The sequence below is a fragment of the Lycorma delicatula genome, chromosome 1 (genome assembly GCF_047948215.1).
Source record: "Lycorma delicatula isolate Av1 chromosome 1, ASM4794821v1, whole genome shotgun sequence".
Taxonomy (NCBI): domain Eukaryota; kingdom Metazoa; phylum Arthropoda; class Insecta; order Hemiptera; family Fulgoridae; genus Lycorma; species Lycorma delicatula.
In genome coordinates, this window is record NC_134455.1 from 284886202 (window position 1) to 285999345 (window position 1113144).

The following is a 1113144-nucleotide window of genomic DNA, read 5'->3' on the forward strand; positions in this document are numbered from 1 at the left end:
CTCAAATAATAGCTATTTAATAACAGAGTGATTTACAAAGAATGTAAGAAATTTTCAGGTCATGTTTTAATAACCCACCGGGTTGGTCTAGTGGTGAACGCGTCTTCCCAAATCAGCTGATTTGGAAGAGTTCCAGCGTTCAAGTCCTAGTAAAGTCAGTTATTTTTAATTTTTAACACTTATTTGAATACTAGATCATGGATATCGGTGTTTTTGGTTGTTGGGTTTCAAGTAACCACACATCTCAAGAACGATCGAACTGAGACAGTACACTTCATTTACACTCATACATCATCCTCTAAAGTATTATCATAAAGGTAATTACGGAAAAAGAAAAAGATATTAAATGAAACAAAATGTTCAATATTGTAAACAAAAAACAATTAAAATTTATTAATCAATTAAATATCAATAACTGAATCGATAAATATCGTAGATGATTTTTACATATATTGTAATCGCGGTTTTCAGATTTCAATGGAAATATCTATTTTGACCATCCGTGAATCCAGTTTGACTACTTTCAGCGTGTCATCTGTTCGTACGTAACTCGCATAACTCAAAAACGATTAGCAGTAGAATGTTGAAATTTTGGATTTAGGACTGTTGTAACATCTAGTTAAACACCTCCATTTTTATTGCATTCGACTGATCCAAAAGTGTCAAAAAAAAACTCAAAATCCAAAACTTTTAAATTTATTACTGCAGTAATAAGCCCTCATTGAAAGCTTTTCAACGATATATAATAAGTGGTACTTTTTTCATCGGTTCCAGAGTTAGAATAAAATAAAATTTTAATTATCGAATTATTTTGATCTTATAAGGAGAAGAAACATCGGCGAGAATTTGTCTTTTTTTATTTAAATATATTGATTTATTTATGATTATTATTAACCTCAGATTGTAAAAAAAAATTACGATAAATATTAATTTAGTAATAAAAAAAAAATTAAAAAATATCAGAAATTATTAATGAAATAAAATTTTATGCACTTTTCAATTTTCTTTTCAAAAAAAAAATGTGTATATGTAATTTAATAGGCGTACAAGGAAGTTATGTACGCCTATTTTATATCAGATTTTTTAAATATTTTTAAATTAAATATATATATATATCAGTCTGAAAAAAAAATTATGTACTCACATACACAGGCGCGCGCGCATAATATTTGTATTTTTTTTTTTTAAATAAAATTTCAAAACAATTTTTTTTTACAAATAATTTTTATTAAAATAAAATAATTATACATTAATAAAATAATAATTTTGTACACAATTTATATTCATTACATATAGAAATTTTGTCGCATTAAAATTTTGTCATACAGAAATTTTGTCATACAGAAATTTTGTCATACAGAAATTTTGTTTTATGTATTCGATATACGTTGAATTTTGATGCTTCTTGTAAAATTTACTCTTCAAATTTAGTAATTTTGATGACTTTGAATTTTGATGTTTATAAAAATTTTAATTTCTAAATCTTGATAAAGTTATAATTAAATTCTTCAAGATCAACGCACCCACTACGTATTTTAGTAGTGGGGCGCTGAATACTACGTAAATTGCAATACTAACAGCGAAGAAAGCGAACTTGTATAATAAAATGAGAAGTAAATATATAAGATAGTTCAACATGATTTAGTCGATTAATATGTTTTATCGTATTTTATTATTACTTTTCTTATATCACCTTTCTTCTTTGATGTTACTGTTACGGTTGTCTTACGCAGAATGATTTTAATAAGATTTAACGTACGTTGCTATGAGATTAAATTAACAATGATGAATGTAATACATTGTTTAATTTTATAAATATTTTATTCAGTTATTAAACACTCCTTTGTAATTATAATTCGAGTGAACGCGCGCGCGCATAAAAAAAATAGGTCCATGAATTTTTAGTTTTGATTAACCTGGTATAGAAATTAAAAAAATTTGTCGAAAACGCGTTTTAGGTTGTTTTTTGTTTTTCTTTCCGTAGGGGGAGGAAAAAGCTCTGCCAGCCGACGTCGGGCCCGCACTGACGGCAGTGCGGGGCTCTCACACTTTAAAAAACCTCCCCTCTTATCATGCAGGGGCCGGATCTAAGCCATATTGTATTTTTAGTCCCTGCACGATCACCCAGGCACTCTACTATCCGAATTCGTATGACCGGAAGGCTTCAGGAGGGTATCTCAGAGGTTGTAACTCAAATTTTTTAAATAGTATCACTCTTTGTAAGATTTTAAACGTTTCTTTAAGATAAGGGAAATAATATTAATAAAAATTTGGTTTTTGAAAAATATTATATTGATAATTTAAGAAAAAACTGTCGCAAATAAATAATATTATAAAAATGTAATAAAGTTGACAATATCGAAAAAAAATTTATTTAAAAGGATTTATGTATTAAATATAAAGTTTTCTTATTTACTTAAATTTCATTTTAATAAATATTGGGAATGACCTCCTTCTGTTGTTTGACAGGATGTGTGGGATGATACTGCATTATTCAATGATTCCCTACGGATATTTTGTGTTGATTCTCGAATTTTATTTTATAAATTATCGACATCTTGGGTCGTATGATAAACAATACTTTTGTAAAACGTATTTTCCAAGTTATTAGAATTTCATGTTTTGATTACCATTTTCAGTTATCAATAAAATAATTAATAATAATAATGTTAGTAAAACTAATATGTGAATTATTAATACACAACGTCAATGGAGAAATAAAAATGTATCGAGAACTACAAACATTGTATTTAATGTTTTATTTGTTTTTAATTAATTCGTAAATTTCTTAATAAATTCAAGGACTATTACTACTAAATTTAGCTCAATCACGAGTCAATTTTTCTTTTTAATAAAACAAAAAAAAAATTAGATCAACTCAAAAGTTAATAGTTGACAGATTATGAATTTATTTATTTTTAATAGACATACGTTAAAATTAATAAAATACAGCCTATTTTTTAAATAAACAAATAAATGAAATTCTATTAATTATAAATAATTTTTTTGTACATTTATATTATAAAAAAATCCGACAAAATAAAATATATTGCATGGCTTTCCCGAGTACGCGGTCATGTCATACAATACTAATTACACAGCTTTTGCATTCTGTATATTTTTTTGTTAGTTAAAAAAAAAAAATCTTTACATAAAACTACTAATTAATGATGTTAAAGAACAGTTTAGATCTGGAGTAACAGTACAAGGTGAAAAGATGAAGATGCTACCATTTACTGATGATATAGTAATTCTAACCGAGAGTAAAAAGGATTTAGAAGAAACAATGAATGGCACGGATGAAGTCCTTCACAAGAACTAACACATGAAAATAAACAATAACAAAACACAAGTAATGAAATAATGTAGATGGACCGCTGAATATAAAAATAGGAAGAGAAAAGATTATGAAGTAGAAGAATTTTGTTATTTGGAAAGTAGAATTACTAAAGATAGACGGAGCAGAAGTGACATAAAATGCTGAATAGCACAGGCAAAACGAGCTTTCAGTCAGAAATGTAATTTTCTTACATCAAAAATTAATTTAAACATCAGGAAATTATTTTTGAAAGTCTATGTTTGGTGTGTCGCTTTATATGGAAGTGAAACTTGGACGATCAGAGTACCTGAGAAGAAAAGATTAGAAGCTTTTGAAATGCTATAGAAGAATGTTAAAAATCAGATGGGTGAATAAAAAGACAAATGAAGAGATGTTGAGGCAAATTTATGAAAAAAGAAGCATTTGGAAAAATATAGTTTAATTTTAACTATAAACAGACTTATAGGCTACATATTAAGGCATCCTGGAATAGTCGCTTTAATATTGGAGGGACAGATTGAAGGGAAAAATTGTGTAAGCAGGCAAAGTTTAGAATACATAAAAAAAAATTGTTAGGGATGTAGAATATACGGGGGTATACCGAAATGAAATGACTGGTACTAGATTGGGAATCTTGGAGAGCTGCATCAAACCAGTCAATTGAATGAAGACAAAAAAAAAATAAAATGAAAACAACTTATAATTTTGATGATGATCTTGCAATTTATTTGCAGTATGGTCAGTTCAGCATTAATAATAACCATTGTGTCAACAAGGATAACGAGTTTAACTAATAGACCAACCCGGTAGGTTAATGTTTGCATTTTCGTAAATCACTAACATGTAAGTGTTATTTACACAAAAAAATAAGTACAGACGATATATTTATTTCATTATATGTTGAAAATAATTCTGTAGGCGATTAAAATAAAAAAAATAAAAATTAATTAGAGTACCTTAGTATTACAAAATAATATTTAATGTTAGGTTAACATTTTTTTAATCTCTTCATTATGAACGAATATGAAAGTTATTTTTATCTATCTTTACAACTGTAATTATTTTACTAATTAAAGAAAGCTATTGAAGAATTTATATAAGTAAATAACGTTTTACAAATTTTAAATCCGTAAAAAAATAGAAAATTTTACACGAACTCCATTTTATACCAACGAACAACAATATCGTACGGTTCTGTAAAATGTATTTTTAATAATACCATTAATTTCGACTATTTAAACAACAAATTCATTATTGTTCATATAAATAAATTCATATAGAAAAAAATTTACTCAATAAATTAAAAACTTTGGTTTCAAAAATTTATCGAATTTTAAGGTTAGGTAAGTTAAAGAAAATTTTTTTAAAATTAATTAACCTAATTATACAAATTTCCATGAGGGTTAATTAACGATAGTAGTTGATGCCCGTAATCTCACAAAAAAAAAAATCATAAGTTTAACTGTTTTATATATACACACACACACACACACACGAGTACATCTTTAAATAGAAACTTTATAACTTTTTTCAAGTCACTTCTAAATATGAAGAAATAACAAAATCTGTGTGAAAAACATTTTATCACTTGACAGTAACAGTGGAATAATAAAAGCAAAACAAAATTAATTTATAATTTATAAATTAATTTAATCAATGAAGTAATGTTAATCCTTTAGCATTATCTATATAAATAAAAATGAATGTTTGTCTGTATGTCTCTTATGCCTTCCTAAACCGTTCATCCGATAGCGATGAAACTTTAGTGAGTTGTGCGCACGCTCGCGAAGGTTTCTGAATTTGTTTGGATCCGCTGGGTGGCGTCGAGATATTTCGAAAAATTGTGTTTATGGTTCGATTTGCCTCATATTCAGAATACATGTTACTTACGTGGAAAGAATTATCTCTACAAAAAATGAACCCGCTAGATGGCGCTAGGGTTGAAATATTTAGAAAAATTATATTTATGGACCCGATCTGGTTCATATTCAGAATATGAATATTAGTTATGTGATAGAAAATATTTTTCCAAAAACTATACCCGCTAGGTGGGGCAGTTGTCGAGATATTTACGAAACAATCAAACAAATATACAAACAGACTTTTTTATTCTATATATATAAAAGGCATGTTCGTATGTGTGTCCGCTAAAGACCAAAAAACTAATGGACCGATTTACGCGTGGGAAAATGGGAAACGGGGGAAAGGGGAAAAGGTAAAAAGGAAACTGGGAGAGTAGTGTGGGAGAAGGGCGCAAGGGAAAAGAAAGGGAAGGAAAATAAGTGAAAGGTAAAATTTGTGAAGTTCAGTTTTTAATTTTTTTATAAAATTTTCAATTGTGTTCATTTAAACTCTCTCTTTCTCTCACTCTCTCTCTCTCTCTCTCTCTCTCTCTCTCTCTCTCTCTCTCTCTCTCTTTCTCTCTCTCTATATATATATATATATATATATATATAGCAGTAGCGAAGCGTTGCCGGGTCTGCTAGTAAAGATATAAAAATTAATCGATACAAACCACCACGTTTAAGTTAAACGTTTACCCTAAAATACTTTTTACAAATACTTCTTTATATCCTAACCAATATTACTTTTCACTTTGTTTTTTTTTACAAATCTACAAAAAGCTTTTAGAACTCGTATTTAAAATTAAGAAGAGAAAACTTTAGGAAAAGGAGAGGAAAAAGAAATAAAATCCTACTAAAGAAGATTTGTTTGTTTCAACATGGAAGTTATTATTTTTGTAAAATTTAGGATACTGGAATTGGTGGATCATTCGTTTTCTATCAAAGGATCGCTAATTCTGATTACCGGGTTACACCGAACAAAATTGAAATCAAATTGTATATTAACAACAGCCGATCCGAACGATAAATTGATGTAATAAAGATCAAATAAATTTAATGATTTGAATAAATTCTAAAAAAAAAAAGAAATAGAACATATTAAAATTAAAATCGATAATTCATTAAATTTAATCAAGGAAATTATATATCGCCATCGAAACGATTATAATAAACCTTCCGATGTAGGAAATTAATATAATTCGAATTACGGCCATTTCTAGTCATATTTAACTAATGGCTTCTATATAAATTCTCCAGGCTAATATTCCGGTTTTGGATTCTAATTAATAATATATTCTTGTTATAAAATAAGTTAAAAGTATTCTAACTATATAAAATACGGGATGCAGCTGATAATGACGGTCGAATCAAGTATAATAAGCAACTAAAAATTTCCAGGAAATCGTATGAATCGATAAATTAATAAATACATTTATGTAATAAATATTTTTCTAAATAAATCAAATCAAAATATATTGTATATTGCATTTATATTATTAAAATCGTATCTTGCCTGATATACATTCATATAATTTTAGTTGTCACTAATTAAAACATTTTTTTTTTTTTTTTTTGTCTTCAGTCATTTGACTGGTTTGATGCAGCTCTCCAAGATTCCCTATCTAGTGCTAGTCGTTTCATTTCAGTATACCCTCTACATCCTACATCCCTAACAATTTGTTTTACATATTCCAAACGTGGCCTGCCTACACAATTTTTCCCTTCTACCTGTCCTTCCAATATTAAAGCGACTATTCCAGGATGCCTTAGTATGTGGCCTATAAATCTGTCTCTTCTTTTAACTATATTTTTCCAAATGCTTCTTTCTTCATCTATTTGCCGCAATACCTCTTCATTTGTCACTTTATCCACCCATCTGATTTTTAACATTCTCCTATAGCACCGCATTTCAAAAGCTTCTATTCTTTTCTTCTCAGATATTCCGATTGTCCAAGTTTCACTTCCATATAAAGCGACACTCCAAACATACACTTTCAAAAATCTTTTCCTGACATTTAAATTAATTTTTGATGTAAACAAATTATATTTCTTACTGAAGGCTCGTTTAGCTTGTGCTATTCGGCATTTTATATCGCTCCTGCTTCGTCCATCTTTAGTAATTTTACTTCCCAAATAACAAAATTCTTCTACCTCCATAATCTTTTCTCCTCCTATTTTCACATTCAGTGGTCCATCTTTGTTATTTCTACTACATTTCATTACTTTTGTTTTGTTCTTGTTTATTTTCATGCGATAGTTCTTGCGTAGGACTTCATCTATGCCGTTCATTGTTTTTTCTAAATCCTTTTTACTCTCGGCTAGAATTACAATATCATCAGCAAATCGTAGCATCTTTATCTTTTCACCTTGTACTGTTACTCCGAATCTAAATTGTTCTTTCACATCATTAACTGCTAGTTCCGTGTAAAGATTAAAAAGTAACGGAGATAGGGAACATCCTTGTCGGACTCCCTTTCTTATTAGGGCTTCTTTCTTATGTTCTTCAATTGTTATTGTTGCTGTTTGGTTCCTGTACATGTTAGCAATTGTTCTTCTATCTCTGTATTTGAACCCTAATTTTTTTAAAACGCTGAACATTATATTCCAAACTACGTTATCGAAAGCCTTTTCTAGGTCTATAAACGCCAAGTATGTTGGTTTGTTTTTCTTTAATCTTCCTTCTACTATTAATCTGAGGCCTAAAATTGCTTCCCTTGTCCCTATACTTTTTCTGAAACCAAATTGGTCTTCTCCTAACACTTCTTCCACTCTCCTCTCAATTCTGTATAAAATTCTAGTTAAGATTTTTGATGCATGACTAGTTAAACTAATTGTTCTGTATTCTTCGCATTAATCTGCCCCTGCTTTCTTTGGTATCATTACTATAACACTTTTTTTGAAGTCTGACGGAAATTCCCCTTTTTCATAAATATTACACACCAGTTTGTATAATCTATCAATCGCTTCCTCACCTGCACTGCGCAGTAATTCTACAGGTATTCTGTCTATTCCAGGAGCCTTTCTGCCATTTAAATCTTTTAATGCTCTCTTAAATTCAGATCTCAGTATTGTTTCTCCCATTTCATCCTCCTCAACTTCCTCTTCTTCCTCTATAAAACCATTTTCTAATTCATTTCCTCCGTATAACTCTTCAATATATTCCACCCATCTATCGACTTTACCTTTCGTATTATATATTGGTGTACCATCTTTGTTTAACACATTATTAAATTTTAATTTATGTACCCCAAAATTTTCCTTAACTTTCCTGTATGCTCCGTCTATTTTACCAATGTTCATTTCTCTTTCCACTTCTGAACACTTTTCTTTAATCCACTTTTCTTTCGCCAGTTTGCACTTCCTATTTATAGCATTTCTTAATTGCCGATAGTTCCTTTTACTTTCTTCATCACTAGCATTCTTATATTTTCTACGTTCATCCATCAGCTGCAATATATCGTCTGAAACCCAAGGTTTTCTACCAGTTCTCTTTATTCCGCCTTTATCAGCAGAAGTTTGCTTCTGCTGATTTAAGAATTTCCTTTTTAACATTCTCCCATTCTTCTTCTACATTTTCTACCTTATCTTTTTTTCTCAGACCTCTTGCGATGTCCTCCTCAAAAATCTTCTTTACCCCCTCTTCCTCAAGCTTCTCTAAATTCCACCGATTCATCTGACAACTTTTCTTCAGGTTTTTAAACCCCAATCTACATTTCATTATCACCAAATTATGGTCGCTATCAATGTCTGCTCCAGGGTAAGTTTTGCAGTCAACGAGTTGATTTCTAAATCTTTGCTTAACCATGATATAATCTATCTGATACCTTGCAGTATCGCCTGGCTTTTTCCAAGTGTATATTCTTCTATTATGATTTTTAAATTGGGTGTTGGCAATTACTAAATTATACTTCGTGCAAAACTCTATAAGTCGGTCCCCTCTTTCATTCCTTTTGCCCAGCCCGTATTCACCCACTATATTTCCTTCCTTGCCTTTTCCAATGCTTGCATTCCAATCTCCAACTATTATTAAATTTTCATCTCCTTTTACGTGTTTAATTGCTTCATCAATCTCTTCGTATACACACTCTACCTCATCATCATCATGGGCGCTTGTAGGCATATAAACGTTAACAATCGTTGTCGGTTTAGGTTTTGATTTTATCCTTATTACAATGATTCTATCGCTATGCGTTTTGAAATACTCCACTCTCCTCCCTATCTTCTTGTTCATCACGAAACCTACTCCTGCCTGCCCATTATTTGACGCTGAATTAATTACTCTAAAATCACCCGACCAAAAGTCGCCTTCCTGTTCCCACCGAACCTCACTAATTCTTACTATATCCACATTCACCCTATCCATTTCCCTTTTTAAATTTTCTAGCCTACCAACCTTTTTTAAGCTTCTAACATTCCACGCTCCGACTCGTAGAATGTTATTTTTTAATTTTCTGGTGACCCCTTCCTTAGTAGTCCCCACCCGGAGATCCGAACGGGGGACTATTTTACCTCCGGAATATTTTACCAAGGAAGGCGCCTCCATTATTGCTATGTGAAAATGCAGAGAGCCACATTTTCTTGGAAAAAAGCAGCTGTAGTTTTCCATTGCTTTCAGCTGCGCAGTACTCAGAGAAATGAGTGATGTTGATACGGCCGTTTAAGTCATTGTGACTCACGCCCCTAACAACTACTGAAAGAGCTGCTGCCCTCTTTCAGGAATCATTCCTTAGTCTGGCTCTCAACAGATACCTCTCCGATATGGTTGCACCTTCGGTCCAGCTACTCTGTATCCCTGAACACTCAAGCCCCCTCACCAACGGCAAGGTCTCATGATTCATAGAGGAGGTATTAAAACATTATCACAAAAATTTGTTTTACTGCAATAGGTATCACACTAATGAAGGAAATACAATGATGAAAACTATACCGTATTAAAAAAAACAAAAAACACGCACACACAAACTAAAAGAAATAATTCAAATACTTTTGTTATTTTATTTTAAATATATCAATTTTGATTTAATCAATTAAATATATTTTTAAATAAACACAAAATAAATATTAATTTAAAAATAAATGATTTATCTTTAACGACTGCAAACTATATACTAAGTTAATTCTAGTATTAAATTGTCTCTAGAGAGAGAAATAAAAAAGACACACGATGACTAATGTTACATCTCTCACCCCTCACCACTACATGAACATTGGTCACGTACAAGACGTTTTGTTATACAGTTTTATTATATACTTTCACTTGTCCTTGAATCTATACATATAATAGCGTTTGTTTTGACTACTGTCTTTAATACACGGTTTTTTTTTGTTTTTTGTTTTTTTTTTAACACAAGTGGCAGTGTAATTATAAAAAGAATTTTACAGTTTTATACGTATTTTCGTCAATATTTTTATACATATTCATAACTCTTGAACGAACAAATATATCAAAAAAAAATCTTCACAAAACACTAATATATATTTTATATATTGATATACCGATTCAAAATGTTTATTATATCCGCCAAATTATTTTTCTAATTAATAAACATAATTCATTATTTTCATAGAAAATATTACTCTTAATTATTAATATTAGTATGGAAGATATTTTACATAAATCACAGTAATTAGAAGAAATAGAAATGATATGAAAAAAACAACAAATTAATAAATGAATTTTGCGCAAAATCCTTTAAATAAAAGAATGACATTAGAATACAAATCATTACACAATATCAATAAAATTATTATCTTCAAATAATTTATTTCGACTAAATAATCTTCCGTACACATAAGTTATAAAAAAAACTTTTCTCAGGATGACCAGAGGAATTTCCTCTAGAAAATACATTAAATTATCATTAAAATCAATCAATTTAATGAAGAGTAAGTCTTGAATATCAATCATTTTTAATTTTCCGAGGAACGGATCAGATTTCACCACCTTAATCAAATTATGTGTTTAATTTAAAAATTACACACTATAAAGCATTAATGTGAAAAAAAATCCTTTTCGACACGCTGGAAGGCGGAGGAGCTACATTTCAGCAGTGCTAAGTAGGAGATAAAAATAATTTCCACGTTAAAGTTAAGAAAAACTTCAAATTTATTCAATACGACAATGGTTGCATGTTTAACATACGACAAGCCCCATATTCTTACAATTCCAGCAATATTTTGGTCATTCCTTACCGTAACGGTTGGTCATATCAAAAAATGTTTCAGCCTAAGTTTTAGGTAATATTTAGAGAACCAACGACCATTTTAAAACGATTCGATACTGTGCCTATTAAGGGAGGTACGATTTTTTTGTCTTCGAAACCCCATTTTTTCCACCCCCTGGGCCAATGGTTGGTTACATAAAAAACATTACTTATTTAAATTTTAGGCCCTTATCCAAAGAACAGTAAAAACGTTAAACGAATTCGATATCTTACTTAATAAGAAAGTTATAGCGATTTTTGTTGTTTTTTTTCGTAAAAGGCTCTCCCATTTTCACCCCCATGGTCCAATTAACCCATTAACAAACTAAACCGAGATTTTGGGTTGAGTTAGTTTTAAGGAATAACTTGAAAGTGATTGGCGTAAAATTATAGATGTTTCAAGAGCTTTATCGGTTACCATTTTTGGCATCAGAAAGGTTTGTGAACTTTGGATGTCACACGTCTTAACGGAACGTCTTAAAAAAATCCGAATGGGATCTGCTATAGAATTTTTAATTCGCTACACAGAAAAAAGTAATGAGTTTCTTAATTCAATTGTTACCGGTGATGAAACGTAGATTTCGTATTATAATCCAGGGAGAAAACGGCAGTCAAGTAAATTGCGTCATCCTCAATCACCAACCAGACCGACAAAGGTCAAGCCACAGTCATTTGGATACGAACTGATGGCTACAATCTTCTGGGATCGGTTTAGCATGTTGTTGACCGATTTTATGCCATGTGGAACGACTATAATTGCAGAAGCCTACTGCGAAATTCTACATAAGTTGCGGCGCGCTATTAAAAATCGGCGTCGTGAGCGGCTGACTGACGGTATCGTCCTGCTATACGATAATGCACATCCACATGTCCGACACGTGATTTACTGAGAATATCTGAATAAAAAATTTACGAAAACCCACCATATAGTCCAGACTTAACTTTCGGTTTTCAGATTTTAACGGAAATCTCCATTTTGACCATCCCTGAATCCATTTGGACTAGTTACGGTGTGACATCCATACGTACGTACATATGTATCTCGCATAACTCAAAAACGAGCTGGAGGGTGAAATTTTGTATTTAGGGCTTTTTCTTATTACTGTTTAGCCTCCGGTAACTACCGTTTACATAATACTTCAGAGGTATGAGTGTAAATGAAGTGTAGTCTTGTACAGTCTCAGGTCGACCATTCATTCGTGAGATCTGTGGTTAATTGAAACCCAGCCAACAAAGAACACCGGTATCCACGATCTAGTATTCAAATCCGTGTAAAAATAACTGGCTTTACTAGGACTTGAACGCTGAAACTCTCGACTTCCAAACCAGTTGATATTATCACTTCAGAGGATGGTATGAGTGTAGTCTTGTACAGTCTCAGTTCGACCATTCCTGAGATGTGCGGTTAATTGAAACCCAACCACCAAAGAACACCGGTATCCACGATCTAGTATTCAAATCCGTGTAAAAATAACTGACTTTACTAGGACTTGAACGCTGGAACTCTCGATTTCGAAATCAACTGATTTGGGAAGACGCGTTCACCACTACACCAACCCGGCGGGTTTGTATTTAGGACTGCTGTAACATCTAGTGCACCTTCCCTTTTGATTGGAATCGACTGAACAAAAAGTGTCCAAAAAATCCAAAAAAGTTTGGATTTTGGACTTTTTTTTAAACTATAGTAATAAGCTCTCATTGAGAGCTTTTCAATGATATAAGTGATACTTATTTTCATTAGTTCCAAAATTATAGCCATATAAAATTTTAAATGTAATATTTGGATCTTAGGGGAAGGCATATCGGTTCGAATCAGACTTCATCTCTTTTTTTTTTTTTTAACTTTTTTTGTAAATTTAAATTTGTTCGTTTTTGAATTATTAACCTCCAATTGTAAAAAAAATTACGATAAATAATAATTCAATAATAACAATAAAAAAAAATATCAGAAGTTCTTAATCAAATAAAATTTTATGTACTTTAGATTTAAAAAAAAAAGTCTATACGTAATTTAATAGGCGTACAAATTAGTCATGTGGTGTCCACATCAATTTTTTGTAGATATTTACATAGAGATGATAAGCTCGTTTAATGCATCTTTAGGAACAAATATAACTAAAAGATTTCCGTAATATTTACAAATGGGGTCACTGCATTCTGTTGTCTGACCTTTACAATACTCAACGTATCATAATTTTTTTTTTTCACATTGATGAGGGTGTTAACTCACTGATATTGACTTCTTACACGAACCAAATTACCTTATTTTTATACTTACAGATTTTCTCATGTTTTATTGATGATATGCAGTTAATGATTTTTTTTCCTTAAAAACTACATGAAAAATTCTCTCAATAAAATACTGAATTTTTGACTTTTGGCATGATAGCAACAATATTGTTCTACCGTTTAATTTTCAAAAGAAAACCCTTTTGGGTTTCCAAAAATACTTCCACATAAATCCAAAAATACTTTTACAGTTTGTGTACTCTTACAGTTAGTAAACATCACTAACATTAAGACTTAAGATATTACTGGTTTCTGATACAATTTAAACTTTAAATTAAATCGGTAAAGAAATAATGTTAGGTAGTAGTAGGAAAATTAAAAAATTTAATTTCATTGATTCAAATAAAAAAGGCTTCAAACTTTTAATAATAAGTTATTAATTTAATATTATTTTATGAAACATTTTCCAAGCGAGAGTGAACAATACAAATTAGAATACAATGTTTGGGATTGTACCAAGACTAAATGTTATCAAAATTTGAACCGTTAAGGTTTACAAAAGAAAAAGTGTGTGTTAAAAAAGATTGAATGATGTAAGATTCACATATGATAATATGCTATTACTAGGAAAAATTATTGTTCAGCTGTCTGTGAAGTATCAGAAATGGAAATTTATAAAACTTAAACTAACTAGAATTAAAAAACTGAATATGTGTATCATGTTTAAGCAAAATTTGTATCATGCTTCTAAACAAGAAAGAAACATTTCTGTCGGAGTGTGATTATAGAAACTTTTTTTTTCTCAAACAGTTTCTTTCTTGAAACTCACCGGGTTGGTCTAGTGGTGAACGTGTCTTTCCAAATCAGCTGATTTGGAAGTCGAGAGTTCCAGTGTTCAAGTCCTAGTAAAGCCAGTTATTTTTACATGGACTTGAATACTAGATCGTGGATACCGGTGTTCTTTGTTGGTTGGGTTTCAATTAACCACACATCTCAGTAATGGTCAAACTGAGAATGTACAAGACTACACTTCATTTACACTCGTACATATTATCCTCATTCATCCTCTGAACTATTATCTGAACGGTAGTTACCGGAGGCTAAACAGGAAAAAGAAAGAAAAAGTTTCTTTCTTGAACAGAAACATCTGTTTGAGTACTTTGACAGTAAAAAAAAATTTTTTTAGTATTTTTTTAAAATACTTCAAAAGGTGTAATTGTCCAAAAGTACAACTACGGTTTGGAAACCAAAACATCAAAGACGTGGAAAAAAATCATCTTAGTCTTAAGTTTGACCTGTAGGATCTAGAAAAAAATGAATTTTTTGTAAGTATTTTGAGAATCTAATATGAAGTAATTTGAGAACGGGTGAAAAGAAACTGTAGGAGGCATTGGTCAGTAATTCAAGGGTGCTTCACATGCTCATGTATTAAATTATGTATGAATTTTTGGTGAGATGTGCTGTAAATTTTGTTCCTCAATTCTCCTATCTCTTGTAAAAAAATATACTTTCATTTTCCAAAACCATACTTAACTTTTAATACTGCTGTTTTAAAACAAAAAGAAAACTTTTACTAATGCACCTAATGTTTTATTTCTGTTTCAGGAAGCTTACTGACAGTGAAAAATGCTCAAAGAGTAATGCAGTAACAGTACAGGAAAATACTTTGTAAGAGATAAGCCAAAATACTGAGCAAATTACCTACCGAGTATTTCTGAAATAATTTTTCCCTCTAGACAGCACTTTTAGAGGACAAAATTTACAAGGAAGGTAACTGGAATATTTACAAACTGGTAACTGAAGATTTTTGTTTAATACATATGTTGAGATATCAAAAAACAAGCGTAATCCAAAATGGGTAGAGCCATAAAATTGTCTAATCTTTTTCTTCCTTTTCTAGTAGTAAATAAAGAGCTTTAATATTTAAGACAGTCAAAATAACAAAGTGATATTAAATTATATATCATAAAGTATTACTTCTGTCAGTAATATTTAAATAATTAATAATTAAAATCCCACTTACTAACAATTCTTTTATATATATATATATATGTTGAAGCATAGTATATAACAGATAACGTTGGAGACACTCATAATGACAGGGCATTGGGTCGACATAATTTTAAACATTTGACAACCTCTGTTATATTATATTACTTTACATAAACAAATTTACATGATGAAGTTTTAGTTTTATTAAGATTATAACATATTTTTTAAGTTCCTGATGATGGAATTTTATTCTGAAAGTGCTTGAATGTGTATACAAAGGAATTGTTGGTAAGTGGGTTTTTTAATTATTAATTGTATAATCATACCAACAGGCCACGTGTGATAAAATTATTAATATTTAAATATCAATTAGTATCAGTATTGTTGTTGCTTTATTATTCTAAATTATAATGTACTGAAATTTAAGTAAAAACTGAATTAAAATAAATAAAGTTGTATAGTTATATATATATATATATATATATGTGTGTGTGTTAAATGCTGTAACAAAAAAGGTTGAACGCAATTGGTATGAGATATAAACCAATCCTGAAATTGGCACAAGTATTCTCAATCATATTGAGATAACACTCCTCACTTGAAGAATAAAGTGGTTTCTTGGTGTCTTTTTCACTGAGCCAAACATATTAATGTGCATTGGTATAGTAAGGCCATTGAAATACAGATGTTCAGCTGTTTATAAGAGAGTAAAGGTCACGTGTAGCTTATGTGAATAAAGACTCATTACAGGATCTGTAGTGAACATCATCGTAATCAGAGAAAATAACTCAGGTTAGTGCTTCTCATATCTTAAGTGCTTTACATGTGTTTCAGATATAAAAACCATTGAAATAGAAAAAATAAATTTATTTCTTTTATCCAAAAACAGGTAGGAGTAAAATTACTCCTATCTCTTGTATTCCCTAGATATAGTTAGCAGTAAGTGGAATCCAAATGGGCACGCCACTTATATCACAAATGGGTATTTGCACTACTTTGAACACATCAAAATAACATTTTTACTAAAAATAACCTTAGTTACACAATTATTAAGTATATGTTATATTAGACTTGTAGAAACGTTGTCTGTCATTCATCTATATTAATTGATATTGTTAATTACAATTTTTATCGATGAAATAAAACATATCATAAATTATAAATTGTGTTGTAATCATTCCTAAATTTAAATACATCAACTGATCATAAATTTACACATAACCTGATGTGTTAATTGATTATTTATTGTTTTTTTAAAATTTGTTTTTAACAAGCTATTTTAAAAATAAATTTTTGTATATTATATAAATTATGATTTTAAAATTTCAATGTAATTTTTTCATTTTTCTTTTTTTTTTTGATTCCTAAACCCAAAACCTGGATTTACATGTCCTTTTTTATGGCTGTAAGATATATTGTTGTACGCATAACCTTAATTAATATATAATTTTTAAAATTAATTGAATACTAAATAGCTTGTTTTCAAAATTTTGAATTTTTTCTTTCAGATGACTTTTCAGAGCTAGTTGGCGGCAACACACTTTCTTCAATGGAGTTACCGATCATTCTGTTTTTAACAGCAAAAATCTTAAAAAGGTTAGAGAATCAGGAAATTGAATGTTACAAATTTGATGCGTTGTGTTTTTTAAGACTAATATGTTATTATTATATTTTTTTAATTTATGTGTGTTTAAAAATTGGATTAATAAATAATGGATTATTCACTACCGCTAAATGGATTAATAATCATTTATAAGTCATGTTGGGAAAAGCGTTCAAGAGAGAAAAACAGGTAATGACTGTATGTTCTTTAAAGTGTTCCAATAAATTGCATGATAACAAAAAAGTACAATAATAGCTAAGTTAATAGCTAATATGCAGTCAAAAGATATTCAAGATACGATTCTCTGACTAATGAAACAATTTGTTGTTAAATGTGAGAGGCCTCATTCTGACAAACTCTTGATATTTGTTATAAAAATTTTGTAAATACTTCAACAGGACAAGTGAGAATTTGTAAAACAGTGTTTATAAACTTGTATCTGGTTGATTAGTTGCGTTTATATATTACTAGCACTTGGTAAAACCCCTGTAAGTGGAAGAGGTAAACATGAAGGAAGTTGGCGCACTTTAGATGGTAGTATTTATAACAAAGTTATTGAGCATATTCAAAGTTTTGATGTTAAAAAATCACATTATTAGGTAAAACTTATGAGTATCTAAAAACTAACTTGAATTTGAAAATAATACACCATCTTTTTAAATAAGAGTATTCAAATTTAAATGTCAAGTAACATTAAATCAAAACTAAAATAATAAATATAAAATAAATAATAAAATATTTATGATAAATATTTTAACAATAAAATATTTAAAGAACATTTTAATCTTCATTTTGGAAGTCCAAAGATTTATGTTTGCAGAAAATGTGAAGAGTTGAATCGCAAAATAAAAAATATGCAACTCAATGTTGTTGCTAAGAGTAGTAATTAAAAGTTAAAAGTAGTAGTAAAAGTTAATTCATATCAGAAAACGTAAAAAAAATTATTATGCTATGAAGGAGGTTCAAAGTAAATCTAGAGACTATGATGATGTTTTGGCAATTACAATTGACTACATGCAAAATCTATCATGCCTAACAACACTGTCATAAGGTTTCTGTTAAATTTGGCTTCAACCAACAAATTTAAGAAAACTTATCAATATTTCCTGTCCACGGTCACAGTCCTCTTCCATGTGGTAGGCAATTCTCAGTAATTAAAAGAAAACTTAAAAATTATGATAGAGAACCAAACAGAACAGTATACTAACCTTATTGCAGAGTCAGTCAATCCACAGTTGAATATATAAAAAATAACTATACATTGGATTTTCAAAACTGGTGGCATAAATTTTATAAATACAATGCTTTGTCTGTTGAGACATTTGGCAAGAAAATCTCAAAAGATAAAAAAGTTATCTTTTTTTTATGTTTGAGTATTGTTGCTATCAACTGAGTACAGTGAAGGTTATGAGTGTAATAAATAGTATTGCATCATATCAGTTCAAAACTGCTGAATAAAAAACAATCGCCTGATTTTCCTACTGTGAATGCATTATCTACCAAATGTCCAATTAACTCAAAAAAGTTAAAAGATACTGAAAAGCTTCTAAAGTATGTACCAGATGAACACACAGAATTTACAATGATATAATGTCACAGAAAATGACAAATAATATATGTGAGATTTAATAATACTATTGTTTTGTTTTATACAACTGGTTTTTAAATTATTTAAAATTAATATATTGTTTCTTTTATTGACTTTTGTGATATTATTTTATTATTATTGCTGTGTCTAGAGTTTCACTGAAAATAATAAGTAATAACTTTATATGGTGATTAATAATTTTTTTTCAAACAGCTAATTATTACAAATTTTTGTTTTTTTGGTCAATAAAATAAATTTTTATTGACCATTTTTTGGTGTGTCCAAGGTTTAAAATTTAATATGTAAATTAAAATTAACTTGTTTAAAGTGATATAATTAAATAACCATTAATCCACTGGGTTGGTCTAGTGGTGAATGTGTCTTCCCAAATCAGCCGATTTGGAAGTCAAGGGTTCCAGCGTTCAAGTCCTAGTAAAGGAAGTTACTTTTATACGGATTTGAATAATACTAGATCGAAGATAATGGTTGGGTTTCAATAAACCACACATCTCAGGAATGGTCAAACTGAGACTGTAAAAGACTACACTTAATTTACACTCTTACATATCATCCTCTAAAGTAATACCTGAATGGTAATTCCCGGAGGCTAAACAGGAAAAAGAAAATTAAATAACCATTACTTCTGAAAATGACAGAAGTCCAAAGAGTTTTTTATTGTGTTATATGTAATAAATCATGTATAATAAATATACTAAACAGTTTTAAGCTATACTAAACAGTTTTTTTTGTCTCCTGAAAAATTTTAGATTTAGGACACTTGCAGTTTTCAAAACAATCGATACAATTATAATACTGACAACCTTGGGAAAACTAAACAAACAAAAAAAAAAAAAATGAATAAAAATTAAGATTTAAAAACTAAAAATAATATTCTCCTTTGTGAACACAATCAAAGCCATTCATGTAACATTATACCTTGTGGACAATTATTTTGTTATAGCTTCAGTTGGTTTTAGAATATTGTTGTATGAAACTCATAAAATTTTTAACCCTTTTTGGTAATATTATTCTTTTTTTATCAATGAAGTAGTAGCTAATATTTGCCACTCAACATGAGTTTACTCACATTGAAAACGATATAAAATAATTGTTTCCCTCTCCTTTATATATTTTAACAATCAGTTCCAGCAAACTAATCTAGTAATTAGGAAGAACATAAGTCAATTTGTCACATAGCTTTATAATACAAAGATTTTTATTGTCTTCAGTCATTTGACTGGTTTGATGCAGTTCTCCAAGATTCCCTATCTAGTGCTAGTTGTTTCACTTCAGTATACCTCCTACATCCTACATCCTTAACAATTTGTTTTACATATCCCAAACCATCCCAGCCTGCACAATTTTTTCCTTCTACCTGTTCCTCCAATATTAAAGTGACTATTCCAGGATGCCTTAATATGTGGCCTATAAGTCTGTCTCTTCTTTTAACTATATTTTTCCAAATGCATCTTTCTTCATCAATTTGTAGCAATACCTCTTCATTTGTCACTTTATCCATGCCATCCATCTGATTTTTAACATTTTCCAATAGCACAACATTTCAAAAGCTTCTAATCTTTTCTTCTTAGTTACTTCAATCGTCCAAGTCTCACTTCCATATAAAGCTAAGCTCCAAACATATACTTTCAAAAATCTTTTCCTGATGTTTAAATTAATCTTTAATGTAAACAAATTATATTTGTGATTGAAGGCTCGTTTCGCCTGTGCTATTCAGCATTTTATATTGCTCCTGCTTTGTCCATTTTTAGTAATCCTACTTCCCAAATAACAAAATTCTTCTACCTCCATAGTCTTCTCTCTTCCTATTTTTACATTCAGTGGTCCATCTTTGTTATTTCTACTACATTTCATTACTTTCATTTAGTTCTTCTTTATTTTCATGCTGTAGTTCTTGCGTAGAACTTCATCCATGCTGTTCACTGTTTCTTCTAAATCTTTTTTACTCTCAGCCAGAATTACTATATCATCAAAAAATCGTAGCATCTTTATCTTTTCACCTGTACTGTTACTCCGGATCTAAATTGTTCTTTAACATTATTAACTGTTAGTTCTATATAAAGATTAAAACATAAAGGGGATAGAGAACATCCTTAACGGATTCCCTTTTTTATTACGGCTTCGTTCTTGTGTTCATCAATTATTACTGTTGCTGTTTGTTCCTGTACATGTTAGCAATTGTTCTTCTATCTCTGTATTTGAACCCTAATTTTTTCAAAATGCTGAAAATTTTATTCCAGTGTATGTTATCGAACGCCTTTTCCGGGTCTATAAATGCCAAGTATGTTGGTTTTTTTTTTAATCTTCCTTCTACTATTAATCTAAGTACTAAAATTGCTTCACTTGTCCGTATACATTTTCTGAAACCAAATTGGTCTTCTCCTAACACTTCTTCCAATCTCCTCTCAATTCTTCTGCACAAAATTCTAATTAAAATTTTTGATTCATGACTAGTTAAGCTAATTGTTCTGTATTCTTCACCTTTATGTGCTCCTATTTTCTTTGGTATCATGATTATAACACTCTTTTTGAAGTCTGACAGAACTCCCCCTTTTTCATAAATACTACACACAATTTGTATAATCTATCAATCGCTTCCTCACCTGCACTGTGCAGTAATTTTGCAGGTATTCCATCTATTCCAGGAGTCTTTCTGCCATCCAGATCTTTTAATGCTCTCTTAAATTCAGATCTCAGTATTGTTTCTCCCCTTTCATCCTCTTTGACTTCCTCTTCCTTTATAACTTTTCTACATCATTTTCTCCGTACAACTCTTCAATATATTCCACCCACCTACCGACTTTTCCTTTCGCACTATAAATCGGTGTACTATATTTGTTTAACACATGATTAGTTTTTAATTTATGTACTACAAAAGTTTCCTTAACTTTCCTGTATGCTTCGTCTATTTTACAAATGTTCATTTTTCTTTCCACTTCTGAACACTTTTCTTTAATCCACTCTTCTTTCGTTAGTTTGCATTTTCTGTTTATAGTATTTCTTAATTGTCGATAGTTCCGTTTACTTTCTTCATCACTAACATTCTTATATTTTCTACATTCATCCATCAGCTGCAACTTGTCATCTGAAATCCAAGGTCTTCTACAAGTTCTCTTTGTTCCGCCTAAGTTTGCTTCAGCTGATTTAAGAATTTCCAATTTACCATTTTTCCATTCTTTTTCTACCTTATCTTTTTTACTCTTACTTCTTGTGATGTCCTCCTCAAAAATCTTCTTTACCTCCTCTTCCTCAAGCTTTTCTAAATTCCACCGATTTTTGTGACACCTTTTCTTCAGGTTTTTAAACCCCACTCTACATTTCATTACCACTAAATTATGGTCGCTATCAATGTCTGCTCCAGGGTAAGTTTTGCAGTTGAAGAGTTGACTTCTAAATCTTTGCTTAACCATGATATAATCTAATACCTTGCAGTATCACCTGATTTTTCCAATGTATAATCTGCTATTATGATTTTTAAAGTGGGTGTTGGCAATTACCAAATTATACTTTGTGCAAAACTCAGTGAGTTGGCCTCCTCCTTCATTTCTTTTGTCCACCTCATGTTCACCCACTACATTTCCTTCCTTCCTTTTCCAATGCTTACATTCCAATCTCCAACTATTATTAAAGTTTCATCCCCTTTCATGTGTTTAATTGCTTCCTCAATTTCTTTGTATACACACTCATCATCATCATGGGCGCTTGTAGGCAAATAGATCGTTGTCAGCTTAGGTTTTGATTTTATCCTTATTACAATGATTCTATTGCTATGCATTTTCAAATATTCTACTCTCTTGCCTGTCTTTTTGTTCATTACGAAACCTACTCCTACCTACCCATTGTTTGAAGTTGAGATAATTATTTTAAAAACACCTGACCAAAAGTCGTTTTCCTCTTCCCACTGAACCTCGCTAATTCCTACTATATCAACATTTATCCTATCCACTTTCCTCTTTAAATTTCTAACCTACCAACCTATATAAAGATTAAAACATTTAGAACTGCAGATATGGAATTAACCAGTTTTGGTACAGAAAAAATACCCATCATTATTGTAAATAGTAGTTATTGTTTATAGTAGTTTTGAACTCATAGTAACATTTAAAAGAACTGATCTTTTAAATGAAAACAAAAAAAAAACACTTTTTATACTGACTTTTGGTACAGCTTGACGTAAAATTTTGAATGCCATCATAATATATATAATGCCCTATACATATATATAGGTAAGTCAATATATATATATATTGACTTACCTATATATATATATATATTGTCAATTATTATCCGCAATTTAGTTATATTTTTGTTTATGTTGGTAGTACTGTCGTGTTGCGTAGATGAAGCAACCGTGGTTTAATTATTGTTATGTCTGTGCAGGTTTGTTGCTGCTAGGTTAGTTCCATTATAGCTGCCATGCCTTTAACCATGGCTGCTCCGCTTTCTGTTTGCACCATAGAAGAGCAACATTCAGTGATCAGTTTTTTGTGGTTGGAAGGTGTATCAGGGGCCGAAATTCACCAAAGACTTTCGGTACAGTACGGGAACAGTGTATTGCCGCAACGGATTGTCTACTAATGGATTGAAAAATTCAAAAATGGTTGCACAAGTGTTACGCACGACGAAGGAGCAAGACGATCGTTTACCGCCACAAATGAGGAAAACATTGAGCGTGCACGTGACATGGTTTTCTTAGACAGACAAGTAACTATTGATGAAGTGTTACATCGTCTCCAAATTAGTCACGGTTCTGGCTACGAAATCATCCACAACAGACTTGGGTTTCATAAAGTCTGTGCAAGATGGGTCCCAAAAAACTCACACAGTTTCATAAACAAACGCTCTTGGGCATCTGCCAAAAATATTTGGATCGCTATGGTAACGAACGGGACATCTTCTTAGACAGAATCATCACTGGTGACGAAACACGGATCCGTGATTACGAGCCGGAGAATAAACGGCAGAGTACGGAATAGAAACATCCAAATTCGCCCAGCAAAAAAAGTTCAAGACCAACCGTTCGCAGGAAAACTGATGTTTACGGTTTTTGGGATTCACAAGGCTCAGTACTGGAACATTATGAGGAAAGGGGCACGATAATAAACAGTGCGCGTTACATTGATATGCTTAATGCCAAGCTGAAGCCTGCAATTCGAAGCAAACGCCAAAGGACTGCTGTCGAAAGGTGTTGTGTTGTTGCACGACAATGTCCGTCCATATACTGCTGAAACGCTCCAGAAACTTAACTTTGAAGTACTGGCTCATCCTTATCTTGCCCTTTTTGACTAACACTTGTTTGGTCCATTCAAAGAACCATTAAGTTGCCGTCGATTTACCTCGGCCGAAACAGTTAATGAAGCGGTGCATTCCTGGCTCGCAGCTCAACCAAAAACCTTCTTTTATGAGGGCATCAGGAAGCTTGTGCAACGATGGACCAAGAGCGTTGAAATGCAAGGGAACTATGTTAAAAATGATGTACATGTATGTTTCCTATTTGTATTGCAATAAAATTTATAACTACATTGCGGATAATAATTTACCTACCCTCGTATATTACAGTAATTAATCTTTTTAATTTACTTTTTTATTACATACCACAATAAAATAAAATCAGTTTGAGAATAGGATAATGTTATATTTAAAAAAAAACAAAATAAAATAATTCAATGTAAAAACACAAAGATTTAAAAAAAATGCTGATCAGCATACATATTGATTTAATGAAATGAAATTTCACAGCCAACTCAACATTATAACTCACTATTTATCATGTCAAATGGCCTTTCAGCAAAAAATTTAAAATGTTTATAATTTTAAAAGATGAAAATTCATGAAAATTTTTCCATTCTTTTAAAAAATGATCTTGTATCATATTCTGTTTATATTTTAAATCAAATGTTTTTCATACATCTGATATGTTTCTAAATCATACCATAATTCAAATCCTCCATAGATAAGCTAAAATTAATTTTGTGGTTTAATTGTTTTTAGCTGTTGGGTGTTACTGATGAACTACTGTTTTGGCTTGTAGCAAACCACTGAACATGTAAGTATTATTGGTGTAACTGATGCATTTATTTTCTTGTCACACTGTTTTATTCCTGCACTCGACACCTTTTTAGCTCTAGAAGTTTGTTTTTAATGAGTTGAAGTAAAGCCATACTTTTTAAAAACATTACCGATCTTCTTTTGCTTTATTATCTGCAACAGTAAATACGTAGTAGGTCCTTATTCCAACTATTATTTCATGACTATTTTTTATTTTTACATTTTATTTCTTTAAGAATATATTCTGTTACAGTTATTATGCACCCATTATTTTTTGCTACTCATGTTAACATAGGTTGTTTTTTTTTAATTTTCTGAGGTCTAATTTCAATTAATCGAATGAGGCGTATTTCTGAATTCAGCTAGTCTGTAACAGACTTTGCATAAAATATTTGCCACTCATTGTTCTAGACAAATATGGTTTTTAATAAGCTTTTGCAGAATATTAGAATAGATATACTGTAAGAAGTAATAATTAACCAAATCATTTCTAAAAACTTATATAGTGGTTAAATGTACTTATATATGCATTAAGAAAGATTAACATTTTTTTAAAGTTCATTTTGTATGAACTGAATAAGACTCATTGTTATTTAATGAATTACAATAAAAGTGATAACAATGAAAACCATAAAGTGATTTAAGTGATTAATAACCATTGTGTTTTAAGAATGTTACTCAACTATGGCTTTTATTGGAACTGACTTGGATTAGCAACATGACACCTGATCATATTTGTGAAATAGCAAACTGATAATATCTAATCAGGACAATGTTAAACACTTTGACCAATACAAAGTAGGAGCAGATTTTAGCAGTGTTTTATTATGTTTCTGGTGCAACGTCCACAATGGGATTTTGATGTCATAACTCCATGACCTAATATTCATTTATGAGTTACAATACATTGCCAGATAATTTTGCTATTGTTTAGAAAATTAATCATTATTCCACGAAGTGCATTTCTTTTTCAGATTGTATCTGTAAAGAAATGTCATGAATTGTCAAGTATTGTAAATGTAAAGAAATGTTTTTGTCTTTATTTACAAAAAATTTTAAAATGAAATTTTTATCTAGTAATGCACTTGTGCAAAAATTATAGCAAAAGGTTTTATCTTTATTTCACTATAAATATTGTACTCGTTTTGTTTTATACTTAATATCATATATTTAATAACTATTAAGTAGGAATGAACTTATTAGTAAGTACTAAACTTCAGGAATTAGTGATTAATTACTTGATTTGTGAAACGTGAACAGTTTTTTATTACTGCACAGTAATAAAAAACTGTTCACTTTTCACCTTAAAAAATAAAAGAAACTGAAAATTGTCCACTTCTAGTTGCAACAGCTTGCATTTATCCACCAACTGAAAGTGGCTGATGTAGAATCGAAAAATGTATGATCACAGGTGTACAAAAATGAAGAGAATGAAATGAAAGTAATTTTACAAAGCTAAAGCTAAGCTTAATAAATTCTTTAGTGAGATAAAAAAAATTAAAAGTTCTCTTCTTTCAAACATTTTGTTTAAAATAAAATGAAGTAGGGGTCAGCTGTTCTGTGCTGAAAATCTGTAGAGCTGAATCTCTTCGGAAAATTTTGATTAGGTCTAAAGTAGAGGTGCAATTCTCCAAGTGGTGGCCCTGGGCAGGTAAAAGAAATTCTATGATCTAAAGAGAAGAACCCTAGGATTTACAATTCTAGTTCTAACCTGAGAATAGAAAAATTTATTCCCACAAACTAAACATTAAAATAGCTTATCCATAATGGAAACTTGTAAAACAAACTACACCAGTCAGTAATCTGAAAGGGAAATCCACCGTCGTTAGAAACAATGACGCAATGTTTCTAAGAATTTTGAAGAACCCAAACTGACATGAAGGAAGGGCTCACAGCCTTCTGGAAACCTGCAATAGAATATAAAATCAAAAAATAAGTATATGGAACTGTAAACATAAATTCACTTTTAAAAACAGGAAAATTAAAAGAATTTATGAAAATCATAGATAAAAAAAAAATTCTTATTTTGACATTTCGAGAAACTAGATTTACAGAAAAAATTTGTGACACTGAAAATTATAGGATCTTTAAAGGAAAAACACTAATAATAGTTAATAAAATAATGAAAAACCCACCACATTTTAGAAATGGGAATTCATAATATACCAAACAATAATAATACAGATTTTAATGAATAACTAACACTAAACTGGAAAATCATTTTTTTAAATATAGTGCGAAAATATCATGCTCATAAAAGAAACAAGAAAAACATAGAAAGACTGATAGATTTGTGTAAAGCTGTTAATATGAAATTAATGTCAATTTTAAAAAAATTAACAAAAAGCAAAAAAAAGGAGATCACCCAATCCCAATGCAGGAGAACATCAAATTGATCATGCAGTAATTTCTAAAAAGTATAATAGAGAAATAATGAAAGTTAAAGTTTAAAAAAAGGTTAAATATTGAAACAGATCATTATTTAACAATCGTCAAAATGATATTAATTCCCCAAAATAAGCAGAAATTCAAGAGAACTACAATCTTGAAATTTTATGTAATAAACAATTATCTGACCAACAACTTTGTGAAAAAATTGGAAAGATTGAATCAGAAAGTTGAGAAGAAATTAAAATGTGAGAAGCAAAAGCTGTAGAAGAAACTTCTCTTTTGAAGAAACAAAAACAGGGATGGTGGAATCAAGAATGTGAAGTGCCATTAAATTTGAGAATCTAGTATTGGAGAAGATTGTATTCATCAAAGAAAGAAGATTATATAAATTTCAAACAGTTTAAAAAGCAAGTCTGAAACATGAAAAAATAGAAGAAAATATGAAAAGACCAACTAAATGAAACAGAATATGATTTCAAAAAAAAAAAAAAACAATTTTTATAAAAGTTTTAAAACAATTTGACAAAATATCAATCTTGTAGCCTTTGTTTTTATTAGGAAAATAGAGAGTTAGATTTAAATACTAAAAAGAAAACAGCAAAATTCTGGGTAAATATTTTGAAAAATTATTATACTGTGAAGAATATGTTGAAAAGTTTTAATAAAAATGAACTTATAATTATTCTAGAAAAGTTGCGAACTCAGATTCTCCAGATGAAAAATAAATTAGAGCCATAATTGAGTGTTTAAAAATCATAAATCAGCTGAAGAAGACTCAATAGTTGTAGAAACAAGGAAAGAGGAGTAAAATGACTTTATTGAAAAACTTATTAGAAAACAAATGGAAAGAAGAGAAATTACCACAAAATGACAAGAATGGAATTATGCCCTTATACATCTGCTTCATAAAAATGATGTTAATAACAAAATAGGAATTTTACCAGTGTTTTGTAAAATTTTATTAACCAGAATAGAGGGCAGGGTCGATAATGAACTGGGAGAATATGTAGGAGAGGAATTTAGGAAAGGCAGGTCATTAGCAGGAAACCCACCGGGTTGGTCTAGTGGTGAACGGGTGGTCTTCCCAAATCAGCTGATTTGGAAGTCGGGAGTTCCAGCGTTCAAGTCCTAGTAAAGCCAGCTATTTTTACACGGATTTAAATACTACATCGTGGACACCGGTGTTCTTTGGTGGTTGGGTTTCAATTAACCACACATCTCAGGTATGGTCGAACTGAGAATGTACAAGACTACACTTCATTCACACTCATACATATCATCCTCATTCATCCTCTGAAGTATTATCTAAATGGTAGTTACCGGAGGCTAAACAGGAAAAAGAAAAAGAAAAAAAAAAGGTCATTAGCAGAAAAAATTTTGAATTTAGAATTAGTCAACAGAGATAGAATGAACAGAAATAAATATTTTATTATTTTTGTAATAGTCTTTAAGAAAGCTTATGACTCTATTGAAAGAAAATCGTTATTTAGTATTTTGTAAAAATTGGAATAGATAAGACTTTAGCTATAATTAAACAAACTAACTAATACAAAATCTAAAATTAAACTGAATGGTGAAATTTCAGAAGCCTTAAAACAAAAGTTGGACAGTTAGATGAGCTTTCTCTGGCTCTATTTAACTAGGCATTAGAAAAAGTAATAGAGAATGGGAAAAAAGATAAGAAGAAAAAAGAATAACCAAACAGATTAAATTAGGGTGCAAACATAAAAACTTTTTATGTTTGATCATTTTTTTGATGTGAAAATGTAGAAAAACCAAAAGAACAAATAAACTTACTGAAAGAAATAGCAGGAAAACTGCTTGCAAATATCCTTTGAGAAAACCAATTTAGTACCATTATAAAAACCTCAACAAAATTTTTAAACAGAAAATATGGAAAGACCGATAGAATAGAAAAATTTAAATATCTAGGGGAAATAATCCAGAAAAATGAACTGTACAAAGAAGCTATCATAACCAGAGCTGGAAAGATGGACCTAGTTTTCAATTGATAAATGAATGACATGTACAATAAAAAAAGTGTACAATAACAAAATTACTCATTACAATACAGTTATTAAACCAGTGTCTATATGTAGTGAGGAAAGGAGAAATTGTTATTGAAAAAGAAAGAAAGAAATTCTAAGAGTGCTGTGGGAACTTAAAAAGGAAGAGGGATAAAAAAAAGAAGTAACAAAGATATTTATTTGGAAAATGAAAAGCTATCAGACACAATTATAAAAAGAAAAGAAATTTTTTATGGACATCTAATCTGAATGAACAAGGGAGTACAGGTTAAGAAAATCTTTGATAATTTCAAAACTCTAATCCCAAAACAGTTAAATGGATAAAATAAGTTAAACAAGACACAAGAGAAATGTATATTAAAAAGGAAGACATTTTGGAAAGGAAAACTTTTAGAAGAAAAATTAAGAAATTAAAGGGTTTCTAGGAGGTAGAAAAGAAAAAAGGCCAAGACCTGGGAAGAAGAAAGAAACAGTTAGTGAAAGGATGAAAGAGCAATGGAGGAAAATTAAATAAGAAATCACAGTTATTTCATGAGATCCAAAGGTGGTCGAATTGGCAGTAGAAGAAAATAAATAAAATAAAAATTAAAGTGTAAATATAACTTACTGCATGTATTTGAATATAAAATACTGATATGTTTTTTCTTAGAACGCATTTAATTTTTAATTTTATTTCCACAGCAGCATTTTCTCTCATTGCAGTTCATTTTCATATTCTTTATATTTCAACTTATCATCAAGTGATCATGAAAAAAATAAATTAAATACATTAGAAAATTGTAACACTGCACAACACACCTCTACTTTAGGAATCTTCTTGGTTGATACCATCATGTTACTGAGTGGAGGGAAATGAACTTTTAACTGACCAAACATTTTCCTATAATCATTGTCTTTTCCTTTGATTGTAGTATTTTAAAAAGAGCCACCAGTCTGTTTCTTGGTTGCCCAAACACAATTGGATGCCAGTGAAAAATTCCATACCTGCTGTCACCAAGCAGACAGATTATTTGATGATTTTTTTGACAGCTTCCTGTTATTTCAATTTACCTCTAAATTCTAATGTCATCTTCCTGTTATTTCAATTTACCTCTAAATTCTACTGTCATGCAAACAACTATGCCACTATGTATCAATCCTGTTTTTCACCAGCCTCAAAATAGCATTGAAATTGTATGTTTCTTTTTCTTTATGTAATCATCAGATAGATTAGTTTCCTTTATCTTGATGTATATGAAATAAAGTACTAATCACTGTTTCATTCCATTTTGATTTATATTTATTCATTTCAATTGCTCCCATTAGAAATCTTATCATAAAATTTGCTTTTTGAAAAATCTTATTTAAAACAATATCATCATCTAGAACACTAGTATACCAAAGAGATATTTCAATTTAGTAACTTGAACTTTGTAGAGCTCAATCTCTTGTTTAATTGTTTTCAGTCAAAAATCTGAGGAAAAAATCAATGTTACTAGATTTAAATCATAATAAACGTTTTAGTTTAATAAGATTGATACTTCTTTGCTTTGGTAATGCTTTACTTCATGAGAAGTTCAATCTTAGGTATAAGTATGAGGAAAAAATACGAGTAAGTAAACTGCATATCATACCTTAAAAACTAACTAGTGATTACTAAGCGCAGATATTATTAACTAGTTTTAGTTAATTATATCATTTAAGAAACTGTTTTGAAAAACAACAAATCTATTATTAAACTTTATATTCACTCACATATAATTAAAAATATAAGAAATTCCTTGTAAATTATTACTACATTTTACTCACCAGGCCCATTAAGTATCATGCAGGAATATCATAGTTCAAAAATTGTTCAGGATAGGATTTATGCTATTGGGCTACTGAAATACAGACATACAATCTATGTCGACTGAAAAGTGCTTTATAATACTAATGCTCACTGCAGAAAAATTACAAATTTACATATGACAAAGATATGATAGTTTTAAAATATACTGACATGGATGTACCTGCAACAAAGATTTGAACATTATGTACTTGTAATTGAAAGGCGCTGTAAAAAATTTAATTTACGTGGTTGTGTTCCATATAAATAAATCCACACCCAATTAAGATTTGTCTTACTGACAGTGATTTACTATGATAAGTAAGAAAAAACAACTCTGAAGAGGTAAATTACAGCTTAAACAAACAAAAGAAATTACATAGGTAAGAGACGTCATTAAAAGGTTCTAACAAAAGTAAATAAAAAATAAAATTTAATTTTTTATTTATTTATATTTTGTACATTTTTCAACCATTTTATTCACAATAACGTCTGTGTTTTCTAACAATGCAAAAATAATATTTCATCTTTTACATCTAACTTGACATCTCCAATAAAAATGTGTCATCTATATTAAAATTTATGTGTACTAAAACTTAATGAGAAACACTCTTATTGTTATACAACTAAACACCTAAGGCTGTATATAGTTAATAATTTCAATATAATTATATTTCTTCATTCTATGTAAAATAATTTACAAAAATGAATTAAGTGCAAAGAACTTAGAATTTAAATTTTAACTTGCAGTTTAATAGTACACTTAATAATAAAACAACTGTTAACAAAATAATGTACTTTCCTGTATGACAATACAGTCACAAAAAAGATATATCTAAATGTAATCTAAATACAGTAAGTTACCAGGAACTAACACTGAAATAAACTTTAAAACAATGTTAATAAATAAATTTAATCATATTCTTTAATCACACTGAAGTAACTAATATTATAAGTAATTAATAAATGTGATTATTTATATATATAAGTATATATATATATATATATACTCACAAATTATTTGGCTTTTTTCCTAATATGGTATAAATCTAATTAAGCCAAAAAAAATTATTTCATATAGAAGGCACAAACCTTTATTTATGTATTAATGATATGTCGTCCTTAGATGAGACATATTGCTTACTAGTATTATTTTAACAAAATAAACTATTTTATGTGCTACAAAGAACATTGATTATTTTTTTTATCCAAGAATACACCTAACAAATATATAATTATTTATCACACAATATGAAAACTCAAAAGATATTACCAATTAAATGAACAAGAACTTAAAAAAAAAGCAGTTAACAATAATTTACAAATGTAAAAAATGGAATGATAAATTTAAATACATATAAAAACTTACACATGGAGAATAGTTAATGGTCCCTTTTTTAGTTTCAATTTTATCTAAATTGGAGCACACCACTGAAGCTTGTTAAATGAAGAGTTAAATAAAATTATAACACTGATCATCTTTTAAATAACAGAAAAATACAGTTAGATATTTATATTTTGATTTAATTCTGTTAGTGTATATTTATACAATCATTCTTTTAAATTATATATTTAAGAATGTCTTATTAAATTCTTTACTTATACTACACCTACACAAAATAAAATCCTGGCTGAATTTTTCATGTTAGAAAACCTATGTATATTACAATATATGAAAATTGTTTTATGACTAGATACTTTCAAATTGTTATTTAACTAAAAATAATGTAACTCATCAAGAAGAAGTTTGGTATAAATTATCATGTTTATTATAGGTATAATAACACACAGAAAATCAGGTTCAGCATAGAAAATATTCTTGCCATTAATAAACAAACAATGATCTAGTTATGTTACAAAGTTTCACAAATAAAATTGATGGTGTTTCAGTATATTTATAAATTAGAAAAAAATAATGCCTGTACCAATTAATTTAATAGTATCAACTGATAATATAATTTATCTAAGAAAAAAATTTTTTTTTTTTTAAGTATACTATTTCTAATTAATAAATATTAACATTAGGTGAAAATTCAAACCTTTTTAATACACATAAATATTCCACAAGGTTCAACAGAAAACAAAAAAATTAAAAAATAAAACATGAAAACAATAAAAACTGCTGTCACAATATATTGATTAAAGAAAATCCCATCTGCAAAAAAAATTGTCTATACTGTAAAGAAAGTAAAATAGAACATATCTGAAGTTAAAAATACATATGTAAACAAAAAAATATATATATACATTGAAGTAAGTGCCTTTTATTATCAAAAGGAAACTATAATCACTTTTTCACTTTGTTTTATATAATCTTTTTTCTTGAATCAAGTACATTAAAGCACTTCTGGAATACATAATATTAATAATAAATATGTAATGAAGTTTATCAATTTGATAAAATGTAATTTTATGAAATTTACTGGCATTTAGAATGATCAATGTACTTCTGTGCTTAATACAACTTCAAAAGTTATAGATAAGAAATAAATCAGATGGATACTTCAACATATTTTATGATTGTATTCAATTGTAATTTACACACATTCATGTAAGATTCATGTCTGACCAATAATGTGTTATGTAATTTTTGTTATTTTGTAAACATCATAAAAATTTATATTACAAATACTAATGCAAATTAGTTTAAGAAGATAACAGTTCTTATAAGTTATTAAATTAATGTATTATTTTATAAAATATATATTTTTCTTAAGATTTAATAAGATTTTACATTATTTATATTTAACATGATTGCATGTGAAATTAGAATTGGCCCACATGTCAACTATGTAAAAAATCTCAATAGCCAAATTAAAATAATATTTAATTTAAAAATAAAACATTAAAAAAATGTTTAAATGTCTTATTGTTTAAGCACCAAATTAAAAAATAATATCAGAAAAACTGAAAAAAGTGCATTTGAGAACACACTAAGATGAAGCTGTTGAAGAAGAATCTTGGAGTGTACTTAAGCTTGGAAACTAGGTAGAAAGGGAAAAAGAAGGCTTGGATGCATTAGAAATTTGGGCATAGTAGAGATTAAAGAAGATTAAGTGGATAGACAAAGTGAAAATCCAGACGTAATGAGGAGAGTTAATGAGAAAGGAGCTTTCATGACCAATCTAAGCTATAAAATTTAAACATGACTGGCATGAACACATCATGAGAAGAAAAATTTATTAGAACATTGCCTGAAGGATCTTTAGAAGATGCAAAATAGAGTGGCAGAAATAGATGAAGAAAATGGAACTCAATTGTTTAGTTGGGAATGTAGTATAAAGGAATAACTAATCTTCAAGGGGGGGGGGGGGTGAGAGAATAGTGTAAAAGGATACCTCAGGACAGGTAATTATATACAATGAAAATGATAATACATGATATTTTTGAGTATGTACAAAAGTTCTCCTGCTCTCTCTTTCTCTCCTTCAGTAAGCTTCATGAACATCACTGCTTATAACACAACCACTCCAAATGTAACATATTGCAATTCCTTTGGCCAGATTAATCGGTATACTTTCTACAATCTATAGCTTTTGTTGAATGTTAGGTTGTGTGCCAGAACGATTCAATTTACAATTCAGTTTCTGATTTATTTTATACTTCTGTGAACTCATTACAATTTATAAATAAAATAGTCTTCTTCAAACTGATTCCTTCCTACATGACCAGATTTAATGTTCATATTTCATTGATTTCTTTTTTTTTTGTTTTTGGATATCTTTTCACAATCTTTAATCTACAATTTTTATACTGTAATTAGATTAAAATTAATTATATACAGGCAATTAGTGTAATTTGTATTTAAGTAAAATTATGTCGTATTTATTATAATTATTAATATATATTTTTTTAAAGATAATTTATTGAACACATGTCAACTACATTTGAGATTAAAGGCATATTTTTTGTCAACAAAAAAATAAAGTTAACGGAACAAAAAGAGCAAAAACTTACCAAAAATTGTGGTATACAAATTGAGATTGACACAAAAATTCAATTAAAAAATTGAGGGTTCAACTTAAAGAAATAATGACTTATACTGAAATGTACTAATCTTTACATGGTGATTTATAAAAATAATAATTTTCATTGTAGATTGATAATTTCTTAACCATTTAATTGGGTGTCAGCAGTATTGATGTGCAAATTATTCTTGGGGTACTAAATTCTTTGGTACTTAGGTGTAGGAGGTATATAAGTTTGTTCAGGTAATAATTATTAAACTGGAACCTTGCTACTTTGTAAATTAGCATTATCACAATTGATACATTTTTCATTTACAGCCTAGAAACAAATTGAGTATATTGTTACCATAATGAAAGTAGAATTTTGTTTGGATTGCTGGGAGATGAAGACACTGACTCCCTAATGAATTAGCATAAGAAGATGTAGTAATAACTTTTGAAATATATGATGCAACTCTAAGCAAATATCAGGTAAGAAAGTAATGATCATAAACCATAACCTTAAACTATATTTACTGGACTATAACCTTTAAAACTATAACCTTTTACTGGAAGTTAAAAAAAAAAACTGCTTTGGATATGCACACCATTGGCTCTTCTATAGAAACAAATATCTATGAATGTATTTAAATTTTTGCCTTAACCAATAAGAACTATCAGAAATACAAAAGCACCACTGCAATCTTTCCTGAAATTTATCATTGTTCATATTATTGGCAATTTTTTACAATATACTAATAACATATTGATAGAAATAGGTTAGAAGTACATTATGAAATAAGATTGACAGAATTAACAAATACCATGTGAAAACAATTATATTATTATCTACATTTCTGGATTGGTGTGTTAAAATTCTGAATATATTTGCAATAATGAGAGAACCGGTATAGTAATAATTGTTAATGTCTGTAGATTTATCATATTGATATCTTTATGTACTTGTCAAAAGTAGAATCCTTTTACTGTTGTCAATGAACACATACAGCAGAAAGTAAATTGTTTCTGGCATACTAGTGTTTTTATGGATTACAACAGGCCAAAGGTGAGTGTGGATTCAGGTGACAAGACATGTGATTTCTATTCAACCAGCTTCAAAAAAAATCAATAATCTTAATCTTTATTTTTTAGAAATTAGGTATTTTTGGAATTAACTAATTCACAAATTTCTTTTCCTCTAATGACTCACATATTAAAGGGAACTAGCAGAACATTTTTAATACTGGAATTAAAAGAATTTTTAATACTGGACCATATAAAAGAGGTTGCTAAGGTTCAGTTGTTTATGAATTTTATCTACATTTTAGTGTATATTTGTTTAATCTGATTAAAATAGTCCCTGATTTTTTTAAAGTTTTATGAATAAATCAGAACCATGTGGTATAGAATGCTGTGGTACTCTTGAATTTATAACTTTAAACGGTGTCCGTAATAGATATTAAAAATAAAAGCAAAAGATAACGAATAATTTAACGATGTATGACATCTTGTTAAAATTAAATATTGATATATTGTTAAATTATTGTTCTTAGCGCAATAATTTATTATGTAATATAACTTGTTCACTAATGAATTAAAATTATATAAAGTTTCTTGATTATCTTTTGCTCATTTCAGGTAATAACAAGTAATATAAGATTTAATAACATGTAATTGGTTAATCAATTTTCATGTATCCACATTGCTGTTTGACATCTGCTTCACATCAATATGCTTTACCCATAGTGCATCTTTTCCTCAAAAAGGATATTTTTTAGTAGTACAATATAGAAAATCATGTTTTATATCTTAACAACAGTATTCATTATTAAAATATGAGTAGATAACAATAGTAAAATGTGTTAAATGAGAATAAAATTAAATAACAGCACTACAAAATAACAATCTACAGTTTTAAAGTTAATATCTTATAATGAATATATGTGCAATATTTATAATAAGATGAGTTTGATTGTATTTCTGCCACTGCCGAGAAGTAACCAGCAAGTATGTTCAGGCAAAAATCCTGAAGATTTAAACATTTTTCATAAACAATAAGAATGACCTCTGATATACAGATTTTTCTTTTGTTACTTGATTGATATAATAACGGGACCTTTGCACGAATTAACATTATGCATATTTCTTTTCATATATTTTAGATTTACATAAAATCTTGTGTAAATTGATTGTAACACAATAAAAGTATGCATTAAAATACACTAAACAACTAAAAAAGTCAATGTTTTATAAAATATTAAAAAAAAAAATTAACTGTAATACAATCTGTCCTACTAAATAAAATGTATATATATATATATATGTATGTATATATATAAACCATTAAATTTAATTTTTTCCCCAGCAATTTATATTATTGTTTTGCAAATGGAAATTTGTTTGTTTAATTTAATAACTTAATTAAGTAAATTATATAATATAATATTATATTATAGATTATAGTGGAATATTAATGGTATTATGATGAAACAGAAAACTTAATGGTTAACTTATAAAATTAGCATAGATTTTCAGTTTAGGTAAAAAATAATTATCATACAAAAATTAAAATGTAAATTTTTATAAACAGAGTTTTTGATAGTTGAAATATAAATTTGTTTTCAATTACTTTACAATTAAAAAGAATAACCATAAACTAATGTCTTAATTACTAATAATTTTAGATTTATCAGTTATATGCAAGCAGTACAAATATCAGTATAACTGGGACAAACAGTCAAATCTATGATCATAACTATAACTTATACAATATTATTTATAACTATTCATTAATCATAACACACAACCTTCTGCTGTATTTATTTATCTAAATGAATAACCCTGATTATACAGAAACATTTATATATCACTACTTATTTGTATTACATTCATAGTGAATTTAAAAATTACCAATGACATGAATTGCTTTTTATGATTTTTATTTACAAAGTTTATTTTTTGTTACAATCAGTGGTGTTCATAAAAAAATAATCATGTTTTACGGAATTCCTTTGATTTACACTTTAAAGAATAAATTAAAACTAAAGAAACTAAACACCTAATTTCTCCATGTTAACATTTTCTGACAAACACCTAAATGACCAATTTATCTGTTTTGATGTTTTTAAAGAAACTTTCATTTAGGAAAACTTTTAAAAATTTCTCTTAAAGAAAAATATATACTAAATTACTTTTCATAATATCACAGTCGTTATCTAAAAACAGAATATATATACATAATTATTGAAGAATGTAATTTTATACTTTTTAATAAAACCAACTATTTTTTATAAGCTTCAGCAGCCATTGAATGAAAGCACAAAAAATAAGTTTAAAAAATTATCAAAAATATTTTTTACAGTTTTAATGAGATAAGTTGTAAAATAAGTATTTGGTGCTTTAACAAACCTAACATCTTTATGAAAAATCATAGACAATACACCAATTTCTATTCTGCAAAAAAACCTTTTTATCTAACCTTTATTTTATTTTTTTTTATATCTACAGAATCTATTCATATTTCATAAAATGTTACATATAACACCACTGATTGTGACGTTCACATAATTATTCCTAACAAAAAAGATAAATTCTCATCTTTAATATTACCATTAAACATGCTTTTTCATTTCAGTATCATAAGTAACTAAAAGCCAATGTAGACTACAGATACAACATTCTTCACTGCAGCACCATCAAATGATGTCTCTAAAATTTACATCTTAAAAGTTAACAAAGTGACTTTTCTTTATATAGTTTTTCACACACAATTTTCACAATCTAGAAGTAGGACTGAAACAGCTGATACTACGGTTTAAGTCTCTTAAAACCTACACCATCATGTCCTAATTTCAGTTCTTCATATAATGATGGTGCAACTTCTGTTGAAGCTGGAACATGAAGTTGTTCATGTTTCCAACCAGGCTGATGACCACCATTGGCAGTTCCATTTGCCATAATGTTTTCACCACTTTGACTTATCTGTAATAAAAAAAACATGTTTGGAATTGTAGTTTATACACCAAACAAATATAATAATGCATTTCAAATATGTAACGTGTGAGATGCTAACATTTGAAATAACTTCAATAAATATTCTATTGCAATGTGTAAAATATTAACACTAAGTTTGTAAAACTTTTCTTGCCTAAACATGGCTAATGATTTAATGGGAAGAAAGAGTCCAACTTAAAACTGAAAAATTAATGCATATTTACAAACAAAATAAAATTTCTACTGCAAAATTTTAGTCTCTCAAAGACAATTAACTAAACTAAAAAGAGAAAACAGCGTGAAAAAGTAAAATTATATCCATGATGATATGTACATCATTTACTATCAAGAAAAGTTTTTTCTTTATTTAACTGCTACTATACAAGAAAATACAATAATTTATATACATATTAGGAGATAAATCTATATATATATATATTGTTGCCACATACATGCCGAGCTTCCTATCAGCAAGTACAATACCAGCCATTCAGGTGTCAGTGGGAGCACAGTATATCTATGCGCCTACACAAGTGCCAAAACGTTTATTATTAAGAGGAGTCGTGGCTTGATATATGGAGGACCAGGGTCAACGGGGAAAAGTCTGTGGCCATGCTATTCACATGCAAGCGACATGCTTCGGCCAGACAACTGGAAATCTCGGGGGGAAAAAACCCCCTTTGGAATGAAAGTTAAGTATTTCGAAATGGTTCTGGATAAACAGCTTATCTTGTGAGACCTTGTCCTCTGGGACACATGCCTCAGTGTACCTATATACCCAGTGTGCCCTATACCCAGGGTACTTTTAATTTCACTGGTGACTAAACTACTCATACATGGACCCTACGTCTTGCCAATTCTGACATATGCTTATCCGGCATAGGGAGGTTTTGTTGTGCTCCACACACCAGAAAAAGCTGGAAGCTGTCCAAAACGTGGTGTTACGGACAATATTTGGAGCACCGTTGTTTGTTACAAATGCCACAACACCTGGGTGTTATCCTGTGGCCCGGGGCACAGGATAACACTGAGGTGCAGCAGCGGTTCAGCCTTGTTCGCGTCAAAAGTATGATTTCTGACAAACAAAAGAAATTTATTTAAATTCCAAATTTTTTAGTTCACAAACTGATTAGAATACACAATTAGAATCAAACTTTAATTTTTGAAAATTGAAAAAGTGAATAGTTTATTGATAACTAACCTCAAACCAACCTCGGTCCTGAAAAGGGCTATTTAAAGGGTAAGTAAATCGAATTTCAACTAAACTGTTGAAAAAATACATCGCTTTTACAAATAACTTTGAGCAGTCTTCCATGGCTGGAAATTTATATATTAATTTTTTTAAGCTACAGTGCACAATTGAGTAGAGGCCATGCCATGAAAAGGGTCATTTAAATTTAAGTAAATTGGATTTCAACTCATTACCAGTAAGCATAACGTCGGTATTAAATAAAACAAGGTGATCGCTGCTCCCCCCCCCCACAAACACTCGAGAATGCGAAGTTTTGATATAAAATTGTCAGAACCACACTTCCATTTTCACCTCAAAAAGGCGAAGAAGATTGTAAACAGAAAGCGACAAATGAGGAAGAAAACCCCAGCAGTCACCAGCCGGAAGAAAGATGAGGCCTGCACTTTCCCCCGTGATGCCCTTTTCACGGCCATGGCACAATACAAGGTTTAGGTCTGTAATTTATTTATAGCCGGTTTACGGAGACAGGCTCAAGAAGAACATAAGAAAGAAAAATGAAAAAGCGGCCTGCCAACATGGACTAGAGTCAGATTCCAACAGCCGAGCCGACAATGACGGTGACCAGTTTCCGGACCCGAAAGCCCTTCTCAGGGCTACCTCACAAAACCCACAAACAGCGTTGTTCAGGGCAATCACTTCAAAAACCTCAAACATCCCTTTTCAGGTTCTACCACATGGTTTTAAGGAGTCAACAGAACATGACCCTCTCTTAACCGCATATGAATATATATATATATATATTTTAGGAGATAAATTTGTACTGACTGAATATTTTCAATCGTTTTACTGAAAAAAAATTTGAGCATATAATTAAAAAAAAAAATCAACTTAATTTTCATATATGACTTCTAGAATAAAATATTTTTAATGAACAGTATTCCGTCCAGTGATAACGTCATAATATCTCTACTTTTTATCCAAATGTTTCGCTTTTAAACTGCCATCAATCTGTTCTTTTCACACTTCACAAAATTAATTTATCAACTTAACAAAAATGGAAATAAGCTAAGTGGATGCATTAACCTGTGTAGCTGCAGAGCAAATTAAGAAATATGTCATAAAGGTATACCTTATGAAACACTGATAATAAATTATTATCAATACATATTACATATATGCATTATCATACATTATGGTAAAACCAAAATTTGGTTCAAGAATGCTCTAAAATCCATAAATCTTTCAATAAGAGTCCTTTTTATAAGGAAAGAAATCATCTAACTGATTTAAGTTTTCTTAATTATATTTACAATTATCTTTTATTAAAAAAATTGTCAAAAAAATTAATTATATAATCTGAAATTACCTTTTTGTTGAAAAAACAAATTATACATTTTCACAAAAGTCTTATATACAAGATTCTTAAAAGTATTATGATTAATTGTTTTCCAAAAATCCAGAAACGATCCTTTATTTATAGGGTTTATTATTAAGAAAGTTAATGATGTTTTTGTTAAGTAATATTTATTATAAGTTATAAGTTTATTAATAAGTTGTATTTATTTGTTAAGCAATATTTTTTTTAATTTACTTGTTTTTCGATCTCAGGCCATTAAATATGATTTAATCCCCTAAAAATAACCTGAACTGAGTGAGGTATGACAAAACTTTTCAATGACGAACTAAAGTGCGTTCAAAAAGTAACACCCAAAAATACATAGTAATACTACTTCAAGGAGTCTTTATCATATGGATATTCCAAGTAATAAAATAGTACCACTTTCAAATAAGCTTTTGAACTATTTCTAGTCATATTTTAATGCAATGCACAATTTTTAAGTTATTTTCAAAATCACAGTTTGGTCCATTATTATGTGCATTTAGCTCACTTAAAAGTATGGGTAGATAATCATAATTCTTCAAAATTCTTAACATGAAATAATTTCCTAATACTGCCAAAAAAAGAAATTTCTTTTTTTTTGTTTTTTATTTCCAATTATTTAATATAAATTTATGGAAGTTAAGTCATAAAAAATAAAAGATGTCATTTAACTTTAAGAAACTTATTTTTAATCATCATCATTTTATGTGGATACCTTGTCTGTTTCCATTCTCCTCTTTGCTAAGCTAAAATTTGAGGATGCCTGATGCCTGATGACTTGTAATTTTAGATTATTGGGCTCTTTGTTTTGCACTCTTTACTCTGATTATTATAGCACTGTTTTAATCAATCATTTCGCTATTTTATATTACATAAAGTATGCTTGCTTATAAAAAGAAGTTATATGGTTGTTCATAGGCATATTTTAAAGTTAGTAGACTAACCACAAGTTTGAAAAAAGGTGGCTCTTTAGTGTACTGAATCAAAACAATCAGGAAATTAATTTCCAACGCCGGGAATTTATGTTGTAGATGTAAATTATAAATGAAGAAAATGTAAATCGGTATTTGTAATTGCAAAAATATCTATTTTACACGTTTCCATAAAGGACATGCAAGGACAACTAGTTTATGCAATTTGCAAAAACAAATAATTGAATTTTTTGACTGTCATGAACTAAACTTCAAGTGATATAATCTTTTGTTTTATTTACTTGTGTAAAATATGTCATCAGAGATTAACATTTCATATTTAATGTTTCCTTATCTGAGATTTTAGGCTACAGAAAAAGGGAGAGAGCTACACTACAGTTATTGAAATATATTGGAAAGCAAAAAATTGCTCAAAAGTGTTTACAAAAAAATTACTTAACTGTAAAACTAGATGGCAAATTCTAATTCTAGAAGAGACTGTAAGAGCTACGCATCAGGCAGGTAACCTGAACTGGAAGTTTTACTATACAAAATTTTTATTTTAGAGTTCAGTTCAGTTATATTTAGTTCAGTATTCTGTTAAATCTGTACAAGTATGCTTCAAAATCCCCATGCTCTACCAGTAGCTGTGAAAGATGATATCCAACCTTTCCAAAACCCCTATCCAGCCAGACGTCAGTTGCGGTATTATCTTCTCGGTCCAATGGCTATTGGTTGCAGAATCCCATTCTTCTTGCCATCTCTATAGCATAATCCTTCTTGCATCTACCTTTGGAATACCAAACTGAACGCTAATTAGCATCTGCGCTCTAAATCTAACTGGTAGGACACCACCTACAACTAGAGCTGCAACTCTAGAAGTGGTGCTGTAGGCAGCTATAATGCTAATAGCTGCCCGCCGCTGCAGCAAGGAGAGTTTGTCTATGTTTTTATTCCTCTTTAAGTTCACACCCCAAGCAGGAACTGCGTATATTGTGATGTAGGAGGCCACTCATAGAATGACCCTCCTTTTGGAGGAACGAGGTCCTCTTTGATGACTCAACAACCTAGTTAATTTTGATACCACTGTTTCTGCTCTTTCAGTGGTCTTCTGGGCATGCATATTAAACAGGCTGTTCCTTTCTAACCACATGCTGAGGTACTTAACACATGCCTGACATGTGTATTCCGGTGCCATCTACATATACCTTTCCTTTCTTTTTCCTGTTTAGCCTCCGGTAACTACCGTTTAGATAATTCTTCAGAGGATGAATGAGGATGATATGTAAGAGTAAATGAAGTGTAGTCTTGTACATTATCAGTTCGACCATTCCTGAGCTGTGTGGTTAATTGAAACCCAACCACCAAAGAACACCAGTATCCACGATCTAGTATTCAAATCCGTGTAAAAATAATGGCTTTACTAGGACTTAAATGCTGTAACTCTTGACTTCCAAATCAGCTGATTTGGGAAGACGCATTAACCACTAGACCAACCCGGTGGGTTCATCTACATATACCTCTAATTCATCTTTTGCCAACAATGGCAACCATTTAAGTCTTGCTTGGTGCTCTAAGCCATCCACTTATCACCTGAAGAGCCCTACTGATCTGCTCCTACACATCCTCCATCGTTTTCTCTGCAACCAGGAGGGCAAAGTTGACTGCATATGCGACTAATTCTGCGTCCCCCTCAAGAGCCTGTTTCAGCAGACCGTCGAAGACAAGGTTCTACAGAAGCAGTCCAAAGACCAATCTCTGCAGAACCCTGCCATACATGTTGAATCACTCGCAGCCATCTTCCATATCAATAGTCAGTTGCCTGTTATGCAAATAGTTTTTATTATGCCCACAAGATATCTGCTGACATTCTTTTCCCAAAGAGTAGTAATAATCACATCCCATGGAACACTTCCAAAGCCATTTTTGACATTGAGGAGAATCACAAGCTAAATTCTTCTTTGACACCAAGTGCCCACACCCCTGACTCTGGCCCATCCTATTACGTGCTGAAGAGCATCTACTGTTGATTTGCCCCTAATGAACCATACTGTTTAGGGGCCAACCCTCCTCTACTGATCAGCTTCACCAGCAGCCTATTTGCAATAAGGCATTCATACAATTTGCCTGTAGATTTAAGCAGACAAATGGGTCTGTAATTGGCAATTACCCACCTGTCTCACACTTTTTGGGGTTAGTATCAGCATGGCATCTTTCCAGCTGCTTGGGAAATGGCATTCCTGGATCACATTGTTAAAGGCCTCCAGGATGGCCCACGGATGACTGTCAAGTAGCTTTGTAATTATGGAACCCATTATAAGATCCAGTCCAAGGCTTTTGTTTGCACTTATTTTTAGTGCTGCACCTTTCATTTCTGCAATTGTGAATCTATTGGAATGATTTTCATAAAATAAAATCATTGGTCTAGTCTTGTTAAACTACCTGGAACAACTCTAATATGGCTCTTTGTGCTTTTCATCAAGCTAAAGGAGGAATTGATCAGCCAAATCTATACATGACCAATTTGTATGCCTTACCCCATAGATTATCATTTAAATCTTCCTGAAGTGCTTCCCAGGCTTTAAATTTACCAGCCTTGATCACAGCAGTAAGTGTTTTATGGGCCCTGCAGTACTCAGCTCTGAGCCGTGCTGCATCGTCCAAGGTACACCTGTTAGCTCTCTGTAACTTACGCCAAGTGGTCAAAGCTGCAGCTCTCAAGTCAGCACCAACAGGTTCTTCGCTTTCCAGGCACCATCGGCCTCCTCTCCAAATGACATTCTTCACCAAACACCTCCATCAATACTTTAGGTGTAACACATTGATGGGTCAATCTGGTTGACCACACCTTCCATCTGATAATCTGTAGGTCTCCAGCATAGTACTCTGGCTCCATACCCAGGCCTCCCACAGCTGATCGAGAAGACGATCAGGCGATGGTCACTAGCATACTCCTTGTCTAAAATCATCTTCCAATCGTGTATAAACCTGCTGTCCCCTTCCTGAGACAATCGTAAGATCAAGTACCACGCCACGCCCCCTTCCAATATATGTAGGCTGTGACCTAGTATTTAGGACCCCAAGGCCCATGGAACTCAGCACATCTGCAAGTATGTACCCCTCGACCACAATCCTCCTAGTTCCAGGATTCAGCACTGAAGTCACCCATTATTATAACGGGCCATCTAGCTTGTCTTAACCCAGCTTCTAGTTCTGTAATGTATTCAGAAAAACTGTCCCTATCACGATTAGACAAGATGTATACATTGGGTGTAAACTCAGTAAGTTCAATAGAAACAAATCCATTTCTTCTTATCACTCCAAAGATAGGGAATCTGCCAGATGCACTAAAAATGGTCGCATTTCCCCAATTGTCTACTAATCACTAGCTCACAGCAACCCTTCTTTGATTGGGCTCGAATACCAGTAAAAGTAAATATTTTTAGCCTGCGCCATCCTCAAGATCAAGCCATGTGCAACAGCACATTGATTAGAATTAAATTGCAAGCACTTCATTTCCTATGATTCTTACAATCTTTAGATCCCGCTCTGTGCCTTGTTATATCATATACAGCAACATCTAGGTGTTTTGGCACAGGTGGCATTGCGATGCTCCTTGCCACTGCAGTTGTAACATCTATCATTAAATCTGTGCCCTTGCATTGGATGGCAGTATGCCCATCCTCCCAACACCTAAAGCAATGTGTTTCCAGCCTTGGGAGCTAGCTTCAGCATCTAACATGACCACCAAAGCATTCTGACTCCCTCTGTAGGCAGGTCTAATTGAAGTTACCTTAGCAGAAGACTCAGTCCCCAATATCTTATTAATGGCCATTAAGATTTTCTCCTTAGTGAACTCAGAATCAAGGTCCTTACGTGAACTGTAGCTATCTTAGTATTCAGCTCTTTCTCGATAACTGAAACATCCAGTGTCTTTGCACTGATTCTTGTTTTAAGCTTAAAAGAAGTCCCTTTACCTTCTTTTAATCTCACCTCAACATCTCCTCTCTGCCCATGTCTAACAGAGAATGTGCTGTTCTCCAGATCCTCTCCTACAAATGACTTAAGCTTGAACAAACGCTCTGCATATGTTGCACCCTGCTGGTGGACAATGACTGTGGAAGTTTTCATCAGCTCTTGTTTTCTCGGCTTAGACATCTCACCAGACAGAAAAAGTTTAACAAAAGTTTCCTACCTCCTGGCCCATTATTCCATCGTCTCTTCAACATATTGCCCAGTGTTCCTCTGCTAGCAGCAATCACCAGTTGGTAACTCTCTATGTCGATTATTCTTTCGAGTCCAGACAGCACACTGTCTATTGTCTCAGGGTCCTACCCTTCCTCCTTATCATCAAGTTCCTGGTCTTCACCAAGGTCCTCTACCATCAACACGTTCCTCAAATCAGACACCCTTGTTGAGCCTATCCCTGGCTCCAGGTGCCACCTTACAGACACGCTCCGTGAATTGGCTGCACCCTTCCCCTAGAGGATATTTAGGAAAAAACTCTAGCAAACCTGTAATCTAAAGCCAGAATACCAGTCTCTTCCACCACTTGCTCATAGGCTTGTTTGGGTATCACCTCTTTTAGTTCATCTAGAGCCCCTTTTTTATGATTCTTCTGCAAGCTCTCAAGATCCGCCCCGGTTGTTTTTGTGTACTTGTACAATAGATCCTTCATAACTGTTGACTCACTAAAGACCTCAGTAACATCTTTACCACGTTTGCAACCCTCTTAAATGAGTCTGTGATTATCTTCTTGGTTGTCGGGGTTGTCTTTCAAAGATTCCAAAACATACGCACTTCCTCCTTCAGGAGTGCAATATAAGAAATTCTCCCTTCCTCAGTGTCTTTACTACTGTTTCTGTGTCTCTTTCTTGAATGTTCATTAACAGCCAACTCAGCTTTCCCAGCCACCAGTACATCCATTAAGCTAGTGGACGGCATGGGTGTCAGGATCTTGCAGTTCTTGCAGAGTTCTGAAAAATAGCCTCTGTTTCCATATTATTGGGCGCATCAGACAACCCTGAGTCAAACTATTATTTTCGGTTTGTATGCCTATTATTGATGTTTTAATAACCCGGCATGGCACAAGGTCTCCGGATATGATTGTATCATAGTAGTGCTCCTTGTATGAGTGCTTCCAGTGGTCCTTAGTCCTCTAACTAGAATATATAATAGGTTGCTCTTCAATGGCCACTTTCTGGCGTGTTGGATGCATGGAGACTTGGTGTTGTTGTTCAAAGGTGGTGACAAAATCCTACTGTTAGTTCTTCTTACCTTACACTAACGCTCTTGCCCGTGATTGGCAAGGTTTTTGAGAAGGCCCTATATTTGCGTATTAATGTTAGATTGGCTACTGATCATTTACTAATGGTCAACCAGTATGGTTTCCGACCAGGCAAGAGCACTGAGGATGCCACTGTAAAGGTGATGGATTGGCTTCCTCTAGTCCATGTAAATATGTATTAGGGATTCTTCTGGACATATTCGGGGCATTTAACAATTTATGGTGTCCCTCTGCCCTATTTCAGATGCAGAAGCCTAAGTGTACACAAAGTGAACTAGAAGTGCTTTCAAGTTATTTCAGCCACCGGACCGTTTCCCTGCGTGATGGCGGCTCGGAGATTCGTAAGTCCTTGACTAAAGGATGCCCTCAGGGCACTGTTCTGAGTCCCCTTCTTTGGATCATAGAACTCGATAAGGTGTTGCGTTTAATGTTGCCATGTGATTGTTGTGTCATCGCTTATTCTGACGACGCGCTGCTACTGATTGAAGGGAATTCGCCTAACGAGGTAGAATTCCAAGCTGCTCGTGCTTATGAGACATTCCAGCTGAGGAGTCTCCAACATAACTTGATTTTCAGCCCAGAGAAAACCACAATGATGTTACTTAAGGGCCGATTGGCTGCTTCCCTACGAATCCAGGTTCGGATGGCTGGTCTCCCCATTCGGTTTTGGACTCAAAAATACCTGGGTGTTATCCTTGATGAGAATTTTCGGTTCAAGGAACATCTACAGTATGTAGCAAAAAAGGCCGTTGATGTTTTTTATGGAATCTATAGTCATTCATCTCGATTGGGGGTTGAATTACGGTGCCATGTTTATCCTTTACAAAGGTTTCGGCGAAGCTGACATCGTATGGCTTTTAGGTTTTGCGTGGACATTTTGCTGCGGGTCCAGCGACTCCTCTTGCTAGCTGTTATAGGCGGTTACAGAACAGTCTCGCGGGAGGCAGTCTGTGTTATAGCTGAAGTCAAACCAATAGATATCTTGGCTAATGAGCGTAAGGAACGCTGCATTTCCTAGGTAAATAGCCTATTGATGTCAGAACGAAAGCAGGAGATTGAAGACCGGGGCCATGCGTCTTGGCAGGTCATGTGGGACAAATCCCCCACAGTTCGCTACATGCATGGTATATTTCCTGTAGTGTCTAATTTAGGTGCGATTAGATGGGTCTCCGCCACTCAGTATATCACACAGTTTCTCTCCGGGCATGGTGCCTTTTTGGGCGAGTTTGGCTAGGTTTCGTTTAGTGGATTCGAGTCAATGCCCAGATTGTGGGACTGATGATACAGTGGACCACGACCTCTATGGTCTTATGGTCTATGGTCCCCGATACGAGGTTGAACGTTCACGAGCTGTTAGGGAACTTGAGAGAATACATTCCGTTCTGGATCTCCATAGACGCAACTAGAAGATCCGCGAGGAATGGTCTATAGTGGCTGGTTTTCTTTGCGCCCTTGCGATGTGTACGTCTGAAGAGGGAGTTTGATTGAGGTACTCGGTCGTGGTAGTATCCCGGATGGCTAGAGGTTTCGGCTTAGTCATTGAATTGGTTGGAAGTAGATACATTGGCATCGTGCCACGGTTATATTGGTACTGTTTGTGATTCGATTTGGGGCTCCCGCTGGTGTTGGTGGCTGCGCTGCCGGGGTATGGTAGCCCGTGCGACTGGTGGCGTGGTTTCCCTCCGCCGGTGACGATCCTGATCGTTGCTTGGTAATGCCACGCTTGATACCATGATGGACAGGGTGGGAATACGGGGTTTGTCCCCGGCTCCTGCGCGGACCGGAATGAGGTTGCGTTCCCCTTGTTAGGTGACTTAAGCTGGCCGACTTATTTGGGTGTAGGTCTGAATTTCTACTTTGCGTAAAACACAATTTTGACTGGTGTGAGTGTAGCACTGATTTATCTTTAAACTCGTCGTTTTCTGATGCATTCACAGTCACGAACGGTGCTGTCAAATCTGTACTAGACACAGGCTTCGCGCTTCCGCCGTTCAGGTAGTTAGTTTGGGGGAATCATGTAAGATAGCTGTGAAGATGTCCATTTGAGTCAAACGTGAAGGCGAAATTTGATATGTATTTACTGACGCAAATGTCTGCCGAGGCATTTACATCGGTGGCATCCCGACCGATGCCTGGCTGATGACTGTGAGATGCAATCAGTTACAGGGTCTAAAGACAACCGGTAAAGCCCCTCAGGACTTGGAACGGAGGAGGTGGTGTGGCGACTGGTAACGTCACATGGTGGGTTCTTCCCCCTACGGGGTTGGAATACTCACTCAATATATTTTGAGTGTGTGTAGGGGTGGTGGGTGTGTGAGGAAAGGACAATGTATCTCTTCAAATCCGTGGTCAGATGTGGAGTGGTGGCGGTGGGGTTGTGGGAGAGGATCTGGATTTGTGTAGATACAGAAGGATTCAAGTATACAGGTAAGGGTTCAGACGTTATTGCAGGATAATATTTTCCCTTATAACAGTCTAACACTTAGTAAAATAATTTACTAAGTAATTACTAAATAATTAATAAATAATAATAATAATTAATAAATAATTACTAAATAATTTACTCACCTCTAACTCCTAGAAATTTTCTAAGTCGTTTACAAAACTGCCTGACTTAGAAAATTCAGCAGAATCAAAAGCCAAGCGATTCAAGAACTTATTGCCAGTAACAATAAGGTTCACAAACAAAAAATCTAAATAAAAAGTCATCCGCAATCCAAAAATCGAGCTATAGTCACTGTCACATCCACAAAATTATCCTCGATTGAATCCTAACGTAATTTTTAAAAAAATAAACCAAAAACCCAGTTAAAATAATGAAAAAACCAGGTTGATCAAAAACACTTATACTCACCATGAATTCTCTAACTCAACTTGCTGTCATAGGCCTATGATTGAAATTATTTATTAATTTTTTTGGTGAAAAACATTTTCATGTTATCATCACCCGGAAAACAAAAATATGAAATACAAGAATATAATATAAAATCTAATAAGACAACAACAAAATGATTGAAATTATGCACCCTGCGACGAACCATTATGCCCTCCTGCATTCTTCGTTCCACCAAGGAACAGAAGGCCATCTTGGTTTTCCAAATGTTAGGGGTTTATATTCACTTGCACTATCGAGTATCAGGTGTGCAAACATGGAAACTTGGTTGATTGCTTCACTACTTTCATCATATTGACTAAATGAATCTTTCTACCAATCCAGTCTGCCTTCCTAACCACCCATCAGCATAGTGGACTCTGAGGCAAATCACTATTAACAAATCGAGATAACAAGAATTTGTGATTGCTTCCAAAAAATTTTTTTTAAACACGCCAGTTAAGACATGGAAATTGGGATGCTCAACACAACAGATCAATGCATGAAGATGTACCTAATGAAGATCATACAAACATGCACTGATCCATCATTCAATAAGCAGAGATCTAAGTTCTGCCTCAGTCTTTCCTATAAGTGATCAATGTGAACAACATTCATCACACAGAACACATCCAGCCAATAGGAAAAATCATCTCATACGTTAATCAGCAAGCTGGAGTAACTGATATGACAGCTGCTTCAATACTGTATCTCAAGTCGAGTATGTCAGCTGGTAATGGTGGTACACACACGTGATCCTTTATAAACCTCCAAAGAAAAATTTTGCACAGGGTCAGATTGGGCAAACATGGAGGCCATGGCAATCTAGCCCTGACATCTGGTCCCTGCCAACCAATCCAGCGGTTGGGGAGAATTTCATTCAACCAATCACAAACAGCGTTATATCAATGAGGAGGCACACCATCTTGTTACCATATTCATGTGGTTCATATTGCAGTTGAGGAAACAACCATGGTTGTAGCATATAAAGATAGTTCATTCCTGACACACTTTCTTCTGCTAAATATAACAGTCCGTAACTTTGCCATCAGGATATGGCACACAAAACATTAAGTTTTTAACAAAAAACATTCACACTGCAATATTTCGTGACGATTCTCTTGAACATCAAATAGAATGCACGTTGAACGGTAATTACAGATTTACACTTTGTAAACTGCAAAACACAGAACACTTTCTGTTGGGGGTTGCCGCCTTCAGCTACTAGCACTTTTACGTGGAAGGTACTCTAAACAGTTTATGAGTTTGCACACAACTAAAACTGTTTGAGTTGCTCTTTCATTTCATAAATAATTAATCATTGTACGTGAAACTTGAGAAATATTACACAGCTTTAAAACCTGATATTAATTTGAAACAATATATTACATGCATAATCATATTTAGAAAATTCTTATTACAAAGATTCATTTAATAGCTCATGTAATGAAATAAATGCAAAAAATATACATTTAGTAAAAGCAAATTATACAAGAAAAATAAATTAATGATATATAGAAAAAAATTATAAATACCAACCTGTATATGATCCATATTTACTTCCCGCAAATAACTTGGGTTTTCAAAAGCAACTCCACCTGAAGACTTACGACCTAATAAGTTTCGGGTTCGAATGAACCATACCCCACCTACAACCATTGCTGCAACTGCTACAAGGGCAAGTATCACTCCTACTACTGCACCTACATGAGAATGTTCTTCATCTGAAAGATGAAGATAAGTCAAGAATGAAAAGATAAGTAAACAAGGTTTTTAACTAAAGTTATAATATTAAGTACCCATTAGTACGAGGTTTGGTCACAAAATATATGTAATTTTAGTTTTTCAAAAAATCTTTATTTATTCATCAGTATTGATTTTGTCACCTTTAAAGTACTCACCTTCAGATATAGCACATTCATGCCAGAACTTTCTCCATTAAGGTTTCAAAGAACTTCTGGAATGAAATTTTGTTCAGTATGAAGTTTAGCTCCTTCAGTGATTCTGTCTTCAACTGTTCAATGTTGGCAAAACGTCATCTTTTCATGGTTCTTTTCAGCTTGGAAAATAGGAAGAAGTTACAGGGGGCCATGTCCAGTGAATATGGAGGCTGAGGTATCATAATGGTGGTTGGGGTTTTTAACCAAAAATTTACGAAAAAGCAGCAAAGTCTTGTGAGTAGGTGCATTATTGGGTGCAGTTGCCATGAATTGTTTCACCAGAAATCCTGGTGTTTTCTTCAGAATGCTTTAACCAAATGGCATAGAACTACTTCCAGGTAGTATTCCTTTTTGACCATAGGTCCTGGTGGCAAGATCTCATTATACATTATCATTGAAACTGAAGAACACAGAGATCAGTACCTTCACATTTGATTGTACTTCAGGTTTTCTTGGTCTTGGATCTTCAAGAAACTTTCATTGGGACGACTGGGCATTAGTTTCAACGTTATACCCGTACATCCATGTTTTATCACCAGTCATGACTCGTTACAATAGTTCTGGAACGTTGTTCGCTTCAATCAGCAACTCCTCAACAATGTTCTTTTGGCATTGCTTTTGGTAGAAATTCAACAATTTTGGAACAAATTTTTCTGCCACATGTTTCATGTCCAAAACATCTGAAAAATTGCTTATAATGAGCCAAATGATATGCCAACATCATTAGCAACCTCTCTGATAGTGATTCGGTGATTGTCCACAATCATTTTCTTTACTTTTTTGGCATTGTTATCGGTTGTTGATGTGCTGGGATGTCCAGGAAGCCTATCATGTTCAATATCTTCACAGCCCTCTTGGAAAAATTTATACCACTTGTAAATGCTTGTTTTATTTATAGAAGAATCATCAAAAGCAGCATGCAATATTCAACATTTCCATTACGGTCCTGCACTTTATTCCATTCTTAAAGCAAAATTTAATGTAAATTCATTGTTCCATTTTTTCAAAAGTTAAAAATCACTGACCTTACAAAAATATGTGCAGCCTTTTAAAAAGCTAACAATAAACTATAAGCATCCAGTATGGTTACCAATGTAAATATATGTTAGGGATAAAAGTAAAAATATAATAAAAAAAAATTGTGACAATTGGACTTAAAGTTTAAAAATGTTTAAATATTGTTTGATCAAACCTTGTATTAATTAATGCTATTTTCATTTGGTTATATTATACTAATTATAAAAAAATATTTGATTTCTTTAAATGAAGGAAATATATATCTAGAATCTTCCATCTTTGACCTATCCTAATCTAACTGTAATGGAGGGCCCCAGAGTGTGATTTAAAGCTTGTGTGATAGGTGATGCCAGTGCAGAGTTTGCAAGGTGGTTAGTATTGGAAGGAAGATGTGATTGGTTAAGAAACATTAATGACAAAAGCTGATGTGTGAAAATAATTTAAAGACATGAGTACAAGGAAGGATATTCACCAAATAACTTGGATTATGTCACAGGGAAATGTTAAAAACTGAGTAGTTCATAAACTAATTAACCAGAAGAAATAGGAGTAATGTTACAAGTGTAGAAGCACCAGGGAGGTGAAATATAGTCCAGACCATCCTTTGATCTTAATAAAAATTTAACAGAATAGCCCCGCAAAAATCATGTAAAGGAGCAGAATATTGCAGTAAACAGACTGAAAGAAAAAGGATAGTTATTGGAATTTAGGGTAAATATACAAAACTGATTTCAAGAGTTACAAGGAGAGTCAGTGGATAAAGAGAAAGAGGAAGAAGCAGGAAATAAAGCAACTTTGTGCAAGATAAAAGTTACTATAAAAGAGGTAGCAAATGAAAAAAGAGAGAAGAATGAAAGAACATTGGTTTTCAGAGTAATACAAAGAAATATAGAACAGATAAAAAAAGAAAAGGACCAAGTAGAAGCTTCTATAAGATCAACCTTGTACACATGGAATTAAGGATGGAACTGAGGGCATTGTTGTTGTGACTGAGGCTTGGGAGAATATGGAATGATTATTTTGAAACCTGTTGAATGAGAGGAAATTTTAACCAGGAATAAACTAATAACATCCCAAAATGTTGAAGCATACAGAGCCCACTAGGGAAGAAATCAACCAATAATCAATAGAAGGAACCACTCGGACAGTTGAGTAGTGTAGTGGTTAGTACACTGACTTCTGTATCATTTGGCTTGCGTTTAATTCTGGACAAGTATTGGGCATTTTTTCATCTATTGTTTCAATCATCTCATCTTTCTCATTAAAATATGTGAAAATACACATCCTAAGTTGTGTAATACAAAAAAACCTATTAAAATCACAAAGTCAAAGGAGATAGATTACCTGATTACAGAGTTGCATCATCTGATTTAAAAAAATGTAAGGATGAGAGTAATAACAAATGAATGGAAATAAACAACTATAGTACCTATATATAAGAAACGTGACAAGCAGGACTATAAGAACTGCAAGGGTTATTGATATTAAAAACAACTTACAATGTTTTCTCTAAAATAATTCACAAAAGTTATATCTAAAAATGCAGAACAGGTTAACTTTATGAAATGCTAAGCTACAACAGGTTAGATTTTCATCTTAAAGGAAACATTAACTAGGCATTGGTAATTTAACATAAGCACATACATACTATTCATTGATACTAAAAACTCATAAGACACTGTAATAGAAGAAAACTTAGGAAAAGATTGTAAAATTTAGCACTCACAATAAACTCATTACACTGACAAAAATGACTTTTATAATGTCAAAAGCCACAGTGAAAGTAGATTAAAAGTATTCCTCATCTTCAAAATCAGATCTTAAGTGAGACAAAGAGATATAGTTGGTTACTTCTCCTTTTTAATTTAGCCCTTGAAGAGGCACTTGAAAAGGTTAAGAAGAGGGATGTTAATAGTGAGGACATTAACAACCTGAAAAAACTCACAGAAGTATTTTAAGAAGGTTAACTTCATGGAAGTGGAAGAGAATTTTGAAAAAACGAGATATTTACAAGTCAGGCTTCAGAAGACAACATAAAATATTGAAATTGAAAGTAACAAAACTGAAGGGTGTAGAAAGTATATAGTTTAGCCAGAGTTTAGTCTAAATACTTTACTAAAGTGAAAAAGCTGCATCCAAAATTCCCTTCAGCATTGGTAACAATAAAACTGTTAACTATGATAAAACTTTACAGCAATAATAAAAGTTGTTTTGTTACATGGACCAAAAATACCAGCATTGAGCAAGGAAAATGAAAGAAATTTGACACTTTTTTGAATAAAATAATAGTGAAAATTTGTGGTTAAATTTGTGATAATAATGGGTGAAAAAGAAGGACGACTAAAGACTTGAAACAATTTAGCTTTAGAACCAGCTACAATAGTGTTGTTTAAAACTCAAAAACTGAAATGGTTGGGTCATGTAATTAGGAGAAAAGAGGATTATGACTGGAAAGAGTTGTGGAATAGCAAGTCAAAAGGACAAGGACCGCCAGAATGGCTTAGTCTGAGATGAAATAAAAGACCTTAAAAATTTGAAAAAATTAAAGGTAGCAGAAGAGGACACACATGGTATGGTGCTGGAAAAAGGCTATTTGGCAAAGCTAAAAAAGTTTTCATGCCAAGAAGAGTAAAGTAATGCATAGATTCCAAAACTTAATCATACTTTTAATTGTACATAAACTTAAACATTATATGTGTACTGATTAATTAATCAATACATATGAACTTTGTATATTGCAAGACAGAAGAAAAATCCCTGGCACATGATTGCAATGTCAAGTTAATTAGTATTATTAGCAATTTATTCTTTCCTAAAGAGTTTTTTGTGATAACTAATATAAAGTAACTATATATTTATAAAACATATGCCTATAACACATTTCAATACAATATTTAATTATTTGGGGTTAGTGGACATTTGGGATACAAAGTGTAGTTGTAAAATTTCAGAAACAGCTGAATTATTATTTGCTAGTATATTTAGATGCATAAGTAGCTAATTTTTATAAAATTCTATACACAAATCAGTTATGTATTGCAGTTTTTGAGGATTTTGATTTCTACAAATTCTCACACAAATGCAGAATTTGCTATATTTTTACCATGATGGTCTGAAATATTAATTTAAATTTTTATCTTTTTAATGACAAACCAAACCAAATTTATGATAAAGCATTTTTACTGATTAGCATGCAATTAATGAATATGATTGCAAAGATATTAGAAAACAAACTTCTAAGTAAGTCTTTTACACATGTTTTATTATATAATTTGATTCAGTTTGTCATTACAAAAGTTTAAAATGTAAATAAAATTTGTTTCCATATTTTTTTTTAGTTTTTAACCCACATGCATGTAATTAAATGTCATTTTATTGTTAGTTTCACTCAATTATCAGGTATATTTTATTAGGTGCTATATTTTATACCACAAACCACAATTTTAATCTTCCTATGACATTTTGAAAAAACATTTTCAGTTTTACAGTCAAGAAATGATTTTGAAATTTCAATTACAGTTACTTAAATTAAAAAAAAATTAAATACTTAAACAAAATGACCCTAAATTATCAATTTTAAAACAAATTACTTTGTTATTATTTGCTATATGTTATGAATCAGATAATTGCCACATAGCGGGCATCACTAATACAAGCAAAAGCAAATAGGATTACAATTAATACTGGCCAGTTCAACATGGGACCTCCCGGCGGATGCCAACATTACTGCCGGAGCAGCAGGTCTGGCCGGCTCGCCCAGCGAGGCACTGGACGCGGACTCCGAGCTGGAACAGGAAGTTCCAGCTCGCTGGGCTTCAATCGTCCTGGCCAGTGGACTCAGCAGCAGTAACCGGCCCAGCGTGGTATCACTCGAGGAGAACCGCATCGGCCGTGCTGGCAAAGGACGACCGAAGCCAACCCGACACTGCGAGGCTCTGGGGCCACTACTGCCATGCTGTACTGGGAACCCAACTGCCACTGAGGGAAATCCCGGTCTGACTTCAATGGATGAACCGCAACTCCCCGACTTCGTCGGAGACCAGCGTCTGGACCCAACATTCTTCTCAGAGCTAATGCAAAAAAACGGCGCTTTTCAGGACCACCACAGAGTTGTGAATTAGAAGCCGTTGAAGCCATTCGACGACAATAGCCCTTCTCTGGGCTACCATACGGTGAGTAATTACAACGAGCTGTCGAAGCCATTCGGTGACAATATATAATAGTTTTATATGGGAGGTCTGATTTTACAGTGTGTCAAATTCACATGGGTATAAATTGATAAGGTTTCTTTATAAGATTTAACTAATTTAAAATAAACTGTAAAATTTGATAATGTTTTTAAATATCAGTAAAAGTGTTTGAAACTCATATCAAAAAATTATGCCAAATAATTTTTTTAAATTATCTAATAATTATGTGTTTGGTATTTTTTTTTCAATGACAGTTGGCTATGAAAATTACTTAAAACTGTCTCTTTTTAAACAACAAGTTTAAGAAATATCATGTTCACAAAAAAGACTAATGTTTTTACTCACTTTTAACGGCTACTAAAGAAATTAATTTATGGTGCTACTTCTGTTCACAGTTAAAACATCAGTTTATGTAACTTATGGAAACTTTTTTTTAATAACATCAACATTATGTCTGTTCATTTAGTATGTTTATTGTACATTTAGTATACTGTTTTTATGTTTGTATATTTGGACATCTTATGATGTGATGTTTCTTTACACATAATTCTACAAATAAACACACAAGATACTCAATACTTTTTCAGCACTTGATAAATGCATGTCTCCCTAAGTCATAAAATGACTATGTGGGACCAATAACACCAATCACTGAGGGAGGACATGCACAAAATAACTGAAAGCATTATTGAAGTGAGTTTTAAAAATATTTATTAAAATTTGATTTGTTTTTAGAAACTTTTTAATTTTGGATGATTATATGCATTTTTAATGAAATATTACTTTTTTGGAACTGAAAACAAAAACTTAAATAATGAATGGAAACTACAATTAATTTCAGTAAATGTTCATTTACTGAAGTTAATTAATTAGATAAATAATATTTTTAAATAACGGCATTCAAGGAGTACATCAGTATTTATGACATTAAAGGGACAAGCAAGGGCCATTTCCATTGGAAAGGCAACAAACATACTAAAACAAACATTTTTTTTAATTACTTAATATTATTGCTTTTTATATTATAGATTATTTTTTATTTTTTTAAGGACCTCTTATGCTTAGTGTCAGATTCCTCTCCAGACACCTTTGAGTTTGTACCAAAATTGATTTAATTTATCAGCATCACCATCATCCACATTGTCAGTATTATGAAGTGATTAGACATGTTTCGATATGACAGAAGAAATCTCCAGGTGAAAACTCTGTTGGGTATTAATAGTAGTAATTATTTTGTTATTGTCATAATCTGCAAATAGGCTCTTACCTACATTTCTGATACCAACATTTCTGTTTTTACCTGATATTTCCTTCGTAGAAATACAATGACTTATATACTATTTTTACTAAAAACAGATAACAAATATCTGCTGAGAATTAATTAATTAAGTTTACTAAAAGTTTTCTAAAAGATTTTTATGAAAAAACACAAAGAAACTACAAATGTACTAAATGAAAATGTAAACTATGATTTATCTACTAAAATTAAAAATATTAAATATGAGATAGAAATGTAATATCAAGATTATTATAAAAATAATTGTATTGTGTATTGTTATTGCATTATAAAATTATAATGAAAGATTATAAAGTAGCAGAACAAAACATAAAATAAGATTGTGATTTGTACACTTACGTACACATACAAGAAGTATATAAATACTTTATAAGAGGGGAATTTTAAGAAGTGTCAAAAGAAAGTAAAATATCAATCTAAATATTAAAAATAAACCTTATAATAAATGTAAATAAATTATAATACATACCTAATCTAGATAAAGATGTTATATATTTATCATCTGTAGTAAATCGAATAGGGTCTGTCAGTCTACTTGTTCCTCTAGTGTTTCCTGCTTTTACTACACATTCATATGTGACACCCTCTTTGAGCCCAGTAATATGTAAGTTGGTTATTTTTGTATCATTCTTTATTGCAATGCTACGAACTCCAACTTGCCTCCAGAATACTCTGCAAAGTTTTAAAATGAAAGTTAATGTTTGCAAAATGATGTGATTTTTTTTTTTTTTATTTACAATTGATAATGGATGTCATGACCACTGCTTCTGGGGAGCTGTCTGATAAAAGCAGGCGGAAACCCGGGAAAAAGTGGTAGTCCTCTGTCCTTAGCGCGCTGCGTGCAAGAGCTAGAACCACTAGGAGAAGATACCAGCACCGCCCCCTAACAGAGATTTTCGTTGATGACGTGCAAGCCGAGAGTCTGCAGATCTACCGGCGTGACCGTAATGAGTACGTTCATGCCATCAAGGAAGTCAAACTCAAGTTTTGAAAAGACTCCATGCGTGAATTGCAGCACAATCCCTGGCAGCTCATGAAGTCATGTTACCGGCCAAAGCCACTACACGTGTCCAGTGTTCGATGCGGGTTTGGTGGTCGTGACCACACTTTAACATCTGTGGCGACTTACCAGGTGTTCCTGGACACTCTATTTCCAGATGCTCCAGAGGGTGAAGCAGAAGTCGGCGTTAGGGCGGGTGAGACACCATTCCCTGGCGTACGGGCTGTGGAACCTGTAGATATAGACCGAGTGGTTTCTCGAATGGCACTGAGAAAGGCACCAGGGATTAACCAACTTGACCTGGATATTTTCTATCATCTGCTGTCTGTCATAGGAGTGCCTAAACTGGGGTTGCTTTCCGACATGTTGGAAGGTGGATTTGTGGGTGTTCTTAAATTCAGGAAAGGATCTGAGTAAGGTCAGCAGTTATTGACCCATCATCGATGTCCAGTCATCGCCGATGACTGTCTCCTGTTAGTTCGTGGTAATTCACGAACGCAACTTGAAGACCGAGCGCAGGCGGCTTTATCAACCACAGAGGGCTGGATGGACATTCAAAATTTAAGGATTTCTGTACCCAAGACGAAGTTTGTGCTTGTCAAGGGTGCAGACAAATTATCATACAGTCTTAACCCCCGTATTAGTATAAAGGCTGTGTAATAAATCGAGTTCGAGTTCATAAGTATCTAGGTGTTTTGTTTGATGAAAAGTTGGTTTATAGCAATCACATTAGGCAAGTAGTGGCGGATGCCGTCTATGTGATGCACAAGCTTAGAAGGATTGCTCGAAAGGATTACCGACTGTCTGGCTGTTATTTGTACATGGTGTACCAAGGTGCCTTCGAAAGTATGGCCTCTTATGCGGCGTCCGTTTGTGCACATAGGTTGGAAAGAAATCGAGCACTTATTCAAAAGTAAGGGGTGCCCAGCGCAGAGCCTTAATTGTAAGCACTGGTGTTTTTAAAACAACCTCCTACGAGGCTACCACTGTATTGGGAAAGGATCTGCCAATTGATTTAGTGGTAAAAGTTCAGACGGCAATGTGTTCGGACAGGATGCTGTTCGATTGACCAGCTCTTGGGAGGGGACAGAACTCAGGCCACCCTGGAACATAGTCAAGGGGAAAGTTGGCCACTCACAAGCGGCAAGTGAATGTGGCCAGAGTCGCATTGTCAGAGCATGTGGGAGTTCCTTGATGCGGTTGCTTTGTTCAACTGATGTCTGTAGTTTACCTAAGGGAAAAGACTCCTACTGCGTTGCTGTAGGAAGCTAACTCTGGAGCCAGATAAAGGTTCTAAGTGTTTGAATGATGGACAGGTACTTGCTGGCATTCAGTGGCCTAGGTGTGGTAGCGAATTGCTGTTTTTAACAAGATAAATTAATTATTGATAGTCATATATGTTTTAATAATTGATGCCTATCCATTTTAGTGATATATGACAACTGGGCGGTGGGACACAAAAACGAGTGGTGTATGGTACCACGCTTATTCCGCTGAAGCTTTTAGGTTAGCTCTAGGAGCTAGTTAGCACACTGGTTGCTAAACTGTTTCGTGGCTCAGTAGCCGTTTGCTTTAGGGTCTTATGCTTTAGGGCGACCTAGTGGGGTGGTGGCAGGAGAAATGCTAAGCAAACCAACCATAGATGATAATGATATATGTCACCAACATTTTGTGATTTTTACTAAGTAGTGAATTAGAGATAAACAAATGTATCAGACAGTATTATCTCTTCCAGTTAATTTTTTTTTAACTCCTCATATAATGTATGTATTTACAGTTTACAATTTGATTTTGAATGTTTCCATATGGCTTTCTTTAATGTCCTGGTTTTCCCATTCATTTACCAGTGATAAGTGCTCGTATAGAAGTACTAACTGCAATTTTTGAGTTTTGGAAGAATACTTAAAATAAGAGTGATATATATATATATATATATATATATATATATATATATATATATGGAGACAAACACTGTTTATACACTATGTAGTCAGAACTGTATTTCGGAATATTTCAAGTACAACAAAACCTACTATTAATTACCTAAAAAATTGTTAATAAAACCTAGAGAATTGTAAAGTGGGTTTACCAGCAGGCATTTGTATTTAGTTATAATTTTAATTTCTTTGAAGACTTAATTAAAGGTGCAACTTACAGAGTTAAAAATACAACAGTTAATACACTGAAATATTATTGTACCTGTACATCTCAACTGTATGTGGGTTCTTCACAGGAGGATCCCAACGTACAATTACAGAGTGTGAGTCTATGTGTTCAACTCTGACATTCTGAGGAGGACCAGGTAATTTATCTGAAAGAAAACAGCTTCAATTAAAAAAATGCTTGTGTACATATTTGTTTTTTACTATCAATCCATAGGAAGGTTTGTTGTTTTTCTCTAAACTTACCTTCCTCAGTAGCAGAAAAATTAATCCTAACAGATTTAATGTTCCATTTTTATTAATTTCTTTTGTTAAAATTTTGATATGCAAGTAATATTTTTTTAATAAATAATTATTTTTTTATTTATCTTAGTTAATTTATATAAAATTAAACAATAAGTATTGATACAATACAGAATAGAAATACAATATTAGTCCTGAATACGTCCTTAATTTTTTACATGTTCATTCACTCACTTTGGCATGAATTTAATCAGTGACAGTTGTTTTAACTTTCTTTATCATGAAATCACACTTTATTACCAAATCCACCATAGTAGTTTGTTTAACAATCCATTCTATCTAGTCTTTCTTTTTTTATTACTGTCCACAGATTCTCTGTTCTTGGGAACAACCTGAAGAATCAAGCACCTTTTGTTTAATTTTTAAAAATTTTCTGTAATAAGCAAGGTCTTGTTGAAAAATCAAATTTTTATTCTTCACATTAGTGGTTCCAATAGTTCATTCGCATTAGTCTACTATTAAATCTGCAAATAGTCATTACTTTTCATTGTATCATCAGATCAGTCCTTCATATGTAAAACTACTCCAAATAATTTTTATTTGCAGGAAATTTTGGGGATTGGTGAATATGAGCAGGAAGCAGTTTATTGTCCGATGATTGTCATAAATAAGGAATCCTATGTCCCTGTGCTTAAAACTTGTACGGTATTATACCAATTCTTGTACTTTTGAGGCTAATAAAATCATCATCATTAGGTATTAAAATTAATGTTTTTTTTTCTGATTATTGTGTCCTTCTTCCAGTTCTAGCAGTCTATTTTGAACTGTTTTGAGAGAAACATTCATGCCACCAACCTCCAACACTTCTAGCCTATAAAGCTGGTAGTCTTGGATTTATTATATTTGTACTTTATCTGATTGATCTAAATGACCAATAATAGCAGTTGTCTTATGTCTGCAGCTAAATTTCCCTTTTAGATTAGAGAGAAAATGATCCTGTCAGTGTAACGTCTGTATAATTGTGTTAATAGTACTTTATCCAACACTGCATTCTTGTGTTTTGTCTTTATATCATTATTTATATGCCGGAACAATCTTAGAAATTTCCTTGAAGTTAAATTCTTTTCCACTGCAATAAAAATACAAATAAAATAAATAGGGATTTACAATACTTCCAGCAAACAAACAGATCAAAATACTCAATAACAATTCACTATTTTAACAATAGGCATCACAACTACTAACAAAGACTCTAAACAATTTCTAATAGCCTCAAACAGCTAAATCAGATTGCAAAATCATATGTAAAATACATGACATTGAGAGGAAGAAAAAAAACTAAAGACACCTCTGTTTAGATTAATTTTTACCATTACCCTTTGGGTTTTTTCATATTTTGTAATGATTGTATAAATACCACTTTATTTTCCATTTAGATTAACAAGGAAAATAAGTCAAATATTTTTGTGCTTAGAATAAATGATATGGAAAAGGAAATTTATTTCCAAAAAGCAGTTCCTTGTTTTCAACAACTTGTTTTTTTGCCAATCATCAACCAAAAATTAAATTTTATAACCTGCAAAAAATAAATATACTGTACCTCGTCCTTCTCTAAAGCATGACATAATTTTCTTTGTATAAGATAGCAGGCACATTCTGTTATCCAGTAGAAACAAAGGTTCTCCTCGACACCAGTCTAGGCAACCTCGTTCAACTCCCACATTTGCACAACAGCTTCGATGATCAGAACCATCTAAAAAAAAAAAAATATATTAACTGCTTAATTAAATGTAATATTACATTTAATACTTATTTGTATATTTAATGACTGTAAAATATAATACTCTTAACCGAGCATGACAACTATTACTGACTGACTGTTTATCATGCACTAGAGAGAACTTTCTATCCAGAAAATAAATGCCTGTGACTAAACTGAGAGATAGTATAATGTAAAACTCTTGAAAAAATTTTTAAAATATATTTTTAAATGTTAGGTAAATTTCATTATATTTGCTGGTGATTGGAAACATTTCATCATTTTAGTAAGAGTCCTTATAATACCTAAACTACAAAAACTATACTTGTCCACTAAAATCATTTTACAGTTATAAAAACATAATTTCTTTATTTATCTTTTATTTTCTTATTTTTCATGTCGAAATTATAGTAAAAAAATTGTTCTTGAATATAAATGCTAATAACTCTGTAATGGTTACCTGTTAATGAAAAATAAAAAGGATATAATGAATTTAATCTCACAGAAATAATATTTTATTCAAAGATATCTGTACAATATTTCACTAAAAAAGAAATTATATAACACCATTGTTTGAAATTGTTCAATAACTTAGAAAGTAAACATCATGCTAAACTTTTATCAAAAATATTAGGCCATGAAAAGACAGTAATTTTAACTACCAGTTTTGCAAAAATTTCTTGTTACACATTTGATTTTAAAAAAAAAATAATCTTTCTAATTTTGAACAAAAAGAGATGAAATTTATATTTAATTTTAAATTTTAAATAAAAATATAGATTTTATTTACCTGCAGCACATCTCATTAGTTTATCAAAATCATTGATACATTCTGCCCTGTCAATAACTGCATCTATATCAAGATAAAATGAACATGCTTCCATACATGCAGAAGTAACATTATGTTCCATGCAGCATTGAGTAACATTATTAACAGCAGCCTAAAAAAAGTAAAAGTTTAGATTATTACCTTTCAAAATTAAATAAAAATTTATACATTTTTTCTGTCTGTTTAAACAAATGAATATTTGCATTACAAACTTTTAACACACTTCAGACCGAATGGACTTTGTTTACTACTCCAGTATACTACTGAAAGAAATAAGTGATAAATATTTTCAAATCATCACCTACATGCAAGGTAAATTTCTTATACGTTAAAGAAAATATTAATCACTATAATAACAATCAAGACCTATCACACCCTAGTGTGGATCATACTTTTTCTTCTTAGCAGATCATAGTTTTTCTTTGTGGCAGATTAAAATGTTACAAAAAGTAACAAAAATTTATTCCATTTAGTCTTTAGTCTTTATTTAGTCCATTTAGTCTTTATTCCATTTATACCTGCTACATCTAGAAAGTTTTATTCGGTCAGAAAATCTGAATGCATAGATCAATTATAAGCAATCTCTGTGATCTATTACCAACCACTTCATTTCTCCTAACACAACCAATAAGAATGTTGCAGCAAACTTCCTTTTGTAGTTTGCAAATACACAAACACATATATTTATAAAAACCTTTTCATGCTATTATTTCATCATTTAAACTTAATACAATATCAACATCAAATTTACTGAAACAACTTTCTTATTATGATTTAAGGAAAAATCCACAATTAAATTTATATAATACACATTCCATATTAGTTAGAATATTTCTGTTGCAACCATTTGTTTATTTTACCAAACCATGCCTATTCGTTTACAAATAATATATTATTGGTTACAAAGGGATATCTTAAACACAATACAGATTTAATACTAATATAAGAGTACATGATTCTTAGAAAAAAGAGCGTAAGATTATCCACAATGTCAAGTGTGGTTTCACACTTTAAATAATCAAAATATAAAAACTGCATTCTTAAATCTCTTTTTGTCATGTGTTAAATTTGACATTTATGCATCAAAACAACAAAAAACAAAAGAAAGATCAGAAAATGCATACTTTATCATTTTTTTTTTTTCATAATTGACTACATTACCATGAAATCATAATACTGTATAATCATTACTCTCTGAAATCTAAATGGTTGTCTAGTTGTTTCATACTGACAACATCACATCAAAAATATCATTTTTTTTAGTAATTTAACATCATAATTTAAAAATAAAAGAAATCTTAAAAGTCTGTATAAATCAGTAATTAAATTGTACGATTTATATAAGCTAAACACTATACAGCTTTCTTATGAATAACAAAATATAATAGCTTAGAGTCATAATAATTTGGTAATGGGACCCCTCCATTTTCACAAACAAATATTGCCATAATATGACAGTTTATAAATGCCTGCTGGTACTACAAAAACAAAACAACAAATAAAAATAATTTATTCAGTTTATAAAGAAAGAGTAATTTATCTTTATGAAGAAATAAACATCAGTTGAAATATTCTTCTTTTGTTATATGATCACTTCTTTCTTTATTTTTAATTATAAAGTATATATAGGTTACTGGTTTACAACTGCATATAGTTTAAATATAAGTTTAACTAGCTAAAGTGTATATATAAGTTAACTATATGTAGTTAATTAGTGTTTAAGCTTGAATTAATTTAATAATTTATTTTAACAAGGTTTATTCATTTCAAAAGTTTATTAACAGTGTAAGTTTCTCACTATTTTATATGTTCACCACTGATTACAAGCAAGCAAAACATAATTTTTGTTCTTAAAAAAGTAGAAATTAACTGTAAAAGCTAAAAGTAATCAATAGCACAAATTTTTCTACTAGAATCATCTTTAACCAGCTGTCCTGAACAGTGATGTGATAAACAAAAATTAATTATATTTATTTATATTAATTTTATTTATTTGCATTCTTCAATGAACTAAATATAAATCATATGTAATTGCTTATAAATCATTGTATTGCTTTCATTTTATAATATATAAAATATAATTTAATACGTACCACATTCCTAAGCCTAACTGACACTGGCTGTGTTGCATTACCGAATGCATTTTCAGCATGACAGTAATAATCCCCTTCATCACTATCTGTAATACCCTTGATAGTTAATCTCATAACCCATTTATCTTCTTCCTGAAAATAAGCAATGCTTTCTTTTACTGATATACTTTTAGAATCCCCCCTAAAATTAGTGGAATGATTAAGTAGAATTCAAAAAAACGTTTTATGGCATTCACAAGATGAATGTTATATTTTCTTTGTTAACTGTAGTATATAATTAGACACAACAAAGAGTAAAATTTTATTCTTTTTTTGGGATCTGTTGTTTAACAGACTGGATGAATTACATTCTAATAAGATAGAATAAGAAATAAATTATTTCTATACCATTAGAAAACACTAGATAGTATCCCCGACTTTGTAGAGTTTCGAATTAAAGGCAAATTATTACAATTATCTAAAATGTATTAAAGGCAATTAATTTAAATGGTGTATTTTCACAAAATAATTTTGAAATAAAAACTGAAATTCACTGAATTATTTTGTTTATTGAAATATGGTTCATTTATTACAGAGTTGCCATCTGTTTGTTTCAGAAACAGGAGTAAATTACTGTAATCACAAAATGCTGAATCTTAATTTCTGATATTTATAAATATATTTTTATTCCTTCTTCTATTAAATATAAAATTTTAATTGATGGGATAGCGATAAAGATTAAAATAATTGCTGGCATTGTTCAGATTGTTTCTATTATTTGATTTTCTGTTAACATATTATTTGATAATTTATTTTTTGTTTTTGTTATTATTATAATTGTTACTGTTTAATTTTTTCAACAGTGGAATATACATTTAAAAAAAAATATATAATCCAATTGAGGATAGACAAAAGAGTTTTAAATTAAAATTTGATCAGATTTACTCATGGAACATCAATTAATCAAACTCATTTAATTGGATGTACTAACTGTTAGGGTAACATATATTAAATTAGGTTTGTGTGTCATATATATAAGTTTTGTGTAGCCTCTTACAAACAACCATAAAAAAACTTCTGTAAAACAAAAAACTCAAATGTTATAAAAATAAATTTAAAAACATGAACAATTTTTATATTAATTTCAGATTCCAATCTTAAAATGAAACTTACATCTTTCAGTGGTAATGTTGTTATGTCATATCTAGGACCACGAATGACTGGAACACGTTGACTATAATCTCTCCAAAACATCATTTTTGGTTCTGGATGAGCATCCACAATACATTCAAGTGAAACTGAATCTCCATGAGCAGCCATTGTAATTTCTGAGGCGGAGAGACGTGGCATATCTAAATATAAAAAAACAAAGAACAATTTTAAAAAGAAATTAAGAGTTTTTAAACATCTTTACATATGTTCATATAAGATTCAAAATCATTGCTGTACTTCAGTATTTGCATTTGGAGTTATTTCAGAAAAAAATTAAAGTTGATTAAAGTAATTTTCAAAAAGGTGCAAGACTACCTTTTTGCATGTCCTTCAACTCCTAATGGATCAAGTACCCCAGCATACACTGCAAATTTCAATATTAGGTCGTTTGGTTCACATAACAAAGTTTTATTGGTATAAAACAAGTGTGGTTAGTTATGTAAGCATGGTTACTTATGGCACTGGTTTTTAATATGTTGTCTAAAAGCGGGCCTCTTTTTACAGCTTCTTTTTAGACTAAAACACCATAGCTTCATCGAGGGAAAGTTTTTTACTTATGTTGTTTAACATTTGTTATTAAAGTGGTCAATGAGAGAGGTCTTACTTTCAATAGCCAGTCACTGCTTGTTGGATCATTTTTTTACAAAATGGCAACGAAGACCTAACAGAAATCTATTGCATGACATACTCTGCATTAAAGGTTTTGAATAATTTGTCTCTGCAGCAGTAATTTTGCATCTTTGGCATTCTTATATTAACCATATAAAAAACTAGACCCATAAATGTTTTCAGTTCAGAAATAATCTCCTCTAACTTAATCTGTAATTTTCTGTGATGTTCTTGGACAAAATAACTTCTATGACATAGCAGTTGGATTCCCTGACAACGAATTCTAAAACAACTTTGCCCACCAGTAAATTTAAATAATCGATGGGTTTATTGTTGCTTAGTATTGGAATATGTATTCCAGTGGAATAAAAAAATAGAAAAGTTTTTAATGGGTCAGTAACACCAACACACAATTTGGATTTTGGAGCATCAACACTCAACGTCTGAAGAAGAACAAAGTCATAGAGTTTATATTTCAGACTCACTGCTACTTGAATCACTTCTACTAGGAATATATTCATTGTCACTACCGCAAGCTTCAGAAAATAAATCTGTTTATTTCACTTACCGACAAACAACAATAATCATCTGAAGTACTTAGATTGCAATTAGGTAGGTCATCCATATCACTAATACGTTAAATAAAAACGAAAAATGGCAAATCTAAAAACAGAATATATTTTAGTGAGGATTAAACTAAAACAAGACTAGCATGCTGTGAATTCATTAAACAGACCGATGTGGAATGACATAATCGGCCTGGAAAAAAGTGCATGATTTTAAGTCGATGACTCACAAGTGAGTCATCTGCACAATGCATTTGTCATCACCAACACATATTTTTCATTCTGCACCCATGAGCCAGTACAATCTTATAATGCAGATAGCGTTGTTGTGGATCATCATAGCCCCCTTCATGGCTTTCCATAAAGTGCATCTGTCCCTATTTAGGTTAGAAATACTTCCAATATAGTCCTTGAATGTTTCATCTCTGACAGTCTTCAACAACCTCCTCAACCTCTGTGCAACTCTATTAAGTAGTGTTCTATCTTTGAGCTTCCTGAACTGCTGCCAATTTCATCTGAAATGCTGTTTTGAGCCAGTTAGATCTATCACCTCTCTCAGAGAGGTATTGCCTCTGGTCAAAAGTGCTTCCTCTGGTGTAGACTGCCACAAACCTTCCTGCATGACTGATGCTAACAAGTAAGTTGTGTAGTCTATATCCTCAGGGATATCAAGTGGAACTGGGTATCGATCAGTTTCTGCTCAATCTAGTCCCGATAAGAGACCCAGTCTCTTATCGGGACTTCATTTTGTATGTAGGATAAGCCTCATCTTCTTTCTCAACATCGTCATACTCACTGCATGTAAAACGGCGAGTGGTCCGACACTGTGTCATAGCTGTTTTCTACCAAACCGTATATAAATGATATACTTAAAATGAAATTAAGTATGTTGACTGAAACTGTGAGACTATGCCTAGGCATAGATTTTGAACCTATGGGTTCGTCATATACACGGAGAAACCTTGAAGCCTAAGGTAACTCTGGTCTGTAAAGTTCATCTCTAATACCAGCATCATATCCAGAGAATTGGTAATTGCCACAGTTTCTAGTTTTTTCCACCTAGAAAGCAGGCTGTTAATGTTCCATGTAATGATCTGGAGAAACTTAGTCATTAACAGATTTTAAAGAGTACCTGAGTAGGCAAGCTTATCAGACTTACAATCTGTTGAACTAGGAAATTTATATGTGAAGAAAGCCTGTCTGCATTATTCTCACCATCATGACCAGCTGCTCTAGCATACGTTTGGTGGAGAGACCCAAGCTTGATGCTGATGTATTTAGGTATTCCATGTCCCAACATAGTGAAACTGTTATCATTAAATGTAAGGCCGGTTGCCCTAAGGTTAGCAGATTCGACTCTTGAAGTAAGTTGTGAGTTCTGGCTAACCTTTTGCCTTTGTTTCCTCTCCAACATTTATTGAAACTGTGAAACTCTGATAGTTTATTGAATGGTCGTATTGGCATAAAGCACAGGTTGTAGGCATGCTTCTGCCTTTCCTGGGACAATCAGCTGTTCAGTGGCATTCCCCACACTTTACGCGAAAGGGCCTCATGCAATTATTTTTCAGTGCCAGTACTGTTGGCACTTCAAGCACTGCATGAGCCCTTTGGGTTCTGTGATGTTTTAAATGACATGCTGCAATTTACTCTGTATTTCAAGTCAAATATACACTTTTCTGTTCTTGGGCAGCTGTAAGTTTATACAAAAAGTTAATGTTGGCATTTTGCTAATTCTATAGTGTGCATTTACTTTGTCCCTCACTCTATGTCTGTGGACTTCACAAACCAGATTTATGATCTTCTTGTACACATCAATATCTTTAGAAATTATTCTAAGTTGTTTCCCTCCTACCAGTTTTACGTTGCATTCTCCCTTACCCATGACTATTTCTATCAGTTCGTATAACCTAAGCACATCATTTATCCCATTAAGTACAATAGAAGGGGGCTTGATGTGTTAAATTTAATCTGTCTGATACTGATAATCCTCCTACAGTTGGATTAAGAATTGCAGTTTGTTTTCTTGGCATAGGTATAGTTCTCCACAAACTAGATATAGGCTGGGATTCCAAAACTACACTGGCATTATTGCTTGAATTCCTGGATAAGTTGTAAGCTATGTTATCTTTGATTAATTTAATATGAGCTATTATCCTCAGGTAGCTCATATTAAATATGAGCTTATATATAATTGGAAAATTACTCACAATAATCCCGCACAAAGTAACAAAACGCAATTCTATTTCAAAATCATCTAAAATAAACACAACTTATTATCTCATTAACAGCTGTTTTTTCCCCACTCAACATGTAATAAACGTTTTTCAACTACTATTTGTCTAAGGAAAGAAGAAACTTTTCAAAGGGACACAAAATTGTGTCTACGAAAAGATTAATTAAAAATATTAGTATTTAAAAACTGTATCATTAATCATCTAAAATGTTCAAACCTTACACATATTTTTTCTCAAGTAAAATTGTAACATAAATTTACTCACAAAAACTTATTTATAAATCTATGAAAAATTTGTTTTTGTAAAAACAAAGAAAAAAAAATATTTTCTGTTTAATCATGGTTAGTACTAAACGAGCAATCATAATACTATAAAATTTCACATGCACATTCCTTACATACCAAGAAGAATAACACAATTAAAAAATGTGGAATTTATTGAGTTTTTATTAACATAGCATTTTGTTCCCAGTGGTCTTATTAATATTCTGGCTGACATCAAATATTTCATTACAGGAAACCTTTTGGCCAAAAATGTTCTACATAAGTGTTGTGGATAAAATGTAACAAAAATAATGGAATTTATTATTTTTATAAAGGGACTTTCAAATTTGGCAATTCATTCACAGATGGTGAGATTACAAATTAACAGATACATATTTACATGCACCTTTCAATGTGCAGGGTGATTTCAATAAGGTATTTCATACTGTTTAACAAAAAATTAAAAAAAATACTACTCTTTAACACGTTTGCTGCGGTATGGCACATATATGCACTGTAATAGGGAGTTGCTCTGTGCTTGTCTTTGCGTAATTCCTATACAAAGCTGAATGGTTATTTATTTAACTTAACTCTTGTTCTGTTTGGACCTTATTGTTGCTATATTTTAATTGACAACTGTACATTACGGCAAATAATGTGCCATATGTAATGAATATTTTATTTCTCTTTATAACTAAAACTATTTTTTTAAATGATTTTATAGCCTACAATATCTCTCAGAAAACACATGAATTAACTCTAGTTGAAAGAGTTCTTTTATACATATTCTTATTTAGCGTCTATTCATAATAATTATTGGGGGTAATTTTGCTGGCTTGTTCTGGGCCAGCATCATTTCTTTTATTAAAATATGACAAATTTTCTATAAAAAAAATTTTATTGTAATTTTTAATGGTATATAATTAACTTATAGTGTTAATTTTAATAAAGATGAAAAATAAAATTAAGAATTTCAAACTATATAAATGATAAAATAACATTCGATATTTATGAATATAAAAAAGCTTTTTTTTTTTACAATGACGTCATCAAGAAATAACGTTATGCTGAAAAAAAAGTAATCAATAAATTCAAAAATAAATCAATTTCTTAATTATTTAATAATTTGTAAGATGTTTATAAGCAAGCGTATAAACATTTTATGTATAGCAATTCAGACCCAATTATCTGGAAATAAACTTTATGTTTCATCCAGTATTTGTATTATTTAAATAAACATTTGAATGGATGTTTTTTAATGAAAAATAAGTCAAAAATTATTTAATTTAGGAATATTAGATGACAAATCAAAACAGTGAGCAATGGATTAGGAGATATAATTAATTTATAAATAAAAACCAGCATTTATAAGATTAAGTAATAGGGTAAATGTTTTATTGAATAATTTATCAAACAACTTGTGATAAAAACATATGAAAAGGGAATAAAACTGTCAGAAAAAGATTGAAAAACAATGTGATGTGATGTACGGCAGAAATGTATACTGAACAAAAATCCAAGGTCAAACAGTTCAGCATGTAGAGTAAATTCATTTAAAAACTACACGCACAGTACAAAACCTCAGGACAGGCCAATAAGCGCCATAACACATAGTAGGTAATGACTAAATGGCATCATAGTTGCCTGTAGAGCAAGATGGTTAAGTTTCCTTTTTTATCCATCGCAGCGAACGTGGTTATAAATTTCTATTTGCCTGTAGTTACATATATACATCTTCAGAATTAGTTCTGATAGACAGTGAAACTATGTAAACAAATTACATTAAATTTTTTTCTCTTTTTTCTTAAAAAAGAGAAGAAATTTTCTTAAATTTCAGTCAATGATATGCTTATTATTTAAGTGTCTTGAATATTTTATTTGATTTGATACATGTAGAAGATGTTTGTTTTGATGAAAACTTTCATTTTTAAATTTTAATTGTTTAATAATCATTGTATAAGATGAAATAATGATTTCAAGGAATTGGCAGTTTTTTGCAATGTATATTTTATAGAAATATGAAAACTATTATTTTTTATATATACAGAAAAAAATCAAGAAATGAAATGTAGTTAGCTTCTTGAACTACACAGTCTGTCCCAAAGGAAAGGTGACTTTATATTTGCGTAACTACTAATGCGATCTGTGAACGGATGCGTGAATTAACTAGCCTGGTATTCTGACGATGATCGTTTTAAATTTAAGAGTGCTGGAATCACAGACTGCTCGTAATAACAATACTTTAACAGTATGTTTTGAACTTCAGTCGTGAAAGGAGCAATGGAGCAATGTGCAAACATTAAGTTTTGTTTTAAATTTGCTAAAGTGCCAGACACTTTTAAAATGATACAAGCTGTTTATAGGTGAAGCAATGAGTCATAAAAACGTTTTTAAGTGATATGCAAGGTTTCGTGATCGTAGAGACAGCATTGAAGATGATCCACGTCCAGGAGCATCATCAGCAGTTCAAGCAGAAGATAATGTTAAAAAGTGGCTGAAATTCTTCAAAATGATCTTGTGCATCTACCAGGTTAATTGAGGAGATCACTGGAATTCCTAAAACAACTGTGCATTGCATTCTAACTGGAAATTTGGGTAAAAAGAAGATCTGTTGTAGCTTTGTGCCCCATTCGCTCCCTGATGATCACAAAGATTGTAGAGTGGAACACTGCAGAGACATGAAAAGATCGGCCGCTAGGGACCCAGACTTCATGTCTTGCATCGTAGCAGGTGATGAAACATGGTATTTTCAGTATGAGCCACTTACAAAGTGCCAAAGCTCTGAATGGAAAGGTCCAGAATCTCTGAAACTAAAAAAAAAATGTGCATGCAGAAAAGCTGTGTCAAGACAGTGCTCACTGTTTTTTTGATTCAAAAGGAATTATCCATAAAGAATTTGCTCCAGAAGGTCAAATGGTGAATGCAGATTACTACTTGGGTGTTTCAAATCGTTTATGGGCGAGGATTTTTCAGGTTTGACCTGATTACCGGAATTAAGCAACATGGTGTTTGTTGCATAACAATGCCTGGTGCACTAAAGCAAGTTCATATGCAATTTCTTGGCTAAAAAAAGTATTGTGGTGCTTGAACACCCTCTCCTTATTTGCCTGATTTGTCTCTGTGTTACTTCTGGTTATTTCCAAATCTGAAAATGGCAATGCAAGGAAAGTGTTTTGACACAATTTCAGATATCCAGAAGTCTATGACCATGATAGTGCAGACAATTTCAAAGATTGAGTATCAGAATTATTTCGAACAATTTTTCCAACGCTTCCAGTTGTGTATTGATTCACAAGGAACCTATTTGAATAAAAAGTCATATAAACTAAAAATAAACGTCTTGTATTTTATTTCTTATCAGTCATCTTTCCTGTGGGATGGACTGTTTATATCTTTGTAAATGCTGTTCATTATTGAAATATGAAATATGCTAATAAGATAACAATATTACGGTATTATGCAATGAAATACATAGCCAGAATAAAAATGTATACCTTCAAAGTTAATTAGTTTGTAACAGAAATAGTTTTTATTATTCTAATGAAAAAAAAAATTCAATTCCTCCCTTTGTCTAGTTTTTGGTCCACAAAAGTAACAAAAATTAGTGACAAGTAGGTTTAAAATTTAAATTAAGGTTTTATAGCATGCTAAAAATATGGTTAAATTATACATACGGCTAATAGTTATTCTTCTTCTTGCTTCCATAGGTGTTCCAAATCCATTGTCAGCATAACAGGAAATATGATTCATATCCCTAGTAACATTGTAAATCACTGTCACCATGTGTCGTGTAACTTCTTGTCTTACTAATCGACCTGATATGTAGAGCGAAATAGTAGGCATTGGTGTACCCATCGCAATACAAAGAATGGTCATAGTACTGCCTTCCACAACTAGGTTGATAGGATGAACAGTAGGAGGCTGAAATACATAGAAACTGTATTACTTATGCTATGTTCTATAATTTGCTTCATGAAAGTGTTCAGCAAATCCAAACATAATAGTTCAATAATTCCAATTTAATATAATTTAGCACAATCCAACCAAGAAAAAAAACCACTTCTTTTTACTTTTAACATAAAAATGAAGTAAAAGTAACTTGTAATACAACAATTAGAAAACTGTGATAAAATGAAATATTTATCTTAAAAATAAAACTTTAAGAACGTACATTACCGCTACATTAAAATTTCATTAAGTAAAACAGAAAAAAATATTTGTTACCTTTATGTATTTCTTCAATACCCAGTAAGCTGTTGTCCATTGAACTACTGTCATCGTTTCCCAACTTTATCACAATATCTTCTACATTCTTCATAATATTTTCACATAAACTGGCCACTTCCCACGCTTCTTTTTCTTCTTTAATTACTTGTTGAATACAACTTTTCCAAGCATTTGCATTTGCTCTATTAACACCTATCAATAGACTGTTTACATCACTTAATTTAAATGTTGTGTTATTTTTCTTAATGCAGCCTTTGACTTGTGTCTATATAAATTCTATCAGCTTAAAATTGCAATAGTATGGAGGAAGATGCAACACGACACAATATTTTAATTTTACTATTTCATCTACTTTAAAATGAGTATATTTTTGTTTAATTGATTTTACTAACATTTTAACACTGTCTTTGGTGCATGTGATTTTCTTTGATTTTAACCATTTCATTTGACAATCTCTTATTGTGTTTCTTTATTGTATTAAATATTGTTCTTTCAGTAACATCTGCTGCACTACTTGCTTTCCAAGCAGTGTCTCTGATTGTAGTTTCAAGGTTTTATTAAACATTGCTGAATTTTTTTTTTTAAAAACACCTAAGAGTTTTCCAAGTTTATGTTTCACAGTAGAATCATGTTAAACCCCAATTGGCATAAACATGAGGGTAAATTAAAATTAATGAAAATAACACTGAATAAAAATGAACTATAAAACTGTATGTAGTACACGATAACAGACTGAAATAGTTTCTTTCACTGAACTGAATAATGGCGTGAAGAAGCATTATAAATGATATCGTTATTAAACACCGATAATGCAACAAAATTTTTAATTGCTTATCATCGGCACACCTCAGTGCCAGTCAAGTGCTAGCTTACAGTACATTATTAATTGTACTTGCATATGGAGTGACAGCCTAAACCAGTGATTCTCAACCTTTTTAGTTGCATGATCCCCAAGAAGTAAAAAAAAAAAAAAGAAGAAATTTCATGATCCCAACCCAATGAACCCTATTCCTTTTTTTTCTGTTTAGCCTCCAGAATCACCTTAAGGTATTATTCAGATGATGAATGAGAATGATATGTATGAATGTATATGAAGTGAAGTTTTGTACAGTCTCAGGTCAACCATTCCTGAGTTTTGTAGTTAACTAAAGCCAATCACCAAAGAACAACGGTATCCACGATCTAGTATCAAATCTGTATAAAAGTAACTGCCTTTACTAGGGTTTGAACCTTATAATTTTTGATTTCAAGATCAACCAGTCTGCGATCACAAGTTCATCTGGTCAGTTAATAAAACCAACCTGGTCCATAGACCAACCCAGTCGGTTAATAAAACCTAGTTAAAACTATTTAGCTGCATTAATAAAGAATGGTCTGAACATGCATATATGAATTGTACTAACAGTTATGTGAGCTAATTGAGCTACTTGTTATGTACGTGCTCCTCATAATTTGGTCTGCTTGCATATTCACTATGAGGGCGTCATGTTCAAACATGCATATAATACGTTTGAACACTTGTACTCTCAACAGTATGAAATGAAAGATGTGTAAGGAATTGCAGAACGTCAATTTAGTTTTGAAAGTAACTTTAAAGTTTATTTAACTTTTTAAAGGTGTAGTTTTATTGAAAGTAATAATAATAACTGAAATTTCCATTTTTTATGTGGAGTCAAATGGTGTAACTTTTTTCTCTATTAGATTCTTATGCAAAATCAATAAATTTGAGAAAAAACAAAGTGAGCCATCTACATTAGTGAATCGACTGGTAAAAAGGCAAGATGGTACAATGTCAGTTACTTACATTATGGTTTAACCTCAGTGGATGGAAAGACACAGTGCGTTGTTTGCTTTTAAGTCCTCGCCAATGAAAGTATCATAATTAATTCAACAGTTGGAAACTAAACATCTGGATCATAAAAGCAAACCCTTGAAATCTTTTGAAAGTAAATTACGTACTTTGAAAAATCAATACTGCTAATTATAAATCAAACCATACTGATAAAAGTACAGGCTTGATGGATCTTAAAAGGCCTGATGGATCTTATCTTGTAATATTAAGAGGAGATAAGATGTCCAAACCCCATACAATCACAGAAAACCTCATATTGCCTGCTGCAATTGAATGGTCAAAGTTTTAACAGACGAGGAAGAAGCAAAAATTTGAAAATTCTGCTTTATAACAACACAGTATCAAGGTGAATCGATGACTTGGCTGCCAATGTTTGTGATCACATAATTCAACAACTTAGTTCAAGTGAATTGTTTTATATTCAAGTTGATGAATCAACAGATTTGACAAACATTTCTGATTCTTATGTTTTGTGAGATACGAATGCTACGGAATGATCAGTCAAAGAAAATATGTTGTTTTGTAAATCAATTCCTAGTCATGCAACAGGACAATGTCTTTTTAATGTTTTTTATGAAGTTATGAAAAATTATAACATGGAATGGACAAAATGTATTGCAGAAGCTAGCGATGGTGCAAAAATTAAAAGGTGATCATGCCATGGGCAGAATCGATACGCTGCTTCCTTCACAAACATGCTCTTGCAAAAATATATATATATTGGAAAACCTCAAACAAATTCTTTGTAAAACTGTAAAAATGGTTAATTTTATTAAAAATCGACTATTACAGAATAGGCTGTTTGCTAAATTATGTGATGATAAGCAGAAAGAAAAAAATTCTTCTTTTCTGAACAAGTCAGATGGTTATTACAGGAGAAAGTGGTGTTAACCCAGTTATCAGAATTGTGATATGAAACAAAATGCAATTTTCAATGTTTTTACAGAATAATACATATATGTTGCTGTTGGCATACTTTGCTGATGTATTTTCACATTTAAACGACTTGGATGTGAATTTACAGGATATGATAAAAATATTATGTTTTCATTAAGATGCTTGGTATCTGGATTATTTGCCTTCAAAACAAAAATTTTGATTTTTTTTTTTTTTTGAAGGGTGAAAAACGCTTTTGCATTATCACCTGGAAAAATTGTGATTTTTTTTTTGGAGGGTGAAAACACTTTTGCATTATCATCACCTGGAAAAATTTTGATATTTTTCCACTCACTACCTGTGAGTGGAATTATATTGAGAAAGATTTGGATGAAGAAGACACTGTTATCCACCACATTTTGGATAGCATGAGTACTTCTCTTGTACTAGTATTTCTCAGAAGATAATAATGATTTCTTGACAAGATGGGTACTGAATCCATTTAGTAAAAACTTTGTGGCAGATGCTAAATTACCAGTTGAGATTCACGGCCAGCACATCGAAATATCTGCCAATATAATGTTACAACTACGATTAACATATGAAGATTTAGATACGTTTTTGCTTGTTCATCAAAGTGATTATGCAAGTTTAGTCACACAAGCATTGAAAATATTATTCCCTTTTGCCATGTTTTAACTCTGCGAAGAAGGTTTTTCATCTATGGTTGCGTAAAAACTAAATATAGGACTTATCTTTTATCATTTGAAAATAATTTGCTTTTATGTGTTTCTAACATCGATCATGTGTGGAGAAACTTTTAAATGAAAATCAAATGAAACCTTCTCATTAATTTACATGTACTTACAAATCTATGTAAAATGTTTATAATAAATGACTTTTTTTCATAAGGTGATTTAACTACTGTTTATATGCCAAGTTGTACGCTAATTTCATGATTTCTGTTCACATCACCGTGACTCCCAGGTTGAGAAACGCTGACATAAATCTCATACGTGCTTAAATCATATTTATATCTGCTGCATTGTTTTGTTACACAAGGATTATTATTGCTTTTTTCCATTTATACATGGAAGATTACAGAAGTTTAGAGTATATGTATAACTGTATATAAATCTTACTTAAGTTCTATGTTGAAACTATAACATTAAAATAAAATAATACTTATTTTATTCCGAGAAAATTATTTCTTTTGATTGATATTTTGTCAAAACTTATTTTACTGAATATATACTATTAAAATTATATCAACATATATACGTAATATATATAAAGATTGCATACTACTTCTTTTTTACCTCAGTTTTAGAGGTGGGTTGGTTAACTGTTGATGAGAAGAGTTAGAAGGCAAAAAAGGAAATATAACCTGTCTTGGACATCTGATCCTAGACTTCTAAAAATGACTGCAGTGAAAAAACAGAGACTGTTAGAAGGTGTACTTGTTTATAACAGATTTAAGCATGTAATCTTCAATATCAACCAATCACTGGTAAAAGCAGTTCCACTCTACCAATGCCATCAGTTTACAGTGGATGGCAGTTAGATAAATATCCATTGTACTTTCATGCCGTAGAAAAAAAATCTATTCTAAAGACAAATGTAATCAAAATGGCTGTCAAACCACATCACTGTGGTATCTCTTGTAGCATTGGATAAATTCCACATAAATGCTTCCACATAAATGTTCTGAGGAAAAATATGCCTGGATGTCTGGGAGTTTCATATACATGGGAAAATTTTATGCTGCCAGGATGACTGTGCTCAATGAGAAGTAATAAAAAGGAGAATAATTTTCTTTCAAAGAATTATTATTTTATCAATGTGTAGTAACACATTCTCAAATGGATTTATGTGTGAGAACTGTAGGAGAATTGTGCAAAGGGAGAGTTAATGAAAATATGCTAATGAAGATTTGAATGGAAGAGTGGAACATGAAATTGGATAAAGATGAATTTCTGTTTATCATTATTTTAGTTGATCTTCCAATCATTAATTTATCCTTCTAAGTTGTATTTGAATGCAAAGCTAGAAATGGAAAGATAAAACAATAGTATTAAACAAAGTATGGCAGGAGCAAGAAGTAGAAATAAAATTCAAAGTCACGGTTATTTTTAAAGGAGACCATAAGGAAGTATGCGTATGAATTTGGCTGAGAAAATGCCTGTAAGTTGTAGGTAGTTGACAGTCATAATACATATTGTACACAGAGTTAAGGTCACTCATTGACGTTCAAAGTTATTTATTTTACTTTGTAATAGAGTGTGTAAAACTGGTTACTTAGATAACAAATTTAAATTAGTTGTTAGATACATTACAACTAAGAACGAGAAATGGAATAGAATAATGTTCTGTGTGAGGTACAGTGTAAACAACAAATCTATAAGAGATTGTGAGATCCAGTAGCTATCAACATGGAAATTATTTTCTTAAATATAACCATTATATTAAGAAAAATATAACTAACCAAGAAATAAAGTAAAACATTTGCACATCTAACATAGTCAACTGTAAAACAGAATATTATAAAACAATTCACAAGTTGACTAAAAATAACTTGCAAAATAATATCATGTAGTGAGTAGGTCTTTATCTAAAAAATGTAAGCATAGAATTAACTTTAGAGATATTTTTGTTAACTTCAGCACAATTTTACTTACTTCAACAAAAGCAGGATATGCTGGATCAGTCCATGCGATAAGAGTTTCTGATGGTAAGCTAACACCTTTCTTTGATACTGCAGTAACATATACAATATACTGAGTATTTGGATGAAGATTTTCAAGAACATGAGTAGTAACTGATGTTTTCTTTGAAGTAAAATTTGAATCGGCTCCTGATTTATAGTATATCCTGTAAGTGATTTGTTCTGAAGGTAAACTAAACTCAGGAGGTTGCCATGTGATCGTTACATAAGTAGCACTATGAACAGCGACTGCTAATGAATGTGGAGGTGATGTCACTCCAGGGATACCTTTTCCATTGGCAATGACTGAAACAGAATTCATAATGTATTATAAAAGTACTGATAATGTAAAATAACAGTATAACAGATGGGTGGATATCAAAGAAGTGAAGCATAAAATCAAGTTAAAGAAATTCATGAACAAATGACTAACTGTCATTTGTAACTACTGATTTGACAGTATTTTAATCATTAATTTTTTATAAATAAACAATAGGGTCTATCTTTTGTTTACGTATGTACCCAGCAGAAAAACTTTTAATACAACAATAAAAATAATGTGTAGCAAATACAGTAACAGATTAAAGATCCTAGTTCTCCACAGTAGGACACACTTTACAGTTAGCAGAAGTGGGACATGCAATTCATAAAATAACCATTCGTATTAATAAGTGAACAGTTATTTTGGAAATAACTATTCTAGACGATTTAAAAGTTCTTTATTGAAAAGTGGCTAATAACTGGAAAACCACTGGTCAAAAATTCCCAAATTAGAGTCCAATTTTTTTTTGGATTTTGGGCTTTTTTGGACACTTTTGGTCTAGTCAATTCAATCAAAATGGGAGGTGCACAACTAGATATTACAACAGTCCTAAATCCAAAATTTCATTACCCTATGGCTAATTGTTTTTGAGTTATGCGAGAGACATACGTATGTACGTACGTACAGACAACAGCCGTAACAAGTCAAGATCTTTTCAGGAGTGTTCAAAATGGATATTTCCGTTAAAATCTGAAAATCAAAATTTTTCACGATCACAATACTTCCTTTACTTCGTACAAGGGAGAAAAATAATGAAATTGTTAATACATAGCAGAAACACACAGTTAGTACACAGTGCTACATAATACATAGTTCATTTAATGAAAATGTAAAAACATATTCAAAAATATCGTAATTCAGTAAAAAGTTAAGAATAAATGGTACCAATCACTGAAGTTGACAATAAAACCACTTTAATGTTTTGATTTAAGTTATTAAAAATCATTGAATTTATTTAATATGGTTCAATTTGTTATTTTAAAAGTTTATAGTTTTAAATAAAAGATTTTGCTAGCTGGAAAGTTAGATTTAGCTTTTATTTAAATTTATTTAGCTTTTGAAAGGTTTGATATATGGTTTTAAAGGTTTAGTTTATTTGTTATATGTAGAGAGAGGAATGTTTTCCTAATGGAGTCATTTACTGGAAATAGAAAACTGCTGTAATAAGTGTAACTCACAGGAATTATTGCTGAACAGGGAAGGGTTCCTTGAAAGAGTTTTACAATATTTTAATTTTTTTCTCCCATTCAACATAAATTGTTCAGGTTCTAGCACGCACCAGGTAATTCCAAATTGTAAGTGTAAATAAATATATAACCATGATCAAGAACAAATAAATATATGTAACTTTTAGTACATATTTTTCAATACTGTTCTAATTATATTTGAGGATATAACTAATTGAAAAAAAAGTAGCAACTGAATTTATGACATGGCTATATATTTCTTGATGAATGTATTCAAATTTTTTTAAGTACAGCTTATTGGAAATGCCCATCTCAAGCTAAAGCAATATGATTAAAATAACTTGTGAAATCTTGTTATTTTTAATAACTATTATTTATCATAATCCATTTAGTGTGCACTCTCTTCATTGACACTGAAATATTCTTTTAATCATAACATAATTACTACTCCATTTTCAATTGTTCAGCTTTACACAGTTTTTAGAAATTAATAGTTTTATTAATTAACCTTTTTCTTCCAATATATTTTATCTTGCACATCTTCTTCTATTATTACACTTTGTGCTTTATAATAGAACCAAGCAAACCAGCTTTTTTTAACAAGATATTTCTTCTCCAGTACAAAGATTTTTCTTTTCCATTTCATTTCAATCAGCTAATTCCATCAAGTGTTTTTATTCTTATTATATTTAAATTATCATCTTCATTAATCACTAAATCTGACTGGTTGATGAACTACTTTGCAAATAGAAGTTGCTGATATTTGTTCTATTTTTCATAATTTTCACTAGTTTTGTTTTTAATGGAATCTTGATATTTATGTACATCAACAATTTTTATAATGTAAAAAATAATTTATTTTTTATTTGTTATTATATTTATCTTCAACAGCACTTTATGTATTTAATTCTCCATTTAATGACATGGCTTTCTATCCATTATTTCACTTATCACAATAATAAAATTAAGTTTTCTCTTAGAGCAATAACAAATCTTAACTTATTATTTTAGTTATCTTATTTTGTTACGTGTATTTTTTAAAGAAAAAGTGTTATTGTATTAAATATTCCTTTGAATAGATGAAAATCATTATATCTTGCATTACAATTATTTAAAATAATACAATTGTTTCAATAGTTATTTTTGTCCTCTCATCCACAAAATACAAATAATCTATGATTCAGGAGCTTCCTATCTGCTCCAATGACATGAAAACTGTTATAATACTTTCGTTGTTTTCCTGTGATCCTATACTTGAAGAAAGCTTTATTGGAAAAATATTATTGTAAAATTTTTTGTACTTTGTGTAAAAATCTATCTTATTAAAAGTTCATAATAGTTTGTTGATGATTAAACATTAAACTAAAAACAACAAAGTATAATAATAGAAGAAGGTGTGGAAGATAAAAGTATATTGGAAGAATCACTATATATCTTGCATTACAATTATTTAAAATAATACAATTGTTTCAATAGTTATTTCTGTCCTCTCATCCACAAAATACAAATAATCTATGATTCAGGAGCTACGTTGATCGAATTGATTTGTATAAGGTACTGTACAGGTAAAAAAATAATGTTCGCATAAAACAACGAAGATATTAAAATTTTATCAAAACTTAATAAAAGTATTTGAAAGAGTTAATTTAATAATTTTCAAACTAAAGAAATATTTAGAAAAAATATTTTTTTTTTTGCAAAATTGCATGATTATGTAAAATGAGTTAATAGGCAATTAATTAATATAATATAATCTTTACAAATTTTATAAAGCTGAACATTGAAAATAGAGTAGTAATTATGTTGTGATTAAAAGACTACATTGTGCAAAAAAGAGTGCATCAAATGGGTTATGATGACTAAAAAGCAAGTAATGTGAGTAGTGCCTGACACTTATCTGCTGTGAATTCTCCAGAAATGTATCAGAGACCTTCTTTCCAGAATAAAGGGGTTATTGAACTATAATTATTACAGGCTGTTGCCAAAAAATGGATGATAGCTATCAGTATTAGTTGATAAATAGGATCTTCAAATAATGAATAACTAAAACTGAAATTCTTAGAAAGTAGTAGAGGAGATAACAAACAAACTAGATGTATATTTCAAATGATAAAGATATCAATTGCATTTTTAAATGTGCCAAATATTAACTACATGGACTTAATTAATTACATAGAGACTTTTCTACAGAAAAATATGTAAATAATTTGTTGTCTTATAAGAGTGAGCAAAGAAATAAGAAAACTAGGGGTAGTAAAATAATTCTTTTGATAAATCATCTGTTAGTGGATGGTTCCATTTATTCTGTCTCAGATAATAAGAAGCTGGAATCTAGAGATAAGGAATGAGATGTTAAAGGAATGAAAAGATTTGGGGAGACTGGGAGTTAAAGAGGGAGAAAGGATAGTTAAGAAATTAGATAAATTATGCTTAACACATGTTCTATACCTGGGGTTGTTTAGGGAAAATTATGGCACACCTGAAGTCATTGATTGTGCAGGCAGCAATAAATAGAGCATGGTCTGTGTAAATTAATCAATTGTAAGCTTATTAAAAGTGGATTGGTAATGACTGTTTTAAAAAACAAAGAAAAATGTAGTTGCTGTGCTCAGTATTTATAAGTGAGTTAGTTCTAATGAGACGTGATTAAATCATTTATAGGCAATTAAACAATATAAATCTCTTTGTAAAAGATTCTTTTTTTAGAAAAAAGTTTTAAAAAGAATATTTTAAAAATATGTAGGATAAGTTCAATGTAATAAAAGATTCTTTCTACAAAAAGTGTTCTGGGAACTGGTTAAAATTTTTGTGTCTGATAATTGTTTTAAGTGGTTGGGTAATATCAAACCAAGAGATATTGGATATAGAATTTCCACTTAATTAATACAAGCAAGTCCCATTGTCTTAGACTCAGAATTCAATTAAACAATTGTTTTAACTGAATGATAAAAGAAAGGGTACCAACCTCCTTTAAAAATTTTATTATCTTTCCAACACATAAACAGTATCTTTATTCCTGGACATCTGCCAAATCTGTTTTGGGTGCAATGTTAAACAGAATGAACAGATTGGCTAAAAATAAGCATGTTCTGATTACAAAACTGGGTTTCACAATGGCTCTCTTCAATTGATAACATTTTTATCTTACATAATATAACAAATTTTATATTGGGTGAAGGCGGTAAAAAAGTATTGATTTTCAGCTTTTAATTGGGTGTGCAGGCATGTATTTTTCCACAAATTCTACAATTTGTCTGCATCAAATAAATTCATAGTCATTCAGAAAAGTCTATAAAGTGTCACTGAAAAATATAATCATACATTCTTTAGGGAGATGTAATGTAATAGCAAACATTAGATATTTCTGATTTGGGAAATGAATAACGAAAGAAGAAAGTATATATAATACTTTAAATTTGCGGATAACTGGGCTAGACTTATTAATTTTACAAGAGATGTTCTGAGTTACTGGAAGCGGTTAACTGATGAATTTAACTGCAAAACCAGTAATAAAAACACTGTTTATTTGATGTTTTTCTCTTTTTATTTACCTTTTACTGATGAGGAAGAAATGAGTTATTTTTTTAGTTATTTATTACATTTTGAATTTTATGTTTATATAGCAGATGATTTTTCGTTCACATGATCTATGGGGTTATCATTTAAATTCTTTTTCTGTACTGAAAAACTATTTTTATTTTCTTTGTTATTTTTATTATATTATAAATTTTTTAAATGGTACTTAATTACTAAATCTGTATTTGATAGCCAATGGCATCGTAGACATGCATAGTAAACTTCTTTTTGATCTAAAGTCTTTTCTAACTGTCAGTCTGCTTTTAACAATTATCACAATATCATAAGTTAGTTCTCTATTACCTTCTACTACTCATTCACTAACTTAACAAAATTATTTAGAAAGTGTACTTCAATTAGTAATTAAAGTTTGGTTTCATTACTATTTTATTATTTTTTTCCTGTTTAGCCTCTGGGAATCACCGCCAGGTATTAGGATGAATGACGATAATAGGTATTAGAGCAAGTGCAGTATAGTCTTGTACAGTCTCAGGTCAACCATTTCTGAGATGTGTGGTTAATTGAAACTCAACCTACAAAGAACACCAGTAATCACGATTTAGTATTCAAATCCGTACTGATACTATTTTATATTAAAAATTTTAAACTTACCAGTTTTGGTAGCATTTATTAGAAGGATTGAAGATGGAAGAGATGTACCATGTTCATTTCTTGATACAACAAATATATTGTACAGGCTATTAGGTACTAGGCCAGTGATTGTTTCTGTAGTTGATGTTGCATTCTTTTGCTGAAAAACAAAAATTGTACAATTATAATCATATCCAGAAAACAGTAATTCTATCATCTATTCCCATGTAACGAATGCAAGAATATTATTACTGTTGATGAAATAACTAAAACTTCTGTAAACTATAATTTTATTGTTTAACAAGTTCAAAAATTTTGACTACCTAGGTAGTCAAATCTTTATTCACGTAAATAAAATGTCATGCCTGACTAGAAATTGAGCTTGAAACTTAGAAGCATGTAAAAATGATAAAATATTTTTATTACTGTTCATACGTTTTTCTTATTTACTGGTCAAAAAAATATCAAAATCAGGTAAGAAATTATTCATTTTATGATATTTTTTATAAAAGGTGATCTTAAAAAGAGACATTTTCACAATGGATTTTTCATGTGACTAAAAAGGCAGAAAGTGTGAATGAATTGGATAATTTAATTTGAAATCATCTAACTGAAGATAGCAAAGTAAGGTTAATGGTTGGAAAATGGGATTAATTAATAATTCTTGATGAAATGACTCAAACTACAAATACTAGACACTTGCATCTATTGACTTGACACAAACATATTAATAAAACAATTAGTTCCAGAAAACTAAACAGTTCTTCTTTGAGTTTAAAGTACCAATGAATATTGAAAGCATGACGATAAATTCCAGATCTGATTTAAAACAGTTTTAAGAATTGTGGTATCACAGATTCAACAGATAGAAGTGAAGACACACTTTTGTAATTCAAAAGTGTGAGACTATTTTTTTTTGTGAGACACTTTTATAATTCTTACTTTGCCACAATGTGTCAAATATAAAAGTGATAATAATATTAGTGTTAGTGGTGCTACAGATTAACTATTAAAAAACAGTAAATTACAGTCCAATAAAATAAACTTATAATGAAATTTTCAATAATTTGTTAAAATAGAATTTTAAAAATTGTTTACAGAATTAAAATATTAATATAACTTACTGAAACTACAATAAAACTACCCTTACTCTTAGAAAAATTTGGTTGTTCAGTATTATTACTAAATTTGTTGATTACTGTCTACATAATTTTAATTAAGGCTGAATATTTTAAAAAGGACATGTACACATTAAAATGAGACATGTACATACATAAATGTACTCAGTCACTGAATGCACTTTTAAGCTGATCTAAATTCACCTACTAGTAAGCAATGCTACATGATATTTTAGAAAAAAACTAAATTTATAAACTATAAAAGTTACATTTAACTTAAGTATGATGCAACCTAACCAATACATAAATGTGTATCAACCTAACTGATCACAAAAGATCTATACTGTTAAAAACGATGAAACTTGAAGTAATTAGTACTATTTAACTCCAAAAACTTACATTATCTAATTTAGGAACTGTCTCATGCATGGTAGTGTTATCTACTTTCTTGTAATGAATTACGTAGTCAGTAACATTGCTACCATCTTTTGGTGGTTCCCAGTGAAGTGTTACTTCTGTATCATTGACATGGATTGCATGTAGTTCATCGACTGGGCCAGGTAGTAGACCGGTTCCTGTAATTAAAAGTAAATTTTCCAATTCAGTTTTTCACAATTCAAAACTAATTTTTAAAATCTGAACATATAAAAAAAAACAAATTTATTAATAGTGGATAAAATAAATCAAATCAGAGATGATCTAACATCATTCAGGGTCAACTGAACAATAATTAAAAACTCAGTTAACAGAAAAAGAATAAAAACATTGTATTAAAAACAAAAAAAAGCTATAGTACTAAATTTTGATATAAATTATTATCAGTTAAATGTCAAATTTAGTATTAATTAAAGTAATACAAGTTAGAACTGAGATAGCCAAATTAAATTAAAAATATTTTGTTATTCTAATTCACTGTTCAATATATAGGCTAACTATTTAAATTCTTATGCTAAGTTATGGATGAATAGTTCTTAGTCATACCTTCTTCAAAGCACTGCACAATATTTCCAATGTATGGTATGCAAGATGTAGCAGTAACAAGAACTGATTCAATAATGACTCCTGAACACAAAGGTTGACAGAAAGGAGGAACCCCTCTTCTTGAACAACATCCTGCATGATTTCGACCCCCAGCTCCACATCTAATAAGTTTAGGCAATTCTTCAGCGCAAACTCCAGCAAGTTCTTTCATCTTTGACATGCTTGCATCATAGGTGCATACAGGTAGACAAATATTACTCAAACCTGCTTCGATACAACATTGTGTTACATTATACTCGTTTACTGCTTCTTCTTTTTTGATCTCTAATAACTGCAATGAGAGCGAGTGTAATTATTTAGTTTATTGTCAGGATTTATATTGATTATCTATAATAATAACTTAGAAATTAATCATTTATTTATATCAAAAAGAGTGTGAGTGTATGTATGTGTGTACAGACAGAGAGAGAGACACACACACACACACACACTTCTTTTTTTTATATATATGTTTAAACATCCTTATAAGCATGCTTTCATTCAGTATGTTCCTCATATTCAGATATCTACAGAAATACATTAATCATTACAAAAACAATTCATATGATAATATGATAAATAAAGAATTACTTTTAAAATTTTCAAAAATCTACTAAGTAAAGAGCAGACAATACATCATGAATTCTACTTCTTCCAATGACCACTGTTGCCAATTCAGCCAAACAGAACCAGCTTGATGGATGTTTTGCTTTAAACCAAGCTTCCTGCATGTTATTTTTTTCTTTTAATTATTTGAAAATTATACTGTTGTAATTAAAGTGCTATAATGAAGTGCTATATAAGAAAATAATGCTTATGGATATACTTATCAATGATATATTGAATTCCTGCAATAATTATGATAATTTTTGGTGGTTGAGGACCTCTGTGTCTGGAAAATGTTATCAACTGAAATTCTGATTTTCTTGGATTATATATGGCACTAAACCACTTTGATATAACCAAGAGATATTCAATACAATTCTAGAGTTATTTTTACAGTCTCTGTAGGATTTTTCTCAAAATGTGATGTAAACTTGCAGCTAATTTTTAAAATTACCAACCTCTGTAATCCCAACTGTTAAGATGAATATCATTATTCTTAGTAATTATTTTCATCCATCAAGCAAACATCAATTATCCTTAACTCCCTATGATGACACAGATATATACATAACCTTTAACTTTCACACAGTATTAAGTTACTTGAAATTATAATCAAGGAATGTTTTGAATACCATCTCATATGTCTATAATTTCTTTTAAATGATAATATTGACTACCTTAACTATTAATGTTGATAAAATAATGAGCATTTTACTCCCATTTTGAAATATATCACAAATATAGAGTATAAAAATTAAGTAAGTAAAATTATTTATTGAAGTTTGATAATTGATAAAAATTGAGCTGCTCTACTCATTAGCAACAATACAGAGTTTAATAGCATTCTATATAGAATGGCAGTTAATGATTCAGGATATTAAATACTAACATTAATGTTTGTAATAATGTAATTCTCATAACAAAAAAAATATACTATTACTGTTAAAAATAATGCTTATTCACCACTTTCTTAGCAATTCTGTAATTATGTTTTATTGATAAATTACATAACCATATTGCATTAAATGAAGAACAAGATTTCCTGACATTATTTGCAAGACAGTCTTATGTCTTTTATAAAAATCCAATTTATGGTATGATTTTATTTATTTATATTGAACTTAATGATAAAAGTAACAAAAATAAGGATGAAAAAATTTTATGCCTTCATTATTTATTTTGATAAGGAATTAATACCTCACTCTGTGTACTGAATACTATCCTCTGTGATGGTTCACCAGCACCATGTTCATTAGAGGCAGTTACATAGACTTCATACAAAGTATCAGTTGAAAGTGGACTTAAGATGTGTGGTGGATGAACCTGTATTAAAAAAAATCAATTAAAGGTGACACTATAAATATTCATTTATATTAAATATAGTCAAATACAAAAATAAAGTAACAAAAGAAGATAATTTAAAAATGAAAACTTTTGGAAAAATCCAAACCTACCTTATATTAGGTGATAAGAGACTACGTGAGAAAGATTCAAACGAAGTGAATAAGTATCAAAGAGGTGAGATGATATAACCTAACTAATATATTTAATAAACCATATTTAAAAAGTATAAATCCTAGGCAAACTAAGTTTGTTGATGAGGTAGCTATTGAGATTTTTGTCATCAACTACATCTCCATTGAACTGATTCAAGACTGAATGTAACAAAAAAACTTTTATCATGTTAAATGTAGTAGTCTGTTAAACATTTATTTACGCTGAAGATCATCTAATATGATGTAGTTCAGAGTAACTTTCTGAGATCATTCCTATCTTCCAGTTTAGATTAATGATTTACACTTAAGACTTTACATTTCTTGCTGACTGAATTGTAGCCCTGGATATATTTCAAGGTAGTAATAGTGCTCCAAACATCATTTAATGACGCTACTTTTCATATATAATCAAGAGTTGCTTCCATTACTTGTTCAGTGGTATATATCATTATATCATTTACACAAAAATTTGATTGTTGTTATAAGTAATTTATTATAATGCTGATGGTATTATAATACCTACCAAAAAGTAGTTTACAAGGCAAATTTCAAATATGTCCTCTGACTAATTACTACCAGAAAGTTTGATGGAACATGGTATAGATAAATTAATTTTGTTTATATCTGGTAAATGAAAACTGATGAAATTCTCTTTTTGTAAAAATTGGTTTCATCATTTCATCATATACTTATTTTTAATGGCGGAAATAATAACATTTACTAAATTTAAAATGGTTCTCTTTCAAACAACAAAGTATATACTTATTCTAACCCATTGAAGACTGCTTCTTAACTATTATATACCATGCAAAACTAAAATTACAGATAGTAATTTCACACTGTTTTAGTACTAGAAATTTTTTTTATCATTATTTCCTTATTACATGGTTTTAAATAATATTTTTTTAATACCAGTTTTACAGCTTGATTCTCTGAAAACTCACTAGAGTTTTATTTAAAAGAGAAAAAAACTTATTTTTAATAGAATTGTACAACTCCAGAGATTGGAAATAAATCTGACAGTTGTCTTACCATTTTTGGTACAAATTATTTACTTGAACTATTCAAAAGAAATTGATGGTTGTCACCGATACAAATAAAAACTTACATTAGGTACGATATTGTAGTTTGCCATTTGAAGCTGTCGGTAATAAAGTGTGTACGAATAAACCGTCTCTCCAAGAGTCTTTGGTTTTTCCCAGTGTATAATAGCAAAGTCTACGTCAACATTTGTAACTCGCAATTTTGAAGGTGCACTTGGCAGAACTCCATATCCTTGCATCAGGCAGTTTGTATAAATTCCCATGTATTTTACACATCTGAAAATACCAGCAGTCAAATTAAAAAGTATTTCATTTTGAAATTAAAAAAAAAATAAGAATATTTCTAAATATGAATGTGTATATCCAGAAGATCTTTTCATTGGTATTGTACAGTTCCTTTGTTGGTAATGGTGTAAATAGTATATTGTTGATGATGCTGTTTTAAAGGATTAGGAAACCTTTCTAAATGTGGTCAAGTAGCATATTATTTTGATCTGTATTTAAATTCAAGGAAATAGTAAAATATAATATTACTATAATTAAAATTAACTATTTGTGGCTTGAAATCATGCAAGAGATGCAATCTGCATATGGTCAGTGAAACAGTCATTGCTAGCTCACAGAAACTATAATAAAGACAGGAGTAGAATGCGATTATGATTGAGTAAGAGGGGAGTGGAGTAGATTATGAGCTCTAATTATTTATCATTTAAACATTGTATTTTTTCTAATTTTATTTGCTTGTAAGTTTAATTTTTTTCTTTTTTGAGCAAATTTAATTTTAATATTTTGGTGGATTTTTTTAGTTATTCAATTGTGTATATGATTATCAGTGTTCAGAGATCTGGACCAAACTGTATTAATAAATATGTTTAATTCTCTTTTAGTCAGTTTACAAATAAATCCAACTGAATTTAGTTTGATCATAATTTGTTTTTTTTATTCTTCCAAGCCATTAGCTGTTATTAAGGTAACACTAAATTCAAGTCTAATGTTTATTAAACATCAACTGAATAAATTAAAAACCTTTTTAATAACAATCAAACTGAACATTACAAAGAAAACTTTAAGAGTTCAGGAAATTTTTGTGAACATTATGAACAAATGTTGGCATAAGTCATCTAACAATTTACATTCTTTTGTACTCTGTTAAACCATTACTACTACCAATTAATTACTTTTGTAAAAGGAAATGTAAACTTTCCCATTAAGTGGCAGCATTTGCATTTCTGTTGGAATACTGTAAATTCACTTTGGTATAAACTGGAATAACATCAATGTTGCATAATGTTGTCAACACCACAGTGACTGACCCGCTGGCTGTGACTTAGCGATGCCAGATTATTGTCAAAGCAATTATAATTCAATATTCGATTGATTACAATGTTGCTGCTTATTTTAATTTAAAAAAAGTTGTTTTTTTTTAATTGGTATTTTTAACTTAAATAAACATAAACTATACAAAAATAAACATACATAAAAAAAATCTGATGTGGACATCACATGACTTCCTTGTATGCCTATTAAATTACATATACACATGTTTTGGTGCAGTTCGTTTAAACTTATTTCATTTGAAGGTGAAATACAATCCTCCAATTCTTTAATAAAATGATGACAGAAAGAAGATGCGGAAGATGGACAGTTACACAATTGCTAAAATATTACTTTTTATTAACATCAAATATTTATACAATTAGTAAGTCAACAATCTTACATGAAATATTAGTATAGAGTAAAAGTTCCTTTATTACTCATATTACTAGATCAGTATTATTCGTGTCTTAGTGAGTTGCTGACTAACAAAAGTTTCAGATTTCTGGTGTGTCATATAAGTGAAAGTTAATAATAATTCAACTATTCCTATATACTGGTTATAAATGTTAATTTCGAACTTATGGTGTAAAATATTCAGTTTTTATTATTTGGTGAATAATCAAAAATGCAAAAGAAACAATCATACAGGAAAAAGAAAGATAACATGAAGAAATATATTTCAAAAAAACAACAAGAAGATGAATATGAAAACGAAGAAAATCTTAAGCACAAGCAAAGAATAAAAAAAAAATAAGAGAAGTTGATAAACATAAAGAGGAAGAAAACGTTAAGACCAAGGAAAGAATAAAAAGATTAAGAGAGGATGATGAATATAAAGAGAAAAAATTTGAAAACTAGACGTGTACACAAATTAAGATCAGAAGAATTATATCAAACCAAAGAGTGATTAAATGATTGTCAACAAAAAACAAATAAACAAAATGATCATCAACTCCTACTTAGGAAGAATATTGTCGGACAATATCAGAGGAGTAATGAACTAAAAGATAAGAATTTTTTGCAATTTATTAAAGATTGAGCATGTGCACCTCAATGTATATGTTGTTCTTATGATGGTCTATTTTTCAGTCACTCTGTAGTTAACTTTAGCGTAGGTAAAATTAAACGGAAATTTCAGAATAATTAAATAAAATTAAACTGGAAAATCCAAAAATAATAATATTTTACATTATAATTTTCAATTAATATTTACCAAATAATAATTGAAATAATATTAATGTTTCACCAAATCTATTACATGTAACATATGTAATAATGCCTATTAAATTACATACACATTTTTAAAAGTACATAGAAGTTTATTTCACTAATAACTTCTGCTTTTTCATTTTTTAAAAATATTTTATTGTTATTGAATAATTATTTGTTGAAAACATGTTTTTATAATCACGGGTAAATAATTATTAATAGATCAATATACTTAAATCAATTTCTTTTAACTTTTTTTTTTGATTCAATCAATTTCAATCAAAAGGGGAGGTGCACAACGAGATGTTACAAAAATTTCAACATCCTACCACTAATCATTTTTCAGTTACGTGGGATACATACGTATATATGTACATACATTCATATATGTGTACATACGTCACGCTGAAACTAGTCAAAATGGATTCAGGGATGGTCAAAATGGATATTTCATTGAAATCTGAAAACCAAAATTATCTATGATCACAAAACTTCCTTTACTTTGTACAAGGAAGTAAAAATATAAAAAAAAAATGAGGAACTAAAGATATTATAGGGCTACAATACAGAACAATAATAATGTATAATATGAAGGATCATTTTTTCAGGCAGCATAAATTTTGCAATACATAGAATTTTTTCAAATAAATCTTTATTTTGATACTGATGTCGGTATCCAACTTGCATGAATGATTTCTGAAGAATGGAATATTGTAAATAAATTAATTACAATGTAGTGGTGTAGTAATGACATGCCATCTGGATATGATGTCACTCAGTTCCATAGCAAGTCACGTTTACACTACTTCCAACAAAATTCAAATGATGCCATTTAATGGAAAAGATCCAGGAAATGTATCAAAAATTTATTGCTAACCATACAAATTGCTACTGTGTAAACACCTGCAGTACATGGACTACCAGAAGTTGACTTTATGTAATCCAACAATTTAAATAATGAGATATTCTTTCTAACAAAACAATGTTAGGGAATACATTTTTCTTTTACTTTTTGTTAAAAAAATAAAACTTCTTCGGCACCATTTTAAAAAGGATTTTTGTTGTCAGTCATTTGAGTAGTTTAGTTTTTTCCCTGATGTTCAGAACTGATTATTTAATTTCAACTTCAATTTACAGTTTATCTCTTCATATCATCTCTAAATGTCCTATTACGAGTATTATAATTTTTTTTATATTTCAGAATCATATTACACACCAATATCAATTAATAATTTTAACATTACTGTTATCAAACTATTTAATTTTGGATGCTTTAGAATAAGGCAAGGGCCAATTACAGTAAGAATTTATTACTTGCTTCTTTTGTCCCCAATCTATTTTAAATACTTCAAACTAAATTTTATCAATCTACATTTTTTCACTATTCTTCTCCAACTGCATGGTTCAAAAGATTTTATAATGTTTCCTTTTCAATCCTAATTATGTTACTATCACACTTTGAAACCATAAAGGACCATAGTTTATATAAATGTTTATTTGTATTGTCCAAAAAATTATTTAAATCTATTACGTTATTTCTGACAAAATGACCTCCTTGATGGTTTCCATCTTCGTATAATCTCCCATTCTGTTATTTTGCTGCATTCATTTCACTCATTTTGATACTAAATTTCAGTACTGCATAGAATATTCTCCCATTGTAGGTCTTTTTCAAATATATTTTCATGTGTTTTGTTACCATGTACAGTATCCAATGTCAACAATTTATGTTACTATTTATTATTTAAAAAATAAAATTATTTAGAAAATTTAAAAAAGGAAATGGGTAGGACAAATGTGGATATAGTAGGAATTAGTGAGGTTCGGTGGGAAGAGGAAGGCGACTTTTGGTCAGGTGATTTTAGAGTAATTAACTCAGCGTCAAATAATGGGCAGGCAGGAGTAGGTTTCGTGATGAACAAGAAGATAGGGAGGAGAGTGGAGTATTTCAAAACGCATAGCGATAGAATCATTGTAATAAGGATAAAATCAAAACCTAAACCGACAACGATTGTTAACGTCTATATGCCTACAAGCGCCCATGATGATGATGAGGTAGAGTGTGTATACGAAGAGATTGATGAAGCAATTAAACACGTAAAAGGAGATGAAAATTTAATAATAGTTGGAGATTGGAATGCAAGCATTGGAGAAGGCAAGGAAGGAAATATAGTGGGTGAATACGGGCTGGGGAAAAGGAATGAAAGAGGGGACCGACTTATAGAGTTTTGCACGAAGTATAATTTAGTAATTGCCAACACCCAATTTAAAAATCATAATAGAAGAATATACACTTGGAAAAAGCCAGGCGATACTGCAAGGTATCAGATAGATTATATCATGGTTAAGCAAAGATTTAGAAATCAACTCGTTGACTGCAAAACTTACCCTGGAGCAGACATTGATAGCGACCATAATTTGGTGATAATGAAATGTAGATTGGGGTTTAAAAACCTGAAGAAAAGATGTCAGATGAATCGGTGGAATTTAGAGAAGCTTGAGGAAGAGGAGGTAAAGAAGATTTTTGAGGAGGACATCGCAAGAGGTCTGAGTAAAAAAGATAAGGTAGAAAATGTAGAAGAAGAATGGGAGAATGTTAAAAAGGAAATTCTTAAATCAGCAGAAGCAAACTTAGGCAGAATAAAGAGAACTGGTAGAAAACCTTGGGTTTCAGACGATATATTGCAGCTGATGGATGAACGTAGAAAATATAAGAATGCTAGTGATGAAGAAAGTAAAAGGAACTATCGGCAATTAAGAAATGCTATAAACAGGAAGTGCAAACTGGCGAAAGAAGAGTGGATTAAAGAAAAGTGTTCAGAAGTGGAAAGAGAAATGAACATTGGTAAAATAGACGGAGCATACAGGAAAGTTAAGGAAAATTTTGGGGTACATAAATTAAAATCTAATAATGTGTTAAACAAAGATGGTACACCAATATATAATACGAAAGGTAAAGTCGATAGATGGGTGGAATATATTGAAGAGTTATACGGAGGAAATGAATTAGAAAATGGTGTTATAGAGGAAGAAGAGGAAGTTGAGGAGGATGAAATGGGAGAAACAATACTGAGATCTGAATTTAAGAGAGCATTAAAAGATTTAAATGGCAGAAAAGCTCCTGGAATAGACGGAATACCTGTAGAATTACTGCGCAGTGCAGGTGAGGAAGCGATTGATAGATTATACAAACTGGTGTGTAATATTTATGAAAATGGGGAATTTCCATCAGACTTCAAAAAAAGTGTTATAGTTATGATACCAAAGAAAGCAGGGGCAGATAAATGTGAAGAATACAGAACAATTAGTTTAACTAGTCATGCATCAAAAATCTTAACTAGAATTTTATACAGAAGAATTGAGAGGAGAGTGGAAGAAGTATTAGGAGAAGACCAATTTGGTTTCAGGAAAAGTATAGGGACAAGGGAAGCAATTTTAGGCCTCAGATTAATAGTAGAAGGAAGATTAAAGAAAAACAAACCAACATACTTGGCGTTTATAGACCTAGAAAAGGCTTTCGATAACGTAGACTGGAATAAAATGTTCAGCATTTTAAAAAAATTAGGGTTCAAATACAGAGATAGAAGAACAATTGCTAACATGTACAGGAACCAAACAGCAACAATAACAATTGAAGAACATAAGAAAGAAGCCCTAATAAGAAAGGGAGTCCGACAAGGATGTTCCCTATCGCCGTTACTTTTTAATCTTTACATGGAACTAGCAGTTAATGATGTTAAAGAACAATTTAGATTCGGAGTAACAGTACAAGGTGAAAAGATAAAGATGCTACGATTTGCTGATGATATAGTAATTCTAGCCGAGAGTAAAAAGGATTTAGAAGAAACAATGAACGGTATAGATGAAGTCCTACGCAAAAACTATCGCATGAAAATAAACAAGAACAAAACAAAAGTAATGAAATGTAGTAGAAATAACAAAGATGGACCACTGAATGTGAAAATAGGAGGAGAAAAGATTATGGAGGTAGAAGAATTTTGTTATTTGGGAAGTAAAATTACTAAAGATGGACGAAGCAGGAGCGATATAAAATGCCGAATAGCACAAGCTAAACGAGCCTTCAGTAAGAAATATAATTTGTTTACATCAAAAATGAATTTAAATGTCAGGAAAAGATTTTTGAAAGTGTATGTTTGGAGTGTCGCTTTATATGGAAGTGAAACTTGGACAATCGGAGTATCTGAGAAAAAAAGATTAGAAGCTTTTGAAATGTGGTGCTATAGGAGAATGTTAAAAATCAGATGGGTGGATAAAGTGACAAATGAAGAGGTATTGCGGCAAATAGGTGAAGAAAGTAGCATTTGGAAAAATATAGCTAAAAGAAGAGACAGACTTATAGGCCACATACTAAGGCATCCTGGAATAGTCGCTTTAATATTGGAAGGACAGGTAGAAGGGAAAAATTGTGTAGGCAGGCCACGTTTGGAGTATGTAAAACAAATTGTTGGGGATGTAGGATGTAGAGGGTATACTGAAATGAAACGACTAGCACTAGATAGGGAATCTTGGAGAGCTGCATCAAACCAGTCAAATGACTGAAGACAAAAAAAAAAAAAAAAATTTATTATTAGCAATTAACACTTTGAACCCTAAGGCTTTTATACCAAACACAGACAGGAATCCTGGGCATATTTTACCTTTTTAAAAAAATTAGTACACATCACTCACTTCCATCAAGAGCAACTACGGATTATCAGATGAAAGGTAAAATTCTGCTCTTTAATATGAACTAGATATCAAATAGTTCTTGTATAAATTCTTTATGCACGATACCCCTACTGTCAAAAAAGCAAATCAGCATGGTTTTGCGCTTTAATTTACTTATTCGACATTTTTTCGGTCGAGGAGATGACAGGGTGTGCCACTCTTTGCTTTGCCGCTTTGTTTCAGGATCGTACTCAAAAAGTATTCAAAGTCATTAAATATTCAACAAATCTTAAATGTAAACATTTAAATTTAGGGCATATGATGTACCCTGTCAATTATTCTATACCAATTTACAAACAAAAATAAAAGCATTTCAGATTAGTTATCTGGCCCATGGTTCAGAGATAATTAAAAAAACAAAAAACTATATGTTATATTACAATTTTTAATTTTCAGGTGTACATTATCCGTTTTACAATTTCATGAGTGTTCCTGTTTTAATGTGCAATAAGAAATATGTGTTAACAGTAAAGTGTCTCATAGAGGATATGTGACCTTATGTAAGACTAAGTATCAGGTTTGATAAAAAAAATATGTGGAATTGCAGTTTTCTCAAAAATTCTTTATTTATTCATCCATATTTGTTGGATATTTCTCTCTCTCTCTCTGTGCGCGTGCATGCATGTATGTGTGTGTGTGTGTGTGTGGGGGGGGGAGATTTTTCACTCCCTTGTTCATCTGTGTTGCTCTCTCAGTTGAGTTGAGTTGGGTTAATGAAGTGGATACAGTGTCAATTGGTTATGTTTTAATTACAAAGTTTCTTTTAGTGTAATTGTAAACAATTACCAACAGTGTTAATCTATACAATAAAGATGTCAATCAATGTCAGTTACATACAAAATGTGTCATTTTATTATATAGTCCACTTAACTGATTTATTACCACCATCCATTCATTGGTCACTTGAGCCGCATCTTTTTTACCTAAATAGATGTGCAAATTGTTATTTTCTAGTGCAAACAAAATAGTATAAATTTTTTACAATGTAATCATTTACAATTAATTCTTCAAATCTGTATTTGGTGTACTATTCTAAATTATAATTAAGATGTATAAATTTACAAACAGTTTTTATTATTGCTGAAACAAATGGGGTCACTACTCATATATATATAAAACAGTGTTAATCTATACAATAAAAATGTCAATCAGTGTCAGTTACATACAAAATGTGTATTTTTGTTATACAGTCCACTTAACTGATTTATAACCTGCATCCAATGTTGATTTTGTCACCTTCAAAGTACTCTTTTTCAGATATAATACATTTGTACCAGCACTTTTTCCAATCTTCAAAGCATCTCTGGAGTGCAATTTCTGGTAAGGCATTTAGTTCCTTCAACGATCTGTCGTTACTTCTTCAATGTTGGCAAAACATCATCTTTCATGGTTCTTTTCAGCTTGAGGAATTAGGAAGAAGTCACAGGGAGTCATGTCCAGTAAATACAGAGTCTGAGGCATCATAACGGTATTGTCTTTGGCCAAAAATTCATGAACAAGCAGTGAAGTGTGAGCAGGTGCATTATCATAGTGCAATTGCCATGAATTGTTTCGCCAGAGATCTGTCATCTTTTCTCTGGATTGCTTCATGCAAATGGTGTAGAACTTCAGGGAGTAATTATTATTGACTGTCTGATAGTGATTTAGCAATTGTCCATAATCATTTTCTTCACTTTTTCAATGCTGACTCAGTTGTTGTTCTGGGACGTCTCTTGGAAACATTTTTACCATTTGTAAATGCTTGTTTCATTCATAGAAGAATCACCAAAAGCAACATCCACCATTTCCAATGTGGTGCTGCACTTTATTCCATTCTTAAAGCAACACTTAATGCAAATTCTTTGTTTTACTTTTTCTATAAGTTAAAAATGCCGACCATACCAAAACACATGTAACCTTTTTGACAGCCAACAATAAACTAAGCATCCAACATGGCTTTTAATGTCTACATACGTGGAACCAACACAAAAAAAAATTGTGACGTTTGACTTAGATGGCCTGGGAAGTTTAAAAATTTCAATAATTTTTTATCTATTCTCGCATAATTACATTCAATGTGCTTGAGTACTAATTAAGAGTAGATAAATAAAGAATCAGTTGAATATTCCAAAAGAAAGTTGACAAGAAATTATACTATTTCAACATAATTACAGTTATTATGTGTATTATATACATAATTATATTATGTATATATAAATATTAATATAATTATGACTGAAGTAAGACTTCTAATCACTTCTGTATAGATTATACTGAACAGAAATCATTAGTATTAAAAATACTAGAATAGGTAACACTACACTTACTTGAAATAATTGAAGTCTAGTTGGGTGACATTTCCAGAGCATAGTTCTTGGCACAAATCTGGAAGCCCTCTTGTACGACAACATGGCCGGTGATCAATACCATTAGCAAGACAGGCAAATGTTTGCTGAGCCCAAGGTGCACAAATCATAAGATCAGTTACTCCAGCTATAACTGTTGATGACATTCCACACAATTTATCTAGACACCTTAAATAAAACAACAATGTTAACAGATCAGAAAAAAATTGCTATTTGAATGGTGTTATTTAATTGGTTGTTAATAAACTAGTTTTCATAGGAACACAGCAAATGTACAATAACAACCAACAGTCCAATAGTATAAGTGTAGTGCAGTAGGTTATCTAGTTATACAGTCATCTATATTCTGTACATACAGCAGTTGCCAATTAAAAATGAAACCTATCATTCTGCAAGGTATTTAACTTAACATTTCAGTTTGATTTCCAGCAAAGTTATGGCATTTTTACTATTGTACAATTTCATTCATGTTTTTGTTGAAATATGTGTGTATACCACCATGATGTTAATAATAAAATAAAATTAAATTGACAAAATATGTCATGAAGAAACCATCAGAATATAGTAATGTAAAAGAATAATAAAAAATTAAATGCTAATTTCTTTGAAAGTAAATTTAAGTGTTTTGATTCCAAAAAAAAAATTAATACCACCACACTCATAAACTGACTTTTAATAAATTCAGAAATTTTTTAAATGGATGTTTGTGATCTTGAAAGTGAATGGATTTATTTTTTTAATAATTAATAAAGTAATAAAAAATATTATTTTATGAATAACAGACTAATGTATTCATTGCTGAAAACATTTCTGATATAATATCTTGAATGATTAATTGAAAAATTTTTTCATTGTTAGTGTTATTTAATAGCAAAAGGTGTTCTAGTTTGTATTGTTCTAGTTTCAAAATTGTTAACTAGTATGAGGGACGATCAGAAAGTAAGTTACACTTACTGTATGAAACAAACACATATTTATAAGACAATTTTTTTTTGAACAAAAAACTACATATTTTTATCTATTTTTCAACATGATCACAAACACCAAACACTTTTCATACCCTGAAACAAGTTTTTCAATTCCATTCTCACAAAAATTTTATCCAATTTCCTTCAACCATTTAAGGACCACTTCCTTAACTTCATCATCATTAGTGAAACGCTCCCCTCCCAGGTCTCGCTTAAGAAGACCAAACAGCTGGTAGGTCAAGGCTGTAAGGCGGATGAGACCACACTTACCACTTGAATTTTTACAGTAAATCCTTTGTCACATGAGGCTGAATGAGGAGTATCGTTGTCATGAAGAAAAATGATCCCATCACTCAATCTTCGGGTCTTCGATCTTTAATGGCTTTAAGCAATTTTTCTAAAGTCTCACAGTAACATTCAGTATTGACTGTTGCTCCAACAGGCATAAATTCACTGTAAACAACTCCCACTAGTAAACACTGTGAACAACTACAAGGAGTGTAATGAAACACCCAGTTATCATCCCCTATGATGAGTTGTTTCAAAAAATGTGGACCAGTCCTGGAATATTGTTGAAGAAAAGAAAGAGCAGATGCAAAAAGTTGATGTTTGTGGTTGTTGGTCAACAGATGTGGCACCCATCGTGCACACATCTTACGGTAATCAAACTGATAGTGAATAATCACAAACACATCCATAAGTGATGTTAAGTTCAATTACAATCTCTAATTTTAATAAGCCGGTTACTCAAGATCATTTCATTCTCGCGTTCCGCGTTATCCTTGAGTTTGCAGTTGAAGGACGCATAACAGCAGTTCGTCACTCACATTTGTTCTTCCGTTTCTAAATGTTTGGCACCATTTTATAATCATCAGGCGTGACATTGCATTCTTACCGTATACCTTAACAATTTGGCGATGAATTTCACAACCGTAATTTTTTGCTCACAAAAATCGGACTACTGAACGCACTTCTATGCTGGACAAAACGTCTAGAGGCCACGCCATATTGAAAACGATACTATACACTTACTGAAAGTCGTACAGAATTGCTGCTCGGGAAGCGTGAAGATAACAACGCAACCAGTGCTTCCACCACAAGACATTATATATATATATCTTTCAGTTCAAGAACACGGCCAGGGTGTAACTTACTTTTTCATCCATTTCTCGTAATAGATTAAGCATCCACATAACAGAGTTAATGTTTCAAAATGCGATTTACAATACTTTGACCAAAAATCAATTTTTTACTGTAATTTCTGTCTGGTGATCATTTTCATATATTGTGTCGCAAGAGTATCGACTGGTAAGCTCTTTTATGATTTGCACTATACAACAAACGAAAACCACTTTTCTGTATTAGCCATTGCCTGGAAATAAATATAAACATAATATGTTTATATTTGTCGTTCCTAATATATTTATAATTTTATATATATTTATTTTGAAAGCGCGTCGAACGCCTGGGCTGTTGTGTGGGGCTGCCAATTGAACAAGAAAGTAAAGTTCCTGTAATGTTAAAACAAGATGCTGCACCCCCACACTTTAGCCCAGGCTTTCGATGCGCTATCAATGAAAGATTTCCTAATCATTGAATTTGTCCTGTGCTTTGGCCTCCGAGAAGCCCAGATTTGACACCCCTAAACTTTTTTCTATGGATATACGTTAAAAAAATTGTTTACAGTGAAAAATCAGGGATGAACAACAAACATTTAAGACGATGGATCACTGCTGCTATTACCACAGTTACACCTGTGATGATCCAGCGGACCTGGGCATCAGTCGCTTATCGGCTGGATGCTTATAGGGTGACCAATGGAGCTCATATTGAAACATTCTAAGGTATGTAAACAAACTCTTTGAGTTGGTGAATTTAAAAAGAAAATATACTAATTTGATTATCTCTAGTAGTTTGAGATATGCTTTTTTGAAATTTCTGCAATGTTTTTTGATGACTCTGTACTTCAAGAATGTAAAGCTCAACAACGGTTATGTGAGTTTGTTTTTTAATAGTATTAATAAACTGATAATCAATAAAATCATTATTACAGTTCTGTACTCCTTTTTTTTCTGTTTAGCCTCCGGAACCACCATAAGGTAATACTTCAGAGGATGAATGAGGATGATATGTATGAATGTAAATGAAGTGTAGTCTTAGGTCGACCATTCTTGAGATGTGTGGTTAATTGAAAACCAACCACCGAAGAACACCGGTATCCACGATCTAGTATTCAAATCCGTATAAAAGTAAGCTTTAACAGTTCTGCATTCCATGATCATTCTGAAAAGATACTTAAAAAAAACTCATTGTGGAAAGATTAATGAAGATAGTTTGTTGAAAAATGTAAAATTCAGATTTCTTGTTAGTAAAGTTCAATCATAGAATATAATGAATGATCACATTATCTTGAAAATGACAACAAGATTACTTTTCTTTTGTTTTCATTGACATTAATTTGTTTACATTCATGAAAAAACGTAATTGGACCCTCAGATATTTAATTTAATAAATTTATGACAACTATAAAAGTAAATTCAAATTACTACACCATAATTGTACATATGGTTAGTCATCTAGTACATTTATAAATAACGTATTTTAATTAAGAAATTATTTATTTTTAGAAGTACAGTACAACTCCGCCATAACGAGGCCTGACATATCGCGGATGCGGATATAGTAACCTGTCCCCCAAAAAATATCTGAATATATAAAAAATAAAATATGATGAAGAAATATAAGTCACTATACCACTGTATTCAATATCGGTGTAAAACCCGTCATAAATCCTTTTAAATTGTCAACAATACGCTTCTAATATAACATCTGTCAATTAGTCACGACCAACTTTAAAGCCTTGGAATCCTCAAAAACATGATTCGATAAAAAACTAAACCATGATTCTAAAACAGTAATAGGAAAAATTCTTATGTTATACTGCACATGACTCATTTCCTGTAACAGCGATAAGACCATCAATGTGCTGCCTGTATAAGGTATCTGAATGTTATTACGATTTATTCCGAGCTGCTTTTACTGTGTTTGTCAGTATCGTTAAGTTTTATTACGTTGGTTAATTTATTAGATTTTGCAATGTTTGTTTTCGTTCGTATTTGCCTAACAAGTCGTCTAAACGAAAAAAGTATTCTGTAAAGGAAAAATTAGAAATTATTGATAAGGTTAAGGCCGTTCGAAGGTCAGTTTATCCCGGGAATTCGGTGTGCCTGAAGGCACTATACGTAGTTGAGTGAAAGAAGAAATTAAATTGCGTTCTTTTATTGATTCGGTAGATGAAACAGTCCGATTTGATCGCAAAAAGGATACACTCGGTGATGTTAATGTTGTAGATGAGTATGTACCTATGGTTTTTGCAAAAACGGAGTGAAGGAGGGCCGCTATCAGGGCCAATACTTCAAACTCGCATAAATTTTTATGAACAAATTAACAATGGAGAAGAATTTAGTGCTTCTAGCGGTTGGTTATTGCGATGGAAAATCCGTCATGGCATAGGCCAAGTAAATATCGAAGGAGAATCTCGTTCAGCAGATGCGACGGCATCCGAACGTTTTTCACAAACAATATTACAATCAGTTATAGAAGAGAATAACTTCAGTGACGAACAGTTGTATAATTGTGATAAAACCGCTTTGTATTATAAACTATTGCCAACAAAAACGTTAGATGCGAAGCGGGCACTAAATAAGTCTGGTGTGAAAATGAACAAAGAAAGGGTAACTTTTCTTTTGTGTGCCAGTAAGTCAGGAAACCATAAATTGAAGCCGTTAATCATCGGAAAGTACGCCAGCCTATGTTGCTTCAAACACGTTAATATGAATTCATTACCGGTTATTTTTGAAAATAGTAAAAAGAAAGACGTGTAATATTTTTTTTAACGTGGTTTAACGACGAAATTGTGCCTTGTGTTAAAAATTATTTACAATTTTGAAAATTGGAATAAAATGTTTTATTACTTCTTGACAATTGCCCTGCTCATCCGCCTACTGACTTGCTGAAATCTAAAGATGGGAACATAATCGCAATGTTTTTACCTAAGAACACCACATCTTTGTTCCAATCATTAGACCGAGAAGTTATTCGGGCATTTAAAGTCTACTATCGACAAGAGCTACTGGGCGTTATCGTTAACTCAGAATTAAAATAGAATTTCTTAAAACTCATTAAAAAGTGTTGCGTACAGCGCTGGAACAGCATGGATTAACGTAAATTCTATTACAATTAAAAATTGTTGGTCGGTATTGTCACAGAGTAATACAGAAGATATTGAAACAGGAAACGTTCATATTTTTACTGACGAACACTCATTGAAAAAATAATTTACATTCGAAGAAAAAATATCTTATCTTCCACACTTAACTTGTTTCTATGTAAGTATAGATTGCACAAAAGAAATTGTATTAGCTTTTTCTATTAAGCCATTATTACTTGATTTTTGGCTATTTTTTATATTGATCCCCTTTGTGATTTAAAATTTACTCTCAAAATAATGCGGTTATCCTAAACACGGGTGTCACGTAAGTCCTCCGATAACCGCGTTATAGCGGGGTTACACTGTTCTATTATTTTGCATTTTAATTTTTAAATTCAATTGCAAATGTTTAGAACATGTATGACTCAGTAATATAGAAGTATAACATTTATGAAATCTTGCCTGTAATTTTTACTGACAGTTCACTCAAAACTCTGCAGTATTACATCTTCTTTTTCTTTGTTTAGTTATAACTTACTTAACATTTTTAAAGTTATACTTAATATATTTTTGCCTAATAATTGACAAAAATATTTTAAGTATTAAAAATTGGAGAGAAAATAACAATTGTAATTCATTTGCTATTTCCTCACTAGTATACTTTTTTTTTAATGCTCTTCTATTTGTGGTGGTAAAACTTCATGGTACAATTCCTAGTTGAGAATTAGTGTGATTAAGATTTCTTAGGCACAATAGCTGACTGTACTCGGTTAATTTTTTGTAAAGTTTTAAAGTTTGCAACCCAGTTTCTCTTACACCCAGTGTGAGATACAAGTGTCCACAGTATTACAATAGAAAAATCTTTAAAGTAATCTGAAATGACCAAATAGACTCATGAGAAATCAATTATTAATAAAATCTGCATCTGGCCACTATTGAAAGAAACCACATGTGTTTAATTTAAAAGGAAATCACAGAAATTGGATAAAAAGAATTTACAATAAAAACTGTATATATGATGAATATTTCTCGGTTGGAAATTATAATAAAAACAGGAAACAAAATATTCAGATCACTAATAAATCACTATGCAGATGATGAAAATAAAATACAAATATTCAGATAAAATACTTAGATCACAAATATTATACTTTCATAAATCTTCAGGTAAACCAACCATTATAAATTTTTTTTTACAATATTACAATTATTACATAAAATAAAAAAAAACACAAACTAATGATACGTTTCACTATAAATGTGAAGTTTATCAAGTGCAACTACAAAACATAATCTACATATTTATATGATCCACACTATTGGACTGGTCAGTACTGCCTTACATCCCTCACTAATGCTATTATTACCTAACCCAGAAATTTGATAGCAATTAATAGCAAATCATACAACTAAATAGCCTTTCCTTTATAAATCAATATATAATCTTACATAGTAATCATTTACTACTTTATTTAAATTAGATTATACTAAAATATAATATATATATACTAGCACACAATCCACTAAAACTGTGTTAATATCAGCCCTATTGTTAATAGAATTTTTACATTTGATAAGAATTATTTTAAGAACCAGTCTCCTAGTATTACTTATCTCATAATCCAAAATTTTTACTTCTCATAATTGAAACAGAGTTTATTTTCTTTTTCGTGTTTGGATAATGCTGTAACTTTATTTTTCTGGTACTTATGCACCTCCAAATGTTTTTTTTAGATATTGCACGGTTGTCCCTGGCAGTCGTTACACTGATTATGTTATGTTAGACTGGTGATATGTTATGATTTGGATTATGTTTTTAAAGTGGTGATTTCAATTTTGAGTAAAGGTGGTTAAATTTGTTAAGTTTTTAAATGCCAGTTTGAAATCTTGTTTCAAAACATTTCTATTCTTTTCTGAGAAATTCTGGGCATAAGTTATATAGTGCTTATTACTGATTTTAACACTCACTGAATTTCCCACAATGTTGCTGTTGTTGTTATCCTTAGAATTACATACTTTATAAATGCTATCGTGGTAAACACTGTTAACTAATTTAGTGAGATAATTATTTTTTAATAAAAAATTTCTTACTTTAATTATTTTCCTTCCGTCTATGGGGTTGTAAACGATAGAGATCTCTTCGCTAAAGTTTTTACCACAGCTGTTTTATATGACATTAGCTGGCCTGATAAATAGTTTAAACATCTACCCAAAGAAGTCCTTTTAACAAACCAACTAGTGCATATTTTCCCATTCTGATGGTATACAATCATATCAAGAAACTTTTATCAAGCTCCACTTCTCTTGTGAGTTTAATATCCTTATGAGATTTGTTAAATTTGTTCAGTATTTAATCGATTTGGTTCTCCGGTAAACATAATAAAACATCATCTACATATATTTTATATAAAGTCAACCTATCCTTCAATTTGGGATTTGCAAAATTCCATCACTGAATTTACAAACATGCAGAAATAGACAATCCCATGGCTAACCCATGAAATTGTTCATAAAATTTATCTTCAAATTATAAGTGTAATAGTGTTAGTATAAATTATAGTGTTATTTTTATACAATTTAATTCCCAATGAACCAAGAACATAATAAATGAACAGTGATTTCTGACATTATTGACAGCTACAATTCTTTAATATTAAAAGAGTAATTTATCAGAATTATTACAAGAAATGACAAATATGAAATGGGAGAGGTTGGGGCTTTCAGAAATTGAAAGAAGAGAGGAGTGCATAGAGATGGAAAACAGGATATAATTTTGTTACAATAAAGAAGGTAGTATAAAACCAGCTTGTTTTTTGATTAATAGTAACTTTAAAGTAAGCTTTCAAGAGCTATTTGCATTTGATTTCAAGAATATTATGTATCCCTAGACGAAGAAACAGAGGAAGGGAGAAGAAATTTTTCAGATATATGCATCAATTAATGAAGCACAGAAAGAGGTTGTCAAATTTTTAGTATTGTTTACTATTAGCTAGTAATGAGGATAAGAGCAAATATATAATGATATTAGTTGACTGGAATGCAAAAGTGGGTAATTGAAAAACGGGTGAGAAGTGGTGGGTACATTTGAATTAGGAAAGAGAATCATAAGAAGTGTTTGGATGAGAGGTTTTGTGGAAGCTAATTAGAACACTTTCTTTAAAAAAAGATGTAGAATAGAAATGGACTTGAATCACTTTCAGTAAAACCAAGAATGAATAGATTTTATTTTTCAAACTGTAAAAGCTTTATAGTGATTATAAGTTGGGAAAATAGAATTAACACCAGAAGTGACCATAGAACATTTAAAGCTGAAAAATAGAAAAATAAATTACATACAAGAAGGGAGGAGAGAAATAAAAAGGCTGGAAGAAACTGGAGTTCATGGAAATTAAAAAATACTATGAAGAAAGAGTGGTCATATAAGACAGATATGGAAAAGACTGGTGGAAGTATTGAGGGGAGATGCAATCTAAAGATATGGCAAAGTTTACAAGTTTGCAAAGTTTGAGTAGAAAGATTATTACAGCTATGAGAGAAAAGAGTGACATGCTTAAGAGAGATGGAACAAAGTGATTTCTGATTTGTTCAAATTTTGGAAAATTATATATATCCTACCAGAATTTACATTTTGAGAAATAATTATTATTAGAAAAAAATTTTATATGTGAAGTAAAATGCAGTAAAAAGTTTAAGCCAAGAAAAACATGAGAACTAGGTAATATTGTAAATGAGCAATTGAAAATGGGAGGAAAAATCTGATGAATGAGTTGTGTCATCTTTTCAATGCCTGCCTATATGATGAAACAAAAAGTATCGTTGAACTTTAAAATAATTTTATTTACAACAAATTGTAAAAAATATATATTTTTTTTGTCTTCAGTCATTTGACTGGTTTGATGCAGCTCTCCAAGATTCCCTAACTAGTGCTAGTAAAAAAAAAAAAAAAAAAAAAGACTAAGGAATGATTCCTGAAAGAGGGCAGCAGCTCTTTCAGTAGTTGTTAGGGGCGTGAGTCAGAATGACTTAAACGGCCATATCAACATCACTCAGTCCTCTGAGTACTGCGCAGCTGAAAGCAATAGAAAACTACAGCTGCTTTTTTTCCAAGAAAATGTGGCTCTCTGCATTTTCATATAAACAATATATAAGGGAATGGAATAATAACAAGAAGATTGAGTGATTAATTTGACAGCATTTTTCTGATAGATCAGGTAGGAATCAAAAGAAGTTTCTCTACAAAAGATACTGTTTAAGCAATTTTAGATTTGATAACAAAGCACACAAGATTAGCAGTTCCCTTCTTTTCAGTGACTTTGAGAAAATATTTGAGAGTATCTAACCAGAATAGCATAACATTAAAATAACTTGAACAGCTCTATAATAAGCATAACTCTAGTTATACTGAATAAAGCTAAGGAATATTATGGTCAGCAGAACATATTGATTTATTTGTGTTTAATTATAAGTTTATGAGAAAGAGTTTAAGAACGAGTAATAAATCAAAGGTAGTTCAAATAAAAAGAGACCTAAGATAGGAAGATATCCCTTCAGCAAATTATTGAGATGTGTTCCACAGTTAGCTTTAAAAATGATCTATTACATAGATGTAGTGTAAATATAAATAGATAACACTTAAAGTAGGATGAAAATTTGTGAGTAATATAGTTTTCGTACGGAAATCTATCAGAAAGAAGAGATTATAGAAATAGTTAGGGATTTAAGGAAAGAAGTGAAGAAGTTGACATGAAAATAATGATGGATTGTGATTAACAGTACAATTTGATGAGAGAGACAGAATAGTGAAATTTTTGTATTTGGATAAGAAGTTTCTAAGGAAGATGGAAAAATGAAGAAACTAAGTCTGTGAATAGGAGAATAGATTTAAACTGCAGAGCTTATAAAGTTAAACTGGGAAATAATTCACATCAAATGCATGTGAAAAGGGAAGATCATGTAAATTAGATGTGTGGCCTGCCTTGACCTAAACACGTTACCTCTTGTGTGAAACACAGACAATGATGCAACAGAATCTAATGAGGTTTTGAAGAATAGTGAAAAGTGTGAAGGTAAGTATGTTGAGGATTAGAAGAATGGAAAGAAAACAAATAAGCACAAATGAGAGAAAACAGATAGGGCAAATTTAAAAAGAATGGTTGTGGGGAAGAAATGAAGGTGGGACTGCCATATTTTATATTTAAGACCAAGAATAAGTGGCATCAGGAGATGAGGAAAGTGTTTGAAGATGTGACATGGAAAAAAGTAGCTATAGATCAGACATAATATCTGTAAATCAGAATGTTGCAGTAATATTCAATATAAGTGTGTATGCAATTCAAATATTTAGAAGAGTTTCCACATCAACTGAGTTTAATGTACACTGGTTATGATTTTATACAGAATGTTTTATATGAAAATAAAAAAAAAATGTTGGTAAACACAACCTAATAAAATGATAAGTAAATAAATAAAAACCATCATCACAACTTACATTACAAAAACTCATATTTATATAAATTATTAAAAATAATTAATATATAAATCAGAAATTTTTTTAGAATTTTATTTCAAATTATTGTTTGCAAGTCATACATAACAAATACCTATGAGTGTTGTATTTGTAAATTATTTTTTTAATAATCAGATCTTAATGAAAGGGCAATCATACTAACAGTCTTAATACAAGAACTTATAAGAAATAAATGCTATACCATTGCTGGAATCCTTTCTATAGACTATGAATTCAAATATTTATTAGAAAATTCAAATATTAATTATAATATTTGATATTTTAATTATAATATTTTTAATTATTATTAATATAATATTATATTTTTTATTCAAATATTATTTTATTTGTATTATGGTATCTGTTACAAAAGCTGACTAGTACTAATAAAAATTAATGATTAATAATAATAATATTAATGTAGCACTATTTATTACATAACAGAATCTTTTAATACTGACGTTCCATGTGTAACACCTTTATCTATGCAACAGGTCTTTATATCTGGCAAAGTAGGTGATTCTGATGTTGGCTTAGTTTTTATCTGGCCAGGTATAAGAGTCAAAGCCCTAATTGGAAATGAAGGCAAGCTTGAACCATGAATATTCATTGCAGTCACTGTAATTTCATACATTGTAAATGGTGTCAAGTCATTAATTAATACTGACTGTTCTCCATTGGTAACCTGAAAAAAGATGAAATTATGAGAAAATTTATGAATAAATATTGAAAAATAGTTTAATTTTCAAAAAAATTTAACATTGTTAATGAAAGACTCACAAATTAATAATGAATATAAGCTCTTTAGCTTAATGTTTTTCTTACTGTATTAGAACTGTTTTTAATTATCTAACACTCTAGGATACCTCTTGTTAAAAATAAAGCAAAATAATTATTTAAAAAAAAAAAAAAATCAATTGTGTTGGACTGTTTTATACACAATCTAAGGATGCTTTGTACTAAGGATTGCAAGGCCTAAGAGGGCCTTGAGCAATTGTGATCAAGAAATATGTTTTATCATTTATTGTATGATGAGAAAATTCTTCAAGAAGAGAGCATACAATAGTTCTTTCTAAAAATTGAACATTTTTATTTCTTAAAAAGATATTTAATGTTTAAGAGAATTTAAAAAAATAAAATTGTTTCTAATAATTAAATTATTCACTTAATAGCTAATCACAGCAATAAAATATCTGGAAAGAAACTGCAAGTTTGTTAATGAGATCTGAAAATTGTACATCCAATAATATGCTAAAACTGTAAATTAAGATGAAGTAAAACTCTAATTTATCAATTTTTTTAATGACAAAATAAATACAATTTATTGTAAACAGATTGCTGAAACAGATCACTGAAGATGGCTCCAAAAGTAACTGAAAGCAGTTGGAACAAGAGTCTTTTAAAGGGTTATTTTAAATAAATTTAGTTGGTCTGTCATTAAAAAAAGAGTTAAAAGTTTAACATGTTTCATATCAACTATGATGGACAAAATAATCTTTTTTATTATTCTTAAAAAAATTGCTTTTATTTATTACTGATAAAGGAACTGTACATTTCAAACTTCACTCTTTAAAAAATACTTCTGGGTTAGATTTTTATGGTATTAAAAATCCTTATATTAAAACTGATTACTCTTAAATTCAAGAATCGTAACCACACTTTTCATCACTAACATGTAGCACACTGATTCCAGCAGTGGTTTTGTAGTGCATCTGTAACAGATTTTGATTAAAGCTCTGATGCAAAAAAATGTAAGTATTTGTGTTGTCAGAGAACTATATTTAGTGAGAAGCAACTCATTTGTTTTCACCAGCTAAGAGCAATACAGCTAATCCAGTAAATATAGTACTGAAAAAATTAAATACTCTTTTTGTTTTTATAGTGCAGTAAAAAACACACCACAGTGATTCACAAAAATAGCTTGAGTATTATATTTACACATCTACGATTTGAAAGAGTGCACAATGTCATTTTTTTATGGTCAATTCCTACATACACAAGTTTTCACTTACAAATGATAAATGAAATTGCGAAAAGTGAGAAGTGCCAAAACCAAGCCAAGAATTGAATATAAAATTTTAAACTTAATATGTAAGTAAACATTTTTGTAATTCAAATAAATATTTATATTCTTAAATAAATTAGTAAAATAAATGTAATCTACCTTAACTTGAACACTATGAGGTGTAATCACAGACTGGCTTGAATTTGTGTCAGAAATATGAGGATTGACTGTTGAAGGATCGAAAGACATAAGCATTGTGACATTGACAATGTAGTCTGAAACAGTTGGTGTACTACTGAAAGGTGGAGACCATGAGATATTCATAGATTTATCAGACTTAGGTTCGACATACACATCCACAGGAGCACTGGGAAGAATTTCTGTAAACATGTAAAATTGCAGTAACTGTTATTATGTCTATATAATTAAAAAACCTTAATTCTTTAAAGAATAATTGCTTTACAGTTTTTTTATGCCTTTTATTAACCTTGCTCTTCATGTTTCTTATGTTCTGGAGACAGGGTGGTCAAAACTTTGCCATTAATTTTTAAATTACTTCCCATTAAGCTAGCAGTTTCAAAATTGGCATTCACATTCAGTGTGGATGACAGTGCAATGTGGTGCAAAGCTTTTTAAGAATAAATTATTTTCAATAATTTTATTGATATTGATATTATTATTTGGATGAAAGACAAACAAATAACAAAATTTAATGACTGGATCACGATAGAAGTTAAAACCATTCTCATACATTTGGACACTATCCCAACCAAATTAAACAATTCAATACACTGGAATGGCCGGCCAATTGTCATGCAATAAAATTTTGGAAATGTTCAGAATTATAACTGGATTAATGTACATAAAATCAATTGTTAGATATAAATGTAATTATTAATTATTTCTATGTTATCAATAAGAGTGTCCCACAATTTATCATTCATGAAATTATAAGTGAATATTCTAAAGAAAATTATTTTCATCAAGTCATATGTAGTTTTCATTAACATAGATGAATTTTATAAATAAAGTAATGTAATATTTTGTTTTAATTAAATTTAAATGACATTCTTTTTCTCTTTTTAATGCATTTATTATGTATATGTTTCAAATAAAAATCTGATTGAAAAAACAAAAAAAAAATTATAATTAAAATGTTTCCCCATTTTTAAAAGAATTTAATAACTGACTCACAATTACTAAATTTACCAATGAATAGATAAATTAATTAGCTTAAAATAATTTATTATGTTAAAAGTTTTTTTTTTTAATAAATAAAAATTACATATAAGATCAGTATCACTGAACTCAATGATCCAAATGCAATTTAAAAATCTTTATATTTATTCATTTAAATAGAAAATAGTAAGGTCTGTAATTGGAGTTATAAATCTCTGTTTTAAGATAAAAAGTAAACTATTTTGGTTGTTTGGACCTTGCTTAATTATTTTCAAAGCATAATTAACAAGAATCTATTCTTTTTTTCCTGAAAAATGTATTTTTACTTTTTTTTTACCTATTCACTATGTCTTACAAAATTGTCTTTTTTTCCATTAAGAATTATGCAGCAAAATTTATATGTGGTAGATAAAAATTGTTACTGATAAGTGAACTGTTATTTTTACAATGCTCATGAATTTCAGTTAATATTGATATAGAAATATTGAAGTAATGTCAGATGAAATGTAATGAAACATCATAAATTGAGATTTTTATGAAAACAAATCTGTTATTTCATGGTGAAAATGAAAATTAACAGGGAAAGTATGTATATCACCAGTGATATTCCATACACAACTTATATAAACAAATTTTATAAAAACTGGTCATTGCTGTTAAAATATTGCACATAATAAAAAGCACAGTGTGTGCTTAGCGTAGCTGTCATTGACTGACATATACAAGATGATACGTGCACATTCTGGTATTTGGTAAAGCTTGTTGCTAGAAGAATTGATTTGAACCACATGACAGACAAGAACTGAAGATCATTCTTAGGGATCCAAAAGTAGCATGAAGTGAAAAACCTAAAGATGGAAAATCAAGATATTAAATACAAAAAAATTTATACTTTATGGTCAAATAATCAAAAAAACAAGAAATTTTTTATATTTCCATTTGCATTAATTGCATTTTGAGAATTTGCACAAAAGACAATCATTTAGATACTGAGGAACTAATATGTATAAAAGATAAATAAAAATAATTATGTAAATAGGTGAAAAAAGTTATGATTACATAAGATTAATAATAATAAGCTAAGATAAGGCTGTAATTTGGAAAAATTTTTTAACAACCATTTATCTAAATAGAAAGTTAAGACATTTATAATAGAAAAAAATTGGTCATATCTCAAACTCAGACCTGGTTATTTGTTTCTGGAAGGAATTTTGCAATCAAATTTTGGCATGATCAGGTGAGAAACAACTTAGTGCTTTCTTCAGAACTCGTTAAATTATTGCAACTTCTAAAAATCAGTTTAGATTCTTAAATGAAATTAGAAAGAGAATGATAACAAATTTTAATATATAATCCTGCCTCTATCATTCTGCAAACTCTGTTTTTGTAATTAATTTTATGTAAAAATCAAAATAGCTTCATTTTTTGATCAAATAAAGTTCAAAATTATCATAAAAACTGAATGAATGAGTACTTTCTTCAAAGCTAACTACAATACAAGTAATATAGAACTTACCAATTCCTTCAACAATACATGCAAGTGTTTGTTCTGTATAAGCTGAACACGAAAAATGGGTTTTTATATTGTCAGTTATCATTGTGTATTCGCCACGACAAACATCTTGACATATATCTGGAACACCTTCATCTATACAGCATGGTACATGATTACGCATATCTGTAACAAGAAAATTCTTAGGATAACATTGACTCTTATTAAAGACTTCAATTTTATACAAAAGCTACTTTAAGGTTTTACTACATCAAATTTTTCATTTACTTCCCCTAATTTGCTAAGTGGTGCACTAATTATATTTTGCGCTTGTAATGCATACTCAACGAATCAAAATACCAGTCGAAACTACTAAACTCAAGACAGTTTTTACAGTAGAAATTGTGATTTCTGCAATATATGGAAAGTAATTTTATTTCCTTTAATTGCTTTTTTCATTTTATTATACAGTCGTTAGATAATGACAGCGATTTTTATTTTTTATTTTATGTCTGTCTGAATTTGATAAACTCAAAAATTACAAGTACAAAAAGAAACATTTCATGCATCCAAATAAAATGTTCTTGCTAGCAGAAAGAGAACTTTCTTGGAAAATTTATTTCTTACATATTATGTTCTCAGTAGTATGCTGAGAATAGCAAGCTATTTTTATCTTGAGTGTGTAACATATATATTATTTATGGAGTAAGTTAAGTCGGAGTGAAGTGGTAAATAAAACAATATGAGATCCTCGGTGCAAACTGAACTAAAAACCATTTAAACTTATTGTTAATCTGTTTCTTGGAATTTTATCTCTGATTTTTCTGAATGTATTAAGTATTTAAAACTTAAGTTAATTTTAGTACTTTTGGTGAAAAATAAATAGTTAAGCATTGTAGTTAGGAAAGAAAATTGTCGTTACGAAAAGTGTCAGTTACATATTTTTCACTAGGAACACAGAGATTTGATTATTTTCATCTATCAATTAATGTCAACCTTTTTACAACAAAATCTTTGCAATAAATGCCATTTACACTTAGAATCTTTCTACAGTTAACTTAAGAACACACAAACCCACCCACCCACATGCACGTGCATGCACCACACACACACACACACACACACACACACACACACATATATATATATATATATATATATATATATATATATACACACACACACACACACATGCAGGATCTGTAAATAAAGTAATGAGACTGGTTCAGAAAAACTTTTTATTTACAATCCAATTAAACATGGACTATACATCTTTGAAATAGTTCCCTTGGGAAGCCATGCAACACTTCAAACGGTTTTCCACTCTTCATAGCAATGTTGAAACTCAGAAACTGAAATATCCTTCAGATGGTCAGTTACATTTTTTAATGTTTTCTACTGTCCCAAAATGGTGTCCTTTGAGGTGTTTTTTAAGTCAGGATCAGGAAAAAGCCACAGGGACTCAAGTCAGGTGAATAAGGTGGTTGAGGAACTACAGGAATGTTTTTCCTAACCAAAACCTGATTAATTAAGAGTGCAGTGTGACAAGGTACATTGTCATGATGCAGCATCCAGTTGTCTTATGACATTTTTACACTCCTTATCGGAATTTGTTAAATTTTATATAGTTTCCTTTTTTTATTATTTTAGCTTTTATATTTTAAAGACTCCGTCTGTGTTATCAGTTTTGAGTTGTATTTCAATTTTTTAATTTTTGTTTTTAACTTTGTTTCAAATGTTTATTGTATAATTTATTGTATAATTTATTGTATAGTTTTAAACTTTATTTAATTCTGTTATTTTAGTTTTTAACCTAGTTTTAAGTTTTATGTTAGATCTTTTGTGGTTTTCAGTTTTCTTTTTAATACTTTTGTTATCCAAGAATGGGCCCTTTACACCCATCTTGGACTTTATTAAATTCTATTCATTTTTGGTTTTATTTTAGATTTTATCTGTGATACTAGTTATAAATTTTATTCATCTTCTAGATTAGCTTTATTTTCTTTTACATTTTTATTAAAAAAAAAATTCTATGATAATACACAAGCGTTTTTCACCCCCCAAAAGAAAAAAAAAAAGTTCTTTTTGATGGCTGCTCTCATGTGGGCAACTCTTTTCCACAGTCTTTCAAGATTTTCTCAGTAAACATATTGATTCAGAGTCGAGTCTGTCTTGTAGACAAAAACTCCAAAGTCTCTGATTCGCTCATAATTGTTATCACTTTTTAACATTAATGGTCTTCTATTGTGTGGATCATTTGCAACTGATTCCTGGACATCTGAAAATGTTTTAAACTACCTAAAAATTGGGCTTGTGACAGAGCATTATCTCCATTTACTATGTAACAGATAACATGTTGGAGGCTATCTAATCTATTTAAAACAACTCTTCATGTGTTCTTTGAATTATGTGAAACAGGTGATTTTGTGAAATCTTTATTCTCAAGTACCTCCTTACTACACTTGGCAGAACAATAAATTTGTTTGCCATAAACGGGGAGAAGATGTAGAAGGTTGGCAAGGAATCAAAAAGGACCCAGTTTTTGGAAGAGTGTATACTATTCACCCTGATAATGTAGAATGTTATCATCTTCGTCTTCTTCTTCATCACGTTAAAGGACAAACATCAAACAAACACTTAAGAACTATAAATAATATTGAGTATCCAATATTTAAAGCTGCATGCAAGGCACATGGCTTATTAGAAGTGACCAACAATGGGACTTTACTTTAGCAGAAGCTGCACTATGCCGTTCACCTTACAAAATGCAAGAACTTTTTTGTGTAATGTTGATATTTTCTCATTTATCAGATGCATTAGTGCATATAAGTGTTTGGAATAAGTACAAAGACAATCTTTCAGATGATATTAAGCACCAGTACTTAAGACAGCATATGGAAAATAATGTAACAGAAGATGAAATATATAACAGATATTTAATATTACTTGAAGATTTTATTTTAAATTTAGGTGATCAAAGTTTAAAAGAATATGGCTTACCAGTACCATTAAGACCTGGTGGAATTTTGACAAACAGGGAATATTTGAAGGAAACCAATTATGATATCATGGCTTCAAATGAGTTTGTGTCGGATAACAAACCATCTTTGACAGATGAACAACGTTCTGTCTGCAATCAAGTTATATACAGCATTGAATTAAATTCAGGAGGTGTATTCTTTTTAGGTGCATCTGGTGAAACAGGGAAAACTTTCTTGACCAATGTTCTATTGGCTAGAGTAAGAAGCACTCACACGGCATTGCTTTGGCTGTCGCATCATCTGGCATTGCTGCTACGCTATTAAGTGGAGGAAAGACTGCACATTCGGCTTTCAAACTACCACTTCATCTCAATAATATCGAAACTCCTACATGCAACATCAGTAAACATCAATAAAACAAAGGTTTTACTAGAATGTAAACTAATTATTTGGGATGAGTGTCAAATGTCACATAAGAAAGGGATTGAAGCTCTAAATAACTGTCTCAGAAATCTCAGAAATTCACATACACTCATGGAAGGAGTTACTGTTCTTTTCATCTTTTAACTGAAGATTTTTGTCAAACGCTACCAGTAGTGCTTAGAAGAACTCGAGCCAATGATGTAGAGGCACTTAAGACTTCATATCTATGGCCTCATATAGTAAAACTCTCTCTTACTAAAAATATGAGAGTGCATTTAAAAGGAGACAATACTGCTGGACAGTTTTCTGAGCTTCTCTTAAAAATAGGAGATTGCAAATTCCTGAATCTGAAGGAAAAATTACTTTACCTGCATCATTAGGTATAGTAGTAAGTACTTTAAAAGATCTCATAGACAGATATGAGCTAATATATAAACCGGATATTCAAAACCTCAGAAACAAATCAATGGACTGGCTATGCGAGAGAGCCATTCTGACTTCAAAAAATGAAACAGAAGCTAAAATAAATCAAATATTATTAGAATCATTTCAAGCAGAAAGGATTGGATTAACGCATTTCAAGCGTTAATTCAGTATTGGAAGTCGATGAAGCATTAATTACCCAGTTGAATTTCTCAATTCTCTCAATCCACCTGGGTTACCACCACATGTGCTAACTTTGAAGGTTGGTGCTCCAATTATGTTATTGTGGAATCTCTGCCCACCTAAGTTATGCGATGGTACAAGACTGTTTATAATCGCTGTTCAAAAAATTTTATTGAACCTAAAATTATCACTGGGTGTGCCAAAGGAGAATTGGTGCTCATTCCTCATATACCAATGATACCATTAGATTATCTGTTTGAATTTAAGAGAATGCAGTTTCCTGTTAAGGTATGTTTTGTAATGATAATAAAAATTTCAAGGCCAAACATTACAAGTTGCTGGGATTGATGTTAGAGAAGACTGTTTTTCACATGGGCAATTTTATGTGGTATGCTCCAGAATCAGCAACCCTTCAGGTTTACCACCATATTGGCAAAGGCTCTTCCAATCGATTTAGTGGTCTAAATCGATTTAGCGGAACGGCGGATCTAAATTTTGTTCAGTTGCCCATCTCCCGCCTGAGGAAGAGGCTGCAGAGCCTCATGATGAATGCATGGTAGCTGGAATGACACACCACGACTAAGGGAAGATCCTTGTATAAATTTATACAGGATCTGAGGGGATGGTATGCCTGAAGTTCGTTTTTAAGGGCAATGTGTGCCCAGATGCTCACCAACCATGTTAATTTAAACCAATATCTGTTTCGGTTCTGCCTGGCAGCTGATGAGCTGTGCGTCTGTGAGGTCTATGAACACCTGATATTTAACTGCCCTGCTCTTGGGGTGGCCAGAGACCGGACCACCCTGGAACTTAGAGGTCAAGGGGAAAATTGGCCACTCACAAGCGGCGAGTCAATGTGGCGAGAGCCGCATTGTCGGACCGTGTGGGAGTTTCTTGATACGGTTGCTTTGTTCAGCCGACATCAGTAGTTTATCTAAGGGGAAAAGAGTCCTACCGCACTGCTGTGGGAAGCTAACCTAGAGATATATATGGCTGACCACCAGCCAATTAAGGCTCCAAGCGCTTTAATATGATGGACAAGTACTTGCTGGCATTCAGCTACCTAGGCAGCCCCTAGGCTAGCAGCGAATTGCTGTCTAGACAAAGTAAATTTTAATTTACGGATGTCATATATATTTTTAGTAGTTGACGGTGTGCGCCTACCCATTTTAGTAAATATATGACAAGTGAGGGGTTGGGACACGTAAGTTGGTGATGTATGGCACCGCGCTTAGGCCGCTCATGCTGTTAGGTAAGCTCTAGAAGCTATTTAGAACACAGGTTGCTAAACTGTTTCGAGGCTCAGTAGCCGTTTGTGGCACAGACATTCGGTCTTATGCTTTAGAGCAACCGAATGGGACAGAGGCGGGAGAAGTGCCAAGCAAACCAACCCTTAAAATTTATTTATTTTGGCACCAGAAGGAAAAACATCTAATGCAGTTTACAAATAAGTTCTAGAATAATTTTATTTTTATATTATACTTAAAATATTTATATTCATTTTTTATTATTTGTTATTGGTTATTTAATGTTGTTTTTATTTATTTATATTGTCAGTTATTTAAATATTTATTAAAATAAATTCTTTAAACAACATGCGATTAAGTTTTTAGTATTTATTAGTAGATTTTTAAAAGCACTGGGCCTGTGAGGGCTCTGATAGAAAAAAGGTAGACCTTTTTTTTGGGAGCCCGCAAGTAACTATGATGATGAATAATGATTATGAGTGATAAGAACAGGAGTTATATTATCTATTTCTGACATTATCTTTAAATATAGCAACATAATAAGCAAATAAATCACTCCAAAACATTCAATAAATATGTTTAAAATTCAAGTATCGCGTGGGAGAGGCCGCGACGGGTAACCTGCTAGTATAATATAATACATATATATATTGTTACCACATATATGCCTAATTTAATATCGGTGGGCGATAACGGTGGCAACGATGTGAGCAAGCGCCGGCCCGGCCGCCCCGCCGAGGGAGTCGCTGGATGTGGACGCTACATTCCCCCTCCAGCTCCAGCTTTCCGGGCTTCAATCGCCCCGGCCGCGGTGGACTCACCAGCAGGAGCCGGCCCAGCGTGGAATCACTCGGGGAGAACCGCCTTGGCCGCACCAGCGAAGGACGACCGACGCCTACACTGCGGGGCTCTGGGGGCCACCACTGCCACACTGTAGTGAGGACCCAACTGCTGCTGAGGAAAAGCCCGATCGGACTTCAATGAACGAGCCGCAACTCCCCGACTTCACCATCTTCCGGACCTAACAGCTCTTCTCAGAGCTAACGCTAAAAAAACGGCCCTTTTTAAGGCCACCGCACGGTTATGAGTAACGTGCCGTCAAAGCCATTCAATGACAATATATATATATGAACATTTAAAGACTTCTTTTTCAACTTCAGATTTATATGTTTGATTCAGTACATACCTTTTTCATTAAAATTTATAGATAGTATTTAATGTTTTTGTTTGTACATATATATTAATTTTTTTATCTACTTGTTACATCCTTCAATTTGTTTGTGATAATGACATTATTAGTGACAATTTAATAAACTGTCATCATAAATAAGCAAAGCAAACAATAATATCAAAGTGATATTTTACAGTTTTTATTTCCTTTTATGAAGTAAAAGAAAGGAAGTATTGTGATCGTGGAAAATTTCGATTTTCAGATTTCAACGGAAATATCCATTTTGACCATCCCTGAATCCGTTCTGACTAGTGTCGGCGTAACGTCTTGCGAATGTATGTACCACGTATCTCGCATAATTAAAAAACGATTAGGTGAGGATGTTGAAATTTTCAATGCGGGACTGTTGTAACATCTAGTTGTGCACCTCTACTTTTGATTGCAATCGACTGAACCAAAAGTGTCCAAAAACCCAAAATCCCCAAAAATTTGGATTTTGGGCTATTTCTTAACTGCAATAATAAGTCCTCATTGAGAACTTTTCAATGATATATTAAAGTGGTAGTTATTTTCATTAGTTTCAGGGTTATAGCCAAATAAAACTTTAATTAATGAAATATTTGGATCTTACAAGGAAAGGCACATAGATTCGAATCAGACTTAACCTCCTTTTTTTTAATTAATTTTTTAACCTTATTTTTTTATTTAAATATATTGATTTACTAATAATTATTAATCCACGATTGTAAATAAACAAATAATAATTATCCAATAATATTAAAAGATATAAAAAAAAAAATCAGAAGTTATGAGTGAAATAAAATTTTATGTACTTTTAAAAATGTGTATATGTAATCTAATAGGTATTATTACATATGTGTATATGTAATAAATTTCGTGAAACATCTGATTATTTATTATTAATTGAAAATTATAATGTAAAATCGTATTATTTTTGGACTGTATATTTTAATTTCTTTTTAATTTCATCTACATTAAAGTTAACTGCAGAATGACTGAAAAATAGACTCTCACAAGAACAACATAAACACTGAGGCATACATGCCCGATCTTTAAAAAATTGCAAAGAATTATTATCTTTTAGTTCATTACTCCTCTTATATTATCGGACAATATTCTCCCTAAGTTGGAGTTGATCATCATTTCGTTTGTTTTTTGTTGCCATTCATTAAATCGCTCTTTGGTTTGATATAATTCTTCTGCTGTTAATTTGCATACCTGTTTCCTCTCACTTTATATTCATCATCCTCTCTTAATGTTTTCATCTTCTTAATGTTTATTCTTTCTTTATTTGCAACATTTTCTTCCTGTTTTTTTTCTTTCTTTAGTTTTAACATTTTCTTCCTCTTTATATTTATCATTTTCTCTTAATTCTTTTATTCTTCCTTTATTCTTTACATTTTCTTTTACTTCATTTTCATCATCTTGTCATTTTTTTGAGATTCTTCATGCTATCCTTATTTTTCCTGTATGTTTCTTTTGCATTTTTGATTATTCACCAGATAATCCAATAATAAAAACTGAATACTTTTCACCATAAGGTTCAAATTAACATTTGTAACCAGTATACAGTTCACTAAATAGAATAGTTTAATTATTATTAACTTTTATTTATACGACTCGCCAGAAATCTGAAACTTTTGTTAATCAGCAACTCACAAAGATACAAATAATACTGATCTAGTAATATGAGTAATAAGGGGACTTTCACTCTATCCTTATGTTTCCTTTAAGATTGTTGGATTAATTATTGTATAAATATTTGATGTTAATAAAAAGTAATATTTTAGCAATTGTGTAACTGTCCATCTTCCGCATCTTCTTTCTGTCATCACTTTATTAAAGAATTGGAGGATCGTATTTCACCTTCAAATGAAATAAGTTTAAACGAACTGCACCAAAACATGTGTATATGTAATTTAATAGGCATATAAGGAAGTCATGTGGTGCCACATCTGATTTTTTGTAATAGGTAAACTTTTTATTTTTAACAATGATTGTATTCTTATTTTTTTTTTATTTAATAGTTCAACTAAAGTTGAAGACGATCTCAGCTTTACTTTTTATTTTTAATTATTGTCATTTTAGTTGTTCTACACTAATTTCATGGAGAAATATAAAATATGTGGAAGGTGAAATGGCAAATGAAGAAATATCAAATTCTTACTATGATTTTTTTCTAGATATTAATTTATCACTCTAATAATATGTAGGAACATGGAATGGAAATTTTGTAGTGTATGAAAAATGCCATGCCTGATTGCATTTCAAACCCAGGAACAATTGATCCTAAAATCTGCTCATGTTCAAGACTAATAAAAAGCAGGATGTTAGCTTCTACTCCAACTGGATGACCAGTTGATTAAAAGAACTGCTGTAGTATCTGTAGAAGATAACCTCAAATCTAAATTTTGGGAATATTTAATAATTAATTTTTTTATTTGAAGTTTACAGTTTATTGCAATAAAATATTCCCTGGAAAGAACAAGTTTTTGAGGTGAAGAATTGTTTTCCTTAATAACTTGCCAGATTACAAACTCTTAAGTAACATGGAGTTTGATAATGTTTTACTCCCTTTATAGTATCAGAGAGGCATATTTGCAAATAAAGGAGTTGGCTAGAATTCTTGACCCTGGAAATTTAATGACTATAATTTATTTTAATGATTAGTATAATAATAATATATAATTAATTTTGCTACAATTTGCTGATGTTATAGTAATTCTAGCTGAGTAAAAATGATTTAGAAGTAACAATGAATGTTATGGATGAAGTCCTATGCAAAAACTACTGCATGAAAATGAACAAGAACAAATCAAAAGTAATGAAATACAGTAGAAATGATGTAGATGGACCACTGAATATAAAAAAAGGAAGAGAAAAAATTATGGAGGCAGAAGAATTCTGTTCTTTGGGAACTGGAATTACAAAATATGGAAGAAGCAGGAGTGAATAGCACAGACGAAACAAGGCCTCAGTCAGAAATATAATTTGTTTACATCAAAAATTAATTTAAATGATACAAAACATTTTTGATAGTATATGTTTGGAAGTGGAATGGACGATTGGAGTACCTGAGAAGAAAAGATTAGAAGGTTTTGAAATGTGGCGCTATAGGAAAATGTTAAAAATCAGATGGGTGGATAAATTGACAAATGAAGAGGTATTGTGTCAAATTGATTAAGAAAGAAGCATTTGGAAAAATATAGTTAAAAGAAGAGACATATAGGTCTCATACTGGCATTCTGGAATAGTCGCTTTGATATTGGAAGAACAGAGAGATGGGAAAAACTGTGCAGGCAGGCCACATTTGAAATATGTAAAACAAATTGTTAGTGATGTAGGATGTAGGGTGTATACTGAAATGGAACGACTGGCACTAGATATGGAATCTTGGAGAGCTGCATCAAACCAGTCAAATGATTTAAGACAAAAAAAATAAATTTTAATGCTATTTTAGTCATTTTTTTAAATACTCTTTTTGTGTCCACTTTTGAGAAAGAAAGGTTTAAACTGTTTCACAAAACAATTAAGATGAATCAAAATTTTAAAATGAGTATACTTAAAAAAAAAATAACACATAATATTGGAAAATCATAACTACTTTAAATTCACTGAAATAAGTTTTTATTTAATCAGATAAAAAAAGTAATAAATGAATTAGTGCAAGGAAGGAAAAAGAGCACTGGAATTTAATACATTGAATTACCTTTATATACATGCTAATCATTACCAGAAAGAAATTAAGAAAATATTCAGAAGGAGCATAGTGTTGGTTTATGATATTTCTATAAATTCTCACAATATTCCTACTGAAAATACTGTAAACATTTTTATTTTACGTTTCTCAAGGAGGTCAAAAATAATTTCATCCAAATAACCTACAAACTAACAAACTGACATTATTTTTGTGTAATTTGTTCTTTTTTTTTTTTTATTAGGATCAAAATAAAATCAAACATCAAACTGAATGCATTCATGGGTATTTGAAACCACAAAATCCAAAAAAACATACATTGTTACTACTAAAATATAACAGTAGAATAATCCTTATGATACTACATACCTGCCATACAACGAACAATTGCAGGAAAATCAGTTTCACAATGTTCTGGATCTTGTCCTGTATTGCCTTCCAAAATGCTTTGAATATTACAGAAACCTAAGCAACCTGATGTCACATTGCTTGAAGTACAACAACTTGTATAATTGTGTTCACGTAATACAGTTGTATACTCTACCTCTTCAGAATCAGTAACCACTGTTGATGGTGGCTGCAAGTTACGTGACAGGACTGAAAAATAAATGTGTAGATTGTACAACTTCTACTTTTATCATATCTTCAAATGAAGATACGCATTTATTAAACATTTTGAAAGAAATATAGAAAAAAAACTGTGTCATAATACAAAATTTATCCTTTATTTACTATTTGTAAAAGAGGTAACACTGAATTATTCGCTTTCAGAAATATTTGTATATCACAGCATATTTTAGCTAAGCATATTTTCTCTAAAATTTTTTTGGATACAAATTATACCTTTTTATCCATAAATACATCTTATTACATATTAATTTCAAGAAATATTGTGTGATTTAATAAAAATACAATTGTTTCATTATTATAATTAAGGTTTATATATTACTATACTGATTCTTGGTAATAACCAGTTTTTATAATTAGCTTTACAAACCTTTATCTCTGTCAATATAGTTCATTAATTTTATACAATTCATAAATACTTTATTTCTGTCAATATATACAGATTAATATGAATTAGCAGAAAAAAATTAAAACTGGTAGCCTTAAATTGAATCGATTCAAATTTTTTAGAAAATTAGTTTGAAACTGATCAGTAAAAAACAAAAAAAAGTTCGCATATTATAATTAAATAAAAAATTTTGAGTTTTCATCATAAGATGTCAAACTCTTTGTTTACTTACTAAGCATGATATTGGGTACTTGCTAATTAAAAAAAAAAAAAAAAAAACATTAAATCTTAAAATAATTAAATTTGTAAAATGAAACTATTTGTTACTTATGAAGTCTGCATAGCCATTTCTGGGCTAGAAAATCCACAATTATAAATCACCTATTTTTTTCTTATTCTACCACAATTAAAACACATTAAATTCTCTGAATAGCATTAGGTATTGGAGTTAAAAATACAAATATCAATTATTTGGAAGGGTTTGTAGCTCAGATGGAGTCTGAGAAAAGATTACAAAGTAAATGGCAAACTTTCATCTCCATCACATTTGTCATTACACTACAATCTGAAAGTTAATTAGTATGATGCTTTAGCTAACAGGAAAAATAATATGACTATAACACATGTGCATGTGCATTGTTACATATAAACTAGTACAGCAATCTATTCATTTAATATTATTCAGTGCCAATATCAACTGCAATCATATTAATTTAAATGATTGCATAATACTGCATATAAAAGTATATACGTACTATACGTATTAATCTGTCAAATGATTTATTCATTTTAATTTAATACAAATTAAAAACGTAAAATTTTATTATACATGGTCAGCATGTTCTTACAGAAAACTGAAAATTAAAAGATTTACTTAAAAAAATTTAATTTATATTAAACTAATTGAAAAAAAAAATAAAAACTGTAATTTTTTGGTCACACAAGGTTGAAAGTATTTTTCTAAATTAATAACTAATCATTCTTTCGTATTGAAATAGGTTTTATCCTTGTTCAATTTACATGCTTTACAGGTACAAGCAACTGCTTCATTACATATCAGTCAATCAAAGTACATGTAGTTTTAGGAGGATCTCCGTATTCAAAATCCCATCTGAAAACTCCTCATTACTACTTTTATTGTTTTGTGTGAAGTGGCAAGTATAAAATTTAAAACAATGCCACCTTTTTTGAACAAAGATATTTGTCACTATCAAAAAACGTGTTTGTTTATAATGTTGCATTTTAGGAGGTCATTTCTCATGTTTAAAAAAATCTCAAATCTTAAATGTAATTATGAGTAAAAGTTATACTGATTTCTACTATACACAAAATAGGGATTAATAAATGCTTATGTGATTGAATAAACAATCAAATGTGATATGTGCATATCATTAGTATGCAAGTCATACAATTCCCCTCTCATACAGATGAAAAATATTGTACACTTTAGAATAAGAGCACAAGAAACATGAAACATAATTTTATGATTAAGAAATGTAATCAATTTTAATTTAACAGTTGTTCAGTGCAATAATATAACATTTATAAAAATTAAACAGCAACAATTTTTAACAACATGTATTCTCATAGGATTTTGTGAGCTGCTGTTTGAACTATTTAATTAAGAAACCCTGTTTCAAGAGATGAGAGGTTGTAAAACTTTTTGGTCATTTTGAACTATTTTTAATTAGATATATTTTCCTTGTAACTTAATGTGTTAACACATATTTTACTGTAATAATTTATTTACTTTTTCAGTAATTGTAAGTTGGCTATTTTTAGTCTTTTTGTGTTTTGTTTGATTTTTCTTTTAATACATTAATTTATTTTTGTACATTTTCTATGTATATTTTGGGGAATTATTGTAGGAATCAATAATATTACACAAGTAAAAAAGTTATTAAACTTTAAAAAAAACATACACAAGCCTGCAAAATTTGGGTTGTGGAATGTTTTTTAACTTTTGATAACTGATTCCTATGTATTTTTTAGTGCTGAATCTGAAAATAGCCTTAATTTTTTTTATCATGTCAAGATTTTTTGCAGTTGAAAAATTCAAAATTTGTAAAGTTGGAAAAATGCAAAAACGTGTATTATAAAACGGATTTTTTATAATAAATTAATACAATGTATTCACTTTTTTGGCTTATACTATGCATTCTTATAGCTAAACAGTTGAGTGGTTTGAAGAGGTGGCTACAGAGGGATTTGGGTTGAAGAAAACAGGACAGTGGGAAGGTTTGCTCTCCATTGCTCAGTGAATGCATGCAGTCAACAGGTTGTGACAAGACTTAAGAAGATAAATAAGAATTGAATAGCTGCCAACATGTTTATTTGCAGCTACTCGCGCTACTCATGGCACCATGGAATGTGCAATGTGCAACTACTTACTATCAGTGTTGTTTCAGCCATCAGCGTGTGTATATCGAGGTTTTTCCATCTACTGTGATAAATGCATTTTTGTAGGTGGAGAATATATTTTAAGACTGTAAAGCGTATAGCAAATTTTCAGTTTTCAAAATGGCTTCAAGAGGCTGCAAAAATTCTCCAGATTATTTTTGTTTTATTTGTAGCATGTTAATGGTGGAAAGGAAAAAAGTATAATAACAAGTTTAGTTGGGCAAGTGCACCTTACGTATTTCAGCGTGAAAATAGGAGATCAAGACAGAACTTTGTTACCACACTATATTTGCTACACATCTAAGCTCTTCACTTAGACAGTGGTCAAAGGGTGAACATAAAGCATTCAGATTCAGAGATCCAGTGGTATAATGAGAACCATAAAATCACACCAATGATTATTACTTTTGTTTGACTGGTGTTCACAGTTTCAATTTGAAGAATAAAAAAAGAATTGTCAGTCTAAATATGCCATCCGCTTTACGTCGGTTCCTCATTCCAGACATACTAGTGCCAATTCCACCAGAAAATTTTACTGAAATAGATCGTTCTACAAGTGATTTAAATGATTTAAATAAAGATAACATTGAGAAATATGAACCCAGAGATAGTTGTGCACCAGAGCTTTATTCACAGTCTGAACTAAATGATTTGGTTTGAGACTTATATCTGACCACAGAAAATTCGGAATTGCTTGGTTTGAGGCTTAAAGAGAAGAATATACCAGCAGCTGACACCTCATTTTCCTGGTTTAGGTATAAAGAAAAGGATTTTCTTCCCTATTTTTCGGAAGAAGAAGAATTGCACTGATGTACGTGGACTTTTGACCTAATTTAACATTCTGTACGAAAGTACCGATTGAAGACTGTTCATAGATTCATCCAAAAGAACCCTCAAAGTTGTTCTTCTTCACATTAGGAATAAGTGTCTGTCAATACCCATTGGACATTCTATCCATTTAAAAGAGGGTTATGATAATTTGGGATTCGTTCTTGTTAAAATTAAATATGATAGTCATAAATGGATAACGTGCAGCAATCTCAAAATAATATCGATGCTTGTAGGACAGCAAGGAGGATACACACAGTTTCCTTATTTTTTATGTGAATGGGGTAGCAATTGCAGAGAAAATCATTGGATTAGAAAAGAATGGCCAAAAAGAGTTTCATTAGAACCTGAAACCAAAAATGTGCTCCAAAAAGCTCTCATAGGTACGAATAAAGTTCTCCTTCCACCTCTGTATGTCAAGTTAGTCTTGATGAAGCAATTTGTCAAAGCCTTATTAAAAGAAGGTAAATGTTTTAAATACATCTGTAACAAATTTCCAGTCTTATCAATCCCCAAACTAAAAGAGGCTTTACTGGTCCTGACATTAGAAAACTTCTCAAAGATGGTAATTTTGAGAAACATATAACCATCTTTGAAAAACTGCAGAAAAAGAAGCGTAGGGAGCCTTAAAGACATATTAAGCAAGTTTCTGGGCAATAAGAAGGATCTGAACTTCAAATCAATCATTGAGAACATGCTGCAGAAGTACAAAAATTGAGGCTGTTCCATGAGCTTGAAGTTTCACTTCCTAAATTCACATGTGGAGTATTTTTCTGGAAACCTGGATGCTGTTAACGAAGAGATGGGTGAAAGATTTCATCAGGATATGAAAGAAATAGAAAAAAGGTATCAAGGAAAATGGACTACTATGATGATGGCAGATCATTGCTAGTTGTTACACAGAGACAACTCCAATAGAAAACACAGAAGGAAAAGTGCCAAGCAGAGTATTAGCCATCCAAAGAATTTTTGACACATAGAATAAAATTGTAAGTATTTTACATATATCGTCATTAAGGGTTGGTAAAGAGGAGCAGTGGTTTTCAAAGGCATGACATATCTCATAAAAATTAATTAATTAAAAAATGCAGTATAATAGAAATTAGGCTTATTTTGTGACAATTTTCATTAGACATTTTTAAACTTTTTACCAATTTTGAAATTTGTGATTTGCAAAAAATCCTGACATGAAGAAATAAAATGAAAGTTATTTTCGTATTCAGAACTAAAAAATACATAAGAAACAATTATCAAAAAGTTATTACACAGCCATCATAGGCTTGTGATCATTTAATTTAATAAAACAACAAATAAACTGAAAGATAAACATAATAGAAATTTAATAATCTAAATAAGTAATGTGTACTGTAACTTATTGCAATGCTAAAAAAATAAAAATAAAATAATTTTGAAAACATTATTTAAAAGATTTATTATGTATGAACAACAAAACTGATTTTAAATACATTTAAATTAAATAACTGTTTAAAAGAAAGTAATTCATTAAACAAAATTCAAAATTTGTACAAAAAAAAGAAAAATTACATTTAAATAAATTAAATTTTTTTGAGAGAATGTTTGTTTGCAATTTTTTAAAAATTCTAAATTTAAAATGAGATGTCAAATTCTTCATCTAAGTCCAATGAGTGATAATGGGTATAGATTGTCTGAAAAAACGTACTTATCATTTAAGGTATGGAATTAAACTCAGGTCTTCACCTTAGCAGTCAGTGATAATACTGGCTAAGACACTAATAAAAGACGCTAGACTAAGCCACCTTGAAAAATATAATTTAGTCTTAATGAAATCCTATAGTCATTTTGGTCAAGAGAATTCCTCATACTCTTTTCTCATAATAAATATTGATGAACTCTTCTCACAGATGAGTGGAGAACATTTAGCAAAGTTTAATTGCAATATGAGCTCTAAAAGCAATATTGCTTTTATTGCAATAATAGCAATATGAGATTTTATCATAGTTTAGCTGTTAATTTAACAATTTATTTGTATTGCTTCACCAAATATACTTACTAGAAAAAAATGTAGACTTTTATAAGCATTTTTTATACAAGGTTTGATAAAAAAATTAGTAAAATTTAAAGATTGTTCATAAATTGTCACAATTTTTTTGTTATTGTATTGACACACTAGTTTCTAATGTACATTTATATTGGTAACCATATGGATGCTTAGTTTATTGTTGGCTTAAAAAAAAGCTATATGTATTTTTGTATGGTCGGCGATTTTTAACTTGTGGAAAAATATAACAAAGAATTTGCATTAAATTTTGCTTCGAAAATATAATAATGTGCAGTACTGCAGAGTTGGAAATGTTGAATGATGTTTTGATGATATTTCTATGAAATGTTTAAAAGTGGTGCGAAGGTTTCGAATAGGGCCATGAAGATGATGAGCACCCTAAACATCCCAGTATATCAACAACTGATGACAACATTGAAAAAGTAAAGAAATGCTACCAAGTCATACTACCTGTAAGTTCTATGCCATTTTTGTGAAGTAATCTGAAGAAAATGGCCAGATTTATGGCATAACAATTCATGGCAATTGCACTCCGTTAATACACCTGCAAACACTTCACTACTTGTTCATGAATTTTTGCGCAAACCAACACCATTATGGCCTTAGCCTCAGTATTTCCTAGAAATTTCCCCCTGTGACTTCTTCCTATTACCCAAGCTGAAAAGAACCATGAAGTGACCACGTTTTGCCAACATTGAAGAGATTGACAGAAACGCAGAAGCTGCTAAATGCTATACTGAAAATTGCATTTTACAGGTGATTCAAAGATTAGAGAATGTGCTGGCATAAATGTATTATATTTTAAGGGGAGTACTTTGTAGGTGGCAAAAATATTGATGAATAAATTAAAATGTTTTGAGAAAAACTAAAATTACACATATTTTTTATTAAATCTCATATAACTGACTTTGTTTTGATACCAAGTAAGAAAATATAATGATAATCTATAGTTACCTGATAGACTCACTTCACACTCATAAGAAAGAAACTCACAACATGAACATTTTCAACATCAGAAAGGGCACAGAGAACGGAACATATGAAAAAGTACTGGGAAAACCGCAAGGCCCGAACACACCCTTCGAAGAGACTCGGATAATAGACGGACTAAAGTGACCCTATGCTCTTAAAAAAATGAAAAAAAAATTACCTGATAATTTATGCACAGTCTTTACAACAGGATTGCTGTTTACTTCACAAGAATAGAGTCCGGAATCATTGGTTTTGACATCTTTTATTGCCAGAACCCAAACATTACCACCTGTAAATAAATATATCCATAATTGAAAAATCAATAAAGATATTAAAATTATTTTACACAAACATAATTACTTCACCAAAATATCTACAGATTCAAAATCTACGATTTAAGGGATAAACAAGATACTTAAGTCTGTTAATATTAGAAAAATAAAGAATAATATTTGTTTTTATCATACTTCAATGCATATATTTCAGAATATTAGTTAATTTTATTCAATGTATGTTATTAACACATACACACATACGAGGTGTGTGACAAAATTAATGAAATTGGTAACACTGCGAGCGATCTGCAACTCCGTTCAGCCAACACATTATTTTTGGCAGCGCCAATCAGTGAAGTTGTGTTTTTGTTGTGTTACGAAACTGGAGCATCGGAATTTAGAGCAACGTTGGGCAACCAAGTTTTGTGTTAAACTTGGGGAATCCGCGATTGTGACCTTTGAAAAGTGGAAACAGGCATATGGGGAACATTGCTTATCAAGAGCACAAGTTTTCCGCTGGCACAAATCATTGTTGGAAGGCCGAGAACACGTTGAAGATCAACCTCGCTCAGGAAGACCTTCAACTTCAAAATCTGACGAAAACGTTGAGCGTGTGAGGGTTCTTGTGAGATCAGACCGCCAAATTACAAACCTGATCAAGCAAAACTATTAATTATTCTCGTCAAATCAACATTCCAATAATCTAAACTGCTATTAATTTGGTTTTAGTGAGTGGTTCCCATCTGCAGTGCAATAGCATTCTTAAAATAATAATTTTCTATTTATTAAATTTGTTTCGTTTCACGTCGAGCTGTCCGGTGCAGCGATCTAGTGGGTGCTAACACTCATCGGAAATATAGTGGGTGCTAAACACGTACTAGCATTCTACGTTAGAATCCCGAGCAGTGCGGTCGCATTTTTCATTTTGTCCGGATGGACAACCAGTTTTATTCATAGTTACTAGCATTCGGCGCTCGAATCTGATCCAAGGCGGTCACGTCATACTCTTAGTCTGGATGAACTCCATTCTTTGTTCGGATGAACGTTAGCTTTAATGTTTTATTTAATTTTATATTTTTTATTTTTAGATGTCAAGTTATACGTTATGTTACAATTCATTTCATTAACTGTCAAGACGAAAATTCAATAAACCATTATTCAACAAGCAATAAGGCGTTGTCTTTATTCATCACCTATGAACATACAGTCCAACCTCGCTCTAAACTCTACCACCGTTTCATGATCCTCGGGCCGGATAATTGGCCGGATCAAGCGGATTCCACACATGTTTTATGGTCATTCGTCTCCACATTCAAGAAAAATAATTTGGATTACAATTTAATTTAGATTTTATTTTATCAAAACTTGAGATATTTATTTATTATAAATAGATTGCTTTATTTTTGGTATATCTGTTACAATGTGTAAGATTATATATGTATGTATATATATATATATATATATATATTAATAAAAAAAAACCATTAACAAATATTTTCGGATTGATGTTTGATGAAACTTCACTGACACGTTTAAAATTAAAATAATCATTTTATATTCAAAATAAAATAATAATTAGCAAATGATAAATTCTTTTTTCCAGATTCTTATAAATATTATTGCTACAAAAAATATATAGATATATTTGCATTAGTTACATATAAATATATATATGAAAAATAAAAGTTAAGTTATAAATGTTAAAAGTTAAGTTAAGTTATATGTTAAATAAAAGTTAAAAAAAATAAAAATATAGAAGATTGATCTCTCAATTAAGAGACTGAAATGCTTGCCACCTGGCTGCTATGCTGTCACTGTAAAATCACAAATAATCTATTTAAATCACTTGAAAATTTTTAAATGTAGTTTATTTGGAAATGGCCAAATGGAGGTCAATTTGGAAGATGCCAATTTGGATTTAAAGTAATGACTCTCCGCATCAGCAAACTCTGTTGTAAGCCGACTGCCTACCCTTATACATAAGCTTTGATTTTACTACCCATGGATATAAATGAAAAAGTAATTCTCAAAACATTTATAATAAAATCTATATTTAATTATTTTTCTGAACAAAGATAACATATTTTCAGTTACAAACCTGAAAATTACATAGTGAATTAGTTTTACAAATTAGTCTTCACCTGGTTTACATTGTTATAATTTTGTAATAAGCCAGAAGAAGCACCTGGTTTTACACAGTGAGGAGGACTGTGATACAGAGAGGAGGAGATGTGATATAGAAATGATAAATATTATTTTCAGAAAGATTGTTAGGATCAAATAAATATAAAATGCTAATTTGTTTTAATATGCAAAATAGAGATCATTAAAAACTGATAGTTGGGGAAATATTATAATTAATTATTATAATTATAATATTAATATTATAATTAAAGATAGAATAATATTTCAGTCATGGTTTATGATGAACTACCTCCCCCAAATAGTATAAATTCTGTGATATTATAAGAAAATTTAGCTAATAGAAATAATATAAAATCGGATGTTAATGGCTTGTTTGCATTATAAAATAGAAGTTTTAAAAAAGAAAGATCAGGACAATAAATATTTCTTATATACGTGTAATTTGAAGACCACCAGATTGATCTAGTGGTAAAATCATCTACAAATTAGCTGTTTAACAGCTGATTTTCAAAGTTGAAGGTTGTGAGGTTCAAATCCTTGCAAAGGTAAGTTTACTTTCATGAATATTAGACAGTGCTGGTCCATCTGAAAAAAACCACCAAATCCAGTCTTGTGAAGAGACCTCAGTCAGCTTTGTCTCACGAGGATAAAAGTCCGACTGAAGAGAACCATTACTTATTAGAATCGAATTCTAAAAAATATTAGATTCGTTGTTCTCAGAAATAGTCAGGAAGGTGGCTCCGTTCAAAAGGTTTCACCTTTCTTAATAAACAAAACCATAACAGGTGCAAGTGGCTCCCCGAAGAATATCAGGAAATTACGTGACGGATCGATAATGATCGAAACATTCAACGATGAACAAAGTCGATATATCTTACGTCTCCGTAATATGGGTGGTATAAATATAAGTGCAGAAAGCCACAAAACGTTAAATACGAGCTGGGGTGTAATTTTTTGTCGAGACCTCTTAGATATAGATATCTCTCTGAAATAGTTGATGAGCTTTGCCACCAAGATGTTGTTGAAGTGAAACGTATAATGAAACGGCAGAACGGAACAGAAGAACCGACACCGTCTCTTATACTAACATTCAATCTCCCTGTTCCACCAGAGAAGATTAAAGTGGGTTACCTCTCGGTTCGGGTACGACCATTCATACCCAACCCACGGCGATGTTTTAGATGCCAAGGTTTTGGTCACACTACAACATCTTGCACGAAAACTGAGATCTGTGCTCGATGTGGTAAAGAAGGTCACAACGACACTAACTGCGAAGAAAGTGAAAAATGTGCAAACTGCAGTGGTCCACATACAGCCCGCTCCCGAGATTGCCCAACTTTTAAAGAAGAAAAGGCAATTCTCAAAATCTGTACGGAGCAAAACTATCTTTCCCGTAGAGAATATAAATGTAGAGAATATAAAAAGATAAACAATTCATGGAACCTTGTTAAACCAGATGTATCTTTTGCCACCGCTACATCTAAACAAATTCCTATAAATGTTAATAATCAGCAGTGCGGATCCTGCAATGAACTTAAAAAACTTGTTCAGATGCTTTCTGATCAAGTAGCTTCACTTACAGCCACTATCTCAGAGCTGACAAAAATGAATAAAAATTCCTCCATCGCAGTTAGTGAATCTAACAGTGTGATACATACGAAAGTTCCTGTTCCCAAAGTCGTACCGGCACGAGTAGCAACTATCACAGCTGGCAGTAAGCCACCTAATAAGCTCCCCGTAAAGGAAACCCACATAACTATCTCCTCTGGTATGTCAACTGTAGCATCCCATTCAAATAAATCTCCTCCACCATCACCTCATATACTTGAGGATATGGTTGAAGAACCACCCGACCCTAGGGTATCAGAGTTCCTTAAAATAAAAAATACAAAAAATAAAAACCGAATCACGTACAGCTAATTTTTATATAATTTCTGAAATTTAATTATTTTTTTTTTTTACACTTATGAACATTATTCAGTGGAATGTTCCAGGTATTCGGTCCCGCATTGAAGATATTAGAGTACTGGCGCACGCACATGATCCACTAATCATGTGTTTCCAAGAAACTCACCTTCTACAACATGACCCAATTACACTCAGAGGATACTTCTGTGAGAGATACGACTGCCTAGTAGACAGTAGGGAGAGTGGCGGAGTGGCTATCTTCATAAAGAATGGGGTGTCGGCTACAAGAATTCAACTAACCACTGTCATTCCTGCTATTGCAGTAAAGGTCTCTATCCCCTTCAAATTGCATATCTGCAACCTGTATCTCTCACCGAACACTGAGTTCAGTGCTCTAGATGTCTCAAATCTCCTCACGCAAATACCATCTCCATCGTTAATAGTAGGAGACTTCAATGCCCAACATACTTCCTGGGGCTCAATCTTCTGCTTCACTCGAGGAAATATGATAAACAGAGTGAGACAAGACTTGGACCTTTGTCTACTGAATAATGGATCACACACATTCATGTCATCATCTGGTACTGTATCTAACACTGATCTCTCCATATGCTCGCCGAATTTACTCCCTCATTTTAATTGGTCTGTTTGTGATGACTTTCACGGCAGTGATCATAGACCAATTATTATTGGTTTCGGTGTAGACTGCGAGATTAAAAGAAGGCCACGGAGATGGATTGTTGAAAAGGCAGATTGGAGTGGATACCATAAAGCATTCCAATCGCAGTATGACGATGGAGCGAACATCCTCGACCAATATTCCTCTTTTACGTCCATGATACTTGAGAATGCCAACAGATATATCCCACAAACATCGGGTAATCCTAGACGTCCTTTCGTTCCATGGTGGAACGATGATTGCAAAAATGCTATTAGGAATCGACGGCAGGCACTACGCAAATTTAATCGTAGGCCTACAGCAGAACATCTAAATTTATACCGCAGGGCTAGAGCGGTGTGCCGTCGGGTATTCTTGAACGCTAAGATGAATTCATGGACGAAATACGTGAGCACTATCTCACGCACTACTCCCACGTCTACTGTATGGAAGAAAATTCGTGCAATTTTCGGATCACCGAAACAATCTATTCTCGGTCTTATTGATGAAAGAGAACTCCTTTCATCACCTTCAGCAGTGGCAAATAGTCTAGCAAAATCTTTCCGCTCGGTGTCTCTCACCTCATCATATAATAACGATTTTCAAAGGTACAAGATACAAATAGAAGTATTATCGTTAAACATTGGTGAATTAAACACTCCATTCGTATTTAAGGAATTGTTACATGCACTTAAAAACTCACGGGACACTTCCTCTGGACCGGACAACATTCGCCTTTCCATGCTTTCACACCTTCCTAATTCGGCAATACAACAACTTTTGAATATTTTCAACGGTTTATTCTCCGAACAAGTCTTCCCACCCGGATGGTCAGAAGCATTTATTATATCAGTACTAAAAGCTGGTAAAGACAAAACCAACCCCTCAAGCTACTGCCCTATTTCATTAACAAGCGTTTTGTGTAAAATAATGGAGAGAATGGTAAACCGCAGGCTTACATGGTACTTGAAGAAACATGGCTTTCAATCGCCAGCACCTCGTCGCTATCTTCTTCGATATAAAAAAGGTGTATGACACAGCCTGGCGACGTGGTATTCTTAACACTCTCAAAGAATGGGAAATCAAGGCAATATGCTTGCTTTTATCCGGGGATCTTAAATCACTGAACGGCTCGTGTTCGTGTGGATGATTCGCTGTCAGATAGTGTCATCTTGGAGAATGGATGCCTCAAGGTAGTGTATTAAGTGCCACCTTATTTTTTGTAGCCATAAACAGTATTACCAAATGTGTGCAGGCTCCTGTCTCATGTTCTCTATTTGCTGACGATTTTGCTATTTACATTGCAAGCCGTTCAACACCCACAGCAGAGCGACTACTGCAGAACACTATATCTCACCTTGAAGCTTGGTCCAGGATTACTGGTTTCACATTTTCAGCCGAAAAAACAAATTGTGTAGTTTTTTCTCGGCTACGAAACCCGTCTATTCCGCAAGTTTTTCTGAACGGAGAGATTATTACTATCTCTACTTACGTTAAGTTTTTAGGTTTATTTTTTGATAGCCGTCTTGCTTGGGTCAAACATTTAAAAGAATTGAAAACAAAATGTTCCAAACTTCTAGATATGATGCGAGTCCTTACTAACACCAACTGGAGAGCCGATAGGTCATGTATGATACGTTTCTACTATTCCTTTGTTCGCTCCCGTTTAGATTATGGTTGTGTCGCCTACTCTTCAGCTCGTCAAAGCGTGCTTAAAATGCTGGATAGTGTACATGCTTTCCTTCGGCTTGCCACAGGCGCGTTTAGATCAAGTCCTGTCGCAAGCTTACTTGTAGACTGTGGTGAACCATCACTTTGGGATAGACGAGACCGGCTTTTATTATGTTATTTTGCTCGTCTCAGAGGACAGTCAAATCACCCGGCTCTTTACTCAGTCTTTAGAAATCCTAATCTAGGAAAGTATGAGGACCATCCACGTCGTATTGCACCTGTAGGTGTCCGTATCCGGCGTCTGCTGCAGCATATAAATGTTGACACACCGTCATTCTTTCCTACGTATCCTTGCTCATATCCACCGTGGAGAATAAACCTTATAAATTTTACTTTTGACCTTACGACATACAATAAACAATCAACACTACCTATTGTCTTCCAGCAAATGTTTCAGTGTGCTCTCTCCAAGATGAAACCAGCCGCGGTTGTATACACTGATGGATCGAAACAAAACGATACAGTTGGCTGTGCATTTGTTGTCAATGAAAGAACTTATATGTTCGGTCTTACGAGTGTATTACGAGTATTACGAGTATTACGAGTATGTACGAGTGTATTACCGAGTGTTACGAGTGTGTTTACCGCTGAACTATACGCTATAAATAAGGCTCTAAACATCATTAACCCTAAATATAGAAAAATTCTTATTTGCAGTGACTCGTGTAGTGCTCTCCAAGCCTTAAAAAACTTTTATTCCAAACATCCTATCGTCATTGAAATTTATAACGCAATCGCTGAGTTGAATAATCGCAACACAGAAGTAAGTTTTTGCTGGGTCCCTAGCCACGTAGGGATTCCAGGTAATAAACATGCAGATTCCGCTGCCAAAGAAGCATGTAACCAGCCTCCTTTCACCACCCGAGTTGCTACTTCTGATTTTATTAATTATGTAAAACAATCACTAAGAGCAAGGTGACAAGGTAAACTGGACGGCTACCGCTGATAATAAACTCCGGCAGATTAAAGATTCTGTGTTGCCATGGGACTCCTCATGCCGACAAATTTTGTGTGAGGAAGTAGTCCTCTGTCGATTGCGGATAGGACACACGAGGGTCACACACGAGTACCTGTTGACAAGAGGACAAGCACCACTATGCGCACGATGCAACAGCCGCGTGACTGTGTGCCACATACTCGTGGACTGCATATGTTATGCGGCATTGCGTCGTAAATTTAAACTACCCAGAAACATCCGTGGTATCTTGTGTAATGATGAAGAGGTTTTAAACCGGATGTTTCTGTTTTTGCGTAGTATAGGGCTAATACAAAAAATTTAACATAACATAAAAATTTAATTACTTTAGTCCTATGTATTGTTTTTGTTATCCGAGTAGCGAGCCTTTTACACTCCCTATCGGAATTTGTCAAATTTTATATATATATATATATATATATATATATATTCATATTTTTTTTATATTTTACAAATTCGTCTGTGATATTAGTTGTAAGATTTTTGTGATATTAGTTGTAAGACTTTAAACATAATAGTTTTAAGTTTTATCTCCTTTTTTAGTTTTAAGTTTTATTTATTTTTAATATGTTAGTTTTTAACGTAGTTTTAAGTTACATGTTTTTTTTTTTTTTTTTTTAGTGTTTTTGTTATCCGAGAATGGGCCTTTTACACCCATTCCGGATATTGAAAGATAAATTAAAAAAAAAAGTTATTCTGATAATGTAATAATTCAATTGTTACTAATTTACAGGAGGTAGAAGGCTTAAGCACTTAAGAAGGATAGAAGACTGACCTATTCTTTGTTCATTTGTTAATTTTTTTTTAAGGTAATGATACATTTTTAAAAAGGACATGTAATAAATACAATTTCACTTTTGTAAATTATTTGTGACTATGGGGCATAAGACCTTTAGGGACAAGAAGGTGTAATTTCTTCTTCTATTAAACAATTTTTATGTTTTCTAAAGATAAAATATATTTAAAAAAAGGAAAGATCAATTATTGCGATAGTAGAATTTTTCTTTAGAAAATATGTTTATTAGTTTGTTTTTATATTTTAGAAAGTTTGGTGGCTGTGCATAGTGGCATGTGAAGGAGCTTGAAACTCTTGAGTAATATTAAATATTTTAATTTTTCTTACAGAAGAACACTTTTTGAAAACCAAATAAAACGGTTTAAATATTGATGTATTTTGAGTTTTGATAATTGTAGGAGGAATTAGTTGAATGTGCATTTTGGAGCCAAGAAGGCGTGAACTTATTCCCATACATGATTTTTAATTTTCTTTTGAAGGGAGAACAGAATTTAAATAAAAAATATGAATTTTAAAGTATTTCAATCTTTTACAGTTCAAGAGAAAAAAAGCTCTTGTGATTCTAAGGAAACCCCAGAAATGAGTTTCTAAGGAATTTGATTGCTTAGGAATCAAAATCGGAAGTTTGATGTAGTTGTGACTTAACATCAGATTTTACATTTTATTTATTATTTATCTTAATATCATGAAAGGGTACCAAAAAACCTGAATATTTGGGGTAAATGGGGATTACATAATTATTATCTAATAGCACCAGTCATGACACCAGAGATATAATAAATTTAAAACAGCATAGAAGTTTTCAAAATTGGTTAAGTACTTCTTGATATTATCCTGGACAAACAAATTCTGTGTTTACACAATAATGTAGATAAAAACTTTTTTTTTCACTATTTTAATAAAAACTTATTTAAATAAGAAATATATTCTTTTTGTATTTATAAAAGCATAGAAGAATTTAGCTTTCCCACTGATTTTTGCAGTATGAAATTTGCAAACTCCATCACGTTGGTGAAATAAGTGAAAAACAATTTACTTAATTTTCATTAAAAATATAACTTTTATCTTATGAATCACTCTCATCAAACTTCAAATTATTTCAACCATTATTTTGGTGATGGTTTTAAAGATTATTTTATCTCCTTCCCTTTTATCTTACTGAAAACTTGTTTTTCACAGTAGTGAATAATTTTTCAAGTAGAAATACAGAAAAATTGTGTGCAAAAACTAAGTTCTTCAAGAAATTCAAAATCTAGAGTAGATAAACTCAATCTTTAATTAAAGAGATCCATTTTTTAACTGGCTAAATTTATGCAATTAATTACTAATAATGTATTAAGTTACAAAATGTCTAGAAAAAATACATCTCTGTGGGTATTAATAAAAAAAATAAATTAATTAATTAATAAAATAAAAAATAAAAATAATTTCAAATCATTCAAATAAAATCGATAATAATGTAGATTTGTAACAATGTTGAACATTTTACATAGTAACAGCCTCCTACATTCTTACTAAAGATTCTTTGCACAAAAGCCTTAGCATTTCCTTAGCATTAAAGCATAATGTCTTTCGGATATAAATGCCAAACAAAAATATAGACTTAGCAATGAGTAGTAAATTAATCAATATTCAATTGAATGATTAATGCTTCTGTCTGAGTTTGATACTAATGTACTATGTGCTGACTAGTGGCAAATCAAGAGTAATATACTATGCCGTATATATTAGTCTTCACAGGTGGTTCCTTGTTTAACATTAACACTACCTGCATATACCTAAATAATACCAGCAACATTTCTATCGCTGTTACTAATGTAGTATTCCTAAGAGTAACAGCCTATGTGTAAACTGTGTGTAACTATAGCTAGGTAGCTCTTATATGTTAAATAGGAAACTAATTTCTTCATAATGTATCAAAACTTTCTTTTAAGTTATGACCAGCAAAAAATTCTGTTATGGGACACTCGTATAAAATAATATACAAAAACAACTTATAATGATAATTCTGTATTATTTTTTAAATATATATATATATATATATATATATATATATATATATGTGTGTGTGTGTGTGTGTGTGTGTGTGTGTGTGTGTGTATTTTACTAATTATTTATTAAATATATATATATAATATATATATATATCTGTTTAATTATATAAAATATAGGTGTAGTAAGAATCCAAAATCAAAATGTGTGCAGAAGCTAATTTAGAACTACTTGCTATAGAGTTGTTTATACTTTAAATGAAAGGTTTACAATTTAGAAAAACACAAAAGAAGATAAAAAAAGTTAACAAGAATTTCACATAACTAAAGTGAAAAAAGAGGTTTACTTAAAATAGATATTCTATTCTCCACTTTTATAAATTACAATGTCATAAAAAAATTAAAAGTGCATTAATTTTAGATGAAAAAATCCTATTAATTCTTCATATTTATTTTAATATTTTATATCCAGCAAAACACTTTTAAGAAATTTTCCTTTAAAAAAATCTTTAATATTTAAATGAATTTACTGTTAAATTTCAAGTCTTAATAAACACTGAAATTTTAATATTGCATTTTATCGATAAATCAGAATATCAGATGAATAAAAGACGATGATAAAAATCAACAAAGTAGTTCACCTAATATTCCATTTTCAAAGTAAGATAAAAGTAATGTAACAAAAAAAGGGCATAGCACAAAGAGAAAAATACCTAACTTGAAGTGGTGCTAAAATGAAAGCATAAATATTATCTTTGCAGTTCTTCAAAAGAGATGAAACATTTAAGAACAAAATAATTAAACAGTCAATAAAATAATTCTGATAATTATATCTGGAACATAGCTTATATTTTAAAAGTTATGTAATACTGGATCATTTATTAAATTTTGTTTTAGCTATTTTGATTTCACTCTGATAAACCCACTTTTATATCAAGCAAATGTCAAAAATAAAAGACAAATCTTAAAATATATTATTATATAGAGAACTACTGACAAATCATTATTGCCATGGTAAATAATAAACTAAAACATTTCAGGATATAGTAATGTTTTATTTATACTGAAATGTAACTTTTTTAGTTCCAAAACTATTACTACACCACTATTATATAAAATAACTTAAAAACATAATAATAAAATAAACAATTTAAGTATTCTTATTAATTTCTATTAATCTCTTTTTAAAAGAATAAAACCTTTTTAACATGTATATAGTTTCTCCGCTAACTAGTTTTCAATATTCAGCCTTTATACATTTATGTAAATTTGTTTTATTAATGGTAAATAGAACACACATATATATATATACACACACACACCATATGTGTGTGTAAATTATATGAACAGTCTGAAAAAGAACTCTGAGGTTTCAAGAATGAATATAGTTTAATTTACAGTACACGATACTGTCTTACGCTTACTTTATCTTAAAGTGACAACAATTAAAATTAGTTTTCACATTTTCCGTCAGGTACTAACTAGACTGTTACACAGACAAGCGGTTATGAACCTGGGCTTCAGTACCACAGTGCAACTACAAGAGAAACCATAGTGCATGTACTGCTTCACAAAAACAAAATCAGTTTCTGTTGTACAAAGAAATTATACATGAGTCCATTGTAGAAATTCTCTGAGTGACAAAAACATATGTAAGTGGTGTGAACAGTATTTGGAAAATGGAAGCGTTTTGAAAGGACACTCACCTGATAGGCTAAAGCAAGAACTAAAAACACAAAAACTTATACTTCCTTTCCAATGAAGTCCAAGACTTTCAGTTCATAGCATTAGTTGTCAAATAAATATTCCTAAAAGCATTGTCCATGATGGTGTTTGTAAGTGATAAAAACTTTGTGCTTATAAACTGCTACTCCATGAAATTAAATGTAACAATAAGCTCTTTTTCTGTTTAGCCTACAGAACCACCATAAGGTATTTCTTCAGAGGATGAATGAGGATGATATGTACAAATGTAAATGAAATGTAGTCTTGCACAGTCTCAGATTGACCATTACTGAGATGTGTGGTTAATTGAAACCCAACCACCAAAGAATGCCTAATGATAAGTTACAAAGAGTTCAATTTGTAACGACCGTGTTAGCCTTCATATGTGCTGATGAAAACTACCCGCAGTGCATTTTATTTTTTGATGAACCACCATTTCATATTCATGAAGTCATGAATCGTCATAATTGATAAGTGTAGGGTTCAGAAAATTCACACAAATTGGTGGAATTTTTCTGCAAGTATCTGAAAGTGAATGTGTATTACAGAATCATACATAATCAAAATTTTGGGCTATTTTCTTTCCAAAAGCTGACTACTACAGGCATAGTGTACTTGAACATTTAGAGTATGCTCTACACATTTGTGCACTCAAAACATTTGTGCTTCAGCAGACCGAAAATATGGTGGCCCTAATCTTCCAACTGAATGGACCCCTCCACATGAAGCAAAAGTTATATGGACTGCGCTCAGTGATGTATTCCTTAAGGCAGAATAGACAGAGAAGCTTCCAATTCTTGTCACCGTGAAGTCCCAGTTTTACGCCAATGTATTTTATAGTTTAGGGGTACATAAAAGTCACTGATTGTGTACCAAGAAAAATCTAGTCACTTGTCCAGCTTCACCAAAGTATAATAACAGCCTTAGAAGTGATTCCTGCAGACATGCTCGCCAGAGTGTGGAATGAGTTAAATAACCAGTTTGACATCTGCAGGGCTGTAAACGCTGCTCGTATTGAGATTATTAAAAGAAAAAAAAATACTTTAGACGTTGTACATTCGTATAATTCAACACATACATTTTTAATTCTAATTGTAGTAAAGTAAATTTAGTTATAACTGTGGAGTTCTTTTTCAGACAGTTGATGTAATATGCAAAATGAAGTTTTGTTGAAAACTTTTAATTAGCTACTTTTATTTTATCATTAGAAAATGAAACAGAGGAGAATAAAAATCTGGAAAATACCATATACGTTATTAAAGTTTTCATAATTAAAATTGTTCTTTTACAAACATTCTCTAAAATATTTTCAATATTTTTTTCGTTTTATTGTTGCAGTAATAATTTAAACATGATTACTATCAACAGACAAGAAAAGAAACTTATAATTTTGGAATCATCATCAACGTGATGATCTGGAAAATTGTAAAATGAAAATTAAAAAACATACTAAAATTGGTTACGAATTATCTAGGACATTAAAGATTATCTTGGATAATCTATAGAGTGCAGGTATGTCTATGTTTAAGTAAATATATCCAATTCTACAGTGTAATATATATCATATATACATCACAGACACGCTCCCACATACACACACATTTACACACATAATTATTACACATTAATTATACATACATATAAAAATTATATTTATTTATAAAAATATATTTATTTAAATATACTTTTACATTATTTACATGTATAATATTTACCATATTTACCATATTCTTACGAATCATACAAATATAGTAGAATACAAGGAGGGTTAGCCATCAATCCAGAAATTATTTTTCACTGATTTTACATAGATTTAAAACAACTAAACAATCATCAAAAATTGCAGTGTACATTAAATAATATCCAGAGTCATAAATTACAATTACACAATTTCCTTTCTCTTTTTTCTCCAGTATATTCTTTATTTTCTGAGAGATTGAGAGAGAGATAATAAAGTACCTCTTAAATAACTACTCAACAACAGGATACAAAAAAAAGATTAGCAAATTCCTCCTACCTCAAAACGATTATATTTTGAGATATTAGAGCACATGTACTGTAGATTATTGTTGAAATCACCTGTGAAATGTATTAGATAGCCGCCTTTTTGAGAAAGACTGTCTTAGCATGATGTTTTAAGATTGTTACGCTCGACTTTAAAATATCAACAGTATCAGCCGAATTGTTTGTTAGCAAAACTAATGAAACTTATAAGACGTGTTTTTTTTAACATTATGAACCTACTTCTACTACTTGTACTTCTATATTAACTAAAAAATACATAATGTTGAAAAATACATAAACTTGACTTAATTAATAGCGATATATTAAACAGTAATATTAGTGGTGAAATAGTTAAGAATAAATGAAATCATTTCACAAATGTCAAGTTCAACAAACTCATTTTTTTTAACTGTATTAATTTCTTTCTCATTTCTGTTGCCTTTCACATCTTTCATTCGAATGTGAATATCCAATCATTTTTCATAACTGATGTAGTATTAAAGATCCAGAATTATACATTAATACATGTTAATTCAACTGGAACAGTTCATCATAAAATTTAAAAGTAACATCTTGAAATGGCATCATAAATGAAAACTGGTCACCCAAACTATAACATTGGTACTTTACCTACGTTATAATGTAGGTATTTTATTCTAGTTGTTGTGTGTGACCATAAAAACCTACCAGGACTCATCAGGTTCCAGGTGGAAATTTTTAACCCGAAGTAAACCAATTTAAGGATATTATTTACAGAAGGAAAACAGCTGAATTTAAATCTTTTTCAGTATATTATTCTGTATTTGTTGGAAGAACTCTGACTGAATTTTAAAGAAACAATTTATGTAAATTTATATCAACTATTAAATTCTGTAAGTGAAAGAATATATTATTATAGTATATATGGAATAAACCCACCGGGTTGGTCTAGTGGTTAACGCGTCTTCCCAAATCAGCTGATTTGGAAGTCGAGAGTTACAGCGTTCAAGTCCTAGTAAAGCCATATATTTTTACATGGATTTGAATACTAGATCATGGATACCGGTGTTCTTTGGTGGTTGGGTTTCAATTAACCACACATCTCAGGTATGGTCGAACTGAGAATGTACAAGACTAACACTTCATTTACACTCATACATATCATCCTCATTCATCCTCTGAAGAATTATCTAAACGGTAGTTACCGGAGGCTAAACAGGAAAAAGAAGAAAAGAAAGTAAGTATATATGGAATAAGGGTAATAAATCAAACTGGGTAAGTCATTATATGTTCTTATCATAAAGTGTCTGTAAATTGTGTATTAGCCTGTAAAAATATTTTGACAATAAATAAATTATGGATGACGACATCAGAATATTTAATAGTATTAGAAGTTTTAATGTTGGTGTATATTTTTAAAAACAGAACTGATTTAATCAAAATCCACCACATATATCGTAATCAAAACATTAATTTCTAAGGTATTTGCAGTATATAATACAGTTTTTTAACTAAAACATTTTGAATAAAATTTTGTTCTTGATACAATTTTGAATAAAATAGACCTGCTTATTCTGAAGCAACAAAGGAAGAGAAAAACCACAAACATACACAACCTAAAGTTAATGTTCTGATGCTTGGTCCAGTTATCATGTTGTAGTCTTACAGAGGCTACACAACAGTAATCTTGTGGAAGCTAGTTCAACTACTCTTTACAGCTAGAACAATTGTAGTGATTCAAGAACCATTGCATCCAATACTATTTACAGCTTCCTTAGGATACTTATAGCCGAGTAGTTATAGCAAGGCAAGAGGGGCGTTTTGTATCCAATCATCTTTATTAACTGCACTTATTTTATCTTGCACTAATTTTACACAATCATCCAATTTGAAAGTCACATTTTTATCAGCAACATAATTCTTTATGTCATTCCACATCACCTCAATCGGATTGAGATCTGAGTGATATTAGAAGCCATAATACACTGTCATCCCTTTCAGCAAGTAAAGCACCTATTTTATACCTTTTAAATCTTGATTTACAGACTGAAATTAATTCATATAGCTCGGGTTTTAATAGTTTTTCATTGAGTGGTATATTTTTTTCAATGTGCCAATCATTTCACATTTCTTGGAGGTTGATTTTGGTGCACCATTCAACTTCAGATTGTGATATGGTGCAGTATCAATGACTAACACTGAATGTTGTAAATTTTTTATGAGTTGATTTGTAACCAATTTTTCATAATCTGTATAATTCATACTATCATATGGTAGTCGCCAGACTTTTGTCCAGATTTGAAAATCAATTATGAGTCTTTTACGAAACCATTTTCTTCACATACGTGAACTACAATTGCTCTTTGACCTTCTTAAATCGTAGTAAGTAACTCGGATATTCCATCGGAAAAGTTCGTCCAACAACATAGCCTTGTGTGTATTGAATAAACATACGTTTCGTCCATATAAATGACTGGCCGTCCTTCAGTTCTGTATTTTTCTAACGCCCGTAGATATAGTATTCGTTTCTCTCAAATAACATTTTCTCATCAAACATTTTCTGTTATAACGCATTTTTTTTTACATCTGAACACTAATTGTCAAATAACCTCCCACAAAGTCCATTTTCCACTCTTAAAGTCTATTTTGTTCTTGACCACTGCTAATAAATTTTTATAGTAGATCGTTGACCTTGCGAAATATGAAATTCATTTATACTTCGTCTAATAACATTTGTGAAAGTTATTAATTTTTGTTTTCAGTTTGTTTCGCGAACGTTTTTTGTTTGTAGTAAAAATTCCACTACGTGTGCTGCATTTTTTTTATTTTCCTAAATTATTCGGTGAACACTACGGCGAGAAACTCCTTTTGCTTCAGCAACCCTTTTATGAAATTTCATTATTAACCGTGGATCTTCCGCGGCTTCTTTTTTTCATAAAGGAATAGACATTGATAATGACTTTGCGAGTCTATTCTTTTTCTGTTAAGCCTCCAGAAGTAACACCGTAGGTGTTACTTCGGAGGACTTTACGAGTCTGACTGTAAAACTTTACGATTACCAATTTACTTTGGAATTTCCATAATATATATATTATGTTATTATAACATATATACATATTTTTTGAATAAATGCACACAACGATTTAACAATAACGATTGTGCTTAGTGTCTGTATACTATACAGAATTCGTTTCTTTGTTTTTTTGTCGAATTAAAATGTTTATTTTTGTTTGTGAAGCGACGACTAAACGGATGACTCATACACATTTAACTTAAGAAACTAACAATTTAGTGGAAGGAAGCAAGACCAAGCCATAATATGTTTAGACTATTACAAATGTTTGTAGCTGGTAGTGAGATAGTCATAAATTTGTTTATAAAAACATTAATGCGTGCAAATTGATGCTTATAAAAAAAATTATGTTCGCAACAAAACAATTTGTACATTTTCAATAACTGACCAACGAATGAATTTATTTTTTTAGTTTTATAGTACAGAATAGAAAAAATACACAAAAAAATTTAACACTGCACATTACGTACGTTCAATCATTGCACTGTAACTAATTCTTTTAACTTTCACTTACAGTTCGAAATGAATTCGACGATATCAGACTGAAAACTTAGCAATCAGTAGTCCTCACTCCGATAAATGGCTTCGGCCTGTAACTCTAAGTAGAGGGGAAATCGCCTTGCTAGATCGGTTCCGCTATTCATATGTGCGCTGTGCCTTACAGTTAATGAAGAAAACAAAAATCTGTGATTTGTAGTTTATGTATATAACCGTACGTTTGTATTTACAGTATTATGAAGAAATAAAGTAAGATTGATTCTTAGTGACTTAGTGAATGAGGTTTTAAAATGTTTTTATTGCTAGTTCTATAGAAAACTTCTGAAATTTAAAACTAGTAAAGGTGATAGTTTCTATCAATATTATTAATTTAATATTATATAATTTTACAACTATAAAAGTAACATTACCTAGAGAAAAATAGAATAATACTCGTGTGCCATTTACAGATATTTCAAATCGTTCTATAGAATGTACGTATTTGTTATTTTGAATAAATCAGAAGGTTGAAAGTTAATCCACCGGATCAAGTGTGATGGGAATGTAGAAGAGGAGACTCTTTCTCAACAAACCATGGAACCACTGGAATCTCCTTTGACTTGTATAGAGTTCCGCTTACACAAGTAACGTTATCTTAGCCTGCGGCGGCCAATTCCCACCTCCCCATCACAACCGGTCCTTTAATCACGCTCCCGGCTTAAGGGTTTACAACTTCTCAACAATAAAATTACATAGAAATTCCCATACTTCTTCGAACTTTAAGCAACATAAAAATGCATAAAAAACTCATTCATGTATGTAAGCAAAAGTTATCTTTATAATACCAAAACTGGTGAAGAATATTAATGGACTGATATTTTAACGGGGGACGTTCCTGTTAAAATATAACATTTTTTCATAAATACCTTATTTTTTAATAAGTATTGAATTGAAGAACATAAAGAATTTACCGTTAAAAAACATAAATAATGTTTGTTAATAGTGATAACCCAACGATCAAAGTACAAGAAGAACATTTAAGTCAATTAAAGAGAATGTCAGTTAAATGGGTTTTAATGACTACCTTTATTGGTTTTGAACCAGGTTCTTAAAGGTCAGAGAATGGCTTTTAACAGCTATTCTTTGGCCGTATCGGCAGTTGTACTAAGAATGAAATCAAAATTACTGCGATGTTTTCACGTATGTTATTTGCCAAAAAATTAAAAAAAAAAAAACAAAAAAAAAACAGTTACGTTATTCTAGCGAATAAATTTTTGTATTTTAGAGTGGTTTAAATAATTTCAACTAGTATTTGTCAAAAGTAAAAATATTCCTTTTTTATTAAAAGTATATGTTCCATTTCAGTAAAGATATTTCTTCCATAACTGGCCAGGGAAATATTTTTATTGAAATTCTGAAATAATTTTTCTCAAAAATTAAACATATTCCAACAATTGCGGGAGTTATTTAAATTACTTTTATCTGACCTACTTTCTCTATTTTAAGATTACTTATATTTTCTAAATATTAGACATGAAAAATTGCAAAGTTAAAACAAAGATTTACAGGGTTAAAATTCTGATACTAAAATTAATCTTTAAACGATAATTATCAAAGAAAGAACGTATTTAGAATATATTTTTTTAAAGACTATAAATGATCACTATCAGCATGAGTTCCGTTAAAAAATGAATATTTACAGTAATGTACTGTTCAGGAACAAGTCCTCCTTTTCACAGGTTTAATTACATTAAAACTTCGCAGTATTGCCATAATCTTTCATTATTTATCCCGTATAATTTAATAATGATATAAAAAAAAAATCAATATAGCTGAATAGTTATGAACGACAGGAGTTTAATTTTTAATAAATTTTATCTATCATCTTTTATTATAATTATTTTGGAGGAAAATAAACATTCAACATTTCTTGAACAAGTTTACAGAAATTCAGAGTTGTGAAGTAAATATTAACTTGCATAGAACTGCTTAGCATCGTTCAGTCGCTCGAACAGATATTAAGCTACCGTGTTTTAAGATATTGAAAAATCACATCACACAGTCAGGACAATTATTATTTACCAGTTCGAAACCCTTTCACGTGAAATTGAATTATCTTGTCACTTTTCAGTAAAAATATATAATTTTCTTTTATTACAAGAAAGAGGAATATCTTTGTTAAATACTTAAGAAATTTTTCTCAAAATTTAAACGCATCATGAGTAGAAAGATTCCTGCACATTTTTACTATATCTGAAGGTAGTAGTAAAAAACTTCTTACTTCAGTTCAGAGATAGCCTTAAACATATATATAAGCTGTTCAGACATCAACATATTTCATTCTCAATGTTGTAATGATCTTCCTTGACTTCTTCATTCTCTAGACTTGTATTCCGTAGTAAATGTAGAATTTCTATTATTATCCATTCTGTATAGATCATCCGTGCACTTATTGAGGTAGTAAGCCGGGAACCTTTTTGTTAATACCAACATTTAGCTTGTTCCTGATGTCTACATTTCTTACACTATAATTTCTACAAAAATGTATTTCAGGTGCTTCTAATTTTTGTTTAATTTTCTCCGAAAAAGTTCAGCTTTTACTTTGGTGTAGAGCGTCAGAATGATTATGATGTAGTTTTATAAAGGTGTCTTTAAGAGCATTTTTACATATCGTCCTTGTTATAATTCTGTATATATTTGAAATGCTTAAAATTACAAAAATAATATTATAAACATCATAATATAACATCATCATCTTTATAACATCATCTTTAAAAAGATGATGTTAAAACATCTTTTTTTGTGCAAAAAAACTACCAAGTTTTTATATATATATTTCAATCTCTACATCAAAACTCATTTGGCATTTCGAAATAACATAAATTTTATGTTATTTCGAAATGTTGTAAAATTTTTACAACAGTAGACGTATGTATTTTATACATATATTACCCACAAATTTTACAGAATTACTTTACCAGTGTTATGCAGATTAGTGATTGAAAATAATAAAGCAAAAATTTAGATTCTGGCTTTCTTCCAAAATATAGATGACACGTTTCTTCATTAATAAACGTATTAATAAATTGATGTAAGAAAGAACATGCGTTAATTTGATACATTTTGTTGTTTTTTATTTCCTTGTTCGAAGTAAAGGAAGTATTGTGATAGTGAAAAATTTAGGTTTTCAGATTTCAACGGAAATATCCATTTTGGCCATTCCTGAATCCATTTTGACAAGTTTCGGCGTGACTTCAATACGTACGTACGTACGTACTTATGTATCTCGCATAACTCAAAAACGATTAGCCTTTGAAACGATGTTGAAATTTTGGATTTAGGACTACTGTGATATCCAGTTGTACACTTCCCCTTTTGATTGCAATTGACTGAACCAAAAGTGTCAAAAAAAGCCCAAAATCCAAAAAGATGGATTTTAAGCTTTTGCTTATATATATTCTTATTTATATATAAGTTCTTATTTTCATTGGTTCTAGAGTTATAGCCAAATAAAATTTTAATTAATGAAGTATTAGGATTTGGATCTTATAAGGGGAAGGTAAACCGATGTTCGAATCCGACTTCTCATTTTTTTAACTTTTTTTTTTTAATTTAAATATATTGATTTATTAATAATTATTAATCTCTCTGATTGTAAAAAAAATGTTACAATAAATAATAATTCAATAATAAAAAAAATTAAAAAATATATATCAGAAACTATTAATGAAATAAAATTTTATGTACTTTACATTTTATAAAAATGTGTGTGTATGTAATTTAGTAGGCGTACAAGGAAGTTATGTGATGTCTACATCAAAATTTTTCTAACGTTTTATTAAATGTAGATGTTACGTTTAAATGTCGTTATTATTTAATAATTATTCTGTATATTCTTAAAAGTAAAATTTAAACAAATAAAAATTGTTTCCTTTTCAGATAGATAAATTTTTTAGATATTTTCTGAACCTTCTAATCTTTATCACATGCATCAGAATATTGAAATACTTATCGTGCAACACATTTTAATTCAAAGAGTTCAAAATTAATTTTTTACTTAACAAGATCTACATAGTTAAAAAAATAATAAATTTTAAGCTAGTTCTTTACAAAAATTGCATCATACTCGTAACAATAACAATCACTTATGAAAATGATTCAGGTATAAATTAATAAGTACAACTGCAACATGTATCAATAAAAGCAAATGTTTGTTTTCCTTGCAACCTGAACTTGATAAAGAATAAAAAGATCGTTAGGGAATAAACAATGTGTTTGAAAGAAGCTATTCAGAAAAGCTAAAGGGAATGGAATATGGTACTGTGGAAAAGAGGGGTACGGAACAAAATAATATTATACACAAGTCTCCGGTATATAAATTTACGTTTGAAAATATTATCTTGATACGTGCAACATACACGATTTTATTTCAAAGGATTTTATTTATAAAAAAAACTAACGAATAAATAAATAAAAACCACTTAAGATTTTTTTTTCAAGTAAAAATAGACGGTACCATACTGATGGGATAAGACGATACATTTATTAGAATATCGTTCTAATATCTTGGATTCTTTGAGGAAATATTTCGAAATAATTATAATATAATTAAATATCAGAACAATAATTCTTTAGTATATTTCCTATAAGCCGCCAATAATATCTTACAACGATTATAAAATTATTATACGAAGTCAGCGAAATTAACGTAGGACTGAGATGAAGTAACATTTTTTTTTTTATCTGAATGAAAAATGAAGTAAGAAATACTTCAATAATCTATCTTTACTATTATTGGTAATTCGTGTTCACTGAAATTTTTTTTCTCTAATTTCGCTTGAGGCTGCATAAAAAGCAGATTTAAAAAAACCCAATCACCATGAATGCGAATATTATATTAATGTGAATCATCAGCTAGTAATAGTTAGCCGTCGATACAAATGGCTGGCCATTATTAGATTTCAACGGCAATTGGAAGTTTTAACTTACACATCCTTTGATAAATTAACCGTCTTCCAATTGATTAGAATACAGTAACACAGTATTAGTAAGGGTTAATTCATTAATCCTAACGTAGGTTAATGGAAATATTTCCTATGAATGTAAAAATTTCTATCGTAACATAAATAAAGTTTTGATGCTCTATTATGGTTATTGAATATCTTTACATTGTAGTGGCAGTTATCTACAAATCCGTAACATTTACAATAATTTTATCTACATTTCCATCAGTCGATTAAAACACGTAAAATTACACGTATGAAATACGTGAAACACGAAGGAAATTCTCAAACTGAAGTTTTTAATGTCATTTCAGTAAGTATTTTTTAAGGAAAGACCTGAAGATTATTTTCTAAAAAAATAATAAATTCTAAAATAAATTATTCGAACCCTCGTCATGAAGAACTTTTATTCTTTTGTCTTGAGAAACTCTCTCATGTCCTGCGGTTAAGATTCGCCACCGATGAGTATCTGGTTCCTCACGTTTCCAGATAACCGTATTATTTCCCACATCTCGTACAACGCAAGTTATAAGTGCATTGTCATCTTCATAAACGTGAACTGGGTGTAAGGAACCTTCTCTGCCGCTAGTCGCATCTTCCACTAAAACAGACACACAAATATAAATTATTACAATTATTATTCAGTACTAAAAAATAAAAAAAATATATACCATTATAAAATAAATTTAATTAAATAATTTATTTCATAAACTTTTTGCTTTAAGAGTAATTAATTTTATTACATTTTTGTTTTTATTTATGAGATATTTTTATATAAAGTGCTTCCATAATCACGCATCCCAGAAAGGACGCCGATCCTCTACTTTTTTTTTGTCTTCAGTCATTTGACTGGTTTGATGCAGTTCTCCAAGATTCCCTATCTAGTGTTAGTCGTTTCATTTCGGTATACCCCTAACATCCTACATCCCTAACAATTTGTTTTACATACTTCAAACGATGCCTGCCTGCACAATTTTTTCTCGCTACCTGTCCCTTCAATATTAAAGCGATTATTCCAGGATGCTTAATATGTGGCCTATAAGTCTGTCTCTTCTTTTAAGTATATTTTTCCAAATGCTTCTTTCTTCATCTATTTGCTGCAACACCTCTTCATTTATCACTTTATCCACCCATCTGATTTGTAACAGTCTCCTATAGCACCACATTTCAAAACCTTCTAATCTTTTCTTCTCAGGTACTCCGATCGTCTCAAGTTTCACTTCCATATAAAACTACGCTCCAAACTTATACTTTCAAAAATTTTTTCCTAATGTTTAAATTAATTTTTGATGTAAACAATATATTTCTGACTGAAGGCTCATTTTGCCTGTGCTATTCGGTATTTTGTATCCCTCCTGCTTCGTCCGTCTTTATTAATTTTACTTCCCAAATAACAAAATTTACATTTTGAAATAACATGATGGCCGTGTAATTTCCTAAAAATTATCGTCCCCTCGGTCTCCGGATTTCTCACTGCCAGAGGTTCTATTTATGAGGGTCATTTGAAAGGTACAGCTTTCAAGAGCAATCGCCATACTTAAGATAAATTGGAATAAATATCGAAGATAACCTTTTTGATTTAAGAGCAGCAGCTCTAAGAAAAGTTACATTGAACGTAAAGAATTGAGTTCCTGTATCATATATTTAAATTACTCTCTTCATTAAACAAATATAATTTGTTTTTATATGTGGGTTGTGAAAACTTACAAGACTTTGTGTTAGTGAACTTATTCCTTCAGAAAATATATGCAAGCCAAAAATACACTCGGCTTCTTAAAGAAACATTTTCGCTGATATCAGGAAATGTGTAGCATGTAGAAGCATCAAACTGAAGTATTAATTCGTTTACTTAAACCTTCACTAGAGCTACAAATCTCAAAGCTATTACAACTGCAGCAAGGATTTCCAAATAATAACACAGCACCGCACCCCGATTACTTTCAAAAGTTTGAAATTCATCTATGTGTTCACCGTTTTACCGTTTGCATTTCACTAAATGGTTTCACCATATTGTATTTTAGAGGGGATCACCCAATAAATACTAAAGCCATTTCGGTTATTGTGTAGCCACCGAACCAGAATTGCTCCCGAGTATAGGGGACCATTCAGCCGGTGTAGAAGTACGTACTGGCTCTACAAGTCCCATTATCATCAGCATGACCTATCTGCTGATGAAAAGAACATCTACAGAACCGACGATGTGGAAAAAGGGGTCAACGATAAAGAAAAGTGATGAGAGGTTAAAAAAGACTATCTAAACGCGGAGAATCACAGTATGAAAAATAGCGTCAATCCAGTAAGGAATTTCCAATTTGGAAGGCCTTTCCAGTCATCCACACCCATTCCCATCCTGCGATATTGGGAAATTTTTACACAGATGTGGTTAGTATATTTTATTAGTGACTCGATCACATCGACTATTTTCCACTAACGTTCCTAAATATGTGCTGAATAAAATTGTTTTTTCTGAAGAAAACCTAAGCCACAGAAGAACTGTTGTAGGGATCCTACAATGATTATCTGACCCATTCCTTACTGGTATAAAAGTATCCATCCATAAACCGTTTAGTCAGACCCCACTATAAGTGATAAAAAAAATTAAATATTTATTTATACTTCATTGTTTCCAGAGTGGTTTTTATCGATAGGAAGACTTAGAAATCTTGTTCTATTCGTTGCTAAATTCCAGAACCTTGCCAAGAATCTCTGGACCTTCAGTTAGCAGTCAGTGATCTGAAACACTGATGCTGAAATTTTACATTATTACATTATATGTTTTAATAATATTATTTTGATACAAAAAAATTTATTATTGCTTTGCAATTCATTTTATTTCATTTTCATTTTAGCTAATGAAAGATTTATATTAATATGTCTGGTCATTAAATGGCAAAAATTTTTCAATATGATGGAAACATCTACCTCTAGCCGAAAACTGAAGAAAGTAGAAACTACTTTCTTGAAAGGAAAGTAGAAATCGGTTTCCTACCAGCAATGCATTCTTGTTTCATGTATGGTGTATTATAAACATCGATAATGATCGTATTAGAAAAGTTAAATAATGTTAGAAAATAGTTAGGTTAAAAGTATTCACTATTCATTTTTTCATCAATGAAGAGATTGGACCATATTATCTATCCCCGTTTGCTTAATTAAAATCTCGAGGAAACGAGTTCTTAATTTTAGCAAAAAATAAACAATATTTGGCCTAAAACACCTAAAAATACCGACTAAAATAATTAAATATTTAAACAAAAAGATTTAATTAACGAAAACGTTAAATTTCATACATCATAAAACATTAATTTATGAAGTTATATAATTTTTAATGTAAATTGTAAAAGAAAATTTAATTCTCTACTGAATCCATTCTTACTTCATAATTGAAATTTATTTAGACGTTAGGTAACTCGCCTTCATATTTTTATTACTAAATTTTTCTTAATAAAGAACTTGACTGTGACAAAATTTTTGATAAAGTAAAGAAAAAACAATAATACTAATAACAAATAAACATTTCCATAAAATGTCAGAAACACTTGAGAAGGATGGTTGAAATTTTATAAATTGACATTTTAAAATGTGAATTAGTAAAAAATTAAGTGAATTTCATAGAAAATGAGGAGATTTACAAGTTTGATGACTAAACAGTAAATTTTCCTAACGTTCATCGCAAGTAATAAAAAGCTTCTTCCTTAGTACAGTATCATGCCTTTCTTCGTTATGAAAGGTGCTGCTGGAATGTGTCAACATTTGCGATGTTATTTATTGAAGCTCGTGTAACTAAATTTACTATTTTCTCTGTGTATAAAGATTCTTAATTACATATCTGCGAAGAGAATTATTTCCTATTTTAATTTACTCTTCAAAGAGATGTAATTAAACAATGATAAACATTAAAATACGCCTACGCACGTCAAATAATTAATTATACGTTATGCTTCTTTTTACCATAAATCCTAAAATAAATTAAAAACAGACTAACCTTTTTATTGACATTATTTAATAAAATCAGCTCATATGTTATATCTTTAAGTATTAATTTCATAAATACAAATTATTAAATTAAATTATAATTAATTTAGTTTTTCTAATATTAGCGCTAAAGAAAAAAAAACAATCAAAAGAAACCAGAAAACGCGTAGAGTTAAAAGCTTTTATCGTCTGTAGATATTTCAATGATCTTTTCAATATTTTTTATTTAAAAATTACTATCAATAAAAATTTAATTGATTATTAAATTAATTTAATCAGATTGCAGTTCCGATTTAATAATTATTTGGCAAAAATTTATGAAACATGAGAAAGTATTTGATTAATATTTATTACAACCGGGTAAAAAATATCCACATAGTCGATTTATAGATTAATTTTGTACGTGTTATTTACAGTAAACTAATAATTATAAAACCCTTAAGGCAGTCTTATTTCTTTCTTCATTTAATAGACAAAAAATTAAAAATTTCATTGTCTTTAATTTTGCACATTTCCTAGTGTCATAAATAAACATGATAAATCGAAGTGGACCCAAATTCAACTGCTGTTGAATGTCAGAAGTCGCTAAATACTCGCTGGAGATTTTACCACTCACCTTAACCTGAAAAGTTCTATTAAACAAATAAGAATGAATCTGTTTCAGCATAGGACCCTGAATACCATAAATTTCTAACTTCTGTATCAGGATATCTTGAAAAACTGTATCAAAAGCCTATCTGAAGTCAAAATAGATGGCTTCAAACTATGTATGATTTTCAATCACCGATGCAACAAAGGATAACATATTGTTAGATTTGTGGGGGTAGATCTGCTGGCCACAATAACATGAATAAATTTGCTCAAATTTTCTTGGAGAAGCTCATGTACCACTCTCTCAAAAACCTTAGCTATTACATTGAAAATGGAGACAGGTCTATAATTAGAAGTAACCTACATCAATCCAATTTTTAAGGATAGTTGAAAATATATTTTTTTCCAACATCTTAGAATTCAGCAGAATGAAGAGCAAAATTGAACAGCCAAGTTAAAAAAAGTTGAAAATAGCTCTGTGGTGCCTTTTATTATAATAGTTCAGATGCATTCATCACCAGCCGTAAATCGCCTTCTAGGCTTCACAATATATTCCTATTATACCCCAGTTATAGAAAACTTTTGTTTAGAAAACTAAATAGTGTAATAATTCATGTCTCACGAGCAACATTTCTTACGAGAAATTTTCCATTTCTTCAAGAACAGATCATAAGAAAACATATTCAATGAAATTTTTTATTGTTTATAATTTTTATTTGCAGTAGGATACGTTTTTGTTGAAACCATATGAAAGTTATATCACAGAAATTGACATTAAAAAGGAATCCCCACTGAAATTCTCAAAAAATACATATCAGTGCTATGTAGAATTTCTGAGAGTAGACTGTAGAACATACACAAGGTATGTTTTGGAGAAATATTTTCAGAAGTATAATACAAAATAAATAACATTAACAAGAATCACAAAAATGGCAGCTTGATGAAACACTTATAAAAGAAAAACTAAACCAACAAGAAAAAAGTTTAAATGAATGTGAAAACAGAAACAGAGAGGAAGGAAATGACGGATTGATTAATAAATGCACAACAGCCAGTGAGTGTAATTATATTAGGGTAACTAAGGTTAAGAACATGTAGCCATTTAAATCTTCTAACAGTCTCACTGTTTAGAAGGTTTACAACCTTATAATTAACATGGTCATCTAGCCGCAGTTCATATTTCAAACTGAAATACTGAATTTCTTCCTTGATGCACAGCAGACCTTAATATTCATGGATTTCTCTGTTTATAGCAAACCATGGCATCTCAGCTGTACTCCTCAGTAGTTTGTTCTGAACTGCTGCATGATTTAAGCATTTCTCTTGCTGCTGTGCTCCATAGCTGGACACCATATGCCCATATTGGTTTAAAACTTGCCGAGTACAAAGGTAGCTTATTAGACAAAGATTACTCAGAGACCTTCTGCCCAGCAGCAACAATAGAGAATCAGGTAAGGTACCTTACACTTTCAATGTTGGATTAAAATGCCATCAAGGTGGACTTGTTGGCAGTATCATCTCCTCATTGCGAATATCACATGGCTTGACTATGATTAACCCTATCTTCCATGTACCTAGCACCTGCTGATTATATTTAATTGAGATTGTAGATTAGTTTAGGCCACAGTTGGGTTTTTATCAACAGCCAAAAGAGCCGTGTCATCGGCAAAAGAAGCGACAGTGACTCCATTCCCAACTAGAAGGTCAGCTGTATAAATACATTATACGACAGGCCCAAACCTGAACCTTGTGAAACCCTCAATCTAGCATCGAAGAACACAGATAATGCTTGATTATATTTTACCTGGGAGAAAAGACCATCCAAGTAGCTACGAAGGACAAGATAATAAATTTGAGGAAGGTTCTTTTTCAACTTATGTTAACATCCAAGCAGCCAGACTTTGTTAAATGCTTGTTAGACATTTAAAAAGTTGCTGAATAGTATATCTTCTTCTCTAAGCTCCTGTTGATGATGGTGACAATTCTGTACATTTGCTCAATAGTGGAGTGTCCACCTCGGAACCGTACTGGTGATTTGGAATAATGTGACTGCCCCAGAATAGGCCACATCCTACAAAAGAATAACCATTCAAATAACTTAAACAGGCTTAATGGCCTATGATAAAACCCATATGGGCTACGAACAGTGAGGGTGGTGGAGAGTGTCTTTCCCTATCGGGTCAGGATGTCATTTCAATCTAGCCAGCTGGGCTAGTCTAGTAGTTAACTCATTGCAAATCAGTTGATTTTGAAGCTGAATATTCTAAGATTAAAATCCTAGTAAATACAGTTATTTTTATACGAATTTGAATTCTAGATCATGGATCTAGTCATGTTCTTTGGTGGTTGGGTTTCAATTAATCACACTTCTCAGGAATGTTCGGCCTGAGACTGTACAAGACTACACTTATTTACATTCATACATATCATTCTCATTCATCCTCACAAGTAATATCTTATGGTGGTTCCAGAAGCCAAACAGAAAAAAAGTCATTTCAATCTGCGGTCAGCCCTGTTCAAGGTTGATCTTACTTCAGGCTTCCTTTAGCATTACCATCATTTTCTAAGCCTCTTTTTCACAGCAATATGACCTTTATTGGGTAGCCCACTTCATCCTTCTGCTCACGTCTAAGATGATGTCAAATGCCAGGCAGATTCCTGCTTGACTGAGACCATATTCGTGTCGCATCATTGATTTAACTAGAACATTTGACTGGAAAAGGCACCATTAGTTCTTCAACCCAGCTGCGATATGTAACCCAGTCATTCTTGTTGTTCTGGAGAGTAGGAGATATCTTCTTACTTGTCACCATCGTACTGACTGTCAGCAGAACAGCTGAGTGGTCAGATGTTGAGTAACAATGATAAAAAAACCGAGTACAACGATAAAAAACCCAAAATGATGTAAAGGCCCAATAAGCCTGGTATTTTAGCTGGATCTGAATGCCTCAATAGGTTGGTTGCAATCCAGAGATTATGTACAGGTGCATGTTAACAACGTACCCCTTTAGAGCCCAACCTCTAGTTGTTACAAACCTAGTGCCCCAGAGTAGATGATTAGTGTTCCAGTCACCTCCTACCACAAATCATTGACCTATTGCAACGAAAAGCTTAGGAGAAGTCAACAATAATCGCGGGATGTGGAGGACACTAGACTGCAGAATGCCTAACCAATCCAAGCCAGACCTGGACTTCAACCGATGTGGCATGAATGTTATCTGTTTTCTATTCAGGTAGTTCATGATGCTTAATCATGTCTCTGATGAACACTCCAGTACCTCCATGCCATGAGGATGATTGATATTGTTGACTGAATACCTTTGAAGACAAAAGAAATTGTGTTTTGTAAAGTACATCTCTGAAAGCAAGACGATGTGCAACGATTCGTCAAGTGTTGAAGCCTCTTGTTCCTTCCCTTCGACCAGCAAGACCATTGATATCCAAGGTAGCCATCTTCAGAGATATAGTCTTTAAGGGATTTTGGTGGTAATGATAACCTTAGTAAGAAGGTTACCTATTTGGTTCACCAGAAACTCAATGTTGGAAGTCAGTCTTTTTAACTTCTTCTTAGCAATATTTTGGATGCCGTGCTGAACAACTGTTGCATAACCCTGTGGAACAGGCGTCCAGATTCCTAATCGTTCTCCTTCCCAATGATAGGAATTTATTGTTTTCCAAACCAAAGGAAGCAGTTTGTTTGTTCCTAATTAGTACTGGAGAGGCAGTCTTTGAAGCCGAAGAAACCTTTGACTCTGTTATCTGTCCATGATTTCCTTATATAATGTGCATCCCCTACAGTTAGCAGGATGATCTGATTGATAGAGTGCACAAATATTATTATCTTTAGGACAATTTGCAGTCCTATCGACCTCAGCACATTTAACTGATCTATTAGGCTGCATGCAATTGTTTTTCGTGTGCCCTTACTGCTAACAGCGCATATACTGGACTAAACTAGGAGATCTTCCCGGCGTTTCAAATGTTACCCCACAGTTGGCGATGTATTTCAAACTGAAAACCACTTGTTTTTATCCTTGGTACAAAAAATGTTGACAAGGGTTCCTTTGTGATCCAATGCCTGGCATTAATTATAATTCGGATTGCGTGATCGTGTTTCTCCTTTAATAAGGATGATCGGAACGGAATACTGTAAGTTCCTTAGTACAACCGGGAAGGCTCTTTCGTCCTTTCTAGTAGAGGTATGACCGATCAGATTATGCTCACGCACCAAGTCAATAATCCACTTAAAGACATCCAGATATTTCGAGATTATACGTAATTGTTTACAGTTGAATACTCTTACGTTTTATTTACACTTTTTAACCACCGTTTCAATTAATTCATAAAGACATCGGTGATACCGTACGCTTTCTAGACGACATTTGACAATGACCACTAATTGTTCCTTCGTCTTCTTCAATTGAAAAAAATGGATGCTGTTCTATTTTCAATCTACTCCCTAAGTTATAGTTTAACCCAAAATATAACCCCATAGCCTAATCCATAGTATGTTTAGAACGGAGAAATAGAAAAATAATTTTAAATATCGTGCTCAATTAAACTAAATACTAAAACTCCGACAAAACAATGCTACTCATAAATCCTGGTTCACGTGTAACCATCCCCTGAACCATTAGCACAAAATTATTCACAAAATTGTATCCTGCTTTCTGGGTCGTTGTCACGTCGCACACTACTAGCACATACACCACTTTCATGTGGCCCTTACCTTAAAGAGTTTTCTGGTGAACGCTGAAACGTTTCCAGCCCCGCACCTGAGGATTCATCACTTGTGGCTGTACGAGGTCGCAGTGATAAGCATTTCTGAACATCGCACATAAAAGGAATCGTGACTCGAACTCAGAAATGTGTCGATTCTGAAGGCCACCTCATTGAACATTTACTTTAATCACCATTTGGAACATTCATTTGGACCAGAAAGTAGACTTTTACAAATTGGATTGTAGCCTTACTTTTCCTAGAAATTTAACCTTGTAGGTAGGAAAATAAATATTCTATGACAGTTCAATATGTGCATACTTTTTTTGGCGCACTCTGCATTTGGTTTCCTTAAATTACCAAAAAAAGAAGTATTTTAACTATCTCATTTATATTTAATTTTCTTTTTTAAAATAGAAAGAAAAGCAGATACAATTTAATTATATTTTGGAGTAAAAAAGAGCATATAAAAATATTTTGCAAATTTGAAACAAAAATTATATCTTACAGGAAAATTTACATTTCTTTCCAAGGCGGTACAGCAGTGATAGATATTTACGAAGCAACTGCATACAGTTACTAGCTAAGAGACCCACAAAGGATATTAAGAGTTATTGCAGGCCACTCTAGGGATCCACTGAAGTAACGGACGGAACAGTCCTGATTTTCTTTCTCTCTCATTTCTTTACTAAGTCCCTATACCTTCTCCTCCCTCTGTCAGTCTTGTAATAAGATGCTGACAAGATCTTAACATGCTGTAATTTAGTAAGTAAATGTGCTTCTCTGTAGCAAATTGCCACATCTCCAAAACTTCTGCGAATTCTCTTTGTATAATTCCACTGAATATATCATACTCGTTTACTTCAAGAGGAATTTCTACAATTTTAAATTTGTCTTGATAAAGCATTAGAATCATTACTGAACTATGAGTTTAGCTTTCAATTGGTGTAGATTTGTTAAAAAAATCAATTAATAAACAAATGTAAACCAGAATAACTGTATATTTCCAGAAATACAAACACACACAGACATTTACATGTAAAATTCTTGAGTTAATAGAATTTTATACGAAATTTAATGTACAAAGTTTTAGATTTAGAACTTGTATCTCATTTATGTAATTATGATAGAAAAATATTATCGTTATTAATGATAATTCATACTATTATGAGGTCAAAAAATTTGGATCACAACTTGAAGTAGAAGGTGGCCGGCCAAATTAGTTGAATGAAAGATAAAAATAAAAGAACTTTATACTGAACAAAAATATCTTAATACTGTTTATAATTACTACTTTTTTTGTTGTAATCTTATATTTTGGTTTAAATTTTTACTTTATTAGTTGGTAGATCGATTATCATTTATTTGTTTCCAAATAAAAAAAGTAACTATTAAACATTTTTACATTCCTAATTTCTTGCAATTTATATCTAATTATAATTTCTTACTCTTTCTGGTTGAAAAGGGTATACAGAAATTAGATAGAAATTTAGCCAAAGTATTTTTATTAATAAGTAGTTGCTACAAATCAAATTATTGTCAGTATTAAAGTTCCATCCCTTAATCTGATCAACTCGTTTTGTGAACAATGTAGTAGTTTAATAACATTATAAAGCGATTCTTTATACTGAAATAACAGATATAAATCGCTTAATTATTTAAAATATTTACTTTTATTTTTCATTTTTAAAAATAAATTAATTGATTTTCAAAGAAATAAATAAATATTCCTACACGTTTATTAATTTATTTGAATAGCTAGCGTCTTAATAATTAAACACTTGTCTGAATCATTTACGGAATCGATGTGATTCGTTGAATAATGAAATAGTGCATCGTTATATTCTTTTACAAAGTAATATGAAAAGCATTCAGAATAATTAATATCTTTCTTAATATGAAATTATAACGTATCAGAGAAAATTAATTTAGTCATGATGGAAATTGTAAAACGTCATATTTAATAACATTCATTAATTGAAATAATGAAACTTTTGGTAAAGTATCATTAAGTGACGTAATTTATTGCAATCAAGAGTTAAAACGTTGGTAGAAGCGTGCCTAATTTTCGGTTGATATCATGAAACGCGAAGTAAACAAGTGAATGTCACGTATCGCATAAAGTGCCTGCTGTGTAAGCGAGGAAGGTTAATGATCATTGCACGTTTCAGGCGTGCTGGATTAAACCCTTCCTAAATTCATCCATATTCCATGTGTCTTCGTCTAAGGGTGTGGTAGAACTTGGGTTATCCTTTTATTCGCTAACATCATGTAAGAAATCCACATCAAACAAGATGAAGTACATTTCGTTTAGCAAATAATACATATATTTTATTCTTAATGAAAATATAAACATTTTATTTCTGTCGGTGACTGAAACATTATTTAAATATCAAAATATCACTCTGAGTACGTATTTTCTTATTAATGTATTTTTTATTTTGGTATATTTGCTAATCAGTGTCAAAGTAATGCATTAAATTCAAGGATTTACAAAACTTCAATAGTTTTTTCACCTTACCACACAGTTTGTGAATTTACAGTTACATACATGTTACTACCATTTCATGAATATAATAGGGTGTACATTATAACACTAAATAAAGAGATTAAAATAAAACATGAACTACTCTGTTAAAAATAATGTGATCAGATATCCTGTTTTTGATGAAACATCCCCCTCTTGATGTTCTCGATCCACTATCCTGCAGAATAATATGATGTAAATAATATAATATAAATAATATTATTTATTTTTAAATAATCAGTCAAAATGTCCAAGGTTTTTTAAAATCAGTTTAAAGATTTTTAAAATAAGACTTTTTTGTATGTATAAGCAAATATCTTTTTTTTTTATAAGTAGAAGATCCGAAGGATAAACGATATACGTTGTAAAACTGACACAATGTATTTATTAGTAATGAAAATTATTATTTATTAACTTTTAAGATTATCTAAAAGTATTATTCACCGTATAGGTAATACATTTTTTAGGAATTTTCATTAGTATTCTGTATCAGACTTCATCGAATTATTCTCATATTTATTTATGACAGCAGGTTACATACGCTAGTATTTAGTGCAGACTGGTGAGTCCAATAAATCACAGCACTTCTTAACAGTTTATTTTTGAATATACTACATGCTTTAAAAAAAAAAAAAATTATGCATTCATAACCAATTTGACATTTTATAGCACACTACATTTCAATACCATAATTTTAATATATAATTAGAATATCTTAACTGTTACACTATTGTCAACATTCTTAAATGCTAAATTGTTTTGTCAATTTAGATTTGTTCTTATATGTATTTTATAATTTAAAATTTTGTTTAGTTTCGAAAGGTAATTTGGCAAAAAATTTACTCAGTGTGTGACATTCTAAAAAAACTGTTGCCAACTGACCCCAACGAAAATACCATATGTTATGAACCTATATCCTAACTCTCATTTTTTGTTAATTTTAGAGGGGTGTGGTGATTTCCCAGCCATACTGAAGTTTATTACCGTTATAGCCAAGGAATTAAAATTTGTTACTTAATGGGAGATGAAACTAAGTAATGATAAAATTCTGAATATAGTATATGCTTTAAAAAATATTTTATGCGTTCATAAAAGATTTGACATTTTATAGCGCACTAAATATCATTAATACCATAATTTAAATATATTATTAGGATATCGTAACTGTTATACTTTTGTCAATGTTGTTAAAAGCAAAATTCTGTTGATGTCAATTTAGAATTTTTTCTCTCATATATATTTGATAATTTAAAATTCTGGTAAATTTCGAAAGGTATATTGGCAAAAAATTTGCCATTCTGGTTATATTTTCAGTGAAGCAATTTCAGTTTATTTTTAAAACTTCAATGAATTTTTGTATAAAAAAATAAATTAATAGTAAAACTAACTCTATATAATAAAGAATTTACATTTACTGGAATGTAGATTCTATTTTCAAAATCAGTGCAAGAATCTTCACACATTAACCCAGACCACTGCTAACTGCGACATACCTAATAATAAATAACTGTTCTGCTTCTGTCGCTTCTGGTACGTGATTCATGCACCAAATAATAAGAGAAAAAAAGTTTATAAATTTATTTATTTAATAAGAATAATAAATTTGCCTCTTATAAAAACTTAATGGCAGAAATTCAATTTTATTTTATTTTAAATTATTATCTCAAATCTGTACAATTTAATTAATTCTTACATTATTTATGAAGAATAGCAAGAATTACATTATTTAGATCTTTTGGTGTTAGAATTTAAGAATTTTGATCCCTCTAATGCAAATATCTTCCTATTTGAAATTATTTGATACTGCATAGCTATATTAAAAAATAAAAGAAATTCAAACATAGATACCAATTCATGTACTAACTTTTACTTTTTTTAAGATGAATATTTAATTGTATTAAACTACTACTGATTGCATATCTTAATCACAATAAATAAACTTATGAAAATTCAAGCATTCCTTAGAATGCTGTATCTTTACTTTCAGAAATAAAATTTGATTCCTATGTATACATTTTGTGACACTTGACTTTTTTCTATGATTGTTTCTAAGTAATTATTTTATACTATAATAACAAAATTCAAAATATTAAAATATCACAAGTATTACAGCAAGATAATGTTCTATGGGTATAAGGTTATCTTTTTAGATTTTTTATTTTGTTTGTACAATTTTAAATGTCTAACAATTTTAAAGTTTATACCTTTATGTCCATTCTGATACAAACTTACATTAAATCTGCTTTAACTTAAGTTAAAAAACATATTATAGAAAATATAACTCTTATTTTTTCTTATCTGAGACACGCCAAGGAAGATAAGTAGTCTAATGTATTTCATATAATCTTAAAAACCCCCGTTTTGCGGAAGGGAGTGAGTGAGTCATAGAAGTGTAATTAACAAGGAAAATAGGTTAAATTTTGTCGAAGGAAGAACTAAAACACTTTTCTATAACAAAAAAATATACACCTAAATTAAATATTATTCAATTATGTTAAATATAATTAAGAATTAAAAGCTGATCTTTTGAAGTATCTTTGGCTTCCGTGAAATTACGCTAAAAAAATCCAAAGGTAAAATAATTTGATCTAAAATATTCAATTAAGATATATTACATCTATTCAACGCTAGAAAAATTTATAAGTTATAGTAGGATTATTATTTGACATCCTTGACAGCACAATATATACAAAGTATAAACAACATATGGTATTGTAACATCATACAAAAGTATCGTATATCATACACAATATTTCAATATTGTATATCAATAAATCTACGTGTATTTAATCTAATGGCTGACTACTGGAACAATAAAATTCTAACAATTATTCAATATCAGTATAACAATACTTTTGTGTTTTTTTTTTTTTTTAAGAAGTTCAACCCGAAAAATTACATTTAAATAGTTGAAAGTAATACATAACCATTAAGAAGGTATGATTCAGATGAACTAAAAACCCTCCATTTCAAAACACACATTTATGTAAAGAAAGTTCATCGTAGAAGAAATCTATATCTAAGAATTTTTCAACAATAACGATAAAAAAATTTCGTAAACACGTTTACAAATGAGCATCGATATTTCTATTCATTTCTTTTGAGTAACTTTATTAAATAATCAGTAGAGAGAGAAAAGAATATGAGTAATTTTCGCCCACATACTTCGAAGCGTATAGTATCGCAGTCGGGAAGCCCTTCAAATCAAAGGAAACATTAATTAGACGCTTAAATTCAATAGACTAGGCTATTGAAACCATCGTCTCTTTTAACATATACTCAGTTATGCTGTGGAAATATTAAAGCTATTTGCTGTAATGACATAAAATATGTACATATATATTAATTATAACGTTAATGCTATTAATTATAACAATAACGCAAAATATTTCAAACCGGGATATTTCTTTGTTACAAATTCCGAGATCAAAGACATAGGCTGGCGTTCAAAATAATTGCACACGGCGCCCAGTAACTGAAAGAGAAAATACTTAGCAAATAAAAACTAAAAAATAAAAATACAACAGAAAATAGTAAATTAATTTACTGGAATGTTCACTTCGTTTATTGGTCTTAAGCTTATGAGAGCAACGGGATTAATGAATTCCTTTCTAATGGACTATAATAAAAAGATATAAGAACTATTCATAATTTATTAAATACTGTTACAATAGTTTTTGTCTCAGAAAATAAAGTAGTTTTTTGTCTATTATTTGAGTAGAAAAAAGTAATGTTATAGAGTGAACTGCTTTCAAATTCCAGATTGCTGATAACTGTAATTTTGTTAGAAATCACAGAATAATTGTATTTTTTACATTGACGAAAAAGAAAGATCAAGAAAATTTAAAGTGTTTATTTATCCGATCCCGTACTTTGTTACTAATGTTTTTTTTTAATATTATTATTATTTGTGATTAATTTAAAATAGGAAAATATTAAAAATGTATCATACATAATGGATAATGAAAAGTCAACGCTTCATTATCAAGTACAAGTAAAATGATTAGCTAACATTATGTATAAAGATAATCTGATAACAATTTTCGAATTTATGTAACTTGTTCAGAAAATAAACGTTATAGTAACTGTTATTAATATTAATCTGCAGCTAAAATATAAAAACTGAGAAAAGCCTCAAAAATTATAATAAAGCAAAAGGTTTTTAAAATGTTTAATTTAATTATCGATAAATAAGTTTAACATATGAGAACGTCAATAAGAAATTATAAAATAATAGTCGATTGATGTATACATGAGCAAGGGAAATTCTATGATTAAGTCATCCCAGAAGTACTATAATCCAGAATTACACTTTAAATTTTAATAATTAAAAAAAAATAAAAAAAAAAATACGTATATGCTTAAATCACTGTATATTTAAATAATCCAAAAGCAAACTCTTTAATGGAAAGAAATATTTTCGATTTTAATGAAATTAATCGATTATATCGTTTGAGTTATAAAGCTGTTAATAAAACCTATTAGATCAGTGTCTGAACCGAAAAATGCCTAATGTAGAAAATCAGCTTTTATAAAGTATCTCATTAAATTATTTGCTGATAATCCAATTACCTGGTAGTAGTTTCAAATACTTGTGTACTATTTCCTTGTCACCGTACAAATGCGGCTGTGGTCTGCGGCTTTAAGTTCCTTCCACTTTCTGTGGTATCTAGTTTCTAACTAATTTCAAGTGTCCGGTCTCCTGCTTAAGTAACAACTATAATAATTATCATTATTCTACTTAATTAACCTGCTCTTGATAGTACTTATTTCATAGCTCCAATTAAATTAAATTGGATTTGTTTTCGTGACGAAAAATCAAGAAATATTCAATCAAGCGAAATATTCAAAGGTAAAACACAATGTAACAATTTTTTACATAATCTAAAAATTCCGCTAATATTAATATAATGCAGTTATTTAAAATTATCTACTGTATTAGATGATATCTCATATAAATTTTAAGTGAATTTCTTCACGTAAAAGTTACATATTATAATAATATGATGATTACATAATGCACAGAGCATAAATTCCGCATAAGTAACATTAGTCTTGTTCGCGAACCTGTTGACTAAAATTATGCCGGGTATTTGCGGCTGGATCAGGATATTGAGAGATTAACAATTTTGAAGTGTTTATATAATTGCAATTTAATATTTCAAGAATATTGAACATAAATAAAATAATACAAATCAGTAATAATATTTTTTATTATTTTTTTTTTTTTTGCGGAGGGAGGTGGAATTGCATTTACGCACGGAGTGTCGGGCTCTCACTGATGGAATTATCCAATCACCATCAGCAGACTACCTATTAAAACCACCTTCCTTTCTACCAGAACTCGACCCGAAACTGTTTAACAAATTACTTCTGGCCGAGTCCTCCTGTACTAGCTTGAGAAGGCAGCTACCTAATTTTCAGGATTTTTGAGGTCACCCTTCTTGGTCCTGAAAATGCTGCCGACGAATCGGGCCACACTCTCCCAGATGCTCAGGTTTTTTTTTTTTTTTTGTTTTTGTTTTTTTTCCCTACTCTCCCCGACCGGATATCCAATTAAGTATACTCAGTCGGGGAGAGTGTCCTTTTACTCTCAAAGGAGGCGTCCCCCACCCGCCGGCTATACGTCCGGCACGGCAGGTTGGCCTCCCCCGGTCTCGGATCTTTTGTTTTACATTGCCTGCCTCTAATCCCCCGCTTTAGAGCCAAGGTCCGGCTATGCCGTCCCCCAGCGCCTCAGCAGGGAACCGGGACTCGGTCTTTACGCCTTTGGCCTCTAATCGACAGCGCCGACCCCACAAAGAGCCTAGGCTCCCGCAGAGAGGACCCCGCCGACCGGGACTTGGTCTTTTATTTTAACCCAAACTCAAACTCCCCTGGAGTTCACCCCCTTCTCAGGTACCCGCACACCAAGGCGTACAGGCCCTCCATGGAGTGACTGTCCGCCCTACCCTACTGTTTATACTCCCATTCTTCTGTCTTCATCCTCTTTGGCCCGCAGGACCTCCCCGGCGAACCTGCGGAACCATTTCCAGTTCTCATTGTTGTACCCCAGTTTATGAGATTTTCTGGTGTAAGACCATTAATTACTATTTGACCTCTGTTAACGGCCCGTCTTGGACATATGAACAACGTATGTTCGGCATCGTCGTTCTCTGGACAATAGATGCACTGCGGGGTGGCTCTCTTCCCGATCCTATACAGATACTGTCCGAAAGAGCCGTGCCCCGTCAGTGATTGTGTCATGTAAAAATTGACATCTCCGAGTCAGTACGCACAGCGCGTAATACGATACCGTACAGTAACTAGCAGCTACACGCAGCAATGCCAGTCTATGGACACTTCTCAATTTCTTTTTATTTCGCTGTATGTTCATTGCCGCCCCCCATATCGGAGCCGCATACAGTACCATCGAAGTGATAGCCGCGGTTATCAATCTTCGAATAACCATTTTAGGTGTGCCGTGGTTTTGAAATAATCCTCTTAATCCCTTTACAGCAGGAGTAACTCTCCCACAAATCATATCAATATGCTTGCTGAACCTTAAACTTTTGTCCAGAAGTACCCCCAAGTATTTTGTTTCTTTTACTTCATCAATTCTCTGTCCTCTGATATTTAGATTCACACTTCTTAATGGTCTTCTACCCGAGAGGACCAGGCAACAGGATTTATTAGGAGCTATTATAATTTGTTATCCTCCATCCATTCATCTATTGTTCTAAGCGCTTGGTTTGCTTTGTTCTCCAGTTCATTAATATCTTTGTCTTCTACTAATATTGCGATATCATCCGCGTATCCTACTATCGATACCCCTTGGGGGTAGTTCAGCCTGAAGATTTTATCATAGAAAACATTCCATAAGGTTGGGCCAAGGACAGATCCCTGCGGCACCCCTCCGAATACCTGAAATATGGCTTTCCTTTCTAGGGTTTTGACCTCTATGAACCTATTTTGCAGATATTGATCTATCTGATTTACTAAGTATTTACTTATTTGCATGGATTGAAGCGCCTCAATGATGGCTGTCCAGGGGACCGTACCAAATGCGTTTCTAACATCAAGCATTATGGTCATGGGGATTTTTCTAGTCCTCCATGTACCGCTTCTGCAATTTAATGCCCAGTTTTTTACCTTCTCGACTGCGGTCACCGTGGACCGTCCCTTTCTAAATCCGTATTGTTCCGGATGTAGACATTGTTTTTCCTCTCTTTCCTCTCTAAGTCTATTTTCTAACAACCTTTCAACTACTTTTCCCATATTATTTATGAGCGTAATCGGTCTATATGCTGTGTTCTCTTGAATTTATCCTGCCTTTGGGAGGAAGACTGTTCTTGCTTCCTTCCAGCATTCAGGGAAGCTTCTATTTTGTAGGCCGTAGCTGGCTACATTGACTATTTCCCAAGGTACGATCCTAGCTATTATCTTAATGATGGCCGCTGGGATGCCATCTGGGCCAGAGCTTTTCTTATTTTTTAATTTATTTATAGCTTCCATGACCTCTTTTTGTGTAAATCTTCCTCCCTGGCATTCTATCACCTCTCTATTATATTGCTCCTCCGTTCTGGGGAATAACTTTCTGATCTGCAACGCAGCCGTTTCTTCATTCAGTGTCGTAGCTTGTCTCCCAAGCCGCTTGGTTACTATTTTGAAAGCCCTTCCCCACGGATCAGCATTCAACTCCTCGCATAGTTCTAACCATTTCCTTCTTTTGGCCTGCTTTATGAGGAAGTTAAGCGTCTTTCTCGCTTGCCTATATTGCTCTGTCGCAATGTTACATCCTATTTCCGAACCAACTCTAGCTCGCAACCTCTGGGCCGTCCTCTTGTGTCTTTGCATAATTCTACGCTGTTCCTCTATCTCCCTGGACCACCAGTAGACCATATTATGTTTAATATTATTTGTCCTCGGTATGTTCGCCATCTCTTCTTTAACTATATTTTGGAATATTTCAGGTGTTATCTGAGTACTATTTCTAATTCTATTTGCCGCATTATTAGCCACTCTATACATCTGTTGATCAGACAGTCTGATATTGTTATTTATCTGTCTTATTTCTGGCCGTTGCTCTCTGAAGTTAACAAAGATGGCTCTGTGATCGCTGGCTGTTTCGTCGTTAAGAACCATGAAATCAGCTGCATCAGTGCGCATCCTTCCATCAATTATAACTAAATCCAGGACCGATTGATGCCCTCTTGCTTGGTAGGTGGCTGTTCCGTCATTAATACATGTCATTCCTGTCGCTGCCAGCAATTCCTCCAGGAGTTTTCCTCTGGCGTTCGAGGAGACCGCTCCAGCTAGAACAGTCCTGCAGTTAAAGTCTCCAAGGACTACAATTCTCTTCCGAGCTCGTATAATAACTTGTTGGAGGTCAAGGAGTCTGTTCTTAAGAGATTCCCTGCTGCAGTTAGGGCTGATATATACACCTATTATAATCTTATCGCTTACCTCAACAGCAATGAGTCCGTCACCTCTACCATACAGATCATAATCCACATTTCCAACGATCTTTCTAATTGTCACATCACCATTCCCATCGGTCAGCCACTGTTCTCTGGCCGCCGAATACACATAGGTTCGGTGGCCACCAGGAAGTCCGCTTCGTATCTAGCTGCTATTTCTGTGCTCAAATCACTAGAGAGTAGGCTCCTGTTATTATTAACTAGTATTACTTTAGTCATGACCTTTGTTACAGCACGGGTTCCCGGTCCTATGTGAAGTGGCTCCACAGTCCAGGCATATGGTCGCCTCCTTGCAATCTTTAATTACATGGCCGGGTTTACCACAGTTGAAGCAGAGGTTTGAACGGTCCTGGCCTCTGCACTCTCTTCTGCTGTGACCGACATCCCAACATCGATGACATTTCTCTATATCCGTCCGGATGTAGGCCCTGCAACTCACCCACCCTACTCTCAGCCTTGCTGCAATTAATTTCGTTGCATTCCTTTGACTTGTGACCACCGTGGCATTTTTTGTGTTTCCAAATGCCTCCCTTAGTGATGTGACCTGAAAGTTTTCTCCTTGTCCTAGTACCTTCTCTACCGCTTCCCTGACCTCTCGCTCAGTAGTGTCGCCTAGCATGTCTTTTACATGAACGACTGTTCTGCGGTCTCCTCTTGTTCTTATATCCACCTGGAGATCCTCTGCTCTGTTCTTCAGCAGGGAGGAAAACTCCCCCGTCTTCTGCGCCCCACTAATTCGGACCTCTAGTTGTTGATCCCTTCCCTGTTTAATTGACAGTATTTCGCCGGCCTCCTCAACTTTAACCTTTTCTTTCATGGTTTTCAACAGATCGGCATAAGATTTACCGGGGGCCCTTACTACGACCGTTTTACTTTCAACAACCGGGGGGGTTCCCCTTCTTGTTGATACCGACCTCGACCTTGCCCTCCCTTGTTCGCTCAAGCTGGGGAGTAACATCCTCGGCAAGGTCTTACCCTTCCTCATCATGTATATTACCATTTTTCTCACTATGATGCCCGCTGGACCACTGGGAACCACAAAGACAGCTGACTCCAGCTTACCTACAGCTCTTCGTAAGGCCTTTATAATATGAGAGGTCATTATCTTATCTCCTTCTCTAGAGTCATAGATTACCGTGTACCTAGTTCCGGTATTTGTGATCTTTCCATCTTCGAGGATGGTGGAGTCTTGTAAGATCATTGCCCCAGGTGCCGTCCCAGCATACCTGCTGGATGGCTTTAATCCATTCAAATCGATGAAAAAACAGCTGTCATCACCTGGTCTTAGATCTTTCTCCTGGGTCAGCCTGTTCATTACCCAGGTTGACCATTGTGTGGGTAATCTGTCTATCAGTTGTTCATCTGTCAGCTCTACATCTAGAATATCTGACATCTCGTTCCTAACATGACTTTCGGTTTGCGTACTTTGGTCAACTGTGTCTGGAGTCTCATCATTTATTCGTTGTAAATCTTTATAAATTTCTGTCAGCTCCCTCTCATGAGCCTTGATTGCCGTTACACTGGCCTTGCCAGTTAGTTGCCTAAGCTGTAATAGTGCATTACCCAGCCTGTACGTAACCTCCTTCAAATTAAGGGGGGCCTCCTCTTCTTCTGATGAGCCTGCTCTCGGCCGCTTGGCGGTTCTCCCCTCTACTGTCTTCCACTTTGCTTTTCCTTGATTTAATCCTGTAATGTCCATGTCTTCTGAGACTTCAGAAACACCATCCCTCCTTCCGGCAGTTCCCCTCGAGGGCCCAGCCTCTGGAGAGGCCTTATCTTCTATTGGAAGCGAGCTTCGTCTTCTCATGACTCGGATTCGAAATCACGGGTTGATTCCGAGTTCTATGATACCCCACACATTTTTTTTTGGTGGTGGGGGGGTTTGGGGGTAAGTAAAATGTATGTGTCCAAATCCGGGGTCAAAATATGAGGGGGGGTCAGAAGGAAAAAAAGAACAAAAAAAAAGATGCTTAGGTTACGAAGCATCATCGTAACCACGTTGTTGGGCTCAGTGTTCCGAGATCCGCCTCTAGTATCTCTCGATCTGCCGCACCGAGTTCATTTAAGAAAGTTTGCTCGGCGTCATTCTGTACGTCGGGGCAAAAGAGGCAGTCAGGGGATGGTGCCTTCCCTATGACATGGAGGTAAGGCGGAAGTAACCGTGACCCGTTAAAAACTGGGTCATGTAATACTCCAGCTCTCCATTCCGCCGCTCCGTCCACGGTCTGACTGGAGAGATAAGTCTGGCGGTTTATCGTCCTCTGGTTTCATAGTCCCAGGTCTCTTGCCATAAGAGAATCGTGCGAGTTTGTTCCTCGTTGGCGATGGTCTCCCATCTTCGCCTGCCCATCGGCTGCTGTAGGTCACCTGGCGCTCCCTTGCCAAAAGAGAAATGGGTATGTCGCCAGCGATCACCAGTACTGCAGACTCGGAAATCGTCCGATACGCGGAAGCAACTCGCAAGGCCGCGGTGTGTTTCTTCTGCCCGAAACGCTTCCGGCTTTTTTCGACTATTAATGCCTGAGCTCTAACTTCCGCCCCGTATAACAGGAGGGAATGCACCGTGGACATCAGATATCGCCGTCTGCTGGCCTTTGGTCCTCCGAAATTCGCCATGAGCCGGCTGAGAGCAGTTATGGCCCTCGCAGCTATATCGGCGGCTCTCCAAAGCTGCTCAGAAGCTGATTTTCTGGTCAATCATCATACCGAGGTACTTTGCGGCCTGATTGGTCCCGACAACCTCGACCCCGACCCGTGCAGGAAGAGGACAGTGTCGATATGCTTCTTCGTTAGAACCACGATCTCCGTTTTGATGAGGGTTAGAAAGAAACCAGCAAGGGTCTGGTAGTGGTTGACAATGACAAGGAGACAATTCGAGACATTGTGGAGTCTTCTGTGGTAAAAAAGCTTGAGATCAAGGTGGACCCGAAGCGAAAACGTAGCTCCCAGGTCATTGTCTACGACATTGACGGCGGCTATCTCACGAGAATGTTCTGTCCCTTATTAGGAAGCAGAACACTAAGTTGGATGAAACTGCGTTTAAGAAAGAGTGTTGGCTACTCTTCAAGACTGGGAAGCGTGATGCCAAAGGTATCACGGTGTTGTTGAACTTGGTGTTGGTCTCTTCAAAAGGTTTGTGTCTGAGAATAGGTTGTTTCTCGATCTCACTTCCTATCGAGTCAGGAAGTACATTGATGTACAAGGTGGTTTATGTGGTGTCGTTTTGGCCATAGGGTCAAATTCTGTAAGTACGGGTCAGTCTGCGCGCATTGTGGCGAGGAGGGTCACAATCGTTAAGATTGTTCGCAGAAAACCGAGGCTCCACCCTGCGTCAACTGTAACAGGTTGCGCAAAGAGTGCAGACATTCGGTCAGTATTAAAAACTGTGGCCGTTATTTACGAGCGATAGAATTGAACTTCAATTCTCTGGAACATTAGGACTTCTCATTGATGCTTCATGTCTACGTGCAGTGTTAGGTGAACTGTTTTGTGAGTCTTGGGGTTACTTTTTGCAGCGCCCTTTACTAGTAGGGCGATCTACGAGGTCATGCGATTTTTGTGGTCTCTTCACATGTGTGACAATTTTCCCATTCCTCAATGCAAGAGGCTTTGGTGTAGGTCTATTGCGATTGCCAAATCGCCTCTTTGGCACGAGTTAGGTGATGAACTCTGGACATTTTCTGCGTGTTTCTGTTCCTGCTTGCAGAGATGCTATTGCATCGGGGATGGGTTGATCAAATTCCCTTAGTTTGAATTACTTCGGTCTTGACTGAAGTGCTGTTTGGGTAGGTATAGAGGACTTGGAAGGGAATTCTTTGTCGCCAGTTTCTACTGTTGTATTTATCAATTTTACTTGACTAGCTTACTTCTTCTCACATCTTGCACTGGCAACTGCTGGTTCGTTTAGTGTTAGTTACCTGGGTGACTAGGGTTCACTCGGAGAGTTTGATAGGCCGGAGGTAGGCATGCATGCCACCAATTCACGGTTAGAGTGGTTCAAGTACAAATGGGGATCGTGCTCGGGAGTGTGATTTTCACTTTCCCGGGTACTATTTACTAACTTTAGCTTGGCGATTTGTTGAATTGTAGTGCACATTTATTTGCAAATCAGTAAATGTTGGTTACGTTCACCTAGCTGTAAAATTCAAGCGGTCCTCAAAATTGGAGCTGAAGTAGGAGACTAGAGGTTATACTCAGCTCCCGAACGGACCAGACTTGAGGTCATTTGGGACATTTGTTCTCGCTGGTTAGCACTCCAATCACTAAATTTATTAATGCTGTCGTGGTATGGTTGACTGAGTTTATAAATATGCTGTCGTAGCATGAAATTACTGAAATAATCGTATTTTAAAGTGGGTATATAGGGTTTAGATGGTGGTAGAATAGTAATAGAATTAAGCGCACGGGGTCTTTGATTTTCCGCGTGTAGGCTGATAGTATAGCAGTTTCTGAGAACTTCGTGGTAGAGTTAGGTGTCTGATGTCTTCTTAGAAGGCAAAACTTGAATAGGGGGGAATTTACTGATGTGAACGTCATTCGAGATATTTGTATCTGTGTCGCCTCACGAGGCCGCTTGATGACTGTGGAGTGTGATCAGTTTGAGGGCAAGATGTCCTTCAATTAAGCCACTCATTGCTAGGAACGGAGGAGGGTGTTACGGCGAGCAGACATATCACGAGGCCGGTTTTCTTCTCCGTCGGGGGGAATTGAGATGACAGCTAGAGACAATTCACGGTCATCAAGCTATGCACTGACTCTATAGATGGCTCGGCTGAGCCTCAGTTGGGCACGGTCCACGTCGCGGTCTGTGACAAGTAGCGCAAAGTCGTCAGCGTCCCCAACCAAGACCAAATCTTCAGGCATCTGCAGCCTCTGCAAGCCGTCATAGACTGCGACAAGTCTGTTCATCCGGATGATCTGTTTGACAAGACCGACATTTGACCTAGTCACTTTCATGGGAGAGTGAGTGCTTTTAATTTGTGATAAGGTCTAATGAACATAGTAGTCGATGCTTACTATTAAAAATAAAAAATAATAATAATCAATGATTACATACAAAATAGAATTTAAAGTAAGATTAGGATTTATTTACAGGTAGTTAAATATTAAAAACATGAACTGTCAATTCCGTCGTTTGTAAAGTGCTACAAACGATTCTTTTGAAATTAAAAAAAAAAAAAAAAAAAAAAAAAAAACATTCGCCCATTTGAAATTCATTAATTAGTTGAAACGCATGAAAAAAGTGTTCTGAAAGAGACGAATTTAAGGAAATGGTGTCGGTTATTCAACGAAGAAAAAGAAACGTACATGATGAAGCAAGATCAGGACGTCCTTCAGTCGCACCAATGAATTGAAAACTGTTGTTGATGCATGCATTTATCCGTTGATACAGGACCAATTAATTTATTTCTGGTATTGGAACATTCTCCATACAACCCAGATTTGGCACCTATTGACTTCAATTTTTCCTGAAATTCAAGGAATGTTTGAGGGGAAAACGCATGCAAAGCAACAGCAATAAAAAAATCATGACAAACACCAATAAAATAGTCACCGACTGTTTCAACAACCAACAGATTTCTTCAACGATGGGATCGTCAGTTGGTCTTCCGATGTCAACAAGTTTAGTTGTCAAGTGGACTACGTTGACTAATTGTTAAAGATAGATGATTGACGTTGACATAGTTAAAAACGTGGATTTAGAGTAGGAATTGATTACTTTCAATTTACGATGATACTAATCTCGCTTAAAATATGACCCTCATATTTATTTCACTGACCGATTTCAGAAAAAAAAGGTTCCCAATCTGAACAAGGATTTTTAATTAATAAATGTTTATGCTTTACTGTTTACCAACTTTGATGATCTTTTTTACTCTATGATGACTAATTTTATCTTATAAAGGAAGTTCCTCTGTTGGTCCGCTTACAGCGTTTTTCTGATGACTTCTGTAAACGATTTTTAAAACGAAAAACTACACCACTAGCTATTTAAAGATATTTCTATTCTATTTTCATTGCTAACTGTTAGCGTTAGATTTTTGTAATGCAATGATGCATAGATAGATGTGATTATGAAGCTAGAATTATTTTCACTTGAAAATTTAAGAAAATTAGTGGGATAAGTTATCAAATTTCCAAGTTTTGCGTTTCTTGAGAGACACTTACTAAGGAGACTGTTCGCTGTTGCACTGGTTATACTTTAAAATAAAACTATATTATATGAAATAACATTACAACCGTAAAAGAACACACACACACACACACACACACACACACACACACACACTCACACTTTATATATATAAAGAATGGAAATTTTTTATAAATGACGGGTTTAAGAATCAGTGAAAATTAAACATAATAATTTATTCCTTAATTTGTCGCCAACTTAAATTGTAAAGACAAACTTAAGAATTATTTCTGTTTTATATCCTAGTGACAATTTTTTTGTTTTCTTTTTAAATTCATATTCTTTTATATATATATATATATGTATATATATCTTTTTTATTTTAAATTGGTTTCTATTTACAGAATTGTGAAGAAACCATGGAGAGGAATGATTTTTTAATTCCCTACAGCAGACAGTTTCCTGATGGAGTATTCGCTCAGTGATTCACGTCTCGTTTCTTCAGATCTTATCAAAGTAGCGCTTTACTCCGTCTTCCTACATCATATTTCTTGCTTCAGTTATAATAGGGTTCTACTTTCACAATGGTGAAAAATCTTTTACATATTCCAAGTACCCTCTTACTCGAGAAGTCTATGAATAATTTATGGCGTTGAAAGAGATAGCATCGGGAACCTTTTTGGGTCGCTAATTAAACATTAACGTATAATAATAATTTTTTAATTTTTTTCCCTTCTTTTTTTGGATTGGGAAGGGGCTAATGACCAAGGTAGTCGATGCACCTCAAAAAAAAAAAAAACCTCAAAAAAAAAAAATAATGTCCCGGAAAAATCCAATCCCACATCCGTGTAACATCTATGCAAACGTCCGGGGCGAGCAACGACATGGTACGTCAGTACCTGCACTTATGTCGGCCAACGGGGAAATGATCTTGGTCAGGAACTCCGTTTGGAGTACGAAATTGGTGGTCCCGAGTTCTCCGAGCTGGTTGCGGTTGTGCTTATTGATTTCGATGTTGCAGCGGGGGTGGGAAGCATGACTGTGATCTGTTTGCCGATGCTGGGCGGAATGCGAACGGGGAATGCCCATCCCTCTTTTCGGTTGTGGAGGGTGAGCTGCTGTGAGCTTGCTCTGCCGAAGCCTTGCGCCGTCCAGTGTGAGTCAGACAATTCGGCCTTTGGTAGGGATTATCCCGTGGCTGAGGGTATCGGAGCCCTTACTGCTACGTGTGAACCCTGGGATGTCGGTATCGTGGGTCAGGCAGTACCTGACTCCCCAGCTCGGGTTAAATTTGTGGGAGGCGGCTGACTGAGGGAAGCCAGGCAGTATCATTGATCTGTGGCAACCGTCTCTCCGCCTGCAACTTGTGACATATTGACTGAGGACTTATAGGACCATGGAAACAACAGCTTCCACATCTTCCGTGGCAGAGGGTCCACGTAAAAACCCTCGGTCTGGAGAACCTCTTTCTTCGGTAGCGAAAAGGAGGAAGAGGGTTTAGTTTAGTGAAAATGAAGCGTTCATAGTACTAAAAAGGAGGGATCGACCCATGCTTCGATGTAAGAGTGGGGGCCCTATTTTTAAGTACTTGATAATAAAGAAAAGGGATTGTGACTTTTCTAAGATCAGCCCCTTCGTAATAGCTCGTGGCATCACCGAAGCAGCTGGCGGACCGGTTAAAGTTACAAGGAAGACTGTGATGGGTTTATTTGTTGAAACCGTTAATGACTTACAGTCATCTCGATTATTAAAAACACAGAAGAAGAAGAAGAAGAAGAAGAAGAAGAAAAATCAAATATGTAGATTGAAATTTTTATAAATAAAAATAATTTTAATTTTTAATTAATATATTAATAATATTTGTGGTTAAATATAAATGTTTTTCGCGTGATGTTAAATGGCAAGGGCCCTTTACACCCTTGTCATGTTTTCGTTTAATAGATTTTATTGATGTGTATTTCAATTTACTTCACTGAGAAGTTTTGTTTTGAGAGCTTTGACTAAATTTCGTAAGAAATGGCTAGAAATATTTAAAATGACAAGGGCCTTTACACCTTTGTTATGTTAAGTTTTTGGGGTTTTCATTAACCATTGAAAGGTCTTTTTTTTAATGCTATTTTATTTTGACAAGACTAGTCGTTCACTATATCACCTTAGTTCTGTTTTCGGGGCAGGAAAGATATTTTGTATATTGACTATGTTGCTAGAGTTTTTGTACTGGGAGGAAATAGAACTTTTTTTCTGCTTTGTTATGGAAGGGTCTAATGACTATAGCAGTCGATGCCCCGAAAACTATAAAGAAAAAAAATATATATACTTGACATATGGTTAATATTCTTAAATAAAAATAAATTTAGAGGATAATGTCATAAATTAGTATAAATTAATTTAGATAAAGGTGGAAAAAACCAAAAGTAATATACCATGTACAATGTTTCTCGAATCCAAGACAAATAACTTACTCAACGCTAACAAAATTAACGAAGTAAACATGGACCACATCAGGTCCATTTAAAACAACTTGTAGAGTCTTTTAATATAAACCGTCGTGTTGCAGTATTATAACTGATAACAGTGATATCCAAAGGGTTTTGTTTTATAAATTATCTCTCACTCCCTTAGAGAAAGAGAGACATAGAGTAACTGTATGTGTGAGATCTGTACACATACTTTGGTCAGGAATCCAGTTGACTGTAATCTTCTTTTCAAGTATGGGCTTAAAGCCTGTTTCGTTATCCATTTACGTATTCAATTCCTCCCCGAGATGGAAGAACACCCGCCTTGTGACATGTCGGGTTGCCACACGACTCCCTCCGTTCCTAGCCATTATTGGCTTAATCGGAGGATATCTAGCCCTCACATTGATTACATTACATAGCCGGCCTTGGTGAGATGCCACTGATGCAAATGCCTTGGAAGACAATCCCATCAGTAAATTTCGCCCTATCTTAGCCTTATCCGAAGACAACGGACACCTATTAGCACTACCAAGTAGCCCTCTAGAACTACTCTACCAACCCGCGGAAGCACGAAGACCCCGTGACTAACTTTGCTGCCCCATAAACGATCATTACATCATAGTGGCATATTACATATGCCACTTACAATACGATTAATTCGGTTCAACGCCATGCTACGATAGCAATAATAAATTAGTGATTCGAGTGTAAACCAAACCAAAAACATAATCCCAGAGGACCTCATGTCTGGTCTGTCCAGGAGCTGAGTATAATTTCTAATCTCCCACTTCAGCTCCAACTTTGAGGTCCACTAGGATGAACTATAAAGTTGATTGCAACTATGGTTTTTTGTGCACTCTTTAAAGTGCACTCCAATTCAACCAAAAGCTACCACGCTAAATTAGTAACCGTACCCGGAAGAGTGACAATCACACGCCCGGGAATGATCCCCATTGAAACTTGATTATCTAACTGTGGCTCGGTGCCAAGCACGCCTACTTTCGGCTAATCAACTGTCTGGGCGGCACCCTAGAAAATTAAAACTCTATCAGGCCCCATATTACTACACAGAGAGCTCTCAGTTAAAGACTGAGGCCAACGTAACTAAAAGTTAAGATCTATCCGTTTCCCGATGCAAAAGCGTCCCTGCGAACAGGGTTCGCAGGGGCACTTGCGGGCGGATTGGCCTAAGTTTCCTAATATTCTTGCTTCCAGGCCGCGAGCTTTACTCAAAGTCTGAACGAGGTCCCATTAGACGACCTGGCAGAGGATTTCTCTTCTGCGGTAGTAGAAGCTACTGAATACTATCCCAAGAAGTACGGGTTGCGAGAGAGTAGCTGGATGGTGGACCGGGAATTGACTGTGATGAAGAGGACTGTGGGCCGACTCAGTAGGGCCGCACAGAGTGCGGATGATCCTGATCGGCTTGCAGTCTTGATAGCGGATTATTGTCGGAAGAGGGCCGAATATTTTCATAAGATTAGATCTTCTAAATGTGATTCCTGGCGCTTGTTTATACACGAGCAGGGGAATAAGGACCCATTGGGTCTTGTTTATCGAGTTCTTGGTCATAAGCGGAAAAAAGACATTCTTCTGTCGGCTCTCTCGATCCAGGATAATGTTGTTATAGATAAAGATTGTGTCCTCACTCACCTGATGGACGATCTACTTAAACCTAACAATGATCAGATGATACCGAGGTTGATGAGACCTTGTATATTCGACGTGTCCGAAGGGAAGTTGTAGGTTTTCACTCTGATATGTCTACAGAAATTACTGAGGTGGAAGTCCGTCAAGTAATTTGTAACCTGGCTAAGAAAAAAACCCCAGAAAGGGCACAGAGGACACGCTTCTTATGGTTATGGATTTGGCTTCAGCCAGCAAGTGCAAGTATGTACTCGGTGTCTTCTTGGACACATCCGGGGCGTGCAAAAACTTGTGTTAACCCTCTGCTTTGTTTCAACTGCAGAAGCGTGTTTGCACGCTAAATGAGATCAGAACTCTCTCGAGTTACTTTAGCGACAGAACAGTCGTCCTTCGTGATGGCAGTTCTGAGGTAGGAAAGACCCTGTCTAAAGGTTGTCCACAGGGCAGTGTTCTAGGTACACTCGTCTGGGTCGTTGAGATCGGTTCTCTCATGCGATTTCGGATGCCCAGTGGCTCTCACATCATGGCTTATGCCGACGATGGGCTGCTGCTTCTGGTCGAGGGCGACTCACCTGCCGTGATAGAGCTCAGAGCGACACAGGCATATAAGGTACCTCCAGTTTTTAGCGAAGAACGCCATCGGTGCTTTCTTCAGTGTCCATAGAATCATTCATCCCCAATTGGGGGTTGAACTATCGTACCATACGTATTCTTTACAAAGGTGTCTGTGACGCCATATTGTTGTACGCTGCGCTCGTCTGGGCTCATTGTTTACAACTCCAATATTATAGGGAAAGTTTTTGCGAGACCAGCGTCTTCTACTCTTAGCTGTTGTCGGTGGCTACAGAAATGTCTCGCGAGAGGCAGTCACTGTGATCGCCGGAATTAAACCCCTTCACATCTCGGCTACGGAACCTAGCCAGCGGTATATTTCCAAGAAGGGACGCCTTGAAACTTCAGGGCGTATGCGAGAAATTGAAGACCAAAGTTTTAATTCGGTGGAACGATTCGTCTACAGATCTATATACGCATGGTATTTTTCCAATGTTAGAGAGTTGCAAGCGTTTACGTTTACCTGGGTTTCCCTCAATAGGCATATTCCTCAATTTCTTTCGGGACATGGTGCTTTTAGGGATAGTTTGGCTAGGTTTAGGTTGGTTGACTCCGGTTTGGGTCCGCACTGTAGGGTGGATGACACGGTGGACCATGTCCTATATGTCTGTCCCCGGTACAAAGCTGAGTATACCAGAGTTGTTAGGGAACTTGAGAGAGAAAACTCCTTTGTGCTGCGAGTCAACTGGAGGACTCACAGAGATTGGGCAATTGTTGCTGGCTTCCTTCGATTCCTTGCTCTGGACGGCCGTGGGGATCTTATAGAGTAGGATTCTGGGTGAACCCTTCACCTGGACAGTTTGACTGGCCGAAGGTAGGAGCTTTGGCTTCGAGCCACGTTTAGTTAGACAAGAGGTGATTATAACTGTAAAAGCTGTCGGCGGAACGGCGACTGCACTGTCGATGGGCTTGGGATACCATGCAACCGTGAGGTATAGTTGCATCTCGACGATTGTTTATGAGGTGAATGTCACGCGGGACTCCGCGATGGAGCCGACTGGGAGTAGTAGGTCTGTCCGCCTCTCCCTAGTGGATGGTCCATAATTTAACCTAAGTCTGGGGTTTGATCTAAAGTTAAGTTCAATAAAGGAACTAAGACTAAATTTCGTTGTTGCGATCTACTTCTTTGGTGGTATGTTGTGTTAATTTGCCTGGAATTACGAGACCTTCACGAAATTGGCTCATAATAAGTAGAACTAGTCACGGGGTTAGCGCTTCCGCGAGCTCGGTTACCTAGTTGATAGGGATACGATGTAGGACATTCAAGATGTCCGGACGAGGCCTACAGCGAAGGCAAAAGCTTAGTTATTAAATCAAATGTCTTCCGAGGCATTTACATCGGTGGCATCACAACGAGGCCAGGCTAATTACAATGAGATGTAAAAAGTCAGAGAGCGATAGACGATTTCCGTTAAAGCCCAACAGCGTTAGGAACGGAGGGGTGATATGGCGACCGGTATGTCACTAGGCGGGTTCTTCCCCTAAGTGGTTGGGATGATATTGCGGGGGGGTTCTAAGAAATTCAAAAAATTTCCAATTCTCTATTGGACTGCATTAAGAAGCTGGACAGAACTACTAGGTCTGCCCTGCGCTTTTCGAGGCTCTTCGACCAATGGTTCAACTCTTTCTTCCCGGGTGGATGTTTATACATCCATCTCGAAGCACTCACTATCTGAACCTGAGGTGGATGGAAGAATATCCGCTCTTCTCTTCCACCCGGACTTAATTATCATGTCGTCCTTTATGATGGCCAGAGTTAACTTAGCCTCACTTTCTAAAATTCTAGACATTACTCGCTGTCTACCTGCTACTTTAGAATTTGGCAAGTCCATAAATGCAACGACTACCCGCAGCGAAATATGGGCAGACCTATGCTAAATATGGGCAGAAATATGGGCAGACGAAATATGGAGACCTTAATATTCTTCTGTCTCTCTTTGTACTTCTTAGCCGCTTTTGCATCGGTTCCTGATAAGCACAGATCACGGCTCTCATTTTGAAAAGAACGCAAGCAGAACTAGGGAGTTCTCTTTGCTTGGAAAGGGGTTTACGACCAGAAGTCATTGCTACCTCTTCGCCGCGGTGAGGCGGGTAACGTCGCAGTAATCGTGCCTTAAACCTTCGTGTCCCAGGAGCTAATTAGAGTCTACAAATGATGCTACACTGTAGCCGCAGTCTGTGATCAAGAAACAGCTGAAACTAGCGGAAGGTCCACACTCGACCGATTAGTCCAAAAATCAACGAAAACAAACTCAAAACTACAGCACCTCTGGAAGCATTTGAGGGACCAGAGGTTCCATTTACGTACTGCTAAAAACGGTCCTTCCGCAGTTTCTTTGGTCTTTCAACAAATTTGAACATTTCGGTAATTTTTTACCATTATTCATTCTTTCAGCACGCCCTAGCCTTGCCTTTCAAAATCATTGACAATATTCTTAATGAAAAGATATTTAATGGGATTTCACTCAGTTCTTCCCTTGAATAAAATTTTCATTCATTCTACAATAAATCTTCTTATGTCACTTCGCAATTGTCTTTTGCTGAGTGCAGACGTCAATTTCCCCGCTTCACTTCCAAAATAATAGAAAGCTAAAAACCGATGTAGGCTTATAAAACTTTACTAGCGTTTAATTTTTCATTTAATTTTTTTACATCTTTTAAATAGTGCCATTCATTCCCTTCAAGCAATCAATTTTAGTTTCAATACCAAATTCTATCCAATAATGTACACGTATATTTTTTCGGTAGTACTTATTTTAATTTGGCAAATGCTCTAAATATTATTCGATTGTATGTTATAAATGTGAAATGGAACCGAGCCTATTCAATAACTCTTTGATTTTATTTTGTATGAGCGAAAAACACGTAAATGTTGTCATAGCCCGGTTTTGAATAGAGATGATTATAGCCATAACTTTTATAATTTAAAATAATTACTCCCTTATAAAAAAATAAGCTTCACTAAAAAAGAAAAGTACAAAGAAAATATCGGCAATACTGCCATAAAATTATAACGCAATAAAAATATGGTCTGGTTTTAAGAATTAAACTTAAATTAAAAAAAAAAATTAAAAAAATTTCAGTGAAAATAAAATCCTGGTTTGTTTTATATTTATAATCTATTCAGTGATGAACTATACTTTTATTACAATTGAACTCTAGTTCCCATACTATTAAAAGCAATTTTTATTATCGGGACTTGGAAAAATATGCTAATGGATACTACAATAATAATTTTTATAATTAAATATTTATTCCCCAAACGTGTTTTATCATGCTGTGTTTTAAACATATTTTTTTATTGAAATAATGATTATTTTTAAAATAAATTATGGAATGAAAGATGTTTATGCCTTGAAACAATGATATTAAATTACAGTTTTTACTTTATAGCTACTGTATGTGAAAATTACTAATTGTATGAATTTTTCATATTACAACGCATGTTTTCAATGAATCGAACTCGTTTTCACGTTACTTTTAAAATTGTTTCTTTTAGCATGTCTACTACAACAGCACGGACAACTTAAACAAAGAAACTAAGTCTATTATTTATTTTATACTTCAGCTCGTTTTGCAAAGGCTTTTTTAATTAATAAAGAACGCTCGAACAATAAAGAGAGTTACATAAACTTCTGTGGCATTAAATAGTGAGGTAGAATCTAGCCCTGGATTACAAAGCAAAAGTTATATCGGTGGGAGAATGAGTCGTCCTTGTCCAGGCTTAGTTCGTACCAGCAATAAAACAGAGCGACGCTTCAGTGAATCGCTAGGGAATTACTGGGTTTCGACTGTCCGTTTAAAAATATTTATCGTCATAAAAAATACCAGCGAAGCTAACAACTATTATGTCGCAGCACAATTGAACACTAGAATAGATGTTGCTTTTTTCACGTAGCAGATTTTAAAACGCGCATTTGAGAATTACTGCGCGGTTTCTTTTTCTTTTAAAAGTAACTCGTTCTATTAGAGTCGCTATAATTAATTTAATAAATTCTAAACCTTAAGTTCGACGTAAACTAAAAATGTTATTTAGGCTAAATAATAAAAGTTTGCGTCAAATGTACTACGCATTAAATGAAACTAGCTTTATTATATTAAACGCAAAAGATTTTTTTAAGTCGTCCCAAAAAAAATCAACCTACCATATACTAAAATTTATGTTATAGTTTTCTTTTCTTCTGATCGTAATGACAGTCTTTATTGCACCACAGACTTAAAATATCTAAGAAACCTTTATAAGAATTTTAAATAACCACATTGCTACAGACTACTCGCACACAATTGACTGGCTACAGTTAACTTTTCGATTCTTAATTTTGTAGAAAAATGAGCAAATATTATACTGTGAAAAATGTAATTTTTTTCTTTTTGGATGATTTGTCAGTGGTTTAATTGCACCATGTAGGCTTCTTCTGATTCTGATTACACAGATAATCATCTAACTGAAAAGACAATGAAAACCACTCTCCACTCAGTAATCCAAAGTTGCAATTATCAGTAACATTTGAATGAAACTATTGAAAATGCCATTATCATTTTGTAACGTAAGCTTATACGCTATAATTTTTTAATGTGCGATTCTACCACTTTATTGACAGTAAAAGATCAATTCTAAAAGACAGTTTCCGCACTGGTTTTTTAATAGAATAATTCAACGTATACTTAATAACATAGTAAAGAACTTCACTGCTTAGCACAAACGACTTATCTAAATGTTTTCGCATTAAATGATTCCGGTTACTCAGAGCTTACCGACTGATATTACACACTTTTTCTGAACTAATAACCAAGGGATTATTTTTAACAATCACGCTGAACAAGAATATTCAGTGTAAGAACAGACAACGAAAAACCGTGAATATAATTAAAAGTTATACGTAATAAAAATACAGAAAAATAAAAGATGAATGGTCGGTAAGCTTAGCCGAGGTAAGCGAGAGCTTAGTTTAGCCCGCAAGCAGCTAGAAGTTATCTTCCTAATCATGAAGGTAAGCTTCACAAAAACAATAAAGGAAATTAAAGAGGAATTTCAAAATGCCCTTCAGAGTATGAGGTCAAATTTGAAAATTAGGAACAAAAAGGAAACTAGGTAAGGTCTGGTTGTCGTAGCGGATGAGGAAGAGACAGATAGAGTCATTTCAGGATCTGTCATTAGTCCAAATTTGGAGATGAAGCTGGATCAAAAAGGTAAAAGGAGGCCTCGAGTCACATTGTCTATGACATAAATCATCGCCTGTCCGAGGAGGAGGTTGTATCTCCCATACGGGAGCAAAACACTAACTTCGCTGAAGCGACATTCAAGTCTGAGTGTAGGTTTTGTTCAAAACTGTTGGACGTGATGACCAAATTTATCACAGTGTATTCGACGTTGGACCTTCTCTGTTGAACAAGTTAGTTGTTGAGGGTAGGTGAGTAGTAGTTGTAGTAGTAGTAGTAGTAGTAGTAGTAGTAGTAGTAGTAGTTGTTGAGGGTAGGTTTCTGTTCTTGTATAGTTAAGGAGTACTTTGATGTCTTAATTCTTTTCGATTTGGTATACGGAAAAATTCTGTCAATATGATTCACTCTGTGCAGATTGTTGTGACGAGTGTTACAAGCATGAATAGTGTGCTAAAAAGTCTGAGGCTCCTACTTGTGCAGCTTGCAGAAAGTAATGTAGCTTACAAAAGTAATGTAGTGAGAGTGTTATTTTCATACTTGCTCACACGCGCACGCGCGCGCTTGTGAGAAAGTATAAAGCGTGTGTATCTTTGCGAGCCAAAGAATATTTTTATGATTTTACGGACTGAAGATCAGATATCTTACAGAATTCTGTCACTCTGACAGAATTTCTAAGAAACAGAAATTCTCTGACAGAAAGTTTTTTCCTTAAAAAGACAGAAGTCTTTGAGAATGACTATTTGAAATTGTGTTAACGGTTTATACTTTACCTAATTTCTTCCGTTATAGATAATCTATTACTGGTATAGATGACTTTTCTTAAAAATAAATAAATAAAATAGTTTGGTATCGGCAAAAAACCATGAAAATAATCTGGCCATGAATTTTTTCGTAAATAAATTTACTTCTGTTATATCCTGTTCAAAACAGAATTTTATTAATAATATTTGACAAATAGTTACAGTAATATCAGGATAAGTTTAAATATTTAGATACTATATCCCGTCATATATTGGAAGCAAAAGTTTCTATAGAAAAATAAGAATGTAAATATATATATTTAGGTAAACGATCCAGCCATTCATGACTTTTAATTTTGTCAAGAGACAATAGGATGCGGAGAGGAAAGTGGTTATGCCAATGTAGCAGGAGACACCAGTGCCAGAGGCGAGATAACGAAGATCTCAATTCAATTTCAGTTCGGTCACTGCCAGTCAGTCACATAACTCAACTGAGTTAATTGATCTTGGCGCGCCACTAAATCAACACCTCAATTCACACCGCATTCCATACAAAATTAACACTTTTCTTGCCAATAATTCGTGAAATACTATGACCCACATTCATAAGACGTTGCAATAAAAGTTCTATTATCGGTTTCTTTAATTAAAACAAAAAAAAATATTTTACAGATTAAAAACAGCAGAGTAGTTATAGTTTTAAACGGAAAAAGGTTTCATCATTTAACTAATCTTAACTAGCAATCTATTCACAGCATATGCCCTATGAACGGTGTGTGTAAAATAGAAAGAAGCAATTTTTCCTTAAAAAAATATTTTTTTCTGGAAGATTAAACATCACTGCTAAAATATTTTTCTTTACAGAACACATCTCAAATAAATAAAAATTCTAGAAATGAGGGAAAAATTATCATAATAAACATATATATATTTTGTTCTCCGGGTTATGTTTATTGTATCCGAATAGTTAACGTAACTTTATTTTAATGTGATGCTTTAATCATGTAAAGCGGTTATAGAAGTATTTATATGCACGGTATTTTAAAAATCCAATAAAAACAGAATGTATGCACGTTTCATAAACAAGATTCTACACTTATTTCCGATAGATAAAATACACAAGATAAAAGTTCCAACAAATTTTCATCTAAAAAAATAAAATGACAAAAATTATTTCGGTCGATAAATTTTGTTTGAACTGACTTAAACGTGAAAAAAAAATTGTATTACAATGGTAAACAATATAGCATGCATGTACTGTTGATCGTTTTGTCACATGTAAACATACAAACATTATCAGTATTAATTTTAAGCAAACAACTGTAAGCCCTACTTGTTACATATCGTGAATTTAATTAATTACAATCCTTTTCAACTGCAAACTGACTGAATTTTTGCATTTTCAATCATATTTTCATCAAGAAAAATAATATATTTTCTATTATCAAATTATTTTAGTAACTTACTGATCTTAATTAGTTTACAGATATTATTTAGTTCTAAAAATAATATATTTTTTTTAATTTTGAGGTATTTTAATAACATATTTTCTGTATGCTATAATAAAAAAAAAACTTAGGATAAAGAAAGAATTATAATATATAAATAATTTATGGAATGAAGAATAAGTTCTGCAGATATAATAATTTAGTACATCTATGACGAAATGATGTAAATTAGGTAATTTAAACGAAAGAAAGATCATTGATTTTAAGCAATTTTATTTTTATATAAAGAAATTGGGAAAATAAAGGTTACATAAGGAGATGGGAGGTAAAACGAGATTTATTGGAAAGTTAGTAAAATGAATAGCATCCAAGTTCACCCAACGGTTTTTACTGAAATACGGAGTTTACAACTCACTGAAGGCTTGCTACTATGGGACGCTCAATTCACGCAATTTCAACTACTTGTTTATACAAGTTTGCCAAAAAATACAACCACCTAATTAATTCTTTTACCAGTCCTTTTAATTAAAATTTTAATTTGTATTCATGAGAAACATCGGACAAATTGACTTTAAATTTTAATGCTAAAATGAAATACGACTAAGTTAAATATTTTCCTTTAAATTAACTTATAAGTATAAATGCAGGTAAAAAATTTACGGACACTTAAATTGTAAAATTAAACGTACTGAGCATTTTATAACTGCACAGAGACGTCTCAATGAATGCCGGAAATATTTTTAACTAAGGGACTACTCCAGAGTTACTTCAGAAATTAATATTTTTAGTAGGGAGTGATCATTTAAAAAAAATTTCCACTTAAATTACATACTTACTTGAAATATTACTTACTATAAAATATTATACTACTAGAAATTAAAATGATTACTTGAAATATATAAATGGGTACTGCTCATAAATATTATTATATGAAAGTAGATGTTCATATAATTATTGTAATTAAGAGAATTCGCGCATATCCATTCACATAAAACATACACAAATTCCATGTCCAAGGAAATGAAATCGTTTTCATGTAAAAATTACACAAAATAGACGATACAAATTTCTTAATTTAAACATCATAATGTTAAAAGTATTTTAACAAACAAGTTAATTACAGTTTCATTTGTTTTTTTGAAGACACAAACAACTTTTAAAATACACATCCTCCTTTGACAGCAGTGAATGAAATTATAAAAAAACCTCATTAAAATTAAATAAAAGTATACAAAAAAAGTAGTAATGAATAAACGTGAACATCTAATTTTTTGTCGATAACAATATTTTTTTTTTCTAAATCTCTGTTATAAAAATACAGAGTAATAATAGTATTAATAAAAAAATTAAAAAAGATACTATTTAAAAATATATAAATCTTATATATACATATAAATAAATGTTTGTTTGTCCCGCATGCGTTCCTAACCATTCATTCGATTGATATGAACTTTAGTGAGTTGTTGTGCCCACGATTGCGAATGTTTCTGAACTAGTTTGGACCCGCTAGGTGGCGCTGGGCTCGAAATATTTCGAAAAAAATTATATATGGTCCGTTTTGGCTCATATTCAGAATATATATTAGTTACGTGAAAATAAATATTTTTGCAAAAATTATACTCGCTAGAAGGCGCTGGTGCCGAGATATTTACGAAATAAACAAATCTACAAACAGACTTTCTTCTTCTATTGTTCTATACTGTTACCACATATATGCCTCATTTGATACCCAGCAGGCGATAACGGTAGCAACGATGTGAGCTGGCGCACAGTATACGGATGCGCTGATACAGCATCACTCTCACCACCGCGCAATAACCGCACAGTTCTCCCTCCATAGCGGCGCTGCAACCTCACCAATCTCAGGCTTTAATAAAAGAGAGTGGACGAGAGTGAATTTTCAATTCATCGTCGACCACAAACTGGAGAAGACCAAGAAGAAGAAGAAGAAGAAGAAGAAGAAGATGATGGAAGAAGACAGAAGAAGTTCTCTAGCCGGCTCAACGTGGAACCTCCCGTCGGATGCCAACATCCCCGCTGGAGCAGCAGGCCTGGCCGGCCCGCTGAGGAAGCCGCTGGACGCGGACGCTACCTTCCCACTCCAGCTGAACCACGCTGGGCTTCAATCGCCCTGGGCGGCGGACTCAGCAGCAGGAACCGGCCCAGCGTGGGATCGCTCGGGGGAGAATCGCCTCGGCCGCGCAGGCGAAGAATGACTGACGCCGACCCGACACTGCGGGACTCTGGGGGCTACCACTGCCACTCTGTAGTTGGTACCCAACTGCCACTGAGGGAAAGCTCGGTCGGACGTCACTGGACGAGCCGCAACTTTCTGACTTCACCGGAGACCAGCTTCCGGACCCAACAGCTCTTCTCAGAGCTAACGCAAAAAACGGCCCTTTTCAGGGCCACCACAAGGGTATGAATTACGCGCCGTCGAAGCCATTTGGCGACAATATAAAAGGGAATGTTCGTTTGTGTATGCGCTATATACTAAAAAATTACTGGACCGATTTATGCGGGAAAAGGGAGAAAGAGAAAAAGGGAAATAGGGAAGAAGTAAAAAAGAAAAAAAAGAAAAAGAAAATAGAGAAAAGGGAAAATTGGAAAGGGGAAAGGGAAAAGGAAAAATGGCAAAGGGGAAAGGGGGAAAGAGGAATAGTGATACATGAATTAGGGAAAATGCAGAAATTGGCAAAGGGGTATAGGAAACGGGTAATAGGGAAATGATGAAAGGTGGGTGGTAGAAAGGGGAAAATGGTGAACGGGGAAAAAGGGATGAAGTGAAAGGTTAGATTTTGTGAATTCCGTAATGTTCAGTTTTTTAACGTTTTATAAAACTATCATTTCTCTTCAGTTAATCTATATATATATATACTCAAATCTAGCAATGGCAAAGCATTGCCGGGTCAGCTAGTACGCAATAAAGTTTTGCTCTGAAAAATGCAGAATTAGTTAAACAAAACCATACTTTTTTATATAAAAAATTTGTACTAAATTATACAATAAAACGTAAGAATTATTCATAAAAAATAGATCATGAGTATCTTTTTCCTACAAACTTATATTGTAATAATATCTCATTTTTATCAAAAGTAATTAACTGATAATACTATCAGAACATTTTACAATTTTACTACAATTAATAACATTTTGTTATATTCAACGAAAGTGAAGCTTTTTTGTTAAAAAAAAATTAATAGTGTACATCAACGTAGCAATGTACGATTACACTTACAATCTTCTTATAAATTACATCAAAAAAAAAAAAAAATAATAATAATAATGTAATAAAATAATAATAATGATAAAATAACAATGATAATAAAAAATAACTATAAAAAAAAAAATGTATATTGTATTATTACTTTATTAATAATGTTTTTATCTTCATCATAAATATGATAAAAGATTTATTCTATGCTAAATAAAGTAAAGAAAATCTAAAATTCAAAGAGTTGGTTAAATAAACATGCTAGCTACATGAAACTAGTCAATCTAATTTGGGAGTTTCAATTACAAAAATAAAGAATGAGTATTGATCAACAAATAATTCATTCGCCTCAATGTTTAAAGTATAGGATATTCATACCTTCATTCGTTGTAAGCAATTAATAACGGTGAATGTCTACTATCAATTGAACTTCTCTAATCCTACACTATCTCTTGATTAATATACTTTTATGAATTGTTTAAATGCCTAACGTAAGAATTTTCATTATTTACTTTGTCCTCGTATTATACATATGTATGATAGACGTGTCAGTAAACTCATCTTTAAGCACAAAAAGAAGAAAACACTATGACTGATCAATGTCAACAAAAATAAACAATTATCTCGTTGAATTAAAAATGATAAAGGAGAATATATAAATAAAAATTTAGTTGTATTTTACAGAAAAACTTTAAAAAACTCTTCAATCACTTGTGTAGTTATTTTTAACCGAGAAGGACTTTTAATGAAATTTAATACGATTAAATAAAGGAAAACTTTATTAAATATATTATTTATTTACATAACAAATATAATTATGTATTATTAATATGTTTAACTGTAATGAAATGATTTTTCTTTCTTTCAGTAATTTACAAAAACTGGAAAAAAATTATTGAAGATTTTCGTTCTTCATCTTTTTCTCTTTCTCAGGTTTGCAAAGTTATTAAAAATAAACTATTATTCTGCAGTTTATTACTGAAATATTTAAAACAATAATTAACGTTGAACTGAAAAATAATATTGGCTTTTATAGTTATAATTTGGCCTTACGTCGCAAATTTAAATTTCCGAAGGACGTACAATGCATCCTAGGAAATGAAAAGAATGTACTAGACGGATATTTACTTCTAAGGAGAATCAGTATACCCAATAAGATTTAATGATAATCAACCACTAATTTTAATTTGTTGTTTGTATTAAATATTTTATCTTAATGGTTACGTTTCTTTTATTATTTTAATTTTAATCTTAGTTTTCATCTTATTCTTAACCATCTTTTACTAACATTCTAATATCCGAGAAGGAGCATTTTTGTTACTTTTTGACCCGGGCGATAATAATACGAAAGGGTTTTTCTCCCCCTCTCAAAAAAATAAAATCGTTGTAATTTTTAATTAACCTTACAAATAAAGACATATCATGAAGATTTATTTAGAGATTTATTTATTTAGATTTATTTTCATTTGTATATATTTATAATCTTTGCCGTAAATGACTCAGAATATAGAGTGCACGGAGTAAAGCTACGGGGAAAAGTTGTGTTTGGTGAATAAATGGAACCGCAGACCCACAGCTTTGCAAGAAAGAAACTTATTTATTTAAGTTTTTTCTCCCGACAAAAGATTTAAAAGAAAATCGTTCGAGATCATTCAATCATTAAAAACTACAACTAACAAAATATACAAACACAGTAAGGATGCATAATTAGAAAAAATTAAAAGGACAAAGTTATTGTAGAATCTATCATTTTTGTCAAGAGAGAACATAATGCAAATATTGGTATCGCAGAGAAACATAATTTTGAGTTATTAAATTCTACAAATCTTTAAATTATTTTTAATCTTCAAATTCAGGTAACCTGATCTTATTTTCTATTGTTTAATTTCCAAACATTTTAAAAGCTAGTAGATTGGTCAGGCAGTCGAGGAATACGATATTAGAGTCAATTAGGAAAAATTACATCAAATAACCGAAGAAATCATTTCCAGCTCTAACCAATTTAAAAATTCTAACTAATGCAAGTTAAAAATATATCGATTTAAAAACTTCGTAAATCTTTTAATCAATTTTAAAACGAGTCCAAATTAATCGTGTACTTTTTTAATGAAAAATCCACTATTTATAATTATTGTTTCAGAATTACAAAAATTAACACATTTGATAATTTTAAAGTTTCTTCTGATAATAATATAATTCGATTAAAATCTATCTACTTCATGCAACGTATGGAGCAGACAGATAATCGTTAGCGCTAGAGTAGATAATTAATGTTACCGATGTGATCCGTGAGTGGGAGAGTTAGAACGGAGTCTATGTTATAATTGGTAACACTATGAGTGATGTGGAAGAACAATAAGAAGCTCAGGGTGATGAATCCCTAACACAAAAGCAAGACAAGTGATAAATCAAAGGCTTATCTATGTTTTGACCGTAGAATAGGGGACGAGGAAACTGGACCCTCGCTGCTACTTCGTACAAACTTTATGATTGATTGTGTATGTAAGAGGAACATAGGCGATTCTGTATTTCGATTCGATTAAGTATGAATTTTATATTAAGAAACGTTAGGGTAATAAGCAGTGTGCATATAGAAACGGTTGTTTTTGTCCTGACGTATTACCCCAAAAAATAATAATCATCCTTAAACGCTACGGAACGTGTAAAAAGTGAAAAGGATCAATTTCTTTTTGAAGCCAAAAATTCACTTTCTCGGTTAGTTGTGTGCACTACATACTAAGATAATAGAGGTAGTTACTTTTTATTAAGATCTGAATAATAGATCGTGGATTCCAGTGTTCTCTGGTGGCTGGGGTTGAATTAACCACATATCACAGGAACGATCTGCCTCAGTTTATTCAAGACTATACATTTACTGGTAGAGTTATATTACATTGATAAGTCGCTAATGACTTTAATTGTTGATACGACTATAAATAAAAGTATTATTATTGCTATCTACCAAGAAAAAAATTATGTAAATCTTACGGTATGTTTTTACCCAGTTTTCGAAGAAAAATACGGTATTACTTTTTGTCGCATGGTGGGCGGGGCAGAGATGAAAATGAATTTACGTTTGAGGTAAAGTACAAAAATACCATTCATTTAAATTCGGATTTCGGAATTAAATTAATTGGATATATATCGGATTTCCCTATATATATAAGTATAATCTGTACATAATCTTGTAGCTCCGAAATCTCCCAAAACCACAAGAAAGATTTTCTTGAAATTTATATATTCTGAAGACGTTTATCTGAAGTAATGCATGTGAAAATCTGATGAAGATTGGTTGAGTTGTTCTTGAAAAAAAACAAAAAAAAAACAACAACTCAAAATCTCAGAAAACGTTTGAGCAAAAAAAAAATTTGAAGAAAAGTACGGTAGATACGAAGTAAAAGTACGGTAATTCGAAGAAGTACAAATTGCAACGAACGATAAACGCCCTCAATGAAGTTGCGAGGAATAATGGATTCAAATTTTCATCTGATAAAACCTGCTGTGTACATTTCTGTAGGAAGAGAATCCCTCACCGAAATCCTGTTTTGACCATCGACGACAATCCAATAGAATATAACGATAGTGTGAGATTTTTAGGTCTGTTGTTGGATGAATCCCGCACATGGGAATTACATTTACAGGACTTCAGTAATAAATGCAAAAAAGCCCTAAACGATATTAAATGTTAACCAATATCAATTGGGGCTCAGATAAAGAAATACTGCTGAGGCTGTATAAAGTATTGGTTCAATCAAACTCGACTACATATATATTGTATATTCATCCGCTAGGAAGTCGCAAATTTGCCTTGTACTAGTACTGGGCTACGCTGAATATGCTGAATCACACGATGTTCGTCATTAAAAAGATGATTTAGGTGGCGTTCAACAGAAAACGAACATCTCAGAAATGAACCTTTTGTTTATAAACGCGGGTACATCGAAGAATGTTTTAAAAAGAATGTTTATTATTACAGAAAAAATGATACGATTTTCTGTCTATTTTTCGTCTGTTTTGCTGCACAATATAAAACCGATTTTTATAACATTTCTTTACTTTTTTTTTGGGTACATTTTCATTAATTTTCTCAATATTAAATTCTTTGCAAGTTTTGCTACTAAATCTTCCGAATTTATTAATCATTTAATAAAGCTATTGTACTACACACCTAAAAAACTTCTTTTTCGACACCGAATTTTGTGTTTTACGTCGGATAACTTAAAAACTACTGGAATTTCCGGTGTTTTATCCTATCTCACAGCTCAAAGAATTACAGCAGGACTTCTTTTTATTATACGAGCTGATATCCGGGCGAAATTTTTCGCTAGTCATTACTCGAAACAAAGAGTTTCCAAACCTATGTTTATATGAACCTTTTCATTATTTTCACCATAGAACATATCCTGAAAGTTCTCCATTTCTTTGTAGATTCACTCCGTATAAGAAAATAGAATAATCTTTTTTTAAGTATTTCATTAATTTACGGATATAATAATTTAATTTTGTTATAAAAAGATAATATATTTAATATTACACTGATAGAAAAAAAAGGTTTTTAATGTTTCTCTAAGTGTAATACCATTTCTTGAATTGCTTTTTCGTACATTTCAGATTTGTAAATACAATTTTTCTATCACACTTAGTTTTAAATAAATTATGTTTAAAAATAAAATTAAGGAAAAATATTGTTAAAATCTGTAAAATTTATAATTTTGCATGGCCATACCTGTGTTACAATGATTTAGCTGATGCATGTCATTTATAAATAGCCTCTGGCACATCCCGAATTAATGCCCAACAATAATCGGCTAGCATGTTAGTATTCCATTTCCCTTTATAGCGGTTTCCATTACCGAAATGTCTAGGTGGAAACGTTCACCGTGTTCGTCACTTATGTTTTCGAGGTTGTCCGGGAAAAAATCCAGATGTGATTGGAGGAAATGTATTTTCAAATACACATTACATCCCATAGGATGTCTTGATCCTAACAGTTCGGCGTGAATTTTTCATAAATTTTGATCCCTAACAAAATCCTTTAATTCACCTTATGATATAAGATGTGGCTTATTGAAAGATAATGAAAATCAAAATCATTGTTGTCTTCTTCAGTACTACCTGATTCTTCATTGCTGCTTTCGAAACATAAATTCACAGGTGGCTCAGGAACTGGAATAATTTCACTGTGAAGTGCAGGCCTGATTGCAGATTGCAATGAAGAATATTTTAAAGTATGTTTACATTTTCTACAAACTAAAGACACACTTGTTAAACAAAAGTAACAATCGGTTACATGATTCTTTGGTTCACGCCAAACCATTGGTACACCAAATGGAAAAGTCTTTGTTGTACCTTTCAGCCATCCTCTTAAATATACGGAACAATTAGTGCATACTGTATGAGAAGCCCACGTCTTATCCTGATCACCAATTTTACACTGAAAGTACAAATGATATGCTTTCTTAATTAATGGTGTAATGTTTTTTCTATTTGATTTTACGGTAAACTCACCACATACATAACAAAATGCATCCACATGATTCATACAATTTCGAGGCATTATGACACTGCATTGTTAAAAAACTTAAAACAGAAATAAGACTGAGCAAAATGAATTCATTCCTAAATTCAGTGCATAATACAAACAACACAACTGTGTTTTCAGCTACGTGTTTTGACCAGCAGACATGATTAATCTTGTCCATGAAGTCTCACTCTTCAGTATTAGATATGATGTCGTTAGATGTGACTACGATATGATTTAATTCTTTGTCTAGTATTGCTTATTTAAAGCTTACACATTATGTTAACAAAGTTAAACAATAAAAAATGAGCTAACAAAATACAATATAGGAGCTTAAAATGCCAACAATAGGTTGAAAAATGAAAAAATCCTTTAATTAAAATTTAAAAATTTTTCAAAAATGGTGGGGGATAGAAAGATTCTGAGTTCATATTCGTTTTCTGGATAAAAAACAGATTAAAATCATATATCGCATATTAGACAAGTTATGGTTATCAGTGTAATTTTTCTTTCAAATGTTAAAGAAAACTGTTAAAAAGTACTTCTACATATGATTTATGTTTGTCCACTGAATAGAGTTAAAATCGAAAACTATAACTTTAATGGACAAAGAAATATATTACTAGAGGTGGGAAATGGGGTATTTACAAACATATAACAGTATAATACATATAACACTAAACCAACCAAAAATAAACGGTTAAATTTTATCAAATTACTAAGTAATATCATTCACAACAGCAAAAATCGAAGTTCAGAAATTTTTTTTCTAACGAAAGTATATTATAAAAATATTATCTGGTTAAAATTAATGACTGAATAATTCTACAGACTGATATTGATGTGACATTTTCATGTAAAATGCGATTCCGATAATTTCGAAAGGAACACATACAGGTCACTTTTAATAAATATAAAAATTGTAGCAAAGATATTTTGTAAAAAGGGATTACTATTATAATTAACAAACTAACAGCAGTAGAAGTGATAAAATTTATTTTTTTAAACACAGCCCTTGTTATTGATAGGTGATAGTTAAATGTAAACGCTGTGAATAATTAACACGATAAAAAGTATTGTACGTGTATAAAATATACTTGTATTTAAATATTATTTGTTAGTAGTTGTAGATTATTTAAAACAGACTGGCGGTATTTATTAAAAAAAAGTAAATCTGTAAGGTATTTTTATTTAAAATTTGAATTATTAATTCTTATAAAACTCAATATAACAATGATTGGAATTCAATTTTTTTATTATTATTATTTTATTTATTTTGTAAGTATATTTATTTAGTTATTTTTTAGCTATTTTTATACTACTTTTAGTTATAGGCAATATATGAATCATCTTGCTACGTTGATTTACCTTTTAGAATTATTGAAAAAAATAAATACAGAAAAATATATTATAAAAGAAAATATCTGAAAATTAATAACTTAAAAAATTACTGATGAATCCACCGCTGCATGAAACTGGCTTAGTGGAACAGTACCCGATCTAAATTTACTAAATTCCGTAATTAATATTAATCTCTTTCCTTTCAGGCACATTGAATAAAATACATTAGGAGTATTATTAATCAATAAAAAAACTGTTAACATTACCCTCTAACAAATAAGTAGTAGAACAATTTTGATAAAAATTAATAATGAAAATTCTTAGAAATACAAAGATGAGTACACACTAGTTTTCATAACACTACACAAAAATTAAAAACGAATGAGCATACACATTCGAATACGTTTAATTAATGTATACATAGCTATGAGAACATAGCAAATGGCAAATGGCTACATAATAAGCACTAAGTGAGCATTAAGGTAATAACAATCCATTAAATTAAGGGTAATAATAGATCTCATAAATTTCAAGAGGTTAGTCTGAATTTCATCGGTCACAAGGTTTGAGGAACAATGTCCGGTTTGAAACAATAGTCCGGTGCAAATCTATAATAAATAACTATCTACAATAACCATCTATGATAAATGGTCGATTGATTTACAATAGTACATTGTTTAAATTTTTATCATTTCCCATTTTACCAACAGAAAATGCATTCTAATATTATACGGACGTCATAATTAAATAGTGTTTTTAGGTTATGCTAATATGTCATCTAGAATTTTTAATGTTCTTATTTTTAACACAAAGTAGCAGTTGAAAATTTTCTCTTAAATAGAAACTAGGATCCTTTTTTATAGTCTAATAAAATACACATTTAATTGAGTTAAAATTACGGTACATTTTCTGCTCTACTAAAAAAAAAAATACTTACTAGTCATGGAAAATTTCCAAATGAAATTTGAATTCAGATGAATAAACATATAGTTTTTAAATCGGTTTTAACTTATTAGAAATAACAAATATTAGCAAGCATTAGAACTTAAAAAAACTGGTTTTATCTCAACCTTCTTTGTATTCTTCTTTAGCAGAGTTACTTTAGTTTAAAAGTATTTTAAATTCCTAAAAAAGCTAATTATAAAACAACTTAGAATGAATAATATTACCGACTATTGAAATTATAAAGGTAAATTAATTAAAGAATAAAACCATTTAAGTACGTTTTTGTATGTTATGTTAATTAAGAACTACACAGTTTACATGTGTGTTACACACGATGCTCGCTTTACAAATTATTTTTTGTTTTTACACTAAGCACAATACGTAACGTCCACTAGAAGTTATTTAACTATCAACTAATTATAGAATAAATATGTGATTACTAATTTTCTTTGGTCAGTAACCCAGGAATGATAAAATAGGTGAATTGGATCACTAGAAATAGCGAAATAAAAAAATTTTTTTTTTTTCATAAACAAAAATTACCATTTTATCAGAAATAATCACTACCATTCTATTTTCTGTAATAAGTTTAGGTAATTATTTATAATCAATTATATGCTGCATAAAAAGGGAATTTAAATAAACAAGCAATAAAGTCAGCTACTATTTATTATAGTGGTGGATAAATATTACTTCTAATTAATATTTTTTTATGAGTGTTTATAGTATTATAACTTATCTGTGTATAATTATATTTGGTTTGGAGTGGTAATATATTGTTAGTGTTAATTTTGATTAATTATTAGGATTTTAGTTTTTATTTAGTTAGTGGGTTAGACAACCCATAATCTATAAAAATATAAACATAGATCAGCTATCAGCTGATTAAGTTGATATTAACGAAACTGGTGGAACTAATTCGTTCCATCTGGTATCTGGTAGAAAACATGCATCTTTAAAAAATTCGGATAGAGACCCTAGGAACTTATCCTGGCGTAAACTCATTCCAGACAATACTGTTACCAATTTGAATGACTCGGATAGCCAAGGTACCTCTGATGATTTTAATTCCCAATATGATTCACATCATGGCAAACGGTACTATGTACGCCAGGGACGACTTCTTATTATATTTTATGTTAAAAAAACCTACTGCTTTGATATTTTTGCCAGTTTTAGTGCAGGAGTAAGTTACTCCTGACCACCAGTTCGGTTTCCGCGATAGGCACATAATATTTGAGCACATAAACAGGATAATTCAGCTTGTCACAAAATGCTTAGAGGAGAAAAAAAATTGTTCTGCTAACTTTCTAAATGCCCGGAAGAATTTGATAAGGTCGCTCTCTGGTCTATTATACAACTAAAAACGAGTCATTCTATTTGATATTGCGTAGTTACTTGGACGGACGCTTTTTTACAGATTAAATGTATGAAGTGTTATCTAATTTCTTTGATACTTCCTCGGGTATTCACCAGGACTCAGCGTTGAGGCTTATCATCTATTCCATCTTCAATCTACGGACCTTACGGTTACGGATGATCCAGTATTGCATCATTTGCCAATGACACAGCGATCCAACTATAACCAGTCAAAGGGATTGGACCTTCAACCCGGATGGTTGAAGAAATGGAAAATATAGGTGAATCAGGCAAAGTAGATTCATACGAAATTCGCGACAAGAAGGGGAAACTCTTAAGGAATCAACTGAAATGGGAGAAAATCCCGCGAACTAGGAGTGTATGGTATTTAAGTACTTACCTCGATTGTAATCTGACATAGAAGGTTTATAATAAAGAAAGGTTAGCAGATAGAATTAATACAAAAAGGGGCAATCTGGGAGAACCATGACCTTTATCAAGTGAAGGTCATTGAACTTCAATTATTGTAATGATTTCATCAAATATAACGTAATCAAATTGTCCCTGCCATTTTGTTCAGATTCGACATACTGTGCAATTTTTTGGTTGCGTAATATTTTGCAATTATTTTGATTAAGTTACATTGTGAAATTTTGTAAGAATTTATGGCTGCCATTTAAAAAAAATTGATCGCACAAAAATATAGACTTTTTCACGTGCTGGTCAGGTGATATTTTTTCAATTGCGTAATAATTTGCATTTTTTAAATTGATTTCGAAATTAAAATTTTTTTTGCAACTTTGTTTACTAATTTGAAAATTATCTAGCGATAATGCATCAACGTCATTTATGTACTTGAATGATAAGGCCAAAGGAATCGTATAAATACCCACAAAATTTTACCTGCCAATATTTCCTTTATCATCGATTTAAATAAAAACGAGTGGAAAATATTTTGGTAATAAAACTGAACTTGTAATCTGGTTATTACTTTTTTTTAAAAACAGTATAATCTATTATGAATTACTAATGAGCAACTTTCGTAATTGGGTCCGACTTTTTCCAAAGGGGGAATCGATGTTGGAAGCAGGAGTTTACTTCACTTACGTGCTGAATTCGGTGCCTTGCATAGAATTTTGAGCAGAAATTTTCGAATGGTTAGATAAGGATGATCCGTTTGAAGAGAATGAAAGTAATTCACCGAATTTTATACTGGTGATAGCTGAACGTAAGGTGAATTGTAATCATATTCTCGAATGTAACCGTGGAATATAAGACCCCGTCCAGTGTTTTTGTTATTTATTTTATTTAATATTTTCTTTTAATTTATTTAAGTTTTATCAAACTTTCTTATCTATTAAATAAATAAATAAAAAATCATATATTTTATTTAACAGATAAATTAGACAGATAGACAGATAATGATACATGTAACTCAGCAGGCTTCATGTGATGGTCTCATTCAGGATGGAGAAATAATTTCTGCCACACCAAGAAGAAAATCCTTATAAGGCAGAGGGATGTCGTATAACTGTTTAGATGTGTGTGAGTTGGTTTCACATTTTGCTATTTATGAACACGTACGCTTCTACAAATTCGATAAAATCAAATTTTACGTTTTGGTTCTGCCATCAGCAACTTGATTATGAATGAAGACGTGCAATATCTAACGATGATGAATGGACCATCAACATACCTAAAAATTATAAGAAAAAACTTGGTAATTACATTATATAACCTGCAGAATTTTTTTTCGTAAATGACTTTTCTTTGTTTTCTTTTATTATTCTAATTCTGTATATTTAATAGTAACACGGATGAATGTAACTATATTTTACAACGTAACCGCTATTTAAGCAGTTTTCTAATGTTAATTTATTTTGTTTTTCTGTTCTAGAGGCAGGTTATTGACAAAGAAAAGATGAGCATTATAAAGGAACGATTACAAAGAAACGATGAGTCCGTCTTCAGCTGAGAGGGAATGCCTATTTGCAAAGGAAACTGAAGAGGAGTCTACCGATGAAGAGACTGCTTGTGAAACTGAATCTGATATTAACAGCGATTCATGGAACATCGGTTTCTTTCCAGAAGGAAAAATAAGATCAATACAAGATTTAAAATGTATTTTAAACAAAATATTTCCTTTACCATCGACTGAAATAAAAAAGAGAGAAAAATATTTTGGTAATAAAACTGAAGTTGTAAAAATAATTCTCCTATCCGTTATTTATTGGGATGATCTGTGTATGAGATTAGAGGAATGGATTTTTTTTATATACTATTGTTAAGTCATATCTAATTTAAATCTACGAATTGATCAACAACTGACTGAATCGTTTTCATTTATCCTTATTACATCTTCTAGTACATAAGCGCAATTTAATGTCATAAAAAGCACTTTTAATAAAACCATAAGTCTTAAACAGGATTTAGCAAAAGAGCTTCACAAGCAAGCTCGTAGACATTTCCCAACGAGGTCGAGACATAAATATGTATTCACACTTTTAAATTGTTTATCCAAATCAATCATTATTTAACATATTTCGATAAAAAGACTTTAATAGTCGATCAAGTGGTTCAGAAAAACTGAACAGGGAATAATCGGTGGGTAGCACGAAAAAAGGCTGAAAAAGCGTGTAGCTTAGTGTACACGTATGCGTGAAAAAACCTAAAAGAACGTAAAAAAACGTACAGGCTAGCGCGCAGGTTTTTCAAAAAGCGTATAATCTTTTTCAGGCTACTTTCACGCTTTTCGAAAAGTGTGTAGGTTAGTGTTCAAACGTTTCAAAAAGCATACCTAAATAGGGGCAGATGATGATTGTATTCAGACGACAGGTAAATGATCACTTGAGAAGATGGTGAGCAGATCACCAACGAGATATAATGTTTTATTTTAATCGCGGTCTACAGCTTCATCATAATGGGTGTGGAGGTTCTCCTCAGGTTATATCTGGAGAACTCAGATCTTATGAACAGACTCCAGTGGATGAAAACAATTATGTCGATTATCCTAAAAGAAGGAGTAAAACAAAATGTTTATATCGAATGAACATTGCCGCATAAGTGTAAATGGCAGGAAATAGCAGTTGTCCGTATCTACAAGCTTACATTACAAGCTACTATTTTACAAACTGATCCTAAAAACGATTTGTACGTACGGAATCTAATTTTGGGGTACGGCAAGTACCATCAGTATAAAGACTATTCAGCGCTTCCAGAATACATTAGCGAGGTGTATTACGAAGGCGCCATGGTTTCGTTTGGGACAACGAAATCCAGGACTACTTATAGTTATCCTTTTTTTTCTTCTTTTTTTTTCCCCTTCCCCTACTCTCCCCGACCGGATATCCATTTAAATATACTCAGTCGGGGAAAGTGTCCTTTTACTCTAAGGGAGTGTCCCCCGCCCACCGGTTGTACACCCGGCACGGCAGGTTAGCTCCCCCGGTCTCGGATCTTTAATTTTATTTTATTCGCCTGCCTCTAATCCCCCGCCTCGGAGACGGGGTATGGCTACGCCACCTCCCATCCCCTCAGCAGGGAACCGGGTCTCGGTCATTATGTCTTTGCCTCTAATCAGCGGTACCGCCCCCACTAAGCGCCGAGGCACCCGCAGGAGCGGCACCGCCAACCGGGACTCGGTCTTTTATTTGTCCCACACTTATAGTTATCACACACACTTATAGTTATCCTGTGATCGGGAAGATGTCAATCGACTGGCAGCTAAGTTCTAAATGAAACGTAGAGCACACATGAACCATCTATCATTTACCCTCTTGGAGAATGGGGAAAATGTTACGTGGTTAAAGGACTACATATATTAGACTTAGGAATCTGGATATTCTCCGGATGAGGCCTCAGTTATTGAGTTATGCATTACAAAATTGTAATGCATTGTAAAATTTTATGTTACTTTTTCTTTTACTTTTTGGTTTTTCACATTCGTATTACTGAATATTTTATTGATTCTACAGCCTAGCTGACTAGATTTTGTCGTTGCATTGCTATGTTTGATTTACTATTGATGTTTTTAGAAGGTATTCAATTAAGGTATTTCAAGGAAACTTCTTACCACTTTGTTATTGTGATGAGGTTTCCTATTGGTTTCTACCTACGAAGTTGGTTGCAAATGTAATTTGAAATAAAAAATAAATAAGCAAGTGTAATTTTTTTTTAGATGTTCAGTATAAAATATTAATAACTTAAAAAAAGATGCTTGAAGCATGATTATATTTTGGTATGTATTCCATGAATTTTTAAAATCATATAACTATACGGATAACATTTTTAATGACGACAGTAAAGAAGTAAGGACAAAGGGAAACAGCATTGTTTTCTAAAATTTGCAACTAAAGTAAATTAAGCTTATTATTTTGATGTCAAAATAACAACATTACACCTTATTTAATTCATTTTCATCTTTAATGTTAAATGTTAAAGTTAGTTCGCTTGTGAAATTTATTAATAATATAAATAAAAATTTATTAAGGTTTTCTTTATTCTGGCAAGAACAAGTAAAATAATTGTGAAAATTCTTTAATTTGGTTTTGGCCGATAATCAAGTTTATCATCTCGGTTTCAGGATGTGATGAAAAGAATAGATGGATAAATCTGTCGCATCATATTAAAATCGGAAATCGAATCCCAGACCGTTATCATAAAATATATCAACGCTAAGTACTAATACATCTGGTACAATTATGCTCCAAAAAATTAAATATTTCTATCAATTTTGAATTTTTAAATAACAAAATGATTGATCAATGCACATTAACTTTATTAATTATAATGGATAAGAGATTATGATGCAGTCAGCAGAGCCAGCTAATGATGTCAAGCTATGAATTTTAGGATTCGTATCAACTGATTTTCCATTTGGTTTCACATGAAAGATGGTCATTAAATATCGAACGCAACTTCTCGCATGAATATATTTCATACAACTTTAGAAGGTGCTTTCAGGTGTAATTCTGATAACCGCATAAAAGTGTCCCTCCAGCTAAAATAATGTTCGACTTAACACGCCATACTCAGCTACATGAAATAAGGTTAAAACTGTTTTTCAACCTCATTAAAACTAGATTTTTATGTTTTTTTGCTTTTAAAAGTGGAATAATTTTGAATAAATAATTATTTAGCAGTAAAGGTTATGTTAGGGAAATGGTAAAAATACTCATTTTTCATATGATATACAGGTTTTAAAATAAACATTTAATTATTAATGTGCGACTTTATTTATAGATGGATTATACTCGAATACATTTTTAATTATGCTGAATTAAAAATTCTTAAGTGTCCTGAGCGAATTCAAAGAAATAATTTTGAGTCTTTCTTTAAAACTGATTACACTAAAAGAGAAAAGACTATGTGATTAATGCATTATGTGTTTACTATAAATGTAAAAAAAAAATAGTTAGTGGTAAAATTAAAATTCCAATCGCTAGTTCTGTTTTTTAATCGTACTTTTGATTCCTTATGGATATTTCAATATACGAAACTCATATTTCAATATATAACAACAAACTCTTCCAGGAGAAGGATTCTACCAAGCTCGACTATTATAAATATTCGTATTTCATATTATACACGCATCCTGCGTGTACAAATCTAGTCTACACGACTATAAAAAAGAACAATCGAAAGGTGTGATATTTTTTCCATCTGAAAACTTGTATATTTACTATACATAAATTTATAAAATGTTAAAAGTGAATGTTATAGTTTGCTTGCAATCTTTCCAAACAAATTCCTTTATCTAATATTATTTTTCTTATTAAAACCGTAAAATGATTAATGACTGAATAAGTTTATTAGATGTTCAATTGTTTTGCAGTGAGTGATATCCATTGAAAAGTGTAATTCATTTATTTACAGTTTGTAATAGTAAAAATAGCTCAATGTACTATTAATACGAGTATAGAAATATATTATATATATATATATATATATATCATACCAATTAGAGAACAATTATGATAAAACTACGTTAATAGGGGATACTAATAAAAGAGTTTCATTAAAAATTATTTTTAAATTGTGCTTGCTGGAAAAAACTGTCATTTCTGTAACAGGAATCTAACAAAACAATTGACTGCTCTTATGTAATATAACAAAAAAATCATTTATTTTACCTAATTTCCACTAAAAATTGGAAATAAAATTTATGTTATTAATTTTTTTTTTTGAACTCATAATTAAAGAAAAACTGTGTATATAAATTGGTACATAACGTTTACCAGATATTTACGAAAATACAAATATATGGTACTGTATTTTGTAATATGTTGTATCCCGGCGTGTACAAGCGTGCAGTAATAAAGAAAGAAAAAAACTGAAGTGGTTATTTCTTTTTTTCTAGATTAGACTTTCATGCTACACCTTGTCGAATGTCATTTTTTTGTCCAAATATGCAACGGAACAGAGCTTTATTTACATTTACTCCGTGGACTTTTTCAATTCCATCGTAATCTGTGGGAAACCAAATTGATAACTTGACAGGAAATTTATTCTGTTGTAATAACGACCGTAATCTTTTTATTAAGTTTCTCAAATAGTTTGATACCATATAGTAGCAGGCTAATCGATCTGCGTGAAAAGATGTCCTTTAAATCTTTACCAGCATTATTCGGAATAATTTAATTTGTTTACCATTGATCAGGGACATTTTCAGTTCTCAGTTCTAAAGGTGACATTAAATTTAATGTTTTTCTGTCACAATATCTGGAAATTCTTTTAGTATTTTAACAATAATTTTGTTCATAACAAGATGAACGTTTAAAATTAAATTCGTTCTTACGACTGTTTTTGGCAAGAGGACTAATCAGTTGTGGTACTTGGAATAGTATCTTATTTTATTTTCTTGAACAGAATAGATTACTACCAAATAAAGAAAATCTTAGAGATTATAACTGTTCACTTTTATTACTATTTTTTTACTATGTTTTTTGTTGCAACAAAAGTGAGTTAGTGAGTTTGGTCATACAAAAATATTTTCTTAAAGAAAAGCGATTCCTCTGTCAATCACGTATATTGTCGTGGGTTAAATTTATCGATTAAATTAAATATACTTTCAAGTTAAATTAAAGTTGGCTCAGCCGGTCTTCTGCGGTGGGGGAAAAATTATAATTAAGATTTAACTAAGTCAGATAATGTAGCTATGACAAATTAGTTTTGAAGAAATGAAAAAGTTCATTAAAATAAAACTATATTGCCACCATTTTTGACTAAATTATTTACAAATTGAAATCTTTAATTAAAAATTATTTATAATTTTATGAGCTAGGACACAAAATATTATGAAAAAAATGAAATAATATAGTATTTTATTTCAACCAATTCTAATAAAAACAAAAAAAAAAAATGGGAAAATTTTGTATTTTCAATATAACTGGTAAAAATACAATATTATTACCATGCAACACTAGCTAGTGTGTTCTTTTCATTCGACTTCACTTTTATTTTGTACTTACTCATTATTCTTCAAACGACTCCTGAAGTCAATGGGAATAATATAGGCCGCCGTGAAATATTTCATAAATGTGAGAAAACACTACTTTATAGTTCTCTTATATGTGTTTTAAGAGGTCTAGTTTTTATAACTTTTCGCAGTAAAGGGGAGAAAAAATGTTCAAACACCCCTTGTAATTTTCTCCACACCTAACTCTTGCAATTTGCAAAATTAACCGACTAAGTATACAATATTGACGAATCAAGATTAAAAAAGAGGAAGAAAAGAATTAATAAAGACTTATTTTGTTTAGAACAGCTCTAAAAGAAAAAAAGGAAGGACATTTAAAAAAAAAAAAATAAATAAGCTGACATTTTTTAGCTGTAACAAACCGTCAAAATACCATATCCAACTAGGTTTTCTTTCTCTACTAATCGTAAGATAAATTCAAAATAATATTTTACAATCTACCAATAATTTTTATCTTGTTTAAGTTTTAACTCTGTCTTCCTTTGCTTCATAAAATCTACATTAATTTTCAACTAATAATAATGGAACCTAATTTATTTTTCAAGAAATTAAGTTCCTATGAATAGAAGAATTAGCTGATTGTTCAACTACATAAATCATTAAAATAATAAGTAAATTTAAATATTTTATCCGGCGTTTTTCTTTTTATTTGTAACTATCAATTTACTCTCAAAATGATCTAAATATTCCATTCCGTAGTCACTGAAACTACTAATTTTCCTTCATAAAATATTTAAAATGATAAAACCTGACATGATCAAAACATTGATGATTGATAAAAAAAACATAAAATTTTATTCCTACAAATTATCATTGTTATCTGATATAATCAAAATGTTTAATTTCTCTAGTAATATATTTGTAAAATGCAGCTTTGGAGAAATACTGTTCACCAAAAAAAAAGTCCTCTATGAAAAATAAAAACTTTTTAAATCAGAGCGTGAAGTCCTTTTACTTACTTAGAAGATAGTTAAGAGCAATTTATTTTAATCAATATTTTCTCACCGTGGAAGTGATTATGGACCGTGGAAGTGAACTGTGATTATGGACCGCTACAATAAAACGAAAAATAACATACACGGATTCTTGATAGAAATTAATGTATCTATACTGAATCGGGGGTAAAAATATAAAATTATGTTTAAGAACATAATTACAGTAGAATATAATTGAAGATAAATTAAATTTACAGATTATTAAAAATATGTTCACATTTTTCGTAGTTAATAACATTTAAGGATACCAATTAATTATTCTTACCATTGAAATAAATGCCGTGTAGACAAATTTTTTTTTATCACACATCTTTTATACTTTTTTAAGATTAGAAACGCCTGAAGTGTTATAAGAAATCTTTTCATCGGATCATTTTTACGCTTCTTCATAAAATTCTTGGGAGTTAAAACTGCGGTACTAGTACAGATAAAAAGGATCGCCCGCAGAAAACTGAATAGACTCCTTTCGTCACGTGCTTCATTAATAAACAGTCAATTCCTCAACTTTTTTAAGGGTTTTCTATATTATTTTACACTGAATTTTTCTTTATAGTATTTTAAAGCCTTTGCAATACATATTGTGAGAAATCGTATTTTAATCGTACTATAAAGTAAGATGTAAACGTAAGTGTGATAAAAGATTTTTTTGAAATTACTTAGCTTTATAATTGCATAAAATAAACACTGTTTAAAATACACATTCAAATTTCGACACAACTGGATGAAAAAAATAAACAAAATATGTACAAATAAGAGTTGTTAGTTTATCAGCGAAAGAAATGGCTTTTCACTAGTGAAAATTTTCACAACCTATTGTAGGTTTTCGATGGTAAATTAAACATGGAAGATCACTACGTAATATTACTAGGTAGACAAAAATTAATAATTTAATTAGGTTCTCTCTTCCTAGAAGTTTCCAATCCTGCGACATTCATAATAGCAATAATGTAAATAATCATAATTAATTTTATAAAGTTAAGTTTACATTAATTCAAACCAATTACTTCACTAAACAAAGTTTTCCTACAGATATTTATGATTCAACAAGAAGAGTTGTCCAGATTATTCAATCAAACTGAATAATGAAAATTTAACTTAAAAAAAAAGAACATACATTCACCTACAATATTTGTACAAAAGATATCGAATAATAAAGAAAATTGAGGAAACTTTGAAGAAAAAGTTACGTAGTACGTGTCAAATACGACGGCGTCAGGTGTAGGGAGCACGGTTTAGTTATTTACGGTGAATGGGAAACCTCGTCTACCACCGATGACCGCACTGCCTCAGCAATTCTTGTCAAATTACCCGCCCTGAAGACGGATAAGCCTCAAGTCAACTTTGTTGTTTTGTGCGACCAATTTTATAGTACCTCTCTGTTTATAAAGATAAAAAAAATGACCAGCTCGTGCGATATTTACTTTTCTGTATACACACATAGTACATAAAACACATACAAATAATACACATTCACATATATAAAATAGGCAGTTATGCTTTAATTATTTAAAGAATGAACAATTATTTGAGATTAAAACTAGAGTAAAACATTATTTATTTTTTGTCGACTAGATTATCGCTTTTTGATTTTACTTACGGAACAGATTGGTATAAATTTCCAAAGGTTAATTTAAAGTTTAAGGAGATTAAAACTTAAAATATAAAATATCCCATAGTGAAACTTTACGTTATTCAACTGAAAGAAAATTAATTGCGGAGCCAAGTGGACATGATGTTCCTAGAAAAGATACAGAGAAATTCGACAGAAAACATTTATTTACATTGACAAAGGGACATCACTTACTATCTGAAGAAAAAACTTAATTAAAAGAAAAAGCAAAAAATAAATAAGAACTTTGTTATTTAATTTACTAATAGATAAAATAAAATAAACAGGTTTTTACAGAAAAATTTTACCTTCTTGATGTAGTCTATAAAGTGTAGGAAAGTTCAACTTAACAGAAGTAAACCAAAATGTTTTAGACATATAACAAGTTTTTAATTTGATAAGCTTCCTACTCGAGTTTAGACTATTTATTTTAAACTACTTATTTTATAAGAATTAAGTATATAAATTAATGTAATTATTAATGAGTAACGGGTTTTGACATGCGTTCTCAAATTATCTATCAAGTTACCAAGTTCTGCTATCTATCACCCACTGAATATTGTTCTATGTGAAATAAACTACTTATTTTTAAATAAATGTTGAGTTTTTATTTAGCGGTAAACAGCTAATGTCCATTATTGAAATAATCAATGTATCTTTCATAATGAACTGAATAAGTTTAAATTAATAATTAATTGTGAACTTATGGAAACCTTCACTAATGCTTTAGGGTTATAAAAGAATTAATTTATTCTAATACATCATAGATGAATTATTAATTTAAATTTAGTAAAACGGAAAAGAAATGGTTTTATATACAAAAATCAAAATCAAAGTTTAAAATAATGAAAAAGATTTATGATGAAAACTGATATTTAAACTAAAGATCACTCAATTTTACACAAGGTGCAGTAGCTCCTACGTCTCTACAAATACCTAATATAATTTTTTATAACTTGAAGCTCAAAGTTTGTGCTTAGGAATACAAAAATGAGAATTTATAAATTGAATTAGGTAAGCTTGCCCGGGATTCAAACCAGGAAACTAGCATAGTCATCGTCGTGCTCTATATATATATATATATATATATATATATATATATATTAGTAAAGTAATGCGAATCATGAATATTAACAATAGGCTTTTCTCAATATTTTTCTACGTGTATGGTTAAATTCATTTTAATTTCTTTAATGAAAGTAGTTAATAATATTTTGATAAAACTATATTGAAAAACTTAAACTGAAATTTATCTTCTACTTTGCATGTTTAACTGAACCAGATTTGACAGCTTTTTCGAATAAACTGCTGATGCTTATAAAAATACATTCACACAGCACAACACAAACACAACTTTTACTTAACAACCTGTTACTTTTGATAAATATTATGGGTTAAATTTTGATATTTACTTTTTACTACCGTATATTAAAATGATGAGCACTATGTGTGCATAGAATTTTTAAAATTATAAACTTGTTGTAGTTCAAGTTTGGGCAGAATCTGTTTAAAAGTTAAATAATTTATCTAAAATATTTCGGCTGATCGTTTATTTTGCCAATGCTCTGCTCTGAGGTACAACATACTTCAATATATCAACAAATTTTAATTAAATATTACAATAAAACATACGTATTTACGTATTTTTTTTTTTTTTTTAATAATCTTCGATTGGTTGTTTCTTAATCAAATCAGAAAAACAACGGAAAAGTTTGAAAATATAAATTTATTTGAACAAGTAAGCAACAAATAAAAGAGATCGATTAAAACAATTTAAATAATATAACGCCTGTAATAAATTGTTTAAAGTGAATAGACTTAGGAAATAATAGAAACTACGTGGAAAATTTTATTGGATGAATACTGTCAGACAGGGAATGGAAGGTGCAATATCAGTTACAACTATTAGCAACAACGGAGCTGTCAATTAGCAGGATGGTCTGCCATTATGGACAGATGGCGTATTCGGCTTGAGACTAGTTAATGGCACTGCGCCAGTGAGAGCCCGATCATCATCATTGTTATACTAGAAAGCTCAATAGTGGCCACTTAAAACGACGCATAAGGAATATAACTAACCACCAACAGGCCAATCATTTCATGAAGATTCAAGATTTTTTTTAACGTTATTTTTCTTCAAGTTTCAGAACACTTCTTTTTCAAAACGAAGAATAAAATTAATTTATCCAAGATTTTATTAAACTGTTTAATACAAAAGGAAATACTACCAGATTTTATCAGAAAATTAAAAATTTACACACTTACGCTTATCGATTGTAGTTGATTCAATTAAAATAATAGTTGATTCAATAAAAACAATGGTTCCATTATTCTGTTCTTGCAGAGATTCAGAGGACTGTTGGAACTTTAGGTTGAGGTAAATTAAAGTAAAATTACCAACTAAAATTAAATTAGAGAAATAATGTTATTTCTTATTAATAAATGTGTTGAGACGTATTAAATATTTTAAACATAATCATGCATATATTTTTTAACATATAAAATAAATTAAAATAAAAACCTCAGGTGGTTGCACTCGTTAATTTTTTTTACTTTTTTCAACGAACAAAAATGGGTGTATCTGTGTGAGGGTAGCAAAACATAAATACTTACACACTTATGTGCAGAACATAAATAAATTATGAATATATTCTATTTTGTAATATTTATTTACAAAGATTAAAATGTTTTTTTTTTTAAATATTACTGCCACTATACTTTTAGTGAAGTAGAAAATTACTACCAGTATTTTCACGTAAAATGACACGATTAAAAAAAAAAAAAAAAAAAAAAACTTGTAATTACACTGAATTAAATGTTTTACACATAACTACTAGTATGTTTAAAATAGTATTAGGACAATTAATTATTTCCACATGCAGATACATCATTACTGCAAATAAAATTTGTAAAAAAAATTAATCATTCACAATAGAAGGTTAAAGATTATTAAGTTACTTTTAATTGTATCTATTATTGTATAATAATAAAATTACAAGTAAATCTAATTGCTAAAACAAATAAACATATATATATATATATAAATCCGTTAAAATTTTGGCTTATGCTACAAATTTTATTTTAACTGGATTTTATAAAAATTTAACGGATTTATCTGAATAAGATTCTCATGGTACAGACACGTTAAATGAAAATGTTTTAACTTAATTCAGGATTTAATAAAACAGTTACCCATATGCAAATAATTCAATTCGCATTGTGTTTTACTATTGAACAGTTTATGTTAATTTTGAAAAAAGAGGAAGTCCATAAAATAATATATAGTCTACAATGCATATGAGACTTTGCATTGTATTAGTATTCAAAAAAATAAGGGAGTGTGACTTGAAGTAATTTTATTTCATAAATTTACTAATTCTTATTTAAATATGCAGTTATGCATGCAGTTTTACTTAGTCTGAAAATTGTATATATATAAGAGAGGACATATTAAAATTTATTTATTTATTAAATTATCAAACTTTCAACTAAATGTATACTTTTAAGTGATTGAGGCTATCAAAAAATTGTGATGGATGCCATCAACCGGTGTTCTCTACTGTAATATTCTTGGGAAGTTCATAGTTATGCAGGACCATAGTTATGGAGTCCATAATTACGTAAAACAAATTTTGCTCTATATAGTTAACAACAAACACTATTGGTGGTGGTTTTACATAGTTATGGAATAAACAGTTTTACATAGTTAGCAGCACTATGATGTTTTAGGTAAGTCAAACGCTAGTGAAGACAATGTGTTGAACATGTCTTGAACGGACATGTTCAATGTTTTGAACATGTTGAGCCGTTCGTTTCCTTTTCATAACTTTCATAAAGATCTTAGTAGCAAAGAATTCTTAGTATTGTAGAGTGGCATCAGCCAGTAGTTCGTTTTGGGTGTTGGCTTTTACAGGAATGACACCATACTTGAATCGGTTTCAAAAGGCTGGGCAGTACATTCTCTAAACATTTCCACGATGGGTTCTCAGATTTATTCTTCAAATTTTTTCACAATTTGTGCCGCCGTAACCGTGTAGGGGGTCTGTTTGAAAGGGCCGGTAAAAAATACATGCTACATGATTTAAAGTGTTAACCATAATTAAAGTAAATGCTTGCATTTAGTTTCTTAAAATTGAATAATATTTATGTCTAAATTAGCTAAATAGATTAAAAAACGGGTAGCGTTAAATAAATCTTCATAATAAGCCTATTTTTGTTGTTGAAAACGTTTTGAATGTATTAGATGTCTACGTAGATCAAATTTATGCGATTATGATAATTTTCAAGGTTTTATATATATATATATATATATATATATATATATATACATATATATACCATTTCTTAGGATAAGTATTATGATTCAGATTTTAACATATAATATTACATTTCCTTAGTGAGAATCTCTGGGATATCATGAGTAAACATATGAATTCTTACTGAAAAGTTGAAATGTTTCAATGTTAAAAAAGGAACCGTTCTAAAAAAAAAGAAAATAATCTGGTATCTAGATATTACAATAAAGAACGATTTTCTTATTATTTTATTTTTTATAGGGAGTTTGGAATTTATTGCCAAATAGACGTTCTCATTAAAAGTTGTTTCAACAATATATGCTTCTTTCACGTTAGACGTATCTTAAGAAGCATCCCCAAGTATTCTGAATTCTCTTACTAGCGAACAATTTTTCCATTTTTTGATAAATTTGAATGTTTCTTTCCTTAAAATAAAGGCTGCAAATGGAGTTTTATCTTAATTTACTTTGTCTTTTCATTGATTGCACTATGCTTGGATCTTATTAACGTGCAAGTTTTCATAAACTCCGGGTTGATAAACTCTTAAAAACTACTATAAAAAAAACATTCTCAATCTATTATAAAACTTAATTCTAAAGAGACCATTCAGTTGATAATACATAAAAAAAAATCTGTTCTTAATCAATTTTCATCTTATACAAGATAGCTAGAACGCAAAATTCGCCGAAAATTTACTTAACCTTTAAGAACTCGGCTGATTTAAACTGCTGCTTTATATTCTGCTCTGGATAATGTTTGCGTTTATGTAAAATTGTTGTATAGAATGATTTTCTTAAAATTCAAACTGGTGGTCAGAAATAGGATTAATTTCTTGTAGAGAAGATTGGAAACGGATAAATAAAAAAATCCTGAAATGTTATAGAAATATCTGGCAACAGCTGATGGGCCTGTAAGAAATTGCTTGTCTGAGATCGTTTCGAGGTTTAAGAACGATTTAAATTTCCGCAACGTTCTACTGACCAGCCATACATTCTGATAGAAAAAAAATTGTTAAAACTTTACTTAAAATAATAGTACTTTGCTAATGTTCACAATTTATTTCTAATAGACTTATATTGTGTGGTTTTATGGATAGCTCTTTTATGGAGCACGGGCTTTTCATTCTAAAGGGTATGAGTTTAAATCCAGCTTCCGTAATAATATAACTTGAATCTTAGCGACTTCATATTCATTTTTTATGTAAATTACACTTTTAATGTAGTCACCTTTAGCTCGAAAGAATAGAAATGTTGGACAGGAAGCTTACAAGTTAATACTATTATGAAGCTTCACAGAGGTTAAAACATTATTTTACCAAAAATAGAATAAAATTAATTTATTTTTTAAGGGTGAGTAATAACCCTTTAAAAGGGTTTGTAATTATATAATTAAGAGGTTTAAAATTAATATTAATTAATTATTTTATGAGTATGAAATAATATAATTCTATATAAGTTAGTAGGTATTTAGTGCCACTAAGAAAAAGATATCAGTGGACTTGAATAAGGCAATCTCTTCAAATTATATGTAAGGGAAGAAATAGTATTTATTTAAAAGTACTTAAAAGTGGATAATTTTTAAATCATTTTACCGTTGATTAGAAATTTACAGAGAAAAATAAAGATGTTATGATTCGTTGGTGATGCTGATATTTAGATAAAACAAGGAGTTAGAAAAGCCAATAAATGATGTGGGTCGATTACTGAAAGAGTAATTCTATTTAAAAAAAAAAGAATATAACAAATGAAACGTAACAGAGAGGAAGGTAATAGTGAATTAAATACTCAGATGAAAAAGAATAATATATAAGAAGTCAATCATTTTGTTACGGAAGCAGTAAAATTATAAAGGATGAGTGCGGTAAGAAAGATAATAAAAGAACAACAGTACAATTAAATCTTCCATTCAGAAAACCTGTCCGCTTGTATGAAATAGTAATTTACGAACGAAAAAAACATTGAAAGCTATGTTGTATAAAAAGCTATACGGCAAAAAAATTCTGTCTTCAAGATTGCTGATATACACAAACAAGACACAAAAGGGTACTGAAATGTTTTGATAATGAAGATAAAGACGAAAAGAATTATTAATACCGCTACATACGAGAAAGGAGTTTGTGGTAAGTTCTCACCATAAGAATGACTAAAACATTATAAATGAATGACTGGTCAGCTGTTGTGGCAAAGTTTATAGAAGCAGCCGTTTTAAGAAGTATACATTATTTTATATCGAATAAAATTATCAACCTGCATTAGCTTCGTCACAACTAAATTATACGTTGATGTATTTCGGATATACTCAATGAGTATATTGAATTTTAAAAATGGAGTATATACGAAACGTGTCAATATATGATTTAATTATGACGAAGCTAAGAAAGGTACATAATATATTGTACACAATATAAAAATTATGACTATCTTAGCAGAAAAAAAAACACATTTTAATACTAATTCTACTAAGTTGATACTGTGAAGCTAGTAGGTTTTTACTAAGGTCTATATGTAAATGTTACAGCAAGGAATAGAAGTGTAAAAAGTATTAACTGTTAGGTAAGGCATAGATTACATTGCATAAATCTAGCAAATTTAGGATGTAGAATATAGGAAATTCGTTGAAATTAAATAGTTGAAACAGATTTGAAAGTAATGGTGATATGTAGAAAACGAAATCTGTAAGATTCTGAAAAAAAAAACACCTAAAAGTTTGTAAAAATAATTCTAAAATAATTTATAAATTTAAAACCCGAACGTTTTTCAAATTTTGTGAATTCTATTAATCACAATTTTCTGGTATTTAATCAATTATAGGAACAGTATGTATACATATATATATATAAATTACAGTTATTCTGTTATGTAGATAATTATTACAAATGAGTAAGACAATTAAACGTTTTGCTTCAGCATTTCAGTGAAACAAATATGATGGAAATTATACGGTCAGAGAAGGATAAGCAAATTAATACGAAAGCTGTGTCACAGTTAAGTTTCTAACCAACAGCACTGCTTTACCAACTAAGATAAACTTCCCGAAACGGCTGCTTCTATAAACTTTACTACAACAGCTGACTAGTCATTCAAGCATCAACGGTTATAATCAGAGCTGACCACATATCTAAGCGTTAACAATTGCAAAAATAGTAAACGTTCCTTCATTTATAGATTAGCGCTTAAAATAAACAAAATCTTTAGAACAAAATAGTTTTTAATATTTAAATAGTTAATTAAAATTACTATTAAGGATTTAAAAAATATTTAATCATTAACAGATTGAAGCAAATATATGCAAGGTAAATATAGTAAGAATTTAAGAAAAAATAATACAAACTGAAGATTAAAAAAAATATTAAATGTAAGAAGCATTTAAATGTAATTAATATTTTATCAAATATGTAATAGAATAAAAAATAGTTATCTAAGTAAAGACTTTTTTTCATTTGAAGGCTAATCCCGTTTCAGAGTAGCAACCAGATCTTTTTTTTAGAGGTAGCTCAGTTAGTATTCAAGGCAGTTCCGATACTGTAGTAATAGAACATAACAGTAGCGTATTTTACGAGATAATCATATAAACAAATATAAAAATTAAATACAAAGTTGTTTATCGGCATAAGTAAGCTGTGACTAATACATTCCTTAAAAAATATTTTATGTAAAAAATTTTGTATTACTGTAGCTCTATAAAATTATAAATGTTAAAGATTACGAAAATTAAATGATTCTGGCTGTTTATTAAGTTACGTATATTAAACAGAGTATGCAAATTTATAAAAACAGAAATGAATTTTTAAAAAAATTTTCGAAAGCTAAGCTATAAGAATTTAATACACACACACACACACACACACACACACACACACACACACACACACACACACACACACACACACACACACACACACACACACACACACACACACATACCTAAATAAATTCAAATTGCAACCATATTCGTGCATGCATGCATACATGGATGTAAAAATGGAAACAAAATTTAAACATTTGATGATACATTTTTTTCTCTCTCCGGACGATCAGTTCGTTTGGATACGAGAATAGGCTATTTACTATGGTTTTATAAGATATTTTAAAATGACGATTTTTTTTCATGAATTTTTTCTTACTTTTATGACATTCAGTAAGATTTAAAAAAATTAGACTTACTTTTAAAAATACCACTGAACAATTTAAGCCTTCCTTTCTTAACGTATACTGAGCAAACTGAGTCTTACCGTAAACCTAGTCCTAATCAATGCGTCGTCAAAAAATATAATATTTCTTTTATTCTTCCTAAATTTATGTCGCTATACGATGATGCCTTTCCGTTTTTTAAAAACCCGCTGTTAGTCTTTTTTCATGAAGAAAATCTGGGTAATGAAGAGTACTTGCTAAAATTTATGTAGCTTTACATTTGTATTTATTAACTGCAATTGTTTTTTACCAGTTAGAGTATATTTGTCGATAAATTTCAAGCACTTTTCTATGAATTCCACTTAATCATATTCTATTTCAACTATTTTTTTCTTATTTAACATTTTCAGAAACTACTACCACTCTTTTCAGAGGCACAGACATATTTAGCGATTAATTAAATGAAAAACGTGTAGTATTTTCTGAATGCTGTTTTTGAAAACAATTACAAACTTTCATTAGCATTTTTTTCTATCCGCTATAAAGTTTCATTCAAGTTTTCTTTTAATTTCTTACTCTTATTTGCTTAAAAATTATTTTTTTTAATTAGTAATTTTAGCAACCCTACTATGAATTTTAGCCTAGTCGCTATTTTGGCATCAGTAATTATGCGAGTCCCTCTAATCCTTTCCTATTGTATAAAAATTATTACGCGATAAAAAAAACAGTACTATACTAAACAGTAATAAATAATAATTTTAAATTCATTAATCATTTTCCTTTTAGAAGTCAGTGCCAAATTAATAAAGAAGTACCAGACGCTCACTAACTCTCAAAATAACTAATTTTTAGGATAGTTGTATTTAAGTTAATTTTTCAAAGTTTATTTTACATTTTTTTAATGTTTAGTTTAAAATTTAGATAGGCCAACAAAATCGCTGCCTGTATAAAATAAATCCGCTCGCAAAAAACACTAAGGTGGTTAACAGTCCAATACTGAATAAGCTGATGGAAAACAAATTAAAAATAAATATTTAAATTGTTTCTGCAGTGAATGTAATTTCTAGTATCAATAAACTTCCACGTGAGTTACATGAAAAAAATTACAATTGAAAACTAAATAAAAACCTCCAATAAATTTAAAGAATCGAAATAAATTTATAGTATTTAGTCAAAATCCTCCGGGGTTTTATTGAAATCTGTTAAAACAGAACGAATGTTCTGTTTTAACAGATTTCTGTTTCAGAAATTAAAAAATTTTTAATTTTTTTAAAGGACTGATTTCTGTTTCAATAAAACAGAACGAATGTTCTGTTTTATTGAAATCTGTTAAAACAGAACATTCGTTCCCACAGTAATAAGAAATTAACGAGATTTATTATTTAGAGAATTTATAACACTGTAAAGCAAGAGATTTTAAATATATTTTTATTAAATTTATCTCACTGAAGTTTATACTACTTTCATATTAACAACTATAACTTTATAAAATTAAACAAAAATGAAAGATGTTTATTTTTATTAAATGCACTTTATTACTATCTAACATAAATAACTACTTCACTTAGATAAAATCCAACGCTTCATTGATTCTTGAAGGTGGTTGTCTTGCAGGTTTAAATCTACAATCGCTTAAAACAATTTAATACTAAATCTAATATAACTAGGTGTATGTAACAAATGTGTCACTAAACTCCATAAATGTGTATAACCAATGTTTGCACATCGATAATAATGCTGGTACTAGCGATAACAATGTCCATTAATATTATTGCAACAGCCAAGAAGGTTGTACGTAATATCAATGGAAGAAAGGAATACGATTTATAAAATCCAAAGGGAAATTATCCTTACAAGGAATACATTTTTCGGAGAGTAGGAATTACCTTTAATGTGCCAATCGTACGATGTTAACGCAAGTGATAATGAAAGGAAGTTATGGAAAAATTTCAGGCTCTCTTCGATAATCGAAGCATATATCTTCAGCTTAGCATGCTATCTCACGAGCCAACAAGGAAATCACCAATAGATACTACCAGTGTCCATCCCTCATATATACTCGGAGTGAAAAAGTTTAATTGACTGAAGACCGCTGCTAAAAAATACAGCATTATCTTATAATGTCATGCTGTATAAGGTTTGCAAACATAACGTGAAAGAGAAATGTTAGGATTATGCAAAGAGTTAAATTTTTCTTAACAACAGAAAAAAAGTACTTGCTACGATTTAAAATGATCAACAATTTGGAAACTGGTAACATATTATAAATATATTCTATATGTACTTCTATTATTATTATTATTTTTTATTTTTGTTTTAAATAATCACTGGAACAGTTTACAAACATTAAATGTATCAATTGAACAGAAAAAATTCGTATTTAAAATATTTAATAATAATAATATATAATTTATTTTTAAAAAAATTCAAGGAAAATGTACTTTCATATCTTTTTCGAAAATAGTTTTGAAGTTAGAAAAGGATTCAAAGTATAAGTAAATATATTTTGTATATACTTGAGGATATATCTGAGTACAAACAGATATATTCAAAAAGTTTCTAAACTACGAATAATTAATCATGTCTTTAATTCAATAATTAAATTTTGAAACTTTAAGGAATTAATTAGTTTTATAGAGCTAATCATTTTCCCCACAGGAAAGTTATGCAGTAAATTATAAATCTACATTTGCGATACTGAAACTAACGTAGATTTGTCTAAAATCTCCCGTCTGTTAATATGAATTGAAACGTATGGTGATAAAACGTTGTTTTTATCTAATTAATCCTAAAGTAAAATCGGTCTGATTTTATTATTTGCAATAATATATGGTGAATTATTGAAAAATATCTCAGAACAGTAATATTGGTATAAAAATCATGTATTTTTAACGTACTTTAATAAAAAAAAATTAAGAATACCAGACTTCATGAAAAAATTTAAAGGAAAATTACCCAAAAAACATTAAAAGTAATTTTTTAAAAAGTAATGGTTAACAAGCTTTAAAAAAAGCAACATTATATTTATTTTATAGGAAATAGGATAAGTGACACAAAGAGAAGGAGAATTCAATATCCTTCATTCACAGTTGAAAAGCATTTAGCTCAGTTACTTCCTCAGAAACCACTGTAGAATACTGTGGGAAGTAGAGCGCAGATATTACAATCTACCAACAGCCTCACATATCTGATCTATCTCCTTCATGTCATCGATAAAAACAAACGGCAAGGAATTTTTCAATTTTTAGATTGGGGTATATATTTTTCTTCTTTCTGTGTAGTTCTACGTGGAGAATTCAATGTTTCATATACGAACAGAAAAAAGAGAAGTAAAATGAAAGAGACAATAAATGAGTACAGAAAAAACCAGGAAATAGAATTTGGGATTCGTCCTCTGTATGAGCGTTTAACGTGTTTATAAGCAGAGATTTACGGTATATAAGTATGGTTTTTAAGAGCTAAAAGAAATTATTTTAAAATATGTTTTGCATTTCTTCGGTAATAAAATATTAGTCAATGATGCTGAATAACTGAGAAATTGATGAAATTAACTAAGTTATTTTTAAAGATTAAGCATAAGCTTAATCAAATCTTGTAAGTTTTTAAACTAGTTAAAATTTGACATTGACTTCTTTTTATCTTCAATAAATATTAATGATTTAAGAATTGGACGGACATTATCCTGGTTTCTAAAGAATTGATAATGATCCAGACTTTCACAAAGTGCCTCATCTTTCTGGATGCATCGCATTACCATAAAAAATATCGAATTAATTAGAATATATAATTTTAAATATTTTTCAAAACTGCTACAATATGTTTACTTAACTGTAGATTAGACACGTTCACTAAAAAAAAAAAATATAGGCTACTAATAATTTCATCTCTATTTGTTATTAATACACATTACGAACACACACGTAATCAGATACGTGCCCAGAAAAAATCAAGTAAAATTAGAGAGAGATTATATTTACTAAAGCATGGAAATTTATACATACATATGTATATACACCCAAAGGAAACAAAAGTTAATTTAACGTGAATTACGTGAAACAAAGAATTAACTAGTTACTGGGGGTCACTCATTAAATTTTTACTCTAAATAATATGATATGAAACAAAAGTCATTGAACTAAGGTATTCGTTAGTTATCTCACTGATTCTCCTTAAGACTAAATTTGGTGCATCTATTTTTATTAGCACTGGTTTTAACGAAAAAAAGTTGTATTCTCTGAATAACTAAAGGTTATATATATGTTACCCACATATTAAGAGTAAAGGGGGGTTATCATCATAAATTCAACCAAATATACTGAGTTCATAAAGATCGTAAACCTTATTTCTATATTATTAATTTTAACATTATAGAGGTTATGTCATCAAAATAACAATTATGTTAACTAGTATAATCTCTTATTATGCGTTGTTTTATTTAATACTACTGATTTAACGAAATATGACCATATTTACCGCTAAAATTACATCTTTCTAAACCATGTAAAATTACATTTATCTAAACCATCACAATTTACAATGTACAGAAATAAACCAATTAAATCATTAGAGTTGAAAATGTTCTAGCCAACTTTTTTGCATTTAATTATTTTATTATTATTTTTTATTTTTATTTTTTAAATCCGATTGACGATGTCATTAATTATTCTATAGTATTTTATCTAAAATTATACATTACTTAATTTTCTTAAAACACGGACATTTTAAAATCGCACTACTTAAAGCCAATTAGTGAGTGATACACATAGGCCGAATTTCAGATTTCAATGTCTGCTGGTTCGATACAGTTTCAGTTCAATAGCCTTTTTAGACAGTTATTTCCATTAGTATATAAACAAAATAAAAAAAAAAAAAAAAATGAATAATAAATTAAATAGACACTTTACGGAGTTCAGAATATACTAGTGTGTAATGTATCTGATGTATTGTACTGAATTTAATAATAAGCCCCTTCAATTACCATCTATGCAACAAGCATGTTATTATTATATTAAATTATGCTGCTTCAAAGACTTTCTCCATGGTTGAGGGAATTGCCAAAAATAGTTTTCTGTAAATCACCACGATTTTCGTATTTATATTAATATTTTAATTAATTTAAAAAAAATAAGAATAAATCCTATAAAGAATTAATTTAGATAGAAAAATTGTTTTTTGAATTCTAAATAAGTTATAACAAAGGAGAAATTCCTTTGTATATCAGAAGTCTCCCGTAAAACATTACGCGAATCCTCACGACCTGCACATACGATACTGCACTATTTGCTTTTACTGGTAAGCCCAAAGCTTAGAATTTTCTTTTCTTCTGTTATTGCTAAATTATAAACACTGTTAGAGAAGTATTAAATAAATATACAATGTCGAGAATTATTTATATTTTTGTATCACAAGATATGGAGAATCAAGTATAAAAATAAAATAATGCAAAATAAAGGTATTAAACTTCGATATCAATGACCAACCTTAATAAAGTATAATATGCTTAAATATGTAGACCGAACCTAACATAAATTGTGAGTAATAAATATTTGCATAACTTAACTAATTTATAAAGAACAAAGAAAAATATAGCACTTTTCTATTTTCAAAATATAAAATTTACTTTACCAAACTTAGTAATTAAGTACACTGTCAAATAGGTTGGTCAACTGTACAAGGAGTTGGTATGCAGCTACAATTTTTATTCTTTATATTGTTTGTTACTTACTGCTTGTACTGTTTTTAGTGAAGCAATTCGCCGATAGAAATATTTCTCTCCTTTCACAAGAATAATGTTACATCTGACTGCTTAGCAAGAGCTCATCGAGATTTAATAAGAAACTGAAAGAAATTTCATGACAATTGCGTATATTAAGTTTACAGTCACTAAATATGTTACACAGAGATAGATTGTTAATCATTCTTATTTTAAATCTGTACACTAGCGTATTTTTGCTGCGTACATTGAAAAGTGGTTTCACTTTCATGTGTTTCATATTCTTTTTATACCCTACACTCAATTATACATGGTTTTCTTTTTCCTGGATTTACCATGTCATGATTATTCTTCTTCCTTTTCCGTTAGAAGACTGACTTAATCACTTAACGATTCACAATCCACAAATTCTTCTATCATTTTCATATTCTTCCAGTTTTACATTGAAAGTATTATTAATAAGAAGGGAAAACATTGAATAAAATGTAAATAATAACTATAATTGTTTTAATGTACCTTATCTTTTAAAAAAAACACCAGAAACTAATTTTTAAGAAAATAATAATAATTAAAATGCTGTATTGAAGGTTAAAGGGAGGAAGAGTATAATGATACAAATTATTTTTACCAAAAAATACAGCATTTTTAAATTAATTGTTGTTTCACACCAAATTAATATGTAAGCGTAAAAAAATATACAACAATTTTTTTATAAAATGTGTATGTAGGTAAAAGAGATGCATAAAAGGAAAAAATACTACTATCTTAAAAATGTAACAAAAAAGAAGGGAATTAATAAGTGACCGATGTATGAACTTTTACGCCCATAATAAGGCGTAACACAAGAACACAACATTCCTGATTTCTCCTTTCATGAGCAATATCGTAAATAGAAGATAACGCAGATCAACGGGATCGGTATATTTGTGCCATACATACATACTAATTTAACTGTCCTTACTAGGAAAACTTACGAATTTTTAGGTTTTGAAGTTAATCACCATTAATAAACGTGTGGATTTATTTTGGAGTGTGTTTCGAGTTATAGAGAGCAGGTGATCACTTCTAAGGAAGTATGCGTATCATTACAAGTAGCACAATTATTTTTATGCTCGCCAATCAAAAACAACAATGTAGCAAATATTCGAATTAAAAACGTACAAAAGTAAACTGAAAAAATGTAAACCAATTAATGGTCTCTTAAGATTAATGCGAGTAAAATTTAAAACAATTAAATAACTTTCTTGCATGAATAATATTAATATTACATTGCCTCGTTCACACATTAAGTAAAAGAAATGAATAAATTCTCATTCGTTGGATTGACGAATTTGAATGCGAGACTGAACTAGGAATTTTATAATACCTGAAAATTATTGCTCATTACTACAAACGGAAAGTATGTTGTGTAGGAATCATAAAAGAAAGGAAGGAAAATTTTGTTAGCATTTAAATGAATGAAGTACTTACTCTTATTTGGCGTAATCAAACTAAAGTTAACTATATACTTACACAAAAGCTCATTTCCCCGCTAGAATTAAAAAAGTCCCCTTCAGCACGCCGGAAGGCGGAGGTAGATTTCACCAGTGCTAAGTAAGGGATAAAAATTATTTCCACCTTAAAGTTAAGAAAAACTTCAAATTTACTCAATACGACAATCGTTCCATGTGAAAAAAGTTTACACGTTTAACATACGACAAGCTCCATTTTCTTACAATTCCAGCAAAATTTTGGTCATCCCTTGCCCTAAGGGTTGGTCATATCAAAAATTGTTTGAGACAAAATTTTAAGTGATGTTTAGAAGACTAACTATCACTTTAAACCGATTCAATACTGTGCCTATTAGGGAGGTATGATTCTTTTATGTCTTCGAAACTCCATTTTTTGCACCCCCTGGGTCAACAGTTGGTGATATCAAAACGCTTTACTTGGATAAGTTTTAGGCCCTTATTCAAAGAATAGTAGGAAGTTTAAATGAATTCGGTATTTTACTTAATAAGAAAGTTATAGCAATATTTTTTTCTTCGAAAAAGGCCCCATTTCCACCCCGATGCTCCGATTTTGGCCGTTAACGAACTCGACCGAGATTTTGGGTCGAGTTATTTTTACGGAACAATTTGAAAGTGACTGGCACAAAATTACGGCAGTTATCGTGTCCACAAGAAAGTGAAATATATATATATTTATATATAAATTTTTGAGCTGACGGTGGTTTTGGGGTCTAGAGCAGGAAAAACGCAAAGATATTTCGAAATTTTCCAGAAATCGAATCATGGTACCCATTACGATAGGTAGTACAGGTATGCAATTCACCTAAAAGAATATCCATATAAATAGAAAAAGTTAGAATTACAAAAATAAATAATACAATTTTTTTCCGTAAACAAACCATTAGCTCTATCATATGGATACTTTTCCCCTGAGTAATTTTTAAACCCTAGAACTAAAAAAGAATTATTGTGTTTAATAGCACAAATTTTCCGTTTTGAAATGCTTAACAGACTTTTATGAAAGAATTGTAAATATTCTTACACATCTTAATTCAAAGTGATTTTAAAACTCTTTGTTTTGTTACACAAAAAAATAATAAATATAAAAAAATGTTTCTTTATGCAACAACATGGTATTTCTCAGTTCGAAGAAAGACATGAATAGTGAAAGGCATAAAGCAATCGCACCGAAGTCGCCAAATCGTAAAGAATTGTAATAATAATAATATTATTATTATTATATATTACTACATAGTATAAAATATTGTATTTTAATTAATATTATAGATTAAATAAAAATAGTTTTGTATGTAATTCTTCAAATAAAGTTTTTGTACCTTAGAGAAAATCTTATCATGATTATAATACAACTCAATAAATAAATAAAAAGAATAACAAAATATTATTAAAGCGTATTCATTTTTGGGGATCTGTTACTTCTTTGCTATTTGACGCTTTCAATGATCTGTTATTTCTTGTAATCATTATTTGTCCCAGTTGATAGTAACATAGGATTATCAACATGTTTAAATAAAACAGCTAAATTTAGACTCAAGAAAACTTGTCGTACACAAACCGGATTTATTTACAAAAGTGGGTGTAATAATTTTGAAATATTAATATTAAAAAAAAAGAGTTAACCATTAGAAATAAGTCTTATAAGATCCCAAATTGCGCAAGGGATCATACACGTGTAATTGCTAAATAATAGTAATCAGAAATTGGATCATGTTTATTTATCAAAAGCACAAAGATCGATTCAAGGTAAATAATAACACAAATAAAATAAGCTTTATTTTAATAACCGATTATAACTCACTGTGAAGAAGTTATAAGTAAACACGCTTTTATTGGTGTGTTTGTGCGCAGACTTTTATGCATACGCGTATGTATATTGATATGCGCGCGCAGTTGTAGATTAGTATTACCATTAAAATAGTTTTGAAAATATTAATTTTTTGACATTAAAATAAAGAAAAATGAAATATAATTTCATTTCAGTGTTTTACGTACTTCGTACCTTTACTGAAAGCAACGCAAGCCAACAAATGGTTGATGTGATGATTCAGACAATGAAAGTCGAGAGAATTCAGAGAATTGTAATTTTAAATTATGCAAATTTATAAATATAAGTGCTCCGACAAACTTTTTGTTGTTTATATGACTCGCATAGCGAACAGAGAATTGGAACACCAAACTTTAAAGCTAGTATTGGCTGTTTGCATCAACAACCAGAATTACTGTGTTCTAAAGGATAACAATTGAAGAAAAACTACAGTAAACAAAAAAAATGTAGAAAAATCTTAGATCTTTTTGTACGCTAATGGCTAGCGACAGATTACACTTATTCATTATTCTTTTAAACTGTTATCTAATAATTATACGTATAATAATTGGCAATTTCTTTTTTTATTTACTATTGTCGGGTTGCTAAAATGAACCTTAAAATGAAGGTTCATCTAATGAACCTTCATTAAAGTGAAGCTTAATCAAATGTTTGTTAATAACTGATTTATTTTTTTTTTGTATTATTATTTTTTAGTAGTTTCATTGACGGGAATGACATGTGATAAAAATGGATGAGATAATACTGAAACAACACGAATACTGTACACTACACAGAACATAACATTGCACAAAATGAGATAAAAATAAGACAAAATAAAAATGAGAAAATATTTTGTTAGGACGGAGTACATGAAGTACATGATTAAAAGGTAAATAAGAAATTACGACTAACAGATTAGATTTGTTTTTTTTATATTACTGAACTAAACTAAAATTATCCTATACTAGTTTTAATTATCACATAAAAACATAATTCTTTCTATTCGTAATTCTGATTTTATACATATATATATATATATATATATATATATATACAGACACAGGTTTTTTTTGGAGGGAATAATCACTGAAATCCCCGTATCTTAATTGATTATGTCTATTGTCTAGGTTTATCCTAATATTAACAGATAATCTTATTTTAATCCATTAGCTCTTAAATTTTTCAGAAAAACGCGTATATTGCCTTTTTCAATCGGTATGATAAACAGATTTGTCGTGTAGTTGATATTGTTTATAATTGAAGGTTAGTTTTGCATTTAGAGACCATCAATTTTTGAATACCATCCTTAAAAATTACCTTCTGAAGAATTTAGTTCAGCAATCAAAGTTATTCATATCACATCACGGATCTATTTAGTTATAAAAAGCGATTAGATTAATGCTATCAAAACTGTTTTCATGAATTTTCCTTCAGTAAATTAATTCCCCTAAAGCTGATATTTTTACATTTTAATTGCTTCCAAATCTTTAAATATATGAATCATCTGGTTATTCGTTTTACAAATTTTGTGAAGCATAGTCATTGTTGTAATTATTTTTCTTAAATTTTCTGCATTATTACGAATTTTAAAACATTCAGCTATTTCAAAAAAAAAAAATTAATTTGCTCATATCAGGAAAAGGTTATTTTACTATCTTTGTAATACATCAGATTAACATCATAATCATCAAATTTAATGTAAAGTTCTAATTGAAGATTATATTAAAATTTCTTTTCTGATAACATATATCTATTTTTAATTCTCTTTTTCTTTATTTATTATTTTCTCTTTTAAGCATAAATAAGCATTGTAATCTAAGACGTCAGCAGAAAAAATGGAACATAATAAGCGTATGAAATATATACACATTAACTTCAATGAAATAACGAAATTTGTTTAAGTGAGATGTTTTATTTTTTTCTGGAAAAAAAATAGTTCTAAGAACTGAAAATTAAATCACAAAATTTCAGTAGATAAGAAATTTACGTCGAGTCACAGAATGAAAGTGATAAATTAATGAGGAATAGTGAAGGCATTAAAACAATAGAAATCATTAAAACACTAAATGAATAACTCGTAAATAATAAACATATTTTGCAGGGAGTAAAATATGCATATAACTGTGTGAAGATTTGTTCGAGTAAATAATTGAAGAAGTCGGAAGTAGGCAGAATGACAGAAATGGTGGAGAGGTATCATTTATGTGTTTCATCCGGAGTTTTCATACGTTAAAAATATTGCATATCGTATTTCTTCTACTCACTAGCTTTAAGCTTATACGTGATGAATTAAATCATATAATATATATATATATATATATATATATAGGGAAACAGATTACCAAACATAAATAACTGGACAATTACCTTCAAAATATTTTATATGCTTAACAGTATTTAAAATCAATGGAGATTTGATTCAAAAGTAATAAATCAGTTGCTACATATTTTAAACTTGTTTAAATGTATTGAATAAAATGGGAAGTTTTCAGTTAGAATAAAAGTAAAAACAGAGAACCACTTTAAAATTCATAGAATCACGCTTGAGTTATTTCTTGTAGGAATACGAAATGGAAAACAAGTGTCAAAGTTTAGCAAATGCAATTTCCGTTTTCTAGGAAGATGAGCTACACCAACAGCTGGAGGAGTTTTTTCACCTGCTCATGATCTCCCTATGTAAAAACCTCATAAATTACAAAACTTAAAAATATTTAGGTAATTCTTATTAAAAAAAATGATTATATGAATGATTTACGAAATAAAAATATGACGGGAGATGTGTTACGAAAAGTTTACTTGTTAAGCAATTTTTAACACATATTCAAATGTGATTTCACACACTTGTTCGCGCACGAATATAAATGTCAGCGTATTTTCTTCTCTTTCTCTCTCTCTCTCTCTCTCTCTCTCTATATATATATATATATATATATATATATATATATATATATATATATATTAATTTAAATAACTTAAATGCAATTTATTCCTCTTACTTATTCCTCTTGATTGTATAGAATTAAATAAAATCAAAAGACATATTTTACTTAAAAATATTACCTTTATTAATTTCTTGGGTATTATACATGTTTATATATGTTTTTGAAGCACTTCATTCTTATTAAAATCAAATTTGCTTAATGATGTAGTTATACTTCACTAGGTAGTGAAATGTTTATGATAAAATATTTGTAAAACCATCAATATGCAGTACGTGAATATTGCAGTAATTTACCAACAGTTTCTATTATTTAATATCATTGCTCTCCAGTACTAAGTAAATTAGAAAAAAAATTGTTAAATGATCAAAATTTAAAAGTTATGTTTTATTTTACAGGCTGAAGAACCGGAATCATCATAATACAACATATATATTAATATATAGTAAATAAAAAAACTGCAGAATTAAAATATTTGATTCAATTAACTAACTGTATTACCAAGCATCATAGGCCATTTTACAATCATGTACAGCTATAAAACAGTAGGTAATTCGAAGTGGACGTCAATGAGTTAAAAGTGTAATAAAATGCGACAATTTAATAATATACAAAAATAATATAATATAATTATTATTAAGACTAGTAATTTTAGTAATTCTAAAGGTAAATCTTTCTTATGCAACTAAACAACTTATTAGATATGAATAAATTGTAAATAACTATTAAATTAAAATTAAAAAAAAAGAAAATTTTCAACATACGTACTTGCATCTGTAGTGAATATTAATTAAAATGAAAAACGTCATGCAAGAAGTTATGCTTTTCATTTTCAATATAGAACTAAAACACAATTCTCCTGTTAAAAAAAGAGCTACTAAATAAATATTTCAAAATACAAAACATATACTACATTTGAACGGAGAAAACCAATCAGTTCAGTGAATTATATGTACATTCACGTGATCTATAGTAGAAAAAAATTGAGAGAGTATCATGTTGTCAGTTACTATGATAGGAATGACTGACAGCAAGTTATCAAACCAAAACACAATATTTAATCAAACCTATTTTATTATTATTTCTTTTATTTCAGATGTAAATTTAGTGCACAGTATAAAGCTATTACAAACTACAAACAAATCTGAGAGTTTACGTCACGTTTACTAAGTAAATAAACAAGAAAAAGAGAATGACAATAGCGCACGCGTTACACACATACACATATAAATAATGTATATATATAATGACATATAGATTGTAATCTAAATGAATCATAATATTATAAATTTTATAAACCGAATTATATTTTATAACGCAATTATAACAAATAAAAAAACAATATCAATCGGAAGAACATTACTCATTCTTTATTACTTAAAACGTTGCACTGTTTTTGGTGAACAATGTGAAACCTACAATGAATATTATCTATTCACGTTGATTTTCTTTTGGATACCCTATTTTGAAATAATTTTATTCTTTAACGAAAAAATAAATTATTTTTTCTATTTAACGTAGCTTTTGAATCCTTGCCAGACTAATAACATGAAATTACGTAGTAAATTGGCTTTTGTGTCATTTTTATGCAAAACATTAAGCAGAAAACTGACCGATAACTGGAAATTCTGTAACGATAAATCTATAGGTAAAAGATTACATTTAATGCCATAGATCCACCTTCTAATGAGTATAATACCAAATGATTAAATTATGAACCTTACAAAAAAACTCGTAAAATTCAAAAACTCTCTTCTTATTTTAATCAAACTCAGCATAAGTGAGCACTATAAGTAAAAGCCTGCCCCTTTTTGTAGAGGGGATTTTTGTAAGGGGATTGTTTTCTATAGACCAAAATAAGCTTTGTTTGAGTTCTTTGTTTTGGAAAATAATTTAATTCGGTAAAAATAACCAATTTGAATCCTTTTGAAACAAATTACATTAATCTGTAAATTTATAAATTAATTTTAATCATTAAAACTAATTAATTAATAATAAGATGAGTATTAAGAAAATATTGAAGAGATTTCTCATAGTATAAATTAATAAAATTTCTAACAGAAGGCGAGGCAACAAACATTAAATACAAAATTCTCGTATGCTGAGAATTAGGATTTAAAACCTCGCCAAAAATAAAATCATTTTGAATTAACTTGACTTATAACATTTTTCCTCCTTGTCTTCAAATTCGCGTGTAAAATGATAAAATTCTAGAACATATGCGTGTAGAAAAAGCTTGTGAAAGGAAGGAAAGATGACAATGAAAGCAGGCAATGATGTCTATGAATTATCTTGGCATTTACACAGAGATTAAAATTTACGTAATTCTTCTCCGCAGTGCTTATAATATGCATTACTATAGTGGTTCTCCGAGTACTTATTATGCTGAATTAAGCTGAGTTTGATTAAAATATTATTACAGGAAGTTGTTGAATATTACGAACATTTTTTAAGGTTCAGGATTATTTAAATTAAAGCTTATGCAAAGAATGCTGAAATGTTACATTTTGTCTACGTTGATGTACAGGTTTGGGGTCTGGACAGGGAAAGCTGTGACTATTAAGCGAGTGGAAGCTTTTGAAACGTACTTTCATAGAAAAATGTTTTGCATCCCACGGACGGAACCGAGGTCTAATGAAGAAGAAGTTTTCAGTAAAGCCGTGGTTGGAGGATAGTTCCTGACAACTATAAAGTGCAGGAAGCTGCCTTATGTGGAGCCCGTTATAAGGGGGAACCAGTGTCAACTTTTTAAATTCGATTTTCACGGGATGATTGAGTGGCGTAGACTAATTGGAAGGAGATAAACCTCCTAGTTCAACAACATTAAGGACTGGACCGGTATCCAAGGCGCAGAAGCACTTTTTTATAGTATTCAAAACAATGAAGAAATATGCCAGACTGATAATCAAAATAAGGGGGATCTGATATGACACTTACTACTGCTACTACTGCTGATATTTATATATTCCATGGTGAAATTTCATTAAATGCACAATTATATTGACTACTAATGTAGATTTGTAAACCATACTAGCAGCCCCTCATTTGAATATCCAAAATGTTCAATACGACAATTTACTTTTTGAACGGCTTAAAAAAGTTGGAGAAACACTTGGAAAAGCGTATAGAGTTAAAAGGAAATTATGTTGAAAAATAAAAAAAAAATTGCATAAAATAATTTGTTTTTTTATCTTTTCTAAGGATTTATTGAACGACCCTCGTATTATTATAATACAGTAATTTCTGGGTGTAAAGCTAGTTCGCCTCCACCTTGTGCACCTTGGGTAATACTAAATGAGCTAGTAGATACTGACGGTCAGACATACCAAGAATGTATGTTCTCCTGACCATGCAGACACAAACCTACAGTATTACGAACTGTAGACCATGTCGCTAGATATTCCCAAGTCCTTTTCAGGAATTGCCGACAAGGGGGTTGTCTTCCGTATATAGAGTCCCCTGTTATTTATACATCAATATGTATACAATATGATGTAATCAAGTGTACACAATAAAAGATGTATACAATATGTACGCACGTGAAAATACATGCATGCTTACACACATCCACTCATATAGAATTGTGTCCTAGTCTTTTTTTGTAATTTTTTGATTCGTGGGACCTCAAAACGTCGTAAAATATAAAAAAAATCCGGGTAGTCAGAATTTTTACACATTACAAATTTTTTTTATTATCCTACTCTGTATTAAAAAGGAAAATAAAAAATAAAAATTATTCAAATTAAATCGGATGCAATATTTTTAAGTGATTAAATCACCTAATAACTTTTAAAGGTTGCTCAAATTAGTATAACTGTTCAAAATATTTCTCAAAAATCCTGTTTTTAATTTAATAACCTTTAAAAGCTTATAAAAAGAAATTGTTTTAATTAAAGTTACTGAGAAAACTATAAGTAATTTTCTTTACACTAATGATTATAAAAACTAAAAAAAATCCATAATCATAGAGATATCAACGGTTAAAATGAACTTTATTTATTTGAGAAAACCAAAAATAACTTATTATTTTACTGAGATCACTCAGAAGAGTTGCAAGCAAGATTCAAAATTAGTTGGAAAAGTCGGATCCATATAGTTCTTTGAGATCATTAACGTAATACTACTTGAGATAAAATAAAAAATACATCAAACGGAATTTATCCTAAAAAGAACCTAAGAGGATCTGTCAAACGGTTATAAATCACAACTTTAAGGTAAAGTTTATACAATGGTTACGTTTGTTCATGTAAGATGGAAAATAGATTTCTAAAATTTTATATCTCTGTTAACAAGTATCTCAACTATATATTTTCTAATCATTAACAGAACAGGTTGCCCAATGTTCTGATTCAAGTGTTTGGAAACCGATTTCAGATTAAAAAAAGTTCATACCCGTAAACTTCATCATTATAAACAAGTACAAAACTCTGTAGCAATTTGTTCAACTAACGCTAACCGATCTCTTTAAAGCCAGCTAACCTTTACATTCACAGTTAAACTTATAAGAATCTTAATTTTTTCTATAGTTGATTAACAATTGTCAAAATAAAAAAAATATAAATATACACAAATCCTTAAATAACTTACATATTCCTGCAGTAAAACATGGCAGAACTGCGACAATTGCAGCTACAAAATTTGATCGTGGCTTCATTATCACCTGAAATTAAAAAAAAAATTAATTAACAGAATACCCAAAACTTCATATTTTGCAATCTATTATTTATAAATTTTTAGCGAGTTGGCCACGGCTATTTACAATTTATTCACAATAAACACCGTATTTAATTATTCCAGAAAAATTGTTTTATCCAGAAAAATTATTTATTCCCGACTTTTTATCTAATCTTCTGACGCATATGGAAGAAATTCCTCCCCCGTTTTAATTTCTTGCTGGTTTTCCTTTTCATTTTCATTTTGTAAATACCCATTCCAACTTCTGTAGAACTATCACACCGCATACTCTTGAGTGTAATTCACTGAAAAATATTTTTTATAAATTATTTAAAACCATTTTATTTAGTCATCACATGAAACCGCTTCGTTCCCTGGACATCACCCAGCATTAACGTAGAACACTCTCTTTACTCCATGAAATCTATTTCATTTAACTAATCGTTTAGTAACTCAACTAGTAACTTAAAAAATATAAGAAACTTAAATAAATTAAAATTTGTAAAAATATAGAGAGAACAAATGTTTTGGAACACTTTTGAACTAAAAGTGTTAAAAAGTACAGTTCAAAACTATAGTTTAATAATAATAATAATAATAATAATAATAAAAGTGAAGAAGTACACGGAAAAACTAGTGAAGTATAGGGATCTTGCAGAACAAGTCAGGGAGATTTGGGACCAGGAGAGCGTAATGGTGGTCCCGGTGGTTTTGGGCGCGATGGGAGAGATTCCATGTTTTCTGCATAGTTCATTAAGATCCGTTGGAGCACCAGCAAATCTGTTCCGACCAATGCAGAGGGCTGTGTTGCTGGATACATGCCGCTTGGTCCGCCGGTACATCACAAGCTCGAGCGATAAGATAACGCCTGTTCTTGAAGGGCCACCTGATCGTCATCCGATGGAGCTGCAGAAGGGGGACAATGGCCGTTAACATCTGGCAGTTCATAAATTTTTATGTCTGGTATTTTATCTTTCATTCATATATTTCACCCATAGTATTCAATAGTTCATGTTACCATATACAATGCATGTCAGAACAATAGTTATAGCTCCTGCGCCTTGCCTTTGGGCCGGCCAGGATGCTTTTTACTGGGCTTGCCCAAGAGAATAATAATAATAATGCCCTGAGGTAGGTAATCCCCACGACCGGAACACAACATCTACGTTCCACGTCCAAGGCGGTAACAGCTGTACTTATGTACAATAGATATAGCTGGCTAACGGGGCTCCGAGTGAATTCCTCAAGTATGCTATTCTTTTGACCTGTTTCCACCTTCAGGTCCACACATGGTTTGGATTTTTCGGCTACCTGCAGGATATGGAATAATAAACGATTTTGGAAATGGACTAATACCATTTTTAGAGCTGGCAATGTGGCGGCCAGGGTCAATGTTACTGCAGGTGTAACGGAGACCCTTCCGTTGTCCACATACCCCCTGCGATGGCAAGCATGTAGCAATGGTGCCCATGTATGTCGGTGCATGGGAGCTGTGAAAGCTTCGGGGAGTAGGAGCCTAGAGTCAGTGCAGAGATTGCGCATCCGCTCTCTGCCAGGACATATGCCGGTTCCACCGGAGTACCGGATCGGACCTCCAAGGTTAGTATCCCTGGAGTGGGGGTGTACCCCGGCGGCTAGCCTTTCTACAGAAGGGATAAACGTTCATGAATATTGAACAACAAACGTGGCAGAGGGTGCACGTAAACACCCTCTTCTAGAACCTCCGATTCGCCACAAGCAAAGAGGAAAAAGAGTAAGGAGTCAGACAAAATTAAGAGAGATGCTGACAAAATCAGCAAGGAATTGAGAAAGTCTTTGTTTGGAAACATTGCTCCCAAACCAAGATTTTAAATTATTACCAAGGAGAACGGCAACTTTCAAAAGTTAGTAAATTCTTGATCGCAAGAGAGATAACCTATTGTTCTGATGGTCCTGTTAAGAAAATTCGTAAAACCTTTAACGGATTACACGTTGAAACTATCAACGATATTCTTCGTCAAAAAGTCCAGCCATTGAAGAAGATTGGTGAATTTGCGGTATCAGTGCAACCGCATAGCACCCTTAATACATCCAGAGGAGTTGTTGTTTGCCGTGATCTTCTAAACTGTACAGAAGAGGAAATAGTACAGGATATGTCGAGTCAAGGAGTGTCGCAGACTAACAATGAGAAGAAATGGCGAAGTTCTTCCTTCGGCCTCTCATGTATTATCATTTAACAGGCCTACCCTTCCTGAAATGGTGCGTGCTGGTATACATCGGCTTGATGTACGTGCGTTTTTTCCGCAGCCTATGCGATGTTTCAAGTGTCAACGTTTCGGGCACACTGCAGCTAGATGTGAAGCGCAGGAAATCTGCATATGTGGAATGAAAATACATGAGGGTGAACCATGCAAAGACCCTCCAATCTGTATTAATTGTAAAGGGCACCATAACTGCCGATCCAGGAATTGCCCAGTTTATAAATGTGAAACGGCCATTCAGGAAGTTAAAACGCTTCAGAAGGTTAGCTATCCTGAAGCGAAGAAAATTGTTATTCAACGAACACCTCGACAATCGACCACTTATGCTGAAGCAGCTGCTGCCCCTTCTTCATCCAAAATTAACGTGGAGCAGTTTCTTAATACAATGGCACCAAGCCTTGCAACAATGATAGAAAAAATCTTTGATGCTAAGATAGAGTCGGCTCATCGCACAGAACCATCTAAACATGAGAAGGCTCAATCCCGCATTGACATCGTTGATAAAAGAAACGTACCAGCGCAGCATAAAAAACTAGCTAAACCTGCGATCATAACACCATCACTTGAAGTAGTAAATAAAAATCTTGATTTGTCTAGAAAAGAGGAAAAGATCACTCCGTCGTGTAGTTACAAAACTAAGGAAATAGTCACTAGAAAATCCGAGTCTACCGAAATGGAGGTGCAAGTCGTTATTGAGAAAGCACCAGAGGAAGACGATGTACAAACTGTAACAATGGGGCCTCCAAAAGCTCAAAGAACAGCTTCAGGGAAAGCATCTATTTCAGCTGGACCCAGCACTGCTGTAGAGATAGAATCCAGCTCATCAGCCGCGGAAAGTACATCGCTTGCTAGTCTAGATTTAACAGCAACGATGTTATAACAGCACCAATGAAGCTTTCATCACCTGATGTAAGCCGGCGAACGTTATTGGCATCAGACAGAGAAGACGATGCCATGTCCGAGGCCTCAGACACACTGTCATCGGAAGTTGAGGCCGTTCGCAGAATGGAAAAACGGTGCAAGAAAAGATGGCCGAAAGGAAAGCCTAGGAAGTAATTTGTTGGATCAGAAGTTATAGGAAAATGTAAAATTTTGATCATTTTTTTTTGACATATGAAAATGTGAAATATTGAACCCTTTTTTATTTTTTTTTGAAGTGGGATTGGGCTAATGACCAAAGTAGTCAATGCCCCTAAAAACCTCAAAAAAAAAAAAAATAATAATAATAGTAATTGGTAGATTTTAGAGCGAGGTTGGACTGTATGTTCTTAGGTGATGAATGAACACAACGCCTTGTTGCTTGTTGAATAATGGTTTAATGAATTGTCGTGTTGACATTAATGAAATGCATTGTAACATAACGTATAACTTGACATATAAAAATAAAAAAAATATAAAATTAAATAAAACATTAAAGCTATTTAATAGGAATAGGGGGCAACTGAAAAGTTTCAATTGAGGCCAACGTCCACTTGATATATCATTTCAAAGAGCTCGATGAGAACAAAAAAAAAAAAATGATTCAAATAAAACTAAATTCTGATCGTCTAATCGAAAATGGCGGCCAATAGTGTGTTTGTTTCAGATAGTTAGATCAACGGTTATATGCTCCCCTTTAATTTTTCTGTTATTTAGCGATCCTGATTCTCTGTTTGGAAATCTTTTACCATAACAGAACCTAACTTAGTAAGTCCCAATTTTGGCCTTCAAGGTGGGTGGTAGGCAGGGGCGGATGAAAACTTTTATACGGGACAAATGGTCATGAAATACCTTGTTTTAAAGTTCTTTGCGAGACAGGCAAAACGGTACCAAAATAATTGAATTCTGACTCTATAAACCAAAATAGTTATTACGTTAATTATTAAAAATTGAAAAAAATAATCATTAAAATTTTTCCAATAGTTATTTTAATAAAACTTAGTCTTGACGAATTTTATTTAATTTAGGTAAATAATAGTTTGCAATTTAATTACTTTTTCAAATATAATTATTCTATCGTTTTTTTAAAAAAAAGTCCAATATCTCATGAATTAAAAATACTGCCTAATAAAATTATTTCAGTTAAAATATTTTATTACATTCTCACCTCATATTAAATGTTCAAACTGCGCCCCCCTGTTCCTCCAAGCAGTAATACTGACGCTACTCGAAAGCTTCTCTCCCACTATGAAAAGTTTCTAGTAAAATCTTCCTGCATTCTATCTCAGTGTATTAATTGTTCGAGAGAAGTTGGCTGCGACCTATAACGGTAGATTTTTAATTTCCCCACACAAAGAAATCAGGTCAGGTAAACAGGCTGGCCGTTCAATGCTACCATGTCGACCTCTCAATTTAGAAATTTCTGGTTCAACGCATTTTTCACATTTCTAGCGTAGTACGGAAGAGCACCATCTAACTGGAAAAACAAATCTTCTCTCATGAATAAAAGTTATTCGTTTGGTCTACGAGCTATCTCAATCAAATTGTTGGGAGCTGGAACCTCAACAACTTGCTTGTTCAGCAAAGCTTATTACGGTAAGCTATCTAAGATACCATTAATGACATTTAGTCCAAGAGGTGTGTCACACATTACTTCAGCATACATTTAAACGCTATGGATGCTGAGTATGACTTTCATGATTCCAGTGAGAGTTTTGTTGGGATCAGCACCTACTATTATGTCTGTTTAAAGACCGATATAAAGCAAATTAGGCTTCATCAGTGAACAGTATATTGAAACAAGAAATATTTCTTAATTTCTGTCAAAATTTCACGGAATTCAATCCTCCTTTCAAAATCATCTTCAATAAGTTCTTTTACTAATTGAATCTTGTACGGATGATATTTATGTTTGTTTATTAATTTCTGCACTGACCATCTATTATTATTCACTGATAAATTACTATTCATGCAATCGGTTTTGCCGACTGTTTATTATTAACAAAAATATTGCTGATATTTCTTCTTCAATAACTTCATCTGTGCTGGGTCGGCCAGGTTTTTTATTATCTAAAACGCGGCCAGTACGTTGACATTTTTCCTTTAAATTTGTGACTGCGATCCTGAAAATTGTCTGATTAGGATACCGCGCATTAAATTTATTAGTTATTCCCTTTGTATACTTTAATTTCTCTAAATAAAAAACCTATTTCTAATCTTTCTTGAATTGAATAAAACATTGTATTTACCGAAGAGTTTTCTCGTAGAATATTGTTTTTTAAATAAGTTAAAAAACAAAACCAGGTTTCTAAGTCACAGTAAACTATTTTAATCTAAACAATTTTTTTAATCTTGATTTCTTTAATTCTTTTACCTTTGTATTCTTTAGAACTTTGTAATTTAAACCTTTTAAAGCTTATTAATAAAAAAAAAAACACTAAACTGCATCAAATAATAACATTAATGTAGTTACACTTCAACATATGTTAGCTGCTTATCACACATTCAATGTGGTCGTCCTGATGTACCACGATTTTCAGGCTTTAAGGTTCCTGCTTTCCGTGAACTGATCCGTATTTAAATGCATGAATGCATCGTGTGAGAAGGTATCACTCGATTGGGAATGTATTCCTGATTCAGCTGTCTCGCCTCAAGGGTGTTGCAATTTGAGAGACCGTACATTAAATGCATATCAGTCATTTCTAATTAGTATAAATATGATTTACATTAACTGGGATAGTAAATATAATAATGGTAAAAAAAATTAACTCGTACAGCATAGATCAATGTACTTCACTTGACCAACAACAAAAGAAAAACTAAGTATTAGTTTTTATTAAAATTCACAAACAATGACTTATTAATTACAAAATCTATTTTAATGTAAATTACTCCTCAATGTTATTCTCATGATATCGATCATTTTTTTATTGTAATATTTTCAATATTATTAAATTATTATAATTTATTATATGATAACATAATAAAATTATTCAAAATAACAAAACATAGTAAAATCTGTAATAAGATAAAAAAACAGCGGTGGCCAAAATATTAACAATTAAAAGTTTTACCTGACCGCTTTTTTCAAATTGATTGGGAAGGTTCATTACTTTTTACATGTAAACCTGTAGCTACCCTATCAGTATACGAAATTTCAGCTCCATACAATTACCCATTCCAAAATGGCGAATAGCCGGTAAATTAAGCGTTTCCGGATATATTTTGATATAAATTTCTTTTCTTTATTTCGATGTGGTGGACCATCGCCTGAATTCTTGAAACGGTTTTTATAAACATCTGTTTATATATATATATATATATATATATATATATATATACATAGGAAATATATGAACACATGTGCAAAGTAATACACATACATGGTACAGTAAAATATAGTAGAGAATACTATATTATTATAGTGTAACAGTATGATATAACACTAATAATATAATAGTATGTTGCAACGTCGACGGGACGCCCTTGGTTAACAGCACTGTGGTAAATTTTAGAGCGAGGGTGGCCTGTATGTGTTCAAAGGTAATGAATGAAGACAACGCCTTGTTGATTATTGAAGGATTGTTTAATTGTACGCCGTCTTGGCGTTTAAAATAATTTTGTAACATAACACTTGTAACTTATAACGTAAAGTTAAAGATAGCAAATATAAACTAAATAAAACTTAAAGTAATGCTCATTCGAACAAGAATTGAGAGAGTCCACCCGGACGCGACCGCCTTGGGTCAGGTATCAGTGCAGACTGGTTAGAAGACGCTACCTTCAGTGCTGGAGGGAGCAGCTTGTTATGTAGAGTGGCGTGATGGTCTGCGTCCATAGTTTGCCGTGGGCACCCTAGCCACCGCTAGATTTCAGCACCCGTCAGGGGAGTGGGGTAACATAGTAAAACAATAAGAAATCACAATACAGTTGGATATTCATTCCAGTGCTACAGATCGAATCGTAACGACACAATGTATTCTACTCAAAAGTAATTATGAACGTAATAGCTATTGCAAATAACAATACATAGGCTTTATAATTGTATAGAAATAGTAATTAGCGTAATCTATTTTAAGTATAGTACTTATTTATTATGAAATATTGAAGATAAAATTTTACTGTGCATTTTTTAAACACTATTACAAAATTTTCCGTATTTATACCTTTTCTGTTTGCAATGTATAACAACTCACTCGAATGTAAATAATGTTCCGATAAACTAATGCTGAACAAAATGTCAATATGTAATAAACAAAGTAAGTGTTAAAAATGATGAAGTACTTAATCTTGCTTAATAAAATTAACTAAGCACCAACTAATATGTTAGTCTTGTTATCTAGATAAAAGTTTTTCTCTCTCCAGACAAAATCTCCATTTTTATGTAAATCGTTTTCAAATTTAATAATTTTTTCCCTTGATGATCTCATCAAATAAGCTTTATTTCACCCGGAACCTCTAGATGAATTCCCGAGAGAATACCACCACTCCGCCACGTAGATCGGCGAATGAATTAATCAAATAATTTTAGATCCAAATTTTGAGTCGAATTTTTTAAAAATATTGTTTAATTTAAATATTTTTAGTATACGCAAATTTTTAAAAATATAATTTTGATAAAGAAAGGTGTACGTAAAACAAAGCTGTTTATGGTTATAATTTGCACAGTCCTGCTTAAAAAAAGTAGCAATAAATTAGTTTCTGAGTAGTGACAGTCAACTATTTAAAACATAATTAAGTAAAGAGTTTATTGATCCAATACCTCATTGATTTGATAAAAGTTATCAACATTGTTTTCATACCTAAAATAATTTTTAAGTTATGGAGCGTCTTACCGGTGAATGAAAGAATAAATGACTCATTCGAAAATAAACATAAAATTAGGATCCATATTAATCGAAAGAAATGGAAAATATAAAAATAGTTTTTTCAAATCAGAAAAACCTGAATTTATCAAACTGGCAAAAACATAATAAGTGAAGATGAACGATCAGGATATATATATTTTTTTTTTATAAAAGCGCGTTTCAAAATTTTTTTAGTGGTACGGATAATGGCGTGTACTAGTAAAGAAATTCAGTATATAAAAATATTTCCTTTACTAATTCTTTAATTTTTGTTTCTTATTTTTCACCAGAATGTCCATCTGTCTTGCAGGGTACAGCTTATATTGCACAGGTCATAACCAAACACACACATTTCGTTATGAAGTAAGAGCTTTTATAAAGCAATATTTTCTTTATTGATCCATAATAGTCTATAAAAATGATAATAATAAAATAATGAAAGAAAAAAATACAGAATCGAAATGGAAAATATTCATGCTTAAGTGAAGTAGTATTATCAAGGCAAAATCATTATTCGACTTTTACATATCACTTTAACCGTATGACAATTTCTTTTATTGTGAGATGAAAGAATATAAAGTTGTAAACGTGTTGATTTTACAATAGCTCTGGCAGTAGCTTGATTAAATTCAACATATTTTTAAGGACATTTTAAGATCATAATGTATGTAATATTGTAATAACTGAAAAAAATAAATGTATTAAAATAAAGTTTTTTATTGGAATATTAAATATTTTCAATATTCGATTAAATAAATACAAGTAAAAATACAATAGTTTGAAGACAACGAGAAAATAATTGACATTGCTGTTGTTTTAAATTAAATTCTCCCTTTAACCTCATACTTCTGTAATGAAAAATAATATTCGTTAACTGAAATATAGGGAACTTTTTTACATCACAAATGGGATTTATTTGCTTGTTGATTACATTCTGTGGCAGCATAAATTTTAATGAAATAAAAATATAATTTAAGCGTATATAAAAAAAATTATTTTAATGGACTAGAAAAAACTTTCTAAATTTGAATGTTCAGTTATATTATTTATTAACGCACAAAACCAATAATACTATGAAATATGTTTGACATCTAACAAAAGATGACTTTCAACAGCTTAACTTATTTAATGAGCTATGAAAACGTTTGTGATAAACGGGTAAGATAAAACAGAACGATATGTAAATCTATACATAAAATAAACTTAAATAATTATTATCCTCAATGAATAATTTCTTTTGTTCTTATAAAATAATGAGATTACAGTACCAATTTATACAATATAAAGGGCATATATATATTTGTTAACCGGCTCTTGATTATTTCATCAGTATAAATTGAGTGTTTTACACATTTTAGGTTACTTGAAATAAGAATTGCAGAACATATTTTTTTTTTAAGACAAAAGAAACCATGGTTGAACTATAATTTTAACAAAACTTATACAACAAATATACCTAAACTTTTTTTTTCCTAAAACTTTAGCTTTATCTCGAAATAAATTATTTTTGTCTCCCCTAAAGAATTATTGATTATTTCAGTGTAAAAATTAAAACTGTAAAATTTGGGGAACTTAAAAAATATCAAACATTTAGAATGCGTACACTAAGATAACTGTATTTTTTCATTTAGTCCATGTTTTTTTCAAAATGTACTTAGCAAAACTCAAGGTTAGAAAATTAATATAAAGGAATTATATTCAAAAAAGTTTTAAATCCAAACTTTCCCTTGGCAATTTCAACTAAAAGAAATTATACTTTTAGAACATAACAATTAATAGACTATTAATTGTTATTTGGTCCAAATAAAAGTTAACATTTAATATTAATATTTGAAGAAATATTAATAAAAATTAATATTTTTTATTTATATTATATTAATATATTGAAACATTAATATTATTTACTTGATTTCTTCGAAAATAATCAAATGTAATCTAATTATTTGAATTTAAACATTTAATAAAATATACTGTTTTATAAAACGACCATTTTTTATTCTAGAAAGAAATTATATTTCTCTTATAATTATACATACATGAAAGAACTAATTATTTATTGTCTTTAATTTTAAATTTAGAGATACATATAGTTCTGTACAGCTACCATATGGGACAATAAAATCCACTCATTTTCTGAGGAAAACATATTGGCATGAAACTTCTCATTGTTGAATCGAAAATTTTAATTAAGTTCCAGAAAATTAGACAATTGAGAGGTGATAAAGGTGGATGTTGGTTTTATAAAACAAAACGTTAGATGAATGGGAGAAAAATTTACAGAAAATTTGCGCTTCAGTTACGTTGTAATTTCCTAAATATTTTGTATTGACTGATGAGTAGGTGACTTCCTGCAGGATATCAGTGTTTCACTAGATGACTGGAATTACCTATAGTGTGGTTCTGCTTTACAACGTGACTTTTTTCGTAAAAAAATAAATTATATCTTATTGTAAAGCGAGATTGTTTTCAAAGAAGGGTTTTTAATTATAGTTCTTTGATATTTTTTATTGGGATGCATGGAGTTTTCGACAAACTCATTTAGAAGCTGCAGGAAGTAACTTGATTTTGTACAACCGAATTAGGTTTCGAAGATCAATTTATTGATAATTTTATTTTACAAATTCTTTTTTACTTTGTTGTCCATTTTGATTTATACAAAAATAATATACGTCACAGCGAACAATTGTTTTTTACACTGGACAATTGTTCAAACCTTTTTTTATTTTATTATGATTGCTAAATGTCAGATACTTTTTTAGTCAAGGATTAAGATATATTATATTCCTTTCAGTAGGAATTAAAAATCTTATCAAAGGATAATATAATTTTAAATAATATCATCTTAACGTGAAAAAAAAGTACTGTGAATGTTTGATATTGGTCTAAATCCTTTATTAATGAAACCGAGTAATAATGTCATGCATACATAGCAAGATGGACCTTCGACTGATAAAAACTGTAATACTACTTCAGTAATAGTATAAAAAAGATTCCTGAAGCAGCAAAACGCTTACAATAATGTGTATGATAATTAAGGTTAAAAAAAGCAGCCCCCAAGTACAAATAGAACTTCAAATTGTCATAGAAAATAATATAAGGGATGACATGAATTAATACATTTCAAAGGCAGACGTCATGATTATTGATTTTGTGTTATGTACACAATAAACAGAGATTCAATACTGCTAAACTTTTCTATAATTAGAAAAATAGATTCGTCAAACAGTTGTCGTTGTATTTCCTTTAAACAACCAATCATTTCTGCATGAAAGTCATGAAGAAATTCCATGAAAGCCTTCCACTGAAATGGATTTTATTTTATAAATTAATGTCTTTCTAATTTCTATAAAACATTTTTACCAAAGAAAATGGCATTACTGAAGAAAACGCAATATGTAAAGCAATTGCAGGTGTTTAGATGATGAATAGTTTAGTTAAACTTCAAGATAATTACAATAAAGAAAATATTTAAAGACAGGAAGTTCAATATATTTTTTTTACTTTTTTTAAAGTTTTAAGAAGCGATATTACAAACTTTTTTTTAAAAAAAGGCTACTTGATACATAGCCATTTTTAAAAAAAAAAATATTACAAAAAATAAGTGGATTTCTCTCAATAAGATTTTTTATTTATTAACAAATACATTTCTTAGAGATCAGTAAAATCTGGGCGCACTAAAATACTAATTGGCTTAATGTAATAGTAATAATAATGGCTTCTAGATTCTTAAAATTCCTAATTAAACAAACTTATGTACAAACAGAATTAGTTTCATTTCTACAAAGAATGAAGATTGGAAAATTCTAAAAAAACTGGAAAAGGTTTTTACGCTTCTGGTATGTTGGTTCATGTTTCGCAAATACTGTGGCATTATAAATGTCAATATTTCTACCTAGTAATTTCATTATTTTTTGTTTTAAGAAGAAATTTTATAAAGTTTTTAAAAATGTAAAGTGATACGGTCAGTTTTTCGTAGAAAGATTTTCGATAAGTCTAAAGTTACATTTTTACTAGGTGAAAAGATTAGAGGTAAACCTATCGGCTAAACTTAAAACAAAATTAGGATCTACGAGAATGTAAAAATTCAAGCACCTAAAATGTTTCTCAATTACTATGCGTTTTATAAATAATAATATTGTAATAAATACTATTTCTTAAATATAATCGTAAATCAGTTATTTATTAGCTGATTTTTGAAGTCGAAGGTTTTGAGGCTGAAACACTAGTAAAAGCTAGTCGTTTTTATACGGATTTGATAGCTATACAATGGATACCAGTGTACTTTGGTGGTTGGGGTTAAATTAACCACACCCCTCAGGAAAGGTAGACCTGATTCTGTATAAGATTAAACCTCATTTATATGTCATACATATCACCTTCACCTCACGCGGCCGTGGAAGGGTGGCTTATTCTTCACTACTTGAACAGATTGCAAAGTACGCATTGGGAAAGAAGTTAAATGTATCTATTTTATATATAATATTTATATATATTTTAAGTCTATATATAAATTATTAGTTTATAAATTATAAAATTATTATATTATATTATTATATATATTATATTATAATTATAATTATTTTACTACTTTATATATAAATTATTATTATTTCATAAATTAATCTAAATTTATAATTCGAATGATATAAGAGAAATTAAAATAAAAATGATAAAAGACAGAATTAATTAAGTATTCTCACATTATTACAACTCGAACAATTAATGCAATTAATGTTGTTTGGTTTTTATTAGTTCTACGTAAGAGAGGGACGATCTGTTGTATGATTGAGATAAAACGTAAGGATAAAAAATATGTTGTTGAGTGCGAAAGCAGAAGCTGGTGAAAAGCACACAAGGTACCTAATTAGACGTTGTTACGTCGGTACATACAAGGTAGTGAACAAAATACAAGTACCTCTACAATTTATTTTTAGAAAGAAAATTCTTTGAAAAAGAAAATCCTTATTTTACTTTAAGTAACTGAAGTTTCATTTTCAGAGCTGTAATAAATAAAACACTAATAGAGTAAAAAAATCGATATCAAAACTTTTAAATCTGCTTTCAAATTTAGCCCTAACCATGGCCGTAGGACCATTTTCAATAGAAAGATATTTTTTAGGGAATAAATAAACATTAATTAATAAATTAATAAATTAATAAATTATTAACATTAAATAGATATATAAATAAGTAAATCAATATATTGATAATTGAAATATAAAATTCAAGGTAAAAGGCAGAAAAAAGTAATAAATAGAAATTAATGATAATGAAACTTTTAGTAGTTTAAGTTTAAAGAAAAAAATGGCTTTAATTATTAGAGTAATAATCGTTAGCAGTAAAATCAATAAATTATCTTCATAGCGTAAAATATTAAAATAAAATAATTTCAATTTTTTTTTCTAAACACAAAGGTAAAAATTACAGCGAACAAGCTTAATATAATTACACCTTAGGTGTGCAATTTCAAGAAATTTATTTAATTTATTAATAAACATAAGATGGTAATCACTTTTATATTAATAAAGTAATAGATTTATGCCTCACTTATAAACGTATGCTCTTTATTATATTTATTTTTCGTTATCGCGTATCTGCATTCATTAGACTAGTCAACATAATACTTGGAACTGAAAAGGGAGTAGGTTTTCCATAGAGTATTTTATTTGCTGAATCTGAATATGTATGTATTCCCAAACAACACATCAAGTAACATTCTTAAGTTACAACCCCTTAAATTTATTTGTTCCATTATTCATGGAACAAACAATAAAAATAAATTAGAACATCTAAATGATTGCTTATTCACATCTGATTTATATTGTGATGCATTCTGTAGACCTATACGTACATAATACATAACAGTCGAATGATGTTTCATGTCAAGCTAGACATGTCAGTAACTTAAGTAATGAGTAATTCAACGTGATGAAATTTTCTTCAGTATGAGTTCAACACTTGGTATGACTTGTGTTCTTTATTTGTGGCAGTGGTTTTATCATACACATATTATAAAGACTGTTCCATAAGTTACAACATAAATTTAGTGAAACATTTTTGACAGAACAACATTTTGTGTTTTATTACACTACACGGTAAAACAATTTTATGAAGTATTTTAAGTAATTAAATATTTATAGATTAAAACTTAATTATTTTTATACTTAAGAATTTCTGTAACATTACAGTTTATTTTCATTCATTAAAATATTTCAAATTTTACAATTAATAAAAATCGGGCTTGTAAAACTTTTCTAAATATATTTTTTGGTACGTTTGCGAGAATTCACCACGAAAAGTCAACGAAAACCAGTATCGAATCTGGCTCTGGCGCTGAGGTGTCTCATGATGAGCGTCGGTGGGCCGCGCCAGCCCAAAAGAAGGCTGCTCGCTTCTGTGGTTGATTCCGCGGTCTCATGTGTTGTATCGGCTTGAGTGAAGGGGATCCAAGTAGCCAAATAGAGGGGCATGCTAAAAAGGGTGAGGAGGACACTGGCCATCCGCGTCATCACCGCTTATCGAATGATGTCGTATGAGGCGGCATTCGTTCTGGCCGGAATTCCATCCCTGGATCTGGTGGCTGTGGAAAGAAGTGACAGGTACCGGGATCTGGATAGGAATGAGACTAGACAGAAGATGTTCAGGTGCTGGCAGAGGAAGTGGGATGCCCTGGACAAAGCGGCTAATACCGGATGTGGGTGACTGGGTGGATAGGAGGGTGGGAGAACTTTACTACTTCATCACCCAGTTCCACACGGTTGTTTTAACTCCTTGTTTTAACGCATGACTGTTTCTACTGTGAAGAGTAGGTGGAGTCGGTAGAAAACGTAGTGTTCGTGTGCCCCAAGTGGGAGCCAAGTAGGAGAAGCCTAGTCTCGGAGGTTGGCTTGATTACGCCAGATGACGTAGTCCGTTTAATGACGAGCGGTGAACGATCGTGGAGGCGTATCTCAGAATTTATTACAAAAATAATAAAATAGCTTCAGGAAGATCGTTTGGTGTAGCGATTGTGACCTCGTTTTTTTTTTGTTTTTCACAGCGGCGTGAGTTATGGCTGTGTCGTGTGTGCGGTCAGAGTGTTGGTCAGGATTGTTAGTCGCCTGTCCCCTTCGTCACCATGTATAATGGACCTCGGGTTGCACTTCGCGCGGGTCTCCGGCCTTGGGTTGCGTCCGCGTGGGTTGTGTTGCGCGTTATACGGCACGGTTCCATGTGCGGTAACACGGCACGGGCATGCAATGCTCGTGGAGCGATGCAGCGGGTGTTCGGTGCACTCTCCAGGTGAGTTGGTGTGTTGTTTGTTGGAAGTATTATTTTGTTGAGGGAGTTTGTTCTGTCATGTGTGGGTGCCTGTGCTCCCTGATGTTATGCCCAAAGGCAATTCCAGGGAGCGTGGACGAGCGGTTTAGTCAGTAGGAATCCGACACGTCCGGCGACACGGTTCTCCGGATATCTTATGCAAGATTCCATCTTCTCCTACGTAAATGCTTGGATCACTTCGCCCTGTCGGAGGGAAGAGGGAAAAAAGTGCTTCAAGGTTTCATTTACCGATTCCGATTGCTCTAACGTCTTGGAAAGAAATTTCTGATTCCCCAGAAGACTCAATCGATGAATCCTCAACTTCAATAGATATGAATTACATTACAGATGAATCTCATCTTATCACAAAAGAAGAACTGAGCAGCCTAATTTGTGACTTGTATTTATCGAAAAAACATGCAGAACATCTACGTTCACGTCTTAATGAATGGAATTTATTAAACAAGGATACTAATATTTCAGTATACAGAAATCGAAATAAAAATTTACTGAAATACTTTAGATGTAATGGTTTAATTTGTTCCTGCCATGATGTTAGGGAGCTAATATCTGAAATGAACATTAAATACGTTATTCATGATTGGCGTTTATTTACAGACTCATCAAAAAGAAGCTTGAAGGCAGTATTGTTGCATAATTCGAATAAGTCTTTTGCTATATCAGTAGCAAATGCTGTAGGAATGAAAGGAACATAGGAAAGTATGTCAAAAACTTTAAAAGCTATTAAGTATGATGAATACTCGTGGCGAAACATTGCAGATTGAAAGTGCTAGACTTTCTTCTCGGTCTTCAGAATGGCTTTACGAAATATGTGTTTTTTTGTGATTGTGGGAAAGTTGGGCTACAGATAAACACTACGCAATTAAAGACTGGCCAAAAAGAAATCAATTTACTCCAGGAAAGGAAGTTGTTGTCAATATTTTTCTTGCCGAAGCAGACCGTATCATTCCACCACCTGCACACGTAAAACTAGACCTCATGAAGAATTTTGTAAAAGCATTAAATAAAGATGTAGACGGCTTTAAATATTTAGCTGAAGTTTTTTCACAATTAAGTGAATCCGCAATCAAGACTGCAGGCCGATCAGGATAATCCGCACGCTGTGTGGCTCCCCTGAGCTGACCCACAGTCTGCTTCATCGTTGTCAATTCCCTAGTACACCATCCAGCTACTCTCTCTTGTTCCGTGCTTCTGGGAATGGAATGTTCGGCGGCTTCAACTGCAGAAGAAAAATACTCTGCCAGGTTATCTAACGGGACCTCATCCAGTCTTCGAGCAAAAACTCTAAGCCTGGCCGCATGAATATTTGAAAACCTTGACAAACCCTGTGCAGAAAGCGACCCTGCTGAACAAAAATGTCACCCCTAAAGACACCGCGCAGCCCACCTCCCCAATCAAAAACTATTAGCCGGTGATTGCTCTCGCAATCATCGACCAATAGAGAATCCTACCGAGGATATCCCTACCGATGGTAAGATCAATATTGGTACCATGGAAGGCCCTCCGCAAACCAACTGCACCGGCAAAAATAGTCAATTCGCCGGCTACATTGAAATCATCAAAATGATACTGCGCGATGAAACCTTTGATCAATTCGCCGCCATCATCCGTAATCTCACTATGTCAAAAAAGCGATTTGGCATTCGCATAAACTCCTATAAGAATAGGACAACCCACTACCAACCTAACAATTCTATCCCAACTTTCCAAGTGCTATCAGAGGGATCCCTGTACTGAAAGCACAAGCTAATTACAATCAAGTCCAAACCATCCACGGCAAGCTTAACAACGATGTGATGCGTGTCAGAGGCCTGCCGTACAAAGACATTATCTATAGACTTCCTGCACAGTACGGTGGATTTGCTGTCACCAAGGAAAACTTATTCCAACCTAAAAATCTGGCAATCACCCTTAACCACATACGGATGTTGCAGAAGAAGAACATGGAGGCTCCGTTTTTCAACAACCTCACCTAACTCAACTTGGACTGCATAGGCTCCCTGGGTATTAAGTTGACCAAACCTAACCATCAAGAGAGTTAAAGAAATACATCTCAATAGCTCTCAAGTAGCAACCACACTCCTTACTATTCACCACCGAGTGCCTACGAATTTTGCGTAACCTTTTACAGTTTTTGCAAGAGGGAGCCTCTTTCTTTTGCGGATAGTCGTCACGCTTATGGCTCTCCTCGCCACAATGTGCGCAGACTAAAACATATTTACAGAACTTGGCTCTATGGCCGAACCTACAACACTTGAAGAACCGCTGTACGTCAAGGTACTCCTTGACGCGACAGGATGTGAAATCCACGAAGATATGTCCCTCCGACATGAAATTCTGGTGGAGACCAACCCCTAAATCATAAACTCCGTGATACCGTGGGGCATCACGCTTGCCTGTCTTGATGTCTTGATGACTGATCACACTGATCCTTGAACGAGGCCTCGTCCAAGTCGGTATTTCGCTCTCGGATGAGCGATAAAACTTCATCGTCGGACAAGCTCCGTTCAACTACGACCCGGAGCCTTTTTAACCGCTTGAGGTCAACCTGAACATCAAGCTTTTGGGCAGCAGGAGACTCCTTGATGGCTCAGTCTCCTTATTCTCAGCAACGACTACCAGCTCTTTGCTGTTCTCCTTGATCTTGAGCTTCTTCTGGTTGTCACGAAGGGCAACCTGGAAGTCACGCTTGAGGTCCTTACTCGTGGTCATCGGGCCCTACGCCTTGTTTACAAAGATGAGCTCCGGCTTCTTCGCCGCCTTGCTGGCTTCACTCTTGGTCTTAAACATATCAGCGTTGCTCCTGGGCTGTGCTGGGGCCTGGAGCACCTTGGGTACGACTTTGACCTCTGACCTTTGGGCTTAGAGGCCAATGTCTCAAAACCTTTTGCTAACGCAGAAATCGCTTCTTTGATTTTTACCAGACGGGGGAGAATTGTCCTCCTAGTCTCCACGCTGACGCCGCCGGGAAGTGACAAGAATTCGAACAAGTAGTCCACGTTCTCCTGTACTACTTCAATCAATGGGGCAGAACTGCTAGGTCTGCCCTTCGCACTTCTAAAAGCCTCGATTGCCGGGGTCGCCTAATTACTTGGACAGATGCTTCTCCCAGGTTAAATACAAGAAGGAGTTATCTGAATTCTTTGATACTTCCTTGGGTGTTCCTCAGGGATCAATGTTGCGGCCTACCCTCTACTCCAATTTCACAGCGGACCTTCTATTGCATTGCAATTTCACAGCCAATACCACTATTCCATCGTTTTCCGGGGACATAGCATTGTGGTTGTCGATGTCGATCTAACTAAAGCATCGCCTAATTAGTAATATGGGTTAGACTTTCTAGCCGAGTGGTTAGACAAATGGAAAATAAGGGTCAAGCAAGCGAAATCGACTCACATGATATTCACGACGAGAAGAGGTGACTGGCCAGGTATCTAATTTGATGGATGTTACATCGTCTCAGTTAAAAGTTAACGATATTTATGTATTTATCTAGAACATCTTCTGACATGGAAGGTTCATCTTTAGGAAAGATTAACATCCCCATATCAAATTTAAGGAATTATACTGATTATTAGGCAGGAAATTGCAACTATCCCTATCTACCATGCTGCTTTTGTACAAAGTGATTCTAAAACTGGTTTGGACATACATAATCCAACTCTGGAGCGATTACCAGCAATGAAGATATAATTCAGCGTTCCCAGAATAAATTGGCGAGATGCATTACAAAGGCGCCATGATTCGTACGGAACATCAAAATTCACAACTATTTAGGGTTACTTTAGGGTTTGAGAGGATTCGATTCGCAACTAAGTACAAAAGAAGAATTAAAGTCCACGTAAACTTTAAACTGATAACTTCTTAGACAATGCGGAAGATATTAGACGATTAAAGCAACTATATGTGTTGGATCTAAACACCTAATAGTGATACCCAAGATGAGGTCTCTCTTCTTACATTGTGCAATATCAAAGTACTTATGTTTATGATCATTTATGTTTCTAATATTATTTGTTCCTATGTTATTATTTCTTTCTTTAATGCTCTAGTTTTATTCATAATACTGGACATTATTATCATTTCTAGTTCAATACTAGGTGGACTTTATCAATACTTACGCACCTTTGATTTAATATTGACGTCTAGAATACACTTAATTAAGGTGTTTCAGTGGACTTCTTTATACTTCATTACTGACATGAAATTCACTTTTGGTTTCTACTCTACGAAGCCGATTTTAAATATAATTTGAGATAAAAAAAATGTATTTACTAATAATAAATATTATATCTAAATTATTTCCAATAAACTGCAAGTTACAATATCAAAGACCAGATGATTGTAATTCAACTGTACTTTTACTGTGTGTCACCTTAATAAAAGTAATAAACAAATAATATAATTACTTTTATTATTTTTTTTATAATAAATTATGTTTGAATATTTATTTTCGTCGAAAATAAGCTGTTAAAAAAATGATTTGCAACGGCTAGTTAACGATTAGATCAGCCTGGTGGGCTGATTTTTTTTAATGATAATTTCTCTAATTGAGAAAAGAGTAAAACACGTGGATTGTAGCCGCACCATCTGAAGAAATATAGACAAAATATAAGTTTGCTTGATGTCCGAGAAGACGGCGAATTCATTTTGCTTGATGAGAAAATAATTAACACGTAAATGTTAATTAATGAATATTTATTAATAAAAATAGTTTTTATATAAAGAAAAATGCATAACAAAGTGGTGCTATCGGTTATCATGTTAATGCATATTTGAACGAAAAATCGCGCGACCTTTCATAAGAAGCTCCTGTAAAAAAAGTACCGTTTTTAGTTTTCTTCTTTTTTATTTTTCACTTTTATGTTTGAATTTTTGGCGGAAATTCACTTGACTCCTAAAAGAGGGTTTTTGATTTTCTTTTTAGAAAGATTAAATTTAAAATAGATATTACTACTATTTTGCCTAAAAATGTCTTAAAATTAATTTTAAAGTCATTTTAAAAGTCGTTTAAAAACTTGTTTCTAAATAATAATAAACTTCATTTAATAAAAAAATTACGTGAAATTTTACAAATGAAACCATATACAAAATTTGATACCAGCTGAAATGTCAGTAAATTATTATTACTATGAAATCATTCAGGCGTAACGGTATAATTGATATATATCGTTAATATAATACATTACTTTCCTAAAAGTAATTCACTTATTGTTCATAGTAACAGATGAATAAAAAGAAACAGTTTCATTAATTATGGCATCTTGGACGGTCACAGTCGCCGTGTGGCAAAACATTCCTCTCGCAGCAGGTCTCTCTACCAAACAATAGTTCATTCAGGGTCTCGCTAATTTCTAAACCCACTTAACGAACCCACTTAACGGAAGCCCTCGTTTCCATTCTGAAAGTTCAGAGCTACTAGTGTCATTCTAAAAGCACAATGTAGCAAATCTTCTTTGTTGTCATGTGTGCATACTTAGGTTTTCACAAGTGTATGTGGGTGTGACTGAATATATAACGTTATAAGGTGTTTGAATAATTTATTCAATTTTCAGAAAAAGTAATATAAATGCGTTAGAGAAGAAAATTTAATTTTAAAATATAAACCTAAATGAAGACATTAGTCAATTATCCCATTAGAAAATCCACGTAAAATTTTTGAGAGCAAAATATACATTCTTTATTTAAAATTCAAAACAAAATTGATTTCTTTCCAAAATGACTATACAATGCGATACGTAGCCACAGGGCGATATATTTTGTTGAAAAATAATGTAAAATTCATCTCTGTAATTGGATGTTTGCCTATAGAGAGTGAATAAATAAATAATAATCAATATTATAGAATTAATTGTTGAAAGAATAACGGTGTACAATTTTGTGTATTGGTTATAAAGCTATTCAATAATTTTAATTCTCAAGAAATGATATATCGATTGTAAAAAAATTCTTTTACATTGAGATATTTTTGTAAAACTATTTGTATAATACATTTCAATGTATTTGATTCGCTATCCAAACTTTATGAAAAAGATAATTAAGAGGAGTCCTGAAAATATGTACAATCGAAAAAATTGTTTATTATTTCTTCAGTTATTTTTTAATACTGATTATGCAGTTATTTTCAACTTATTATCTTCTTCTTTTAATTAGAACTTCAAAACTCTCTTTTTTAATGAATATAATTCCACAGATAAGTTTGAAGCTTATTCTTGGGAATACGGAAATTGTATTTAGTCGCAAGAAAAATGCCATACCTGACTTGACTGGGATTCGAACCCAGGACCTCCGTATTTATATACAAAACCGTTGTAAATAAAAAAATAAAATCAAATCCCATGATTTAAAAATATTGAAAAAATATTTAAAGGTAATTGAAATAAACTGATTTTCATTATAAATACAGATTAAAATGAGTAATAAAGAGTTTTTTTAATTGTGATTTTTATTTTTTGACTCTTTCGCATTTCATAAAGAAAGTATAGTAATTTTAGCTATGATTGGGAAAGAAAACGTTTTTTTAAAAGAACACAACTTCTCTTATCATTATGACAGAGGGGGTATTTTTTGTAGCTACGTAAAACCAATTACTCAATGTTAAAATCGTTTATAAAAATATAGCTCGTTTTATTATAATTTTTAGCGTATGTTTGAAGTCACAGGTGCAACAATCTATTGCTTTAAATACAATTTAATATCAGCAGTCTGATTTCAATAAAACAATTTATCCATAATCTCATTTTATTCGAGGGAATTTGTATTAAGAATAGTATTTGCTCTGCACTTCAAAGCAGTTGCAGAATTCCGTTATGAGAAATTTAATCGCCCTGAAAATAAATAAAAATTTAGGCTTCTGTTACTTTTAAAATAATTAATAAAAAGAAAAGAAAGATGAATTAATTCATATTTAATATTAAATAAATTTGAATTAAAAAAAAATCGCAGAAAAATTTATTATTTATATTTCCATTAATATATTTAAGATCAACATGATTTGAAATTCTTTTAATTCATAACATAAAATTTGTAGATTTTTTGCGAGTATAACATATTTTACGCGTTTATTTTTTTATGAAATTATTATTATTTATTGTTTATATTGCTTATTTAAATCAATTTTAAAAATAAATTTGCAACTGTATGTAATTTCAAATTATCTGGTAATATATTCCTTTCAAGATGAAAGCTTATGTCTATTTGCCCAATCACTAACATCATCACAGATCATTAAAGACGTAAATATATATAAATTAGGAAACGATTGGCGGAAAATACGATAGTTGGCCGAAAATTGAAAAGCATACAAGAACTAAAATAATTAATAAATAAATTAAATAACCTGTAAACAGATTAAGCTATTATCAGTTTCAAAATTAAGTGTATAAATCTGAAAACAGATACCGGCAGAACGATGAATCTAACGAAAATTAATTAAAACCAGTATAAATTTAGCTTGCTCTTCTCTGAAACAGAAACAAAGTAAACATCAAGTATTTTAGCCCATAATAAAACCAAAAAAAGTAGTTCAGCTTATACAGGTATATTAATTCTTATTTTAAAAATATTATTTATTTTATAATAAACATGTCTGTTTGTATTTTTAAATGAGTGGTTTAAAACAAATTTCTAGAATAAATTTCTCCCAACCAGAGGAGCACGAAACATACAACTTGTGTTGTCGTCCTTGTTACCGTTTAATACAGCAACTACAGTATTTTTTTGTGAAAATTAACAACGTTTGTAGGATGGATTTATCTCGTTTAATTTTTTCCTAAGCGAACTATGAAGTGTCATTATCAGCTCCTAGAGCTAACCTAAAAGCGTGAGTGGAATAAGCGTGGTACCATACACCACTCGCTTGCGTGTCCCACCGCTCACTTTTCATATATATCTAAAATGGGTAGGTTAACGTCAACTACTAAAACATATATGACTATCAGTAATTAAATTTATCTCGTCAAAGACAGCAATTCGCTGCCACACCTAGGCAGCTGAATGCCAGCAAGTACCTGTCCACCATGAAAGCGCTTGGAGACTTAATCTGGCTGGTAGCTAGCCATATCTTTCGGTTAGTTTCCTACAGCAGCGCGGTAGAAGTCTTTTCCCTTAGGCAAATTATTGATGTCGGTTGAACAAAGCAACCGCATCAAGGAACTCCCACACAGTCCGACAATACGGCTCTCGCCTCATTGACTAGCCGCTTGTGAGTGGCCAATTTTCCCCTTGACCTCTAAGTTCCAGGGTGGCCACAGTTCTGGCCCCCCCCTCAAGAGCTGGGCAGTCGAACATCATGTGTTCCTTCGACTGGACCTCCTCTCAGACGCACACCTCATCAGCTACCAGGCGGAACCGAAACAAATATTGGTTTAAATGTACATGGTTGGAGAGCACTCGGGCTCCTGTTGCTTTTAAAAATGTTGGAGAGGCATACCATTCCCCCCAAGTTTGTATAAATACATGACAAGGACCTTCCCTTAGTCAGGGTGTGCCATTTTTGCGGCCCAGCTCGAAACGGAGTCCATATACCTCGGCCTCCCTGCCTCTTTTTAACTTCTACATGGCCGCCCGAACTTTCACCACTAAATCGATTGGGAGAGCCTATCCCAATACAGTGGTAGCCTCGTAGGAGGTTGTTTTAAAAACACCAGTGCATACTCTTAATGCTCTGTGCTGAAGATTCCTTAAATTCTGAATAAGTACTCTATTTCTGTCTAACCTATGCGCCCAAACAGACGCAGCATAAGAGGTCATACTTTCGAAGATACCTCAGTACACCATGTACAAATGACGGCTCGACAGCCCGTAATCCTTCCAAGCAATCCTCCTATGATTGTGCATCACAGAAACGGCGTCCGCCGCTACTTGTCTATTGTGGTTGCTAAACAGAAACTTCTCATCAAACAAAACACCTAGGTACTTACGAACTCTAACTCGGTTGATCGCACAGCCTTTATACATAATGTGAGGGTTGCGATTGTACGATGATTTTCTGTATCCTTGAGAAGCATAAATTTCGTCTTTGGCACAGAAATCTTTAAATTTTGAATGTCCATTCAGCTCTCTGCGGTTAACAAATCTACCTGCATTCGGTCTTCTAGCTGCGGTCGTAGGTTACCACAAACCTACAGGAAACAGTCATCGGCCAAAGCCTGGGCCGTGACTGCTTTCGGGAATGTCAGACCCAAAAATCCGTAGAATACCAGGTTCTCGAGCAAGAAAACGAGAATAGAGTTCTACGGGCTTCCCCTAGTGACGGAATTTTCCACAGCTATGTGCGCATCCTTAAACAGAACCATGCGATCAGTCAAATAGTCACGAAGTACGGCCTGCAGGGCTACGGGAACATTGGGGCCTTCCAACTCATAGAAGACAGAACTCCATACAACGAAGGAAATTCTGCCTCTATATCAATAAAAATTGCTAAAAATGTTTACAGTTGCCGCCTTCCACCTCGGCAAGAACATTTAAGATGCAATTCTCTTTCATGAAGCCATGCTGGCATCGATTTGGAAGTGAGTTTATATCGATGCTTCCCCAGAGCCGTTCCATAATCAGCCTTTCAAGCAAATTGCCGATTACCGGCAAGAGGCTGGTGGGTCGATAAATGCTGACCTCACTCGGATCTTTTCCTGATTTTAAGAGCACCCTCACCAAAGCCACCTTCCAACAAGTCGGAAAGCAAACCCAACTTAAGCACCCCGAGAACAGCCTACCAAGCGGCAAGTTGGTCAATCCCCGGTGCCTTTCTCAGTGCCATTCGAGAAACTACTCGGTCTATATCTACGGGATCCACAGCCCGTACGTCAGTGAATGGTGTCTCACTCGCCCTAACGCCAGCTTCTGCTTCACCCTCCGGGGCAACTGGATATAGATTATCCAGGAACACTTGGTTCGCCACAGAAGTTAAAGTGTGGTCACGACCAGCAAAGCCGCATCGAACACTGGACAGCACGTGCAATGGTTTTGGTCGGTAACATTACTTCGCGAGCTTCTAAGGATTGCGCTGCAACTCGCGCATGGAGTCTTTCCAAAGCTTGAGTGTGTGGCTTCCTTGATGGCATGAACGTACTCATTACGGACGCGCCAGTAGATCCGCAGGCCTTCATCGCGCACGTCATCAACGATAATCCCCGTTAGGTGGTGAAGCTGGTATCTTCTCCTTGCGCGCAGTTAGAGGACCACCACGTTTTTCCGGGTTTCCACCTGCGTTTAACAGACGGCTCCCTGGAAGCAGCGGTCATGACGGCTCCAGGCACTCTCTAATCAGCGTACTGGCCACTATCTAAGGGTCCGTCCATTGGCCGATGCCGCCATAGGACCCAATCGCAGCCAGTCTTGATGGCCTGGCCGAATTGCACACCTCCTCTCTGTGCTCTATGCGCCATTCCAACCCCTGTAAGGCAGCCGCACACTCGCACCGCAGTCTGTACTCATCCAGGCCCCTTAGGTTATAGCGATTCGAATATGGAGCTCTTGGACCGCCACCGTAATCGATCTCATAGGTTAATCTCATAATGATCTCATAAGCCTATGAGCACTCACACTGGCCGCGGGCCTGACTGTCCAACTACTTGTACACCTAAGCAGATCGCCTGTCACCCAGGTGACGTCGATGTAACTTTCTCCTAGTTCGGAAGAGAAAGTCGGCGATTGTTCTGCATTGTCAAGCAAGCAGAGGTTCCTTGCTTCAACGAACTGTGCGAGATCAGCGCCTCTGGGGTCAGTGAGTGGTGAATCCCAACTGGTAGACTTGGTGTTAGCGTCCAGAGCAACCAGCACTGATGCTCGGGAGACCGTCCAGAATCCGCTCCAACTTCGCCAATAAGTCATTGATACTCCTTTTAAACTGGAAGTAACCCGACACGCCAGTAGAACATCGAGCGTACCCCTCTTGACTCGTACCACGGTGAATTGCTCATCAGAAAACTGAGGAATCCAGAAGACACCCAATGATACCGAGCCGACTACGATCGCACAGAGCGGCCGTCCACCACGAGAATGAATATCATTAACCCCATGGAAGCCAACCACCCTACCCTCGACCATGTATGGCTTCTGGACCAAGAGGACCTCGAGGTCGTACTCCTCAATGATTCTCATGGCTTCATTCGTGGCCGCTCGAGAATGGTGAAGGTTGAACTGTCCCAGGTGCCTATGACGTATACCAAAGGCAAAATAAAACCACAGTGAAATACAATGAATTACAGAGTATTATGTAATAATCAAATATTTGAATCCAGATGCACGGCCTTAAGAAATCGTAAGACATTTGATAACATCATTACATTGTTGCCGAAGATATTTCGGATGTTAGCCCCTAGTTTAAACTTCCGACGCAATGCCACATAAAAGACACAGTTTTAAGGATGTAGTGTACAGATAGTTGGCAGTTGCAGCAAGTAAAAACGTGTGCTTAGTCTAAACAATGATATAGCCATGACTAAGCCTAGTGTGCTCTATTCAAAAACGGCAAATAATAACCTCCTCTCGACGGTTATTCTCACGTTAAGAGTTCCACGGTGACACCGTGTCCTTAACTGGACCAAGTTTATTGTCGATGATAGTATTCCACCATGCAGTCTGCCACTCATAACAAACCTCCGTCTTAATAAAAAAGACAAGATCGTTCGAAACAACGCGATTAGTAAAAGGAGACTACAAACAAGCCCTTTTGCCGCACGATCAGTCCGATCCATTGCCTAGAATTCCAACTGGCTTGGGATCCAGCAGAAGCTCACAGTTGTTTTACGCTGTCATTTGAGATAATTAACTGTATATCAACAACAGGATGTCTGAAGTGGATGTCATTAATCGCCTGCAAGGCATCCATGGGACCTTAACAGACAAGAACGCGTCGAAATTTTTGGCTAATTTTATTTATAGCCTTATTAATAGCATATAGCCCCGCTACGAAAACACTGACTATGCTGGGAAGGCCAAACATGTATGTTCTATTGTCAACCACAAATGTAAAACCAACAACATTATCGTGTTTAGAGCCGTCTGCATAAACTGTACTATCAGGATTCAAGCTATTTACGACATTATACAATTTTTAACGTAAGGTAACCGGGTTCGTTTTCGTTTTTGATATCGCAATTTACGTGATAAAGCCGTCGAGGGGGAAAATAACGTTGAATAATCGTAGATCTCGAACGTTCCTGATTTCGATTAACATGCAGGTTGGAATATACAGAGTCAAAGGTCAGATGATTTGTTTGCGCTTTAGTACGAACTACAAAGGACCAGGTCACTTGAGTTCATCTGTATCAAAGATATGACTTATCACAGTCCAGTATTAGATCTGCTACAGAGTCTGAACGAAATGTACATGTAGTAAGGCGGACAAATGAATGATCGATTACATCGAGCATTTTAAGAGCGGTGGTGTGAGCGGACGAATAAGCCACGCAGACATAGTCCAAACGAGAACGGACCAGATCTCGGTAGAAGCGTAACATGCATATTCCATCAGATCTCAACGAGTATTATATAGAACGTTCAGCATGCCTATAATTTTTAACCGTTTAGCTTCAGCTCCTTTAGATGTGTTCGTCGATACCATGTTCATGTCAATCGTAAGTAAAACCGAAAAATCTAACCTTCGTGCACGATTCAACTGGTTCATCATTTAAAAACAATTAAGGAACACCATCTTCTCTGAACCAGGAAAATCAAATAAATATGTTTCGTTTTCTCCGGAGAAAAGGCGAACCCAATCACTTTACACCACGATTCCCAACGGGTTATTGTAATTTGGAGCAGCCTCTCGGCAGTAGCAAAAGTTCTACAAGCAACCTAATTTGCAAATTCATCTACAAATAATCGAACAGAACGGGTTTTTGCACGCAGTTGGTTATATTATTTATGGCTACTTTATGCTTGGTAACAATACTTAAAGTACTTAACACTTCCCTGTGGTATTCTGTTTTATAGGGAGAAATTATCGGATAACAACGTTCCAACTCGACTTCAAAAGTACAGCCTGTTGTGGAAACTCTTTATAAACTAAATAAATAAATACAAAGAACTTCCCTTTTACACCCCATTCATACAGTGTATTTAGGATTCCTCTCCTCCAAGCCATTCTTCCTTTTACATATCGAAAAATACAGCAACCAGGCGTTGGCACAGTAGGAAGGCGTTTTGAGTAAAAAATTTCAGGGCAACTATATAATCGATATTCCTTGGCAGAAACCGTATTATTCAGAGGCAATTAGGGCGTTTCTCTCAGGGTACCACACTAGATGACGGTTTAATATTCATTTCATTAACTTCCACAGGGTAATGGTGAAGGGATAGGACGATAACTTGAGGGGCATGATTTATCTTTATTGGGTTTCAGTACGGGAATAACCAATGCCTCTGACCAAGAATCTGGGAAAAAATGGTTTGAAGAACCAGAAGAAGAATCTGGTTTGTTGTTAGCGGAATCCGTGTGGCTAATACCTTTTTCCTTGAGGAAAAAACAGCTACACCTTCACGTCCTCTGCCCTCAGTTGGATGACTGCATCTTTTGCAGACGTAACCACGAATAAAACACTTCATCCTGGGATGAAGGTAAGTCTCCTGAAAACACATTATTAAAGGATTTTCTTCCTTTCAGTATCCTCACAGCGAGAAGGGGACTGTTAATCCAATGAATAATATTCGGAGCCAAAAAATTAGTTGTTACTCCGTTATATGAAAATTCTGCGTGCAGATTACTTATCAAATATTATCGGGTTTTTCTTTTTGGTGTTTAAGACTTTTAGAAAGTGCTTTGCTTCTTCGTGCCAACACATTCTCGATGAGGATTTGCCACCATAGTGGATGAGCGGATGGTGGCCACCATATCCTCAAAGAGACTTCGAAATAATGGAGGGATTGGGAAGCCTGGGAGGCCGAATATAACGTCCTAGACGACGAATTTTAATAGATCCCTTCATTGGGTTCTTAGACGTCTGCTGCGTAGTTGGTGCAGCGGGTGTTTTATTTGGTGGTATACTGACTGAAGTGGTTTTCGGTAAATCATTGTCGATCTTTCAACCAAAAATATCCCCTTCTTCTTGCTAGTACTCAACGCTGCAATAGCAGAAGTGCAACAGCAGAATCTTATACCTGGTCTGAAAAGCCTGGACCAATTTGGACAATTCTTTGCTTGATACGAACTCGATCTCCTTCTGGACATTGTTAGAGAAAGCCAGGACAAATCTAACACCAGGCGTTATAGAGTTCTAATATTGAGGGACTTTCTGTATTCCCGACGAGCCACAGGAAAGAACACTTTTAGTTCAAGAGAAATCCTTAATATAGCCTGTTTCTCCTTAGAAACGGGGCATTATCGAGATCTTGCCGAATGTGAACCCTTAGAGTTATAAAGTTAATACACATTTCAGCTTCAGTACATGCGCTATCACCATGTCCAATACAGCTGCAACGCGCACAAATTTATGCAACCAATGTTTTTACGACAAAAACCTTGACACTGAAAGCAGCGTCTCGGGTTTGGGGTATATGGTCGCACGCGGACAGAGAGGTAGCTAATTCTTAATCGTTCAGGAATAGTTGGAATAGAAGCGTTTAGAATAAGTAAAGACGTTGGCACATCAACACCATTCTCCGTCCTCGTAATTCTCTGCGCAGAAGTGACTGACTGCGCTGATAGCTTGAGATCTGTGATAATTCTATACCAGCAATGATACGGCAAAAGATTACACCCTCGCTAGAATTTAGGTATTACGTAGCTCCACTTTCACTTCCCCGTTCTCTATGTACCTAAGGGTTAGGAGCTTCCGACTCTGTTTATCATTTTTCACCTCAATCAACGGACACAACTTCTAAGTTTTTTGGATTGATTTCGGTGAGACACAAGCTGTCGCTACGCATTTATTTATTAAAAAGGATTTAACTTTTTCATTACACTTCACTATATGAAATTTTACATTCAACTTACCACTCTCTGATATATTAGATGTCTGTTAGTCATAGTTTCCACTTTGATTTTGTGTTTACTTTTCGTAAAATGTCGCAATCGAAGAATAGTTTTTCAGATAATTCTGCAGGAGTAAATCATTTTGTTTCACAAGGCGGTGTATAACCACGACTTTAATTCTACTTGAACAACTTAACTCAAACAAGTTGAATCATGTGTACCACCAGAATTTGGAAAATTCGCTTGTGATGACAATATTATCAGTCACGCTTCTTTTTATTGTAGTTTTATTAAGTCTTGTTCGATAATTATTTTATAAAAAGACCCTTTATGTAACAATTGCATTCTACAAACTAAAATATTGAAGAAATGTTTGAATTAAAATGAATATTTTAATTATTGAATAAAGTGGAAATATATAATTTCTGTATTAGTAGAAAAATCAGAGTGTACAAAAATAGCGGAGTCCGTTTCCTTGCGACAGCACACATTTTCGGAGTATCTAAAAGAAAAGTAGGAGCATATGATTTAAATTTTATATCAGTGGTAGGAGGAGAGGAAAATTTCAAGTCAATTTTCTCTTTCATAATGAAAAGCGTAATGATGCCATTAAATAATTTTTGCGGATGAATTTTTCTAATTTCGCAGTTATCCCCACATTACTTTTGTCTAATATCGCTGCTTAGTAACATCGAATTATATGTTTTAAATTTAATTTTATACTCAACAAGTTAAGCTGTACTTATTACTCAGCTTTATGAATGGAATTGTTTTTTAGATTCTAGTAATCATTCACTTTTAATTCTTACTTAATGCAATATAAAAAATTATATAAAAATGACATTAAAAAATACTTTAAAAAATCTTTTTAAAAGTCATAAAAGAATAATCTTTTGTAAAGTTGAATTATTAAAATAAAAAGAACGTAGTTATGTCTTTCAAAAATAAATTTAGACCTGTTCAGTGGATACAAAACAGTAATCTAAAATTTATTTAATTTACTAATATCTATTATTTACTATATTATTATCTACTAAATAACTAAAAAATAATGATTTTGTATATAAATAATATTAATATATTATTATCTACTGTAATATCTGTCTACTACATTATCTACATATATAGAAAAATATATCGTGAGCGATTCATAATCAACGCCTAGCAAAAACTACTGAAGATAAATTGATGTACTTTACAATGTCCTGTCCTGTGAACTAGTAGCAGGAATTACAAATTATTGTATCTGAATAATACTGCATATATAAATATAGATAAGTTGTTTGTTTAGACTTTTCTGCACTTGAAACGACACCAGTTGATTTTATATATACTGCTAGAGACTTTTATATGTAATAAAAATTAGACTTAAAGAGTTATAACGGAAAATAAAATACAATAATTTACTGCAGTGGTTAAGTCGTACGATAATAAAGTGATAAAGGGAGAATAAGGATTTTAGTAGCCATGCCATAAATCTACTCATATGTACTTTGTACCTATTTACTCATGTACTATAAGAAACCTTCAAGCGATGTCTATATATGCAGTCTTCTATATGCAGTTTATTAAAAAACACATTATCGGTTGCTGAGCTATAGGGTAAAATTGCAAAAACGTATTAAAATACATTGATTTCGAAGGTAAATAGGTGCCAAGTAAAATGATAATCGTGTTTTATAAAAGAAATTAAAATCTGTTTAATAAAAAATTTAAATTTTATTTTTGTAAAAAATTAGATGGTTTTCACGAAGTTTGTACCGATCTAGGCATCCAAGTAACTTCTAGAACTCTTCTTTCAATTGTATTCTAAACAAAATTATTCATTTTTTCGATTAAAATGTATAGAAAGATTACTTTATTTTTAACAAGGTGATCATTTATTATTTAATTTTATCATATTTCGGCATCATTATTAATAAGACCGAAGTTTTAACCAATTATAAAAATAGTAAACTATAAAATAGCTAGTTTAAAACGAGATAAAAAAGTTACTTTTTTAAATAACTTTATTTCGTAATTTCATCTCTTTTCTATCACAATATTTAAAAAAAAGAACCAACTCTTTTCAAAATAATTATAACAGATAACTATTAAACTGAATAACATATTCATAAATATTGCTAAACTTAACAATTAATCTAATATTAAAATAAAATCTACGGTATTTTTTTTTATTTTGTTTCATTTTAAATTTATCATTAAAAGAAAGACGTTTCTTTAGGAAAATCAATAAAAAAATAATTTTAATATTTATAAATAAAACCTTTTTACTTGGACATATGCCGTTCCATTAGTTTCTTAGAATTAGAGAATTCTTCTTTAATCACTAGTTATATTAAGTGGAAAACAGTATTGATTATCCTATAATGAATATCTGTTATTATAAATAATCAAACAAAAAGTCATTCTATCTAAGAAATATAACGATCAAAAACCGATTTTAAAAATAATTATGATGGTTTATTCCGTTTTAATAAATGAAAAAAGTATCAAGTATAAAATTTCTGTTAACTAAGATTACATTAAAAGATATAAGGCAAGTTTTTATGAGCAAAAATATAAGCTGCATATATTTTTATTAGTAAACCATATTTTTCAGGTGAAATCCATGAAAGGATTTTAAAAAAAAATAATAAAACAGTTGAAATACTTTAAATAAGTAAGTCGTATTTTACAGATATTAAAAAAAAAAATTAAAATTTCAAGGTAATACGTAAAAGTTTTAAGTATATTTTCTCCTATTTAACGACCGTGTAAATAATTTAAAACACAGTGGACGGAAAAGAAAGGCTTGAATTTTTTTAGTCATAATTATTTATGGCTAAAAGCTAGATGCAACCGTATAACCGAACTAAATAAAACTTTTTAAGAAAGTTTCATTCATTTAAAAATTATAATAAAGCGTAGGACTTATAAAATTTCACAACTTTCTTCCAACTTTACAAATTATTGTTAACTTGTGGCAGATTATAACTTTTTTTGTAGACTATTACACAGAACATCATGCTTTGAATTTGAACTAATTCAACAAGCTCTAAACTTTATCACCAAATTTTACTAAATTATTTTATAGCCTAGTTCTCTTCTTAGTTGAAGAAATAATCTATTCCTCCTATTAAATAAATAATTATTATTAAAAAAAAAAATATTGTACGGCAGTTGATCGTTATTTTTACTGTTTAATAGCTTCTGTTGTGTCCATATTTCTGAAAACTTTTTCAATAATGAAAAAATAGGGTCTTATACGAAGAATCAACGAATCGTTATTCAATTACGCTGGAGGTATAAAAATTAAGTTTTATAAAACTTTTTTCTTTTTTATCTTAAATATGATTAAATCTATAAAAAAGACCGTATAAATAAATTTTTCAAATTGAATTTTAACTATGAATGGGCGTTGAAAGTTCATTGAACTCTTTTTTTACAAATTGAAAGAGAAATAACAGATTTGCTTAGTAAGAGTTGTGGGTTATATATACCGGGATATTTACAGAATTGTTTGTACTGCTTCACAAATACTTCTACACATGTGATTATTAAAAAAAAAATATTTTACAGTTGTTTTCAAAAGACTACTAAACACTTTGAGAACAAAAGTCTTCACAGTACGAAAATATTTTTAGTATTCCAAAGTAACACGTTTACTTCAAATTCCAGACAGAAATTTAAATAGCTCTACAACAAAATATATAATTACGTTAATGCTTCTGAATCCGATTCTTAAATGAAATATGTCGTAAATGAAATAGAATTACTGAATGAATGCGTTCAACTGTTTTGCTTTTTTTTTTCTAGGGCCAAATCTCCTCTTTCATTCATACACCTAACCAATCCATATTATGAAAGAAATAAAACTTTCACCCACGGGAACATAAGCTTGAGCGCAGAACAGCGATAACCTTTGTGGGTGGATACAGTTCTTTCTCATAATTGAAAAGGACCTGATATAATCACAAAAGGATCTACCAGAACAAATAACAAAATGTGGGAGTAGCAAACCTATATACTTTTTATACATAAAGAGTAAAATAAACAGAAATGTTCTGACTTCGTTGGTACATTCCTAACTAATATCCTTTTGTTAACATTTTTTTTTAATAATGCTTTTGGACTCCTGAAGTTTTATTATTTGCTGATCTCTTATAACCCTACTACAAATGCGATGTATGTTATAATCCAGTTTGCACGGTTTGAATATATTATTATAAGGGTTGAAGGGAAGCGAGACTAGACTCTGCCATGGTTGTTTTATTCTAAATATAATACAGAAAATATTTATAATATAACAAAAAATTACTTATCTGTTATGAATTGAATATCCAGAAACAATCTTAAGAGAAATATATTAAACGTGGATCTTAATAAATAACAGTAATACAATATTTATATTATAGGTTAATATAATATATATCTGTATAATTAATTAATTACTAACGATATCTGTTTAATTAATTAAACATGAAAAAAGTTAAACGTTAATCCTGTATGACCAGAAAATAGATCAAAGGTTTTTGTGATAGTTTGATAGGATTGGACGATATGCCATGAGCAATGTAGACTAAGTATAATGTTCATTAGCAAATATCAATTAGAATTTCATTTATATTATATTTAATTCATATATCATATTTTAGTTAATTTTCAGGAATTACAATAATAGATTACCGTTAACAATTATCGATATGTTAAAATTGAAGTTTAGAATATAGGACATAGTAATTCAAACATATAAGGGGTAAAATCTAAAAAATTACTGTAGAAATACTGCAAGCTTACTTTTGTAGCTTTCGTGTGCCGGTTTAATACATTACTAGAAAACTATAATGAAAAATTAATTTTGCGAAGTTTTTGATAATTCCGATTAGGTTCAATCACAGTCTACAAGTAGCACTAATCAAAGTCACTTTTTCTTAAGAGTAATGATATTCACTATGCAATCGTCCGAACAGAAAATATGGATGATGATACGGGTGAATATTTCCTGCATTTTGGTAGGATTAGCACGCTGATATGCAAACGTACCTTCAGTCAAGCGTGGCACAGTAATTTTGCCATGGAATGCTTATTATTTTTAAAAATAATCGTGAAATGTTTAGAGTGATTTGTGATTCGAGTAAGTCGTCCACAATTACAACGGTTATGGTACCAAAAAAGCAAACAAACGGAAAATTCTTTCAAAAAAATAATTCAAAACTAAAATTCTTTCAGGCATGAGCCCTCCTGACTAAACCCCGGAAAACAGAAAGTGTTGTACGTAGGCTTATATGCGTGTACATAACTTCTATTCTATCTTAACCCTGAAGATAAAAATTACATTAAAAGGTTTCTAAGCGAAAGGAACCGTCCTATAGCTCGAAAACTTTTTATCAAGGAAGTATTTCTATTGCTGTCTAGATTGTGTACAATAGAACTGACAGTAGTCAGATAATTCGGCCAGGATTTTAATATGATGACTGAAAATTAAAGGAAACCCTTACGGATTTTTTCCGGATAATGCTCTTAAGAACTACAAAAAAACCTTAATCTTTTTCCTGTCATAAATAGTTCGGTCTGTAATTGTATAAAGAAGTCGTTGTTAAAGATATTTTCAAAAAAGTATTAAAAAATTTAAACGATTACAAAAAATAACAATTTAAACTATTATTTCTAAATGTCATTTCAAATAAAATAAGCTAATATAGTTTTATTTAGTATTTTAACACATTTGAATTTCTTTTTTCTTTATAATCAACGTCCGTTGCACAGTATAGACTTAATTGCAGAAAAAATATAGACTGAGAGCAGTGCGGACAATTCTTTGTAGTAAGTTTTAAAATAAGAATACGTACTCTAAATCGTAATACGAAATTATGATAACAGCTTCTTGTTGCTCAGTTAATCCATGTTTATAAAACCTTTAATACTCTAAAAAACGTATTTCAATTTTAGTGTTTTAATTAAAGATACTGATCACAGAAGTACTATCAAAATAAAATCACTGTCAGTCACTTTGAAAATATGTACATTTATTTCGTTGTTCCATCGGCAAACGGATTGGTAAGAGTATATATAAAAATTTACATAATTCGAAGAAAGTAAAATAAAAATAAAATAAATAACTATTTTTTTCGCTGCCTGGTTTGAAGAGACTACAGTTTCCAAACCATGCCCATGCAATTTATGCTATCACCACATTCAAATTTGATATTTTTAACCTTCTGTTGTTATAAAAAGGTTAAAATAACCCCTTTTATCTTTTTCTCAGCCGCCTATTTTTTGTTTCTCCTTCAATTTTTATTTCAAAAACGTTTCTGGCATTCTGATCACAATCATCTTTTACTTGTCCAAACCATTCTATCATCTGCGATTTTATAAAGCTAAAAACGCCTTTATCCTTATGAATCTATTTCTCTCCCCATTGAACTTGTACGGCGTGTCATTTAATCTTCTTGAGCCAAAATTCATCTTCTTAATTTTTTTCAAAAACAATTGTGTTATTTCCATCCTTACTGATTTTCCATATCTTTGTTCCAGAAAAGTAACCAGTGACCTAATAACTATGTTTTACATAAGTTAAATTATCTCTTACAAAATGAATTGGATGTAATATGGTTGAGGATAGTCAGTCAAAATTATTCTGTTTATTTCATTCAGGATCTTGTTCCTATTGTGCGTTAGATATTTGCAATACCTAATTTTGCTGCTCACGCCAATCATCATCACACTGACATAGGTTATTTATGTAAATTATCATAACTAATACTTGCAGTATCACAACTTCCACCGATTCAGTAGTTTTTAAATGAAATATAAATTTAATATAAGGATGTGTTAGGGAATTCGGAGCTCACAAGATCCTAAGAGATTGATTTTTATTCTAGTCAATATTTCAATGAACGAAAATTCGAGAAAACCTACTATAAAACACCTACTCAGGGAATACCATCAAAATAATTTTGAGTTACAGCAGAAAAAATAAAAATTCAACTGCGTTAAAAAAAAGTACATCAACCGTGTCGATGAATAGGCAAATCTAAATAAGGAACTCTCAAAAGAGCTGAACCGATAGGCCGACCTGCCATGCCGGACGTACAGCCGGTAGGTGGGGAGGCCCATTAGAGTCAAAAGACACTTTCCCCTGGGTGGCGTAATACCAACAAGTCAGTCCGCCCCAGGGGAGTTGAGAGGAAAAAAAAATATATATGTGTTAAATTTCAACTAAAACAAGGAGGAAGTTGCCAATTTAAAGTACAACGTTTACATTTGAATTTTTGAGTCGTAAGTGAAAGGTCTCATGAGAAAATTCTACCCTTTTTAAAAAAAGTTGTTAGGTCGTTCGATAATTTTACCTTAAATCCACCCTCGACCAAGATATGACCATTGAACCCTAATCTATCTCAATATCCCTTAACCCTGATCTTAAATTTAGTAGAAGCAATACCTCGTATAAAGGAGTAACCGTGGCAAAATATGTAGATTTTTGGTCAATTCAATCCATTCAATGGACCCAAAAAGACAGTCATACATAAGAACGAATTTCCATTTCTTAATGTTTCATGCCCACTTGTATTCAAAAAACCAAGTTTCTCAATTACTTTAACAATTAAAAACAATTACATTTTTTGAACATGTAAATACCGAATCGTATTTCAATAATTTTTCCTTTTTTTTAAAAAAAATAAATAAAATAGCACAATTAAAAGGTAGAAATGGATAGAATATACCCGTTAATATTCTCATCAAGTGGATTATATGATTCTACATTTATTCCTTTTTCATAAAGAAACAAATCATTTTTATTTCATTCATAAGGATTACACAAGTAAAAATACGAAATGATTTTTTTGTTTATTAGGATTTGTAAAAAGCTGTCTTTGTTCGCAAGAATTTCTGTAATAAAATTATTATTTTACAGGATTAGGTAAGTAAATAAAACTTGTTCGTTTCTGAAGCGAGCAGCACAACCGGTAGACTTTGCATAATTCAATGTATATCGACTGGTTGGTATTACAAATGTCTCTATGTACTGCCCACTAAACAGAACTTCTTCATATTCCATGAATTCAACTGCGATTCACGTTCATTCTGTTGGTATAGACATACATTATCCATATCTCCCGGGAATTTCAACATTCATGACTTCTCCAATTGTAGTTTTGATTCTATTTGCTAACATTTTATTTCGTCATACTGGAGTATTTCTTTACTGGAGTAAAGTAGCAGTTATTTTACAATCTAACTTAATCATAGCAACAATTATTCATCGCACAACTGATAGAAGAAGAAAAAAATAAATTGAACATTTACATATTGACCATTACTAATCTATCAGCCTCTATCCGCTGAATTTAACCACAAACATTAATTTAATTTAAAAGGTTAAATAATAATTTTTTTTGACGTTATTCATAAAAAATCTATACATTATTTTTAAAAATACGAAAAAAAATGTTAAAGTATTTTTTTGCCTTTGATCAAACCACTGCATAAACACTTTTGTGCAAATATTTATTAACAACTTATTTTGATTTTAATTTTTTTATTCCCAGTTTTTTATTTTATATTAAGCAAAATATTAGTATGTTTTGCTTAATATAAAAATAATTTTCATGTAAGAAATTATTTAGTTAGTATGATAGTATTTATTAAATTTATTACCAATTACGATATAAATTTCAGTTACGTGGATCTAACTATCCGGGATGATTCATTAAAAAATACGAACAAATATTATTATATTAAACTTTTGCAAGGATTTTTCAAATTCTTTAATATTTTTCTCAAATTCGTGATTCTGTGTGATATCCTTTTTTAAATCAAATATAAGAATAAAGAACGAATTTTGTTTCTATTACACAATATACTTTGGTGAAATATATTTAGGAGTTATATGTCAACTATATTTATTGATCTTAATTCCGAAATCTCGTTAATTTCAAATTCAATAATCTTTAAATTTTTAGCAATTCAAATTCAATATATAAAAAATTACTAGTTTGACAAGACTTTTGCTGTTGGCTATTCACTTTTTTAGAATAAAATTTAGACTTACACAATAATCTCCGCTGTGAATTAGGGTGCACTACACCGTTTGTTTCAGTAGTTATGGCATTTTTAAATTACTAAATTATTTTAAACAAATAAATTTATTTAAAAACATTTTAAATAAACGATTATTCATTTAAACGTCAAGTATAAATGAGAAACAGAATTGAAATGAAAAAAGCAATACTCAGAAGTTGTTCCAACAAACAAAATAACTTTAAAAATTCATGAAATTGCTAGAAAGTGTGAATAAAAAACTAAAACTAATAATGATAACCACTAAATATGAAAAAATGATAATATATAAAAAGAAGTAGGAAAAATGTACAAACGTAGAATCAAATAAGATATTAAATATGAGGTATTCATCATTCTGAAGAGGTCAAGAAAATTGATTTTTTCTAATTACTACCTTATATTAGTGAATGTTAACGTAATAGGATGTTTCTCAGATCTTTATTGGTATTTCATGTCGGGAAGTCTAATTTATACTTTTATGTAACATCTCGTTTTTTTATCTAAGTTTCTATATTACCCACTATCGGCGTACATGACAATTCCCAAGGTTTTTAATAAATTGAATTGCAAGGTTTTAAGGCTTTTAATAATTGCAGTACTTGTTTTTTTGAATTAATTAGTTTTCTATTGTAATTTTATGAATTAAAGCACAAAAACATTTGATTTATGCATTTTATGTAATTTTAATTATTTTAATATGGTAAATTAAATTGAAGGTAATGTTAAATTTTATGAAGTAATCACCACAGATAAAACAGTTTCTTTTTAATCATCAGCTGCATAAATTTTCCTATAAAAACCTTTCGACAAAAAGGAAAACAGATTTATAAGAACGAGTGTTCCCGCGGTCATATGTAGAAGTTATCATTTGCAATGAACAAAATTAATTGAATAACATCAATGAAAAGAATTGTAAGATAACTTTAATGCTGTTTAAGACCAAAGAAGGAACCATTTTGAGTTTTGCAGAAGGTAATGAATCCAGTTCCTGAATTACTCTATCAGAAAAACTGTTAGGTGAAGCACATTATACATCAGTAGAAAATGCTTACTTGTTCAGTTTCGACACAGGTATTACATTTTTGTCTTACAGAGCTACACAATATGGAATAGAAAATATTTAACAAGAAATATCTTTAAGGAAGTTTTACATTTCCTGAGTCTAACATTTAAGTTTACGATCATCAGAGAACCTCTGTAAATATTACAAGCGTTGGAACCGTGGTTAAGGAGAATTATATTGAAAATTTTGCTAGTTAGCAGCACCATAAAGAAATGAAATTCTGTTTTTAGGGATTAATGGCAAAAGGAGACTAATTAAAATTGTTAAAAGAAGGATAAGTAATTTTTTTTAACTGTCAAAAAGAGACGTTAAAAATAAATACAAGAATGAGTGAAAAAGTAAATCAGAAAAAAAATTATATGATAACATAGAGGGAAAAATAACAAAGAATAATAGAAATAAAGGATATAAAGAACAATGAAAATAATGGATAGAACGCGGAAAAAATTCTATATATAAATTTTAAAAAAATGCTTCTGAAGATAAAGATGATGCATTCTTAACAGAAGAACAATTTTATTATCTGTTTTTAAAATTAAATTATCTTATTTTGAATATCACTTTATTTTCAGAGAAGAGTAGAGGGCTTGCGGCTTTTTTTTATGTGATTCATTCATCAGATTAGCTTAAAACGTATTAGTGGATGATTGCCGCTAATAAAACCTGTTAAGCATGAACGTGATTTAAACCTAGAACCTACCGGATGAACTACGAAGAAGTTAACACTCCATGAAAGTTTGCAACACTTTCGCTGTTTGAGCTAATTAACACAGAAAGGAAAGAATGAAAATGAGAAAGAATAATAGAAATAAACGATTAAAAAACAACGGAAATAATGAATAGTACATGGCCAAAATTCTATATATAAATTCAAATACAAATATTCTGAAGATAAAGGTGATGCATTCTTAACAGAAGAACAAGTTTATTATTTATTTTTTTAATTAAATAATTTTATTTTGGAACAGTGGAAAATGAATAATTAAATTTGATTGAGTTATATCATGTAACGAAACTACTGAAATGAAGTCTGACTTCAAAAAGTACAAAATTTATCAAAAGTAATTTTCAATAAGTAAATAATTTAAAACAAATAAATTTTCGTTCTAATGGGAACATAAACAAACATTTAGATTAGATTAAATGTAACGGAGCAAGTTTTTAAATCACAATCATTATAAAAGTCCGTTTTAAATTTTAAAAAAATGTGTGCTTAATTCTAAACAGAAATGCAATCCGAAAATTCACGATGTAACTTTGGACTTCTGAAGTCAGAACGTACTACGTACACAAAGTAGATTTGAAGAACTGTTCTATGAGTAGTATAGTAGAAAATAATAACAAATCAACAATTAACAATTTAAGTTCATATTTCAAACTAAAACATTGAATTTCTTCCTTGAGGTACGGTAGAACAAATATTCGTGGATGTTACTATTTTTAGTAAACCTCGGTGCTTTAATTATACATCACGCTAGTTTGTTCTGAAACCGCTGCATTTTTTGAACATTTGTCTTGCTTACCATAAATGGACACGACATGTCCATATTGCTTTCAACATAACTGGGCATAAAAGTAGCTTATTACACGAAGACAACTCAGACCTCTACCAACCAACCAGTAAGTAAATTTCCTTGAAATTCATGTTAAGTTGGTTTCTCTTCTCTCTAACATGAACCTCTCATGTAAAAAGACGATCCTGGTGAAGACTCAGGTATATTACACTTTCACTATGCGGGATAAAAATGCCATCAAGTGGACCCTAGGACAGTCTCCTCTCTTCATTGCGAATGTAACAGCTCGAGTTAGCTTGATTAACCGTATATTCCATATACTCTGCCACCTGCTGATTAGATTTAATTCGGACTGTATATTAGTTGAGGCCAAGGTTGGGTTGTCATCAACAGCTAGAATAACTATCTCATCGGCAAAAGAAGTGACAGTGACTCTATTCTCAACCGTAAGGTCGGTGGTTAAGGTACAGTACAAGACAGGTACCAAAACTGAGCCTTGCGAAACTTACTTATTATCAAAGAACGCAGATAATGCTTGATTATATTTTACCTGTGAGATACGACCAACCAAATATCTACCTACAAAAGATTAGGTAATAAATTTGAGGAAGGGTCTTTTTCAACTTACATAAAACTCTAGATAGCAAAGATGTCAAAGGCCTGCTGTACATCAAAGAAGGCTGCCCAACACTATCTCTTCTCCTCTAAGTTCGGCTGATGGCGTTAACAAGGCTGTAGGTTTGCTCAATAGTGGACTGCCCACTACAAAAACTGGTGATCAGGAATAATATGACTCTGAACCAAAATAGGCCCCATCTCCGAAGAAATAACCTCTGAAATACCTTTGGCAAAGTGGGCAATAGGTTTGTTGGTCTGCACGAGTTACATCATGAAGAGGTTTACCAGGTTTCGGGACCATAACCATCTGTGAAACTTTCTATTAGGTAGAGAAGTACGTCGTCCGGAGGATACTATAAAAGAGGTGCGTTATGTTGTACTGAGTGGCTTTTGTTGGATTCATAAATAGAATATTATTAGTTATCAAGTCAAACTCAGCGGCTTTGTGTGAGTTTTATCCATTCTTGATCACTTGTACAACCTCATCCGAAGAAACCATTTAAAAAGTTCGGCATTTTAAGGGCTTCGGACCATTCCGCTGTCCACATGCCCGCCGCGATGGCAAGCTTGTAGTCAAAATGCCCATGTATGTCGGCGCATGGAGGCCCTGAAAATTTCGGTGTGTAAGGGCCCGAAGTCAGTGCAGAGACTGCGCATCTGCTCTCTGCCAAGACATGTGCCGGTTCCACAGGAGTACCGGACTCCAGAGTTGGTAGCCCTGGAGTGGGGTTGTACCCCAGCGGCTAGCCTTACTACAGAAGGGATAAAATATCAAGCAACCTGAACAATCATCAAAAGTGGCAGAGGGTGTATGGAAACACCCTCGTTTAGAACCAGCCGTTTTGAGAGTAAGTCCTTTCCTTATTGCTCGAGAAATAAGTAAATGTGCTGGAAGTCCTCTTAAAGAGATCAGGAAGACACATAATGGACTTTAGATAGAAACAACTAATGATGCACAGTAGCAGAAGATTCTAGGACTTAAAAATATTGAAGAAATTTTCTGTACACGTCGATCCGTAGATCACACTTAATACATCAAAGGATATTATTGTTTGTCGATATCTGCTGAATTGCACAGAGCAAGAGATAGTGGAGGAATTGATACCACAAGGAGTGAGAGTGTCACACTCTGAGAAGAAACGGATTATGAGAAGAAACGGCATCAATGAATGTTTGTCAAACACTGAGGTCCAACGCTTGGTTCATGATGTAGACCCAATTTGTACATGCCTGTAAGTAACACATTTCTGCCAAGATGAAAACTTTCAACTAAGAAAATTCAATAGTTTTTGGCGACATCAACCGCCAAATATAAGAGTTAAAGTGAAGTAGCTATATTAAAATCCACTAGAGCTACCACCGAAGTGGTTGAAATAAACAAAGATCTGCAAGTGGCCGCAATCAGAAAGAAGCGTCCGCATGAGATCACTATCTGCAGTATATACTTGCCGAATTTTGAATTGAAGGAGGATGACATAGCACGATTAACTGCTCAGCTTCTCCCACCCATACTACTGGTGGGTGACTTCAATGCACATAATTCTTTTTGGGGGTCGGATCGAGTCGATCCCCGTTGAAGAAAACTGGAAACGTTCTGATTTCCTGAATTCTGATTTCATTATCGTAAATAATGTTTCAGGAACTTTTTTCAATGCCAATGATGGATTGATGTACTGTATAGATCTAACACTTATAAGTGGATCGATAGCACCAAGGTACACTTTCCATGTTTTAGAGGATCTACATGAAAGCGATCATTTTCTAGTGCAAAATGTAACTGACGTTATAAGAAAAATATATCCCATCTCCAAAAGATGGGTGTTTCATAAGGCAGATTGGACGAGCTTCACAGCTAGGATGATACTCCCTGAAACAACTGGAGTTATTGAAGCCGATGTCGACGCTATAACTAAAGCCTTTCTTTACTCGGTATCAAGGTATATTCCCAAAACATCTGGGAAACTTAAGAAGCAACCCGTTTCGTGGTAGAACGATGAAATAAGTGAAGCTATTAAAAGAAATAAAAAAGCTTATAATTCTTTTAAGAAACTTCTAACATTAAAAAATATAACTACCTTTAAAAAATACAGAGTGTATGCAAAAATATTTATGATAGATTCTAAAAAACGATCCTGATAGCAATACTTGTCACCATTGACAGAAAAACCAATGCATCTGACGTTTAGAGGAATGTGAAGGCGATTTGTAAGCTTTGCTTCCATAACTTGCCTTCAATATGAAAATAACATTAAAGTTATTCCAAACGAAATTGCAGAGCTACTAGCCAATCATTTCGAAGAAGCCAGCAAGACGGCTAACTACGATGAATATTTTAGAATGCATGAAACAGAACTTGAGTGTCTACTAAATTTCCCAACTGAAATAAATTATTCATATAATGTACCTTTTAAAATAGAAGAACTTGTGAAAGCGTTGGAGAAAGCCGGCAATGCAGCTGTTGGTCCGGATGAATATCATAATGACATGATCAAGCAGCTGAATACCAGTTCAAAACGTAAATTGTTAGAAATATATAATCAAATATAGCGGAATGGAATGTACCCACAGCAGTGGACAAAAGCACATATTGTTCCAGTGCCGAAGAAAAACAAACGTTTAACAGTTCTCAGTAGTTACCACCCTATTTCTTTGACGTGCGCTATAGGAAAAATATTTGAAGAAATGATAAATTCAATCAAAAATCAGCAAAATTGTCTATTTTGATGATTTGACAGTTGTATATGCCCGCAACACGAGTTATGGTGAAGTAGAAATTGCAACGTGCGATAAACGCTCTCAACGAAGTTGTGAGCGTTATAATGGTTTTAAATTTTCATCAGAGAAAACGTGCTGTGTACACTTCTGCAGGAAGAGAATTTTTCACCGAAGTTCTGTTTTTACCATCGACAACCATCCTGTGGAATACAGGTAATGTGCGATTCTTAGGTCTATTACTAGATAAATCTCTTACGTGGGGATTACATATATAGGGCTTGAGTGATAAGATGCAAAAAAGCCCTAACCATTATTAAATGTTTATCCAACATTAATATGGGCTCAGATTAAGAAATACTACTGTGGCTGTATAAAGCTTGGTTCAGTCAAAATTCGACTACGTTTGTATTGTATATTCATCCGTGAGAAAGTCGCATTTACGAAAGTTACACGAAATACACAACAGTGGAATAAGATATGCCACAGGCGCTTTCCGTACAAATCCGAGGACTAGTCTAATGTCGGAAGCCGGAATAATGCCACTACATTATAGAAGAGAGATCCTATTTTTAAGTTATGCGGCAAATATATGAGCCTTTCCTACCCATATAAATAATAAAATATTCAACTATCATTCTTTAGCTGCATTATACGAACGTTGTTCTACCTATTTCAGACCAGCAGGAATAAGGCACCACGAATTGACAAGAAAATATGAATTTGCTTTACGTTAGCAATTTCTATAAGAGAAATATTGCCATGGCTCTTACCAGCGGTAAATACAAGATTGGATCTCCCCTGTGGAAAATTAAAATAGAAAGCAGCAGTAATCATCCAACAGGAATTTTTTTATCAACCGTCAGTGATTATGAAGAATATGTTCAAACTTATACTGACGGTTCGAAAATCGAACACGGTGTTGGATGCTCCATATATGTAAATGGAAAAGCCCATTCTTGGAAACTGCCAGCTGTGGCAACTGTTTATACGGCAGTACTTATTGCCATACAGAAGCTCTTCGCTACTCTGAACATTTCTGCAAAGAGAGAGTGCTTATATGTTCCGATTCGTTAAGTGCACTTCCTGTAATTCGGAACAAGAATGTTAAAGACGTCCTTATAGCCAACATCTTGACCATCTTGTACCTTTTAAATTGACAAGGACAGCGATGTATATTTGTATGGACTCAAGGACATGCTGATATTGCAGGAAATGAAAGCATAGACGAAGCTGCCAGAAATAAAAAAGTCTGTGATAACTTATATATAATTCCTGTACGAATGGTAGATGTTAAAAATTGTCTAACTAATACAATAAGAAACAGGTGGAGTAATGATTGGGGAAGGTTAAATACCAAACTAAACGCAGTTAAAATTTCTCCATAATTTGAAATTGAAAAGCATGTAAAGCTGACTCACCATGAACAAGTGTCGGTGATCAGACTTAGAATCGGTCACACGTGAATAACAAATTTATATTTGTTAACCGGCGAAGACCAATGTGCGGCGTTTGTAATAAAGCACTTACAGTCAAACATCTAATGGAAGAGTGTACCATACACGAGGACACCAGAAAGAGGTTCGTACTAAGAAATAGTATTGCTGCTGATTTGGAAAATGGAAATAAAGAAAAAATAGTTACTTATCTACATGCCAGCGGACTGCTAAAAAGTCTATATGTAAATTCAAGCTGCGTTAAAAAATCTAATTCTATTATAGTATTCTTATTCTATTTATACAAGGGGAGTCTTGAAGCGTGGCACATATAGGGCAGGGAGGTAGCCCTCTTGCCTAGGAAGTTCGGTCTCCGATAAAAGAACTTTTATCCGTAATGCTTTTACGAACATAAATTAATAGTAAATATATCTAAGAATATTTATAAAATACGTAAATTGTAAAGTTAAAAAAATAATTTCGTTAAATTAAAAAAAAATAATTTCGTATAAGTGAAGAACTGTGATATCATAAAATTTTCATTTTATCGAAATGAAAGAACTTAAATCTTTCCAAACTGAAAGGATACCTAATTAATTCAAACATAAAATAGATTCTAACATTCACAAGGTTTTTTCTTATGGCAACACAATTTTAAGGAGAAATTTTATTAAAGCTTCATATTGAGGCTCTTAACTTATTCCAGTTTCAAACTTTTTACTGGATCACAATGCATTTAGAACGCGCAGTTTTGAACATCGTAATACTTGTTTTAAAATATAAATCTCTAAACTAATGAAGCAATCATTTAAAAAAATAAATTTTAATTTTTCTTCCTTTTAAAAACTGTTTTGAGTTTTTTGTTAACTCGGACTTTAATGCATGAAAAATTAAATGATAAATAAATATGTAATTAAATCTACTCAAAACAAGCTTATATTATGAGCTATGAAAAGACACCAGATAATTAGATTTAAGTAAAAGTTGCTGATAAAACAAGAATTAATTTTACGTGACATTTAATTATTCTTTTTATCGAATATTTTGATATATCTTAAAAAGTAGGCTATATCTTTCAAAAACGCAGACAATTCTGAAAATAGAGAGATTTTTCTATTAGTTAACGGCTAGAAAAATATGTTTCTATATCTAAATATAAATATTTTTAATTAATTAATTTTTTTAAATATAGAATCTCGTAATTATACTAGTAATGGAAATGACTCGCACGAAATAAGATTCTTTTCTTATTTATAATAGATTCTACATAATTATCATACTAATATACCCAGAAAAACTTACAAATACTATTTCATGAGGTAGACCTGAAGTTAAGTTAGCTTATGGCTCTCGTGTAGTTTAGTATTCCTTAAAAATAATTATTATCGTTAAGAGGTAAAATTTGATATTACTAATTTATATTTTCAGCTACTATACACCGTGACTGACACGCTGTTGGTATAAATATGAAAAGAACAATTCATGTTTTTATTTACTCATAAATGAAAAACAAGAAAAAAAAGTTAAATACGAATCGACCTTGAGCAATTAAAAGTATCAACAATATTCTTTACGTTATACTTAATGATGTCTCAGAAGAGGTTATATTAAAAATATTTTGTTCTTGAAATGTCCTTTACACGGGAAACACGTATAACCTTGAAAAAATTATACACAATTACTTTTCCGGTTTTTCATTCGTATTATGCAATTTAATTTAATAGGTAGTACGTTTATGAGTTTCTTCTCTATATTTTGGACAATTATTCCACTCGGTTTCATAGAAAGAAATATACCATTAGTTTAATCACTGACTGGATTTATTACAACGGTCTGACAGAGACGAAATTATTAAAAGACAAAAAAATGTTTTAATAAGACACAGACAGTCCTAGGAATATTACGTAACATTAATTCACTATGCAGTAAAACAATATTTTATTTTAAATTGTTTTAGCTATAACTACTGTTTGATGTAAGTTTCCATATTTAATTTCTAATTATTTATTTTGAATTAATAATTACATTTAAATAAATGAGATGATGCTATTTTCATTATTATCATTACTAGACGGATTAAAAAAATTCCAGATATTACTGAGATGTATGTTATTGTTATAGATATTACTACCAACCACAGCTGCCAAAAGTATACAAGCTAAATAACAAAACAAAAGAAAAACTTATTTATGTAAAAACAAAGAGTAATATAATTAGATGTTTATTGCCTTCATTTTCCTTTCCACATTCATCAATGTAAAATTCCAAAAAAAAAAAATCGTTTAATATGTTTTGAGTTATATTATTTGAAGGTAATTAACGATCTATAACGGCAAAATAATACTGTTTTTCTTGATATATACAAAATCATAAACTATGTCAATAATATTAGGAGAAACCCTTAAATACGTATTTAAACTCCACAATATTTTAAATAAATAATATCCTTTAAAATTTTCACAAATGCACCATTCCCAAAACTGAAGTATTCAAGTGTGTGGCCAGCCGAGACGATCGGAAATCAAGATAGTCTTCAATTTACAAGTAAAATAATGTAACATACCATATTTTTATAATAGACATTTCAAAAGTACCGAAGAGGTCATGAACTCGTAATAAAAATGAATGCATAGAAATATTATCGAAGTATATATTTAACACTCAACCGTAGGTGGTGAAAACATTACATAATATATGAGATTAAACTAATAATTTACTTTGTAATTATTGTTTAAAATAACAAACATTGAATTAAAACGAAATATTAGAAGGATTACTTAGGATTACATATATTTTAAGCCTACTATTTTATCTTAATATTTGATAACCTAAATGAAGCTAGTAAATTTTTTCTTCCTAAGATTAAATAACTATTTTTTCAGTAATACATCTGATTCGAAAATATAACCGAGTGTTTCTATCATAAAAATGTAGTAAAGGCTCATTTAAGCGAAGCATAACCAATTTCATCAAATTATTTACAATTTTGATTACGATACTGTAATTAATGAAATATAGTCATGCCGTTTGTATTTATTCGCCGCATCAATTAATCATGGGTATCAGATTTTTGTGACGGTAGGTTAATTAACGCAACCTAAATTTAACAACACAATCAATAAAGTATATCATTTATTTCATATAATAAACATACAGCAAGTTTTTAAACTAGCAGATTTGGTGAAATGATCAGTGATTAAAAATTGTAACACAACGGAAATATTTATTAATATGCATATTTTAAAATTCATTGTAAGTAAGAAAATAAATCGTCGACTAATTTCAGAAACTTTTTTAACTATTTCAGAAAAACATAGAAGATAATGAAATATTTACGGGTATAATCATCTGTTCTTGAGAATTTTTTTAAAAAGTAAACATATTCTTTGAGAAAATCTAAATAAAAGTTTAATTTAAGAAGTTTATAACAAATCAAAAATGAACACATTCCAAATTACAACCGGAATAAAAAAAAATTAAATCATCCCTAATATTTATATAAATAAGTTCCAATATTTTTATGTCCATAACCAAAGAACTGCACCTAAATAAAATATTTCTAAAAAAAAAAATATGTGATAGAATCATATGTAATTAAAAAGGGGTGGATGATTAAGCGAAAAATATATTAAAAAAAAGAAAATATTTATGACAGTTACTAAATTTTACATTGTACAATAATAATAATAATAATAGTTTAAAATTTGATTCATCAAATTTTCGTAAAACCATACTCTATGAAGTCCCTACAAAACCTAATTTACTCAGTTTCCACAGAATATAAGGTTGTGTACTTTAATACCGACTCATATCGTATAAGTCTGTACACTAATGAAAACAAGTTCAGTAGCTTTGTCATCAAGGTAATGGACAAACATAATGTTTGGCATTAATGGCTGGAAGGGTTTCTGATTATAAACAGACATCTACATGTTTTCTTTAAAAACAAACATAAACATTATAAGTCAACCTTTGATAGAATTTATTATTATCCTACAAATAAACTACTAATAAATTAATTTGCAAAAAACCTTTAAATATATTATATAGACATAAAGACGATGTAAATTTAGAAAGAAATACATATTATCTATGATTTGAAATGATAAATTTACACTACCTGAAATGAAACAAGTTATTAATTTACGTCTCTTTTCGTCACATTACTTGAAAAAATAATGTATTTTAAAAGAAAAGTGAGATATAATTATTAATTACATGAAGTAATGATACAAATCAAGTAGAGGCGAAAATGTTTTTCTCAAAAACGCATAATTAGTTACTATAATTAATTATTTACCCGGAAACTCGTTAAAAACTAGTTACTGAGCAAAAGAACAATTCAAACGGCGGCTAAAAACTAGGAAACAATTAACGTATAAAAATATCCAGTTAAGTTAAAGTTTTGGAATACATTCCTTGCAATTTATTCTTACTCATTGATGATAATTTTACACGGAATACATTTAATAAGTTGTGCCTACCGATTGGAGTGCTAATTTTTTTTTTTTTTTTACTATAACGACACAGCAACTTTACAATCCGTTCAGCAAGATAATTGAACAACAAGTAAATAAGATCCATTTGACCCAACCACAGACCCAGCGGCTTGTGATTCAATAATGAAATAGAAGAGCACTCCTAACGACCAGACCATAAAGTTACCTAATTGAAATGATAAGGAAAACCAAGAAAATTATTCCTCAGCAATTTTGAAAATTACTGGTCGTGTTATCGAATAAATTGACCACCAAATAATTCGGGTGCCGATCCAAACAATTTTGATGTTGTAGACTGACTGAAGAGATTTCCTGCCGAACGGTTCGCAACTTAATATCATTATACATGAGGCTATTACTTATGTACCGGAGTATGTTGAGCATTTTCCGCATTGATTTTGTCTGGAAACGTTTAAGTACGTCAATACTGGAATGCATGTCGAACCCCACAATTCAAGCCCGTAAGTCCAAACAGGCTTCAAAACACGGATTTATAAATCAATAATTTACTTTCGGCTGAAACCCGAGATCTATGTCCTATCAGCCGGTACATGTGTTTAAACCTCAGATCCAACTGTTTCCGCTTAGAAGTGATATATTTTGACCACGGAAGTAGTCGACCAAGATGAAAACTCAAAAATGTAGTTTTGAAATCTCGGAATTGGTACACTAAAGATATAAACAGAACAGTGTTCCTAAAGAAGGATGAACGTGACGTGCTTTGATTTTGTTTCGTTTATTTTTATTTTACAAAATGTAAGCCACGATTCGAGGAGAGTGATATAATCTTGAATAAAACGAGACGCAGTAATGGATATTCGTGGACAGCAAGAATTGCAATATCGTTAACAAACGTTGCAACTGTGGTATCTGCTGTAAGTGGCAAGTCAGCCGTAAACAGAACATAAAAGATCGGTCCGTGAACACTTTCTTGAGGTACTACTACAGAGAGGATTGTGTAAGGAACAAATCCATCGAAACCTCTCCATGTTTAACTTGAAAGCATTCTTGGTAAGATTTTAGTACCTTATAGAAAACATGCGGTAAAACCTTTTTCAGTTTATAGTGAAACCCTACATGCAAAACCTTGTCAAAAGCCTGACTGACATCAAGGAAAACCGCTGAACAGTACTATTTCTCGTCTAGAGTGAGATTTATAACGCTAACAATCCTGTTTACTTGCTCCAGAGGAGCATGATGCTCACCCAAATTGGGCCGGAATGTGATCGTCCACGAACCGCTTCAGTCTTTCCAAAAAGAGCTTTTCAAAGACCTTAGAGAGCACAGGAAGCAGGCTGATAGGCCTATAAGATGTTACATTTGTAGAGTTTTTACCCGGTTTTGCTGTAACAATTAACTGAGAAATTTTTCACAGACCAGGAAAATTACCAATTCCGATAATAGCTTTGAAAATCAAAACGTATCACATGCCGAGGTAGAGCCTGGAGAACCCGACCGGTGATCAAATCATACCCCGGCGCCTTTGCTGGAAGTATTTCATCGTTATTGACTGAAGAAACCTCGTGTACTGTAAAGCGCGTAATCGGCAAGGACATTTGAAAAGGAGAAGCCAAATAATCGGAGATTTCTCTGATCTCCTCCGGATCTGTCTTGACATAATTGGGCTGGAATACGTCGGAAAAGTGTTGTGTAAATAAGGTTGGTTTCTCCTGAAAATGTCTAGCCCACGTTCCGTCAATGTTACAGAGAGGAGGAATAGACTAAAGGGGTCTCTTGAACGACTTCGCAGCTTTACATAATGAGTATTCAGCTGCCTGCCTATCAGAAATATTCTCAATGTAGGATTGAAACGAAGTGTCCTTAAATGCTCGAATTAAACTTTTTAGTTCTTGAGAAACCCTGTTAAATCTTCCCTTATCAGCAGGGTAACGAGTTTTCTGCCATACGCATCGTAATCTCCGGCGTTCTTCTATATTCTCTCTGAGAAGACCGGATAAGAATTTTGAGCTTGGGGAGCAAAATACAAATTGGACGTGGAGATCCACGACGCTGATTGAATCAATTTGGTCAATCCGTATATTACATTTTCCACATCGGCCTTTTACTTCAAAGGCATGTTCAATCGTATATTTTCCTCTAAATACGTCGTTTGTTGGTAAACTTATTAAACGAAGTGGGAGATCTAGCAGTTAGCGTAACAGTAATTGATATTGAGTACAACCGGTGTGTGATCTGACATGTCAAAATGTGGTTCAACATGTAAATAGTTCCTAGAAATACCGTTGAAAACGGAAAATTTAAGGAGATTGGAATTTTATTTAGATGCGTAGGCCAGTAGATTAGTCGCCCCGATGACAAACACTCGAAATTATTATCTACCATTGACCGGAGAGGTTTTCTGCCTTTTGATGATGTCAGTCGCGAACCCGATTGTTGGTGCTTAGAATTCCAATCTCCAACACAGATGAATCTTGGACCCAAAGATCTAAAGAATGCCGATAAATTACATTATTGTAAACTTATTACAGTAATATAATAAACTGCAATAAATTCCGGATAAATGTTTGTCTCATAAACAATTTTTTTTTTTTTGCTTATTATCAGAACCGATTTAGCATTATTAAAAATATGTTTTAATTAAAATTAAAACTAACATTATAAGAAAAGTTTACATCCAAGACCAATGACGCCGAGAATTATGAACGACTTAATTTTTACTGATATAACTATTTTAATAATGAGAAAACATAAGGAGGACTGCGTTATTGAAATTGGTAGTAAAAGTTATTTTCATACATTGAATAAAATGGTTTCGTAATGGAAAAACTTATGCCAAATGTATAACTTAAGTGTCTCCGTTAAACAGGACTAAAAGAATGAGAGTAAGGTGAAAATATTCTTTTCTTGCTAAGAGTTTTTTGAAAACTAAAGTGTTTAAAGTTGTATTAAACTAAGCTTCTGATTTCAATTTTTTAGACTGCTATCTTAGTTATGATTTTTGATATGACGTAGAGAAAAAAATAAACTAGATTGGAAATAATATCTGGTGCAATAAATAGAATTTTGAGGAGTAAAACAATGAAAAAAATTATAATAAATATTATTGAATAATAGCAACCTAGTTCTTCTCAATGCAGTGAGTAAGAGAGAAGCAATGGTCGTTACTAAAATATGATAGTTGTAATCAAGCACCAGAAAAAAAGTTTTTACGTGAAAGGTTTTAGATTCAGCTTCACAGACATATTTTATATCCAATACGTAAATACATAATTAAACATGTACAGTGTAATTGAGAGAGAAAAAGAATAATGAGAAAATTGGAAAAACGTTTCAATAAAACGTAACATAACAGAATATTTTTTACATAATTATATTCTTCAAGGTAAACATATATTGGATGTCTGCTGAAAAGATGACTTACTATTGTAAAACTGCAACAGACAGTTAAAATTCAACTTTAAATTCCAAAACATAAAATGGTTTTAATCCTTATTACGAAGAAAGAAGACCAATTCTTTCAAAACAGTTGGTTATTGCTAATAATTTTCATACGTCGCTAATAATTTTACGTTTTTCAATAATAATGTTAAAAAAATTGTTCTATATAATCTGTAAAAAATAACTTAAAATATTTTCTGTGTTAGTATTTTATTTCAATATTTTAAAATATATTATAAAAGAAGATGTTGCACATTTTGATAAACACCTTTAAATCTTCTTCAAATCTATTAGTGGACAGTGATCGAGGAAAATCTTTAGCGAGATAGGTATTGAAGAGTATTTGAAACCTATTAAACAAATGAAAAGACGGTATCAAAATCAATTCTTATCAGTCTTGAGTGTGACACTAAATATAACGATTGAAAACTTAACTGGAAGACCACATATGCGGAATAGTCAAATCTAAAAGATCAAACCTACTAAAAACTTGATAAAAGTTATCAAAAGGTATTAAATCCTAATTAATTTATAGATGTATAAAAAAACTTGAAATCAGGCGTATCAAAAACATATATTTTATATATAGTATGGTAACTTCGCCCTAATTAATAGAGAATAGTTCAAATTTATAATGTTCTTTCTTTTTTATAAAACAAAGTCAAAATACTGCTAAAAGTTTCATGACTGCAAAACTGGTTATCAGTGATACATGGGATATGTTGCAAAATAACAGAATCAGATAATAGTGGACGTATGGTTTGAATTCAGCACTGAAGTTATTTCATTAATTCTAAACGAGGTAGGTGGTCTCTAATGATCTTAAATATACTAAATTACGGCAAGGTAATATTTTTCAATTCTGCTCCAGTAAAATTCGCCAATAGTGTTACGTTGCTTTACGAGAGGGAAACCTCAATTAGTCTCGTGTAAAACCGTAACCGTAACTGTATCTAATTTCACAGATATTACTTATTTATTCAGATATACTGAATTTCTACTTAACACAGTTCTATGACAGTTTTTTAGCATGTATGTAAAGATTTAAACAATTTTAATGATAATGATATAAATGATAATCAAGCTATTTCTCTATTATATTATTATATCTTTCTTTAAAATTAAATCGACCTATTAAGTAACTTAGCTATCAGGTACTGAATCAGAAAAAATACCAACTGATGGTAACGAACAAACCTAGGTAGAAAAAGTGGTGATTTTATATTGTCTTTTTTTCCTTATATGGGTCTGTACAGGTAGGAGTAAAAATAAAATGGTAAAATCTAAATCATGAAACATTAAAAGTTAAATATAATTAACAAAATACAATGAAACCTTTATGATAAAGAACTGTATTACGAAGAAAGATAAGCTGATCATTCAGTGAGAGAGTAGCGCTTCGTTTATCTGTTTCGAATTAAGTGATTTCTTCGGTAGATTTAAATTTTCTTCGCAAATAGTTTATAATTTTTTATTACAACCTGACAGAATCATTATTTGTCGCGTGGTACAATTCTTAATACAAGTATCACTCGTATAACTGCTATGCTATACATTTTACAAATATTAATATAACATTATAAATATTAGATATTAATATTAAATATTTTACAAATATTTAGTTTATATAAAAAGATAAAACATATATTATATAAAACATATAAAAAGATGAAAAATTTTAACTTATAACAGGGTAAAACATTATTACCCTGCAGATATATATTTCCTTTTGTAACAAAATCTATAATCCAGTTTTATTAATAAAATATACTTCAATTATTTGTTTCATTATCAAACACTGCAACAGTAAAAACGTAAAAGATACTTGAGTATCATAAAGTGTAGTTTATTACCTTCAAAATACAAGAATGTAACGCGTTTACTGAAGGGAATGTGTCGTTATAACTGTTACTTCGTTTGAATCATTCAGGGTAACAAATGAATTACGGATAACTATGCTGTTTGGTACAAAGATAACATCTGATACGAAGCGGACAACTGGTTATTCAGGATACGACATTAATATATCTACATGCTATGTTAATATATTTAACAGCCCTAGCAAGATATGAATTATTTGCAGTTTCAAAGAAATAAACTTCAACAAATCATTACAGAAACCGAATAAGCGAATCCAATTATGTAACAAATACTTAGTCATAATTTTATTTCTTTTTTCTATTGGACTTAACTTGGATTGGATCTAACTGTAAAATGTTTACTTAAATCAACTTATACTGTTACAGAAATATTTTTTTATTTCAAAACGTTACCTGAAAAACTTGAATAATAGTGAATTTGTCCACAATTAATTTTATGGTGCAAATTTTAATTTCTTATTTTTAAATTAGCTAGTCTAGAATGTTATTATTGTTAGGATAATTATTACTTTTATCATTTATTTATTGATGATGTAAACATTGGCTAAACCAACTGATAAAAATTAGGTGGTTTCCTAAAAAATTATTATTAATAAAGTATATATGAGAGCGACACTCTACATTCTTATTAGTCACTGGATGTCATTTGACGACATACTATTGCATTTTGACCTTTTGAAATTTTAAACCAATGAATCTACTTAGATTTCTAATACAAAAAATATAGTTTTAGGAAATTTTATGATTTTTTAAAACTATTTATTACGTCTTTGAATGTGTTTTTGTTCTTTTATTTCCACTTCAAAATAGTAAACACCACAAAATTTAAAAAAACTTTAAAACTGAGTAGTATTGTTTTTGTGATCATTTAAGTAAGATAAAGATTAAATTTATTATAAGAATTTAACACAAATTGAACAATTATTAATTCATAAAAATAAATGATCTTTTATCGTACTAACTAATCCTCGAAAAATTTGGAGGTTTTAATGTGTCCGGTTTTCAGAAATTCTCCAAATCACAGCCATTTCAGTCAGACTGATTGCTATAATAAAAACAAAAGCTGACGTTTCCGTTTACTGGGTTGGAATTTATTGAAAGAATGATGATTAAAAATTACCAGTAATACGATGAAGAAAAAGTTGCATTTGAAAAGAAAAGATTCTTCTGTCACCGGCATATTAGCTTCTGAGGTGAAGAATGAATAATTACTAAAAAAATAAAATGAATTTTTTCTACTACACTTACGAAACATAATTAACTGATTTGAACCAAAACTCTACTTCTGTTTGTTTACTAAAAATTTCCATTACTCGAAAAAATAACAATAGCAACAGCAGATATAAAATATTGCGTGAGGATGAGTCGAGTAAAAGTTACCATTTTCAGAATCATTATAGAATTAATTTCCTAAAATTTCTGTTATTAAATTTTAAATTGCTAAGCTCTACCAAAAAGACAGAAGCGCTTCAAAAAAAAAAAAACATTATCTAATCGCAACCAAATCGGTTTCAATGAGCTGGCACCCAGCTTAAAATACGATTACGTTATGCACACGTATATCAGTTACCAATTAACAAAAATCAAAACTATAATAAGGTTTTATATATATATATATATATATATTAACAATTTTACCTGTATCATAAATCGATTATTTCATCTTCTGTACGCTCCAGTAATATTTATACATTTACATATTTCTATAATCTGAAGTTGAGAAGAAAACCTGCGAAGTGAGAACTGACTTCGGCTTTATCTGTCATCCGTACTTTGTTGCTTTTATTTGTTACCATTATTTCACTCGATAATAGCTCCATTCAGCTTATCTAATCTAATGATGAACAGGATGAATATTGTTTTTCTTACAGTAAAAATGATACAACGTCCCTTTTGGGCAATTTCAGCTACCCTTATAAATCTCAATCTAAGTCGTCTGTGATTTAAAAGACAAATATGAGCAGTATTAAATTTTAGTAGATTAGATGTCCGTAGTGGATTAAAATTTCACAGAACTATGCTAACTATGCTGTATCTGCGATATGATAAAATATTTGATGTGAAGTTTTATTAAAAGTGTTAACCTTAACCGTATACGTCAATAATGTGTAACCTAATCAAGATGGCAACCTTTATAAAATTATCTCTCAAGTAATAATGAGACGGAACAATTTAAGACAATTTTGTGTGTTGTAAATTAAACCGATGGCTAAAATGAGACGAAGTTTACAAGTACGTATGTCATAAAATCCCTTAGTATGGAATCGTTTAAATAAGCTTTTCTAATTTGTACCAACGGAGGTACAAAGTATGACTAAGAATTTTTATTATGTAATGCGAACCATTTTATGTTAATTTAGATATTGTTCTACGAATTAAGAAAAAGAAAAGGTTGTGTATAAATTAATCAAAGAAAACTGTGTAATTATGTAACATTAATCGTATTAGAACATAAACATCATAACGAAAATGATAAAAACCTTTTCCTTCCTCTCACTACAATAAATCATTGGGTTGTTTATGTGGTTAATTCTATTTTATGTATGTACGATTAAAAGTAGATACACAAGATATAATGTTTACTTACGCACAATATATTGTACATAATTAGCAGATAAAAATCAGTTTTTGGTCAAAGGTACCTAAATGGTCTAATAACCAATTAAGTTCCTTTTTTGCATACAAGTACTAAATTTTTTCATACTTTCTTATCTATCAAAACTGTAATTCTCATACGCTCAATCGTCAACTACATTAATTTGCTCCCATCGCCAGCCCTCCTGAGCACACCTAGAAGTTTCTGGTTCTTCTTTACGCTCTCCATCGATCTCTTCTTTGATCTGCAAAGAGGACATAGAAATCTGTTTAATCATTTTCCCGTGCCGTTTCTTTATTGAAGGACACGAACCAAAAAACCCATCTTTCACGTTTTACTGTCGCTACCGTATCTCTTCTTTAAGCATTCTTTTATTCCCCACTTATTTCTACTTCTCCAGCAATAATCTTCTCTGACCAGCTTGTAGATGTCTCCGAGCTTCTTTTTTATAGGGCTTTAGCCTAGATTCTCTCCTGACTTTAGGAAGTCCAAGTCCATGTGAGCAATCCACACATTTATAGTTTCATAATATACGTATTACAGTTTTGCTATTTCTTGATAATAACCTGTTTTAACATGCTGTTAAGCACATTGAAGTTTCTTGTAGCCATTTACGTTTTGATTCTTATTTGTTTCGCTTATCAGTTATTTCCCTTATCTAGTTATATATTGTTGTGCTTAGGTATTTTATAAAGTTTACTCTTCTATACCGATTCATTCATAATTCTTTAAATATTAATCGTTTCTCTTTTCCTTAAAGACACCATATATTATTTTTTCACCGTAATCTATCTTCAGTCCAATCTTCCTCCTATATCAATCTTTTAGTTATTGCCTTCACGACATCTTCTTTACCCCAATCAGAACGATATCAGATTCAGAAGACTAGCTGCCTTCTTTCTTAACAACCTTGACATTTTCTTCACAAGAAAACCATGTTTTTGAATTCCTACATTTAAAATTTATAATTTTTATTTATCTGTAACTTTATGATTGTTTGGGTAATTATGGAATCTTTCAAAGTTTAAGCCTGAGATTCGTCCTGAATTTCAGGATTATAATTATATATGAATATATATATGCAATTAAACTGAGTATCTTCACACTAAACTCGGATCAAATTCTAGGTTTAAAGAGGTTAATAAAGAAAGAAAGGCTCACGGAAATATTTACCACAACTGAACATTTCATACTACTTAGAGAATAAGCTTATTAAAATATTTAATAAGAAACAGATATTTTTGTACAATCATATGTTTGTTATACTTACTTAAAACCCTCACCACCAGTAACAGTACTAGTAAATCAAATCTTTTAAGAAATTGTAAAAATTTGTGTTCCACCGTCGTCAAGTTTTCCCTTTCCGTTTGCAATTATCTTAGACAATCTTTTCAATAATTTTTGTCACAGTAAATATCAAACTTCTTAACACATCTCATCAGGAAAAATCTTTAATGAAAACCCAAACTCTTACGTATCTATAAAACTAGTTTTAAAAAATTGTCTTAAATTATCAATACGCTTTAGAAATTTAAGAAGTCAAAAAAATACTACCGTATTGTAATTATTATGAAGACAATAAACTTAATGTACGATTAAAGAATTGATTAATTTTTTTTTTCAATCGAGTCTAACCAACTATTCTTAATTATTACCAAGAGAATATAAATATGCTACTTATATCTTAATATAAGCTTGTTTATTTGTATATATATTTCTGGGAGAAATTTGAAGAAGTTAAAACTTTTAAAAGAGCTTTAAAAAAGGTGGTAATGCATATAGATTTTAATAATTTCACATTTATTAGCTAGACTGCAAAGACTGTGTATAAATAAATATTAACTCGTTAATATTTCCTTTAATAATTAATAATAGATAAAAAAATATATTAATTTTATTCTCAATACGTTTTTACAATCTAGTGATGAATAGTTTCAATAAGAATTTATGCTTTTCACCACATCTGCCTACAAAATTCATGCTATAAGAAAAATCATGAATTTTACATTTAACTATATAGAGAAAAGTTAAGAGATTTTTGATTATAAAACAAAACAACTATGTTAGTTAACTAAAACAAAACTATTACATAAAATTTGTCTGAGAAGTCCTCATAAACGTCTCCGCAATTTACATGTTTGCGGCGTCCGATTCGATTGATCACCAGTAAATCCTTTCGTAAACGTGCGACCGAACATAACATATTGTGATCAACAGTGTATAATCATAAAAAAAAGGATTGAATTTTAAACTATTTTGCACACTTTTGTGAATGAATTATCAGTTTGAGTCTTGGAACAGTGTGTTGCAACCTGCCATGCATTATTAACGCGACTTCCAAACGCACAAGGATTGCTGCATAAGAAGGTTTTTTTTTGTAACTGTGTAATTTATCGCAGTTCACGAGTCAAAAAAGTGGTTTTATGGACTAAGAAGAATTCTCATTTTTGTGTACAAATTCGAAAGGAATTCACCACCTGATGATTTAGGCGAGGATGATATCGCGATACTTGTTCGGAATATTCTTTTTTTAAAGAGATCCTTATTTGCAAGAGTTGGAAAGATTACCTCAACTTCAAAAGAAGGATATCATGGGAATATATAAATACAGAAAAACGGGGCTCTGGCTCATTTTGCTGTTCGAGTGGGGGATTTCCTAAATAGACAATTTCCAAGCTGCTGGATCGACTGTAGTCCACAAGTATCACCAGCACCACTGCAATGACCACCACATGTCTTCGACCTGAGATATTTCTTTAGAATAGCTTGGTCATGTCAGATCTGAAGGTTAAAAAATACTTCTTTTTCTGGTTGTACATCATAGACGTCTTCAAATCATTTGCCAGTTATCGAGGTGATTGAGGCAGGTTAGCTATACTTCAATTTTATATGGTTCTTTTGAATTTATTCCATTAATTAAAACTTCTAAATTTTTTTTTAACTTCTTAATAAAATACGGTAATTCATTATTAGAAATTAATTTCATTAAATTATGTAAGAAAATATTAAATTTTTTCTAGACAATATTAAAACCTAATAATACTTCAAATGTATTAACTATATTAGTTTATCGAAACCGGGTTATGTTGTTTAGCACAGAACATGGTAACCAGGTGTAGTATATAATGACAACTTCTATTGACTGTATTATTATGTTTTGTATAGTTACCTAGCTACAATCGACCAGTGGGTGGCACGCAAGCACTTATCCATTCATGCAGCGCCTGACTAAGTAACGTGTAACATTTACTTTTTGAAATAGTATTTCTTTTATTAAAATGAAATACATTCAAAATCGTTCAAACATGTATAATGTTATAAATTATATCGAACACTTAAATATCTTTTAGTAATAAAAAATACCGCTGTTAAAAAAATGGCAATGATAACAAAGACAACGTTTATGTTAGAATAGAATTTTCTTACCGTCATCACCGGAAATCCTATCTGTAAAATATATTAGTAAATGCTACCATACTATTGATTATTAATTATTATTGTTAATAGATACAAAACGTTCGATTCACAGTTAATAAGAACTGAAGATTGAAGATTGAAGACTTGTGAACTGAAGATTTTTACAGACAATAAAAGAAATTTAAGAGATTTTGTGCTAGCTAAAACACATGTAATCGTCTGTCTATGATTTTCTGCAGTTTAAATTAAAATTTGTGTTTCTTTGTATTAGAGAAAAATAAAGAAATCATTGACAGAAAAATTACAAACCTAACAGAAAAAAGATATAATACAAATTTCTTCAGAAATACAAATTGCTAATGTATTATTAATAACATTTGTATTAATTAATAACATAAAAATGCAAAAAAAATACGCTATGAAAAATAATATATTAAGATATAAAAATCAGCAATAAAATTTTATGAGTAATTCGTGTATTTGCATTTGTTTGATTATATATTTATTTTACGTTTAAAAACAATGAGACAGACCACATCTAAAATTTTCAGTAAATACGCATAAAATCACGATGCTGAGCACAATGGGAAGTTTGTGGAACCAAGCTTTATATATGTTTTCTTGTTTCCAGCTTGCTCAATTCTTCATAAGTCATCCGGCAAATTTATAAACGTAAAAGTATTACAAGTATAAGTACTCTACAAATAATTTTAGTAACATGTCCAAGTTGAATAATCACATTTTACAGTGGCCACAAAGATACCCATACTTTAAAATAATAATCTATCACCTGGTTTCAGTAATGTTCTGCAGAACGAATTTATGGTAACTGGAAAAAATACTACTTCTTACTGCAATCAACATAACGTTACGCGAATTTTACATTATTATATTTAATATCATTATTTTCCTTACGGTGTTTATAACCAGTTGTCGTCGGGGTGCCATTACATTAACTTGTTGTTCTGTCGTTTCATCTACCCACTTAACTTATATTTTATTACTTAAGTTTTACATTTACTAATGAAACAGTAAAATCATAAATCAATCAGTATTTCCTTAGTCATAAAAAATGTATCATTCAGTAGTAAGTGATAAATTTACTCAAGTCTTGGGATTATATTAATCAATTTATTATAAATTATCACTAAATTTTCAATAAAATTCAGAAAGGGAAATCGTGTTTCATTAGTAATATCTCATATAAAAATTGTATAATAATTATCTACTTCTAAAATCTTTTCTTTTTATTTTCCTTTGGTACACGTAATACTGTCTAACTAACGGGATGTGTAGTTGAGTGATATTTATTGGCCGATTTCTTAAATCAGTAGATAAAATTATTTTCTCACATTTATTGTAATGCGCGGATAAAATAAAAATGTCATCCAAAAATTTGAAAAACTGGACAACAAATGTAAATCCCCAAAAAAACTATGACGTAAAATATATAGTTTCCCCAACAACTTAACTAACGTTTCAAGAAATAGACACAAGAATATAATATGTAATTATTATTTAAATGTATGTAAATATAATAAAAATTTCTATACAATAATTCGGAATTTTGAAAATCATTTTTGTATGGCAGTAAATGCCGAGAACTGGGATGCAAAATATTTGTTGGGTATCCTCAAAAAATAACCAATAATCTGCAGATGAAACATAAAAACATTCTCTTATAGTGATAAATATTTAACTAATTTATTCAAGTAAGGAAGTATATTATATGAAATAAAGTAAACACAGTAAAAATATTAAATCAAGAAAACATAAACTATTATTGCTATTTGTAATGCTCAAGTATCAGTGCTATCATTCAAAATACATTTTATGCATAGTTATTTTTTATATCAGTTCCTGATTTACTATCTCAACAATTATTTATTTACTAATGGTTCTTATTCGTGGCATTTTTTTTTTGCAAGTCATGAATATCTCTATCCCAAAAAAGTTGTATAAAGTATAGTAATTTATCATAACGTGTGAATTCAAAGGTAAAACCGAGCAATTAAGACGACCGGTATTAATTTTTACGCAATTTTTTTAAATTCTGTTAACAAGAGACATTTCGAAGCATTTCTGGAGTTACATATTCACTTATCTTTCGAAAAATAACATTTTTTTATAACTACATGATTCTAGATTTAATCTTAATTTTTCAACTTATAAAATAGGCAAAAACCAGACAAAAATTAGAGGGAAGAAACGTGTAGATAAAATTAAAAAAAATAATAATAAATAAAGGAACAGTAGATATAATAATTATTTCATAATACTGGATTTGGGGATACACAGCAGATATATTAAAATAAAACTGCAATCAGTGTGTCTCAAAAAAAATTCAACAAAACATTTCATAGAAAATATTTAGCGTAACAATCTTATAGTAACATCTTAAGTAACAATCTTATAGAATAAATTTTTCTTCCGAGCGTACCCTGAATTACAAAAAAAATTACTTTCCACTACAAAAGGAGCTCAGTCTTACAATTTGTGGTTAAATTATATGAATTTGTTACAGTATTCCGAATTAATTTGGCCGTTAAAAAAATCAGATAAACATAAAACAAAAGGCAGAATACATCTGTTTGTGTTGAAACAGAGCCTTATTGCAAGTAGTGTTCACAAAATTCAAAATGAATAAATACACAAAATGAATAAATTTTAATTTTACATACATTAAAAAATTAACTTAAACACGTATAACATTTCGCATGTAGACTATGTTTAGGTGGTAAAACTCTTTACCATTTTATTTAAAATATTATATGTAATCTATTTAATAAAAATTTACCTCTTAGTTTACGTAAAGTTTGAAAAACTGTTAATTAGGTTACATTAAGCTTGATCAATGCCTTCTTTATTAAGATATCATTATAACTGGCGAAATACAACTGTGATTTACATCTCTGACGTCAGTAATGATGCCACCTCTGGTGTTACAGTCTTAACAAGATAACAATAATTTCCCCCTTTGACGTGAGTTGGCTAAAAATTTTTACTTTGTTATCTGAGCTATATTTCTTAAAAATTAGTAATTTATGTGCATATTTTAATATAATGTTTATGTCAGTAAAACAATTTCAAATTAATGACAAACCTCACAAAGGATTAGGATAACTAATTTTCACCATCACTACTTTAAAAAATTGATCATTCATTCTACAACGGCTATTTTTAATTTTTTATACCAATTTTTCTTTACTTTTAAAAGAGAATAAAGTCGATTTATAGTCGTTCCTTACTTGATATATAACATTAAATAAAAATTAAAAAAAGGTTTAATAACACTTTTTTTTTTCAAAAACCTTTTATTTTTGTAAATTGTCCTTTAATTTTGAAGATTCCATAACGTCAACACATCAGATCTAACAGTAAAGTGTTGTGTTAATGTCTGTTAAATAATCAGAAAAACCTATAATTGTGTCTGAATTAATGATTATTGATTACCTTTTCATGTAATTACAGTTTTACTGAATTAGCCGATATTTCAGTCCAGCATGAACTTAACTGTGAAGAAATTTCAATTTTTCACACCAGGTTTAAGCATGAATTCCTCATAACATCTGTTGACTGACACATAACTATTCAGAAAAGTTTCATAAATAATATACGTTATGCGGGGATTCGTTAAAAGTCTAAGGAAAAGGCTGATATCCAAAACTTGTTAAGTCTGTGAGACTTGTTTCTTAATATTAATATATTTTTAATTGATTGATTTTTGTTAGGAGCAGGTTACTTTCCTTTCAACTGAATTTGTGTGAACATGATTTGATTAACATATTTAGAGAGGCCGGCCACCGTGGCGCGAGTGGTAGCGTCTCGGCCTTTCATCCAGAGATCCCAGATTCGAATCCCGGTTAGGCATGGAATTTTCACACACGCTACAAATCATTCATCTCATCCTCTGAAGGCAATACCTAACGGTGGTCCCGGTGGTTAAAAAAAAACATATATATATATATATATATATATATATATATATATATATATATACTTTTAGAGACGATATATATCTACTAGACAAAATTTAATCCTTTCCCTATTACCCTTTCTCCCTTTCCCATCACCTTTTTCTTTTCCCCCTTTCCCCATTTCCTTTTCCAGTTTTCCTTGTCCCCTTTTGCATTTTTACCACAACCCCTTTTCATCCCCCATCCCCCCTAGTGAAAGGATAGTTCCCTCTCCTTTCCCCCTAGTCCCTCTTCCACACCCTTCCCTTTTCCTTCCACATTATCTTTTCTTTTTCCTTTTCCCCTTCCTCTTTCCCCACTTTTTCCTATTATTTTTTCTCCTTTCCCTTTCCATTTCCTTTTCCCGTTTTTACTTTTTTCCGTTTTCCTTCCCTTTTTGCCTTCTTTCCTCATACCTTTTTCGATTTTTCCCTCTTTTCCTTTTCAGATTTTTCTCTTTCTTCCTTTTCCCCGTGCGTAAATCTGTCTAGTAGTTTTTTTTAGTTTATAGCGGACACATATCGGAAGCACTGAAATGGAATCGTAAAATATTTAGTAAAGCGTTTATTGCTTTTACATCTAACAGATAGCGCTGTTTTTAAAAAAAATGCATGTTTTTACCTGTTACATGAGTGAAATAAATAGTAGGTATATAAAAACACGCGCATATTTGAATACAATGTTGTGTCAAAATTGCAAAGCAATCGGTGAAGAACTTTCGGAGATTAAGATTTTGAACAAACGAACATTTAAATTTTTATCTATATAGATGTTGGTATACATATGGATGTATACGTATACTGGTATACATACTATTTGTTTTAAGTTTAAATAAATTGTCTTCTTTTGAATGTTGCCTAATTTTCTTTATGTCGGGTTTTTTAACTGGGTCTGCACCGACCTTGATATGATACAGGTTCTGACGACCCTGTACAACTCGTTATTGCTGCTTTTGATTGCCTTACGTTGAATTTCAAAAATGTAATTTATGTTCTTTTATGGAAATTTTTTACAAGTTTTTTGGGACATTTTTCTCTCTAATCCCTCTCAAATTTTCATGGGTTAACAACTCACCTGCTTTTACGCCATTTCCAATAAATTAAATTAAACTGAAAACTAATTATTAATTTTATAATTATAATAATATTTTTCGATAAAGATTTAAAAATATTGTATGCTGAATAAAGATTAGATAAGTAACAGATTATTTGTTGTAGTAGTAATTAGATATGAAAGCTGGTAAATTCTACCAAACGGCAACATCAATCACGCTAAAGATCTCTCGTCATAAAAGTCTTTTGTAGACTAGATTATTAAGCTAACACAACTCAAATGATTTTTTAAAGAAATCTGCTGAAACTTCCGTGGGTAAATTTTACTTAATTCAATGTTAATTTAAATTCCCAAAAACACTATTATTTAACTAATATATATATGCCTTTTTTCTGTTGTAAACGGAAAAAGAGGTTGATCTTAGCACTATGATATGATAGATAGATAGACCATAAAATTTTTAATTCGCAGAACTTCTGAACTCGATTAAGCTTTAATGAACTCATAACCATAATGTTGTAAAATAATAGCCTATATTAAATTTCTGGTCAATTCATTGCTTTAATTTAGTTTATAATAAATATTACGTCTGTGCCTCTCTGTATGACTATAGTTTTAAATTTTGGGATGATTTCAAATGTAAACATAATGTTTTTTTATTAATTATACACGGAGTTTTTTTATTCATATTTACTTAATTTCATATTTTTCTTTATTATTTATTTCAACTTTTTCAAATTCAATGAAGATTCAACAGCAATAGCTGACTAAACTTATTTCCTATTTATTTATATATTTTAATAACTACTAGATATATATTTCAATTTTGAAAAAAATAAAATATTGAAATTGAAATTCATTAATTATTACCTAAAACGTTGCATGAAAACAAAAATATAACTATACGTATGCACATGTCTTAGTAGCTATGACAGTCCAGCTTCACTAATTTTCTCAACAACTCAAAAAATTAACGGAAGGTTAAATTCCATTTACAATTTCTCACAAAATATTTAATAAAATAAATAAATAATCTACACTGATAGTTCCAATAATAAACGCAAATAGCTAAGATATTCTGAGGATAACGTCCGAATGATAATCTATGATGAAACCAGATTTCAAAAAAAGCCTAATTAATGATTTACACGCATGCTACTCCTCCACTGGCCAATCTTAACTATGCAGTAGAGCGATATTAATATAACCATATATAAGAAAACTTGCTTGTAGAAATTGTATATCAGGGCCGAATCCTTTGTTACCTATCTGGAACGGATTTTGTAATGTAAAATAAATATTTTCAGTTACTTTTTCTGGTTAAAAGTTTGAAATAGCAACTATACTTTTAATATAACTCCTGTATTATTTTATGAAACTTAAAATAATAATAAACCCAACGTAACAGGTAATTTTATAAAATAAAATTTTACAAAAAAGACTTAAAAAAGTAAATTTAAATATATTTAAAAAAAGTCACGTAAGAAAAAAATAATTAGTATAATCAGTAAATACATTTCAAAATAAAACTAAAAATTATGATTACAGACGACGCTGTAAGAAAAATGAATGCGCAGGATAAAAATATATTTTGAATTTGGAGGAAAGAAATTATTAGAGTGTAGTTACAACAGGCATAACACATGTGACAAAGACCAAGCATTCTGAAAAACAGATCGACTATTCCTGATTCTTTAACTTAAATGTGTGAGTGGGTGTGTGTCTGTAATCATACATGGACTACACTTATTACGTAAGATATATTACTTTTATTAAATTAAGTTGAAACCGAACCTCAAACTAAAAGAATTATTATTATTATTATTATCTGTTTCCATTTAATAAATTGATCTTATCATAGCTTTTACTTCCGAACAAAATAATCCTTATTTCTTAAACAATATCCTTGATTCTTAAACAATAATAATTGTGTACGTAAAATCGCATCAAAAATACAGTCCTCTTCAAAAAAAAATCATTTGCTCAAAGGCTGTTTTATGAATAATGTATTCTATGCAAGCTTACTAAAGGAGAGGAACAAAGTAGTTTCCAGTTGGGTTCTTCATAGAGCTGAGTATACTGATGTATATAAGTTAATGCAGGTAATATTTAGATTACAAGTGACACATTCACTGTATTTATCAAAGGGATGCCTAATGAACATCATTACTCTAGGAGAAGGTAATGTTTACTGATGAAATTTTTACATCAGATTCTTTACATGAACGCAATCACAAGAAAGACTGTTAGCGTAAAGTAAAAATTAATATTATTTTAAACACTACTTATTGTGAAACAATGCATTAAGTCTATTTTATCATCTAAGTAGGGAAACTGAATACTTGGCAATAAATACAATTCCAAAAAAAATACAAAAACTATACATTATATTTTTTCATTGATCATGTAACTGTTTTAGTTAAGCCACTTTCAAATATTTTTGTTCTAAGATTTTAAAATAAAAATATTTAATACGTAAACTGTCTGATTCAGGTATTTCAATTCTTCCTTTTCTTTACAGTCTTTCTCATACATTTCCAGTTAGTTTTAAATTATCGAACAATATTGATTTAATAATATTGACAGTTACCGAATATTAGTAAACTTTTTTTATAAGATTTTGCAAAGACTTTCAACTTTACCTTCAGATTTCTTCATTTTGAGTTTACTAACACGTCTTATTTTCAACTTATTCCTGTACCAACACAATTTAAAGTCTTCTGCTCCTATTTGGTTTTTCTACTGCAATTTTGCTGCCATAATTTCCATGTGTTCCATATTTCAGATCGATAAAATATTTTTAAGGTATTATACAACTTAATTCATATTATATCTGAACTTATATATTAGTTAAATTAAGTCTTAATTATCATTAATATTTATTTGGTTATTATATTTAATATAATTCACTTTTATTGTTTTAAGACATTAAGTGTAGATGAATTACTGGAAGAAAGGAAAGTCACTTCATAATAATGTTTTGAATAAATCCTAACTTCAAAAAAATGATTTAAAAAGCTATATTTAGGAATAAAATTTAAAAATAATGATATAAAAAAAAATAAAAAATGTTAAATAAAATAAAATATTAATTAAATAAATAAAAACGAAATTACGAAAATAAAACTTATACATTAATGAAAATTACTTTAAAAATTAGTATTTTTATCAGAGGAAGATGCGACACTTCAGCCACAGTAAAAAATGTTCATGAAAATTAATTAAAAATTTCGAAGATTAATAATTTTTAATTAAGTAAACAATAAGTAACTTATCTCGTAACAAAATGTTTTATGGTATTACATAAAACTGTAAATTATAATGTAAATAATAAAAAACGTTGATTAAAACAGAATATTTCTTAGGGTGATAATGACAACGCATAAATTAAAAATAACGAGGAAGGAGCGAAACGTGAGAGAGAATTTAAAACATTTTTTAAAACACATTCCAGCACTATATTGATTCACAAGTAGTTTATTCACCTACTGTGAGTAGAAAGATTGATTAAAGCAATTAGATTTCAAATACAAGAATACAAATCATTTATATAATACATTTTTATTGCTTCAGTAATTAAAAAAAATCATAAAATCCTGAAAGGCTTTTAAGTAAGATCACTAGAAAGTAATTCAGAATAAAAAACCTTCGATATATATTTTGTTAACGTCATAACACTAGGTGATCTGAAATATAGCAATCTAAACCGAAATTTAATATGTGAATTTGACATGCGTTATATTTCAGGAAAAAACGTACTTTTAATTTTTATTTTTTATCGTATAAAACCTTCTAATTTGGAAGAGGAGATTTAAAATTTTATTTGACTTTCTAAGTCGACTATTAAACTTCAGATAAAACTAAACTGACCACCAATTTTCCAACAAATAAATTAACATTTGCGTTACAGATAATAATAGATAATACATTTTTTATTACAATTTGAAAAAATAAAAACTTTTCATGAAAATCAACAAATTTATAATAGAAAATGTGAATAGCTTTCAGTAATTAAAAAAAATGAATTTAAAAGAGATATAAATTTATGATAAATAACACGTTGTAATTACTATAATAATAAATATCATATATTTTGTATTACGATAGATGTTCACTTAAAATTATAAATTATTTATTACAGAATGAAACACCGTCTTTTATGTAAAGTGGTTTTAATGACTTGTATCAATTAGGTAATTATTTTTATAGAAGTATTAAATTAAAAATCTAAAATTTTAGAGCAAATTAATATAGAAAAATGGAAACCTTCTGAAATGAAATTATTTTATTTTACCTCAAATCATATTTACAGTCAGCTTCGTAGGGAACCTATAAAAGTAAATTTCATCAGAATAAGCATATGTAAAGGAGTTTCGTTTAAACACCTTAATTAAATTCATTCTAAAAAAATATCAATTTTAAATAAAATGTAGTAAATCAAATATAGCACATGCAATGATAAAGTCAACACAACTAGGATAAATAAATGCCCAATAATACGAATAAATAAAACCACAAGGTAAAAGAAAAATTAAAAACAAATGACAGAAGCATAAACATTAACATAAATACTTAGATGATGCACAACTCAAGAATAGAGGCCTCTAACCATCACTATTAGGTTCTTAGGTATAATATACGTAAACGTTTTGACCGTCTAATATCTTCTCCATTGTCCAAGTGGTTAACAGCTAGATAGTTCACGTGTTCATTAAGGTTTTATTGAGTACTTTGTTGCCAATCGATTGACTTCTTCCCGGAAATACGTTAACACTAAGTACTCATGGATTTCGGCGTTCCGAACGAACCATGGCTCCTGTATTATACATCACGCATATTTATTATAGAAGCGTTGAATAGTCTCTATAGTGCTGGTATTTGCCATAACCCAAAATTTGATTCCGTATGTTCAAATCGGTTTTATGGTCACTTTGTACAATTGCTGCTTGCTAGATGCAGACAATCCGATTTACTGCTTATTAACCAATACTGCACCTTAATTTTGATACCTACCTGTTTCCTTTTTTCTTTAATGTGAATCTTCCTAATATAAAAATTAAAAACTTTATGTTTGAGTTCGATTTCTGTTATTTGTTCTCGGAATCCTCACAGAGATTCCGCTTCATACTGCGGCATAAGATCCAAGATTATTATCTGATTGCGTGCTTGGATTCCTAGATCTTTCTCAGCTTAAAGATGAGAAATTGGAGTTGCTCAGATTAAATGAATTTGACTGTTTCTCCCTAGGCCCGAACGACTAGCATATCCTTTGGAGCCTAGCACTTATTACCTTTGTTTTCTCTCCAGGATTTCCTAATATCCATATATAATCTCTATATATTTTCCAGATGATCTGAATGACAAAGTGGACTAACAGCAGTAGTATTTGGTGTTTTCCACAATAGTCTACAGTCCTGTGTCCCTCTAAACATTTTGCAAACCGTAAAGATCGGCTACAATTATTCTTTGTATGTCCGTATTCTAGATGACATCAATCGGGATTGAACAATGCAAGTTTCTCAGTACTACTCGAAACGCACGCTCGTCATTTGAGTAAACATATGTCTCAATACGGACGAACTCTATTATTCTTTTGTAGAGCTTTACGCTTTTTGATATAAAAAATGTGGTCCAAAATTTAGCTGCATTGCAGTTATCTTCTTTCGCTTTGAAAAAAAAAACTCGTAGGGCGACTTTCTGAAAATTGGTGGTTTAAACGGTTTTCATTTTCATTTTCAGTCATTCAGCAATTACGATATAAAAATTACGAGATGAAAATTCATTAATAAAGCCCTGAGTAAAATAGACTTTAACAGTATTCCGGTTGGAATTATTTTAGACCTTTACCAAGCATTCGTTTTCAATAATCAGTCTCTTCTGTAAAAGTAATCCTATTTCCGGTAATGAGAATTGTACTATTGCAACTGAAAAATTCGTACTTTTCAGAATTAGGAGCACTGATGTTTGTCTGAAAATAAGGAGAGGTTGGTTCCTTATTGCTTGATTAACGGGTTTCTCATTTATCGGTGCTAGGTTTACATTTTTCTCTTTTTACGTGAATGATTTATTTCGATTACTCAACGGATCTAGGATCAGATGATGCGGATGACACTTCGTTCCTCAGCTAATATCATAATTTTAAAAATATTAATTCAGCTCCCAAAAATATTTAATTTTAATGAATTACTTAAAATGAACTCTTTTGAGAATAATGGAAATAAATCTTAATTCATGACTTTTCTCATAAGAAAGTCTGATAAACGCTAAAAATAGTGAAATACACCTAGGATCCGGAACTTACTGAAAAATTTGTTTTTAACAGTTATCTGGACCAGTATTTGTTGAAGGGTGGATCAAATTTGTTGTTTGGATACCCAGTCACGTCAACATACATGGAAATGAGGAAGCCGATAAACTAGCCAAGTTAGAAAAAACTATCTCAACCTGGTTGCCCCACGCCCTTGCGTTCATCCAGGGCACAGTCGACGTGGCGGTCAACAAATGGAACGAACAGCGTCTCTCCAAGACGACTGCTGGTAGGAGATGGGAGACTTTAGTCACTGACGGTCTTCTCAATCCGGCCTTCCGCGTGCAGTCAGCGTAGCTGCCTTCCGACTGAAAACTGGCCACAACTATTTTGCTTGTCACCTTCACCGCATCCATGTACTTCCGTCGCCTGAGGGTCCGCTGTGTGGTTGCGGAACGATGGATGCTGGTCACCTGAGAAATTGTCCGGCCCTGGTCACACTCAGCTGGATAAGAGTCCAGAGTTCACAAAAGCCCGTCTTTATTGGTCAGCACGTCGCTAAATGGCTCAGTAGCCAAGAGCGGGCGTTGGCTAGTAAGTAAATAATAGTATTTATTGAGAAAGAAACAAAATAAACTTTTACCAGTAGCATTAGCAGGAAACATTTTCTTTAAGGTCTTAGATATGTTATTATCTTAGCTATCCTAATAAATTTATATTACTATATCATTCATCTTATTTATCATAAGGAGTAAAGGTGTGGGGATAAGCGGCTTATAATAATATGTCTCATGCATTACAGAAAATATACAGAATGTTTTCACTCGCCATTTAAGGACTCACATCAAACATTTTTGAAATATTCGGGCGATATTTCTATAAAATCTGACTGATTGCCATGAAAAAATTCATGTGACACGAACAACGTATAAACTTGAAAATCTGTATATTTCATTATTTTTTTCAGTATACAAAAATGTATCGGAAAATATTTTTGTTGTAAGAAAGTTTTTATTAAAATTGGTATAACGTAAAAACTGTAGGAAAAGAACAGTTTCACACGGGGTCTGACAGAAGTCAACAGTTCAGCCGGATTTCAATACACGTAATAAAAACAATGTAACACGTGCAACTCGAATCCGGGGGGTGGAAAAAGGCTTCTTTTAAGAACTCTTTCAGATTGTGTTTAATTTGTAATGAAAATAATTTTGTAATAGCGTATATTTAGTCTAGTCAGTCCAAAGTCGTGAAAAAATATAATGTCTTGTTTCCATGAAAATAATAAAAAATTCTTCTATTTCACAGGGATTATGCACATAATGGGCACATCCTGCTGGAAGGATATCTTTCTGACTGCAATTGTTTCCACCTAGAAGATAATGCGGTTCCTTCTAGGAACGTTCTTTTTTTCATTACCTACTTCTTTTCTTTATCCGAGATCACATCTTCCTTCTTTTTTAGATCTGTAAATGCAGATTTGACTCTGCTAGGTCTGTCCAGATGATTCCGGAACGTAGAGAGTTTTCTTACTGTCATCTGGTAAGGGGTTATCTTTACACAATCGAGGCTCACTTAAACAGAAATATAAACTAATCCGATTACTTGCATAACGTGTTCAAGAAAGCCAGTTACCAACGAGTAAACTTATTTAAATTTTGGGACTGCTGCTTAGCTCAGTGTTTAGGTTCAAAGAAAGTATATTTTTGAGACAAAGTATAGAATCAGTTTTAAAAGACTAATACTCGGAAATAATCCTGAAGTAAGCTACAATTCAATAAAAAATTCCGATTAAAGATCAAACCATTGGATAACATGTAACAGATTATACATTATATTTTTTGTATTCTTCATCAGTCTGATTTATTTATTTTTTTATTTTCCGTACGGCTGTTGCGTTTGTTAATTCTCTCTAGTACAAGAATATGGATAATAACGTTATCCCAAGCTTAGAACCAAATTCAGGAATGAAATTAATTTGTCAGTCAGTTGTTAACCTGTAGCAACTTCTAGGTCTATCGGTCTGGCCATCATTTGATTGAGATAATTATGCATTATTTACATTCAACAACAATCGTGACCTATCTACAAAAGCCTTGCCTATTTTTGTTATTTTATTTAATTTTTTATTTAATCACATATATTGTTAAAAATATGAGTATATTGAACTGGTGGTAGAACTGTAATCGAAAATAAATCTTCAATGTAAGTAGCAACATTAAAACTAAATGGATTTTTGATATAATGAATTAACATATAAAAGGAAAAAAATAGCAAATGATGAAGAATCAAAAAAGATATTAAAAATTCATAAATAGAAATCTTTAATTGTATTGAAATATTTTATAATTTCAGAAATGAATAATTACAATTTACTCTTGTTAATACTCTAAGATTACTCTGATTAATTTATATTACTTTGAAGGTGATTAATATGTTATTATTTCACTGTCGTCCAATACTTCATTTTTTAAGATCAGTTTTGAAATAATTTTATAAACACGTTTAGTGGCGTTATAATAGTCGCGTGCCAGAGCAGGTGTGGGAAAATTACTTATACTACGAAAACAAAGCATTTGTCTGGCTGAATCAAAAGCAAACAATAAATCTACTCAACTTGTTTGGTTGAATAACAAGAGGATCTGTTAAGCTCTATTGCTGATTTGCATCAGAATACGATTGATGTTGTAACTGAAGGTCGCACTCCTTTTTTGAGGCCTTAGTATGTGCTTAGGAACGCATCAGTGTACAATATGAATAACAATAACTAATTTGTAGTCTACTCTCAATTTATATATCATAAAAATCTCATTACGTAATTATATGCGGTCAGTGACTATAAACAATAGAAATTACAGTTTATGATGCGAGAAGATGAAAATTTTACATCTCTATTTTGCGGTATACAAATTTAAGGTTGCTTGTAATATAAACGTTGCATAATATAAAATCTCTAAGTACAGATTAACGACTAAAAAATATCAATTGATTTGGAAAACACACATAACACTGATAACAGTTAATAGGGATAAATTTTAAGAAATATGCATATTAAAAAAAAAAATAGGTTGATTTTAATCTTTTGCTTAAATTTTTGAACGTAATCTTTTCAACAGAAGGTAAAAACTAGCACGTTAAATATCATTTAACTCTATAGCCAGGGTAGAAGTAAGTTTAGTGGGATTAAGTTATATTTAATGTACTGTCGCAAGATCCAAAATAAGTTTAATCAAGCACTCTTGTTTTTTCTTCAAAAAAAATAAACATTTTTCAACTTTTTAAAAATTTGTTACTGTTGAACGATTCTAGTTTCAAAATAAAAAAAGAATCTTTGCCGTTAATCTCAAAAATGGATTTTTTTAGAATTTGACTGCTCTAAATAATAACGTAAACGATAAAAATTTTGATTTATTAGTATATGATTGCACTTCCTTTTTCTTGGTATATATGATGGATGTCCGAAAAAGAAAATATCTATAAAATAAATGTGCGCTTTTCTTATTCTGTCTATTCGTTTCGACATACAATACCTTTTCTAAAATAAATGATAATATGTCTATTTGACCACAGTTATTATAAAGTTACTCAGCTGAAGGTCATTGTAAATTATATATTTAAACCCTTAATTAGTTTTTATAAATATAATACAAAAATTATTATCATAAAATAACATATTAGGAGGTACAAGAAAAACGGATTATAGTTTTAAGTCACGGACATTTTGCGTAGCTGAGAACATTATAAAGACAAGATTGTACGTGCGTCACTACGAAATTCCTGAATGGTTCATCTGTTCGTAATGAAATTTTCTACAGTAAAAAATCTGATTAAAACCTTGGTTGAGTTTCACGATAAGAAAAATTGATTAATAATTTATAGGTAATCAGGTAAAATAAATACATTTATAAAAAAATATATACATATGCTTTTATCGTTATTATTATTACTGTTATCGAGATTTAAGTTTCTTCACAGACGAATAGGTTAGGTAGAGATTTTTGGGGGAACCCTTTGTCATTATTGAAGATTATTCAGCATTGATGCATTTTTATGAAAAAGTAGATGTATATTTAATTTCCATAACTTGTAAAATTTGTCGAAAATCGAAATCCCCTTTTCGATTTTTAAAATAAACCTTCGGGTGCTAATACGAAGTTCCAAAATTCACTTTAATTTACGTAAATTGACCAACTTACATGTTAGATGATTTTTCAAAATGTAATTAAAATGAAACAATCTAGTAATAAAAATATTTTTAAAAACGGTACTTACGTATTAACGCCACCGCAGCTATAGCTTCATTTAAAATCAAAGTAGTCAATCGGATTTCGGTGGAAAATGGGCCGATATAGAGTTTAACATAGATTCAAAACAGTCACTTTATTAATTGGTTATTTATATTTATTTATTTTATAAATATAATTTACCCAAACTTAACCTACGCTCGCTTCGCTCGCTAACCTTAACTAATTAACAGGAGTGTTTTGATTATTTAAATAATAAATAATTGCAATAATTACTGAATTTATTAAATAAATACTCAAAAAATTACGGTGTTAATTAGTCAAGGTTAGCGAGCAAAGCGAGCGTAGATTAAGTTTGGTTAAGTTAAATTATATTTATAAAATAAATAAATATAAATAACCATTTATTAAAATTAATAAAGAGACTGTTCATTTTCCACCGAAATCCGATTGACTACTTGGTTTTTAAATGAAGCTGTAGCTTAGGTGGCGATGATAGATTGTTTTTTTCTATTCGTATTTTAAGGTAATTCACAGCATTTTTATACCGATAGATTACAGTAATAATTTATATAAAAATTTCTGTTCATTAGTTTTCACAAAATTATTGGGGTATAATTATTTTATTTATTTTTTGTATTGTACCCTCATATATATCATATTCAGACTTTTTTAGAATTTATCATACTTTTCCTTAATGCATTTTAATTACTTCATTATAATAAATTGTTACAAAATATTTAAACATAAGAAACAAGTTATAATAATTAAAATAACAGGAAAAACAGGCGCTTGTCTTTAATTAAAAGTAATTTTCTTTGAAAAGGTAGGTAAAATATAGCAATATTAGCTGTACCGGTGTAGTTAGTTGCATCTTTATTTAACCGGAAATATTTAATTAGAATCTAATAAAAAAAATATGAAAGAGAATTAGAACATTAGTTTCAGTGATTAAAATTTAACCATCTCACATGTTTTTTATAACAAAAAATAATTTTAAAAAATGTAAAAAAATTCTTCCAACTATATTTAATATGAGATTTAGAAAAATATCAGTATATATTATTTATATAAAATTAAGTAGTAATAATAACAAATTAAAAATAATCCACTTTTAGCGTAATAATTTAATTGAAATTTATAACTCACAACGTATCCATTTAGCTTGAGCTATTCCCATTAAATGAGAGTGCGCTTAACGACAACAGTAGTTGTAGGACCGTTACAGTTTTTGCGATAGGTGCAAACTTATAATTTATTTGTTATTTTATTTAGTACGCTTACAATCTAAAATTAAAGTTTAATTAAATTTAATTGCCAAAATATAACTTATCTACAAAAGTTAGTGATCGTACAAAATGTTTGGAATAATTTACAAATCTAGAATAGCCAAAACACTATTAAAATACATTGCCTGTAAAATATTTTTTCCTTCTACTACAGTGTTTCTTTACTAATATATATTACCAGATTGATTATTACCGTGTAGTTAAGACTGTTAAATCTGAGTGTTGTAATATTTTCACACAACTAAGACATCTTTTGTTGTCATAGTATTGTAGGTGATTTTATTTAATTTCAAATGTATTCTCAAAAGGTTCTCAAAACGGGGATGGTGTGTGCAGAGAGGATGGGGTCAAATAATAAAAATGAATAAAAAGTAACAAAACAATAATTTTTAATGTTTTATTAACAAAACTAACTGTATTTAACAAACAGTGGTAGATGGTATTTCTTTGACGGTTTCAATAATTTAAATACTATTAAAAAATGTAATTCATGGTCTTCGATGATACACAGAGAGATAATATGTGCCATCTCGTGCGGGAAATTGACAATCCGAGGCCAGGTTGAAACGACCAACGCTATCGCTCTTCGATAGTTATTTTGATAATGGGCTCTAACTAACAACACATTCTACCCTGGTTATCCAGTGATGTAACAAACTACAACAAAAACCATATTATGAAACCATCGGAATACGATATCAATCAATCAATAACTGTATTTTGGATATTTACCTACTTTTTGAATTATAGAGAATAAGAATAAGTGATAATGCTCTTAATTAAAAATTCAGGGCAAAAATCAATCGATTTAAATTTATTGTTATATAATAATCTGGTTTAAATGTTAAATGGTAATTAAACAAATACAATTATAAAAATTAAAAAAATCTACTTTTTTTAAGAACTTCTCTGTAGTTGAAAGTAGAATTATAGAATATAAAATAGCCTAGCTCCTGTGATCTATTCCCTTCATCCTGGGTAGTACGAATATTATTCAAATTACTCTACTAAATATGTCGTAACTGATTAAAAGCCCATCAGGGTAAAAACGAAATATACAGAATCATGAAGGATATAAAATGGCAGTCTAATTTCAAAATAAAACGGTCGGCGTAGGATATCTAAAATACATTGAGAGACTCATAGACAGAAAATTATTATTTAATCCAATCAGTATTTAAAAAGGGAACTTCAACTTTATCCCAATATTACATATATATATATATATAAATAATAAATAAAAAGTAATTTGCTTTGAAAAGGAAGGTGAAATATAGTAATATTGGTTCTACAGATGTAGTTAGTTGCATCTTTACTTAACCGGAAATATTTAATAAGAATCTAATAAAAGAAAATATGAAAGGGAATTAAAGTTAAACCATCTCACGTGTTTTTAATAATAAAATATAATTATAAAAATGTAAAATTTCTACAATGTATATACTATATACGTATATAATTCTTATATACCCGTTATGAAAAGGTATTTATGTACTGATTAAAAATTGAAGTCGTTAAATATAATTTAAAAATTAAAATTGTCCCCTTTTTAATTTTAAAATCTTTTCCAAAATAAAATATTCTATTAGACTGAAATTTTCATACGGTATCCATTTGCACCCCTTTGAAGGCCACGGCTGTAAACTTAATTTTTACCTCTTTTCTGTTATTTAACGTAAAAAAAATACTGTACTTTTTTTTTTAATTTTTGAGATTTGGGATTCGAGTTTCTATTCAATAACGTTACTAAAGTCTGACTCTATTTACTGATATTTAAAGTCAGTTTATTAGAATAATTATATATTAAAATAATACAACACACCTATGTTAAGCAGTTAAAATACTTTAAAATGTAAGATTAAATATTTAAAACGAAAAATTATATTAAATACATATATTAAGCTTTAATATTCTTATTTTATCAAAACCGTTGAAATAATAATTATAGCATTATGTTTTATAAAGAAAAATAGAAACTTAAATTTAAAAAATAAATCACTACACATAAATCCACATTATAATACTAACTTACTTTACGATAAGATGAAGCTCGCTTATATCCAACCGATTGAATGAACTGATATGATGCACGCACATGAACTGACGACGGGCAGCAGGCAACTGGAAGTGGGAAGTAGGATTTGCACTCGTTAGCGCTAGGCGTACAACAGCGGCCGCAATATACCTGACTACGAATGGAATGATGTGCGTATGCGCGACTGTAGTAAGGCTGGGTTTGCATAACGTATTTACTTATTGCTGCCTTATAAGCGATCTTATTTTAACCATAATAAAAGATATTACGTATTTGTTTTACACGTTTGTTAAAAAGTATGTACAATTTCATTATTGTTTTTTCCCACATAAGTATATAGGTATAACATACGTACATATTGGAAAACAAAAAAAAAAAAATTGTAATAAATAAAGACATATTTTTTTATTAAAGATTAGATAGATAATTAAAATCGTATTCAGCAAAATACTTTTCAGTATTAGGAAATCAAATTCTAACGAATTAATACCGTGATTTATCGTAGAATTCACTTTTTTTAATTTTTAAGTCTAGCAGTATACATAATATTTCATATTTTACGTAATATTTTGTATTCCTTTTAAGATATCTAGATGTAAAGAAACTAAACAGTCTTGTACAGAAGCCAACCTAGAAGATTTACTTTTCTGAAGATGTGGAATTTTGACGCAAACTACTCATTAATGAATGGACATATTTTAAATATGTCCATTCATTCAATTTCCATTCAATTTTTGATAGGCTTGTTCGGGAAGTAATTAATTCGGTATAGTCAGCCACCCCATAATTAAAACACTGGCCGCTCTGATCCGGGCAAAATTAAGATAACGTACTTTAACGTAACTAAATTATTGTATGAAGAAATGTTACTCACGGTTCACAAAATAAATCACTGTAGATGTTATAAAAATAATTCAGGTGAAGAGAAGGCTGTAAAGAACACAAGATGACATCCCCGACAAGATTCTTCTTCCTAGGAAAATAAACAATAAATATTAAAATAGGTGACAATCCGCTTTTATAGGTTATAGATAAATTACAGACTTAATATTAAAATAAAATCATTTATCTTAAAAAAAAGGCTACAGCGAATGTGTTTTGTATTAATTAACAAAAAATGATTCAAAGCTTAAATCTTTCTTAATTTTAATCTGATGCTAGTAAAACGCATTTCCTGTTATTTAGCTTTTCCTTTTTCTAATAGAAAATATGGTTACAATTAAAACTCTTTCAAGTACTCTACGTAATTCATTGTTAGCTTTCCCTAACTCATTTGTAATTACAGTCTATTATTCTTCAATAATTGAGTTATTCCACTTTCTGAATAAGTTAAGTAGATTACATTCAAACCTGGGAGAGTTACACAAACAAAACTTTTCATGTACTTCGCTATGAAGAAGCAGCACAGATCTGAATATTTTTCTTAACTACTTTCTAATTCGTAAGTAATATGATTTTTTTTTATATTTTTAATAACTCTATGTATAAAATATTTTAAACATACGCATACGAAATTTTCATATAGTAACAAAATACATACAATTTTAAAAATTAGACAAAAATGGCTGTCTTTTTATTGGGGCCTATTAACAAAAACAGTTAATTCCATTTGTACCACTTTGAATATATTGCGTTTAGTAAACGAACGGACAAAGTAAAACAGTTATACTCAGTTGACAAGCAAGCGGTAATCAATAAGAGGATATTCTTATAATTCAGTGTATCTACCTATCTTTTTGTGTTACTATTAAAAGTGTAAATGCTAACATTAAAAAGTGATTTTGAAGGAAATTTTCCTATATGTACATGATTATGATATGCTATGATATATCTAAACTATATTTCATAAAAATCAAATGAAATTATTATAAATCATGTTAATTTTGAATTCTTAACAAATTCTTTATAAACTAAAATTAAGACGAATCGTTACTTATGAGTAGCGTGCAGCTGGAAATAAAGAACTAAAACAGAAGCAATTCACATTCTATCAAGCGATACATCGCTAAGTATCATATCCAACGTCCAAAAAATTTATACTGGCATTCCCGCTATTCTGTAGTATCAGTAATTACCGGTTTTATGTTAGTATAGTCCGAAATTATTTGAATCTGTTAAACATATATATTTATTCAGGATTATATTCGTAAAGTTATGTAATCCGTAACTACTTAAACACAGAAGTAAGAAATTCAGGAATGGTAATGTAATTTTTTATTCTTCAATCTATTTACACGTCTTCTATTTCTGTCACGGAAAAACACAACACTGGTTTATTTACTTGTGTACAATCCGCCGTCAAACGTACTTTTCTGAATAATTCTTAACAAACAAACACACACACACACACACACACACACACACACACACACACACACACACACACACACACACACACACACACACACACACACACACACACACACACACACACACATACACACACACACACACACACACAAACACACGCGCGCGCGTGCGCAAAGTATAAATTGTATACATAATTTGCATATGATTTGTATTTTTAATATACCTTCATATAAATTTTTTAGTTCCTAATGTAACTGATGTAAAATCCATCTTGTTGGAGATTTTTTCATGAAAAATGAATGATAATTACGAAAAAGTAATAAACTAACTCGATGGCCAGTGCGATAATGTTGTTTACAAATGTTCTTAACATTTGATGTATATCGTACTTATTAGTTGATAACTTTAAAAAAGAGATCAGGACTTAATTACCGTTAAAGTTAAGATTTTCTGGTGGTTTTTGAGGTTGCTATGTCAATTAAATATCGATGCAATGTTAACTTCCAACCATGCATCGTCTTTGCGAAATTGAATAAAATGCTTAAGATAAGAATGATTACACTATTACGCACTTTTTTTTATTTTACTAAATCAAAATTTTAAACAACTAATTTTTCAAACAACAATCTCTTACATTAACTTGTTTTACAAAAAATTCCACATTATTTTCGAGAAAGTTCATGTAAGATAGATGGGACTATTATATTTTTTTAAACGATTGAAATTAAGCCTCTAATTAAAAGATAATTTCCACATAGCGTCGGTCAGTAACATTAAAATTGCGTGCCCTTTAATTTAACGTACAATAAAATAAGTTTTATTGTTGAAATCTGACGTCAAATTTAAAATATTTAATCATCAAGTGTATACTTTATTAGCATTGAACAGTAATTCTATGAAAATTGTTATATGTAGCTGGATAAACATTCCGTAAAATGAACAATTGAAGAGATCGGTAGGCAAAAAGACCTACCAAGACAACTGTCTTGGTAAGGTTTTAAAAAACTCAGAAAGACCAAACATATTATACAATATCCAGTAACATAAATACGGGGAAAATCATTTAAAAAAAATAATAAATATTGCTCGTAGGATTAAAAAAAGCCTCAATATGGACTTTAATAAGGTAAAAACTCAATAATAATACATAAAATAGAAATCTGTTAAATGTTACTAATCTGTTAAATGTTGTTATCTGTTAAATTTTACTTACGTAACAGCGAATTGTAAGTTAATTTTGAAGTCAAAAAAATCTAATAAAGCTTCAGTTAAACAGGAAGCTAGTTCTTTATTTGTAAAATGCCAGTATGTAGTTGTTTTACGATCAACGTTACCCAGAACAATATCTTGCTTAGTGGTCAAAAATAAATGGTGACTAGTCAGCAAAAGGGATCGATAACGTAAAAATATTATAATATTTTTTTCATAGAATAGTAGGCGTATAATAACTGCAAATTACAAAAATTGCAAAAGAATGAGCCAATTTTCTAAAAAGTAAATTCCAATAACAGTCCATAATTTAGTTTAGTTGTCGGGGTTTTATTTGCCTTTACCGACTGCCTTTGGAAAACTACAATCAAAATCAAAGCAAGTTCAAGTGTATAATCTCAAAATGAATAAAAATATCAATAAGGATCTGTATGACTGTTATGCGTTTATTCTGGCGGAAATAACATTCTTTAAATATGTGTAGAACTACCCGTAAATCAGTTAAAAAATAAACCTGCGGACAAGATAAACACAAAAATTTTGAATTTGTATACATATATACAAAGTAGAAAAATAGATTTAAATTAATTATCACTCATTATATAATTTCTCGATTTCACAAAATAACTTAATAATTGTACTAAACAAAGCGTTTTCTCCTTTTTCTGAGAAAGTTCATATTCGCAAACTTTGACAGATTTTATACTTAGAAACAATAGCGATAGAGATATGAAATTTTCGTGGTATTAACATGCGTTAGACTGAAAATTGAAAGGCTTTCAGTGCAGTAAATTAATTCTGCGATGTTATTGACGTTACGTTTATTACATTTGACACAGCCAGTAAATATAATTTTCATCTATTACTAGAAATGAATTCATTGGAATTCTCTATGTACATATAACTGTAAACAATACAAAAAAAAATTAATGTTCATTTTTAGTATCATCAATTTTGTTAAAACTGTTTAATATCACGTTTAGTGACTCGAAGAGAAATAGAAAAAAAAAATAATAAAATGAGGTAAATTAAGTTTAAGACTTCTAATGCAAAAGAAACAGAAATGCAGTCGATTTTTCTTCAAAGAGATGTGATATTTTAAATCTATTGGGAAATTGGATGGCTAACTAAATGGCGAAATTCGTTGAGAACGGAATTTTGAGGGAACGAAAAAATTATAAGTACAAAATTAGTTGAACACGGACTCCATATATGAAATTTAAAAAGCAGTTCTCTAGACTGTAGACAATATGCATACTCCATGTATAAAGGGTACAGATGCATGAAATACAAATAACATATGTTATTTAAGAGAACTACTGAACTCTGTTAAAAAACCAAACACTGATTTGCTTTCAATATTTTTTCACCAATCGAAGCAGTATATTAAAGAGACTCCCCGATATTATGAAGAGATATTTAATTTAGTTGTTATAAGTAAAATTGAATCGCTTCTTAGTCAGCTTAAGCCAGCAACTACGGGTTCCCCAACAGAACAATAGTACAGTATACATAAACAAACCCCATATACGTATTCAAAGGGCTGAACGTGAGTCGTTGGCTAAGTAATGATTGTAACAATGCAGCCACCAAGCTACTGCTGAGTGTGATCATCAAACTTAACAAATATGGCTTTAATCTTTTCTCTATCAGGCCTCACTCTCTCCGCTATTTGTCACACAAATTTCGTCGGCAGTCCCCGAAAAAGATTAAGTATTATCCATCTGAATCCAGCAGGAAATCAAAATCCAGCTCAAACTCAGCATATCCACCCGAGAGGCCAACGACAAGGTCCTCACTGATAAGGCGTGGTTTGATCGAGAACAACAGAAAATTTGATTCAAGCCGATCTAATACACCATAGATTTCTGGCATGGCTAAGCTTACACTTTTCTCCAGGCTATAAGGGTTAAAAGCTGTTTTTGTACCTTTGTTAAATATTCATGTATCTACTGGCTGCGATAAAAATAAATCATTCTAAAGTTTGCATCCCAAATTCAGCGTCCTGCGGTCGGCGGGCTTTAATTGAGCTCCCTCTTCCAAGGATTAAAAAAGCAATTATAAAAAAAAGTTAACTAAACATTTAGTTGGGATTTAATCAACCAGCCGTCGGTAAACATAAATTATATTTTGATTAGTTGATTTGCATACGTCAAGTCGAACGAAACAACATAATGGTTGAGTTAATGATGATACCAAGCTATTTTGAGCAAAGTAGAATTATTGTATTGTTAATTTTCTAAGATGCTTCAAAAATAATTTTTTTAAGGCTGAATTAAGAAAAAATAATAATTTAATACTAAGTGGAAGCCAAAGTTATTTGTTAAAATTTTACTTTTTTTTACCTACATACGTAATGTGAAGAAATACGACAAATTAACTTTGTTTTAATAATTAATCGATAAAATGAGCCATTAAAAATTTAGAGTATTTTAAATACGGATGTAAAAACTTGTGTTTTAACTAAAAAGAATAATACATATATTGTAGCCTAAATACACAGACAGTCATTTATTTGAACATTTTATTAGCGTATTTAATTTCTTCCATAATCTAAGAAAGCATCACATCTTTTCTCAAGTCTATCACAGAAATTATAAAATCAGTAGTTTCATATAACTAAATCTCATTACTGACAAAATTTGAACTTGGCAAAAAGAATTGAAAAACTGATTCTCAACATCAGATGTAAAAGCTTTTAAAATGTGATAACTTTTATCATTAATAGGAAACGCGAATATGATTTCAGAATTACACTGCTTAATTAATGACTACGTAGGAAAATATAGCTTCTTTAAAATTATTTAACTATAATAAAAAAAATACTTGTTTTATTCAGAAAAAAATGCTAAGTCCACTTTTTTCTTTTGTTTTTTGATTTCATATGCTTTTATTCTCCTTCCCTGATGCCAGACCCGAAACCAAGCATGAACACAGCTCCAGGGGGATGTTATCGACTCAAACTGCCTAGTCGAGAACTGATGTTCACCTCAGACAGCCGGGACTTGGTCTTTAATTAGATGTTATGCCTGTACACCGGGACTCCCCCCCCCCCCCGGGAACTCGGTCTTGACGCCACGCCTCAAATAAGAAACCCCAAAGGTATCCCCCGCCGAGAAAACGGTCTTACTTTAACCTCCTCAAGTCCGATTGGAACACTAATGGAATCCCTCCAATCACCGGCAGCGGGACACCTAAGCGGACTACCCCTCCTGGACAGGGTTATCCCGACCCAGACCTTTCCCAAAACACAGGAAAGCACCTCATTATTTGGTTTTGGTTCTGCAGCCATGTACCCTCGAGAGAATGCCCCCGAGAATTACAAAGGGTATATTTGGCCTCCGTTGGACAATCCTTACGTAGATGCCCCGCAATCCCACATCCCAACCCCTTAGGGGACACCCACCTTGTGACGATTCTGGTCGTTACCCCCCCACCACCGTTCATAGTACTGATGGGCTTTAACGAAACCCGCAATCCCACAATTGATACAATGTCCTCACCTATCGGTACCGTCGCAGGGCCCAACATTCATAGCAACGCTCCTCAACTGACCTCTTTGAAACCCGGAAAGATACCCACCCAATGCGGATGCGGCCATCCTTCAGCAATTTATCTGGGAGTAGAGGCGGAAACACTACCGTTGCCACTTTTATATCCCCAAATGAGGGCCGCAGGGAAAGGACATCTATCGTCACTGAGTCTCCAACCGTATTGCAGATATCACGCACTACATCCATCTCAGAGCTAAGGACACCTACGTTCTTTATGAGCAAGTAAACAAGTCGAACGCCCCTACCGGTCGTAACTGACGAGTGACCTTGTCCAAAATTTGCCGGCGTAGCTGCTCAGCAGCGCCTGCAGTGTCCGTTATTCTGATGTAAAGGTCCTCTCCCTGACCTCGATGCTCCGAGAGTATACCTGTCTCACCAGGTGACACGAAATCCTTTACAGTGCTAAAGAAATCCGCATATGTGTGGCCTGCCGTCTTCACCACCACTGTCGCGCTTCGGGGCCCTCTCGGTTTCTTCACCGATACCCTACCCACTGAGGTACCCAGTGATGACATATCTGTGTGCGGGCGGAGTTTACAGAGCCCGCACCATCCAAGCCACATACTCAGTCACTCCATAGAAAAGAAGCCCCACTCTCTCGTGAGGCTCATAAAAACGGGCACTGCCATTCTCATACTGCAGCAACCGAGCTGATTCCATCAGGCGATTGACCAAACGTTCCTCATCCTCCAATGAGTCCAATAACACCAAATAATTCAGTCCGCCTATGTCCACTCCCCCTCCGGCCAAATTCATTGCACGAATATTGCCAGCAACAACCTGACCAGCCCGCAGTAAGCCCAATCGAAGTATCGAGCCCGCCCATGGCATCTCACCCAAAAATACCCAGTTGGCCCAATAATCAGTCCGTCGTGCCAGATTGACCTTCTATAGACTACCTATGAAAGGCCATCAGCTTCACTGACATTCTCCAGTACCACAGTGGACTTAAATACCTTCTTGGGCCAACTTTGGAGGATCAGCCAAGGCAATTCGCTGTCAACTACCCCAGTCTCCAGTTCCTTCCGTACATCTATCCTACGAGTATCTCCATCCGTCGTTTGAGTGGCCGCATCAGATACAATGAAATAAGTTTGCATAGCTTCATACACTAGGTCCAACTGAGTTGACCGTGCCCTCTTCGGCTCCGCAGAGAAATCTTCAACACGTCTCCGAACAGTCCCACCATCCGAGCAATATTATCCATATTATGGCAACACTTCTTAATCGCTGCATTCGTGTCTACATGTTGGCTAACTAGAGAACTAAGGTGCCTAACGTAACGGAGAAGAATAGCCGTATTATTAGCTAGACACCACTTCCGCTTGCCAGGATCAGAAATCACGACACTCGTCACCTGCTCTTCCTTTAGCTATACCTCTTCCATCGGAGAGGCATAGTCCCGATCCAGATCGGAAGTCTCCTCCCATGAGGAGAATGAACTCCTATTGCCCACCTTTGATTTCTTTTTCTCCTCCGTAGCCGGGGAAGAAAGTCGTTGTTTCCCGGTCGGCTTCAAAATTTCGGTTCAACACCCACAACAGCATGACAGCCCACTGGAGGAGGCTGAACAGACCCCTCGAGCGGCTTGAAACCAACATTGCCTTCAGAGACTGAAACCGGCACACCCGCAGCCCTCCGTTGCCAACAGTTAGATGCCTCTTCCTTCTTCCTTTCTCGAGGTTTACTCAGCAGCCGCTCTGCATGCCTTACCTCCTCGACCGCCATTTCCAGAAGACTGTCACTTTCACAACTCTCTGATCCAACCTCACGGACGATAACACGGGAGGGCTCCCCTACCGGATCTCCTCCTTCCAAATGGAGTAAAAACCTCACCCGAAGAAGGGGCACATCCCAGGCTGATCTTGTTCAGCCACAGTCCAACAAAAAAAAAGTATAAAGAAACGAAATCAGTTAATTAATTTAAATCATTCAATGATTCAAATTAATTCAATCAAGCAAGTGTCCGATTAACAAGAATAGCCGGAAAACACAGAAAAGAGAAGTCTGTAAATATAAAGAATATCTCAAGTTCAAAACAAATAAAACAACTGTGAAAGGGAATTTATTTCTTAAAATTTCCCTGCTTGAAACAATTAATAGAAAAACGATTAAAATTTTTTTGTCTATATAAACATGTAAAGTTTGACTTAGATAATTTTTTTTTTTAAAGAGGTTAGGAACCCCATTTACCGGCGCCTAAACAGTGTCGGGCTCACTAACAGGTTCCGCCAGTTACCCTAGGCCGATGTATTAGGAGTTACCCTAGGCCGATGTATTAAAGTATAGTTTAATACCAAAATGAACACTAAATTAAATCACGAAACGGCAAATAACTCCAAAACGATAGTTAACACGAAATTATAGACCAACCAAACGATAAAGGTCACTAATTAGCCCGTAAAGAAAAGTTAGCAGTACGGCACTAACAAAAAACGTAACAAAAACACAAGAATGTAAATAACTAAATGAAACATCAAAAACAACTAACGAAACAACGATCAACAAAAACCGTGAAAACCAAGACACAGTGAACATCCAAAGACAGAGCAAAAATAACACGTCTGTACTCTCACAGATCTCAACCTAACCTCTACTTAGAGTAATATGTAATATTAGTCTACTTGAAAACTAATATGCTAACTCGATAAAGTGTAAGTTGAAAATAAATTCAGTTTCTTAGTCCAAAGGACTATATATATATATATGTATATGTGTAAACTTATATCTCTCTACACTCTCCATCTAACTTATATAATAATTTATGAAAATAACACACAAAAAAAAAGAAACATATAACATACATATATTCCTAGTTTTAATATGAAATCTCACCAAAGCAATTAGATCTTTTACACCAGAACGTAGTTATAATGCAAGCTGTATGAATTTTAGTGATGGTTGAGTACTCATTCATTAACAGTCCAGATAGATGCAAACCGATATCCTATAATCATTTGGCTATATGACAATTGTAGAAACAAAACTTGATTTATAATCATTGGTAGAGAAATAGCTATATTGACCTATTTTACAGGAATTTTAATGGTATTTAAATTGTGAACGACCATCACAAGTGGTAAGAATTATTAAATTAACAATGACTTTAATAAATTATTTAGGTAACGTGTTAGTTTTAAAGGAGTGGGTCGTCGAATTAAGGGCAAAGCCCAGTTATTCGACAACTCATAGACACATTCGGTAAGTGGTTAGTAAATTCTATTAGAGAAATGGGTCGTAGAGCTGCTGCCGTAGCGTCCGGTTTAGCCTTGGCCCTTAGCCAACGTACCCTTTACCACAGACCTGTCGAACTTCCTTGTGTACCCGATTACAAAATCCAGCCTAATAAAATTCATATCTCAAGAATGATGAAACCCTCTTATTTCATATAACATTTGTGTATATAAATTTAAGCACTGATTAATAAATAAAATATTTGGTAAATTCATTATATAAGGCACCGCTATGCAATTAAAGTAAAATTTAAATAAATTGTATATTTTAATTAACAATTCTATTTTTAATTGTTTATGGCCTGTATTTGATGAAAATAAATTTTAAGTCTTTTATCTAATTCATGAATACCACTGGTTTCGCTATATTCGCCAAATAAGCCTAAAAATCAATTAAATTTTACGTACTTATAAAGTATAATAATCTAAAGCACAATAACATTATATAAAGTATAATAAATTAAGACTGACTAAAAAATATCTGTATCAAAAACCAATATTGAATATCTTTTCGAATTTGATACCAAGAGATTCTTCAGTTTATGCTGCGGTACGAAAAACCGAGACAACCTACGCGAAGTAGCTGAAAAGTGCGGTAACATGTTTCAAATAATTAATTAACTTTCAATATTACTAATAAAATTTCCTCCAAGAAGGCAACATTACCATGTTATGTTGACTCCAATATTACTAACACAATTAGTAATACTATGCAACTAATTTATAGACATTTTATGTATACAAATTTTGCTTACAGTACTAAGAGAAGAATATTACATATGTTACAACGGTGCACGTTTAATATTTATAACCAAAACATTCTATTGGCAGTTAAGGGGAAAAAACTGAAATCTATTAAAAAAGTACAAAAATTATTTTACTTAGCTTCTTAAATATTACACTAAACTATTAACTAACATTCGTTCGATTTTTCCGAGGTGTTATATTTTATTAGAATTCTACAGCACATCAGGCTTAAAAAAATTCGAATAAATACAAACAAATATGAAATTTTGTGTATATAAAAACAAAAATCAATTACCCAGATGAACAAATGTGTAACTAAAGCTACTTTTCTAAGATAAATCTGACCTTAACTGGAGGTGCAGACTTCCACTGTATCACAGTATTTCTTCTTACGGAATATGAAAGTTAATAACAGGTTGTACTTTAAGAAGTGACAGAAAAAGAGATCTGCTGGACAAAATTACCTAGTAATTGCAGCGACTGGTATAACATAGCATGATTATCATAAACTGTATAATAATTAAGAGAATATATTTCTAAAACAATTAAAATATCTTGCAAAAGTTATTAAAATTTAGGATTAATCTTTTAATATACGTGTAGAATATATTTTTCCGGTGATTAATTTAATACATAAATTTATTACATTATATTATTATTATTATTTTTGGTGCATAAAAAATGTTAAACTTAATGTCGAGATCGAACCCTGTACCTTCAGGATGAAAGGCTGTCATTCACCTTGGAGATCAGCGATATCATCAGTGAAAAAACGATTTGAAATTTTACCAGTACTACCGTAGCTGTTACCTAGTACCGTGAAAATACTAGGTTTAAGACTCCGGGTAAGAAAGATTAATTCGTTTCACATTTATAATTATACAATATTGGCTAATGACTGATGCTTGGCTGGGTAAGAATTAAAATCAATACTCAGCCGTCTTTATGGGTTACGAAGGTTTTTCAGTTACTAATATTTGACCATAAATCATAAAAATTTAAAATTAGAAAATCTGATGAGAAATTCTGGATATTAATTTCAAACTTCATACAAAATATAAGTTTGTAATGGACAATAATCTACATATAAGCAATAAATACATAAATTATATGCATATTTTACAGGTTTAATCATCACAAAAGAATATGTTTTATTTGTTCAATAAGAATTATAATTACAATCCGCTCTCCTGCGGAGCAATAAGTAAGTCTTTGGCAAAATTACGTGATAAGCAGATCCTTAAGGGACCCCCAAAATAAGTAATACACTAAATAATTGGAAGTAAACTTAGTCCAATATGAAATTTCAAGCTCAGTCATAAATCACAAAACATTAATTTCATCACCACGTAGTCCACATAAACCAACATTAATAACAAAGAATAAAGAGAAATAAAAATAAAAGGAAAGAGTAAAAACAAAGAAATTAAATACGATACTACTAAACTTGTCAGACTCCAAACTATTGCGAAGCTCCTAAGTCGAGTACATGGACACGTGTCAACCGTAGGATGTCCATGTTATTACCAAGTAGATTAATTACAAAGTGGTTCACATGATTCTCAAGTCTCTGCAGGTATTTGACACTACGCTGATGTGCAGTCTTACGAACCAACGGGAGCTCCAGGTAATCGTGAACTTCATCATTCCGTGTGAACCATGGCGCTTCGGCAACCACCTTCGTTACTCTGTTCTGGAATCGTTGTATAATTTCCATATTACTAGTACTAACCGTTCCCCACAATTCTACACTGTACATCCAAATTGGGCGCAGAATAGCCTTATAAATTAAGATCCTGTTGGACAACGTGAGGCCTGAGTTCCTCACGTAACGTAAAGAATACGTAACGTATTTTATTATTGCTACTATATTATTTTAAGGTTGAAGAATCTATTTCACAACACTGTAAAATTAATTAAAGATTTTCAGAATTTGCTGCCAGAATTTATGCCACATATAATTGAATATAGACAGGACATTTTAACGTCCGTGTAAATTTCATGAGTTTCCAGAAAAACAGGAGTAAAATCCGAAAGCGCCCCATCAAAATCAAGGAATTCGGCTCTCATTAATACCCTTATCAGGCTAAATCTGTACTTAAAAAAAGTGAAAACATGTACATTTCTCAGATGCACTATATTTGAATTGGTTTACATGTTGCGATGATTTATATCGTAATAGGCAGACACTTTACTTCGAAGGATGACTTAAGGATGTCCTTAAAATGTAAACAATTTTGTTTTTTGAGGTGAGTTTACTCTTACTTTTGCATGTGACACAGGGACCCCGAGGTTCTTAATTTCGCCCTAGAATCCTATTCCGGGATGACTGGTTGTATTTATAATATATTAAGTATGCTACTTCTTACTATATATAATAGCGTCTACGCACGCTAAATAAAGAGGTTTGTCAGTAAGGTTGGTTGGGTTTGGGAGAAATTACCCTCTAGAGTGGGCGTATCTATTACGAGCTATAGATATTTTACGTAAGCAGTTTAGTCCATAAAACCAAGCTCACACTTTTCGCTTTTCGTTCCTCATTTCCCCGCCTGAAGCCTCTTGAAAATCTGATAAAAATGACATTACTCGGACCTCACATATAACTGAGTTCCTTGATTAAGTTACTGTTCAATAGAGTTAAGTTAAAACATAGATTCCTTGAGCCAATGTCTGCTATTAATTAATCCTCAGTAATAAATAGCAGCTGGGAGTTGTAGTTAAGAAATTGACATCTTAATTTTTACAGTTACGGTTTAGACCTCAATCGTTTCCTATTTTACTGGAAGCTTGCGTTATCATCTAAGATGGTTATTATTCACCTAATTTTTTTCCATAAACTATTTCTATTTTTAAGAGTAACAAATTCTGATTTTTTTTTAATTTTTATTTCTTAATGATTCTTTTAACCGTAAAAAGGTATAAAAGAAGATTGTAAGGCGTAAGAGAAGATTCATAATACAACTATTGCTAACCAATGTTACATCATTATTATTATTATTAAACGTTTTAAATAAAAAGTCGAAGGTAAAAATTAATTAACATGGCAATGTTTGTGTTTTAAATGCACAGTGAAGGACGTGTAATGAAGCTAGGCAAGGAGTTAACTTCTTAAAATTTATTCTCTCATTTAAAAACAAGACACTCCAAACATTATCTCAATGAATTTATACCGATGTCATACTTCAGGCTTCTTAAGTCGGTTAAGCTGCAAAAAAAACAAAAGTTGTTTCTTTTTATATATATATATATATATATATATAAATGTATTTCTAATATATGTCTTCTCGTCTTTTTATTGCTATCAAAAAAGAAAAGATATAACAGAAAGAAACTAGAACCGCTAACCAAAAATACTGTTGATAGATTTTAAGTTGGATTAGTCAGTAGTAATGCTGATAACCGAACGAAAACTATTGATTTGTTGGTACCCGAATAACTTTGCACTATATCTGCCTTTACTTTTCCAGAGAAATAAGACCATCATTGCGCCTCTTATTATCTATTTCGATAGGTGTATGAATTATCCCTAAAGCTACGATAAGAAAAGCTTAATTAGTAATCATCCTACATGAAATTAAGTAGGATGTTAAATATTAACCAAATTCTGGCTACCAGAAGATATATATCTTTATAAATAATAATATTTCGCTTTTTGTTCTAACATGTATTATTTAAAGGAAGTGCTCCACTAATCTTTATCTGCTGCTTAACTTTTCTGTTTAAGATTCTGTGATGGCTAATTATCTTTTGGATAGATTATTATATTAATCTCATTAACCATGTCATATTTTTTCTTAATATTAAAAAACGTTTCACCACAATAATAATTTATTAATATTCATTTATTTTATGTAATACCAGGTTTCAGAGTAACACAGTACAATGACATGTACTCTGTAGAGATGCCAAGATTATGTACGCGGTCTGGCGTGTAAGTGCAAATATAACGGTAAATGTACCAGTCTTGTACAGATTTAGGCAGTCCATTCCTGAGACGTGTAGTTAATTGAGCCCCAACCAACAAAGAATTGCACAACGTTTACGAGCTAGAAACGGCATGATAGAGGAAGGCAATCTAGCTGTAGAAAAGTACAGACAAGCCAGAAAGAAATTGAACTTTCTTATAAAGCAAGCGAAAAGAAGTAAATGGCTGGAACTGTGCCATGAACTTAATGCTAACCCCTGGGGCAAGGCATTTAAAATCATCACTAAACGTCTGGGCAGGCATGTGCCCAGACGTTGAGTAATGAAACGTCGGCACAACTAGCAAGAACATTATTCCCCAGAGCGGAAAGTCCTAACAGATCAGTGATTGGTTGCGAAGGCGGTAGGTTTACTCAGCAAGAGGTAATGGAGGCTATCGGCAAATTGAAGAATAAAACAAGCCCAAGGCCTGATGGCATAACAGCTGCTATCATTAAAGGTCTTGCAAAAATAATACACTGGGAAATGGTGGACATTGCCAGTTTTGGCCTACAAAACAGGTGTTTTCCTGACTGCTGGAAGGCAGCCAGGACGGTCTTTCTCTCCAAGGCAGGACCAGCCAATGAAACAGGAGGTTATAGACCAATTACGCTAATTAACAATATAGGGAAGGTCGTAGAAAGACTTATTGAAACCAGGCTTAGGAAAGAAATTGAGGAGAGGCAATGCTTACACCCAGAACAGTACGGGTTTAGGAGAGGATGCTCTACTATAAGTGCTATTGAAAGAGTTAAAAACTGGGTTTTAACAACTAGAAGTGGATCCTGGAGAGTCAGGAAAATTCCCCTCATGATTATGCTCGATATCAAAAACGCTTTCGGCACAGTACCGTGGATAGCTATAATAGAGGCCCTACAAAATATGCATATAAGTGATTATCTGATTAATCAGATTAATCATTACTTCCATCTTAGGATTATCGAAGTTAAAACGCTTTTAGGTAATGCTATATATCAGGTGTTTGGAGGCGTTCCTCAGGGATCCGTGCTTGTACCTACCCTGTGGAACGTCTTCTATGACGGGATTTTTAGATTAAATTACCCGGAAGGGGTATCACTGGTCGGCTATGCGGACGACATAGCGGTTCTAGTGGAAAATAGAAATGTAGATATCGTAGAGGACAATGCCAATCGAGCGCTATGTCTAATTGACGAGTGGTTGGAAAGAAATCAGTTGAAGATTTCCCTTAGGAAATCTTGTTGCATGGTTCTTGCTGGTAGAAGACCCATCAGAAACATAAATATAAACATCAACAGAGGAGAAAGAGTCATCGAAGTCAACGAAGCAAAATACCTTGGTGTTCTGCTAGACAAAAGCTTAAAATTTAGTAAACATGTCGATATGATTTGGAACAGGGTTACCCCCACCATTAAGGCCATGAGGGGGCTTTTTCAAAATCATGGCACAACTAAGATGGAAATCAGGAGGCTGATAACGGCGGCCACCACATTGGCGTTATTGTATGCGGCCCCGGTATGGGGAAACGCAATAAATACACAGAGAAATAAAACTAAACTAAAAGGTGTTCATAGACTCGCTCTGCTTAGGGTGGCTGCAGGCTACAGAACAGTGTTGTATGATGTGTTGTGTATAATAACAGAAGTTCCCCTATAGATTTGCAAATTAGAGAGAGGACATTAAGAGCCACGGAACTTCCCAGAGGCGAGACCAGAGAGCTAATACAGCAAGAGTGGCAGAGTGCGTGGGCGCACTCAAGAGTTGGGGAATGGACGAGAAGGCTAATCCCCAACATAAATACATGGGTGTGTAAGAGACTGGGTGACGTGAACTTCTATAGCACGCAAGTATTGACAGGCCATGGTTTTTTTGGTCAATATTTATTCAGAATTGGGAAGAGGGCCACCCCACTATGCGTTTATTGTCAGGAGATCGACAATGTAGAACACACCATTTTCGCATGTCCCAGATGGCCTGATAATAGAAGGGAAATTTTAATTAATAGACTGACCCCTGACAATTTAATTAATTCCTGACTATACACCATAGTCAGGAAAATTGGGACTGGTTCAAGAAGTTCACGGGGGAAATTCTCCGTATTAAAGAAGACGAAGACAGAAGCCGGGGGTCGTAGTTAAAGTAGGGAAGGGAGGACAGTCCCTCCGTGGGGGGCCCGCATGCTGAGGTGTGCGGGCTCCTGAGAAGGGAGGGAACTCCTGGGGAACTGTGGGGTAAAGTTAAGTCCGAGTCCCGGCCGGCGGTGTCGGCCCTACGGGTGCCTTGGTGCTTAGTGGGGTCGGTGCCGCCGGTTTGAGGCATGGCAAAAGATAAAGACCAAGATCCGGTTCCCTGCCGAGGGGCTGAGGGACGGCGTTGCCGGACCTTGGCCATGAGGTGGGGGATTAGAGACATGGCAAATAGAAAATAAAAGATCCGTGACCGGGGAGGCTAACCTGCCGTGCCGGACGTGCTGCCGGTAGGTGGGGGACGCCTCCTTTGAGTATATGGGCACTCTCCCCGACTGCGTATACTTAAATGGATATCCTCCGGGGCGAGAAGGGGGAAAAAACCAACAAAGAATACCGGTATCCAAATCCGTATAAAATCAACTATATTAGTTTTTGACTTTTACAATCTTTAATATACTTACTTATACCTTGAACGTTAATATACTTTAACCTAATAACAATCAGTGAATAGATATAATAGAAATAATGAATTTAAATTATTATAACGGTCGTGAAATCACAAACATAATATACTCAAGATATTATATTTCGTTAATTGTTTAAAATAAATGATGAGCTACAGTTTTACATATACAAATGATCATCGTTTCTAATAAATTATTAAGCAATAAGAGAATTTGTTAACACGCTGCTACTAAACTGACATTTATTTCATTGGCACATGAAATGTTTTTCAGCCAAAAATAACGATTATTTTTAGCCAATTCAAAACAGTAAAATACAACAGTCTCATTAGATTTATAACGAACACAACACATATTCTCTCTCCCTCACTCTTTCTCTCTCTCTCTCTCTCTCTCTCTCTCTCTCTCTCTTACCAGTGTATTTATCTAAATACAAAATACTTACTGTTCATCATACAAAACAATCAGGTTACTCTAACACTGCTTTCAGAAGTTGAAAATTTTTTCCACGCAATATTGCGTGTATTACACAGCACGGGTATACAATGTATTGTTGTAACAAAAACATACTTAATATTTATTTATTTATGCAAATTGAACGAAAGGGATAAAAAGATTAAATTAATAATCTCATGGGCTTCAATTAATATAATTTTAATATACCAAACCCTGCCTTATGAATAAAAAACATAAAAGTATCGTGGTGAAATAACAAAGAAAAATGTATGGTTCTTTTAAAGGATTAGAATATTAGTAAATTTATTTATATATATTATAAATAAATTTACTAATATTCTAATACAAAGTACATAAGTACATATATATTTTATTGTATGAAGGAAAAAACGCATTACATTTATAATAAAACAATTATTAAAGCAAATGTACTTTAAACATAAATCAACCTAACCAACATGGTGACACACACGGTAGGACTCTTCCTTCCTACGATAAAATTCACGATTTGACTTGTGGCTATTAGAATATTTATGATGAGTCAAGAAAACAAAAAACATAGCATTTCTTCGGTGAAAATTTTGTTCTACTTCATTGAAATATTTTTTTTTAATCAGATATTTTATTCTAACAAAATGCAATTTTTTTCGTATACATACTGACCCCGTAGGGGAAGACACCCTCCGCCGGTTCCGAGCCCTTGGGCTCGGAACCGGTCATCTTCGAAACCTCGGCTTTTGACATATTCCAGTCCGCCTCGGCCAGGATCCCACCGATGCGAATGCCACGAGTGACATTTACATCGGTGTACTACTAATTAATGAACTCAAAACAATCTCAAACATCTCACCGATTCTTAAGCAAGACTGAAATACCTAACTAACAAAGGAATTGAACTACCCACCCGTAGAAGGTAAAAGTGAATTCAACACACAACATGAAACATAAAAATATTACATGGAACAATAGCAACACAGTAACATTGAAGCAAAACAAACAAGGACAAGAACAACAACAAAAACATAATTTATAAAACAAAAATTAACAAGAATAGATTCAAAGAGAAAGCCAAGCAGAGCTCTAGATCACCTCAGCAATCCTTTGCTAAGTACACTACAAAACTCTCCACTTTTGCCCATTTGACCTGGCTCCTCCAGTTTACACGGAAATCCAACGCCGACCCGATAAAATCAAACCGACGGATGGTCTCTGTACGCATAAACTCGTATTTCAAGCACTCATAAAGAACATGGTAGGTGTCGCTAATTGTTCACACTGAGAACACACTCCAAAACTACCAGGCCAAAGCTGAATCAGTAAACATATTTAAGAAATTAAAGATTCAATCTAGCGACAGAATCATTGTAATAAGGATAAAATCAAAACCTAAGCCAACAACCATTGTTAACGTCTATGTGCCTGCAACTACCCATAATGATAATGATGAGGTAGAATTTGTATACAAAGAATGTGACGAAGCAATTAAACACATAAAAGGGAATGAAAATTTAATAATAGTTGGAGATTGGAATGCAAGCATTGGAAAAGGCATGAAAGGAAATATTGTGGGTAAGTATGTGCTGGGCAAAGAATGAAAGAGGGGACCAACTTTTAGAATTTTGCACAAGTATAGTTTAGTAATTATAATTAAAATTTAGTAATTATAATAATTAAAACATCCAGTTTAAAAATCATAATAGAAGAATATACACATAGAAAAGGCCAGGTGATACTGCAAGGTATTAGACAGATTATAACATGGTTAAGCAAAGATTTAGAAATCAACTCTTCCACTGCAAAGCTTACCCTGGAACAGACATTGGTTGCGACCATAATTTAGTGATAATGAGATTGAAGTTTAAAAGGTGTCAGATGAATCGGTTTTCTTAAATTAGCAGAAACTAACTTAGGCAGAACAAAGAGAACTGGTAGAAAACCTTGGATATCAGAGAATATATATCAGATGATTAATAAAAGTAGAAAATATAAGAAAGCTAGTGATGAAGAAAGTAAAAGGAACTATCAAAAATTTAGAATACAATAAATAGAAAGTGCAAACTAGCGAAAGAAGAGTGGATTAAAGAAATGTGTTCAGAAGTGGAAAGAGAAATTATCATTGGTAAAATAGAAGGAGCTTACAGGTAATTTAAGGAAAAGTTTGTAGTATATAAATTAAAATCTAATGATGTGTTAAACAAGGATGGTACACCGATTTATAATACGAAAGGAAAGGTCGATAGGTGGGTGTAATATATTGAAGAGTTATACAGAGGAAATGAATTAGAAAATGATGTTATAGAGGAAGAAGTCAAAGAGGATGAAAGGGGAGAAACAATACTGAGATCAGAATTAAAGAGAGCGATAAAATATTTGAATGCCAGAAAGGCTCCTGGAATAGATGGGAAACCTGCAGAATTACTGCACAGTGCAGGTGAGGAACCGATAAATACATTATACAAACTGTTGTGTAATTTACGAAATAGGGGAAGTTCCATCAGACTTCAAAAAGAGCGTTATATTCATGATACCAAAGGAAGCAGGAGCAGATACCTGTGAAAAATATAGAAAAATAAGTTTAAATAGTCATGCACTAAAAAAAAAAATTTTAATAGAATTCTGTACAGAAGAATTTAAAGGAGAGTGGAAGAAGTGTTAAGAGAAGACCAATTTGGTTTTAGACCAGTTTGGTAAGTATAGGGACAAGGGAAGAAATTTTAGCGCTCAGATTAATAGTAGAAGAAAGATTGAAGAAAAACAAATAAACATACATTGCATTTAGAGACTTAGAAAAGGCATTTGATAAAGTAGACCGGAATAATATGATCAACATTTTAAAAAAAATTAGGGTTCACGTACAGGGATAGAAGAACAACTGCTAACATTTACAGGAAACAAACAGTAACAGTAATAATTGAAGAACATAAGAAAGAAGCAGTAGTAAAAAAGTCCGACAAGGATGTTCCCTATTCTCGTTACTATTTAATCTTCACATAGAAATAGCAGTTAATGATGTTAAAGAACAATTTAGATCCGGAGTAATAGTACAAGGTGAAAAGATAAAAGTGCTACGATCTGCTGATGATATAGTAATTCTAGCTGACAGTAAAGAAAATTTAGAAGAAATAATGAACGGCATGATGAAGTCCTACGCAAGAACTATCGCATTAAAATAAGCAAGAACAAAACGAAAGTAATGAAATGTATAGAAATAATGTAGATGGATTATTGAATATAAAAATGGGGAGAGAAAAAGGTTACGGAGGTAGAAGAATTTTGTTATTTTGAAGTAAAATTAATAAAGATGGACGAAGCAGGAGTGATATAAAATGCTGAATAGCACAGGAAAAACAAGCCTTCAGTCAGAAAATATAATTTGTTTACATCAAAAATGAATTTAAATGTCAGGAAAACTTTTTTCAAAGTATATGTTTGCAGAGTAGTTTTATATGGAAATGAAACTTGGAAGATCGGAGTACCTGAGAAGAAAATATTGGAAGCTTTTGAAATGTGGTGCTGTAGGAGAATGTTAAATATCATGTAGGTGGAGAAAATGACAAATGAAGAGGTGTTGCGGCAAATTGTTGAAGAAAGAAGCATTTTGAAAAATATATTTACGTGATCTTGAATAGTTGTTTAATATTGGAGGGACAGGTAGAAGGGAAAAATTGTGCAAGCAGGCAACGTTTGGAATACGTAAAACAAATTGTTAGGGATGTAGGAAGTAGAGGATATATCGAAATGAAACTACTGACACTAAATAGAGAATCTTGGAGATCTGCATCAAATCAGTCAAATGACTGAAATACTCAATCTCAGATTCTACATAAAATTTTAAAAATTAATTTTTGTAGTGAACAACATTTTCAACCGTGTAATTACCAAATTCACTGAATTATACTGTTTTTTTTATAATTGAAAAGTACACTAAGGTCTGTTAAAAATGAAACCTTTATTAATTAAGAATCAATAAATCATCTTTCGTTGTTGTATTAAAGATTATGTGTTAATAAATGTGATCCAAAGAAATTTTTTTTCGTTTAAATCATTACAGTTGTTTAATTAGAAAAAAATACGTATTTTGAAAGTACTGTAGAAGTAATTATTTGGAAAAAATTAATATAAGTTACAGGTGACAAATCGTTATATTTAGCAGTTTATATTATTTATAGATATTATTAAAACCAGTAATATATAAAACCAGTCGCTGTAATGTAGTTTTTCGAAAATTAATTCTTGTACTTTTTCTGTTTTGTTAATAATAATAATAATAATAATAATAATAATAATAATAATGTTATTATTATCATTTGAATATTACTGAAATTATAATAGTTAAATAAAATAGGTGGACAAGGACAAGGTCAAATTTTTTTGGTGAGAAATTTCACATAATAATGTATTTATTTACATTTTCTTTCCCATGTACTATAGGAAAATGTTACATGCCAGTTACTGGTTCATTTGAAAAATAAATTTACGAGTGTTTCAAAAAGTAATAAATAATTTAAAAAAACACATTCAAAGCAACAATATCAAAAGACGAAGTAAAACTAAATTGTAAAAAATAACCCATTCGTATCTATTCTACATTGTTTATAGTTTAAAATAATTTACATAAGAAAAGTAGTTTTCAAGGACGGTAGAACTGCTAAAAAAAGAAAAAGAAATTCGAAACAAATTTGAAAGCAATAATGATTAATATACTAGGATTGTGTTAAAATCATGCTAACAAGAGTCCACCATGACTGAGTTTTAATTATTGAGCTATAATTAGGAATATTTATCCACTTCAAAGTCGTTTTATCATTTTAATACTACGAAAAGTAGTCAAAATTTCCGTTTATAACAAGTTACAAAAAATGAAAAAAAAAATAATAATAATACCAAAAATCGGCAACTATTTTTGCAGTTATATTTCAATAGATTAATTTACTGATTATTTCTTTAAAATAATATTCAAGACAGCTTGCATTTACTGCATATGTTAACATCAAAGTAAAATTAAAGAACGTTACATTTTAAATGTGATTGAACACTGAAACTAATTAAACTCCTAAACTGATCAGTTATCTGGTACCCAAACGCAAACAAGTTTCCAGCACAACAAAGAGTAAGCATTAAAAAGTTTTGAATCCAACTGCTTTAAGAAACTTGTCTCTGAAGGAGAAAAAGTTGGATGTTAAATATTATCCAAAATTCCGGCTACGAGAAAACTTTACATAACTCATAATATTCAAATTAAATAACTGGACTGCTTTATTTTTCTTTACAGTAGTTACCGGGCTGTTATTCTATTTCTTTAGATATCGTAATCTATAAAAATACATAAGTAGGAAACGGAAAATTATTGTTTTTGCGATATAAAATTATGTTTTCGTAAAGTTTTTCATTTATTGCCTTGTTAAATGATTTTCAAATTTATATAATGTTACTATTTTTTCCATCATTATTTCTGATAAATTACATATCCTTTTAGGTGTTACTCTATTTAATAAAACAAGAGTAGATAGTAGATAATTAAATAGGAGATTAAAAGGGATTCACCGAATTGGAAAAAAGCAACTATGAAATACACTGAAATTAAAAAAGATTCAAAAAATACAAAATAAAATAAAAATATAAAACGTTGTATTTCACCCAAATATTAACCCAAATAACCGCGGAAGGTAAACATTTTGAGGCCTAGCCGGACCAGCTATTCAACTCCATCGTATTCATGTGATCTTGGCCAACCTACTGCGGGATTCTTTAGAACAAATCCTAATCCTGATGATTCAGAGTTATAACAAGCTACAGGAAGACTGGTAATTCAAAAAAAGTATATCAACTGGTTACAATTTTTTTCATATCTTAAGCATGAAAAAATGACTTCCTTCCTTAACCCTTAATTATCATTCTGTATAATATTAAAACGGTAAGAGATATGGTACAAAGATATTGAAAATTTAAATAAATACAAATAATATATAAACCCTAGAAACTTAGAATTATAGCTTAACTCTAGAGTTAAAAGTTAACTCCAGAAAGCGGAAGATAATGTAGTTGTTGATTCATTTTTATAGCCTATATTGAATGGAAAAGAAGGAGTCTAGGCTCGATGGACAAGAACTCTAATTCCCGATATATTAGGATGAATTAACAGGCGGCATGGAAAAACGGACTATTGGATCACCCAGTTCATGACGGGACATGGGTGCTTCAATGGTTATCTCCATAAGGTGGGAAAAATGAATGAGCCCACGTGCATGTACTGCGAGGAGAATGACGATTCTGAATATACCTTTTTAATATGTAATAAATGGCTAAGGCAAAGACATGACGTGGGTATTCATGGAAAAACACCGAAAGAGACTATGGACTTCGTGCTTAGCAGTGAGGAAAACTGGAGGAAGGTTGCTGAATACATAAAGACAGTGTTTATGTAAAAGAATGCAAATGAAAAAAGGTTGGGTTATTAGTTTGTTAGGTTGGGTGGACAGCCTCAGCGGTGAGAGGCAGCATGCTTAGGTGTGCTGGTTTCGATGATCCGCTGAGGACTCCATGGGGTATATTGTTAGGATAAAAGAGTATTACAAAAGATCCTGGGGCCACATCACGACTTGTAGGTTATGATGTGGTTCCGTAAAGGACAAAGTAGTGAATAAAAAATCTCAAAAGAGCCACCGGTAGGCCTGACCCGCCATGCCGGTATATAGCCGGTAGTTGGGGAGGGCCTATTAGAGTAACGGACACTCCCCTGGGTGGCGTAATACCACCAAGTCGGTCCGGCCCAGGGAGTAGAGATAAAAAAAAAGCCTATATTGAATATAATACTAAATAAAATAATTCGGTAAGTTGTAATTTACTATTAGTAGTGCACCCATCAGAACAATAAAATAACTATTAATGTTCTTTTTTAAGGTTATGTTAATAACAGTCTAGTTTTACCATTTTTCTTCAAAAGTCTGAAACAAATAAATTTTACAGGAATAATAAAAGTTATCAATTATGTTTAATTATAAATTAACTAGACTAAATAAACAAGTTTCTAAATAAATATTAATGTAACATTTCAACAATGTAGAAAAAGTAATAAAAAAGTAATTCTTTAAAAACCAGCAGTTATTATTCCATAACGTAAAATAGTATCAAAAATTTGGACAAAATAAAGAATAATTAATTCTAAAAGTAAGAACTTAGCTTTAAACGTTCTGAAATAATTCAAACGACAGGGTAGGTATTTTAAAATTATTTTGCACAGTAATTAAAAACAAGAATACCGGACAATCCAAGGATGTATATATCTTTCATTAACAAAAAGAGCGTTTTTTTGCCAAAATTATTACCCAGTTTATAAAACGGAAAAACCAGCAAATAGCTATACCCATACTTTATCAACCCCCAGAGTACGATTATAAATTGGAGAGAGAAATGAATAAAATAAATAATTTACTCTCACACCCTGCATTCTTAATGAATTATACTAACTTTCACATGATATTTTATTTTTATTTCTTTAAAAAAACACACTTCTTTTTCTTTAATTTCAAACATTTATTGTATACTTAAGTTGCCCTGTAAATAGTGATGAAATGCATAAAAAATTCAGTAATTTTATTTAAAATTGTAATCCTATTAGAAACTGACCTACGAGTACTAATCTTGCATTTTCATAATTTGGGTCATAATTATCCATTATAAGACATAACTTTCTTTTGGTAATTGTAGTTGAATTATAGATAATTCGATAGATACAAGAAAACTTATTCTCAAGCAAGAAGAAAGTTAAAAGATATTTTTCAATAAAACGTGTACGATTGCCGTGTTACTGTTACACAATAAAAATTACTGTTTATATAAATTAACATAGCAACGTTTTGTGCAGAGGACGTGCAACAAGATAGACACGAAACCGTCCTTCATTTTATCAATAATTACGAAAACTTAACAATTCACATATATTATTATAATTATAGACATTAGTATAATACACAATTAAAGCTATTCAAAACATGGAAAATATGCAACAAAAAATATAAATACGTTTCTTATGCATACAATATTAAAATGTACTCCGTACTGTGAATATTATATATTATACTCCATACTGTTAATGCGAAATTTATGTCAGAATTTATCAATTAACTCAAGTAAAACCCACAAATTTATAAATTTAAAGCAAATTAAAATTATTTTTCTCGTTTGACATTGTTGTGCTAAAAATTATTATAGGCAAGCATGTTATTATCACATACATTAATAGTTGCACATGCTATTTATAGGTTGGTTTCGTTTCATTTTTGTTCGTAATAAATTCATACAACAGTTATTTTTTATTCATACGAGAAAGTATTGTTATATTGCACTATTTATTTCAGTATTATGTTTCTCACAGTTAAAACTGTTTCTTTGTCAGAAGTGTGCCTGCGGGGATGCAAGTATAAATAATCATTATCCAGCAACATAATACAATACTTGTTTAACTACTTTAGCATAATTGCGAGCACATACCACTTATATATATATATTTTTTTTTTTTCATTTTAAAGTTTCAATGTCACTGGATCCTATTGTGCCACTTAACAATAACTCGGCTAAGGTGCCGTAATTATAACAAATATAATTCGAGTAAAAAGTATGCCCTAAAAATAAATAATTTTTTACAAACCAAAAGCTTTTTATTTCGCCATTTATCTACATCTTCTTTTAGGTAGTTCAAAGAAGGATGCTAGTGACAGAGAGGAAATGTTTGAACCTGAGGACCTCCAATTAATGATGTTAACCAGTGAGAATCACTGGGCAGCTGTTAGCCGATATGCTAAAGCAGTTATGGAGAAATTACGTTCTGCCGTAGAAAGCCGCAGGTTAAATAAACGCTCTGAGGTCCTGGTGCGGGGAACAGGGTCGTGGGCGAGTGTCTAGAGGGCTCCCCGATCTTGTGGGAGTCGGCTGGATGCAATGAAGCCGCGGTCACTCCACCGGCTGGGGTTCCGGGGACTTCTTCCACTTCCGAACTAATGCAGATGGCATGTAAGTATGCGTATGGTAAGTATGTTGTGACGGTTGTTGGTGTGCGTATGTCTGTGCGCGGGTGGTGTGTAGGTGTTGGTATGTTTGGTTAAAGTGTTGTTTTGAGTTGGTATTTTTGTTTATGTTTGGATCTGTGTTTGTCTGTGTATGTGCTTTGCTATCTGATTTGTTGTCTGAATGTGTGTGTGTGTGTGTGCGCGTGCGATTATTCCCCCTTCTGAAGAATGCTTTACTAGCTGTTCCCAGGAGGTGCGGGTCGCCAGGGGTGGAGGTTTAGTCGGCAGTACGCAGGAATACATACGTCTCTTTTACTATCTTGCGGAGTCCGACACTGCTTCGGCGTCCGTAAATGAGGTTCTCTATCTCTTAAAACAAAAAAAAAATAAAATAACACAAAAAAGGTAGTTCAAAGAAATAAATTGTTCTACCATGCTTCATGGAATTAGCATATCTTTGGCACACTATTGGGAAGCCGATTTGGTCAAGAGAAGAAATTCCCTTTATTAGGATATGCAAATAAATATGGTAGTATGTTATGAAAATCTGTAATGAAAATTATAACTACGCAAGAGAATATTGGCAACAAAAAAGGATTCAAGATGTATTATTACCGTAAAACCACATTTACCACGCATCTCCAGGTTTGAAGAATTGAAAAAAGTAAAAAAAAATATTGTTACTTTTTATTGTTATATTGTTATTTTCCATTTTATTATCAAAAACACCATAGAAAATTGAATATATTCGTATAACACTATTTGCTATTTGTGTCAATAAATCAGCCGTAAATATTTAATTAAAAGCAAAGAAATTATAGCAGATATATTTTACCTTAATTGCTGTCATCAGTGCTCGAGTATCAAGTTTCCACAATCGGTAGAATAATAGTTATTTTTGTAACCGCTTAAGCACATAATCGACCTCACTTCCGTCGAGAGTTTTCGAAATGCAAATTCTTAAATGATTTTTTAATCAAATCATGCGGCATTTCTGACATAGATCCACTCACAAATCTTCATGAAATTCAGTTTTAGAATTTTACCACATGATTTATTATAGTGTATCGTGTTGTAAATCCAGTTTACGCTGTGTTTACGGAGTTTGATTTTAAATTTTCGGTTTATGCAGTTATCTAGAGGTTGATGAACAGATGTCATTCCACTAGGAATAAAGTGATCATGTTTTTTCAGTAATCAGTCTTTCCCTTACATCATCTATCGTGTGACCCCTAAAACGATCCATTATAAGTACGGAATGCTTTTTGTAATAAAGCGCCTGGTCGACAGCTCCAGAAGCATTTAATCTAGTCCAGTACTAATTAATTATTCATTCCTCCTTTTCTCTCGCTCGTACTAAAATATCGTGTGGAAACATTTCACTTTTCGGTAGATTTTTCTTAAAATTAGATTTGCGGTAAATTTTTCCCACCCGAAAATATTGTCAGCATCACAGAGAAACTCTGTTTTCGTTATAAAGAGTTCATATCCAAACACGTTTTGCATCTACACTTTCAATGCTTATGGCATTTTGACAGTCACCGGTGTCTGGCCGTATTCTCAATTTGATCTTGGGAATAATTGTTCCTTTATCGTAAAATAAAGACATTTTTGAACCTTTGTCAGTTTATCTTCGTATGCTTCTGGTAACCGCTGAAATATTTAGTTTTTTAATATAAAAACTATGTAACTCATAGTAATTATAAAACTCATAGTTTTTTAATATAAAATCTATGTAGGAAAAGAAACCGGCGTACCCATTTTAGGATAGCTATAAATTATTTTCTATCGATATTTAACTCATCGGCGTTTCCAGGACTTTCATCTGACAAATTTTTGTGTCAATCGCGTAACGAATCTGACAAACATTCCATATGCGCGGTAAGTTTTTATTTTATTTTATTTCCGGATATTTCGCGTTTTACCGCTGAAATCCTTTTTTTCAATAAAAAAAAATGCCAATAAAAAAAAATTATTTGTTACGAAAAATGCGTTTTCTTTCTTTCGCTCCTTACGAATGCACAACTCTGCTGTATCAAATTTTCAGCCGGTAGCACGATTTCCGCGCTTCTTTATTTAAGCAATAGCAAATAATTTTTTCTGCAACAATAAATCAACGCAGTCTTTTTTCGCTTTCTTTAGTTCTTCAGTAAACGAAAATTTTACGTACCGAAGGTCGTTGTCACAATGAAAACTGATCATAAAACGACTAAAAAGTGTTTAATAAAACCGTTTCGTACGAAATAAGAATAACCTATGTGTGAGAAAAATGACAGCTTTCGATAAGTCTGGCACCAAGTCGCAGATATGGAGTTTAATTTTCAAATATCGGTAGTAACTCAAGTTACTACCGATAGTAAAGCAAGTTATTCTTGTAACCATCACTTCCGACAGAATGTTGCACGTAGTACGTGGGTGCATAAGTAACATACTGAATCAGCCTGTGTTCGATTAAGACCTATTCTAATTTATATCTATAACAACTTTGTTGTTTGTTTTCATAATATGTTGTTAAGAAATTTACATAGCAGCTTAGTTTCCTATTCTTTTTTATTTTACCGACGTTTCTTCACTGAGGATTTTTGATTGCGTTGTAGCAAGACAATTGTGCCAATTGCAATAATGCTTGTCTTCGAAGTGCAGTAACTTAAATACTTAAGTGCAGACACTTAATACTTAAGTGCTGTAAATCTGAAGTTTTTATAAAAACTTCATTTTATAAATTTGTTTAGGTTTCTAGCTAATTTGCGATCAAATTCGTTTCACCACTGTGTAAACAAGATATTTTACCGCTAATAACGTGGAAAAATTGTTGGTTTATTTTTACGCAGAAATAATATTATTTTGTATTTTAGGGATGAAATATAACTGAAAATCTAAGCATAAGATTAAATTTTTAACTAACCATACCGATATTACTATTCTTTTTTTATTATGCTCTATTCACTGCATATTCAGTTCATAAACTGTCTCATCCAAATATGTAATATTTAACTTGAGGATAACAATACGTCCGATAAAAATCCTCTATTGGAGAAAATGGTATCATAAAAATTGTGTTGAATTGGTTTGAGCTTTTCGTTTTTCTTCTATATTTTTGTATTTTTTTTCGTTTACCACAACGAAAATCGCAGACACAACACTCCATGCAAATACACCTCATACTGCATCAGTTGTTTAATGAACTGTAGAGGGCAACAGAATAAATAATCAACGATGAATCAAACTAAAAGAGACATAATTACATTCTGAATTAATATTCAAATAATGCTGCTTATTTTTGCCAACCATACTGAAACTCTTTCCTATAACTTTATATTTATTTTCATTAATTTTTGTACAATAATGCTTCATTTAATAACACAGATGTGCTCATATCTAGATTAAAATTTTTAGTTTCGGTTACCGGAATTTTTAAATTACTAAACGAATATAACTTCTCAATAAATGTTTTTATAATTAAAGTGATATAATGAAGTTAGTGATCTCTGAATTACAACGCATAATGATTCACTTTATCTATTTTCAATACAGTACTTTTATTTAAAATAATATTTTTAGAAATTTATGAGATAAATTTATGTCAAGGTAACTCATTTTTACCTTTCGGGTAGTTAGAGTTCAGTTTCTTCGTTCTTAGAAAGTCATTCAGTCTTGTTTGAGACTTTGCTAGATGTGTTTTGTTTGGAGTTTATGTTAGTAGGACACCGATGGGAATGTCGCTTGTGGCATTCGCATTGCTGGCATCCTCGCTGAGGCTTCTCTGAAAGATGTCATTGCCAAGATACTGAAAATTACTACCGGTAAAGCACATAAGGGCTAAGTACGGAAGGGGTGGCACGGCGACCGAAACTGTCAGATGGACGGTTCTTCCCCTATGGGGTCAGGACATCGAGATTTACAGAGTACATCGATTCTTGATGTTTCCAATATTGTTAGATATACTATTACCAATTATAAATAATAATACTAATAATAACACGAAAAATGTAAATAAAAAACAAACATTTCAATAACAATTTAAAGAAAATTTACAATAAAACATCTGGAAAGAGACGTTTAAAACATCTGAAGTATGAAATATGTCATATTTTTCCTCCTTCCTCTTCTTAAATGATAATAACGATTTTAAACATGTAGACTCTTCAACCTAATTAATGAAACCCAAAATTAACTTACGTAATAATATGGTACACTATTGACATTAAACTATGTTATTTATGTTAATGACAAAAATACGTTTTGACTAACATTGTTGAAACAGAATTACTGAGTAAAGACACAGATTTAAATGAGATACTCCGCGTCGACCAGTAGGCGATAATTATTAATTAGTTATTATTGAATGAAAATAAATGACTAGTTGTAGATAGTATTGAGATTGATGAGATCCCGGTAACCAATAATGAAGATATTTTTGCAGTCTTGGAATATACTGCTAAAACTAATGACTTGCCTTTTAAGCTGGAGGAAGTCCGTTGTACATACGGTACCGAGTGGAAAAGGAAACATTTGGCAGATAGTGTGTAAATTCCTCTCAAGAATAACTAAAATTTAATGGTAGTTTGCTGCAAAATAAAAGAGAAACTTGCATATCTCGGTCCTGGATTCTCATCTTTTACCTGGGAACTTTTACATCAATGAACATTTAACCAACAAATAAGTTTATCCCAGGCAAAGCAAGATCGTTGAAAAAAGAAAGAAAACTATCATTTGTATGGATGGAAGAAAGCTCTACCTCCAGCAAGCACCAGAATCATCATCCAAATGATTATGAGGGAGAAGACCTGAATGCATTATGTAATCTATAAAAGAATCTGAAAGAGAAAAATTTTTTTTCCTCTTTCAGATTCAATAGTCATGTCATGTTTAGACCATCTTCTGACTTTATCTATAAAGATAAATTTATCATTTTTGAATTAATTAAAAGTGGTCAACTTTTAGATGAGTTGAACATAAAATTTCACATCCATGTTAAAGTTAACAATATCTGTCTGTACCTGTACTTGCCCACAAATTTAGAAAGTTAAAGCAGTTAAATACTTAGGTGTTATGGTAGATGAACAAATAAAATGGGATTGTCATATAGAATATCTTTGCTCAAACACAAAATATCTAACATAAATTTTTTACAAAATAAATCAAGTAAGACTTAAAGACTTAAAAGTAAAGACTTTGTTTATGCAAAGTAAATTTTCTACTTTCTTTTTCATTACAACATTGAAGTTTGGGGGCTGCTTATTGTACGCATTTTAATAAAATATTTACATTACAAAAACAAATCATAAGAGCGGCTTTACGAAGACCTAAGACTTCATCCGAGTAAAAAAGTCTTTGAAAAAATAAATTTACTTACCCTACGACAAACTTATGTAAAAAACGCAATCCTGGAGTATGGATGTTACAAAGGTAATATCTTGTAAACGTCAGTTAATACATCAGTGCCATCTGTTAATAAATAAAATGCTGTAAACACACTAAAAATCACCAAATAAACAAATTGAGACCTGAGTGAAAACCGAATTTTATTTCAAATTTTAATTTTTGGATTATTTATTAGGGGATAATAATTTATTATACTATGTAATATTCAGTAAGATTTACTGGTTCGTCTGATTATAAAGTACCGTAATTTATTGCATTACAATTTAGATTATGTCATTAATTCTATTGCTTTACTGGATTTTCTTTTTCTATGTACATTTGTTATTTTTAAGTTATTTTCTACAACAAGTTGAATTAAAAATATATTGAAACTTTCCGCTAGTGCTCAAGCTTTTGTTTTTTTTCTAGCGTGGCATATTCTATGTTACACTGAAATAATTTTGTAAAATTAAGATAACAAAATTGTTTCTTACTACTGAAATTGCAAACCTGAGTATTTGGTGGCAATAAATAACAAATAAATAAATAGTTAAACAAGTGCAATGAAGTGTATAACCATCATTTTTCTCATTATGCTGACATTTTTTAAAAACACGGTTTGCATGAATAATAAATGGAATAATAGATCGTTGACATTGGGGAAACCTGATCGATACTCAAACGGCTCATGAGAAGTAGGATGACACTACATATTATAATACCTCCCGCTCTTAAATAGCCCTCAGGCGCTGTCCGATTCACCTGTACCACAGCATCATCGTTACCCTGTAACTCAAACTGGAATATAATCAGTTGCACCACTTACAAACTATTACCTCTTTGAACTAAATACATTTTAAATGCAGAATTTGAAAAAGACGGAAAACAGATGTAACTTTGTTTAATAATACATAAAAAGCAAAAGTTAAAAACAATGAGCCTTACTGTTATAATAGAAACGAAAGGTGAGAGCAATTTTCATTTTCTATTATTCTTAAGAAAATATGCAAATCAATTTGCAATTGTTTATTTGCAAATAAGAGTATAAATACAAAAGTTCATTCCTATTCATCAAAATATAATTAGAAAATATGATACTAATACCTCGTATAAACGCACCCACACACACACACACATATACACACACACACACACATACACACACACACACACACACACACACACACACACACACACACACACACACACACACATATATATATATATATATATATATATATAACACGCTTAAAACTCACTGAAGTATAGTATGTATTGTACTATACTTTACTTTAGTACAATACATACTATACTTTAGCAAATAATTATTATTATTATTTGTAGAAAAATAGATAAAAAATAAATTAATACATAAAAATTTAATTCACACACTTCGAAAAGAGTTATCTAAATTTTCAAACCAGCTTCAAGCAGAATATTACATATAAAATATACCTATCGGATGATTATAAATGTCACTGCTTTAAATGGTATACCCGTTTTCAAGACACACAAGTATCAAGTACCATTTCTTTTTTTATAATAAAGCAATACCGGATATGTCATTATCGCCTAAAATACACGACGACCAGTTTTAAAGTACAAGTAAATAAACAAGAGGTGAATTATAACAATCAAAATTTCATAAAAATATTGCCAATTAAATTTAATGAAAAACTTCTAAAATTCCTTTTAAAGACCGATATAGGACAAGCAGAAACAATTAACGTCGTAAAGGTATACTGTGAAGATCAAACAGTTGTAATTCACCAAGCGGATACACAAAAATGTGTATACACACAAAAATGTGTGTGTGTGTGTGTGTGTGTGTGTGTGTGTGTGTGTGTGTGTGTGTGTGTGTGTGTGTGTGTGTGTGTGTGTAACAACTAAAATTGTTCATATGTACTCATATGGGTCACAAATTATATCTACATAAATTACTTCTAACCGAGGCAGGAAAATAAAACATTCCTACCAGAATATACAGATAACCACAGCCACATTAAACTGCAGCCAAAAGTGTGACAAATTTTTGGAAATTAAACAGACACAATTATTTTAGCCACATCAAGATCAATAATATCACTTTTATATAGTCTAAAACTTACACCAAAATGAAAATTTATCTAGCCTTTCATTTCTATTATATTAGTTAGATTCATTGTTTTAAGTTTTAGTTTTTATGTATTAATAAATAAAAAAATTACATCTGTTTTCCTTCTTTACATTTCTGCATTTAAAATGTATGTAGTTCAAAGAGATGTGTGATGATAATCAAGGAGACTGATCAACCATTATGTGGCTGATGTGATATTTTCATTGTGTCGCTGTTTAACTGTTCTAATACAGTGTGATGGAACTGGCCAACAGATGAAACTTCTTGCACTATTTTGAAATCGGTAAGATAATGATAAGGGCTTGCTGACCACTGAAAACGTGGAAATAAATCAGAGCTGTAGAAAGTGAGTTTTCAAAGTAGCCTTCGAGTTGGCATATAAACGAAAATGGATAAACCGTCATTATGAATGTAAAGATCTAAATCCATAAGTAATACCATGATAAATAACATGTTCGCTGAATAGAAGAAGAAGCTTATCCCGCAGAGACGTGATTACCATTAACGTCCTCTAATATTAATCTCGAAGGTGGAATCCGAAGAATAAATTATCTAGTTGCGTAAGTGAAGAAAGATATATACATTACAAGTGAATAAACAAAAAGATAGAAGGATGGTAACAAAATTATGAAGTACGAATAAGAATATACATTCAGCTATCAGCGATATCTATCTTAAAAGAAATAGCTAAACTTTAACGCCTTCTATCCGCATGAGAAAAATCATTCAAACGGAATTCTTAATAACTTAATATAAAATTCATATTTTCTCCAAAGGGAGTCTATTATAAAGAATCAAGAAATTGTAATCCGGAATCAATAATTTAATATCATGCAACAAAAAGGTATATTGTTTTGGTTTTCTTATTTTAACCACTAAATGAAGCAGATAGCTACGATTTCCTCTCAAAAAGTGATCCAACTTAAAGGATTGAACAACGGATTAGTTCTTCATAGAAGTCCATTTATATTGATAACGTTACTCGTGTCTATACAGAAATTGGATTTATTCTCGCAAGTTTTAATTACTTCCTTGTACGAAGTAAAGGAAGTTTTGTGATCGCGAAAAATTTTGTTTTCATATTTCAACGGAAATATCCATTTTGGCAAGTTTCGGTGTGACATCTGTACGTACGTATAAATCTCGAATTACTCGAAAACGATTAGCCGTACGATGTTGAAATGTTGGATTTAGGACTTAACATCTAGTTGTGCACCTCCCCTTTTAATTGCAATCGACTGAACCAAAAATGCTTTTCAACGATATATCGTGGTACTTATTTTCATTGGTTCCAGAGTTATACCCTAATAAAATTTTATGTAATGAAATATTTGGATCTTACAAGGGAAAGGCACATCGGTTGAATTCGACTTCACATACATATATTTATTTTTTTTTCTTATTTAAATGTATTGTTTTATTAATAATTATTAATCTCTGATTGTAAAAAATGTTTTACAATAATTAATAATTCAGTAATAACAATAACAAAAAATAAGGAAAAAAATCATAAGTTATTAGTGAAATAAAATTATATGTACTTTTCATTTAATTTAAAAATGTTTGCAGAGGTTAATAATTATAAATAAATGAATACATTTACATTTAAAGAAAGTTAAAAAAATTAAAGTATATCAAGTCGGATTCGAATCGATGTGTGCATGATTACGGATCCGACACCTTCTCTCTTACACCACATAACTATTTAAGCGACGTGAAAAAAAATTAATGTATAAACTAATATAAAATGCTGAGGACACCACAAAAAAATATGATGCAATGTGGTGTCCACCACATGCAATTGTGTAACTGTCCACTTTATTAAAGACCTGTAGGATCTCACTTTCAAATAAAATAAGTTTAAATGAAGTGCAGAAAACATTTGTATATGTAATTTAAAAATTGACAACAACAGAATTGTCAACTTTTACCAACAGTCTATGGTAAATGTCAATAATGACCAAAACTATTTGGTAAAAGTCCAAAATAAATGTGTTTTCAAGATTTTTTCGGTCTTTTACCAAGTGACTTGGTAAATGTTAAAATTTACCGGTAAAACTTAAGATTTACCGGTATTCGGGGTTTTACCGTAATATATATATATATATTCATTAATTTGGTTTAAAATAATGTAAACAATTAGAAAAAAATTCCTTATCCTATGGGGAGGCAACTTATACTTTTTAAGAAAAAAATCAGTTTGTACTCAGAATGATGGAACTGCATTCTTCCTGGCCCAATTTTCTATCCTCTTTTTTCAGCTACTTCAGTTGGTCTTTTTGTGAAATTTACGCACCAATTTTACAACTTAAAAACGGCTAATTCTTTAATAAAACGATACAGTTTGTTTCAATCAATTAACTCTAGTTTTTTATATTAAGCACTAAGTAACGTTTCCCAAATTATAACAGGTAGCCGCATCGTAACCTGTTAATTTTAATTTATTGAACAATGTAGAAATGTGTTTTTAGTAGATATGACCGTGATTCTATTCAATGATTTGTTGGTATTTTGCTCTTTCCAGGAAGAAACATTTTTAGTAAAGCAGTATCAGCTGTCTTTGAAGGATTGGCTTTATAGAATTAATTACGTAACCAAGGATATGAAGCTGCTAAGTCCGACATTTTTACACTGACTATAAACTTTGTCAATTTGAATGATAAATTTTGTAAATTTGAATAATCTGTCTGTACAAGAAGGGCTATAGTCTGAAAGGATTTTTTTTTTAAATAAAAAAAAAACATTTTAGACATCTGAATAAACCTTATCACAAATTACAGTTAAAACTCTAAATATCAAATTAAAAATTTTCATTACATCAAGATCTCAAATTCCAATAAATAAAAAATCCGAAACAGACTCCTCTTAGTAAAGGAGACAATTTTTGTTAATTATCGATAATTATTTATGTTACAAATTTTGCATCCTTAATTTAACATTCGTGACATGCCGATTGATGAAATTTTGCACAGTTACTATGGTCGGGTCACAATACAATATTCCACCATTACTTTCACAATCATCTCCCAGTATGGGGGTAAATTAAGGGTGCGGGTGTAAAAAATTGCAAAATCTGAAAAACGCTATGCGGGTTTTTTGGGGTCGCAGATGACAAATCCTATAGCCGTTTGACATAAAAAAATGACAAAAACTTGGTACGGGAATTTTTTTTGGTTTCGAATTTGACAACATTTTGTCATCACCGTTAGTTTTACCTTAGACATCAACCATCCATATAATGCCAGGCAGCACTGTAGATTACGTAGTTGTTTATCTGCGTCCAAAGCTATTTGCTGAAGGTCAAGCGTATGTCAGCCTTAACCGAGTTAAATCTCTCGAAGGACTTAGGATCGAAGAACTGGATATTAGGAAGAAAACCGTGCAATAATGATGTATTATCAGGGATGGATCGAATGACAAATCTTTAAAAAAAAAATCATAAAAATATTTGTCGAAAATTGGAACAGTTAATTAAATAAATGAAAAAAAAACTTTACTATGCAAAAACTTCATTATTACTTTGTATTGTAAATGTTTGATGGAAAATTTGTACGATATTTTAAAATATATTACAGATTCAATATGTGTTATCTTTCGAAATCCAAATTAACATACTAATTAAACTCATGCAATGTATGATAACAATGAAAGACAAAAAATAATTTTTTTACTGTTTCTCTAAATGTGATACCATTTCATGAATTGCTTTTTTCGTACATTACAGATCTTAAATACAATTTTACTATTACCTTTATTTTCAAATAAATTACGCTTCTAAATATTAAGGGAAAATATTGTTAAAATGTGTAAAACTTATAATTTTGCATGGCCATACATGATTTAGAATGATTTCGCTGATGATTTTCTTTTATAAATAGCCTCAGGCACATCCCGAATTAATGCCCAACAGTAATCGGCTAGCATGTTAATATTCCATTTCTGTTTATAGCGGCTTTCCATCACCGAAATGTCTTGGTGGAAACGTTCACCGTGTTCGTCACTTACGTTTCCGAGGTTGTTCGGGAAAAAATCCAGATGTGATTGGAAGAAATGTATTTTCAAAGACACATTACATCCCATAGGTCTACGAAGTAAGAAACTGATTAACAATATCGTGATAATTGTCGGATTTTTGTTTGCCGAGAAAACTTTTGCAAACGTCGTTAAATGAAGTCCAAGCTGCGTTTTCTATATTATTTAACATTGAGTTAAATACATTTTCTTTGACCAATCTTATTTGAGGAGCAACAAATATTCCTTCTTTAATTTTCTCTTCACTTACATTCGGAAATTTCTGCCTGATGTACAAAAATCCGGGACTATCCTTCTTTAACGCTGTTACATAAAGTTTCTGTAGTCCTAGCTTGATATGGTGAGGGGTAAAAATATTGTTTGGGTTCTACTAAGTGCTCATGAATAATATTTTTCCCATCTGGAGTTAAGTTGTCTCGTCTCTTCCACTCTTTGGTGACAAAATGTTTATACCTAGCTCGGTTGTCCCATTCTCAAAGAAAACACATGTACATAGTATAACCTACTGCATGCCTAAAAAACAGCTTTCGTAACGTACACTCACAGGTGGTTCAGGAACTGGAATAATTTCACTGTGAGGTACAGGACTGATTGTAGATTGCAATGAAGGATATTTATTGTACAGAATGTTTAGATTTTTTAGAAATTCCAGATACACTTGTTAAACAAAAGTAAAATCGGTTGCATGATCCTTTGGTTCACGCCAAACCATAGGTACACCAAATGGCAAAGCTTTCCGTGTATCTTTCAGCCATCCTCTTAATTATACAGTACAGTTAATGCATACTATATGAGGAGCCCACAACTTATTTCACCAATTTTACTCTGAAAGTACAAATGATATGCTTTTTTTATTTAAGATGTAATGTGTTTTCTATATGATTTTACGGTAAACTCACCACATACATAGGCATTCACATCATTTACACATTTCGAGAGATTATTACACTGCACTTAACAAACTTAAGACAGCAATAAGACTGAACAAAATTAATTCATTCCTAAATCCAATGTTTAATACAAACAACACAACTGACTTTTTATCTGCTTGTTTTGACCTGCACAGACATGATTACTCTTGTCCATGAAGGCTCACTCTTCAGTATTAGATATGATGTCATAATATGTGACTATGTATGATTTAATTCTTTGTCTAGTATTGTTTATTTATAACTTACAGATTATGTTAACAAAGTTAAACAATAATAAATGACCTAACAAAATAAAATATAGCCGCTTAAAATGCCAACTATAAGTTGAAAAATGAAAAAATCCCTTATATTAGAATTTAAAGATTTTCAAAAATATTGGGTGATAGAAAGATTCTGAGTTCAAATTCGTTTTTAGCATCAACAAACTGATTAAAATCATATATCGTATGTTAGGAAACAAAAATTATGTTTATCAGTAAAATTTGATTAAATATGACTAAAAAGTATAAATCAAGTTTTTAAATATTTTGAAAATTTTTTTAATAATATTTTATATTGCAGTTTAGGACTGTTAAAAGTTAACAAAACATTAGTGATTAGTCAGTCATAATCTTGAAAACGGAAACTTGTTCATATTTACTTATAATTAAATTAATACTGACACATTTTATGATAAAATGATTAACTATTAACCAAATAAATAAATTATTAACCAGAATTAAACATATTCAGCATTTTATGTCGCTCCTGCTTCGTCCATTTTTAGTAATTCTATTTCCCAAATAACAAAATTCTTCTACCTCCACAGTATTTTTTCGTCCTGTTTTTATATTTAGTGGTCCATCTACTATATGTCTACTACATTTCATTACTCTCGTTCTGTTCTTTTATATTTTCATGTGTTAGTTCTTGTGTTGGACTTATCCGTGCCATTCATTGTTTCATATAAATCTGTTTTAATCTCAGCTCGAATTACGATATCAGCAGCAAGTCGTAATGTCTTTCTCTTTTCACTTTGTCAGTTATTCCGGATCTAAACTGTTCTTTAACATTATTAATTGCTAGTTCTATTCAAAGATTAAGAATAAATGGGGGTAGGGAACATCTTTGTCCGACTTCCTTTTTTATTACAGCTTCCTTCTTCTCTTTGGTTATTACTGTTGCAGTTTGGTTCCTGTAAATGTTAGCAATAGTTCTTCTATCGCTATAACTGAACTGTAATTTTTTTTAAATGTTGATCATTTTATTCCAGTCTATGTTATCAAATGCTTTTTCTACGTCTCGAAATGCAATGGATATTGGTTTGTTTTTCTTTAATCTTTCTTTTACTATTAATCTGAGCGCTAAAATTGCCTCCCTTGACCCTATACTTTTCCTGAAACCAAATTAGTCTTCTCCTAACGTTTCTTCCACTTTCCTCTCAATTCTTCTGTACAGAATTCTAGTTCAAAATTTTGATGCATGAGTATTTAGGCTAATTGTTCTGTATTCATCACATTTATCTTCTCGTGCTTTCTTTGGTATCATGAGAATAACACTCTTTTTGATATCAGACAGTACTTCCTCTTTTTCGTAAATATTACACAGCAGTTTGTACAATTTGTCTATCGCTTCCTCACCTGCACTGCACAGTAATTCTGCCGGTTTCCCGTCTATCCCAAGAGCCTTTCTTTCACTCAAATCTTAATTCTCTGTTAAATTCAGATCTCAGTATTGTATCTCCCTTTTTATTCTCTTCGACTTCCTCTTCTTCCTCTATAACACTAGTTTCAATAAATATAATTAAGGAAAATAATTGATAAATCTATTTCCGTTTCAAATACCATTTTATTTTTATTAATTAAAAAATATATAAAATTTTGAAACAAGATTATACTAACTTTAATAACAAAACTATTAAAGTTGCTCTCAAACTGCTAATTTTAATAATGCAGGCAGTAAATCTTTTGAAGAAATAAAGTAAACATCACTCATTTATAAATAATGAAGATAATTCAAATCGTCATATTTAATAACAGGAATAAAGGAATTTTACTCTAATTACAAAAAATATACCACTGTTTATAAAGTGCAGAAGACTGTATTTTATTGAAACAGGTAGACAAAAAACATGAATTTCGATGCAAACATGATTTCGAAAAATATAACTTAAAAATATGATTTCGTAAAATAACGACCTCTGTGTAAAAAACAAATTATTTAATTGTAAAAAGAATGATTAGTAAATAGTTTATAAAATTGTAGGAAACAAAATTTAACTCGTACCTTTCCAAGTAGTTTTAAATACTATTTAAAATTTATTGATGTTTTGAAAAATAAAGCAACAATATAAATAATAATAGTCAGAGCTTAGTTGTTGATTATTATCTTATGTTCAGCTATTGCTTTTTTTTTCTTTTTTTACTCTATTTATTGAATTTTTCTGTTAGATTTTTGTTTACCAACTATAACTGAAGTTATTCAAAATACATAATGCACACAAAATGCACGCTTATAAGCCGTCTACAATCAATACAATTATCACATATGAGTAGTTTAATAGAGGTCAAATTATAAGTTCTTTTTTATTTTACTTTATTTTCAAATTATTAAATTCTATAAAGGTAAAAATAATAATTTATACGTTAAATACATCATTAATTTAAATGTCACCTTTTTTATGAGTTATTCAACATAATTTCTAAACCATAAACTAACAATTTAGGAAAACATTTAAAAGGTAAATTTAAAATTAAATATAAAAATAATTCCAACTAAGTGTAGGTAACATAAGCTGAAGATGTTATAAGAGTTACGTGAAAAAATTTTGGTGTCTGTTTGTAGTGACGTTAGAGATGTGAGGCATCTGTCCGTTATCGGGGAGAAGGATTCGGGAAGAGGTTCCTGTAACTGACATGCTACACCGGAGATCCCTGGAATGTGCGACACTCGGCAATCATTTCACCCTCTCCTTCTTCTGGCCTGTACAATCCAACCCTTCACTTCTGTTTGCTTCACGTTCCTGTCACGCTGAAACTCTACTAGGTTCTCAAGCAGCTGTTCATCTGTCTTTACATTGCACAGAGCAGCTCCATTATTTAAACTGGGAGGTTTGTCGGAGGGGGAGGAAAGATGGATGATGTTCTTTTAAACTTCATTCAATCGATAAAAACAAAACAATTCATAACCCTACATGTAATCTATTGGATAATTAATAATAATAATAATAATAATAATAATAATGATAATAATAATAATAATAATCTCTCTCTCTCTCTCTCTCTCTCTCTCTCTGTGTGTGTGTGTGTGTGTGTGTGTGTGTGTTAGAGAGAGAGAAAAAGGGAGGAGGAAAGAAACATTAGCTAGCGAAAAAATTATTAACATACCTAACACACCTACTTGCACCAACATTTTAACGGAGTAAAATTAATCTGCCCATAGGACTTCATAAAAACTTGACTACATTTTATGTAAAGTTATCATTTCTACACAGAATGGATGAGTATTTTAAACATATAACCTATTTATACACGATTATAATTATTCAGCATAAATATTTTATTTTTGTGACAACTTCATGTCAAACTCCATTACCTTTCTTTGGAGATATTCTAACGAATGTAAATAAGAAAATGTTTAGCAAGATACGATAAATGAGGATGTATGTTGATACATCCATATAGATTTGATTTAAAAATAAATATACATTTCCAGTATATGTACATAATGCATGCGCACGTGCGCGTGTATGAGCACACATAAGAGAACGCGGAGGAATACTGACAGTTGGTAGGAGTAAAAGAACCTTTCGAACAATTACAGAAACCAATTTAAAATAGCCAACGTCCTGCCAATTTCCTTCAATTCTTCTGCACGGAAGAACTTGTATCGTCATAGAGAATCTTTCAACTGAAAAGTGTTCGTTCATTTTATTGGTATTCGATGCTATCAGTTATAAACTTTTTTCTTACACTTCGGTAGCTATCTAAACCAATTTAGCTTACACTCTTTCTGGGTCACGCTACTAATATACAGCTACTAATAGCAGAATTTTTTTCAAATAAATAATAATTTTTTTCAAATTCTGCTATTATTTTTTCAAATAATAGCAGAATTTATTTTTTCATATTTTTCAAATATGAAAATAATAAATAAAACGGCTTCAGGCTTTATAAACAAAAATACTCTACTTCTTCGTTTACATATTACCTTAATTCATATTTATTTAGAACGATTGACCACAAGTTCGTAACATTTTTGAGGAGCGAGTAAATATGACAAATTTTATAGACTAATAAGTTCTAATATCGGTTAGCTATATTACACCAGTATTCCCGGGTGCAAAAAAAAGAAACGAAGGAAAATGTATGATCATTTATTAAAATTATTTATTATCTGAGAGAGCCCAAGGAAGAATTCTTGATTCATTTATCAACTCAAATATTTATATTATAAGTATAATCTACTATTTAGAGTACGCCTGCGTTATCTAATTAGATATCGTTATAAACAAGTTGAAACAAACTTTAAGTATGAAGGTAAATAAGAAAACCATTTGCAAAAATATTGGGAGATATGTAAAATTACACAATCTAATGAATTAAAGTCTAAAATAAGAATTATTTCGTTAAAGAAACATTAAACTTTTAACATTCGTGAGAAAAGTACAACTTAGGAAATTATGTTAATTACGAGTACATTAAAATAATATAAATGATATTCAGACTGTTGGATCAATCACATTTAAATAAATAACTGAACTGACAATCTTATTTTGGCACGGTCTATACGGTAAACATAAGTAAAAGTCAATATACGTTATCCATGAAGAGCACTATTTATTTCAGTTATCTATTAAATTATGGTAAAGTGCATCAGTTATTCATTAAATTATGGTACAGAACAATAAGTAAATTTTTTTTCTTCTGGCTTGGTGAGTCGAAGGAAACCCATCATAAGTTGAATATTTATAATACTATAAGTTAACGGAGTAGCAGATTAGTATTACCATAACATAAGTACACAAAATAAAAGTTGATTTAAAAATTAAGAAACTTCTCAGTAAATTTTCTTAACATCAAGTCTATTAAATCACTTATTTAGTGAAAAAAGGTAGTAATATACGAGAAAAGTTACATAAATCTTCGGTTTGGTAATATGTTTTTTTTACATCCGGAAAATGGTAACAGAAATCATATTAAGGCGTTTTACAGGCGTTTAACTCAAATTGTAAACGTTTAAATTACAAAATTTATACCCATCATCATCTAAAAATAGTACGGTAACTGCCACTTGTGTCAGCAAGTAGTAACTTCTATGAACAAATATGTCTAGGTTTATCAGAATATATATTAATTTATTCAGAAGATAATTAATAAAAATTGAATATTTGTTGCAGTAAACCTTCTTTTATCAAGACTACATTAAAAAAAATTACGTACAAAATAAACATCCATGATATTGTTACTAATTTAATTCGTGAACAGGATACGGTATACCATATAAATTCATAAATTATTACAGCTTAAAATATACAATGATCATTAATTAACGAACGTAGGTTAAATATTTGAATAGTTTTCGTTACTCATGTAAGTTTAATACTTAGCTTAGATCTGCGAATCATTTTTATAAATGGAGATATAGACCACTGTTTATAAAGTGTAGAAGACTGTATTTTATTAACTTACTGTCATTACAAATACAGTGTGAGTTAATTAATATTTAATTAATTACAATCATGTCCATCAGAAAATTGTTATTATTACTTCTTTTTAAGAGTAGTATTTACGACAGGTGTTAGTGATATGCGTCATCAACAGCAACCAGCTGATTGCTGTTTCAACACATACTTCAAGGTCAAGGCCATGATGTAACATCAGCTGTTACTAGGTCGTCATGGAGAAAGCGAATTCACGTTCCTATAACCCACAAATGAAGCAAAAGTTATGACATAATCTAAAATTCCATGTCGCTTCACATACTGTGCCAGTTTTGATAAAGCTATCCGATTAAATTCTTGTAGTTTTAATTCATTGTACATTAAATAAAACGAGTAAACGCTGATATTAACAAAGTAATAGAACAATAATATAAATTATTAGATCTAATATTAGTGAAAAACAAATAATAAAATATTATTATTATTTGTTCAACTTTATTATTAATATTATTTGTTTAGGGTTTACTAAAATAATCTCCGGCTTTACATTCTATTTGATTCTGTTCTTCTGAAGTATCAATAAATAAAAATTATACTAGAAAAAAACTACATTCTCATCAGCAAACCTTTGTAAAATAAATTCCCGTCTTTTCTTGTTAACTTTTAAAATGAGCGCTCAAAATGAAAATCACAGAATTTATTATAAACCCTAGAAAAAAGCGAACCTACAAAAAAGGTCCGCCGCGAAAATGTTCCATGGTTTACGATTACAAATGGTTTTCTAATTTTTTTGCCAGTTGTAACTAAATAACGTTCATGAATTTAGCGTACTAACAACAAAGTGTTTTATAACGAAAAGCTTCAAAATTCTGAACATATTTTAGCTGTTTCTTGAGTTGTAATTTTGTAACACGGACCCAATGTTTTCCTTTTTTATCACTAAAATACAAATATAATTTTAGATAAATCGTTCGTATCAAGAAGTATTAATCGTTCAAACAAATGAGTCGTTCGAGAAATAAAAATCGTTCATGCACTTCATTCAAAATAAAAATGTGAACACATACAGCACGAAATCAACGCACCATGCTTTTTTATTTGATATACGAATGTAATGGAAGTCTATTGACGTAAAATCTTATGTAATTACCTACCGTTTAAATGCTAATTCTTTTCTAGATTGTTTTTATTCTAGATTATTCTCCAAATTATACTTACGAGTTAATCAATCATTCTAATAATTGATTAGTAATTATTGCACTAAAGTCGTTTTCATTTTCACTAACATTTTTTTACTAACCTTATTTCCTGGAGATTAAACTGCATTAGAGGTTGAAATTTGTGGATATAAAGAGTGATTATATTGGAATTTGATTAACTATTTAAAATCAACATCAACAACATTTTCTACATTGTGGGAATTTCAGGTACATTATAGATGATTATATGTTATAAATCATCATATAAACTTTCTTTTTCTTTCCTGGTATCATAGCTCTAGAGCTGTGCTTCAAGAAGGAAATTATTGTAATCACTCAAAAAATGGGGTATGGTTTTTTTTGTATTTCTCGACATCTTATGACCTAGGGACTAACGAAAATAAAGTAGGAGGGTAATCTTCGTACATACGTACTTGTGTTTGAAGTTTAAAAACATTTGACTGGATTAACCGATTTTGATTAAATTTTGTACAACTCGTGTATATGGGGCAATCTGTTAGTTAAATATTTGGGTCAATAACTCAAGGGGTTGACGGTTGAGAGAAGATAGTTTTTGGGGTTAATATCTCAAAATTTTACAAACATAACCGCATTTTACATTAAGCTCAATACATACGTGTCAACTTACCTTACCATTTTGAAAATCGTTTTCCCAAAACTCCCCCTTTCCCAAAAATCGAATAAAATTTAATTATTTGATATTTTTAATCGGTTTTTTATACTTTTCTAGGTATAGTAGTATTGCAACTGACCCCAGAAAATAAATACAGTAGACCACTAGTTATCTGATCTAATTAAAACCACCTCCCATCAAACAAGCTATAATTTTTTTATGAACCTTTTTATTAATACTATTGATATCAGGTAGGAAAGCACTGTGAAATTTGTATTGCACTTTCTGGAATTCTTAAAAAAAAAAATAATATGAAGCACTTGGATGTCAAAAGTATATTTTTAAAAACACTCGTATCTTTTCTGAAACAATATTTTTAATTAAATTTTAAAAATGATGATATAATATGGAATTTTAAACTACATATACCTATACACGCATAATTCATTTATGGAGTGTTTTATTTCACATCAAAACCTAATGATTAATGATTCTTTGATAAATAAATAGGGCAGTTTTTAATAAATAAATATTATTTTTGTTTCTATTATATCAATTAACGATTTCCGTAATGAAATAATAACATTTCACCTTTTCATCAGGAAGATTTTAAGTTTTAATCTTGTTTAGAAAATTGGCAGTCTTTACCCAAAACAATGCAAATTTTATATAGTTTTTATTTCCTGTTATGTTAGACTAACTACAATTGACTGAATCATTTAGTTGCTATTAAGAAAAAAAAACAGTTTTCTACCTTCATATTCATAATATATTCCGTCTAATTTATCTTATTTTACATCTTGGGGCTGCAATCCGTGCATACTCTTAGTTGCAGACTTGGCTTTCTAAATATATATTTCACAAGAGAGTTAGCCTCCACCCAAGCCCTGACATGGATGAACAGGTAATCTAGATCGGGGATTTCCAGCCTTCAGTAAACAGGCAAAGAAGTAAGAAGCAGCAATTGGTACTCTTAGTCCACGCCGGATATCTAATTTTCCCCACAAGCAACCATATCTGGTATGGTTAATTATTACCAACCATACGATAACAACCATAACTAAATATATCTTGGTTCCCGCAATCCGCCTACTAAGGAGGTGCTCAATAGAAAACTAGCGGCTCCATATGAACTAATTATTGTATTATCTCATAGAATACAAATTGGGAATATCTAATTAGTTTAGAATCTAAATTTTCTCAGTTTCAAAATATCATGATTTAGAGCAATTAAGAAATAAAATTAAAACCATCTAACTAAATATTTCTTTAAATATCTAAGGCTTAAGGCCGGTATTTTTTTCCAAAACATTATAGTTTCAATAAATTTATTTTTCTTGATCACATTTTTATTTTATTTATTTATATCTTTTTTTTTTTCATTATATTTCCATTAATATAAAAATAATATAATAATGCTTTAGTAAAAATAGAGTACGAAGGATGATAACAAGAACATGTACCTGTCTCCGAAATGTATTCCTGTTTAAGAATTTTCGCCTGAATTTCATTTGAACTCTAACTCCACTGATTCATAATCATTAACAACAGTTTATATTATTTTACACACTTTAAACATTATTTCAAGTTCGAATTCATTGAAGAGAGAAAGCGTAAGAAAATTGAGTTAATAGTTTAAGTCCCTGTAAATAAAAATAAAAATATTGATTATATGAAACGGGAAAAGATAACAACTAAAACAATTAATTAAAAAAAGATAATCCAAGCTATTATTCTAATTTTATATGCAATCAAAAATCATTTACTGAAGTATAACACCTACAACACAGTTGTTAAAATTAATAAATAAATTTAATGAACAGCACAGAATGTTGTAAGTTTTATTATTTGCACAAAAATATAATAATTACTGAAAAGTGATAATGAAGCATGTGTAAATTACAGAACTGGAAAGGTTAAAATAATTATATTCATTAAAGCTTTTTAAAGTAAAAATTGTAAGCCATAAAGAATAAACAAGTAATTCAACATAACAATTACTCCAAGGCCACTTTGGTGTAATGTACCAACCAAATTTACGAATGACCAGTCAAAACATTAAATTAGTATATTTTAAATGTTTACAGTACGTGCTGAAGAAATCATTTTATAAAATTTCTTCAAGAATAGGTTTCGTATAAATTAAATTATATGAATATTTAATTACACTTTTATCACAGAAGGAAGTTTTTGTTATTTACGTGTTCAATTTTGAGATACTTAGGACTGTAAGTCCTGTAACGAAGCAAATCTGAAACATTATTTCTTTACTTAAATAGATAAATATCAACGCGAAGAGTAAGAAACCACTTGTTATTAAGTTATGTAAGTGTTTCATGAGAATAAAAAGGAAACATCAAAATGAATGAAAATTAAAATCAATAATATTAATTACTTAACTTTTTAAAGTTCAAGAGAAAATTTAAATAGAAAATTAATGGTAATTTTATTAATTACATTAAGGATAATTGAAGTAAGGTTTAACTGATAGTTTAGATAAAGCATAAGCCTATATAGACTATATCTTAAGGAAAAAGGCCACTGCAATGCACATACTAAATTTACTATGAAAAGATTCTATGTGCCCTTTTTATTTATTAAAATAATTCATAAAATATGTGTAGATCAAATAGTTAGTTAATAGTTTACTTTTATATTCAAGTAGGTAGTATAGGCAAATTCTGGTTTTTGTTTATAGTTCTATCATATACAAATTGCATGTTTTTCGACTTTAATAATTACTTTACCTTCGAATACTTAAAAATGAAGCATTTCTCTAAAAACATTAACCAATCCCATTAAGCAATTTATTTACCTTGGCAGAGAAAGCATTAAGGAGAAACAATTTCATACAATTCAGATGCAAACGCTATAAATAATTAAATTTCTTAGGTAATACATAATAAAAATAGCAAAACAAATCCAAGTAAAATTGGATAAGTGAAAGAATCCAAAACTGGATAAGAATAAATGCATAGCAAAAGTAATTAAGTTCTGCTTATTTAGCAAAAAATATCGGCACGAAGTCAATTGTATTGACTTCATACAACTGATTTAAGATTATAGTAATAAGATTAATAGTGTATTAATGACTAGCTAGACACTTTTACAAAAATACCTATGGTGTAGGTATTTAGCCTGCTACAATTATAAACATGCAAATAATAAATTTATTTACACATATTATATAAATTTACAATTCTCCACTACAACTAAATAAATGCATTTTCAATCTGTAAATAAAATCCAAATTTCAATTATAAATTGAAATTAATTTAGTGTAAGTGAAGTAATTCAAATGAATTAACGTTAATGTTACAATATAAAAATTGTAGAAGAAAAATTCCTAAAACAAAATGTATAAATAAATTAATTCTTTAATTTAAAAAATAATAGTATTATTATTAATTTATTAATGGATAAGCAAAATCAATAAGTATGACAGATGTATTCTGTGGGATTATTCACTAAATAAAAAGTTTAATTTCATTTAGATACGTTTTTTTTGTAACCTACCAACTCTCAGTACTCTACATCATGTAAGTAAACCAAATAGAGTGTTTGCTGAGAATTGCGCCTACTAGGTAAGCACCCATATCATTACATATCAGTTGGTACTGTGACGTGTCAGACAGATAGGGCATTATTTTAAGTTGTCAATGAAATGTACAATAAACAAAAAAAAATTAGGGTTCACGTAATTTACATACTGGAGTAAGATTAGTAGTTACTGTATACACCATGTATTTATAGGTAATTATGCGTTTAAATTGGAAATTATTAGTTGTACTCAATATAAGATCCCAGTAATTTTATATTTTTTTATCTTTACTTTTACAGTAATAATAAAAATGTATTTTTTCTTACCAGAGTATTATACCCATGTTGACAAGAACAAATTATAAATAAATTTGTTGAGGAATGAGATGATTACATGCATCCCATATACAATTTGCGAAAACAATGAGATTTAATCAGTTTAAAAGCATTTATCCTTAGCAGTTTTTAAGCTGAGCAATTGATTAATTATCTGTTGATTCAGTACTGACAACACAAACAAACTTTTCTAAAAACGTATTTTAAGTAACTAATCCCTAAATTTACGTTATGAATTAAATGACGTTCTAATTTATCAGTAATTGCCATAAATTAAAAAGTTAACTGAACAAAAATTACTTAATTTTATCAGCATATAGTTTTCCTAGAAGGCACATATAAACAAGCAAAAAAGCATGTTAAACTAAGAAAACAACTAATACGTATTTCATAAAAATAAATTACATGATTAATATACCACCACTCTAATTTTATGTAAACTTTATTTTCATAAAATTTTTCATTTATAACTTTTTTGTAAATCTAATTCATAGATTAAACTAAATTACAATACAGAAACTAATAAATAATAATAATAGTAATAATAACAATAAAAGTTATAATCATTAATTTCATAACTTTTACAAAATTTGAATGTTAAATTTAGTTATCTATTAATTTTTTTAAAAGTATTGTTTTATAGGAGATTTATCTTATGTGTGCGCATACGAATATGACTCTTATCCACACGAACGCTCTAATGTTCTATCTAATTATGAGGACAGAATATAATATTTTTTACAGTATTTTGTTGTAATAAAATCAGATAAAATTTTCTTCTGTAATTTTAGCACTTTGAATAATGAATTTTAAAAAATGACAGTCAAATTAATAATTTATTTATGACATATTACTCATTAATACTCTAGGAGAAAGAAAGTAAAATATTCTTAATATATCCAGTAGACTAGATCCTTAGGAACTTAAACTGTATTTGTACTTACACCACAAAGGGTAGAAAATTTGATGCACTTATAATTATATTTTTATTTTTCAAAAAACAGACCGCAAAATGTTAACTTAAAAAAAACAGTATCTTTTACTTTTCAGCTATTTATGTTCTATTTAATTTTAGTCAAATTGGATAAAAAAAGAAGAGCTCATATGAATCTAATTATGTGACAGTTTCTACTTCTCTGATTTTCTGCAAAGTAGGTTTTAACAGATGATTGATTATTTTCAAAATTAACTTAACTATTTCTCCTTCCAAATAATCATCTGATGGGGGTTTTTCTCTTCTAGTATTTTTCTCTAATGCTTTTCATGATACATCTTTAAGAAGCTGTTTAAGCAGAAAAAGATTAAAATGGAAAACACTTTGGATTAGCAAAGTGTTTTCCCAACTGTGGTGTGCCCAACAGTGGTGAAAATGAACACTCTGTACCAGTGTAGAACATAAAACCATTGAAAAATCCCAAAAAGTGCTCCTTCAGCAGTCCTCACTTCCATCAGTGCTCCTTTCAGTAAAAATGTACCAAGAACAAGAACTTGATTTTTGCTTTCACGTTTTCTAGCTGACAAGCTGACTAGGAAAATGTATACAAAAAAGGAATCTCTTCTACTACATTAAATTTAAATGATTTTTTTCTGTTATACACTACAGAATAATGATAATAGCAGTGTATAAACATAATGTGATCTGAAATCGTATTAAATATGATACTTAAGTGTTATTTTCCCTTTGGCTGTTATGAAAATGATATAATATGCAACAAAACACCCAATTATTAATAAACTATATTAAATAAATTTATATAGTAAAACTTGATTTTCATTAAAGAATGAATTTGGTGTAATTATTTCATTTTATGATTATTGCCATTTTGTGCTTAATTAAAAATATTCATTTTCATTTATCAAATATCCATGTACTACATAATTTTAAAAAATCTGGTGTGGAAATTTTTTTATATTATCATGTTAAATGCGAGAAAGATTTCCTTGAAATATCTGACATTTCAAGCTAAGAGACAAAATACTGGTCATCTACAAAAAAGGTGAAAAAATATGTATAATTAAATCAAATAGCCAATAAAAAAACAAATTATACACAGTTAATGAAAAAAATAAATGAAGTTTTTAAGAATTTACATTCATTATTATTTTAATAATTAATTGAACGATATCCCAAAATATGCTTTGAAAAATGAGTTTATTTTATTTATATTTAATGAATAGAAAATATTACAAACATTTTTTTAGTCAGTACGAAGCTTAAATAAAAATATTAATGGAATATTTTCAGTTCTATTTCTACTTATTTTTAAGTAAATATCAATTTATTTTTGCCAATGATTTGAAGGCAGTTACATAGGAAATAAAAGAATAAACTGTAAAGAGGAAAATTAGTAAAGTAAGTTATAATTACATGGAATTTATAAGAAGATATTCATTCAGAACTTAAGTAAAAAGAATTTATTTTAATTTTTGTTATCATATGCAAAAATATCAGGGAGAATACAACTATTTTACTGGGCTCTGATTTTCTGTAAAAATTTTGTCTATAGTATTAAAAGTATTATTTAGAGAAGTAAATACACAGTAAAGGCCATTTATGTCGGACTGCTGAAAGTAACCCTGTAGCTTTTGTTGACAATGTAATTAAACTAAACTTTGAAAACTACAAACAAATGTTCAATCACGCTCTTAAATGTAATGTGGACTGGCTTTAACAAAGGCTCGTGGATTATTAAGGTTTAGGAATTAGGTATGTATTATAACTTCATTATCAATTCATGTTGATTATTAACTTAGTAACATAAATCATTTGATAATTTTATTCTTTGTCATCAGATTTCAATTCCCTTTATACATTTATAGAATATGAGTCAACAAAAACTATTTATGGTAATGAATTATTATGGAAAGCTACTTAAAAAGTAAATTGGTCTTTAACTAATTGTCCCAATTAGTCTAGAAAATAATCACTGCGCTAAAAGCAACTAGAGATGGCTTACTTATTTACACAATATTTCTTCATCCTTTTTAGTTTCTAGGTAATACAAAAGATGATAACACAAAAAACTTCCCCAGTCTCCCTTTCAGATGGCTCTGCTACTGAAATATTTGAGTGTATGTGAAACTCAGAGAGTAACATATAAATAAATTTATCTCTTTATATTTTTATGTAATTATAGATCTGGGTTTCAGAATTACCAGTTTTGGATGGTAGGTGTTACCTAAGAAGTATATTTTGTTAATTACAGCTATTTTCAAGACCATTTTACTAATAACACCTACAGGATATTGGAATATAATTATGATTCTTAAATGCCGTAAACATCTTATAGATCAATTAATTTCCTTCTAGTGGTGTCTTAGATATTTGAAACACTGTTCTTCAGAAGGTGAAACAGTTTATCTCAGAATTATTGCCAGTTGATCGGTTTAGTTTCATGAAAGGACCTTCAATACTGGAGCAAGTCCATTGTGTTACCAGAATATTTAACACTGCTTTTGAGTCAAAAGAATATTGCTAGGCTAGATGCTATCTTCCTGGATACTGTGCTTTTGATAAGGCAGCCTGTGGTACATTATTTGAAAAAATATAAAATGAAGAAAAACTTTTCATGTTTATGTATAGTTCTGAACTCGTATTTTAAATATGAGTTATTTTAAATACTAAGAAATATCCTTTTAAATAAACGTTCAAGAGATCGTTAAACAACTGCATCATCAATTTCGTTTACCACAAGGAAGTATCTTCATGCAGTATTGTACCTATTTCATACCTCTAACGTTTTTTAAATTCCTCTGTCAATAGCATTAGCAGATATCATAATTCACAATACTATTAAAAATCTATATGTTGCCTTAGAGATTGTAAACCCTTTTAAATAGTATTCAAAAGTGGTTAGATAAATGAAAAATGAAGATCAAAGAGTTCAGTCTGCAAGTGCCACATTTCTTCTATGAGGCATAATTATCTACCAGCAAAGCTTTTCAAAATCAATCTACCCCAAGGAAGTCATTTTAAGTATCAAGGATTGCGTCTTGACCGACATTTAACATGGAGAAACCATATGCTATTTAAAGGACTGATTTAGAGCCAATTCTCTGAAAAATACATTGCCTACTTGAATATAAATCTAAACACATTCAGCAAACTGACAATGATCAAGCATCATATCAGAGTTAACAGTGATATATGTACAATGTGTTTTTGTATAAATACTAAGTGAAACTGTTAATGGTTGTCAATAAGTAAAGTTTACAATATATGTTATACAAGAAAAGCATGATCATTAAACATCCAGAGACCGACATGTTCTAACCTTGCGCTAATCAGCAACTGAATTCAATAATGGCATGCACACCAGATCTTCAAACCCATTAATTCATAGTGTCTTTTAAATTGCAACATATATTCCCACAATTCATATCAGAATGAATTTTTCCCAACCAAATTCTAATATTATTTTTAATATTTCCTTTATGTTACTTGCAAATATTAACAGCATGGATGGAAATTCATTCCAGCTGTGTAAAAAGACAGCCATGAAACCTGTTATTGAAGAAACAAACAACATCCTAAGCACAAATATTGTAGCAGCCCTCATAAATCTTACTCAATAATCATCATCTTCAGACTAAACTCTTGAAATGCTTCCTGGGGTTGCAAAAAAAAATACATTTTGTTGACATTCTAAAGTAGATTCCAGCTTTTTAGGCTGTACACCAAAAGTAAACTTCAAAATCTTGGTCTGCTTTGAGGCCAATTTCTATTCCCAAACAAGACTGTTTAATTCACTTTGAGTTATCAGTTAAGATTTACAGAAATCCCTCTTCAAATCAGGACTACCTTGCTTCACATTTTGAACCAATAGCTGTCTTCTTCTACAGTTATATATGTTGGAGAATGTAGTACAATCAGTACTCAAAATGAAGTACTGGCCTCGCCCTATAGCAAACAAAATTGGGTACTTTACTGTGTGTTTGAAATTTCTACTTAATCCTTTTATCTTTTTAATACAAAAGTAACAGTCCAGTGAATGAATTTGTTATTCATTCATCAGCCACACTCTGGGTATGGCAAAGCTTGTGATCCAGAAAACCCTTAGCCCTGTTTGTTAGAGGTTTCACACAGACTGTACTGGAGATATAAAAAGCAAAAATATTACCTTGATAAAACCTGATTAAAACATGATTAAAAAATAACTCACTAACTAAGATATAGTATTAGTAAGCACAATATTGTTAGTTGTGTATTACAGTATGAGTTTATCTGTACTTCATAATATTATTTTAATAGGGAAAAATTGATGTATTGGGTCAATTAGGTTAATATTTTTTATTATAAAAAAAATAGGTTATAAAAGATCAAACAAGTTTTTAAAAATAAAATTTCTAATCATTGTTTGTCCCAAGGTAGGTAAAATGTCACATTAGTACTTGACATCATTGGCTATTGCAAACGAATGGATTTGAAGGGTAAAAAAAGTTTCTTCTTCTACAATATAGTTCATTATACATTAATTTCCTAATAGTTTAGAGAAGGCAAACCCTTTTGCTTTGAATTCATGTTTTAGTACTTCCATAACACACTAATTAACTTTTTCTTAATATACAATGTCCTTATACGTAATTATATCACTTGTTATATGATAGAAGATGATATGATATGATAGAAGATGTTATATGATAGAAATGTGATATGTAAGATAATATTTTTGTTTTGTATAAAGGCAGTAAACAGAAAGTTTTTATATAAACACTAAGTAAAATTGTTTATGTTTGTCAACAGTAAAGATTACAATATACGTTATACAAGAAACGCATGGTTATTAAGCATCCAGAGACTGATGCACACTGACCTTGCTCTAATCAGCAACTGACTTCAATAATAGCATGTTGTGGCTCTTCCTGCCCATTGTGTGCGCATACATATCTCATTTAGTTCTAGACAGCTTCCTGCTCTTGCCTTCATTTAAACTTTCTGTGACTATCTTTGCATTTATTCATCACAATTTGCTGCACTGGACTGTCTACAATAACAATGAACACTGTTTTAATTTCTGAGGTGAAATCTCTAACAGAAACAAAAAAAAAATGGCTTACCATTACGATTTGAAATATAATTATTGCTTTTATCCTGTAAGAAAAGCTTTGGTATACGTCGTTGTTAGGCAAATAAATGCTGTGTTTAATGAAAGTATAATGCAATATAGAATCAATCTTTTATAAAATAATAACAACAATTTTAAAATGTGTCAGTTTTGGAATAACCTATAACAAAGTATATGAATTTTTATCTGAAAGTTGAATCAGTAGAATAATTAATATTATGTATTGTGTATTGTTTAGTTATGATTTACAATAAATATTTCTTTTATATTTTTCCACAGATCTCATCTAAATATGAATCAGTTGTATTAACAGCAGCAGGGTGTAATGACTGCAACCTAATTTGAAATTCAAATACATTTTCAAAAAAGCGTGCATGGGGCCATTACAACGGGATTACACAAGATTAGCCGCTTTGCAAGATCTTGCCTTCCACCTGCGCTTCTCCACAGCCCTTCTCTTAACCTCTCCCCATAAATATCTTCACCCTTTAAAATTTACTGAACACAGTCTTTATTCTGACAACCACCAGTGAGCCCTAAGCTTGAACCATTCTTGGCTTTCTATTTGCAACAACCCTTACTCCACTCAGATAATATCTGGAAATTTTTTATGCGCAGATTAAATTTGCTAATAAATTTTCAATGGATTCCTAAAATATAAAAATTCACATATATTTGTCTATTTGTGAGAAAAATTTGGAAAGTGTAATATTCACATTATTTTTTGAAATCTTTAGCTCAAGTTTTGAAAAATAATGAAAGCAAGATAATTCAGATGCACTTCCATAATCTAAGGAAGTTTATTTAAATATTTAGAGAAAAACGTTTCATTATTAGGCTGTTATGTAGATAGCTGATTCACACACAAAAGCTGTGGTTAGTACAGTTATTTAATTTTGTTATTAGTTAAAAATCAGAATATTTCAGTTACAAAGAGAAGATTGTCCATTTATTGGAACAGAAAGATTACAAATCACTTCAACTGATTAACATAGGTTATGATGAAGGCCGTTATGGTATAAATTACCAACAACAAAATAGTATTATTTATTTAACTTCTACTAATTGTAGGAGTAAATAGTTAAATTATGTTTATTCCAGATGCGGTAAAAATTTGATAAATTGATGACATGTTTTAAATAGAAAGGCTTTATTTTTCACAAAGTGTGTTTTGATATCCATTTTAGCATTATGAGGTAGTAGTGCTTGTATAATGCGTATGTAACCTACATACGCATTATACAAGCACTACTACCTGAATATTTACCTAATATTCAGTAAATAAAGTTGCAACAGTGATTTTAATTTAATTATTATGTTGAGATTATGGCACTTATTTTCTTATAATACTGGGCCGTCCAATCAGTGTAGTAATTAGCATGTTTGGTTTTGATCAATAGTCTCAGGTTCGACTTCCAGCAAGGGTGATATTTTTTCATCTATCTTATCACACATTTGACCAATTCAGCTCAAGTCCTGACTGTGATTAAGATTAACTTCAATAATCATCTATTACTATTAAATGATTGGTTCAAGAATCTTAAATCTAAGTTCATAGAATAGAATGTTTTTACTTCTTGTAAATTTTTATAGTTTTATAAGAAGGATGTATATTTTCCTTTTTAATTTTAGAAAACATAACTGTTTAATTTTAGTAAAAATAAGAAAGTTTCTATTGCAGAATGAAAAATTTGTTTGTACATTACAATTTTATGTGATAATGTAAACTGAAAAAAACCCACTGCTTAAGTGTACCATATAGATGTAGTGGGAACAAAGTAACAGTTTTAAGTGAGTTAGGGTTACATCATTAATACGGACAAGTGATAAGTATCAGTCCTTAAACTGAAAAACAATAACTGCGTTTGATTAAAAAAAATTATGGGTGTTGTTTGAGACGTTAGCTGCATCATAATTCTTGATATCATTGGATGTAACTCTACCTTTTATTAGTTAACATTAGATTAGTTAACTCTACCTTCTTCATTAAGCAATTAGACCATGTTACAGTATTAACATGCATTAGTTATACCAATGAATGAATTTTGCATAACGATTCCACTAAAAATTATATTTTACAATGAATGTTTCCTTCATATTTTTTCATAGATCTCACCTAAATATGAATCAATTATATTACCAGCAGCAGGGTGTAATGACTGCAACTTAATTTGAAATTCAAATGCACTATTATAAATCATAATAGTATAATAGTTTATAGTTGTCCAACTTTGTGGAATTAAACACAAAGTTGAACAAATATCTTTTAGATTACAAAAGAAAGTTACAAGTAGCAAGTTTATGTAAAAATTATTGTAAAGAATTGCTTTCTTCAGTTTTTCAGGGTTATAATATTGTATGGAATGCAGTAAAATCACTATTTAAAAATACAGAAAATGCTGTATAGAAGAATAAATATGTATAGAAGAATAAATATACACAGAACATTATTTAACTTAATACTCATTGTAGTATTATTATACAGGTCAGTCACTTAAAATTTACAAAAGTTTTACTTCTAACAATGAATTATTCGTTTTTCATTCAATCTAAACTAACATTTCATCATACAGGATTGTAGGAAAAGTTAAAATTTAAATTTCTTTATGTGTTAAAAGCAGCAATGCGGCATATATAACGAGTTCATTACAATGCACATAACATGTAAATCATTCTACGTTGAGATGTGAATAAGATTTTCTTGAATTAGAAATAACACTCAAACCAGGGGAAAAGGAGATTTTCCTTTCATTACTCTTGAGAAGATGTAAGGATATAGTGTGGAACAAATGATAAAGGTGTGTGAAGCAAATGAGCTTCATGCACCTTCATTTCATAAACAGTCATTTAAATACTTCCTTTCAGACTGAGCACAAACTGCGCAATTTACATGCAATACCGTTTCTCGGATGTAATGACACTCATGAAATATTAATTGACGAATCACTGACTTTTGAATAAAATTTCTAGAACAATAATGAATAGGGCCTATCAATTTACTGAGGGTGATAGAGCATTTACACATATTGTGTAAATGATTAGTAAGACTATAAGTAAATTTACAACATTTTTTATATGCGTATAAATATAGTGTTAAAAATACATGAATTATTTGCATTGTAACGTAAAAATAATTAATTCACTTAACTAATTCCAGTAATTAGAAGAATATTGCAGAACTATTTTCCTCTCTAATATTTATACAAAATGATGGCTTCTACTACATTCACTTAAAGTTAAAAAAAGATAAAATAAAAGTAAGAAAATGTGGTAGAAAAGAGAAAGATTAAATAAACACTCTAAAACATAACACAACTGATGAAACTGTTCAACAGAAAACACTAAAAATTGAAACAACAAAGTTTCTTTATTACGAGTCTGGCTGAACGGTTTAAAGTTTGGCCAAATTCATTCATCAGTTACTGGGTCCTTGATGTTTGTGAAGTTTATTGGGAAGCGGTTATGCCTGGGGACATACCTGGTGGTTGTACAAAAATAATAGGTCAAGTGGGTTGTTGATAAGGCCAAAATGCTTGTCAAGTAAAGCAAGGTCCCCTAATACATACATATACATGAAAAAAAGGCTTTCAGTGATGTGAGGTTGTAGAATGATATGGAAAACCAAAATGTAAAAATTTAAAAGGATTTTCAGAAAAAAAAAATTAGTTTTAATGATATGAAGAATTGTTTGAGTGGAACAAAAAGTGGAAAGTAAGTGGTATTTATTTTCATTGGTTCCAGAGTTATAACCAAATTCCCCATCTTACGAGGGGAAGGCACATCGGATCAAATCCGACTACATCTACTTTTCTTTTTTTAATTTTTTTTCTTTTTAATTTACATATATGGATTTATTAATAATTATTAACCTCTGATAGTAAAAAAAAGTTTTACAATAAATAATATTCCAATAATAACAAAAAAACAGAAAAGAAAAAAATATCAGAAGTGTTTAATGAAATAAAATTTTGTGTACTTTTCATTAAAAAAAAAAAAGTGTATATGTAATTTAATAGGCGTACAAGGAAGTCATGGGTTGTCCACATAAGATTTTTATAGATTGTAATCTTATATGTATTTTCATTATTATGGATTTTAAATTCTTTTTATTTTAATCAGAAATTGTTAGGGATAGATTTATATCATCAGACCTATTATCTTGTTAGAAGTAACCAAAATATAATACGTAGAAAAATTCAATTAACAGAGAAAGTAAAACAGATATGTCCTAGAACTTTCGTACCTATCAGTTTAACATGTAATCTATCGAAAATACTCACCAGGAAAATTTAAAGGCGTGTGGATGTTTAGAGGAAGGTTTAATAGTTCATACCGGTTTAGTGTTAGAAAGTGCATAACGGAACGGAGTGGAACGCAAGGATGGCGGGAGTTTCAACATATCTTCCTACAGATTGCAGAACCTGGACAATGTCCCTTGCTGCTGTATCTTTCTATTATCGGTCGGGTTTCATGGGTTATTTAATGGCTGTTATAAATTTTTAATTTTATTTATGGACGGATTTGGTAATATGCGTTCCTATCCGTATGAACCAGCGTGAAATTTATTCACTGGTTCTGATCGAGGGAGACTAAGCTTTTGAGCCTTTTACTCCCGGCGTGATTCCCTTCAGTCCGTGCTGAAGTCCTTTCGGTACTAGCACCTTATGGGCTAGCAGGAATACGCTTATCGGGGACCTAGTTATTTGGCGGGAGCAATGCGCTCCCTTCTCCGGAGGGAGTCGCATGTGCCTACTGAATTAAATTGTAAGTTTTGAGGATGAAAGTGCATAAATATGAGGGAGATCATTCTGCCTTTCAGGCTAACCTTACAATTTAGGATTAAAACAATATCCCCGCCGACATGGTAATTGTAAATATAAAGACGATTAAGATTGTAGAAAATAACAAACTGTTTAAATTCAACAAAAAAAAATTTTGACTGAAATATAGACAGACTAACAATCTGTACAAGAATAATGTAGCAATAATAATGGAAGGTGAAAAGTAAGCTCTCATTCAGAATGGAGTAACAAAGGATGTAGTTTACTCCAATAGCCTTTCAACTCATGTACAGAAGCAATGCAGAAACTGAAGTATAGCTTAGGAAAATGAGTATTTACCCATGGGTAAAATATATGTCTTATGATTTGCTAACATTGTTTTTTTTTTTTTAACAGAAACCAAGTAAGAGGAAATAAAGATAATGATTAACTGTGACCGAAAGTAAGAAAAGTAAATAAATATTTAGGTGTTCGTAATATATCAAACGTTTCAGAGTTTTGTTATTGAGGCAATAAATAAAAAAAAAGAATGAATGAAGTAATTTAGTACACAAAAGCAGAGTGCTGCTAGCAAGGAAATATTTCGTGGAGAAATATTTAATACTAAGTATGAATGTAAGAATTAGAGAATTTTTTGATGCAGTGCAGTGTTTTATGAAAAAGAAAAATTATGAAGTAAGAAAAAAATAGACGCCTTTTGAACGTTACTGTTCACAAGGTTGTGGAAAATACAAAAACTCAAAAATAAAACATGAAAATCGATGGATTGACGACATGCCTTTGAGTTGTAAAACAGAATATTTAATACAAAATACGTTTATAGGGAAGCGATAATTGGAGAAATTTTTAGAAACCCTGGATAGGCTTCCCCAGTTAGTAATGTCAACAAGTAGAAGAACTGTGGCTAATTTTAGAAGCATAAAACTTTGATGGAAGAAATTACTGTCCAAAATATGCTTAACCAAGAACATAACGTAATATAGATTATAATATTTTCTATTTAATTTCTGCAAACCTTTTGCCTAAGAGCTATCTAAAATGAAAATAAGAACATCTTTCTAATATCAAAAGTAGAAGATTAACAATTCACAACATTTCCAACTAACATTACATATTTCATGTCTGAATAAGTAACAGGTAATAAGTAATAGGTATTCATTACTTTCTACTATAATTCGACGAATCATAGTAAATAGGTCGTAATAAATATGTCAAATTATTTACTATGATTCGACAAATCATACTAAAAAAGTAGTAGTAAATAAATCGAACCATAGTAAATGATTCAGACGTAGTTGTTAGGTAGATAAATTTTCACTCATATCGCATACGCAACGTATTTATTTATTATTGTTTCATCTGTACGGCTGGACTGTTTCACAGGTGTGCCATTCCATAGTTTTGGACCGATGCACGAAGTCCCATAACAGTGACGAAATTACACTAAATATTATTGTGATTTATACCTACTATCTGATATAAGCAGATGATTTGCAGATGTTAATATTTCTGATCTACAATATAAAATGATTAACGATGCTTTAGTGGTGTTCCTGATTTATTTCAGACATACGCTAAACTGGATGAAACTTTAGTATAGGTGTCGATATTTGTCTATTGTAAATATAAATATAAATACTATTCCTTCGTTAGTATTGAATGTAGATGGTTGGGTTTAACGATACTTCTTTAAAGATACTTACTTTTCCTTCGCTGTCTTTTATTTAATGGTGAATTTTACAGAGCCAGTTTTCCTGTAATTGTGGGGTCATTCTACAATTATAACTATTATTATAACAACTCTCTGTTTTAGTGTTTTAATCATTTTCACTATTTATATCGTGGATGTATAAATATATACAAATTCAAATATATGTTATTAGATTATAAGCATTTAGTTTTTTTGATATACTTACCAGTTAGCAAGATTGTGGTGCATCAACTAAATTAGTTTAAATCGAGTGAAAAATATTCTAATAACAAAAGAGATAATTATAACAAAGTTTCGCATGCGGAATAATTAAATAACTTACATAATGGAATTCAAACCTAAGGTTGGACTCGGTTTCAGATATACACGACAGCTTGTAAATTTAATGATGCCGCTTAGAAAGATAAAAAAGTTTTTAAATATAATAATTTGAAAAATTGTGAAGTACGCGGCAGAATCACTATGAATGGAGAGTAATTATGGTTTCATACATTTATCACTTCAGTTATTATACGACTACAGATATTAAAATAGCTTTATACAGACATTAATAAGGACGAAATTCAGTCTGAATCCCAGTGAATACAGAATTTTTTTTCTGTACGTTATACAGTCTAGAAAAAACTAAGCTCGTATTTCAGACATGTCACTCCTAATAAAAAAATCAAGTCTCTCCTTGTTAATTGTGATTCCCTTTTTATATTATTTTCTTTATGTACTTAAATTCACAACTGCAGTGTCATTGCGTATTTGTGTAAGTATGAAAAGTTACACTGTCCACAGGAAAAATAATCCTACCGAAAAATAATTGTATTTTTAATTATAGTTATTGAGATAATTCAATGAAGTTTTTAAATTATATTGTAATATTATTTTATTTTGAATGTACCTCACAGCAAAGTTGCAATAAATATTGAAATGACACCCACCCCACTCTACATATTGATCAGCATGGCTTAACGTTATAATTCATTTAATAACAGAAAATAATTAAACACATATTATGATAATAACATGGAAATTGTGTTATAAAATATAGTTTCAGAACTACTAAGCAGTTTATTTCTTCAGTACAATTACAGGTGATAATATTGTCAGGGGGGACCATTTTCAATGCAAACTATTTAGTATCTACTCAACCATAAAACTGATTTGTATAGTTTTTGTTCCTTTTATGTATTTTTCAAATGTGTTGATGTCTTTGCGTTATTTATGTAAGATTTTATTGTTACTGTTAATATCTTTGTGATTGTATTTTGTTTCTATGAGGGGATTTGCAAGATTAATTCTAATCCGTGTATAGTGCCTTTGGGTATTTTGTGATTAATTATGAGCGTGTGTCCACAACGTCTGATGAGTCCAGTGAAATTCTATCGGTATAAATCATCAGAATTGGTATGGTTTTAAGCATTTATTATTAGTTTAGCAAATTAATCTTATAAAATTTATTTATGTTTGTGATAGGAACATGGTAATAATTTTTCCTGAAAACTTCAGTAGTTTTGTAAGATTGCCGAATAACGTATAAGATTGACATTAAACGTAATAATGTTGCTTTAAGTATTGTACCTTTTACATATTTTCTGTCATTAGATATGTTTTCAATTTTTTTTAAATTTTATTTAGTGTGTTTTCCATTAAATCTGTCCACCGAGTTCTTCAGTGCTGTTGGCTGACTAATGCTATCAAGTTGAATTGGAACCATAGTAAGAAAGTTTTTGTGCTGCAGCCAGAGTATGTTTAAAATATTTCACCAGGATCACTCTGTTTTGACATCATCCTCCTCGTCAATGACAATTAAAACATTGTAATATATTCTTCAAATTCACTGAAGAATTACACTTTATTCATTGCATTTCACTCCTGAATTTGAACACATCACAACACTTAACATCTTTGACGTTACCGTATTCTAAACTGATCGAAGCGCAGTTTTAATATCTTAAGAAACTCACAAAGCCTAATGTACTTAAAATGTTATGCAACCGCATACTAAAGGATTTTTTTTTGCTTAAAGAGAAATAGTGACATTAGGCGAATATACAGTATAGTGTAACTCAAACACGTATGTAAGTAAACAAGTATGTAAGAAAACAGCGATAGTAAGCCGAAAAAGTTGAGGGAACACTTTTATATTTATTTATAGTACAGGTAGAGGCTACACGGAATTTATAATATGATATTTAAAAGAAATAATTGGGTTTTGTCAGCAATATGAACTTTTATGTGTGATTCATATGCCTCGATTTTTAAAACTCCCGAGTTCATTTTTTAAAAAAATAGTGTCTTCTTTATTTTATTTCAATACGAGTACATTCAGTAGGTTGACATTTTTAACATCCGTAACAAAGAAGAGAACGTAATTTTAGTCAAACGAACATTTTTATTAATTCATTGTGTTAGCAAAATGTGATATGAAGTTTTTGAAATGAAATCAGTCTGCTCAAAAATGAATGATAATCGTATATTTCTGCCCGTCATGCACCCCTACAGGGTATTGGTTGGGAAAATTTCATAAAGCTGCTCACTCGATGGAACGACTGAATTAAGTTAGCTGATTGTTAATACTGATTTATAGGATTCTCTTTGTATGGTAGTTAATAAAAAAAAAAGAAGAAAAATGATAAATAAATAAAAAACTTTTTCAATAGCCGTGATAGTAATTTTGTAATTAATCGTAAAAAGTACCTTTTTTATTACAATATAAATGTTACGGTATTTAGGCTTGTTTTTTTACAAAATCTAACACCTAAATGTTTTTATATGTTAAATAAAATCTGTGCAGTTTCTGACATCGAATTCGAAAAAATACAATTTTGACATTATATTTGTTAGAAACAAATTAATTTTGATTTTTTGTTTGAAAAATAGAATTAACGGAAAAGTGAAATTGATATTAAAAAAAATCATTGGAGACTACAGTTTACATTTTTAATATTAAGTAATTTCTACGCCTTCAAACGATTTTTATGTTGTTTTATTTAATCAGTTCTGCGATATCAAACAGTATAATTTGGGTTGAACAAATTTAAACATAACATTTTTGGAGCTGTTCTCTTTGTACCTATATTTACTCATTTCAATACATGATTAGTGTCCAGTAGTTAATTTTTAAAAATTGTTTTTGTGAGTCGGAGGAACCCCATTTACGGGCAAATTTCCGACTCGCTAACAGGTTCTGCAAGACCTTATTAGAAGTGCGTATGTGTGCCTGCTGTGAGTGTTGGTAAGATAGACTAAATCTATCTCACCAACCCCTTCTCAAAGGGCCGGACCCGCAATTAAAAAGGGGGACAGGTAATGCTGGCATTCAGCGACCTAGTCGTGGCAGCAAATTGCTGCCTAGTACATACATGCACTCGCATACATAGACGCCGAGTACATACATGCACTCGATGGTCCAAGCCATTCCACTACTCTAAGAATAGCTTCCTCTGTGCCCTTGCCAGGGAATAAACCATACTGGTCGCCCATCAATCAGCATATGGTTAGAAGTCAACCTACTATTAATGCGGAAGTACAAGACCTTCTCGAAAACCTTACCTACTACAGGCAAGAGCGTCAGCGGTAAGAAGAACTTACAGTGGAGTCCTTATCGCCACCATTGAAGAACAGTTCAAACTCACCACATTTCCAACACGCTGGGAAATATCCAGCAAAAAGCTTCCTATTAAAAGCCCTAGACCGGGAACCAAAAATCACTGGCAACGTGTGAACAAGGAGCTCTATTTTGATACAATCATATCCGGGGGCTTTACTTCTAGCCAGGCTACAAACTACTTGGCGGACTTCCGCCTCAGCAATCTCGAAGACAAATTTTCAGAGCGTAAACCTACAACTTCCCTTCGAACACGTTGATGATAAGAGGTTTCACCAATCTCAGTATCAGTGGAGGCAGATCGTTCATTAGAAGAGTGAGTATACGATCTTCGTTTATTACAACTCCATCCTGGGTTGAGAAAGAACTATAAAACGACAGCCCATGGATCCTTATTTCTCTGCTCTTTTGCAAATGCGCGCCTAGAAGACCACCCTTGAAAACCACCCTTGACGCTTAGAAGACCGAACCTTGTGAAAATACTCGGTCCTTTTCCAACGCTAGTCCGCAAGCAAGACTGCACGCCAATCAGGGTGACCCTCACGCTGTGCGGGTCCCCTGAGCCGGCCCACAATCCGCTTCTTCGGAGTCAATTCCCACCATCCATCTACTCTCTCTCGACCTGTACCTCTGGGAATCGACTGATAAGCGGCTTCAAATATCACAGAAGAAACATTCTCTGTTAGGTTATCTAACGGGAGATCGTCCAGTCTTCAAGCAAATACTCGAAGCCTGGCAGCAAGAATATTAATTTGCATGACATTTCTCCCGCCACAACCCCATTCGCTCACCCTGAAGCATAAGACTGAATGTTTGTGCCACAAACTGCTACTGAGACTCGAATCAATTTAGTGACCAGTGTCCTAACTAGCTCCTAGAGCTAATCTAACTGCGTGAACGAACTAAGCATGGTGTCACACACCACTTGCTTCGTGTCCCACCGCTCACTTGTCACGTATTCTAAAATGGGTAGAATTAGGTAATTATTAGGGTATATTAGGTAATTAGCATTGTCAAGTATCAGAGACGTTAAAGAGGTAAGTTCATCCATAGCGTCAACATCATTATACTCTTATGGAGGGTTTTATGGCAACCGTTCCAATCTGCCTTTTCAAAAATCCATCTCTGTGGCTTTTTATTCATCTTGCAGTCGACACCAACGGGTATAATAATTGGCCTGTGGTCACTGCCGTGAAGGTCGTCACAAGTGGACCAATTAAGGATAGTGAGTAAATTGGGTAAACATAAGGAGAGGTCGATATTTGACAGTGTACCAGACGATGAGCACATGAATGTGATGATGAGAACATGAATGGGTATTATTCAGTAGACAAAGGTCCAAGTCTTGCCTCACTGCCTCAATCTGTTTACTATATTTCCCAGAGAGGAGCAGAGAGATGAGCACCAGGAAATATGGCGGAATTGAATTCTCCTACTATTAACGACGGCGATGGGATTTGGGTGAGGAGATTTGACATTTCCTGCACACTGAACTCAGAGTTCGGTGAGAGATGCAAATTGCATCTCTCACTCAATGTAAAAGAAATTGTGATTATTACAGCAACAGCAGGAATGAGGGTAGGTAGTTTTAGCCTTGTAGCCGACACCTCATTCCGCATGAAAATAGCAACACCACTACTCTCTCTACTGTCTACAAGACAGTCGTACCTCTCAAAGTATAGTTTCTGTGTGTTACCGCATCTTGTTGTAATAGTTGCGTTCTTGGAAGTACATTATTAATGGTTCATGTGGGCGCATGAAAACTCTTACATCATCAATACGGGATCAAAACCCTCTAACGTTCCACTGAATATAAAACTACGTTTTATATTCAGTTTTATTATAGTCAGTTCCACTGAATCATAAACGTAGTTAAATACAAAAAAACAGAGAAATATATGAAACAATTAATTGTACGTGGTTTGGTTTTTCTTTTTCGAATTTTCTGTTTTAAATAACTCCGATTCTCTGTGGTCGGGTGATTTTTCTACCATATCTTCCAGTAGACGTGGTGTTGGAGTGGGGATTTTGATAAATGGGAAGTTCCAGCGATATCCCAGAGGAGTTGCTTGTGTAGGCTCCCTTAACAGGGAGCCTATTGGGTGACTTACAATCAGTTGTATTTACGGTTGTCCACAAAGTAGAACTTTAGGGACAGGAACTTTCAGGGGGATCCAACTAGTGTTAGTTTCACTTGTTGCAATTACCGACTTCTTATTCATCTTTGTTAACTCACAGATATGTGCAGTAAGTGAAGCAACCGATCAGATAACATCTGAACAAGCTTTCTCAGTTTACTGCAGGATCCGCACTCTTCGTTGCCTGCATTTATAGGAGCTTTAATTGATGTCACAGTAGCAAAAGAGACATCCGGTTTAACGAGGTTTCGAGAAATAAATGACTTTTTATATTCTCTTCGGGCGGCTGGAAAAGAAAGTTTTTGCACGGTACAGAATTTTAAGATTGCCTTCTCTTCTTTAAAAGCTGGGTATTCTCGAGATCGCTGAATGGGTACCTCCATAGTTAGCACATTTTTCTTACTCCTGTCAGTTAGTGTCGTGTGTCTAGTCTTGTTTAGGCACTGTCTGATTATTCTGCATTTATTTACACTAAGCCTTTCTGGAGTGTAGTAGGAGTGTATTCTAGAATTTTTTTACATCCTCAGATAATATAGTCTATTAATTTGATTACGTGACATTTCCTGTTTTTGTCGGGCTGCGTTGTGGAGGCCTTCAGAATGTGTTTCTGGTAATTTTTTTTGAAGATCACTTGTCCTGAATTGCTACTAGAAATTCTTCTGTTTCAGGAAAGAGTTCTCACCTTTGCATCCATTTGTAGGATTGATCTGTGTTTGTGTGGGATTGTTGGATGATGTTTCTGTGCTTACTATGTAATGCCTTTTCTGACCATCTGCGTAATTTTTCTGCGTGGATAGTTTGTCTAGTATTACAGTATTTCTATTTTCATCGTGTAGACCAGATTAACCGGGGTGAGATCATTATCTGCTTGAGCTATTACTTGGTAAAATATGTTAGTTTTACTCAAAAAATATTGAGTTGTGTATTTGGTTGTTGTGTAGAGTATGAAGATCAGTGATCCCTCTTCCGCCGTCTTTCCTGTGTAAAATCATTCTTTCTGTGAAAAACTGGATGAAGGAATCTGTGTCTGGTCAACTCAGGCCGATTCAACCTGTTGAGAGCCTTCAGAACTGTAACCCTCCATTTGAAGATTCCAAAGGAATACGTTACTAGCGGTATGGCGTAGATGTTAAATAGCTTGAATAGGTTTCTTCATCGAGCGCAGATTATAGTCTTTTAACAAGACGCTGTGGTATGGCCATACTCTTGGCATTGGAAACGTCGTCGTGGGTTGGAGATAAAAGGTCGTCCCGATCCGACAGGTAACCCATTTTAATCTTCTCTGGTAATACCGAAAGATTACAAGTTAATATAAGGGAAGGTGTAGGTTGTTCCACTCCGTTCTGTCGTTTCTTTATTCGTTTCACATCTACAATATCCTGATTACGAAGTTCATCAGTTATTTCACTTATCCATTTCCAGAAAGTTGCGGAAAAAAAATTACTTCCCGGCTTGTATTTAACGTCTTGTGGCATACCGCACTTACGTTTATGCCGCTCATATTACTGAGACGTAACAGAGAGCGACTCTGTTCATCATTAAACATTTTTATTAGAATCTTTCCGTCTCGGAAATTTTAGTTCTTTGGAGAACCACAAGAACCGGTTATTGTTTCTTGCAGGATATGCAAGATCTTTTGGAGGTTGCCACCTTCCTGATTATTCAGAAGCACAACAAAACGAATGTTTTTATATTTTATAATTGATGTTTTAGAGTTAGTCTCTTCTGCAAGAATATTATCCTCGCCAGACAAAGCTGACCGAGAAATTTTCACTACGCAAGATGTGATTTTTTCAGATGGACCACCAACCATCATGGAGTTTACTTGAGGACTTGAAATATTGGTCCCTGAGTACCAGTGATAAAACAGACCAATCTAGCAGAGCGCACGCGTACTGGAGCTAGCGCTAAATACAACTGGGTTCGCCCTAGTGCCCAGAGGTAAACGTTCGAAACTCACTACGTAGAGCCATTCACCCATCGGCACGATAGTTTCCACTTTGGGTTACGGTTACGTTTCGTAAGATGCCGCAACACTACCGAATGTAATTGTAAGAAGAAACAGTGTAGGATGTAGTTGTGTAAGGGTATTTGTTGTAATTTGAGTAGTGTTCTTGGAGTAATGTAAAGTGTTCTGCAGCTTTGGGTGTAGTAGGAATAAAAGCTGCAGAGGCTAGGGCCGTGGGATGATAAATCCCAAAGTCTTTAAAAAATAAGACTCCAAGTTTGGGTAATTAAAACTATTGCACAGGGTCACGAATAAGTTGGAATTTAGTTTTCCTGCAAAATATTTGCTATAACTATATAAATATCAAATATAACCACTTTTATTGTAACTCACACACACACACACACACACACACACACACACACACACACACACACACACACACACACACACACACACACACACACACACACACACACACACAAATTCACCCTCCTTACACTACATAATGTTTCGTACGGAAGGAATCATTGTCAGATGGTATTCCAGTTCCTATTTCGAAAGTCTCTCTCTCAATCACTCACTCCCCCCAGCTCTCACTCTGTCCCTCTCTCTCTCACTAATTCATCTTTCAACTGTTATACTTACAAAAATAGAAATAAGATTTGTATATCCAATGCTGTACTTAGTGAGTCAGTTTGTATTCAATTTTAAATTTATTTCTTTAAATAAGTGCAATATTTCTTGTACATATCAACTTTTCCTAATACTTTCAATGATTTCAATTCTGTGAAAAAATATTTCAGACACTAGCAACCAAAAAAAATTCCAAACGTGAAAGCCATTGAGTGGTTTAAAAAAATACCTATATAAAGTATTTTAGTATATTAATTATACGTAAAACGTCACAGAAAGATAAAGAGCCTATCTGTCTGTGGTATATGAGTGTGAGTATGTGCGCACGCGTGTTTGTGTGTATATTTACGTAACTGATTGTTGAATATCTAATATTTTTAAATCGTATTGAACCCTTTGCTCCTGAACATAATGTGACACGTCGGAAGATATAACACTTTTGCCGTCTTCTTTGATACAGCTAGCGTGTACTTTGGCTTACAAAAGCATTTTTGTTTGGTATTAAAAGCTGTATTTTAGCTGGCTGACGACCTTTACGTCCAGCTTCAAGAAATTGGCGTCTAACAGTCGTAACACGTCAATCTGCTTCAATAGCGACCAATTCTCCATTTAGGTCCACAGCAGATCATTTTTAATTTGGTTTACTGTTTCTCACTAATAACCGAGCCTGTGTTGGAATAGTTTTTCTTTTACAGTCACATTTGCCTTTCCTTTGAGATGAAAATGAACCAATCTCCTTAAGTTTTTTAACGTAGCATTAATTATCCCTAGACCAACTTCATTCTCAAAAGCCACTTGTCGTTGTGTCATACTGGAAAGCTCAGAAAGAGAAATAATTTTCCAACGCTTTCTTGGAGATATGACCATTATTAAATATGCAAGACAAAACAAAAAATACTAAAATATGATTTTGTAATAAAAAATAAAGTAAACTTTCACATCACACTATTAATAACATGAAAATTAATAAAAACCAAAGAACAATTACCTCACATTAAACAGACAACTTAAAAAATGGGTCAAGCAATTTAGCCACAAAATAGAAATAAACAAAAGATTTTCTGTATTCGGATTAATTTGCATGCAATATATATATATATATATATATATATATATATATATATATATATATATATATCGGCTAGCGCGACGCTAGCCGATAGATGTTGGAGGACTTGCAGTCCACCAATGTGCCTGCACACGTATTCCTCCCCATCAAGCCGGCTGACCGTGCAACATTCACACCACAGCGGCGCTGCGGCCCCAACAATTGAAGGCGGCTGCATTAGAACTACGCAGCAGAGCAAGAGTTGGTTCTATCCCGGACCATCACCTGGAAAACAGGACGAAGAAGGAGGAAGAAAGAAGACCACTGGCCGAACCGACGTGAGATCTCGCGGAGAATGCCAGTAACCCCACTGAAGCAGCAGGCCTGGCCGGACCGATACGAAGCCCGCTAGCGGCAGGAGACCTAGCAGTGAAGACGGAGCCGGACGACCACCGCTCGAAGAGAACCACCTGGGCTGTGCAGGTGGAAGATGACTGATGCCGACCCGACACAGCAGGGCTCTGGGGACAACCTTTATAGCGTACGATATAGTGGGGACCCAACTGCCGCTGAGGGAAAGATCTGTCTGATTCCAACAGAAGGAATCGGAATGGAGTGGTGATGGAGCCACCACTACAAAATTCCAAACAGCCCTTTTCAAGGCTACCACAATAGTGTCACGTGCCGTCGAAGCTATCTAGTGACAATACTATATATAATACATATATATATATATATCAGCACTTTTATAAATTCATTAACATCGCTCATAATAAAACAGTATATTTCGTAATGTTGAAAGGATACATTCGAATATATATGTAAACGTTACTCAAACTAACTTACTAACATTCACTTTTGGATATTCATTGTTCTTTAAGTGATTTATTAAACTACTATCACTCTGGAAGCTAGACAATTCATTTATAAAATAATCATATTTGAAAATTAGAATAAGTACTAAATAATTAATGAGTTAATAAATTAAGATAAAAAACTTCTCATGAGAACAAATATAAAGAATTTTGTAGAGAACCTCTTGATACTGAAAGCAATTAATTTCTCTTGCCTACATGACAAACCCCATCCTTTTGCTATTGTTCACCAACCGATGTAGTTGCCCTACGATCTTGACAAGGAATCTCTTTGCTTTTAAACACTCTCATTTGTCTTGCTAATTATTTTTGACTACATAACTCATTTTAATGAATGTGAAAATTTATTTATTTTTTAGTTTATTTTTTACTGTTAAAAAATGTATTGTCGAATATTTAGAAATAAAATAATATTATTTACATTCTGAATGCCATAATTATTGTTACCGTCGCGTCAACTGTTGTAGACCTAACAAAAGACAAATTCAATTTCAAAATTGCACACCCTTTCGCAAAGATAACAAGAGTAGGACTTACTAAGAAAACTGAGGAATGAAGTGGTTTGACGTTTCTTTTTCACTTAGCTGAGTATACTGTTCCAGCTTGCAAGGCCGATTGAATTTCAGGAGTTATTTAAACTAATAACATATTCACTTTCTTTCTAACAGGAACTGTGCTTTATAATGAACATCATTACTATCAGAGAAAGAAACTATCTATTACTATCTCTATTTCAGATGTTTTATGTGCGTCATACTCATAGGAAAAACCGAGACAGTTAATGTAAGATAATAAATAAAATATTTCCCGTTCAGGAAATATTGTACTATACATATTGTCTTCCCTCAGTGGGGAAACAAAGTTACTACTGAACAAGAATAGTTCATGCGAGCAAAACAGAAATAAAGGGCTTTTTTCGATTGATTTCCCCTGAAAACGTGAGTATATATCATTACATAATATAATGCAAATAAATTTATCAGATTTTCATGTAAAATACAAATTTCTTGAACATTTTACAAGCATTTTAACATTTGGTGAGCAGATATCAATAAATATATGGAATTGAGTTTACAAGAGTCATTTATACTAGCATTTATATTTACAACTGCTAATCCAGTTTCAGTGCATAAAGGAATAGAATTCCTTAACGGAAAAAATTAGTGCTGTAACGGTAAATGAATTAATAAAATAGCAATATTAAATTGCAACATACATTAGTTGGTGCCGTGTATTGTGTTGTCCATCAAGTTTGTTCACGGTCCCAGTAAATTATTGTGCGAAAAAAGTTTATACAACAGCCACATTTGAGTTTTTTATTTTTTACCGTCCCACTGTTTATATTTTAATTACTTTCATTCTATATAGTTTAAAGAAACAATTATTGAAAATTTTAAGAACTTGATAGTTTATACTAAGGACGCTTTAGCTAAAACCCAAACTAAGAGCCGTAAATTAGTTTTTTTGTAATTTTAGAAAAAAATTATCTATTGATCTTTTAGATATTAACTATCATCGAAGGGTGAATATCCCTAAACATCATCTTAATTTTTAGTGATCTTTAATGGGTACGAAAATGTAAAAAATGGGTTCATCAATTTATAGAAACAGAAATTTATTAATCTATAAAATACATTATTTTGAAACAGATTAACAGAAACAAACCAGGAACATTTTTCCATACAGATCTAACGTAAATAATTTTATAAGCCATTTTATATGAGCACCAATTCTTTGTACTCTATACAGTAGTTTACTCATATACAAATAGGACAAAAAAAAAATAAAAAACTGAAATATACAGTATTTCATAAAGCTAACTGAGATTTTTAATCTGCTGACTGGAATTTTATAGAAGAAATAATTTCTAGCTCGTATAATTATATAATAACGTTTTTCGTATAAACAGAAATATTCTGCCTTTAACCAAGAGGTTAGAATTTTTTATCCAAAATTTTTGATCAGAAGATCCTGTCTTTACAAAGATAATCTATTTTTAGCATATAAAGAAAAATAGTTAAGATAAAATTACTGATCTACGGTACTGAATCTCTGCACCTACAAATCGTAAACATGGGAAAACTGGAGAGTCTCCATCTGTCTATGTATGTCTGCTAAAGTTGGTTTTTTATTATGAATTAAGCTGAATTACATTTGCGGTTTGTATTGTATTTTACGTTTTCAAAATTAACACATAATGATATTGTTAAGTTCAGTATAAAATAAATCACTTGTATTACTAGCTGCTGAATTTACTTTCATACTACTTACATTATCGGAAATTTCAGATCCAGTATTGTAAACATTTATGGTCTTCAGCTAGACGGTAATCTCTCTGGATCCATCCGATCAGAGACAGCCACACTGCAGCTAAATAATCCCATTTTACTTTCTCATTTAATTACAGTTTATAGTCCTTTTCTTAAAGTTTATCCTTATTCTGACAATCATTTCCTCTAACAATTGCCATGGGAATGCGGTCAGCAATTACTTCCATGGCATTTCCATTTTTTCGTCATGCAGGAACCTGTAGAACGCCCCCCTCGGGTTTCTATTTCCTATTCGGGGATCAGATAAAAGCCAAACCAGTTACTAAGATTATTACTATTGGATTATGCCAAGCTTTATATTTCTCATTATTTTTTTTAATCCATCGTTTTTACAAAGCATCGTGTTACTTGTGAACTTTTATAAATAATCACAGAGTCCTCGAAGTTCTATAAAACTGCAAGAAAACTATTATCGAATCTGCCACACAACTACGATAACCGACACCATTTTGATGGAAAAAATTTGCTTTATATATTTCATGTGACTTAATTTATTTCCTATATTTTTTTCTCCTTTTGACAGTTAGGAAAGACTTGGAATATATTCTATATCTAATCTAATCTAATATAATTTATATTTGTTAGAACAATAATAAAAAAATATCCTCTTCTTACGGCAATTTTTAAAATAGTTTTACAAATTTTATTATATTTATTTGATAAGAAAAAGAAAGCCCACGATATTTTAGGTACTTTAACGTGTATAATTGATATGTTTTATCCTTACATTACACAAAGAAACTTATGAAAATAAAACACGATAAAGTTATATTTTAGTAATGTTTAATAATTAATTGATAATTGTATTCTATATGAAAAACAAGTTATTTTAGTTGTTTCTTTATCAGCAATGTTTATTTTTGGATTTCTGTGGAAAAACAATTTTAATATTTTTACTAATAACAGGAGTTAATGTTACTTATAAAATTTTTCTTTTGTTAATTTATTATTGTACGTATTTGACTGATAATGAATTAGTCAATTATATTATCTAAATATTTAAAATTGGAAAAAGGTAATCGACCGGTATTCAATTCTTTACCTAGTAAACATATATAGAACTCTTAAGTTTTAATTTTAGCTCGTATGAAAATTACATTACTCTCAGATAATATTTTTTTATTGTGTTTCTAAAGGCAATTTTTTCATGGCTGTAATTTACAAACAATGCTATTGAAGATGCGATTTACTGCTGAAATTTGTTTTTTTGGCAAATTAATTAAAATAATTAAGCGACAATATTTATGAAAAAAATATTAAAATATCTTCCTGAAAATTCAAAGTTTGAATGAACAAATAAAGAAGAAAGATCAAAATCTTCCCCACCAAAATCCATGCTTGTAGTATCGTAGGACGTGTAAGACTTTGTTTAATACTCGTTAAACGTAACCATGAACTGTAGCATAGTTACACAAACAGGGGTAATAATTCAGTCTTAGCGGTTTCAGTTAATTCCAAGTCGATATGATTTGGTAAATAGCTCCTTATAACATTCTTGAGTTTAATATGTGGGCGAATAAGACTCGGTTGGCTACGTAAGTGAAGGGCCACATAAATAATGTAGGAATAAAATTCCCTATGCATCCCTTTCTTTTTTTTACGCAGGAGGAGGAAAAATTTGCACACAGATTCCATAAAATATTAGTGTGATTATGAATTAATCTTAATCTGTAATCACACATTAACAATCACCATTATTGATGGGGAAAAATTAAAATCAAATCCAAACTGCAGACGTTTAATAATTAAATTAACTCTTGTATCAAAGATGTTACAAAATCAGTTAAAAAAAAACTTCTTTCTATAACACCAAATAGTAAAGTAATCTCAAAAACCAAACAATTCATGAAATTTTCATTGGCAAGCTTATTTATAACTAGCAGCAGACCACTGTATCAAAAAATAAAAAAGTTCATTACTAAACTCATAACCCTGAAATTCAATCTACAGATTAAAATAATAAGAAAAGGATAATAATAGTCTAGCGTAAAGACTAGTATTATTAGGTTAGCGTAATATAGTTTCTACTAGCAGCAACTTCTAACTGCAATATGAGAATAATCAGAAGTAACATTAACACCAGCTGTTTTCAGGGGTAAAATTAGGGTTAAGAAGTTACAAATATCTGATTATGTAGAGGAAGACTTCCACTATGTTGTTATCTTTATTTATATTTATGACAATTTAAAATAAGTCCAAACGGTCTGGAAACGCTTAGTAATAATTAAAAGTTTATGTGTTCAAAATGAAGAAAATTAAACTTCCTGAAATCAGAATTCTGTAATTTTAAATAATTTGGAAATATGCAGGTAAAGGTAGAAAAGCTTAGCTAGTAAAGCTAGCCGGTTTTACATTATACTTATAACTTACATATAAATCGACGATGTGAAGTATACCAAACAAATGTTCTACTTAATACATACGCAAAAAGTGAATACAAAAATATTTTCATTAGATACATACAACTATTTTTACGTATGAAAAAACAGCCTGCTTTTTTATTTTTTTTTTTTGACGAAGAAACATCTGAGTATGATTTTTCACTAACTTATATTTTTCACTCTTTAAAAAAAAGTTTTGTCTTACGTAATACTACATGCATCTTTATACAAATAAATCAAACTACTTTACAAGTAAACTTCACATTGCATTCAATATCAACTAAATTTCTTCAACAGACTTTTTTTAAGAATTAATAAAGAATATAAAAAAAGGGAAAAATATGATTTTAATCGAAATTTTTAGATTTATAATTATAAATAAAAAACCTAAGAAATATTGAATACTGTTTGGAAATTTAAATATTATTTTTCATATCGGAATATACTGAATTTTCCGAATTTTAGGTAAAACAAAAATTATGAAAATTAAGATTTTTAAAAAAATTTTACATAATACATTTTTCACCCCTCTTCCGACATTTAAAAAAAAAAAATATTATGCTTTAAATATTTAATTTTGGTTTAAATTTAGATTTAAAGTTTTAATTTAAATTTAAGTTTAAATTATGATTTAAAATTTTATTAATTTATTTACTTTAGCAAAAAACAGTCTATCGAATTACAGCTACCCTATCCTAATTTTTTTATGATTAGAAATGATGGAATATGTGTAAAATGAAAATCGATTCAGGATTAGAATAGAACATAAACCAATAAAATTCAAACAATAATAAAGCAATTATCTTTATATTACAATTAATCAATAACATTTTTGTTTTGTTTTAATTTTAAAAAAAATTATGCAATCAGTTCACATTTTCCATTAAAGAAGTATTATACCCAATGAACATTCTCCTGAATTATCTTAGTAGAAACTAATTGAGTAAGAGTTCAGTTTAAATATTTTAGTAGAAAATTGTTCCTGGATAAGCATGAGTGCATTTATAAACTGGCATTGGTAAACTAACCCGCCGGGTTTTCTAGTGGTAAAACTCGTCGTCGTAAATCAGCTGATTTCAAAGTCGAGAGTTCACAGATTCGAATCCAAATGAGAGCAATTTTATTGGGATTGTTTTTATTGGTATTTAAATACCAGAACGTGGATACTGATGTTCTTTGGTCATTGAGTTTCAATTTACCTTTGCCTTTGATATGATCTGCCTAGTCTGTACAAGACTATACCTTACTCACACATCAAAATTAAGGAACGTGGCTACCCACGGGCTCCGAATCCAAAAAGATATATCTGGAGACTTTTGGAATATTCATAAGATAAAAAAAAAAGTAGACTAGAAGGAAATAAAATTTATTAGAATTTAAAAAATGATTTTAACAAATCTCATAGCAATCTTCTTCTCAATCGTCTGTCTTAAAGTCTTAAGGTGTAGTTGTAACAAATATTAAATTTTTTTACATCACTAGATTCAGAAAAAAAAATTCTTTTACGTAGAGATGTTGAAGTCTTTGTGCTCTCAGTTATTTGTTAGGTATTATGGTGAATTTACGAATCGTCTTAGTAAGTTGGACTGGAATATTTGAATTGTAAAAGATGGCAAATTTATACGAAACCCTAAAATTTTTATGTTATAAATTTATAATATATATGAGACTCAGAAAATTTCTGTGTAGGATCTCTCGTATGAGAGTATGTAATCCAACGACCCAAACATAATTACATGAATTTTATTTTACTATCATGTGAAATTTCCTAGTCTTTAAAAGAATCTATGGCTAATCATTGTTTTATATAGCGTGTGTTTTAGTGACAACATGATGCTAAAACTGTGAGAAAATGCAGGCTTTTAAGACTCTTACATTGATTTTGTCTTTGATTAATTTAAACGATGAATTAATGCATTTGCATACGTTTAAAGAGGCTGATACGTGACCAACTTTAAAAAATTTATTTTCCAAAAAAACGACTGAATTATGTTGCAATATGTATCACACACGTATGACTAATTTATACAGACATTTATGGCAGATTTTATCGTAAGCAGAACTTACTTTCAAGAAAGCACCAGCTGTGCTCTTCTTTCTTCCTGAATCACTTACAGGAAGGCAACGATTTTATGGAGTTGACAGTTTTTAAGTCACCAGTTTAAATATTCCAATCTAGAGTGGAATGGTTAAGCTGGTGATTAATATAATGATCAACGATAGTTGTTAATCCGTTTAGTTGTAACGATTCGAATAATTTCAATGAAATTTAAAAGAGTTAATAGGACGATAAACGATAGTGAGTGTAATGGCATCTCTAGTTTTTCCAAATACTAATGCCTGGTAATATTAATATTACCTCTGCTAATTTCTACTACAATGGAATGAGGAGTGTTCAGAAAATAATATTACAAATTTGCGTAATTTCTGAGACCGGTAGGCTGTATTTTCTTCAACAATTAAGCCTTTATTAAGTTGTAGCCTGGTGACTTTTTGACTGAAAATTTTGAAATAACTTGGTTGCTCCACTTCATTAATTTTGAATCGTTTGGGAGGTAGTGTTAGTATCATGGGTTCTGACAGAAAAAGAGATCCTATTCTGTCTAACAACACCAACCTTAAGAATATCATGTTATGGCTGGAAGACAGTAATTAGTTATTCAGAACAATACCAGATATTCTTTATCAGTTTTCTTTCTGAGACGGAGGCAAAACATATGGAACACGTAGTGCTTATTTCACTTCTTTCCACAAGGTGTTTTCATTAAATTTAAGAGAAAATGGTTTGTAAATTTGGTTCTTTCAAGAAATTAGTCTTCGGACGATAAATTTTCAAAAACCTTGAAGGGAGGTGTCGCAAAAAAAATAAAATTAACGAAAAAGGAATAGTTATCCAAAAGTCTATATTGAATACAAAGCAAATAGGTTTATTTACGAGAAGTAACATGATTTTAAATTGTCCTTAAAAATAACGAAGTAGAGATGCGCCTTTACGATTTAATCTAAGCTCCATGCAAATTCAAAATCTCAAAAACTAAAAAATACGAAAATTAAGAAACTGGATAAACAGAGATAAATTCGGGGAGGAGAAAATATATTTGTTTTCGGTTAACAAATTTGTAAAATGATCTGGTACATCAACTGAGTGCCTAAACATCGTAGTAAAATTATTCAGGTGTTTGTAGCCTTAATGCTGTGTTGAGAGATCTAAGGTTCAAATCCTACTAAAGGCAGTTTCTTTTATATGGATTTGAATACTATATCGTGGATACCGTGTTCACTGGTGGTTGGGTTTCAATTAACCACACATCTTAGGAATGGTAGACCTGAGTGTACAAGACTACAGTTCATTCATCCTTTGAAGTAATACCTTACGGTGGTTTCGGAAGCTAAACAGAAAAAGAGACAGCTTTAATGCTGTGAATAATGTTTAAAAATATGCGTGTACTATTTTTATAAATTGAGTCTGGAAAGACGAAAATGAGTTGAAATTCAAATTTCTTTTTAAAGTATTACGTTTCTCCTTAACTTGTAAACGTTTACTTGAGGTTTAATGTGCCAACTGTTCATAAAACCATTATATATCTTTAATAGACAGGATGGGAGTGTATGCATAAGAAACGTGCAACCAGTTCCTCGAAATATTTTACAAGTTGCAGTTTCTTGTTGGCCTAGAAATCCTATACATCAAGGTGGGTCATAGCAAATCTTTCGTGACTATACGATTCGTTTTGCATACACTGGAGCGGGTTAGGACAGGGTCACTTGATCTTAATCTTTCTGTAAAATAATATGGTTAGCTAGAACATTTCTTTATTATCTATTTTCTGTCTTTCCTAGACTAACAAAAAAAGGAGATATTTATTCTTAATTTTGGGAAGAAAATTATCATTTGAAAATACCTTCTGAACTTTACTTACTACTTCTAAAATTTTAATTGAATGATCTCTAGTCGGGTGCTATCTTCATAACAAAATACAGAAATATCTGTCCTCATCAATCCGGTAGGTATAAAGTCAACGAAATCTGCATTTAGATTACACAAAAGACTTGTAACTCTCAGGTGTTGATACATATATACACTACACCTCTTATATGAAACAGAATTCGTATCCGATAATTTTTTTCTAACAGAATACATATTTCTGTATGATTAATTTTGGTTGTTAATTATATCGTAGGTGTGTATAATTTAAAAACAGAATATCTTTAATGATAGAAATATTAATATTTGTGACAATTGGAATACTTACCTTATCATTTTTATTTTTATCGATAAGTAATAGAGTATGGGTCAAAAGACTCATGCTTTGATCGAATCTATGGTAACGCTTTAGTGGGTACTGGTTAATGATCTATAATGTACTTTTTTTTATAACTTATACTTTATTTTGCTTACAGTATTTGCTATTCGTAGTGGAAGTAATAATATCTGTTACCCTGACTCAATAGTATTAAAGCTGTTTCGTTGGTATTTATTTAAGCCAAGTAGTTGGTTAGAGCAAAATTATTATTTTAAGTATAAACCGCTAGTAAAAGAGAATATCCCGGTAAGTTGTTACACCGTACAACGTATTTTGAAAACGTTCGCACAGCCAAACTTTGGCAATTTTTAATAAGCCATTAACTTAGAAGAATGTCGCCGATATACCAGATAGCAAATGGAAATAAATTCACTCATTCCCCAAAAAAAAAGAAGAATAATGAGATTTATTTCGGTCAAAATACTTTCGTACTTCGTTGCTAGATAACATGTGTTTACTCAACACTTCAAATAGCTATTATCATATAGTTACAGCTACTCTATGAAAATTAAATTTACATCAAAAAACTTTAATGTTGCTAATAAGAAATAAAACTTTAAAAAAATGGAATAAGTCCACATTCCAATTTTGACTTTTTTTACGATTTTTCTAAAAAAAAAACAATCATATTTACAAAATGTGATGCGGGTGCCTGACAACTGTACGGTCCAAGAACATTGTAAATATGTTTTGTGTGTGTGTGTGTGTGTGTGTGTGTGTGTATGTGTGAACGAGAGAGGGAGAGTGTTTGCGTTGCGGACTGATTCTTACGTAAATTACTTAAGTTGCCTAACAAAAACTAATAAATAATAAAATAGTTGTATTAGAAGACGGTAAGGCCTGTCACTTTTATAACTTAACAAGTATAGAAAAACTTACAAACATTATTTTAATGAAAATTCGGCCAGATCGGAATCCAATCGAATCGGATCGAAGCGGTAAGCTAAGTACAATTATGTATTCATATTTACAAAATAAATAAAATTTTTCATTTTGATAACTTTTAAAACCAATAAATTAATTAAAAAGCGAAGATAAAAAACACCCTGTCTGCTTAAACAGGTAAGAAAACTTTGGAAAATTCCTAAGAAACTAATAAATTATAATTTTAATTACACTATAGTAAAAATGGCTAAATTTATTAACCAACCTGATTTTAAATTTGTATAAAACCGACAAGATCAATTCAGTTACAATAACTAGATAACCATTTCCGTAAAGCAAAAATTAATCAGATTACGTTAGCTCATCATGAATAATATAATACGGCCTTGCTTGTCAGAGGAAGAGGATGGTAAGGAAAAAAAAACAATTGTGCACTTTTCTTATTATTGGGATTATTAATATAAAATTCCCATTAATTATCTTCATGTAAAGAAACAAATACTAAAAAGGTGTTATACACAATAGATTCTATTACAATATACAGTCGTTTTAAACAGGTACAACAAATATAATTTAGCAATCTAGAATTTTAAGTTAAACTTACATCAGTATTTGGAGTAAAACTGCTAAAAGATACAATTGTAAGAACTCATAAGTTACTATTATCGTATCATAAACAAATTAGATTACGAACAAAGTTAGTTTTAAAATAATTTTGTTTACTAATTACCAAATTGAAAATATCTTTCATACCTCATTAATTTTTTGTACTTCAAAAAAAAGTACCGGAATATTTTTCGTTAAGTATTCAACATTGTCGAAGTTTAATGAAAATCATTTGCCAGTAAATCGAAAATTTTAGGATTTCTTACTCCTGGTTTACTCCTGGTAATAAGTAATTTTTTTGGTTGCTTAACTATAAAAATTTTAGCTATTTCTCGTTGCTTTCTTAGTTCAAGGTGTTACTATCATTTGCCAATAGGACTTCAGTATTTTGTTCATCCGGTACTTCCCACTCACCACCCTGATAACTTTCTTTGTTCTTTCGGCTTTCCTCATATTCTTTTCATTCTTTCAGTGTTGCCAATCTCATCGAAGTGTTATTTTTTGCATGAAATTTCTCGCGCCACCACCCCAATCGGTCGCCCTAAAACATAAGACCGAATGTCTGTGCCACAAACGGCAACTGAGCCTCGACTCAGTTTAGCGACCAGTGTCTAACTAGCTCCTAGAGCTAACCTAATTGCGTGAGCGAACTAAGCATGGTGCCACACACCACTTACTTCGTCTCCCAACGCTCACTTCCCATATATTCTAAAATGGGTAGGCGCAGCCGTCAACTACTAAAATATATATGACATTCCAATAAGTGATAAAATAAAAAGTGATAAATGATAAAATATATATGACATTCTCATCGAATTGTTGGACATTTTATACATAATTCAGTATTTTTAATTTATTAAATATATTAAACATGTTGTCATGTTGTATTCAAGAACTCTCCTTCATGACAGATTTTGGTGGGGTAACGGGTAGGTTCATAAGTGAATAGATTTGAAAGTTTGGATCTTATGAGAAGATTACTACTTTCAATTTTCAAAATTAGAAATTTAGTTTGAAAGTTATTCAAAGTTAAGAATATGCGCTTAAAAGCAATCTCAAATACCACGGGGCTTAAAGGCTTTGGATTACAACCAATCTAGTCTGGGGGATCGAAAGCCCCCATTGGAATAATCTTTATAAAGTTGTCTCAGACAAAAATTAGAACACAAAGTTTTCGATTTATAACATACTAATGTCATACTAATAACTAAATGCATAGTTACGAACTTTTTATTCTAATACACAATCTTTACTTTGTTTCTGGTACCGAATGAACACCTTTCTTGGTCCCAACAGCCACGACGATCGCCTTCCCCCGATAAAGTCATTCAATGACCAACCGATACAAAAGCTACGACAGTTTCTTCGGTGTGGCGCCCGTCATTCATAGTCTTTTTTCTTCTGTCTGGCATTCATATCACCTCGTCCTGTACTAGGGTAAAAACAACATAACTATAAGATGCAGGTTTACAACATATACTGTAGAACATAGGGAGTTACCCATAAAATCATTTTATATGAGGGTCAAATATTCATAATATTTTATTAAAAATATTAAAGAAATAATTGTCTTGTTCAAAATTGTTATACCAAAAAAACAAAGAAATCAGTATCAGCAATCCATAATATCGATAGGTTATTCCATAAATTAGAATAACTGCGTATGTTAATTACAAAACATAATTATTAGGGCACAACGCAACCTACCAAGGACAGATAAACAAATGACACTAACAGATTTAATAGCACTAACGACAATAGTATACGTATAGTTTTTTTGCTGTTTTGTCTAATTATTATATATATTAAAATTTTCTGTAATTAATGTATTTATTTCATTCTTAGCATTGGAGCATAAATAATTGTTCTACATAATTCAGAAAAAATTTATATTGTTTAAAAATTATGTAGAGTAATTGGATGGTATAAAAACATTATTCTTACTTTTATTTCAACTTGGAAAGGTAATTCTACATAATTTTGGCGTGGCATTATTATTTTATTTTTAAAAGTATTACATTGTCTATTTCACTTAATGGTTACGGTGAATAATAATAATAACTCTCGGGGAACCTGTAATCCTCGAGAAAAGATCCCTAGTAGGCACGTCCCTAAGTTTTGGATAGGGGGATGCCTCCCAAATGTGGGTGATAATTGTAAAATGAAAAAGCTCCCGTGGACCAACAGGTGAAAACTAGCCGACGGCCACGAAGACGAAAGATGGAGACTTTTCCAACGACAAAGATGGAGAAGCAAAAATCCAAGCGTGTCTGTTCCTGGATCGGGTGACGTTTGCTCACATCTACGTCCTATGTTAGGGGCGGCTGAAAGCCAGCTGTCGGAGGCTTGTTCGCAAGAGCTTATTCAGCTGAACAATTCTAATAATGTAATTGAGACAACGAGAACTAGAATAAATAGCCAGGGCGGTACAGAGTCTCATCTTGGCCCTGTTCGGAGCCGCCATTCACAGACTATCGTAGATGATGGTTGAGCAAATAGCACCACTTTACGTGATGGCATCACAAGGCAGGAATCGGATTGAAGAGAACGATCTGTCAGGGGACTACAACTTATTTCCAGTTTTTTGTCGAGAATCCCGCCAACAACCAGGGCCAAGACAGCGCATGTAATGGACAACTGAAATGAACCAACATGTTATGCGTTGCTACTACACATCATAACTGGAGTCAGTAATATTCACAGGTTACAGGACCAAACTACAGATTTTCATCCACATTTAATACAAATTATTACAGAACAAAGGTTAGTAGATCAGGAAAGAGCCATTCTCAGGAACAAATAGGCTCAGGAATCATGAACTCCAAAGACTTTAGAATGAAATAGTTATACAAAAAACAGAAAGACTAGAAGGAAATAATAAAAATTACAATGACAATCCACAAGTGAATGCAGAGTAGCAATAGATATCCAAAGAAATGCACCTGAAGCAGAAATAAAAAAGGCCGCAACAGGAAATCAAACACAAAATATTACAGAAAATCGTCTAACAAGCAATCTAGAGGAAAAAGTTGACAAATAGACCAACAAACCCTTTAAATAAATCACAAATACCAAAACATATTTTCAATAGACCAACTCAGTTATACATAGAAATAATTAACAAAATCCTCTTAAAATATATTTTAAGAAGTTCAGTAACAGACATCTATATCAGACATCTTATATATTTTGCGGTTTCAGTAGTTGTCAAAAATAAACAGAAATTACTTAACTTGTACCAAAAAAGGAACAAAGAATCTACGCACAAACCCAGATTGGAGATAAGACTGGAAAATAGAATAACGAGACTACGAAGATAAATTGGAAAACTAATAATATATCCAAAGAAAAATCGGCAAAGGTAGGCAAAACTTTGCGACTTCACATGTAATAAAAAAGAAACGCCTGCAGAAGCTTTGGAAACACTGAAACAGAAGCTGCAGTCTGTGGCAAGGCTTTGAAGATATAAAACGTCTAATGATAGGAAAACATAAAATAATCTCTTTTACATATATGAAAAGCTTTTCTATAGCAATCTAAATAAAATTGTAAAAATTAGCGTACTGCCTCCAATTATACAAGCAATAGAAGACTACTTTAGAAATCTATGGTCGAACCAACTCCCACATGATAGTAGTGCTTCACGGATAAAAAAAGACGTAAAAGTCAAAATTACCATATCAAGAAAAATATGAAATAACCCTCTAAGAACTGAGTGATGTGATAAGATCACACAACTGGAAAACACCTGGTCCGTATATGGTACCCGATTTCTGGTTTAAAAAATCCACCTCAATACACCAGTTTTTACTCGAAGCAATTATTAGCATTTTACAAAATCCAGAAGCTCGACCAGCATTTCTGTTACCGGAAGAGGTAACATATATAAAAGCAAACAATGAAAACACTCAGGATCCATCAAAATACCGTCTAATAGAATGCCTTACCAATACCTAAAAATAATTGCCTCCCCTATAACCAAAAAAATACAGCGTTTGATAGTTCACAACATCCTAACCGACCAGTGAAAAGGATACAAGAAGAATGGCCAAGGATGTAAAGAACAACTGGTGGTATACAGCATCATCGTGAAACAAGTTCGAATGAAGCAGAAAATTTTCAAAAATGCTACATAGACTACAAGAAGACATTTGATTCCGCCCCTTACAACTCGCTTCAAAGAGCTCTGGAAATTGACAAGATACATTTTATTTCAGTAGTCATGAAGAACTGGCGTACCAGTTCCATCTGCCTATCAACTGCAACCACAGAAATACGAATAAGAAAAATTTATATAAAAAGAGGGATATTTCTGGGTGATTCGTTAAGTGCTTTGTCGTTCCGCCTATGACTCAACTTACTGTAGTCAGTACTAAAAGACACCCAATACGGTTACGCTTTCAAGAGTAGAGAGCGTAACGATGTCGAAATAAATCACTTTCAATACATGAACGATATAAAACTGTATGCAGCTAAACCAACACAAACGAGAGAGCTTCTGTGCATAACCAAAGAAATAACTACAAATATGAAGGCAAAATTTGGTATTAGTAAATGTAACATTCTGCATATCGATAGAGGACAATGGAAAGAAGAAATCAACAGGGAGACTGTTGATGATGAACCCATGGAAAAATTACAGGCATATGAGTTATATAAAAACCTACATACCCACTAAAACGCAAAAATCGATAAAAGACCGATCAAAAGCCAACTAAAAGAAAAATATAAACGCCTTCTTCTCAATATACTGACATAACAGCTACATTCAAGAAACCTATTCAAGCTATTTATTTAACATCTACTCCGTACCACTACTATTCGCCATTTCATAATCTACTTGGGCAATAGTCCAAGCAGATAATGATCTCACCCCGGTTAATCTGGTCAATCTACACGATGAAAATAGAAATACTGTAATACTAGACTAACTACCCACGCACAAAAATTACGCAGATGGTCAGAAAAGGCATTACATAGTAAGCACAGAAACATCATCCAACAATCCCACACAAACACAGATCAATCCTACAAATGGATACAAAGGGGAGAACTCTTTCCTGAAACAGAAGAATTTCGAATAGCAATTCAGAACAAGTCATCTTCAAAAAAAATTACCAGAAACACATTCTGAAGGCCTCCACAACGCAGCCCGACAAATACAGGAAATGTCACGTAATCGAATTAATAGACCATATTATCGGAGGATGTAAAAAAATTCTAGAATACACTCCTACTACACTACAGAAAGGCTTAGTGTAAATAAATGCAGAATAATCAGAAAGTGCCTAAAAAATCGGTGATCCTGTCATGACGTGACTAGTCCCGTCAAGATGGATACCTTCGGGTATGAGCCCGAAAATGGAAAAATAATTTTTTATTTAATATATCTATCGTTCCTATTTTTTAAACATATACATCTTACACGGAGTAAATTTACCAGTGTCTTCCATCGAGGTGACCCAAGACTTCTACAATGAAAACGAAATTCCCAGTCAGGTTTGATGAATGACTTTCACCACTTAATTTTCTACAATCAAATAATATTTACTGGTTATTCTAATTTAAGCGCTCAACAAGACGACAGTGCCTAGTCGATGTCAAGATCCGGTCCAGTCCAGCAGTCAAAAGTACCAAGGTAGTGATCCAGGATTTATTAAGCTTTGAAATATTCGATTATTTTAAAATACTGAATTAGGATAAAAATATTTGACATAGGTAGGTAGGGTTTCAACATACACACAGGATACAGAAGAGAATTTCGCGACGGCAGCTGAGGAAAAAAGAAGTGTCAAAATATTGTGCGACGGCACAGTAACAGAATATAGTGTTGCTTAGCCGCTTGCCTATTCTTTTAACTACAAATAAAAATCAGTCCTAAAAGATTCTGCATCCCTTTTTTTACTAAAGGAACAAGCAGTATAATGAACATCATTTCTCTCAGAGATATCTAGTCAGACTAGTACTGCTTGTTTTTCTGCATCTTTCAACCGTAAGAACGGACGTAATTCTTCTCTGCCTGACATAAAATAATGCGTAATATGCATTACCTGCACTTTGTAACAGAATAAACCAATTTTTTCAAAACCCAGTTTCATTAGAATCGTATGGTACAATACAATAAAGATAAAAATAATTAAAAAATTACATTTCTACTGATGGAATTGCAATTATTATTATTTTTTAATAAGCATTTAATTGCAATAAGATAACTTAAATAAACTAGTGTTTGCACAATGTAGGCTTCAAACAAATGTGAAAAATGTTTGTTAACCATTGAATGGAAGTAGAAACAGAAATTTACACGTTTATATTTTTAGTTTCCAGATTATTTCTATTTTTTTTATTTATTTTTTTTTATTATATTAATCGTCAATATCAAAAAACAAAATTCATCTAGAAAAAAAATTAATGCAGTATTTTCTAATCAATATACTTGGCTTAATTTTTTTATGAATGTAAACATACTAATGTATTTACTTACTGATGTATATTTTTTACTAATGTAAAAAATATATATATATAAATATCATTTTTTTTTTACAATTAACTAAAACTAAAATATTCCGATACGCAATCTACAGCTTCATGAATATTGATGTAGCTTTTGAATCATTAATCCAAACCATTGTATACACTCTCTTTTGCAGACAATCATTTTACCATTTCTCTTGAAATAACAAAAGATTTTGTCTATTCTTTACCATAAAAAAACATTCACCTACCATTACAAAATAATACATAAAAATGAATTTTTTAAAACAAGTTTAGTTTCTTATAAAATATTGAATTACTCGCTAATCGATATTATTATAACAATAATTACAGAAACGCAATTAAAATCAAAATTAAATATTAATGTAATCCAATATTAATTCTTTTTCAGCAAAATATTAAATATTTTGAATTTATATTCCACAAATATTGAATATTATACACATAGAGCATGTTATTACAAAGCATTATTTTTAGCGCTTAAAAATGTAATGAACGAAAACATTATCTAACTCAAAATATTTACGTTAAAATTACTTAAATTATACATGTTTTGTAACTCAGTGCTCCTAAATTATCGGTATACTTAAGTATAATGTGTGGAGTGATTCACGGCATTTGGAAAATTATATAATGTGAAATTTTTCTTACAGCACTAACTGTATTTTCTCTTAAGATACTGCATTGTCATAACACTCGTAATTTTTTTACATTCATTGCAAAATAAAATTGATGTAAAATTGTTATACGTAGTAGAACGTTTTTGTGGCTGGTTACAAAAAATCTTGAAAAAAAGGTTTAATCTTTTAGTGAATATGTTTTGTAGAATTTACCATTCTCCATAATATTGTTGAAATTCATGCTGTAAATAAAGTTAACGTTGTATATTCAAAGATAGTGGTACGAAAACACTAATATATTCGTTATTCTGGAATGTATACTGCTGTATAGTGAAATAAAATTTACATTCAATAATGTCTAGGAAAATAAGTAAAAAATTATCTGTCCATTTCGAAAAGAAATTTTAGTAAGTAAATATCTATTTTGCTACTCAAAAATCTGCTCGGTAACAGATATAGTAATATTTTCCTATTTAAATATGTACATAAACAAGTTTTCGTCTGGTTTTTTCGACACTTCAAGCAATAACATTATAAGGTTTTGTTTTACATCAATCGGAATTTTCGACCTTCAACGATATTTCAACTCGCTTTACCACTTCATCGTTATCAATAATTAAATACAGCAGAGCAAAAGACGTTGATGAGGTTCGTTTACTTGCCTATCTTTATCCAGTTCCATCAATTTTGAAGATTACTTCTCAACAACGAACAACTCAGAGTAAAGCATTGAGAAGTATTTCTGTTTATAAAAGTTTATTTTAAAAATTGTTTTCATTAAACTATAAATATCAAGAAAAAACTTGTCTTTTGTTATTAATTTTGTAAAAACAAACTAAACAAATAAACATTTATTTCTTAATGAAGAAAATATTGTCTATCACGGGAATAATATTGATGTAGATACACATTTTATAAATAATATAACAATTAAAACTAGTTTAACCGTATTAATTCAAATCAACAGTCTCTGATATTTTCTTAAATTATCAGACGAGAGTAATGAACATTCAAACTTATTCAGTATTACTTACCAGTAATTCTGGATAATTTAAGAATTTGTAAGTTTAAGTACGCTTACAATTAACAATTTATTGGTTGTAAACTACAGTTGCCAAAAAAATAAGTAAATAATAAAGTTTAACAATTATAAAAGTTTTTCAAACAATCTCCATCTCTTTTAAGAATATTAAATTTTAAATGATTAAGAAAACTGTATAAATTTTTCTAAATTATGCGTATAACAAATATCAACTTTGTTAAAATAGGTTTCTTAAAATGTTACAACTGCTAATCGACGTTTAATTTTAATATAATTCTTAATTTAATGATATTTTAAGTGTAACACGGGGTTTAAGTCGATAACATGTTATGTTTGATATGTAATATACCGGAGTCAGAATTTTAAACTAAAAACAACTCGAATTTTTTAAATCTTTCCTTATTAAAACAGAAATATTTATGTGAGACTTTAAAAGTATAGTAATTAAACCAACATTTTGTCCGGAAGTTTAGACTGATTTACAGCAACAAACAAGACTCTAAACATCACAAGTACTTCTAACTCGTCCATTATTCATTGGCCTCCAGAACGCAGGATGACAAAGAACAAACTGAGCTGGCTATGAGTGAAGGGAACCTCTTTAATGATGCTATACACGCTTCTACATTCATTCACTCACCCACTCATACTTATAACAACAGAAACTCCAATGAGGAATTTGTAGTCCTAAAAATCTCATTCTTCTACAACTAAATATCTCATTAACGTCAGATCATTATTACCAAAGAAAACTTTTTCTAGAAAGCAAAAGTCGAACAATTATAAACGAGTACCAATAAACGTTATTACTGGACTGTAAAATAGTAAAATTTATGTGAATTAACTAGATTAGTCAAAGAAATAATTTTTTTTTTTTTAATGTAAAACCAATAAAATTTTATGGTCAGTATATTTAATTACTATTTTTTTTTTTCTTTTGAGAATTCATTAATCTTCAAACAAATTAAATATCCATACATATGAATTTTTTTATTTAAATAAGGATAATGGTCGAATATATTTTAAAACAGCATTAAAAATACTGCCAACATTTATCTGCAATAAATTAGAGATCTCGTATAAAAATTTTAAAATAACCTTAATACGGTTATTTCATAGGAAAAAAATACAAAACCACTCTTATATTAAATGCATTATAAGGTAGAAAATAAAAACTACGTAAAAAATTATTTTAAAACAATACTATAAAATTAAACGCACTTAAAGGTAAAAAAATAATTTTCGGACGGTATCTCAGAATGGGTTTGACAAAAAGCATTGATGGTGATATATAAAATTATGTGAAAAAGTCGTAGCTTCAAATTAAAGATTTTATGTTTATGATAATTTTTTCATATGCATGATGAATGGATTAAAAAGTGTGGAACAAAAATATATACTTCGACATGAGCTCCCCACTCAATATGCTATTCATCACGCATGTAAAAAAATTGGCAAAAAACATCAAATTTTTAATTTGAAGCTACGAGTTTCACATAATCTTACACACAACCATCAAAGCTATGCTGTTGTCAAATCCATTCTGGGATACCATCCTAAAATTATTTTTTACCTTTTAGTGCATTTCATTTAAGAGTAGTAAAAAGTTTTTAACATATTTTTTATTTTCTACTTTTTAGTGCATTTAATATAAAAGTGATTTTTAAAAACTTATTTTTATATGTTTTTTTATTTTCTACATTTTAGTCTTCATGAGTTTATACTTTACAGCTACGCTAGCGCACAGGTTTGAGTGATCTTTCGAAGTTTTCATGTGCTCCAATTTAAAGTACCGTAGACAAGAGTATAGGCGGCTTTAAAAGTTAATATATCTTAAAATATTACTGTATGTACTCATATACACTTCAAAAATAAAAAAAAAAACAGAAATCTTAGGTCTCTAGTCTCACATATTAAAAATCTCTCATGCATTCATATACTGAACCAATCAATAATGGCACTCAATTAACCAAAGGAAATTCCGGATATCCAAACTCCAACCATAATTTTAAAAAAAGTTCGGGAAATTTTTTTGTCACCGTGTGTGCGATCGCGTGTTCAAGTTCTTTCGGCAGTAAAAGTTTTCTTTTGATTTTTTTTTTTTTTGGAACTTTTTTTATTGTTTTTTTTCTGCAATTATAAGGTGATTTTTTACTAAGTCTGTAATGTACGCGGGGAAAATGTGCACTTTTCACTTATGATCGAAGAAGAGTAATGACTTTTACATTTAGGTCATAAGTATCATGAATCATCAGACATAAATATTGAATGTAACGGTTATATGAAAGTTGAATTTTTACCTCAGGCGTAGAAAAAATACTTTCGTTCAATTTAATCAGTTGAAACGACAATATCACAAACACGGATAATTCTTTCACTAAGAAAATATGCATGTAAACGAGGTTGAATAAGTTCAAGGGTCACTATTTTCACTTTATTAAGGGAGCATTTATTTCATTAATTAACGTATCTTAGCGAATTGGAAATGTTGCTACAATGGGTTGTCATCAGAAGCAAATCTGTATGCAAAATTTCAGAGCAAATAGATTAGCGGAAGCGCTTACAAATTCAACTGCAAGGTTCCGTATCATGAATCTCACATACATTATCCAAGAGCGAGGTAAAAAAAGAGTGGTCCTTGACAATACAGCATCCTTGAAAACGTGGTTCCCAGTATCCTTGATAACAAGCTTAGTGTTGGGATATGCTTAAAGAGATCCACCAAGGTCCTAACCTCCAGAAGGGACTCGATTTCTGCGGGCTCACCGTCAGAGTCGCTACTCTTTTCGCGGCCCCTTCCTCGCCCTTTCATTCCATTCAGCTACCTTCATCTACACTTTTGATACGTCTACCAGGCTGGTGGTCGCCGTGATCTTGCCATTTCTGTGTTCCTGCAAAAGACGGTTTCAGTTTCCGTGTCCTGATGTGTTCCAAACATCTGTGGGTATTATGGCTAAGAAGAGAATCTCGTGCCAACCTCGTTGATACCCCACCCGACTACTTCTGGGGGGGCAAATTTTGGAAAGCCAAAAAAATATTTTTTTACGGGACGCCCAGAAATAGGATTTTGGGGGATAGGTGTATTTTTGACGGGGCTCGGGGAAGGGTCAAATCCCAATTTTTACCCAGAAGACCGAAAATCAGGTCAGAAAGATTTTGCGGGGTTTAGGTAGGGAAGGACCCCAAATGCACAGACAAGAAGTATGGGCCCGATGGTCCTATCCGGGCCTGAGATAGCGGGGAAGGAATTTCCACTGCTAACTACAGTTGGACTTGGAAAAAAAGACGAAGGTTCCACTCACCTAATGAAAAACTGGTGAAAATTCTCTAAGTCCTTGTTTATAAGAACCGGAGTGACGTCCCAAGCCTGAACGAGCCCGTCGTTGGACGGGTTGAATTTTGACGTGACGGGTTTGAATTTTCGCTTCAGCCGTAGAAAAGATACTTTCGTTCAATTTAATCAGTTGAAACGAGAATATCAAAACACTGATAATTCTTTCACTAAGAAAATATGCATGTAAACAAGGTTTTTATTTCAGACTGAAATATTTAAATATCTAAATATGAGCATGATCAAAAACCGTTCACAAAAGACTAACAGTATCATTATTTGTACACGATTCTTGAATGAACTGTGATATCAGCTAGCGCGTGACCCTAGTTTAAGTTTAAGTTAATTTATGCATCTTAGCGACTTGAAAGTGTTGCTAAAATGTGTAGTTATTAGGAGCAAACCTGTCTGCAAAATTTCAGAGCGAATGGATAAGTGGAAGTGCTTCACAATTCGACTGAAAGGTTACGAACCATGAATCTCAGATACGTAGTCCATCTCACATACATAGTCTAAGAGCGAGTTAATATAAGGGTGGTAAAAAGCAAACTAATAAAATAGAAAATAAATGTAAATTAACATTATTCGGGTAAAATGAAGGAGGTGTGTCCAGTAAATTTAAATAAATGCAAGAACGATTGCAGAAAATAATAAGGTATATTATTTTTAATTTTGAAAATATGAAAATGAATTTATTTTTTAAAAAATTTACACATTGAGGCGGCGAAACATGTAGGAAAAAATATTCCTACATGTTGATAAAAAAAATAAAAAAATGTTGATCAAAAAGTTAAGTTAAAAGTAATTTTATAGCTAACAAATCGCAGAAAGTTAGTTGGTCCAGTTGTAATGGCCTACGTTCCGTAAAGTTCTTGAAAGATATATTTTTCCCCAATTTATAATGATGAATAGACTTACTTAAAAATTATCTTGTAGAATAATTTTTTGAATTCAATTTGCTTTTCAAATGTGAAAACAGAAAACATTATTGTTTAACTTTTGAGTAGAATCCTTCCTCTCTACCTAATTTTCAGTTAAGAAGTACTTGATACCAGAACTACGAGATGTAAATGTTAAATTCTTACACTTAATCAAAACCCAGGAAGGTTCAGTATTACTTACTTAATAATCGCATAAATTATTGTAATTTCAAATGCCATAGCTTTACAAAATACCTATAAAGAATGTAGGATTGATTGTCCAGTACTAACATTTAGGGACTTTTTCTAATTTCTCAACCCTAAAGTTCAGCTCCTAGTCTAAACTACTTTTATGACACAACAACTTTTGGTGTTATTTTATTGAACATCAAGATTTGTTAAGTTGTGTAAGTGTGTGTTTCGCTCTGTGTTTTACTGAACTCTTTGCTGAAACAATTTTATGAAATATTTTAAGTAATTAGGTATTTATAAATTATTTGTATAATTAAACATTTCTGTAATATTTTGGTTTAGTTTCATTCATTAAGTCATTTAAATTTTACAATGAATAAAAATCGGGCTTGTAAAACTTCTCCAAATATTTTTTGGTACGTTTTCGGGGAATTCACCATGAAAAATCAACGAAACCCAGTATGGAATCAGCTAAAAAGTGATTAGAAATATTATTTTGACTGTCCCTTGGGAGACCGAGATAAATCCTGGGCTCCACATGTAGCATGTATGAATTGGTACGATAAACTAACCCAGTAATTACTGGGTTAGTTTATCTAGCAAATGATCTTTTTTTCCTTTTAATTAAAAGGAAAAAAAGATCATTTGTTTTTTGACGAACCTATAATTTGTCGAGAGCCTACAACTATTATGATGACTGCTACTTTTTCTTAATAAATTTTATTGGTTTCAAGTCAAACAATAAAAGCAGTATTACATACTCTAATGTTCATTCAGCTATGAGACCAGTACTTCCCGGTATTGAATTACCGATTCCGATTGCTCTAACTTCTTGGAAAGAGATTTCTGATTCCCAGAAGGCTCAACCGATGAATCCTCAATTTCAATAGATAGTAATTACATTCCAGACGAATCAAATACTGAACCTTATCTCATCACACAAGCGGAACTGAGCGACCTAATTCGTGAGTTGTATTTGTTGAAACAACATGCATAACTCCTAGGTTCACATCTAAAAGAATGGAATTTATTAAACAAGGATACTAATATTTCAGTATACAGAAATCGGAAAGAAAATTTACTGAAATACTTTAAAGAGATTGTTTAATTTGTTCCTGTCATGATGGTAGTGGGCTAATGTCTGAAATGGACATTGAATATGTTATTCATAATTGGTGTTTATTTATAGACTCATAAAAAAAGCTTAAAGGCATAACTCGAATAAGGTATCTTCTGTACAGGTAGCACATGCAGTAGAAATAGTCGAAACATATGAAATTACGTCAAAAGTTTTAAAAGCTATTAAGGATGATGAACACTCATGGCGAATCATTGCTGAACTGAATGTTTTAGGGCTTCTTTTCAGTCTCCAGCGTGGATTTACAAAATATATGTGTTTCTTGTGTTTCTGGGATAGTGGGACTAAAGATAAACACTCTACAGTTAAATACTGACCAGAAAGTAATTTACCCCAGGAAAGGAAATTGTTGTCAATATTCCCCTTGCTAAGCAAATCGTATTATTTTACCATCTCAACACATAAAACTAGGCATGATGAAGAATTTTGTAAAACCATTAGATAAAGATATTTTAAATATTTATCAGAGGTTTTTTCACGATTAAGTGAGGCCAGTTTAAAAGAGAGAATATTCATCGGGTCACAAATAAGAAAATTAATTCGTGAAAATATATTTTACAGCAAACTGAATCCTAAAGAACTAGCAGAATGGAAGTCATTCAAAGATGTCGTTATTGGTTTTCTTTGAAAAAAAAAGCTGCAAACCATGATCAGCTTATAAATGAATTTTTAGTGAACTATAGAAATTTAGGCTGCAAAATGTAATTGAAAATTCATTTTTTTACATTCTCATTTGAACGTTTTCCCTTTAAACCTGGATGACATCAGTGACGAACCACAAGAAAGGTTCCACCAAGATATATTGCAGATGGAATGTTATCAAAGCAGGTGGAATGAATGGTGGAATGAATCTATGGTGAATGCCTACCACTAGATAATAAAAAGTGAAGACTTCCCTGAACACAAAGGAAAATAAGAAAAAACGAAATTAAGCTAAACATAAATGTCTGCAAAATAAAGGTAAGAACTTCAACTGTAATTATTTTTATTATTTTATTCTATTATTTAAGAAGTTTCTCAATATTTTAAAGAGTTATAAATTAAAGTTTGAAGATTAGAAGAAAAACTGATTTTATTTTAAGATTTAGCATAAAAAATACATTCTAATTCAATTACTTTTATCTCAGTTCCAAATTATTATTCTTTTTTTCTTGACTTGTGTTATTAACGTTAAATTTATTTTCTATTTTTATTGTAGCAAATCCGGTATAACGGGCCTGAGTAACGGATTCCTACGAATTATTATGAAAGTAGTATAAAGTATAACTGGAGGAATCTAGAAGGGGGAGAAAAAGGAGAACCCTTTTTGTAAAGAATAGGTGTGTTTTATAATAGTATTTTGTTACACTGCCCACTGTTACACAATGAACACCTGTTTTACGGTGAGAAGCGACCAGGTTTTGGAATTCATGGGAACGAAAGCATCGGTAGACTGATCTCACGTTACGAATTGGGCCAGGTCAGGCAGGTAAAGAGGCTAGATGTATAAATAGCTCTGGAAGTCCAGCTAAAAGTTAGTTCTATTCTGCGAGACGTTACTACGTCAGTTTAGCGAGGAGAGGCTGCGAGTTGTGTGGGTTCGGCAAGAGTTCTATTAGAACTAGTCTGCGAGACGTTACGGTGTAGGTCCCGCAAGGGCAGTTCTGCGAGGAGTTCAGCAAGGAGAGACTGCGAGTTGTGTGGATTCGGCAGAGTTCTGCAAACCAATCTAGCGAGACGTTACAACGTCGGTCCAGCGAGGAGAGTAACAGGTGTGGGTCTGCGAGACGAGAGTGGCAGACGCAGTTCAGCGAGGAGAGACTTGAATCCAGTTCGATACGAGTAAGATGACGTCCCGAGTAAATCCAAGTATACAAGAAATACTGTCTGTGAGTTACAGTAAAACTATAAGTGTACATATGAAAGAAATAATGCAATTAACTTCATTCATAAACTGTTAGAGTAGATAGGAAAGGTATTTGCAAGTGAACACTATATGATTATTTGTTAATACAAGACTAGTGGTTAGAAAAGGTTAAGACTAGCGATTTCTTTTGTTAATGGGTCTGAATTCTAGTTTTCTGTTTATCTACCTGGGAAAAATTCCTAACAATTATTTATTTTAAACTCTGTCTTACGTGTAATCTGTATATATTATTTACTACTGACATTTATCACTATTGGATGTATAATACTTTGATTGTTATCTTTGTTGATTGCGTTATTTATTATGCTCTGTTTTTATGTCATATTTACTATCTTTATTATGTTATGCATTATGTCATGTACTATATTATGTATTAATTGTTTTATTTGTTTGTTAATGACATGTAATATTATTACCGTTTACTACTATTATTAGTACTGTTATCTTGATTATTATTATGGTTGTAATTACTATAATAATATTTGTGTATTTACTATTTTTTTTATTAACTGTTTCATTATTGTTGCTTATTATTATTATTGTATTTACCAACAATGTTATTATTATTAATTTGTCTGGTTGTAATTATGAACATTTTAAACCAATAAACTGTAATTATATAAAAATTCTAAATTGTCAACCTCTCAATATCCTGATCGAGCCGCGAAACACATGACAATAGGTGTATTCTTTACAACAGTATAAGTGTTTTTATTGTCTTAATAAAGCTATACCGTATAAAATTTTTAGTTAAGATATTTCTGTCGAACTGAGAATGTACAAGACTACACTTCATTTACACTCATACATATCATCCTCATTCATCCTCTGAAGAATTATCTAAACGGTAGTTACCGGAGGCTAAACAGGAAAAAGAAAGAAAAGAAAAAGAAAGAAAGTTAAGATATTTCCAGATTTTCTTTTTTTTTTTAAAGTTCCTAAAAGGAACGAGTATCCGACAGAATTCTGGTAGTTTTTGATTTGGCTATTGTTTTGATTATTGGTTAATCTATATATTGTTCTTTTCAAAGGTAAACAAATTGATAAATACATTTTTCTAATTAACGCTTCACTTAGAGTAAAGTTCCCAAAATTAGTTGAACTGTCGGTTTTATGAGTAATATATAGAAACATCCGTCTAAAAATTTATAATCAATGCTTATTTAATTTGTTAAAAAAACTATCGTTTCATTAAAATTGTTATGCCTTAAAATAAAAGAAGCTTTTACCTAGTAGTTAAATTTTTATACAAAGGATTAATGCAAATATTGGAAACTTTTTATACACTAGCATAAAAAATATGACCAAATATTTTACGCCATGTGCATAAAATTCGAGGAGTGGTTACTGTTTATAAAATTTCCACCACTGAAACTAGAGTGCGGGTTTTGCACAAGTGAGCGGCATAAGTACGTACGTAAATTTTTACGAATACCGTACATACAGACACGCGCGAATTTACATGCAGAGGGATCAATGAATAACCGTTTTTTCTATCTATTGTCAAATTAAATGCACGATTCTTCAAATACTGTTATCAAATAAAGCCGGAAATTTGGTTATAAGACAAAAAAGGAGGTCACAAAAAATTTATCTAAATTGTTTCATTTTGAAATGATTTTATAGTTTAATCTACTTTCCACTTTTCCTGATGAAAAGGATGAATATATATATACATTAAAACAGATATAATCGCCAAGCTAAAATCAACGAATATAAAGTTGAACAAATTATGCAGTTCAACATTATCTTCTATTATAATAGTATTACTCCGATGTTTAGTGGCTTAATTTCTAGATCTATTTTCTAACGTACACTACTATTAGTCTCTAAGTGCAGCACATAATTACTAAAATTCTTTTCATAAAAAAACATCATCTTTTTCTGTCTAGCCTCCGGAACCACCGTAAGGTATTACTTCAGAGGATGATATGTATGAATGTAAATGAAGTGCAGTCTTGTACAGTCTTAGGTCGACCCATTTCGAAGATGTGTGGTTAATTGAAACCCAACCACCAATTAAACAACATCCTACGAAAACTATACTGTTATTACTTCTTAAAGAATTAAGTTTGCAAAAGAAAGCAAGAAAATTATAAAACCTTTTCTTTTCACTTTTTCTTGAACTTCCGTTCTTACTGCTAATCCTTGATCAGTTACATCCCTTTGGCACTAATGATCCTCATTTTTAGTTTAAGTACAAGTTCAAAAATTAATAATTTGAATTTTTTTCTTTTAATGGAGTGAATAAAGAGAACGCATTAAAATTAGGACGCATTATTAATTATTTAAGTTAAGTACACTTCAGAAGGATAGAGGCATGTTTAGTATGGATGTTACTGTATTCATAAACAGGGAGAAGCAAGTAGGAATTTTCGGTTACTGAATAAAATTTGATTTTACGTTTGTAAATGTTACAGCATTTCTATGTGGAGTATCGTTATTGCATTTGTTGTTATTACCCGGTTTTATTTAATTCAATAAAATAATTATCATTATTCCTAGTTCTTAATCATATGTAATTAAATTCATATCAGTTTACAAGTTAAGAGATCCATCGGTTACAAACGTAAGACTGAATGACTATGTTAATTTTAATGTCAAACTCAACTATAACGTAAAATAAATATTATTGAACGATTTCATTTGTACAAGCAGTTACATTCTGTTGGTGAACACTTTACCATATTCAAATACACACAATTATACTCTCTCTGGAACCCACACATACGCATACTCTTTCATACAAAACTGCTGTTTTCTTATTTTAAACTTTAGGTTATTCTCAAATCAAACAAACCTATTTCTTATCGTACGACCTTAAATAAAAAGTTAAAATCCACAATTTACTGTGTGATTTAAATCACAAAACCGTTGGTAAAATTAATTACACATTGTAGCATAAACAGAAAATAGCTGTTTGCGCGTGTGCGCGCGCGCGTTTTTATGTATGTGGATATGATTTTTCTTTCGTACATACACGCATAACGACAGGAAAACAACAAAACAATACATATTAAAAGCTACTGATGCTGACACATCATTACAGTTCGAACACGTCAACATATACATTTTTTTACAAATAATTGTTTTATTCTCTGCGGTTGTTCATAGAATATTTTCTTTTAAAATATAATTCTGCCCCCCCCCCCCTACAGAGCTATACCAGACCTGAGTTAATAATCTAAATACCTTCAATTTTTTTCAATTCAGACCATGAAGATAATGTCTTCATGATAAAAAAAAAACCTTAAAAAGAGTTCATTTTACCAAAAAGACCATTAAATGGAAAAGTATTTTTTTTTTTTGATGTGGAAGGATTATAAAGAGGGAAGAAAGAAAATATTTTCTAAACTATCACGGAGGTAAATCTTGACTGTGGTAAAATCAAAGGATGATTTTCGATTGTTTTTAATATATATATATTTTTTTGGGTAATATTTCACGGAGTAGTTGTTAACCATAAAACATATATACAAAGTACTATGAGTTAAAAATATTTTTAAATCATATGTACCAAATGGTACTTAACTACATGAGCCGTAGATAAATTTCTACATTATTTTTAATAAACAGTTATAAAATCCAGTAAACCTACAACAGACTAGTAAAATTAATATGAAAAATTAACTGATCAATAAAATTATAAAAGTATTTTTAATGAATATTTTTTTAGTTGGAGCTAGAAATATTTCTGATAAAAATGTGAGTGTAACTATTATTAAAAATGTTGTTACTGTGTAAGAGATACTCGGTTTCAATATTAATATAATATTTGGAGACGACAGAAAGAGTAGAAAGAAACGTCTTTGTGAACAATTTAACAAAAGAGAATACTGTTCTGCCTGCAATTACAATGTTCTGAGCGTCAGCTGTGTTCCCGACTGACCTAACGTGGAACAAATGAACGGTAGTATCAATTATTAATGCGAACGCTTTGTTTTACAATTCATGATTCGTTAAATGCTTTATCTTATTTAAATATCATTAAATACAATCCGAAATTATTGATAATTATATTTAATAAGATGACGCTTATTCTAATGCAACATTTACTTACAACAATATGAATAATTATAAAGTATAAATTAACATAAAATCATGTCTCACTGAAGTAGTGCAGCAAATAAAAATAAATTAATGAACATTACATACCGGCTACACGAAAAAATTTAACAGAATAACGACTTCACAGTTTTTTTAATAATCTTTCGATAAAGTATTAAGAAAAATTCCTCCCCACCTCTTTTACCTCATTTGTACGCATAAGAAAAGAAAAGAAAAGAAATTCGTAGAAAAGAAGAGAGAGAGTGAGAGAAGATATGAAAGTGTTAGACTTTCCACGTTTACATGCAATGTAAAAAAAGCACGGTTTAAAAAATATATATCAACGTTTTTTATTAATTAACCATTTTATTTAATATATATGTATTTTTTGTTTAAATGTTGGTAATCAAGTTTCTAGTTGGTTAATAAATTGAAGTCGAATCTAATTAAATAAAGTTGAACTTTTCCACTATTTTTCATTACCATATACAAATAATTCCCATATTTGATGAAATTATTTGTGCTCTATACAATTATACTCGTACCTTAGTTTTAAAGTGAAAATACTTAGTACTTCCTCGTATTAATTTTTTAAAGTAAGTTCAAAATTATTCTGATAACTTTAACTGAGATTAATTATTTTGTTTTATTTTAGATATAAGAAACTTGGCTGCATTTAAAATCTTATTATGTACATCACTTAAACGTTATACTTTTGTAGAATATCCGCAAATATGTGTTAAAATCTAACTACATCAGCCACACAGATTAGAAGCTTCTTCATTCAACGGAATTTCTAAGTAAATCCCATCCAATATGATAGAAGTCTCAAAAAAAAGGATAACAGAAAAAGTATGGATATAAATGTTCCTCTGGTAGATGGAAAAGAAATAATAAAATTTCTGTGGTTTGAGTGACATTCAAAGTACGGAATAAAAACGCGTCTTAAAGGTCGTCTTAAACGACATGTAAAAAAGTACAGAAGAAAACTGATGCCATCATTTAGTTACTTAATTTTAAGTAATTACTTAATTCTAAATACGTTATACGTTAGAAAGGAATAATAGCAAATTATTTCTTAATCGGTGTGAAAAAAAAATAGCAAATAGTAAAACCGTAATTTCTAATAATAAAAGTGACCTTTTAAGATTTTTCAGCCTTAAAATTAAGATTAACAATATTAGAGTAAAGAAGTAATCACTTTAAAAACTCAGAAGTTAAGAAAGAAAAAAATTAGTGTTAAATGAAAAAAGTAAATTAGATGTATAATTTTTTTACAAAATTAATGAATAAACACACAAAACCTTTCAGAATTTTACTTACAAAAAATTTACCTAAAAAAATGTATGATTAATTAAATGCCTAACCTGAAATATCACACTATCAAATCCAATGACGCGCATATGATTTTAGAACAGCTTCTGTATTCAAATTCAAATTAAAAAGGCTCTAAGAATGAGGCAGAAAGTTTTAATCGTTTCTATTATAATTAAGGATTTGATTTTGTAAATTTAAAAAAGGTTAAACAAAACACCAAGCAAGTCAATTTCTGTTCATATAATTTTATTTCCTCTAAATTAAATGCATTTTATTTTCAGAATTATCACCATTTTAAGCCAATATTATTTTTCTTCAATTAATTCAAACCTGTCGAACTACATTTTTGAAAATAACACATTTTATACTTCTGTAAACGATTATGAAAAATCGTTAATAAAGGTCAATTAATTAAAGTTGTTAGTTTACTATCACAGACAACTTTTTTTTAATAATATTTGCGGTATTTATTTAAGTAATTACTGTTCCATTATTCTTATTAATTTATTAGGTCAAATAAAGAAGACGGTTATAATTTGGACTGCTAACGTTGCAGCCTGTTTTGTATTTTGTCATTTGTTATTCTGTAAATGAATAAACAGAATCTTAAACAAGATAAAGCGGTTGCAATGAATATAATGAAAACGGTTGTCTGGAACGTTCTGTTAACTTGCACTGAGAGATGTTTTCCATGTACAAATGCAATTCTGTTGAATAAACTTTATTACAATTACCCGCAGTACCTCTTCCTTGGTTCGTGGTGTATGTGGTCGAGCAGCTAACGCTCCTCATGTACTTTACGCGGAAATTTGTTAAAGATTATATTTGTAGGATTTAATTAATTATTTTAGATGAAATATATTGAATTGAAAGCTCTTCGTAGAAAAAAATAAAATATTTAGGTTACAAAAACATTGAAGGTGCAAATACGTAAAATTGTAATATATTATCGAATAAAATTTTAAAAGAATATAATAAAAGCGACAATATCTATTTTAAATAAAAACCAATATCCTCGGCTATCAATACCTACAACAACACCTCCGCAACCTACGAATTTTATCAAAAAAAGTAACAATTCTATTTAATTCTCAACAAAAGATAAACCAGAGAATTTTGTTTTTTATTGTTCTGTTATAAAATTAAATTTTACAAGGAAAATGTAAATTGGAATAACATGAGCATTTTATATAAATGTGAATGTATTTAAAAAAATAAAATCTTGAACAGAACACAATAAGACAAAACTAATCTTATCTGCAAACCAGGGAGTCCTCATACATTTTTTTTTTTTTTAACGTCCGGGTCCACTGTTAGTGATGCTTCAGAGGATGAGATGAAATATTTGTAGCGTGTGTGAAAATGCCATGCCCGACCGGGATTCGAACCCGGGATCTCCGGATGAGAGGCCGAGACGCTACCACTCGCGCTACGGAGGCCGGCGCATTTAACCAATAATAAATTCACACCAGTTAAGCTAATTATGACAATACTTTCAATAATTATTTCACTTATGTAGACAGAAAAGTAAAATATGAAGATATTTAATGAGCTTATTAAACAACTGAGTGCACCAGGGGCTTCCTGAACATGAATTGTCTTCTACGTTTACTGGTGGACTGGTCCAGTTCAAGGCCTTGCAGTCATTGACTTCTGAAGTCAGCAGCCAGCAACCCGAGCTTGTTTGTTTCTCCTCCCTGAACAACTTGTCTTGCTGTAAAATAGAGAGGAGGAGGAGAAGGTAATGTCGATGAGTCCTTTTTACTCACTACAGATCAACGAAAAATAACTTCCTTCCTTTCTTAAAAAATGAAACACTTATATGACAGTACAGTAGCTTTATTATTTAATCTTTATTACAGGCAATGTAGGATACATGATCAATTGACATTATATATGTTAAACTCATAAGATATATTCGGTTACAAATATTTCTTTATTTTCACAGACAAGAAATGATGAAACAGAAGAACTAAAAAATGTTTTAGTTTTTGAAATGGGTCAAAAATAAGAAAGGTTTTGTTACTTAATAAAATTAAATTTTGAATTTCAATTACACCGATTAATTTGTATTTAATTATCGCTCGAAAGCACGTGATTTTATTATGAGCCAAATGAAAGATAATCTAAATGAAATACTATATAATAAATAGAAAATCTAAATGAGTTATGGATAGTATAAACCAATGAACCTGGTAATAGGGGCTACTAAAGAAGACAAGGAGAGTCCTAGTATTACTAGTATGCAAATATTTAAAACTTCCTTGAATTACAGGGAATACATTTACTAAGTATTAAGTAATAAATGTTTTATTCAACTAAAATAATGTACATACAATTAACATACACAGTTTGAAAATAAAATATACCTCTCAAGTGTAACTAAATGTTTTTTTTTTTTGCTCAATAACAATTATAATTACAATCGGCACTCCTGCGGAGCCATAAGTAAGTTTCTGTCAAAAGCATGTGATAAGGAGGTCCTTAAGGAACCTCAAAAATAAATAATACACAATAAATAGTTGCAAATAAACTTAAGTATAATATGAAATTTCAAGCTCAGTCATAAATCACAAACCAGTAATTTCAGCACCACATAGTCCATAAATAAAACATTAATAACAAATAAAAAGAAAAAGATAGAGAAGTAACAAGAAATTAGATACGACACCACTAAACTTGACGTTATTAGATACCAAACTGTTACACACTCCCTAAGTCGAGTACATGGGCACGTATCAACCGTCGGACGTCTCTACTGTTATCGAGTAGATTAATTGCAAATTGGTTTTCATGACTCTCAAGCCTCTGCAGGTATTTGACATTGCACCGTTCTGCAATCTCACGAACCGATGGGAGCTCCAGATAATCGTGAATCTTATCATTTCGCGTGAACCATGGCGCTTCGGCAATTACCCTCGCTACTTTGTTCTGAAATCGTTGAATAATTTCCACATTACTAGTAATAGCCATTCCCCACAATTCTACATCGTAGATTGGGCGCAGGATAGCCTTATAAATTAAGATATTTTTGGATAACGTGAGACCTGAGTTCCTCCGTACCAGCCAATGAAGTTCCCTGTACCTTGCGTTTAGCTGTTTCCTCTTCATCCTCACGTGAGACTTTCAGGTCCAACGCCGATCCAGGTAAAGTCCCAGATATCTGTTTGCGGATCAAGTCTCCGTTTGCGGGATCAAGCCCGGAAGTGTAACTAAATAAATAAATTCTTTAATGTGTTCAAAAAATAGAATACATTAAATCAAATTAAAATAAATAAGAATAACTTAACACTGTACCAAGGAAAAAATAAACTTCCGCATGTCTCGTATTTTTCTTAGTTTTCATAAACTTTTAATTAAAAGAGATAGTTAAAAGTCTCTGAGTACATTATACCATATCTTTTACTAATTAGAAAATAAGTATAATTACATCCAAAACAAGTTGCGATCCTTTCTGGCAAAACTTCTACCATTTATTTATTCATTTTAATAATTACAGATCCAGATGTCAGTAACTATATCACCCAAATACACTTATCTGGTCTCTATTTTTTTTATATGTTATAGCAGTAAACCTGCAATGTTTAGCGTAAACGTGACCGGAATCTGAAACCAGAACCTTTTTAATGAAAGGCGCAGACGCTACTACGGTAGTCAGAGGCACCACTAAATAATATCCGATTTTATATTTTGGATAAAATTAGGATGTACGACTTTACCTGGTAAGTGCTTCAGCTAATTAACTTATTGTGTAGTCATCGAACAGAAAAAAGTTTTCTCATCGATCCATAGGCTGGCCTTTACATCTACTAGATTATAACAAGAATGCACTGTCATTTCTAGTCCTGTTTCTTCAGTACGGATCTAGCACCTTTAAATCTATAGTCTCAAAACCAGAAACGTGGAAGAAAAGATAAAGGGATGTGTTTGGTAGAGATTAAACGATTACCAACCCACGGATGAATCACGAAATAAAAAATAACCTCATTTATTAATTAACTCCAGATTCCGTTCTTGCACCCGGGGCCCTCTTGCTCATAACAACTCAGGACATAATAACATTTTTATTCAGGATAAAAATGTAGATTTCTGACTTATGACTTTGTGTTTGTTATATTGTGCAAAAATTGATTTTTTCTGCAGAAAATAAGTAGCTACCTGAGAACTGGTGTAAGGTTAAAGAAATCTCATCCACCTTCGGAACTAAGTGGTAGATTTAGTTAAACATCACTGGAAATTAATAATATTGATCAGTAAAGTAAAAAAAAAAAACATGGACTTACTTTTATTAGACCTCTAGCAAAGTAGTAAAATTGTATTGTTGGATATTTGAACATTTTATAACGATATGTTCATATTAATAACAATAATAATTATAGTAAAAAAAGTTACTATTCAGTTTGATCACTCTGTTGAATGATTTCTAACAAAAGTTTGTGTTGAACTTCAAAAGAAGAGAAATCAAGTTAAGTTACAAAGCCATAAGAACATTAAAGAAGTCTAGGTCAAGAGGCACGCTATACCTGTTACCTCCTTCTCAATGACCTTAAATAAAATTTCACATTAGCCAGCAAAACATGTATGCTAACTACAGAATGAATGTGCTTCAGTTACATAACCTAATATCACATGTTCAAGTTCAGTAGATCCTTACTAGTAAAATAATAATTATTATTATTAATGAGTTTGTTGCTGCAGAACTGGTGAAATTTATTTTCCAAATACTTTTTTTGAGGAATTTAATATTCTAATTTTTACTACCAAGAAAGAGTTTTATTCGTATAATTTTACAGGTTACTCGATCTACTTAAAAAATTTGATATTTAAAGGTAATGTAATGATTGCCTCACCATAAAAATGAAATTGAGGTAATTTATATCTATTACATATTTTTATATTAAAATTTTTATATTAGCATTTACTGGTTTATTTACATGCAGTTTTCTTATTCACTTTCAATTTCTGAAGAAGTCGTCTCTTATTATGGCCGGCACCATGAAAAATTACAATTCCGTTTTAAGTTTACAAATACACTCTAATGTTAGAAATATACATCTAGTTCATAAAGGTATGCTGAATCTTTCTGTTATGTACTATGTTTACGTAGACTTACTGCACAATATGTAACGAACTTTTGAACAGATATGAGAAAAATTGCTAGAAAGAACTACATTGCTATTTAAAAAGAGAAAAATTACATTGTTTACATGTTCATCCTAACTAAAATTACATTATTAAAAATTATTAATTATTGTTCGGGACGAAGTTCCTCTTAATCCAACTCAAACTTTCATTCTGAATGTCAAAATATCGATTTGGACTTGACATTTTTTAATACGGTTCAAAATTTTCGTTCCATAAAACATTAACAAATTTTGAGGTAATAATATACGAGTATATTAATTTTCTAAAAAAGTATTAATAAGAGATAAAATTAAAAGAAAGTCGTAAACAAAATGAAACTTCTTTGATAAAATAAGATTAAATACAAAGAGCTAAATAAGGTGTAATTAATAATTATAAAAGTAATTTATGATATACGAGAAAATCGAGGCTAAAACGATTTCCCTGAAACTAAGTTTGTAAATTAAGTCAGGTTGATAAGAATAGTATTCTAAATGAACTCCTCAGGTAACTTATTTCCTTGAACTTAAATGAGATAGAAATAAATTTCCTCAAGTTAACAAGGCCATATCTAAACCGAATTTTATTTCAATAAAAATTAAAGATACAGTTGTAAAACCAATTGTAAAACTACTACTAACCAAAATCATATTGCTAATAATGAAAATTGTTAAAGAATAGTCAAAATAGTCGATTTATGTTACAATTAATTAAAACGACCTTAATCCATATTACTATATAAAAATTAGTAGCGCTGGTTACCTTGTATCTCTTTGTCCAATTGAATGGTACCTGAAACAATTAACAATTCAATAAATTTAATACGACTGCATCACTAACATTTATATAAACACATAAAAACAAAATTTGTACTTTATATATTGCGTTTCAAATGTTTATTATCAAAAAGGTTGGTTTGTCGTCCACTTAATCCTTATCAACCACAATTCTTCTCCTAAATTTTATTTTAAAGGCCATTAACAATATAATGTAAATTTTAAATTAACCACCTTTACTCTTGCATATTTTTTTTAATAAATCACAAAACTGACTTTTTTTAAAATTAACTCTTTGTAGTGATCTTGTGAAGGATTTGAGAGAGAGAATGATAAGTCGCAAGTAATATCCACTGAAGGAATGGAATCTACAGAATATTATGTATATCCTGTATTTGCATTTATAAGTATGATGAAACGTGATGTGGATGATCTTCATTCCCTGATGATTCTGATACGTTGATGGGGCGAAACATGTAGGAAAAAAATATTTCAGTGACAATGTATGGTAAGACGATAGCATAAATTGTATATTATAGCTAATATAAATTATATGTAGTAAAAATAAAGAAAGTTAAGATGTATATAGGTGTTTTATTTTTAGAAATCCTGTAGTTTAAAAACCTCCCAGAAATTATACTTGAAGAAATCTTTTGTTTACGACTACAATATGTTTTCTAATATAATTAATATGATAAAACTTATATAATTTATAAATGCAGATATTAAAAAAAATAAAAATGATGATCTGTAATTTTTGTACGTAGGTGTAGATAGTAAATATTGCTCTCTCCATGTTTGCGACTGCTAGATAGATATACGTTAAATTAGTATTTACTATAATCTTCAGATTTAAAATAATTAAGAACGGTACAATATTTTATTTTTTTTAATCAAAAGGTAAACTGCATTATTAGTGGTTTTTATTTCAGAATTAAATAAAAATATCAACAAATCTTCTTTATTTTGCTTTTAATGGAAACAAATTTTGTCGTAAAAAGTTTGTTTATCACTGACTGAAAATACTTCTGAGTAAAACTAAGTTGCTTATCTCTTTGATTTGAAAATTTACCTCATCCTTTTCAACTCTCTTGATAATGGAATGTTATGCTAAATGGCATCATCATTATTATTTAAATTTTACTGCTTCCGTTTCAAGAATTTCTATACACTATTCTTATGATTAAATTATAACATAAGCCACTTGCTATTGTTTTCATACAATTTCAGATTCCATTATAAATTACCTTGAAGTAATTATTATGCAAAATTTTCTGTTTATCATTAACTCATTATGCAACTTACACGTTGACGGAGTTTAAATTCATCTAGTTTGGTGTAAACAACGTGTACTTTGTAAACTGTATTACGTTCTAAACAATGTAAGTAGATCACGTACGCATCTTAAATTAAAAAAAAAAAATAAGTTAAATACCTGCTGTTACATTACGTAAAATAAGGCTTGCGTTGTACACGAGCACAATAAAACTTTACAATAATTCATTAAATAGAAATAGAAGTGCAGATTGGCTACAAAGTCCATTTTCACGATTAAAAGGTTGGTACCACTACTTGTCGTCAGGTGATTGAGAAGGTTAAGCAGCTGCTTTCATTTATTCAACAAAATTAATTTATTTAACAAAGTTTGTTAATAATTGAACTTAATTTCAAGTTTTAAGTAGAATTTTGATTTGTACAGTGTTAAGTTAAATTGGTAGACGTAGGTGAGTATTGAAGAAATATTTATTGTTAGTATTTGAATCCATGAGCGTACAAACTCAAATGAAAGTATGGAAACACAGGTAAGGTGTTCACGGAAATCACTTTTCTTCTCCAATGACCGTTCCATTTACCTGAGGTATAGATTTCGGAAATTGTATTTTTGGTGTAAAGAAAACCATTTTTATCAAGATATCACAGATCACACACCACAAGAAATGATGCGGGGTAGCGATATCTGAAATGCATCTGATAGGATCAAACATTTTTTAAGGAAGTGTTAATAGAATTTCATATCTTAACATGCTTTAAATTTTTTCTATCGTCAGCTTCGGCTTGTCGAATGGAATTAACAGCAAGACTGAGATCCAGCTCATTACGCTCGTTCAGGAAAAAGCTTTTTAAATGAACATTTTGAAGGGTGTAGATTAAGAGGTTTCGAAATTCAGTGGCCACATAGGTCAAAAATCAAAATTCAAATTGATAATTTATTAACAATTTTCTCCCTATAAAATTAGCAAACACCGTATTTTATTATTCTCATTGCTTGATATTTTTCTCAGTCACACGAAAAATCATCGATAAATTGGATTTTATTTTCGAGAAAAGTTAATAAAAGTCTAATATAAGAAAATCTAAGTTTAAAAAAATATTTAAGAGTAAACACAAAGCAGTTAACATCAAATTTATAAAAACCATTTTTTTATAAATGTCATAAAAGAACCGATAAAGTTTCAAAATAACAGTGATAGAAATATTTCTTTTAAATTAGTTTAAACAAGTTTTCTAACGATAACGATTTTTTTTTGACAGAAATGTAAGAATATATAGAAAATTAAAGGAAAAAATGAAAAACACAGCTATTTAAAAAACTTTCCAATATAAAGTTATCTGCTACGACCAAAACATTTGTAATTGATTAAAAATAAGATACAAGGTATCCTGATATTTTCCAAGCCATTTTTCGAGTTAGACATTAACCTACGCCAGGCTTAATTAAGATTAAAACGTCACCTTCTTCACAAAGTTTAATGTTCCTGCTTCATATCAACTCACTAAGCTCACCGAAATTCAGTTTATGCACAACCCTGCAAGTTAAATCTTAAAAACGCTCACCAGAGGGACTGGCTTGTACTGAGCATTATTACTCTCAAAGAAAACAATCTTGACTGGTAGCTCTTGTACCTCACTCACTTTACACGAGATACAGCCGTGATTAAGACTGGGATGGGATATATAATCTAAAGAAATATATTAATGTACCGCTTCTATCAAGAAACACTACCTGAACTTAGAAGAGGATTTCTCTAACAGAAAAACAGAGTTTCGTCATCCATAAAACTCGAAAAATGTGGTAGAAATGTCTACATCCCAACCCAACCCCGTAGGGGAAGACACCCGCCTAGTGACGATCTGGTCGACACACACACCCCCCCACCCCAATTGCCCTGTTGGGGTTTAACGGGAGTCGTCTATCGCCCGCTGACGTTTTATATCTCATAATAATAAGCCTGGCCTCGTTGGGATGCAAAATCAACGAAGATTCGTCCCTCCAACATAAACCTCTGATGGAGACCAGCCCCTAACTCGAACACGTCGTGATACCGTGGGGAATCACGCTTTCCAGACTTGAAGATGAGCCTACATTGCTCCTTGAACGCGGCCTCGTCCAAATCAGTGTTCTGCTCTCGGATGAGAGACACAACCTCGTCATCGCAGAGGATCCGCTACATGTCATAAACTATAACACGGGGCCTTCTGAACACCTTGGGGGTCTACCTTGACCTCAAGCTTCTTGACCGCTGTAGAGTCCTTGATGATTTGCACCGTCTCCTTGTTTTCTACCACAACTACCAGCCCTTTGCAGGTCTCCTTAATTTCCCTAATCTTCAGGTGATTCCGGTCACCACGATGGTCTGCCCGGAAATCACGCTTAAAGTCTTGGTTCGTGGTCTTCAAGCTCTCTGTCTTGTTGACGAACAGGACCTCTGGCTTATTAGCCGCCTTGCTGCCTCACGCTTGGTCTTCAGCACATCAGCGTAGCGTCTGTGCTGCGCTGGGTCTTGGACCACCTTGGGAACAACTTTAATCTCCTTGGACTTCGAGGCCAAAGCTTCAAAGTTCTCACTCATCACCACAAAAGCTTGCTAACCTTTGCAAGACGGGAAAGAATGGTCTTCCTTGCTCCTGCACTGACACCGCCAGGAAGTGTGATGAACTCTAACAAGTAATCCAGATCCCCTGGACTACTTTAGCCAGCGGGCCAGAACTGCCAGTACTGCCAGGTCTGTCCTTCGCATTCTTAAATGCCTATACTACTGGGGAGGACCGCACCCCTGGGTGGGTGTCCCCGTGTCCATCGCGTCGCTTAATTCGTCTTCTGAGGAGCTCATCGATGGCACCGGCTCAGGCTTCCTCTTCCACCTGGACTTACGCACCTCCTGAAACTCGGGCATAACCGAAGTTTACCTACCACCTAGCACGCTAACCTGTCCTAACAACATTCTTGCTGTCTTCCTCCTACAATACTAAATTGGGCAAGCCCACAAACGTGACAACTTCCCGCAGCGAGACAAGCAGCCGGAGACCTTAATATTCTCCTGTCACACTACGCAGCTCTTCGCCGCTGCTGGATCGATTAAATGCAAAAAGGGCGCTACTCTTTACGCTAAAGGGCGCTACTCTTTACTCGTTACGGGAGCTTACAACCAGCAGTCGTTGCCACCTATTCGCCGCGATGAGGCGGGTACCCGAACAAATATTTGCCTTGTACACGTAAACAAGGATAATTGACGAGTCTTTGAATCAAACGATGCTACCGTTGCTAAAGATCTTAGAATCGAATTCGCCTGGAACTGTTTGAAGGTACACACTCGACAACAGCTGAAAACAGAAAAAGAGTCTCAACACAACGTCACTTTGTCCGCATCATAGGGCCAAAGTAGAAATGTCTACACTGAAAATTTAATGTTCAGCAGTAAACGGATTTTTCTAAGGACTTGTTTTGTTATTGAAGGAATATATTCTTGGAATATTAAATAGCCACTGGAAACTACAATTTCTGAGAATTCCGAATGATAATTAATTTTAAAATATTTATTTTAAAAGCATGACAAAATTTATCTGCATAAATAAGATTGCATTAATAAGTTTGCGTAATCCAATAACAAATAATGATCAAAAAATATTCGTGTAAAATGTAAACAAAACACAAGTGATTGTAAATTTGAAGACCTTGACATTAAAACATGTATTTTAGTGTCATGCACATCCACTTTTCGTGAGAAGTATGAATGAATACTTAACCAGTTTAGAGCCGTGTACACATACTACACTTACAATCATTCGCCTCATTCTCCTCAAACATATCACTATTTTTTCAGTAAATTAAAACCACTCTCTCAATTTTTTTAAATTACTGTTAAAAGATTTGATCATATAAATAACCAAATGAAAATCTAAACAAGTGTTAAAATTTAAAATTCTCTCCTTATAAAAATCACACTTCTACTTGAGTGGTACTATGTCAGCAATAGACTTGATTTGAAACGGTGAAAAATGTTACTTTTTTGAACAGAATATATCCATTTTACTCAATATGAAAAAATCTCATCTCCGATATATAAATGCAAATTTATAACTTTTTGTTTTTGTAGAAATGAAAGTTTTCATAAGGATTTTTCATAATTTATAATTAACTAAAACAATAAAAACATTTAGAAATTTAGGTGCGCAAAATGGTCAGCCTGAATAATCACTACATTATTTATAATTGATAATAAACGAAACAATAATTTTTTTTTTTATTACTGTGCAAGTTAATTTTATTTCTCTTTCCTAAATTTTATGTATTGGTTTGTTAAAAATTAATAAGCAGTATAAAATAAAAAATAAATCCATAGAAAATTTATACTTTAAATCTGTACACACTTTCATCAACATATCATTTAAAATCGATTAGAAGTGAGTTCATCATTAAAATCAACAGCAAATTAATAACATTGCATAAATTAGTCTACTTAAACTGGGAGCTACTTCCAGGGAATTAAATATAGGGTATAAAGCCACTACACTACAAAACCAGACTAAAAAGAAAATACGATTACTTCACTTACATCTAAATCATAATCATTATACCAAATAAATATTCCTGTTATATATTTCTTCTTCGTCTCTAAACGAGGTTAACATAATGATAAACAACGAAGCTTTTAATAATGTTCAAACACTACTTTCATAAGTATCTACAGAAAAAATACGATCAAACTTATTCAGTTAATTTTATCTCAGAAAATAACTGCACGCAGCACACATAATAGAAGAAATTATCATAACGTGCTTGTATATCTATATCATTCATAGTCGGATATTTTAGTTAACATTAACGCAAACGTGTAAATAAAAATAATAAAAGGATACCAAAAATGAAATTATATCAATTATAACATTAAATAGTAATTTACGTATATGAATAGTATTTCTCACAGCTTGTTAAACACAAGGAAAAATGATATGATATTTTTAATTTTATCCGATCATTACATATATTAACATACAACAATGCGGAAATTTATATAAAATTAATTTCGTAGATTATGCAAAAAAAAGTTGTTTCTTACATTAAAAATAATATAACGATACAAATTTGGGATGGGAGATTCAGTTAAGTTTGAAAAAATCCTACAATATATCAAATTACGTGAATTATCATCACTTCATCTTAAGAGGGCCAATCAATGCCAGCTCTCATCATATTAAACAATAATATACAATGTTGCAAAAGAAAAATGTAAACCGTATTCAAATGAACTAAGTAAATTAAATTAAAGGCCACTATTAACGTTTTAGTCAAGGGATAAATTTATTTGGCTTTTTAACTAAAGGAAAATCTCTTGTTCTAATTTTTTATAATATTCTTGGGATTACTTAACAAAATTCCAAATAAAAATAATAAATTAGTTTGAATTTATATATAATTTTAGTAACGAAATAAAGAACTAAATAATATATCTATTAATATTTTTATTGATAACAATAAAGTAAATAATAATTTCGTGAAAATGAGATAAAGTATCTATCCTATCCTTAGTGTTAAAACAGTACCAGATTATCACGTAGCCTGTTACTGAAAAATTAATTTCAGCTAAATGAAAATTGTTATAACATTCTAAAACGATTTAATTTATTATTTTTCTAAAAGAGAATTATTCTTGTTTCAGACAATTGATTATAAAAGGATTTCATTACTCTTCTTTACGAGGATCTTAAATTAGGTCATTTTTTTCTCAACGAATTACATTTGCTTTATAAATTTAGGATTATCAGAATTTTATATTTTTTAAAGTTTGTACAGATGTTTAAAAGTGATCGTTTAACAAAAATTAAACAAATTAATATATGCGAATTTAGAAAGCTAATATTCATCCACTGATTCACATAAATTTTATTCTAAAATAAGTTCTTATAAATTAATCATACAGTAAATACATATATTTATTTTGGTTGAATTCATTTATATCAAAAATTCTTACAAAAAGTATTCCTTTTTACTGTAGAATAATTTCTAGTAACTTTATATATAATCAGTCTTAAACATTTCATATCCGAGTTTAAGGAAAAATATTTTATCTAATAAAATAATTTAATGTTTGGTACTGAGATTTCTTTTAAAATAACACAAACTGTATTTTCAAAACTGGTTGTACCCTACTGACTTTCATATGTTCCATGAAACGTAAAAAGAAGTTACATAAAGATAGGATAATATTCTGAAAGTATACATAATGTTTAGTCTTAGCTTCTAAAATATCAACGATGCTGAATGTATAACGTTAAAACATCTTTTTCAATTTAATTGTAGGTAGCTATTATACGTTACACAAGATGTTACAATCAATATTAAGTATAACACATCTGGAATTTGTATTTCCTGGAAGTACATTTACTACCGCTATGTTACACGATATATATTTCGCCGGTGTATTTTTACAATGTTGTAAATGTCTAAGTAATATTATATGATATCAATAAAACTACGGCTTCATAAAATAAGCAAAAGTCACTTTAAAAAAAAAACCCAATGAAACAAAACATATATTAAAACAAACGTTTTTATTATTTTTCGTAACCCATAAACCGTTAGAGTAGAACTACTACGACAGTTGATTTCTCAGTGGCGTGTATAGTCAGTTATATTGTGGAAGTAAAACAATAAATGCGTTGCTAGTCGGGATAAATCAACCAGAGACTTTCTAATGCAGTACGGGTCGGTCGAGCCTTCACACTTCTCTACCGATAAAATTGAGATTTAGTAGACATTAATCAACCTTCACGCGACGTGATCGCTTTTCGCCACCTACTTTCTCTCATACACGCTGCCCATGAGACGAATTCGTTTACGCCCTGCACTGTTAACGCTCTTTTATCCACTTGTTTCCTCCCTTAAACTGAAAACAATTTAATGTTACTACCGAGAATTTTCACCGTCGTTATTTATGCTACAACCCTTAAACTTACGGTTGATGTTCTCATTTTCTCATTACGTTTGTGTATGTATGTTTATAATATACATTAAATATTCGCAGAACAAGCGATATACAAAAGAATTACGAAAAACAAAGAAAAATTAGTACAAACAACGAACAATTTTTATATTTTACCGTAACGCCGCAGAAAAGATCAATTCTAGATCTAAAACGTTTAATAATAGCTAAAAGGTAGTTAGATAAATTAATTATAAATTTACAAGTTTGTAGATGTGCACAACGATCTAAATTTATTTGAAAGTCAGCTTTCCTTATTTTATAAAATTCAATGGAAAAAAGTTTCTTTTTCAACATAAAATTGCATTAAAAATGGAAATTACTTTTTTAAGGAATTTTATAAAATTCTACTTAAGGATTAAAATTTTTTTGAAAGATTTAAGGTTTTGCTGAAATTTATTTATTTAAGTGACATCAATTTAAAAATAAATCAAATAAAAGTAGGATTACCTCTATCCTCAAAAGATAAAATGGTACATCTCGGTTTTAGATTATACATAATTTAAAATATTTAATCTTGTCAGAATATTTTAAAAAATCTTAATTCACCTCGTAAGAATTAAGCAGAATTATTTTTTATAAAAATTAAAACGTATAAATTCTTTTTAACTAATTTATAACGTTATTTAAATGCATTTTTAAATCCAGCAAAAAAGTATTTTACTTCGGTTAAACAATACAAAGTTCATTTACTACGTTGTAAATGAACTTGGTTATATTATATATCAATAAAATCACAGCTTCATAAAATAAGCTTCATCAATTGAACAGCTTCCACAGGCAAACACCATGCTTATAGAAATTTCTGTGTAATGCTCTACACTAGCCCCACAACATTCGTGTAGATTTTCACATAACATTTGTTTGGAAATTTTTTCTGTTTCCGTAAACTTATTATTCGATGAAATTATTTAAATTAATGTATTTACGTACACGGATAATATTTTTATATTTGGGTCACTTACAAACAAAATAATTCAACATATTTTGATTCTATGAAAAATTAAATTCGAATTCTCATTATTTAAATAACGTAATAACATTTCATATCCTAAAATGACAGAAATGTGGTTAAAAATGTTCACAAGACCGAATAATTTATATTTGCAACAGTAGAGGTGATATGACGAGTTCAAACGAGTGTGTTTATTAAATGCAATGTTAAAACAAGTGGGCAACTGCATTAATTCCAGTCGAGGGAAAACGGCCTCAAATTAAACATCATTATCATAACAATAACAAATGGCAATTTTCACTGTCAAAGAGACATATTCATGGAGTTCACTTTTTTTAATCCTCTGATATAAAATTCCAAGAATGATCAAATATGAAATATTTTTTTGCATTTAAAAATAAAATACAACACAAATCGTAGTAAATTTTACATCAACGAACAAAAAACAAAAACATTTATTTCTATTTTTTTTATTTATTTTAGTTGTAAAATTTCTAATTTAAAAAGAAAAATCTATTTAAAACAAATCCTTACTGCTGACCAGAATTTTCCATTCACAATTCTTCTTAAAATCCTTTTAAATACTATTACCACAATCAAATTTGAGGTAATTTAAACTCAACATTTGAACCACTGATATTAAAATGACATTAATCGTAGTAAAATACAGAGTAAACACAGAGATTATCAATGCAGTTTACTGGAAAAATCAGATTGCTAGCTAATACAAATCATCACTTTCATTCAAACTTTTGATGGTTCATTCAGCTTACTAAATGTCATATTTATACTTAAAATGCATCAATTTTTGTAATAATTTCTAAAAAGTATTTGTTAATGATGTAGTATTCACTTGCAAATGATTTTGATTTTTTATTCTATAAGCATTAAAATACTTTTAAACGACTCTTGGTTTTCCTAAATAATCGTGTTCCCAACAAATGCAAGACATTTTGTAAATATTATAATGTAAGTTTTTATTAACATCCATTTAATTACTTCCTTCATATTTTATAGTTTTTACAAGAGTTATTCTTCCTCAGCAAAACAAACCAGGAAACCCGCAAAGATGCAGCCACCGACTGACGTTGTTTATAAAAACGTTAGGGAACAGAAAAGGCCAAAAACACCAGTCCTTCGACCAGTCATAAGGTGAAGGAAGGTAAAGAGTACAGAAGAAATTTGAGCTTGGTGCGATACAGGTTCAAGTTACGATAGATAAGGCTTTGGATATAGAGATTGTACAACATGCAGCTGTGTAACTATGGAACCTACGAAATTTCAGGAGCTCCAATGGAGAGGGAAGTACTTCAGCCGCCATGAAATCGTATTGTAAGATGCACCAACATTGGACGGCAAAAATTCTAATCGCTCCCTCATGTCGGCATTACCTGATGCCAGCCGCAGAACCTCCCTGGTACCGGAGAAGGATGAAGATGCCATCTCCAAGGTCATCAGAGGAAGAGCCTGTCAGGAGAATGGAGAATAATAGTAAGAAGGAATGATCTAAGGAAAATCTAGTTTAATCTCTTTTTTTTTGTTTAGGAAATGGCTAATGACCAAAGCAGTCGTTGTCCACAACAACCCCCTCCAAAAAATGTATATATATGACTGACAAACGTAATTTCGATACAACTATCCCTTTCATAATAATAATAATAATATTTGTTTTAGAACATGAAATAATTTTATATAATTTTTTAGATGATGGTTCATAACTGATAAAAATATTAATGAAATAATTAGTGTTTTATTACTATTGAAAAAATTATTCTTAATTAAGTACTGAGATTTATTCAATAATGGATACAAAATAACTTTAAAATTCAATAAGGAAATTCGAATGTTAAAATAAATAGTAAATACGGTTCTAAAACTTTCTGTAAGCGAGCTCAAATGAAATACATGAAATGGTAAAGTAAAGCTAAATCGGATATAATAAATTTTAAATAATAATCATACAATAAATGCGGAATAGCATATTTAATGCTAATTCATATTAAATGCCGCTTACATATTTTATCACCGTTATATATTACCTATCCACATCTACTTCGTAATATAAGTAATGTAGATTTGATTAAAACCGTCTAAATCCATATGTACAATGGTTTGCAACGTGAAGAAAATATTGTACAGAAATTATCATATGTTTTTGCGAAAAATGTGTACTTGATATAATGCTAATATGTAATAATGTTCAAGTAATCGGTAGCTTAGTATTGATTCAGAATAAACTAAAATTAAAAAAGAAAATTCAAAACGAATTTAAAATGCAACAAAAACCAATAATACTATAAAATTCATCTTTAATTCAACATTTTTTAACTGAAAATAATTTAAATCAATCCAGTCAATAACAAAATAGCAATGGTCAATCTGCCACAGATTTCTAAAAATCGCATCCAAAAGAAGAATAGAATAGTTTTAATTACAGTTAGTTATTGCAAATATGTATTTTTGTAATTAATTTCGTTTTTTTTTTAGTTTTAGTGGTTTCTAAAGTAAAGGTAGGCACAATGAAACTCTACCCACACGAAAAAATGGCAGAAGGAAGAAACGGAAAAGTCTAAAAACATTCAATTTGATTGAAACAAGAAAAAGAATTCACGGAAAACGTTGAACAACTACTGACAGAGAGCTACGGCTACCTAGAAGTTATTATTCATTTACCAATTAAATTAAAAAAATAAAAAATAATTTAAATCAATTCAGTCAATAACAACATAGCAATGGTCAATCTGCCACAGATTTCTAAAAATCGCATCCAAAAAAATAATAGAATAGTATTAATTACAGTTAGTTATTGTTATTTTTTTAAATCAATTTTATCAATTAAATATTCAATAATGATAGATTTTTAAAAAGTTTTTGACATTTACTGAATAAAGTGAATGTTCTGAAAGTTATTCAAAATCTTGATTTGAGGGAGATGAGGAACTAGACAAACAAATGGCGCTCCTTCGATAATAAAGGTTACAAAAAAACATTTTGTTTAAAAAAGATTGTCTGTTTAAAATTAAACAGACATATGTTAGTCATATTAAAATTCACGTTAATTCAAGCTAATCCTTTATATTTCTAGAGAAAATTAATTTTAAATATATGTATTCTTTAAAATAGTTACAGTTATCGAGTAAATTTAGAATAAAAGTGTCACTGCCTGTATTTTATTATATGGAACCTACTAGAATCTTGTATCTGTGTATACGAGTACTATATATTGTTCTTTTTATATTAAGCCGGAAGTACCTCAATTAAAGGAAACAACTGATTTTACTGTATTTATGAAAGCTATTATATGTATTAAAATAATTTGTAAACTCCTCCAGACACACTGAACAGCCACTTCTATTTAATTTAATTTGAAATACTAGGGTTAAACCGGTTCTTTGGGGTAAGGACGCCAGTGGTGCTTAGCACATAACGGTGCAACTTGAAAGGACATTCAACTTTGGTAGAATACGGCATCAACTTATTTCGATGGAAATATGCAGATTGCCATCGTTGAGGCGATGCAGGGAGAGTTCAATTACCTCAATCTTTTGCATATAAGACTAAACTATCAGCATATATGAAATATTTATCCTCATGAAAGCAACAATTTATGTTAGAAATTTTAATTTTCAATTTAAACAACAAAATAGTTAAAAAACAAAAACAAATACATAATTCAAATTAAACATAAGTTTAAATGTACATAAACAATTCAGTAAATAAGTGTAACTCAATACCTGAAATGAAAGTAATATCACTGAAAATAATCGTAATCTATAACATAAAATAGGTTTTTAACAAAGCGTTAAATAGAAGCTTAAAAAAAAGTCCTGCGAAATTAAAAATATTTTTTTTTTTTTTTAATTTCAAATTTTTACTTTAGGCTAAATTAATGATTAATAAATTGTTGGCAGTTTTTTAAATTGACGCCGACCTCAAAAAACAGGCATTTAAAGGAATATAGAAAGAGTATTACTTTGGCTTGATTTCAGTTTTTTTTTTTAAGTCAGATTAAGTTTTAAAAATTTACTTTAATTTATAATCTTATTTATTAAAATCTAAGCCTACACAAAAGATTATCTTCATAAATTAAACCAATCTCAAGAAACGCTAAGAAGAAAACCAGAATATTGATAACAATTTTCCTTAAAAATGACATAGACAGCTACTGAGCGGTAACTAAAGATCTTTGGAATTTAAGTTTTTACATTTTTTTACTATATTGTTAAACTTTATCTAATTTTTTTTTCATTTTCCATTAAAATACTTTAAATATTAGAATAATATCGGTATTTGTATCACTGCGCTTCTGCATTCTCTTTTAAAAATCTTCTACTCCACTTATCTGAAAAAATACAACTTGCCTACCCCTACAAAGTAAAATAATCATCAAACTTTCCGTTTGGCTAAAGTAGTTAACAATTAAATTCATTTTTAACTGTCTCAAAGAGTTTTGTTTAGAGGAAGGTGAGACTAGTTGATAAGGGGCAAGTTGTTACAACCTATTTTTAAATTAACAAGCTGATTAAAATGAACCGTTAACCCACCCCTATAATCAGTCACGTGATTCATCACACTCTGTACATCTAGCTCAATTCAAACTGTAATGATTGAGCTGTGAGAATTCCGTTTACTCGATGCTACTTTCTATTATCTTAAATTCAACTGCCCGTCAATCCTATTTTACGTGGTAAATAAATGCTCATTTTACTATAAGTTAACGGGATTTTTTCCCATTAAATAAAGAATAACACATTAAAAATCATTTTGGCAATTCCTGTGGAAGTGATTATAGTTTAATACCGTCAGTTAGTACAAGTTGTTGCAACGTACTAAGTGCTGTTGTTAAAGAGTAAAAACCTATCCTCCAACAATATATATATATGTCAGAATTTTTCAGCTCCCAACATATACCTTTCAATCTCATCACGTGAGGATGTCGATGAAGATGATCTAATCACAACACAGTGAGCGGCCTTTTGAAGTTATTACACTGAAAGGTGTAAAATAAGTTGGCTTTACAATTTCAGCTGAACGTGGAAATCTGGTTATAACCAGTAAACAGCAGTTTAATAAAAATATATTCACTGAAGAAGATTTTATTCAGTCGAAAGTAGTAGCTAGAATATAGTACATCCAAAGATTCGAAGGGTAATCCCGAAATCACTTTCACCGAAAGTTTGACTGAACAAAAAAATCGTTCGAATGATGAAACAACCTCTTCCGAAACTCTAACAAAAGCTGAAGCAGATACGGTCAGAGGAATAGTAGTTTCATAACACAAGAATTCTGAAGAAATTTGTCCTTACCAAAGGCTGAAGAACGTAAGGAAAAAATTAATTGTAGAAAAACAGAATCTTGCACTCTAAGTAATATACCAATGAAAATGTATTGGAAGCACAAATCAAAAGAAAACCTGATGAATAAGAAAGTGTAACTATTCATCACAGAAGAAGAAGACGAACAAATTCAAACTGCAGAAGAAAGGCTCCAGGAAAGAAACGAAAGAATTCGATTCTTGTGAAGACAAAAAAGAAGACTATTTATGTCTCAGGTGTGTAGTAACACTGGAAAATCTAAAGGTGTTGAAGAATGGACTGAGTGTCTCCGCAATCGATGGGCTCATGCGTCTTGTGCCAACAACAGTGCCTCAAACTTCAGCTGTGATTCAGATTATTAACAATTTTAATTTCGAACTTGTCTCCACTTTTTAGCTTTCTAATGCCTAGTTATTCGTCATTTATATGTTTCAAAAAATTATAAATCATTCTTGAATTTATTTTTATTAATTTCTTTTGAAATAAACTGTTTTTCAGTTTAACTGTTTCTAGTTTTGATCTGTATGTTTTTCTTTAAATTTTATAGTCTACTTAAGATTAATGGGAAAAAAAACTATAATAAATAATATTCGATGTTTCTAGAATATAAAATTAAATATTTTTGTTCAAAAAACAGTGCAAGTTTAGTTTTATATATATTACGTAACAATTTGCCCCTCATCTTGTAACAATATGCTTCATAGTGAAGCACACTGTTACCATAATAAGAATTTTAAAAAATCTGATAATGAATACGTTAAAAAGGTTGCCGTTATAAAAAGATGATAAATATTTAAAAATAATGGCTTTAAACTAATAATTTGGGGTTTTTATAGTTATATAATAAATGAGAAAGAAAAAAATTGTAATAACTAATCACAATTTTTCCACAATAATTTTAATTTCTTTTTTGTAAGGTTTCTCAGTATTGTATAAAATTTCAGAAATTAGTAAATTATGAATTTGTTTTCTCAATTAATGAATTAAAAATTGAAACTATAGATTAAATTAGCATATATTAGTGAAAAATAAATAATAGAATATAACGTAATTAAATTAAATATGATAGACTTTCTTTTAAACCTAATAGAACTAAGAAGCAGTGACATCGCACTTCCAGTCAATTATTTCTGTACCTTATTTTTCTTCCGTTACAATTATTATTAAAACATCATCTAAAAAAAATTTCTCATCAATTAACCTTAAATTTAAATATAAGATTTTATTTTACAAACTCATTACTCTGTTGGTGAGTTACTAAAAAATATTGATTAAAGATCTGAAAATTATAAAAGTATTTAATCAAAATTAATGAATCTAACTTGCTATTCGATTTTATACTTACGGGATATTTGTTTTAATATTATTGTATTAATCTATTATTATATATATATTTTAATACTAATTTTATATATTTATCAGTTTCACTCAAACTTTTCTTACAATTCTTCTTGGTCCACATTATCTGGACCATTTAGATTTGATAGTGACTATTTCCACTTTTAATAGGCTTTTTCAATTTTTATAATTAAAACAACTGTAACCTGTATGAATAAAATTATATTTCTTTATGATTATTCCACACTATTAGTTTCTATGGCTTCTTCAGATAAGCAATAGCAAGAAATGTAATTAAATTTTAACTTTCTGAACGGAATTACTAGTATTTTCAATAACTTGTTGTATGCACAGTAATCGATAAATGAAGCCTTTATATAATGAAAATCCGTCATAACAAAAAGAAAATGAAAATTGAACATGCTTTTTTAGATTTTCACAAAAAGTATTTTGAGAAAAAACATATTTTCTTTGTGGTAGATTTTAGAGCGAGGTTGGACTGTATGTTCATAGGTGAGGAATGAAGACAACGCCTTGTTGCTTGTTGAATAATGGTTCAATGAATTGTCGTCTTGATAGTTAATGAAATGAATTGTAACATAACCTATAACTGAACATATAAAAAGAAAAAAATTCAAAATGAAATAAAACATTATAGTTAACATTCATTCAAACAAAGAATGGAGTCCATCTGGACTAAGAGTATGACGTGACCGCCTTGGATCAGATTCAAGCGCCGAATGCTACTACGAGCGGAACTCTCCGGTAAGCGCAAGCACCCAATAGATCGCAGCACCGGATGGCTCGAAGTGGAACGGAACACACCGCCCACAATTATGATTATCTTAATTATAATTCTGTGATACATTGCATGAATTAAAACTTAATATATAAACAAAGAGTATTACATAAAATAATTACGTAAATTTGAAAGTACAAAAATTAAAGTTAACTCAACAAATGTAATATTAATACAGGCAATGCTTACAACCAAATTAAATTGAAATAAACAAATACATTAGGAGGACTTTAAATAAATCTCACTGATTACATTCCGGATGACTTATGTCATTGCAAGATTTAAATTTGGAAGAACAATCAATTTATTAATAGTTCGTTTTACTATCGTGTTAGTCACACCAACTAATCTAACTACTATTTCTTCGTTCATAATATGTACGTACACATACATGCATACATACGTACAGCAGTCACGCTGAAACTAGTCAAAATGGCTTCAAAGATGTGCAAAATGGATATTTCTGTTGAAATCTGCATACCAAAATTTTCGCAATCACAATACTTATTTTTCGTTCAAAGAAGTAAAAACGATTTTCAGAGCATATGATACCTGACTAATATTTCTATGCTATTATTATGTATTACTAACTAAAATAATAAAAAGTAATAGGCCTATTAGATAAACACAAAAGATATAACATAATAGCTGCTGCAAGTTATTCTTACAGCTTGGAGATATACCAAAATTATTATCTGAAAGGTAATCTAAAATCATTCAGCTTATACACGCGCGCGAGCGCGCACACACACATAATATAAAGATATTCTAATATAATATAATAGAGAAATATAATACATATATATCTAGAGAAAGAGAGTGAGCGAAAGCGAAGGTAAATGCTTGGTACCTTAAAGTTACATGCTATGGATAAAACTAATTACCCGATACATGTTAATTATAATTGTATTTATTTTTAACTAATGTTCAGGTACAAGACTAATAATTAATAATTGATTAACATTTATATGCACAATATACTCGGAAGACCAAAAGAGAAGACAGAAAACATAAATTCATTTAAATGGTATGATTTCAGCTTCGGTATCCGAGTTTTGCATAATTTGACGTATCTAAATCGATTTTCAATTTATAAAAATAGACTGTAAATGAACTGATCATGAGGTATTGCTATTTTACTTTACAATTTAAAAATCAGTAAAGCACTAGACAAAATATTAAATACAGTAGCTTAATTTAAAAACAAAATTATAGATGAGAACGTTTCAAGATTTTCATAAATCTAAATTAATTAAATCGAATAATTTACAGACAATTCAAAAAGTTTTTCGGCAATTAGTTTTATGTACATACGAAATACATAAAAATCTTCATTAATTGTGTTGTATTGGGTCGAATAGTTATAGCGCAGGTGATTATTCAAGTGTTCGGTAATTCGGACATCTCATTGCATTTAACTTGTATTGGCTGATTTTTCACTGTGTAAATGTACATGATAAATTAATTCGATCTTAGCGCGATTTCTAAATTTAAAATATTTTTAGATATACAGTAATAGACAAACTGTCAGAAATTTCTCCCTTCATTAGATATGATTAAGATATCGTGTCAAAAGAATTAGCTATTAGATATACTCTTCAACACAACAAAAGAAACTGGAAATAAACTATACTTTGTTTAATCAATTAAATTAATTTGGATTTAATTACCTATAACACTGTCTTCGTTTTCACGTTCAAAATTACTAAACTAAGAATAATTCAACGAAAACTGTTAATAGACATATATTTTCGTTGGATCCAAATTTATTATCGACAACAAAACCAAAACTCCCGAAAAATGGATTTACCAGTGCAATAGATAAATTTGCTAGTATTTACCGCTCATAACATAAAGATGACGCACAAGGACAACACTAAGATTAAAACATTAGTTGTCATTAAATTTACCTTGCATATTTATAAAAGCAGAACCTTTTCTCTAAAGAAGCAGAAAATATCCCAGTATTGCTTTCGGTTTTTAACTTAGGTTATTATTAATAATTTTAATATGCCTCTTGAAACAATATAAATCTGAGTTTCTGTGCTCATAAAAATATGAAAACAATAAAAATAAAATTAAAATATGAATATTCATGAAAAGTTTTTAAGTTGGGCTACCCTAAATAAAAAAAAAAAATTGTAATTGGACGTTAGATCACAGCTATTAAAGAGAATAAATAAGTAAAAATGTATCCATTTAAAGTAAATTTACTCGATTACGCAGACTATTAAGTTTACGCAGAGTATTCAGTTAAAAATTCATTATAAAAACTAAATAAGTAAGAAAGAATTAATTCAAGCAAACTCATATAAATTTTTTCTTGAAATTTATAATTTCTTACCATTTAACTGAAAATAGAGTTCTTTAACGTAGTTATTACAGTAGCAATGAGTTAATTTTAATTTAAACGAACAAAATTTTTTGTGTTTATTAACAAAATTTTTTACCATTCACAGCATTAGTATAAGGAAACTTTTACTAACGAAGTTTCTTAACTATTATAGCCTATTGCAGGATATAAATAGTAATTAGGTCAATAACATTATGCGAAATGGAAACCATAATTGCTACCAAAAATTTATAAAATCTCATAAAACACATTTTTCAACAAGAAATCAAATTATAATGACGCTGCAATTTCAGATAAAATAATTAACAGTTTCGTGAGATCAAGTTACTGAACTCGTAAAAGAGTAACAAGTTATAGACTTCTATGACATGTCTTCAGTGAATGATCAAATATTGTAACTATAGGACGTTGCCCTCTTGCCGACTATCCAGTTGGAGCTACATAAACCGGACGGCATACCAATGCCAAACTCATCAAAAATATAAAACCCGCTCTTGGATTCAATAAAAACAAATATCTTTTTTGCGTTGATTAAATACTTACGTTGAATAATATTTCAAACTAGCAAAATTTAAATATCTATAATACAAAGCAATTAATTTTTTTTTCTTTTTTTAAGGTTTTTATTCTTATAATCATAAATCGTTAAGGATAACTATTATTAAGGATTGATTTACTGTCAATAAAAACATCGGTAAAAAGGTTTTTCTTTTCTTCACAATAATCTATAAATTTGAAAATTGATGACTATAAAAATTAAATAACTATAATTTTAAGCATGAATGCTGGTGACTAATTCCTACATTTACAAAACTACAAAGTTAAAGCAGCGCTGGAAGTCGTTTCAATCTACAGAAAATTAAAAAGGAAAAGAAACATACAGTTCTGTTCTCCAGCCAAAATCTTAATCTACCATTAATTATTGCAATCAATGAACTAAGGTATACGTTATAAATTACCCTAAACCGACCACTACATTTGACTGTTACGATCTTTTCAGATTAATTGAGCTTCAAAAATACAATGACATAAAAAAATTAAAAACAAGTTCACGTTACAGGTCACAAAATAAACATTTTCAAAATAATCTAGATGTTAACAGGTACTTTTAACTGGGATTAAGGTAAGACGGTTTTTCAATATATCATGCTTATAAACCTACAATAAAATGTTAAATTTTACTAAATAAAATTACGAGAAAATTTTATTTTCTCGTATTAATAATAATATTAATTATATTTGTTAATAAAATTGTAAAACAATAAAAGGAGTTAAAGAAATAAATTGTAGTTTAATTTTTTTAGTAACCAAAAGTGCAAGAAAGGAATTGAAATCCAGATTTAGATTTATTTTTATACATTTATGATTTATAATTTAAAGAGTAGTTACATGTTATTGTAATCGGTTTTGATTTATGTTTTTATAATATGAAAAAACCTCGTTTGAAAAACTAAATAGTTGTCATCGGAGAGCAATTACGGCTTCTAAACTAGGCTAAACAAAAATTAATTCTCATTAAATTAAATTAATATTTTTACTCAAATTATGAATTTTCTTTGTGTCGTTCAATTTGATTCGGAATAAACATTATTCTGAAAGTGTTTCAATGGATAGACTTTTGCGTGTTAGACTGCCTGACACCAGGAAATTGGTCTCGTAATAGCTCCCTCCCTGCAGGAAGCGCCCTACCGCAGAATACTGACACGCCTGTCCCGGATCCGAGACAGATAGACATCGTCTTTTAGTGTCTTTCATCTAGCAGTTGGATTAGACACAGACCCTCTGGTGACATATTCCTTTCATAATTCAGTAATGAAATGTCACACTGATGACCCACTTAATTTAGAGCTGCCATAAAAAATCTACTAAAATGTTATCTACCAATAATCTATATGTAGTCCACATCAATCGATTTATTAAATGCACGTATTTGTATGTCCATTTTACTTTTATAAATAAAGAATAACATTTATTCGTCTAAAAAACAGATTCAACATATTTTCAACGGGAATAACTGTATTAATTAATTAACTGTATTTATGTGCGTTAAAATTATTCTCTTTACCGTGATAAATACGGTATACGTAAATACGATATTTTAAGTATTCTACAAATATTTATAAATAAAAATAAATTTAATAATTAACGGTACCAGATTCCAAATTTAACTGAAAAGATTCTGATACAAATAAGAAAGATTTTTAATATAGATATGAATACTAAATAAAATTTAAAGTTTTGGTTTAAATTCGCGTATACTGCTTCAAAACAGGCTGTAGGACTAACTACAATTCTCCAGTGGTTCTTTTCTTGTGTCAGGCCGACTGACATCATTGCTTTTATTTAACATTGACTCGTAAATTAAACCTGTAATTTATTCTACCAATTTATAAAAAGTAACTGTAAATTTAACTGAATTTGAACTGAAGTTCTGCAATTACAAAAACAGTCGATTGGTAGTAATGAGAATTACCAATTATAAAGAGTTATTTGTACAAAAATAATAAAGATTTAAGAAGAAATTCTGAAATATATTAAAGAAGATAGTATCTAATAATTGGCTGTGAAGGTTGTATAGGTATTATAAAATTTTAATAAGCAGATTTACTCGCTTACACTTTATTAAACAGGTATAAATGCATTTTTTTTTGTTTTCCTTTAACTACCTCAAAGTAGCATTAAAAATCATGACTATTTAAAATAAATGACTAAAAAGACTTTAAATGTTTACGGATTATACTGATAATTTTGAAAAGTATATCGTAATAGTTAAAAAATATAATTTCAAGGTTTTAATTTATAGTTGCAAGTTATTTAATATGTGCAGTCGACTTGTTTTCTGCATGAATGTTTTGCCAGTGTTTTTAAGTAATAATGGTAAAAATGAATTGAAGATTTTGCTAATGAAGACTTTATCCCACTGATGCCATATAACAGAATTGTAAATGGAAATATTTTTCATGGCGGTAAATAAATAAAAATTGATGTGGACAACGCATGACTTCCTTGTACGCGTTATAATTACATTTACACATTTTTTTTTTTTTTAAATGAAAAGTTCAAAACGTTTTATTTCATTAAAAATTTCAGATATTTTTTTCATATTTTTTTTTTATTATGGAATTATTATTCATCTTGATTTTTACAATGAGAGGTTAATAATTATTAGTAAATCAATACATAAATTAAATACATTAAATTAAAAAAAATAAAAAGAAGATGAAGTCTGATACGAACCGATGTGCCTTCCCCTAAGATGCAAATATTTCACTAATTAAAAATTTATTTTGCAATAGCTCTGAAACCAATGAAACTAAAAACCACTTATGATATATCATTGAAAAGCTCTCAATTAGGGATTATTACTGCAGTTAAGGAAAAGTCCAAAATTCAAATTTGTTGGACACTTTTGGGTCAATGCATTGCAATCAAAAGGAGAGGTGCACATCTAGTTGTTACAACAGTGCTAACTACAAAATTTAAAACATCCTAAGGGCTAATCGTTTTTGAGTTATGCGAGATACAGACGTACGTACAAACGTCATGCCGAAAATGGATTCAGGGATGGTCAAAATGGATATTTTCGTTGAAAACTGGAAATTGACATTATTCGCCATCGCCATTCTTCCTTTACTTCATACAAGGAAATAAAAAAAATAATAAATTTTGTGAATTAGTGGTTCTACTCACCTTACTAATTACATAGTAATTACACGGAATTTGGCACAAAATATGATTTTATTCATACAGAATACCTTACCTCAAAGAAAAATAACACGTTATCGTTGCAATCTTTCGCCGCTTTCTTTTTCTCCCCAAAGTGTTCACAATTATAATATTTACGTTTCCTTTGTTATAACTGTACTATATATTTAAAATATTTCTAATCTATATTCTAAAATTTATCCAAAACCTTACTGAATAGTTTAAATCAAATCGTAATAGGATATATATATTATTAGTGCCGTAGAGGCGAATCTTATCGCCAGGGTGATGCGATTAACAAAAAAATTTTAAATTACATTATAACATACCTTCCTCTCTGCCTTTCATTTTGAAAGTTATGGGTTCGAGTCGTGGTCACGCGTGGCACTTTTTCACACCCAACCTATTACATTATCAAACATCAGTAACTGCGATCGTACATCAAACTGTTTCAGAAATATAAATAACACTGATAAACATAATTTTTGTTTCCTAATATTCGATTCGTGATTTTATTCTGGTTTTTGATGCTGAAAACGAATATGAACTCAGAATCTTTCTATCACCCACCATTTTTGAAAATTTTAAAGTATTAATTAAAGGAATTTTTTTCCATTTTTTAACGTGTAGTTAGTATTTTAAGCTCCTCCTATATTGTATTTTGTTAGCTCACTTTTTATTGTTTAATTTTGTTAACATAATATGTAAGCTATAAATAAACAATTCTAGACAAACAAATCATGTCATTGCCACATATTAAGACATCATATCTAATACTGAAGAGTGAGCCTTCATGGATAAGATTAATCATGTCTGTGCAGGTCTTAACATGTAGGTGAAAACACAGCTGTGTCTTTTGTATTAAACACTGGATTCAGGAATGAATTAATTTTGGTCAGTTTTATTGCTGTCTTATGTTTGTTAACAGTACAATGTTATAATGGCTCGAATTGTGTAAATGAAAATATTGTGTAAAATCAAATAGAAAAAACATTACACCTTTAAATAAAAAAGCATATAATTTGTAAAAGCATATAAAAAGTGTAATATGGGTGATCAGGATAAGATGATGGCTTCTCATATAGTATGCACTAATTGTTCTGTATATTTAAGAGGATGGCTGAAAGGTATAAGAAAGACTTTGCCATTTGGTGTACCTGTGGTTTGGTGTGAACCAAAGGATCATGCAACCGATTTTTACTTTTGTTTAACAAGTGTATCTGAAATTTCTTAAAAAATCTAACCATACTGTAAAGTATCCTTCATTGCAATCGGCAATTAGGCCTATACCTCACAGTGAAAATTGACCTCAGAGTGTAATATGTGAGGTAATATAAAGTTCATTTCCTCTACTCATATCTGGATTTTTTCCCGGACAACCTGGGAGACTTAAGTGACGAACACGGTGAACGTTTCCAGCAAGACGTTTCGGTGATGGAAAGTCGCTATAAAGGGAAATGGAATACTAACATGCTAGCTGATTACTGTTGGACATTAATTCGGGATGTGCCTGAGGTTATTTATAAAAGAAAACCATCATCGAATCATTCTAACACAGGTATGGCCATGCAAAATTATACATTTTTTTAAATTTTAACTATATTTACCATTATCTTTTTTTGAAGAGTAATTTATTTAAAATTAAGGGTTTTACAAAAATTGTATTTACAGATCTGTAATGTACACACAAAATCAATTCAAGAAATGGTATACCACTTTGAAAACCATTAACAAATTTTTTTTTTATCTGTCAGTGTAATTAAATTCTTTCAGCGGTAAAATTAAATTCAGGCCAGCGGTATCATACAGATTGATATTCATTATTTTAGCCTAATTAAAAAATTTCTGTTCGATATTTATTAACCAATTATAATTGCGTTTTCAGTTTGTACAAATCTGTTTATACAGTATATAATAGTTGCTGTTCCATGCTACTTTCAATATTTTGTCAATAATTTATATTCAATTAAAGGTGGTACAAACTATTTCATGAGTTGCCTTACAACGGATTTACAAATTGCTAATTTTTTTAAATTATTTTCATACGACTAAAATCATTTAACTAAGAGAAAAACTGCACAATAGCGATAATATCTTTATAATGAATTTTAAATTTATTAGAATTAGTAAAATACAATTAAGAATTCAAATTCATTCACTGAAAATGATTAATTCATAGAGTCTCTTTTATTTTATACAAAAAAGATCCATTTAGTCGGGCACAAAAGAAACTAATTTTCGCGGTTAAGATCTGAATAAAGAAGTCAAAGGAATCTTCTCCCACCGGAGTGTAATTACATCTGGTTCATTTAAGTAAAAATGATACCCCGGTATTCATTTCTACTGTCAGCTGTACAGAAGAATAATAATAAGAAGAATTTAATTTTCTTTTATCTTTCCCATCTTTGCTTTGCTAGGAAAGACAGACCCGCTCTAAAATGATTACGTTCAAGACAAGATTTAATTCCAATAAGTTTTAAATATTTTACGCGAAAATATTAATCACGGGTAGAAGATAACACAAAACGTTAATTTTAAGAGAAAATTAAATCGCAATTTAACAACAGTTACATTCAATCTGGATCAGACCGGCGCCTTTAAGTTAGTTCACTCATCGTTTCAGAAGTAATATACTTTACAGGATCACACATACATTACTAAAAGTTAAATTGCTTCACTATCCTAAATATGAAGCTAAGACTTGTTAACATGGTCTACTATTATTCACAAAAACATGTAATTAAGTACTATATGATTATATTTACTCCTCAACTTGTAAAATTAACGAATCAATGAACCTACCTTTCAGATTTTACTTGAGAGGTGGAGGTGTTTTTCATGTGACTTTAGAAAGAGTAGTCTGCCGATCAGATACTTCTCTAGCATTATTAGACAACGATGAATGTTTTAACTTTTATACGCACGTTATTTAATCGACTTTTAATCTATGATTGGAACAGGTCGCATCAAAATCATTCTAAATCACTAACGGCCTTAATAAATAGAATTTTGTAATTGTGTGTTAGTACCTTTGCGATATAACAATAGGCATATTGCACCGAAAACAGGTGAGGCTTATGACTTTCATAAGTAAACAAATTTTTTTTTAATTTACTCCAATCGCACAAACTTCAATTATTTTTTAAGCAAATATTATTTTTAATTATAATATGTTTTACGAGTTAAAACTGCTTCATTTAATATTTAATACAATTAATTTTCCCGTTAAGGCAAACGACTGCCTTATATTTGAAAATCAAAACAACTTTTCGATTTCTATCTTAGCGAAAAATCAAAGCGTAATTAATACTTAACGATATGAAGGAAATTATACTTTCCACAAGCTAACAGATATTTTGTTACTGACTTCCAGAGTCAGATGGAAGTAAATTATTTTAATTTAACATTTAATTACAAACCTGTAATATCGGATAATCCTACTCGATAATACGCTACATAATACGCGATTATATCAAAATATCTTATTGTTATAAATTTAGAAATTCAGTAAATTATGATGTATTAGGTGAGATACAAATGATTAGAAAGTGGTGGAGACAGATCTCAAACGTTGTATATTTTACTAAGGATTGGTTTTCACAGATGTAATTCACATATCTCGGTTATATATAATGGTAAAAAACACTTACCAGATCTAGAAGAATTAAGTTTAAATTCAGAATTCTCTACATTTTCCTTCTATTACGTTTTACATTACACTTAAAAGTAAAAAGTAAAGAAATTATTGCGAGTGCGAAAAATTTCGGTATTTAGATTTCAACGGAAATATCCATTTTGACCATCCCTGAATCAATTTTGACTATTTTCGGTCTGACGTACGCACGTATGTATCTCACATAACTCAAAAACTAGGCCATAGAATGTTGAAATTTTGGATTTAGGACTGATGCAACATTTAGTTGTCCACCTCTCCTTTTGATTACAATGGACTAGACCAAAAGTGTCAGAAAAAGCCCAAAATCCAAATATATTTGTATTTTGGACTTTTTCTTAACAGTAGTAATCAGCTTTCATTGAGAGCTTTCCAACGATATATGATAAGTGGTACTTATTTTCATTGGTTCCAGAGTTATAACCAAATAAAATTTTAATTAATGAAATATTTGGATCGTACAAGGGGAAGGTGCATCGTTTCGAAACCAACTTCATTTCCATTTTTTTTTTAACTTTTTTTTAAAATTTAAATATATTGATTTAATAATCATTATTAACCTGTGATTGTTAACAGATTATTTTAACTATTTTTTTTTTTTTTTAATTTAAGTATATTGATTTATTAATAATTATTAACCTCTGATTGTAAAAAAAATGAGTATATTTAATTTAATAGCCGTACCAGGAAGTCATGTGGTGTCCACATCAGATTTTGTAAGTTTTACTTTTAAATATTCACGTTCGTTTGGTTATTTGAGAACATATATATACATATATATATATATATATATATATATATATATATATTATTAAATTTTATGAACTTTAATATCTTCATTTTATTTTATCAACATTTATGACTTGGCTTATTTTAGAGTAGGCTAGAGAATAAAGTATCTTACTGAAGGTCAAGATGTTTTCAGTGTAGAGGTAAAAACTTGGTCGCCTGACTACAAGACGCCAAAGCCTTTATATAATGAAAATGAAATAAGAAATTCATCACTCAAAAGAGTTATGCTCTCTTTTCAGAATATATATCTCTTCAGCTCGGATAAACGCCGAGTTATCGCAAATACAGGTCGCGATTTTATCCTTGAAGACTCAAGTCATCATCAGTGTTATGCATACCATTTGCGCAGCTCCCTGATACTACTGGAAAAAATAAAATCTGTTTATACTTATATCCTTTGGAAGTTCGATCCTTCAGACTTTGAAAAAACCGGACGAAATTGGAAACGGTCGCATACAGAGATATAACGCTGCAATGTCATATAGTTCCATTATCAATTAAACTGTGACACTTACCGCGTCGTTAAGTTCATGCAACAAAGCTTTATTATTTTCACAGCTCTATTTCAAGCATTCATCATCTGACATATTTTAAAGCTAGCATAATCAATAGTCATGTTGTTTTTTAAGATTTAATCGATACCACTTACTACCGTCAAATATTTATTCACAACCCGTCAACCATGTACGCTATAAAAAAAATACGCTGGTCGACATGATAATTACTAAACGTAGTTGACGCTTAATTGCCAACTTTTTTTGTGAACATATTTAAAGTAGAAATTAACGAGATATAACAACGGTAACTTTCTTTTTTTTATACGAATTAAAATTTTAATCAACGATGAATAAACTCACATTATTTGTTATACACGGAAGTTCTGTGTTTTTTTTTAGATTCTCTGTAATTAGTTCTTATTTTTTATTTGTTAAAATAATTTTATTACATACCAATGATTTTATTGATGACATACGAGTGACAGATTTCTAATGATATACCAGAAACTAATTCTAATAAAATAGAAACCTAAGAGGAGTCTTTATAGTATTTGTTGAATTTTTCTCCAGAGTTTAGTTTAAAAGATACTCGTAAAAGAAACTAGGTACTTAAAACAAAATCTTGCAACTAAACCAATTTCCAGTGGGTTTATCCACTGTATGCACTACGGTAGGTTGTGTGTATTATACATTGTAATTAGAAGATTAAATGTGTGTCAGAACGTTTGTGGATCTCCATGTTAAAAAAGTAAATAAATAGTTTTAGTAATAATTAAAATTATAAATACACCCAGGTATCAATTACTAATTCTTATTTTATATTTTTAATTTATGTAGACAGGGATTAATTTTACTCCTTTTCGATCGAAACCAAAGAACAATTGCATTTTCATATTTTTTTATCCGTGAAATTTACAGCAGGCAAACGTAAGAAAATAAAGATCTTAATCTATTGTTGCTACCTCTTTAACATTACAATAAAATAATATAATAGAAATATAATTCTATGTAATTTGGTGAATATGTAATTCATTAACGTAATTTATAATATTTGTAATATAAATATATTAATAATAATTACCAGAAGTGTTTATTGTTTATTCTAATCTAACTTTAAGCATGATTTTATAAATAAAAATTAAAAAGATTCTGTAATATTTGATACGTGATAAATTATAAATTTTAAATTGTTATTGTTTTTTTGTTTTTTATTACCTGAGCGCTAAATCCGCAGATAAACGTACACCGTTTGTGTTCCAATTACATAAAAAGTAACGAAAAATGCATATTTACGTAATTTCTTTAGTAAATGAATGAAACTGTTACACGTCTTTAATAGCAGAATAAAAGCGCGTGATCAGACAAAATGGTTCTTCTTCCATCACACGTTACATGTGATGATAAAGAAGCACATTTAGAAGAGAAAGCGAAATGGTATTCAAGGAGCCTTATCTCACCCTTTTCCAACCCTCTATGACGCTTATCATCTTTATATGATGCTTTTGCGCATTCGTATTAGGCCATATTAAAGCTGCCAGGCATTATAAATAAAACCTGCATCTCACTCACAGTTGTAACAAATAACGTATTTTTTATGCTAAATCTTGATAACTACACTGATAAAAAGCTTGTAAAAAATTGTTTTAAATGTGAAACTACAGATTATGATACGGAATTTTTGAACATTACAAAAAAAAAAGAGGTTAAAAGAGCATGTTTCTTTGAATTTGTTATTTCACTGGAATAGATTTTACTGATTCGGTAAATATGCAGTTTAAAGAAACATGCATTATTCATTTAATAAATATAAATTCAGTAATAAATTACATTTTGAATAATATCATACATAAGAGAAGTTTAAATATCTCTAAACGATGAGAAACGTGAATACTACGTGTACCAAAATACAGGATTATTATTCAGAATAAAAATTTTAAATAACACATACCTGCACTAAAATCTTTTTATTTTCGAAGAATAACTTCTGTGAGCAAAAACTATTTCAAAAATGTAATTAAACAATTACTTTAAAAAAATTATTTTCTTTACAAGTTTAATATAAAATTGTAAGTAAATATAGAAAATACTATTGTATTTTTTTTTTTTTAATTCTGTGTAGCTTGTCATGGTGTTTGCAAGTTACTACTTCTATTGAATAACGATTCTCTAGAAAGTCCAATTTAGGTTCTGAAATTAAATTATTATGTACAAAAATAATTAAATATTAGTACATTAAAAATTTTATTCTTAATAAAAGCGAATTTTAGAGTGGTTAGAGAGAATGGGATGCAGACTGGTTGATTTGAGTGATACTGAGAGTTAAGTTTTTAGCCAGCGTAAAAACCTCAAACTACTACAATTTGAGGGAGTTTTTACTGAGGTGGTTTGTATCCAACATGTAAAATAATGGTAAAAACAGTTGTTACTAACATTAGATCTTTGGAAGTTGGGCGTTTTCAAAGGTTTAAATTCCAAAGTTTCAAATATATTAAGGCGTTTTCCTGTAATTAAGTAGTAAACATGTGATTTTTTTATTCCAACGTATTTTTGGGTAACTTGCTTAACCTCCAATGTGGAGAGAATTTTATTGGTTATGATAGTTGTGTTAGTAAGTGGTAGTTTTGGCCATGATTGTGTCTCCCTAGTAAAGGTTATTAGTGTTACTGGCAAACAAGCAATTGATACACTTCCTTAAAACGGGCAGCATAATTTCATCCCATTGTTTCGGGATCCTTGTCCGATTCTCGCCTGGTTTCCATAGAAATTATAAAGATTACTTAGACAATTTAATGTACAGTATTCCGTCGCTTTCCATATTGAATAACCTCAATGAGATAAAGGTCAAAGGTGATTTAACTTTCTTGAAAAGAGAAAACTTTCAAGAAAATTTATAACATCTTAATTTAATATTTTAGCTACTCCGTTATTACATGTCTTGTCAGCAGAGGTTTGAAAATGCTGACAAATAATCGCTCAGGCTTTATTTTTCCGCTATTTGTACTCTGATACTCATAGGAAATGATTGGTTATTTGTAGAAAAAAAAATTTTATTTTTATTTGAAGAAAAAAATTAGTTCGTTTTTATCAATTTATAATGTTGCCTAGGTTTTTGGGTTGAAATTTTACTACCACATCTCCCAATAATTTTTCAGTATTTCATAAGCGGCTGGGAAGTGAATGAAACACTATGAATACCGTACCTGATTTTTTAATCTGTGTTATTTTATGTTCTAGTCCGTAATGAATTCAAATTGCCAATTACTAAATGGGATTTCATCATACCTTCAAAGAGTTGCCTTCCCACTTACATTTTATTGATCTGCAATAACAATGTATTAAGGACTGCTTGTATGGAAGCTTCCTATTGTCTGACTTGTAATTTACAAGTTAGTTTAATAATTAAATTCTCGGTTTCGTGAAATTAAATTACAAACAAAGAGGTTTTAATTTCATAGTTTACTGACTACTACTATTACATTTACAAAATCTTTTCTTTTTTTATTCCTGTTCATTTAAAAATTACAGTAAGTTTTCAAAAGTTGGTTTTTTAAATACTTCCCTGTGTTAAGAAATAAATGAAATTTTTATATCCATTAAAACTGATTATTATATTACCGAATAAATTTTTTTTTTAAACATAAAAGTTTCACATTAATCAAGAAATAAATGCAGGTAATATATATGAATATATAAAAATGTAATTTCTGCACAATGTACTTACAAAATAATAAACCACAGATTAGGAACTCTATCGATACAGAGGTACATTTGAAACAACTATCAATTCCGAAATATAACTTTTTCTGTTTAAATAAGACAGAGACTCTAGACGACTAAGGATATAAGGAAACATAAAAAGGTTATATTTTGAACTTACATATGTTTAACATCATGAAATTCAAATATTGTTAGAAAGTTTAGGAAAAAAAGATACATATACGTGACTTTTTTGAGAGGTTTATTATCTATATCTCTAGGCGTTATAAATCACAGTTGCTTTTATTACTCACAGCTTCTTGCCTCATAATATTACTCTCACAATATTACTTTTTATTTACATTCAATCCAACTCTTTTCTCGTGTTAAAAGAGTAAATTAATGTGACAAAACTTCTTACTACTAGAAATTTGCGGGTTTTAAATTTCTCTTGAAATATCACGACAGTTTTATTACTGTTTATAATAAAACACGTGAATGAATACCTGTGTGACTAGGTACATGATCCGTACATTTCGGGCTTGTAAACGTTTTTATTACTTTCATGAAAATGCTGTAAAAATTCCTTCTCTGACTCTAACTTACATAAAGGTTTTATAGTTACAATGAAAATACCTTTGTGTTATTTAGTACATGTACTTTATAAAAGTCTAATCTTCGCCTCAGCAAATGCATTTACCATCGGGTGCATACTTGAGAATAATAGTTTAAAAATAGATCTGAATTCTATTTAAATTTCCTGGCGTGATATTCAAGTAAGCATCAGAATGGTCAGTTACTGAGAAATTTTTAATCAAAGAAATAAACTTAAAGTAAATAAAGATTTTAGTTAATGGGATTTGTCAATTTTATAGATTGACAGTTTGTCACTTTTATATTTTTCACGAAATTCACTCAGAAAACTTTCTCCACAGATTAGACATTTAGTCAGGATTATTTACAAGACTACAAATAACTCAAATTTCAACTTTGAATAATGCAAGAACTTAGAGAACCTGACTTTAGTAAGAGTATAGACAACTTAGTAAGTAGATGGTTCAAACATTTCATTCGAGGTGGCGTGCTTTTTTTTTGAAAATGTTTTTGTATTCAAATGAACCGGGATTTTATTTTTCTGAATACGTTAAAGGCCAAATCAATATCGTGTGGAATTCTGGGAATCGTCTTATAAATTACGACCATTGAATTCTCAAAATATTGGCGTTTGACATTCGAATTCGCACAAAATTGTGATCAGACCCATTTTTTTCACAGAAAAATTATTTGCAACATTTTATTCAGAATTATTATAACACTGAAATTGCTGGTTTATAACTACACCATGCTACAAGCCCCAGTACAGGTTCGACTGTGGGACTTTTTCATGAATTTTGCAATGACCGTGTAACTTTCGGTGAACTCTGGCCTCCACAGTCTCCGGATATCTCACCACAAGATTTTTTATTAATGGGCAGAAATAAAAAGAAAACATCTAAAACCCATCTCTAACAGTAATGCAACAACTCAAAGGAAAGTTGCGTTGAAAATGAAGACACAAATTGACTCCTACATCAGCGGTGTACGTGGATATTTGAACATTTGACTTGTAAATTGAAGAAATACATATTATAGTCTGTTTAGTTTCCTGAATTGTATAATAAAATTACTCTTTTCATTAAATATTTTGTTTTACACATGGGTTGAGTGACTTCATGAACACTCTCTACATCAGTTCACTTCAACCACAAACACTGAATTAAATAGAATTAAAAAAGTGGTTGTATTTGTTGCTGGTCCTTTCCAAACACCAAATGATTTACTTTCGTTTGGCTTCTAAATGCAGTTGAATATCAAACTTTAATTCGTTTCTGGGCATTAAATACTTTCATACTTATATTTGTAAAAGAATATAATATCGCAGCTAAATAAAATACAGCAATGTACTGCAATATATAAATAAAGTAAATATTTTTTTAATGTATCATTATGACATGTGTGCAGTAAATAAATATGTCGAAAGCATTTTCATAAGTGTATTAATTATAACCACGCAAATCTGCAATTATATAAAGGTAAAAGTAACAATCCGAACATTCGGCAAATTAAAAATACAATTGATAAATTTAGATTCTATGATTCTAAGTATATTTCCTTTGAAAATATTCCAAATGTATTTATTACGAAAAGAGTTTCTATATAATCTATTGAGAAATTTTTTAGAAATATCTTAAAAAAGTATCATTTAAAAAAAATGTTTATCATCTTTTACATTTTTCCATAAAAACGATTAATTTTCCTCTTTTTTCTACGTTAAACAATTATTTTCTTTGCTTTAAAATTTTCTTCCACTTGATTTATAGTTTACTGTACAATTTAATTATTTTTCTTTTTTCTATCAATTATTTATGAGAAAAAAAATTATATTTTTTCACGTAATTATACAGAATTTTTTAATAATGTACAAAAATAAATAATAAGTAAATTTCATCATAAAAAGGAAAGTATAATAATTATGTAATGATTTTCAACATTACGTGAAGTTTGATATGTATAAACTTACCTCATAGTAATTAATTGCATATAAAACAGAAAATATATTTTTTTGGAGCTGATTTTTGCATTTTTTCAAAAAACTTCCATCCTGGAAAAGGGAATATTGACAGGATCAGATTAAATTAGGTTAAAAATTTACACTAGCAGCATATCCAATGAAAGAATGCGGCAAGGGATCAGGAATTTTTGCAATACTGAGTATTAACAGTTTAATAGTACTGGAGATAATTTGAACTTTTCGGATTTTTACCTCAAACTTTACTAGTAAGTTAGTATATGGACTAATAAGTTGTAGATATGTGAAGAAAGGACATTTACATTGAAAGCTGTATAAGTGAAAGCGTAGTCATATATTGAATCATTATCCTATTCAACGTAATGAAAAGTCGCCTTCAACCTATTCCGTCAAGGGTAAAAATCTTCAGAAAATACGAGTTTACCCTGAATAAAAGAGGTAGTAATGAGAAAATATACAAGTCAGAAAATCAGTATTTTCTGAATACAAAGTACTATTTTGAATAGTATTTTGAAGATCTTTCGGTTCGGCTAGTCGGAATGCCATGTCACTTGAAATTTCTTATCGTAGTCTACTATTAATTTTACATATTCACATAGGTAAAATTATTTTTACACATTCAGCTCTTCCATATTATTGCATGTAATGTAGATTTTGTCATATTTTGTAGATTTTTAAACTGACTCCGCAAAAAAAACAATTCAGTTTCTACTATGAAACTGATGTCATTAAACATGATAAACGTCACTTATGAATATTTCAACTTTGTCAATAAGAAAATTTCCCCTTATTAGTGGTCAAAAATCACAAAGAATTCAAAAGAGCAAACCGGCTCTGTAGTGTAAATGTGACAGTATGGTGTGCATCCTTAACTTCAAAAATGATGGAAACACTATGTTACGAATGTGGTAGTACTACTGCATTCTGATTTTTGCTTCACAGCATTGATAGTATAACAAAACTTCAAAATGATTCAAGATTAAGATGATAGTTTCCACGTACGTTTTGAGAATTTTTTCCCACACCCAATTTACCCATCAGAATTGAATTACTGTTTAGTTAACCAGATGATCAGACCTTCCTGCTATTAATCTAATCAAAGAATTGAAAACATTTCTTTTACAAGAGATTTCACTCTTCTTTAAAAAAGAATTACATTGCATTAACCAATCTGCTCCATTACTAAACAGAGTACTACTTTGCATATTTTCTTTTAGGATAAGTTAAGACTAAACATTTTAAATTTATAATATATTTCATCATAAAATGTAAATCTATTTTCTCTGTAATCTCTACATGTAGGGGATTTATATAAACAAAAATTCTATCAACAAATAAAAGGAGATCTCTCCACTTGGCTGCATAATAACGTGTAAGAAGTTTGAAAATACGACAAAATTAAAAACAATGAGACAATATACATTACAGTAGTTAGATCAGTAATACACGCTCTTTTTATTTATAAATGATCATTCACTTCATTAAACATGGAAACTTTTATATTTCTGTTTGAAAACTTAAATTTCTTTCATGAAGTTATCCTTAAACCAACGTAAAAGCACAGTGAAAAGATTAAGCGTAATAATCCCAGAGGTGTTTTTTAACACCAAAAGTGAAATTACTAAAAAATTAAATCCAGAGTGATTATCCAAAACGTACAGATTAGCAGTATAAAAGCATTGTATTATTAAACAAAAAGAGAAATTGAAGTGCGTGAACTTAAAGTGCATCTGAATTATTGTTGAAAAATGTACGAATTTTCCGCTTTGGGTGGTTATTAAGTGATGCCTACGATTAAATACGCACCTTGTTATTTTTCAAAGAAGTTCTTAATAAGTTTACGCGCATCTTTTTTATGTCCTTTACATGAAAGTATAGAAGGTTCTAATGTCAGCTATTGAGATTGAAATGAGCAGTTATCAGTCATTACATTATATGTAGAACGAAGGTCGTATAAAAATTAATCTTCAGTTAATGAAATGGTGTAGCTTTTTTAATTTTGTTGTCAAAGAAATGATTACAGTAATTATGTAATGTAATTCTAATAGGTATTCGTGGAACAAGGTTTTTTACTTTAAAAAGTTTTGGTAATTACACAAAATATAAAGTTGGTTGTTAATATCACAGCTTTTATAGTTATTTATGGTTATTAACTACAAATATTTTTAGAGAATCGTAAAAATGAACTACGAATATACGCTTATATTAAAAGTAACTATAAAATAATTTAAGAAAAGTACATTATAAATTCTATTCCATTGATATTCTGGACTCAGAATTTAAATGAAAATGAGCTACACTCCACAAATCAAACACGCAAACTCATATACATATAAATGTACAAAACTTTGAAACAAATTTTCTGTATATTTAATTTCTTAAATTATAAGCTATTAATGCGTTTCTTACTGTAAAAAAGTAAATCAGATTATAATTAAAATTAAAAACCGAGATAAGAGATATGTTGCTATGAGTTTTCAAATGAACAATGATTTTATTTTACTAAATTACTGAAAAATCTCTATTTTTGAAGAAATAATTGAAACTCGTTAACTTGAGTAAATAATGAGTAATAACTTAAAAAATGTAGAATTTTAGAAAGGATCATTTTAACTATACACGTCAAGTGTCACTAAGCAAATCTTACTTTGTTAATTCTTTATTCAAAACGTACTGGTCAATTTTTTAAATCACAAATTAAAACAGTAATCCGACATTTAGATGTCCAAATTCCACGAATTTTAAATCATAATGGTTTAAAAGAAAAAAGTCTGTCGTATTAAAATATGAATGGAATACACCGTTAGCATAGTATAGTCAGTTGTATCAAAACATGACACAGATAGAAAATTCTAGCAAGTGGTCTAAATACGTAACGAATCTAATTTTAGAGACTATTTCAGAATGTAAAAATAATATAAAAGTACTGAAGCGTACAGTATAACCAATTCTGTTGACATGAGGATGTTCTCAAGTTTTACAATTAATGAACAACTCCCACTACAGCGAAAAGATCTCATGTACCGGTATAAATTAATTTTATTACATAATGGATTTCCTCAATTTTAGATACAGTATGCATACAATAATTAGAAATTAAAACTAATTTACAATATTATTAAGTAGCAATAGTTCTATTCTAGATTATATAATAATAATAATAGCTTTATTATTTATTACTATTACTACATTATTTTTATTTCAGAATAGATGGCTTAATTTTCATGTTAATTTTTATTAAAATACGGATTATTTTCTCACGGTACTAATGAATTATTATATACAATTTTATAATCAATCTATTTCTTTTTTTTTTGACTGTCATAATATGGAATATTTCGTATTGTAATTATCTAATATTTTAACCAAATCGACCTTCAATTACACATTACCATTTTATATTATTTAATTAATTAAAAATAAATAATTAATACGAGGTCTGTTCAAAAAATAACTGAACGTTTTTAATTACGCGCCAACGGAGGTATTTAGTGACAAGCGGTTGGTAGTATTATGTTCCGCATAACCTCCTCTGTAACCGCATGTTCTGAATTGTTGATATCTCGTTTAGTTTTTGAGTTATTGTTGTTTCAATACAACATTTTTAAGTGTACATAGCGGTTTTTGTAATGTGCGATTTTTTGAAGATTGAACTTTTGCCTCGTACCGTAAACCGTAAACCCGTAAACCCAGCTCGTATCCGTTACAATCCTTTGTATGAATGTTTCATCGTCATCAGCGTGTTCAAGGAGTTGCCGGCAATTGTCCATCCAAAGTTCTTTCTGCTGTTTGGTCATCAAACGAGGAACAAACTTTGCTGCAACTCGATGAATGTTAAATTTTTCAGTCGAAATGTCATGGCATGATCCAATCGAGATGCTAACCTTTTCTGCAATTTCTTTAACAGTCCATCGGCGATTTGTAAGCACCAGATCGTTGATTTTTGAACGAGTGTTTGTCATCAATTGATGTCGAAGGCCTTCTTGGTCGAGGGTCATCTGCAATTAACTGACGACCACTTTTAAACTGTGAAAACCATTCACAGCATTGCGTAGGACCCAAAGAATCATTTCCGTAAGCTTGTTTCAAAACTTGAAAACTTTCTGTGAAAATCTTTCCCAGCTTCACGTTTTACGATGCTCCCACAAAACGCACATTACAAAAATCGCTACTAACATTTAAACACGTTGCACTCAAATAACAATAACATGAAAACTAAGCGAGATGCCAACAATCCAAGAACAACTGACTACAGAGGAGGTTACGTGAAACACAACGCTGCCGCCAACCGCGCTTGATTAAATATCTCCGTTGGCCCGTAATTAAAAGAGTTCGGTTATTTTTTGAATAGACCTCGTATATTGACAGGTATTAAATGAAGGCTGATTACACCTTTCAGAGGGATTAAAGATTGAACTAAATTAGAAAGATATATTGAGCCAAAAGTTATTTTTTAAGAAGACCAAGATACTTTTCCCATCAGAAGTACTTACTATAAATTACTGTCTAATAAAAGAGAGCCAAAACGTGTACACATATTACTCTTTTTAGTTTAAAAGCGTAATTCTAAAAACAAAAATAAAAAGCGAAGTGGTAATCTACACTCAAACAGCCCCACAATACAGGCTTTCTGGTTTAGCCCTTCATGTAAAATGTAACTGATAAACGATAATAAAGATCGTGATCATTAAGTTTTAACATTTAGATAACATTTTAAATGTTACATTAACTTCAGACAACAACAGCATTTGCTAAATAATCGTCACTGCACTTCACGAGTTAGAATGATTTTGAACACCCTTTTATCCATGTAATACATAACGAATAATCTGGTTGTCTGTATTTCGGAGAGGAAAATCAAACTATCAACTATTTCGTAATTCTCAACCTAGTATGCCTCAACATCATCCCTATTCTTTATATACCAATTGATTTAGGTCTAAAAAATCATTGGATAGATTGATATAATCCAAACCACAAAGTTTTGAACCCACATTTTTGGGTTCTGAAGCCAAGCTCATAAATATGGTCAAAATCTTTTTCTCTCTTTTTACTAGAGTTTGACACTAGGTTTTTCCTGGAATTTTCTAACCTTGATCCTTTACCATGCACCAATTTTGCGTAAATGTTTTACCGGAACGAAATCCGTAAATTGACCAGATCATTCAAAAAGTTTCTAAAAATTGTATACATTTGAGATTCTTTTAAAATAATTTAATAATAAAAAAAAAAAACCAGTTTAATAATTCATTATCTGTTTGTAAAACAGACTGGTTGGTTTTAAATATTATTAATAATTTTAGTTTGAAAAAAGCAAGTAGATACCAAAAAGTATCTGCTTTAATTTTAAAAGTAATTTACAGTTCTGCTTTAGTTTTAAAATTCCTATTAGTTGTTCGCAATATACATGATTATATAAAGAGTAAAACTTCAATTACCATAAAATGTTCTCTCAAAAAAAGTTTCGCTAGCTAAAAGTGTTAATTATTAAACAATTAAATATTGTGTTACTAGAGGGCTATAATATTCCCTAGTTATTTCATTAATGAAAATTGTCGTACTTGTACGAATTCTTTAACAGTTTTTGCACTTTTCGCATGATTTCATCTAATGAAAATTTTAAAGATTTCATCATTGATAATTTGTTTGGAAACTCTTCTGAACAATTTTGAATATCAAATGAAATACGAAAACAAGGTAAAGAGTGTATCATTCAGCTCAGCAGAAGTGAAGCTGATGATTTCCTTTCTCCAACGACCATTTCGTTTCTTTTATTACAGTGCTCATAATAAAAGAAGTGTAAAGGAAGTGATTATCATGCTTCAAAAAGGGTGTTTCTATTACGATCTACACCCTCTGTATTTTACAGGGAGAAAATGTTAAAAAATCTAGAACTCTTTAAAATAAGTACATTCGACCTATAACAAGAACTTTATTTCGTAGTTGTTTAACGTAAATGCTACTAACTTTATCAGTAAAACAAATAACATTTTTCTCGTTATGAAAGAAATATTCAAAATAGACTTATATTGGATAATCTGCCGGATTTTCTGATACGAAGAAAATAAATGTTTTCGACTCACTAGCACAAAAAATAAATTGTGAACTAATAAATATTAATCCAAAATTTAGATAAAGCGAATCAGACATTTTTGATTTGGAAGGTTTAAAATTTCATAAAATAATCATTTTATCTAAGACTTGACTTAACAGTTCATTGTTATATGCATTACTTGCACTCATATCGTCATTTACGCCCATTTAATAATCTTTGTCACATCTACAATTGCTTCATGTTATTACTTTGATAAAAAAAAACTTATTCACAGTATTTTCATTGGCACTCTATTTAATAGAAGAGAAAAGACAAAAAATTTAAGGTGTAAAGGATACTGCCAAAATATAAATAATATTATAATAAAAATAAATAAATACAAAATTAAAAAAAGTTTGGATTTAAAGCAAATCCATTAAATATACAAACCAAATGAAACACTTAAAAACTTCAAATCCTGTAACGCAGTTCTTGATATATAATCTCGTAAATATTCCAATAATATATTCTAATCTTTCTTTTCCAGTAAATTTAAAATTAATCTTAACGTTATAATAGTGAAATAATTCTTTGTCATGTAAAACTTTGTAATGGTTTGTAAAAAACTGTTAATAACTAAAAAGACTGTTATCTTGAATAGTTAACATGTAAACTGAGATTAAATTCAGCCTCGAATAAAAGTCATAAGTCATTTTAATAACAATGCCTAATCTTTGGTCTTGTAAACACAAGTCTCTGTCGTTTCTTGAATGTAAAGTTAATTTTTCACCTGAAAAGTACGTCTTTTTCAGAGTTCGTTTCGTTCTTAATCAACATTCATCAGTTTATCAGATACTCATATCAGTGTACACTACTACTTTGTATCGTGAAATATACCATATAGCGCGTGATTCCAACAAAAAAATTACAACAGAAATTGTACCGTAAGAAGCTGATAACATATCCCGATTCGTTTGCATCTGCTGATAAAATGATCAAAAATCAAGAAAATATTTATATCATAGCGCCTGCAAAATTTACCTTGTTAAATATCGTAGATATATATTCCAGCTGAAACGTGTAAAAACTTTTGTTGCATTTCATCAACGGAAGTAGTTTCTCACACGATTAGTGGAAATAAATAGAACGCAACAAAGTATGAACAGAAAGTTACTTAAATTAGAAGTTGACTTTAATGAAGAGAATATCGTAGTCATCCGTCAACAGCCCTTCTATAAGGTAAGCTGCTCCTTATTATAAAGCTAAGATTCCTAATTTCGTTTAATCCGTAACATTCATATTTTAAACGATATTTTTGTCACTTTTCATTAAAGTGATCGCAATATTTTTCAGAAATTAATAACATTACAGTGATAATCCATGTATAATGTTAAACAGCATATGTGTTGGTCAAATTCACGATAATATCTATATGAAATTTAATTAAACTGCGAAATCTATTTTCTGAAAATAAAACTACAAATAATTCATCAATATTGCTGAATAATCTAAGCACACTTACTCCAAATCTTAATGAACATGGTTCATTAAAATGGAGGACAATAGACTACTATCTGTTTGCGTGAAACAGCCAAGGCCAAAGACTCCTTCATTACGTAACAATAGCAAATCTGACCTTGAAAGTAATACAAGGCCAAACGAATTAGATAATATTCTCACGCTGTAGAAGAACCAACAGACGGCTTACTCTTCCTTCATGCGTGATTACATTTCTACTTCACATTTCTAATTTCAAGTAGTTGGTCTACTGTATAGGAAATTAATACTTTTCAAGAGTTAACGTTTAAACAAGAAACACAATCCTTCATATGAATCCAAAGAGCATATAATTGAATATTAATCGTATGCGACCTACAATTTTAAAAATTATATACAAAAAATTAGTTTTGTATCCAGATTACGAAAAAAGGGGTGATTACTTATTTGAAATATGAATCTAAAAAAGTGATTTTTAAAACACTGAAATTTATTTCGGAAAATAGCTTTCACATTTTGTCATTTGATACTACAATTACATTTATTTCCAGCTTTGCATTCTTCTGATCATCATATACGTACATGATCCAGGAAAAAGATTATTATGCGACGCAGCGGTTATAAGAACGAACAGAATTCGGAAATAGAATATAACTCTGTAAAGCCTGGTTGTAAAAATACAAAGAGGGAAGAGATTTTTCAGCACACTACACGCTGATGTAATCGAAGTTTTATCAGTGACTTATATGGTTATTGAAACGTGCACGTTAAAACTTAATTTCTATTACAGATAACCATCATAAATATAAAATAACTGCTTTTATTTATAATAAACTATAGTCTCTTTAAGCAATCTGTATTTCAAGTAAATTCAATATGCTTAAAATGCACTAAAAAAACAAAAGTGAATGATGACATTGCTATAGTTTTAATTTAAATACTCCATACACCTTAACATCGATGAAACTAACCGTTACTTCAATAACCAGTGCAAATACAATTTCGCAATTCACAATATCACAGAAGTTACAGACCTCATGCAAAATAAATAAATAAATAAAGTAAAAGATTAGATAAATTATATAAATAAACGTGAAGAAATAATCGCTTACCATAAAACCAATAAAACAATCACATTGAAATATATAAATTTAATTCTATTTTGTTCGTCGAAATGATAAATTAATATAATAATTCACAATTTAAAAAGACGTGTTAATTTAATGGTTCCGTAACATTGATTGTTATTGTTTTCCCGTGAAATTCTACAACCCGTGCCCGAGATCACGTGTGAATGAATTAAGCCTGCGTAATTGTAAAGGAAGCCTGGTCGTGGCATGCAAGGCACAGCCAGAAGGGTCGTTATCTGTGATAATGCGGCACCTTGCCGTATTATCGAGCTTAGGATTTAAGGGGTAACACAAAGGATCAGACAATAACAGTTTATCCACAGCATTGTGTCCAGATCAGATGTAAACTGTTCGTTCGCTTCCAGCATTCTGCCGACACAAAGCCTTATTATTTAGGCCGACTAAATGCGCTACTACCGTTACTGCACTCAATCATTCACCTCGCTTCTATGTACCAGAATAATTATCAAATCCTAACCGCGCTAACATTAACCGTATACGAAATTACTAGAATACTAGCTTAACAATGTGGTGCTTTCATCCAGTCACCTTTGTGATCCTATTTTAAAGCAAATATCACAGTTTACATTAAGGTAATATGATTTTTTAAAGAAATTTCGTAACCCATTAAGTTTATTCACAAAATAATTTGAAAATTAATATAATTTAAGAGCAAATAAATAATTACTCATAAAAAACCTCTATAGATATAAAAAATTCGATAGGTTCTAATTCAAACGAAACGGCCTTTATGCCTTATTTTCAAATCCTACATCCATGCGTCACATTGAAGAGTAAGTTCATTTAAAAACATTATTTTACAAAAACTGGCTCATCTAAGCTGGAGCCGCAGGGCAACAAAAGTATGATTTGAACGTATAGAGGATCAAGGATACGTTTACCTGATAGCAAACAAAAACGTACTCTCTTTCCATGACAAAATAATGGTGTACAGGGATGGAAATCTACCAGCTGTGATTAACAGACAGTATCTTTTCATAAAAATTAAATCATGTAGATTAATTATATCGTTCTTACAATACTAAATTTTAAATATATTATGATTAAAAAATTGAATTTGTTTATAATTCTGTAATCCACTGGTAATAATAAATTTGCAAAGAATGCACTAAAAATTGTTCAATTTTGTGAACTGCAGACTTTTCTTGCCAAGTTATTTAATTAATTTGATATCAATTTGGGTGAAATCTGATTAATGTAATCTGCCGATGTTGCACAATAAAAAAAGTAATCCTAAAAATAATTACATTTTATATTAAAGAATTTTTTTATTCTAAGAAAAAGTGTCTGCGTAGCAGAAACGTTGAGAATATCATACAGTAGTAAAAAGTCGTTCTAATCAAAATTAATGAATAATTCTATAAGATACTTTCATTATATACAAAATATATTGCACAGAAACGTATCTAGCTGTTCTTATATAATTTTACGATATGGATCTTACCACATCCATATTCATGTATTCATATTTTAAAATACGAAAACGTTTAATAATGTTTTCGTGAATAAATCAAGCACAAACTTCAATAATACAACTGCCTGGGAACATTTTTATTGATTGTGACTGATTTATGTGGGAAGGTAATCTACATCGTCCAAAACAGACCTACTTCACGTTGCAATGTGAGTAGTGAATTTATTTCGTGCTTGTGTATAAGTACGATTAATTAAATTTTTTTAGGGTGTAGGTAAATGAAATAAAACTATTTTACTTTTTTATACCCATGATAGATCATGCCTTACATTAATTACGCATTCAACAACCATAAAAATGTAATATTACATTATTAGTCTATTATTTCTGTAATACTCGTATTTACAACTATCACCACCAACAATAAAACCAGTCCGCAATTATTTACGTATAAGAAGTACAATAGAAAAAAAATTGAGTACGTTGTAATAGAAAATAGATTTCAAGGTTTTCATGGGATAAGGTTTGGAAATTCCATTTCCTGATGACCTTTTACTAGAGGTTCTATTTGTTAATATTCCTTTCAATTAGCGGAAATAAGAAAAAATCCTTGCTTCCTTCCATTTACTAAATTGTGCAATGCGTGTTTGGCAATTCTAATAAGAAAAATATAATTTAAAATTTTACTATTTTTTTTTTCTTTTTAAAACAATTTTATAAACCGTAAAATCGTTTTTTTTCGAAGAAACCCTAATGAGGTTTAGCAGATAAATTAATCAGTTAATAGGTGAAAATGTGAACTAAAATTAGTAAAATTGTAAGTGATGTGATATGGACTGGAAAACTTTAAGTCAATTATAAAAAATATCTAAGCAGTCATTGTACGCTCTATGTCTGTTACGTTACCACAAATTTGAGGAAAAAACGTGTAATAAATAAGTAAAATAGTACTATGTTTTTTAAGTTAAGTTGTATTTTTACGCCCATCTGAACACATTTTCAAAATTATTAAAATAGTATATCATTGATTTTTGTTGTTGAAATTTTTAACTCATTGGTCAAATATTTTTAAAATAAATTTCAATTGTTTTTCCGTATATTTTTTTCATTTACACAAAATAATACATTAAAATATTTTTGTAATTTTATCGATATTAATACTTGTTGTCGCATTAAAATTAGTGATACTCATTTCTTCTATTAAAAATATAGACAGGTTATATATTTTTTTAAATTTAAAATTATGTTGTTATATTTTATTACTATTCAGACTTACGACGTTAAATGTTAAGTTTTAATTTACTACAAAATAAGAATTTATTAAACTGAAACTTTTTTATTTTCATTAAAATTAAATTGAATTATATGAAGTGAAACCTTCACTAAATTCTCATCTAAGAATAAAAGATAATTCAGAACGTCATATTATCGATTCATGTAGGTTACGTTCATAAATTATGGATATAACCACATTTATTAAACACAAACCCCGATTAAAAGTAAAAATATTTACATAAAAATCGAATGAAATTAATCGACTCGGTTTAAGGCAAGATTTTATCGTAGGTTTTTAGGTAAATAGATATTCCAGGCTTGAAATGATGTTTTAAAACTTAACGAATAATATCACAAATAAGAATTATTATAGCAAGTATGAATATGTGAAACATATTCTTTCTCAAAAAAAAAATATATATGTGTATATATAAATATAATAACTCTTGTAAAAAAGAAAATTGATTGATGAAAAAAGATACACATTTTAATTAGAACAATAAAACTCAACAAAAAAAAAAAAACAATTTATTTACCTACAACCACGTTTTTACAAAATGAATGTAGATCTAGATAGATAAATTTCGTAAATTTTACATACGTTTGCGAAGAAGTTTGTTGAAAATTCTTGCCTAAAGTAGCCAAACAAGCTTTTTTTTTGTTTATCTATAAAGAAAAATAATATATTGTATGTACTCAGATACTAGCTCTCTTAATCACTCTCTCTATGCGCACAGTTGCGTGTTTGTGGGAAAACACTTACATACATATGATACAGATATTTGAACTATACAGATATATGAATTATTTTTATGTGATTACGTTCATACACAAGTCGGTAAGAACAAAAATAAGTTTTAATACATGATAAAATTTATCAAAACAAAGTTGAGATAAAATTTGAAAATACAATAAAGTTCATGGTTATACAAAATCTGTCCCTTCAAAAATAACTTTAGAAATTCACTGCACTTCGTTAAGTTATCAAAATATTCAAATAATTTTTAGATTAACAATAAAAGCTTATTGCTTATTTGCTTAGTTTATAGTTGTAAAAGCAAATGTGTATCTATATAAAGAGATTTTTACAACTGTATTCACGGTAGACTTAGGGGAAATACCCTACAATAAGGGTAAATAATAAAATTTGGATATCGATAAATCACGTTAATTATTGTCTGTTGTAATTCTGCTTTTATTAAAATTTTAAAGTGCATCAAACATAAATTATTAGCTGATCGAAAAGTATTTCGAAAAGGCTTCCTGATTTTTCGCGTGAAAATTGTTCACTTAACTAAGTCCAAGACTTTGCTGAAAAGACAAATGATTGACCAACAAAGGCATGACATAATTCTATATAAATGAAGATTTAAATCTTTCATAATAGTCCCACTGAGGATCGTTTTAATAACATAGACAAAATCATTATAACTGGCTAATAAGTTCTGAACTGAATATTTACAAAACGGAAAACATTTTGATTTCTAATGCTTCTAGGACGTACATGTTTACATGTGTGAGTGTGTTTCCGCGCCCGCGCGCACGCTAGTGTATCGTAGCTTGATATTAGACTCAAAATGAATAAATTTTCAAAATTCCTGTCTAACTTTTCATCTAATAAATCACAGTACCATAAAACTTCCTACTTTTATTTAAAACGGCTCATTTAAAAATATTATGGGTTTATAATTGTTTTTATAAATATACTATACAGTAAGATATGAGTTTAATCGATACTCTAGCACAGAGGTTCCCAAACTTATTTTTCTCATAGACCACTTTCAAAATTTTGCTGGTTCCGGTGGACCCTATGCAGCTACATTTCTACCATATTTCCAGTCGACGGAAAATGTGAAGATTAGATCTAACTATGAAAATTTGCGTTACGGCTGAGTTCCACGAACTTACAGCTTCCGAAAAAAAAGTGAGAATTGATTGGTTAATTTTTGATTGACTGTGCTGTGAGTGGATGTCAAAAAAGTAAAGTTGGCCAATCAAAAAAAATGCTTCCATCCAACTTTACATTTTTGACATCTACTCACAGCACAAGAAAGGAATCAATTCTCACTTATTTTATTTAGAAAACTTCCCATTCAGAAGCAAAAGGAAAAATAGTATATTTTTTGTGTTGCATTTATTCATATATGTAATCATTACACTATTAATTATTATTGTTATCATATTGCAATGTAATATAATAAAATTGTCGTAATATAATTAAAATTAAACATTAATAACGTAATGTAACTTCTACAATGACAATCACAAAATAGTTACAATTTTAATGGGAGGGATGTACTTGATGGATTGACAGCAAATTATCAATATTTGGCTTCACTTTTGTTAGGAATAGCGCAAATCTCCCCGTTCCGTGATATTGAATCTGCTCCTTTTTTTTTTTGATAAAAGGTTTGTAACGACACTAAAACTTTTTTCGACAAGATATGACGAGGGAAACGCTATCAAAAGCTTTCTCGCAATTCCCCACAGTCCAGGATATTTTTCTGGTATTTCTGCCTGCAGCCAAAATGTTTGATACCGTCTTTTAAATTTCACCTTCAGTTCCTCATTAGTGCTAAGCTCGAGTAGCTCCTCTTATAATATCACATTCTCCACTTCCGTTAACATTATCAGTAAACATTATCTGCCTAGATTGATACGCAAAGCCAAGCCAACATTTTAGTTCTTCACTATCGAAACCAGATGAATTTTCGTGGACCCCCACTTACAATTGTGAACCCCCATTTTTTTGTCACGCCAACGTAGACCCCCGTCGAGTCTCCCGTGGACCCCTGGGGGGTCCACTTGGACCACTTTGGGAATCAATGCTCTAGCATTTGCAAATATACCTAAACTACTTTACAGTAATCTAAAACAAAAAAAATAACATAAATTATTTCAACAATGATCTGGAAATATGTAAAAAAAATTAAGCCTTTCTTTTTTAGACATTTAAACCTAAATAAAACACTTTTTCCTGATATTGTTGTAAACGTCAAATATTTTTTAATTTATTTATATTTTTTACATATATTTATATCAACAATATATAGAGCAAGATACTTTATAGAAATCAATTCAGAAACTTATGTCGCTTCAAAATCCGGTTAATGACGAATATTAATAATAGCATAAGATATTCATTTCATCGGTGCAATTTTGCAGGAAATATTTGAAAAAAGTTGTAATTATTGTAAGTACAAGATAAACAATTACAAACTGTAACAGAGGTCGTCTAGTAATCAGAAATAAAACATTGTAAAGGTGGGTTGCTTAAGTTATGTTTAATAACAAACAATTAATATAAAATTCTGTTGCAAAATTTTATTATTCTGACAGTTTCTTATACGGCTTTTTTTTACATCAAAATTATTCTATTATTAATGAATGAAAATAAATATTTTTTTTTTTAAGGTAACATATGTAACTTTTGTAACCAACACGAGTGTACTCGTACCATTATTTTTACTACTAATATAGAGCTCTTTTAAATTCAAATAATGCGAGTCATAGAATTAAACAGTTTAATTTGCATGCATGCGAGACTTACCAGTAGTAAACGGTATGTTTATTGTTTAATGTCATATAATATAAGATGATGTAACTGAGCATAGTCTGATACTGGCCTCTTTTAGATGGCTAATCTCATAGTTAAATGGTATTTCCGGGCTTTTGTTGTGGGTAGTATCTTCAAGGGTAGAGCCTTCAGGCATATGGAGTGTTTCTAACGAACAATGTAATAATTATGTCAAAATAATATTTCATAAAGAGTAATTTTACCGTTATTATTTGTGTGCGCAATATATAATATAATATATAATATAATTTTATTATCATGACCATATTAGAGCAAACAACTTAGCCACTATTTCAATGAAAATAATTTATTTTTAAAATCTTATCTTTGAAAGTATTTCAATAAATGGAAGAGAAAATTTAAACTGAACTGAAGTTATGTTATTAAATATTTTAAACACAAATGAATACATTAAAAAAATTGAAAATTGTAGGTAAAGGGTATAGATATATTTAATGAATTTATAGCACAATATTCACTTCTCATAAATGCCTTGATGAGCAGTTCATTTAATTATCCATAAATGCAAACATAAATATTAAAGAAACAAAACTTTGTACGGGTACCAATAGTATTTTTTGCGTCAGAACCAAAAACCAGTGAAGCAGGAACAGAAATCTCATTTCTTAAAAAACAATAATGCAAAAAGTTGGAAGTCAATATTAAAACTAAATAGGGGAGGCGCACCCATTGTTACTATTTAAAAACAAAAACAGTTAATAATTAAACGACAGCAGTTTAGCTGTCACTCCTCGGTCGTAGAATGCCAGCTAGTACCTGTCCACCATTTAAAGCGCTTGGAGCTTCTATCTGGCTGGTGACCAGCCATTATCTCGTGATAGACTTCCCACAGCGGCACCGTAGGAGTCTATACATTCAAACAATTAAATCACCCTTAAATCTAACAATGACGGTTGATCATCGCAACTTCATTGAGGAACTCCCACACGGTCTGACAATGCGGCTCTCGCCACACTGACTCGCCGTTTATGAGCGGCCAAGTTTCCCCTTGACCTCTAAGTTCCAGGGTGACTCGGTTTCTGGCACCTAATGTGGTTACTAAAAAGCAACTTTTCATCAAACAGAACTCCTAGGTACTTATTAACCCTGACTCGGCTCATTACACAGTCTTTATATTTAATGTGGAGATTACGACTGCATGATAATTTGTCTGCACACTTGAGAAGCATATACTTCGTCTTGGGCACAGAAATCTTTAAATTTTGAATGTCCATCCAGCCTTCGGCGGTTGACAAAGCCGCCTGAGCTCTACTTTCCAGTTGCGGTCGTGAATTACACGAACAAAAAGGAGACAGTCATCTGCGAAAGCCTGGACCGTGACCCTTTCTGGGAATGTCAATCCCAGAAATCCGTCGAAAACCATGTTCCACAGCAGAGGACCAAAAACGGAACCCTGCGGGCTTCCCATGGTGACGGACATTTCCACAACTAGGTGCGCATCGTTGAACAGAGCCGAGCGATTAGACAAGTAGTCTCCTACTACGGCCTGCAAGGCTACGGAAACATCGCGGCGTTCCAATTCATAGAGGACAGAAGTCCAACACAAGGTAGGAAATCCTGCCTCATGTCAATAAAAATTGCCAAAACGTATTTTCCGTCGGCGCTTTACACCTCGGCAAGAGCATTTAAGATGCAATCCTCGGTGCCAACATCTTTCATGAAGTCCTATTGGCCTCGATTTAGAAAACTGTTCATCTGGATATTTTCCCAGAGCCATTTCACAACTAGCGTTTCTAGCAACTAACCGAGAACCGGTAAGAGGCTGATGGGTCGATAACTACTGACCTCAACAGGATCCTTTTCAAATTTTATGAGCACCCTCACCAAAGCCACCTTACAAGCCGGAAAGCAGCCACAGCTTAGGCACCCCGAGAACAGTCTGCCAAGCGGTTCTCATATGACAGGCAGTAGATTGTAAAATATATCCGGGTCAAGTTGGTCAATCCCCGGTGCCTTCTTCAGTGCTATTCGAGAGACCACTCGGTCTATATCTTCTGGTTCCACGGTCTGCACATCAGGGAATGGTGTTTCACCTGCCCTAACGCCAATCCATTGATATCCGCTTCATCCTCCGATCCCGTCGATCAGCTTCATCCTCCAGAGCATCTGGAAACAGAGTATCCAGGAACGCCTGGTAAGTCGCCACAGATGTTAAAGTATGGTCTCGACCAAACCCGCACCGAACACTGGACAATACGTGCAATGGCTTCGGCCTGTAACATGTCTTTGCAAGCTGCCAGGGATTGCGTTGCAAATCACGCAGGGGGTCTTGGCAGAACTTGAGTTTGGCTTCCTTGATGGCGTGAACGTATTCATTACGGACACATCGGTAGATCTGAAGACGTTCAGCGCGCACGTGGTCAACGATAATCCCCGTTAGGGGGCGTCGCTGGTATCTAGTTCTCGCGGACCTAACTCTTACGCGCAGCACGCTTAGGTCAGAGGACCACCACTCCTTACCGGGCCTCCGTCTGCGTTCCACAGACGCCCCCCGGAAGTAGGTGTCATGACGGGTCCAGGCAAGCCGAATTGCTCCGCCATCAATTCCACCTCCTCCTTACACACCATGCACTACTCCAGTCCCTGTATGGCAGCATCGCATGCACGCCTCAGCCTGTATCGATCCAGGCCCCTTACATGATGTATATATACGTGATATAGAAATTGAATATTATTAAATTACGGTGACTGATTTGGAATTATTGATGGTATATATGTTATAGTACTCGAAACCAAACACGGAAAATAAACCTCAACAACTGTACTGCGAACATATAATTCAGTAGTAGCCTCTACACTGTTTAATAACGGTCCTTAAGCTGATGTCGCCAATCATATCCACACCTACTGAGGAATGCTAGATATAGTCTCTTACAGCTCACTGTACTGTAATTGAACAAAGGAAACCATTTATAAAGCTAAATGTCATAAGAAATCTTTACAGTAAGAAATCATTAGCGATTTATAAGAAAACAACTAAAATTAAGTTGTATTCAATTTTACAATACAATTTACTTAAATTATAGCCCGAGTAGAAAGAATTTATAATTTCCTGAAGAAAGATATCAGTTGTAAAATTGAAAAGGTATCATAAAAAAAATGTTTGGTAATAGAAATAGATATATTTTTGATAGAAGTGGGAATATATTTTTTAAATGTTAACAGCATATTACAGGTATATACCCTATATACATTCGAGTTCTTGAAGGTCCGAAATAGAGACAAAATTCAGGCCACTAATTTTAAAATTACTTTGAAAACCTCCGAACAGGAAACAAAGAGAGTTTACCAAAGACCTTTATGGAATTAATGTTACCAAAAGAGAAATGGAAAGAGAGGGTTAAAGGAAAGAGCTATGAACTGGAGAGGAACGTTAATCTGCATATCCATACAGGAGAGTACCTTTCCTATACTTATATTTTCAGATCCCTATAATTTCACACATTTCATAAGACAAATCTCATCCGACATCAGGATCATTTCATTTAAAATAATTATCTTCCTCTAATTGGAGTCTGACTGAATGGCTTATTGTTCAATTTAATATTTACAGGTGTTACTCAATATGGAAGAAGATATGCAAGTTTCCATGGCCTGTGAACAAGTCAGTTGATTTTTTTATAAATCTTAAAGAAAAGCAATTCAAATGTCTGCTGAAGCAGACATTTCAGTTTGTTCGACGTAATGTCGTTGATAATTAATGCGGTACACCTATTCAAGATAAAAATACATCTAGCTAGTTGAGAGCAGTATGGGTACCAATTCGTAAAGAAATCTTCAAGCAATCTTTGATCATAGTTATTGGATTCGATTTATAAACCTCTTACCAGCCTCATTTCCCTTAAACTTGATATCTTCTTCCTCGACTGTGTTACTTGAGTTTTACTTGGATGATCACTATCCCCATTAAGGTTGTAGGGATCTGGTTGAGCTATTGCACGTTTGCTATTTGTAAAATTTGAGCGAATCATTTTTTTTTTTTTACGAATCTATCCGAGTACACTTTTTCCTATATGGTAGTCAAGCAGAAGTCTCAAGACATTATTGAGATCCTTAAAGATTATAGCTCGACCTCCTAACACATATATACAAACATACAGAAGTAATTTATAGAAATAATCACCAGTATTCTGAGATTTGAAAATAATAACATTTAAATGTCTTGTTAAATAAATAAAAGTAAAGCTAAAATTATGTTTGTTTTTAATTAAAAAGTTGACTTACAAGTTTGTGTCTACGACGTTTGAAAAGCAAGTTCCTTTAAGACCTGTAAAATACAAATGAGCTTTCATTAGTATAATTATTCGTAGTTACTGTGCAATAATATTCTGCAGATGCACACAAATATGCAGAATATTTGCACAATTATTTATTAAAATAATATCTAAGTTTACATTTTTTCTAGTTAAGAAATCGAAATAAAAGTACAATAATCTATAAAAAATATATAAATTTTGTCAGAAAAATAATGCTAATTCCTATGTTCCAAAAATAACACATCATGTATACATTTTAAAGAAATTATGCAATGTTAATTTTATTATTAAAAACTTTGTCCGTGTAAATTTTAAAAATATTCAGCTTTCAAAAATAAAATTAAATGAAAAGAAAATTAGTTTATTAAGAAATATAAGAAAAAGTAGGGCTGCTATAAAATGCTATAATGATCGGAACTTAATCAAATACACAATTCTGATGGTGAAATCATTATTTTTATTAGACATGAAATTTCATAACAATTAATTGTAATAATAAAACCACATATATTGATTATTGATTGCATAATAAAATTACCGCAATAAATTTTGTGATATTATTTAATACTCATGTTTGCGGAATAGTGAAAACAATTATATTAATAGAAATACTAAAAGTAAATCATAGCTGTAAGGAAATTATAATACAAGCGCACATGTGTTAACAAGAAGATTAGGGAGTACGTTTATTAGGATAATGAAAGAACGTACTTCTGAGAGCAAAACAAGTAATAAGACCGAAGTTAGTTAAAACAATTTAAATTATTAAAACTAAGATTTATTTTTTTGTCTTCAGTCATTTGACTGGTGTAATGCAGCTCTCCAAGATTCCCTATCTAGTGCCAATATCTTCATTTCGATATACCCCCCTATATCCTAAATCCCTAAATATTTCTTTTAAATAATTCAAACATTGCCTGCTTCCACAATATGTCCCATCTACCTACCCATCCAATATCATTCCAGGATGTCTTAATATGTGGCTTACAAGTTCTTTCTTTTAATTTTTTTTCCCAAATGCTTCTTTCTTCATCAACCTTACACATCTTTTTATTTGTCACTTTATCCACCTATGTGATTTTTACAATCTCCTATAGCATCACATTTCAAAAGCTTCTAATCTTTTATTCTCAGGTACTTCGATCACCCAAGTTTCACTTTCATATAAAACTACGCTCCAAACATATACATCCAAAATTATTTTCCTGACGTTTAAATTAATTTTTATATAATTAAATTATATTTCTGACTAAAAGCTCGTTTCGCTTGCGTTATTCGGCATTTTATATCGCTCCTACCTCATACATCTTTAGTAATTCTACTTCCCAAATAACAGACTTCTTCTACCCCCGTAATATTTTCTCTTTCTATTTTTATATTCCGTGGTCCATCTACATTGTTTTTACTACATTTCATTAACTTCGTTTTGTTCTTGTTTATTTTCATGCGGTATTTTTTGCATAGGACTTCATCCATGCCATTCATTATTTCTTCAAAATCTTTTTTACTCAGCTAGAATTATTATATCATAACAAATCATAGCGTTTTCATCTTTTCACCTTGCACTGTTATTCCGTATCTAAATTGTTCTTTAACATCATTAACTGCTACAGTTCTATGTAAAGTTTAAAAAGTAACGGGGATAGGGAACAAACATCCTTGTCGGACTTCCTTTTTTATTACAGCTTCTTTCTTATGTTCTTCGATTATTACTGTTGCTGTTTGGTACCTGTAAATATTAGCAATTGTTCTTCTATCTATATACTTAAACCCTAATTTTGTTTAAAATGCTAAACATTGTATTCCAGTCTACGTTATCAAATGCTTTATTCTAATTTTATAAATGCTATGTATGCTGGTTTGGTTTTCTTTAATTCTCTTTCTATTATTAGTATGAGCGCTAAAATTGCTTGCCATGTCTCTATACTTTTCCTGAAACCAAATTGGTTTTTTTTGTAACACTTCTTCTATTATCCTCTTATTCTTCTGAACAGAATTCTAGTTAAGTTTTATGATGCGTGAGTAGTTAAGCTAATTGTTCTGTATTCTTCACATTTATCTGCTCCTGCTTTCTTTGATATCATGACAATAACACTCTTTTTGAAGTCTGACGGAACTTTCCCTTTTTCGTAAATATTACACATCAGTTTGTATAATCTATGTATCTCTACTTCACCAGCATTGCAAAGTAATTCTGCAGATATCCCGTCTATGCCAGTATCCTGGGATAGACGGATATATTCCACCCACTTATCAACCTTTTCTGTATTATAAATCGGTGTAGCATCTTTATTTAACACATTATTAGATTTTAATTTATGTACTACAAAATTCTCCTTAACTTTCCTGAATGCTCCGTCTATTTATCCATGTTTATTTCTCTTTCTACTTATGAACACTTTTCTTTAATCCACTATTCTTTCGTTAATCAAAACTTCCTGTTTAGAAAATTTCTTAATTGTCGATAGTTCCTTTTAACTTCTTCATCACTAGCATTCTTATATTTTGTACGTTCATCCATCAGCTGCAATATATCCTCTGATATTCAAGGTTTCCTACCAGTTCTCTTTGTTCACTTCTGCTGATTGAACAATTTCATTTTTAACATTGTCTCATTCTTCTTCTATATTTTCTACCTTATCGTTTTTACTCAGACCTCTTGCGATGTCCTCCACAAAAATCTTCTTTACCTCCTCATCCTCAAGCTTCTCTAAATTCCACTGATTTTTCTGACACCTTTTCTTCAGGTTTTTAAACCCTATTCTACATTTCATTATCACTAAATTAAGGTCGCTATCAATGTCTGCTCCAGGATATGCTTTGCAGTCGAGGAGTTGATTTCTACATCAAATTTAACCAGGATATAACCTATCTGATACCTTGCAGTATCACTAGGCAATTTCCATGTGTATATATTCTTCTATTACGATTTTTAAATTGGATGTTGATAATTACTAAATTATACTTCGTGCAAAACACAATAAGTTTGTCTCGTCTTTCATTCGTTTTGCCCAGACCGTATTCAACCATAATATTTCCGTCCTTGGCTTTTCCGATGCTTGCATGCCAATATCCAACTATTATTTAATTTTCATCCGTTTGTATTTAATTGCTTCATCAATTTCTTCGTTTAAACACTCTACTTCATCATCATCATGGGCACTTGTAGGCATATAGACGTTAACAATCGTTGTCGGCTTAGGTTTGATTATATCCTTATTAAAATGATTCTATCGCTAAGCTTTTGAAATAATCTACTCTCTTCCCTATCTTCTTGTTCATTACCAAATCTATTTCTGCCTGCCCTTTATTTGATGCTGAGTTAATTATTCTAAAGTCGCCTGACCAAAAGTAATTTTCCCCTTTTTCCAATGAGCCTCGATAATTCCTACTACATCTACATTTAATCTAACCATTTCCCTACTTAAATTTTCTAACCTACCAATCTTCTTAGACTTCTAACATTTCCGCTTCACCTCGTAGAATGTTACCCCTTACTTAGTAGTCCCCACCCGGAGATCCAAACGGGGGACTGGTTTACCTCCGCAATATTTTGCCAAGGAAGGAACATTTTTCCATTTCTTTCAGCTATTGCTTATATAATCCTTGAATTAATTCCTAGTTTTTTTTTTTGTTGTTTTTTTGGTCCTAATTCGTCTTCTTAATACAATTATTACAAAAGATAAATATGATTTATGTAGAAATTATAAACACAGATTTTTAAAAAGTGAGTATAATTAGCATTTATGAATAAATAATAATAGAAAAATGTCAGGAAGAGTATTTAATAAAACTGGATACTTGTTTTTTTTTTTTAATATATACTTCCACGTAAACTTTTATCACCTAAATACTATTCATGGATTAAAATTTCTCCTTTATTATTATTATTATTACTATTATTATTATTATTAATTTAACAACTCTGGATTTCCTTGGGTAATGTTCTTAACTGATTAGAAATAGCAATTGAATACATATCAAATGGTATAAATTTATTTTTTTTTATTCAACTGATATATTTATTTTTTCTACCGTTTACAAATTTATTTCTTCGACTGTTGTATTCTTTATTTTCCAGTACTCTATTTATTTTATTTATTTATTTGTTTATTTTTCAGTACTATTATTTTTCATATAAGGGGATTACTAGTTGATCATGCATCACCGTTTCAGCTTATTTTGAAATTATTCCCCTATATGTCTCCTCTGGTTTTTATAAAGGCAAGTTATTGATCTAGTAAGACTCAAACAAGCCTTCTAGATCATAACATACATACAAAATCACATTAGTATAGAAGGATATTTCAACAGCAGAATACTATTCTGCTGTTGAAATATATTTGAAGTCATACCAATAAGACACAATAAAAAATGTAGAGAAAATTAAAACAGCCAAAGAAGAAAAGTGTATAAAAAAATTACAGTAAAAATCATGTAAAATTTTACTATGTTGCATGTTTTAACATGCAATACATAAATAACACGTACCGTTTTATGAGTACACGTGCATTTTTATTTTATTCAACTGTAAGAAAATTGTCTCTCCAAGACTATTCTTCCATCAGCAACTGATATCTCGGTTTCAGTTTTTATGCACCAATTTTCATAGAAACTTTTCTACCACATGATAGTTCTTTATGGCCTGTAACCGAATATAATACACCTGAAAAAGTTTACTGATTACATGCGGATTGCAAGCTCTATGAAGAAACGAAACAAAGTTAACTGGGATCAATAGAAATGTGACTGACGATGCTAGCAATCTAGAATAATTAACAACGATGCGTAAGAGAGGGATCAAAAGGGGAAAAATTGCCATTAAAAAAAAGTTTTATATGGAACGGTTTCCATGGAGTTCTCATTATCCTCTTTTAAAATATAACCTTAAATAAGATGCGACATTATGCTTCAAGACTGGTTTTCATATTATACTAATTCCAGTTGCTGACAAAGTGAACATTTTTGCCATCCCTTCATTGAATTTAACCTAGAACCACTGTTTTCTCCTTCACAGTAAATTTTACAGCAGGAAATCGTTCACAAGTATATTTTTATTCTTAAGTTTCACTTACGAATGAAATTTATTTCTTAGCAAAACTATACCAAACCACAACAGTAATCCGGAAGATGACAGAATTCACAGTAAAGTAAGTGGTTTTGTATTTAATGATGTGAGCAAGCTTATTTTATCTAAAATCACGTGAAGAAATGAAATAATCCTATAAAATGTAAAGCAAAAGCAAGTTTTTGTACAACAAGAGATTTGCTTTTTCAAGTATTTTCTTGGTTGTCGATTCTTGTCGAAATCATTAGATTATAGATAGATTATTTTAAAAGTTTGTAAAACTTATTTATTTATTGATGTAACTTACATAAAGAATTAATTAATTCATAAGTATTAGTAAAACATTGTCACTAAGTATTATTAATTACACAAATAAAAATCCCGATTTTTTATAAAAAATGTAATACTATTATAAAATTATAACAAGCATTATGGAATACCACAACACCCTGAAGGAACTAAGAAAGATATACGATTATTTAAAACATTTTTCTCTTTTTGGAATAACGATCCAACACAATTTTCCATACATATAGGATTGACGAGATTTCACTTTCTTCAAAGTATTGAAGGATTCACTCAAATTTGAGTATGCAAACAACAGCATTTTCAATACAAATCTAAACAATGAAATCCCATAATATATTTTTAAGTAACATTTACAGTACATAATAATTTAGAATGGTTTAAAGTAGTATGGAGTTCCATAAATTATTCGAATTTTGTTTATTTTATGGAGTTATCCATAAAATATTTAACTTGCTTAATGATATTGTTCATTGCTTTCTATTCTTTGCTACCTCAACAACCTCAAAAAATGCCTAAATTTGTAGTCTAACCTCAACAAGTTTAATTGCCTTTATCTACGATTATTACCTTTTACACGTGTCTCTTGTCACCTTTCGTTAACTCTTATTTATATTCTACACGTCCAAAACGTTCTTGATCTTTTGGATACATGAGACGGTAAACTGATAGTCGTATCATTTATGTAATATTGTCATATTTACCTACTCCAACTGCCTTTGTTTTGGTAACTATGACATACTTTCTAAAACCTGAATTTACTGTACTTTAGTGTCATAAACTTTGCATACTAATGTAAGTCATATTAAATCCTATTTCTGTCAATACGTAGTAATTTAGATAGTATACCATTATTCATCCTGTTTTATACTTGTGTAAATTGTTAAGAATTACATCAACCTGAGATCACAATAAAGAATTTGCTATAAATCATCATCAATTTTCTTCTCTAAAACTATCAAATTATTCTATTCCTCTGACAATTCTATGGATTGTGCCATCTATTACGTATTTCTTTCCTCTCTATAACAATTTTTCGGCTGCAAATTATCACGATTTAAATCTCTAATTTGGTAGAAATAGATTTCAATGAATTCATTATTTTTTTATTAAAAAATAGTAACAGAATATTCAGTATAAAAAAGAATTTAAGCCTGTAAATTAAATTGTATGATTACACACTCTGCTATCCTTAATAGTCTGACAACATTTTGAAGCAAATACTTAATAATTTAAACCATAATTCCTGTAAATAGTCTACTTAACATGAATTCAGTAACTCTGTGCAATTTAGAAATTACAGTACGGAATTTCAGTCTAATTAGTTTCCTAATTGCCATGTATCACACCAATAAAAGTAAAATCACACTCTGTAACCAAGAGAAAGAAAGAAACATTATATTTAGATAATTTAATTAATAAAATAATACTTAATGAGTCACTATTGAAAGTGAAATGATTTTATAATATTTTAAAAGATTTTATGTTTTTATAACAAGAACATCTTTTGTAACATTTCACAGTAATTCTAAAATGGTTTTCCAGGCAAACATAAAACCGAAGGTTAATTTAGAAAGAAAAATATTGTTAAAATTAAAATATTAAATATAGATTTCATGAAAAATAATTTTACATTAAAGCACATCAAATGAGTTCTTGCTTGTAACACAGTAAAACTCATGCATTCAACAGAGTATTTATAAAATTTGCTGAATTCGTAAATTATCAAATCATAAATCTTAAAAGAAAACTTTTCATCACTTATAAAAACATTGTAGAAAGAGAACTGTAAACTGTATACAGAATCATTTCGTGTAAGTGAAGGATTTACTGTTTTTTAAGAACTCTTACGTCAGTTTGAAATATATATGTTAAGTACCCATTTGTCTAAGAGAATGATACTGTGAAGATAGTGTCACATTACTGGGCTATTTAACAATTTTCATTAAGAAAAATATATGCATATTAACATCTTGATTTGCAAAAAATATATAACGGTAAAATTTTGAATGTATACTTTCATGTTTATTATTTTATTTGAATTTTAAAAATGATTTCAAATTCCTTAAGGAACTAAGTCCTAATTTAGAGGATTTACTCTACACGCATTTCAGCTCTTTAACTAATTTTGAAATCTCCGTATAAAGCTCCACCAGATTTTCCGGACGTGATTAACTCTAGAACTAGTTCGGTAACTTACTACGCGAGGCAAAATGGCTCCTGTGATGATCGGTCAATTCAAGGACCAGGCCCAGCTTCGGACCACCAGATATTCAGCAAGAGATTCAGTTCTAGTCAGAGAGGTGAAAGAGAAAGAGTTATAAATTTATTTTCATTAAGTAAATTTACACACAAGGCCAATGAGAATAGAATTCGTCGTTTGAAAAGTATAATATTCCTGCCTTGGACAAATTTAAGATCTGCAAAAACAAACTAAATTATTAGTTGTAAACACATACATGCGCGTATTTAAGTCCAATTGTAAATCATGAATAAAGACACATCAAAATGGTAGCTGAATGTAAGTGAAAAAATACAAAAGACTTTAAAAATAATTTGGCTATAATTAATCCAGTAATCACAAAATTCTAAATATAATAAAAAAAATAATTAGTTATTGTACTGCATATATTTTGTAAGATATAACATTTTGTTATATTCCATATATCTCCCGAGTCAAATTACACTAAATTCAGTTGTACTGTGACTGACTTCATTTAAGCATACGCTGATTGTATAAATAAAAACTAACAAAAACTTCAGTTTCTGAAAGTACATATGATATCATCAAATACATTTATTTCAATTAGTTTTTTTATGTTTATATAGATTAAAAATTTATTCAACGTACACGTGGAATGCTGTAATACGGCGGGTAATTTTCTTTCATTATGCATTCTCTCTTACCTCACATAAGCTACATTTCCTCTTGGTAAAATATATATATATTTTTTTTTTTTTTTTTTACGTCTGGGAGCACCGTTAATAGGTACTGCTTCAGAGGATGAGATGAATGACAATAGCGTGTGAAAATTCCATGCCTTACCGGGATTCGAACCCGGGACCTCTGCATGAAAGGCCGAGACGCTGTTACTCGCGCCACGGAAGCCGGCAAAGAATATATAATTGAAAATTTTAAACAGAAATTTTTTTTTACATCTTATAGCACATCTCCTTCAACTTAATAATCATGCACAGAAAATAATAAAATAAGGATAATAAATAAATAATAAAGTAAGGATAATAATAAATTTCTAGGTCGTAAAATTAAAATAATCATTTTTTTTTTAAATATTGAATTACGTTTGCATTGATGTTTATTAGGAGTACCTGGTAATGTAGCATTTAATAATGCGAAAATGTGACAAATACTTTATTAAAAGGTAATTCACTCACTTACACGTAAAATACTATTTTTTGCAATTTAATTTTCTAATATTTCAGAGTGTGTAGAGATCATATTATTAAAACCATACGTTATTTATTACTAACTGAATTACAGTGATAGCAAGAGTGATTACTGCAGCAGTTGTATTAACAATATTAAAATTATTATTTTAGCACGTAAATCAATCACTTTTGAGAATTTTATAACTCTTCTGAAAAAAAAAAATTAATTAAGATCGTAAAGATTAGAGAAAATGTTACTGTTATTTTTTATATAGACTATAAGAGGTTAAAGTAATAATCATGATGAAAGAATATAATAATCTTGGTAATTTAGCTTAGTTCACTGAAAAGAATTGTTTCTTAAAATATCTCAAATAATTTTGGCAGTTTATTTCACGCGGTGACTGAAGAGATTTTAAAAATATCCGTTAAAAACAAAAATGTTACTGCAGGTTAGTATATGAGAATAATTTAATATTAAACTAAACATTTTTAACACAACAGCGAATTAAATTTCACATGTAAAGGCAAAAATTGTAAATGATCGATGAAATTTTATTCCATTTCATAAGAAACAAGACACATTCTTGACGATGTTCTTATACTTCCCTGTATAATTCACCTCTCTAATTATTCGCCTAAAGTGGCCGTAACCTAGGTTAAAAGAGAAGAGCAAACCTTTTTTAATAACCTATTAAGCCAATTGTACTATAAATTGGTAAAGTTATTATTTGCACTCCAATAAAATAGAAAACCAAAAAACCAAAAGGTGGCAACTTTTGAAATAAAGTATACAACTTAAGAAAACGGACTGCGCTATAACACATTGCATAACGTTTACTGAACTAGCGCAAATAAAATTGACATATCAATGGCTTAGATAGAAATAAATTTATTTTTTTGGAATATCGTAGGTGCACGTAATTCTTCGTGCATTTTTCCTTGTTGAAAGAAAAAGTCGATTACACTTGTTTCTTTTTCACTTAAGGTAATGTTCATAAAAAAATTAGTAATGTTTCCCTTACTGAAACTCTATTTCGTCCGTTACAATTTCGTCAAAACAAACAAACACACACATACACGCGCGCGCGTACACACACATACATACATACACACATATATATATATATATATATATATATATATCATTGCACTTTTGTGTTCATAAAATTAGGTAAATTTCATCAGTGTTATTTTATGAGTAAGGAGTGTATATGTATCATTTTTCCAAGATAAAAATAGTAAGTACGAAGTATGAAAGTTAAAGAGATGCTTTATTAAAAAAAAAACAAAAAAAAAACAGTTTGGGATTTTGTTTTACAGCAGCCCATATGGCTGAAAATCGAATTAATTCGATATGTACAAACGAAATCCGGAAGGATTTCATTTAGTTTTACTGACTTAAAACAAAAATAAATCTAATGTGTCAAAAACTTAGTATCAATAAAGAAGAGAAGATTGCAGCTAATCTCAGCAACTTAAACTGCTATCAGTCCAACTTATACAATTCAATTCGTTAAAAACAAAAATGTTACTACAGGTTAGTGTATGAGAATAATGTTATATTAAATTAAACATTTTTAACACAACTGCGAATTAAATTTCACAGTAAAGGCAAAAATTGTAAATGATCGATGAAATTTTAGTTTACTTCATAAGAAACAAGACACTAAATAAGATTTAATAGTACAGCCTAAGAATTAATAAATTAAATTTAATTCTTGAATTTTATTTTAAATTAAAATAATCTTTGTAGTATTTAATAGCATTTAAAAAACGAATAAATCTAACCAAACGTAGGGAATTAAAGTAAATTTACGAATTCACACATATAAAAAAAATTAAAAAAGTATTTGCATTACTAACACATAAAATTTAACTTCACTGTAAATATTCGAAAAGTAACGGAAATAAATTTAAATCCGAGCTCAAATACTCCAGCAAAATGTTGTTTGGTTTGAAACAGGCTTATCGGGTTGTGGTGTTCATATCTTGCTAGCGATATTTCTTGTAATGTCGAAATCAATCGCTGAATAAATCACCCGCTCAGCGTCCTTCTCTTACCCGGTGATAATCCTAGCCCCTGGGTTTACGAATCGATTCGACCGCGGAAAAGTTGTGACGAGTTGCATTCTTTACTTTTACTTACCGTACCTTACTTACAGTACCGTCAATATTAAGGATTGTAATACAGTATCACGAGTGTTATATTCGTATTTAATAAATCTTTCATATTATGAGTTATTGCAATAAAAAACTAATACTGAACGCAGGTGAAAATTACAGATATAAATCATAATATTTTTATATAAATTAATAAATAAATAATATAGCACGAAATTATTTTTAAAACTACGATAGAACTCATCTAATAACTGAGTTGTTTTTTATTGAAATATATATATTTTTTTTTAATTACGAAAAAAATATGAAAATAGTGGCCTGTTAAAGTAGATCTGAAATTATTTTCCTAGTACTGAATCTTAAAGTTTAAAGTTTTTTCAATGATTTAATCACGAGATTCAATTTTTCATTTGAAGTGGTTAGAAGCCTAACAGTTTTACAAAGAGGATCTCAGGACATCCATTCCGTCAGAACGCACACGTATTTCGCATTCGCACGCACAAGTGCACATGCATACACGCGCGCGCGCGCGCGCAACAATATATATATATAATATTAAGTGGGTAAATAATAGCAAGTTAGAATTTTTATATCGTTTTGTAAACTATAATTGTCTATACCACGTACAATTTATTTATATGAAAATAAATCTATAAATGTTACACTAAACAGTAGATGATGCTAAAAAATAGGACATAAAAATTTACAGTTGTAGCTCTTATCGTACTAGAACAATTATATTAAGCTTCCTACATAATACAGTTAGAAATAACTCAAACTGTGAATTAGAAAAACACGGGCCATCATAACAAATTCTTATCAAAAATTGTGATAAAAACTACTTTCAGCGAATAAAACTGTTATATATACAACATGTGCACTAAATTACATTTATACCTTTACAAAATGTAGACATTTGCTTCAAGAAATGTACTTTTTCTTATAATTGTTTTTAAGTATTCTTCCTTAAAACTTCAAACCACAGATAGTTCCCCTCTTTGCAGATGTCACCATTGTAATTGTATCCTTAGATAAACATTTAAAATTTCTTTAAAATTTTCAAGAAGTCATTAACTGGATGAATTTTAGCTATTCATTAATATTCATCTAACCATTACGTTGTGTTTTGCAGGAAGTGTAACATTACAAACCTCGTAGACTTTATTCCATTAATAATAATATAAATTTCAACTAAATGGCATTTAAATAGATTATAGATAATCGTAAAATTGACTTCATCAAAAAAAACCAAACTTACTATAATTTTGCTTTGAAGCATCTTAAATAAAATGTTAAGCTTGTCATTACAAAATATTTATTTCACTGTCGTACCCTCCCATCTGACCAATAACATTACCACTTGTTAAACATTATTATTTCTTGCAACAGGCAATATTAAATCGGTACGTGTAAATTTTTCTTTCAAATTAATCTTTTGAAAAGATTTATTGTTAGTTAATTTTAAAGAAGTGAGATACACAATGTTCTCGGAAAAAAAAATGTTCAAACACTATTTGAAAATGCATATCTCCATTTCAGTAATACAGTTATACAAATCTGAATTAAATATATGTTGCGATAAGACAAAAATTTTACACCTAAAAAAACGAAGAACCGATTGTACTTATAAATAGGGACCATCAGCCCGAAAGGTGATGATGAGGAACATTAGAAAAAATCTTAGAAAACCTCGTCAGTGCTAGAGACAAACTAACTAAATATACAAAGATTTCAAAATTTGTTGTTCGTTATCTCCCAGAATGTACTCTTTTCAACTTACTAATCTGATTTAGAGACTGATAAAAAGTACAATACAAAATTAACGTAACATAATGATAAAAATGTACAATACCAAATTAACATAACATAAATATGTTCTAACAATCAACGTCCACTAAGAGCAAGGGCGTTCTAAAAATCCATACTGAGTAAAAGATAAAGCTCTTTTCTAATACGGATTAGGTAGCTATTTATAGCTTTACCTATAATTATTTTTTACCTATCTGAATTTTTCCCACTTTCAAATGATCAACTCCCTGAAGGAATCTGATTCTTAGGCATACGTTTTACAACTGAAACCAGTTTTCTTTGTATCACTTTTTATTTTCTCAATTAACGTACCTTTCTTTTTCAATGTCTTATCCAATTTCCTCTTCTTAAAAACATATCTCAAACTGCATAGAACCGATCTCAGATAACCCATTATTCTGTTCCTAATTCTAACGTATCATTTTTAATTTGCAAAAAGTTTAATTTGACTTTACTTGATTTATTTTTTACAACTACCGTCCGTGCATAAACTTTAGAACAAACATTGAAAAATACATGAAATTTCTCATTCATGTATTTAGGATATCATGTACACACGAATCTATGTATATATGTATGTATTTATGGCCAGTTTTATCTAATAATAATAAAAATTAATATAAAAATTCTTAATAATATAAAGTTAATATAAAAATTCTAGTCAGCAAAATAAATTTGCGTTAGAAATGGTTATCTTAGTTTTAATGAGAAAATCTGTTGAAAGTATACGAAATTCCATGTTTACGGGCCCGTAATTGTGATTAAAATCTTTTCTTTAAAAATGGAGGCTATTTTGATTTCTAAGAGTTATCTTTACGTTTCCTGTACTTATATCAGAGACTACATTTCAACTGAAGAATATATATTTTTTTTCACGTACGAAATAACATTCTGCATGAGAATATCTGAATTAATACCATCATTTTGTGTGTATCTTCTAGTATACCACATTCGTAACACTGCTTCTTGAAATACAACACTTATAAAAAATCTGACGACGCTGTCTTGAGTTTGTATCTAAAGTAAAAGATTACCTAAATTTTTTCCAGTACTTTTAATGAAATTATCGATCACATTTACAACTTTCATCAAATTACATCATAAATGTGTTAAATGTAATTCATTTTTTTCTTAATGAGTAAATTTACAGTGTATGTAACTGATATTAAATATTTTAGTCTGTTAATTTTTTAAAAAGGAGAAAAATATTATCTCAATTTATATAAATTAATTCTTTTAATAATAAACTGGCCATAATTTTATTATTATGTTTGTAAATAGATTATGCAGAAGTAAAAAGCTGACGGTTAATTTAAATTATACTTTAAAATATTTTATTAACTGAATCTTCATCTAAACACCTAGAAAACAGTTTATTTATTTAGCAAGATACAGAGATTTGCTTTTCCTAAAATATTTTTTCACAGAGTGCTTTCTAAACACAGGTGAAAAAATAGAAACATTTTAAGCGAAATACCAGGTTCCACTCACGTGAGAAATGTTCTCAGTTTACTACCATCGTGATAGAAAATTGAGGAAATACTGGTATGAAATTTGATTAAACAACGTTGAGAATTCATATTATAGCTCTAAAGATTACATAATTTTAGTGGTATTCTTATATGCAGAATTTTTTAAATGCATGCATAAGTTTTTTTCTCTAAACGCATGGTAAAGAATATCTAAAATTTTACTATTCTTAATAATGAAATGTGTATAGAATTTTAGCTATTGAAAAACAGGAACTAGAAATTTATAATTTTAACTGACCACATTAGATAACAACAATAATACTATTATTACGCAATGTAAATGATAAAAAAACATAATGCAGTTACTGAAATGACAAAAATACATAACACCAGGAAAATCTTACGTAACAAAATATTTTTATTGCTGTCTAACAAGTAATTAACGTCCAGGTGCTGCAAAAAAATTACAGAATTGTTTTGCGTTCCCAAATTATATTATCATAAGTACTAAAAATTATGTCGGCAACATTTCTGAACTGAAGAATTCTTTTTTAATTACTTGGTCTGATTTATTAATAGGGAAAAGTGAATCAGATGTATCATTACTGAAAAGGTAAGAGGTAAAACAGTTAAAGACATGATATGTAAAATGTAAGTACTTCTATCAAACATTAGACTTAATAGTTACTATTTGCTGACCTCCGTGGCGCGAGTGGTAGTGTCTCGGCATTTCATCCGGAGGTTCCGGGTTTGAATTCTGGTCAGGCATGGCATTTTCACACTCGCTTCAAATTAATCATTAGTAGCATTGAGATGAAACGAGAGGCGACCTTTGGAACTACTGGCAAAAGAGATGGGACCAATCCTACATCGGTGGATGAACTCGCAGGCTGATTCCGGATGTCCGGGCGTGGGTAGAGAGGAGGCATATGGAGATAGTTTACTGGACGACCTAATGGCTTACGGTACATGGGTCTTTCAGAAGAGACCTTCTCCGGAATGCATCTACTGTGGCAGGTGGACACAGTTGAACACACCTTTTTTAGAGTTTCCGCGGTGGATGGCGTTTTGACCGGAAGGAATGACTTTCGAGTCCCTACAGGAAGTCAAGCCGGCTGTGCTGCATGACTGAAACCGGTGGTGATGGTGTGGAACATGGTTTCGGACAGTCCTGGAGCTAAAGGCCATGGAATAATAAGTGGGAATGCGAAATAGGACGGGGAAGGGACAGCCTACAAATGGAGGTAGTTGGGGGCCTTGAGTTACTACTATCGATGATATGTGGGGACTCCTGGAGCCGTTCTCACAGATAAATTCGGCTCCCAAGAATATTCTGCTGCCAAGGAATGGGGGTTGACGTCGTCTGACACGGTAAATCTGTCTATGCCCAGAGACGCCAATGGATTCAGGGAGGCCACCAGCAATGTCGCTCTATTACTGGTGTTCCAGGTTGTGCCACGGACCCCCATGGATGAAGGCAATAGGGAAGAAATAGAGCTACAGAGTTGTTACGGAGTTGAGGTTTCAACAGTTGCAGTTTTTCCGGAACGCACGGGGAGGACGGGATAGGGACAGCCTGAACATGGAGATATAGTTTGGTGCCCTTTCAAGTCGCTGCTACTTATTATATGTGTGGGAGTCCTGAAACCGTCCTGTGTAACCCATGGGAAAACAGCATACCCCGAATATTGCCATTACGGCGGTTATGGGGCATGTTGTCATAGGAGGAAGTTGTTCAGTAAGTCCCCGCGTTCTGCAGGAAACCTCACACATCCAGTAGTGCGGGCTGCTGGACAGACGTCCAACAGCCCGCGTAAAAAAAAAAAAAAAAAAAAATAGTATGAACGATAAATCACGTACTCTGTTTTTCTTATTTTGTATGTATAAAAATTTGTAATTGTTTAGTCACTGATAGATTTTCAATAACTGAATCTTATTACAATTCTCAACATTTTAAAATAAAACACTGCAAAATCGTTTCATAGAAATAATGAATTTACACATTAAATCCTTAATAAGTAGAAAAGACTATAAACATTAGCAAAATGAGGTGATAATCATAATCTGAACAAAAATTAAGAAATATTTTTAATATAATTCTTGGAATAATTTCAGGGGCATACACAGGCATTTGAAGTCGAATATTTGATTAAAAATTATATTTTTATTAAACTGTTTGTGCCTTACCAACACTAGTATATATTGTCGCGGAATGGCTTCCACGGCACGTGGCACTTACTAACCTTATGGTAGCCCTGAAAAGGGCCGCTTTTATCGCCGATTGACTTCGACAGCTTGTTGTAATTGCTAACCTTATGGCAGCCCTGAAAAGGGTTGTTTCCTCAAAGGGTTTCGATGGTTCGTAATTCATAACCTTGTGGTGGCCGTGAAAAGCACCGTTTTTTGCATTAGCTCTGAGAAGAGCTGTTGGGTCCGGAAGCTGGTCTCCGGCGAACTCGGGAAGTTGCAGCTCGTTTATTGAAGTGAAACCAGGCTTCCCCTCAGCGGCAGTTGTGTCCCCACTACAGTATGACAATGGTAGCCCGCAGGGTCCCTCAGTGTCGGGTCGGCGTCGGTCGTCCTTCGCCGGCGCGCCAGAGGCGGTTCTTCCCGAGCGATCCCGCGCTGGGCCGGCTGCTGCTGCCGAGTCCGCCGGCCAGAGCGATTGAAGCCCGCTGAGCTGGAGCAGGAAGGTAACGTCCGCGTACAGTGGCTTCCTCGGCGGGTCGGCCAAGCCCCTGTTACTTCGGCGGAGATGTTGGCATCCGCCAGTAGCGCACGTTGAGCCAGCCAGGAACTTCTTCTGCCTTCTTCCATCTTCTTTTTATCTTGGTGGACGATGAACTGAAAATTCACTCTCGATCACGCTCTTTTATTGGAGCCTGATAGTAGTACTACAGCGCCGCTATGGTGGCAGAACTGCTGTATCATGTATCATGCATCATGTATTGTGGGAGGGATGCTGTATCAGCGCGTAGGTGTACTGTGCGCCAGCTCACATCGTTGCTACCGTGTTCGCCCGCCGATATTAAATTACGCAATTTGTCATAACGATTAGTAGTGAATTTGAAAAAAATTATTAGTTTTGAATGACAAATTAAAATTAATTCTCTTGAAAAGTTAATAACGACTGAAAACGTTGAGATATTTGTAAAAAATATCTATTGGTTAAAAGGAAATTTGTGTTGGTTTGTCATAAACCAACATAATAGATTTTTATATTTTGCTTTTAATATTTTATATTTTGCTTTTAATTAAAATTATTTTTAAAGAATTTTTAAGTACAACCAAAATAGTCGCACCAAATCTGAAAGCTGGTAGTGAAAATTCCTGGAAATAGGAATAAGAAAAATTCATTTCTAATCTGGATCTTAGATCAAACCCAAAGTGTTCATGTTTGCTTTCCTCTCTACTCAAATCAGTATCGTAGCAGTGTAAAAAATTTCATCCAAATTAAATAACACTGAATATCGTTTTTCCCGTACAATTGTGATATTGCTTAAAAGGAAATATATGTCAAATATTATAAAATATTTTTAATAAACAAGAATAAATAATGTAATTATACGGTCAAGAAACTCAGATTTATTTTTATTCAAGAGACTTTTGCCAACTTAATAGCTCTCTTTTATATGCACTGCCTACAAACTAATAATAATCACGAAACAAGTTATTATAAACTTCACTAATTATTATTAATATTTGCATATTATGTAAGGTATAAAATTAAAAACTTATTTCAAGGTAAACTGAAAAGCAAAATAAAAAATTAGAAGAATAAGTAAGACCTCTAATAAAATTAAGGTAATGACACGCGGTTTTCGTATAGCACTCAATGGTGTACCGAACATAGGCAACCACTACATGCATTTATAATACGTCAAAAACTAGAAGCATATATTATCAAAAAGAGATTTCACATAACTAAATTTATATTCGTTTAAAACACCTGAATATGTTGCATACACCACCATTGTTTCTGAAGGAAAACCACATAGCGGAATGGTTTAACTCTAAAAGTGTTCCATCCATTACTACCAGCTGTCTGCAACCGAATTCTAACCTTTTTGTGTTAGTATAAACAATTGGCCTTATTTGGATACTATAGCTACATCATTCAGACGTAAACTGATCATCTGAAAATTTTAATCACATATTTCAGTACTTTAGGAAGATAATTTATATTGAACTGAATTAAAAAAAAAGTAAGAATTGGGATTCAAGAATAATATTTTTTAATGGTCAGGTAGTATTATAGGTAATCCAGGATGAACTACTATCCTGTTTATTAGCAGACGAAATGATATATCGCTTGACGAATGTCAGAATACTAGCGAATCTAGATTTTTTTTGTAACAAAATATTTATTGGATGTCTACTTGAAAACTGAGTCAAGTCTTGACTTTACGTATGACCATTCCCAACTACTCTCTCTCTCTCTCTCTCTCTCTCTCTCTCTCTCTCTCTCTCTCTCTCTCTTTCAAATACTAATTATCATTAATAATTAATTAATAAATTAATATTTAATTAATAATTAAATTAATGTGAATAAACTGTCCCTTTCTCCCAGTAAACATAATAAATACACGGACTGGGACGTATACGCAGGCAATATATGGGTGAAAGATTGGTATGCAATTTATGACTGAAATACAATAGAGTTATCGACAATTCTAAAGAAAACTTAACGAAAAATATATAATCTTCAGTCTACAAAGATCCTCCAGTTATTGAGCACCCTGATTTGAATAAATGTTTACTGAAAAATTTGAGAACAGACGTAGCTGAGTCTAAAAGTCTAAAAAAAATTGATAAAATGCTAGAAAGCCAAATCAAAAATCATTTTTAATAACACTTCTTTATGTCTTAAACGGATATTATGAAGTCTTACTAGTGGATCTATTCAGAAAGGAAAAGACCTCTTGTCCTCACTTCATAACAGTAACTGTAATTTGTTGAGACTCTTAAAAAACCTAAAGCGAGTAGAACATCCGATTCCACCTTTGAAAGTCCTAAGAAACTGAGTTGATAAACTGTAAGAGAGGTAAAGCCGCTCAAAGTATAAATCAATAGGTTGAAAAGTTTTCTGAAGTATTTGTACCATTTTCATCTGAATCTACTCATAAAACGAATTAAAAAATAGTTAATTACCATTTCAGGAGGCTTTTATGAATAAAATTCTTAGATTATCAGAAATTAGGGGCATTACTACACTTCAGAAAGTACCCGATTTCGATCTTACTGGATGGAAAATAATAAAGGAGCTTTCAAAAAAAGCTTTTCCAGTTACTCACTTTCACTTCTAATACACATCTAAACACTGCAACATACAGATATGAACACACCCAAAAAGTACGAAGAAATTAAACATTTAACAGTCATACATGAAGAAAAATAAAAATTCACAGAAATTCAAAAGTTATAAACCCTGACAACAGTAAAATACCAAAAAGATGAATTTTAGTGGATTGCCATTGATTAAAAAAAAAAAAAAAACAAGAAAATGTAAAACGTAAAATTATTATTCTACAAATAGATTATAATATATTCTAATAAAAAAATTATTTAAATACTAGTGAAATTTAAATATTCTGAAAATGAAATTTAAATGTTGTTCGAAGGCTAAACACAAACACGGTGTTTAGATAATTATATAATATTAACAAATTCAATAATAAAAAGTGTCTCAAATAAATTTACTCACTCTACGAATGGCTACAGCTCGGAAACGAACAGGGATAGAAGTGACAACCATATTAGCTGACAGTTTAAAACATCTGTTTTTCAATGTTGTTACTCATTGCTAGTCTATTTATCATATTTATTCCGTAATAAACATGGCTGAACTTCAGCTTTATTTAGCAACGTTAGTGGCTTGTGAAGGTAATTCGAAAAATGAGAACTTTAAAGAGATTCAAAGATGTTGGGAGTAGGAATTTGTTACACCATCGAGAGTCGCAATTGCAAGAATTTGTAACAAATTTGAAGCTAATTGAACAATGAAAAATGTAAGCAAGAAGTACTCTGGGCGAAGAAAATCCTCTATGGGAAATGAAAATGCTACTTTAGTAATGCAAACCTTTACACAATCCTCTAAGAAATCTCTCATGGAATGGTTTTGCAAAGTGGCATTAAATAAATATTTCATACAATTCTATGAGCCACATTTTTCTTTCAAAGTTAGAATACGGGTCTGTACTGCATGACTCTGCGAAAGAGATAATTAAGGGCATATTTGACCCCTTCTACAACACCTGCATTCGCATGTCAATAAAGGTATTCTTCACTTCCCCTATACCAAGCTTACTGATGGAATCCGATTAACTCCCATTACATTACAGGAGGAAATACAAGACTAGCAAACATGCGATCAACTATCACGGTAAATGATTAGACACGCTCACTTTTGAAGGAAAGACGACCAATTTAACAACATGGCTAAGAAGTAAAATTGGTACACTCTCATCTACACAGATGGGTCTGTCTCGGCTGACAGATATGGTTGTTCTATTGCACTCCCTGACACCGAGATATTATGTAAACTTAATGCCTGTTCTTCTGCGTTCTTTTGCGAGGATTTTCCGATTTGTTTCGCCTTGAAAGTTATCGAAACCCGTAGCGATGACAGCTTCCTAGTAATTACCGACTCTAGGAGTGTACTTGAGAGCATGAGCTGCAAACGTTCTGTATCAATCGTCCAGATTACTCATCATATCCTTTCAAGGATAAATAAGATGTGGTACTGGTATGGGTTCCTGACCATTGTGGGATTCTCGGGAACGAACGGGCCGATGAGGCTGCCTAGGAAGCTGCTATAAATGGCATCCGAGTACAATTGACATTTGAGAGAGACTTCATGAGATCAGTCCGTGTAAAATTGCGGGCTCAGTGGAACAGGTTTTTGCTACTCAGTCCTCCCACGGCATTACATCACATCCGGGAGAATGTGCTCGAGAACCCTCTTTCCCCGAGCAACAGAAGAGACCAAGTCATCTTAACTCGGCTACGGATTAGACACACCAGGCTTACCCACGCTCAACTACTTGGCTCTGCTCAGAAGATATGTGAGGCTTGCAAGGTCAAATGGTCCGTGCACCATCTGCTCTTTGATTGCCCAATTTTTGGAACTATCCGAAAAACTTAGACCTGGGTTCGGGACCCAGTTTAATTTCTATTAAACCAGAACGAAGGTGTAAAATTTCTGTTGCGATTCCACTGCTACAGTGGAATGAAAAATACGATTTAGTGATTTTTGTCTAATTTATGTATTTTATTTTGTATTTATTGTTGTTACTTGTCTATGTTTATTCTTTATTGTTCCTGTTCCTTTATTGTTTACTTTTGTTGTTTTATATACTACTACGTGATAGTGTTCTTTAGTCGCTAATGACTATAAATGTTGATGCGACTGTAAATAAATCCATTAAAAAAAAATAAAAAAGTTGTTACGTAAAATTATGATCAGCTAACCTGTTTAATAATTTACACACAGAAATTTTTAATTATTCGTAACTCTTCCGTTATTATGACGAAATTTTGTTCCAAGATTTCGTTAGTAAATAGAAAGAAAAATGCATTTAATAATTCTATAGATATACATTGTAAGTACGGATTATAAGTACTTAAAGTAATACCAAAATCTACTACACTTATTATTAGTGTACATGGTAGATATAGGAGAAGATTCAATAAAGGTGTAGTCGATGGAATCCCATCGTAATCGTACGGAAATTGTAAGTTCGGTTTCGATCCGTACTCAACTGAAGTAATGTAGGTCAATATGCATTTTTTCCCAAATAATTTTAAAATAAAAAATTTTCAAATAACTGTAATATTAAAAAAAATAAAAGTAATTTTACTGTCAGTTATCAGGGAATAAGAGTATTGTGGTGGTGTGAAAGTACAATTATTACATAAAAGTAATACTTGTACAATTTTATCATACTGCTTTTCATACTTTTCCTGTTTCTTTAGAAACCAAAGTGGAAAATTCTTGATAATTATTAATGACTCAAATAACCGTGTACCGTAAAAGGTTTCTTGAAAAATTAGTTCCTAATTGAAATTAGTTTCCGAACAAACAATTTAGAAGTATTTTATAGATTACTCTTTAGAAATTAATGTTAGAAAAGATACATTTTATTAGATTCTTAGTGGAACATTGTGACAAAGTCTCAATATATAAAACCAAAAGATTGTAAAATTTTAAATTTAGATATCCTAACCAAATACAAATAATAAACTACATAAATAAATACTAGTTATTAATAGTATTTAAAAATTAAAGTAAATAATATAAAATTAAGATAAGGAAAATTACATTCTAATTATAGCTACTAAACCTCCGTCATATTATTAATCAACATATTAAATTATTATTCAAGAAATAACACTAGTTTTGATGATAGAACAGATAAAGCATCACGGAAAAGTAAAACTACGACATACTCATGACTCAAATAAACTAGTGTGAGAAGTATGAAATAGAGGTAAATCATTGGCGTACTCTATATATATATATATATATATATATATATATATATACTAGCGGACCCGACAGACGTTGTCCTGACGCGGCATTATTCTGTAATAAATGCAAAATGTAATAAAATTAGCAGGAATGTGTTCTAAATTTCATTAAAATGACTATTAGTATGATATTATCAGTTTGTGATTGTTGTATTATTGTAATGGGTTTATTGATTAATTATGTGTAGTATGGTTAATATATTTATTTTCACTAATATTGAGATGTCCGATGAAAATTGAATTAAAAATTCGAAACGTCGTAAAATTAATAATTAGTGTAATTAATCAATTTTCATCCACATTACTACTAATTTTCACTTAACATCATTCTAAAAAAGTACCTCCTACATATTTTTTTTTTATTTAATAATTTTGATGTTTCATAACCATGTAAGAGCTTAATTAATCAATTAATAAAAAAATTAAAGTACTGTAAAAAAGCAACGTAGTTAAAATTTTAGTAGAAATTTTTATCATTTTTTTCATTCTTTATTTTAACATCTATTTTACCAAATTTTAGATAATTGTAAATTAAAAATAATTTTAGAAAACATTTTATCAAATTAATCAGCTAAAACATTATAAATTCAATTTTTTAAATATACTTTAAACTATATTATAAGTAACTTATATTTTTTTTATAAATGTTATAATTTATTTTACAACCTTAAATTTTTATTTTCAAAGAGCCGTTGAATACTTCATAAGTTGCATAGAATCAAATGAGAACTGACAATTTAAATTTGTAGGTTAAGTTGATTGGTATTGAATGCACATGTATACATCATTAAAATTCATGAAAAAGCATGTAAAATACTCACTTCAATACTGCACCTTACAAATTTGCACATGTACATTTTTTAATTAAACTTTAAAAAGTTATTTCAATAAATAATAATATAATATTCTTAATAAGCACGCAATTCTAGCAGACACGGCAATGCTTCGCTATTGCTAGATCTGAGTATACATACAGATTAAATGACAACAATTGAAAGTTTCATAAAACCTTAAAAAACTGAACATTAGCAATTTAACAAAATTTAACCTTTCACTTTATAAAAGTCAGAATGTAACTAATACAAATGGCAAAACAACAGCACTACCTATCGGATTTAATTCACACCACTCTCTAATCACAGCATTCGGTGGAAAATATTTTTTTAATGAAAAGTGTTGTGGCTGCAAAATCATTACAATTAATACTGAACATTAAGAAACTTACAAAAGATTACGGAACCTTATAAAATTTCACCTTTAACTTTATAAAATTCAGAATGTAAATAAATCCAATTGTCAGAACAGCATTACCTATGGGATTTAATTCAAACTATTCTCTAAATACGAATTTTAATGTAAGAACAACACTAAGCTACGACGCAAGTAACTGATATGCGAAAAAGCAACAAAATAAAAAAAATTCCTAGAATCCGATCGCAGCTCCAACTACCGGATTTGACTGATAAACCAAAAATTAAAAAAAAAACTTCTAAAACGCGATCGCAGCTCTGCCTACCGGAACCACACGCTGCCTACCGGATCCAATTGTGAACCTTAACCATCCCAAGATCAACAACACATAAATAAATTTAAAAAACATTTTCACTTCAAAACTGTACCTTACAAATTTGCACAATGTATATTTTTTAATTACACTTTAAAACGTTATTTCAATAAATAATAATATAATATTTCGCAATACGCGCACAATTCTAAACGCGATCGCAGTGCTGCCTACTTGTTACTTAATCAGTTGTGATTTTGTTTACATTGGCAACGGCCATACGGGCTCTTTGTGATTGGTCGTTGTGTTTGACAGCGGCCATCTTGCATTGATCTGATTGGTTCTCCTTTGTTTACATTTCCATCTGATTTATTAGCCTCTTATTTATTAAAAAACTGTTTTATTTCAGAATCAAAAAGATTCTAAATGAACATTTTTTTTTGCAAAATACTATATTTCTCATCTTTAATAGAAAACATAATTCAGAATCTGTCTTATTATCTTTTATTGAAGGATTTTTTTATGTTTGAAGTGAAAAAATTAGTTGTCGTTTTTAATTCAATCAGCTTTACTATAATAATTATTATTTTTTTTTTTACTAAATATACAAATTTAAAACATAACAATAGAGCAGATTAAATAGGAAACAACTAATTTTTAAATTAGCATCTTTTTTTTAAATAATTTTTCTATATTTAAATAGTAAATGACTTAACCTTGATGTAATAGTTCTTGAATTTTATTTCATATCATGTAAATTAGTTTCATACAGATTTACCAACAAAGTTTAATCACGTTAATTGAATGAATAACATATACAACAGGACAGGTTTTTTTAAAAAAAAAAAACGTTTATAAGAATTATTTTAAATGACAAAATTATCTACAAAACGCATTTTCAAACACATAGTGGTTAGAGATGAAAATGCATTAAGTCAGTTCTCGTGTTTGAAGCGCTTAACAGGTACATTTTTTTAAAAATGATTTTTTTATTTTTTTATAATCAGGATTAAAGTGTAAAAATTACCTTTTCTTGTACTTTATTTTCTTTACTTTTCATTTCGTTATAGTTTAAGGTGATTTATCTTTTTTTTTTAAATATTTTAAAAATCATTTATTACTGTAACTCTAGAATGGTTTACAGGAAATGTTATTTGAGAGCTATTATACTGTTATTTATTCAAACTGGATACAACCTGAGAGATGCATTTGCTGTAACTGATTATTCTCATAAAGAGGAAAAAAATAGACTTGGAGAAAATATCAAAAAATTTGCAATTCAGTTTCCTCATAAATAAATTTTATTATATTAATATAAATAAAAATTTCCTGGAATAGATTATATTTCCGGAAAGAGGAAAAAGCTAGACATGCTCAAAATTGCAAAATAAAAAACTGTTTAGAAAAAGATTCGAACTTTGTAATTTACTTGTTATATGACAAATACCAATTTATGTTGCAACGTAGTTAAATTAAATTTTTTCTTGTAAATAAAAGACGTAAATTGTGGTTTTAGCCAAAACTTGTATCAATTTTACTGGACAACCAATTTTTACTTGCTGACATACGCAAGTTTACTTCCCTTCAATTAGGAAATCTTCCAAAATAAGTAGTTAATGATATATGTGACGTAACATATTTACAACAAAAAATTACAATTACGTTAAACAAAAAAATAAATACCCTCTGACTAATTCATTTTTTTCTCTAGGTAGATTGAATTATAAATCTATAATCGTAGATTATAGAAGCTTTAAAGTCCATTAAGGGTGATCCAGCGGTTCCAAACTACTGTTAACATAAAAGGAACACTAGTTTTCACTTTTTCAGAGAATTTAATGCGATATTATTATATAAATCCAACCACATTTTAATCCATATTGCGGTTATTTTAATCACATTAGTTAAACCATGTATTCCATAATTTATTACAAATAAATCTCCGCACTTTGGAATTTTATTTCAATAAACGCAACCTTTTAGTTTTTCAAAAGATGAAACATTTTTAACTCTTTTATTATTTAATTTAAATTTGTTTTTTTTTAAGTCCCACTAAAGTATATTACAAAAGTATAAATATTAAATAAATATTTTTTTACGTAGAAGCAGTAATTTAATATTTTTCATATCTTAATATTAAGTTGAAGATTATTTAACAACTTTTCTCTTAATTCGTTTATTTAGATGTTTATCAACTTATTAATCAATGTTTTGCAGCTTCTACAAAAAACCAAAATATATTATTAAATTTTTTTCTTAAAAATTTTACTGAACTCTTCTTAAAAATTTCACCAAAAAACCAAAATCAGTCACTTTTTTCCAATTTTTAACAGTTATTTAAATACTAAATACAGGCTAACTCTAAAATTCTTTATCTTGCAGAAATATTTCTGCATTAACTAAACTTCCCAACTTAATGAAAATTCCCTAACTCCGTAATTTAATAGAAAATTAAGATTAATTAATATTTGGTTCACCCGAAATTCAATAATAAAAATTAAGTAAAAACGATAAAGTAACCGAGTCAGAATTTCTACAATTTGTGAATTCCGTTAGTGAAGCAAGTTATCAAGCTGCTTGTTTCATTGATACAATACTTTGAATTATCTTTCGCATTATGAAGTACGCTCAACGTTCTAAATTAGTTACTTTACATAAAATAAAATAATATTTTTAAATCAAATACCATTTCCTGTATCTTTTGTTACGCCACTACCCAGTCAGTATGAAAAAGAAACGATTCACCATAAAAAGAATTATCTATTAAGACTCGGCTTTGGATTTTCAATTTTACTATGAAGTTAGGAATTATATTTTCTTGCTGCCTATTAATTAATAAGTAACCATAAATTACGTACCCGTACGCACAACACAAACCAACACATGATAACAGTCATTATAAATTTTAAGATGCAAGACTACTTCACGTACAAAGAGAATTGAAAGGTTTTCACCTTTTAACTTCTGTTTTAGTACTTGATTGCACAAACATTTGTCTTTTAAATTTTAAGATGGAAGAAATTTGAAAGGAAAATTATTATAAAAACAAATAAAATTTAGTTTTTGATTAGACAGATCTGAAACCTAATTGGTATTAGAGTCACCTCTATAAAATTATATCTTCGTTTTAATACTGCCCGTATAGAAAAATATTTTCCTCTAGAAATAAGGGAATTATTTTATGTAAAACTTTAATACATTGTATTTATGACTATTTTATCAACGTGCCTCATAAAATTAGTTCTATGAATCAAAGTTATTAAAAAAAAATCTAGCAATAATAGCGTGACAAGAAATATACTAGGATATAGATTTAACATTCTTGTCCGATTTAATGAAATTTTGTAGACTAAAGAAAGCATGGTGGTGAACAGGAGACAGAAGAATGCTGAACATAAGAAGACAATGGGGCTATGTGGGAGTGAATCCATTTATCCCACCACCGTTGAGAAATGGCTCCAACATCGTAGTAATTCTCCTATTCCTTAGAAGATAGAAAACGTTAAAAATAAATTCAATAGTTAATCTCGATGTTAATGAAGGTGCAATTTACAATAAAAATAAAATCTCTAATACTCATATCGCATCACGTTTTGTCAGTAGTCAGTATGATTAAATACGTGCAAAAATAAAATCAATTTCAGCTTTAAATAATAAATAAATATAATTCAAATAAATATAACAAGTCTGGTATGCACAAACCAATATAATTATCTATTTATTGATTATTAAAGTCGAAACTGCATACGTGTTAAACATATTTTATTCACTTAAATAAACATCACTGATAGCATATCTTGGTATCAAAAAATAATCATAATTCATTAAATGGTTATTTATTTATATTTCCTGCAGAATGGTAGATGAAGTTATAAAGAAACATCATATTATTGCCTGAATAGTCAGTTGTTTAAAAGAAAATTATAATAGTAAATTAAAACTTTATACGTTGCCAAAAATAAACTTACTTAAAATTCACTAAGTAAATTTAATTTTGTACTTTATTCATTGCGAAAAAATTGTCATTAAGAAACTTTTTACTTTAGACTAGAACTGCTAAAGCGATATTGTAAAATTAGTCGCTTTTATTTTTTATAAAAAAATAGTTATTATGAAATATACAAGTTTTTATATATACTATATATTTTTTGGACGTATATTTATTTTTGGAAAATAGCTTTAAGAAAATGTTTAATTTTGGCAATAAAAATTAAAAATTCAGTTTTACATTTAAATTTTCTGTCACAAGTTTTACGTGTTAAATTTTTTCGATTCTTTTTGAGTGAATTCTAAATGGTGGATAATGGTTAAAGACAGAATAGTTTGGAAAAATAATTTTAAATATTTTCATTTGGTAATTTATAAAGCGTTTTAAATTTAAGTAAGCAGTTGAGTTATTTTAACTAATTTGGGTTAAGATTACGTAATTTGATTGGATTATTTATTTTCTACTTCAAATAATGTAATTTTTATACAAAGTCGGAACATGAGAGGTTATTTATTTTTAAGTGCTTTTGATTCTATAATCAAAAGGTTAGACACTGAATAAAACTTCAATGAAAAAACTCATCGGATTTTAAAAATTAAAAAAGTGTAACCTCTAAGCTAAGGTGTTACCTTGAAGTGCGGGTGTTGTCGACAAAAATCAAACATTTAAACATTTTACTGAACTATTTAACAAATAAACTGACTAAAAAATGTTTAGCTCTGTAAAAAAACCAGAAAACATAAAACAATTTTGTAATGATGTGCTAAAATAATATTTCATCTTACAGGCTGTCGGTAGTATATTAAAAAAAATTATAATCCTTTTTTATCGACAATTTATCTCAATCCACATTTGAGTTTACGTACTTCATCTATGATATGCGGTTATAACGCAATGAATAAAGCTTAAGGAAGGTAGGCAGATTTATAAACCGAGAGCAAATCTGATACTTACTTATGAGATATTACGATAATGTTTTTAAGAATGAAAACACATAGTTGGGGTAGGCTACTTTGTAGTGTTGCTTTCCTGAGAGGAATTTTTTCTTTTGTTTTATGGTATTCTATAGAGTTTCCCTGTATTATTATTGTTATAGAGATGATTCTGGTTTTGATTTTAGTAAAGACTAACAAACTACTGTATTGTTAGATTATTGTGATCCGATACGTAAAACCAGGTCTTTATTAGGCGATGTGTAAGAATATCAATTTATATTTTTATGTCGTCTACTGGGTTGTTAGTTTCTAAACAAGTATCATTTCGTGTCTAATGTATCTGAAGTACAGATGCAACCGGTCAAATTATAGAGTGCGAGCGTCACCTATACTCAGGTAAAGCGGTATGTGATGTGCCGTGGTTCATTTGACTAAAAGAAAAAATCTACAATAAATCACTTTTGTTTTTCCTGCTTTCTTTAGTATGTTTGGCATTGGTTCTTACTGTTCTTAGGATACTACTGTATTTTCACTTGAAACTTACATCAGACCGCCTGCAACTATTACCGCTCTGGTATCTAACATTATATTTGAAAAGTCAAGAGTTTCAGCCTCGACATCTTCATCGTGTGGCTCAAAATATTAACAAAAAAAGACAAAAATGTGTGACTCGGTAAAGCTTGAATACTAACTAGAAACTAACTTGAATACTAAACTAGAATACTGACAAAGTAGAATATTGAATATTGAAGTAGAATATCGCAGTATAGATAATGTAAATTACTCAGCAATTTGCAGGAAATCAATTATAGATAGCGAGTAACGGCTTGTGTAAGATAAATTACAATTTTTTACGGTAGAACTCGTACTCTCTCCCAAACAGATTATACAAGATATCACAGTAAATTGTATTCATAATTTATATTTACAATTATTCGGTCTTTTGTAATACCTTACAAATATATCAAGAAATAATATCAAAAAGTGTCATATTTCTTCTTTATATCAGTTTTACAAAATAAATATAAAACTAAACAAATATTTGAGTATTAAGACGGCTATTTCATAATGGTTCAAGTTGGATATGAGGTTTTATAACAATTAGTAGTTAATTCTTTTAAATGCTAAACGAATAAACATACACTCTCCAACAAAATATCATTTACTATATTTGAATTATTGGGTGAGAAGCCTTTTATTAGATCATTAAAGAACTTGCATCTTGAGTTATATCTACCGACTAATTAATCAAATGATCTAGCTTTAATTGTAAAGCCCAAACAAAAAATCTCTATAAGTAATTACAGCATTAAAGTGGCTGTAAGAATCAGTGGGCGTAATTTTTCTTAAAAAAAAATTAAGTTGAATTATTTTTACATCACATGAATTCATTAATTCATAAAAACGTCTTGGATTAAGAGAAACGTAAATGTATCCTATCCAGTCAAATTCCTACAAACCGTGTATATCAGTGCTGTTTATATTTAGTACGAATAAATCTAGGTGTTAAAAACTTATGATTAAAAATTTTTAGGCATAAAAATCAAGACAATAAAACAAAATCAGGATTATATGTGTTGCTTAATACGTACAAAAACTTTGAAACAAAAAATGTTGAAAATGAAAAGAGAAAACTTGACCATATCGAATTATTTTTAGTTAAGTGATTTTAAGAAGAACATCAGGCCGTAAATCTTCAACAAAATTCCTCACACCTTATTCAAAAATATAATAATCGGTTAGTGAAATCGAAAATCTCGTTGAACAAGCTTAAATGCAATACACGCAGATTATAAAACCGACATAAAATTAAAATCATTAATAATTACAAAAAACTAACTTATTTTAAACATTAAAAATATTATTAATAAAAAAATATCTCGTTTTTATTTGTAGATATATAAACATTGAAAAAAAGAGAATGAGAGAAAATAAATAAAACTACTCTTTACAGAGAAATTAATAATAGAACCATATGGTCTTTTAGACTTAATTTAAAGTGTAGATTAACGATTAATCTCTTTTTTATTAATTAAAACAGATTTAAGAGATTAAAAGTTACACTAAACTTAGTTCTAAGTAGTAGAATTTGGGGAGAAAGATCATCGACTTTATAAGAGTGGATATCGAGTAATGTATTTTTCAATTATTTCATAAGTACGGATACTGACTCAGCTGATATCACCTTATATGGTGAGAAAGAACTCACCTTCTTATAAGGTGAGAAATGGGCATCTAATCCTATCCTATAGGAAACAGTTTTAATTTCATAGATATGTTACTTTTCCTCAGACTCCACGTAAAAGGTAAACATGGTTTTATGATGTAGTTATAATACTAGTGACTAATTTCTGCATTAAAACACTGACGATTATAAACATAATTTTGTTTTAGTGTTTGGAGACTTGGACAGGATTTGAAATGATTATCTAGTCATGATTTTAGAATAGCCACTGTTTAATTTGTTTGCTCCGTGTGATTTATAAACGATTGCTACACAATTTTAATCGTATTATCAAAATTTATATTTTTTCTAAATTGAATAACAATTATTTGTTTATTTTTTTTTTAATTTACAAACTTTGTAACAAACTTTACCTTAAATGTCTTTGTATTCTTGCGGAAAACAAAAATTCGAAGCAGTGATCCAACTTTTAACCGTATTGTACTCATTTTCTGATTTTATAGATCAATTCCTAAATGGTGTTATAATACAATTTACAGAAAACTACAAGGGAGTTTTTATTACAGTACCGTGTTTCAGTGTAATGAGATCGAATTAATGCTGAAGGATTATTATAAAATTTTAAGATAACTGATTATCTTTTTGTTTATTAAAACGGTTTTAAGCGCGCATGTTCAAGAATATAAGATAGTTGTGTCGTTTTGTCTGTAATACGTAATTCAGCTAACATTCTCTCAACTAAAAAGACTAGCACATATCCACACATAGCCAAAGGAACATATTTGTTTAATTTTTGTTGAAATTTATCACACTAACAATTCATAATAAAAAGATTTCAAGAAATGTTTTTAAATTATTATTACGACAATAAGTACATTTTAAAACCATCCAATAAAAAGATTTTTTTTGCAGTCATCTCGAAGGTAAGATAAAAATCACTCAAGACTTACCATTAATGTCCAAAAGATTTTATTAACATGAGTTTTTCTGTTATTAATAAATACACAACTTTACAGTCTCTACTAAATGCTTAATGTGATTAAGTAGTAATTCTACGACTTAGTAGTTTTATCGTACTCCATTTGAAAACCTCATTAACAGTTTCTGTGTTAATATTCTGGTGAAGTTTAATTTAAAGTATTAAAGAACCAAAACTTCATTAAATTCCTCTGGATTTATTTTTTCTTCATGAAATTATTGGCAACATTCTTCTGTTAAAAGCATTTGTAATAGTTTTTCGGAATTTAAAATAAAATAATTTTTTTTTTAATAGTCAAAGGAAGTAGAATCTTTGAAGCTTCGAATAGCGAAAGTTTCAAAATTGACATATTCCAATTTATATTATTGTTGATAAGTTAATTTCAAATTTTAACAAAAAGGCCTAGATTCTGAATTGACATGTTTACAGCAATCTAGTTTTGTTCGAGAGTTAAGGCAGTTTCCAAACAAGCAGAAATGATTTTATTCTGTTTTTAATCCAAACAATAAATAGGGGTTCCGAAGTAGCAAACTAAAAATAATGTTAAACGTTCAGCATCGTGTTTTTGTATATATATATATATATATATAATGCACGTACAAATACGCGCGCGCGCATTCACACACACACACATTTCTATCCCAGAAATTGTTAACTTTATATGAAACGCATAGTACTAAATTAAATATATTAATGAAAATCTTTGCGTTGATGATTCGGATTTAGAGACTAGAGAAAAAATCTATTTTCAAATTGATGAAAATTGAATATTTGTCTAAACTGTATTATTTTAGAATTAAATTTTCATTGTTATTATTTTTTTTCTATGATAAATCAATGGTAAAACTGTAAATTGCGACGCAATTTTAGACACTGGAAACATTAGTATATTCTATTTTCATTAAGAAGAAATATAAATCCAAAACTCTTAACTGTTTTATGATGGAACCGGGAATAATGATTTCAAATTAGATCTTCTTTTGTTATGATGTACAATAGAAAAATGTTCTACTTTATTTTTGCTCGAACATCGTCTTCACAAGATTTTTCTTTATAAAGACAGAATATTAAAATGAAAATATTAAAAAACCTAAAAAATAAAAAAGTAATTAAGGAAGAATAACGATTGTATTCTATATATTTGTTACTCTTCTTTTTGTAAGAACAGAAGTTTTTAATTATTTTTATAAGAAATAATTAGTAAAAACTGAATCAAAATCAAAAATTTTAATTTAATGAAAAACAGATAGGGGTAAAAGAGGAAAAATAGTATAAATCCTGTTAAATAGACACAAAATAAAAAAAAATTCTTGAATAACTAAGAAAAAAAAAGAAAAGTTATTTAGATTCTAAGAAAGGAATGTCATAGTTGTAAAAAAAAAAAAAAAAACATTTATAATATTTAAAATTTATTCTTTTAGTTAATGGCAGTTAACATTAAGTTATTATAAACACCCAATTTCGTCTTCGACCATAATTTCCTTTTAAATATATTTCTACGTGGATTACTTCATCATAAGTTAAATAAAGATTGTTTAGGTTCGCGTAGTCTTAAATCAGCTGATTTGGAAGTCGAGAGTTACAGCGTTCAAGTCCTAGTAAAGCCAGTTATTTTTACACGGATTTGAATACTAGATCCTGGATACCGATGTTCTTTGTTGACGATGACGATGTTTCTTTTAACTGTGACTTTTATCAACTTTTGTACACAACAGAAGATAAACAAGATTTTAAATGATAAAGAATTGCAATTGTTTTAACGGTGTAACGATATCATTTTAACAATATAAATAGCATCTCTTGCCGGCCTCCGGGCGCGTGTGGTAGCGTTTCGGCCTTTCATACGGAGATCCCGAGTTCGAATCCCGGACAGACATGGTATTTTCACAAGCTATAAATCATTTCAACTCATCCTCTGATGCAATACCTAACGGTGGTTCCGGAGGTTAAACGGAAAAAAGTAGCATCTCTAAAACTAAACTATGATAAGGAATGTAAGAAATTGAACAATCATCTCATCGCACACGAAGTCTAAAAATATGTCTATTTTTTTTGTCTTCAGTCATTTGACTGGTTTGATACAGCTCTCCAAGATTCCCTATCTAGTGCTAGTCGTTTCATTTCGGTATACACCCTACATCCTACATCCGTAAAAATTTGTTTTACATATTCCAAACGTGGCCTGCCTACAAAATTTTTTCCTACTACCTGTCCTTCCAATACTAAAGCGAATATTCCAGGATGCCTTAATATGTGGCCCATAAGTCTGTCTCTCTTTTAGCTATATTTTTCCAAATGCTTCTTTCTTCATCTATTTGCCGCAACACTTCTTCATTTGTCACTTTATCCACCCATCTGATTTTTAACATTCTCCTGTAGCACTACATTTCAAAAACTTCTAATCTTTTCTTCTCAGATACTCCGATTGTCCAAGTTTCACTTCCATATAAAGCGACACTCCAAACATATACATTCAAAAATCTTTTCCTGACATTTAAATTAATTTTTGATGTAAACAAATTATATTTCTGACTGAAGGCTCGTCTCGCTTGTGCTATTCGGCATTTTATATCTAATAAAATAGTATAATATATCTAATAAAATTTAAACTTAAAAACTTTTTAATCTTTTCCAAGTATTCTAATAGTAATTTGGACTTAACAAGTGGAAAAAGTAAGCTATAAATAAAAAATCTTTTACAAGTCATGATTTAACTTTTACCTGTCTAGTGATAATGTCCGCAGACTGTTTTTACACGTTATTCTAAGATAAGAATTCTTGGTATAGAAAAAAAATTTTAACAAAATAAATACTTTATAAAAGTTCTATTATTTACATTAATCTCAGCTCTGTTCCCGATCATTTCACAACTTCCATTTTCCTCGTCATCATTTTCTTTAATCTTTACTTTTCACAGTCGTTCCGGGTTTTAAACCTTATGTCTAATTATGAAATTTTTAATTTCTATCTTTTTAAATTTTTAGTTTTTGTCCGGATAATTACAACTATTCAAAAATGATGACCTATTCCAAGATCAAAAAGAGATGATCATGCTCTTACTTTTCATTATTTTTCTTTCTCATTTTACTGCATTTTTTCCTCATTCTTCTTCAATAAATTTTTTAGAAGAAAAACTCGGTCTTACATACAATTTTTAAGAAAAATGTTTATAATTTCTTAACTCGTAATATTCGACAATAATACAATCACAGCCCTTTCTTAAAAAATATGATAAAGCAACTACAGAATTTTTTTATGTAACGTGATTACATTTTTAATAATAATAATAATTAAAGTATATCATATTTAAGTTTGTACTAGTCCTTTGTAAATTTTTAATTCATGTATGAAATCAAGTTTCAGTATAATATTACCTTTTTATTATCATTCTTTTAAAAGGAAACTCCTATTTTTAATTCATGATGTAATGGAATTTATTATCTTCGTGTCAAGTACGCATAAATGTAAGCTTGAACTAAAACATCACGTCTAACTCGGTATTCAATATATAACTACTTCAGTAATAAAAACTATCATTTACTATGCATAAGATCGTAATTTAAAATATTAATCACGACGAGAAATAAATTTTAATATCTTGGACGTATACTTTGGTACACATTATTATAATACCGGTAAGAATTTACACAAATTGACTTCTGAAACGATTTAGAAAATTAAAAAAAGCATTACTAAACAAAGAGTACGAAACTTTTTAATGTCATAAAATGACAGCTTGTCTTTTATATGTTAAAGAAAAAAATTCATTTCTACTTTTCTCCCTGTAAAATATTACATTAACTATTTACTTCACAGTCTGAATTTTCGACCGACTTAAATGATATAAATTCAATCTCCGTATGGTTTAGTTATTCAAAAAATATTAACTTTTATATTTTACGAAGTGCAATATTTAGGTCTTTTTTTTCAAACTTGCATTAAAAATAATATATTTTTTTAACGATTGAAATGTTGTTATTAACCCATAAAATGAGTTAAGGACACAGTTAATAAACTATTATGATGGCAAATAAATTAAAAAAAAAAAAAAAACAAGAATGAATGCAACAGCTTCATTAATAAATAATTTAAATACTATATCATCAAGTTTTTATGATATTTGCCTTCTATTGCTCATACCGATAAAAATAATAGTAATCTTATTTTCCCTTTTTGTAAATTAGTATGAAAAATATTGACAGAGCAACTGTATTTAATTACAAAAGAAACAATTTAAACAAATGCTTCAATAACAGGATTAAATTTATCCCTCTTCGCTTTTTTTTCGTTTTCATGTACTACAAAATATTACGAGTCGACATAGTTCAACGATAAAGCATTTTACGCCTAGCAGTTAAAATATGAACATACCAGTGGACACACATTTTAAATACATAAATGAAAATTTAATTTTGGATAACTACTTTCATGTGTGAGAAATATTGGCAATTAAATGTCATCCTACTCCAAAATTACTCCTCACGTTCTATGGCAGTGAAAAAAAATTATCTACTGGGCTTTACCGATAAAGTGTCATACTTAAAGTCAATATTAATATTACAAACATACGGGAAATGCAGGTTGTGCATCCCCCCCCCACCATCTACACCAACAGAGGAGAAGAAAAAATCTAAGGCCGGCAGTAGGAGTTCCCTGTCCTTCTGGGAGAACGCCTCCGATCTCGAACGTAGTTCTGTGTCCTGCATGGAAGAGGGGGGCCAGGAGAAGCGAAACTGGAGAGTGGTATAAGTGCGGACCTTCGGAAATGGAAGAAGTGTTTGGCGTTTAACACTGGAGTTTTAGTCCGGTATGTCAAAGAACAGAGCTTACTTATCTGCCAAAACGCGATCGCTAAGCTGGAAATAAAAGACTGCTCCCGCAATATCGAAGGTATTGCCCGTGTGGTGGAAATGTTTAAAGACCTGCTTGATGATACAGCTGTGGGGTCTCAGAAGAGGCGTCCTGCAGAACTGGACATGTTGGATAAGGGCATAGACTTACTTCATTATCACGGATGTGGCCTCACGAATTCCCGGACGGAGGCTTGCATCGACGCATATCTCGAACGGCTGGTTTTGATGGGCTTGACTGAGGACGTCTTCAGCCCTTGTAGAAGACGCTATAGACGTGGAAGAAGGTATTGTATCCTCTTGGATTATTGTTATGGTGGTTGGGATCGATGACCCTCAAAATTATATGATATTCCATAGGGCTCCGTGGATTCGGGACCTGGCCCGTACCGATAGACTGAAGGTTAGTCAGGGGTCCTTGTTGAGCGATCGACTGCCCACGATCTATCTGGAGGGGATAATGCATGTAAGACAGATCTTGGAAGGACGGATTACGTTTTGGTAATCGACTCAACAGTTGGAGATCTTTGTAGTCATCTGATCTTCATAGTCATAGTCAGTTCCTCAAGTGCTGAATGATGGGTAGAGTCGACCGGTCTGTTTCTACAGGCCGCCTGAGAGGATCGGACAGATTTTAAGGCGCACCGTTGATTATACGTGTAGGCGGGCATGGAAGCGGCATTTTATTCATTTGTTGCGCCCGTCGTCAACATATTGATGCCGCAAAGAAAGAAGCGACCGGTGGGGGCCACCAACCGCCCCGGTGGAGGGCAAGGCGGAGGGGAGGTCTTACAATCTTACGCTGATCTCTTCTGCCCCGTGAAGGGTGCAGTGTCGCCGGGGGAAACCGGGGTCCTGTCAGTACGGAAGGGCCAAGGAAGGATCTTCACCTACGGATGCGAGCAGATGGTGGTGCGGCCGAACAGTTGAGCAGAGATATCACCAAAAAGTGAAGAGTGATACTATGGTCCTGGCCGTAAGGGGTGGTAGGAGAGTCCACGTTCTTAAAAAGGACGTAGATGCTCTCACGACAAAGGATGAGTTTCTCTGGGAAATTCGTAAAATCACTGGTGAGTCAGAAACTGTAGATGTTTTATCAATGCTGCCGGCTTATGTCTCGACACAAGTAGTAACATTAGCTGGGCCACCCACTCTTGCGGACAAACTGCTGTCTGATGTGCTTGTTCGCATTGGGTGGATGGCCTGTCGGGTAACGCAGCGTGCCTCCGACGAACTTTGCTTTAGATGCTGGAGTCCAAGTTACAAGGCTAAGTTCCAAGTTCTGTAATGGCGCAGATAGAAGGAGCCATTTTTTTACGCGTGGTAAGGCCGGCCATATACGTAAAAATTATAATCAGGAGCCTTGATGACCATCCTGCAAGTTGTACGGTCATGGGCCCGTAGATCGAAGATGCAAGAGGTTCCATCTGCGTCAAGAGTTGTGTCTTCACAGTAACGTCTTTGAGAGACATCCACCCGGGAGGGGTGGGAGGCTTCGGTCTTCCACCTTCAATGATCAGGTGGGAACTCCTTTGAAATGCCATGGGGGGAATGTAAGACCGTAGTCCCGATGGGGATCCCTTTGGGGGTTCCCCACTAGAGACGAAGCATCAAGACCGGAGTCCCGGTGTTGAGGCATGGCATGCAAAACGACCGAGTCCCGGCTGGCTGGACAGGGCCTTGCGTCCTTACAAGGTAGTTTGAGGCAAGGACACTCCCCGGAGCTGAATTTATGCTTAATTGTGTATCCAACTCCAAGGATCGGGGAAAATACAGATGTATTAAAAAAATCTGCATTTTTAAAATATATTACCCGGATGAGGAAACTACAGATGTATAAAAATGAAAAAAAAAACAAAAAAACATTGCTTTTAATTTAACTTAAATAAGTACATAATTGCATAGTCAGGTACCATTTAAAAAAAAATTAATGATATAGTCATTTCACAACTATAACTCTGTATGCAACAATCTTACAGAAATAATACTTGTAATATTTATAACTCATTAAGTGGGTTAACGGTAAGAATCTTCACCACACAGCCCTGATACGCATACGTAATTTCGAGTTTTTAATAATTTAATTTTGTACGCAAGTGGTTTGTTAAGTATTTATTAAACTAAGTATTGTAATTTATACGTATAAGTTTCAGGCGGTGTTGAATTAGTATAACTGATGTTTGGGAAGAATTTACGTTATTACGTAAATTCTTCTACTTTGTGGCTAACGAGTATTTTTACTAGGTTAAACTCTTCCGTGACTAGCTATGTAGTTTAAAGCTGCGTAATGGTTTCAGCATATGGTTTCTGATGATTTCCCTAGTATTTGGTATTATTTACTTGTTTCAATTTTTTGACGCTTGATATATCTGTTTTTTTTGTTTTTAAATTATTTTTGTAATGAATCACTGTAGAATCAAATTTGCAGATATTCCTACTACTGTACTAAGTAATTTTATTCTTAAAAATAAATATTGATAAAAAAAGATTAATTTTCTCACTTTACGTTTCTTGTACAACCGAGCCAGTTAAATTAGGTATAAAATTAAATTGCAATATAATAACAGTAACAATACATTTTGATTAATTTTTTTTTCAATTATGGAATACACTGAAGATATATTTTTTAATAATATAATTTCTTCTTTTGTGTAATTCTTTAATTAGATTTATTGCTTGAACTGCCAGGGTTGAGAAGAAAAATTTGATTTTTATCTTAAAACTTAGCGTAATTTTCTATAATATCGTAATACTTGTCGTTCTAGTGTATTTTAGGACTAACAGAAAGAGAGAGATTATTATACGACAAAGTCTGACACTTAGGTCGGATCCCCACATTTCACGCTTCATTTGCTTCATTGTATCAGACATTCCCACTTAGTAACAATCTTCTTTCTGGATTCTACCATAAAATAAATGTTAGGGTTGCTAAGATAATTCATTAAGCTAAAATAAGCGAAAAAATTGCGTTTACTATTACTTAAAACAATCCTGTTTTTATGTTTCGATTTAAGAATTTTTTTATTAATTAAATTTAAATAAAATTGTCGATAAATAAAAAAAAAAATCGTTTTCCAATTTACTTTGTAATTCATGTTATTCCTACTCTGCATTACGCAGGCCGAATGTAAAAGGAATTATTTCTGTGGTTGTATCGTTTCATTCTTAAAGTTTTAACGCATAATAATTGGAATAAACTGAGGTCAGACTTCTTCATATTTGTAATTCTAACATAATTTTTGCGGGAATATTAAATAAAAGAATTGTAGTTTACATTTTAAACCCTAAAATCCTCGGAAGTTGTATTCTGATTTTATTTTTATATTTTAAGAAATCAAGTTCCGTTTTTATTCATAATGGTTTATTATAGAAAAGCAAAAGATTTTCTTTTTTTTTAATTAAGTAGTGTAAATAAGTGGACGAAAGCATTTAAAGTAGTATACAAACACGTCTTTCTTTACTGTATACAACAGCTTGTATAACAAAAAAAAATAAATAATACTTTTAACTAGTACTGAGCAAACTGATGGTTCTTGTGATTTAACGAACCTATTTTTCAGACGACTAATTCTTTCCCATTCCAAAGACAAATGTTCCGTTAACTTGTTGAAGGTATGGAGTAAAGCAATTATTATTCTTGAAAGCTGAATTTTATTTCATGGTCGAACAAGCAAAAATATTGCCCATTGACTTTTCTTTCATATTACTACGAACACCAAACCGCATTAACTGGAGACCTTGTAGACAAGGTCTAACAATAATTTCTAAAATTTATCATAAATTAAGTATGTGTGTACGTGTGTGTGTGTGTGTGTGTGTGTGTGTGTGTGTGTGTGTGTGTGTGTGTGTGTGTATGCACTTTACTACGTATAATACATTTTATTCGTAATTATTTTAAATATACAAGTTTAACGTATTCAACTAGATAAAATCAGGTGTTATATTTCCTTTGTCTAATGTTTTTATTCACCGGCATAAAATTACTATTAATTTTTTTAATTAAAAAATATTTTCACAGCGTTTTCCAAATGATTTTGAATAATCCATTTAGTTTAAATCTACAAAAAAAAAAATTAATTCTGAATACTAAAAAAGATGGAAAACGACAGAGTTTTCTATTTTTTCAGAAAAAAATACACTTAATACAACGCTGGATTTATCATTTAAATATTGCCAAGGTATATAGACCTAAAATGCGTACACATCAATTAAATTTTAATTACATAATACACATTATAATTAAAATTTATTTAATTAATAAGCTCTTTTCAAATATTTTTACCAAATATATTTTGAAATAAACAAAATTGTTAAAAAAGAAATGTGAACAAATCTTATTTACGTAATTTATTTATCGAAGAGGTAATTTTTAAATTTCAGGAATATTATTCGTAATAATTAAAATGTAACTGAATGCAATACTTCATACATTGAATAACTAATTTTTTATTTACAAAAAAAAGTATATATATATATATATATATATAATTATATAATATTACACTCAAAAAAAATACCTGGTACAAAAGAAAGAAAAATATTCCATTTTTGTAAATACCTAAATGAATATGTGATTTAATACCAAGGATTATGACAATCAGCCTCTTATAATAGCATAGTGATTCAAAAAAGTATTTTTTGATTCCTACCTACTTCATATTTCATATAAAATATGAAATATCCAGCGTTTTTAAATGCTATTCAAATTCGTTTCTTGTAGTTAAGTTTCATAATGTAAGACAAATTTCGTAATTTTTAAAAATTCTCTTTTTTATTCTTGTAAAGATTGCGAGTGTTAGAGGTTTTTCTTAAAAATTAACCAGTAGGACAAAAAATATTCCTTCGACATACTCGTAATTAGCTGTGTTTTCTTTTTCTTTTTTTCTTTTTTAATAAACTGATATTTTAACTTTTATGAGAAATAGTTTTGAAAAAACTAGGTTAGAAAAAGTACATAAATAAATTTTTTATCCTATCATTTCAAGTACAAGATTTTTTTTAATTGTCTTTAGTATACTGAAGCAATCTATATAAAAAAAATGTAAATGTTCGTTTGTTCAAAATCTTAAATCTCTAAAGGTTCTTCACCGATTGCTTTGAAATTCTGACGCAACGTTGCATTCGAATACGCTCGTGTTTTTGTATTTATTTACCTAAGATGTCACACATGTGACAGGTAAAAACATGCTTTTTTTGAAAAACAGCGATATCTGCTTGACGTAAAAGAAACACACGCTATTATAAGTATTTTACGATCCCATTTTAATGTTTTCGATATGTATGTCCGTTATAGATTAAAAACTAATGGACCGATTTACGCGCGGATTAAAAGGGAGAAAGTAATCGGAAAAGGGAAAAATAGAAAAAGGTAAAAGGGAAGAAGGGCAAAATGGAAAAAAGAAAAGGGGGAAAACGGGGAAAAGGAAATGGAAAAGTGAAACAAGAAAAAATAAGAAGGGAAAGGGGGAAGGGAAATAAGAGAAAGATAAATGGAGGAAGGAAAATAGAGGGAGAAATGGGGAAAAAGGGAGGAAGTGGGAGAAAGGGTAAGGGAATATAGTAAAAATTAATATGAAATTAGGGGGAAAGGAAGGGGGAAAAGAAAAGGGGAAAGGGAAAGGTTAAATTTTGTGACGTTCCATAATGTTCATTTTCTTAATGTTTTATCAAACTTTCAGTTCTGTTTATTTTATCTATATATATATATATATATATATATATATATACTCAAATCTAGCAGTAGTGAAGCATTGCCGGGCCTGCTAGTATTAAATAAATAGCTATCATATTCTGTACGTAACAAAGATTTTACTATTTTTATTAAAGTCTGATGGCGATTCAATGGAAATTTGCAACCATATTTTGATTAAGTATATTCATTACAGTGCAGCAATAATTTGATTAATCACAGTCTTTAGGGAAATATAATTCAGTCTCAATATAAACAGTAAATTGATTGTCTTTTCCATTTTATGGCTAAAATTAAAAATCTTGAATCATTCTTAACAATTATTTCAATATTGTTTTATTCACCAAATTAGTAGAAAAGTGAAAATTGATTATTGCAATTCTTATGTTTGTCATATGTGATCGCCAAAAAAACTTCATTAACCGTCATTATCTTGTTAAAAAAATTATTTAGACAAAGTGAAATTGCATTCTTTTGAAAATTAAACTAGAACATGATTTGCTAAAATCAGACAAGCGCGCGCGCGCACACACACACACACACACACACACACACACATACAAAATTGTTTATATGTAATGATTGATTGTATGAGAGGTAGGACTGAAAAAAACGGCTAATTGAAAATTAATGAATTCAAATTTTGAGTGTGGATTGTTATTTAATACAAAAATAATTCTTCAAATAATTAATTTATCAAAAATACATTTTTGTGGTCAAAATGCTAAGTAATCATGTTGCGATTTTAATAGGTTTATCACCATTTTAAATTAGAGCGATTATATTAATTTATTTTTGCAGTATACCTGAATATTAGTTCCTAAAAGAATGATTCAACTTGTACATCTGATTGATTTCACTCTCTTGATTTCAAAGATTAAATCTTTGATCAATTACAATGAAGATGTAATTCTTAAATCACTGAACATAATGTAGTAATCTTGTGTGCGCACAAGCAGAGGTTGTTAGAATTGTTTGGAAATAGGGTTTCATATTACAGAACTGAATATGATTGGACAATAGAAATAGATGAAGATATGTGTAAATACAAAACTGCTATTTTACAGAAAGTTTGAAATTTGCGCAATCTTGAATTCAACTTTAATCTTTTAAACGGTAAATGGTTTTGTTTTTTGCATTTAATTTTAAAATTATATGCAATAATGTACTTCTAACAGTTATTGTAGTAAAAAAATCAAATATCTTTTAAATCATTAAAAAATATAACCTACTGTCCGACATGCATAAAAAGCAGCTGGATTTAGTGTACCCCAGTTGCATTCCTAAGAGTATAGCGATGACTTTTAAATTGCCACACATTTTTCACTTGTGTTTAGCGTATTTGATTGAGTCTAGGAGGATTGCCACGTTTGCCCAAGTCTCCTTCATGTGAACTCAATTCCCCCCAGAGGGAGACAAATACCCGCCTTGTTGACATTGCCGGTTGCCACACCACCCCCTCCGATCCTAACCATGATTGACTTAATCGGAGGACATCATCTAGCCCTCAAACTGATTATCATTCCACAGTAATAAGCCGGCATCGTTGAGATGCCAATGATGCGAATGCCTAGAAAGACATTCCCGTCAGTAATTCCGTCCTGTCCTACCCTTCACCGAAGGCATCGGACACCTAATAAACAATACCACGTAGCTCTCTGGAACTATTCTGTTCTACCAAACTTGCGGAAGCACGAAGACCCCGCGCCTAACTTTGCTAAAAACCTAAACGTTCTGCACCTAAATATGCTCTATAAAGACAGTCATTCAATAAACCACTGATTGCTACGATAGCAGTAATAAATAATTGTGTGATTGGAGAGCAAACAAACAAAAAATGTAATCCTAGAGAACCTCAGGTCTGGTCCGTCCGGGAGTTGAACTTCATATGAACTGCATAACCAACAGGAATAGAACGAAGACGGTTGCCGTTGCGAAGTAATAAAGCTTTCAAATTAAGCTTGGAAGAGTCTATGAATACACTCCAATGAATTGAATCAAGATTCAAATTCAAACATTTCACCAAGCCATTAACGTCGCAACAAACAGAAAGATTGTTTTTCTTCTCAAAAAAAGAAAGCAAATCTCTATGATGATGTCTGTGCTGTGACAATCGGACATTACGTTGGAGAAGATTCCATTGCTGTAGTTTTGATCCTAGAAGTTCTGTCTTCTTCGAAAATCAAGGTCTCGAATGAAATCATTCAATTCCGCTTGACTCAGTCTGTGCGATTTATAATTTTTTTCGTCAAAATCAGAGTCATGGGATGTGGAAGTGTTGTAGGGTCCTTCTTCTTCCACACTGTCTTCATTTTTTTACTTTAAGCTCATCATTTTGGGGTGGAGTAGGAACTGGTAAACTACCTGAATGTGGAATAGGTCAAACAGCAGACGGAAGATAACGGTATTGAACTGTTCGTCTTTTCTTCATTGACAATCCTGCCTTTATAGGTGGAGTCAAACTGAAATAGCAGTTATCTGTGTGGCTTGTAGGCTCCTACCAAAGCATAGGCACAGCAAAAGCCATAGATCGTTTTTTTATTTTCAGCCATTCTTGTAGCATATATGAACAAGAGTTGCAACATATATGAAGAGCCCGTGACTTATCCAGATCCCTTATTGTCATACCAAAATAATGCTGATAGGCAGTTTCACAAGAGGCGTCAGATTGCGTTTCTGTGACGAAATGTTATTTCACCACAAATGTAACAAAAATTATTCACTGAATTTAACACATTTTGTGGCATTTTGATTTAACAAATTTTTCACTTCAAAAGCCCTCGAAAACCAACAATTCTGCACTATTTACAACAAAAACAATATGAAATTCATAGTCACAATAGCAGTAATAATGTTTATAGCTTACAAACAACTTGAAAACGTTGTATTTTGTCGTTTAACAGGTGTAAAAATTCCAAAAAAAAAATTACACCCAAGCTAAAAACATAGATCGGGTAAAAAATGACATGTCATTGTATCTCCAAATCAAGAGCTAATCGGTAATTTTTAAGGTTATTTTTTAAATCAGCAGATGGAAATACATAAGAATAAGCTGTTTTTTTATCCCGAAAAACGTTCATTGTTGGTCAGTGTAATTTACAGTTTCACCCAAAATCTGCAATAAATAGGGAAAAAACTAACTAGTTATTCCTACCAAAATATTTGTATCAAAATCTGGTATGTGTGATTAAAAATCAGTAATTAAACGAATAATTTAGTAGCTTTTATCACGTTTCGTAATTTTAACAAAACAAAGATTATTCAGTTGAAATAACAAAATATATTTTGGTTAAAACAATAACATTCTATTTTTCAATTATGGTTATATAACAGTCATATTTAAAATTAAATGCTGGTTAATCTAACCAAACAGAACGAACCAGTTTATTTGTTTTAGTTCTGGTAACAAGACTTCTATTTTTCTTTAATTTAAAAAAAAAACAAAAAACAATTGATTTCCAGAAACTATATTTTGGTTATATCGCCAAAACGTTTTTACTAAACGTGCCAAATAATATTACGTGATCTAGACCAGTTTTCAGCATTTTTACATGAATTTATTTACCAGAAATTTTCTAATAACTCTGCAAATTACAAATAATTGTGTACACGTTTAGGTTGTTTTACAACATCAAATGTTACAAATACGTTATTTGATACAATTTAAAGGTGAAAGGCAAACAAATTTTTCTAGAGCACAACTTCCCTTGTTTTATTTCGTACTGATATCTTAAAACGAAAAATCCTGCATCTGTATCAAAACAAATTATTTGTTTTAAAAAATTCAAGATGGATTCAAGTTATTTATACTTGGCGGGCAGAAATTCGAAACTTTATGTAAAACAATATTTTTATAGCTTTACACAGTTATATCTATTTCTACGTCTAGTCATACTTACTTTTGCAATGTGAGTAGATTCCAAACTTTTAAAAGTCTCAGTATATACTACAAACATATAAGTAACATAATGCATATTACATTCAGAAAATATCGGCACGAAACTCTATACATAAATTTTACAAAGACGGATAACTGCAAATAAGTGTAATCTGCCGTAACTTGAACTAAAAATTCGGTAAAAAATCAAATAAAAAATTACAAGTTGACCCCTTAAAAAAGTTTATTTCTTCAGACACTTTCTAATGCATCAGAAATTTATCGTTACTAACAATTTACCATATCTGTATTATGATGTAAATATCAATATTTAGCTATAATGTTTTTAACTATTTTAATAGGATATGTATCTTTATTAAAGTGTTTAGGGGAGTGCAGTTTTCAAAATTTTGTAGTTTTAAAGGAAATCTTTATGAAGCAAATATAAAACAAGCAAAAAATGGTTTCATTTACGCACAATTTCTGATTTTTCTATAAATAAGAAAATTATAAAATGTAGAAAGAATAATTAGTTATATAACTAATCAATTATAAGCTATGATTAATATCATAAAAACTCCTCTAGAGTGATATCCAATATATTCCAGAAACAAAAAATTTTACAAAGTAAAAATTACTAATGAATGTGTGTGTTAAATTATCACATTAATAGGTCTCAAAAATTAAATTATTAAACTTTAGAAATATTCTGCCATATTTTATAATCAAGACCAATATGATAAGTCCAATATATAATCACTGCACCCATCATTTTAGTATTAAGCAAGTTATATTTTAAAAAAGTGAAAATATGTTCTTAAAAGTTAGTATGAAAAAACTGGTACCTATCTTCGGAATATATTTCATTGTTACATTAAACATTTTAATATATTAATGTCCCTATATTTAATTTTTTTCTTTCGCCATTTTTTCCCTTGAAATACCAGAATATATCATGAAAGATTATTTGTTGTGATAAATACACTACAGTAGCGTTTTCTGTGTCTATACATTGTTTATTTTCCATTCAAAGATTTTCAGTAAGATGGTATTAAAAGAATTGATAATATTCTTATCTAAGATCCAGACTGCAACACATAAGTAGAAACCCGTTAAATTATATAAATCCTTCTTTCATTTAAAAAAAGAAATACTGATTTTGAGATCAGGAAATAGGATACAAGTAGAGATTAATGTTCAGGCACTTGTCACAGAACGGCACTCACTGAAAAGTAAATGAAGCAGAAAAGAACAGACCTACCTGTATAAAGTATAAATACAAGTATGTTCTGAAGACTCACATTCTGTATTTCATCAGTGAAAATCCTCTAGGTTAATCAATTCAAGACCAAACAAAGATTTAACCAAACTGCCTATGATCTAGAATAATATTGCATTACATAGGTTGAACTACATAATTTCTAATTCATGACTATTTCTAAATTTTTATAGTTAGATAAAAATATCACTTTAATGAGACTTCTGCGATAAGATGTAGCAGCATCACGCAAAATGATGGTGAGAACTTAAATAAAGAAAAGATAAATTATGAAACTAAAATGTTTAAGTGTTAAGCATATTAGCTAAAAAAGATTAAGCAATTTAAGATAAGATGAGGCGGCCTTCTTCCAAACGTGTATCCCATTCGTGCAGACTGGCTTTAAACGTATCTTTAAGATATTTCTCACCTTATTAAGAGAGCTGTGATTTATTTCCAAATAGCCAAAAATAAAAAAAACAAATGATGCTTGGCAGAATTAGCATATTTAAAACGACAAATACTTCACCTCACATACGTAAAATAACTGGTAATCATACGTAAAATAATTGCAGCATTATATTTATTGATCTTAAGGTACAATTTTCGACTACATACATGGATGTCATTAAGATGAATTTTCAGCATTTTAATCTCAAGTAAGTGACAAATTTATTGCTAGTGTTGTCAATTACGTTACAAGTACTACTACTAGTTTATGGTAAGTCGGCAATGTAGAGTACATAAAAAAAAATAATATGCGTCTTGAAACTCACAAGAAAATTGAAAAAATAATCAATAATACATAAATAAATTCAATTTGAAGTAATGATAAGAAGTATAACATTTTTAGTGTTTTATAACTTTATTGTTTGTTATTTTTTATCTTTTCTTAGAGACATAGACAAACTTGTTGAAACCGCGATTAACATCCAAAAACAATGAAATAAACTGAATACAAATTAGTGATCAAGAATGTGTTTTATTTTCTTTGCCTTACTAGATTGGTTTATAAGAATTGATGTGTGTTACCTCCTTTTTTTTTAAAGATCATCACTTCCAGAATATTCCTTTTCCCTGGAAAATGATCTCGACCATAAAATCGGATTGATAAATTGGTCATTAGTAAAATATTTTCTAGGAATTCTATTATATTGAAGGTTGGTATTTTAGATTAAGAATAGTTTACATAGGTTAATCTACCCCCGAAAAAATAAATTAGTAATCAATGATAATTATAAAGGTGCTTATAGATATTACGTAACTTTACTTTGAAAATCCTGATCATTACGGTCTAACAATTTAAATATACTTTTTAAGGTGCTTCTCAGATTTTCCTTAAGTATTAGCCCAGCAATAGTAATATTAGCCTAGTATTAGCCTCGTTTTTGCTCTTTAAAAATTGCTAGACTCAATAGTAATCATCGTTGATAGCTCTTTTCTGACATTTTTAGTTAAATAATGGTCTGCCTCATGGTGGAAATCGCCTTCCAACAGATTTCGCTGTCAAGCAGTTTATCCAGAAATCTGCGGGACAAAACCTTCCGGTGATTTCAGTGCATTATAATATTTCTTCGACCCTTCTGGAGCACTCGAAGAAGGCGTAGCTAACTGTGTCATTTAGACCACAATAGTCATACCTGCATCCTCTCTTTTCCTTTTGCTTTTCAGGTAGGCGTTGAATGGCACTTTGACCCATCAGAACTTTGGCCCTTTGATATTGTTGTGAAGCAGACCCCTGTAATCGAGGTGTTTAAGAAAGCGAAGGGCAGACCTGGCAGTTATGCCCCGCTGGCCAAAGTAGTCCAGGAGGACCTGAATTACTTATTTGAATTCTTGTCATTTCCCGGCGACGACAGCGTGAGGATGAGGAAGACTATTCTTTCCCGTCTTACTAAAATCAAAAAGGCGTTTTCTGCTATTGCAGAAGGATTCGATACCTTGCCCTCCCAGCCCAAGGAGATTAAGGCCCTACCGAACGTAGTCCAGTCCCCAGCGAAGCCTAGGCAATACGGTTATGTATTAAAGTCCAAGCGGGAGACCAGCAAGACGGCTAAGAAACCGGAAGTGATCTTTGTAAACATGGCGGATGACTCGAAGACCACGAGTAAGGATTTAAAGCGGGACTTCCAGGTTGCCTTTTGTGACAACCGAAAGCAGCTGTAGATCAGGGATATCAAGGAGACCAGCAAAGGGCTGGTAGTAGTCGCTGAGAACAAGGAGACAGTCTGCGTCATCAAGGAGTCTCCTGTTGTTCAGAAGCATGAGGTGAAGGTCAACCCCAAGCGTTTACGTAGGCCCGCGTCATTGTTTATGACATTGAGCGATGAGCTTCTATCTCTCATCCGAGAACAGGACACGACTTGAACGAGGCTACGTTCAAGGATAAGTCTTTAGTAGGCTCATCTTTAGAAGGTATTCACTGCCCGTGCTCGCGGCGCGCAGCAGTCATCACATTTGTGGGCTTGCCCAGAGTTCTCAATTAGAAGGACGATAGCGAGAGTCTGTTAGTTCTGTGAGGTGTTAGGTGTCAGGAAATCTTCGGTTATGTCTGAGTTCCAAGAGGTTAGGAAGTTCAGGCGGAAGAGAAAGCCTGAACCAGTGCCATTAACAAGCTCCTCAGAGGACGAGGTAAGCGAGGTGGACACGGGTGCACCCACCCAGGTGAAGCCCTCCCGACAGTAGAGGCTTTCAAGAAGGCGAAGGGCAGTCCTGGCAGTTCTGCCACGCTTGCTAAAGTAGTCCAGGAGGACCTGTACTACTTGATAGAATTCTTCGCACTTCCCGGCGGTGTTAGAGGAGGGACGAGGAAGACAATTCTTCCCCATTTATCCAAGATCAGGGAGGCTTTTACGGCGGTTTGTGAGGGATTCGAAGCTTGGACCTCCAAGCCCAAGAAGTGAAAGCAGCTCCAAAGGTGTTACAAGCCCCAGCGCAGCCCAAGCGCTATGCTGATGTGCTTAAGACCAAGCGTGAGGCCAGCAAGGCTGCTAAAAATCCAGAGCTTCTTTTTGTGAACCGGATGGAGGGCTCGAAGACCACGAGTCAGAACCTGAAGTGAGATTTCCGGACTGCCTTTCGTAATGAGCGGAATCAGCATAAGATAAGGGAAAAGGGATATTAAGGAGAACTGCAAAGGGCTGGTAGTTGTTGCGGAGAATAAGGGGAGGATCCGGGTCATCACGGAGTATCTTACAGTCCAGAAGCTTGAGGTCAAGGTAGACCCAATCGTGTACGTAGCCCCGTGTTATTGTACATGTCATAGAATGGAGCCTCTCGGACGACGAGGTTCTGTCTCTCATCTGAGAGCAGAACAGCGACTTGGACGAGACTACGTTGAAGGATAAGGGGAGGCTCATCTTTAAGACCAACAAGCGTGATGCCACACAGTATCACAGCGTTTTTGAGTTAAAGGCTGGTCTCCATCAGAAGTTCGTGTCGGAGGGACGAATCTTCGTTGACTTTGTATCCTATCTCGTCAAGGAGTACCATAACGTGCAGCGATGCTGTAAGTGTTGCAAGTTTTGCTATAGGTCCAAGTTCTGTAAGTATGTGTCGGTTTGCGCAGTTGTAAGTTTTTCATTGGTGATAGCAAATCCGCGGTACTATGCAGGAAGTCGATAGATAGTGTCTTCATTCGGCAGGCCTCTGACACGCATCCCGTCGTTGTTAAGCTTGCCGTGAATGGTTTGGATCTGGTTGTAGTTAGTTCATACTTTCAGTACAGGGATCCCACTGAACAGCACTTGGAAAGATGGGATAGAATTGTTAGATTGGAAGCGGGTCGTCTTATTCTTTTTAGGAGTTGGTGCGAAAGCCAAATCGCTTTTTTGATAGTGGGATCAAATTCACTGACGAGAACCACATTCTTTTTAAGTTTGAAGTACAAGAACTTTGTTAAATGCCTAAATATATAAGAAAATTTTAGTAGTAAAACTTTTACAGAATTTAATTTTGAGAAAATTTATGTAAAAAATTCTATGAAAAACAAATCAACTTTTATTATTAAAAACAAAACAGAACAAAACCTAACAGAAAAATGCTACCAATTTAAAAAAATTAAAAACAGCTTTTTTTAGTAAAATTAGGTTAGATATTTAAAACCTCCGAATATTTGAAAAGAGAATATTTAAAATATTCGGTAAGTAAAAAGAGTTAAAGTGAAACAGCCTATACGAATAGTGATTACCGTATTTACATTACTGTGTATAGATGTTAAAAGTTTAAAATCGTTTCGTAATGTACTTTGAAATTTAAATCGTCAAAAAATAAAATGTATATATGTAATGTATGTGTGAATGATACAACGTAAATCTAAAAATTTCATAAAAAGAGATTCAAAAAATTATGTAAAAATATGTTGTTACAGAGGGACATTTTGAATTAAAGTAGTCTAGTAAAACTAAATCATTAAGGACATGGGTAGGAAATGGTTAAAAAGATATATATATATATATATATATACAGTTGACAATTTTTGTTTAAGACGCGAGAATAAGTTTAGTGAACAATTTTATTAGAAAAGAAATTGAAAGAAGAGAAAAAATTACACCGCCCAAGAATAGTATACTTCACTCCGATCACAGACATTATTGGAAAAAGTTGTGGAATCGAAGAGGAAAGCTGATGGGCGCAACAGAATTGAAAAACAATCAAAAGTATTGAAAACCAAAGAAGACAAAATAGTTTCTGACACATCATTATTAAAAATTTTTTCTACACAAACTTTTCGGAGAAAAACTTTAGTTATTTTAATGTAATAAAAAAACTGTACTTCATTTAAAAGGCTGGCTGCTTTGTTTTCCTATCTTTTTTTTTTTAATTGTACGAATCAGATAATGAAAATAATATTCATGAGATTATATTTACATTTCCATTTCCATTATATTAATTAAAAACGCTTTTAATTATTATTTTTATTTTTTGTAATTAATTATTCGTTAACCTACTTCCAGTTTTCATTATCATTTTTTTATTACTGTCGTTCTTACAAAATAACTACTCGTAATACATATTTGAAAAATATTCGCCACTAATAATTTAAGTCAATAACTTTTTTTTTTTATATATTCTATTTCGTTTATTAACTTACGTATTATTTATAAAATATCTTCGCTACATAACACATAATACTGAAATACCGCAACCAATTTTAAAAGAACTTAAACGAACCATTACAAGGATCATTTGAAGGTTTACTATTGAGAATTAATAACAATAAAGGAAAAATAACTAATCTTTGTTAAATTATCTTAACAAAAAAATGAATTAAAAGAAAACCTTCATATCATATGACCTAACAAAAACTTCGCGATATTCATAAACTTACTTTTAAGCAACAAAGCAGGAAATTAGTAGATATTAATTGAAGGTCGAGCAATTTTTTAATTACATGGGATGGATATAAAATAAGTTATTAAAAATTAATATCTATGAATAGAAATTGCTGTCTTTTTATTCTGCCCGTTGAAGACTGTCAAATAGGTTACAAAGGAAATTTAAAAAATTTAAAAGTTTTTTTTTTCAAGGAAATATAAAATATGTAAAACCGAAAAATAAGTTTTAACCTGTTTGTTTTGACAAGATGCATGCAGTATTTGATCAATTTTAAAGTGTACAGCATTTTCTTGAGAGGGTTTACAGTGTTTATAGAACTGAATATCTGGGAATTACGTAATTTTTTGTTGGAAAGGGATCTTTATGAACCTATTAATGGAAGAATTTTTATTTGTCAGTAATTAAAAAAAAAAAATTTAATTGAAAATTAGCCAAACATTACTATATTAAAAGGATAAATGGTAAGTAAAAAAATGTCATAGTGTATTAGATAAGATAGAAATGACGTATAACACTAGCTATACTTCAATTGAAAAGGCAACCGAAGGTAGCAAATGCTTTATTTCATTGACATTTTTTCAAGAAAAAAGGTACATAGGAAAAATTCTGAATAGTTAAAATGGTGTACCATTTCATGACGAAAAAATGTTTAAAATTAATTATTTAAAATTGTTGTTAACAAACAGTCTAAAGCTCTGTTCCACCTTAACAATTCTAGCTCCGTAAATTTGAATGTTACGAAATATTTTACATAGATCCTAAAGATTCAAAGATAAGATTGTTTTATAAGTTCCCAAACGTCCAGTTAGAGAAACTATTAAAAATGATAAACGTTTTATAAGATTTTAAAACCCTTCTAGGGTGGCTCAAATTCGTTCCTTTTCTAAATTCTCCCGTATATCCTTTGGATAGGAAATGTACCATATCATTTCCTATCATACGCTACGCTACATAATTACTTTAAATCTCTCTTACATAAAACATATTTCGTTGATATATTACTGATGGTACTTTTTTTACCTTAAAATTTATTTATAATCAGTTCCGAGTAATAATAAAGCTAATAATAATGCTGCTATTAGCGTCACTGAATGATTACGACACCGAAATCAAACAACATAGTCAAGATACTGGAGAACTACAATGTCGCCTTGCCCAAAAAAATCCTCCTCACGTAAAGTCAAACATCAAGACAATGCTCATTTGTTTTTCGATGTGAAAGGGTGGTGCACTCGAAATTTATTCTACCACGTCAGACTTTTAACCGGGGTTTCTACTTCAAGGTTCTGAAAAGATTGTGTTACAGTTTTCAGAAAAAAGGTTCGATTTGTGGTAGCCGGGCGAAAGGATTTTTACCATAGCAATGCGCCTACTTATACAGCTATCTTAGTGTGCCTATTTTTAACAAAAAACGGCATGACTTCATTGCCCCTTATTCACCTGATTTAGGCATTCGTGTGATGATTTTGTTACCACGAATAAAGAGAGAGAGAAAGAAAACTGTTTTGCCGACATGAATGAGAAGAAAATTATGAGGAAGATGCTGGCAGGCGTCACAACAGACGAATTTAAAAAAATATTTTGAACAATGGAATAAAAGGTTGGACAGATGCATTAGCTGTGATTGAGAATATTTTGAAGGGGATTGAATGTTTCTTTGAAAAAATAATAAATACATAAATTAAAAAAAATAGTCTCTGTTATTTTTGCTTACACCCTCGTACTTAGTGTATTTAGTAAAAACAACATGTATTATGCAGACTGCATAATTATAGTTATATTTTGTTTTATTCTTTATTTAACTATTTTAAACACATACAAAATTATTTTTTTCACTAAGAAGAAATAGTCACCATTAATATTTTTGGAAAAAAATGCAATTACTCAATTCTTAATAACAATACAATGAAATTTAGTGTTAGTTATTCTATTTAGTGTTAGTTATTAGTTATTTAGTGTTTGCAAATCTTGAAATTTTATTTAATAATAATGAATGTAATCAAGGTATCATATACGTCTTAATTAGGGCACTCATTAGCCAACTGCATTTCACAGCGATTTAAACTTTTTCTTAAATAGCTTCCTTTTAATTTCCTTTCTGAGACATTTTGCAAAGCCTTTTATTAACGAAATTAATAACTTCCTTTCTTCTTATTGAAATTACTTTTTAATTAAAATTCAAGATTAACTTGTTTTCTAAACAATATAAATTTCAAAATAAAGCTTTCTTATAGTCAGTAATACACGCTATGACACAGTTAAAAAAAAAATGTAGTTAACATATCGCTGTTTTGTCTTTAACCATTGATTTGTTCAATGATTAAAATTATTTTCAACGAGAATAAAAATTATACTTATATCCTCATTTATCTGTTCTCTATATTCTAATAATTTTCTTCCTTAATGGTTTTTAGGCGTATATAGCATTTTCCGACAAGCCTGGATTATTCTGTTAATGGATTATATTATAATTCGCCTTTCTTCAAAGCAACTTAAAGCCTCTTCATTTCGTACACAACTCATCAAATTTTTGATTTCTTTAACACCACATGTTAAAAGATTCTGTTATTTGTTTTTATAGCTTACCTATTTTCAGTGTTTCACTAGTATAGATCTGTTTATAACCTATATAAATATATTTAAGGAATTTTTTTCTAATTCTTTAATCTAAATGAATTCCTTTTCTGCATAAAGCTCACGTGGCTTATGAAAATCTATTATTGGTCATTTTCTTTACTTTGAACATTTTTTTAATTTTTTTTGGCTTGGTGTCACCACATAAGCTTGAAGCTTGTGCGTGGCGCATGGAAATAGAATTTTGTAGCGTATGAAAAATTTCATTATTAACCGGGATTCAAACCTGGGACCTCAGGATGACAGGCCGAGACGCTACCACTCCACCACGGAGATCTGCAGTTTTACTACCTAAATATCAAAATTCTGTATACTTGGTATATTGTACTCCCCTATCATACTGATTTACTTTTATTTTTTATTTTTGTTTTTTTCTGAGCGAAAAACGCTTCGACGTTATCATCGCCCGAAAAAAATGTATTTCTATTTTTAAAGAAAACTTAACTTTTCAACAGAGATATAAAAAAGAATACAGGAAAATTACACAATTCTAAAAATAAGTAAGTACGATTTAAATAGTAACTGTTCGATGGACCCACCGGGTTGGTCTAGTGGTGAACGCGTCTTCCCAAATCAACTGATTTGGAAGTCGAGAGTAACAGCGCTCAAGTCCTAGCAAAGGCAGTTATTTTTATATGGATTTGCATAATAGATCGTGGATACCAGTGTTCTTTGGTGGTTGGGTTTCAATTAACCACACATCTCAGTAATGGCCGAACTGAGACGGTACAAGACTACACTTCATTTACACTCATAGAAATCATCCTCATTCATCCTCTGAAGTAATAACTGAACGGTAATTCCCGGAGGCTAAACAGGAAAAAATAAAGAAAAATAGGAAGAGTAACTGTTCGATGGCAAAACTTAGATTTTGCAAATAAATAACGCATATTTAAAGAAATAAAAAGAGATGTAACCTTACTTAAAAGTTGAAATTATCCACTGGGAATTTTTTTGAGCTTAAAAGTTCATATTAACAAAATTCTATCTTTAAATGAAATGAACACAAACTCGTTGAATTTTTAAAGCTTACCTTACATATATATACCTTATATACAATAAATCTTACAGAAGATATTAGAAAAGAAATATAAAATTAGAAAAAATAATAAACTGCTCTGAACCGACATGATTTGTAAATTAAATATTCACTACACACGGAAACATATCTTAATTATAACCTGAAAGAGTTTCTTACCACTCCATCTCTAATTTATTATATTTATGTCTTTTTATATAATTCGTGAATCAACGCCATTAATAAAAATAAATATGTTAAAATTTATAGGGTTGTAGAGAGTTTTAATTCAACTCACAGCATATTTTAACTGTTAAGCAAGAAACTGCAGCGTTAGAACGAAAAACTAAGTCTCGGTAATTTGTACAAGGAAAATAAATTAAAATAAATTAATTTTCAAAATAATTTTATTCAATAAAATAATCAGAGTTGAAGATTCTAATTAAATCCTATCCAATACAAAATATTTTCAAATTTAAACGGCAATGGTATTTAATGTCATTACATCACTATGCTTTCCTTAACGATCTGCAGACATAATAAACTACTGTCGTTCTGCCCTAGATTTAGCGCAATCAAAGGATTCTCTTCTTTTCTTTTTTTGTCCCTTTAGCACTTTTACTACAGAGCCCGTTGTTGTGAACTCTTGCAACTTAATCCTTAATCTTGACTGCTATAGACTATACCTTTTTAGTTTCATAAAAATATCTGCACATTCGTTCAAAACATTATTTTGTAAGTAGAACTTTTAATAAATCCGTTAAGTTATTAACTAACATGATGATGCATTAAAATCGCAAAAAAAAAATAGTTTAAGAAAATTGTAAAATAAATAATTAATTTAAGCTAAAAAAACATGTATTTTAAGTTATAAACATTCATTTCATATTCAATACAACAAAATGCTCAGATATTTTATTAAATAAAATATTTTGCGGCTACTTCCGATCGCTGCTACCATAGCTCTAAATAAAATTATTTTGTCTTTTTTCCATTTGTTTAAAACATGTTTGGATGTTTGCATAATTAATTATTTTTTACGGGAATAGTCATTCTTTTATTGTTTTTTTTTTGCTTTCCGTTAAAAATTAATTTTTAAATCTATAAGTTTTTAAGATTTTTACGTTCGTAAAATCTGTAAAATTGTTTTAAGCACTACTGATTTCGTAAAATAATTAGTAATTTAAAAAAATGAATAAACATAAAATCCTCAGTTTTCCACTACCAACAAACTTAAGTACAAAAGTATCATCCGTGATAGAATAATGTTATCTATCCTTAGTTATTTAACAATCAAATTTTCGATAAAAGAAATTGTTAGTTATCTAAGCAAACATATTTTTTTCTGTTTAGAATCCGGAACCACTGTAAGGTATTACTGTATGAGATGAATGAAAATGATATGTATGAATGTAAATGAAGTTTAGTCTTGTACAGTCTCAGGTCAACCATTCCTGAGATGTGTGGTTTTTCTATGCTTATAAATAATAATAAACTACTCACATCCAAATTAATAGTACCTGTTCCTCCAAACACCTTTCAAATGTAATTAATCTGTACCTTCTTGAGAGGAATATCCGGTAGCTCTGCTCAATTAACGAGGCCCATCTGAAAAAATTAGGAACTCTCAGTACGCAGTATTTAATCGAATATTATGTTTCATCTATGTTATGTTTTTTCTTTAATGAAAAGGTTTTTCAAATTTAAATGATTAATTCCTTTTTATAAAAGGTTTGTTCAGAAACAACATATGTAAATGAAAATCTTTCAAATAGCCAATAAAATACCAAACAATAATAAATATTATGCATATTAATATAGTCAAAAACAATAAACTGAAAATAATATTTTACGAAAATTAACAAACACAATATATAATATACTGTTCGATTAAATTCTTAAGAGGCAACCTTATATTTTTAGGATACACCTCATGAATACTGTTAAGTCGAATACTATCAACAGAATTTTATATTGTAGAAATACTGATAGTTAATTCAGAATGATCATAGGAAGAACAAGTTTTACTAACTCGAATGAAAGTCATGCATAATTTTTAGTGTAACTTAATGCTGTTCAAAGAATTAGATTTTTTTAAAGCCATTTAAATGTTTAAAATTTAGTGATATTTTCGCACTGGATATTATCTTACCGAAAAAAACAAATAAATTTCTTAATCTAGTGGCTAAAATATACCCTAGTAATAAATAAGTTATTTCTTCTCTTTTCTTTAGAGATTTAATTTAAATATAAAACTCAATCTTTTAAGCTTTTAAATTAAAAAAGTTTAATAAATATTTCTACCATACTTTATTCTTAAAGTTACAGGTATGTATTGATTTGATCAAATATTTATCATAGTTTGTTTTTTCAACATCAACCAACAATCTATAATTAAAATATGTATGATTTCTCTTTTTTATAAAAAAATACAGCTTTAAATTTAATTTCAATGCTCGAACCAGATTTTTATTTTTTATTTATCGAACCGGAAGGTTATGTGTTAAATTTAAGCTGATAACTGAAATTTTATCTTATATGTAAAATCAAAACATAACCTTGAAAAAATAAATGATCAGAAGAAAAAAAAAACATAAAAATGTAATAAAACTAAGATAGAACAATAAAAGGAAAACCGAAAATCGTACCAATAAGCAACGATAATTGTTATAAAAATCTAACAGCAACAAATCTGTTTAGCAAATATAAACAACTAACACTATTTAAAAATCATAATATATATATTTTAAAAAAATAAAGAAGAATAAATATCATAATCTACACAATTTTTATTTATAAAATTTTTCCTATGACATGTTCTAAACAACCTAAACTGATTTATGCGCGCTGAATATCATAGATCTCTTTTTCTAACTGTCAGACATTTTTTAACAAATTTAGCAGTATTATTGTATTCAGAATATGATTCAGGAAAGATTATAATCCCGTACTCACTAGGGATCCAGAGAGATAAATATACGGATGCAATTTCAAACAGAAAACATAAATTTCTTAAATTAACCTAAAAAAAATATACTGGTTGTTTTTATTACAGAAATCTGGTGACGAGTTGACAAATATTTAAAAAAAGATTTGTAATTATACAATAGTTAGATATTCAGTAACATATATCAACTGATGAACCGGAACTTTATCATTATTAATGTAAATGTCTCTACTCTATATATCGGTTTATTTATACGAGTATATATCACAAGTGAAAGATAATGCAGCACAGGTCAAACCAACAGTCCGAATAGTGCTTATTTTTACATACACACCATTTCAGTTTATAATTAATAAAAACAATCATCTATGTTTGTGTTTTAGAACGCTTTATTACGAAATAAATTTACATTTTTCAATCGTTTTTTATAATTTTTATCTTTTTTTTAATTTTGTCTGAAATACCAAGCCCGCAGCAAAATAAGGTTAAAGTTAAAGAACCGTAATGAATTTTAACAAAGGACCAAAGGAATACTTAATAAAAATAATCAAAAATGCTTATATATTAACAAACTTGAGTAAAGACACATTTCATTAACAGTTTATTAGCTGTTATTAATGCAATGTGTTTGATTTAGGCTTTGTCAAAAGAGTGCACGCTAGTGTGCGGGCTTTTCAGTCTTTTTGGAAACAGCCTATGTGCTAGCCCTGTGGGGGAATATCTCTAACAGACTTTATGTGGCGGTCTCTTTCTAATAGGTAAAAAAGCAGAGTTGCGATGCTTTCAACTACCTAGTTTCAACTAATTTTCAAGGTATAGTTCCCGAAGATAGACGGAAATTATCGAACACAGCCGACTGTTTTTTTAATCACTACCCACCATAACTTATAAAAACAATCGGCTGTGTTAGATAATGCCCGTCTACCTTTGTGAAAGTGACCTTGGAAAGTAGTTGAATCTTGGGAGTTGAAAGCATAGCAACCCTGATTTCTTACCTGTAAGAAACAGATTGCCATATGAAGTCTGTTAGAAACATTATCCTACAGGGCTAGTATATAGGCTTTATCCGTAAAGTCTAAAAAGCCCCCACTGTAGCGTGCGCCCTTTTGGAAAAGCGTGAGCACTAGCGTGCTCTCTTCTGAAAAAGCCTAAAAAAGCTTGATAAAAACCTGAAAAAGTTGGAACCAGACGAAAAAACGAGTTTTTAGTTATCGATAAAGAAAACGACATCGAAAGGAGCGATACAGATTTAATTTCGACGTCAACTTCAACACGTCAGAAAAAATCCCGAAAAAGCCTAAAAAGCATGCAGAAGAGCGTGCACACTTTTCAAAAAGCTTAAAAACAGCCTGAAAATTAGCGTGCACGCTTTTCAAAAAGCGTAAATAGGCCTGAATAAAGCCTAAAAAAAGCTTTAAGGCTTTTTTCAGGATATTTACGCTTTTTGAAAACATGCACGCTTGCCTGCAGGCTTTTTAGGATTTTTTTCTACTACCTTTAAGTTACGCCAACGATGTGCTTAAGCTGTTGACTTCGGGTGATTTCTTCAGCCCCACAATGGTTTTAATGAGAGTACGTCGCACTAATGTTTTTCTTCTAATAACCAGCGTTAGATTTACTTAAACAGTCAACTTATTTATAAGTCACCCGAGTTTAATTTGGTTTACGCCTACATAATAACTGTTGGTCTAATACAACATTTAGTCTGACTACGTTAAAATTAAATTAAGTATACAAGATTACAAAAATGAATTATCAAATGGACTATATACTTTAAATATTATTCGCATGATTAACTCTGACCCGATATATAAAGGCTCATAATCAATCACAATCTAATTCGTGATTGGTGTTGTTGTTACAGGAATATGTCTACAGAGGTTCATTACAAGAGGGCAAGACTCTCTGGTCGATCAAATGGTCGATTCACCCTTGTCAAAAATGCTTTCAACTGCAACCTGAGCTTCTACTATTATAAAAATGACAACCAGGTGAGCAAAGATATCCATCCGCTTTTATATTCAATGAAGATTGAAATCGGAACGTTACTGGCGGAATCGTTACGTCGTTATGGAGCAATAAAATACAACATATTAACCGAGATTTCGTACGAAAAACCGCTAGTCGGCGAATACAAACATATATGCTTCAAAAAAAAAACTCTACAATCATCAACGTGAACGATAACAGCAGCTCGATAGAAGACGCGAACGAATAATTTTTCAAATAACAGTCTAATTTCGAAGGGAAGTTGAGCGTATGGGCACTTCTGAGTATCGATAGGGTCTTGGTTGGGGTGCACACTAAATTTACCAATATTTCCCTCCATTAACCATAGATATATGTACAAGGGTATCATTATCGTGTTGCTAATATATTTTTTGAACTTATGCAATTCACTATGTTTAAAATAATAAATTGGTATTACGATATCTCATCTCTCTCTCTGATTTTTTGTATCCAAGATTAACTAAATGGAAATTTTTATTAAATTTTACACTTTTTTCTATAATATCAGTTTAAAATTTAAACGTGTCAATATATTATGTTCAAAGAATAAGTTTTCATTTTCAGAAAAAATAACAGAAAATATTTGTCGTCTTAAAATTAATACCAGAACTCTTAATCATCAGAGTAACTCTGATGAAATCTATTTAATAATTCAAGAAACAGATCGGCAGGTGGTAGATGTAAGAGCGAGGTTGGACTATATTTTCGTAGGTGATGAATGAAGACAACGCCTTGTTGCTTGTTGAATAATGGTTTAACGAATTGTCGTCTTGACAGTTAATGAAATAAATTGTAACATAACGTATAACTTGACATATAAAAATAAAAAATATAAAATTAAATACAACGTTAAAGCTAACGTTCATCCGAACAAAGAATGGAGTCCATCCGGACTAAGAGTATGACGTGACCGCCTTGGATCAGATTCGATCGCCGAATACTAGTACGAGCTGAACTCTCCGGTGAGCGCTAGCACCCACTAGATCGCAGCACCAGATGGCTCGACGTGGAACAGAATAACGGGTAAGATAATGTTTCTTCAAGTAAGCTATTTAAGTATACAAATGTAAACAAAAGGTGTATTTTGCATATAAATACTGCGCTAACTAAGTCATAGAAATTACATTTTATTCACTGAGATTTTGATTTAGTTACCTTCCAATAATAATTTGACATTTTTCAGACCGTGGAAAATTGTTCCCTTTATGATAAATTGATACAGGGGGTTATTTTGCAATAAAAAATTCATGTTAACAAAAAACTAACATTTATTTTATTTATGATCTGATAGATATTTCTGTTAATCACATAAAAGAGAATTGTATTACTCACTTACTTAAAATTTCACGAATGTTTAGTAAAATGATAAATTTCAAGGTTTAAAATATACTCAAAAGTTATGACACGTGTAAAATCAGGAAATATTAAGTCTTCATTATCGAGGAACAAGAAGGAAGATATTTTTACCAAGGTTTACTCATTTCAATAACAATTAGTTAATTATTATTTTAAAATATATTGCTATAGAACAACCCGCACAATTAACAATATAGATGTCATAATGAATAATGTAAAATCTGTGAATCATTCATACAACTGATTCAGACTATAATATATCAAATAACAAATGCACAAAAAGATTCATCTGTAAACAAATTCAGACTTTATTGAAGTATAACTAACAAAATTATGAGTGAAGGAAAAACACAAAGAATGAACTAAGGGAGAAGATTTTGACCAGCTTAACAGTTTATTAGCATTTTACGTACGTAGTTTTTATTTAACAGAAATACTGTAAGTTTTTCAAAAAATTAATATCATTAGCTAAACATCATTATACATTCAATTTTTAATTAAAATAACATATTTTCACTGACCAATACAACCAAACTGTACCAGTAACACTAATAAACCTATCAGTTCAAGTAAACTGAAATTTTTATCTATGTTATTATCAAGTAATTAAAATCGTCCAGGCGGAATAATCATTTTATAAACTAATGCTCCCAAAAAGCATAATCGTATATATGCATAGGCATTACTTGTATATATATTATTAGTAATAATAAATTCTACGCAGAGTTAAAGGCAGGGTATTAATTAATAAATATGGCGTAAAAAATATATATTTTTACCATTCTTTATAAAAAGAAATGTAGAAAGAAAATACAAATAATAAAGAAGAAAGTATAAGAATAGCAATAAAATTTATCAACAAAAATGTATAAAAAATCATTAAATGATGTCAATTTGTTAAAATATATATATAAATCACTGATTAACTTTAAAAAATTACAACTAAGTTATTGGTTGAGTATTACAGGAAAATGTGAATTATTATTATCTCAGAAAATTGCGGCAATTTTATGGAATTTTTACACATACACAAGCGCGCGCCCGCGGACACACATACACACACACACAACATATACATCACACAAAAATTCTTATAACTATTTCTACGGTTGTCTAAGAAATAAATTAATCTGCTCTGTTCGTAATAAAAACCCTGCATAAAAAAATGGGTGTAAATCTTAAACTATTAAATATGGATGTAAACTACTAAATATGATATTGGTCTATATAATCAAGTTACCAGTATTATATTTTGATTAACAAAGATGTATCCTATATATATTAATATGACAATCAAGGGTTAAAATTTTTCTTTTGTCTTCAGTCATTTGACTGGTTTGATGCAGCTCTCTTCCCTATCTAGTGCTAGTCGTTTCATTTCGGTATACCCCCTACACCCTGCATCCCTAATAATCGACATAACATCCCTAACATATTCCAAACGTGGCCTGCCTACACAATTTTTTCCTTCTACCTGTCCTTCCAGTATTAAAGCGACTATTCCAGGATGCCTTAATATGTGGCCTATAAGTCTGTCTCTTCGTTAGCTATATTTTTCCAAATGCTTCTTTCTTCATCTATTTGCCGCAACACCTCTTCATTTGTCACTTTATCCACCCATCTGATTTTTAACATTCTCCTATAGCACCACATTTCAAAACCTTCTAATCCTTTCTTTTCAGATACTCCGATTGTCCAAGTTTCACTTCCATATAAAACGACACTCCAAACATATACATTCAAAAATCTTTTCCTGACATTTAAATTAATTTTTGATGTAAACAAATTATATTTCTGACTGAAGGCTCGTTTCGCCTATGCTATTCGGCATTTTATATCGCTCCTGCTTCGTCCATCTTTAGTAATTCAACTTCCCAAATAACAAAATTCTTCTACCTCCATAATCTTTTCTCCTCCTATTTTCATATTCAGTGGTCCATCTTTGTTATTTCTACTACATTTCATTACTTTTATTAAAAATGTATCTTTATATTTATTTCTACAACAATAAAAAAATATTATAAATTTAATCTGGTTATTGTAATTAATATATTAAATTGTAACTCTCATAACAATTGCACATTGTACGGATTTTTAAAGGATACACATGGATCTATGAACAATACGTTTATTGATTAAAGAAGCATAATTTCTACAGTTAAAGTAAGATTGTTTTGTCTTCTTGATGATTTTAGTCTTGTTTTCATTCGCAACTAAAATATTTATCGACGTAATTATACAACTTCGAAATCATTCATGCAGATGAATGACAAAATTTGCCTGTCAGGCATAATTTTGTCAGACAGGCAAAAGACAAATTCCACCGATAAATCTAGTAGTATTACCAACCAAAACTGCTAATTCGTAACGTTATTATTACAAAGTAATGTTATATATTTAAAAGAATCAGCTAAAGATCTATTCCATTTACAATACTTGTCATCCTCAACCCACATTTATTTTCTTATCTTACCTACCATAGGTAAAATACTTGCTCAATACTTATTTCCAGTTCATCCAGCCCAATCCGTCTAGTAGTAGAACGCTCACAAAAACTGGAAATATATTTTCATCCAAAGTTTTTAATATAAAAATAAGAGCTAGGAACTATATTAGACTTACTACATAGAAGCAGATTAGAGATATTGTAATAGCCCATTAGAGACGTTCAAAAACATTATAGACGTAAAAAACTGATAAGAAAACAGATGGTAAAATAGTCTCTGGTAAAATTATGAATTAACAAAGAAGATAAACACAATTAACTTCATATATATGATATAATTATATATATATATATATATATATTAATTAGGTCAGACGTTTATAATTGAAGAAACACGTTAATGTATGCCATTGGTAATTAATTGGATTTATTTAAATGACAACATCAAAGCTACAATTAGAAAATTTTATATTCAAATTTGGATTTTTAATTCCTGGATAATTAACAAGTTGTTGTACGAAACATAATTTATAACAGTGAAGTTATTCTCTGGTTTGTTTAAACAGATAACAATAAAAGTATTGAAAAAAAAAATGTAATTCTTTTCGACGTTAAGATGTAAAGTGATGCGTTATTAATAAATGTAATAACGCGAAACTTCAGCAATGACTGTTCTGAAAAACCTTAAGTCAGAAATAAAGTTTCAAAACACTGGTAAACAGAAAGAAAGTAAGTAAATAAAACGACGTTAACTTATCGAGTATATCTCCATATTTAATTACTTTATTTCTGTAAACCATCTGCAACTTTTGGAAATAAACTGACTATTCTTTTGCTAAACTCATTTAAAATCTGGGTTCAGTAATTTAAAAACATGCGGCCGATCTGAGGTTACCGAGTAGTTTATAGTTATATAGTTTTAAGTATATAGTTTTCAATACTTGATAAAAAAAAATAATCCAAAATAGTATCGTTTACCTAATTTCAGAACTGACTATAAACGGTGATCTTATAAAATTATTATTCTTATTGTAAATAACATTTTATTCCTTGCTATGCAGAGAAAACAAACTGTAAAAACTAAACCATTTTCCTTTCTCTCTCATAACCGCATCAGTGATGTGGTATAACTCTTATTATCATTAAATATGTTATATAATAAGGGGATAGAAAAACACAAAAATGACCGTACTAATTAATATTCACACAATTATCGGAATATAGAAAAGCGTTTCATAACTTGATTAGAAATATTTAATATTTACACAATATTACTGAGTTACTGAAAAGATGGAGATAAAAATCGAAAGCAATGTACAAGTAACACGTGACTGCACAATTATACAGCGTTTTGTCAAATCCCATTAAATTCATTTAATTGCATAAAAGCTTTGAACATTATTTAATGCTCTAGTGGTTTTAATCCACACGCTTTCAACGTCAATAAATAATTCAATACATTTACTATTCAAAATGCAACTAAGTCAGTCGATCGAAAACACAAAACAGCAAAATAATTGGAAAATGATCGTTTACAAATCGACTAAATTAAAAAGCAACTGTTAAGAATTTTAATTACTGAAGTAACAATTCAGTCGTTAGAGTAATCACTTTCTAAATCAAAATGATCATAATTGAAATTTTTTTTTGGATTATCACATGAAATTCTGAAAAAAAGAAGAAATAGGATGTTTACGCAGAAAATACAGAATGTGTTACTGTGTTCAAATAACTGAAGTCATAACTTTATTTCTCACTGGAGGTTGTTTTGTTAGTGTGTGGAGAAAACACGTGGTAAATCACTCTTAAATCACTTATATTTATGTAAAATATAATCGATTATATTTACTTATATCAGTTTTACTATTAACTAACGACTATATTCTGTCGACTAAACATTAAATACACAACATAAATTAATTTTAGTACATACATAAAAAGAAGTAATTATGTACTTCATAAAAATAACAACAGCCGTTGATCGTCATTATATATGTTATTGCAGAATTCTGGAAAAACCGTACCAAACTTGACGATTTCTTAGATAGGTGTAACATTTTACTATGAGGGTTTTTTGCTCGCCCCACTACTTGTGCCTCTTCAAATATCCTACAAATACACTATGTGAACTGAAGGTTTGCTCCTGTCTTTTTCAACCAAACTGTCGGCTGGCTTATACGGGACTGTCGAGCGGGGGTTTGTTGTACTATCTAACCAGATGACATCATCCCGATTACTAATAACCTGATACATTTGTGCAGTATATAAAATTCAAACACAACAGACTAGTACAACATAATGACTAGAACACTAGACACAGCAGTTGGCGAGGAGCAAACTTTCAGCTCACGTATTATATTGTTAAAAAAAATATACATAACTCCAAACTATGTAATAGTTTAATTTGATTAAATTCCTTGGGTTGCAACGTCTATTATTCTTCTTTAAACATAAAAATAGTAAAATGATAAAACTTTCAATCAGTAATAGACTGAAAACTCCATGCATCCTAATAGAATGAATGTTTTATAAATCTAAAACATGTTTCATCGAAACTGTATAATATTTCAAAAGCATTATTTTCAGTATTTTAGAGTTCTTCGTAAATCCGTTTTATTACAGTTGTTATAAGTTATAAAATATCGATTAAAATACTTGCATGTAATCAACCACCGAGTTAATCTTTGTGAGTGTAACAATTTTTGACAAATACTGTTGAAATTCCCATACGTTTTAACTTCTGTTCTAGGAAGTGTTACTTGAAGAGAGATTCTGAATGAGAGTCATTATAAAATTTTTGTCTCCCAGAGAATCCAAATGTAAAAATAAAAAATAACTTTTACGTACAGTTTTGAAAGATTCTAGAAGATTTAACTTTTCTTTAGTCTTTTCTCTAGAATTAATCTCCAAAGGGAACCATTTTTCACTATGAGGAGCGGAGCCCCTAGAGAAAATTTAGGACAATATAACTTATTGCTGAATTCAGCTTAAGACAAATTTATTCAATTGGCATATTAAAAAACGATTCAACATTTTTGAAGCTAAGATATGACATGCAAGGAGACAATTTAAGATGAATGAAATAGCACCCACAACACAAGAATACTTAAAAACACACAATCGTAAAAAAATTGTTCAGTGTAAATACATATTCACTACATCAGTTTTGTAACACAATATTTGCCAAAAATTAGCCTTTTTGTCACCTTTCATTAGGTTTATATAAAACTTACAGACACATTACCCACTTATTAGATGTTTACCGACACTTTTATTGAAAATGTTTATTCATTTTGGAAGACAAAAATGTCCTCAATTAATAGTAATATAAAAACGAATGATTCTTTGGTATAGCTGAATTAAGTGAATTTTGAAATCGAGAGAAAATGTTTAAATTACGAAAGCAGTGCCGGTGGAAATTAGTTACTGTTTTCTTTCATTAAATTTCATTTGAAACTTACATATCTTAACCCGCAACCCCATTTACTATCACTACATCAGTATTGCTCAAATTAGTGCTCTTTTTCTTCAAATAATGATTTTGTCAATAACCATCTCCGCAAATTTTCATAAAATAAGTAGACCTACTCATAATAATCTAGCAGATCCCTCGTGAGGGACAAAGTTTGAATGACCAAAGTAATAAGTAAATAATAAAACCGGTAATTTAATAATATTACGTTACTGAATTAACAATTTAATCAAACATTATTGTAATGCAGAAGAATTAAACGCAAATATAAACATTTACTTAGCTGTGTATAAAATAAAATTAAAAAAAAATAATTAGGGGAACCAATTTATGGAATTCACATAATAATTGTTTTAAATTTACTGTATTAAACGATTATTATTAATAATCGTTACTGAAACCATTAATATATATTACTTATTTACAAAGTAACAAATTTATTACATCCTCTTAGACTTACTATATGATAAAAGAATTTTGTAGCTTGTAAAAAATGCTATGTCTGATTGGTATTCGAATCCGGAAGCTCCGGATCAATAGTTAACTGCATTATGATTATAATAGATCTTCCATATATTAATTCAAAATCTAACATCCAAACTATAAAAAAGTAGTTAATTATTTAATATCTTGGGTAATAGAGCGAAACAAATGTTAAAATTTTCATCTAACTTGAATTAGAGCCAGTCAACATTTTTTATTTTTTCTCAGGATTTTTCCATATACGAACTGCCCCTACAAGTTACAGAATCTCTTGTATAGTCATTTTTTTTACTGTACACTGAATATTACATTTATTCACATAATACATTATTTTATGGATAATCTAAAAATTAATTTTATTGTCCTTATAGATATAAATATTTTTTAGTTAGAAAAAATAAAGTGAATGGCGATGAAGAATTAAGCTAAAGATAAACTCGATTCAATGTTTTAAAATCATCTATACGAAAAATTTGCCTGTTCGAAGTAATTTCCCCTTTTAGTATTCTACTTAAAAGCGAGAAAACCATTTGAAACAATTGTGGTTTATCTGTGGATAGAAACGACGCTGTAATTTTAAACTTGACGCTTTTAACGTACATTTATTGCAACAAGTCCGAAGCAAAAATTATTAAAATAAAGAGAGAGAATACATTTATAAACGGAATACATAAATTATACTTTTCAGTATAACAATTTCCTAGTGACTCACCATTAAGACATGCTAACACACATTTTCTACCTTTAAATCTGAACTGGTTTTAAAGTACAAATTGTTTTTTTTCTTTAAAAACAAAAAAAAAACACGTTATTATATTTCTTGATATTTGCAAAATAACGTACACGGTATTACCAGTGTAAACGAATACATTATGTATTCATCCGAAAAAAAGTTAAGAATAATAATATAAGCAAACACAATTCAAAGTTACAACTTTTACTTGAATCTCTGCCAAATGTGTATAGGGATAGAAGAAGTAGTTTCGCGGCTACGATGTATCTTTATGGAAGGGTATTAGATGTTGGAAGGAAAAGCAGCGTGTTAAAAACACATTTAAAGGGATAAGACGTGAATGGTGAAAGAGGATAAAGGGTGAAGATGGGGGTTAGAAAACCGAACAACAATCAGATCACACGTAAAGAAGCAGCAGGCGTTATTCACAACTCTAACAAAAAAACCTATTCGCATGCGAATTGGAGTCTCTACGGAAGAAAGAAGTTTTATATAAAAAACCACTTAAACGATTCTTTACATCCTGACAATATGCAGATTATATCCAACTCTCAACAACATAACAAATCCAAACCCCATAATTTTACACAGCGCATTCATTAAAATAAAGAAAATAAACTATTATATATACACATAGTACAAAAATAATATTACGAGAGAATGAAAAGCACTAAATCTCTCTTAGTTAAATAAACAGGAAAAAATGTTACCAATTAAAAATATTATAATCAATAGTGTAATAAAACATTAAAAAGTGTGGAACTTAAAAGTTAAAACAAAGTGATTTAAAAATGAAAAATTCAAAAACGATAAAATAAGCAAAAAAGGTAGTATGTTTCTTAATGTTTCTAGAAGTAATTCTTGATTCATGAAAAATGTTTCCGTTTTACTACATTTAATTAAAGTACTTTATATAATAATAGACAAAATAATAAAAAAATAGTCACAAAAATCCAGGGCATAAGTCACACAGAAGCACCATATTGTACAACCGTATTTAATACAGCATAAAATGCCCCTCAAATATAATTATGTACATACTGAAATCAACATTTTAGAAAAACATTTATCTAAAAATGACTCTACTATCAATAAATTTTAGCAGCAATTCATATCAAATTTTCACCAACATTAATATACCAGAAAAATAATTTATAATTTAATAAAGTAAACATATATTTATCGTTCTGAAAGAACAATTTAGATTCGGAGTAACAGTACAAGGTGAAAAGATAAAGATGCTACGATTTGCTGATGATATAGTAATTCTAGCCGAGAGTAAAAAGGATTTAGAAGAAACAATGAACGGCATAGATGAAGTCCTACGCAAGAACTATCGCATGAAAATAAACAAGAACAAAACAAAAGTAATGAAATGTAGTAGAAATAACAAAGATGGACCGCTGAATGTGAAAATAGGAGGAGAAAAGATTATGGAGGTAGAAGAATTTTGTTATTTGGGAAGTAAAATTACTAAAGATGGACGAAGCAGGAGCGATATAAAATGCCGAATAGCACAAGCTAAACGAGCCTTCAGTAAGAAATATAATTTGTTTACATCAAAAATTAATTTAAATCTCAGGAAAAGATTTTTGAAAGTGTATGTTTGGAGTGTCGCTTTATATGGAAGTGAAACTTGGACAATCGGAGTATCTGAGAAGAAAAGATTAGAAGCTTTTGAAATGTGGTGCTATAGGAGAATGTTAAAAATCAGATGGGTGGATAAAGTGACAAATGAAGAGGTGTTGCGGCAAATAGATGAAGAAAGAAGCATTTGGAAAAATATAGTTAAAAGAAGAGACAGACTTATAGGCCACATACTAAGGCATCCTGGAATAGTCGCTTTAATATTGGAAGGACAGGTAGAAGGGAAAAATTGTGTAGGCAGGCCACGTTTGGAGTATGTAAAACAAATTGTTGGGGATGTAGGATGTAGAGGGTATACTGAAATGAAACGACTAGCACTAGATAGAAAAACTTGGAGAGCTGCATCAAACCAGTCAAATGACTGAAGACAAAAAAAAAAAAAAAAATATTTATCTTACAATAAAAATCTTTACTTTAAGATTAATCTCGACACAGTGATTGCATTTTTATTTAATTCTAATAGTTTTTACAGTTTTCCAAACAACTAATTATTTTATACTGCAAGGCTTAATTTCTACACTAAACAAAACTTCCACACAATAATTCAAATAGAATTAGTATTGCAAATATTATTACGGAATAATTTTTATTTGTATAGTGTAGAGAAATATGATGTTTGGAAACTAGCTGCTTAAATCAGTCGTAGGTAATACAATTTCTGTAAATTATTTTACGGTACACTAAGCTTGTTTGTCTGATCGGACAGAAAATGATAATTAACTGTTATTAATCTTTCTTTTCCATTTTTTTTAATGTAATATTTATTTTATTGTTGTCATTATTATTATTGTAACTGATGTTAATATAATTGAAGTTATTATAGATGTAAATAGACATGCAACTATATTTTTATAATTTGAGCCTCAAAGATAAGTTAGATAAAATGAAATATGTATAAAATCTGAATGAAACATCCACATCTCGTCATGAAACGACAGTTAATAACCATTAATATTAAAAACGGTCAGTTGAGTTTTTAAACTTCCTTATTAATGAGAGGCTTGCATTTACTGAGAAGTAGATAACCCGAATGCGGTTGTTACATAATCGATGGGTATCTGTGGAGAGGCCAAATAAAAGAAGAAATAGTTGCTAATGACCTCTTTTGTAGTCAAAAAGAGCGCCAAGAGTTAATGCTTGTTACGGTCTCCACCAAAAGATCTCATACAAAGCGGAATTCTCCCATAGCAAATGGAAGATTAGAACGCTACTGTAAAAAATGTAAAAGGAAAACAGTTTAGAAATAGTCACAGAAGTTAAAAATCACGTAAGCTCTCAAAATTCTTTGCAAAACAAACTGTTAATAATTATCATCCTTTATAAAAATGATAAAAATAGTAAATGATAATATTAAATAAATTACATCTAAGTTGCAATAGGTTTTAAAATCAAACATTGAACTGTGAAACATATCATGGACAAAGACGGAACGAAACATTATTTAGATGTTTTGAAATATTTTATTTTAAACTAAATATTTTAAGAAACTAAAAACGGAATAAAGAATGAAAATCTGGTAGATAAATTATAACCCATTCTTAACGCAACAGTTTTTGATAAATATAACAAACAGGGTTGAAAACCATCAAAAGAACAGGGTAAAGGAGAAATAACTTGATGTAGAAACTTGATTTAGAAGCTACCTAAAAATATTGTCAATAAGTAGGAAAAGAGTTGCTAGGTGAGAGAAAACTGATATTGGTTTGTTTGGCATTTCTCCCGCCACCGGCTCATTCGGTCGTACTAAAGCATAAGACCAAATGTCTGTGTCACAAACGGCTACTGAGCCTCAAAACAGTTTAGTAATCAGTGTCCTAAGTAGCGTTAGAGCTAATCTAAAAGCGTGAGCGGAATAGTATCGTACACCACTGGCTTGCTTGTCCCACCGCCAATATGTCGTATATCACTAAAATGGGTAGGCGCACCCCTATAACTACTAAAACATATATGACTATCAATAATTAAATTTATCTCATCAAAGGCAGGAATTCGCTGCCACGCCTAGACCGCTGAAGGCCAGCAAGTACCTTTCCATCATTAACGCCCTTGAAGCCTTAATCTAGCTGGTAGCCAGCCATATTTCTCGGTTAGCTTCCTACAGCAGCGTGATAGGAGTCTTTTCCCTTAGGTAAACTACTGATATCAGTTGAACAAAGAAACCGCATCAAGGAACTCCCAATGCGGCGAGACAATGCGGCTCTCGCCGCATTGTCTCGCTGCTTGTGAGTGGCCAATTTTCCCCTTAACCTCTAACTTCCAGGGAGACCTGAATTCTAGCTTCCCCAAGAGCTGGGCAGTCGAACATCATGTGTTCGTTCGACTGGACCTCCCAGCAGACGCATAGCTCATTAGCTGCCAGGTGGAACCGAAACAAATATTCATTTAAATTAACTTGGTTGGAGTGCATCAGGCTCCTGTTGCCCTTAAAAATGAAGGAGAGTCCTAACATCCGCCCAGATCCTTTATAAATCTATACAACCACCTTGTGTTAGTTGTGGTGAGCCATTCTTGCTGCCATGCTTCCATTGCGACGCTGTAAAGCCTCTTTTGAAGGCGGGAGATGGGCACCTATTCGAAAATTAGAACCGGTGCATTGAGATCACTGTTCCGTTTCTGTACAGGCCCGGCTCGAAAACGCATCCCAGATACCACGGCCTCCCTCCCACTTTGCAATCTCCACATGACCGCTCGAACTTCCAACATTAAATCAAATGGGAGAGCCTTTCCCAATATAGTGGTAGCCTACTAGGAGGTTATTTTAAAAACGCCAGTGCATACAATAAAGGCTCTGCCCTGGGCACTTCTTACATTTTGAATAAGTGTTCGATTTATTTTCAAACTATGCGTCCAAACGGACGCCGCATAAGAGGTCATACTTTCGAAGACAACTCGGTGTACACCATGCACAAATGACGACGCGACAGCCAGTAATCCTACCGAGCAATCCTCCTAAACTTGTGCATCACAGAGACGGCGTCCACCGATCTTGCCTAATGTGGTTTCTAAACAGCAACTTCTCATTAAAAAAAAAACACCTAGGTACTTATGAAATCGAACTCAGCTGATTTCAAAGCCTTTATACTTAATATGGGGGTTCTGACTGAATGATAATTTGTCTGCACCCTTGAGAAATATAAATACATCTTGAACACAGAAATCTTTAAATGTTGAATGTCCGTCCACCCCTCAGCGGTTGACAGAGCCGGCTGCGCTAGGTCTTCTAGCTGCGATCGTGAGTTACTAACAAAAGACAGTCATCGGCGAAAGCCTGGGCCGTGACCCCTTCTGGGAATGTCAGTTCCAAAAATCAGTCGAATACCAGGTTTTATAGGAAGGAACCGAGAACGAAGCACTGTGGGCTTCCCCTGGAGACGGATTTTTCCACAACTAGGCCCGCATCCTTAAACCGAGCCGTGCGATCACATAAGTAGTCACATACTACGGCCTACAGGGCTACGGGAACATTGCGACGTTCCAACTCATAGAGGACAGAACTCCAACACAAGGAAGTGAATACTGGCTTTATGTCAATAAAAATTGCCAAAACATATTTACAGTCGGCGCTTTCCACCTCGGAAAGAGCATTTAAGATGCAATCCTCGGTGCCAACCCTTTTCATGAAGCCATACCGGCCTCGATATAGAAGAGAGTTCATATTGATGTTTTCCCAGAGCCGTTCCACAACTAGCCTTTCAAGCAACTTGCCAGTTACCAGCAAGAGTCTGGTGGGCCAATAACTGACGACCTCACTCGGATCCTTTCCGGATTTTAAGAGCACCCTCACCAATGCCACCTTCCAACAAGTCGGAAAGCAGCCCCAGCTATGACACCCTGAGAACAGCCTCTCTTATGACAGCTGCTCTCTTATGACAGGCATCAGATGATAGAAAATATCCGGATCAAGTTTGTCAATTCCCGGTGCCTTTCTCAGTGCCATTCGATAAACGACTCTGTCTATATCTACGGGTTTCACAGCTTGTACGCCAGCGAATGGTGTCTCACCCGCTCTAATGCCGATTTCTGTTTCACCATCCGGAGCATCTGGAAACGGAGTATCCGGGAACACCTGGTAATTTACCACAGATGTTAAAGTATGGTCACGACCATCAAACCCACATCGAACACTGGATAGCACGTGCAATGTCTTTGGCCGATACCATGACTTCGCGAGTTGCCAGGAGTTGCGCTGCATCTCACCCATGCAGTCTTGCCAAAACTTCAGTTTGCTTCTTTGATAGCATGGACATACACACTACGGACGTGCTGGTATATCCGCAGGCTCTCAGCGCGCACGTCGTCAACAATAATCACCGTTAGGGGGCAACGCTGTTCTATTCTTCTAGTGAACATAACTCTTTGTGAGCGCATCACGTTCACATCAGAGAACCACCACGTTTTCCCAGGTCTTCGCCTCTGGCTAACAGATTGCTCCCCAAAACCAAAGGTCATGACAGCTCCAGGCAATCGTAGATCAGCGTCTGGCTACTATCAAGGGCCCATCCATTGGCTGATGCCACCGTAGAACCCTATCGAAACCAGACCTGATGGCCCGGCCGTGTTGTTCAGCCATCAATTCCACCTCCTCCTTGTGCTCCACACGCCATTCCAACCCCTGTAAGGCAGCCGAACACTGGCACCGCAGCCTGTCCTGATCCAGGTTACAGCGATCCGAATCTGGAGCTCTTAGACTGTCACCATAAGAGATCTAATAGGTTATAAGCTTATGATCACTCATGCTGGCCTCGAGCCAGACAGTCCAACTTCTTGTACACTAAGCAGACTTCTTGTCCGTCACCAAGGTTACGTCAGTGTAACATTCCCCCAGTTCGAAAGAGAAAGTTGGCGACTGTTGCCTCGTTAAGCAAGTAGAAATTTTTGGCTTCAACAAACTGTGTGAAACCATCGCCTTTGGTGTCATAGTCTACGATCCGGTGCGCACCAAAGATCCCCGGTTACCTGAGTACGAGACTCATCTCCCGTGTTGGATCATGGGCTTAGCACCCCGTCTAGCGAACACAACTAGAAATTCGCTGGCCAACCCTCATCAAAGTTTAGCCGTCGTCTCAGAAAAAGAAGTGAGTAAGAAAACCTTGCTGCAAAAACTAATGAATTTATATTTACTAGGTAGCTTAGAAAGGTAGCTAGCCGATCTCACCAAAATCTAAAGACAGAGTCCTACATTTACTCCAAGAAGAGAGATGCTGCTGCCCAGCGGAGACCAGTCGAGGTACCTCTCAGCATGACCAGCAGCTTGGAAAAACTTCCCCAGGGGCTCCTAACTAGCCGCGCTCGTTCAAAAACGAGCGCATATAGCTTCGGAGTCCCAGAAAGGAAGAAAAACAGGAAGTTAGAAACATAGATTGAGATTGTGAGGTTGTGAACAAGCCGTATAAGTGTATTTATATGTGAAGTCACATGCAATTTGTTTTTTTTGTCGTGGTTCGGCTTGGTGAAGTGTGTTATCAACCAAACGGATATGTCTTCGGATTAGCAAACTAGTCCGATGTGTATGTTCGCTAGTGTATTTGTTCATCAGCCGCCTGGACGTTTATAGCACCTCAACGTCCAAGGCTAGAATCCTATTGTAGCGTGGCAACTCTAGCTGTTATGCACTTCAAGCAGTCCTTTCGTCTGGGTACCTTAGCGGTCGTGCTAAAATAAGACTTAATCCTAACTAAAAACTAGACTTAACCTAAAGAAGATAGGCCAGGGTAGCCCTTCAACCGCGCAGAATACCCAATTCGTCTACGAACTCAATCTTACACCCTGCCTTATTGCCCACCATTTCACGGGCCTGTCAAAAATTTACCCCAGTATCACGATATTCATCACATGTGAGGTCCCGAATCACCTCGTACTTTGCACAATCAAACAGCACGTGGGAACTCATGGCAGAAAGGACTCTCCTCCAGACCGAGGTCAAACAATTTCTTGTTAAAGTTGCCGTGGCCGGTCAGGAATCTGGAATTGTAATAATCCCTATCCTGCCACTTTAACTTCATCCGCTCTTCAACGTCAGGGAAAAATCCGTAGGTTACCCGACCGGTGATCGCGGTGTCCCACCGAGCCTGCCAATTCTGCAGCGTCAGCTGTCGTTGCTCTTTCCGAACCGAGCTCTTACCCTCACGGTTTTTAACCCTCCTATAAATTTTCGCACGTTCAACCACAACTAAATCAATAGGGATTACCCCCTGAAATGACTGGCAATGCCGCCTTCGAAGTCGTCTTATATGATTTGCAAACGGTGATGTGCGGAAGGCGCTGGGTACGCAGAAACTTCTCTCGAAAATTTCGCTTCCTCACTAGGTCACTCTAGTTAGGTGACGCATAAGTCAGCATCGCCTCGACTACTAAACGTTATATTACTCGGTACGCACGAACGCCGTTGTCACATAGGTAGTCTCCATTAAGGGAGAAGCTACATTCCTCCCCAACCCAAACATCTAAGTACTTTATTTTCTCCACCTAGAGTAACGGAACTCCGTCCATCTTGACATTTCGGCAGCGAAAGGGATCTCGTTTTCATAAGGCTGATAATTTTATTTTTCCCCGGTTAGAACTGGAGTTTAGCCCCGCACCCCCAGTTAGAGATCACGTCTACGGCAATACATTCCCTGGCCTCTATTTCGGCTACGTATCGCCTTCCACAAGCACCAATATATCATCAGCATAAGCGATGCTCGTGCATCCCTCACCGAGATCTGAATTTACAAGTTTATTAATAATAATATTCCAACATATTGAACTGAGGACAGAACACTGCGGACAGCACTTCGTTGGCTCTTGCGCCAGTGTTTCACCACCGATGGTCAGTCGAACTTCTCTACCCCAAAAATAATCAACGATCAGTTCGTATTTGTTCCGCGGACATCCAATACCCAGCAGACCATCTAGAATGGATGGCCACCAGGCATTGTCGAACGCTCCCTTTACATCTAGACTGATACCGAGTATCATTCTACACCAAATAGTCGGAGCTAATCGCATCCGACGTTCCAAACCGCATCTAAAACCAAATTGCCGGTCACTGATCGACCCCGAAAGAGCTCATAAAGGGAGCTAGAAATCAATTTTTCGAGAACTTTCCCGAGCACCGGAAGAAACGTTATAGGTCAATACAACTTCACGACAGACATATTCAGGTCAAGGATCAGCCGGAGATTGCCTATTTTCCATTTTTTAGGAAAAACACTCTGCCCTAAGTACGCATTATACACCCGAAATAAAGGGTCTCGCAATCTACCCCTGGATCGCATGACCAGATCCTCGGTAATGCAATCAACACCCGGCGCTTTCTTTTTAGGCAAGGTAAATACTGCCTCCTTCACCCGGTTCAAACTTCAATGCCCGACGGGGTCAGAGCGCAGCCCAAATCCTGAATGGCACCTCTCAAATCGCGATGGAAAACCCCATCTTTCAGTTCTTCATCCGCTGGAAGCAAAGTTCAAAGCGCGTAAAATGTGGTACTACTCGCGTCAGCTGTAAATTCATCACCCGTACGAAGGATTGTACATATTTCCGCAATTGCTTTCTTACACATAATTATTTTGTAGACCGCTGCCTACGGGTCACCGCGATTATCAGCTACAAACTTGTGCCAGGCAGCACGTTTTTACGTATATACCGTATTAACAAAACGGCGCCCGCTTAGTCTATACACCCCTAGCAGGACAACCTCTCAGGGTTTGGCCACAGCTGATACCGCTTACGGTCCTTCTACATATCGCTCCTAAGTCTGTCCAGGTCGATAGACCACCACAAAGGACTTCACAGCCCCTCTTGCACGCGGCATTGAGGCCTCTGCTACTTCTAACAATCTTCTGTCGGCACTCTCGACTGAAGATGGAGTTTTTATAAACAAAGATTATGTCATCACTTTCCTGATGAACTATCTGTTTCCAGATGATACCGAGGTTTGTAAAACCTTGTATTATCGACGTGCTCGCAGGGAAATTGCAGGTTTTTTACTCTGAGAATTTGACTTCAGAAATTACTGAGGTTGGAAGTCCACCAGTAATTTATAGTCTGGCTAGGAGTAAAGCGCCCGGATATGATGATATCACTTTGAAACTCCTTGTTCACACGTTGCCGGTGATTCTTGGTCCTTTGACTAAGGTTTTTAATATCTTGATTTTCGCTGGGCATTTCCCAGCGTGTTGGAGACGTGTTGTGTTGAAATTGCTCTTCAAAGGTAGCGACAAGGATCCCACTGTAAGTTCTTCTTACCGTCCTCTGACGCTCTTGCCTGTAGCAGGTACGGTTTTTGAGAAGGTCTTGTACCTCCGCATTAACAGTAGGTTAACTTCTAACCATATGCTGATGGACTACCAGTATGAATTCCACTCCTGCAAGGGTACAGAGGATGCACTTCTTATGGTCATAGATCTGGCTTTGTCCAGTGAGTGCAAATATGTACTTGGCGTCTTTTTGAACATTTCCGGAGACTTCAAAAACTTATGGGGCCCCTATAACTTGTTTCTGCCTTGTTTGGGTGCACGCTAAACGAGATTAGGACTCTCTCGAGCTACTTCAGTAATAGAATAGTCGTCCTTCGTGAAGGCAGCTCGAAGGTAGGAAACACCCTGTCTAAAGGTTGTCCACAGGGCAGTGTTCTGGGCCCAATCTTCTGGGTAGTTGAGTTCGATTCTCTCATGCAATTGCGGATACCCAGTAGCTGTTGCATCGTAGCTTATGCCGACGATGGGTTGTTACTGGTTGAGGGCGATTCGTGTGCCCAGATAGAGCTCAGAGCGAAATAGGCATGTCAAGTATTAAAGGTGTGGATTCTTCAGCATAAGATGATTTTCAGTGCAGAGAAAACCACTAAGATGTTTCTGACGCGTCGTCTAGCCGCAACTCATCATCCGCGTGTTGTGATGGACGTACTTCCGATTAGGTATGTAACCGTTCAAAGTATGTGGGTGTTATCCTTGATGAGAAGCTACAATTCAAGGAGCACTTCAAATTTGTAGCAAAGAAGTTTGTATCGATACCTTCTTCAGAGTCCGTAGAGTCATCCATCCCGATTGGGGGTTGAATTATTGTACCATCCATATTCTTTACAAAGGTGTCTTTGAGGCCATAATGTTGTACGCTGCGCCCGTCTGGGTTCATCTTTTTCAATTCCAATGTTATAGGGATATTAAGTTAAGGGATAAGAATCATTGCAAAGTAAGATCAGTGTATACGTTAATTGATACCAAATTATACTTCGAAGTGTACTTTGCCAGTCTTAAAAAGAAAATTGCCAACCAGACTGTGACTGATTACATCAACTTTTTAACGTAACGTTAAGTTTACGTTTAAATTTAGGTTCCGAATGAAACCGAAGTATTTTGAAAATTTTAATTAAGAGGAAATAAAATCAAAATTAATCAAAGTATTAGGCAACCGCTGAAGAACACAGAAACTTTACTTTAACCTGGCATCAGTAGTTATGATGTGAGTTTTTTAAGAATGTTTTAAATGTGGTATCTGTTGATCAAAGATGAACTTTGCCTGAAAGTATACATTTCTTAAAAACTAAAAGCTTTTTTTGATTTTTAATAAATAGTCTAAATCTTTATATCGGGTTTGAAACGACGAACAAAGGAAACTGACATTTTTGCTACTGTTGTCTCAACGAACACTACGCAAGGGGGTATTTACTTTAACACGATTATCTATTTAATGGCATTTATCGTATTTAAAATTAAAACCGTTGTCTTGTTAATTTCATTCTTCTACTAGTGAAGTTGAACCTTAACAAAAGTTATTAAGTTATTGACTAACGCAAAATTTAAATTAAGTGGATATTTTATCAACTCGGTCATGACGTGTAGACTGTAAAAAATATATTACATTACTTAAAGAGATCACGACCTCTGCATCATTGATTCAGTGATTACATCGTTAAATTGGTTTAATTCTTGCAAACGTCCAAAAGACATTACCAGGCTTGCTATAAAGGAATTCAGTATGTACAAACGTTACTGATTTTTTATGTATATTTTAATAACATTTAATAACTGTTTATTAATAGTAGTTTAAGGTTACTGTTGCATTTTGATACAAATATTCTCGATACTGATTTTGTGTGGCAAAGTACCAAGTCACAGAACGTGGCATATCTGTTATGTTGTATATGTCATTGAAATGGGTAAAATCCAACTTTTTTTTTGTTCTAAATTTTTATTTTATATTAGCGGTGCGTGATACTTATTGAGAAATAATTCCGTTTCTTTATTCGAAAAGATAGTAATTTTTTGGGAAACAATTTGAGAGGCTGACAGCCGAATGTTGACATAACGGATGGTGTCTGTAAAAAGAACACTCTAACGCAAGGTATATTTCTGACACTGGAACAGTATTTTGGGTAGCATTGATGGAACCAATTTATTTGCTGTTTTTTCTACCAAATAATAACAAATAATTAACAACATCATAATTATACATGTTATCTTTTCATTGCATCCATACTTAGCTCTCAGTACAATCACGACAAAAGTAACAATATTACGGTTTGTATCTTTTATTCATTCTGCCTTCTTAGGCGTTAGAGAGATTGGATACAGCGAATAAAGTAATGTTAGTCATAAAGTTACATTAGAATGTACCTTGAAATTTCAGGGACTGAAGAAAATTTTAGGAATTAATAGATGGAATGTTGAAAAATTAAGTACTCAGTGTAAAATGTGAAATGTAAATGAAACTAAGAAAATCAACTTATAAACTACAATAAATGCAAATTCTGTAAAAAATGAACGGAATATTTGAGAAATGTCAGTAATTAAGGCAGTAAAGGAGATTTTTTAGTTGAAAGGTACAGTAAGTATAAAATCATTGATGATGAAGATGTAATATTCAAAGAATAACGAATAAATAAGAAACTACAGAAAAGCAGATAAAATCAAAGGCTGACAATCAGAAAACAAAGTCTTCTGTAAAACCAAAATATTACAGAAATATTTATTAATATCAAGACTTGAAATAGGAAGAAATGAATCTGATCAAAAGTAGATGAATACAAATGAAAAAAATAATAAAACATTTCTAGGATTGAAATTAAAATTTATTAATATTTTAATATTAGACTTAAGGACTTAAGTATAAGACCTCTTTATTGGTGAGTAAATAGAGTCAAACAGTGTGAAGAATGCCAACGGAAAAAATAAAATTAGCCGATCTAATATTTTTCTTTCAATAGTTGGTTGAAAAAGAGTTACTCATTATTTCTAAGGTTTTTATATTAACAACAAAGTTTAATTTTATAATATACTTTTGGGGATCATAATACTATAATTATGATATATAAATTTGAATAAGGAATTTACAAAAATTACATTAAATAATATGAACCATTCATACGCATACATGATCCCACAAATAGAAAAGTGCTTTTTAAATTATAAATCAAATTATAAAGTGGGTTTCTGCTAACGATGTCTCAAAAGTTTAAGTTTTTATATTATAACATAGAATTTTTCAAATGTAAAATTTGTTATTTACTTATACTTAACCTTGTACGAAACTAAAGTCAAAAAAAAAAAAAACATTCTCAAGTTTAGGTTATTTTATTTATAATTTTTTTTCTCCATATATTCCATATTTAGTACGTCAGACAAAGGAAATTCGGAAATCCCATCTTTTACAAAACCATTTTTTTTATTTATAAAAATCCTCCTCAAGTGTAAACTATTTATTCATATATTGAATTGTTTTCCATTAACTACATACTTACTCCTAATTCCAATTACTCTAGTCCGTTTTTAATAAGAAATGAATCTGTAGAGAGGGAACGCCCACGCTTGACCGGAATTCGAAGCCTTAGTTTACATGAAATAATTCTTTATAAATGCTTTTATTTATTCCCACTTACTTTTATTGGTGAAACCATAAGATAAAGTAAAAAAGAGGTGCGGGATTACCAATAATATCAGAGAAACAGATTTGATTATTGAGGGGAGAATCAATCAACAAGATCTTAATTAACCTTAAATTTGTAATTTGCTGAATGTAGTAGCTAAAATATTACTTATTTGTCTGTGTCTTATTTGTGTGGCAAACCAGGCCAGTTGGGGGAAATACAAGACCGTAGTCCCGGTGGGGGATCCCTCCGGGGGTTCTCCATTAGAGGCTAGGCGTCAAGACCGGAGTCCCGGGGGGAGGAATCCCTTGGGGTTCCCCGCTAGAGGCATAGCATGTAACACAAGACCGAGTCCCGGTTACCTGGGTGGGGCCTAGCGCCCTACCGAGGTAGTCTGAGGGGAAAGCAACCATCGAAGTGAGTTTATGCGTAATTGCGGATCCATCTTCGGGAGGCGGGGAGATTATAAACGAAAATAAAACCAGGCAGTTGGTAAGTAATTTGTATTTGTGGTCTTTATATTGAAAAAGCCAAGGATTATAACGGAGAACAGTAAAATATAAAATACTGGAATAATTGTAAAAATTGCAACCGTTTAAATCGGTAAAACTTATAAAATTACTATCTATCAGTATTAGTTGGGTCTTAAAGATTTGAGCAGTTTAATATGAAAACGAAAAGAAGTTGTAATTAGAAATTTTAGTAGTTTTTTACAACAAATAATCTACTGAGTGGTTTATGTATTGAAATATTAGTGGTAAAATTGGTGAATGGTCTAAAAATATGTGTAGCTCCATTTGTTTTGTAAAATACATAACTAAATAAATTTAGTGCATACATTTCTAATAATTCTAATAAATATAAAAATTCATAAGCTTCATATTACAAACTTTATCGTGATAATAAAAGTATTTTAATAAACATTTTAGTGCATGTAGTTATGTCTTACTATTATATTCTGATAATTTTACGCCCTTTCAATTCGATTTTCATCGATTTTAGAAAATATTATTTTTGTTAATTCCTGATAACTACTATAATAAATAGCAATAATAACCGAACCAGTCATCTGTTAAGTTCTATATCTATGTTGTACTCTTAAGGATAATAATGTAATGTAATTACTCCTCGACGATGTTACTACATAGTGGAAGCGTAGTGGACATAAACAAGGAACTGCCAGACCCCGACCTAACCCTAAAGACATTGTCGCACAAATGAACCGGATTAGTGGAAGTGTGATAGATGCGTCACGTGATATGGACTTAAACGAAGCTCTTATGGGAATACGTCTGACGCTCTGCAATTAACACAATCCACTGTCCTACTCCGTCTCATGATAGTATAGATACAGTAACTACATGTATATACAATATATTCTGCTTTAAACAAGAGATCTCGATGGAGAAGAGAACTGAGATAGGATTGTAGCACTGCGCAAGGATAATGCTTTCACTACAGTGTCAAGGACAAAGTAGTCTAATATTAAGCCCTGACATTATTTCAAGGCAGCGGATCTATTTTTGTAAATAACTCATACTATAATACAGGTATAATGGTTTTGTTTAAGTAAAATTTTTGCACCTAATTAAAAAACAAAAAGTATAAATAATCATACAGGATAAGGAAAGAAGTACTTTTTAACAGTGTTAGAAACAATCATACTGTTATTATATTTAAATTTTTACAGGTTAAAAAATAAGCCTAATTCACTCTCGATAAATTTAAAATTTAAAAATTTGGGCGCGTGAGTGCAAGGGTTTACTCAATACGGAATTCTCAGTGAATAATCGATGAAGCAAAGAATTAAAAACTTGCCGATAAAAAATATATAGTCTACTATTCAAGCGTAAATAGTTACTCGAGACAATTCTATTTTTTTTTTTTTTTTCATTTTTATGGCTATGCACATTTTTAGAGTAATATGAGATAACACATATAAGCATATGTATATAAGGTAACACATTTAGAGTATATGAGATGACACACACGGAGAATTACTCACACTCAAAAGTTAAAAATAGTAAAAAAATACGAGGCACCGATTGTAAAAATAATGATATGTAGAGTACTTGGTGTATCACCCTTTTTTTAATGAAATGTTACGTTGACCAAAAAAAAAATTTTTATAATCTTATCTTGCGTTACATATTCGAATCCAGAAGATTCAGTAGACATGAATACGAGCTTGCAATTCCCCCGTATAGGCTTCATCCCTTCAGCCAAACCTATAGGAAGAATTAAGTCCAAACATTTGACCTGTGACATGTTTCCTGCACCGTGTTTTGAGTAAAATCGCCAAACATTTTGACGTTGTCTTAAACAATCTTTGACGTTGTCTTTGACGTTCAATCTTAACAAAACAAAAAAATCTTCAAAAAAACAGATACTTTCTGTTTTCCTTGCAAAATATATCATCTTACGCTCTTTAACACAAAAAATTCAATTCAGTTTATTAAAATCAAACGTAATCTTTACATAGATTAATTCCAACATTAATTTAAATAATCATTACTGATAACAACCTACTCTTACGACGTATATTTGTACTTGTTATATTACAAATATCGTTTAAGTCTCAAACTCTACCGCCTTATCTAAACGAACACTCTCCTTCAAAGCCTCATTCGTGTTATCGCTGAAGTTATTTACTCTTATTCTACTTCAATCTGTCGCCAATGATAATTAATCTTCCTTTATTTAATAAAAAGCACACTACCTCAAGATATGTACAATAATTTTATCCAAAAACTAAGTTTTAAATTAGTTTAAGTTTTGGTCATTTAAACAACAAACTATTTTCATTCATTTACTGAATTTAGAAAGAATGTTTTAGTCAATAAGTATAATTTAAATAGCTAGTACAATATTATTTAAAAAAATAGTAATAATAATTACTAAAGCTACGTAATATCAATGGAAAAATATACATACAGTTATCATTTGGAAATGTTAAATAACTAGATGTAAACGACAATAAAAAATAAAGCAAATCTTCAGAGATAAATTCATTTTCTTTGAGTGACGAAATACTTTTCCCTAATAATTTCCCTAGTATTAGTTGGATAACAATCATGGCAAACTTTAACTGACAACTTGGAAAGCAGAGTTGATTTAGGATTGAGTCAGTAATGCGTTTTAATATTAACAGTAATTAAGAATAAAATCCATAAAATAACATTATAAATTGGTTAAGAATGGTTCATTTAATACAAGGTAAAGATGGGTAGTATGAATGCAAAATGGAATGAATGAACAATAATTAATAGTTAATATATGTAATATAATAGCTGTATATTATAATTACTGTGGAAATAAGTGGCTAAGAGCAACATTAAGTTTAATAATTATTCAAAGTTACCTACACTCATTATTATGAAAATTAGAAACTGAGTTCTATCACACTACACTATTGTTAACAAACCTGATAAACTGTTTAAACTAATAATTTAGATGAGGTCTTCATTATTATTTTAATTATTGACCTCTTTAGCCTTTGAGCTGTGTTGATGATGCTATTTTGCTTACGTTATAATTTCGAGGACTTAGTTTAGTTACCACCAGAAAATAACGCTTGTTTATCATTAATAACCATCAGCGATAATAATAATTAAAACATAATAATAAATTGATCACATAATAATAAATTACCACATAATAAATAATTGATCGACACACAAAAACTGAATCCAATTATAATATTAAATCCACTTGTATTCGTTTAATTACCGACAAAATAATAAAACTCATTATGAATGCCGGTAGCATATATAAAAATTACATTAGAATGTACTGGAGTAACAATAGAAAAAAAAAAAATTTTATAGAAATAAAATGAATAATTATAAAAAATATTATTTAATTAAAAATAACAAATGAAAAATTTCTCGGATGGACAACCGATTATTTTTCCTAATCCTCAAAATAGATATAGTTTTAGTGAATAATATACCCAGAAACAGAAACAAATAAATTTATGTTTCCATATTTTAAATCTAATTTCTTACCTCTGCAGCTGCATCTATAACTGTTTCAACAATATTTCAAATCACAAATCAAAATAGGAAATTAATAAAACAATAAATTTCTATTTTACTAAAAAATTGTTTAAAAAGGAATAATAAATAATAAAAAAAAAGTTTCGTTTGTAGAAAAAATGTAATATTAAATTTTTATTTTGAGAAAAGTAGACATCTGACAACTTGATGTTAACTTATGTTCCGATACGTTGAAAATAGTTCAGTTGAATAACAATTACCCTCTGTTGCCAAACTGTCCACTGAATTGTAATTTTACTATTGTTGGTGTTGTGCAATTGTAGTATAGTGGAAATATCGGTCGGTTTGTGCACAAAAACAGCAATGAATGAAGGACAGTCTGGCTAGAATGCAAACAGTAGGCGCTCAGTTGCATAACCAAACCTATACAACCAGTAGCCGTATTACCAAAGTTCTCTATGGTACTTTCTTCCTCGGCAGTGTATTAACAAGCCTATCGGATTATGTTTTCTGTCACGTATATTTTATTTAACCCGTATTACATGTCTCCACTCAATTTCACAAAACATTTTCTTACAGTCTTCGTTGATAAAATTAATAATACCTAAAACCTTCTTTAAAATGTTATAATTCGAGTAATTTAATGAAAATAGCAAACACCAGAAAATTGACCACATTAGTAAATGTATTTATCCTTAGCTATACATATAAACTTCTAAACTATTTCTAGTCGGCTTTGATTTCAGACGACTTAGAGAATTACATTTTTTTTATTAAATTTCTGTTATATAATAAAGTTAACATAAGTTTTGTTAAATTATGAACATTCTCTTCTTAAAGAATTTCTAAAATATTTTACATACGTAAAACTCTTTGTTTAAAAAATTATAATCGTTGAATTAAGAATTTCTAGGTTATTAATTATTCACAAGAATTTGTGTTATTTTTCTGAAACATAAAAGTAATCTGGAAGTAAATTTTAAACTGACAAAGTTAACTTTTTTAATGCATAGTAGAGCGATCTTTGCTTCACACAGATGATTATTCAGTGACCCACCGGGTTGGTCTAGTGGTGAACGCGTCTTGCCAAAGCAGCTGATTTGGAAGTCGAGAGTTCCAGCGTTCAAGTCCTAGTAAAGCCAGCTATTTTTACACGGATTTGAATACTAGATCGTGAATACCGGTGTTCTTTGGTGGTTGGGTTTCAATTAACCACACATCTCAGGAATGGTTGAACTGAGAATGTACAAGACTACACTTCATTTACACTCATACATATCATCCTCTGAAGTATTATCTAAACGGTAGTTACCGGAGGCTAAACAGGAAAAAGAAAAAAAAAAGATGATTATTCAGTGTATTATGACATAATAATTCTCAGAAAGTATCAAGTATCTCGAGCCTTTTAAAACCTTTTAAAACTATCATACTGAATTTCTGTAGTTAGATCAACGTAGCTTCCGAAAAAAGGATTTCTACGTACTAGAAAATAAGTCCTTTTTATGCTTGTTGTTTTTTGTCTCTTTTATTAATTACATATTCGAAGAAGGAAATCCTCTCCAAGAAGAACTGTGTATTTCCTGACACTAAACGTATCATCATCTCATTAATTGCTGCGTCTTTTATGTTTGATGATTAATAAATAAAAGTAGATTCATGAAATCAAAATTAAAATATGAGCCTTTTTTTACTTACACTTTTAGCAATACTAGAAAATTATCTGATCTAAATAAAAAATATGTGAACAGCAAAAGCAGTGAATGTTTTTCTCAAATTTTAGAACATAACCGCTCGTAAGCAAATTTATTATAGTATGATATTATGTATTGGGTTCAATGAACTTGAGGGTTCTTTGCTGTGGAAAAAAGTTTGTTCGGAAAAATTATGGAAAATAAAAACAATAATAAAGGAAAAATTAATTTTAAAAGTATATACAAATTGTGTGTCTGTGTGTGTGTGTGTTGGCGCGCGCGCGCGTTTTAGATTTAAATAATTACTAGATTACCGAAATACTATAACAAAACAAATAAAATAACAAATGAAGTCATTGGAATGGAAGCGGTTCTTTACATGATGACCAGTTTCGTTTATGATGTAACGATGACTTAATCTAAATCAATCACTAATAATTTTCACGGTACGTTTTAGCTGAGGTGCAATTTCTGTGGATCCAACTGAACCAATCTTCCAACTGATTTTTTTTATCTGTCCAAAAACTTTATTGAACGCGAAGATTATTAGACGAATATATGATGTGTAAATACCAATAAATACTGTACATAAAGTACAACTTATATATTTATTTTTGTACTAATGATTGTGAATAGAGTCGATTATTACACTTCAACGATGACAGCGAAGCAAAATTAGATCGGATAGCTCCTTTTGATTCTTTTAAATTAGCAGTGTAACACAGTTCACACTTTTTTAAAATCTACATTCATTAACCAATAATATTTTTAGTATAATTTCCTGCAGTTTATCTTTCATTACATATATATATATATATATATATATATATGTATAAAACACTCATGGTAATGTAAGATTTATTACAGATAAATAAAAAAAAAGAAATTTTATATTCAAATTATATTGTAAATTAATAATGCAATAGAATTTGTATTCGTTCAGAAATTCTATTAATTAGTATACATTTCTTAATTGCACGAAGGTGATTCGAAAAATAAATTATTCCACTTATCAATATACCACATTGGTAAATTACAAAGTGTCAGTATAATACAATGATAAATCAAACTTTAAAAAACGCCCTAACAAATAAATTAGTACGAACAATAATTTTGTTAAAATTTTTTTAGAAGTCCGCGTTAAATTGAAAAAATATCAATTTACCTACGCTAGATTTGAAGCAGAATTTAAATATTAGAAATTTAAAGAAGAATTGAAATATATTTACTTTTAAGGAATTTTTTTCTATTTTAATTTTATTGTTATTTAAAAGATATATTGGCCTACAAAAAAAACTCTTTTAGTATGAAAATGAAAAATCAAATGGCGAAAACCTAAATTGATAAAAATAAGGAAAAAATGAATAGAAATTATTGAAAGATAATGCCACATAGCGGCAACTAAAGCTCTCTGAAACCCTCGTAACTTTTTTATTTATTTATTTTTTTTTTTGGTTAGTGATATCGTCACTTAAGCTTGAAGCTTGTGAGCGGAATTTGGAAATAGAATTTTGTAGCGTATGAAAAATGCAATGCCTGACCGAGATTCGAAGTCAAGACTTCCGGATAAAAGGCCGAAACGTTATCACTCGCGCTGTGGAGGCTGGCACAGATTTTACACAAATTTCTTAATTATCTTTTTCCCCAGATATTTTCAGAATTAGGAAGGCCACCTAAAGAAGAAAAAAAAAATCCCATTATTCATTTATTTGATGCTATTATTTTTCGTTGACTTTATGAAGGAATCAACAAATCTATTTAACAAGAGAGAACAATACAGCATTGGATTAATTACTCTGCTGGTATTTTTATTGATGTAATTTGAATTTTTACAACTGATACTAATATTTAAACAATTTTAGTGACGAACCAGTAGTTGCAGTGCAACTACATGTATTTTTTTGTCTTTCAACTTATTTTACAATTTAAAAAAAAATAATAATAAAAACTATGCATTTGCGATAGAAAAATATACAATGGGTGTCCTTACAAGTCGTTCCATCTAGATTTTTTTTTTAATTTGTCGTAATGTGAATTGGTATACATTCATCTTACCGCTAAAAGAAAAAGTAAGTACTTAAAACGTTCATAAATATACTGTTTATAACTCCCGGTTATAATTTTAAATCTAACAAGTAAGTTGTTATTTATGAAATATGCTAAATCACTTATGTACAGAAAAAATTCTCTTCTCCACCGGTTAATTCTGTACAATTCATTCGTACAAACTGCAATAAATTATAATTATTCATTTCCATTTTTTTATACAAAATTAATCATCTCCTTATCAGGTACATTAATTTTTTTTCTCTTGCAAATGAATTTAATTTGGTGTCGACATAACTGGTTGGTGTTTCTATACAGTTTCTACGTCACAGAAAGGAAAAGAGATCAATGAAAACACCATCACAGTTTTTCTCGTCGCTTTTGCTTCTGTTGTATCTCTATCAAGATGCAAGGGTTATAATGACACGTCTGCTATTTTGCTGCTTTCCTATCTTTCTTCTACTTATGTAAGTGTACCTCATCACCTGTTAATGTAGACGCACTTATTTTTAGTACATTTTTTAGTATTTAATGTTATTAAAATACCCGAAAAATATTAATTTATTTAATTAAAGATCTAGTGATAACTGACGTATTTTATCGATTTACAATAAATAAAATAATTAAATAGGTCTGATTTTATTAATTACATTTGCACGAAAAAACACTACCCGAAAAAGGTATTATCTAACATTCATGTATTTCAATATATATCAGGTAGATTTGCAAGCGCGACTCCAGTAGTGATATAAAATGTAAGTCTTACTCTTGCTCTTGTTAAGAATTTATAAGTATGAGTGAGGCTAAATTAATCTCATCATTTAATTGATATACCGAATATGACTATGATTAAAGATCTGAGTCTTTTAACGATTATACCGTAAAATCCATAAATATTAGGTTTGTAAACAATATAATATTTTAGACTTTTTGATTACGAAATAAATATACACACATAATAATCGCGCGCAGGCGCATGATCTGAAAGCTTACTCCATTTGCATACATTCCTTAGATTAAGATATGTCTACAAACTACGTTCAGATACTCCTAACTAATCCAGTTTGTATGAAATAAAACATTTAAGTAATTTTGAAAATTCGCAGCAAACTTTGAAAATGCAAGTAAGAAATCTTAGCCATTATTCATGATTATGTAAACTCATTTGTAAGTCTGAAGGCGCTCACTCAAATTTTGGCTTGTGTTATTTTGACCGCTATAATTACGTCTGTTATTTCATTCTCCGCATTGTCGTATTATCTATAAAGTATTAGAATAAATTGTAAGAACAACCGTATGTGAAATTTAAAAAAGTTTTAAAAAGCATTAAAAATTAAAAGGAATATAATTTCATATAAAATTTCTTCCTTACAATAACCAATTTTTTTCTTAGACTATAGTAATTATAATACGTATGATCTGAAATGTCGTTCAAAGAACTAAAGAATGACTATATGATGTTATCTATGCGTAACTCTTAGTCAACATAAGAAAATAATACCATAAACTGTTTAAGCAAAATGGTCAACGAGTTCTCCTGTAGGCACCTCTAATTAATTACTATACATTTTTTTTACCTCTTAATTAACTCAATATGCGCACCCTTTACAGACCTGCAGATGTGAAACCGATAATCCACTTCACTCCAAACTCTGGCAAGCATGTCCGCTGTTATTCTTTGCCGCAGGTGGCCAAGTGACTGGATTTTTTCTTGGTATGATGTGTTTTACGTAGCTCCAAAAAAAAATCCATCAGAGACTTTGCCACCGCAAAGTCATATGGCCACATCGCTTAACCACCGTCAAGCGATGTGATTCTGGGAACCTGTTGTTGAGCGCAGTTCGCAGAACTTGTGCACGAATGGTGCTCCAGCCTGTTGGAAAGTTAGGCCTTCCATGCGGAAATACAAAGTTCTTCTAACATGTTCAAGTACACTATGCGTTAATAGTATGCTCGTGGAAAATGGTCTGAAAATTCAATTATGCATAATACCGCACTAGACATTCACTTTCGAATAGTTGCGGACGAATTCAACCATGTGACTTTTCTGAGCCCCATACTCGACAATTATGGCAATTCACCACTCTATGATCAAGAAATGTTGCTCAACCGGAAAGTAAAATACGCTGCAGGTAGCTTCATTATCAGAAATGAAGGCTGTGGTTCTTATACACTGAATTCTTTCTGGTGTGTGTTTGATTTAATTTCATGGAGTAGCTGCAGTTTAAAAGCCCACAGTTTCAATCTGTTGAGAAATTTCAATAATGGACTTTTAGGAATGTTAGTTAACGACTAAAACTACGAACGTTTTGGAGTTCGTGGAAAGATTGCCCCGAACACCAGTTTGCCACGAGCAATATTTTTTTCTATCTTCAACACCTGTTTTAGGCCTACCTGGCGAGTATCCTTTCAAAACGTTTCCGGTTCTCAAAAACTGTTCACATTATTTCGTATGCTTTTGTCACACAAAGAATTTCTACGATAGACTTGCGTATAATTTCTTTGTACGACATTCACCGATCTTGTTTTTTCAAACCGGTACACACACTGTGCTTTCTCTTATGGCGACGCCATGATAGCCCGGATTCATAACACCTCGATCTGTGTAAGTCTAACATAGCTCCTATCTGACGAAGAATGTGTAAACCAAACTTAATTGTTGTCGCTTCAAGATTACACACAAAATACTAATGAGTCCCACAATATAAAAACTATTTTCGTTCTTGAAACCTTGGAGTTATTATTCAGAACCCGGTTTACATATAAATTTTGTTTTTAAAATGACAAACTAACTGTAATAAGAACCGTTTTAATCAAGCTTTCGTTTTTATTACAGCAAAACCAAACCAAACTAATTTTGGGGGGGGGAGAATGAACCAAGACAGATGAAATAAGCATGTTCTTTAAATTGTAACTTTATGTGCCTGTTGTTAACTCGAAACAGTACAATACAAAAATGAAGTATTTTAATAAAAATTTACTTAGTAAAGCAATTACTAGGATTTTTTTCACTTTTCAATGTATTTTCATAATTATTTTTACGCTTGTTCTTTTTTTATACTATTTTTAACAAAATATAGTCATTTTAACTTTATTATATAAATAAATTCAATCGTTTATAAAAAATAATTATTTTCTTTGAATTATTCATTTGGATACCAATTTTTTAGATCAAATTATTTTTAAAACTCAAGTAACTTTCGTTAGACCACTGAATTATATGGATGTCTAGCTTGAGACCCGCCCTGAAGAACACTTTCGTGTATGTTTTTTAACGCAGCCATAAAAACACGACAATGGATTCAATGTCACCAAATCAGGTTCTTATAGAGAAAAAAATGTATTAATGCCGTAAAACAAAACTTTCTGTAATTTTGTTGTACTTTATGTGAAAAACTAATAATATTATACATCCCGCTTTACTTAAATTTAAATAATGTATTCATACGTCATGTATTCCGATAAATACTGATTATTTATTATTTCGATAATTACTGAGTAAGCTGATGAAACGCAGCATATATATATATATAATTATTTTTAAATTAATAAAAAAATGAAAACATTTACTGCTTTTTCTTTTTGTATCCAAAGGTTTACTCAGTCAGAGATCTCTGTTACCTCAGAAGAGTTTTTCCAAAAATTCAATGAGTGAGGCAATAAACAACTGTTTCAACAGTTTTAACAATTTACTATGTTTTATTAACGTACCAGATTAAAAAAAAATATTCTGAAAAAGCAGAATGTTTCTGCAAAAGTACTCAACGTGGAAAAAAAGAATCAGTTTGCGATAGATTTGAATTTAAATGAATTAACCATAGACGAGTTGTACTATTAATAGAATTATTAAATTCCACGCAAGGTCTACAAACGTAACATACATATTTATTTAAAGGTAAAGACTTACGAGTAATACTAAAAATAAATTTAGGCTAAATAGCAGTTCATTCAGTTTATAAATTTACTCCAGTTCACAGTTATCCTCCTAACCACAGCTTAATGAACACTTAGAAATTTAATTAAGTACTTCCACGTCTCAAACAAATCCGAAGATCAGGAAGTTTTTTCCTTTAGGAACGCAGTATAAATTCTTATAGCTTTTTAATTTCTAGAGAGCTAGCAATTTTTGTAACAACAAATGTTTAAATAAGTTACTGTAAATTCATTGATTAGTAAAATGTTTTCTCATTACGATCTTCTTATGGATTGTACGCGGAATGAGCATCTGTTGTCGGGCCGGGGTAACGGGTCTCCTTTGGGTTGTATTGTTTCTTTCTTATTAAAATTTCTCCAAGGATAAATCCTATTTTCAAGCGTGTAAAATTGATAATCAATTTTAGAATGCATTCAGTAAAAAGATGGTTAGTCCAAATATCTTGGGTAGAACATGAAATATTTCAATGGCGATAACAAAAATCATGAACAATATTCTATAAAGTTAACACTGGAAGAGCTAAGTTTATTCAGTGCAGGTAGTTTTCACACAGATTCGCTCATTATTCAACCCAGATTCTATGTTTATATTATATAGTAAATGCTTTATGTTTATTCAAATAAATTTGTTAACCTACGGCTAGGTTTCATCAGAAAAATTTGACGAAGACATCTCCTCATTTTATAGATAAAATATGACTTGAAAGAAGCCTATTCAATATGTTATAAATTTCTAATTTAAATTTTCATATGTGATGTATTTTAAAATAGGCGTTCAAAAAAAATGTTTGTATTAAATAAAACGAATATTCTCTTAGTACATGAAATAAACTCAACTGTTTCATGTAGTGATTAAAATTATTAACACATTAAAATAACTGTTAAATATGTACAAAGATGTGTGGAATATATTTACATTATTCTTAATCGTACTTCACAGCATAAGCCTAAAATTTATTGCTTAACTTAATTACTCGTAACACTGCTTGGCCCAATATGTATAAACTGATTTAATCTATTTGAGAATAATTTATTATGAATATTTATAAATATTAATATACTCGTATTAAGTTACGCGTATTAAACTATCGACTATCAATTGATGATTTGCATATGATTTTTTTTCAGATGGCTATTCTAAATTATTGTTGCTACGTTAATAAATTTAATAATAATTTACTAGTAAATTTTATTAATTAAATATTTCTTTTGGTATATAGACAGGTTGTATATGTTAACAAGAATTACAACCATTATAATTTAAAGTGTTTTAAAAATCCTTTGTCAAAAAATAAAATAAAATTAGGAAGTACATTAAATTTGCTTCTTTATTTCTTATAAATAAAGAGATTAATTGAATAAGGGGAGGACGAATTGAGTAATACATTAGAAATCTTTTATTAAATTCAAATAAATTTTAACATTTTTCAACAATTTTATGATCTTCTTGAATTATTACAATATCTTAAAACTTTTGAATTTGAAAAAATGTGTACGAGTACATTAAACGCCACTGATAATTAAAAATAAAAAAAGGAATTTTTTTTTATTGTAGTATAATTTCGCTGATAACCTCCTATTATCAGAAAATAAAAATAACACGATTATAATATGAAGATGTAACCAACGATTTCGCATAGTCATTTAGGCAAAAAATTGCGCAACAATAATATTTCCGAACAATTTCTACAACCATACCTTTACGCTTTTCTAATATTCATTAACAAAACAATATTTTTTAACAAAACGTTCAAAATTAAAATTAAAATATGTTTTAAGGGATTTCGAGCCACATATTTTAATTTTTAGATAAGCAATAACTCAAACAATAATTAAAAATAATATACTCACCATACGCCTAGTGATTGTTAACACCAAATTGCACTATTATTAGCTAATTATAAAATATCTACGTGTAACGCTACTAGAAATATTTGATTTACTAAACACTTTTTTTGTAGTGAAACAGTGGCAGTTTAGGAAAGTAAAACGAACTGTCTATTAATAGAATTTAATTAAACAAAACTACGCTTTATTTTTAATTAAAAATATATTAATTTTTCTACACGACTAAAAAAATAATTTTACAAAACTCTACTAAAAATTTATGATTTATTAAAATATAAATATTATACTTCTCAATTTCAATTGAATCATTTTAAGATTTATTATCGGTAAAGAAAAAACATAAAAATCAACATATAATAAAGTATATCTTATAATTCCGAAATTGTTACGTTTTCACACCCTCTTGACGACGGGTGCTGAAATCTAGCGGTGGCTACGCTGTCCATAGCAAACTATGGTCACCAGAACATCACGCCACTCTACGTCACTAGCTGCTCCCTCGAGCACAGTACGTAGCGAATTATACCAGTCTGCACTCATACCTGATCGAAGGCGGTCGTGTCCGGATGAACTCTCTCAATTCTTGTTCGGATGAACATTATTTTAAGTTTTATTTCGCTTATGTTTGCTATCTTTAAAGTTAAGTTATAAGTTACAAGTATTATGTTACAAAATTATTTTAAAGCATCAAGACGGCGTACAAGTAAACAATCCATCAGTAATCAACAATAAATGTTTCACTAAACTTTGATTAATTAGTAATTAATTAAGAGATGTCCAACAACTTAAACTCAGAACCACTTATCTATAACAAAATTCTTATCAGAACTGTAAAATTCATAAATTTAAAGACAGAAATATTTGTACAGCCAATATATTTTTGGTATGGAAACAATTTCTATGTTCAGTTTTCCATCTGGTTTAAGTGATAAAACCAATACGGTAAAGTACTATGGGATAAATGTTTTAATCTAAATTTAAACTTATCATGCCGATTTATTCGTATACTTCTAGTACACAACGTATCGCAATAGTTGTAAAAAAAATAATGAATATTTGTAGGGTACTTTTTTTATTGAAATAACTTAATTCAGATAATAAGTGTTCTAATTATCATTAAATAATTCAAGGAGGTTTGTAAGATTTGTAACCCTTCTATGAAGAAAATGAACATAAAACATTGTTATTTATGTATGACAGAATGACGGAATCTGAAATAATGAGTCAATATGTAATATAAATAGAAGACTTAATAAAAAAACTGGATATATTGCTTCAAACAGCTCTAATGAAATAATGTTACAGTTCAGGCCAATAAGTAAAAACCTTTAAGGATATTTGACAGTACAGTGAGCAACGAATGTAATCTATAATACTGAACAACAAAATTTAATTTTTTGTTTGTTACAACAATGTTAATAGCTGAATCTTTTAACATTTTTGACACTGATTTTAAATATTTAAGTGGTTTCTTTCAATCAGCTATAGTTTTTTTTTAATTACTATTTTCTGTTGTAAGAACAAAACACTGTGACAGTAGTGTAAGGTAGCATAAAAATATTATACAAGTGATTTCTCTATATTTAAAATCTACTTCTTTTGAATTTTCTGATGTACTCGTACAGTTTACTGTATATACATCAGTCTTGAGATTCCAGCACTAGGCAGCCAGCATTCTTCAGTTCCAATTAGTGTGGTAGAATGTTTTCACGGTGGATAATTCCTGGTGTAAATATTTTCCATGTTCCTTACTCACAGCTCAAAGATTGGTAGGGAAAATTCAGATGAGAATCTGAAACATAGATCTTTAGTGACATATTACATCCAAGTGCTTAGTAGTTTATAAAAAGCTGACTTATAAGTTCTCTATAGTTATGTGCCTGATGATTTCCAAGGAAGTTGTTTATAATCTTTTCAGAAGATTTCTATGCAGCAACTTCACAGTAATTCAAACTATCTTCAAATTCAGTATCATTCATTAGTTTTCTTTTTGTGACCCAACAAATATACTTTCCTTCATATTAGCATCACTTATATTAGGAGCTTGCTTGTAGAAAGTAATATTCAGTCCTATCACGATAAACTACTTTAACAATTTTTGTCATTGAACCTAATTTAATGTGTAGTGGCACAAGATAAACTTTTTCAAGTTTTACTAGGGCTTGATTCACAACGTTCTTCTCTCCTATAGTCAATGTTTCTCTTTTTGGCCACTTTTTTTAACATAATATTTTTTTTATCTCTGCTATTCCACTCACACAAGAAGCAACAAAATTTAGTACACCTACGTTCTAGACCAAGTAACAGTGTATCTCACTTTTAGATCTCCACAGAATTTTTCACAAATATTTTTCATACTGAAGCATATCGAACACAAGTTTCATATACACCTTCATACAAACTACACGAGTTAAAGAAATTGATGGAATATTTCCAACATGAAGTTTCAAACTACGCTTTGAGGACTCAAAATGCCATTCATCAAGATTGTACATAACTGTCAAAGCTTCTAGTATTATATAGTATACTAGGTCCTCATACTGGAAGAAAAAATGTTCCAAGTCACACTCCCTGTGAGGGAAAGCACTTATTTGTGATCTTCATTGTAAAACATTTAATTTAAATAAAACATAGAAACAAAATTTTATAAATTTATAAGAATACATTTTTAATATACAAATAGAAAAACTTACTATGGTGGGATCTACAAATCAATCAGCTAGGACTACGTTGCTTCTCTCTCAAGTTTAAAAAAAATGACAATAACTCAACACATCAAAAAATATTTCTAACAGCGATGGATAATACACATTACTTATAAAAATAAAAAAAAAGACAATAATCATATTTGACTCAGAAGGCCCATAACTGGTCTACTTAAGTTCGTAGAACTGCTATTACATAACTACTTCCATACATAAAAATTTAACCAAATATCTTCTTAATACTTATGATAGTACAGAATTGGCCAATCCAAAATTAATTTTAATTACAATTTTAAACATAATTTGTCATTTTAACATGTTATAATTTCAATAATAATACTTTTTAATGTTACAAAAAAAAATCGATGGATAAAAATCTTCTGATAAATCCATGAATTTCTTTATGGAATGGTCTTTGATATCAAATTGTCATACCTGTATTCCGTACAAATCACAGTCTACGACTTTTCTGGTCAGGTTTTTTTCTTTTTAAATACTCACAACACTCATATAAACACGACGAAGTCCCGCATAACTGATGCTTTGCAATGGTTTCACAGGTCTAACCCCTCCACTATTTCTCCGAATTGTCCAATCCTGTGTGAGTATTGTACTCACACAAACGTAACACTCTTTGTACAGAAAACGTTTGCTCATTTTTCACGCATGGTGTGATATTTATTAAAAGTCTATTTTAAGAAGGAATTTGATAACTATTGAATCATGCTGCTATTAATTTGATTTTTACGTGTTTTAAAAAAAAAATATCGTCCGTCGACGTATTAAGAAATCCATATAACAAATAATTTACAATAAAATAAAATACAAATAAATTCACCAATTTAAATAAGTCAATTCAATTTAATTTAAATTTAAGTCAGAATTTATAATGGTTACAATTTAATATTGTGTAGTAAAAAATTCCATCCTTTCAGTCGTTATGCAAGAATTTCTGTTTGATTCTTGCATAAATTTAAACCACAAATGAGATCATTTAATTCTGACTGATTAATTACCTGTGGTTCAGTATTTGTATTTTCTAAACGTCCGGGTCTCTCCTTTGTTCATCATTTGATAAATTTGTACAGTTTTCAACATCAACAACTTCATCTTCGTCTAATTCTAATGTTTTTGGGCGGTACTGAAATTAGAAACTGTGGACTGTAAGGCACTGGTCTCATTGCAGAGGCCATGTCAGGATTTGTAACAGTATGTCTAGTTTTAGCTGTTATCCCTGATATCTTCATTAAACAAAAGTAGGAATACGTGAAGTGATCTTTTGGTTCTCTCCAAATCATTGGAATTGCAAATGCCATGTGACAAATTCCATTCAACCAACCAGTTAACAATGATATAGATGAATTGCAACAAATATCAGTACCCAGGGGACCTGTTCTGATCACTTACATTACATCCAAAATATAGTTTTTTATGATTTTTTATCAGTAGATTTATATTTCTCTTCTGAGGCTTAAATGTTAAATGTTATGTATTTTTACAAATATAGTAAAAAATGGTTGGTTATTGAAACTAAGTTGCGTTTTTATTAAAAAGTTCACTGAAATACACTTACGTACAAATATAAAAATTTTAAAACATTGACTTTACAGAAAGCTCGCATTTGATTTATGTAGTTGAGATTTTTCTTGACCAGAATGAAACACTGTTTATTGTTTACAATACTACATCCAGCACTAACCAAAACAAAATTCATATACACTGCGTAATGCGTGACATAATTCCATTTAAAATAAAATGACATAGATCATATGTGTACTATTTGCAATCGTTTAATTACTATGTAACTTATAATAACACTTAATTTTTATGGCTGTTTATCATTGAAATAGATTAGCTTATTTTACAACTGCTGCAATAAAAAAATAAATAAATAATATATTGCGCTTGAATTCTTTACATGAATATTGCACATGAACTTGCAGGAAAATAAGAAGGGCAATTAAAATCTGAGTCTGACAGGGAACTGACTACATATTCAGTATCTGCAACCAAAATTATATATGATTCGGCAAATATTGACCAGATAACAAAATTATTGTTGACCGATGTAATTTATGTATTCAACTAGAAACGTAGGAATGAATTTAAAGTAAAAATAAGGATAACTTCTTTATCCTGGATTATACTTAATAACTCCTTTAATAAAAATTTATTATAAAAACATGGCAACACGTATCTTGGCTTTTTATTATGAAACTCATTAAAAATTTACGAGTTCTTTTGTTTCAAAAAAAAATATGTAACATAAATTCCATTTAAAGTAAATGTGTAACTTTGGAAATGCATTAAACAGGTCCTAACTTAAACATAATTTTAACTTAATCTAAATTTTATTAGATTCTACTTAAATAAATCAGTTTAGCAATGCCATCATCATTCAAGCTGTATTTTCAAGTAATTTACTGGGTGTTATAACCCTCCTTTAAATTTTTCTTCTTCTCATAATATTTCTAATTTATGTGTTCTAGAGAAGTCAAAGAACAAACTCATTCATTAAAATAATTCTAAATTTCACAACTCATTATTTTGTGTGGTATGGTCCAATAGATCATAAAATTTACGAAAGGCAAGCTTGTAAATCGCTCGCTAAATAAAACATGGCTAGATAAAAGAACATTAATGTAAACTTAATTATTAAATTTATCTCAGCGGAAAAATTTAATAGCGGGTAATGTGTTTTATAAGAGATTAAAAAATCCAGTTAAAACCTTTTCTATGAAAATGAAATAATATAACGTTAAGTTACTTTTTTATTTAAATATAAATCCTAAAGTGCAGTGAAGAAAGACCATAAAAAACATAATGATTATAATGGTATATAAATAATAAAAAACAGATTGTGTTATTAAAATTAATTTTAGTTTTAAAAAAATAAACCGTAAAATCCTACATAAAGTTTTAATGTAAACTTTTTTCATAAGAAAATGAAAGAGATTTTTGAAACAAATTAAAATTCAAGGAAGATAAGTGTAGAATAATCAGCTTCTAAATCTCTTATTCCAATTCATGATCTGTATTTGTACATGCTTATAATTATTTGAAGCTTTTTACGAAGATTTCAAGAAAATTTTTCAGTTAAATACTAAACTCAAGATAAAATACTCTATATGATATATATTTTATACACTACATTAAAATTACTTCTGAACTGCTTCCTTCAAAACCAACTACGGGTTAGTATAAAAAAAAATAATAAATGACTTTTTAACTTCTCTAAAACTACCTTTCTAGTCTTGATTTTCTATAAAATGAGTTTACAAAACAAAAATATGAATATAAATGTCATCTAAGTAATATATTACTATAATCGAAAATAATAACAGAAATATTAGTTGATATATTGTATTAAACATTTTATAAAATGAATATAAAAGTAATAAATAATAAAGAGATTTTTCATGCATAAAGCTATATTAACTGATTGTATAATAAATTATGAAAACAATACTAAATTCTACTGTTAGTTTTAGTTTAGTGTAAGACTAATTTGAAATTTTATCATTGTTAGAAGAGTTTACTTTTATATTTTTACTGTCAGTTTTGTTTCTGGTCACAGTATAATTATTTCATTTCTAATATTCATATAAAAAAAATTTTATCTAATTTTTTTTTTTTTTTTAATAATAATTTTATCACACGTGACTTTACTGATATTTCAGACAACACTTTAGTATCGTAAAATTATATGTTTTTACAGTATTAACTAGCCGCTCGGCCCGGCTTCGCCGGACCTCCCAACCAGGCCTCGCTTCGCTCGGCGCTTTGGTTTTCCAGGTTTCCAAAGTTCTTTTTTCAACTCGAAAATTTTGGACGTTATCAACTTTACTCCAGTTAAGACCGAATCATGTTGGCACGAATCATCAACTGGTACGCGTAGAATTTCATGGGCTGACATTCTTATACGGTAGGTCCTGTTTGTGGATTTACCATCTTATTCCATCAATATTGATGGAATACATATCTTGTCACTTTCAAAACAAAATAGGATATTGTAAAGCATCATAAGAGCGGTGAGTCTCGGAGACGCGCTGAAGACCACCACTTCGACAATTAAGAATGAAATCCCGAGAATTGAATTCTTCTCCAACGATGACAACTGCAACATCATCAGTTGTTGGAGGGTTATATCGTCTTCGATGTTCTCCTGGAAGTACTCCATCCGCTCTAATCACTATTTCGTACTCGTCGGTTGGCATTTTTTCTAGTGATGTTTTGAATATTTTAATCAGCTCATTGTGTTCATCAAATAAGTTTTGCAAATCAACAACGATTTGACGGCGAAGACCAACATTGTTGCGACAATGCTGATCAACTTGGTATCAGCGGTGCCCATAAAATAAATTTGCAGAAACTTATGGCCTTCGTTTGGTAGAATGACCCTATGCGATGATAAATTTGTCCCTGCACTTTGAATGTGGGTATATAATTTTCAAGGACAATAGCTTCTGCTCCGAATGACGTCATTTGAAAACATGAATTGTATTTGCAAATGTTTGTTAAAAAGGGCCTTGACTCATTTGTGGTTCCTGATAGAAGCGACAATAGAGGCTCAAGTGGCAAACCAATGTCGGGCAATTTAACTTTTCCGCTTGCGCAGCAGATTCCTTGTGATTCATTTTTGAATATAAGTGCAGAACAATATGGGCACTCTTTGTCCATTTTTCCAATTGCGACACTTGAATGAGCGGAATAATCACAGTTGGCATCGTAATGATTCTTTCAATTCAATGCCTGATGCCAGCCTAGATTGAGCAGTTCATGAACGTGTCAATCGTAGTCGCTCCTCTCGTTCTGCCATTGTTTCTGTTAATCGGGCTTTAGCTGCGCGAGTTCGGACGCCTTCTAATCGCATTTCCCGTTGCTCAGTTGTTTCATTCGAGCGGGATTGATCTGTGCGTATTCGGTCGCTTTGTAAACGTATCTCCCGTTGCTCAGTTGTTCCAGTCGAACGGGATTGGGTTGTGTGTATTCGGTCGCTTTCCAATCTTGACTGTCTTTCGTCTTCAGTCTCTGCCGCACGAACAGTTTTCATCATACGTGCTTTTTTTGTATTTCTCCCGATTGAATATTGTCTTTTAGGCATGGTATGATGTTTTAAAAAAAGATCACAGAATTAAAAAGAATGCAGTTAAATACTTTACACACTTTAAATTAGTAACAAACACATGATAAACAAAAGCAGCTATTTATTTATGTTTTTAAACACATGAAAAAAACTGTAAATGAATGAATCGTAAAAATTAGGTATGCATGTGCGCTAAATCAATTGAAACTTAGGAATAATTGTACGTTAAAACTTCAGCCCTTTTCAAAATTAATCAATTGAATGTTGAAAAAAAAATGTTAGCTAAAAATTAAATTCTTCTTGAAAATCAAAGACATTTTGAAAATTAAATAAGTTTTAAGGAAGAAATAAAGTGTTTTAATTTTCGTTGTAAAATTTCGTTATGTCGAAGGTCTAAAAAAAATAGCCTATGTTCACCGTAGGGCTTCAAAGAGTAGGTGTGCTAAATTTTAGACAAATCTGTCCGGTAGATCTCGAGTTAAGTTGGAACAGACAGACAAACATTGATTTCAATGTATATATAGATTCTCTGATACTGTAATTAGATTAATGTAACGCAAGTAATGATATAGAAGAACCTTCGTGTGTAACACAAAAAATTTTTTAAGTAAAATTTACTTTGACTATCAGGAATATTAGCTCTTTCTCTTCTTTTATTTAATTTATTCTGTTACAAAAAAAACAAACTTGAACTTATATAAAATTCTTGTTCTCTTATTTTTATACTTTTGTTCTGTTTATTTTAGTACTTTTTTTCATTTTTTTCTTTGTATTTGATTTAATATATGGTTACATTAACAACATAGATTAATTATTAACATAAACTATAATGAATTTTTTAGATTGTGTAAGATATAGATTATATTGATTTTATGAGTTTTAATTTTAATATTTGTGATCCCGGTTGCAACAAGAACCCAAACTATTAATTTTATAGACTGCTTACCAGCTAAGGTAAAATATAATTATTTTATCATATAATTATCATGATCCTGACTTTACCAGAATTGTTTTAATTTTATTATTTATTAAATCGAATTTTTACAAAAATAAAATATGGAGGAATTGGTAAGACAGTTCTGTAATTAAATGTGTGGAACTTGCACAACATGTAAAATAAAAAGAAAAGATACAAAAAAAAACAAATTACCTAACAAAAGACTAATAAGAAGGTCTCATACATATTATCTTACAAATTACAATACAAATAATTATTACATAATTTTTAATAATAATAATAATTACCATTACACATACTAATTAACTGAACAGGTATTGAATACGCTAAGTCATTTTAATAAGCAATTAAATAAACACTGATCTTAGACTAAAAATTTTGGTCAAAAAATGGAACAAATTATATTAGTATGACATATCTTTATGATTTAATAAACTTTTTTCTACTAAGTTATTTAAACAAAAAGGACAACTATCTTGTATGTAAAATTTATATATAAATTTTATTAAAAACTAGGAAAAAAGTTGCACGGTTTGTGTTTCTTACACATAATTTTGTAGAATGTTTTTTTTTTCAATTGTAACTAAATAACGTTCATGAATTTAACGTACTAACAAGAAAAACTTTTACATCAAAATTCTGAATATTTTTTACTGTTTCTTAAGTTGTAATTTTTTAAAACAGTTCTATCCTCAACGTTTTCCTTTTTTATCCCCAAAACACAAATATAATTTTAGATAAATATTTATAACCACAAGGCTTACAGCTTCAATATTAAAAAAAAATTGCACCAGTAATAAAAAATAATAAAAAGAATTGCAATAAATTTATTTTATTTTTTCAACACAAAAAAGGAATTTTTCGTAAATAAATAAAGGAAATAAAGCATACTTTTGTAATATTATTCAATTGATTGATGTGAATCATTCAGATTAAACCCAGCTTACACAGAGATAGAGGTCACAATTCAATCTTCATTAATTCAATTCATTAAAATTTGTGCTTCAAATCAAAATAAAAATAAGAGGACATTCAGCAAACAAATCAACGCACCATGCTTCTTTTTAGAAAGATACTTACTAATTAGCTGCTTACTCGTTGAAATTATTATTTGACTAATTAAGCTTAGTCTTTTAATAGGAATGGTAAGCAATAAGTTTGATCGAGTTGAATTTTTATAATAGGAGGCTTTATACAATATGTTTAATAAGATCTAACAGCATTGTTACACCAGTTCAGTTGGTGACTTCTCTGTGGTAACAGGTGTTGTATATCATCCGCGTTATTGTTAGTTATTAATGGTTTTTTGGTTACGTACGTTAGAAATATTTGAGGAATGGTTACTGGACACAGATACTAAATTTCATGAGTTTTGGACATGGATTGATTAAGTTATTTAAGTTTTACTGAATGCTGAGTTATAGTTAAAATATTATTTAAATTAAATTGTTTAAAGTGGTGTCTTTTAGTGTAATCACATTATTAATTATAGTGAAAAGAAGATATTGGCTGCTTCCTGGGTATGCAGGAATGCATATGTGAGTAATTATTAATTTTAAAACTAACTTTTTTATTATGAGGTTAAGCATAGAATATAGACCTATTGAGTGAATTTTTCTAAGTTAAACTAGCAGGCTGGCTAGTGACGTCAGCCAATTAGAAGCAAACAAGGACTTATAAAATTTTTGCACGAGATTCATTAGAAGAGAAATATTCTAAGTCCTAAGAAGATTATAAGGGGAACACTTTTTTGACTGTAAATCCCTTCCTGAACGTCCTATCCAAAAACCCCCCGGGATCTATTCTTCCCGAATCCTTCCTCGGCCCCTGATCCCCCCCAAAAAAATTAATATTTTTTTAGAAAGGTACATTTCCTTGACACCCCTGATCCCCCTTTTTTTAACGACCACATAATTCAATAGATACATTTTACCTAGCCCCGAAAATCCCCCCTGTCCACTCTTTATTAAACCCTCCGAACCCCATTGAGTGGGTACTCAGTGGACTTGGAATTGAGCCTAGAACACTAGAATAAATAATGCGACGATGTGGCTCTCTACCTAGGAAAGATACGGTGGCCCAAAATTCTGGTTTTTCAAACGGAACAGTAATGAGGAAAGTCGACACGAAAGGCAACAAGCGAGTCCAGCAGGGTTCATCAGAGGAGAAAGAAACTCCACCTGGTATCCTTGGAAGTTTAACATACCAATTAGGAATTGTTGTCATGATGTCGTTAAAACAACATTTGGGCTCGGGACTTTCGAAATATATTCCGGAACATTAGTTGGAACTTAAGAAGAATTATATGGGGCTAAAGGCACTTACAGAGATGTCCCCACCATTAACGACGGTCACACAGGTGATACAGACAGAACCGGTGACGTCAGAAGTAGATGTAGAGGCTATTTTGGCGGGTGAAATAACGGATAGTGAACTCATTGAGCTCCTACCAATACGATGGCCGGCCTCATATAGAGATAAAAATTGTTTAATAACAGAATTGCCGTCGGAAGTTGGGGAACGTGCAGTCTACACGATATAGGTAACATACCTTTCTTGATTGTGTTAAATGGAACATCTTGAGATATGAATCTGGAATCGCAGGAAAAAGATCAGTAGAATTGATAACTTACATGGTCGGCATTGAATTTCAGTGAAAACGGGTGGATGACTATGTAAGACAAGTGATCAAGCAAAATGATATAGAGGAGCTGCGAAGGGGATTTTAGAGAAGGGTAGGGCAGATAGCGAGGACCGACATGCCTTGGTGTGTCGGCTTCAAAGATCCCTGGGGACTCCAGGGGATGCTAGGGAAAAGAAAAATGAGAAAAGACCCGACATCGCGTATTGACAGAAATGTTTGGGCGTGGTGTCAAAAGAGCAGCAAAAAATAACTCAAAAAAGCTGACCGGCGAGCCAACCTGCCATGCCGGATTTCCAGCCGGTAGGTGGGAAGGCTCGTTAGAGTAAACAGACACTTCTCTGGTTGGCGTAATACCAAACAGTCGGATCGGCCCAGGGGAGTAGGGAGGAAATATAAAAAGCATTGTTTACACCAAGTTCCAGTAGATGTAGTTTACATTTATGTAACGTTTAATTTTCACATTTTTTTTTTTTACTAGGCAACTATCACAGTTAGCCAACAATTACTGAAAATCTAAATCACATAACAAACTCTTTACTTTGCTGGCCCAATTAAATCTAATTATATTATTAGAAAATTTGTCCACAGAACAGATTTCATCAAAACAGATTTTGGGTAGTTATTTTTGCACATAAGCAGAAGTTTTGACAACCAATTAATTCTAAAAATTGCAACTTAATTTTAATTGAGCCAGTCTCCAATCTTACAGTGTATAATTCCAATGATACAATGTAAGATTTTTTATTGTCTTTGAAAAAACCATGTAAAGAAAAAACCATTTAAAAATAAACTTGAACAGAGCGGTAAATAATTTTGGAAAGATATTTTGAAAGAGTTTACGTCGGCTTATAGTACCGATAGGTTTTAGACGAGTTTAAGAAATGGACTGGATGTTTTTACAATTTTTTCTTTTATCAAAACTTCTAGAAATATCAAAACATATTTTGTTTTAGTTTCTATTGTTGCATTTTTATAATTTCTTTTTTCTAAAACGTAATTATAATTATTTAAAATGAAACTGTTTAAAAGAAGCGAATTAAATAAATTTTTCATATATATTTTAGCAGGATGACTTGAGCAAGAAAACTAAATTTGATTTAAATATATTATTTCATTATTTCTATTACAGCTTTCTTTTGTATAATATTAACTGTTAAATCTAAATTTTTATGAAAATCAGTGAATATATTATTAATTTAACTGTCAGATTAAAATTTTTAATTTCATCACTTTATAAAATAATTATTAGATTTATACTTAACAGTAATGAACTCGGAATTATTATTACAATTCAAGTTTTCTAACATTTATAATTGATGTTAGCTGACTTGCTCCAAAATAACAGAACACAAGGTAGATAGATGATCGGATAACAAAAATTTATCCGAAAAAAAAGCATTCCGTATAGAAAATAAACTAATGGAATTTTACACAGTTAAAGCTACAAGACTGTATTCTAAAGTTCCAAAATAAATGAAATTAGCATGTAGATCACTTCTAGTCCTGCCAGTTAAGTGTGTATAACCCAAATTCTTGACAAATTTTACATGGGTCTTGCTTCTCCCGTTTACTGTCCTATCTTTAAAACAGTGATAATTAAAAACAGTGGAAAACTTCAACACATATCGCAACATAAATAATTTAGCAAAACTATTTTTCAGTAATAATCACCACACAAAAATTCATCTACAACTGGTTAATCACAAGATATATCATTAGTGATTTTCAAATTTCACAAAATTAGTGTAAGATTAACAGTAGGGTTAAAAGTTATCTAAAATGTAAATATTTTAAATAAAACAATAATTCCACACGTAGTTATATCCAATAATGCAAACGCAAATATATTATTTATCCACGCCAGGATACCAGCAATCGGGAGATCTTTCTTACGGCTCTTTAACATGATTGCTACAAACCAAAGTTATCCAAACATTTATAGATGTCAATGGTTTTTAAAAAGCTAAATTTACGAAAAAATCAAAGTAACTTAATCTGAATTGATTACGTTGTAATAATTTTTTTTTGTTTTTTTTTTGTAGAGGTGGGGAATCCATTTTACAGACGGCGAAGGAGTTTCGGCGCTGCTAACTGGTCCCGCTAGGTTTTTGGAAAGAGCGTTTGTATACCTGCGCACTAGCGTCTAAACCTCCACTCCTGACTATCCACCCTTCCTGGCATAGCTAATAAAGAATTCCATCAGAAAGGGGGAGATCGTCCACACACCCATACAGTCATACGCCACAACATATTACAAGTTCAGATCTTAAAATGCAAATACAACACAAATTCTTACATGAGATAATTATATAATCAGAAGAAATACAATACACATATCAATAGAGCAATGCAGAAACAGCATCAATATTCAGTCAATCAATAATATTCAGTTAAATCATTATTCAGCATGTACAAATGTCTGTAAACAATAAACATCATATATACAACAACAATACAGAAACATAATACCAAATATGTAACGTACAATATATATTTTATTATATAATATATTACGCAACATACAATATGATACACATAAAAATGCAAAATACAATAATACTATCAATACATAATCAGAACAAAACAAAATACATACATCAAATGAACAATACAGTGTGCAGCATCAATACACAGCAGACTGGACAATAGTACCAGACACCCATGTACAAATACAGCTAATAGAGGAACATAATATATACAACAAACAATGTAAATAACAATCTTTTTTTAATACGTATACGTTATATAATACCTAAAATTATACATTGTGTTATCATAAACAAAATAGAATACATACATGTTTATATAATACCTAAAACTATACCTAAAACTAAACATCATAATCATCATAGACAAAATAGGAAATAAGAATGTACAAAGTATTACACACAATTAGCGCAACCCACAGAAATTCTACTCAGCTATTACTAGTGTCAGTACAGTGCACACCTAAACTACCAGTCACCAAGCTGTCGCCCAACACATGTGTGAAATGCCCGCAGCTTCATTGCACCAAGGGAACTCCCATATGTCCGGGGAGCCCCCTAGGCACTCGGCCAAGGGTCTGTCCGCCAACATGTCCTCCGACGCCTAGCTATTATGCGGGTCTCCTACCACGTATTTAAGACCCACAGATTTGTCCTGCTATAGTCAGCCACAGCCATCCAGTTTATCTCCGAGTGAAGTTATATATCTTGCACTTCTTCTGGTGAAAACATATCCTTTTCTTTTTTTTTAAAACATCTAATAGATCTTTTCTCTCACGATCTTATCTTTTGCACCTAAAAACACATGATAAGCGGTTTACTCCTCGTGGCAGACAGAGTATTCATCGGAATGGTCCAGAAAAACCTGAACAGGTAGGACCTGAACCCTTCATGACGTCAGGAACTGCGTTAATAATCCAGGGAGCCTTGCCGTCTGCCGTTCCAGCGCTTGATCACCAAGAATTGGATCGTCCACCGTCCCTTCTCGCACCGGCCCCATCTCCGTTGACGTACATTATTCATCTCGTCCATTAGTTATTATTTCGCTGCCTCCTCCCTTCTGGTCGGAGAGCCCTAATCTCCCACATCCTTCTCCGTTGCTCAACCACCAGATTAATAGGAAGAAGTCCCGCTAGAACCTCTGCAGCTGCTCCTGAGACAGTCCGATATGCAAATATGACACGTAGACAGCACCGTCTGTGATGTGTTGACAGTATACATCACGAAAAAATACAAATACAGGACAGTATACATTGTTGTCCTGTATTTGACGTATACCATGGCTACCGCCCACACCTCTCCACCGTACAGTAGTGTAGAGCGTGCCATGTTACTAGGGTTTTTCTTCGGTTTTGCTTGGGCAGCAACGGTCCGTTGCAGTTAGACAGCAAGGCAACCACTAGCCTCATGATCCTATCCGCCTTCTTGCTTGCCTCTACCGCATGCGTCCCAAATTGCAGCCTGTTATCAATCCAAACGTTTAAATATTTTACGGCGTGGATGTAATGCGCTGACCTTCTATGGCGATTGTCAGCCTGGATTGTCTTTCAGCTGCAGATATAAACGCCTCTGTTTTTCTCGGATGACATTTGCAACCCCACTCCTAGCATACATTCTTTGATGCTTTCAAAGCCGTTGTGTATCTTCCCCGCCGCCTCTCTTTTGGTAACTGCATCCAGCACCATGACGAGGTCATCCACATGACTTATTCTTATTCAATTAAATAAAACTAAAAGAGTATATACTTTAAATTTTCTTCTGTAACAATGATACATGTTTTATATATATATATATATATATCATGTATCATCGTGATCTATATCACGTTTATAATAGATGTGGGGACGTTAAAAGAGATTTTTTCGCTCAACAGATATTACTTAATTGTTGCAAACTTTGTCTTCATCATTTATATTTAATTCCTGGGGGTAAATTTACTCCTTTATTTGTAATAATACAAAGTAAGTGTATAGTATGTGTGCAGTATGACGCTACTGTCGATAGTGGGAATCTTTTAACACACACACACCCCCTAGATATTTAATTTTTTATATACAGGCATCATATAAACAATGGCTTAATGCTGAATGAATGTTTACGCGATATATTAGTGGAATTTTACGAACACATACACACAGAAGGACAGAGAGAGAAAGGGATAGAGAGCATTTGCATTATGATAATTTGTTTGTGATTAGTATTAAGATTTAATTTACATGTAGGCTCGTGTCTGCAACGGCGGCGGTGGTGGTGGTGGTGGTAGCATCAGTAACGGTCTACGTGTTGCGCATGCGCTACCGCTTTGGATCTGGCGATGTGATTGGTCGGTAAGGTGTGACGCTTTCGCGCCTATCACTGTAACGGGCGTTCAAAATAGAATGCTCAACCTTAGGCCATGTTTGTCAGCTGTATATCAATCGCGCGCCACACCTCGCCCTGTCAACAACTTAGCGCCGCTACGTCAACGTACACACGTGAACACACATGCAGCCGTCATCGACTTTTTGTGCACGAGCCACGTCCTGGTCCTATAGCAGCGGGTGACGCCTTCCGGTGCAACGGCTACGACGAACAGGATCATCCTCGAAGTACGTCCAAATTTTTTTCACACATACACACACACAGATAATATATTTCATTTTTCACAACTTATATACAACACTTTTCACTGAATCCAAAAAAATCGGGAAAAGGGAAATTCGAACGGGGAAAAACGAAAATTCTCACAGGGTAAAAAGGAATTTCCCTCAAGGAAAAGGTACAACGGAAATTTCCACGGGAAACCCGGAAAGAAATTCCCACATATAAAAGGGAAATTCCCACAGGGGAAAGGAAATTACCTAGGGAAAAAGGAAATTCCAAGATGGCGGGAGTTGCCATCTTGAATTCGTGACGTTATTACAAGATGGCGGACTGTCCGCCATCTTGGAGTTTGGCGCAGTATTCCTATTTCACTACTACTCATTATTTAAATCTTTTGTTTGTAACATTTTTTGATATGATAACCCTTGTTGGTCATATAAAAAATTGTATGTAAGTCTTTTGTATGAAATATTTTTTGTTATTTTTTACTAAGAACTAAGAGCCCTTACGGCAAGAGATGACCAAAATGTTGCTGGCATTGAAAAAAGATGGGGCTTGTCGTAGGGCAAGATGTGAAACTTTTTTCATATGCAACTATTGTCATATTGAGTAAATTTATTGTTTTTCTTTACAATAAGGTGGAAATTTTTTTCCCTTATTTTTTCCACTGGTGAAATCTATCTTCGCATTCCGGCTTGCCGAAAGGGGTTTTTTATTATTGAAGACAACAGAGGTAGAATTAAAATCCTTTGAATACTGAATGTATAAGCGTGCCGATCAGTCACGAGTAAGTCTTTTATTTGATTATTTTGTGGTGTGTAAACTTGCGTATTCTGATCCTACCAGTTGTTTAAACTATTAAATTTAATTTTTTTATTTACTTTCTTCTATTGTTTTTCTGTACTATTAAGTATATCTATCCATAATAATATGTTTGCATTTTTATAAATTATATCGATAAGCTTGATCAACGCACAGCATCACCTAGCTGGACATAATTTTTTACAAAATGTATAGCTTCTTTGTTAAATTTTAGTTGTGTATTTATTATTTCACAATTTTTTTGTGGTAATTTTTGGGTCACATTAATGAACGAATATATTAATATTAATAAAATTTACCGTCATGATTTCCATGCATAGATAACATTCATCTTTATAAAAAAATTTTATTTGGCAAAACACTCAGATAAAATAATATAACCGAGTCAAAGTTACGAGTATATAATTATTTGCCCGAATGCTAACTAAATAAAATCATGAACAGAATTGTAATGTTTATTATAATTAAGATACGACTGCTAAATTAAGTAGAACGACGTATCTTCAGTTGAGTACCTTGTGACCGTTTGGACGGTTAGTAAATTTTACATTGAGATCAGTCAAATTTTTAATTCTCATTGAAAAATATTTTAATTTAATTATTGTTTTTTAACTTCAGATAAATTTATATAATTTGAACGATTGCAATTAGAAAGCATAATGTAGTTCTGAAGGCATCAATTGAATTTTCTTTAAGGAAAACTCATAGGAACTTACAACCGACAAAATGTTAAACTCAGATTGAAACAATGATTGCTTGTACACAAAATACGGAAACTACCACAGAGAGTTTATTTCCAGAAAGGAATGAGAATTTGTTTCTGACAAATCATTCCTTGATTATATATATATATATATATATATATATATATATATATATAATTAATTTTTATTTTTTTCTAAATAAAATATTTCTGTGTAATATTACAAAACAAGAATAATCATCTTACGTCATTGAAATTGGAAGTAAATATTAAAAATAATTTTTAAAGAGCCTTTACAATAAAATCTAAACGTAGTTTTCATAAGGTCGCAGTAATGTTTCTTAGCAAAATTCTCAGTTACCACACGTTCCGTAAAATAAATAGATAAATAATTATCATTTAGTCAAAATAGTTATGAAAGCGTTTAAAAATTATTATCCCGCACATGGAAAATTAAGTGATTAATTAAAATAAACTGTAAAATCATTTACTAAATTATTAAATCTATTGATGATTAAAAGAGTAATTTAACTTTAATAATTAAAATAGTTTGAACTGTACTAAGTAAAACAGTAAACATATTTTTTTAAATAAAAAAAAAGATTAGTAAATAAGATTTGAATTAAATAAAACAATTGTGAACTCAATTATATGTATTTTTAAAATGCATTGAGTTTTAATCAATAGATACAGGATTTATTCCTGTCCCAATGAATACTACAGATTGTGTAGTAAATAATACTGCAATGTAGTAACAGATTTTGCACTTATTTAAGAAAATCTTAAATAAATCTGTAAGATATCATTTTATATTCATGAAGCTATTACTGCCTGTCTAGTACATCCTACCATCGGAAAATTATCATTTTATTGTACAATAAATATATATTTTATTTATTCTTTTTATTTACGTTTTTGAATATCATTATGAAGGCTTTCGAAGTATAGGAGATGTTTCGTCTATCACAACCAGATAACCGAACTTTTAATTTATCGAAAAAATTTTCAGACCAAAGTAATTCATTTTTTCATAGATTATTTTTTTTTTAATTTATCGCGAAAATGATGAGAAAAAATTGAAAAACAAAGTACTAAAACCTTTCCAATCAGCTACGGTGGAGGCACCCACTACACACATACTTTAATACCACAATGTGTCTTTGTTTTGAATGATCACCAATAAAAAATTTCGCTTCATTTAAAAAAATAACTGTTTTAAATAAATTATATGTATATTACACATTGAAATAAATTTTAACAAATAAAAAAATTAACAAAACAGTCTCGGTATTTTTTCATTTGCATTTATAATCTTAATCTTAGTGTAATGTGGATCAATGAAGCCGATTTATCGGTAAAAACATTCAAAACTAAATTCCGTCATTGACGTACCAAACCAATACGTTATTATAATTCTTCGTACACTGAACACACCTTCAGCAATTAAATCTGGATAATAATTTCTCAAGAACTCTAATTGCTAATCTCACATTCATTTTAATTGCAGGCGGCGAAATAGAAAAACAAGATAAGCCGCTACATCCAGTCAGCTGCTATCCTTTTCTTTTAATTAACATCAAAATGTAGATCCTTTGAAGCATTTATAAAACTATAATAATTGCCTTGATTAATGGGATATATTAAAAAGAGGCATGCGATGTATTACTCCTAATGACGACATTATAAAACTAGTATACTAACTTGATGAACACAGCAGACATAGTGCTCAATTACGTACCGACGATTTAAAAATCAGTTAACATCAGACATGAAAGAAAATAAGGTTTCAACGCTTTTCCTAATTCGCGTTTACTAACAAACATTCAACATTCATCGACCATGCTTTTATGAAACATTTGAAATAATTAGTAAACTGTAAAATATTTTTTTTACCTCGCCCTTCTTTTAAATTTCAAAGCAAAGTTTTAATAAAAATAAACCACATTTGATTTCCCGCCTCTCATAAAAAAGCTCTATGTGAGCGTGAGGACAAAATATACTCTACACGCAGAAATAAGAAATAAATTTATCATCGTTTTTATTTTGTCCCGTAAAGTCATCATTTGGAAATAATGTATGAAATATATATTAATTTATTGCTAAATATTACGAATAAATAAACATAACCTGTTAGAAAATTGATATTTTACTCTAAAATATTTATATATTATTTTTCTTAGCAGTAAAATTTCTGTAAAATAGATTTCCAAGTTGTTTACCAACTGGAAAAATACTTTTTCCATTAAAATCGTAAACTTCTCTTTACAATCGCTTACAATTAGTTTCTTCTCTTTTCATTACAATTTTCTCATTGTTTTGTAAACAACTAATGCAAATACACACGAATAAACCTGACTGCTGGTCGTGTTCTATCTGCACTTCTCAAAGAAATAAATATTTTTTCTCACGGGAAAATATAACTCCAAACTAATGCAAATTACAAATTTTTAATAACTTTTGTTATTAAAGAAAATCAGGTTAAATTAAATATTTCTTTGAAAACTAAAAATTTAACTCACTTAATTTTTTTTAACTTAGATTTAAGATTAAATTTAAAAGAAATTGTCAAAATGTGGAAACAACTACCCGTTAATTAAGGGCTTATACGAATGAGAGAAATTCATTTAACCGTCTCACTTGACATCTGTACTTATAAAGCAACTTGTCCTGACTGATTGATTCATCAACGCTCAGCAAAAACTGTTGAAGAAAAATTGATTAAATTTGTATATATGTTCTTCTTACGGGTAAGTCGACACTAAGAAAAGATTCTTTGAAATTCCTAGTTTAAAGAGTTAAAATGGAATAACGAGATTTACCTTTTTTTTTGTTTTATTTCTCGGTAAAAGATAAAGATATAAATTTAACTTTCAGTGTGTGTAATGTGAATGTCTAAAAACTAATCCCTAGATTTTTTTAAATTTTGAGATTAAAGGGTTAAATGAATCTTATTATTATTTTCATAATTATTTTTTAATAATTATAATTATTTTTTTTTTTTAATTTCTCGGTAAGAAATCAAGATATCAACTTGATTTTTGTTGTGTGCATTTTTCATCATTATATAAAAACCAACTAATAAATTATTAGAAATTCGACCTTGAAAATGGTGAAGAAAGGTAAAGAAAAGTTTGAACAATGATTGCAAATTTTGCCCATTTTTTACTACATGAGACTAGATATTCACTAGATTTTACAAATACTCTTCAGTTAAATATCTACAAACCATTTCTGGGTTTTTTGAATTTCGATTTTTGAAGGGGTGCGATGGTGTATGTCGCGGTGGCTCAACAAACACAGCTACTGTTATTGCATGAGCGACGCGATTGGCTGCACCTGCTTCCAGTTACTTGACTAAAAAACAGAAAAGTAATTAAAAAATTTAAAAAAATGGGAAACGAAGTACAGTCACCTCCTAATTGTGTTTGTCGGGTAACGCTAAAAACCAGGCAAAATACACATTTTTACTATACGAAGTACGAGTAACCAGTTAAACTAATAATTTAAGATGGAGGCCGACTGTTTTGATACCTACATTCTTAGATCACTCATGTTTCGGGTCCTGTACTGCCGAAGCTGTCGATGTGAAGAAATTACAGTGTATTAATAGTTTTTATAAATTGAACAGGCTTTCATTTTTTTATTATTCTCACAGCATAAGTTTAATGAACTCGGAGGTTCAAGGTGCAGAGCCCTGGCTAAATGGGATGGACAAGTGAAACGAGCCCAGACCGGCTAAACTTCCCTGAACACGAATTTAAACTCAAGTAACCATATAGCGCGTTATTTAATATTTTATTAATTAATTTGTAGCTTAAGAGTAGCCTCTTGATGCATTACAGGATTAAATGATAATTTCTAGTAATTCTTTTTTAAATTGAAGCAAGTCAATCCCGAGAGCTTCGCAAAATGAATTTGCTTCGGTTGGCGCAAATATCAATGCTGATAAAACACTTTCGCATTTTTAATAAGTTTTTAAACTTTTCAATTCTTCTGTAAAGATATTTGTAAAAAGATAATGTGGTTTAATATTGCTAGAAGAAAAATCTACAAAAACTTACTTTTTAGTTTAGAGATACGTATATCTTCTACATTTTACTCACTAGTAATTGTTGAACTAGTAAATTGTACAAAGTAATTGTACAAATTTTGAGGAAGATTTAAAAATACCAGAACGTTTTCTAATGATAACTGATAGTTTCTGATAGTAATTTTACAAGATCAATATTTACTAATAATGACTAACAATTCAACTATTTATCATTGAATACACGCAAAGTAGTATCAAGAATAAAAGTACATAAAAATATTGTAAAGCAGTTTTAATTTGAGGAGACCAATTAAACGAAACATTAAACCAATATTAGGATCCGTATTTAACTTTATGTTTTTTTTTAATTTGCAGTGCGTTTATTTATTTATCATTTATGTACTGGTGAAGGAGAATAATACACTCACGTATCAGTATAAAGAAAACAATCATTTATTAATTTTTTGCAGTAGCAAATTAATTACCAGGTCACATCTACGTTATTTAACAACTAAAGCAAAAATAATCATTAAAATTCATTAGCAAAATAATAGAATTAGAGAAAAATCGAACGATAATGTTTTAGTTTTCAAAATCAATGTAATACCTGGTGGGTAAGCGTGTTCGTACTTATTATAATGATGATAATTTTTGAACTGCGTTTAAAAGTTTATAATACTTACAGCTATTTCTTAATTCTTTGAATAGCTGAAGATAATTGCAGCTTTTAGCCTCCCAAGTTACTACAACCGAGTTTTTCAAGTTTCCAAGATGTTATAGCCCTTGATGTACGATCTTAACTGCAAGATTTTCTTACATAAATATATCAGTTAGGAAGAAATGATGAAAAATCTACTTTCTGGTTACTGTGATATTAAAAAATCGAGTGTTAAAATTGAATTTTTTATATTTCAGTCTTTCTCTATTTAGACCGGAAATAAGTTTTGCGGTTGCACAGACTGCTACAAGTTATGACTCATTTTGTGTGATTCGCTCGACGTATAATATTTTCTAAATGCAAACATTTTTTTTATATTTAACAGCTATTAGCCATTTTTTATTTAATAATTAAACAAACTCATATGGTTGTTTCTGAACCTAATTTATCTTTCAACATTAACACATTAATATTCATGACTATAATGTCTCTTCAACTTCAAAATCAGACCATACGAATCACCTACTCCTATACGTACAAAAGAAAAAGTAAAATATTAATCCATATTCATCTAAATACAAGTATAATTAATATTAATGAAGTGGGACTGAAAATTGTTAACAAGCGATATACGAGTTTATATAGATTATTTAACTTCTACAGAATAAATTGTTTATGTGGTCTCATAGTAGAATTGTCTTATTTAGTAAATGAAAATTTTCTTTGGATTAAAAACAAAATTTATCAAACTATACTATCTACAACAAAGTTGTAAACTTGGTTACATTTCAGCTACTGGTTATTGCCCAGTTTCCGACTCGAGAAAATAATTTCATCGTACTTAAAGAAAAAAAAATACAAATTTTCATCAGTTTGTTTGTTTGAATGTATGAAGCAGCTGCAACGTGTAAACACCTGCGCGATTTCAGATAAACTGGGAGGATATTTAAGTAAGTTTCAAAGCTAAATTTAACTTCTTTTTCGAAGCTCCATCTGTGTGAAATAGAACATCCTATTTTTTGTACGGATTCAATTCAATTATTTCCTTACTGCTCTGTAAGCGAATAATCACTATTTGTACACGTAAATCATAAATAAATTATCGCTTAACAAAAAAATTTGCTAATGTTTTACACAGGCTTTGTTAAATCGTACTGCACTGTACATGTGTAGTCTACAGGTATATACGTCTATCTGATTTATGTATTTCAACTCTTATCCAACTTTTCATAATCCAAACGAAATTATAATAATCTAAAGATGCCCTCAGATCACCGAGTAAATCTTTTCGGGGTGGATTCGTCACAAAGAATTCTTTAAATCTTTTGCCAAGTTTGAGTTTTCTGCAGAGAAAAAGTTCAAAGATAAGAAAAATACTCTCGTACCGGTTTCAAGCGTGATCTTCAATTACAGCTTTAAAATATTGAAATTTTGATTTTTTGGGGTACATCTCAATTTTACTCCACCTCAGCTACACACACATCGGTGTGAAAACTTTTAGGAGTTGATAGCGATTACTTACCTATACTACCTATACTATGCTGAATATCAGTTCCATCAAAAAAGGACCCAAGATTATTTTTCTGGAGAAAATGCAAAACGAACTATGGAGACCGGATCGTATGTTAGTAACATCATATTTTATAAATTTTATTTTAGAAAGAATAATTGTGATCTACATAAAAATATGACTGTACATGTAGAAATATACTCATTCGTTTTTAAAATTATTCTATTCACATACATAGTTTTATAAAAAAAAAAAAAAAAAAAAACAACAATTTTGAATAATATTTTCTTTAAGTTTAAAAATTAAAATAAAAAATAATAAATTATCTGAGAAATATTATACATTTCATTTCATTATACATTTTTATCACCGATTAGGTTAGTTTTAGTTGTTCAATTTAGTATTTTTTTCCAGTCCAATAAATAATTGTAACGTCAAGATTTCGTAACGTATTTTCATAATTTATTATGTTAATAATTTTACATAGGAGATATTGGAATCAAACACAACATTTCCCCAAAAAAACTTTACGAACTGCATTCTAATTTTCTGTAATCTGACATTGGATCACTGTAAGATTTTATGGAATAGTTGACACTATCAAAGTTTTTTGTCCTTCATGATATAGTAACTAGCCTTCATGACCTACCAGATGATGTAACGGTTAGCAAACTGACTTATAGATAAGACGGTCTCTGTTAGATTCCCAACAAGGGCACCTTTATACCACTATTCCAACCGGCTGGCCAGTCGACAATGGTTGTATCGTACCAGTAGAAGAAAGATTGAAATTTTTATAAGCGAGAAGTACTCTCAATCCAAAACAATTAAGTAAATTATAGTACAATAATCACGCACTGCGATTAAAAGTAACAAATTTAGAGTGAATTTTTCTTTGTATCAAATTAAAAATATAAACAAAGTAACGGCGATTATTCATTTCAAAGAAATAACTACTACGTTTTAATAGATATGTCACAATAATCAAAATTGATAAACTTAGCCTCTAAATTCCTCTCTCCAGATTATTTGATAAAATATTAATTTATGGATTAAAAGGATAATTTATAAGATATCTGAAAGCATCCGAGATGATTTTAGTCGCAACAAAAACCTTTAGATATTATCAAAAAAAGAGCATTTACTTAATTTGGTAATTGTCTTTATTTACTAATACAATTAACTATAATATATTATGAAACGGGTCATATTTAGCTGTTTATAAAAATAAAAATATGTATTCATACCGATTATTTTAAATAAAAGAAGGCTTTTCATCAGTATTTACCAGGTTTTACCAGTATTGTAAATTATAACAAAAATAATTATTAATATAATTTTATTTTAATCTGATTTTTTAATTTTGGAATTCATTACTAGCAATTCAATATAAAATATATAAGACGTTGTTTAAAATACAATGGATAAATCCTTCTTTAACAAGCACGTACTTGAAGTTTTAAAAAGAAAAGTTAAACGCTAATTAATAAATTTTGAAAGAGTGAAACGGTGAAAGTAAAGTACGAAAGATTTTTCGTCTAATTTTCAACCATTCAAGTTTTAATTACAACAGAGAATACGCGCACACGCACAAGGATTTATGGGTAATTAAGAAACTACGAAACCTCTGTACATGACTTACCTCGTACGAGTATGTTTAATACAAGAAAATAATTTCTAGAAATTTCTATATCTGTGTTACACCAAATAACAGATAAATTTTTTTTTCACGTATTACAATCTCTACAAAATTATTTTACTGTATAAAAGTTTTCAATAATAGTTTAAAAATAAAATAAATTGTGACTGAATAATGAAGATGCTCACTTCAATACACAAATTACAATTCACAAATTACTTTGCAGCATTTCGTCAACAAATATGAGTGTGTCATTGAAATTTGATGTGAGAAGAATGATTTTATGTTAAATTAAGCTACTGCAGTAATTTAGATATATTAAAATCACGTTTACTGTCATTTAAAAACATATTTCATAACTCCTGGAGTTTTTTCGCATTAATAAATTTACAGCTGTGGGTAGGGGTTGTACAGATTCTATAGTTTTACAACCAGCTTTCTCCTTCCTCAGTTTTCCATTTTGTTTCTTACTAAATCCAATATTCATAATGATAAGAAGATAAATAATTTAGTTTAAGTTACGCGGTCATTTTAGACATGAGAGTAATCTGATTATTTCATTCGCTCAATTTTGAAATTTATTGTTATGGAACAAGCTTTTATTAACTTGATTTATAATTTCTTTTTAGTTTTATTTAAATTTTAAAATAATATTTTCACGTAATTCCATCCTTTATTGCCAGCGTCAACGCGGATTGACAAGCTGTCCCTAAAGTGTCTTCAATAATCCCTCGGGCAACAGACGGACTTTGCAGAAGTTTTTGTTTTCTGTAAGACATGTTAGGAATTGCTTGAATCACTCCCTAAAGGGTAGAAAGTGTTTCGTTATGATAGGGATTTTTCAGAGGCGACATGGGATAAAATTTTGAATTTATAACAAAGATTACCTATGAATAGTTCAAAGAAGTTATGAGTTTTAATTGTTTCTAAAATAATAGTCCTTAAAATAAGTTGAAAGGTTGCAATATTTTTAATATTCTGCACATGTTTTTCCTTTAAATCTGTGGACTATACAATAAACCGCACATCTTAATGGATATTTTAAAAATTAAGAAACAAGTACGTTTTTATCACTTTCTCGTCAAGAATTTTGTTACTTAGCATTTTCTAAAGATTAATTATAAAATTAGAAACATTATGAATGCACTTACTCACTACAGAGAAAAGAAAACTAATTTCTTTGTAAATCTAAAAAATGGTATTCTATAAACCCAAAAAAAGAGAGTTATTGGAATGTCTTTTTATTGGAGAATTTTTTTCCAAATTTTAATACATTCGTGATTACTCCTAGCTTTTACGTTATTTAGGATTTGTTGTTATGAACTTATTTTGATATAGAATTTGTTCGATTTATGTCTTAAATCAGACTAAGAGAATTTTTGCCATTATAAAGCACTAGTCTGCTTTTGGTGTTAATGTTTATGTAAATTTTTACCCACATTTTTGTCCCGTGTTTTATGTTCTGGCCGTAAAATGATTTCTTATGTTTAAGTTCAGTTATGACTAAAGTGTCATACATTTTTAAGTTTAATGTAACTATTGTAAGTGAATATTTTGGAGACCTGAAGAGATCGAAGATCGTTTACCGACCAAGGAGGAATGTTTCTGCGAAAAACATTTCGTTGAAAATACCTTTTGTGATCACGAAGGCAGATTTGTTGAATCTCTTTCTCTTAAGGAAAATTTTGCTTTAGAAGATTCGTATGAGAATGTAAAGCATCGTTTCAATTTGTTACATTATAGATTTTGAAAAACGCTAAACTTAAAGAAGATTACTTCCATTTTATGAAAGAATACCAAGAATTAGATCACATGAAACAAATAGATTCATCTCAGTATAAGGCTCCATCTGAAACCTTTTATTTGCTCCACCACGCAGTATTTCGTGAATCTTTGATAATTACAAAAACCAGAGTAGTATTTGAAACTAGTGCAAAAACATCAAACGGTCGATGACTTATTTCAATTCTTGCTACTGGTACAGTAGTGCAACAAGATTTATTTTCGATTATAATTCGTTTTAGAATTCATGGCTACGTGCAATCAGGCGATATTCCAAAATGAGATACCTCCTACAATCGTTCCATTTAAAGTGTTCATCCAAGAGTTTTGGTGCGCTAACCTTCAATGAGATGAATTTCTTCCTGCTCCGCTAGCTGAAAAATTAAATTCTCTGTATTCTCAGCTCAAATCTTCAAGTAATTTTAAGATTCCTAGATTAGGTAAAATCAGTAGTTTCACTACAATTATCAGTCTCATGGATTTTGTGATGCAAGTAGCAGCGCATATGTGCTTGTCTTTTCATCAGATCTGTTGATAGTAATGAACACGTTGAAATCCACTTGCTGTATTCAAAATTTAGAGTTGCTCCTTTCAAGCAAATCTCTATTCAAAGGCGTGAGTTGAACACCGCTCTTCTGTTGTCTCGTTTAATCAATAAGATTAAGCGTATTTTAGGAATAAGATTTGATTCAATCCATTTTTAGTCGGATTCTAAAGTAGTACTTTACTGGTTGTCTTCGCTTCCTAATAGATGGAAGATATTCGTCGCAAATAGAGTTTGCGAAATTCAGGAGCTAACTAAGGAATGCTTATCGAAGCACGTTCCTTCAAGGAATAACCCTGCAGACGTCTTGTCACGTGGTTGTATACTAGATGTATTAACCTCGTTACAGATTTGGTGGAATGGTCCATCGTTTGTGAAAAGATAAGGACACCTGGCCATCCAATCCGCCTATCATTTCTGTGATTCCGCCAGATTCGCTCAAAGAAGAGAAAAAGCCTAGCAAAACTAATGTGTTTTCAGTTACTCTTCAAATAACAGAAACTTTAGAACTTTCAAAATCCTTTTCTTCGTTCGTACGAACATTAAACATATTTTCATATAGTCATCGCTTCATTTATAATTTAAAAAATAAAAATAATCGTATATTGTCAGATCTTTCTTCGGAAGAAATCAATTTCACGTTGGAAATTCTTGTTCGTCAAACACAAGAATTGTATTTTACTAAATAATTAAGCGATTTAAGGAAAAATGCTGCTGTATTAAGAAAATCAAATTAGTTTCTCTTAACCCATTTTTGGATCAAATTGGTATCATTCGCGTCGAGGTCGTTTAAGCTTTTCAAACTTGTCTTTAAATGCTAAAGTTTCAATAATTTAAGTCCTCATAGTGACCTCACTCGATTGATTATTTCTCATGAACATTTAAGATTATCCCATGGAGGTTTACAGTTAATTCATTCCTCACTTAGGCAGAAATATTGTATTGTCAATTCCAAAATCATAATTCGCTGTCATATATAAATATTTAATATTTTGTGGAAAGCTGCTGTGAAGACCATGAAGTTTCCCTTAAGATAAGTCATGGGAAATTCCGTTCTAAATTACGAAGAGTTATCCACTTTGTTTATCCGAATAGACGCATGTTTAAACTCCAGACCATTGTACTTACCATCATTACCATCATCTGATACGTCTGATCCTGCTCCACTTACTCCTGGACATTTTTAACCTTCACTACTTTAACTTCTTTACCTGATCCTGATTTCTCAGGCATTAATATAAATAGACTTACTAGGTGGCAGCTTATACAAAAATTATAGAAAGACGTTTGGATAACATGGTCAAATGGCTATTTACATTCCTTGCAGCAGAGGTGTAAATGTAAGATCTCTAACAATATCGTTTGTGTTGGCGATGTAGTTAAAATAAAAGAAATTAATCTCCCTCCACTGATGTGAAAATTAGAAATAATTGTTGAAATGTATCCAGGTAACAATGGACTAGTTAAATTAGTTGATGTGAAAAACTAATAAAACGTTAGTAAAAAGAGCTATTAATGAATTAATTGTTCTTCCAAATTTAAATGCTTGCATTGACATAAGTCATTCCGAATGTAATCAATGAGAGTTATTTAACGTCCTCATAATGTATTTGTTTATTTCAATTTATTTTGTTTGTAAGCTTTTCCTGTATCAACATTAGATTTGTTGAGTTAACTTTAATTTTTGTACTCTCAAAGTTATATAATTATTTTATGCATTATTCTTTATTTCCAAATTAAGTTTTATTTCATGTGATGCATCATAGAATTATAATTAAGGTAATTATAATTGGTGGGCGGTTGTTCCATTCCACGTCGAGCCGTCCGGTGCTGCGATCTAGCGGGTGCTAGCGCTCACCGGCGAGTTAAGCCATACAATCATTCTACGTCAGAATCCCACGTAGTGCAGTCAGTCGTAGTTTCATTTCAGTCCAAGGGGACTCATAGTTTCTAGATAATGTTCAAGTTCAATTACGACTAAAGTGTCATACATTCTTAAGTTTAATGTAACTATTGTAATTAAATCAAAATGTCAAGGGTGACAAGAAATTAAATATAAAGATTCAAGAAGAACATAGCGTTGCTTCATTTCATCATCTATCATCTCATCAAAAATACAGTTCACACTAGCTCTAAATTCTTACACACAAAGAAAGAGAATCTTCCAAAGAAAGTTTTGAATTCTATTTTCATTAACTGTTCCAGTTGCGAAAAAACCTTCCTTCTTCAGTAAACTTAACAATTATATGAATTAAACAATCTATAAAAATAAATGTTGTACTTTCCAGGATTGTCTACGATGAGCAATACATTTTGAACAACTGACGTCCCTAATCAAAAACTAGAATAAACTTCTAATTCTTTTCCTTGATAAAGAGAAATTTGGAGAGGTATCCTTGTGAAGAACATAAATACCATACCTTATAACCAAAGTGCATAGGTTTTCTTTTCATAAATATTTTACAAGAAGGGCGATCAAAGTATGATATCATTTGTTCATCTATTGAAAGGTGGTAAACAAAACCCCCTTATTTGCCAAAGTTTTTATTCAGAAGACCAATTTAAGGTTGCACTTTACATAACTTGTTTGTAGTATTTAAAATATCATTGTCAGCCAATGTAAATTTCTTTTTATACCTCTATATTGCTGGTGGCTGATGGCTTTCCTTACGATATCAACATGGATATTTTCACTTGTTTTCAACTATATATATATTCGATTTCCCCTTTTTTGAAGTCAAACTTATCCAGAAAATTCCGATAAACCTTTGCACAGCACGATTAGGTAACCTGAAGCGTAGACGATTATTTTTTTTGGGCAGCATACTTTTTAGATTTCAAGAAAGAGTTCAACTTAATTTTTATTGATCAATGTAGCTTGAATAATTTTAAGATTTTTTTTTCTGTATTTTCTGGAAGTGAATTATATTTTAGGTAACATTTTTTACCCAACTGCATTTTTTGTCTTTTCCCCTTACTTTTTTCTGGTTTTTTTTCGCTAACCCTGGAAATTTAAAACACTACAACTCGGAATAGGGTCCAGCTGACCCAGCTCCTGACTGGTCACGGGTGTTTTAAAGCAAGACTTTCTAACAAATGTGATTGTTGAGACATCGTAGAATACACCGTACTCAAACCCGACAGGTACCTCCAACTGCATGGCCATATAGAAAGAGGAACTGCTTAAGCGTATTTTAATACTTAAAGTTTAATGCAGTGAACTGTCTTACTTCCAAAAACCGTTTACTAATTTCAAGAGAAGTCCTGTAATTCAAATTTAGAAGTTCATCTTTGAGGATTATATGGGATGCATAGTCAAAACATAAATGCATCCAAAAATACTCAGGCACTTTAAAGTGCTAAGAACCAACGCCTACCAACTGATGTTTGTATTAAACGTAGTTATGACTTTGTAAGAAACCCGTAGATTTTGAATTGTTCTATGATAAAAAAAACTGTGAAAAACATCGTTTTAATAATATTTACTAAAAGGGAGGGAAAAAGAATAAAACTTTATTAAATATCATCAAGTCATGTTTTATGTTATTAAGAAAATGTAATGAATTTAATGTAAAAATATAACATTAGGAAATTTTTATTCCAAATTCGAGAAGAATTTTTAAATTCATCTGATTCCATTGAAAAAAAGTATTAATATCGTGCAATTCATAAAATTAATGATTTCTTAAATTTTAAACTAACAACGCATAATATTAATTATCAAAAAATAGAGCAGCTGATCTATCTATTTTTTTCAATTTCTTTTCTTTTTAAATTATATTATTAGGTTAATACAATAATTTATTATTAAAAATAGTTCAATTTTATTTTACTAATAAATGAACTATTTGTTTTATAATTGTGGTAAAAAAAAAATATTAAACTTTTCACATTTTGATTTGGGATGGATTTCTTCAGGTTACTTAAATTATATATTGGCAATAAATTATGCATACATACTCATTTGATTTATCTGTTATTTTTTTAAGCATATTCATGCATTATTTAAAAAAAAAATAAACAGTATTTTTAATTTAATTATTTATATGTATGTAAATATAAAATTACTAATGCAGAGAAATAACAATAAGGTTAATTTATTTTTACACTAATAAGAAAACCCATTTTACTTTTGTAAGCAAGGAATTAAAAAAAAATGAATTGCCAAGCAAACAGATTTTATCTAGTAAATAAACTAATCCCACTTTTATCACATATTGTTTTCTTCTCTTTTTTTATAAGTTTATTTTTTTCATTCTGTAATGTCGATATATCCCGCTCGGGTAAACTGGAATTTTTGGAAGAAGCACTCGAGAACACCTCAAGGTTTTTTTATGAACTGGTGCAGAGATTAGCTATTTGCCATGGCAAAACTTTCTGGTTCTAAAAGTTTCTTTAAACGGTTTTTAACTATTTATTCATCACAAATTTGTGCGGGGAATTAGGGAATGAAAATTATTTTGCCTATGAAAAATTCCAAGCCTGACCAGGATTGGAACACAGCACTTTCCGGACGAAGGCTGAGTAGCTATCACGTCTTCTATTAAAAAAATAATATTAAATGGTACGAAAAATTAAAGGATTTAGCATAGCAAATACTAGAGTTCGACAAATTCGAAAGAGTAATATCCCAGTAATAAATTACGGTAAATATTAAATAAAAATTTTCTAAAAAGGAAATAATCAATGATGTTTTATTGCTGGAGGACTATGGTATTTATGATTAAAAAATAAAAAAAAAACACAAATACAAATAATATCAAACTCAAACTTCAATAAAGAATAAATGGTTAGATACTTCAAATATTTGAAAAACTAGTATACTAATATAGACATAGTACAACGTAGCAGTAGTGTACTTAGTAGCGGTCTATGTACTTATTGGAACTATTAATTTACATATTAGGTAAAAAGTTTACCTAATTTTTACATATAATAATAATTAACAAGTAATTTTACATACAATTTACTTTTAAATATATATGTATGTAAATTGTATTTACATACAGTTTAATTTTATATTTTACAGTTTAATTTTACATATTAGGTAAAAATTACATTGCGGCGTTTCGATGATAATGAATGTGCAGTCGTTACTTCCATATTAATTTTTATAATACAACCTCTCATTAATATACGAGAATATTAGCGTAACTTCATTAAAATAACTAATTTCATGTCCGGTGTGTGGAGAACTGAATAATAAATTTATTCTCATTATATCTGTCTACAAGGCATTAAGATCTATTTTTTGTAAAGATTTAGCATATTAAATGGTTATAAAGCAAATAAATCCTTCACATTTCAATTTTTTCCAGCTAATATTCTAATAAGAGACAATCTACTATTTTTAAAAGCCATAATCATTTCATAACGTTCCAATGGCATCATCTGTTTTTAAGTATATCTCTAAAGTACAAAGTATTACCATCATTTATGACAAATAAATAAATAAAGATGCCAAGTAAGTGGCCGTGACCAGTTGGTTATGATTATTTAGATGTTAGGAATTAAGAAACTCATTTATTTAGCAACAACCTACTGCAATTTCTGTCCTTCAACTTTCTCTCTTCGTTCTTTAAAATAAGTACAATTTTACATACACTTCCATTGTTTTATTTAGTTTTATTAATCAAAATGAGTATTGTACAACAAAATTGTAACATATAATGTTACAATTGTACACAATTATAACACACACACACACACACACACACACACACACACACATATATATATATATATATATATATATATATATAAATCTCGTATCGACAGTTACAGCGAAGATAGTGTCTGATACAATTACTTATTGACAGAAATATACATATTTAAAGTAAGCATATTATATAAAGCCAAAAATGATAATGTGAAGATTATTTTTAAAAAAATACTAGTAAAGTAAAGTTTAATACACGACCTCTTTTAAAAAAAAAACTACTGTATTTCAATTATTTCTAATTGATGATAAAAACTGATATTTTCCTAGAAAAGATATAACAAAATCCTTTTTATACAAAAAATACAGTCATCTTTTTTTGTTACTTTTATACTTAAAATTGAATCCGCATTGCAGTAACTAGGAAACTGACTTTTTACTTGATACAATGCATTCAACATAATGTACTTACACGACAAATAAAAACCCTGTTCAGTTGATACCTGCTAACAGTACAATATTGACATTCAACTTCTAAATTGTTTTGATAATTGTATTATATAATTATTCGTATTAATAAATAAATACACAAAAATTAAGTTAACAAAACGCTGTTAAAATTACATCAATTCCGTAATTACACAATACATTAGACTTAGGTATTCATGAGTTTTTTCCATTATAATGGAAATTAATTTTAATAGCTAATATTTTGTTTTACTGTATTAGGATTCTAATGACCACATAATATAATATAATAGTTATCTTAAAAACTGAGGAAAACAGGCTAAAACATCAGCTAACTAAAAATATATTTCCCCTACTGACAGTGTAATGCCGAAAGCGTTCTATCGTTTACATTTTAAATTTTTGAGTATCTTTCGGAGTAAAAAAGTAACTGAATTTTCTCCACAGTTTAGAACTGTATGAAAAAGCCAATGGAAGACTTTTGAGAACGTAAATCTGAATTATATTAAGATAAGATTCTTAATTTAAAATGTACACCTGGAATTAAATTCTCTAAACAAAGGTTCATGAGTAGCGTAATATAAGCGTTACATAGCGTGAATGCTAGTAATTCTAATGAAACTTCTACATTAACTATGCGTTCAGAATTTATTGTACTTAAATCTATTTTTAAATATTTTTAATTTTGTTCTAGGCGAGGAAAGAGTTTACCATTGTGTCAGACACAAACACTAAAAACGTTTATTTAATAAACATGGCGTAGTTTACAACTACAAATAACTGCACACTAAGAATAATAAATATAAAAAATATATGAATGTAACTACATTTATTTAACTAGTATATTATAGAACATGCTACGCTACAGAATTAATCTAATTACAAACAACTATACAATCATATCAATACAAATTTAAACCTCGAAAATTGAAAATTAAGTTCCGTTTAGGCTGTATATATGCAGTAAGATGTTTTCCTTAATTTCTCATAAGAGCTCAAAGTTTGAATTAAAAAAAAAAAACATTTTTTGATGTTCAGGTTTCTTTCATTTCAAATCTAATCGAAATCTCAAAACAGGTTTAGTGCAGCTCCTATTCAAATTAGAAAGACGACCTTTTATTCAAATTCAATTAAGGAGCTTGTAAAATTTGATTTTGATAAAAGGACACAATTAAAACATTCTACTCAGAGCTATTTGGTCTGAGCTAAATTTGATTTCGGAGACTAAATTTGGTTAGTTATTACACGATCTGGTCTTGTGTAATAACAAATTTAAATAAGTTACGTATCGTGAAATCACAGTAAGGAGAAAAATTATAACCGAATAAAATGCAATTTCTTGGTAGACGATTATTTTGTTTTTTCTTACAGAGATAACATTATTAAGACAACAATGAAAAGAAAATGATTGCTAGTTCCTAAATAATTACTAAAATTAGGCCTATTGCAACTAAAATAATTATGAATGTGTCTCTTTTAATATTACTTTCAACATATCGTGCATTATAGTTGAAACATTGTACAACTGAAAATACCGACAATCATCATGAAAGAAAATGATCATTTTCAACCTATCAATGATTAACGTAATCAATAACGGCGATAAAAGTATATATATAATTTTCAGAAAATATTTCGGTCGCCGCTTATTATAAAACGATAAACGTATTATTGACAGTTTTTTTCTTTTATTGTTTCTAAATATTAATATATTTATTGTTCCTAAATACTTATCAGTAATATCTAGACGTGTTCTTTCTTTAGATTATAAAAAAAGAAGTATATTTTTCTGATAATACTATCAGTTTAAATTTGATAACGAATTTTCTTTTAAATAGGTAGCCGGTATTTCTTTATTTTATAATCCTTCTGTAAATCAACATGTAGTAATTAAATGTAATTCCCACATTCTTTGACAGTCAAAATTAAAACCTTTTGTAAAGTAAGCATAATTACTTTTGAATTGCTTATAAGAGATAGCCCTGACAAACCTAAAACCTGAACACAGAAGGACCTGGATAGACAGGTTTTTATCAATACATTACATTAATAATGCAATTACATTTATAATATAAAGACATTAATTAATCAGTATACAAAAAGTAAGCCATAAAAGATGAGCATTAACTGACTACGTTACTTAAATAAATTATTATAATCATATACGTATGAAAATTATTCCGGAGTTTATATCGGTAATACTTTTAAAATGAAAAATTACTTGAAATTACGATATTTGAATGTTAATAATTTTCTAAAACAATGTTGATACAAATAAAAAATGTGTTAATTAACCTGTTTTTTTATCATTATACAGAAAATGTGTATCCGTTTGTATTTTGTTTTTTTTAAATCCGTAGCGCCCAAATTATCAGGCAATAAAATAATCGAACAACTTCATAACTGTGAAGCTAGTTTTTTCGTAAAGTCGGTATGGCAAGTAACACACACACCTTGTAGGTGTGAACTTGTTAGTTCACACCTACAAGTTCACACTTGTTAGAAGTACCTTCTAACAAGAAGGTGCTCAGGCTAGAGTCGAAACTCGCTAATACATGCATCAGAAATGTCGCGTGAAGATAATAACTTCTTTATTCAAATACCACTTATTTACCTAATATGTCTCGTCATCGATGTCTAGGCTCTGTTCAAACAGTTGATGGCAGCATTTGCCAGCTTTCGAGCTAATATATAATCTGATGTACATCGTTACAAAACTTAATACTTTTTAATAAGTCGCAGCCACAAAAACTTGTTAAAAATCGTATAAACGGTAATAAAAACCCGTATTTGAAAGTAGATTTGCTTCTCTACATTACTGGTTCAAAAATATAACCCGAATACACACGCATAACAAAACAATAAATTACTAAGCTTATAGATAGTCTTCTAATGCAAACATGTAACTACCGGATGAATGTTCTTATATGGTAACAAATATAGGGACAACTGAATGATATAAGTATCTCCTTCAAATATGTTACGAAACAAGCCTATCTGGGAATAGGTAATGTCAAACCTGGAAATTATAAAAAATTTCATTAAAAGCAATAAATACTTACTCATAAAAATCAGTAAAAAAAATTACTAGTTTTTTATATGTAATAAATATTGAAACTTAAAAATGAATTCTTATCCATCTAAGATTTTAGTCTAAATTTAACATCCACGTTAATTAGAGAAATATTTGTATGAATCTTTGCTGTGTACTAAATTTGTACTTTTATTACGTAGAATACGTAATAAATCCACCTATAAATAAAGATGAAATTTTAAATGTTCCAGCTTCATTTAAATCCTAGGTACACTAATTATGTACTTCAACTTACCAAAGCCGTTTCAGTATCAACATACGGTATTCTCAAAAAAAAAACTAAAATCTATGTATAGATTTGTTTTCCCCGTTGTAATAAATATTTCTTTTCTTAATATGATGATTAAATTTTCTTTTTAAGTCTACTTGAAATTCTGCAGGAATCTACTTCAGAATTTTATTGATTACCGTGTCGGTAAATACTTTCCCGATTTAAAATTTAATTGTTGCTGATGAAAAGAATTGACAAGTGTTACAAAATAAAAGAGATACATCTTTATTAGTAGGGGTGATGATAATTTTTTTATGACATATATTTGACAATCTATGACAATTGTCAAAATGTCATAAATTGTCCACTTATTGTTATAAATAAGTTGACAATAAATAGACTATACATATTTTGTGTAATTTTTATAACAATTGCATTTCATTAAAAGTATAAAGCCTTGTAATAGTTATGTTTTGAACTGGTGGGGCCATTTGTTCGTTGAATTTCTCACTCTCCTTCATTCCCTATCGATTAGTTTTCATCAGCGATGTAAATTTTTATTTTTTTATTTTCTTTTGTTTTACCAAAAAATCTTACTTCATTGGGTGATAAGGTTCATGTTAAACTGATTTAAACGTGTTTTTAAATAATTAGCCTAGTCATGTTTTCAGTAAATAATATTCGCTATATATATAAAATCCATGAATTAATTTTACATTTTAGATCGGTAGATGCAATATCTCTAAATTATTTATTATATTTATTTTCATCCAGACAATCACACCTGACGCCCAATGACAGCCACCCATCTCTTTTTTTATGATAAATGAATGTTGTGGAGCGTGAAAGATGCCATACTTGACCGGGATTTGAAACCAGCACACAAATAAATTATTACGATAAATAATATTTCATTTTAGATCTATCGATGCATTTTAAGCTATTGCGTTTTTTTTAGGGTTAAAGGCATTGACTATTGTGGTCATTAGTCATTTTGCACAACAAAAAAAGACATTTATTTTCCTCCCTGATAAAAACACTAGCGACATAGTCAGAAGACTAGTCTTGTCAAAACAGATCAGATAAGGACTTGTCAAAGAATATTGAAATTCCAAAGAAACACAAAATGTCAAGGATGTAAAGGGTCCTTGCTGCTTAAAAATACATAAACCACTTCTAACGAAATGTTGCCAAAACTATCAAAACAACTTCTGGTCATACAAAAAAGTTTTAAAAACACACATCCTTTCATTAAAATCGGCCAAAGCACATAAAAAACAATCTTCTTAAATTCTATCACCTAGATTTACCCTTAGGCCATCCTTTTATTATTCTTTTTTTCATCTTCCTAAAGGCCTTAATATTGAATTCCAAGGTATCTGAAGCTTCGGAGATGGATTCTTCCGATCCTCTGTGGTAAATTACGTAGGATGTCTAGCTACCGCCATCAGATGATACCGGTTGCAATAGTGCGGTAAGTAATGCATCAGAGACTCGATGCACTCCCCGCTAAAGCCAGTGGGGCAGCTGAAGCGGTCACACTCTCATTTAAAGCTCTTCGCGCTTTCGGAGGCACCATTTTTGGTTTTTTAAAAATCCTTTTCTTCTAGCATCTTTTCTTCAGGTTTCTCAAATCCCTGAATGGGGATTTTCTCGATCTGAGCGTTAATTTGCGTTATATTTGACTTAAATTTTCTTTGTGCTTTCGCTTAATTTGGCTTCACATTGAAACTGGACGAAGGCTCAGTCCTTGGTGGGGAAAAAAATTTGTTTTAATAACTTTTGCTACCTTCGGTAGTGGTTCTTTAGTGGTCAATTTTTCAGTTTCTCGTTAATGATGCGTTCGACCAGCTTAGCTAATGCTGGTGTCAGTTCAGATATTAAGTCTCCTGTTTTAAAGGAAGCTCTAGGAACTGCAGCAAACGTATCATAAAACCTCCTGATATCCCAAGGCTTGTGAATGAATGTATAATGCACCCGTAGTCGAGTTTGGACGATTGAACCAGGGCTTTTTATACCTATATTATCTATTTATTAGAGCCGAAATTGATGTTTGATAAACATTTAATAATGTTTAGGGCTTTCTTGCATCTAACACTCACTCAAATCCTGTTTATATATACATATAGATGTAATCCCCTAGTGAGATTCATCTAATAGTAGACCTAAAATCGTACATTATAGTTGTGTTGAATTGGATGGCCACTGATATCCAAAACAGGACTACGATGAGTTCTCTTTCTATAGAAGTGTATACAAACGTCTTCTCTGGTAAAAATTTAAAACCATTATTATTTGCAACTTCGTTAAGGACGTTTATCACTCGTTGCAGTTTATATTTCACCATACCTGTACTCTTTCTGGCATATTCAATTGCCACATAATTGACATAATTGTTTGACGTAAACATTTTTGCTGATTTCTACTGAATGGCTAATATAAGTTTATTGGTGGCGGTCGTAAACAAGATGCCACTCAATGGTGAACCTTGTGGTATGCCATTTTCCAATATTTTTTTTTGAGGACTACTGATTGCAAATTCGTACTTGAAAAGTACGGTCGCTCAATAGTTGCGAAGTAAAACTGGTAGATTGCCACGAATGCCCCATTCATATACCTGAAGCATTATTCTATGAGGCCAGGTCGTATCAAAAGCCTTCGACAGACAAAATAGACTCCGATACAGTGTTTCCTTGTGATGTAACTGCTGTTTATATTATTCTTTAAATTTACAATTTGGTCAGTAGTTCAATAGTACTGTCGAAATCCTACTTGATGCGAGGATAAAAGACTTCTTTTTTTAATATCTTAACGAGTCGATTACTTATTTTTTCAAAACCTTTTTCCAATAGCACGCATCAAGGAAATAGGACGATAACTATTGAGATTGGTCAAACGTTTATATTTTTTTGGAAGTGAAACAACGTATATTTTCTTCCATTGCCGCAGATGCAATCCATCCCGCCATATCTGATCATAGTAGTTCTAACAATTTGAGTTTTGCAGCGGTTCCTAGCTGTCTGATCATGATGTAATTATTTCGTTTGGACCAGATTCTATATGTTACGTTTTCTCCAACGCTTTCACAAGTTTTTATATTTTGAATAGTACATCATAAGGAAAGTTCATTTTGGTTCCGAAATTTAGCCGATCCTTGAGTTCTGTTTTTTTTTTTTTTTTTTTTTTTTTTTAATAATTCATCATAAGTAGTCGTTTCTTCTGTTCAAATTATGTTAATAAGGGAACCTGCTGATAAGACATGTCTTATTGGACACAATATTGTACAATTTATGAAAATAAATAAATAATTATAATTATCTGATATAACACTCGAACAATTATTTATTTTAACTGATTTATAATTTACATTTAGTTAAAAAATGGAGATAAAATAGAGATTTACATTTAAAAAATGGAAATAAAAGCTTGAACGGTGAATTTTTCTGCTTGTATGTATAAAAAATCCGATTGCACACTAAAAATTACTGGCTGGTGAATTTATTATTTTTAATCAAAATAGAACACATTTGCCATCAAGAAAAATAATCTTATCTTATACTGTAGCTTACGGTTAAACTAAAATGTTATATCTTTAAATTACTTAATATTGTATTAAATTGTGATAAGATCTTTTGCCGGTGAGTATCGTGTCTACACACTATGTCGAACGTGGCTTTGTTTGTGCAGTAAACCATGCTCCTTCGGTTTTACATGGGATTTCAGATAAAATGTACCTTATTTAACCAGAGGCTTCACAAAAAATATTTGAAATCGATTTTAGTAAGATCGAATTTAGTAAAAATTTGAAATCGAATTTTATTTAGTAAGATGTTTTATTAATTAATTGTAATGTTTATTAGGAATTCTTACATCAAAAACTCAAATTTATTTTATGATACTTTTTTTTTTTTAAACTGACTCCTTTATTATTTTCAGATTTTGTTTTTAATTTGTAATAAACTGCTGGGCTATTAATTTACTCTTTTTAGGAATTATTTTTTTTGGACCCAATAAGTTTTTGTATCGACCTGTTTCCATCATGTTTAAATAAAAATATTTATGCTGACTCGATATAAATATCGAGTCAGCATAAATATTTGTAGAATTTGACCTTTGAAAGGCGACTACATCCTTGAAAAATAGGCCGAAAAATTACTCCCAAATAAGTACCTAGAAAAATAAATCTTAATTTCCTATAATAAAAACTAAAATAATAAAAAGGGTTATATAAAGTACGAGTAAATAATACTATTAAGATATTATAAAGAAGTAAACTTGTGTGTGACAAATCTAATTTAATTTTTAATATCGAGGGGCGTCGCTAGTGCCTCCTCTGGCAAGTGTGACTGACAACTTGACAGGGAAATGGGTTTGAATTTCATACATAATCGGATTAGATGAGCTCCCACTAACACTGCTTCAGTATCTTTTTTAACTTCAAGAAAATTAAGGCTTTATATTAGAAATGCACTCACGGAAAAAATACTTTTTACTCAGGTAATTTAGACTGCTCGGCATCTTGTGCATTTTAAATGAAGCTGGAGTGACCTCAAGTTAAATATAGTAAATATATTGGTCCAAGCAAGTACACACGAACTTTAATGCAATCTGAAGTTAGCAGAGTTGACAAAATTGATGTCAGATCGGACTAGATGCCATATGTTTTAATGATTTGAATTTAAATTTTTCCCACATTTATAAGTTATATTGCTAACTGAAATATAAAATATATACAAGAGTTCTAAAGATATACTATAACACAAAACATTTAAATGTCATAGAAACCCAATTATTTCCAAATACGAGTACAACTTAATCTGAAATCTCTTTCCGCGTACCACTCAACTATGGTCAATGTTCCTTCTATTTTCGATTGAAAATAAATCGAATAACGATGTAGGTTACTTACTTGATTCCATTTTTTCTGTAGGGATCCCATTTTAATATGAAACATATTGTTTTATCTTACAACAAATTCTACGGATGAATTCAGTATGATACGAAATACTATTAAGAATACTATTTAAAAATAAGTTGTGATACTTTTTGTGCAATACATTTCTTTCGTTGAGATCTAGTATATAAATGGGTCGCCAAAAACATTAACTCAACATAAATATGTTTAGGCATAGAATTGTATGTAGAAAAAATAGCTTATATTGAAATATAAAAGAAACTTCCTGTAGTAGAAATATGATCAAATGAAAGTTTAAGCTTGACATAATGTGTTTTGATTTCATTTTTTCCATAGAGTTGAAGATGGAATTGTGTATAGAGTTCCATGTATTTTTTTTTGTACAAAAAAAAATGATCACTAATTTTGAAAATAAATTTGGAGACAAATTTCTGTTTTCAAAAAGCGTGGCTGTGTGCGTGAACAGTGTTCAACATAAGTTTAAATGAATGATCAGAAATACTTGACGGGATGTGTTTTGTATAATATATATATCTATATATATATACGCCTATGTATAAAATTTTGAGGCTCAAAAGTCTCCTAACTATTACATCAGTATCACTGAAATTTAGATATGCATCTTAAATTTGATGTAAATTGGTTGAGTGGTTCCTGAATCGTTGTAAAATATATTATTAAATGTCAACAGAATGAAGATGTTTTCAAAAAATTAGGAAAGAAATCGTGATGACTGAAAGTTTTATTTAAAACTTAAATACATCACAACCATTGTTAAAAAGAAAGTTCTTTGAGAGCTAGGGTGCATAAAGAACCCTTACAACCCTCTGCAATAATAATATTAACAATAACTATTAACAGAATTTTTTTTTGATAGTTCAATTTCTGTTTAAAAATAAATTTTAAAACTGATTACGTTGAAATTTGGATAATTGATATTAATGATAAACAGTTGCAAACTCCTTGCGTAATTTATTATACAACAGTCTTTGCTCACAATTTATACGTTAAGTTTTTATAAACAAATACGAACTATTTATAAAATTAAATCAATGACAAGTGAATTTAAAAGATACTACGGAAAATTCTACAATTAATAGTTTCTAAAAGAACAATTCTTTCTTTTCATTAAAATATTTTAATTAATTAGTTTGATAATTTCACGATAACATCGAAATTTTAATGTTTATCTCTTAATTACGAGACAAAGAAAAAAATTTATGCAGTGAAAAATATGTAATTAATGAAATAAATGAAAACAGGATAACTATTTTCACCTGCAGATATCATTTTAATTCAGGCTAATTATTTTAAGTATTGCGTAAAAACAGAATTCTTAAACACTAAATATTATTTTCTTAAACGACTATGTTATTTGCTTTCAATTACTAGATTTTAGGATGACTGTTTGATATAAATTACTTTGTAACAGAAATAACAGATGTCAGTTTATATTAATAATTACAAAACTGTACATTTTTATACTAACTTGATGCTAAAGATCTTTTTAATCTGCGGAAGTTGCCTATTTATGTTAATGTCTGTAAAAACTCCGGTTCAAAGCAAAGAATATGAACAATAGTAACTTCAAAGATTCGCTTGAAAATATTTACTGATTAATCAACTCAGGTTCAGTATTATTTTAATCTTCATCTAAGAAATAAATCTACAGCAATTATCTACATATCGATGAAGTACGTTGATCATTTTGATCGATAAATTAATCCGAAAATTAGAGGTATGTGATCTGAAAGTGAAGTCTGTGATCTCCAGAAAAGATAACAACGAATGTAGATTCGAATACGCATTTGAAAACCTTTTTATATTATTCTCCATTTTGTACAAATACACAAAAATATATTACGCATTGTACAACGGCATTGCCACACAACGGTTATATTCTGCTGTTTATAATATTATAATATTATAATATATTATAGTATTATAATATTTGTTTTATCCTAATTATAATTTTGTGCTTCATCTTAAACAATATTAATTTTATTTTGTTTACTTTACGATATTAGAAGTATTTCAATCAATACCAGTGCTTTTTTACTCAGAACGAGAAATTATGGCGAAGAGAAATGTTCGTACTTCAAAAAATGTAATCAGAATTATTGTAAAATATTAATTTAAGGATTTTACTTATAATAATTGGCCCAATACTTGTTTAAATAGTAAAATATATGTTCACTATCAAGCTGTATATTTTTTAAAGCGTAAAAATTTAAGGGAATGAAATATTTTACCTGTCAGACAAAATTTTACAGCTAAAGATTGAAATGTTTTCTTAAATAAAGATTTTATATGAAAATTAGAGGAAAATTGAAGAAATTTTCTTTAAATTGTTGGATAATACAATAATAATTTTTAAAGTCAATTAAAACTGCCATTTTATCGTGCAACATATTGAACAGTTAAATGAAGATCGTAAAAATAACTATTTAAAGATTTCGACACTTAAAAACAGAAAATAAATACACAAAAACACCTTCATTCGACGCATATTGGATACGAAAAATACAAATTATACTACTTTAAGCAGCATAAATTTATTTTGCTATAAATTTCTATCGTATGATACTTTTATTGGTTTCAAGTCGTTTAGAGTATTTAATTTCTCCTAACAGCATTAAGACTTTAGTTTCATACGTAAATAGAACTAAAACCGGATTTTATAAAGAAAAATTAACACTACCAATACTAGCTTACTTTGGAAGGAATCAATCTACAATATTTTATCTCCGTGGCAAAAAACGATTATGTAAATAAATTTCATTCATTTGCCAATTTTTCTAGTTCAAAACACTAAAAATGAATCTTTGTGAAATAATTTAATGGTATTGATTTCATATAAACTTACTTTTATATAAACAGTTCCCTAAATCTCGGTTTAATCGTCTATACTTGCTTAACGCGGCATTGTTGAAGGATATAATCATATCAATCCTAACATCTTACTTACGAAGTCGTAATTTTCATGTTTCATGATGTCCCAACATCAAATTTCGGCCCCAAATTAATCATTTGCATTTACACTATAACAATATCTGCACACTTTTTTTTTTTGAAAGTATATGCAAGGGCTAATAACAATCTGAAAAGACCTGGCTAAAAACAACTTTATTAAAGTTTAATTACATTTGAAATACTAAAATAAAACTCATTACTTTTTTGAACTTTTGTATTTAAAAATATATGTTTTAATATTAAACGAATAAACTAGTAACATATCATAAAAGATTCTTTATTTGCTCGCTTAGGTCTGAGTCATTCAGAATTATTATCAGTGTAAAGAATGTGGGTAAATTGCATGGATACAGAATAATAACCAGTAAAGTAATATAATAAGTATATACTTTGCAAGAAGGAAAGCAGCAGAATGAATAGTCAAGGGAATGCGAAGGAAGGCCAAGGCAAAAGAAAGGCGGGCTGGCGTACTTAACATTTTCCCTGACACCTTCAAGCAGTTGGCTACAATAAAATAAAGTGAACATGCTGTATTTTAAAAAATCATTCTTTTCACTATCCGTACTGCAATGACAGAAAATACAAACCAACCATGAAATAAATCTATTATCTTGCAAAATTTTTAATGAAATTTAAAACCTAAAATGCTTGATCGTGTGTGTAACTCTTCACGCAAAAATAAAACTTTAAATTCTAAGATAATAACAGAAAAGATTAAAAGAAATCTGAAAACTTATCGAATAAGTTTATAATATATTGTCAATAACGCTTTTAATATTGTCGCGTGTTCACTGTTCGACAAGGATATTGAGTGACTAACACAAGTAAACATTTTTTATAATACCGATTTATTATTTTCAAATTTAGAAAATAAAATAAATAATAAAAATATATAATATATAAATAATAATCCAGATTAAAACCAAAAATGTTATAATAACCATTAAATTATAAGTACCAAAACACAGTACGATTTACTAAAAACTATAATGACCAATAAAATCTAATACTGAATTAACAAGATAGCAATAGAAAAATGTACAATTTATGCAATTCACTTTCCACATGTATTATTTATTTTTACTACTTACGAAAGAACTACCCTACACTTTATGAATGAGTAGAATACTGTCACTTTGACTCCTGTTCACAAATAACTCGCCGAACAGTTTCTTGTTTTCAACGACTGTCTGAAGTATCCCAGACTTGTGATGCACTCTTCACTAGTTGTTACCAAACACTAAATATTTCTGCATTTATCACCCACTGCACTAAAATTGAACTTGAAAACTACTGTCACTTCGCTGGTCCGCGGCCATGTTTATACCTCTTGGCCTGATAAACCACTACCCGATCCGTCCTTTTGATTATTTAAGCGTAATAATTTTCATTAACTGAGCCTTCAACGGTTTTCTTTTAAGTTTTTTCTTGAAAGAATCGCTTTGTCGTTCCTTCTAGATTCTTTTTTCTTTATTTTCTCTTTCTTTTTTCGGTTTGGAGGCTTTTATACCCGTTACCATATGTAAAAACATAAGTTCAAATTTAATTCCAGACGTAGTATTTATTTCTAGGATTTAAAGTTTAATAACTCAAGTTTATTATTTGTTGTTTTGTTGTAAAAATGTTTAATCTATGTTTACTTATTCAATATAAAAAAAATCTTATGTGTACAACATACGACTTCCTTCTACGCCTATTAAATTGCATTTACATTTTTTTTTTTAAATGAAGAGTACGTAAAGTTTTATTTCATTAAAAACTTCTGATATTTTTTATTATTGAATTAATATTCATCGTAATTTTTTTTTACAATCGGAGGTTAATAAACCAATATATTAAAATTTAAAAGTTAAAAAAAAGGGAGATGAAGTCTGATTCAAACCGATGTACCCTAATAAGATCCGAATATTTCATTAATTAAAATTTCATTTGGCTATAACTCTGGAACTAATGCAAAATAATTACGACTTATGATATATCGTTGAAAAACTCTCAATGAGGGCTTATTACTGCAGTTAAGAAAAAGTCCAATATCGAATTTTTTAGCTTTATTGAACACTTTTGGTTCAGTCGATTGCAATCAAAAGGGGAGGAACACAGCTAGATGTTACAACAGTCCAACATCCTACGGCTAATCGCTTTTAAGTTATGCGAGATACATACGTATGTATCATAATAATAATAATAATAAAACAAAAACTACATACATACATACGTACGTACGTATAGACGTCACGCCGAAACTAGTCAAAATGGATTCAGGGATAGTCAAAATGGATATTTCTGTTGAAATCTGTACACAGAAGATTTCGCCATCAGAATACTTCCTTTACTTCGTACAAGAAAGTAATTGAAGATAGTTAAATTTTCATTTTCAATCGATTTTCTCTCAACCTAAAATTTTTTACTAATGCTTATAAAAGTAAAAAAATTATAATTATAATAACTGAAGGAAAACCCCGTTTTTGTTCATTCTACTATTAGCCCATGTGAGAAAAAAAACCAATAAAGATCCCACAGTACGCCATATCAACCAATAATTTCTCTTTTTTCACGACCAGTTTGGGAGTTTTAATTAGATCTCTAGTTTTTTAGTTTTCAGCCATTTTTTAATTAAAGACTATTTCAGTGAAGAATTGGTATCATTGAAAATTAAGAAACGAGTATATTTATTTTTTTAAAGCGAACAAACTTAGTTATTAATTTTTTTTCAGATTTAAACCTATTTTTTTATATTAAAAAGATAATTAATATTTAATGGTATTTCTTTTCATTCAGTAACTTAAGACTTTTGAGATAATTGTTTTCATTCTTACCTTCCTAACATGCCATATTGAAGACTACATTTATTCTTATTCAAGCAAGCATCAAAGGATGGTTTTGGCTGGAATAGTAAATGAAGTATAATGAAAATAACCGTTACAATAAAATAATCAACTACTTCTTACAGACTACTACAGATTATGAAAAACCGAAATTGCTTAATAACTGATAATTTTATATGACAAATAATTGACGCAGTTCAGTTAATTTGTAAAAAAACGTAGAAATTTTCTTTCTCTTAATTCATAAAATGTCAGTATTGTTGATTTTTTTGATTTTTATACCAAGACATATTAGATCAATATAATTGTTTGTGAGATTATGTGCATCATACTATTCTTATAAAAAATTCATAAAGAAAAGTTATTACAGTAAATTTAGATGAAAATAGGCCCGTCGCCAATGAATAAATGCACAGCTTCAAAAACGTGCTTACAAACATCTTAACATACAAAATTTAATCAGTAGTAAATAATTCGTTATTTTATCGTAATACGTTCGCTAGTAATGCAAAAATTGAAAATTTCCGTAAATTTTTTTAATGGAAAATCTTACTATAAAATTCAAATGTTAAAAATTAAAATTAACTAAATGTTAAAAATTAACTATACATTGGAATTCAGCTTTTGCTGATACTAGGTATTCAAGGTTAGATTAAAAAAATAATACATGAAATTAGATTATGTAAATTTATGGCAAAGAAAGATTAGCAAGCTTCTAATTTATCTCACAGTACCTGCTTACAGATGACCGTTGTTTTTCTGAAATTTTCCCAAGAAGAGCTTCAAAAAATACAAGAACTTAAACAGAAACGAGTGAGAAAAATCATCTGTTGATAATATCATGTTTAATCAACGTTTGTATTATTTACAATAGAAGTCAACGAGCATTTACAGGTAGAATTTTACTAAACATAGAAAACACACAGTCATCAGTTTTTGTTTTGTCAACCTAATTCTAGTGGCTGATCAGCTTACTCAGTGCGAAGTGTTTGTTGACTCTACAACTCCAGTAAAACAAGTCTACCCTACACCCGTATTGCAGCGTCCGGCTGAAGAAAAATAAACATTTTGCTTTTACAAATTTTCACTTATTAAGATTAGCAATAATATTCAACTGCAAAAAGTCTAAGTCAAACGTTCGGTAATCAAAAGAAATAGTTATAAACCTCACTATTCATTTTATACATTTAACAGCTCAAAGGGACAATTAATGTTTTTTTTAATTTCTAAACAAATCGACATGCGTAACATTCAACTATAAATATTTTTACATGCGGGATAAGTAAATGGCTGTTAGAAAGCTACACAATAAATCAATAAAAGGAAGCAAACGTTTTTCTTATTACAACTATATAATCAAATGATAAAATTATTGAAAATAATGCCGTTTAATTTTAGAAAGATAAACATATTTTAACGTAATGTATAGAATATATATGTTACTTGATTTTTATTGCTGAAAGCGAATCTGAATGAAAATGTTCGCACTACCTTATTATTATTTTTTTTTTTTGATATTAAGGTATAAAATTATTGGTATGCATAATTTTAAACAATTCCATACAGTTATTTTACTTTTGACCTCATTGTTATATCTGTTTAATTGTATTAGTTACTGATAAATTAAGAACAACCTAATTTGTAAAATTATAAATTTCATAAAAGTAATAATCTATAAAAGATAATAAATATCCATAAAAAAAAATTATAAATCAGACCACAGATATTTAAAATAGCGATCATATTAACGTTATTAATAACTTATAAAATCCGATTTTCGATTCATTAGTAGACTAATTATGCAGTGTGTTTAAGTGGGATGAAATGCCTTGCCGTTTGGTGTACTAGTGGATTGTGGAAGGAAACCAAAATACTTTTATTTATGAAATAACAAATAAAGAATTTTTTTCTGGGAAATTAAGATATCTAATTACTAAGAATCTAACCATATTTTACAGTAACTTTCTTTCCTATTTCCAACTGGACCTATCCCTTAACAAAATATTTCAATATAAAAAAAAAAACACAGGATGGTTTGAGAAAATGTATTGGATTAAAGATTTCAGAAACGTTAACTACTTGCGTAAGCATAATAAGATACTAACCGCTAACAACATTCGAAAAGATTGTATTGGTAGTGGTTTACGATAGTATAGTATTTGGTTTTAAACTGTAGAAATATTTTTCAATCATAAAGAAATATCGGTAACGTATTTTAAATTTTAGGACTCCATTTCGATCATTTCATAGAACGGATTAAACATTCAGGAGAATCAAAATTCATTATTAAAAAGTTTAGAAAACTTTACGAGTTAAATTAGGAACAACTGGGGTCAAACCCGAATATGTGTGGTTATCAGATTAACAACCAAAACTTTGGTGGGTTTTGAACTTTTGTTTTGACTGTTAACTATGCCGCCAGGTGAATTGTTCTTAGGACACTGGGTTCCATCCACAAAAACTTTGTTCAGCTTGCTCAAACGTAACGTAGCTCGTAACATAACGCTCAGTTTGTAACATAGCCTTAATATGAATTAGGTTGATAATCGCTTATATTTGTTGTACGCAGACGCGATCTCAACAACCAAACCGTGATATCGCTTGTGGACAAGATGCATTGACCTTTTTTAATGAGTTTAACGTTTTTTCAGCTATTAACGTACTTGTAACTTAATGAATACTTTCTACGTCTGTTCTAGAAGTATCTTCTATGACCACTATTCATTCATCCTTGTATCCTCCGCTAACTGAGATTTCCAATATTAAGTTTTCGCCTTAAGTTAGCAAAGAAAGGTAACACTATTAATAATCATTTTTTTCCAGTCCGTCCACGGTCTGACCAGAGGAATAAGACTTGCAGTCCATCGTCTTTTGGTCTCGTGGTCCCAGGTCTCTTGCCATGAGGGAAAGGTATGAGTCCATTCCTCCTTGGCGATGGTCTCCCGGGTGTCACCTCCTATAGGCCGCCTGGCGCCAAACGAGCCCTTACAAAAAGAGTCCCTTGCCAAAAGAGCAATGGGTATGACGCCGGCGACCACCAGTACGGCAGGTTAGAAATCCGTCCGATACGCAGAAATGAAAGGCCGCGGTGCGTTGCACCTGGTCGAGCCGCTTCCGGTTTCTTTCGAATCTTAGTGATTGTTTCACACTTCCACCTCGTATCAGGACTGAATGCACTGTGGACATCAGTAGTCGCCGTCTGCTGGCATTCGGTCCGGTGACATTCGCCATGAGCCGTCTGAGAACGGTATGGGTCTCGCAGCTTTGTCGGCGGCTCTCCGAAGCTGCTTACAGAAGTAAGCAGAACTAAGCTAATACAGAAAGTACCCACCAGCCCGTAGCTTGCTGCAGGTAGTATTCACACTAGTGGGCTTGCTCAACTTACCAACTACGAGGAAGCAGCAAGCGTCTCGTTGATGTTAAGACAGGCTAGGGTATTTCCGGCCATGTCAGATTTCATAGAGGTGATGAAGTCCAGGCGGAAGAGGAAGCCGAAGCCCGCTCCTACGACCTCGTCGGAGGATGAGGCTTCGGAAATGGATACGGGGACACCTCTCCGAGATAAACCAAACCCTGCAGTAGTTAAGTTTAAAAAAGCGGTATGCAGACCTGGCAGTTCAGTCCCGCTGGCCAAGGCAGTCCAGGACGACCTGGACTACCTCATTGTATCTGATTCGTTTTTCAGCGACCGAAATATATCAAAGCGTAGTAATTGGAGGTGATGAACTATATCATGTATCATAATATCACGTTATAAGCATGACTGCCTTATGTCATCGAGAAAAGTTCTGATATACACACAGAAAATTGCAAAGTAATGATTTGACATATTCCCTTTAAATTTTTATCTTATGCAGTACTGGCACGAATGTATAAATTAGGAAAAAAAATTGGTGTTATGTATAGTGATGAGCAGCCAAGGTTTAAAACCTAGAAAATTAACAAAAATCTGTTTGTAGACTGTTAAGTCATGATATTGAATTTTTTTGTACTATTTTTTTCTCAATTTACTTAAAATACCGATGTCTTTTTTATTTTTTCACATCTTTGTTATTGTTCTTGTATGAGATAGATTTTTAATCTAATCTTGATTTGATGGGGGTGGGCCTTGTGGTTGTTTTTTCCTCCTTTTGTATCTTACTATTTCGTTTCTGCAAGAAAATATTGATTTAGTTACCTAGTAAAGAATAGAATATATGTAATTGTACAATACCTTTTTCTTGATGTTATTCTATGAAAAAAAAATCCAATGAATATTTCATACAAGATTAAGTAAACGAATTATTAAGAAATTTAAACTTATAAAAAAAAATCTAATTATAAAAAAAGCTGAGTTTTTGCGAGTCTAGAGTGTGAAATTAAAATTTACTTAAAAGTAATCCAAAAAATCTCGGCAGTCTAAGCCGACTAAGCTGGCCAAGTCCTATCTATGTATTTTGGTAAATAAATGATTGACATTATAGACATTTAAGAAGGAATGTTTAAATTAATATAAGTTTATAAAATTGATGAATGATGAATTTTTTAATTACTTCTATACCATTTAGTCACAAACAAAAGTTTTTTGAATGTCAGTAAATCATAAAATTATCAGGTTATTTCAAACCCACTAAACATAATTTCATACAGGTTGGAGTGTAATACGACCTTCAAGTGTTATCCTGAATTCAGAACTAGGTTTCTTCTCCACAAACCTTAAAAAAGAAAATGATGATCATTGAGAATGATGGAAAGCGTTAAAGAGCTGTCCCAATTTTCCAGAGAATCACAGCTGGTATTTATTTGGGATATACGTGAGATCACTTACAAAAAAAAAAGCATTAGCGAAGAATTTTTAATGTAAGTACTAATACATGAAAACAACATCCAAAGTATTAATAAACTTTGTCGTTTTGTAAATTTTTAATATCTGATCTCTTTTAAACTTAGATGACAGAAAAAAAATTATAAATCTGAAAACAGAAAAACTACACCAAAAGGTGTCACTCATAGAGAGAAATTTAAACATCTACATTTTATCTTGCAGACAACAAACAAGTAACTCTTAAATTTGAATGGATTTCAGAAATTGATATGGAAATAGTTTGTCTAGTGTCAACAGTTTTTAACAAATTTACGAAACCTTCGTAAAGTAAATTAGGAAATTCCAAATACGAAAATAGGACGGATCTTATGTATGAACGGAGTTTACACTTCCATAAATACACTACTTCATTTTATCTATGACGGCATTCCAAATTTAATAGTTAAAAATATGGTAAAATAAAATTGGGAGTTTATTTCACAACCGTATTCGTTCTTCTGATTGTTGTATTAATAGAAATAAGCTGGATAATATATACGTGTATCTGTAGCAGATTTATTAAGACGCAGTTAATAACTTATTATTAAAGGTAAAGAATTCTTACGACCAGTCGCATATCATGAAGGTAAAATACACACATGATCTTAGTAAAAACAATCTTAACGCATAGCTACTTCAGATAAAACTAGTTTTTTTCTGTCCTTGACAGTTGACTGCATCTTAAAGTATGTACGTAATATTAGGATGTAAACATATTATTTGATTATTCTATAAAGTAAATTTCGTACTCACAAGACAGCAATTATATTACATCGAAATAAAGATTATAAAACTGTTAATACATAATTATAAAAAAATTTAACTTTCTAATTTTCTTAATGGTTCCTTTTTCCTATTATCTTATTTCAGTATTATCCCCATTTAAAAAGAAGAATTCTTATTATTCTTCATAACTTTAATGAAGTTTATTTTAATTAATTTTTTTATTCAAGCTACATGCTGGACGGCTACCAAACAGATATTACAATAATTAAATATTATACACGCATAACTAACAATAGTTAACAATATTAGAAATATGAGTTAATATAATATACGAAATATGAGTTATTTCTTAACGATATAAATATAAATAATGCGCTGTTGTAAACGGTTATTGAGATAAGCTGTAAAACAAGATTACACTTCATAAACTGTTTACAAAATATTGTACTTAAAATCTAACCTGGATGCTCATTCCGATTGTTAAACTCTAAATATCAGTACACGCTACGGAAAAGTACATATAAAAGAAATTTCAAAAACTAAATAAAACCAAACAAAAATATTAATAATTTATTTTTAAACAGTACTGTTGAAATACAATAAAGCAAGCGTTTTAAAAAAAATAAATAATCGTAAAAATAGAATTAATTAATAGACTATGTTAATATATACAGAGTGATTTTTTAGTCCTGTTACCCAGTTTTTAATGTCTAGAAAGTTTTTCCTAAGAAAGGGAAATTTTGTTTTGTGACACGAAGTTGTTAGCGCTAATCAACCGGTATAGATACAGTAGTGTGAGTTGATTCTCCTTGAGCTGTGTAAACTTTTGTGCCCTTTTTTCGGTCGTGTTACGAACAGAATGTCTTTTACTATAGAACAACGAGTTTTCATTCTTGAACAATATTTTACTACGAAATCGTACGCGAGTGTAAAAGAGTCATCTCAAATTAATTTTTTTGGTTTTCCTCCGCCAGAAAAAATATCACATTCTAGGACTAATTGTTTTTTAGTTATTAGAAAGATATACGTACAAACGTCTCGCCGAAACTAGTCAAAATGGATTCAGGGATGGCCAAAATGGATATTTCCGTTGAAATCTGAAAACTAAAATTTTTCGCTATTAAAAAAACTTCCTTTACTTCATACAAGGAAGTAAAAAAATTAAGTACCTCGATAATGCTGAAATATTCAAACATAATAATTACCTTTACATATTGAATATTATGATGAAATACTTGATCGTATTATTTCAAGATTTATTTCACGAATCTTTTTTGGTACAAATGAGATAAATTAAAAAATTTACATTTAGAATTAAAACTGATTAAGTTTATTTAAGCATTATCATGCATCAAACATTACACTATTACACAATTATTATTACATTACACTATTTTACTTTTTTCTTAAAAAATCTTAAAGTAAAAATCCTTACTAGAATATGTTCATATTCTTGACGTGGTTTCTCGGGTTACAATAAGACATTTTCAAAAAAGGCCAGTGAAAGTATAATGAAATATTTTACACTTTAAAAAAAAAGTTTAATTCACTTTTTCCTCTCTCTCACACACACACACACACACACACATACACACAAATGTTAATTCCTAATTGCAAACTTTGACAAATTACTGCAAATATAGTTCGGAAGTAAAATACATACGTGAAATTGCATGTCCGTGTAATAAATTAAAATAAGGTCTTAGCTTCTTTATAACACGAAATCCGATAATCAAAAATTTAATACATTATTAATAATGTTTATTTTCCAGCATACTTAATTTTAAGCGGGAAAATACTAACACTGTTGGATACGCATTAAACAGAACAAGTTTAATATATCAGATGACATGATGATATATTATATGGCATCAGTGTACCTGTAACGGCTTTGATAAATTGCAAGATCATGTACCAAACGCAATATGTATCATGTAAACACCAAAGACACGTGACCCTGGCTAAAGCGAAATAGTTTACATGAAATTCGTAACTAATGGCATGGTTCTGCTATTTGACACTATCATCAGCATCGATACTTTTTCTTTTTATTACGCTCAGTGATTCCATATTTCATAAATTATTATAAGACAACAATATTTATTTATGTATTTTAACATTTTCTATTCCATATCATTAGTCAGGTCAAGTACTGTTTATTTTGAATTAAATTAAGGAATTACCAGGTTTTATGTAAACTAATTAATTCAGAGTAAGAAGTATTTTTTTATCTTATTAGTCAACAATCATTGTAGGTAATGAAAACAGCTTCTGTTTTACTGTTCCGTAACTATATATATATATATATATATAATTTAAAAAAAATTTTTTAATTAATTTTTTTTTTTTGAGTTGTTGAACCAGTCTGTATAATATATTGTTTTACTAATAAAGGGATCTATTAATATTTACACTATCAGTCTAAGTCTTTCTTAAGACTATGACGAATGAAAAGCATCTGAGGTACAAGACGTACTAACTAGAATATATTTCTGATAGTAACGATACCCACTGTAAAATCTATCGTGAAAAGAATGAAGATGTTAATTTTAAGACTAAATATCACCTGAATTTCGGTGGGTTACTAATATCCAGTCATACACTTAGCTCAATGAAAAGGCAAAGGAAAACTATTTCAACTCTCAATTTCCATAGTAGGCTTGGTATGGGATGATTGTTATTCTATGCTAGCCTGTCATTTCTGAGGATGATTTGTGACTCCCCAGGTCGCTTGTAACCGTTAAAGTTATGCCACTTTGCATACTCAAAATTTTAATTTTAGTATTCGTTTAGATTGTTGAAAGATAAAATACAATAGAAAAAAATAAACAGTTAATACTAAGCGAGTATCGGAACAATTTTCTATTGGTTTTCTATTATGAGGATAGTAAAAATCGTTAAGATGAATAATAGGTAAAATGCCTGTTGGAAAAATCTACGACTAGAATTGATACAAAATAAATAAACTTTCTGTTCACTGTAATATTATTTAAAAAATAAAAAGCAAAAATAAGATAACGGTTACCGGGAGGCATTTTTGTGCTTTACAAGAAGAGACGGTCGAAAACGAACTACTGATGCTTGATGATGTTGAATGTTTTGTGATAAACTATTTGCTAAGTTGTAGAGCGAGTGTGGACTGCATTTTGAAATAATGATATAGGTGATGAAATGAACTAAAACATATTCTTCTTGAAACGTTAAATTTTAATTTGTCACATTAGACATTTTTTGAATATCGAAAAATGCAAGTCACATTAGACTAATGAATAGTGTCATTTATTCATTAGTCTAATTTAATCTGATCGCGCGGACCACATACTTCAAATTTTTAACCGTAATTTTTAAAAGTTCTATGAATGGTATATATCCATCGTTAGAAAAATTATTAAGAGATATATGGTTTCAGGGATCATCCAAGATATTCGACATATCATGAAAGTGCTTGAATAGCCTTATCAGATTGTTTGTTCAGCCTGATCAGTATTAGATTGTTGCTGTAAATTTAGTTTGATACCAGGTCTGCCTACAGTATCGTATAGGAGGAATATGTTGCATCCTTGAGCGTTTGGTCTTGCAGAAATTTCGATGATTCGATCAAGTTATGTTATTTAATGGCATTTTAGCCATTCAGTACATATCCGTTTCAGCCTGTCATCGTCCTACCAAGATGAAAACCATTTAACTGAGATAAGTATAATTGTATTCTTGTGTTTACAGTCATGCATCAGGTAAAAATAAAGAAAAAATATCTTTCGTAAATACAAATATCCATTTGATTTTATTGTATTAGGATCCATAGATTTTTTTTAAAAAGAGTTTCCAAAAATGTGATTCCACACTATTGTTTTACTATATTTATATTTATAAAAACAGTGAATTATGAAGAAACTATTTTGAAAGTGAAAATAAAAATAAAGAAAAAAGTTATATAAACATGGGTGGGAAAATATTTTGTTATGGAGTTGTAGCTTAAAACGTTTCGCCTCGATTTCTGTTTCAAGGGTAAAAATGAAGTCATGATTAAATACTTAAGTCTTACAACTTAAGTTTAGGGGTATATTCGACGGTTCCATATGGTTTTTACCTAAACATTTAAAAAATAATAATTCTAAGAACTGTATATCTATGAATTTTAAATAAATTTATGTAAAACAGAAAAATTTGGTGTCGTAAATCAAAACATTTAGGTTTGATGTATATCGTCAAATTACCATTAAACAAATAAAATTTTCCAACTGAATTTATAGAGAATCTAATTCTGAGAAAACCTATGCAAGTAACTTCAACTCATCATGAAGGGTAAAACATTTGATTTTGATTTTTTTTTTTTTATTAATTGAAAAATAGGTCGAAACTGATTAAAAAAAAAACTGTATTATAATTTAAACCAAAACAAGAATCATTTCAGCATTGGAAAATGTTAAAAAGAGAATCAATTTTAAAAAATAATAACCTACGAGTATAAGAAATTTACTATTGCAGCAATTGTTCAAAACGTCTAAAGGAATACAGTTTTAACAATTAAATAGAGAAAGAGCTCGACTCAAAATTTCTTTTCTTAGTGATGAGGCTTGTTTCGTAAATTTCCTGGAGGATTTTGTTTATTTTCCTGATGAAAAAAAAATCAAATTCAATCAATAGTAATTCTTTCCTTTCCTATTCACTCTTTTACCAGCATACATTTTCAAACACCACCCACTCATTCAATTTCAATAAAATCAGTAACTACAATATTTTGTACTTTAATTATTGTAAAGATAAATATAACGTAACAGAAATTCCTTGAGAGGGTGCATTAAGTACTAAATATTCTCTTGGGTACTTTCTCTTTAACTGAAATGAACATGTAACTCTTTTCGGTTCTTTTTTAGAAATGAGTATGTAACTCTTCACCCGAATGCTATTGTAAATAAAAACATAAGACTTTATGCGCCTATTATAATAGATGATATTATTTTACAAAGATGAAATGTCTGATTCTTTAAAAAAATTACTAGCTATAGAAATTGAATCTGGGAATGAAAAACAAGAGAACTTGTTTCCATATGCCTTTGCAATAATACCCGGTAAAAGTTTTTATAATAAATCAGTTTATATAATGACAGCCGGTTAATTGTTGAATGATGTATTTTCTGAGAGGAAAAGCAAGAATTGTCATATGTCTTTTGGGGAAGAATATTTTAAGTGGGGAGGGGTGATAGCACACAGCTGTGCACCACAGATTTACACAGTCTGACCTAAACGATTCGGTTCGAGTCTTATATCTGACAAAAGAGAATTCAGAATTGCTTAGTTCGAAGATTAAAGAGAACAACCTACTAGCAGCTGGCACTTCATTTTCCTGGTTCATGTAGAAAGAAAAGGATTTTCTTCCGTATTTTTCGGAAGAAGAAGAATTAGTCTTCTGCACTGATGTATGTAGACTTTTAAATCTATTTAATATTCCATACGAAAGTACCGATTGGAGGCTGTTCGTAGATTCATCCAAAAGAAGCCTCAAAATTATCCTTCTTCACAATGGGAATACGTATCCGTCAATACCCATCGGAAAGTTAGTCATTTAAAATAGGGTTACGATAATTTGGAATTCGTTCTCGATAAAATTAAATACGACAAAAAGTGGATTACCTGTGGCGACCGCAAAATAATATCGATGCTACTAAGATAGCAAGGAGGATTCACAAAGATTCCTTGTTTTTTTTTTTTTTGTGTGAATTGGATAGCAGAGACAGAGAAAATCATTATGTAAGGAATGATTGGCCGAAAAGAGCTTCATTAGAACTTGGAATAGAAAAATGTGCTCCGAAAAGCTCTCATAGATCCGAATAAAGTTCTTCCACCTCTGCATATCAAGTTAAACTTAAGGAATTTTTTAAAGCCTTACCAAAATAAGGTAAACGTTTTAAGTACATCTATGAAAAATTTCCAGTCTTATCAATCGCCAAACTAACAGATGTCTTTACTGATCTTGACATAAGAAAATTTCTCAAAAATTGTAATTTTGAAAAACAAATGGAAATTACAGAAAAATAAGCTTGGGGAGCCTTTAAAGACGCAGAAACCAAGTTCCTGGGCAATAAGAAGGATCCGAACTACAAATCAATCGTTGAGTACTTGCTGCAGAAGTAAAAAACGTTTGGCCGGTTCCATAAGCTTGAAGGTTCACTTCCTAAATTCTCATATGGACTATTTTCCAGAAAATCTGGGTGCCGTTAATGAAGAGATTTCATCAGGATATGAAAGAAATGGAAAAGAGGTATCAAGGAAAATGGACTACTATGATGATGGCAGATTATTGCTAGATGTTACACCAAGATGTATAGAGAACTTAGAAGGCAAAGCGTAAAGCAGTTGGACGCCACTGTTTCGTCATTAAGGATGGTGAAGAGGGGGAGTAGTCTCCAAAGGCACGACGTATCTCATAAAATAGAAATTAGGCTTATTTTTTGGCAATTTTCATTTTAAATTAAGGAGTCAACGACCCTCCGCTCTTCTCTTCAGACTATTCAACTGTTTAGCATAGTAAAAGTCATAAAAGAGAATATATTATATTAATTTATTATTAAAAAAAAGTTTTATGTATATTACATTGTATCACACTTTCGCCACTTTTCAACCTTTTACAAATTTTGAAATTTGCAAAAAATCCTGACGTGAAGGAAAAAATGTATTTTCGGACTCAGAGTTAAAAAATACATAAGAATCATTATCAAAAACTACAAAACACAACGATCATATTCTTGTGTAGTCAATTAATTTAGAATACGATATTTCGTAAAAACGTTTTATCATGTTTTACAGTTCAAACTTTTAAAGTAGTTCGTTCACGTGCGAATAGTTGTAGATGAATTTAGGTTTGTTGTGAAGGGTGAAAAACTTCCAAGGCAGGCGCGCGAAATTGTAAACAACGTGTTCATGAAGAAAGAATCTTTAGCTGTAGGAAAATTAAGAAAATATAAGCATTTAATTGCTGCTGTACAGAGGTATGAAGAGCGAAATGAAGCTGCTTGTGGCATTTTCAGGACTCAGGTTCAAAGCCTAAGAAAAGAAAAAATAGAACTTCTTCGATCTGAGGGACCAGAATATTCATTTATCAGCCCGAAAAAGAAAAATAACTTTCTAAACCAGTTACCGGATTAGATGGTTTTGATAAAGGTGTGGTTACGTGAACTATGAATGAATTTCACTCAAAATAGGGGACTGCACCTAACAAACTCTTTAAAGAATTGAAAATCAAAATTAATTTTAACCGCAGTGAAACTACTTTAAGAAGAATTTTGAAAGAATATGGTTTTATGTGACGCAAAACAGAAAACGAAAGGAAACTTTTTGCTGAAAAACATGATATTAGGAAACCTTAACCGGGCAATCGTATACGTAGATGGATCCTATGTTTATCATATTATTCAACGGCAAAATCATGGACTGACGACGGCGGTGCAGGACTTCATTAACCAATAAATGAAAGTGAACGCTTAAATAAAGTTCACGCCGGAGATGAAATTGTCTTTATTCCAAACGCAATGATAACTTAAGACAGCCAAATCAAAAAGTGGCGATTACCAAGAGTACTAAAAATTGTTTGAAATGGGCTGAAGAAAAATCAGCTCCTAACCTTCCTGAGTCTGTAATAGTTACTGACAATACTCTGTGTCATAATATGCTTTCTGAAAAACTTCCAGTGTGTTCAAGCAAGAAACAAGACACGACTGTTTGGATACAGACACATCATATTCCATTTTCGTCTCAAATGCTTAAACTACAATTGTATGAACTAATTAAATTAATCAAAGGAATAGAAAACGATACAGATTTGACAAATTGTTAACTTCCATCTCAACATCCTGATATAAATCCAATCGAGATGGTATGATCAGAGGTAAAACGACATGTTGCAAGCCACAACACAACATTTAAGATGCCAGAAGTGCAGAAACTATGTGAAGATAAAGTGCATTCGATAAGCGACGAATACTGGAAACCTTACTTTGCAAAGGTTAAAAAAATCGAAGGTGAATATTGGAGCCAAGAATCGTTAATAGATTTTCTAACAGAATCTTTCATTGTCTCTTTATGTAGTGACAATTACACTGAAGATAGTGAGGAGAGAGTTCTAGCTGAGAAATTAAAGGATAATTCATTTTCCAGTAAATAATTAAAGTTACAATAATAACCACCTATTGCAATATTTTATATGTAATTAGTAATAAATAATATTTAGTCATCCGTTATTACATTTTACAGTGTACAGTACAGAATTAGCCAAACATATCTTATTTCAACATTTTTGAATTAATTTGTTAAAAATTGAACAATTATTTAATAAGGGGGAATACAAAGAGTGTGAAACATATTTTTACGTTGGGTAGGAATCGTCGCCACTCCATGCTCGTTGTTACTTGGCAGCGACTGTAATTGCAGTACGATTTTAATTTTTTTAAAAAGTATTACAGTAAAATTTTAATGATAAAACAACTATAAAAATGATATTATAATGACATTACAAGTGTAGAAATTAACTCTACAAGTGCACAATCCCTAATAATTCTATATAAATTAAAATTTCGCAATCAACAATGAATTCAAAGCTCATTTTAGGATTTAAATTTTCAAAAAATTATAAAAGGAAGCTATAAATTTTATTAAAGCAATTTTTTTAAAATCGTTAATGAAAAATTGTGTTATTTACAGTAAAATTTAACAGATTTTCAGTCCACCGATCTTTTAACTTAAAAGCTTATATTATTTTAAATAATTACAAAAAAAAACTTTTCCATCAACAGCTAAACTGGGACAAATAGAGAATAATAAAAAGAGGTTTATGAAAAAATGCATACGCCTTAACCCCATTAAAAATAAGAATGAAAGAAAAACCAGCACGCACGTACAAGATTTCTCTGGTTAGTTATAAATAAAAAAATTATGCTCTTCTTTAGAAAATAGCTTTACTGTTACTGTAAGGGTACAGGCAAATATTCCACCTAAATTAGTGCTACTTACTATATAAAAGAACAATTTCTCAACTGAAATTTTAGAAAAAGTATGTAGCCGAAATAACTTTTTCCTTTAATTTTCTTGACAAAATTGTCATATATTTTTCTTTTCTGGACTTCTTTCAATACCTATGAGGGATATTCAGAATTCACCAACGCCAATACATGAATTAATATGACTTCAGTGAAGAATTATTTCTTATAATTACGGTACCAGTTTAACGGTACGACAGCACTTAAACTGGAATAAATGGAAGAAAAAGGAAATCAGATTAATGAAAAAATGCAGTAGTTTTATGAAGACAAGCTACTTAGTTTAAAAGACAACATCAATCAGTAGAGGAAATTACTTCTAAATGAATATCAAATATATAATCTTCCAAAAGAAATGGTATTACGATAGAATGATATGTCATTTTTTTAATAATTTTTTTTAACTAAGTAATAACGCACTGTAAAAAACCGGTGATCTAAAGAATACGTTCACCTCAATATTGTGTTAAGTAGAAAATAAGCACAACAAAGTTCACCCTCGTCAGTATAAACGGACTTCAAACATCGTCAAGAATGGAAAGCACGTTATTATTGCGTCGTCCCAAAAAAAATCACACCATCAATGGTGTTAATAAATACACGAACAATTTTGCAGAGAAACTTTCGCGAGATACTGACAATATTTAATGAAGTATATAACTCATATCAGGGAAACATATTTAAAAGGTAACTAATAGTTTAAATTCAAGTATTATTTAGTAATTAAAATGATTTAACCTCCGGATATTTCAAAGATATTTCATTACACTTATTATGTATTGTAAAAAATGAATTTTTAAAGGAAGCTATTATAAATAAATAGTTTTAAGAATAGAATTTTTACTAATAAAGGAAGAGGTAAAAGAAAACAAAATAGTTTCTGACACTAAAGAATACATGAACGAGCAAACTTGAGTTGGCTAAGTTCTATTTTAACAAGTAGGAGTGACCAAATTGCCTTGAACATGAAGGTTAACCACAAGCTGTTCCATTATAAGGAAATACAATAAACACTAACAGCGCCCTAACAACCAATTCTACACGTTGATTGTTTACAATTTCTCTACCGTTATATTTATTAACCAGGTTGACGGTATAATCCTGTGTCAAACCTGAATAAAACTGACATATTGGTGGGATAATATTTAAGCGATCAAAATCAAATAATCACGGTTGTCTTAATTAAAATAAAAACTATTATTTAAAATAAACTGTTTGAAATCCATCTGCATAATACACTCACTAGACTGATGTCTTTTGTGCCACTGGAATTTTTTTAATTAATCGATTAACCTCTTTCTTGCATAGCCTTGTTTTATTCCAATAATAATTATTGGTATTTTTCGAACAAGTCAATGTTTCACATTCCTTAATAGTAATAATAATTAATAAACAGTGCTAATTCGCAAACTTAAATTAAGAAAATAGAAAGTAAATAAGGAAATATAGGAATGACATCATATTACCATAAATGCTACTTTTTATGTTTACACTTTAAAATTAAAAAAAAAAAAACTTAAAAACTGCTTTTTATGAATAACATTTTACGTATTGTAACCACTTCAAGAAATGAATTATAATAAATTTATGTAAATAAAAACCAATACTTTAGTACATCGTTTCTCTTTCTTGATCTATAGATACAAAAAATATATAAGTTTATACACATTTTCAGAAATGCAAAAATTAGTCAAATTAACTTCACCTTTTTGAAAGAAACTCCAAGAATTAATTTATAGTTTCCCAGCGTAACAACTCAAACGCTTTTTCAAACCCGCGTAACTAACAAATGAGAACAAAAATTATTTTTCACGTTGAATATGGTAGCGTATAACTTGTTGCAGTAAAAAACAGAGACGAGTTGAAAGCTCTCGATTATGAAGCGTACAGAGGAAAATGGGAATGTTTACATAAATGCGTTTTTGATCAAAAAGCTAAGGATATATGGTAAAAAAATTTAAAAAACTAGTTACAATAGATTTGCTTTGAAAACTATGTTAAAGAAGACCAACGTGTTTACGTTTATGTAAGATAAAACAATCTGAATTAAATAAAGAAGAACTAAAAGTAACTGAACAAATAGATCCTTTGCCTTATACTACAATTCGATGCTTAACTAGTTCCGATCTTTAAAACACTCTTTCTAAAACTTTAAATAAATGACTGATCTTATTATTAAATCCGAGCAACAAAGTCCGTTGAAATAGTATTTTTACATTTTAATTTTGAAAATAAATATTTTTTCAATGAAGTGATAATGAATTACTTCAATAACTGATTATACATCAGTTAACACCAGCTATCAGTTATCAGTTGCACATCTCGCTTTTAAGCATAACTCAGTCCCCACCCTCAAAGGGGTCGCCACCTCTGCAAAAACGGCCACCCCGAATAATTTTTGGCCTGACAATAGAAAATAATTGTTCAGTATAATTCTCATATACTGAATAATATTATGCACCACAATGTTTCCCCTTACATGGAATAATGAAGAACGAGAAGCAAAAACATTAAACGTGATGAAATCCAACACGCATAGGACTGGGTGGACAGCCTTGCTGGTGAGGTCCAGCATGCTGCGGTGTGTTGGCACTGATGAGCCACCAAGGACTCCATGGGTAACAATCAGGTAACAGCACACTGAATACCGAAGGGACCCGGCGCCGCGTCGCGGCGCGCTGGGTGTGGCGTGGTGTCCAAAAGGGCAATATTAATAAGAACTCTCAAAAAGAGCTAACCGGTAGGCCGACCTGCCATGCCGGTATATAGCAGGTAGGTGGGGAGGCCTATTTGATTTTTAAAGACACTCCCCTGGGTGGCGTAATACCAACAAGTCGGTTCGGCCCAGGAAGACTGAGAGGAAAAAAAAAAAATTATACACACAATAGCGCCACAACAGCACGAACTCAGTAGTTCGTATATTGAATTCGTATTATGTATTATGTATACTTCGGGTACCACAGTTAGTACCCGAAGTATACATCACAATTTTTTTTTATCGTAGTACGATAAAACGATCATGCACGATACGAACACACGTCGCACGATACGAATACAACCAACACTAAAAAAAAAAACACATTTTGCAATCTGGCACGATTACACCACCACTACACCGTTTGCACTTAAACACGACTAACGAAGAAGAGGAAACATAAAAACCTGGTATAACTAGCTACCGTGGTGGTGCTAACGTATTGACGTTAGCACCACCACAACACAAATGACAGTGACACCCATAGAATACAACCCGTTGTTTAATATGCATAATCAAATGACAACATGCTTAAGACAATTGCATCAATTTATATAGAAGAGCCTTATATAGAAGAATATAATAATGTATTAAACAAAGATGGTACACCGATTTATAATACGAAAGGAAAGATCGATAGGTGGATGGAATATATTGAGAGTTATACTAAGGAAATGAATTTGAAAATGGTGTTATAGAGGAAGACGAGGAAGTCGAAGTGGATGAAAGGGGAGAAACAATACTCAGATCTGAATTTAAGAGAGGTTTAAAAGATTTGAATGGCAGAAAGACTTCTAGAATAAACGGAATAACTACAGAATTATTGTGCAGTGTAGGTGAGGAAGCGATAGATTATACAAACTGGAGTGTAATATTTATGAAAAAGGTGGAGTTCCGTCAGACTTTAAAAAGGGTGTAATAGTCATGATACAATGAAAGCAGGAGCAGATAAATGTGAAGAACACAGAACAATTAGCTTAACTAGTCATGCATCAAAAATCTTAATTAGAATTCTGTAGAGAAGAATTGAGAGGAGAGTGGAAAGAGAGGAGAGAGGAGAGAGGAGAGTGGAAGAAGACCAATTTGGTTTCAGGAAAAATATAGTAACAAGGGAAGCAATTTTAGCGCTCAGTTTAGTAGTAGAAGGAAGATTAAGGAAAAACAAACCAACATACTTGGCATTTATATACTTAGAAAAGGCATTCGATAAGTAGACTGAAATAAAATGTTCACCATTTTAAAAAAAATTAGGGTTCAATTACAGATAGAAAAACAATTGCTAACATTTACAGGAACCAATTGCTAACAGTTACAGAAAATAGTAACAGTAACAATTGAAAAACATAAGAAAGACGCCGTAATGCAAAAGGGAGTCCGACAAGGATGTTCACTATCCCCGTTACTTTTTAATCTTTACATAGAACTAGCAGTTAATGGTTCAAGAACAATACATTGTAGTTAAATACCTAAATATGAATCGAACAAAAGCGTGAATTGTACAGAAAATATTGTAATATTGTATTTTATAGGGACTATAAAATACAATATTACAATATTTTCTCAACAGTTTTCGTGGATATGTAACAGACTATATGAAAAAAAAGACTTTGAGAAAGTAAAATAATGAAGTTTATATTTCTGCTGCGATTACTCCAGCATATCGTATTTTGTACTAATAAATCTTTCAAAGCTCTTTTGAAACATTTTTATTCAGAGTGGATGGTGACTATAGTCCATGAAACAATGACTTAACTACGTCCGTAGTTAAGTCATTGAAACGACTCTTACAGGAAGGCTGGAAAACCCAAGTTTGACATTAATATGCGAGTGGATCTTGGCTGCATGGGATCTTACTTCAAAAGATTTGGTTGTGAAGAACTTCAAAGAATGCAGCATTTCTAATTGCCGAGATGAAAGTGAAGACTCTGCCGTATGGGACGACGAAGACGATCACGCCCCTTGTGATATTGGAGATTCAATTAGAGATGAAAAAATCCCTTTCGGCACGCCGGAAGATGGAGCTAGATTTCACCGGTGTTAAGTAGGGGATAAAACGATTTCCACGTTAAAATTAAGAAAAACTTCAAATTTACTCAATATTACAATGGTTGCATGTGAAAAAATTTTCACATGTTTAGCATACGACAAGCTCCATCTTCTTACAATTCCAGCAATATTTTGATCATTCCTTGCCGTAAGGTTGGTCATATCAAAAACTATTTGATACAAAAGTTTTAGGTATTGTTTAGAAGAAGATAACTTTAACAGATTCTATACTGTGCTTATTAAGGGAGGTATGATATTTTTTTGTCTTCGAAAGTTCATTTCCCCCCCCCCCCCCACCTGGGCCAATGGTTGGCGATATCAAAAAACTTTACTTAGATAAGTTTTAGACCCTTATCAAAAGAATAACACGAACTTAACAAGTTCGATATTTTACTTAATAAGAAAGTTATAGCGATATTTTGTTTTTTCGAAAAACCCCCAGTTTCCACCCCTATGGTCCAATTTTGCTCATTAACGAACCTGACCGAGATTTTGGGTCATTACATTTTATGTATTAATTTGAAAGTGATTGGCGCAAAATTACGGCACTTACCGTGTCCACAAGTAAGTGAATTATATATATATATATATATATATATATATATATATATATATATATATATATATATATATGTCGGAGAATAAAGTACAGTGGAGTATCTTCCGACAAAACGATGAGAATATTCTTTAGAATATCGGTATTTTTAGTAGTTTTAAGAAATGTACTATTACTTGTAATATTTTGTAAAATAAGGTTTAAATTGTTTTATTGCGGTAGGCTTAGGCCTAGGTAGGCACATGGTTGTCAACGTAGTCGGGATCCCAGGACGATAGGGGTATCATAAAATGAATAAGGAAAAGGAAATATGCAGTAGGTATATTATTTGAGAATATGGAGAAAGGGTAGTCTTGCTTTGGAACCCAGATCGAACAGACGTCCTGGTGATCGCGAATTCGTTATTTCCCTGAGCCTCGGTCTATCGCAAGTTGTTTTAATATTATTTGAATTCTAAATCAAATTAATCTTATATTATAATTCGTGTACTACTGAGTTATTGATAAGTGATAATTATCATTTGTAATTATTTCATTGTACGAGTTATCTACTCATTTTTATTAATTGAACTTTATTATAATCTTATATATTCTCCACTTGTAATAATAAAAATGAGTGAAACACAAAACGTTGAATCCCTGACAAATCTCCTCGCCTCTCCGACATATATATATAAATGTATATATAAACTTTTGGACTGACGGTGGTTTAAGGGTCTAGGGATGTGAACGCGAAGATATGTCGAAATATTCCGGAAGTCAAATCATGGTACCCATTACAATAGGTAGATTTCTTCTAAAATCTACCTAAAACATATAAGAGTCTTTCTACAGATTTACAATATTTAATTTGCTTGCCTTTTAAAATGATCATTATTTCATGTTGCTACAATAAACTATTTGTTCTTTTTTTGTTTCAGACGTTCCTGCTAGCCTACGTGTAAATCCGTATTTTTTACAGAGTTTATCATTGCACCATAATTTTTATATACGTATAATGTAGTATTCAATGGTCATTTAGTTTTAAAGTACATATTTTAGTACTGAATTTTTATTGAACAAAAACTAACCAGAAGAAATCAACTGAAAATTTTACGTGTTAACTTTTTTACGTATTATTTTCAGGTGTGCGTCTTAAGCGAGGGCGCATTGTATGCGAGTAAATAGAACGCTTGTTTTTTATCTTTTACACTAAAAATAAATTTCGTTAAAAAGTAATTAATGAAATCATAGAATTCAATAATAAAACTTATTTAATTATCATTACATAGTAATAAATACACACTTTAATAGATTCTGTCTAATAATATACAAATTATAATCAAATATTTTGCAATAAATAAGTTTTTATAAATTAAATTAATTTTATTATTAGAAGTACAGTCGGATGGTTTGTCAACATTTTAACCATCACAGGTATTTTAATATTGTTGCAAGTACTTAAATTATTTTCTTGTAAATTATATTTCTGAGAACGCGTTCCCAATGTTAGCGATTATAACGATTAATTCGTTAATGCTTAGTTTTCGTCAATTTTTATAACGATTAAGTTATAAACAGAATATACAAGCTTTTTGTTTTAGATGTTGAAAAAACACTGGTGAAAAATGATCAACATATACTTTATGTAATTAAGCAAATCCGACAAACAAGTTCAGTAAGTAAGCTATAATTTTAACAAATATTTTAAAATAAATAAAGTTCCAAGAATAATTTTAAGAAAATTATGTAGGTAACTGCAATGTACAGTGAGAGCCATGATATCATTAATAATTCATTGCGGACTGAAATAAAATTTCTATTTTTGCAGAAAATTTGGAATACTAAGGAAACTGTAACACAATGATACTACTAATATCACCTGTAATTAACAATATAACCGATAAAGCAAAATAATAAGAGTGTGATTAAACAAAGTAGTCTTCTCTGACATTGATAATTGTCGACTCTCTTGTGATATACACTTAATTTTCAGCGAATCGTTTTCTAAGTTATAATGATTGAAATGAAATAATGAAAATAAGATATAAAAGTAAATTAGGTTAAATAAAGATAAATCTGATTAAACGAGCCATTTTATCTAAATTTCTGACTAGTATGAAAAAATTAAAGGAAGTTAATTATTAGAAATAGTTAAGTCTATAGCATTACCTACATCATACTTCTTCCATATCCGTGAAATATCGGGGAATACAAAGAGATAGTCCCTCAACAAAGCAGCATTATGTCCTTAATATGCTAGCATCACATTCATTCATCTAACTTACGTCTTAGAAATAAAATATATCCGCTTACTATATATATTTACAAAGCATCCAATCATTACTACATATTTTAAACCCAAAAACATGAACATATGTATTATATGTAATAAAAAATGCATTTATACAAATTCGTAAGTTCTACAAATAAATACATCTGAGTCAATAAAACACTTAACAATTCACAAGGTTCTATTCGGGCAGTATTCAAAGGAAAAAATTACCCCAGTACTCACGAAAAGGTTTATCGAAGAGCTGGTAAACGGTATATTGCCTGAAATTAATTAATTTTTAATACTATTAACAAAACCCAAAATACAAGACCTCTAATCGTAGCTATTTATACTCATGTAGACAGTTTTTAAATAAAAAAAAGTAAATAAATAGAAATACCTTCCAAAACTATTAAAAATATTAATTCACTGAGAGATTTAAAAATACTTCAGTTAGAGCATACAGAAATATGCAGCCGGTTCACATTTTACTACGCACGAACATAACAATTTTAAATAAAATGTTTGTAATAAAATTATTATAAAAATACCAAAACTACAGTTTGAAAAACGTAATTTTCACCCATTATTATTGGCAAGATTTACAAGGTTTTTTTTTTTTTTTAGAAGACTTACCTTAAATGAGAGTAAAAAACTAATAAATAAAATACAATTTTCCAGCAGGTAATCTTTTTGAAATGCTAAAGGATAAATTAAAATCAATCACACCAAATTAAGAAAGAAACTATAAGACCTCTCAGCATTGTCTGGTAAAAGATAATGGTTTCTCCCTGGACAAAGTATATTTAATCTTGTGTAATTTCTATCCCAAAGGAGATAGTTCCTAAGCCTACTTAGATGTATACTTAAATCAGTATGTTGGTTATGGTTGATCCATTCTAGAAATATCTTTCCTCTTAGGAAAGATATAAAGGTGTAAAGATGTGATTAATTAAATAAAAATAAACGTATTTTTCTTTCTCCATGGAGAAATGATTTTCTCCGTGACAATCAATGTTGCTGTTTTTCTTTCCAGTTATCAGGAGAACGAAAATTCGCTTATAAATGATTGAAATTTTTCAATAATTATATGATTTTAACACAAATTACAGGGTTACAAAGAGAGTTATAATATTTTATTTTTCATTTCATATGAATCTGGAAATTTCAGAAACTATTGTTTATTACGAGTCGTTCGAAATTATTAACCTACCTCCTTAACGGTTTATAGTTCATTTAAAAAGATAAAAACAATGAAAATGACAAAACTGAATGATCAGTATGCTCAAAACTACTGCTTACATCTATTATATCTGGCAATGGAAAATAAGATAAAAAATTCCTTATGAGAAAACAATATATACTGTTTCTCTAGAAAAGTAACTTTTGTATAAAATAATCAAAAATTGATGTAAGATCAGATTCATGACCTGTAAACGTTGATTCATCAGGACGCGCATGAAACTGTCTTCGTTATTTGTGTCTTCTTACGTGTAGTTTGTTATATCTCTGGATCACTTGGCCAAAATATGTTGTAGGGATATAATAGAGTCGTGACCGGAGGCAATATCGAGAAGTGTAGAGTTAAGTACAACTCTTCCAGCCAGACCCTGAAACCCATCGGGTTGGTCTAGTGGTGAACTCAGCTGATTTTATATGGATTTGAATACTAGATCGTGGATACCGGTGTTCTTTGGTGGTTGAGTTTTAACTAACCACACATCTCAGGAATGATCGACCTGAGAATGTACAAGACTACAATTCATTTACATTCACACATATCATTTTGAAGTAATGCCTTACGGTATTTCCGGAGGCTAAAAATAAAAAAAGGCCAGACCTTGAACTTTTTTAATTCCCACAAGAAAAGAACTAACCCACCCTTACATTATTTCGACAAAGAGAATAGATGTTTTGGTTTAATACGTACGGAGCCTAGCAGCCCACACCACTTCTATAATACCTATCAGCTACTAAAGAGAGAACATTCTCATCGGATCAGGTAAAAAGACTACAGAACTCTGCTCTTTGCCTAAGTTACACCGTCATCTCAGTATAACCGATACTACATTATGGGGTTTTTAACTTATTTTTTTTCTGAAATAAAATCTTTTGTAAAATCATCAATTCATAAAAAAGTTTTCAGATACACATTTTGCTAAAAAATTCTCTACAACTAATCGTTTTCCCAAAAGGATTTTAATTTATTTTGGAGGGTGTGAATTACATAAGAAATTTTTTTAAAAAGAATTTTTGTTCTTATAAAAACAAAATACGAAATACAAGATTATATTCAACATTCACTTACCTTGTTACTAAAAAATTAGCAATAATACAAATTATTTAGTTCATTACTGAATTACCTGATTGCAAAAGCATCAGTTTTTCAGTCAGTTGTAAAGACGCTAACGGAGATATAAAAAAAATATACTTCAAAAATAATAATCTTCATAAATCTTTTTAGAATTTCATGAAAACAGTTTATTCTAAAAGCTGGTTTCAAAGCTTTGCTAATTAAAAATACAAAAGAACAATTGGAAAAATAAAATAAAATTCGGTGTATTTTTTTTCCACGGCATGCGTATTTATCAAAATGAAAAATGAAAGATATTCTAAGGGAAATGCTAAGCATTGCTTTTAAGAATAAAAATGTTACATAAAGAAATAAGGCTAATGATGTGATTTTTTATTCAAATATATGTTCAGTTAATACTATTTGTTAAAAAAAAATCCTTAAACAGTCTACTGATATAATTCTTGTGATCATATTTCAGTTACTTTCAGTGACTTCTACGCATAAATTGGTAACTCATGAAAAGTATAAATTATAAAAGTAATAAGTTAAGAAAAAAAATTACGCAGAAATACGTTCATTTAGTTTTTCTGTCTTTAAAAAAAAATTAAAAAGAAAATCGCTAATAACAGTCTAATTCTTAACTTATCTATAGAAAATTTCAAACATAAGTACTGCTATGGAGAAATTTTACTTATTTCGAACAAAAGGCAGCTACAGAAGGCGTTGCAGTGAACAACACAAAGCATAACAATATTCTCTTCTTGTATGAGAATAAATGAAATCTATTCTAAAGAAAAACGAATCTTAAGAAACACTATAAGGTAACAAAAAAACCGTTTTATAGCAACTTTATTAATTCAAATGTATTTCCCATATATTTTTATCCCTTGAAACAATTTTTTCTGGGATTTTTTTTCAAGAATGAAGTGGAGAATAGTTCATGTTGCCCTCCGCACCAATCTACTTGAGTTGTTATTAGTTTTTTCCTAGTTGCCATAATTTTAAGTTAAAATATCTAAAACAGTTTTTATTGGTGAAACCGTGGTGAAGTAGTAGCGTTCAACTACTGATTTTCTTATATATTCTGTAATGTTAAATAATCGCTGTCATTGTTAGTATATCACGTTCTTCACTACACTACAGGATCTACACTTACTGCTCTACGAAGAATGTATTCTTAAGTGTACTCGTGAATGTGTTAGAAAATTTGTTACAGCCTGCTTTTATTTTATTCGTAATAAGATAAAAGAGAAGAAATTGATTTTCAATTTTTAATAAAAGTTCAGTTAGCTTTCTTGAAAGTTATAGTCTTAACGTTTCAATAACAAAAGTTATCGGTTATAATTACGTCATAGTGTACTCTTATTTCTTTACTAATTGTCCTTTTAATTATACTACTATTCTTTCCAATTAAACAATTTAAAACTAAATGAAATTGTTAACTACTATAATATTAACTATACCTCTTTCATATAATATTTATCAATAAATATAACTGCGTAGTTCTACAAATATACTTGTGCAAATATTCATTTTGATAGATCAAAGGATACAGTAAAAATTGTGTTATTACGTGATCTTTCGCTGGCTTCAATTTTATTATTTAATACTTTGGAGATATCAAATAGTTTTTACGTGCAGCAATGTTTAAGGTACTTTGTATGTTTTAGAATCGTATATTTTTATTTAACTTTATTTCTTTCCTCTTTGCACTTAAAAAAGTAAAATCGGTACTCTAGTAAAACTTAAGTGTTTACTTCTGTTTCAGTTTCTAAGTGAAATTAAAATGATAACGGTTATTATTTTTTTTAACAATTTAGTTGCTAAAACTTCCAAAGTTTCTTTTATTTCTTGCAGTTTAATACGTAATTGAAAAAGTTGGCCACTGAAATAAAATGAACAATAATGCTACATGATTTTAAGATCTCTACCATCTCTTTTTTTTTAAAAAAATATTGTTGGCAGATATTGTTCAACGTGGGCTGCTTTACATAAAATCTTTTTTATATTGAAAGAAGTTATGAAAGTTATGAGAATGTACATATATGTATATATATATACACTTTCAGAAAATTGGTATTCTTTTCAATACAATGAGTTACATTTAATGAAAGTAATTTTATTTTCATTGGGATAAATATTATCAAATATATTTTCTTTTTCGGAAGTGTTACGTTTATTCATATATAGTTATACATATTGAAGTTTTGTATCGTGGTACACGATTAAATTAACTTATCTTTTTGTCTTCTTGTTCTAGTTAAATTCTTTTCAAAAGATTTTCACGTTAATAAATAATTGTTATCCAACAGATGTCAGCATAGTGGGTTACTGATGCAAGCGCGTGTCAAGGTCTGGTCATCCTCACGTCAAGTATGATGATGGAGTGATCTGTTATTGAAAATCCGATAAATATCACTGAAGGATAAGCAATATGTAATACCATCATCCTCATTCAGTTGCTGCATATATGCGGTAATATTCAGTTCACCTTCGCGAAATGCAATAAACTGTGCGATGTATTACGTCAAGAACGTGACCTGTAAGCTATACAATAATGAGGCCAAGAGCAATGAATCTTTTGTGTTGCTTATTCGTGCATCCTAGAAACAGGAAGGACTTGCCGGTATCGCATGCTTGCCGTTATTACTTGTTATTGTAAGACATAATTTTACTTTAAACGAATTATGAACGAACAATTAATTCTCACACTAACCATCACAAATATTATAATTTTTATTTGGTTTTCTGTATTCCCAAACGATATGAGCGTGATTTGGAATACGATCCAAATCATGCTTTTTTATTTTCCATATCGCGGCAAAACTGTATTTGGTGAACCAACAAAAAATTACCGGATAAGTAAATATTAACTGGAGATTGTTATTTCGGTGTTTGGTGTACTAAAGTACTGCATTAAAATTAAACATATGCTTAAAGTTTTAGCTGACTGGAATAAACGAATCATATATCATAGATCGTAATTAAATTAAATTCACTGTATTAATTATGGTTCGTATAATTTTGAACATTTTACTATCCTTTACAAATCTTCATACCTTTAATCTCAAATTAAAAACAAAATAACACAAAGTTAAGACAGTTAAATGGCTTAATTGTATAGCTTTTATTTTTAATCGAAATTTTATATTTTTTAACTCCATATTAGTGAATCTAGTTAAATATGTTGATTATCGGCTAAGAGTAGGTTTTTCTTAATATAGCATTTGTTTTAAATCAAATTCTGAAAAATATTTTTGAGAGATGGCGACAGAGTAACAGGTTAAATACAAATGTTATGTTAAAAAAAAAAAACCAGCAATCATCTTGATGTAATTTATGTATTGACGTATGCAGTAGTATTCACAAAATGCAGGATGAAAACATGAAATTTATTTAAAACTCGTCTAAGCCATAAAAGTTTCAAAATGTTCAAAAAAATATTTTTCTGAAACATTGATGATATCAGCCCTACAGTTGACACCTTTTCTCGGTTGACCACAAGAACTTGCTAAATTATTAATATAGTTACTTTCAGTGAAAGTACATCTAACTAATGCCATTTGTATCTAAGGGTCCTACAAGCGGCGCATCCATAAGATAGACAAGGATGTATACTGTGAAGCAACAATTTCACGTACACCATTAGATAAACAATGCATTATACACACCGTCTTTTCTCAGTAGGAGGAGGGTAATAATTATTACCCAAAATATTTAATAATTACAATTATAATTTACTTTACAAAATTTGTTACTTATTTGTAATAATATTCTATACCAAACTAATACCATATTATCAGTAATAATAACTAAGTCATGTAAAAATAAGATTGGAAACGAATGTATATTAAGACTGCACATGCAAAGGTAGTTTCAACGAATGTCAACTTACGTATTAATTCAAATCTTAAACTCATAAGAATCTTCTTTTTTTTCTTTAATAATCCAGAAGATAACACAAATTTATCGCTGAGGTCGGTATAATAATTTTGCGAATATTTCATTATGTGGTGACTGTCACAATAAAAAAAAATTCTGGCTTGCAGATTTGTTTCAGCGAATTTCTATGTTTTTAATCATTTTTTTTATTATTAAATGGAAATTTTGAAAGTACATGCAGATCCGATTCTTTTCGAACTTAAAATTAAACTTTTTATATAGAGTTGTAGGATTGTGATATAAAGAATGATAGCGCTGTCGGAATCCAATATAGACTTTATGAGAATAAATTTTAGTTCTGGTTAAACGCTAAGAAAGCTGATAAAGCAAACCCTGCCCGCTTTTTTAATGAATTCTATATAAATCTCCTTTTGGGATTGACAAATTAAAGTAAGATGAAGTATTGAAAAGTATTATGTACATCGGTATGAAAAAATCGTTGTTTTTTTTATATTTTAACAGATAGCCATTTATATTTTTAATTTTTACTGAAACTATATTGAGCTCATAAACTGGAAGAATATTTTTTAATTCTTCTTTTACGGCTTTATTGATGAAGCTCAATACTGTCTTCTCGTATGCTATAACAGTATTTATAGTATCTATAAAGAGCTAAGTACGATATCTTCCGTCAGAAATTTTATAATAAATACAGTAAAGCGTTCCCGACTGAAAAATGTTGCAGAGCATTGATTTTATATATTGACCCCATTTTCTTGGTTAACGTAATGTATGTCTTCATGAATATTCATTTTTTCTCAAAGAATGTTCATAATATTTAACACTTTTAGTTGCAAAAAAGGGTAACAAGTGAGAGTTTTCAGTCACTTAGAAGAGAATTGTTTTTCATTGCATAAAATTCAACTAAAATCTATTTAGAGTGTAGTTTTATAAATAGCCTTATATTTAAAATACTTTAGAGCTTGATAATGATATCTTATGGAAAGATATTCTTTTTTTTTAATAGTGGTGCTTGTATAATTTCAAAAACATATAAAAAACACGTTACAAACCTTGTATGTAGCATTACTTGGGGTATTTTTTCACTAACCCGTTTTATGAATACGGGTTCACTCACCTTTAATAAGTAATATTAAAGAATAAACTATCCGAAACAGTATTAGCTTACATATAGAAAACTATTTGCAACATTGCCTAAAAGTTTATCATCACGATAAGTAAATATTATCTAACTCAAATCCTAGTGTTGAGAGAGTGTAATAAAGTAATATGAAAGTCGGATTTCACAAAAAAATAATAGCTACGGTGAGCTTTCTCAGGTTTATAATTCCAGGATAATAATATAACAATAAAAAAATTAACGAATTCAGAACATTATTAAAAAGATTGTTTTAAGATCCAAATTTTTTTAACAACGTTTATCTTTAGTGTAGGACGTGAATTTATACGTTAAATCCAACTAATGAAAATATATTATTCTCATATTAAATCTATTAATCCATGAGGAAATGAATGGAATTACGTTACTTTCTTTTCGTAGCTTCTCATCAGGAAACAAATAAAGATTATATATAAAAACAATCAGGCTGAAAAACCTCTGAATTATTTTTATTGTGACAAGTATTCTTTAACGTATGTATATTACGTATTATTTACAACAATTTCCAGTGGTAGTATATTATTCCAATGAAACGATTTCTTTCTTTGAATAAAAAAGATATGATAGTTTAATTTTTCATAGTACTCCAAAGTAAGAAAAATAATTTATAGTTGACTTTTATTTACCGAAGAAGTACTTTTTAATAAATAAACTTAAATACTAAAATACGCTATGTGGAAAGAAATGCTCCTAGCAATACATGATTACATTTATATTTATTATTAATCATTGTTATTATTCTACATTATATTTATTATATATTTTTATATTTTATTAGCAAAGTTTAAAGAGAAATAAAAACGTAGGATCATCACACTTATCTCCAATGAGAATCCCTTCAATGAAGGTCATTAAAGGTTCAATCGTTTCAATGTACTAGAGGTAAAACGATTAAATAATCATTCGAGACATCGGAACAATAAGCTACAAACTTCGTTTTATTTTTAGATGAACTCACAACAAGCAATTGCAACCAGAATACGAAGCCTGATTCTTTAGGAAGCGTAAAAAAGCAATTTCAAACGCTAATGATGATCATCGAAAAGTAAGCTGATCAAGTAGCTTCTCTGTAAGACTAACTCCGGATAATTATTCGTATTTCTAAATTAAATTAAATGATTCGATCAACATTCATACTTTAATTTCCTAATAATTTTTGTATTCCCTAAGCAAGGAATTTATGTCTGGCGACAATGTCAAAACAAAAACCCAAAATCGGTGACTCAGGTTCAATAAATGTAGATACTAAACGCATAAAGTAGACACTAAACGTTCATAAAGTAAAAAGAAAAAATTTAGGAACAACAAAAAAAAGAACAGACATATTGACTACGTACCGGATATTTTATAAAGAAAGATATCAAATTTTGCATACATGGAATTGACCTTAAAACTACATTCCTATAAAAATATAAATTAATGCTTCTCTTATTTCCAAAGAAAATTCTTGTATGTTATACAACAAAAATCACACTGAAGTTGAAAAACTCCATAGAACAATTCAGTAAATTTATAAAAGCCTGAGAGGTAACGTCAATCATAAACAAATTGCTCGACAACATTGCCCTGTTAGCATCCCTGAACAATTTTTTTTAAAAAACTCTTGCGCAGCTCTGCGTAAGAAGGAAAGACATCTCGTTTCCGACGCCCTCGATATTTCGCAGTCAGAAACACACTGATTTTTAGTTAAGCACTGCATTCGTTCGATTAACGAGTATACTTTAAACGCAACCATCAAGTTTAAACTCACTCACTCCTGTGACACTGCATAAGCGCGTATAAAAAGTACACCAAAACAAAATCATCATAACATCAAATTGAGGTTGTTTTCTGTTGCCGACCTTAAGATTGTGTGTAACTCAAGAACGATTCATCCAACGTTCATCAAACCTTCCCACGCACAATTTAAAATACACTACCGCAGTATATCTAAATTTCAGTAAAATTTATTAGGTAGTTTTTAAAATTTTGGACCGACAAAATTTTATACGTAAATTTGTTTTGGGAGTTTTTCAAGCCAAAAAATTTTATATATGAATAATATTTTCGTATCTTCATATCTCAAAACGTAAAGAAAATTTAATTTAACCCACAATCACATTGCGCGACCGAAAGTAAAACCCTACTTTTCTTCAATAAGACGGTAAAAAAATTCATGATATTTCATTAACATCCAACCAAGAAAGGCAGATTATATAGGCAGCAAGAAAATTAAAAAAAAAATTATTCCTACCAACAGAGCGGATTATTCGTTATTGCAAGGCCATCAAATTTAAAACGTTTGAAAAAGACGGTTTCATCATTACAAACATCAGATAGTTGAGAAGGTTTTAAAAAGGAAGCTACCAACTACTTACAAGGGTTATTTCAGCTATCACTGCTTATTTAATCGGTTATTCTGGGGGAAATAAAACAAAATATTCTAGAAATCTTAATGCGAAAAGTTTAACTAATAAAGCTTAAATTAATGCAAAGTTTACATTAGTTAGTATGACTTACTAACGGGAAAAATCCTAAAGAAACGTTTGGCGTTACTAACCAGTATATTTTACTGCTATCTTTTTAACCCATTTGGTTTCCTGCTTAGGGGAAGAAACGTATGGAAGTTACTTTGTACAGGCCAGTAATTTAAGACTCTTGGTAATTTAAAAGAAGCTGGTGATCCGTTTAAAATATTTTCCAAAAATAAAACAATCCTCTCCCTGATCACTAATAAAAAATAATTTCGTGTAATTACAAAGATCACCCGAAATAGGTAGAAAGTTTACTTAAGGCGTGTTAGTGAATATTAATCTAGAATCAGATAAAGTTTGCAGTTAAATCTTTAAAAGATAATAATTAGCTTATAATAACCAAATTATAAAATCTTTCTTTTGAATCCAATTTGAAAATGAGTTAACCCGATAAATACTATCGACCCTCAATTCAATAAATCAAGTCAATTTTTGAATACACTGTATACCACCGACCTTCGAAAATATGAATAGACAACGACCATGACGTTAGCGGTTAATACGCCAGTATTAACAGTAAGAACCATCACCTCCTACAGTCAAAAAAACCTAAACATTTTTCTTAAAAACATCTAAGCATTGTGCAAAAAATTAAAATCTTAATAAAAATAACTGTCTAGACATGTACCTTTACTTTAAGGAACTAAATAGAAACGTAACCCCAGTTAGAAGAAATGAATGCCTAACCAATCACTTAGATAAAATTTCACATGAAGGTAGCAAACATGTATAAAACGAAAATAAAAATCGAACCAAACTGCGTCAGTTGTTTTTGCTATTCAGCAGTAAATAAAACTGTCCACGTACAATCGTCTAATATGTAAAGTAAAAGTAGTATTAAACTAGTGTGGCAATATACTAGTGTAGCAATGAACAAGTAATAGCAGAAACAGATAGATTAAAGTACTTGGGGGTCACCTTTCAGAGAAATGGTGCATTTACGGAACACATACATGAGGTTTGCAATAGGGCTGATAAGATGACTAAATCTCTTAATATTATTATGACCTCTCAAAGAGCACCTAAAGCGTCTAAAAGGAGGGTTGTTGCGTCCTCGGTTATGTCATCGATATTATATGCTGTCCCGGTATGGTGGCCTTCAGTACGGATAAAGAAGAACTTGGCACGCTTAGTTAGGACCCATAGGAGACTTGCTAGGCGTGGTTTCCGCGTACAGGACAGTCTCCTATGAGGCGTTATGCGTTTTATCAGGAGTTCCTCCGATCGACCTTATGGCTCATTTCAGAGTCGAAAGAGATCAAGGTGTTGAAGTACATGAAGCGAGGCATAGGCTAATAGAGAGATGGCAGGAGAGATGGAGCACAGCAGGCCCTGGAGACAGGACCAGAAGGCTAATCCCCAATCTAAGGAACTGGATATATAGAAAACACGGTGAAATAAACTTTTACACGTCACAGTATTTTACAGGACACGATAGTTTTAATTACTATCTGCATAGAGTCGGTAGAAGGGAAACTGCAGCCTGTATGTACTGTGACTGTGATGATGATGTCGAACATACTTTCACTGTATGTCATAAATGGAGGGAAGAGACAGACGGTATTGACCAGTCATCTGATGGAACTGGGAGACTAATCAATACATGATAAACAGTGAAGAAACTTGGAAAAAAGTTGAGTTGGTCATCAAAAGAATACTTACGCAGAAAAACAATGATGAGAGGAGACTAGGTTTTTAAACTTTAGCATAGGGCAGGGTGGACAGCCTCAGTGGTGAGGGCTGACATGCCGAGGTGTGTCGGTTCTGATGATCCACTGGGGACTCCTAAGGGTTTCATCGTTAGGTTAATATCAAGATCTGAGAAGTCCCAATCGCCGCGCCACGACGATGCTGGTATTGTCGTGACGTGGCGATATACGGATGGGGCAAAAGAACTCAAAAGAACTGACCGGTGGGCCGACCTGCCATGCCGGACTTATAGCCGGTAGGTGGGAAGGCCCATTAGAGTAGAACAGGCACTCCCCTGGGTGGCGCAATACCAACCAGTCGGACCGGCCCAGGGGAGTAGAGTTCAAAAAAAAAAAAAAAAACTAGTGTGGACTCATATATCTTTGGGGAAACTCCCTAACAATTGTTGTTATATTTTTCAAAACTTGTGAAACGACCGCCATATCAAACCTTCATACATTTCAACCAGTTAATCGAAATGATTAACACTTCCTGGAAGCCATGTATGTTACCAACAAAACACCATACAACGATCTCAAAATCCACCTAATTAAAGACAAAATACACAAACAAGTGAAAAATAATTCAAATATTCATTAAAAAATAGCTGTGACAAATATTTGGACAACAGTCGAAACTTCACAGATTTAAGCAACTAAACCTAACAGACTTACTAAACATTAATCTATCTCTATCTCTATCTATTTATAAATTAATATTATCTGATTTTTATAAACGCACGTTTGTTTTAAGTAAAACTTAACATTTTGTGTTAACATTTTTCTTATTTGCTTTTCAGAACTCAGTTTCATTTATTAAAAAGTAGATAAATAAATATATATTTTTTAATAACCTCCAAAAGTAAAGAGACAGAAGCAATTTTTGTCTGGAAAACAAACAAATGCAACAATTACCTACAATCAGTTGTTCTACTTTTCGCATTGCAACTAGAATAAATTTTGATTAGAATACTTTGAAGTTTAATTCATTAAAAAACCTCCAAAATTTATAAGTGCACAAGTACGGTGTAAGTATTTCACGGCCTGTCACACTGTGACAAAATATTACAAGTTCTAAGGATGATAATTATTTTTTTCGGAAAACGAATTTGAATGAATTAGTAGCTTGCCCCGAAAAAGCAAAATGGGAATTAGTAAACTTTTAAGATAATGAAGATATTGACTATGTAACTGGAAAATTTGTAGAGAAATTACGAGACAAAAAATTCTTACTGATAAGAATTCACACAAAATGTTTATTCTTATAAATCAAGGCCAATGAAAATTTGTATAACAACAGGGTTAATAGGAGGCATAAAAACGTGATAAAATGCATGGATCATTATTAAAAAAATCGTTTAGTATTAGAACTGAAAAAGAAATATAGAAATTATAGGAACATATTGAATAATTTAATTAAACAAAAATAAAGTACTACGAAAATAAATTTCAATCCAGTAAAGATAATAGTAAAAAGACACGGAAAGATATTAAATGAATTCTGAACATTAAACAGGATGTTACAGTTTCTGAACTTCATTCAGAAACCCTAAATAAGCCTTTTTCTAACGTGGCTAAAAGCCACGACGATAACATAGAAATGAATAAACACTGCAATGACGACCTGATATGAGTAACTTTAAAAATAACACATTTTGTATCTAAGACACTTGAAATTCTTATTTACAAATGTTTTTAACAAGTAAAAATTTCCTGAACTTTTTAAAATTTCCAAAATGAAACCATTTCCCAAATAAGGCGGAAAGACTAACCTACAGAACTACAGACCTATTCATCTTATAAGTAACTTCACTAAAATTATGGAAAAAATATTAAAGATCAGGTTATTGTATTACTTAAAAACATTTAATGCAGTTGATCAAAACCAGTATTGATTCCAGGAAAATAAATTTACAAAAGATGCAATCATAAAATTAACGTAGATGATTACTAAAGCAATAAAAAATCGTTGTCAAATTTTTTGGGTCTGCCCAGAGAGTTTGGTGGTAAGCGTTTGGTTGACCAATTTATTAAATAAACTTCAGTTTTATGGAATTCTTGGAACACTATAGAAATTTTTTACAAGATATCTGAATAACAGGAAACAAATCCTGAATGACAGTATCAAATCTCTATGCGATTATGGTTACTCTCGTCCTTTGAAAAGTCTAATTTACGTAAATGATCTATTTAAAGTTAAGCCCTACATTTATTTGTAATATCTTTTACTGCTATTTTATTCTCAGAAAAGTATTGAGACGATATTTTTCGTATGGCAGAGAGTATGCTTTTAAAATTGGAAGTTGGTTTGAGCATAATGTACCTTTAAATCGGGATAAAACCAAATGTAATGTTTACTCCAAATGCTGTTAGTCATTCTACGAATAATCATTTAATCACAATTCAAACAGCATCTTATTTGGTGGTTCATGATACTATTAATAATTGCAGTTGAGAATTAATGGTAAAAGTTACGACACTAAAATATCTCGGTGTCATTATAGATCACAATCTCAAATGGCAATCTCATGTCACATTTTTTAAGCATAAGAAGTCATACTTTCGAAGACACCTCGGTACACCACGTACAAATGACGGCTAGACAGCTCGTAATCCTTCCGAGCAATCCTCGTAAGCTTGTGCATCACAGAGACGGCGTCCGCCGCTACTTGCCTAATGTGGTTGCTAGACAGAAACTTCTCATCAAACAAAACACCTAGGTACTTATGAACTCTAACTCGGCTGATTACACAGCCTTTATACTTAATATGGGGATAACGACTGTACGATAATTTGTCTGCACCCTTGAGAAGCATAAACTTCATCTTGGGCAAAGAAATCTTTAAATTTTGCATGTCCATTCAGCCCTCTGCGGTTGACAAAGTCGCCTGCGCCCGGTCTTCTAGCTGTAGTCGTGAATTACAACGAACTACTAGGAGACAGTCATCGGGAAAGCCTGGGCCGTGACCTCTTCTGGGAATGTCAATCCCAGAAATCCGTCGAATAACAGGTTCCACAGCAAGGAACCGAGAACAGAACCCCAGCGGGCTTCCCCCGGGTGACAGATTTTTCCACAACTAGGTGCGCATTCTTAAACAGCCGTACTGTTAGCCATACGGTTAGACAAATATTCACGTACCACGGCTTGCAGAGATACAGGAACATTGTGGCGTTCCAACTCATAGAGGACAGAACTCCAACACAAGGAAGTAAATACTGCCTTTTTTCAATAAAAATTGCCAAAAGATATTTACAGTCGGCGCTTTCCACCTCGGCAAGGCATTTCAGACGCAATCCTCGGTGCTAATCCCTTTCATGAAGCCATACTGGCCTCGATTTAGAAAACCGTTCATATCGATGTTTTCCCAGAGCCGGTCCACAACAAGCCTTTCAAGAAACTTTCCGATTACAGGCAAGAGGCTGATGGGCCGATAACTGCCGACCTCACTCGGATCCTTTCCTGATTTTAAGAGCACCCTCACCAAATCCACCTTCCAACGAGTCGGACAGCAGCCGCAGCTAAGGCACTCCAAGAATAGCCTGCCAAGCAGCAGATGATAAAATATATCTGGATCAAGCTGGTCAATCGCCGGTGCCTTTCTCAGTGCCATTCGAGAAACCAATCGGTCTATACCTACGGGATCCACAGCCCGTACGCCAGGGAGAGGTGTCTCACCCGCTCTGACACCAACTTCTGCTTCATCCTTCGGGAATCTAGAAACAGAGTGTCCAGGAATGCCTGGTAAGTCACCACAGATGTTAACGAGTGGTCCCGATCTCCAAACCCGCGTCGAACACTGGACAGCACGTGCAATAGCTTTGGCCGGTAACATGACTTAGCGAGCTGCCAGGGGTTGCGTTGCAACTCGCGCATAGAGTCTTCCCAAAATTTGAATTTGGCATCCTTGATAACAAGAATATACTCACTACGGGCGCGCCGGTAGATCCACAGACCCTCAGCGCGCTCGTCGTCAACGATAATCCCCGTTAGAGGACGATGTTGGTATCTTCTACGCGTGGTTCTAACTCTTGCGCACAGCATGCTCAGATCAGAAGACCACCACTTTTTCCGGGGTTTCCGCCTGCGTCTAACAGACGGATCCCCGGAAGCGAAGGTCATGACGGCTCCAGGCAAATCAGCAAACTGGCTACTACCCAAGGGTCTTTCCATTGGCCTAGGCTGCCGTAGGAACCTTTCGCAGCCTTGATGGCCCAGCCGAGTTGTTCAGCCAGAAATTCCACTTCCTTCTTGTGCTCCATGCACCATTCCAACCTCTGAAAGGCAGCCGCACACTCGCGCCGCAGCCTGTCCTGATCCAGCACCTTAGGTTTTAGCGACCCTAATCTGGAGCTCTTAGACCACCTCCGTAAGCGATTTCATACGTTATAAGCCTATGATGACTTACACTGGCTTCGGGCTGGACAGTGCAACTACTTTTACTCCTAAGCAAATCGCCCGTCACCAAGGTGACGTCGATGTAACTTTCACCCAGTTTGGAAGGAAAAGTCGGCGATTGTTCTGCCTAGTTAAGCAAGCTATTTCTGCCAGTTAAGGCTTCTATGAACTGTACGAGACCAGTGACTCTGGGGTCTGTGAGTGATGAACTCCAGGCGGACTCTCAAGACTTGATGTTAGCGTCCAGAGCGACCAGCACTCTGGTGCCCGGGAGACCATTCAAAATCCGTCCCAACTTCACTAGCAAGTCGTCCATACTCCATCCAAGCTGGAAGTACCACGACACGATTATGATGCGTACTAGTGTCTATTACTTAAAGATGTCACATTTTTAAGTAACAGATTAAGATACTTAAATTATTAATTTTTAAAAATTAGTATATAAATAATTTTCATATAATTAAATCGATATTAGATAATGCATATGCTCATTCTTTGCTAAACTATTGCACAGAGGTTTGAGACGGGGCATTTGAACTCACTTAAATAAACTTTTTACTGTGCAAATATATATTCTTAGAACAGCCTTGGGTAAGTGTCACCTATATTCTGCCAAACAAAATTTTAAAGAAATGGGTTTTCTAACAATAAAACTAATGTACGTAAAGAGTTTAGGTATATTAAGCTAAACAAAAAATAACTTTTTACAAAAACTTTATCATGTTATTTGCAACGTGAAGTGTATTCCAATGTTCCGACGGTTTTCAGGATTATGTGTAGCAGGCAGTTTCATAATTATGAGTAGGAGATATGTCACAAACCGATAAACCTGATACCTGTTGAATTTATATTTTTGAGATTAAGTAATTCCGCACTTAGGGAATTAGTAAAATGAATACTGAATAAATATTATTTCAAAATTAATTTAAAAAATGAAAATGTTGCAGTTATTCAATCTATATCTATTTTGAATTTATGATTTTGGTTGATTTTATCGTTGTATGAAATTTAAGCTTAACTGTAGATCGATAATATGTTTAAATTATAATTGTTTTACTATGAGTGGTAACTACAAATTAATTTTAATTATATTCGATTGATTAGCTCCTTCACTAACTCTCAAGGTCTCTTTTGCTAGTGATCTCTTATTGAAATGTATTATAAATATGTAATCCGGTTTGTAAAGCAGTTGGTAAATTGTTATAATTGTTATTATTGATGTTGTTATAATTGTTAGTATAAATTGTTATATTTATGTACTATCACTAGTAACTGTATTATTTTGAGGGACTAAATATTGATTGATTGATACAATCATTCATTCTATTGATTAGATGAATTTAATCATAAGATAAAATACTGTTTATATCAGTAAATATAAGGTTATGTTAAAATAATGCATTATCGAATCATAATTCAATTTTTAATATTTAAATATAATCTAATTCCTGTAGTCAAGAGGCCCGGTAAAGTTAAATCTGACTTACGTAATTTATATGCAGCAGCAATTACGTTAAATCGTGAGTAAAACTTCGTTTTCAAGGTTAAAACTAAAAGTAGCACCTTGAAAAAAATCTCAGAGTATATCGCTCTATTGTTATAATTATTTCTTTCTCATTACGGATTCGTAGTAATATAAAATAATTATAAGTAAAAAGAACATAAGATTAGAACAATAATTAATTATTTAAAGATAATTATAATGTATTAATTAACGCTTCTATGAATGTTTTTATCTATTTATCATCTATGAATGATACACCACAAATATATTATGGATCTAAACCATACGCTTTAATATTTTGTTACGTGTAAAGACATAGTAAGTTGAAGTGCTTCTGTTATACTATGTTTTAGTTAATAGCAAGGAGTAGAGAATAAGACTAATTCATCTGGCTGTCTTTTTTAGTTTCTCTATCAAAGAATCTACAGAATTGTAACTATTATGTCTTGTGGCATGTCTTGGTTATTCCAAGAATAACCAAGTATTAGTCGGTTTAAAAAAAATAAAGTCAAATTTGAGTATTTATACTTTGAAGTAGTAAATAAAATTTACGAATTAAGTCAGCCGATATAATATACTATTATATTTTTGGTTAAATTTACACTCCTAATCATAAATTAAATTTAAACATAGAAACATTTTTTAATAAATACAAAGAGACGATACTTCTACATTTTAAAGAAAATTTTATACATAACTTTTACACTACCTTATTTTAAACACGAATTTTTCCCTACAATATTTTTAAAAATACATTATTTTTAAAGAGATTAACAATTTTTATTTAAATCCTAAAGGAAACCGTGAAAATGTATTCTTGTACGAAGATTCATCGAGCATTTCTTTAATCATCGAAAACAGCTGTACAATTCAACCACTTCTTAAAAACGTTACGTTAAATTATGTTGAGATTCGTGTTGAGCCCTCAAGCCTAATTTATTTTTTAGTGAACCAGTGATTAATCTTAACCAGTATATACCTCAAGGAAGTATAATCAGTATATATCTGGCCATGAAAATTCTTCAGAAGAAAGAAATAGAGATTCGTGACTGGAGCAGGGAACAGCAAGCATAAAAAAAAAGAAAGAGAAAGACCGAGACCCGGTCTAGTACTAGACCGTTCCCGATCTGGGAACGGCATAGCCGGAATTGGTTTCCCTCCCTGGTGGCTTGATGCAGGCAAGAGAAAAAAAGCAGTCCCGGTTACTTTGGCGGGGCCCAGGAACGGTATAGCCGAACCCGGTTACCCCGCCTCAGTGATTTAAGGCAGGCGAATAACGTGAATAAAAGATCCGACCCCCTGGGTTGGGTATTGCTGAGAAAAAGTAATATACTTCAAGGAAAAAAGAATATTATGAAGTCCAGAAATTTTTTTAAATGTTGACAAGGTTTTTTTCTATCATAACATATTTGGTACATAAAAAAATTAAATAAAAACACAACGGGGAATAATGTTTAATTTCTCAGAAATAAATGAATTCACTGGTTAATTTTTACAAAAAAATGACAAATTGGTGTGATTATAACTAAATCATGAAACTAAATTAATTAAAAGTGAAGAGATTGACAAATGATTTCAGTGTTAATTTTCTGAGATGCTTTAGCGGGTATTTTTAAGGAAAAAACATTCCTAATATCTAGAACTAATAAACAAACTAATTTATTATTATACTATAAGAAGTTCAAAATACAAATGACATCTTAAATTAATTTAATTCCATTTCTGATCGACTATATTCTGTAAGAATAATAATTACTACTACTCTGTCAAATTATGTATTCAACCAATAGCAGCATAATTTTATACACAGAATAAATTATATTTATTCTTACAGAATTATTTTTTTATACACAGAATAATTTTAACTGAAATTTAGACAACTGCTTCCTAACAGTTTACCGAGTTGTAAAGGTAATTCACCTAAACATATATTTAATTTCTCAAAACTTTTAGAATCGTCCATTTGTCATTTGTTAATCGTAAAGACAGTTTCTAACACTGAAGTGGGTATCCTGCACAAACGAGAACGATAGGACCAAAAGAAACTACTCAAATAAACAAAAACCCATTTAGAGAAAGTTATTTTCGAAAATGATAAATCTGAGTTATTATACCAAGGCAGTGTTAAAAACATAATATAATTATTCTTTCAGGAGAGAAGTGAAAATCAATTTTAACTAAATAATTATAAAGAAACAAACTTTTTATTCTACTTAAAGATTACCATAAGTATCATCAATTGAACACATGGTTATGATGTATTTTATTATCTATCGGTGATGGGATTTAGTCACATAGTTTTTTAAGTTTATTTATTTATTTATTAACTAACGTTAAACGTCAATTTACATGGTTTTTATAGTGATGAGGATAATGTAAGAAAAAATTATCAGAACTTTGCTGGTAATCAAATCCAGAACCAGTTTAATTAGAAGACAATGCTCATCAGTGTACCAACCGGTCGGTCGATCCACAAAAATGAACTTAATTTGTGCAACCAAATACTGTTTTACATTCATCAATCGTAGTGATTGTTTATTTTATTCCAAAATGTATAATAAATAGTATGTTACATATTTTTTATTTATATACATTAAGACTACATGAATATGTTACTATATATTATTAGTTTGAAATTTTATTTCCAGTAAAAGGAAACTTTTTTTGTCTTTAGTCACTCGACTGGTTTGATCCAGCTCCCCAAGATTCGCTATCTAGAGCCCAGACCTTTCATTTCGGTATACCTCTTACATCCTACATTCCTGCCACAAATTTTCCCTCTACCTGTCCCTCCAATATCAATGCGACTGTTACAGGAAGCCTTAAGATGTGGCCTATAAGTTTGCCTCTTCTTTTAGCTATATTTTTCCAAATGCTTCTTTCTTCATCAATTTACCGCAACAGCTCTTCATTTGTCACTTCATCCATCCATCTGATTTTTAACATTTACAGACAACACCACATTTCAAAAGCTTCTAATCTTTTCTTCTCAATACTCTGATCGTCCAAGTTTAACTTCCATATAAAGCTACGCTCCAAACATATACTTTAAAAGAGGTTTTCCTGATGTTTAAATTAATTTCTAATGGAAGCAAATAATTTTTCTGGCTGAAACGCTCGTTTTGCCTGTGCTATTCGGGGTTTTATATCGCTCCTGCTTTGATCATCTTTAATAATTCTACCTCACAAATAACAAAATTCTTCTACCTCCATAGTCTTTTCTCGTCCTATTTTTATATTCAGTGGTCCATCTATTTTATTTCTACTATATTTCATTACTTCCGCTTTGTTCTTGTTTATTTTCATGTGGTAGTTCATATGTAGGACTTTACCCGTGTCATTCATTGTTTTTTCTAAATCTTTTTTACTCTAAGTTAGAATTACTATATCATCAATAAATCGTAGCATCCTTATCTATTCACCTTGCACTGTTACTGCTGGTCCAAATTGTTTTTTAACACCATTAACTGCTAGTTCTATAAAGATAAAAGTAACTACAACTGTTAGGTAAACTGTTTAGGTAACTACAACTGTTTAAGTAATATAGATTAAAAAGTAACGGCGATAGGGAATATCCTTGTCTGACTCCCTTTTTTATGATTGCTTCTTTCTTATGCTCTTTGATTATTATTGTTGCAATTTTATACCTGTAAATATTATCAATTGTTGATTTACCTCATACTTGAACCCTACATTTTTTAAAATGCTAAACATTTTATTCATGTTTACGTTTACAAATGCTTTTTCTAAGTCTATAAATCCCATATATGTTGGTTTGTTTTTCTTTAATCTTCCTTTTACTATTAATCTGAGCGTTAAAATTGCTTCCCTTGTCGATATCCTTTTTGTGAAACCAAATTGGGCTTATCCTAAAACTTCTTCCACTCTGCTCTCAATTCATCTGTACGTAATTCTAGTTAAAATCTTTGATGCATGAGTAGTTAAGCTAAATGTTGTGTACTTTTCACATTTATCTGCTCCTGCTTTCTATGGTATCATGACAATAACACTCTTTTTAAAGTCTGACGGAACTTCCCTTTTATTGAAAATAATATACATCAAGGAAAATAGTATGCACAAAACAAAAAAATCTTCTAAAACTTTTAAAAATAAAAAAAACTATATTCTTCCATAAATCTGTAAGACAAAATTAGCATTTAACCTTGTACATCTGTAACGAAACAAACACGACACTATCCTAAAACTGTTTAAATAAAAGTTTAATAATATTATTATGCATTTATTTGTTTAAGAATGTGCTTTGGAGAAAAAAACGATAACACTTGCATAAAAATATATTAAGGAGACTAGGTGACAATCTTAATCCCTTTTCGAAATAAAGATTGCGTAAGCTAAACGGTTAACTTCTTAACATTGAAAAGTTGCAAAATAAAATAAAAATTGTTACGTAACGCTACACTTTCTTGAAGGTATTATAAAGCTATTTCTCCGAAAAATGCAAATCATACGAACAAAATTTACCTCAAGAACCATACATGTAGATAAAATGCAATTAAGTCTATTGTAAAAGCTGATGAAACCGTTTAAGTGTTTACAGATGTAGGCTACGTACGTAATAAAGGGAAAGTTAAATTAAGATGCGCATTATTTTCATCACATTATTATTTTAGTTCTTAATTATTCAAAAGTAAATTGAAGAAGGATAAGGGGTAATTTTCTTAATTTACATTAGTTCTTATGTAATCTTCATACAAATGTATTTAACATGTTTACATTTAATTTCAGTATTTAATTATTAAATGCGTATCCATAAATTATATTCTATTTTAATTCCACAAAAACACAAACAATGAACATTACTGCCGCGGATTACAATCTAATTTAAAACTCAAATTAATTAAGCCTATTATTAAAAATGGTAATGTATATTTTATCTGAATTATATTTAAAGTTTAATGGCTGTAGGTGTAAAGAGAAATTTAATCCTATGTGCTACTGAATAACATATTGTAAATAAATTTTTTTTGTATTACACTAAATTTAAATAATTTAATTCATCGGACAAAAACAATACAACCAATATTAATATAAAAATTTAAGTTCGAAAAAATGTTTTGTAAATTATATATTATATAATACAACCTACTGTATACTTACTAAGAAGGTAAAACTAATAAACGGTTAAAAGCTTTAATTTTCATCAAATTTAAAGAAAAAAATACACACAACAAAAACACTTTTCAATCCGTAAGAAACCAAATATCTCAATACATGGAAGTCATAATAAAAGTCGAACTAGGCGATAAAAGAATCTTGATGTCCAATATACAGACTTACACTCCATGCGTAAAGACAGGTTAAATGTTAAAAAAATGACTACAGTAAGACGGGGGAGAGACAAGAAGAAGCATGATTAACAGAATCAGTGACTTCGAGAAGCTAAGAAATAACGTAATTTGAATAAATAAATAAATAACGTAAGTAAATAAAATATAAAAGTAAATGGTGATAAACAATTGAGATGAATGGAAAATAGTTTATCCGCCATAATAGTATTGGAGAACAATAAAGAACCAAAAAATGATCCTTAAGTTTAATTTATACCAACATTTCACTTCATTTCATTTGAACTTCATTTCATACTTCATTTCACTTTATACTTCAACTGCTGTTTAATTTTGATGGATGTCTTTTGACACTAACATAATTATTCGTCAGCTTACCATTAGAAGACAAGAAATATTAAGCAGTTAAAGCTATAAGTACCTCAGCTACAGCCTCCAGTAAAGTCACTTTAAAGGATGTACAAGGCTTATTTAAGGATTTTCCTTTCTTTCGTGTCTATAAAATACTAGACATCGAATAAAAAACAGTTATTATTTAATGATTAATAATTTATAGATTACATACTGCACTGCACTAACAGAAGAATAATCAGGTAACCAAGTAATCAGGCTTTAATTACGAATAAATCTTACTGAAACAGCATGTGCAATTGTGTAACATTTCAATTGGTTTGTTTTAACAGTGTATTTTTACTTACGAAACATATAAAATACAAAAGCACTTCTACAATGCAAAAAAATGGAGAAAAATAACATATAAATAGAAAGATGTAATTTATTTACTTTATATATATATATATAGAGGAGGTAAACGGTTAGAGATCTTCCCGAATTAGCAACAAATTGCTTGACCAGGCGATCCAAAGTTGAAGTAGATTGGGTACACATTCCATACGGAAAAGAGTCGCAGCTGCCTAAAAGTACCAAATCAACAAAGCTGAACTAGCTACGTATATGAAGTTTTCCGATTTTGTATGAATCAATCAATACCAACCGGTATAATAAATAATGTTGTACACAGTAATTTCTAATGCTTTATGGAATAAAAATATATAATACATTTGGATACTTAAACGACAACTAATATTGAAATGTAAATAATCATAGCTTGCAGTTTACCAGTTTATCTATAATAGTTCATTTATTTCCATTAGCACTGTCATTGGGTCCGTTTGAAATACGAGTTATATGGTTTTTTAGATCATTATTTAGTGACAGGAATAACAAGCAAGCATTAGTAGATTTCTAACAGTTGTAGTTAATGACTCGTAAAACAATTAGCATTTCAAAACATTTTCTGCCTACACACGACTTGAAATGTCGTGGTAAGGGAAAGCGTTTGAATTGTATATATAAAGTAGAAACTCTGATGGCACTTTAATCCACATTACTTCCATTTCCCTTAGCACACTCTGGATCAGAAAATTTTACTTGGAATGATAACATTCCTACAATAAACAAATCATAAAAAACTATTTTTATATTAAGCAAAATCTAATATCTTGATAAAATTCTAAGATAACCTTACAAAATCTTTCGTAGGTTATAAAAGAACATCAGAAACAACGCTTTAATTCATATACCTCATTACGCACTATCTACATACATGTGTTTTTTTAATAAAGCATATGTCACTACAGTTAAAATATTAATTTCACTAAATCAAAAGAAATATGTTTTTTTACATTTTATCAACTTAAATTGTATATCCCCACTTGTTTCAGTTGTAAACCGTTATCTTAAAAAATATCAGAGGAAACGTTTCTTATTTACCAAGTAATAGATGAAAACCATCAGTAAATTAAACTTTTGTTCCCCCTTTTTCACTCATTTCTTTCATATTTTATAATCGTTTAACAAATAACATTTAACACACATCTTAGCTGTACACTTAATATTATTTATCTATGTATTTACGAGAATATCAAAATTAGTTATCTAATATTTTTTAATAGTAGCGCAAATATTAATCAGTATGTAATAGCCCACTTGAGTTCAAATAAATGAAGTAATAATAGATTTATTTTTAAATAATAGTCAATTATAGTAATGAATACTACTTAACGTAGTTGACCAATATAAAAAATTGACCTTTTTCTATGATATCGTACTCCTTTAAATAAATGAGATGTTCATGAAAAAAAATTTCGAGCAAGCTAAAAGACACATTTACAAAGAAGTCATTGATCAAAGAAGAAATAAAATATTACATTTTTTAAAGGAGTGCGTAAATTTTTTTTTAAATTCTAAGCAATGCTGAAGTTCATATTCTGAACAGAATATTAAACTTAAAAGATTTCTAGCTCGATTAGTTTATAATTATCAGTACAGTTATTTACATAAGTTTTCTGAAAACTCTGTTCATATTTTAATACACTAGATTATCTAGACTCGCTGAATTATTATAACGAATTCAGAAGCACGTAAAAAATAACTTAGTGTTACCATAAATGTGAGAGTTTTTTAACCCACGTTTCAGTCAAATTTCTGAAAGAGAATGACAGTTCTACAAGTAAATGAATGATTTAGGTTTTGTAATGCAAGCAAGTCTTATGATACTTAAACTACAGCAATTATTTCCCAAGAAATATTATCCTTACACAGCTTCGCTTGCAGTCTAATATGACGCCATTTTCTAGAGGAAGACATTTCTCAAGTTACGTATTTCCACCAAAAGGATCTCAAAGGGATTATTCACTACACATCCCATTAAAATATATTACAATCCAAGTCACAATGTCCGATATCAGAAATTTAAGCAAGAATAGCGCGCGGGATAACTTAAAACGATAAATACGAAATAGATAATACGTTAGTTTTAAATGTAGCAGATTTTATGAAATTGAAAGAAAAGCAGAGCTTGACAAGAAACATTTTGAAAGATATAGTTACACACTACCGAAAATAAACGCGAATTATAGAATAAAAAACCGCAACGGAAGGAAAACAATATGCTTGTTACATAAAGCTTACTTTCATCATGTTGAATTATTATCTGACCGGGTGATGGAATGCAATAACAATAGAAGTCGGAAGTAAAAGAAAAACAGTCATGAAGAATGAAATTTATTGCAAAAATAGAGTAATTTTAGGTAATTATATTCTTTTTTTTAATGAAATGCTTAATTTGATAATTCTGCTTCACTTTATAAATTTAATGATTTCAATGATTTTTTTTTTAAATTTTAATAAGTGATCTACTAATTCCTGACAACCTTTTTTAAAAATAACTCTGGAGCATTATGCGTTAATGGTACTCGTGAATGAAACTGTTCAAGAAGACTAAATGTTGCATAATTCCAATACTGATTTATGTAGGAGACGGTAAATATTTTGAAATTAAAAGATTTACACAGAAGGCAAAGATCTCGGAAAATGTCAATAAATCAGCTCATTTGCAGAGAAACGTTAAATTTCTAAAAATTATCTTATTAAAATCAAATAGAAGTTTTATTTTGAGGAGAGCATTCCTGTGAATATATCCAATCACTCACTTTCAAGTTTTCTAAACTTATTCACATTTTCGTTTTTCGTTACAAATCTTGATGAAGCCCACTCCAATTAAGAGAGTAAATAAAAACTTAAGTCCACATCGTACTTACATTTTCACAGCATAACATACAAGTTTTACTGCAATTAGAATATAATGATACTTATTATCTTACTTTTTAATATAAGCTGAACTGTTTTGAATCATGACAGCCTATCCAGAATCTGAGAATTAGTCGGTAACTGTCCAAAGAGTCCTAAGGTAAATGTTTAGTTAAACATTTGCTACGTTTATGTTTAGATTGCATTTTATATACCAAAGATCTGGTCCAATTAAAATAATGTAGAATATTCATATTTTCTTTTATAACAAAAAATAAAATGAACCTCAAATCATTCGTCGTTATCATTTAGTAAAACAGATATAAACAAACTCTTAAAACAATGCGTTTATAACATATATTTAACGTCTGAAGCAAGTAACATATTAAACCGGTTTTAAATGGTATCATAAATACATAAAATTCAATTTTATCATCTTTAATGCAATCAAAATTTCGTTTTAGTTATGCTTAAACATACAATTATTTTATATATTAAGGGAATTCCCCTTTAACTATAATTAAGAATATTATTTTATTTATTGGATGGAATGCGTTTGAAATTTATTTTTATATTGAAAATATAAAAACCGAAATTTAAGAAGTTTCGGAAGACACGAATATAATGAAATATATTTCGTACTTATTGACGTACTAGTACACAAACATAGGTGGCTAGTCAGAGCGTTGTAATGCAGTTCACTAACAAACAATATCTTAACCTTTAATAAATTAATTAATATGAAAATGTTTTATAAAATATTATTTTGGTACCACAACAGAACAAATTTTAATATATTAAAAAAATAGAATAATTGATTTTGGAACAGTAACGAAATTCATCGTTAAATAAAACCTGATCTTAAGTTTCATAATAAATATATAAAATAATTGATTTATCAAGCCTTTTTTTCTAGAAAAAAAAACAAAATTAAAGACTAAAAGGATTGGATGGAGCTCAGAAGTAACAATGCTTTATGACGTTAGGCTTGTAATTTTATCAGCTTGTGCCGAGGGGAAATGAGCAATTGCGTTTCCAGCCGACAGGATGCAAGCAAAAAAGCTCTCTGTCTTGTTTAATAGCTTGTTTAGCACAATCAGACGTGAGGCATCACTGAAACGATCTAACCAGTAGTCTTGTTCCAACTGCGGTTACTCATAACCGATTTAAAATAGCCTTTAACTAATGGAATTTTCTGCTTCGTTGCGATTATTTTGCTAGAGGAAGGTTTTTCAAAGACGTAATATTGCCCTTATAAAGAATTGTTTTTTTTTTAATTTTTACAAAGTGGAATTACGTCTAATAGATTTCTAATCTTGCGACATTTAAAATTAAGTAATTTCAACAACAGATCAAGTTTTGTATGATAATAAAGATCATAGACCGCTTTTTCTATTGTATATATGGTAACAGCGTTTCTCAACCTTTCATTATTTGCGACCCAATTTTCAATCATAATTTTCATCGCGCTTTCCCCCTCTCATACAATAGCAATGTATTTAATAATAATAATTTATTTTGAGTTTTTTGACGCTAAAGCTACACTACGACCTTAATTACAAACCTTAAAAATTACCAAAAGTAAGTAAATTTATTGATATTTGGCAAAACCGATCCGCTGTATTGACAAAACCAGAATCGATGCCTCTCTATTGCTCTGTCTTACGTCCACCATATCGGACATTCTCGCGACTTCGCGAGAAGCTCCGATTTTTCCCGAACAAATCGGAATGGAATTCCGATTCCGGAATGGAATGGACCATTCTGGAATGGAATGGACCATTCTGGAATGGTCTATGCGACAGTCTGCGCAAATGTGAATAAATACTGCACCTCGTTCAATTCCACCAGTCTCAGTAGAGTCGATCCTTCTATCGCTATCGAATATATCGTGAATGTATATATTGTAATTCGCGTGTTAATTGCAGTTCAAATTATTAAATAATCATGGCAGTAGATTTATACAGAATCATGGATAAATTTTTAAGTTGGCTTAAGCGAGCATTGGCCGATAGTGAAGCATCAAGTGAAGTAAAAAGACCCCTATATGTCATTTGCTCAAAAGTTTTGGCAGAAGACAGCGAGAAACCTAATAAACTTAAACGAAATTTGGAATCGCTTCGTAGAGAGTACGTTAACAAACCCCGAGAATTCTTTGAATTATAATTAAATCATGTAAAAAGCAAACATCATTTGTTTAAAAAAACTCTGTCTCTGAATGAAAAAGCTTTACTTGACTATTACAAAGTTTCATATAAAATAGCCATATGTATAAAGCCTCACACCATTGGTGAAGAGCTTATTTTTCCAGCTGCAATTGAGATTGTGGAAACTATGTTTGGAGATAATTTTGGCAAACAATTGCAGTCTATATCTTTATCAAATGATACTGTTGCCCGTCAAATTGGTGATATAGCTGAAGTTATACAGCATCAGCTTTTCGGAAAGTTGTGTGACAAATTGTTTTAAATTCAGCTTGATGAGGCAACAGATAGGAATAAAGATGCTCATTTCATTGCCTATGTTCGATTTTGTGATCGTATGTCAGCAGTAGAAGAACTACTTTTCTGCAAACCAACAGAACTCAAAGCAACAACACTCGCATTATTTTCTATCTTAACTGATTTTATAGACAAAACAAACATAAAGTAGAAAAATTACGTCGGAATACGCACCGATGGTGCTCGTTCAATGTCTGGAAGATTCCAAAGTACACAAGCACTTGTGAAACAAAAATCTCCACAGTGTGACTGGACATATTGCATTATTCACAGAGAAGCTCTGACTTCCAAAGAAATGATTCCTGGTCTGAATATTGTGCTAACGACGGTTGTAACCGTAGTAAATTATATAAAAATGAGACCTCTAAATACAAGAATCTTTTCTGCACTTTGTAAAGACATGGATGCAGTACATCATGGGTTCAGCGTTACTATTCTATTTCGAGGTAAGATGATTAAAACGTAGGAAATATTTTGCAACGTGTTTATGAATTAAGAGATGAAATTTATTCTGGATGAAGAAATTCGAGCGGAAGCCGAGAAGTCTCGATAAGGTTATTTGTGATGGAATTGATCTACTTGGTCGACGTATTCGAGAAATTATATACCTTGAATCTTCAACTCCAAGGAGCAAATACACATACTTCAGGTACGAGTGATAAAGTTAATGCTTTTTGTAGGAAATTTGAATTGTGGAACAGAAATTTAAAGCAAAAAACCCTAGGAATGTTTGCAAATGTGGATGAATGTGTTAAAAGTTACAAGCCTGAAGAACAGCATGTGAAATTGTTTTTCAAACCATTGAAAATCATTTAGCCATGGTGACAAAGAATTTTGAAAGTATTTTCTTGCTGACGACAACTTGGTAGCAAGTTGCAAGTGGGCTAGGGATCCATTTTAAAATACTCCCGAAGGGCTCTCAACTGCCGAAGAAGAAATCTTCATAGACTTCACGGCAACTGGTGAAATTAAAAGACAATTTAGAAATCAAAAGATAATCACTCTTTGAATTTTGAGTAGGGGTGGATGATGTGTTTTCTGCACTGAAAACAAGAGCATCTCGTATACTATTACCATTTTCTACATTCTATCTTTACGAAAACAAATTTTCTGCGATGGCTGCTTTGAAGCCAAAATATAGATCTCAACGAAATATATAAAAAGCACTCAGAGTGTCTACTTATAATATTAAACCTTCCTTCCAAAAAGTTTGCTTTGCAAGACAGGACCAAGGAAGTAACTGCTAATTATTAAACTTGTTTTTAATTTAGTATTGATAATTTAATTATTAAATAAATTTTTCAGTACTGATACAATCCTATTAATAAGTATATTATATCAGTGTAAATAGGTATTTTATTATTTATTATGCCAATATGTATGTATTTTTTTGGTTCTGCTTTCCTTTCAGAAAATTAATAAATTTTTTAATAATAATTTCTTTTCGATATGCTCACACGCTCCCTATTTAGTGTTATCACGCCCCCCAGGGGGGTGCGGCCCACAGGTTGAGAAACACTGTGCATTATTATCCTACGGAATGGAAGTACCGTGTTTCATACTCACTTAGATGCTTGTTTAGAAACTACCAAATAAAATGGACTTCATAAGAAATATTTGGTACTATTAATGAAATCAGAGAATGTTCAACAAAAAATTATTTTTTAATAAGTACTAAAATGATTCTTGATGAAAACTTTAAGGAAAATCAGATTCAAGAAATTATAAATATAATTTACAATTCATTGGAACATAGCCTCATCAAAAGATTAGAAATAAAAGAATTTAGGTTTATAATTTAAATTTAAAAAAACCTACAACATTTCACCAGAATTCTACATTTCTAGTTGTTTGTTAATTTATTCCAACTTTTAAAATTTTCCTTAAATTTCTAAGACAACTTACAAGTTATATATCGCAGGATATTTAACTTTCTGAAATACCATACAAATTAAAATAATATGTTTATATATATAGCATATATTTCTTTTTAACCAAGTTATTTATTAGTATTATTTTGAATAGTAAGTGAGGAGAATGTAACGTTGATTTAATTTAAGAAATATAAATAAATAAAAAGAAAATTAATTTTGAAAAATATGGCATTTTGTTTATATGTAGTTCATTCATGCTATCAACACTAAGTAAACTAATTCAAAGTACAGTTGAATAAAGTCTGTTATTGCACTGACGTTTAACAATTAAAAAAAAAACAATAAATTATTCAGAACAATAGTATAACCAACAAGACTTATTTCTTATCGCACTATTAATGTTTTCTTATGTACTTTTTTATTAAAATGATAATTGGTATATCATGTCTATTTTATAAACTAATAGGTTTTTTCACCGATTAAACGAAGTCTTTTTTAACCAAAATAAAAAAACTGCACAGTTGTAGGATTGTTTCTCATCAGAAATACAATGTTAGCGATTATAAATATTCTATCGTTTATAGGAAACGTAAACAGTACCAACCGTAACGGTAAGAGATATTTTTATATAAATTAAGCTTAAAATTTATTACCCTTAACATACCATGGGCCATGGAGATGATTTATTTCATAATTTTTGTAAAATTTTTATATTATTATATACTACGGCGTCAAGGAGAGCCATAACTTTCACAGGTTTATTTTATAAACCTAATAATAAACGTTCAAAACAAAAAAACGCTATTTTCGGAAACAAAATTTTACAAAAGTATTTTAATTGGTTTTTAATTTTTGTTTTTTGAAGTCAACAGATTAGTAAGTTGGTGGTAATGATTTTTTTCTTTTAAATTGGACGCCGATTTCTAAAGTCAAAATTTTAGGAATGGAGGAAGGAAGTTTTAAGTAAGCATACTTAAAAAAATTACATAACAATGTAATTTTTTTAAGGTTTTTTTTTTTTTTAAATTCAGTACTTTGAATACCATAATAAGAACAGATATAATTCATTACATTAGATTCATATTAAATCTACCACCAAATGAACTAAGTCAAGTATAGCAAGTCAACTATGCGATGATGACAAGAAGGTTAAAATAATCTTCATAACGTGTGTGAACGAAGTATAACTTTTCGTTATAAAACCTTCGGAATTTGCTGATACAACTTAACATTCGATGTAATTTTTATTTTGTAACTATACAGCTAATTAAAAGATTATAATTATAAAATAAATATTTTATTTTAATCAACATAAACATTAAGATTCTAATAAACATTATAAATTACACAATCGCTTTAAGAAAAGGAAGGTGTATCACTCAAAGTATAATAAAAGGAACAGCTCCAGCAGTTGGTATAATAATAATTCATTTCACTTTTATTTTATCTTAAATGGCATTGCATAAGGTGCTTTCCTATTTAATCCAAGCAACTAAAATTTCTACCGATACATTAGACCTAATTTGTAATCAAGCTTAAGGTTGCAATAGAGTTAATGCGAACTCCAGGTGCACAATGTGAAGTCTACGAACTAAACCCGTGATTTATTGTAAGTTCTCTACTTATTTCAAATATAAAATGAAACGATCGTAGAACAAAAAAAAAAGTTTTTTTAATGTTTTAAAGCTTGAATTAATTAAAATTAAACACGTAGAAGAAACACGTTTGACTTTTTTTCTAAAAACAATTTACTCCTTGAAATAGTAAACGTCTTAAACAGTGTGCATTTGCGCACAAAATTTTTGGGTGTTAATGTACTTTTTTTTTAATACATTTGGGCAAATATTTTTATATATTTGCAACTGTATGCAATTCAGTCAAATAATAATAAAAAACTGAAAATTTAACTTTATCTTTTAAAAATGTAGTATTCCAAAAATGTTTTTAGAATGCATAACTTTGTCTTGAATTTCACTAAATTACTAAAAAAAGTTTTTTTTTTATTAAATATTAGTCGTAATCCTTTAGTCGTAAACCTTTTACAACTTTAGACTTTTTGTTTGATACACATTTCAAAAGACATTCTTATCCTTGTTATAATGATTAGATCTCAGTATATTATTTTATACGTCTAAACAAAATTAAAACACATTTTGAGCAGTTATTTTTATTCTAAATGATTATGTTTATTCAGTTTTTTCAAGGAATTTGTTATGTGTCAAAATTATCTCAACGTGATTGCGTTACTATAAAAGAAATATGAGAATTTTCTTATTTTTTCCGTTGGAGACAGGCATCAAACTTCCAGTTCAATTTTCTGTTTTATTTTATTATTATATTCTTAAATGTTAAAATAATAATAAATTTTTGAATAAGCTATATTGAAAGTAAAATTTTAATTAAAATAAATGTCTCATAAAATTGAATTTTTTTTTATTATGAAAGATCGGGCTTCAACACCTATGGTTGATTAGACCGGTGGAAATTGGTAGCGTATGAAAGTAAATAAAGATGCCTGACCGTGATTCAAACCTAGGACCTCCGCACGAAATGCCGAGATGCAACCTACTCAGCCACAGGGGTCGGCAATTTCTCTTTTAATGACAAATAATAAAGTTGTTTCTTTCAAAGTAATTATACAGTACATTATTTATTAGCAGAGACATAACTAGTAAATAAATTCATTCGGTGTATACGTGATAAATCCCTGTTAATTGTTTAATTGAGCCGATAACTGACTTGCAGTTATACATTACAATTTCTGAATTTCAAGCAAATTAGCCTAAAGTATTTTGTTTTATACTGAAGAATAGTGTGTCCCGTTGAAACGTAAACTTTATTCAACCAGATTTGGAATAAGTCGCTGCCATGAAAGCCAGTTTCATGCAGACTGCATGAACTTATCTATTTAACTGCATATATACGAAAAATATCTACGACCGTTTCGCCATTTTTCAACAGCTAGTTTTTTTTACTGTCAGCAAAAGACCTACATGAAACTAAATACAGATCAGCATAAACAAGTACTGACACTCACTAACAGTCAGTGCAGTAAATAAAATCGATCAGCCATTTCTAGTGATGCTGATCCAATGTATGTTGACCAACACATACCAAAAAATATTTTGCATTAAAACAATATCCCTCCTAAGCCGAAAGAACTTTCAGTTAAGAGCTCTTCGAATTGAACATCGGCAGACATAAATTTTGTAGGTCAATGCTGTATTATTCAGTGGAAACGTACTATGTATGATCATTTAGACAGTTTTAGTTTAGACAATTTTAATCTTATTAATTTGGTAAACAAACGTCAAGAAATATACTTAATCTCAAAAATCATTTACCTATAAAAATAAAACATTCGCAAATATTTCCTCAAAAACGTAAGGAAATGTCTTATGGACACAAAGTCTTCAATTATTATTTTGGGATTCTAACCAACAAACAACAGACGAGGACCTATAATACTTTTATAACCGAGGCCTTGCGTCTGTCTTTCTAATAACTAAAGACAAACATCTCAATTTAAAATTTTATTTGTTGATCTTGAGCAACAAAACGGTCAACAACAAAATAAACTTTCACGTTTTGCTTGTTGTAAAGTTACTTCTTTGATTAGTAAAATTCTAAATTTGAAAATGAAAAAAAACACAAAATAGACAGTATAGTATTGTTATATTTATCCATAAACTGCAGTTGCTTTAGAAAAATACATAAATTATGAATAAAACATATTACCTGTTCAGTTTTAACTACTAAGAACGCAAGAAGTTTGACCGAAATACACCCGGGAGAAAAGCAGGAGTTTACATTTTATAAAGTACCTCACTATCAATATTAGTTCCTATAAACAATTTTACCACTTTTTTCTTTTTACGTCATTATAGGTACACATTTATAAAATAAGTTATAGGCTAAAATAATGTACGTCTGATAAATAATTCTAAAGAGTTTCTTTTTTTGCTTATGTAATGTAATTAAGATTGAAGTAATATATATTCAAAATACGTTCAGTATCGTAAAATAATATCAGCTGCATTAGATACTTCACGTACAAAGAGCTAATTCACTCATGGCATATAATATACGTTTGATTCATATTGTGATGTCAATTTTATCGTTTTTATTTTATTGTTATGTCATTATAATAAAATTCTTTAAAAGATATATCATAAAAACAATTTAGTATTACTTATGGAACGTTATATACATTACTGGAGAACCGTAGTTTAATCTTAAAATTAAAAAAATTGACTAATCTTCGAATTAAGTTCGTATTATTATCCTACAAACAAACTGAAGAAGACGGGCACTATTCCGTCTTAGTGTCTAGACACTATAGACTGTCATAGACTATAGATTATGCTTGAGATTAGAGCCAACACGTATTACAGTACTTACTGTGCGTCTACCCTAATTTCTTATCTCTTCAAATTTTATTAGTTGCTAGCTCAATCAATGTTTAAAATTAGGAAAAGATAATCTCAGTAGAATTTACAAACTTTCAGATATACCATATTAATTTCATACAGATTATCTGAAGCCGAATAATATTCATAAAGAAAATAATTCATAAAACGTAAACAATGATTAGTACTTAAACAAACCATGAACCCGAATTCATGAAGAATACTATTAAAATTTCTAGATATTACCTCAAATCATAAGAATATGTGCAAGAGGATATTCAAATACAATAATTCAAAAAACCTTCAGTAAGTGTCTAAAATCGTTTTTTTGAAGTTGATAAAAAACGAATAAGAACATACAAAAAGAACGAGTTATTATGCTATAGTACTATTTATGATTTCATCTAAAAGTAAAATTAATCCTGATCATATAGGATCTCTTTTGTTTTTCTATACGGTACTCTTCAAAATAGTTAATTTAATCAAATAGCCCAAAGCTTGTAAAGGGCAGATAATGTTCTTCATTATACAGGAAGAAATCCATGTGCTATTTATTCTGTTCTTCAAACAGAGTAGAAAAAATATTACAATGAATTACGATGACATTATTGTAGATTATCCTTTAAGTTATTTTACATATGTATCTGCTATACACTACAAATATAAGAAATATTCTCAATATCTACTCGTAAAATCTAGAATATCTAACAGGATAAAAAATATAAAAGTTGCTCGGCATAATAACTAGTAAAAAACGATCACTTAAATAGCAAGTAGCAAAATACTCACCGAGACAATTAATTAACTATAAGCTACTAATAAGTAAGTGAATAAATAAAAAATAACGAAACGAAAAAAAAATAAAAATACTGTTCATTACTTCGATTTCTTTACTATTACAGACATAATGAAGGGATATGTTCATATAAGTTACAGCAGTGAAAATCAAACCGAGCAAACGTGTTCTCACAGTTAAATATTATTACAAGAAAATAATTATGTGACTGAAATATTTTCGTTTAAGTATTTTTACTTATGTTCGCATCTATATTTGTTTTATCTAAACAATTTGTTTTTAATGCAAACAAGGATGAAATTATATAAAACTGGAGGCTTTTATTTTTATTTTACATTTGAAAATGCATTACTAAGTTTAAAAAAATTATACTAACAGTAACAGTTGCAGAGTACTCATATAATAAAGAATTTAAATGCATACCGAAAGTTTGATTTTAATTTCTGATATGCTTACACTGGAAACAGTTCTACTCCAACAGACAAATACTGAAAATTACTTTCGTACTTCAGTAATCACCATGAAATGAAAAAATCTACCGATTCTGGTCGAAATCACGTCAAATTTACAACAAATTCCACCTATAACAATCAAATCACTTTCCTTATTACTCATGACGGATGAGTATGCAATCGGTAGAATACATATATTTTTTTAGGGGGTTAATCGGTTGAATTTCTCACCGATTTTCAACCACAAAAAATCTCTAACATTATCTGTTTCATATATTTTTGCCAGTAGTATCACCCACTACATCCATTAATACATGGCTCATCATTCTTTTCCATCTTTATACAAGATCCTGTAACAATCTTCACTCTCCTCCAATCCTCGCAAGTTTTTTTGTTTCATACTTTATGAACTTAAGTAATTTTTCATTTTCTTGTAAGGCTAAGTTTCAAAAGCTTCTACTCTATGATTTTCTGAATTATCTGTTGTTCACGTTTTTTTATTATACAGCCTTATAAGTATATATTATACTTCATAGAATTTCTTTCCAATTTCACTTTCTACTTGATTCCAACAAATTTCTTTCCTGCATAACAGTTTTCGTGGCTTGAATGGCTTAATTTACAATACTTGACGTTACTTTAAGGCTTTTCTTTCCACTAACATTAAGAGTAGTGCTCTCTTTTCATTTATTTCTGTCAGCTCTTGTTTTCTACAGGTGATTCAAAGAAACGGGAAATTTTGAAAGTTGTGTTGGTAGCCGTGGGCGATTGGTACCACTTGATAAGTGGTGCTAGCCTCTTTAACTTAACCTGCCATTTAGTTATCATGGATCCTCTGGTGCGCAACGTGCATTTGCTATCAAATCGTGGGAGCGCGTAGAGAATTTCGCCGTCATTTTAATCTGGGACGGCACGACCGTGTTCCATCAGCACATGCAATTAAAGCATGGATATCTAATTTTGAGGAAACTGGTTCGGCAATGAAAAAGAAACGAAAAGAAAAGTATATTTCTCGTCAACCCAACTGATTCATGTTATCCTTCTCCATATTAACATCAATAAAATATTAATTATCGATATATAGCCCAGCACTGTCTATTCATCGAAATTATTTAATCGGCGTTACTCAAGAATGATCAGGCAGGTAATAAATGAAATGGTAACAGTAATTTTAACTGGACGTAAAAAGTATTCAGAAAAAATATATAAAAATTTATTATTGTAAAATTATTTTTTTAGCCTATTTATTTAAAGGTAAAAGATTGATAAAAGTTGCTTCAGAAGTATATAACCATGTAAACTTTACCTAATATAACATTAACATTGCTCAAAATTGGAGCTATATTTCCATTCAACATACTAGTTGGGATAATCGGATTTTCATCTTTTAAATTCGCGAATAGCTCCTAGCTTAAAATACTATTATAATCATTACTCGTAATTATATTCAACCTTTAATACAGTCTTATTTATTAATTTATGTAGCACGAATTCGTAATATGTTGACTGGAAACAATAAAATAAAAACGTAATTTTAGAGTCAGATTCATTCGATTAATAATAAAAGAAATAATTTCAAATATACTTTAATTCATCGGTGCTAATATATGTGTAAGGAACCTTCACCAAAAATCAATAAATATATTCCCAAGATTGTCTTTTTTTTAAGCACTTCACAATCTTATATTCAATAAACCAAATATGCTATATAGAAATAAATCCGAGGGGAGGCAGGCTAACTATAATATAATAAATATTTTTTCATAATTTTTATCTCTACATTTAGCATTTCAGTTTTCATTTTTATATTTCATGTATATTAAATCTTATTTCCAGCGCTTTAATTTTTTTTTAAGATGTTCGATCAATTTTAATAATTTTTTGTTTTAAATATTAATAAAGTTATTTTTTTTAATAATAAGATTCAGAACATTCTCCATAGGAAAAAATTATAAAAATTTTTCTTCATGGATTAATGAATTTTTGGAAGGTAAATTTGAAAAATTGAAATACATTTTAACTTCCCTAAAACCAGTTTTCATTAGTGTTTCATTAACTATTACTTCTTATTAAATTATAGTAGTAGTAAGTGGAAAATTAATTAAAATTCAACTTTTTAAGTATAATATGACTGCATGGTCACTGTCTTTTTGTATTTTTTTAATGTTCAAAAAATTTTATTTTTAATGGCAGAAGTGCACTGGTAATCTGGCTAGGTAAGAATCTACATCAAATATATAATGGTCTTTAAATTAATAACATCAACCATTTTAGATCTTTTTATAATCTCCGGATTTAAGATTTCTTTTTTTTCATTAACTGTCAAAACAAAAAAAAAACAAAAAACGGAAAAAACAAAAAAAAGCACAATACAAGCCTCTGAAAAAGAACGCCATTATACCGTAACACCACGTAAGATTTATTGAAATTAATAAAATAGTTTAAAATCTAAAGGTTATACATTTTCATTCGCTTTTTAAAAAATAATAACTGTTACAGATTTATTATAATTAGTAATATTGCTTGCCTTATGTTAAAGTTTAATATACAAAAACGTTTAAAATTAAAACTGAGAATCCCTAATGGTGAGAATTTATTAGTAAAAAGTATTCCCAGTGTCCTTTTTTGTAATATTATAAATTTATATGCTCTTCCACGTTCTTTAAAAATACTGAACGGTAACATACAAAAAGTATAAAACTCAATAAAATTGATTGAACTCTTCGAACTTCATCTAATTATCCAAATTTGACTCACGAGTGAGTATGATTCTGATACATCGAAAATGAAGTTTTAACATATTCATTAGACTCAAATTGATCAGAATCTGTTAAAACATTACAACAGAATATTCACGAGCAATTTTCACTAAGACCAAACATTTAGTATTATTATCAGATTAAAAATAGATATGAGAATTGCATAATATGGAAAGTACTTACTGCGCTTAATATAGAATGTACTTAAGAACAAATGCATACAACGATATATATTTATAAATCATTTATTAAAACATAATTTAATGGCGTTTAAGTAAATAATCTTCTCAATACAGATCACATGCGAAACATCTTACTTCGCGGGCCGGAAGTTACACATGATTTGATATAAATGGTACATAAACGAAGAATTGCTTAATTTTATACCAAAGTTTTGAAAATGACAGGAATGGAAAACACCAGTACAAAATCAACATAACACCAAATTGAGATTATGTTGTCTATTGCCGACTTTAAATTGTTCGTAAATGAAAAACGACACATTCAACCTTTCATAAAATCTTCACATACACAACTTTAAATACTACTATATCATACCTAAATTTCAATGAAATTGATTTAGTAGTTTTGGAAATTTTCGAATCACAAATTTTATACATATTCAAATTTTATATATACATATATATATATATATATATATATACTAGGAAAAAGGCAAGCCTGTGGCCTGCCGCGAAAATGTTACATGGTTTATGTTTCATTAAATATGATTTTTTACAGTTTTTGCTAATTTTAACTAAATAACGTTCATGAATTTAGCGTACTAATAACAATTTTTTTTACAAGAAAAAGCTTCAAAATCTTTAACACTTTTAAAGTTTCTTGTGTTATGATTTTTAACACAAAACTCTAACCACAATATTTTCCTTTTTTATCCCCAAAACACAAATATTTTAGATAAATCATTCGTATCAAGAAGAATAAATCGTTCTAGAAGAATAAATTGTTCTAGCGCTGCGCGCAGCCGCCCGACGCACCAATAGCAGTTAAAATAAAAATGTGAGCACATGCAACAAACAAACTCACGCACCATCCTTTGTAATGGGAGAAATATGTATATATTTCTCCCATTACAAAGGATATTTTCCCTTATATTTCCTGATATAATATATGTCAATTCCCTTATATAAGGGAAATGACATTCCCTATATAAGGAAATTACATTTTAAATGAATGTCATTTTTGTACTCCTCATACCTCAAAACGTAAAGAAATTCAATCTAACTCAATCCCTCCACCGTAATCAAACGTGCAACCAAAACTAATACCATACGTTTCTTGGAAAAATCGGTAAAAAGGAAATCTGAAATTCTGTAGACTAAGTCGAATAGTAATTAGCATTTTTAGAAAACATTTCGGAAATTGTTTCACATTTCTTACAGTCCCATGATACCTAAAAAAATTGAGTCCTTATCCTGTGCAGCAATCCTCTGGACATTTTTTTGTTTCTAATCTTCTCCATTTCCATCAGAGAGCCTTTTCTTGAATCATCTTGAACCATTTAACCTATCATTAAAAGGAAATGAATAATTGAAAGTATAAATTTTAATACGACTAAGTTATTGAATAAACATTTTTATTACCCATAATTGAAAATAAGTTTACATCGATAAACTTGCAAATTTATAGATGATATTTTATAATATATGTTTTTTTTATGTAAAATTACAGTAACGCCTGTTTTCATTGTTGTTATAATCTGTAGAAATATATTTTCTAAAATGAATTTAGATTAGTAATATTATTTTTAAATGTACGAAAGTAACACAGTCGGACCTTTTATTAAGAATTAGCTAATTTAATTAAATTGTTTATATTTTGTAGGATGATAGTTGGACTACTGCCAGAACTAGTAAACTGTTGACGACTTCTCCGTTACACTTCCTGGCAGATATTAACTGTCATGCCAAATCCCCTGTCGCTACCCACTAACTAGTACAAGACGAAAACATAACGTTTTATTGTCTGGTAAGAAACATAGAATAAGTAAGAATATTAATCTGAAAAAGGTTAATACTTAATGACGAAATCAGATCGAGTATTAAGGTGATTTTATTATGAGGAATAAATTATAAACTGTAGCATATTTAAAAAATATTTAACTCATGAAAGACCATTATATTAAAGATGATTCTTCTTCATTATGCAAACAACAAGCACTAGTAAATATAACCTAATGAATAATCCTTCACTAATCATCTTACTTCGTACGTGCGTGCATGAACAAGTAATTGTGCTTGAACACATCAATCTGTACCGTCTCTTTATTATAGATGTTGTCTAGAGCCTAACAACTCGTCTCAAATAGGTTAAAAATGTAACAAGGTTTTTCAATTTCCATTTCCTTTACTGAAAATTTATTTCCTTAAGCCCACTTCAGAAAATCAATCATAAAAAAAACATTTTCCTTTTTCAGTAATTTTTTTCTACTTCTATATTTTAGCGTCTTTGTGAAACGCACAACATATTAATATATTATATTATATATATATATTATTTTTCACTAGTTAAACCGAGTGCAATATACACATTAGGAAAATAAAATATTATCTACTAGTTCCACATCGCAGCTTTGCCCGCGCTATACTCGTATGGTTACTTGCCTTTCCCGTAGCGGTAAATCTTTGTATTTTATATTTATTAGTCAGGTAACCGAAGGCAGGTGCAGCCACAGCGTCGTATACCATCGCACCCCTTCAAAAAATATGAATTAAAAACCCCCGAAAATGGTTATTACATATTTATTTGAAGAGTATTTGCAAGCCCAAATCTCGTTTACTGAACATCTCATTTACTATGGTAGGAATTGGGAAAATTCAGAATCATTGTTCAAATTTTTTTACGTTTCTTCATCCCCTTTCAAGGTCGCATTTCAAAAATCTAGAAATTGGTTTATTGACATGAAGATTAAACTCATAAAAAATCAGGTTGATTTCTTCATTTGTTACCAAGAAATTTAAAAAAACATGATTTCAAAAAATATTTAAAAATCAATTTTAACCCTTAAAACTCTAGAAAAAGATCTAGAAATTGTTTGTTAGATGTTCATAATCAATCAGGTCAAACCCAACTTACACAGTGATAGACAATCACGGTTCAAAATCCATTAATTCAATTCATTAAAGTTTGGGCTTCAACCGGCAAATCTCCACTAATATAAATATATAATTTTCCCAGATGAAATATAGATAGGTTTCTTTATTTAATGTAATAATTTAATTGTATTATTAAATAATATTATTCACTCGATTTTTTTTAATCGTTCAGTTCAAACCCTGTTCACAGTTCATTAATTCAATTATTGAACGTTTTTGCTTCAACGGACAAACCTCCACTACTAAAAATACATATATATTTTTTTTCGAAATGAAATATACCCAAACACCTTTTCAGTTATGTCAAGAAACATGGAAAAAATTTAGTAGCAATAGATTGGATAGCTTTTTCGTTTATCCCGAACAAACCAAAATTTCTTTTCTCTTTATGTAATAATATAGATACATATAAAACAACATGTTGTGACTGATTCTGAATCAACGCCCAGCAAAACTACTGAAGATAATTGATGAAAATTTTTATACACGTCCTTCTTACGGTGTAAAAGTGTTTGGAAATTCTGAGTTTAAAGGGTTAAAATGGAGTAACATTTAAATTTACTATTTTTTAAACTTATCCGTAAAAAAAATCAAAATATCAATTTTATTGTTGGCGTGTTCAATTCTAATGTCGATATCTAAAAACCTATTTTTAGATTTTTTGAAATTCAACCTTGAAATGGGTGATGTAAAGTAAAAATTTTGAACGATTAAACATTTTCTCCATTTCCAACCATAATAAATGAGATTTTCACTAGATTTCGGCTTACGAGAACTCTTCAGATAAATATCTAAAAGCCATTTTCGGTTTTTTTTAATCTCGATTTTTTAAGGGGTGCGACGATGTAAGGCGCGGCGGCTCCACCAACCAAGCCACCACCACAGCAGTGACTATGGCAGTACCATTGCCACTGCATCTTCCTCCGTTTACTTGACTAAATAACATAAAATAAAAAATAAAATTTAATTTAAAAAAATGAGAAACGATGTACGGTCACTTCCTAGCGGTGTACATCGGATAACCCTGAGAACCGGGTAAAATATGTTTTTACCCGTACCAAGGATGGATAACCAGTCGAAACTAATATTTTTAAGATAGAGGCCGATTATTTTTAAACCCGCATTCTTTAGATCACTCAAAGTTTCGGATCCTGTACTGAACAAACTGTTGTTTTGAGAAATTACTGACATATATTTTTGTATTAATTGAACAAGCTTTAATTTTTATCATTATTTTCTCACAAGCTTGAATTTAATTTATAGGAGATTCAGGGGGAAGAGCCCTCTGGCTAGGGAGCGAGGCGAGTCCTGACCTGCTAAATATGCCCTGACGCATCGGGAAACGCAAGTAATCATTTAGCGCTGGCAAAGCCGCGACGTGGATGCTATTATTAATATATATATTTTCATTTGAGAAAAATAAGTAAAAGATGTGCACAATATTAAGATAGTACTATTTCCAAGGTAAGGATATTGTAAGTTATTTAAAAAGATATTTTAAATATCATTATTTCTTTGCAAGTGAGCGTGTTAAAAACAATACACATCCTTATACAATTTCCTTATTTTTTATTTCGACATTTATCTTTACTGTAATAGCAAATATTAGTGTGGTGTGTATATATATATATATATATATATAAATATTATGTATGTTTGCTCCACTGATTAATGTTAAATGATGTAGGCCTAAAAGGAAAAATTTACCGACATGACATTTGAAGGTTTCTAAAAACATTTTACAAATTAAACAGACAAAAGTTTAAAACATGAAATACTGAAACAAGGTAGTTAATCTTTAGAATTAGAAGATCAGGTAGGTGGGGTTAGATTAGAAGACGAGAAAAAGAAATTTGCGGTACAGAAAAGGACAATTATACAGTCTATTCCCGAAGCTGTTCAACTCGCATGTAAAGCAAAAACTAAGCGTTAGTGATTTGGTTGGAAAAATCAATAAAATTCAGAAAATCTTGTTCAGATCCGAGAATAAAACAAGTAAGGGGAGAAAATTGAATCTAACCTTAAAAATTAAGCTGAGTTAAATAATGTTCTTTTCATAGAAACAAAAATCGACTAAGAGAATATATGGAGTATCATGATTATGATATTCACTACGACTAATTAGTCAAGAAAATTCCAATTAGAGAATGAATAAGAATAAAATAAAGTAATGAAGTTTGTTATAAGAAGGACAATAAGGAATTAAATATGAAAAAAGGTAAAATAATGAAGGCTACTAGAAAGTGGATGATTAAGTTAATACCAAAATGTATTTTTTTAGTAAAATTTACAGAAAAGAGAGTATAAAAAAATACTAAACGCCAATTATTAATCTTCAAATAATACTTACATAATATCTTGATTTATGTATTTTTAGTTTTTAACATGTTTTTATGAATTAAAAATAACAGTTATAACTACATAAACAGCTGACTACTTAATAATTACATAATTTAATAATCATTTAGCTTCTTCAGATAAATAATATTACAAGAATATTGATATAGATATTAATATCTGAAGTGCTCTAATACCCGCTTCAGAAACTGTAACTGGTAAAGAACTATACCGCACTTCAGGTCCATTCATAAGTAACCACAAAGAATAATTATATTACTTAAGTAAAGCAATTATTGAAACAAGTAATTAGGTACCGTTTACAGTACATTTTAGGGGAAAATGATAAAATTATAAAGAGAAAAATAAAAATGTTTACCTTTTGCTCAGGTGATCATTTGAATTTACAACAGTTTTTGAGAAAAAGCAAACATTTCAAATAAAGTTTGATCGGTTGAAATTTTTAATATCTTTTTGCAAAAATCTGTGTAAAACCCCAATTAATTAATTTTTTTTCAACTTAAAATTCATAACGAGCTAAACTTGGAACAAAAATTGATAATTTACCTCAGAAAATAAATATACATCTCACAGTGCGGTTTTTTAACGTCCTAAGGACATGTACACTTAAGACAATGATAGTACTACAAAACTAGTATCAGTTCTTATCTAAATGGAAATCACTTCAAAATCCGACTGTTCTATTGTAAATCCGACTTACGTATAACTTCAGTTTTATAAAGTATGATGCTGATAATTTAAAAAATTTAGGTAAACTTAATCTTTAATAAATGTTTTATAATCAATGCAGCTGTTTTCAATTTGCATCATGAGTCTATTTCAATGTTTTGGCTTTTTTTAATTACTACTGTTGGTGAACGTGCATGTGATCATGTATAGGGAAGACATCAATAAAGTTCAAATGGAAAACAGATTGAGAGACTTATAATTGTTATTTCCTTCTCTTTTGATCTGGCTCTTGAATTTATTACAATCTAACCAATTTACAAAGTGAACATAAATTAAGTAAAAAATCTCTCACGTTACATGGATTAAATACAAAATATAATAAAAGAGTTTTGTAAATGAGAAAAATCTATCTCGTTCGGTCGCCTGAAAACATTTGGATTTATTGATTCTATTTATAGGAACTTAATTAAAATTGATTTTTGTTTGAAATGCGTTGTACATATCTGATAAATAACTACAATTCAAAGGCAAAATTTTATCACATTAAACTTCAACAGACAAATTCAGTAAAGTAAATGATGACTGAATAATACAGTCATATTAAAAAATTAATAAATATTGTTAAAAAATATTAAATTTATCAAAAATTACAAGCTGATATACAGCGAATTAATTCTCCTACTATGCAAGTGTTTCTTGAAAAAAGAACTTGAATTACAAATATTACTTTTCTTCGAAAAAGCTTGACAGTATCTATCGCATTTATGTATTTGTTTTTTTTACTTGACATGTGAGTCAAGGCCATTCAGATCTGTGAATTATATAAATTTGCACTTCTGCGTTTGTATTATAGATTTGCGGCCTTACCAATACAATATTAATTATCTCACAAAAAAAACGTTAAATATTTTTTTATAAGTATTATATATATTTTATAAGTATTATCATACTGTTTAAAGACAAATACCCACCGCGCTCGTCGCATAATTCATTAGACATTTACAAAGAATAATAAATCGGTAATTGAATCATTAATACAAGTACTTAAATTATGCAAAATTGAGATTATTTCGAATTGAATTACAATTCATTACGAAATCAAAAAATTTGGGTGTAAACAGGCGCAATTCTCAGATTTAAAAATTGTTATTTTTACAATTTCAGCAATATCTCAGCTGTTTACTAACTAATTTAAACAAATTAAATATAATTTTTCTCACAATAAAAGGTTTAGCATTTTATCTTATAAAACATAATTCGATAAAACTAATAATTACGGAGATATATTGATTAAAAAGTGTTAATAGCCGTCATTTTGGAATTTTCAAACTTATTTATTTTCAGAAAATTTTGTTGGGTATACTCACAGCAAATTCCATTAAAATATTTAAAATCCGTTCTTAAGATATAAATTTTTGTTTAAAAAACGCCAAATGGCGGGTACAAGGAAATGAAGCGAGACAGGGTAATTATCAGAAAGAAGATTTTTGTTTATTTTGATCTGAATCAGTCCTTTAAATTTGGCCAACATCTTCCGGGACACTCTGTATTCCAACAAAGAGAAAAATACGGAACTTTGAAAAAGTGTAAATCATGAATAGTTTTACGTGACATATTTCACTTAAATTCAGAAACACTTCATCTCTAAAAAGCCGCTCATGCAACTAAAAAGAGGATATTAAAACTGTACTTGAATTATGATTAAGTTCTAACAGGGGATTCGGATTTTAACAATAAAACATTCAAAGAAAATTGTAACATAAAACTTACACAGGATGTACTATTCTACTTCCGCCTGTAATCTTAACAAACAGTAGTGTTTAGTCAGAAGTTCAGGAGTTGTAAGAGAGATTATACCTTATTCTATCAGATACTTTTCTCCTTACTTGCCATAGTCACTAGCAAACCCGAAGCGGCTATATTACAGTCGAGAACAACTTCCTATTGCTTCCTTTGTTTTTTATAGCAGATTTTATAGTAGGTAGGAAAAGATTGTTGAATCATGTTGCAAAATATAACTGTATTACTAAAAAAATAAATTCACATTTTTTTATATATATTTTTTTTTACAGTTTTACCTTTAAAAGGAGGAAACAATGTAACCCGATTTAAACAGTACAGTATTTTTTAAGAAAATTCTATTTAATATTTATAAGAGAATTCAATTTTTATATTTATAATATATAAATAATACTTCACTATAAATAAATTAGTTGAGTTACAAAAACCGATTTTCAGTTTAAAAAACCCTATTCAAACTATTCTTTGTTTGAACATCAATTCTAATTTCACGCCAAGGAAACAATTTTCTTTTAGCACATATCCAAACGAAATAAGTAACGGTATGAGTGTCGGAAACGTCATAATTTAAATTATTATCGGCAGAAATATACCTTTGATAAGCCGAGCGTTTATTTATTTTTTTAATCTGATCCCCAGATATTTAAACTTATTTATTTTGAAAGTTTAACTAAATCTATTTATAGCCTACACAGTATAAATCTACGTTAAACACTTGTTACAAGTACTTACAATCCAATTATTAAATACGCTACAGATTTAATTTTAAAAGTGTAATGACCGTATTAGTAATGATTTAATCTTGGTATACTGAGTAGAACGCTGTTTTAAATGTAATTCACTTTACGTGTAACGATAATGTAGAAGTAATTAGTGTTGTTTAACCGTTCGTGGAATTATGCTGCATTAGTACGTAAGAGTCAATAGTATTTATTCATTATACAATTCTATTTTGCAGTGTTTTTTCTACTTCAAAACAAAAGCATTGGAAAAAAATATTTTTATATTTTTACACCTCATGTAAATTAATTCATTAATGCAGTTACCAGGCTCGGAGCTATCTCAGTTTAATGCAGGGATAATCATCACTGTGCGTAAGAACAATACTAACGTTTTAAAATTACTTTATAAATCGTATTTTGTTAAATTTCCTAATACGAAAATTTTTGATAAGATATTTACATTAGATATTTTGATTAGTTTGTAAGCTGTTTGCACCCTGTAATTGCAAACAGCTATTAATTAACTTCAACATTTCAGTTGCCTTTTCGGCAACTAAATCCAAACTACACATTACCTTTAAAATATGAAGGAAATGTAACAGCATACCCTCCTTATCGGCGTACAAGACTAGTTAAAGGAAATAAACAAAACTAAGGTTTTAGTTTTTTTTTAAAGATTTTAAGGGTAATAAGATTTTAGGGATTTTAAGGGAATTGATTCATAAGTTTCGGCTAAAAAAAAATTGGAAATAGTGCCCGAATAATGAATAAGACCCAAATTTCTTAAATACTCTATCGCTATTAAAAATCGACAAAGAAAGTAAATTCATATTTATAACCGATTAAAATAAAAATATTATTAATCGTTTTTGAATCGACCGAGACAGAAAGAGTTATTTTCTAATAATGATAATAATATCAACGTAACAAAAAAATTTTAAATCGATCATAAATTAATTAGACGACGTCCAAAGAGGGTCTGTAATGATGAAGTGCATTAATCACATTTTTTACCAACATTTAAGTTTACACATGAAGTAAATAGCATATGAAACAAAGAGTTGAGAATAATAGAACACACCGTTTGATTATCTTGACAAAACGAGACGAGTCGACATTCACCGTCGAGTGGTTCGATAAACAAGGCCACTAAGCCGACTAGAAGTACGGTGTGCTGTAACCGGTAAGAGTCAACACTCGACCTACCGTTCCGAAGCCACTACCTACAATTAGATAAACTTCAACGTATACGCTTTTAAATTAACAGTACAGTGGAAGTATTGTCTGCAACTACGTTCTCATGTTAACCTACAATCCATACCCATTACTATCAGGAAGAATTCATAAGACAAGAATAGAATTCATTGATAGCTTCCCTCGTTCCCTTTAATCGTAATATAGTGACTAAACAAATTATAGTCAAAAGGCCAATATACATGATTCAGAGCTTTAAATAGCTACAAAATATTTCATCATAAACATTCTTGTTTAATTTACACCAAACTTAGAAAAAATAAATTTTAAAATCCAAAACTTAATATTAAAAAAGGAACATAATAGATATTGATTTTCAAAATATCTACTGTTGATTATAAATTATTTTTATATCAACAACAAAATTAATGAAACAAAATTATATTTTCTGAAATTCATTATTATCGTAATTTACACCTTTAAGATTAAATAATAGTTTTAAAACTGAGAAACAGTAATACCTGGCATACAATACAATAGGCACTAGGTTATTGTATCTGGCACAGATACAATAACAATAGGCAACATCACAGTTAAAGTAACACCATTATCACCGATATAAAATTTTAGTATTCGACTTTTGTCATTTAATAGATTAATTTGGTTTAATTTACGTAGAAGTAATAGCTGGATCTTATCAAGAAGTTACAGCAAAAATTTAATAAGATCTACATATCTAAAAGTTGTGTAACGATTACGGAAAATTGAAAAAATACACATCTCTCATTGAAATTTAATCTGTAGTTTGTTTAAAATACAAGGAAACGTGTAATTATTAAATAATTTAACTTTTTTCATTAAAAGAATTAACCACATTTCACACACACAAATATATCCTGTTCCATAACGCATCCAATTTTCACTATCTATCCAAAAACTCTTTTATAGTTAAAATTTGTTTTTAATATTAATACATAAAGAAATATCAAAAATGTCCAATATATGATGCGATTGTACACAGTGTTGGTGATTTGAAGTAAACCAAAGGAGGAAATCCAGGTTAACAGATGATAATAGAATCTAAAAATCAAAAACATAAAACAGGAAGTGCTTATTTATAGACAAATATCATTCAATGAAACTGTCTTTGTACTTCATAACGCATTAAAAAAGAAAATAATTAAATGGAACAAATTACAGGTACGTTCATTTTTTCATACCGTAATGTTTACTTAAAGATTAATCTTATATACAATTAGAATAATATTCATTCTCTTTATATTTGGAATAATAAAATAATGTTATATAAACCTGAAGGAAATACTTGTAAAGTATAACTAACGATATATGCAAACGAACCTATAAGTGAATTTAATTATTCACAAAAATAAAAATTGTTAATTTAAGTGGTATAGTATGTATAATAAATCACGTCGTAAAACATATGTGAATAATAAAAATAAATTTAAATTACAAATGCAGGTTTATTCATAACTGGTTGAGTGGTGTGTTCAACGTACGAAGAAATAACCGATTTAATTGATTGGTTTCACGAATACAAAATAAAAAAAAAACTGTTGTGAAAATGACCTAGATTAATCAGTTTAAAGAAAAAATTTCTAAAATTATTTACTTATATTAAATACTAATTTAAAAATAAAATACGTGTCATGTATTCAGAAAAAGCTTCGTTTTTTATTACGAATTAATGACCTATTTTAACGCAGATGTATAAGAGCTTCTTAACTAAAATATGTTAGTTTGTTTACAAAATAATAGATATCTTACTTACAGATAGAAGAAGCAGTTGCGGACAACACAAGGTACGTAACCACACACTCCCGTGTTCAACGCGGACTGGTGAGCTCCAGCCGCCTCCGCTGAATGGACGCGTTCGGGAAGTGTCGGGTTCCTTCGTGCAGCCTACCACCATGGTAAAAATTTAAACTGTACGTGTAAAAATTGAGCTTAACTTTTCCTTCCTCAGGTGTTCTGATGGCGAAACGGAATAAATCGATCGTAAACGATTTGTTTGAAAATATTAATACTAGTATTCATCAAACCTAAAGAGATAGTTAAAAAAAAATTAATATTCCTTTTAATACCTTACAACACAGATTACTTAATTCCGTTTTCTTAAATATCTTAACGTATATACGCAGATATAAAAACTAAACATTATTTTTCTCTCATCCATTGATTTAATAAATACATAAAAATACTTCAACGTCAATAATGGCATTGATCAATGAAAATAGTGACATATTGAGAGAAGAAATAAATTATTTTTCTTTCGTAGTTCATTAATTTAATGAAATATTATTAAATGATAATTATTTATCATGTTTGTAAATTACAAACATGATAATTATCGACTTGAAAATTTGATATTCTACAAAAGATCCGACGAAGTGACGGTAAATCAATTAAACATAACTAAACTCTGAATAATAAAAAAATGATAATAAATGAAGCTGTTGTAATAACCATCAGTCACAGATCGCTACCCACACCAAAAAAATCTACTTCATTACATTGATTTTTTAATTATGGGAATAAAATACGACAATCCCAGACACAATAATTCAAACAGTGAACTATTTTTACCCTCCTGTAGGGGTTTGGAATATATTATATTTCAGAATGTCAAGGCTCAGCTAACACACAACAAGAGGGGGTTAAAAGTAAAAAAATATGTATAAATTTAATATCACATACTTGTCTGTCACACTTCGTCGTGACAGTTAAGGTTTCATTCGCTCTCTATTGACAGCAAAGCGAAGGAAATTTTATTTTTATTTTAAAAATTATAATCTTTGATAACAAAGTCACTACAACTTAACATCACTAACGGGTAAGTTTAACATAATTTGTGTTTCATTAAATTAAGAAAAACTTGCACTTCTAGGAATTGCATGTAATTTGTAAATAATTTGATTTAAATTTAATTTCTCTCATGAAAAAAAAAGTTTAACGTGCAATTTTATTAGTAAAAACATTTTTAAATTGTTCTTGTTTTATAAAGCGTTGTTCTTTATAACTACGACAGCTGATAATGTAATTCAATTACTATTAGAACCAAAGATAAATTCTTTAGACTAAGAAAAAGTTTTTTAATATATATCAATGGTATTAATTGGGGTAAAAACCCCTGTTTTTATGTTTGAGGTACAATAATATTGTTGAATGGGTAATAAACAAATAAAACTTTTAAATGAAAGTTGTAGAGAATTTACTTCTGAACAAAATGGTGTAAGATAAGTTGAATAAAATTAGATTCGTATTTTATTTAGACAGTACGCTAGACCAAAGTATATTATAAGTACCAGTTTGTAAAAAACATTCAAAAATGAGCCCGCCAGTTTTAACACATTTCTTGGCACGCTTCTGTACTGTTTTTGTTGCTCTTTTTAATTCTTCAGGGCTGCCCTTAAGTTACTCAGCCGCATTCATAATGTGGACAATTAATTCCTCACGAGGATATATTTGTTTTGTATACAAAACTTTTATCTATCCCGGAAGCAAAAATCTAAACGTGTAAGATCAGACGATCTTGGTGGCCAGGAATCTGGACCTCCACTACCGATCCATTTCTCAGGGAAATGATGGTTATAGAGTGGAAACGGCACAAGAGAACTGGAGAGACGCGCCGTCATGCTGGAAATATACTTTGCGTCTCAGCACTAGAGGAACATCTTCAAGCAGCTGCGGCAATTCTTCTTGAAGAAAGTGCAAGTAGATCTCAGCATTTAACGGCCAGGTAATATGAACGGTCCAAACAACTGATTCTAAAGAAGACCGCACCATACATTGACGCTAAATCGCTGTTGAAAACTGCCTTCCACCGTTTCATGAGAATTTACTTTTGCCTTCGCATGCTCTTTGCGTAAGTTGTTGACGTCATTTCGAGGGAAATTTCCTTCGTTGATAAACAAAACATACTTATAGTTGTCAATTTGCATTCCACCAGTTGTAGAACACCATTCGAAGTGGACCGTCTCCTAGGTGTAGATGTTGAATGGGCTCTTTATGATAAGATAAAACTTGTTTGTTTAAGTGCCCTCCAAACCATAGAATGCGAAACTCCGATCCGCTTAGGAAGACGTCGTGTATTGACGCCTGGACTGCGCTGAATTCTGAACTACATCGATAATAATTTCATCAATAACAGTGTTGTGTTGGACAGGTCGTCTGTAGCTGGTACGAATTCTAGGTAGTGAAGCTGTTTTACGAAAATAGCAAAAAGTCGCGCTAATTGTCTTGAGATCTACAATCATGCGATACGAAAAACGTATTTCATATTCTACTGCAGCAGCTGTAGCATTATCATGACACACATACAAAATTAATACCATATCAGCGTCCCTCTGTTGTAAATAAGTACATCATTACTTCAATGGCAAACCGAACACGATTAAACTAAAAATCATAGAAAACTTTCGCTAACGACAGCACAGTGCACAGTAACAGATATTAGTAATGTATCTTACAATATGATTTAAACACTAACACAGCATTTCGCATTGTTGATCAGCTGTTGTTATTTTATTTCCAACTCTGAAATAATAATTCTTCAAATAATCTATTGTATTTGTTATATATAAAAAAAATATTATTTAAGAAATTTCTATTTATTAACTTTTAATTACAACTGTAATTTCCAGTTTGTGTAATTTCCATTTTTTTAACAGTAAATCTTTTTTTGTAAATTCTTCACATCACCAAAAAAGAATTTGGTTTTTATTGATATTAAATAAGTACTTTTCCGACAAATGTAGTAATGCACTGTTTCTAAATAAAATTAGAATATTTCTAAGTTTTCTTTGTTTTATTCATTTTATATTACATAATTTTGATCAGAATTTAATTTTCTACATATATTATTTAAAATTTTTATGTATTTTTTATGTGCCTGTACGTCAGTACAGGCATCTTTTGACGTCTGTACATAAAATAAAACAGAAGATTTTTTTACCTCAATTTAGTGGGTTTCCCCAAATTTCTCAAAAATTACTGCAGATACGACTCTGGAACTCTTTTATTATATTTTTCAGGTCAAAAATCATAAGGAATAGCCAAGTTTTCCCCTTAATTAAAGTCCTAAAATTGTCAGTACTATCTCATTTTACTGGAGTAGCTGAAATCCGAGCAAAATATTTCACTAGCCGTAATTCGCAAACGATGCATTTTAGGAAATATGTTTATATTAACATTTTCCATTGTTTTCACGAGTAGAAAAGTTTATGAAAGTCCGAAAGGACTTCGTAGTAAATATACTTTGTATATATATTTTTTTTTTTTTTTTGGGTACATTTGTAAAGACTCTCTTCTCTAAAAACTGGTTGAAACTTTAAAATTTAAGTCTGGCTGAGAATCATATTTTTTTTCAAATATGTGGCAAACTAAACAAAAAATATAAATCCTAAAAATAATAATAAAAAAAATGGTGTGAACATCACATGACTTCTTTGTACGCCTATTAAATTACATATACATATTTTTTGCTGCACTTCGTTCAACTTATTTCATTTGAAAGTGAGATACGATCCTCCAATGCTTTAATAAAGTGGACAGTTTCGCAATTGCATTGTGGTGGACACCAGATTCCATCGTATTTTTTGTGGTGTCCGTATCAGCATTTTAAATTAGTTTATATATTAATTTTTTTTTCACGTCGCTCTAGTAGTTGTGTGGTTAAAAATGAGAACGTCTCAGATTCGGAACCATGCACATATCGGTTCGAATCCGCCTTCATATACATATATTCTTTTTTAACATTTTTTTTTTTTAATTTAAATGTACTGATTTATTATTAATTATTAACATCTGCAAAAACTTTTGAATTAAACTGCAAAGGACACAGAATTTTATTTCAACAATCTTACATGATATTAGAGTAGAGTAAAAGCCCCTTATTACTTGTATTACTAGATCACTATTATTCGTATCTTCATGATCTGGTGATTAACAAATGTTTTAGATTTCTGGAGTGTCGTATAAATATAAGTTAATAATAATTAAACAATTCTGTTTAGTGAACACCTGTATATTGGTTACAAATATTAATTTCAACCAAACAGTGTAAAATATTCAGTTTTTATTGTTGGATTATTTGGTAATAATCAAAGATGAAAAAGGAACAATCTTACAGCTAAAAGAAAGATAAGATGAAGAAATATATAAAAAAAGGAAAAAATTTTAAAACTAAAGAAAGATTAAAAAGGAAGAAAATGTTGCAAACAAAGAAAGAATAAAAACATTAAGAGAAAATGATAAATATAAAGAGGAAGAAGATATTAAAAAGAAAGAAAGGATAAAATTATTAAGAGATGATGAATATAAAGAGAGAGCAAATTTGAAAACTCGAGAATGTGTACACAAATTAAGATCGATCAGAATTATATAAAACCAAAGAGTGATTAAATGATTGACAACAAAAAACAAATAAACGAAATGAACATCAACTCCAACTTAGAGAGAATGTTGTCTGACAATATCACAGGAGTAATGAACTAAAAGATAAGATTTTTTTGCAATTTATTAAAGATCGGGCATGTATGCTTTAAAGTATATGTTGTTCTTGTGAGGGTCTGTTTTTCAGTCACTCTGTAGTTAACTTTAAAGAGTTTCTAGAATAATTGAATAAAATTAAACAGAAATAAAACTAGAAAATCTAAAAATAATACTATTCTAAATTACAATATTCAATTAAAATTAAATATCAGATGTTTCACCAACTCTATTACGTACTCGTATAAACATACATAATAATGCCTATTAAATTACATATCTACATTTCTAAAAGTACATAAAATTTTATTTCACTAATAACTTGTTTTTTATCATTTTTTTTTTTTTATTATTGAATTATTATTCATCATAATTTTTTTTTTAGAATGAGATGAATAATTTATAGAATGAGATTAATAATTATTAATAAATCAATATATTTAAATTAAAAAAAAGTAGATGAAGTTTGATTCAAACTAAAGTGCCTTCCCCTAAGTTCCCAATATTTCACTAATTAAAATTTTATTTGGCTATAACTATGAAATAAATGATAGTAAATACCACTTATGATATATCGTTGAAAAGCTTTTAACAAGGGCTTATTACTGCAGTTAAGAAAAAGTCCGAAATCCAAATATTTTGGGATTCTGAGCTTTTTTGGACACTTTTGGTTCAGTCGTTTGCAATCAAAAGGAGAGGTGCACAACTAAATATTACAATAGTCCTAAATCCTATATTTCAATTGCTAATATTTTATGGGTTATGCAAGATACGTACAGGAGTCAAGCCAAAACTAGTCAAAATGGATTCAGGGATGGTGAAAATGGATATTTCCATTGAAATCTGGAAACTGAAATTTTTCACGATCACAATACTTCCTTTACTTTGTACAAGGGAATAAAATTTGTGTGATCACAAGGAAAATAAATTTGTAAGCGTAAGGGAAATAAATTTGTGTATACACAAATAAATTTCAATAGTCCAGGCAGAAGCATTAAATGCTGCCATTGAAATTGAGGGATAACAATAGAGTGGAACAGGAAGAAAAACATGACCAAAATTCTACCAATTCTTATTGCTAGGTAGAATTTAGGCCACAATGCTTACATATAGGCTCTTTAATTTTAACATGTAGAATCAAGGTGAAAATGCAGACAATTTCACCTTTATACAGTTAGGATTCATACTGCAGAATGATTTGATATGAATACCACTGAATGAGCCAAATATATCCAAAACACAAATAACAACAGTCAGCAGACATTTGTTTTCACGGTGAGCATCTCAAAAAACGAAATTGTTAATGTTAATGTAATTCCTTTTGTCAAAACTTGATTTTAATAACTATTAGTCACTTGCTCCACCATGCTATCCTAAATCAAAGTTTCGGGAAATATGTTGGGAGGAATGAATCAAGAAATCCGAAAACGTAAGTTTTATGTAATTGTGTAAGCTTCCTTGTTGGCTGCGTTAGTTCATTAATTTTCTGAGTATCCTACTTGAATACAACTTCTGATGTATTCAGTAAATTTGTTGATAAAAGAAATAGATGATTGTGTGTTTCCAAAGTTATAAAATACGCCGAATATATGTTCAATATGCCAGAGCGTTTCCTTGATTTGAGATATTTATTGATGGTTATTCACCTGTATATGTACAGAATGTACATATAATAATAATTTATTACATAAAAGATGATCCATCAATTTAAGAAAGAAAAAGAATTCAATAAGCATTGATATCAAAATTAGTAGCATTAATATTTAATATATGTCTAATCAATATAAATACAAAATTGCAGTTTTAATAACATACAAAAACTAAAAAAAAAGTATACATATAAAAGGAAAATATAACAAATTAAGATAAATTTATAAATTAATAAAAATTCACACATAATAGAGAAGCAAATAAAGGACACAAGATCATTCATTTTTGAATAAAAACTAACAAGGAAGATTTTAAATACAATTACAAATGGCATTATCAAATTAGATAACATCAGAGTATTTCTACTAGACATTTTACTGTTGATTAATGGAAACACAGTAAATAATTATTAGTTCATCAGGTTTTATAAATAAACAAAAACATCCACTCTTGGTCTCTCATAAATCCCACATTATTTCATGTCAAACCAGTTCACACTTTCAAAGTTAAAATGTGGAACGATATTTCATCCTTTGCAATTATTATACCTTATTTGTCTGAAGATCATAGAGAAAAGGATTACTGAATGCACATAGTTGAACGAAGTATATTATATTCACTATTTAGAGATTTTTCATTGATGAACTTGATCACCACCTGATAAATAAAGAAAATATCCTTTCAATAGAATGATAATCCAGGTGCCATGGTGATTTTTCAGAATTCTTTCCAAAATATATTATCTTCAAAAATGGAAACAGCAAATAGCCGTCCATCTAGGTTACTTGACAGTCCAGCAAGTAATTTTATCACCAAGGGTATTAAAATTAATATGAAATAAGAGAAAATATATTGGAAATTTTTATAGAAACATTGAGGAATATATACTCACATTTTTAGAGATAAACACAGTAAAAAATTCAGAAATAAAACATCAAATTTAGCTAAATTAGTTTCTTAAGGAGATGCGACAAAGAATAATGTATGAACTGCAAGTATGTTATAAAATTACCAAGTATTTGCAGTGAAATGAAGATTGTCCAATTGCGTGTTATTTTTAAGAAATGGAAGGTAATTAAAAAACTGCTGAAAAGGTATTAAAAATTACAGAGGTGCTTAATAAAGAGAAAAAATTATTTATCTCACATATTCTCTACCAAAAAGTTTAATTTTTTTTTATTAAGCAGCGTATTTCCAACTTGGATGTACTCCTTGCTTTTCATATCATCATTATCATGGCACAATAATAATTGCTTCCTGTCTTAAATCTATTCCTTTCTGGTTTGCTCAAGTAACAAACCTTCATTCAAATACTTGAAAGATATTCTTAACAACATCTTTTTTGTTACTTTTTGTGCTTGAATAGAAGAAAGAATTTGTAACTTAATCTTGAGAAAATCCATACTTATTGGTTAAAACATTTTTAAGTCATTGAAAACCAGAAAGTTGCATGGAGGACAAAATCTGTAAATGAAAGCAAAAATTACTACTTAATATGTACCAGTATGCTGTAGTTAAAAATTTGAAATTAGAAGATGAACTGAATAAACAAAGTACAATCTAATTAGTATGTTCCAAAACTGAGACAGAATAATTACTCTTTCTGCATTTTTATGAAATTATATTAAGATATTTGTTTATGAAATTAAAACATTTATCATTCTGATCAATCACATTTGTTCTGCTTTCAGTGGTTATTACGAAAACACTTTAGGAATATTTTCACACTTTACTTCTGTGTATGCTCAACAAAATTCTCCCTTCAAGCATCTAATCCCTTTGCAGATGTAATTGGTTAATGAAATGGAAAAAAACACTGAGAACAGGAAATTTTAAATATATAAGGATCCATTTTGTTAATATTTTTTCAATTACAGAATTTTAACAAAAAAAATAATGAATGCAATTCTTTCAAAATCACAATATATTTCTGTACATAAAATATTTTTGTTGCTGCTTTACATAAATTATATAGTAGTATTGTTTATTAAATTTTAGTTGATCTAAAATTTTGTATCTCTCGATCAGATGATGAGTAAATTATTAAGAACCTGAATTACCCTTTTACAATATATAAATGTTTACTTACTTCTAATCGTTTTTGATAAATAATACAAGATTTAAAAACAGATACATTGCTTTCTAATGTTTAAGCTTTAAAAGATATTCCTCTTTGCAATCCTGTAAGTCTCTGAAAAATTACTTTAAGAATTCTTTTTCTTACAAAAAAGGTTCTTTTTAATTTTAGTATTGTTAAATAATTGGTATAATGATTTTTTTTTTTAAATTTATGTATAAAATTTGTATATTAAGTGAGGTTTATAAATGAAGCATGTTTTTATTTTAAAAGAACTATAAGCAGCAACTTGCGAAGACAAACAATAAAACAGAAAGTTATTTTCAAGAGACAAACCGAAACAAAAATTATAAATATACAGAAAAATTCATCATATGTAAAACAAAACGAACAAAAAAATAGTTACAAGACAAAAAAATATTCTGTCTTCTAGTTGCAAAACCAGATACATCAATTTTTTTTAAATGTGTTGATATCATTATTGTATTTCTAATACTTGAGTACATAAACTAAACTAGTATTACTTTTCAAAACCAAAATGTGTTATCTCAATCTGCTGGTAACTTTTTGCCTTATTTGCAAAACTAGATGTGTGCTGGTTACTTAGTTTCAAATCTGGATTCATCAAGAATCAAGATTTCATTAGTTATACATAACATTCACTAGACTAGCATAATGGGTGTAGTGGTTGCAGCAGCTTGCTAAGAGAGGTTATGTTTGCTGGATTACCAAGAGTTATTTACAGTTCTTTTACTTAACAGTAGAAGCACTGTTAAGTGCTTCTACTGTGCGCTTTTTAGTTAAATATAGCTTTATTTTTAAATGAAAGCATGAAAACAGTCCTTAGAAGAAACAAAATCTATAAGGCATCATTTCTAAAGATGATGTAGAAAAAACCATAGTATATAGGCAAACATGTTTTATGTATATTTGACAGATAAACTTGTAGATCTAACTGTCACCTTTGATTGCAAAAAAAAAATGATAATTTTTTTTTGCAATCAAAATTCATTCAAAGCTCTTATTACTTAAGGCATCTTTAAAAATACAATTACACTATTGTTTTTAGTGACTCAAAGTCTAAAAATCAGCAGACAACACATTTACTTACCACTTCGAAGTAAACCAGTATGATAGGGATCTAAAAGAAATAAAGTCTATGTATTATTTTTTATCAAATCTTCAAATTTCTGAATACATAAAGGTATTTGTCTTTTTATATATAGCTGCAGTGCCCAGAACAAGAATTATTACATGGTGAGAATGCAAGCATTTTAGTTTGTAAAGATTTTCTGAATTCAGATAGAATTAGAAACTGTTAACAGTTTCAATAATTAGAAGGTAAGATTTTCTATTGGAACTCTTGGTAAGAGGTTGAAAGTAAGAGTTCCTATTGGAACTCTTACCTTCTATCCATGTTACAAAACCTAACACAGTGTTGAAGGGTTGGGTATATAGATAAATGACATAGTGCCTTGCCAAAATGTGCTCACATCAGCTCCACCCAGTTTTGATCTTTCCAAATACAAAAATGGAGCAACACTTCCACCCCCTTACAGTATATTGACGGCATATGCATATTCCAGAATAAATGAGCAAGATGTTCGTTGTGGTGTGTGCATATATTCTGAAATAATGTTGTTATCTTGTTGGAGTAAAAATACTGCAGTGTGTAGTTTGAAGGAAACTGCAATCAGCAAGAGTACCCCAGGATCACTACTCCTCTCACTTTCATTATTTAGAGTGCCTGTGAGAAAGAGATTCTTTAAAGTAATAAGAACATTTGAGATCATTTTGTGATTTAAAAACGGAATGAGATTGCTATAATTCATGCAGTACTTATTTAACTATACATTCAAAACCTTTTAGTAATATAAATAGATCTTAATAACTGTTTGTGGTTTAATCAGCAAAAGATATAAAATGGGAGTAAAGATGTGTGGTTTGATAAAAGGGAAGGTAAAGTTTAAGAAATAATTTTAAAATTTTAATTTTAACTATTTCAACAATTTAAAATTAAAATAGTTGAACTCTTCTGAATTATAATATTATTATTATAAAAACTTATAAGGCAAGCACTGAACAAGAAAAGTTTAATTTGGTTTAAATGAACGTAAATGTTTCAAATGAAATATGTAAGTATTTTTAAAATGAAATATTACAGTTATTTTTAAATAAAAATATAATCGGTCCAAGGACATCATAAATTATTACATGATAAACAGCAGTCAGCAACATTAATTTTAATTATAACAACAATGCGATAAATAATATTAATAACCAACAAATACCGATAACTTGCTATCCGTTTTAGATTTCACAAAATACAAAATGAATTGTATTATTAAATACTATTTAACTTGTAACTTTGTTTACCTGTCATCATACTCATACATGACATAATACTTGTATAAAAATCTTACATGTCGTACAACTTCAAACGAATTTTGACAAATTAAACTTTATTATAATTATTGAAAATCATAAACGAACTTGGATAGTAATCTTATTTTTCACAGGATGGTATTTTGTTGTTAGGAATATTCATAAATACATTTTGGCATAGTACATTCTAAATTCTCAACTAACTTTTTTACCTCACATATGATATGACATTTATAAATTTCAATTACAAAGAGAAAATTTCAGTTAACAATCCCTTATTACTTTTATCGAGTATGTGTTAAGAATTATTTTAATAACCTTTTTGGTGTCCCAAAAATAAAAGAAAACAGAATGTAAATGTTGCTTAAAATGTTGCTCAAAAAATGTTGTATTGTATTATTTTGAGATTATTATATATAGCTATTGCTTATAGATTAAAATAACCTGAATCTGTGTTGTTTGGATGCAAAATAATTTTTATTTAAGTATTTTCACGTTTAAAAACCAAATCTTTATACCTAATACACCTCAAGGGACTACTCCCAATCCCTTAGTTTATATTAAAAATAAAGAAGAACTTACCTCTGTTTACTCTGCTATCTTCCTTTGTCGTATTTTTAATAAATGCAGCTGAAAAATTATGAATTTCGATTAATTAAATAAATAGTTCGGAAGGTACTGATATTGTTTTGTGAAATATAGTTCTTTTTAGAGGTAAGACCAAAATAATTCAGAATATTAAAATTAGAGCCATTACGAATATAGAACTAATTTTTTTTTTTTTAAACTATTCATCAAATTTTTTATATCCCTAATAAATATAATCGTGTAAGTTGTTATATAATCGTGTTGTTAATCGTTAAGTTGGCTTTTAGAGCAAAATTCAGTAAGTCAGAAGAAAATTATTGGACTTAAATTGCCAGCAGTGAATTTTGTTGCTCAAGAAAGATTTCTTCAATAAAAAAATGACCCTGATCATAGGCGCATCCTAGCGATAAAAATTTATCCTTAATTCCTTGATGTCAAATCATTGTTACCTAAAGTGTGACTACGAATACGAAATTTCAATTCTTTTATAAATTGAATAACATTGCAACAAATATGTAAACCTTTATTTTAGAGGGTCCCATAAACCAGTACAAAATTTCAGAATAGTAAATTAGGCGGCTCTAAGACCAAAGCAGCAGGCAACGCGAAACTAGCAGTGGGCAGTAAGCAATGTGAAATACCGTTTCGAGCCTGCTGTCACACCGGATAACTCAATAACCTACGTAATACGATAATTACAGCTTAATAATACGGTATCAAAATTAATAAAGCTTACGTTAATTTCCGTAAAATAACAAACCAATTTTTTTTTTTATTTACGATTGGTTTATATTTAAAATTGTTTATTTAATTGATTACATCGAATTTACAAACCGCATTCATACTTCTATTCCAGTTTGATTATCTTGAATGGAAATTTCACATAAGAAATAGGAAGCAGCATTTTCAGTGGAAAAGTATAATTTGAAAAAATTAAAGGTTATTCACATCGATAAAAAATTGATGAACTCGAGAAAGAGCTTAGCGATTTAAGTGAATTTTTGTAAGGTGTGAATATCCTTGAAAAGAAAAAGGAGATATTACCTTCCTAAAACTTTACAGTTCCGTAATATACATAAAAATGGGGAGTAAAAACAGGAATAATAGAATGACAAATGAAAGAGACTAAAGAAGAGCGGGACAGAAAAGATATCTGTCCAATGATACGCCGAAAAGGAAAATAATTATGTTTTATTTGCCCTTCATCATTGAAGGGCAAATATTATCAAATACTGGCTTATATTATGAACTGAAGAAGTAATAAGTGAATGAAGAATGATGAAAAAAACACGAATAGGCTGAATAGTCAGCAAAAGGATTGTGACAGTTCTACACTAATAGAAGATGCTGCACGGAGAAAAAATTATCATAATCCTTCCTGGCAGAAAACTCGCTCCTTCTAATAAACAATATTTATAATTTATTATTATTATTATTATTGTTATTATTATTATTATTATTATTATTTTCTTTAGTAAACAGACGAAAATTTTCAGTCTTTCCTGCACACGTAACGATGGAAAATAGCGAGAGAGTTAGAGTAGTTTTAAATGTAGTAGATAAGTGAAATTTGGTAAAGCTGTGATGGTTTGGCAACGCAACAAGTAGGAGGATTATGCGGAAGAGGAATAATTAAAATAAATTTTCAAACAAAAGAGGAGATGAAAGAGTTAAGAAGGATGGATCTGGTGGAAAGCATTACGAAACGTTTGAAACTGCGAGAACTTTGATTACGGTGAGAGACGGAGGAGAGGTTTGATCCGCCCTAGCAATTACGTCAGTCGAAATAGTTAGAATATAGAAAAGTGCATTGACTAAAATCAATATTAAAATATTATAATGCACTTCAATACCCCTAATTTTCTTATTTGATTATGTAGAAATAATATACAAAAAAATAATTTTTTAATTACTAGTCTCTGAATTTATTAATCTAGAAAGCGATTCAAGATATAAAATAATAAAAGCTGTTGCCCTTTAAACCAATGATTCTCAACGTTTTTAGCTCCACGATCCCCAAAAAGTAAATAAAATGTATGATGAATATTTTGCGGCCACCCCTACCCAAATTCAATGAAACCTAGTTAAAACTATTTAACTGCGTTGATAGCGAGGGGTATTAACAGGCATGTATAAAGTGAACAAACATAAGCAGTTTACAGATACAAACTTTACGTGTATGTGCTCCTTGTAATTTTGTTTGCTTGCGTAATATTCGCTTGAGAGCTTCATTTTCAAACATGCATATGATACGTTTGAACATGTCGTGCTCTCAGCACTATAAAACAGGCGTAAGGGTTTGCAGATTGTCAGTTTATTTTCCAAAGTGAAGCATGTCTTTATTTAAGTTTTTAAAGGCGTAGTTTTATTGAAAATAATAACAATAATTGAAGTCCGTTTTTTAATGTGTAGTCAAACGGTGTAACAGTGGTTTTTTTTTCAATTAGATTCTTATGCAAAATGGATAAATTTGTGAAAAAAGCTAACAACACAGTTATAGGACTTTCCAATCACGCGGCATACATACACATAAACACAACTTAATTAAAAATATTTTTCATTTTATTTAAATACAATATTTTCTGTTTATCTAATACAATGATTCTAACTAAAGCGCGCGCGCATATAGTATTTCATTCGTGCGGTTGTAGCGGTACTACCGGCCACTTTAAATAAACTTTTACACTTCAAATATTTTTAATTTATCTAATTCTACCGCTCAACTGCGACGTCACAACATAGAAGAAGACTGCAGCAGTAGTCCGACCGCTATGTGGGATGTGAGGTATGTAAGGGGAGAGGTGGTGGGTTAAGAATCCACTTTGAATGGGAACAAATTTGTGGATCCAACGAGGTGCTAGTAGAAAAAACTGCAACGGTAAAGACCCGCTGTATTGCCTTCCACAACGTTTAAAAATTATTAATATTTTTTGTTCACAAAAATATTTTTAAAAACAATGCTACGAATATCATCCTTTGTATTGCCTTCTATAACTCTTCAAAATTAAAACCATTTTTAGGGGTAGGGGTCCGCGACAAAATATGCTTACGTATACATGTATGTTGGCGTGTAAATCACTTTACATATCCAGAACTACGAGACCGATTTTCACCAAACTTGGCTATAGTATTTCTATAGTAGAGGCATTGAAGCTATTAAAGCCTTAATTTTAAAATTGAATGGAATTAGTGATTTTTATTTGTTATAAACTTTGTTGGTACTTGACAGTTTCGGCATATGTTAAATATATATTTACATGTTTAAAACCTATTTCTTCGAAGTAAATTCTTACCTTCAGTTGTTTAATTAATTATTTTAAACTTACGTAGTAAAGGTATATTTCGATCATAAATAAAATACGCTGTTCTTTATTATTTCTTAATTATATTCTTCCGGGTAAGTGATCAAAAAAAAAATACAACCTATCTGTGGAGAGAAACACAGTTTTGAAAAAAGTAAAATGGTACATTCTGCTATTAAATATAATCTTGCCTGTTTGAGCAATCTGAATTTTAAATAAATGACAGATGATAGTGGAAGTGGAAGAAACGAGGCAACTTAACTTCAAATGAGAAAAATATTATTCATGAGCCCTTAGTTGAACTCAAAAAATATTTTTACCCCCTCTCCATATCAAGCTAGACTAATGAAAATGTTTTTAAAACAATGAAGAAGGATAGTCCCGGATTTTTATACATCAAGCAGAAATTTCCGAATGTAAGTGAAGGAAAAATTAAAGAAGGAATATTTGTTGGTTCGCAAATGAGAGAGTTGGTCAAAGATGATGTATTTAACGCAGTGTTAAATAATGTAGAAATTGCAGCTTGGGCTTCATTTAAAGACGTTTGCAAACGTTTTCTCGGTAATCAAAAATCCGACAATTACCACGATATTGTTAATCAACTTCTTACTTCAAACAGAACTATGGGATGTAATATGTCTTTGAAAATACATTTCCTGCACTTAGATCTGGATTTTTTCCCGCACAATCTCAGAGACGTAAGTGACTAACACGGTGAAGATTTCCACACGAAATGTCGGTGATGGAAAGCCGCTAAAAAGGGAAATGCAATACTAACATGTTAGCTGATTACTGTAGGACATTAATTCGGGATGTGCCTGAAGCTATTTATAAAAGAAAAGCTTCAGCGAAATCATTCTAACACAAGTATGGCCATGCTAAATTATAAATTTTAACTATAATTTTTTTTAAGCATAATTTATTTAAAACTAAGAGTGATAGAAAAATTGTATTCAGATCTGTAATGTGCACAAAAAAGCAATTCAAGGAATGGTATCACACTTAAAGAAACATTAAAAACATTTTTTTTTTATCTATTAGTGTAACTTTTATTTATATTTATTAACAATTTTAAATAAAATAAAATTGTTTTTGTTATTAAGTAATTAACATAACATAAATACAATATTTACAAGTTTTTTTTAAATCTTGTAACAATTCTTTCGCAGGCGTGACAAACTTTAAAATCTTTACGAAAAATTGACCCTACCTGAATCCTTTCAAACTTTTATGCATAATAAAAATCTTACAATAAAATTAGAACAAATACATAAATTAAAAATATTATAAAAGATAGCTTGTACGAATCTAAAAAATATTAAGGCTTTACAAAATATTATTTTCCTTTTAAAAAATAAATTTTTTACCACCAATAAATGATGACAAATAATTTAATTGAAGCTACTAATTCACTTTTAAGTACTACGAAAAATACTTAAAACCTTAATAAAAAAATATTAGCAGAAGGGAATTAAATATAATTAAAAAAGAATAAAATACTTTATACTTTGTTTTAAACATATCAACGATTTCATTCATTGGATTTTTAATGAAAAATAAGTAGTTTAAAGTAGAAAATTGTTAAATAAAATTTAGCACTATTTTTAATTATTTATTTAATAATTATACCGTTAATTATTAATTCGTAACGGAACAAGATTAAATTATATTTGAAATATTATAAAAAGAAGCATTTACATGAAAAAACATATAAACAAAAAAATTATAAAATTAATTAAAAATATTCAGTTGTCTTTCTTATTCTTTCTTGTCCAATATTTTGTATATTGTATTTTTAATAAAAATAAATAAATTTAAATGGTAAAACAGGCTGAATTTTTCAAAATTATAAGAGAAATTTGTAATAACATTCGTTACAAAATTTATAAATCGCTTCCTCAGGTATCATTTAATTAGAAAATACAGGAAATGTTATATCGACGAGATTAAACATCCTTTTAATCCTTCAGGGAAAACGCCATGAGACTTCAATAAATAATTCTCCTGCTTGAATACTTGTCATCCTTCAGTTTATCTTCAGATGCTTGTTTGAGCCTGTTCTCCCTTCTGTACGACATTATCATACAAAATTAGTTTTACGTTATTTTAATGACGGTCAAAATTCTTGCCGTTTTCATATCTCTTCGCATTTCTCCAAATCTGCTTGAAGAATAGATTCTCTCTCTGGATTTCAACTCCTCCCTGAGAGCTATCATTAAGTTTCTGCAAAAATATATTTCTTTGTATTGTGAACTGTTCTTCAGAAAGAGCAGGTTTGAGTTCTCTGTAATTTGTAATAGCAGAAACAAGTGATCTATTCTTGAAACGTTTGTTCGTTGATAAAGGCCATTTTATGTTTTTCTACATTTGTTTCAATTTCTACAACTTACTGAACTCCTCAAACTGCCTTTGTTCAAGTATTCATATAGCGCGCAACGAATGCGGGAATTCATGTATTCACGTACAATGAAGTGCTGTTACGGTCACTTTTACTGCATAGCAGTAGCCCCGATTATAAGAATAATTTATTCCTCTAGTTGTTTCAATAATTATTTAAAGAAATGCAAATTTCAAATCGGGAAAACGTTTCTGATTAGTAAAAAAAAATACTAATTTGCTTTTTAAAACAGAAGAGAAAGCTTTTTTCTTATTAGCCTTAGACGACTCAATAGGAGTATACAATAACTGTCGAATTATGGAAAATGAGAGATTAACAAGGCAACACTAATGAACCGTCAATTTAATATTCGGTAATAGAACATCAAGTTGCATGTATTTGTACAGTTAAACTGTGCATATTATTTTGCTTTACATTTCGTTTCTTTAAGTTTTATTTGAAGATTTCAAATTCTACGGTTTAAGTTGTACATTATGATGTATGATAATGTACGCTGCATTGCGTTCAGTAAATAGCTGTGCAGTATGCTTTAGAATTATGTGGTGTATTCTGCTCTTTCGACGTTAGGTTGGCTGCCCTGTGGGCTCTTTGGGCGTTGCACAGTAATAAACCAAGACATCAGTTGTTGATTTGTGATTTAATTTGTTTCTTTTCATGCTGTTTCGTTTATCAGAATCAATAGTTACGAGAAACGTAATGGTTATTTCGGTAGAGGAATGCCTACTTCTCGATGAACACGTCTTTTGTAAAGGTGACAAGTATATTGATCTGGTGAAGTACAAGTTTTCTGAAAAGTACTCCTGTTCCTCATCGCAATGCAGTTCGAACTCTTATAGAAAAATTTCTGGCAACAAGTGCTGTTAAAGATGCTGATCGAAGCTGAAGACCGCCTAAACTAAACGAACAGAAGATACTTGATATTTCGAATGCAATGGCCTAAAGTCCATCAAAGTCAATGCGTAAGTTAGCACAGCATAAGGTATCGGTTTTGCTACCGATAAAATGGTAAGAAAAGCACACATAAAGCTGTAAGAAAAGAACTGAAGCTTTTTCCCTGCAAAGTAATGTGTTTTCAAGAACTGAAACCTAAAGATCATGCCATAAAACTAAATTATTTTAATGGTTTAAACGCTTTATTGATCAAAATTCCGTATGTATCCTCGACATTACATTTTTTTTTTTTTTTACAGATCAAGCATGGATTCACCTGAGAGGGTATATTAAATTCACAAAATACATGACTGGTTGTAGATAACTAACCCCATGAATTATCTTTGAATAATCTTTGCAGGAATACAAATTGGAGTTTAACAGGTCAATGACTTTTTACGAAATATCTTTGCTGAACGAACCATTTTGAGAGATTTGTGGTCTGCACGATCACCCGATCTGACTCCCTCAGATTACTTTATGTGGGGGACAGTGAAACAAGCATTGTATCTCAACAGACCACGTAGAATTAACGAATTAAAAACGGCATACGTACGAAGCATTCCAGTTCATCAGCTGGTTAACAGTATCTGAAAACAAGTTGAAACATGTGCAGTGTAATGATGTTGTAGGAGGTCATTTTAATATCTTTTATAAAATATTTAAGTTACTGTAATATCTGTTTCTATAAAATAATTAAATAAAGATACAAAATAATAATTAAGAAAGTTTCGTCATTAAAAAGGCATAATTCCAGTGGACAGCAACTTTCCGAACGTTCTGTATGTACAGTTTTACTAAAATATTTAACAAAAATTAAGATAAAGTTTAACCTATCGGATTGATCTAGTAGTAAACTCGTTGTCATAAATCAGCTGATTTCAAAGTGGAAGTTCTCAGGTTCAAATCCTAATAAAGGTAATTGCTTTTATCCGGATTTGAATACCAGATCGTGGATACCGATATTCTTTGGTGGTTGGATTTCAATTAACCACATGTCTCAGCAGGAATGGTCAGCATGAGTTTGATCAAGACCACACATCTGCCGATACACTGATTAGAATTACACTGATAAGTCGCTAATGATTTTAATTGATGCGAGTATAAAAAAAAAATGTTTATTATTATATAACTTCCATTTTGTCCATTTTATTTTTAACTTAATTTAAACATTTAATTATTTGTTTTGTTTTTTAAATTGTTACATTTTAAATTTACTTTTTCAAGTTTCGAAAAAAAATTATTAGAACTGATAAAAAATTATTGTTTTATATATATTAATTAAATTAATTAATTAATTTAATTAGTTAATTAGTTTCTTTCACAAGTTTTTTAACAAGATTCTTCTGCATGACCACTTTAAAAAAAACCGGATGATTTGCAGGTCGAGGTAGAAAGCGCAGGAAGCTCATTTCGTTCCTCGCAACAAAACGTCGATGTAAGGTGATTGTAACAATCTTTCCTAATGTTATTTTAAAAACAGGATTTATTTGTTAAAATACTGCAATATATAAATTTATGGAAAAGTTACGTAGTAATTAGAGTTTTTCTTTCATGAAAATTAAAAGTAGTAATTTATGTAAATCTTACAAAGATTTGGGCTGGATCAAAAAATACTGATGGGATGTAAACTAATAAGAATGGAGTAGCAGTAGTAATTTCAAAAGGTTATTCAACTTTACGGATTCATGGAATCACAATTTAAAGTTTTGATCTATTTTATCTATAATAAATATTTCAGTGTAAATTCTTAAATATTTACATTTTAAGTATAATTTTAAAATGTCGGTAAAAATTACCAGTAATGTAAATAATACATAAGTTATACACATTACAATCAGTATAGATTTTACCTTTACATTTACATGTAAAGTTGAAATTAAGTAAAACGCTTTTAAATTTATTAAATAATATTAATGTACATTACAGATTTAAGCTTGATGTGTGTCTTCAGGATTATGACAAAGGGAAACACCTAGGTGCCAGTCACCCAGTAAAAATCTTATAAATCATAGTGTAAAAACTGTATCTACCACGTTATCCTGGAATTAAATCAGAATAATTCTTTTTAAATGAAAAACATATTACGAGACAAAACCTACAGTATAATACAAACTTAAAAGTAAATATTATCACCTCAGTGACCAGCACAAAACACAATTCTTCGTTTTGGTGATTTTAGGTTAATAAAGATAGATTAAATTAAAAGAATCTATTCAAAATTTGGAATTTTTAAAAATTCTACGTTAAAACTTGAGTTTTCAAAACAAAAAGAAATATTCTGCGATTAATAATGCGAAAAATAAATGTTTCATTGATATTTTCCTTGCTTAAATGTAAATTGCATAGTAATTTTTCAGTACTATCAAAAATAATTTAAAAAAATAAAACAACCTCTTTGGTTCTAAATAAATCTATGCAAATTATGTAGAAAAAATCAGGCAGTATTAGTCTTTCAATAATAATAAAACATAGTTACATAAACTCCATTGTTCCCCAGAGTATTTTAATATAATTATGAAATAAAATTTTTTTTTCAGAACGTGACGCAAATTATAAATAATTTACGTATATTTCGTAATTACTCTATAATTACAAATAAGTCTGCGCGTGAGATCATTAATTCACAGAACTCTTTAATAAACGGGTAAATACATAACTTATATAAAAAATAAATAAATTATTAACGCTATTAAACTGGTGAAAAGTCATTAAGACTTTTTTCATTATTTATTCTGTTGTAATGTCACAACTGAATCTCTACTTTCTGTTAGATATAAAAAAGAACTTTTATCGGATTTGTGCTTTTCAAATGTCTCTAAATTAAAGGTAACTTTCATGGTTCTTTTTGAACTTGTATATAAAGGTTTTGAATAAAAAATTCCGGTCAGTACTTTTTCTTTATCAAACTTCCAGCGAACTGGTGAATTGTTAAACAAATGTTTCACGAAAGAAAATGTTTCTTTATTGTATGTATATATATTTTCTCCTTTTTTCACTAAACTTATATGAATAAATGAATACACGCACATATGAATGCAACTAAAACAGAAATGTTTTTCGCTATAATGTGTTATATTTAAAATTTTCACGTTTTACTTCTCAGTTGTTTTATAAAATTTACTAATTTTAAGGATATGCAAAGAATAAATCAGAATACTTGATGTTCCAACGTACTAAAGTTACTAAAAATCAACAGGGATGCATATGTCATTGTCCTTATAACGCTTTCAGATTGTTCTCTAACTACAAATTCACCTTTATCTAATGCATAAAACAATTAATGATCATAATTAAATCTCTTTATTAAAAACCTTCAGCAGTTAACGTAATTAGTTGAATTATTACTTTAAATTTTAAATAATAGGTATTAATTTAACAAAATTTACTAAAAATAAGGACCTGTTAGTCATTTTTAATATTCCTAATAAGCTGATTTAATAATTATTTTATGTTATTTTTTTTAATCTGTAGCAAAAGTGAGAAATTATCAAGTAACAAAGTATAATTCGATATGAACTAATTCTAGTATCACTTAACTTAAAGTAAAATAAATAAAGAGCAACTTAGACAAGGATATACTAATCCAACTGATTATAAATTTGTAACGGAAAGTAAAAATAAAGGTGCCAGAAGAACAATTTAATACATGTGTAACAATCCAAAAACAAAAAGCACTAAAATCAAGATTTGTTTTAATGCGTTTCTTCTGCCAAAGATTAAAAGCCTATTAAAATAAATGAACGAAATAGATATGATATTATCAAGAAATTAAACTTGCAAAAATTTTTTGTTTAAATAATAAAAGTAAAATGTTAAAAAATCCGGGTTTCAAAATTAAAGCAGAAGTGGAGGCAGAAGAATACTAACACCAGAAGAAAAATTTTTTTCAGTTTCAGTTTCATAATTACAAAATGTGATGAGGTTAGAAGACTTAAGCAGTCTACTTTTATCAAAAGAGCAGACTAGCACGTGCACATAGAAATAAATCTGAATGTATAGAACATAGACTGATCAGAAGCGATAAAGAATTTTTAAAATGCTTTCTTAGAAAGTGATATTTCATCGAGCGAATTCATGAACAATGTAGAAAAGTAGGGAAGACAAAGAATAAAAGATTTTGAAGTTCGATGTTGTAGGAAAACTTTGATAATTAGCTAGTTAATTAAGTTATAAATAAGTTATTTTTAAATTATCTGGTGAAGAGACACTGTTTTATTTAAACCTTAAAAAAAGGCAGGACAAAATGGATGAGTAATATATTGAGAAATCCGGACTATTAAATAATTTCTTGTTGAAGAAAGTCAGTAAAGTAGAATGAGCTTAAAAAAATATTAAAAAAATAAAAATAAGATATAGGATAATTTATTCAGGTTTTATGATGAAGTAATACAAAAAATAAGATTTATATTAAACCGATCAATCAGTCATAGCTGTCGTAAGAAAAAAAAGCATACATTTAATCTAATAAATCCTTACTTTCTACATGGTTTAAAAATTAAACTTAACCTTGATAACCTATTTTAGAATTGACTGCATGAAGGGGAAGACGATCACAAAAATATTTGTAAAGGAACCTGGAAAAAAAACGGAAACATCTAGATGAGTGTAAAACATTCATCAGCGACAACAATAAATTTACAAAAAGTAGTCCCAGAATAAACGTGTAAATAAAAATATTTATAAATCCAGTATACGCCAACTCCCAACTAAAGCCTGAAACAAACAAAAAAAATTTAAATTCAACGATATTACCACCTGCTGACAATAATAGAGCTACTATGTTTCTTTTTCAATTATAACCTCACAAGGCTAATAAGGAGATGGAGGAGTTTCTGTGAAATCTTTTTTTTTCTAGGACCGGCACCCCGCTCCGATAGCATTACTCAGTCCTAGGAGTGCCATAGTCTTAAACATCCCGGGCGACCATTCTGGGCTCGGCTATGCTGTTCCCAGCACGGGGCAACGCCCGGTCAGCCGGGACTGAGTCTTCTCTTCATTGCCTTGCCTCTAAATGGTAGGCCCCCAAGAGGGCCCTCCACCCGGGACTCCGGCCTTTTCTTTTTACCCATCCTATGGAACCTAGGAGTTCCCGTACACTCATCGGTGGAACGCCGGAGCATCACCACCCCTCCTGAATGGGGCTGTCCGCCCATCCCTAATCTACCCCAAATCGCGATCATCTTCCGCCTCCGCGAATTTACGACGCGTTATACTGCTCATTACAGCGCTTATTACGTCCCAATTCCGAGGGCTAAATAACATAGCGCCCACGAAATTATCCTCCGGCTTCAATCGTCCGATGAGCCGCTCCACTTCCAACCTGGCATAATCGCACCACGCACACCTAAATATGGTATGCTCCACAGAATCTGCCTCTTCACAATAAATAGACCGGTCAGAAGTGCGCTTACGCATCCGGTGCAGATACTCATTATAACTGCCATGGCCGGTAAGAAACTGTGTGAGCTCAAAGCTCAACTTACTATATTTCATACCGACCCACGGCTCCATCTAAAGGATCAATATTTTAGTCCAGCTGTCCGGCCTGACACCATCCCACCTCCGCTGCCACTTGTTCAGCAAATCCTTGAGGACAAGACCCTTGGCTTTCCCCATGGTTCTCTCCACGGCCTCCTCCGCCAACAACTGCAACGGAAGAATAGATGCAACCACAAAAATCGCCTCTCTAGCTACAGTCCGAGAAGCACCAGCCATGCATACAACTAGTCAACGCTGCAGAAGCTCCAATTTATGCACCGCCGTACTCTGCCTCAAAACTATAAATCATACGGGAACAGCGTATAACACCACGGACCGCGCCATCGAAACGAGCACTCTCCTTTTAAATGTGCGCGGCCTGCTCACCTTACTCATAAGCCGAAAGACTTTAGCCACTGTTCGCTCGGCCTTGACAAGCATCTCCTCTAGGTGCGGCCTAAAATAGCGCCTTCTCTCAAGCCAAATACCCAAGTACTTGGCTTGACTAACCGGCTCGGTAGGCACCCCTCTCACTTTAAACCCAATAGGTTGCAACTTATGTAATTATGGAGTCTACAAGCCATAACTACTACCTGGGTTTTCTCCGCAGCCAAAGAGAGCTCCATTGTCGCCAAACATCCATCGAAAAAACAGTTGCTGCATAACCTCTCTCAGCAAGCTCTTCCTCCGTCTTAGCGGCCACCACCAATGACAGATCATCAGCAAAGCCGGCGACCGACACCACCTCCGGATACTTCAAATTTAACATCTCATCATACGCTACATTCCATAAAACGGGGCCGATCACCAACCCCGGCGGTGCTCGACACTTGACCGATACGGTTACTCTACCAGCATCTTCTCCAGCATCGTGTTGGTAAAATAATCTTGCACAACACTTAATAAGTATGGCTGCACTCGTCTCCTCTCAAGTACAGCCAGCGCACACGGAAACGGCAGTGACTTGAACGCGTTTTTCACGTCCAACATCACCACCGCCGGAATCTTCCACGTGCGCCACGTTCTACCAGCCGCTCCATCTACTAGCAGTGGCGACCCCTTTCCAAAAAGCCGAACTGATTCAGACTGAGGCTTCCAATCCGCACCACTTCTTCTGCAAGGCGTGCCACCGAAAGTCGCTCAAATAACTTGCCAACACAACTCAGCATGCAAAGAGGACGGTAACCAGCCGGATCCGCCTCGTCTCTTCCAACTGTATGGTGCAGGACAAGCCTGTAGAATAGTCTTCACCTGAGCACATGGTTAAAACAAGATAATAACTTTTTTTTTCTTTTTTTCCCCTACATCCCTGGGCCGGACCCATTAAGTATACTCAGCCCAGGGACGTGTCTTTGACTCTAAGGCGGTCTTCCCACCCGCCGGTTTTACACCCGGTACGGCAGGTCAACAGCCCCGGTACAGATCTTTTGTTTGCCTGCATCTAATTCCCACCAAGGGGGGCCAAGCCTGGCTATGCCGTCCCCCCCCCCCCCACGACAGGAACCGGGTCTCGGTCTTTATGCCTTTTCGCCTCTAACCGGCGTGACCAGCACAGGGAGCGCACGCACCCCCAGAATCAGCCCCGCCGGCCGGGTCTAGGTCTTTTCTTTCCTGCGATTTCTCCCCTGGAGTCCCCGTCCCCTCATTGAAACCCGCACACCAAGGCATGCAGGCTCTCAGAGACGGGGCTGTTCACCCTTCCCTATCACCAAATACGCCCACGGTTCCCCCGTCTTGACTCCTCTTCTTTGTTTCGAAGAACTGTGGTAGCAAAGTTTTTGTAAACATTCCAATTTTGCTCGTTGACTAGCGCCTACTCAATTATATTGTTAGCATCCAAATTTTTGTCTACAATAAATTGTCTATATTGTCCCCACCTCCAGCAGTCAAACACCGTGTGATTCGCATCGTCCACTTCCTGGCAGTAGTCGCAATAAGGCGTATCTCTTCTGCCAAATCTTTTAAGGTAGTGTCCAAAACACCCATGACCGAATATAAGTTGTGTAATATAAAAATTTACTTCACCATGCTGGCGGTCCAACCAAGCATCCAGATTGTGTATGAGCCTTCTGGTCCAGGCCGCCACATTGTCCCCATCCCACGCCTCCTTCCACCACTGTCTGGTCATTTTCTTTCAGCCTCAGCCCTACTGCGCCCTTCCACTCTTAGTTTCCTACTTCTGACCTGCAGGTCTATCGGCGGAACCGACGCCAAAACATACGATGCCTCATATGACAATGTTCTATAGCCAGCCACCACTCCTAGTAATGCCGTTCGATGCATACTTCTTAGCTTCTCTTTGTTCCTTTGCACTCTGATTGCCTCTGCCCTGACAAGCGCCGCGTACAGCGCTGCAGACCTCACTACAGATGTTATCAGCCTCCTTTTAGATGCCCCCGGTACTGTATGCTCTGTAAATAACCTTCTTATAGTTTTGATAGTAGGTACAACTCTCTTGCACACCTTATCGATGTGCCCACCAAACTTGAGGCTCTTATCTATGGTTACTCCAAAAGATAATAACTGGGCCGGCACAGACTCCACCGCTACTGCTTTGTTGAAAACGACATCAAGGCCCGGACTCTTCCCTCTCCTAAGACGACACGCCACAGCCCCCAACTCTTCCATTTCAAACAGCGGAATCTCAATAGCAGCAATTTCTCTGACGGCCATCGGCTCCGCGTCAGGAAAGAGGGCACCGATGCACAGACGCAGCACATCTTCAGTGAGGGCCGGCCAAGCTCTGCCGAACCTCTCCGCTACAATTTTTAACGCCTTGCCCCAGTATCTGCGTCAAGGTCCTTGCAAAGATCCAGCCACGTTTTTCTTTTTGGGTCCAAAATGGCCATCCTATATCGTTTTCTAGCGGCTCTCAGATCTCTTATAGCCTAGTCAACTACCGTATATGTTTCCTGATCCTTGTATATGTTTATACACGATATGGAGAGATGTTATGCCTCGAGCTCGTTTTTAAGGACAATTGGAGCCCGGGTGCTCAACAACCACGCTAACTTGAACTTTGTTAACCACGCTAACTCTGTTTCGGTTCCGTCTGGCAGCTGATGAGCTGTGCGTCTGCGGAGAGGTCCAGTCAAATGAACACCTGATGTTTGACTGTCCAGCTCTTGGAGGCCAGAAACCGGGCTACCCTGGAACTTACAGCTAAAAAGGTAAATCGGCCACTCACAAGCGGCGAGTCAATGTGGCGAAAGCCGTATTGTCGGACCGTGTGGGAGTTCCTAGATTTGGTTGCTTTGTTCAACCGACGCCAGTAGGTTACTTAAGGGAAAGACTCCTAACGCACTGCTGTGAGAAGCTAACCTTGAGATATATGGCTGACCACCAGCCAATTAGGGCTCCAAACGCTTTAATATGGTGAACGCTGGCTGTCAGCGATCTAATCGTGCCAGCGAATTGCTGTCTATACAAAGTAAATTTTAATTTACGGATGTCATATATATTTTTAGTAGTTGACGGGATGAGTCTACCCATTTTAGTAAATAAATGACAAATGAGCGGTTGGAACACGCAAGCCGGCCGTGTATGGCAACGCGCTTATTCCGCTCACGCTGTTAGGTAAGCTGTAGGAGCTATTTAGAACACTGGTCGCTGAACTGTATCGAGGCTCAGTAGCCGTTTGTGGCACAGACATTCGGTTTTATGCTTTAGGGCGACCGAATGGGCTGGTGGCGGAAGAAATGCCAAGCAAACCAATTATCCCCTTCTTCACTGCAGCAACACTTTCAGCCTCCATCGTGTCGTTCTCTATATCCTTAATAAGGACGTATGCGGGTTTACCCCTTATACTACGGGTAATACTCACACCTGCCAATTAGCCCTGCACCTGCTGCTTGATCCCATCTAACTTCTCCACCAGCCCTTTTACGCGGATATGGATGGCCTCACCCGACCCCTTCTTGATCGAAAGAATATCTTCCAATTCCTTCTTCGGCACTCTTCTTTTACCTTCCTCAGCAAATCGGCATATGTAATACCCTCAACCTTAAGCACAATCGTGCCATACGGCTTCCCCTTACTTTACTGATCACCCTTACTCACTGCCTTAACCGCAGCATCCTCTTCCACGTAGAGATTTCTCTTCTCTCCCTGCCTCCTCCCATATTACTCGAGCAGTCGCTTAAGATACCAGCCTACGTGGTTCCCGGCTACACCAAAAGCCACTTTGATCTTAGACTCCACAATCTTCTTATAAGCTCTGAGAAGATCTACAACGACTACCTTGTTGCCCGCCTTAGAGTCAATAACCACAGTATTACAACCTCTGAACTTCTCATCCTCCATGTTCCCCAAGAGGACTTCAGTATGGCCCCTCTCAGCTACCATCTGTCCACACCTTAGCTTGCCCCCACGGAACACCCGGAGCCCTGTTCAACAGCTTCCTATCGTACTCCGACTTTCCTCCCTGGCCAAGTCAAATATTGCCACAACATCCGTGTCCTGCAGACCAAAAACAAACTCACGGTGCTCCTCCCAGTTGCAAGCAAACATGTCCACCGGCCACCGCCTCATGACCAACTCCGGAACACCTTTCCCCAACTGCACCATCAGCCTCCTGCCTTCAACCTGCAAAGTTTATGAAGCAGCCTCTTTAACCTATCGCTGCTACACACCATTGCACGAATAACCCGTACCTCGCAAACTCTCACCTCGCTTCATCAGCTCCGTAAGCAACTGCGAACATTTCTTTATCTCTAACTTAGTGGTAATATTCGCCGCTACCAACTTTGCTAATTTTCTTATCTTCAGGGATGCCTTACCCAGAAGCTGATCATATACGCAGGGCCCCTGCAACTGCACTCTAACCGCTCCCGGCGTGACCACCACAAACGGACCATCAGTTTCCACTTCTATGGATTCTATGGAATATAGCTTTTTGCTTCGCAACTGATGTATTTTCTTAGCGAACACAGCTAAAATATTTTTAAAATGTAAAAACAAGTACTTACCAAAATTAAATATTCTAAGAAATAGAATATTTAAAAAAGTAGAAAGCTTGTAAAAAATTAGACTTTCACTTCATTTTTGAAGTTAATTTTTTGTGACAAATATTTCCTCCTGCAGAAAACTTGTAATTAAGAGAATTAAAACTATCAAATGCTGATTTCTATTATATCGACAGGTTGTTACTAACCAAAAAAGTGTACGTTTTTTTGCTTTGGAAATTAGAAAATTGCCAAATTAAATATTTAACTGTGATTTCAATTTTTTATCCAATATATAAGCCAGTCAGATTATTCATATAATTAATTTTACACAGTGTATTCGTACTTATAATATATTAAAGAGTGAAAAATCTTTTACATCTTTCCAATCAAACCTTTACCTGTAATTACTTAACTAAACGTCTAAAGTAATTTTCGTGTCGTCAGTTAAGTTTATTATCTACTATTTAAGTTCTTAATTAATAATTCGAAATAAAAATAATATATCTCGACCGAAAATTAATTTCACAAGGATTTCCAATTATTATATGAGAACAAATAACGCTTCTAATTGATCTTTCATTAAGAGCCGGACAAATTTTTGCAAAGTTTTTTCTCAAAGCATAAATTTGACCTATAATTATAGGTAAGAAATCGACCATTATTCTGTGAATGTAATAATTATACAGAAATTTACTGCTGAAATTTTATACTTTCTTTGTGTGAAGTAAAGAAAGTATAGTAATCGCGACAAATTTCGGTTTTCAGATTTTAACGGAAGTAGCCATTTTGAGCATCCCTGAATTCATTTTTACTAGTTTCGGCGTGAAGTCTCTACGTACGTACGTATGTATTGCGAAAACGATTAAACACAAAAAAAAGAATAGCCGTAGAATGTTGAAATTTTTGATTTAGGACTGTTATAACATCTAATTTTGCATCTCCCCTTTTGATTGCAATCGACTGGATCAAAAGTGTCCAAAAAAGTCCAAAATCCAAAATAAATTTGGATATTGGACTTTTTCTTAACTGCAGTAATCAGCCCTCATTGAGAGCTTTTCACATAAGTGGTATTTATTTTCATTGCTACCAGAGTTATAGACAAATAAAAATTTAATTAATGAAATATTTGGATCGTATTGTACAAGGGGAAGGCGCATCGGTTCGAAAGTGACTTCATTTCCTTTTTTTTATTTAAATATATTGATTTATCATTAATTATTAACCTCTGATTGTAAAAAAATGTGTATATGTAATTTAATAGGCATACAAGGAAGTCATTTGTGTCCACATCAGACTTTTATAATTTAATTAAGGCTATTTTATAAAGATTTAGATAAAAGTCAAAATATTGCGTACTATATTACATTAATATTTATAATACTAATTATATGGTTCTTTAACAATATACTAGAAATATACTTAAATAAGAGAATAGGAGGTTAGGGTCTGATACCCTACAAATTAAAAATATATTCATGATAATGTTATTTCTTAATATTTTTTAACGCAATTAAAAACTGTCTTTTCTGTGAAAAGTCGTTTAAAATTAATTAATTTTTTATTATTTATATTATAATAAAAAATAAAAATATAAATTCTGGAAAAATTTTAATCTTTTTAGTGGATTACAACTGGATAAATTTTCATTTGCTGTGAAATCTAAATGACATAGAATACTAAGCTTCCGCCTAAATCTCTTACGTAAATTTTTCATTGATTTTATAAAGTTCCCCCGATGCATTTTAGTCTACTGTTACCATGAAAGTTATTGCTTTCTTGTTACTTACAGCAGTTTATAATTAGTATAATGTTAGCAGTTTTGTTATTCTATTGTGATTATCCCATGAGTATAATTAAATTACGATATAATTTTGTAAATAACTCTTATGAGCATTTAGTAAAGGTAAACTCTCAGGTTCTTCGACTTATTACCATGTCGAGAGAAGGAAGGACACTTTCATATTTTTTACGTTCGATTAATTCCATTGAAAAGCCGCATTCGTATAACCTGGTCACCTATTGTGCTGCGCTTGAATGATTCAAAATATATATATATTTTTCTTTTTTTTTGTAACGTAGAACTGAATAGAATTGTTCGAATAAGAAATAATTTTAAAATATTCCCTTTGACCCACCTGCTTTTTACAATGAAAATTTGCTTTGTTAAAGTTCAGTTCTTAGAAGTAAACGGAAAGTAACTACCCAAACTAGCGTTTAAGGTTATAAACTATCTATAACACCATTTATTTCAAAACAGTTCTACAAGTTGTTCTTTTGCTTTTCCTTCCAAAGTTAATAGTTGTATATATTTTTTTTAAGTTAAAAAGAAATAGCATACAAATATATTTCTGATAGTTTGACACAAAGTTTATATTTTTAACATAAAAGTACAGGGATTCTATTGGTTGCATGATTCTAATATTAACAATATGTGTTCTGAGAATAAAACTTATTCTTTAGTTAAACGTTAATATGAAATCAAGGATTATTAATAAAATAAAATCATACTGGCACGGTAAAAATTAATCACAGATTCTAAAAATATAACTTCTATTTTAAATAAAATAAAACGTTTGTCTTAATTTTCATTAATTTTGTTAGAAATATAAAACAAACCTTACAACTCTATTTAAAATAAGCTTAATTCATCTCATTTAGCCAAATTTTCTGCGCCCCACACACACACGCGCACACACAAAAATCAAGTATTTAAGAATCGTGTTCAAGAATCTCCACCGATAGAACAGCCACACTATTTGAGATATTTGCTTGGACACTTAAGTGGAAGGTAACTGTTATTATAATCCTTGATCTCGCGAATAAAAATTTATTTCACTAATAAATAATCTACTTAGATTTCCTTTAAAAAGTGATTTTACTTGCAGTGAATAAAAATTATTTTCACCACATGATAATTGAATTACCAGTGTAACTTAAACAAAATCTAGTACATCAACGTCACGCTAACTTCAAATTACTATATAGAAAATAGACATAAGGATAAATAAGGAAATTGCCAAAGATCAAAAAATTATTTATTCAAGTGAAGAATCATTACTATTGAACAGATAATAATTTTCGTAAACAAAACCAAAAAGAAGATGGAATATGAACAAAAACAATTGTTCTTGACTAGAAAGGTTTAATTTAATTTCATATCTAGATTTCTTCAGATCAATGGGCCATTTACAACCACATTTATTAAAATTAATTGAATAATATGAAACTGAAAAAGTATGGTAGGTACCATACTAGGTTGTTATCATGACGAATATAAAGCTCTCTATATTAGTAGATTAAATATGCTAATGTGCTCTACATTAACAGGTTTAATCTGCTAATGTAGAGCACATTAAATCCGCTAATACTCATACGTGTAGACTTGCGAAACGTGTAGAAATGCGAAAAGCCAAGGGCTTGGCAGTGAACAGTCTAACGCTGGGGGAAGGATACTCGAGGCGTTGGCCTCGGTGGGGGTGGTCTGTATGAACGACTTCGGCGTTCACACATTCCATAGAGGGACCACAGGATCCACGCTTGGCTCAGCGTTTGTAAGAGAGACCTGGGCGAGAGAAGTTCGGTGGTGTGTCATCCAGGGAGACGCTGGAGGAAAGAAGTGCTGAGAAGGGTCATAGGCCTATATACTAGTGATCTGCAGACATTAAGAATATAAGGAAACGTTGCATCTAATATAGACGTCAACTTACGCAAGGAAGGAGATGGAATTATGTAAATTTAAATCGGCAATAATGCACGTTACAGATCACCCTAATAAAAATCCGTTGAAAATTTCCCCGGTATTTATATGTAACAGCTATCAGATAACTCTCAAATAACAAAAAAACAAATATGTATACAAATGAGTTATCACCAGATAACTTTTAAACTAGTAAACAAGGCTGCTGCAAGCGCAGCAAGCACGCAGTAAGCACGTGATCATAATTTCTGATGACGTCATTTTTTATTGCGTAATTTTTTTGAATGACCTTGATATTTGGGCGACCTTTATCCGGGATCAAGGTCACGGATCAAAGTCATGTATGATGACTTTGACTTTATCCGGGATCAAGGTCATATGTGATGGTCGGGCGGAATCAAGGTCAGGGGTCAAAAGTCAAGTTTGTGTTGGGAGTCCCCTTTTCTATACTATTGATGCATACAAAACTCAACTACATATCAACGAAGGGATTGGAACGTTAATGGAACGAATGTTCGCTAAGTCGTCGTGAACAGTTTTGTTCTCCGATATTTCAATCAAAACAAGCAATTTAATGAATTTATTAAAAGATATTTCAGATCTACGGTGTTCGATTTTGTAATGTCTGGATGGCGGGGAGAACAGGACATGTATTTAGTTGTAGATTTTACTGATTGTAATTAACGTTCTCATAATTATTCTATTTCAGCAATTTTGCAGCGTAGCTAATAATTTTTTTTTTATTATAACAAAAATAATAATTACACTAATGAACTAATAACTACAATAATTGTTTCGCTTGATATAGAATATTAAATTTTAATAATTTAGCGATTAATAAAAAAAATCAGGTAAACTTTATTAAGAAAATTTAAACTAAAACTTTTTAATGTTTTTTTTAAAATCCTATACTAAAATAGTTTTATGAAATAGAATAGTTGGAAAATTGAGCTCTTTTAGGTAAAAAAGTCACATTCCAAAGTAATAAACTAAACCATTAATTAAGCATTGATAAATATTGAAATATTAATATATTAATCTTATTGATGCTCTAAAGCATTATTAGAATACAGAGTAGCTCTTGAGTAATTGAACAGAGTAGTAATCATAAGGGTAAACATTTCTCAATAATTATTATTTCAATTAAACAACCACTCATAATTAGAAGTTGAAAAAATAAAATTCACAAATACGACTAAAAAGTCAACCCCTCTTAACTGAAGAATACATATACGCACGCACACACACACACTTCTTTATTTATATATATATATATATATATATAAAACCGCTCTATCATTTCATAATTCTAATGTTAAAAGATTACTTAAATAATAAAATATTATAAATAATGTCGCATGGTAATAGTACTTAATGTTGTGTCAAAACCAGAATTTTCTGGCCGAGGTGAATAAAAACGACTTATTTTACTAAGATACCAAATTTAAAAATGTCTTATAAAACTTAAAAATAACACCATGTTAACAGTAATAAAAACGAAAAAAACTGATTCCACATCTTTTTGTTTCACTGACGTTATTAGTTTTGAGAATAGTGATATCTCTTATATACGAGTAAAAAAGAATGTCCTGACTGATTCACTGGCTTATAATCAACGTACAACCAAAATTATTGTAAGTAGAGACTTGAAATTTTCAGGGTACCTTCGTATCTTTAAGTAGGCGTGCACTAAGAAAGGATTTTGCAAAGTTTTGATTTTAAGGGGTTCAAATCGATAAAAAAACTAAATATCATGTTAACTATCTGTTGGACTTAAAAAAGTACATACGCTATTGTAAATATTTTACAATTCCATTGTGTGTCCGCTATAGACTAAAAAAACTACTGTACCGATTTACGCGCGGGGAAGAAGGGAGAAAGGGAAAAATCAAAAAAGGTAAAAGGGAAGAAGTTAAAAAGGGAAGAAGGGGAAAATGTAAAAAAGAAAAAAGGGGAAAAAGGGGAAAAGTAAAAACGAGAAAAGGAAATGGAAAGGGAAAAGAGAAAAAGAAAGAGGAAGTAGGAAGGGAGAAAGGGAAATGGGGGAAAATATAAGGGATTAAATAAATTTAATTAACATTAAATAAAATAATATTAAATTTAATTTAAAATAAATAAATGATTAAATTTAAAAAAATAGAATATGTAAAGAAAATATTTGAAAGAATATTTGAAAATATTTGTCAGATGCAAAAAAACTGGTTGAGATTAAAAGCGTAGGTAAAGCATGGAAATGAAGTAATTCATTACATCTGTCAAATAAGTAATATTAATACATCGTGTGCGAGCGCAGAGCGATAGAATGAATATGTGAGTGCTCCAGAAGAATCCCGTTAAATTTTACAGCTGTATTTCTCAGTTTAAAAAAATGAAAAAAGTTCATAATAAACATGTGTCCGGAAAGGCTTTGTTTTTAAATTAAGAATAATAAAGAATTTTATCATGATTCTGCTTAGCGGCAAAATGAACCTATACCAAAATTCATCGAAAACCAACTGAAATAGAAAACCGGTGAAGAAGAAATAAAGGGAAAATCGGAAAAGGGAAATAGGAAAAAATCGAAAAAGATAAAAGGGAGAGGGTAAAAAGGGAAGAAGGGGAAAATGGAAAAAAGAAAACGGGGGAACGGGGAAATGGAAATGGAAAGGGAAAAGAGAAAAAAATAAAAGAGGAAATAGGAAATAGGAAGGGAAATGGAAATGGGGCAATAGGAAGAGGAAAGGGATGTAAGGGAAAGAGAAACGGGAGAAGGAAAGGGAAACGGGAGAAAACGGGAAGGGAGAGCGAAGCGAGCACAGGCGAAGCCGCGATGGGGATGCTAGATTTGGGTTTGTAATAAATTTTTTGTTTATCTTTATTGGACTTTTATATTGAGCTATTTTAATTCATTCATAAAATGGATTGGTCTAATAAATATTGTTCAATTTTCTTATCTTCTTTTTTTTGTTTTCCTTTATTAAAGTTTTGGGCAACAATTCATTGTTCATCGTATATTCCTTCAGTATTTATCATAAAAATTTTTATTTACCGTTTTATCAGGATTTAATGAAAGAAAATCTAAATATAATATTGCTGATTAAATATTTTTTTATTTATAAAAAAATAAGTTTGCTATTAAAAAACCATTGCAAATGAAGCTACACATCTATATTGTGAGCGAAGTTGCGATGGGGTACGCTAGTACTAGATAAATTATTGTTTTACTTGGAAAAATAGAATGTAATGATCCGAGTACAATGTAAATTCTAAAATATTTTTCTACATAATCATAATTTTTGTGAGGTTTTTAAATATCTTCACGAAACAAAATATGAAATACATTTTTAAAACGAGGGATAATTGTTTTTAATTACGAAGTAAATTTTGAAATAAAGTTGTAAATTTTCTGAACATTAAACGGAAATGTAACTTTATAAAGCAAACATTTGATCATTACATTAAATTTTGTTTACGTTTCGAATCGACTGTAAAAACAATTCTAAATATATTTTGCTGTAAAAAAATAGTTCCACAAGTAAAGTCAAAGTAAGACTTTATTTTATTATTTTACATTATTCAATATTTTATTTGTTAAACTTGTTACTAGCGATGTTATCTGTTGTATGGTATTAAGATCTGAGCAACCTTAGATTCTTAGTTAACAAAAGTTGAGTGTATTCATCCTTTGGATTATTACTTCAGTAAATAGACGTATGAAATCAACTTCGTTAATTAAATCGTTATTCTTTTGTTTTTATATTAATCACTAAATGTTTTTGAACTTAATCTACTCTGATATTTTTTAAAAAATATTACATTTATTAATTCATTGTTTGCTGTCACCTATGACTAAACGATACAATACATCGTACACTTCTATGAAATGTAACATGCTACTAATTTCAGTTAGAAATAATAATACGCTTTTTTATAAAATTAAATATAAATTGTTATATTTTAGGAACTTGTATCAAATAGTTTTGAAACCAATAAAAAATGGTCAAATGTAATAAACACACTTGTCATAATCACAATGATAAAAAATTTAAATCAATTGTAGTGTGGTTTTGCTCGATAACACAATTGATCTAATTAATTACATTTTCATTTTACACCAATGTATTTTTGAAGTACATTGTCGCAAACAAATCTGATTTTAAGTCTTATTTTTCCTTTCTTTTAGTATAAACCGAATCGACTTTCATAGGTTCAATAAGTTTGGTGAGAAATTTAAAAGATTTTCTTAGTGTAATTGTTAGAAATAATGATATTAGCAGACTCCAATTTCAGCTAGTTAATTAGTACAAATAAATTCAACAAATTTGTTTTTCGTCGAGATAGAACAGACGTTCGTTACTCATTGTAATCTACGTCATTCATATGTTACATCTCGAGAACAGTTCATTCGATTTTTAAATGAAATACAAAATATAACTAAATCTAATTTCAAAATTTTATTTGCGGGAGCCATACGACTTTCTCTTACAGAAAGTAATTTATAAGATATTAAAAATATTACTATTCGAAAAATGACGCATTAAGTATACACGCTCTCATTGAAATAAACCAAAAAGTGATCCTTAGAAGGGGTTTAAGCGTTTTAAATCTTGTAAATTCCACAACAAGCTGAAATAATCAGTTTCGTCCAAACAATTATTACTCTTTACCTTCTGATGAAGAAAGAATTTTGGTGAAGGTTTGTAATAGTAGTCCCAGAACCTACCGAAAAAAAATTGAATTTTCCTTGTTTCTTGAATAACAATGCCTGTCAAGACCTTCTCTAAGGATTAATTTTTGCCGGACTTTTGTTCCGGCAAAAATTAATGCCGGAACATTAATTTTTGTATTCGCGATGAGAAAGTATTATGAATATTGCTTTAGCTCTACCCTGATGTCTTTCAGATAGGACGCATCAAAGCGAGCGTGGAGACTTATGTACTCCTGAGTAAATAAAATGTGCAAATCGGCCAACAAGAAAGGGAATTTCTTAGGATACGCTATTTTAAAAGTGGCATAGCCGAGGTCGGTTTCTTCGTACGAGAAAAACAAAATTAAATTTTTGTGACCAGTTCACAAAAAAAAATCGTATAATTTTTAAACCCCTCAGTGTCATTATGAGATAAATCCGACTGAAATGTATAGCATACGTTAAGGGACAACAAAGTATAAAATATATAAAATTAAGACTAAAAATATTACTATTTGAAAGAATTTACTAATTTCTTCTTAAAAATTCAAGAAGTTAATATAAGGTAAAATGTAGTCAGTTAGAAAACACGAAGATGGCAGAAATGAATATTGGAATAACAGGTATTTTAACAACCGTTATAAACTTAAAAGAAGACTTCATCGTCTTATGAATCCGACCAAGTTGCACCCTTAACAACGAGATAGATTAGACTAAGTCAACTGAAGAGTAATAGCTTTCTAAATAATAGTATAAAAAAATACTTTCTGTTTCATTTTCATGAATAATTTACTTTAATTTTTAGGAAATATACGTTAAAGTTGCATAACAATAAATTTTACATGAATAATATGATAATTCTTTCTTATAAGTAATAGACTTTATATACTTATTATTGCTGTTGCTTCTTAGTCTACGTAGTTAAAAATTGTTTTTACAGAGCTTTATATGTCTAGTTATAATCTACGTCGACTTTACTTCTACTTGAAATACACTTACTTAAAAACCTTTTTGTTTGCATAATAAATTATCTATTTTTATGATGGTCCTCACAATTTGGAAGATTTAGAACCGATGTTCTTTGGGTTACCCTCAATTTTTTCAAGCAAAATTCTGTACATTTAATTACATATACGTAAAATATTTTCGTATATTTTTTTTCTTTTTTGTTGTTAAATTATACATACAAGGAAAATATAAGTCTTTTAATAAATTACTTCTCCAAGTATTTGTATTTTTTGATATTTTCTAGTTCAGATACAAATAATACTAAAATTATAAGTTCTGCATGTGTATGTGATGTCGTGCGGGTGCGTGTGTTAACTTCTTTTAGGCTTTATTTCTGAGGAAAAATTTAACCTATTGTCATATAATTTGGTACGGTAGTCTCCATATTAGGGGAATCCCACCACCCCATGGTCGAATGGTAGCTTGGTTCTCTCTTTCATCTGGAAGATTCTTTCATCCCTCAGACGTAACTGTAATCGGGTGACAGCAATTCTTACTCAGGAAGATAAGTAAATGAATTGACTCAAATGTGTATAAAAATTCGGATAAAACAGAGGGAGATATTGAGTGGCTGCCATTTTCCGATAGGAAAATGTATTACTTCTTCCTCGCATTCAGCTTATAAATAAAAATTAGGCGTACAATTGGAAATAACACTGCTGTAATATTGTTTTATTTTTATTCATATAAGTTCCCTCATTCCTAAATATTTTAACTTTTTAGCTCTTTCTTTTAACTTTTGATTGTTATTGTGTTCAACTGCTACTTTATTCATCATAAAATCAAATATAATCAGGGTGGCGACATTTTTCCGATTTTTCTCTGTTACCTTAATCGTCTGGTTAAGGAGAATTATCACTAAATCTAAAAATAGGAACGCTGTCATTTTTCTATGTTTTACTGATTTACTGTTTACTGTCAAATCGAAAGTTGTTTTACTAATTTTTTATATTGGCCCATTGTCAACAAATTGAATGGGAGGAATTACAAAAGAATAGTTATTAAGCGGTGAAAGGTTTTTTTTGATATTATACAGGTAATCAACAAGAATTTTTTAAAATAAAAGAAATTTGGCTAGTATTTTCTTGCTAGTTACTAATTTTATTCTCTTAGCCTACTATTCATTAAATCGGGTTTTACGCAGTAGAACGATAATTCTTTATTTTACCTTAATACATGATTATTGTTTCAAAATCGATAAGCTACACCGAATTATATAAGCAGTTTATTTAATGACATTTGATTTGTAATTTACAGAAAATATATTTATATACTGTTAATAAAAATTATCAGCAGTATGTAAAAAAAAAACACATATTTTTTTTCTAATGTACACTTGTATTTGGTAGATATATATTGAATCTAGTTTATTTTGGGCCGAACGAGGTCTGTACATCCATTTTGGCTTCTAGAGTTACGATATAGTATAACTAAAACAGAGTAGGATCCGAGTGTCGGTGATTACAGAAGTAATCACCGATTGGAAGAGGAAGTTCAAAACCGACTCCATCACTACTTTTTTTCTCTAATTCATTCCACGGTCTTAATGTTTCTCTCTCGCCCTCTCTCTTCCTCTTACTCTATCTCTCTCTCTCTCTCTCTCTCTCTCTATATATATATATATATATATATATGCTTAAATTTTATCAGGAAAGATTAGTAATTAAGTTGAGTCGGAATATCTTTACCACATACATTACATAATTAACAAATTAAGATTATGCAGTGTTTTGTACCGTAATAGATAAGGAAAAGGGAAGTAACATGACTCCCGTATTTATGCATTGTTCATGGAAGGAGAGGATTTTATGTTTCCCCCCACGTATAAATCGGTGTGTTATTAGAAGGAAATATTGTACTAAAGCAAGAAGGGTCGTGTGCAATGAGACGTGCCAACGATATTGAATTTAATATAACTTACAATGTCTACGGGATATAATTCGCTATTGTCCTAAGTAATGATGAAAATCGTGTAAACTTACTACAAAAGTAAGCTATCTAGTGTAATAGAGATACAGTAATTTCACTGAAATTGTTTATTGCTGAAATACTCTTGTCCTTCTAAACCGTTTTGTCCTGATCTATATATATAAAAAAAATGTTAAGTTCGTTTGTGTACGGTTTCAAAAACTCAAAATGTTCTGCACCGATTGAGCTCAAATTTTAGCACGATATATAACCCGCATTAAAGATTGTTTTCATCTATTTTTAATAAATCTATTTATATATTTTTAATTTGGAAATGTAAACAAAGGAAAACCAATCAGATCAGTGCAAGATGGCCGCTGTCAAACACAACGACCAAATTTCTTTGAATTATATTTAACAGTTAAAACATCTGTATTTTATTAAAAAAAAAAAAACACGATAAAAAAAAATTTTAGCACGATATATAACCCGCATCAAAGATTGTTTTCATCTATTTTTAATAAATCTATCTATCTATTTTTAATTTGTACAGTTTTTTAATAAATAAGAGGCTAATAAATCAGATGGAAATGTAAACAAAGGAAAACCAATCAGATCATTGCAAGATGGCCGCTGTCAAACACAACGACCAATCACAAAGAGCCCGCATGGCCGTTGCCAATGTAAACAAAATCACAACTGATTAAATAAAAAATTTCTTTGAATTATATTTAACAGCAAAACATCTGTATTTTATTAAAATAAACAAAAAAAAACACTAAAACAAAAGAAAAGCCACCAAGAATGATGACTTACAGTAAATAAATTAAAACACCCAACTTTCTTATAGCCCAGATAGACTTAAGACTATGCAAACAAAAAAAGTCGAAATAACCAAATACACAGAAAATAATATCCCTACATAATGACCAAAAAATTCTTTGTTAGGTTATTTTTTTACATATATATGACCAAACAATCGTTTCTTGGTCATTTAGCGTTCTTTGCTATGTAAAAGCAAAGAACAAAATTCACAAATAGTAACACTGAAACCACATAACTAAGTATTCGTTTTTGTTTTTTTTTCTAACCTCAAAAACCACCGTTATGCATTGCTTCAGATGATGATATGAATGATTTATATCGTATGAAAATGCCATGCCTGACCGGGATTCCAACTCGGAACCACCGGATTAAAGTCCGAGATGTTACCACTCGCGCCACGGAGGCCGGCAAACATATTCGTTAGGAGCCGAATAAAAACACGATTTACCAATATGGCGTTGTGTGTCAAACCAGTTTTATACGGATTATAATTACATTTAATACGAGAAACCCTGTGCAATGATTGAATATTAACTTAAACCTCTTCAAAAATTATTCCTTTTGAACTAAGCCACATTTTGATATCATTGTTTTTCTATAACACGGCTGGAATTCTTTTCGTTTAATGATAAGAAGCGTTTTCGAAGACAATAACCGAATTCTCTTCCAAAGGACATAACACCGCTAAACTATTTCTAAATAATTCAAATTCGTGTAATTTTTTTACGAATCGCGTTTTTATCAAAATCTCACCTTTTTCTGAATTGACCTGCGGGGTTTTGTTTTCTTTGGAGACCGTAATTCATTAGTAGATTTATACTCAAGAATCACGTTGTACACTGAAGCACCACAACTTCTACTTACGTTAGCAGTTTATTAACATCTGAAATCAACGCCGTTTGCTTATTCTGTAATTTGTAAGCATTACTCTGCTTTTGTAAGCATTTAAAATGATGTGTTTTTTCGCACGACTTAAGGGCTTTTTTTCGCAGCCCACAAATCTTTATATATAAAAATGTTAAGTTCGTTTTGTACGCTTCAAAAACTCAAATCTGCACCGATTGAGCTCAAATTTTAGCACGATATATAACCCGCATCAAAGATTGTTTTTATTTATTTTTCGGATCAGTCACATACCCGCGATCGCGAAAAAACAGTTTTTTTAACGGTCAGCTGTGTACCAGTGACCGCGCCATCTGCCGCAAGCGAGAGGAACATTCGCCATACTAGGTAATGACAACCGCAGTCACATGTGAAACAATACCTGTTCCCAATTATTCCCAATTACATTGTTTATTAACAAAAAAAACAACGTATCCACTTGCATCTGATTGAGATTATTACACAATCTGAATTAAATATTCACTTTAATCGAGGTACTTTTGTGTGATCGTATCGTGATTGAGCTGCGCCTTTCACCAAGCTCTGAATTTATTAGAAAACGACCAACAGTGGGATATATGTATTAATGACGCGTGCAACACTGCACATCCAAACCAAATTCGCGCATTATTCGCAATTATATTGACCGCTTGCTTCCATTCATCTCCCACAGAGTTATGGGAAAGATATCGATCGCATATGGCTGAGGATATTTTGCATAGAGTACGCCTAGAAAATACCAATATGACCATGGAATTTACAGAAGGCATTTACAACGAAGCATTGATAAATATAGAAGACAAGTGCTTAGCTATTGCAAATAAAGTTCTTAGTCAATTGGGAATGCCAGTATCCACCCGAGCTGCGATTGCTTCATTTGATGTGGATTTACGCCGTTAACAAAGTTACAACATTGGTGATCTTCAGTCATATGTCCAATCAAACATTCCCAAATTAACGTGTGAACAAAAAGGCATTTATGATCGCATAATGCAAATGATAAATGACGGAGTTGGGGGGACCTTCTTCTTGGATGCGCCAGGAGGAACTGGGAAAACATTCCTCATTAGATTGATTCTAGCAACGGTTCGATCAAAAAATGACAATTATCCTGTTGCGGAATATTAATCAGCCAAAACTCTGCAACGGCACGCGACTTGCAGTTAAGAAATTGATGAATAACGTAGTGGAAGCAACGATTTTAACGGGGCCTTTCAAAGGTGAAGATGTCCTCATTTATCGAATACCCATAATCCCGACCGATACACCATTTTAATTTAAAAGATTGCAATTACCAATTCGATTGGCATTTGCAATCACAATCAATAAAGCTCAAGGTCAATCTTTAGAATTGTGTGGTTTAGATTTTGATGCGGATTGCTTCTCACATGGACAACTGTATGTTGCGTGTTCCCGAGTCGGAAAACAACCTTTATATCTACGCAGACAGTGGAAAAAAATATATATTGTATATCCACAAGTATTGCAAAATTAAACTTCTATGAAACGTATGCTTTGTTTTGTTTCTCATTTCTCATCCATGCAACCACAATGTGCCACAGCGAAGCGTGGCGGGTAGAGCTAGTTTCGTATAATACCCGATACTAAAACAATCGATGTTACTTGAAATCTATAATTTAAACAATCTTTACGTGTTTAGTCAATAGAATTCAAAAAAAGGTATAGGAATATACGATTACTTTCACCAGAAGCTCCAGCCGTTGCGGAATTTCTCAACTAGAGGAGTCGATTTCTTTAATTTAATTAATCAGTTCTTACTAATTATTATTTATTTTATCGAACTTCATCTAATATATTTATTATTTATGGATGTCATATATATTTTTAGTATTTTATGGAGTGTGCCTACCCATTTCAGTAATTATATGACAAGTGAGCAGTTGGGACACGTAAGCCGGTGGTGTATGGCACCGCGCTTAGTCCGCTCTCGCTATTAGGTAAGCTGTAGGAGCTATTTAGGGCACTGGTCGCTAAACTGTTTCAAGGCTCAGTAGCCGTTTGTGGCACAAATATTTAGTCTTATGCTTTAGAGCGACCGAATGGGGTGGTAGCGGGAGAAATGCCAAGCATACCAATAATATATTTATTATTAGTTTTGATCAGAACTTGATAATAAATGTCTTAATTTTTTCTGATTTAAACACCCCTAAGGCAATCAGTCCGGCAATCAATCATCACTACAGGGTGTTGTGGCAGCAGCCTGCCCTCGTTATCTAGCCCCCTGTAGAGGCATCCCACTTGGGTCTCCCTAGCGTCATCAGGACACGCCGACTTCCTCTTCTGGACAGCCAGCCCATCCCTCAGCTGGAGAGCTGCCCTTCCGTGACCAGAGAGAAGCTGGCAGAAGTTGTAATCAACGTCCCCATGCTTCTCCCCAACCACTCCTTAGCCCTGAAATATCTGACGGGTCCAAGCTACTGTATTCGCTGCATCCTACCTCTCCTGCCAATCCTGAAGTAGGAGGGCTGCGGCATTCCCTCAAGGACTCGCTTCAACTGTAGAGCCCTCAGTCAAACTGGCGAGACACCCGCCAGAACTCCCGCAGCCTCCGCTGACACCGTTCTGTATGCCGCGATGATTTTGATCGCGGCCCTTTTCTAAAGCGAGGCCAGCGTTCCATCATTCCTTTTAACGCCTAGGGACTCACACCACGTCTAGGTAACTAGGGAGTATTCCTTTGCTTGTCACCATGACTGACGACCAGGAGTCTTTGCCACCTTTCAGCCGTGATGAGGCGGATACGCATCGAGTAAATAGTACCTTTTTACTTCCGAAAAATTGGGATAGGACAAGTCTAAACACTAATTGTGCTAACTGTAATCGCAGTCTAAAACCAAGAAAGCCCGAAACTGCTTGAGGATACACACTCAACCAACAGCTTGAAAATTACCGAAAATAGACTCAGTCTTACAACACTTTGACGAACTCAAGGAGACCAAAGTATTGAAATGTTTTGACACTTAGAAGACTGTTGTTCTCACTTGAAGAGTATTTCATCCGTTAGAGTAAAAGAGACGCTTTAGACACCAACAGGAAAGCTGCAAACCATGGCTTGGGTTAAGAATCAATTTGAAGGCGAACTAACTAGAGAGTACATGCTTGACTCTCTATCGGTTTTATTTTTTATTATGTAAAAAAAAAAACCGATACTATTTATGGAATTCACTTCGAAGGCGACGATTTGAAAAACGAAGATAAATCTCTTCATTCCGTTGTGGATGATAGATATTTATAGGGGGCACAAGATTTCAGGGAACAGGAGATTATTGTAAAAAGCAACACGAGTTGCTTTTTAAGAAAAAACTGAGTCCGTATATGCTGACAAAAATCTCAAAGAGTACAAAAAAATTCTTACGTTTACAAAGATAAATACAATAAGAACTCGAGATGTGGTAGCATAAAATCGAATGTTGGTTCGAAATATATGAAAATAAGAAGAAAGTTGTTTCCATCGCAGAAAAAAAAGTGGATAAGGACACTAAAAATGTTCGATGAAAACAGAAGACCTGATTACATCTATTTTGATGAGCCAGACGAGCTTTGTGAAATATAGAAATTGTCGATAGCCTCAAAAGACGGTGGTCACACTGGTCATCAGACGAAATAAATTTGATATTCGAAGAACTGTGAGAACTGGGATTTATAAAAGGAGATATGCGGTCATCTTAGTGTTAAGTGTTCACAATTCCTTTGAACAGAGCGGGTCAACATATGCTCTGTCAAAGATGGATGCCGTTTGAAAAACCCCTAGAAAACGATATCGTTGTTAATGTGTTTTATCCGTAATTTAGATGGTGCTGAAGACGATGAAGATGTGGTAAACAAAGGGCGAGTGTTTCACTATCTTTATAACCTGCACCGTCAGCTGGCGGGGGAAAAAGCGGTTAAAAATTACAGTGAATGGAAAAATAATTTTGCGACTAATGATTTGAAAAAACATCAAACATCACATCGATAAAAGAAAAGAATGGCTCGGATTATTACCATTATCGCAGCGATAATGTACAAAGTGGCATGTGTTTACCGGAAAGAAAATAGTTTCAAGAAAGGAAGTGGACTGGCAAGTGTTAACCGAAAAACATTGCGGGTGATTTAGCTAAGAAAGCAGTAGGCGCAGTAATAAAAAAAAGGTACAGATTTATTGCCATTAGAAGGTCACATACTTGGGTACCAAGTATTGTACCAGTATTGGGTACCAGTATTGTGGTCCGGGAACCAGACTTTAAGAGAAAGTGAAAAGAGGTGACGAAGGAATCTATTCCTGATCGATCGAGGTGATCGAGTGAATCTATTGGGAGTTGCATGTAAGGAGCTCGATATTGCATATTCTAAGTATTCAGGTTCAAAGAACAGAGCAGAAGCAGACAAGATATTAGCGGAAAGAGCTTCGGAAAAAGTAAAGTAATCTGACGCTAGCAAAGATGAAAAACCTGCGGCTTGGATGGTAACTAATGGCATGTAAGCAAAGAGCAAATTGAGTGAAAGAATCCGTAAACTAGTACACGTAAAGGTGGTAAAGGTCTCTACTATAAACCTTATCCTTCACGTCGTACTAGAAGTGGAATCAAGAAGAAAAAACCTCAAACGAGGTCAACGGGGAAGCCAGCGAAAAAATGTGGCTGTTAAAGATCTTCCTCACAGACCTCTAATCGACCCGGGTTTGTACAAGTTTACGCTAAAGTTACTATCGTTGATTTTAGAGGTGTGTTTATGAGAGGTGCGTTGTTACCGGGAAAGATAAAATTGGTAGTGTCGGGTGTTGTTAACTTAACCAACGAATTTAATTCTGGGACGCATTGGGTGTGTTACCGCAAAATTCGAAATAAAATCGAGTACTTTGACGATATCGGAAACTTAGGACCACCGTTACAGCTGATCAGATACTTTAAGAGTCCAAACAAAACCCCTTTAAATATCCGGTATAACTGCGAACTTATAGTTTCTCAGTAAAATAATGTTTTGCCTATCAGGAAAGACGTCATCCTTTAGCAACGACTTTATACCTCCCATCGAACTCGAAATCGGAAAATAGAATTGATCGATTTCATTATGTACAGTAATATGCCTAATGTTGAGAAAAACAAAAACAATATGCTTCATTACGGCACCAACAAAAATTATCTGAAAGAATGTATGAAATTGAAGACATACATATGACATTGAAACATGAAATGACCAGTCACATGTGATTTGTAAACGATGTGGATAATTCAAACAGAAATAAAATATTCATTTCTGAAGTAATGAAAATAAAAAATAAAAGAAAGCAAAACTCTGCGTCTAGTGAAACGAATAAAATATATTCAGATCCGCCTATATTGCATATCCTGTACAATAAAAAAACTGTGAGACATATTCTATATTTTTCATTAAAAATAGATTTTACTCCACCGAATACTATCTGTTTGATATTAGGCTTCGATTCAGTCGTTTTAAAACCACATAAATGGCAAATGTCCACCGAATCGATTTCTATTAACGCGATCAACACCATATGTGTAACTTGTAACATAGTTAGAGGTTCGTATACGGATAGTCAAGAAAGACATGTGTTGCATGAATTTTTCCCTAACGTCGCAAGAGGTTCAGATGGCGTCAGCCCTATGAAACGTAGCACGGTAAATGAAACATTTACAATTCGTGAGCCCCTAAAGATGTTAATGGGATTTGCAGAAGACTACAAGAGAATACTTTTGAATGTAAAACAAGTACTGATACTTCAAAAGGTCTTCTTCCAACAGTAATAACGATTATTTAGTAGTTGATAAAACCGATTATAATTTGACACTTACTAAAGTCGTACGGAAGATCCCCTACGTACATTTCGCAGACGACCAACGGTTGCTGTCCTTAAAAGTGGTAGAAAATGATACACCTGTAACGATGGCTTTCCTACGTTGGAATCTATACGAGTACCCATCCGTTCCTAGAACACAACAAAACACAGTAGAACATAGCGAACATAGCTTTTCAAGGGGAAAATCCGAAATATGTCGTAGTAGGAGTCCAAGCAGATAGAAAGAATCAAGCGACAAAGATCAGTTCGAATCTTGAAAGATGCAACATCAAAAATAGGAGGTTGTATTGAAATTCTGTATACTACCCGAATGAGAACATGCAAGGCAATTAACATTTATTGTACAATACGTTTATAATTTTTTTTAAATTCGCACCTTTGTTTGTATTCGATTACTCGAAGCAAAATAATACGTTAAAGACGAATACGGTAGACGTGCGGTTTTAATTCGAATCTTCATTCAATATCTTTGATAAGACGACAGCATACTCTCTGATAATTACTGATTGCATGATGTAGTATACTCCGTTTTCTGGTATGGTAAAATCGATTATGTAAGATGCCATTTAAAAAAAAAGAAAAAAGGTATTTGAGTGTTTTATGCCATTAGGCCATTAGGGGAGAGATTTCACTCAATAAAAAATTTCAACGCATCATGTTACGTCTCATGGGTGCTGAGGAAATTGTTACAGATTTTGGAGGGGGTATTTTTTAATGATGTAGATCGTTCTGATGATTGGTAGTCTTCTTTTGTTCTTCGATGAAGATGGGGATGCAACAAGAAACTCTGTTTCAAGAATTAGTGTGGTATTTGGAACATATTTCACCAGAATTTATTAATAAACTTTTGTCTCATGATGATAAGGAGAATCATATAAGAGAGTGTATGACGTATGCTGCTAACGGTGAAGCGGAAGAGTGCCTCTGCAATACCGTTAGACAACATTTGAATATTATCAAATGAACAGTCAAGCAGGAATGTGACGCTTTTTTCGAAAGCTTATTAGGTGGGTGTGATATCCTTAAGAAGATAATGGCGGTGAAAATCGATATTATTGATAGCCGTTTGAGGGCTAATAGTCAGTAGTCAAGTTGAGGTTCTAAGGAATGCATGGATGATATCTGTCACACCAGGTGAACCATTAACAACAGAAGATCTTTCTGCGGTTTCCACAACTACTTTTTCAAGCGGAATAGTCCAGAAGTTTAATGAGATACCGAAGACATTTATTTTAGCATTACCCTTCCGCATAAGCACACAAAATATTGAGAAGTACTTGAAGCGTTTAAGGACTGGATTGTTTGTGATTACGGTCTAAGACGTCTTTTGAACGAAAAATTAAAAAAGATTTAGATTAGAATAAAAGAAGCTAAAGAGACATTACATCATTACAGAGAATTAACATTTTTAAAAAGAGAATTATCAAAATTGCAACTCAGTAAGTATGGAGCAGATTCCTTTCTTTAACATTGTAGTCAACGTGAAACGAGCGGTTTTGCATCTCAGCTACGATACTTTCATCACCCTTCTGGATGAAGACTTCACCTCTCACGTTCCTGAATGTCGTCCGTTTGACGTGTGTGGTAGAAACCCTCATGTAAACAATTGAGTTTGTGAATTTATCAGAGGTTACTTCAAGATACTGAGATTACGTGTACGAAAGAATGGTATCAAACTGTTGTAGGAAGGACCAAACAGCTGTCTAGTGATTGAACCTGATGAGTTAGAAAGTTTGTTTCAAGAAATTTCACAATCACATGACGCTTATCACATTTAAGTGTAGAAAATGGAGGGGATAATTTGCAAATACTACGAATCCGTTAAATATCATTCTGTTGAGTAGCATTAAGCAGTTAACACGTATACAGATGGATCCAATCACATTCATCAATGTCTTTAACGACGCTTCATCTACAATCATTTATCCGACAAAAAGATTAGAAGACTTAACAATGTTCCCGTGAATAGACTTTTCAGAATTTTTTTTTTACCTTGAATTTTTTATTTCATTTTTGGCATCATACAAAAAACGACCGAAACTAAAAGATACTCACTCTATACGAACGTCAAATTGCATGAAATGCTTTATGGTAACACAACCCAAAATGCTAACTGAATTATAACATATTACAATCTGAAGATATCTTTGTGACATAAGCTACAGAAATATATTCAGCTAGGGAGACTGAACATGTAATCTCCCCGACTAATGATAAAATCTCACAAATCGTCTAGTTTAGTTCAACGATAATGGAAATATTATTCGGTGAATCAGTTTATACTCAGCAGTATTTGAATGTCACAGAATGATATTGTACGATATCGTTTAGTGTCTAATCACCTCTTCAATAGTCAGTGCAAGATGATACAACATTTTATCTCTTTAATATTGTACCGGACGTTTTAGATACATTGTTCGGTTGATTGCTTGATTTCTACTCGCTACCCAGCGCCCTTAGAGGATTTTTTTTGCCACCTATGAACTTAGATTTTACTCTCTGATGTTTCTTAGATAATTAATTACTCACAAATACCTGCAAAAGTTATATAACATCGAGGTTGAATAGTTCAGTTAAGTGTGAGATCCATGAGAATTTATAACGTAAAATGAAAAATATATATTTCAGTCTAGGAGATGTTGTTCAACGCTAGATTTATATCGTACATGGACTTTCTAAAGACTCCATATTTTGTAAAATTTTAATTGTACTTAATATAAAATAAAAATACAATGAAACACTGACATTTTTTTATTATTTACGAGTCATCTTTATTTAATCTATTTTCCCGGTCTTCTAAAGTATTTATATCATTTTTATTTTATTTGTGTGTTTTTATTTTAAGTGTAATGTTTGTAAAACATAAAAAAGAAACATTACGTTCTAAACGAGTATTTAACGCAAAATAACAAAGAGGTTTATTACAGAAGAAGAAACCCAAAGACTGCTACATTATTCATAAACCTGAATTATTGAGAAGCAATCAGAAATGGAAAATAATAAATGCCCTTTCCACCCTGAAAGCAATCTATGCGCTTAATCCCCGATTCTGACCTTACTTTGCAGTCAGTTCTCTAGAGAGTTATTTAATCACAAGCAGCAATATACTCGTAAACGATTCCTTTATAATTTCTAGCTACGAAATAAAAATTAAGTCTCCCAAACTGTATCAACATTTGTAGCAGATGATTATTGTGAATGTATAATGTGAACACAAATATTCTTTTGTAGGAAAGACGACAGAAATACATATATAAACAAACAGACATATTACCACACAACTTCGGTACCTACCCCTCTAGCATCAGCAAATTATCTACGTAACTGAAACCGATCTACGATAACGAAAGGATATCACCAATTCCTAAAATTTTTATTCGGCTACCTTTCTTCAATAAATCGCGTGTATAAACGTAGTACAATTTTTCTTAACACATCTATTCTTTAATTTTTTACCAAAAATCACTGTTCTCATATTATTATATCACACAACTATATACATTATTGGTATAATAGTTTAATCATGAAATAAGGAAATCAATAAAGAATTGATAAAGAATTTTTTTTTAATTCCATTGGTCTCTTAAATTCAATGCCTAAGAGTTAACTATCTCGTTTATTTAGTCTTACACATAACTCCAGATTGCAGTTTAATCACTTATCTTAAAAAATTCGAAGTTTTTAGAAAAATTAGAAATAGAACCTAACCACATGCTTAAACAGTGTTATTTATTGTTCATGGTAATTTTAACATCCAATTATTTATCGATTACAGTATTAAACAGATAATTCTAAATGAAACTAGACCCTACAATTTTAACATTGTACTAAAGATGACAACAGTTACCAGAGATGTCGAACACACATATCGATTAAGTAATAGTTTTATAAACTAGCTCCGTTAAAAAAAAAAGATCCTTGAGTAATTGTTGACTTCTTGCAGTTAAATCATCGGATAAAATATTTTTGTACATTTATTTAACGGTATTTAACATAAGTCAACTTGAGTTCAATAAATAATTAAAATAATATTGAAAAGTTATAACGTTTATGGTAAGCAGAAACTATTATTTTGTTTAAACTTTTAGGGATATCAGTTACTGTAGTCATTAAAAAAATATATATATATAACAATATATTGAAAAAAAATCGGGCATTATTACTTTCATCGAAAGCGGGATGATAGGTGATAAAGGTTGTATATTGTTTATTTTTTTAAACAATCATATTATAAATTGTCTGATTCACCATATATATATTCAGATTATAAAAACAAATATCCCTTATACGTGATTGATTGTTCACGACAAGATGAATCGATAAAAATGGGTGTTATTGATTTGAAAATTAATATTGCAGTTGAAGAGAATTTTAAACCAAAAACAATCGCGTATTTTTTATTAATATATGAAAATATAGTGGCTTACTCACCGTTAACCGGCAAAGTAATAAAACAACCTTCATAATTAGTTTATTTCATGAAATTTTAATTATTTGTTTATTTTTTTTTTGTGATACAGGATTGTGCTTAATACACGCTTTCGTGGTGAAAATTTAAATAGAAAGAGGGGGTCGCTCTCGTGAAAAAAACCTCATATACTGGGCCAATCTTCTTCAATGTACTGGGTTATTTACTCATATACTGGGACATTCTTCTTTAATCTATTGAGTTATTTACTTACATACAAATGTAAAATGGTGGGGGGCCATTGCGTTTGTATATAAGGTTTCTGTACTACTAATATGCTTGGTAGGGTATGTGATTATATGTAATATTTATCCTTTAATGCCTACGTTTACCTGTTTTCGTTTAAGGGTGAGAAGTGCTCACCCTTTCGTGTAAAAGCCTCCGTGATTTCGGAGGCTCCATTGAGGGTCTTTGCAAATATTTTTCTTGTAACACCTTTACTTTCGGCTTATCAGATCCTTTAATGCGTATTTTCTCGATCTGAAGTTGATTTGTATTGTATTTGACTCAGATTTTCTTTGAGCTTTCACTTCACTTGGCTTCACCTTAGAATTGGTCAAAAGTGAAGAAGGAATCTTTTTTCAGTAACATTAGTTCCCTTTTATAGCGGTTTATGACTCGTTCCTTTTACTGGTTTAGTTGTCAATTTCTTGTTAATGATGCGTTCGACCATCTTGACTAATGCCGGCGCCAATTCAGATATTACATCTCCTTTTTAAAGAGAGCTGCTGGAGCTGCAGCAACCTGAGCATAAGACGAAGCTTCGGCGATCTATTAGTACCTTCTTTCCATCCTAGTAGTTGACCTTTTTTTCTGAACAGTCTTCAATTTCTGGATTGCTACTTCTTGTTTGTTAATTGAACAGTTACGCGATCTTGCTGAGTGACATCCATGGCAATTGACACACACAGGTGGATCCCTGGACGGATCATCACGGTGCAGCGGCTCATCACACACACTAATTTGTTTATTTGTAGATCGTGCTGCTGTGTGTCCAAATCTCTGGGACCCAAAACATCGCAATGGAGTTGGGATGAATATCTGGGATAGGACGAATATCTAATCGATGAAAACCAGGTTTTACCTTCTCCGGATTCTTGGGTCACTTGAACGTTAGGACATGCGACGTGGAAGGAATAACTTCTCCAACTGTATCGGATGTTCAGTCTTCGATAAGCAACAACTCCTTACTGATAAAGCTTTTCGATGATTTTTCTTCAGTGCAGTTTAGCAGGACCCTGCACATAACAACACCCTTCTCAGTATTTAAATTACTGTGTGGGACAACAAAAATAGGTTCAACAACGAAGAAAGAGGTTCTCCAAGACGAGGGTTTTTACGTGTACCTCTGCCACGGAAGTTGTGAATGTTTAAGTCCCCATAACCCATATTTTTGCCAGTCAATATGTCACTAGGTTCAGGCAGAGAGACGGTTGGGCGTGCCCCGGATCATTGATCCTGCCTGGGTTCTACCAGTCTGCCGCCTCTCACAGATTTAACCCGTGACGGGAGTCAGGTATTGCCTGACACACGATACCGACAACCTAGAAAAAATAAATTTATTTAATTTTTCTTCGTAAGTGAAGAGGAGAAAAAGTGTAGAGTTCAGTGATAAGGAAGAGAGCAGACTTTTGAAAAGCATAGATTGAACCAAATTTCGACAAAAGAGTGGCAGACGACTACTCAAAGCGAAGTAGTTGACTCATTGAAATTGTTGTTGTCCCACATAGTACTTTAAATATTGAGAAGGGTGTTGTTGTGTGCAGGGTCCTGCACGTAGCTGTAAGGGCTCCGATATCCTTACCCATGGGACAATTCTTGTCAACAGCCGAAATACCTGACTCACACTGGGCGGCACAAGACTTCAGCAAAGCAAGCTCACAGCAGCCCAGCTCCATATCTGGGAAGAGGGATGAACACTCCCCGTCCGCACTCCGCCTAGCATCGGCAATAACAGATCATGATTATGCCTCCCGCCTCCGCAGCAAACAGCAAAACCGAGAAGCGCAACTGCGACAGCTGGACAGCTCAGCTCCCCGGGCTGGTCTAGTGGTAAACTCGTCATCGCAAATCAGCTGATTTCGAAGTCGAGAGTTCTAAGGTTCAAATCCTAGTAAAATCTTTTATTCACATTTGAATTGTGAAACTGTACAAGACTACACTTCATTTACATTCATACATATCATCCTCATTCATCCTCTGAAATAATACGTTACGGTGGTTCCGGAGGCTAAACAGAAAAAGACAGCTCGGACAGCTCGGGATCGCCGATCCTGTACTTTCCCGGGGAGATCCTGAGCAAAACTATTGTCCCAACAAAACTATTGGCCAACATAAACGAAAGTACTAAAGGATCATGTCGTTGCCCATCCTGGAGACATGTGCGTAGAAGTTGTTGCACGGACGTGGGCTTAGAATTTATCCGGGCATTACCATTGTTATTATTATTATTACTGATGAAGAAAATGAAAGTTATTATTTCCCAATCCCCTCAACCAGAAGCATCCACACTACGATTTAACAATAATTCATTTTAAAAGACAATTAAACAACCAAAAATTAAAAAAAAAAAATGATAACATTGATCTTTGATTTTTATTTTGAAAAACAACAGTTTACTTATGCATGTAAATAATGATACGCAGTATTTTTAATTTCCATTCGTATTTGTAGTGAAAACAATATTCGAGTACAATTAAATAAAATATGTACCGTAAATTTCAAAAATGTCTCTTATATCAAATGATGTCATATTTACCAGTTAAAAAATAATTATTAATAAAAAATAACAATTTAAATTCTTTGACCGTAAGATTATCTATCCTTGAGAAGTTAGAATAATATATTTTATGATACAAACCTTATTTATTGTGATAACAATACTATATTTTATTTCATTCTTCCAAATTTATAAAAGAACATTTAAGCTTTTTATATATTTGATTGTAAAACATTAAAATCCAATATTAATATTGTTTTATAAAGGGAGCCTTTATTGTATAAAATAAAGGTGTATTCAATTTATGAGAATGTTAATCTTTACTCGTCGTTCAAAATATTTTATCATAAACAGAACCGATGATAAAGTATTTTGAAGAACTCTTTTCCTTCACAAAACTACAGTTAATTATTTTCGGCATGTTTTCATTTCATTAAAAATAAAAGTTTTATTTACATAAGTTTTTTTTTATAACAGGGTGGCTGGGGAGTTTAATAATATTCCTTTGTTATAAGAATAATTGTGACGAATTCTGTCAAGCAAACCAAACTGTCGTTCATGCAGTCAGGGTTAGAAGCGAGTTAATTTTAAACTCTTACAGAAGGGCGGGTGGGTATAGTTGTAGGGAGTTCATAAGTTAATAACGGTGTTCATTAAGTCCGTATGACTACTGCTGCCTTTGCTTTGTTTGCAACAATAAACCCAGTAAGTGCTTAAACAGTACGGTTTAACGTTCATGAAATCTTTCAGTTTAAGGTAGAATTCTATTCATTTAAATAAATAACGTAACAAAAAAAATTCATATAATCAAGTTTAAATGAGCAATCTCAAAATGAATATAGTAATTTTTTTTCAACTGTCAAATTAAGATAAGGATGTAATGAGTCTAGAGACCCAGTATGACATAAAAGGTTAAAGACATGGCAGATTTACTAGCCATATTTTTACTTCAATTTTTCCAATTAGCTGGAATCCGCACTTGTACGGAAAATTTTGTGTGTGTTCTTGATAACAAAATTATCTGAAACTTAAAATGTTCTCGAATAAAATTTTAAAAACTTGTAAGTAGCATTTAAAATTAATGATAAATAAACATTTAATTGCATGCAAACCTTGATCTGCTTTTGTCTTTGGTATTCAGGTAATAGCACTGTCTAAAAAATACGTAGTCCCTTTTAGATTAAGTAATACCAGCTGCAAACTTTGACTGGCGTAGAACTGAATGAAAGATAGTTTTGAAGTTCTGATGAATTTTGATTGTAACTTTTTCCAATAAAATATTGTAATTTAATAATATCGATATATATATGTATTAAAATTTAATTTAAAATAAAAATCCTAATGACAGATTCTTTTTCAATTGATTTAACGTATTGTGTTATATATTGGGAAGGATTCCATTTTTTATTATTTGATCATTTTTTCCCCAATTAATTATTTTATTCACATCTTAAATAAAATTCGTACATGTTTACGTCGGCAAAATATATTTCCTCTTTTCTCTTAATTTGGAAGTTGATCATTTTCTAGGGACTTTTATTGCCAGATAAGTTATTTTTGTAAATCCACATACGCGTACTAACGCGCTCACTCACTCTCTCTCTCTCTCACTTACACACACACATGCACACACACACCCATACAGGTACTCTATATACCTGGTGGCTGAAAAGTAAATTACACCCTCTTTTTTATAATTGAGATAATTGGATGGTGTTCGTGGCATTCTTCCTTTTCCCGAGGGACTACTTCAATGAACGTATGTAACTGTAAATTTAATTAAAAGAAGTATTTGAAAAAATTTAATAACTCAATCTTCATTTTGGTTTAAATAGTCAGAATTTAACCTTTTTGATATCGTTTTGCTTGTGTGGCAAGCAAAACAAATTATCTTTAAAACAAACTATCACATGACCATATGTCCTAAGTTTTTTGAGTCGCCCCTATCCTCCCACCGTCCCTGAAGGTCTAAATTGGGGATTACTGAGTTAACCTCTATTACCGGAGAGGATTTCCAAAGAGAGAATCGAGGATACAAAAATAAAAAAAAATTATAGGAGAGCATACAACCGTAGTTCTATCTATCTGAAGCAAACACATTGTTGGCCGTCATTTTGGATTGCGAGATCAGAATTTGGTTTTAATTGTAATTGTTTTAATTGTTAGCATTTATTGTTAATTGTATGGATGACAGGAGCTACCTTCCACGGCAATCTCGTAAGCTTATATCATAAAATAACAATTAACGTAAACTGTTTTCATACATTAGAAGAATAAAAAATCTGCAGACAAACAAGCTGCTTCAAAGATGCTGCACAAAAGAAAAGAATTTTCATGTAGTGATACCCATTTTATTTTTTATTAAAACCATGAGTAAAATATCGATGTGTAGTATCTGCTTTTTAGTAACTGTAAAACCCGTGAAGACTGAGCTGCGAAAAATTAATTGCTTCATCAATTTCTTCGTATACACACTCTACCTCAGCATCATCATGGGCGCTTGTCGGCATAAGACGTTAACATTTGTTGTCGGCTTAGGTTTTGATTTTATACTTATTACAATGATTTTACCGCTATGCATTTTGAAACATTCTTCTCTCTTCCCTATCTTCTTATTCATTACGAAACATACTCCTGCCTGCCCTTTATTTGAAACTGAGTTAATTGTTCTAAAATCAACTGACCAAAAGTCATTTTCCTCTTCCCAGCGAACCTCGCTAATTCCTACTACATCTACATTTAATCTATGCATTTCCCTCTTTAAATTTTCTAACCTACCAATCTTTTTTAGACTTCTAACATTCCACGCTCCGACTTGTAGAATGTTATTTTTTAATTTTCTGGTGATCCCTTCCTTACTTCCTTAGTAATCCCGACCTGGAGATCCAAACCGGGGACTAGTTTACCTCCGGAATATTTTACCAAGGAAGGCGCCGCCATCTTTGTTACATGAAAATGCAGCGAGTTACATTTTCTTGGAAAAAGGCAGCTGTAGTTTTCCATTGCTGGCTCTCAACAGATACCTCTCCGATGTGGTTGTAGTCCAGATGTGGTTCGGTCCAGCTACTCTGTATTACTGAGCGTTCAAGCCCTTCACCATCAGCAAGGTCGAATGATTCATAGAGGGAGACACATTTAATAATAAAAAAATTATTTCGATTATCTCCTTAAACATATCTATTTTATATTTATTTGTATAAGAATTTATCTTACTTTATGAATTAAATCGTTTTATTATTTTTTTTATTCGTTATTTTGAATTATATAATAATAAATGTGAATGATTTATTTATTAACTAATGAATACTATTATTATTTTTAGTTTGTTGACTTGTAACCCCCTCATCAAATAGATAAACTAGCTGAAGCGATAAATAATTCACTGGTTATCAAAAAATATTTGTTGTAAAAATGTAGTATAAATGAACCAGAAAATTATTATTTTACATAAATATATTTTTATCATTATGTTAAAAAAAGTTTATGATAAAAAATTACGTAAGTACGAGAAAAATGTTGAAGCTGTTATGTAATTAGAATTTTAACATTTTAGCGAGTATTCAATTTAGTATCTGTAAAAATAGAGTAAATTTCAAAATTTGTGAGTTAATAAATGTCAAACCATGCATTTATTTGTTGTATACATTTTTTGTTATTGTGAAGAAAACATAAGGTTCGGTAAATAGATTTAAGTTGTTTGATGGGTTGGATCATGTTATTATTGAATATTAATTATGAAATTAATTTTATATCAGCATTTATTTATGCTTATGAGTACAAAAACTATATCAATAAATTTCGGTTTATGTATAAATTATTATAATTTTTTAAGCTTTCTTAATCTTAAAAAATCATTGTATAGATTAATTAAAAAAGATGAGTTGAGTTAGAGTAGTCATAGGGTGTTGACCTCACCCACCGGGTTGGTCTAGTGGTGAATGCGTCTTCCCAAATCAGCTGATTTGGAAATCTAGAGTTCCAGTGTTCAAATCCTAGTAAAGTCAGTACTTTTTGCTCGGATTTGAATACTAGATCGTGGATAACGGTATTCTTTGGTGGTTGGGTTTCGATTAACTTCACATCTCAGGAATGGTCGAACTGAGACCGTACAAGAATACATTTTTCATTTACACTCATACATATCATCCTCTGAAGTATTATCTGAACGGTAATTACCGGAGGCTAAACAGGAAAAAGAAAGAAAAGAGTGTAGACCTACTTTTGTTCCGCTCTGCGATTTTGCTATTTAGTTCGGATTTTTGGTGTATTTTTTGTTTGGTTTGTTGGTTGTACATCGATGGTTAGTGAATTGTGAACGTGCTTGAAAATTTTCGTGAATTTTGAACATAGATTAATACCACTTTTTTTATTTTTTATTTGGGTCTGTATTTCCCATAAGAAATACATTGAAGTTGATTCTACATAACCTATTACTTGATGAATCGATGATGAAGTCGATCGGCAAGTTGCTGCAGAAAGAATAAGTCATCATTTTTCTGGTATATAAGAACTTTGAAAATTTTCCTGAACTGGTGAGTACAGAATTTTTTCTAAGTCCCACAGCATTGCTGATTTGGCTTCTTTTCCTTACAATTCCTTACTCGTAACCCAATCTCAAATCCCTCTTGGATCTACACCCGACCGCATAATTTACCCCTCCACAACTCTGAGCCCGGATTTGGAGCAATACATTATACCAACCCCCTGAAACCCCTCCCAGACCACCAAATAATATCGAGTGGGGGCTCAAATTTTCTGGAATTTCGCCCTCTTTCATTATCTCATGAACTCCCCTTCCTAGGATGGCTGAGCCTCCTGAGGAAATGGAAATTGAGGCTTCCTTTAGAAGATCTAAGAAAACGACAAGATCACCCGTCATTACGCCGTCAACTAGTACCGCTGATCTGTTTAAAGCTGGTGTGCCTCATAAGGAGCCCGAGGAGAAGCCTAAAAAACAAAGAAGAGTGCCTAGTAGTGATTCGGACGAGGAGACTGCGTTGGAGATTGAAACATTAATTGAGGAGATAAAGGAACTTCAGAATCTGTGTAAAAGTCATCTCACAACTAAGAAGACTATTACTCTGTCCGTGAACAGAATCCTTAATCTTGCCAAGGACATTAAAGAAGCCATTGAGGATTTGTAGGTCATGAAAAATACGTCTGACAAATATATGCAAACGGTAAGAACTGATCTGGATACACTGCAGAGCATGTTAAAGTCCGGAACCATTGAGGAGTTTAAACAAGTGCTTACTTGGTGATGATCTAATCAGGCCTACGAAAGGGTATCAGAGGAGAGGGGGCTACCTGACGAGAAGGATCCTCACCAGGTCCAGGTATACATCTTGGACCTTACTGGAGATAAACGGACCCCCCTTTGCGACTCATGTTTGTGGGGTCTGTCCTGGGACGAGACTGAAGCTGAACAAGAGTGCTTTAGCCTCTGGTTCTGTCATTCGCAGCATGGGTTCTGTAGAGATACTAGGTGAAGAACTCACACCGGTTGGCGATACCTTTGTTTTGGCAGTGGGTAGTGAAGAAGAAGACATTGCTGATAAAGACTATCACTGCTGGGTCTTAATAAGATTTATGCTGTGAAAACCAGCGGGCTTTCCTCTACAACTAAAGGGAAACTAGGGGCAATCGTTAAGAAGAGATTGAGCTAGACGACGGTTGATTAACTGCACGTTGTACCTCACCGGAGAACCGGATAAGTCTGCTAGACATGATCAACCTAGAACACCCGCTGTGATTGTATGACAGGAAGGAACTACTTATGTTGATTTTTTATACAAGGTTAAAACTTGACGTATTGCAATGTAAATTGTTGCGATAGAAACGATAGAGAGGAAATATCATCGGTAGCATAATTTAGACATTTTATGGCATCCTTCTTATTCGTTGCAGTTTACATTGTAATACGAGTTAATATTTGATATACCGAATTTATTTTTATAAGGTAACTCTATTCGTCTATATCCCACAGTTGAAACTACGCAACTACTTCAGTAACTAAAGTGATACAACTCGCAAACACTATGGCTTCTGTACACCTCGCCAGCCAGAACCAACCTGGCGCTTGAACCAACTACCACGTACACGACGTCCACCAACTTGAGATGTCATCGCCGCCATCTTCAGTTTGGTGGCTGAACCAACTACAGCCTACACGATGTAACCCCCAGGTTGGTCCAGTGGTGAACTCGTCAAATAGGATCAAATCCTAGTAAAGGCAGTTTTTTTTATACGGATTTGAATACTAGTTCGTGGATACCGATGATCTTTGGTGGTTGGGTTTCAATTAACCACACATCTCAGGAATTGTCGACCTGAAACTGTACTGGACTACACTTCATTTACACTCATACATATCAACTTAATTCATCCTCTGAAGTAATACCTTATGGTGGTTCCGTAGGGTATATAGAATAACAAAGCCTACACGATGTCGGCCATCTTGGAATTTCCCTTTGGAAAATTCCCTTTTCCAAAGGATTTCGCAAACCCAATTTTCTTTACACATGAATATTATCTATTTAAATAATATTTCAAAGGCTGGCAAGACTGACAATCCGCCATCTTGTGTTTAGCGGTTTGACCAACTACCGCCTACTATTGCTGGACAATTACCTTTTAACCATTAATTTTCTAACTATATTATGTTGTTAATTCATATAATTTCTTGCACAATATTTTCAAGGTTATCAGCACTAATGTATATTTTGCTTTCGTTACAGTAATATACATGTTAATGTCGGTAACTGATAACTGACCATAAATTACTCTAATCTATGCTAATTTTCACATTAAAGAATTGATTCAAATTTTTCATGTTAATTGATTTGTAACATGAATATACTTATAGCAGATTAATACCAGAGATGGTTTTGTGGCTTAAAAAAATCAGCGAGTTATGATAAAAATATATTAAATAAAATTTTAATTTTCAATTTGAATTGGGTGTTGTAGATTTTATCATATTTTACTTTTTTTTTTTAAATCCTAATACATTATTTTTGCGCTTAATAACAAAATTTTGCATGGTTTCTAAAAGAATTAAATAATTTATTTCACTTTCAATGGATATTAGATTAGAGATGCAGTGCTAACATTAGTTCAAAACTAACTGAAACATATTACCAGCAAGGAAGTAATATATATATATATATAAATATATATATATATATATATAATGTATCTAAGATGAATACTACATCTAGGTATGTACAAATGATACCACATGGACTTAGGATAAGGTTGAAAACAGAGTCTGAACTAGGATCAACTCTGGGACTGACTGATGCACAGTAATTTGATCTGATCTGAAAATTATATGCAAAGAAACGGAATTTATGAAAATGGAAGTTACAATACTGATTTTTAATAACAATTTTACAAACAACAAATTTTGTTATGATATATTTTTTTTAATTTTGTACAAAAGTACAACATTGTGACAAAATGCACATTTGTGCAGATAATGAACATATTTATTATGTCAGTTCTGTTGAATTAAGAGAAATATTTTTCAGTGAAGTGAATCTGCTTCAGATGCAAGTTAAAAGTAGTTTTTATTTGCATATATAATTTTTGTCTACATATTAATGTGAACAAAACACAGCTAAATGTCTAAAACGCTGGCTCTTATTTTTCATTTTATGCAAAAATAGTGATTGATTAAATACAAAATAACTTTTTTTTATGTTTCATACGATACATTCTTATTACATATTGATAAAATCCTTTTAAGCCATTTCCAACAATTGTTTTCAAAGTTTAGAAATGTAACCACATATAATAATAAACATAATGGAAGTTTATATTTTCAGCTATTTATTAACTGGATTATTTTTTAATAATTCTATTAATACTTGTTAAAAAAACTAAAGAAGAATCTGTTATTTATATTTTATTTAATACGTGATATGGTACTATCATGTGATCTATACATTTATTTGTGTTTATGCAGTCAGATATTCTGGATACACACATATAGAAATGTATCAATTGTTCAAAATTATGTATAGGAGGGAAAGGAATTGAAGAGAAATGAAGATAAGTCTGAAAATTACTATTTAGCATAATTATTCTCATTAATACTTATTTTGTTTGCAGGTTGATTATTAGAATGCTGTCAACAAAATTGATGGCTTCATTTTCCAGATCTATTATAGAAGGTATGCAGCATTCATTCTTATGCTGTTATGTAGAACTGCTGTTGAAGAGATTATACTTTCAACTGTATCTTGCTTTAATCTGATACCAGTTACCAAAACTGGAAACAGATATTTCCAGACTGTGTATGATCATTTCACAACATTCTTGGTTCTAATAAGAAACTCTTAACTTGTTTACAGATATCTCTGAATTCACATTTGCAATAGAATACCTTTTTATCCCTGCATCTACTACCAACTACCATTACACTATTTTTAAATTCCGCTTCTTCAAATCTACCCCTGATTGCTGAGGAATTGAAAATGTGTGAACCACAGACAAAAACAAATCAACCTGCAGATAATATCACAATTTTAAGTTAACATTAAGTTATACAACATAAGTAATTCAGGTGAAATAGCTCCTTTACTGGTTGAAGTAGATTAGTGACAATGGAAAAAGTAGCATCTTTCTCCTAAATTTTTAGTGTTTTTACTCATGGAATTTATTTTAAAAAATCGTTATCAATTCATCTGTTCATGTGATAAATTCTTGATCATATGTGGTTTGATATCTTCAATATTGATCTTTAAAATTGTCTTACAATCTTATGTAAAAATTTAACAATTTAAAAACATTTAAAAAAATAACCAGTAACTCAGAAATAATAAGTAACTTTCAAACAAAATTTTAACACTGCATAAAGAAACAAGATATTAAAATTTAACCCAAGAGTTGAAGGTTTGATCCTTGTTTAACTTAAACCAAGTTTAAAGTTAACTCGTGGAGAAAACCAACCACTACTTTAAATACTGTTGGAACCAAATTTACTATGAATCAGAGTTTAAGCTTGATTTAAAAAAAGCCCTAAGGTAATCTTCGGCTTTAGCATTTTTGTTAGAATATTTTTTTTTTTCTTTTTTGTTTAATATAGACTGTCTAAAAAATTTAGGGTGCTGAGATCAAATCAAATTGCAAAATTCTTAATTATTAATCAACTGTTTTTTTTTTGTTTTTTTTTAGGGCGAAAAACGTTTGAACGTTATCATCGGCCGGATTTTCATTTTATTATTTTTTTTATTTAAATAAATATATAAATAAAAGTAATTAAAGCTGTTAGATAAAATTAAAACTTAAAACTACTAACACAGGAATCAAAATCCGGAATGGGTGTAAAAGGCCCATTCTCGGATAACAAAAACAATGATAAAAAACACTATCATGTAACTTAAAACTACGTTAAAAACTAACATATTAAAAATAAATAAAACTTAAAACTAAAAAGGAAGATAAAACTTAAAACTATTATGTTTAAAGTCTTACAACTAATATCACAGACGAATTTGTAAAACATAAAAAAATATTAATATGTATATATATATATAAAATTTGACAAATTCCGATAGGGAGTGTAAAAGGCTCGCTACTCGGATAACAAAAACAATACATAGGACTAAAGTAATTAAATTTTTATGTTATGTTAAATTTTTTGTATTAACCCTATACTACGCAAAAACAGAAACATCCGGTTTAAAACCTCTTTATCATTGCACAAGATACCATGGATGTTTCTGGGTAGTTTAAATTTACGACGCAATGCTGCATAACATATGCAGTCCACGAGTATGTGCCGCACAGTCACGCGGCTGTTGCATCGTACGCATAGAGGTGCTTGTCCTCTTGTCAACAGGTACTCGTGTGTCCTATCCGCAATCGACAGAGAACTACTTCCTGATGCCGGGATTTGCTGTATGAGGAGTCCCATGGTAACACAGAATCTTTAATCTGACGGAGTTTATTATCAACGGTAGCCGTTCAGTCACCTTGCCACCTTCCTCTTAGTGATTTAATCAACTGTTGTGACGTCAAGATGCCCTTAATCAACAGCGTTGCGGTAGATTTTAGAGCGAAGGTGGACTGTATGTGTTCATAGGTGATGAACGAAGACAACACCTTGTTAATTACTGAAGGATTGTTTAATTTTACGCTGTCTTGGTGGTTTAAAATAATTTTGTAACATACCACTTGTAACTTATAACTTAACGTTAAAGATAGTAAACATAAGCTAAATAAAACTTAAAGTAATGTTCATCCGAACAAGAATTGGGAGAGTCCATCCGGACACGACTGCCTTGGGTCAGGTATGAGTGAAAACTGCTGTAAGACACTATGTACAGTCCTCGAGGAAGCAGCTTGTGACGTAGAGTGGCGTGATGGTCTGACGACCATAGTTTGCTGTAGGCACCCTAGGCACCAGCTAGGTTTCAGCACCCAACAGCAAGAGGGGGTGAAAACATAACAATCTACTTTTGAGTAAAAAAGCTTTAAAACTTTTAAAATGGTGCATATTTTGAACTTTAAAAAACTAATTGTTTCATAAATTATCATTGAACTAATTAAATATTAAAATATGATGAAATATCAAACTTCCAATATACATATGTTTTACAGCCTATCTTTTGTTTTCATTCCCTTTCTCTAGTATTATTTCAGATGATTTTACTACCCCCACTGAAACTAGTCTAGAAATTTTTATTTCATTACACTCTTCATCAAATGTTGATACAATCTTCCTCCCATCTTGTCAAAAACACCTCCTACATTTTCAAAAAATAAATCCAAATGACTGTGCATGAAATACTGTTGAAGACAAATTGCAAGCATACTTTGAAGAAAGTAACTTCAGCACAATCTCATTATGGTTGTGTGATTTTGTATATTCAAGGAAGAAATAAACCCAAATTTTCTACCTTTATTTAACATGTATAAAAACAATAAGTGCTCAAATAATTTTCATTAAAACTACCATCAGAGTTATTTTTTGGTGCTCATTAATTTATTTAGTATTTTCATATATTTGATTTAGTATGCATATATAGATTTTAACTAGTTCTATTTTTTATATAATAATTATATATTTAGTGATGCTAGTCTCCAATTATTGTTTTATCAATTTCCCTTGATCCATCCAGATAAAAGCTGGGGGATGTTTCTTTTTTTATTGATAGATTGGTATATAAGGAATTTTTTTTTTTTAATTAAGAAGTATAAACTCACAAAGGAAAGATAATCATAATTCTTTTTAATATACATCTTATTAATGCTGAATTAATATAAACAAAAGCAATACTGTTAATTTAATTACTCATTAAAGTTTTTTCTCTGTTCAATTCTAATTGAGGAATCAAATTAAATTTATCTCCTTAAACAATAACTTATTTATATTTTCTCTTTTAATTCACAGAAAGTGCTACAATACACACCTCAATTTTTTTTTTCATTACATTCACTTTGGACATGAACTCAAACTGAAAAATTTGAATTATCCAAGGATCAAAAGGCTTTCTTTTTATATCCTGGCCTTTCTGAAGTATGGAAATTTCAGCCCTACAATGCCTTCACTTTTTTTACAATATTTTCTTGAAATGACATAATTAATGTTATATCACTAAAAATTTATAAATGTATAATAATAAAATTTTCTCTCCATTAAGAATTGTAGATAATGTATTAATACTGTATTTATATAAATGCATAGGACTCCTGAATTCATAGAGCACAAAAATTTCAGCAGGGAGAAAATTAATGCCAATCATGACTTGTATTTTGAAAATATAACTTAATTTAAAATATTAAAACAATTTGTTAAAAAAATATATATATATATGAATAAAGTATCAAACTTTTCCTTTGTTGGTTTTAGAGAATGATACCATATCACATTATCTGTAGGTAGGATGTAGAATAACCTTGCTATATAAATATTTATATACAGTATTTTGAGGTACACCTTTATGGTAGATTGTTAAATAAGTGGGAAACTGTTGAAAGATATCTATGATCTCTGGATCAAATAAATTTAATCGTTGGAAGAATTTAAAATAATGGGATATATGCCATTAAGATTCATCATATTGTCTATCTGAGGGAAATACTGTTTATGACTCTACTACATCCAATACTTATGTAAATATTCAACTTCTGTCGAGAAAATGCCTATGATAGTGACTCAGTAACCTCAGCAAAACGCTACCAGTTTATGGTAATGTCCTTTTAATCTCAAAAGTAATGCTTAATATAATTTATACATATATTGTTTATAAATATTCAATTTTTTCTTTGTTATTGTATAATACCATGTGTAAAAAGGTCTTCAAATAATTCAGTAGTGTGTTCCTAATATCACAAAAAGTACACAAAAGAATTTTTATAAACATGAGTCCAGAAATGGACTGGTACATTTTTACCTGTTAGTTTTGGCACTGTTTTTTCAACAGAAATTTACATTTCAATAATGAATTAAAATCTGATATAATAAAACAAATATTCACTAAAAATTAATACACATGAAAATGCTATGATCATAAATTTAAAAAAGTAGTCTTTGAATTTTTCACTCCATAACTCGTGAACTAGTGTTAGGAATTGTCCGTTCACAAAGATTTTAAAGTATTTTGTTCTTAAAAAAATTACACTGTTTTGTCAAATCAGATCTCAAACAGCTGAGTTATAATGGAAACTTTTAGAGTGAGTTTGCTCAAATCACAAAATAATTTTATGTCAATCTTTTTACCTCCAGTATGCAATATTAAAATAGTCAAATACTACTAAAACAATAAATTTTTTATAAAATTAAAACTACAGTTGATCTTAGAGTTTCAAACAGAGTAAACTTGTGATTATTAAGAAATGTGAATTGCTACTTTTCTAGGAGATAAGGAAATTTGTATATAAATCGTGAAATGGTCGATATATTATTTAATTTTTGTTAGAAAAAATACATCCACCATTGAAGTGACTTGATTTTATTGTGAAGCATATTCAGATCCTTGAGAACCTTCCAGTAAAATGTTCATCAAAATCCACAAAATTGTTAGTTCTGTGAGACTGGTACATTTGAGTGGCTGACAATCAGGTAGATAAAGATCTGTGTTCATACTTGAATTAGAGTAAAAATTGAAGAAATTCAGGATTGTAATGCAAAAGTAAGTTATTTGCAGTCATGTTATATAATCAATTTAAGCTGAATCCCTATCATATACGTGAGGTTCAATAACAGTATATTGAAACTCACTTACTGGTTGATAATTAAAGCAGGGCTGAATTTTGTCAGTGGCTAATGATCCAACAAATTCACAATTGTATTTTATTTATGAATGTGACATCATTTACAAGATATAATGAGCAATTTTATTAGAGCTGTTTCTGGAAAAAAAAAAATTGACATGCTACTTTTGCATTAAAGTCTCGGTATTTGTTTTCTGCTAATGTACAAACAGATATCTTAGGAGACATAATGGTAGTCAGTAATCACCATTACATTTTGACTAATACTCTAAATGGAGAAGCATATCACAAATTTCTCATAAACACGTTTTAGTATATATTGTAAAACATTCCACACTTATACAACAAATGTGGTTCATGAACAATGGTGCTCCTCAGTTTTTTTAATAATGACAGTGGTTCCTAAATCTCTAATGTTAGCAGCTTTTAGTTTTCTTGAACAGTGGGATGGCTAAGGTGACTACCTTAGTCCATTTGCTTGCCTTTCTGCTCAGCAGATTTAAATCCATTTTAATTTAACCATGGGGATATTTGTAGAAGATGGTGTATGCCAAATCAATAAATATTATGGATGAATTCATAGAGCTAATAATTGTCAATAATTAAAGTAATTTTGAGTGCTGCATTAATTTTAATAGGAGGGGGATGACATTGGTCATTTACTTTACTTCATGCCGCTGAGAAGGTAATGGCAGGGAATAGATTTTGTTAGAATATGCAATGTCAGAAACCTCAATGTTTAACATTTTCATTTTGAGTTTTTATATAACTTATTTTGCATTTTGGTTAACTAGTAATACTTACTTTTACTTTAAATACTTAAAGTAAGTAATACTTATTTTATATTGTGTTTTATCTAAATATTTTTTTAGTAATACAACTATCAACTGTACTGACAATATTATCCCGTTAAGAAAATAAAGCAGGTATAAAACTATTATTTTCTAATTTTGAGCATCAAATCACCATTAATTCCATTATAACTCAGCTGTTTAATGTCTGAATTGATAAAATAAGATTACGATGAATGAATTAATCAAACAACAGATGCCATTTTGTTTTCAATGAAATGCTGAAAATTTTGACTAATAAACTATTACTTCTTATTGTTGAGGTTTTACCTTTCTTTTCTTTTTCTATTTAGCCTCCAGAACCAGCAAAAACCATTCAAAGGATGAATGGAGAATCAAAAATTAAGATGAGTGCTGTTTGTAAATCGGAGTGTAAATTTTTTTTTAAACTTATATTCATAAGAATATTATTTTTTTTAAATACAAAAAATGTCATTAAGACAGATAAAAGGTAGTTTATCGACCTAAGTTTTCGGAAAACCTGTTGTTCTGATAACAGGAACAAACTGCCAACAAACCATTAGTATACTTTATTGTATTAACAATACTGTGTGTGTTTATCTGTTACTTTCTCAATAACTGATAACAATAAGGAACAAAATTAAACTCTTTTTTGGCACAAAAGTAACAAAATCTATTATTCTTAAAGGACTTTTCACATTGAATTCAGATATGTAAATAAATTTTCTCCATCATCTATAGTCATTAAAGCAATTTAAGAATTTACATGCATGTGGGATACTACTTAACTTGTAACAACAGTTGTTTTCTTTTTTGCTTGGCATCTGGAAAATTCCTGTTTAGCATCTAACAGTAATCCTGCAAGAATTTTTCACTCCATTGTTGGGTACTAGTTTCCATGACTGAGAGCTACAGTTGAAAGCATTCCCCGCACTCATTATTGATGGCACTGAGATTTTCCGTAAAGAAAGCCAGGTGCAAATTCAAGATATTAATATTTAGAGACACACTAAACCCCCACATGTTTGTATGACTAATCACACTGGAGAACAAAAAACAATTTGTTTTGTTTTGGGAAGAAAAATATGTGATTTTGATAGTATTTTTTCTCCTGAATCCAAATACGATATTGGTTTTCCCCCATGATGCAAGGTTTCCAAGAGACAGGCATTTATAATTTCAAATATTTTAATACTTTCTGTATTCTTAACTACAGAGTATTCAAACATTTGACTCACCTGGAAAGTAAGAAATTACAATTTTCTGTTATACTTCACCTGTAGAGTATCCCTCTTTATTGTCCAACAATAATTAGCCAACATATTTTTTTTTCCATTTGCCTTTATAGTTCTTTTTTTATGGCTGAAATCTCCTGATGAAGGTGTTCCCCATGCTCAAATCACACCAAGATTTTCTGGGAAGAAATCTAGGTACCAGTGCAGGAAGTGTACTTTTAAGGATATGTTACAACACAACTTTTTATAAGATCGTTGATATCAGGGTAACGTTCCACCTTTCAATTTCCCAAAAAACTCTAACATTTTTGAATACTTACCAAGCTGATTCTCCAGTGGATTCAATATTTCCTCAAACCTCTCATGATGCATCAGTGATCATATTTTCTCACACAAATATTCCTTCTTTAATTTTTGGATCACTAATTTCAGGACTTCTGTTTTAAGAACATGAAACCAGAAGTACTGCCCATGGCCTTGGCGAAATTTTTCATTAATCCTAGTTTGATACGTAACAGAGGAAGATACACGTTTTTAGGATTACACAATGAATCATGTTTCACATTATTATATTCAGGAATGAGAGATTCGCATTTAGGCCATTCTTTTCTAATGAAATAGTTTTTCTGTCTCTACAGAAAAAAAACCATTCACACAAAAAACGGCAGTACTTTGTGTAACCAAGCTGCAAACCAAGAATAAGTGTAAATTACCTTCAAATTACCACAATATTGAAGCTTTTCCGTACACTGCATATTGAAGCTTTTCCAATATAAATTTAAAGTTTTCATATGTTACTTTCATAGCAGATTGAGCCACAGGTACTTGATGGGAATTTATTGCCATTATACAGAAGCACAGATTTTAAACTAACTTTGAAGAAATCAATGAACAAGCATCATTCTCTACGGTTATGTTCATTACAAAGTGCCTCCATAACAGAAGAAATGTCATTACAAAACACTAAGCCATTTTCTTCAGAAAAATAATCTTTAAATTCAGAATGACGATTAAAAGTACATACCTTTGTATTCTTTTGAAGACGATTTCAAACTTTTAACCTGGAAGCAAGCATTTCAAAATGTTTTTTGGATAACTATAAATCTCGTTTGAGATTAAGATTTTCTTTAGTCAGTAAATGAGGTTCAAATAAACTGCTTTGTTCAAAAGTTATATCACCAGAATCTGTTTCTTTTTCACACATGTTCTGGAGGCTTTGTTGAGGGCAATTCTTTGCAGTGTGGAACTGGTCTCATTGCAGATTGCAAGTTAGGGTGGACCACTGTATGTTTTCATTCTGACGTAATCCCTTTAATATTTGTTAAGCAGAAATACGTCAGAAGAGTGATCTTTGGGTTCCCTCCAAATCATAGGGATAGTAAATGGCATGTGCCATTTTTCCATGCAGTGAGAAGCCTAGAACACGAAAAACAATACATATGTGGGCCCCAGGCCCTTGTATGGTCCCCCACACTTTACACCCAAAATTTATGTTCATACCACTTTTTTACTAATGAAGTAAGGTTTCGCCTTTAGGACTTGAGCGTTACTTCAACATATACATATTAAAGATTGTTAGGATGATTTAAACAAACTCTAGGCATTTTGTATATAATGACTAATTAAAAAAAAAACATAGTTGTAAGTATGTAATACACAATAATTCAGTCACACAAAGTACTCACAATGACGTGTTTACTCGTTCACAAGTATATCATAACTGGCATCATTCTGATGAATATGTGCTACACCAGATCACGTTTGTACATATCTAAACACATCTGAACCTGCACAATAGTAGCAACACTATTCTTTGTTAACTCATTCAGTTCCATCATATTTACAATGCTCTAGGAGTTTTTACTTGACAATGGACATATGAACAAAAAAACATTTTAAATCATTTAAAATAATTAAAAGAGCAAAAAAATTGTGGGTGATGGAGATATTCCAAATATGTATTTGAAAACAGTATAGGAAACTGCATTTAGGTCTCCTGTTGGCACTTGCGAGATAAAAATCATGTTGACCAGTGTAATTTACCTATAATGTCACGGAAGTAGGGGTAATTCATGATTTCCTAAAAAGGTTTCTCCACACTGACTTTTCAACTTTGCTCAACAATTCTTCGAATTGTCCACCTCTAATATGTTCTTGGAGACCCACATTAATTCCTTGAGTTTAGGGCCACTAACACAAAGAAATTTTTCTTTCAAATAATGAAATCCTGCATCTTTTTTATCAATCGTCAAAGTAGAAGAATCATTTCTGAACTAACTAGTGAGAGACATAAAACATTTTTCTGTCTAAGCGTGCTTCATGCTTTGGGTGATTTTTCCCTGCAATCCAATTTGCACAAAAAGCAACAAAATTTAATACAGCCAAGATGCACACCCATTAATAATGCAACAATTTTTAAATCACAACATATAGTCTGACAGTACAATTACCGATTCCAGACTATTCCCAAAATAGCTGAAAAAATAGGGCTTGTTTCTTTTAAAAATTCAAATCCTGAACAAAGTTGTTTAATCCAACTTGAGTTATCAGAGCAGGTTCACAGGAAGAGGATTGTGCTTCAAAGGTAAGCTACCTCATAATCTGATTATTTTCTAAAGTTGGATGTGTTGGAAGATGCAGTATAGCCACCGTGAGGCACTGGCCTTAAAATATGTAAATTCAGGTTAATACAAGGCATGATCTTATAGCAGATGGTAAATTTGGGTACTGCACTGTAGTAATATACTGTAACTGTCTTTAGATTTATTACTTACTTATGCCTTTTAACTTTGTAATACATAAGAGTCCAACTGATTGTGTGGTTCACATCACATAATCAGTATAGCAAAATACATGCCGATTACCCATAGCCCTGTCTGTCAGATGTTTTACAAAGGCCAAACAGCCGCTGTGAGGGGAAGCAGTTCTTATCTTGATCACAACTTATATATAACATTTAATTAACTGGCGGAGTCTAAGTTCATCGTCGTTCTTTATATATCACAACACTAAACCCACATACTCAATCTATATAGCCATGGCCTTCATGATTATGTTTGTACCCCAGTCTCTGGAGTGATTCAAAATGAAAGGGAAATTAATTTGGGAACGGACTCTAGAGCTTGAAGATGGTAAAAGTTTTGGAAAAAAGTAAGACAATTATTTGTATCAATTTTTTTTCTTACTTCAAGCTTTAGTAATCAATTCTCAAATTATTTCCCTTTACTCCTAAATCTCAATATTTAAATTATGCCTAAAAAGTACATAAAATTCTGCAAAAGCAATACTTCAAAAATGTTCACTCAAAATAAAAAGTAAATTACAAACACACAAAACTTTTATATTCCAACAACTGTTTTAGTCAAACTGATAATAATCTGCTTCAATAATTTTAGATCCCACTGTAATTTTTTTAAATGTTTGTTATACGAGGTCTGTAAATAAAGTAATGAAACTAATTTTTTTTGGCAGCCAAAGTGGCAACACTGTAAAGTTACTAGTAAAAACATATGACAATATGACAGCTGATTTATATTAGGTATTAATATTTTTAGTCTATTTTTGAACACGTGAGTTTTTGTGCGTCACAAAAATGGGTAATACTAATTATGAGTAATGTTGTACAATGAAGTTTTATGTTAAACTCTGTGCGAATATTACTGAAATTTTTTTCAAAATTGAAAAGTGCGTATAGAGACGACTCACTGTCATGAGCCCAAGTTTTTAAATGGTTTAAAGCATTTTCAGATGGGCGGGAATCAGTTGCAGAAGATTCATGCTCTGCAACACCATTAACAACAATGTTGAGCAAATCAGACTTGATACGGTACAACCAGCTATTAACTGTCAGAATGACTGCAGAACAAATTAATTTGAACCACACCACAGTCTATCAAATTTTGACAAATGAATTGGACACGAAAAAAGTTAGTGCAAAACCGGTTCCAAAAAAGCAAAAATGAGAACTCACCACGTTCCAAAAAAAGCAAAAATGAGCAAAGCAAAACCATGCTAATTTGTTTCCTCAATAGTAATGGCATTGTCCATAAGGAGTTTTTGCCTACAATAAAGACTGTAAATTAATTTGCTTACCAACAAATTCTTGAAAGACTGCAGAAAAGAGTTGCCTGCGTGAGACCAGCAATTAAAGACACCTGGATGCTGCATCATGACAATGCACCTTGTGTCACACTGCACTCAATGAGTTTTTGGCAAAGAACAATATTCCTGTAGTTTCTCAACCACCTTATTCACCTGACTTGAGTGCCTGCAACTTTTTCCTGTTTCTGACTTTACAAACACCTCAAAGGACACATTTTGGAACAGTACAACATGTAACCGACCATCTGAAGGTTATTCCGGTTTCTGAGTTCTAATTCTGCTAAGAAGAGTGGGAAAACCATTTGAAGCATTGCGTGGCTACAAATTTATTTTAAATTTGTAATTTAAAATAATTTGAATTTCATATTTATCTTAAAACTGTAAAAACTATATATCAGTAGAATAAAATGCTCATCCATATAAATAATCCTGATGAGGAGAAAGTGTTAGAGAAAGAAGTTATTAATTTGGTTCCTTGGATTCATTTAGAGTTTGCACAATTGTTTGACAAATACAACATGAATACAAATATATAGGTATGATATATTAGAAAAACTCATTCCAACGATTTCTAATGGCCTTACCATGCTTGTTCAGTATAAAGCCAACACATTCAAAACTCAATAAAAATAGACACAGAAAATAATCCAGATAGATTGCTTGGCATAGATAAACTGCCTTTTATAAGGCTGTCGGCATCAAACTAGTTTAGCCTTTTTGGTAGTAGTATAAATTAAAAAATCTTGATTCAAATTATACTACTGTTAGTTTATAATATCCATCACACTAGTTTTTCTGTTGTAAAAACAAAAGATAGTGTTGTTTCTGTTAGCTAATCAAAATACTAGATTTTGACATTAATACTTGATTTTGATTAACATTTTAAAAAAAAGTGTTACATCAGGTATTAATATCAAAATCAAGTATTTCGATTAGTCAACAGAAACAATTTTATCTGTCTTCCCTGACCTTATTCTCAGATATGTTTACAGCTAATATACACACTTGCATTAACTACACAACGGGAAATAGGCATTGTGCCCCCTACCTCACCATTCACATCATGTAATGATCATAATACAAAAAAACAAAATTAAATCTTATAACTTCACTTACACTTTATAACACTGAATTTGTAACAAACAAAGCCAACTTAGCAGGTGCGTAGAACCTCAAGCGATTGTAAATATGAAAAAGCTAGTAACTGAGATTTGGTAAATACATTCCCAAATGGACAAATATTTAAAAATTTGAAACAATTTAACAGCCTTTTTCAGATTTACTTAAACTTTGAAATAATAGTCACTGCACAGTCTTGCAGTGCAAGAGAAAGATAGATCTAACTCTAAGACTGCAGAGTTAGATCTTAACCTGTTTAACAGTCAATACTTAGAGAAAATAATCACTCGTAACAGAATTAAATTATTTATTTTAATCACGTCCATAACATCATAAAACTATTACCATGTAAGATATTTTAAAATAGTAAATAAAACAAAACTGTTTTGGAAAAAAGACAGAGTTACTATTATTAAACAAAATAATTAATTAAAAAATAGCTAAATACAAGCCAATATGTAATAAATAAGTAATAAAATGTAAAGGTACATAAAATGGTTGTATTTATTAAATATAAATATGTTTTGTTATAATTTCTATTTGTTACTTATATAACAGAAGAACATAGTTAAGTTGAATTAGAGGCCACACATTTTAATCACATTCTGATGTGCACATGAAACATCATATTATAATGTACAGCATTATTTTGGTATCACAAACTAAGTAACTATAACTGATTTATTCGTATTGGTATTCTTTATCTACCTTTGAGCTAAACTGTTTATTAATTCTGATATAAAAAATCTTTTAGTAACAACATTACTTCTTTTAATAAGTTTAGCTCCTTCAATACGTTTATTTCTCAGAACATATTCAGCAAGATTTTCAATGTTGCATAACATATAAATACCACAATCATACATATTGTCTTGTTGTAAAGAATCCAGAGATTTAAAGTAATAGCTTTTGTTCAATTTTAAATAACCCGAAAGTTTAAAAGATAAACTTCTTGCCTGTCTATCATTCGATTCATTAGAAGAATCTAAATGATAAAACGTATTTTCTGGTTTACTATACACAAGTAAACTCCAATGTGTACCACCAGGTGATCTTAGATCTTCACAGTCATTCAATGGCATAAAAATAAAATCTTTTTCTAAAGTTTGTAAAGGATCCAAAAATATGGATAACTCTGCCAGAGGACTTGCTTTCAAGCACTGTGTTACAGCAGGAGAAATTAATAGAATGTTTGTACCAGAATACTTCTCTTTTTCTAAATACTCCAAGTAAAAACTGATTATTGCATCATTCAGCCAATGCGGTCCACTCAGTAAATCTACATCAGCCTGATATAAAATTGTATCATAATAACTCAATATGACATCATCATATCTGCCAGACATGACTACAAATAAAGTTTGCGTAACTAAGATAATCTTGAATTTAAAATTTTTAGACAGTGATGTATTCAATAATTTTAAGGTTGACGACTGCAACAGAACTGTAGATACATCTCATCTGAAAGTAAACAGTAATTATTATAATTAATTAAATCTTATATTAAAACAAAACAAATGACTAAGTTTGTTATTTGGTTTGTTTTTTCTATCTAAAACTAATTATAAGTTAAAAAATTAAATATTAATAATTTTAAACAATCAAGGGTAAGGCAATAAAATGGTTCTTCATTCATTATACTTGTAATATTTAGAGAAAAATGTCCAGGAAAATAATAAGATAAGAGTGAACATAAAATACAGTCATTGAATGGTTTAGTTTGTGAGAGTAAAAAAATATGCTTTATATTCAATAATGTAATTTTCAATTAATATAATAACAGTCATGCATCCTTTGGAGAGGACACTAATACGTCCATTAATATATGACATTACAGAAAATAAGGCTCCCAATATAAAGAATAAATAGAACTATGATCTTAAGATGAGTATTTTAAGAAGTAAAACACACCAAGCCCCCAATAAAAATTTAAAACATCATTAAAACTGGAGGAAAAAATATCAGCTCAAATTAGAGGAATCTAGGTGTACAAAAAGATTAGATACTTTCATCAGAATATATATAAAAAAATAACCTCAATTCAGTATCGCCAATACATGAGGGTATGGTTTCATTGTGACAATGCACTAAAAGAAAAATCTTGGTTCATCACCTCCAACAGCAATCTGCTACTTCTGTTAACCAATGGGATAATTAGCAAAGCTTTCATTTAAAAATAATCAGAATACAAAATAATCTACAGATACTGGAAATAAATAAAGATGAAATGAAAAATTAACTACAAAATTATTACTTAAGAAAAGAATAAATTGATACAAAAAACAAAAGTTTTAAATGTTTATAATATTTATATGTTGATAAAAAATTGTTATTTTGATACATATTGTTGGATAAAATCATAAATACTGAAAAAATTGGGGAGATCATGTATCTAGAATACCACAGTAGCACATACGAACAAAAGATAACATTATATGACAGTTGTATTTGCACAACTTTAGAATTTCTAGAGAAATAAAAATCTAAGTATACATGATTAAACAGTGTATAAATAGATTTCAGATATTTATTAATAGGAAAATCCAAATAATTGTAAGAATAGATGGACTGATAAAATGACCAATGATTTCAGTAAAAATGAAATTGTTTCTTTTTTTCATGTATTTATTTTGTAAAAGGCTGATTAAATTATTTTTTTAAAATCAACAATGCACTTATGTAAATCAATCCTGTATCCCTTAAGGTGTTACTACATATATGCCTAATTTAATATCATCGGCTGAACACAGTATTTATTTTGTAAAAGGCTGATTAAATTATTTTTTTAAAATCAACAATGCACTTATGTAAATCAATCCTGTATCCCTTAAGGTGTTACTACATATATGCCTAATTTAATATCATCGGCTGAACACAGTAGAGCAACTCACATGCGAACTGGTGCACAGTATATGGACTGCTGATACAGCATCATTCCCACCGCGCAGTTCTCTCACCAAAGAGGCGCTGCAGCCCCACCACTCTTAGGCTCCAATAAAAGAGCGTACACGAGAATTAATTTTCAATTCATTGTTGACCACTACAAGGATATGGATTACGAACTGTCCAAGCCATTTGACAACAGTCCTTCTCAGGGCTACCCTAAGATTAGCAAGAGCTGTTGAAGCCAATTGACGACAAAGACGACCCTTTCAGGGCCACCGTAAGGTTAGTAAGTGCCACATGCGATTCAAAGCCATTCAGCGACAAGGGATAATTCTTATTAAAAGTATATTATAAGTATATACAAGGTGCTACCCAAAAGTTCGAGGAATTTGAATTTCGCGCGCGAACCATTGCTGCTACCGCTACATGTGGCTAACAGTACTCTTTGTAAATCAGTGTTCCAACAGCTGTGATGGTGAAAGGCTGCATTGTTGACTTTTGTGCGGTAGTGTAACGTTGTGTTTTACTGCTTCTGGGAAAATCTAAATGGTAGATTTTAAAGAGCAAAGAACCTGCATCAAATTTTGCTTCATGCTTAAAAAAACTGGTGCAGAAACCCATCGCATGCTTGTGGAAGCATTTGGTGACAATGCTATGAGTAAAAGTAAAACATTTTGTGATACAAACTATTCAAAGATGGACGAACAACAGTCTATGACGATGAGCGTTCAGGAAGACCATCAACAAGCACAACACCGGAAAACATCGAGAAAGTGCTGAGGTTATTGTTACAGATCGTAGACAAACAATCCATGATATTTGTGCAATCGTACAAATGTCATATGGATCCGTGCAACGCATCTTGTCAGACAATTTGAACATGAGACGCATTGCTGCAAAATTCGTACCGAGACTGTTGAACAGCGACCAAAAACAAAATCGCGTAGCTATCTCTAATGAATTGAAAAATTCAGCAAGAGATGACCCTAACTTCATCTCCAACATCATAACCGGAGATGAGACATGGGTGTCCCTGAAACTAAGCAGCAGTTGTCGCCAAGTTCACCTCGGCCAAAAAAAGCAAGCCAAGTTCGCAGCAACGTGAAGTCCATGATGATTGTTTTTTCGACATCAAAGGCATTATCCATAAGGAATTTGTTCCTCTTGATCAAACTGTCAATGGGATGTTCCATTGTAGCGCAAACGTTCAGATCTGTGGGGTAACAACAGCTGGGTTCTGCACCATGACAATGCGCCTGCGCACACATTGCTAGCCGTTCGAAATTTCTTGGCTTCCAAAAAGACAGTGGTGATTCCTACTCGCCTGACCTTGACCCGTGCGACTTTTTTCTCTTTCTGAAAATAAAATTTCAATTGAAAGGCTGTCGTTTTAACACAATTGAGGAGATTCAGGAAGAAACACAGAACGTGCTTCGAACACTTACTCCTGCAGACTTCCAGGGATGCATGGAATCACGGGAAAAACGCTGGGATCACTGTATCAATGCTCAAGGGGATTACTTTGAAGGAGACAGTGGAAATTATAAGTTATGGTAAGCTATTTTATTTTTATAGTAAAAAATTCCCTGAACTTTTGGGTAGCACCTCATATTACATAGAGATACAAGAACAATTTCTAACATTTACAGGAACCAAACTGCAACAGTAATAATAATCTATTAACACAAGAAAAGATTAACAATAACAAGAGTCTGACAAGGATATTTCCTATCCCCATTACTTTTTAATTTTTACATAGCAATAGCAGTTACTGATGTTAAAGAACAATTTAGATCCGGAGTAACAGTGCAAGGTGAAATGATACTACAATTTGCTGATATGAATTCTAGCTGAGAGTAAAAGGGATTTTGAAGAAATAATTAATGACTTGGATGAAGTCCTACGCATAAACTACCGCATGAAAATAAACAAGTTCAAAACGAAGTAATGAGATGTGTAAAGAATAATGTAGATGGACCACTGAATATAAAAATAGGAAGAGAAAAATTTATGGAGTAAAACAATTTTGTGATCTGGGAAATGGAATTATTAAAGATGGACAAAGCAGGAGCAATATAAAATGCCAAATAGCACAGGCGAAACGAGCTTTCAATCTGAAATACAATTAGCTCACATCAAAAATTAATTTAAACATCAGGAAAACATTTTTGAAAGTCTATGTTTAGAGTGTAAGCTTTAGCTTTATAAGGAAGTGAAACTTGAACCTGAGAAGAAAAGATTAGAAACTTTTGAAATGTGGTATAATAAATGTGGTGCAAAGTGACAAATGAAGAGGTGTTGCGGCAAATTGATGAAGAAAGAAATACTTGGAAAAGTACAGTATAAGAGACGGTTAGGCGACATGTTAAGACATCCTGGAATAGTCGCTTTGATTTTAGAGGGACAGGGTAGATGAGAAAATTTTGCAGGCAGGCAATGTTTTGGAATATGTAATATAAACTCTTAGCGGTGTAGGATGTAGGGTGCAGTGGGTTGCACTAGGTGGTAATGGGTAATGGGTAAGGGGTAGGGGGTAGTTGTAGATTGTGCTAGGTGGTAATGGGGTAGGCGGTTGTGGTGGTGGTAGGGGGTAGGTGGTTGCGGTGGGTGGTAGGGGTAGGTGGTTGCGGTGGTTGGTAGGGGGTAGGTGGTTGCGGTGGGGATGGGATATGGAGAGGGGTATTGGTAGGCGGTTGTGGTGGGGAAGGATAGTGGTAGACGGTTGCGGTGGTTGGAGGGGGTAGGCGGTTTTGGGTAGGGGTAGGTGGTATACCAAAATTTAACAACTGCACTAGATAGGGGATCTTGGAAGCTGCATCAAACCAGTCAAATTACTAAAGATACAAAAAACATTGTTTGCTTTTCAAACCTACCACTATACACATTTTGTTAATGCAAGTAGTTGCTTAACAACAAGTGCTTTTTCTTCTAAATATAAAAGGAGATGCAACAGGATGTATATGCATTAAAAAGATACATAATGAACACCTTTGAAGTCTGTTATTTCCATCTTAAGTACTGCATACTTTTTAGAGCAGTTGCCAACATTTTGCTGCCTATCTCAGGAAGAGGATTGTCGACTGAATTCCCTTCCATATGAATGTATCATTTAAATAAAAATGTTGGGTTTATTTTATTTGTGGATATTTATACAAAATATTTTTTTAAAAATTCTTTATAACCAACATTATTATTTTGGCTTTAATAGCCATCTGAAATATCATAAGTTTAGCAATGTTAAAGAGTTTAAAACTATCATCAGCCCATTCAGAATACCTGAGGGCTTATCTTATTTACTCCATGATCTGCTGTTGTTTTATCCTATACAATGCAAACAGCACATCTCCATCTGCAGTATCAGAAATATTTAATTAAAGGTTCACAACTTTCTTCTGTAAAAATTCTAAGAATTTTTGTAAATCTGCTGTCAGTTCTTCATAGATTGGATTAATTTTCACAGTAGCTGAGTCGTTACTTTTTGTGTTATATCAGATTGCTGCTGTAAGTATTAATCCAAACTATGATGTACTGACAGCAGATTTACAAAAATTACTACAACTCTTTAATCTGATGTGTAAATCACGATCACTTTCGAGAAAACTTCTTTTCCAGTGACATCTCACAACAATTTTTTGCAATATAAAAGAGCTGCATACATCATAAGAATCTAAAGAAAGTATTTCAAAATCTAAATTGAATTTGACCATTTTCTAGCAACATCTTTGGATTCTACCTCATAATTGGAACAAAATTATTAGGTACAAAAGCAAACTTCTTTTCTGAATTTAAATCTAAATCTAAATATTCCCTTGTGTTTTTTTTATACACATAGTGCATTAAAAAAAAACAGTTATTATGCAATGTATTCAATGATACTCTCAATTACTTTGTGCAAGGTTTTTTGTGAGCATTCAAAAATGTTTTTAGGGAAATTGGAGTTTTTTGGGAAATCGAAAACATCTTATAAAAATTTGGGTTGTAATATGTCCTTAAAAGTACACTTCCTGCACTTGCACCTAGGTTTCTTCCCAGAAAATCTTGGCACAGTGAACAATGGACATGGGGAACATTTTCATCAGAGATTTCAACAATGGAAAAGAGGTATAAAGGCAAACAGAATCCTAATATGCTGATCGATTATTGCTGAACCATCAAGAGAGATGCTCCAAAGGCGATATATAGTAGAAAATCATCATTTCTTGCATTCTAGACAAGTCAAATGCTTAAATGTTTAAATATAAATTGAATATTAAGTATTAAAATGTTTGAAATTGTAAACGCCTGTCTCTTGGAAACCTGATGCGATCAGAATCACATATTTTTCTTTCTGAGAAAAAAAATCATTTTTGTTTCACACTGTAATTGTTATTAAAAACATCAAGTCTTCAATATTAATTTTTTAATATTAAAAACGTAACTTTTTTCTCTGTTACTAATTTTCAATTATGAGTACCTTCTATATCCTAAATTGGCGATATTTGACTTTCTCCTCCTACCATTGCCATAATCTTTTGTGTGTTCTCAATGCACTTAATTTTTTTATTTTTAAAGGGTTTTTTTAATAATTTTAATAAATTCATCACAAGCTTATATTAATGATATAAATTCAACATTTTCATTAATACATAAAAAACAGAATTAAACATATACAAAAATACAACAGGCAAATTACTACAAATTATACAAACTTAATAATTAATGCTACTCCACACAACAACAAAATAGAACAGAGTTTAAAAAGCTTTGTAGTTTTATTTATCAATAATAAATTCAAAGCATGTTTTAACATTTCATTTATAAGGAACATAATATTGTCCGATATGTAAGGCACTATGTAAATTACTCAAAAAGTAATAAACATTATATGGACACACTGTGAAAAAAGGTTCATACTGTCAAACTTTTACAGTATGAACAATTATCTTTCTAAACCTAATCCTAACACGATCACCACACTTAATATTCCCAACATCAGTCTTTGAAGAAACCTGGTTTAGAGTGAAAGTAGTGTCAGATTATTATACAAGTTTTTAACTTTTTGTTAAGGTGTACTGAAGTTAATTCAAAAACTGTTATACAACTAACATTCAATTTTTATTACTCAAACAGTTAGTGGGGAACATTTGTGGACAAAGAGAAAATAAAAGTTTACAAATTTATTAAAAGATTTTTTATAAAATTCTCTTTAATAACAGCCTTTAATTACACATTTCACATTAAAAAAAATTCAATTAAAATTAAAAAACACAGTTTGCCCCTCTCTTCATTGTCTAATATCCTCAACACCAGTCTTACTAAGCAAGCAATTACAACTTACAACCTCCTTTCTAATTTCATTCCATCACTTAACCATCCACACTTATTCTTTTCCTTTTTTGGAGGTGTCTGTTCCATTATTACCTTACTCATTCTACAATCTTTCAAATAATTTCATCAATATTTATAACTAAAAACAAGTTCAATGTTTCTTTGAGGAAATTTCACACCAACATTATCATTTTCATGCAGTTGTAAAAACTAATCTTCATGGTTACTTTGAAATTTTTATTTCAGACTTAATTCCAACATTGCAGTTGAAATACCAGTGTATAACTATTACAATTTTAAGTAATAGTGTCTGATAAAATGAAGGCTGGCCCACAGATAGAAAAGCTCGAAAACGTTTTCTTTTAGTTACAGAACTTTCATCTCTCATTATCTCAATACACTGAAAATCTGTTAAAGAGTGATGACTGAAGGAAGGTTACAAAATCAGCAGACAGCTAAAAACTGTAATTTAATCGTTTCCTGTGATCGACTGACAGCATCCCAGCAGTTCCAGATTAGAAATACATTTTCACCTTTCTCCAGCAAGTAATAAAATGAAGAAAATCACATATCACAATAACTGTAAAATAAGCTCGTCTGAAAACACACTAATTAGGCAAGGAAGAATTTCAAATTTTCTGCAGTGTTCCATAAGATATGTTAGGATTACTTTTTAAAAAATTTGCTGGTTATCTACTTACTAAATGGATAAAATTCATATAATTAATATTCAGATTAAGTTACATGGGTGTAACCAAATAATTACTAATAAATTAATGTTGTATAAATCTTTACAATTACTTTTACTGAATTATTTTAATTACAAAAATTGAATTATTTATTATAAAAATCAATTATAAAAGAAATGATAATCAGAGAAAAGTCAAAAATGGGTATGTTGCACTACTTATAAGTATGTTGCACTAGTTATAAGATCATTAACATTTTACATATTAAAATTATAAGCATTATTGCTTATAATTATAGATAAATTTACCAAACTTAACCTACAAACAGTAACATTTGATTTAAATAACTGCAATAATTACCAAATTATTATTTTAATACTCAAAACATTACTGTGTTAATTAGTCAAGATTAGTAAACAAAGCGATTAGTCAAGATTAATAAACAAAGCGAGCGTAGGTTAAGTTTAGCTAAATTTTATTTATAAAATAAATATAAATGGTTGTAGATATGGTAATATAATGGTTACATTATGTGATATTAACAATTGGTCAATGGGTTAATAAGTAAGTACCAAAAAAACGAATAGGCAAAGCACAGAATAGTTTGACAAGGGAAATGAAGCTTTTCTACGTACCAATTTAGGCTGATGAAAGCATATTTTATATCTGTTAATTCTAAATATCAAGCAGATTTTTTTTTCCACTTAAGAGTAGAGTAAAACAAAATTTTAAATGTGTTAGATCAATTTACAATGTACAAAGAAGAGGCTTCATGTAGAAAAGAAAAATTTAATATTATAACAAAATTTAACAAATTCTAGTGTGTTACTTTCACTGCACAACATTTTGTGCAGTTGTTTTATGTTACATACAATAGGAAAAATTATAGATCAAATAACATGAAACTTTTGTAAAACACTAAAATTAAATGGCTGTATGAAAATTGTAATGATTTGATGTATGAAAGATTTAAAATGAAATGTAGGAAAAAGAAGCACATGGACTGTTCTGAAAGTAGGGCATCATAATTACCCAAAGCAAAAACTTCACCTTCCTTAAAGTTTACAACTTACAAGGCAAAAGTTTACTAACCAAATACAGGAAATGCAGATTTAAAATTCACAAATATCAATATTACAATTAGTACAGAATAGAAAGGAATGAAAAAGTACAGTAATAAATTAATAACATCTTATTCATTAAATATAAATATATTAAGGAAATGCCAAAAAAGTAAATTCTTTAAAAGTACAGTGAAAAACAGAATCATTTGATAATGAATAAATACTAATTTTAAATAATTCATTTCGGTAAAAGAAATCTTTAAATATTAGCAAAATATAAAATAGCATACTGCCTTATTAAAGCAAACATTAACAACTATCAAAATGAATCTTTACTACTGTTAATATTAGTGTTAACGTTAGTGCCGATTTGTAAACCAATGGAAATCATTTATAGGTTATTTAAAATTAAATTTAGGTCAAGTTACCTTTATAACAGGAATCCAAGCTAGTACACAGAAATATTAAATTTAAACAATGGCCGTAGGAAAAAGAACGCAGCCTAATAAGCCAAAAATAATTAACACCCACAACCTAAAGTTTAACACAGAACTCATGATTACACAGTATTGAGGTAATTAACAAAACCTGTAACATGTAAACTGTAACCCATTAACACGAGTAACTTAAGTAACACGTAGGTTAATTTAAAATTAATTTTCCACGAAAAATGTACTTATTTAAATTTGCAAACAAACATCGATTCAGAATTTTTATTTTCATAGCTCAAATTAATCAATCGATACTCTCGATGGTACAACTCGAGATTTAAACTACGAGTACAAAAAGGAACGGTGGTTAGAATATCATAAAAATTAACTACATTTGTAAAAACTATATATCATGAATATATAGTTTAAAAGAAATGTACCGTATTTAATTATACCATATTTAAAAGAAATGTTAAATTCTTTACCTTAAGATTTTAACTTCGACTGATAGTTTATAATTTACTCTTGATACAAATTAATTTCTCACAATAATAAAAAAATACATTATTTTTATTATCATAAAAATATGATGTGAATCGACATGACTTCCTTGTACCCCTATTAAATTCCATATACACATTTTTAAAAGTACATAAAATTTTATTTCACTAATACCTTCTAACTTTTTTCATACATATTTTTTTTTTTATTGTTATTTTATTATAATTTATTGCAAACCGTTTTTTACTATAGAGGTTAATAATTATTAAAAAATCAATATTTAAATTAAAAACAAAAGTAAATGAAGTTAGATTCAAACCAATGTGTCTCCCCTTGTACAATCCAAATATTTTATTAATTAAAATTTTATTTGGTTATAACTCCAGAATCAATGAAAATAAGTACCACTTATGATATATATTGTTGAAGAGCTCTCAATGAGGGCTCATTACTGCGGTTAAGAAAAACTCAAAAACCACAGCCAAAAGACTGTTGTTGACTAATTACAATTTTAGCTTTACAAACACAGGGTTCCAAGGCTGACTACATCTAATGACAACGTTCTCTTTATTACAGTTATGGCTCTGTATATAGACAATGAATTTAACTTATTACATGTTGTTCTATGTGGCAAAAGTGATAGTTTTTAATACCTTTCATGTTCCTGGCAAATAATTCATTTCTGTCAAGAAACACTAGCAGGAAAATGTAACAAAAGCTCAAGGAAAAAATTTACAATGGTCATCATTTCAGGGCTAGAAGAGTAGTTAAAATTGCTTTTGGGATTTTATATCTGCAATTGCATGTCCTGAGGAAACCGATGCTTCTAGAACCGAAAGATAAGGAGGTAGTTAGTTACATATACTTATTCAACTATACTTGCATAATACAAACCAAACTTTTGCTTTAGAAGGCAATTCTGCTATTCTATTGACTAAGAGGATGATATAACCAGAGAATTGGTTCCTGGACAGTGGAGAGTTTCAGGATTTTCCAGTGATATCCAAGGAATTCCAGGATTCCAAGAAAACCCTCAAGCAGGTAGAATGGGTCATGAACTGAATTTCTATTTCTCAACAAATTAAGGTAAAATGAGTTGACAAAATAACTTGATGGAACTACAAAACTATTAGCAGAAACATAGTGAAGTTTAAATTAACTATACTAATTCTTTATTGTTAATTTTGTTATTTTTTATTTATATCATTTAGCTTGTTATTAGTAATATAAGAGAATCATTACTAAATTAACAAGACAACACAACTACAAGGAATAGAGAAGACTACTAATTAACCAAAATATTATTTCTTTATATTAGGACACACATACAAGGATTTATATTTCTCTTACAATATTTTCTAAACAAAATTGAGTAGGGTGGCAATAAAATGAAAAATGAGTGAAAATATCAAGTACCAGATAGTCGTAGTGTACGTAATGTATCAGTTAAGTCACCTGCATATGCATTTCACTTGTCAATATTAATTTATAGGTGAACTAACAACTAACTGTAAAAGCAAAATCCTATCTCAATATTTTCATATTAATCTCAAATTGATAGCTTGAATATTGGATTCATTCATAAGCTCTCTGTACTCTCTTCTTCAGCTTAACTTTTTTTTTCTTGGTAAGCTGTCATCCTTCTGCCTTATGATAGTCCATTGTTTTCTAGCATCAATGGTAATGATTTTATTTCATTTACATTCAACTAAAGGTAGATTATTTTGATGCAACAGTTTAGCAGCTATCTTTTGACTTTACAGAAGTTTCATAAGGGAAAGTAATTCTTGAAATCCAAAGACCTATAGGCATGCATTTGAAATGCCAGTCCAATGCTTTCAGCAGATAATATCTTTAACAAAGTCTCTTTCATCTGAAACTTTCTGTCATTACCACCTCATTATTCAATTAATATTCCTAAAAAAAAATGTTTTTACACCACACATTTTAGACAGAGATCACATCATCTCTGTCAAGATGGGCTATTTTATACACACCGACAGAAGAACAGCATTTCTCTTCAATAGACAACTAGATTACTTTTAGACAATTAGAAAACTAGATTAGATTCATGAATTAACTTTAATAATTAACAGGTAATTAAAAATTTAATAATTCTTTCCATCCATTAATGATTGCTATAACCTATTTGTACTGTAGATTATAATATCTCAAAATAAGCTATTTAGTTTTACTTCGCATTAGAGGAGGTGATCTTACTTCCAACGAGTTTTGTTCAATAATTACACATTTTATTGATGATATAACCCCATGTACAAAATCCTTTTTTGCCATAGTAAATCCTGTTGCTGCACTTTTTCTAAAAATCTTGCAAGCCATTTTCCACAATTTTTATTCCATATAATTAAAAAATTATTACAATTATGTTTGTAAATATTTTCTCAAAGCATACTGGTTTTAAACGCCAAATTATTCATGTTTCTTTTGTCGCCTATAAAATTTTATTTGTCATGTAACAAAGTTGTAGAATTAAGACATCAATACATAAAAATGCATGTGTTATGCAAAGAATAATTTGAACAACGGCTTTCCTGAAATAGATTGAAATTTTGTTCTTTAAGAAGGATAAAAGTTTGTTTCCAGACAATTTACTTATTTCCTCAGCTCTCAGTCCTTATTGATCGAATAAGGACTTAAATCCATTGAAGAACTTAATATTGATCAACTTGAAAATAAAATTATACAGAATAATTTTATATTTATACATATTTGATAATTTCACATTCAGAAATAATGTTTTGAAGGCAATAAAAAATTGTATTATGAATTGGGAAGCAGCTTTATGGAATTTTTTTTTTTTGTCTTCAGTCATTTGACTGGTTTATGCAGCTCTCCAAGATTCCCTATCTAGTGCTAGTCGTTTCATTTAGGTATATGCCCTACATCCTACATCCCTAACTATTTGTTTTACATATTCCAAACGTGCCCTGCCTACACAATTTTTTCCTTCTACCTGTCCTTCCAATATTAAAGCGACTATTCCAGGATGCCTTAATATGTGGCCTATAAGTCTGTCTCTTCGTTTAGCTATATTTTCCCAAATGCTTCCTTCTTCATCTATTTGCTGCAACACCTCTTCATTTGTCACTTTATCCACCCATCTGATTTTTAACATTCTCCTATAGCACCACATTTCAAAAGCTTTCTAATCTTTTCTTCTCAGATACTCCGATTGTCCAAGTTTCACTTCCATATAAAGCGACACTCCAAACATATATTTTCAAAAATCTTTTCCTGACATTTAAATTAATATTTGATGTAAACAAATTATATTTCTGACTGAAGGCTCGTTTCGCCTGTGCTATTCAGCATTTTATATCGCTCCTGCTTCATCCATCCTTAGTAATTCTACTTCCCAAATAACAAAATTCTTCTACCTCCATAATCTTTTCTCCTCCTATTTTCACATTCAGTGGTCCATCTTTGTTATTTCTACTACATTTCATTACTTTTGTTTTCTTCTTGTTTATTTTCATGCGATAGTTCTTGCGTAGGACTTCATCCATGCCATTCATTGTTTCTTCTAAATCCTTTTTACTCTCAACTAGAATTACTATATCATCAGCAAATCGTAGCATCTTTATCTTTTCACCTTGTACTGTTACTCCAAATCTATATTGTTCTTTAACATCATTAACTGCTAGTTCCACGTAAAGATTAAATAGTAACGGGGATAGGGAACATCATTGTCGGACTCCCTTTCTTATTACTGCTTCTTTCTTATGTTCTTCAATTATTACTGTTGCTGTTTGGTTCCTGTAAATGTTAGCAATTGTTCTTGTATCTCTATATTTGAACTCTAATTTTTTTAAAATGCAGAACATTTTATTCCAGTCTACGTTATCGAATGCCTTTTCTAGGTCCATAAACGTCAAGTATGTTGGTTTGTTTTTCTTTAATCTTCCTTCTACTATTAATCTGAGGCCTAAAATTGCTTCCCTTGTCCCTATACTTTTCCTGAAATCAAATTGGTCTTCTCCTAACACTTCTTCCACTCTCCTCTCAAATCTTCTGTATAGAATTCTAGTTAAGATTTTTGATGCATGACTATTTAAACTAATTGTTCTGTATTCTTCACATTTATCTGCCCCTGCTTTCTTTGGTATCATGACTATAACACTTTTTTTGAAGTCTGACGGAAGTTCTCCTTTTTCATAAATAGTACACACCAGTTTGTATAATCTATCAATCGCTTCCTCACCTGCACTGCGCAGTAATTCTACAGGTATTCCGTCTATTCCAGGAGCCTTTCTGCCATTTAAATCTTTTAATGCTCTCTTAAATTCAGATCTCAGTATTGTTTCTCCCATTTCATCCTCCTCGACTTCCTCTTCTTCCTCTATAACACCATTTTCTAATTCATTTCCTCCGTATAACTCTTCAATATATTCCACCCATCTATCGACTTTACCTTTCGTATTATATATTGGTGTACCATCTTTGTTTAACACATTATTACATTTTAATTTATGTACCCCAAAATTTTCCTTAACTTTCCTGTATGCTCCATCTATTTTACCAATGTTCATTTCTCTTTCCACTTTTGAACACTTTTCTTTAATCCACTCTTCTTTCCCCAGTTTGCACTTCCTGTTTATAGCATTTCTTAATTGCCGATAGTTCCTTCTTCATCACTAGCATTCTTATATTTTCTACGTTCATCCTTCAGCTGCAATATATCGTCTGAAACCCAAGGTTATCTACTAGTTCTCTTTATTCCGCCTAAGTTTGCTTCTGCTGATTTAAGAATTTCTTTTTTAACATTCTCCCATTCTTCTTCTACATTTTCTACCTTATCTTTTTTACTCAGACTTCTTGCGATGTCCTCCTCAAAAAACTTCTTTACCTCCTCTTCCTCAAGCTTCTCTAAATTCCACCGATTCATCTGACACCTTTTCTTCAGGTTTTTAAACCCCAATCTACATTTCATTATCACCAAATTATGGTCGCTATCAATGTCTGCTTCAGGGTAAGTTTTGCAGTCAACGAGTTGATTTCTAAATCTTTGCTTAACCATGATATAATCTATCTGATACCTTGCAGTATCGTCTGGCTTTTTCCAAGTGTATATTCTTCTATTATGATTTTTAAATTGGGTGTTGGGAATTACTAAATTATACTTCATGCAAAACTCTATAAGTCGGTCTCCTCTTTCATTCCTTTTGCCCAGCCTGTATTCACCCACTATATTTCCTTCCTTGCCTTTTGCAATGCTTGCATTCCAATTTCCAACTATTATTAAATTTTCATCTCCTTTTACATGTTTAATTGCTTCATCAATTTCTTCGTATACACACTCTACCTCATCATCATGGGCGCTTGTAGGCATATAGACGTTAACAATCGTTGTCGGTTCAGGTTTTGATTTTATCCTTATTACAATGATTCTATCGCTATGCATTTTGAAATACTCTACTCTCTTCGCTATCTTCTTGTTCATTACAAATCCTACTCCTGCCTGCCCATTATTTGAAGTTGAGTTAATTATTCGAAAATCACCTGACCAAAAGTCGCCATCCTCTTTCCACCGAACCTCACTAATTCCCACTACATCTACATTTATCCTATCCATTTCCCTTTTTAAATTTTCTAACCTACCTACCTTTTTTAAACTTCTAACATTCCATGCTCCGACTCATAAAATGTTATTTTTTAATTTTCTGGTGATCCCTTCCTTAGTAGTCCCCACCCAGAGATCCGAACAGGGGACCAGTTTACCTCCAGAATATTTTACCAAGGAAGGCGCCTCCCATCATTGCTATATGAAAATGCAGAGAGCTACATTTTCTTGGAAAAAAGCAGCTGTAGTTTTCCATTGCTTTCAGCTGCGCAGTACTCAGAGGACTGAGTGATATTGATATGGCTGTTTAAGTCGTCCTGACCCACGCCCTTAACAACTACTGAAAGAGCTGCTGCTGTCTTTCAGGAATCATTCCTTAGTCTGGCTGTCAACAGATACCTCTCTGATATGGTTGCACCTTCGGTCCAGCTACTCTGTATCACTGAGCACTCAAGCCCCCTCACCAACGGCAAAGTCTCATGATTCATAGAGGAGGTGGAATTTTGATTCAGAGGAGGATATGGAATTTTACACATTATTATTCAAGTTTGCAAAGTATACAGGATATTTTATGTTGCATTTTTAATTGAGCCTTGGGTGTAATAATGCTCCTGATATGTTGAAGGTGATGGTATTACCTGTACAATAAAAACAATGTCATATTATGGGTACATCTACAGCCCCATTTCAATATTCAGAACCATCCCTATGGTCTCTAAATTAAAAAACATTAAATTCCCAGGTTTCTTATTGTAACACAAATTTTAAAGAGTAGACTTGTTTGCTTTTGTTGTGCCCAAGTAGAGGGAAAAAGACAAGTTGATGACATGTACTTAATTTTAAGAAAAGCATAGAATTTGACATTGTGCCTCACTCTCTTGACTGTGGTCAAGAAGTTGTATTTCTTCATAATTATCAACAAATGCTAAGATGAGTTCAGTTTTATGCAAGTTTACAGTTAGAGCTGCTGGGAAACTATGGTCATTTTTTTCAATATTGTGGTTACAACATCAGGTATGCCTCTGGCTCAAACTTGTATTTTTTGTTATTAGTTTGTGGTTAATGGTATTCACATTGAAATATTATCAGCAATGTATTTGCCCAGTGATTATCTCTAAATCTGAACTGAGATGTGCAAAACTGTAGATTGGGATATGCTTAAATATGATATTGATTAATTGAATGATCCAGGAAAAATTTTATGAAACTTAACAGTAGAAAGACAGCTGTAATTACTAAAGAGTATGAAATTAATTAATCTACTATTAACAGAATAGGTAATATAAAATATCTAGGGTGATTATGAAATAAACGTGCTTTTCGGTAAACAATATATTGCTAATGTGGTTCCTAGAGTCAGAAAAATTTCAACACTGGTCCTACAGATATGCAGAAGCTTGCAGTAAACAAATGCACATATCACTTGATAATAACTTAAGTTATCAAATGTACACATGGGAGCATTCACTGTTACAGATAGTCCTTTTGTACTGATGATTAAAAAAATTCTCCCACTGAGAGACTGTTCACTAGTACACATTAGGGATAATAATTGAGAGATATATTAAATATTCAAATGAGTTCACTAATCTTGTTTACTTTTTTTGGCATGCCTATGGAAACATTGAAAAGAATGTTTCATTAATTATTATGACTCTAAAGTATATTTATATATTTTTTTTCAGCCTCCGCAAAATACAGAATTAAAGAACACTCTTACCTTTACATTTTTATGTTCATCAAAATGTTTTCAGGTCCAAGCCCATCTACATTAAGAGTATTAATATATAACCACCAAATAATACCATATTTACCACCTTAGAATACAGATATCCAATCTAGCACTCAAATCCATACACACACACACACACACACACACACACACACACACACACACACACACACACCAACCCTCCTCACACATACAAGTAATATCTGGGTTCATGCTATTAGTTTATATATACTATTTTGCCCTTATATTAGTATATATTACTTTATAAATCATTTTCAATTAACATTAAAGATTACTTTTTACTAATACAGCAGGCCAGAATAATGTCTATATATATATATATATATATATATATATATATATATAAAAAACATGTTATGAGTGATTTTTGAAATTCTGAATTTTAAGAGTTAAAGTGGACTAACAATGAAATTCACTATTTTTTTAATACTTCGGTAACAAATGAAGATATAAACTTGATTTTTAAGTGTAATCTTCATATGAATATCTAAAATCCGATTTATAAATTTTTCAAAACTAGCTTGAAAAAGGTGAAGAAAAAAAGAAGATTTTTAACAAAGAAAGCAAATTTTCCCAATTCCAACTAAACATAATGTGAAACTAAACTTAATAAGTTTAATGCAGTTATACTGTGTAACTAAACTTAATATAAGATAACCAGTAGATTTGATCTTGAAAATACTCTTCAGATAAATGTTTAAAAATCATTTTTGGTCTTTTTGGATACTGATATTTTAAGAGGTGTGAGATGGTGGCTCATCAACCAACACAGCCACAGCCACTGTATGTGCAATGTGAATGGCTGCACCTATATCTATTTATTGACTATAAAATACAAAAAAAAAATTGACCGCGATGGGAGATGCAAGTAATCATCTAGTGTGGATGCTAGTGTACGATGTCTGTTCAGAAAATAACCAGACTTTATTTTTAATTTTACAGAATGGTCCTTGACCACTTCAAAGTACTCCCCTCCTCTATTCACATACTTTTCCCAGTAATACTTCCACTTTCACAAAGCAGTCCTAGATAGCTTCATTTGAAATATAGCTATTTAAGGTCCATGACAATTTGCTTTAATGTCATCAATAGTCTCAAAACTGTGTCCTTTCATCACTGATTTTAATTTCAGAAATAAGAAAAAATTGCAAGGAGCCAGGTGTGGCGAGCAGGGAGGCTGAGGGAGCAGTCATCTGATTTTTGTTACAAAACTGACAAATTGACAAAGCTGAGTGCATGGGGCACTGTCATGGTGAAGGAGCCATGAGTTGTCTCACCACAACTCCAGTCTTTTTTGTGGTCTATATTTCCTTGTACAAAGTTAAGGAAGGAAGTATTGTGATCGTGAACAATTTTGGTTTTCAACAGAAATATCCATTTTGACCATCTCTGAATCCATATTGACTAGTTTTGATGTGACGTCAAAAATGATTGGTTGAAGAATATTGAAATTTTGGATTTAGGACTGTTGTGCACCTCCCCTTTTGATTGCAATTAACTGGACCAAATATGTATAAAAAACCTAAAATCCAGAAAAATTTGGATTTTTAACTTTTTCTTAACTGTAGTAATCAGCCCCCACTGACTGCTTTTCAACAATATATCATAAGTGGTACTTATTTTCATTGGTTCTGGAGTTATAGCCAAATAAAATTTTAATTAATGAAATATTTGGATCTTACAAGGTGACAGCACATTGGTTTGAATCAGACTTCATTTCTTTCTTACCTTTTTTTTAATTTAATTATATTGATTTATTAATAACCAGCTTTTACCTGCGGCTTTGCTCGTGGTGAACTTTTAAATGAAATACGCAAACAACTATGTCATGTCGATCAGTGGCTTTTTGCTCGGGCATTAGCTCTTTAGTTACATCCTGCCACGAAGGATTATAGGTAAAAGTTACAAAGAGGTCAGGCCTGCCGTAAGTTCGTATATAAGCGAAAGAGACTTGAGTGTATTCATGTAGATAACGGGGACTGTTCACAAAAGTAGAAGGCAGAATAACCATCTTGCCTATGTCGTTAGATCTAATATTACCATCTGCGCTAATCGAATCTTGTAGATGAATGTAATTTTCAAAATATAATCTTCATTTTCTTCATCACCCATAAAATACACCTGCAAAAAATAATGCTGTTTATTATCTGCTAGAAAAAGTGATCCAATTTGATGATATATCTGTCCTTATAAAGTAAAAGTTGGTGAAAATCCGGGCATTCTTATCACTTTATCTACTCCAAAGGATGTCATTTGGAAGCAAGAGTTATGCTTTCTGATTTTACTTAAAAATTGCTTCGACTCATCTGTAACAAATATAGAGTTTTCAAGGGCTCCTCTGGTTCACCAAGTAAAGGAAGCGAAACAGTACATTCCAGCAGTTTCATCTTTCCATTTCAGAGCATCGCAATGCTGACATTTTCTATTCATTGAGCCAATACCAATTAAAAAATGCTTATGGTATTCAAGTGAAGGATCATATTGAAATCCAGAATTATTTAATACAGACTAATTGTTTCGCATGAAATTTCGACGGCGCGCGATTTGCATTTCTGCATGAACGATTGTTCTGGAGTTTCTCTCGCTCTTATAGCTGCCTGCTGTTCAGCTTGTCTTTCTAAACGAATTTGTGTTTGAATTGGCGTTTCAGCTGCTCTTAAGGTAGCTTGGTGTTCAGCTTGCTCATCTAACCTTTCTTGTCTCTGAGAAGCTGTTTCACCAGCCCTCAAAAAGCACATTGTCGCTTCGCTTGTTGTTATCGTCTTAGTTGTGCGTGAGCGGAAGATTCTTGAGTTCAAGCAACTTTTGCCGCCCGGGCCCGTGATGAATCCCTGGACAGGTTAGATTTGCGCTTCCGAGGCATTTTAGAAAAAAAAAACAGTAATAACTGAAAATAGCGTTAGAAGTAAAACAATAAACAGGACCTAACCTCAAAAACTGGAAAAGCTTTAGTTTTGCTTAGAAGTGACAGAAGAATAACAATAAATATAGAAGCATTCGAAACAAAGAAGAACTATACTCAATTGAATAGTGACTTGACCGTCAGTATTACAGTGTTGGATTGGCACTTTATTTCATTTACTTACTGGAACGCCAGATGGCGTTGAATTTGGTCAAATTTTTATCGGACGATCATACCTACCAATATAAATTTTTTACCCTCCCGAAAAAAATATTGTTTTTTTTTATTTTTTACTAAAAAGTGTCCTATGTCCTTCGCAATACCTTTGAGAATATGTGGACGAAGTTTCATGATGATCGGTTGAGTAGTTTCTGCATGAAAGCGTAACAAACAAACAAACTCACATTCACATTTATAATATTAGTAAGGATTATTAACCTCTGATTGTAAAAAAAAGTGTATATATAATTTAATAGGTGTACAAAGAAGTCAAGTGATGTCCACATCAGATTTTTTCATCTAACCATTGTAAAATGCCATGATAGTAGGCACAGTTCACCGTTTTACCTTGAGTCAAGAATACAAAAAGCGCAATTCCATTAAAATTGAAAAAACAGAGACCATCAATCTGATACTGGATCAAGACTAATGTGCTTTCTTGGAGCATGGAGATTCTTTTCAAATTCACTGTGAATGAACTTTTGTCTCAATGTTGAAGTCATAAACCTAGCTTTCATCTCTTGTTATGATTTTTTACATGAATGTATCATCGTCATTGGCTTGTTCAATTCATTGAGTGGACACACATCCACTCAATGTTCTTTCTGCTGTTTGGTCATCAAATTGGAAACAAACTTTTCTGCAACTCTATGCGTGTTCAATTTTTCAGTCAAAATGTCATGGCATGATCCAATTGAGATGCTAACCTCTTCTGCAAGTCAAGTCTGATAGTCAATCGGTGATTTGCATGAACTAGATTGATGATTTTCTGAACATGGGTATCATCAGTTAAAGTCAATCATCAGCCTTCCTGGTCAAGGGTCATCTTCAATTGACTGATGACCACTTTTAATAGTGAAAACCATTTTTAACATTGTGTATGACCCAAAAATAATCTCTAAGCTTAATCTATAACATTTTTGTGAAAGTTTTCCCCAGTTTTAAGCAAGATTATACTATAATCATTGCTCCTGCAAATTGTACGTTACAAAAATCAGACTATCATTTACACAAGTTGCACTCAAATAACAATAACACAAAAACTATACACAATATCAACAATCCAAGAACATGTGGTAACAAAGGAGGTAATGCAGAATACAATGTTGCCAACTGTATGTCATTAAATATCTCTTGTTAGTATGTAATTAAAAATGATCGGTTATTTTCTGAAAAGTCCTCGTGTACAAGAAACTATATATATAAAAAGAGTTTTTTCTACACATTATGTATAAAACATATGGAAGATATTTTGAATGAATATTAAAGACTACAAGGTACAGTACACAAAGGCTTAACACTTTCAGTTCCATCTCTGTATATGCTGCGGAGAGGATTACCTATGGGCCAGCTTCATAGCATATATACTGAGCAATTCAAGACTATTTCGTTGTCCTTCGTATTTTGTTTGAGGTACATTTCTTGTACATTTATTTTTGAGGTATATTTATTTCATATATATCTCTTCTATATTTCATTTTGTGCACAACAGAAAAAGCAAAAACTTTAATATGTTGTCAAATTCAATGTTATTCTAATATAAATAAATATAATTTTAAAAAAATTATATACATTTCTTAATGAAACTAGACTTACTTACTAAACAGGACTTTTATGTAACTTTGTCAGAATGTATTATTCAATCGCAGTTATTTTTACATACAATGTTATTAGATATAGTACGGGTGAATTTTTACAGGCGGGGTACTTATATGTGAGTTTTGAGAAAATTTTATTTTTTGTTTTTGAGTATAGTGTACAGAACAGGAAACATTAGGTTCTTTGCAATGCCAACTAATTTTAATAAATGTTTTCTAGCCATGGCTGAAAATGATGTCAATCATTCTGGACAATCAAAAGGATGTCCTGATAATGCAACAGCTACTTATAGTAGAGAAAAAACTATCAACCTATGATAGAAAATAAATGTTTGAGGAGAGGTGGGAATCAGACAAAAGAAATTTGTAAAAAAAAAAGGTTTTGTGGAATACAATACATACATGAGCCTAATTGATAACAAGGATCAGATGATGAGTTATTACTTGTGCAAAAGAAAAACGCTACGTTGGTATAAGAAAATAGGAATTCATATTTTTCAACTTATGCTACTCAATGAAAAAAAATCTCATTATTAATTTAGAAATGATTATTAATTAATTAATCATTTACAATTAATTGGGAGATCATTCATTTAAGTTATTGGGAGATCCTGTCTGAGAAAATCTTGTTTTGTCCATATTCCAAACGTGGCCTGCCTACACAATTTTTTCCTTCTACCTGTCCTTCCAATATTAAAGCGACTATTCCAGGATGCCTTAGTATGTGGCCTATAAGTCTGTCTCTTCTTTCAACTATATTTTTCCAAATGTTTCTTTCTTCATCTATTTGCCGCAATATCTCTTCATTTGTCACTTTATCCACCCGACTGATTTTTAACATTCTCCTATAGCACCACATTTCAAAAGCTTCTAATCTTTTCTTCTCAGATACTCCGATTGTCCAAGTTTCACTTGCATATAAAGCGACACTCCAAACATACACTTTCAAAAATCTTTTCCTGACATTTAAATTAATTTTTGATGTAAACAAATTATATTTCTTACTGAAGGCTCGTTTAGCTTGTGCTATTCAGCATTTTATATCGGTCCTGCTTCGTCCATCTTTAGTAATTCTACTTCCCAAATAACAAAATTCTTCTACCTCCATTATCTTTTCTCCTCCTATTTTCACATTCAGTGGTCCATCTTTGTTATTTCTACTACATTTCATTACTTTTGTTTTGTTCTTGTTTATTTATTATTCTGTAAACAAAAAGAAAAATGATAGATTTTTTGCTCTATGAAATGTTCTGATCAAACAGAGTGGTTATGTCTGGATAAATCTTTTGCAATTTACTACAAATATCAGCACTGATGAAAATTATTGCGTAAATAATTTTAATGTCATAATATTTAATTGTAATCAGTAAGCAAGCAAAGTGTTTATTTTTTTTTTTTTAATTTTCTATTTGAATATAAAAATTAATATTCTCTTTTAGTATTATTTTATTTTTATTATTAGTATTTTCTACTACTTTATCTATTAGTTTGTTTTGTGCTAATTATTAAGTATGTAATTATAAGAACAATATATAAAGAACTCGAACTGTACAATGACAAAAATATTTTTCTTCAGCTTACTCACATGTGTAATGTATATTTTCACTTGTACAGATGTGTGTGTGTGTGTGCACATCCGTCTGAGTGTTCAAATAAGCATACAGCCACATCCACACAACAAAATGTTGTATGTATGTACCCTGATGTACATTTTGTGTATGAAATAATAACATAAGTCTAACATAATATTATAATGATAAAATAGTGCAGTTTACAAAGCCGGTTGGACCTCCATGTACGCTACTGAAGTCGTAAACAGCAGAAAAGAGTTGCGCTATGTGCCATCTCAGAATATGCTGCGGATGTTGTATTTACTATATTTGCCCATGAGAATAAGGTTAATTTATAGTTAACAGTAATGTACACATAAGACTAAATCAATTACAAAAAACCCATGACACTTAGGTAAAGCATATCCACAAGGGGGGGCGGCTGTTTTCCTCTACAGATATTAAATATCAAATTACTGCCGGGTTGCAAATCACTTGAAGGAGGGGAGAGCAGGGTTTAGAAATTGTGGGAATCCTGCAAACAATTTTAAATAATAGTAATAAAGAAAATTTTTAAAAATCAATTAAAGTTATTTTTAATTGTGTAGTAAGTAATGTTTATAGTATTTGCTAAATTTTTTTTTATAAAAATTTACATTGTAATTCACAATTAAATTTGTTTGTATATGATATACGAGGGTTATTTTTTCAAGGTCCGATCGGTTGCAAAATAAAAACCTGCACAAAAATTGGAAGAATCTTTGCGCATATGTGTTGCACAGGGTCTCTAGTATGGCCTTCAATCACGCCGCGTCATTTCGTTTAGTTCTGAACACGCAGCTAGCACGTAAACATGTCTACAATGGCATCTCCCGTCAAGTGTGAAGTGCGTGCAGGAGAAATTCGATTTCTTCAGGCTGAGGGGTGTAATGCAGCTGAAATTCATCGACGAATAAGTAATGTGTATAGTGGAAATTCAATGAGTGACAGCAAAGTGCGACAATGGTGCAGGAACTTTAAAGCAGTACGTACAGATGTTCATGATGCAGGCGGTCAGGGAAGGAAGCGAGTGTCAACCGATGATCTCATTGAGCAAGTGGATGAGGCAATTGGAGAAAATCGTCAGTTCACAATTTCTGTATTGAGTGATTCGTTGTTCATCATTGTGAATGAGAGACTTCAGTACCGCAAACTGTGTGCGAGATAGGTTCTCAAGATGCTGTCCGACCATCACAAAATAATGAAAATGGATACCTCCCTAATGTTTCTCCAGCGCTACCACAATGAAGGAGAAGATTTTTTGAACAAAATTGTCACAGGGGATGAGACATGGGTCCATTTCGAAACTGAAGAAACAAAAGAATAATCCAAACAGTAGATGCATTCTCATTCTCCCAGTAAACCAAAGAAGTTCAAGCGAACCTTCTCCAACACAAAGTGTATGGCTACTGTGTTCTGGCACCAGAATGGAGTTCTCTTGGTGGAATTCATGGAATGTGGTACGACCATCATTGCAGCCTCATACTGCGTGACTCTTCGTCTACGAAGGGCAATTCAAAATAAGCGGAGAGGAATGTTGTCATCAGGCATTGTCTTTCTCCATGACAATGCTCGGCCGCACACTGCAGCTGTAACAAAGAAGCTACTGCAGCGTTTTCATTGGGAAGTGTTTGATCACCCACCATACAACCTGGACTTGGCTCCATCCAATTTTCACTTCTTTGCTCACATGAAATGCTGGCTAGGAGGACAACATTTTGGCACAGACATTGAGCTGCAAACCAGCATAGAAACATACATGGCTGAAAACACAGGCGGTTCTGTTCTATGATGAGGGTATTGGAAAGTTGGTACCACGCTATAACAAATGTCTAAATTGGAGTGGCGACTATTTAGAGAAGCGTAACTATGTAAGTACTTGTTACAAATAAAAAAATTTTTATTTTCACTGTGGTTTAAATTTTGTGACCGATCGGACCTTGAAAAAAAATAACCCTCATATTAAGTTTTTGCTCAAGTGTTAATATAGGATGTACAAAAAAGATTTTGGATTTTAAAGAAATTTATATTTCTTAACTTTAACTTGCAGGAATTAATAACAAATAAAATGAAAGTGTAACTTACAGTTTTTCCATATAAGTGTTCAATGTGAGCATCTTTCATCATGCATGACACAACAAACAATATGAGAGTTCGCTGTCATGAGACACATACATACATCTTTTATAAAATCCTAAAGGAAAAAATCACACGTCAAATTAGGATGAATTTTAAAGCTAATTTTAATAATTTAAAGAATTTTAATTGCAAACAAGCTGATCCCACCCAAAGTTATGCCAATGAGGAAGGGCATCATCTTATCATGTAGAAGAATTCTGTGGTCCAACTTGCAGTTTGAAGAGAGCCATATACGCAACCATACCCAAATAAGAAACTCCTGTTATGCTTTGTTTATTGAAAAAGAACAAGTAAACTTGTTTGCAGGCAGGATATTGAAGAAAAAATATTTATTTTTGGTCAGTACCTTTTGCATTTTAAGAGTTAATGGGGATTTTCTGACTCCCAGACACAGACATTGTTTTTTCCACTTTTCTGCTAAGATGAAATATTGACCCTTCACCAAACACATTATGATCAACAAAGTCAGCATCTTCATGATGCAACATTTAGGTTGTGAAGTTGGCAGACACGGGGTATTTTGTAGGATTCAACAAAGCCTGTAACAGCTGTAAACAGAACAGATGCATATGTAAGCATTTCCTAAAAATATTCTACACTGCCATCGCAGAGAATAGTCTGTGGCTGACTTTTTAAAACATTTTTGGATATTTAAAAATTTTCTTCAGATGACCCTTTGTCATCCTCTTTATTCAGCTATCTTAGACTTTTTTTTATGCAGTTATCCATCATTTCAAACTAATATTTTGCAATCTACAAATTTACTGTCTGTTGGAGGATCACAAACTGTCTATGGAACGCACATTGAACTGCAGCTACAGATTCACAATTAGCAAAGCAAAAGACACAAATATTCCTGTTTAGGAGTCACCATCTTTCTTAGTGGTGCTGTCAAGAAAGATAGGGAATCAACCCATGGCCTTGCATACAGCTAAAACTGTCCTTTTTTGCTCTTTGATTCTAGCCCTAAATCAACACTACACAACACCTCATCCACGAGATATTATAACATATTTACACGCCTGATATTCTTTTTTATGCACCCAGTACTTTATATTTGTATCTGTGTTTTGTGTAATACTAATACAAAGATAATGATGAATATATTAATAGTGTTTATTGCGATGGTGTTTATGGATTTTTTCAAAATGCATGACTTTTTAAGATTGTAATAGAAATAGCACATCTATTTAAAGGTAACATCTTTAGATTAAAAAATCTCAGAAGTTTAAAATATGTAATTTTAATTAAAATTAAATTTCTAAAATTATTATTTTTTTAAATTATAACAAATTCTATTAATTTAAAATCAATTTCATTCATAATTATTGCCAAGCTATTTAAAATGTTTTTATCCTGTTGATTACCTACCTACAACATTTAGTTATTACCAGAAGATATTTTCTGTTATCATTTGATAAATATTTAAATATCCTTTAAATTACTATAATAGCAGATATATATTTATATATATGAGTCTGTGATACTTGAGTTTTTTTTATTTGTAACATTAAACAACTGGATAATTAGAAATGTGAATTACAACCTTAAAATATTTGGTAAGATGCAAATTTGTTGACCATATCTATTGTATTTGAATTTGAGGAAAGTAATCGGTTGTTATTAAATTTTCTTTTACTACCAGTAATTTTTGCAGACAGTCACTGCTGTAAAATATTGAACACGCACTCATTGAAGTGTTTTGGTAAGTTGTGACACTACAAGCCAGTTGGTTAGTATTATAGTATATTTTTCATGAAAAAGGTAGATTTTAAGAAAAACTAATGTAATCTATACAGATACCATCTTAAGACAATATATAGATATATAAATCAATTGTAATACCTACACATCATGGATAAGTAAAAATATGTGGAATGTAACTTACTGTGGTAATTCATAATATATTTATATAATCCCTGCCAAACAGGTCTGCTGCCCTTATTATTAAGATTCACTGTAAATTATCTTAATACAGATAAAATGTTAATGAACTAACATTTATGGGTGTTGGGTTTTATAACTGTACAGTTGTTTTCTCTTTACTGATTTTATACTTTTAGATTAATTTTAATTTTACACAGTTCCAAAAATTATGAAATTCAAAAAACCTATTTTCCTACCATAAAAATCTCAAAATTTAAAGAAGAAAAAAATTTGGCAATAAAAAATATTTTATTAATAAATTTCTCTCAAAATTTTAGACAAATTTCATCTTATTAAAAATTTTTGGCACTTGACTTCTTGAACTTTTATTTTCTAAATTGATATCACAATGTTATTTCATGAAAGGCAATAAATGTTTCCTAAAATGTTATAAAACATGTTCTTGTAAGTTTAAACGCCATAATCTATGTTAGGCTTTCACTACTAAAAATGCCAGCAACTTTCAAAATAAAAAGCAATCCATTCCAGGTTTTCTAATGATTGAAAACATTTCCTGCTGGATTTAAATAATTTGCATTTCTGATGCATTAATGGATGAAAGGAAATTTTTCCTATAAACTTCTCTACTTAACATAAATGTTTGATCTGTTTAATTATTTGAAACTGAAACATTAACATTTTAAAAGGAATTTTTTTTCTAAAATAATTTTTTGATTCAATGTTGCTGGAACCCCTAACACTAAAAGTAAACATATGCATTTAATTTATACTGTAAATACTTTATAATACATAAAGATATTTACATCAGGGATTTAAGTATATTTTCAGTGCGTAAATGGTATAATTTATTAATTAAATTTATGAATCAATTTGTCAACTTTCAAAACAGATTCCTGACCTATTGAGGGAGCAAGAAATATCATTAATAAATTATGTGAAAAACTGCAATTTTTTTTGTATGTAATATAATTTTTATTGGTTGTCTGTGATGCAGTTGAAGATTACAAAAGGGAAATGTGGCTCTCATTCTGACTAGTTGTAGGTTTAAGAAATATTTAAAAATATGAGGTAACTACAATCAAATGGTAGTAAACATTACATTTATCCAAAATACTTACGATGAGTATTTTTAATATAATTAAAAAAGTTCTGCAAAACACGTTGTGACTGATTCATAATCAACACCCAGCAAAAACTACTGAAAATAAATTGATGAAAATTAGTGTACACTTCTAATGGTGTAAGTGCATGCTAAGAAAAAAATATTTTGGAATTCCTAGTTTAAAGGCTAAACATGGAGATGAACAATGAGATTTACTATCTTTCTTTAATTTCTCTGTAACAAATGAAGATATCAACTTGATTTTTAGTGTGTGCAATCTTCATGTGAATATCTAAAAACCAATTTCTACATTTTTTTTAAATTTGACCTTGAAAGAGTTGAAAACAGATAAGCTTTTGTATATTGATTGTAAATTTTCCCCAATTCAGACTTTACTAATCTGAATTAATGTTTTTAATTCTGATTATGCATTTTGTGAAAGAAGCCATACTGATGGAACAAAAATTTTGCTCAGACGAAATTGCAATGCAGTGTTTTTGTAAACTGAACAGACTTAATTATTAGTATTATTACTCGCACAAGCATTAATTTGAACAAAGGGGGATCCAGGGGGGAGAGCCCTGACTACCTAAACATCCCTTGACCTCGATGGGAAACCCAAATAACCATATATAATGTGGGCCAAGCCACGATGGGGGAATGCTAGTTATAAATATACACACTTTAAAAGCATACATTTTTTGAGGTGACAAATCTGTCATCAGAAATTTTCTGTCAAAGAATAACAATTATTCTCAAGAAAACACATTAGTCTTTTGCTTTACCATTGTCTCCATAAATTAGCACAAAACACTTGTAAGAGATTTAAGGTAGATCAAAGATTTCTTATTAGGCTTTAATCCAGGAATCACAAGGATCCTTACCAAGAGTTAGCAAGATTAATTATTCAAAAATTTTTTAATACAAATATGTTAATGTTTTTACACAGAATTTTAAGGATGATACACCACAGATAGGTTAATGCTAATACTTCCAGGAAAGTTCATCAAAAATGAGCATTTTATTATGTAATTCTCATACTGTGATTAGTAGAATGTTCAAAGCAAATGATGGTTTTTCAATAGACATGATAATTAATAAACTGTATAATTTATGAGTTAGTAAGAGAAATTAAACAGAACGTATCAGTAAAATGCAGCCAATGTCAGTTGGTGGTGTAAATTGTAGCTGTCCAAAGATAGGACAGCTATCTTTTTGTCTCAATTTTAAACCTTATCTCAAGGTTTAACTTCAGACAAAAATTTTTATTCTCATTCTGTTTGTTTATTATATGTTTCTTTCATTAGGAAAAATTCTAAGCTATTCAGCACTTAGCCTAGAATTGTTATTCTAATTTTCTCTCTAAGCACTTTTTTATTGCATCATTTTACTATGGACCAGAAACTTCTGAGATTTATCAGAAAATATCAGGAAGTGTTTACCAGTAGTGGTAAGTAAACTGAATCATGAAAATGAGTACATCAGTAACCTAACAACTATACTCCAGATAAAAGCATCAGCAATATTTATTGTCCTCTTTATGATCCAACATCTTTGTTCCATAGACAGGCTGTTATGTATGCAGGCAAGTTTATGACCATCTTCATACAGTGAAAATAAGTAATGGGTATCCCAACAACAATAATACTGGAACTAAAATGGGGCCACTGTTTTGTTGTTGGTTTCGCAGCACTGTTCTAAGTTCCATTTAGATGTGATGGTGCAAGGGAACAATTAGTTTTGAAGTATGATTTGTTTTACGTATGAGGTCTGTGTTATCAATTTTTTACAGATTATTGGTCATTGTCTCCTTCAAAGTACTCCCCTCCCCTATTCACACATTTTTCCCAGGGGTGCTTCCAGTTCACAAAGTATTCCAGGATAGATTCATTTGCAATGACCATTAAGGTCCGCAACGAATTTGCTTTAATGTCATCATCAATAATCTCTAAACAGTGTCCTTTCATCATTTATTTTAATTTTGGAAGTAAAAAAAAAACCCTCACAAGGAGTCTGGCCAGTAGGGTGGCTGAGGGAGGACAGTCATCTGATTTTTGGCACAATACTGACAAAATGACAAAGCTGACTGTGTGGGCACATTGTCATGGTGAAAGAACCATGAGTTGTATTGTCAAAACTCTTTTGCAGATTTTTTCACCTAATTATTGTAAAATGCCGTTTCACCTCAAGGCAAGAATTCACAATGTACAAATTCATAAAAATAAAACAAAACAGAGAGCATCACCTTGACATTGCATTGAGACTGATGTGCTTTCTTGGAATGTGGAGATCCTTTGCGTGATGATTGAACTTTTGCCTTGATGATGTAGTCATAAACCCTAATTTAATCTCCCATTATGATCCTTTGCAATAATGCTTTATTGTCATCAGCTTGTTCAAGAAGTTGTCAACAAATGTTCACTCGATGTTCTTTCTGCTGTTTTGGTCATCAAATGAGAAGCAAACTTTGCTGCAACTTGATGCATGTTCAATTTTTCAGTCAAACTGTCATGGCATGATCCAATTGAGATGCTAACCTCTTCTCCAAATTCTTTGATAGTCAATCGGCATAAAATAAATAGATTGTTGATTTTCTGAACGTGGGTATCAGTTGAATTTGAAAGCCTTCCTGGTTGAGGGTCATTTTCGATTGACTGACAATAAATCTTGAAAACCATTTGTAACACAGTGTACAATTTAGAACATCATTGCTGTACGTTTATTTCAGAAGTTGAAACGTTTCTGTGAAAGTTTTCTCCAGTTCATATAAAATTTTACGTTGTTATTGTTGCTCCTGAAAATTGCATTACAAAAATCAGTACAAACACTTAAAACACATTGGACTCAAATAACAGTTAACATGAAAACTAAATGAGATATCAACAATCCAAGAACATGCAGTTACAGAGATATGTGGAACACAATGCTGCCAATTGCGTGCCACTAAATATCTCTGTTGGTGCAACATTAAAAATGTTCAGTTATTTTCTGAACTGACCTCATAGACTGTCCAAAACCTTCATGTAATCCTTCGTTGTCATAATGCACCTGATTAGACCAACAGAGTTTGGAGGCTGAACAAGAAATTTTAAGCAATGGATTAAACTGCATATGTTAAAAACACCCAGTTGATTACAACCCGAAACAGTTTGTTGAATGATTTTGTAGGCTAAATGCAGATGAAGTTTTATTATAGTTTGTAAAGTGGTGGGAGGAGAGATACACAAACCAGTGAGCGATAGATAGAGTGAACACATGCTTCGAATTGTGCTTGAATGTTCTATTTTGTTACGTTCTCTGTCTATGTGTACAAAATTTTTCTCTCTTCATTGTGTTGTAGATCTGTTAAGCAGGATTTTTTCAATTCAAAAACTGATATGGCTTTGGTAATGGAATGAGAGATTTTAATCTTTATTAATCTTTTACAGTCTTTAGTAATGAGGTGAATTTTCGCTTGAGAGGCTTTGTTAACAAATTGCCACATTTGGAGAACAGAAAATCCTCCAAATATACATGACATAACAATGTATTCGCAACAAGTCACCATTTGCCGTGTATTTTATTAAGATGAAGACGAAACTATCATGGGAGTGGATGGAAACATTACCTCAATGTGGTTAAAAATTGTTTGTGGCATTATTTGAATGGTGAGGATATTGATTAATTGTGGTTCTAGCAGTATGATGCTGTTTACCACACTGCTGATGAGATGACTGCCTTGCTGGACAAGAAATTCCCGGGTTGAGTTCTCTCAAACTAAGGCATCCAGAACTGGTCACCAATGATTGCTTTTTAGAAGTTGTACAGAAAAATTTTTTTATGGCTTAATTTTTTGGGGCAAGTTAAGAAAAAGTAAAACAATAAACTGATCTTTCTTCTACAATGAGTTAATTTTTAAAAAAAATAATTTGATTTATGTATAATAATAAATAATGTGAAGTTGGTGCTGAACTCTGTATATGTAGTAAAATAAAATAAAAAATATAATTAATAAGTACATTCTACTTATTGATACAGTATTGTATCAATAATTAATATATTTTACTTGGGATTGTACAACTTGAATGTTCCACTTTGTGATGTTCCTCTGTCTAAGCACAATATATTTTTTTTTCTCTTCATTATGTTATAGATCTGTTAGGCAGGATTTTTCAACTAAAAAATTGATGGCTTTGGTGATCGAATGAGAGGTTTCTATAATTTTTAAAATTGTTTCAGGAGGCTTATTTGACTGCTGATCAAAACTGATTTAAGCGCTTTCATAAAGGGTTTAACTTCAGTAAGGGAAAAACAGTTAGAACAAAATCTTGAGGGTCAGAGGTCTTGCTAATAGTTGCTGTAGCCAAAAAGGAAACTTTTTCTCAGTCTGTATCTTCAGTATCATTTCATCTTCTTGATACTGTAGACGCAACTTTAGTTATCTTGCAGTTAGCACAGTGATCAGACTCAGCACAACATCCAATCTCCTTATGATTGTGATTTACCATATTTGGAGCACACGTTAAGGTCATGAAACAGTTTTTATGTCCAGAACACTAACAATTAAAGCATTATCATAGATCTATAACCTATTTATTGTTTAAATACACAGAGGTATCAACCTTTCATGAAATCAAAAACAAAAATCATTCTCTTTTTCTTCTCATTGTCTCGCAGGGTTTGTAAAACATTATACTTGCAAGGTAAATAAATATTATAAAATGTTAAAATTTTAATCTGTTTATGATAATTTAACTGAAATCTAGCTTTTTCATGTTGAATGCGCTTATGCGTTAGTGTGTAACAATCAAAATCTTAGAGTACTAATTTCCACAACACTTTTATTACAGTAATGTATAATGAAAAAATACTTATTGATACTGTTCACAAGTTTCTCATTTGAAGGATTCTGAGCTTGTTGAGTCATTTTTCATGTGATTCACAATGTTAAGGACTCTCTTGTTTCTTGCAGGTTTTGCAACAGGTTATGATGGTACAAGATCACTGCATAGACAACTGCACTACTTGTGGAATCAGCCTCACTCAGTCAGACATAGTTAAAAAAAAATCTGATGTCTTCAATGAGTAATTTGATAAGAAGTAATACATGCAGTATAGTTGCCACAGTTATGATGTTATTTTCCTGAAGCATCAATAAAAAATATGATGGCATTCATTACTCCCTGATCAGCCCAAAATTTCAAGAATATATGAACAGAAGGTTATTCAATGAACTAAATTATATTTGATGAGCCATGTTTTAATGTCTTCATGTGGCATGTAAACAGTGATAATCAGCTCACACATTGTAAATTATAAAAAAATTTTTCAAGCATTCTTTCTCTAACCTTTTTCTCTTTCTTAAACATGCTGATTTATCTTCCATTAATTCCTTCACAGAGATGTTTCATTTGTACATTGTGGAAGCTTAAGTTTATTTCATGAAATGTAGCACTGTATTAATTTCAAGCTAGTTATTTTCTTACTGGAAAGAGGTAATAGAAACATTCTACGTATTTTATTTAAATTCAGGTCCTCATATAAATATTATTTGCTAGTGTCTGACTTTACATAATGGGATTTTAACTCGTCATATTTATTAATGTGTTTTACTATAGCTTCTCCAAGCTGTTTATCATGTTCAATCATTGCTTTGTATCAACCCCTCTTTTTTGAAGTTCATCTTTTTCAGTTCGCTATTAATTTCTCATGTAGTTCTTAGTCACTATTTTTTACTAATTCCATAAGTATTCAAAAAGAAAGCCTCTTGAAATCTTATACCAGATTTGTACTTTTGTATGTTTTACTACATATTTTTTTGTGATAAATTTCCTAAACCATAATAGGCATTATAAACACTTTTCTTCTGTTAAATCTTTATACTTTTATTTGATCTTTGTCATACATGTCCTTGGAATTTTTCTGTATCATCGAAGAGGCTATAAGATTACAAGCTGTGAAGAACACCTTTACTCCAAGTTTCTTAATTCCTTTTTCATTGTTTTTTTTGCTGAGGTTCTTTATGTAGTAATTCAACTATGATAATAAAGTTTCATAGTGAATGTTATTATGGTGATTCCCGATTGTGAAAGCAAAATATAAAAAAATACAGCACTTATCCTCATCTATGTTAAGACTTTCTTTTTCCTGTTTAGCCTCCGGTTAACCACCAAAGGACACCGGTATCCACGGTATCTAGTATTCATCTATGTTAAGACTAAATTATTAAAATGAAAACGCAGATGAACAAGTATAAGTGAACCTGTTTATTTTGTGAAATTATCTTGCAAAATCACTCATTTGAAAATATGAATATACTGTATCTCTAATACAGTTAGGGAATGACTTACACCAGTTTTTGACGTGAAAGTAACCTATTGCTGGTTAAGTCTCCAAATTCATTTTTGTTACCTAAAACTTTCATACATTCTGGAGGGAATGAGATTGCAAAGGTGAATTTTGATATGGAGTTCAGTTTTTTTACATCTTAATGCCTTGCTATATTATGACACTCAGCTCCAGTTAAGGAGCAAGTTTCAAGATTACTGGTGAAGGTCCATGGTGTTCCAGTCATATGATTTGGAGGTTCTGTTCAGCTCATTGTCAGCTTCAACAAAAACAATGTGTCCAGAACTAAACTTATATTTTTTTATAAATTTAAAGTGATCAATAGCACCCAACAATTGCTGTCTGATGGCATGCAATAAAGTTCTATTCAGGCTTTCCCCTCTTCTAAATGTTTATTAAAAAGATTTGTTGAGAGTGGTTAATTGTGTAGCTAGCCACTATTTTCATTCATGTCTTCAGATAACACTGATCCAGATTTTGTAACGTTATTATTTAGAATGGTTTTTTGCCCCCATGAGAACTGCTGAAAAAAGGATCATTTCAGCAGAATACGCATACCAAGACATCATTTATTAATACAGCAATCATTCCTAACTCAGCATGATAATTCACACCCGGGGTTACTGATGTAGTTTGAAACACATTAACTACAATTATATTTTTCATGAAAGAAAAAATAATGTATTCTATAGTTAGTATGGATAATTAAGTCAGTAAAGTTATGTTTGTAATCAGTGTAATAACACAATAAAAATTATACTATTTCCACAGAAAGGTGGATGTATTCTAAATTAGAGAGCCTTTCATTCATATATAGCAAACAAATGGTGTAGTATGCAAGAAAAATTGAGGTTTTTGACATGAAATAAAAAGTTAAGAACAATGTACAAAAAAAAATTAATTTTTATTTTTACCATTAATATAACAATTATGCTGTTTTTTTATTTTTATTAATTTATTTTTTACTGATCCATAAATTATTATTTCCTAATTAATGGAATTTTACTTTTTATAGATATGTGACATGTAAACATGCTTCGAGACTGTCTTAATAATAACATGCTGTGTTTGAATAATACAAAAATTATTAAGTGAAATAAAATATTCTATTATAATAAAATTATTGAATGCTTTTTTTTCTTTACAAGATAATTTTCAAAAGGAAACAACCCTTATTTTACATATTTCTCCTGTAACAGCTAATAAAAGGATTGATTGCACCACAATTTATGGGCAAAAAATTAGGATTCTTTCCCTAAAACATTTTTTCATATGTTTGATTGCATCTCATTAATAATCAGTGAATGATTTCTATTTGCAACTGTATTCATTATCGTTGTTCTCAAAAACTATCATAAAGATGACTATCTTAGCCATGATTAAGTAGAAGGAGATATTTTAAGATAAAATTTTCATTTATGACTCCATCTCCCACTTTAATACAATAGTTCATGGTTTTCATTTTATTCACACAGAAAATTAAAGAACAAAAAATTCTTACCCATAACATTTTTAATAGCTTTTGTCAAACCTTTTGTTAATGTTGAATTTGGAAACTATTTTTTTAAATTACAAAACAAACAATCTTTGGTCAAGTTATTAAAAATTTATGTCAAATGATTTTCCAACATTTTTTTGTATAAAATGTATTTACACCACTCACAAGAAGGTAAACTTTTGTAGTGGGTTACAGAGCAAATTACTCATGGACAAGGTTGTGTGTGTAACAATCAGTACTGATTATACATATGTTAATTAAATTCTACAATGTAATAAAGAAAATAAAATTACATATGACTGTTATTAACATTGTAACACAATTCTTTTGGAGGTGGTTTTAGAGGAACTTGACCAAATTTAAAAGTATTGGCTTGAAATGAACACAATTCATTTTCTGTCAATTCAGAAAGGTTACTATAAATAGTATTTTCATTACCATCTAGAATTACTGAAGAGGGATTTGGATTAAAAATCACCTGATTAGAAGAGGGAGGATTTGTGTTAGGAAAAATCTGAGATGAATCTGTTACTATATTGCTGGTATAATTAGTAACATTACCAACAGATCCTTGGTTTAAAGAAAAAGAAAATGCAGGAGCAGGATCTTGAAATACTCCTGACTGAGAAACAGATGGCACAACTCCTGACTGTGTAAATGATGACTGAACTGTAGGAGATACTGAAGTCATAAATGCAGATTGTGGAGTAGAAGCTCCATCTATGTGTCCAACAGATTGAAAGACATTAGAAGCAGATATAACTGATGAATTAGCAAGCTGTTTTTCCTGTATCATGCGATCCTAAAACAAAAAAATTAATTTCAAAAAAGCATTAACATAAAAATGTTATTCAAGAACAGTATATTATTATCAGTTCTATTTAAAATAGTAATAAATACCAAAATAATTCTGTAAAAATTCATAAATATATAACAGTACAGTAAAATTACCTTTTTAACCAATTTTTATAATGAATAAATCTATGAACTCACAAACTTCCAAAGAAACTAAATATGTAAAATATACATAATTTTCCTTTGGGTTTGCAACTTGCCCCTCTTCTCTTAATTTCCCACATTCCAAACATTTTCCTAACTAATTTTCCATTCTTTTTCTTGATAAGCCACAACCCACAGAATGTTATCTGCCATGTATTCTAATTTACCCAATAGCTGTTAAAGCTACTTCTGTTATGTTTCACTTATGGGAACCTTAAGCTCTAACTGATGAACCATGATTCTGTAACACATGATGTCTTAGCTTATCTTCATTATCTAATCTTCTAACCTACTACTTACATTTCTTTATTTTAATTTACAACTCCTATTCCCATCCAGGTTCTTAATTATACACATCACTTAGGAGCAAGTCATAACTCTTGTCAATTTTAACAACTTATGTACATTGTTAATAGAGTTCATGCAAACAATATCTATTTTTTTTTTTAACCAGTTCTATTTATAGACTTAATTATTCACTAAAAAAAAAAAAAAAGATTACCTTTTGTCAAAATGAAATAAGACTAGGAAGTTTCAAAACAAAGTATGAAATAAAGACTAGAAATTTTCAAAATAAAAATGATTGAATAAGACACACACGCGCACGCACACTGATGGATGATGGGGAAGGGAAGGGAAAGGAGGGAGCGAGTGTGAGAGAAAGACGACACAAAAATTGTGCCTAGCTATTGATTTTTTTTTATTTTCTACAAAAACAAAAATGTTCTATGAAAAAATGTAATTTTCGCTTCATTAATCTCAAGATCGAATTGACGAAATAGTATAACTATTTATTAAACATATTTGCACCAACTTTCTCTTGCCACATCAATTTTGAACTCCAGGTTATCCAAACTCTTAATTATTTTTAAAACTGAACACCCGTCCAACACAGCACTGATGAACATGTGATTGGCATGTTCAAATCTGTGCTCATTGCCATCCACCTTGTATATACAGAAACAAAAGAGGCATGTTGTCTTTTCAGTTCACAAGATAATGTTTCTATCTTACCAATTTGTAGTAATATTAAAATTAATACTAATAAAAATTATTCAACAAGGAAAATAATAAAATCATTTTTATCTAATCGGAAATTTTTCAGCAAGATGTAATATAAAAAATGGAAATACAAATAAATAAAAGTAAATACTAATATCTTAGTGATCTAGGAGATCACTGAAAACATTTTATTGAATATAAGTTATCTAACTGCATCTGAATCTTCCCTCTTCTGTGGGAGGAGGGTGATTTTCTTCATTAATTTTTTTAATAAAATGATAAAAAAAAATAGATGATAATAATAAAAATAATAATAATGTATTGTGTACTCTACCTTGCAACTAGTAAAAGTATAAGAATAATTTTTTTTTTAAATTATTCACCATACTACCTTAGATTTATTATTTACTTCAATAATTTAAAATTTAAAATTTTTCTAGCATTGCTTACTAAAATTTTAAAGATTTGTTCATGATTTTATATAAATTTTTAATTTCAAACTGATATTTTGGCCACTTTTTAACAGAAGATGAGAGACTTTGAGTACGCCGACCTATGTGGTTGTGTGTCCTAGTACTAATTCTGTGCAGTTTACTACGGAATGTTTTTTTGAATTTAATAAAAAAAAACTTTAAAAATATCATCCACAGCAAAATGCAAATTAAACAATCTTTGAATACCTTCCAAAAACTATCTTCAGATTTAAATAAAAAATTCAACTAAACCTATAATTATTTACAATAATACCAATATATGTTACTCTTTTCCTGGTAGTTTTATACTATTCATAGATTTAAATAAATTTAATAAATACAAATAGCAAAGCATTATGATAAAAATAAAGGCCAAATGCTCCTGACAATTTTAGCAAAACTAATGACTATATTAGTTTAAACTAATAATTATAAACTAAATAACTATATTGTGGTGAGTAATAGACAGTTTTTACAGACAGAATTATAAAAGTTTATTTGTACTGTTCCAAAATATTAAATTCTTTGAAATTTAATATGATCATTCTTGTGTAAAACAATATTAAAAATTAGCTGAAACAGATTTTCTTCTCTTATTTACATCAAATATCAACAAACATTCCAAATAAAAATAAGAACACTTTCCTGTAAGGTCTTTATAGGTAGAAAAATAGGTATTATATAATTAACTTCATAGAAGGTTTTTATAAATTACTGTTGTCAGCTGTCTGGTTGTTTTCTTTGGAATTTAAATAAAGTGCCTCAAAATTGTCTGGGAATATTGTTATTCCCTGATATGTACAATTATTACAACACATTATAATACAACAATGCATTGGAGCATGTGTTTATTTTTCAACATTTAATTTTTCTCTTCATTTAGCTGATGTTTATTTTTATGAATTGATTACATATACATTTTTTTATCATCTTATTTTACTTATCTTCACAAACTTGTATAAATATTAATAAAAATAGATAAAGATGTTTACTCTAAACATGAGAATAAATTATGGTACACTCTGATCATGATAATACATCTGAACATAGGAGATTCAAAAATTACACATCCAACTACACCAAAGCAATGATTAGAAAAACTGCTGAAAGTTTTCCGGATCCAAAACAGCTACAAACAGTGTAAAAGTTTTATGTTTTCTAATATGTATAGGATTTAATAAATAAGAAATGTCTAAAAATGTAAAACTGAGCATAGATAATGCCAGCATTTAGATAATGCTTAATGAGTTTGTAAAAAAAAAATTAAAAATTAAATTGAATGCATATAAGAGGCAGGGGTTTTTTCAGTGCTGTAAGTAGAACATTTTGAACTAAAAGGGTCATTCAAATTTAAACAGAATAGCAGTGAATGTGATAGGGTGTTGCAGGTAGTTAGTTGGATATGTGTGGAGAGGAGCAACTGGTCCAAAATATCTGAGCAGGTGGACCACTGTCCATTGTGTAACATACGAGGTGTGTGAGAAAATTAATGAGACTGGCTTTTTACTTACCAAAGTTTTTATTTTTTCAAACAACAATATTATCCTCTTCAAAGTAGTTCCCTTGGGCAGCTATTCACCAGCGGAGTCGACGTTCCCACTCCTGGTAGCAGCACCGGAAGGCTTCAACTGGTCAGTCACAGTCTTTTGAATGTTCTCCAGAGTTCCAAAATGACATCCTTTTAAGACGTGGTTCAATTTCAGGAAAAGGAAAAAGTTACAAGGACTCAAATCAGGTGAACAGGGGGGGGGGGGTGAGGAACCGTAGGAATGCGTTTTGAGGTCAAAAATTCCCTGATGGAAATGGCCGTGTGACATGGGGCATTGTCATGATGAATCATTCACTTCTCTGCAACATCTGGTCTCACGCGAATCACTCTTTCCTGAGCTTTTTAATGACACCTTTGTAAAACACTTGGCTGACAGTTTGTCCTGGAGGAACATATTCTTTATGCATGATACCCCTACTGTCAAAAAAGCAAATCAGCATGGTTTTGATCGCTGATTTACCCATTCGACATTTTTTTGGTCGAGGAGATGATTGAGTGTGCCACTCTTCGCTTTGCCGCTTTGTTTCAGGATCATACTCAAATATCCAGGATTCATCACCTGTGATCACAAGATTGAAGAATTCTTGGTCATTGTCAATCCTCTCAAGAATATCAACGCACACGTTTCTTCAACTGTCCTTCTGTTCCATTGTGAGGTTTTTCAGCACTAATTTCACACAAACCTTTCGCATGCCCAAATCATCTGTCAAAATTTGATATATGGTGAAAGTGTTTAAATTTAACTGTTCATTCATCATCCTTATTGTTAAACGACGATTTGATCTCACAAGAACCCTCACACGCTCAAAGTTTTCATCAGATTGTTGAAGTTGAAGGTCTCCCTGAGCGAGGTTGATCTTCAACATGTTCTCGGTCTTCCAAAAATGATTTGTGCCAGTGGAAAACTTGTGCTCTTGATAAGCAATGTTTCCCATAGGCCTGTTTCAACTTTTCAAAGGTCACACTCACGGATTCCCCAAGTTTACCACAAAACTTGATTGCACAACGTTGCACTAATTTTGATGCTCCATTTTTGTAACACAACTTCACTGATGGCGCTGTCAAAAATAATGTGTTGGCTGAATGGAGTTGAAACTCGTACAGAGCATGTAGAAGGGATGAACAAACCGGTCTAGCACCGACCGGTAGACACAGTGTTACATCACTCACAGTGTTACCAATCTCATTACTTTTCTCATACATCTTGTAATATCATATTTCTCACCAATGAAAGTGTGAAAGCATCCAAAATTCTGACGACTCCAGGCACAGTTCGGAGATGGTACCCCGCCAAAAACTCAATTGTTTGATCAGGCAACAAATTGTTGAAGTAGCCATGATACAGTAGAGAATAAAGTCATGAATGTTGTCCGTGACCAGCATCAATGATAACATTCAGGCTGTTCATGGAAGGTGAATGCCACTGATCTCTTTGAGAAAGGAGAAATATTTTTGGAAAGTATTTATGACTTGTAATGAAACATGAGTCCCCACCACCAGAAATCAAGAGAAAAAATATGTAGTGGAGCCAGAGCAGGGAGGCGGCACCGATCAAGGTCACGAAATGGTTGTCAGCTGGAAAAGTTATGGCAACTGCGTTTTGGACTAAAAGGTGTGCTGCTGATTGATCTTCCAAACAGAGGCTGGTAAATGCGGTATACTACTGCCAGTTGTTGGATGATGTCAGGGCTGCTTATCGCAACAAATAATGCTTGCAATCGATTCGCAAGTCCATAAGAATGTACAGCCACATACAGCACCTCAGATTCACAATGAACTTTTTTTTTAATTTATTGGACACCACTTGAACACTTACCGCACAATCCAGATGCATCACCAAATATGATTTCCACAAGTTGAGTTGCTGAAAGAAGCTAAAGAAAGAGATAATTCAAAGACGATGCCGCAGTTGAGCATTATTTGTGCAACTGATTGTTGGGGCAGCTTATCTTGTTTTTTTAATGAGGGGATCACGAAGCTACCTATCCAGAGGAAAGTATTTCTGTTGAAAGAAACTATGTAGAAAAACAAGCTAATTAATTTTATCTAATATCAATAAAACTAAGAAAACAAATTACAGTTTATATATGAATGGCCCTTATATTTTGAGAACAATACACTTTTATCCAATATGTAAAAAAAATCTGAAAGGATAATGCCTTATATGTAACAAATGTTCTTTACCATGCACTTTATTGTTATTTAAACAACTTTATAAAAATCAAAACAATTAATAAACATGCAAAATAATAATAATGAGTCATATTTTAGTGCTTTAAAAATTGTTTTTTTTTTGTTTTTTTTTTTTTTAAATGAGAGAAATATAATAAAGAGTAACCAAAATATGGAATTATTGCCAACATTACAATATACTACAAACTTCACCCGAACAACAAAGATCTATCACTACATTAAATTTGACATAAAATATTGTAAAATACACAAAGATAAAAAATAGCATTAAAAATAAATTACACATGTTCTTGATACTAACAATAAACCACTTTACATAGGCAAGAGACAGTTGATTATAATAAGGGTAAGAAATAAAGAGCAATAGTTACAATAAAAATGAGCGTAGCAATTTATTTTCAAATTTATTAACTTGTTAAGTTTTGATAGTCAAAACTTAACTTTATGTTGTTTTTGTAGTTAAATTTCCACTGTTCATACACTATGGCAATTTGAGTCTAACTAAAGAAACTACTTGATTATAATTATCTGAAAATTAAGGAAACTCCTTTTACTTACAATAATAGCAATTGCCTTTTCCCTTGTTTTGAAATCATTTCTTCGTTCTTGGGCTTCCTTAAATAGCTGCTGAATAGTATTTTTCTGCAACAATGGTAAAATTACAAAAACATGATTAAATGCAGATTAAAATCTTCATTATACAGATAAAATGTTACATAAACCAAAAGTAAACGTGCGTTACAAAAAGTTATTAAAACTACTATTTATTATAATACTTAATGTTTTTACTACTATTTATTAATATATATTAATGAACAAATTTTACAAACAAAATATTTAAACATCTACTGCTGAAAGGAACTCCAATAATAATTATAATCAAAACAACAGGAAACATCATTTGACCAATTTCATTATCAGTATAACTAACAGCTCATATAATTGCAGGACATTTACTAACCTTAATAGTAAATACATGTACAATAAAATCAATTATACTAATTTTACCAATTAAAATTATCTTAACTGCATTCGAATCAGCAATCTCCATTATTCAAGCATATGGATTTTCAACATTAGTAACATATTCTAGAGAAATTCCATATAAAACACCCATTCCATATAGTAACAAATTCTATCAATCAATGTAATAATAATACTTACAAGAACAGTTAAACAAAATAATAGGTTCTTATCTGTTATCTGCCTGCCACGTACTTATCGGTTATTTGCCTACCATGTATTTTCCGTTCTAACAGGTTCAAACAGTAAGCAGTAAATAATTTACATGTTCGTTATATATCATTTACTTAAATGTCACTATATTTTAAAACTAGTGAAACAATTTTTACAATTTGATAATTGTTATCTCTATTGACAGCAGTGCTTATCATTCAACTGATATCTTTTGAATACTTCTTTTGTTTTCATTCTAGCTAGTACTTCACTTCAAATAGATTGGTTTGGAGTTTTGTGCTTCTAATTTACACTGTATGAAATGAACATTTGGCAATTACCAAATACGGAACAAAATGTCATGCAGTTCTTTATTGAGGCTGGGGTTCTACTCGAACATCACTTATGTCTGAAAGATCATAAATGAAAACTGTAAGCACTAGAGCAAGATGGTGTTGCAACCGTCATGAATGTTGTACATCAGTGTCTTTGCATGCTGGAAATTGGTTCTAAAATTCCAGATTACCTCTTTTAAGTGTGGTACATTTTATTTACTTGTGGGTGCGAGAAACATCATCAATTACACGGTGTAAATGGGAATTGGATATGTGAGATGAAATTATCATTGATTGGAATAACTATTTTTCGCAAAATATCCGTGGACATTTTACCACAAAAGAATGATCAAAAGATCGGCGGTATTGGGAAAATATTTTAACTGTGTGGACGAAAGCTTGTAAACAAGCTTTCGTTCGATTTACGAACAAGACTTACAAACGAGATTTACGAAAAATGCCGAGTGAATTTTACCACAAAAGCGGATTTTTGGTGGTACATGTCAAGAAACCAAGATATGCTTTCTCGTTTGCAAGAAAGCATTCTTGCATAATGTTGATGAAAGAAATTAAAAAAAACACGTGATGGAAGGATTAACGTTATACATGGATTCATGGAGGGCATATATATATATATATAAAATGCACAAAATCAAAAAACCAGGACTCAAGCACTTGCAAGTGAACCATTGTTTTAACTTTGTCGATCCAACTATACATCTCCACATACAAACCACTGAAAGATTGTGGGGCTCTGTAAAATGGCAGAACAAGAAGCACAGAGGCACAAACTGCCATTATTTGGAATCATATCTAGCAAGGTTCATAAAAAGACACGTTTGATGCTATAGAGGCAATTAAAGACACCGGCCGCCTGCAAAAAATATATGAGGTAAGTTGTAATGGATTATAGTAATAGACTAGTGGGTGGTTTGATTAAAACATTGATTTAAATGATTGTACATTGGTGGGCAGATAACCGATAAGTACCAAATAATATAACCTAATAATAACAGGAACTTTAATATCAATAATCACAGCAACAGTATGATGACATGACATGATGTCATTTGAGAATAAACATTCCAAGGAAACCCATACAATTAAAGTTAAATTTATCATCTGAAAAATTATATTCTCATTTTTCTGAATATTTTTCCACTCAAGGTATCACTATCTACTGAAATTGGATAAAGTGACCCCCAAAATCAATTATACCTTTCAACGCAGTAGAAGTACCATTACTTAATACTATTATCCTAATTTCCTAAGGAATTACAGTAACATGAGTTCATCACAGTGTCCTATCAAATAAATTTCCATCATCAAATAAATTGCTATTAACAGATTTTTTGACAGTGGTGCGTAAACGCACCTTTTTCTAAAATAATTTTTTTATAAATTTCTAAATAATTTTCTTCACTTTTTACAATTTGGCCTTACTTTGTTAAGTTCTTTGATCACCCTAACATAAGTTATAATTGATTACGTTTTTATTTTTTAAGTTTAGCTGCATTCAAACTTACTGTAATTTAACATTCCGTGTAACTGCTTCACTTTATAATATATTTGGATAGCAGAGTGGTTGTTGAAAAATAATATTATTATTTTAATTATATCTCTAAGTTTTGTTTTTTATTGTCAATTGATAACTATAACTTGTTTTTAAAAATCATTATAAATAGCAGTCGTTAAAGATAATGGTGCGATGACGCACCTTTGGCATAATGAGTGATATCTCATGAGCTAAGCATACATCGTAATAGGTTATGTTGGAATATTCTCACAATCTTGTGTTGCATTGTTTTGCTTATACATCGTTGTAGTTTTGTTTAGTCTAACATTTTATTGAATTGATACAGCGTGTCCTTTTTTTATTAAATTTTGATTATGTATTCGGTATTAATTTTATAATTCATAGAAATTTACTCAAGAAATATCTCAAACAATACTACATCGTCTTTTAGTATAGTGTTTATTTACTATGTACATGCATTAGTTTTACAAGAGTAGAGTTGATTTCATTAAAATTTAAGTATTTTTTAAAATGTGGAATTTTGAAAAACCGCTGACACTTGACGAATTGCAGTCCATTTTAGATGAAGATGAAGATAACAACACATCGCAAGCAACTGCTATTGACGTGACTTATATTCCACCTAAAGTTGATGAACTTACAGATGAAGAAGATTTTAATGACAATTTGCTAATCGAGACCCTTTCTACAGCAACAACTGATATAGCAGGTACGTTTGAGATTCATGTACATTCAGAAAAAGACATTGATGCTGAAATATCAAATTGCAAGGATAAATCAAAAAAATCTAAAACTAAACCCAAAACAAACATTCCAAAATGGGAAAAAATTGAATCAATTTATAAAGAATTGCCAATTTCAGTAGAACATAGACAAATAGAAATTTTAGAAAATAAACTGGCAGGAAAATCACCCCTTGAAATATTTTTCCTTTATTTTGATAATGATTTGCTGAATATGATTTTAGAGTTCAGTATAAAATATGCACATGACAACAATCGGCATGATTTTTCTTTAAATAGTGCATTACTAAAAAGATTTATTGCAATTTCAATACTGACTGGTTATCATACGTTACCTCAAACAGAAATGTATTGGAGATAAGGTTGTTGAAATAGTCAGAAATTCAATGCGCCGTAACACCTTTAGAGCAATAAAAAGGAACCTGCACCTTTCTGATAACAAATTGCTTGACAAGAACGATAAATTTGCAAAAATTCTGCCATTTTTTGATAAAATAAACAAACGAAATTTACAGTTTGGCGTTTTTCTCATAATTTATCTATTGATGAAGAAATGGTGTCATATTTTGGTAGGCATTCAGCAAAAATGTTTATAAGGGGAAAACCTATCAGATTTGGATTCAAGCTTTGGTGTTTATGTAGTTCTGATGGGTATTTGTACCAATTATACCTTACGGACGTGCTAAAAAAGAAAAACCTGAATATGGTCTGGGGACACAAGTAGTACTCGATCTGTTAAATGTTGTATCCCATCTGAACGAGCATAGAATTTATTTTGACATATGATCTATTTAAATTACTCAATGAAAAAGGATATTTCGCTACAGGCACTGTCAGAAAAAATAGGCTTCCTAATTGCCCAGTAAAGAGTTCAAAAGTATTGCAGAAGATGGATAGAAGTACATTCGATATTGCATTTGATAAAAAAAATAGTTTTGCAGTAGCTAGATGGAATGATAATGCAATGGTGACAGTTGCCAGTAATCACAATGGAATTTACCCCCATTAACAAATACCAAAAGATATAGCAGAAAAGAAAGAAAAAAAAAAACTATTAGTCAGCCATTAACGGTAGCACAATACACGAAATTCATGGGTGGCATGGATTCTCATGACAATGACATTGGAAACTATAGAATAAAAGTGTGTGAAAAAGTGGTGGTGGCCATTGTTTACTAATGCTATCGATTCTGTTATAGTAAATTCGTGGAAACTATATCGGCTTGTAAACCATGATAAAATCAGTCAAATTGACTTTTGGTCGTACCTTGTATTATTGTTGATCAAAAGTGAGGAAATAAAAATACCACAGTGCATCGCTGAAATTCGGGGAGATAATGTTCCTTCTCCATCATTGGCAACCAAAGGTCGGCCTTTGGTTGGACAAAGTAGGCCATGTTATTTACGAACATGCAAACAAAGCTAGAAGACGATGTAAGCTGTGCAAAAACCACACAATATTTTTGTGTATAAAATGTAAAGTCCACCTGCACTCAAAATGTTTCAAAGAATTTCATTCACCGCAAAGAAAATAAATCCACAATAAACTAAAAACAATTTAATGTAGTTTATTCATAGTTGTTTTTTTCTAGTTTTATAAATAGTTTGGTTTCTTTTTATGTTTTTACAAAGTTATATTTTATATTATGCTTTTGGCCAAAGCATAATATAAAATGGTTCGTTTACGCACCGTAAACGAACCATTTTATTACTAAGCCATTACTGAATTTTTTGTAGATATGAAAATATTTCTAGCTTTATATACTTAAAAATAGATGAAATAAAGTAATTAATAAAAAAAAAGTAGTGTTTATTTAATTCTGGCAATTAATGGGTTAATTACAATCTTACTAGACCCATATTTTACAATTTTACAAAAAATGAAATTACTCGCAATCTCAATTTACTATTGCAGACTGAGTTTATTGATCATCATCCTTCTTAACAACTGGATTTCACAGAATCCACGTAACTGTACGAACAACATTTCTATAGTATTAATAACATGATGTATAAAAATATACTTTTCCAAAAATTACCACTTCGGACTAGAAACAGCAATCTGATATTGACATTTTGTAGACATTGTATGATTATTTTTAACTTATTTATTTATTAATGAAGAAAATAAAATAAAATCTTTTTAGTACAAACAGTATAATTGGCTTCCAACCAAAAGATTTAAATTAAAAAGATAATTCCAATCATAATAAGTGTAACACTAACAATTATAATAACTGTAATAACCATTAAAAATACCAATTTAAAAAAAAAACACAAAAATTAGACAAGAAAACACTCTCCATTTGAATGTGGATTTTCAAAAACATCATCAACAAGAAGATCTTTCTTGACACAAATTTTTTATTTCACAACAATTTTCCTAATTTTTGATAATAAAATTTCAATAATTACACCCATACTTTCAACAAAAATGAACAAATATTATCATCAAACAATAACAATTTTAATTTTAAGATAATTCATGAATGAAGGACAGGAATATTAGAATAAAGAAAATAATTCAATTAAATTAAATAAAGAAAAGTCATCCATCTGCTGATATGCTAGCTTTCAAGAGTTTTGTTCTTACTAAAAAGACACTAAAGCATGATCCAGCCAGTGGATCAAGGAATTAAACACAAAACACAGTTTTGTGTTGCAAACATATTGCATGGGGAAGAGAATTACTCTGGCTCAAATTTGGAACTGCTGGAAGAAATGTTGAAGTGTCATTAACTGTCACCAATGGAGGAAATTTTTTAGTTGCAGAATTCAAGAGCAGTGACAGCCAGTCTGCATGTAATGTTCTACATTGTGAAATCACAATTGACAATTTGAATGACTGGGTAGATATTGACAACAGTGAGAAAAATTCAGAATGTACATCTGATAAATATATAATCATACTATCTACAACAAAAACAACAATGAAAAAGAAGATGATAGTAATGAAAATGACATGGAGGTGGAAGAAAACATTTCAGGTGTTTGTGAAGTGAATTCACATAAACAATGTGATTTCGTGGATGGAATGGCAAAACGAATCGAACAAGGACTCACTTTCTTCATCTTGCTACAATCAAACAACAAGCAGAGAAAAAACATAATGAATAGTTCATCAAACAAAATTACTGATTTTTTAAGACAGGATTTTTTTTAAATTAGGTTGTCTAAATTGTGTGTAGTGTTAACGTAAATTGAGATCAGTTACAGAACTGGAATAAATAGAATATATTACTATATTTTATATTACTGTATAATATTGTAATTTGTTAGTGCACAAATGTTTTCCTCTTCCCCCTTTGTGGGGAATCGATTTTTGTCACTTCTTACCGCGTTACGGGGTTAAAGCATGTCCCCCAACAACTGTTATATCGAGAAGTTACACCACTCTATAAGTTATATTTTTAAAAAAATTATAATTAACAATTGAATAGAAATTTCTTTTTTTTTTTATAAATCCATATCTCTGACAAATAATGACATCTGGAAGCTTGTTCAGTGAATTAAGAAAAATATAAACTTATCAAAATTTTAGCATTAACTTGTAGTATTTTGATGAATTAAATGCAATGTACTATCACTAATAAGAAACTAAGTTATATCCTTAAGTTCATTCAGCATTGTAACAATTAAAATTATTCACCAAATTTAACAATAAAAACTATTATTAACTATAATATTAAAAATATTTTAATGATTAAAGAACATTTCTTTTATCATTTTATGACAGCTTATCCAGATCATTTTGAATTCTAATCTTGATTACTCAAGCACCATTCTTATTTCTTAATATTATTTTTTCTTATATAACTAATACCTCTTAGCCCTTCTTCATTTTGTTTTATTAATTTTTATCTACGTCTTCTTCAGATAAGGCAAAATAAATGAGATAACTGCCAAAATCCCTGTCTATTGTTGGTAATTTAAACTTCACCAGTCTGCACTGAAGAATTTCCTTTGTCAGTTTTTACAAACTTACCAATTATAGTTGGCATTGAATGATAACTGTTAAATTTTAACTAAATGCAAAAACTAAATAAGCCTATAGTACACAGCTGCATCAGTTAGATGCATGTGTTTATAAATAAACATAAATTATTGAATCCACACCAAACCTATTTAAAGAAATCTGGAACATTTAAGTTCAGAAATTTAATGAACTTTTTTTGAATTTTCTTCAAAACTGATTTTAATGAATGAGGTTTGAATTTACTACATATACATACATTAAAAACAAACTTTTAATACATTTGTGTTTTTTACATTTCACACTTTATTATGACCTCATAAGCATTAAAATATTTTTAGATTTTAAGAAGTTACATCATCCAAATTTAGTCACATTGATAAAACCAGTTTTATCTAGACTGGATGACGAGGGTTATAAAATAGTGAAGCAATGAATTAGTACTATTATATGATCAGATATCATGCATAAAATTTTAATACCAAGGAATCCTCCAATTGGTTCACTAGTTCCTCAGCTACTTTTGCTGTGAGTGAAAAAAAGTCTACTTTGTTTATTGCTTCTTTCTGTACAGATGTTTCTTTCATGCTACAATTGTCCAGTAGTTTGGATTCAATTTCTTTTTTTAATTTTCTGAGGTTCTCATCCAAAATATTTAATAAATTATGTAAATTAATAATCTGGTACATTGAAAATTAAACTTAAGTACAGTTGTTAGTACTTAGTAGTAATAATTTATTATTAATATTAATATTATGCATAATTATTATAATGCAATTACTAATAGATTAATAATGTAATTATATCACGTACTCTACTGCATTTCATATAATTTATAATTTTTTTTTAATACTGAATCTGAAAATATATTACTTTTATCGCTTAAATACAACACATTAATACACAACTGCCCGCAACTGTTTAGAAGGTAGTTTAAATTGTGATTTATTACTCTAAAGTTGTTCAATATGTACTTTTCCTAAAGATAACATGTTCCACATGAAGTTTCTCTCACTTTTAATGTTATGTTGTTAATAGCCTGTTACCACATATATACCTAACATGGGACCTCCCGACGGATGCCAACATTCCCACCGGAGCAGCAGGCCTGGCCAGTCCACCCAGGAAACCACTGGATGTGGACGCTAACTTCCTGCTCCAGCTCCACCTCACCAGGCTTCAATTGCCCTGGCCGCAGCGGACTCAGCAACAGGAGCCGGCCCAGCGTGGAATCACTCGGCCACGCCGGCTAACTACGACCGAAGCCGACCCGACAGTGTGGGGCTCTGGGGGCCATCACTGCCACGCTGTAGTGGGGTCCCAACGGCTGCTGAGGATAAGCTCGGTCAGACTTCAATGGCCATGCTGCAACTTCCCGACTTCGTCGGAGACCAGCTTCCGGACCCAACAGCTCTTCTCAGAGCTTATGCAAAAAACGGCCCTTTTCAGGGCCGTTAACCACAAGGTTATGGATTACGTGCCGTTGAAGCCATTAGGCGACAATCCATAATGGTTGCCTATAGTAGACAATCAGACACAAACAATTATGGTCTGTTACATCAGTTTTTATGGGTAAACAGTGTGATGTATTGTTACTCTTCAAATTCTAAAACACAAAATCAGGAATGATTAACACTGAAGGAATTTTGATGTTTGTAAGTAGCTAAAAATGCTATGAGGTAAAGTAAAATAGTTTGTTTTCTTTGTTTTTTGTGAAATTTAAAGGTATACTAATGTACCACTCCAATCTGGCGTGCTTGGAATCTTATTTGAGAAAACAAATGATATTGAAGTAAAGTTCATACAATTTTTATAGTTTTAATAAGTAATTTTTTATGGTTAATTAATTTTACTTACACATTGCTCAAAATTTCCATCCTTGATAGACTTGTACACTTCCCAACGTAATTCTTCAGGAGAATGGTCAATCCATCCAGGAGCATTACCCGTAATATCTTTTAAAGGGCAAAAACAAGTTAAAGGCCACTGGTTACCACCTTCTATAACTTCCAAATCCTTCAGGATAACAGGTCTGTAAATAATTTTAATCTAGGGTTACTTCTTATCATTATATAAAGTATAAAAAATTACATTTCAAAAAGCATTAGCAGCTGACTTCTGTATAATTCAAGATGGAACTAGAAAAAACTATGAAATTAACAATACTCTTTTATAATTATATATCCCTGTATCTGTCCTTAAAATATGTAAAATTTCAAGATTGGGAAACTAAATAATTCGAATATAATAGGAACCTTCAGTAATAGAAATGATTTATTTAACTTGTGTACAAGAACTAAAACATTTATCCAAAACCATGTCAATCAAGGAAAGTATGCTCAACAAAATCCAAACAATTTAATTTCTAATTTGGGAAACTATTATTAATTTTTAACCTTCTAGTTTTATTATTAAAAAAATGAACAGAATTTAAAAAAAATTGTACATCTAAAAACAGCTATTCACAAGTACAAAAGAAAGTAGTAACCTGAATTTTGAAAAAATAAAATAAAGAATACAAAAAATGTGCCATAAAAACCTACTATACTGAGCAAGGGCTAAACAACTTAGGGTTATCTATTACTTAACACTAAATTTTTAATCTTAACTAATTCTCAATAATTTTTTGTGTGTAAATACTCTAAATATAAGAGTAACATGAGGGAACATGTAAGCATGCTATGAAAATCTAATTTTATACAATGATAACAAAATATATACAAATACTGTTGAAATGACTATGAAGATAATAAATGTACTTTCTGTTAAATCTTCACTATGTTTATTTGAGAAATTCACTTTTTTCTTTTTTTTTGTTAAAATAAAGAATCAAACAAGTTAAGCAATAAAACGCTGCACTTTACCTTTAATAAAATTTAGAAGTTATTTTTTCAGCTATAAAAGATGTAACAAATGTTCAGAATGTAGTGTATAAAAATAACAAATTTTAAATATGAGCAGTAATGAGGAAAATTTATTTACATACTTTCGTACAAAGCAGTGCTACACTGTTAACATATTAAAGGGATGCCCAATGTTATGAAAATTCTGAAAGTTTAACAAAAATGAAAATCTTTCCCTCAGAAAAACAAACTACATAGAATATAGTAATAAAAATATAAGTGGGGAATGTAAAGCACCATAAAAAAATGAAACCCAGTCTAAAATAAAAATGATTCTTAATTTTCGTTTATTTTAAACTAAACCATATTAAAAAAAAAAGAAAAAAAGACTATAATAATATTTAAATGAGAACTTCTATTATTAAGTATGTAATGCTAAACTATTATCACTATTACCATGGCTGCATTAGTACGAAATACAAGGGATGAATGGAAATTCATTGAACAATGGCTACATCAGGCACAATATTACAGTAAAAAATAAACCTATATGTAAATATTTTTTATATCAACATTTGGAAAGAAAATATGTTTCGAATATCGAGGTTTTAAGTTATGCAATATTAAGTTTTACTTGCATTGATATAAATTATACATGAAATTAAAGATCAACTCTTAAACAATTTCTCCTATAAGCGTTCAATAAGCACCATTCATCACACTGCACACATCCAGCCGATAGGAGAGTCCATCCCATACTTTAATCAGCAACCTGGGAGTAACTGATGTGACAGCTGCTTCAATCCTGTGTCCAAAGTCAGGATGGTCTGCTGCTAATGGTGGCACACGTCCACTTAATCCTTTATAAACCACTACAGAAAAAAATCACATGGGGCCACATCAGGTGAACATGGAGGCCATAGCAAACAAGCCCTGTCATCTGGTTCCTGATGTAGTCAGGGAGAATTTCATTCAACCAATCATATACAACGTTAAGCCAATGAGAAGGTGCACCACTATCTTCTTACCATATAAAATTCTGTGGTTCTTATTGCTGCTGAGGAAAGATTTCCTAGGACTGAGCACAAAAGACTCTCTTACACGTTTAACATTGTCTTTGGATAGATTTGCGAACTGCAAAACACAGAATGCTTTGTTAGAAGGTCGCCATCTTTGCTACTAGTGCTTGAAGTAAAAGGTACAGGAAACAGTTTATGAATTTGTGCATAGCTAAAACTGTATGATTTGCTCTTTCATTTCATATATAATTAATCAATGCATGTGAAATATTACATAGTTTTAAAACACCAATATTCATTTTGAAACACTGTATTATCTCAAAACAAAGACAGATTCTTATAAGATGATTTATGAGGGAAAAATATGAATCATCAGATGACAGGTAATATAAAAACCAATGTTTTGAGACCTAATATAAAGAGATCTAATATAAAAAGGCATTTGAAGAGAAACTATAAAAATGATTTTGAAAACTAAGATAAACTATCTATATTAGTATACTCATTTTAATAGTTTATTTATTTATACAACAGCAACAAAAATGATGCCCAATAACAGTCAATGTGACAAATAATTGATAAGGAATTTTTATATTGATAATGAATATGTCAGATGCCTGACTCAACTCGACTCAACACAAACTTGGAACCTCTGAATAAGGGTTAGATGCCGTAATCACTCTCATTATAATGAATGTAATTCATCATTTTTTGCGCTACAAATTTATATCCAGTCAGAATGTGCTGATCTATAATGGAAAAACTATCTCAAATTGAATGTCATTGATTTTCATTTGTCAAAGAAAAAAGTTAAATGGGTTAAAAAAATAACTAGAGAATAAAGACAACATTAAAATTTTAATATTTACACACACGTATACATATAAAGTTATTCATATTTTTACAGATTTTTTATCATCAAATTATAGTAAGTCAATTTTTTTGGGGAGTAAATTTTTTCTCAAAGCATATCTTATCTCATAACATAGGGATGATTTCTTTAGAATTATAATTTGTTTTGGACTATAAAACCTTAAAATTTCAACAAAAACTGTTGGGTATGTAAATTTATAATCATAACTTAAACAAATAGATTGACATAACACCACAGAAGGAAATGTTTGGAAGCAAGTTAATAATGAAATTGTAAAAGGATCCCCTAAAATTTTAATGGTAGAATTTTTTAATGTTAAACCAATATGAAAATTGCACAATATATATAGTTGGGAAAAATAAAATTCAGGTAATTAACTGATATTAAGAATTGCAGATTTCTTTCAGTTTTCTGCCAGAGGATTACTCAAACAATGACAATTCTATACTAGTTTAAATGAACAATTCAACACGCACGCACAAACAGAATGTAGTACACATTATATGATTTATGGCAGATATTTAAGGAACATACTGCAGCATCACAGAACACATTTTAGTAATTCATGTATTAACCAAACATGCCCAAATGCAAACAGCTTCCATATAGCGAATGTCTTGCATTGACAACTTTTAAGGCCAGAATTAATGAGGCAGCTCAATGTCAAATACTGTCATACACTCATTCTGCTAATTGCCTTCAGCCAACATTTGTTAAAAAGCTACTTTTAAAAATGTGACTTTTTTAAGGTTTTAAAAAAGGAATAATATACTTCCAAAGGCTGCAGTTCTGTCTAATCACAAAGAGGGTTTTGTCAGGTAATTTTATCTAGTTTCAGAAAAAAAATTCTATCTACTCTAGAAAAAAAGTTTTATCTAGTTTTTAAGTTGTTCATAAAAAATCATTTTTTGATTCTTCAAACTTTAAACTAAGAGTGATTCAGGTGGAAAGGTAAATAATAATTTGTTTACTGATTGTAGAGGAAAATGTCAAACAATCATATGTCCCAAAATGTCTTGCTATCGAATTACAACTAGTGAAAATTTCACCCAGATTTCAGTTCCCCCAGTGAAATGAAGTCATAGTGAAATTTTTGAAACATTATATAAGGAGTAGACTTGATGGTTTAATAAGTTTGACCTGAAAATTTGAAGAAAAAAACAGGTCCCAGAACTGTCTCCCATAGTTTTCATATCAAATGTAAAACAGAAAAATTTGATGAAAAATTCACTTTTTTTTTAGGTACAAAATAAAATAAATTTGTTAAATATCTAATAAATGCATAAATTTTATTATCAAAACTTGTAAAAAATTTAATTCTGAGAAAGTTATAGCAATATAATGTATGAAAAACAAAAATCAATTGTTAATATTAAAAACAAACTTTACAAATAAATTTTATGAATTTGTAACAATTAAAAACAATTTGTTTTAATACAATAAATTTATACCTTTGAAAAATTAGGTTGGTAATACTAACTGTTTTAAAAATAATTTGAATACTACTCATTGTTCTCATAAAATTATGTTTAGCTGTTAAATAAAGTTAGCCAGTTTAGTAATTTTTGACATAATTTTGATTGCACTATTAATTATCTTTAAAAATCAAGTTATTTAGTGTTTTTTTGGTTTTTTGTACTTTAAAACTACCCAAATTTTTCCAACTGAATCTGAATTTAAAAAAGTGAAATTCCATTTTAAATTCTTTGTTTTGAAAAATCCCGCATCTCTTCACTCGTGCAGAATATACTGTGAGTTTTGTGTATAGTTTTTGCAATGGAAGTGCTCAAGCTGCAGTGAAAAAATACAGACATAGGTATCCTGAACGATTAGTTCCAAAACCGTAAGTATTTTGTAGACTTTTTAATAATCTTTGTGAGATTGGTACAATTTCCAGCATTCATGTTTCATCTGAACATCAATTACAGGAACATGGTGATGAAAGGGAAAACAATCTTCAGGTGGTACAGCTTAGATGTACAATATGCAAAATTTCCACATTCCACATAGTTCATTATGGAGGACTTCATATGGTCATGGACTGCGTCCTTATGTTCAGAAAGTTCAACACTTCTAGCCTGGTGATCATGCCAGATGACTGCAGTTTTGTCTGCAAATCAAATTAAGTGGTAATAGAATAACTACCACTTAATTCGATTCAAATTATTTTTTGATGAAGCTACTTTTACCTGTAATGGTATAAACAAACACATTAAAAATTTACATTGGTGGTCTGAAGAAAACATGTTGTAGCTCAATCAAATTTCCAGAAATCATGTGATTTGTGATGACAATTTCACCATTAAACCAATCCAGTGGGTTAGTTAATTTACAATCTAGATCACAGGAAATTACTCCCTTAGATTTCTGTTTATGGTAATGGTTAAAATGTGAGGTATACAACCAAAAAGTAGACATATGATGAACTGATCGCTTGCATTCTCAATGCTGCTGCCCTCATGCAAAGATATCATTAGGTTGGTTACAGAATAAGTAAAGATTAAGACCATTGATCTCAATGGTGTAATTTTTGAACATTTATGGTAAATTAATACAGAAACTACAGTGAGTATTTTTTTAAGTTTATTAAAAGTATTTTAATTTTTCAGAGGTCTAAATTTATTGTACTAAAAATAACTTTTTATTTTTTACAAACTCAAAACATATTTCTGTTTTCTTTTAATAATAAAAATTGATTTTTTTTTAATTGACTTTACATAATTTTCTCAGAATTAAATTCTCTTCAAATTTTAATAATAAAATTTATACATTTATTAGTCATTTAACAAATTTATTGTACTTCAGACCTAAAAAAAAGTTTTTTGTCACCAAATGTTTCTGTTTGTCGTTGGATATCATGAAAACTACAAGAGATATAGTTCTGGGACCTGTTTTAATCAATTTTTTAGTCCAAAAAATATGAAAAACCATTAGTTTACACTTTATATTATGCCTTAAAAATGTAACCGACTTCATTAAACCAGGAGACTGAAATCTGGCCAAAATTGTTTGGTAATCATAACTCTATAACAAGATGTTTTCAGATATATGTTAAGTAAGCTATTTTCTTATTTCCAGCTCTAGAATTAGTTCCCAAATCATTTCACTTTCCTACTGAATCAATCTGTATACACCAAAACAAACATCCCAGAGTATCACTTTGCTCCTAACTAGTTCCTTGTTAAAGTAGTATTTTATGCTAATTTAACTACACTAATTTGAGTGGTCTTTTAAGTCAGGAATCAGGAACTGGGGTAGAAATCTTATTAAAGGTTTAATTAATAGGTTTATATTTTTAATATGTTCTACTATCTGATGATATTAAGATAGAAAAAGACAACAGAACTATTTTAAAAATATCTTGAAAACTATCAATTAATAATTATTTAGATTTCAAAATCATTGCTCTTCCTACTAATTAATGCATTTGAAAACCTGCTAAGATAAGTGTATTCAAAAATATTTTACACTCATGAGGTATAAGCAGAGTACCAGCAAGACAAGCCCCTTCTCAATTGTCCAATAAACCTGAATAAGCTTTGAAATTGTTAGTGAGGCCAGTTCAAAGAAATAACAGATATATAGCCACCAGTAATTGGTTCTCTTTCATTCTACTGTAGTTTTAGATATGCTTGATGAAAAACAAATAATACTTTAAACTAAGACCTAGATTCCAAAAATGATTCTTATTAAAAAACATCAAGAAGTGAAAGATTTTTTTGTTTTTAAAAGTATTTTTACATTCCAAAAAAGGATAAAGTTGAGTTGCCAATCTATTATGGACCATGATTCTATATGCCTCATCTATGGCTGAATTACAAAACCCAGAAATGGTCAAATCATTCATCTTGTTAAAATACACTGTATTTGTTTTGGATTAGAAACGCTCTCAATGTGATGTATCGTGTAATTTAAGTAGATGGTCCACTGCTGTATATTTTAATTTGTCAAATATGGGTACCCACACATTTGTCAATGTGTGGGTATACTATTTTTTTTGATGCAACACATGGTTACAAAAAAGAAAGAAAATTTTTTAACAATTGTATTAATAGCAATGGTGCCAAATGCTTAGTAAATTAAAAGAAATTTTTTTTTAGATTACTTGCTATAGAGTTATTAAATTTTTAGATGATGTGGATGTCTTTTTTTGAGAAAGGAAGATAGAGGGACCTGTTTTAAAAAAAACAAGGTTAAAATGAGATGTTGTCACTTGTTGAAAATGCTAGAAACAAAACTACAAGACCATATTAAACCACACAACAAAAATATTTGGCTTGTGTTTTGAAGAAAACAGAATAGTGAACAAAAAATAAAAATAATTATTATTCTGAGTAATCCAAAACAGAATCTTCATTAATTGTTTTCTTTTCAGTTCATATGAACTAGATTTTCATTGTTTCTTAAATTACTTCATTGAATTTTTATTATTATTAAAATTTCCTCATAATAACCATAAAAAAATGTAAGTAACAAATGAACAATCATAAAAATACTTCAGTATGATCTGATCTTTTGTTTGAAAAAAGAAAAATTTATTTAAATAAAAATTGTGCGATAAATTAATTTTCATTTCTAATTTTAAAAAAACAAAATAAAAATATTAATAACCTAAAAATAAACCAATCAGAGAGTGGATTACAATTGTCATCCTTAAGAGCAAACAATGTTCAACTTAAAAGACGCCCCATCACTCTAATTTATACTAAATGCATATACTGGTGCGAGATGGATTAAATAATGTGAAGTTGCTGATATGACTGGAGTTGGAATGGGGAGGACCTGTTTATTACCTGCACATATGTATATTGCCAGTCTGTGTTGAGCACTGGCTTTTCAACAAGATTGCATAATAAGATTGGAATCATGTGTTTGTTAATATGCAGTAAACATTGAACTCGTATTTATGATTAGAGATGAAATCTCATGTTGTGTCTGTGAAAGTTCAGAAATAAATTTGAAAAGAAAGCACAAAGTTAATGAAACAATTTTTTGAAACCTTCACCATTTCGGTGAAGACCAGAAACATTGGTCAGTTTTAACGATGCAGGTCATTAAAATCATCAGAAAATTACAGAGGTAGTTACATGATCTCATAAATCTTTGTGGAGACTAAGCCAGGAAAAGTACATTTCACTACGTCCAGCCCACACTACAGTGAGGAGAATGTTATCTGTATTGAATACAGGTTTTCCATGAGCTAACTAATGCCGATTATGCTGAAAGAGTTCAGTACAGCCAATAGTTTAGGGACTTCATTAGAGGCAACATTGACTTTTGATCAAATGTTTTTCACAGATGAACATAACCTTGGCGGATAAGTTAATAGTGAGAACTACTGGACTAGGGGTACTGAAAACCTGCAAATTTTTTTTTAATCTTCTATATCCACAAAAAATAGGCATAGGGTGTGTGGTTTCAAGGCAATGAATAGGACCCTTGTTTTTTGAAAAAAATGGATGCTGCTGTCCACAAAGAAATTATCCGACAGTTCATAAACTAAGGATGAGTGTGAATGCTGGTTGCAACAGGACATCACTTGCCATACAGCTTGCTATACTATGGAATGCTGCAGAATTTTTCAGTGGAAGAACCATTTCTAAAGGATTGTGGCCCCCAAGGGCCACAATATCCCCTGATCTGACTAGTCCAAATTTCTTTCTGTGGGGTTACTTAAAATAAATTGTTTATAGGAAATTGTTAAATAAAAATTGTTAAATTGTTTATAGGAATAAATTGTTAAAATAAATTGTTTAACACTCTATAGATATGCATGAACTGCGGGGTTAAACAAGATCAGTCATTTTCAGTCTGAAAAATTCACAAACTCACTAAAAAATTAAAGGATAATAGAAAAAAATAGGTAACAATTTTTTCCAGAGCATTCAAAAGAAAGCAAGTTATAAGCAACAAAGAGCCTATTATTAAGAATATACTCTTTCATTAAAATAGTATTTGCCAATTAATTTTCAGTGTTTAAGTAATTAAAAAAATTAATCAGCAACTACTTTATTGATAACACAGTTAAAAATCATTCAACATGCAATAAATAACAATATACTAAACATTTTCTTCATTTATGCAATAGTCAAGATTTCATAAAATACTGGAAGACTTACTGCCATATATTTTGAAGAAAAAAAACTTAATATGAATAATAAAGTTTATTTAGACATTATTAAAATTTATGGTCACAAACACAAAATCAAAATGTTTTGTCTATTATAACCAAACTATGTCCTAATAGTAAATTCATCTTTCTAAATATTACAAGTCAAAAATCAACCTACCTGCAAAGTTTATTTGATTATTCCATCAATATATCAGGAGATTTTTTTATAAGGATGTAGGTGATGCCAGAAAATGTTACAGGTGATGTAATTATTGATTCTGAATCCTTAGATGAAAAGTTAAGTGATGGAGACCAGTAAACATTTTAAATAAAAACTGTCACTATTTTTGTTTTCGTTTTGTGTTACAATTTCATCAATTATATTTCAATCAATTACATTTTCACAAAATTAAAATGAATATAAGTTGTTTAAATTTGCTTTACTTTAAACCTTTGAAGTGAAATTGATCAACTGCTTCATACAAAAGGTAAAGTAAAACACTAAATGATCTTGAATCTGGGGCTAGCATAAATGATGGTAAAACTATTTTTTCAAACCCTTTCTTGCCTGAATGATAAGCAAAATAAGAAATACTTCATTTTACAAAAAAAAAAAAACGTAGGTAAATTACTGTTACAAACAGCACTGACCAAATTTTAATAGTTATCTTCCACATTAAATCATTAGATCTAGAATTTAAACTCTTGTTTTTCAAAATATTAGTGTGGAGGGTTGACTTATTTACCTGAACATTAACTAAATTAGTTTTATTTAGGATTGCTAAATTACCTATTTGCAAATTCACGTATACATTCTCAAAAATAAGTCAGGTGGTATTATGAAAACAAAATTTAAATTTATAAATATATTTTTCAAGAGAATTTTGCAATTTCATTTATAGTATTAGGTGGCCGATAGTATAGATAAATATAAACTGAACCCAAAGCACGCAAAGAATGTATCAACTGTAAGGCTATATTACACAAGTAAATGAAAAGACAAATACTTACTAATTTGGGTGTCTCTAACTCTACAAGTACTACTGGAAAATTTGACCACCATGGTCCAGCAGTTTGGCCCAATGAATCATGTTCAGTGTGACTTGTTATAAACTTATCCTAGGGTCAATCTATTTGAAGTGACCCAAGGGTGGTTGCTTGACCAATTCAAAAAAAACTGAAACTTACCCACTTGATTTCTACATGTATCAGAGGACCTTGAAACTATTTTTTTTTTTTTTAAATTTTTTATTTAAGCAGTTTAACTGTGGCGGCTATTTTTGTTACGGTGTGCATACCTATTTTTGTGATTGTAAGGCTTTACGAAAAAAATCATAACTAAAAAACTATTGGTCCTGGAAGGATGAAACAAAAAATAAAAAAAATAATACAAAAAACAACTTATTTTTCTACGTGTTAATTCACATGTCTCTAGTGTTTGTAAATACCATAAAAAACGGTTTTGTCAAAATTCAGTCACCTGTACAAGCAGTTCTGTTGTGACCCTTTGAGAACTAATAAAAAAACAGTTAAGAAAAACCTAGGGCAAATAACATTGGAGCAAGCACTTAAAGAACATATTTTTCCAAATTTAAATTTAGTTCCTGAAAAGTCTCATTGTGTTAACTTTCAGAAGTATTTTTTCTCAGCAGAACAAAGAACTATATGAATGCGAATACCAAGAGAAATATATTGCCCCACATCAAAATACTGAACGATGTGTTTTTTTTAATCAGAAGAGATATCACAGCTGTAGATTAACCACACTAAATAATAAACTTTCATTCAGCAAAAACATGATATTTCACTGAAGAATAATTAAAATTTTGCTACAATAGTGTTTACAAAAATAAACAAATAAACCAATATAAAAATAAAAATGAATTCTTGAATAAAGATGTAGGCTACTCATTGAATTCTCAGTTTGGGTATGTTTTACAAGCATTTCTGAATCAGAATTGTATTAGATTACTGGTATTGGTTAAGTTACCATTAAATTACGACCTATCATTAATAATTTAAAAAAGCTATTTAAAGAAAATATTGAAAACGTCAACTTCAACAACATAGGGGCTAAATATAAAAAAATGCAAAGCCAAGAAATCCCATTGGAACACTAACTTAGGGAGTCAAAATGGTATCACTTTTAATATGTTTTTCATGGATTTTAAGATCTTGCATCTTTTTATTTGCTATAAACAATGCAAGTTGTGTGTATATTTAAATTTTGATCACCATGCCTATCAAAGTTATTTGAAGCCAAAATTTGAATTTAAAAAAAAATTAGTTTTCAAAAATTCATAAAAATTTAGGGTTATCACCATTAACATTATTTATGGTAAAACTACTAACGTATACCCCTACATATAAAAAAATAATTCAAACTGTATATACCATCCCTGTCTCTTGAAAAAATTACCAAAAGTGAAATTTCACTCTTTTTAAGTTCAACTTTATTGGTAATTTTCTCATACAAAGAAGAGAGATGCATAAATACACCACTGGACCAGTCTTTTACCTTGTGAAAATATGAATAAATTTGCCTTTTTGTTTCATCCTTCTAGGACCAATAGTTTTTTAGTTATTTTTTCCGTAAACCCTTACAATCACAAAAATAGTTGTGTGCACCGTAAAAAAAATGGCTGCCACAGATAAACTGCTTCAATAAAAAATAAAAAAAAAATTTTATGGTCCTGAAACATATAGGAAACAAGTTGGTAAGTTTCAATTTTTTTTTTGGATTGGTGCTACCAGCTTATGTTTTTTTGGGACACTACAAATGGATTGACCCTCTATTGGATGTTGGTGATGGCAGTGCATATATTCTGTTGCAGTGTGTCAAGAGTTCGTGGATTGTTCTGGTAAACCTTCCCCTTCAGGTTGCCCCACAAATAAAAATCTTTAACAGGATAGATCAGGCAACTATGAAGCCATAGATCCTTCAAGACAGTTTTGTCAGGTTTGAAAACCGAGTGCACTGCTTCTAAGGAAGCAGTGTGCTGTCGCACCATCCTCTTTGTAATATACAAAACATCATTTGTCTGGCATTAGTTGCACTACAAAGGGTTGGAAGATGTTGGTATTGAGTTCACAATGTCACTGAAGTAAATGGGTTCAATGATTTCATACCTGACAGTGCACCAAACTCCAATCTTTACATCATGGAGCAATAGCTCAAATATTTATTGTGGGTTTTTGTCACACCAATATCACAAATTTTGCAAATTAACATGGCCACTGAGGTGGAACCATCAATCATGAAGTAAAGGTTTGGATTGAGTAAACCACTTTTGATTTCCTGCCGTAGCAATGTGTAATACTGTACACATTTATCATGAACTGTAGGATTTAATTCTTGTAAAGCCGTGAGTGATGTTGTATGGCTTCAAATTTAGGTCCTTTGGGATGTGTTGGCATATTGTTTGCTGGCGAATATCTTCCTTCTCTGCCTCAGTCCTTATCACAGGTGGCTCTATTGATGCTTCTAATCAAGCACAGATCCAGTTTGTTTAATCTCGCTGCGTGGCATTTGTATAGTGTTATTGCTAGTTACATCAAACGCACTAATACTTTTCGGTTTCTCCTCACCCATGTCTGGTTCAGTTAACTGTTCTGGATTTTTGTAACAATAGTTTTAATAAAGATGTGTTATGTAACACTGAAAAAATTTTGTTTTTATAACCATTAAAACATTGAGAAGCTTTTTTTTATTTTTCCATTATAAATCTAGTTGCAGTCATGAAATTTTAATTTATAAGTAATCTGCTGGAATCATTTCTGCCATGTTACTGTGGTAGATATGATTATATATATTACTGTCTGGTTTAAAATGTTTGTCATGATTCTGTTTCTCATAAACATTAATTAAATCTAAATATTTTCTTACTAATGTACTTATAAGTGAATATATAAACGAAATCTAAGATGAAAAAACTGCACAAGTGCAAAACTTAACTTAACTTTCAACACATAAAAGGACTTAAGGACATTAAATGGTTACTTGAAATTTTTATTTTAACTCACAATAAGTCCTGAGACTGATTCGTAGAATATGTTCGCTGATTGCCATTACTATTAGAATTATAGTTTGAACTACCAAAACTAGAATCAGTATTGTAGTTTGAATTGTTATAAGATGAATTTGTATTACCATACGGATTAAAAGTAGAATTGGCTCTTAAAATTGAAACACCTGAAAGAGAATCAGAATATTATGATTTTGTCATATGAGTGTAATTTAGTTACAACTGAAATAAAAGAAATGTCAATTTACTCAAATGTAAACATAAAAACAAAAATTTATAAAGACAAATCATAAAATATTTTATTAAATACTGTTAACATAAATGATTTGCTTATCATTTTTTATTAAAAAAAAAAAAAAACAACTTTTTTTCAGATTTTACAAACTCAAATTTTAAAATGTTATTCAGATTATTTTTCACTACACATCACTTTTCCTACAACCATTTTACCTACTTACTTAGCATATTTTTTTAAAATTCTATCTAGTTATAAGTATTTATTATATGTCTAATACCTAGGTTTTAAATGTAGTAGTACTTACTACTCCATTTAATAGCAAAATTTAAGCCATTTAAAAAAGTGATTTATGTTTAATCACTGCAACTACCTGTAATCAATATCTGGCACTAATTGCCAATTTTCACTTATATACTTTACCCAAAATTATTAATAACCAAATACAGTCATAAAAAAATATTTTGCAACAAATAACATCTCAAAACTATTTTTTAAGGTTACTTAAAGCCTTTAATCAGGTAGATTCCAGTTCTGCAATTTGACATGTTACTTTTTCATATATTACAAAATCTTCATCATATTAATTTATAAGTTAAACGTTTATTTGGTTCAATTAATCATTTTAATGACTATAATAACTTTTTTTTAATGAACTGTTTTGTTTTTAGAATTTTGTTTTAATTTTTTTTCTTTTTACATCTTTATTAAATTGATAATTACAGATTATATTTTGTATTTCAGCTCATAACAAAAATTCCTGTGGTTTTTCCTTGATATACTAAGAAAGGATTGCTTGAAATGTACGTTAACAGAATGCCACAGTGGATCAAACTTACATCTAAAGTAATTTCATCAGTTCAATGCTTGCACTAGACTGCAAGAAAATTACCAGTAAGTTGTAAAGGAATGTCCACCAGTGAAGGAAGTTCTGAAGTAAATGGACATAAAAATGCGTAGTACATATTCATAAAATGAGAACAGGACACAAGAGAACAAAAGAAGCAAAGAAAAATGGTTGAAAATAAAATTCAAAACCCAAGAAAAGTATAAAGAAGAAACAACCAGATATAACTTCCTTTAGCAGGGAAGATTTGTAAACATTAGGCAATAAAAGAGGTGATATTGGCCTTGATTTGATACAGAAAAATGCTAATGAGTTTCATTTTTTATGGCATTATGGTGTTTATAAAATAAATCCACTGGGGAAATAACAAATTAAAGCCATAGGCTAAAGATGTAACAGAATGGCTATTCAAAACTTATACCAGAAATTTGAAAAATCATAAATGATTACTAAGGAACGCCCCAAGAAGATACCTAAAAAAAGAGGAAAACATTGTTGATGTTTTACCAAAACATTTTGAGGATTATTTATACAAAGGGGATTTTGAAAATAAAACCCCTAAAAAAGGAATACAAATAAGTTTGCAAAATTTCAAAGATTTACATTAACAGGAAAGCTTTAGTTGTCATTCTTTACTCATCCAAGAGAAAATGAAATGATTTGATGACAAATGAAAAGACATGAAGGAAATATTAACATAAATACACTCTAAACTTACTATGCTTCATTATTTGGTACTGAGCAATTATTTGATTTAATCCTTAAATACTTGATACTTTATTATCAATACCTCTACTTTACTCATCAATATCAATTTCCAAACCAATAGGCTAATAACATGAACAATTATAGGGTTTGAAATAAACAATGTAATTTTTTTTTTCAATTTTCTAAGTGCATGCACAAAGAATGGGATACACATTTTTCCAATTTTGTGATATAAACAGGAGTCAAGTCAGTTCTTTATATTATTACTTTGTGATGATGGTTGTTCAATACATTATTAAAATAAGTTTAGTAGTTAAAAATTAAGATATAATAGGCATTCAAATTAACATTAAAATATATAATAAAAAGGACAAAATTAAACCCAATTATGGAGGTAAACTGAGGGAGATAAATAGCAACTATAAAAAAATTCACAAAATTAAAAATCAGATCATTAATTTAAAAAAAATTAAATGAAAGGTAAAGAAAAATACAGACCCAGTAACAAATTGAGATGTGCGAGCAAGAAGTGTTGAAAGTTATTTGGGGTGTTGATGAATTTAGTGAAAAAGGAAAAAAATAATATAATGGTAGAATGATGACTTATTTCAGATTGAAATACAGGTAACCAGAAAATTAAATACTGATACAAAGTTTAATATTGAAAATTATTATAAAAGTATACAAATTGATGGAAAGAGCTTAACTAGATTATTAAGTGAATATAATGTTTTGTTGAAGACTATGATATACCATTGCTTCATTTTGATCATATAGGTTGTAAATTGTAAGAGGTAAAACATTTTGTGGAAAATGTTCTAAAAGATGCTGTCAAATATTGTTTAGGTTAAATGAAGGAAGTACCAGTTTACAAGAAATTAATATCTAAAACTGGAAAAAAATTTACAAACATTGTCTATAAAAAAAGGTAAAACATTATCTATAAAGTGTTCCCGAGCTATGAGAGAAAGATAGTCAAATATCCAAAACATATGCAGTATGATTAACAATTAAAATAATTGATGCATAGAATGTATAATCTATTCTAGTGTAGGTTTACTGAATAATTTTGAATATGTAGAAATATTAGCTACAAAAAAAATTATTCAATACAATATTGTTAAATGAAGCATGTAGTAGATAATAAAAAAGTTTATTTTAGTGATTATAAATTACATGTAGTAGTTACTAATTATAAGTAGTAAGTTCCCAGTCAAATCACACAGGAAAAGACGCTATATGTATTAAAATCATGTTGTAAAAGAAATTAATAATTGAGTCTAAAGATTGATTTAACAAGCTTTTGGTTTTACAATGCGGCTCACAATTGTTCACTTGCAAATTGTAATTAATATTTCATTATTTCTCTATATACATTACCGTTAACTAAGTAAGACTAGTTTGTTGTATGAGACATCCACTGCAAATTAACAACCAAAAGAACTATTACTTCTTCCAGTGATGAAAAATCTGTGAATACACTCTTATTTTCCAACTGTAAAGTTACGCATACATTACTGTGTTACACATCCACTACAACTTGGCTTGCAAACATGCCGTGACCCTCATCTAATCTTAGGACATGATGAATAACTTTGCAAGCAAACAAGATTGTAATGTCTCTGTCAGTTGAATACATTTCTTCCAAGCATATGTTGTTCATACATGAAGAGAAAACATATGATGGCAACATTGATATCTGTTCAAAGATGGGATTGGTTCAAGATTATTACGTGTTCTGTAGTTCCAGCATTAGTGATAAATATTTATATCGATTGCTATATATTTATATCAGATTTTTATTTTGTATTTCGTTATTGGATATGGTAGGCATTAAGTAGGCTCTAATTCAAACCCTTGTGAAATTATTAAACTTTAAATGTACACATTACATTTTTTTACGATTACACATTATATTATACACATTCTTACACACATTACATGTTTCTGTCATCCTACCCAAGTAATACAAAATTGGTTAATTTTCTAATGCAATCTTAATAACGTTTTGGTTTTTTACATAAAATCCTATAACTAATACAAAACTAAGGATGGCAAACTTATTACGGGTAAATTTATAATTATAATTTGTTAACACATATATGCCTAATTTAATATTGGCAGACAAACACTGTAGGCAACTCAGATGAGAGCTGACACATAGTATATGTATGTGCTGATACAAGGCATCACTACCACCATGCAGTTCTCCCACCATAGCAGCACTGCAGCCCCACCACTCTCCAGCTCCAATAAAAGAGCGAGTACGAGAGTGAATTTTCAATTCATCGTCGACCACCACCTGGAGAAGACCAAGAAGAAGAAGACAGAAGAAATTCCCAGGCCGCCTCAACGTGGGACCTCCTGGTGGATGCCAACATCCCTGCCAGAGCAGCAGGCCTAGCCGGCCCGCCGAGGGAGTTGCTTGACGCGCTCCTTATTGTTACAACGGTAGGAGGTAGTGTTTTGCTGCTGGGGTTATCCTGCGGCCATCCTGACAAAGTGACTGCACTCACAAGCCCGAAGTGGAAGAAGTTACGCCGCCAACGACACATTGCATGGTGGACTACACTCGTATACCATTCATGGGCGAATTCCACAGAGCATTGTAATGAGGAGGTGAAGCAAACACTGAGAATACCCCTTGAGTGGAATGTCCAACCCCTAACGTGGTGGCCACGACTGCTGTTCACCTTAAGAAATCGGGCTAACACCGCGACCAGCACGCCACCAAGCGAACTGCTCATTGGGAGACAGTTAAAGAGACCCAGGGACTGGCAGCACCCAAAAGCAGAGGAACCGCCTCAACCCATTGAGGAAAGAGAGAAGGCAGCAGCACACCAGGAGGTCTACTATCAAAACACGTTCAACGGCAACAGAGAAGAGCAACTGACATTCGAGGTGGTCGACCAAGTGTTCGTCAGAGAGCACGCCGGCCCTGCTCGCGATGGTTGATATGCAGGATTCGAGGCTCCATGAGAAGGCCCGTCATTGTCCTTCAACGAACAGAATAAGTTTATGAAACTGATCGCAAAGGCACACGGCTAAAGGTACAAGTCTATAGGCTGAAACCTGCACACCATGGCCTGACAACTCGACTACAACAAGAACCATCAGATATGGATCCGTATGCGCCCGCCTAGACGGCCCGACACTGTGGGGCTCTGGGGCCACCACTGCCACACTATAGTGGAGACCCAACTGCAGCTGTGGAAAAGCCGGGTCTGACTTCAATGGACGAGCCGTAACTCTGCGACTTCGCGGGAGACCAGCTTCCGGACTCAACAGCACTTCTTAGAGCTACCGCAAAAAACGGCCCTTTTCAGGCCCACCACAAGGTTATGAATTACGAAGCCATTAGATGACAAATTAGTCATAATATTAAACTAAGAATATCCATTTTACATCAATTTATACAATACACTAAGTATAAAAGTGTACAATAATACAAATATTACTTGCATCATCTTCATATTATTGCATTTCCTTCATTTTACTAAATCTAGAATGCTGAATTATAAGAGCACATGTACAGCTGTTCATTTATTATACTATTTTGTTCAATTTTTCTTTATTCTTTCATCGTTTTACTCATACAATAAATTTTAATGTTAATAGATCTCAATCTTTAGCAATTCTTTAGCAACCTCAAGTTTCATTACTACATAACAAGCATAACATAATAATATTTAAAATACAAATGTATCTTTATAACTTAAATATTCAGCAATATTACACATTATATTCACATTCTTTAAGCCAAAATTCTTTGTAAATAAAACTGTACCATTCTATAGAAATAGCTACAACCAGCAAGCTGAAACTGTATGTGAACAAGAAACATGATAATACATGTTAGGGACTGTAGACCCAACCCACCGGGTTGGTCTAGTGGTGAACGTGTCTTCCCAAATCAGCTGATTTGGAAGTCGAGAGTTCCAGCGTTCAAGTCCTAGTAAAGCCAGCTATTTTTACACAGACTTGAACACTAGATTGTGGATACCGGGGTTCTTTGGTGGTTGGGTTTCAATTAACCACACTTCTCAGGTATGGTCGAACTGAGAATGTACAAGACTACACTTCATTCACACTCATACATATCATCCTCATTCATCCTTTGAAGTATTATCTAAACAATAGTTACCAGAGGTTAAACAGGAAAAAGAAAGAAGAAAGAAAGAAAGGGACTGTAGACCCAATCTGGATTGTAAACTAATACATAGATGTTTACGCAGAAAGTTCTCCAACAAAAAACATATTTCATGTAATAGTTGATATAGAGTTATGTGCATAATTACTACCAATCTGTATGTATGTAAATTAAAGTTTCAGTTATCTCAAACAATGTATGACATTCTTATCAAATCAAATAAAATAAAGAAAGAAGCTTTGGTGGTTACTGATAAACTTCCACTTAGCCAGGCTGTAGTGTTTTAGGTGATGCTGAATATGTAGGTCAACCCTCCACTGACAACAGATTACCTCCATTGAGAACTTCCAAGCAAACATTAAATTTAGACAAAAATCCCAGTGTGCTTGAGTACAGATTTTCAAGTTCTGAAAGTTCTTGTAAAAGTAATATAAGAAGAAAGTATGTAACGATAGGTCAAAAGCTTATATAAAGACAAAGAAGTTAGAGAAAAGTTAAAAAAAATTATGTCATTACTGAGAAATTGATAAACAACAACCAAATAAATAATCATAAAATATTAAAGATCAGAGCCTGACAAGTGGTTCACAATTGTCTGGTATTAAAAAGACAACTAATAATAAATGAAGTACTAGTTAGCCAAATGCAAGAAAAATTTAATAATTACATAAACTGTGTTAAAAAATAATTTGGTTACGAGACGTAAAAGTGGTGAAGATTTAGTGCAGTCACTAAAATCAATTTCATACATAGAAATGATAAAAAATGAAGTAAAAAAGAATTCTAGAAATATGTAAAAGTACGATGATTCTTACAGCACAAGCCCTGGAAAAATAGATATCATAACAAAAGACGGGTGTAGAAAACAAAAAAGATTTTAAATAAAAATTTAAAAAAATTATGTAGATATAATGGTGCAAGGTGACATACTTCTAAGTGATCTAATGTTTTATAAATTATGGAAAACTAAGGTTAACTCAAATAAAAGTAAGTGAATAAGATATATAAAAATGTATACTGGTTGAAAATTTTAAATTGTGTCAATTAACTAAATTAATTAGCTAAAGTACTGTAGAAAATACTCCTGATGAAATTTGTGATAACTGAGATGAAGTGAAGGATAAATGATTAAAAATTGTTTAAAAAACATGTAGCAATGCAAAAATAGGGACTATTCTTTAAAATGATGTAATAAGCAGAAGACTGTGGTATACAATGGGTAAATTGAAAGAAACATAACTTCATAATAAATTATAGGTTGAAGTAATAACTTTAACTCACATTGAAGTAAACAATACAACTAGGATATATCTACCCTGACAGGAGTGGTATCCGGAAAAACTGAAGATACAACTATGGATGGTTATAAATGTAGAATAACACAATAACTATCTTTCATGATCCAAGTTGTTCGTCGTTCCCTCTGCCACCTACCCCACACTTCCCTGTACATGTCAACTTAACTCAGCATACAGCCTTAGCACTTAAACGAAAGATTCTTTTATTGATCTAGAACACTCATTTTAAGATTTTATTAAATGATGATAAAGGCCATGTTAAGAACACTGTGGACAGATAATTTGCAAAATTACTCGCAGAGCACACACAGTTGCTGGAAAATTAAGACTGCCAAAAGTTAATGAAAAAAGAAGGCATTGGAAGACATATGTAACATATATTCCCAAGGTATTGGGATTGAAATCTCTGCAGCCCAAATGAAGAAAATGCTACAATACATGAAAATCAAAATAAAAAAGGAAACAAAATAAAAAAGATCAAACTTAAATGGAGGAAAAAAGTTTTTGTCAATACTGAACAAAACAAAAAATCCAGTTTTCACCAAAGTGCCCAGAAGTATTTCCATATTTTCCGACTCCTCAACTGTAAGAATGGTCCTGTTGCAGCAATTTGAACTAGAGAAAATTCAGAAAGTTAAAAAAGAACTGAAGAAACTGAGTAAAAACTACACTGACAATCAAACAGACTGACAGCTTCAGATACATTTATTATGTTGTTTTACGTTAAAATCAAAAATAACTATATGTATAATTTTTTCCCTTTTCCTTCAAAATAAAAAAAAATATGTATAATAAATTTAAAAAAAATGGGAATGTAAGCCAGTCCAATTTGCATGGTCTAGCTGAGCACACTTGTTACTTGCTTACCTGTTATCACCATGCTGGTCGCAAGTATAGGAAGGCCCTTGTACCTATCTATGGCAGTGCAGAAGGCTTAATAATTATAGCCAAGGCTTAGTCGATAGCCTGGTGGTGCCAAGCACTGGGCTGCGGCTATGATGTGACATCGACAGGCCAACTAGTAGCTGGTTATTGCCGATATCAGGTTATAATTAATTTTTTATATATACTTTTTTTTTGTTTTAAATTTTTATTATTTTGTAGAAATTGATAATCATGAGTTTATTAACAGACTACATTACCATTGAGGCTATACAATATGTATTCTAAACAATAAATTTAAATTCAACATGTAATAAATAATAAAATATTAAATTCTTTAGTGATAATACATAAATTAAATAAAATGTAACATATCTCACAACTTCTGTTCCCCATGAAATTTTGTCGCATTTTTTCATCTCTCTGCCAACTTCCTCTTCATGGAACTCATTTTCCTCTCAATCTTTTTCAAAATCTTCGAAACAAATTAAGTCTTTAAGGTGTTAGGTGACATTGTGAAGCACAGCTCAGCTCAATATTAGTTTTGGTATCATTTCTAATGATACTTGCACGCAATTACCAAGGATTGGGAACCTCTGAGCTGACCAAACATTCTATTATGACACTTTCTTTAGCATGGTTGCTGTAAATCAAGGTTGAATATCATCTTCAGGTGTCTTGAAGGGCGTGATCAGCCACAAAGATATACAGCAACGAGAGTCATCTAGGAAACAAGCAGCGCCAAGATGACCAGATTATGTACTGAATATCACTCATTCTCCACACTCTTGCATCGTGCACAGAGCCCAGTCACTCAACACTAATGCTCGTAAACTTTTCCTCTACATCACATGCTGCCTGCATATCCACAGTGGCATAACGTTTAAGATTAATATACTCATCCCTGAACATTTATGGCTTTTTTATTTCTATGTGGATACAATCTAATACACCAACAACAATTTGCAAATGATAGTGCATTTGCCACAGTAACTTTGCATTATTCATCTGTTGTGCAGTACTGGGAAAATCAATCTAGTTATGAGCTTTATCAGCAATATACAAATAACATTGTTAATACTTTTACTCACTGCTGATCGGTTTACTCCAAAATCTTCTGCCACTCTTACTCTGAAATCCACGATCAGCAGTATAACAAAAATATTCCCATGTGTATTCTTGGAGTTAGTGCTTTTCCCAGAATTTCATCATTATTTGGCATAAATTTTGAAATCAGAAATTCAATACTTTTTAGTTTCAAAAGCCATCATATCCTTACATCTACTCATAACTCTTATTTCTCTAAACGTTTTCCCTCCATTACATCCATGAACATCGCCATGTCAAAGACAACTGACTGTCGTTAGTGATAAAAGTGGAGTGTGGCCTACCTTAGACTCCGAAATAATTAAGTTGTATCTTCGTTTTATTCACATCAAAAGTGAAGTTATGAATTAAAAGTTAAAAGTGAAAAAATGAATTGACACCAAAGGAATTTACAACTTAAAAATTCTGTAGTGGTAGTACAAGCTCTTTTTAGTTCATTTTAGTTCAAGAACTCAGAGAAATAAAAAATTTGAAAAAGATCTAAAGTCGATGGAACTGTCAAATTTCAGTTCTTTTACTGAATTGAAAAACTGTGAACTTTTATAAGTGATAGAGCTCACACAAATTATAGCAATTGCAAAATGTTTTGTCTGACATATGTCCGACACTGTCACATACAGATACATTTTATCAACAGTTGTTGATCATGTATAGTTATACTATTCACACACATTATTTCTTTTTTTTTAATTATTTAAACAACTTTTAATGGGTTAAGTATTTTTTTCAAAAATTAAATTTTTTCTTACACAGTTAAAGTTATATTACTTTGTTTAATGTTTAGAATTTCTTTAAGACTATTGGATAACTACATACATGCCCTTTTTAAAATTTAAGACATTTTTTTTCTTCAAGTATTTGTTCACTGAAGGAAACAAATCTTATATAAAGGTTTAGACAGAGATTTACCTTTTTTATGTCCAGTTTTATTTAAACTTAAGAATACATTAAATTTTTTTATTTACATTTTTTTTTCAAGTTTCATTTCACTTTTTCATAGCTACTTTTGAAACAAAACTGCATATCTTTTCTGTAATTTATTATTTTCATCAGCTAATCAAATTTGTGGTATCCTATGTAAATCATGTTACCTGAAATCCCCACACGATGCGTATAATAGCAGAAAAAAACAAATCTTAACACTGCATTACAGTAAATCTGTTGAGAGGCATAGGCCAAAGAACAGATACTGAGAGGGAAGAAAGAAATACTCTTATATAGTTTAATTACTTATATAATATATAAGTAATATATATAACTTATATTACTTTAAATGAAGCTGCATTAAACTTGGGATATTCCATTTTAATTCAACAAATTTTCAAAAATTTTATTGCATCAATATTTTTGATTTTGATGACATTTGCTATATGACAACTAACCACCTTGTAGTGGCCAACAAATAAATTTTTACATTTTTAAAAATAGACTATTTTCTAACTCGCCAACAGGTAAAAAACAGCCACTTTCATCACTTTTACCATGAGCTGTAACATTCTTACTTATTTTACATCATACGGAAGTCGAAAAGGGCTTTTGGAAAGAGTAAAGAGGTAATCTCAGTGTACTCAAAATTAATTTTGTTACATAACCAAACCTTGTAATGTTTACCGAAGTTATTATTTTTTTTTCAAATTTTGGGCCCAAAGTAAATAATAAATGGCAGGATAACAGGCCTGTTTTTTACCTTTTAACCCTTAGGTACTAACAGTACTTATAAAAAAAAGTGGACTACAGACTATCCTTCATTAGAAAATATGGCCACCAAATCGTAAGATTTATCTCATTTTTTGTACCCAAAAACTACGTGTGGGACAGATAGAAAAAATCTGAAGTGTTTACAGCAGTAAGTACTTTTTTTTTTTTAAGTATGGTTTTAAAACCATATTAAATTTATTTTGTTACTCAAAGGGGTAGATGAGTAATGAAGCATCAAAACTGCTAAAAACACCATTCCTCCTAACCGTAAACAACATATCCAAAAACACTGCAATTCATTAGAATGAATACATCGATAATTAATAAATAGTCAATTACAAAATGATAAACAATTCAAATAAATTAAAAAGTTGTTCAATTCACTTTTACCTTATTTTACTCCTGCTAATGGAAGTTATGAATAAATCTTGCATATTTTTATAAACTTAGCATAACTTATGCTAAGGAGTGCTCCTGCCATTTTTTTATTGAGTAGATCTGATAAGTCCTCATTCATCTTTGGTGTAATGTTGTGTCCTCTTCCAGTAGTTAATAGAAAAAGCTCTGAAGGCATGAGAATCTTAAAATATTTTCCAGTTGAACCCATGTTTGATTATCCCTCAATGATTTCTTAAATGAAGTCCCCGCAGATGGAAAAAGTGTATTCGATATTCCTCTTCATTTTTATGTATTTTGACTTAAATGATTTCGCCTAACAACTACTTGCTATCGTATATGCAGCAGGCAATTTTGAAATTTTGGCTTTGGTAAACCTATAAAGCAATCAGAAACACTAATGTCCTTGTGTACCGATACTAAGGTAAATGTTTCTGATTCAGATGTCACCTGGACTTTCAGAATAAATTTCGGACTTGTTGCAACGTAACCATGAAAGGTATTTGTTTCAGGTACTGTTGTGATTAAGTGATAAAGAGAACTGACGTATTCTTCTGTCTCTTGAACATCTTTATTAGAACAGAAAATAAATGATATATTTTTAATATTGTCTTTGTAATAATTGTATATTTCAGAGGGTGTAACAATTTGATTGTTTACTGTCCTTTGAAGATTTACTTTAGTGACAGTCTTCTTTACAGTTTCACCAATACCATCACATGGTCCTTTTCCATGGTACGAGGCAAAAAAAATGCCATTCAACTGCGATTTTAAAATCTTCTTGATGATAGTACAAATTTATGAATTTTTTTTTGTTTTTATACTGGGCTGAGGAGCCATCAGAAAAATAAAATTGCTTAACTTGTGGTAACAGTGTATTTACTTTATTTCTTTATTTGTAACTTGCTTTTGGAAGCCAAAGAATGATGTAGTATTGTGCTTCAAGTACTCACTAATCACACAGTATAATTTTTTTCAAAATATATGAGAAATGGATGTACTTTGGCATAGGTTTTTGACCAGTGATATGACTGGACTTCATCCTGCATCACAAAAGGAAAATTTTGAGAGGTCTTCCATTACAATACATTCACCCTCCAAGTTTTCCTTTTTAATGTTGAGGAAATTACCTTGTTTCTTTGCAACAAAATTATGCCTTTTTAGATTATTTAAATTTTCAGTAAGTTTATGTAAGCACTCCTGAAATGGAAGACTTTTAATACTTAGTTCACAACAATCAACAGAAACCCACCTCACTGATTGAAAATAATTTCAGAATAAAAATCATTCCAGTTCTCTTGCAGTAATTTGAGCACTTCATTACTGCCTTAACATATTTAAACACTGTGACAGCATGGACGTTTCATTTTTTATATGACATACCATAGTTAAAGGGTTAATTTTATAATCAAATTTCATTTTTAGAGCAGATAACATGAGTTTTAAATTTTGGTGGATGACACACACAAACAGAGTGAGTACCTGACCCACAAGCCAGAACACAACATTTAGGTCATAAATCAGAAAATTTTGAAAACCAATTTTTAAATTATGTTTTCTTTAAAGGCTGTGTACAATTCTTTTAAGTTATATGAGAACACTTTTTTGAATATTAATTTTCTTCCAGTCAGCTTGTCTTACAGAGAGACAATCCTTCCTGACTGGCATCATTCGGCTGTACTCATCATTCTGGTAAAAATGTTGAGACACATTTAATAACATTTTCATCAATTACATGACAGGGTTTCTTTTTGCCGATCTGTGGAAAAGTTCCACTTGTTTTAATTAATTGTTTGGATTGACAGGCTAAATACTGACTCTAACACTATACTCAATTTTTAATCTTTTTAATGTTCCAGCTGCTTGGTAATAAACTGAAAAATTAATTTTTTCCTGGGCTGATGTAACTGCTTTCATTTTATCCTTTATTTTAATGATTAATTCTTCATATTCCCTACCTAAATCAACATAACTTTGTGATACTAAACTGGTTTCTTATGTAGAAATCAAAGGAATTTTTAATTTACTGGCAACTGACTCAACTATTTTTGTAATTTTATTTTTTTAAATAAGTCCCTTTGTGCTGTTTGATAATTTTTGAACCTTAACAGTTGAAATGCCAAGTGCTGAACAAACTTTACTCACAGACTCAACTATAACACATTGAGGCTCAAATATATCTTGACATTCTGGATCATTTTCTGTATCATCTTGTGGTTTTTGTATTTTAAGAATTTTGTATACAGTGCTATAACTGGAATTAATTTTAAATTTGGATTGCTTGTTGAAAGTGTCAAAGATATTTCTTAACTGGTTTAGTGCGACAGCTAAATGGGTCAGAGCAACTTTTCCCACTAACATGAAAATATTTATCTAAATATTCGATTTTATGAATAGTACAGATTATTTTTGTTTCAATAAATCCACTTCTTAAAGAAATCAATGTTATTTGATATCAGTAAACTCTAAAATATTGTGAAATACTGAAGACCTATTAAGTCAATTTGTGACATATTGTTTCAGTGTGAATGCCAATTGAACAATCTATAATCCATTTTTATAAAATGTAAGGGTTCTTACAATAACAACATAGTTAGTATAAATTATAAAACTACTAACTGCATCTCACTGTCTTATCCCAGTTTCACTACAGCTACATTGCATAAAAGAGAAGTTCGCTGGTAATAAAATTACAAGTGTACATTACCTTATACTAGCAATAATACAACATATCACATTGAAATCAAAACAGTGACTGAGCCTTTTACAATGTTTACATTCAAGATTATGCAAACATTCATGTCGATGAATGTCTATTCACTTTCGGTTTAAACACTGAGTTTGTGTGTATGAGTCATACTGTAAGTAACAAACTATCTAGAATATAAGCTCGTTATAGACATATCAAAATATTTTGTATAGTAGGCTTACATAATTATCTGAAAAAATACAGGCTGTGAATTTTTTTGATGCATTGTTCACGATTAGAAGGAACAATGTTTTTAGTGGGTTTGATGACTTCATTACTTGTCAACCCTTTTGAGTAACAAAATAAATTTTATATGGATTTTAAGTAAATAAAAAGTAAACAATTCAGAGTTTCAATTCATGAAGTAAGTAAGTTACAATTCAGAAGTAAGTATTCAATTCATGTAAACAATTCAGAGTTTTTCCATCTGTCCCACGTCTGGCTTTTGGGCCTCAAAAATGAAAATTCTCAAAATCATATGATTTGGCAACAATTCTTTTTTAATGAAGAACACTATAACAGTCCAATTTTTTTTATAAGTACTACTAGTACCTAAGAGTTAAATGGTAAAAAAACAGGCCTGTTACCAGAGGCCCTTCATTATTTATTTTAGGCCCAAAATTTGAAAAAAAAAAAAACAATCTGTAAATGTAACTTCAATAAACATTACAAGATTTGGTTACGTAACAAAATAAATTTTGAATATAATAAGATGAAGTTCCATCTTTACTCTTTCCAAGAAGTCCTTTTTGACCCCTGTAAGATGTAAACTAAGAATGCTACAGCTCATGGAAAAAGTGACAAAAATGGCTGTTTTTACATGTGGGTGAGTTAGAAAATAATTTATTACTAAAGAAAAATTTTTTCTCAAAATATTAAAAAAATATTTTTTGCCCACTACAAAGTGGGTAATTATATAACAAATATCATCAAAACCAAAATTAATGATGCACTGATCGATCATTTCTTGAATTAAAATGAAATGCGCCACTTTTGACGATGCTTAAGAAAGCAATGAAAGGTCATCTAAAACAACCAGGAATAAAATTAATATAATTTTCCTTAGTTATTACTTAAAGAGAAAAACATTTTTTTAATAAGAACATTTAAAATAAAATTAGTCGACAAATTACCATTAAGTACAATATATTTTATCTACATTTTGCAATGGCAAAATGAACATAAAATAAATTAAATGCAGAAATCATATTAAAGTTTGATTCCACTCATTCAATGAAAAAGATTGAAAATAAATTATGCATGTTCCAACTTGGCTATACTTAAACATTGATGCTTAATATCTTACAACCACATAATGTTCAGAATTCCTTAATGCTCAATCCTAGAGCTTCCTCAAAAGAAAATTATAAGTAAATTTGTCAGTCAAGTATTACACCAACCTACAATTCAAAAATACCAAATGCTGATTATTAATGAAAAAATATGTCAAAATTTGTTGCTCAATTCACATTTCTGCATTCAAATTAAACAAAAGTAAAATTGCATTAGTTAAATTAATTGAGAAAATCAATAAAATGTAAATCTTAAATGTCATTAACATCAATACATATATTTTTAACAAAACTATTAAACAATGATTGAAAATCATTGGCCTAAGGGAAAATAATCAGAAAAAATGGATTCAAAAATAATCGTGTTTACTCACTTGAAATATCATAAGTGACTGTAGTTTTAGAATTGTTTAATAACCAGCAATTTCTTTTATTAAAAAAATAAAACAGATGATGTGACATGATGAATGCTTAATCTATTAAAAAAATAATAACAATATTGATTTTTAAAACTAAATTGGAGATCAATGAAATAAAGAGTTGTTTATTAAAGTCTTTGCCTACTTCTTTGACTACCACTTGCAATCCACAGATAAAATTCCAGAAATTGGTCAATGTTAAGTAGTAAACTGGTGTATTCTGAACTAAATTGTTATTTATTAAATAAAGAACTACGTGGTTGCACACATAAGCCGACACAGCATAGGATGTTCCCTCACATGCAGTCTCATTTAGCAACAAGGTCTAATTATGAAACAGTATTTTACTTTTTTTATGTTTTAGGCACAATTTTCTATGGATTTAGAAAACACTATTGCATGAATAAGTGTATAAAAGAAGTAATGGTATGAGAATATGAAAATAACCAAAGAAAAAATGTTATGAGGAAAAACCGGAAGATATCAGATTAGTATCTGAACTAGCAATACTCATTTTCCCAGATTTTCCAGTAATATCGTAATTTCTAAAAATTTTGAAATACCTGATGAGAATCCTTTTGAATTAGAATTCCTAGGTTTAAAATTCTGATCTTCGTTACCAAAATAATTCTCCCTAGGATCAACGTATATATGCTTAAATTTACACCGGTCTCCATATCTACAGCAACCGTCCAAAAAATACTTGCACACCGCCATACCAATGAACACAATAGCCTAATAAACAACTTTAACTTGACTAACAATACAAGCGTTGTTAGCAGTGATGGCTAAAATGTAAAGAATTGGTTTAAATGAACTACATATTTAGTCAAACGAGTTACCACAAAAAAATACCACCTATCTTTAATAAAACGAACTATTTAAACGTTTTTTAATTATTTGCTAATTGCTGGTTTCAATAGCCTTCGCTCCGATTTCGATGAATCTTGAGACATTTTTACAAATAAAATAATGAAACGTAAATTAATCTTCTCAAAAGCATTATTCCAAGATATTCCTATTAGAAAGTGGGTATAACTTTGAGTTATACCTGGCTTTATAGTTTCAGTGAGACTTGTTAAATTATATGTTAAGTAACGTAAAAATATTGGGAGTAGAGCAAACGTTCAATCTTTCTGAAGTTGATCCAATTAAATAGCAAATCGATATAATAGTTAACATCATAGTTAACAGATATTATATATTAGTTAACAGATAAATTATTTGGTCTCAGTTTCGATTCCCGACACGGATCTGGAATTCCATCAGTATCATTTCATCTTTCTCGTTAAAATATGTACAAAAACATTTTTGAGGTAGAATAATTTTTTTTTTAAAGCACTGTAAAATTAGCTTACACTTGTTCACTACGATTTTTATTCATAATGAAATATTAGATTTTTAGTCAAAATAGAACAACTAGAATAATTAGTCAGTGTACAGCCATTTCACCCAAGGTTTGCGTAATAACAGCATCATTATGTTGGTCTATCCACCATATTTAATAAATTTGAGACAGAAACAAATTTTTTATCCTGTTCCCTTATAGATCACTCCATAAATGGATAGATATGCTACTTCACAGAAAATAAAAAGAACTGCCAGGCTGGATAAAAGGAAACCATGCAAAATGTTGATCAAAGTAACATCAAAGAATAGACAACTAAATATTATAAGATGAAAATAACATGTGATTAAAGACCATTATTAATTATTTAAAATATAAACACAAGAAATAATGTTATGAGAAAAAGAACAATTTAGAGACTGAATGGCACAAGTGCATCTATTCTGCATGCATCCAATAGAAAAATCTACCAGATATCAGCACCTATTTTGAGTTCACTTATATTCTTCTGTCACTACTATCTGTGAACTTCTAAATGTCTAGTTTACTTCTAAGCAAAGTCGCAATAACAGAAGATAAAAACTAAATTCTTCAGATATTAATACAGGGCAATGCAATCACATACCTATTTTTTGTTGTACAGTTTTAAATGCACAGTGTCAAAAAATCTATTTAACACATATCTTAAATGTTTTCACTTGGCCTAGTTTACCTAAGAGCCCCTTATTAAGTAGTTTGTTGAACTTGCTGTACATAAACTCATGAAAATATACTGCGGTTTCTGTACAATGCCAGTGTGATCAACACTTCAGAAACATATATTTAGTGGTTAACAAGTAGAGAAAGTAAATTTCAATTTCAATAATTTTTAAAATAGTGTCTTTAAATTACATATATATATATATATATATAAAACTGTTTTATGTATAAAACACAGTTTTATGTATAATACAGTTTTATGTATAAAACACTGGTGAACAAAAAATAATTTTTTTTTTGTCTCAGGAAAAAAGAATGTGATTCTGACAGTATTTTTTCTCCTGAATTTAAATATGATATTGGTTTTTCCCCATCACACAAGGTTTCCGAGAGACAAGCATTTATAATTTCAAATATTTTATTACTGTCTGCATTCTTAACTATAGAACACAATATTCAAACATTTGATTTACCTAGAATGTTAGAAATTTTCTGCTAAGTTTCACCTGTGAGTATCACTCTTGATGGTCCAACAATAATCAGCCAGCATATTAGGATTTCATTTGCCTTGATACTTCTTTTCCATAGTTGAAATCTCCTGATGAAGGTGTTTCCCCATGCTCATTGTTAACTGCACCAAGATTTTCCGGGAAAGAAAAGGTGCGAGTGCAAGAAGTGTAGTTTTAAAGTCATATTACAACTCAAATTTTTATAAGATGTTTTCAATTTCCCAAAAAACTGTAACATTTTGGAATTCTTGCCAAGCTGCTTTCTCCAGTTGATTCAAAAGTTCCTCAAACTTTTCATCATGCATTAGTGATAATATTTGTGGACCCACAAATATTCCTTCTTTAATTTTTGCATCACTAAGTTTAGGAAACTTCTGTTTTTAGTATATAAAACCAGGAATATTGTCCATAGCCTTGACAAAATTCTTCATTAATCCTAGTTTGATATGTAATGGAGGTAGACACACATTTAAGGATTACAAAATGGGTCATGTTTCACATTTTTGTGTCCAGGAATGAGTGATTCATTTTAGGCCATTCTTTTCTAATGAAATGGTTTTTTCTTCTCCACTATCCCATTCATACAAAAAACAACCGTACTTTGTGTAACCAAACTGCAGACCAAGAATAAGTGTAATTACCTATAAATCATCACAAATATTTTATTCATACACTGCATATTGAAGCTTTTCTAATATAAATTAAAAGTTTTCATATGTTTCTTTCATACTAACACAGTGAGTCACAGGTACTAATGAGAATTTATTGCCATTATGCAGAAGCACAGATTTTAAATCAACTATAGAGTAATCAATGAACAAGCATCATTCTCTTGGCTTACGTTCATTACAAAGGGCATCCATAAGAGAAGAAATGTTATTACAAAACACAAAGCAATTTTGTTCAGAAAAATAGTTTTTAAATTCAGGATGACGATTACAATAAATATATACCTTTTATTTTTTTGAAAAAGATTCCATCCTTTTAGCCCGGAATTTCGTCAGAAATGCTTGCTTCTTGGATTATTTTTTGTTTAACTATAAATCTGGTATGAGATTGTTAAGATTTTCTTGAGTCAGTAAATGAGGCTCAAATGAACTATTTTGTTCAAAAGTTGTGTCACCAGAATCTCTTTCTTTTTCTTCCTTACTTCCATCAGACTCTGAGCTCTCTTCCTCTAATGTCATATGTTCTGGAGGCTTTGGTATGGGCAATTCTTCACAGTGTGGAACTGGTCTCATGGCAGATTGTGAGTTAGGATACACCACTGTACATTTTGATTTTGACGTAATCCCTTTAATGTTTGTTAAGCAGAAATAACAGTCAGAAGGGTGATCTTTGGGTTCCTTCCAAATCACAGGGATAGTAAATGGCAAGTGCCATTTTCCCATGAAGTGAGAATCTTAGAACATCATAAACAATAGATACATGGAGCCTAGGCCCTTGTTTGGTCCCTTACTTTACACCCAAAATAATGTTCATAACACTTTTTACTGATGGTGTAAGGTTTCGTCTTTGGGACTTGAGCGTCACTTCACCACATAAATAGCAAAAATTGATAGAATGATTTAAACAAACTCTAGGCATTTTGTAACTAATGACTAATTAAAAGAAATAAAGTTGTAATTATGTAATACACAATAATTCAAACACATAAAGCACTCACAATTGCATGTTTACTGGTTCACAACTATCTCATAACTGGCATTGTTCTGTTGAATATGTGCTACACTAGATCACGTTTGTACGTATCTGTATATGTCAGAACCTGCACAACAATAGCAACACTACCCTTTGAGTTAGCTCATTTGGTTTCATCATATTTATAATGCTAGGAGCTTTTACTTGACAATGGGCAAATGGACAAAAAAATATTTAAAAAATTAAAATAACAAAAAGTATAGGTTGTGGACAAATTCTGAATACATAAACAGGATAAAAAACTGCATTAAATACACTTATTGGTACTTGTGAGACAAAAATCATGTTGACCAATGTAATCAAATCGTATGTTTCATGTTGAAGCTGCTTAATAAAACCCTAGCTTCTTCTTATTATTAAACATTTATTGCTATGAATAATCCTGTCTAAAGTTAATAACGTCTGTTGGAGCTAAATAAAAATAAATCTGATGTGAAAACCACATAACTTTCTTGTACGGCTATTACAACTAATACACTATTACGACTATTTCTTGTACGTGTATATTACATATACACGTTTTTAAAAAAATGAAAAGTACAAAAGATTTTATTTCATTTATAACTTAGTGACTTCTAATTTATTGTAAAAATTGTTTTAAAATCAGAGGTTAATATTTATTAATCAATAAAACATGAACTTTATTTATACAATTGGTATAAACATTATTACAGTTGGTATACATTAACTGTAAACAATTATTAACTTTTAACGTCATTTTGTGTATATGTTAATGATGAATTAAACAGGACGATGAAGTGCATCAAATGAGTACTGCAAAAGAACTTTACATGAGGAGAGTCTATTCAGAACTGAATAATTATTTTGTACACTTTGTATAGAATGCAGTTGCATTGCATTCCATCATATGGTAGATTTCTAAATATTAAGTTATATAAAGCACACATGGCTTATGGAATGCAATGCATCAGGAATTTACTGTAACATAACTCCCCCATCCCCAAATAAAACACAGTGAGGTTGATTACCAGGCACAGGTGTGTTTTCACACCCATCGGATTGGTCTACTGGTTAACGCGTCTTCCAAATCAGCTGATTTGGAAAGTCGAGAGTTACAGCGTTCAAGTCCTAGTAAAGCCAGTTATTTTTACACGGATTTCAATACTAGATCGTGGATACCAGTGTTCTTTGGTGGTTGGATTTCAATTAACCACACATCTCAGGAATGGTCGAACTGAGAATATACAAGATTACACTTCATTTACACTCATACATATCCTCATTCATCCTCTGAAGAATTATCTAAACGGTAGTTACCGGAGGCTAAACAGGAAAAAGAAAGGAAGACAGGTGTGTTTTCCTATAAATATTTAAATATACAATAGAAATAGTAATAATTACAATTAATATACAATATATTATTACTACCCAAATCAATATATCACCTGTGACCATTTTAGTTTTTCAGACTATCGACAAATTGTTTAATTTTTTAAAATTGTAATAGCTTAAGGTCTATTGAAAATTTAGAGTGTTGCACTTCATCCATATTAAATTTATTTACATCAATAAATTTAGGATATCCATAACTTTTAATCGTATACTGCAGTGGGCTCTCCTTATACAATATTTTATAATTATGTGAATTTATTAAATATATCCCTTGTACCACTTTAGTTACACTTTCTTTTTCATTTAATGTACAAATTGTGTATAATTATATACACAATGCATATACTTTGTGGTAGACTGCAAACAAAGACCCACTAGATAGGTCTAGTGGTGAATGCGTCTTCCCAAATCAGCTGATTTGAAAGTCAAGAGTTCCAGTGTTCAAGTCCTAGTAAAGTCAGTTATTTTTACATGGATTTCAATACTAGATCGTGGATACCGGTGTTATTTGATTTTTGGGTTTCAAGTAACCACACATCTCAGGAATGGCCGAAACTCTACAAGACTACACTTCATTTTCATACATATCATCCTCTGAAGTATTATCTGGACGGTAGTTACTGGAGCCTAAAACAGGAAAAAGAAGAATAGAAGACTGCATACTAAAGTAGTACTACAATATTTTTACATTATAATAAATTCATGTACTATATGAATTAATTGGGTTTATTTCTTATTTCATATTCACTGTTGATTGATATTAAAGACAAGGATGAACTCATATGAACATGAAATGAGTAAATGCAACAAATAGGATGAGGATTCTGGAACAAAAAGAATCAAAGTGAAGGAAATGGATCAGACGATTAGGATGCTGAAAGAAAAATAAACAAGGACTCCTCCAAACAGAAAAAGGCCCCCAAAAAAGGTAAATATAGGTATTTTAGCATGCATCTAAATCTGTATTTGGCATCCATCTGTATCCAAATCAATAAAGGCACCCATTAAATAATCATAATTGTCATTAGAAATTATTTAATTTACAATTTCTCTTAGAAATACAATACCATCTTAGGTGTTAAGTGACATTTTTATTTAATTTGGCAAAAGTCAATTATGGACTTTTTAATATTGCCTAAATTTATGTTTGGTGGAGACGCAAGAGTAATAAGAGGACCCAAATTGAGTACAGACAATCATCTGATAGTCTTCAGCCACAGCAGGAATACAAAATTAAAGTACATAAACTTAAGGAAGAGACATGCTAGGAAAAGTACAGAGAAAACAGGAAGTTTTCTAACACTGACAAACTGTGCCAGTCTGCAGATTTGAAGAAATGTTGGGTAACCTTCACAGAAAGTTTCAGAAGTGCAGCACAAGAAAGCAGTGGTAAGATTTGGGTCAAAGACATTCAGAAGAGGGCAAACTGGTGGTCCAAAAGGTGAAAAATGCAGTGAAGAAAATCAAAAAGCTTTGACAGCAAGCAGTATTTAATTCTATAAGCCCTGAAGATTATGACAAGTACAAGGTACAAAAATTTAAGATACAGAATGCTGTTAAAGCTGACAATTTTAAGTCATAGAAGATTTTGGAGAATACACGAAAAATAATAATTCAGAAAATCAAAAACTTTATTTAATCCTCAAAAACTTTAAGAAACATAAGAAATGCTCTCTAAAATTCATCTGAGACAAGGATGGGAAATTAACAACTGGGGAAAATGAAATTAGGATGGAGGGAGTATTTCACTGATTTATTGAATGGGAATACAAGTGATGGGAATGTAACTCAAATGTAGAGTTTGAAAATGAAGTTACCTCAGGGATGCACTATCCTGAAGATATATTTTTTGAAGATGACATAAGAGGAAGAAATGATAATGGTGATAAGGAGAATGAAGCAAGGTACATCTCCAAGTCATGATATTATCTAACCTGAAATGGTTAAGTTTATGGGTCTTAGACTGAAAATTGCTATTGAAAAGCCTGAGATTAGCTTGGAGTCATAAAAAGTTTCCAAAGGATTGGAAAGTAGCAGTTAGAAAAACCAGCCATACAAAGCTTCTATGGAATGTGCAGGAATTATGTTTGAGTGGGCAATATGGTCTCAGAGCAGTTTCTTTCAAGAGCAGGAATGAGATAGGGCAATAATTTGTCGTCATCATCATGATTCTCATGTATGGAGTAATAAAAGCATGTAAGAAAAAACAAAGGAAATTTAGACTTGGGAATTGGAGGCTGCAGAAGGTACAAGTCTCAGAATTTGCTTTTGCAGATCATGTAGTGTTTATAACTAGCTCACCAGGAAATCTGAACCACAATATTAAAATCTGGAAAGATGAGTTGAACATGATAATGAAAGATGGAACTACTGCTGGTGCCAGACTCTATTACTTGCTATCCAGGGGTTTCTTAAATATGAGAGAGATGTGTGGCAACTAAAATACTTATAGCTTCTTTAATTCCACATATGTCCCTACGTCATTGTATTTGAGTGGGACCATATCAGAGAAGAGCTGAAGTGAACTGAAGACTCAGAAAATGAGATAATTCAGAAGAGTGTTGGGTAAACTAGACGAGATCACTTAGAAATGGTAACATAAGACCTTCTGTGAATACAAAGCCCATTATCCAGAAAACAGAAGAAAGTCAATTAAGATGGCTGTGGACATGTTTTGAGAATGAGTAAAGATAGACTGCACAGAAGGTTGAGGGAGTGTGACATGACAGTGGAAGAGGTTATGGAAAGACCCAGGAAACAGTGGAAGGATGAGATTAGGACAGTTTTAGAAATGTGGAATAATCGAATCGAGCAAATGCCTGGAGATCATAAAGCATGAAGGTCTCTTGTAACTTCGACATCTGGTAATAGAAGAGGATATGAACAAAAAAGAGCATTAATAATTCTTTTATTGCTTATATTAGGTTTGGCTAAAAAGAGGATATGTTTTTTTAGGCTAGATTGAAGCGTTAATATATTAATTATTGCAGCATAGAATTTTACTCTATTAGGTTCATTGATCTTAATGTAATTTATGAATGAAGTTAGTAGATTCCATGAATTTAGATCCTAAAATCTAAAAAAAATCATAAAATAACATTTAGTCTGTCTTCTAGGTAATAGTAATGTTACATTTCTAATGACAATTATGATGAATAATTATAATTAATGACAAATTAAGTCTTTAAGGTGTTAGGTGACATTGTGATTTGTTTCGAAGATTTTGAAAAAGATTGAGAGGAAAATGAGTTCCATGAAGAGGAAGTTGGCAGAGAGATGAAAAAATGCGACAAAATTTCATGGGGAATAGAAGTTGTGGGATATGTTACATTTTATTTAATTTATGTATTATCACTAAAGAATTTAATATTTCATTATTCATTACATGTTGAATTTAAATTTATTGTTTAGAATACATATTGTATAGCCTCAATGGTAATGTAGTCTGTTAATAAACTCATGATTATCAATTTCTACAAAATAATAAAAATTTAAAACAAAAAAAAAGTATATATAAAAAATTAATTATACTCTGATATCGGCAATAACCAGCTACTGGTTGGCCTGTCGATGTCACATCATAGTCGCAGCCCAGTGCTTGGCACCACCAGGTTATCGACTAAGCCTTGGCTATAATTATTAAGCCTTCTGCACTGCCATAGATAGGTACAAGGGCCTTCCTATACTTGCGACCAGCATGGTGACAACAGGTAAGCAAGTAACAAGTGTGCTCAGCTAGACCATGCAAATTGGACTGGCTTACATTCCCATTTTTTTTAAATTTATTATACATATTTTTTTTTGTTATTTTGAAGGAAAAGGGAAAAAATAATACATATAGTTATTTTTGATTTTAACTTAAAACAACATAATAATCGTATCTGAAGCTGTCAGTCTGTTTGATTGTCAGTGAAGTTTTTACTCAGTTTCTTCAGTTCTTTTTTTAACTTTCTGAATTTTCTCTAGTTCAAATTGCTGCAACAGGACCATTCTTACAGTTGAGGAGTTGGAAAATATGGAAATACTTCTGGGCACTTTGGTGAAAACTGGATTTTTTGTTTTGTTCAGTATTGACAAAAACTTTTTCCCCCATCTTAAGTTTGATCTTTTTTATTTTGTTTCTATTTTTATTTTGGTTTTCATGTTTTGTAGCATTTTCTTCATTTGGGCTGCAGAGATTTCAGTCCCAATACCTTGGGAATATATGTTACATATGTCTTCCCATGCCTTCTTTTTTCATTAACTTTTGGCACTCTTAATTTTCCAACAACTGTGTGTGTTCTGTGAGTAATTTGGCAAATTATCTGTCCACAGTGTTCTTAACATGCTCTTTATCATCATTTAATAAAATTTTAAAATGAATGTTCTAGATCAATAAAAAAATCTTCGTTTAATCTTAACTCAGCATGCAGCCTTAGCTGCATGCTGAGTTAAGATTGACATGGATGGGGAAGTGTGGTGAAGGTGGCAGAGGGAATGATGAACAACTTGGATCATGAAAGGTAGTTATTGTTATTCTACATTTATTTTCTACAGTACTTTAGCTAATTAATTTAGTTAATTGACACAATTTAAAATTTTCAACCAGTATACATTTTTATATATCTTATTCACTTACTTTTATTTGAGTTAACCTTAGATTTCCATAATTTATAAAACATTAGATCACTTAGAAGTATGTCACCTTGCACCATTATATCTACATAATTTTTTTAAATTTTTATTTAAAATCTTTTTTGTTTTCTACACCCGTCTTTTGTTATGATATCTATTTTTCCAGGGCTTGTGCTGTAAGAATCATTGTACTTTTACATATTTCTAGAATTCTTTTTTACTTCATTTTTTATCATTTCTATGTATGAAATTGATTTTAGTGACTGCACTAAATCTTCACCACTTTTACGTCTCGTAACCAAATTATTTTTTAACACAGTTTATGTAATTATTAAATTTTTCTTGCATTTGGCTAACTAGTACTTCATTTATTATTAGTTGTCTTTTTAATATCAGACAATTGTGAACCACTTGTGAGGCTCTGATCTTTAATATTTTATGATTATTTATTTGGTTGTTGTTTATCAATTTCTCAGTAATGACATAATTTTTTTTAACTTTTCTCTAACTTCTTTGTCTTTATATAAGCTTTTGACCTATCGTTACATACTTTCTTCTTATATTACTTTTACAAGAACTTTCAGAACTTGAAAATCTGTACTCAAGCACACTGGGATTTTTGTCTAAATTTAATGTTTGTTTGGAAGTTCTCAATGGAGGTAATCTGTTGTCAGTGGAGGGTTGACCTACATATTCAGCATCACCTAAAACACTACAGCCTGGCTAAGTGGAAGTTTATCAGTAACCACCAAAACTTATTTCTTTATTTTATTTGAATTGATAAGAATCAAATAAAATATTTATTTTATTTACATTCATACAGATTGATACTAATTATGCACATAACTCTATATCAACTATTACAAGAAATATATTTTTTGTTGGAGAACCTTCTGCTTAAACATCTATGTATTAGTCTACAATCCAGATAACTATAATCCAGATTGGGTCTACAGTCCATAAAATGTACAAGATAACTTCTCATTAACAAGAGACATGATAATTGTCTCTTGTTCAAATACAGTTTCAGCTTGCTGTTATAGCTATTTCTACAGAATGGTACATTTTTATTTACAAAGAATTCTGGCTTAAAGAATGTGAATTCTTTATGTAATATTGCTGAATATTTAGGTTATAAAGATGCATTTGTATTTTAAATATAATTATGTTATGCTTGTTATGTAGTAATGAGACTTGAGAGTACTCAAAATAATGCACCATTAAAATGACAATATACTTGATGTGAATTAAACAATGTCAGAAATTCTATACCCCCAGTTTTTCATCAAATTTTCAATTCAATGCGTTCTTCATATCAAAACCTTGTTTGTATGCACTGGCAGTTTGTTGTAAAAAAAACAAAACATGAAGCAGAAAATTTTACAGGGTGGATTGATGAGAAAGAAAATTAAACTGCTCAAAATCATACTATTAATCCTAATTTTTAATTATTGTCTCATTGAATTTGTATGTCATTAATTAATTCCAAGTAAAGATGTCAATAAGGCTTGCCAAGTTGCTGTGTGTTAATAACATAATTTTGCTAATATCACAAAAGATATTAGAAAAAAATAAGGTATACGAGGCTAAATTCAACATTATCAAGACGTTGAATAATTTGAGTGCTTGAAATGTGTCAAAGGATTTTAAAAGAAAATAAATTAATGTATAAGGATTTTCAAAGCAAAATTTTTTTTTTTTTTTGAGTTTAAACAGTTCACCAAAAGAAACTTGTTTCAGGTTAGTTAATCTAGTTCCATTACAGAGATTTAATATTATGAAAAACAAACTTTTTTGAGTTAGGCCTGATGTGTTATCAAACGCCGAAACGTAAATTTTATTCTCAATTCTTGTAAGGTTACACCAATTAATTACATGAGATACAACAGTTCATGTCTGCTTAATTTACAGTACACTTGTACATTGTATATTTTTCAAAGTAATTAGACCTATTTCTTAATACTTAACATTACATACACATTATGTGTATGTGATAAACCTTTATTTCCCTCGTACAAAATATGATATAGAAATTACAATATATAATTAGGACAGATAATATACCTGCAAAGGATAACCTGTGCGCAGGCATGAGAAGCACTTTATATAATATTTCTAAAAAGGGAATATAAAAATCAAAACTATTTTTAAAATAAATTGTAGTAACTAAAAGTTCCTACATAAATAAATGAAAGTTCTTATAAACGAAAAAAAAAATTAATTGCTAAAGATCGAGATCCATTAAAATTAAAATTTATTATCTGAGTAAAACGACGAAAGAATAAAGAAAAATTGAACAAAATAGTATAATAAATGAACAGCTGTACATGTGCTTTTATAATTCAGCATTCTAGATTTAGTAAAATGAAGGAAATGCAAGAATATGAAGATGATGCAAGTAATATTTGTATTATTGTACACTTTTATACTTAGTGTATTGTATAAATTGATGTAAAATGGATATTGTCAGTTGTTATGTTATCACCATTTTGTAACAATATAAAATAATACAAAATAATCTTAGTTTAATATTATGACTAATTTGTCGTCTAATGGCTTCGTAATTCATAACCTTGTGGTGGGCCTGAAAAGGGCCGTTTTTTGCGGTAGCTCTAAGAAGAGCTGTTGAGTCCGGAAGCTGGTCTCCCGCGAAGTCGCAGAGTTGCGGCTCGTCCATTGAAGTCAGACCCAGCTTTCCCTCAGCTGCAGTTGGGTCTCCACTACAGCGTGGCAGTGGTGGCCCCAGAGCCCCGCAGTGTCAGGCCGGCGGCCCGAGGCTGTTCTTCCCGAGCCATCCCACGCTGGGCCGGCTCCTGCTGCTGATTCCGCCGGCTAGGAGGATTGACGCCCGGCGAGCTGGAGCGTTAAGGTAGCGTCCGCTTTCAGCGGCTCCCTCGGCGGGGTTGTTGGGATCCGCCTGGAGGCGCTACAATAATATAGTTATCGCTGTAAGAATAATAACCTCTTTCTTTGATATTGTCCAATAAACTTTTTAAAAATAAATACTTAGGCTGGTACAACGATTTAAATAAAACGTATATGTTATTAAACTTCAAAACGCTAGGGTAAAACAAAAGGTTGAAAACCACATTTGTTTTACCAGAATTCAAAGGGCCTACGACCAAACATCTGATATTGTCTGGAAGAAGAAGGCTGTGCCTCTTTTTTTCGAATTGAAATCGATTATGTCGTCTATTAAACGATCAAAATTAATCACCGTTAGCTTTCGATCTTGTTCTTCGACATCCATCTCTGCTACTAACTACTTGAACAGTGTGTAATTTATTTATAAGGTCCTTCTTTTCTTTCCACGAATCTTCTTTCTTGTCGAACCCTAACCAACGGACAAGTAGTTTATTGCCGTAATTTTACGCTGTTCGGATCTTTTAATTTTTCGTGAACAATTTCAAAATCGGGATATTTTTTCTTTAGTTTATTTTTTGCCGCCGACGAATGTTTATTTTGCACGCAAATAGCGTTATATTTAAAACTATGATTCGATTAACGTTTATCCACAATTACAAGACTGTTTACCTTTTTTCTTTCTGATCTTTTCTTTCAGATCTTTCCAAATCTGATAATTTTTTGGAAAACTCGTTGATTTCTTTTGCGGCGGCGATAGTGACTGCTGCAGCGAAGAAATTTATAATGAGTACGATCATCATCATCATCAATTTATAATGAGGACGATAAAACAAAGCGAACACACAGTCGATTGTGATTGATAATGATGACGAATGGAAGCTACAGAAGCGCAGTAGAGAAACCTATCTGAATTGTCTAATGAGCGGAAAGGGTTATTGTACGTCCGTCGACGTTGAAAAAAGGACACCGCAACAGCACAATAAGAAAATCTCTCAAAAATATCTATTGAACATGACGATTGATCCTACGACGATGAATTCACAAATTTTACTCGAAATAGTCAACTTCACGAAACCCTACTTTATCCACACTCTTTTGGTATTTGACACGGTAGTCCTGCCCGCTAACACAATGCACGTATATCAGAGACCGATCATTATTTCAACTGTAAACGCGATATGTATAACCTGCAGCATCGTCTGGGGACATACGAAGATGGAGAATAAAGTCATATAATTCACGAATTCTCTCCTACCGTCGGGCGGGATATAAGATAGTCGAAGTACTTCACAGCGTCATTTACCTGCTGTTAAACACCAAACACCAAGTCCACATGGGATATATCCGTGCGCGTGTGCAACCAAGAGTCGAAGCTAATAGATTTCGGAGACGAGGAAGTGACCGTGACGCTGCATTTGAGACGAAGAAACAATGGGGTTGATTTTTATCGATGATGCCGAATATAAATCCCCTTCGGCAGCCTCACCGTTGGACAGTCGGACTGAGAAGCTTAAACAATTAACACGAGAGAACGTGCGTTTTCTCGAATCTTTAGATTTAATGGTCTTACAGCAGTGAGTGGACAGATAATAAATGTGGACTCTGTAAATGCGGTGTTCGATGATACAAATATGAGTAAGGAGTATCATACCCATTATCAATACGCGGCTACAAACTTTAATAGCAACGATGAGATAAGAATCCCCGTTCATCAACAAGACGTGTACACACTTCCATGCAAAAGTTACTTGCACATCTACGGGACGTACGGCGACTCCAATGGAGCTGCAGAACCGACGCTAAAATTGATCAATAATTTCGGAGCGTTTCTTTTCGACGAAATCCTGTACGAGACAGCCGCCCAAGAAGTTGACAGGGTGAGAAACGTAGAAATAACTTCTACTATAAAAAAATGCTCTTTCACTCAGGAATTCGGAAAAAGACGACATTTTCACGGTTGGTTGGTCATCGTCCGGCGTAGACGATATTCAGTCGACTGACAGCGATTTTTTCAACGCGGAATCCGGCAAGTTTAGCGTCATGTTTCCGCTAGGAATCCACTTAGGATTTTTCGAGAATTACAACATAATATTACTGAACGTGAAACAAGAACTCGACCTGGTTTGTGCTTCCAACGATAACAACGCGGTGATCATTCCTGCCGGAAAAACGTTCGCTTTGAGGATGACGAAAATCATATGGAAAATACTGTACGTAAATGTGTCAGACGAAAGGCGGTTATCGCATCTCAGACTCGTACTTCGAACCTACTTCTATAGCTTCGACTCGAGACGAACCTACTTCTATAGCTTTCCGCAGATGGAATCTGTATGAGTATCCATCTCTGCCTGACGCAAAAGAGACTGTATGGACGGTGAAAACAACGACGCAAACGGAAAAACCTCGTTATGTGATGGTAGGATTTCAGAATACCATCACATAACGAGGAGAGGCGACAAAAGCGCTTCTAATTTTGATTCCGTTTCTACTCACAACATACGGTCGTAACTGGATTCAATATACTATCCGTACGAAAATATTTAGGGAGATCCGCTGGTATTGTATGAAATATTTAAGAGGTTTTATCGATCTTACTATAACATGAAGTCTGAAGAAGCGTTAATCGTTCCGAGCAAATACCGTTTTATACCACTGATCTTTATAGACTCTTTGAAACCGAGCGGTACTTTGAAAACTGGCGCAGTCGATTTAAAGATCGAATCCCAACCTCTGTCAATATCCTCGCTAGCACGACCGCCTATTGTTTGATGATAAGTGATTGTGTCATGCAATATATTCCTTTAACAGGAACAATAAGAATTGTTTCTTAATCAGTATAGATAGTTATTTCAACGGCTCAACATGCTTTTCTTCGTAGCTGACTTTAGTTGTTTTTGCGTATCTGATACCGATGTGTATGTCAAAGAACTGGCCATCGTTTCATTGGACGTGCGTCAATTCGAACATTATTTATTTTAACCACCTTTCGACTACTATGATATATTGTCTCCAGCTACGAGATCTAAAATACGAAACTTGCAAAAAAGAAATAGGCCAAATTTGGAATTCTTGGTTCATTTCGTATTCCAGGCTGCCATTCATTCTTAAAAATTTAGGGTCTAATTTCACAATGTACGTAAAGGGCGAGACAAAAAGTCTTTGCTAAAGCACATTATAAATGATAAACAACGCTACAAGGTGGAGGATCTTAACGGGTACGAATGTCCTCCGATCAACATGTTCACCTGTAAAACGGACAAACTCTATCCTTTTGGTGAAAATCATGACTGCGCTATGAACAAAGTTATATGGCTGCGCATGTGGTGGTGCAAACAGAGAAAATTCTACAATATCGTGGAAGCGGTGGGAAACGCCATGGAAAAAGCGAAACGTGTTGTTGAAACAGTCCCGGACAAGAGGTTTTACGACAACTTCCTAAATGGTTCATCATCGACCATTAAGATCATTACCTCCGCAAGGGTGTACGACGATCTACCCGTCTACCTGCAGCAAGATCCAGAAATCAAGATCAATCAACCGTTTCCTGAAGACGGCAAAGACTGGAATGAAAACAACAAAGACTGGAGTCAAAAGTAATTTTTTTTAATTTAAAGTTCTTTAAACTTAACGACAATCAGTAACGGGAGATATGAAATGCTGCGTAAAGGTTGATATTTATTAATCCTTATCAGAATACCGTCGATAAACACCAGTGTCCACCCATTTCCTTTACCTTCAAAAGCGTCTTCTTCATAAATGATACAGTAAATAGCTTCATCGATAAGTTCTGCTACACTATCTATATTGAGCATCTCTATGTTTTTTGTATTGAAACAAATATCTTTGATCTTGTTCAATAACTCCTTACCGTACGTGCACTCTACTAACACATTAAATTTAATCGGACCTACTTCCGTTATCACTTCCGATAACAATTCGATCATCATGTATTTTAAATTCTCTAAAAAATGTAAAATATGTTTCCCATTACTATTACTATTTTTATAATAATATGTTTGGAGATTACATGCAAACGCGTTTTCAATTTATAGAAATCGATCTGCTCTTCTTATTTGGTCCTATCGAATACTCTTGCACCTATTTAAATTTGCTATGTCTAAAAAACCGAAAAGAATTTAAATTACTATTTACTAATCTACTACTACTACTACAACTACAACTACAACTACAACTAACACTACCACTACTATTACTATTACAGACAACCAGAAGTGGCTCATTCAGAAAACCCATTCATCTTTCTATCTTCTGTACGGCTTTTTTGGAACGTTCATCACTTTTTACTTTTTCGATGACCTGTAGCATCACGTCATAGAATGTGGCAATAGTTGAACATCCTTCGTTAACGTCGAAGACAGCACGGTTGAGAGCCTTTCCGTACCGCTCTTTCCAGTCTTTACCCTCGCTATCGGCGGTTTAAAAAAATTAATTTTCATTAAATAATCACCAGCAGTAAGGGGCGTCGATATATAAATTTTCGTTTTATCTAACAAAACGCGTATATACTGTTCATACGACTGAGGAACCCTTTTTTATCGCTGTCCTCGAGTAAGACCTCTTTCAAGGTCCGTTTGGTTCCTTTCTGTGGCTTAATAATAAGTCGATCTACATCGTCTTCATCGAATTGTTTTTTGTCCGCTAACAAAACATATTTCATGTTGTCCATAAGGAAGGAAATTAGCAGCGTCCTACAGTTCATTCATTTCCCCCTACAGGTTGTCTTCTAGCGAACCAGTTATAAGCCATTTTGATGTTATAGATTTCAAAAATAATGTTATTACATTTACTAATGAGGTTAGGTTGGCTGGTAGATTTTTTCATTTATCGAGTCTAGCAAACGCCTCGTCCCAATCGTTTATGCAAAGCAACCCCAACGTGTAGAATTTGATAAGAATAGCCATCAAGTTAAACTTGTTACTCTCGTCGACGACTACTGACGTAGGCGTTAACTTTTTGTTTCTTATTAACTTTACGACGAGAGGCTGTCATTGCAAGCTGACGACCAACCTCCGAAGTTGATGAAACTTGACCATTATCAACGAAGGCGGGTCGTGTTATCTCTTGTACCGGCGGATTAACAGGCACTGCCGGTTGACGGTCAACCCCTGAAAATGACGGTATTTGCCTGTCATCAACGGTCGCAGATAAATCTTCAAACATTAATATGTCTTCGTCAGCCAGTAAATCGAACAATTCTTGTTGCTGAGACATCTACAACAGACAGGGTTTTATTATTTCAATACTAGACTAGACGAGATTCTCGCTGTCTTCCTCCTACCGAACTATGTTGGGCAAGCCCACAAACGTGACAACTGCCTGCAGCGAGATGGGTAGCCGGAGACCTTGATGTTCTTCTGTCACAATTTGCACCTCTTGGCCGATGCTGGATCGATTAGACGACCAACGTACGCCAAAAAACCACTGATTACGGCCCTCGCTTTGAAAAGAGGGCGAGAGGACTAAAGAGCGCTACCCTTTTCTCGTTACGGGGACTAACGACCAGCAGTCGTTGCCACCTTTCAGCCGCGATGAGGCGGGTACGCGTTGCACAAAACCACACGAGTCACTTTACGAAGAAAGAGCTATAAATGGTCTAAAATATAATAGTGCTGACTGTGTCCATTGTTCGATCACCAGTTAAGCCTTGATACTGCTGGAAGGTACACACAAGACCAGCAGCCAAAAAATCACCGATAATGAACAGAAAGCCACAGGATTCTGGCAACGCACTCAAGGAGGCCAAAGTTCAGCGATCTTAACAGCCCTATTCCGCTTGGTTTTGTGTTGCTTCTTAGATTTCCCTTCCGACATTGGAGCCTGAAGAAATTAAAATCTAACGAAGCTAGCTATCTACCTTTTACCTCAAATGGGCGAACCCAAAAACGTGACAACTGCCCGCAGTGAGCTACGGACAGCTGCAGGCCTATAAATTCTCCTATCGCAAGTCCTGTCCATGCGTGGCTCGACACTCATTTTTTAGCACGCTGGTTAGTACATCGTGGCCCTCTTGAATGGCCAGCAAGGAGTCCTGACCTAACGCCCTGCGACTTCTTCCTCAGGGGGTGAGCGAAACAGAAAGTTTATCGCACAAAACCAAAGACTCTTTGATTTGAAGGAAGGAATTCGCCAAGTTCTTGGAAACATACCGCTGGATTATTTGCAGAAGTCTGTCCCAAACATCCCTACCCGGTTACGGAACTAGTGGATAATGGTGGTGCTTACGTGGAATTTTAGCAATGCATAACAATTATTGTAAGGAACAAAATGTGTTTTTTGTTTCATGAAAATTAGTTAAGTATTAAAGAAGCTATAAATAATTTTCAATAAGGAGTTAATTCCCACCCATGTGTATATATATATGTATATGTATATGTATTTAAAGTAAAGTACTCGTATTAACAATGCATTTTGAATATAATTTAATACGATAGGACAATAAATGAAGCACACATAACTTTAATGTGTATCAAAATTGCGCAATGTGTGTGATTCATAGCAAGTTTCATTAAAATTTGTACAACTTAATAGTTGTACAAGTTGTCCAGTTACGGTATAATACATTAATATTCATTCTGAATATTACTTATACTCTAAAGATTTAATTTAAACCTATACCACGTTGCTTTGGCTTGTAATATTTTCTTTTTTTAATAAAATCTCAAGTTAGTAGAGATTTATTATTTTAAGTAATCTCCAGTTATAGTTATGTAAACTAGCCAATATTTCCGTTTGATATTCCAGTAAATTGTAGTTTAGAACAGGTACTTCCTAACAAAGCCTTAGATTTGTAAGCCTTTTGAACTAAAGGCGTTCATTGATCATTCAATAATAAAAAATGATCAATTTTCAAGACTAATAATAAATGATCAATTTAAAAACGACTACGCTATTTAAAAAGAAATATTAGAGAACATAATTAGAATATTGTAAAACATAGTTTAATTTTAATTGTTTGTAAAATAACTTAAGTATGGAAGTATAACACTGTATTGTAAAAGTCGTAAAATATTTATTAATCCTCAACAGAACTTACTGTCGATTAACACCTGTAAGAAGTGTTATATATGATTTTGTGTCTGTACTATACCCAAAGCATTAAAGCTGAAAATATTGTTCTATTACTGACAAATTCATTTGTTTTTAATTAATAAATAATCATAAATGAATAGAAGAAATAACCGTAGTTATATAAATGGCATCTATACTTACCGTTTATTACGTAAGAACTCGAGAAACAGGCAGTCAGTATATTTTTGCATGTATGCTGGGTGCCATCATAATGTTTTAGGTGACCTGATACGAAATACAAGACATTTCGGAGAATTTCAATCAACACTTGTCGAGGTTGGTAGGGAAAGTAAAGAGTGAACTTCTTCCCGTCGCCTTGAATAATGAAAATTAACATACCAACTTCACTAATATTCATCAGACGATATTCAGATGTATAAAATACAGGTTTACTCTGTTCATCACGGGGCAATACTCCATAATTACTTCAAAGATAGGAACTTCCATTAGGGCCACTTGTAATGACTACATAGATTATAACTACATGAAAGACAGACAGGTACTATAGAGTACACATCACTGTACCCTATCTGTAAATCACTTTTCAAAAAGAAATTAAGATATAAATTAACTTTCAATGTAAGTAAAAAGTTGAGTTATTTAATCAAAATAAGGATATTTATATTTAAAAAACGTTACCTTTTCTTTTTAAATAATAATCTAAATTAGTTTTTGCGATAGGATAGAAGGTAACAATAGAAAAGACAATCATTAAATTATTGATTACGAAAATCCAGCAAATTCGTAAAAAAGAATTTTTATCGCTTAGAACAATGTTTATTATATACTAACAGTATATAATAAACATTAATGAGGTAAAAATTTAAATTTAAAATAATTGATACTGTTAGTCACTAAAGAAGTGTGTCACTGAACTTAATCTTTCAATATGTACAACTTTCTTGTATTCAAATAAATACATTAAAATACTTTTATGTTCTAGGTTAATGACCGACAGGATAATGGCAACTTAGAAAATATCTTCTAGATATGTAAGTTAGGCAAATAATAATATTGATTAGTTGTTATAAACGGAAAATACAGTCTACTATCAAGTAAGAGTGTAAAAATCAATTTCGGTACCTGCATCATATCTATGAGTGATTTTCAAAAATAACTAAAATAAAAAATTAATTTTTAAAGCTGACCCAGAAATTTTAATATTTTTAATTTTGCAGTAATGTTAGGCTTTATATAGATTTTCTTTCAGACAGTTAACAGTCCAGAAAATATTTCATAATACACTTCGGAAAAATTGTTTACGTATTCTTGCTTAAGGATATTTGTGCGTGTGTTTGTGTGTGTGTATCTGGTGGAGAAACCCCGCACGTGCCCAGTGTATGCACACAGTGTGTGTATGAAAAACAGCAAGAAAAAATAAATGAAAGGAAATTATAATTTTTATGTTTAGAGAAACAGCAAATTTTAAAGGAACAGTTCAAAAAGAGGCATCACTTAAAACGGAGTTGGTAGAACTGTCTTCTAGGCCCTATTTAAAATTTTATTTCCATTAAAAAGTAATGCAGGTTGGTATGTTGTGGGATTATGTTAACATTGAGAGAGAACAGCTGGTATATGCATAATGCATGGAGTAGACTCAACCAAGCCATTACTGGAAGAAGGGTTTACTGCTACTCACGCCCTTTCACCCTCAGTTAAAATTACTGCTGACAAGATACAGTTGTGTAGTCAGATCAGAAGATAGTCGTGAGCGAGAAAAAATTTTAATTTCACGACTAACAATTAATGCATAAAGTTAAATAAAACTTATAAAGATTGTTATTTAAAACAATGTATTGAACATTTTACAATTTTATTACTTGATCTTTAAATCCCCACAGCCATTTTAACTGTTACGCGCAATATATATATATGTATGCATGTATATATATATATATATATATATATATATATATATATATATATATAATTATTAAATATACTGTAGTAGCGTATATTTGATATATAAAGGGCAAATACACTTCTAAATAAATATTTGTGACAAGCTGGCAGACAATGAAAAAATTTACAAAAGGTTTGTAAGGTTCAAAGGAAGGAAAGGGATAGATATAATCGTGAGAGTACAATAATTAATGAAATAATTTATATGTAACTGAATAATGATAAAAATCTTCAAAATGTTTGCTAAAATGACGAATTGTCCATTTATTTATTTGAATCATCATTGAAAATAGAAGGCCGCCCACTTAAGCACTCATCATACAATTTAATTATCTTTTATCGCGCTGAATAATCTACTTTCTGAGCATTATATCACTCATTACATCAATTTTCTCCTTAATCTTTATCAATTTGCCAATAACTTTCAGTAGGTATAACATTTCTTGCGTTTAAAAACCGGATAACAGATCGTAATTTACAATTGATAGGTTCTTCAAGCGTCTTAAACATTTTAAAACGCTTTGAAACAAATTAATAAGCCTCACATCACGTTGCCCGTAATGGCGTCTGTGGAGAATTTATAATCACGGGATGACATAGCGTACGCGTAGAGAGACGATCGCAACACTGTTGTAGCTTTGCATCGAAACTGTACTTTCCGGACACATCTCGAATCTACATTATGTTAAATTTATAACTCACAAAACGTATTAAAAATGTAATGAAATAGTTGTCTACATATCAAAAAGTTTTAAAACGCCAATCAATCTGTAAATACACAAGACAGTTTGGGGTTTTGGTTTTTTAAAACCACAGTTTTAAAAAGTTATCGCTGGATGTTGTTTTTAAAATCTTTTTGCTATCCTTTTACTTTCCCGTCTATGTAGCAGCTACAGCTATATAGAAGGAAAAATATGATGATCGGTCAAAATTGAGCATATCTGATTTTCACCGAATCTTGACGAATTGACCCCTAAGAACCCTAGAAAACGAAAAATGGCATCGTTGCATTTTTTTTAATAATATTTTTGTGAAAAATTCTCCCTTTATGAATCATGAGATCTTGCCGATGGTGAAGAGGCTTGAGGGGTCAGTGATACAAAGTAGCTGGATCGAAGGTGCAACCATATCTATTGAGAGTCAGACTAAGGAATGATTCCTGAAAGAGGGCAGCAGCTCTTTCAGTAGTTATTAAGGGCGTAGATCAGGACGACATAAACGGCCATATCAACATCACTCAGTCTTCTGAGTACTGCGCAGCTGAAAGCAATGGAAAACTACACCTGTTTTTTCCTAAGAAAATGTAGCTCTCTGCATTTTCATGTAACAAAGATGGAGGCGCCTTTCTTAGTAAAATATTCCGGAGGTAAACTAGTACCCCGTTTGGATCTCCGGATGGGGACTACTAAGAAAGAGATCAGCAGAAAATTAAAAAATAACATTTTGTGATTCGGAGTGTGGAATGTTTGAAGTGTAAAAATGGTTGGTAGGTTAGAAAATCTAAAGAAGGAAATGGATAGGATAAATGTAGATGTAGTATAAATTAGCAAGGTTCGATGGGAAGAGGAAAACGACTTTTGGTCAGGCGATTTTAGAATAATTAACTCAGCTTCAAAAAATGGGCAGGCAGGAGTAGGATTCGTAATGAACAAGAAGATAGGGAAGAGAGTAAATTATTTCAAAATGCATAGCTATATAATCATTGTAATAAGGATAAAATCGAAACCTAAATCCACAACGATTGTTAACGTCTATATGTCTACAAGGGTCCATGATGATGATGATGAGGTAGAGTGTGATACGAAGAAATTGAAGAAGCAGTTAAATACATAAAAGGGGATGAACATTTTATAATAGTTGGGATTGGAATGCAAGCATCGGAAAAAGACAAGGAAGGAAATATTGTGGGTAAATACGGGCTGGGCAAAAGGAATGAAAAAGGGGACCGACTTATAGAGTTTTGCACGAAGGCGAAGGTAGATTCCATCGGGGCAAAGGCAAAATATGAGTAGGCGAACTCGGATTGTACGAGCTTGTACCAAACATTACTTTCCATGTTGTACGGACACTACGTTTTCTCATTAGACTACAAGCTACTGCAAAATTTATCAAGACTTCCTTACGATTTTTCCTGAACTGCTTGACAACACTCTTATTTGAGGATTAGTGGGAGATTCTAGGCTTGTCTCTTTGTATTGATAAAAAAAGACAATGCTTTCATAAAATTTTATTTAAAAATGTGTATAAATGTAACAACAGTGATGTTGAGAAGATAATTTGAAAGTACTACAGCCCTATATTATTTACATTAAATATTACAACTTACGTTAGATACCCTACCTTGTTTGAATATACCGAACTTTTTTTCTTAAGTCTAGGTATATTCACACACTTTCAAATTAAGCAAGGATAACACACAGAAACATCACACTTCTTGGCAATAAAATATTGTCACTTGCAAAAATGAAAATATACACAGTACTAAGTCACGGCAGTTTAAATTCACTCAATACGATAATGGTTTGATTTGTAAACAAGTTTCACATGTTTAGCATATGGCAAGCCTCATCTTCTTACAATTCCAACAATATTTTGGTCATCTCTTGCCGTAAGGGCTGGTCATATAAAAAATCATTTCAAAAATCGTTTAGACAATATTTAGAGGACTAACGACCACTTTAAACGGATTCGTTCCTGTGCCTATTAAGGGAGCTATGATTTTTTGTCCTTGAAACCCAATTCTTTCCACCTCTTGGCCCTTATCCAAAGAATAGTACGAACTTTAAATAAGAAAGTTGTAGCGATGCGATATTTTGTTTTTTAGAACCCCCCCCCCCCCCCATTTCCACCATCATGGTCCGATTTTGCCCATTAACTAAGTCGATCGAGATTTTTTATCAATACATTTTATGTATCAATTTGAAAGTTATTGGCGAAAAATTACGGCAGTTATCGTGTTCACAAGAAAGTGAAATATATATGTTTATATAAATGTATTATGAACTTTTGGTCTAATGATGGTTTTGAGGTTTGGGGGTGTGAAACGCAAAGATATGTCGAAATTTTCCGGATATCGAATCATGGTACCCATTGCAATAAGTAGCTTTCTAATGAAATCTATCTAAAAAGGAAAGGGCTGCAGTATCGGACATAACCTCTGCCGCCTATCATGAATGCTGTAACCCCCACCAGTGGGCGGTAGTGACCAGGTTGACTACTACTGATTTGAACAATAATTTTTATAACAAATTTGGGAAAAGTTAATTTTTTTTTAAATTCATATTATTTGATTATTAAATTAATAATTTCGATCAAGTTTTATTGATAATTTTATAAGCTTTAAAAATGTCTATGTCATATTTTACCGGAAGGAAACATTTCAAAAACACTTTCAACTTTCTCCCTTTTACACAACAGACCAAAAAGGAGTATAATGTATGTGTGTTTGTTTCTTCGTATTAGCTCAACGGCTGAACCGTTTTAGATTTATGACCCCGTATTGGAATCCTTACTTTAACTGGAGTGTCATTGGCTATATATATCTTTCTTTTTACGTTTAGCATCAGGAACCACCGTAAGGTATTACTTCAGAAGATGAATGAGAATGATATGTATGAATTTAAATAAGGTGTAGTTTTGTACAGTCTCAGGTTAATCATTCCTGAGATGTGTGGTTAATTGAAACCCAACCACCAAAGAACACCGGTATCCACGATCTAGTATTCAAATCCGTATAAAAGTAACTGCCTTTACTAGGATTTAAACCTTAGAACTCTCGACTTCAAAGTCAGCTGATTTGATGACAGTGGAACTCCAAACCAGAACAAAAACAGCAATGTTTTTTTCGGCAGTCGTGTTTTTTTATTTTTAATATTTATTTCTTGTTAGAAAAATAATTCTAATAAAAAAATATTTATTAACCGACTTTAAAAAAAGAGGAAGTTGTCAATTCGACTCAATTTTTTAAAATGCATGTTACGCAATATGTCCGACGTTAGTAAACCGATTTTGATATTTTTTTTTATCGAAAGAGTATAATTTAGAAACGGTACCATATAAATTTTAACCAAACCCGATGATCATCTTAGGAAAAATACCTAAAAAAAACTGAAAGGCTTGACACCCTTAGCCGCTGACCGCTTGCACTAGTACCATGGGCTCTGTTCCCTGTATGACAGGGAACAGAGCCCATGGTATTAATAGGCCATGATATTAATAGACGTTATTAATATCCTAGATATTAATAACGTCTATTTTATCGTTTTTTACTCTTCGTTGAATATTCATGGCATTTATTTCTCTACTTTTCTCTACTGGCATAATTTTCTCATTCCTTTTTTTCTTGGCTATTTTCCTCTAAACTCTATAAAAATATTTAAACCTACATTTAATATTTATATAAAATGGTGAAAAAGTGTGTTATCCCTAATTACAAAATTATAAACATTTATATTTATATTATGCAATAAATTCTAATTTTGCAATATTAAATAAATAGTACAATATTAAATAATTAACAAGCTCCCAATCGACATTACCTCGTATGAAGCGAATTAAGTATTATAATTTTTCAATAAATAATATTCTGTAGTTATAATAAACACTTTTTTAAAGCTCTATTCGCAAACCTTCTCCAATATTTACTCGCAATAATTAAGCCTAAAAATTGGATAGTTTACGCAACCTCATCTCTTCTGTCAGAGCTTTCTCATCATTGGTCTATTTAATAGCTTATTTGGATCTAAATTAGACAAGGTGATCCCTCTAAAGTTATATCTCGACTAAGAGCGCTATAAATCTGACCCTTGGCAAAACGTTTCTTGTCGAGGATCATCACTACCTTGCCAAGAATTGTACCCTGCAGTTTGTGTACAGTACAGCCTAGTTTAATATTAGAGGTAGCATTCTGCCCTCGATATCTCCGTATCTTTTTTTTCGCTTGGAATGTTGTACAAACTGGTGAAATGGTTAAGAAACCATCATCATATTTCATTGTAAGACCAAAACTGTTATCAAATTTTATGAGTAAAGCTTCCGGTAACTCTCCTTCCTCGTATATCAAGCCGAGGCGGGTAAAAGGGAGAAAGGGAAAAAAACAATTAAGGGAAATAGGAAAAAATGGAAAAAATAAAAAAATAGGGAAAAGGGAAAAAGGGAAACTGAAAAAGGAAAAACGGAAAAGGGGAAAAATAAAAAAGAGAAAGTAAATGGCAAAAGGGAAGTGAAAATGGGAAAAGTTGGAGCGGGAAATATGGGAAAAAGGAACTGCAGAAAGGGGAAAAGGGTGAAAAAGGATAAAGTAAAAGGTTAAAGTTCGTGAATTCCGTAATGTTCAGTTTTTTAAAGTTCTATCAAACTTTCAATTGTGTTCGTTTAATCTATATACATACTCAAATCTAGCTATAGCAAAGCATTGCCGGGTCTTCAAGTATATATATAAAAATGAATGTTTGTTTGTTCCATATGTGTTCTTATACTATTCATCCGATTGCAATGAAGCTACGGTGGATTGTTGTGCGCACGCCTGCAAAGGTTTGTGAATTGGTTGGGACCCGCTAGATGCCGCTGGGGTCGAGATATTTCGGGAAATTGTACTTACGGTCTCGTTTGGATGATATTCAGAATATGTATTAGTTATATGAAAAGAAATATTTTTGCGAAAAATAGAAAAAAGGAAGAAGAGAAGAAAGGAAATAGGGAAAAAGGAAAAAAGGGAAGAAGAGAAAAAGGGAAAGGTTAAATTTTGTGAAGTTCCTTAACGTTCAGTTTTTTAATGTTTTACCAAACTTTCATTTATGTTCATTTAATCGATATATATATATATATATATATATATATACTCAAATCTCAAACCTACTGTACTCAAATCTAGCAATGGCGAAGAATTGCCGGGTCAGCTAGTAATTTATATAAAATCAAGTACGACTTCAATAAATAATAGTACTAAAGAGTTACAAAATAATTATACTTTTATTTATTAACAAAAGTAAAAGCATTTACAACAAATAACTGTTTTTGAAGTCGGTGCTACCCAGCACACGGTAAACAAAAAACCCAAAGAAAACCGTATTATCTATATAACACAAACCCTATTTCAGACAATCCAAAATTGGTAATATAAGTTTTACTACAATAAAATGAGATTTACAAAAGTATAATACAACAGTAAAATGCGACATACTTTGTATGTAGATATAAGAATATGTCCTTTGTATATGATATAACGAATAGTTTATAGATGCTTAGGTATATATATTATCACCAAATATAGAAGCCTTAGCGAACTCAAGATGAGGTATCTTCGTGGTATCTTCTCTTTTTTTGCAAACTTTATAAAAACCACATTACCTAAATGGAGATTATGAATAGTTTACAATATAAAAAAATAATTAATTCAAAATACTGATTCAAATATTATTAATCTTTAATGAACAACGAAGGAAACAATTTATAAAACCTATAAATTACTACCTAGCTTAATTTCACTATTGGCCGGTTTTTATGTATTATTGAAAACCAGAAAAACTTATTTTCATATTTATATTATAATATATTATTTATCCATTTTACTCCTTCAAGCTTCTATACTATTTGCAGTGGTATTCTTTTCTTTTTATATAAAAAAAAAGGTAACTATTAAACCATAAGGAGATTATAAACGTTGGTGACACTATAACGTGTAGTATGAATCAATTTTTCTGTTTTATTATTAAATATTAAGATATCACACACGAGGAAGCTGAAATGGAATGTTATGATAGCCGAATATTAATATTATAGTATTAGCTGCGATGATATGATTACGTAAAGAATGTTAGATTCTTGTGAGTGAACCGAAACCAACTGATTCATTAACCAGCTTATTAATTATTATCTGGCATACAATATTTAAATTCTGTTTCGGAACCTCCGGTCTTCTGTTGAGAAGGATTTTATACATAATTCTGTTTCGTCAATTAATAAACTTTCAGTATAGCACCTTATACAACGTCACCGTATCTCTTATTTGTATGTATGTAGTTTTTAAATTCGGTAATACAATCTAATCATATAAAGTCGTAAAAAACTTTTGTTTCTAATGTTGACGATATTTTGTTGTTTTTGAAATAATGTTATTATATCATATTTCATTTTTACTTAGAAAAATATGTCGTGATTTAAAGTTACAGAGTACTCGCACTATTTAAAAGGTGTTAGAAAGAATTTGATAAATGAGTAAGACGGAACTAAAAAGTGCATCTGGAATGATAATCCAAAAAGTAGAAAACACTCGTGAAAGCTCTATTTGCCCTAAGGAAATGTAAAAATATTCCATTCCTGTATTATAATGCAGATTGTAGAGAAGGGGAGTCGGTAGTGGAGATGAGATCGGTGCGGGGATGAGATTGTGATAAGCTTTTTATACTTTGAGATCTATCGGAAAAAGAAATCCAACATGTGACGACGGGGCTGGGGGGCGCTCTTGTCTTTTAAAAACTTATTTTTCCCTCCGGCCGGGCTTTCTTCAATGGAAAAAAGATTTCCAAGGGATTTTCACAAGTGGGAAAATGATTAGCTGTGAGGAAAACTGTGTACCGTGTTCTTTTCTTTTTCTTTATCCATCTTTCGCCGCTCTTTCCTTTTCACTCAACCGCTCTCTTCTCTGTCTAGTTTACCTCCATCTTAGGAAAACGATTTCCATCACTAAGGTTTTTTTTTGGTGGGAGTGGGGTTCGAGATTTAGACTTTGCTCTTCATTGGAAAAAGTTAATTGTCATTTTTCTGAAATATTAATTCTTCAAACTCTTACAGCGAGAGAGGATTTTAATTAACAAAGTAAAAGCTTAATTATGAAACTCACCCTGTTAAATATATTTTGCTTTATTTTTAATTCTTTTAACGACTTCAAAAGTTGATTCATTTTCTATGAAAGAGCTGTCATTTCTATTTAAGATAAGACAGTTTTTGATACGCATATTTTTTTGATATTAAATTTAGATGTTCAGAAACTAATTGTGCGTTCGAAGTCGTATTGATTTCTTTCTTCTAATGACGAATTTCGCTAAAAAAAAATCACTAATCACATAAAAATCATTAATTTTAGTTATATTTAATACGTTTTAACTATATTTATTTTTATACATAATACACTTTATTTTATAATGAAACAATTATATTTAAAACAAAACTATACCGCAACTTTCAAAGTTCTCGATCTGATATAAATGAGATGGCAATTTTATGAAATATGTAGTCTTTTCATTCAACTGCTAGTTACATAATTTAAGTTGTATAATGAGGGAAGAATATAAATAATAATCTTAATTAAAGATAAATTAGATAATTAAGATAAATTACCTAAGATAGTCATGAACACCGTTATAACAATTAAAATATAGTAAAATAATTATAAACGTTAAGGTAACATATCTAAGACTATAAATAATTTAAGCTTATATTCTAAATAATTCTAAAATATAATTCAAGATGAACTAGATTACAGTTAATTGTATTTACGAGTGTTCAATCTTTATAGTTTTTATTATTAATCAGATGTAACACCATCATATTTTTTGGTCCTGTTTTAGTTGTAACAATATTTACCCCGAAAAGTGATTTTTATAATTTCTAACTGATGAAAAAATTGACGAAGGTAGCAATAAAAAACGGTGAAGAGTAATATTATATTTAGAGTCTCATCTTTTTAAATGAAACTATACTCGTATTTAGAAATTAAAACAAGTCAGTTTAGTTAAGATAAATAAAAAGAGAATAAATAAAAGTTTAGTTGCTACATTGTTAAAAATATAAAGAATTCGTAAATAATAAGTTTATATCAATTTTTAAAATGATCTGTGTGCTACTGCCGGTCTTTTTTGAAAATATATTAATATTCCCACATATTTTTAATTTATTTCTTATCCAGTTGTCCACCAGGGATTTAATATTGTTAATAGTATATTTTTTATTAGTAAAGTTTACTAGCAATAAAGTATGATAATTTTCTACCCTTCATTGAAATAATGCTAAATAAAGTACACGCTACAATAAATATGAAGTAGGTGATCCCTTAAAATGGAAAAATTAACATAATAAAATAACTAAATTCAAGAATAACAGCAAGCAAGATAAAGATAAATTTTCTAATAAAGTAATGTAAGAAAATAAACATAAAACTGGAGGTTGTAAATAAACAGCGGAGGTCGTTTTTTAGGGTCGTGTAATGACAACCAGCGTTTGTCACCACAATTTCCAAATATTGCAGCTCTTTTTCTCTCCATGATAGCACTGTAGAACCATTCATTTTTTTTTAATAGGCAGGTAAATCCTGCTTATGAAATAGGCAGGATTGGTTGTAATTGGTATGCATCCACCCGCGCAAGGCAATACGCTTGTTCATTTTCATAGATACCTCAATGAGCCATAATCCTTGCATCACCAGACCATATGCGGTTTTACTAAGGGTGACCATGTTTTTTCGGCACGCGAGGATTCCATAAGTAGACGGGGGTTGAGTACATGCAATCTCAAGGAGTGTTGCCTTCGAATCCGACAGCATCTTTTTTCCGGCAGCAACCATAATTTTTTCTAAACCCAGTGTAATAGCAGCAGCTTCTCTGTCAAAATTTGTGGCAGTTTTCCCAACAGCTGCTGAAAGTTGAAACAGGCTGGTATATACACCTGCGCCTAAAGCACCTATACCTAAAGCAACCGTAAACGTACAGGTGTCCAAGCCATATTATGTAAGTCTGGCAGAGACTATCTTAACTCAAAGTTCATGCCTAAGTTTGAGGTGATAGATTTTGTCACATGGCTAAATGTCACTAGTGTCTTTAGCCTCTGGGTTGTATCCCTATTCTTTGCCCAGTAGTCACTGCCGTTTCTAAGAACGTGCTCATGAAGGAGGATGACATTCTATTGTAATTATAATATTTACAAGTGATTTTGAAAAAAAAAAACGGACAAATTCATCTAATTGTTGTTGTTATTAGAGAAAGATTAGTGAATTATAGAACGAAACAGATATCTAAAAGATGAAGGAATCATTTATACGTACAGTATTTCTGTAAGACTGAGTTGATAAATTTTTTATGATTAGGTATGATCTAATTTCCTGGCATGCACCTACTTTTAATCAATGAATTGCGAATCCCAAAGATGCTGTGGCAGCACCGACTATGATCTGGTCATTGTGGGAGAGACTAATTGTCATCAAAATCAAGAGGGATGAATATTAATTCTATAGCAAGAACTTTTACCGGATGCTACATTATCATTAAATGATAATAATATATCGTTTGAAGGGAAAGAACCGACTCTTATATTTTAAATCTTGCTGCGTAGAGAGTTGGACAGAGTTTTGCAATCCTGGTGGCTGTGTTCATACACTGCTTTCATGTAAATAAAAAATCGGCATCATACAGTATATATCTCTTTTACTATGTAGGCTTTGTAGGAGTTGATGGTAGTGTCAAGAAAGTCATTCTTAACGTAATAAAATCATTTTCGAGCTGACGAGCATACAAAAATGCTATGGTGCATGTAGTGACATATGCATATATATGTGAAGATGAAAATGAAGTAATTATTTATGTTATATTACAATTTTCTTATAGAAATACTGTATGTATAAGTGATTCCTTCATCTTTTAGTTATCTGTTCCGTACTATAATTGACTAATAATTCTCAAATTACTACATTCAATGAATTTGTCCGTTTTCTCTTCAAAATTACTAGTAAATTATAATTCTGCATCAGATATTATCTTTTTTTTATACGTGCTGTAATTGAATAAAAACTTATAATTTAATACATAGTTAACATTCAAACAGAAAAAAAATAAACGTAATATTCATTAATATATTTTAATGCACAAACGCGCGTGCGCACACACACCCACATACAATACTAATCTTGTTTATATGAACCCAAACACATAACATTTTTATCTTATCTCTTGTGATTTAAGCAAAAATTTTGAATGTTTTTCTCTTTTTCCAGTTAAAAAAAAATTAAATTAATACTAACGTCATCATGGAATACATTGAATTAAAATGTATGTCCTTGTAGTTTTATCAAAATAACATTTTAAGATAAAACTACCGGAAATTTCTGGTAGGCAAAACTTTATCAGTTCTTTAACTTTAGAATTTCAAAAGTCGGATCAAATAAAAAAAAAAAATTCTAAGTATTTTATGAACAATTAATTAAATGAAGCCACAATTAAATGAAGAAATAAAAACTTAGATTCTTTTTTTCTTTTAGAACAGATTCTTTTTAAGCGAGTCTATATTTTTTAAACATTATTTTGTTCAAAATTCTTTCGTTATATTTTTACTGTAAGTGTGGATTAACCAATAAAAAGGTGCGGATAAGCATATTTATAAGCCAATAAAGATAGGTTTTCGTACCTCTTACGAAAACAGCCGTTAAATAGCGCAAAAGCTGTTAAGTATTATATTGATATTGAAAAGAAGTAAAGGATTGCAGAGAGAAGAGAGACAACGCAAAGATGCTTCCAGAAAAATTATGCTTTTCTAGAACGCGAGAATATGTATTAATTTTTTTTTCTTTTTATGACGTACTAATAAAAATAGTAAAAGAAAATATGTAATGAGACTAAATAGTGAAATTAAGTTACGGTTCACAATAATGTTGCTATGTGTGTATTTTTCAAATAGTTTTTTAACTAATTTACTTGAATTTTCTCGTGAAAATATTTTGATTATCGGAATGAAACCAGACTATATATCATGTTAAAATACGTAATAATAAGCAACGACCACGGCAAAAAAGTGAAAAGTTGTTCTTCAGGCGACGTATTTTAGTAAACATTGTATTTTGTTAACTTTGTTATTCGTAAACTTAAGGTATGTTTACTTTTCTTCGCTGTATTAATACATTTATGACCATGATTTTAATTTTAATAGATGTATTTTATCTTAAAGCATATATTTGTATAAAAACTAATTCGGTATTTTTGTAGCGCTACTGATAGCAAGTAATGCGTTTTTGTTTTACATAGGATTTTATCGTAAGGGAGACTATAATAGTGTCCGCAGTTTACCGAAAGAAGGAATAGAGGGTAAAGCTTAAATGACCTAGACGTTGTACAGAATACAGCATTGAAGAGGATAGGAGTGGGAAGAGATGTAGTTTGGTCCGATAAGGGAAAGTGGTGTAAAAGTTCTATTTTCCGGGCGACTGGGAAACTGGCGGAGTGAGACTCCATTTTGTACAGTCATTTGTTTCCCGCGGCTAATGGACCAGGTAATGGCGGCCGCGGGCCTGCCCACGCAACCTTGAAATTGAATCCCGTCCCGCGTTCTACCCACCAGTCCATATTAGAACCTCACGCTCCTCAAAATATAGGGTGCGCGAAAGTAATGAGTCAATACTTTTGATTCTTCATTCATTGGAGGAATGTTGTGTGAAATACAAATACCATTTTTTTTTAATTTTTAAAACTTATAAATCTAAAATAATAGTTATTGCTCCTTGTATAAAAACGCACTTAAATACCACGCCCATGAAAGATACGGAATCTATTTGAAAAATCGCTACAAAAAATTAATTTCTGTATAACAAATTAAACTATTAAAACTAAATATCGTTTTAAAAAAGGAGGGGAAACTTTTATTCTAAGTTAATAATTTTAATACTATCTTTTATCGTTTCAGATTTTAGGAATAAAAACACATAAATCAGTTTTATTTCTGGACGTAAATATAAAAATGAATACTATATTGCAGCCTGTTTAAGCTAGTTTTACTTTGTGTGAACCATGTACTTTGTTAAATCTAGAAGGAAGACTTCAAATAGTACAATTTTATTTACGCATAATCCGAAAAAAAAAATATTTTGTCCAATCGGCTACTGATATCTATTTTGAATTTCTCAAGATGAGCTTGCGCTTATTTGTTTTGTTTAACTCTGTGTAAGCTGTTCTGCGCTTGGTCATAAAAAACTTGACGTTTCAGTGAAAATTATTTCCGTTAGTGGACGTCATCTTTAAATTAACTTGTAAGTAAACATTTAATTATAAGCTAAACGTCTTATAAGATCTATAATTATAATCTTATAAACGTCTTATTAACTACTATAATCACTACTGGAAAGCCAATATAATTATACGATAGTTGAAAATCTGGGTTATTAAATTTTATAATAATATCAGTTACAGAAATTAAGTAAAATTAATAACTACAGATTCACTTGTAAATTAATAAATAACAAAATTTGAAAACAAATATTTCAAAATAATAAGGTAAAAGAATTTAGCTGAGAATACTTAAAGCTAGCATTTTATCCCACGGTAATATTACTGAAAACGTGAATTGTAATACAAAATTATTTTCCGAATCCTTATACATAATACAATTTCAGATATTCTGCCTATATTGCGTACGAATATGTGATAAACTATAGGAAGAAGTATGTATGTGATTAATTAAAAATCATAGCTTTATCAAATATTCCTTGGTCTAGAATAGTAGTTAAATGCAAAATTATTCACTTATTTATCAGCTCTGCTACCGATTTGATTGTTTTTTAAAATTTTATACAAATTCTAGTTTAATTATTACTCAATTTATATGTTTTTAAAAAGTTTATTGTCTAAAATTATTTCCTTTATCTATATTTATTAAGATCTAATGTTTATTAATATTATTACTACTTTTTATTTTGTTTAAAACAGTCAATGAATATTTAATTTTATATGGATTTTGAAAGTAAATAATATTCGTAGCTGTTTACATAAAAAGTTCTAACGAGGAAATGTGTTATCGATGTTATATGTTACAGTTATGAGAGAATACATATATATTATTTTTACCCTCAACTGAAAACTATTAAAATGTGCTTTTGAATATTATCGGTATTATATTTGTAACTGGTGTTAGTATTATTATTGACTGATAGTTTTATTATGAAACAAACTACTATTTTTAAGTCAATTTATAATAATTATAACAGAGTTTTAAAATAAGAAAATAAAACAGATATAAATTATTTCCTTTAAATCGGGTTAAGTGCAATAAAATTTAATATTTTTTTATAAGTATTAATCAATTAAATTTTAGTTCAAATAGTTGCCAGTTATTAACACAACGTTGGATGTAAGATTTTGGACTTATTACTTAGTTTACCGAACAGACATTATCTGAACAGAAACTGTATATGCATACTGGTGGCAGATAAGAAGACAACAGTAAATAATTCAGAATCACATGTGAGTAGGGACCTGAGGAATAATCCTTATTATGAGAAGCGCGTTTTGGATAATATTATTTTACAATTTTACCGAAAATTATCTTTTATGGTCGCACAAGTTTAGTAGTCACTTTAATTTACTTATGAAATATTTATTAATAAATATCCTTAACTTTTCTAAATAAAATCTTATCAAAAAGAATACAATTATATCTGTTAAAAATAACATCCGTTTTCTTGCCCCTTACTTAGCAAAAAATTAATATCTTAAAATGTAGATATTGTCGCATGTTCGCGGCTGGATTAGGATGTTGAGAAATTTACAATTGAAAATCTTTATATAAACACTCGCGCCGGCATCCGTTACGCGAGTGGTAGCGCCTCAGCCTTTCATACGGAGGTCCTGGGTTCGAATTCCGTTCAGACTCGGTATTTTTCATTCGCTTAATTTGCAAATCCCACGCATCAGCTTCAAGCTTATGTGGCGATATCATCAAGCAAAAACAAAAATAAATAAAATTATTAGTTAGAACATAAATAAGATAAGGCAAATCAATAATAACAATAATAATAACAATAATAATAATAATAATAATAATAATAATAATAATAATAATAATAATAATAATAATAATAATAATAACAGACAGTGATTATATGCAAAACAGAATTTAAAGTAATCGTAAGGATGTATTTAAAGGTAGTTAAATACTGAAAAGCAGAATTCAGTCCGATTGATAAAAGACATTAGCATGACCTCTAGTCTTAATACTTTTAACTATTAGTCTTATATTAACAACACTATTAGAATAGATAAGACAAGCATATAGTTCTTTCACTCAAATACCTTTGCTGTTCACAAATAAAATTACCCTAACAATTTAGAAAAGAAATTTAGTTCGTTATCTCTTTCACTTATCATCTAATAATAACTCACCGAACCCCTTCTTGTTTTCATATACTGGATGCTGGAATTGCTTGTGACGCACTTTAATCGTGTCGAACTTAATTCACTAGAAATTCGCTCCTTCTCTGACCTTCTCGCAGAATACTCGCTGACTCAATCGTAGCACTCTCTCGCAGACTGACATCTCACAGAACTGATTTCAACTGTTCTTCCTCGGAGTATTTATACTCCTATCCTCTTTACCTGCCCGACCGGACCCAACTCGAAGCGTGAGAATAATTGTCCGCCCTCACATTTTCCCATGAAATTCCAAACCTGGGTCCGGTAACTCTTCTCATGGAATAACATTTGTTTAGATGTATCAGTGAGCAGTATTACAAAGGACGTCTGTTAAACGGACCTGTTACCTTTGCTAAAAAGATTCCGTTTAGCCCCTTACTAGATTCCTCCAATTATTATATTTTTTTATTACTTTCTTCTTAATTGGTTGGAATCCGTTACTCAGGTCCGTTATACCGGTCTTGTTACAATAAACTATTTAATATACATTTTTATTCTACGTAATAGATTTTGTAAACTTTTATATGGCAAACTTTTTCACAAGGTAAAAATCATTTAGCCATCTCTTAATGTTTGCTTTATTTTATAAAATTCTTTGAAATTACGAGTTGCAAATCATAGTTAATTTCTGAATTTTAGATCCTTCTAGGCAGAAATTAGTCCTTCACTTTCACATTCGGTTTGTTGATCGGAGACATTTCTATCCACGTTTTCTTGCAGCTCAATATATTTCAATTTTGTGTCTATAAAGAATATTATGCTACAACAATTTCACTATAACCAAACATTTTATATATCTAACTGAATTTCCGATAACAACATTAACATTTCTTTGCCCTCATCAGTTTATGACACGTAGCTGTTATAATTTCAATTTCCTTACCCCACTTCTTAAAATTTAATTTTTTTATGTGTACTTGTTTTTATTGAAAACAATTCAGATTATATACTCCTATATATTTATTTATTGATAAATTACATATTTTTTATTAAGCCATATTTGCAAATAGCCAGTAGAAATCGAATTAGTTGGAGGAAGTTCAATTTGGTTACTATATTGAATATTTTGTACATTAAGCTATCTATAGCATATTTATTGAATTATATTTCTTGAAGGTTTTGTTTTTTTATAAATGTATGGATAAAAAATATAATCTAGTGTGAGTAATACAATTTTTAATATTTTTTTAAACAGTAGCATATACAGTAAGGAAAATAAGATTTAAATTTTACGGGTGTCTGTACAGAATGGATGAGAGTAGATTAACTAAACAGATTTTTAACTTAAAAAAAAGAAAAACAAAAATAAGCTGGTTTAGAGAATCAGAAAAGATTTAAAAATACTTAATATATCAAAAAGCAGAATTTTTTAAAAGATAAACTTTCAGAAAAACGATAGATGAATTTGAATTTCCAGAAGAGTAGAAACAAAAGCTAACTTGTAAATGGAGTGATGAGATGAAAAGGAAGATATGTGAATGGATGAAGCGTTTTCGAAAAGAAAGAAATCTGAGCTATATAAATGTGATCCTTAGAAGTCAGTCCGAAAGAAAAAGAAGAAAAAAAATTGATGCGGTAACATTATAATGTTAAGTTAATTTATGAATTTTAATTATGCTGTATTATCAACAAAAGCGTATACCGAAATTTATCAATTAAGTCGCATAGCCTTTCAATTCTACTTTGGAATGAGGAAACTGAAGAGATAATATCCGTAGAGTGGCGTTGAACTACAATATAATAATGTGTATAATATTAATTATATTAATATTATAATTATATTGGAAAATTACTTAAGTAGTTCACTATAAATATTTGAATTTTTAATCCGTTGGTATCCGCGTATCCTAATACTTTCGTTTTCCTTGTCAAGCGTTCAAGAAACATAAGCTGCGAAAACTTCAATATATCTTCTGAAGAGCTACATGAGATGATGAAACCATCGACTTTGCCGTTCCACCATGGCACCGGCTTATTTGTTTTTCGTTCGGTTTCGGAGTATATTACCTAGAAGCACACATACCAGCGATTTGACATCGGTTTGCGACAGAATAACTACTATTAAATCCTTTAGTTCCTTCAAAAGAATGAGATTTAGTTTTTTTTTTTTGTATGAACTAATTTATTAAAACAAAACTTATTTTCAAACATGGTTCATTTACAGAGGTTAATTTTGGAGTAAAGAATCATTAGTGTATTCTCTTTATCGGTTTACAATGTGTTTCACTGGTTTACCTGCAACTTCTAATCTTTATTCATATTACTATATGGTGAATCATAGTTAATGCATTAACTATGCCAGTGATTTTAGAAAAATGTCAATAAGTAAGAACACTTTCAGGTACTGTTTCATTTTTGAAAAGAATTGGCCGAATGAGAATTCATTAAAATAATCTTACACTTGTAAAAGTTTTTTATTGAAATAAGAGTAGAAAGATTCAGATATATTTGTGTATGGTTACACAAAAAAAAAAAAATCGAGACTTCCTCCAAGCTAGGCAGAATATTCAGGTTATAGTTATACGGGTAATTATTGTTACTCGGATAAATACTATTTGAAAAGAAATTAATATACTGAAATAGATGGAATTTAAAGTTAATTAAAAGAGGTTAGGTAAATAAAAGTAACTTTTTGAATCAATTAAAAGTTGTATTCACCTGCAATCTCTGTTTAACAATTCTATTTATGCAGGGTGTCAAGTCAGAAATGAAGTCGGTGGCAAATGGACGACGCTAAATTGCTACTATAAGGTGAAACACCATTTTTTCTAATATATTCTCACACTTCTAATAGAAAAGTTTTCATAAATCAACTTGGAGACAATACCGCGTAGCATTAGTAATAATAATATTTGCATCAATTTGTATTAAGCAAAAGTTAAGCGGCCACTTAATATTAATCAAGATTTGTGATTAATTAAAATCTGCTTATATTTTAAAAAATTGTCTTAGATAAAGAAAAGCCTTTGACATTTTTGTAAATTCTAACACATTAAAAAAATTCTAAAACTGTAAAATTATTTGAAACTGTTGAAATATTTGAACTGTGGTTCTTGCTTAGCGAAGTTGAAGTACACTACTTATTATAAGGTATTAATACTTAACGTATTAATAGTCGGAAATTAAAGGCTTTAAATTCTGCATGTTTTTTGTGTTCAGCGCAATATAATAAAATGATTAAATCATAATCTGCGAGGCAATTTTAAATATTTTAGCCGGTGATGGAATTATAAAATGTATTTAAGGGTGAAATTTCATTAACGTTGGGATTCAAAAGGGAAAATGAAAAAATTAATTACTTTCGCGATGGCAGTATAAAGTTTGATAGAAAGAAGTAAAATCGTTCTAATCGAGAGATTCCAGGTTAATTAGGGGCTTGTTCCGGTAAACAAAGTTTAATTGAGACGGGACCTCTGGAGAAGGGTAGATAAACTGACTGAAGAGTCGTTTGTGCAGCCCCAAATGATTTATAACCGGGCAGTACGTCTTCCCTCGCTTTTCGATACCCTGCTGTGTACTCATTGAAATGAATCTCCTACGGATACCATATCTATCTCTTATTATCCTAACTACAGTGGGTTTACTTTTAAATTATTTCTTAAGTACAATTTTTGATAACCAGCTTCAGAAACCGATTATAGTAATGAACGGTAACTTTCTTACTGATGAATTAAACAGAATAATCCGTAATTATTTCACTCACAGCTGTTTTGAGTATGGTTACGAATATGTAACAATTTAACTCTTAGTGAAAAACAGGTTATTATCCAAAATAAAATTGACCTTCAAATACTACTGATTCATGATATTAAAGATGTAATATAGAGAAAGGAAGTAAAATATTAAACAAAAATTAATTTGTTTAAGACAAAAAATACAAGCCCTTCGTTTTAGTATAATTACCTTTATTCAAGATTAAGTAAGTTAAACCAAATTAAAATTAAAGATAACGATTTAAATTTAAAGAAACCGCTTCGGTTTTGTCAAATATTAAGATGGTACTGAAATATTTTATCTAATTAGACACCAAACAAACAAAACAATTTATATGAGATGATTTAAGAGATTATGTACTTCAAAAGAAGACTTATATTGACCATTTGTTGTCATTCTAGAATAAATGCTTACGACACAAAATTAAAATAATTAGAACTTTTAAAAATTAAATACGTTATCAAGAATATCAATTTCTTTCAGTATTTAATTAAATCAAAAGTTTTTCTCCCCAATAAATTATTCTTTTATAACATATAAAATTTAAACAAAAAAAAAAAAAAAAAAACAAATTTAAAAGCCGTTAAATTTATTTTATTATAATTTTGAAACGATTTAATTGGATTTCATCAAAATATGTTTATATTTTTATTAAAAAAAATAAATCTCATTTTATAAAACTGAAGTAATTTACATTTTAATTCCAAAATTTTATTAATACCGCTTTACAGTTATACTACATGTTTATATTTTATACCAAAAAAGTATGTTATAGAATAAAATTTTGCTTATCGAGGATTTTGCAGATCTTGTTTCACGATCCGTCTAATCAAATTTTTTTCTTGGAAAAAATTATGTTCAGTGAAAAAATTCCTGTAGTATGTACTTACGTATAGATCGAGCTAATTGTTCTTTAAGTTTAAATCGCTTCATTTTTTTTCATTGAATAGATATTTAAAGTTTATATGTGTTGGACTGTTCTTTTTTTAATATCTCCAGATTAAAAGAACCAATCTGGATGAAATTTGGCACGATGATTTCTGTATGTGGGACAGTGATACCATTTAAATTTGGTTACAATCGGTGAAGGGAACAGGAAGATATGGACTATATGGATCTTGAATTTCAACATTACTCAAAGGGTAGGCAATTATCAAAAACTCTTCTAGCATAAAAGTATATATTATGAAAATATTAATTTTTTTGCAGTAACCTGGTACTATGCAAAAACAGAAACATCCGGTCCAAAATTTCGTTATTATTGTACAAGATATCACGGATGTTTCTAGGTAGATTAAACTTACGACGCAACGCCGCATAACATAACATGTGCAGAGACTGCGCATCCGCGCTCTCTGCCTGGTCATATGCCGATTCCACCGGAGTACCGGACCGGATTCTAGGGTTGGTAGCTCTGGAGTGAGGGTGTAGTCCAGCGGCTAGTCTTGCTCCAGAAGGGATTGAACACAATGAAAATTGAAAAATTACCAAACGTGACAGAGGGTTCTCGTAAACACTCTCATCATTGAATGATGGTGCGAGGAAAGCGATTGCTTCATAGTCTGCTATGGAGGCTCCCAAGCCTCCTACAATTGAGGTGGCCTCAAAATCACAGAGGCCAATAAAAAACCACACATGGGGGCTTGTTTCTCTCCTACCTGAGGCGTGAGACTCTCTCCAGCCTGTGAGACTCCTGTTGGGAGGGAGGTCTCCCAGGTTCCCGCCCCTCAATCGGCGTCTAAACTTAGCATCGATCCGTGTCCGTCGTCATCCGCGGCTTCGATTTTCTCCGATTCTGAGGCGGTGCTATACGGGCGAAGACATTTTTAATAATCATGAAACTGTTCGGAAAATGAAAAAGAAAAGGAAAAAAAATGATGGCGGAAAGGCAAGCGTAGGGATTAAATAATATAAAAAATTAAATGCAATAAAATTTATAACTACATTGCGGATAATAATTGACTTACCCTCGTACAAACAAAAATACAAGCCCAGCATCGTCAACAAATGAAACAGTTTCCAAATTTAGTTTTGTTAAGAAATGGATTCGATGGTACCACAGTACCCTGCGCCAAGGCAAAATAGGGCATCTCTCTGGCATCAGTTGTTGAATTTAAGGTTGGTAGCGCGGTTAGATCATTTAGATAATTAGTAGGAAATGCCTAAGTTATCAGTGTTTTCAAGTTTGTAATTAGTAAATTATGAAGGGTAGTTTCAAAAGCTTTGGCCAGATTTAGAAATATTGCCAGTGTCTTATTATTTTTTTTTTTTTTATCTTTAGATGATGGGCTTCGACTGCTTTGGTCTTTACGCCCTATGAGAACGGAAATTTGTAACGTATGAAAGATGCTATGCCTGATTTTTTATTGTTATTATTATTATCAGTAATTTTATTTCTATTACTCGTATTGTAGTATCCTGAGTATATTTGTTGGACTGAGAATCATACTTGTTATCCTTTATAAAATCATATTTTTTTAGATGTTCATTCAGATAACCTAATTTTTATTATTTTTTCACTTAATTTTTTGAGAAATTCGATATAAAATTGATCGGTCTATAATTCTCTTCTTTTATTGGGTCAATAGATTTAAAATAGGTTTTGTATTTGCTATTTCAATTTGAATAAGAAAGTAGACTGTTTTTAAACATTTATTTAATATGTAAATTAATGTTATTTACTATGAAAATAAATGTTTAATTAGAAAAGAGACTAATAACTAATACATAAATTAATAATTTTGTCTACCCCAGGAATGAACTATTTTTTTTAAGTTTGAGATTTTATTTTTCATTGTTTTTAACCGGGTTTGAGAAATATAAATTCTTTAGGAGGAGAGAAGAGATTCTTAATCTGTAATTAACTGGTCTCGATTTAGTTCTTAAATCTGTCGTGGCTTTATGCTCGTAGTTTCCCCTACTTGAGAGAAAAATCGATATAGTTTGTCCTGATTTACTTAAAGTATCGATTTGCCACTGTTTTTAACAAGCATTTCATTCAAGCACTGCCAAATTTTGAGTTCATTTCTGTTACATTGGGGGATTTCTTTTGATAAATTATAAATTTTGGGAATTTGCAGTTTTTATTAGTTCAATAAATTTTTAAATTTCCTATATTCATTGTTCAACCATTACACGGTTTTCAATTTTGAACGATTATTCATTGAATAAGGTTTTAGGCATGTTTTATCTCTTTTTTTGATTTATAAATTTAAGTTATCACTGTCTGACTCATAATCACTTATACTTTCCCAATTCTCCTGATTATTCATTCAACAATGTACGTGAAACTTGACAAATATTATGTACGTTTAAAACCCCGATATTCATTTTGAAACATTTTGTATTTAAAGTACTTTATCTTATCAGTATTTCTTATTTATTTCATTTATAGATTTTAAATAGTTACCGAGGCCGTTTAAGAAATTGCCTTTATGTATAGCTAAAAACCAATAACGAGCAATCAGTAAAAATCATGATTATTTTATTACATTCAACATTAAAGTGTTTAGCCCTACTATATTTCCACCCAAAATATCTGCATTAAATTCCTTTCTTATGAATAAACAACTGCATAATTTTTATTCATTTTACCATGTTTATTATAAATATGATAATTTAGTAAATTATAATTAAATTTAGTCATCTTTAATCCAGATTTTACTCGATACACTAGTATTACATCGTAAGAAATTGGGCAAATTATTTAACAATATAAAAATCTATCTAAGTTGGCATTTATGTTTGTCCGATTTATATTTAAAAAATTACTATTGTAATGTACACACAACCATCAAATTATGTACCCAGATAATATATTAACTTCAAAATATAAATGTATATACATATATATGGCTTCAAAAAATATTTTTATCAAACGTTTTGCGTTTCAGTAAGTTTTGACTGAAAATATCTTTTTGGCCGGAAACGAAAATACGTTTTCAGGAAAAGTGCAAAGTTGCAGGAAAGTTTTTTGTATTGCAGTGCAACATTCCATTTTATAAAACACTTCTCTAATTTTTTTTTTTAAATCGTGCGAATAAAATTACATTTGATATTATTCGGACGCTAAAGTGTTAGCATAGTTCAGGATTATTATTCTTTTGTCTGTAGTTCATATATTAATGTAAAAGTGGTTACCGCTTTTAAAATTTGTTATTTTGATCTTAATTTTTTCAGTTAATTGAAGTTTGGTCAATTGAAGTTGGTTTGATCAAATCAAATCAACTATTTCTGTTTTCCATGAAAAATAAATATGGACTGGCTGAAAACTTCATTCTTGGTTTTGAATGTATGGTAACGTTTAAGAGATAAACGTTTTTAAAGATAAAAAATGATAAAACTTTTAAAACATAAAAGATAAATGTTTGTTCACGATTCGATGTTACTTAGAGTAATAATTTGGTTTTGTGATTAAAACATAACGGGTTTTCGAGTTAACCTCGGTTAAAAGTTTATCTGAGTGCAAACTGAACTAGCAAACAATGGACCCGCGTGATGTGTAGCTTATATTCATCTACCTTCTCGGTACATAGCACATCCACTTAATAAATGTTCAAGAGAAGAGAGAAAGGCCGCTCGGAGAGTGGATTAAGAGAACAAGTCCGGGGCCTTAATGAGCGTGTCTTGAGTTAATTGCTGTCGGGAGATGAACACCCTGCACCAGGTAATGGCCTCCTACCCCTATTTACAACCCTACACCCACCTCGGCTATCTATTTTCCCTTACTTAGTATCAATCTCACATCGGACCCTATTTGTTATCACTCCTCCTTTCCTTCCTATTTGTAATGCTTGCCTATCTTGTAATCGATTTTAACTGTAAAATTACCTGGAGATTCGCATTCCCACCTCCTATTTAATCTGTAATTATTAAACAACTTCCTTATATACCAATCTATTGTGCAGTTATTTTAAGAAAAAACTAAAAAAAAAAATTATATCTGTAATGAGATCTTATTTCATGAAATTGAGTTCGCAACAATCGCCGACATTGTAGATAGGAATTGACCAAATAGTGAGGCTAGTAAAGGAGTTTTAGAGAAACCTCCGATTTTCTTGCAGTCTTATCCGATATTAAAATTATTTTTAAATTCCTATGAGATGTTTGCTTCGTGATGTTGATAAACATTTTGCGACAGATAATCGGTAAAATAGATAATAAGGTTTATATTTTATTACAAATCAAAATAAATTAATACAAAAACATCAATCATTAAACGAAAATTACAGAAATGGAATTTATTTCATATTTTTAATTACTTTTAATTAAAACCGTTTGTATTTTAAATAATACAAAAAAACTTCCATGATTAAAAATACATCTTCTAGTAAGATATGAATGTGATTTTATTTTACATTGAGTTTAAGGAAAATTATGTAACACCTACCTAAGTAAATTGCAAAGGATTAAGTTTTTATGGATCTCTAGTACCTCGAGAGCATTTTACGAATTTTGGTAAGAAATATCGAAATAAATTTCAATCTATTTTAAAAATATTTTTGCCAAACAATGTGGCTATATTTTCAACAAGAGATTTATTCAGAGATCAAAATATTACCACCCGAAAAATGAAACAGTAAAATACGACACGCATATTATCAGTTACAAGTAATTATTAAGTATTATAAATTAGATTATTACACTATAAACTACAGTAAACATATTTTTTTGAAAGTAATTAAAAGTACTTCACTATTCAAAGATCTAAATTTGTTGTACTAAAAACAGCTATAAATAACAAATAATTTATAATAAACGTTAGAAAATTCCACCATTGACATTGTTGCACTTTTCCACTCGTTTTCTTACATTTTCTGTCACCAACCTTATAATCTATATATATCTTTGCGTTACTTGATGCGGGCAATGGCATTGAGAATGCGAGCGTTCAAATCATCATGAGTATCTACTTTTTACACGATTGCCCAAAAGATAGTGTAATGTATTTAGGGTGTACGTATGTATATATGTCTTTAGCAGCCCAACGGCTGCCACCGTAGCAGCTCAACGGCAGAACCAATTTAGAAGTATGGAATCCTCACTTTACCGGGAGTGTCGTAGGCTTTTTTTATTTTTATGTTTAGCTTTCGGAATCACCGTAAGGTATTACGTCAGAGGATGAATGAGGATAACATGTATGAATGTGAATGTAGTCTTGTTCAGAATGGTCGACCATTCCTGAGGTGTATGGTTAATTGAAACCCAACCATCAAAGAACACCGGTATCCACGATCTAGTATTTAAATCTGTATAGAAGTAACTGCCTTTACTAAGATATGAACCTTAGATTTCTCAACTTCGAAATCAGTTGATTTCAAAAAATATTATGATTTCGGAATGTATTACACAATTTACTTTTGATGTACATTCATAGTATTAATTACACAATATTAATATAATGTTAATGCGTCCATGCTTAACAAATAGGAAGATGTGTATCAAGCGAGTACCATATAATGATTTTACATAATGAAAGCCTAATTAGTACTGAATAATTATTATTACTATTAACAAAGGAAACAAAGGTTGCAGCTGCATTGCATTATTTCACACATGGGTTTCCTAGAATCCAGCGATAGACAAAACACGTGGCTTATGGAATGCAATGCTTCATCTATTCTCACTAATATAACTTCTCCCCCCACAATAAAAATCGGGGGTCGATCAGCGGCCACAGGTATTTTCCTTTTAAATATCTTAATATAACAATTAATATACAATACAATATTATAATCCAATTTGATATATCACCTGTGACAATTCTATTCTTCCTGATTATTGACAAATTATTTAGATTTATATTTTCACATTCCAAAGTCTTTAGATTTACTGGAAGTTTTGAATGCTGTACCTTTTCTAAGTTTAATTTATTTATATCAATAAATATCTGTTTATATTATTATTTTCAATCTTTCTGATTTTAATAAATATTTTATTTTATCATGTAATTGCTGTATTTTAATTATATGTAGTTTTGTGTGTGTGTGTGTGTGTTATTCTATTTCATTGTACATACGTTGTAATACAAATTTTGTATTATCATTCCACGTATTTTGATAGTGAAATTGCATGTAGTACAGTTCCACAAGTGTTCAACAAAATATTTTTATACATAGTCTCAGTCGTTCTTTAAATATAAATATTAAATCATTTTTTTATATATCACATAATAAATATTATTTTCACGCGAAATTTCTAGTGAATTATTTCTAGTTAAATATTTCATAATTATATTTTCTAAATTTTTAAGTTCCAGCTTAATTGTTTCATTTAAATCTAATCCTTTAATAATATATTTTACAATTCCTGTCGTTTAAAACTTTTAATATATTTAACCTGTTCAAATTCAATGTAACTAATAGTTATTACATCCGTTTTCCTTTACAAATAATATATAACACTTTAAATAACACTTAGAGTAATATTTCTTTATAATAATACATAATACATGTTATTTTAAAACATACTGTAAAATATTTTAAATAATTCACATTATAAACAACACATTTTATTATATACATCGTTTTACTAGAATGTGTAATCAGTTACTTCATAATTATTTATTATTCATTATCACCACTTTTATCCTACTATTAAATTCATTATTATTTGGCAACTATACCATTTTCCTTAACAATAGTATTTCATTTATTCACTTATTACTAACGTCTGTTACATAAATTTCTGTAATTAATGTTATACAATTCATTGCTGCTTAAGACACTTTAGTACATGTCCATATACATCATTTTAATTTATTCACATTAATATTATCCAAATTCTAAATTACAAACTTTTATTTAACTAATAACAATATATAAAATTATGATATACATTCTGATCTAGGAATGGCAAGTACCAGCGACAATATTTAAGTAAGGAATTGTTTCTGTACTAGAAGATTGGTTTTCTCGAAGAATTTTCTTAATTTTTCTATAACGTTTTATATTTGATAGGTGAATTTTATTTTCGTATTATAATATCTTCCTTCAATCTCCGCTGTTTCTTTCTTCATTAATCGACTTAACTTTTTTTTATCATATGATCATATGTTTTCTTTGTTTTTTGACCGTTTTAACATATACTTCTTGTAGTTTTAATTATATTTAACTTTACGTTGAAATTTATTTTAGTAGAATATATATTGGAATATATCTTTAGAAATTCCGCTAGTTAAATAATTATTTTAGGTATTCCTTTATATTTAAATTATTTATCGTTTACTAAATATAATTGTTTTACATATCATTATTAAGTTATTCTGCTAGTTTTAAATAAATCATATGTAAACTGTATGTAATTTTATTTCAATCGCATATACATACATTTTAATTTATTCTATTTTGTATTATTGTAATATAACTATTAAATTACTAAATATAATTATTTCGTTTTCAAACATATATCGCTTTTATTTATATAATTTTGTATATGTGCCTTTAAATTTGGAGCGTAATATTTTCTTTTAATCTATTGATATGTTTCTTCTATTCGTTTTTTCTACATTATAATTATTGATTATTTCTTGTAACTCATCATTATTAATAATTTATTAATACATTTAATTAATTGTAGTTGAGTTCTTCTAAAATAATCAGCTATAACAGTTGTAAATCTTTCATAAAAATTATATTCTAAGTAAAAACTATATTTTACATTTAATATCAAATATTCTCTAACAAAATTATTTTCTGCTATTTCTACATTTATTCTTTTCTTAGTATTTTAAAATAACTTCTGAATTTAAGTTTCCTTTGATTATTTTAACTAGTTTTAATATTTCTTGATTTTTACTATAATTAATTGGATCCTCTGATATTGATATCATGGTTATCATATTACCTTCAAAGTTTGTGTGTAATTTTGATCATTATCTTCTATTTTACATATTTCTTCTAACTGGTTCTCTATCTGTTGGATTTCATTACCAACTACATTTACTATTATTGACTGATTATCTAATTCTGGAAAATATAAACTATATGTTTCATTCACTAATTGATCAATTTCGTTTTACTATTACTGGTGTTATTTCCTAACTTTTTATTTACATTTTCATTAACATTTAACTAAATATGTGATAAGGCTTCTGCATTTTGATTGTTTTTTTATTTTTTTATATGCTAATTCATAAAAATTCTTCTGATTTTAGTCTTAAAAATTATTTATTTTTATCATTATTTATTACCATTAATTATTTAGGACTAATTATTAAAATGGAGATTACAATATTATTCATAACATGTCGTACAATTTAAGCATTTAATATATTCTATTAGTATATTTAATCTGGACCTAGACCGTTTTCATGTTATTTACGTTTATTGCATCATTTTTCCTCATTTAAAAATTATTTATTTATACAACCATTTTTTTTTAAATAAACATAATATTTCTTCATTAATAATATATAACAAACACTTTCAAATAATCTTTATAATAGAGCCCCTTCATAATAAAACAGCTATGTAAAAAAAAAATATGTTGAATGCATAACTTATATATATATTTTTTAATTTTAATTCTTGTATTAATATTATATTCTAACATATTATAGTTTTTGTATACTGTAAATAATTTTTTCAATGTAATATATCCTTGGTATTATTATCTAATGTACTTAACAGTTAATTTTTGTCGTACCGCTGTGAAAGTATTTCATTCTTTAAATTATTACTTTCTCGTACAAAGTAAAGGAAGTATTGTTATCGCGAAAAATTCAATTTTCAGATTTCAACGGAAATAATCATTTTGGCCATCCCTGAATCCATTTTGACTAGTTTCAGCGTGACGTCTGTACGTATGTATCTCGCAAAACTAAAAAATGATTAGATATAGACTGTTGAAATTTTAGATTTAGGACTGTCATAATATCTAGTTATGCTCCTTCCCTTTAGAATACAATCAACCGGACCAAAAGTGTCCAAAAAAGCCCAAAATACAAAATATTTAGATTTTGGACTATTTCTTAACTACAGTAATAAGCCCTTATTGAGAGAGATTTATCATAAGTGGTACTTATTTTCATTCGTTCCAGAGTTACAGCCAAATAAAATTTTAATTAATGAAATATTTGTATCTTACAAGGGAAAGGCACATCGGTTCAAATCCAACTTCATCTCCTTTTTTTAATGTTTTTTTTTTTTTTATATTTAAATATATTGATTTATTAATAATTATTAACCACCGATTGTAAAAAAAAAAATACAATAAATAATTCAATAATAATAAAAAAAGAAATATGAAAAAATATGAGACGTATTAATGAAATAAAATTTTATGTACTTTCATTTAAAAAAAATTTAATTTAATAGGCGTACAAGGAAATCATGTAGTGTCCACATCAGATATTTTTATTCATTCTTTAAACTCAATGTTAACATCATACTTAAATATAACATAATAAATAAAATTATTTAATTTTATAGTGCATAAATTAGTTCTTCCATGTTTATTTTATTTTAATATTTATTTTTATTTTATTCAAATAATTATTTTATTTTAATACATATAAATTCTTCATAAAATTAATTCGAAATATTTTAATAGAATTTAATACGCAAAGGTATTTAAAAATCCAATAATCGCTAATAATTCTTAATATGTATAAATCATATTAAAAAAAATAATTTTCATTAATTCCTATTAATATATTTTTGTTCATAATATACATATCCTAAGTATTCATAAAAATTCCTTCGTAATAAGGTTTTATTTTTTCGTAATTATTGCTGAATTTTATAAATTTAATTATTCTAAAATTTTATTTTTCTTTACTTTGTATACATCAAGTTATCTTTTCTTTTCATAGTATCATTTAGTTGAATATAGGATATTGTTTAAACACAATTATTTCTTTATTTCATAAACTTAATTATTTTATTTCGTTACCAATACAATGTCTGAGATTTATTTATTTTAATTATTTCTTCCTCTTCTTCCAATTTTTATGACAGGTCCTAATATTTAACATATCCAGATTCGTCATACAATTAATCATATTAAAACTACTACTAACACTTTCTGTATCTCCATTTATAATATTATTGCTTCTATTATTACTAGTATTTTTTCTATTATCACTATTATTATTATTTTTACCTTTCGTACTTTTCTTAATTTTTGGCACCTACTGTTACTCATATTATCACTAATTTTATTTTTCCTAATATCAAATTTATTATTTGGCAACATTTCATTATTATTAACACAATTTCATTTTTTATTACCATAATTACTTTTATTGTATTTATCAGTTTTATTATCTTCTTCAACAATATTATTCGACGACATCCATTTTATTCTTGCATTTCTTTTTATCTTTCGACAATTTTTCGATAATATTCTTCATTATATTTAATACCTTCATCCATAACATCATTACTTTGATAATCAATATTAAACTCATATTAAATAACTTTATTATAGTTATTATCATAACCATTATCATTAATATCATTATAATTTATTATTATTTCATTAACATCAATATTCGCTTCAACATTATTTGGCAACTTAATAATAATATTATCAATTGTCGTTTCATTAACTTCCTTCTCCCATTTTACTAAATAAATTAAAATCATTACTAGATCCTTTCGTATTTTTCAGCAAAATTTGTTTATTATTCCTATAACTTTTCCTAAAACTTTTGTTATCGGGTTACGGCTAGCGAAATATTTCAGCCAGATTTTTCTTCCCCAGTTGAAATGAGAAAATACTGAAATATTTAAGGCGTTATATAAGCGGGTAAACTTCATGGTTTCTTACGTTTTTACCTGAAAATCGAGTTATATACTAGTCTCAGAACTGTATCTTCCATAGTTTTCTTGATATCCAACGTAAAATAGAATTCGGTGACGAAAAAACTTTAGGTTTGAAGTAAATGACCTACTTAAATGACTAAATAAATGCGTAAATTTTATTATCTAAACTTACAGAGAATTAAATTGTGAGAAAATTGATGTAATAAAGTTTATGTAAAGTATAAATTTATAAACATTAAAAACAGCTTTCATACTAGAACAACTTGTAACGGGGAGAAATTACTGGCATTTTTTAACAATGATTTTCTAGCATTTTTCTGGCATTTTTTCAACGATTTAAAATTTCTAATTTGCGAAATGAAGTAAAATATATTGATGGAGCAGCAATACATTTCACTAATTAACCAAAACAATATTTAGATGAAAAATTTACTGGTAGATGGGTTGGACTTAAAAAGCTTGAAAATCTGACACCTAGATCATCGCACATTAATTCCTTAAATGGAATTCCATGTTAATGGTGAAGGATGAAACGCGTGGTATCAAGCAGTAAAAAAAATTAAATATTATAAATGAAAAAACACGATTGCCAAAAAAGATCATCATAGGATAATTAAAGAGAGTATGGATGACAATTTTATATATAGTATTTTTATGTAGTATACTTTTTTGTAAATTTATTTAAACATATTCGTATATCGAATATATATATATAAGTTATATTATTGAGAATAGCCTGGGAATAAATGAAGCGTTGCATTCCATAAGCCACGTGTGTTGTCTATCGTTTGATTCTAGGAAATCCACCGTGTGAAATAATGCAATACAGCTGCAACTTTTGTTTCCTTTGTTAATTGTAATAATAATTATTCAGTTTTAATTAAACTTTCAAATGTAAAGTCTATGTATGGTACTCGTTCGATACACATCGTCCTATTTGTTAAGCATATACATGTTAACATTATCTTAATATCGTATAATTAATACTTTGAATGTTTATCAAAAGTAAATTGTATAATATTCCGTGTTTTAAAAATATAAGTTATTTTTAAAAACACATCATCGCTGTGTTTTAACATAACTGGCGCAGTCCGTAGGACATCTTGAGGAAGGTTAGTGAATATAATCGAACTTTGGTTTTCAGACCATTGAAAAGGTAAACTAAATAAAATAGTCATCTCGGAAAATTAATGTACATAAATTATACGATCATCGAATCGTTTAAGAGGTGTAACGGTCGACGAGAATATGAGCATGTTATTCAACGGAGTCCACATTGAAGAGAGCAATCAGCAGAGTACGGAGGACTACCTGTTCGATTCAATCTTCAAACTTCAGCGACGTAGAAGAGAAAAATCTCTTCAAGCTGTTACAGTCGGCAGAATTAGTGAATATAATCCTGCTCGACAACCCGCTCATCGAAGGCACGCCCAAACGTCGAAGGCAACGGCAGACTACGAAGGCAACTTTATATCGGAAACCCAACCAATTACGAAGAAAACCCAGTAAACATGTATATAATGATAAAAATAGTACTGTAAGTAAGAAAAATATTTAAATAGTATATAATATATATTTTGATAATTTTTGTGAAATGTATATATTTGTGTGTATAGTATTGTCAAGATTAATATTTAAAAATGGCAGTACCGGTATTAAAAAGAGATTATTTGAATACTTTACCCGAATTTTCAGGTGAACCATTAATTTAATATCATTTTATTACTTTGTGTGACCAATTAGTCGCAAACTTTTATGTCGCCAGTAATCCGGACGACTTTCAAAATGAATATTTGTTTTCCACAATTATCTCTAAAATAAAATCACCGCATTAGATTTAGTAACAGGATCGAATTATTACAAAAAGATAATGATATCAGACAGGTTAAATGAATATTTCGAAAACATAGATTGTTTTACGTTAACTTTAGAAATAGCTGAGTTAAAAACGGAGTAGTGAAACTTCTTTTAGTTTTCATGAACGTATGCAAAGGTTATTAGGCATGCAAATATTTTACAAATAAAGAGGCAGTAATAACAAATATTTTAAATGAATATGTAAAAAAGCTAGCGTTAAGAGTATTATTAAGAAGCTTAACTGAACCGTTAGGATCGCTAATGCGAACGAAAAACCCATTTCTTTAGAAGAAGCATTAACTATGTTAACTAATGGTTTTCAATTTAAGATGAATAAGTATAATTTTGTTAATAATAATAGTAATCAAATTGTTTTAAAAGCTGGTCCAACCCAAACCCAAATAATTGTAAATACTTAACACCAGAGTATCATAATCAATATTTTAATTACTTCTAAAATTCGATAGAACCCCCAAATAAACACCCAAAATTGTATCAACTGGCAAATAATAGCACCGGAAGTGAAAATTTAGAAGAGGGGAAAATTTAGGAGAACCTTCCAATAAAATTACTAGTAAAGTTGACAGTATGGATTACAAATAATAATAATAATAATAAACCTCTTAAAACTTCTCGCAGAAATCTTAGTCGATTCTTTTAGTTTTTTTGATAATTTATCACGACTAGTTCTGAATGTACGTATTTTCGCTCTCAAGCCGATGAACTTTCGTGTCGATATTTCTCTGCACTCATCCTTGAATTTCCCTATCACTTTTTTATTCTTCAGAGAGTGACAGGGATGAGCTACCAGGTAGTTGGACGTGTCGAAGTAATCCGCGAACGTACTTCCTTATTGGTCTTGGTAAAAGTCGTGCGTTTTCACTTCATACAAAAAACTAAAAGAATCGACTAAGCTTCCTGCGAGAAGTTTTAATCAAGAAATAACTAGCGGGCTAAAAGGAGGAGAGGATCCCACTCCGACCTAATGACATGACGAGTAGCCTTTGAATAATGTAACGGAAAGTAACTTTGGGAAGGGGAACTTTGTATCAATTCTTAGAAACGGTATGTGTATGTGACCGTTTACAAGATGTGCGTGACCGATAATTAAAAAAAACAAGATGTGATAAAAGTGTATAGTTAATTGTCAAACCGATAAATAATGTTATTTCTCGCTTGGCTACTTATCTGTTGGGCGGGAAAAAAGCCAGGTGAGAACACCAATAGTGCTTACAGGCTTTCTTCACTTATGTTTTTTTCAAAAGATAAATGAACAAGAACACTTACCTTATTATTTCAGATGATGCTTCTTTGGTTCATAAATATATTCATTATTGATTCAATATAAACATATACTTACACCAATATTTGGATCAAAATTTTCAAGTATCGCCCTCAACAACGTACAGTGTAAATTGTACGTCTGCAGTAAAATTCACTTTTGAAATGGTAGTGCATTATTTTGAACTTCATTACTTATACCAGTTGGTAGGATGTGGTGGATTGACTTCTTCTGTAATAGATAAGACTGTGTAAATTCGTAGAATACGGGATGTGAATGGTGATAAGCAGATCGAAAAATGTTCGAGCGGTTTGCGGTTGATAAGAATTTCCTGTTTTAAAAGAAAAAATAATGATTAATTAATTTTTGTTATAATCGGAGTTGAGCGGATGTGTGTGGCCGGTGATAAGCAGACCGAAACATGTTCGTTCCCTTTAATAGATAAGATTGTGTCAATACTCGATGTGTGGGGGTGATAGGGACGGGTATAAATTAACCGCTCATAAACGTGTTAGAATCATTCAAAGACCGACGCTTGACTGTTTTCTGTAGGGCGGAAGATCATATATTTCAGTCGCTCACTGTTATAGTTTTTATTATATTTATGTTTTAAGAGGCCGAGACGCTACCGCTCACGCCACAGAGGTCTTAAACCTCACACGATGCTCTCAGTGGCTTGCTATTATAGCCTTGCTTTTTTTACTATTATTAAAATTATCAACATTAGTTCCACCGATCTGTGCAGGTAGTCCATATATAGTGTCTTCATATGTCAGGCCTCTGACTAGCACCATGTCGTTGTTAAGTTTGCCGTGAATGGTTTGGTCCTGGTCGTAGTAAGTTCGTACTTTCAGTACAGCGATCCCACTGGACAGCATTTTGAAAGATGGGATAGAATTGTTAGGCTGGTAGCAGATCGTCCTATTCTTAGAGAAGTTGATGCAAACACCAAATCGCTTCTTTGGCGCAGTGGGATCACGGACGACAGTGGTGAGTTAATCGAAGGTTTCATTGCGCAGCATCAGTTTTATATTTTTAATGTAGCCGGCAAGTTGTAATGTAACCTTCGCTGATGCAGTCGACATGCGGAGGGCCTTCCACAGTACCACCATTGTTGTTACTATTGGTAAGGATATCTCTGGTAGGATTCTTAATTGGTCAGTAGCCTATGATTGCGAAAGCGACCGACTAATAATTTTTGATTGGGTAGGTGGGCTGCGTAATGTCTTTAGGACGGACGTTTCTATTCAAGAGGGGCGCTTCCTGCACAGGCGGGCGGATGGCCCAGTTATCTAACATTCTTACGGCCAAGTTGAGAGTTTTTACTCAAAATCTGGAATAGATCTCATTAGACGACCTGGCAGAGAGTTTCTCTTCTGCTGTGGTAGAAGCCGCCGAAGCCTCCATTCCGAGAAGTACGGGTCGAGAGAGAGTTACTGGATGGTGGATTCGGGAATTGACCACGATGAAGCGGACTGTGGGCCGGCTTAGGAGCGCCGCGCAGCTTGTGGGTGATCCTGATTGGCGTGTAGTCTTGATTGCGGATTATCGTCGGCAGAGGACCGAGTATTTTAAATAGATTAGGTCTTCTAAATGAGATTCCTGGCGCTCTTTTATTCAAGAGCAAGGGAATAAGGATCCATGGGTTGTTGTTTATCAAGTTCTTGGTCATAAACGTAAAAAGGACATTCTTCTTTCGGCTCTCTCGACTCAAGATGGTGTTGCTGTAGATTAAGATCGTGACTCACGATGGAAGATCTACTTTCAGATGATACCGAGGTTGGTGAGACCTCGTATCATCGACGTGTCTGAAAGGAAGTTGTAGGTTATCGCTCTGAGATTGTGTCTTCAGAAATTACTGAGGCGGATGTCCGCCAAGTAATTTGCAGCCTGGCTAGGAATAATGCCCCCCGATAAGATGGTATCTAGTCATGGAAATGTCTCTAGTTATTCATCCCGATTGGGGGTTGAATTACCGTACCTAGCGTATTCTTTACAAAGGCCATTATGGTGTACGCTGCGCCCGTCTGGGCTCGTCGTTTACAATTCCTATATTATAGGGACCTTGTTTTGTGAACCCAGCCTCTACTATTGCTAGCTGTTTTCAGGGGCTATAGAACTGTCTCGCGAGAGGCAGTCACTGTGATCGCTGGCGTAAAACCCTTAGACTTTTCGGCTACGGAACGTATCCAGGGGTATATTTCTAAGAAGGGAGGCCTTCTTACGCCAGGGCATATGGGGGAAATTGAAGACCCAATTTTTGATTCTTGGGAAGCTTGGTGGAATGATTCTTCTACTGGTCGATACACGCATTGTATTTTTCCAACTGTTAGAGAGTTGCAAGCGATTAGGTGGGTTTCCCCCAATCCGCACATTACTCCATTTCTTTCGGGAAATGATGCTTTTAGGAAATGATTTCTTTCAGGATGATTCTTTTAGGGATAGTTTGACTAGGTTTAGGTTGGTAGACTCCGGCTTCTGTCCGGACTGTAGGGTTGATGACACGGTGGATCATGTCCTGTATGTATGTCCCCGGTACGAAGCTGAGCGTATCAGAGTTGTAAAGGAACTTGAGAGAGTTAACTCCTTCTTTGATCTGCGGGTCAACTGGAGGACTCACAGAGACTGGGTGATTGTTGCTGACTTCCTTCCCTTCCTCGCCCTGCGCGAAATGGCCGGAGGGATCTGGTATATAGTAGCGTAGAACCCTGGGTGGCTAGGGTCCGCCTGGATAGTTGATTGGCCGAAGGTAGGCGCTTTAGCAGCGAGCCACCATAACAGGTGTCATTTTGTTAGGCTGTCGGCGGAACGGCGATTGCACTGCCGATGGGCATGGGAGCCATGCAGCCGTGAGGTGTAGCGGCATTTTGACGAGGGCACTTTAGAACGAGCAAACGAGACTGTCGGCGGGATGCCCCTGCACTGCCGAAGCGCATGGGACACCATGCAGCCGTGAGGTGTAGCGGCATCTCGACGATAGTTTATTGTGGTGAATGTCACGCGGGAATCTGCGATGGAGCTGAGTGGGATTAGGCGATCTATCCCCCTCTCCCTGGTAGACCGGAGTCCATAATTAACCTAAGTCAGGGGTTTATTAAAGCGTAAGCTGAGTTTCACTAAGAGAACTAGGATTAAATTTCGTTGTTGCGATCAACATGTTTGGTGGTATGATGTGTTTATTTTGCCTTGACTTATGAGACATTCACGAAATTGGCTCATAATAAGTAGAACTAGTCGCGGGGTTCGCACTTCCGTGAGTTCGGTTAGCTAGTTCATAGGGAGACGACGTAGGACATTGAAGATGTCCGAATGGGAGGTTACAGCAAAGGCAGTAAGCTGAGTTATAAAATCACCCATGCAAATGTCTACCGAGGCATTTGCATCGGTGACATCCCAACGAGGCCAGGCTTATTACTATGAGATGTAATAAGTCAGAGGGCGATAGACTACGCCCAACACGGCAATGAACGGGGTGGATTGTGTAGCAACCGGAACGTCACTAGGCGGTCTTCCCCTACGGGGTTGGCATGCAGCTGCAGAGTTAACGCCCGACTTGCTGACTATAGTCTTGAATGAAATGAACTTCAGGCGGAATGTATTTTGCAATATAAATGGAAGCCATATCAAACCAAAGTGACTGTTGGGTGACAAACTTGATGTATTTTTCTATGAAATGAGGCCTCTACCGAATCTGTAAGTTATCTTAATAATTTTGATGTTCTTTTAAAGTTGTGAAGTCCTTTTTGAATCACACGGATAACAGAAAATAGATTTTTAAGGATTACATAAATCGAAATTGTATACTATATAGAACACAATTATACTATATACAAAAGCAATAGGTAGGCATGCAGAAAAAAGCTGCAACTTGTATTTTTCCTTGCAGAACAATTTAGTAATAATGAAGAAGTAACCAATAAATAGCAGATAACATTATTTGTTTCAAACATTTTTAAACAAATAGTAGGTACAAAATAATTTAAAATTTTATTAGAAAAAAAAACTACACAATATTAATACTAAAAATGTCTAAACATGAAATACCACTAATTTAGATAAAAGTTTATGATTTATAAGCACAGGAAATATTTATTAATATAATATAATAGTTTATTAATATTATGATTTTTAATATAGTGTATATTGAAAATATTGTGAATATTTGATAATCCATTAGGTTCTATCTGTTTTGGATTCATCATCATATAACGAGTATATATATATATTTACGTTATGGTCATTGTAATTATGGAGAGCGACAATAACAGTTTTTTGTATCTAATAAATAATTTATAACTATATAAAATATCCATCCTATTTAATAAAACTAACATTACAAGAATATAACCTAAAAAATAATATCATTAAAGAATAATATTTCATAAAAAAATATAAGAGAAAATATAAATTCCGTGAAATTTTAAATAAATATGAAGGCATTGTAGTTTTACATCAGTCTTATTTTTTTTATCGAAAAATATTAATGTTTCGTTCTCAGACAGCTATGAAAAACAGTTAGTTTCTTTTAGTTTCGGAAAAGGTTTGCTATTTTGGCTTCCTAATGAACTTTCATTCTTAACAGTTTTCTTTTCTCTTAGTATGAAAAAACTCTAAACTTTAAAAATATACAGTTGTCTAATCGGTAGTTATAATAATTATTTAAATAACCGTAAAAATAGCTCATTATTTGGCTAAAATGTCATTATTCTTAGATTAATCGTTTAATTAAACAATTAATCCGAAAAATTAGAGGTTTGGTTAATGTTTAATATATTCTACCGCGCGACTTTCGATACGTTTTCTAACCTAGGCTGAATGGCTCCAAAGCAAATTAAATTGCAAATAATTTAACTGCGTTAATGCGTAACTGTGTAAATGAGCACACTTTTCGTATTGTATACCATTTCTATAAACGAGTATTATATAATAGTAACACTGATAAATACAATTTTTGGTTTTTAGCAAGCGATACACGAAACCAATCCGTTTTTTAATGCTGAAAACTAATCTGAAGTCAGAATTTTTCCATCAAGTTTTGAGAAATTAAAAAAATGTAAATTTTGAAAATTTTTTATACTCGTATTATGTATGATGCATGATTGTGCACGTACATTTTTTATTTTAACTCCAATAATCAGTTGCTAACCATGAAAGCGTAGTCATAAAAATAACATTAACTATCATTACATCATACCTCTCTACTGAACCGTACATGACCAAGATTCATGATTCCTGCACAATTCAAAACAAAACGATTACTGACTTTGTTAGCCTAATGATTTTAATAGTTTAATGTCTTCAATCAGTGTGATAACTGTATTAAATGAATGAAAAGTGAAGTCTCATAATGCCTCCTAAATGTATCAATGATTTGGACAGTTTTTGTTGCGTATGTGGTGAGTTCACTATAAAATCACATACAAAAAAAAAATAATAAAAAAAAAATCATTTGATTTTTAATTAAAACATTGTATAAATTGTACTTTGTCTGTAAAATCGGTGATCAGGATAAGATACGGGCTCCTCATTTAATACGTAGTACCAGTGCAGTCAACTAAAGAGGCTAAAAGGTACAGGGAAAGGCTTTGCCATTTTTTGTCCCTATGGTTTGGCGTGAACCAAAAAATCACTTAACCAATTATTATTTCTATCCAATTAATATGTCTAGAATTTACAAGAAGTCTAAACACCGTACTTCATTGCCATCTCTACTTAGACCTGTACCTCCCAGTAAATCCATTCCGGTTCCCAAGTTTCCTGAAAAAATTGTTTCGTGAAGATATTGTTTCAGACTGAATTAAATTCAGTAAGCCACACCTTATATTACAACTTGAGCTAAATGATTCGGTAAGAGATTTAAACTTACCAAAAAAATCAAGTTGAATTTTTAGGCTCAAGATTCCAAGAAAGGAATGTACTTTAAAAAATTCGAACAGCTCGGACGATCGAAACCGACAGTAAGATTTTTTCAACACTTTGCTGAGGAAAATTACTTAGTTTAGTATACAAATAGTGTTGAGCTTATGTTACAATTAGGGCAAGTTCCTGAACCAAAGGAGTGGGGCCTTTTCATTGATTTCTCCAAGTGCAGCCTAAAAGCAGTTCTATTCACAATAATAATAAATATGAAAACTGTGATATGAAATGTGTTATGAAAACTATTACTGATAAAGTAAATTATAGAAAGCATAGTTGGAACGCGTTTGGAGATTTAAGAGTAACACCTCTTTTGTTAGGCATGGAGTTAGGGTATACAAAATACTGTTATTTTATATGTGAATGAGACAGCCGAGCTACAGATAAGCATTATGTCGTAAAACAATGGAAAGAACTTAAACTTAAACTCAAGTGCCTCTAATTAAACCAGAAAAATATTTTTACCGCCCCTTCATGTCAAACTGGGATTAATAAAAGGTTTCGTAAAAGTTTTGAAGAAGGACAGCCAAAACTTCTTGTAGCTAAACCAGAAATTCACAAAAGTAAAAAAAAATCAAAAATTGAAAAAAGGGATTTTTGTTAGCCCCCATTTAGGAGAACTAGTCAGTGATGAAATATGTTTAACTTTTTGTTGGCTGATGTAGAACTCATTGCTTAGACACCATTTAAAGATACTTGAGAAAATTTTCTGGGTGTCCATAAATCAAAAAATTACCAGGGTGTAAATAAACTAATAAATCTATGCAGAGTCTACTCATCTCACTAAAATTACATTTCCTGCATTCACATCTGGATTTCTTCCCACATGAACATGGTGAACGTTTCCACCAAGATATTTCAGAGTTATAAAACCGTTACAAAGGCAAACTGAGGGCTAGTTTGCTAGCTGATTGCTGTTAGACTTTAATTCAAGATTTATCTAAGGTTACCTATAAAACGAGAGCATCTGCTAAGATGTTTTAATGTAAGTATAGTATGAAATCCCACAACATTAGTTATATTTAATTAATTTATAAAAACTCTATTTACGGATCTGTAATTTACGCAAAAAAAAAATGCAGATAAAAGTATCATACTTAACAATAAAAAGGTATTATTTTGTATATCAGTGTAATTGTTTTCTGAATTGCGCTACAATCATTTACCATGTTTGATCTCCATCCAGATGAACTAAATAATCCTCCTCCTAATTTTTTTAAGATTCGCATAATTTTTGTTTTTTATTAATACAATCAAAATTATCAGTTCAATTAATATCGATTTTTTTTTTTTGTATAGCACTTAATACATTTGAGTGTTTAATAAATTTGTGTTTAAAACTTTTAATAATCTAAATAATTTTATAAAAATTATTAATTATTTCATTATTTTAGAGGAAAAGTAGAAATGTTGTACTTAGATGATTTTTATTTAATCTAGCAAATGATGTTTAAATATTAAAAAAGCATTGTCTGCTTTCTGTTCTGTGGCTTGAAGTAATTTCTTTTACTGTTTTTGTTAAAATTGTTAATAGTGACTCTGTGTTGTGATTTACCACATAGGGTGCCAAGGGAGGATACAAAACATATCGTAATACATTTTTAATGGTGGTGGCAGAAAGGCAGTCTGGACTTCGTAATTGACAGCTGAACGGGCAAGATAAATGGCAAATCTATTGGTGGGGGCTGTGCGTTGGTGGGAGATGGCGAACCAACACCTCATTACTAGATAACGCTTTTCCTATATTTCGCTCTCATAATAAAACATTCTCGTCGATGTCGTTTTAAAGATTTTATTTGTTTATGATATGTTTCTAATTATTTGTTTCATAAATTTTTATCGCATTGAGAAAGTTACTTATCTTGATAAAATTTTAATTTTTAGAAAAGACATACGTCATTATTATGTAAATTATTCAGCGTTAACAAAATTGTCGTGTTTAATTTGTTTTTTGATAATAATATATAAATATTTTTTTAGGGTTTTTAAAGAAATTTTTTTATAACTCTAAAAACCTCAATGATTATTTATTTATAAAATTGCTTAAATTTTTTTTCTTTTTTATATTAGGTATACTTAAACATTGTGTAGCTTCTCTCAATAATATAATAAAATATATAAAATAGTTTCACGACTTGCAATTGCCACTGGTAAGGTGTTAATGGTTTTATACTGAGCTTCTTCCTGACTTCATCATAATTTATTATAAAATGGTTACATGAAATTATTTTATTTTCTATATGATTGGTTTGTACTCCAATTTAGTTTGTTTATACTGACATTTCTCTGAATAAGATAAATCTGTCTAATAATACATTAATTAGGAGAAAGTATTAAAAAATGTAATGTAGATAAAATTATTTAGGTTATGAACAAGAAATGAGAAAATGAAATGAAACAATGAAAATTTGTGTGTGAGCGTGCGAGCGTGTGTGTGTTAAAATCAAGAGGGCGTGTGGAAATAGATTTTATTAGGATTCATTAATATATTGTTATTAATATATCTATCATTAGTATTTTATTTAATATGTACCTTAGGGTTGAGTACTCTACCGTATATACGACGTATCTATAAAATTATTGGTACTTCAGCTTCATGTTTAAATGAAGCTGCAAATACAGGAGCGGGATTTTATAGTGTTGACCTTTTGTAGTGCTTATTACAAAGTTCACTTTATTTCATTCTTTGGGGTATGAATGATAACAACAAAGGGACAATTTTCGCTTCAAAAGAAGTATGAGGATAAAATATAAATATTATAAAACTTGAACCAAAATAAGCCAATAGTTTGAAAAAATACGTTGAACTTGAAATGGATTGAATTCAGAATCCATCTGCGTAATATTTTAATGTTAATTGCTCTATTTTCAGACACAGTTACTAAATAAACTGGGTCACGTCTAAAGTATTATTGATTAGAGATAATGTTGGGATTGTTAAAAAGGCGTTTTAAATTATAGCACCGGTGAAAATAAAAAAGGGTAAAAATTCTAATTATTCGTTTTAATAAAAAACAGATTATAATTAAAAAATCATTGAAATAAAATAATCATAATGAAAAAATTAATCATAATCAATCATACATTAATCATAATCATAATAAAATAATCACTGAAATAAATATAATCATTGAAATAGAATAAAAAATTCTTTAAAGATGAATTTATATAATTGACAAACATTTAGTAAAGGAAGGGGAATTAATATTTGTATTATTGAAAAGGAATGATTCAACCAATCTGTGATTCAGGTGAGAATAAAATGAAATAACCCGATCGCTTTTGTTAATATAGGATAAATTTATTACAAAAGTTGCTGAGAGAGGCGGTATTAGATATGATTATTTTTAAATAGATATTTCTTCTGTCTGTGTGTATATGACTGATCTCTTTCTAAACGGCTGGACTGATTTTTATGAAATTTTGTGTGTGTGATAAGTTGATTCAATGATTAAGGTTCACAATTGGATCCGGTAGGCAGCGCTGCGATCGCGTTTTAGAAATTTTTAGCATATCAGTCAGACCTAGTAGTTAGTGCTGCAATCTAGGAAATTTTCTAGCAATTTTTTACTCTGTTGCATTTTCGCATCAGTTACTTGCGTCGTAGCTTAATGTTGTTATTACATTAAAATTCTTATGTACTAGAATTGCGCACTTACTGAGAATATTACATTGTATTATATTATTATTTATTGAAATAACGTTTCAAAGTGTAATTAAAAAGTATACATTGCGCAAATTTGTAAGATGCAGTATTGAAGTGAGTATTTTACATAATTTTTCATGAATTTTGATGATGTATACACGTGCATTCAATAACAATCAACTTAACCTACAAATTTAAATTGTCAGTTCTCATTTGATTCTATGCAACTTATGAAATACTGAATGGCTCTTTGAAAATAAAAATGTAAGTTTGTAAAATAAATTATAAAATTTATATATAAAATTAAAATATAAGTTACTTATAATAATTGTAGTTTAAAGTATATTTAAAAAATTGAAGTTATAATTTTTGTAGCTGATTAATTTTATAAAAGAATTTCTTAAATTGTTTTTAATTTACAATTATCTAAAATTTGGTAAAATAGATGTTAAAATAAAGAATGAAAAAATATTAAAATTTCTACTAAAATTTTAGCTACGTTGCTTTTTTTCCGTGCTTTAATTTTTTATTAACTGATTAATTAAGCTATCTCATGGTTATGAAACTTCAAAATTATTAAATAAAAAACAAATGTATGAGGTACTTTTTTAGAATGATCTTAAGTGAAAATTAACATTAATGTGGATGAATTTTATTAATTACACTAATTATTAATTTTATGACGGTTCGATTTTTAATTCAATTTTCATCAGACATCCCAATATTTAGTGAAAATAAATATTAACCATACTACACGTGGTTAATAAACTATTACAATAATAAATAAACCCATTACAATAATACAACAATAACAAACTGATTATAGTCATACTAATAGTCAAATTAATGATAGTCAAAGTAATATTAATGAAATTTCGTCCGAATTCCTGCTAATTTTAACTTAAGTAAGTTACTTATATTTTTGTTATGTATTTATTACAGAACAATGCCACGTCTTCGTGGACTAGCAGGAAATATTGTTCAACGTATACGGCATTCACAAATAGTCCATAACCGTCGGTTAAATAGAACGGCAGAAGATCAATTGACAGACAATGTAAATTTAAGAGACCAGGTTGCAAACACACGTACAAATGAAAGTCGAGAGCATCACTATGAACGTCTTCGAGCTAATGCATTGAGGCAAAGAGAAGCAGGTCAACGAGTCACCGACGCACAAAGAGCACATGATCGACAGCGCGTGCAAGGACGTCGCGCATTGACACGTGCATCACTTCACCGCCTTGCGTCCGAATATGAGCGGAAATAGACTATTTTTCACATGCACTAATTGTCATCGGCAATGTAGACAAAGATTGCCAACACTGTCATGCATTTAAATACAATTGTTAATCGGCTGGTCTTTGCTGCGCATCAGGTAAAGTTTCACTTCCACCATTGAATTCGCCGCCAGAACCATTGAAAACACTATTAGCTGGAACCATACTTCAATCGAAATTGTTTTTGCGTAAAATTCTTAAATTCAATTCTTGCTTCCAAATGACATCATTTGGAGCAACAAAAATCGTTCAGAATGAGGATGTTGTAATTTTGAATCAACATTTAAGATTCAGGGCCAACTGTGTCATCAAATTGGTTCTTTATCCCCAATGCCTGACGCCGATCCAAAATATTTGCAAATCTACTTCATGGGCAATGAGGAGCAACAAATAAGCACCGCTGCCAATATAACCACATCGAGCAGATGAAAGAGCGAGAAATAGTGGCAACTTTGGAAACGTTTTTGTAAAATCACAACCAGTTGGTCCAGTTGTTTAACACTGTTTCCAACAGATAGCAAAACGATAACTACGTGATTATCATTAAAACAGACAAAGTAGCATATGGAGAGAACGCAGGCAGATACAATGACTATCAATAAGTCACCAGGACAAAGAATATCAATTTGTTGATTGGACCTAGAAAATCCGTGCTTTTCGCATGGCCAATTATATGTTGCGTTTTCAAGGGTTGGCAAACCATCAAGTTTGTTCGTTTATACCCCTCAGGAATTAACTAAAAATATTGTCCATCAAATCACATTAAGATAAAAAAAAAACAAATTTTATTCCTGTTAATATTAAGATTAAAAATATATTTAAAGATTTATTTTTTGTACATTAAAAAAAATATATACCTGTCATATAAAAATGATTTGATTTTTTTCTTTCTTACTATTATTTAAGACAGTTATAAGTTTGTACTCAACACATTTAAGTTTGTAGTATACAGATACACTCACATGGAGTTGATAGGTCGGGTGATAACTATACACGTGGTGGCATTAGGTATTTAAAAAATTTTTTTTTTGCATATTTTTTATCAAAACGGTCCAAACAATTTATAGTTTATTTGATTTTTTTTTTAATTTTTGGATTTACAACATCTGTCGGGTCTGCTAGTTCAAATATAATTTTAGAACTAATTAATAATAATGAAATATTTAAAAACGATATTTAATGCATAAATAAAAAGAAAACGCTGATAGTAGAGGTAATATAATCTTGTAATTAGTTAAAGACAATGCAATGAAATCAGTAACTCTATGCTCACGTTGTGAATATCTCTCTAAAGCAAGGTATTTTTCTAAAATGTTTTGAAAAAAATTGAATCTGACAGAATTTAAAAAAAATGAAAAATTTTTACAATTAAATGTAAACTTGTTTCACTATTTTCACAATTTTTGGAAAACAAATTTTAGAAATACAAGGCAAACACTAGGCAATTTAGGAAATTTTAACCTTTGTTAACAGATGCCAGCGTGGTTGCAGGAAGAATAGAATGAAACAGCCGTTGTTCTGCTAACAAAAAAAAAAAGAATCTTTGAGTGAACAAAAATAGCTACTGGTTGTTTTTTGGACTTAACATCTTTCACTTGGTGGAGACTGATTTTCTTCGATAAAATATGTAGAAACTGTAGGAAGTAGAGGATTTTTTCTAAAATGGATAAGTTGATTTCTTTCAGGCAGATAGCAGTTTGTTATGCTTCAATTACAAGTTGATCTTTAGAATCTCATCTAAATCAAAATTTATTAGATTGTGCGCACTACATATAACCGTAAATAAATATCGTAATATCGTATCGTAAATAAATAAATATTTTATTGTGATGATACATAATGGTAAATTACATATGTAATTTCAGGAATGGGTAAGTTTTCTACTCCACGGATAAAAAAGGAACTGCATCAGGATTTGCCTAGATGGAAAAACCATTTATATCCATGTAAATGTGCCATTTATTTAATATCATAACAGTATATATACAAATAAACCGTTTTTTACAAGTATATAATACAATCATCTAAAAAAGATTCCAAACGTCTAACTGTGTTTTAATAGCAGCTTAAACTTCAAATGAATTATAAAAAAAAAAAAAAATTCTAAAAAAAAAACTATATTTTGTACCAAAAAAAAATTAAAGAAAAATAACTTATTGGATGTGAAATATTTTTTGCATTTAGTTATAAGATAATTTTTTTACTGTTAGAAATATTGTGAAATAAGATTAATAAGGTAATTTGTAAAAGAAAATGTTCAGACATAATTAAATTTTCCTAATTTAAATGTGATCTTACGTTGTTTAGTAATTGATACCTCAAATTTTAGTTAAAAATCTTTTTTTGTATACTAATTGGGAACATGGAGAAAAATTCATCTACAAACAAGCTTGTTTCTGATTTTTTGTTACAGTTTTAGGATCCAGAAAACGTTACATATAAATATTTTCATAATTTCATTTCAAGAATAGGTTTGTTTGTATTTTATGTTTGTAAATATATATTTTTCTCATATCTTTACAATCTTATGATCAAAGAAAAATTACAGCAAGAAACAGAGCTAGGGAAAAATTATGAATTATTTAAAAAAAATTATTATATTAAAGACAATTCTTTAAGGAGAAAGTTGTGCGCAGTCTGCATCAGCTATTTTGTTTTATCGCTAAAATGTTTTCTATTTATTTGGACTGCTTACACAAAAGTGATTGTAATTGCCAATTTTAGAGGTAGTTTTTATTTTTTGGAATTATGTACATTAAGGTTAATAGCCCTCTTTTTATTATAATGTGATCTTTAATTTGCCTCCAGTAAGGAAAAGGGGAGCTTAGGTAATGCAGTCATGGAAGCAGGTGCTGCTCACCGTGGGAGAGGGTGTACTACTCTAAGTAAGTAATTGGTTAGTGTCAACAAAGCGAACAGAAACGATAGATCAAATTAAAATCAAATAAGTTTTTTATCTGAGCTAAACCCCCTACGGAGTCCCTTAGGGGAATGGGCCGGTGGTGTGACTGATATGTGGAAAATAGGGAATAATTGGGGGGATTGTTTGGGGAGGGGATACCAATTTGAGCTGACAATACGACCCTTGTTGATAGGATACGTAGCAACCACTCTGTAGCCTTCATCCCTTCTATTGTCTCTGCATATAGAGGGCCCCTGCTTGGCCAAAGAAGTACAGAATTCATTCGACCAATTTTATCCAGAAAGAGATCAATTAGAAGCAGATCCGTTTTTTCCCGTTCGCTTATAACATGAACATATAATAAACGTAAAATTAAACGGCTTAATAAATGAAATAAGAGTTGAATTGCGTCTTCTGTTCCTTAGTATGTACGCATTTGTTTATCAACTCCTCAATCATTAAGTCAAATAATTTGTCTGCTGATAACTGCAGGAAAATTGGCATTCTCACAACTTTTACAATCTTGTTATTTAACTCGATTCAAACTTGTTTTATTTTTTACTGAAACTTTCGAGTAAAATTTCAGTTGTAAAACAATTAGGTAAATCAGCGATTGCTTTAAAACGGCATTCTTTCAGAAATAGTCAGCCTTTGACTGAACAGTACCAATTGCTAAAGAATGAGAACACAGTCTAATGGAAACTGTGAAATCTCAGAAAACATTTTGAATGCTACATGAATACTAGATCGTGGATACCGGTGTTCTTTATTGTTTGGGTTTCAATTAACCACAAATCTCAGGAATGATCGAGATTACACTTTATTTACATTCAAACATATCATCTTCATTCATCCTCTGAAATAATACCTTACGGTGGTTCCGGAGGCTAAACAGAAAAAAGAGAAAAGAGAATTTTAAAAAATTTCGCTGTCGGTCGTAACTTACAGGACTTTTTCATGATAATGACCTTAAATAAAGTATTCGGTAATCGAATAATTATTTCAATAAAACACTTCAATTTTTAATTTTTATTGTCTTTAAATATTACCCAGTTCAAATTCATTTAATGTTTAGCAAATTTCCAGATAATTTTACCTGAAATTCGCTACGTTTTTTGGGATAGAAATAATCATCTGGTGTACTGAGTTACAAATAATTTGATTATAAAGCAAATTATAAATAAATGTATGTTTATTCATATGAAATAAATATATCAGATGAATCCTCTTGGCAGAAATATGAAGTAAAAAGATTTGCCGTAATTTTTTTGTTCGAAGGATGTTTCCAGTTGTACTTTCAACTCAAAGTGCTTATGCAACAACCAGTATTAAAAACTATCTATTATAGTATAAGGCGAATGTTGTTGCATTGTCAATTGCATAATAAAATTTAGATCAGATAAAACTATCATTTGATAAATTTTATAAATTGTATCAATCTAATTGCCAAATAACTAATAATAATCAATTGTTAATCCCTATGATATTAATTTGTATAGATTTCTTCTTGACAATCAAGTCTGTTTATAACTCCAGTATTTTGTATATTTTTCTTTAACTGTAGTTGTTTCTTTTGTGTGTTTTTTACGTAAATATTTATTTATTGATTTAATATACTTGTATGTTCCGAGAACCTAGTTTTAAATTTAAATAAACTTCTGGTTTTCCTCTAAAAATTTGTAACATTTCATTTTTACATTTATTGAATTTATTTTCGTAGTTATTAATATTATTTCGTCTATTTTAGAACGGTTTGCCCGGTCTGTATGATAAACAGTATATTCATCTGTCCTACTAAGTTAACGAAGGAACAACAAATTTAAAAATAAAAAACAAATATTGTTTTTAATACCGATTTAATACTGAAAATCATTTTTACTTCCTTGAACGAAGTAAAGGAGACATTACGATCGCAAAAAATCTCGGTCTTCAAATTTCAACGGTAATATCCATTTTAACTATCTCTGAATCCATTTTCACCAGTTTCGCGTGACGTCGTAAGTACGTACGTAAGTATCTCGCACAACTCAAAAACGTTTAGCCATAGGATGTTGAGATTTTATATTTTGGACTGTTGTAGCATCTAGTTATGCACCTCTTCTTTTGTTTGCTATTGACTGTACCAAAAGTGTCCAAAAAAGCCCAAAATCCAAAAAAATTGAATTTTGGACTTTTTCTTAACTGCAGTAATAAGCCCTCCTTCGGAGCTTTTCAACGATAATATCATAAGTGGTACTTATTTGCATTAGTTCAAGAGTTTTGTCAAATAAAATTTGGATCTTACATGGGAAAAATACATCGGTTCGAATCCGACTTCATTTCCCTTTTTTTAACTTTTTTTTAAATTTAAATATATTGTTTTATTGATAATTATTAACCTCTGATTATAAAAAAAAATTATAATAAATAATAATTCAATAAAAAAAGAAAACATGAAAAAATATCAGAAGTTATTAATGAAATATAATTTTATGTACTTTTCATTTATAAAAAATGTGTATTTATAATTTAACAGGCGTACGAGGAAGTCATGTGATGCCCACATCGGATTTTTTGTATAATCATGCTAATTGAAAATTGAGATACCTAAGAGATGTTTCTCAGAACAAGTCAAGTTCCTTCTTAATTCATATCATTTGATACAATTACATCAATAATTATAGCAATTAATAGAAAATTATAAAATGATATAGCAAATATGGTAATAAATTATAGTAAATTATATTTGTATTAAAAAGTTACGTTGCATTCATTTTCCGTTTGATCTCTTGTTTCAATGATTACTGTTTAAAACAGACTTTTAAAAAGTAAGTAGGAGTAGATTTCTGATAGATCTTTGTATCTATCATTATTTTTGTGAAATACTCAACCGAAGGGACTATAATTTTCGTACTAAAAGAAAATATTTCTTTAGAGAACATAAAAAAAAAATTATCGGAAGGTACAATCATAATAGTTCATCAAAATATGAAAATGCAGCATAAAAAGTTATAAGTATTTGAAGCGAATTTGTGAAAAATTTCACATCTTAACACAATTTTTAAAAGATGTAGAATTTTCAATTCAACAATATCACTATCTCGGTGTTTCTCTTTGCATCCACAGTTTTACTGAAAAAAATAAGTATTGATGATTTCTAAGTAATTTCTTAGCCACTAAGATGCGATTTATGTAGATTTTCATTAATTATTCATTCCTCAAAAGCATTTTTCTGTTTAAGGCTGGTAATACGCTTCTAATAACTCCCGACATTGTCCTGAAAATTGATATTATTATGTTTTCATCATTAATTTTCGTTCTTATCCTTAGAAATTTGTCGTTCAAGACTAGAAAAATTCAGTTATTCTACATTCGTAACCAGTAGGTGGAGCTGGCTCCCTTGTTCAGTACTTGTAACTCGCACTCCTTCATCCTATCCTTTACCCTTGATCACTAGGACTACATTCGTTAAGTCACACGAAAAATGAAGCATGACTACAATTTGTTTGCATAATTTTATAGTTTCTAATTTAATTAATTTTAATATTTAACCACATACGTGCTTCATTTTCAGGTGAAATTCCAGTAAACTCAGGTTTGGCACCGATTAAACGCAAAGACTTTTTAAATAATAGTTTATATTACAATTTACAAACATGTACTCGTGTGATTTTCTAATTCTATTAGTAGTCGGGGCAGAGAGCCTTTACAGTCGGGGTAAAACAAGCTGTGCCAAATGTGAGCGTTGAGAGCCGAGTGAGCGTGTGATAATGAATCCAGCTCATCCAGCAGAGAGCGGGGTGCGGTACAGCTCTGTGCAGGTACTGACTAAGCGGATATTACTAATTGCAACCGAACCGCAACCTAATAGGCCAGATCTAGATCCCCCTTACTGCTATCCATTCACCACTTCTAATCTACAGAGTGTTCCACAACGATTATCCCTTTCATTTATTTACTGCAACAATGCAGTTGATACTGTAGCTTCCATTTGGAGCTAAATTACAAAACATATAATCCATGATCAGATGGCATAGAATTCACTGGGTAAAAGTTTAAATGCGGAAAAATTCGTGGCATTCTAATTGAATGTGAAATAATGAAAAATAAATATTATGATGAATTGTATTTCGTAACCCTATTAAGCTTGCCTTAGTAGCAACGGTTCAGTAATTATTCAATAATTTAGTATTAATAAATATTAAGCATTTACCAGTAGTTTTTAGTAGCTTATTTGCCTTTATATAAATCGATAGGTTTTTTCAACTTATCATACTATTTAAAGTGTCTTTCAAATGTAAAAAAACTACGTTCAACTTCATTTATTAAACTGAAAATGCTCTGCATAAGTAACAAAATATTTATGAAAAAATCTATCTGATGCTCAATGAAACTTAAGATTTTGAAATACCTATAGTTATTGTTAAATGTTTAAAACTACCGAATTTTTATTTTGTAATAAATAAATCAGTAACAGTGACATTATGAATTGTTGTAACTGTAAATCTAATAAAAAAAAATCTGATCGATTTAATAATTCTTTACAATTATTTCTCCTAGATAACTAAGTTAGATCATCTTTTAAAAATTCCTGAGTGCACTAATATCAGATGTAAGGCACTCTCTGGCTTTATGTTTGATATTCATATATTATGTTAAAATATAATAATAATTAATTATATTTTCAAAAAACAAAAGGTTCTCTATTTGTAATTTTATCATACATCGTCAAACGATATCATATCGTCAAATAAAATTATACTGGATCTATAAAACAACAGTAAAAAGATTAAATAGTCAACAGCGCACGGTAAGTTATTGAGAAGAAGTCTATTTTATTTTATTTTTAATTAAGCATTTACTCTATTATTACTAAAACAACTTTAACATATTAACCGTTTTAATTGTAATCTTTTTAATTAATAACCTACAAATTTTCATAATTTGTACGATGATGCTTATGTATAGCATTATTCATCGGTTGATCGTAACGCTTTTACGACGATACAATGTATTACCATTAGAAAAATCTCACAATTATTATCATATGAAAAATAGAAAACATGTTAAAACCAGCTTCCGTTTCACGGCATATGCTCTAAAATATCTTAATTAGTGATGGGAAAAAAATTTTACAAAGCCTATCTATGTATTTCAGAAAACCTTTACTTTAGTTATTAAGATAATCAGGAATTTGATATTTTTGCATTTTAACAACCAGATTCTGATGACTGAATATAATCTTACATATTTGAATGTAATTAAAATAATTAAATACTAGCACAGTCCGTTTGCTATTAGAGTATTCCATACTTTTAACGGATAAGAAGATCCGTACAAAGATATGGATATTATTTACAGAGATATGTACAAAATAAGATATGTACGAAGATACGGATCATATTCCGTTTTTCACCCGGATTATGATATCCAACGTAAAACAGAAAAATTCGACGACGTGAAACACGTTATCTACTTTCTTGTACGAAGTAAAGGAAGTATTGTGAACGCGAAAAAATTCGTTTTTCAGATTTCAACGGAAATATTCATTTTGACCAACCCTGAATCCATTTTGATTAGTTTCGGTGTGACGTCTGTACGTACGACTTTATCTCGCACAACTAAAAAAAGATTAGCCGTAGAATGTTTATTCTTTTTTACTAATATTTCTTTTGGAATTCAGTTTTAAAATTTTTACAGTAGATTACGATGTTTTGCTTTAGTTCATTCCAGACTTACACTCCGTACATTAACTTACACTCTACATTCATTAACTTGTTATAAACAATTTTTTATGAATTCTTTTTCAGAAAATTTGCGTAAATGTTTCCAGATACTTAATTCTTTGGACATAAAATCTCTTTCTGTAACATTTTAAATGATTACTAAAGAAATTTCCCTTCAATGTAATATAAGCTTATCTAATTTTTTTAATTTATTTTTTTATCTTCATCCGGATTTATAGATAAATTATCGTCGAGAGTCCATTCAACAACAGAATGCAGTTCTTTTGTATTATTCTTTGACTAGTAACAGTTTTTAAATGAGATGTATCAATATACATTACAGAATCATCCATGTCCATAAATAATTTTTCTTCCTGCAAAATATTAAATATATAATTTGATAGCGATTTTAACAAAATTGGGCCAAGATAATTTCGTTGTGAAACTCCCAGATTTTACAATTTCTTTTCATTATTCATTTTTTTTTTTTTTAATTTTTACATTAACAAATCTTCCTGAAGGTAAATTTTAAACTACGTTATATGTTTTCTAACATTCATTTTTCTCAACTCATTTAACAGTTTTACATAATTTAGTATATCAAAAGCCTTTGCTAAACTATGTAAAATATGGGTGCTTGATATTTATTTAATCTGTTATTTACTTATTCTGTTCAATTTACTAAAAATTTATTTTTTACAATACTCTTCTGAATTTCAGGTTAATGACATTATAATAAAATGTTATTAAATTTTTTGTTCAAAAACCTTTCTCTGTTCTGATAAAATTGTTATCAGTTTAGAAAAATTATTCAATTCCTCTTTCTTTACATGGTTTTATTATTAAAATATTTCTTTTCGAATGCTATCAATGCCGCTCGATTTTATATTACCTATTCCTTTCTTAACCCGTTAACGCCTGAATTAATTTCATGTTACACTTTTATTTTTTTAATATTAATATGTTTTTATAATGTTGTTATCAGTACAAAAATGGTCGTTATATTATTTATTGAAGCCGTATGTAAAATTTGTGCGAAAATTCAGTGGGTGCTGCTTGGCATCGCTAGGCGCATATACTGCCTTGCGGGTACATGCAGAAATTGCAGTATGGCACAGCTAGGCGTTCTCATTGTCTTCGTTTAGAATCGAGCATACAACCTTTTCATCATGTGGAATTCTTATTCATTATTATCTTATTTATTTTTTATAAAATTCTCTGCAAATCTCTTTTTTACAGATTTGCAAGAGGGCGAAATTTCCATATTTTATCATTTGCAACAAAGTCTTCGTTGTTTACAGAGTGAATAAACCGATTTATTGGCAGAAACCGTTCTCTTCTCATTGACCCGTACACAAATTCATTTCTCATATCAAAACTCGTTTCCCAGTATCGATGTTTTCCTGGAAATATATTATAGTCAGACACAAATAGTATACCAAGAAATATACTTTTATTTCTTCCTTGGTAATGAAAGGATTCCGATTTGTTGTGGAAAGGGCGTAACGGTTAGTTTCAGTGACCAATGCATTTAAGACCTTATCATCAAAAACTAATTCGAAAATGTAACACGGACACATTTCACGATATTTCATATAATTACTTTGCGGAAAATTTCAATATACTTTCAATTATTTGACATGTAAAATAATGTAAATAAAAATAGTTGTCTACAAAAAAGAATAAAAGTTGTCTGCAGCTTTCCCTACGGATGCACTTGATTTTAAAAGTATTAATAATACTGTTCATTTGTTTAACGAATGAATTTATAAAAAAGTTTTAAAACTTTTCTAATAAAGAAACTAATTAAACTTTTTTTAAGAGTACTAGTAATTTTTGTCGAAATTCTTTTCTGTTTTCCTGTTTAATACATTACCTAATACTAATATCTTTGCTGTACGCTGAATTTTATCATTGTAATAACCATGTTTTCTTATATTGTTATTAAAAGTGTTCATGAAATTATTAAGTATTCTCTGTAAGAATACATAATTACTCATGGTCATAATTTTATTTCTTATGGAATATCTTATTATCCCTAAGCTAAAAAACTTGTCGAACAATATAATTTTCTGTTTAATATCTGACATTTCAAGAACAGCTTACTGATTTTGATAAATTAAATATTAAATAAAGTTAATTATATTAGCTAAATTTAGACATCCTTAAATTCAACGGTTGAATTTAAGGATGTCTAAATGACATCCGTGATTTTATCAGGGTCTCATAAAATTACTAATAACGAAGAAATGTCGCTCTAAATACGATTTATCTTGATCTAAGCTTTATTACTCATCGATTAAGAAAGTTGATTGAATAAAATTACGCTTAAAAATTTCTTTAAGTACAAAAATATATGGTAAAATATTTATTAAGCTCGACCCAGTGATCCTAAGTTTTAGGCAAACATCATTTAAAAAAGAGCACATGATATACTGATTTATAATCTATATAAAGATAATGTTTTACAAAATAAATTTTGCTACCAGATTTTTATCATAAGATGAGTGACTATTTACGCAGATATAATGAATTACATTGTTAAGGCACAATTATTTATGCAATAAAAATATTAAGTTATATTGCCAGTTATTTATTATTTTTTTACCTACATTTTCATCTTGAAACATCTGTGTAAAGTTAGAAAGTTTTAGGGCGCCATGGTGACCATTATGGATATAAAACGATAATTTGTGATTGAACTGATAGTTGTACAGTCACCTCTACAGGTGATGTGGTTACTGTGGGCGGGGTGTAGTAAAATGATAAGTGTAATTGGGGGGCCAAAAGCGGTAGCCTCGCTCAAGGGAACGGGGGTGGACAGCAATTTACGGAATGGTGAAGCTAATATTGACATTCGGGAACTCTGGTTAAGTGCAATTGAAATGGTCTGTACAGTCTAGTCAACAAATTTTTAATTTTTTATTTTAAATTTCCTGCTCAAAAATCCATTAAATTTTAAAGATTATACACAAAAAAATGAAATAACGTGAGAAAATGTGGTAAGTAATTTTACGAAAACCAATATTTATTACAAGGAAAGTAATTTTCTTCTTCTTCTTCTTCTTATTATTATTATTATTATTATTATTACTCGTATTATTCTTACTATTACTACTACAACAATATTTTTCTTTCCTGTTTTATGTCAATTAGTTAATGAAAAGGAAGAAAAATAACTTTTAAATAATATTTTTTAATAATTAATGATTTTAATGACAGTTGTACAATTAACAAACAGTTAGTTTGATTCAGAGAAAAGCATATTTCATAACATTTTTTCAGAAGTTAATAGTACCGTTTCATTTTATTGAACAATTTAGTTTTATTCATTAATAGGCAGTTTAAAAAAGACAAGTATTTTTTTATGAAGCTTGAAATACCTTTTGATTAGAAATTTGAGGATATTACTAATTGGTGTTAATTATTTGGTATTACTTCGTATCGTTTCATGTTAATAATTTATGTTAAAGAATTTTATAGAAGGGGTCTTTTGTAACTCTGTACATCGTAATATGTTTTTTTTTTTAAATTAATAACTCACAAACACACGTGCACGCGCGTACAAACACACACACACATTAATTAATTAGTCTGATAATAAGAGTATGAACCCCCAATACATACCATGGCGAACGTTTTGCACAAACTAAGCTGCTGTAATTTTGCTACAAATAGCAATATTTTTTATGCATGATCTTCTGAATGGAATAGCCAATTTTTTCCTCCTTGCTACCCTTTTATTTTTCTCACCGTTTCGCAGTGTTGCTGGAATTAAGTACAGCTTAAAGTTCAGTTCAGATTAAAGTACAGTTCAACTTAAAATACAGTCCAGTTTTAAAAATGATATTAAAAATGAAGTGTATATTTTTATCGTATATATTGTATAAAATTATATATTTACAGTATTTTGACCAATTAATACATATATATTTGGATGTGTGTATATATAATATATATTTATATATATATATATATATATCCAAATCTGAAGTAATAATAATAATAATAAATAAATAAATAACTATATATATATATTTACTAACCAATGTAGTATTAATTATATGGGAATTATTTTACGTTGATTTCTTTCTTTGTTTTAAATCTGAATTTCATAACCGTACATTAAAAATTAAAAAAAAAATCAATGATTATTTGTAGTTAAATTAATTTAATCAGTTTTTAAATCGAATCACTTTTTTTGTCAAGAAATAAACGATACATTGACAAGTAAACTTGCCTTTCTATCGTTTACAAGAAGGTAGATAGATATATATTTTCAACGAAAATTCTCAATAATAAGGTAAATTCTGTTAATGATAAAAAATAAATGTTTAAGTGCTAAAATTAATTTTTAATTTATTCAAATGCTTCTTTGTTAGCTATTAGATTTTTTTTTGTTTGTACATTATTAAATAGAATATTTACAAATCATTCAGTATAAATCATTCGTGACCATACTTTAATATCTGTGGCAACTTATCAGACGTTCCTCGATACTCTGTTTCCAGATCCTCCGGAGGGTGAAGCAGAGGAAGGTATTATGGCGGGTGAGACACCATACTCTGGCCCGAACATTAAGTATATTAAGTATAAAGGCTGTGTAATCAGCCATGTTAAAGTTCGTAAGTACCTAGGTGTTTTGTTTGATGAGAAGTTGTTTTTAGCAACCACATTAAGCAAGAAGCGTCGGACGCCGTCTCAGTGATTCACAAACTTAGGAGGATTGCTCGGAAAGACTATGGGTTGTCGGGCCGTCAAATGTACATGGTGTACGGAGGTGTCTTTGAAAGCATGACTATTTACGCGGCGCCCTTTTAGGCGCATAGGTTGGATATGATAGAGCACCTCTTCAAAATTTAAGGAGTACCCAACGCAGAGCCTTAATTGTATTCACTGGTGTTTTTAAAACTACTTCCTACGAGGCTACCACTGTGCTGGGAAATGTCTCCCAGAGTGCCAGATTTCTTCCCAATCTATGCGCACAAATGGACGCCGCGTAAGAGGTCATACTTTTGAAGACACCACGGTACACCATGTACAAATGATGACTCTACAGCCCGTAATCCTTTCGAGCAAAACACCTAGGTACTTATAATCTATATCTCGGCTGATTACATAGACTTTATAATAAATACGCGGTTACGATTGTATGATAATTTGTCTGCACCCGTGAGAAGGATAAACTTTATCTTGGGCACAGAAATATTTAAATTTTGAATGTCCACCCAGCCCTCTGCGATTGATAAAGCTTCCTGCGCTTGGTCTTCTAGCTGCGGTCGTGAGTTACCACGATCTAAAAGGAGACAGTAATCGGCGATAGCCTGGGCCGTGACCCCTTCCGTGAATGTCAGTCCCAAAATTCAGTTGAATGCCAGGTTCCACAGCAAGGGACCGAGAACGGAGCCCTTTGGACTTCTCCCGGTAACGAATTTTTCCACAAGTAGGTTTGCATCCTTAAACAGAGCCGTGCGATCACGTACTAAGGCCTGCAGGGCTACGGGAAGATAGTGGCTTTCCAACTCATAGAGGACAGTTAACTCCAACATTAGGAAGGAAATGCTTCTTCTACGTCAATAAAAATTGCTAACACGTATTTACTGTGGCGCCTTCCAGTTCGGCAAGAGCATCTAAGCTATAATTCTCGGTGCCCTTTCATGAAGCCATACTGGCGTCAATTTAGAAGTGAGTTCATATTGATGTTTTCCTAGAGCCTTCCACAACCAGCCTTTCAAGCAAATTGCCGATTACTGGCAAGAAGCTTATGGGTCGATAACTGCTACCTCGCTCGGATCCTTTCCTGAATTTAAGAGCACCCTTAAGCCATCTTTCAACAAAAAGGAACCGCAGCTTAGGCACCCGAGAACAATCTGCCAAGCAGCTCTCTTATGATAGAAAATATCCGGGTTATGTTGGTCAATCCCCGGTGCCTTTTTCAGTGCTATTTGAGAAACCACTCGGTCTATATAAACTGGATCTATATAACTTGGCTCGTACGCCAGGGAATGATGTCTCACCAACTCTCACGCTGACTTCGGCTTCACCCTCCGCAGCATCTGGAAACAGAGTATCCAGGAACATCTGGTAAGTTGCTACAAATGTTACAATGTGGTCACGACCACCAAACCGCATCGAACACTGGACAGCAAGTGCAATGGCATTGGCCGGTAACATGACTTCACAAGCTGTCATGGGTTGCGCTGCAACTCGAGCATGGAGTCTTACCAAAACTTGAGTTTAGCTTCCTTAATGGCGTGAACGTACTCATTACGGGTACGCCGGTTGATGTGCAGACCCTCAGCGCGTACGTCATCAACGATTATCCTTGTTAGGGAGCGACGCTGGTATCTTCTCAAGGCGGACTCAACTTTTGCGCGCAACACGCTAAGGTCAGAGGACGGCAACTTTTTCTGGGGTTTCCGCCTGCGCTTAACAGACGGCTCCCTGGAAGCAGTAGTCATAACGGCTCCAGGTACTCTCCGATCAGCAAACTAACCACTACCTAATGGTCTGTCCATTGGCCGAGGCCGTCGTAGCCAGTCTTGATGTCCCGGCCGGTTTATTCAGCCATCAATTTCATCTCCTCTCGGTGCTCCTTGCACCATCCCAACCCCATTCAGGCAGCTGTACACTCGCGCCGCAGCCTCTGCTGATCCAGGCTCCTTATGTTAACGCGAACCGAATCTGGAACTCTTGGACCGCCGCCGTAAGCGATCTCATAGGTTATAAGCCTATGATCACTCACACTGGCCTCGGGCCAGACAGTCCAACTAATTGTACACCGAAGCAGATCGCCCGTCACCAAGATGACGTCGAAGTAACTTTTCCCCAGGTCGGAAGAGAAAGTCGGCGGTTGTTCTGCCTCCTTAAGCAAGTAGAGTTTCCCTGGCTTTAACAAACTGTGCGAGACCAGCGCCTCTGCGGTCAGTGAGCGGTGAACCGCAGACGGAAGACTTAGCGTTAGTGTCTAGAGCAACCAGCACTCTGATGGCGGGAGACCGTCCAGAATCCGCCATAACTTCGCCAACATGTCATCGATACTCCATCCAATCTGGAAGTATCCCGACACCAGTACAACATCGAGCGTACCCCTCGTGACTCGCACAACGGTCAATGGTTCGTCAGAAAAGTGAGGCATCCAGAAGACATCCGAGACCGAGCCGACCACGATTGCAGAGAGCGGCCGTCCACATCGAGAATGAATAACATCAATCCCATGGAAACCGAACACCCTATCTCCGATCGTGCACGGCTCCTGGATCAAGAGTACCTCGAGGTCGAACTTCTCAAGGATCCTCATGGCTTCATTGGTGGCCGCCCGGGAATGGTGCAGGTTTAACTTCCCCTGGCGCAAGCGTTCAATATGGTGACGACCGTCCTAAAAAGCTTCCCTCACTTCAGGCGTCGTCATACGCCATATTATGAACCATCTTTATCCAGGCTATTTCGTGTGAACTGCATTGTTTGCCCCCAACCCGGTATCCGCCATCAAAGCCTTTCACGAAGGCACAAGGAGCGCACTTTGCAGGCGCAGCCGTAGTAGGGCAATAAACTGCCCTGTGCCCTGTGCCTTCAAGTGCGAAATGACCACACATCTCCGACTATGCTCTACAACGGAGAGAGGTATGACCAAAGCCTTGAAATTTGAAGCACTGGGGTACTTCTGTATGTTCAACGACTCTGCAAGAGGTTCACCCAAGGAACAGCCGACCACCGGCCACCAAGACCTGCTGAATCTTAGGCAAGGTCTCAATCACGCAGTGGCTCTTTGAGGCTTCCTTCCGTCCTAACTCCCGGACCAACCAGGTCCCCTTGAGGAAGTCCTCGGCAGCCATATCTAACGCTGGATTTTTGCTGTGTATCGCCTTGAGGATTTCGGGCTCCTCTACCATACACCAATATTTGAGGCCTCCGCTCGGCCAGCAACTGAGCCCGTTCTTATTTAGAACGTCGGTCTCTTTGCCTGCTGCTCTCTTACGACCTCCAGGACCACTCCATGGTTCCTTGTTTTCATGACTCTCGAGATCTAGAACTTTTCTCTCCGGAGGTCTAGGACTTTCTTCAGGGTCAGCTCCGTCATCGCAGACGAAGCCCCCCCGACCAGGTGTTACTGGGATCACCTTGACGGTGGCTTGTTTAATTTTGATAGCCGGCGCCTGAACTGGCAGCGGAGAACTGACCAGCTTTGGCCTAGGTGTGTCTGTTACTGCAGCGAAAGAGAGAGAGTCTTTTCCACTTTCTTCTCCACCCGTTTTAAAGAGGTGTGGATCTTGCGAACGACCGTCCCCGTTACCGGTTTGAAGTCCCTAACTCCTTCCATCACCTGGTCCACCTTGCCCGATATTCGATCAACGAACGATTCTACGGTTCGGTTAACGCCCTGGAGGCCCTTGCATTCCAATTCCAACTCAAAAACCATCAAGGCATACTCGGAAAGGTACAAGTAAACTAATTGTCAAAACTCGACCGAAATACGTGATTGCTTCTTGGAGGATATTTTAGTTCAAGCAGACCGCATACTCTCGATCCGCCTGATCCCTTCAGATCCCGAGCTAGACCACCGCAAAAGATGCTTCGCCCCGGAATTCTCCGGGACAGAGTCGACCACCTCATCGCTGTGCCCCGCCACCGCCGACTTCGCAGAGAACTGCCTGTCAGCCTTGTCTTGCCCTGCACTACCGTGCTCTCCGTGCACGGTTCCGACCGAAGTCTTCCCCACACAGTTTGACGCAGAGGTATTGGCCGAATTTTTTGCGCAATTCGCTGGTGCACGAGAGGGTACGGCCTCCCCACTCGTGGAGATCACCGTGACCTCCTTAGAGGACCGTGACCTTGGCGGAGACCTGCCCAGTGACCTTCTCGGCAGGAAGGGGGTCACCGGTAACCAAGTCCTTGGTTAAACCAACCAAGTCCTCGTGGCAATCTCCCCCGGATTGCTTCATAGCAGCTTACCAACGAGAAAATACATCAACTGCACTGCCAGGCACTACAAATGCAGTTTGAAAGAATCCTATCACCTATCGAGCGGAACAGTGATCATATCTAAATTTCGTTCAGTTGCCCACCTCCCGCCTTCTGAAGAGGCTGCAGAGCCTTGCGATGGAAGCATGGCGGCTGGAGTGGGACACCACGACTAAGGGAAGATTCTTGTATACGTTAATACAGGATTTGGGGGGATGGTATGCTTCAAGCTCATTTTTAATGGCAACGGGTGCCCAGTTGCTTACCAACCACGTTACCTTGAACCAGTATCTGTTTCGGTTCCACCTTGCAGCTGATGAGCTGTGCGTCTGTGGGGAGATCCAGTTAAATGAACATCTGATGTTTGACTGCCGTGCTCTTGCTGGGCGAGGGCAGAGATCAAGCCACCCTGGAACTTAGAGGTCCAGGGAAAAATTGGCCACTCACAAGCGACGAGTCAATGTGGCGACGCATTGTCGCATTGTCGGACCGTGTGGGAGTTCCTAGATGCGGTTGCTTTTTCAATCGGCATCCGTAGTTTGCTTAAGGGAAAGACTCTTATTGCATGCATTGCCGTGGGAAGCTAATCCTGAGTATGGCTGACTACCACCCAACTATTATGGCTCCAAGCGCTATAAAATGGTGGTCAGGTACTTGCCTGCATTCATCGACCTTGGGGTGGCAGCGAATTGCTGCCTAGACGAAATAAATTTTATTATGGATGTCATATTAATTTTTAGTAGTTGACGTGGTGCGCCTATCCATTTTAGCAAATATATGACAAGTAAGCAAACCAAAAAAATCAGACATTTGGTCTTATGCTTTAGGGCGACCGAATGGGGTAGTGGCGAGAGAAATGCCAAGCAAACCAAAAAAATCATTCAGTATTAAAATTTCACAATTTCATTATTCATTTTTTTTCTGTTCAATATTTCATTTTAACCAAGGCTTTGACGTGAGATTATTTATTATATCAGAAAATAGGTGAAATATTGCCTCTGTTTTCCACAAATAAGCAGCTACTAAATTTTCTTTTTTAGAACAACCCTGGGTAACATAAGCTTGTGATTTGGTCATAATAAATACCATTTTTTTATATTACATTTCTCTTTTCTTTTTCTCATTTTAATCATTTAACGATTTGTATTAAGTTTGTACGTTACCTCAAAAATCTTTCTGTTGTTTTGAACATAATACGATAGCAATTATTCCTTCTTTGTGATGTTGTGTATTTTAATGGTACAATTTTTTATAATTTCAAGAAGCATATATTAAGAGGTTTACTAAGCTACCGTTTGATTGATTCCTGTATCTGTTGGTCGCCAGGCCAGAATGTGTTGTTAATTGGACCATACTCATAGAATTGTGTTCAATAGACAGTATCAAGGAACCATTAACCAGGAACCGTCTACTTACGCATGGAAAGGAAAGTATTAACCGACTATGTATTTTCAAAGTAAGATTTAGTACCTTAAAATGTTTAATTACTTAAATTCTTTAAGTTACTTAGATTAAGTTAATTAAAACTTTTACTCTTATTTTTGGAGTAGGTTTTAAATTTTTGGCAGCTTTATTTAGTGTGTAATAATCAAGATTTCATATTTCATTGATCATAATGTTATATAAAAAATTACTCCTTATCATTAAATTGGAAAATTAGTTAAAACGTGTTGCCATTTATGCATTGTGACTGAAGAGGTAGTAAAAACCTATATGTATTTATATTTCTTATCTTGTAAGAATTTGAGGACACGAGATCTGGATTAAAATAAAAGACTAACATTAAACGAGAAGCATTAATAATTTTTGCATTTATAACTGTTAAGAACAATTTTGGATTTCACGATAACCTAGTATGACAGGTAAGAGATATTGTATGTATTTATTATTCAGAAATTCATTCAAGTGTAGAATAAATTTTTGCAGTAGTTTTTTTGACCTCACAACGTAACATAACTAAGATTAAAAATTAAACATCAGTAATCTTTTTAAGTTTATTAATTAAATTGTTAAGTTCGTATTAATTAAAAAAACTTACGAAATGTTTACGAAGTGTAAAATTACTTACTTTAGTTCTTGTTATACATATTTTTTTATTGCCATTATTGAATTATTATTTATTGTAAAACGTTTTTACAATCAGAGGTTAATAATTATAAATAAATATATATATTTAAATTAAAGAAAAAAGTTAAAAAAAGGAGATGAATTCGGGTTTGAAGCGATGTGCCTTCCCCTTGTAAGATCCAAATATTTCAATAATTAAAATTTTATTTGGCTATAACTCTCGAACCAATGAACATAAGTACAACTTATGATGTATCGTTGAAAAGCTCTCAATGAGGGCTTATTACTGCAGTTAAGAAAAATTCCAAAATTCAATTTTTTTGTATTTTTTGGATACTTTTGGTCCAGACGATTGCAATCAAAAGGGGAGGTGCACAACTAGATGTTACAACAGCCCTAAATCCAAAAAAGCCGTAGAAAATTAGCCGTAGAATGTTGAAAACATTCTACGGCTAATCTTCTTTTAGTTATGCGAGATACATACATACGTACAGACGTCACGTCGAAACTAGTCGAAATGGATATTTCCGTTGAGATTTGAAATCCAACGTTTTTCGTGTTCGCAATACTTCCTTTACTTCGTACAAGGAAGGAAAACCTACGAAATGTTTATAAAGTGCAAAATTACTAACTTTAATGCTTGTTAAAAATTCACTGCTGAATTTAGTGTTATTTATTAATAATAAGCTAGAATAACCCATGAAATTTACTGAAAAATGTTACCGCTCACAGGAGAAATAAAAAAGTCACGGGTAAGAGATGATGATAATTTATTTTTTGTACCTATTTTTATGATAATATATATATATATATATATATATATATATATATGTGTGTGTGTGTGTGTGTGTGTGTGTGTGTATATACATACATACATACATACACACAAATAAATTCGGTTGAAATAATGATACCTATCCTTACAAATGAAGATATATATTGCAATAAAATTTTTTTCTGTTCCTAATGGGTAGATTGCAGTCTGTTCAACTTGTGAATAATGAATAATAAATAAGTAGTGTTTCCATGGCTAAATGGTATGAGGATGAAATGTATGACATGTAAATGAGATGATGTCTTGTGCAAACTCAGGTCTACCACCTTAATTGAACCTCAACCACCAAAGTATATCAGTACCCACTATCTAGCATTCAAATCAGTTCTACAGTTACTTACCTTTAGTAGAATTTGAATCTCAGAACCTTTGATAGTAGTATATAAACCTCGGGTTCACAGCCAGGTCGACCAGTCCTGAGCACAAGCCACTGGCCGTGAACCCGAGGTTTTTTTAAACGAGAGCCATCCCCTATTTCTAGTTAAATTTTCACCATGAAAGAGTATATTTACTACAAAAAGCACAGCAACATACGACTCTGTTTTCTTCAATAAATCAATACATTAAAGACTGGCCCCGAACCTGAGTCAATAACGCAATACATTAAAGATGATTGGCCCAGAACCTGAGGTTTTTTTCACGAGAGCGACCCCCTCTTTTCACCACGAAAGTGTGTAGTAAGCACAATTCTGTATCACAAAATAAAATAAAAATAAAAAAAAAATAAACAGATAACTGAAAATTAATGAAATAAACTAATTATGAAGGTTTTTTTATTACTTTTCATATATTAATAAACAATTCGCGATTGTATTGGGTTTAAAATTCTCTCAACTTCAATATTAATTTTCAAATCAATAGCACCCATTTTTATCGATTCATCTTGTCGTGAACAATCAATCACGTTTAAGGGATATTTGTATTTATAATCTGAATATGTATATGATGAATCAGTCAATTTATAATATGATTGTTTAAACTCCACAAACATCTTGAACATCAACATTCGATCCTCCTCTAAATCCTCATATGGATAACAGTTTGAATTTATGAATACATTAATATTTTTAACGTTACACGAATCAAATTCTGACGCATTCTTTGTAGCTTTATTTAATCTATCGGTTTGAAAGCCTGCAATAACGTGTCTAGGTTTATCTAATTGTGATGATGTTTTTACATTCCAAATCCTAGATTTTGTCTGTGGGACTGTTGGATTCTGATGAATTTCCCAACTTCTCAATGGTATACACAACTCTTCATTTTTTTCTCTCAATTTAGCCAATTCCAACTGATATTGACTCGACACCTTTAAATACGGTACAAGCTATGCAACATCTGTTATTTCTAGTCTAGATTTATGATATGAAACTGTGGCCAGTATTGCCTTCACATCATCACTAGTGAGTTTCGATAATAATTCTTGTCTGTTGTTTATAATTACTTTTTTATAGTCTTCAGTAAAGCCCAACAACATTGATAGGGGTACGTATATAGTAAAAGCACCATCATCGTCTACATTAATTTTATTGGCACCATTAATTCAGTCGGCTTGTTCCAACAATAGAATCGAATTGTTTGTTATTGAAATCACATTTTTCATAATAGAGGTCACACCTACGTTTTTCGTGCTGGCCACCTCTTGCCCTTTTATTTTATAAACTATCTCATAGAATAAAAAGGCACCCGCAAAATTAACTAATTCTGATATTGTTGATTTTTTATTGTTTTCACCTTCAAGTTCCCACCAATACATAGACAACTATCACCCGGAACAGTATATTCATCGGGTTGATTTATTCTTATTATAATCTTATCACCCGTTTTAAAGTTATTTTCAAATGGGGTGTATTTATGTATTTGCTTATATGTTAACGATTCGTCTGTAGACGCGAATTTTTTAACATTTAAATAATTCATCTTTCAATCTATATAAAAATTATTTTTTTATTTCAACAACTTATTGGTGCTTTTTAGTTTCCCCCAACAATTTCAAATCCTAGAGATTTTAATTTCTTAATGCTTTCCTCTGTCAATTTATAAGTTTTTTTAAACTCGACATCATCATCACCATCCTTGTATATGGTATTTCTAATAAAAAAAAAAAAAAATCAAATTGTAATAATTTATTTATTTATTTATTTATTTACATTCTCTCAATACCAACGACATGCTTACTCGTTCGCCACGTAAATTTAATAACTGATCTTTTTCATCGGTCAATTTTATTATTAAGTTGTTAATTTCTTTTTCAGCTACTTGTACAAATGTAATATAAAATGGACATTCTTCAATCATTTCACCAGAATCTACACTCAGTAAGAAATCATACAAAATGCTATCTTGTTTCTCGTTTTTATATCCACCCGAAATGATATTACATTTTACACGTATTACATTTACGGGAGCTATATTTATTATTCGATCTGAATGATGTGTTAGATTTGGTTTGAGAATTCTCGACCCATAACCCAAGAGACTGCCAATATTTGAATCTTTACCTGAAAAATCTATACACACGATGCTTTTAATTTCACATTGTATTGGTGTTTGCTCGCAAGGTGATTGATTTTTTAATTTTTTTCAATTCGTTTTGTATATATTCACCAATATCTTCAATTTCATAACTACCCGTTGGCATTGTTACTTAATTTTTCTTTGGAGATTCATAATTATTATTTTCATATTTTTTAACGTCCTTGTCGAACGCGTAACACAATTTATTATTTTTGGAATAGTGTTGGCCGTCATCAACCATTTTAATCCCAATTCATATTGGCCTTTTGAAAGGTCTATTGGAGGAAAAAACGCTTTTGTAATGACCGAATCATTTCCATTAATCGATAACAAACATGACATATCTAGAATAAGAAAAATAAAAGTTAAAAATACATAATTTATTTTTTCTCTATGTGTTTCATGTAAGTGTTTGGGATATATTAAATCAACTTCTAATAATATATAACCCATTTCCTCATCATCTTTCACATTGAACAAACATTCGAGTTCTTTTACATCACAGCAACTGAACCCATCTACAGGCAATGGTTTCATCATACAACGACCATAAAGAGATCGGACATCATAATACTTAATGAATTTCATCGGTTCATTTTCTTCATAATTATCTATATTTGGATCGGTTGCCAATGCATAACGGTTGGGAATCATCGACACCCTACCACGAATGCCTTTTTCAAAAACAAATACATATCCGGGTCTGTAACAAGTTCTAATTGTACTTTCGTTGCCTTGAGTGCTGCAAACCATGATAAATGTGGAGCTGATATATAATGACAAGGAAATTATCTATGTCAATCATTTGATTACGAAAATTTTCAAATACATCAGCCAACAGAAAAATGTCCAATTTCATATAGAAATCATGATATTCACCAAGCATGTTAATTTTAAAACTATTCCAAATATTTTGAGCATGCTTATAATCGGATTCAGAGATGTTTTCTCTCTTTAATCATCATAAAAAGGCTCGATAGGTGGTAATTGTATTTTATTGAAAACAGATGCTGATTTAATATATATAGGGATAAACACCTTTTTTGTCGGATTGAAATATAAAACAAATCTTTTACTTTATTATTTTCATCACAATTACTTTGTATATTTTTGTCAAATTGAAAGTATGTTGTTTTAAACAACTTTTCTTCTTCTTTTTAAATGAACCATCACAATCAAATAAACTATGCACCAGATCATCTAAGCTATAAGATAGAAATTGATACAAATCTATAAATCGATATATTACATTCTTGAGTGTAATAGATATGAGTTTTTCACTGTTGTTTGCAATACAAAATATTTCAAATTTATCTTTCAATTCATCCATCGCCAATACAATATGATGTGCATCGTATCCACGTAAATTATGAAATACAACTGGAATAAATGTTACGTGTTTACAATTTAAACTACAATTTTCATGCGCAGGACCCAAAAATTTACCACTTGTGTGAGAATGATGCCTTACACGATTCCCATCAATCTCATCTCCACATATAACACATTTAGTATGTTTTTAAAATCTATTGATCTTTTTCACTAATAATACACTCTTTATTAGTTGATAATTCCTTTTTGAAATTTTCGTATTTATTATACAAATCAACGAGAAACTTTTCAACTACCTTATCATCATTAATAGTAGCTCTGTATAATTTTGAATCTACAAACATTGATTATCATCTATAATAACATAACAATATCCAGATGGTTTATGGATGTGTGTTTTTGTAGTATTACTGGTGCCTGGTTCAGGGTTTGCAATATGATTTGGAATGATAAACTATTCGAAATCTGCATATAAAACAAAAGGCACGCGTAATGTTGAAGAATAGTCTTTAAACGATAGTATATTACCTCGTCTACGATTCTCTCCCTTGCCAGTCCATTCGTATAGCATTCTAATTCCCTGAACCTTTCCTTGCTTACAATCTTCAAAATGTTTTGCAAGCTTTTCTTTAGCTTCGCTTTCACTATTCCAAGATTTAAAACAATACAAACAATACTGGCAATAAGCACATTTTCTACAACTTTCATTATTACGACTCAACATCCTTGATAAACCATTATATGCGTTTGTCATATTTATTAGAGTATAATGGGAGCAAATTAATTTAAGATCAGTTAATAATAACAACCAAACAACGAGTTTTCGATTATTATTCACACGTTTTATATATACATTATTAGGATTAAATGATTCTTTGTCATCTTTGATATCATAACACAACACATTTACACGAATATCTGGGTTTTGAGCTTCAAATTTATCAATATCTTTAACACAAACAGGATATCTATTCCTTTCATGTTTAATCGATTTTAAAAATGTTTATAGGATGGAACACGATACTTGTGATTATTGTTAGGAAATAGATGTGCTAGAATAGACCATAAAAACATCTTTGATCATCATTTTGTATATTTATTACAGCGCGTTTATTTAATAAAGCTTTTGGTGGTGGTAAATATGTACTATTACCCCCATAAAGTGGATCGAATTCTGACATTGAAAGATCCAATCTTAATATTTTATTCATAACCCAACCACTTCCCATTTGAATAAATCTTTCAAAAGATTCGTTAATTTTTTCATAGGCTTCTAAATACTGTTCATTCAAGACGTTTGGATTTTCACATACCATTAAAGCAAATCGAGTGCTGTTGTGTAAGTGCTGTGTAACAGAAATCACATTTATCACCCATACATTTTTCTAACACAACAACAACGACTATATAATATTTAATATTGTCTCCTTAAATTTTACAACTTGTAATCTTATAATGTTAAATACCATATCTTTCAATGAAAAATTTTAAATTTTAAATTTTTTTCAATGAAAAAATGTTTAATTCATAAAAATCTACAAAATTTTTATCACTAACATTTCTTGAATGTTTTATTAAAGAACCACCTAATGCTTGTTTTGTATCTGGTATTTGAATTTGCAACATCAATTCAGAAACTGATATTTCTTTATTTAATTTGTGTTTTAATTCAAAATAATATTCAATTAAATCATCAAAAGCGCTAGCAATAGACAATTTATTTTCCACGAAAAGTTTTATTTTTCCAATTTGATTTATAAAGATTTTTTCCATAAGAAATAAATAAATCTTTATATTCACAAATTAATTGTATACTAAATGAATTAGACGTGTATTTTTTATATAATTGTTTAATATCATCTTTTATATTATTTAAAAATGTAATTAAATCATATTTGTCAGACAGATTTTTATAACAAAATACTAATTTACTAGCATTATCAATTCGTTCAAAGTTCATGGTTTTTTGCATTCTTATTATAATTTAAATAATTTTTTATAATGATATATTATTGATGTTAAGTCTATATATATATATATATATATATATATATATATATAGAAGACATGTAAAAGATTGGGGCTTCCCCATTGACGTCATTTACTAATTAGTTTGGGGATTCCCCATGACATCATATGTGATTTTTATTCTTTTGTGATTAACGAGTATTATTTTATGAAGGAAACCGAATTGTGCTTACTTCACCACTTTCGAGGTGAAAAAGAGGGGAAATCGTGAAAAAACCACAGGTTCTTAGCAAATCATCTTTAATGTATTGAGTTGACTCGGTTTCTGGGCCAATCTTTAATGTATTGAGTTATTGAAGAAAAAAGAGTCGTGTTTCGCTGTGCTTTTTGTAGTAGATATACTCTTTCGTGGTGAAAATTTAACTAGAAAGAGGGGGTGGCTGTCGTGGAAAAAACCTCGGGTTCACGGCCAGTAGCTTGTGCTCAGGACTGGTCAGCCTGGCCGTGAACCGAGGTTTATATACTACTTTGGATTTTGAAAATAGGTTGTTAACTAGCTGACTTACGACGACTTTATCACAAGAGCAACTCGATAAGTGTATTAAGATACGTGTGTTTTATCTTAATTCTCTCACTGACTAATTGTAAATGTTAAGTACCCACAACATTAGCTATTAAGATGATGCGCTGATTTTATTATATATCATAAAGTAAAGTTTCCAGCAAAAGTTAATAGTTACCAACTGTTTTTTATTGTTCAAAATAAACTGTAAAATATATGCGCTGTCAAACTCTTAGTTCGGTGACAAAAAAACAAAAAACAAACTCTCTGAATCTTTGATTGTAATATTTTCTTGACAAGTGCATTGTAAAAAAAAGAAATTCGCTCTTGATAGAAAGTTAGGCTAACATTTTTAATTAAGATTTATAAAGTGCCCGATCCATTGCTGAGTTGAAATAATTTAAGTCCTTTAAAAAGGTTGTGTCCTAGGTACGCTGTCCTGTCATAGTAAAACTCAATAATACATCCAATATATTGCTATGAGAAGAAAAATATTTTTTCCTTTTGATCTGAAAACCGATATTGTTTCCTGGTGTTTGAAATTAGGTTTTATGATTTCAGTAAAGTTGAGGGAGAAATTTGTTAAAAAACGAAGATTTTCAAATTTTTATAAGCCTATATACGTACATGTTTATACACTACATGCACGAAAGAGAATTTTTAAAAGGGTTAATATTGAAAATTTTTGATCGTCCTGTCTTACAAGTTTTGTTCGGGGAATCTGAACACTTTTTTTTTTGATAATAAACTAATGTAGATATTACGAATTTTGAATTATTCTCATTAAAATCAGCTCTACGTCAACGTAAAACCGATGGTAGCTGAGGGAGTTGTGGCGGTGAGTGTACCTCTCTAAATAATTAGTGAAACAATTAGTTAAACATTGGAATGAATTAGAGGAGTATTGAAGGTTGATGCGGGGTGGAGTTGGGGTGATTAAATGGAACCATGTCCCCGGGCTGGCGGGCAAACACTGCTTGTTTACTTTGGCTTGCCGCTCGATAATTGTCTGCTAATACTGTACACTGCACACCGGCTCGACTTGCTGCTAACTGCTGCTGAGTTGATCACAAAAATCCTTCCCCATTTCTGCGCCGACCAACTGTTTCATTAGTCTTTCGATCTGAATAGGAAAAAAAATAGTAGCGTACCTTTTCTGCAAATTAATTCATAATTATATACATTATTCATCTTATCATTCAAAACAATTAATAAATATTGTTTTACCTAATTTTTATAGTGAACGAGCAAATTTTTTTCTGTTTTAGAAAACCGAATCTTATGATTATTTTTCAATTTACAATACTTCGTAGAACGGTTTATAATAATAATTATTTTTAAATAGTGTCTTATAATAATTTGAAACTCATGAAGAGGAAAAAGTGTTTAATGAATTCTATATAATACGAAATGTAGTAGTCTCCGTTATAAATTATACTTTCTGAAAGTTATTAATTCGTTTAAAAACCAAAATATTTTAATTGATTAAATTCGTTTAGAGAAGGAATTAACTGTTTATTGGCTTATTCTGTCCGAATCACTTACGTAACTGTAATTGCCAGAAATGTAAATTTTATTAAGATTTCTTAAACACTACAGTAATGGTTAACATAGTTACATCATTAATTGTTAAAATGTTATTATTTATTTCATTTTTAATCGTCTGCTTCAATTGGTTATGCTAAATCTAGTCGTAAAATGTGTCTTATTTATTTTAGTTTACTCCATATTATTTTGTAGGTAGACTTTAGTATTCCTTTTATGAGATAAAATAAATCAGATATCTCAGAAAAGAAAAATCAGCTTTTGCAGATATTTTATCCATCTGAGATTCATTTAGCTATTCTAAATCGTTTTGAATTGAATATTGACTCATAATAATCCACATAAGTAATCTGTATTGTATGCATGCGCTCGCGAGCATGTGTGCAATAAACGAATGATTAGCATCAACAGAAACTACAATAAATTGTTTTCACTCTTTTTTTTATTTTGGATAGAAGTATCCTACAACTTGTTTTATTAAACTTCTTTCGTAAAGCTTACAAAGCGTTGATTTAAATAAAAAAAATAGGTACTGCTCGATGGTGACTTTTTTTAAGTATTGTCATTTTTATTAACGTTACTGAAATATTTAAATAAAGCGAAAGAATAATTTACATCTAATGACAATGTAATTTTTGCTTTTTCCTGTTTAGCATCTAATGACAATTTAATTATTTTAACACAAGATAACTGTTTTAAGCCTCATGGAATTAAATAGAATTCAATGATTTTTTTTTAAAATGATTCTATATTAAAAATATAGCCTTTTAAAAATCTGTGCAAAGAATATACAAAGAAGTTAAAATATTAACGATGTATAAAATTAAATTCATTGGTGAAAATAATTTCTAAAATTATAAAGCAATTTTTTATAATCATGATAAGAAGATAAGAATTCAGAAGATCAGAAGGAAAAGAAAAACTTTCTTCTTCCACGCTTTTCCATCTTTTAATCATCTCAATTACTGTCAATTACGACTAAGAGACAGACAACTGCATATAAACTAATCCTTAGCACGATATGAGAAAGGTTCATTTACTGATACACCTTAGGAACCGTAGTATTTTCTGTGCACTCCCATGAAACCTGAGTAGTTAACTAACTCAAAATCGGCTTTCAGAAAATGGACTGAAAAGGAACCATTCTATAGATAAGAAATGAGTAAACAAATCAGTGACAATTATTGGTAAGCATACTTAAGTAATGCAGAAATATTGGTGATCTAAAAGGACCAGAATGCAATCATTCCTTCCGTACATTAAATTATCATGACTATTAGGGATTAACAAATATGCTTTTTTCAGTCCCTTGTTGAAAAAATACAACAATAAGTAATTAATATTAAGGCTCTACTGAACAAAGAAACAGATAACTAGCCGTTGCGTTCTAATGTTCACCTAAACTTATTTGAGAAAAAAATAAATTAACATAAGATTCAAGAAAAAAAATGTAACTCTGACTTACATTAATGAATCGCCAATAAAATGAAAGGGTATTGCAATTTTTCCCTGCAAGTGTTCAATGTGAGTATATTACATCAAGCTTACATATTCCTATTCTTTAGACATCTAGAGAACCGTAACTCAAGCTTGATAGCTTATATTTTACTTTATTAAGATGTAGGTTTTCGTATTTTTACTTCTTGTAAAAGGCTTTCTGTCATATTTGGAGCCTATTTTTGTAGGCTATCCGTATTCAAATAACTCTCACATGAAATAATTTTTAATCGGAATAATATAATGTTAACGTTGTTAAAAAAAAATGTAACAATAAGTAGCAATTCACGATGTTTAAAAGCCAAACATTATATTTTATTTTATTCTTCCAAATCTAATTTTTACTACCGCCAATAGAATGTATTCAACAATATGATGTGATAGCAAACAGCTGCCGGTATCAATGATTTCTGAAAACAAAATAATATATCAAAGCGCTCAAAAACGTTAGTTGTAAAGTTCTGGTGTATTAAAGGTAACGTAGATGACTGTGATTCATCATGTCTTATGTGCGAGTGAAACTATTTTTAATTAATTGGCGATATATATATATATATATATATATATATTTATCGTCAATTTAGTTTTACATTTATTTATTTACTCCGAAAACAATGGGTGACACTATAACAATTTCTTAATGTTAGATGAGTTTTGTAGCGTATAAAAAATGCAAAATTTGAGAGGGATTCAAATCCCAGGACCATCCGGTTGATAGGCAGAGACGATTCCAAACCTCCTAGGAGGTGACAGAATTATTATTATATTAATATTTTATTGTTTAATTTATACAAAATACTTTTTATTATTGAGATTAAACAACAATTACCAAAGCTTAGTTACCAAGAAATCGTAACTGAAACTGAAAATAATGGATTCATATCATTTAAAAAATTTTCTAATATAAACATAGTTTGCTCTTTTAAAAAATAAGTAACTGTCTGGTACAAATAGTATATTAATTTCTGTAAATAACGGCTGAGAATAACAAACGTTTCCTTAACGAAATTTTATTGGTTAATTTAAAACGAAACTTAGGAAAGAAAGTGAAAATTTTAATTGGATTTCTGGTTTATTATACCTTTTTCTATCTACGTAATAGAGATGAAATAAGTTTAAAGCGTAGAATTTATTAAAAAAATTTTAACGATTAAAGGATGTGAATAGAAATATTTATTATCATGATAAACTTAGATTAATTTTGGACGCACAATAAAAAAGGGTTTCGTTCGATGCTGTTGGAAAAATAATCAAACCTAGATCATTAGTACGGATTATTAACAATTTAATAAAAATTCCTTGGGAAAGCTAAAAAAAATTATGTCGTTCAATTTTGAAGTGAAACTTGTTTTCTTTACCACAAAGTGATTAAAACATGATAGAACTGATAGATTAAAACATATACTGGTAGATTAAAACATCTCATAAAGAAATTGCTTTTGATAGTTGGTTTCGAGTGATTTTTAAATGTTTAGTAACATGATTTGTTTTTACAATTGAACAGTATTCCTTATGGTAGAGTATAGATCAAAAAAGTAAATCTAAATAGATCCTCAAAAAAATAGGTATAAAAATAGAGGGCACTTTGAGATTGTAGTATTTTATGAAAGTTGGTGTCTAGAAGTATAATAATTGAACTCATATTTGAAAATAATGATCTCAAAATATTAGATCTCAAAACTTTATTATTGATTTATTACTGGATAACACGTTCATGTCAGTTTAAATCCATACTGGATCCTAAATGAAAAATTATCTAACAAAAATGTTAATTAAATGAAGTAAAACTTAAATAACGATTATTATTACTAAAATAACAGCTGGAAACTGTGAATGTGTTTAAAACAGGTTGAAAAGAACGAAAAAAATTGAAGATCGACTTTGTTAAGTGATGTATTAAATAAAAACCTTATTATAAATAGCGCAAGTAATTCTTCAAATGACCAATACTTATCCGAAAAAAATTTTAATCCAAAGCCGAATGCATTTTGATGCGATCACATTTTAATTAAAATAATCAATTTCAAGTGGATATAATTTTTATATACTCGATTTACCCGATAATAACATGAAGTTGTAATGAAATTTTCAGTTTTGCTTTGTTTACTAAACTACTTAACGAAATCTGGTTAATTATTTAAATAACTATAAAAAGACAAAATCTAATGTTACGTGTTTAACTAATCTAACATGTCACACATCTTAATTTATGGTTTTATGGCTGCCGCAAAATTGGTCGCGCTTTTATTTACCTGGGCCCCTCTTATCTTAATCCATCACATCTCAATTAGTTGCGCGTTTGATCAAGCACCACTACACTCTTAGAAATACTGCAAATCTTTTCATGGTACATTTGTTTGCGAAGCTATTAAGTTGTATTACCAGGATTAGCTTCTGACCGAACAACTTTTTATACTATAGAAATAAGGTAGATTTTAAAATTTGTATTTTATGCTTGTAACTGAAAAAGTTCTTGTGTGCACACGTGACTAATTTATAATAACTTTTTTTGAAAAGCCTTATTATTTAACAAATTGCTGAAAAAATTCACGTAAACTTAGATATATTGAGGTGATGAGTTTAGACTACTTCAGACTTATTTAACTGTAATATCAATACCGATATTTCTAAAAAAAACTCAGAGAAGCAGAAATAGTAATTTTATACCTAACAAAAACAAATTTCAACTTACGAAATTTGCTAGAATTCGAATAGTTTATTTGGTTAATAAAACGGTTTCAATATTCTTTTCTGGATCGCGACTTAAATAAAAACAAGTTTCTGTTTCAATTTTTTTGTACGTTTTCGTCCGTACGTAAGTATGTGTACGATATGAGAAAAAAAATATTGTAATGAGCGAAGGGATAAAACTGTATTTGAATGAAAAAATAATAATAAACAATCAGTGTATTTGCGTACGCTTGACGGGCAAGTATGCACGTCTCGATTGAAAGATATGATGAAAACTCAAACTTCGATAGTCCGTGTTTATTCTGATCATACTTACGTACTAGAGAAGTGACACACAGCTGGAGAGCAGACACACAAATTCTGCCAGCGGAAGGGGAACGCTTGTTATCTTTTAACCGAAGTTTATGAACTTCGGCAGATGAAAAAAATTATTCCTTTTCCAAGTTAAGAGGACTGACTAGTAAGCGTCAAATCGATTAAAAATATACTTGAGGATATTATCATAATAAAACTTTTCATATCTTCCAATTTTAGGGGTAACTTTTTTAATTACATATAAATTCGCCGTTAAAAAAATTATATAGCTTTAAAAATCCATCGTAGAATCTTGTTAAATTTACGATTAGAAAAGTACTTTTTTTATAAAAAATATTTTTCTAACTGGTGAAAAGCAGACAGATAACATAACCTAACAAAAGAAGAAAGAATACCTTGCAAGTTGTCCAGATTGTGTTTGTACACGTTCATGGTTGTATTTTTTATACTCCAGTTAATTTTATTAAAGTAAAAACGATAATGTTTTAATTAAACTCAAAAAAAAGGAAAGTGTACATTTAAAAAGTGTAATTTTAATTGAATTTGACATAAAAACCACAAATTCCAAATCTCTACGGAATAGCCATTTGAAGATTAATCCTGTAGTTTCCACGTCCAAAGGCAAAACAAGTTTTTCATTTTGTAAGTTATCATCGGGTATTGAAATCTAAAATGATTTCAGTGGTTTTGATGATTTTATTAATTTCGTGTATTTTAATTTTGAATGCTTGGGTAAAATAAAAATTTTCATACTGACAAGAACTTATCTTGATGAAAAGTTGGTGCTAAAAAAGCACTACGTAAAAAATTTTAATTAGTCAAAGTGTATTTTTTATTTATGATTTCTGACCGACCACATTGAAGTACGTCATATAAACTTAGGATGATTTGTGGTTTTAGGTCAACAACTTTACGATGTTTCGTGCAATCAGGTGGTTTAAGATGAAGGCGAATCTGTAGCTAACATTTTGTTTTCAAAATCAAAAAAATTTTAAAAAATTATTTCAGCCGTAAAGGAAGTGAACACGGTATGAAATAAGCAACAGAATAATGTAAATGATAATGATAATGTCACTCATCTTTTGCAGTTACTGCAGATATAAGTTGGCAATAGAAAAGGCATTTCCTATGTGGTTTTTATAAAGGGAAAATACTAGTTATAGAAATATGCATTACTTTTAGATTTACAGGGAAGTATTACTTATTACAAATAACGTACGTGAATTGGAAACTAAATATTTTGGGTTCTAATGCTACAATGCGTTTAGTGGTAATATAAGGAAGTGTTATGAGCAGAATTTCGTGTTAATAAACAGTAAGAATGCTGAGTTAAATATAAATTGATATGTAATAAAAGCATCAAAGAGTGAAAATATAAGAAATAAGTATATATTACAAGTAAAAATAATAATCAACAAGTACAAGTAATAAATATGTAATAATATAATAAGTATACAACATATAACAAGTATAAGAGTAGCATGATTCGAGGGAGAATGATAGACACTCAACTGAGAATATTAGAGAATTCCAGGTGGAAGTGATAGATGACTGAGTATTAAGTCATTTAAATCTAGTATAACAAAGAAATACTTTTATAAAAACTTTGAATGTATTCTTCCGAGAATTTATGTAATGATTAACGAAAAGTTATCACAGGAATTGGTCAACTTACAAGTCTGAAAATCTTTCTGATTCTTGTGCATACTGACGTATATTTATGAAAATATAATTAATGATTTTACTGAAAATAAAAAGTCAAATAATTTAAATACATCTAAAAAAATGAATTGTAATAATTATTAAAAAAATCAGCTTAGTAAAAATAAATCAATTGAAAGAATAATAATAAATTAAACCAATTATGTTCATAATTCTAGTTCTACAAAGTGGTTAATTGTTGCAGTATTTTCTGATTTTGACCTATTTTAGTTTCTTGAGATAATGAGTCACAAAATTAGTAAATTTTAACACAGTAAACTTATATTTCTTTGTAAGGTTATATTTTAATATAAATATTCTTAGTAAACTGAATATGAAGAACGAAAGTTTGTAATACGTAGATTGGATTACACAAGATTGTAATTTCAGTATGAATTGAATGGGCTGAGATTTTTATTTATCCTTTTCGTAGTTTGGAGAATATCAACATATGTCATATGAATAAACATATTTGTAATTTACACACTCGACCTTCATTATATTTGTGAGTAAACCGGTTTTATTCTTACAAATACATATTTTATGAGTAGAAACTAATTAAAAAAAAAAAAAGAATTGAGAATATTTTGTACGATTTTCCCTGTTTTTTCGAGAATTTGTTAGGTATGGAAGAGGGAACAGCCTAATTTGTCAGTTGTCTATCACTTTTTAAAATTTTTCGGGGTGGAAGTTTTAATTTTGTCCTTAACTCGTTTGTTGTAGTGAAAATAAGGTTACAAAAATGAATGTCATTACGAGTGCATATTATGTATCTGTCAGAACAATATTTTATTCATATCTTGAACTAGAAAACGCTAAGTTGTACGTTCATACGATACTGAAATGCATTAAAGAAAAAAGGTCCGCCTAAGATATATTTATAGTTACTTAAAAAGGAGATGGTCAATAAGACAATTATGATTCATAACTTGCTAATACTGACTTCAGAGGCTCTGATATCAACAGTTGTAAATAAATAAAAAATAAAAAAATCATGTTAAATCAGCGTTGCTCAACCGTTCAGTATTTGCAACCTAATTTTCAATCCTTATTTTCATGGCGCCCACCTTCTCATTCAATAACTATGTATACAATAATATTGTATTTTGAATATTTTGACGCTAAAGATACACTAAGACTTTAATTAGAATAAGTAAATTTACTGGTATTTAGCTACGCCGATCCACTGCATTGACAAAACCAGAATAGATGCTTCTCTATTGATCTCTGTCTTACATCCATCACATCGGACATTCTCATGGCTTTGCGAGAAGTTCCAATTTGTCTTGAACATTCTGGAACATCTGCGCGACCGTCTGCGAAAAAGTGTGTAAATGCTGCACTTCGTTCAATTTTAGTCAGTCTCAGTCAAGTCGATCCTTCTACCGCTATCGAATCTTTCGTGAATGTGTATGTTATTATTTTCGTGTTAGTTGCAATTCACGGTATTAAATATTCACAGCAGTAGATTTATACAGAATCATGGATAAATTTTTAAGGTGGCTTAAGCGAGCATTGGCCGATAGTGAAGCATCAAGTGCACAGACAAGCGTGGTTCCGAAAATAAAATCAAGAAAATATTCTCAAGAATACTTAAATTTTGGGTTTACTAGTACTGAAGTAAATGAATAAGAAAGGCCCTATGTGTCATCTTCTCAAACGTTTTGGCAGCATACAGCATGAAACCTAATAAACCTAAACGACATTTAGAAATGATTCATAGTGAGTCCGTTATAAAACCCAGGGAATTAGTCGAATTAAAATTAAAATCACATGAAAAGCAACATCATTTAAAAAAAAAAAAAAACTGAATGAAAAATCTTTACTTGGCTCTCACAAGGTTTCATATAAAATAACCAGATGTAAAAAGCCTCACACCATTGGTAAAGAGCTTATTTTGCCACCTACAATTGAGATTGTAGAAACTGTGTTTGGATATAATTTTGCCAAACAATTGCAGTCCATACCTCTATTAAATGATACTGTTGCCCGTCGGATTGTATTTCATAAACGAAGCAAACATAGAGTGGAACAACTGGGACGGAATGTGCACCGATGGTGCTCGTACAGTGGTTGGAAGATTCCAAAGAATACAACCATTTGTGAAATGAAAATCTCCATAGTGTGTCTGGACACATTGCATGAGCCACAGAAAAGATTTGGCTTCCAAAGAAATGAGTCCTGGTGAGAATATTGTGCTAACAACGGTTGTAACCGTAGTAAATTATATCAAATGCCCTAAAATCAAGAACCTTTTCTGCACTTTGTAAAGACATGGGTACAGTACATTCAACTTACTATTTTATTGCGAGGCAAGATGATTATCACGTGGGAAATTTTTGCAACGTGTTTATGAAGAGATGAAATCGCCATTTTTGTAGAAGAGAAAAACCGACCGGAAGGCAAGAAATTTTTTCGAGATGGTTTATTTATGATGGAATTGAGTTACTTGGTCGACATATTCGAGATATGAAATATCTTGAATCTCAACTCCATCGAGCAGATACACATAAGTTAAATATGAGTGATAAACTTAATGCTTTTTGTGGTAAATTGTAATTGTGGAGGAGAAATTTAAAGCAAAAATATTTAGAAATATTTGCAAATGTAGATGAATGTGTTAAAACTTACAAGGCTGAAGAACATCATATGAAAGTTCCTTGGGTAACCATTGGAAATCATTTAGCTATGCTGACAAAGAATTTTAAAAAGTATTTTCTTGCTAAACAACTTGGTAGCAAGTTAAGAGTGGGTTAGGGATCCACCTCAAAATACTCCCGAACAGCTCTCAACTGCACCAAGAAGAAATCTTCATAGACTTCACGGCAAGTGATGAAATCAAAAAACAATTCAGTAATAAATCACTCTTTGAATTTTTGGGCAGGGGTGGATGATGAGTTTTTTGCACTGAAAGCAAGAGCACTTCGTACACTATTACCATTTTCAACATCCTACCTTTGAGAAACCGGATTTTCTGCGGTGTCCGCTTTGAAGACAAAATATAGATCGCGGCTAAACATAGAAAATAACTCAGATTGTCTATTTCTAATATAAAATCTTCCTTTGAAAATTTTGCTTTGCAAGACAGGCCCAAGGGAGTCACTTTTAATTATAAAAAATTGTGTTTAATTTATTATTAATAAGTTAATTATTAGATACATTGTGCAATACTGATACAATCCTAAGTGTAAATCCTTAAGTGTAAATGTGTATTTTATTATTTATTAGGTCAGAGTGTATTTCGTTTTTCTTTCCTTTCAATAAATTAATAAATTTTTTTTAATAATATTTTCATTTCGAAATGCTCACGACCCTCTTTTGGTGTTATCACGCCCCCCTATGGAGACGCGCCCTACAGATTGAGAAACACCGTATTAAAGTCTGTTAATAGATGTTGGAAAAAATGTTTTTCTTTATTTAAAAAAAATTAGTTTCTTCAATTTATATTAACTGTTTTTATTGCGTCTCGTTTGGTTTTAATTTGAAAGTTTTATTCTCTGTTTAATTTTTATTATTTATTTCCTAATCCATTTAATTAATTGATTTATACTGTTATTTTTATTAAAAACCGTTTTTAATTTTACTCTAAACTACTCTTGTTTATTAATAATAATTTCCGATCAGGTATAGCATCTTTTCATATGCTACCAATTTCAACAGTGCTAATAACCATAGCTGTTGATGCTCGCCTCTGAAAAAAACGAACAAAAAATAAGTTTTTTTTTTGTTTTATCACTTCTAAATCAAACACGCTATACAAATATTTTAGGAAGAAGATGAGTTAGGTGGAAAAGAATACTTGACTTTTGCCGAGAAATAAACCTGAGATTAACTGATTTAGAAACCAGCATGTAACGATTTCACCAGCTGGCTTTTCTGCTATTTCGTAGCTATTTAATCTGAAATTATTTTTTATATCTGGAATACGTGGATTGTATATATTATCTTGTATTATGTAAATATTTATTTAATTTATTTTTATCAGGTAGAAGCTTTTATAGTTTTTTTTTTTTTTTTGCTAATGATATTTTTTAATTCCTGTTTACCGTTGTCAAATTAATTTTAACATTTATTTATTTTACCTCACTCGGATCATCCATAGGTTCTTATTAGTTTATTTTTTATTACATTTTTGAATATTGTTCAGTATTTTATTACGTTTGATTTTTGTAATTTTTTTTATTCTTTTAGTTGGTAATTAGTTTTTAATTTCAGTTTACAAAATTATTTTAAAATTGAGAAGAGCTTAAATTCATGAACTAGAGACTCTCTGAATGGATATTTTTTCTGAAAAATAGAATTTTGCTCATACCGTTATTTGTGCGATAACAATGTCCTAAGCGATATGAGAGTGTGAATGAAAATCGTAAGCAAGGATAAAAAATAACGTTACACTAGAGAAAATTTATTAATGAAACAAGGAGAATAAATCAACAATAAATAATAAAATTAAAAATATACCTAACCCTATATGTTTAAAATAAAGTTTAAACCATTTTTATTTTCAGTTGGACGAAGTATATGATGCTATTATGTCGAGATGAATTTGTTTTGAATTGGATTTCTTTTAAAAAGACAATAAACAATCTGAATAATTAAACGCAGTCGTTGTATCCACCACGACTGAACTGAGCGATAGTACATGTCAGTTGAACACGTGACCGGCCCGGGCCCGCCGCGTGGCAATTTGGTAGGAGGGGGTGTCTTGCGAACCGGAAAATCACTCCGACTCTCATTAACATTTTTATTACACCCACTCCACACGCTTCTGATCTCTTTATCGCTCACATTGATTCCGGAAAATCTCCTTTCGCCCTCAACCAATTTTCTTTTAGTTCCGTTAATTTGAGCTGCACCCCTAAACAAGGCATAAAAATATAACACTTTGCTTAAGCTATTCTTGAACGTTTCTAAATAGATACCATCCTTTATAGTAATTGGATAGCACGCATTATTTGATCCAGTGTACAGCGTTTTGATCATAATTCTTTAAAAATATATTGGCATTGGGGTACGAAAACGCATGCACCACTTAAAGTTACACTTTGTGAAATAAATTTACGAGTATTGGGTGTCTGATTAGAAACTACTACTACTTCAAGAAAGAATGATTGAATGCAAGTAATAAGAGAGAGAGAGACTGAACTATTTATTCATATGAAAAGATCAAAATAATGTCTGAGATGAAGTGTGGGAAAGGATTTGTGCAAATGGTAGTAAGTTATTTGGTTTTGGTTGATCAGATAAATTTGATATATACGGGTACTAAAAACGCTTCACCAAGAAAATCTTAAAATGGACGAACCAATTATCCATGTAGTAAATTTTTCTTATAAGATTTTTTTTTATTTTAAGTTAGGAACTCATTCCTAGACCAGGACGATTACAAATATCGTGGTTTTAAATTTAGGTAATTTCTCTTCTAGAGAAGTAGACAGTTAATTGAGAAAAAGAAAGAATCCAAAGTCGTTGGGACTAACTAGGAAATTACGAAATATAATGGACAAAATAATAAATAAAAATAAATATATTGTGCTAAAATACCATAATTCCAAGATAGAAAGAAAAATACCTTTCGATTAGATTACTACAATATTTAAAAAAGAAAGAACTTCTCTTACTTCCGTGGAATTTTCGATATGTTTTCATTAATGAAGGCTCTTCTCAAAACTAGAAAGAAGTCAAAGTTTAACAGTTAGGGTACAAATAACGAAGTATATCAAGATTGATATACTCGTATACTCTATCGGTGTTTTTATATTTATTTATTTTAATTTTAATAATAAAAAATTAATTTATATAAGCACTGCGAGGAATAGTAGCTTTCATACTGTCACTCTATGGACGATTCCAAAATTATCACTTGACCATGGATACGAAAATGAAATTGTTGTACTATTAGGTGTTTTCTGTTTTTCTACGTAGAGTGGAACCATGGGCAACGATGAAATGAAGAAAAATGACTTTGAAATGTTCAAGTATGATTGCATCGCAGAATATTTAAGAATTTCATGGATATACATGAAAAAAACATTGAAATATTACGAAGAATGTTTTCAAATTACAGTAATTAGGCAACATAATTCAAAACAGTGTCAAGTATTGGCTCTTAAAAAGTATCCTGCAAAGAAAATTGATTAGACGGATATGCGTGAATAGGAGGATATTCTGGCTTAAGAATATAGTACTTGATTTAAATTCGAACTTTGTAGAGCAGCTGAGAAACAAAGTAATATGACTCTTGGTGGTAACCAGTATTCGAAAAGGAATTCACAAGAAGAAGAAGAACTTAATTTGAGCTTGTGAAGTTATGAATATAATAAACCTTGTTAAATTTTTACCCTGAGTATCAACAAATATTTTACACTTATAATTTACGTACTAAAATGCTGATAGAAGTTGCAAACCACATTTTACACTCCCGTAAATAACCGAAATTATTTCTGAATTTGGTCGTTTAATTATAGAAGGATATATTTCTACTAGAATTATCATAATTGAATTGAGTGATATTTTCTGCCCTTCCTAGCATCGTCACTCTGTTAGTAGCTGACGCGTTTCGCAGTACCTCCATTCTCAAAACCACTTTTAGCACTCTACGAGTCAATTACGAATGTTTGAGTGTCAATATGTCAAATATACATATATATATTTCAGGCGGTTTGTAACAGTTCACTTGCATGAAACTTTTCCTGAATAATGGATAGGTCGCAGGGGACCATTATCATGGCCTACGAGATCAGTCGAATTAAACCGTTTTCTACCGACTTCTACCTTTGAAGAATTTAAAAAATATTGTTTTATTCTACTCCAGTCCTTGTTTTGAAGACCTAAATCTGAGATCTGAGAGTGGATTTAATAAAATAAGGAATACTCCATTAAAAAAAATCATTAAAAAAATCTCAAGAAAAGCAATAAGCCATGAACTGCGTATTACCTACCTTTTCAGTGTTTCTGGTTATTATAGTAATTAAACTGGAACCATTATTACTAATTTTTAAATAGAAATGTGATGATTAATAACTTCACGTCTGAACAGGTAATGTACAATTATTTAATTTTCCAAAAAAATAATTGGACGTCTTCTTATTTTAGGAGCAGTAGGGCAATAGCTGTTACAGTGGTTGGTTAAAGTAATGGTTTTTTCTCCTTGCATTACTCACCGTAGTATTTATTTTTAAAAATCATTTGCTTTGTTAGAATACAATTTTATTCCTACCGTTGTATTTATAAAATTTTTATCACTACTCATTTTATCATTATCCAAACAAATCAAAATACATATTTTATTTTTGTAAATATAAATCTCAGACTGAAATAGCAAATAAATTAAAATACAAAAATATTCAATAACTGGAAAACCTTGTAAAAATACCAAAAATTATCGGTTATAGGATAATTTATTTTGTTTTGATGTTTTTCTTTTTTTAGCCTCTCGGGCCACTGTTAAGTATTGCTTCCAGAGAAAATTCTTTGGTCACATAAGCTATGTTGTCTGACTGGAAATGGTGCTGGAAATTGGAATGTTCAGAAAGTTGTGAAAAAATTTAGTGGCAAGGAAGAACATAAAAGTAACAAAATCTATGAATTCATAGAAACTATTATGGAATCTTTGAATCGCAATTGACTAAAACGGTCATGTAGTGAGGATGGACAACACGTCATCAAAGTCTTTAGTGGAATGGCTGGCCAACCAAAAAGCCCATTAACTTTATAACCGAAGTTACAAAAAAAAGAGAAAAATAACTGAAGTTGTTGTAGGTACAACAATCTGAATAGTATGGAAAAGTGTAGATCATAAACAAAGGACGTTAACCTTAAATGGTAAGCATAAACAGATTTAATAGAAATATTAATGACCATTCTTTGTTAAAGTTATGTTGTGACTTTCCACACTATATCATTGTTTGGGTTTGATTGAGGAAATTGTTAAGTGAAGAATATTAATAAGAAACCTACCTTCTAAGAGACGCAGCAAGTCTCTTATATGAACTGTGATGACAATTATAATTATAAAAAAGAGTGAATAATATATAAAAAAAAAATTAAAAACCAGTTTCTAATTTACAGCTTTGAGTTTTCGTTATTAACCAGTTTCAAATTGACAAAAATTCTTTGATTAAAATTTGCTTCATTTACTCTGAGAAATAGAAGTATTTTTTCCACCTTTTCCCCCAGGCCAGGGGAGAAACACAGCTCGGAGGAGTGAACAAGCCCATAAACGAGCCCATTCGCCTACCGGCTGTAATTCCGGCATGACTGGCAGGCCCGCCGGTAGGATCTTGATTTCCTTGCCCTGCTCCCAGCGTAAAGCCACCAGATCTGACAAAGTCGTGCCCAGCGACTCCAACTTGACAGCCGGGACTCGATCTTGCATTGCCTGCCTCAAACGGAGGCAACGGGAAAGTCGCCTCCGCCGGGACCGCCGGGCCCTTCCAGCGCCTACTTCTACCAAGCGCAACCCACAAGTTGCACCTGCCGGAACTCGGTCTTATCAGTTCTGGGGCACAACAGTCCACGTCCTTCATCGTCGACGACCACCCACACAAGTGCGGACAGTTGCCGACTCCACAAGGGGCTGTCCAGCACCCTATCACCACCCCAACATTCATGGTACGGAAATAAACCAGAACGCCTCCATATAGGTGAAACCGGAAAGCCAGACACTGGGCAACAGTCAGCATCCATACAGCCTGTAGGTACCAGCACAGCAACTCACACTCGAGCAGCACACTCATGCGTCTGATGATCAGCTTCCCCACAAATAACGCGTACCCGCGGGTTCCCACAATTGGCCCGCTGATGACCAGGTTGCCTGTATTTATAACACAACGCCAAGCGATCAGTCCCGCGACAGGTCGAGGATATGTGGCCCCGGCCCCAACAGCAATAACAATTATCATCAGAATCTCTTATTGAAGCTCGAAAATTCACCCTGTCGACCCTAATCCGGTGTTCAATCAATTTTCTCGCTACACCATACGTAGTCACAACAGTAGCGTTCTGCATCGCCCCATAAACTGGACGAACCGATGACACTCGAAAAACGGCCGTCTCACCAACCACCCGGCGTATGGCATCAGTAATCTTCACCTCAGTCGTGGTACCTTCAATATTCGGAACGTGAACCACAGACCTGCGACCGCTCCTCGTCTTCATGTCGACAAGCAGGTTCTAAATTTTACCCTGAAGAATTGCCTTCAACACAACCGCCTTATCAGCGCCCTCAACCCGAATACGCAAATCTCCAGCAGGATCCTATTTCACAGACAGCACAATATCCCCCTCCTGAACCCAGACCCGCATTTAAGCATAAATTAAGATATAGGGGGTGCTAGTGCCTCAAACTGCGTCGGAAACGATACTAGCCGCGGCTAAGCCGCGCCCAGGGCATCACGCAGACAGCCGGGACTCGGTCCTTTGATGCCTTGCTTCTAATGTGTGGACTCCAAAGGGATCCATTCATGATCAAGGATCATGATTTCCTTGTCTGCCTCTAACGTCTAGTGTGAAATGACCAAGCTTGATAAAATCGTGTCCAGCGACCCACCCCGGAAGCCGGGACTCGGTCTTACTTTGCCTGCCTCAAATGCAGGCAACCCGAAGGACACCTCCGCCGCGACCTGGTCCTTCAAGTGCCTGCCTCTTACAAGCGTAATCCACAAGCCACACCTGCCGGGACTCGGTCTTACCAGCTCAGAATTGATCACAATTCCATACAATTTCCCTTTGTATGACTGAGGAACCTCATCTTCGGGCACAGCAGTCATCCATCTTGAGGCTCTCTGAACCACAAATTGCACACTTCCTCGAGCAGGTGCACTGAGCCCGCTGGTGTCCTTTCTGATTGCAATTAAAACACAATTCAGTGCGGTCGGGTCCCTTGCAGGTTGAGGACATGTGCCCCAGTCTACAGCACCAAAAGCGTCTCTCATCCGCATCACGTATTTGAGCCCTGCAGTGCAACAAGCTAATCTTCACTCGCGTCGCAATCAATTTCTTGGCCGCACCGTAAGAAGTAATAATAGTTGCATTTTGCGTCTTAACAAATGCTGGATGCAGTGAGGATATCTGAAAATCAATATCCACCCCAACCGTCCATCTCACTGCCTCCGCGACTTCGGTCTCATTCACTTCATCCTTAATGTCATGAATGTGAACCACCGCATGTCGGCTATATTTCATCTTTAAATCTACCTTGAAGTCAGGTGAACTGCAACGCGAAGAACAGTTTTCTATGTCGCTGCCTTGTCGGGGTCCCTCATTGTTATATATAATTCTCCTCCGTTGCCCTGATGCAGGGACAAAATGTCCCCAACTTTCTGGTCAGCCATCGACTGTTTGACTTTCTTCATCAGTTCCGCATATGACTGTCCGTTAGTGCGGAAAACAACAGTGCCACTCTTTGCCACTGGTGGGGTGGAACGCCGTACAGGGGGAGAAGCTATATCACTCTTACCGACCGTAGGTTTGTGTTGTACCACCTTAACCCCAGTCCCCACTCGACCAAGTAAATATAAAACTAGTCTTTCGACACATCGATCAATCTTTTCAGTCTGTAGAAAAAAACACTGGCGAGGCAGAAAACCACTCAAAATTGTCTTTGGGGCCGTAGTTTTCCTGGACCCAGAATTGTAGTATATAGTGAAACGTTTGTTTGACATCCAAGCCTCAATCCGTCCCAGAAATTGGGAACTGTCTTCTAAAATATTTCCAGCTGCAACCCCAGAGCTCATTCTTTGACCCCCATCAGGCGTGGTGTGGGCTTAGAGAGGTCAACAAAACTACATGTATCCACTACGGCCAAAGATATGTACACAGCATAATCTACTAGTGCTGTCAATGAGTCTCTGTTGAGAAGTGAACGTGGAAGGAAGGTTGTGTTAAATAGTGCTCCTGCGTTAGTTCCGGTTACCTGTGTTCATGACCATGTGACGTCAGCAACATCCCATTAGGACGCCTACCCTGGCCCTCAGCCACACACCAAAGCTATTGTCAACGACCGGATAAGTTTTAAAACTTTGTTTAAAAACTTCTAATTTTATTTATATCTATAAGTTTTTATTATTAGTGAATACTACTGAACATTTACAAGTAATTTTATTCCTAATCCTTAAATTAATTTAATTTAATTAATTTATAAATATTAATATTATATTTATAAAATATAATAATTCTGTTATTATATTTGGTTAAATTGATATTACCTAATTTAATTTAACTTCGTGTAAGTTAATTTTAACTTAATTTAATTAATTAAGCCATTAAATTGGACTGTATGTAAATTAAATACAATATAATGAATAATTTTACTATATTATATTAAATTACTTCTAGTTTTAAATTTTTACTTTTTATTTTAAATTTTCTACGATATTTTTCATCGAAGTCAAAAATAGTTAAAAAAACTTAATATTAATTTAAATTTAGCAGTACTCTTCGGACGATTCTATCTTAATGGAAAGCTATCTAATCCGAACCTGTCCCCCTCCCCCTCGTTCTTCCGCCCCGGAGTTTTCTGATGGAGAAGAGGATAACGGTGTGAGAGCAAGAAAACTTCTAAAGCGTAGGTCGGTCACCTCGGATGATCAACCTTCCGAGGAGCCGAACACTACGAGGGGCAGCTCTGAAACGGCAGCTGCCACCATGGAGATTAGCGATGGAAATTCCTCTCAACATCCGATCACTAGACGGGAGAAAATCCCACCTATTATGTTGCACTGCCCCAAGTAGTAGCTAACGCTGGCAAGAGCAATCTCCGCCATTATAAGAGGACGCCTGGTAGCCAAAAGTACCAAGCTCTCTTTAAGGCTGCAGCTAAGCAGGGAAGGCGAATTCAGGGAAGTACAGAGTTTCCTGCATTCCAAGGGAGTCGCCTTTCTCTCTTTTCAGCTCCCAAAAGGTAGGGAGCTGAAAGCGGTTATCCGGGGCATCCCTTATAAAGACACACCGGAAGAGGTGAAAGAGGAGCTGACCTCGCTCGGTTATGAGGCAGTTTCAGTTAAAAAGCTGACGACGAGGGATGGTAGGGAGACCCCACGTGCCTCATCGCCTTAAAACGAACGCCAGCCATCAGGGACATTAATGACCTGGAAAACTTATTCTATTGTAGAATTAAGGTGACCGCATTTGTCTCGAGGATACGCCCCAATGCCACAGATGCCAAAAGTAGCCACTCGTCGAACTATTGCCGCAGGGCACAGCTCTGCGTAAAATGTGGTGGGTACCACGACACGGCGACGTGTCTAAATCCGGGCGAAGAGCCTGCCTCGTGTGCAAACTGTAAGGGGCTGCACCCGGCCAATTACAGGGGCTGTCTTTATTATAAGGAGCAGCTGAACAAGCAAAAGGGCACCCAGAAAACTTCCGCTGTTACTGACGGACGTAGCTGGGCACGTGTTGCCGGAGGGGGAAAACCGAGCCTCAGGTAGTTTTACCGGCGGCAACGGTGACGGTGGAAAAAGGGGAATCACCTACCCCCACACCAACAATACCTAAACCGGCAATAGTTACAAAACAAGTGGAGGCAAAAAAAGCCGAACAAACTTGCGACGAAGCCTGCTCCGCAGAAAAAAATGCAGCTGAACAATCGGCAAAATGAAAGAGAGTGGGTGCCAAACCCACGACTTCTGGCAAACATACCAAGGTCCCAGAAGCCCCAAACCCCACAAAAAAAGTCGTTACCTACTCCCCGCCCCTCCAGCGGTAAAATAAATATAACCGCACTCCTGAAGGAGAGTTCCGGTATGGATTTCTTGTCACAAGTGACAATTAAGGATGTCCTACCGGAAATTCTAGCAATATTGCCCCGCCTGCTACAAGCAAAATCTCTGAAGAACTGTATTCAGTCCATCATAGAGTGCCTCATGAACCTGCTATCTAAGTATAGTTAGGCAACAGACTGCCACAATGAAACGCCAATTCAGTAGTAGGCAAGACGGCAGAACTTTGCCGTCTGACCGAGGATCTACTAATTGACGTAATACTGTTGTCTGAGACGTTCTGAACGCGAACAAACAACTGACCATTCGGAATTACTTTACGTATAGGACGGATAGGCCAGTACGACCCGGACACCCTGCCAGCGGCGGAACCGCAATTTTAGTCCACAGACTCCATATACAAACGCGGGTCGACCTCCACACTACCGTTATGGAGCAGACTTGTGTACATATGGAGCATCTAGGCATGATGTATCGGCTGATTTCGGCTTATAATAAACCAAACTCAGCGGTACCCGGCACAGATCTAGCCCTTTGCCGTGCTAGAAAATTGGGATGGGCCCATGTTACTCATGGGTGACGTCAACGCCAAGCACGAGTCTTGGAATAGCAATCTGACAAATGCAAATGGCAGGTTGCTATACGAAAGGGCACGAGCACGGTGGTTAGTCGTCATAGGCCCCGAGGTGCCCACTTTCGTTCATCGAACGGGCAGATCGAGACCTGATGTACTCGACATCGCAATTATGAAGGCGATAACAACTCCGGTCATGATTTAAACGATAGAAGACCTCAGCTTGGACCACTCTCCTATCTTATTGGAGTTGGGTCAAGCAGGGGGCGGTCGAGACCCCCCGACTATATCGCGAAGGTCAGTGAATTGGAAAAGGTTCTGTGAAACTCTCCAACGGGATTACAGCCCAACGCATCCTGAACTCCTGTCCACACCAGAGGAAATCGACGACACGGTCGAACGCGTCACATCGGCAATGACCGAGGCTCTGTCAAACAGCTGTACGGAAAATACCACGAGGCCTATTCCTAATAATCTCCCACCTCACGTCTGTGATGCTATAGCAGAAAAGCGCTGACTGAGGAGGACATACCGAATCACCCTGTCCACCGATGAAAAAGGCTTTTTATATTTAAACGGACAGAGTGAAACAGCTGTTGGCACAACATCGAGAGGATTCATGGAATGAATACCTCGCCTCAGTCTCAGACGACCACTCCTCGGTGTTCTAGCTAAACAAAAAACTACGAGAAGGAAAGAAGCCCCGCCACCCATTTGTGGGGCAACAAGGCCTTCTGGCATATTCGGAGGCGGACAGGGCGGAGGTTTTTGCCGACATCCTGGAGAACCAATTTACTCCAAACCCCCCTCCCGCCCCGAACGACAACCACACAACGAGGTGGAGTCCTTCATCGTAGATTATTTAGCACAGATGGAGGACGCCCCACTTGAAATAGGCCAAGTCACTGAGGCGGAGGTTTCCGCTGTGACTTCAAAGCGAAGTCAAAGCCACAAGCCCCGACAAGGCTCCGGGCGTTGACGGGATAGGTGCCCGCGCATTCCGGAATGTTCCACCCGCTCTTATAGCGATCATAACCATAATATTCACGTCAATTTTGTACGTTGGATATTTTCCAAATTGCTGGAAAACTGCAAAGGTGGTATGCCTACCCAAACCTGGGAAAGGTCTGCTCTTTTCCCAGAATAACAGGTCGATTTCCTTATTAACAGTGTTGTCAAAGCTATTAGAAAGGATTTTTCTGGAGAGACTTAGGCAACATTTGGGAAAAGGAGTACGGCCTGAGCAATTTGGGATCAGGGAGGGCCACTCGACGATCCTCCAACTGGTTAAAATAATCGACAGTCTTGTCGGAGGCCTAAATAGAAAATCGGTAACTGCAACCGTTTTTCTAAATGTGGCTAAAGCTTTTGACAAAGTTTGGCATAGCGGCTTGCTGTATAAACTCGCACATACGACGATTCCTTTTCGCTATGTCAGATTGATACGGTCTTATTTACTAGACCGACAATTTGTTGTACCCGTAGGGGGAACAATTTCCTCCAGCAGAGACGTAGCCGCCAAGGAGCAGTGTTTTCACCGTAGGCCTTTTAGACGGCCTACGTCAAAGATATGCCGCTGTCGGAAGGAGTCAAAATAGCTCTATACGCAGACGACACAGCATATTATTATGATTCCGGAAGTATAGATTATGCGATCAAGAGACTCCAACGGCAATTGGATCTAGTAGAGCCGTGGCTCGATATGTGGAGAATCAAGGTCAACGGTGAAAAATCGGTAGCTGTGATGTTCACATACAAGACACGTGCTCCAGTCAGGCAGCTAGAAATCTCAGGAGAGAAAATCCCCTTTGGGAAAACAGTCAAGTACCTGCGAGTAGTCCTGGATAAGCAGCTTACCTTAGGAGAACATGTTAAATACGTGACCCAAAGGGCAAAGGCCGTCAGGGCCTCATTATATCCAGTACTGAACAGTGCCAGCCCATATCCACTGGTGACCAAATTGCTCATTTTTCGAGAAATATTGAAACTCCCACTATTCTTGCGTTCCCTTCCGTTCCGTTAGCGCTGTCACATTGGCTGGCCAAGTCATACCCACGGCATCAGTCAGCTTCTCTTGAATAGGATATGATATCATGGTAGGATATATTGCAGATCAAGAGCATTCGGAGGAGTTTGCGTCACAGCATATGATTTAGTGGGAGCAGTTCCACACTCCAGGCCAGTCAACCGCATTCAACACCCTCGCTAATTCTAGCACTATGGCACAACCGACAACCGACGCATAATTACAGCCAGCCCGATGCTTGACCTCCCAGCACTGATAACAACTTTTCTCCGTGGATCTCCTCAGAACTCAGCAAAATACACACTTTACGCAGATGAGGCTGTCCTTCTGCAGTTTTTCGGCCAGCAGCGGAGGATCCGCCACCGTCGGCACTTTTGTTTTCTCATACGAGGGAGATGATATCAATCGTGACCAATTCCTCCGCTGTCTTCCGCATATCACGCACAGGTTCCTCCTCGGAGGTATGAGCATTGACATCGTTAATCAACTGATAGACTAGCCAAACGCTTCTACGGGTTATAGCTGTAGTTTCCTTCACTTTTTTCATAATTTGCCAGCGTAACTGCTCAGCGGTGTTTCCAGCATCCTGAATCCGTGGATGTTTTCTCCTTGACCCCTTCTTGCCGACAGAATGCTAACCTGACGACTCTGTGTCCTTTCCTGAACAAAGGAGGTCCGCAAGTGCCGCCTTAACACCACTGTCGCTGTTGGGAAACCCACCGGCTTCCTTCCCAAGACCCTATTTCCTCTTGCCACCAACGGGGACACTTCTATATGCATCTGCAACTGATTTGAATCCCTCTGTGGCATATATTTGGCAACCTTCTGAAGATGAAGCTCCACTCTTCCTTGAGATTCACAAAAACAGACATTCGGGTTCTCGGCATGGACCAACCGGGCCGACTCAACCAAACGAGTTATTGACCGCTCCTCGCCCTCAGAGAAGTCGACCGTCATCACAAAATTCATCCCGCCAATATGAACAGCCCACCCGCCAATTCCACGGCACGGGTACTGCCGACCACCACCTGGCCCACCCGCAGCGAGCCCTTCCGAAGCATCTGCTCTGCCCAGGGGATCTCCTCCAACAACCTTGAATGCGACCAACCATCCGCATCTCGTGCTAGATCGACCACCCAAGCCAAACAGTCGACATCACCGACATCTCCAATCACAGAAGTGGACCCACATACCTCTTTGGAGCACGGTTGGATGATTAATTGTTGCAAATCATCATCATCCACCCCATTATCAAGGACATGCCGCACCTCAATACGAGGCTGGACACCACTGCCCTCCGTCTGAATAGCCACATCAGTAATGACAATATATATTTGGGTCGCCTTTTCCTCCTCCATATAGTATGTCTTCAGGTGCTTGCTTAGCCACAGTAGGTTGATCCTGTAGAATTTCACGGTACATTTCTCCTCACTACAGCTAAACCGTTCATAATCCGTGATCAGTCTTTTACCTCAGTCGCAGTTTTTGTATAATTGAGAGCAAAGTCGCTCATCTCTTTAACGCATCGAAGAAGACAAAAATTCGTTAAAAGCAAGAGACTTCCTCCTCTTAGCCCTTCTCGCCAATAAATCTGTATATGTAGAGACCGCCTTTTCCGTCACTTCCATCGGAGTCGACCCATCAGAATCTCGACCAGAAGAGCCCACAGCTGCTGCTTGAAGCTTTTTTTGTTCCTCCGCTATTGGGAGAGAGAGCCGCAACCGCTTCTTAGATTTTTTCCTCACCGGTAAAGACTCCACCTACTTGCAGGCAGAAACCTCTTGGTAGACAGTGAAAATCAACATCACACTCGCTGATGACATCATCGTCGTCACTAAATTTCATACAGGGCTTCGGCTCGTTTCTGGCGATGCCCAAACACATCCACCTGCACGGATTTCCTCCCCAAAGCCACCATTTGTCTAGCGACACACCGTCGGTGTGACTCACGGTCAGCACTATCCGTACTGTCAGTACCACTGTCCCCGAGAAACTTTTGCGGACGACCCTAACACTCTGTGTCCTACCGGATCGCCACCTTCCTACTAGAGTAAACTCTTCCACCATGGGCGGGGTTGTACCCCCGGACCTTTCGGGTTCAGTCATTAGATCACCAACAACAGAAAAAATAATCACAAAAATAAGTTGAGTAAATTCAATAAGACAGAAAAGACCGAGAATTCGAGCAAATAAATTCTATAGCTCGAATGTAAACAACCAATGTAAATAAATCAGTCAGCTGTGGTTGCCAAGTAAACAGCCGTTGAAAACCATAGGCCAACTAATATAAAAACAAAAATCAGATGAATTAATACAATAATCAACGAAAACGCAACAAACACACAAAAAAATAACGATTAACTAACGTCAATTGGAACGAAAACTAGTGGCGAAGAAGTTAACTAATAATAAAATTAGCCCGCAAGGCGAGCTAACCAATGCGGCACTAACTTAGACGAACGAATTAACATAAAACAAAAGAGAGCTTAACGAAACTAACAGAATAACATAAAAAACGAACGAAACAACTAATAACACAAATATACAACGAAACATAAAAAAGAGATTCAACAAAATATGAAAACAGAGAGCGCTAACAAATACGTTCACTCAGCTCACCCGTCGCATTCCTGTTATTTAACATAAAATTAATTTCTTGTAAAAAAAAAAATATTTTTTAATATACTCGTAGTTATCAGTCAGTTATTATATGACTTCAATTTATATTTATGAAGCTGTGAAATATTAATTATGAATAAGACCTTATTATTAACAACAGGAGCTACTGAACACAAATTAAATTTTAATTGCTTATTTTGTTTATGTAATTTTAATTGAAGAAAGCTAAAAAAAAGAATAGTTGCAACTTGACAGGAAATCAGTTGGTCGTTGACTGCAAAATTCTGTTACTTTTTGTTGAATTTGAAGTGTAAAAATTTTCAATTAAATTATTTTATTACTTTATAATACTTACGTATATATTATATTTATAAATACGTGTGGGAATGTGTATGTGTACATATATATATATATATGTGTGCGTTCACGCGCGTGTGTGTGTGTATGTGTTATGGATATATACTATTATATTATACAAATTGTTCAAAACGTTACGCCAACCTTATTCTTTTGTTGCTGGTTAAATTGAGGAAAAATAGGATACACAATGCAGTAGAGAATATTCATTGTCTCCCAATATATTAGATGTGCCAGTTATGCCTAGAACCAGAATGCCTCCAGAAACAACATAGTACACATAATATACAGAAAAACGATAGTGCGGATGCACCAAAACAACCTCCATCAAGCGGCTGTACGACAAGTTCCAAGAGACAGGGAATGTGGCAGATACGACCGAAAGTGCAAACACCAGAAAAGTTTGTCGACGTACAAGCTGCATATTTTGTTAGTCCCAAGATGTCTGTATGACATCTATCTAACCAGTCTGTTATCTCCGTTGGTAATGCGCACACGGCAATACGCAAGTGTTTAAAGATGTACCTGTACAGAATTCGTGTTGTTCACGAGTTGTTATCTGCAGACACGGGAAAACGTGTAGCTTTCTGTCAGCGGTTCATGTCATTTACAACGTCAGATGAGGAAGAACTCAATGATTGGTCTTGGTATGACGAGGCATGCATCCACCTTGATGGATACGTGAATGCACAGAATTCATGCATTTAATATTTGAACAATCCACATCAGCTGCACGAGTCTCCTCTGCAAATTCATGTAGGCGAATTTTCATGACATTCTTCCACGGTACAATGAACGCTACATGCAAATGGTGAAAAAATTTGAAAACACTATACCTGCAGATCAGCTAGAGTACACATGGTTTCAGCAGAACAATGCTACAGCTCATGCAGCCAACAATATGCCTTTTTTGGATCAGTATTTTCATAGACAAATGATTCGGAAGGGGTTGTGACCCCCTCGGTTTCCTGATTCATCTCTTCCCAACTTTTTCTTGCGAGGATACCTTAAGGATGCTACTTACAAAACTCATCCCACACCATTCCCGAATTGCAAAGCGAAGATGAACGATGTGTTGCTGCAATTCCTCAACAAACGTTAGTAGATGTGTTTAAGAGCATGCAACGTCGAATTTAATTAACGTCGAATCGCATAATGGAGGCCACTTTCAACAACTATTGTAAGTTACTGATTTTCCCATGAGGTTACGTCACTTTCTGAAGATGTATTTAAATTATAGGGCTACTACCATTACTTATAACGACTAGTCATGTTAAGTTACATGTAAACTTAAAATTTAGTTTTTGTAAAGAAACATAATATTCAACGGATACAGTTTGCCTGCATTAATATCATTATGTATTTAAAACAAAATAAAATTTGAGAAAGTAATTAGAATATAATTTGAATTTAAATCTGATTGCAACCTTTTCTTTACAAAGCTCTTAATAAGTATCGAATTTTTTTCATTTTTTACAAGTCGAAAATTTTAACCCGTTGATTTTGATTTGTGTCTTTAGGAAAAAATTGTTAAATTGGGATGAACTAATCATAAACTATTTTACTTATTTTAATCTTCGATATTTTATTAAATAAAATACTATTTAAAGAAATTATGTAAGATTTTGTTTACGCTCAATTTAAAAGCTCTCTCGTAGAAAATGTTTCAGAGGATTAATTTTAAATATTGTATGATTTTGTTTCTCTTAATGGAGGAAATGGGACATGGCGGCAGAGAGATTGAGTGAAACGGAAACAACATAAATTACTTTAAATGTTGTGTGAAACTGGTGGAAAGAGATTCACTGCTAACTCCGCGTGAGTTGTCGGGTTTGCATACCGAGACTAATGCAGTTGGGCGGGCGCCTCAGCCCTGCAACGACCGTGTCTGCAACTTAAAGATTCCATCTTATTTGGTGAATCTTAATCTAATATTAACAATATTATTATTATTATTATTATTATTATTATTATTATTATTATTATTATTATTATTATTATTATTATTATTATTATTATAATTATTATTATTATTATTATAATTATTATTATTATTATTATTTTATTATTATTATTATTATTATTATTATTATTATTATTATTATTATTATTATTATTATATTGAATTAAAATCTATTGTTAGTGAAAAGTATATAGAAAATATTTATTACATTTGTTTGTATGGCTACTTTAATGAAAATTATCATTTAAGGATTTCTTCAATTTTAATTATGGACGATACTACAATTAAGAAAAGAAATCAGTAAATCGTTGCAACTTTATAGAGGAACAGCAAATTTAATTGACCGCGTTATATTCATAGATGAAAAATTTTAATTTAATAATCGATTGATTCTATGTTGGAGTCTAAGTAAATAAATTTATAATCACCCATTAAACAAACAGGCGTTTCAACAAAATTTAATAACCTATTTAAAAATACGATACGTTTCGGTTTGGTTACATTATTATGTTAAAGAATAAATAATAATTAAAAGTTGTTTGAATATTTTATGAAATCTCATAATTACGTTTTTATGTAATTAAGCAGGTACGGAAGGGGTGGCGTGGCGACCGCAACTGTCACATCGTGGGTGTCTTCCCCTATGGGGTCAGAATAAGGCCGTGTGCGAGGCAATTATGCTATATGCGGCACCTGTTTGGGCGGATAGACTAAAATATAAAGTTATCGGGTCGCAATAACCCCTTTAATTATTAACGGTAACGGGAGGTTACCGTACTATTTCAAGGGATACAATCTTGGTGATTGCAGGCGTGAAACCGATAGGTTTAATTGCGTCAGAAAAACAGAGTCATTTGTTTCTAAGAAATCAGGTGAATTGACTTCAGAAAAAATTCGCGAGGTAGAACGGCATGGCATTGCTTTATGGCAGGCTAGGTTGGATGAGGCAGAGGGTGGGCGTTATACCCATGATCTCTTCCCAGACGTTGTTGGTTTGTGCCCCTTGGGTTCACCCTAACAAGTATGTGACGCAATTTCTTTCTTGCCATGGCGCCTTCTGAGACTTCCAGTGATTTGGCCTGGTGGATTTAGATGTGTGTCCAAATTTTGAACAACTAGATGACGCATACCATGTAATTTACGAATAAGCAAAGTACGAACTTATGCGGATGAAGAATGTTTGCCAGCTGGGCATTATCGGGTCCACATTAGATCTACATGAGAATTAGAAAGATTAGGCCGAATGAGTAATTGTTGAAAATTTTATCGGGTACCTGGCAAAATAATGGATTGCCGAGGAAATTTAGGGTTCCACCTAGTCTTTCTTGTGTTTTTTTTTTGTTTTTGTTGTATATATAAGGTTTGATGTTTTTATAGTGTTTCGTTTTTTAGTTTTATTTTTAAATTTATTTTTATTTCTTGTTTTGTGTTATGTTATGGTTGCGTGTTGAACTTAACTTCTAACCTCCCGGATATGTAGTTGGGTTTTTAGTTCATTCATATCCCTCGGTTTTATTAAAGACTCGTCAAAGATATGTTTTGTTTTTAAGAATTCATTACCTAAGTACACTGATAGGGATATCAATATAAAATTCGCATCTGTTGCATTGTAACTGAGGCAAGAGCAAGGCTGAGAGATGCCTTTTACCGAGGTTCGAAAGATGATCTCCGGTAAAGCCCATTAGGGATAGGTACGGAGGGGGTGGCGTGGTGACCGAAACTGCCACATAGAGAGTGTCTTCCCCGTACACTCAAATTCTGATCCCGTAGGGATCAGAATGTAATTTAGCCTAAAGATTGTTCGATTTTAACTAATGTTACCAAAAAAATTATAAAAAAGTAATTAGGAAAAAGTTCTGAAATGGAATTAAAATTAACACTCGTGATATTGGCAAAATGAAGTAATAAACTGAGCTGCGGGATAGGAGACAAATTCTTTTACGGCAGAAGAAAACTGATATCAGGAAAGATAGAATTATAAAAAAGAGTAATGTATTTCGTAATGAGCTGGCTAAAGATTACGTGTTAGAAGCACAACTAAAGATATTTTTTATTATAGCAGATAAAATTCTATTCTGAAAGTTATTTATACGCCGCATGTTTCCACTAGTCAATTGCTCATAAAAGAATAAATCTAATTATAAATTGAAACGTGTTCTATATTTTGTAGCACGTATTTTTCTTCTTGCATTGTCTAGTTGCGTGTAGCTTATGACTCTTCCAGTTGATTTTTTCTTCTGTTATTGAAATGAAGATTTTTCATTATAATTATATTCTTTTGAATATGTTCCAAGTTTTGTGTTGAATTGTTTGTAAACGGCTTTGCATTTAAATGTAACTAAATATTTTTAAAACGTTGCTATTTACTACTATTAAAACCAACTATACCCAAAGAGTTTTAATTCGTTTAATTTTTTTTCAGGAAGGTACTTATTTGATTCCGAGTATTTTTCAATGATTTACATAAGTACAAGAGTTCACTTGCAAAGAAAGTTATCAATAAGAACATAATTAAAATTTTCTTATCACAGTTTTCACTGGTGAATCCAACGCGTGGGCTTCAGCCCACGCGTTGGATTTGAGGTTGCACAGTAGATAGAAATATTTTGTGTCATACCCGTAAATCGGAATTGTTGGAATCTTGATACAGATAAAGTCAAGAATTGTATTGGATAAAGATAGCATAGGGTCTCAAAGATTTTCCATCGGTATTGTCTTGATGCATTCCGATAAACAGTCTTATTAGTGGATTGCGCTGGACCATCGTTCACATTCAATAAGATCCTTACTGCCGTCCTATAAGTTAAGTCAAGGCTTATCACTCATTTCTTATTAAATAATAAATGCTCTGCAAGCAGCTATTTGGCTATTTAAACTACTTTAAAATTTTCACCTGTTCAATAGAAATAAAAATTTTCTGAAGCTCATTTTGCAATAACATATTTTTATGTAATAAAAATTAAATATTCAACATTATCAAACAAACATTTTCAGCATTATTAATTAAATCAACATTAGTGTAATATGGCTAACTGAAAAATAAATATAATGTTTGTAATTTAATATATGATGTTTTAGGTAAAAAGATGTAAGAAAACCTAACTTATTAAGCAAGTATCCTTTATGTGAAGAAAACAAGTATATTATTTTTTTATGGTATTTTGCTGTTCTTAATGTAAAATGTTTAATTTTTAATAAAATGTTTGTCTTTGTCACTCATCTAAAATTTATTACAGAATGAAATCTGCTTGGCCTACAAGTTTATAATCGGATCTCACAAACACAATGTGAAATAAGGTACACGCAAGATTTATATTAACAGATTGACAATGATCGAATAGCTAAACGTTTTCTATCGGCGAAGTATTATTTTCACTTGAATTGTAGTTATTGTGGCCTGGATAATGAAAACAGGTAGATTCAACAATAAACATCAGCACATTATCAAATTTAAATTTCAATAAAAATAAATAAAAAACATAAATTGCCAATAGTAAGGAATTAATAATAGGTTATTCAACTCATCAACACACAGAAGTAAAAGAGAATATAGATTTCCTCCTTTATAAAGCCATAATTCAAGTTGGTAATTTACATTTAATTTATTAACTACATAAAAAACGATGAAACCTGTTGAACATTATTATTATAAAAACAAAATTCAATAAGCAGACGTCAAAGAAACAAGATTAAAACATATAAAAAGGAAAGATGTGTATATGAATATTAAAACAAATTATTTGGGCAAGATGGTAAAGCTTTCATCTGAGTACAACATTAAAATCCATAAGCAGAAGGTTAGAAATGAATTACATTCATTTTCGGTTAGTCTATCTGAATTTAAAAATTTAGATAATTTTTTACGTCTGTCATCACTTCATCGCTCAATAAACCTTGTTGTTGAATTTATATTTTAATTCCGTATAAGGTGTACGTAATGTACACCTTATGCGGAACCAATAATCAGAACCTATATTCAGAACCAATATCCGGATTTAATCTGTAATATTATAATAGTCTGCACACTGGACATTATGTTAACCCGGTACATTGTTGAAATCCTTGTTTTAATCTAATTATCCATGTGTAAAAGCAATAAAAGACAAAGTATAAGTTTGCAGACGGTTTTCTACCACCCATTCTAAAGAGGTTAAATAAAAAAGTAAAAACCTTTTTATATAAGCAAGGGAATTGGCTTGATTCAAATATTACAGTATTGATGTTATAACTTTTCAACGATAAGTCTTATCAAAAAAGTACTTTTTCATATGAAAAATATATTTTGTTCCAGTAAGTAGTGTAATCATATCATGATAAATTTTGTAGAGCAGTGAACATAATTTGAGACCGATCGGTAAAATAAATTGTAAATAATAATCCGAGATAACTCCAACGGTATAAAAGGTTAAGGGTTGGCAGAATTGTGTCAACTATAAATTTGACGTCACGGTTGGTACTTATTTACTGATCCGTCAAGATGCTGCAAGGCTGCCAACATCGTCTACTCTGCTTCCTAGTTACAGTCACGCGACACTGAAACTAAAAATTTGCCTTTGAAATCTACAAACCGTATCAAAGTTGTTCAAAATGTTAAATTTAAATGTAGTACGTTACACTGCTAATACCCTTAAGAATGTTTTATTAAAAAGATATTAAAAATGATTGTTTTTAATAAACATTAGCGACATCAAGTAACACACTGTTGCCAGTCAACCATACTAATTTACTAAACTGTATTAAACAAAGCATAATGATGACAATGTTGCTTAATGAGCTCTAAGTTTTAGCTTTAAGTCTTTTTCTTAATGTGTGTTTAATTAAGAGAAGGAATTCAAGCTTCTAGGAATAACTAAGAATATTCTCAATTTCGTCACACTGAGATTGCCAACAATTCGTTAATGGAATCGTTGTATTATTAAGAATATAACTCGAAAAACCGGGAAGTCGATTTGGGTAAAACTTTTGCACTCAGTATCAAACTTTTCGATTTGGTTTCGATGGTTTTTGTATTTATGTACAGCATTAATATGATGGTCTAAATTTCTGAGAAAAAATGAAATAATGGTAAAATTAACCAAATAATTTTGAGTAAATAGGATATAAAACATGAAATAAACACAAACTATAAAATATAAGCCCTTTAAAAAAAATAGTGTGTGCTAGCATAACTACAAATGCAATGACACTAAAAACACATCAATTACTGATGTTCTACCCTATTTTAATGTACAAGACACCTACTGCATTGTCTACTACGTAGTTAGCAAAGTAGATATACGGAGTAAGTTAAAAAAACTGAAGTAGTAGTAAGAAAATGTCGCTGTCACGCCATTAGCCAATCAGAAAGTAGGATTCTGGTCACGTGACCCAACCCCCCCTATCAACTCCCATCTCTAAGAAAGACCCTTTTCCCTACATACTTACCCGACAACAACCTCCTCCACGTGCACAGCACATTCACCACTTCCCCCAAAACACCTCACCAAGCCACCCAATTCCGCTCACCAAAACTCATACTATATCCCCCACTACATCCTCCACCTCAGCTCACCATAACCCACCACAACACCCTCTTCCCATCACTCCCCCTACCAACACACCCTAACCTATTTTTTCCCTCCAGGACCACAGTTAGGTATTATTTCAGAGGATAAGATGAATGACAATTTTTGTAGCGCGTAAAAATTCCATGCCTGACTGGGATTCAAACACATGCTATCACTCGCGCCACGGAGGCCGGCACCACACTCGAATGTTTTTCCTGTTTAGCCTCTGGGAATCACAGTCAGGTATTACTTCAGAGAATGAATAAGGTGATATGTGTGAGTGTAAGTGAAGTCTAGTCTTGTACAGCCTCAGATCAACCATTTCTGAGATGTGTGGGTAATTGAACCCAACCACCAAACAATACCGGTATCCACGATACCTTATTCAAATCCGTATAAAAGTAACCGCCTTTGCTAGTACTTTCGAACATTGGAACTTTCAACTTCAAAATCATCTGATTTGCGAAGACAAGTTCACCACTAGACCAATCCGGTGGGTTACCACATTCTATTCTGGCCTAATTTAAACTAACTTTTTTCCATCATCTAGGAAATTCCTTTTTTGTCATCCTGTTGGACCGGGAGATTTGTAATTTTACAGGATACCCAACGAAATTATTTTTTTCGCTGTAAATATAAAATATTAATTTCAAAAGTTGGTAGTACATCAGCTGTTGTCATCTGCTATCATGTGTGACGTCACAGGTTAGCAAAAGAATTAGATAAATAAATATTATTTAAAGCGAAAAAGGTAACTGGCTAGGTTTCGAACTGGTCGATTACGGGACGCGGCTGACTGACGTTAAACCTTAAATCGATTCGCTACAGCGGCTCCCTGACATAACGAAATGTTTTCTACATAAGTCGCGCTGAAAGAGTACCTAACGCCATCTTGTAATGTCATAATCCACTTCCGATTTAATTTTGTATACTATGTGTGTATGTGCGTGTGAGTGTGTACTCTATTAATACTTTACAAAGTATTAAATTGCAAATAAAAACAATATATTATAACACATGAGTCATTTATTTAATTAATATTCCGTCTTTGTTTACAATACAAAAATTAAAATGTAAATACCGCATTACATAAAATTATATTATTATAACACATTAATCATCTTTGGTTAAATTGTTTTATACGTGTGTGTAAATAATTACAAAACCTAGAGATACGCAGAGCGGCCATCGGTTACAGCTCTACACACATGCCCAAGTTACCATGCCCAATTTAATAATAAAACTTTAGCTAAAGAAAAAACATATCTACGTCCAGCATTTCCACATCCCACGCACCTTCTCTAGCGTAATAAATTAATTTCTTAAGAGAAAACCTCTGTATCTGTTAAACACTTTCCTCACCATTCGCAATATAATATGGAAATATCAGATTATATCGTAGGCCTTGAACCGTTTTATACACCGATGCTAATAACTATTATTTTAAACAAAACAATAGTCGTACATTACTATATGGAGGTTTAAAGTTTTTTGTTTTTTGTGTGTAAGTTTGTGTTTTATGTGTTAATGTGTTATAGTCTTGAAAAGGACTATTTAAAACATTTCTTCACATCTTTTGATCGCGCTCTCTCTTCTAAATATCAATTAAAAAATCTTGTTACATGAAATTAAACACCCTTCATGTCGTAAATAGTTCTTGTACGTTATGAAATAAATTGATGCTAACTGACGTCCCTGTTCATATTGATCACTTTCACCATAATTTATTTCAGATCTTCGTGCGTATCATATGCAACAACAGTGAGTCCTTATTTTGTTGTTTATTATTGGAATAATAATCCGTTTTATTACAAGCTCTCCATCCAACAGTTGCAGTCCTGAGAAGGGGTGGTGGCGAATCTTCTTTCCTTTGCGGTATATATGTTAATAGTGAGAACATTAAATTTAGACAAGAAGTAATTAGTTTGTTTAACGTAATTGTATCCAACTCCATACTCAATAAATCGTTTAACTTATACGCCTTTAGACATTTATCGTTTTAGCATTGCAAACAAGAAAGTACAATTTCTTTATTGCTGGTGAGACCAATAAAATTGTTCCCATATTCAAAGTCACAATATAATTTGTGACAAATGTCATTTACAACGGTAACATCTACTTGCTTAATTAGCTTCATAATGCACGACGACGTTAACGATGTTAACAGTTCAAAGTCTACACTAGTAATGAAGTAATTTGGAATGTGTTTAAGGCTTCGTAACTAACTGTTATCAGTTATGAATAACCTTGAACATGTTCGAACTAGTTTATCAATTAATTATAAGAACGATTACTCACATCTTTTGTGATAGCCTAAAGTAATTCTTATCAAAAGGAAACGACAATCTCATTGTAAAACTGTAAGAAAGAAATCTAGCACAAGTAACTTACTGTAACTCTGATAACGTTTTGCACAGAAATAATACGTCTTTATAAAAGTTCAACTTACGATACGTCTTTATGATTTTATTGTTTAACTTTTTAACTTCTTCTCAAAAAATATACATAACCCACTCGCTTACTACAACCCAATCGATGATTCCCGGTAACTCGTATTTGATATCTTCTATGTTCGTCTTATACGGTATGCCAAACAGTAGCGTATTCGGTAAGTTGTTTGTGTCTTTGATTGTTTAATTCGGGACAGTACGGTTAGAAACCGTTAGTTTACGTGGCTAAACTTTGTGATTGGACTGCCTGGTAAGAAAGACATCAATCATGCTGACACCTCCATTGTCTCATCTAGAATGACGGTATGCTGGAATGGAATGGAATGCAAAGTTGGCGGGAGTTTATTACTCCCTACTTTATCGCAGAACCTGGACAGAGTCCCTTCCTGCTGGGTGATTCTATCGGGCGTGTTTTTGAGGTTTATATTTTTAGTTAGCGGGTCTAATTTTTTCAAGTTTTCTTTATTATTATTTAGTATTTTAAGACGGATGACGGTCTGCTGCATAACCGTTTGTTTAAATACCTTACTCCCCACTACTAATACAATGTCTAAATATGCCGTCAACAGTATCGATCTTCATATTATCAAGATATTCTTGCAACCAACTGCGAATTTCATCTAGGTGCTGAAATTGAATCTTACTCTACTGTATTGAAACGATCGGTATCATTATTGTACTTAAAGCGTGCGAAAATGTTGCGTTTACAATTTTCATCAAATGACGCAATGTTCTTACTTGAGGATGCAGAAAATCTGACTTGCCAACCAAATGGATGCGGCTATATCAACATCCATCGTTTAACTGTAACTACATTCAATCATCAGACCTTTTTTATTGGTTGCGTTTTCACACCACGCTGAATGTAACATCCGCGGTGTGTTGAGATTATTTTTTAAATGAGTGAAATCTTTCTCCGAGAGACCTACTATAAAACACTAATCTTTCTTTTCAATTTTTTTAAAAATGTTTTGTGTTTTTTCTTCCATGTCTTTTTCTTTTAAATGTTTTTATTTGATCTAACGCAAGCATTCAGGCTACAACTATAATTGAGACCTCTAACCAAAGATGTGGCACAGCATCTTGTACCAGACTCAGATTTGAAGTGGCAGTCTTCGTTGTACAATAGACTCGAATGAAAGTGAAAGGTTTTCCTTGATACAGTTCTTACAATGTTGTAAACAGTGCGAGTTAATCGTTTTATTGCACCAACAATATTTTACAGAATTCGTTGAAAGAATAGTAATTACAGTTTTTGGCCAATTCTTTATTGTTTTTTTTGTGTTTTCAAACGATCCGTTTCTCTGACCAGATCCAACTGCTTTTTACATAATTTTAACTATTCATTGTAGAAACATCCAGTTTGTAACGCACATTTCCTACTTGTGTAGGGTTGTGATACGAACAATTTAGGATGTAAATCAAACTCGGTTTTTGTGCGACTTCCAGTATCATCCGAAAATAGTTGTGAAATCGTTGAAGGAACTCGGATTACTCTAGCCCCTTTTTGTATATTTTCGCGAATCATGAACAAAACTTATTCATAATATCTTCACTGTATACAGCCTCGCCGTAATCCCAATCGATTTTGTAAAATCTTTCCCCAACCATTCAGTCATCCGTCGGTATTTCGTTTTCAACTTGGACCTCGGGTACGGTGAACGAAAATGGAAAATTGGGTAACATCCATCACCAAAGACAGAGAGTACATTAACTATAAACTCACTGCGATTGCTGAGGATGCCGTGTTACTTGATTACTCCTTCCATGACGAACGCTCAACTGTGAATGTGGTCTGACGCCTTCACTTTTATTTTATTACATAAGTAGCCGTATGATGAAAGTCACCTCACCACCAGCACAACGATGATGGTGTAAACCTTTCTCAAATTGCATAACCTTTTTCACTATACCCATAAGCGAAGTGTATGTTATGATAGTATCGTGAATAATGAAATAGTAGGCCGCCGTAGTGAACGGTATATAGTTTTAAGTTTTAAACGGTATATTGTTTTAAGTTACGTACGTCGACGGATCCATGTCACCTTTGTCATCTTGAACTTAGAATCAGGTGCCTCGTTCGAAGATACAAGCGCGTTTATGTCGCACTTGTTAGTGGACAACAATTGGTTTTGCTTAGGCAAAACCAATTGTTGTTCACATTCAATATTATGTGTTTATAGTCTTCGGCGAATCATATCAGCATATGCAGAAGCACTAAAGCCAAATCATCCCGTTTTTTCATGTAAAGTAAATTTATCCGACAGATTAAACTTCCATCCGAAGTTTACCAAAATATTTTCCTCACTTTTACACGACACAAAAATTTTTTTTCGTAATTTTCAGCTTTTGAACATGACAAAATTCCGCTCCGTTTAACACATATAGTATCTTTTAAAATAGTAACAGAATCTCGTTGTTGGTCCATGTTGATTCCACCGCCTTTTTATCATCATTCACATTGGTCAATGTAACTTCAACCATTAAAAATATTTACATGGTAACGTGTACATCTCTGATTGTGAATCGGTATCCGGATTTCATCGTTGTTATAATAAGTCAACAGTGCGTACTGTAAATGGGTATGATAATGAAAATGAGTGATTGTGTTATCAAATGAATCACATTCACCAACGTCCAACCCGTCCAAGAAATCCGCTACTGCCATTACGATTCACTATAAAACCTAGTTTGCAAAGGAATAACACGTTCTGCGATGTTAACATTGGTGTTAAATCGTCGACTAATCGGTTTGCGTATCGTAACGCTACTGCTGTTGTATATTAGACTCATCTAATCTTTGTCTTAGCATCTTAGCACTGAGTTGAAATGTTTTCTTAATCGCGACAAGTATTGCTTCACGAAAGAGGTTGGCACCAAGGATTGCATCTTAAATGCTCTTGCCGAGGTGAAAAGTGCCAACTGTAAATATGCTTTGGAAATTTTTATAGACATAGCGGCAGCATTTCCTTCTTTGTGTTGGTGTTCTGTTCGCTATGAGATGGAATGCCGCAATGTTCCTACAGCCCTGCGGGCCGTGGTACGTGACTATTTTTCACCCATTTTACCAAATATATAACAAGTGAGCGATTGGGGCACTTAAGCTGATGGTGTATGGCACCACGCTTAGTCCACTCTTGCTGTTAGGTAAGCTCTTGGAGCTATATAATGACACTGGTGGCTAAACTTTTCAAGGTTCAGTAGTCGTTTGTGACACAGACATTCGGTCTTATGCTTTAGGGTGACCGAACTGGGTAGCGGCGGGGGAAATTCGAAGTAAACCAATCTTCATCTTATATGTAATGTCACGGTTAGGGTCACGCAATGTATGATTTATCATACATTGCGTTGTTCACCGGTTTGAAGTAGACTTTTTCAAACGAATTCCTAGTCGCCGCCCTAAGTTGGGTGTTAAACTCAATGTACAGTTGTAACGAACATGATTGAGAGACCTCAACAGCCCTATGTACTTTGGTTACAATCAGTCCCAGATGACAGTTTGAGGCTTCTGAAATGCAGTGTTAACATTCCTATTGTAAAAGTGTTTTCAAGAGTTTCGGTACTGGACAACGCTTTTGAGACCTAAAGCAGGGCAAAACCATTATCTGGTTGTTGGTCTTCACACATGTGTTTGAAAATATAGCGACTTCCCACGAGTACCTTTCTAGTTCTAGTCTTTATTATGATTATTTTAACATTGCGTTCCAAGTAAGGTGGGGGATTGAGAAGAAGTGAAATGAGTCTAACCAATAGCAATTCATAGAAGTATTGCCAAAAGTCATCGGGTAGAAGTATGACATCACAAAGAAAGTAGAGATCATGATACTCACCTAGGTACGACAGCCGAAGGTATTCCAAAGTATTTGGTCGTGGTCGTATTCTTCTTGAGATAATTTGCTGAAGCATGCTATTATAAGAAGTGGGGTGGTTTCGTAAAAATTTTACGTTCAAATTTTAGGTTTTATGTACTCGTACGGGTAAAGTTTCGTATGAGCAGATCTCGTTTGTTTCGGTCGTTTTAAATTGTATCATTCGTTTAAATACGTTGTACTTATAATCTTTTGCAAGACTGTCAACAAGTTTTTCGGTGAATGATGCCAAAGATTCAAACCTTAAAGGACTGATTGTCAACGACTGGAATCGCTCAGATGTATTTGCAATACAGTCTATTTTGAGATTATTTGTCCCTGTATTTCTCTAGAACCTAGACGAAATGATGGGTATCGTAACCGCGAAGGTTGTAGAAAAATACTATGATGTATTCTGAGCGTTTGCAGTTCAAGTTAATTCATCATGACAAGCATGGAGATATTGTTCAGTCGTATCCGAATGGTGGCGTACGCGGTCTTCAACAGGCTGGCCATAACACAAGAAGCACTTAATAGCATATTAAAGGCTAATGTGCTCACTTGTCTCATCTTCAACGGTTTCTCCGTGGTCATAATTTTATGTAACCGTTTACCATGCAGGAGAAGCTCATCTAGAATTTTTTCTACAACCTTTTCCCCCAACATTTGTCGCTCGGTACACTACTGGGCCGACACAAATCCCTCCCTTTTCATCGACGGTTACATATCAGTAACCCGAAAGCTGGTGGATATACTCTTATTTCGTGAAACTGGTATACGTTTGTAATGTGTCGGTGTCACTCGGCTCTATAAAAGACTCGAAATCAGGATTAATATTATACAGCCCATGTAGCGTAGATGAATAATCCCGGGATCGCATAACAATTTCTCTCTCCTTGTTAGGATTGGGCATTTTCACCAGTTGTAATTCATTCCGCTTACATTTTATCGAATGATTTTCCATGTTTTGTTTTGCAACAAGAGCATCGGATGAACTAAATTTATACAAGTAGTTCTTTACGGGTCTATTTTTACATTCAATCGCTTAACTACCGTGGTCTCTCTAATTGCCTGAATGGTCTCTTTATCATCCGCTACCACAACTAATCCCTGCAGGTCTCTTTGATATTCCTGATTTTAAGACCTTTCCAGTCACCCCAAAGGGCAACCTGAGGTCTTTCTTCAGCTGGCTACTGGGCACAGTTGAGCCCCTTGCTCTGCTGACAAACGCAACCTCAGTTTTCTTGAACTGGCTGGTTTCACGTCCGCCCCTAACCATTCCAGGATACCTACGCGGCTGCATTGGCTCCGGGTCCGGTTTATGGACTGAAGTTACTTCCTTAAGTTTTGAGGCAAGATTTTCAAAACCCTCGACGAGGGATGTGAAACCCGCTCGGAAGAATTTGAGACGAGGCAATAATCCTCTTGGTAGCTGCACTAGTACACTTGGAGTTTGCTAGATAGGAAGACAAGCCATCTAGTTCCGACAAAACATCATGAGCCAACGGAGTAGAACTGCCAGGTTTGCCCCTGTCTTGCATAACCTTTTCAATGAGTGGTTTCATCATCTCGCGGGTGGTCACCTCTATATCTACTTCTGAGCCATCTTTGTCAGAACCAGTATTGGACGAGTTCGAAGGAAAATGTTCCGGCCCTCTCCTCCGTCTAGGTTTCTTACCTACCTCCCTAACATCGGTCATTGTTTGAGATTCCCTGACTTAACAGTAAACGTACAAAACTTTCGCTGTATTCCTTTTATTTCGAGATATTAGGCACAAGCCCAGAAGCGTGAAGACTACCCGCAGCAAGCCACGGGCAGCTGGAGTCCTTCTGTATTCTCCTGTCACACTTTGCACCTCTTGGCCACTACTGGATCAAATGTGTGAAATCACAGATCAACACATGTAGTTACTGTGCTCCCGCTCTAAAAGAGCGCGAGCAGGACTAAGGGTTAAGTCCGTTTTTTCGTAACAGGGACTTGCGACCAGGAGTCGTTGCCACTTTTTTGCTGCGATGAGGCGTGTGTTCGAACAAATCATGCTCAAATTCTCTGACACCCGTGAAAAGGGTATGAATTGTCTTACCAATAACGACGCAAAACCGTTGTAATAGTTCACAGACAGCAAGATTGTGAAACTGGGGAAGGTACACACTCGACCGACAGCTCAAAACCAGCACTAAAAAAGACTTTATACAACACAAACCTCTACCATTCTCCACAGAATAAATCTTATTAAGACCCAGTATATGACTGTAGACAATGTCTTCTCCTTCACCGCTGACTACCAAAACAAAGTTATCGCCATCCGATGTTGGGTCTTCACCTACTATCTCTACAGAACCCACGCTGCGAACGACAGAACCAGATGATAAAGCACCCTTGTTGAGCTTTAGCCTCGCCCCATGGCAGACCCCACAAAATGAGTTGCGAAGGGGGTCCGTTCGTCTCCAATTAGGTCCAGGATGTTCGCCTTGGATTGTGGGTCCTCCTCGTCAGGTAGCTCCTTCTACTCCGAAACCCTTTCATAGGCCTAATTAGGCCATCTTTCAATAAGTACTTGTTTAACCTTTTTAAATGGTCCCAGGCTTTAACATGCGCTGCAGTGTATCCAAATCTGTTTTTACTATTTTCGTATATTTTGTCAGACGTATTTTTCTTGACTTCCAAATCTTCAATAACTACTTTAACATCCTTGACTAGATTAGCATCTTTGTACGGTAATCCTTAACTCTATCCACACCGATAGAGTAATAGTCTTCTTAGTTGTGGGATGACTTTTACACACATTCTGAAGTTCCATTATCTCCTCAATTAATGTATCAATCTCCGACGCAGCCTCTTCGCTCTAATCATTACTTGACACTTTTCTTCGTTTATTAGAGTTCTTCTGGGGCCTCTTATGAGTCACACCAGTCTTAGACAGAGGCAACAGTACTAATTGACGGCGTAATGACGGGTGATCTTGTCGTTTTCTTAAATCTTCTTAAAGAAGTATCAAATTCCATTTCGTTAGGAGGCTCAACCATCCTAGGAAGGGGAGTTCACGAGATAATGAAGTGAGGAGTGTTTTGAGGGCAAAATTCCTGAAAATTTGAGCTCCCACTCGATCATTTTTTTGGCGGTCTGGGGTTGGTCGGGGGGTGTTTTGGGAGGAGATGTAAAATATATTCCTCCAAATCCGACGTCGGAGTTGGAGGGGGTTAGAATTTTTTTAGGGGATAAAATATGCGGTCGGGTGTGGATCGCGTAGATCTTAGAATGATTATGATTGTGGGTACCGGTAACGAGTTATAAGGAAACGAATTTCTCAGGCCAAGTCAGTAACTGGGACTTGGAAAAAATTCTGTATTCACCAGCTCAGGAAAATTTTCAAACTCCTTATTTACCAGAAGAATGATGACTTATTCTTCCTGCAGCAACTTGCCGATCAACTAAAATAATGTTCCCCTAGGTTATGTAGAACCAACTTCAATGTATTTCTCTTGGAAAATATAGACCTGAAGAAAAAATCAAAAAAGCGGTATTAATCCAAGTTCAAAATTCACGAAAATAATCAGGTACTTTAACAATTCACTAACCAACAATGTACAACCAACAAACCTAACTATGAATATTCCAACTCAACCACCAAATTTTTAATAAACTTAATAGATTAGTAGCGAGAAAAATTAATAATTAATATTTTAATTTCAAAATAATTTTTTTTTTTGAATAAAATATCATATTGTATAAAGAAAATAATTATTTTTATAAAATATATTATTATTTAGCTATTAAATTATATTTTAACTGTATATAAAATACATCATTTAAGTGTTAAAGTAATTAACAATAACAGTAGTGGGAAAGTGGGGATACTGCATCAAAATCCAAGATGGCGGCCGTCCCCCATCTTCAATCCAAGATGAATTTCCCTTTTTCCTAGTGGGAATTTCCCTCTTACCTGTGGGATTTTCCCTTTTGCCTTAGCGGAATATTTAAAATTATGAAGGGATACAAACTTGAGTAATATATTCGCTTCGAATATTATATATAATAATTAATTCAAAGGTTGGTACCGCTGTTGTGTACCGGTTGGATTGAATTAAATAAATAAATAATATTTGAAGTGAAAAAAAAATGGTTGGCTAGAACTCGAACCCGGTCATGGCGGAACGCAACTGACTGACGCCTAAAACCAATCGGCTGCAGTGGCTCCCTGATGTAAAGAGTTAAAAATGTTCCACGAAGCTCTGAATCTTAACGTCATATCAGTCTCTACACTAACACACATACATATACACACATATATACATACATACACACACACATACACACACACACACACACACACACACAAAAACACATATACTTACATACACACTAACACACACCTACACCACCACTACCCATTACACACCTGCTACACTAGAAAGCGTTTTGCCGATCGTCTAGACAACGATGAGATTGACCGGGTAGTGGCAAATAAGACAAAATTAATATTCAAGGGGATTGTAGGGACAACTTACATTGTCGTTTTCGAATAGGTATTTAATTAAAAATAAGAATTAAAAAAAATCTCAACGCACCACGGTTGCTACCTCCCAGGTGGTGCGGAAATGCAATAGCAACGCTATAATCCATTATACGGTAATGTAGGGCTGATTAGTTTTTTCTTTTGAATTGTAACGGACTTAATTAGGTGGCGCAACACCACCTAACTGAAAAACAGTTAGGTGGTGTTGCGCAACCGCTTTGAATCCAGCCATGTGATAAGTCGGAAGGGTGTGATGCCTACCACTGTAACGACTGTTCAAAATAGGATGCTAAACATTAGGCTATGTTCGTCAGCTGTTTTTGGGTCGAACGCCAGACCTCGGACTTTTAAAAACACGTCGCCGCTACATAAACGCACGCGAACACACATGCACCCGTTGCCTCCTTGTGAATATGACATGTCCGGGTCCTAAAGTAGCGGGTGACGCCATCCGATGCAACGACCACGACGACCAGGATCATCCTCGAGGTACGTCTATATTATTATACAAACAATGCTGAATGTTTACGGGATATATTAGTGGAAGTTTAGGTACACACACACAGAGTTTTGCATTACGATGATTCTGCACATTCCTATGTTTGTCATTATTGTTAAGTTTTATGTTGGCATGTGTCTGCAGCGGTGGTAGCAGCAGTAACGGTCTACGTGCGCATGTGCAACCGCTTTGAATCCAGCCATGTGATTGGACGGAAGGGTGTGGGGCCTACCACTGTAACGGACGTTAAAAATAGGACGCAAAAAAAGGGAAATTCCAAGGTGGCAGCTTCGACACTAACTCTCCTAGTAGCGCATTACAAGCTGTCACATATATAAGGGAAAAGAGAACTTCCCACGGGGAAAAAAGGTAAATCCAAGATGGCCGTCGTGATACTAACGATTCTAGTGGTCACCAGAGTATCTAGTGGCATAGTTCAAGCTATGTGTGTGTATTTGGTGGGTGATGTTGGTGGTGAGGTGGTGGGTGAGGGTGTAGTTTGGAGTGAGGGTGTCGATTGGGTGAGGAGGTGTAGGTTGGTGGTGGGGGTTGTAGGGAATGTGTGGGGGTGACGGTTGCGGGTGGTGGTGAAGGTGTGGCGTTGTGGTGGTGTAGATGTGTAGAGGTAGGTAGGTAGGTAGGTGTGTGTTTTGTGTGTGTGTGTGTTTGTAGTATGTGTGTTAGTGTACAGACTGATATGAAGTTAAGATTAACAGCTTATCTAGAACATTTTTCACTCTTTACATCAGGGAGTCATTGCAGTCGATTGGTTTAAGGTGTCAGTCAGTCGCGTCCCGTCATGATCGGTTTTAGTCCTAGCTAACCAATCTTTTTTTCACTTCAAATATTATTTATTTATTTAATTCAAACCGACCGGTACACAACAGCTGATCAACTGCGGTACCAATCTTTGAATTAATTATTATAATTAATATTCAATGCGAATATATTACTCAAGTTTGTTTCTCTGCAGAATTTCAAATATCCCCCTAAGGGAAAAGGGAAATTCCCACAGGTAAAAGGGAAATTCCAAGATGGCGGACGGCCGCTATCTCGGATTTTGATGCAGTATCTCCAATTTTCTACTACTAATAACATTTGTTATGACTGTAAAAGAATAACAAATGTTTTGTCTGCAATGTTAATTAATTTTAATTGCGAAAGAAATAATCTATTTAAATTTTATAAGAAAGTCAAGAGAGAAAGTCTAGAGTTATTCATTCTTTCTTTGTTTTAAATATTATACATAATTTATTGAACCAGTTTAAGTTTAGAGAGCGGAGGGTGATAGAGAGATCGCTACCCGCATCTCATCATCCGTTATGCACTCATTGCCAGGCAACATATACAACTCACACACTCTCAACGGATAGGAAGCCGGTATATAGATGTCGGAAATTTAAATACGTTAAATCTAATTCTTTAAAATTCTATATAAAATTACCTATTAGCTATATACAAAATCTAATTACACCAAAATTCACACTAAACTACTCTCTCTCATTATATACATATATTTTTTATCTATTTTACTTACAGAAATTAATAAAATAAAGGAAGTTTACATTTTAGAAAAAAATGATTGTTTTTTCGATACAAAGTCGGATGAAAATTTTATTCATTTATGTTTTTTTTTATTTTTTTATTTTTATGGGACTTATTTAATTATTATTTTTTTATTATAATTTACTTAACTTTATTAATTTTTATGGGACTTATTAAATTGGTATATTTTATTTTTATATTATTTTTTATAATTTTATTTTATTAATTTAAAGATTATGTATTTAACTATTTCTCTTACCTTATTTATTATTTTTTTATTAATATTTTTTATTTTATTTTTTTATGGGTGGGGAGTGCGGTGAGGCTGGGGTGTGTGGCATTGTGGTGCGGTTGTGATGTTTCGTTGTGCTGGAGGGTCACGTGAGCAGAATTCTGCTCTCTGATTGGCTAGTGGCGCGACAGCCGTATTTTCTAGCTACTTAAAATAATATTTTTTATTCAACTATTTACATTATAATTAATCTTTACAATGTTAGATAGACATTGCCAAATAATACCATTAGTTTAATCCCAAGGTAAAAGAAAAGTTTAGCATATAAAATAAATATAATTGAAATTAGTTACAGCCTATATTGCCTTCTTCTTCTTACATTCAAGGATTAGACATACACCTGTTCCGAACTGCCAGACTATTCATGACCATAAGAATTTCACTCATCACCATCTCCTACAAGCGAGTACCATCTTCTACACGGGAATCCCATGTTTCTCATACTTGCGGAATATAATGCAGGGTATTCTTTCACTTGGAATCCGTTCCAAATGTTGTCTCCATCGATCTCGATAATCCATAATTCTTTCATTCATGTTGTAAATGTTTAGGTCAGCTGGCATATCTTTCACATAACATCCCAACGTGAATAAAACTTTGCTTGTTGCAGAAATCTCATTTTTGCAGCTTGAATTCTTGCTCTCCTGTCTCTTTGAATTAACCCATGACTCGCTTCCAAATAAAATTACTGGGGCTGCCATTATTTTATAAAATTTAATGTTTGTCTCAGCCCTTACTTTATTACCCAACGTCCTACTAACTGTGTCACAAATCATTTGAAATCTATTCAGTTTTTCTTCAACATCATAATCAAAATTAAAACTGACAACATACCTCAAACAGCGGAAGTGAGCTACCTGCTGCTCCAAGATTGCATCATCAACCACTTTTTTGAGGGTACAGGATGTATTCCAAAAAATGACATAATTTTAGCGGAAATTTTAAGATTTTAATTCTTAGATACTTTTTTAACATGAAAACAGATCTATTTAATTCATTTTCAGATTTTTTCACAACCCATAAATCATCTGCGAATAGCAATGCATTGAGGTGTTGCCATCATCTAACCTAATACGTACACTAACTTCCTTTTTTAAAATCTTGGAATTTCTAATGTATTATTAATTAATGTATATCTATTTTTTGATCTACCATAGCCTAAAATGAGATTCTGAAAATTATTTGTGCCTGTATCAAACAATTTGTATATTAGCTAATGCATATTTTATAGAATCTATATTTTTCCTAGATGCTATTGAGTATTTATTTTTTATTGTATCATTTAGGTGAATCAAGTAATTATTTTTTTAACTATCTAGTGAAAAGTAGGGACGGATGTGCTTTTGCTGTAGTGAGGTCAGTAGGGAGGTCTGTAGTCGAGTTAGTTAAGCGGTTGAAGTCTGAATAATAGAGAGCAATCTTTGGCTCACTGCAACTCCTTACGTTGTCATGGGTTATTCATTCATTGAGTCGGCAACTATTAAAGGACTAAACTCCATTTTCAACCTGTACACAGTGTATCCAAAACTAAAATGACGGTCGTGTTTAAAGCTGGATCTTTGTCTACGCCCTGGAAATATTTTATTATTAAAATACAATAGTTACCTATAAATAGTTTTTACTACCATGGGATCATTATTTCTGAATAATCATTGTAATAAATCTTATTTGACCGTATTTATTCTAATATTTCATTTGTTAAAAAATATTATAATATTTAATAGTGATCAAAGTTATCTTAATATTATGCTAGCGGCGGCAGCCGGTTTCATTCTGTGGTGGTGGCAATACCCTTCTTCATGTAGGAGTGGTAAATAAATATTATTTCCTCTAAATATCTATGACATCATTATATACAACTAAATGCTTATCTAAGTTGAAGATCTGCGATAGCAGTTTTCTAGTAATTCTAATCCATAATAACCCGTAATCTTTCATTCAGACCTCATACTTTGTTTACTGATTATCATAACACCATCATAACTGTTTGACAAAAGTGTAAAATCAGGGGGCTTTGGCAACGTAATTATACATAGCTATATTACTTGGAAAGCTTTCAATCATTGAAAGAAATTTCTCAAATGCGTTAGGAGTTAGTTTTGAGACCACACACAATCAACAAAAAGAAAAAAAAATTACTCTAATTAACGTAATTAAAACGTTTTCAGTCGTCTTTGTAAGCATCATCAGTTATTATTTAATTAATCCACACACCACTGTGGATTAATGTAATTAAATTAATTGAATTATATTAATTCAATTTTGGCAATAAAATTTTTCTTCAAATACGGAAAATTAGATTGCTCTGTTGAAGATATAGATTAATTCAAGCATATAAATTAATCATATTTGGTGTATTAATTATTAAACCTTGCCCAAACTGGAGTATGTGTTTAAATTAGGAATGTGAAGAAACGTTTTTAACCTAAATGTTATTATTTACTTTCATATTCTTTTATTATTTCGGTTGAATCTAGAAAATTAAAAGGCAAAAGAACCAAACTTGATTGCTAAAGAGGAGCACTATTAACTAGAAATATCATTTTTGACACTCCCTTAGGATTCTTAAAGGAATTCTTCCGATTTGAATTAAGTCAAACATGAAAAATTTAACAAAAATTTACTATTTGGATGACATGCGAATATGTATCTTAGTATCTTTTTAAAACGTTTTCAGGTTGAGTCCCCAAAAACTATCTATTAGGCCTAGATTTAAAATTTGCGACGACTTATCTAAAAATAAATCTTTATCATGATCAGAACTTTATCGTAGATTGAAATTTTGTTTCTTCAGGATTTCATTTTCTTCGAAAAAATTATCATCGTATAGTATAACAGTTAAACTTACTTATTATATTTATACTTTAGCTTCTATTTTTAAAATGGCATGGAGTAAAAAATGATTAATACAGTGTAAATTCATGTAAAGTGTAAAATAATGTTTCTACAAAACTTTGAATTATATAGTTTTAACTATAAAATGTAAATAGATTTAACTATATTTTAAGTTTGTTCATTCAAAGATGTAGAAAAAAGCTCGGATATGCACCATATCTTAAAATTTTCTGGCGTAATGCCTTATTTTATTTCAGCTCATGATAAATACGAGAAACAATTATCATGATAATACGAGTTGATGCAAAATTGAAGCAATGTGTGGTAAAACAGCTTCACCAGTTGTAACTGGACAGCTGAAAGACGTTACATAAATTATAATGAAGGGTAAAAATGTAATTATTATTATTATTATAAAAATATGTATTATTATATAAATGCTAATGTAATTTTAGTGATTTCTGGATAACATTTTAGAGGAGAGTAAAGACAGCAGATAAACGTCATGAAAACAATTCGGTATTCATGAAGATTTTAGAGAAACGGACAATACTCGATAATCATCGACTCTTTAGAAGACACCGAGATTAAGCTGGTTAAAAGGCTTTTTAGTTTTTGTCCTAATTCATGTATTCTACGTTAAAAATTAAGAATCACCTATCGTTCTAATATTTTCTAAATTTGGACGAAAAGATTTCATCCATTTTGTGGTGCGATGAATTCTCTGTATAGACAATTTGGAAAACAAACTACAAGCTTATAACGTCTGGGAATTAAACATTTCAAAAAAGGAAATGCGGAATATTTCTGAATGTTTAATTTAGGAAAAAACATAATTCCATTTTTGCAACACGTCAATAATGCCGTAGTTCCGAAATAAGTTGTTACTTATTGTGAAACGTTCTGTGTTTCAATTCAAATGGAACATAGGTATTGTTGCGAACAGAAACATTGAAATTTTTTAATATTGTAAATACTGGGACGGATATCTAGATATGAAAGTAGCTAAACACTTTGAGGTGTTATCAAGGATGCTGTTAATTCTCTGATGATTACAAAAATTGGCACTATCATGAAATTATAGAGTTTAAAACTGTAAATTTAGTTCGACTAAATAATAAATAAGTTTTATAAACTGAAAAATTTTATTCTGAAGTTGTATTTAGCAATTTTGTTTCGGTTTGCCATTTCAAAAATTTATGTTTCATAGTTTTCATAGCGGGCCGTTACGAAAAAAACTACAGTTGTTTAGAACCAAACGTTTGCCCTCAAGTACTTCAAAAAGTGACAATGTTGGATTAGACACTGACAGTTTCTGAACTAAACATAAAACCTGTTAAGGCACAAATTAATGCCAAAGAAGTAATCCGGATGTAAGTTTTCCAAATTATGCCGATTACATTGATAGACAAAAAAAAATTGTTTAATGTTTCTCTAAGTGAGATACCATTTCTTGAATTGCTATTTTGCTTATATTACATATCTATATAATTTTTCTATCACTTACTTTTAAATAAATTACGCTTCAAAAAAAAATATATATATATATATAAAGGAAAATGTAGTTAAAATCTGTAAAATTTATAATTTTGCATGGCCATACCTGTGTTAGAATGATTTCGCTGATGCTTTTTTTTATAAATAGCCTCAGGTACATCACAAATTAAATATCCAACAGTAATCGGTTAGCATGTTAGTATTCCATTTCCCTTTATAGCGGGCTTTCCATCACCGAAATGTCTTGGTGGAAACGTTTACCGTGTTCGTCACTTACATCTCCAAGATTGCGCGGGAAAAATTCATATGTGAATGGGGAAAATGTATTTTCAGACATATTATATCCCATAGCTCTGTATGTAGTAAGAAGTTGATTAGCAATATCGTGGTAATTGTCGGATTTTTGTTTGCCGAGAAAAGTTTTGCAAACGTCTTTAAATGAAGCCCAAGCTGCACATTCTACGTTATTAACATTGAATTAAATACATCATCATTGACCAACTCTCTTATTTGAGGACCAACAAATATTCCTTCTATAATTTTTCTTTCACTTACATTCCGAAATTTCTGCCTACAAATATCCGGGATTATCCTTCTTGATTGCTTTTACAGAATTTTTCATTAGTCCTAGCTTGATAACCAGGGGAACAGACTATGTTGTTCCCCCCCCGCCACCGCCTAGAGACCGGGTCTCGGTCTTAACAATTGCCTGCCTCTAACCGCCGCACGAGGTGACCGGGCCCACTATGTCGTTCCCGGGCCCGCACGACGACCGGCTCTCGGTCATAATTTTACCCCGACCTACGCAAGACCCGGAGTCCCCATCAGCTCGTCGAAACCAGCACACCTAAGCATTCCGGCCCTCACGGATGGGGCTGTCCGCCCTTCCCTTCGCTAAAGTCCACAGCGTCTCTCTTCAGCACCATTAGAGCGTAACGCTTTCATAGCATACATGTCGAAGGCTCTCCAGTTCTCTTCTCAGGACAGCATTAAGGCTACCAGGTTTTCGGGTCTTAATCTATCGATGCCTGCTTGAGTCTGCCAAAGATGCCATTGTGCACAGATAAATATGATGTGGTTTGCTGTGTCATCTCTGTCGCAGAACAAGCAGCACGGAGAGTTCCATCTGCCAAATCGATTGAGGTAGTGTTCAAACGTTCCATGACCGGAGAGCAGTTGTGACGTATAAAAATTTATATTACTGTTTCCTTTTCGTCCGCATGTTGAAGTCTGAGATTAATCTCATTGTCCAGGCTGCTTCATTTCCAGCCATACATCTTTCACGCCATGTCTCTATTAAATAAGCCTTGTCCTTTCTCTTCCCCGTACCATCGTAGCAAAGCTCTCGCACTCTAACTTACAGGTCAATTGGCAAAGCTGACGCCAACATGCACACCGCACTGTACGACGTAGTTCTATAACCCACCGTGACACCAACAACGCACACCTGTTGACCCTTTGCAGACGTGCCCGGTTCCTCATGACCCTAATTGCTCCACCCCAAACCTGGTTTTCATATAACAACGATGAAGTTTTCATTGACATGATTAATCGGCGTTTGGTAGCCGTTGAGGCCGACTGAGTATTGATCAACGCGTTCAGTAATTTCAAGGTTAAAAAACCTTGTACGACTGTGTACGTGGTGACTAAATTTACATGATTTGTCGATCTGTACCCTCAGGTACTTTATCATGTATCTTTTTTGTAGCAACTGTCTCCCTAGCATGAGGTTTATTCTACCAACCGTTCTTCTACTCGTTAGTGTAATGTATGCACATTTCTGTGGGGAAATCCCAACCCTGTAGGGAAGACACCCCCTTCGTGATGCTTCCGATCACCACACCAACCCCCTCATTCCTAGCTCTGATGGGCTTTAACGAGAGTCGTCTTTCGCCCACTAACCTTTTTACATCTCATAGTAATAAACCTGGCGTTGTTGGGATGCCACCGATGTAAATGCATCGGTAGACATTTACATCGATGATTTTTAAACTCAGCATTTGCATTCTCTGTAGGACTCGTCCGGACATCTTGAATGTCCTACATTGTTTCCCTCTGAACTAGCTAACCGGGTTCGCGGAAAAACGAACCCGCGCCTAGTTCTAATTTTATTGAGCCAATTTCTAGAAAATATCTCGAAATTTGAGGCAAATTTAACAACATACGACCAAAAATGTTGTTTGCAACAACGAAATTTAGTCCTACTTCCGTTAGTAAACGCAACTTCAGTTCATACCCCAGACTTATTTTAAATTACGGACTCCGGTCTGGTCTACAAGGGAAAAGCAGACAGACCTCCTACTCCCATTCAGCTCCATCGCAGAGTCCTGCGTGACATTTACTTGCTTTCACCCATTGGAGGAAGAGAAGGGAGCCAGCCACAATTGTTCAGGCTTTGTGAGTCTTCCAGATAACTCGCTAATCAATGATGGAATCAACTCTCTTAAGTTCCCTAACAATTCTGTTACGTTTAGCCTCGTACCGGGGCTAGATATACAGGACATAGTTCACAGTATCATCGACCCAACAATACGGACACAAGCCCGAGTCAACCAAACCAAACCTAGCCAAACTATTCCTGAAGGCACCATGTCCTGAAAGAAACAGTTATATGCCGATTGGGGGACAACCAATTAATTGCTCGGAGCTCCCTAAAATTTGGAAAGATACCATGCGTGTATCGACCAATAGAAGAATCGTTTCACCAAGCTTGACAAGAGTCAAAACCTTGGTCTTCAATTACTTCCATACGCCCAGAATTATGAAGGCCTTTCTTCTTGGAAATCTACCGCTTGCTACATTTCGTATATGACAATGGGTTTAATGTTGGCGATCACAGAGACTGCCTCTCTCGAGACAGTTCTGTAACTACCAAGAACAGCTAATAAAACCGAATGTAAATATGTTTTGGCGTGTTTTATAGACATAGAGGCAGAATTTCCTTCCTTGTGTTGGAATTCTGTCTTCTATGTGTTAGAACAGTGCAATGTTCTCTTAGCCCTGCAGGCCGTGGTACGTGCCTATTTGTCTAACCGTACAGCTCTGTTTAAGGATGCGCAACTAGTTGTGGAAAAATCTGTTACTAAGGGAAGCCCGTAGGGTTCCGTTCTCGGTTTCCTGCTGTGGAACCTCGTATAAGACGGATTTCTGGGATTGACATTCCAGAAGGGGTTACGGCCCAGGCTTTAGTCGATGACTGTCTCCTTTTAGTTCATGGTAATTCACGACCACACCTAGAAGACCGGGTGCAGGCGGCCTTGTCAACCACAGAGGGCTGGATGGACATTCACAATTTAAAAAAATTGTGTGCCCAAGACCAAGTTTATGCTTCTCAAGGGTGCAGACAAATTATTGTACAGTCGTAACCCCCACATTAACTATTAAGGCTGTGTAACCAGCCGAGTGAGAGTTCATAAGTATCTAAGTGTTTTGTTTGATGGAAAGTTGCTGTTTAGCAACCACATTAGCAAGTAGCGGCGGACGCCATCTCAGTGATGCAGAAGTGTGAGGACACGATCTTTACCTATAACAACTCCTTCCTGGGTCGAGAGAGCCGACAGAAGTATGTCTTTTTTCCGCTTATGACCTAGTACTTTATAAACAACACCACATCTGCCTCTGTTTCCCTGATCATGTAAAAAAAGAACGCCAAGAATTACGCATAGAAAACCTTTTTTTATGAAAATACTCGGTACTCTTCTGATGAAAATCAGCAATAAGAATTGCACGTCTATCAGGATAACCCTCTTGCTGTGCGGCTCTCCTGAGCCGAGTCCACCATACAGCCACTCTCTCTCGATCCTTGCTTCTGGGAATCGAGTGCTCAGCGGCTTCAACTACCGCAGTAGAAAAATTCTCTGCCAGGTCATCTAACGGGATCTCGTCCAGACTTCGAGCAAAAACTCGAAGACCGGCAGCAAGAATATTTGAAATCCTTGACCAATTCGCATTTTGTGGGGTCAGCGCTAGTCCGTATCCCCGCATCCAATCCCCAATTGCATATAAGGCCGTGTTTTCCCTTTTCCCAGCTCAGCCTCAGACCTGCTTCTGATCAGGACGGCTGGTCATCAGCGTACGCCACTGTTTCAGTTGCAGCCGGCAAAGGAATCCGCAGAACGCCACCATTGACCAGCAGCTAAAGTAACGGTCCCAGGACAGACCCCTGCGGCACACCCCTGAAGCTCTGAAATCTCAGTGTTTCGTTCTGGGTGTCAGCATCAACCATCTATCGGACAGGTACAGAAATTGGTTTCCTTAGTTAGGCACTGATCTCTTTCGCAGCCAGCGCTGCCGTAATCGATTGCCATGTTATTGAACTAAATTCATTATGTACGTCCAACAGAATTAGCATCGACATCTTTCTTGTGCGCCAGGTGCCCTGTCTGTCTAGAGCAGCCCATTGTGATTGGCGATATCCGTAATCTCCCACAGAACTTCATGGACTAGCCCCTTATTTACTACGGCTAATGTAACGTCTGGGCCCGGACATTTTTTGTCCTTTACTTTGAGGATGGCCGTCATCACTTCGTCTAGCGTGAAGCGCTTTCTGTCACTCGATGTATTCAGTATCACCGTTATATTCTCAAGGAAACAATCTCATCAGTTGGCGTCTCATTGTCTCCTCCGTGAGGACGAGGAGCCACGTACAAAATTGCTTCAAAGCGATCTGATAGGTCCGCCCCCACGGATCTGAATCGAGCTCTCCGTAGAGTCCTCTCCATTTATTTTTCTTAGACTGCTTGATTTCATAATTTAGTAAGTATATAAGTAATTTAGTCATACAGCTACGTACCTATGCGAAGCCTCTTCGTGTGTATTTCCCTCCTAAACCCTTAACCGCTGTTTTCGGCATCGTAGACTCTAAAGTTAACTTTGCAAATGCGCTATTTTCTCGGTTGACCAATATCCCGGGTGATACCTATTATTACTCTTACGAATCTTTAAAAATCTCATGGACTATCAAATCCTGGAGAGACGACGGCGACAAATTTCTACAATCTCTGATCTGTCTGGCAACATTTTTGAGACAATTGCAACTTGCCTTCGTGTCAGTCTTGGAGGTTTCTGAATGGCTATTAAACGAAACGACGGGTCTTCGATTTCTAACAGTGTGGCCAAGTGATCATTTACCTTTTTTCCTATAGGACTTTCCAGTAACACCTGGAACGGTCCAATCGTCTCTCCATTATGGTTTATCCAGAATTGAAGTATGTCCCTCGCCGCAAAGGTAGGTGTGTGGTCATTTAAGCAGTAAAGAGCATTCACTGCCATGATGTCTGAAAGAACCTCGCCGCGACGGTTTGTGTAAGGACTACCGGCGACAACAGCATTACAATTCAAGTCGCCCATCAGGATGATCTTCCTGGGTGATCTGACAATGACACCACTGAGTCTACCCTAAATGCCTCAGACTCATGAAATTCGCTGTTGGGGCTGACATAGGCTCCAATCAGCAGTGCATTAGGTAATTCCACTGCTTCTTCTTCTTCAGTCCTTCTTCTCTGTGGAATGGCTTCCAGCTTCACCGTCTACTAATATTCAGGATAGCGACGTCACCTGCAGCATCTGTGCGCCATTCTCTTCTGGCAACTGTATATCGGTTAGGTTCCATTGCTATGCGGATATCCACGCCGAGACCTTTCACCAGTTCTCCCACTAAGTCGCGGGAGAGAATACTTCTATTGGCATTAGATACAACCAACTTAATCATTTCTGGTTGAGCCGCACATCATGTCTCCGATGCGGTGATCAACTCTATTGCAGTCCAAACATCTTTTTCCTTCTCGGCAATCCCTAATCTGGTGGCCTTTACTACCACAGTTATAGCACAACTCCGTTCAGTTGGGACCCCCAACACTCAGCGCTACTGTGCCTAGAGCCTAAACATCTGTAACAGCGATTGGATTCTTCCCTAATATAAGCTTGGCAGTGATCCCACCTGACTGCTATCCTGTCCTCTATGAGTTTATTTGCTGCCCTGTGTATCGTGATGACTGTCACGTTCTGTGTATCGCCATACCCTCTCCTTATTGATAATATTCTGAAGTCCTCATGACTCTCGACAATGCCAGAAACTGCCTCGTTTATCTCCTACTCTGATGTGTCCAGTTTCACGTCTATGACATGGACAACTACTCTCCTGTGACCTCAGGTGCGCATATCCACCTGCAGCTCCGCCACCTTATCTCGGAGAGCTGCAATAAATCTTTTCGCATTCTGCGAACTCTTGATCCTGACTTGCAGCTCTTCATTGCGCCTCTTCTTTAAGAAAAGGACTTTTTCAGTCTCTTCCTTGGTTACGGATGTTTTCATCGTCTTTAGTAAGTCCGCGTACAACTAACGCAGAGCTCTGTTACCACGACTACTGTTTTCAGTCGAAGGGGTCGATCTTCGAGCAGAGGCCGACCTTGATCTTGAACGGACTGATGTCTCAGCTGATCTTGAAATCACTACTGTGGCTGCTTCATCACTGTTCTTAGACGAATACTCTAACATCTTTCTAACAGCCATACCAATCGGTCCTCCGGGAAGAACACCGGTGATACTAATCTCTCCAATACACGTTTTAATGACCCCAGAGTGGTGACCGACGTCTCGTTGTCACCGCCTTCGTTACTGTAGTAGATCCTGAACTTTCTGTGTTGAGGTGACTCCGTATCTTCCCCCATGAGAGAGGAAACATCTCTGGCAATGTCGCCTGCTTTAAATATTCGCGCCGTCGGGTTATTAACGTTCACCCTCTGCTTTTTTACTAAGTCAATAAAGTGACACGAATCCCTGTCTTCATCATCAGGACATTTATTCTATCTTACTCTATTCTTATTCTGTATTTAGAATCTCAGACGGCTACCTGTATGGGAGTAGGTCAGAAGTTCTTCATCGTCTTAAAATTTCCTCAACATCTGATTCCTTTTGCTGGTTCGTCCGGGTGGCTTATGTGATCACGGTTAGTGGCGGGGACACCTCCGACAGCTGTTTTAGTTCGTTGTATATTGCGGTCAACTCCTCATGACTGGAAATATATTTCGCCAGTCCTCAACCATGATGCTGCTTCAACGTCAAAGCAGCTAATCCTAATTGGGTCGTTAGCTCCTTCAAGCCCTCCACTGGCTCCTTCTCTTCAGAAGACACCTGCCGTATGCGTTTCGTTTCTTTAGCGTCTGTAACCTTCCGTTGCGGGTTTTACGAACTCCGTAAGTACTTCGGTCGGACCCTTCTTCCATGGAAATTGACCTGCGCCGCATCTTATATTTTTATTTCCTTTTGTGTCAAATTCCTCATATTTTGACATCCCACAAGCCTAGGTTTTTTGGTCGAGGGGTGTTTGTAGGGAAGTGGGCAAAATGTATCTGATTGAAAATAGGTTCAAATATTTTGGGGGGGTCCAAAGACCTTTTTTGCAGGATCAAAAATGTATCCCCCAAAATAGGTTCAAAAAAATTGTGGGGAAGGATGGTGAGGGGTTCCGGAAGGACCTGGACGCAATGATTCCGGGGGATTTTGGAATCGGAAAGATAGGGGCGAAGAAATTGCGGAAAAGATTGTCCCCCTTATAAAGCGTGCGAGGACTTACCTCGCTTACCTCAGTGAAAATTGTTGAAAAATTTTCAAAGTCCTTTTTTACTGGTATTAGCAGTGACGTCACTGACTTGTAATTCCCTCACTATTCGACTTAATATTTCTTCTCCAACCTCATAACTTAAACATTGTTTATATGTGAAAGAATAATGCAGTGATGGTACAATCTGTAATCAAAAAATCATGAAACTTTAAACACTTGTTCCGTAACCTTATCTCAATAAACTACACTACTTCTCCAGTTCAAAAATCACAAAAAAAACCAACCAAATAAGCCACTAGAACGCAGATCGCAAACAAACACAACCTTTCGGTATGAGCTTCCTTACTCGACTAGGAAATACAGTTCTTGGAAATCGTTCTATGTTCTTTGATCCAAATATTTTAAGAAAACATGAAAATACGACTGAATTGATATGATTTTCAAGCCGATTTTTGAATTAATCTATCCATTTTTGAAATTAAAAATTTATTTCAATGAATAATATTTTAAGCCCCTAATAAGGCTTAAAATTTATGATTTGCCGGAAATATGAGCAGAATATTTATAAGACATATACATTTGTGTGTATGCATACACACATCCGTACATTGTGACTTACAGGTAAGGTTATAGGTTAAACACACTTTAATCAAAGAAGTTGCTCGTAAGCAGGAATTTCTAATTCAGCAAAAATGATGAATTCTAGATTAAAGTGAGTAGCTCATTTTAAAGAGGTATGATGTTTGCTTTAGAAACTTTTTTTCAAACATAATTGTTTTATTTTCATTTAGCCTTTCTGAAGCTTACTGCTTCAGTGATTAGAAGTATGTTTTTGAATCATTATAAGCGATCGCTATATGTGAATCTTTCCAAAGTTATTCCCGGAAATGCGGGATCTAGAATATTAAAAATTATTATTATTATTAGCGGTGTTGGTGGTAATAATAGTAATGTTAGTACTAAAGATGGAAATTTAACCAAATCTTCTTCAGATTACAAAATGCGTTTCTCTCTCAATGTCAGCATCGACTTCCTCTCTTCATATAGAACATAATTGTGTGTACAACACTAAACTGACCTTAGATTTTAAGACTAATTAATTCTAAAATACAAAATAATACTGTTTAAAAGACTAGTATTTTTTTTTTAACAGAGATAATATCTTCTTCCGCATAAATAAATTAAATCATCCAATCGATGACTTATTTATCATAGTAATTTAATTCATTAACTTATACTTTAATGCTTTTGATTGCTGCGTTCTGACTTCGGACATTTGTGTTGTAATTAATTACATATGCTAAGATGAAATTAATTATTGTGCACTATGACTTAAAACAACGGATGCAGTTATCTACATTTGCCGATTAAATAAAGCTTACTGATAAACCAGCGACTTTTGATCATCATATACTCATTCAGATTCGTCCATTACTGGTAGTGCATTAGGTGTAAATGTAGACCTAATTTTCCAATTTTATTATCTTTATTCATTGGCTTTGGTTAACTTTATTTAAAAATTTACGACAAATTTCAAAATTAAAATGAAAGTAAAACCGTTTGATGTTTTGTAATTGTGAATGAATACCTAAATGCATTTATGAGTTATTTCAGTTACTCTAACACTTCTGCTATGTGTACCGTTATAAAAACGCATTATCTTATATTAATGTCTTAAAGTTTGATTTTAGAAAGGAAATTTACATCTTAATTTAAGTATGAGATAAAATTTATCTCATTTTTTTATTTGAATTTATTTTGTGTAATAGTAGTTTATTTCTCCCCCTCATGAATTTTAGGAGGTTTTGGCGAGTGGAACTGGGGATTCTATTTAACGTTTAATTTGTTAAAGTAAGGAGTTTAACTGTATTTCTGAGTTATTTATGTAATATGCATGTTTAAGTATATTATGAGGAAAAGACAGGGTAGGGAGAGAGCATTTCATGGGTGAGCGGTTAACCTGCGAAGACGTAATTGGGACCTGTGACAAATGATTTGGGAACATTTGGTAAACACATGTGAACATTCTTCAATGCCTCCATTCATCTATCGACACTCCAGTCTCTTTATTCTTTAACATTTCTTCGTACTTGTTACAAGAATGAGAGAGACCGAGTGAGAAGGAAAAGTGGCGTAGATATTAGGGTACATCCGTATTCGAATAGCCTCTTAGTCCTAAAATAATATTATTAAATATTCTATTTTTGTTCTAAAGTTAATATGTCATAACACTAGACATAAATTCTATCTCTACATCATAAAATTTGAAAGAATTAAAACATTCTTACAATAATTTTAAGAGAAAAAAAAATTTACTTGTGAATTGTAACATAACGGACTTGGTTTATTATGTTTACAAATTGTACCGTTAAAAAGACCGTGTATTTATGTAAAAGTACTTCAGATCACATACGGTATTTATGTTCTTCATCACTATTTATTTTAATTTTTATTAGGTCAAATAAAATTTGTAAAGTAGTATTCATAGGTAGTTTACCTTTCAATGAAATACGATTGATGTAGGTACTATGGTCTTGAAAATTGTAACTGCTTTCCTTTTATTTATTAGGAGTTAAAATACATCAAAGGGATGTAAGACTTGCTGTTCAGTTTAATATACATTTATAATAGAAAAACCAACTTAACCAATTTAAAATTTCTGTTAACCAACTAATTTCACTAACTAGTTAACTGTTAACTTTAATTCATTTTATTGCTTTATATACTTATTATTTTTACAAATGAGTCTTATTTATATTGGATGTAAATTCTATAAACTAATTAGTATTATGATTTTACTGGAAATGGAATACTCAGAATAAGATATATTCCAATTAATTTTTTCATGGTACAAAACAGCATCACTATCAACTTCCCTGATGTAGAGGTAGCCTCTAGGAAAAATACTATATTTAATTTCTGTCAGAGTCGGCAACTTTTACTCTGAAACTTTCCATACATAACCACATTTACAATCTCCCAAGGTGTGCAAATTAATCGTCAAACAAATATATTTGCTTCACTAAGTATTAAAATGCAGCGAATCGAAATATTATTTCCCTCATTCACAAGTCGAAAATTAAAAAAAACAAAACACAATTACATGCAGAAAAAACGAAATGTGGCATGATGTTTTAAAATTCATTCCTGTTTTACCGTGTTATCGATGCATTCTGAGAAAAAACGTAATGTGATACAGAAATGAGAAGAATCTAAAATGACATCTTTACAAAAGAAGTAAGAATGTTTTCCATTAGTCCGCAATTCAACTCAAACTGATCAATTCAACCGGACAGATAAGACTGTTAACAGATTTCCTTAAACCTATTTGAGAGAATCCGACTTCTTAAACGAGAGAATATTGTACAAATTCGTCATGTTATTGAGGTCAGGCCTTTTCTCTCTTCCTATATCGAATTGATCAATTTTTATTTATGTTTAACTTCCGAGACTACAGTTAGGTATTGCTTCAAAGAATGAGATGAATTATTTATCGCGTGTGTGAAAATTCTATCCCTGTCAGGCATGGCAACTGATCAATTCGATATAGGAAGAGAGGAAACGCCTGACCTCAATAGCATGACGGATTGGTGCAATATTCTCTCGTTTAAGGAGTCGACTTCTCCCACATGTTTAAGGAAACCTGTTTAGTTAATTGGTTACAGAAAACCTGTAAGGTTAATAAGTTTAAGGGAATAGTTTCACCGACAGTCTCATCTGTTCGGTTGATAGGTGCAGCGGTCCAGGAAATGTTCCAATGAAGTCCAACCAAATCCATAAGGTGTTCTTCATGTAAACTTGGAATACTTACAAAATACAAAAGTTTACACTAGCGACTATACCTGCATGAGTTATAAGTATAATCCTTGATCTCCTTTGTAGTTCAGTATTTATTGCACTCGTCGCAAGTGACAGGTAACAGCAAACAACAAAAAAAGCAGGCAATAAGAATTACGGCTGCTGTTTCAACCATTCTCTGGAAATTTTAATCTACACAGGCAGAAACTGAATTTCGCTTAGAAGTGTTACGAGAAAATGTAACAAAGTTTATCTATATTATTGTAGAAAATTGGCGAATTTAGTATAAAGTACCGTAAACTGCGCTTCTTTCACTACAATATTTTGTATGTTACATCATTTAGCAGTCAAGCACTGATTTATGGGACACATCTATAACCTCAATAATTATCTATTACAATGTTTACAAATTGATACAACATTATATAATATGTTATTAAACCGTGAAAATATTTTCCCATGCTTGCCCTTGTTCTTCCACGGTAAACTTTCCGATTATCTGGCGTGTAACGAAAGTTCTCCTAATCATACTTTCAGCTCAGTCTGTGGAATTTATTATGGAAGGAAGACAAAAGCATCAGTAAACTCCTCAGTGCACTGACCATCTAGGTGAGAGTCAACTAATCAGCACAAGGCAAATAATGAACACATTTCTCATGATAGATGAAAGTTTAAATAAATAAACACATCAAACGTATTTTTTAAAATAATACTAATAGCCGTGATTCCTGTTTATTCATCTACAATAAGCATTTATTTCATATATTTTTTCAAACAATATAGATGAAAATTGACTTTGATAAAAAAGCCGTCCGACCGATTGTTTGACAGGAAATAGCGATCTGATTATTTTTTTTTTAGATATTTTAATTTACAAACTTTCTATCACCGGAAAAATTTCTTCAATTTTAATTTAAAAATCTATATAGGAATAAATAAAAAATGCTATGAATTTTTCGTTTATTTCATTAAAAAATAAATAAATGTTAGAATAAAACGTGTTAAATTAAATGGTCTTACAATTAAAATACGAAACCAAATCATCTTAAATTTTTTGTACTTGACCGTTAAAGTAAAATTATACAATTTCGGCTCTTATCTATCTCTTTTCATTTTTAGTCTTTATTTAAATTTTTCTCTTAATTTCAGTGAAAAAATAATTAATGATGTGCTTTTTTTAGTGATTATGCTTTTTCCTCTAATGGTCCATATTTGTAAAAAGATCGTTGCAATTATTTGACTCGTACGTACATGGAGAGAAAAGTTAACACTATGCGACTTCTTATTTATCATGTTTTTTTCAAAATATAAGCGTGCTTATTTTTTGAATTAAAGTATTATTTCTTAAAACAAAGTTTAAAACACATTTTATGCTGTGTAGTCCAAGCAGTATCTGTTTTAAAATGGACATATTTGAACATTTTCTATATGATCGCTAATTTTTGCTTTAATGCATCCGGAATATCATCAGAAATGTTTGTTTCATTATGCGTCAGTTGAAATAGGTGTGCTTAAATTGTTATTAAACAATATGAAAAAAATTCCCAAAAAACTTCTTTTTTTTGACAGTTATTGCTACTTTTGAATCAATAATAACGTATTTTTGATAAGCAACCGATGATATGTGTAAAATTAATTAACAAAACTTTTTTCGCTCTCGATATTTTCTCTAAAATGAACAGTTATCGAGTTATCTAGAGAAATATGAGAAAAAGTGTATATTTTTACAATTGTTTTTACATTTTGTTTAATAAAAATTTAAGCACAGCTTTTTCAACTAACCCAATCATTTCTAATTTTATTCTGGAGGCATTAAAACATAAATTAGCTATCATATAGAAAAAGTCCAACCCAAAACAGATGTCATCCTCATCGGGTCAATTCTTTACATTACTATTTGGGAAATTCACATATTGTCTCCTCAGAAAAAAGTAAATAAAACATTTAAATAATTTTTTCTCTCCCACTCACTCTCTCAAACTCTCTCTCACTCTCTCTCTCTCTCTCTCTCTCTCTCTCTCTCTCTCTCTCTATATATATATATATATATATATATATATATATACTAGTGGACGCGACAGACGTCCTGACGAGGCATTATTCTGTAATAAATGCACACACATAAATATAAGTAACTTAATTAAGTTAAACTTAGCAGGAATGTGTTCTAAATTTCATTAAAATGACTATTACTATGATATCATCAGTTTGTGATTGTTGTATTATTGTAATGGGTTTATTGATTAATTATGTGTAGTATGGTTAATATTTATTTTCACTAAATATTGAGATGTCCGTTAAAAATTGAATTAAAAAATCGAAACGTCGTAAAATTAATAATTAGTGTAATTAATAAATTTACATTCACATTACTACTAATTTTTACTTAACATCATTCTAAAAAAGTACCTCCTACATATTTTTTATTTATTTAATAATTTTGATGTTTCATAACCATGTAACAGCTTAATTAATCAATTAATAAAACAATTAAAGAACTGTAAAAAAGCATGGTAGTTAAAATTTTAGTAGAAACTTTTATCATTTTTCTCATTCTTTATTTTAACATCTATTTTACCAAATTTTAGATAATGGTAAATTAAAAATAATTTTAGAAACCTTTTTATAAAATTAATCAGCTAAAACATTATAAATTCCATTTTTTAAATACACTTTAAACTATTTTGTAAGTAACTTATATTTTAATTTTATAAATGTTATAATTTATTTTACAAACTTAAATTTTTATTTTCAAAGAGATGTTCAATACTTCATAAGTTGCATAGAATCAAATGAGAACTGACAATTTAAATTTGTAGGTTAAGTTGATTGTTATTGAATGCACGTGTATACATCATTAAAATTCATGTAAAATACTCACTTCAATACTGCACCTTACAAATTTTTAATTAAACTTTAAAAAGTTATTTCAATAAATAATAATATAATATAATATTCTCAATAAGCGCGCAATTCTAGCAGACTCGGCAATGCTTCGCTATTGCTAAATCTGAGTATACATACAAATTAAATGACAACAATTGAAAGTTTCATAAAACCTTAAAAAACTGAACATTAGCAATTTAACAAAATTTAACGTTTCACTTTATAAAAGTCAGAATGTAACTAATACAAATGGCAAAACAACAGCACTACCTATCAGATTTAATTCACACCACTCTCTAATCACACTATTCGGTGGAAAATAATTTTTTAACGAAAAGTGTTGTGGCTGCAAAATCATTACAATTAATACTGAACATTAAGAAACTTACAAAACATTACGGAACCTTATAAAATTTCACCTTTAACTTTATAAAATTCAGAATGTAAATAAATCCAATTGTCAGAACAGCACTACCTATTGGATTTAATTCAAACTATTCTCCAAATACGAATTTTAATGTAAGAACAACACTAAAGCTACGACGCAAGTAACTGATATGCGAAAAAGCACCAAAATAAAAAAAAATCCTAGAATCCGATCGCAGCACCAACTACCGGGTTTGACTGATAAACCAAAAATTTAAAAAAAAACTTCTAAAACGCGATCGCAGCTCTGCCTACCGGACCCACACGCTGCCTACCGAACCTAATTGTGAACCTTAACCATCCCAAGATCAACAACACATAAATAAATTAAAAAAACATATTCACTTCAATACTGTACCTTACAAATTTGCACAATGTATATGTTTTAATTACACTTTAAAACGTTATTTCAATAAATAATAATATAATATTTCTCAATACGCGCACAATTTTAAACGCGATAGCAGTGCTGCCTACTTGTTACTTAATCAGTTGTGATTTTGTTTACATTGGCAACGGCCATACGGGCTCTTTGTGATTGGTCGTTGTGTTTGACAACGCCCATCTTGCATTGATCTGATTGGTTTTCCTTTGTTTACATTTCTATCTGATTTATTAACTTCTTATTTATTAAAAAACTGTTTTCTCGTGATTTTTTGTAACACAATAATAACACAAAATTACGAAATATTTTTCTCAATTTGATCGCAGCACCAACTGTAGGGAAAAAACAAAATTAAAATAGAATATTATTGAATATTCGACACTGCGATGGTAGTGCAGTCTGCCGGATCCAATGTAAAACATCTAAAATCAACAACTACTTATAAATAAAAAATTAGTTAAAAAACATTTTCCAGTGAACCAAATTGTGAATCTAAATCATTCTCGAATCCCCTTGAACACACACGCAAAATTTCATCAAAATCAGTCCAGCCGTTTAGAAGGAGTTCACTTTATACACACGCACACAAGAAATATATATATATATAAAGATATATATATATATTGTCGCCGAATGCCTTCGACTGCACGTAGAGCTTCGACTACTAAGCTTATGGTAACCCTGAAAAGGGCCTTTGTCGTCTAATGGCTTTGACGGCTCATAGCTCATAACCTTGTGGTGGCCCTGAAAAGGGCCGATTTTTGCATTAGCTCTGAGAAGAGCTGTTGGGTCCGGAAGCTGGTCTCCGGTGACGTCGGGGAATTGCGGCTCGTCGGTTGAAGTCAGACTGAGCTTTCCGTCAGAGGCAGTTGGGTCCACTGCAGCGTAGCAGTGGTGGCTCCCAGAGCCGCGCTGTGTCGGGTAGGTGTCAGTCATCCTACGCTGGCGCGGCCGAGGCGGTTCTCCCCGAGCGATCCCACGCTGGGCCGGCTACTGCTGCTGAGTCCGCCGGCCAGACCGATTGAAGCCCGGCGAGCTGGAGCGGGAAGGTAGCGCCCGCGTCCAGCGGCTCCTTCGGCAGGCCGGCCAGGCCTGCTGCTCCGGCGGGGATTTTGGCATCCGCCAGGAGGTCCCACGTTGAGGCGGCTAGGGAACTTCTGTCTTCTTCCGTCTTCTTCTTCTTTTTCTTGGTCTTTTCCAGGTGGTAGTCGACAATGAATTGAAAATTCACTCGTGCACGCTCTATTATTGGAGTCTGAAAATAGTGGGGCCGCAGCGCCGGTATGGTGGAGAACTGCTCGGTCAGCTGCGCAGCGGTAGTGATGTTTGTATCAGCGCGTACGTTTACTGTGCGCCATTCACATCGAGTTGCTACCGTTTTCGTCCGCCGATATTAAATTAGGCATATGTGTGGTACTAATATCCATCTTACTATTTTGAATTTGTCTTCATATTGATCTATACTGAAATACTCGTGATAGAAAGAGAATGGATTTCCGCTTCACAACATTGTGTGTTGTAATACTAATAATTAGAAATTGGTTTGTTTTCAGTTAAATATATAACATCCTTTTATTAAAAATATAAGAACTATAAAAAATGTTTGCCTTTAAAAATTATACAGAGTGATTTTTAGTACCGTTACCCAATTGTTAATGACTGGTAATGTTTTTCTAAGAAAGGGAAATTTTTTTTGTGACACGAAGTTGGTAGCGCTACTCAACCGGTATAGATACGGCAGTGTGAGTTGATTCTTCTTGAGCTGTGTAAACCTTTGTTCCATTTCCGGCCGTATTATGAACAGAATAGAATGTCTTTCACCATAGAACAACGAGTTTTCATTCTTGAACGATATTTTGCTATGAAATCGTACGCGAGTGTAAAAGAATCATTTCAAATTAAATTTGATGGTGTTCCTCTGCCAGAAAAAATGTCTATTTCTAGGCTAGCAAACCGATTTCGAGAGGCAGGTAATGTTTGCCATAGAAAACGGTAGTACTCAACCAACTCGCTTGACAGATGACGTTTTAGAGAATGTGAAAACAAGATTGCTCAATTTTCCACGGAAAAGTTTACGAAACCTTTCCACACAAGTTGGTTTGTCATATTCGTGTGCCGGAAAGCTGCTAAAAAATTGAAATTGTATTCTTATCGCGTACTATTAGTCCACGAGCTTCAGCCTCCAGATTTAGACAAGCGATTGCAATATTGCCGTTGGTTTAGGTCTCTTGTAAATGATAACGAAATCAAATTTTTAAACACAGTGTTCTTTAGTGATGAAGCTTGGATCCATCTCGATGGTTATGTGAACAGTCAAAACTGTCGAATTTGGGCGGTTGAAAATCCTAACGCTTTACAAGACAAATCTTTGCATCCTGAAAAAAATGGTGTGTGGTGTGTGATATCTCGTCATCGTATAGTCGGACCCATATTCTTCGAACAGACAGTAAATGGTGAAGTATACAGGAATATTGTGCACCAATTTGTGTCCCTCCTGGAACCTCAAGAACGGTATTGCTGGTTTCATGGTTTCAGCAAGACGACGCTACATGCCACACGTCTCGAGAAACCATGGATTTTCTGCAAGAGTTCTTTGATGATCGAATAATAAGCAAGGGCTTATGGCCTCCAAGGTCCCCAGACCTCATATCTCCTGATTACTTTTTGTAGATCTATATTAAGTCCGAGGCCTTCAAAAAAAATCCTGATACTATTGATGAAATTAAAGTCAATATTACAGACTTAATCACGAATATTTCAATGCAACTCTTAAAAAGGTTTCTGCTAATAAGCTGAAAAGAGTCAGTGCGTGTATAACTGCAAGGGGTGGGCATTTTGAGCATATTCTTTAGCAATTATGAAAGTAATAGCTTTTTATTAAATCTCTTTTGTAAGTAACAAATAGATTTTTTTATTCCACCTAAATTTCCCGTTCTTAAATTACATTTAAAATTGGGTAACAGGACTAAAATTCACTCTGTACTTCTACGAATTTATTTTTTCTTAACCTAATTATTCTGTAATATTTTATTTATTTTTTTAAATAGATTTCTATTCTGTAACAAAAAATTCAGAAGAAATTAGTGGTAAGAATTTTTTTACAGACAGCATTATAATAAATATATGATACTATATATATTATTATAATAATAATTGCATGTATATTCTGACAGCTAACATGAAAATGTTAAAATATTATTGGCAATAAACGTTCCCTTAACAACCATCTATAACCCACAGAGTCTTTTATTAGATAGATCAGCTATTTGCAAGTTATGAATAATTAAAGAAAAAGAATGGTATACAGGTTGAATTAATAAATTTCTTTTAAACTCTCTTGCAAATTGATTGATAGGCTACGCAGAAGGAGGATTTCTATAATATTTAGGTACTTTTGCACATTTTGATAATAAAAATTGCAACGTACTTCTTGATTTTGATTTATGCAAAAGGAAATCCTTTAATAGAAATAGCTTTTGAAATTTAAATTCAAAAACCTTTCATAGCATAATAATCGGAGAGACAGAGCTTTCAGCATTATTATCTTTCATTCACACCTTTCCAAAAAATCCGGAATGTGCAGTAATAATACATTTATGTGATATAAGCCACCGTTACAATTTTAGTTTTTCTGTTTTCTATTCCTTTGTTATGAATTATATAAATGAGTAACACCGAGTTTAATGAGTTTTTTAAAAATCTTTTATTCTTTTTAGTATTTAATAATTAAAAAATCTTAGATTTTCTCAATCGATGAAAAATGTTTATATTTCGAAATTTTCCATTAACTAAGAATAAGTTGAACCAAAATAAATTTTGAAAGAAATATCTCTATTTCTGAAATTTTTAAATTGATTTTGGTATTTCATTTACATTAAAGTTATATGTAAAAAAATTGGCTTTATTTTGGCGGTAATACCGCTTAGTTGTTCAGTCTTTTTTTTACTTTACTATCATGAAAATCTTTAAACTTCCAAAAAAAAAGGAAAGTAATATGACACTCATTCTACACTATGCATTAGTTGCAAAATCTACTGTGTTGTCATTTGAATTACTTTTTTCCATTTATAATTTATTCATTAACAAGTGTGATAATGTTGAGTATATAGACTGCGGTAGAATTTATTTTATAATGCGACCGGTGCGGGTGAAGGCCTGTTTGATTCATCCGCACGGTTGATTTAAACAATCCTTTTTTATATTTGTGATAATTAAAATTTTGCTGTATTTTTGTACGAGAGGAAGAGTGGGTGCATCGGACTGAAAGATCGACCTATTCGGTTTAATTTGAATACGGCGCAGCAGATTACAACATCCTGTAAATGATTTGATCGTTAGCAACCATCAATTCAATTGGAACCACACCGGTAAACTTTTATATACAATAACTTTTAATTGGTCTGATCTGTAGGGAAGCGTTGTTATTTATTTATCAGACAAAACAAACGTCCAGTGGGCCTCTATCGCAAAATGAATTAAATTAATTGATTTCCAAGGGGATATGAAAATAATTTTCATATAATGCTAAAAAACAGAAATATTTTCAATTATATTTTACACGGAGAGAGGGGTATTTACATACGCATTTCCATATTCATTGACTTTTAGAAGAATGTAATAACAGATATTTCTCAAAAAAATAATTTTTACACTAAAAATTATGAATTAATAGGATTTCTTACATTTGTTTTCGGACAATATATTACTGATCATTATATTTTACATTTCTTGAATGCATTAAACAACGAAAATTGTCAAACGGATATTTTAATAATGTAATTAGTTAACTTCTGTTCAAATTGTAGGGATCACAAATAATCAATAATATTTCAAATGAACTTTACAACAGCAATTCTTCAGGTTCAGGAAATATCTTATGCGACAATTACGTTCATGGTACTTTATTCCAAAAGATTAGAAGAGGCCCGATGACAATCAAAAAAGGTCATTCATTTTTTTCATGAATAGGTTAGATTTTAATTTTATTTTCAAAATTTAATGATAAGATGTTTTGGTAATTTTCATTGTAAACGAATTAAATCAAACAGTAGAGTAATGGAACACCAAATTGGGAGTTTGAATTTTCATCGACGGGATAAGAAAAACTGTGACACGATGAGAAAAATAAATCCGACTAATTTACGGAAATATAAAAAAAAATCTGTTCTTTATTATCAACAAATTAAATGTTTATTACTTATTTCATTAAAATACTTCATATAATTGCAAATGATAAGTAATCTATTGCATTACTTTTCAGCCTACCTTTGTATCAAATGATTTACTTTGTTTTGTATTTACTACTGCTTTAAGTAATCCTGTAAAAATACTGTAATACTGTAAAAATTTAGACCACCTATTAAATCGAACAGTGAAACTGCAATTCAACAGATAGCAGTGTTATCCTCGAAAATCACCTAGCGATATTGACTGAAAGCAGTATTGTAAACCTTAGCTTTAGGACTGATCTTTGATAGACAAGATATGAAAAGACTAATAAAGAGGGACAGACTGATAGAGTCCAGTTTAAAAGTAATAATAAAAAAAAAATACCAAAAAACCAGAAAACTGGTATTAAATGGCGAAAATAATTTGAAATAAATGTGTACGTATTTTGGATGCAGTAACTTAACGGTTGTAGGCTATTCAGCACGGACGTACCAAAGTGACATTCCTAAACAAACAAAAATTAAATGCCAGGTAGTAACGTGAAGTTAAGTGATTTCTCTTTGTATTCTTCATCGATCCTTTTATACTTTTGTATATCAGTATATGAACCCTTTGAAACTTTGCTAAAATTCAACCTTACCAGCGACTTCTTCAATTTTCACTATAACGAAGTGTTGAATAACATTGTCCTCAATGAAAGCAACTCTGATTAATACTGCTTCTACCTCAACGTGATATACATGCATTACAGTCGTGAAAAGATTGGATTAGATAATTTACAGCAACAAGCTAACTTACTTCTTATCATGATAAAATATCCATACAATTTGGTAGATAAGTAGTGACATGATCATGTTCGATCTATGATCCTAACAATTTAACAGAATAAGCATAATATTACGTTGAAAAACTATACTATGGGGAAAACCATTCACGTAATTTGATTGAGGTAAATATCTGTAGTAGTTAAATAACTAAGGTAAGAGAAAAAAATCACTTCAAAACAATTGCTAAAAATGAAGTCGAAGATATTTAACAATAAGAAAAGTATTTTTATATTTTCGTGTTTAAATTATTTTAAGGAAAAATATCAAAATATGGACCAGTGAATAAACGAGCTACAATTTATTATTACATTTAAAAGATAATAATGTTTGGGATTGATGTTTTTATGCCGGGTAATAAGATCATTTGTCACTCATAGGCCAATTTGTCGGTTGAGAAGCAATCTCACTCGACAAGTCACGGTGCGGCGACGTAGTCGGCCGTTTGTTACTTGGCACACAACTTCTGTTCTGTTTGGTATTTATAGTTCCGGTGTATCGTTTGCTCTCTAACAAGCAGCTTTTAAACACTAACTCCGCTCGAATTGCCACCGAGTTACAAGTCAGCCCTCACGCACAATAGGTGTCATTTAATTTTTGAATGTCAGTCGAGATGAAATCTTTACTACAAATATTCACATCTGCTAAAACACTTTCCTTGAAAAATTACCGTACTTTATATTTGTTTAGTTAATGTATTGACAATTTTAACTTCTTTATGGATAAATATTCTTTAATTTTTTTTTTTTGCCTGGGTTATTTGTAAACTACCTATTAATGTAAGTGGATTTATAATTTAAGTTTCAGTTTGGCGATTTGTGAGTTCTTCTGGATAGAAATTTTAGTTTATTTTGATCAAGATAGATGTCTCTGATTGTATGTTGTTATAGAAGACGTTGCAAATAATTTCGTGTTTGTTATAATCTAACGTCTTAAGGAAAATCCGTCATAAGGAAAAATTACTAACACTTTCTTTAAAAACACCGTTATTTTCTCTTATTTATTAAATTTAATAATACATTTTTTTATGAGCGGTCAATAATTTTTATTAGAAAGTTTGGTAATTGCTTCTTAAAAATGTCGGTAGCTTGTTAAAATTACATTGAAATAACATTATAAGGTAAATAATGAATTTTTAATCACTTCATGAGTGCGAACATAATTACGGCTCGTATTGCCCTGGTGTTTTAGCAATTGTAATAATGTAATTTTTGTAATAGGATTATTTAACACAAAAATTGAAATTGTTAATTGTAGTCAGTAATTTCTTTAATGTAATTCAGTAGAGCAAAACATACGGTATACAGTATAGTAGTTTAATTACAGTCGATATGATACGCAAAAAATTATTTTACTTTCCTATAATTGATTATATGCATTCCAAATATTTATCTTAAATTAAGTCTGCAAGAGACTGTAAATTAAGAAGCTATTACCTGTTGTTCAGTAAACACCACACTTAAGTAGGTCTATCTACTGAAGTAAAGTCTACAGCAGTAAGAGGAACTATATATTTAGTTCAGAACGTACCGAGTTATTAGTTTATCAGTGGCATTCCTCATTCGTTGAGATGCAAACTGTCCGTTTAATAACCATAAATTAATACATCTCTTCTTTTTATAATTATTATTCTCTTCTTGTTAATTAATAGGTTTGTGCATTCATTTAAGCTGCGTTGCAATTCATTATTTTAGTTGAAATTTCTTCTTTAAGAAAAAATTTGTTTTAATACCGAATAAAAAACTTTATTCAGCGATCGGTTATTTTATTCGTAAAAAGGAACAGATTGGCAGTTATCTATCAGGTTGTCATTAATTTTATTTTTAAATTCCCACTCGGCTATAATAAAAGGCTATGAAAATAAAAGCGCTAGAGTGGAGTTATTCGGTTAAAGAACTAATGATCGGACCGAGTGGATGGAGAATCGGAAACTAAACTGAAGCTCAGAGATTTGATGCGGACTTGTAGGGGTTTGCACACCTTTACGGTAATTAATTTCCTGAACACAGCCTGGCGTAGAGGCAGGTGGAGAATTTTAAAAGGGCGGAAGCTGAAAGTTCCAATCATTAGTAACGCTCATTAGCAACAGTGCATAACAGAGATTAACTGAGTCTGAATGTATGAGCCGCACTGGCAACTCACAATGATCTCTACTTAACACATCAGTAACTTCACTTGAGAGAAAGAGAAACACTAACCGTTTTGTACGGCTTCAGTGTGCATACTTAATTAATCTATAATAATAAAAAATATTTATTCAGTGACTGATATAAATTTTTAAACATATTAATTTATTCTTCCAACTAGTTTTTGTAATAAAATTATTAATTTTTAAAATAATTATGTTTTATTCAAATATAGCATAAGTTTATTTTAAATTATAGACATTTTTTTACCAAATAGAAATTTATTAAAAAAGTAGATGATATAAATATACAGTTTTTATTAAAAAGGAAGTGATTAACCAAGGTCATATGAAAAAACGAAATTCTACCTTTACCTCATGTTATGTACGATTCATATCTCTAAGGAATAACATTCTTAGTTGAATATTAAACTAAGAGATTGTCACGGAATATATTATTTTATTTTTGAGATCTCTACGAGGTATCTCTTATATAAATATTCGTTTCCGTGAAATCTTTTTGTGCATAGTCATCCTTTATTTACCAAAAAAATGACATACGTTCGGTACAACTGAAGTCGAGCGATCTAAAAAAATTTTAAAAATCGGCTAATATTTAATTTTTTTTACAATTACATTTAGTTATTAACTACGCAATAGGGCTATTTAGCATAATAAATTTATGAAAATAATAATACTTCGTCTTTTTGAAATCGTAACGTATATTGATTTTTTGTTCTTTTACTGAATATAATTATTTTTATTTAAAAAAAAAATTAATTAGCTATTAACAATTTAATTTCTACCAACGTAATTAAATTTTTACATAGATTTCGAAGGAACATTAAGATTTCGTAAGTAAATAATTTAAATCATGGTTGTATACATACGATAATACTCATGTAAGATAAATACATCAAAATTTAGGAGGCATTTCTTCACATAAAATGTATAGTCTTATATTAAAAATATAGTATTTAATATATTATTTAGCCTAAAGATGATTAATTGTAAGTGGTAAATTAAAATATACCATTCTCTTAAAATCATAAAACCGTACCGAAATAATAAAGAATTATGGAAAATGCGAATTTCAAAACAGCTCCTTACAATTAAATATTCTACATTAGGGGCAAAATCGTTTTAAAAAAGAGAGTGACTGATCGAAGGGTTTTAATATATTTTAATTAATTTCACTCATCCCTTTCATCCACATTTTCAAATTTATTAAAAGTGATATTTATTCATCTCTGTCATAAAATCGTTAACTAGTTTTAAAATATCCTTTTGATACTATTCTGAAGAAGGTGATATCTTTAACTTTATCTTTTCAAAGTATTACTACCGCTAAAATAATCACTTAAATTACTTGAATTTTTGAACTGCAAAAACAAAAGTCCACATTATAATGTATGTTAACAACATTTATAAATCGGATGTAGCATATAATGACAACGGTAAAACCATGTTATAACGCATTTATTTTTAAATTTAGAGAATGCCATATAATTTCTGTTTAAATGAGTTCTTAATAGAGTGACAAAACAAATCCGGCTTTAAGTTAGTAAATTATTTTTTGTATGTATGTACTTTTTTCAGTTAAAAAATTATAACTGTAGAAACTAAGGCAGACTATAAGTTGATACACAAAGTATGAATTAGATTAATAATATTTTCACTTCAGTTACCAACATCCACTACGAATATATTAAAAGTAGTAACTGCTTCATAAATACGAAAAATAACCTGTAGATAATAATAAATGTATCTCAGTACGAATTGCTAATCATAAATTAATTTATCTTGACTACTTAAAAGATCGATTGTAGAAGGCGGAAAGACATTCTAAATTTTTAATTGCAACTGTTAAGAAAAGCAGCCGTGAATTGCTTAGAAAAAACAACGGCAATGAATTTCTTCATTATTAATTGTGTTAGGCCTTAACGAGCTAAGGTTTACTTTTTTCTCAAAAGAACAACTTTAATTGACTCATTTCTGAGATGAGATTACGTAATGAAAAAGTCAATTATTATAAATTGCTCCGTAAAAAACAGTCTCTTCATTACACCAAACAGAATTCCAATTAGCGCCAATCGTAGCCTTTTTTTATTAAAAGAAAAAATAGAGGAATTTTAGATATGAAAAATATCTTCCTCATTATTTTCATTTTAATCTAATGAATGTTCCTGAAGTCAGAGAAATAAAAAAAATTACGTAATTTACGTAAAGAAAACACTGAAGATGTTTAAAATGCATGCACCTATATAATTGTTTCACTCGAATTTCAGGTAAATTCATTATAATTTACAGCCCAAAAGAAACTTATAATGATAAAAGTTCCCCCACTTCTAAAACGTTTATTTATTCAATGATTTATTGTACTTTAACGTTAGAGTTCGTTTTGCAAATAATTCTAAGAGATACTAATGGTCAACTTAGCGAGACTAACAACTACTATTGTTCAAATTCCTCGCAAATAAAATTAAAAGATTCATTAAAATGACACCAAATTGCTTTACAGAATGTCGCAAATTTTTTGCTCGTTAGTTAATTAAGTGAAAAAGAATCTTATTAAACTAAATTCTCACTTTAGAATCGAATCATACCACTGGGTTTACAAAAACGTGGTAGCCTTTTAGTATCGGATTGGTTCCAAATCGAAAGTATACTTAAATCATACCTTTTAGATTTTGAAGTTCCAATTTTTAGTACATAAAAAATTTTCCGTCTTTATGATGATTTACTTTGTTGCAAATATTAATCTTACTGCTCAGTAAAAATAAATAAATAAAGGCTATGGCAAAACTTTAAAATAGCTTAAGAGTTAAAATTAATTGTGTTTTATTTTCGATCCGTTCCAAAATTTTAAAATAGTAGTCTGCATGACACAAAATATAACCTTTTTAAATGGAGCTGCCTTTATTACGAGAGGTTATCTCTAAAGTAAAGACCGTTTCATTGTAAAAAAAAAATTATTTTGAAAAGCTTATAAATATTGTTTTTTTTTTTTCTTAAACTACATAACTTATACTACTTCTCTATATAATTACCACATGAATTAAGCCATTTATCGTAGCGATACATCGGTTTCAATATACCCTCGTCGTATTTTTCTGCCACCAGTCCATTTAGCCACTGATTACAACATTTTTAAGTTAATCGTTACCCGCGAATTGCTTTCCACCCAAAAGTTTTTCAATTTACAAAACAAATGGTAATCGGAAGGAGCTAAGTCCGGATAATATGGTGAGTAATGGTAAATTTTTCATCCAAATGTTCTTAGTAAATCATGTGCCGGACACGCATCGTGCGGACGTGCATTATCGTGTAGCAGGACGATACCGTCGGTCAGCCGCCCACGTCACCGATTTTGAATAGCGCGTCCTAACTTACGTAGAGTTTTGCAGTAGGCTTCTGCATTTAGGGTTGTTCCACATGGCATGAAGTAAATCAGCAGTATGCCAAACCGTTTCCAAAAGACTGTAGCCATCAGTGTGCGTCCGAGTGGCGGTGGCTTGATCTTTGTTGGTCTGGCTGGTGATTGAGAAAAAAAAAAGGCCAGGTCAGAAATCTTTTTCTGACCTGGCCGAGCTTTTCTAATTTCATCATCGACGCGTTTCAACAATTCCTCGGTGATTATCGAGGGCCTCCCAGAACATTCTTCATCATGCACATTAATTCTATTATTTTTAAACTTTTTACACTATTTTTGGACGTTTCTTTCATTCGTTGCATTATCACCGTAAACAGCCACCAACTGCCTATGAATTTCAGCCGGATTTTGATGGTTTAAAGAACGTATGACTCCTTGTATTTCACAGTCGGGGGCAACATCAATTTTCCTATCCATTTTATAACGTAATAACTCACACGTAATCAAATATACTACAAAACGACATCTTACAGACAACAATGCATTGTGTACATTTCTAGCGTGGACATGAACGACACAGGTTCGCCAACCTTCAGGAGAGAAATTTCCCAGCGGTCTTTACTTTAGAGGTATCCCTCGTACATTGAAAACCGGAAAGAATGATTTTTTATCTTTTCTTCTAGAAAGGTTCCTGCCCTGACTTTTATGCTTTTTCCTCAATGTCACTCTATTTCAAATAAAAATCCACTTTTGTAACGTAAATAAAATTTTGTAATTGTTTATTAATTTTAAAATAAAATAAGGGTGTTTTTTTGTTTTCAGGTGCCATGTTCTCGCTGGCCTCCGTGGTGCGAGTGGTACCGTTTCGGCCTTTCATGCGGAGGTCCCGGGCTCAAATCTCAGTCAGGCATGACAATCACGCACGCTACAAATCATTCATCTCATCCTCTGAAGCAATAACTAACGGTGGTCCCCGGAGGTTAAAAAAATGTTCTCAATTGACAACAACTGTTTATAGTGTATCAATCAGTGCCTAGCCGAAATACATATAACAGATTTAGAAAAAAATCTGTACTTTTCAAAAGAAGGAAACACCAACACATCCTTTGTATGGTATTTTAATAATATAATTAAAATAATTTCTGTTTATAGATTGCCGTATTTATTTATACTGACTAACCAATTAATTAAATTAATATTAAAATGGATCAAATTTGAAGGCGATTTACTTTAATAAAAAAATATGTTTTGTAGTAGTAGAGAAATAGAAGTGATCTGTTTCCTTAGGAAAGCATGAATTGTTTACTTTTAAATTGATTTTGGTTACAAGGAAAATATATTTAATATAGCATTTATTTTTGATTAATGCAAATTCTGTAATATACTGCATCCATCTTAGGTAAATACTTTTCGGTGAACTACGAATAGTGTGGGAATCCGTGGACTGGTTCGGCTCTGGTGTAACAACTTAGATGGGTTGATTTTTTCTCGTTTTGTGGTTCCTGTTTACCTATTTTGGTACTTTATTCTTTCTGTTCTTTCCAGTGCCGTTCCATAAGTTTTGACTAAATGGATAAGCGCCCGCTGGATACATGCCAAACATCTGGGGGTATTTAAAGTTATTGCAAGTCGTTTTTTAGTATTTACCTGACTACTCTTTAGACCAAGCTGGAGACTTTTTAAAATTCATTAATAAATTAAAAAGTAATTTCCTTAGAAATATCATCATGAATAAAATTTAACATAATAAATAGAGCCAGACCAATTATAGAACAACTATTAAATTTCCATGATCACACTATAATAATTCTATTATCCATTACAGTAACAGTAACAATTATAATAGCAACAATAACAAAAAATAAATTATCAAATAATATATTAACAGAAAATCAAATAATAGAAACAATCTGAACTACAATACCAGCAATCATTTTAATTTTTATCGCTATCCCATCAATTAAAACCTTATACCTAATAGAAGAAATTGAAATTTGAAGAAATAGATTGAATATTTGAAGAAATAGAAGAATTTGAAGAAGTTGAAATAAAGATCCAATCCTTGGTTTGAAGTGATTACTGGATTGAATAATACCTCCTAATATCTTTTAGTCCATACTATGAAAAGGGTTTAAGAGATGTAACAATTCTGAGATCAAAAATGGTATATTTTAATATCATAAAAATAATATTATAAAATATTAGTATAGTATTATTTTTAATAGATGAAAACAGTAATAAAATAGTATACATAGTATATTTTGCATACAAGCTTCTTTTTAATGCAATTCATGTTAAAGAAAATAAAAAAATTATTGCTGTGTTTTTATTATGTAGACATAACTTTACAGCATATAATAGATATATATTACCTTTGAATATTTGTAATGTTATTTTGATTGTTTCCTGATAGATAACTAAATAAAACTATTCTAATAACCCTTTATTGTGGAGTACAATAGTCTGGTAAAATACTTAATCTACTACTACAATAAAACTAATTTAACACCGTGTTTGTTTAGTAAGGTAGTAAATAAGTATAATTTATTGCAAAATAATATTGTACATTTTCCATCTACTCTTATAACAATAGTGATTCTGTAAAAAATAAAATAGAAATGGGTAAGTGAGTAATTATATATTCTTAATTTATTTTTCTTTCTGTAATGTTTTCTTTATTTAAATTATTTTTTTTGTTTTATTAATCCTTATAGAGCAAAAGAAAGTGAAAATTAGTTGGTAATATAACGTTGACTTAAAAATCTACTTGTTAGAACTTTGAAGCTTATAGGAAATAAATACATGTTTGTTAAAGCTGTAGTTTGAATTTTGATGAATACTGACGATCAAAATTGTTTTAATACAATTTTGAAAAGAAAATGTGCAGTATAATAATCAGCAGCATAATCTAACGAAAATTTTGTATTTTGTTAAATTTACCTTACTTTCAATAAGGATAATTCTTCCCTTTTGAAAGGATTTGCATTCTATCCCAACCAGATCGGTACGTTTTTCGAGTTGCTAATCGTGGTTAGTCTCGCGGTGCTGAAGTTTTGTAAAAATATTTCATATCTAATATTTTTATTTTTTTAATGAAGATCAATGAAGTGAAATAAATGATATTTTAACAAACGAATTTTTACTAAATTAAAATTATTTCACTGTTTGTCAATTAGAGGATAGAATATAATCTATTGCAATTGATGTAAAAATGAATATTTTCATTGACCTTTTACTTAGGATGTATACAGTATAATGTAATAAATGAAGTTAAATAAAATTGGTTTTATACATTAAAATGAATCTAAGTGTAATTCAATAAATTAATTGAGTTTTGGAAGGTTTTAGGCTTCAGGTATTTGCCTAAATATTTAATCTGGTTTGCGTCGTTTTTATTTCATACAACTTTTGTATTTATTTACTAATCAGCCAATGTTATCAACGAATAGGTTACCTTCTGTGTATATTACATTTGTTCAAATAAAGGGAAATAAAATTATTGTTACAATTATTCTTTTTTGTTTGAATAAAACATAAATTCAAATGCTAAAAAGAATATATATTTTTACTGTTTCAAATGTTTTGATACTGAAAATCCAGAACCACAGATACTGTGACCTTTTAGTAGATCTGCCTATAATAAAACTTTTTCTCAAATAATTTTTTTTTTTTGACTTATTCCTAATGGTCGCAAAAAGAAATTTCTACAAGCTTGAAGTTTTAAATCTTGTTTTTTTTTTAACTGTTTTCGTCATGTAATGTATAAAAACGAAATGCATTTGTCGTTTTTGGGTTATTAATTAAAATTAAAAACCTTGGGTAATTTTTGTTCATTTAATTTTTAATTGATCACAAAAATATTGATTCCTGTTAATTTAAGAATTTTTTCCTAAATTGAAATCCATCAAGAATTTAATTTAAATTTTTATTGAGATAGATCTGTTACAAAAGAGGCAAAACTTAAATGTGTGGTCCGATGTTGTGACATCTACTACGTATGTTTTGACACTTGGCAATGTACCACGGCAGAGCAACATTCTTTAATATGTACTCGCAAGTGTTGTGGTTGTTCTTCCTGACATTCATCGTGCACGCGACAATTTGTCTTTCTGCCAACCGACTTAGAGAGTAGGTTTTTATAATTTTATTTTAATTATTGCCAGTTATTCAAAATGTTTTATTAGGTGGTCGTGTCACTTTTTTCATTTTTGTTTTAGAGTAACTCTGTTTAATAAGTATTTTATTTTCATTTTATAAAAGAAGACTTAGATTTAGGGAAATGACTAGTTTTAATATTCTGTAAATAATTAATTAGTTTAATGAGTAAAACATTAAAGATTTTGTTTAAAACTAAAAGGTTATTTTTTTGAGGAAAATTTTAAAAGTCAGAAACAGTAAAGGACAAATAATTAAGACTATCTTCATGATTTTAAAGTTAGATCTAAAGAGACTCGGGTAACAGAGAGCTGGTAAAACTTAAAATTTGTGACTATTTTTTTAATACTTTTATTTGTAGTCTCATCAACAATTAAATTCACTAGTGATTTATAGTGTAATGTAACAGTACCTGTAAATGTGTAGTCCTGAACAAACTCAGGTCGACCATTCCTGAGACGTGAGGTTAATTGAAACCTAACCACCAAAAAACACCGGTATTCGTTTTTATTTCATATTAATGAAATAAATGTTTAATTAAATTAATGTTTACTTTAAGACCCTGTGAATACCATTTTAGGCGTGTTTTCTATTTCATTGGATGCAAAGTACAATAGTTTTCAAAACATAATTTAATAAACTAATATTTTGATATATTATTGTTGAATAGGTAATTGGAAAACGATTACAATTTTAATTTTTGATGTAAGTAAACTGTTTTGGATATATTATCCAAGGAAGATCATTTTATGCAAATTAAAAGTATGATAATATGGAACTTGTTTTTATTCCTAAAAAAAAATTAATTTAGAATTTTAAATCAGGGAGCTTGACTTCCCCTGATTGCCAGAGTCGAATACGGAATAACAAATGAAATAGTCTATCTATGCTATAAAGAATAAATATATAAATATTTCCGAAGAGAAAATTCTCAAAATTCTAAAGGATATGATAAATTATTTAGTTTAAAAAGATGAGAATTTAACAGAGAAATAATGAATGCAAAACTGGTAAAGGGAAATCGAAAATAAGATCTACTGCTTGCCAGTTAAATCTTCTCCAGCTGAGTCACAAAGGCTATTTGTTATTTCACTGAACTTTCAAATACTTTTTTTTTTTTTAGAATGATTAGAAATAGTCGATTAACTGATAAAATCGAGTAATTTTAATAGTCATATTCCACTTTATGTTACTTCAGTTATTAATAAAATTTGTATTCTATAATAAAATCATCTAATAATCATTTATCATCTAATTTGTTATCATCTATCATTTCAAGATCTCATCTGTTATCATCTTGTTTTATTTTTATTAAGTTTATGAAAGATTTACAGAATAAAATGTTTCATTTTTAATATCAAAAACGTTTTAAATTTACGGTAAAAAAAAATTGATTAATTTTGGCTCATTTTAGTTGTTCATGTCAAAGAATATTGTGAGACAAGAATATTGGTGCAAGTTAATATTTATTTATAATTTGATAAATAATTATGCGATATGAGCGTCAGAAAAACTATTTTAAAATAAAAAGAACAGAACATACCGTGCTCCTAATAAAAATTTAAAAATATTTTATCCAAAGAGATTTATAGCAAATTTTAACTTATTAGTTATATTTTTTCGAAGAGTTTTAATTAAATACGATTCAACTTGTTTCTAGGAACAACTTTTCTGTTACAATGTTTACCAGACAATTGAAAAGGTATATGTAAGGTTGAAAGGTGAGGTTAATCGAACCTTTAGCAATCAACAGTTTCAAAAATATAAAATAGATTTTAGTGACAAATAAATGACCAAACCAAATATTTTGGATACTACTGGAATGCATTTTAAAATAATTTAATTCGTTTTATATGTCACTGGATGGTTGATTTTTCAGTTTATTTAATGAAAGCAATAAATTAATAAAACCGTATTATTTATGGTTTCAACACATATACTCGTTGTTTATTAATAATTGGCATCATTAGTAAGCAAATTAAGAGAAAATATATATCCGGCTTGAATATAGTGTTAATATTCATCAAATTATAATGAATATTAATCAAAAGAAACAACTTTCTTTTGAAATTATCACCAGAGCACAACGGATTGTGATTTCCATTTACTCTTTGTTTTAATTTCATTTGTAAGTGTGGTTTAGATGACGATAATGAGTGGATTAAACTACAGCTAAATTAATGTAAGATGTTTGTAATTTTAACTGAAAGCTGTTGACGACGCTCTTTTAAAGCCTAATTAGAATAGGGGAGAAAATTTTCTTTCGTTCATTCTAGTCGGCGAGAAACTTTGTCAAGCTGCAACTAAACCTCAATTAATGCTGTTTGCTTTCTTCTAAAGCAAAAAGTAATTTGAGCAGTGAAAACTCATTCAGAACCGAGCTTGGCATAAAACCTCTTGCAAGCAGCATTTTATTTGATGGTGTGTTATTATTACATGCTTCTTACTCATTTACAGTACTACAAATTTATAAATTTTAAATTATTACTTGTGAATGCTGCTTCTCTGTACTCATGGTAATTAAACTGTAAAGTAAATGTTGAATATTTAAAATATAAGCAAGCATTACGGTAGATTAATATTCATTATTTTATTTCAAATTAAATTTATTTGTTGAATTCAAAATAAATATATATATATATATATTTATATATATATATATATATAAACACAAAGTTGTTTTCATAATTCTTTAATTACTAAAAAATGTTTATTTTATCATAACCCACTTTGTTATTACAAAAATTCTGTACTTTTTGTAGTTATGCAAAATATCATGTGATAATGTTTTCAAAGTATACTTTCAATTTTTCCATATGATTTTAACAACTTTGCTTTTTATTAATGCCTCTTGGACCATTTATTGAAAAATCATAACATAGCCACTTATACGAGGTTGATATGTATTCATCCTTTTTTTCTGATTAATTTTTCTAAGTAATCGCAAGGTGTCAGTGTTAAAACTAATCAAGATAATATAAAATCAATTTTAAATACGTTTATGAATGAAATTTTCATCCGTGCTTTTCTTTGAATAGGATTTAAAATTTACCGTACATTGTGTAATTTGCTATGAGCTATTTTATTGCAAAATTTATTTTATTCAACCTGTTAACAGATGGATTTATTAAGTTCTAATATTGATCCACTGCAAGTATACAGTTTTTGAGCAATATTATAAGATTATAATTATCTGCTCTTGCATTACTTACTGTTTCTACCATCTGTTATTAATTCCATCAGCAATCTTATTTTGTTATTATATAAACGAAATGGAATAATATATCATATGGTATTTACAATGTAAATGTTATTTGTTTAACATATGCCATTTAGAAAACTGTAGCAGCTAAGCTCAGAGAAGTAATTTTTATTTTTTTTTTTATCTTTATCAAAATTAAACTGCAACTTATCATAACGAAAAACTTAATTATTTTTTTAAATATGTATTTTTATTTTAGCTTAATAATCATAACAAAAATGAAACAATATAAAAATGTCCTTTTTCCTAAGCAGGTGTTAGGATAATCAATGAATAGATGTGTAACTTAAAAAAAAATAATTAATAATTAAGAAAGTGGAAAAACAAGGTATAAAAATAATATTGGAATATAACTAGTGAAAAATTGCAGCTAAGCGGTCTATCTTCTCAGGGCAGTTAGTGGAGAGCAGTATAATGGGGGGCCAAGGGCTAATAATCGTATTATTGCTGACTTGATTCCCACATGTCTTATTCCGTCTTCGGATAGATCTTAATATTAAATCCGTTTTATTAATATCTGCATTCCATTTACGGAAAACTGTTGAGCAACTCATCTTTGGAGTTCTCTGTTATCACTCAGCCTACTGATTGATCTGTCCGTAGAATGTTTTCTTGCACGGAGGCTGGAAAATAAATTTAACAGCATGGTGCCTATCAGATTATAAAGTCGGAACTTTTTCTATCAGTACAGTATTACACAAAAATTCCATTAACAACAGTAATAATTCCATTAACAGCATTGAACAATTCCATTGATAATAATTGTTGAGATTCATTGTTATAAAATGTCTGTATTTTTTAAACTGTAGAAACGCTAGAAGAAATACATGGAGCCCATCACTGCTACGGAAAAAACTAACTTTGAGATAAACAAGGCTCATAATAAAAGTTAGGAGTAGAGAGACAGAAACTTCATTTTATTTAGTAAATTACAAAAACATTTTGAAGGAAAAAAGATATCAGTAGCAGAGTAGCACTTTGTCGGAGAGCATTTATTAAAAAAAAAAAACAGGTCTACTAATATTAATCATAAATTCAGGAATTAGCAAAAAATTAATTATGTATTTAATAGCTGGGAAAAATAGACAGTAATTAATCCGAATATGTACATAAATACTTTTTATATGTATTCATAAGGGGATCTTTGAAATTCGAATGGGGTTCATAAAGTAATGAAATGAGAAATTTTGAAAACATATTTGAAAATAAAAACATTTAAAAAACAAGTTTTGCTAAAATAAAAACTTTGTAGACTATGTTAATTTGTTGAGTTGATAAAAATGTTAATTTGTTGAAAATAAAAACATTTAAAAAACAAGTTTTGCTAAAATAAAAACTTTGTAGACTATGTTAATTTGTTGAGTTGTAAAATTTCAAACGTGAGATGGAGTTAAACATTACAATTTGTAAAATAGGTATCTTAGCGTACAGAAAGTAACACAGACGTAGTAAAATATTAATATATTAAAGAAAACTGAAAGATTAATCAAATTGTAAAAAGCTTTGAGACAAAGATAGATTCAGAAGATCTGTAAAAGGGCAAATGAGAATCCTTTATTAAATATTAATATTAAAAAAAAAGATTAGTTCATTTTTTATTTCACATTATGCATAGGTATGGAATGACTACTAGACTGCAATGTCATGTAATGACAACTTCTTTCTGATACTTTGTTAGTTAACCTTTTTAAATACTTTTTTGATGATCTACTGTTTGCTAATATTTGTTTTTCTCAATGAAAGGTTCTTTATGTTTTTTTTTTAAAAGACTGCATCAGGAAAACTCAACAGTGAAACAGTAAAAAAAAAAAAAAAAAAAAAACTAAATAATAACTTAATAAGCTAATGATAGAAAAAGAAAACTATAAATTAAAAACTTAAATTTAAAATTTACTTTTTAGAGTGTCACGTATTTTAGACTGAATTTTATTAACTGGAAAGAAGCGAATTTTTCGTTTTCAAAATATAATTTATTAGAAGGATGTAGGTTAGTAAGGGGAAATTTAAAGGACGGTTTTTTAATGAGAAATAAAAAGGGTTTATGAGTAGAGTAGACTAGTAAGCAATCTAAAACATATAATTTAATCTGCACTCATTCGTATGTTTTTAGTATGTAATAGCTCTTCTACATTATATAATTTAAAGTAAAGTTGTTATTAAAGGAACGAAAATAGTTTCTTCGTTGCAAGTGTGAGAGTGACTAACATCTTCACTAGAGACCTTCTAACCTCGAACAGAGACAACTTACCGCAAACATGATAAATGGTGTACTAAATTAAGTTTTAAAACTGTTGTTAAATTCCATTGTCACTCTACTGCACAAGGAAACTAGTACGGTGTTCCTGAGAAATCCAAATCTGTGGTAGTAAATATATTTAACTGTTTCCCATCGAGTGAATTAAATAATTCTATTTTTGGTTAGTGTGAAATTTCTCCCTAACATAAAAAAAATTCTAGTTGTTAATTACTTTTATTTCTGTGACCGATATTTCTTTTACTGTCAATAATCAGGTTACAGAGTGATATTTTTTATACGACTATTTAGCCTATAATTACTTAAACAAGTGGTATACATGTGTAATAGATTAAAAAAGATATGTACAGTCTCTTAATGTTAGCAGTTTTTTAGATACTTGGTCGAGAAAGTTTATGTACATTAATTGTATAAGATTATACACATCGTTTTATAGATCGAAACGAAACCGTGAATTTTCATTTCTTTATTTAACAAAGGAATAGTGTACGATTTTCAAAGTGACAAAATTAATATTGTTACTATTTGTCGCTACCGGTTTAAATAACTGTACAATAATCATAAAAATCAGTTTCAACATTTACGTAAAATCTGTGTGTCATAATTTATTCATAATATATTTGTTTTGTGATACTTTGTAAATATCACATTGAACTAGCACTAAATTGTTATATGTTCATTTCCGTTTTCAAAATAATCTAAAGAAATGAGTAGAGGTGTGTAATTTACAAAATGGGAAAAAGAGTGATTTTGTGGAATTTTTATGCGCTAGTTATCGTTTAGATGAAATCATTAAAAAACATCAAAGAAGCTTTTAAAATAAAACTGAAATAGAGATACCTACTATCCTCTTTTAAGAAATATGATATGATTCTTTTCAGACTAGTTTTAATCGGGTAAAAACTATTTTTCTTTTTGCATTACTGGATTCTTTGATAAATCAATGTTGGTAAATTTTTATGATTCTACTTCTTAACGACTTTGTAAGTGACTTTACGGTCTTGTGAAGTACCATATTTTAATGCCTAGAAGCATTTTTTAGCAAACATCAAAAACTAAAATAGTAGTTTTACAATAATGCATTCCAAGCATTTGCCGGAAAAATATTATAATGATTAAATTACTTCAACAATAAGTATAAAACCAAATTCATCAAGACTGATGAATCTAGTGAATACAATATAATTTTCATATGATTAAAATTCATGGATCCTGGATTTAATTTATGAATTTAGTGGAACATTTAATTTTTTAGAGAAACTGAGATTACCAGGAACAAGTCGAGCGTACCGTGCTAATTTCTAAATACCTGTTTATCTAAGATAATACGTGGAATTTACCTACCTAATGTGTGAAAAATCTTTAACTTGTTAAAAAATTACTCAAAAATACTGGGTTCTCAATTTCTCATTATGTTAACCCAATAATTACGTAAATTGCATATTACGCTATGTAATATGTAACATTAATGTAACATGTATAACAAAAAAAAATTGTAATATGTATAATGTATGTAACATTATAAATGTAACATTAAGGCTGTATGAATTTTATTTATTTATTTTTTTATATAAAGGTACGGTTGGTATAGAGATTACTTCCTGTATACAGCAGAAACAGTTGGAAAATTGTAGGTATCTACTCCATGAATGAGTTAAAGTGAACGAGAACACATATAAAGTCAAATGGAAATGGTCCCCTGACAGAAGATTTTTTTTTTATTATAAATTAAAAGTGGTTCTAATTATAATCTTTAACATTTTTTAATGATGCAAAGGTTATATATTGTGAAAGAAAAAGTGAAGATTTATTAACTAAACATAATAAAATTAAATGGCAAAATAAATAAATGAAATTACACCGTAAATAGAGTAAGAAGAAGTAGACAAAATAACGTTAGGCTTAGAGCGATGAAGATTCATTTACGTTTAAAGAATTAGATGAGAACTAATTTCAAAGAGCAGAAAGTTATTAAAAATAGAATATTAGTAAAAAGGCAATGTTATATATAGATAGTTACTTAACTGGGTATATCTTCTTAATTAGATATATCTTTATTGAAAGGGCGACATAACTTCAAGCATACAGAAATATGTTAAAACCGAATTCCCAATTGTAACTGAAAACTGTATATGATTTCTTAATTTATGAGTTTCGATTATTTAATCGGCAAGCTTTTATTCCAAAATTTTAATCATTTTATCTTCAGCAATCTTTTAAACACACATATTTTACACCCAAAACATTTCTTCTTAATTTTTTAGAATTTTTTTTATTGAAATCGAAAGTTTTAGAATAATTTTAAGGATAATTACAGTATTATGTAAATAAATATCCTATCGTTCTTTGAAGTATTCTTCTTAGCTATATTTCAAATATTTACTAAACATGAAGTACAGAAATAATAGAACGGTCTTGGGTCAAACACTTCATCGCAATTTTAAACAAATTTGTCAAACATAGTTAATAAAAGATGAAGTATTGCCGGATCTTCTGACTTAATAAGATTGTATATAATACTGTGAACCACTGTTTTATTTATTACAAGCTCTTAAGTAGAAAAATATTAACAAAATATAAAAAATGAAAAAAATTATTTATATTTATTTCATTGTCATATATCAGTTATAAGGTTACTTCAACAATTTATAAGCTCAATCCTAGTACGTATTACGGTCTTATCCAGTCTCTGCTGATGCCTGAGATAATCTCGTTGAATCCAATAAAATGCAATACAGTAGTAATAGGAATATTAAAATAGCTGTACCTTTGTCTGGATTTGAACCGGTTCTATAGTTTTGAAAGCTTACTTTCAGAGCTGTACGGCAATGATGCATCGCTCCCCCAACTGGAAAACTGGTTGATCGGTTATTATCCACATTAATCTGTGTAGAACATAAAGAGAAAAGAGCTGATTTAAAGACTTATTTCTCTAAAATAATCTCTATCGAAGAAAAATTTAGCTTTCGACTAAATTTTTATTTTCGGTTTAACTAAATTTAATAGGGTTCTAGAAATAACTTTTGTCGTTATGTTTTAACGTGAAATTACAATATATGTAGCTGATATTTGATATTCAGGTTTAAATCACACGCTTTTTTCGAGTTTTTTTGAGAAATATTTTTTAAAGTTAATTTAAACGGTAAGTATTATTTCGTTAATTTTATATTTATTTCTGTTGACTTAATAGGTGTCTAAGCGGTTTTCCTTTTCAGTGAGTAGACACACTAATCTACTTAAAATAAAATTCTCTTTAAACGGTTTATATTTGAAACCTACTAATTTGTCACGATTTGTTTTCAGTTGTTTTTATTCTCAAGAAGAAATTACTTTCTAATTAGAATCATGCACTGCTCATGTTTTCGAGGACAACTGTCTAGGAGTCGAGGGTTATAAATTAAGATGTCGCGGCCGTGCTGAGTTAGATGGTGCAGGCTTTTGTCAGTGTGTTCATGATGTGCTGAGACCGTACACAGGATCTTTTTCATCCGAGAATATGTGCGTGCCAATAACTTCTTTGTCGGTATTGTTTGTTCTCATGAGTATTGTGCTGCCGTCAAGAGGTGACAACGTCGATATCACACACACTACCTTAACACCTGTCGAGAATGAATCGATGATAACGACGCAAACGTATCCTATGACGCCTACACCTTCAGCGTACTACAAAACAGATGCTGATCCGTACGAGGCCTTCACGGGCTTATATTCAGAATGTTTAATACAGCTCTCATATTCGTGCTTCCAGAGGAAACTTTTAATTTTTCTCAGCCGCCTGGATAAAATAAAGAGAATAAGCTTATACGGTACAATGTTTACTTACAATTTATTATTATTTATTTATTTATTTTATTTTAATTAAAATTCGCTTGAATAAATACAATATTATTCAATACGATAATACGCATGTAATAAAAAGCTAAATATATAAATACAATAAATGATTTCTAATGATCTTTACTAATAATATTTACTGTTGAGTGCAGACTCAAAAGTAAATACTTGAGCTGAGAACAAAAGTAATGATTGTTTATGATTTCAACACAGAGTAATCAAACAAAAAATCTTATCAGAATCATAAATTACATCTAAAACAATGTTATTTAGGTACCGTTTAAAGTAGAAAGGAAATAATTTATAGGAAACCAAAATATATTGTAAATTAAACACAAACATAATATAACATCATATACAGCGCACATACCATATTATAATTAATACAATAAAATATATTTTATAAAAATATAATTTAAAGAAATAAAAACAAAAATACCCAGATTAAAACTATTGATATACACTGTTAAAAACATACTCATCAATTACAGAAAAATCCTTCAAATATCTCTTTAAGGAGTCAATAGAAACAAAATTACCCAAATCAATATAAAGCATTAACAATCATCGACTAGCTGCATTGTGTAAACCTCTCCAAAAGAGAACTCTATTAGCAAAAGGTATACAAATGTTACTTATCAAAGAATACTGTTTTTATAATTATTATATTAATTAATATAGTTCTACTTAGGTATCGTTCTTGGTAGTTCAAATAATTCTATTAGTTTCTAGATAGTTGTTATACTTTTGTGTAAACACATTGTTCGAACTGTAATGTTTAAAGTGGTAATTTCGGTAAACTGTCAACTAGAGGTTATAAGGAGCTTAAAAGAGGCTATAAGTTTGATAACCAGCATTTACGCTGATTTCATATTTCATCTGTAGGATTACTAAGAATTTAAAAAAAAAAAGTTTTATTCTTATCATTTATTACACAATAAATATCTAAGAATTTTAAAACCTTATCTTAGGACTTAAATTTTCTACCGTTCCGATATCAGTATTTGTATGCTTTGTTATTTTGATTATATTTGTGATTTCATTAATTTAAATTTCCTTTTACGTTTATGGTTTTATATTTTTCTAATCCTTGTATTCAAATTTATTTTTATAATTACTATTTTGAAATTTTAAAAATGACGATAAATAATTCACTTGTAAATTCGATATATCTATTGTATTTTGAATGATCTCTTTTTTAATATAAATATTGCTATGTATGTCCTATCTGTTTTTCATCGTATATACATAAGTTTTGAACCTAGTGCTGCAAAAAACCGTAATCATTGTCATCAGCATCGATTATTTCAGTATCATTGACGGTATTGATCTTTAAACAACTTTTGGCAAAGCAATTTTTGATAGTGCTACGTTTCACTTCATCCCAGTTATCGGCCACGAACTGAATTGCCTGCAAAAAATTTACACGTGCACTAACATCTTTTACCGTAGCCGAGGAAGTCAATGTATTTCCTTCAATTTCTTCTTAAATGTAACTTAAATTACTTCGGTAAATAAATTTAAAATTTTTTATTATTCCCATGTTAAGTGGTTGAATTAAACTCGTTGTATTCGGAGGCAGAAACTCAATTTGAATGTTTCGTAAATCTGCATTGGGATGGACAGCACAGTTATCAATAAACAGGCAAATCTTTCTTGATTTTTTTCTGTAACTCGTTCCAAGCACTCAGCCAATCATGAAAAATTAGACTCATCATCCAGGCTTTTTTATTAAAATAGTAGTGCACAGGTAAACTCTCCATTCTAACCCATTTAAATCAACGCAGTTTACCTGCTTTACCAATAACAAGAAGTTTTAGTTTTTCGCTGCCAGACATATTCGTGCAACAAAGCACAGTAATTCGATCAATTTTTGAGCCAGCTCAAAAAAGCCCCTGGATCTGTTACAAACACATCGCGTTATCTGGATAACGCGATGTATTTGTAACAGAGAAACCCATGATTAAAAATAATTACGGAAAGATAATAACAACAGCACCGTGCATAATGAACAACGGACTCGCAATGAAGAAAATAAAAGCATTTGCTTCGTCATAACAGTATCTGTGTAACCACGCACTATGTACAATGCAGACCAGTGATAGAAGGAAGTTACCTCCCTCAACAGAACATTCAATAACAGTCAAGCGATTTAAATCACTAATAGAATTGTGATATTTTAAAAGTAAAAGAAAGAAACGAACGAGCTAGGGAGCCTTATAAGCGGCATTTTGGACCGTTAAACCAGCGTAATTTTGCATGAATTATACCAATATTTTAACAAAAATGCCCCAATTAAACGGCTGCTCCGAATAACTAGTGGTCCTTTTAACGGGAATCCACTGTGAATATATATATATATATATATATATATATATATATGTACATTTAAAAAAATACATCTGTTGGGTTTTCTCAATAAACATGGAAGTGTATACACGAGATCATCATTTGGAAGGTCATTTGTACGAATTCCAATCAGAAATTGAACTTTACCGAACTAAAAATTTATATTCCCTATTCCCATACTCAAGCTTATATGATAAATTAATCATCTAAAATAAAGAAGAAAAAAGACATTTATTAAAATAAGTAATAAGAACATATTTAATTACTGAGCTGTATCTATTATTAAAAGCTTTTATTTAAATCGCTTTAGGAATAATCAAATCTTGCAACTGCTATATCTTTTGATCTATTGTATGAAAATCAATGAAATTTGGTACACGTATGTAACTTCGATGACAATACATCACTACGGTGTCGGAATTTTATATGACCCACTCCCACGCCCCACGCGCTACCCCTACGCTAAATTCATGCATTTAGTTGAAAATTTTCATTTCTCATGAACTGTCGTATGAAAATGATTGAAATTTGGTACACGTATGTAACTTCGATGTGTTTAAAAAATGATTTTTACTTTTTTAAAAGCGTTTTTTTAGTCTTAAAAAAATAAAAATACAAAAATAAATTTGATTGCATATAAAAAAATTATTTTTTAAAAAAGCTTTTATTTAACTAATATTAATATTAACATTAATAAAAAAGGAAACAAATTATAAAAACCCTCTAAAAATTAGAAAATAAGAAGTAAATCAAATTGAGAATTTTAAACAAAAAAATGAAATATTTTAACAAATATAAAAATGCACTGAAAAGTAAAAAATAAATTATATAAATATCTAATAAATGAATTTAATAATTATTAAATTTTAAAATTAAAAGTAATGGAAATATTTAGTTAAATAAAAGTGTGGCGCAGTTTTTATAACAATGTTTTCGAATAAGTATTTATAGACATTGGCTGTATTTTTAAATATATTTTTTTTAAGGAGGTTGTTTAGTATATGTATATACTTTTTTTACCTGTAATAAAATAACTCATGTTTTAATTCTTTGTTGGTTCAAATTTGCACCGAGATAACCTTTAAGGGTTAATAAGATTAAAAATAAAAATTAAATTAAGAAATCTTGCACAAAGTTATTACATTTTGACGGTAATCTGAAAAATTATTAATTATCATTATTAAAACTGTAATCGTAATTATGAATTTATTAAATAAAAATTCATAATTAATTAAAATGAAACTTTTAGCGGAAAGAGTGCGTTCAATTTGGCTTAGATTACAAGCAGAATACGAAGATGAACTTCAACTATGTGGGAACACGTACAAAGAAGGCGAGTGGGTGCATTTCCCAGATTTTTACTTGTAGCTAGTCAGTCTCAACTGGAGAGGTTCCAGCAGACCTTTCCGCCTAACCCACCGGGTTGGTCTAGTGGTGAACACGTCTTCCCAAATCAGCTGATTTGGAAGCCGAGAGTTCCAGCGTTCAAGTCCTAGTAAAGCCAGTTATTTTTACACGGATTTGAATACGAGATCGTGGATAACGATGTTCTTTGGTGGTTGGGTTTCAATTAACCGCACATCTCAGGAATGGTCGAACTGAGAATGTACAAGACTACACTCATACATATCATCCTCATTCATCCTCTGAAGTATTATCTGAACGGTAGTTACCGGAGGCTAAACAGGAAAAATAAAGAAGTGATATTAAAGACCTTTTCGCCTCCTCGCGTCGTTATTGAAAATGAAAATGAAGATTAATTGTAAAAAAAAAAATGTTCTGTTGTTTTAAATAAATTATAAAAACTGCGCCACGCTTTTATTTAGCTAAATATTTTCATTACTTTTAATTTTAAAATTGAATAATTATTACATTTATTTATTTTTTATTTATATACTTTATTTTTTTACTTTTTAGAGGGTTTTTATAATTTTTTTTTCCTTTTTTATGAATATTAATGTTAATATTAATATTAGTTAAATAAAAGCTTTTTTAAAAAATAATTTTTTATATGCAATCAAATACATTTTTTTGTAATTTTTTTGATGTTTTTGTAATTTTTTTTCTATATGTGTATGGATGTTCGTGTGTGTCTGAAAGTTATTATGTTCATAAAAGACTGCTAGAAGATATTTTCCATTATTTACTTAATATTTTTGAAAATCAAACAGTTTATCAGGTTAATGTGAATATTATCTTAATTATAGTATATATATATATAATAATAATTATACCATGTTATATAGTATTATTATATATAGTGAATTAATTATATTGATTATATTCAACTAATAATTAAAATTATTACTATTTTATAAGTAAATTATTGTATTATGTCATTTAACGAAGTATATTACTTAGTCATAATACTAAAATATGACTATGAATGCTAAAATTTAACATCCAAGTTAATCTATAACATTACCGTACTCACTCCCTATCTCAATCTCTCTTTGGCTCCATACTTAAATTAGTAAAATAATACGGTAGATTCTACTTAACACTAGGGGGAAACCGAACCAGTGATTACATCAGTTAAAACAATATTATTTTTGTCATAGATCCTGGCCACTTAAAACATTTCTCAGAAAATGTTAGAAATTGTGGATTAAATTAACAAAATAGATTTTGAGACATACTTTCAGATTTCAAAACCGGTTTATTTAGTAATTTAACTGTTATAAAAATAACTTTCCATCGGCACAACTTCGTAATAAATTAAAATGTGTATAAGCAGCTATCTTGCGAACTATAAAACTAAGCACATAAACCGAATTTGCGTTCTGAATGTAAATATCAAGGTTTAGAAAATCTTTTACAGGAATACGACTTGCAATTCACTGTTACTTATTTCTGTTGGTCTAATTAATCCATAATTTCTTAATATTGAAATTTACGAAAAAATAACATTAGCAAAATAATAAAATAAATTGCCACTATTTATCTAAATCGATAACTGTTGCAATTTTAACAATTTTTTTCAACAATGAACTCTGAATTGTTTAGTCTAATTGTTACGGTTTTCTGATCGTATTAAATAATAATATTTAAATTTAGTTAAATTATAACGTTTGTAAAACTGTAAACCTGATTTGATGTAGAGTAGCTCAACTAACTTAATAATAGAAAAAATGGCCTTTATATTTTATAAAATATACTAGTTTTTTTAAAAATAATCCTGTTTTTTTATTTAAAATAAAAACCTTGACCAAGAGCTAATTGTATAAACATCTATTAACGAATCACTAACTATTTTACTTCTCAAACAATATTTGAGAAGAAAAGTGTAAAAAATATAATAAAATCTCCAGTTAATGAAAATCCTCCGCTTGAATATTATAGAAACTTCCGAACTTGTATGTATCTTAGACCAGCACTTTCAGAATATATTGAAATATCGATTATTTCATGAGAAGAATTTGACGCCTATTTAGGAAAATTCAGATTTAAAAACTTTGCAGTATTCACAAAATTGTTTAACAATAAATTTTTTAACATATTTATCAATTTTTACACGTATTCTGTTTTTTTTTCAGTATAAATTTCAATGCATTTGAATTTAACTTACCAACATTGTGACATTTAACTGAATCAGTTTTAAATTATATCTTATTAATTGTATTAATAGACATCTTTGATTATTATTGACTTATTAATGAAAAATTTATTTTAACATTTAAAGATAAATATTTTCATACTAAAAATATTCATGAAAATGGTGTATATATATATATCCATACACACGCACTCGCGCGCGCTCAATAAATACACAGACCATCACAGAGTGAGTTTAGTTTTCCATCACAGATGTGATGGAAAACTAAAATGTAAACAAAATGGTTGACGTTTTGTGTGTATTCATGTAAATAATTTTGAAGTGATGGGCATAATCCAAGTATAAGTAAAAACCACTTAAACTCAGTAATTACTTAACAAAATTTATAGTTAAGGTTGAAGCTGCATTAAATTTGAAAGGAAAAAATCGAAAAGGCAACACTCGTCAAAAGTCAAAATTTTTATTTCAGGGTGTATAAAAGAAAATTGTGTCAAATCTTTCAAGCACAAGAAAGCTGGCATAGGTTCCACATAATGACTGAATAATATACGCTTGGGATATTAAAATGTCTGAGACAGAGTACTGCCGCGCTCATGAAATATTTTTTAGAAAAATACAATCTAATGAAAGAATCTGAAAATTTCATTTCCTGTTTCTACTAACTGCTAATCTCAAAGTATAATTTTACAGAATATAAAATAAAAAAACATTATATATATATATATATATATATTTTTTTTTTTGTATCTAATAGGTCAGTGGTTAGAAATTATAAGATTTTCCGAGTCAAAAACCCCAACGATTACGGAACAAATGCTAATAGCTCGAAAAGCAACTGATGAACACACGTTATCTTCTCTTCTGGATTTAGCATGGGAACAGTTTATCGATAACAGGTTTATTAGAGTACAGTTACCTGATTTGGACGAAAGTAATAGACGTTCAGTCAGCTACATCGACATCAACGTAACTGGACATACAACTGATGAAGTTGAAGGTAGGCTACGTATGATTGTAATCATATTTCTCAGTTAATTGTGGTTGTGTTTTTTTTAATTTTTTCCAGGTGGTTTTTACTAAGCGTTTACTTGTGACAACTGATAATGTAAGACTGTAACTTACTCAAACGAGGAAATCGAAAAAGATCTTAGATAATCGTTGGCTCTACTAGCTCTCATACAAAAAAAAAAAAAAATGCCGCAAATTAAATCAGTTAATTAACATGTTGTTTATTGAAATAAATTACTGAATATTTATTTTTTAAGAGAAAATACGCTACCATAATTTAAAGAACTTACATCACATTTTCGATTTTTACTTGATTAGTAACTGCTGACATACATAATAAAAAAAAATCATTGTATTTGTTTTTTTTTTGGTTGATCTCAACAAAAATAATTAAATTTAGCTAATTAAAATGCATTATACTAATTTCATAATTGAAGTGAAAACTTCTTTAGGCGCGTTGTGCGGAGATTTTCGGATAGACTTTTGCATGGGGAAAATAGAGCTGACTCGTAATCAAAAATCGTCACTTGACGCTAGAGCTATATAAACATATATATATATATATATATATATATATATATATATATATATATATATAAGGCGCGTTGTGCGGAGATTTTCGGATAGACTTTTGCATGGGGAAAATAGAGCTGACTCGTAATCAAAAATCGTCACGTGACGCTAGAGCTATATAAACATATATATATATATATATATATATATATTATAAATGGGTTAGTTCTCACAAAATACAACAGATGGTGCTGATGTGTAACCGCGTACTTTAAAAGAGTTTAATATAGGGTTTTAAAAATTGTTGATTTTAGCTAATTTAGAGATGAAATAATTTTTAACAATTAAAAATTAACTTGATTTGATAATATATTTATTTTTAGCAGTAATAATTTATTTTAATTAAATAATACCTACTTACTAATTTTTAACTCTAATCAAATAATCTCACATTAATCAACGCTATCTCTTGCATTTTAAGAGAACTAACAAAGACCACCACTGTGTATATTGTACATTCTAAAATTCTAAATATATGCAATACAGTACATTAGTACATTCTAAAAAGAATGCAATAAATTATACTTCCATAAATATATATATATATATATATATATATATATATATATATATATATATATATATATAGGCATAGTACACGCAACGCGGTAGATAAAGCATATAGTTTATACGCCATTCGGGATATTCAAAAGAATAAAACTAATTTTTTTTTTTACATTTACAATTCCTAATAATTAATTTCACTTAATTTAGTAATTTTAATTATAATTTAATAATAGTTAATTCACTAAATTTTATTATATATTTTTGTTAGGATAACTCAATTATAGAGGATAATGAATATAGTAGTCAGAATTAAATTAACAGTCAGAAAAGAAATACAAATGAAGAAAGCGATGATGATACTTATAAAATGAATAAAGAGTACGAACGTTCAAAAGAATTACGATTTCGTAATCAGCGATATAGGGAAAGTCAAAAGGGAAAATTTTCAGAAACAGACATGTTCGATGAAAAAACCAGGCATAAAAAATTATCGAAATTGCGTCTCAAAAGATATAGAGATAGCAAAAAAAATAAAACTCTTGATCAAAAACAAAATATTGACAGAAAAGAATCATTAAAAAAAACATTGTCAACTATTTCGAGACAAAACCAGAAATAAAAAATTACAAACAATTCATACATCACAGATAGTAGGTTCATCACACGTTAATGTTCAATTTATTTCAGAAAATAAAAAACAGTTAAGCATTTACGCATTTCGGAATCTTCAACATTCAATTCAGATAGTGAGTGATTCCGACTCGTTTACGCAAAATATTAACAATTTTGTTACAAAAAATAATCAAAATTCCTAATTCCTATTCTAATTATGTCAGTGTACATCATGAGTTCAATAAGCAATTTCTTCAAAACGATTTTGGTCATGTTTGTGATATTTGTGATAGATTATGGTTTAAAAATGATTTAAAAATATTCAAAAATGAAGTTACATCAAATAATAATATTTAATTTATAAGAAAGCTACTCACTAATGATAAGATACCACAAATTAAGATATGCTGAACTTGTGTATCTGCAATTAATAAACAACAAATACCACCTTTATCTGTTTATAATGGATTCAAATATCCTCCTATTCCAGAAAATTTGAAAAAATTACCATTGAATTTAGTATCAGAAAGACTTATTTCACCAAGAATACCATTCATGCAGATTAGAAAATTAAGGTACGTTCAGGGACTATTTGACATCTATGGGCAAGTTATCGATGTTCCTATAGAAGTTAATACAATGGTTAATCAATTACCAAGAAATGTTGACGATGACCATTCTATTGCTGTTCATATAAAAAGAAAAAATTCAGAAGTGGATACCAGTGCATACTGGTGGTTTAGGTTCAATTAACCTAAACACATCTCAGGAATAGTTGGCCTGAGTTTGTAGAAGACTACACCTCATTCATATCTCATCCCCATACATATAATCTTCATCTCATTGGGCCATGGAGGTTGCTTATTGTTCACAAGTTGAACAGATTGTAACGTGTTATAACGTAGGAATAATATAATAAAGTTACATTTTAAGAAGACCACACTGCAATCTACACGTAAAATTGGGTTTTAAAATTGTTCTTTGGAGTGACCGCTTGTTATTTTAATGTAGAGAATTTTGACTTTCTTCATGAATCTGTTAGGAGTTTCCTACTTTTTGTTTTAGTATAATACTATTATAATTTATACATTCTGAGGATTCAAACGAGTCACTCTTTTTAAAATATCACTTAAAACTTAAAATATAATTATAGTGTAAAAAAACAATTGAACGATTTAAAAATCATTTGATTTTTAAAAAATCAAATGATTTTTTCTCAAATTTTTGAGAAGATTTAGCTGATCATAAAGAATGTATATTAATAAAAAAAGTAAATAATTCACAATTATTAAAATAAAAGTAGAAAATTTGGAATTTATATCTAAAATCATCACATTAAAAATAACCCTATACTTGATTTACAAAGTTATAAACCAGTTTCGTTATACGATGCTTTTTATATAAATCGGCTTTTTTATTTAACGAAAAATAATTAAGTCTTGAAAATTGTAATAAATTAAAAATTGTTGTCATTGATTCAGTATACATTTTCATACAGATACAGAAATTTTACATTTGTTTGCAAATATCTTTAATGAAATAGATGAAACGACCAGACAGTGGATACCAGTGTACACTGGAGGTTTATTAACAATAATAATTAATGTGATAAATAAGTGTCGTATAAACGAGGTTTTTGTAAATTAAAAATTCTGACATTTTCATACATGTTTATCAATGAATTTGTTATGTTTACAAAAACGTCGTTGGCTTTGCATTGTGTATAATATATAATTGAGTTGTGATCCTGAATAAATATAAATTTATTTTAAATAGAACAGTTTGCTTATTACTGGACATGAAATATAATTTTTATACTATTTTCTCAATTACTGTATTAACAATTATTTATTAATAATAATAAATACACTCCATTACCAACAATTATAATTGTAATGTTGGAAATGGTGTTGCAAAATTCCAAAGTTTTCCAAAGAATGAGTGATTGTAAATTTGAAAAATTATAAAAAATGGTTTTTTGTAAGATACTTGAATACAATTTTTTTATTTGAAACTCGAACAAATTTGCATCTTAACTGTAATTTAAAGTTCAATATTGTATTTTATGAAATGATGTTATTTTAATTCAATTATTAATTACCCTCATTGATTGTTTAATTATTCTTAATTTATTGATGTATTACGTAAAAAGTACGGTCGATTTGAAATATGGAGATTATTTTAATTGGAAAAAAAAATAGATATAGGAGGAATACTCTCTTTTAGTGAACGGGTGTGGCGTACCAATTACAAATCAATTAAGTATTGTAAGTATGTATCTTATTTATGAATCAAAATAAGAATTTAAGACATTTAGGTAAAAGTGAATTACGTTTACTTTACATTCGAATGCTTAAATAAATTTATTCCTGTTAAGGATTATTTTCAAAAATAAATTTAGCTGATATTAAAAGTAATATCTCAAATTATCACAAATATATAGGACACTTGAATAATAAAAAAACAGGATGTATGAAATTTCTTAACTATCTGCATTTTTTGGTATTGTTTTACAGGAAGAGGAAAAAAGAAAAAGAAGAAAAAGTTAGCCAAGATATTTAAAAAGATTGCAGCAATCGTTGGTAAAATAGTTATAATTAAACTTCTTATTTTAAAACCTATACTTATCAAGATAATAGCAATAAAAGCAGTAAAAGGTTTCTTAATGGCAAAGATAAGTTTTATAGTAACCAAAATAATGTTAATAAAGAAATTGGTTCAAATGACAAGGATGAAAATGATGGGGGGTGGAATGATGGGATGTCCGTGTGGAGGAGGAAAAGGAGGAGGAAAGGTAAGCTATCATTTTTATTACAAAGACTATTTAAATTATTTATCCGTATATTTTTTTATAAATGATTCTAATTTATTACAGTATAGTATACCTATTAAACTTTGACAGACCTAGCTAATAATAAATCAATAACATGATAAAAATCAGGATAACTGCTCCAAGAAGTTTTCAAATTATTTTACGAGTATTTTCCGGTTTTGTATTTACTGTAGGAATTTAAAGTTGAATATTCGGTGTAAATTTTTGAATTATTTATCAATAATTATGCAAAACCATTCTTTCCCGTCTAATTAAATTGAAACAGGCATTTTCTACTACTGCAGAAGGCTTTCAAATCTTAGCCACCCAGCCCAAAGAGGCTAAGGCCCTTCTTAAAGTGGTTCAGACCCCAGCGCAGCCCAGGCGATACGCTGATGTTTTAAAGTCAAAGTGGGAGGCCAGCAAGACGGCTAAGAAGCCGGAGGTAATTTTTGTCAACAAAGCGGAGAGTTCGAAGACCACGAGCAAAGATTTAAAGCGGGACTTCCAGGTTACACTTCGTGATACTGAAAGCAGCTGAAGATCAGGGATATCAAGGAGACCAGCGAAGGACGTAGTTGTCGCTAAAAATAAGAAAACAGCCCGCGACATTAAGGAGTCTCCAGCTGTACATAAGCTTCAGGTGAAGGTCGACCCCATGTGACTACGTAAGCCCCGGGTCATATTTTATGACATTGAGCGAAGTCTCTCCGATGATGAGGTTCTGTCTCTCATCCGAGAGCAGAACACTGACTTGGACGAAGCCTCGTTCAAGAAAGAGTGTAGAATGGACTTCAATCAATCGTGATGCCTCACTGTATCACGGTGTTTTTGAGTTAGGGGCTTGTCTCTACCAGACGTTCGTGTTGAAGGGACGAATCATTGTGGATTTTGCATACTGTCGCGTCAAGTAATACCTTCACGTGCAGCGTTGCTTTAGGTGCTGTAGGTTCGACCAGAGAGCCGAGTTCGGTAAGTATGCGTCAGTCTGCGCGCATTATGGTGAGAAGAGAGCCACAAGCATGACGATTGTCCGCAAAAAAAGGAGGATCCGTCTTGCGTTAACTGTAAAAGGTTACGCAAAAGTCATAGTTAATAGTATGGAGTGCGGTTGCTGCTTCAGAGCTGTTGAGATGTATTTCAACTCTCTTAATGATTAGTGTCGGTCAACTAAATGCCTAGGGTACCTATGCGATCCAAATTGAATTAGATGGAGATGAACGGAGCCTCGAGCTTCTTCTACAACCCCCGTACAAGACTAAGGGTGATCTGCCAGGTTTGTCAGGCTGGAATAAATCTTTGGTTGGTGACAGTAAAGCCGGCGTACTGTGCACGAAGTCTTTAGGTAGCGTCTTCATACGGCAGGCATCTGACACACATCACGTCGTTAGGCTTGCTATGGATGGGTTGGACCTGGTTGTTGTTAGTTCGTATTTTCAGTACAGGGATCCCACTGCACAGCATTTCGAAAGGTGGAATAGGATTTTTAGGCTGGTAGTGGGTAGTCCCATTTTTATAGAAGTTGATGCGAATGCAAAATTGCTTCTTTGGCACAGTGGGATCACGGATGATGGCGGCAAATTGATCAAGGTTTCATCTCGCAGCATTATTTTGATGTTTTTAATGTAGCCGGCGAATTGACCTTCGCCGAAGCAGTCGGTTTGCGGTGGCTCCGCCATAGTCCCAACATTGATGATACCATTGGCAAGGATTCCCTGATAGGATTTTTAACAGGTCGGTAGTCGATGACAGCAAAAATGATCACCGGCTAATAGTTTTTGATTTGGTAGGTGGGCTGCGCGATGTCTTTAGGGGTGACGTTCCTGTTCAGCAGGAGCGTTACCTACACAGGCGTGCGGATTGGCCAAGGGTTCAAATATTCTTGCGGCCAGGCTTCGCGTTTTTATTCGAAGTCTGGATGAGGTCCCTTTAGATGACCTGGCAGAGAATGTTTCTTCTGCGGTAGTTGAAGACGCTGAGCAATCGATACCCAGAAGCACGGGTCAGGGGAGAGTAACTGGATGGTGAACTCGGAACTTGACCGCGATGAAGCGGACTGTTGGCCGGATCAGGAGAGCTGCACAGCGTGAGGGTGATCCTGATCGGCGTACAATTTTCATTGCGGATTATCGTGGAAGAGGACCGAGAATTATTACATGGTTAGATCTTCTTAACTTGACTCCTGGCGCTCTTTTATGCAAGAGCAGTGAAATAAATAACCATGGGGTGTTGTCTATAGAGTAATTGGTCATAAGCGGAAAAAATACATTCTTCTGTAGGCTCTCTCAACCCAGGATGGAGTTGTAATAGATAAAGTTCGTGTCCTTCATCTTCTGATGAACGATCTGCTTTCATATGATACTGAGGTTGCTGAAACCTCGCATCATAGATGTGTTCGCAGGGAAGTTGTAGGTTTTCATTCTGAGAATTGTCTTCTGAAATTACTGAGGCGGAAGTCTGCCAAGTAATTTGTAGCCTGGTTAGGAATAAAGCCCTCGGATATGATGGTATCACAGTGGAGCTTCTTATTCGCACGTTGCTGATGATTCATGGTTCTTTGACTAGGGTTTTTAATAGGATGCTCTTTGCTGGGCGTGTTGGAATTTCACAGCGTGTTGGAAACGTGGAATGTTGAAATTTCTGTTCTAAGGTGGCGACCAGGATCCCACGCTAAGTTCTTCTTCCCGTCCTCTGACGCTCTTGCCTGTAGTAGGTAAGGTTTTCAAGAAGGTTTTGTACCTCCGCATTAATAGAAGGTTAACTTCTAACTATTAGCTGATGGACGACCAGAATGTTTTTTGCCCCGGCAAGGGCACAGAGGACGCACTTCCTAGAGTCATGGACTTTGTCCATCTAGTGTAAATATGGACTCGGCGTCTTTGGACATATCCGGGGTGTTCAAACTAGGTGGAATGATTTTTCTACTGGTCAATACACACATGGTAACTTTCCAAATGTTAGGGAGTTGCGAGTAATTAGTTGGGTTTCCCCCAATCGGTATATAACTCAATTCCTTTTAGGACATGGTGCCTTTAGGAATAGTTTGGCTAGGTTAAGTTCTGTTGACTCCGGCTTGTGTCCGGATTGTAGAGTCGATGATACTGCGTAACATGTCCTATATGTCTGTCCCCGGTACGAAGCTAAACCTACCAGCTTTGTAAGGGAACTTGAGAGAGAGGATTCCTTCTTTAATCTGCGAGTCAACTGGAAAACTCGCAGAGACTGCACAATTGTGGCTGGCTTCCTCTGCTTTCTCGCCCTGCATAGGACGACCGAGAGGATTTAGTAGAGTAGGACCCCGGGCGGTTAGGCACCGCCTGGGCAGTTGATTCGCTGAAGGTAAGCGCACTGGCAGCGAGCCATGGTTAGTTATATTTGTGGTAATTATTTAATTGTATAGCTGTCGGTGGAAGGCTACTGCACTGCCAAGGTCATGGGTTACCATGCAGCCTTAAGGTATAGCGGCGTTTTGACGAGGGAAGTCTTGAATGAGCACACGATACTCTTGGCAGGATGATGACTGCACTGCCGAGGGCATAGATCCCATGCAGTCGTGAGGTGTAGCGGCATCTCGGCGATGGTTCACAGCAAGTAAATGTCACGCGGGACTCTGCGATCGAGCTGACTGTGGATAGGAGGTCTGTCCGCCTCTCCCTTGTAGACTAGACCAGAACCCATAAATTACCCTTAGTCTCGAATATGGACTGAGGTTTAGTTTACTAAGGGAATTTCGTTTTCGCGAATAAAATTTTTTGGTGGTATGATGTGTTTAAATTTGCCTCGAATCTCGAGACATTCACAGAATTGGCTCAATAAAAGTAGATCTAGGAGCGGTTTCATGCTTCTGCGAACTCGGTTACCTAGTTCAGAGGGAAACGACGTAGGACATTGAAGATGTCCGGACGAGGCCTACAGCAATGTCAAAGGCTGAATTCATAAATCACCGATGTAAATGTCTGCCGAGGCATTTACATCGGTGGCATCCCAACGAGGCCAGGCTTATTACTATGAGATGTAAAAAGTCAGAAGGCGAAAGACGACTCCTGTTAAAGCCCATCAGGGCCTTGATCGTGAGGGGGTCGGTGTGGCGTCCGGAAGCGTCACAAGGCGGGTGTCTTTCCCTGCGGTGTTGGGATGTTTCCAACGGCTCCATATCTCTCGCGACGTCTTGTGTTACGTGGGTCACTCTATTGAGTATCTGTCGGATGTGATTGTTCTTTTTTACCTTGATCGGTGTTAGTCTTTGATACGTTTGCATGTTCTTCACCTCATCATACTGCTGTGATAAGCAGTCCCTCATCCTCAACAGATCGTCATCGTATGGAACGTTTGCTTCTGCTTCATTTTAAATGACATTCGAAGCTCTTTCATTTGCTTCTAGGTCTCGATCCTCTTGATATCGTACCTCCTACTCAACACTTGTCTCTCTTATAGACCCTTATTTTGTGCTTCTGTTGGTCGCCTTACTCCAATTTGAATTTGTCTAACTAGTGCCTCACTGATTTTTTCGCGTCTTTCAGTTTGTCACCTTTGGTTACTAGTTTCTTACTATTCACATTGGGTCTCGAGTCTGGGTTGCGCACTCTCCATAAATTGTATACTTTTTTCGGTGCTTTTCGATTGCATTCGACAATAATAAAAGTATCACATTACTTCTTTTATTTCCGCTTCTGACCAGACCATGCCTCATGGTCTGCGCACAAGGTGTGGTGCATTCTCATCCTTTTTTGCACTCCTCTGAGTAATGAAATTGTTTTCATTTCTTGGTGCCTTCCACAGGGGGACGCCGCTTGATCCATCACTCCCTGCGGCCAGCGAAACATCACGACGGTTTCGAAGGGCCATCGTCTGAGTAACCCTACCACCTCGGTAATTATCATTGCTTTGCTTATCCACTTGTTTCATGTATGAGAGTCTTGTTTCATGATAGATAAGCTCCATCTGGCCTGAGGGTCTCCGATATCTCTCTTATCATGACAGCCGCCCACAACATGGGAAACAGACGCTTACCATAACGCCGCCCGATAAGGGAACAGACGCATAATAATAATAATAATATATAATTATTATTCTCATGAATTATAACAATTTATTTTATTATTGTGAAAGATAATAATGTATTTGCATTGTAATGTACTGTTACAGCCCTTGTTTTGGAATATAAAATTAAAACATATAGAAATTATTGTTACTTACTGCACCAAACCGTTAGTGTTTTTTTTTTTTTTTTTATAAATTGTTGTTAATGTTTTTGTTCTTGGTATTGTGATACTTTTCCTTTTTCTTAATCCCTTTTTAAGAACAGAAGCGTTAAAATATTGAGTATGGTTTATATTTTTCTAGTTATTTGGAGATAATTAGTTTCATGTAGACTATTTAACTGCCTAATTTATAGGGAGTGTAATAATGCTTATAAAACAAAAACGAAAATATTAGTAATATAATTGATTTCTTTTAATAACAGGGAGGTGGAGGTGGCTGTGGTTGCGGAGGTGGAGGCGGAGGAGGAGGAGGCGGTGGTTATGCACCTTCCGGAATCAGTGATGCCGAGTGGATGGGAGGAGGTGGTGGAGGAGGAGGAGGTGGTGGTGGAGGAGGAGGAGGAGGTTGGGATAGCAGCGGCGGCGGAGGCGGTGGATGGATGTCTGGCGGAGGTGGTGGAGGAGGTGGTGGTGGCGGAGGTGGCTGGGATCGCAGTTTCGCTCAGAACGCAGCGTATTCTTATTATCAACCTTACAGCACAATCGACACATCAAAAGGAGATACAGGACAACTATCCTATTCTAGTCTAAATGCTGTACAAAATACACACACTAACAGCTACAAATGACAGTTATTTGATTTATTAATGAATGTATAAATTCCTCAGGTCTTGTTTTTAAATATTCAAAATAATCCTTTTTTAAATTTATTTCTTAAATGCAGATAATAAAACATATTCAGCATCATTTGCTTATGATGTAATTCCGTAGATAATTTATTATTCCATAAAACAAATCGATGTATGACTTAATAGTTAGCAGAACTGAATGTATCTTATAAAACACAGCTGTCGTAGTTAATTCAGACATTACCAAATAAAAGTAACCAGCCGTATAGTAATTTTTATAGAATTTTTTAGAGAATAATATTGTTTTAAAATATATGGCAGTTTGCTGATCGATTTCAGAAGAATAATGTGAAGAATTCATAACAAAAAAATAACTTAAATAAAAAATAAATTTGAGTTAATTAAATCCCAAAATAATTGTTTTATTCAATAAGAAAATTACTTACAGTAGGTTGCCGTGTTGGAAACCCACAATTATTGTTAGCGGTTTAATAACGAACCATCGTTCCTACCACCGGTAAGTTTAATAACCTACCTCCCGTCTGTTTGTGTCTTCTAATCGTATACGAAATTTTTTTACCATGAAATCAATACACATTAGAAAATTAGGCCTCAAATTGAATAGTAATTTATTTGTAACCTAGTTATAAATTTTTTATATATATATAAAATGTGATAGCTATTTATTTATAAATAGTATAAATATATGAAATAGTATAAATTAATTACAAATAGTATAAGTATGTATTGTTATAATAAATAATATTTATTATTGATTTATTTTTTTATTGTTTTTCTCCGCTCGAGAAAGATAAATTACTTTGGTTGTGAACATATGTTGAGTGATAATAAATATTTTCTTAGCTCGTATTTGATATTATTTTTTATAAAATTCATATTAATTTTTAGTTTATTTTACAGATAATTTCCTTCAAATTTCTTTCTAAATATAATTTAAATTACTTTTAATGAACAGCTTGTTAGCAAAGGTTGAATAAATAAAACCTAATAGGGTTAATTATACTTTTTAATTACATCCATTAAACGGTTTTTAAATATTTGAGGAATTTTTTAATATTGCATTAGAGAGAATAGTGGAAAATCACTATTTCATGAGCTATTGAAGCCTTAATTTTTCTGCAGGGCCTTTTCTTAATAAATCTTATTGGCAGATGATAAAAATTCATTAGAAAAATTCATATAAAAAAATAATACATTTTGTATTTGTTAGCAAAATAAAATGCGTTGTTGTAATGAATATGGGATATCTTTCTATTAGTTCTGTCTTATAAAACACTCATTCTAAAGGGAAAGAGAATGTATACTGTGTAAGGTAGTTTGTCTTTTTTTGTAGTTAATTATAATAATTGGCTTTTTAAATACTTTATAATTTTTAATCATAATTTATAGTAAAAACATTACACGCTTCCTTGAGCGCGTACATTTAGCATTTATGAAACAATTAAATCCTTAGTTTCATCTTTAAATTACCGTAATTTTTTAATTTTATATGCGCATAAGAAATCTGGTAGAGTTGCCAAAATGATAAAAGTATAAAGAACTCATTGTATCGAATTTAATAACAAGAAAATTATTTCATCAACCTTTCTTTTTTGATTGCTGTTAGGAAAATTAAATAATAATTGAGAGTTAGAACAGTAATGGTGTCAATTTAATGGTCTGATAGTGCGAGCGGGTGGGCTACGATTAATCTAGCAACAAGAAAGAAACGACTGTTTTTGGCTGAAGAACCTCGCTTTAAAGGCGAAAAGATCCTGTCTCTACCACCATCAATATAAGCTGAGTGACACGCTACCACCTAATTACCAGCATCGAACAAATTGACTCGCATTCCAGTCCTAATTGGGACCTATGGATCGCCAAATTTTCCTTCCCTCTTTTCTTTTTCGATTTGTGACAACCTGTAGTAAGAGACCAATCGCTCTCTGACAAATTTGATCATTACTGCTATTCAGTTAACTTAATATATTTTTATAATTATTTCAATTCTTCAATTTTTTTTGTTGACATTCATCTTTGTACTAAAATATATACTACATACGCCTATATCTCGTCCACGAAAAAGTAATGTTACTTAAAGATTTTCTCTTATATCTATAAGCAGATTCTTAAATTTATAACATATTTTAAGTTATATACTTCTGCAAATACTACTATCTTATTCGAAAATTACAGAAACGTATGAACTATGACTCATGATGTATTCTATATGAATGACATTAAAATCACATTTAACGATTTACGATTTATTTGGTGTACTCTTCTGAAGAAAATTCATGCCATCTTTGTGTAAAAATAGTGTGATTTAATTTTAATCGTAATATAAATGTAAGTACTATAAATGGTTTTTGAAACAGGAACGACAAAAAAGTTGAATTTAATTGCTAAAATTATTTTATAACAAAAAACACAATCCAGTAATGGCTAGTTTTATGATTTGGTCTTTGAAATCTCTAATTTCCTAATATAGGTACTAACAGTACTAATTAAGTTCCTTAAAATGTTTAAATTTTTACAAAATAAGATATTAAAAACATTTCTGAATAGAGTTTTTTACAGCACTCTTTTAATGGGATATTTTAGCATATATTTTTATTCATTTTGATTGAAAATTATAAAGATTTCATGTGAGTTTCAATCAGAACTGACCTCGCCTTGATAGTAATGCTAATTTTTTTTAGCGTTATTATATATATATATATATATATATATATATATATATATATATATATATATATATATATATATGTATGTATATATACATGATGATAATACTTTCACTGTAGAATGAAATATTATCACTTTGAATTTTTAAAATATTTTTCACGAGTGGTTTGTTATTATTAAATGAAAATAAATATTATATTAAAGTTTTAACACAAATAACAAACTAGAATGAAATATACTTTTCGTTTTCTTTTTGTTGTGGTATTATGTTAGCACACGAAAAACATTTATATACGAGTGTAATGTTAAAAGTAAAACTGCTATGAATATTTCTTTCATATTTTGTAGTAAGCTCATGTATTTATATGAGAAGTGAATCCGTATTTGAGTAAAAACGTGGAAGGTAATGGCATCGGAGTGGAGAATTATAAATATTATAAAGGTATGTTTAACCGCTTTGCCTCTGTTTCATTAGGAAAAATGAGTGGCAAGTCTCGAGGGGAAGGTTTTGAAATGGTATTTTAAAATGTAATACAGGGGCTGTCTCATCATAGGGGGGTTTACAAAATTCACCACCGGTGGCGCCCCTTAAATGAGATATTAGCCCCTAGACCATCAAAAATTCACCCCGGTGCGGAGAAGGGCTGTTCTCAACCACAGTTTAATTTTTCATAGGGAATCATATTGCTATGCCAAACCCCTGCACAGACATTTATTATCATCCCTTCTGTAACACTCTCACACCCTTTCCTTCCTTTTCTCTTACTACATCTCTCCTGCTTTCTCTCCGTTGGATTTAATAAAATGCTGTTTTACAGAGTAGTCTTGCGGTATTGTTTTATGGCATACGCGTTGATATATTGATGTGCTTCATAAATCGTTATCGGGTTAAAGAATATAAATTATTTTTAAGTTTTACTTAAGAATAAATTTTCCTAGTCATTTTTACGTTTCTTAATCTGAACTCTCTACATTCGTAATACTTACACTTCCTTTAGATGGGTAATTCTAAATCTTACATCGATAACTGTAGCTAATCGTAGCTAAATAATAACAGCTGTTTCTTTAGTTTACTGTATATCGTAACTCTTAGTGTGACAAGCAAAAAATTAGTCTACTGAAATAAAAAATCTAATAAAAAATTGCGTGAATAAAAAATAATTTAAAAACCTTTTCTAAAAATCAATAGAAATATCCCACAAATTTATTTATAAAAGTTGGTCAGCAATAATTTAACGGAATAAATTAACATTATTAATTAAATTAACACTTTTTCAAATGATTGAAAATTGACCAGCTTAAATATAAGAGTTTAAATTGAACTTAATATTAACGAATTATTCAGCACAATGTTTATCACATTAATTAATAAAGATACTTCTAAGATTAACAATGCAGCATTAAACGACGAAACACTCATGTATCTGAATAAGAAAGAAAGTAGTTCATTTGAGATCCTCTGATTGATCATACATCATAAACAAACATTTTCGGTAGCACTTTTCTTAAACATAATGATTATTTCGTTAACCCATAAGTGGCTAATAGAACTACAGTAACGATATTGCATGAATCATTTTACGATAAATCGTTGAGTAGCCAGGATTTTAATAGGAATAGAGTATCACTAAGATAGTGGTGTATTTGATCATAATAGCATCTTCTGTAATCATTATAAAAATGAAGAACTGTAATCGGGCAAGATATTGCTGACAGATTCATGTTAAAAGATGCATTTTCCATCTGCAGTCCTGACATCGATTAACTCAACCATAACTTATTTACACAAATACTGCGAATTGCAATATTCATCACACATTAATAACTATATATTTATTTTTAAAAAAATTACGTAAGATTAGATAGTCTACAGGCTTGTGCTAAAGTTTTTTTCTACTACTACAATTATAGAAATGTATATTAAAGGCTAAAAAACAATTATAAAACAAATAATAGGAAAAAATTACAGGAATGTAAATTTACTACTGAAAAAAAATGAATTAATTTTTTTGCAGAAATATTTGTTAACTTCCATTATTTATATTTTTATCTTAGAATGTGTTTGCTAAGTTCATAATTTACTGCTGAAATCAGGTTTCCACATTATAACCTCACTTCTTTTACAAAGCCAATGGAACTTTTTATGATAAAAAATACTACTTGTAATTTGCAAGAAACCGACCCGAGATATATAATTTTTTGCTATTCCTATTGTCTACATCTTTTCTTTTACCTATCTTCTTATGAAACTGATATTCATGCTATCCTTAGGATTCGTTTCTATTTACGGGTGCCAGTTTTTGTGTTAGAACCAAAACTATACAAAGTAATTTGTTATTATTATTTCCCAGACGACTACTAAAATTATTATTATCCAGATTATTATTAATACTACGTAGAAGTATTATTCTGGTGCTTCCCTGCTAATCAGAAAGAACAATACTTTTAACATTTTTGATATTAACTTACATTTAAATTATAATGCAAAACAGAAAATTCTGCAGTTATTCGTTTATTATCTTTGAAAGGTGCCGTATCTCCATTTCTAAAAATAGTGTTAGGGAGATATTTTTCTGCCATCGTAGAGAATAATTTAAGATTTTGTTTACTTAACACAGATTGGTTAAAATATGATGGCTGGAACTGGCATTTTTAATCGATTTGATTTTTGTTATCAGAAAGAGATTTTCCTTAAGAAAAGAAAGTTCTGCAGAAGCAAATTTTGTTACGATTAATCAGTTAATCTTAAATAAAAAAAAACTTACTATGTATTAAAATATGTGTAAAAGAGCAAGTGTCGAATTTTCCATTAAAGTATTAAAACCAAGTTAGTTATACAATAATATTCTGATTTAAACATTTTTCGGAACCATTTATAAAATTTTATTATTATTTTTAAATGTTAAAATCTAATCGTTTCATCGCTTTATTTCATCAGATTATAAATTTAAGAAACTCACAAAACATTATTATGAGTGTATGAGAGGATTTCTTAACAAAAATATTAAATAAATTAATGAGAGAAATGATTAAACTGTTGAAAATTATTTGTATAATTAATAAACAAGAAGTTTCAGTTGATTCGGATGCAGGGAGCGTTTATTTCGAATTGATCTACTGTTAGATTAATTTCAGAGGAGGAAAGAATTTTGGATCAAAGGATGAGAGAGAATTTGATTTAAATAACATTGAATTAGTCCTTGTAAGAAGCAACAATAAAGCTGTGAATTTATGTTCTGGCCTGATTTGTGCGTCAATTAGGTTCCGGAAAAGGGCGGAGGAGATGCGAGACTTTTGGACAGGGGATGTTGTATTTCTGGCGCGTAATTGGAGAGATGTTGAAAACCCTGGTTAGCGGAGCGGCACACCATTCGAGCTATTCCTGCCTCACAAATGAACTCTTATTAACTGCGCTGATGAGTAACGCACTACTATGCTACGTTTGTAGTCGTTACCGCTCCCAGACAAAACGATTCTTTGTTACGTTTTTTAATGTAAATCTCATTAACACGAACACATGGTATTATATTATTGTACGCTGTTTACACTTGTTTAATATTTTTCAAAAACATTTTGGACGAGCTCCTTGAATAAATTAAAATTGAGGTCTGCACATGATGCATGATGAAGACTAAACTGTAACATTATTTTTTTCCGATTAAAATTAATTATTTTAATATTAAATCATATTTTTACTGCACACTTGCGACAAAAATACCTTAAAGTTTATTTGTCTAACCTGCAACATTATGTAACAATAGTACTATAAGGCTCGCATAGAATGGCTTTGGATCATACAGGCATGAAGAAAATTTACGGTTGTAGACATCTCATTATTAAGTAAATATTTTAAAAAACCTTTCTTCTTCTAAAATCTTCGAATATATATATATATATTTTCTATCAGATTCTAGACACGCATCGGTTAATCAATCAGGTGATTTTCAATACACCGCAAATAAAACTTTATCAATTTATTTGTTTCTATTTCTTATTAAAGACGAATAATTATACTTCATTGTGCACAATCTCTATTTTTACACCTCTCTTTCGTACACCGATCGGTTTGTTTTATAACATGTCCCTAGAAACTCAAATAATTCAATATATGTATTTTTCGAGCTAAAATAACAATTTCGTAGGATTAAAATTGACTCTATCTTACTATCAATAAATACATTTTCCGACATGGCAAAATATCAGAAAAACAAAAAACCGTCTAATTATTTAGATTCCAGTAAGCTTATTATTAAGATTAAACTCTAATGCATACGTATAATATTTTATAATTTTCTTTATGCTCTTATATCTGTCAAGGATGGAAAATACTAACTTATTCTACTTAAGTAACGCCAGGCTTCATGAATAATTTCCGTAAACCGGTTTTGCAATTAATTTATCATTTAATGTTAATTTATATGTTCTGTAAGAATCCAGTTGAAATAAAACAGATATTTTTACATTAAGAAGTGATTTTATAAAAAAACAATTCATAATAAAAAATCTGCATTAAATAAAATAATCTGAATCTAGTGTTTTCAGGTAGCCAGAAATCTTTAATCGGTGAAAAAAAGTGAATCAGAGAATTATTAATGTTTCAATTTAGATATAATTTGTTTACTTACTCTTGTTTGTCTTACTAACTTGTACGTACGCAAATGTGATTCATTAAGTTTTCCGATTTTTGAAATTATTATTTCATCACTACAGAAAGTAGAGGTTATTTGTAATTTTTCATATAGTCTTCTTGGTTTGTGAAAGAATCGTGACTTTTAAAGTTGATTACCAAATTACAAAGCGGAAAATATTTTTCAATCTTTATGATAATGAATATTTCACTTACCAAACCTAGGTCATGATTTAAATTTCAGATATATCATAAACTAGATATTCACAGACTAATAAAAATAGATAACTCACTCTGTAACTGATTTTTTTGGAATTGTTAAGAATAGTACATTGGTGATACACACCATTTGAGTATACGCCTAAAAAACATTTGCTTTTAAATATTAATATATGATATTAATATTAAGATGGTAGTATGTCTACTTAAAATAATCTATTTTTAAGTACAGTGAAATCAGCGTATCATTTATTGTTAAATACATAAAATTAAAGACACGTTATACAGCGATTTATTTCTCACCACGCTAGTTTATAAAAGTGGAAATTACGGTCCAGATGTAATGGTAGTCATATGTAAAGTGGATTGGATATTTGCCCCCAATAAAACAAGCAGTCTATATAGATAGCAAAGAACGAAGAGAATCGTTTATGTAATTCAGATTAGTAATGAGTGTGACCGTTGGAATTGGGATTACCGCCAAAACTATTCTCAGAGGGACGACTAGGAGCTGTGCATTCATTATGTAAAATAAAATTTGGAACCTATGTTTCTTACTTATTTACTTGGCTTGTACATGAGTGTGTGTGTGTGTGTGTGTGTGTGTGTGTGTATGTGTGTGTGTGCGCGCGCTTTAATATTGATCTAAAGTTGATAGAATTATATAGTTCTGTTCCTTTGATGATTCAAGACAGATATTCTTGCAATAAAGTCAGTATTTTGTAGGCATACTTCGTTAATCAACTAGGCGACTGTATATTATCATCTCTTAATTTTATTTTTTGACAAAATTTATTTTCATAGTTGTAAAAAAAATTGGATAACAGAGAAATATAAACCAAATGAACATGAAGGTTAGGCAAGTGGAAATAAAATTTTATATAAATTAAAGAACTTCGGATAATTTAATAGATTTTAAAACAAAGTAAGTTTAATCTTTTAATTAGTTTGCATTCCAGATCAGAAGTGCTATAATAACAAATTTTACATTCAAAACTATATCAAAACCAATGAAACCATTACAGATTATTCGTGCAGAAAATGAAAATTGCTGGTGTAATACCTGTACTTACTACTAACAGAAGTATGTAACAATATTTACATAATCTACAATAATAAGAATGACTTGTTCTTGCTTACTAGTAAACTATTGCCCTAATTCTGAACAAAATCAGAATGAAATAAAAGTCATAGAGAAGCAAAGATTGTGTCGTGTGAGAGAATTTTGTGAGAACAGTGTGTTACGATAATCCTGGTTGTAATCGACACTTCCAAAAAGTGATTTATTACTAAATTGTCTTTCGTTTTCGCCTCTTGCCGTGAAGTCTACGAATATTTTTTTCTTCGGAAGCTGAGAGTATTTTAAAACGGATCCCTAACCCACTCGTAACTTGCTACCAAGTTGTCGTCAGCAAGAAAATACTTTTTTAAATTCTTTGCCAGCATAGCTAAATGATTCCTATTGGTTACGCAAACAAGTTTTACACGTTCTTCAGTTTGTAAGTTTTAAGTTCATTGTAAGTTTTAACACATTCATTCACATTTGCAAACATTTCTAGGTTTTTTGGTTTAAATTTCTGCTCCACTATTACAATTTATGCCAAAAATCACTAACTTAATCACTCGTATCCAACATATGTGTATTTGCTCCTTGGTGCTGAGATTTAAGGTATTTAATTTCACGAATATGTCGACCAAGTAGCTCAATTCCATCACGAATAAAAATCATCTCGAAAGTTGTCGGCTTCTGTCCGGTTTTTCTCTTTTACAAAAATGGAGATTTCATCTCTTCATAAACAGGTTGTAAAAATTTCCCCCGTGATAACCATTTTGCCTCATAACAAAATAGTAACGTTGAATGGACTGCATCCATGGCTTTACAAAGTCCAGAAAAGATTCTTGATTTTAGGGCATTTTGATAAAATTTACTGCTATTACAACCGTCGTTAGCACAATATTTAAATCAGAACTCATTTCTTTGGAAGCCAGTGCTTCTCTGTAGATAATGCAATGTGCCCAGACACTCTGTGGAGATATTTGTTTTACAAGTGCTCGTATACTTTGGAATCTTCCACACATTGAACGAGCACCATCGGTACACATTCCGATGCAACTTTTTCACTCTATGTTTGGCTCGTTTATAAAATCCTTTAAGATAGCAAATAATGTGAATGCTGTTACTTTGAGTTCTATTGGTTTGCAGAAAAGTAGTTCTATTGCTGTAATACCATCTCAAAATTGAACACAGGCAATTAAATGAGCACCTTTAATACTTCATGAAGCTGAATTGAAAACAAATTGTCACGCAACTTCCCGAAAAGTTGATGCTGTACATCTTCAGCTATAACACCAATTCGACGGGCAACAGTATTATTTGATAGAGGTATGGACTGCAATTGTTTGGCAAAATTATTTCCCAACATAGGTTCTACAATCTCAATTGCAGATGGCAAAATAAGTTCTTCACCAAAGATGTGAGGCTTTTTACATCTAGCTATTTTATATAAAACTTTGTAAGAGGCAAGTAAAGGTTTTTCGCTCGCAAACGTTTTTTAAAAATAACATTTGCTTTGCATATGATTTTAATTTTAATTCAAACAATTCTTTGGATTTATTAACGTACTCACTGTGAAACGGTTCCAAATTTCTTTTAAGGAAGGTAACATAATGTCTCAAAATCCCATTATTATTTCTTTAACAAAGTATTCTTAATCACAATTACTTAATGTAAAAAACTTTCTGTAAGTGTGAGGTAAACATTAAGTTGAGTAGCCAACAATATTACTTCTAAAGTAGTCAGTAAAAAAAATTTCTGAATAAAAAGAAAGATTGAATAAATAATGTTATCAACTTATATTTCCCTGGAATATTAATTACTTTTCAGTTAGTTAAACTATTACGTTTCAATTACGTTTCTTACTGTATTACTATTACGTTTCTTTCCTGTATTTATTACACAGTATGACAAAAAATTTGATTGTATTCACATAAAAAAAAAACAAAATTTAAAGGCTAATTAAAATAAAACATCGATATTATTTTTATTATTATTACTTTGATTATATTTGCGATAAAACTTAAATATTAGCAAACTTTAATAATATTGTTTGTAATATAATTTACTTACCGCTTTTCCTTTATGACGTTGCTTGTTTTGTTCCTTCCGCAAATAAAATGTGAAGAATCTTTCAAACTAACATGATAATTAAATAGACATATCTTATTCTTAAATAACACTACATTAAAAATTAAACTTAAGCGGTCTATGTGCATTACTATATACTTGTTTTATAAGGTTTGAGTTTAGGTGAAACGTTTTTTTATTTTTATTTGCCGTGTTGTTACAAGAAAAAAACTTAACTATTTAAAAGCTATTAAAAATGAGCTACTCTTTTTATAAAACGGTTCAGCAAAACAATGTTAAATTATAATTTATATATGATAATATATATTTACATACACGTATAGATAACAAGATTGTAATACATCTTAAATATTAAAAAAAAAGTTGTGTACAATTTAATATTATAAAAATTGTAAAAATATTTTATGACGCTTTAACGCATGAGATATCATTTGTAATTAAAAAATTATTTCTATACATTATTTGTAATCTGTTACAAATCTAATAATTAAACAAATAAATAAATGCATTGAAATTAATTAATTTTGTACATTAATGACGTAATTTACTAACCTTATTTTATTTAAACAACAGATAACATAATCTTGAATATGTAAGTTAACACTTATACCTTTGGACGTGAAATTTCAATCGTTACATTTTTTGTTTTTTATATATATGTATAGTATTTTTTTTATAGATTTGTATAATAATAAAAAATAATAGTTGTTAAAATGTTTAACGTTCAAAATTTCAATTACTCTATTTTTCAAAAAGTTATAAATTTTCTTAAAATTTTGATAAAATTAAAATTAATTTTGAAAAACTTACATTTTTAATTAAAATATTTTTTACAGATTTCAATAAAAGGGAAAGGTTCTAAATTCAACCGAAGCATCTTTTTTTTTTGTATTTAAACCTTCTTCTTCATCAAATGGCCAAATGTCAATGAATTAAATTTTATTTTGTTGAGAAAATGTTCCTGGTAGTATGGAAGTAAGTTATGTTTCATTTTCTATGTATATAGAGAATTCTATATATATAAAAAAACCAACAAACCGGTTATTTTAGTTTTTATCTACGTTGTAGTCATTTTCAACGAACGATTCATTTTTTTTTTGTAATATATCAGATACTCAAACAGATGGTACTTAATCTACAGATTAAGTATTATATTTATTGATATAAAAGTAGCAGTATAGCCTATTGTTACAGAAGTTTTAAAGAAAATGAAACATTTGGATACACCGACGTAAATTAGGTATGAGAGCCATCTTTGAGGCATAATACAACAATGGTCGCCATTTTGAATCGCCGTTCATTTATTTAAATGGGAAGCAGATATGTTACATTTCAAAATAGATTGTCATTTTACCAGGAATTCATTTCTGTAATCAGATTTCATATAACTGTTACGGTGTAGGAGTTATTGGCATCCAAATGTTTGAAAATCTTATTCTATTGCAGTTGCCATATGATGGCTTTGACGAAGGAAGAGCGAATTGAGGTGATCCTGATGTCTGGTGAACAAAGCAATCGATTTCCAACAGATTTCAACAAACGCCACCCAGAGAAACCACCAATTTCGCATAATATTATTGAATGTCTTATATCCAAATTCGAGGAAATGTGACCGACAAGCGACATAGCGGTCATCCTAAATCTTCCACTGCTGAGACAACCTCCACGATGGTCTTGGCTGCCTTTGCAAGGAGCCCACAACGCAGCGCTCGACGTCTTGGAAATGAAATTGGTGTTAGTCTTTCCTCCATTCTGCTTATTCTTTATAGTAAAAAATGGCATCCATTTAAGATGCAAATGTGGCAAAAACTTTCTGAGGATGACTCAGACAGACGTGTCGAGTTCTGTACGTGGGCATTACCTCAATATCAGAACAACCCTAAGTTCCCATAGAGTATCCTATTCAGTGATGAGGCAATGTTTTATGTCAGGGGCGAGGTGAACCGATATTGGTGTGATGAAAGTTCTCATTGGAGTGACCCATCCAATGATGTTGGAGATGTTAAAATTATGGTGTGGTGTAGGATATTTTTTTTTTCTGGGAGATACTGTCTTTCCTTCCCTTTTAAATGAAGATGGAACAACGTTCCCTTCGTTTTTTCAACGAGATGGTGTTCCACCACACTTTGGGCTAAATGTTTGTCAGTGGCTCGATGACCAGTTGCCTGAGCAATGGATTGGTCGGCATGACCCAGTGGAATGGCTGCCAAGATCACCCGACCTCATACCTATGAACTTTTATTTGTGAGGACTAAGAAGTAACTTGTTTACGCAGAAAAGATTCGTGATGTTCATCTTCCGGAACAAAGAATTATGCTGTGCTGCACGGAAATCGCACCATAAATGCTTCCGCGAGTGTCTGATGACTGAATTAAGCGATTTGAGTTATGCATTCATCAAAACGGTCGACATATTGAACACATTATGAAACCATGAAGCCCTCCAGTGTCAGTTTTGGATGCCAATAACTCCTACACCGTAAGAATTATATAAAATCTGATTGCAGAAATGAATTCCTGGTAAAATTTCAATCTGTGTTGATACGTCACATTACCCCCTTCCAATTTAAATTAATGGACGGCGATTCAAAGTGGCGAACATTGTTGTATTATGTACCAAAGGTGGGCTCTCATACCTAATTTATGTTGGTGTATCCAAATGTTTAATTTTGTTTACAACTTCTAAAATAATAAACTGTACTGCGACTTTTGGAACACTCTGTACTTTCAAAAATTTACGCTACTTACTCAGAATTATAATTTATTAAAAATTATAATTACTTTATTACTTTTATGCACATAATATTCGGTAAATATTGTTAATCGAACTTACTGCTTAGATACCTTCTTCTTTTTTTTTTTTTTTTTATTTATCTGGAATTTTACGGGCATCGACTGCTAAGGTCATCAGCCCTCGTCACAATCTTTAAAAGAAATTACTATCACCATCTGGATCGACATATGTAAGGGTGCAAAGGGCCCTTACATTTTATTTAAAAGCACAAACTACACAAAACATTTAAGACACAAAAGACAAGGACAATCACAAATACTTACGGGGTGTAAAGGGCCCCGATATTAAAATTTGAAAGGTTCTCAAAAAACCATGAAATTAAAATTAAAATTAAACTTATCATTACCATTTCTTTCTTTATATATATATATAAACTACCGCTTAGAGTATCTTTTATCACAGCTTTAAACTTTCATTTTATAGACTTTTAAGAAGTCCACTGGCGTGTAGAAATGCAACTATATTTTCTTCATTTCCATTATCCAGATCAGCACTAATATTATTTGTAAGATGGAACCTCTTTCTGAGGTCCTCATATATAGTACACTCTTCTATTAGATGCTTGATTGTCAGTGTTTTATTACAAACACCGCACATTGGTCTCACTTCACCGGTTAACAAATATAAATTTGTTAATCGCGTGTGACCGATTCTAAGTCTGGTGACCGCTACTTGTTCACGGCGAGTCAACTTAAAGTCGCTTTTCCATTTATAAGGAGAAGTTTTTACTGAGTTTAATTTTGTGTTTAAACTCTTCCATTCAGCGTTCCACTTGTTTCTTACTATGTTTGTTAGACGGTTTTTAACATCTGCCACTCTTACAGGAAATGCATCCAAATCATCACAGACTGTTGCCTTTCTGGCAGCTTCATCTGCGATTTCATTACCTGTAATACCAGCATGCCCCGGAGTCCATACAAATACGCATCGCTGTCCTCGTTGTTTTAGAACGTATAAAATGGACAGGATGTTTGCAATTAGGACATCCTTAATGCTCTTGTTCCGAATTGCGGCAAGTGGACTTAATGAATCGGTACATATTAGCACTCTCTCTTCGCAATAGTGTTCAGTGTAGCGAAGAGCTGAATTGCAGTGAGTTCTGCCGTGTAGACACTGGCCACATCTGGCAGTTTCCAAAAGTGGGCTTCTTCATTTACATATATTGAGCATCCAACACCATATTCGGTTTTAGAACCGTCAGTATAAATTCTAATATGTTCTTCGTACCTACTGACGGTTGCCAAAAATTCCTGCTGGTTGATCACTGCTGGTTTCTTTTTTATTTCCCAGAGAGATCCAAACTTGTATTTACCGCTGGCAAGAGCCATGGCTGTATTTCTCTAGTAGAAATTGCCAATGTATCTGGAATGGCAATTTCATATTTATTTCTTAATTCGTGGTACCTAATTCCGGCTGGTCTGGAATAGGTAGCACGACGTTCGTATAATGCAGCCATAGGATGATTCGTAAACAATTTATTATTTATATGAGCAGGGAAAGCCCATACATTTGCTGCATATCTTAACAAAAGGATCTCTCTTCTATAATGTAGTGGCATTATTCCGGCTTCAGACATCAGACTAACCGCCGGACTTGTGCGGAAAGCGCCTGTTGCATATCTTATTCCGCCATTATGAACTACGTCTAACTTTTTTAAATGCGACTTTCTAGCGGATGAATATACGATACATCCGTACTATAGTTTAGATTGAACCAATGCTTTATACAATCTCAATAATGTCTCTTTGTCTGAGCCCCAATTTAAGTTCGATAAACATTTTATGATGTTTAGGGCCCTTTTGCATCTATCACTCAAGTCCTGTATATGTAATCTCCATGTAAGGGATTTATCCAATATTAGTCCTAAATATCTTACGCTGTCTTTATATTGTATTGTATTATCATCAATTGTCAACGCAGGACTTTGATGAGGAATTCTCTCCCTACAAAAGTGTACACAGCACGTTTTTTCTGGTGAAAATTGGAATCCGTTATTCCTTGCAACTTCATTTAGAGCATTGATCGCTCGTTGCAATTTGTACCTCACCATAGCAGTCTTGTTGCTGGCATACATAATTGCCAGATTATCAACATAGACGCTTTTGCTGATTTCTACTGGAATGGCTAATATCAATTTATTAATGGCAATGGTAAACATGGTACCGCTCCAACGGCGAACCCTGCGGTATGCCATTTTCCAAGATTCTTTCACATGAATATTCATTGTTGACGCGTACTTGGAAGGTACGATCATTCATATAGTTGCTGAGCAGTATAGGCAGAATGCCACGAATGCCCCATTCATGTATCTGGAGCATTATAACATGACGCCAGGTCATACCGAAAGCCTTCTGAAGATCAAAGAAGACTCCGACACAATGTTTCCGTTTAATGAAGCTGTTATATATAACGTCCTCTAAGCTACATCTCTAGCTGATCATTCGATCAGTGGTAGAATGGTATTGCCGAAAACCTGCTTGATACGGTGATATCAGGTTTTCTTTTTCCAAAACCCAGACGAGTCGATTATTAATCATTTTTTCCAGTATTTTTCCCATAGCACACGTCAAAGAAATAGGACGATAGCTATTGGGGTCTGACATGGAAGCTGTACCTTGGTGCTCTCGATCCGCTTATAAGTGCAAGATCTATACAGGACGTCGATCCATCTCTGGCATTGAAAAAGGTTCCTGATCCGTCGTTTAGAATAATAAGTTCTGAATTCATCAGGAACCCTTCCAGTTCTCTTCCACGGGGATCTACTCGATCCGATCCCCAAAGAGAAATATGAGCGTTAAAGTCATCCAAAAGTAAAACAGGTGGGGGAAGCTCGGAAATTTGTCTTGCTATGTCATCCTTATTCCAATCAAAATTCGGCAAGTATATGCTGCAAACAGTGATCTGAAGCGGACACTTCATTCTAACGGCGACCGCTTGTAGGTTTGTGTTTAGAACAACCGCTTCGGTGGTAGCTCTAGTCGATGTTAATATAGCTACTCCACATCTAACTCTTACATTTGGCGGTTGATCTCGCCGAAATATATCGAATCCTTTTAATTTAAAATTTTCATTTCGGCGGAAATTCGTTTCTTGCAGACATATACAAATCGGGTCTACGTCATGTACCAAGCGTTGGAGCTCATGGATGTTTGAAAAACATCCATTGATGTTCCATTGTACAATCGACTCGCTAATTTTTAATTAAATTATTATCTGGGTTTGCCTTTCGGCCATCCTTTTTTTCTTTTCTTCTCCATCCTACGAACAGCATCGTGTTCGCGGAGAAGGTCGTCGCCTGTAAGGCTTCCGGTCTCCGTATCGGAGACCACCGAAGCCGCCGACGACGACGGGCTTGGATCGGCACCGGTTACAGGCGCCGATTGTGGGGCGGCAACTTGGCCGACCCCAGACACGGGGGTCGCACCGGTCACCGCCTGCGGAGGGGGGGACACTCGTCCCCCTGTGAAATTTTTTGTGGCCTATGAGGCTTACAGGCCACTTCAGTTACAGGAGGCTTGGGAGCCTCCATAACAGTCTCTGTAGGTATTACCTTTTACTTGTCATCAGGAATCTCACTGAGACGGACTTGGCGTCCGTTTTCTTCAGAACAAGAGCAACTTTCGATGTTTTATCTTCGGGAGGAGGCTGTACTAATATCTTTGGCTTTATAGGATTTTTACTATTGAAAGGTTTCATTTTATTGTCAATAATTCTTTCAATCATATTAGCCAAGGTCGGAGCAAGTTTATTGATGAGTTGACCTTCATCGATAGCAACTGGAGCAGGAACAGGAACGGCAGCCGCAGCCTGAGCGTAAGTTGTTGTTGCTCTAGGCTTACGGGCGTTAACTATCTTCTTTGCATCGAAGTAGCTTACCTTTTGCAGGTTTTTACTTCCTGCACAGCTACTTCATCTTTGTAGACAGGACAATTCCTTGATCTACAAGAATGTGCTCCTTTGCAGTTGATACATGTAGGAGGCTCTTTACACGGCTCTCCCTCATGCACCTCTTCACCGCACACGCATATTTGCGGTCTTTTGCATCTAAGAGCGGTGTGGCCAAAGCGTTGGCACTTAAAGCACCTCATTGGCTGTGGGACAAATGCCCGCACATCCAAACGGTGAATCCCTGCTCTTATCTTTTCCAGCAAAGTAGGCCGGTTGAAAGTGAGGACATGAGAAGCTGAGGGTAAGACCTCACCGTTCCTTCTCATGTTCAATCGACGGCACTCTATTACTCCTTGTGCTGCCAGTTGCTCTACAATCTCTTGCTCCGAACAATTTAAAAGATCCCGACAGACCACAACACCTCTTGAGGTGTTGAGTGTGCCATGGGGATCAACGCGTACAGCCAGATCTCCTATTTTCTTGTCCTAGGATCTTCTGAGACTGTATATCATTTACAGTCTCTACATGAAGTCCTGTGAAGGGTTTTCTTATTTCTTTTACAGGGCCTCCAGCACATTTGGTTATCTCCCGAGCGATGAGAAAAATTCACCTTCGAAAAGTTTCCATCCTCCTTGGTAATGACCAAATATTTAGGTTTCGGTGCATTATTGCTCTTGAAAAAAGCTTTTTGTAAGCTTTTTCTAGCCTCAATCTCAATCCTTTTAGTTTCCGCACTCTTTCGGCGTTTCGCCTCAGGCGAAACGGCCGGTTCTAAACGAGGGTGTTTTCGTGAACCCTCTGCCACGTTTAGTTGTTCAGTTGCCATAAACAAATAATCCCTTCTGTAGTAAGGCTAGCCGCCGGGGTACACCCCCACTCCAGGGCTACCAACCCTGGAGGTCCGTTCCGGTACTCCGGTGGAACCGGCATATGTCCTGGCAGAGAGCGGATGCGCAGTCTCTGCACTGACTCCAGGCCCTTACACACCGAGGCTTTCAGGGATCCCTTGTCCCGAACAACATGGGCACCTTAACTACATGCTTGCCATCGCGGGGGGGCATGTGGACAACGAAAGGTCTCCGTTACACTTGCAAATAACTTCGACCGTGGCCGCCACATCGCCAGATCTAAAGGTGGTATCATTCCATTTCCACAATCTGTAAGAATTTCGTGTCTGCAGGTGGCGGTGTCTGCAGACACGGCCACCTGCCGTGTCTGCAGGCAGACATGGCAGATGAAAATCGGCCGAAAAAAGTATATCCGAGAAACAATACTCGGAACCCCGTTAGCCAGCTATATGTAATGTACATGAGTACAGCTGTTGCCGCCCTGGACGTGGAACGTAGATGTTGTGTTCCGGACGTGGGGATTATCTACCTCAGGGCAAAATACCTTCTTAATTAAAAAAAAATCATTCATTATGAAATGAAGACACAATTAACCTTGAAATAAACAACCTGCACCAGCTTAATATTCTTTTAAATAATGACATTTATAAAGTCAACCAGTCTAGTCTTATGGAAATGTAAACCAATTTTCTTAAATCTAATAAAATATATTTGCACATTTTGAAAGTGTGCATTACGTTAGACATTTCCAAGAATCGATTAATACTTTCTTATTTTCAAAGTGTTTACAGAAACCCCGATATAATTAGTCGATAAGATTTTTTTGAATAATCCTCTTGTTAACAGAATGAGGAGAATCAAATCTATTTATGTAAGTTTTGTTCTTTGTATTTTATTGTGGAACAGTTTGGGAAATGAGGATTATACCATCAATAAACAGACATTTTGAATAATTCAGTTAACTAGAATAAAAGATATCTTCTTTTGTGAGGAAATCTCAATTCCCCCACTCACCACCGGAGGAAGAAGAATACCCGCCTCGCAGTGTGTCTGGTCGCTACACCACCTCCTCCGTTACTAGCCATGAGCAGCTTAATCAGAGGACTTTTGAGAGGACATCCCAAACCCGTAGGTGAAGACAAAACAAAGGAGACGGAGGATTAGAGGCTCAATATTTCAGATTGTGTCACACGCAACTGGATACAATTCTTTGCTTAACCTATTTACTTGGTCTGAGTTCATTATGAACTAACTCTAATAAATTCTAAAAAAACAAAATTTGTTTTGAACTTTATAAATCTTAAGTGCCACAAGTGTAACGTTTGTAGGCGACGTTATATGAGTCACAAGTTACACCTGAAAATTATACAACAGAATGAAAACTATCCCATGCCAGTTTTAATAAAGAGAAAGAAAAGTAAGTATTTTCTCGGATATCAGTGAAACATCTACTGAAATGCAAATATTATTTAATCCTACAAGTGATACCTTCACTCAGTTCACTAATTGCATAATAATGAACATCACTATTCCCATTCGAAACCAACTCTAGTGCCTTTTTTGTATCGACTGATTTATATCAAGCACAGCAATAAGAAAGACAAGGTAGCAGTGTTAAGCAACATATTAAGGTTCTTTTAGCAATTACGAAAAAAATGTACACACTTTTTTTCAATGTAGCAGAAATTGAACATTCATAAAGTGTGCATAGAATTATTCCATAAACAGGTGTAAAAATCATAAAATCTTTCTCTGTTAGCAGTCGATAAAAACAAGTGAAAGTAAAATAAATAAAGAACTAATAATATCACAATATTCAAGCATAATATTAATATTTCAGCTTAGATTATGGCTGCGCCTCTGTTGAACCACAGATTGCGATTTGAATTTTTATAAATAAAATTTACATCCAATAATTTATAATTAAACGATTTTTTTTTTCTTTAAACTTTTTTCCTGTCCTCAGTTTATTATTTTGAATCGCTGTCTGTATCTAACATTAATTTACCGGTAGGCCAGTCAAAAATTAACAATAATAAGTCAGCTCACCTTTTCTAAATGAATTTCATATACCAGCTTAAAATATTAGACTGGTAAATAAATCAAATACACAAATTCATTAGATTAAAGATTAATTTCGTTATTCACTATTCAAAATCGCTCTAACTTTATGGCAGCAGAATATAGTAGATGCGCTATCAAATTTAAAAACAAAAATTCTTTTAAATTTTAAAATAAAAATCTTTATGAAACTACCTAAATACAGTAAATATATGAAGATTACCATCTTAAGAGATGAAGAATAAATCTTTTCAATCAATGTGTCGAGACTCAGGTTTCATTTGATGCTATTTTATTAAAAGGAGGAACTTTAAATTTTGTTAATGGAGGACTTCTAAATATTAAATTAAAAATTTTACTTTTTTCTTACCATTTATAAATTCTCACTTTTTTGTTATTCTTATTAATTGAATTGGTTAAATGCCTTGTTCTTAGTCTGTATAGTTCCATCCTACAAAGACTCAACCTGTGTTTGCTATGAATCTATAATAAATTGATATAATAATGATATATATTTGAAACCTCGGAGGGCTGGATAAGTACCTAGGTGTTTTGTTTGATGAGAAGTTGCTGTTAAGCAACTTCTCATCAAACACGACAGGTAGCGGCGGACACCGTCTCAGTGATGCACAAACTTAGAAGAATTGCTTGGAAGGACTATGGATTGTCTGGCCGTCAAATGTACATGGTGTACCGAGGTGTCTTCGAAAGCATGATCTCTTATGCGGCGCCCGTTTGGGCGCATAGGTTGGATATGAATAGAGAGCACTTCTTCAAAATTTAAGGAGTGCCCAGAGCCATAATCGTTTGCACTGGTGTTTTTAAAACAACCTCCTACGAGGATATCACCGTATTGCGAAAGGCTCCCAATCGATTTAGTGATGAAAGTTCGGGCAGCCATGTGGAGATTGCGGAGATTGCGTAGAGGCCGGGAAGCAGTTGGGATGCGGTTTCGGGCCGAGCCAGTACCGGAACGGAACGGTGACCACAATGCACCGGATCTAAATTTCGTTCAGTTACCCATCTCCCACCTGCGGAAGAGACTGCAGAGCCTCGCGATGGAAGCATGGCAGCTGGAATGGGACACCACGACTAAGGAAAGATCACTTTACAAGTTTTTTTCGGGATCTGGGTTGATGGTAAGCCTCGAGTTCGGGCAGGGTGACCAGGTGCTCACCAACAATGTTAATTTGAATCATTATCTGTTTCGGCTCCGCCTGGCAGCTGATGAGCTGTGCGTCTGTGAGGAGGTCCAGTTAAATGAACACCTGATGTTTGACTGCCCTGCTCTTCGAGGGGGGGGGGCAGAGACCGGGCCACCCTGGAACTTAGAGTTCAAGTGAAAAATTGGCTACTCACAAGCGGCGAGTCAATGTGGCGAGAGCCGCATTGTCGGATCGTGTGGAAGTTCCTTGATGCAGTTGCTATGTTGAACCGATATCAGTAGTTTACTTAAGGGAAAGGCTCCTGATGCACTGTTGAAGCTAACCTTGAGATATATGACTGACCACCAGCCAATTAGAACTCCAAGCGCTTTAATATGGTGGACAGGTACTTGCTGGCATTCAGCGAACTAGGCGTGGCAGCGAATTGCTGTCTAGACAAAGTAAATTTTAATTTATGGATGTCATATATATTTTTAGTAGTAGTCCGGGTGCGCCTACCCATTTTGGTAAATATATGACAAGTAAGCGGTTGGGACACGAAGCCAGTGGTGTATTGCACCTCGCTTATTCCGCTCACGCTGTTAGATAAGCTCTAAGGGCTATTTAGGACACTGGTCGCTAAACTGTTTCGAGGCTCAGTAGCCGTTTGTGGCACAGACATTCGGTATTATGCTTTAGGGGGACCGAATGGGGTGGTGGCAGGAGAAATGCCAAGCAAAAATATATTTGAATTACAAGTTAAAATATTACAATAAAAGTAATTTTTATTTATTTGAATGAACCAGCGAATAATAAAAAATTTAGAATAATTAAACGTAACCGAGGTGTCCAACCAAGGCGGCATATTATTCGACACTATGTTCTGAACAGAACTTAGGTTAAAGTTATTTTTAAGATATTAACAACAATACGGTTTGGGTTCTATAATATTTTATAGATTATATTTCAATTTAAAGCGCTAAATATACAACAACATTATATTTTTAATAAGAAGAAGAATGTATTAAAAAACAACACTAGAGAAAACCTCAATCATAAAACATAAAACCCAAAGAATTAATTAATTTGAATTTAAAAGCTAACAAGTGCATATAAAGGTTAAGTAATTCGTTTAAGTAAATATAAGGTAAATATTGTAATTTGCCAAAACAGACTTTGCTGTCTAAAGTCTAGATATCTTTTAATGACAGTGTTATTCTACGTACTTATTCTATGAATACTAAGACAGACTTTCTTCGTCGGAAAGATATATATGATTATGGCTGCCCCTATCTTGAACCAGAGAATGCCATTTGAATTTTTATGCATAAAAATTACACTCGATAATTTACAATTGGGTGTAATGATTAACTTCATTAGTTGGATAAAACATTACACCTTATAAAATAAATTTGCCTTTATCTATTTCCAAAAATAAACTAATAAAGTTACGAAAAAGCCATTACGTGCGTTATGTTTATGAGAGAATTATGAATAAAAAATGTACATTTATAAATTCATGTGTATTTTTTATGCGTGTGTGAGAGTGTAAGTGGATATTTGTATGTGTTTTACTGAGAGAGAAACGAGCGAGAGAGATTGTAATTATTGTAAATAAATTGTTAACTAAGTATAAGAGTTATTTAAAATTTCAGGTTACGTTGCAGTTTACGGTATTTTAGAACATGATTATAGATTAAATAATAATTAGTTGAGACAATAAAGTGACCTAACACAAATAGGCAAAAAGGGAACAATAGTGAAGTTCGTTGGCTGTGTATTAATTTACGTATTATAAAAGCTGATATAGTGCCAATAAGGTACACTAATTAGGATCAGTATTAGAAGCGCTAACAACTAATGCAATTATGAAGGAAGGATATCGCAGTGAATGAACAAAGGCCTCGGGAGTGAAGTTGAACTCTTGAGAGGTATGGAGGTCTGGTGTTTCATAGTGCGGGGGTTGCTAGGCGGACTATTAATTAATAAGCGAGAAGCTCAAAACTACCCGAGCTAGCTGGATGGGTCTCCAGGGAGACGCGTTCAGGCCGCATGTGTTGATCACATAATGACCCTGTAAATCTACATAATGACGTCACTATCCTGTGAAAAGCTGGCCACCCTTCCCGAGGGAAGCAACTGATCGCCGATACACGATCAGGGGTGGAATCTGATCGAAATCCCTAATCACTCGTACAAGTTCCGAAACCACCACCGACCCCATACCGGTTTAGTAAAGGTGGTGTTGACAACTTTTAATGAAATAAACTTCTTCACTTTTATCAGTCTTGTTTGCAGTTACTGTAATCTTTTTTTTTCAATTATTGTACCGATAAAGTACATATTATGTTTAAAGATATATAAAAATAAAATACATATATTATTTGAAAATTTAAAAATTTTTAAGAGTTGGAGGAAACGTTTCACAGGGTTAAACTGAAGCAATAAAATTGCATTGAAATGAGTGAATAGAATGTCCTCGTCACACGTAAACGTAAAGTGAACGACTAGATTTTAATCTATGCAAAAAACTTTTAAAAAAATTTTATTAATTTTTTAATGATAATTTACAGATGTATTTCCACCTTCAAACCCATTTTCTACTGAAAATTAACAAATCTATAAAAAAGTAAAACTTTAATTTTTCTTTATAAATCTTTATTTTTTTATATAATTTGATAGCTTACAGAAGACTAATTTTTTTAAATCATTTCCTAATTAAAATGTTCATGTAGTATAGTGGATTTATTTTTTGCTGTGTAAATGAACACGAAACGTGCAGCTTGAGATAAAAGTTGATTAAATGGTTTCATAAGGGATTTTCAAACATTAACTTACTTATAACAGGTCAACGACTCGGTAAACGGGGTTAATATAAACGAGTGGACACATTCGGTATTACATTGATGAATTTACCGCTACTAACATTAGAGCAGCCGCATCTCCTTGCTTCACCGATGTTGTAAGTAGATTGAAATAATGTGCTTGGCGCATTTTACAGCGTTTACGTCCAACTTTAACAGCAGAATCAAAGACTGCCTGCTTCTGTAAACAAGAGAATAATCCAGCAGAAATGGTATTATTAAATTATTAATGTTATTACTTATCCTCATATAATGTGTTTTTTCTTTTGTAACGTAAACTAAGAAGCACATGATTCATATTACTTGAAATAAAAATTAATTAATAACATTTTTTTAAATTAAAAATGTATGCTAATATTCTTCAAGCATGAATTTTGGAAAAGATTTGATTGTTTATTAATTTTAAGGAAAACAACAGGATAGGTTATTTATTTCCTAACTTATATGGAAGTTAGTAGAATTTCTTCAAATAAGAAATTGCAAAATAAAATATTAAGTAGTTGGAAACTTTGGTTATGGTAGAAGGAATATGAAAGCTAAGTAGAGCTTTTATTGATTAGGCTAATTATCTGTCTATGTTTGAGTAACAGAAGAGTTTTAAAATAGCGTTTAAATGCCGACTTATGTTTCACTGCATAACCAACCGACGTAGAAATTCCTGACAGATAAAAATGTATGGAAGGGGTTACGTACCAATAATTAAAAAATGGTACATATGAAAATAATGATAAAATAAGTAATCTGGATACAAAAAGGCGGAAGGATAGAAACAGAGCGATACCGAGAAATCTACAGATGATGTCTGCAGGGGAATATGTAAAGGCTTATGTTGTACCTTCAACCAAAAAATCTAAAATAAATTTTTGGAAGCGTTCCGTAAGATACTTAAGATTATTTGATCTAAGCCGGAAGTACTACAACTCGAACTTTTATCATGTTTAAGATGTATTTTTAGAGTTGTTGATCCGATTTTTAAATTAAATTATTAAAAAAAAAAACCTATACATTTTTGGGATTTACTAATCGATTCTGCAGTCAAATATAGTATAATCACATAAATAACGTTTTATAAATAAAGGAATATCTTATAAGACAAACTGCATTTAGAAGGGTGATTGTCTCTCGGGAAAACATTTTATCATCGGTACGAACAATAGTTATTAGAAGGGTAGCTGGTAAATAGACCGACCACATGGCTTTAATAAAAACAACTAACCGAGTACTTATTATGTTTCTTTTGAAACGTGTTTTGCGTTAACAGTTATTTGATTTATTCTCATTCAGTAATGAAAAGTTGCTGGTGAAAAATCATGTGCCCTATCGTAGAAAATTTTTAAACTAAAATTTTAATTTTATTTTTTATCTTAATAAAATACTTTTATGATAATTTATATTTTCATAAATTATTAGATATTTTGTTGCATTTATATATATATATGTATACATCGCCTATGCTAATTTTATTCATAGTTATAACCAAGTATCCTGAAAGTATTTAAAACGTCTGATAGGTTTGACTAGAATTGCAAGGGAAGATAATCTAGAATAAAAAGGAAGATGCAAACTTGAGCGAAGAGAAAAATAAGGATAGAGACGACTTGGATGGGGTGTGGAATACCCAAACCGCTCACACAAACAAAGATTTAAAGAAAGGGATGGGGACTTCAAGCGGAAGTCTCAACCATTTTCGAATCGTAATCTAATAGTGTTGTCAAGATATTATAAAATCAATAGACTTCTGTAACTAAGTACCAGTGAATGATACAGTCCAGGAATAAACCCACCGAGTTGGTCTACTGGTGAACGCGTCTTCCCAAATCAGCTGATTTGGAAGTCGAGAGTTACAGCGTTCAAGTCCTAGTAAAGCCAGATATTTTTACACGGATTTGAATACTAGATCGTGGATACCGGTGTTCTTTGGTGGTTGGGTTTCAATTAACCACACATCTCAGGAATGGCCGAACTGAGAATATACAACACTACACTTCATTTACACTCATACATAACATCCTCATTCATCCTCTGAAGAATTATCTTAACGGTAGTTACCGGACGCTAAACAGGAAAAAAAAGAAATCCAGGAAGAAGGAAACTAATTACAGAAATTAAAAGCTACTGTAGGTTCAAGGGTGTTATATTTTCAGATGTCGATCATAATTCCGTAATTTTATAACTATGAACCCAGGTTCCACGGAACCGAATTCCTCTCCTACACATCACTGTCTCAATAGATTACCTTTGAATTACATGAAAGTCTTACGCTTGCCATATCAAGTGAAGTGAAGAAACTTTATTTACCATCTGTATGAAGTAGACTATTTGTTCTCAGCACAGTCATGGTGGTAAGAATGTTGCTTGAAATCCACGAAATAAGACTGATTTACCCAACTAGGTGGAAACTTTAACCTGTAAGTTACAAGTTTCAAGTTCTTTCCTTGAATTTGAAACTAAGAAGAGTGAGATCAGACAGTGGCCGACCAGTAGCCCCTTTCTTCATGAATAAGATAGTGTGTAGTTGACACTATAAAAGGTTTATGGTCCATCAAAAAAGGCTGGACTGGGACAGGATTAAAAATAGTAGATTCAAATGAAGACCATAACCGATAACCGGATTAGGAACAGCATGCACAAAACATGAATGAAACTGACAGGCCAGGAAGAAAAACAAAGGAAAAATAATTCACAAAAAGTTCCTCATAGGTGATGGGATCCCACTGGTCCACCACGAAGGCTTACAAAAGAATCTAGTCTATTCTTCATAGGAAGAAAATGATAAGTACTGGCGTAATTCCAATTAACAAGAACTATCAAGTTTCACAGTAATATACTCAATGTTAATAAAAATAAGTGATGCCCCCGTTAGCTGATTAGTAAAATATTTGTCACATTAAGTTGTTATTTTTCAAAATTACTGGACAGTGTTCAGTTAAAACTCACATTTTATTTTGTTGGTAGAATATAAAAATATAGAGAAAAAGTAGTAGTAGAAGATTGGATAATACAGCTTTTACTCGTAATCTTATATTACGGTTTTTGATTTCTTAAGTTTTTTGTTTGGGGATTTATGTTTGTGTTAGATTGTTTTAGTTTTTAGTTTGGTTGTTCTGCTTTGTTGGTTTAGAATAATTTTTTTTTGCAATTTCGAACTTTAGCCTAGCGTTGCTAGAGGCTTGCTAATATAGCTGTAAGTCTGTTTACATACGCTTATTTATATTTGTACATAGAATGTTTTACTGCTGTCAACATCGCCGGCCCGCATCGGTCAAAGGAGATGGCCCACCAGAAGAGGAGGGGGTTCACTGCTACCTCTGATAGCAGTGAAGCTGAGAGATTCGCTGACATGGTTGTGGAAGAGTTACGGCGTGCGGACCGTTTAATCTGCAGCTGTTCTGGGAAGAAGGCGGAGGATAAGTCGATTTGGCGGCAGCGGAAGAAGATTGTCAATCCGGTAGCCTCGACCAGTGGAGACCTTGCGGAAGGTTTTCCTTCCCTTCCGAGTACGTCCAATGGCTGTGTGGATGAACTACGACGTTCCTTTGGGAGAAGCGACGGATGCGTAGCTCCCTGCCTACTGGTGAAGAGATGAAAAAATCTAAGGCTGGTGGTGATTTTTGTTTGTCGGATGACCCCTTTGACTTCGAAGGGTGGGTATCCTTCACGGACGACTCTCACATGGAGGAGGATGTACCAGAAGGGGAAATTGGTGCTGTAGAAACCGCAGGAACGCTTTCGTCACGGAATAGGTGCTTTCAACATAATCTGATGCTTCTCTTGCGTGACGTTAAGGAGTTGAGCACTTTGGTTAAGCAACATACGATTACCAAGGTAGAAATAAAAGAGTGCTCTTACCGAATGGACGGAAGTGCTCGTATGTTGAACTTATTTGATGATGTTTTGGAAGGGGAACATCGGGAAACACACGTGTAACTTTCTACCCGGCTGACGACGATGGAGAAGGCTACTCAAACGTATTATATAATCAGTGATGTGACGTCACAGACCCCGAACGGAGGCTTGGAGCGTCCCGTGTCCTCGTCACTTGATGAACTTCCCCGGGCGGTTGACTGTGGGGGTGGAGGACGCGGATATTGAGCGGCTGGTCTTGAGAGGCTGGCCAGAAGACGTTTTCCAGTCCTCTACGCTAGTTCAAGACATTACTGATTTGGAGGAGGAAGTGGGTCGGCGAGGATTATGGATCTAGCTGCTGGTGTAGATTACTCGTGACATGTGCCGATTTATCGTAAGGCTCCCATGAATTCGGGACTTGGCTCGTGCGTCTTCTGCATGTGATTTATCTTGAGAAGACAGCAATAGTAAAATTCATCGTGATCAGACGGACTACACTATTGTAATTGATACGGCGGTTGGTGACCGTGGAGTGACTTCGGTCTTATGCAGATCAGTTCCACGTGTATTGCAAGAGGTACGAGATCACGCGGTCTGCATTTCTGGGTCTTAGGAGCGTTCCGGTCAGATTTTACGGCGCTCTGTAGAGTAAGTGTCCAAACGGATAGAAACAAAGCACTTTATTTATATCTTCAGTTTGACATCAGCACAGCCATCTAAAGGTAAGAAGATACCTCCGGGTCCACTGATCACCACGGTTGTACTTAAGGCAGAGGGGAAGACCTATGCGGACCTGCTCCACTCTGTAAAGGTGCGTTATCGCCAGGGAGAGATGGGTGTTCTATCCGCAAGGCAAGGTCAGGGAGAATACTTGCATCTCCGGGTGCGTGCTGACGGTGGTGTTGCAGAACAACTCAGCTGAGACATTGTGGAGAAGGTCGAGAGCACCACTGCAACATTAACTGGCAAGCGTGGCAGGAGGACTCATGTTGTTGTCAAGGATTTAGACGTACTTACAACGGGGGAGTTCATGAAAGAGCTTTTTAAACTCATAGGGGAGTCAGTCTGTAGAAATTCTGTCTATGCTGCCGAGCTGCGGGTCAACACAGGTGGTCACTTTGGCCGTGCCTCCTCGCTTGCGGAGAAACTACTATCCGACGGGCGCATCTGCATTGGCTGGATGGCCTGCCGGGTCACTCGCCGTTCCTCCGATGACCTTTGCTTTCGGTGTTGAGATGTGGGGCATAGAGTCATGTTTTGTCTTAGTCCAGACCGAAATGGTCATTCTTTTGCCTGCGGTATGGCCAGCCACGTGAGAACGGACTGCACACAGGAACCTCGCTGTCTGTCTTGTATATCGCACCGACATGCACCCGGAGGTCGAGGATGTAAGGTGGCCCCATCTGCGCTAGCACCATGAATATGTACGCAGCTGCGCTGTGGTATCTGCAACGGACAGCCTCATCCGGGATGGGTGGGAGACTCCGGCGTCTCATCTTCAATGATCGGGTGGGGACTCACTTGCAGTGCCGTTGGGGGACAGTAATACCGTAGTACCGGCGGGGAATCTCTTTGGGATTCCTCGTTAGAGACAAGGCGTTAAGACCGGAGTCCCGGTGAGGGGAACCCTTTGAGATCGTCTCATTTGAGGCATAGCAAGCAAGGAAGACCAAGTCCCGGCTGCCTGGGCGGGGGTTTGTGTTCTTCCGATGTAATTTGAGGTGATGGCACCTCTGCAGCTGAGCTTACGCTTAGTTGCGAATTCGGCTCCAGGAGGAGGGGAAATCGATGGAGAAAAAAAAGTGATTTTCTATATATTAAAATTATTAAATTTTAGCATCAAATTTAATCAAGGAAAACAAAATAACTAGGGTTGAGCTTATATAAATCTTAATAAATATTTTGATAATCAATTTATCGATGTAAGTGACTTTATAAATATATAAATAAATTCAACTGAAGCAGTTACTCTCAGACGGGTGACGATGTCAAGTCGTAGAGGAAAGATGGTTTATTTATATTTGCAGATTTAATGACATCTGGTGCAGCTGATAGAACATGATGGGAAATCTAATGACACATGATTGTTTCTGTATGCGCAGTAAACATAACTATGAAGTTTTATTTAACTAAGGTATAGAATCGGCTCTTGAATACTTAAATCTATAAGCTGTATTTTTTCATAGAAACAACTCCAGTGTCCAACCGATAAAAAGTATTGCACTTGCAATGGCAATGATTACACCTTGAAATCGAAACGTTTTCTTAGTCGCATTTTGAGGATATTTGATGAAAGTCGTTTGTGTTAAAAACCAGAAACATTATCTCTCACAAAACAGGTAGAAGAATATTTATTTATTATTTTGTATTTGAATTCAGATGGTTATTAAATGGATAACAATGTGTTTAAATTTATAATAAATTCTGTACTCCACCCTTTAAGAAATTTATTCCATTTAATAGAGATTATTGTGAACCTTCTAGTAATACACGTTAAACATCTACAACTTTTTAGTATATCAGTAATGGACAAGTCAATTATTTATTTAAATAACTAATATCTTAAATATGAATAAAAATACGCTTAAGAAAAATATGATAGATTAATGTTGTGAACTATATTTTTAAAATTTACAAACGTGAGAATTCTATTTATAAACTGTGCACTCGATCCTAGGAATTACTTCATTAACATTTAGCTTCCATTTTTCATTTTTTTAGCTTTCTTTTTTTTAAAACTAACATTTAAAAATAATGTTTTTTTTTAATATTGTCTAAAATTTAATTTAGTTTTGGGTATTTGCTAGAATATAATACGATAAATTATTTCATCGAGTAAAAAATTATAAAGAAGGTGAAAAAGTATGTTAACAAAGCCTCTTGTGGTCTGTGCTGTAATTGTGGCCTACAGAAAGTATAAAATATTAAAATCCATTTTTCCGCATTAGTTTAATTTCGAGTAGAATATTAATTTTTATGGCTAAGGCCGTATTAAAATGTCGTAAACTGTTGTCAGTTAAAACAATAATAAAAGCGATTAAATTTTAAAACGTTTCCTTTCATTATACTTGTTTACAATATACGAATAATTCGTGATAAAAAAGCAGTCGTGAAACTTTAAAGCGTACAGAAATTTAAAAATAACTACCGTAAATTATTACATGTTGTCGATGTAAAAAGCATTAAAGAAAAGAAATGGTTTAAACTTTTTCATCACCGTTTGCGTCCCATAAATGCCACCCTTGGGGGGAAGGGTTTCAAAATGAAGGCTCGAATCGGATAGCCGTACATTTCCCCTGGGCGGGCGCTTTCTATACTTCCAGGAAATCGTTATAATTGCGTTCTACCCAGGATCAAATATTGTCCCCGGGGGCACCACCCCTCCCGTCAGCTCGCGGGGGTGGAGCAGTTTTACACTTCGGACATCCCTATCGCAGCAGGGGGTAGTCAAGTTATTGTCTAAAGTAAGGCCTGCGCCAGCGCCGAACACAATGGTCGTTTATAAATTGAGCAGAAAAAGCCATAAACTCTTATCTCGCCATGCTCGTCCTTTGTTCTCGGTCCACTTCAGTTATTGTCCCTAATATTTGTTCTACCAGACAATCTTCCTAGGGATATTAGGAACCCCTTCTCTAACCTGCATTCCATTCGTCTCTTTGAAGTTATTTAATATATTTTATACGATTTTTAAAGGAATTAAAAAAAGTATTTTTTTTTTAAATTTTAATGAAGATTATTTTTTAATATCTCAAATTTTATTTATTTCTCAAATCGAATCAAATAGACGCTGTCTAAAATTTTGGATATTTCTAAAATTTAAATTAAGTTTTAGCGCTACAGTATACAGTATTTGAATTACGATCAGTAATCATTTTAGATAAATTTCTATCGTTAAATTAATATACTACACTATTTTATCAAAACACGTTACAAGTTTCATTGAATACCGAATAGCTGTTAAAGGATGCTTACATAATTATACTTTCTTTTACTAATACAAGAAGGCAAAATTAATACGAAAGCGAAATTAATGCTTTATTATTTTCTTAATTTTTTTAGTTGTTTTATAGTCGTCATTTCTCACTTCTCTTTCTTGGCCACTTCTTATATATATATATAAGGTACTAGTTACTTTTCTTGCGATTACTAGTTACTTTATTTATTATTTCTATGTTTACCAGGAATATATTGCCTTCTGGTAGGTTCAGCCTTCGTAAAAGCCAATCGATCCTTCAAAAACGGTTTGTTTGCTCGTACTTTCCTTCCACCTTGTTACCGTTACCGTTTTATCAGTTAAAACTTTCTTCATCTTCCTCGCCTTTCTTTCACCAAACTTAACAAACCCTAAATCAGAACACATTTCTTTCTCATTTAGTGCTCTATCGGTTCCTTTCTCTGTTCTTTATTACTTTAATTATTTCCCTTTGTTCCCCGATTTTGATCAGCATTCTTTTACGTGTGTAATTTTTCACTTTATCTGTGTATTTTATATTCTTTATTCTTCTTGATTCCAACATTTTTAGTCCTTCTACTCTTTTTTCCTTTTTTCTTCGTAGCCCATTTTCCTACTAAATACAAATAGTCACTCTAGAAAAAACTTTTGCAAACTTTTATCAGGATGCCCAAATAGCGACCCTTTTTATATATTGAAATCTATTTTATTATTATAATTTTTATTTTATTATTCCGATTGCTGAACTAGGTTATACTAATTTTACTGTCCAAATATTTTAAATTACTCCCTTAATCTTACTTTATTATCATCATCTATGTTCTTGTATTTTTGTTTCCTAAAACCAAGTGTTAGATTTCTTTATGTTTACTCAATTCGGTATTGTCAAATTTCTTGTTCAGAATCTCCAGCTTTTCGTTCGATTTCTCTTTATTCTCTACTAGTAACTCCTTGCCAATAGCGAAATATATACTCTGGATTCTTCTTCCAGCAATGCACTTTTCTTTTCCGGTTAAAATACTACTGATATTTTACGGAAATAGATATTGAAGATGGTAAGCGACAAACAGCATTGCGTAGTGCGTTTTTACTAAGTCCACATGCCTGTCATTTCATTCTTGATTCATACTCGGAATTTCTGTATGAGATAAAGGTACTTTATGAATCTTCTTTCCTTCCTGTCTTAACTTTTCTCTATCTGAGTCTCAATAAGTTTTTTCCAGTTAACCCCCTTGCTTTCGAGGTCTATGAATTATAAAGTTATTAAGTAACGGGATCTCTAGTACACTAAATTTTTCTAAGTCTCCTTTCCAAATAAACAGTTTAATATTTCACACGCTCTATGATTCAGTAATCAAAGCGTTACTTTAGCGGTATATATTGCATTGTATTTTTGTCGTATGTTTTCAGATTACTTGGTTATATTTCTCTTTTTAATTGGAAACATAACAATTGAGACAAAATTGCTAGACCATTCTCTTAAGCATGATTATGAAGTTCTCCAAGCTTCATTCTTTCCTCTTTACCTGGCGTTTAAATGATTCAACAGCTAGTATATCGAATTCGTAAATCTTACTTTCTTAATCTTATATAAAGCTTTGCTTTTTATATATTAACCTCCTAAATATTTAAAAATTTCAAATATAATAAAATAATTAATTTTTTATTTTTAAATATTGACCTCAATTTTTCTGGTTTCTGATCCATATTGTACAGTCACTCTATTATTTAGTCTTTCTATCATTCTGAAACCTCTTGAGATTTAATTGTTACAATGTCATATTTCTTTTCCATCGACATTTACTTTTACTCTTCAGACTTCCAGACTTCTAAATCTAAACTCTATTTTTGTTCTGTCATTATATCAAATTTTTTCTGCTTCATATATATTTTTTTTTTAGAGTTTCTCTTTTAAAACATCTCTCTTTTACCTGTTTCTCATATTAATTCATTATTAGGTTTTTTCATCTTCGTTTCTTCCTTTGTTTCTATATTCTTCTATTTTTTCTGGCATTTCTGTGATTAAATCTTTCATTCCTATTTAACTATTTTAAAATTCTTGACGCCTAAAGTATTTTTAGCAGCGTACTTTAAATTATTCATGATCTTCAATAAACTTATCGTTCGTACTCACTTGTATATCACATTCTAACTTCATAAATTTGTCTTGCATTTACTGTCTTTTAGTTATTCTAAATCAAGGTTTACTTTTGCCTTTCCCTTATCTAATATCTTCAGCTTAATTGAATTTTTGCGGACACAAGGATGAGATCAGAGTTGATGTTTTATGTTTTCGAATAATGTCTAAAACTGGTTTGAATTAGAATATAGTCAGTGTCATAATTATCCTCTTCATTAAATATTCATTTGCAAGTATAAATTTTGCTTTTAAGATGTTTAAACATCATATTACATGCTACGAACCATATTTGCCTGGAAAAGTTTTACAGTAATTAAACCGTGTTTAGTTGTTTAATAAATTTTCTTCTTTATAAAATTTCTTTATGTCGATAATTTAATTTTGAAGAGTATTTAATGTTTAATATACGATCAGCTACTTTAAAAAAATACAAAAAAAAAAAATAATAATTTTACGCTAAATTGTATTAAATTACAATGTTTTTGTAATTAAACTGTTTTTTGTCACATTAAACTTTTTTTTTTTAAATCATTCAGAGTTTCTTTGATACTAAAAGTTTAATTTCGGGTTACAAAGTGCAACGAACGTTTTAATGAGTTAAAGTGTGCATTTCATTGAATTGATGAAAAATTTCAGTAATGCAATATATATATATATATATATATATATACATATTATTTACAGTATTTTTTTTATATGGTTATACACGTTGGATGTTTGTTGTGTGCTCGTGTAAGTTACGTCTTTTGAGTGTGCGTGCTTGTGGTTACGCGTAAAAGAGGGATGGATTGAAGTATGAAAGCCTGCTTGCCGAGCTGTACATTTAGGGTAGACTGTGTTGACATAACCTCTCCGATTTTAAATTCAAATAATGTTTCCCTCCATTCTCTTTCCTTGACTATATATATATCCTCCCTAACTCTCTGAAAGTGGAATATTGTTAGCTTGAGTTTGCATTAGGCTCTTAGTTTAATTACTACAAATTACATTCTATTAAAGTTATTAACGATTTTTTTTTTTAGCTTAAAATTAGTGTATCATAACTTTAATAAAATATTCCTTATAAAATAATATATTACGGCTATATATATATATATATATATATATATATATATATATATATATATATATATAATTTACACAACTGTTAACAGATTCCCGATTTATTTTATTTTTAAATCATGATACCTTTTTCACTGCTTACCTATTACTATGAACGTAATTGACGGGGCGGGGGGTTGGCGACCGGAATCGTCACAAGGCGGGTGTCTTCTCCTACTGGGGTTGGGATCCTTATCTATCCAAATTAAAATTTTAAATCATACTTTAGAGGTATGTGTAAAAAATTTGTTTGATCATAAATATTTTAAATATTAATTACAAGGGCAAAGAAATTATTAATAAAAATTTACTTCCTAGTATTTCTTAAGGCTTCAGCATATTTACTTAAGTTATAAAAGCCAACTTTCGAGTTATTTCTTCTGAGAATTTTGAAGTTTACTGTACAAACAATTCTGTAGCAAAGAAGTTGAAGAAGTCACTCGAAGCAAAAGACTTCTGGATTTTTATGACAGAGTGTTAGGCTCAGCTTGCAGACAACGAAAAATATCTTCTCTTCTTATTTTCATTGTATATCCGGAAAAGAATGACGGCTATTCTTTTGAATGGCTATGATTTTCAAGAGTGGTTTGTCCTTCATATAAGTTTATCTGCACACACATTTAATTCGATGAAATCAGTTTAATATTACGCATCGATCTGCTTTTGAAGGTTAGGCGTGATAAGATTAGAATCGTTTAAAACCGTAGTTTCTTTCAGTATTTAGTAAATATATTTTCATCTTAAGATGATAACATGTTCTAAATAATATTTATCCTATTTATAAATGTTGGTACGATACCAACTATCTGTAATTAAAACAAGAACAGAACAATGATTTTTTTTTTTCAAAAGGAAGATATATTCATTTTACGTTAAATTCATTGCGCTTTCTGGCAAAATTTTGATTTCTTTCCTTATTTTTTTTAATCATTTTTAATATCGGTTTTATGCGATAGTAACTGTACAGAAATTATATGATTATGAAATTAAGTATTCTTGGTTTTCTAGAGTTCGTAAATCATTTAAATATTTACTTTTATGTGTTTACCTATTTTGAAACAAAAAGCAGCCTTGACCTACAACTAAACGTTTTGTAATTTATGAAATTTCTTAATATAACTTTTTTGTTAAATAAATTTTATATCAAGTAAAAATTAGAGTCTGAGCAGAATTACAACCCAGAATCTTCCTGATAAAGGTCAGAGACGCTACCGCTTTCCGAGGTCGGAAAGGAATGAAAAATAATTTATCCGATTGCAGATATTATAAATGTATTTGCTTAACAAAATGATATTTCATACTATTTCAAATATATTTGGACGTTATTAATCAATTCTCAAAGTTTAAAAAAAATTATAAACAAACATAATGTAGTAACATAATACATTAAACATAGTGTAAAATAAACATGATTTAATTTTATAACTAGGAATCTAAAGATATCTCAATCAATAATCAACGTCATGCAAGGATATGTGATCGACTGTACGCCCGAATTCCTAAATTCCTCATCAGTAAATATGAAGTGGGTGATCCATTATATTAAAATTTTAACCGATGCGACCCAGAAAGCCAGATGAACTTAGAAACAGAACTTAGAAAACAGATGAACTTCTCTAAGGCTATCCTAACAAACCTACATCATAAAATTAAAATGAGAGATTAAATTCTAAAGTAAACGAATGAGAACCAGGATGCGGATGAAGAAAAGTAAGATTGAGGTTTATGGAAAAGTTGGCGTTATATGACAATATAAGCCATAGTTATTTAAGCCAAGTTACTTTTATATATAAATTGGATTGAATTCTGTTTACCTTTATTATGTTCGAGAAGACCAAGCTAGTTGAGTTGTTGTGATTGGAATGCGAGCGCACATCTATTAGAATTCTGCTCGATACTAGCAATTTCTAATGTGCAACGGAATGATTACACCGTCAAAGATGTCGCTCTACATTAAAGTGGCCGAGATGGAAACCGTTTCGGCCGTGGGCCGGTTTAAAAGCCTGTTTGTTTCCTGTGGCGATGATAGCAGAACAGATTTAACATTTATTTTTTTAACATAGGCAGGTCGAAAATTTCTCCTTTAAAAATGTTGGCTAAAAAATAACAAATAAATTATAGACATAAAAGTTTTATGTGAAACTAATAACTGCTAGTTATTAGTTTTCTCAATTACTATTCATCGCGTACTTAACTAGGAGAGTTTAAACGTAAAGATATCTTAATCTAGTAATTAAACAAAAGTTAAAACCTCCTACAAGCTACTCGGTATTGTAAGTAGAAATCTGGTCTCCAAATTTCATAAAACTAAGACGTCGAAATTATAGCTCCGTAATGTATACTTATTTATTAAATTTACCCTTCGTCTAATTATTATTTATTAAATTTACCTAAGTGTATTTATTTCTTTTAAGTAATAATGGCTATTTTATGGCAAAAATCATGCTTAGAGAAACTGATTAATCGAATTCTAAAATAAGATACACAATTGCTTAGGTAGAAATTGTAAGACGGCTCTATTTCCTGTCCTCGTTTAATCAGTTTTTATTCAAAGTAAAATATTTGATTGAAAGTAGTAGAACAGATTAGACTTTATTTGTTATAATTATTACTATTTTGTATGTCATCTCAGACTAGAGATGATGAACGTAAATTAACTGTTAGGATTTTAATATTCTTAACATGAACAGTGTTATAATAAGGATTCTGTATACGGTGTTGTAAGCTAATCTAGTAATTTTACGGATTACGCGCACGCACACACGCGCGCAAGCACACAGTTCATGGATTTTATAGAACTGCTTCTTTTATTTGTTTTTGAAATCAGGCCAACAAAAATGAAAGTTTTATGGCCTAGTAAGAATCACTCCTTAAAGTTATTTGGACAATACTACAAGTTGAGAAATAACTACGTTGAGGCTGAATTTTACAGTTTATTTTATCTCCAAAATGAACAAAGGTGTATATATATATATATATATATATATATAGTTCAGGCATTTTTAATGCCTTTGAGCAAACTTTACCTCATGCTGCTCTCAAATTATAAGCAAATTTAATTGAAATGTATTTAACTAAAAAGTCAAATCGACTGACTTTAACATCATCAATTGTTTTTTTAATTTGTTATTATTAGAAGTAAATGATATTCAAGAATTTAAATGACTAATTGATCTTGAATTATAATACAATATAAAAAAGTGTAAAGAAGTCCCTAGATTGCTATAATTGGTCACATTAATTGAAAAACTGTAAGGAAACTACATATTAAGGAAAACAATATTTTTGAAGAAAAATTCTAATATAAACATCTTATAGTTAGATGTTTAACATTTATCCTTGTAATATTTTATAAGATTAACAGTAATGAACTTGGATAGCCTAATTGTATAATTAAAATTAAAAGATATATAAGCCGACAAATGTTCTTGTTTTCATTATATTATATTGGATTTATGAAAATAATGCAATACTTTCTTATAAAAATAAAAATTTGCTCAAACGTTTACTTAAAAAATGTTGGTCGTGAAGAAAGCTTTCGAAACGTAACTTGTAATTAGTGTAATGGTTAATTGAACACTTCATCATATGTACATATACAATTATGTACATATTTTAACAATAATGACATTGTCATATTTTAGTTAACTGCTTTTCAGATTGAGTTTGGTAGTAGTGTTTTAGTGAAGGACTCTTTTATTTTTAAAAATTGTAATAATGAATAAAAATAATTTTCTCTAGAAGTTATATCGATCTGTTTTTCACGTCTAGGTCAGGTTTATTTTTATAAAATTGAGATTTTATTTCGGAGTAAGTGTTTAGAAACTGATTAATAATAAACTGTAGCAAAGTGGAAAATGGATTGGCCGTTTTTGCTGCGGTTATACTTTTGTGTCTTTGTAGAAGCAACTTCATTTTATCTTGTAACAGGAACATGTAGACTGGAGAAGGGTGAGCACGCGTTTAGACCGATTTAAGGGCTATAAAATAATGCGCTTTGACGGAGATAATTTGTGCGGAGTAGTCTGTGTGTCGAGTTTTGAGCCTGCGTTTATTAAGGAGAGAAGTCGGGACGGGAGGAAGTAGCAGACAATTAGGAGGTAGCGGCTAATTATCTAATTCACCCCAGACCGCGGCAGTAGGAGAGGGGCAAGACAAACAATGCTAGCACGCCCTCACCCAATCGCCGTTTATGCCGGGGACAGTCAGCCAATAGTAAGGTACCGAGACTCCCCTTCTCCGCTCTGCCGCCATCGTCTTCCACATGTGAGCATCCCGATCAAAACTAACCTCAGTTTCTCTTCGTTATTCGCGCCCATCACTCTTAAATTTATAAAACTTCATTTAATCTACTTTTTTAAATGATTACCTCATGTGTATTTAAAATTTGTGTTTTATTAAGTAAGTTTTTGCATCAGTGCGTGGGAACGTTAATATGAGATAATATTTTCAGGTAAAATATTTCAAAACTTTTATAAAATTAAAAAAAAATAATACTCTTTCTTGAAGGGTATTTCTTTATTTTATAAAATATAAAAAAATATATAAAGCATATATGTTCTTTATATTATTATGATTTGTTTCAGTTTAAAAAAGTATTCTTTTCACATCATTTTAGTTTATTGCATTTTGGACTTTCAATTATACAGTCGGTAAATTTTTATAAAATAAGCCTTGATAAAAAAAAAATGACTATTTTCAACAAGTAGTAGTATAAATTAATGTGTTTGAGTTTTATGTTTGTTTATTGTTTAATTTTTTATCGCAGGAATGTGAAATAATTAACTTGTAAGAACCAGGGATAATAATTTTTATAATAATAATTTTTAAAAACTTTATCATAAGTAATTATTAAATATAGATAGCATAATTTTATCCAAACATCAGGAGTTAACATTTCCTGCACTGAAAGTCAATAATAAATTCATTTTTAGAAATTTTTAAATACATCTTGAAGTTTTCAGTTATTTTATTTGTTTTTAGTAGATTGTTTTTTCTGAATGTAAATTTTCATTAAATTAGTGTATATTACCTGTCTATCAAAAATGAGGTTATAAAAAATCAGGTTGTAGTTTTCTGTAATCTAAAAAAAATGAATGTAAGATAAATCTTTATACTGTATTTTTATCAATGTCTTTACTACTATATAAATAAGTTGTTGACAATAGTTAATACAAAACAGCCCACAAATATTCTGAATTATGACGTTATCGATGAAGTAAAATATAGATGTTATTCTAAACTCGGAATAAATATATGTTCACTGGATTTTATCATCTATTTTACATACTTTTTTTAGCAGTCATAACATTGTTATTATTGTTATAAGTTGGTTGTTATAGGTTGGTTGGTCGTGCCTGCACGACTAAACATGCTCTCTTTTCTTTTTAATTCTATTGTTATGCTAGAACTTAACTCGGACAATTTTAGTGAAAAAGATTCTTATAATTTGCTTTGTAGTCTAATCTACTTTACTTGGAAGTGGTAGCGTAATTAATAATCAGGTTTAAATTTTTATGATGGTGACACAATCTTAGGCAGTGTATCTCATGCGTCGTACGGTTCATGTTATTTTATTCTTGATTGCATTTTTATGTGTATTAATGAATATCACTGGACATTTACTTATTCGGAAATTTAACAACTAATTAAGACACAGAACATAATCCATTCTGTTTCAGTTTTCAGGAAAAAAGTATCTGAACAAAGTGGGAAAAATAGTTCTTAATTTTAAAAATTATCAAATTTAACTGTAAATGAGATGTTAGCAGATAGTATGAACACATGTGTTTAGTACTGCAACCGTTATCATTAAAAATAAATTATTTCAGGCTAGTATTATGATTAAGAAAATTCCATTAATAATGCAGTAAATAAATGGCTCATTTACGATTGTTTTAGTTGAGAAATTTATACAGTTATCGCTTACTATTTTAATTTATAGTTAATGTAATTTTCTTATTTTATACATTTGTCAATTAAATAAGCTAATAACAATTTTTTCGATTTGAAATATTAATACAAAAATAAACGTATTTTATTATTTTTCTTCACTGGTGTATATGTGACAATTTTTTAGTTATGGCACTATTAAGCTAATTGTTTCATCGATTTCTGTGTCCACCAAAATACCTTTTTCCCCAGTATGTATTTGTAAAATTCTGTAATATCACATTAATATCCTGCTAATATCTAATATTTTCTTCGTGCCTAAGTTTCATAAATTTAATAATTGCGTTTCTTATAGTTTCCATAACTTTATTTTGACTAAATCTTAATCAAATAACTCCATTTATTTATTTCTAAGTTCGATGTTTTTTTTTACAAGATGAAATAAGTCATAAAAACTTCTAAATATAAGTTACAAAAACGGGAACAAGTTTAATGAAATATTTAAAGAAAAATTTTACTTCGGCTTCTTTTGTTATTATTATTCTTTTATTTTAATTTTTATTATTGTAACTAAAACATATTTTTGGATCTTCTGATGGAGTAGAGTGTACTTAATTCACTCTATCTAAATCGTCGGATTACTTATTTACAATTTTTATCTAAAATTTGTTACCTTACGATATAGTTATTTCTATGATTTTAAGGTAATAATTTCATCTGAAAACCCCCCTACAACTTAAAGGAGTGGACTTGTAGTGAAAATTAAAAAATACATAAATTTTACTATTTGTTTTAAAAACTATTTAATTTAATAACATTATGATTATAATAATTAAGTTATTAAATTAACACCCAACTACAATATACGTTTTTATATTATCTCTAATTACTGTAAACAAACAACGGAAATAATTTCGTTACGTTAATTTTCCAAGTTTTTGAATTTTATTTCATTATATTTTATTTTTACAGTATTTTACATTGCATATTTAGATAGTTTATAAAAATTTACGAGAAAATAATGGGGTGTATTGATGTAATTCTTTAATACCTTAAATTTTCTAAATTGTCAATTACATTTAAAAACTTATGTTAACAGTAAATGTAATGTGCAGTAGGAATAAACAATATTGAAATGGAAGTGAATATGTTGTTAAGGATTTTCGGTGAAATTTGTTACTTGTGAAAAACTTTTAAACTTTTTCCAATTACATGAACTTTCATATGTGCCCAAATAATGAACTGTAAGTGTTGTTTAAGTCGATAGGAATCAACAAATTTTTACAATATATTATTTTTTTAAAGATTCTTTATGAAAATTTAATTTTATTGTACGTAATTCTTTAATGTTATTGTGGTTTTTTTTTTATTAGCATAGATTAGATATCGATGTATTTTATTCTAAAATAGAAATAATATAGCTACGTGTAATAGAGAACGTAGATTATTCGTGTCTAATAGTTTAACAAATTTACCTTTGCATTTATGTAATTTAATAGACCTATGATTACACTGTTGGTAGATTAATAAATAATTTTTATTTTTTTTATTTAAAAGACTATACTTTATAAATAGAATTTCAAATAATATTGTTATAGGCGCGCTGAATTTTTTTTTTTAATATTTTTTATAAAAGTTGAAACAAGAATTAATAGTTAAAAACTATTAAAACTTTTACGGAAAAGAAAGTAACTTACTTTCTGTTCTGGATTTTTATAATGTGTTTATTACTTTGGTTTATTTAATGTTATTAGCTTGCTACATACATTGCAAGGAATAATTTCATACCTATTAGCTTATTACTAATTAAACTCTAGATAGAAATGTTTATGACGAGACATAAATAAAATGATATTACAGTTACCTCAGTCATATAATCAGAAAAGAAAAACTCCTAACTCAACTGTTCTTTAGCCGTTATATTTTATATTTGACTCTCGGTAATTTAAGGATAGCCAAGGATAGCCAACTGATATAATGAAATAACTGGGTTCGATCTTCAATAAACAATTTTTTACCGTCTTATTTACTTCTGCAACAGCATACAGATTATAACAATCACTCATCATCAAAAATAATTCAAAAAAATAAGTAAAAGAGAGAGAAAGGTATTATTTAGGTAAATGATAATTAAAGAATAAAGAAAAATGCTACCTATTTTATTTTTTAAAACAAGAGAAAACGTTTCATACATTTTACATGCCTGAATTACGTTATTTTATATCCTACTTCCTGACAACTAAATAAACATGTAAAATTTTCTAACAAAGTAGAAAATTGTGCTAAAATAACATTTTATGTATTTCAAATGTAAATCATTAATTTATTCGGCTTAGGGGATAAATAAAACAATTTTACGTGGTATTCAAACTAAGATTACTTTAGATAGCGATCGAATAAAAACAATTACACGAATAGATGTTTAAATATCGGTTTTTTAAGGGAAGAAATAGTTCAAACATCCTATCGAAAAACACGTTTCTTTTTTATTGAGAAACGTTTGCTGCTTATTTTTCCTCGTTTCTTTTCTTTCTGATGGCATTGCCATTGGTATTCTTTGTAATCTTATGAGGAAAAATAAACATTTAGGTTTTAGAAAAAGGAGTCTGCTACTGAGTTTTGTTAAAATATACGTTACTAAATCCTCCTTATTCATAAGTTTTTAAATGTTTCAAATAAGAAATACGCGTATTTCAGATTTTAATGTAACATATTATTATGTAGGCTACTTATTTTCCTTTTTTTGTTTAGCCTCCGGAACCACCGTAAGGTATTACTTCTGAGGATGAATGAATATGAAATGTGTAAATGAAGTGTAGTCTCAGGTCAACCACTCCTGAAATGTGTGGTTAAATGAAACTCAACCACCAAAGAATATCCCAGCCCCGTAGGGGAAGACAACCGCCTAATGATGTTCCGATCACCACCCCCAACCCCGTTCATAGCCCTGATGGGCTTTACGGGATTCATCTATTGTCTCTGACGTTTTACATCTCATAGTAATAAGCCTGGCCTCGTTGGGAAGCCACCGATGTATATCCCTCGATAGACTTTTATCGGTAAATATCATTTATAAACTCAGCTTTTGCCTTTGCTGTAGGCCTGGTCCGGACATCTTGAATGTCGTATTCGTTTCCCTCTGAACTATCTAACCACCAAAATACACCGGTATCCACGATCTAATATCCAAATCCAAATAAAAAAGTAATTTTTACTAGGATTTGAAACTTTTAGAATTTGGAACTATCGACTTCGAAATCAGCTGATTTGCGATGACCGAAATCACCACTAGACCAACTTGGACCATGCGCTAACCGATTGCGTCACTGGTGCAGATGGTTTTATGCTACTGCTGTATATAGGTGCCTAAAGTTCATACATCCTATACATCCATTTTATATGTTGATTAAGGTGAGACGAATAATAAAAAGATATGTCTTGTAAAGTCTACCTAAACATTCTGTGGATTACTTAGATTGCAATGACTGTAGATGTAAATATTTTAATTTCATGTTGCGCTAGAAAACCTACTAAAAGCAAGAATATTTGCTAGTGTGCTTTCTAATATTTAATACCGATATAGTATATAGTACGAGTATATTTTTTACCCATTAGGAAGATGCTACTGTTTTAATAATCCGTGATATATAACACAGTTACAGTTAGTTTGAACGCATCTTTTTAAATATGCTAAATTTTTAGCCCACAAAAAAACCATGAAAAAACTTAATTTTGAATATTTAAAATACTAATTTACTGGAGCAATTTTCTAACTCTAATTCTTAGTCAACATGAAAATAAATTCATTTAGTTTGCTTGTTCAGATTCATTTAGTGGTCTATAGAAACGTTTAGCGTTTATTAGCTTAATTATCTTAAAATAGCATAATTTTTATTTTAAACGAGCAATAAACGGAGAGAAGTTATTGTAATAGTTTCGCTCATTATATAATAAATTCCTTAATATTCTTCAATAAAATAGATAATCGCAATTGAATGAGTCACAAATAAGCTTATGTGAACATATGTGTAAAAACACATATGAAGGGTATAGTTTAAAACAGCGTTAACCAGAACTGAGGGTGTAAGTTCAGCGTAGTCTTGAGATGATATTTTTTAGGCTATAATAGAATTACTAAATTTACCGACTTTTTTTAGTTAGAAAAACAAGATTATATACCTGCACGGCTAAGAGGAAATTAATCTTAAATTCCCTTCCTTAATACGCTCAAATGGGTAGAATAATGAATAAAATTTATTGACGAAGAATCAACTCGACACAAACATAGTAGAATATTCCAATTTTAATACGGAATTCGTAATGAAGACAACACAGTCTTCTGTATCTGTCTGTAGTAGTTGTAGCGATGAAGATTTCAAACCGTAATAAAAACAAAAAAAAAAGAAAAGTAAAAGTTAGTAATTTGGGATTAGATAAATATCAAAAATTTTAAATTAATATGAATAATAATGCTTAAAATTGAAAAATAAAAATCTTTGGTACGGATTTGGTTCTGATTATACTCATGTATAATCAGCAAAACTGAAACCTTTTAGAATGTTAATTCAAAAATATTTAGAGATATATTATATATATATTACTTATTAGGAACGGTATTTAATTATAAATTATTTCGGAATTACGTAAAACATTTCGAAAAATATAAAGCGCTAAGAACCTTTTAAAGGCGTTCAAGAAACGTAGAGTTAAATTTGTATACGTCAGTTTAAAAAACTGATTGTCAATTTCCGATATTTTTCCTCAAACTCGGTCTCAGTAATAATATTTAATCAAATAATAGTTACAGTATTTACTATTTAAAGTATTTTTTATCGTAAATAAATATTGTCAATGAAACGCTGTAAAAAATAATTGATTATCTATTTAATTAATATAATTTCAGTTTAATTCTTATTCACTCTGATCGAATTTCTACTTGCCTACTCGCTACTTGACGACTGCAGGTCTATAAA

At 31.5% G+C, this 1113144-nt stretch overlaps 5 protein-coding genes across 13 annotated transcripts; 1 reads left to right on the forward strand and 4 right to left on the reverse strand.

The window, feature by feature from the left end:
* Positions 1–31496: 31496 nt before the first annotated feature.
* Positions 31497–708104, reverse strand: LOC142332386 (Ig-like and fibronectin type-III domain-containing protein 1). Of its 9 annotated transcripts, none has more exons than XM_075378812.1 (29): positions 708008–708104; positions 641602–641667; positions 547812–547859; positions 489268–489310; positions 436108–436137; positions 325879–325977; positions 243679–243751; positions 158154–158366; positions 135203–135313; positions 128138–128365; positions 117647–117808; positions 115111–115331; positions 113408–113631; positions 102224–102430; positions 92729–92939; positions 91322–91447; positions 89480–89810; positions 88898–89073; positions 87402–87540; positions 81679–82010; positions 75720–75966; positions 68335–68513; positions 67183–67314; positions 65051–65201; positions 64102–64254; positions 62296–62407; positions 59566–59768; positions 52192–52376; positions 31497–38997 (listed from the first exon to the last, which is right to left on the reverse strand). In XM_075378812.1, exons 7-29 carry the CDS (start codon positions 243743–243745, stop codon positions 38824–38826), a joined length of 4284 nt encoding a protein of 1427 aa, XP_075234927.1. In that variant the 5' UTR covers positions 243746–243751; positions 325879–325977; positions 436108–436137; positions 489268–489310; positions 547812–547859; positions 641602–641667; positions 708008–708104; the 3' UTR covers positions 31497–38823. The 9 variants fall into 9 exon arrangements, with proteins under 9 accessions (XP_075234927.1, XP_075234965.1, XP_075234948.1 ...); XM_075378850.1 differs by having other exon boundaries at positions 547772–547859; XM_075378833.1 differs by having other exon boundaries at positions 547755–547859.
* A 25556-nt stretch (positions 708105–733660) lies between these two features.
* LOC142317841 (uncharacterized) lies at positions 733661–734209 on the reverse strand. The gene has a single exon (XM_075354391.1). It carries the CDS (start codon positions 734207–734209, stop codon positions 733661–733663), a length of 549 nt encoding a protein of 182 aa, XP_075210506.1.
* Positions 734210–783254: 49045 nt separating this feature from the next.
* On the reverse strand, positions 783255–793651 carry LOC142332433 (sentrin-specific protease 8-like). Its single transcript, XM_075378881.1, has 2 exons — positions 793339–793651; positions 783255–784425 (listed from the first exon to the last, which is right to left on the reverse strand). The coding sequence occupies exon 2, from the start codon at positions 784308–784310 to the stop codon at positions 783669–783671; it is 642 nt and encodes a 213-aa protein (XP_075234996.1). The 5' UTR covers positions 784311–784425; positions 793339–793651; the 3' UTR covers positions 783255–783668.
* A 26177-nt stretch (positions 793652–819828) lies between these two features.
* LOC142332444 (nucleoporin NUP42-like) lies at positions 819829–865871 on the reverse strand. Its single transcript, XM_075378890.1, has 5 exons — positions 865635–865871; positions 849289–849457; positions 836275–836449; positions 827212–827295; positions 819829–821239 (listed from the first exon to the last, which is right to left on the reverse strand). Exons 1-5 carry the CDS (start codon positions 865786–865788, stop codon positions 820727–820729), a joined length of 1095 nt encoding a protein of 364 aa, XP_075235005.1. The 5' UTR covers positions 865789–865871; the 3' UTR covers positions 819829–820726.
* A 195189-nt stretch (positions 865872–1061060) lies between these two features.
* Positions 1061061–1066962, forward strand: LOC142317842 (uncharacterized). Its single transcript, XM_075354392.1, has 2 exons — positions 1061061–1061114; positions 1066597–1066962. The coding sequence occupies exons 1-2, from the start codon at positions 1061061–1061063 to the stop codon at positions 1066960–1066962; spliced, it is 420 nt and encodes a 139-aa protein (XP_075210507.1).
* Positions 1066963–1113144: the final 46182 nt, after the last annotated feature.

Bases quoted from the DNA above. Each gene is read 5' to 3' on its own strand.
- LOC142317842 (XM_075354392.1), top strand. From the start codon at position 1,061,061: ATGGGGGGTGGAATGATGGGATGTCCGTGTGGAGGAGGAAAAGGAGGA. The intron at 1,061,115-1,066,596 runs GTAAGCTATCAT...TTTTAATAACAG, and splicing joins GAGGAAAAGGAGGAGGAAAG to GGAGGTGGAGGTGGCTGTGG.
- LOC142332444 (XM_075378890.1), bottom strand. From the start codon at position 865,788: ATGGCGGTGTGCAAGTATTTTTTGGACGGTTGCTGTAGATATGGAGAC. The intron at 827,296-836,274 runs GTAAGTAAAATT...CCATTGTTGCAG, and splicing joins ATGGAAATTTTGAGCAATGT to AAAAATACTATTCAGCAGCT. The intron at 821,240-827,211 runs GTAAGTAAAAGG...TTTTTGTTTTAG, and splicing joins AAAAGGCAATTGCTATTATT to GATCGCATGATACAGGAAAA.
- LOC142332386 (XM_075378862.1), bottom strand. From the start codon at position 243,745: ATGAAGCCACGATCAAATTTTGTAGCTGCAATTGTCGCAGTTCTGCCA. The intron at 59,769-62,295 runs GTACAATAATAT...AAAACTTTGCAG, and splicing joins CATACAGTTGAGATGTACAG to AGTATTCTGGAGGCAAGTTG. The intron at 52,377-59,565 runs GTATGTATTATA...TTCATCTTTCAG, and splicing joins AACATCTTTATCTAGATTAG to ATGAAGAACATTCTCATGTA.
- LOC142317841 (XM_075354391.1), bottom strand. From the start codon at position 734,209: ATGGCCGTCAGAGAAATTGCTGCTATTGAGATTCCGCTGTTTGAAATG.
- LOC142332433 (XM_075378881.1), bottom strand. From the start codon at position 784,310: ATGTCTGGCAGATATGATGATGTCATATTGAGTTATTATGATACAATT.